General features: G+C 42.8%; 3 protein-coding genes and 1 long non-coding RNA gene across 9 annotated transcripts; 3 read left to right on the top strand and 1 right to left on the bottom strand.

Moving 5' to 3' along the window:
• The first annotated feature begins 764 nt into the window (after positions 1-764).
• lrwd1 (leucine-rich repeats and WD repeat domain containing 1) lies at positions 765-78,234 on the top strand. The gene is made up of 16 exons (XM_069910541.1): positions 765-803; positions 2,524-2,660; positions 3,926-4,160; positions 19,769-19,888; positions 20,891-21,043; positions 32,960-33,052; positions 33,380-33,700; positions 39,187-39,313; positions 56,871-56,980; positions 59,839-60,043; positions 62,604-62,676; positions 63,106-63,246; positions 66,551-66,654; positions 73,547-73,705; positions 75,722-75,831; positions 76,800-78,234. The coding sequence occupies exons 1-16, from the start codon at positions 765-767 to the stop codon at positions 76,938-76,940; spliced, it is 2,268 nt and encodes a 755-aa protein (XP_069766642.1). The 3' UTR covers positions 76,941-78,234.
• Positions 78,235-79,844: 1,610 nt separating this feature from the next.
• bckdk (branched chain ketoacid dehydrogenase kinase) lies at positions 79,845-151,539 on the top strand. Of its 3 annotated transcripts, none has more exons than XM_069911138.1 (11): positions 79,845-79,868; positions 107,745-107,813; positions 110,111-110,221; positions 113,253-113,300; positions 113,427-113,546; positions 113,685-113,783; positions 116,742-116,815; positions 129,017-129,145; positions 133,402-133,491; positions 148,170-148,325; positions 149,492-151,539. In XM_069911138.1, the coding sequence occupies exons 2-11, from the start codon at positions 107,772-107,774 to the stop codon at positions 149,634-149,636; spliced, it is 1,014 nt and encodes a 337-aa protein (XP_069767239.1). In that variant the 5' UTR covers positions 79,845-79,868; positions 107,745-107,771; the 3' UTR covers positions 149,637-151,539. The 3 variants fall into 3 exon arrangements, with proteins under 3 accessions (XP_069767239.1, XP_069767238.1, XP_069767237.1); XM_069911137.1 differs by lacking the exon at positions 79,845-79,868 and adding an exon at positions 89,214-89,410; XM_069911136.1 differs by lacking the exon at positions 79,845-79,868 and adding an exon at positions 89,890-90,339.
• Positions 150,973-853,248, bottom strand: LOC138749573 (lysine-specific demethylase 2B-like). 4 transcript variants are annotated; one of them, XM_069911135.1, is made up of 12 exons: positions 852,798-853,248; positions 299,484-299,614; positions 271,476-271,700; positions 263,449-263,592; positions 261,603-261,689; positions 259,808-260,023; positions 241,139-241,177; positions 234,955-235,694; positions 177,379-177,542; positions 163,273-163,434; positions 162,051-162,263; positions 152,240-160,754 (listed from the first exon to the last, which is right to left on the bottom strand). In XM_069911135.1, the coding sequence occupies exons 3-12, from the start codon at positions 271,536-271,538 to the stop codon at positions 160,558-160,560; spliced, it is 2,025 nt and encodes a 674-aa protein (XP_069767236.1). In that variant the 5' UTR covers positions 271,539-271,700; positions 299,484-299,614; positions 852,798-853,248; the 3' UTR covers positions 152,240-160,557. The 4 variants fall into 4 exon arrangements, with proteins under 4 accessions (XP_069767235.1, XP_069767236.1, XP_069767234.1 ...); XM_069911134.1 differs by lacking the exons at positions 152,240-160,754; positions 299,484-299,614 and adding an exon at positions 150,973-151,938; XM_069911133.1 differs by lacking the exon at positions 299,484-299,614 and having other exon boundaries at positions 259,808-259,969.
• A 119-nt stretch (positions 853,249-853,367) lies between these two features.
• LOC138749575 (uncharacterized) lies at positions 853,368-885,134 on the top strand. Its single transcript, XR_011348756.1, has 6 exons — positions 853,368-853,478; positions 857,819-857,850; positions 864,284-864,447; positions 872,133-872,200; positions 884,608-884,701; positions 884,909-885,134. It is a non-coding gene; the product is annotated as an uncharacterized lncRNA (long non-coding RNA).
• The last annotated feature ends 268,299 nt before the right edge of the window (positions 885,135-1,153,433 follow it).

The following is a 1,153,433-nucleotide window of genomic DNA, read 5'->3' on the forward strand; positions in this document are numbered from 1 at the left end:
TCAATGAGCATCATTGTTCTTTCCACTGCAATAACAGGGATCTCCCAGTTTCACTAACATGTCATCCGTGCCTCATGCACTGCTAAACTAAGGCTACCTGAAAATTGGAGGAACAACACTTTGCATTCCATCTGGGCACTCTTCAACCAGACAGCAATAACATTGACCTCTAATTTCTGTTAAACTTCTCCCCTGAATCTATCTCTCTCCTCTCTCTCTCTCTCTCTCTCTCTCTCTCTCTCTCCCTTCGCTTTGTCTCCTTTCCTCCAGTCCCTCTCCCCTTCCCTTCCCTCTCCATTCAGAGACCTATCATTGCACCTATCATTTCTCAGCTTTTCTTTTGTTCCATCCTCCCACCAAAATCCACCTTCATACCTTGGCAAATGGCTCAGATGCAAAATGTTGGTTCCTATGGACCCTGTTGAGTCTCCAGCACATTTGGGTTTGCAAGTATAGGAACAGGTATTCCTTCTCCTGTGATTGAAAGGAAAATGTGGTTGATGAAATGGAAGAGTGGATGGGTGCTGGCCATTTGGAAAACTGAAAGATGAGAGAGGAAAATTGTCTTGGTGGTGGAATCTCACTGAAGGTGGCTGAAATTATAAAACATGACCCATTGAACACAAGTTAGTGAGGTGAAAGGTGGTGCTTAGTTTATGCTTAGTTTCTCCATTGTAGAGGAGATCACATCATGAGCACTGAATGCAGTAGGTTAGGTTGAAGGAGGCACAGGTTGAATCTCTGCTTCATCTGGAAGTCCCTGAATGGTGGTGAGGGAGGAGATTAAGGAACTGAAATTGCCTGTAGGTTGCAGGGAAATACCAGGGAAAGTGCATGGAAGGGATGTGTGGAATGCATAAATGTAGGCAAGGGGAGGTGCTACTGGTGTTGGGTCACTCTTGGACGTGATGAAAATAGCAAAGGATATTCACGTTAGATATGGAAGGTGTTGGGATAAAAGGTGAAGTCCAAGGGAATTCTATCAATTCTTTCTGGAGAAGAAGGATGATGAAAACATATGTGCAGGAAATAGAGAAAATGTGTGTGAGAGTTCCATTAGCAATGGCAGAGAGAATCCAGTTTTCCAGAAGAAAGTCAGCTTCCTTTGTCTCTTTATGGGATATGTGGAACAATCCTTGCTTCAGAACTTCTAGGGCCTCCAACCTCAACTTCTTTTTCTGCTGCTGGTTCCTGCACTCATATAGAACTTGAACATTTCATTACTTTTATTGTCACCTTGCATTCACTTGTACATGGTCCATCTTTGACTTTTTCCTACTCTACAAAATAAACTTTCCCTACCTCACATCCATAACCCTCTATTTTCTTGCATCTATATGCCTGTCTTAGAGTCTTTTAAATGTCCCTATTATATCACCACCACTATCCCTGGCAATGCATTCAAGGCACCCACCACTCTCTGTGTAAAAACAAACACTTAAGCCTGTCATCTCTCTAACTTTCCTCCCTGTACCTTGTAGGATGTTTTCTGATGTTTGCTACTCTCGCTCTGGGAAAAACGTGCTGAACTTCTACCCTATCTATTCCTCTCATAAACCCCTTTTACAAAGAACTGTAAAGCCGGCTCTTATCTGCCTTCAACCTCTGTAAAAAAAAAAATTGAAGATGGATTGGGTGGTCCAGACTTGCCTGTCTTTGATCCTCCAAGGGGGATACTCACGGCAGTGGAGCGTATCGATGTGAGACCTATCTAAAACGGTCGACTCATGTTGCCAGGTCAGAATGGCAAGACGTCAAAAATTGGGACCAGAAAAGGTTCAGTCAGTAGCGAGTAGAGCAGTAGTGTGCGAATGTCAGCTCCACACCACTTACGTGTGAATCCGATTCAGTGGGTCTGTACAGGAGGGTTTGCAATCACACAAGTTTTTATTAACACACAAAAATTTGGGAAAATGTTAATGGGAATAAAATACACAAGTGCACAATTTAAAAAAGAATGTGGGAAAATGTTAAACAGTACACAATTACTGCTCCTATATCTTATGGTCTTATAAAAGTGTGCTAAAGGGGTGTTGAATACAATTAGCCTAAGTCTGCCCTTGTAATTGAAGTTGGCATGAAAAGCATATCTCGTGAATTAATTCAGATTATAATTTGATTATTATATCAACAATGGAACATTTATGGACACTTAATACGCTGGCATGTATTTGTTGGCAGATAGCTGCAGTTGCTGTAATGCAAAACCATTCTGTAACCTCATTCTCGGCACCCATAACAATTGTATTTTTTAGGTTTGAATGTCTATGAAAATTGCTAAAATCTATAGAAATAGTCAACTATTTATAAACTATGCTCTGGAACACTCCCACTTCAACGTGCTTCTGGCAGCCAGTCATATATTCCGTAACATTTTCCCACATTCCTTGATAAACTGCACATACGTGCTTTATTCCAGTTAACATTTTTCCATGCTCTTCTATAATTGTGTGTTAATAAAAGCTATGTGTGATTGCCAACCCTTGTGTCCAGACCCACCAAATCTGATTCTTTTCTCAACAGAATGTCACACTAGATGCCAACACTGCTGTGATACACGTCCCTCCTCTTTTGCTTCGGGAAGCCAGCTTGCAGTGTGAAAAGACTCATGGAGCTGGCTTTTTTCTGCTCTGTGTGAACACGCAAACCAGCTTCCTAAGGTGGGCCATATCTACAGGAATACTGCGGCTTTGCAGTATAAAAGGGGCTATAATCTTGTAGACCACTATTAAGTCATGTCTCATTCTTCTTCAATCTGAGACTCTTCACACAAATCCTCCTCTCCGCCACATGTTGAGATTTTCCATACAGGCACCCCATTTGCCTAACCGTGAATTTCCCCTGATGCAGTTGACAAGGCACTTAACCATCACTTATCGCTAATATCAACCTTTTTTCTCCCTTATGGTCATCTGTTGCGTTCAACCTGAAATATAACTGTTACTTTTGCCAAAGATGTCACCCTCTGAATTTATTTCCTGTTTTTATTTATGATTTCCACTATTTGATGTTTTTAGATTTTCAGTTCTTTGTTTTAATATTTAACTAACTGACGCATCAAAAGCAGAAGGTTAGCCCCTACAAGCTTGCTGTAGCATGAAATAAGATAGCTGACCTAATGTTGACCTCCAATACCTTTTCACACCTTTATAGTATTTCTCTTTCAATGATTCTGTGTCATTTTTGTTTGTCGATCCTAGTATCACATGCCTGGAATACTCATGTTAGAGGCACAGTGGGGAGGGGTGTGGTGGATGCAGTTAGGATGTCTGTCAATTTTTGTACAGGTCTCCAGTGTAAGCCTTTGCTAGATCAGCTCAGATGACAATTCTTTTGTTTCCCAGTTTCATGTTAGTTTTGTTGTTATCACAGGTTTATTTGGGGTTTTGATAACCCACTTCAGAGGGCAATTAATCAACTGCATTATTGTGGGGCTGCAGTCGTAGATGGACAGTTACTACCATATTCAGATGAACTTTTTAGCAATCTTGTGAATTCATGAATGCCTTTACTAATTTTAGCTTGTTATTTCCATATTTATTTAATTGTATCCAAATTATCAGACTGGTTTAGCATAATATGAACGAACTTCTTTGGATCATTCTTGTAGGTCTCTTGGTTAATTAACCAGTAACATAATCGTTGTTTCACTCTGTTAAAAGCAAGAAAGGAAATTGTGGTACATGTGAATCTAGGTTGACTTTCTTCTTTGAGTTATGTTTGCATGATGTTATAAGTGCATCAACCTGATAACTGCATTGTGAAGAATAAATTGCTTTGTACATTATAATGTAACTCTGGTGTACTGGACCAAATCAATCTGGGAACTGCCTGTCCAATGTAATATTGATATTGCAATAAATGTACAGACTTGCAATTTAAAAAAAAATGTAATCTAATTTCCTTTTTTCCTTTTTTCATTCAGTCTATCTAACTTAAATTTGAAAACGAATGATTTGGATCGAGAACTATTTTCTCAGCTATTGGAGTTGGAAGAACTAAATGTATCTGGAAATCTGTTAACAGAAATTCCAGATAATCTGGGTCTTGCCAGTCTAAAATATCTAAACTGTGCCAATAATGATTTGGAGCAGATTACATCGTTTAGCCAATTCGAGAAACTTGAAGATGTCAATTGTGAAGATAACTTGCAGCTAACGGTAAGTGAATGAAACTACATTATTTAGCAAAAGTAAAAGCTGAAGTCATCAAAGCAGACATTATTGACCTTGTTTAGGTTTACTCAGGGAAGTAGTCTATGTTTAAACCTATGTAACAGCATTGGAAAAATATAAAAGTTCTGTTTATTGTAACATTTACCAGCCTGCTCTTCCCAGGTCATCAAGAGTCAGAAAATAGTAGCATGTGGTTTTTTGCAAGTGAAGGAAAGTAGTTCAGTTTAATTATTTAGAATTAACCCCTGAAGACATGGCCTAGATCAGCCATTCTCAATGGGGGCCACGTGGCCCTCTCTGGATAAAATATGTTTTTTATGTAGTCAGTAGGAGAGAACTAAGAAAGAAATTTGCTAAATGAACACAGGAAACTGAGTAGGATCCGAAGGAGACTGTTTCTTTCATGGTTCCCAGGTCTGCTCTTCTAAATTTTCCAACCATTCCTTTCCTTCTGGCACCTTACAACAGGCGCTGCTATACCTGGTCTTCATTTCTATAATTTCATGACTTCCCTTCCAGCGACTGTAATGGAGGATTTATCGCCAATTGTCCTGGGTAAACTTGTTCTCACTTTGTTCATTTTAGATTGGTCACAGTGTTTGAGCTACTGAAAGAAAATAAGACACACACACACACACACACACACACACACACACACACACACACACACACACACACACACACACACACACACACACACACACACTGAGAGCAGTTCAGTTTATTCAAGTCTTTATTACTAAATCTAAAGCTGAATTCACACTACAATATGCAAGCCCTTCCCAATTATACTTATCATTATTATACTTATCATAGCCTGGACTGGTCCCAACTGCTAAAGCGAGGCAATGACTGCACACTTGTAGTAGGTTGTCATGGCACCAGTAGCAGCTTCTCCACCTCCCTCGACCGGGACATTAGCTTGAAGTTCTTCTTGCTGAGAGATGTTGCCACCTCTTGGAGAGTCTCAAACTTCAGCAGTGGGACCATGGCTTATATTACCCAAAAGTTGTTTATTCAGATCTTATCTCTTTGAACAAATGATTTAATTATCTTCAAGGTCTCCTGACAGTCTGCAACCAACAAAAGTCAACTGCATCTCTGGGCTCGTGGTGGAAATTAGATAATGTCTACTGATTCATATGCATCCTTGGGCCCCATGGAAGAATTTTGATGTGTCTACTAATTCATATGCATCCTGGGCCTCATAGAGTAAATTAGATAATGTCTACTGATTCAACTGCATCCCTGGGCCCCATGGTGGAATTTAGGATTACGTCTTCTGATGCAACTGCATCCCTTCTTGCATAAGCTGGTCTAAATCCTCCATTACATTCCACCCCTTGGTCGCATCCTGTCACTTACGAGACCTAACAAGCATTTGAGTAGAGAAGGAGCGAAAAAGAGAAACTAAAACTATAGTAAACACAAAAATAAGCAATAATGTGAGCAACCAACGGAGAATATTGTGGCCCAATCCCCCAAATGTACCAGCTAACCATGAAAAAGGATTCCAATCAAGACTCAAACTATCCTTGTGGGCCACAATACCCAGACTCTGAAGCTCACGAACAGATTTTGAAACATGTTGAACAATATCAGATACATTAGTGGATACATCGGGCCGTGTCCCCCACGGGCAACTCCCTCGGAATGTCCTCGACATTACAAATCCAATTGCTGGCATCAAAGCAGCGGTTAAGCCACATCAGCAGGAGTGCAAGACGGAAGACCTGGAACAGAGAAGCCTGACATATGTCACTCACGATTCCGTAAACGTTCAGTATTTCAACAAACTAAATCATCCTGTCCCTCAATAGCTACCCACCGAGTGTTATCCTGGGCAGGTGTCACTATTTCCCCTTTTACAGGAGGGCCACTACCTGGTGGTGCCACCCATACCTTTTGTCTGGCATTCTCTAGCTCGGGAATGGGGGCAATGACTGTTTTTCCTCTGGAATAGGCTATAGTTCAGAAGCGTGAAGAAGTCGGTGGAAAGGTGTACCTCCTTTCAAAGGGCGATGATTCAAATTGTCGACTGCATGCTGCAGCACATGGCATCACCCCTTCAGGGTCCCCAGTGGTGTTAACAAACGAATTTGTTCCTTCAGTAAGCCATTCATTCGTTCAACTAACCCGGCAGCCTGCGGGTAATAAGGAATATGGTGAACCCATAAGATACCGTTATCAGTTGCCCAATCACAGATTGCCTTCCCGGAGAAGTGCAAGCCATTATCAGACTGAATCTCCTCTGGAGATTAAATTAAATGGTTTAGACCTTGGATAGTGCTAGCTTGGTCAGCTGTCTTGGTGGGAAAAGCAAAAACCAGGCCCGGAAAGGTGTCAACCATTAATAGGACGTAACGTTTACCCATACAGTTTGGCATGGGTCCTATGTAATCAGTTTGCTAGACCGCAGCTGAGCGAGCACCACATTTTATTTGGGCATGCGGACCAGGTGGAACGGTGCGGGACTTCACAAGCTGACATGCTGGGCATTTACGCACGACCTTGCGGACATCATCCTGATGGATAGGTAAAGCATGTGTACTGGCCCACATAGCTGATCCCTTCTCCCCCAAATGGCCACTCTGTTCATGTGCCCATCGAGCCAGGGGGACGGCATCGGCGCGGCTGATAGAGGCAAGCTGATCTGCAAGCTGATTATGTTGTGCCATGTTAGTTGTCACATTGGTATGGGCATCAACGTGATATATGAAGCATCCCACAACAGCTGCCACAACTGTTTGCCCCATACTGGGCGGTCATGTACCAGCCAGTCATTCTTTTGTCAATCAGGCATCCATACCACTAGTCCATTAGCCACAGCCCAGGAATCAGTAAACAAGCGAAGAGGGTGATCATGGGGGTCTAGTGGTAAAGTGACTGCCTTCAACTAAGCATACTGACTGGAGCCTCCATCCCCCTCCTCCAATAAGTGAGTTCCTGACCTGGGATGGTTAGCCACCACCTTCCACTTCTGCTTTCCTTTCACCCACCGGCTGCTACCATCAGTAAACTCGGCATCCTCTTGTTCTGCTGGAGTGAGCGAATCATATGGTTTACCCCACTGAACTTGTGAAGGGGGTAGGGGAGGGGGCAAGGCGGGTTCAACATCCTCATGACGAGACGGAAGATCAGCCTCCTGTTTGTGTTTGCGGCCCACCCCTTCAGGCCCTCTCGTTGCATGTCTCTGATTATACCACTTCCATTTAACAATAGAAGACTGCTGAGCTCACCCGATCTTTAGATTAGCGTCATTAGCCAGCACCCAGTTCATTATTGGAAGTGCAGGTCGCAATTGAACATCTGCATCACCTGTCATTCTTTCAGTCTCCTGCAGGGCCCAATAACAGAATAACGAGTGGCAGCCTCGGGCATGGTATGTGACCAGAATCCCAGCGGGACTCGGCGGCACTCTTGTTTCTGCCAGAGGCTCCAGGATGCCACATTATCAGTAACGGAGACCTGTAGTTCGTAGGGGGTATCTGGGATGTGGGGAGCAATGGGCAGGGCCTGAAGAATATCCTGCTTGATGGATTGGATGCCCTTTCCTGATCATCACCCCAGACAAAGTCTGTTTTCTTTTGGGTAACTTTATATAGAGGATGAAAAAGCAATGCCAAATGTGGAAAATGGCGTCGCCAGTATCCCAATAACCCCAGGAAACGCTGGGTCTCTTTTTTGTTAGTAGGAGTGGCCAAGACTGCAATCTTATTGCGAACTTTATCGGGAACCACCTGTTCTCCAGCATGCCACTGAATTCCAAGGAAGATAACTGTCTGGAACAGGCCCTGTACCTTGGCGGGGTTAATGGCCCACCCTTTTTGCATCAGGGTATTTTGGACACTCTCCATACCCTCCTGTACCATCTCTTCCGTGGCCCATTGGATCATCATATCATCAATATAATGGTGAATTGAGAGGGAAGGCGATACTGGCACTGTCTCCAAATCACAGGCAATTAGGCTGTGGCAAATAGTGGGAGAGTGTACATAGCCCTGAGGGAGGCGGGTGAAGGTATACTGACGCCCCTTCCAGGTAAAGGCGAACTGATCCTGTGAGACCTCAGCTATAAGAATACTGAAGAAGGTGTTAGCGAGATCAATGACAGCAAACCATGTTCCTGAGTTCCCAGTAGCAATGTTTTCAATAAGGGTAACAATGTCCGGAACTGCCGAAGCAAGTGGTGGGGCATGTTTGTTCAAAAAATGATAGTCAACTGTCATTCTCCGGGAGCCATCCGGCTTCTGGACCGGCCAAACAGGGCTATTAAAGTGCGACGTTGCGGGCCTCACTACCCCTTCTTCTTGCAGAGCATCGATGGTTGCAGTAATCTCTTCCTGCCCCCCAGGGAGGCGATATTGTGGAATGCATACTGGTTTCGGGGGGGGGGGGGGCGGGGGAGGCACCATCACAGGATCCCACTTAGCCTGACCCACCACTAGTCTTTTTGTAATAGTCCGAATTTCAAATGCAAATACCCCTTGGCTAGTATTAAGGGCTGTACCGGCCAACATATTAATACCCAGGATACACTTGTCAGTGGCAGCCACCAGGGCATGTAACTATATAGGGGAAGGGCCATCACCCACCATGGCGCGGACTTTTATTTCCTTCGCCAGGGTGATCGCTCCTCCCATCCCCTCTATTCGGAAGGTCGGTCCAGTCCAGAGGTCAGGGTTACCCGGAATCACCGAGAGCTCTGCACCGGTATTGACCAAAGCCAAATATTGGCGGTCATTACCCCCACCCCAATGGACTGTTAACGGTATGTAGGGCCATGGGTCCCCGTGTATCCTCTGTATCTCAATTAAGTAGACACGGGGGCCCTGCCCACACCCGCATGCTTTAGTAGGGTTTGGGGGCTTCCAGGCCCACATGCCACTATTGTCCATAAGAGCCTTTTTAACCATTTGTTGTATCTCATCACGGATAACTGGAGCAAGAGAAGCCAGCTCGATAGGAGCAGCAGTGGGAGCGGAAGGCACAACTGGGCCTGGAGGACTCAACAGCTGGGGATGATGTTCCCCTGCTTTTCTCTTATAAAGGGCATAAAGGACCGCAGTAGGTTTCCCATCAATATCACTTTTAGGTACGCCTAACTTTAACAAGGTTAGAAAAAGGTCCTTTATTGTCGCTCCGTTATTAGCAGCAGCCCCTCCCTTTTCATCCTGCTTGTCTGATTTAACCTGGGTTGCACATGAGTGGATTTTACTTCCCAACTCTAATTCTCTAAGCCCAAATAAGGCTTGTACCGCCTCAGACACAGGGTGCCCAATTAGCGGACTAGTTACGGACAAAACCAGTCCCCGTACAGTGGGTTGGGCAGAATGAACCAATCGGTATGCATTCCGGCTGTGAATATCTCTTCATCAGGGCTCCCCCCATGTACCCACAGCTTCAAACTCCCTGCATACAAGGGATAGGCCAGGGCCTGCTGACGAATTATTGCTATACCCTCCTCTGGGGTGCCCCAATTGCTCTGCAAATGTAAATTCCAATCTACTGGTGATGGGTATACTCGTAGCAGGGCATCCCCTTGAGTGGCAAGTAAGTAATCCATCTCTCTCCCTCTACACCGCAGCTCAGCAGTGACCCGGATATCAGAAGTCAATGTTCCTAATCTCAACAATTCCTCAGGGGTTAAATATACATTACCCCCTCCTTGCTCCCAAACACGCAGGAACCAGGCTGCCAGAGTTTCTCCTGCCTTTTGCCTAATTTGATCTCCAATGGTAGCCAGCTCTTTTATAGACTGCTCGATCTCTGCTCCCACTTTGGCCTACAGGGTCCTTTGCCCAGTGGATGGGAAGAGGCCTAGGCCATCCCGTAGAGGGGGTAGGCCATAGAGCATAAGCAGGGGATTGGGTATTTTCCCCTGGGTCCGCTTGGGAGATCGGGGTATCTAACCCTTCAATCTCTACCCTTACATCATCCGCCCCCTTCCGTCTGTTTGGGAAGTCTGCTGCTTTATGGGGCGGGCGTGAACAGCAGGTGGAGAGGGCAGTATGTTAGGCACATGCTGAGGAGTATCTGCATTATTACCATGGTCATCATTCCAGATATTCCCGTCCCATTCATCAATTACACCAGGATCGTTGCCATTCCTTATCATGGCACGAATATGATGTGGATCGGGTTCTATTCCATGCCTTTATCTGCACAGAGCTGCTGCCAGAGTTTAATATTACGGCAGATCGTTTGGACATGCTTATCCTCCCATTCTTTGGCTCGGTCCTGACAGGTGCAAACAATCTCACTGATCATGGAACAGGGTGGTCACAGGGCTTCTAGCTCCTCCTCTAGTTGCTCTCTCTTACGCTGAGATTCTACTTCTCGCTGAACTGATTCTCTTTCACGCTGAACGGAGTGGTGTAAGGCTGTGGGCAGCAGCCTAAAATCGTCTGTCAGCGTCCCCTTTTTAACAAGAAATTTACTTTCTCGAAGGAGAGTGGCAACCCGCTCTCCCAGAAGCGCACTTGATGGATCTAACTTCTCATCCCAACTGAGGAGTGGTCCCAATAAAGACAGGGTATTGGCGAACATGCCAAACCCATCGTCTTTGGAAGTCCATCCAGGAATCAAGAACTGCTCAGGGCTCACCTCTTTCTTTCGGCGAAACATTTTGAGACCAACCCTGCTCGGTGCGCCAATTGTCCTGGGTAAACTTGAACCTCTCACTTTGTTTGTTTTAGATTGGTCACAGTATTTGAGCTACCGAAAGAAAATAGACACACACACACCGAGAGCAGTTCAGTTTATACAAGTCTTTATTACTAAATCTAAAGCTGAATTCACACGACAATATGCAAGCCCTTCCCAATTATACTTATCAATGCCTGGACTGGTCCCAACTGCCAAAGCGAGGCAATGACTGCACACTTGTAGTAGGTTGTTGGGGCGACGGTAGCAGCTTCTCCACCTCCCTCGACCGGGACTTTAGCTGGACTCTTGAAGTTCTTCTTCTTGCTGAGAGATGTTGCCTCCTCTTGGAGAGTCTCAAACTTCAGCAGTGGGACCATGGCTTATATTACCCAAAAGTTGTTTACTTCAGATCTTATCTCTTTGAACAAATGATTTAATTATCTTCAAGGTCTCCTGACAGTCTGCGACCAACAAAAGACAACTGCATCTCTGAGCCTCATGGTGGAAATTAGATAATGTCTACTAATTCATATGCATCCTGGGCCTCTAGTGTAAATTAGATTCTTTGGCTTGGCTTCGCGGAGGAAGATTTATGGAGGGGTATGACCACGTCTGCTGCAGGCTCGTTGGTGACTGACAAGTCCGATGCGGGACAGGCAGGCACGGTTGCAGCGGTTGCAGGGGAAAATTGGTTGGTTGGGGTTGGGTGTTGGGTTTTTCCTCCTTTGTCTTTTGTTAGTGAAGTGGGCTCTGCGGTCTTCTTCAAAGGAGGTTGCTGCCCGCCGAACTGAGGCGCCAAGATGCCAAAATTAGATAACGTCTTCCTATTCAACTGCATCCCTGGGCCCCATGGTGGAATTTAGATTATGTCTTCTGATGCAACTGCATCCCTTCTTGCATAAGCGACTTAAGCTGTCCTTTCAGACAAAGCACCTCTTTCAATCTGGTGTACTGCATTCATTGTTTATGTTATGGTCTCTGTACATTGGATCAATTAAAAGGAGTAGTCCGTATATTCAGTCAATAGGGGCAAAGCAGAGCTGCCTTTTACTTGCCATTCTAATTCTCCATCCCACTGACCTATCTGTGGCCTCCTGCACTGCTGTAAAAATGCCAAGTGAAAGCTTAAGAAACGGCATGTGCACATTATAATATTGAATTCTAGTGCTTCAGTTAACTTGCTTTTTCTATATGTGCAGTAACTAGCCATTTTTGCTGTGTCATTCATTATGACATTGGGTGAGTTTTTCTCCATCTAGTAGCATAGCCTGCCTGCTGGGTATATGCCACATCCCTGTGCAGTAAAACCTTGTTAGAACACAGTAGATGGGGTCCAAGATTTCGTACCGTATTACAGCTGAGTCGTGGAACAGATACATATATGTCAGAGTACCCATGGATAATCAAAACCAAATATTACCAGTTTTTGAAGGATCTGCTATCTATAACTAACAATTTCAATGAAAGAAAACAAGCGCATCCATGTTATGGAGATAAGTGAGGCATGTAATAATGATACGGCAGTAGTCATGGGGGACTTTAACTTCCACATAGATTGGGAAAATCAAGTTGGTCGTGGGAGTCTGGAACAGGACTTCATAGAATGCATCTGCGATAGCTTTCTTGAGCAGCATGTTAAGGAACCAACAAGAGAAAATGCTCTCCTGGATCGAGTGTTGTGCAATGAGATAGGTAGAGTAAATGATGTAATAGAGACCATCTGGAAAATAGTGATCAAAGTGTGATTGAATTTCTCATTCAGATGGAAAGGGAAATAGTTAGATCTAAAACTAATATAATGTGCTTAAACAGGGGTGACTACCATAGGATGAGGGAGGAATTGGGCAGAGTGGACTAGGAGCACAGGCTAATTGATGAAACAGTTGAGGAAACAGTGGAAGATTTTCAAAGAAATATTTTGTAATGCTCAACAAAAATATATTCCGATCAGGAAAAAGGGCAGCAAGGGAGGGAAGAATCAACTGTGGTTAACAAAGGAAATAAAGGAGAGTATAAAATTGAAGGCGCAGGTGTACAAAGCTGCAAGGAGCAGCTTGGGATAACTTTAAGAGACAACAAGGGGTTACAAAGCGGGTAATAAGAAATGGGAAAAAGGATTATGAAAGTAAATTGGCACAAAATATAAAAACAGAAAGCAAAAATTTTTATAAATATATAAAACGGAAGAGGGTGGTCAGAGTTAACACAGGACCCTTGGAGGATGGGAAAGAAAAACTGGTAGCAAAAAACGAGGAAATGGCTGAGGCATTGAACAAATATTTTGTGTAAGTCTTCTTTTTTTTTAAAACTTTATTTAAAGATTTTATCACAGGAATAAAAAGAAAAATTACATTTAAAGAAAAAATATAAAATAAAATAATATAATTACAATACAACATTAATAACCTAACTTAATTCAACCTAACCCCTCCCTACATATACAAGAACTAAAAAAAAATCTATATATAAAAAAACCCACCCTTCCCCTCCCCCAAAATAAAGAGTGAAGAATTAGTAAAATTAATAATATTATGTATTTAAAAAAACACACACAAAGAAAAAGAAAAATATGACAAATAAAAATAATTTAAAAAAAGATTTATCAGATCTAAAATATCACATCTAGGAACATACTTAAATCAAACTTAATTGCATATACTTAACAAATGGAGTCCACTTCAACTTTTAAAAGACATCTTATCTTGAATTGAAAAAGATATCCTTTCCATAATTAAACAAGACTTCATCTCTAAATACCACCTATCCAAAGTTAATATATTTCTATCTTTCCAAGTAGACGCTATACATTTCTTGGCCACTGCTAAAGCTAAATAGATAAAAGAAATCTGATAATCATTTAATCCTAAATCAATTAATGATTGCATATTCCCTAAAAAAAATATATCAGGATCTAATACAACATTGTGTAAGTCTTCACAGTGGAAGACATGTCCAGCATGGCCAAGTGTGGAGTTAAGGATGCGAATATTGTGGAGGGCCTTGATAAAATAGTTGTTACAAAGGAAGTAGTGATGGAAAAACTAATGGGACTAAAGCCAGATAAATCACCTGGTCCCGATGATATACATCCAAGGGTTCTGAAGGAAATAGCAGAAGTTATAGTTGATTCATTGGTGGTCATATACCAAAATTCCTTGGATTCTGGGCAGGTCCCGGCAGACTGGAAGACAGCAAATGTCACGCCACTTTTTAAGAAGGGATGTAGGCAGAAGACAGGAAATTATCGGCCAATTAGCTTGACGTCTGTAGTTGGAAAAATGCTTGAAGCCGTCATTAAAGATGAAATAGTGAAACTTTTGGAACGTAAGGGTTCAATCAGGCAGACGCAGCATGGTTTTAGAAAGGGAAGATCTTGTTTGACAAACTTGTTAGGATTCTTTGAGGATATAATGGGTGCAGTGGATAGTGGGGAACAGGTTGATGTATATTTGGATTTCAAGAAAGCGTTTGATAAGGTGCCGCTCAAGAGACTTATCAGTAAGTTCTTTACTATCTTCTTCAGCATGATGCTGAAACAAGCCATGAAAGACCTCAACAATGAAGACGCTGTTTACATCCAGTACCGCACGGATGGCATTCTCTTCAATCTGAGGTGCCTGCAAGCTCACACCAAGACACAAGAGCAACTTGTCCGTGAACTACTCTTTGCAGACGATGCCGCTTTAGTTGCCCATTCAGAGCCAGCTCTCCAGCGCATGACGTCCTGTTTTGCGGAAACTGCCAAAATGTTTGGCCTGGAAGTCAGCCTGAAGAAAACTGAGGTCCTCCATCAGCCAGCTCCCCACCATGACTACCAGCCCCCCCACATTTCCAACGGGCACACAAAACTCAAAACGGTCAACCAGTTTACCTACCTCGACTGCACCATTTCATCTGATGCAAGGATCGACAAAGAGATAGACAACAGACTCGCCAAGGCAAATAGAGCCTTTGGAAGACTACACAAAAGAGTCTGGAAAAACAACCACCTGAAGAAACACACAAAGATCAGCGTGTACAGAGCCGTTGTCATACCCACACTCCTGTTCAGCTCCGAATCATGGGTCCTCTACCGGCATCACCTACGGCTCCTAGAACGCTTCCATCAGCGCTGTCTCCGCTCCATCCTCAACATTCATTGGAATGACTTCATCACCAACATCGAAGTACTCGAGCTGGCAGAGTCCGCAAGCATCGAATCCATGCTGCTGAAGACGCAACTGTGCTGTGTGGGTCATGTCTCCAGAATGGAGGACCATCACCTTCCCAAGATCGTGTTATATGGCGAGCTCTCCACTGGCCACCGAGACAGAGGTGCACCAAAGAAGAGGTACAAGGACTCCTTAAAGAAATCTCTTGGTGCCTGCCACATTGACCACGCCAGTGGACTGATCTCGCCTCCAACCGTGCATCTTGGCGCCTCACAGTTCAGCGGGCAGCAACCTCCTTTGAAGAAGACCGCAGAGCCTACCTCACTGACAAAAGACAAAGGAGGAAAAACCCAACACCCAACCCCAACCATCCAATTTTCCCTTGCAACCGCTGCAACCGTGCCTCCCTGTCCCGCGTCAGACTTGTCAGTCACCAACGAGCCTGCAGCAGACGTGGACATACCCCTCCATAAATCTTCGTCCGCGAAGCCAAGCCAAAGAAAGAAAAAGAACAAGAAAGTGGAGTCTGGGGAAGTATATTGGCATGGATCGAAAATTGGTTGTCTGACAGGAGGCAGAGAGTCGGGATAAGTGGGAATTTTTCAGGTTGGCAGAGAGTGGTAAGTGGGGTGCCACAGGGGTCGGTGCTAGGCCCACAACTGTTCATCATTTACATTGATGTCTTGGAGTAGGGGACAAAATGTGGTGTAGCCAAGTTTGCGGATGACACCAAATTGAGTGGAAGAGCAAATTGTAATGAGGATGTGGAGAGTCTGCAGAGGGATATAGTTAAGCTGGTAGATGGAGTACAATGTTAGTAAGTGTGAGGTTATCCACTTTGGGAAGAAAAATAAAAGAGCTGAATATTATTTAAAGGATGAAAAACTACAGCATGCTGTTGTGCAGAGGGACTTGGGAGTGCTTGTGCATGAATCGCAAAAAGTTGGATTTCAGGTACAGCAGGTTATTAAGAAGGCAAATGGAATGTTGGCCATCGTTAGAGGAATTGAATTCAGGAGTAGGGAGGTAATGTTGCAACTGTATAAGGTACTGGTGAGACCGCACCTGGAGTACTATGTCCAGTTCTGGTCTCCATATTTGAGGAAGGATATACTGGCTTTGGAGACGGTTGAGAAGAGGTTTACTAGGTTGATCCTGAGGATGAAGGGGTTGACTTGTGATGAAAGATTAAATCGTCTAGGATTGTATTCGCTCGAGTTCAGAAGAATGAAAGGAGATCTTATAGAAACATAGAATTATGAAGGGTATGGATAGGATGTAGGAAGGTTTTTTGAGCTGGCTGGGAAAACTAAAATGAGAGGACACAGTCTCAAGATTTGGGGGACTAGATTTAGGAGAGAGGTGAGGAAAAATAGTTTTTCCCAGAGAGTAGTGAATGTTCGGAATTCTCTATCCAGGGAAGTGGTTGAGGCTGCTTCATTAAACATATTTAAAATTCGGTTAGATAAATTTTTACATGATAGAGGAATTAGGGGATATGGGGAGAAGACGGGTAGGCAGAGTTAGGTCATAAATTAGATCAGCCATGATCTTATTGAATGGCGGAGCAGGCTCGATGGGCCATTTTTGGCCTACTCCTGTTCCTACTTCCTATGTTCCACCGGGATCTGATGGTATCCCCGCACGAGGTCCACTTTGGGGAAGACCCATGTGCCGTGGAGGTTGGCGGAGATGTCCTGTATGTGGGGCACCAGGTACCTGTCGGGAGGTTTTGTCGTTCAACCGACAGTAGTCCCCACACAGTCTCCAGCTCCCGGGTGATTTCAGGACCATATGGAGCGGTGATGCCCAGGCGCTGTCCAAGCGCCAGACGATTCCCAGTTCCTGGAGTCTGGAGAACTCCTCCTTTGCCTGCTGGAGCTTCTCGGGGGGCAGCCGTCTGGGTCTAGCGTGCAGCAGGGGTCCCTGTGTGGTGATGTGGTGGAAGACCCCATTCTGGGGCAGGGCAGTGTTGAACCGTGGCTCTAAGGTGGTGGGGAATTCGTGGAGGATCTTGTCAAACTCGTCCCTGGCGGCGGCTACCGTGGCGATTTCGGGCCTGTGGGCTTCTTCTGTGTCCAGTCATGTGGAGTGGAACGTTCGGGCATTGACCAGCCTTTTGCCCTTCATGTCAACCAGTAGGCTGTGATGAACCTCCAGTGGAACTTCTCCTTCCTGATGATGGCTACCCACAGGGTTGGACCTCAAGATCAGGTGCGAGTCTCTAATGCTGTCGGGGCAAGGAAGCAAAGCTCAGCCTCTGTGTCCACCAGGAATCGGCGGCTGGTGGATCTGTCTGTCATGTGAAGGAGGCTGTTTGTGTGGCTAGCCGTCTCAGCCATCAACGGCGGCTGGCCTGGTCATTTTCCTGAAACCCGCAGGGCTGGCGACATTTACGGGATTGCATTCCCTAGCACTGGTGGTAGAAATACCATGTCGACTGGCCCTCCTCTGGCTTGGTCTTGGGAGCGGCCTGCGGTCAGCTGGCTTCTGGTCGGGCCTCCTGGTTGAGGGCTGCCTCGTTCTCCCTCTTCGTGCACCAGAGGGTATTTGCACGGGCTGCTGCTCTCCTCGGGTTCGAGAAGTCATCATCTGTGAGGAGCAGCTGGATGTCCTCTGACATCTATTCCAGGAATATCTGGCGGAAGAGAAAACAAGGCTTTTGGTCTTCCGCCAGGGCCAGCCTTTTGTCCATCAATGCCGATGGACTACGGTCCCCAAGCCCATCTAGGTGAAGGAGCCTGGAAACCCTTTGTTGGGGAGTTAGCCCGAAAGTTCCAAGCAGCAGGCCTTTCAGGGCGATGTACTTGCCCGTAGCCGGGGGGTGGTGGATGATGTCGTCCATCCTCGCTGTCGTATCTTGGTCCAGAGCGCTCACGACATGGTGGAATCTGAGGAAATGTCGTGGAGTTGAAATTGTGCTTCCACCTGCCCAAACCACGTTCTCGGTCGGTGGGTCCAAAAGGGGGGAAGCTTGATGGAGACAGCGTTAACGTCTGCTGAATCCATGGTGTTTTGAGTCCAGAAATATGTCTGGGCTCATCGGGGTCACCACTGTGGCGGTGGGGGCAGTGGGAGAAACACAGCCACCACGTTGAGGGTCGTTAACGACTGTTTTTATTCATATTCAGCGCGCCCCTTTAAGGGCAGCATGAGCTCAGTCACCTGGTGCAATGTGACATCATAATCGCTGCCTCGAAGGGATGCTGGAGTCAGAGAAAAACCTCTGGTGACGCCATTTCTCCATGGCTGCCCCACACATGGGGCATTTTAATCAACTTATTTGCAAAGTTTGGGGTCCACAGACACCTGCGCTATAAGCGATTCTGCGGATTAACAATTCGCATTCTTACGAGGTTTCAGTGTATTTCCATTATCTGTTTTCTCGCTCTCTAACTTTCATTGTCTGATAACTTTGAACCCTTCTCTTTATACTTTCTTTCTAATTGCTGCCATTAAATCCTTGACTGGATGACCTCTGTAACTTATCCCCATGGTAGTCCTGGCCTCACTCTTTCATCCTATTCCAACATCCCTGTAGCTTCTCTGCAATCTAGAACCACCTTATTTCTCATTTTCTTTGTTCTGAGAAAGATTTTTTGCCCTGAAATAAAATAATGCTCTTTCTTTTTTCACAGATGCTTCCTAACCTACTGAGTGTTTCTTTCATTTTATGTTTTATTTAAGATTTCTAGTAGAATCTGTTTTGTTGTTTTTTTTTAATATTTATAAGTCTATGGGCATGAAATAAGGGATAGCTACGATGAAATGTCCAGTGGCAGTGGCAAGCTCATTCCCTTTTGCACATCCTCCTCACACTGTATGCCACTACTAATCTGCCATTTTCTGTTCATATACTCAAGAACTTAAACTTGCCCAATGCTCAACTGATGGGGAAGCAGAATTAAAGAAAAACATCTTATCACCAATCTACCTTTTCCAACACCAGTTCCAGACATTCCATGTGCAGGAGAGATAGAGAAAAGGATGCACATGTGATGAGTCATTCGGCACATATGATCTGTCACTTGGGAAATTGTAGGAGTCAGTGTGTTGAAACTCAACTGGAAAGGTGTGCTGTTCCAGAGCATTTGGTTCATTGTCAAGTCTGAAAGCCTGCAGGAAACAGCTAAGAGCATAGTGCAACCTTGCAGATGGATTTGAATGGAACTTGGAAGTATTGGGGTACATCTTAATACTTCTATTTCCTTTTAGAAACAAATAAATATTATTCATAGTTTTTTTTAAATGCGAGGATTGGCATGAGGAGGTAGGAAAAATAAGTCTTAAGTGGAGACAGAAAATAATGTTTGGGAACACTATCTTTGATGTATTTGTGTGGCTCTCTTTGACAGTATTGGCAACAAATCCATGTTACATTAAGACTGATATCACCAGCTGTACACGCTACCTACTTATAGAGTGCTTGGAACTGCTCAGTTCTGTTTTCATAAATTGTATAAGGGTTTCTACGTTGTTGGGTTGTGACTCCCAGTCAAATTCAAACCAACTTGAAATGCACAGCACAGGAGAGAAACTGCATTACAAATTTCCAGTTTCTTGGCCCACTTAATTAAGGATTTAAGTTTGTTTATATTTTTATTATACATTGTTTGGCAGAATATTTGTATGTGTTTTTATTTAGAACTTGTCGATAATTGATGTGTCCATTTTTTCATTAGACTGGAAGTCTGATTTTGGTAACTGAGTGTCCAAAGATAATGCAGCAAAAAATAAATTATGTCTACACTTTTCAACATAAATCATATTACAATCTGGATCATTTCTTTTCAGATTTGTGACACATACAAGCTAATTTATTTATTGCCTAATCTCCGGCTACTCAATGGCAGTAACATAACATCGAATGCATATCAGCTGAGGTTTGTCAACAGCCGACAGCTAAAGTGTCAAGTGAGTCCAATGTCATGAATTTTGGATTAATTTTAAGTATGAAGATTTTCCTGGCTTTTATCAGCTAATATATAAAAATGGTCATCATAACAAAATATATCACAAGGAAAGAAATATTGGAACAGACTTTCCATCGGTCTGGAAGTGGATGTTCTGGATCATATAATTTTGTGCCCATCTTTAAAAGGGAGACTATTTCCATCTCATTGACGTGCCCAGTGCAGGATAACTTGTCTGCCCACCTGGTTACAGTGACAGAATGAGGCTGATAGCCATTGAGAGACTGCCCCTGGCTCATCACCTATCAAAGCCTTCACTGCTTATTAATGTTTTGACATATAAAAATATTCCTAAACATTCAGCACCTGTAAAAATAATAAAGTTAACAAAATTTGATTTTTAAAAATAGTCAAGTAGACGAAAATACACACAATTAACTAATTAAATCAAATGCATAAGCTTTTTCTGAATAGATAGTTTTTGCCATTCACTTAACTGGACTTCTTGTTCCTGCACCGTTAATCTGAAAACGATTCAGTGGGCAGATATTTTAGCTGGAGTTGGGACACTGCCTTGCTATTGCAGACTCCATTCATGGTGCATAGCCAACACTGTGGTGTTGCAGCTTGCACTTGGGAATAGATTATTTGAGTTCTCATCTGCAATTGGATTTGAGAAAAAGATCAGCCTGAAGTTACGTACATATTAGAAAATAATTTGGTAGATTTAAATTATTTGTGTATGGAATGTATTAAGATCACATTGGACACTTGTAAGTGACACTTTTTTAGTTGGCTTTCTTTTTTAAAATGCTTTTACCATTTCTCATTATTTTTAAAAACTTTCTACAAGTAATAGTTCTGGCTTCTTAAAAGCTCTCATTTCTTATTTCCTGAAATATAATTTCTAGCTTTAGTAATGCCAGAAGAAACGGTGGAGAGGGTTTGAAGGAAATAACTGGCCATTCAAATCTTTACATAATTTTTCTTTTCTTCTTTTGAGGTAAATGCTTATTGGAATAAAAATTACAAAGCTCGGTTCTCAGGGTCACCAACTGCTGATGAGATAAGGAGAGTTGGAAATAATTTTGTGAAATCAGCAGTTGCCAATGTTAAGTTTGGGCCAAATTCTCTGCGTGAATTTACAAAATGGAGGGTAAGTAGTTATTTTTAAAAAATTCTCCTTGAAGTACTTCCCAAACCCAGAGTTTTCCACAGGAGCCATAATCCATTTTAAATTACACACTGTAAACATATAGTTAAAGATGTTTTCTTTCTTTTTTAATCTTTTGTATTAGTTTTTATAAGAAATACAATACAATGAAGAAAAGGGAACAAAACTGAAAATATAATATTGTATCTGTATATTATTAAGATAAAACTTCATACAGTATAAACTTGATTCCCCCTCTACTGCAATGGGTGAAAATTAAAAAAAATCAAAAGTATTATATAAAAATCCTCCTCCTAACCTACTCTAATAAAAAAAAGTAAAACTAACAAAAAACATCGGAGCAGCTTATCCTGAGGGTTACATATATTTTGTAGTTTTTGGTTGCTACCGTAAATAACAATCAAAAGTAAGATGACATCTCATTTGGAAGAGTAAATACATCTAATCACATTAGAAATATTTACATCATATGTAAATAAGACATGAAAGGTCGCTATATATCTTCAAGTTTCACCGTTGAAGCAAATACATATCTAATTTTTTTCTAGGCTTAGACAAGACATAACATGAGGAGGAAACCATTGAAGCACTGTGGGAGGTCCAGAGTCTTTCAATTTGAATAGGATGGCCATCCTATTGAATAGATACAGAAAAACTCTATGTCTGGGTTAACAACCCTGAAAAGAGCAGTTAATGGATTGGGTTGTAGCTCCACCTGGAGTATAGCTGAAAAGATATTAAAAATTACTTTCCAATAGTTCTCTACGGATGAACAAGACCAAAACATATGTGTCAATGAGGCAATTTCAGATTTGCATCTGTCACAAATAGGGTTAATATTAGAAAAATTACTAGCCAATTTATCTTTGGATATGTGAACGTGATGCACCACGTTGATTTGGATTAATGAATGTCTGGCGCATACAGAAGATGTGTTCACCAGTTTAAAAATCTTGTCCCATAGATCTTCAGGTAAGGGTCTTGCAAGTTCCAGTTCCCAAGCCTTTTTAATCTTATTGTAGGCGTAATTTTAATAATCTATTGTGGGTTGTCTCAAGATTATAGCTCAGAAATAAGACACACAGAACAAGGAGTGCAGTTGACACTGGTTTTAATGAGCTGGCTGTTCCCTTTTATATGGACAAGCAGACCCTGGCTGCCTTGTGACCAACGGGCATAACCCATGCCTCTTCAGGCTCTGATTAGTGGGATCAGCCTGTTTTGCTGCAATGTCGCCAACGGGTATGGTTTATGCTGCCCTGGGTGCCGATTGACCCTTTTGTGATCCGTCGCTGGCGATTGGCTGGCAGAGCCTGTTTCGCAGAAGCCTATGGGAATGGGCTGCTGACACCTCGTGCAGCCTGCTCGGTTGCCATGTTCGAACGGCATCTTTTTGTGTCGGCCTGCGACTACAGCTGCAGGCTGCTACACTATCATATATACCGGTAATTCCATTTAATCCTTTCTGAGAAGGATTTAATTGAAAAATATTATCTAAATCTGGTGAATGTACAAATGGAAAATCCAGTAATATGGTATTTAAGAAATTTCTAATTCGTAACCCCAACCCCAACCAATTTTCCCTTGCAACCGCTGCAACCATGCCTGCCTGACCCGCATCGGACTTGTAAGTCACCAACGAGCCTGCAGCAGACATGGACATACCCCTCCATAAATCTTCATCCGCAAAGCCAAGCCAAAGAAAGAAAGAATTTGTAAATATTTTTAAAAATGAGTATTTGGTAAGTCATATTTATTTGCCAGCTGCTCAAAAGGCATTGAACAACCTTCCTTAATTAAATTTGCAAAAAAAAGCAATACCTTTGATTTCCAGAGACAAAGATTGATGGTTGAAAAAAGTAATTATCAGAGATAGCACTAGATAAGAGAAAGTTTTATGAAAATTTTTTAAAATCCTAAATTGGAAACAAATTTGCTATGTATGGGATAGATATATTCTTATTGATCTTGGAAAAGATAAATGGAAGAGAAGCATCAATAAAGAGGCCACTGAATACTGCTGTATAGATTTCAATTCTATGATCCAATTTATCAGAATAAAAAATCCAAAAAGTTAGATTGCAAATTTTAGCAGCCCACTAATAAAATGTAAAATTAGGTAAATTTTTTTTCAATTTTTGTACATGAAATTTAGTAATTCTAGGGTTTTTGTTCTTCCAAATAAAGGAAGAAACTTCAGTCAATATTATTTAAAAAAAGAGATTTCGGGATGGAAACTGGAATCGCTTGAAATAAATATAAAAGGTAATATTTTCATTTTAACTGCATTAATATGACCTATTAAAGATAATGATAAAGGAGAGCGTCTAGAAAAAGACAATTTTACATACTTGAATAGAGGAGAAAAAGTGAGTTTGTATAAATCTTTAAATCATTTTGTAATTTTAACCCCTAAGTATGTGAGATTATCTCTAACAATTTTTAATAGAACGTGAGTGTAGATAGGGACTTGCATATTCAGAAAGAAAATACTCTTATGAAGGTTTAATTTATATCCAGAGAAAGAGTTGAATTAATGAAACACAGATAACATAACTGGGATAGATCTTTCTGGATCTGAAATATAAACTAATAAGTCATCTGCATACAAAGAAATCTTTTGAGTTACTCTCTCTCTTTGATACTCCCTTAAACCTCATGAGAGCCATAAAGGGCTATTGCCCTTAAGCTAGAACAAATATCAAAGGGTTAAAGGGGATATCCCTTTCTAGTTCCCCTAAACAACCTAAATGAGGAGAATTTGTTATTATTAGTAACTACCATAGCTAAGGGAATACAGTAGATCAATTTAATTCATGATTTAAAGCCCATGCCAAAATTAATATCTCCTTAATGCTTCAAATAAATAGTTCCACACCACTCTCAAAAGCCATTTCTGCATCTAGAGAAGCTACACATTCTGGAATTGTGTCCGAAGGGGAATAAGTAATAATCATTAATCTACGAATGTTAAAATGTGAATAGCGACTTTTGATAAATCCAGTCTGATCTTTAGATATAACAGAGGGAAGAATATTTTCCAACCTCCCAGCTAGAATCTTAGCAAAAACCTTAAAATCTATATTCAACAAAGAAATTGACCAAGAGGAAGTACATTCAGTCAGATGTTTACCTTTTATAGGAAGCAATGAAATTGAAGCTTCATAAAAGGTTGCAGTAAGGTCCAGGAGAAAACAGAATTTTCAAATACTTTACATAGTTGAGGAGTAAGTAAATGATTTTTAAAAATCTACTGTAAAGCCATCCGGACCTGTGGCCTTGCCAAATTGAAGAGAAGATACAGCTTGGGAAACTTCTGACTCTGAAATTGGAGCTTCCAACAAGTTTTGATCTTATTTTTGATTTTATTTTAGAAATAATCAACCTTTGCAAAAATTTATCCATTAAAATAAAATTATGAGGAAATTCAGATTTGTATAGATCTGAATAAAATTCGTGAACCATATTCAGCATGATCAAAAGTTTCCATCCTTCTATGTATCTTTGTAATTTGTCTTTTAGCTCCAGCTGCCTCAGCTGAACAGCTAACTGCTTACCTGATTTCTCTCCATGCACATAAAATTGAGATTTAAGTTTAAGTAGTTCATTCACAATGGGGGTAAGTTAATAAGGAGTTTGAAATTCTACTCTTTCCTTATAAAGGTCATAGAATATAATCTGCCAATCCCCTTTATTCTATTAGCAAGTTATGTCAGTTCACTTTGGTACATTTATTAAGTCCAGCAGAATAAGAAATTATTTGTCCTCATAAAATGCTTTAAGTGCATCCCATAATACCAGATTGAACATTCCTTCAGTGGAATTTGTCTGAAAAAACCGCCAGAATTGAACTCTACATGAAATTAGAACAACAAGTGTCCTCATTTTGGGTAACTCCTTCCTCTCTTTCTTTCCTTTTTTTTTAACCTTCCCCTATTGAATTTTCTCTCCAACTCTCCCTCTCAAACTGCATGCCACTGTCTCCCAGCCGCAAGAGGTCGGAAGAATCCCTTGTCTCAGCATCATTAAAGAGAGGGCCGCCTAAGCAGGAGTGGGACTTCAGGCTCATTGATGTTCCCTCTCCTTCCCTCCTTCCTCAGCACACTGGAGCTTCCGACACCGATTATGAACCCTCCCCTCAGCCGACTACCACACATGCACACCAAACTCCCCATCTTGGTCCTCACCAGGCAGCTAGATCTGGGAGGCAATGTCAAGAAGGTGGGTCTGGATCTATGCAATTCCTACTCCCTAAATCCATTCACACACATGCAGTTCCTTTCTGGGGAGTGGTGTATCCTCATATCAAACCCCACAAACTGACTGAATGGAACCAATATCATCCTATGGAATGGATAGCCAGAAGAAGAAGAAGAAGACATCTTCTGCTTGATCTGGAGTCATAAACCATTAAGGGGGACCATTCTTCGGGAAAATCTTTAGACATGCAGGGAAGCAGAGAATGGCGAAGTTGTTTTTTTTTTCATAGAGTTCAGACATCTTTAAATTTAATTTCTCTGCCAAGACTTCAGGCCAGTAATCTTCTGCAACACAAAATTTCAGCATACCTCGTCTATGAGGCTCTCTGATTATAGCTTCCTTTCTTTGAAAATAATGAAGGCAGAGAATAATAGGTCGAGGTTTAACTTCAGGTGGAGGTTTTGACTTCAGAAGCATGATGTGCCCGATCAAAAATTGGAGGTTTACTCAACACTCTTTAGAAAACTCTTTAGTCTGTTTAAAAAAAAATCAAGTCAAAAGCTTCAATATCTTCAGGAAGTCCAAAAATACTTAACTTCTGTTTCCAGTTTCTGCTATCTAGGTTGATAACGTTATGCTTATAATTTTGCAAATCAGCTGCAGTTTCTCAAAATGTTCTTTGAAGGCATCAACTTTTGAGAGGAGACACGAGTCAGGGGAATATCAGCCCTCTCCAGAAAAGAAGAAATAACGTGAAGAAAATATAAAGTTCAAGAAATACAAAACATAACAAATAAAAGATAAAGTTGTAGAGAAAAGAAAGAAAATGGCACCCAAGAAGGAAAAAGTAAAAACAACGGGAAAAAAAGAAGAAAAGACGCCGGAAGAGAAAGGAGAAGGCCTTACCTGCATGAAGAAACAGGGAGCCGTCGTGGAGAAAAGAGCCCATTCTTCGAAGTTGGTGACGACTCCGCAGAGTCCCGACCCTCCTGATCGCTGTCCACAATCTAAGGAGAAGGAAAACGGCGATGGGAGGGGGGCTCAACTGAGGAGCGAGCAAACATAACACAACCAGCTTAGACACCAGGGCTCTCAGCTGGAAGAGGAGGAAAGACAGCTGGAAGACAGGAAAGGGAGTGAAAAGAAAGAAAGAAGAGCAGCAGCAGCAGGAGACAAAACAGATGAGTAGCCCTGAAGAAGAGGACCAACAGCATAAAGCCAAGCAAGAAGAAGCCCACGAAAGTGAGACAAGCAACTCATCAGGAAAGTCAGAAGAGACACAGATACAAGGAAGAGAAGAAGAAGACAAACACAGGTGCAGACACAAAAGAAGAAGACCAAGATTCTGCACAGAAAAATAGAAGTTAAAACAGATGGACAGAACAAATGAGAGCATTAAAAGAATGGTTGACATTAGAATTTAGTGAAATGAAAAGTACAGAAGAAAAAGTGAATAGATTAGAGCTGGTCATGACAGAAATAGGGAAAAGATTAGAAAATGTGAAACGGCTGTAGAAATGGAAATGAATGACTTAAGAAGAAAATTGGAAGAAAGTGATAAAAAGAGTTGTTAGCTCAGAAAATTGATATGTTGGAAAATTATAGTAGGCGAAACAACAAAATAGTGGGCCTAAAGGAAGATGAAAAAGACACAGATATGAAGGAATTTATAAAAGAATGGATCCCAAAAGTTCAAGGGAATGACAGAAATACAGGAAGGAATGGAAATAGAAAGGGCACACAGAACACTAGCTCCAAAACCACAGACACATCAAAAACCAAGATCTGTTTAGTAAAATTTTTGAGATATACAACAAGAGAAAATATACTGGAGTGGGCAAGGAATAAAATTAGAGAAGAGAATAAACCATTGGAATACAAGGGTCAAAAAATATATTTTTACCCAGACATAAGTTTTGAACTCATGAAGGAGTTTAATACAGCAAAATCAATCCTATGGAAAAATGGTTATAAATTCATGTTAAGACATCCAGCTGTGCTTAAAATATTTATCCCTGTGGAGCAAAACAGACTGTTCTTGGATCCGGAGGAAGCTCGAGAATTTGCAGAACGCCTGCAGGACAGAAGGAGAGATGAAGAGATGTAACAAGAATGAAGAACGGCGATAAAAATACATATAAAGATAATAAAGATAAAAATAATGTATATGTAAGAACTAAAGAAGGGAAAGAGAAGGGAAGGAAGGGGGAAAAAAGAGGGTGAGCTTTGTTATATGTGTAAACAAAAAAGTTCGGGGGGGGTTGGGTGGGAGAGAATAACCGTCACTGCAAAATCAATTGACGCTTGCGAGTGGGTTCACAATGCAAATGGAGAGGGGAGTTGTGGTTGCCCGGCAAGGGATAGGGGGAAGCTCAGAGAGGGGGGGGACGACATTTGGGGCTAAGGGAATATTGGATGTGGGAGTTGTTGAAGTATTTTATGTTTTAAATGTGTTATACATTGAGTTTAAAAAGGGAAAACTGAGAGATGAAAATGGGGAAATGGGAGATGGTGGTGGTGAGGAAGCGGAAGGACATGAGATGGCCATGTTTATTTATATGACTATAAATATTAATGGAATACATAACTAAATTAAACGGAAGAGGCTATTAAATTTACTGTGAAAAAAATAGACATAGTATTTGTGCAGGAAACTCACCTAACTGAAGTGGAACATAACAAAGAGAGACTGGGTAGGGCATGTAGTGGCAGCATCATATAATTCAAAAGCTGGAGGTGTAACTATATTAATTAATAAAAATGTACCAATCAAAATAGAGGAGGAAATAATAGATCCAGCAGGAAGGTAGGTAATGATAAAGTGTCAGATATATTCAGAATTTTGGAATTTGCTCAATATATATGTACACCTAATGAAGAGGATCAAAAGTTTATGCAAGATATTTTTTTGAAGATTGTAGATACGCAAGGGAATATATTGATAGGAGGGGATTTTAACCTTAATTTGGATCCAATGTTGGATAAAACTGGACAAAAGACTAGCAAAAAGAATAAAGTGGCCAAATTTCTGGTTAATGAAAATTTATGGAAATGAAACTTATGAATATATGGTGGAGGCTGCACCCAAGGGAGAAAGAATACTCATATTATTCGAGTAGGCATAAAACATACTCAAGGATTGATATGTTTTTGTTGTCGGCCCATATTCAAGGGAGAGTTAGGAAAACTGAATATAAAGCTAGATTGCTATGATCATTCACCCTTGTTATTAGCAATAGAACTGGAGGACATCGCACCAAGAACATATAGATGGAGGTTAAGCTCCATGCTACTTAAAACGCAGGAAATTAGAGAGTTTATTGAACGCCAAATTAAAATGTACTTTGAAATAAATACGAAATCAGTGAAAGACAAATATATATTATGGGATGTAATGAAAGCCTTCATCCTCTGTTATGTAACTAAGTTATGTAACTAAGATGAAAAAGGACTACAATCGGGAAATAGAACAGTTGGAAAGGGAGATAATAAGTACAGAAAAGGAACTAGCAACAAGGGATGATATAACAAAAATAAGAGAAGTGTCAGACAAAAAAATAAAATACGAAACATTACAAACATATAAGGTGGAGAAGAACATAATGAAAATAAAGCAATAGTATTATGAGCTAGGAGAAAAAACACATAAAATATTAGCCTGGCAACTTAAAGTAGAACAAGCTAAATAAAACTGTATTGGCATCAAGGAAAAAGGACAAACAAATTACATATAATCCAATAGAACTTTAAGGAATTTTATGAACAATTATACCAAACTGAGAACGAGGGGAAAGTTGATAAAAGTTTTTAGCTAAAATTGAACTGCCGAAATTGCAAGAAGAGGAACAAAACAAACTGATAAAACCATTTGAAATAGAGGAAGTACAGGATATATTAAAAAAGCTGTCAAAAAATAAAACGCCTGGAGAGGATTCGCAGTAGAATTCTATAAAACATTAAGAGTTATTAATTCCTCCTTTCCTGGAATTAATGAACCAAATCGAAGAAAAACAAAACTTGCCAGATTCATGTAAGACAGCAATAATTACAGTAATACCAAAGACGGGGAAGGATCCACTCACACCAGCATCATATAGACCAATGTCTCTACTTAACACAGATTATAAGACAATAGCAAAATTATTAGCAAACAGATTGGCCGACTGTGTACCAAAAATAGTAAAACTAGATCAAACTGGATTTATTAAGAAAAGACGAACAGCGGATAATGTCTAAATTTATTAATTTAATTTATGGTGTTCAAGGAAATAAGATGTTAACAGTGGCTGTTGCTTTAGATGCAGAAAAAGCCTTTGACGGGTTAGAATGAAATTATTTATTCAAAGTATTACAGAGGTTCAATCTACCAGAAAAATATATTAATTGGATTAAAGCATTATATAATAGACCATTGGCAAAGGTAACAGTAAATGGATATGTATCGAACCAATTTAAATTAAGTAGGCCAACTAGGCAGGGATGTCCATTATCTCCCTCACTGTTCGCTTCAGCAATAGAACCATTGGCAGAACTGATAAGAACAGAAAATAAAATAAAATGGATAAAAATAAAGGAGGAGGAGTATAAAATCAGTTTATTTGCAGATGACATCATAGTATACTTAACAGAACCAGAAATATCAATAAGAAATTGAAGGAATATAGAGAAATATCGGGACAATGCAAATAAAAGTGAAGTGATGCCAATGAGTAATGCAGATTATACAGAATTTAAAAAAGAATCACAATTTAAATGGCAAACACAAGCAATCCGATACCTAGGTATTAGATTAGATAATAATTTAAGACACTGTACAGATTAAATTATCAGACAAGGAAAAAACCAGATTGGACTAAGATAGAACTAGATAAAATAGGGGAGAAGGTACCAGAACATATACTTTATAAGTGGGATGAAAAGCTGGTACGATATAAAAGCTCACCAGTACTGCATCATTTACTCAATATATGAAAGAAGATTCACTTAGAAAGGAAAAAAAACAAATTACCAAATACCAAAATCATTATTGACCCAAAATCAGCTAATCCCTTTTACAATAGATAACCTTTCCTTCAGAGAATGGGAGAGAAAAGGAATTAAAAGAATAGAAAATTGTTTTTTGGGAAATAATTTATTAACATTTGAACAAATGAAGTACAAATATGGAATAACTCATGGTACAATGTTTTCATACCATCAACTGAAAGCCTACTTAAAGGATAAATTGGGAAACAGACTGAGATTACCAGAAGGAAGCAGCTTTGACGACAGAAAAACAATATAACAAGTTTTAAATGGACTATCAAGATCAATCAAAATACATATAAACATTTCCCTCTTAAATATACACAGTGGCATTTTCTCCCTTGTTTTCCCCCCTACCTTCCCTCCCCCTTTCCCACCCCCCTCCAAAACCAATAAACATTCAACATACACAATACAATAAAACCATTAAATAATGTCATCACGCAATGAAAAATAAACAAGAAAAATGTGTCATCAAAACGGTCTTGAAACTTTGTAATTTTCTGATCCAGTGCCTCATAACACAAGTTCAAATTATCAATTTTAGCTTCCAATCTTGTGAGAATTTCTTCAGATTGTGAAGCCTCTGTTTTAGAACCTTTTCTTCCATTTTTCCCTTGTATCAGTTCAAGAACAGTCCTTCCGATTCTTAACTCTGCAATTAAGATGGAATTTTTTTTAAAATTCCCAGAAAGAACAGCTTTTACAGATTAAAATAGCTGTTAGGTAATGGGAAAAAGATTAGATGTTCAAGAGCCACACCAAGAACTTGTTACTCAGCCACCAGCTGGAATCTCTCCCTAAAGATGTTTTCTTGATTCAATATCTTTAATTTTCCTTCAGTCTATTCTTCGACAGATTGGTTGAGATTGAACAGTCTTCTTCTTTCTTTGGCTTGGCTTCGCGGACGAAGATTTATGGAGGGGGTAAAAGTCCACGTCAGCTGCAGGCTCGTTTGTGGCTGACAAGTCCGATGCGGGACAGGCAGACACGGTTGCAGCGGTTGCAGGGGAAAATTGGTTGGTTGGGGTTGGGTGTTGCGTTTTTCCTCCTTTGCCTTTTGTCAGTGAGGTGGGCTCTGCGGTCTTCTTCAAAGGAGGTTGCTGCCCGCCAAACTGTGAGGCGCCAAGATGCACGGTTTGAGGCGATATCAGCCCACTGGTGGTGGTCAATGTGGCAGGCACCAAGAGATTTCTTTAGGCAGTCCTTGTACCTTTTCTTTGGTGCACCTCTGTCACAGTGGCCAGTGGAGAGCTCGCCATATAACACGATCTTGGGAAGGCGATGGTCCTCCATTCTGGAGACGTGACCCACCCAGCGCAGCTGGATCTTCAGCAGCGTGGACTCGATGCTGTCGACCTCTGCCATCTCGAGTACTTCGACGTTCGGGATGAAAGCGCTCCAATGAATGTTGAGGATGGAGCGGAGACAACGCTGGTGGAAGCGTTCTAGGAGCCGTAGGTGATGCCGGTAGAGGACCCATGATTCGGAGCCGAACAGGAGTGTGGGTATGACAACGGCTCTGTATACACTAATCTTTGTGAGGTTTTTCAGTTGGTTGTTTTTCCAGACTCTTTTGTGTAGTCTTCCAAAGGCGCTATTTGCCTTGGCGAGTCTGTTGTCTATCTCATTGTCGATCCTTGCATCTGATGAAATGGTGCAGCCGAGATAGGTAAACTGGTTGACCGTTTTGAGTTTTGTGTGCCCGATGGAGATGTGGGGGGGTGGGGGGCTGGTAGTCATGGTGGGGAGCTGGCTGATGGAGGACCTCAGTTTTCTTCAGGCCAAACATTTTGGCAGTTTCCGCAAAACAGGACGTCAAGCGTTGAACAGTCTATTGAGCAATCAAACAAGCAAGTCTTCAATTGTTCCCATTTTATGTACTTTTCTGACTAGTTGCTCATTTTTTCCCCTGTCTTACAGAAGATGGGTTGACTTGATACTATGATGTCATCTCTATTCCAAAAGTTTACTAATTGCAATTGTTATGACTCTCCATCTTTGAGTGTACTAGTCAGAGTTTATTTTCTGAATCAATGACCCACTTAGGACTAATTACAAATCACATGGAACGATTGGAATTTATTGCATTGATCAATTGTCTTGATCGTAATAAATATATTTAAATTGAACTTCGATGTGGAGACAGTTATTTTAGAACTTGTGAAAGACACTTTAGTCTTATTTCTCTTCAATTTTAAGTTTGAGGCATACATTATATGATCAAACAGAATAATAATTTATAAATTTACCATTGATAAAGTGGATTACTATGCCTAATATAAAAGGCTCAATGTCTGGTTTAAAAGCTGGAGCTTAAATAAACAGTTGATTAACACACTGACCAATGGCTTGAGAAAACATAAAAAGAGTGATTTAGATTCAAGAAATTAAGACACTGATCCTAAATTCCTTTGTCGTGGCATACTCTAACCTAGCATATCATGGTCAGTTGGCTCAAAAGTGTTCCAAAACCAGAATACTCAAAATTTTAGAATCTCAAATTTCTTAATTAAAGTTCATCACTACTTTTGGATTAAACTATAATTTTAGTTTTTTGTGAATTTTAAACATTTGCCCACAAACGTAATTTTAATAGCCCAGAGTGACACTTTTGTGGAGAACATTAGAATCCTTTTAACTGATTACATTTCTATGTTATGTTCCTACTAGGTGAAAATGATAGCTTCAGAGCTTCTGGCTTCTCTGTTACAGCATAAGGAGGGATTCCCTGACTCAGAAAAGGAAGATGACGACGAAAGTGAGGTAAATCATTGTGAAGTAAGAAATGAAAGTGTTTTGATGCGTTGTTTTAAAAGAATATTCCTCGTCTCCAGGTTGTTCAAAAGAATTTCAAACTGGAGTGAGGTCATAATATAATGTCTGTGTATTTTATTAAATTGTATTGTTCTCTGTTCCATGCTGCATTAGCTGAAGTAACGTATCAAACATAACTGTATAATTCACTGGTGAGTACAGACACTGTACTTGTCAGCAATTTTTGACTCGTTGTTATCTGTTTCACTAAGTCATGAAATGCCACATGGATACAGAGTTTTTCTCAATGTCTTACACACTTCTGTTTGTATGCAGATACACAAGATCTCCAGAAGAAATAATGTGATCTCTGGACCCTCTACTGAATTATTTTCAGGTAGAAACACCTGGCTTCAGACTTCACAGGATATTGGCAAAAGTGAAGAAAATGCAAGAGCAAAGGTTCCATGGAATATTGTTGAAGAGATTTCTAAGAATAAATTTCAGGCTGGGAAAGGAAGACAAATTAAACTGGCAACCCCAACCAAAGACAAGATAATTGCAGAGAAAAAGGATGCTGAGACGAAGAGAAAGCGTTCAGCAACTCCGGTTGTAGAGAGTAATGAAAATATTCCAAAGAAGAAATCAAAGTGGAGGGTAAGTTGTTTGAATAGAGGCAGCTGTCAGCTGAAAATAAAATGTTGATTCACAAAAAGTTACATGAAAGAAAATTTTATTCTCTATCTCAGATTTTTAGGTCATGATTTTTGCACGCCTCCTTCAAACAACGAGCCTGGTAGATCACATCGATGGGGTTGGTGGGGGGAAGGAGACTCCATTAATTGGGTGTTTTGATGACTTTGCTTTCACAAAATTACATTAAAAGATCCTGTTACACAAACAAAGGGTAACGTAATCACATGTAAAAAAGAAAGGTGTTTGATGGGAACAAATGGATGTTGCCTGATCTGGATTGGGGTTGGAAATGATGCGCTAAGTATAATGGATCTGTGTTAATATTCATCCTTGGTTTAATGTTAAAACTATATTTTATCTCGATATGGGTTAATAAGTTAGTTTGGGAGGACGGCTCATTTAAATTCTACAGAGACATGGTTTTTTTGCAGCTGTCAGCTGACTTCAGCACAAAGACATTTTAAACACATCTGGTTCTTTGAGATGGAAGACAGAAGCCAGTTTGAGATGAGAATGTCTGCTGATTGAAGTTGGAGTCAGAAGATGAAAGGATTTATGATGGTTTTTGAGATATTGAAAACAATAGGTTGTAGCATGTGTGCTGTAGCGAGTGTGAAAGGAAAACACACACGTGAGGAGTCAAAGTCGAAGACTGATTTATTGCGCTAGCAGTTCTGCTTATATGGGCCCCTGGCACTGACGCCAGGGCCCCACGTCATCGGAGCGTCAGCCTCAGATTGGCCAGCATTCCTGCTGGAGTTCCCCATCTTCCCGCTGTGCAGAGGTCACCTAGGATGACAGCCGGTGTCACTCGCATGTCTACACCGTCGCCGCATTCATTGGCCATTTTTGGGCCGGTCTATGTCTCCATGCATGGGCCGCTACAGGGTGTTATTTCAGAAGCATCTGTAAAAAGGCACGGCCATTTTAGCTCTGTGAAGAGACATGTGGACTTGAAATTATGTCACATACCATGTGACATGAGAGATTTGCAGGAAATATATTATCAAAATGGGAGACAATGAAGTCAGTTTAAGGAAACTAACCATACTGTTCAGATGCAGAACTGACCAGCAATAATTTTTCCTGTAGAAGGGGAAAAGCTACCTATGTGTTACTCCTAACAGAAGGGGGATTTCAAAAGAGACGCCTACTTCTGACTGATTCTTTAAAATAAGGAGGACAGTTTCATCGATTAGAAAGCAGATTCCAAAGTCTCCATTCAAAAGAAGGTTTGATCCTGGGAAGACAGGACTTGTATTATCCTTTCCATAAGAGATGAATATGTGGCCAGAAGATGGTCACTTCTGCTTGAAGAATATCTCTTAAGGACAACTTATCAAAAGAATGAGTTAAAGGAGGCCTGAAGATATGATGTTAAAAAGTGCTTTATAATTTATTTCTGAACTGAAAATTGCAAGGCCAGAGTTGGACTTTAATCACACACACACATATTAGTGCATAGTGGGATTAAATTTAGAGTTAAGTTTAGAGATAAGTAAGAAATGTTATGTTATTGTTTTATAAAAACTTATTTTGAATTTATTGTTATCTGGTGAATTTTCCATTGCTGTTCCTTTGTTAGTGCTAACAAAGTTCCTTTAGTCCAAAACAAAATTAAAAGGGTTGTCAGTTCATAACATGAGTTTGAGGGAAGAACTGTCTAATTTTTTTTTCTGTGAAGATAAAGATTATTTGGACAGCTGGAGTAATCTCCAAACCTAATAAAGGCCAAGTCAGATTATCATTTAAAAAAAATTAAAAACTACTTCGCCAACCACCTGCACTCTGTCTATGGGTCCAGACTAGAATTACCGGTTGATATCCATTTTAATTCCCGTTAACATTCCCATGCAGACATGCTGTCTTTGACCTCATTACTGTCAGGATAACGTTAAACTTGCGTGAGGAACAACACATCAAATTCCTTTTGGACAGCCTTAAACCCAACTGTATGAACATTGATGTTTTCACTATTAGATGACCCTAATAGTTTGGTTCCACTGTTTCCATTTCTTCTCCAGCTACTCCCAACTTTTTTTTCCACCCATTTCCCTTCCCCAGTGGTCTCTCCATCTCTCACATCTTCAGTCTGGTACCCAATCACCTCTTAGCCCTTCATCAGCTTTACCCCTCCCACTTCCCCACCACAATGTACTCACTATCACCCATACCTACTTTTGTCTCAATAGAAAGTCCCAACCTGAAATGTTAACTATTTATATTATGGGTTTGCTGCTTGACTTGCTAAATCCTTGTAGCTTTTCATTTTTTGCTCAAAAAGATTCCAGCATCCGTGGCTTTTTCTCAAGGAAAATGTTGTTTAGTTAGTTGAATGAGTTTATGGGTGGTAAATGCAGTGCACTCAAGAGAGTGTTAAGAAATTTATTTTGAGAACAGAGACCCAAATCATGGAATGGCATTAGATGGTATAGAGAAAGAAGAGCATGAGGTTCAAATAAATGTGCCAGACAAAGTACAGGTAGAGAAAGGTGAATTGATTTTTTTTTTTGCTTTAAAAGGAGAATAAAAGAGTCAATCATGAGGTTAAACAAATTTTTAGTTGAGTCACGTTGTAGAATGAATAGTTCGAGATTGAATATCATGAGAGGATGAGGTAACTATAGTTATGTGGAGACATTTAGGATACAATTTTTAGCACGAGAAATGTCATTTTTTATTATTGTGTAAATTAGCAAAAGCTATTTGTGTTTATTAAATTACTGCAGTTATCCTTTCAAAAGTGTGAAAAGCTACTTGGAGAAATAGTATTGTGGAGACAATGCTTTCATGAGAGATTATTGCATCAGAGACCGTTAATAAGGGAACAGCTGTCATCATGGGAGACTTTAATTTGCATATAGATTGGACTAGCCAAATTAGTAAAAATACTGAGGAGGAGGAATTCCTTGAATGTTTACGGGACGGTTATCTAGACCAATATGTCGAGGAACCAACTCGGGAGCAGGCCATTTTAGATTGGGTATTATGCAATGATAAGGGGCTAATCAACAATCTTGTTGTACGAGGCCCTTTGGGTAGGAGTGATCACAATATGATCGAATTCTCACTCGACATGGAGAGGGATGAAATTAAAACCGAGACTAAGGTCCTGAATTTAAATAAAGGGAATTATGACGGGAGTTGAGTAAGATTGATTGGGTGGTGTTTATGGGGGAGTTGACTGTGGATAGACAATGGAAAGCATTCACAGATCTAATGGAGAAATTGCAAAAATCATTTATACCGGTTTGGCATAAAAATAAACCAAAAAAAGGTGACTCACAGTGGATAACAAGGGAAATTAGAGACAGCATTAGGTCCAAAGAGAGAGCATATCAATTGGCCAAAAAAGTACCACAACCGAAGACTGGGAGCAGTTCAAGATGCACCAAAGGAGGACAAAGGGATTAATCAAGAGAGCAAAAATAAATTACGAAAGTAAGCTTGCAGCAAATATAAAAACCGACTGCAAAAGCTTTTATAAATATGTCAAGAGGAAAAGATTAGTGAAATCCAGAGTAGGTCCCTTGCAGTCGGAATCAGGGGAATATATAATGGGGAATAAGGAAATGGCAGACCAATTAAATTCTTACTTAGTTCTGTTTTTACAAGAGAGGATACAAATAACCTCCCAAGGATGTTGGGAAACATAGAGACTAATGCAAGGGAGGAACTGAAAGAAATCAGTATCTCTAAGGACATGGTCTTGGGGAAATTGATGGGATTGAAGGCAGATAAATCCCAAGGGCCTGATAATCTACATCCTAGGGAACTTAAGGAAGTGGCCATTCAGATAGCAGATGCTTTAAGAATTATTTTCCAGAACTCGATAGACTTAGGATCAGTACCCATGGATTGGAGGGTAGCTAATGTTACCCCACTATTTAAAAAGGGGGGTAGAGAAAAAGCGGGGAATTATAGGCCAGTGAGCCTTACATCAGTAGTGGGCAAAATGATGGAATCCATTATTAAGGATGTAATAGCGGAGCATATGACTAACAGAGAAGGGATCGGACGGAGTCAACATGGATTTACAAAAGGTAAATCGTGCTTGACAAATCTATTGGAATTCTTTGATATGGTGACAGGTAAAATAGATGGGGGAGAGCCAGTGGATGTGGTGTACCTGGACTTCCAAAATGCCCTCGATAAGGTCCTGCATAAACGATTGGCTTCCAAAATCAAGGCTCATGGGATTGGGGGCAAAGTATTGATGTGGATTGAGAACTGGCTGGCAGGTAGAAGACAGAGAGTTGGGATAAATGGCTCGTTTTCTGAGTGGCGGGCGGTGACCAGTGGGGTGCCACAGGGATCTGTACTGGGACCCCAGCTGTTCACAATTTGCATTAATGATCTGGTTGAGGGGATTGGATGTAATATCTCCAAATTTGCAGATGACACTAAGCTAGGAGGCATTGTGTTCACGGAAGAGGGGGTCAGGAAGCTCCAGTGTGATTTGGATAAATTGAGGGACTGGGCAGATACATGGGAAATGCACTACTCTGTGGATAAATGTGAGGTTATCCACTTTGGTAATACAAACCGGAGGGCAGATTACTATTTGAATGGCAATAGATTAAGAGATGAGGAAGTGCAGAGAGACCTAGGGGTACTTGTACACCAGTCTCTGAAGGCGAGCATGCAGGTACAGCAGGCGGTTAAAAAGGCAAATGGTATGTTGGCCTTCATATCAAGAGGGTTTGAGTATAGGAACAAGGATACCTTACTGCAGCTGTACAGGGCCTTGGTGAGACCACACCTGGAGTATTGTGTGCAGTTTTGGTCACCTTATCTAAGGAAGGATGTTCTTGCAATGAAGGGAGTGCAGAGGCGATTCACCAGGCTGATACCTGGAATGGCAGGAATGACTTATGAGGTAAGATTGCGCAAATTGGGATTGTACTCGCTGGAGTTTAGAAGATTGAGAGGGGATCTCATAGAGACATAAAAATTCTGGCAGGACTGGACAGAATGGACGCAGATGGGATGTTTCCAATGATGGGAAAATCCAGAACCCGGGGCCATGGTTTGAGGATAATAGGCAAACCATTTAGGACCGAGATGAGGAGGAATTTCTTTACCCAGAGGGTGGTAAATCTGTGGAATTCATTGCCACAGAGGGCAGTAGAGGCAGGTACATTAAATATATTTAAGAGGGAATTAGATCTATTTCTTCAGTATAAGGGTATTAAAGGTTACGGAGAGAAGGCGGGGACAGGACACTGAACTTTAAGATCAGCCATGATCTCATTGAATGGCGGAGCAGGCTCGAAGGGTCGAATGACCTACTCCTGCTCCTTTCTTCTACGTTTCCATGTTTCTATGTAAAATGCTTTGAGAGGATAAATGGTACAAGCCTCCAGGCAATATTTTGTGTTGCCTTATGTACAATTCTATGTCCTATCAACTCTTATTGTGCAATTTTTAAAACTTTTTTTTACCAGAGCGCTGTTGTCCTGGAACCTCTACATTATCTCCAATGCCACAGTAAGAATAACAACCCAGATGATTTCAGCACTCAGCTCTGGGCTTGTGCTTTTGAGCCAGAAATTGAAAGCTCCCAGATTTCAGGTGAAATAATTTTATTGAAAAAATAAATCCTTTTCTTTCAATTTACGGCCTTAAGGACATATAAAGCAGTGGTTCTCACCTTTTTATTTTCACTTACATACCACTTTAAGTAATCCCAATGCCATCGGTGCTCTGTGACTAGTAAGGAATTGCTTAAGGTGGGTGGAAAAAAATGTTTGAAAACCACTGTTTTAATTGTCCCTAATGTGCACAGTTTCATAACTCCAAAGGGAATGGACCAATGACAATTTTCTCAAGCAAAATATTTTCGTAACAATTGTGTCTAGAGCAATGATTCTCAACTTTCCCTTCCCATTCACATAAGCCTCTCCAAATATTGGAGACTTCTATTGTCATCTCTCATCTTTCTTCACTCCAAAAAGAAATATCCTAGCTCTGTTAACCTTGACTTAGAAGACGCATTCTCCAATCCAGGCCACATCCTAATACATACTGTGTCAGGAATCTTTGGACACACCTGACGAATTCTGTCCCATCTATCCCTCTTGTAGCAAGAATGCACCAGTCAATATTTGTGAATTGAAATCTCCCATTACAACAACCCTATTATTTCTGCACCATTCCACTTCCTGTCTACTTACGTGCACCTCAGTGTCCCAAGGGCTATTATGGGTCCTAGAATCTGCTTCCAATAGAGTAATCGCTCCTTTCCTGTTTCTGACTTCCACCTACACTGATTCAGTAGACAATCCCTCCACAACATGCTCCTTTTCTACAGCTGTAATACTATCCCTGATTAGTAATGCTACCGCTCCACCTTTACCTCCCTTCCTATTCCTTTTAAAACATCTAAAGCCCAGTACCTGTATCAGCCAATCCTGTTCTTGCATCAGCAAGAACGTAGTAATTCCATGAACTGATCCATATTCGTAGTTCATCTCCCATATTCCAAATACTTCTTGCATTGAAATAAACACATTTCAATCCCTCCCACTGACAACCCTATTTTTACCCATATAACAATTTATAGTGGGTGTGGGAAAGTTGAACCAGCAATTTATAGAAAGCGTGGGAAAAGTAATAGCAGCAATGAAAGAACGTGCACAATTTATAGCGAGCGTGGGAACTGGGTACATACAAAAAGGCAAAGTTCAAAATTGTGATTTTGGAAATATCTCTTTGACCTGAGTTCCATGGTATTTCGAGAAACAGGATATTCTGGCTGGGGCACTGCGCCTTATCAGTGTTAATTGCCCAGATCTGTCCCCTGAAGGTGGAGATTAACAAGATAAGGTTTCTTTTAAAGAAAGGCTTTTAAAATCATGATAGAATTAAAATCCTGCTTAACTCTGAAGCTCGTCTTTGTATGTAATTGATTCCTCTCCAAAGTTTGGGTTTTTTTTAAACTTTATTTAAAATTTTATGACATGAATAAAATAATAATTACATTTAAAGAAATAATAAAAAAAAGATAATAAAAATTAGAATACTACATCATTAAACTACACAAATTAACCCCCCCAATAATTATAACACAACATTAATCATCTAATTTAAAATTAATCCAACCTTCCCCCCCAAAATAAAGAGTGAAGAATTAATTAACAATATTGTAAATAAAATAGAAAAAACCCCACTTACAAAAAAAGGATAAAACTTAACAACAAAAAAATTACTAACAACAAAAAAAATATCAATACTAAAATAATACCCTTAAACATATATTTAAATCAAACATAATACATGTATTTAACAAATTAAATCCACTTTAAAACTAAGTTCAAATATTAAAATCATATATGAACCACATATCTGTTATTCAAAAAAATCATAATTAATAATACATAAATACAGAATTTCCATTAATACCAAGTTTCCTTTATTATTCATCGAGAGAACAAAAACATCCCTTAGAAAAACAATCAGATAAACTTTTTATTCCCTTCCCCTCCCCTTATATAAAAAAGAAAAAAAAAGAAAAAAGTTCAAACTCTTATAAAATTCTCCATATTCTTCATTTATAACATCTTCAAAATTCTCTATCGAAATTAACTTAATTTTATTAAACTCTTCTCCCTCAATGTATTTGTACTTAATTTTCTTCTTTTTATTCTTATCACCTTTCCCCTCATCTTTCTCTTCATCTAATTCAACATCCTCAATTTTTGACTTATTATCTTCTGTTACATCATCCTCTTAAAAAAGAAAGAAAAAAGAGAAAACCCCCCCCAAAAAAGATAAAAAAAAAGGAGAGAAAAAAACCTCCTAATTCCCTCTCAATTACAATCAGAAAACAAAAAGAGTTAAAAAAAAATTATTTATTAAAAAAATAATAATAATTAAAAAAACCTTCACTTCTTAAAACCAAAAATTAAAAAGAAAAAAAAAACAGGACGGAGGTCACAACTACCTCCTCCTGTTTAAACCGCCCAAAGCGGTAACTCCCCCAAAATATTGGGTGTGCCCACCCAGTTCCCTCTCCCAACTCCCATTTCATTAAACTATCATCATTATTTAAACTATTTAAACTCTTCCCAAAAAAAAGATAAAAGATTTATTTTTTTAAATCAACGTTACCACTTCGGTCACTATTGCTTCCATTTCTTTTAAAAAACTGGATCCCACCTTACATCTCTACTCTCTTTGGAGACCTTGAAGGACTACATCGTTACTGAAACTGCATGATTGGTAGAGACTGAGCAAAGTCCATAACCTCTTTAGGATTGTCAAAGAACTTTGGCTAATTTCCATTCTAAAAAATCTTCAGTACTGCAGAATACCTGAATGTTCCCTTATGTCTTTTTTTCCACAACCGTTCTTTCACAGAATTAAATTTGCGTCGTTGAAACATAATTTCTTGACTCAAATCTTGATAGAAGAAAACAGGATTATTCTGAACCATCAAAGGAGATCTATTTTGCTGGGCATTTCTAATAGCCGTACGTAAAATTGTCTCTCTGTCACAATAGTTTAAACAACGGATCAAAACAGATCTTGGATTCTGTCCTGAAAAAGATTTTCTTCTTAAAACTCTATAAGCACGTTCCAGTATTAAACCTTCAGGGAATTTATCCTGTCCTAACACTCATGGAATCCATTCAGTAAAAAATTTTCTTGGATCTGGTCCTTCTTTGCCTTCTAGCAAACCAACAATTTTCACGTTGTTCCGTCTAGATTGATTCTCCAAATAATCAACCTTTTTTGCTAAATTTTTATTTTGGATCTGCAATGTTTCAATTATTCTATTTTCATCTTGCAGTTGATCCTGTGCATCGACTAAACCTTGATCACACATTTCAAATCTTTCAATGGTTTCAAGCTTAAAAGCTCCATTAATGACTTCCGCCATCGCATTAATCTTGGAAATTGGTTCACAAAATTAGCTAAGTGACTCGATACAGAATATATCTTATCTTCAAGATCCTTGACAGACATTTCAACAGAAGTAGATTCAGGCATAATGGGGTCTTGCTGTTCCTTAGAGACCACGGGATCTTCTGTCCCTTCCCTTAATTTAGTATCTTTTCTAGCAGTTTAACTTCGTATAAAAATCCCTCTCAAAGTCCCCCCAGCAATGCCAGGAGACTGAAGATCAGGGTTATCTTTTTTAAAATTTTTAAAAATTTTTTATTTTTCACACCATAAATCGCATTAACCATGATACACACTTTTTCCTTTTCACACATATACAGTGCCATTTTCTCCCCCCCCCCCTCCCTCCTCCCATCCCACCCTCCCTACCTCCCCCCTCCCGTCCATTTAAGGTATAAAATCTAGGATACATTAAACCAGTCAGACAATGTTGTCATTCAATAAAAATACACCAGAAATTCCACTGAGTCCATTCTTTTCATTTCCTTTTCCTTCCGTTAACTTAGGTAATGATTGTCCCCGGTAGGTTTTCGCTATTGTGTTCAATGTAAGGCTCCCATATTTGTTCGAATATTTCAATATTATTTCTTAAATTATATGTTATTTTTTCTAATGGAATACATTTATTCATTTCTATATACCATTGTTGTATTTTCAAATTATCTTCCAATTTCCAGGTTGACATAATACATTTTTTTGCTACGGCTAGAGCTATCTTAACAAATCTTTTTGGTGCATCCTCCAAATCAATTCCAAATTCTTTGTTTTTTATGTTACTTAGGAGGAAGATCTCTGGATTCTTTGGTATATTGTTTTCTGTTATTTTATTTAATATCTGATTGAGATCTTCCCAAAATTTTTCTACTTTCTCACATGTCCAGATTGCATGAATTGTTGTCCCCATTTCTTTTTTACATCGAAACATCTATCAGATACTGTTGGGTCCCATTTATTTAACTTTTGAGGTATAATGTATAGCCTGTGTATCCAGTTATATTGTATCATACGTAACCTCGTATTTATTGTATTTCTCATCGTTCCAGAGCATAATTTCTCCCATGTTTCCTTTTTTATCTTTATATTTAAATCTTGTTCCCATTTTTGTTTAGTTTTACCATTTGTTTCCTCATTCTCCTTTTCTTGCAGTTTAATATACATATTTGTTATAAATCTTTTGATTATCATTGTATCTGTAATCACATATTCAAAGTTACTCAAACTGCTTCCTAATTTATCCTTCAAGTAGGATCTCAACTGGTAAGATGCCAGCGCTGTATCTTGAGTTATATTGTATTTATCTTTCATTTGTTCAAAGGATAAGAATCTATTTCCTGAAAAACGATTTTCTATTCTTTTAATCTCTTTTTTCTCCCATTCTCTAAAGGAAAGGTTATCTATTGTAAAAGGGAGTAACTTGTTTTGCGTCAATATTAGTTTTGGCAATTGATAATTTGTTTTATTTCTTTCTATATGAATCTTCTTCCAAATATTAAGTAGATGATGTAATACTGGAGAACTTCTATGTTGTACCAATTTTTCATCCCATTTATATAATATGTGTTCAGGTATCTTTTCCCCTATTTTATCTAATTCTAACCTAGTCCAATCTGGCTTTTCCCTTGTTTGATAAAAATCTGATCGGTATCTTAATTGAGCGGCTCTGTAATAATTTTTAAAGTTTGGCAGTTGTAAGCCTCCTTGTTTATACCATTCTGTTAATTTATGTAGTGCTATCCTCGGTTTCCCCCCTTTCCATAAAAATTTCCTTATTATTTTCTTTAACTCCTTGAAGAATTTCTCTGTCAGTTGTATTGGCAATGCCTGAAATAGGTATAATATCCTTGGAAAAATTTTCATTTTAATACAGTTTATCCTTCCTATTAGTGTTAGTGGTAAATATTTCCAATGCTCTAAATCGTCCTGTAATTTTTTCATTAGTGGATAATAATTGAGTTTATATAGTTGGCCGAGATTTTTGTTTATTTGTACACCTAGGTATCTTATTGCTTGCATTTGCCATCTAAATGGTGATTCCTTCTTAAATTTTGAGAAATCTGCATTATTCATAGGCATTGCTTCACTTTTATTTACGTCGACACTTCTCCATATTCCTTCAATTTCTTATATAATTCTTTTATTGATAGTTCTGGTTCTGTTAAGTATACTATAAAATCATCCGCAAATAAACTGATTTTATATTCCTTGTCTTTTATTTTTATCCCTTTTATATTATTTTCTGTCCTTATCAATTCTGCTAGTGGTTCTATAGCTAACACAAACAATAAAGGTGATAGTGGGCATCCCTGTCGTGTTGACCTGCTTAAGTTAAATTGCTTTGATACATGTCCATTTACTGTCACTTTCGCTATGGTCCCTTATATAATGCTTTAATCCAATTAATATACTTCTCCGGTTAACTGAATTTTTGCAATACTTTGAACAAATAATTCCATTCTACTCTGTCAAAGGCCTTCTCTGCGTCTAAAGCAACTGCTACTGTTGGTGCTTTATTCCCTTCTACTGAATGAATTAAGTTAATAAATTTACAAATATTGTCTGTTGTGCGTCTTTTTTTGATAAATCCAGTTTGGTCTAGATTTACCATTTTCGGTACATACTCTGCTAATCTGTTTGCTAATAGTTTAGCTATTTTATAATCTGTGTTAAGTAAAGATATTGGTCTATATGACGCTGGTGTGAGTGGATCTTTCCCTTGCTTTAGTATTACTGTAATTATTGCTGTTTTACATGAATCTGGTAAGCTTTGTGTTTTATCAATCTGGTTTATTACTTCCAGGAGGGGCGGAATTAATAAGTCTTTAAATGTTTTATAAAATTCTATTGGGAATCCATCCTCTCCTGGTGTCTTATTATTTGGTAATTTTTTTATTATCTCTTGTATTTCTACTATTCCAAATGGCTCTGTTAATTTATTTTGTTCCTCTATTTGTAGTTTTGGTAGTTCAATTTTAGTTAGAAATTCATCTATTTTCCCTTCTTTCCCTTCGTTTTCAGTTCGGTATAATTGTTCATAGAATTCTCTAAAGTTTTCCTTAATTTCTTTTGGATTATATGTAATTTGTTTGTCTTTTTTCCTTGATGCCAATACCATTTTCTTAGCTTGTTCTGTCTTAAGCTGCCATGCTAGGATTTTGTGCTTTTTTTCACCTCGTTCATAATATTTCTGTTTTGTCTTCATTATATTCTTCTCCACCTTATATCTTTGTAGTGTTTCATATTTTATTTTTTTATCCGCCAATTCTCTTCTTTTAGTTGTATCTTCCTTCATTGCTAATTCTTTTTCTATATTTACTATTTCCCTTTCCAACTGCTCTGTTTCCTGATTATAGTCCTTCTTCATCATTGCATCCCATAGTATAAACTTATCTTTCACTAATTTCGTATTTATTTCAAAGTACATTTTAATTTGTCGTTCAATAAATTCTCTAAAATCCTGCCTTTTAAGTAACATGGGGTTTAATCTCCATCTATACATTCTTGGAGGGATGTCCTCTAACTTTACTGTCAATATTAAGGGTGAATGGTCCGATAGTATTCTAGCTTTATATTCTGTTTTTTTTACTCTATCTTGCATACGAGCTGATAACAAAAATAGGTCTATTCTTGAATATGTTTTATGTCTAGCCGAGTAATATGAATACTCCTTTTCCTTTGGGTGTTGTTTCCTCCATATATCCAAAAGTTTCATTTCTTCAATCGATTTAATTATAAATTTGGTTACTTTGTTCTTTCTGTTAATTTTTTTCCCAGTTTTGTCCATATTTGAATCCAAATTCAGGTTGAAATCCCCTCCTATTAATATGTTCCCTTGCGTATCTGCTATCTTCAAAAAGATATCTTGCATAAACTTTTGATATTCTTCGTTAGGTGAATATACATTGAGTAGATTCCAAAACTCCGAATATATCTGACATTTTATCATTACATATCTCCCTGCTGGATCTATTATTTCCACTTCTATTTTAAATGGCACATTTTTACTAATTAATATAGCTACTCCTCTTGCTTTTGAATTATACGATGCTGCTGTTACGTGTCCTACCCAGTCTCTCTTTAATTTCTTGTGCTCCAATTCAGTTAAATGTGTTTCTTGCACAAATGCTATATCAATTTTTTCTTTTTTCAGTAAATTTAGCAGTTTCTTCCTTTTAATTTGGTTATGTATTCCATTAATATTTAAAGTCATATAGTTCAACGTAGCCATTTTATACTTTGTTTATCTTCCCTTTCCGTTTCTCGATCATTACCTTTCCTTCTTATCCATTTCTGTTTTCTTGTTTTGAACCCTTTATAAGACAACATTCCTAAAACATCAAACATTTTCCTTATTCTCCTATTTAAAACTTCTTTAGCCCCAATCCCCCCTTCCCCTCCTGAGTTGTCCTTTATCCCTTGTCGGACAACCACATTTCCCCTCTCCATTTGGATTTGCGAATACACTCGCAAGCGTCAGCTGATTTTGCAGTGACCGCAACTCCTCCCCACCCAGCCCCCCCAGAAAAGATTTCACTTTTCATATGTAACAAAGGTCACTCTTTTAATTCCCTCCTTATTCCCTCTATTCCATTTCCTTCCCTTATTAATTCTTGTCTACACTATCTATATTTTCCTCTAAATTCGGATACATTCATGTATGCACATTATACATATACACACATATACCTCTTTACCCACATACATATAAATCGTGGTCATTTTTACTCTTATTACATGTCTTCATCTCTCTGTTTGTTTTGTAGTTGTTCTGCAAATTTCCTTGCTTCCTCTGGATGCGAGAATAGTTTTTTTCCATAAGATCGTTTTCGATGTATTGAACTCTTCTTTAGGACTTCTTTAGGAGTTCAAAACTTATGTGTCTTTTTAGTTCGCAGTCTTTTGTACTGTCGTTACACGTCTTCATCTCTCAGTCTATTTTGTAATTGTTCTGCAAATTTTCGTGCTTCCTCTGGATCCGAGAATAGTCTGTTTTGCTGTCCTGGAATAAATATTTTCAATACCGCTGGATGCTTTAGTATAAATTTATACCCTTTCTTCCATAAAATCGCCTTTGCTGTATTGAACTCCTTTCTCTTCTTCAGGAGTTCAAAACTTATATCTGGATAAATGAAGATTTTTTGCCCTTTGTACTCCAGTGGCTTGTTGCCCTCTCTTCCTTTTTCCATTGTTTTCTCCAGTACCTTTTCTCTTGAAGTATATCTTAGGAATTTTACTAAAATAGATCTTGGCTTTTGTTGTGGTTGTGGTTTAAAGGCCAATGCTCTATGTGCCCTTTCTATTTCCATTTCTTGCTGTAGTTCTGGACATCCTAGGATCCTAGGTGTCCAATCTTTTATAAACTCTCTCATATTCTTGCCTTCTTCATCTTCCTTAAGGCCCAGTATCTTTATGTTATTTCTTCTGTTATAATTTTCCATTATATCTATTTTCTGAGCTAACAGTTCTTGTGTCTCTTTAACTTTTTTATTAGATTCCTCTAATTTCTTTTTTAAGTCTTCTACCTCCATTTCTACTGCTGCTTCTAGTTCTTCCACCTTGTCCATTTTCTTTCCCATTTCTGTTAAGGTCATATCTATTTTATTCATTTTCTCTTCTGTATTGTTTCTTCTTCTTCTTAAATCATTAAATTCTTGTGCTTGCCATTCTTTAAATGACTCCATGTATTCTTTAATAAGAGAAAGTATATCCTTTGTCTTGCCTTTCTCTTCTTCTTCTATTTCACTGTACTCTTCCTCTTCCTCTTCTTCTTCCTCTGGGTTGGCCATCTGTTGTTTCTTTGTTTTCTTTTTCTTCTCTTCTTTCTTGTTTTCGTTGTCTTCTATGTTCTCCTCTTGCTGCAGGTGTTCTGCAGCTGTCATTGCCGGCTGTGGAGATCGACTCCCCAGCTGGTCACCCCTCCCGTCAGTGTGTTTTTTTGCATGCGCGGTTGCGCACTTTTACTCGACTCAGCGAGCCATTTTTGTAGTCCACTTTGTACCGACCTGAGGGAGCGGGTTTCTCTCTCCACCGCGGGCCTCTTCGAACAGGTAAGTCCTTCTCCTTCTTCTTCCGTTGTCGTCTCTTCCTCTCTTCTTACCGTTGGTTTTGATTTTTCTTTTTTCGTCGCCATCTTCTTTCCACCTTTATACTCGCTTTACTTTAATTTTTATTTTTGTGCCTTTGTGTTTTCCTTTGTTTTTTCGACTTTTCTGGAGAGGGCTGGAGTTCACCGTCTGGCCACTACTCCATCACGTGACTCCTCCATCAGGGTTATCTTTAAGCCAAATCTCTTTAATCATCTTCTCTGAATCGATGTCTGGAAAAACCGTTGTAATTGAAGATGCATTTTGCAGCGCCACCACTATAGCAGTCGAATGACAACTCTTTAACTCTCCAGCTGGTGGCGCCCCAGCTGATTCAACTGTCAAAGCCTCAGCAACCACACCTGCAGTGGCCACCATGCGAAACACTGGCACCCTTCCAGCCCCTTGTTCTGAAAGCTGTTGAGTGCGACCTTCAGAGAGCCTCACTGGCTTAAAACGAAGCTTCAATGCCGAACTCTGCACGTCCTCTTCTGGATCCATTCTACGCTGAGTCCTGGCTTCTTGTAAACAAGTAGGCTCAGACAATTTCGGAAAATGTAGTTTTTTAACAGTCTGTTGATATTTTCTTTTACCTTTTTTTTTGCATATAAACCATTAGGCACTAATCCAACACCTCTTATTATTTATAAACTTTTAAAAGAACTTTAACGGGCACTTAAAGACAAAACAATAAATCAGAGTCAGGAGAGGTCTGGAAGGTCTGTTCCCTACGCCATCTTGCCACGCCCCCTCCCTTGCCAAAGTTTGTTAATGTGTTGCAGGAGGATATTCTATATAATGGGCGAATGAGACCTTTGGGGGGAAGTTGAATGGCAAATCACGGGAGATTAACTGCGGGACTATGTTTTGTCTCATGTCCCAAGTAAATGCAAATTGCTCTTGTGAGTTGGAATGTTGAATACTATACCTGCTTGGAGTATGCAAGTGTGCATTATATGAAAATATTTTTACTCAATTCATGATTTTCTGCACGTTATATGCATGTGCATGTTTTCTGAGTGAAAGTACGTTTATGCTCCCTCCTTTATCCTTCCTCACAATCTCATGACCCATTTCATCAACCTTCATCTGCTTTTTTTCTATGTCCTATCATTCTGTTTCCCATCCCCCTGCCAAACTAGTTTAAACCCTCTAGTGAATCTCTCCATCAGAATATTGGTCCTCTTCCAGTTCAGGTGTCACCTGTCCTCCTTTTTGTACAGATTGTACCTTCCCCAGAAGAGATCCCAGTGATCCAGAAAAATGAAACTCTGTCCACTGCACCATATATACTGCCACACATGTATATGGCATATCATCCTATTCCTGCCCTCACTGACCCATCACACAGGCAGCATTCCTGAGATTGCAACCTTTGAGGTCCTGTCTTTCAGCATCCTACATAGTTTCCTGTATTCTCTTTTCACAGTCTCATCCCTTTTCCAGCTTCTGGGTACTCACCCTCCCTTTTCAGGATGCCATGGACCCAATCCAAGAAGTTCCTGACCTTGGCATCTGGGAAGCCACAGACTACCAGATGTCTCTTATCTGTAGAATCTCCAGTCTGCTTCTCTAACTGTTGAATCCCCTTTTCACCCTCCTTCCCTTCTGAGCCACAAGGCCAAAGGCCAGGTTACTGTGGCTTTCCTTTAGAAAGTCACCCTCCCCAACAGTATTCAAAGGGGTATATTTATTATTCAGGGTAATGGCCACAGGGGTATCCTGCACTTCCTGCCTGCTTGCCTTACCTTTCCCACCCTTGACGGTGACCATGCCTCCTGAAGGTGTAACTACCTCCCTGTAGCTCCTATCTATGAAGTCCTCATTCTCCTATGTCAGTAAGAAGGTTATCGAGTTGCATGTCGAGTTCCAGTAAGGAGCTGAATCTTGATGCACTGTGCAGATGTAGCAATCAGGGAGATGGCAAATCTCCCAGAATTCTCACATCTCACAAGATGAATGCCTCATTAATCCTTTTACCATTCTTATTATTCTATCTTGGCACTAGTACAAGGTCAAAGAATAACTAATGATAAACTTTCAACAGAGTCTTACCTTAGTCTCTGCCTTTTCTCACCGAAGTTTCTGAGCCAAAATCTCCACTCACCATTCATCACAGTGCAAACGTTTCCATAAACCACATTTCAAAATAAATAAAAATGGTGAAAGACAAAGATAAAGTGAAGCAGTGTTTGTGGTTCATGGTTCATTTGGAAATCTGATGGCAGAGGGGAAGGAGCTGTCCTTGTGTTGCTGAGTGCTGAGTGCTCACCTTCAGGCTCCTGTACCTTTTTCCTGATGGTAGCAGAGTGAACAATTTCCATACCTTGATGAAGGGCTCAAGCTCAAAATGTTGGTTATGTATCTTTATCTTAGCTATATAAATTACAGCATCGAGTCCACGCTGCTGAAGATCCAGCTGCGCTGGGTGGGTCACGTCTCCAGAATGGAGGACCATCGCCTTCCCAAGATCGTGTTATATGGCGAGCTCTCCACTGGCCACCGTGACAGAGGTGCACCAAAGAAAAGGTACAAGGACTGCCTAAAGAAATCTCTTGGTGCCTGCCACATTGACCACCGCCAGTGGGCTGATCTCGCCTCAAACCGTGCATCTTGGCGCCTCACAGTTCGGCGGGCAGCAAGCTCCTTTGAAGAAGACCGCAGAGCCCACCTCACTGACAAAAGGCAAAGGAGGAAAAACCCAACACCCAACCCCAACCCCAACCAACCAATTTTCCCCTGCAACCGCTACAACCGTGTCTGCCTGTCCCGCATTGGACTTGTCAGCCACAAACAAGCCTGCAGCTGACGTGGACATTTACCCCCTCCATAAATCTTCGTCCGCGAAGCCAAGCCAAAGAAGAAGAAGAATAAATTACACAGTTAGTCCTGCTGAGTTTCTCCAGCATTATGTTTTTATTTCAACCACAGTGTCTGCAGACTTTTGTGTGTAACTTTGCTCTTGGTGTAGCTCCTGCAGACGGTTGGCATAATAGTGGCCAGTAGCCTTGCCCGCTTCAGTCTTCTGATGAAGTGCAGTCGTCATTGCACCTTCCTGACAAGTGAGGAGATGTTGTGTCCATGGTAGGTCATAGCTCACTTGTCCTCCTGAAGTCTACGATAATTTCCTTGATCTTTTTAACATTGAGACTTGGGTTGGTGCTTTCGCACTATACCAGGAGATTTTCCACCTCTGTTCTGTAGTGTGTTTCGTCATTGTAGTTGATGAGTCCTCCTAATGTTGTGTCATCTGCAAATCTGATGACGCTGTTGGAGCTGAATCTGGTGATGCAGTTGTTGGTCAGTAGCATGAACAGGAGCAGGCTGAGCACACAGTCCTGAGGTGCACCAGTGGTCAGCGTGACAATGCTTAACTTTTAGTATTGACAGACAGACTGTGATCTTTCTTCAGAAGTCAAGATTCTAATTACAGAGAGGGGTGTTTGAGTCCCAGTGAGGACTCCAGGTCCCTGACTTGTGATCCTCAGAAAGCCTGGTTTCTTTATTGTGGCTGTTGAGTTCCTTTTTGTTAGTGTCCAATGGACTGAAAAATACTGCACTCCTGAAGGTGGCAAACCAGCCAAAAAGACAATTTTGTAATTTTTTGTAGTGGCAGCTACTCTGCTCCTGCAATAACACACACAATTAGATGGGTTGAGCTCAGTGAACAGACTCCTTTATTGCAGGCTGCTGGGCTGCACTTATACTCCCAGCCTGGACCTGGCTGAGAACCGCGCTGGAGGGCGCTGATGTCTCCCGGGCATCACATGGTCCCCCAGTGTGGGTTTCTGAGCCCCGTGCTGGAAGGAAAGGAAACCCCTGACGGCGTCATTTTGCCCGGCTACCTTGCCACGTGGCTTACAAGCGGGGCCGGTTCGCCTGCCTCGTGGTGAGCCGCCACACAATCCCCCACCTCCAGAACCGGTGCCAATGTCCTTTTTTGACGGGTGGGCTCGCTTCTTGGGCTGGGCAATGACCATGGGCTTAGTGGGATCGAGGTGCTCTGGCTTCAGCCTGTCCATGGTAAACAGCTCCTGCATGCCGCCAATGTTCAGCATGAATGTCGAGCCGGAATGCGGTACAACCCTGTACGGCCCCTCGTACGGTCGCTGCAGAGGTTCCGCGGTCGGGCCCCGCCAAGCGAATATGTACTCTACGGAAAGCAGTTCGCCGGGCACGTGAGACAGGCGGGTGTCATGCCTGGGCGGCGGTGGGGATTCAAACAAGTCCAAGCGTGCCCTGAGGTGAGGAAGTAGTACGTACGGTAACCGCTGGGGTTTGTGAGGTGCGTTGACAAACTCACCAGGTAGTGCCAGCGGCGTACTGTAGACCAGCTCAGCTGATGATGCTTGAAGATCTTCCTTGGGAGTGGAGCGGATGCCCAGGAGCACCCAAGGCAGTTCGTCCGCCCAGTCGGGACCAGTGAGGCGGGCCATGAGTGGCGACTTAAGGTGGCGGTGCAGACGTTCGACCAGTCCATTGGCCTGCAGGTGGCAGGCCATTGTGCGATGTAGCTGGATCCCCAACCTGTTGGCGAGCTGTGCTCAGATCGCAGATGTGAACTGGTGAGGTCACCTGGGACGCCGAACCGGACGACCCAACCATGCAACAGTGCTTGGGATCTGGAGTCGGTGGAGGTGTCTGGCATCGGGACCGCCTCGGGCCATCGAGTGGTGTGGTCCACCACCGTAAACAGGTAACAGTTGCCCTGGGAAACCGGTAAGGGCCCAACGATGTCCACGTGAATGTGGCTGAACCATTCCCGGACGTGCCAAAACTCCTGTACGGGCGCCCTGGTGTGCCTGTGCACCTTGGATATTTGGCAATGGGTGCATCTTCTGGCCCAGCCCGCGATCTGCTTCCGCTGCCCATGCCATACGAACCATTCTGCCACCATCTGGACCGTGGACCTGATGGATGGATGTGAAAGGTTGTGGATGCGACGGAAGACCTGCCTGCACCACTGCTGGGGAACCACTGGCTGCAGGGTGCCCAAGGAGACATCTCACAGGATGGTGCTTTCGCCGCTCGGAGTCGGGAGGTCTCGGAACCGCAGGCCCGTAATGGCAGTCTTGAAGGCCCTCTTCTTCCTCATCAGACATCTGGACCCAGGCGAGCTAGTCGAAGTCAAGGCTGGGCGTCAGCGCGCAGATGGCTGGTCACAAGAGTGTTTCAGCAACCACATTGTCCTTCCCCGCCTTGTGCCGAATGACGGTGGTAAATTCTGACACGAAGGAGAGGTGATGCTGCTGGCGGGCCGACCAGGGATCCTTTGCCATCACAAGCACCTGGGTGAGGGGTTTGTGGTTGGTGAAGATGGTAAAAGTCCTTCCCTCCAAAAAATAGTGGAAATGCCGCACCGCTAGATACATGCCCAATAACTCGCGGTCGAAGGCACTATACTTGCGTTCTGGCAGGCGGAGCAGGTGGCTGAAGAATGCCAGCAGCTTCCAATCCCCATTCACTTGCTGCTCCAGGATGGCACCAATGACTGTGGCAGAGTGTCATATGCAGGTCCATGTGCGGGTGGGCGAGCATGGTGGCTTTCGCAAGGCCATCCTTGGTGGCCTCAAATGCGGTGCAGGCTTCTGGGTTCCAAGCAAGTGTTTTGTTCTTGGCTGCCATGAGGGCGAACAGCGGCTGCATGATGCACACAGCTCCCGGGATGAAGCGGTTGTAAAAGTTGACCATACCTGTAAATTCCTGCAGCCCCTTGAGGCTGTCCGGGTGTGGGAACTCCCTGATAGCGGTGACCTTCGCAGCGGTGGGCGTGGCCCAGGAACTGCATGGACTCTTTCCCGAACTGGCACTTGGCCGGGTTGATGGTAAGGCCAGTCGGCTAGCCAGGAGAAAAGGGCACGTAGGTGGGCCTTGTGTTGCACCCGGTCCTTGCTGGCGACGAGGATGTCATCCAAATAAATAAAGATGATATCCAAGTCCCTGCCCACAGAGTCCATGAGGCGCTGGAGGGTCTGAGTGGCGTTCACGAGCCTGAACAACATGCGCAGGAATTCGAACAAGCCAAAGGGGGTGATGATGGCTGTCTTGGGTTTGTCCTCAGGGTGCACTGGGATCTGGTGATATCCGCGCACCTTGGAGAAAACCCTTGCACCGTGCAGGTTGGCCGTAAACTCATGGATGTGAGGGATGGGTTAATGGTCAGGAACGGTTGCCTCGTTGAGCTGTCAATAGTCTCGCAGGGACACCAGCTGCCGGAGGTTTTCGGGACCAGGTGGAGTGGTGAGGCCCATGGGCTGTCAGACGACCGAATGATCCCCAGCTCCAACAGGTATGGAAACTCCTGCATCGCTACCTGGAGCTTGTCAGGCGGGAGATGGTGTGCCTTGGCCCTGGGTGGGGATGTGGTGGAACACCCCGTGGCGCGGCGAGGCAGCGAACTGTGGCTTGAGGAGTGTCGGGAACTCGACCAGGATTCGCTGGAACTTGTTTCGGGGCATGCTGATCGTGGCTATCTGCGGTTGCTCTGAGTGGGAGGCATCGAGGCAAAGAGCCTGGAAGGTACAGCCGTTCACCAGGTGCCTACCTTGTATGTCCAGCAAAAGCCCGTGTGCGAGGAGGAAGTCTGCACCCAGGATGGCAGTCAGGAGGGACAAGACGGTGAACCTCCACGTGAAATTTCGTTGGCCGATCTGGAAGCGGACTGTTTTGTCTCCATACGTCCGGATTGCTGTTGCGTTGACCGCACAGAGGGGAGGTCCACGAGGTCGGTTCCTGGACTCAACAGCTGTGGCCAGGATGATGCCGATCTAGGCTCCAATGTCAACGACGAACCGCCGGCTGCTGACTGAGTCCCACAGGTAGAGGAGGCTGTGTTGTTGGCCAGCCGCCGCAGCCATTAACAGTGGGCAGGCTGTTCGTTTCCCTGGAATGAGCAGGGCTGACGACACTTTCGAGACTTGGCTCCCCAGCACTGGTGGTAGAAGCAGAGGCCTGGAGCGGATGCTGTGGATTTGGTTATTCTCTTGGGGGCCCCTGCAGGGGCTGGGTGCTCTACAGCAGCGCTAGGTGCAGGCTTGGCATGGTCGTGCCTGTGCCTTGTGACCTACTGGACCACTGAGCCCTCCGGGAATCGTGCGAGCCATAGCTCTTGGACCTTCTGGGTGACCTTCCTCAGGTCGGTGAAGCTCTCCTGGACTAGCAGCGGCCGCATGTCCCCGGGCATATGATCAAGGAAGATGTGCTCGGAGTGGGCAGTTGGTGTGCTCACCCATGAGCGCGAGCATCTCGTCCATCAGCTCCATTGGGGACCTGTCTCCCAGGGCGTTGAGGTGCAGTACCCAAGTGGCATGCTGGTGTCTGGATAGTTCGAGGGACCCGGTAAGCACTCGTTTGATGGTTTCGTACTTGTCCTCGGAGGGTGGGTGCTGAACAAGGTGCAGCACACATCTGGCGGTGGCCTGGTCCAGGGCAGCGACCACATGGTAGAATTTGGTCATGTCAGACGAAATCTGGTGGAGGTGAAACTGAGCCTCCACGTGGCTGAACCAGGTCTCCGGCTCCTGAACCCAGAATTCAGGCAGTTTTACAGCTATAGCGCTGATCCCAGGCTCACTCATGATGGGTTCAAAGTCGTTTGAACCTGTCAGGGTCACCAATTGTAGGAGCAGCTACTCTGCTCCTGCAATAACACACAACCAGCTGGAAGGAAGGAAAACCCCCTGACGGCGTCATTTTGGCTGGCTGCCCTGCCTGCCTTGTGGTTAGCTGCCACACTTTTATATTTAAAAATAGAGTATTATTGAACAATACAAATCACAACTGCTACAGATTTCTCAGGCAAAGACATTCTAAAGCTTGTTGAGATTACAACTGCATCACTAGACTATTGAGAATATCACTAGATGCAAATGTAATATGAGTGTGCATGTTTGTCCGATGGATGATCTTTACTGGTCTTTGAGATGGTTAAATGAGAAATTTCAGGATTTTCTTCACAAATGCTCTTGCAGGTAATTTAAAATTACCTTTTAACTTTCAAAATGTAAGTTATTGGAGAATATTCATCATTCTTTTCAATATTTATGGGTTATTTTTCAGTCTTAATTTTTAGAATAAAAATTGAGCAGAAGTACTTGGGGGAATAATTTGTTTTGCATAAATCATTTAATTAATGTTTGAATTAGATGTTCAGGTGCAATCATCGCGAAATGTGGCTGTATGTGGAGGAGATTCAGTTTGCATCATTGACTGTGAAACTGGAATTGTTCACCATAAATACAAATCAATTGGAGATGTAAGTATAATTATGTAGGAAATTATTTGTAAATTGGATAATTCCTCCACTCACACACCCACAAAAAAAGGTTGCAGGGATTAAGATGTGTGATCATGTTATGTTTGCTAATAGCGGTGCTGGCCAAATGCCTGATTTAGAAAACCTGATCATTCTAATGAATTCTGCATGTTAACCATGTTATTGATTGCCTGCTGAGCCCCTGAAGACCCTCCAGACATGTATTGAGAATACCTATGAGGCTATTATTGGGAGAAAAGAAGCTTAATGGAGTGCCAAATGCATCCTTTAATTGTCCATTAGCCTCAGTACTTCACCTACCTACAACCTCTAGATCAGTGTGCTTCATATACCATGTTACGCACATGGTATTTCTATGTGCCAAACCTCAAATCATGCTTTCTAAACACTAAATGTATTCACTTTGATCTTATCTAAACCTCCCACTTTTGTTTTTAGAATTCTAGCAGAAACATTTACTCAACATTATTTTACCTATGGACTGTGAATCATAGGGCCATGGAGAATAGTGAGGAGCTAGGTGTACAAGCTTTAACAATCCCTAGAGGTGGCACTATAGGCTGATAAAGTGATAAAGAAGTATATGGACACTTGCCTTCATGAGCTGGGTCATGAGGAGGTTATGCGACAAATTTATAAAGCATTGGATAGGTCACACGGGAGTTCTGTGTACAGTTCTGGATGGTGAAATGCAAGAATGATGAGATGGCACTGTCAAGGTGAAGAGGGACTTTCAGAATGATGTGGCTTTAGCATGCAGAATTTCTGTTATGAGGAGAAATTGGAAAGGCTGAGTGTTTTTGTGTGAGTGGGTGTTGCTAAGAGAGGTACCTGACTGAGGTATCCAGGAATTATGAGGGACATAGATAGGGTGGAAGGAAATGTTTCAATTTAGCAAATGTATCTAAAACCTGAGGGTATACATATACGTTAAGACCATACATATAGGAGCAGAAATAGGCCATTCAGCCCATAGTCTGCTTTGCCATTCCATATGAGGTCATTCATTCTCCCACTTCCCTGCCTTCTCATCATCTTTGATACCCTGATTGTTCAGATACTTGTTAATCTCTGCCTTAATACACCCAATGGCTTGGCCACTACAGCTGCCCGTGGTAGGACATTCCAGAGATTTGCCATTCTCTGGCTAAAGAAATTCCGCTGGGACTATGATTTAAATGGATGTCCTTCAATCCTGAAGTTGTGCTCTCTTGTCTCTCCTACTATGGGAAACAATTTTGCCACATTTACTCTATTCAGGCCTTTTAACATTTGAAATGCTTCTATGGGGTCTCCCTTCATTCTTCTGAACTGCAGGGAGTACAGTCTAAGAGCCGTTAGAGGGGAGCTGAGGAAGGATTTTCTCATCCACAGAGAGTGTATGTTTTCTTACTTACCATTTCCCATTATTCCAGCTCCATATAGACTTTAAATGGCCTATTAAAGGAGCAGATGGAGGTTTATTTTAAAATCCTGCAACCGAGGGGTCTGGACCTAAGATTAGTGGTGCCTATGTTCGGCAGCAGCCAGCCTTGAGGGGTTGCAGACTCCAGGGAAGCTGAGGACTGGCACAAGGTACCAGAAAACAGGGAGAATACCCCCGTTTGAGAAGGAAAAACAGAGGAGACAACCCATGGGTCAGTGACCATTGGCAGCAATCACTCAGGGATTTTGTGGCTGAATAACACACAGGCTGTTACTGACTTGAGGTGAGGAACCCATGAAGGCTGTGGTCAAAGGACTCACACCAGGCTGCAGACTGCTAGAGACTGGCTGAAGGGGGTACCAGGTATCGGAACTGGGATGGGAGAGGGTGCTGAGGGCACTGAAGGCTTCCTGATTATGTCGGAGGTTCAGGTCTAGAGCTTGGGTTACTGATATTTGGACTGGAGTCTGTGTGGCTGGGGGAGCACTGGAGGCGAATCCATGGACATTCATTGACTCTGGGGGTCTCCCTTTTGCTTCACTTTCTGACTGTAAGAGCATCTGGCAATTTCTGCTGATGTTGAATCTTTCTGCCTTATGGCAGACTAAAGTAAATTTGGTGTAATATTACCCCTGCTTTGTTACATGTCAATAAAGGAATCTTGAATCTTATTTAAAAGAAGGTTATTTAAGATTTAACATTGGGAATTGTAATTGAATCACACTTTATTCTTTACACAGTTTCCTTACTGCAGTTATGACATTTTGTTATGGGAAACTCAACACATTTCACTGATGAGGTATCGCCACAGATATCATCCATTTCCATTACCCAATGAAACCAAAGCTGAGGCAGTTTCACAACTTTTAATTCAGAGGAGAATGCAATCTTTACACACCACTGTAGTCAGTCAATAGGTAGCTCCTGTAGTGTCCAGAGATCTTAATGTAACCCTCATAGTCTATTGTAAGACGGACATGTGGCGGGCTGGCTATTGTATACCTTATTTTAGCAAGTTCCTCTATGTTGCTTTGAGAATGTGCTTCTCTGTTTTTCCCTATTTATAATACATAAATACCTTGGACAAATTGGTGCCTCCTAACTGAGTCCAGTGTTTTAATGTTTGATATCAATATTTCTAATACTTAAGACCAACAATTTTATTATTTAAACCATGTGGTCAAAGTTTAAAGTGCAACTGCTTCAGTTCATTTGTTAAGGTAGATGAAATTTACATTTACTGTTTATTAGTGACTAACCCAGTTACAGTGTCATAATGTTTTCCTTAGGATTTCTTTTCTGAATCGATAAAGCATGTTGTACTTTGGCATTTTTGTATTGATGAACACTTAATGTTTTAAGAATGCTATTTTCACCATAAGATTCTAACTGTTTAAATTGTTTTCCTTAGGATCTCTTTTCCCTGGCATGGACCACACTAACGGTGATTGATAAGAATCGGAAAAGAAAATTCAACGTACTAGCTGTGGCTGGCCACATGGGTGTAGTGAAGTTGATTCATGCAAAAGTAAATTACTGCTATGGAAGTATAAAGGCTCACAAGAAACAAATCTCAACACTCTGCTTTTCTCCAAAACGGGAGACTTTTCTCTTCAGTAAGCAGAAACTTCACATTATTTAGGTGGAATAAGAAAGAGCAAGTCTAATGTTTGCTATTAATGGAGAGAGAGAAAAGCATTTTAATAGGTATTACCTAGAATTAAAATGAAGGTAAAAGATCTGCTAAAATAAGGGAGACCTGGATTATATGTTATTTTCAGTCTGGAAAAATGGGCACTTATGAACAAATCCAAGAAATTGGTTTTAAATAATTTCTTAACTCATTGGTAATGGGTCAGAACCAATACCTTGTCAATGCCATTCATCAGAAGAGCTGATATTTAAAAAAAAATCAAGTTATCAAAGATTTTGGCATATTTAAAATCTTCCCTTTGGTTCAATATTCTGCTGGATATTGACCCACTGTTTCAATTCTACTTTTTAACATGCTTTATCTTCTAAATCTGAGCTTTGCAATAGTTCATGGATAATAATTTCCTTTTTGTCAAGGCATCTTGATCATGCATTATTCTAAATATATATACAGCCAATTTATCATTACTTCTTCTCTTGTTAATTTTTAAGATCTGTGAGTTACATAGAAAATTTGATGCCTGTCTTTGACAAATAATTTCTCTAATTCTACTATGCTTTCAGGAATTGTGCATTTGAACCCCTAGGTGTCGCTGTTCAGTCTTATCTTCAGACAGCTTTCCTCTTTTACGATGTTCTTGATTTTATTGATCACACTGATTGTCATCCTAAAAACTGTCATAATCCTACTTGCCATTTGTCAAACCATGTTCCCACTATTGATCAAATTTTGTGCTCTGAAAATTTTGCGTGACCAGTGGGTTAACTTCACTACCCTCATTTTGATTTTTCCAGACCAGCATCCTTGAATTTGACTTTTAAATATCCTTTTTTTATCGCTACATGAAATATAATGATAAAATTAATACTAATTCTTGATTTTATTTCAACGATTTCTGTGGTTCTTAATTTCTCATGAATGTAGTAACAAGTGGTGCTGCTCTCCTTGTTAGATGAGAAAGATCTTCCTTCTCGTTCTTTCACTTAAATCTTTCATTTCCACATGAACAACTTTAGTCATTTTTAGTGTAACTGGTGTAAAATGTGGCAACTAAAATTTAAAACAAATGGGTTGACTCACATGCATCAGTCACAATATTCTTTTCTCAGATGGAGGAGACATGCCACATCTGGTTTAACATTTAATAACATCTGTCACTGGCAACATCTCACAAAGCTTATGATGTAACTCAGGAGTCGACGGGCATGAGGTCAAGGGTCAGATGTAGGTTGATTGGATCAGGTTCTGGAGTATTGGATTGGGCATGAAGGTGGGAGGTAAATGGTTTATTTTATCAGATTTCATTCCCACAGAATTCTAGTGTGTACATCTGCTCGAGTGGCAAACCCATCCTCCTTGCAATTTTTTTCCATAGCATGGGCACAGTTTACTGAAAATGTCTGTAACAGACATTCAGGAATATGCTTAAAAACTGAATGGATTAATATTATTGATGTTCCAAATAATGAAAAGTCTATAGTGTTTAAAAAGGATAAATTGAACCAATTTTGAAATTGGATTTAATGTCTATTAAGAGTATTCTAAAGTGGGTGTGAATTATGATCTCAAAGCAACTATTCAATTCCAGAGGATTTACTTCAATTTGCAGAATCATAGATCCATGAATGAGAAGAAACAGCTGAACCACCCAACCTACCCCTTTGCTATATTTACTCAATTAATATCTTAATAAATACTTTCACAGTGCTGTGCGGCACACATGGAAAATGTTCAAAACTTTTTTATTTTCTTCTGGCCCAAAAGCATTAGATGGGTGGTACAGTTAATGTAGTCGTTGGGCGACACAGTTGGTGTCGAGGTTAGCGCAAAGCCTTTATGGCACCAGCAATCGGGACTGGCGTTCGAATCCCACGCTGTCTGTAGGAGTTTGTACATGGGTTTTTCCTGGGGCCTCCACTTTCCTCCATCTGCTCGAAACGTACCAGAGGTGTAGGTTAATTGGGTGTAATTGGGTGGAACAGACTTGTGGGCTGAAATGGCCTGTTATGTTTAAATTTAAATTTAATTTATGTGACCTGCAGGATTTTCACAAAACTTTGACAAAGTCCCTCAAGTTAGGCAACAGCAAAATAGCAAACCCATGGTATTAAAGAGCAAGGGGGCATGTAGGATCCAAACTTTACTCAATGGGAGAAAGCAAAGGCTTTAATAACATTAAAGTAATCGGAATCCTTTGGAGAGTGGTGGTTGGCCACTTGTCTGTTTTAGTCTTTCAATGGTTTGGGCTTCATTGTGAGAATCATAATTATCTCTTTGAGTTGAAATTCTTTGCAAGATCCATTATTTCTGGCAGGTTCTTTTATTCAGTGAAGACTTTTTTGTTTTGAGTTGGAAAATGTTACCAATATCATAAAAACTCATTATTATAATGGAACAGTTATACTGTGCTAAACAGCAAATAACAAAAAAACAGTAGGTACATAATCTATTGAGAGGTCACCCATGACATTGTCTCATTTTCACAGCATTTCAGGTTATAATCATTTATTTTCTTTCAACAGCTGGATCCTATGATCACACAATCATCTTATGGGACATTGGATTTCCAGATCTTGATTATAGGTTCCAAGCAAGGTATGTATTATGCAATACACACAAGTGCTCGAGACTATGTATTGTGCAAACTTAGTGAATGTAAAGTATTTCACGTATTCTTCGTTCTTTCAGGGGGTTTAATTTTCACTTCTTTTCATTTTTACTCAATAGATGTCAGATCAGATTATTCTCTTGCTTAAATGTGTCCTTTCTTTATGAACATATTTAGACTTCTTGCATATTTTTCTGATGACATAGTTTTGAATTTTGCCTAATTTTCAAAGTATGGGTGACATCTTTAAAAAAAGAAATAAATTGTCAATAAATTGATACTTTCATGAAATAGAGAAACAAACTGAATGTACAAGCTACCAAGCCTAGTAGAAGAAGAGATTTTATTTCCCAGAGTATAGGTTCTTGTAACTAGAATATCCAGATTAAACACATTATATTTTCTTTTTGCAATAGTCGTTTGCTAGTTTTGACTAGCTGTTCAACTCCTTTAAAGATGAGCCTTGTTCCAACTTGTCCTGATCAATATCTTATGGCTGCTTGTGAAGAAGGTTGCTTTGCCTGGGACATCACACCAACAAAGGTCGAGGGAAAAAGGTAAGTGGGAAAAAGGCAAGTAATATATTTTGTGAGTCGGCATTCAATTATATTATTTAATCAAGTTTTTATTCCGCCTGCCTATGGAGTATTACAAGAGTTTTCTTTTGACTCCTACATCTTATTCAAATATCATCATGAATTTTAAATTCTCAGAGAAATTGTGACCCGAATGGAGGCCCTCGTATCTGTGCTGGTCTAGAAAGAACTGTCCAGCAGAAATCCACTTTTTGACACCAAGTCCATTGCCCTGCATTTCACAACTCTTTAAGTACATGTGATATGAAGAGACACTGTGCCTCTACTACCCTTCCTGATACCTGTCACTTGCCACAGGAAAAATACTTTGCTTTCATTCTAATCCTTCTCCCAAACACTTTAAATTTCTGTTTCCTGATTATTTTTGTCTGCTCTACATTGGGCCCTCTTAATTTCAATCGACTTTCCTTGCTGATAGCTCTTTTCCAAGAAAATAATTGTATCTTAGCCAATCTTTCATCACAGCTACAATTTTTCAAACCTTGAAACACCATTGTAAACCATTGCATCCAGTCCACTGCAACCATTCCTTTCTGATTTGGTGAGCGGAAACAACACCCAAGGTGTGGTGTATCTAGTGTTGTGTTCTGTTCCTGAATTACCTCCATGCTGTCACAGTATCATTAGTTATGCAGCTCACCTAATCTATGCCAACCACCATCCTACTTGCCGGCATTAATTTTTATCCCTCATTCAAGTACCTGGGGAAGATGCCTGTTAAATGTTGTTACCTCATCTGCCATCTCATTTCAGACACCAATGATTCTTTCAGTGAAAGTTTTACCCTTTTTAAAAAAAAAAAATTGGTGCAAAAAGATGAGAAAAAGTGAGATGAGGGCAGGTCCCAGGTGGTGAGAGTTCTTAATGATGGAGGTTGCTTTCTTGAGACACCGCCTCTTGAAAATGTCCTCAATGGAGTGATGGAGGTTGCTTTCTTGAGACACCGCCTCTTGAAAATGTCCTCAATGGAGTGAAAAGAACGACACACCAATGCGATAGACATCTCCAAACTTAATGTTATTGGATAGTGCAGGAGTGGTACTGGGGAGGGTAAAATGGAACAAAAACAGAAAATAAATTTACTTACCTCTCTCTACCTTGTCACCTCTCAGCCTTCTTTTGTTTCGGAAAAACAGATTAGTTCAGGTAATATCCTTGTGAATTTTTTCTGCACTCTAGCTTAATCATTTGTATGACAAACAGAGGACAAAGTGCCAATCCTGTGGTACACCGATTTGAAAAGCAATATACCTCCTACCACCAAACCAATTTTGCATCCAAATGACCAGCTCACCATGTGATCTAACCTTCTGGGCCAGCTTAACATGCAGGAGCTTGTCAAAGGCCTTGACAAACTCTACATAGACAATGTCTATGGCTCTGCCCTCATCATTCCTCTTGGCCACCTCTTCAAAAAAACTCAATTAAATTTGTGAGGCATGATTTCCCAAGCTTACTACCCCTAATCAGTCCTTGCCTTTATAAATACAAATCTTGTCCTTCAGAATCCTTTCCTTGCACTTGTCCGAGTTAAACAATGTTGTTTTTTTTTTACCCTACTCCTTCAATAAAAGTAGAAAATTCTGGAAGCACTTAGTTGATTGGGCAAGATCTATGGAAAGAGAAGCAGTTAACATTTTGGGTCGAAGAGTACTCATCAAAATGATGAGCAAGCAGAATGTGACCAGTGACCATCAAGAAGGGAAAACCTGATCACTGAATCAGAAGTGGAGAGAAATTTCTGGGAGTGACTATTTCAGAGGACCTTTCCTGGACTCAACACACTAATCTCACCGTGAAGAAAGCACATCAGCCCCTCTATTTCCTCAGGAGTTTGTGGAGATTTGGTATGATAGCAAAAACATCGGTGAACTTGTACAGATGTGAAGTGGAAAGTGCTAACCAACTGTATTAAGGCCTGGTAGGGGGGCATCAGTACCTCTGAGCAGAAAGGCTTGCAAAAGGTACTGGACACAGTACATCACAGACAAAACACACTCCACCATTGAGAAATCTACCTGCTGCCATCAGAAAACAGGTATAGATGCCACAAGACTTGTACCACCAAGTTCATGAACAGTTGCTACTCCTCCACCATCAGATTCCTCAGCAACGGTCTCTTTTTTCTGAAACAAAGAAGTCTGAGAGGTGGCAAGGTGGTAAACTTATTTTCTGTTTTTGTTCAATCCAGAACCACTCCTTCACTATCCAACAGTCAATCAAAGACTCATTTAAAGACTTTGCACATTATCTAATTCTAATTTTTTTTTATATTGCAGTCAGTTTGGTTACATTTTGTTTACATTTCTCTTTTGCATCATTTTTGAATACAGTGTTTTTGCACTGCCAATAAGTAGAAGTAATGTCTGGCCCGTAAGAAAAAGAAAAGAATCTCAGGGTTGTATGTGATGTAAAGTCATATATGTACTCTGACAAGAAATCTGAACTTTGAACTTATTTTCTGTTTTTGCTCCATCTTGCTCTCCCCACAATGTCCAATAACATTTTTTGTGTCGCAAGAGAATTAGCAGTACTATTGCTTGAAGGACCATTATTTATGGGGATGTTTTAAGCCCATTGTCATGGTTTTTTTTTTTTAAATTTTTTATTTTTCACACCATAAATCACATTAGCCATGATATACACTATTTCTTTTTCACACATATACAGTGTCATGGGTTTTTTAATGTAACTGTTTCTATGGGCAATTCAGGCAAATCTGAAAGTATTGAATACGGAATTAACATCTAAAGATTGTTTTGGAATCTTTACCAAAAATTTTAAGCATTTGACATAAATCCTGAATGAAATACTGAATGAAGTATTTTGTGTAAATTATATTTTTCAATGTTACTGCCATCTTACATGGAGTGATCCATGTTAAACATTTGCCAGTGATCTGGCTTCAACTTTCAGCAAGTCTCATTTGGCTGATCTTAATTGTTTTATCCAAGATTATTCCTCATTACATTTTCTTCTTGGAGTTGTGAAAGTTCCTAAAAGACTACGTAATGGCACAACTGACTTGAAAGTTGCTGTTACTTAGTCCTAAAATTGAATGGCGGGACTTGGGCTTCAGCGATGCAAGTATAAAATCTGCACAAAGGTACTTTTAAAGCACCAATATTTTGCTGCACCATTACTTAGTTTTTTTTCTTTCTTATTTATGAAAAAGTAATGTCAATAATGAACTTGGGAATGAAGCTCATCGTTTGTGTGCTACTGAGTACAACCCTTTACATTTGATTTTCTTTTTGACTACCAGAAACATTGAGATGGAATTTCTGTTCCCAATTTACAATAAAGAGGATGGTGAAAATGATTACCATATTGTTGATACATTGGCTTTCAGTAGTGATGATCTTGTAGGTAAGTCCATTAAAAGTTGATGTAAATAGTAATGTTGATTGATAAGGTCCAGCACAGGATTTACGGTCATTGAGACATACAGCATGGAAACGCCCTTTGACCCAACTTGCCCATGCTGACCAAAATGTCCCCTCACACTTGTCCCACCTGTCTGTATCTGGCCCATATCCCTCAAAGCTCAACCTGTCCAATTTTTTCTTGAACATTGCAATTGTACCTGCTTCAACCCCTCCACCAGCAGCCCAATCCATATACCCACCACCATCTGAGTGTATATAAAAACAAATTATATCAGGTCCCCCCCTCACCTTAAACCTATGTCCTCTGATTACCGATTCCCCTACTGTGGGCAAAAGGCTCCCTGAGTTCACTTGATCTATTCCTCTCATGATTTTTTAAATATATTCCTCTATGAGATTACTCCTCATCCCCACGTGCTCCAAGGAATAGAACCCAACCAACTCAAATTCTCCCTTTTGCTCAGGACCCTGTGCTAGCAACATCCTCATTAATCTTTCCTGCACTCTCTCCAGGGTGATGATATCTTTCTGGTAGCACGATGACCAAAACTGAGCACAATACTCCAAATGGGGCCTCATGAATAACTTCTACAACTGCAACATAACCCTCAATTCTCTGATTGATGAAGGCCAAAGTGCTAGAAGCTTTATTGACCATCCTATCTAACTAACACTACTTTTAAGGTATTAAGTAACTGTACTCCAAGATCCTTCTGCTCCACAATACTCCGTACATCCCTACCATTCATCTTGTAGGTTCTGTCCATGTTAGTTCTCCCAAAATGCAACGCCTTGCATTTCTCTGCCCACTTGCACAGCCGATCGAGAGTCTGCTGCAATGCAGGCAATGCTAAACACTTCAGTGTCATCGGTTAACCTGCTAATTATTTTCATCTAAATCATTGATATAGATGATAAACAACAATGACCAAGCTCTGAACTCTGTGGTACATCACCATTCCCAGGCCTCCAGTCTGAAAAACAAACTTCCACTCTCACCCACTGCTTTCTACCATGAAGCCAATTCTGCTATGTCACCATGGATCGCATGTGATTTAACCTTCCAGAGCAGCTGACCATGTGGAACCTTGTCAAATACCTTGCAAAAACCCACAAACACATTATCTCCACCGATCGTTTTGGTCGTATCTTCGAAAACCTTAATCAGTTTTATGAAACACGACCTCTCCATTACTGGCTATTTCTAATCAGCCATTGTTCATCAAAGTGCGTGTATATTCTTCTCCCTCAGAATGCTCTCTAGTTCTTTTATCATCCGATTGCACAGTACACCCCAATGAAACAGCATCCTCAGTGTAAAACGTGACACACAAGAAATAGCACACATACTGGCAAACAATACAGATGCAAGACAAATATACATTAATAAAAATAAATAAATATTGTTTAATAAATAGTAGGGTCTTGGATGGTGAGCAAGTTAATTTAGTTGTTCAGCATTTTCACTGCCCGTGGGAAGAAGCTATTTCTCAGCCTGGTGGTGCTGGCGCTGATACAGTTTCCAGGCTTTTCACTGGAGATTTTCTTGGATAAAGGTACAGCATTTGTCACCATCTTCTAGCTCAACTTAATGACGACTCATAAATCTCAACTAAGGCACCTACAATTTCCTCTCTTAATTTCCAACACTGTTCTTGGATATATCTGATCAGCCCCGATTTGTCTTTCTTCATATGTATCAGGACCTTCACCACCTCCTCAAATGTAATACTAGCTAATCTCAAGACACATCCATTGTCTGTCCCAAGTTCTCCAGTTCTCATGTCTTTTCACAGTAAAAACAGAAAAGCACAAGTTGAGGACTTTGCCTATTTCCTGTGGATTCACACAGAGTTGACCACATTGATTGCAGAGCGCTCCTAATTTTTTTCTCTGGTTACGTCCATTCCCTTTATGTACATAAAATCTCGGGATAATCCTTAATGTTATCTGCCAGAGGAGCTATCCTGTCCTCTTTTTGCCCTCTTGATTTCCTCTTTTATCTTCCTTATTCTCCAAAGCTCCTCCATTAATACACCTGATCTCAACTGCTTATATCTGCCCCAAGTCGCCTAATTGTTCTTAAAGAAAACCTGAATTTCCATCATCGTCCAAACTTCTCTACTCTTGCTTGGTCAGCAAGATTAAAGTACATGGAATGAGGGTAATGTATATGGATTGGCAATTGGTTATTGGATGAGGAGAAAAGTTCCAAAGGTTCACAGGGTTATGAACCTGAAGGATTCAGGTTCAATAAAAATAGTTATTGATTTTTGAAAGTTATCGCAATACCCCTTGATTATATGTTAATGTTGGAAAGAGCTGAAAGAAGATCTGTCATGATCTGAATGTATAGTGGAGCACCTTCGAAGGGTCAGATAACTCACCTGCATTCATTTAAATTTGTATTTGGTTTGTCAAGTTGATTGAAACCAGAATGCTATGTTTGCAACAAAAGATTATAGTCCAGTCAGATTCTTTAAATTAAAATTTATTTCCTAAATAAAAATAATTTGGATAAAATAAGTTTAGTCCTATTTTGTAAATTTAGGATTTGTGGCATTGCTTCTATCAGTTCTGAAGCTGCCAGTTTGTTTCCTGCTGTTAAACATGATTGAGAAAAACACATTTTAACTGACCTCTACTGACAACAGATCAGTCAAATGTGGTGAAGCAAATGTGATTTTGTTTTCTTTCATGCGAAAGCAGTCAAATTAAGCTGCAAAACCCAAGCTAAAACCATATGTTGAGCGTATAAAATAAACCACTTGCTTAATTACAGGAAATTCTTGCCCATTGGTAATAGTTTACCAAAAATTCATAAATTACTTTTTTTTAAATTTTTTATTTTTCACACTATAAACCATATTGACCAAGATACATACAGAAATTTTTTCTCTTGAATATATACAGTGTAATTTTCTCCCCCTTTTCCCCCCTCCCCTCCCCCACCCCCCCCCCATTCATTTGAAGTTCAATCTACAAGATACATCAAACCCGCCAAACAATGTTGTCACTCAACAAAAACAAACAAAAAATTTTAGTGAGTCAGTTCTTTTCGTTGTCTTCTCCTTCTGTCTTTTTAGGTGGTGGAAGTCCATGGTAGGATTTCTCTATTGTATTTCATGTATGGTTCCCATATTTGTTCGAATATTGTGATATTATTTCTTAAATTATGTTATTTTTTCCAATGGAATACATTTATTCATTTCTATGTACCATTGTTGTATTCTCAAGTTGTCTTCTAATTTCCAGGTTGACATCATACATTTTTTAGATCTTCCCAAAATTTTTTCACTTTCTCTCACGTCCAAATTGCATGAATTGTTGTTCCCGTTTCCTTTTTACAGCGAAAACATCTGTCTGATACTGTTGGGTCCCATTTATTTAACTTTTGAGGAGTGATGTATAGCCTGTGTATCCAGTTCTATTGTATCATGCGTAACCTCGTATTTATTGTATTTCTCATAGTTCCATAGCTTTTCCCATGTTTCATTCTTTATCTTTATGTTTAGATCTTGTTCCCATTTTTGTTTAGGTTGACCGTTTGTTTCCTCGTTCTCCTTTTCTTGCAGTTTGATGTACATGTTTGTTATAAATTTTTTAATTATTGTGTCTGTAATCACATATTCAAAATTGCTTCCTTCTGGTAACCTCAGACTGTTTCCCAATTTGTCCTTCAAGTAGGTTTTCAGTTGGTGGTATGCAAACATTGTATCGTGAGTTATATTATATTTATCCTTCATTTGTTCAAAGGATAATAATTTATTGCCTGAAAAACAATTTTCTATTCTTTTGATCCCTTTTCTCTCCCATTCTCTGAAGGAAAGGTTATCTATTGTGAAAGGGATTAACTGATTTTGCGTCAATATTAGTTTTGGTAGTTGGTAATTTGTTTTATTCCTTTCCACGTGAATCTTCTTCCAAATGTTGAGCAGATGATGGAATACCGGTGAATTCCTACTTTGCACCAATTTTTCATCCCATTTATATAGTATATGTTCAGGTATCTTTTCCTCTATTTTATCTAGTTCTAATCTGGTCCAATCTGGTTTTTCCCTTGTTTGATAAAAATCTGATAGGTATCTTAATTGTGCGGCTCTATAATAATTCTTAAAGTTTGGTAGTTGTAAGCCTCCTTGTTTGTACCATTCTGTTAATTTATCTAGTGCTATCCTCGGTTTCCCCCCTTTCCATAAGAATTTCCTTACTATTTTCTTTTGCTCCTTGAAGAATTTTTCTATTAGGTGAATTGGTAATGACTGAAATAGATATTGTATCCTTGGGAAAATGTTCATTTTAATACAGTTTATCCTTCCTATCAGTGTTAGTGGTAAGTCTTTCCAATGCTCTAAGTCGTCTTGAAATTTTTTCATTAATGGATGATAATTTAGTTTATATAGATGGCCGAGATTTTAATTTAGTTGTATACCTAGGTATCGCGTTGCTTGTGTTTGCCATCTAAATGGTGATTGTTTCTTAAACTTTGTGAAATCCGCATTATTCATTGGCATTGCTTCACTTTTATTTGCATTGATCTTGTACCCCGATACTTCTCCATATTCCTTCAATTTCCTATGTAATTCTTTTATTGATATTTCTGGTTCTGTTAAGTATATTATAATGTCATCTGCAAATAGACTGGTTTTATATTTTATTTTTATCTCTCTTATTTTATTTTCTGTTCTTATCAGTTCTGCTAGTGGTTCTATAGCTAACGTGAACAGTGAGGGAGATAGTGGACATCCCTGCCTTGTTGATCTGCTTAAGTTAAATTGTTTTGATATATATCCATTTACTGTCACTTTCGCCAATGGCCCCTTATAAAATGCTTTAATCCAATTAATATATTTCTCTGGTAGGCTGAATTTTTGTAGTACTTTGAATAAATAATTCCATTCTACTCTGTCAAAGGCCTTAACTGCGTCTAAAGCAACTGCTACTGTTGGAGTTTTATTTCCTTCTACTGCATGAATTAAGTTAATAAATTTACAGATATTGTCCGTTGTTCGTCTTTTTTTAATAAATCCAGTTTGGTCTAGATTTACTATTTTTGGTACATAGTCGGCCAATCTGTTTGCTAATAGCTTAGTTATTATCTTATAATCTGTGTTAAGTAGAGATATTGGTCTATATGACGCTGGTGCTAGTGGATCTTTCCCTGTCTTTGGTATTACTGTAATTATTGCTGTTTTGCATGAATCTGGTATGTTTTGTGTTTTATCAATCTGGTTGATTACTTCCAGGAGGGGAGGAATTAATAAGTCTTTAAATGTTTTATAGAATTCTATTGGGAATCCATCCTCTCCTGGTGTTTTATTATTCGGAATTTTTTTTAATATCTCCTGTAATTCTTCTATTTCAAATGGTTTTATTAATTTATTTTGCTCCTCTGTTTGTAATTTCGGTAGTTCAATTTTAGTTAGAAATTCATCTATTTTGTCTTCTTTCCCTTCGTTTTCAGTTTGATATAGTTGTTCGTAGAATTCCCTGAAGTTTTCATTGATTTCTGTTCGATTATATGTAATTTGTTTGTCCTTTTTCCTTAATGCCAATACCATTCTTTTAGTTTGTTCTGCATTAAGCTGCCACGCTAGAATTTTGTGCGTTTTTTCTCCTAGCTCATAATATTTCTGGTTTGTCTTCATTATGTTCTTCTCCATCTTATATGTTTGTAGTGTTTCATATTTTATTTTTTTGTCTGCCAATTCTCTTCTTTTAGTTGTGTCTTCCTTCATTGCTAATTCTTTTTCTGTATTTATTTCCCTTTCTAAATGTTCTGTTTCCCGATTGTAGTCCTTCTTCATCTTAGTTACATAACTTATTATTTGCCCTCTGATGAACGCTTTCATTGCATCCCATAGTATAAACTTATCTTTCACTGATTCCATATTTATTTCAAAGTACATTTTAATTTGTCGCTCAATTAATTCTCTAAAATCCTGTCTTTTAAGTAGGATGGAGTTTAATCTCCATCTATACATTCTTGGTGGGATGTCCTCTAGCTCTATTGTCAATAAAAGGGGTGAATGATCTGATAATAGTCTAGCTTTATATTCCGTTTTCCTAACTCTCTCTTGAATGTGGGCTGATAACAGGAATAGGTCTATCCTTGAGTATGTTTTGTGTCTACCCGAATAATATGAATATTCCTTTTCCTTTGGGTGTTGTTTCCTCCATATATCCAAAAGTTGCATTTTTTGCATCGATTTAATTATAAATTTGGTTACTTTGTTCTTTCTGTTAGTTTTTTTTTCCAGTTTTATCCATGTTTGAGTCCAAATTAAGGTTAAAATCCCCTCCTATTAGTATGTTCCCTTGCCACAGGAACAGTCCTCGACTCTGGTCACAGTATTATCATGCACTTAATTTTTGTGGCAGAATTTTGCATGAATGGCGTCTGACACACAGTAACTAACTCAAGAGGCTGTGACTGATCTACAGGCTTTTATTCACAGCGGACAGGGACCTCATCCTGCGCCGTGAACTGGGCTTTCTGGGGAAGGGTCAAGTTGTTAGAGGCTTTATACAAGGTCAAAGAGGGAGGAGACTGCAGGTTCAATCACAGAATGGGACAGGACCAGGTAATCAGGAGTTCAGCAGTTCACCACAGGGTCAACAAAGGTTGATGTCACACGAGACATCCAGTGTATGCTGCCAACAACAATTTTATCCCACTTTCTTCTGCATTGGCATGAATATAACTCTTGGGCAAACCTGGATTTGGAACAATCTGGCATCTTATAACGGCAAGAAGCATTACTCTTGTGAAGATATAATTTGACAATAATTTGTAACGTAGGTAATTTCTGCTATTTGAGTGCTTACTGAATCGATTAGACTTAAAAATATTTTATTGTGTGATTGTACAGCTTCCAAAAGTTCTATGCAAGGCTCAATATATTTGTGGAGCTGGAGTAAGACCGTGAAAAAGTGGCATAAGCGAAATAAGAAGGTGCATGCAGAGATACTGAGAGAGTTTGAATGGTCCAACACAGAACAGCTTTATCTTGCACTCGCTGCTTGCCCAGGTTAGTGAACATGATCTCTAGGACACTGGTGTTTACGAGATTCTTCCCCCTCTTCAATAAATATTTGCTTTTGTCTAAAGTCAGGTTAATATTGTCATGTAGTGGAACAGTAAATTGTTTGATAGATTTCGAAGTTTTTTCTCAGTGAAACTATAAAATTATAACATCTCTAAATAACCAATCAAATTAAAACACATTACTCATTATGTTGATTAAGTTCTGAAATTATGTGCATGGATTATTATGGTGATAGACTTGCTGGTATTTCATTTATTTCATAGAGTGGTTTTATTAATTGCATGTCTAGATCATGGTGTTCTTTTTTTTTTTTTTTTTTTTTTGATCATGGTGTTCTTTGTGGGATTTTTTTGTTGTTGATTTCTATCAAATTATGTCCTTGAGTTAATCCCTTTAATGAAATGAAATTACATTTTCCTTGCAGGTTTCTTCAATTCACAACCTGTGAAAGACACAAAGTTTAGAACCTTGCCCACTTTCTCTGGCTCTCGGCCTTCTTTGTGCATGAATGTTTTTACCCTCTTGATTTTAAAATATGCATAATTTTCCTTAATCCTACTTATCAAAAACATGGAACATATTATGGTCCATTTTAGATCTCTTCAGACCCTGTTTAAGTTATTTCATTCTTCCTTTTTATTCCTTGAGGATCCTGTCCAATTTCATTTTCTTAAACCCTACATGCTTCTTTTCTTGGCTAAGTTTGCAACCTCTGTCATCATTCAAAGTTCCTGAACTTTGCCATCCTTATCTATCTTCCTCAGGAACATACTGTATTGGTCCTCAGTTCTGACTAGCTACCATTTAAACTACTCCTATATGCCAAATGGACTTACTCAGGACAGTTGCTCTCAATCGACTCTCCGCACAACTCTTGCAACTACCACTTCCTCGAGATCCATTCTTATTCATAACTAATTCCTGCTCATAAAATACTATCCCAACTGGGATAAATTCCCAGTACAACATCTAGTGTAGCCCCTTCCGTGTTCTTTAATAGTGTTCATGCTATAACGGTGACTATGGCATTCCATTTAATCACTTTAATTATATTCTTTTCATTTCATACTTGCCTCTTTATTTGATAAAGTTTTCAATTAAACACACTAAAACGTTGAAAAGTCTGTAAGGAGTTTGTACATTCTCCCTGTGCCTGCGTGGGTTTTCTCCAGGGGTTCCAGTTTCCCCCCACTGCTCAAAACAAAACGTACCGGGGGAATGTAAGTTAAATGGGGTGTAAAATGGGCAGCATGGACTCGTTGGCTGAAATGGCCTATTCCTGTGTCTAAATTTTTTAGTGTTCATGCTGTGTAATGTGTACACAGTGTGTTATTTATGTGTTTAAAAACTCAACCCTGTGAATGAGTGTACAGTCCAATTCTGATGATCCAAAATGGTAGGGACTCTGCGTCAGATTAACATTTTTTTAAAGAACTGGTCATTTTTTAAAAACAGCCCAGAAGCAACAGCAAATCACTTGTTACAGTGTTTAAATAACAACAAGTAACAAGGGAAGGCTTTTTAAGCCTTAAAATCATGTTTAATTCTCACCAAAAAAAGGCTGGCAGCCACTGATCATTGACCCCACCCCATGAGGCCCTGCTCCTGCCAGGAGCCCGACGTCCCTGCCGCTGCCGGGAGGCCTCTCTTTTTGATGATTCTTCCAACCAGTTGCAGTTGGAGAGATAGCAGCACGCAGTTTGAGAGGGAGAGTTGGAGAGATAAGTCAATAGAGGAAGGTAAAGAAAAAATGGAAAGAGAGATTGGAGGAAGTTACCTGAAATGAGGACAATCGTTGTAATTTCATGTTGAGTACATTTTTTTTCCACCTGTGAGGTCAGTTTGGCTCCAAAAAAATTTCAGATAAATGAGAATTTCTGATTTGTTTCCAATATCATTTATCTGAAATTTAAATTTTTTTGGAGAATCTAATTTTTGGATGATCAGAGTTGACCTGTAATTAAATATTACAATAATTAAGCAGAATTATTTCCACAGCTGAAAACTATATTCTATGTGGAGATGAGAAGGGAGACATTTGGATGTACAAGTTTGATGAGTTCAGCACTGAATATGCGACTTCTGGCAAGATGACCTCACCAACACAGGTATTTCATACTGGTGCAAATTTATATTAATATAAACTTCTTTATGATCAATTGGATAGTTAATAATGTCTTTGAATAGCTTTTCCCGTGGCATTCTTCATGACTGGAATAGAACAATTGTAAAATTTCTTATGATCTTAAAATGAAATATTATTTTGCTATCCACATAATTCTGAAAATTCGTTGTATCTGTGACAGATATTTTTAAAATCAAATCAAAACGTAACATTCTCACTATTCTGATGTGAGGAAAATATTTAGGAATACCATCAAATTTTGACTGAATGATTGACCCTTGAAAAAATGTAACATTTGCTAATGTTCTCCAGAATGTACAGAATTTTAGCCATGTTTCACTTCATTATTTTTAATTAATAATTTTAATAGGTTCTCCAGAATGTGCAGAATTTTTGCCATGTTTCACTTCATTATTTTTAATTAATAATTTTATTTCTGTGCATTATTTTAACTTGGAGAGTGAGGAGCCAACCTGCTTGTCAAGCCAAAAAACCCAACACGGATCCATTTGCCAGTGCTGGGTTGGCCTCAGGACCTCAGTAGGCAACTATCCATCTCCCATGGAGATGAAACAGGCCAATCCTTTTAGAGGTCGAGCTGCCAGGCAATTTCATGGAACTGTATGCCTGTGGAAGGGGAAGAAAGTGCCAGGCAAGTCAGAAGCAAGAATGTAGAGACTCCAATTTAGATGCAAGAGAGTTGCTTAAGACTATCTTAGCACCTGAACAGTGTCCCCACTAATACAGCCAATCCTGCAAATCCATACATTGGTGTAATGGGAAGGGATGAAAGAATTTGTGAGATACTACAACTTCACTGAGCAGCATTGAATGATTATATAACTGTACTGAATAATTACATAGGTGTATTAGTTCTTGGAAGAATATTCTGTGATGGATAGTTGTTACCTTCATTTGCTTATCTGGCTAACATTCTTGGATGTTTTGCAGATTCTAAAGTGGCCAACCATAGAAGCAAAAGGGAAAATAATTGAAGGAACTTTGGTAAATAGTGTAGTTACAGATTCTGAATTTAAATATCTTGTAGCAGCCACAGACATAAACATTGTTGTTATTTGGAAAAGAATATAATTATCAGCAAAACAACTGGATATCTCGCCTTCAAGATTAGAGCCACCTGAACTCTTATCACAGCTGAACGAAGCCACCTGTCATTCTACTAATGATATTCTACATGGTCCCATGGTTTATCACTGAAGCCAGAATCTTCGTATGTGAGAAATATTGACAAGGTACAAAAGTCAATGAACCACCAGGTCACTGGTCATGCTGCTAATGGTAGGTGATTTGGAAGAAATGCAGTTTATAGCACATAAGGTGCAATACATTATTTCACTGATGAAGACTAGTTGTTTTTGCGCGTTTTTTGTTTAAGGCGACATGGTGTAATTTGCTGTTTCTTCCTTCAGTGATTTCTGGTCTAATTATTTTGAAGGAGATGAGAAATCTGACATCATACTCCCTGTCCTTCATCTCACCAGCCTACAAAATGTAAAACTTTTAATTAATTAAATCTATTAACAAGCAGTACAAACTTTTATCTGTACATGAGAAATTATGTACTTATTAGGGTCCATCACCGTTCTAGTTTCATGTATGTGCCATTAGATTTTTGGTTGCACTTCAAAAATAGCAAATCCAGGTGTGAAATAAAATGACTGTTGTTATAGAGACAACAGATCCCTTGCCCCACTGACCAAAATGACCCACCCATGCTAGCCCCACCTGATTTTGAAAAACAAAGGCAAGGTTTTAGCCTTCAACCTAGAGTTGTCACAGATTTAAACAGTTAAACCATGCATCCTTAGAGAATCATCTCCAACTTAACATCAGCAAATCTTGCAGTCATGTTATGATATACAGTAAAACCTTGTTAGAATGCAGTAGTTGGGGTCCAAGATTTCGTACCATGTTAAAACCGAGTCACGGAACAGATACAGGGGTGGCCTCTGCCACCCTGCCCTGACGTCCCGCGGTGGCTGCCCCTGCCCCTAAGTCGTGGCTGCCCCTGCCCCAAAGTCCCGCGCTGGGGGGCAGGGGCAGCGGGGAGAGGGGCTGTCAGGAGTGGGGAGTTGGGTCGCTGGCTGATTGTCATCAGCCCGCCCCTTAGCAGTTTGGGGTCCACAGACACCCACACTATAAGTGATTCCGTGGATTAATGAATTGCGTTCTAACGAGGTTTCACTGTAGTTGCACATTAAACAAGATTATATTTTTATTCACCAGAGTAAAGCAACCATTAAGGCAATCATAATCTGTTATCTAATTTACAATTGAATTTTAATTATGTGTGCCAGGGTAATTTTCTTACTATTTCAGAGCAAAATTAAAATAATCTTTTGTTACAAATTGAATCATATATAATCTGGAATGATTAAAAGTATTGAAAAAAGCCAAATGATTTCTGGTCTGGTTTATTTTAAGTATTTATCTTTTCTTTTTTATTTCTATGAAGCATATTTAATTAAAGCAAAATGGATTGGAACTGCTGGCCTGTCACATCTTAGTTGTTCGATAAATGCTGAAATCCATAATTTGGATGTGGCAACAGGGCACTTGCAAGATCATGATCCCAGAGCCTTGCAGAGTGCTTGTGAATTCCTGTGGCCTGCTTTCCAAATCTGTCTCACAGACTATTATGACGCTGACTATTGTTTTCATTCAAGAGTTTGGTTATGTTCCAAATACCACATCCATAATCCCTGTTCTGCTGGCAGATCGGACCTACCAGAAGCATCAGCATAATGCTATATATGCAGGAGAGGGTGGTTTGGTTATCACCAGACACCGTGAAGTCGCATGGCATCTGGCTGAACATTGGTAAGGAAAACTACTGCTGATATCCCCTCGAACCTCACTAACTCAGGGTAATTCGGAAGGACCAACATTAGGGCTGGGTGCTCACTTATCAGTTGGGACCCACCTTACCAGTTGTGTTCCTGCTCCAAAAAATTGCAGGCTATGGAGAATGAAGATAGCTCACTAGACAATTCAGTATTATAACAGCAACATTCTACCATTGGAAATTTTTTTCTTAAAATCCAAATATAATTGCTCTAAAATAGTTAAAATACCAAATCATACTCTGATGTTAACCAAAGCTTTTATCACAACTGAGTTGCTGAATGATAATTTCACACACAATTTGCGTCCCTTAATCGATCTTGACTTTAACATTAATCACACACAGAACCTGTTTGCATTTGATGTCTGAATTTAAGATATTAATACAGATCAGTAACATTATTCTGAGTCTCTAGTACTCTTCCCACATCCTGATTTAAATGTCTTGAGGTGACTCTTTTATTCTTTCCATCGTGTGCAAAGATGGTGCCTGCGAACCTTTTAGAGTTTTAGCATTATTTAAGAAGGAAAATCATTAATGCTTTTTATTTTGGGACATCTGATACAATTTGGGCAGGGGAGCAAATAGATCCAAGGAACAATCAGACAAAGATGGTGCTGCAGGGTTTTGCAGAAATTGTGGGGGGGGGGAAATAATTTGGTTTCCACCTGAGCCGTTAAGGGCAAAGATGAAAAAGATAGATTGCTGGCAGTGCCCCTCGACCTCGAGTTTGGAGAAGACCTCAGACCACACATGAGAGAAGAACAAAAAGAAGGAAGATCCTGAAATCTTTAGTGAATAGAGAGGGACTCAGTGAATCGGGCAACATCCAGGAAGAAAATGGTTAATCAAGATTTCAAGTCCGAACCCTTTGTTGACAGCGTACTTTGATTTAAGGTTGATGCCAAGAGCATGCAACCGGTGATGGAAAAAGTGGGGTCATGACCAATGTTCAAAAACCTGAAGAGTGTTTGTTCTTGGGGACAGTGCAATATAATGTTTGATTCTCTCCCATCCTTGCAACTCGTTCGTCGAATTTTGAAAAAAGATATAAAGTGGATGTGGAGTTGATGCAGCAAAGAGTATGTGATGAATGCAAGGAAACAACACATGAAGTTCTTTTTAACGCTGAGTGTGACATTTAATGCCTGAAGGTAAGGTGTGATGGACATGGAAACCCCATCACTTTTTCTTCCACAGTATGAGGATGAATGAGTGAAGTAGTGCACAATCCATGGGATTTCATTAGTTATATTCTTTAAGAATTGATATTAGGCTGACACGCAAAGGCTTCAAATTATCGCCATCTACCAAGATTGCAATGACAGCCCATCCTAACTAACACAATTCAATTATACAATCAACAGGGGGAACTAGAAACGGAATGCAGGTGTGTTGCTCTACTCGCCATATTCCCAGCCCTCGCCCTCCCACTCCCCGTCGCTGGCCCTCCCACTCCCCCGGCCCTCGCCCTCCCACTCCCCCGGCCCTCGCCCTCCCACTCTGCCGGCCCTCCCTCTCCCCTATCCCTCCAACCTTTCCCTCCACTTTTCCTTCCCCACTCCACGTGACAGAGAAAAGGCAACAGATCCAACCAACACCTGACACTAGTACTTTTAGTTTCTTCAAAGATCAAGGAAGTTTGGCATGTTCCCTTTGTCCCTCAACAACTTCTGCAGTGGTATGGGAGCTGCTCTGCTCTAGATTGGAAAAAGCTGCAGAGTTTATGAAGGCAGCTCCCATCACCCCTCATCGACTCCATCTACATCAGCTGGTGGGGGCAGAGCCCACAGAATCAGAATATTGTCATGAAATTCATGGTTTTATGGTGCAAGTATTGTTATAAATTACATTTTAAAAATAGTGCAAAATCAGAGAAGTGTCTGTGCTTCATTGTCCGTTCATAAATCTGATGGCAGAGGGGAAAAAGGTGTTTTTGTACCTTTGGGTGTTCATCTTCAGGCTCCTGTACCTCCTTTGTGATGGGAGCAGTGTGAAGAGGGCATGACCTGGGTGGTGGGGGTCCTTGAGGGTAGAGGTGGCTTTCTTAAGATGCCGCCTCTTGTCGATATCCTCAATAAAGACTGATGCCTATGATCTTGCTGGCTGAGTTCACATATCTGTAATATTTTCCTGTCCTGTGCATTGATGCCTCCATACCAGACAGTGATGCAACCAATCAGAATGCTCTCCACAATACACCTGTAGAAATTTGCAAGTGTATTTGGTGATGTACTAAATCTCAGTAATTACAGCTGCTGGTGAGCCTGATTGCATTGAAATGGAGGCCCCAGGATAGCTCTTCAGAGACATTGACACCCAGGAATTTGAAGTTCTTAACTCTCCACTGCTGACCCCTCAATAAATACTGGTTCATGTTCTCCTAATATCCCTCTCCTGAAGTCCACAATCAGTTCCAACATTTTGCTAATGTTGAATGCAAGCTTGTGGTGACACCTCTCAGCTAACGGATTGATCCCCCTCCTGGATGCTTCTCATTGTGCATCACACTGAGCACACTCAGTTCTCCCTCTCCAATTGAGGGGAAGGCTAAGAATGTTAAAGCATCACCAACTGGCTTAAAAACAGTTTCTTCCCTGCAGCCATCAGCCTCTTGAAAGAAACCTGTGCTCAGTAAATTGTGCGTTTTACATGGTTGTATGAAACATTAGAAATAACCACCGAGCTTGTTCGCAGAAGAACGTTTCTCTCTCTATTTTGTGATAAATAAACTTAACACCCTTGCTGCTCAGAACTAACTTTGCCTCTAACTGAACTGTTTCAGTACAGTTGCAACATTGGCAACTATTTGATCATGTGGAGAATTGCCTTGATATGTCCTGTTCAGGAAAAGCAGGATAAATTCAATCTGGATAATTCTGCTCAAGTTGTTCTACTCTCAATCGGCAGCAGGATGATGGACAGTGTATCAAGCAGCACTGGCAAGTTTGGGTTTTGCAAAACCACTTTGTTCAACCCATCCTATGTCCGAAAATGGATCAAACAACTGAATTCCAGATATGATTTAAAAGCGACTGCCCTTGACGTCAAGGAGCCTTAGTAAAAGTTTGGGGATCGGAGGGAAAATATGCCAAGAGATTGGAATCATACTTTCCACCAAAGAACATTTCTTTCTTGAGCTGCTGCAGTGATGAGCTTCCTTCCATAATAAGACCTGAAGTGGGGATGTTCACTAATAATTGTGCAATGTTTAATTCCATTCACAATTTAATGAACCAGTCCTTGTTGACATGCAGCAACACCTGGACAACATTCAGGCATTGACTAAAAAATGGCAAGGGATGTTTGTGCCACAAAACAGTTGGACAATAACTATCTCTGACAACAATCTAACCACCCACCTTCAACATGCTTTGACCGGCTCCTCCATGATCAATCTCCTGAGGGTCACTGCTCACAAAATTCAATTGATTTAGCCACCTATTACTCTTGCTGAAAAGCAGTTAGAGGCTGGGTACTTTGCTGTGAGCTACTTCCTGGTTGACCTTCACCATCTACAAGGCAGAAGTTGTGAGCGTGGTGGAATAGTGTAGATGAGTGGAACTCCATTGCCATAGTGCTTTATGTCTATAAATGCATGGCGGATACATCAAGGCTAAACCAAAAGCTCAACCACCAAGAAAGCCCAGAGCAACAGGTATTTGGGAACACCACCATCTGCAAGGAGGATGCATTGGTTCAAGAAGGCAGCTCACCACCATCCTCTCGAGGACAAGTCGTGATGGGCAATAAGTGGTGGATTTTCAGATCCAAAATAAATAAATTTCAAAAATATATTCTGGAAGCTGTATGTCTGCAGAAAATTGAGGATGAACATAATCCTTATTCAACAATGACTAGAGTTGAACAGAAGAGCTGAGTTTTAAAAAACAATGATAGCCATCTGCAAAGAATGTTGTAACAAGTACAGCTTGTGTTCACAGCTTCTCTAGCAACTCAATCTCTTATAGTGAAAATGTATGCAATCAAGATATTTACCCTAAATTGATGATGAATTCCCTCGTGTTCATATTGATAAAATGAATTTTGAAAGTAAATTAGGTCAAGATGCTGAATAATTCGGTTTTGCTGTTGTATCTTGATCTAGTCCAGACTTCAGAAAGTGAAAGTTCCCAAAGGAACATAACCCTGTTGTGTTTCAAATAATTTGATTCCATTTATAGTTGTTCATGATATGTTTACATTAGCAAGTGACTTGTATTTAATTTACTGGAAACAGAGCAAGCAGGGAACATGCTGTTCATCCATGCAACCTAATAAAATGACTCCAGAGTTTAAGTAAAAATGCAATGCTGGAGAAACCCAGCAGGTCAAACAATGTTAAGATAAAGATACATAACCAACGTTTTTGCCTTGAAACCTTCATCAAGATATGGAAAGATGTCGGCAGGTGTCTGAACAAAATGGTAGGGGGAGGAGCATGGTCCCAAAGGCAGGAGGTAATAGGTGGATAAGGGAAGGAGGGCACAGCAGCAAGTGTGGGGGGTGGGGGGGGATGGCTCGGTGAAGAGAGGGAAGAGATGTGAGGGAAAGAAAACAAGTGGAAAGGGAAGGGGAGGGAGAACAGAGTGGGCTAGCAGAAACCAGAGGAGTCGATGTTAATGCAATCCAGTTGGGGAGTGCTCAGACGGAAAATTAGGGGTTGCTCCTCCAATTTACAGGTGGTCTTGGTTTGACAGTATGTGAGGCCATGGACAGATATGTCAGCATGGGAGTGGGCCGTGCAATTGAAGTGGGTGGCCACAGAGATCCCTGTCACTGATATTGGCAGAGGGAAGGTGTTCAGCGAAGTGATCTCCCAGTCTCTCCGATGTAGAGAAGGCCACAAAGGGAGCACCAGATGCAGTAAATCAATTCTGCGATTACAGAAGTAAAGTGTTGCTTCACTTGAAAGGCCTGTTTGGGGTGCTGAATTGTGGTGAAGGAGGAGGTGTGGGCATCCTGTGGGCAAAATGCCAAAGGGGCAATTGGTGGGGAGGGACAAGTGCATGAGGAAGGCAAAGAGGGGAGGAGAGAGGAAGATGTATCTGTAGGATCCTGCTGTAAGTGCCGGAGATTACAGAGGATGATGTGTTGGATGCAGAGGCTAATGAGGTGGTGGGAAAAGAAAAGGGGAATACTGTGTTTTTTGTTTATAGGGGCAGAGGGGGCTAAGGTCGATGGGCGGGAAATGGAGGAGATGCGGGTGAGGGCTGAGTTGATGGTGGTGGAGGCGAAGCCACGTTTGTAGAAAAAGGCTGACATTTCAGATGGAAGACCTCAATTTGTGAACAGATGCAGCAGAGATGGAGAAATTGCGAGAAGGGTATAGAATCCTTGCAGGGGACTGGGTGTGAGGAAGTGTAGTCTGTGTAGTTATGGGAGTTAGTGGGTTTGTAATATGCTGGTGGAAAGCTTGTCTCCTGAGATCCGCAAAGGAGAGAGAGTTGGTGGAGATGGACCAGGTGAGTTTGAGATCAGGGTGGAAGTTGTCAGCAAAGTGAATGAAGTTGATGAGGTCATCATGGATGCATGTGGCAGCCCTGATGTAGTCAATATAGCAGAGGAAGTGTTGAAGGGCCTTGCATGTGAAGGTTACACAAGTGAAGTGTTTCTTCACTTGAAAGGCTTGTTTTGGGCCCCGAATTGTGGTGAGGCAGCCCTCATCCTCATCTTCTCTATTTCCCATGCATCTGGCCTGGCCTCCTCTGCCCACAGACACAACAAACACAAGATTCCCCTTACCTACCGCCCCACCAGTCTCTGCACATGTAATTTCCAGCACCAACAACATCATATCCCACTACCAGTCACATCTTCCCCTCTCCTTCCTCTCTGCCTTCCCTAGGGACCGCTCCTTCTATGACTTCCTTGTGCACTCATCCCTCCCTACCAAGTGCACCCCCCCCAGCACCTTCCCCTGTGGCCGCAGGAGGTGCAACACTTGCAACCACACCTCCTCCCTCACCAGGGCTCCACATAGGCCTTCCAGGTGAAGCAACCCATTCGACAAGAGATCCAACCAGTCACCCTCCACTACCCACCCCCTGGCAGAACTTGATATCACTTGGCCAACCATTTCAATTCAGTGTCCCAATCCCATACTCATGTCGGTCCGTGGCGTCATGTACCACCCCACCAAGACCACTCGTAAAGTGGAGGAACAACACTTGATTTTCCGTCTGGACACTCTCCAGTCACATGGTATTAACTGACTTCTCTGGTTTCTGCTAATCTACTCTCCATTCTCCCTTTCCCCTTACCTTTTTTCCCTTGGCTTTCCACCCCCTTCCCTCTTGATTCACCATTTCATCTCTCCTCCCCTAGCTTGCTGCTGTGCCCTCCCTCCCTCATCCACCTACTGCCTCCTGCCTTTGGGACTGTGCTCCTTCCCCCACACTCTTGTACCATTTTGTTCGGACACCTGCAACATTTTTTCCATACCTTGATGAAGGGCGTAAGCCCAAAATGTTGGTTATGTATCTTTTTCTTTGTTATATGAAGTACACTGTTTGACCTACCTTGTTTCTCCAGAATTGTGTTTCTACTTCAATCACCGTGTCTGCAGACTTTCATGTATTACTCCAGAATTTATTTATAAGATTGGAGGCAGGGACTTTTTTTAAATCCTTCAACCCACAGAGTGGTTATACCCCAACTTTGAAAATCAAAACATACAGTTTACACCAACTGCTTAGAAATGCAGTATCTAAATCTTTGGAATTATATATTTGATGTTTTAGTATACAGATGCTCCTTTTCTTACGATGGTTCGACTTAACAGTTTGACGAAGTTATGAAGGTATGATAGTGATATGCAACTGGTAGAATTTCGATCTGTTTCCGCACTTGCGATATGCCGTACGATACTCTCTGACAACGCTGGACGATGGAAGCAATGGAAGCCGCAGCATCCACTCCACTATGCTTGCAGTCTGTAGCGATCACGTGAACGAGCATAAACAACTGCGAGTGTAAACAACCAATACTGTGTTGAAAGCCTTTTATTTTGTTTTTGCATCCCATCATGTCTACTAAATGCCCATGTGTGTCTCCTGCTTTGTTTTAGATAAATATGGCCTGCTGTAGGCTATGGTAAGTGGTCTGAGCACTTTTCAACTTTCTTTTTCAACTTACAATTTTTCCACTTATGATGAGTAAGTTGAGGAGCTTCCGTATTTATGAAGAGGTAACAGTCAGCAGAAATTCATTATATTACAAGTTTTAAATTGCATTCAAGTTGCATACAAATGGCCACCTGCACAGTTTGGGCACATACGATATAACATACGATATAACTTGGTCAATGGGCAACATTGATTAACTGTTGACTATCTTGCAGTTTATTCTACAATCTTGAAAGTTCTAAGAACACAACTTACTGAGAAATATACACATCTTCACATTCCTTTTCCACTTCATGAACAAATTCAAATTTACTATCACACACATTCTACCTGGTACAGTGAGAAGGGTTATTCCGCAAGCAGTCCAGCAAGTCAACTTTTGCGAGCATACAGCCATAGAAATCAGGAGGGTAAGAGCAGAGTTACTGAATACCATGAGAGTACTGTTGTGGGTTTCATACAGCAGCCTATCAAATGTAGGGGAATAAACTATGTTTTAGCCTGTGGGTGCGCAATTTAATACGTGAACCTTCTCCCCAAAGCAAGGAGGAAGAAGAGTGTATTGGGGTGCGATAGGTGTTTCAGTATGTTGGCTACCTTCACAAGGCAGCAGCAGATGTAGATGGAGTTCATGGAGGGGAGAAAAGTTAGTGTGATGTTCTGAGTTGTATTTACTATATGCTGCAGCTTCTGATCTTGGGTGGAGTATCTTCTGTGCCAAGGTGTGATACATTCAGCCAGTTGGTTTTCAATGGTGCATTTGTAGAAGTTGTCGAGGGATTTGGGAGATGTGCTGAACTTCCTTCATCTTCTAAGACAGTAGAGGTGTTGATGTGCTTTCTTGATTGTTGCAAAAAATGTTATTAGTCCAGGTCAGGTTACTGGAAATGTTTACTTCCAGGAACTTGAAACTATCTACTGTCTCCACTTCAATGCTGTTGTTAGTCCTTCTACTGAAGTCTAGCTCCTTTGTTTTGCTGACATTGAGGGAGGTTATTATCTTGGCACCCTGCCACTAGATTTTTCAATATCCTTCTTGTTTTTTGTCTCATTATTATTTGATACAACTGTGGTGTCATAGAACTTAGAACCTAAGCACAGTACAGGCCCTTTGGCCCTCAATATTGTGCCAACCCATATATTCCTTCCTTTAAAAAAAAGTACTAAACCCTCCCTACCCCATAACCCTTTATTTTTCATTCATCCATGTGTCTGTCTAAGAGTCTCTTAAATGCTTCAGCCACCACCACCATCCCTGGCATGGTGTCATCAGATTATTTGACGATAGAGTTGTATTGGTATTAGATAGTCAAGGGTGTAGAGGGAGTATAATAAAGGGGTGAGTACATCATGTTGAGGAACACTGGTGTTGAGTCTGATCATAGAGGAGATGTGTCTGCTCATCTTTACTGATTTTAATCTGTTGCGAAGTCAAGGATCATGAATGTTTGCAGTGAAATCTTTACGCCAAAAAAATTCTTAAAGAAGTTGACTAACTTGCTCTGAATTTGCTATGGTTTTTTATTCTCAAATTTCTAGCATTTGCTGTTCATTCTGTGATGTCAACAAGGCAATGTTTCTAATGGACATCGCAATGTTTGCAGCTTGTTCTCGTTAAGCTTGTCTGGGAAGAGGAGGATGTACCACTGGACCTCTGAGATGGTGAAGTTGTAACCAAGAAAAGATGCATCGAAATGTAACTCTTGCCATAGGGAAAGCAATTGAGAGACCTTTCATCCCCCTCCCCAGTGGCTGAAGAGCTACTCCTCATCCAATCTGACTCACCAAGAAGATTACAGAGAGGCATAGCAACTACTTTTATAAGTTAACTCTTATCTGCAGTAAACCCTCATTCCTCCCTCAGAGTCAGTGGAACTTTTCTCTAATATTTAGCTGCAGCACAGAAATTTGCCTCCATTTTGCACATGCTCCATAACAGTGAGAAAGCCATGATGCTACTAACTGAATCTCAGAGAAGACAGACAAGGCTTTGTCATTACCCCAGCATTTAAAAAAATCAATTTTTCTTATCACAACATTGCATCTCAATTCCTGGAGCTAATCATCCGAAGTAATGAAAAACGATTCGTTGAGCTGTAGCATGCGCCCAGTGTTTGAGCTTGTGGCCACCAAAGCATACGACAGACTCTCTGTTAAACTGCCCTTGCTACATCATAATGTGGCCTTATTAATAGTTTGTGGCGAGGCCTTGTGAAGCATGGACCAGTTCTCATTCCTCAGAAGCTATCTCTTGGAGAAGTCGGACATTGATGAATCAGGAGCTTTTTTTCAGCCATTGCTTGATTGAAGGCTTGGGCATTTGAAGGCCTTAGGCCTGGGTCAAAATTCATGGTCTATTAGGCACCAGTGATCTCCTTTTTACATGAGATCTGTAGTACCTATAAGGTCCTAAAAATGGTACAAGGGTTTATTTTTCTTCCACAAAATCCTCCAAATGTACCAAAAGGATGTCATCTCTCAGGGCAACTTCTCAATTGATTATGTCAGGCAGGTCACATTGTTCACACTGCCCAACATAGGAGCTGATACCGGAATTTGGAGTCCTTTTATGGGCAGATGGAGGAGAGTATTCAAGGATAGTCTCAAAGCTCCCTTGAAGAAATGTTAATCCCCACTGACAACTGGTGAGGGCATTTGAGATGACAATGGAACCTGGAGGCCCTGCCCTGCCATGAGAGAACACAGAAGCCCAGGAACAGAAAGTCACAAGCTACCCATGTTGCTTCAGTTCCCATATTGTCTTCATCGGACAATTAGATCCCAGAAATATCATGGAAAAAATGAAACCTCGATCCCAAGGGACTGATAAAGTTGAAAATTTAAGTTTTTTTTAAAAAAGGGTGAGTACTTCAATCCTAAAATTGCAATATCAGCATCACTGGCTGAGTTTACTCAATAGACACTTTTAAGCTGCAGCACCTGGACCAACCTCCTTGGATCCAGGAGCAATTACTGGGGCAATGGTGCTTCCAGCATCTTTTAAACTGCAGGGAGATCGACCCATTAAATTGCCAAACCGGTGATTTAAGGGGGATCCCACCCTCGCAAAGATGCGGTAAGAGACGTGTCACGCACTTGGATAAGTCTCCAGTGGCTGTCAGTCATCCTCGACCCCTCTTCTCCTCACCACCCCCCCCCCCCACCTGCGGCAGCGACCCCTCTCCTCTTCCCCCATGGCAGCGACCCACTCTTCCCCTTTCCCTGCAGCAGTGACCCCTCTCCCTCACCATGGCAGCGACCTCACTCCCTCCCTCCCCCCGGTTGTGGCCCCCTCCCTCTGCCTTGCGGCAGTGACCCCCTGATTGCGGCAGACACTTTCCTGTGACACCAGTGTGCAACCACTGACATCGCAGGAGTAACCGGTCTGGCCACCGGCCGATGCGTCCTGGGTCGGTTGAACTGGGTTCCCTGACTACCTCCAAGGTAGGGCAGGGACCCAGTTGGATTTGTAACACGCTGACCGGGTCGGACCCTTTCAAACTGCTCCTTACGTGGCAAATTGCTCAGTTAACCCCATTTTACAAGACCGCTCGAAAGGGCTTAATGACGTGAGTTTATTTTAAAACAGCAGGAAAGACACGAATTGGCCTCGAACCCCAGTTCCACCCATCAAACCGGGCACTCGGGGAACGGACAATCTGCCAGAGAGAGGATTCGAACTCGAATCTCTCGGTATCAACGTGGTTGGGTTAAATGTGGAAATGCACGACTCATTATTTTTGACACAATGCAATGATGTCATTATCTTTGCCTCTGTTTACAGACTTTGGCGGTGCGGTGACAGGGGGAGGCGGTGGGCGGGAAGTCGCTTGTTTTTTTGTAAATTATCTGGTTAAAAAGACTTGATGTTTGAATGTGTTTTTGGAACATTAATCCTGATTGATTTATCGCGACGGCTGCGGGGAAGGAGCCTCCCAGGCGATTGGTGCCGAGGTTATTAATAATTCAATGCCAGTCCTGAGCCGGCCAATGACTCGGATGGGGCAGTTGTTTGTCCTTGAAAAAAATATGCTGGGTGCGTGCCTGCACCGCGCAGGCAGTTTGCGGGCGGTGGCATGGACCCGGCGGGGCAGGACTGCGGGGAGCCTCGGACAAGACACGGCGCGGACAGCGGGGTCCTCATGTGTTGCTTCACGTCCTAAAGTCTCAGGAGAGGGAGGAGGGGGTGGGGGGGTCACAAAAACAGGACGTCGGCAGCGTGAAGAGCCCAAAACAAAAGTGGGGGAAGCCCCCCCCCCCTTCCTCCCATCCCCACTAAGTGGGAAGGATGGCCAGCGTGTGGAGGAGGGGTGTGTGCGCCTTGTCCGGCGGCGGCGGAGCCGGGCTGGATGCGGCGCCCCGACTGCTCCGAGCCGGTGGCTTGAAGAGGTGGCGATCCACCTCCTCCGTGACAGGCTGCTCGGAAGTGAGCAGGGAAAGAGCGAAAACGGTGACCGCCTTCTACAACCAATCTGCCATAGACGCAGCGGCTGGAAAGGTCAAAGCAACCCCTCTTTTTGTCTTCCCGCAGGGGGGGAGGGAGGGAGGGTCCTGTCCTGAGCTGAGCTGGGCGAGGAGGGGGTCGCGTTCAACTCGCACCTTGGGTTTCGGAAATAACCCGCGTTCTCCCCCCCTCCACCTCGCCCTTTGAAACCAGTCAACATTTCCAATAAGAGTTTTAATGCCCGGTAGTTGCACAATCTGGCTGTTGCGGTTCTAAATCGGTGCCTGACCTCAGTGGGATCCTGACAGTCCGAGAAACACCTCCCCAACCTGGTTTCCACAAGCCGACCCACTTCCATTTCTGCCATTCAGCTCCTTTTTGTGAGTGTTTTTAACCACGGTTCTGACTGCCTGAAACGTCCGGGGGCTCTTGCTGAAGTCTGCAGAATGTTGTTTACTTCGGTACTCGCCCACATGACGAAGGAAACCCAACCCTCCCCCCATATCCCGTAAATACAACCTTGGTTCTTCACAATGGGGTTAAATTGATCTCTCAGTGATGTGTGACCATCAGCCCAAAATATTCCAATTGTCTTCTCTCCCTTCTGGGGTGGGGTGGGGAGGGGGGTGGGGGGGGGGGGGTGGTACACTTTAGACGCTTTCAGGTGGCCAGAATACCTGACTGTAAAGCCGCCTATTCTATCCCAATGTGGCTGTCAGGAGGCACCTGAAAGTGGGAACCCGGCCAGGAGGAGCACTTGCCTAACCCTCCTCCCGCAGGTATAATCTCCGGCTCCGAGCGTCCCCCATTGCACCGGAAAGCAGCAGTGGGACTATGGCCACAGTCCACAGGAGCCGGCGTTCGCTCGGACAGAAAGGAGTCTCCTCCACGGCCACTTGAACGACCCAGCTGCACTCCCCCCAGCCGCGTCTGCCGGCGCATCATCTGAAAGAGGCTTTTCCCTGTTTTGTACCCTGAATCTTCTCTCAGACCTGAATAGAGGTCACTAGGATTATTATCCCCCCTCTCTCCAAAATGCGATAGCATCTTAGCTCAGGGTTTAAAAAAAAGTTCATTAGCTTCACCAACTTCAGTCAGGTTTTGCTGGAATGTTTCTTCATTTTGGAATCATGCCAGCCAGAGGTTTCAATTCTGATTTAATAGGTTTTGTTTTGCTTCAGCTGTGGCCTCAATAATTTTGATAAAGACGCTGACCTAATGACCAAAAGTACAGGAAATATTCAGTGAATCAGGTAGCTTCTGTGGTGAGAAAATGATGGCGAACTGGCGGCGCCTTTGATCAGCTGCAGGCCGCAAGGGGTGGCAGATTCCAGGGAAGCAGAGGGCTGGTGCAGGGCACCGGAAAGCCAGAAGAACACCTCCCATTTGAGAGGGAGCAGCAGGGGAGATGGATTCATGGGCAAGTGGCCACAGCAGTGGACCACTCAAGGGCTCTGGATGAGGAACCCACAAAAGACTGTGGGCTGCTGGAGATGGCAGTCAAAGGTTTCACAACAGGCTAGGGCTTGAGATGGCTGAAGGGGTACCAAATATCGGAACCAGAAAGCGAGAGGGTGATGATGGCGCTGTGTTGTTGGTTCAAATCTACAATTCGGGTCACTGATGGTTTGTGGGAATGCTGGAGGCGAATCCATGGATGCTCGGTGATTTTAGTGAGACCCTCTTTTGCTTCTCTTTCTCTGACTACAAGAAATGTCTGGAAATTGCAAATCTGTCTGCCTTACAATTAAGGTCAGCGCAAGAACAAGTCTTCGTTGGGAGCATTAGGGTAACTGCGGGGGTGGGGTATAATCTGACTGTAGAAACTCACTCAGCTGTGAGGAGGGGGTGGAGTGGTGATGGTGCTGCCCTGCGCTTGCCTGTGAGTTCCCTTCTGGCGTTGGCGTCTAGTCTCGGAGCATCCGCCCTGGTCTCTTTCGGGAGCTGTCGGGTGTCCCGCAGGGTCCGACTGCTGACAGGGTTTCTACGACATGCCCATTAGTGTTGTGTGGTAGATTGTGATTTAAACTGTCCCTGAAGCAAGACTTTTATTGTTTTTCTACACTGGAATTGAAGTTCAGTTCATTATCATCTATCTGTTCATGTTCTTTTTCTTTCTTTGGCTTGGCTTTGCGGAGGAAGATTTATGGAGGGCGTAAATGTCCATGTCTGTTGCAGGCTCGTTTGTGGCTGACAAGTCCGACGCGGGACAGGCAGACACGGTTGCAGCGGTTGCAGGGGAAAATTGGTTGGTTGGGGTTGGGTGTTGGGTTTTTCCTCCTTTGCCTTTTGTCAGTGAGGTGGGCTCTGCGGTCTTCTTCAAAGGAGGTTGCTGCCCGCTGAACTGTGAGGCGCCAAGATGCACGGTTTGAGGCGATATCAGCCCACTGGCGGTGGTCAATGTGGCAGGCACCAAGAGATTTCTTTAAGCAGTCCTTGTACCTCTTCTTTGGTGCTTCTCTGTCTCGGTGGCCAGTGGAGAGCTCGCCGTATAACACAATCTTGGGAAGGCGATGGTTCTGGAGACGTGACCCACCCAGCGCAGTTGGGTCTTCAGCAGCGTGGATTCGATGCTTGCGGACACTGCCAGCTCGAGTACTTCTATGTTGGTGATGAAGTCATTCCAATGAATGTTGAGGATGGAGTGGAGACTGCGCTGATGGAAGCGTTCTAGGAGCCGTAGGTGATGCCGGTTGAAGACCCATGATTCAGAGCCGAACAGGTATGACAACGGCTCTGTACACACTGATCTTTGTGTGTTTCTTCAGTTGGTTGTTTTTCCAGACTCTTTTGTCTAGTCTTCCAAAGACGCTATTTGCCTTGGCGAGTCTGTTGTCTATCAGATGAAATGGTGCAGCGGAGTAGGTAAACTGGTTGACTGTTTTGAGTTCTGTGTGCCCGCTGGAGATATGGGGGGAGAGGGGGCTGGTGGTCATGGTGGGGAGCTGGCTGATGGAGGACCTCCGTTTTCTTCAGTCTGACTTCCAGGCCAAACATTTTGGCAGTTTCCGCAAAACAGGACGTCATGCGCTGGAGAGCTGGCTCTGAATGGGCAACTAAAGCGGCATCGTCTGCAAAGAGTAGTTCACGGACAAGTTGCTCTTGTGTCTTGGTGTGAGCTTGCAGGTGCCTCAGATTGAAGAGACTGCCATCCGTGCAGTACCAGATGTAAACACTGTCTTCATTGTTGAGGTCTTTATTGGCTTGTTTCAGCATCATGCTGAAGAAGATTGAAAAGAGGGTTGGTGCAAGGACGCAGCCTTGCTTCACGCCGTTGTCAATGGAGAAGGGTTCAGAGAGCTCATTGCTGTATCTGACTCGACCTTGTTGGTTTTCGTCAGTTGGATAACCATGTTGAAGAACTTGGGGGGGCATCCGAGGCGCTCTAGTATTTGCCAAAGCCCTTTCCTGCTCACGGTGTCAAAGGCTTTGGTGAGGTCAACAAAGGTGATGTAGAGTCCTTTGTTTTGTTCTCTGCACTTTTCTTGGAGCTGTCTGAGGGCAAAGACCACGTTTGCGTGAAAGCCACACTGTACATGTACAAGTAGACAAACAACATTTCTCCAGATTCCACATGGACCAAGAACCTCCTCCATGTGCCTCCTGACAGGTGGGAAGGCAGTGCAGGGGAACAGCTTCCATCAGCGTGGAGACCAAGGCTGGTTCGACAGGCCCTCAGTCCCACAGGATGGTTGCAATGCCGTGGGTTGCTGCGTGGACCCTTCCCACCCTGCGCTCCGCGACCCCAGGGATTTATCCTGCTTTGTGTTGACAACCTTACCATGATGCATTGCACGTGACAGGCATGTGTGTGTGACCCTGGCGCGTGTCCAGCTGCGTGGGGGATTATAGGTAACGAAGACGGCCATTGATCCCACTGTGATGCCTGACGCTTGTTTTGGGGAGGGGGGCACTGTCTGCGAATGCCCCCCTTGGCACTGACCTTGCTGACAGCAGATCAAAGGCAATGAAGGGACATAGTAATTGTTTTTCTCTCCGACGATGCTGTCTGGCCAATTTCCAGCACTTTTTTATTTAATAAGAATTAAATATTCTATTTTAACCCTAGGTATTAAGTATTTGTAGACAATTTTCTGAACCTAAGTGTTCTAATTCGTCACTCTGAGCATTCTGTCCCCACCAAAAACCGAATCGTTGATACAAATTTTGAACACTCCAACAACACTTCCCAAGCAGTGAAACAGTGAGGGTGAGGGTTTAGGCATTTGGGAATACGGCCACGTGCAGGCTCCCTACTCAAGGCACATATCATAAAGAGTTTAAAGGACTTAGCTGTTCCTCCAATGGTGCTGGCTGCTGGTGCAGACCAGGAAGAGTGGGGAGTGGAGACACAGCACTCCTCTACATGTCCTGCCGCCTGGTGCTAATCCCAATGGATTAGTCTGTAAAAGGAACCAGCAGGTATTTTTTGGAATCCTGCAGCTACTGGGTCTGTGCCCAACATGGCAATGCTTGTGCTGGGCACCATACTGTGAGTGTTGCAGCCTCTAGGGTATCAGGGCACTAGGAGTGGGGAGAACACCCCCCCCCCCCCCTGTTGAGAAGTAGAAGCATGGGGGACTACCATTCAGGACTGACCACAGCAATAGATCCACACAAGCTGTGGACTGTTGGGGATGTGGGCGAAGGACTCACACAGGCTTGAGGGCTGCTGGAGGCTGGTTCTTGGGAACCAGGTATCAGAACCAGGATTCAAGCGGATGCTAAGGGCAAGAAGGGCTCCTGAAGGACTTTGGGCACTGAGGCTTCCTGGTCATGTCAGAGGTTTGCACCTGGAGCTCAGGTTGCCAGTGGTTTGTGCGGTTGTCTCTGGTTTGCTTCTTTCTTCTATTAAAAGGGGTGCTGAGCAATGCCTTATGGCAGACAAAAATTGAACAATATCATGACAATAAAAGGAACCTTTGAAAAACGGTGGGAATACTTTTATTGGAAGGGATTGAGTGATTTGACCAGCTTCTCAAATACTGCTAGAAATGGGCAATCAATCCATGCTGATTAGTGGTGCCTAATCTTGCAAATAGATGCAACTAACAGAAAGCACTTCTCTCCAAGACTCTCATATATACAAAACAATATTTATTTGTATTGATGAAATACTTGTCCTGCCTATGTATTGTTTGTCTGTGTGCTATATGTCTAGTTGGGTGTCTGAATGTTTCACACCGAGGACCGGAGAACGCTGTTTTGTCGGGTTGTACTTGTACAATCGGACAATAAATTTAGCTGTTGCAGTGATCAAAACCTACCATACATTTTCTTGTTTTCCAAGCAGATGGATCCTGGATATAATATAGAAGATCCAGGCTGCAATAACTTGTAATTCAGAATTAGTTTGCTGCATGTTTAGTTATCTACTCTGTATTAATAGGACGGTAAGTGTAATGTGTACATTCTAAATGATGCAACAGTATTTTCTTTGATGTTTTGAAATACTGAATAAAGTCAGAAACTAGTATAGTAGCTCTTGCATGACTCTTGTTTGGGTGCAGTTCCAATGCACTGACGGCTTTGCAGTATATTTCTCTCATGTCAGTGTGAACTTTGGGTTTATCAGATATTTATTCCTATATCATATCTTCATGCAATAATTTATGCTGGTACTTAGATCTTTGCTTATTCAGTGGAGATCAGGAATTAGACCTGATTCTTTTTAACATTTTCTTGCCTGGAGATATGAAAGTACAAATGCCATCAGCCTAACAAAATATCTTGTACACAAACAGAATTTCTTTGAATGGGTCAATGACACAAAGGGTTTGTTGGATTGGATTATTGATTTTGATTCTTAAGTCAAACAGAGGCTGGTAAGTTACCTTTCTGAAAAGGATTGAACTATTTGTGGATTTGTTATGGTTAATCATCAACATTACTGATTTGAGCTTTTTATTCATAATTTTTTAACTGAATTAAATTCCCGTGCTGTAACATGAGATTTTAACTTGACCCTGAATTTTTGGTCATGCAGTTTAGCATGCAACTGTATTCCAGTAGTGAGTGGCATCATTTGGGCATTAAGAAAAAAACATTTTAGCTGTGTTCAGCAGACTTCGTGAATGTGATACACCAATTAATTAATTATGTAGTACTCTTTTGGAGCAGCATACAACATTCAGGGAGTGTGATGCATACTGGAGCAGTCGTTGTGGCTGTCCTTCGTAGTGGAGGATGATGGCCTTCATTCTGTTGATCCACAGAGTGAAGATACCCGTGGGTGTATTTGTTTAACCTATACTCCATGTTGCACTCCAAGAAGCACACGATACTTCACAAATCGACCAACTAGTTCCAATGGCATGGAAACCATGACGATTGGAGCTGATGGATTTGTTGCAGCCTTCACAGCCGTTGAGTTCAGAGTAACTTCGTCCACTTGTTCCACCATTGAGGACTTGGTTGGATTGTTCTTTGTCGGGGACCTCACTCTTGATCTTACCGCTATGGGCGACCCTACCAGGAGCAAAACTTCAGATGGCACCATTCTCGGGATCTCAGGATCACACAAGGTTCTCCATCACGTCAAGGTGACAATCCATGGAGAAGACTGGATCAGTAGAAGTAGTATCGAATCACCTTTTTTAACTGATGGAGTTACAGTATCGATTAACGCAACAAAATTGAGGATTAATACATCAAATTTGGTTCATTATACAGCAAAACACGATCATAGGTGTAATGATAGTGATCATGTTTGCATGGCCACTAGCAAGGCCTTGATTATAGTCTCTGTTTGATTAGACTTGGCTGCCAGCAGGGGACTGACAGAGAGCAGGAGAGACAATATGCAAGATCTGTAATGGAGACTTGCAGCCTCATGGCATGCCTCATGGTGTGTTTACAACAACTTTAAAGTAAAGAACCTTTCCTTTCATCCATGTGTTACCTAAGAACTCACACATATGAATACAAGATGAAATAGTAGTAAAACATTCAGGGAGCATATTTTTCTTTTCTTTGGCTTGGCTTCGCGGACGAAGATTTATGGAGGGGGTAAAAAGCATATAATGTACTGGGAATTATACAACACGCTTAGGAGCATTTGGAATAAGTGTAACACTTCATAGAGTGGTGGAGTTACAGCAAGACATGAAAAATAGTACTATCCATTAAAATATTATGTTCAGATATTCTAATGACTCAAAACAGAAAACACTGAGCAAGTTGGTCACCACCAACAGGAAGGTAAACTTGTTGACAATGATCATTTGGAACATTAAGGGAAAGACTGTGGTGTAAGTCACTGGGTAAGTGAGTGGAGGGAACAGAAGGAATGTTGGTGACAGGGTGTTGTGCAAAGTTGTCAAAGATCACAATACATTAAAAAAATTAATTTGGAGGGAAATATGATGCAGAGTAAAATTAGAGAAAAGATAGAGCCACATCTGTAGAAAAGGAAGTTCCGGAATTCAAGCAACCAGCAAACATTTTTCCATTACCTGAAGGCATGAAGGGCTTAACCCTGAAACATAGGTTATGTATTTTTATCTTTACTATTTGACCAGCTGAGTTTGTTCAGCATCATGTTTTTTACTATTGATAACAACCTCCAGGCTAAATAGATGGAGGAATTATGCCCTCAACACAGAGCTGTTGAGTCCCGATATTCAGTCTTGTGCAGTTAACTTGGGATAAGTATAATGCATTTTAGAAAGTTGAATCTGGTTCCACACTGAGTTTGCTCTATTCTTTGAGAATAGTACAAGTTAGTGTCCGAATATGTTGTACCTCTGATATTTGTTTATCATGTTCAAGCATTAGTCATAGATACTTAGAATCAGTATGTCACCAAGGGAGTATGGGGCTCCCTGTTGAATTAGCATAAAGTATTAATGGAGAGCAAGGAATTCTGGCTCCAGTGCAACACATCAAGGGAGGGTGCAGCACTCTTCAGGATCAGTGTATCACCTTGTGTCATGGCTGCTTAGGTCCATTGGTCAGTTAAACCAAGGCTAGATTTGCACAGTAAGTGGAAGAGCTCTGGAGATTGTGGTGGAATGGAGGGGACTAGGAGTATAGGTGGTGACCTGGGTGGAGAAGAATCCATTTGGCATGTTTGCTTCCACTGAGTTCAAAAGTTGGGACCTCATGATACAGCTTTACAAGTTGATGGTGAAACCACCCAGAGGACTGCACGAAGTTCTGGTCACCCAACTATCGGACATGTCATTTAGGTGGAAAGGGTGCAGAAGAAACTCACTGAGACTAGAGAGATTGAGATGTAAGGAGAGGCTGGATAGACTGCACTTTTAACCCTGGAGCACAGGAGGCTGAGGCATGAGCTTGTAGGGGCACATGAAATCACGAGGGGCATGGATGAAGTCTTTCTGAAGTCTTTTTAACCCAAGCTAGAAGATTGTAGAATCAGAATCGTATATTTAAGAAGAGAGTCTGGTGGCGCACATCTCTGTGAGCAATCCGCACTGGCGGGGCAGCTGCAGATGATGGCGTCATCAGGGCTTAGCAATGCCTAGTGGCTTTGGACACTGCTCGCGCCCGCCACATGATGACATCACTGCTGCGTGGGACAGAACTCCCGTTGGCCTTAAAGCGGCGCACGCGAAATTCAAATAAACAGTTCGACTGGAAACCCCACCGAGTCTAGTGATGTTTTCCGTGTGTAGTAGCCGCTACATTGGTGACCCCGCAGAGCCCAGACGATATCTGGTCTCCAAACATGGACTAATCGGCAATCATGCCATCTCAATGAAGCTCCCTCCCTTCTGGATCCACCGGCCCAGCATATAGTTTTGACTCCAGCAGATCACCTTGGACTCCAACATGATCTTCAACATGGTGAGTGTCCTTTTTTTAAAAAATATTTTTATTTTTCACATTATAAACCATATTGACCAAGATACATACAGACATTTTTCTTCTTAAATATATACAGTGTCGTTTTCTCCCCCTTTTCCCCCTCCCTTCCCTCCCTCCCTCACTCCCTTCCCCATTTATTTAAAGTTCAATCTATAAGATACATTAAACCCATTAAACAATGTTGTCACTTAATAAAAATAAACAAGACATTTTACTGAGTCAGTTCTTTTCGTTATCTTCTCCTTCTGTCATTTTAGGTGGTGGAAGTCCACGGTAGGATTTCTCTATTGTATTTCATGTATGGCTCCCATATTTGTTCGAATATTGTAATGTTATTTATTAAATTATATGTTGTTTTTTCTAATGAAATACATTTATTCATTTCTATATACCATTGTTGTATTCTCAAGTTGTCTTCTAATTTCCAGGTTGACATAATACATTTTTTTGCTACAGCTAGGGCTATCATAACAAATCTTTTTTGTGCTCCATGCAAATCGAGTCCAAATTCTTTGTTTCTTATATTACTTAGGAGGAAGATCTCTGGGTTTTTTGGTATATTGCTTTTTGTGATTTTATTTAATATCTGGTTTAGATCTTCCCAAACTTTTTCCACTTTCTCACATGTCCAAATTGCATGAATTGTTGTTCCCGTTTCCTTTTTACAGCGAAAACATCTGTCTGATACTGTTGGGTCCCATTTATTTAACTTTTGAGGAGTGATGTATAGCCTGTGTATCCAGTTCTATTGTATCATGCGTAACCTCATATTTATTGTATTTCTCATAGTTCCATAGCTTTTCCCATGTTTCATTCTTTATCTTTATGTTTAGATCTTGTTCCCATTTTTGTTTAGGTTGACCGTTTGTTTCCTCGTTCTCCTTTTCTTGCAGTTTGATGTACATGTTTGTTATAAATTTTTTAATTATTGTGTCTGTAATCACATATTCAAAATTGCTTCCTTCTGGTAACCTCAGACTGTTTCCCAATTTGTCCTTCAAGTAGGTTTTCAGTTGGTGGTATGCAAACATTGTATCGTGAGTTATATTATATTTATCCTTCATTTGTTCAAAGGATAATAATTTATTGCCTGAAAAACAATTTTCTATTCTTTTGATCCCTTTTCTCTCCCATTCTCTGAAGGAAAGGTTATCTATTGTGAAAGGGATTAACTGATTTTGCGTCAATATTAGTTTTGGTAGTTGGTAATTTGTTTTATTCCTTTCCACGTGAATCTTCTTCCAAATGTTGAGCAGATGATGGAATACCGGTGAATTCCTACTTTGCACCAATTTTTCATCCCATTTATATAGTATATGTTCAGGTATCTTTTCCTCTATTTTATCTAGTTCTAATCTGGTCCAATCTGGTTTTTCCCTTGTTTGATAAAAATCTGATAGGTATCTTAATTGTGCGGCTCTATAATAATTCTTAAAGTTTGGTAGTTGTAAGCCTCCTTGTTTGTACCATTCTGTTAATTTATCTAGTGCTATCCTCGGTTTCCCCCATTTCCATAAGAATTTCCTTACTATTTTCTTTTGCTCCTTGAAGAATTTCTCTATTAGGTGAATTGGTAATGACTGAAATAGATATTGTATCCTTGGGAAAATGTTCATTTTAATACAGTTTATCCTTCCTATCAGTGTTAGTGGTAAGTCTTTCCAATGCTCTAAGTCGTCTTGTAATTTTTTCATTAATGGATGATAATTTAGTTTATATAGATGGCCGAGATTTTTATTTAGTTGTATACCTAGGTATCGCATTGCTTGTGTTTGCCATCTAAATGGTGATTGTTTCTTAAACTTTGTGAAATCCGCATTATTCATTGGCATTGCTTCACTTTTTTTTGCGTTGATCTTGTACCCCGATACTTCTCCATATTCCTTCAATTTCCTATGTAATTCTTTTATTGATATTTCTGGTTCTGTTAAGTATATTTTAATGTCATCTGCAAATAGACTGGTTTTATATTCCTTCTTTTTTATTTTTATCCCTCTTATTTTATTTTCTGTTCTTATCAGTTCTGTTAGTGGTTCTATAGCTAACGTGAACAGTGAGGGAGATAGTGGACATCCCTGCCTTGTTGATCTGCTTAAGTTAAATTGCTTTGATATATATCCATTTACTGTCACTTTCGCCAATGGCCCCTTATATAATGCTTTAATCCAATTAATATATTTCTCTGGTAGGCTGAATTTTTGTAGTACTTTGAATAAATAATTCCATTCTACTCTGTCAAAGGCCTTCACTGCGTCTAAAGCAACTGCTACTGTTGGAGTTTTATTTCCTTCTACTGCATGAATTAAGTTAATAAATTTACAGATATTGTCCGTTGTTCGTCTTTTTTTAATAAATCCAGTTTGGTCTAGATTTACTATTTTTGGTACATAGTCGGCCAATCTATTTGCTAATAGCTTAGCTATTATCTTATAATCTGTGTTAAGTAGAGATATTGGTCTATATGACGTTGGTGCTAGTGGATCTTTCCCTGTCTTTGGTATTACTGTAATTATTGCTGTTTTTCATGAATCTGGTATGTTTTGTGTTTTATCTATCTGGTTGATTACTTCCAGGAGGGGAGGAATTAATGAGTCTTTAAATCTTTTATAGAATTCTATTGGGAATCCATCCTCTCCTGGTGTTTTATTATTCGGAATTTTTTTTAATATCTCCTGTAATTCTTCTATTTCAAATGGTTTTATTAATTTATTTTGCTCCTCTGTTTGTAATTTCGGTAGTTCAATTTTAGTTAGAAATTCATCTATTTTGTCTTCTTTCCCTTCGTTTTCAGTTTGATATAATTGCTCGTAGAATTCCCTGAAGTTTTCATTGATCTCCGTTGGATTATATGTAATTTTTTTGTCCTTTTTCCTTAATGCCAATACTATTCTTTTAGTTTGTTCTGTCTTAAGCTGCCACGCTCGAATTTGTGCATTTTTTCTCCTAGCTCATAATATTTCTGTTTTGTCTTCATTATGTTCTTCTCCACCTTATATGTTTGTAGTGTTTCATATTTTATTTTTTTAACTGCCAATTCTCTTCTTTTAGTTGTATCTTCCTTTATTGCTAATTCTTTTTCTATTTTGTTATTTCTCTTTCCAACTGTTCTGTTTCCCGATTGTAGTCCTTCTTCATCTTAGTTACATAACTTATTATTTGCCCTCTGATGAACGCTTTCATTGTGACCCATAGTATAAACTTATCTTTCACTGATTCCGTATTTATTTCAAAGTACATTTTAATTTGTCGTTCAATTAATTCTCTAAAATCCTGTCTTTTAAGTAGCATGGAGTTTAATCTCCATCTAAACATTCTTGGTGGGATGTCCTCTAGCTCTATTGTCAATAACAGGGGTGAGTGGTCTGATAATAGTCTAGCTTTATATTCCGTTTTCCTAACTCTCTCTTGAATGTGGGCTGATAACAGGAATAGGTCTATCCTTGAGTATGTTTTATGTCTACCTAAATAGTATGAATATTCCTTTTCCTTTGGGTGTTGTTTCCTCCATATATCCAAAAGTTGCATTTCTTGCATCGATTTAGTTATAAATTTGGTTACTTTGTTCTTTCTGTTAGTTTTTTTTCCAGTTTTATCCATGTTTGAGTCCAAATTAAGGTTAAAATTCCCTCCTATTAGTATGTTCCCTTGATTATCTGCTATCTTCAAAAAGATATCTTGCATAAATTTTTGATATTCTTCATTAGGTGAATATACATTGAGTAAATTCCAAAATTCTGAATATATCTGACATTTTATCATTACATATCTCCCTGCTGGATCTATTATTTCCTCTTCTATTTTGATTGGTACATTTTTATTAATTAATATAGCTACTCCTCTGGCTTTTGAATTATATGATGCTGCTGTTACATGTCGTATCCAATCTCTCTTTAATTTCTTGTATTCCACTTCAGTTAGATGTGTTTCTTGTATGAATGCTATATCAATTTTTTCTTTTTTCAGTAAATTTAACAGTTTCTTCCTTTTGATTTGGTTATGTATTCCATTAATATTTAAAGTCATATAGTTCAACATAGTCATTTCATACTTTGTTTATCTTTCATTTCCGTTTCCTCATCACCACCTTCCCTTCTTATCCATTTCTGCTTTCTTTTTTTGAACACATTATAAGACAACATTTCTAAAACATAAAATATTTCCACTATTCTCATATCTAAAATTCCTTTAACCCCAATAGTCCCTCCCCTATCTGAGTTGCCCTTTGTCCCTTGTCGGGCAACTACATCTCCCCTCTCCATTTGGATTTGCGAATCAGCTCGCAAGCGTCAACTGATTTCACAGTGACTGTTATTCTTCCCCACCCAGCCCCCCCAGAAAAGATTTTAATCTTCATGTATAACAAAGGTCACTCTCTTAATTCCCTCCTTACTTCCTTTCTTCCCTTTCTTTCCCTTCTTAGTTCTTACTTTTACTCTATTTTTTATATATATATAGTTTGTTGTCATTTTTGTTCTTGTTACATCTCTTTATCTCTCTATCTGTTTTGTAGTTGTTCTGCAAATTTTCGTGCTTCTTCTGGATCTGAGAATAGTTTGTTTTGCTGCCCCAGAATAACTATTTTAAGTACCGCTGGGTATTTTAACATAAATTTATAACCTTTTTTCCATAGGGTCGTTTTTGCTGCATTAAACTCCTTCCTCTTCTTCAGGAGTTCAAAACTTATATCTGGATAGAAAAAAATTATTGACCCTTGTATTCCAGTGGTTTTTTGTCTTCTCTTCTTTTTTTTTCATTGCTTTCTCCAATATATTTTCTCTTGTTGTATATCTTAGGAATTTTGCTAGAATGGATCTTGGTTTTTGTTGTGGTTGTGGTTTAGGGGCTAACGTTCTGTGTGCCCTTTCTATTTCCATTTCTTCCTGTCTTCCCAGGACCCTGGGGATCCATTCTTTTATAAATTCTTTCATATTTTTTGCCTTCTTCATCTTCCTTAAGGCCCACTATCTTTATATTGTTTCTTCAATTATAATTTTCCATTATATCTATCTTCTGAGCTAACAGCTCCTGTGACTCTTTAACTTTTTTATCATATTCTTCTAATTTCTTTTTTAAGTCATCTACCTCCATTTCTATGGCTGTTTCTCGTTCTTCCACCTTGTCTACTCTTTTTCCTATATCTGTCATGATCATCTCTAATCTATTCACTTTTTCTTCTGTACTTTTTATTCTTCTTTTTATTTCACTGAATTCTTGTGACTGCCATCCTTTTACTGTTTCCATATATTCTTTAAAAAAATATATATCCATGTACTTGCCCTTCCCTTCATCTTCCATTTCTCTGTGTTCTTCCTCCTCTTCTTCTGAGTCCACTCCAGGATCTGTGTCCTTTACCTCTGTCTCTTCTGGTTTTCTTGTTGGGTTGTTTGTTTTATTTTGTTGGGTATTTTTGGTCTTCTTATTTTTATTAGAAGTGTCTTGGTGTTGGTCGTCTTCCTCTGGGTTGGTCATCTGTTGTTTCTTTGATTTCTTATTTTTATTCTCTTCCTTCTTGTTCTCATTATTTTCTATGTTTTCCTCTTGCTGTTGTGTTGTAGTTGCCTGTTTCAGCTGTGGAGATCTACTCCTCAGCTGGTCCCCCCTCCCGTCAGTGTTATTTTTTTTGTTTGGCTCCGTGAGCCATTTTTGTAGTCCCGAGTTCGGGGCTTCGACTGACCTCAGGGAGCGGGCTTCTCTCTCCACGGCAGGCCTCCTCGTACAGGTAAGGCCTTCACCTTCTTCTTCCGACATCTTTCCTTCTTCTTTTCTTCCCGTTGTTTTTGGTTTTTCTTTCTTCGCTGCCATTTTCTCCACACTTTTACTTTCACTTTGTTATGGTTTTTATGTTTGTGCCTTTGTTTTTTCTCTATCTTTTTTTAACTTTTCTGGAGAGGGCTGGAGTTCCCCTACCAGCCACTACTCCATCACGTGACACCTCCCCACATGGTGAGTCTCCTTGATGAAGAAACAGCAGCCAGAGCGGATGACATGATCCACAGATCCTCTTGAGGAAGGCAAGTACATCACCCTCAAAACCCTCCACCTCAGCACCTACAGTCTCTCCTGTCGGCAGTGCGCAGCCAGGCTGGTGCACCTCAATGGCCTGGGGGACAGAGACCCATCCGCATTGATGGATGAGATGCTCACACTGGCAGAAGGTCATAAACCCTGCCTGATATTTGAGCAAGCCTTCCTCGAACAAATGCCGGAGGGCATCCGCTCCTGCCAGCGGACGAGGACTTCTCAGACCCCAGGAAGGTCGCAGCCCATGCTGAAGTGCAGTGGCGGATGAAGAGAGCAAATGAGGCCACTATGAGCCAGGTCACATGCCCTGCACCCAGCAATCCACAGCCCGGCCCCAGACAGAAGACGGAAGAGCACCAGTCGACCTGGTGCTTCTATCACCAACGCTGGGTAGCACAAGCTCGCAAATGCTGCCAACCCTGGTCATACTAAGGAAACTACGGGGCCAGCCGCTGCTGATGGCTGAACTTCTCTCTCTCTCTCTCTCTCTCTCTCTCTCTCTCTCTCTCTCTCTCTCTCTCTCTCTCTCTCTCTCTCACACTCGCACACACACAGAAATAAGCCTTTATGACTCCTTCTGCTTGCCAAAACCACATGACCCTCTTAGAACAGCGAATTCTCTTCCAGACAGAAGGCAGCTCTGACAAGATCTTTAATCTTTTGCCTCTTTGTAAACAACAATCCATTAGTGAAGTCTCTTGGGCTCTCTCCAAAGCTCTTGCAAAGACTGTTGGCCTCGATATGTCTAGCATGGGGCAGAGCTCCAGTATTTCAAATAAGATCTGTTTTAAAGTGTTTGTATGTGACCTACTCTAACAAACCTTTCCCAATTTATCACCCAAAAACATATCTATATACTCTATCACAGTCCAAAGATATTTTTTGTCAGATTCTTGTGCTATGGGACAAGTTTCTGTGGTCAACTTTTACCCAGAGGCATTTCTAATCATGATTATGTTTGAGGTGTGCTTCAGGGAGATTTATTTGATACAAACTGGATGATATTAATTTACTGTTTGTGCAAGCTTGATCAAAGTGTAATTTTTGATCAAAATGAAACAAAATGGTGGAATTGCACAGCAAGGGTGAACAGGAGGAAATGTTTGCTCAGATTAGCAACTTTTTTTTGCCTTCTGAAGAAGAGACAACAAAGATGTAAAGGCTACCCCAAGAAAGAAGGGGAAAGGTGCTGAGTTCCTCTTTGTACAAGAGAGCTGCAAAATGCCAAGGAGGAAGATTAGGTAAAGTTCTTGAAGATAGTGAGAGAATAACCAGTTCAATCAGTTGCAAATGTCAGCAGTGAAACTTGCTCATCACTTGACAAGGTGAGCACGATGACTTGAGGCATTGGACATTGAAAGTCCCAGTGCACAAAATGTAGTACTGTAATTAGAAAAATTATGAATGTAGGACAGGGCAGTTAGTGCAATAAACAACAGAGCCAGCGAGCCAGGTTGAAATCGGTAAGGAGTTTGTATGTTCTGTCCGTGTTTACAGGTGCCCTGGCTTCCTCCCACTTGCTAAATGTACAGGGGCTGTTGGTTAATTGAGGTATTTGGGCAGCATGGGGCTTGCGGGCTGAAAGGGCTTGTTACCATGCTGTACATATAAATTTTAAAAATGGAGAATGGGAAATAAAAGCTGGAATGGAATTGTCAGATTATGTTGGCTTGTTTCTTTCAAATGGAATCCTTGCCTGTGATCTCCTCACACCCACGCTTAACTGGACTAGGTGCGCAGAGTTATTTTCACACACTGAGGGCAGAGCTTGTCTTACCTCAGGCAGTGCATGGAGGAAACCTATCCCAAAGTCCTTGGTAGGCCATAAAAGCTGGGACTGCATTTTAACAGTTTCGAATACTTCTGCGGTGCGGTGGAAGAGTTTTCATGTCAGAACGTTGGCACGTGCCTCACAGTGCACCAAGTCATTTTGAATTGTGAGAAACATGGTAGGCAAACTGTAAGCTTGTTGAATAGAATGTGCACATCGACATTAATACTTTACCGATGCATGTTGGCCAAGGCACCAAGGAACTGCTCAGCTCTTTCAAATGAATCGCAAAATATTTTGCACCAACATGCTGCAGAAACTCAGCAGGCCATGCAGCATCTACATTTTGGGCCTATGCCTTTCATCAAGTAATGAGCAAAAGCAGGCAGGTGTCCAGAAAGGTGAGTGGGCGGAAGGTGGGGGGGGTGGGGTGGGTGGGGGAGTGGGTGGTGTGGGTTAGGAGTACAGGCTAACCGGTAAAAAGTCATTGCTCTTAACTTGATGATAGGCTCAAGCCCAAAGCATTGTCTACTCTGTACTTCCTGTGGATGCTGCAGATCTTGATTTGTTGGATCTGCTGACAGTGCAGTCCTCACTTGATTTAATAATTTAATATTAAATTATGTTCTCCAACTACTTGCAACAAAATAACACTCTCAGAGCTTTGTAAATGTCATCTATACTTCAGTCCTATCACTGAGCTGCAGATTTTTATTGGATAATTGTATCAACAGGGGAAATTTATCAGACGTGAGACCATGAAGAAGATAAAATCAGAATCTTCAACGTGTTTAGTGACACAGGAATGAATGATATAACTTTTCTATTTTTGTAGGCATCTGTGCGACTGACGCCCACTACCATGTTGTATTCAGGGAAGTCACCAGATGGGAGCCACATCCAGGTAAGTTGTTTGAATTTTGGATTCTGTTATTGAGTGAAGGAAAGGCCAAGGATTTGGTCTTGGAACATCATCAATGAGGTCATCAAGTTTCCTGAAACACTAACAGATGTGTCATTGAAAATTGTTCACTGGTGCCGAGTCATAAATGTACCTGGAAATGCATCGAGCCTGAATATCTGCTGAATTATGAGCATTATTGGGTGCCCTGGGGATTCCCCTGAACTGTGGATCACTGCAACTTGGGTTTGCCATGTTATCGGGAGTTCACAGAATAGATTTCCTAACTTTGAATTGGACCATCAGCTATGTTCTGATGTTTTCCAACATTCAACCAGTTCCTTAATCTATTCCAAGATCTATGTGGCTTTATGAACAGTAGAATAGAAGTATTTCATTCCTGGTCTTTTAAAATAGTAGACGAGGATAATTGTACAGGCTCTTTTCTCAGACAATACTAGAAATTATTTTCCTGAATACTCTCTTTAAAAATCCTGGTTTCACTGATGGAAGTACTGGTGACATGACTTGGGTTCCAAAATCATTACTGTCTTCTGTAACTCATTCTGAAATTTTAATTAACAAACGTAAGGAGACCTATCCAAGCTCAGAAATAACACATTGTGCAGTTCTAGAAAAACTTCAGATTTGAGATATTTAAAATATTAAAAATGTAGACATAAAGCATGGCAACAGGTTGTTTCAGCCCAAAAGTCCATGTCAACTAATTTACACTAAATTAACCTACACCCCCAGTTCATTTAGAATGGTGGGAGGAAACTGGAGCCCCCTGGGAAAAACCACGCAGACACGGGGAAATGTACTGTTATGAGCCCAGAGGGCACATAAACCCAGCAGCAATAGATATTCACCAAGACAAATGGTTATTTAAACAAAAGTTGCTTTTAATTATCTTTAAACATGAAAACAATCTAACTTTAACTTATCTATTATTAACTTAACCCCCTTCTAATTCTTAGTGCACGTGTGTGTAATGTGTGTCTAAGTTCAGAAGAGTTAATTGGTTCACAGTCCAATCTCACCTCATTCTTCCAAGTTCACTGGTTGCAGGCAATTCTTATACTGTGCACAGAATTTAACATTTATAAAGTTCACCAGGCTTTGGTGCTTGAAAGGTAAGTGGTTCTTGTTGGTTTTTAGAGAGAGATATTTTGTTCCAGGACATCCACAACTGATGTATTTCCATCAGTTACCTCAGTGTCTTGCTGACGAAACTTGCCCCGTCAGGGATCTCCAGATGATCTCCAGCCTCTTTCTTTCAGGTCACCACAGAATTCCTTTCTGTTTCCCTTATTCCAAGTGAAAGATTAGGTAGTCCGTCCTCTCCTCTTGCATGTACCACAAGGACTTTGACCAGACTGTCTTCCAAAAGCATGCCAGCTTGTCCTGTTCCAGTCCAGCAATTTCTTGCTGGCTGTAACACTGTGAAGTCCTCTCTGTGTGAGTGTGTCTCTCTCTCACACACACACTGAGACTGAGAGAAAGCCTGTTTGACTCTCTCTGCTTGCAAAACCACATGATCCTCTTACAACAGAAAATTCTCCTTTCAGACAGCTCCAGCCTGCTCTTTCATCTGTTGCCTTTGGTAAACAATAACCCATTAGTGAAGTAACTTGAGCGCTCTTCTAAGCACTTACAAAAAGATGTGAGAAGTCACTATGTCTCCAGTATTTCAAATAAGATCTGTTTTAAAGTGTTTGCACATGACCTACTCTAACAAACCTTTCCCAATTTATCTCACAAAAATATTTCTATATACTCTGTCATACTACAAACTTTACAGACAGCGTAGGATTTGAACCCTGGTCTCTATCGCTGGCGCTGTAACAGTGTTGTGCCAACCACTACGCCAAAAGTGCCACTCCTTAAATTTCATCATATAGCACAGTAACAGGCAATTTTGGCCCACAAGCCTATGCTGTCCAATTTTACACCTAATTAACCTACACCCCTCGTATATTCAGTAACGTGGCAGATGGACCCTTGCAGAGATCTGAGGGTTTTATTGGTCTTCATCTCTTAAATTTTTAAGAACAATTTATTTAAATTTAAATTTAAATTTTAGACATTCAGCCCAGTAGCAGGGCCTTTTGGCCAACGAGGCTATGCTGCTCAATTGCACCCCTTTAACCTACAATCCCAGGAATGTTTTTGAACTTAAATCTTAAATTCTGACTTGTGGTATAAAATTAACTGAGCATGGGGTAGATAAGAAAAACACAGTCATGTGTTTCAGAGTCGATGATCATTTAAGGTTTGCTTTTCTTTTGGTCATCCAGAAAAGTGCCAAGTACCTGTTCAAAGAATTACCTGTGCGTATTGCCCATAGAATTAAGGGATTTCGGAGCCTTCCTTTCATTATTGGTTGCAATCCTACAATTCTGCAGGTGGTAAGTACAATTGACTGAAGGATGCTGTTGCCAAACTCGTTATCAGTCAAGAATTGAGGGAAGTTTTGAAAGAAATTTTTAACCAGTGTGCACTTAAAGAAAATATGGCTGTGCATTTGAAAAGTATGTGGCTAGAATTCAACTCTTCGAATTAGTTCAGCTGAGGTCAAGTTATCATTTTTTGCTTGAATCTGTGATAAGGATAAATACAAAGGATTCAATCTAGTTTATATTAAAAGGATAAATAAAATGAATTAAGAAATTTAATTGGACAAATAGAAAAGAGTAGAACCATTGAAGGAGATATGTGCAGGATAGGAGAGATATGGAAAGATGGGCAGAGAATTTACTGAGTAGAAATGTTCCTGCTGCATACATAGATATACAGTTTGAAGGAAATGGTGACAGAAAGAATGTTGTTATTTCTTCTGGAATGCATCCAACACTAATATCCCTTGAGAAGATGTTAGTTGTAAGTAACCTTCCTAACAAGGAGCACTCCTTTCACCTGTGCTGCCACAGTGCTTCCTTAGCAATAATACATGGGTACAAGAAGGAGCCCACTTATTCATTGGAGAGTTAGAGGCCTACATCTTGGAAACAGGCCTTTTGGCCCATCAAGTCCGCACTGACCATCAACCAACTGTTCACTTGTATCCAATGTTTTTATTCTCCTCGTATTGTCACCAATTCCCCCCGGGTTGTATCTCTCAACAACACACTAGGGGCAATTCACAGCAGCCATTTATCCCATCTATCAATGTATCTTTGGGATGCAGGAGGAGGCCAGAGCACCTGGAGGAAACTGCTGTCACAGGGAGTACATTTGTTACTCCTTGCAGAGAGCACCTGAGGTCAAGATTGAACCTGGGACTCTGGTGCTGTAAGGCAAAGGCTCTAATAGCTATTCCACTGTGGTGTCAATTTAGTCTTTGAATATGATCACTTTAAACATTTTAAAAAGCTGTCAAGGGGGCTTGTTACTTAGAGCTATTTATAACAAGCAATCAGGAAAGCAAAAAGAAGTACAGGTACACTATCCTTTATCTGGACATTTAAAATCCGGAAAGCCCCAAAATCCAGCAAGTGGGGAGAGAGACCGGCAGCACGAGTCGGTCGGGCGAGAGACTGGCAGTGCGAGTCGGGCAGTCGGGGGGGGGAGACCAGCTGCGTGAGTCGGGTGGACGAGGAGGAAGACCAGCAGCGCGAGTCAGGCAGCCGAGAGACTGGCAACGTGAGTTGGGCAGGCGAGGGGGGGTTTGAGGAGATGGCAGGGCAACTGGAAGGGGTTGGGGGTGGATACGGCAGCACAATTCGGGTGGGCTTTCCGAAATCTGGAAAAATCCGAAATTTGGAACACACTGTCCCCCAAGGGTTCCGGATAAAGGATCGTGTACCTGTATTTACTTCATTATGATGATCTCATCGTAACAATAGAAAGTTGGCTAATGAGATTAACTGGATTTTCTTTCCTTGGATTGATTAAAGATAACATTGTGGAGCACAAAATTAAAGGGCACAGTCAATAGTAGGAAGCATTACTCCATAACACAGATGTGCAACGGCAGAGGACATAGATTTAGGGTAAACAGAAAGAGGTGGGGCTGTGGGGAACATCTTATATGGTACTTGCAACACCTCTGCATTTTTTACTTGCCACTTTGTGGAATTAGCTACAATAGCAAGTGTATGCAAAGTGTTAACCTGCTGTGACCACACATTCAGCCACGTTGCTTCTCAGTGGCAGATGATGATGTATTTGAGGTATCTGCTGATTTTTTTTTGTTGTAAAAGAAGATTTGGAGGGATATATAGATCAGGTTTATTAAACTTTAGTTTGGCTGCACTGAGAATACTACGTGAATTTCTAGTCACCCCATTGCAGGAAGGATGTGGAGGCTTTGAAGAGGTTCACCAGGAGGTTGCCTGATTTAGAGGTAATGAGTTATGGGGAGAGATTGAACACATTTTGGAGCATAGGAGGCTGAAGGGAGACCTGATAGAGGTTAATAAAAGCATCCAATGCATTGATAGGCTGGACAGTCAGAATCTTTTCCCTTGGGTAGAAGCGTCACACACTAGATCAGCGGTTCTCTACCTTTTTCTTTCCACTCACATCCCACTTTAAGTAATCCCTATGCCATCGGTGCTCTGTGATGAGTAAGGGATTGTTTAAGGTGTATGTGAGTGGGAAGGGAAGGTTGAGAATCACTGCTCTAGTCCCAATTGTTACTAAAATATTTTGCTTGACCCATTGGCCCATTTCCTTTGAGTTATGAAACTGTGCACATAACGAGTCAATTAGGTACGATTAAAACAGATGTTTTCAAACTTTCTTTTCACCCTCATACTGCCTTAAGCAATCCCTTACTCCTCACAGAGCACTGATGGCATAGGGAATACTTAAAGTGGTATGTGAGTGCAAAGAACAAGGTTGAGAACCACTGCTGTAGAGGATATTAGTTTAAAGCGATGGGGAAGAAGTGTGGTGGGTGCCTGGAATGGGCTGGAATGGCTGCCAGGAGCAGTGGTGGAAGCAGATACATTTAAGAGGCTCCAAGATAGACGCACGAACACAAAGGGATCATGAGTCCAAAAGATATAGGAGCAAAAGTAGGCCATTCGACCGGTCGAGCCTACTCCACCATTCCCTCTCAAGCTGATCCATTCTCCCACTCAGCCCACTTCCCTGCCTTCACACTATAACCTACGATACCCGGACTATTCAGATACCTATCAATCTCCACCTTGAATTCACCTAATGGCCTGGACTCCTCAGTCGCAAGTGGCAGCAAATTCTAGCGTTTACCACTCTCTGGCTAAAGAAATTCTCTGCATCTCTGTTTTTAAAATCCTGAAGTTGTGCCCTCTTGTTTTTGACTTGTCCTTGAAGAGACATCTATTGGGTGCAAGCAGCAGAATCTTATTTAGATGTGGTCATCATGTTTGGCACAGACACATGAGCCAAAGGACCTGTTCCTGTGCTGTTTTATGTTGTAACATTTGTTGATGTGTATCTTTTTTTTTTTAGCATGAATTATACATCAGAGCCTTTCAGATGCTGTCAGATTTCCCACCTGTGAGTATAATTGTCCATTTTAACTCCTGTGTATTACTCCAAGAAGATAGACCTCCTTGCTGTTTAAGACTAACATTGCACATCCAGCAATAAAAAGCTAACTTCCTTCTTCAATTGTTCTATTAGATCACTGATGAAAAAACTGAGACTCAATACAGAAAGATGATTCGGCAGCTTCTGGACGACCACAAGGATGTTGTCACAATGTTGGCTGAAGGTTTCAAAGAATGCCGTAAACATATTCAGGTAGGAAAAGCTCTTATTCTCATTGAAGCACTGAACTGAGCTCTCATAACCTTGAAACGTTCATGCCAAAATTAGTTCTGATCAGTAGTTGAAAGCTGATTGAATGTACCTTTCAAACTACACTGCTTTGTTTTGCAGGATGAGTCATTAATTCGTTCTTTCCTCGATAACACCTTGACCTCTCGATTGGGAATTCGTATGCTGGCAACACATCACCTAACCCTTTATGAGGATAATGTAAGTGCATGCTGAGGTAATAGAAATGGGTAGCATGTTCAAGAAATTGTATGGTGGTGTTTATTTTCATGTGTAAATTGACAGGTGTCTCTCTGAGAGGTGATACAGTAATCAGCTGGTAACCTGCAAATGGTCTCCACTGTAAATCTTGCCACTTCAATGATGCTTTTGCACAAATTTAGTTAGAGAGCTAACATTTGCACAGCTATAATGGCTTCCTTACCTCACTGGTCGACTTTTCAACAAGTTTACACAAAAAGCCATTTATGACAACTGTCACCCCAGCATTGAAAGAAACCAGCTCCAAGTCTAGAGGCAGTATGTGATTGCAATAATATGCTGATAATGTCATACCCTTTGCACTTTGGTCCTGCTTGACTAGCTGATTTTCCAGTGAACCCATCTTAAAGAAAATATGAAATGTACAAAAACCATGAACCCCAACTCTGGCCATGAACCTACCTGTCCCAGTTGTTCCAGAACTCAACCTCCGCTCCAGCTTCACAATTCAGATTCCTATCTCTGGGATCACACTTTGCTTGGACTCTGGACTTCCTCTGGTGTTCTGAACTAATGAGTGAATCAGCTGTTGGACCATTGGATTCAGGATGATTGGAGGTTTACTGTAGTTTTGGAACCAAAGTGCTTAATTGCCCTTCAGTCAGGGAGAATTACTCGGTGGAGAATGGGAGAGAGAATTACTCGATTGTTAGCATAGAAAATGTTTGTGTGGAGAATCTCCCATGGGGTGAATCATGTGCACTCCAATTGTTGCTAAGTCCCATCTTCATTTGCATAACTGTAAACTTGGCATTCATGGTGTAGCAATGAGGTACATGTACTGAGAACATCAAAAATCTTCTCTGGCACCAGGGTGGGAGGTGAGATGTTTATGAGGGGAAAGTTTAATGAAGAACTATTTTAGTATAATCATCGATTGAAGAGGGCAGGTTGGGCAAAGTTAACACTGTATTGAAAGAGAATGGCTTGGAACATGTTTTGATGCTATGCAAGTCTGGCCATTGAACATTGATGGTTTCACCCAAAGCAGGTTGCCAAAGCATTGTGTGAGGTGGAACAGGCTTGCATACTTTGCTTTCATAGAGGTTGGGGAATGGAAGTTAGTGGCAAGAAATGGTTAGAGGTGGCTAGGAGAGTGCTTCAGTTGACAGAATGGATTGGAATGTTGCTGGATGAGCGTGTTGGGAGGGAGGAAGGGATTGCTGAACGAGATTGTGATGATTTGTTGTAGACATAGAAGTTGCAATCTGTCTTGAGTGAAGGGGTAAGCACTCTAATCCATTAGCAGCTAAGAGGACCTAATGCCATTAATATTGAGGAGTCAAGTTTCTTGGCAATGGACCAGGTAACTCTGGCTTCTTTTTTACTCACATGTATCGTGAAAGTGCTTTCATGTGAATGGTCAGCACTGTTCCAAAACCACACACACTGAAACCAATGTGTTATGCAAGGAACTTCCAGGCATATACATTGAACATGACTGGATGCCTCTGAGCATGTCCAAGTGTCTTCAAGTGCCTTCTGTTAAATATGTACCAAAAATGATCATGTGAGAACATTGTGTGAGAATTTCTAGGTCAACACGTCAAACAGCCTGTGTTTTTGTACTGGAGCTCTCATTCAAAAGTGAGGATGCTCTGAGGCTTTCCAATGTCTCAATGTTAAGTTTGCAGGAACTCAGCAAGTCTTGTAGTGTCCATAGAAGGTAAAGTTATATAACTGTGCTTCAGGCTTGAGATGGTCTGAGGGAGTGATCCCTGCGGAAGGTGGAGTGGGGAAGATGTGTCTGGTGGTGGCAGAAGATAATATGCCTAGCGGGGTGGTAGGTGGGGACAAGGGGAATCCTGTCCTTGTTGCATGTAGGAGTGGAGATGGCCAGGGCGGTTGTAAGGGTAATGAGGGTGAGAGCTGAGTTGGTGGTGGTAGAGGGAAAGCCATGTTTTTTTTGAAGGACATCTCAGATGATCTGGGATGGAAGACCTCATCCTGGGAGCAGATGCAGTGGAAGCAGATAAATTGTGAGAAACTAATAGAATCCTTACAGGGAGTGAGAGGTGTAGTCAAGGTCACTGAGGGAGTTGGTGGGTTTGTACAAAATGTCCGTCGAGAGTTTCCCTCCCGAGATGGAATCCGAGAAATTGAGAAAGGGGAGAGTGTTGCAAGACCAAGTGAATTTGAGATCGGGGTGGAAGTTGGCAGCCAAGTGGATAAATTCAACGGGCTCATCATGGGTGCATGAGGCAGCACCAAAGTAGTTCTTGATGTAGCAGAGGAAGAGTTGAGAGGCCTTGCCTGGGTAGGCTTGTGGCATGGATTTCTCCATGTAGCCCACAAAAAGACCAGCATAGCCTTTTGTTCAAAGGTCCAGTTATCACACTCTGTCTGTTAGTCTGCACTTCTCCCCTGCCTTTCTTTCCTTCTCCCCAGCCTTTTAATTCCGATTCCTGTCTGCTTTTTATGAATTAATTGAAGGGCTCAGGCCCAAAATGTAAGCTATGGATACTATGAGACCTGTTGAGTTCCTTCAGCATTTCTTTGTTTTCACGACAATGTGCAGACTTTTATGCTTCACTCAATTATAAGTTTGGTGTTTTTTTTAATATCCAATCCACTTGCAATGAAATGAAAATCTGGGAAGCAAAGATTCAGAATATTAGGGAGCCTCAAATTATAATTGTTAATTCTATTCCTTCTTTTCCCCCCCTAGAGCTCTTTCATATTCATTGTAGTCTGAATAAAAAGTTGCATATAACTGAACCAGAAGTACTACTGCCTATTTAAAAGGATCTCTGGCTAGAGTGAGATGATGATTGGTGGGAGGCTGTACAACTGAAACAGAACGCGTGGCTTAAATGGCCTCTGTGCTGTCGACTCAAGGAATTTATTTTTTTCCCCAAATACTTTCCTAAGGAGTGCTCCTCTATTTCCTTTCTGCAGCCTGACTATGTAGGGATTATCTGCACACGACTCTCTCCAAAGAGGATAATTGAGAAGTGGGTGGACTTTGCACGGTGAGTGTTCCATTGAAAGATGCTGGGAGACATTCGTGGATTGCTGACCCTCTTGTCTGAGAATTTTTTGTTCATTGATGTCAGCTGATAAAAGGTTGGGGGTTGTGCTTTACTACAGTTCTTAGTCATTCCTGTCTACCCATACTTGAAACGACCTTTAGGCCTAGGGCCTAATCCAATGGTTCTCAATCTTCTTTCCACTCACTTACCACTTTAAGTATTCCCTGTGCTGTAGGTGCTCTGTGATTAGTCAGGGATTGCTTAAGGTAGGATGTGGATGGAAATAAAAAGTTTGAAAACCTTTGTTTTAATTGTACCCCATTGACTCGTTATGTGCACAGTTTCATAACCCCAAAGGAAATGGGTCAATGACAATTTTTCTCAAGCAAAATATTTCAGTAACAATTGAGTCTGGTGCAGTGATTCTCAACCTCCCCTTCCCACTTTCATCCCACTTTAAGCAATCCCTTACTAATCACAGAGAACCGATGGCAGAGGGATGATTTAAAGTGAGTGGAAAGAAAAAAGGTTGAGAACCACTGATCTAATCTATCAGCCTTTGTCACACCTTCACCCTATCACAGATGTGTTCATCAGTTTTTATCATCACTGGACCTTGATAGTCTTTTGGCCTCCACCATTGTCTGTTCATGATGAAATGAAACTTGTACATCAATTACCTGTAGGAGATTCACTGACCTTTTTAAATTTTACCTCCTGAGGGGTGGTTTTCCTTAGTGTCTGAAGACTGGACTATCAGTTCAATCTGAGCAGAGAGCATCTGAATGCTAACGACCTGGGATGTGGTTACCTAAAACTGAAGGGGGTGAGCTGCAAGAAATTGGTCAAATATTTTCCCTCTGTAGACAGGCCTCCATCTGAAAGTGCCTCACTAACCAAATATTTCTAAGCGTGTGTTTATTTTTTTAATCTTCATCATCTGCTGTTTGCTGCTTTGTTATTAGGTATTGTATTAGATTTTTGATTTAGACCAATCCCTACACGCTGTAGTCAAACAATTTGCAATTAATTGGATTTTTAGTATACATTAGACTATAAGACAGAGTAGCTGAATTAGGCCATTTGGCCCATCAAGTCTGGTCTGCCATTCAAATCATAGCTGATGTATTTTTCCTTCTGACCTTCTTCTCCTACCTTCTCCCCATAATCTTTGACACCTTTATTAATCAAGAACCCTTGTAAATGACTTGTAAACATTTTTTATCAGTTCTAAAAGTTTCTAGCTGCTACCAAAATTTGTTGACATTCGTTTAAGTGTCTCTACAGTTACAGTCAAGATTAAAAGCTGTATTTACGACCATCTTGGAGAAACAGTAGTTTAGAGTTGAATTAGATTTTCTGTTATTAGAATCAAGAACATGGAGTCAGGACAGACAATTTCTTTGATCGTGTACTTTTGAGTAATTTGATATCTTGTTATCCATTTATTGTTTTAAAGTATGGTTTACTGTTTAGAGTAAAAATAAACAGTGGAAAACTCAATGCTATTGAAATGGACTTATTCATTTACAAGTTAAAACATGTTCTCAAAAGCAATTACAAAGAGAAATGGTTGCAACATCTTGCTTTAAATACACCCATGATCCTCTGCCGACACAGCCCCCAGCCCGCCCTGTTCAAGCACCGTTCAACATCCTGAAGATGCCCACAGTGCTCGTAAGTCAACAAGGTACTTGAGTGATAGAGAAATTGTGGCATTTCATTTGTGATCCATAAACTACAGTGTGTTAAATTTGTGGAATGAGGAACAGAGTTAACATTTCAGGTAAAAACCAAACAAACTGCTGGAGGAACTCAGTGGGCCAGACAGCATCTGGGGAGAAAGAGATGATCGTCTCTTTGCCTCCACAGATGTTGCATAACCACCGAATTTCTCCAGCATTAAGGTAGGATGCTGGTATTTTTGCTCCAGGTTTTAGCGTCTATGATCACTTGTGTTAACATTTCAGGAAAACCACTTTTCATTGATTCTGGTAAAAGATCTGAAATGTCCATTGTCTTTCCACAGGCTCTGTAATGTTAGCATTTCCTGATTTTATTTCAGCTTTCCGTCATCTACAATATTGTTAGACGAAGTTGATGCTCTGTCTTAATTTGGCTGAGGAATTGTTATTAAATTCCAGATGGTTACTTTGCTTCTGTCTGACATGTACCCATTTCCCCCTTTAGGATATCTTAGTGACAATCAAAACATGACTCTTGCTGTTGTGTAGGCAGTGTGTTCGAATAGGCCCTTTGCCTTCTAATTGTAGTTACTAGGAACTTCATAGAATACCTAACTCTTGTTAATATGGGATTACTTCAAGTGCAAGTACATTATATTTTTTGAATATTTTATTTATAATCAACACATGCAAAAATACAATTTTCATATATCAAAATGTTACAAACAATCAATTAGGCTCATGTTAATTATATATAAAAAGAAAGAAGAAAAGAGGAAAAAAGAAAAACAGCCTAACACATCCACCCCCACCCCTTTCCCTCCTCAAAAAAAGTAAACAAACTCCAAAAAAAAAGAAAAAAAAAACTAAATGAAAAGTACTAAAATACTAAAAGAAATACATAATGAATATGTGTTAAGTTGGATTGCGCTAGGAGGCAATCTGAGATCCCACGTAAAAACATTTTCACAAAAAATATAATTTATTGAGGGAAGACCACGGAACCGAAGGAATTATTCATAAATTCAATCCCAGTGTTTGAGCATACGGGCTCCAAATCTGCAAAAAGATAGGATATTTGCCCCTCAAATTATAAGTAATGTTTTCTAATGGAATATAGCTTTGAATTTCTGTTTGCCACCTTCCTATTGTTAAAGACATCTGACTTCCAAGTAATTGCAATACACTTCCTTGCTACCGCCAAAGCTAATTTAACAAATTTCAATTGAGAATCTGATAAAGGTCCAAGTACATTCTCATTATAGATGTTTCACTTGGTTGTAAATTTGCCCTTTAAAACATATAGCAGGTTTAGAGACGACCAATTATGCAGATCAGTTCAGTTCAAGTTTATTGTCACATATATCAAACTACATGAGTGTAAGTCAACCCATACACAAGTACAGCAAATAAGACAGTGTGTAGAGTGATAAAGACCCATCCTCTCTCTCTAACTTAACCTATCTAGTCCCAGCAACATCCTGGTGAATCTCCTCTGCAACCCTTCCAACTTATTGATGCCCTTCATACAGAAGGGCTGACAGAATTGCCCACAGTACTCCAAGTGTGGTCTCACCAATATTTTGTACAGTTGAATCATGAGTCTTGACTTTTGTACTCAATACCCTGTTCAATGACGGCCAGTATGTTGTACGCCTCCTGCACCACCTTGTCCACCTGAAATACATTTTACAGGAACCTGTACTCCTACTTCCCTCTGTTCTACAACACTCTCCAGGACCCTGCCATTTACAAGGTTTATCCTGATTTGACGCCAATATGCAACCCCTCACACTTGACACAGTAAATTCCATTTGCCACTCCTTGACCCATCTTCACACTGATCTAGATCTTGTTGTTCTTTTTCTTTGGCTTGGCTTCGCGGACAAAGATTTATGGAGGGGTATGTCCACGTCTGCTGCAGGCTCGTTGGTGACTGACAAGTCCGATGCGGGACAGGCAGGCACGGTTGCAGTGGTTGCAAGGGAAAATTGGTTGGTTGAGATTGGGTGTTTGGTTTTTCCTCCTTTGTCTTTTGTCAGTGAGGTGGGCTCTGCGGTCTTCTTCAAAGGAGGTTGCTGCCCGCTGAACTGTGAGGTGCCCAGATGCACGGTTGGAGGTGATAACAGCTCACTGGCGGTGGTCAATGTGGCAGGCACCAAGAGATTTCTTTAAGCAGTCCTTGTACCTCTTCTTTGGTGTACCTCTGTCTCAGTGGCCAGTGGAGAGCTCGCCATAGAACACGATCTTGGGAAGGTGATGGTCCTCCATTCTGGAGACGTGACCCACCCAGCGCAGTTGGGTCTTCAGCAGCATGGATTCGATGCTTGCGGACTCTGCCAGCTCGAGTACTTTGATGTTGGTGATGAAGTCATTCCAATGAATGTTGAGGATAGAGCGGAGACAGCGCTGATGGAAGCGTTCTAGGAGCCGTAGGTATTGCCGGTAGAGGACCCATGATTCGGAGCCGAACAGGAGCGTGGGTATGACAACGGCTCTGTACACGCTGATCTCTGTGTGTTTCTTCAGGTGGTTGTTTTTCCAGACTCTTTTGTGTAGTCTTTCAAAGGTGCTATTTGCCTTGGCGAGTCTCTTGTCTATCTCTTTGTCGATATTGCATCAGATGAAATGGTGCAGCCGAGGTAGGTAAATTGGTTGACCATTTTGAGTTCAGTGTGCCTGATGGAGATGTAGGGGGGCTGGTGGTCATGGTGGGGAGCTGGCTGATGGAGGACCTCAGTTTTCTTTAGGCTGACTTCCAGGCCAAACATCTTGTTGTAAACTTGCATTAACTCACTGTCTTTGGTGTTATCTGAAAATTCACTAATCATGTTAACTGAACTGCCATCCTTGACATAGATAACAAGCAACATTGACCCATGTGGCACACCACTGATCATAAACCCAACCAGAAAAAACATCCCTGCACTGCCAGCCTCTGGCTTCTTCCACTGCTAATTTTGAGTCCAATGGCCAGCTTCCCTTGAATCTAAATTTTCAGACTAACGTGCTGTAATGCGCGTCGAAAGAAACAAAGACGTTGATCCAAACCAAGGCTTTTATTAAATAAAGACTGGAGTATATCACAAGTAGGTCGACCAGTCCAGAATGAGCGGAGAGAGCGCTGATGGAAGCATTCTAGGAGCTGTAGGTGATGCCAGTAAAGGACCCATGATTCGGAGCCGAGAGTGTGGGTATGACAACGGCTCTGTATACGCTAATCTTTGTGAGGTTTTTCAGTTGGTTGTTTTCCAGACTCTTGTGTAGTCTTCCAAAGGCGCTATTTGCCTTGGCCAGTCTGTGGTCTATCTCGTTGTCGATCCTTGCAGCCGAGATAGGTACAACACAACAGAAACTGTGATATTTTGGTCTCTGCAAGTACGTAGTTCACTGTAATCTTCTGAAGAGGAGGAGGTTTCTATGTGTTTGTCAATGATCCAGCAGTTTGCTACAGGCCAAGGGCAGCATTAAAGATTGATCATAATCCTGCCATTGCTTTTCACGTGATGTAGAGCATGTTGAAAATAAACCAGGTCTCTACATTCCTAGATAATGTTACTGCTGAAACTTAACTTTCAAACTCCTGCGAACAAGATGACAAAACCTGAATTCACAGGGATTTCTGAAAATTGCTGCTTTGAATTTTCATAGATTGTTTTAGCCTAACAAACAAAATTAATGCAGGAAAGGTGTGTGTTTTTTTTCGTTTGCCTCATTTCATTATCTTGACTGAACCCCCATTTATTTAATGTAAATATATTCAGCTGTCAGGCTGTTGAACCACTCCATACTATCCTAATCCTCAACTACTCCACTACCACACAAAGGACTGTCTGCGCTATTGAAATGCCACTTTTTTTAATGTGAATATTTATTATTGTTATTTGGCTCATTCTTGTACAGAAATTTAATGTATGCTATTGAAGTTGTTCAGACCCGAAACGCCAGTTGGATGTCTTTACCTTCCATGGACACTTGCAAGACCTGCCGAGTTCCTCCAGCGTTTCTGTGATTCTACTACAACTACGGCGTCAAATGACTTTCGTGTTTCACCCCTTATTTTTGCAAAATACCTGCTTGGTTGCAAGAGTAAGAATTTTGGTGCATATGTAATTGTACCTTTGTGTGAAACAAGCAACTTATCACTAATTAATTCTAGAATATTGCCAAGCCACCTGCAATCACCAGAATGAACAGTACCTATCAACCCTGGCAGCCATAGAACAGAACTTGGGGAAGGGTGGAAAGGATCAGACTTTAAATTAGTTATGCTAAACTGTAATGACTTGTGAGTAAATCATTGCTCCTGGTCTTAAAATGGTAATTAACAGTCTGAAAGATGGGAGATTAAAAAGGAAGTTACAAAAGTTATCCCTTGGCCTCAATTAACCCTTCTTCTGAGAGCATTAACTGATGCTAGGTTTGGGTCCGTGAGTATCAACCTTGACCTGGCTTTCATCGCTAGTTGTGTGTGAGCAAGGTTTAGGCTTTGCACATTTATGGAAGTGTTTAGAAGGAGTAAACCTGGCTCCTCTGCCCTTTCACTGTGACAGAAATATAAATTCCATTTCCCAGCCTTAGGATTTGAGCCGACACTTCCCTCTTCCTCAAGTAAACAACCAATTATTTAGAGATACAAGCTGGAAAATATGAGTTCAACTGGTTGGTGAGGTGTGTCATATGGATTTTTTTTAGACATATAGCACGGTAACAGGCTATTGGTCCATGCTGCCCAATATACATCCAATTAATCTATATCTCTGTTACGTTTTGAAGGGTGAAAGGAAGCTAGAACCTCTATAGGAAAACACACGCTGACACGGGGTCAACACACACTCCTTACAGATAGTGTGGGATTCGAACCCCAGTCCCGATTGTTGGTGCTGTAACAACGATGCACTAACTGCTACCCCAACTGTGCAGCCCCTTCGTTATCCTGTAGTGAAACATGAAAGTCTGCAGATGCTGTGATCGTAGTAAAAACATAAATGTTGGAGGAACTCAGCCGATCTTTTCACCATCCAAAAAAGCAAAGTTATATTGCCAACATTTTGAGCCTGAGACCTTCTTCAAGGAATAGGAAGAATGAGCCTGTATTCCAATGGGCAGACAGTGACACGCTCTTCATTACAGTAAAACAAGGCAGAAATTGAAGACTCCTTCCCCCCCCCTCACCACCCAAAGAATCATGGATCTGAATTGAAAGAATATACATAGAAAATTTCCTATTTCAGTGCAACCCAAATTTTGTTAGCTAATGAAGTGCTATTGAAATGAAGCCACTTTTATTCTGTAAGCACTTTGAAAAGCTAAACCTCATAGTGAAATCCTTCACTTTTACTTTTAACTTTTAGGTTTCCCTGCCCGAGGACACCCAAGTTCCTTTGCATATCCAAAGTCTGAATTTTCACCCCATCCAAATAGTATTCTGCCTGTTTATTTCCACTGCCAAAATGTACAACTGTACACCTCTCTATGTTAAATCTCATCTGCCATAATTTTGCCTCGTCTCCCTTTAGTCTGTCTTGTCTAAGCACAGCTGTGATACTTTCCCTGATGAGCAATGCCACTCCTCCCCTTTCATCCCCTCATTCTATTGTGTCTGAAACAATGGAACCCTGGAACATTGAGTCTTGCCCCTCCTGTAACCAAGTTTCACTAATGACCACAGTGACATGATTCCACATGCCAATCTATGCTCTAAACTCGCCTGCCTTTCCTACCATACTCCTTGCATTGAAATAGATGCCCCTGAGAACATTTTGCACAACCCTTTTATTTCTGCCTTAATATGCAGTCTTAACATCATCTTTTTCCTCCTTCACTCCACTATCTGCTCTGGCACACTGATTCTCACCTCCCCACCGGAGAAGCACTAGCAAACCTTCCTGCAAGGATATTAGTCCCCTTCCAGTTCAGGTACAAACTGTCCTGTTGGAATAGTTCCCCACCTTCCCTGGCAGAGAGCCCAATGATCCAGAAACCTGAAGCCCTCCCATCCTGCACCAGCTTTAGCCACGGGGTAAGCTGCCTTATCCTCCTATTTCTAACCTCACCAGCACGTGGCATGAGTAGCAACTCTGAGATCACAACCCTGGAGGTCCTCCCTTAACTCTCTTTACTGGATCTCATCACCCTTCCTACCCACTTCATTGGTCACCACATGGACCATGACATCTAGCTGCTCACAACCTCTTTGAGATATCCTGGTCCCAGGCACCAGAGAGGCAACATTCCATTTGGAATACTCGATCTTTTCCACAGAACCTCTTCTCTGTCCCCTTAACTATGGAATCCCCTATCACTACATCTCACCTCTTCTCTCTCTTCCTTTCTTAGCCAAAGGGTCAGACTCTGCCGGAGACCTGAACACTGTGTCTTGTCCCCACCACCCCCTCAAAGGTATCCAAAATGATATACATGTAATTGAGGGGAATGGCCATAGGAGACCTGCACTGCTGTCTGTTCCATTTCCATCTCCAGCAACATTTCTCCTGCCTCCGAGGTTCTGACGAGAAATGTCTTCTCTTTCAGTGGGTGCTACCTGACTTGTGGAATATTTCCAGCATATCCTGTTTTTGTTTCTGGGTGGGATATTTGTGAAAGTTGAGTGGTAGCTGACCAAATGCCTTTACAGCCAGGAGTCTGTCGCTGCTGTGATACGTACAGTGTACCTAACAAGCTATGGGGATCACACAGTGGTGGGATTACCTACAGTGTAGAAATAAGAGTGGTATTAGCACAGAAATGTGTTTCGTTGGTGGGAGTCTATTTACTGTGAGCTGCGAATCTTTGCCAAGGTTTCTGGGTGGACACTAACCACTGAGTGGGTGAGGGGGAGACATAAGGGAAAAAAAAAATCAGACACTTTAATCATTTGGTCACCAGCTGATTATGGTGTAGGAACAAATTCGTGTTGCCCAATGGGTCCAGTGAGCAGTAAAATGAATTGGGGTTCATGAGAAACCCTGCCATCGTTGTTATTCTCCTCATGGTTTGGATCATGGGTAGTCGACGGTTTTGGGTTCCAGTATAGGTGATACTGGAGAATGCTGTTTGCGGGTAAAGCAAGGAAACTGGCAAATCGGAAGGGAAAGGATCGGAGCTTGAGGAATGGGAGATTTTAATAATAGCAGATGAGAATTTACTGTCATACACACGATTATAATGTTCAGATCATGGTACGTAAGTCACGTCAACTACAATAATGTACATTAACAATAGGGCCCCGAAGAGAAGTTAGGTGAGGAAAAGTTTGCAGGAATAGGAATCAGGGATGTGCATAGTACGAGGCCAGAGAGCCCATGAAGTGTGAGTGGAGAAACATTAAGGGAGCTTGGTGGGTAGGGTAGATGAGAGTATTGGTAGAAGCTTGGATGTTGTATCTGAGGAGACGTTGCTGGGATGTTGATGGAGGCAAATTCAGCTGTACCCTTCAGTGGAAAGTCTGAAAAGAACCTGAAGGGAGAGGATTTGTGGGGAACTAGGAAGTAGAACTAACTGGATTGGACTTCTTTGGCTGGAAGGCCTCCTTGAACATCGTACCCATTATGTGATTCTCTCTCGGTGACTTTCTGTTCTGGCTTGTTGCCAGAAAGCACTTAAAACTTCTGTAGTGGGAAATATCGATAACTAAGTGCACGTTCTGGGGCTCTTCAGTATCGTAGAGGTTAAAAGCAGCACAAAGACGTGTGAATCTGACCCGTTGCTGTGTTGGAGAGACATTAGAAAACAAATAGAACACGTTTCCTGGAAATGCAACCATGAGGCTGATTGTCAATGTGGAATGTGAATTGAAGCCAGACTTTATTTCTGGAGTTCTAACCAAATTCCTGCTCTTAATCTCAAAGAATTAAATACGTACTCTGCAATAGAAAAGACAGTCCAGCCCCAACACACAGAGGACAACATCATTCAATCGTAAAAGGGGCCTGTTGATTTCTCCTGGCCGTTGCTATGAATTTCACAAAGTTTTTTGCAATCAGCACAGTTTTTCATTTTTATTGCATCTCAAGAACTTTACATATGATGACTTTTTTTTAATTGCAGCAGCTGCTGTTGTCAATTACAAAGCAACCCAATGACCACACATAGTGAAGCTCCATTTGCCCAACTTGATGTTACTGGCAATTCTGAGCAAAACACTGTGCAAGACATCAGGAAACTCTCTCCCTCTTTGGATGGTGCTACACAATCTTTAATGATTGGCATTGTCTCTCTGTCCCCTCCTGTGGTTTAAAGGTGCATTTAACAGTGGGTGAGAAGCTATTTGAATTGTTATTGGCTTGGAACCCCTTTTGGACGAGGAGGCCAATGTAGGTGATTTGTGCTATTCTGCCTTGTTCTTGCTGGGAAAGTGATTGTGGAGCCCACGTGCTGATCTCAAAATTCTAGGGTTCAAGTACGTATTCCGACCAGTCCTGTCTCTGGACTGCAGTAGTTGTATGTTTATTTTAAAATGAGAGAGACTATTGCTGATGGCAATATTGGCTTTCATAAAATGTTAAGTCTGAACAAAGTAAGTGAAGATTCAGTGACTTTTTCATTTAAAAAAAACTTTTGAAAATGATGAATTCAATAAGTCCCCAGTACATTAATTAATACAGGTAATTATTTACACCTTTTTCAGTTCTTCGCAAATGAAAGCTAAACATTAATCACTTTTAATAATCTTCTCACATCCCGTCTACGTAAAAATAGCATGCCAATCTAGACATTTGATTTGGCTGCTTTAATATCTTCAGCCTCTCCCTTCTGGTCTGCATGTTCATAGCCTATGTATGACCCTCGCAGACCTGTGCTCTGCAAAAGTTAATGAAATTTAGATTTAACATGAAAGAGTAACCAACTTATTTGCGTCTCTACAAAGGAACAGCTAGAATTTTGAAGGATAATGCTGAAAAACTGGGATTGGAGTTTTCTCTGAAGTACCAACTAATTAAAAAAAACCCAGGAATTTATGCTTGGAAAATTATTTCTAAATTGATCTTAATAATGTGATAAGTCAGGTGAAAATAATACTTCCTCACACCAATCTCTAAGCAGTGTACTTGTACGCTGATTCAGAAACAGGCTGTGGTTTTATTGGAGTGAGACACGAAAGTCTGCAGACGCCGTGATTGAAGTACAAACACAATGCTGGAGAAACTCAGCGTATTATATATACCAATGTTTTGGGCTTGAGTCCTTCATTAAGGTATGAGCAAAATGTAGGCAGGTGAATTAAATAGTGGAGGGGAGGGGCAGGGGGAGGAGCACAGGCTGACAGGCGAGAGGTGGATAAGGGAGGGAGGGCACAAGAGAAAACGGTTGGGGGAGGGTGGATAGCTCTATGAATGGAGAGGGAAGGGGTGGAGGAAAGGAGGTAGAGAGGGAGAACGGCAGACTCTCTACGTCAATGTTAATGCCCTCTGATTGGAGAGTATCCAAACAGAATATATATTGCTCCTCCAATTTACAGTTAGCCTTGGTTTGGCAGTGCAAGAAGTCATGGACAGACATGACAGCGTGGGAATGGGGTGCAGAATCAAAATGGTTAGCCACTGATATGGACAGAGAAAAAGCTGCTCAGCAAAGCACTCTTCCAGTCTGTGCCCAATCTCTCCGATGTAGAGAAGGCCACCACGGGAGCACTGGATGCAGTAGATGACTTGAGCAGATTCACAAGTGAAGTGTTGCTTCACTTAGAAGCATTGTCTGGGGCCCCAAATAGTGGTGAGGGAGGAGGTGTGGCCCTCCCAGTGGTGACAGGGGAAGATGATTAGTGGGAAGGAATGAGGGATTCGTGGAGGGAGCGTTCATGACAGAAGGTGGAGAGGGGGAAGAAGCGTCTGGTGGTTCGATTATGTTGTAGGAAATGAAAATTGTGGAGTATAATATGTTGGATGTGGAGGCTGGTGGGATGGGAGGTGAGGGCAAGGGGAATCCTGTCCTTGTTGCTTGTGGGAGCAGGGGGGGGGCAGATGTGCGGGAAATGGAGGAAATGTGGGTAAGGGCTGAGTTGATGGTGGTGGAGGGGAAGCTATGCTTTTTGAAGGAGGACATCTTTGATTATCTGGAATGGAAAACCTCGTCCTGGGAGCAGATGCTACAGAGACAGAGGAACTGAGAGAAGGGAATAGGATCCTTACAGGGACTGGATGTGAAGAGGTGTGGTTGAACTAGTTGTAGAAGTTTGCTGGTTTGTGGTCAATGTCTGTAGAAAGTTTGTCTCCCGAGATGGAAACAGAGAGATCAGAAAAGGGGGAAGAGTATTGATGGAGATAGACCAAGTCATTTAAGGTCAGGGTGAAAGCAGAAAAGTGAATAAAGTTGATGAGCTCATCGTGGGCGCGTGAGGCAGCCCGATGTAGTTGTTGATGTAATGGAGGAAGAGTTGAGGGATCTTGCCTGTGTAGGCTTGCAGCATGGATTGCTCGACAAAGCCAACAAAAAGGCTGGCATAGCTAGAACACATGAGGGTACCCATGGCTACTCCTATGACGTGTGTTTTTTTTGGGTGTTCCCCTTTTTTCAGGCGACTTTGTGAACACCAATATGGAAATTCTCCTCGGGTGCGGATAAATGGCCACGTGGCGGCGAGGTTTCCTTATATCCCCTTGCCCTTGGACTACATACTGCCTGAATTGCTGAAGAATGCAATGAGGTGAGTTCTGTCCCTCTTCCTGGCAGAAGTGCTTGTGATTTGCAGGTGGTTACCTTGCACATTGGGATTTAATTGTTAATTGTCACAGGTACAGAGATACAGGGAAAAACCTCATTTTGGCTGCAATCCAGGCAAGTCAATCCATGACAGCAGTACGAAAACACAAGTTCTGGGGATAATACTACAATTAAACAAACATGCAGAGTTCAGTGTGATACAAACCAAAGTGAAACCAGGGTAGTTCAGATAAATAATGCAAGGCAACTTTTGGAAGATGGAGGGTCTATTCAAGAGTCTGGAGAAGAACACACACAGGAAAGAAACTCCTTGAATCTTGAGGCGCAGAAAATAAAAATGGGACAAATGGATCTGAAGTTGTCATCAATTTATAACCAATATTAATGACCAGGTGAAGGTAGCCAGATTAGCTGAGAATACCTAGAAGTTGTGGGGAGCACACAAAGAATCAGCTCAGGAAAATAGGTCAAATAAGTGGCCTAAGATGTAGCAGATGTATCTCATCTGCCATATTTTTGCCCAGACCCCTAATCTGCCTATGTCCTTCTGCAACCTTTTCTGTTACTTCAACACTTCCTGCTCTGCCACCTATCTTGGTGTCATCTGCAAATTTGGCCACAAAAACCATTTGGTCCATGATCCCGTGCTGACTCTGAGCTCACCTGCCAGTCTAATTCCTCAATGACTAAATTCTCTCTCACATTACCATCAACCTTCCTGGATTCTCATTCCATCATACTGAGAGCAATTTACATTGGCCAGTTAATGTTCCACTGGGACATTTTTAGGGGGGTGAGAGGTGACTGGAAAACCCATGTGATGATGGGGAGACAGTAGCCGAGCACTGGATTAAATCTGAGACAATTAGAAAGATTAGAAACTGAGAGAGAGAGATGACAGAATTCAGATGGAGATAGGACCCAGGTGTTCTTCATGAAGCACAGATAACTGGTAGAGCAAGTAACTGGGAAAGCAAATAGATTGAGGCACATTTTTGCCAAGTTATGGAATTCAAAAGTAGGGAAGACTCATTACAATTGTGCAGGGCATTGGTAGGAATGCATCTGGCTTTCAATTCCTTTTTTAAGGAGTGATGCTTACACTAGAGGCAGTTAAGAGGAGATTCACATGTTGGGGATAGGCTTTCCTTATAGGTTAGGCAGGAAGGACCTACACTCGTTGAAGTTTAGAAGAATGAGAATGATACTGTTGAAACATGAGTCTGACGTAGCTTAAATTGTAGATACTGAGAAGATGTTTCTCCATGTAAGAGAATCTGCTTTAGATGCGACAATGAAAAATTTCTTCTTGAATTTTTAGAATTCTCTCCCTGTGGAAACTGGTCACCTGAACATCTTCAGAACTGAGATGGACAAAGTTTTGTTTTAAAATTGAACAGAGAGTTATCAAGAACAGATAGAAAAAATTGTGCTGAACTGAGCTCAGATCAGCCCTAATGTTATTGAATGGCAGAACGTGCCTGAACTTCTGTTCCCATCTCTTGCCTGTGTAGAGGAGTGATGAGGATTGAACTGCAGCTCACAAGATCACAAGAGAAAGGAACAGAAGCAGGCCACTCAGCCCATCTGTTCCGTGACTCTAAGCTGAACTATGCTCACATCTAGTTCCAAGTTCCAGCCTTTCCCCATAATCCCTTGATACCCTTATTAATGAGATACTTATCAATTTCCTGTTTAAATTCTCCCAGTGATCTGGCCTCCACCGCTGTATGCGGCAGTGAGTTCCACAGATCCATGACCCCCCTGACTAAAGAAGTTTTCCTCATCTCTGTTTTGAATGGATAACTTCTAATTTTAAGACTGTGACCTCTTGCCCTTGACTCACCCACCAAGGGAAACATCTACATCCACTCTGTCAAAACCTTTCAAAATTCAAAATGTCTCTATGAGATCCCCTCTCATTCTTCTATATTCCAACAAATGCAACCCAAGAGTTGCCAAACGTTCCTCATACATAAGCCCATGCATTCCAGGAATCATCCTAGTAAATCTCCTCTGCACCCTCTTCAACAACATCACATCCTTTCCAAGAAAACTGCACACAGTTCTTACTCCAAATGGGGTCTCACCTCATCAACACCTCTTTACTCTTATACACTATTCCTCCTGAAATGAATGCCAATATAGCATTTGCTTTCTTCCCTACCAATCCCATTTGGTCATTAACCTTTAGGTTTCCTTGCAACGAGGATGCCCAGGTCCCTTTGTATTTCTGAGGTTTGAATTTTCTCCCCATCCAAATAATCCTCTGCTTGTTTATTTCCACTGTCAAAATGTAGAAGCATTCATTTCTCAATGTGGTATCTCATCTGTCATATTTTTGCCCAGACCCCTAATCTGCCTATGTCCTTCTGCAACCTTTTCTGTTACTTCAACACTTCCTGCTCTGCCACCTATCTTGGTGTCATCTGCAAATTTGGCCACAAAAACCATTAATTCCATAATCCAAATCATTAATATAAATTGTAAACAGCAGCGGCCCCCAAGACCGACCCGTGCGGAACACCGCTTGTTACAGGCAGCCATCCTGAACGGGATTCCTTAATGTCAACCCTTTGCTTCCTGACTATCCGCCAATTTTCTATCCAGTCTAATAACGTCCCTGTAATTCCATGGGCCCTCACCTTATTTAGCAGCCTAACATGCAGAACCTTATCGAAAGCATTTTGAATCTCCAAATATACAACATCCACAGCCTCCCCTTTGTCTATCCTACTGGAGATTTCTTCGAAAAACTGTTGGGATATTGTGCAGCCAGAAGGTGATGGGACTGGTGATGATGTTGCTGGAAATAACAAAGGATAAGATTCACCGGGATCTTGCTGGGCCTGGATTGCATTATAGAGAGAGGATGGATCAGCTGGGTCTTAATTTTCTGAGAGTAGGAGGTTGAGGAATAACATTGCAGAGGTTTATAAAATCAAGAGGGCCGTGCACAAAGTGAACACTCAGTCCTTTTTCTCAGGATAGGTGATCCTAGAACAAGGTGAGTCAGGAGAGATTTAGGAAAGAGCTGGGGCAACTTTCTCACTCGCAGGGTGGTCATATCCGAAATGAGCAGCCAGAGGAAGCTATAAAAGCAGTTATTGTTACGGTGTTCATAATGTATTTGGACAGATATGTGGATAGGTATGATTTAGAAATGGGACTAGCCTAGAATGCCAATTTGGTTGGCATGGATGAGTTGGACTAAAAGTCCATGTTAAATGCTCTGACCTCTGTTGACCCTTAGGCTCCAGTTAGGTGGTACCTAAATTATCCGTCTCACATGCTGACAACTCTGTTCTTAACCTCCATATAACTGTTCCAATAAAAATTGATTTACGATCAATGAATAGGACCCCATCTTTCAACAGCTTTCCAGAGTAAACCATTTAAATAATAAGACATTTTTTTCCACCTTATCCCTATTCTGCTATTGAAGATTTCCTTTAGTTCTCCTATCTCTGGACGTACTTTCACTGCCACCACTGTGTGTTGTTCAATCTCTGCCTCATCAAAACTTCCCATCCATTCCTTTATCCCTTCCCTCTTTCTTCGCAACTTAAATCTCTTTTTTTAACCCTTTCACAGATTTGGTGAAAGATCATTGACCTGAATCGTTTACTCGGTTTCTCTCTCTGCCGATGCTGCCTGGTCAATGGAACGTTCCCAGCACTTTTTGTGTTTTTATTCCATCACCTCCAGTGCATTGTTCTTTGACCAGAATTTTGCTCTGAGATGTATTGTGTTCAATAAAATTCCTATCAATACTCTGCGCTGTTAACATGCTATATAAATAAAGTATGTTGTTAAATTCCTTGTAGGATTGATTATTGACTATTTATGGCTTGCAGTTTTGAAGTCTCCTCCAAATTAAAATGCCCTCTCTCATGTCTCCTGCATTGAACCTCTTTGCTACTTAATATAATACCTCAGCCTTTTACTTGACAAGGAGGAGACTTGGCCAATGTCTCCTGGGAGCTGTAATTGCTCAGTTTTATAATCATCCTTGTAAATTGTTCTTTCTTTAGGAGCAAGCCAGTTGACATTTGTTTGTGTTACTGGGGTTTATGATGTTGGAGTTGCTTCTAGTGGCACCAGTTCAATGGATTCCCCGTTATCATTGCTTTTTCATTTTTAAAACTGCCACCCGACAGGGTGGACAAGTGTAGACGTGATGAACCTGTGCACTTTTCTTTTGTCCAATGGGATTGAATTGCCTCTTTCTTCTCGCAGAGCCACAATGGAGAGTCATCTGGAGACTCCATACAACGTCCCTGATGTCGTGGTCACTATTGCCAACAATGATATTGATTTCATTATCAGGTAAATAATAAATCGCATGTAACACAGAGGGACAGGAATTCAATTTGTACCTTTTTTTAGAGCACGGACAACCTTTCCCCTTGCACGTCGATGTTGCAAGTGTGAAGATTATCTTTGTGTCAGTTGTGCTTTTTTTGGCAAGATATTTTCGTCTACGGGAACTATGTTTAGCAAAGAGCAGGGAAACATTGGTCAGAAGGGTTTGCTGCCAATGTTCCTTCTGCTCCTTGTGTGCATTTCGTTTGACAGCCCATTTATTCGTGCCCATGTCTAACAATAACTTTTGAAACTGCTTCATTAGTGATGCGTGGAAATTAAATTAAATTGAGGATGGTCGCGTGTACTGAGATACAGTGAAAAGGCTTTGTTTTGTGTGCTATCCAGGCAAGTCAACCTATACTGAGTACAACAGGTATTGCAAGAATAAAATGAGAGCGCCGGGTTTAGAGGGAGAAAAAGTATAAGGACGTCATGCTTTGCTCATGAGAGGTTCATTCAAGAGTTTGATAACTGCAGGAAATCAACAGTCCTCGAGGGTCTGATAGGAGGAGGAAGAAGTGAGGGTGACTAGGCTGGGACAGGCCTTAATATATTGGCAGCGGGAGGTATAGACGGAGTTGAGGTTGGATTGCGTGATGCCCTGAGCTCTGCTCACCACTCTCTGCAGTTTCCTTTGGTCTTGGTCAGGGCACTTGCTGTGGTACATCCGGAGAGGATGCTTTCTCTGATGGTAGTTCTCCTCACCCGAATGAGCCTGCCTTTGAAATGTAGGAATCCAAGCTCCGTCCTGAAGCCACTGGACAATCTGTGGGATTCTTTGGCATCCGCCGAGGATCACAGTCCTTGGCTTTCATTGGGGAGGAGGCATCATGGTAAGTAAACCAGCAACTGATTGACGTGAATTCCCACACTTTGAATTCAATTTTATTTGTCTCATTATACCTCGTAGAGTAGAAGGGCTCTAACAGGAGAAACAGGTCAATCAGTTACTAGGTTATTTATTCCTAAGAATCAGCGCTAGTGATGTGGCCAGGGGTGTGGCTGCCATTCCCTCTCCTGAAGTAACTAATCATCTCCGTCTTATTTTTTAAAAAAATATTTTATTTAAAATTTTAAAACCACAATACATTCAATCAATAATGAATTTTATATACATAAGACAAGTGGATAGATACTAATCCCCACCCCACCTCCCTCCCAAATACCCATAAGAAGAAAATAGATTATGAATGAATATACAAGTTCAAATCAACCACTGTGAAACCAAGACCCACCACCAGGATGAGCTATTGAAAGCTGAAACTTTCAAACCAACGTGTTGTAAATATGGGCTCCATATTTTCACAAATAAATTATATTTCTCACTATGCTATTTTTTTTCAAGAGGAATACAAGATCTCATTTCAATATGCCTTCTCTGCATCCCCAAATCCATATCAGACTTCCAGGTAATAGATACACATTTCCTTGAAACAGCTAAAGCCAGTCGTAAAAATTCAATTTGATACATTGTTAACCTTAATTTTAAACTAAACATTTTAATATTTCGGAAGTTTAACCTTCAATACTTTCTCAAGCATTTTGTGTCTTCAACCACAGTTTCTACAGAATTTTGTGATTTACCAATCTTTCCATTAGTACATTCCAGGTATTTGCCACTCTCTGGGTAAAATACGTACCTGTTAGACCCACTTTAAGTCTATTGCCCATACCCTAGATCGATACTCTCAAGTGTTATCCACCTCTGATGCGGGGAAATATCCAGTCTCTACTCGTGACTCAAAAGCTCCACCCAGGGCCAACCTCTGGTGAATTTCCTCTGCACCTTCACTGCTGCCACTCCCTTCCAATGGTGTGCAGACAGAACAGTTCTCCAGCTGAAGTCTGAACAATGTTTTGTTAAGTTAGGGCATACCGTCCTGCTTTTGTATTCCATGCCTTGATTAGCCTTTGTAACCACTTCATACTCTTTCAAGGATCTTTGGACGTACATCTATTCCCAAGAACCTTGCCATTTGTAGTACGCGTTGACTTAGTAGTACTCTTAAAATGCACCACTTCACTATTTATTAGGATTAAAATGCATCTGCTATTCCTCAGACCATTTCACCAGTACATTGATAATACCCTGCTGCTTAAGCAAGAGCCGTCAAGAGCTCCACCAATCTTAATGTCATCAGCAAACATGCTGATCATACCTTTTGCACTCACTCCTAATAATTCATCAGTTGCAACCAGTACTTTTGGTTGATTTAAATTAATTTAATTGTTTCCTGGTATATTTGAGTGTTTTAATTTCACCAACTTTTTTCATACAGTTTTAAAAAATGTTATTTGTCACACTGATTATTGGTGCATTCTTTTCACCAGTTACACAGGGGTTTCTTGTTTTCATTACTATCCCAAATGCCCGTGCTCCACTTAGAAACGTTAACATGTGAGAGGCACTCATTAGTTGGCACAGCCCAGATGAAAGTGGACAGTGAATCCTTTGTATTCCAGCCACTGGAGAAAGGTTCTCAGATCCTGAAGGCACGTTGAAGCTGAGGGTTGCGATGTGCTGTTGCCGTGCTGTTGTCAGAGTTTACAATGTGTGCCAAGCACTATGTGGTATGAACAAAGCACTGAAATGCTTCCGTGACGTACAATGGCAGAGGTGGTATTGGTTCCCTCTTGATGTCATGGTCAGTGCTGAAAGCATGTTACCATCCTTTAATTTTAGTTTGTAGTTTTATTTAACGTCCCATAACTGTGGGGTCTGGACCCAAGATGGCAGTGCCTACGATGGGCAGAGGCCAGGAGGGGTTTCAGACTCCAGAGAAGCGGAGTTCACCAGAAAATGGGGAGACCACCCCCATGTGGAGAAGGAGAAACAGAGGAGATGACCCATGGGACGGTGACCAAGGCAATGGTCCAGTGAGGGGTTCTGCAGCTGACGGAACCACACAGGCAGTAGGCTGCTGGGGTCTGGAATCAAGGGACTCACACCAGGCTGCAGACTGGCTTGAGACTGGCTAAAGAGGTACCAGGTATTGGAACTAGGACACGAGAGGGTGCTGGTGGCCAGGGTCAATGCCAGAACGAGTATTAGACTGGGCTTGTTCAGCGGGGGTGGAGGAGGGTGCTAGCTGGGATCTACCTTTTGATGGAAGGGGTTGCTAGCTGGGACCTACCTGTTGATGGGAGGAGGGGGGTGCTAGCTAGGACCTACCTGTCGTTAACATCATCTGCCCCACCAACAGGAGATGAGAGCGAACCTTTCATTGATGCCTGCTCGTGATATGGCTGGGGGTAGGTGGAGAGTCACGAGTGGGTGTCAAGCTAGACGGTAGTGACGTGGGAGGGAGTGGGGATGGATCTGATGGCCAGCGATGGCCACGCCTGTATGGGGGGCACAGCACTTTGTTTTGGAGGACAATGCCTGAGGATGTTCCCTTGGCACTGACCCTGCCGCAACGTCCTCCCTCTCCACGTCCTCCCCCTCCACGTCCTCCCCCTCAAAAGATGCTCACAAACTCAAGCTAGCATGCTGGAACATCAGAACCATGCTAGACAAGACTGACAGCCACTGACCTGAACGTCGGTCTGCCCTCATTGCACATGAACTCCTCAGACTTGACATCGACATAGCCGCTCTCAGTGAAGTCCGCCTGGCAGATGTAGGCAGCCTCCAAGAACGCGGCGCGGGCTACACACTCTACTGGTCTGGCAAGCCTTCGGATGAACGACGCCTATCTGGTGTAGGCTTCATGGTCAAGAGCTTCATTGCCTCCAAACTCGAAAACCTTCCGACAGGCCTCTCGGACCGAATCATGTCCATGCGACTCCCACTTCAAAACAAGCATCACATCACCCTCATCAGTGTCTATGCTCCAACCCTCCAGGCGGAACCAGCAGAAAAGAACAAGTTCTACACCGACCTGCGCAACCTCATCCAACGTACCCCTACAGCCGACAAGGTTGTCATCCTGGGCGACTTCAACGCTCGTGTCGGCAAAGACTCAGAAACCTGGCCAGGAATCCTGGGCAAGCATGGCGTCGGCAAGTGCAACGACAATGGGCGCCTCCTGTTGGAGCTCTGCGCAGAACAGCGGCTTGTCATTACAAACACCCTTTTTCAGCAGAGGGACAGCCTTAAGACCACCTGGATGCATCCCCGATCCAAACACTGGCAACTCCTGGACTACATCCTGGTGCGAGAAAGTGACAAACAAGATGTGCTCCACACCAGGGTCATGCCTAGCGCGGAATGCCACACTGACCACCGGCTGGTTCGCTGCAAGCTCAACCTTCACTTCAAGCCAAAGCCCAGGAACAATAAAGCCCCCAGAAAGAGGTTCAATGTTGGAAAACTGCAGTCAGACGAAGCGAGAGGAAACTTCCAGGCAAACCTCAAAGCAAAGCTCGACGTTGCAACCCGCCTCACGGACCCGTCCCCTGAAACCCTCTGGGATCAGTTGAAGACTACCATACTGCAATCCACTGAAGAGGTACTGGGCTTCTCCTCCAGGAAAAACAAGGACTGGTTTGACGAAAACAGCCAGGAAATCCAGGAGCTGCTGGCAAAGAAGCGAGCTGCCCACCAGGCTCACCTTACAAAGCCGTCCTGTCCAGAGAAGAAACAAGCCTTCCGTCGCGCATGCAGCCATCTTCAGCGCAAACTCCGGGAGATCCAAAATGAGTGGTGGACTAGCCTCGCCAAACGAACACAGCTCAGCGCGGACATTGGCGACTTCAGGGGTTTCTACGAGGCTCTAAAGGCTGTGTACGGCCCCTCACCCCAAGTCCAAAGCCCGCTGCGCAGCTCAGACGGCAAAGTCCTCCTCAGCGACAAGATCTCCATCCTCAACCGATGGTCAGAACACTTCCAATCTCTTTTCAGTACCAACCGCTCAGTCCAAGATTCCGCCCTGCTCCAGCTCCCTCAACAGCCCCTAAGGCTAGAGCTGGATGAGGTTCCCACCCTGGATGAGACATATAAGGCAATCGAACAACTGAAAAGTGGCAAAGCAGCAGGTATGGATGGAATCCCCCCCAGAAGTCTGGAAGGCTGGCGGCAAAACTCTGCATGCCAAACTGCATGAGTTTTTCAAGCTTTGTTGGGACCAAGGTAAACTGCCTCAGGATCTTCGTGATGCCACCATCATCACCCTGTACAAAAACAAAGGCGAGAAATCAGACTGCTCAAACTACAGGGGAATCACGTTGCTCTCCATTGCAGGCAAAATCTTCGCTAGGATTCTACTAAATAGAATAATACCTAGTGTCGCTGAGAATATTCTCCCAGAATCACAGTGCGGCTTTCGCGCAAACAGAGGAACCACTGACATGGTCTTTGCCCTCAGACAGCTCCAAGAAAAGTGCAGAGAACAAAACAAAGGACTCTACATCACCTTTGTTGACCTCACCAAAGCCTTCGACACCGTGAGCAGGAAAGGGCTTTGGCAAATACTAGAGCGCATCGGATGTCCCCCAAAGTTCCTCAACATGATTATCCAACTGCACGAAAACCAACAAGGTCGGGTCAGATACAGCAATGAGCTCTCTGAACCCTTCTCCATTAACAATGGCGTGAAGCAAGGCTGTGTTCTCGCACCAACCCTCTTTTCAATCTTCTTCAGCATGATGCTGAACCAAGCCATGAAAGACCCCAACAATGAAGACGCTGTTTACATCCGGTACCGCACGGATGGCAGTCTCTTCAATCTGAGGCGCCTGCAAGCTCACACCAAGACACAAGAGAAACTTGTCCGTGAACTACTCTTTGCAGATGATGCCGCTTTAGTTGCCCATTCAGAGCCAGCTCTTCAGCGCTTGACGTCCTGCTTTGCGGAAACTGCCAAAATGTTTGGCCTGGAAGTCAGCCTGAAGAAAACTGAGGTCCTCCATCAGCCAGCTCCCCACCATGACTACCAGCCCCCCCACATCTCCATCGGGCACACAAAACTCAAAACGGTCAACCAGTTTACCTATCTCGGCTGCACCATTTCATCAGATGCAAGGATCGACAATGAGATAGACAACAGACTCGCCAAGGCAAATAGCGCCTTTGGAAGACTACACAAAAGAGTCTGGAAAAACAACCAACTGAAAAACCTCACAAAGATAAGCGTATACAGAGCCGTTGTCATACCCACACTCCTGTTCGGCTCCGAATCATGGGTCCTCTACCGGCACCACCTACGGCTCCTAGAACGCTTCCACCAGCGTTGTCTCCGCTCCATCCTCAACATCCATTGGAGCGCTCACACCCCTAACGTCGAGGTACTCGAGATGGCAGAGGTCGACAGCATCGAGTCCACGCTGCTGAAGATCCAGCTGCGCTGGATGGGTCACGTCTCCAGAATGGAGGACCATCGCCTTCCCAAGATCGTATTATATGGCGAGCTCTCCACTGGCCACCGTGACAGAGGTGCACCAAAGAAAAGGTACAAGGACTGCCTAAAGAAATCTCTTGGTGCCTGCCACATTGACCACCGCCAGTGGGCTGATAACGCCTCAAACCGTGCATCTTGGCGCCTCACAGTTTGGCGGGCAGCAGCCTCCTTTGAAGAAGACCGCAGAGCCCACCTCACTGACAAAAGGCAAAGGAGGAAAAACCCAACACCCAACCCCAACCAACCAATTTTCCCTTGCAACCGCTGCAATCGTGTCTGCCTGTCCCGCATCGGACTGGTCAGCCACAAACGAGCCTGCAGCTGACGTGGACTTTTTACCCCCTCCATAAATCTTCGTCCGCGAAGCCAAGCCAAAGAAAGACCCTGCCGCAATTATCAGAGGTTGGGATCTGGAGCTTGGTTGCTGATGGTTTGGACTGGACTTTGGGAGCGCTGGGGCGAACTCATGGCCACTCGGTGACTCTGAGGGGGAACCTTTGTTTACTTCTCTGTTAACCCTATACAATGTTAGGAATGAAGCTAAAAACCAGGGACCTCTAGGGTGTAATCTCTGGGTTGCTGTCTGTGCCACGTGCCAGTGAGGGAACCAATAGGCAGATGAATGTGTGGCTGAAGCATTGATGCAGGAGGCACAGATTCAGGTTTGTGGATTATTGGAATCTACTCTGGGGAATGTATGAGCCGTACAAAAACAACAGTTTGCACCTGAACTGGAGAGCGATCAATAATCAATAATCCTTGCAGGAAGCTGTTGGGGAGGGTGTAAACGTGCTCAGCAGGGGAATGGGAACTAGAGCATTAGATCAGACATTGGAGCAATTGGTGAAAAGGTAGAAGCCCTACGTAGCGAGACTGTGAGGAAGGTCAGGCAGTGGTAAATGTAGTCAGTTAGATGGTTGAAATGTGTGTATTTTAATACAAGGAGCAGTTGGAATCAAGCAGGTGAACTTAGTGCATGGGTCAATACGTGGAACTATAACATTGTAGCCATTAATTACCGAGACTTGGCTTTCTCAGGGGCAGGAATAGCTGCTGAATGTGTCTGGCTTTAGGCATTTCGAAAATGGCAGAGGGAGGTGGGGGAGTGGCATTGCTGATCAGGGATCCTATCACCGCTGCAGAAAAGGGGCTAAGGGAAGGATTGTCTTCTAAGCCTATGTGGGAACAGGAGAGAGGCAAATAACCCTACTGAGTGTATTATAGGACTCCCCCCCCCCCCCCACCAATAGGAACAGAGACACAGATAGAGAGGCAGATTCTAGAAAGGTGCAAAAATAACAAGGTTGTAGTGACGGGTTGTACTAACTTTCCTAGGATTGATTGGCACCAATTTAAAGGGTTGAGATGGATCAGAATTTGTTGGCTGTATTCTGAATGGTTTCCTGACCCAAAGTGTAGACGGCAAACTCAAGGAGAGGCTGGATTTGAGAGACGAAGCAGGTCAGGTGCCAGATCTCGCAGTGGGTGAATATTTCAGAAAAAGTGATCACGACTTTCTCCTTTACCATTATGCTGGAAAAGGAGAGGAATCAACATGTTGGGATGAATTTAATTTGGGTAGGGGAAAATACGATGCCATTAGGCAGGAGCTTGGCAGCATAAACTGAGAGCAGATGCACGTACTCAGGGAAATGTGACAAGTGTTCAGAGAACATTAAGGGCTCAGTTAGCATAACACTGGGCCAGCGATTGGGACCAGGGTTCAAATCCTATGCTGTCTGTAAGCAATTTGTACATTCTCCCTGTGTGTGTTTTCTAGGGGAAATGAGGGGGGAGATTTCTGATGATCTTCACTTTGTCACTGGGGACAGGTGAAGTTCCAGAGGAATGGAGGGATGCAAATGTTTTTCTCTGTTCAAGAAAGGGAGTAAAGGTAATGCAGGGAATTAGAGACCAGCGAGTCTTACCTCAGTGGTGGAGGAGATCCTGAGAAACAGGATTTAGAAGCCTAATCTGATTAGAGGTGGTCAGAATGGCTTCATCAGGGGACAGTCATGTCCCATAAGCCTGACTGAATTCTTTGAGGAAGTATCAAAGAACATTGTTGAAGGTAAAGAGGTGGATGTAGTGTCTGTGAATTTCAGACTCACACTCATACACTCTGTTATGTACATGATGGCAGCGATAAAGTTTAGTTCAGACGGTGTTATAAGATATTTTTAATTATTAATCAACCATTATATAACTAAAAAAAAACCAACACTAATTTAACTAACTTATCTAAACTTAACTAGATTTGTATACAATTATGTAACTTAAATGTTAATCATGTGCAAATATCCTGGTGTGTATAGAATACCCCAAGTCACTCAATACTGGGAAGGCAGTTCCAAGTTCAAAGTTCAGAAATTCTGTGATGACACGTGGGCTTGAGATTGATGGGACACACAGACTTTATATATTTGAGGCCTGTAGGCCTTAGATGAATGGTGAGACAAGCAGGCTTTAAATCATGGAGACACATAGGCCTTAAATGGTGAGACATGCACCTAGATGGAAGGATCAGTTCATGAGGTGGGGGTGGGGGGGGGGGTGGGGGTGTAACGGAATGAATGTTGTTTATTCATGACACCCTGGTTGAGGTGCTTCAGAGAAATGTCCTTTTTAGACAAGTGCCTTCTTCTGCAATTAGAACCCTTTTCATGGGTCAGTAGAGTAGAGTGCAATATTTCTTTAGCAACTTTAAAACCCCTTTTGTGGGTCAGTAGAATAGTCTCTCATTCCTCTATAATCAAAAGGAGGAAATCTGACAATTCTGTCAATAACCACACAATGAGGCCGTGGGTTTCTCAATCCCACAGAGGAGGTTGAAGAGGTCGAAGAGCTGTCGACTCTTGTGCTGTTTCCACAAAATGGGCCCCGAACAAAACTCTGTATTCAGTCTTAATCTGTTGGTCACATGGTCTCTGCCTCTGGGTTTTAGAGACACTGCCTTGCTTCTCTTCAAGTGTATTAGTTTAGAAATGCGATGTCTTCAAAGTGTGCTGCCAATTTCACAGTCACTTCAAATCCTGCAGACAGGTTATAAAATATGTTTTCTTAAAGGGACAGTCCCACTCGAATAAAATGAACTGGAAAATGGGGGGGTGTCGCATACATGCTCACACACGTAGACCCACATACACTCACACACGTACAATCACACATACATACACAAGTACACCCACACATACACACGCACATCCACACATACACACGCCCACATTTACTCACGCACGCCCACACATACTTACGCACGCCCACACATACTCACACACGCATACACAAGTACACCCCCACGTATACCCACATGTACATATACACGTAGGTTGGAGGTGTTGTGGATAGTCTGGAGGGTTTCCAGATGCATGCAGATAAGATGCAGAGTCGAGCTGAGAAGTGGCAGATTGAGTTTAACACAGAAAAGTATTTCGATAGGTCAAATTTGAAAGCAGAATACAACGTTAATGGGAGGATTCTGAGCAGAGTGGATGAACTGAGAGGCCATGAGGTGTGTGTCTATAAGATGCTGCATGGGTTGTTATTGTTATTAAGAAGGTGCAAGCTGCGTGGTGGTCCTTCATTAACTGCGGGAGTTCAGGCTGTGAAGTAATGTTGCAGCTATACAAGATCTTAGATAGACCCCTCTTGGAATATTATGGTCACCTCAGTACAGGAAGGATGTGGGTGCAGAAACAAGGACGTTGCCTGGATTGGAGAATATGCCTTAGGAGGATAGGTTTAGTGAATTTGGTCTTTTGTCTTTGGAGAGAGAAGGTGACCTGATAGAGATGTACAAGATGATGAGAGACGTTGATCACTGGGTGGTCAGAGGCTTTTTTCCCAGGCCTAAAATGGATAACAAGAGGGGGCATAGATTTAAGGTGGTTGGGGTGGGGAGGGGGGATGAAAGAGACCAGTTTTTCCCACAGAGAGTGGTGGGTGCATGGAACGCACTACCAGCAACAGTAGTGAAGGCAGGTGCAATAGAGACTATCAGATAGGTGCAAAGAGCAGAGAAAAAGCAGGTTCGTGCAGTGTAGAAATTCTAGGCAGTTGCTTGAGTAGGTTATTAGGTCGGCACTACACTGTGGGCTGAAGGGCCTGTACTGTGGATTTCTATGTTCTAATGTTAGGGTTGCTGGGGTGCAGGTAAAAGTATAAAAAGATAAGTTAATTTCATGGACTGACTGTGAAGGAGATTATGTGACCAGTCACAACAGAGGAAGACTTTGAATTAGCTCAGTGTTAGCTGGCTTCTTGGATCCTTGTAGCAAGGAGTATGAGTTGGCATGCGTCACGTGTTCATGTAGGGCACTAGTTGTTTATTCAGCTGTAGTGTTGTGAAATAAGAGTGAGATGGTCGTTGGAAATAACAAAAAGAGGGAGCGATCACCTTTCTGTTTTGTCTCACGTTTTACTCATTTTCATTTCTCTTTCTGTTGTGCCTTCATGTTAACCCAATGAATCCACCCAAATAGTTTAGTTCCACCAGTAAAAATAAATTAATATCATTCTGATTTTCTGGCTGTACAGCTGTTGCTTAATGCAAATTCCTGGGAAGCAGATCAAGAAATTGTGCTGGAGGCATCAGCCAATTCCAGCCAACACTTCATGGGATCTTGCTGAACCCTGAGAGCACCCCACAAAGCAAAGTACTCTGTGATTCGAATGCAAACCTGCAGCCATTGTGACTGATCGCACTCTGACTAAATCAAAAGCAGCCCAGCAAATTGCTGTGATGTTGCGAACTGGAACATGGCAAGATCCCACCGACTGCTGCAAGCAGGTGTATCTGTTGATTTAAATAGCAGGGCCTCTCTCAGAGCAGGGTTGTTAGATGTTTATTTCCTTCATTGGAAAGAGGTCAAAGAAGTGATATCAGTGCCAACAATTTACACTGTGTGAGGCCATGCTAGTATGTTCGACTGGATCATCAATCCACAGAAACAAAAAGTATCTTTTCAAAGAAACCAATACAAAGCCCTTGTATGCGGATGAGCAAAATACCATGCAGGGGAATTGGACTTCAGTCTTGAAGCAAGTGTGAATGAAACCTTTCAGGAGGACACGTCTGCAAGTGGGCAGTTTGGCTGTGGTAATAGGTCATGGTTAGTCTAGCAGTTAATGCAGCGTGAGTGACCCCGGTTTGAATCTACTGCTCTCTGTAAAGAGTTTGTACGTTCTTCCGATGAACTGTGGGGGGGGGGGTTTCTCTGGTGCACAGGTTTTCTCCTACCCTCCAAAACGTTTGGGCTTGGTAAATTAATTGGGTGTTAGGGCAACACGGTTTTTCATAACTGGGACAGTTGTGCTGCATCTTTAAAATAAAAAAAATGAATCTAGTCGTTTCCTTGGGTAGTATTAGCCTATTTGGCTGATTAAAGGCTGACTGAGGGGAGTGAAGTGTTGATTCATAGGTCACCCTTTTTATTGCATCCCTTTAGCTGTGGGTGTCATTGGGGAGATTCAGCAACCTTGAACTCTCCCTGTGGATGTACTGGTGGGCTACGTTCTGACAAAGAGGAGCCCTATCAGAACCCAAAAGCAAAAAATAATTGGCAGCTGCAAAGAAGAGTTGTGCTTTGTACACGTTAGAATAAGGCGCTGCCTCGACATTTTGCACCTGGATCCAGCAGCGAGCAACACATACGGACTGGCGCACCTGCCAAGGATGAGGATCGGGTAGCATCCATTGGAGAGAAAAGGAGACTTGAGGGCTGCGGCCCACCAGCTCCTCTGTTTAGGATTCCAGCACTTGCAGTTCTCCTGTTTGTCTCGTGTATTCAGTTGATGGCCTTCAGCCCCATTCTAGTGTAGCCCTGGATCTTCAGCAGGTGGTTGCAGGGACCATAATTAAAACATATCCACATGATTTGTTTTACCTTTGGGATTTCTACTGTCAGTTCATCTAGGGCCATCATCCCTCACAATACAATGACCACCTCCTTGGTGATGGTGCAATCCATGTGGTGCCTTAATTTGGAATCTGGGATTTTTGCAAATTAGAATGCTATTAGAAAATTGCTTATTCTGTAGTGAAAACCAATAGACGGCAAGCTAGGTAAAGTAAGAGCAGAAAAAGCTGGAAAGGTTCAGCCAGTGGAGAGAGAAACCATTCACATTTTGGATCAAAGTTTGGATCCACGTCAAAGACTCTAGGACCATCTCCATGTCTCTGTTTGTCCTGGTTGAGTGTTTCCACATTTTCTGCTTTTATTCCATATTCTATTTCTGTTGAAAGTGTTTTCATTAGGAACCCTCGGGTCTGAGCAAGGTTACTTCTACTGGGTTGTTGATTATCACGGGTGGACTGACTAAGTGGTGTATACAGTATTTTTTTTCCTTGGTTGCACTGCTGACTTGTCATGTTTGCCTCTGCATTTAGGAAACAATAAGGTAGTGGTTAATGAGGTGGACAGGTGACTTCCCAATGCATCAAAGTGCAAGTACATAGCAGGCACCCAGCTGATAAAGGCAAACATCACATGGCCAATGTTCTTTAGCAGAAAAAGTACAAAGTTCAGCTATGGAAAGCTGAAAAGCAAACATTGATTTCTGCCAGGGCTGCACTCATCAATCAGCAAGAGTCAAGTTGACTGCGTTCGTAATCTGTCATCTCCTGCTCGGTTAGAAATGTGCAGGAACTTTCACGACTGCTGCACAACACAAAACATTACCAGTAAAATCACAGCACAATCCAGACATCTACATGGTGCAATCTTTGTGTGCGTGCGCACAGTTGGAAGTAAACAAAAAATGCCCAAAACACGCAGTGACTTTGTAGAAAGAGGAGCAGAAGGAACTTTGCAGAGAAACTCTGTTCCTCTTTCCATACTCTTATCTCTCTCCACAGATGTTTCCAGACCTGCTGAACGTTTCCACATTTCTGATTTTGGATTTCCAGCAGATTTGAATTTGAATGGCTGGTGGTGGGCGGGGGTGGGGGGGGAAATAAATTTGTCTTCAGTCACTGAAATTCAGTGTAGACCAGAGGGCCTGATTGCTCAGTGACTAAATGGGTGAGATGCTTGGCATGAATGGACCTGAATATGTGCAGATGAGGATAACCAAAGTGAATGCTCCGTCTCGCGTGAGTAGACACACTGTGATAACAGGCTGCTGTTGACCAGGTGCCCGCTCCCAGGTTGCCACCGTCTCTCCTATTTACTATTTGTTGGCGATCCGGCCGTGATTGAGGCAGACCATGCAGGAAGGCAATGTCAGTGTGAATATTGCTGGCAGAACCTCATCCCCCCGCAACCCCAAGGTAGGTGTGACCAGACTCTGCAGGTTCAGGGTACATTTGAAAAGTAGAGCATCACCTAATGCAGGCAGAGTATAAATACAGGTAAAGCAGGTGTGAAATCTGACAACTCGAAGGGCTATTTGCACTTTGTACTTTTTCTATTAGTGGATGTTTGGATGTCAGTTTGCAATGAACAATAGTTAGCCCCCCATGTATCTTTAGCCATCCAGATGCAAATTCCTTCCAGAGACCTATCCTGTTTCACTTTTTAAAATGCTTCTTAAAACCATTGACTGAGCAAGTAATTTGTTAACTGCCGTAATTGGCCCAATCTTAATGCGGCCTTTCAAGGACATTGGTAAACATAGGGAGTTTCAAGAGGAGGGGCTCCCGAAAGAAGGGAGGTGTCCTGAGCAGCTTTCAGGGAAACCTGCTGTTAGACTTGTGGGAGAGTGAGGGAGTAGAAGCCTGCTTCAGTCCAAGTCCAGCAGCTTGGGAGTAGCTTCAAACAAGCTAAATTCCAGTTCGAGGTGGATTTAAATGTTTTGTTTGGATGCAAGTGTCATCAGTGGAGATGGGATTGATGTTGAAAATTGGCTTTGAGGTAAAAGATCCCTCTCTGTCATGTGGAAATGGTGGAGCACGTAACAGGATTCTGCTCATTACCCTTAATTCCCAAATTATGTGAATTCTCCTACATTCCACATTTTTCAACAAAAATACCAGGTTTCCATCTAAATTGGTCATATTCAAACCCTTGGTTTCTGCTGGTAATGAACAAAATAACATCTGCCTGAATTACTGAAATTCGAGTACATGTGATTAATGACCGAGCTGTCCATCAGAGCTGTACAGTACCTGGAATTTTATTTTCCCACAACGATGTTAAGTCTTAAAAGGCATTTACAGCTCTACCTGAATCTTCCCTTCCAAGGATAGTTCCCACCTTACAAACATGCATCATGAAAATGTGCACAGGTTGAGTTTGCAGGGTTCTGTTGGGTAGAGAACTTCAGTGATGCTGAGGCCACCCATTAATACTCTTGTTGCAGAATATCAGACCGCGGAGGTGGGATTCCACACCACAACATGGACAGAGTGATGAATTACCACTTCACCACAGCGGAGGAGAGCAGCCAGGATTCCACAGCGAATGCTTTTTATGGGCACATGGTCAACAGTGGCCCACATTCGGGGCCTATGCATGGGTAAGGAGCTGCATGGGAGTGTAATGCTTTCCAATGTGGGAAAAGCGCTTGCTGGCTTAGTGTTGTGTTTGAAGATGTTAAGGCTGACTCCAGGCCACTGTTACAGTGGGACTGTTCTGTTGCTACAGCTTGCTTTGCTTTTTGAGCAAGTCTTGGGTGGTGTGGTTTGGTGCTCCCTGTCCTGTCGGTGAAGCCTAATGCATGTCATCTTCTACCACCCAGTCCAGATCAGACGGCAGTTAGATGGACAGTAATGGTCCTGATGCTGAGTGTATCTGTGCAGTGCTGAGGTAGTGTTGAACCCTTGGAGATGCTTTGCATCAGATGGAATGTGAAACGGAGGTCCAACCAACCTGTGAAGGCTTAAAGTCCCAGCACAGTTTGACCAGCAGCAGGGTTACTCATTTCTACCTGGCCATTATTTTACCTTCCAAGAAATTACCTGTTTATTGGTGTCCCGTGTGACAAGAGAAGAAATTGACTGTGCCATATCAAACACTTTTGGGCCCATCAGGAAAGGCTGTGCTCTCTATGAATAACAAGTGAGGCTAAAAGGGGAGTTCAAGCTTAGGAAGGGTTTATTGATTTGGTGGAGTTGTGTCCAGCGACGGGTAACCATGGTCTGAGATAATTCGAATGAGGAAATGGCGAGCAACGTGAGCACTGCAGACCATGCTGTCAGAATACTTGAGACAAATAGCGTAAAATGTAAAAGAGGTACTCAAAGGAAGAGAAGTGTAGATACACAACAAGCCCTGGTGTACATTAGTAGTGTTGCATGTTATCGGTTCTGGATGTTGGCGAAATCATCATTGTTAGATCCTGACCCAGCTCTGCCTGAATGTTACCATCTTAAAGCATCATGGCAAACAAGATTGACTGACACCATAGGAATAATGGGACATTTCCCAATATTCCTAGTACTGCAGGGTCAATCTTGCACTTACAAGTCTGCAAATAGGAAGACTGGATAATGAGGACTTTGTGTAATTCAGGCCCTGGGTTAAAATGAAGAGTGGTTCCACCATTAGTTTGTATGTGATACACTTGGCGTGAGGTTGTTGAATCAGCATTATACAAATGTAGATCGTGACTTCTCTGCGGGAGCTTGAATGTGATGGATTCTTTGAACAGGCTGCAGTAATAAAGATGCCCTCTTTGTTTAGGTTTGGATTTGGTCTGCCAACCTCCCATGCTTATGCACAGTACCTTGGAGGATCGCTCTCCATTCAGTCCATGCAGGGCATCGGAACAGATGTTTATTTGCGTCTGAAGCACATCGACGGGAGGGAAGAAAGCTTTCGCATTTAAACTTGACAGCTGGCCATCCTAACATGAAGTAGACATTATTAATGAGTGGCTGTACAATAATCCTAGGTTCTAAATGAATCGTGCCTACTGCAATTGGGGTATAAATGGAAGCATTTCTGAATGGGAAAATCATTGAGAACCCCTATAATCCGCATCTCCGAAACAGTGGAGGGAAACGGGTGGTTTTTGATTCAGGAGCAGATTTTAATAATTGGTTGGACAGCAGGTTCCTTCTGCTGTTCCCCGTCCAGAGTTTACTGCAGGGGCGGAGAAAATGGGTAATGGAAGTCTAAAAAGGACATACCTTTACACAAGGTAGAATGTGTTTCACGTAGAGTATTTGGGATTTGAGAAGCATTGTCACAGTACTTTTTGAAGTGACGTTGATATCGTTTCTGAGCTTAACAGTCAGAGCCTACCAGTTTTTTTAAACAAACCCCAGTTTGTGCTACATTCCAGAGACAAAGTTTATACATATCTGGAGTAGATATTGAGAGGAATTACAAATTTCATTCCATTTAATACCAATTAAAACATCATTTACCAATGCAAGTTAGGCAGCATCCATGGAGAGAAGCAGAATTAACATTTCAGATTTTTGACCTTCCATTTTTGTTAGCTTCAAATTAAATTTGTAATATTACACTGCTTATGCATCTACTTAATCTAAAATTACAGCACACATCAATGAGAACGATGGGGTTTGCAACTCTGGAGCAAGAGTTTAATTGCAGCCTCACTGTGACCCTGATGCTATTACAGGCTCACACTGTATATTTACTTGTTATATACTATTTTGCTGCAGTATTTCCCAACAGCTTGCTCAAGCTGGGCTTGATGCTTCGAAAATTTGTTGCTTAATCCTGATCCCTATAACTGCACAGCAGCAAGCTCCCCTTCACAGGGCTTCAGCTGATGTTAGAGCTTGAACTGCAAATCCTTAAACATCTGGGTGTAACCACAAGACCACTGGTGTCTTGTGAATATCTATTTCTTTTTATTAAAGTGGGTGAAGATTGTAAAAGAATAACAATCCTTAGTGTAAAGAGTGCAGATATTTAAAAAATAATTTTTCCTGAAACTAATTTAATTGGGTAAGAATTTATCTTGTGAATATCCCTTTTCCCTTCTATACCCGATTTATGTAAAATATCATAAAATAAAATTTATGTAAAGGAACTTGGTGGGTCGGGCAGCAACCATGAGCAGAAATACTCAACATTTGGGTCTCAATAACGAGTCCCTGATCCAAAATGTCCATTTCTACCCAAGGACGCTACCTGACCTGACGACTGCCTTCAGATGCAGCAGTTTTTGTTTCTCTAGTATTGGAGGATTTTATTTTTATTTTCAAGTTAAAATAGCTAATTCTTAATATTTTTCAAAATGCATTTTAATGCTCAGGAATGGATAAGATTGCAAACCAGACCACTTTACATGAAACAATGCTTTAATTACTTTTGACACAAATCATTACTAGTTTAGCTCAAGAATTTTGATTGCTATTCTTTCAGCAACTTCTCCAGGAACAGTAACTGCCATCGCGTTTGTGGTACTGAATTGGTAAATTGTCACAAACTGCAAACAAGTCTATGGTGCTATAAAACTCTAACATTGTGGCCTTCATCAATGTACCTTTGGGTCAGAAAAAGACAGATCGAATATAACTCGAATGAAAGAAATGAGATGTCCTTTCAAACAATAGAAGTCTAAAGGTAAATAGATTTAAAAAAACTAAATGTTTAAATAAGAGGGTAAGCCGGCACGTTTAGTTTTCTGCCTGCCATTATTTTGTCTTTTTAGATTTATGATATCTATTGGAACTGAATGTCTCTTGAGCAGGGGATTTCTGTGTAATTGTGAATGAAGTGTTGGTTCTAATAAAGTTTAGTTTTTAATCATGCTTCTCTGGCTTTGGCTTTGCGTAGTTAAAGACAGACAAAGAATTTTTGTAGCAAAGATCCTACAGGTCCAGTTCACTAGTGCAGTCTAAGATACACCAGGTGCAAGTATTATTTATTGGTTACACCATTCCAATACAATAAGTGAACTGGGAAATAAATTCTTACAATTTCTGTCTTAATTATTTTTAAAAATCCAAAGCAGTCGGGAAAAAACTGCCCAGCTCTGGGAGAGTGGTGTGTAAAACTGATCCAGTGGCTCCTTGTGCCTCTATGTCGCTGACTCTGTTATATATGGGCATCAGGTCAGCAGCATAGTTATCAGCTGGACGCTGGACTAGCAGAGCGAGTGAGAGAGGAACAATTGCCTGGAGCTGGACCTCACTGCGTTTCTTCCAGTGCTGTGTGATACAAAAATCAGTTTCAGCCATCTCCCATTAATTGTGAAATTGCTTACCTGTGCATTTGATGTCCTCCCAGCATCAGATGTGCAACTGCAGACCACATCAGGGTTAACACATAACACATGTTGTAACACCATAATTCGGAGTGCAGAGCTGTGGACCGCCACCACCATGGTGCACTCTCAGAGGAAATGGTACCGCAAAACTAATCTAGTTAAGTGTTCCGTTCTAAAGGCCAATTTGACAGTGAGACTTCAGCTGTCTGTGTAGTCTCCAAAATTAGAACAGGTGGAAAAACTTTTTAAATTTAAAGTAAAACTTTATTCAAGTATAATTGAGATTTCCGAAGTACAGAATGTTTTGTGCAGCTACAAATTCAAAATAAGAATCAGCTGTACAAGGATTAAGAACCAACCAGCAAAATGTTATTTACAAGTGGTATAATCCTATAAAACATCAACTGAGAAGTTACTCAAATTTTTTACAAAATTCTGCATTTTCTATCAACAAGAACACCGGGGAACAAAAATCATAACCTGAATTATTAGGCATCCCACACAAATGTATGGCCCTTACTAAATATTTTGGTCACTACATGTAGATGACATATATACCCAACAATAAACTCAAATCTTGGGAGGTGGAGTGTCCCTTTAGCAGCCTCTAGTTTTGTTCCCACTTGGATGATTCTGAATGTACTTGGTCAGTATTAATGCTGGACTCTAAAATTGGCCCAACTGACCAATTTGCTGGCCATTAAACCAGTCCAAACAGTGCTGCCAAATCATGGATGAACATAGGTCAAACAGATATGAACAACAAAAATAAACTCAATATTCCCCCCACAACAGTGATATAATATACATGGGTGATCGAGTAGGAATGCTCACTCATGTTCTAGTCTATCATGTTTCATACGAGGATACAAGGCAAGCAGGTTAATAGAGATAAATTAATCATTTAACATAGATGGTGTCAGATTTGTTTCAGGGATATTCACTAAAGTTGGACTATATTTAAACAGAATTGCACCACAACACAGACTAAAACCATAGTTCCCCTTGGGTGTGTCAGCCAGTAATTGAAGTTAGAACCCTTTTAAACAGTCCACAGCTCATTGTGTCAGAAGCAAAAACCAATAAAGAAATTTTGAAAGGATGCAAATTAAAAATCAGAAGGACACCTTGATATGGGCACCTTAAAAAACAGGTACCAATAGTTCATTTAAAAATATAACAACATTAAGAAACCATCCAAAGGAGCACTAGGATTTAGGCCACAAATGTTCAAGTAAGTAACAGAATATAAGTGGTTATTCCGCAAAAACACGTACGTTCTGAATTAATGTTCCTCTCAGTTACAACTGTAGAAATATCCTACACCCGTATAACAGGAGAGTGGCTCAAAACAATGATACCCCTCTTAGTATTATTTTGAAACACTATTTCGTTTTGATTGCTCTTCAGGGAAGTACGTACAGAGAAGTGCAGCCGGGGGAAGGTGCGATGGGAAAGGAATACAAATAGAGTAATAGCATTACTTGTAATGGGTGTAGACCAACCTTCGCTTTGTTTTTATTGAACTTGGCTTACAGGTTCTGTGTGCAACTATGTTACCATATTGAAATCTTCCAAAGCCTCCAAATATTTTGCTTTATAATTAACCCAGCATTTTTAAAACAATTGCAATAACATTTTGTTTAAAACAAAAATTTGACAATGACACCTGTAGGTAGAGAGGTGGCACAACAAAGAGGTTTCAAGCAAATTGTGTGAAAAATGCGATCACCACCAAAGGCTTCCCAATGTCCTAGACCTCCATGGGAGGGGTGGGGGTACATCTGTGACTATCACATGAATGGAAGCACAAATATTTATAAGCAACATGATTTCTGTTTTCAACACAAAGCTTGAACCCTGCAAGTCTGCTGATAATCTCACTGTAGCACCCCCCCCTCCAAATATACCCATGATGTGCACTTATGTAGACCCTATGGATGAGGCAAAATATTGGCCTCGGGTGTAAAGTCAAGCTTTAGAACAGTGCAACCATTTCCAAAACCAGAGCTGTCATCAATGCAGTTTTAAAATATGTCCTGAGAACAGGAATGCTTTTGGATAAACTGCAACTGTTTCACTTGAGGAGTATGGACATTTAAATCACTTGAATAGGCACTAGTTTGGCACGTCCATAAGATTGTGTGTTTTCTGCATTCCTGCAACATTCCTCTGCTTACTTTATGTTTAACACCTGGTGTTAACCTGCTTGTATTAAATGGTTAACATCCCTGTTAAAATAAACAGAGAACATTACAGTGATTTAAAGTATCTGTGCACAAATATAATTGGGTTTACATCTTACTCACAAGATGTAAATTATCATGGGCAATACTTTCAATATTATAAAATGCAAGCAGTACCAGTTCAAATTCAACATGAAACATCCTCCACAAATGGTCGTGTAACATGACCGAATAGTCGTTAGTTTACCAAATATTTAATTCTTTAATGAAACGGCACTGCAGTTTACACAACATCGGAGTGTGTTCTGATGTGAACTATACTTCAAATGATCCCAGTCAAGTTCAGAGGTTACTTGGATTGGTGGGGGAGGGGGGGGGGTGGTGTGAAGTTTCACCAAGTGACATTGACAGCTTCTGTCAAGATTGGTAAGTATTTCCTAGATGATATTGTGGCATTGCTACAGTGTGGAAGAGCAGGCACAAACATTTCAATGCCCAAAAAGTAAACAAATTAAACATGGAAAATTAGAAAGAGGCACAAGAATTTGAAATGATTAGGTGGCCTAGCATCAGGCAAATATAATTCCTCATTAAATGACAAGGAACCTCAAGGGTTATAAAACTGAGAAAAATATAGGGCAGAATATTTTAAGGGTTTGTCTTATGTAGCAAGAAACCCAATACCCCGCATAAAAGTTTTTTCAAATCCTTTGAACGAGTCTCTTCCTATTGACAGTCTGTAATACACAGGTTAATTGGTATTTCTTAAATTTTATTAAGTCTTCTAAATGAGTGGGCGCAGAAGGTTTAATTCTTTGATGTGGAAAACCAGGTGAGCAGGCAAAGCTTTCCATTTGGAAAGGGCTATTCTTGTCCTCCTTGTCCCACTTTGAAGCTACAACACCTTCCAGTGTACAGTAATACACTACAGGCAATGGTGCCATTAATTTAGAAATTCTAAAGGCAGTGAGGATTGTTGGGGAAGGAGAGTGAAAAGGGTCATGTGGAAATTAAATATTGTCCATGCTAGTTTAATTGCAAAAGAATCCCAAGAGAATTGCAGTGAAGCTTTTGGAAAGTTTTTGAATACTGTCATTTTATGCATAAAAAATAATTGTGGAAGTTATAAAACTAAATGGATAGCAAAGGGAATAACCTTGAAAATTAGGCAAGGAGATAAACGCTTGCCTAAACTAACTGCAGAGATGTCATTGACCAAGGTATCATTGAATGCACAGGGGCACTGTGGGGTGGAGGGGAGGAAACATGGACGGGAGATCTTGGATGTCCATGCTTGATTTTTTACCACAGGTAATCCTATCTGCTTTATTCAGTTTTCCTGCTACAAGGAACAAAAATGAATTCTTTTGCTTTCCAGCCTGCAATTAGATACAAAAGTAGGAGTGAGACCTATTGCGCTATTTTGCCATTAAGGTCAATTTTATTTCCTTCCCAATTGCAAGAATGTCCTGCAAATTATGCACCACTTCCCTTTATAATACAGCAGCAAATGAAAAGGTGACGAATTATAGATTTTGTCGAGATGTTGAAAGTACTGAATAAAACAGGTAGAATCAGATTATTTAGAGAGGAGTGCTGGTACAAAATTAGAGAATATAAATGCATGCGAGTCACTGCTTCCACCCTCTTCAGGGAAACATGCAGAAAAGGCATTCTACGAATGCTACATTAATTACAGCAAGATCACGACTTCCATTTAGTCCTTGGTTTTCAAAAGCCAGATGCCAATTCATTTTTGTAACCTTACATTCTAACGTTCAGATGAAAAGTATTCAAACAGTGTTAATGCAGGGCACCGATACCACTACTGAGCAAAAGATCATAAGAAAAGTTATTCTTGAAATGATATTACAAAAGATTGGTGGAACACCAAGGAGTTCATGATCTACTGGCATATTAGAAATGCTCCAAGGATGAAAGCGAGAGGCTAGATTAATTAATATTCAAGTCTATGTTGCTTCACTGGAGGCAGAGACTGGAAGGAAATAAGTGTTGCAGGGCGTGAGAGATGTTTAACACATCACCACCACACATAAATCTAACAGCTAATATCTGATGAGCTTTATGGAAGAAAAATTATATAATCAAGTTCCAGAAGACGGAGTGGCAGAAGAACCAAGGTAAACGACATCCTGTTGCCTGCCATTGTAAAGCTTACACACCAGTGACATCCAGTGGTTGAAGATGACAATGACAATAGATTTTTTTTTAAAAAGTATTTTTTCCACATGGATAGGTGGAAGGTCAAAATGAACAAGAGATTTTAAACCAAGTGTTTAAAAACATCCAGATCCCACTAAATTCCTATAGAATACAAGGCTAACTGTGGAATAATTGCAAACATAAGCCTTTCAGAGCAATTATCTACTCACTCATCCAGTCCAAGGAGATTACAGAAAGTGAAGATGCAGTAGTTTTATACTCTATCAGCTCATTTGAGTTAACCTTCAGTTTTAATAAGACGCCTTTCCCTAACCAAGTCACAGTGGCAAGTGGCACTGTAGAATTTTTAAGGTCTTTAAGGGCAAATCATTAAAAAAAATACAGAATCGCACAATTTAAGATCCCATGGTGCAAATCACAAGAGAACACAAAGTAACACTTGATTCAGTCATGGTCCTATAGTTTACTGGTTAAATGTTGTCATTTTTCTATCATATTTTAAAGAAAGTTATTCACGAAGCAACTGACACATTTAATTGTGAAGAGGTTTAAGAGTAGTCATTTTTTGGGATGCAAACATTTTGGCATGACAATATTCATCCTTGCAACTGTAATTTGTCCTCATTTGAAAGGAGATATATTTGTAAGGGAGCGGGTGATCTTAGCGGACTCATCTGGTAGACATTGGACTGTTGTCAGTTATATTTTTAAAAACTGATAAAAGAATACTAAAATAACATTGTCTTACAAATGAGTTAAATATTGGCAGTAGATTGGGGAATTTCTATATCAAGGTTCGTGTTTTGGATCTCTGCTTTGTGCTGGTAAGCCAGTCCACATTCTTAAGGTCAAATGAATTGTGTGAAGCTCCTGTCTCTACCCATCAATAGACTGAACAGTTTCTCTCCAGAAAAACAGCACTAACCCTTGCCTCAGATGATGCACCCAGCAAAGTTAACTCCTCTCAACACTGATATGAATTCCAGTAGTATCTGTACTCCCCTTATCAAAATAATTTATTAACTGCCAGCAGTTGTGGGGGAATTGTACTGAATTTATTGCAATCGCCTTTCATTTAATCTTTGTGAGAAAGTAAACAGAATTTAAATGCCAAAAACAAAATTGTGAATCTTTCAACAGAAATTCAAGAAATCTAAAATTTCCAATTAAAATATTTGAAATATGTTTTAGGTCTGGATTTAGATTTTATTTTAAAAAAAGGAAATCAACATTTATAACTTTTCAATATAGTACAAAGAGAAAGAACAATTCCTATTAAACTGCATTTTTTTCTGAAGTATTTATTAAAAGTAAAAGGTTTAACTAGTGCATCAATACACTAGGGAAAAAAGTGGAAAATTTAGAATAAATTTTTATGTTGGGCATTAAAGTCACAGTCCACTGAAAATTAGCAGTGTCCTATACAATTCTGTCAAATGTAAAACATTCTATGAAATTTGTGTGAATGTACTGTTTTAATCTAGCATTACTAACTTGCATGTTAAGATACTTGCACTTTTAAAAAAGAACAAAAGTACTAATCCTTATTAAGCAGACAAAATGTTTTTATACACACTTTGATTTCATAGTGCAAGTATGTAAATAGCACAATTCAGTAAGCCGAATTATTGCTATGAACCCTGGTACAGAAGAGTGCCGTCTAAATCAAGAGAGACAGGGGTTGTTCGTTGGATTTGCAAGAATGGCCTATTCCAAAAGAATACGACACCTCCTCTATGAACATTTTAGGGACCGTTTGCATCAGGTGTGGTTACAGCATAAAGAGTTGACTGCTTAGCTGAGATGCTGAAATATTCAAGGATAACTAGTTATGAAGATGATTTGGGGATTACAATTTCTTCAGGAAAATTGCACATTTTTTTCAACATTTTATCCTGTCCATTTTACCTTCAGATAGATGTTTTGCAGTCAGCTAATGCACTTATTACATACCCTTTTTATATTATCCATTTCAAATCCCATCAGAAAGACCCCTCTGTTTTTGCATGAAGCAACAAATGCTTCAGTATAATGCAAATATCTTTATAATTCCTGGAATTGGTCCAAAGTACAAGCAATATCTACAGTCTAAAGGGCAAATACAAAAGCAGTTTAGAGCCGCCTCACATAATAAATCTATTTTCTTTTGCTTAGATGACGTATTCAGATCAGGTGTTATTCATAGGTAGCACGCTGGAAAGGTAGTACATGGAATTGTGCAGTAATACTTCCTGTAGAGAAGCAAGGAAGATAAGCAGCAAGTCTGCATTACTTTTTAAACCTGACATCCAAAACTGAGTCTTTAGTTCTCCATCTTCCCCTTCTAAATGGGAGCAGGTTAATGAATGAAGCTTAAAGGTGGGTGCAATGTCCAGGCGTGATCTTATTTGGAAAATCAAGCCAACAAAATTAGGACCCAATAATCTTTGATCTTGGGAAGGAGACACTTTTAACTTGGTAAAATAAAATGAGGGCAGCACAACTTTGTAGTGGTTTGAACCAAAATACTCTAAACTCTATTAGAGCTACAGAAATTACCATTCAGGACAGGTACAGTCTTCTTATCCTTGGTGAGAACAATCTAATCCACTTATACCTTTAAAAGTATTTTCTTTGTTTTAAGTATGATTTCTCAAGTGTTCTTTCTAATGGTAACACTCTGAAAATACTCAACTTCTCCATTTAGTTATGTGTTTGGTAGCATACTTAAGATAAAACAATTATTTCTGCTATTTACATGATGGATGATATAGATCCAATTTAAAACCAATTGTTAATGAACCAATATGTTTCCTGTACTATGGAACAAACTGCCCACCTTGTTGGCAAGGGGTGTGTTCGGTGGGAATGGTTATTTATAATTAAACTCTATTATAAAATCCAGTGCCATACCCAACACACATTCTTTTTTCAAAAAAAACTTTGCCAGTGCAAAAACGAAAGAAGACAACGAACCTGACTAAATTTCCCAATATTTCTGTTCCTTGGCTTCAACTGTAGTGATGGAATAGAAGCTGGTACAACATCACTCCCCAAAATCTTACATATTTGTTTATCTAATGCTCTAAAACTTGTCATGCTTTTATTTCCTTTATCACATTTAGTGGACAAAACCAAGTTATTTTCTTCAGGGTATTCATATTCAATAAATGTATTCACTGTATATTTCACATTCTCCCTATTAAATGCACTCACTTAGTTAGGTCATTTTGGTTGCCATGAAAACTACAAAATCATGTCATTGTACCTCATTATTAAATACATCGCATAACATAATGTTGTAATAAAGCATTCGAGGGAAACAATATGAACCACGAGGACTTTCATATTGAAAGCACATTCTTTCTCCACAATTCTGAATGTGACTCAAATCCTACCTATGCAACCTAAATAAATGAGCTTGTCTGTTTAGACCAAGGAATAAGAAGCAACCGAGGAATGAATCAAATCTATTCATGGCAGGAATTAATTCACCAATGAGGATTTGCCCACTGACTGACTTCATTTTAATATTAATGTGCTGAACCATGCACCACCTATTCATGAAAATTTTGGAAATGCAATGTGGTAAAACTGACCGTCCACTGAAGAGTGTCCATTCCCATGGAATAAACAAATGCAATTAAAATGTACTGTATTTGAAGTACTGAGTACTATTTTGGACTGCAGTCAAATGCAAACAACCAGAATAGTCTTTACCAAAATTAAATTACAGCCCATCTTTAAGCCCATGTGTTTTTATTTCCTAATGAGCATTATATCCGAAATTTTACGTATGCCTCCAAGTTCTTTTAAATATTTTCTAAATCTACACTGTTTTCTTTTAGGGGCAAGGGAAAGGGAGGAAGGAATCATTACCAGAGTGTAATGCTTAAAACCCTGTATTTGCAATATAAAAACATTTTTGTCCAAAAAAACCATGCTTCTTTTTCGAGGCCAAGATAATTACACCAGTCCTTTTCCTCCAAATATACCAGCTGTCGCTGGTTCACTGGGCATTACCAGCAGTGAAGGACGATTGCCATGATGACTGTCACTGCATGGCCCACACACCCACCCACACCCACCCACCGACAGACAGAAAGCAAACAGATAGAAGAGTGGAAGCAGTTCCTCCACAGATTGCAATTATGCTGTCTCAGTCAGGAATTGGAGGGACAATCTGGCAAGGCTTATTGGCATCCATGAGGCTACTTTGTCAATTGTAAACTGCTTCTCTTTAACAGTTTGTCTTCCACGAGTTCAAAGGGGGTGACACCTGCTAGCCTTTCTGAAAGCTGCTGACAAGCCTGGGGAGAAATCAGTTTGCAATTCCGAAGATCGATTCGATTAAGGTTTGGGCAGTGTTGAAGCAGCAACAGGCACTGGTCTGTTATTCGATGGCACCCTGAAAGGAGCAGGTCAAAGATGAAGCATTAACAACTTGACAAATGCCAATAATATTGCAATTTTGAGCAACTGAGCAATTAAACCTGTGCTTTTTATTGTTTTTGAAAAGCAGTATCCTGTGTTCTCCTCCTTTGATACATTACATGATCTCTTAATAATTACTGGTAGATGATCATCAAAAAGGGATGATCTACAGGCCTGATTTGATCCAATTTATTAATTGGCCTATTTAAATAGATAATTTTTAAATGTAGAGTTAGAGCATGGAAACAGGCCCTTCCAGCCCTTGATCCCTGTGCCTCCCAAATATACCAATTAACCTACAAACCCTGTATATTTTCTGATGGATCTTTTTCAGAAAATAGATCAACTTTACACAATCCCGATCCTGTGATAGTCATTAAACCATCCAGGCATGACTCTAAAAATGTATTTAAAAAACACATTGTAAATACATACCAGAGAAGTGACATCTCATTTTGGCTTTTAGTTAGTAACCCACTTGCATTGTTTATGGCATTGCTATTCAAACCCATTTAGAGATTGACACCTTGTCATCATTGTGGGGTAACTGCCGCTCTGATACTGCTTGAAGTGGGGTACAGGAATTTATAGTGAGGAGCAGGTTGCAAGGTACATTGGCCATGGCGATAAAAAGATGAACTTCTTTAGGTTTACTCCCACTTCCCAATTGTTGATCCATAACGTTGCAGAGGTCATCCCAGGTACTTTTTCCAATATGAGGGTTTCTACCTCCATGTCATTTTTAGGCAACCTGTTCCTTATGCGCTCTTGCCTTCCCCAAACAAATCCATACTGACTATTCCTGATAACTTATTAACATCGACTTTTGCTGTCATTCATAGCTAGTTCCTAAAATTTTAACACTACCTGAAGTTACTTGCTCTCTTTACTTGTTTTGAAACATCAGCTTCAATTTAGCATCTTGAGAGTCCAGCATCACCTATTATTCCCTCACCTGTACTTTTGTAAGAACTTGGCCACAAAGCAATCTTGTGCAAATATAGTTTACTTCATTAATTTGATTACACCGAAGTGCATTTTGCATTCACATCATTAGTACCCTAGGATAATGGGCATCTAGATAGAGGCATATCTGAGATATTAAAAGCAGAATCTTTATTGGAATACACTGTGTGAACTACAGTAACACAGCAATGAGTTACTTGTGTAAAGGTGGCAATGACACCATTGGCCTATCTACAGGATCATATTCCTGCTTTCAGGGACTGGAAGGAAATAAAAGATACTAGAAAAATATCACATCTTTTACCTGAAAGGTTAATTTCAGTCAGTGTTTCCCGCGTGGAGGATCCAGCAGCTGTCAAGAGGGCAATTGATTGATCTGTCACATGGTTACATTGACTCAGGTCCAACTTGCTCAGCATTGGCATGTAGCGTATCATCAGTGCCAACGTGCAGTCAGTGATATCCAACCCCGCTAAATGGAATTCTGTCAGGTTGCACAGTTTGCTCTGATTATGACCTAGGGAAAACAACAAAAAGGGGTGCTTCTTTCAAAGATTAAATTGAAGTTAGAGAGTACAGTATAGCAAACGTACGAGCCCGGAATTTACAAAAATAAACAAGGATTGATGGGAGGTTTGAAGGGGAATGGGAAGGAGTGCATCATTGCCAATGTTTTAATCACTGGCCTTAAAACCAAATTTCTGTGGAACATTTTTATGGGTAATTACTTTGAGGTGTTCTCATCAATTGGCTTTAAATTCTTGACACAAAAACTCAAAACTCTGGACACTCCACTGACTTGGACATGCTCCTAATGCTTACTACCTTGTTCTTTGCTCAAGGACTAAATGAGATTTACTCTAACACAGGCCTGTGAAGGGTTCACAAAAATAAATACAGAAATAGAGTGTTTACTTAAACACATTGAATACCATGCCACAAGTATCTGTGTAAGTCCTCATAGATAACATTCACATTTCTTTCATTGGCTTCTTTATCATTCTGACCATCTCTCAAGTTTGATTGCATTTAAAAAAAAATTAATGTATGCCCCAAATGATAGATCAGTGTAATTCAATGCTTCAATCTTGTACAAATGCAAATTCTTTCAGCTTCTTCAGATGTCAACAGTTAATAGCACCTTAAATACAGATGAGGTCCTAATGCTGAGAATACATTTTCTATTTTGAATGATGCCCATTTTCCTTTTGAATCAAGTTTTTCATTTCACCAACTTTAAGTGAAATAGGCCCAAGTAATTTTCTGGTGGGAAGCATGGAAGATAACAAGTGGATAGTGTTAGAAAAGATTTAGCAATCTATTTAATGTCAAACAAGTTGATGACAAAATACTGAAAAGGTTTGAACATTCAAAATACATAGACAACCTTTCTCCACCATAAACAACCTCAACTATGGTGGTGAAGAAAACCACCATCTTTTTTTGTTGAGGTGTGATGGGTAGACCAGGTACAGAGTTAAATTATTTCCCAGTTGGAACTATGGCAAATAGACTCTTTCACTGACCTACTCTGCAATCTGTAGGCGGTGAAAGCAACTCCCTCATCTGCGAGTCTTTGAGATCTTCTACCCAACGGAGATCGAGCATGCGTAGAAGAGGACAATTTGATGTACAAAGTGCAGAGATTGCACTCCAAATGCATCCCGCTAGTGCCAGAATTTTCAAATCTGTTCCAAAAAAGTTATGTTAATCATTACTTAAAGAAAGTGTAAAACCTGTAAACAAGCCGATCATTAGTTGTTTACCAGTGGCAAATGCTCAGAAATCAGTACATTCTGTGATCATTCCTCAACATGTACAGTACCAGTGACACAATAGGTAGGAATGGCAGCAAGGTGTGTGGGGAGGGGGAGAGAGTGATAAGTGCTATTGACCTGCAATAGAATTCCTTCTCATTCTGCTTCATAGGATTTACCCGAAAGTCATTTTATATCACTTTTAGTTGTGTACGTACTATATGATCACAGTGTTGACAGATAGCTGCTGAAGGTCTTTATAACAAGATACCAAATTGCATCAAAAATATTGTTGAATAGTCTCCATTTCCAAAGAGGTACCTTATAGTACAGCATATTTCAATTTCCAGTCATATCTGACAGTTCTATGATGAAGTTGACTTTTCATTTGACAACACAAAATGAAATATCACTGATAGGCTGCATTATAGTTGTTTGCAATCTACATCCACAATTTGAATGAGGCTATCAAGTTTAATACTGTACATCCAGTTTGTTAATGATATAAAGGGAGATGACAGTGAGATGAGAGAAGGATGCAAAGAGGCTTTTGGGGTGGAGGGGTGGGTTATCAGGAGGGATATAGAATAAGTTAATGGACAAGGAAGTGTCAAATGGAATATAAACATTATCTACTTTAGCAAAAAATATTATGCCTTTATTTAATCCATACAGTGACAGTTTAAAGGATATTTGTAGTTAGAAGGAACTGGGTGTCCTGATCAAAACCTAATCAGCAAGCAATCATAAAGGTAAATCACATTTGGAACATAGCATGCAAATCTAGAGACCCCACCAAAAGGAAGGATATACATACTTGCAATAGAAAGAGTGCAGTGGGTTCAAAAATGGATTTTTGGAATGGAGAGTTTGATAAACAAGGAGTTATTAGGCAGCCCAGGTCTATACCATATAAGAATGAGAGATGATCCCATTGAAATATTCAAAATTCTTAATGAGCTTTACTGTGTAAATGTTGATGGTGTCTTTAAAATAAGCAGTTGACCATTCAGTGAAGAGATGCAGAATTTATTCAGCCAAAGGCTAATTGAAATATGTTACCCATGTGGGCTACAGAAGTTCAAAATTACAGCAATTTTTTTTTTGTTTTTCGGAAAATCAAGTGGTACAAGATTAATATGGAAAAGTGGCACCAGCAATGTGACTGAATGGGAGAATAAGCACAAGGGGTTAAATGCCCACACTAGCTCTTTTTCATTATGTTATTATATTATTAGTGCAAGATGAAATTTTCGTGGCAAAGTAAGGCTGCATTTCAAATCCTCTATTAAAACAAACTGTACTTGATGATCATGGGATAAGTGTAACATCATAGCCTCATCTGTGAGCAACACAAAAGTACCACTGTAATTGAGAATGTTGTGAGCTTTGTTCAGTGCCTCACCAAACAGTTTAAGAACGTGAACAGGATCAGATATAGTTGAGGAGCCAATAGAAAGTTTTGTTGCAATTTGAGGCAAGGCTAATAGAAGAGTATAACAGCATAATATCTTGTGTATACTGGACTGCACAAGTTCTGAACCTGATTCTAACTAGCCTATGAGAAAAGATGAAGTGTTTTCAAGCAACATCATTTAATCAAAGGTGAATTAATCAAAGGACAAATTGCTCCAAAATGTACTTCATTCACACCAACTATGTGGGTCACCACTGTGATCTGGTAGTTGTACAACTAAAAGTATCAAGATTGTTGAAAATTGTGATACCAAGACTACAAAGAAAATATAACACAAGCTGCTAAATAGCAACACATGCATTGGGAAGAATATTAGTTTAATAGAAAATGCCAAATCCAAATTTTGGGATTAAAATTGATCTTGGTCTAAATTACAACTTGATATACGCACGTGCCGTATAATAAATGCCTTCATTTCTGAACGCATCCATCCATAGATGCCGTATCCAGGATTTTTATGTTCCCGAGTCTCAGTTAGATATGCACCAGTACAATTATCTACTTACAAAAAAGTTACATTCAATTGCTGACCCACTGTGTGGATTTACTACAGCAATTTGTGCCACTTCATACTGAACGGTTTTCCCACTAAATCATTCATACTCTGCTCAAGCTTTTCTCAAGGTTGTTGGCAGAAGCAATAACTGACCACTTTTAATAAATATCTTTATATTTCTATCAGAATGCAGTTATCTTTCACAGCAATTTGCCATCTTTCAAAAGGGTAGTCAGTCACTTTATTATCATTAATGAATATATATGTCAACTTCAAAGTTTAAATAGCATTTAATAGAAAACAGTCTTAATATCATCAAAGCTCATATAATCTTGTGAAAGTGCTTCAGTAATACATATATTGCAAGATAAATTGCATAAATCTATTCTTGGCACCAAGACAAGAATGAAAAGCAAAGGGATGAGATGCTCCATCTTGCATTTTTCTGATTAACTGTATTCAAATGCAAGATATATACTGTAGTTAAAATAAGCATATGTAAGATGTGTACTCACGAGTTTATTGGCCAGTGGACATAAGCCAATATTTTGGGTCACATTTGATTTGTTTTGCTGCAACTACATTATTTGGAGCATTGCGATTTGGTGATATTTATAGGTGTTTACTCAAAAAATAACATTTTCTAGGGGTGCAATGCAGCACTTCTATTTTTCACTGTGTTGCAGCTGGTATGTAGCACTATAGAGGTGCATTGCACACAAGTCATCACCTGTGCTTACTAATAACCACCAGGACATAACTTGGCTAGTGATGAGAGGAGCCCTCATGGTCAGATCATTCCTGTATGACAGAAAATGCACAGAGATGACTGCGGTGGAGTGGAGACAAGTTGCCCACCTCTTTGCAGAATTTGCTGAAGTGTGTCGAAAATGATAAAAGGGTCCTTGTTATAGTTCATCCCCAGCAGCAGCGTGACAGAGGACTCTGAATTAGGGCTGTCCTGGGGATGCATGCAAAAGACAGATATCCAGAGCTGCTCGAAGATCATGAACACTGTGAAACACCCTTCCATTTGGTGTTTCAGCACACAGAGATGTTAGTGAGGAAATGCTGCCGACTGGTACAACAGGCTGCAAGAGTACGTGCTAAAGGATGCACTGAGGTTTGGCACAGCCAACAAGAGGGCATTGTGAGGAAGGCTCACAGTCTAGAGTCATTCCGTTACCAGGCCTTGAGGGGCTGAGATTGAGAGGAAGTCACTCAAACAACAGAAGTAACTACAAGGAACCACTTTGGTGGCAATGATACCAAATAGAAAACGAATGTAACATTGTACACTGCAGTTGTGAAAAGACTTTGAACGGTTTTCTTTTTTGAAAATAATTTATTAAGAATAAAGTTTATTTTTGTTAAAAAAAATAAGTAGAATGCAGTCAAAGGCAACTCTCCTTCAGGATGGAGGCACCAATCCATTGCATACAGTAAGGACTCAACTCTAACTGGTTTTTGGCGAGTTTCTAACCTGATTATAAACCTATGCCATAACTCATTTGGAGTACACGACATGTCCTTATTACGTGAAGGCACAACAGCTGAAATTAAAGTGCACCAGATTTAGACAAAAAAAAATATTTTTTTTAAATTTTGCATTATATAAAACAACTCCACAACCCTGATTTGATATGAAGGAACAATTATCAGTTGTTTGGTTAAATCAGATATTTCTCTGTCATCGGTACTTGTCCTTCACTCTACTGCCTATATGATGGCCGCCATGCCTACCTATACTAATCCCACTTGCTTGCATTAATTCCATAAGCCTTTCTCTTTCATGCACCTTAAATGTTGTAACTGTTCTGGCCTCCACCACCTTGTCTGGAAGCTCATTCTAAATATCATCTCTTGGTGTAAAAAATTGATCTCTCAGATCTCCTTTAAACCTCTCCCTTAAACCTTCACCTATAGTTTTAGGCATGTTTGCAATGGGAAACAGATCCTGGTCATTTATACGCTCTCTTTCATAATTTTATAATCCTCTATCATCTCATCTCTTAGGTTCCAGGTTCCTTTGCTCTATCCGAGGAGACACACCCAACCTAACCATTCTTCTCTGATAACTCATGCCCTCCAATCCAGGCAACAGGTTTGAGAATCATTTCCACATTCTCTCGAGCTTAGTTACATTTTTTTCCTGCAGTGGGGTGACTAAACACAACGCACCAAGTGCAGCCTAACCAACATCTTGTAGAACATTAAATAACATCCCAACTCATGTAGAAAGTGCCTCAACTGATGAAGGCAAGCTGGCTGCACGTGCTCATCCCCACCCGGTCTTTTGTCAATTTCCAAGAACTATGCACTTATCCTAAGTTGTCTCTGTTCAATACTCTCTAGGGCCCTGCTATTCACCATTTCCTGGCCTGGTTTAACTTTTTGTAGTGAGATTTAACTCTAGCTTCCATTGCTTTGCCCACTTTCCCAATTGATCGATATCCCTGCTGTAACCTTAAACAACCCTCTCCCATCACTTTTGGTGTCTTCTGCAAAAGATCCTAGTTGAGATTTATTGTGACAATCCAATCAGGAGAAAGAATAGCTACATCAATGACGGCCAACAAGCCAATATCCATGCCCAATGCCAAGTCAGTTATGGGAACAAAAAATGACATTTGGGGTTGGAATGGTTGTAGCTGACTTAGGTTTTAACTTTATACTCAAGTAAACTGCTGAATTCCTACTGATACGCTGTGTGCCAATGCCAAATGTGCACATTAAACTCAGGGTTTCCAAAGAGCAATAATAAAGCTCATTTAGATTTGATCATCAGGCCTAGGCTCTGGATCCAGGCTTCATTAAACCAGTTAAACAAGAAAATGTATAGAGGCTGGGGTCGAGTCCCATAGACAAAAGTGCCAGAGAGTTTCAGCTGGTCACGCAGAGTCCATAGAAAATAAAAGGCAGACGAGGTCTCAGGTCAGAGTCCTTCCTTTGATATGTGGAAAAAAATGATTGCCTGTTATTCCCTCTTGATGTGTGACCTGCTGGGTTTAGATCATAGAAACCTACAGTACAGAACAGGCCCATCAGCTGCCCAGTGTTATGATGACACATTAACTTACTTAAATTACTGCCTAGAATTTCTCTACTGTATTATCTTCCAATTTTCTCTGTTCCAGTGTATCTATCTAATGGTCTCTTAAAATATACTATTGTACCTGCTCATTCCATGCACCCACCCTCTTTCCCCTTACAGCTCCACTGTACTTACTCTCAAGCACCTTAAAATGATGTCCCATGGTGCTAGCCATTACAGCCCTGGGAAAAAGCCTCCGACCAGACACATGATCACTGCCTCTTATTCGCCACGATCAGGCCTACCCTCATCCTCTGTCACTCCAAGGAGAAAAGACCAAATGCACTCAAGCTACTCTCATAAGGCATGCTCTCCAATCCAGGCAACATCTTTGTTCAAGTTTATTTGTACCAGTACAACCTGATGAAACAACATTCCCCAGTCCACGGCGCAGAACAGTTCAAGCTCATATTCAGACAAATGATATACATACAGACTACGTGTATACATATATTAAAATAAATATTATTTTTAAATAGTAGAGTCACAGAGAGTTGTTTTAGCTGTCATTCAGCCATCTTAGTGCCCATGGTAAAAAAGATGTTTTTCAGCTTGGTGGTTCTGGCTCTGATACCGTAACAATTTTCTGATGGGAGTAGCTGGAAGATGCAGGGGTGATAGAGGTCCTTCTGATTTTGCGAGCCCTCTTAAAACAATGATAATGGTAAATCATATTGATGGATTGTGGGGGGTTGAGGGAAACCCCAGCGATCCTCTCTGCTGCTTTTATGGTCCTGTGAATTGCCCTCCAATCTAATGGTCTACAGCAACCATGCCACACTATGATGCATGCAGCCAGGATGCTCTTGATAGAGCTCCTGTAGACAGCGGACAGAATGGCGGCCAGTAGCCTTGCCCACTTCAGCCTTCTAATGAAGTGCAGTTGCTGTTGCACCTTCAGGACTAGTGTTATGTGTCCAAATAGATCACTTCTTAAGTGGACTCCAAGGAACTTGATGCTCTCTTCACTCTCCAATACCAAGTTATTAATGTGTAGGGGAGGATGATTGTTCTTGGTCCTCCTTTGTCTTGCCCACAATGAGATGCAGGTTGTTACTCTGGCACCATTTCAGGAGATTTTCCACCTCTTTTCTGTATTGTGACTCATTGTTGGTGATGAGGCCGACAACAATCTTGTCATCTGCAAACTTGAGGAATCTGTTAGAGCTGGATCTGGCATTGCATTCGTGAACAGGACTGGACCGAGCACACTGCCCTGAGGTGTGCCAGTGTGATGGTGCTCGACGATCTGGGACTGACCTGGACAGACTGTGGTCTTTCCATGAGGAAGACCAAATTCCAGTTAGAGATGGGTGTTGAGACCTAGCAAGAACAGCTTCTCCACCAGTTTCTGGGTATGATTGTATTAAGCTGAAGTCAATGAACAGCCTGGCGTATGAGGCGTCAATCTCCAGTGGGTCAGGATTCAGTGGAGGAACAAGGCTACAGCATCATCATTGGAACGGTTCTATCAGTAGGCGAATTGAAATGGGCCCAGTGTCTCTGGGATGTGCACTTTGATACGTTCCGTCACCAGATGCTCAAAACATTTCATAATGGTGGAAGTCAAGGCTGAAAAGGCTAAAACCTTGTGTTTTTGATTCAAAGTTAATTTTGTGCCTATCCCTTTAAGAAAAAAATATTGTTTGTCGTGTTACCATAGTGACTATGACATCATATGTCATAATATCCGACTGGACCAAGAGCTTGCATCTCATTCTTCAAAGAATTATGAATGGGATGTAAGCTCGAGATACTTTGAATTCGTCTTAATTCATTGTAATTTGTCTTATTTCTTCTTATATTTGTTTAAAGTTGAATATCGATCTATCATTATACAGTAGGCTTTGTTTATTCATTATGAAAATCGTAATGCGAAGTTATGCAAAATGTTTATCTGTTTTATCAATGAATTAAAGCTACTTGAAACTGCAACTATAAAGTTTGGTTTATTGGATTAATAAGATAGAAATTTGGAATATCGTCACTCACGTTTCCTAGAAGATGACATGTCATGTTTTAAAATTGGGAAATACTAGAACTTGGAAAGTGTCGCCTATAATGGCTACTGAGCGATTGTTGTTGAGGCCATTAATTGTTGCCCTCCAGTTCCGAGATGATGGTGGCTGACTTGAAACCCACTGGTGCAATGTCGTGTTGAAGGTATCTGTAAAGACCTGCGTCATTTGGTTTGTGCGGTCCTTCAGTACCCAGCTGGGTATGTTGTTGGTCCCACTGCCTAGTGTGGGTTCACCCTGTTCTTCAGGGGCGGAGACAGAGCTTTCTTTGGTGTCAGCCTGCTATCCTCATTGAAGCACGATAGAAGACATTTAGTCTGTTTATCTGGGAAGGGTCATTGTCTTTGACTCACAAGGTTTGCCTTATGATCTGCTATTGTATTGATAACTTGCCTCATGCTTTACATTGCCATTATTGCACAGTTAATTAAGGATCCTCTCTGCATACCCACACTTTGCCTTCCAGATTGCACAGGAGAATCAGCCCTGGCTGATGGTAGCGACCACTCATCTCCTCCTGAAGGTTGTATCTCAAGCTCTGGGAAGTTCATGGACCTCTGCGTCCAACCATGGTTTCTGGTTAGCTTTGTGCAGGATTTTATCTTTGAGACTTTCTCTATGTAGCCAGTCACTGAGCTTGTGCACTTGTCAATGTTACGTAGCCATTGTAAGTGGCCGCATCCCTGAAACAGCTCCAGTTGATGGTCTCAAAGCAGTCTTGTTGTGCTGCTGGGCCCCCACCCCAGCCATGACCTGATCTCCCTGTGAACTGACTTTGCTCCTTTTGCCAGTGGTCTGAACGTTGGGGTTAACAGGATAGATAATGCAGTTCAAGTACCCAAGGTGGGGGCAAGGTGCAGCCTTGTACACACCAGGGACTTTGGTGTAAGCCTGATTTAGGTGAGACTTCTGGGCTTCACAGCTGGCACTATAAAGATCCTTCATTGCTTCACATTCATTAGCCAAAGACACATAGTAAACGGTGGCAATCAGCATAGCCGTGTATTCCCAGGACAGGTCGAAAGGTCTGCATTTCACCAACTGCTACTCTTTCTCTGCTGAGGAGAAAGACTTTACAACAGAGACATTTGTGCGTTAATTCTCACTGATGTAAATGCACAGATCCCCTCCTTGTGTATCGCCAGAAATAGCAGCATCTCTGTCTGCCCTGAAGGAGATAAAGGCCATCTTGCTGGATTACTGAAACTAAAATGGAGTCCTGGAGATGTGTTTCTGCCATCAGCAGAGCACAGCAGCCCTGCAGTTTCTCTCTGGTTCAGATGGCAGCTTCAGGTCATTCATGTTCTTCTCTGGTAATCTTACATTTGTGAGTAAAATCGTAGGGAGCACGGTCTGAACAGGTTACCTGTAAATCTCTGCATCCCCTCGATAGCATCCACATCTTTCCTGTAATGAGGTCACCAGACTGAACACAGAGGGGTCTAACCAAGGTCTTATAACATTACCTCACAGCTCTTAAACTTGATCACACGGTTATGAAAACCAACACATAATGCAACTTTAAAAAAATATTTTATTTATGATTTTCCAAACTTAAACAGTTATCAACATTATCAGTGTCAATGTGAACAGTATCAGCATTGACTATAATTTACAATTATCCATTTTATACAGTTTTTTGCAGAGTTCAAGCTCATTTCATCTCCCTCCCTCCCAAACCCCCACATTTAACTAACACAACATTCAAGAATATATATCAGGGTTTTCATCATACAACTTCTTCACACTAACAATCCATGCAGCAACTTAGTGTCCTATGGACATGGTCCCAAAGATTACTCAGTTCATTCACACTGCTCAGTCCTATTACTAACACTGCATTCTGCCTTCAAATTTGACCTAATGAAATCAACCAGCTCGCACTTTTCTGGGATAAGATCCATCTGCCACTTCTCAGCCCTCCTCTGCATCCTGTCAATGTCCATTTGTAATCTCTGGCAACCCTCCAGGCTACCCACAAAACTACCCACTTTAATGTCATCCACAAACTTACTAACCCACCCTTCCACTTCCTCGTCCAAGTATGTATATATAAAAACAAAGAGGAGGGGGTCGCAGAACAGATCCCCATAGAACATCACTGGTCACTAACCTTCATGCAGAATGTGAACCATCTATAATCACCCTTTGCCATCTCTGGGCAAACCAATTCTGTATCCACAAAGCAAGGCCTCCTTAGCTTTGATTCTTTTTGAATGAGTCTTGTATGGGAAACCTTATCAAATGTCTTAATGAAATCCATATTCAGGGTAGGCTCCAACTTACGATGGAGTTTGGTTTCCGGACTTACCAAATTATTGTAAGTTGAAACAATACCGCACTCTACCTTTTTCTACTTAAATACTGAAAACTTCATTCAAAAGCTCTTTTCACTGAAAAAAACATTTCTGCAGTGTACACAGCTGAAAGCACACTGGGCTTGAAGAATACTTGAAGCATTGCACTAAGGTTAATTGTTGGATAGTGAGAATGAATCAGATATGTGAGCATCTGGGGAGAGGTCCTGCAGTCAGGAGTACGGATGCGTAGGCAGCCGGAGAGAGACCCGTGGTCGAGAGCTTGGATGCATGGGCAGCAGAGAGAGTATCACTCCATCGTGCATCGCGTGTGAGGAAACATCAGAACTCGAAATCGAAAGTACAGATTTCTGACCATCGTAACTTTGAAATATTGCAAGTTGGAACATCGTAAGACGTGGTCTATCTGTACATACATCCACAGCTCTACCTTTTCAATGTTCTTTGTTACATCCTCAAAGAATTCAATCAGGCTTGTGAGACCCTGCCTTCCCCAGACAAAGCCATGCTGACTGTCCCTAATCAGATTATGCCAGTCTAAATGTGTGCAAATCTTGTCTTTCAGGATCTTCTCCAACAGCTTGCCCACCATTGAGGTAAGACTCACTGGTCTATAATTTCCTGGGTTATCTCTACTCCCTTCCTTGAACAGGGAAATCCCTGTTGCATCCCTCCAATCATCTGGAACTTCTCCTGTCCCCAGTGAAAATGCAGAGATCATTATCAGTGGCTCAGCAATCTCCTCCTTCGCTTCCCACTGTAACCTTGGGTAAATCTCATCTAGTCCTGGTGACTTATCTAACTTCATGCTTTTCAAAAACTCCACCAAATCTTCTTTGTTAATGTGAACATGTTCTAGTGCCTGGAACCACCCCAAGTCATGTGCACATTCGTCAAGGTCCTCTTGTTTGGTGAATACTGAAGCAAGGCTTCATTAAGGACCTCTGCTACCTCTTTCTTCTCCATGCACACATTTCCTCTAACATGCCTGATGGGTACCATCTTCACACAGCTCACTCTCTCGTTCTTCACAAACTTTTGGAATGCCTTGAGGCTTTCCTTAACCTTGTTCGCCAAGGTCTTCTCATGGCCCCTTCTTGTCTCTCAAATCTTTTCTTAAGCTCTTTCCTGGCAATCTTGTAATTGTCTTGACGAGCTCAGTGAAACAAGAAAATCCTCCAGACAATGTGATTGTAGTAAAAACACAAAAATGTTCAAGGAACTCCTATTCTCTTGAACTCTACCAGTTCCTCTCATAAGCATTTTTCCTTCTTAACTAGATCTTCTACATCCATGGTACACCTTACCAACCTTTCCCTGCCTCAATGGAGCATACTTGTGTAAAGGTTCTCTGAACATTTGCCATATTTCTGTCGTACTCCCCCATAGAACCACAACATTACAGCGCAAAAACAGCCCCTTTTGGCCCCTCTAGTCTGTGGTGACCATTTTTCTGCCTCATTTTCCTGCATCAAGTCCATAGTCCTCCATACCTTTGCCATCCATGTACGTCTAAATTCTTCTTAAATGCTAAAACTGAGTCCCACACCACTCAGCCAGCAGCTCATTCTACACTCCCACCACTTTCTGTGTGATGAAGTTCCCCCTATGTTCCTCTGATTTGTATTTCATCTATCCTCAGTAGAAAAAGCTTACCTATATTTATTCTGTCTAACCCCCTCAATTTTAAATACCTCTATCAAATCTCCCCCTTCATTCTTTCATGCTTCAGGGAATAAAGTCTTATCCTGTTTAATCTTCTTCTGTAACTCAGTTCCTGAAGTCCAGGCAACATCCTACTAGATCTTCTCTGCACTCTTTCTATCCTATTGATATCTTTCCTGTAGTTAGGTGACAAAAATTGTATGCAATACTCCAAATGTGGCCTATAACTTTTCCATAACATTGTAACTCAATACTTTGATTTACGAAGGCCAATATGCCAAAAGCTCTCTTTACAACCCTATCCACCTGTGAATTATGTATCTGTGTTCCCAGATCCCTCTGTTATACTGCACTCCCCAGTGTCCTACAATTTACCACTTACTTGGTTTGTCCTTCCAAAATGCAATACCTCACACTTGTCTGCTCCTCTCAACCACCCCCCACCCCACTGCCAGTACATCTGCTCTCAAATGATGCTTCAAAGCTCCTACATAATACAGTTAAAACCCCTTTATAATGCAATCGTTGGGGTCCATAAAATCTCAACACGAAAAAAGCGGGATCACACTAAATGGGGGTTTTCACTGTACTTGCATTTTTTTCCTGACGTCCCTTCTCCTGTCGTGAGCCTGACATCCAAGTCCAAAACATCACGTTATATCCAAATTTGCATAAAATTGGGGTGCATAAAATTGGGGTGCATAAAATTGGGGTGCATAAAATTGGGGTGCATAAAATTGGGGTGCATAAAATTGGGGTGCATAAAATTGGGGTGCATAAAATTGGGGTGCATAAAATTGGGGTGCATAAAATTGGGGTGCATAAAATTGGGGTGCATAAAATTGGGGTGCATAAAATTGGGGTGCATAAAATTGGGGTGCATAAAATTGGGGTGCATAAAATTGGGGTGCATAAAATTGGGGTGCATAAAATTGGGGTGCATAAAATTGGGGTGCATAAAATTGGGGTGCATAAAATTGGGGTATCTCTGGAGCATATTTTCACCTATCACAATTAAATATTTTTCCAAAGAACCCACTGTGAGATCTGACATCTGACCTGGTTCATTTCCCAATACCAGGTCAAGTATAGCCTCAGCTTTTTTCCATGTCCAATTTTCAACTTTTGTCTGTGGTCTTCCCTTCTGCCCAGCCTTTTTATTCAGGTGCCTGCCTGCTTTTGCTCACACCTTGAAAAAGGGTTAATACCCAAAACATCTTTACCTCCTATTGATGCTCTGAGACCTGCTGAGTTTCTCTAGCATTTTTGTGTTTTTACATCACGACATCCTTATTATTTTGCACATTTTAAGAATCTGCCTCCCTATCTGCTCCTCAATGTCTCTACTATTGGGGTTCTATAATATACATTCAGAAGGGTTATTGCCCCATTCTATTCCTAATTTTCACCCACACTGACTCAACAGACAATCCCTCTACTTCCTCCATTTCTGCAGCTGTGATAGAATCCCTAATCAGTAATGTCACCCCTCCACCTCTTTTGTCTCTCTCCCTGTTATTTTTGAAACATCTAAAGCCTGGCATGTTCAGCAGCCATTCTTGCCCAAGACAGCCAAGTCTCTGTAATGGCCACAACATTACAGTCTGAGTTTATCTGCTTTATTTCTAATACTCCCTGCATTAAAGTATGCACAGTTCAACTTATCCAACTTCATGATTCCATCCACTTCCTCACAGTCTCTCAAAACATTGCATCTACCCTTTCACCACTTGCTCTATAATTTAAATTCAATTTAGACATACAGCACAGTAACAGGGCAAGTTTGGCCCACAAATCCGTGCCGCTCAATTTACACCCAATGAATCAACACCTCTAGTTTGTTTTGAATGGTGGGAGGAAACCTAGGGAAAACTCACACAGACACGGGGAGAACATACATACTCCTTACAGACAATGCAGGATTCGAACCGTCCCTAATCTGACCCACACTCTGGTTCTCATCCCGTTTCTGTTCCTCCAGCCCCTTTCTGCATTTCATTAAGCTATAACTGCAGCATCCATGCAAAGTTGCTGCAAATTCACTCTACTTCAAATTTACATAGGATTCAAAACCAAAATGTGTTTTTCAAAGAATAGGCCCAAGTTCACATTTCTGAGCCCAAATAATTATTTCAGAGATGAGGAAGCAACACTCAACTGAATTAGAAACTCATGGCCCTACCAGAGACTAGATAAAGTAATGCAAGCTGGCAATTTTAGGTCGTGGGTTGAACTATCAGAGATACAATCTTTTTCAATGAGGTGTTAAATGTTGGAGATGTCTACTTTTCTCAAACAGGCAGATTCTAAGGCAGAATAAAGCACAAGAGATGGAATCAAGGCTGATCTGGGAATATGCAATGAGAACAAAGACAAAACACCCAGTTATTAACTTTTGTGGTTTGTCACATTTCTCTACCTTACATAATTAGCTTCAGTCGTTGTGAAATATGTGAAATACCAAAATGAGGCTACAACAATAGCAACATGGGCCTGAAAACTACAATGGCTCAAAAAATAACAAGCACATTGCAAAATAACCTGTCTATATGTATGGTACATATCAACGCTTGTTGGAGATAATCTTCATACTCAGTATTTCCATAGAACAATTTTAAATGATGCTCTGGATAAAGAGCATCTTAAAATGCAAACAGAGTTTATGTTAATACCCAGTCAAATTATTCAATAGTGTTTTTTGTAAAATTTGATAGGCTCATTCAACATGGAGATTTATAAAAACACAAGACCTATGCACCTCTTCAAGTTTACAGGGGGAAAAAAAAATCAACCAAATCCATCCTTACTTTGCAACTTGTTTATGAGCCAACTGAGTTGTTTTTTTGATACGTTTGTCCAGCTGAGGTCTAGTATGATGGGCTGTCTTCGGATGATCCCACTCAGCATTGTTGGAGTGATCGATTTACAGCGGCTCAAATTAATGGTGGTCCATAGCCGCTTGTCACAACACCTGCAAATATCAAGAAATGAAACCAGCCAATGAATCCATGCAGTGGAGCTAGTTACCAAGCACAAAATATGTAGTCTTGACAAACAGAAAGTAACACATTCTGTTCTTCAAAGGATGCCAATTCTTATTATAAGCAGACCATCCTTTGTTAAACTGTTCACCAGAGGTCACAATGAAGTGCAAAAGCTAAAGTGTAACACTTGGCAAATGCTCACTTTCTAGGGCCATATTAGAACCATGTGGTTGGCAACACCCATACACTACACTGCAGTTGTTTAATTGCATGAAAGTTCAAAGAAATATGGAACAGCCAACTGAAAAAAATGTATGGGTTTACTAAATATTACAATTATTGTAAAATTTCCAAAATATATAAAATGATAATGCATGATTTTTAGTAAACATTTTTACAATCCACATTTGTATCAAAACTTTAATGATAAGTAAATATGCTGATAATCTCAGACTAAAAAGTTTGAGGTGCACAGTTAACTACAGAAATTCAACATATCTTCCATGCTAATAGCATTAAAAAGATAAGTCAAGACCTTAAAATCCACCTTTTTTTCCTCAATTTAGAACTCTCAATTCTAAGCAAAGATTTGTAAAAGCAGATGATTCAATGTATATTTTCAGATTTAGGTATGTGAATATTGAAAGCAAAAAAAGCTCAGGTCCATTGCACTTTAAAACTGATCAATCTTAAATTATGCTGAGGAATCAACTAACAGTATGGCTGCATCATCAAATTTCTGTTCCACTTCTGCTGTTGTTTTACCTCTGCTGACCAGAGCCATTGAAGCAGCGGATTTTTAGTTCTGAGCAACTAAAAGGGAACTGAAGTTATTTCTGTACATTTTCAGTTCTGTGATTTTGTAATAAATTCACACAAACACAAAATTATCTCCATTTCTAAGCAATAAATACCACACTTAAGCAATATCATATAAATGTGTTTGATATTTATTAAATAATAATTTCTGGTTTCCCCAGCAGGAAATCTGAAATACAATCTGTAGTTTACCAGCAGATGGCAACAATTACCTACCAGCAGTGATTTGTGCAAGGTGCTGTTCATTGAGCTTGATTGGAACAGTGTGAAAGGCGAGGTCACAAAGCAATGCACAAAGAGGTTACCTTATAAGCAGCTGGTAGCTCAACAGCAATTAAATTTACTCTGCAAGAATTTGCGTTTGATGAGATCAGTGTCATAGAACCCTACTGCATGCAAACAGGCCCTTCAGGCCAACTCATCCACGACAAACAAGTTACACACCTAAGCTGGTCCAATTTGTTTGGCCCATATCCATCTGAACCTTCCCCATCTCCTTACCTCCTCAAATGTCTTTTATATTTCATAATTGTACCCTTCTCTGACAGTTCAGCCTGAGTTTGAGTGGAAATTGCTCGTCAGCTCCTCTTAATTCCTATGGACGCAGAGTGACCTGCTGAATTTCATCTGCACTTTTGTGCATTGTTCTGGACCCCAACATTACTGATTTTCTTGCTTAACCTCTTTAAATCTTTCCTCACTCATCTCAAGTCTATACCCTCTAGTTTTAAATTCTCCAACTCTGGAGAATTATCGATCTCCAAATGATTTTGTATACATCTAGAAGGCTCCCCTTGACCTCAAGCATTTCAGAAAGAAAGTCCAGGCTCTCCTTACAGCTCAAAACTCTCCAGTCCTGGTAACATGTTAGTCATTTTTCTTTCTGCACTCTTTCTAGTTTAATTAGATGATCCTATAGCTGGACAACCAGGAGAGCACACAATATTCCAAATTTGGCCTTAACAACTTCCTGCACAGCCCAACTCCTATACTCAATGCTCTAAATGATGAAGGCAAGCATGCTAAACATCTTCATCCGGTTGACCTGCATTGCCTCTTTCAGGAAACTACGCACCTGTATTCCAGGTTTCTCTATTCTACAACATGCCCCAGGGCCCCACTATTTACTGTGCAAGTTTTGGCTTGGTTTTATTTATGAAAATACCCATCACTTATCCAAATTAAACAATTTCCCATTCCTTGGCCCACTGACTCAGTTAATTAAGATCCCATTGTAAACTTATCTAAGTTATTGTCCTCATTGTCCATCATACTGCCCATTTTAGCGTTATCTATACTCATCCAGGTCATTACTACAAATGATGACCGTCAGCAGGCCCAACGCCAATCCCTGGACCACACTACATCACAGGCCTCCAGGCTGAATAATGACCCTCCACCATCACCTCCCACCAAGCCAATTTTATAATCTTTTGCCTAGGTCATCCTGGACTTGCCAGACCAGCCTTCCATGCATTACTTTATCAAAGGCCTTGCTAAAGTCCATATATTCAACTTTATTTTATATTTATTTACATTATATTTGTAATTAGACTTACAGCATGGTAACAGGCCCTCTTGGCCCATGAGCCTGCACCACCCAATTACGCCCAGTCAGCCTGTAACCCACCCCTCCCCCCTCCTGTACTTCTACTGCCCTGTCCTCAATTCTCTTGGTCATCACTTAAAAAAAAACTCAAAGCTCTTGCCTTTTCATATAATGATAGATCCTGTCACAGTACCCTCCTATAACTTACCCATCACTGATGTTAGGCTCACCCAATATGTCATTTCCAGGCTTTCCTTGCAGCCTTTATTAAAACATAGGCATAACTTTAGGCACGCTCCAGTCTTTCAACACCTTCTCCATGCCCAACAATGAAACAAACGTCTCTGCCAGGACTTCTGCAATTTCTTCTCGGGCTTCTCACAATGTCCTTGGATACAACCCGAGAGATTTATCTTTCCATATCCATTTTAAGATATCAGCACATCATCTTCTGTAATGCAAACTCTCTTCAACTTCCACGATTTCCTCCCTTGATTCCATGTCATTCTCCACAGTAAATATAGACAAGAGATACTTGTGTAGAGCCCATCTCTGCACACAGACAATCTGGTTGATCTTTAAGGGGGCACAATTCTCTCTAGTTACTCTTTTGCCCTTGATATACACATACAATCTTTCTAGATTGACCTTTATCTGCCATAGATATCTCATGTCCATCTGATCCCTGTTAAGTGAACTCCTGCATTCCCTTTTCATCAGATTAATTTTATTCTAACGGTTTCTAAATGACATATTCAACCTCCTTTTCCTTGAGTGGAACTTTAACACCTCTGGTCATCCAGAGTTCCCTAATCATGCCATTCTTTCCCTTCACTCTAACAGGTACAATTTCTCAATGTGATCCACATGCAGGCTTTGCATCCAACCCAACAATGGAGTAAGTACAGATGATGATAAACTCAACCTTTTCATCGCTGTTCACCTATTGTGATCTTTGGCACATTTCAAAATTTAATTGCATTATCAGCACCATTTATGCTTCTATTTAATATACTTTCTCTAAAGCATTTCCTTTCACAATATTTCTTAATGCGTTCTTATTGCGGCAGTAAATTGTTAATATTGTTGATAGCAAATTGAGAGCAGTTTTAAATTAGAGTGTTGTTGAAGAATGTTGCACTTTGAGGTTGGGTTATTATTTCATCCAAAATGCACCATTTTGAAGACAGAGTTCTCTTGGTTTCCTGCCTATTTCTGATCTGTCAACCAAAACTCACCAAAATAGATCATCTGTTCATAATTACATTTCTGTCTTTGAAACTTCACCAATTGCAGATTGGTTGTCATATATCACATGTGAAGTACTTTTCTGTTTCAGTGTGCCAAAAAAATCTCCCTCAATTCCAAGAACTCAGGTTTTATACGTACTCTGTCTACCATCAATATAGTTTGCATACTCTCCTTATGACCATGTGGATATTCTCTGGTTACAATGGGGTTTCTTTCACATCGCAAGATTAAATGGCCATTGTAAATTATCCTTTGGTTGGGTGAAGGGGAGTTGAAGGACACATGAAAGAGAACAGGTAATAGCACTGCTTTGCACAGGGAAATAAGGAGGGATCACCAGATTGGCTAAATGGTCTTCTTCAGCGTCACAATATCAAGAACTTTGGAATATCTTGTAGGGATGAAGGGAGCTCCATAAAAATGTACATTTTTTTTGCTCCTTAACTTCCCGACAGAATTTTAAACAAATCACATATTCTTGCGCAAGTTTAACACTTCATTAAATAAGCTCTCTGGCTTTGAAAAGTGACTTAAAAAAACCCACAAAATTGTTTCTGTTTTTAAACTATTGATAAAAATAAAACCTATTTGTTTTGCACTTCTTAAAAATCTAATTTTTTTCTATTCTGATCTTGTGGTGAATTCTTTAACATTTCTTAGCTGAGAATGTATAGCTTTATAACTATTCTGCAGTCTGAGAAGATCCCTTATTGGTTCCTCTGTTCACACAAATCCTTGATGGTTTCTTGAGGGTATGGCACTGTTTGGACAGGTCTCAGAAAGATACTATGCCAAAGCCAATAGAAAAATTCAGGAAAAGTCTAAACCTGTGATTCAGAATAAAATTGGGCTTATGATAACAGAAAAGTATTTTTAACTTTGCAGCCGGTTTGAAAGCTCAAAAATCAGAATTTCATAATCCAAAATGGATAAAACTAGTACTAAATAACCAAGGCAACCGAGAACGAAAATTGAAGAAGCAGCTACTCAGCCAGGAAAATCGAGTGAAAGCCTGATGAGGAGCAGTACAGAAGGGGCCTTGGGGCAGAGATGGAGAGGGTGGGGAGGAGGGGTGGCCCAAGCCATAACCAATATCTTGAACAAGATAGAAACTTTGTGCATTCACTTTACAGGCGTTGAATCAGTGATAAGAGACATATTGGAAATTAAAGAAAGAGTGGAAGAGTTATGGAACTAATAACTCAAATGGAGGTTGAGCTGGACAAAACAAAAGACAGGAGAAAAAACAAGGGATATTGACAGAAAAGGAATGATGGATAAGGTCGATCATATGGAAAATTTCAGCAGACGTAATAACGTAAGAATCGTTGAACTGAGAGAAGGAACCGAGGGGAAAGACCTGGTGAGCTTCTTTGAAACATGGATCCCACAAATGCTGGTCAAAACAAACTAAATGTAAAGCTGCAAATTGAAATGGCTCACCAGACCCTCGGACCTAGAAAAACCGGCGATCAATGACCATGACCAGTCCTGGTAAGACTTTTAAATTACCGGGAGTGGGATGCAATCTTGAGATCAGCATGCAAATATTCAAAAAAATAATAATGGCCCATTAATGGTGGACAATGATAACATATATATATATATATTTATTTTTTTTTATTTTTTTTTTATTTTTTTTTTTTTACGGACTTTAGCCCTGCCTTGGTGAAACAAAGAAAAGAATTACACGAGGTAAATAGTCAACTGCAATCCAAAAAAATTAAAATACTCAATGATTTATCCAGTGATGCTGAGGGTCGATGTCTCAGAAGGCAAACAAAGACTTTTTGAGAATAATGAAGTGAAAGAATTTTTAAGAAAAGCTGTGAAAAGATCAAAGTTACAAGATGAGAAGAATGAAAAGACCATTTTAAAATGGGACTAAATGAAAAATGTATCTTTTATAAATCTTCTAGTACTGACTGTCTTATTTTTACTGCTAAAAGAAAATAAAATCACTGTAATATACATGGAGAGCTCTGGAAAGAAAGAAAAGTGGAAAGTAGCAGGGTGGGGTCTCCAATCTAAGGGGGAAAATGGTGCCGGAAGAGGAGCAGATTTAAAAAATGGCACTAAAGGGAGGGGTTCTTCTTCTTCTTCTTCGGATTACATGGGACTTTTTCGTGGGCTTCCGGGTTTTACTGCTTATGTCACTGTCAGAGTAAGGATGTGTGTGTGTGTGTGTGTGTTTTTTTAATGGGGAAAGGGAAATGTTTCTTAAAAAGGAAATGCTGTAGAATTATTTAAAATGTTGGGAAGATTTTGTTGTTCTACAATATTTGTTTGAAAAATGGTATGTTTATTAGTCTTAATATTAATGGGTTAAATGGGATAGTGAAGAGGAAAATGTTCTTGGCATACTTAAATAAATTAAAAGTAGGCTATCCTTCTACAGGAAACACATCTTACTAAATAGGAATGTGATCAATTGAAAAGGAGATGGGTAGGACAAATAATATCGTCTACTTTTGGTTCAAAGGCAAGAGGAGTAGTGATTCTAATTAATAAAAATAATATACCAGTATTAATAGAAGCACATCGGTTGACTGGGCTGGAGGGTATGTAATGGCACATTGTATAATTTATGGAGAAGCATGGACATTTATGAATATCTATGCCCCAAATTATGACCATGAAGCCTTTATGAAGGACATCTTTTTAAAAACAGCAGAGGGAAGACAAAATATGTTGTTTGGAGGAGATTTTAATTTTTGCTTGGATCTAATATTAGATAAATTGGCAAGAATAGTAAGGAAGGGGAAAGTGGCCAAAACTACAATTTCATATTTGAAGGATCTAAATCTTATCGATGTAATGGAGGCAATTCAATCCCACAGAGAGACTACTCTTTTTACTCAAGGGTACATGATTCATATAGAAGGGCTGATTTATTTTTAATGTCTGCCCAGTTAAAAAGCAGAGTGATAAAAACAGAATATCTAGCAAGGCTCTTATCAGATCACTCACTATTAACATTAACTATTGCAATAATGGAAAAGGAAGGAAATGTATACAGATGGTGTCTAAATACATTACTTAAAAGAACAGACCTGAAAGTTTATTAAGAGACAGATAGAAACATTTGTGAACAAATCAGCCATCTGCTAATAATAGCTTTTTAATATGGGACATGCTCAAAGCATACATGAGGGGATAAATTATATCATATACAAAAAGTCTTGAGAAAATATAAACAGTTTAGAGAAAGATATCATAGAATTAGGGAAAAAGTATCAAAGAACAGGACCACAAAAAGAATACAGATTACATGAAACTAAAAAGCTAAGATACAATACATTATAAACATATAGAATAGAAAAAGCTATACTAAAAATTAAACAAAAATATAATGCTAGGTGAACGGGCACATAGTCTTAACTTGGCAAGTTAAAGCAGAGGAGTCATCAAGATTGATAAATGCTATAAAAACAAACAGATATTCTAACATATAAACAAAAGGAAATTAATGTCATCTTTGGACAATATTACACAAAATTATACAAATCAGAATTGCTAGGAGACGAGAATGAAATGGATGAATTTCTGTTGAATGTTATTACAGTACTATCAAAAACAAATCCATTAAAAACTGTCATATAGACCAATTTTGCTGTTAAATGCTGATTATAAGATACTAGCAAAAGTATTTGCTAATAGATTAGGACAATTATCTACTAAAACTGATAAACAGATCAGGTAGGATTTATTAAAGGAAAACATTCCTCAAATAGTCTAGAAAGATTATTTAATATAATGCGAACCGCCACTGTCAGTGCAGTGACTTACCTAAGTGCTGAGTTGATCAGCTGGGTCCCCTGCTGAAAGGCACGGGACACTAACAATTTTCAATTTAAACCTGCTGGTCCGTGGACCAGCAGCTGTCCCTTAACAAGGTCCCACCTTGTCCCATGGAGCCTAGGACAGGCAGAGAATAAAAGCCGCTTGTAAAGCTTCAATAAACCAGTCTTGAGTTGACTACTCTGGTGTGTGTTTGTATTTCTTTAGTAACTCTACCGTAATAGTTGCTGCAGGATCTAGATATAAATGGCTTCAAACTATTTGCCGATGACGTGCTATTGTACTTATGAGGCCCGGTTAAATTTTTGGAAAAATTACAAGAAACACTTGAAAAATATAGAAGAATATCTGGCGAGAAAATAAATATGGACAGAAGTGAGATAATGACATTGACACATGCGAAAGGTATCAAAAAAGAAGTTCATTTAATGGAAGATAGATGGAATAAAATATCTTGGAATAGTAACTGAGAATAATCTAAAGAATTTGCATCAACTAAATTATGTTTCTCTTTTGGCCAAAATAGAAAAAGACCTGCAGATAGAAATGGAGAGATTTACCAATTACTCTAGTGGGAAAGGTTAATTTCATCAAAATTAATGGTAATGCCAAGACTGCAGTATCTTTTTCGATCACTGCCCATTCCGTTACCTAAAACTTTCTTTAAATTATTAAACAATTATATTAGACAGTTACTATGGAATAACAAGGTACCATGAAATTGCATTGGAAAAACTGACATGGGACTATGGGCTGAGAGGACTCAGACTTGCAGATTAAAAAAAAATACTACTTAGCTGCAAAGGCTAGATTTCTTGCAGCCTTCTTTGTGGAATAAAGCCCCCCCTTCTCTTGGATTCAAATGGGAATGCACTCAACGGCAGAGGGGGAAGCAAAGGATTTTATCTATTAATGGAGTGTCAAATCACTAAAAAGGCAGATAATCCCATAGTAATACATATAATCAGAATGTGGAATGTATAGGAAAAATAAAATAGGGATAGCAATAAAAGCTCCACTGTGTAAAAATGTGTTATTGCCTATGAACATAGGCAATAGAATATTAAATTCATAGTATGATAAAGGAATAAGATATATTAAAGACCGATACATAAAAAGAACTCTTATGCCCCTCAAACAACTTAAACATAAATAAAGTGGGCAGTGGGACCTTTTATTGTTTTCTCCTGCTAAGATCATTCTTAAGAGAAAGATGGGATCCAACGGTGACCCCTCTTGAAATGAGTGAAATGGAATGAATGGTCTGGATGGGGGTACACCCAAATTTATAACAAAAATGTACTATGCTCTCCATAATGAAAGTGCATAATGAGGTTTACAGAGGTCAATGGAAAGATTGGAGTTGGACTTGGGTGTAGTAATTTCAGAAAGAAGCTGGTCAGATTGGTGTAGGGACAGTATGACATCAATTATAAATGCAAGATATGGACTAGTTCAGTATAATTTTCAACACCAATTATATCTTACTCCACAGAAGTTACATAAATCAAATGCAGAAATTTCAGAGATGTGTTTCAGATGTGGGACTAAAACAGGAACTTTTCTACATGCTATGTGCATGAAGGTGAGACCATTTTGGCAAGAAATTGCAGAAAAACTAACCAAGATAACAGGAGTGCCTCTGCGGGCGACCCAGAGCTATAATCTACTGGGTAATTTTATTGAAATAAACAACAAATTTACTAAATATCAAATCTAAATTATTAAAAAGCATTATCGGTAGCAAAAAAACTTATTGCGATCACTCGGAAGTTTGACTCCCCTCTACTTATAGCACGATGGACTGCTGTATACCTATGGGGAAAAAAAAATCACATACAATTTAAAGAATAAGTATGATATTTTTGTAAAGATCTGGCAATCAGACCTGGACCACATAGGGGCCCAAATACAATAACAGCAAGGAATATAAATGCTGACATTGTACATACCCAAAAGTTATTTCCCCAACTATATTCTATATAATTAAGATATGCAGGCTCTGACGGTATGCAGATTTATACGTATAGGGGGGGGGGGGGAGAGAGAGAGAGAGAGAGAGAGAGAGAGAGAGAGAGAGAGAGAGAGAGAGAGAGAGAGGGAATATTTTGTGTTTGTTTGTAAGTTTAATATAGTGTTTTGAAGATTTTTTTATGTAGATTTTTGAAAAAAATCAAAACTATATATAAAAAGAAATTCCATTATGTTGTTAATATAAAATACCAAAAAGAGTTGCCAACATTAGTAGGGGTCTGGGACACCGCATCACCTGAAACAAGGCTTGAATTTTCTTGTCAGGGGTGAATGGAACCATTCAACTTGGATTTGCCCTACTATAGAAGGTTGTAATTGGACATTTTTACAGAGAAACCAGAATTATTCCGAAAAAAAAAATCAACACTCCTACTTCCTGATGTGGTCGTTTGCACAGGTGCACTTTTAGAGCACTTTTTCACAGCCTTCTTGTGTTGGTGAGTTTGTTGGAAGCGAACTTCACATTCATTAGGCCTGTTTCTTACAAAGTGGCTGCGGTCAATTTACACTGCAGCTGCTCCATAAAAATGTGTAGGGATACAAGAGGAAAAATTGCGTGATGGTATTTGCATAAAAAATTATGTCTCAACATTTTTACACTCCCCCAGGAGCAGAAATTTTCCTGATATTTTCTGCTGTTCAGTGGCTGTGTAAAAGTGCCGATTGTTAGCATTCATAGATTTCCAAATTGGTTTAGCAGCAAATCACTCTGAAGAATTCTGACACCCACTAATTTTTAAATAACTTTTTAAACATTTTAGAAAACAAATTAAAGGATTTGTACATACATGAATTTCATTAAAACTGAAATATCAGATTACTGATATAAAAATTAAACACTTTTGGATTTATTATGAAATGAGGATAAAATCTCATGAGATATTCAGGTCCACAAACTATTTTAGCAGTATTTACACTCCGCATTTAAAACAACTTGGCAATTAAAAAAGACAAGGATATTACATAAAAAAAGTAATTGTTCCATCAAAGGGTGATGGAGGGGGAATATTGTGGAGTGAAACCATTGACAGCAAATTCTGGATTTCTGTAATTAAATGCAGATATCAAAAGTTGTGCCTACTTCAAACAAATAACATTGTAAATATCAAAAGTCTGGCATCATTACAACCACTGAATAAAAGTTCCAAAGCCTAGTAGTTCTTTATCAAAACTCTACTTAATGCACGAATGAACATGGAATCCTTTAATGACAACAAGAATGCAACAATGAAGCCCATAGCTCATCCACATCCTTTTGGGCTGGAGAACCAAAATAGGCACATTCTAATAGAGGAAACTCCTCTCTTGGCTCCATCTCCACTTCCACATTTCACAGGAGAACAGGAGAAACATTTCACAGGACCCACCTTACTTGGAACCTTGCATGCTTCGATAAGTTTTTTTTCTCATTCTTCTATATTCGAGTGATTGTTGGTCCACTCGATTCAACTTTCCTTTAGAAGACAAACATTCACCCCAGAATCAATCAAGGGAACCTCTCCAAACCACCTCAAAGGCAAGTATATTTTTCTTTAAATAAACAATTTAAACTTCAATTTATTGTCAGAGTACGTACAACCCTAAGATCACATACAACCCTAAGATTCTTTATTGTGTGGGCAAGGCAGAATTACTACTTATTGGTAGTGCAAAAAAAACTATATTCAAGATATGTTTACATGTAAGTAAAGAAATGTAAACAACAGAGAGAAAGAAAAAAAATCAATGAAGTGCAAAAGCAAGAGTCCTTAAACGAGTCTGTGATTGAGTTTGTTGTTGAGTCTGATGGTGGAGGGGCAGCAGCTGTTCCTGAACCTGGTGGTATGAGTCTTGTGGCACCTATATCCCCTTCCTGATGGTAGCAGCGAGAACAGAGCATGCGATGAGTGGCGTGGATCTAACAGCATCCGCTGTGTCCAACCATTTGCAGCGCTTTCCACTTGAGGGTTTTGGTGTTCTCATACCAGACCATGATGCAGTTGGTCAGCACAGTTTTCACGACACCTTTGCAGAAATTTGCCAGGGTTTCCAATGTCATAACAAACCTCCGCAAACACCTGAGGAAGTAGAGGCGCTGACATACTTTCTTCACGATGCCATTGGTGTGTTGGGTCCAGAAAATATCCTTCGATAGTGACTCCAAAGAAATTAAATTTGCTCATCCTCTCCACCTCTGATCCCCCAGTGATCACTTGATTGTACACCTCTGGTTTTCTCTCCTGAAGTCAATAATCAGCTTCTTGGTTTAGTGACATTGAGTACTATTTTTGGTGCACCATTCAGCCAAATTTTCAACCTCCATCCTGTATGCTGACTCATTGCCCCTTTTTATACAACCCACTATCGTGTTGTTATCGTACTGAGCCACTCAGTCATAGGTGTATAGTGAGTAGAGCAGGGGCTTAAGAACTTGTATACAATACACATACTCTTATTAAAGTACTGCACAGTCTTGATAAAGGCTCCCAACTGAAACTGACCATTTCCCTTATGGGTGCTGCCTGGCCTGTGGAGTCCCTCCAACCTCTCTTTGTTTACTCAAAGTTCCACTCTACAGCAGAACTATAACATCTTAACACCATGTGCTGGATAATTAGAAGTCTGATGTAGTGAACTCCAATTTCAGGTGGTCTATGAGAATAGAAGCATCAATTGACAACGATGCATCTAATCCAGAGTCTAGGCACCAGTTTCCACGAATGACCAGAAAGTAAACAAAATATTTTAAGGGGCATGTTGGACCCCACTTTTACAAAGTGATGGAGAAGCAAATTAATTTTAATATCTCTACGACTTTTCCCTCGCCATTTGGATAAAAGGCCCATCTCACGTATTCCCTCAAATATAATTAATGACATTCACAAAGCAATCCAAAGTAAGACAATTTGCATAGTTAGATCAATTCAATGCTAGAATACTGTATATATCACTTAGAAAGACAAGCAGAAAACACAAAATCATTACAGTACTAACACAACTACAAATCTCTTAAAACAGTTGATTTTTATAAAAATGGAATTGAACTTTGATCTTTCAGAGAAGACCCTAGTTGAGATGATGGATTTAAATCTTTAGAATGTTTAAAGTTTTCACCCAAACGAGTACAAAAGTTGGTTTATCGATTACATGTCAAATTCTATTCATGGATCAGCTTTGAAGACTATTTTTATCTGTTAAAAATTATGCAAATAAATTGACAAAGTTCAAAGTGCATTTCATGATCTCCCATTGACCTTGACCAGGAACATGAGAATTTCGATGTCTGGACTTTTTTAGGTTAATTAAAATGAAAATAATCTTCAATTGAATAAGACTTAGTTTTAAGAATGTTAACATTCTCAAATATTTCTTCAAAAATAACACTGAAATGTAAGCAAGAGTAGAATGATTAGGTTGTAAAAGTGTTATTCGTTCACACTAGATAATAGAATGAAAAAGAATTAAAACATCAGAACTGATTTTGGTTGTTTCAAAATTCCCTTTCCCCTGAATACTCATATCATGAATATTTTAAGTCAGAAGAATGGAAAGATTGGAGTTTTTACATTGAAATTAATAACTATTAAGAACAAATTAGACCTCAAATTCTTGTGCTATGCACCAATCACAATGTACCTCTCTGGTTCAAAGCTGAATTTCTTAACTGTTTCTAAATATAGCAGGACACTGCAGCTAAAAATAACCTTAGAATAATGGTTCAGGGACAGCTACTGAGACATTACAGTTCACTCTGCAGCAGCATATCTGACAGTGAAGCCAGGAATGAGACTCCTTCATATTTTTTTTAACCTTAGTCTTGAATAGCTGATTTTTTTTTGTGATCGCTGGTTCCAAGACACAGCAACTTTGGACTCTGTATCTACTTGGTCTTGCTCCATAAGAATTTCCCTCTCCTAAATTCTTGGAGAATAGTTTCTGTTCTTTTATCTTACTTTTTAGGACAATCTCCCCACCCCAAGAATTGAAGAGGTAAACCTTTAGTGCATTGGGCAGAGATTCAGTCCTGTAAACAAAAATGCATACATCAGACTCAATATAACTGGAGAAAAAAAATTACTTCTTGGATTTAAATCTCCTTGCAAAATAGCAGAATTTGCTTTTTTCAATTGCCTTTTTCAACCAGAGATAACTTTCAGTGATCTCAAAGTGGCAATTTCAACAATTAAAATTTTTTAACTACTAATGCAAATTTTTCTGAAAAAAAAAGCAACACATGAAGAAAGCCTCTACTTCCTCAGGAGTTTGCGGAGGAGCTAGTGGAGTTGTTCAAGTGAACCGGTACGGACTTGAAGGGCCGACATGGCCTGTTTCCGTGCTGTAAACGGATATATGGTTATAAGAAACTGCAGACTAACATGGCATCCAAAAGACACTGAATTGCACCGTCAAAAAATATCAAAATGGAACAAAATGAATAATCCTTGGATATGTGTACAACTAGGGTCGGTGCCAAGGGGGAGGGGCCTTCACGGGCATTGCCACTCAAACAAGGTACTGTAACACCCCCACCACTAGCGTCAATAGCGTGTTAAGCGTCACTAGTGTCTAGCATCACTAGTCTGCCCACAATATAAGCATCGGGATTGTCTGCTATGTATGGAGGAGGTTCATGGTAGGCAGGTAGGCACCATCACCACCCCCTCCATAAAACGAGTTTTCGATCATTAGATTGTGCCTCATGCGGATACCCTAATGCCCCCCGCTAAGACTTGTTCTGGTGCCGGCCTTGTGTATGATGGGAAGATCATACACATTGCAGATGTGCAAGATGCTTTCAATACTTGGGATACAGATTATTAAAGAGCCAATCTACACTTTAGTTTTTGAGCCAACTGCTTATATATGAAACACATATTGTGCACACATGACCATGTTACTAAATTGGATCTTTGCTGATTTTGTGATGCACAAAAAGAGCGTTGTGCACAAATTGGCTTTCCCAAAAGCAAATGAGAAATTGGCTACGATGCAGTGGAAATGGCCTTCAGGCAAGTTACACACAGAAAATATGCTAAAATTGGACTTACATATTCCAGACAGCAGCTAATTTCAAAATCTCCTGACATTTTAATGTGCAGAAATGGCTGAGCACAGCAGATACAACAAAGCCTTTGGGACCAGACATCTTCACTGGAATTCTTATGATCTGTACTCCAGAAATAGACACACCTAGAGTCAAGCTGCTCTTGTAAAGTAACACTGGAATCTATCCAATAACATGCAACATTTTCCAGGTACATCCTATTCAGATGAAAGAAACTCAATCTGGCTGAAAACTCAATTATCCATCAGTTTACCTTCAATCCTCAGCCAAGTGAAGGAAGCTATTATCAACAGAATTATTAAGCTGCATATATTCATCAATAACCTACTCAACCACACCCGTCACAGGATGTCCCAAATCCAGACCTCACCATAGCCTTGGTCCAAAACATAAAAGAGATGAAAGTTTCTGCCATTATCGTTAAATCTACATTTAATCAAATATGGCATGTAAATCACCGGTTAAAACTGAAGTCAATGGGCCTCAAAAGGGAAAGCACTTTAGTGACTGGAGTCATACTTCATAGAAAGGAGGTTTATTGTTGCCAGAGGTCACTCAGAACATCACTGCAAGAGTTCCCTGGGGTAATGTCCCACCCTTAATCTTCTACTACTTCATTAATAACTTTGCTTACATCATCTCAGAAAATGGGATTGCTTACTGATAATTGCTTTAGCAACTCTGAAGCAAGTGGAGCAGTCCTTGCTTGTTGGCAGCAAGGGTTAAGGCATGGGGTGAAGACAAGTGTTCAGGAACATTTGTGCCACAAAAGTGGCAGCAATGACTAGTTCCAATGAGGCGTCTGGACCTTTTGGGGTCACCAATATAGTGCCAGATAAATCGAGTCAGGAAGAACAAGACCAGTTAGTGGGCTAGTTTGCACTCCAGTTGTTTTTTGAAATTTCCCGTGCAGTACCTTATAAGGCTACAGTTAAGTCCCGCCCCCATGCCGGAAACCACATCATGATGTTGCCCCAAGCGCATGCAGACCTGACCCGGTCAGTGGAAAAAAAAGTCCCCAGTGGTGCCATCTTGACACACCTGCTCCACTGCCACAACCGTAACACATGGAGCTGGTTCGCCTGCCATCAGAGATGTGCACCGCCACACAACCCCTTCCACCCAGAACCGTGCTGTGCCCCCGAGTCCAGTGTTGGTTTTGCCTTAGGGGGCCTGCCCTACACTTGGCTGGCTGTAGGGCAACCGGCTGGCTGAGGTAGAGATGTGCGGGCTTCAGGAGATTGGCATTCAACAGTTCCTCCCTGCCCCCAATGTCTAATGTGAACATGTTGCTGCTCCTGCTGTTCATTGTGTAGGGGCCTTCATAGGGTCGCTGGTAGCGAGGGCACACCTTGGCAAACGAACACATCGTTATTGTCTTTAAGAATACGGGCACTGAGGTGAGCTGTGTCCACAAAGCTGAGGTGAACTGTGCTCCCCTGACCAATCTGATATGGCCCGGTGTCCCGAACTGGGATATCCAGTGTGCGTGCACTGCACTGGCACAGGAGTTTGGAGACATGTCTTTGAGGGGGATAGCTTCTGGCTATCTTGTGGCTTAGTCGACCACTGTGAGGAGATACCGGGCTGCTCATGAAACGGGTAGGGGACCGACGATATCGACGTGGATGTGGTCAAATTTTCAGCTGGGTGGTTCGAACTGCTGTATGGGAACTTTGTGAAGGCATAGGTGAGGGTTTGTGGATGGCAAAGACGATAAAATGCCTGACCATGAGGTAGAGGGCTAGGAGTTCCCAGTCAAAAGCATTGTATTTTAACTTGGGGGGGGGTGCAAATGGCATTTGAAAAAGGCCAGTGGCCTCCAATGTCTGTTGACCAGCTGTTCGAGTACGCCCCCCCTATTGCTGTGGCCGATGCATCAACTGTCAAGGAGGTGAGAATGTCCATTCTGGGGGTGGACCAGTGACGTGTCGTGGGCTGGGTTTCTTTGGTCCTTTGGAAAGCTGTGGCTGCCTCCTCATTCCAGGCCAAGTCTTTCCATTTGGAGGTCATCATGGCAAAGAAGGGGGCACACGATTAATGCTGCAGCAGGTATAAAGTAGTTGTAAAAATTGACCATGCCGGCGAATTCCAGAAGGCCCTAGACCGTGGTGGGCCTTGCAAATTGCCGAAAGGCCTCCACCTTCTCTGGCAATTGTGTTGCTCCGACCCTGGCGACCCTGTGGCCAAGGAAATCTATCACCTCCCAGCCGAACTGGCACTTTGTTGGGTTGATCGTGAGGCCAAAGTCTGTCAGGCAGGAGTAGAGTTTGCGTAGGTGAGTAGCATGTTCCTGGTGGTTCCAGCTAGCGATGAGGATGTCGTCCAGGTAGATGAGAACAACGTCCAGATTCCTGCCCACTGCATCCATCAGCGCTGGAAGGTCTGCGCTCCGTTTTTAAGTTCGAAAGGCATGCACAGGAACTCAGAGTCTGAAATGTGTGATGATGGTCGTCTGGGTGGTCGAGGATTTGATGGTAACCTCATACCAAGTCGGTTTTGGAGAAAACGGTCATGCCATGCAGGTTGGGCATGAAATCTTGTATATGGGGGATTTGGTAGTGGTCTGGGGTAAATTGTTGAGGTACTGATAGTCCTCGCAAGGTCGCCATCCCCTTGGGTACCATGTGCAGAGGGGAGGCCCACAGGCTGTCTGACCTGTAGACGATCCCCAGCTCCTCCATATGTTTGAACTCCTCCTTGGTCAGTTGAAAGATTTTCCCACTCTTAACCTGCTCGCTCATTAATTAAATCAACATACTCAAAATTATTCTTTAGCAAAAAGTGTGCCCTGATATTCTCTATGATGCAATTTTGAGCAGATAAACTGTGAATCATGGGAAAGATCTGTGCCACTTGGAAAGATCTTGGTGAGAAAATGTTGAGAATCAACATGATTCTTAAAAATATTTTATTTTTGATCTTCATAGAGTCAAAAATTCAAACAAACAATTCCTTTAAGCACTCGTATAACATAAAGAGTCTGTATTTATTCCACCCCCCCCCCCTCCCACCACAACCCCAATTCAACTGAGAATACGGTCATATAAATTATACAGCCACCAATACTGGTGGGGTTAATGACCCCTACAGAAGCCTAGGGAAAATAACAAACAGGGTGACTAAATAACAAAAGGTAAGGAATAAAAAAATAAAAAACTAAAGACAAAACTAAAAAAGTACATTGTCTGCCTCATGCCCTACTTCCTTAATCCAACTAATTTCCCTGCTGGGAAGGATTGTTACAGTACCCATATTTCCAAGTGGAGGGGGGTGGAGACAAATCTGTGTACCAATGCACTTCAAATAGAGTTATCACAGTGCGTCTGATTTCCTCCTTAGATTGTATGAGATTTTCTCCAGGGGAATGCAACTATACACTATACACTTAGCTACCGACAAGGCGACCTTGTAGAGCTCGTCGAAAGAATCAAAGACTTGTTGATCCAAACCAAGGCTTTTATTAGCAAAAGACAGGAGCTCTTCACAGGTGGCCGACCAGTCTAGAATGATCCGACCTGGCTAGGGACACAACCCTTTAAACCCCAGATAGTAGGCGTGGCTAAGCTCTCAGCCAATTGCTGTAAGCACAGTCATTACATACTCTAGATACTGCAACTATATACATTGGTGATAGGTCTGTACTATCACATTCACCCCTTCTTGGAGAACTGACCCTGGGGTGGAAGGGCTGAAGAGGGAGAGGGACTGTAAGCATAGTCTAGATATTGTAACTATATACATTATATACATTGGTGATAGATCTGTACTATCACATTCACCCCTTCTTGGAGAAAAAACAAAAAAATGAGGGAGAGAATGAAAGGAAGGGGTAGGTTAAGGACTGTAGCGGTCAGGGGGTCTGACCATCCGGCGTGACCGCTGTGGTGCCGGGATTGGGGTCGCTGGAGTGGTGTCGCCAGCGGGCTCGTCGGGTGCGACTGCTCCTTCGCTTAATTCCCCATTTGTGTTGTCGGCAGGGTGGCCCAGGTCGTTGGGGTGCTGTTGGTCCTTCTGTTGCGGCACGGGGCCTGGTTGGCCGTGGTGGGTCCCCAGCCGGTCGTGGTGGCCACACCGGCAGCAGCGTAGGCGGCGGCAGCAGGGGAGTGGGCAGCAGCAGCAGTAGCGTTGGCCACGGCAGGTCCCCAGTCGGTCGTGGTGGCTGCATTGGCGGCGGCATAGGCAGTGACAGATGGGGAGCGGGCAGCAGCAGCGTCGGCCCCGGGGGTGGCTGTGGCGGCGGCAGCAGCAGCGGTTGCCATAGTCGGGACCGTGGCTGGGTCGAGTGTTCCGCACAGTGGCGAGAGGTGGGCCAACGCCATGGTTGCGAGGGTGGGCTGCCCCTTCCGGGTTCGGCATCTCCGTGACGTCAGGCGTTGCCGTGCAGGGGAGCCCTCGCTCTCATTGGATGAGTGCTCTGGGGAAGAAGAGTTTGAATGGGATAGTGGCAATTGGGCTTCACACGAGGCACTGTGTTTGCCGGTGGCCATTTTAGACCTACAGACTGCAGCAAAGTGGCCGTTTTTAAGGCACCTGGCTTTTCTTGCTGGGCACTGGACCTGCTGTACTTGTCCCTCCCGCAGAAATAACATTTTGGGTTCGCAGGTGGCAGTGTAGCAGTAGCCGACAGGCCGTCAGTATCTCGGGGGGTGGTAGGGTAGAAGGGCACTCTACTCACATCAGAACGAGGGGTCCAGTCCCTAGAGAACTCGTTGGACTTTAAGGCTGCATCCTCCACTGTGATTGCAATCCGGGCCACGTCCTCTGGTTTTTCTACTCCTTGCTTGAGCAAGCACAGCCTCACTTCGTTCAATCGGAGCCCGGCCACATAGGCATCCCGGACGAGGTCGCTAGTGATCTCGGCAGCAGTTTTGTCCACACAGTTACAGTCCTTGCCCAACGCCTTTAATACTTGTAAATATGCCCTGCTGGACTCGCCGTGCTGTTGCTTCCTCGATGCAAGCATGAGTTGGGCATGAACTCTGTTCACCGGTTGATCATACAGTTCTTTCAGTACCTTTATGGCTGCGGTGTAAGTGGTCTCATCCTGGATGTTCTCGTAGACTCTCAAGGACACCATAGACAGCAACGCTGGTTATCCTCCTCCACCCGAATGAATCTCAGGAAGTTTTCAAAGTTCAGCAGCCAGAACTTAAAGGCTTTGAAGGCTGTAGCTGACTGTGGGTCGATATCAAGTTTTTCTGGCTGAGTCAAACGCTCCATCCCTTTCAAAAAAAAATCTTTTTTTCTTTTTGCTAATAAAATTGTACAGCTCGTCGAAAGAATCAGACTTGTTGATCCAAACCAAGGCTTTTATTAGCAAAAGACAGGAGCTCTTCACAGGTGGCCGACCAGTCCGGAATGATCCGACCTGGCTAGGGACACAACCTTTTAAGCCCCAGACAGTAGGCGTGGCTAAGCTCTTAGCCAATCGCTGTAAGCACAGTCTAAATACTGTAACTATATACACTATATACATTGGTGATAGATCTGTACTATCAGACCTTCACAAACTGAATTTGATATATGTCCCCAATATCTCCCAAAAGATACAACTCCAGATCCTGTGGAAAATCTATTTTTGTAATTTATTTCAGAATGTCCCCCAGGGAGTCAACATGATCTTAACTTCCATTGAGAAAGTATGACCAAAAGTTTTTCCACAGAATGTTACATAATTTATTTCAGAATGTAATTTTTGTAATTTATTTCAGAATGTCCCCCAGGGAGTCAACATGATCTTAACTTCCATTGAGAAAGTATGACCAAAAGTTTTTCCACAGAATGTTACATACAGTACCTCAATGAAGATATGCCTGCAAATAAGTTGTTCATCAGAATTGGCTGTGAGAATCATCCTGGCCAGCCTAAAAAAAACCTATGTTACATGGGTCCATGATTTGCAATTTATTTAAAAAGTACTTCAAGGTTTATCATTACAAATTGATGATCGAGAATATTTTACACATGCCAAGGAAACTACAAGTATTTAACAATAAAGTTATTGATGAATATTAGACTTTTCAGGATGACCAAGTTGGCAAATCTGAATTCCTGATTGCTCATATATCAGTATAACTATTTCTGAAGGGACAGTTTTATGCAGCATGCAAGTTATGCATTGTATTCAAGTTAAAAACAAATAAAGCATTTTCAACCCACTGAGATGGAATGTTAATATTTTATGAACCTATGTGTTATGTGCAACTTAGATTGATATAAACAATTTAATGAAAACTGCATGTAACCCAGATAGAGTACCTGCCCAAGTATTCAAAATCTGTGCTGACCACTGACCAATGTATTCAAGGATATCTTCAATATCTCACTCCAGCAGGACCTGGTCCCCACCTGTTTCAAACAGGCGCCAAGAAGAGTGCAGTAACCTGCCTTAACAACTATCGACCAGTGATGATGTGTTACGAAAGGCTGGTGATGAAGCAGATCAGCTCCTGTCTGAGCGGCAACGGGGACATGTTCCAATTTGCAAATTGCAGCAACAGGTCTATGGCAGATGCCTTCTCACTGGATCGACACAAACCCCTGGTACACCTGGACAGTAAAGATCCCATCAGGATGCTCTTTATCAACCACAGTTCAGCATTCAACACCATTATCCCCTCAAAACTGATCAACAAACTTAAAGACCTGGGAATTAACACCCACTGTGTAACTGGATCATGCATTTCCTCATACCCAGATCATAATCAGTGAGGATTGGTAAGAACATCTCCTCCACAATCTCCATCACTACCAGAGCACCATAGGGCTGCATTCTTAGCCCATTGCTCTACTCACTTTACACCTACAACTGTGTGGCTTGGTATGACAATAACACTATCTACAAATTTGCCAGTACCAACACAGTAGTGGGTTTTATAAAAAAAGGCGATGAGTTGGCATACAGGAGGGAGATTGAAAACTTGGCTGAATGGTGCACCAACAACACACTTTTACTCCATGTCACCCAAACTAAGGAGCTGATTGTTGACCTCAGGAAGGGAAAACCAGAGGTATATAATCCAGTGATCATTGGGGGATCAGAGGTGGAGAGGGTGAGAAAATTTAAGTTCTTTGGAGACACTATCTTGGAGGATCTTTCCTGGACCCAACACACCAATGGCATCAATAAGAAAGCTCATCAGCATGCATTGAGCCAGTCCCAAAATGGCGGGGGGGGGGGGGATTGGCACCAATAGCTTGGTTATTAATGCCGGGGGGGAGGGAGGGTAAAGAAATTGGAAGGGGGAAAGAGAAGGGGGGAATTTATGGGGTCTTTTTCGTTTGCTATTGAGGTAATTTAATTGACGTTACTTTCAGTTGTACGAGGATGGGGGATGGTGGGGATAAATAGAGACTATGTTATATGAATGTTAAAATAGATAATAATGTTTGTTTGACAAGTCTATGAAAATTAAAATAAAATATTCAAATAAAGAAGGCACGTCAGCGCCTCTATTTCCTTAGAGTTTGAAGAAGTTTGGTAATGACACCAGAAACCCTGGCAAATTTCTACAGATGTGTGCTGACTGGTTCAATCACAATCTGAATACCAATACCCCTGAGCATAAAGCCCTGCAAAAGGTTGTGGACACAGCCCGGGACATCACAGGCAAAACACTCCCCACCATCAAGAACATCTTCAAGGAACACTGCCGTCGGAAAGCAGCAGCAAGCATCAACACCACCCAGTACATGCTCTGTTCTCACTGCTACCATCAGGAAAGAGGTTTTGGTGCCACAAGACTCACACCACTAGGTTCAGGAACAGTGCTACCCCTCCACTATCAGACTCCTCAATGACAAACTCAATCAGGGACCCATTTAAAGACTCATACTTGTGCACTTTATTGATTTTTTTTATTTTCTCCACATTCCCCAGCTTGTTTACATTCATAATCTGTTTACACATATACACTGTGTACAATTTTTGTGCACTACTAATAAGTGGTAAGTTTGCCTCACCCACAGAAAAAGAATCTCAGGGTTGTATGTGATGTTGTGCATGTTCTCTGACAATAAATCTGAAATCAACATTTTTTAAGGCTCTTGAGAGGGAAATGTTTTGCTCATTATAAAACAAGTTAGTGACACCACAATTTTAATATCCATTGATAACGTTTACATTACAGTGATTTAAAATGCAGTACTGTTTAATTGGGCATAAAATTTAGAAAATGATCAAATCAACAATGGGCATTAATCAATGGATCAAGGATGCTTTGAAACTGTTCAAATGAGAGGATGAGTGTTGTTCATTCATCAATACATTTCCAAAGGTGCTTTCTTCTGTCCAGATCCATTGCCAAGAAGGCCCAACAATATCTTTACTTCCTACTGAGATTGAGGAAAGTTCTGCTTCCACCCTCCACCCTCACTTAATTGAGAGCATCCCATGTAACTGTTTCACTGCCTGATTCGAGAACTGTACCATCTCAGAATACAAGTCCCTACAGTAGATAGTAGACTGTTGAGGGGATTATTGGGGTGTCCCTCCCTGGCAGGATGGACATTTATAACAGAAAGCCATAACCATCGTGAAGGATTTCACACACTCCTCCCACAATCTGTTCTCTCTCCTGCCATCCTGCCATTTGAGCCCTCATGACCAGATTATGAGACAGGTTTATCTCCCAAGCCGTGAGGCTTCTGAACACCAGGGACACACAGCTAGATTAGGAAACATGATATTTAATGAGTGATTCGCTATTTAAGATATGTTATTTATAAAAATTGTTTCTGAGGTAATTATCCATGTAAATAACCAGTTCCACAGTTCAGAGAAACATGATCTCATTTTCACTGTACACTGCAAAGTTTATGGTATGAATGATGAATAAACGCAACTTAACTTGACTTCTGTCAAAATGCACTTTCTTTGCCACAACTAAGTAGCCTTTTTAAATCAAATGGAAACCTTTGTGGATGTTTACCAAATAACAGTATAATTGCCAAATAATTACTTTCCGCAATGGCTCTCTCTTTCGTTTGTTACTAAACAAGATTACAAGTCCAAGCTAATTTCCTCAGGCCAGAGGTCGGAGTGACAGCAGGAAATAAAATTGTAAAATTCTATTGTTCCAGCAGTTGCCTTGATTGAGGTCAGTAAACAAAGCAACCCTCAGATACTTGTCAATGTGACTTTAATCTGGTTTTCTTTGGAATTTCTTTACAATATTTTAGAAGGCTTAGAATGTGTTCTGGAAAAAAGTTACCATTGCTTCTATGATCAGTTTATAGAAAGCTAAGTGAAGAAAATTTACCAAAATTGGCCTGTTCAGACTGTGTGACTCGATTCATGCCGAACAAAAGGGCAATATGCTGGCTTTTCCAGCTACATCCCCATTTGGTGAATTTAAAATGGCCTTTAATCTCATTTGGTTAAACTGACCTTTAAATGTATTTTGTTTATTATTTAGGCCACAAAGAATATCAAAACACAATTGGTAAAACAGCGTTAACATTTAGGTTTGCTGATAACTGCAAGCCATTAACTTCCAAAATGTGGGCACTTTTCTGTTGGTTCTTCATACAAATGTGAATCCTTCATACAAATCCAGCCATTAATTAAAAATACTTTTACAATACATTTGACACACACTTGGGAAATAAATCCGTCAAGGTTAATGCAACAAACTAAATTTATAAAACCAAAAAAATAAAACTATGACAATAGCCCTTTTATAGTGTGTAAAATAAAATGCAACTGTAAAGGCGGAGATTCTCCGCTCCGCCCTCACGTCACAGAGTTTACCTTCATAAATGCTCTGTGAATGGCTCTGAGGTGTCAACTCTGATTCCTCTTCAGGCTTGTGGCAGGGGTGGAGCAGAGCACTCCACTTCGCTTCATAGAATGTATAGTTGTTTCAAGCAGTAGGCTTGGGGCCGGCTGATGACATCACGATGACACCATCAGCCCGTGACCCAAGACCTAACAAAGCTGTTTAGTGAATCTGCACTAAACAGTTAATGTCAGGCAGAACCCTGGGTAATTCCTGCAGACATTTGTCTAATGAGCTTCGCCTGAGGTCTTTGCTGCTGCGGCTGCCTGTGCCAGTTCTTCCCCCTCACTGCCACCCCTCCCCCGCAAACCATGTGCGCATGGGGGATTTTAGCTCCTCTCTGGATGCCAGTTTTGGGCCGACTTCATGCCACTGTCCTGGTCTCTAATGAATGATCCCCCTTCCCCTATTCTCTCCTTCCCCTATTCTCTCCCTCCCCCACATCACCCCAAGGGAGAACTCTACAGTCGGGAGTCAGAGGAGGAAATGGAAGGTGGGCTCATGGAGAACCACCCTGTCAGCTTCACACACTTAAGAGGTGGTGCTGAGAGGGTGCAGCGGACACAGGATAGAGCTGGCGCGCATCCCCAGGGATCACAAGCATTCTGCTCTCCTGCTCTGGCTGGATGGTGGTTGAACTATAAGTCTGTTTCCCCTCTCCCTCCAACCAACCTAAATTGTGTGGTCAGGATTAATCACTCTCATCAGGCAACATTTCACCTGTCAGCTGGGGTGCAGTAGAAGGGAGATGAGGTGTATCCTGCATCTCTAATGACCCTCCTCCCCCCCCCCATTCCCTGCCGTAGATTTGGACAGGCAGAAGAATGATCAATGGCCAACTTTGTTTCCCATAATTCCACATGCTGATGGAACTGCTCTGCGTTTCCCAGAATGATTCCAGCTGCGTGGGGGATTATGGGCAACAAAATTGGCCATTGCTTGCTGCATATTTATGCCATCATGTTGATGGGCAGTGCTATGGCATCAGTCACTCCGCCTCCATCAGCTCCAGAGGTCACTACAAGACACCACTCTTCACAAAAGTGGCACAGGAGCAGCCTTTTAGGGCTGATCCATAAAAGGGCAAGTTCAAATTTTTCTCCGCGGTTGGAGCCAGCCTCGAAGCGGAGACCTGGCATAAAAACACCTACAGTCTCAGATGAGCGAAAAGACAAAATGTAGCTGTTCACCCAATGCAACCATTTTCAACACCTTGTCTATATTGCAAACTTTGCCTTGCCAATTCTTTTAGCTGCCTCTTCACTTCAAATGAGTGCTTAACATTTCTCAAGAGAAATTCAGTATATACAGTAATGAATTCTCACATGCAACTTGCTAAACATACTTAAAATTGCCAGTTCACATTTTATTTGTTGAACAATTATTTATCCAATAATTTCTTCAATATTTTCAAATCACACAGAGTGTACCTTAAAACTGAGCTGGAATTTCCATTGAAGATCAAAATGCCAAAATCATACTTTAAACAGGAGACAGATTCTGATCACAGGAGCCTTTCTATCAAATCAGTGGCAGGTAATGGCATGTATGAACTCACACACAAAAGAAAATAGGTTTCGGTAAAATAAACACAAGGTTGCACAGCTGGAATAGGTTACTTCAGGAAGGAGAAAAGGAGGGCAGTGATAGATTAGGATTAGAGAAATGAAGAAGCATAAGCAGTGGACACAAACAAAAAATAAATAAATGATAAATAAAGGGATTGGCGCCAATCAAAATCTGCAAGTATCCATGAAGTAAAATTAATTTATAATTTTCCAAATTGGTTTTGATACAAACCAAACTAACAAATCGAACTTGAAAGATAGTGAAGAATTAATTAAGATTCAAATTGAGACAGCTAGTTCAACACTCATTAATCCTGATTCAACTGGTTTTACAAAATAATAACTATAAAAACAGAGAAATGCTGTAGGAATCAGTCTATCTTTTCAGCATCCAAAAAAGTGAAGAAATATTGCTGACATTTCAGGCCTGAGCCCTTCTTCAAAGAATAAGACGACCCAGGTTGCTAAGTTAGGGTCAGGCCTCAACACTTGTTAAAACAAGCAAGTTCCCTGCCATTTAGGCTATTAGAAGCAAATATCATAAAAACACCATCAATGCTGACAGGAGGATATGATAAAGCAAAGCAGTGCAAACATTTGACAACAGAGTTTCATTTTGAAATAGAGATTGCAAACACATTTTAAAATGGCAGCAATAATTTGATAACCAAAGAGCGCCCACTTGCCCTTGCAAACTGATATTATAAAAGCAGATGGAGATCATGATTAAAACAAAATAAAGGCAAAGTAGTGCATAATTCCAGATTGTTAAGATCATGCTTTTCTTCCTCAAAATTTCTATAATTCTACCCAATCCTGCTGGCACTCACCAACTCTAAGGGTAATTTTACAATAGCCAATCAACCCAGCAGCAATTCCTTTGGATGTGAGAACAGCCAGGAAAAATCTAGGCAATTATAAAGAAAATGGTGCAAACTCTACATGGGTAGCACCCAAGGTCAGGATCAAACCTCGGTGAGTCAGTTTAAGTTAACAAGTATTTCTATGAAGGTAAAAAAAACACAATGCTGGAGAAACTTAGCAGGTCAAACAGTATACTTTATCTTTCTTTGGCTTGGCTTCGCGGACGAAGATTTATGGAGGGGGTAAAAAGTCCACATCAGCTGCAGGCTCGTTTGTGGCTGACAAGTCCGATGCGGGACAGGCATAGCAAAGATAAAGATACAGAACCAATGTTTTGGGCTTGATCCCTTCAGCAAGATACAAACAAAATGTAGGCAGGCACTCAAACAAAATCTATGAAGGAGATCTACTCACAGAGGCAGAGTACACGGCTTAGACACCAAATGAGAACGTTACAGGTCTTCACCCAGAAGTACAATGCTGTTGCAGTCCCATCGACAAGAATAGGCAGTTAAGATGCCAGATGGATTAGAAATTCATCAAGAAGAAGAGACTAGAAAGGCAAAGGTTCTTAAAGTGAAGCTATTGTCCAGATGGGATACACCCCAAATTACTAAGGGAAGCAAGAGAAAAAATTACAGAGACCTGGCAATAAACTTCCAAACTTCTATAAATTTGTTCAAAAAAGAGTGGAGGGATAAACCCAACAAGCAGTTTAAACTCAGTAATGGGGAAAGTTCTAGAAGGCATAAGCATGGACAGAATTACATCCCTTAAACTGGTGTAGGCTGATTTGAGAAAGCCAACATTGATTCATGTCTAACTGAACTGTCAGAGCATTTGGAGGAAGAGTGTGAGCAAGCTGATGAGTGAAATATATTAATGTGGTACATAAAGCACCACAACAACAAGCATCATCAAGTCTGTATGAAAGGTGCTACAGGCTCAACAATAAAAACGCTGGCAGAAAATAAAAGTCTTTAGTGAAGTTGGAATAGATCATATTTACTTTTCAGTGCTTAGGACTGAAATATGATCCACTAATTTACCTACCTTTTATCCTTTGGTTCGCTGAACAGAAATTCTCCACACATCTCCAGCTTTCAGTTGGTTTCTCCTCGACACCCGCCCCCCCACCACCACCCAAAGAACCCAGCCATATCACCAGAGACTTACCAATTTATTTGCTAAATTGTGCAAACTTTTACAGGTCTTATTTCCAACCCAGCACTCATCTGATTTTCCCCCATCACATCTCAACAGATTATTTTTCTCTCCGCCACTCACTTTGACTTCCATTTAAGTCCAAAATTTGCATTGTCAATCAAGGACAACTATCTGAATGCATGTCAATTTCCTTGCATTACATTTGCTTGACGTCCTGCTTTGCGGAAACTGCCAAAATGTTTGGCCTGGAAGTCAGCCTGAAGAAAACTGAGGTCCTCCATCAGCCAGCTCCCCACCATGACTACCAGCCCCGCCACATCTCCATCGGGCACACAAAACTCAAAACGGTCAACCAGTTTACCTATCTCGGCTGCACCATTTCATCAGATGCAAGGATCGACAACGAGATAGACAACAGACTCGCCAAGGCAAATAGCGCCTTTGGAAGACTACACAAAAGAGTCTGGAAAAACAACCAACTGAAAAACCTCACAAAGATAAGCGTATACAGAGCCGTTGTCATACCCACACTCCTGTTCGGCTCCGAATCATGGGTCCTCTACCGGCACCACCTACGGCTCCTAGAACGCTTCCACCAGCGTTGTCTCCGCTCCATCCTCAACATCCACTGGAGCGCTTACACCCCTAACGTCGAAGTACTCGAGATGGCAGAGGTCGACAGCATCGAGTCCACGCTGCTGAAGATCCAGCTGCGCTGGATGGGTCACGTCTCCAGAATGGAGGACCATCGCCTTCCCAAGATTGTATTATATGGCGAGCTCTCCACTGGCCACCGTGACAGAGGTGCACCAAAGAAAAGGTACAAGGACTGCCTAAAGAAATCTCTTGGTGCCTGCCCCATTGACCACCGCCAGTGGGCTGATAACGCCTCAAACCGTGCATCTTGGCGCCTCACAGTTTGGCGGGCAGCAACCTCCTTTGAAGAAGACCGCAGAGCCCACCTCACTGACAAAAGGCAAAGGAGGAAAAACCCAACACCCAACCCCAACCAACCAATTTTCCCCTGCAACCGCTGCAATCGTGTCTGCCTGTCCCGCATCGGACTTGTGAGCCACAAACGAGCCTGCAGCTGACGTGGACTTTTTACCCCCTCCATAAATCTTCGTCCGCGAAGCCAAGCCAAAGAAGACATTTAATTAACAACAGAAAAATAAAATGTTACTGATTGAGATAGCCAGCAATTCTTGTTTTTATATTACACAGACTTTTGTTTATAATGTATATCTATGTGCTAGACACATTGTGGTTTATGTAACAACAGTATTTTCTCTCTCTCTCTCTCATTCTTTGAGAGAGCTATACAACTTAACATGCCTCATTTACATGCAATCTGGATTTCAGACTTTTTGTCTGCCATATTTATAATTTTTACTAGCCCAGCTATTGTTTCAGCAGCTGGAATTAGCAAATCAACTATTTGCCAAATTAAACACAACGTGACACTTTGCCAATTACTTAAAGTGCATTTTGCTCATTAAAATTGAATATATGAAGGAATCTTTTTTGAATGCATAAATTTTAATCCAACTAATTGTTCTCCTGAGATGTTGATTGTGGAGAAAAATGATAATTTTAGCAGCTGTTTATCAAACAGCTTCAGTTTAATTATAGGGTTTATTTCCTTTCCATTTTATTTCCAAGATTTGAAGCAATTTTGATCAGTACCTTTATTTGCCTTTTTATCATTTCCTTTAGTTATATTAGTTTCTACTTTGCACTTAATTTATAACAGATTTTTCTTCAGGTTTGCATGAATTGTTACTTTTACTAAAAATATTTTCACATACAAATTCTAAACACATAATAGATTAAATGTCTGAAAAGTGCAATTTAATTTTTTTCTAAATTTAGACATGCAGCACGGTAACAGGCCATTTCGGCCCACGAGTCTGTGCTGCCCAATTCTACCCAATTGACCTACAGCCCCCTGTATGTTTTTGAACAGTGGGAGGAAACTGGACCACCTGGGGAAAACCCATGCAGAAACAAGGAGAACACAAGCACTCTTTACAGACAGCGCGGGATTCAAACCCCGGTCCAGATCGCTAGCACTGTAAAGGTCTTGTGCTAACTGCTAAGCCAACTGTGCCACCCTAATTTCAGAAGTCTCAGTAGTAAATCAACAAAACATTTTGTCGAAATTGCATAGGAACTTCTTAAAGTATAGTTTAATTAAAATAATTGTCTGCAATTGTTAAAAAAATTTCAACTGCCTTCTTGTTTACTATTGGTCGACCCATTTGGGTGCTCCTTCACCATCTTGTTCAACCATTCCCTTCACTTTAAAAACAAGAATGAATCTTCTTTAAATAGTTTTTCCTTAAAACATTATTTGTTAATGTGAGCGAAGCTCAAATTGGGTTTCCCTCTCTGTTGAGCTACTTAAGTGATGGAAACTTAGAGCAGCTCCATTGCAAAGTCAGATGAAAGATAAAAAAATATAACATAGAACTAAAGGAGTTAGTTTCCTTCAAATTTTCCTTCAATTTTACCATCATAATTAGATAATCTGGGCATCACAAATACAGGTTTCACAATAAAAGGGCAATGAATTGGTGGATTCATAAATTTAAATGCCAATACCAAAAGATTCACTCAATCCACCCCAGTTCAGAGAAAGCCAGTTCAACCATACTGATTAAAAGAATACAATGCAAATAACCTATGAACAAGCAATCACAGGAGAGATTTATCATGACATATTGTTCCCACTAAACAATAAATGTATTGATAGAGGTAATTTATGGATCTATACTTTTAAACTACATAAGAATTCTAAATAAAAAGTATTTATTCTGTATTATTCAGGAATTCATTCATTATGCTCCTTGTACCTTGAAGTACTGTGATTATCCGCATTGCTATCTAGCTATCCACTATTCATACACATAAAATAATCTGCATTCAATCAAGGTATCTCGCAATTTTCTCCCCATTTCTTCCCGCCATTCCCACCCCCCGTCTCCATCACCATATCCACAACTGGCTTACCTAGGGCTCGCCAATGCTCGCACAATTCAGAGTTTAACAGAGCCTTCACTGTTTTCATTTAAAAAATAGCTACATAATATTTCAAAACATTACAAAGGACCTTCATTAAAAATGGTTTAAACAAGCCATTTACATTTAGCTGAGTGGGCAGTTAAATAAAATATATTTAACAATGAATGGAATGAAAAATTTGCTTAACTATGCATTTTACATTCCGATGTAACACCAGCAAAGGGAAAAGTGACAGTTGAAATATGAACTAAAGATTACTTTTTTCATTTCTAAACACAAAAGAGGGTGCATCCTGTAAATAAATCAATACCCTAACTAGAAGATGCAATGTATTTTCATTCAGTTTATCTTGTCTGGAAGACTCATTCAATTGTTCTTATATAGCAAATGTCAAACCACTGCAAATTAAAAGGCAAATCTGGAGCAACGCTTTAATGACCCACAGCTGAATTTGCAGAATGTTGTTTTGATCTAATACTGTGGTTTCTTTCCTTTCATATCGTTTCATATATATCTGACTATTTGACTTTTGCCACAACTATCTGCAGAAAAGCAATACAATCCAAAAAGGGTTGTTGGGAGAATTGCCAAAGACCATATTATTAACAATCATTATTGCTTCATTATGAATTGGCATGTACAATTAAAGTCCAACTAGAGTGCACACAGAAAAATCAAAGGCCTGGAAACGAGGCAGACTATTTTAATTGTTGAAGACTACATTCCAAGCCCATTCTGTATAGAGGATCATTTCCCACCCCACCCCCAAGAACTTTTGCTTAAACACTCGTTTCAATCAGCAGACATGAACTCTCATTTCAACGTGACTAATACCATAGGTAAGGTAATACTGGGAACTATTTTAAATGATGGTAAATTAGTTTCAAGGAAATTTGCAGTATTGGCTATTGAGTTCAACATCCTTTTACAAAATTGGATGCACAATGAAATTTCACATTAAGATTGTCAACATAAAGTGACTGTAAATATGTACAAAAATAACCTACTGATATACAATAAAATGAAATACCAAGAATGTGATATATTTGTCTATTCAGTGAAAGAAATGTAGTGATCAACATGCATTTCTTTGGATAATGACACAATTGCACTAACAGGTGAGCACCTTGGCTGGAGTCTAGATAAGTTTCCTAGAAAAAAACGACAAGGACTGCATATTGCTGGAATCTTGAACTTACAAAGAGAAGCTGGAGCTACCCAGCAAGCTGCCTGACCTGCTGAATCCCTCCAAAGTCTTTTTGTTTGCTTTAAGTTCTTGTGCCTCATTGCTTCCAAGAACATTTAGTTATTTGGGCTTATTATAGTTATTATATTATATTATAGTGAGCCCACCTCACTGACAAAAGGCAAAGGAGGAAAAACCCAACACCCAACCCCAACCAACCAATTTTCCCCTGCAACCGCTGCAATCGTGTCTGCCTGTCCCGCATCGGACTTGTCAGCCACAAACGAGCCTGCAGCTGACGTGGACTTTTTACCCCCTCCATAAATCTTCGTCCGCGAAGCCAAGCCAAAGAAGAAAAGAAGAAGAAGTTATGTCACAAAAATGCTTCCCTGTATAATCACAACTTTATCAAGTCATAAAATAACCAAGCATTATGTAATGAATGCAGAGTTAAAAAATGAAACCATCACTGGTTTCATTAGCTTACCCCCCACTAAATTCATTTTTGCAGACTGTGCTAAATCTGCATGGATAAATTTCATTTTCGAAGTGGATCTTTATCAACTTTGAAACCATCAATCACACCTTGATGAAGGGCTCCAGCCCGAAACGTTGATGATGTATCTTCACCGTTGCTATATAAAGGCACTGGTTTTCGTGAACCAACAGACTCGCCAAGGCAAATAGCGCCTTTGGAAGACTACACAAAAGAGTCTGGAAAAACAACCAACTGAAAAACCTCACAAAGATAAGCGTATACAGAGCCGTTGTCATACCCACACTCCTGTTCGGCTCCGAATCATGGGTCCTCTACCGGCACCACCTACGGCTCCTAGAACGCTTCCACCAGCGTTGTCTCCGCTCCATCCTCAACATCCATTGGAGCGCTCACACCCCTAACGTCGAGGTACTCGAGATGGCAGAGGTCGACAGCATCGAGTCCACGCTGCTGAAGATCCAGCTGCGCTGGATGGGTCACGTCTCCAGAATGGAGGATCATCGCCTTCCCAAGATCGTATTATATGGCGAGCTCTCCACTGGCCACCGTGACAGAGGTGCACCAAAGAAAAGGTACAAGGACTGCCTAAAGAAATCTCTTGGTGCCTGCCACATTGACCACCGCCAGTGGGCTGATAACGCCTCAAACCGTGCATCTTGGCGCCTCACAGTTTGGCGGGCAGCAGCCTCCTTTGAAGAAGACCGCAGGACTTTTTACCCCCTCCATAAATCTTCGTCCGCGAAGCCAAGCCAAAGAAGATAAAGGCACTGTTTGACCTGCTGAGTTTCTCCAGCATTTGCATGTTTTCACTTGAAACCATAGTCAGTCAGATTGGAAAAGAAAGAAAACAATTCATCCAACGGAATTAATTCCTTTCTGTATAAGGAGTATTTCCAGGATAATTTGTCTTCTGCTTTTCTATCCTGCTTCTGAACAACATTCCCATGATTTTGAAATAAATGCAAAATCTCATGAACTCCAAAACTTAGTCAGCATCCACATTCATAATTAGACGTCCCCCTACACTATGGAATATTCTTTCAGCATCTGATAAATGTGAATTGCTTCTTCTTCAGAAATGCTTTTGCAAAAAATCATTACAAAATTATCTTTTCCTTCATCAACCGTGAACTCATCATCACTTGAAGGAACGTAATATTTACTTACACTCATTCCACAAAATTAAATAGCTTGGATCCACTCAAAAAGGTTAATAAGAGCTTGGACTTAGCAGAAAAACAGCACTTGATATTCACAACTTAGAGCTGTGAATTTTTTGGAATTTTTGAGTGGAGACGTCATCTTAGTCATAATGGGCTAGATTACATGGCTCAAATGACAGCCTTTGACAGCTAACAAAGCTGGCAGCTGCTTATGTTGTTCCATAAGCTCCAACTGATTTTTATAGTTCTTAAAATGTTTGAGATGGAGGTATTTAAAATATTAAAATTCAAGTCATAATTTAAAAACTGAAGACAAATAACAAAACAAAATCCAAATAATTAAAAGCAAAAACTGAATTACTCTGCAAAAGGCTGGCAAATCCCAGCAGGTCTGCCACTGAACTTCAAATCTGTCACAAAGTATCAGATTGCACATTTCACAATACATTTGTACAGGTCCAAGACTAATCTCAGTTTAAAATGTTGTAGAGGAAGTCCCCAATTTTTGCAAGGTTTCTGTTCCTGAGATCTACCCATAATCCAATTTTTCATCAAGTCAATATTAGCTTTCTATGATAATCTGCACTGACTCATTCTACATGCACTTGCTACATAATTCTTTCATTTCATTAAATAATCACTCTAACATTACCATAATTAAACTAATGGTATATATATATATTTTCTTCTTTGGCTTGGCTTCGCGGACGAAGATTTATGGAGGGGGTAAAAAGTCCACGTCAGCTGCAGGCTCGTTTGTGGCTGACCAGTCCGATGCGGGACAGGCAGACACGATTGCAGCGGTTGCAAGGGAAAATTGGTTGGTTGGGGTTGGGTGTTGGGTTTTTCCTCCTTTATATATATATATATATATATAGCACTTATACACTGCATTTAGTTATTAATGAATACCATGAATCAATTTATTATAACTGGCTTGAAAACTGCTTCAAAAATCCATGGGAGAAGTTGTTAAAGTCAGATTTTCATTTGTAACCCAGAGCCCTTTTACTCTGGCAGATTCATTCAGATTCCTTGCCAATAGTCAGCACAATACAGCCAAGGGATAATCCAGTCTAGTCCTTATTCACAGTGGATTTATGACATTTGTGAGCTCCAAAGTGACAGCATACCCTTTCAAATGACAAGAATGAAGAATTTTCACTGAGAGCTGCAGACTCTAAAGTCAGAAATCTAAAGTAGTCTTAAAGCACCATACTGAAAATCTAAAATATTTGGAAAGAAAGATGGGATTAAGGGAGGAAGATATGAGAGAATGTAATTTTATTCCTATATTATTAGTAATTTAGCTTTGAAGGAAATAGATTCCACAATTACAATCTTTAATTTTGAGAAAAACAAAAAGTGCTAAATTGATCAGATTAGACAATTTAAAAAAATCAAACCCAATTTAACCAATCCCAATATTTTCTTCTGTTAATTGTTAACTAATGGCAACTAATGATTAACAAATAGATGCCCACTTGCTACCTGAATTTCTTCACAATAGAGTTCTGTTGTTAGTGTCAACAATTATTTTCAATGGTCTATGAAACAATTTCAAAAGTCATATGCATGGTTAATTTTGATTGTGGCAAAGTTCATTGATAATTGAATTGTAAAAATCCAAATGACCCATTTTAGAATTTTTCTCCAAAAATTATTGATTTGAATTAAGATTAGATTTTTTTCCCCTGATATTCAATATTAGACAATTACAAATATCCTCCAAGAACAATGAAATGATTTAAAAATGCTGGAGAAAGATGCAGCACCCATAGGAGGTAACAGATAACTGGGCCCTTTGTCAGATAGAACCAATAAAAAGGTGGTGGCCTGTTTTTGGTTATACCTGGCAATAGGACCAGGCACAAAAGATTACCCTTCATGGTTGCTGCATGACCTGCTGAGTTTCTCCAGAGTCTTTATGCATTACATTCACCCTCAGAATCTGCAGACTTTCTTGTTTAACCGAGATAACTTCAGTTACTATCCTTTCTCTCCCTGGTAAATTATACAAACTGCTCACAACCTCATTTCATTTGTCCTCAAGGTGACCATCAGACCTCACATCCAAATCACAACCAAAGCTACCCATTTCCACTTCCGTGACATTTCAGATTCCTTCTCTAGCAGTCTCTATGTCTTTAACCCCTTTCACACTTGCAATTGGTCCCAGGATTTAATGGCCAATCAGCCTAAAAAAGGATGTAGTGCAAAAGCAAAATCTTCTCAAAGCCTTGTCCCCTAGTACAATCCCCTGCATCTGCAGACGCTGGCATTGCAATCAAACAAGTGTAGAATGGGCAATTGCATTCTGGGATAGAAATGACCCAAGGTTTTGTGTGAGTGCAGGAACGTGAAGGATGAAAAGATTAAAATGAAAGTATAAACTTTGCCATGGGAAAGTCGCAGCGGGGAAGAGAGAGGAAATAAATAGAAATAGTGGACAATTTTTAAATAACATGGGAAAGTTGGCAGTGCTATAGTGAACAATTTATAAAGACCATGGGAAAAAAAACGATGGTGGACACGACTTCCCAGAATGCCATGTGGCAGAGAAACCCCTCCATGCCCTTTCTCTGCCGCATGGAATTCTGGGAGGGAAGGTCCTCCATTTCTTCCCCCCCACTGTATTTCTATATTGTGTACTTTCCCCACAGTCTTTATAAATGACTATAGCAGTACCAACTTTCCCACCCTGTTTAAAAATTATCCTCTATTTATTGCTAGCACTTTCCCATGGCCCCTTATCAAGGTTTATATAGGAAGGCACAACAACAACAGGGACTGAAGGGCTCATAACTGTGCTGTATATAAAGCTTAATGAGGCATCATTAATTTTGTTTGAATACAAGATCATAATACATTGATCAGAGCAGGTCCACCATCTCTTGATGCGTCATAACGTCACCAGTAGAAGGTAGAACAGTCCTAACCAGGTGTGAACGCATGCAGTGTCCCTGTTAGAAGCGTCAAGTGTGAACAGCAAAAACGCCATTCTCATCCTGGGACACTGAACAGCCAATTTAGCGGGGGTGAAAGTGCAACAGGGGCTTTCAATACCTTAGGATTCCTACCAGACTAGTCACCCAAAATTCTGGCATAGTGTTCATTTTACCAATTTATGTTCATCCATCACATCTGATTAACAATGTCAATTTTTAAATTCTCAGCAATTTTAAATCTTGCTATTGCCTTTTCACAATCATCTCTATAATCAGTGCATAACCAACTGATATCTGGGGCCTTTAAATTCTGGAGTCTTCATCATTGCCAGTTTTAATCATTCCATCTTTGCCACTCATTGTTAAATGATTGAAGCCATTAAACTTTGGTACCAAATTTGCTCAGCTCTCCTCCTTTGGTCAGCTCAAATTTTTGGTCATAATTCCCACATCCCCTTTGGTTCAGTTTCAAACTATATCTTGACAATAATCCTGCAAAACACCTTCAGTGTTTTAATATATAGAGCCTTCCATAATGTTTGAGACAAATGCACTTTTTTCTTTTATTTGCCCCTTTGCTCCACAATTTTAAATTTGTAATCAAACAAGTCACGTGATTAAAGTGCATGTTCCAGATTTTATTCAGTTATTTGTACACATTTTCATTTGATCATGTAGTAACTTCAGCACTTTATATTTTAAGTTAAAGTAGTGAACCGGTGCGGACTCGAAAGGCCAACATGGCCTGTTTCCGCTCCGTAAATGGTTATATGGTTAAATTGTGATAAAATCCTTTTAAAAGGTGCAGTATCTCTTGTGCAATTGATGGCATGGAAAATGATTTATTGTGGAACACTGACGATGAAGCTGAAACCACCTCATCAAATAGAGACTGGGACCCAAATTCTTTCTTCTTTGGCTTGGCTTCGCGAACGAAGATTTATGGAGGGGTATGTCCATGTCTGCTGCAGGCTCGTTTGTGAATGACAAGTCCGACGCGGGACAGGCAGGCATGGTTGCAGCAGTTGCAAGGGAAAATTGGTTGGTTGGGGTTGGGTGTTGGGTTTTTCCTCCTTTGTCTTTTGTCAGTGAGGTGGGCTCTGCGGTCTTCTTCAAAGGAGGTTGCTGCCCGCCGAACTGTGAGGCACCATGATGCACGGTTGGAGGCGATATCAGCCCACTGGCGGTGATCAATGTGGCAGGCACCAAGAGATTTCTTTAAGCAGTCCTTGTACCTCTTCTTTGGTGCACCTCTGTCTCAGTGGCCAGTGGAGAGCTCGCCATAGAACACAATCTTGGGAAGGCGATGGTCCTCCATTCTGGAGACGTGACCCACCCAGCGCAGTTGGGTCTTCAGCAGCATGGATTCGATACTTGCGGACTCTGCCATCTCGAGTACTTCGATGTTGGTGATGAAGTCATTCCAATGAATGTTGAGGATGGAGCGGAGAGAGAGGACCCATGATTCGGAGCCGAACAGGAGCGTGGGTATGACAATGGCTCTGTACACACTGATCTTTGTGTGTTTCTTCAGGTGGTTGTTTTTCCAGACTCTTTTGTATAGTGTTCAAAAGGCGCTATTTGCCTTGGCGAGTCTGATGTCTATCTCTTTGTCGATCCTTGCATCTGTTGAAATGGTGCAGGCGAGGTAGGTAAACTGGTTGACCGTTTTGAGTTCTGTGTGCCCGATGGAGATGTGGGGGGGCTGGTAGTCATGGTGGGGAGCTGGCTGATGGAGGACCATCATGATGACTGTTTAAATAGTGAGAGTATGGATGTGCTTGTCTCCATCTTCGTTTCAGACAATGAGAGTGATTTTGAAGGGTTCTAAATGTGTTGTTGTTTTCAGACTATATAGCGACTTAGAAGTGCCTTAATTGTGTTGTTGTTTTCAATTAAAAACTCAATGAAAATCTGGCGCAGTCAGTTTTTTTTTTGTTTTTCAAGGGTTGACTTATACACCCAATTGGTTTTTCATGGGTAAATGTCAGATCAGTGTGCATTGGATTTTGAGCTGAATTTAAGGTCTCAAAAGTATATCCAGTGTACAAGTCGACTCCATTTTCAGGGCACCATAATACTGGGGACATTTGGCATCACAGGTGTTTGTGAGTACTCAGGTATATTTAATTGCTTCATTGGTGCAGGTATAAGAGAACTAGGCTTGCTTCTAAGCTTTTTCAAAATGAGGACCAGAGTTGTGCCAATGAAAGTCAAAGAAGCCATTTTGAGGCTGTGAAACAAGAATAAAACAGTAAGAGGCATTGTCCAAATGTTAGGATTACTAACATCAACCATTTGGCACATCAATAAGAAGAAAGAGCATACTGATGAGCTCAGTAATGGCAAAAAGACCGGGAGGCCAAGGACAACCTCCACTGCTGATGTCAGAGGAATTCTCATCATAATGAAGAAAAATTCCCAAATGCCTGTCCAACAGATCAGAAGCATTCTCAGAAGGCAGGTGTGAATGTGTCAATAACTACTATCCGCAGAAGATTTCATGAACAGAAATACAGAGGCTACATTGCAAGATGAAAACCACTAGTTAGCCTCAGAAAAAGCCAAGAAGTATTTAAAAGATCCTGCAGAATTGTGGAAAATGGCCTTGTGAACCTTTAAGAGCAAAGTGTGGTAGAGTGTAAAGGAACAACCCTAGATCCAAAGCACACCAACTCATCTGTGAAACATGGTGGTGCCTGGCCATGTATGGCTGCCACAGGTACTGGCACACTTATCTTCATTGATTATATAAATGCTGATGGAAGTAGCAAAATAAATTCTGAGGTGTATAGGAACATCTTATCTCCTCCAGCAAGACAATGATCCCAAACATACTGCAAAAGCAACAAAGGAGTTTTTCCAAAGCTAAAAACTGGAAATTTCTTGAACGGCCAAGTTAGTCTTCTGATCTAAATCCAATTGAACACGCCTTCCATATGCTGAAGAAAAAACTGAAGGTGACAAGCTCCCGAAACAAGCAGGAGCTAAAGATGGCTGCAGTCGAGACCTGGCGGAGCATCGCCAGAGAAGATGCTCAGTATCTGGTGATGTCTATGAACCACAGTCATTGCATACAAGGGATATGCAACAAAGTACTAAAGATTAATGTACATACCATTGCTATATTTCAAATATTATGGTGCTCTGAACTGAGAGGACGATGTATAAAAAGTGCAGTCATTTCTATATTGTCAAATAAAAATGTATACAGGTATTCTTTAATAAAATCTAGAATGTGCACTTTAATCACATGTGAATTATTTGATTACAAATTTAAAACTGTGGAGCACAGGAACGAATAAAGGGAAAAAAAAGTGTATTTGTCCCCAAACATTATGGAGGGCACTATATAGTCACAAATACAAGTTATTGATTTTGCCACATTTGGACTGTTAATTCCACAAAAGTGCAAATTCAAAAAGTTGTCATTGGAGGCTCATTTTCTGATCTGCATTGTTTAAAATAAACTTGGAATGCTAACCTGCATTTGCATACAGAGTTTAGGAAAAAGAGAGCAAGTGTGTTGAGAAAACTATTTTCACTTGCCACGCTCAAAAACAACAGTGGAGCTTCGACTTACCACTTAAGCAGGAAAATTGAAAATTATTCCCAGTCTATTAATCATGGAACTATAAGCCTAATTTACAGATATATTTAACTGAGTGGTTCAAAGTATTTAAAACTGATTTATAAAGTGGCGCGAGAGATTTGAGATGTCTCTTCAGATCACAAACCCTTTGATCAAAATAATACAAATGAAATTGTGCGATTGCTGCATTATTAAATTACATCCTATTTTTATTACAAAATCTGTAGATGATGCACAGAACAAACAGATTTGCTCAATTAAATGCAAAACACATCCAAGTTATGGAAGTAAAATGAAGATTTTATACACCTTTTTCTTGAATCTCTAACTTAAGAGTTGGTCAGTCACCTGCACTAGATGGGATAAAGTTAAATCTGAATTCGGGAGAAATCCCTTTTCTTATCTGTTACTATCCATCAACAGCCATAATCATGTTGAGACTTCGGTGACAGAGCAGGCTTTGATATGTGAAATATTGGAGGAAATGCAATCAGATCACATTTCATTTGAACTTAGAATAATTGGACATGGTACACAGCCAGAATGAAAAATGATACTTCAAACAAAATTGTAGCACATCTTGTCCATAATAAATTCCACTACATCATGACCGTATCCATAGAATCTGCCGTCTCAGTTATAACAAAGATTTAAACTCCCAAGGACACCAGTATTATTTTACACTAAGACACAAGACTAAAAAGATTTTATTTCTCCTACTTAATTTTTTTTTCTGCTGGCCCAACTATCTTTGTTCAATATTGTCTACATGCCCAAAATTATCTAAGCTGCAGAATACATTGACATAGAAAGTTCCCACAAACCTAGTAAAATAAAGGCACATGGCATTACTTTCTTAATAAAAAATCTCCACTGTGTCCTGGTGACAAAATCAACTGCTGAGCTTCTCCAGAGTTTCTTTCTCACAGTCAAACATTTAAAAGCATTTTGGGATCATTCTCATAGTAAGACAGGATGTACCCTTTGGATGACCCTGAGAATCCTATCCCAATATGCTAAAAACTGAATGCAATCAAGTCTGGATCCAACATATATTTTATGCTACAGGAAGCCTTCAGTTCATTAAGCACAAAACTCTCGCACAAGTCCCATTCCTTTCATAACCTAGTCTCTCTCGTGACTAGAGGCATTTTTATATTTGCATAAAAATTCTTAGCTTTTTCAGTACTGCAAAAACATTTGAAATTTGAATAAATAAATTAAAGTTGTTCCAATAGAAAAATGTTGTGGTAGTTTGATACTTATGCAAGATGTTGATTCAGACCTACTTGGTCTTCTCTGTTTACAAGTTTATTGATAACTTCAATTGATGCCATCACCTCCACTTTCCCCAGATCAGAAAGTTTCATCATCATGGTCCATCACCAATTTTTCCTTACCCTCTGCATTGTGGAGGGTTGTGCCTGTCACGTGACAGCATTGCCCATTACCTGGTCAGAAGACATACCACCTGCCAATCAAGGTTTGGCCCTGGCCCACCCATCAGTGCGCACCTGACCATTGGCCTCTAAGTGCCCTTGTATTTAGCCTCGGGCCATCGGCCTTTGTAATTGATTAGCCCTTCCTGACACTGAGCTATTATCTCCCTGTAAATTACTGGGGCTGGACCACCCAACCCTCCATTACTATTACTATAAAGGGCACCACATGTGCTTGGCTCTTTCTCTTTGCCATCTTCGAGGGACCATGCTGCTTCGCTCCAGACCATGTACCGTGGAATGGCACTAGAGAAATCTATTCGGTGAGGTGTGCACTGTTAAAGGGTTGGGAGTGTCCTAGTTAGTGTCCCTGGTAGCATTGAGTCATGCCTGCACTGAGTTAAAGGGTGGTGGGTATCATATTGCTTTTTTTTTCCTTGATTGCATGTAACTAGCTCATTTTGTGTGTGCACGTGCTTTATTTTCATCGCAATTTTCCCACGCTTGCCTTTTGTAAAATGTGTGCGTTTGGGCTTTTTCTCTGTTGTGATCTTCCCTCGCATGTCTTCTGTAAATAAAATCATTAACTGCCAGAATGTGTTCAGACTCCTTGCTTTTGAGACCTATCGAATCTGTTCTCTCACTCACAACACCCTCTCTATCCAGCAACGTGGACTCATTCAACAGCCAGTGACTTCCTTACCAATCTCAGATTCCTGAGAGGACCACATTCCATTCCTGTGAAGCTCCCAGCTACTTGTAATTTAAATTCCCCACACCCTTTTATGATTTCTCTATCTTCTCTACTGTTCTTGCTAAGCTCAATCAGCAGCACCTCATCTTCCAACCCAAAAACATTAATTTTCTGGACAAAACTTTGTTCTGTATATGCCTGACCAAGTTCTCCTCTCTGGCTATCCAGTCATCATTTGGCGAGTTAGCAAAGCTAAGCAACTTCAGTTTTGAAGGAACTGAGGTGAATTCGTTTTCATCACTGTGCAGATCCCATCTTGTTGGGGTTCCTAATGGGCAATAACCTCAGCTGGCAAAGTGAACCTTTCCTAGAAGCTCTGGCTTCAGGACGCAGACCAATCAAAACACTAAAGAATGTTTTCAAGTATCCCCCTGGGTGGGGTGGGAGTTTCCACCTGGGGTTCCTAGTTGAACAATTTTCCTGCTGACGTTTCCTCATGGAAAAAAGTGCATTAACTGTGCACAAATCCATTTATGCCCATCTAGGATGGTCTTAACATCAGACTCTCAAACTACTAAGGATGTCATTATTTTAACTGAAAAGATTTAGCTGCCACGGTTAATTTACAATTTTAAACACGACTTGGATAATGACAGAGGTGGGGTTTTTTATAACCAGGATATGTCCATTGACCTTAACAGAGCAATTATAATTTTAGCTTTTTAACTTTTGGAGAGCCAGCCCAAAGATATTTTTAACCTTTTGGATATTTTTAAGTTACATAGAGGATTGGAATACTCTTATTTCTTCAACAACAGTGCCAGTGGTACAGCAGAGAAAGTTAATGCCAGTAATGTTATAGTTGAATATCCCATCATTAGATTGCTTCATGACGATGGTACTACTTATGGCAAAAATTATTCCCATAGCATTAGTAAAAAAGGCATCAGCCCAATGTAGATATTAATGTGAGGTGCAATAGGTTAGATAAGTATCATACAGTTTCAAATGTAGATTTGGCAAGATGGCCCAAAGAGTCATAGAACACTACAGCACAGAAACCTTGTACCATTCTAGCCTGTGCCGAACTATTATTCAGTCTAGTCCCACTGATCTGCACCCAGGCCATATCTCTCCCTCCATGTATCAGTCCAAATTTTCCTTAATTGTGAACACAACTCCCTTAGCTTCTACATAGCTGCGGAAAAAGATAAAAACAGTCAAACTGGGAAAGTGCTTAACCAGGGAAGGGCTAATTATGACAGGATGAGGCAGGAACTAGTGAGAATAAATTGGAAAGATATGTTTAAGGGTGAAAGCAAAGAAGTAATGTGGAGTAAGTTTAGGGACCACTTGTCCTAGGTTCAATAGGTTTGTCCCACTGGGACAAGGAAAAGATAGAAAAGAGAAGAGAACTGTGGCTGAGGAAACAGGTGAGGCTCAAGAGAAAGAAGGAGGCAGACATTAGATATAGGAAGGAGGAAATAGGAAGGGCTCATGAGAAGTATATGGTAGCCAGGAAGGAGCTTAAGAAAGGACAGGAGAGCTCAAAGGGGGCATGAGAAGGTCTTGGCATGTAGAATTAAGGAGTGAATAACAGAGGAATGATGAGAATGAAGGTGAGGCCACTAAAGGATAAAGAAGGTAACATGCCAGGAGACAAAGGAAGTTGAGGAGGTCCTAAATGAATATTTTATGTCAATATTCACAAGAGAAAAGGACCTTGATCAGGGTGAGGTCGAAATTGAACAGGCCTATGTGCTGGCCTGTTTAAGATTAAGATGGAAGTGTTGGATCTTCTTTTTTAAGAAGATGTTTTTACATCAAGATTGATAAGTCCCCTGGGCTGGATGCAATATACCCCAAGTTGTTGTGGGAAGTGAAAGATTATCTTTGATCTTTGAATTCTCTTTAGCCACAGGGGAGGTGCCATAGGATCGGAGAATGGTAAACGTAGTCCCCTTGTTTAAAAAAGGTAATAGGGAAAATCCTGGGAATTATAGACTGGCAAGTCTTACATCAGTGGTGTCCAAACTAATAGAGAAGATTCTTAAGGATAGGATCGATGAGCATTTGGAGAAATACAGTCTATTCAAGGATAGTCAACATGACTTTGTGAAGAGAAGGTTGTGCCTCATGAGTCTGAGTTTTTTTTGAGGAGTTAACAAAAGTAATTGATGAGGTAGGGTGGTAGATGTGGTCTACATGGATTCTAGTAAGGCATTTAACAAGGTACCCAACAAGAGACACATCCAGTAAGTCAGGAGGCTCAGGATCAGTGAAACCTTGGCTGTTTGGATAAAAAATTGGCTTGCAGGAAGAAAGCAGAGTGTCGTAATGGAAGGAAAGTATTCTACCTAGAGGTTGGTGACGAGTGGAGTGCTGCAGGGATCTGTCCTGGGACCCCTGCTCTTTGTGTGATTTTTATAAATCATCTGGATAAAGAGGCGGAAGGATGGATCAGTATGTTTGCAGGTGATACAAGAAGGTTGGAGGAATTGAGGACAGAGCTGAAGGTTGTCAAAGGTTACAAGAGGATATAGACAGGATGCAAAGTTGGATAGAAAAGTGGCAGATGGATTTTAATCCAGATAAGTGTGAGGTGATACACTGTGGACAAACAGAAGGCTGAGTACAAGGTTAATGGTTGGCTACTGAAGAGCATAGATGAACAGAGGGGCCTTGGGGTTCAAATCCATACATCGCTCAATGTCGCTGCACAGGTTGATAGGATAGTTAAGATGGCCTATGGGATGCTGGGCTTCATTATTAGAAGGGTCATGTTGGAACTCTACAAATCTCTGGTAAGACCTCACTTAGAGTTTTCTGTTCAATTCTGGTCACCTCATTATTGGAAGGATGTGGAAGCTCTGGAGAGGGTGCAGGGGAGATTTATCAGGATATTTCCAGATTGGGAAACAAGTTTTATGAGGCAAGGTTAGCAAAGCTGGGACTTTTATTTTTGTAGCATAAAAAGAGACTTGATATAGGTCTACAAGATTATGGATTATGGAAAGCCAGCACTTATTTCCCAGGGCAGGATTAGCAAACGCAAAAGGACATACATATAAAGTTAAGGGAGAGACGTTTGGGGGAGATATCAGGAGTAAGTTTATTTTAAGAACAGAGTGTTGTGGGTGCTGGAATACCTTGCCAGGGATCGTGGTGCAGGCTGAAAATATTGGGGGCATTGAAGAGATTCTTAGACAGACATATGGATGAAAGCAAAATAGAGGGTTATGGGGTAGGGAGGGTTTAGTTCTTTCTTTTTAGGAAGGAATATATGAGTCGACACAACTTCGAGGGCTGAAAGGCCTATACTGTGCTGTAATGTTCTATGTTGTAGCTCTTGTCTATTCAAATACTTGTATACCCAAATATTTAAGAACACCTTCCAATAACTTGCCTACTTCGTCGTCAGGCTCACCAGCTTAAAATTTCCCTTATTATTTTTAGAGCCTTTTTTAAACAATGTAACAACATGAACTATCCTGCAATCCTCCGGCACCTCAGCTGTGGCTAAGGACATGTTAAATACAGCTCAGCTTTCAACACCATCATACCCTCAGGTGATGGTCAACAAGCTCCAAGCCCTGGGCCTCTGCACCGCTCACTGCAACTGGAGCCTTGTCTTCCTCATCAGAAAACCACAGTCAGCACAAATTGGAAATAACATCCTCACTGATGATCAACACAGGCACACCTCAAGGATGTGTGCTTAGCCCACTGCTCTACTCTATCCTCTTCTTCTTCTTGGCTTGGCTTCGCGGACGAAGATTTATGGAGAGGTATGTCCATGTCTGCTGCAGGCTCGTTGGTGACTGACAAGTCCAATGCGGGACAGGCAGGCACGGTTGCAGCGGTTGCAAGGGAAAATTGGTTGGTTGGGGTTGGGTGTTGGGTTTTTCCTTCTTTGTCTTTTGTCAGTGAGGTGGGCTCTGCGGTCTTCTTCAAAGGAGGTTGTTGCCCACTGAACGGTGAGGAGCCAAGATGCATGATTGGAGGCGATATCAGCCCACTGGCGGTGGTCAATGTGGCAGGTACCAAGAGATTTCTTTAAGGAGTCCTTGTACCTCTTCTTTGGTGCACCTCTGTCTCGGTGACCAGTGGAGAGCTCGCCATAGAACACGATCTTGGGAAGGCGATGGTCCTTCATTCTGGAGACGTTACCCAGCCACCGCAGTTGGGTCTTCAGCAGCGTGGATTCGATGCTTGCGGACTCTGCCAGCTCGAGTACTTCGATGTTGATGATGAAGTCACTCCAATGAATGTTGAGGATGGAGCGGAGACAGCGCTGATGGAAGCGTTCTAGGAGTCGTAGGTGATGCCGGTAGAGGACCCATGATTCGGAGCCGAACAGGAGCGTGGGTATGACAACGTCTCTGTACACGCTGATCTTTGTGTGTTTCTTCAGGTGGTTGTTTTTCCAGACTCTTTTGTGTAGTCTTCCAAAGGCGCTATTTGCCTTGGCAAGTCTGTTGTCTATCTCGTTGTCAATGGAGAAGGGTTCGGAGAGCTCATTGCTGTATCTGACCCGACCTTGTAGGTTTTCGTGCAGTTGGATAACCAGATGAAATGGTGAAGCCAAGGTAGGTCAACTGGTTGACCGTTTTGAGTTCTGTGTGCCCGATGGAGATGTGGGGGGGGCTGGTAGTTATGGTGGGGAGCTGGCTGATGGAGGACATCAGTTTTCTTCAGGCTGACTTCTAGGCCAGACATTTTGGCAGTTTCCACAAAACAGGACGTCATGCGCTGGAGAGCTGCCTCTGAATGGGCAACTAAAGCGGCATCGTCTGCAAAGAGTAGTTCACGGACAAGTTGTTCTTGTGTCTTGGTGTGAGCTTTCAGGCACCTCAGATTGAAGAGACTGCCATCCGTGCAGTACCAGATGTAAACAGCGTCTTCGTTGTTGAGGTCTTTCATGGCTTGTTTCAGCATCATGCTGAAGAAGATAGTAAAGAAGGTTGGTGCGAGGACGCAGCCTTGCTTCACGCCGTTGTCAATGGAGAAGGGTTCGGAGAGCTCATTGCTGTATCTGACCCGACCTTGTTGTTTTCCTGCAGTTGGATAACCATATTGAGGAACTTGGGGGGGGGGGGGCATCCGAGGCGCTCTAGTATTTGCAAAAGCCCTTTCCTGCTCACGGTGTCAAAGGCTTTGGTGAGGTCAACAAAGGTGATGTAGAGTCCTTTGTTTTGTTCTCTGCACTTTTCTTGGAGCTGTCTGAGGGCAAAGACCATGTCAGTAGTTCCTCTGTTTGCGCGAAAGCCACACTGTGATTCTGGGAGGACATTTTTGGCGACACACGGTATTAGTCTATTAAGGAGAATCCTCGCGAAGATTTTCCCTGCAATGCAGAGCAGCGTGATTCCCCTGTAGTTTGAGCAGTCTGATTTCTGGCCTTTGTTTTTGTACAGGGTGATGATGATGGCATCACGAAGGTCCTGAGGCAGCTTTCCTTGGTCCCAGCACAGCATGAAACACTCATGCAGTTTGGTATGAAGAGTTTTGCCGCCAGCCTTCCAGACCTCTGGGGGGGGATTCCATCCATACCTGGCTCTACTCTACTCTACCCAACTACTTAATCCCCCTATAATACTATGTGCAGTACTGGCTTACAAAATCAAGGCTCATGGGATTGGGGGCAAAGTATTGATGTGGATTGAGAACTGGCTGGCAGGTTGAAGACAGAGAGATGGGATAAATGGCTCGTTTTCTGTGTGGCAGGCGGTGACCAGTGGGGTGCCACAGGGATCTGTACTGGGACCCCAGCTGTTCACAATTTACATTAATTATCTGGATGAGGGGATTGGATGTAATATCTCCAAATTTGCAGATGACACTAAGCTAGGAGGGGATGTGTGCATGGAAGAGTGGGTCAGGAAGCTCCAGTGTGATTTGGATAAATTGAGGGTCTGGGCAGATACATGGCAAATGCACTACAATGTGGATAAATGTGAGGTTATCCACTTTGGTAATACAAACCAGAGGGCAGATTACTATTTGAATGGCAATAGATTAAGAAATGGGGAAGTGCAGAGAGACGGGGGCGTGGCAAGATGGCGTAGGGAGCGGACGTGCATTCCCGGTCTCCCCCAGGCAGTTATATAAATACCCGTTTTAAGAATATTTCTTTTCTGTTAAAAGTCTTTGTTTTGTTTATCAATTGTTTTTAGTTTAAAATGGCAACAAAGATTAAGGAAAATAGAGTTCAAATACAGAACAAAACTACACTCTCCAACTTTGGAAGAAACTCGGCCTACTTGCCCAGACAGAACCACGGAGTCAAGGCTGGAATTTTCTTAAGAACGGAGCTCATTAATTGGACTGTCGGATAAGCTGGCCTTGGATACCCCTCTGAAAGATGTTTAAAATGGCAACAAAGATTAAGGAAAATAGAGTTCAAATACAGAACAAAACTACACTCTCCGACTTTGGAAGAAACTCGGCCTACTTGCTCAGACAGAACCACGGAGTCAAGGCTGGAATTTTCTTAAGAACGGAGCTCATTAATTGGACTGTCGGATAAGCTGGTCTTGGACACCCCGCTGAAAGATGGTGATGAATATTGATTTGAAATATTTGAAATATTTTCTGAAGATAAACATATATATGGCACTCCTTGACCTGCAATAAGGTTTATCATTGATTTTTTTTTTGGATGGAATATTGGAAGAGTGAATTTATTATCTGTGAGTATGCATACATTGCAAACAGATGTTAATAGTTTTGAAAAGGTTTTTTTTAAACTAAACAACAAGATCAGTTTAATATTGAGAAAATTGGAAAAAACGGAAACTTTATTATTAAATTTGGAAATTCAGTAGAAAGAAACTATGAACAAGATTGATGATTTATAAAATTAAAGTCGAAGGAGCAATGTCCAAGAAGAGTTAAAAATTTTGAATAAGTTTTTTTTGAAAATAAACAATAATTCCAACTTAACATTGAGAAGATTGACAAAGTGGAAAATTTGGTATTAAATTGGGAAACACAGAAGAAAGAACTTATGAATAACATTGATGCTTTAGAAGATCAAGACCGAAGGAATTATGTTCAAGGAAATTTTAAAAGATTTGAAAAAAACTTTTTTTGAAAGTAAGCTACAAATTCAACTTGAGACTGAGAAGAATGGAAGATTCGGTGTTGAACTGGGATGTTCAGAGGTGTTTTAACTCAGTGTTGGGAGGGTGGAAAGGGTGCAAAATTTAATATCAAGTTTGGATTTTCAAAAAAAAGAGTTTATGAATAAGATTGGTTAAATTGATGGACCGGGGTTTTATGGATATAAGAAATGATGATTTTTTGGTTTATACGTGTATTTTGTCTGTCTGGGGGGGGGGGGGGGGAGGGGGTGGTACTTCTGCTCCCGAAAGTCATATGCCACTTGTGGTTTATACCACACCCATTTGGGTTTTTGGGAATTAACCACCATAAGGTGGTTTCCTAAGGGGTTAGGGGAGGTGGGGGGGGGGTGAAAATTTGAAAATTATTTAGTATCTATTATGTAATATTATACTAAGTCAATTTGAAATGAATGTATGGAGATACTATAAATAAATTTCAAAAAAAAAAGAAGTGCAGAGAGACCTAGGGGGTACTTGTACACCAGTCTCTGAAGGCGAGCATGCAGGTACAGCAAGCGGTTAAAAAGGCAAATGGTATGTTGGCCTTCATATCAAGAGGGTTTGAATATAGGAACAAGGATACCTTACTGCAGCTGTAAAGGGCCTTGGTGAGACCACACCTGGAGTATTGTGTGCAGTTTTAGTCACCTTATCTAAGGAAGGATGTTCTTGCAATGGAGGGAGTGCAGAGGCGATTCACCAGGCTGATACCTGGAATGACTTATGAGGAAAGATTGCGCAAATTGGGATTGTACTCGCTGGAGTTTAGAAGATTGAGAGGGGATCTCATAGAGACATATAAAATTCTGGCAGGACTGGACAGAATGGATGCAGATGGGATGTTTCCAATGATGGGAAAATCCAGAACCCGGGGCCATGGTTTGAGGATAATAGGCAAACCATTTAGGACCAAGATGAGGAGGAATTTATTTACCCAGAGGGTGGTGAATCTGTGGAATTCATTGTCACAGAGGGCAGTAGAGGCAGGTTCATTAAATATATTTAAGAGGGAATTAGATATATTTCTTCAGTATAAGGGTATTAAAGGTTATGGAGAGAAGGCGGGGACGGGGTACTGAACTTTAAGATCAGCCATGATCTCGTTGAATGGTGGAGCAGGCTCGAAGGGTCGAATGACCTACTCCTGCTCCTATCTTCTATGTTTCTATGTAATGTATATTTAAGATTAGAAAAGTTATTTGGATCACAGTCCAATCTCACTGGTTGCAGGCAAATCTTTTTACTGTGCACAGAAGTTAACATTAACAAAGTTCACCAGTCTTTGGTGCTTAACAGGCAAATGGTTACCACTCAGGAGGGTTCTTGCTGGTTTTCAGAGAGAGATTCCTTTTCCAGGACATCTGCAACTGATTCCTTCTCAATCAATCTTGCTGAAGAAACTTGCCCCCTTCAGGTTTCTCCAGATGATCTTCTTTCTTTCAGGTCACCTTTCAGATCATCAGTCTTCTCCTTTGACCAGACAGCCTTCCAAAGTTTGCCAGCTTTGTCCTTCTGGAACTGATTTCTGTGACTCCTCTCTCTGTTTCACACTCTCCCTCTCTGAGAGTAAAACAGTTCTCCTCTCTCAGCAAAGATCACATGCTCTCCCAGGCAAGCTGCTGTCGATACTTTGTTGCCTCCTGCAAAAAGCACTCTGCAAAAGTCCTGCAAATATTCTGTATTTTAAAATGTGTGTGCAAGCTACTCTAACAATTCCTCCAAACCACCTCTAAATACTCTGTCACACTAGGCACAACTCAAATGCGGTCTACAAATTTGCCAATGACACCACAGTCATTGTCAGAATCACAGATAGCAATGAGGTAATGTACAGGAGGCAGAAAGAATAGCTAGGTGAGTGGTGCAACAACAACAACTTTGTATTCAATATTATCAAAACCAAGGACCTGATTGTGGACTTCAGGAAGGGAAAAATCAAGAGATCACAAACCAATCCTCAATGAGGGGTCAACAGTGGAAAGGGCTAAGAGCTTCAAGTTCCTGAATGTCAACATCTCTGAGGATCTGACCTGGGCCCTCCATGTCGATGCATCCATGGAAAAGGCTTGCCAGAGGCTGTATTTCATGAGGAGATTTGGTATGTCATGGAAAACTCTTGCAAATTTCTACAGGTGTGCTGTGGAAAACATTCTTACTGGTTGCATCACTGTATGCAGGTGCCAACACACAGGACAAGAAAAGACTACAGTTGTGAACTCGACCAGCACCACCACAGGCATCAGTGTCTACTCCAGTGAGTATATCTTTAAGAAGCTGTGTCTTAAGAAAAGTAGCCTCTATCCTCAAGCAACCTTTGCAGTCAAGGACATGCCCTCTTCACACTGCTATCACGTGGACAAACGTCCAACAGCAGAAGGACACAGCTCCTTCTCTGCCATCAGATTTCTGAATGGACACAAATGAACTTCAGACCCTAGTAAAATACAAAAGTCTACAGACACCGTGGTTGAAGTAAAAACACATTGCTGGATAAACTCAGCAGATCAAACAGTGTATTTTACGTAGCAAAGAGAAAGATACTGTACATAACCAATGTTTCGGGCTTGAGCTCTTCATCAAGGTAAGGAAAAATGTTGGCAGGTGTTTGAACAAGATGGTAGGTGAGGAAGAGTTTGGCATCGTTGCATGGGCAGAACTCATTAAGGAGTGGGTGGAGAGGCCAAAGGTAAAACCTCTACTGAGGACTGTGGTCTGTCTCAGAGAGGGGAAGGTCACAGTGAATGGTAAAGACCAAGCAGGGGTCAGAGTAGGAGTTGGTGTGGTGCAGGGTGATGGGGGAGGAAGGGTTAGGAGATGGAAGATTGGGGAGGTGGGAGGGGGTAGGGGAGGTCAGAGGGGGAGGAGAGGTGTAGGGGAGATCAGAGAAAGAATGGGTGAGATGAGAGGGTCTGAGAGTGGGTGTGGGGGGTTGGGAAGGGGAGCTAAGAGGGGGAGTATAGGGGTAGAGTAAGGAGAGATGTTCAGGATAGGGAAGATTAAGAAGTGGTGGTGGAGGGGGAGGGGGATGATGAATCTGTAGGATCCAGCAGCAAGGTTGGGACTCCGGTGAGTGTCTGCGTTATCGGGAGCCATGTGGTGAGAGATAGTTTTGGAAGCTCTGGCCCCTGGGCAGCCAGGGCCCAGGTGAGAGCTCCAGTAGGTGGGCAGCTTGGGCCTCGGCAGTAGTCAGTGCTGAGACACTGGGAACTCCAGTAGGCAGACAGCCAGGGCCTAGGCATCGGGAGCTCCAATAGGCAGGCGACCGGGGCTGAGGCAGTAGTTAGCGATCGAGTCGTCCGGGGCTCCAGAGGGCAGGAGGCTGAGGCCTGGGTTAGAGTTAGCAGCCAAAGCATCGGGAGCTTGGGTAAGCGGGTGGCCAGGGCCTCAGTATTAGTCAGCAGCTGGGACTTTATCTTTGCTCAACAAAGTACACTCTTTGACTTGCTGAGTTTCTCCAGCATTGCGTTTCTTCTTCAAACACTGTCTGCTGACTCTTGACACTTACTTGACACTACCTCACTTACTCTTACTTTAGCACTTACTTATTTTTAAATGTAATTTCATAGCAATATTTGCATTAATGCTGCCACAAAACACCAAATTTCATGCCTTTCGTGACAATAAATTCCAATTCTGAATATATCTGCCGGAACCCCAGCAATTTCTACACTAGCCTCTCTCAAGGTCTGAGGGAATACTTTGTCAGGCCCTGGGGATTTATTCACCCTTATTTGTCTTAAAACAGCAATCAACTCCTCCTCTTCAATTTGTAAACATTCCGCTTATTTGCCTCACCTTTCTGAGTCAATGCAGATGCAAAATAAATCTCCCCCATCTCTTGGGTGCAGGGTGATGCTAATACAGCAGATATTAGGGTTAGGGTGAGGAGAGGTTTGTGTGCAAATTGTTTTTATGATTTCTACGACTGAGTGTTTTTAGCCAGCATGAGAAGCCCAGGCACCCATTCCTAATGTAGATCAGATACACAGGAAGACAATGCTTCTTTTGAGCTGAAGGATAAGAGTGTCAGTAAAAGGAAAAGGTTTAGGCTGAGGATGAAACTGTTGGAACTGGAGAGGAAGTATTCAGGACTATCAATGAGTTAATAGCTAGTGAAATACCATCCAGGACTGACAAATCGATATCCACCTATTACCACCTGTCTGTAACACTGCGCTCATCCCCTGCCCCTCTCCCATCACCATTTTGCCTCCCCTTTGCTCATCCCTTGATGAAGCCCAAAACATTGGTCATGCATCCTTATCTTTGCAATGGAAAGTCCACTGTTTGACCAGCTCAATTTCTCCAACATTGTGTTTTTACTTCAATGAAGAGAAATGTGGCTACGGTTAATAATTCTACAGATTTGGAATAGAATGATACAGAGGATGAGTTTAGTGTGGACACTGCAGATGATGAGGGCAGCAAACATGCAGTAGGTATTGGAAGTAATGAAATGGGTAATAGAAGCTCAGTTAGGATAGTGATACTTTCCCTTTACAAGTTAAGGAGAAAGGTGTAGGCAGAGGTCTGGTAGTAGATCAATTTGTTGAACACAATTAGTAAACAAGGATGTTTGCGATTCTAAAAATAGAAATTGTAGCTTAAAGCTACTAAATAAAATCTCTGTTGATTGTGCTCAGAACAGGAAGTGAAAAAACTAGCAATAAACAGGAAGATGATTAAAATTTTGGATGGTCCCAATTTAGGCAAGCAAGATTCCCAGGTGCAAAGAGGATTATTTAAGGATACGAAGAAAATAAGAAGGTGCTGGGAAATATTATTTTGAATATTATAATGGAAGATTTATCACTCGTAATATTAAAGGTAGATACTGCAAAATTTAGCCCCCTCTTTGCCTCGCAAAACTTATTGGATATTACAGTAAAATCCCTGTTCAGAATTCAAGTCACTGGCAGCCTCAAGCAACTGGAAAAAAAAACGGAAAATGAACAGATAAAAAAATACCGGTTTAAAACTGGTAATCCTCACTGTCAGTTCACCAATCATGCAACACATGATCTCGAGCCATCGCCAAATACACTTATCCGGCATCTACCAATCGCCACAGGCACCAGAAACCATAGGTGGAAGATAAAGCCATTGGGCTTTTTAGGATTATGGCTATTGGTTCAAAGGACTTTAGATGTCATTTAGTTTGAATGTAATTATTGTTCAGTTGAGAAGACAAACAAGTACAACTATTCAGAAGATACATTACAAAGCGCTGCTTGGCAGAGTTTATTGCCTGTTATGATTTTGCCGTTGGTCCAAGGAGTAAAGAGATGTTACACGAGAATGACTCTTTATTGAACTTCCTCAGGAAACACAAAACTTAAGAAAATTTTCTCTCAAGTTTCATGATTGGTACTTGCTGGGTAAATTGAAATATTCAGGCTTTTTTTAAAAAAAAAATGACACCCAGTTTTATACTTTTAACGAATTCATTTGGCAGTTGTGGTGGGTATTCGAGTGAAGTTTTTTGACTGATGTTTTAAAACTTGCCCTAAAATGTTATTTTTTCTATTTGCATCTTCTCATGACATCCACACATATCAAGAGAACTGACTTGGACAGTCTACCTCTGGTAATTGGCTCTCTGTTTTTTCTGCCCACTTTGTTAATTTATTTTTTAAGATTTCTGTCCTTGGATTAACACCTTGCTGGTGGGTGGTCTAATGTGTAGAAGTCCTACATAAAATGTCAACATATAGCAGTGTGCATGCTATATTGAAAAAGACCACCTGTCCTTTTAACTTTTCCCTTGATCCATTGACCCAAATTCTCCTTAGAGATGAAGCAGGTCTCAATTGTACTTCTAATTTAGTGTATTACATTCAACACTCATAGCATGGCCTCCTCCACAACAGAGAAACAAATGCAGATCAAGTCACCTCTGCACAGAATACCTCTATTTAGTAAGCAAGTGTGACAGAGCTTCCAGCTACTTGCCATTTTAATTTTTCATCCCATTTGTTGACCTCTCACAATTGGATTTATAGAAACAGTGCAAGGTCAAAGGACAGCAACTTGCCTTTCAACTAGGCAGACTGCAGCCCTTTAAACTTAAAAAAAACTCATTTCTAATAACTGAGTTTTCCAGTTTGTATTAGAATTTTTCTGTTCAAATGCAAGATCATGTTAACTCCTTTACTCTTCTTCTACAGATGCTGCCTGACCTGTTTATTTGCAGTATTATTATTTGTTATTTTAAACTCCATTTTAAATGGCAATGTATTAATTTTATCTATGGAATTCAGCATAACAGAATTCAGTTTTGCAGTTGCAGATTTCAGTGAGTGTTCAATATCTGTTGAACTGCTTACCATTAAAAGTTTTAAGGTTGCATTATTTGCATTTATGAACAGTGATCTTGTCGATTAAATAAACCATTCCAAATTATTTTAATTTCTATCAACTTAACCACCATCATGAAAGTTTAAAGCCGACCATAGAGATTCTACTCAAGCATGAATCACAAAGAAAGTAAGCTTTGCATTCTCCATTGATCAGTTCATTATAAGGTATTTGAACTGTGAAAGCACTAATAATAAATGCATTGATGATAGAAGATGTTTGGAGGTGCTGGGGAATATTGGGCTAGCTGAAAAATCTTCAATTATCAGGTACAAGTGCAATTTAAAAGTTATAATCTAATTTCAATCTATTTTCTCCTGTTCTCTCTTCAAACTATTTTCATGTGTCCATCACCCCTTCCTTATTGGGGTTCACTTATCACCTTCCTTTCAAATTAGAGTCAAGCATTTGCAGCTCTCCATGTCCTCACTTCGCGCCTTCTAGTCTCTATTGCTCCCTTCTCCTTTCACCATCACATCGAGCTCCATCTACCCCCTTTCCTTTCTCTTTATCGGTTTCTGTTCCTACCAGTTGCCAGAATTCAAGTTCACCCCACTTCCCTTTCAGATTCAGGTGCTTATCAACCCCTCCTCATTTGGTTCCACCTATTATTTACTGGCTCCTGATTCACTTCCCTCTATAAATTTACACTTCCATTCTTGATTCATTTGCCTCCACTGATGCTGTCTGACTCAGTTTCTCCAACATTTTGCTTTTTATTTGAGATTTGCAATGTCCAACCAATTTCAATCTTCAATTTATCTTAAACAGTACAAACTATATTTATTGCAAGGCACAAATATAGAAAATATTATTGCAAAAAATAATTTTTAAAGTCATTGTAACATAGTAATTTCCATTTTATTAACCAGAATTATGAAGCTGAGTAAAAACACAGCTGCTGATCTTTGGAGAATTTAAATAGCTAAATCTGGATAAATTCTATCTTCTCTTCTTAAACTTTAAGATTCACATTGGCACAATGATAACCCAACATGCTTGGAACTTCCTCACTTAATATAATTGAGAGTCCAATCAAAAACCTTAGTTTCTAAGCAAACATTCTTATGCACTTGTATTTCACCAATTTTTTTTAAAGAATGGGAGATTTCACACCTTCTCAAGACTTCGGAGTCCTTTTGGTTCATTAAGTCTACACAGACTGCATAATCCCATCACCGGGAACCAATTCTCACACACTGGCCCATTAACTTCATATTTTTTTCTAGAAGCAGTTTGCACAAGCTTATTAACTTAACAACCATAATATTTTTTTTACATGGGCTCAAACTGGAGCACCCAGAAGCATGTCACAGAGAGAATATGCAAACATCACAAGAGATCAGAACTGAACCCAGGGAGCTAAAGCTGAGAGCTGGATGTAGTACCTGGATGACTATAGTGCTGTCCACATTAAATGTTTAAATTATTCACAAAGGGGGAAAAAAAAATCACAAACTATAATATACTTCTAACATTACTAACACTTACCATTTATTCCACGTCTTGCACACTCTCATACAGATGCACAGGTCTCTGTGGCTCAGGTAACTGAATATTGCCAACCACATCTCTCTTTGCACTACATGTTCTGATCCACTAGTAAGTGGGAGAGAATCAGGTTCAGGGCTGTCAGGTGGAGGACGAACCACATGCCTCTCCATTTGAAATGGTTTGGGAGGAGACTTGACCGGGAGTTTGCTTAGTATCCGAGGTCGAGATATATTTCCAAGAACCTTGTGACAAAGTTGACTGGATGGTCCATTTTTCTTCTTCAATGAAATCTCCACTGTCCTGATGGAGTTTTTCTGAATATTTTCCCCTCTTAAGGAATAATTGTTATTTTCTCCAACCGTTGAGGCCAAAGAAAGCAAATTGGATTTTGTATTACTTGCATTCTCCTCTTCCTCCTCCTCTTCCTCTTCCTCCTCCTCTTCCTCTTCACTAAAAATGTCATTGGAAAGTCTTCGTAGCTTTGACCTTTGGCTATCTGTCTTTGCAATGGACCTTGGACTGGATTCTCCACTGCTTCCTTCTGATCTCTGTAGGCTGGATTCTGAACCGGAGCTAGAATCAGAATCAGATTCTGAACTAGAACTGGAGCTGGTGGCTTCATTTCTGTTGACACGTTTCATCATTTGTCGTATCCGTTCTATCCTATCTGCATGCTCCGATCTTTCAAGGTGGTTTACTTTATTAGATTCTTCAGAGTCTGGAGTTACTTTCCTTTTCTAGTGAATAAAAAATATTAAACAGTTAAAAGTAAAGCAAAACTTACAAATTCAAAACTACATCATCCTGTAAAAAATTTGAAAAAGTTCTCTGAATAACTAATTAGAAAACATTTCCAATTTTGTCTTTATTGTATTCAAAGTTTGATTCAAGTCTCACTTCTGATTAAATGTTACACATTTTATGCTTGATCCAGAAGTTGCAGTGATTTTTTTTGATGAAATTCCTGCCAAAGTAAATATTGACAAACGACAATCAAAATGGAAGCCAAAGCTATCGCTTCATTCCAGATCTTATTTCTACAATTATAATCTATCTCAAAATTGTTCACTTAGATGCTCTGAAGTACGGTGGCCGTTTTGCAATCAGTAATCCACTATTTTTGTAGTGTACACTGATGGAGCAGTGACCAGGAAGCCATGGTACTGTTAATATTTCAACTGAAAGCCTTTATGACAAACCATTATCATTTATGGAAATGGGTCATTTATTTTGTCATTAATCTTGAATTATAACATTGGTCCTCCTTATAAGGAGCATGAATAAAAAGTGGCTTTTGCATGGTCTCATTTTATTTTTAATGTAAGTTTAGGCATGATAAAAAAAAATAGATTTACTGCTTTCAGTTTAAAACTGTTGCTCCAGACAAAATGCTATAATTTTGCCAATCATACTTAGTGTGATATTAACAAAATGTTTTGAATTCAGGTTTGGAGATCAGATTAAGGCAAAACGGAATGTGGTAGAGAGTGGGGAATATAATTTACAAACCATTTTATCCTTAGTTTATTAGATAATCAAGTAGAACCTACTTAACAATGATATCAACACAAGAGTTGCGCTGAGGTACAAAGTGATTGAAAGTCTATTCAACAATATCAGCCGAAGTTTTGGATACAGAGAAGCATAATGAATATTAAACTCAAAAATAAGAGGGAAAGTATTTTACTTTTAGTTTAACTGATTGTCTGATTGCAGTCATAATTTTTTTTAAAATTGGATTATTATCAGCAGAACAGAGTATAATCAGAATATTTTTACTATTTTGTGAATGGAAGTAAAAGTCTGCAGATAGGAAATCTGAAATAAAGTAAGAAAATGCAAAAACATCTGTGGCTCAGTCATCAGAAAAGGAGCACGGTTGGATTACTGTTTCAAATCAATAAACTTGAGATAATTGTGGCTCAGTTGTGACATGTTTGGCTGTCACTATTGAAGGCAGCAATTTGTATTCAAGAGGCTTCAACAGAAATCTAGGCCAATTCTTGTGAAGCACGAGCAATTCAAGGCCTTGCACTGTGGAATAACCATACTATCAACCTTCCCCACCACCCCCCCACCACCGATTATATTAAATCAAAGCTCCATCTATCCTTTCAAACGATGCATGAAAAATCTTATGGCACCATTTCGAAAGTAAAAGCATTCTCTTTGATGTTTTTGTTAACATTTATCTCTCAAACTCCAATATCAAATAATTCTCCAGCCATTAGTAGATGGATATTTGTGAAGACTCGGTCATGACCAAATTAGCTATGACATTTCTGGTAATGATGACAGCACTTTTGTAGAACCCTATATGGCATATTGGTATACCAGTTCAGGTCTGCTTTTCATGGTAGGATATCAAACTGAAATGTTATCTAAAAGTTTTACATGTCTGTTCATTTTATGACTTTGTGATATACTTACCACTTTCCCAACTATTTTAAATTTAGTCACCATGGGAACAAGAAAAATGTTGCACTGATTGTCTTTTACAAAAGGAAGAGGAACCTGGTTTATAGCATGCAAATAAAATTGAAATAAAATTTTAAAATTACTAATAAAGCATTTGTGGTTCAGTGCAGTTATATTTCTAACTGTATCATTGACTTCACAAGAATATAAAAAGAGATTAATACAGGAGCTATTGATTTTAAGAACATTTAAACACTTTCAGAATGATTAGTCTGACATCAAATGTTCCATACACTATAGAAAATGCACAATATTACAATTAAATTTGAAGCTGATCTTGGATTATGCCAAAGTAAAAGAAATAAAAATGCTTTTTTTAATATTACATGCCATTACATTTTAAAAGGCATCTGTAAAAATAAGCATGGAGAAAAAATGTTCAATAACAATTGTTAATCAGCTAATTAACAGTAGTCCTATTGAAATAAACTAGTCATATAGCAAAAAAAAAGACTCTTTATCCAATCATGTCCATGTGATACATCAAGTATCTATTTATACTCCTTTCATTTATCAGCCATTTGTCCATAGCTATAGCAAATTCAAAGGTTGTACCTTGTGTGAGTTCACCCGCTTGGGGAGTGAATTCCAAATTCCAACCACCCTCCAGTTGAAAAAAAGTTCTAAAACCTTTTAAACCTTCCACTCTTTATGCAAAACCTATGTTTTCAACTTTTGCTCTGGGCAAAAATTTTCTTCTCTTTTACCTTATCTCTGCCCCTCATCATTTTGTCTCCAACTATCCTGAGCAGCCTTCTTTGCTTCAAAGACAACAAACTCAACCTCACCTCAATGGAAAAATCCCATCTGATAAATCTCCTCTGCACCCTTTCCTGAGCCTTTATGTCCTTTCTCTGATGTGGCAATCGGAATTACACACAATATTCCAGCTGCTGGCAAAGTAAAGTTTTAAGATCCTACCATTCATAGACCCCACCCTAAAATACATTACAATTTACTAATGAATCAATGCCAATATGTAGCCCAAGACGACATTCTTACCATCCACATCACCATTTATTTGTGATTTATTTAACAGACATACAAAACGGAATTTTGAACAGATTTCACAACCCATTGTCATAGTAATTTAATGTGAACTAAGATCAGAGAAGTAGGTCATATTAATAAACTTTCTGCCTAATTAAAAGTGCAACGAAACAACAATGTAGCAAAATTAATACTTTAACTGATTACAAATTGTTCTACCCCTGATCCAGCGGAACACCCTTCACAATATTTATTACTATAGATTTTGTACAGTTCAGCTTTACTTAAAAAAAAAAGTGACATTTGGATTTTACAGCCATAAAGATATCATTTTGGATCAAATCAGAAAGGCCTGCTTTCAGCGCGTTATGAACTCTTTTTTAGATTTAGCGATAGTTCTTTATCTAACATTAAAAAAAATTTGGGAACATGACTTTCAACAACTTTTTGCTGAAGATACATGGGAGTCTATTTTGAAAAATGTACATTCATCATCTTTCTGTGCTTGACATTCCTTATTACAATTTAAAGTAATCCATAAGGCCCACTATTACAAAGTACAATGACTAAATTTTACCCCAATATATCCTCTAAATGTGAGAAGTGATCAACTCAGGAAGGTACTTTATATCATGTGTTCTGGCTATGCCCCTCCCTATGTAACTACTGGAAAGAAGTATTTACTGCACTATCCTTAATTCTTGACATAAATCTTACTTTAAGCCTTTTTATTGCTATTTTTAAAGTGAGTGGAGCAATGGACTTAATTTTGACTCAATCTCAATCCCATGTGGCTACTTTTGCTTTCCCGACTGCTATAAGGCTCATTTTGCTGCAGTGGAAAGATGTTGTCCACACTTACACCATGGTTATTGGATTTGATGGCATCCCTCTTTCAAGAGCAAATTAGGTGCTCAACTGCTAAAACAAGTTTAAAAAAAAACCTCGGTGTTTTTTTTCCAATTATTTTGAAAATTTAAAGAACAATTATGTTTGCGTTTTAACAAAAATCATTTCTTTTTTAATTTTTGTTCTTTTTTTGAACTATTAGTATTGAAATGATTAGTAGATTCTTGGCTTTGACTGTAATTACATTAGTTATAATTTTTTTTCCCTTTTTATCAACCTGGATCATATGTATATAGTTTACTATGTAAAATTTTAACATGCTTTTACCTGAACTTCATATCATATGTATCTATGTATCTGATATTATTATCTCCTCAAAAACCTAACAGGCATAAATATCCTCTTCCTTGGTTACTTCTCCAATTTGTGAACATTACAAGATAAACAACAAAATGATCTTAAAAGAACTTGGAGAGATGTGTAGCAGCAATATCCGAGGACACACATTCTCACAATATGCTCCCAAGCTCAACAATAAAGAATCCAACTTTGAACAAATTGGATCAAACCCACTGGTTATTTTAATCAAATAATATTTGTGATTTTCCTTTGAACATTATGACCACTTTTGGAATAGTTAACAACAAATAGTTAAAACAACTATTTCCTGATTTTCTAGAAGGTGACCACTTGACTGTAAATTAAATTTTACTGCATTGCAATGTTGCACAGAAATATGTGAGCAAAATCCCAACAGTTGATATATTGTTAATATATCCCAGCATGGCACTGACCTGAAATGTACATGCAAATGAAGGATTTCCGTAAGAATCTAAAATATTAGCACAATGGAACAGCTTAACCGATCGGCAGTGACCCATCAGCAGCCAGATTTCTATCCAGAGTGATTTTGTTAGTACCCAAAGGAACTCAAATTTTGAGAACCTAAATTCTCTCCAGCAGTTCAGATCAGTGATCCAAAGCAAAAGATATAGCCAGCCTATTATCAGTGAACATATCCTACTTAATTCCATGTAATGGCAGATGGATAGAAACAAGATAGAAAAAGAATATTTTTGACATGTTGGGCACAATTAACCAATAATGTAAAGGCTTATGAATTTTTTTAAATTACCTACTTCTATAAACACCAACAAACAGTACACATTTCTGTGCACCAACATCTGATCAAATGCATGAAAGACAGTTGACTACTTTGTAATCTTTGTAGCTTTTGAATAAAATGTGGCCTAGTTCCAATAATATAGTTGGGGGGTGGGGGGGAGGGGGAAGGTATACAATTAGAGCAAAGATGAGCATAAATAAATGGCACGTTAAAATATTTTCAGTTAATTCTCCCTACCACACGGACGATGATAGTGTAAATTTGCATTTTGTTATCGGTTAAATATGACTTCTGTAAATTCTCATAGTCAATCACTTCATGCAAAGCCTGAAGCACCATGCCTTTTGATTTTTGGAACAGTCTAAATAAAGCATCATGTATTGTATTTGTTAAAATAGATTACTATTTGACAACCTGAATACTTTTGCTGCATTAAAATAGTCATCAATGCACAGAAATCAGAAGACCAACTGGGCACAAAAGATTGTTCAACCTGCAATTACTTCAGTAACTTGCCTCCATAGTTTAAAAAAAATGAAATAGCAATTGAAGGCTCTTTAAAAAACTGAACAAGTTTTCCTAATGTGAATTTTTTTTTAGAAAGATTACCAATCTATTTTAATGCCAGTTCTCCACTGGCATATAAATGTTTTAGAATCACGTTTATTTATCTATTGGAGACAATAAAACCAACAAATAAATGCACATATTATTCTCTTTAAAGGCAACTTTGCCTACCTTCCTCTTTTGAAGTTTGTCATCTTTTCCTCCTCTCAGCTTAAAAAAAAGCACATTCATGAAAATACCAATTAGATTTCTTCATGCAATTTTTCACTTTGCTAAATTATACATGATTGCTTACACAAACAAGTTATACCAAGTTAAGATAGTGGATTTAAAACTCTAACATTATGAATTTTATTTTTGTCACTAAGAAAAGGAATCTGGGAACATCAGAGAAGGCATTTCATCTTTTGAACTTTTTTTTGCCATTCAGCAAGATCATGACCAATCTGTGATTTGACGGCATAACAGTGCCCTTGCTTAAATGAAAGTGCTCATAAAAATCAGACTCAACTGTACAATTAATAACTCAGTATTCATTGATTAGTCTCCTGAAACTCTCTGGGATTAGCTGAAAATGGCCATACTGCAATCCACTGAAGAGTTACTGGGCTTCTCCTCCAGGAAAAACAAGGACTGGTTCGACGAAAACAACCAGGAAATCCAGGAGCTGCTGGCAAAAAAGCGATCAGCCCACCAGGTTCACCTTACAAAGCCGTCCTGGCCAGAGAAAAAAACGAGCCTTCGGTTTCGCATGCAGCCATCTTCAGCGCAAATTCCGGGATATCCAAAATGAGTGGTGGACTCGCCTCGCCAAACAAACCCAGCTTAGCGCTGCCATTGGCGACTTCAGGGTTTTCTATGAGACACTAAAGGCGGTGTACGGCCCCTCACCCCAAGTCCAAAGCCCTCTGCGCAGCTTAGACAGCGAAGTCCTCCTCAACGACAAGATCTCCATCCTCAATCGATGGTCAGAACACTTCCAATCTCTTTTCAGTGCCAACCGCTCAGTCCAAGAATCCACCCTGCTCCAGCTCCCTCAACAGCCCTCGAGTCTAGAGCTGGATGAGGTCCTCACCCGGGAAGAGACATATAAGGCAATTGAACAACTGAAAAGTGGCAAAGCAGCAGGTATGGATGGAATCCCCCCCCAGAGGTCTGGAAGGCTGGCGGCAAAACTCTTCATACCAAACTGCATGAGTTTTTCATGCTCTGCTGGGACCAAGGAAAGCTGCCTCAGGACCTTCGTGATGCCATCATCATCACCCTGTACAAAAACAAAGGCCAGAAATCAGACTGCTCAAACTACAGGGGAATCACGCTGCTCTCCATTGCAGGGAAAATCTTCGCGAGGATTCTCCTTAATAGACTAATACCGTGTGTCGCCAAAAATGTCCTCCCAGAATCACAGTGTGGCTTTCGCGCAAACAGAGGAACTACTGACATGGTCTTTGCCATCAGACAGATCCAAGAAAAGTGCAGAGAACAAAACAAAGGACTCTACATCACCTTTGTTGACCTCACTGAAGCCTTTGACAACGTGAGCAGGAAAGGGCTTTGGCAAATACTAGAGCGTCTCGGATGTCCCCCCAAGTTCCTCAAAATGGTTATCGAACTGCACGAAAACCAACAAGGTCGGGTCAGATACAGCAATGAGCTCTCCGAACCCTTCTCCATTGACAACGGCATGAAGCAAGGCTGTGTCCTCGCACCAACCCTCTTCACTATCTTCTTCAGCATGATGCTGAACCAAGCCATGAAAGACCTCAACAATGAAGACGCTGTTTACATCCGGTACTGCACGGATGGCAGGCTTTTCAATCTGAGGCGCCTGCAAGCTCACACCAAGACGCAAGAGCAACTTGTCCGTGAACTACTCTTTGCAGACGATGCCCCTTTAGTTGCCCATTCAGAGCCAGCTCTTCAGCGCTTGATGTCCTGTTTTGCGGAAACTGCCAAAATGTTTGACCTGGAAGTCAGCCTGAAGAAAACTGAGGTCCTCCATCAGCCAGCTCCCCACCAAGACTACCAGCACCCCCCACATCTCCATCGGGCACACAAAACTCAAAACGGTCAACCAGTTTACCTATCTCGGCTGCACCATTTCATCTGATGCAAGGATCGACAACGAGATAGACAACAGACTCGCCAATGCAAATAGTGCCTTTGGAAGACTACACAAAAGAATCTGGAAAAACAACCAACTGAAAAACCTCACAAAGATCAGCGTATACAGAGCCGTTGTCATACCCACACTCCTGTTCGGATCCGAATCATGGGTCCTCTACCGGCATCGCCTATGCCTCCTAGAACACTTCCACCAGCGTTGTCTCCGCTCCATCCTCAACATTCATTGGAGCGATTTCATCCCTAACATTGAAGTACTCGAGATGGCAGAGGCCAACAGCATCGAATCCACGCTGTTGAAGATCCAACTGCAGTGGGTAGGTCACATCTCCAGAATGGAGGACCATCGCCTTCCCAAGATCGTGTTATATGGCGAGCTCTCCACTGGCCGTCGTGTCAGAGGTGCACCAAAGAAGAGGTACAAGGACTGCCTAAAGAAATCTCTTGGTGCCTGCCACATTGACCACCGCCAGTGGGCTGATATTGCCTCAATCCGTGCATCTTGGCGCCTCACAGTTCGGCGGGCAGCAACCTCCTTTGAAGAAGACCGCAGAGCCCACCTCACTGACAAAAGACAAAGGAGGAAAAACCCAACACCCAACCCCAACCAACCAATTTTCCCCTGCAACCGCTGCAACCGTGTCTGCCTGTCCCGCATTGGACTTGTCAGCCACAAACGAGCCTGTAGCTGACGTGGACATTTACCCCTCCATAAATCTTCGTCCGCGAAGCCAAGCCAAAGATTTATATTTTTAACATGTCCTTACCAAGGCAGTTTAATATTTCTTCTCAAGGTCATTTATTCTAACACTTTATTTTTAAAAAGTATTAATTGATTTGGCACTTCAGACTTGATCTAATAATTAATCACTGGATGCTACATTTACAACATTTTCCTTTTGAATCACCTATTCCAATTTAATTGAGATTTTGTTGTATTCAAAAGAGAATGAAAAAGAAATCAACTGACAAAAAAAAATCCTGTGTGCAGTGAGTCATCCCCTCTGTGGCAGCACTTCCAGTGAATTTTCTAGCAGCAAAGTCCTAAAAAACGTGTCGTGAGCCATAAAGTCCTGCACAATGCATAATTTTCTGGCAGTAAACAATAAGCCATGCCAAAAGAAACATTTAGTAACACTAAGCTTTGTTCTCAGCCACTCACACAAAGGCTACAGGTGCTGGAACCAGAGAAGATGGAAGATGATGATAGAAACTACTTGATAAGGGAAGAGGGTCCAATGAGTGAAATTTGTGGGTAGCAGGAAGATGAAACCAAAAGGGAGGGTATGGGAAAGGGACAAAAAAAATGGACGTTGTGGAGGAGAAGGGGGGTGTTGGGTTGGGGGAGGGGGTGGGGGGGGGCAAGAAACCACAGGAGACAAGGGTTACCTGAAATTAGAAAAGTCAATGTTCAAAAATTTGGGTTGTCCACTTCCCAAGCAGAAGGTGATGTGTTGGCCTTTTAATTTGTTTCTGGCCTCAGGCTGCCAGTGGATGCCAAAAATAGACATGTCAGGTATAAAAAGCTGAAAATGGACAAGGCATTGTAGGAATGTTGAAATAGATGGAACTGAGAGCTCTGGTTTGCCATTATGGACAGAGTGCATAATATCAGCTAATATGGGAAAGGTATGGAGGGCTATGGATTGGGTGCAAGTCAGTGGGACTTGGCCTAAAAAAAATGTAGAGGCCACTTGAAGAATGCAGCAAATGAGGTTGTAGGAGGTGCATGTAAATCTTTGTGTCACTTTGAATGGCTGCTTACATTTCTGGATGATAATGAATATGTTGTCCCTTCTATGGTTGCAGGGAAAAGTGCCAGGGGATCAGGAAGGTGTGGATGTAGAGGGATGAGTAGACCAGTGAGTCACGATATTGGGGAGGTGGGGGTTAGTGGGAAGAGAATGGTGGGTGAAACACGAAAGTCTACAGATGCTGTGATTGTACTAAAACACACCGAAATGCTGGAGGAACTCAGCCGGTCTTTTCAGCATCCATAGGAGACAAAGATATATTGCTGACTTTTCAGGCCTGAGACCTTCTTCAAGGAATAAGCAAGAATTCAAACAATGAGGGGGGAATATAGACCAACAAAAGAAGAATGGTCCCTGTAGAAAGGGAAGGCGAATAGAAGATGGAGTGGGATCTTTTTGCAGCTGACGGAAATTATGACAGCATGATCCAGAGGCTACCAGGATGAAAAGTGAGGACAAGGGTAACTTTGCTTGGGGGGGGGGGGGGGTAGGAAGTGCAAGAACAGAAAGTCTGGGAAATAGATATAATGGGAGAGAAGACTCAACCAACAACAGTTTGGCATTCAACACCACCATTAAACTGATCAGCAAACTCCAAGACCTGGGCCTCAATACCCCAATGTGCAATTAGATTCTATATTTCCTTTCTTCCAGACCCCAGTAAGGGGTCATCTCCTCCACAATCTCCATTGGTACTGGAGCACCACATGGCTGTGTGCTTAGCCCCTTGCTCTAATCACTTAACACGTACGACAGTGTAGCACTAACACCAAAGACAATAACTCCATCTACAAATTTGCTGGCAACAACAAGGTAGAGGGTTGCATAAAAGAGAGTGGTGAGTCAGCATACAGAAGGAAGATTGAAAACTTGGCTGAACAGTGCACTAACAACCTCACACTCAATGCCACCAAAACCAAGGAGCAGTGGACTTCAGGAGTGGAAAACAAGAGGTGTATGATCCAGTGATCATTGGAAGAATCACAGGTGGAGAGGGTGAGCAAATTTAGATACCTAGGAGTTGCTATTTTGGAGGACCTTTCCTGGATCCAATTACCTAACGTTATGGTAAAGAAAGCATGTTAGCGCCTCTTCTTTCTCAGGAGTATTTGGAGATTTGGTATGACATTAAAGACCTTGGCAAGCTTCAACAGATGTGTAGCGCTAAGTGTGCTGACCAGTTGCATCAAGGCCTGGTATGGGCAGAAAGCCCTGCAAAAGGTAGCAGACAAAGACCAGAACATCACAGGCAAAACTCTCCCCACCATCAAGGACATCTACGGGGAACACTGTTGTCATAGAGCAGCAGCAATCATCAAGGATCCATACCATCCACCACGTGCTCTCTTCTCGCTGCTGCCATCAGGAGAGAGGTATAGGTGTCACAAGACACGTACCATCAGGTTCAAGAACAGTTGCTATCTCTTCACCATCAGACTCCAAAACAACAATCTCAGAGATTCATTTAAGGATTCTTACCTGCAGATAATTATTGAATATTTTTTGTGTTGCACTTCTTTCTTTGTTTACATATCACTCTTTTGTCTACTCTTCTTGAGTCCAGTTTTTTTTTTGCAGAACCAGTAAGTGGAAATGCTGCCTGGTGCGCAGGAGAAAGAATCTCAGGGTTGTATGTGATGTCGTATATGTATTCGGCCAATAAACTGAACATTGGCATTGAATCAACTGAAGTAGAAGGGAAATCACATTTCCTGACAGACAACATTCCAGGTGCCTTAGAATGGAATGAGTCATCTTGAGGACAGATATAGCGGACACAATGGCAGAAATGGATGGCTTCCTTACAAGAGACAAGGTGGGAAGATGTGATGTCAATGTACTTGTGGGAGTCAGTGGGTTTCAGGTAGATACCAATGGACAATTGGTCTCTTAAGAAGGAGTGAGAGATCAGAAAATTGTGTAGAGCGCACTGCGTAGAGGGCATAATCAAGAGTCTGACCAGTTGAATTCAATGATTGAGCAAATGTGAGGTTATCTACTTTGGAAAGAGGAATAGTAGATTGGATATTATTTAAATAGTGAAATATTGTAATTTTCTGTTGTGCAAAGAAACCTGGCAGTAGTTCCTCTGTATTAATTGTAGAGTTAGCTTGCAGGTGCAGCAGGTAATCAAGACAGCAAATAGGATGTTGGCTTTCATTGCTAGAGGAACTGAATTTAAGAGCAGGGAGGTTCTGCAGCAACTGTACAGGGTACCAGTGAGGTTGTACCTGGAGTACAAGTTCAAGTTTATTATCATTCATTTGTGCAGTACAACCTGATGAAACAGTATTCTTTGGTTGTCGATGCAAAAATATGCAAACACTCATTCAGACAAACGATACAAATGCAGTAAGTATATATATTATATATATATATATATATATATATATATATATATATCCGTACCGCACGGATGGCAGTCTCTTCAATCTGAAGCGCCTGCAAGCTCACACCAAGACACAAGAGAAACTTGTCCGTGAACTACTCTTTGCAGACGATGCCGCTTTAGTTGCCCATTCAGAGCCAGTTCTTCAGCGCTTGACGTCCTGCTTTGTGGAAACTGCCAAAATGTTTGGCCTGGAAGTCAGCCTGAAGAAAACTGAGGCCCTCCATCAGCCAGCTCCCCACCATGACTACCAGCCCCCCCACATCTCCATCGGGCACACAAAACTCAAAACGGTCAACCAGTTTACCTATCTCGGCTGCACCATTTCATCAGATGCAAGGATCGACAATGAGATAGACAAGAGACTCGCCAAGGCAAATAGCGCCTTTGGAAGACTACACAAAAGAGTCTGGAAAAACAACCAACTGAAAAACCTCACAAAGATAAGCGTATACAGAGCCGTTGTCATACTCACACTCCTGTTCGGCTCCGAATCATGGGTCCTCTACCGGCTCCACCTACGGCTCCTAGAACGCTTCCACCAGCGTTGTCTCCGCTCCATCCTCAACATCCATTGGAGCGCTTACATCCCTAACGTCGAAGTACTCGAGATGGCAGAGGTCGACAGCATCGAGTCCACGCTGCTGAAGATCCAGCTGCGCTGGATGGGTCACGTCTCCAGAATGGAGGACCATCGCCTTCCCAAGATCGTGTTATATGGCGAGCTCTCCACTGGCCACCGTGATAGAGGTGCACCAAAGAAGAGGTACAAGGACTGCCTAAAGAAATCTCTTGGTGCCTGCCACATTGACCACCGCCAGTAGGCTGATAACGCCTCAAACCGTGCATCTTGGCGCCTCACAGTTTGGCGGGCAGCAACCTCCTTTGAAGAAGACCGCAGAGCCCACCTCACTGACAAAAGGCAAAGGAGGAAAAACCCAACACCCAACCCCAACCAATCGTGTCTGCCTGTCCCGCATCGGACTGGTCAGCCACAAACGAGCCTGCAGCTGACGTGGACTTTTTACCCCCTCCATAAATCTTCGTCCGCGAAGCCAAGCCAAAGAATATATATATATATATATATATATACACACTCATTCAGACAAACGATACAAATGCAGTAAGTATATATATATATATATATATCTTTCTTTGGCTTGGCTTCGCGGACGAAGATTTATGGAGGGGGTAAAAAGTCCACGTCAGCTGCAGGCTCGTTTGTGGCTGACCAGTCCGATGCGGGACAGGCAGACACGATTGCAGCGGTTGCAAGGGAAAATTGGTTGGTTGGGGTTGGGTGTTGGGTTTTTCCTCCTTTGCCTTTTGTCAGTGAGGTGGGCTCTGCGGTCTTCTTCAAAGGAGGCTGCTGCCCGCCAAACTGTGAGGCGCCAAGATGCACGGTTTGAGGCGTTATCAGCCCACTGGCGGTGGTCAATGTGGCAGGCACCAAGAGATTTCTTTAGGCAGTCCTTGTACCTTTTCTTTGGTGCACCTCTGTCACGGTGGCCAGTGGAGAGCTCGCCATATAATACGATCTTGGGAAGGCGATGGTCCTCCATTCTGGAGACGTGACCCATCCAGCGCAGCTGGATCTTCAGCAGCGTGGACTCGATGCTGTCGACCTCTGCCATCTCGAGTACCTCGACGTTAGGGGTGTGAGCGCTCCAATGGATGTTGAGGATGGAGCGGAGACAACGCTGGTGGAAGCGTTCTAGGAGCCGTAGGTGGTGCCGGTAGAGGACCCATGATTCGGAGCCGAACAGGAGTGTGGGTATGACAACGGCTCTGTATACGCTTATCTTTGTGAGGTTTTTCAGTTGGTTGTTTTTCCAGACTCTTTTGTGTAGTCTTCCAAAGGCGCTATTTGCCTTGGCGAGTCTGTTGTCTATCTCATTGTCGATCCTTGCATCTGATGAAATGGTGCAGCCGAGATAGGTAAACTGGTTGACCGTTTTGAGTTTTGTGTGCCCGATGGAGATGTGGGGGGGCTGGTAGTCATGGTGGGGAGCTGGCTGATGGAGGACCTCAGTTTTCTTCAGGCTGACTTCCAGGCCAAACATTTTGGCAGTTTCCGCAAAGCAGGACGTCAAGCGCTGAAGAGCTGGCTCTGAATGGGCAACTAAAGCGGCATCATCTGCAAAGAGTAGTTCACGGACAAGTTTCTCTTGTGTCTTGGTGTGAGCTTGCAGGCGCCTCAGATTGAAGAGACTGCCATCCGTGCGGTACCGGATGTAAACAGCGTCTTCATTGTTGGGGTCTTTCATGGCTTGGTTCAGCATCATGCTGAAGAAGATTGAAAAGAGGGTTGGTGCGAGAACACAGCCTTGCTTCACGCCATTGTTAATGGAGAAGGGTTCAGAGAGCTCATTGCTGTATCTGACCCGACCTTGTTGGTTTTCGTGCAGTTGGATAATCATGTTGAGGAACTTTGGGGGACATCCGATGCGCTCTAGTATTTGCCAAAGCCCTTTCCTGCTCACGGTGTCGAAGGCTTTGGTGAGGTCAACAAAGGTGATGTAGAGTCCTTTGTTTTGTTCTCTACACTTTTCTTGGAGCTGTCTGAGGGCAAAGACCATGTCAGTGGTTCCTCTGTTAGCGCGAAAGCCGCACTGTGATTCTGGGAGAATATTCTCAGCGACACTAGGTATTATTCTATTTAGTAGAATCCTAGCGAAGATTTTGCCTGCAATGGAGAGCAACGTGATTCCCCTGTAGTTTGAGCAGTCTGATTTCTCGCCTTTGTTTTTGTACAAGCCTTCCGTCGCGCATGCAGCCATCTTCAGCGCAAACTCCGGGAGATCCAAAATGAGTGGTGGTCTAGCCTCGCCAAACGAACACAGCTCAGCGCGGACATTGGCGACTTCAGGGGTTTCTACGAGGCTCTAAAGGCTGTGTACGGCCCCTCACCCCAAGTCCAAAGCCCGCTGCGCAGCTCAGACGGCAAAGTCCTCCTCAGCGACAAGATCTCCATCCTCAACCGATGGTCAGAACACTTCCAATCTCTTTTCAGTACCAACCGCTCAGTCCAAGATTCCGCCCTGCTCCAGCTCCCTCAACAGCCCCTAAGGCTAGAGCTGGATGAGGTTCCCACCCTGGATGAGACATATAAGGCAATCGAACAACTGAAAAGTGGCAAAGCAGCAGGTATGGATGGAATCCCCCCAGAAGTCTGGAAGGCTGGCGGCAAAACTCTGCATGCCAAACTGCATGAGTTTTTCAAGCTTTGTTGGGACCAAGGTAAACTGCCTCAGGATCTTCGTGATGCCACCATCATATATATATATATATATATATATATATATATATATATGTATATATATATATAAATAAATAGTTAAGCAGTAGGGTTTGTATGAGCAGTTCGTTCAGTCATTCAGCAGTCTCACTGCCCATGGGAAGAAGCTGCTTCTTAGCTTGGTGGTTCTGGCTCTGATACTCCTGTATCTCCTTCTTGATTGGAGTAGCTGAAATATGGCCCTCAATGATTTTGCAAACCCTCTTCAAACAACGATCCCGGTAGATCACGGTAATTAGGGAAGGGGAGGGGATGGGAAAAGGGGAGGGAGACCCCAGTGATTCTCTCTGCCACTCTTATGGTCCTGTGGATCGACCTCTACATTCAACTGTCCCACAGTGAGGTGTAGCCACAGAAAGGTGGCCAGCAGGCTTTCCTGTACTAGTCTTCCAGTCATTTTTGCACCTTCCTGAAAAGTGAGGAGATGCTGTGTGTCCAGGATAGGTTACTTCTTAAGTGGACGACGAGGAACTGCATGCAGCTCTAATTTCCTTACTTGAGAAAGGATTATGTGGGCCTTGGAGGCAGTGCAGAGGAGGTTTTTCAGGTTGATTCTGGAAATAAAGGTGTTATCTTATGAATCGAAATTTTGGAGCCAGAGACCATATCATGGAAAAGAAGCATGAAGGTTTGGGGGATTGCAGGGGGAAATCTTATAGATACATTAAATTCTGAATGGGATAAGAAAAAAGCAGGGGGGCTGTTGTCACCAGCAGGTGATGATAGAATTTGGGGACATGGCCTTAAAATTGAGGAGAGTAGATTTAGGACAATTGCTTCTCCCAGAGAGCAATGAATCGGTAATTTTCTGCCCAAATAAAGCAGAAGTTGTCTTAAAAAATGTATTTATGAGATTGACACATTGATAGATCGATTTTTTTAAGAATAGGAAAAGTATGAGTTATACGAAACAAGTGGGTGAATAGAGCCAAGTGGACAACTAAATCATACGTGATTTGATTAAATGGTGGTACAGAAATAACTGGCTAGGTAACGACTCCCACTCTTATTTTTTATGCTCATATAAAAAGGAAGACAAGGGTTAGAAATAGTCAATTTGAGAGTGGGATGGAAATAAGTAGTGAGAGATAAAATTGACATGTTCCATACATATGCAGGAAGAATCACAAATACAGACATTGATGTAATGGAGAAAGAGTTGGTAATTTTAAATTTTAAATGTAAACATATACCACGATAACAGGCCATTTCAGCCCATGAGTCTGTGTCTCCCAATTTACACTCAATTTACGCCCAGTCTAAGATTTGTAAGAAGGGCTGTTCCCTGGAAGCCAACAAAAAGACAAGAAGAGCTGGAGCTCATAAGAATGCCATGGCTATACCTTTGATTTGCAGGAACCAAGTCAATAGTGAATAGAGAACAACAGTGAAATTGTTCAGGGTAAGAACAAGTTTTGCCAGGAGAATGAGAATGTTGATGGGAGAGGAATTGGTTGGATCTTTGTCGCAGAAAGAAGCGCAGAGTTTTACAACCTTCTTCATGTGGGACGTTGGTGTATAAAAACTGAACATCATTGTGAAGATGAGGTAGTGGGGGCCAGGGAATAAGAAGTTGGCAAAATGATAAGGCATGTGAGGTGTCACAGATGCAGGTGGCAATGGACCAGATAAGGGAAAGAGGCATAACAATGAGGCAGGAGGAGTCTGGGCCTACCAGGTCAATCCTTCTTGTGGATCCTGGGTAAGGATTAAACAGGAAGCACTGAGTATGTACTACCACATTGGAAGCTGTGAACGATGAGATCTGTTACAGTGTGATGCACCAAAAATAACTTCAAGGACTATAAGTTGTAGAGAAACCGATAAGCTTTTATTCACAACAGAATTGAGGAACGTCCATACTGGTCAACTGTCCTGGACTGAGGAGGGGGCTGTGGCACGGTCACCTTTATTCAGGGGTCAGTGGGAAAAGCCACAGACATAGTCAGCAATGGGCATGTCCTAACACATCCAAACATATATACAGTGGTTTGCCACACAGTGCAGGAGATAATGGCCTCATTTTTGTTGGTTGGGCCATGGTCCAGGACTACATGTGGAAGTAATCAAGAGCAGTTGACTGGCTTCTGCAAGGTACAGGTCAGTCCTCGATGTCTGCAACCGTGTCTGGAAATTTGATAGAGTGGTGTGATGTTGTTTTTGGGGTAAAGTTAGAGTGGGTGACAGTCATGTAGAAGTTGAAATGGTTGATGCGGCAATTGCAATTGGAAATGAAAAGGCCTAAAAGGGAGTGCCCAAGAGGATGGGTGGTGGGTGTTGGAAATGCAAGAAGGGGTCATTATTGGGAAGACAATGACTCTTTGCCAAAGAAGTAGGTGCAGAGGTGATAGGAGAAGGGCTTAAAGGTAAAGCCTTTGTGGAGAACTGACTGCTCAGCATCAGAGATGGGGGAAGGTCAGACATGGAAGGCAAAGAGGTGGAGGTGGAGAAGTCCTGAAAAGTTTAATCTTGTGGGGGTGGGGGGAAACACAATATTCTGACCATATTATTCTGACCCTGAATGAATTTGAGGGATTTGAAGTGCTAAAATACAGCTAAGGTATAAATGTTGCACTATAGTTATAAAGAAAAAAGATAAAGGCAATTTCAGGCTATTCAATTCAAAGTCAGTTTAGGGAGCCATTTGTGGAGAAATTAAATGGGACTTTGAAATTTATGGATTAATAAATTTCTTGGAAGCCAGGATGATCTAACTTGAGTGACTGTTTTGATGACGTAATAAAGGGCTCTGAAATTGTACCACAGAGTAAAGCTGGCTATAAAAATAGAATTAAAAATAAAGTGGCATTGTGGATATAAACTGATTGGATAGAAAAGAGAACAGTGGTGAAAATACTGGCAAGTACCTCCATCTGTGCTACTTATTTTTTGGAATTTTGAAAACAGTTCAATAGTTTTTAAAAAAAAACACACACACACCCAATTTGAGCTCTTTTGAAACCCATGCATTCTTGCTACTATTTCATCCTTTAATAGTACTTCAGCATTATTTTCTTAATGTTGGATCACTTTCAAGTTCTATTCCATGTTTAAATTGTTAAATGTTTAATACTGTTTGCTGACACATCAGATTTGATGTGGTTCAAGGTTTAATGAAAAACAGACAGCTCAAAATAGGCTGCAACCACAGCACCTAAAATAAATCCCATTCTGCCTGCATAATACAGAATACTGGATTGAACAGATAGATTAAATGACACACAGGTGCGTAAAAGCACATTTTGGAGACAGACTTTGGTTTAAAAAAAAATCAAGTATGAAGATTAAAATTTACACTAGAGCACAAGGAAAAACACCTGGATATTTTACAAACTTACTAAAGTCACATCATTCTGCTCACTCCTCCTCATCCACATCAAATAACCCACTGGTGTTAAACTACATGTTAATTTTCCCACTGGATTATTTTAACCATAGACCAGCAGAATAGAACAGACATTCACATTCTGCTTCTTAATAATATCTCTTAGAACTTGAGTCTTCATATTAATTCATATAGTATTCTTCTTCTTCTTTGGCTTGTCTTTTGTCAGTGAGGTGGGCTCTGCGGTCTTCTTCAAAGGAGGTTGCTGCCCGCCGAACTGTGAGGCGCCAAGATGCACGGTTTGAGGCGATATCAGCCCACTGGCGGTGGTCAATGTGGCAGGCACCAAGAGATTTCTTTAGGCAGTCCTTGTACCTCTTCTTTGGTGCACCTCTGTCATGGTGGCCAGTGGAGAGCTCGCCGTATAATACGATCTTGGGAAGGCGATGGTCCTCCATTCTGGAGACGTGACCTACCCACCGCAGCTGGATCTTCAGCAGCGTGGACTCGATGCTGTCGGCCTCTGCCATCTCGAGTACTTCGATGTTAGGGATGAAGTCGCTCCAATGAATGTTGAGGATGGAGCAGAGACAACGCTGGTGGAAGCGTTCTAGGAGCCGTAGGTGATGCCGGTAGAGGACCCATGATTCGGAGCCGAACAGGAGTGTGGGTATGACAACGGCTCTGTATACGCTTATCTTTGTGAGGTTTTTCAGTTGGTTGTTTTTCCAGACTCTTTTGTGTAGTCTTCCAAAGGCGCTATTTGCCTTGGCGAGTCTGTTGTCTATCTCGTTGTCGATCCTTGCATCTGATGAAATGGTGCAGCCGAGATAGGTAAACTGGTTGACCGTTTTGAGTTTTGTGTGCCCAATGGAGATGTGGGGGGGCTGATGAAGGACCTCAGTTTTCTTCAGGCTGACTTCTAGGCCAAACATTTTGGCAGTTTCCGCAAAACAGGACGTCAAGCGCTGAAGAGCTGGCTCTGAATGGGCAACTAAAGCGGCATCGTCTGCGAAGAGTAGTTCACGGACAAGTTTCTCTTGTGTCTTGGTGTGTGCTTGCAGGCGCCTCAGATTGAAGAGACTGCCATCCGTGCGGTACCGGATGTAAACAGCGTCTTCATTGTTGAGGTCTTTCATGGCTTGGTTCAGCATCATGCTGAAGAAGATTGAAAAGAGGGTTGGTGTGAGAACACAGCGTTGCTCCACGCCATTGTTAATGGAGAAGGGTTCAGAGAGCTCATTGCTGTATCTGACCCGACCTTGTTGGTTTTCGTGCAGTTGGATAACCATGTTGAGGAACTTTGGGGGGCATCCGATGCACTCTAGTATTTGCCAAAGCCCTTTCCTGCTCACGGTGTCGAAGGCTTTGGTGAGGTCAACAAAGGTGATGTAGAGTCCTTTGTTTTGTTCTCTGCACTTTTCTTGGAGCTGTCTGATGGCAAAGACCATGTCAGTAGTTCCTCTGTCCGGGCAGAGAGTTGGAGGCGGCGGCCCCGGTCCGGGCATATAGTATATATAGCAATAAATGTACCATAAGATGTCGGAGCATAATTAGGCCATTCGGCCCATTGAGTCTGCTCTGCTATTCAAATTGTGGCCAATTTATCTTTTTCTCTTAACCCTATTCTCTTGCTTTGTCCCCATAACCTTCCTCTTCAAGAACCTATAAACCATTTTTTAAAAATTAACCAATGATTTGGCCTCCCCACCATCTGTGGCAATGCTATTACAGTGTCAGTGACCCAGGTTCAAATCCGGTGTTGTCTTTAAGGAGTTTGTATGTTTCTCCTGTGTCTGCGTGGGTTTCCTCCCACCCTTCAAAATGTACAGGGATTGTAGGTTAACTGGGGAATTTGGGTGGCACAGGCTCATGGGACAGAAGAGCTTGTTACCATGCGGTATGTCTAAATAAAAAATTTAAATTTCAAATGTTTGCAACCCTCTGGTTGAAAAAAATTCTCCTCATCTCTGTTTGTAAAAGATGTCCTCTTATTTTGAGGCAGTGCCCTCTGGTCCTCGACTTTCTCACAACTGTAAACATTGCTTCCACATCCACACTATCCAACCCTTTCAATATTTGGTAGGTTTCAATGAGATTTTCCCTCATCCTTCTAAATCCCAGTCAGTCTTAGAGCAACCAAACACTCCTTTAACCCTCTCATCCCTGGGATTATTCTTGTAAACCTCCGCAGGACCCTCTCCAACACCAGCATAATCTTCCCGAGATTTGGGGCCCTAAACTGCTCACAATACTCTGAATGTGGTCAGACCAACTCGTTATATCTTCACTTAGCAGACAAAATGAATAAAAATCCAAAGGGCTTCTACAGATATATTAAGAGCAAGAGACAAAATTGGTCCTTTTAATGATCAGAGTGGTCAGCTAACTATGGAGCCAGAAGAGATCAATGGGATCTTAATTGGCTTTTTGGCATTTGTAACTATTCAACAGACTAACACAGGACCTTCAGTAATGAGGCAAACAAGCAGTGAGGAAACATGATGATTAAAAGGAGGTGCTTGCTATCTTGAGGTACATATCTCCAGGACCTGAAAGGTATTTCTTTTCAGATATTGTAAGGGTCTTGGCAAAGATATTTAAAATGTCTTTGGCTATGGGTGAGGTGCCAGAGGATTGGAGGGTAGCTGATATTGTTCCATTTTTATAAAATGCTCTTAAAAATAATCTGGGAAATTATAGGCCAGTGATCTTCACTCTATTCCCTGGAATGATGAGGGGAGATTTGATAGAAGTATATGGAACAAAATGAGGAGGGGTATATGATTGAGTAAATGCAAGCAGGCTTTAGGTGAGACAAGAACTGAAGGACATGGTTTAAGGTGAAATGATTGAAGGGAACATTAGGGGCAACTTCTACAAAGAGTGGTGAGTGTGGAACGAGCTGCCAGAAGAAAATTTGGATAGATACATAGATGGGAGGGATATGGAGAGCTATGGTTTGGATGCAGGTCACTGGGACAAGGCAAAATAGTAGTCTGCACAGACTAGATAGGCCACAGGCCCTGTTTCTGTGCTGCAGTGTTCTCAGGTTCTCAATTCTTTCCCCATTAATAGTCGACTTCCTTGTTCCTGCTACCAAAGTGCATGACACCAGACACTGCCCTATGCTGCATTCCATCTGCTATTTCTATCCCCATTCTCCTAATCTGTTGAAATCCCTGTGCAGATGGACATTGCTTCCTCAACACTACCTGCCCCTCTATGAATCTTCTACCCAAATTGTATATATATGTGGATCCAACACCAAACCCTGTGGAACACCACTGGTCACTTGCAGCTAGCCAGAAAAGGCCTCCTTTACTTCCACTTGTCTGCCAGTCAACCTATCTTCTAGCCCTGGTGGTACCTCTCCTGTAATTACTATGCTCTCCTATCTTGTTTAGCAGCTCCGTGTGCAACACCTGAAAAATCAAAAGATGCACATCAAGAAAACCAAATGGTCGATTTTCTTGTAGTTTGCAAGCATTTTCTTTTGGAAAGATTGTTCAGCAAATCTTTAGATTTGTCCCTTTGAGATTTATTCCATAAATGGAGAATGCGATAAGGTTTTGTGAGACACAGCAGAAGCAAGAATCAACACTGCATTTTCTTGGAAAAGCAAGTTTGCAAAAAAGAACCTTTGCGAAAAAAGGAATGATAACACCAAAGGACCACTATTATTTCAATAAATCTTTGAAATCAGTGACCAAATTCTGTAAATTATTTAAACTGAAAATTACTGGAGACCTTTAGTTTTCCTAAGGCTTCGTTTCACCAGGTTGAATTCACAAACTCAGTGTCTGAATTTATTTTGGTAGACATGCCCCACCTTTGCACAATATAAAGAACATCCTCATTAAGTAGTAATTAAATTAAAAAAGAGGAGTGTCTAACTTGCTCCATTTATTCTAAAATACTTTCCTTTTTAAGAACATTATTGTGCACAGAGTACACAAATAATGAAAAGATCATCAAATAGGCAGGATATGACCAGCAAAATATCTTTTGAATGAAGTCTACAGAATGCACTGTCCTTTGCAGCCAAAGTGTCCTGATGTATGAAACATAAAAAAAATTAACATACATTAAATTATTGCAGTAAATAATTTAGATGTGAAATGAAATGTTAGATTTCAGATTTATTGTAAGAGTAGATAGTTGACATCACATACAACCAAGATTCTTTTTTCCTGAAGGCATGCAAGAAAAACTGTACACAGCATAAACAAATAAAGAACTGCAAACGTCTGTTTGCAAACAAATTGACTGTGCAACACAGAGAATAAAAAAGAAAATCAATAAAGTGCTTAAGTAAGAGACCTTAAATGATTCTCTGATTGAGTGTGTCATTGAGGAGTCTGATGGTTCAGCTGTTCCTGAACCTGGTGGTGTGAGTCTTGTGTCACATATAACTCCTGATGGTAGCAGCGAGAACAGAGCATGTGCTGGGTGGTGTGGATCTTTGATGATTGCTGCTGCTCTCTGATGGCAGGGCTCCCTGTAGATGTACTCAATAGTAGAGAGGGCCTGTGATGTCCTGGGCTGTGTCCACTACCTTTTGGAGGGCTTTAAGCTCAGGGGTATTGGTGTCCCAATAGCAGACTGTGATGCACACTTTCCACCACACATCTGTGGAAATTTGCCAGGGTTAACCTTTGTTGCAATAGGTGACAAAATATTAACATAGGGTATGTTCAGATGAGGATTAAATGTGACTGCAAACCGCATGCACGAGTGTACAAATCACTATGGAGCCCAGAATACTAGGATTTCTTATTTGAAGCTTGATCTTGCAAAGAAATTGATAAAAACATATGCTAAAGAATACAGTTTCTTGGTGCACACACATAGATAGGATATGCAGATGACAAAGGCAAGTGACAATGTAAGCAGTATAGATGCAGAATTAAATTACAAAAGTGTATAAATAGACAAAATAGAATAACCAAAACATATGCAATGAATAAAAAGGTACATTAAATTTATGAAAAGCTCAAACGATGGAGCTCAAAAGCAAGGAAAAAACAGACTGCTGGGGGAACTCAATGGATCAAGCAGCATCTGTAGAGAAGAGATAGTCAGCTTTGCATCAGGACTAACAGTAAATGAGAGATGGCAGTGTAAAGAAGCGAGGGAATGGTAAGGCTGACAGAGGGCACTGCCTCAAAATAAGAGGACACCTCTGACAGGTAAAAGATAGAAGTAGGTGACCAAAGGAATGTTGGGCAGTTGGAGCAAGGGTGGGGAACAAAATTGGCTGATAGGTCTGTGTTTGGGAGAACTAGAAAGTGAAAGAAATAAGGACAGGAGCATGGGTTAGCTGACCTGTAATTCATTTGTAGGATGGTAAAACTTCTGAAGATAGCAACTACTAGTGTTTAAAAGTCTGGTATTGAAGGGGAAAGGATAAAAAGGCAGGTAAATGATGTTAGGTTATATTTGATTCATGGTCTCTTTAAATGGTAGTGCAAGCTTAAAAAAAAGTCAGTGGCCTCACCCTGTTCTTATGATCCTTCATCAGTACTGGAGCTTGTACTTTATACAGGATGCTGCATATTCTTAAAAACAACAACTCAGCGACTGGGTAACCTGTGGCGAATCACACATCTCCTGCACCAAGAATGTGATGGAATACTCTCTACATTGACTCATTACATTCATCAAATTGGTAGTTATCAATTACAGATCAGAATATTGTTATTTTTTTTAGCCCTTAATGAAGTAAATCAGACAATTCTGCCACTCATTTCCTGTGTCAACATGAATTTCACATATTCAAATAAATCAAAATGATCTGATTCACTACTACTGCTAAAAACGACTCTTCTGAAAAGTAGTCATTGAGAAACATTGCAGATTCTTTGTGTCCAGATAAACTCTTTAAAAGATGCAACAACTATTTTAACCCACAATGCTTTAAACACAAACATCTTAAAGAATGCAATACCTTTTTTCTTGGGCCCAAATCTGCTGGAAGATCTTTGTCTTTTCTTCGTTTGAGTCCCAGACCATCATCAGATTTCCGTCTGTTGGAATGATATTCCTCCATTTTTGGACGTCCAAGATCAAGAGATTTCCTTCTCCCTCCATCTTCACCTTCTTTAAACTCCTTTAAGAGAGACCCAGGAAGATTGGAGGCGAATTTAAACCCAGGGCCTCTCTTCTGCATGAAGATCGGAAATGGGAATAAACGCACATTACCACCCGCTGTTGCAGAGAAGCTTGCGCTGCGCTGCCTGGTGTGGTATGTGGTCTACATGTATTTGACTTTAATCCATTTTGCCAGTGTTTGTTTATCACAAAGCTATTGATGTAGAAATGATATTCTAGAAAAAAAAAGTCCTACTTTGCCGGAATGTATACATCCCCAAACTTAAAAAAAAGTGTACTAAGCAATAATCTCATTTCCCCAAGACTGACATAAAGCAAAGTATTAAAATGGTTCTGTACAGCTTTATATTACGTTTCCACTTCTGAAGTATTTATCTAATCCTCCAGAAGCAGATCTATAAATATTATCATGTCAATAGAGAAACTTAATTATGTTCATGCAACATTAGTGCTGGTGAAATCTAGTTCAAGAACAATCTTATATTCACTGATCATGTACATAACGCTTAATATAGGTCTTGCTTTCTTGTGCTTCAGTATTGGAATTCTTGCTAATTTTAAGTAGCTTAAGTTGGTTAAAATGAAAGTGGGTCGACATGTTTATCATGACATGACGATTAGCACATTCAACCTTTTGAAATACCAACAGGGCTATTTTTTTTGGCCTCATAATGCCTGTGTACCTTCTCATCCTTTTGCCAAGTACATAAATCTTATAAAACAATAAAGACAACTATAGGAAAGCAGTTATGAACTGCTCAAACTCTGTGTTTTCACCAGATTATCCAATTTCAGGTTCCCCATTGGCACTATACCTTTAAGTTCTAACCAGATACACCAATCTAGGTTACAAAATTTTGTAAGCATGGACATTAGCTTGTTATCTGTTAGAAGGTAAACTTGATTACACATATTTTTAATAGAAATTTTTTAAATCATTAGATAGGTCACCAAACCATCAACAAATATTTATTTTGGAACTGGCACTATTAGGCATAAAGATTAAAGATGGAAAAAGAATAGGAGGGCCTCAAGGGCTATGGTTTGGGTGCAGGTCAATGGGACAAGGGACAATAGCTTGGCAAGGACTAAATGAGCCAATGGGCCTGCTCCTGTGCTGTGGTGTTCTATGGTTCTAATACATAGAAAATAAATAAACTCTGAAGCATGATTTCCTCATGTATCCTCCAAACATTTCCTCCCTGAGATAGTTAATTCTCTATTCATGGTTGACATGGATGAATTGGGCCAAAGGGTCTGTTTCCATCCTCTATGACTAAATCTTTTTGATTACGTATTTTATCTCCACATTAATTGCTGGTGATGTGTAAATATATACTGAGTGAAAAATGCCAAATAATATTCTATCTTGTCTTATTTATCAAGAGAAGGGAAAGAAATAAAAAAAGGTGGTAGAAAATGAAAAAGTTTGTTTGAGGGAAATACTGGGAAGTATCCCACAGCTAAATTATAAATTCATCACCATCCGATTATACAAGTAGAATTTATTTTACTTTTAGATTTAGCTTTAAGTCATATCCAATGAAAATAATCTTTAATGTAGCTATGCACATTGAACATTCCTGTTAAATTTCATTTGTAAATAAAAATCACATTTCATCAGTACTTACTTTGCCAGTTTTTCCCTCCTGGTTACACTTTGGACATTCCCAACAATTTGGTAACTCATCATTTATAAGCCCTTCAGACTCTTCCACCTAATGCACAGAAAATGTACACATTTTATCTATACCTCATGTAGATGAAACAGTAGCAAACTAAATGTAAATAAAAAATATCTAGCTTAATTCAAAGCACTAAAAGGTTAATTGGCTATATTAATTATTTTATTAAATGGAAATCTACAAATTGAAGAAATGTGCTGAACAGCAACAATAATCATATCAATTCTATAGTAGAATGTTAAATGTTTTGAATATATTTGCCGCTATAAATGTTGAACTCATCTCCAACTTGTATTTCAATGCATGCTAATAGCCTGGAGATTATTTTTATATATACCTTAAGTGGGAAGGACTGCGTTGTCACATAAAATACTCCAATCTTTCCAGATCGGGCAAGACATTCAAAATTCTAAGCTCTTGGCAACATCTCAAGGTAAGGGTCACGTGGCAGAAGTAAAAAATGGCCAAAGCACAAGTTAGGCTCACATCAATGGATTGCAAAATGTATTTTGTTTGAAAGGAATAGCCACACACATTCAGGGTAGAACATCTTATAACCTGGATGTGAGAGATATCAAAGCTCCAGGATTCCTTTTGCTGAAGGAATATCTCATCAATACACTCTCATTTCTATCCCTAACTCCTCTCGTCTCTCACACCCAATCCCCAATTCCTGTGTCACTTTTGGAATGTCAGTAGATCATCTCCTTGGATAACGGTAATTGATGCATGTCATAGATGTAGATGGCCCCATCATAATGCATTCTGTTGAATTTATCTTCTGGCATTTCAATAGATGTTCAATTCTACAAGCTCAGGGTGTTCAAAGACAGCTTTTAATTTGAGCCAACATTAGGAAATTCAGTTGATTTATAAAAAAATCAAAAGAAGTTAAGATAAATATCAAAAGCAGCAAGTCCTTTTCACAGTGAGTGTGCACTGTACAATTTCATTATTTTTGATGTATTATATTCATATTTCCTAATGACAGAAGGCCAATCAGCCTTCAGAGTCTATACTAGCTCACATAGAAATTGATGGAATTACATTTCCCAGTAGACTATTCTCTCAAACAAGCCCATAGCTCCATCCTGATTCTCCTATGGGGGTGGGGGGGGGGGGGGGTGGTGTAATACACAGGCCTTTAGGAAGGAAACTGGATCCCAAGTAGTCTCAGGGAGAATTCGCAAACTACACACACACAGCACTGGAAGTATGTGATAATTGACCTTCAGTCTTACCACCTCTGCTCTTATAATTTACAATTATATACCATATAAAATGCATAATGTATACTGTTGTGTAAAATGCCAAATGTAACTATATATTACATATTGAAGCCTGCAAATAAACACATCATATTTGAAATGCCCACGTCAGTAACTCTTGCAAATGTGTCAATGCCAGCTTGCAATTTATCCATGTAACTCATTATAATGATTGTAGCAAATAACTAGCATCAACAACTTTATTGTGCACAATTTCAGGAGTCATAATTCCTGGAGTTGCTTGCACCAGTTGATCCATTTGGCATCTAGAAAATATTCTACAGCATAAAGAATCACAGTAAAAGCAGGCAAATGGAGGCTCAAATGTTGTTTTATGGACTAGATGAAAGCTAGTCAATGAGGTCTCATTTTACATCATTAATTTTTTCAAGTTATTAGCCATTGTATCAGCTATACATGTTAATGATTTCACATTTTGTTTATCCTTCATTGTTTATATTAATCCCACCAAATATGAATATTTTTAAAGTTACAATAAATCAGGTCAAATAGGTCAGGCATACCTTTAAACAACCTGGGTGTATTATTTCATTGCAGATGGAGCATTCCATTAAGCTAGCATTAAATTTCTCCGCTTCTTCCACCACATTGTCTTCCTTTCCTGCCTCACCACAGATCTTGCATACTGCAGTATGTGGTAGCACAGGCTGCAAAATAAAGAAACAGAAGTCAATAGATTCTAGTCCAAATTAATAAACTGAGAAGTAGAGTAAAACCCCAGTATCTGGAATTCAAGCATCCTGTAGCCTGAAGCAAGAGGCAACAAAAAAAAATGAAGAAACATTTAAAGTTGTAGAAGTAAATGTTCTCTGAAATAACACAAACATTTGGTGAAGATGGGAGCAAATATTCAGTCAGCTGAGTGCTTTGCTCACAGCAGCGGTTTGAATAAAGTTGTGGATGAAGAGCTGGAATGATGCCACTTGCCATTGGGGGGACTCTTAAAATTTCTCTTTATCCTTGCTTAGTAAGACTCGTCCCAGTAAGAGGCTTTATCTGAAAATTTGGGGGGAGGGGGAAGGTTAATTATCAATAATGTTATTGTTCATCTTTCAGGTGACTTTGTGGGGGAGGAACTTGCTGATGTACCGCTGGTTAAAATGTTTTCAAAGAATGTAACTGAAAATAAAGCAAAATGCTTTAAGGTTTATATATTCATGCAAGTGAAGTTTGTTCAGTGCAAGTACAGTATAGTACTTCTGGCTTTTAAACCTTTTATTATTAATGCAGGTGTATTAGGTATTGTCAGAGCAAGTCTCAAGCAACAGGAAAATACACGTATCTGGCATCTACCAATCCCCACAGGTGCTCGATACCAGCAGCTTTATTGCACTGTACTCTTAAATCACCATTCATAATTCCTGTACATGGATATTTTGGAAACTCTAAATTTGGTGAAGGCAATGCTTGCAGCAATGTATACTCTACTGCAACATCCACTCTTTATTCTCACCAATGATAAATACAAGCTTGGTTATGCAGCATACAGAAGCTTTAGAATTAGAAATCTCCAGAGAGGAAGGAAAATAAGATAGAGTCTCCATGTCCGGAAGCCAGAGACGATAATTTTCTGAAATTTGATTTTAATTCTAGCAATATTTCTGTGGAATTATTAAACCTAGAAAGGAATAAATAACTGCTGAGGAGAGCCCAGAAATAGCTGTCTACAAGGGTACTAGAAGTAGAGATAATCCATGAAATTTGCTAGACACTCAATAGAAAAAAAACTTTCTGGGTTGTTGGTATAGGACAAGCAATGGGAGAATTAGATTAGTCTACAGAGAGTTGGTATGGAATTGATGGATTCAGCACAGTTACAGACCATTCAACCCCAAATACACATGATTAACCTCAAATCTGGTACATCTTTAATGGGTGAGAGTAAGCAGGACCATCTAGAGGAAACCCACGCAGACATGGGGAGAACATACAAACTCCTTACAGAGAGTCCCAGATTTGAATCCAGTTGCTGCCACTATAATATGCTTCTCCTAGTCTGGAATAACCAAGACCAACTCAAGGATCTGCAAAAAGCCCTCTTAAGCACACAAAGTTTTGGTAGAAGTTATTATCAATTTTAAAAGAAGATAAAACTGCACAACTAGCCATTTAGCTATGTTAATATTTAACAATTAATATTTATCCAAAAACAAAACAAAAATACTCACTATTGTTCAGCTAAAGGACAAGGTTTTCATGACAGTAAATTAAAAACTTACACAGTTAATGCTTTTCACATATTAGCAATTCATTAACTGTTAAGTTTTTTAGGATGTTCCTATTGAAATTTGACAATTGTGATTTGGAAATAAAATGAAGTTTGCCTTCAGCAAGGTCCACCAATTCCAAATTTAATGAATGACTAGTAACATGTTTTCAGGCGTCCCATTTGAATAAACCAGGTTGCCCAGAACAGGAAAATAACTACTTTATGTTGACTACCAATGCATTTCTTTGAATTCTCTGACATTCACCAAAATTGGCAGAGTGGATCTTGGTTTAAATATCACACAAGACCAGTTGCAGCAGCGAGTATTTCTCTATACCAGCATACATTATTATACTTGTTGCTGAATTAAAGCAGAGGCTCTGAATTTATCAGTCAAAAACAGGAGACATTATCAATTCCTCTTGTGCCCTTGTGTCAAACAGAATAAATAGCTGAAATTGTCATTCCCAAATTGTGTACTGTGATGGAATATTTGGGAATCTTTTTGGGAGACAAATTGGTAAAATTAGAGTACACACACTTTAAAACAGATCTTATTGGAAATATTGAAGAATTCATATTCAGTGACTTTACATAAACTATGGAGAATTTCACAAGTAGGTGCTAATTGAAATAATATCATGAAATGAATGGACTACTGACTAGGAAGAGCCAGGTTGTCTGTTTTGGACCTTTTTGCAAGGCTTTTGACCTCTCTGCAATGTGCTCACTCAAAGGATTATTGAGAGGTTATTGTTCACCTAAAACGACAGATGGACCAAAAGACTAACTCCTATTGTTTGCTGGAGAAGGAGGGGTTTTGCAAGTGAGAGAGAGAGAGAGAGAGAAGGACATGCTGCTGGTAGTTTTAATCTCAGACAGAGAGATAGAAGGGAGTCTTGGACTGTGTGTGACACAAAAGACTGTAACAAGCCAGGAGAAGCTTGTTGGAACTGAAACAGAAGTTCCAGAGTGGTGGATGGCTGGAAGTGCTATCTGTCTGATGTTTCTCTTGGAATAAGTGGAACAGAAAGGAACTCTGTGCTAGCCTGAAAGAAAGAGGTTATCATTTGGAGAACCCTGATGGTGCAAGTTTCGTCAGCAAGACACTGAAGTGACTAATGGTGGTACCTCAGTTGTGCAAATCCTGGAAAAACAAATCTCTCTGAAAGCCTATAAGAACCTTCCTGAGTGGTAAACATTTACCTTTCAAGCACCAAAGCCTGGTGAACTTTATAAATGTTAAATTCTGTGCACAGTATAAGAATTGCCTGCAACCAGTGAACTTGGAAGAATGAGAAGTGAGATTGAAATGTAAACCAAATAATTTTTCTTAAATTTACACACACATTACATACACGTGTGCTTAAGAGTTAGAAGGGGGTTAAGTTGGGTTAGTTAAGTTAATAGTGATGTTAAAGTTTGATTTTGTTTTCATGTTTAAAGATAATTAAAAACAACTTTTGTTTAAGTAACCATTTGTTGTGGTGAATATCTATTGCTGCTGGGTTTTGGGGTCCTTTGAGTTCGTAACAGTTCAGAATATTTGAGGAGATTAACAGGCAGATTTCATTCTGATGAGTGTATGGATTCAATTTTGCTTAATTATTGTTAGAAAGTGGCAAAGTTTCAAAACTTGGTTATGCAAACACGCTTCCAAATTAAAACAAAATCTATCCACAGAGATCTTATAAAAGTGGTTAAAATAGCTGACCAATCTTCTTTAAAATTATACTGTAGTGGTCCCCTAAAGTGGTAACCACATGGACCTGGGGGTGTCACCGGCCGTCATCAAGGGTGACCTCTGCACGGCGGGAAGACAAGGAACTCTGGTGGGAATGCCGGCCAACCCGAGGTCAGCACTCTGATGACGTGGGCCCCTGACGTCAGTGGCAGGGTCCCATATAAGCAGAGCTGCCAGTGCAATAAAGCAGTCTTTGATTTTGACTCCTTATATGTGTGTCTTCCTTCCACACTCATCATAGCGCATACACTACATTGATGATCCCGATAGGTCCAACCGGCAGTTGGACCTGAAGATGATGGATCAAGTGGAGCCAATGACCATCCACGTGGTCTCCCTCAGGCTCCCAACATTCTGGGTGTCGCAACCGTACGTGTAGTTCAAGTAGGCAGAGGCCCATTGCTGACGACACCCACTACTTCTATGTCATGAGCGCCCTCAATCAGGACACCATAGCAAGGGTTGTAGATTTCCTATGGCAGCCTCTGGAACAAGGCAAATACACGACCCTCAAAGAGTTACTAATCCACACTTTTGGGCTTTTCCAGAGCGAATGCACTGCCTGATTGCTGCATATGGACGGACTGGGAGATAGGGCCCTGTTCGCTCTAATGAGTGAGATGCTCGCCTTAACTGAGGGCTACAAGCCTTGCCTGCTCTTCAAGCAGATCTTCTTGGAGCAGCTGCCTGAGGACTTCAGCGACCCTCGGAGGATCTCTGCCCGGGCATTCATACTCTAGAGAGTGAAGAAGGATGCCAGTGCTGTTGTAGACCATATCAGCAAGCCTCACGAGCAGCCCCCGGCAAGATCAAGGCCAGCGGAGAGGCAAGTGAACACTATGGGACAGCTATGCTACTACAAACAATGAAGGGATGTGGAGGCCCATCTATGCCATCCACCCTGTGGGTTTTTGGGAAATTCACTGGTCAACTGTCATTGATGGCTGCGGAGGTTGGCCCACGTGATAGCCTTTTCTATATATGGGACTCCTTGTTGGGTAGGCAGTTCCTGGTCAACACAGACACCGAGATAAGTGTCCTACTCCCTGCAGGCCTTGACACCTGCTGTGGGCAGCCAACAGCTCCTGCATTCGAACTTTAGAGACCCATACCATCCCCCTTCATTTTGACCATAGCTGCTTTACATGGACCTTTACCCTCGCGGCGTCTTCCTTCAGGCCCACTGCTTGCTGGTCAACTTCAAGGGACTTCGCTTGGTGCACGTCAGAACCTTTCTAACTCTCCATGTGGAGGAAGCCAAGCTACCCCACCTGGACTATAACATTCTTGGACAATGAGTTCACCCATATCCTGGCAGAGTTCTCTTTGAAGTGGTGCCACAGTTTTTCATGTTCAAGCCAAAGCATGGGGTAAGGCACATATACTGACTGAAAGTCCCCCGCTCCACGTCAGGGCACGTCAACTTCCTCCCAAGAAACAGCCTGTCAAAGGAGGAGTTCAAAAAGATGAAGGAGCTTGGGATTGCACAGCACTTTGACAGTCCCTGGGCCTCTCCCCTCCACATGGTGCCCAAATCAACAGGGGGTTGGAGACCCTGCAGGAACTACTGCCACTTCAATGAGGCCACCATGTCTGACAGATAACCCGTGTCCCACATCCAAGACTTTGCCACCAACCTGCACGGGGCATGGGTGTTCTCCAAGGTGGACCTCAATCAGGGGTACCACCAAATATCCCAGTTCACCCCCAGGATGTCTCTAATACTGCAATCATAACCTCCTTTGGTTTATTCGAATTCCTCTGCAGGTTGCAGTCTAAAGAATGCGGCACAAACATGGACATAGTGGGCAGGGACCTCCCATTTCTGTTCATCTATTTGGTCGATATCCTCATCACCAGCCACAGCTGCAAAGACCACTCTGTCCACCCGAGACAACTGTGCACCTGGCTGAGTGTGTTCGGGCTGACCATCAACCCCCCAAGTGCCAGTTCGGTCTGGACACCATCAACTTCCTGGGGCACAGAATTAACAAGCACCAGCCAACACCCCTCCCCCGGGAAGGTTGAGGCAGTCCAGCACTTCACTAAGCAATGCATGGTGAAAGGACTTTAGGAATCCACTGGTATGATCAACTTTTACCACAGGTTTATACCAGCAGCAGCACGCATCATGCGCTGATGACCAGCAAAGTAAAAAACCTTGCTTGGGACGAGGAATCCTCCAGGGTGTTCCAGAATGCCAAAGACACGCTGGCCAACGTCACCTTCTTGGTCCACCCCAGACCGGAGGCACCTACCGCTCTTACTTGCGACGCCTCGAGCACAGTGGTAGGGGGCAGGCTAGAACAACTCATTGAGAACCAGTGGCAACCCCTGGCCTTTTTCAGCAGGCATCTACACCCCCCCAGAACTCAAATACTGTGCTTTTGACCAGGATCTGTTAGTGCTGTACCTGGCAGTAAGACATTTCCATTACTTTTTGGAAGGCCAGCAATTCAGGGTGTTCACTGACCACAAGCCACTGACTTTCCCTTTCATAAAGTCTCAGACCCGTGGTCGGCACGATAACAGAGACACTCCTACGTGTCCGAATTTATCACGGACATCCAACATATCGTGGGGGAAAAACAACGTGGTGCCTGATGCTCTGTCACGTCCTGCGATCGAGTCCCAAGGAGGTCAATTACATGGCCCTTGCCAAAGCACAGCAACAAGACTCTAAGATCCCTGCTTATAGGACAGCCATCTCCGGTCTCAGGGTGGAGGACGTCCAAGGTAACCTGACACTGTGTGTGACATTTCTACCATCAGACTCCAACCCATTGCCTCAGACGCATGGAGATTCCAGGTTTTCAAGGCTATCCACAACCTGGATATCCACAACCCTGCCATCTGTGCCATGGTTAAAAAAAATGGTGGCCAACAGGTTTGTCTGGTATAGCTCCCATAAACAGGTCAGCCAGTGGGCCAAGAGCTGCATGACTGTCAGTCCTCCAAAGTGCAGACTCACACCAGTGCACCCACACAGACTTTTGAGCCAGTGTGGCGTAGATTCAGCCATGTGCACAATGACTTAGTGGGGCCGTTATTGGTTTCCCATGGGGCAGGATACCTCCTGACCATAGTAGACTGTTCCACGAGGTGGCCAGAGGCAGTCCTGCTGGTTGATACTACGACAGAAACTTGCGCCACATGGGTGTCCCAATTTGGGGTCCTGGAGCATCTCACCTCAGACAGGGAGGCACAACTCACCTCCGGACGGTGCTGGCCAACTTTCTGGGAATGGAGCTCCACCATACCATGGTTTATCACCCACAGCCCAACGGGTTGGTGGTGTGCTTCCACAGTCTTGATGGCCTAGCTCAAGGGTCCCAACTGGGTGGATGAACTATCTTGGGTCCTGTTGGGAATCCACACCATGCCAAAGGAGGACTTGAATGCCTCGGTGGTGGAGATGGTCTATAGAGTGCCTCTAATTATCCCCAGGGAATTCCTCACCCCCAATACACACCCAAAAAACCCTGCAGCGACCCTCATGAACCTGCAGCAGAAGCTGGGTTCTTTGGCCGCATGGCAGCCCCCACCACACAGCCAGCCTAAGGATTGCATCCTGAGTGACCTAAGGACTTGCTGGTATGTGTTCATGAGGAAGGGTGCACACAGACCACCATTAGAACTACCATATGAGGGGTCCTACAAGGTCATTAGAGACAATGGTTCTACTTTCAGTAAGGAGGAAACCTTTACAGTTGACCACCTAAAACCAGCATAATTGGGCTGTAATGAGCCAGTCTGCCCTCTGCCCCGACGACGTAGGGGCAGGTCACCTGAGGCGATGGACAATGGCCCAGTCGCCGGTTCTTGAGGGGAGGTCGTGTAGTGGCCCGCGCACGGAGACACGAACAGGCCAGCAAAATAGCTGATGAACGTGGCGACCACGTGGACCTGGGGGTAACACTGACCATCGCCCCAGGTGACCTCCACATGGCGGGAAGATGGGGAATTCTGGTGGGAACACCAACCAACCCGAGTTTGGCACTCCAATTCTTGATTACTGTTTAATTGTACAAACACAAAGTTGTTTCCTTTTGACATTTTTCAATGTTTCCCTCCACCTGTACTTTAATTTTGTAAAAACAGCAACTTGCTCCTTCTCTCTATAAAACTTTTAAAAAAATCCTGTGAAAACAGTTGCCTTCCCAAATATGTCCCTTTGAAAAGTGACTGGCAATCAGATGAAATAGTTAGATTTTAATAATAGATCATTTAAAAAAAAAATGTGCTCACTTTTTTTCTTCACACACCTGGAGTCCAATTCCACATCAGACAATAAAACTCCTTAAATGAGAAGCAGGAAATAAGGGAACGAAAAGGGGAGGGAGAAAGAATAGTGAATTCTCTAAATGTATTTTCAAGGAAATTTGTACATGATTTACTTAATCTTTTTGTTATTGTGCAAAATACTAGGTTTTTATTCCTTAGAATAACCTTGAGAAATTAAATCTGATTGGTCATTACAATCTCAAAATTAAGCACAGAATAACCTCATCACCAGTGAAATGGATTTCCATGCTGATATAAGCCAGAATATCAAACCATTATTCCCTTGTACTTACAGCAATGCATTGCCGCTTGATACAAGACTGCTTCATTCTGCCAGGGCCTCCAAACTTCTTCATGTCTTTGCAGAAGTGACATTCTCCACACTCTGTTCGTAAGCATGCTTCGCATTTGCGACATCGTGTTCTGCGTCTGCGCGCACCACTAGTTGATTTCTGAGGAAGGATTTTGGGTCCTGATGAAGGGGCTGGCCGAGGTTTTAGTCTTGCTGAGGCCCTGGACTATAATAAAGTTATAAAATTTTACAAAAACATCCAACGTTAAAACAAAATACTTCAGACTATATTATACATAATTATCACATTTTTTCATCCATTCACAGCAAACTGGCAGAAAATCTAGTGATTGGTTCATATAAAGTGAGGGTTGTTTTTAAAAAAGTAAATGAGTTGGCCATTCCATCAAGCTTTTGGCCATTCTGTACTTGGTCTTCCTGCATTTTCCCTATGTCCTCCAATTGATCAATGTTATATTTGACATCAATGAGGAACTTGTAAGTAATCTAACCAGAAAAGAGCACATTGTCAGAGCCAAACAGTTTTAAATATTGATATATTTAAATAAAAATCAGGCAGCAGGCAGTTGGATAATTCTCAGGGGAAGCAAAGGGAAGAGGCAGAAGGAGCAGCGTACCCCTATGGCCATTCCCATAAACAATAGGCATACCATTTTGGATATTGTTGGTGGGTACAGCCTACCAGGGTCAAGTTGTAGTGGTCACATTTCTGGCACGAAGAATGGGCCCTTAGCTCAGAAGAAAAGGAAGGAAGAGAGGAGTGCAGTAGAGCTAGCGGATTTGATAGTTAGGGGGCCAGATAGGAGGGTGTATAGGAGAGATCAAGTTCTCCCAATTCTAAGGATAGGGACATGGATAGGGAGGTCCTGCTAGGAGAGTTTAGGGAGTTAGGTGCAAAGTTGCACAGGATCTCCAAGAAGGTGATCTCAGAATTACTACCCGTGCCACGTGCTGGTGAGGCTAGAAACAGGAAGACAATGCAGCTCAACACATGGCTAAACAGATGGTGCAGGAAGGAGGGCTTCATGTTTCTGCAATTAGTGAGATTGGTGGGAGCTTCTGATGTTTCAAACGCGATAGAGGGGAGAGAGATGAAAAGGGGAAAAGTGGCATTGCTAGTCAATGAAAATCTCTCAGCTGTACATAGGGCAGCACTGTGGCCTACAGAGGCCATATGGGTAGAGCTAAGGAATGGGAAAGGTGTGTATTTTTAGACTGTCCAATAGTCTGAGAGACTTGGAGTCCAAATCTGTCAGGAGATAGCAGACCATTGTAAGAAACCAAGTTATGGTATTAGGAGATTTTAAACTTTCCGCATATTGAATGGGACTCCCATCCTGTAAAAGGACAGGATGCCTGGAGTTTGTCAAATGTGCACAAGAAAGTTTTCTAAATCAATATGTAGAGGTACCAACGAGAGAGGATGCAGTACCAGATCTGCTATTAGGTAACTAGGCAGGTCAGGTGGCAGAAGTCTGTGTAGGTGAGCATTTTAGTGTCCATAATATCATTAGTTTCAAGTTACCATAATTGTTGACAAGGATAGGTCTGGTCCTCAAATTGAGGTTCTAAATTGGAGAAAGGCTAATTTTGTGAAAATGAGAAAGAATCTCGTAAGAGTCAATTGGAATAAACTGTTTTCTGGCAAGGATGTGTTCGGCAAGTGGAAGACCTTCAAAGGCAAAATATTGAGGGTGCAGAGTTTGCATGTTCCTACCAAGATTAAAGACAAAATTAATAGGCATAAAAGAACCTTGGTTTTCCAAGGATATTGGTGATATAAGGAGAAGAGAGAGGTGTATAATGAGTATAGGCAACAAGGAGCAAATGAGGTATTTGCATACTATGGAAAATGTAAGAAAATACTAAAGAAGGAAATCAGGAAGGTAAAAAGAAGGCATGAGGGTGCTTTGACAGATAATATGAAGGTGAATCCGAAAGGTTTCTACAAATATATTAAGAGTAAGAGGTTAATAAGGGACAAAATTGGTCCCCTTGAGGATCAGAGTGGTCAACTATGTGTGGAGCCTCATGAAATAGGGGAAATCTTAAAACACTTTTTTTTTGCATCAATGTTTACTCAGGAAACTGGCATAGTGCATACAGATGGAAGGGAAATAAATTGAAGTGCCATGAAACATATGAGATTAAGGAGGAGGAGGTGATTGCTGCTTTACAGTGAATAAAGGCAAATAAATCCCCTGGGCCAGATATGATATTTCCTCAGACTTTGAGTGAGCCAAGTATTAAAATTGCAAGGACCCTGATGGATATATTCAAAATGTCCTTAACCACGGGAGAGGTGTTGGAGAATTGGAGAGTAGCTCATGTGTCCCGCTGTTTAAGAAAGGCTCTAAAAGTAAACCAGCTAACTAAAGGCCAGTGAACCTGACATCAGTAGTAGGTAAATTATTGGAAGGAGTTCTGAGAGATAGGATATATAGATATTTGGACAGCATGGCTTTGTGCGTGGTAGGTTATGTTTAACAAATCTTGTAGAGTTCTTCGAGGAAGTTACCAAGAAGATAGACGAAGGAAAGGCTGTGGATCTGTGTTGGGACCATTGCTATCAATGATCTGGATGATAATTGGATCAGCAAGTTTGCTGATGACACAAAGAAAGGATGCATAGTGGACAGTGAGGAAGATTTTCAAAGCTTGCAGAGGGATCTGGACTAACTGGGAGAATGGGACAGTAAATGGATGATGGAGTTTAATACATACAAGTGTGAGGTATTGCAAAATAAGGAAGGACCCACACTGTACATGGTAAGGCACTGAGAAGTGCAGAGGAGCAAAAAGACCTGGGGATACAGGTACATTGTTTCCTGAAATTGGCATCACAGGTGGACAGAGTTGTAAAGAAAGCTTTTTGACATTTTAGCCTTTATAAATCAAACAATTGAGCATAGGAGTTGGGATGTTATGATGAAGTTGTTTAAGACATTGATGAGGCCAAAATTGGAATATTGTGTGCAGTTCTGGTTGGCTAACTACAGGAAGGTTATCAATAAGATTGAAAGCATGAAGAGAAGATTTACTAGAATGTTGCTGGGTCTTCAGGAGTTGAGTTACAGGGACAGATTAAACAGGTTAGGACTTTATTCCTTGGCATGAAGAAGAATAAGGGGAGATTTGATAGAGGTTAACAAAATTACGAGATGTATAGACAAGAGTAAAAGCGAATAGGCTCTTTACACTTAGATTAGGAGAAATAAATATGAGAGGACATGGCTTTGGGGTGAAAGATTTAGGGAGGAACATTAGGGGGAACCTCTTCACTCAGAGTGGTGGGAGTGTGGAATGAGCTGCCATCTGATGTGGTGGGTGCAACATAATCTTGAGTTTTAAGAATAAATTAGATACATGGATGGGAGAGGTCTGGAGGGTTTTTGGGAGTGGGTTATTGGGGCTAGCTGAACAATGGTTGGCACAGACTAGAAGGGCCAAATGGCCTGTTTTCAGTGCTGTAGCATTTAATGGTTATATAATAAATATTAATATTAAATTAAATTTTAAAAATCTCTAGCATTGAATTTGTACTTCAATCAGTGTATGTAGATTTCAGTGTTTTACTCTACCCTTAAATATGAGTTTTGGTTGATCTATTCAGAACTGATGACTTGATATGCAAACTTCCCGTCAGACTGATTACTCTGCGTAAAACAATGAATGTTGATAGTACTTGACAAATTGAGCAGACCATAAAAATGGATGGGAATCAGCAGTGGATAAATTAAAGTCATTCAATAGATTACTCTGTCAGATGAAACAAATTGGGTGGCACCTTCCAAACACAAAATGATCAACATCTTTCGAAGAAGGACTTAAATTGATTGAGTGATGACCCAAAACAGTGCTTCAATATATTATGAAAGTCAGTTGTGATTTTGTGATGAGCACATGCACATTGAACTTGAAAACTAAACAAAGGAACACAATGATTGAAATCACAAAAAAATCCAGAAATGGAGTGTTAAAATATTATTAATTTAACACTACTGCTGGTTTTAAAAAGTTCCCAGATGATCATAAAACTCCAATAATCTTACATATAATTTTTTGTAAATCTTGATAGTTTGATATCGTGCATATTTTAATTCAAAAACAGTTCAAACGTGCACATGGTGTGATTTAATGCAGTGATGGGACTGAGGTGCAGATTGTGTGCCAGATACGCAGCCAGAACTCAGCTTAACGGTTGGGAACACGGGATGGCTTGAGGCTCAAGACAGGGTTTAGATTCCTCTATGCATTTCTCATTCCATTTAAACTTTATAGGGTTCATTATATTACTGTATCACATGTAAAACAATCCAGAATAAAAGTCAATTTGGCCATTAACAGGAATCTGGAAAATATGCTTGTCCAACACCAAAGAGTTTTCTGTTCCATTTTAAGTCATAATCCACACATAAATGCAAGCTACTTTTTTTTAAAGACAATATTTAACCGATGTACCACAAGGAAACACAAATATTACAATGTGTAAATATTGGTCATGAAATCTACACTTGATTCAGGCAAGTGGTGAGTGTCTCAGGTTCAAGGACCAGACTACTGGTGGAAAGTTATCTTTTGTATTAGTTCACCAAGAGTCTACAGAGAGAATACACATGCAAGGTTGATAAGTGGGCATCGCTGACCCAAAACACCCTGACACCCTGCATCCACACTTTCAAACATGCAAGACAATTGTTATACATATTCATCTTTAAGGACCAATTAACTGATAGGCTTGCACATTACAGACTAAGGTTGCACATTTTGGAAAAATATAACACTATACAGGTCACTCGACCCGACCAAGTTCATCATTCGAGATCTTCCTCCATAGAGCATCGACCTCTATCAAACTCTTTCAAGCTTCTAATGACATTGCACACTTCAGAACATTTCAAGTACAAGATTATTTATCATCTGATTGTATCAGTTCATGGACATTTTAATCTCTCATTTCTGCAGTTGGAGGTTCCCATTTGCTTCAAAAAATCATACCAGTGCCCAAGAGCAGAGTGCCTCAATGACTATTGTCCAGTAGCACTCAAATCCACTGTGATGAAATACTTTGAGGTTGGTCATGGCCAGAATGAACTCACTCAAAAGTAGATCTGAACCCACTGCAATTCGTCTACCGTAATAATCACTCTCCGAAGATGAAATGTCACTGACTCTCCACTCAGCTCTAGATCACTAGGACAACAGCAACACGTACATCAGGCTACTCTTCATTGATACAGCTTAGCTTTCGACACCATCATACCCTCAATGCTGGTCAGCAAGATCCAAAACTTGGCCCTCTGCACCCCACCCTGCAATTGGATTGCTGACTTCCACATTACAAGACAGCAGTCAATACGAATCATAAACAACATTTCCTCCTCAATGACAATCAGTACTGGTGCATGTCAAGGATGCATGCTTAATCCATTCCTCTCCACCCATGTATGTGTGGCTAGGCGCAATTTTAAGTGCTATCTTGGTTGTCGGCAGAATCACAGATAGCAATGAGGAAGCATACTGGAGTGAGATAGATCAGCTAGTTGAGTAGTGTCACAACAACCAATGTTGGAAAAACTAAGGAACTAATTGTGGACTTCCAGAGAGGGAAATCAGGACAACATGAACCAGTCCTCATTGCAGAATCAGTAGTGGAAAGGGTTAACTATTTTGTGACAGAGTATATAGAAATGTTTTGGGGAGATAAATTGGGACCACATACAAAAACTTTAAAATGGATCTTGTATTAAATACTGGAGCTCTGCTAATGCTAGACACAGTGGCTTTTCACAGCTTTTGCAAGAGTGTTCAAGAGACTTCATTAATGGATTGTTGTTTACCAAAGGCAATAGATGAAAGAGAATGCTGGAGCTGCTGCTGTCTGGAAGGAGAGCTTGCAGATGTAAGAGGGTCGTGCGGTTTTGCAAGCAGAGAGAGTCAAACAGGCTTTCTCTCAGAGAGAGAGCGTGAAAAAAAAGAGAGAGAGAGAGAGACACACACACCCAGAAATCATTTGCAAGAGCAGCTGGAACTGGAACAGGACAAGCTGACAAGAAGCCCCATTTTGTAAGATGGCCTGGTCAAAGCCCTTGTGGTTCATACAAGAGGAAAGGACTGGCTATCTAATGTTTCACTTGGAATAAGAGAAACAAAAAGGAACTCTGTGGTGACATGAAAGAAAGAGGTATCATCTGGAGAACCATAATGGAGCAAGTTTCATCACCAAGACACTGAGGTGAATGATGGAAGTTCAACAGTTGTGGATGTCCTGGAACAACAAATCTCTCTCTGAAAGCCTACAAGAACCTTCCTGAGCAATAACCATTTACCTTTCAAGCACCAAAGCCTGGTGAACTTTATAAATGTTAAATTCTGTGCACAGTATAAGAATTGCCTGCAACCAGTGAACTTGGAGGAATGAAAAGTGAGATTGGACTGTGAACCAAAGAACTTTTCTGAACTTACACACAAATTATATACACATGCGCTTAGAATTAGAAGGGGGTTAAGTTAGGTTAAGTAAGTTAGTGATAAATTAAAGTTTGAATCTATTTTCATGTTTAAAGATAATTAAAAGCAACTTTTATTTAAGTAACCATTTGTCTTGGTGAATATCCATTGCTGCTGGGTTTTGGGGTCCTCTGGGCTTATAACAACTTCAAATTTCTGGGTATCAGGATCACACACACACACACACACACTTAGATTTTGACCAAGTACTATATATTATATAGTAATGTTTTAGTTCATCATATATTTTATATTTAGTGGATATAGTCACAGTTGTAGAGGTTAATATAATCAGGTCATAATTTAGTTATAAGGTAATATTCCATAGAAATCTTCTTCATTTCACATTTCTATAGAAATTTCCATATAATTTTATTTAGATCCTTGAAAAACCTTTTCAGAATATCAATGGGAAATGATTGAACTTGTGGAAAAATATTCATTTTAATACAATTTACTCGACCAATTAATGTAATTGGTAAATCCATCCATTTAAAAAAAATCCTCGTAAATTTTCTTAAACAATGGCTCATAATTACGTTTAAAAAGATGTACTAAGTGATTATCAATTTGAATTTCTAAATATTTTATCCCACTGCCTGGCCATTTGAATTTTGTATTTTGTCTACATGGAGTACAATAACCTGAAGTCAAAGACATAATTTCACTTTTGTCCCAATTAACTTTATATTCTGAAACTACCCCATATTATTCTAGTCACATATATAATTTTTAAAATGAATTTACTGGATCTGTCAGTTCTTCTACATTCTAGGCTAAGGAGTACAGATATCACAAGTGTTAAACAGAACTGCTCCTCTCTCCACACTTAACTAGCTGAACATTTTCAGTACTTTGCTTTTATTTCAAATTACCCACCAGTCAACAATCTTGTTTTTGTAATACCTTTAAAATTCCATGATATCTAAGATTCTACATTACTCATAGATTTATCACATTAACTTTGTTTTAAAACTTAATTTAAAATGTTAATCCAGTGCAAATGTTAAACTTCCAGCCTAATTTTTATCCCTTTTGTTCTTTTTCCTAAAATACTTAGCTCATCCAGCCTGATACCACCATTGTCGCTGGACACCAGGAAATAATTGAATGAGAAGCGTCAGAGATTGACAAATACTTGCCAAGAGATAAATAAAATGCTTTCGCTCATTGATTCAGTTGTGACCAGAGAATAAGCAGTAGAAGAATTGCCACACTGTGCTAACTCATTGGATCTATAAAATGAATTCTTGGACTCCTTCTGATTACATTTCGTCCCTTGGCAACATCCATCCAAAAAAATGGTGTCTTACAGACTGATGAAACCCAACTTTATCTCACAAGCACTACCTCTCAGAATCCCTAAACATTCTAATCTGACATCCAGATGTTCATTACTGAAATTTTCTCCAATAGAAAATGATCATCACAAAAAGAGCCAACTTTACTACTCTCCCTGGTAATCTCAACAAAGTTACTCAAAAGATTAGTTAAGTGATAAAAATCAAGATAAATGGGACAGACAGACAGACAGACACACACACACACACACATACACAAAACAACATTTTTTATAATGTATATGCAAGGTGCCATATGTTTTACTGGTTAAAAAAACTTGCAAGATCCAAGAAGGAATGACAAAATGGATCCAAAACAAGTTCAGTGACAGAAATGCAAGAAGAATGCTTAGTAGCTTCAAATTTGAAATAGATTTTAAATGAATACAAAAAGCACAGTAACAGATACTTCCAGCCCACAAGCTTGTGCTATCCAATTATCCCAATTAACCTTCAAGCCCCACATGTTTTTTGAAGGGTAGGAGAAAACTGGAGCATCCGGAGGAAACCCACCCAGACACAGGGAGAATGTACAAACTCCTGTGTTGCACCAACCTCGATGTTAACCGTGCCACCCTTTGTCCATATTGCTTGGAGCAATGCAGACAAAGAAAGGGATCTTCCCAAAGAAATGTTCACAGAACTTTAAAAAGGCATCTGAGGAGGTCAATAAGGCCATTAAAATTGATATTTGGGATGCTTTCCTTCACTAGCTGAGGCACAGAATGGAAAACAGAGGAAGTTAAGCTGGAACTGTAGTCCATGGCTTGAGTGCTGCATGCAGTTACGATCATGTTACTTGAACACAAGAAGTCACCTGTCCACTCAAGTCTCTCTGCTATTCAAAATGTTTATGCCCAATCTCTCCCAAGCCTCAACTTCCAAAGTCCTTAATTTTCTGATTTTTCAAAGACTCATCTACCCCCTCTTTATAAACTCTCCAGTCATCTAACTTCCACAAATGTCTGGGTAGAGAATTCCAGAGATTCTCCAGCCTTTTTAAGAGACATTCAAATGCAACTTGGTTTCAAACAACCACCACTTATTTTGAAAATAAAGTATGTCCCTCAATCTAGACTCTTCCACTAATGGAAACAACTCACTTTCCATCTTGCCACACTTAAAATAGGTTTCAATAGTTCGCTCTTTATTCCTCAGAATGTAGATCTAATTTTTTCAATCACTTGTCATAACCCTTTCGTTCTAGGTTATTAGCCCAATAAATTTCTTCTGAAATGCCTCCAATGCTAATTTATTATTTCCTGAAATGGTGGAAGTCTATTTGAACAGAAGATGTAGAATTTACAAGAATGATGCCAGGACTAGAAATTATTCTCAATTAAATGACCAAATGGCTTCAATAAAATTAAAAAATTCCTCCAGTGGTAGGGTCAAAAATCTAGGGGGTGTCATAGATTTTTAAAAATTGTAGAAGATGAAGGAAATGCATAGCAGGTAAAGGAAATAAGGAACAAATCAGTGGCTGGTGGATAAACTGTCATCGCTGGGACTCAACAGAATTAGAGATGACTCTTTTCATCCAACATACAGTATCTGTGACCTTCTACCATCAGGAAAGAGGTACAGGAGGATCAAAATCAAGATTGCCAGTCTGAAAAATAGCTTCTTCCTGCTGCTTGTGAGGTTGCTGAACAGTATCCTGTAACTGAGTAAATCAGATCAGATACTATTTATTGTCATGTAATAAAATAGAAATGTAATATTACACAAAATTGCCTTATTTGCCGTAAGGCAGACAAAGATTTGGCATAAATATTAGCATTGCCCAGCATCCATTCCTGTTATAAAAAGAGAAACAGAAGAGAGTCCCTTCAGAATTCACCTCAAACACTCCCACAGCCTCTGAAGCTGCACAAACCATTGGCACATCAAGTCCACACCCAAACCTCCGAAATAATGAGGAAGCCTTCAGCACTCAGGGCCCTTGCTGTCAGCATCTTCTCAAATCCCATCCCCGACACCTGGCTCCCATAAGCCAGCTTCCAGCAGCGAGTCTCTCGACCTCAAGGTGCCAACAGCTTGCCACCTGTTGTCCTTCTGCCATTAAGGCTCTTGCTGATGCCCCACTGTGGTCACGACACTTAGGGTCATCTCCTCATTCCAAATCATTCCAAAGTACTTATATATTTATTTTTATAGATACCTTATTATATTATACATGATTGTGCAAATGGATCAGCACATGATCAGCAGGGTAGACTTGATGGGCTGAATGGCCTATTTTGCTTCTATATTTTGTGGTCTGATTATGTGGTGTGCGTGCATGTGCATGGGTGCACAGATAAACATAGTATATGTAGTCACATGACAGCAAGCGAACTTTAAGGTACTTGAGAAACATGAATGAAAAAGCGTTTAAGGAAATCAAGAAGGCTAAAGGACATGAGGTAGCTCTGACAGACAAAGTGAAGGAAAATACCAAGAGCTTCTTTCTATAAGAGCCAAACAATAGCAAGGTCTTGATCAGTGGTCACCTGATACATCCATCCATGGAACCAAAAGAAATGAAGGAGATCTTAAATGGATAATTTTCCACCTGCATTTACTCAGGAGACAGACACGAAATCCATGGAAGTGAGACAAAAGAGAAACAAGATCACGGACCCTATGCAGATTTCAGAGGAGGAGACGCTTGCTATCTTGAGAGGCAAAGATGGATAAATACTCAGGGGCTGATAAGATATTCTCTGGGATCTTGAGGGAGGCTTGTGCAGAAATTGCAGAGGCCCAACCAAAGCTATTTAAAATGTCCTTTGCCATGTGCAGGTGCCAGAGGATTGCAGGAAAGCTCAAGTTGTTCCATTGTTTAAGAAAGGGTCCAAGAATAGACTTCCACAAAATTTGAAGATGGGGGTGTCGTGAACAGCAAGGCTTTCAAAACTTGGAGAATCTGGACGAGTCGGAAAAATGGACTGCAAAATGGCAGACAGAATTGAATGCAGACAAGCATGAGGTTTTGCTCTTTTGGAAGACAGGAGTTTCATAGAAAACAATAGGGCATTGTGGAGTATGGCAGAACACAGGGATTTTGGAATACAGTTACACCATTCCTTGAAAGTGGCAACACAGGTACATATGTCGTAAAGAAGGCATTTGGCATAAATCACAGTATTTAGTATAGGTATTGGCGATATTACATTGATAATTCATCCGTGAGGCAAAATTTAAAAAATTTTAGACATACAGCATGGTTCCAAGCCGATTTGACCCACAAGTCCATGTTGCCCAATTTACAACGCATTAACCTACACCCTCAGTGCATTTTGAACGGTGGGCTGAAACTGGAGCCTCTGGAGAAAATCCATGCCGACACGGGGAAAATGTACAAATTCCTTAAAGACAGCATGGGATTCAAATCCCAGTCCGGTCCTGATTGCTACCGCTGTAAAGGCGTTGCACTAACTGCTATGTCAACCGTGCGGCAAAAACTTGCAAGTAGTTTTGGTCACCTACCTAGAGGAAAGATGTATATAAATTTGAAAGAGTGCAGAACAAAATGGACAGGAATGTTGCCAGAACTTGAGGAGCTGACTTTTAGGGGGAAGGCTGAATAGGTTTGGACACTATTCGGCGGAGAGTTGGAGAATAAGGGAAGATTTGATAGGTATACCAAATTATGAGGAATATAGGTAGAGAAAATGCAAACCATAAGACATGGGAACAGAAATAGGCGATTCAGCCCATTGAGTCTCCTTCACCATTTAATCATGAGCTGATCCATTTTCCCCACTCGGTCCCTTCTCCCCATAACCTTTGATGCTCCGGCTAATCAAGAATCTATCAATCTCTGCCTTAAATATACCAAATGACCTGGCCTCCACAACCCACTGGGGCCACAAATTCCACAGATTTACTACCTTCTGGTTGAAGAAATTCCTACACATTTCTGTTCTAAGTGGACGCCCTTCAAACTTGATGTCCTCTTGTCTGAGACTCTCCTACCATTGAAAACAAAATTTCTACATCTACTTTGCCCATCCCTTTAAACATTTGAAATGTTTCATTAAAATTCTTTGCCCCACCACTCCATTCTCTTCAATTGCAACAAATACAGGACAAGAGCTGTCAAATGCTCCTCAAACGATAACCCTTCCATTCCTGGAGTTATCCTAGTGAACCCTCTCCAAAATCAGCACATCTTTTCTGTAATTTCCAAAAACTGTTCACTGTACTCCACCAGTGCCTTTAAAGACTCAGTATCACATCCCTTCTCTTTTATTCTATGCCCCTTGAAATGAATGTCAGCATTACATTTGCCTTTTTCACCACCAACTCAACATGCAAGTTTACCTTCAGGCTGTCCTGCACGAGGACTCCCAGGTCCATTTGCATCTGGGTATTTTCAATTTTCTCCCTATTTAAAAAATAGGCTGCTATTTTTCTACCCAAGTGAATGACCGAACACTTTCCAATATTATATTTCATTTGCCTCTTCTGTGTCCATTCTCTTAATTTGTCTGCCAATGGTTCTCAACCTTTTTCTTTCCACTCACAGACCACTTTGTCCCTATGCCATCAGTGCTTAAGGTAGTCTGTGAGTGGGAAGGGCAGGTTGAGAATCACTGCTCTAGACCCAATTGCTACTGAAATAGTTTGCTTGAGAAAAATTGTCACTGGCCCATTTCCTTTGGAGTTACGAAACCGTGCACGCGACGAGTCAATGAGGTATGATTAAAAGAGTAGTTTTCAAACTTTTTCTTTCCACCCACAACCACCTTAAATAATCCCTTACTAATCACAGAGCACCTATGGCATAGGGAATACTTAAAGTGGTATGTGAGTGGAAAGAAAAAGGTTGAGAACCACGGGTCTAAGTCCTTCTGCAGCCTCTGTGTTTCCTTTATACTACCTGCTCCTCCACCTACCTTCATATCATCTATAAATTTGGCCACAAAGCCATTCATTCCATAAACCAAATAATTAATATATTGTGGTAGCACGCTGCTGCGATGATCAAGCCTGCGCTCCAGGCGGCGAGCAGAACTCAAGAACAGCAGCCCATGCAGTGGCACTGGCCCCAGCAAGCGAACCGGTGGGCAGACGGCAAGGGGAGCTTAAAGGCCAGCAACCCCAAAATGGCACTGGCCTTGCTGCACAGCTGATAGTCAGGGACAGAGCACAGGGAAGAAGGGATTGTTATGCAAGAAAGCACTCTGCTTTTGTTATGTAGGCAAAAGGGGGGGTAACAGCGGGAATGCAAGGAGTATAAAAGTTGGGCCTGTAAAACAAAGCTTAACCTGGCTACACTAAGTGTGTGTGTCTTCTTCCTGTGAGTGGGGTGCGGCTACAATTGATGACCCTGATGACATCTAAACCCAACAATGAGCGAACCATCTGCAGTCCATGCAGTTGCTCTCAAGCTGCTGACCTACTGGATGAATCAACCATGCATGTGGTTTGACCAGGCTGAGGCACAGTTCCAGATCCAGCAGATCACAGCACTTCAGAGACCCCTGAAAAGTCGCAGCACGTGTGGACATTTTGTGGAAACAGAAAAGAGAGTTCTCGGCGACCGTGCGGCTCGTCGCTAAACCCACCAAGAGAACAGCAGCCCCACAGAGGAGGCAAGTGAGCCCAACGATCAGTGGGGCTTCCTCCACCAGAGATGGGGTTCTGAGGCCACTATGCACGTTCCAGGGAAAAGCCGGGACCAGCGTCACTAATGGCCATGTCAGCTGGCCAACAAGCCAGCCTCCTATATATCTGGGACGGCCAGTCCGGATGATGTTTCCTTGCAGACACAGGAGCAGAGGTCAGCGTCCTGTCCCATTGGGACAGGATACCAAGAACAGAAAGTCGGGTCCCACACTGCCAACATCAGCACAATCAGGACCTATGGAACCCGCAAGGTCCAACTGTAGTTGGAAGGCAGCCTTTTCTCGTAGGTGTTCACGCTGACTGCAGTGGAACAGCCGCTCCTCTGGGCAGACGTCCTGTGCGCCCATAGCCTGTTTGTGGACCTTAAGGGTCAGAGATTGGTCCACACCAAGACTTTCCAAATTCACAGCACTCCACCTGGACTCTGTGCAGCGATCGACCAGTGAATATGCCAAGATGCTGGCGTGTTCCCAGCAGTGCTCTCCCCCCAATTCAATACAGCAATGCTCCAGCATGGAGTACAGCAACACATCTGACCCAAGGCCCGCCGCTCCACGCAAGAGGCCTTCACCAGGAGAAGTTCCAGCTGGCGAAGGAAGAATTCAAGAAACTGGAGGAGCTCCGACAGCCCATGGGCTTCTCCCCTGCTATGGGACCCAAGGCAACTAGGGCCTGAATACCATGCAGTTACTACTGCCAGCTCAATGAGGCCACCACACCAGATTGATACCTATCCTGCACACCCAGGACTTTGTGACTAACCTGCACGGGGCAAAGATCTTTTCCAAAGTGGTCCTTGTGTGGGGATATCATCAGATCTCGGTGCACCCTGATGATATCCCCAAGACCGCCATCATCACCCTGTACGAATTCCTTCGTATGCCATTCGGGCTGAAGAACGCCTCACAGGCCTTCCAGCGGCTAATGGACGCAGTGAGCTGAGACCGAGATGGCACCTTCATATATCTGGATGACATCCTCGTGGACAGCAGGATCCGACAAGAATGCACCTCCACAACCTCTACACCCAACTGAGTGAGTTCGACCCAATATTCAACCCAGTCAAAAGCCAGTTCAGGTTAGAGACCATCAATTTTCTAGGCCACAAGATAACCAGGGAAGGAGCCACATCGCTGCCCAGCAAAGTGGAAGCCATCTGGAAGTTCCCTGGGCCCATCAAACCAAGGGACTACAGGAGTTCATAGGGATGATCAACTTCTACCACAGATTCATCCCCTCAGCTTCCCATATCATGTGGCCCTCGTTCACCCAGATGGCAAGCAAGGCAAAGGATATCACACGGGATGAGGAGTCAGCAGAAGCCTTCATGAAGGCTAAGGAAGTCCTGGCAGGCACTGCTCTTCTAGCACACCCCAGGGCAAACGCTCCAATGGCCCTGACTGCCTCAGGAACAGCGATCAGCAGAGTTCTGGAGCAGCAGATCGAAGGAAGTTGATGGCTGCTGGCTTTCTTCAGCAAACATCTGCGGCACCCGGAACTGAAGTACAGCGCTTTAGACAGAGAGTTACTGGGACTGTACTTAGCCACCCACCACTTCAGGAACTTCCTAAAGGGCAGGTCTTTCATAGCCTTCACAGACCACAAGTTTCGCCTTGGCTAAAATCTTGGATCCCTGGTTGGACCACTAGTAACGACACCTGTCGTTCATCTCAGAGTACACCACAGATGTAAGGCACATCTCTGGCAAGGACATCAAGGTGGCCAACGCACTGTCCAGACAGGGTCTCCACGCGCTATCGAGAGGAGTGGATTTCGTGGTACTGGTGGAGGCGCAGCAGAGTGACAAGGAGATGCCCCTATACAGGACTACCAAAATGAGACTGAAGCTCCAGGATATCCCAGTCGGCACGGGTAATACATCATCCTGGGCAACATTGTCTCCAGTCGGGTCAGACCCTTGGAGATGGCAGGTTTTTGATTCCATCCATGGACTGTCTCATCTGTCTATCAGGACCATGGTCCAGCTGGTGGCCAGTAAATATTTCTGGCATGGATTGCAGAAACAGGTCAACGGGTGGGTGAAGGCATGCACGCAGTCCCAAACAGCCAAGGTACAGCGGCATACCAAGACCCTACCCCAGTGCTTCAAGCCCACGGAGCGAAGGTTCAACCATATCCACGTGGAAATAGTGGTACCCTTGCCAGTATCCCAGCGTTTCCCCTACATGTTCACGATGGTAGACCGATTCACCAGGTGGGCAGAAGCAGTCCCTCTGGCAGACATGCCCACAACCTCGTGCGCCAGAACCCTCATCTCATACTGGGTGGCACAGTTTGGAATATTATCCCACATCGCATCCGAAAGAGGGGTCCCGTTTACCTCCAACCTATGGTCTGACCTCACCAGCCTGTAAGGTGCTCAGCTGCACCAAACAGCCTACCACCTACAGTCAAATGGGTTGGTAGAGCGCTTCCACAGGCACCTCAAGGCTGCTCTCATGTCCAGACTCCAAGGACCTAACTGGGTAGACGAGCTACCATGGGCACTGTTGGAGATCCACACGGCACCCAAGGAAGACCTTAACACCTCTTCAGCCAAACTTGTCTACGGAGCTCCACTGGTGATCCTGGGAGAATTCGTATCATCTCCATGCGAATAGCAAGATGACTCGGCAGAGTTCCTCTGCAGACCTAGGGAAAGAGTCAGCAACCTAGCTCCGACTACACCTTCCAGGCACGGACACGTTAAGATTAGCATATCAAAGACCTACAGTACCGTGAGTATGTTTTCATTTGCAGGGGTCCACATCATCCTCTGTTGCAGAGAACATATAAAGGTCTGTTCTGGATCGTCCATAACAACAGAGCCACATTGGAGCTGAAGGTCAGAGGCGAGATGGAGGTCTTCACCATGGACAGGCTAAAGCTGGCACACCTGGTTCTAGCGCACCCAGTCGAGATGCCAGCACCACACCAGACAGGCAGGCCACCAATGCCAGCAGAGTCTCTTCCCCCGGGCAATACCGCCGATTCTAGGAGGAAGGGTCATGTGATGGCACACCACGGCGGCGATCAAGTCAGTGCTCTGGGCAGTGAACACAACTTAAGGCCAGCAGCCCGTGTAGTGGCACTGGCTTCAGCAAGCGAACTGGCGGGCGGACGGCAAGGGCAGCTTAAAGGTTACCGACCACAAAATGGCATTGGCCTTGCTGCACAGCCAACAGTGCACGGAAGGGATTGTTATGCAAGAAGGTACCCGTGCACAGAAAACCCACTTTTGTTATGAAGATCATGACGTAAGCAAAAGGGGGACAAGCGGGAATGCGAGGAGTATAAAAGTCGGGCCTCTCTTCTTCTTTGGCTTGGCTTCGCGGATGAAGATTTATGGAGGGGTAATGTCCATGTCAGCTGCAGGCTCGTTTGTGGCTGACAAGACCGAAGCGGGATAGGCAGACACGGTTGCAGCGGTTGCAAGCGAAAATTGGTTGGTTGGGGTTGGGTTTTTCCTCCTTTGTCTTTTGTCAGTGAGGTGGGCTCTACGGTCTTCTTCAAAGGAGGTTGCTGCCCGCCGAACTGTGAGGCGCCAAGATGCACGGTTTGAGGCGATATCAGCCCACTGGCGGTGGTCAATGGGGCAGGCACCAAGAGATTTCTTTAGGCAGTCCTTGTACGTCTTCTTTGGTGCACCTCTGTCACGGTAGCCAGTGGAGAGCACGCCATATAACACGATCCTGGGAAGGGACCTACCCAGCGCAGTTGGATCTTCAGCAGCGTGGATTTGATGCTGTCGGCCTCTACCATCTCGAGTACTTCGATGTTAGGGATGAAGTCGCTCCAATGAATGTTGAGGATGGAGCGGAGACAACGCTGGTGGAAGCGTTCTAGGAGCCGTAGGTGATGCCGGTAGAGGACCCATGATTCGGAGCCGAACAGGAGTATGGGTATGACAACGGCTCTGTATACGGTAATCTTTGTGAGATTTTTCAGTTGGTTGTTTTTCCAGACTCCAAGGCGCTATTTGCCTTGGCGAGTCTGTTGTCTATCTCGTTGTCGATCCTTGCATCCGATGAAATGGTGCAGCCGAGATAGGTAAACTGGTTGACCGTTTTGAGTTCTGTGTGCCCGATGGAGATGTGGGGGGGGCTGGTAGTCATGGTGGGGAGCTGGCTGATGGAGGACCTCAGTTTTCTTCAGGCTGACTTCTAGGCCAAACATTTTGGCAGTTTCCGCAAAACAGGACGTCAAGCGCTGAAGAGCTGGCTCTGAATGGGCAACTAAAGCGGCATCGTCTGCGAAGAGTAGTTCACGGACAAGTTGCTCTTGTGTCTTGGTGTGAGCTTGCAGGCGCCTCAGATTGAAGAGACTGCCATCCGTGCGGTACCGGATATAAACAGCGTCTTCATCGTTGAGGTCTTTCATGGCTTGTTTCAGCATCATGCTGAAGAAGATTGAAAAGAGGGTTGGTGCGAGAACGCAGCCTTGCTTCACACCATTGTTAATGGAGAAGCGTTCAGAGAGCTCATTGCTGTATCTGACCCGACCTTGTTGGTTTTCGTGGGGGGCATCCGAGACGCTCCAGTATTTGCCAAAGCCCTTTCCTGCTCACGGTGTCGAAGGCTTTGGTGAGGTCAACAAAGGTGATGTAGAGTTCTTTGTTTTGTTCTCTGCACTTTTCTTGGAGCTGTCTGAGGGCAAATACCATGTCAGTAGTTCCTCTGTTTGCGCGAAAGCCCCACTGTGATTCTGGGAGATCATTCTCGGCGACACTAGGTATTATTCTATTTAGGAGAATCCTAGCGAAGATTTTGCCTGCAATGGAGAGCAGCGTGATTCCCCTGTAGTTTGAGCAGTCTGATTTCTGGCCTTTGTTTTTGTACAGGGTGATGATGATGGCATCACGAAGGTCCTGAGGCAGCTTTCCTTGGTCCCAGCAGAGCTTGAAAAACTCATGCAGTTTGGCATGCAGAGTTTTGCCGCCAGCCTTCCAGACTTCTGGACTAAGCCCCTGATAAAACACAGAGCTTAACCTGACTATACTACGTGTGTGTGTCTTCTTCCAAGTATCAAAGCCGTTCACTCCATAAACCAAATAATTAATATACTGTTGCAGCCCTTTGCAGCTCCCCCACGGGGACTCACAAAATGAAGGACAAACGCGACGATGCAGCAGGCTGCACGAGGCCTGCCGTGCTGCCCTCCAATTGGCTACAACCAAAAGAAATTAACTGGCCAATCAGGGAAAGTGGATCACAAACACTCCAATCAGTGCTGAGAGGGTTTTGACCATGCCCCTCAGCTTGAGAATAAAAGCAGGGCTGCAAGCCCAATAAAGCTCAGTGTTAGCTACATTCAACTGGGGTTGTGTCATTCTTTCTAGGAACAGTGTGTTCTTTCTGAGCTAACTTGCATACAGCTATAACTTTTCCTGTGCTCTAGGCTCGGCAGAGCCATAGCTTGAGACAGCTAGCTATAATACAACATAAAAAGAAGCAGCCTCTACACTGACCTCTGTAGAACACCACTAGAAACTGGAGACCAATCAGAATATGATCCTTGTATTCCAAATCTCTGCTTCCTGCCAGTCAGCAATGGTTTACCCATACTAGTATGTTTCCAGTAATACCATGGGCTCTTATTAAGTAGCCTCACTTGTGGCACCATGCCAAATGTCACCTGACAATCCAAATACACAACATTCACTACATCTCCCTTATTCAACCTGCTTTTCACTTCCTCAAAGAATTCCAAAAAAATTGTCAAGCAAGATTTTCCCTTGGAAGCTACACTGGCTTTGGCTTACCCCGTCACATCCTTCCAAGTACTCTGTAACCTCATCCTTGACAATCAACTTTAGCATTTAACCAGCCTATAATTTCCTTTCTACTGCCTCCCTACCTTCTAGAATAGTGGGGCAACATTTGTGATTTTCCAGTCCACTGGGATCATGCCAGAATTTATCGATTCCTGAAAGATCACTACCAATGCCTCCAAAATATCTACCACCACTTCTTTCAGGACCCGAATATCCAATCCATCTGGTCCGGGAGACATCCGCCTTTAGACCATTCAACATTTTGAGCTCATTTCTCCCTTGAAGTAATAACTGCACTCATTTCCCTTCCTTGATACCCTTTGACATCTGGCATACAGTGAAGACTGATGCACTCAGTGGGGGAGGGGGTCTGGAACTAGCTTCCAACAAAAATGATGGATGGTGGTTTAATACCAACATTTAAAAGATATTTGGATATGTATGTTGATGGGCGGGGTATGTTGGGCTGATGGGACTAGGCAGAAAAATATTTTGGCACAGATTAAATGGGCAAAAGGCCCTGTGCCTGTACTGTAGTGTTCTATAGTTTGCAGGATTTGAAGAGAGAGAAAAAGTAGAAAGAGGTCTGGAATTCTGCATGAAGTGCACCAGAAGCAAAAATCCTCATTTAAACATACCAGACCTGTGGGAAATGAACCTGGTGCTACCTCATTCCAGCACATTAATGTGCCAACATCCTCATTTAATGAATTTGTATTCCAAACAACAACTCTGAAGCACCCTTGTTGAAGACTCTGGAAAATATTGCTCCTTGCAAGAGTAAATAACTTGCCCTCTATTCCAAAACAAATCTATGCCCTGAAATTGCAGGACCGTATCTAATTGCCTCACTGTTGCTTACCATGTGCTAACCAAGAGGAAAAAAAAACTTCAAAGAATTTTTGAGTTTTTCATGCACGTGAGTGGAATAAAAGCTGGGAGTTTTGTCGTCCTGTTATCATTGAAAGTCACGTTTTGTTGTGCAATTAAAAGCTTTTTCCAATAAACTTGAGAACAAAATTGTTCTTTTTTATAGGGTTTCATTAATTCTGTGGATAATGGTTTCTGTGGTAGACCTAAACTAGCAAGGTACTGTATAAACCATATTTTTCCTCTCAGAATTGGTCAAATTGCTCAATTTAAGGGATTCCAGTCCTGAGAATGTGTCACCTAACAGAAATGTTAAGTCTTCAGTATACAACTCAGCAAAAGCCAGCTCCTACAACACAAAATCGAGATATTGCAACTGTCAGAATCAGTTTCGAAGCTAAAACTATTTCCTTGCAGATTGTAAAGGAGGCTTGTTTCAACAACCTTAAATATTTGAAAAAAATGCAATAAATGGCAAAATACACTCAAAAGTAATTTTTATTGAGTCTATGAGGCAGTGGTCGTCCAAAATTAAGGTATGCAAGTTTCATGTTTTAAATAGCTTATAGAAATCAGTGCAAACATAGCCCATGGCTATGAATATCTTGAATATTTTTTCCAAGAAATGTTACAAAAGAAAAGGAAATTAATATTTGCACAAATTCAATCATACCGTTTTCCTTCCGTTTTTGAGCTCATCATCCTTTTACATACTGTATTTGATGGTACATAAGACTCACATTTCCTCCCCCCCCCCAAGTATCCCCCGGATCTCATATGCAAAGTTGAAATTAGGGTGATAATGAGGAGTAATAATTGTCACTGCATCACTACCATCTATCGTTCTGGGCTGGTGGCAGGCTATGGGGGGGGGGGGGGGGGAAGAAAGCAGGGTGGTGGGATCAGTGTGGGAGCTGGTGGCAGGCTGTTGGGGAGAGTGGAGTGGTGGGATCAGTGTGGGGATTGCTGGTGGGCTGTCAGATGTCCTCACACTGATCCCACCACCCCACTCCTCTCCCGACAATCTGCCACCAGTCCCCATACTGATCCCACTTCCTCACTCCTCCCAACAGGCCATCACCAGTCCCCACATTGATCCCACTGTCCCGCTTCCCCCCCCCCCCCCACCCAGGAGAGAGTGAGGCAGTAGGGCCAGTACAGGGACCAAAATCTCACCACCGGGAGAGAGCAGAACAGTGGGACCAGTGCGGGGATTGAAAGCGACAGTTTGATTTTATAAAATATTTTTTGCTATAGCTAAGCAGCTTTTGTTTTCTCTTGTAAATTACAGCAGTAGTATTACTATTAAAAAGATTTTTCCTGTTGTCTAATTTTGTCCAAGTTTTCTTTTTGCTATACTGTAGCTAAATATTTCAATAACATTAAATGCTTACCCATAATTAAACAAAAAAATCTTAACATTCTTAGCTGAAATGGGGGGGGGGGGGGAATCTTAAATGCCATCAAATAAAGTAAATAGCACTTTTACAACTGCATCATTGCCGATCCTGCATCGAGTCACTGCCCATATAAATTCATGAGTGTTCATGTATGCTGCAGCCACTGTTAGCAACATCTCTCACAGAGGTTGAAAATGGATTTGTAAAATTAGGATTTTAGCTTCTAATTTTCAATCAATAAATATATAGATGCCCCAAAAACCAGCAGGTAATATTTTTCAGGAACTATAGAAATGCCAATTGTCAGTAATTACGTGAAAATGTTTTCATACGTCCTTGACAAGATCACTTTTTTTTTCCCCACATAATTTTGCCTACTTTACATTTCTCATCACAATTACACCTTTGTATGTACCATTGTCGCACTTCTGACCAAAACACCCTACAAATAAATGACATTACCCAGTGGTTTTTCTGAACATATGAAGGTTAAGGGAGTTTTGTTACAGCAAAGAATGTGTACAAAAATAAATTCTGCATCATCAAGATGTATTACTAGTGAAAGAGCAGAAAACTTTATTTTTCTAAGCAAGTTTTCAGAAGGCATTTTATGTACTGATTGAAAATGAAATCCCAAATTGTATCCAAAGTCGAGCTTTATAACTTTTCAGATCCCAAGAGAATCTGATAATTATGGGGATCTAATGAAGTTCATTTGAGACACTAATTTTATTGGAACAAGCTTAAGTGCTAGACAATATTTATTTACACATTTAACCAGAGTTCAGTCCATCAAGGACAAATTATTTCCATCTCTCAAATTGCTCAGCTACAGCCTTGGCTTGGTTCATCTGCAGCTGAAAGCTTCACCCATGTGTTTGTAATTCTTCTGACTTGATCATTCCCAAGGACTAGAGACAACAGATGATGGAATCTGGAGCAAAAGAAAAACACAATTTGTTGGAGGAACTCAGCTGATCCAGCAGCATCATTGGGGGAAAAAAGAATATTGACATTTTGGGCTGGCACCCATCAAGACGTGAAGGGTTCTGACCAGATCGTACTTTATCTCCCAATGATGCCACTCAATGCAGTGAGTTCCTCCAGGAAGATATTTTTAATTCTGAGGGACTACAAACCTGATGGTATCCATAACTTTTGCTGCCAGCATCTTTACACCTCATTCACCTATCATCTCAAAATGATTTTCAATCAAGCAACTGCTCATAAAATTCCTTTATTTTAAATACCTATTAGCATATCCTGAATTCCATTCTACAACTATGAGAATTGGTGGATTTTTACACACTTCACACCCCCTGTCCTCTCTCTCAATTCCTCTGCTCAAAGGATGAGGTCTTCCATTCCACAACATCTGAGATGGGTGGAATGGTTAGCACAATGCTTTTTTTTAATCATTAGTGAACCAGGTTCTGTCTAGAAGGAGTTTGTATGTTCTCCCTGTGTCTGCGTGGGTTTCCTCTGGGTGCTCTAGTTTCCTCCCACTTTTCAAAATGTATGGGGGTTGTAGGGCTAATTGGGTATATTTGGATGGCACAGGTTCCGGAGCCGGAAGGACCTGTTATCATGCTATATGCCTATGTTTTAAAAGTTAAAATTTAAATCTTATGCAAGTCTTCCTTCTAAAAAAAATGGCTTACTGCCATCAAATCGCACTTATCTGCATCTGCTCTTTTTTTTAAAAAACATATCTGCCCAGGCCTCCTCTGCCCCAAGGCACAACAAGGACAGGATTTCTTTGTCCTCACCTCCCACCCCACCAGCCGCCATATCCAACACATTATCCTCCACAATTTCCACCACCTATAACATGATCCAACCACGATATACATCTTCTCTCCGCTTTCTGCAGGGAATTCACCCATTCCTTCTAATTGGCCCTTTGATACTGTGACAGAGTATATAGAGTATAGAGATATGTTTTTCAAAGATAAATTGCGAAAGGTTTGTTAGAATAGGTCATGTACAAACACTTCAAAACTGATCTTATTTAAAATACTGGAGGTCTGCCCCATGGTAGACATATCAGCTCCAGAGTTTTTACAAGAGCTTTTGAAGAGTGCTCAAGAGACTTCACTAATGGATTGTTGTTAACAAAAGGCAACAGATGAAAGAGCAAGTCTGAGCCACTATGTCTGGAAGAGAACCTGTTGTTCTGAGGGTCATGTGGTTTTGCAAGCAGAGAGAGTCAAACAGGCTTTGTTAGAGAGAGAGAGAGAGAGAGAGAGGGAGCACAGTCAGAAGTAGTAGCTGGGGACTGGTACAAGACAAGCTGAAAAGCCCTACTTTGAAGACAGCCTGGTCAAAGCCCTTGTGGTTCATGCAAGAGGAGCAGACTGGCTGTCTAATGTTTCACTTGGAATAAGAGAAACTAAAAGGAACTCTGTGGTGATCTGAAAGAAAAAGGTTATCATCTGGAGAACCCTGGAGGGGCAAGTTCCGTCAGCAAGACCCTGTAGTGGCTGATGGAAGTACATCAGCTGTGGATGTCCTGGAACTACAAATCTCTCTCTGAAATCAGACAAGAACCATTTACTTTTCAAGTACCAAAGCCTGGTGAACTTTACAAATGTTAAATTCTGTCCACAGTATAAGAATTGCCTGCAACCAGTGAACTTGGAGGAATGAGAAGTGCGACTGGACAGTGAACCAAAGAACTTTTCTGAACTTACACACACATGCACTTAGAAATAGAAGGGGGTTGTTAGGTTAAGTAAGTTAGTGATAAGTTAAAGTTTGATTCTATTTTGATGTTTAAAGATAATTAAAAGCAACTTTTGTTTAAGTAACCCTATGTCTTGGTGAATATCTATTGCTGGTGGGTTTTGAGGTCCTCTGGGCTCATAACAATACCCATCCCTGTGACTTCAGGAAATGCTACATTTACCATATAACCATACACTTTCTCTCTCACCACCATTCAGAGCCCCAAAAAGTCCTTCCAGGCTATGAGATGGATATACCAATGTAAAATTTAAAAACTCACTAAATCAGAATAGTGAATGAAGAAATGTTTAATTTTGGAAAAAAATAACTACAAGGAACAGTGAATGCTATATATCTGCATAAAAAAAGTGGACAGGCAGGCAAAGATACTTCAATTAATAAGGAAATAAACTGACATGTTGAGTAATGGAATCACTTCCAACTATATCAGCTAATTAGGAGTCAGAAAACCTGAATTTGTACTTGACTAATGACAACACATTCTTAGAAAATCATATTAACTTTTGTGTCTTGTACGTCTGTCACTTAGCAGGGTAAAGGTGAACTCTCATCAATCACAAGGGCAATTCATTCTTTTTTTTTAAAAAATGGAGACAACTGATCTTGGTTAAACAAGAAATCTGCAGATGCTGGAGAACTGGAACAGAACACAAAAGTGCTTGAGGAACTCAGCAAGTCATGGAGCATCCATGAAAGCAAAAGCCAGCCAATTTTGGAGCTGAAACCTTCACCAGGTATCCCTGATGAAGAGTTCAGGCCCAAAGCTCGACTGCCTATACATGCTTTCCATGTTGCATGACCTTGTGAATTCCTCCAACATTTTTGTTATTACGACCATTAATCTTTCCTGTTGATGCCACTTAAAGTGAGAAAAAGGATTTCTTTAATACAGTCGTATCTGTAGACTGGGCAAAATTGGCAAGCAATTTTCTTGAATGGCTACTCAGTGGATATGTTCAAGAGAAAGATATCTGGCATTGCAACAAACATGAAAGATGTTGATTGATGGAAAAAAAGCATCACCTTGCTTTTCAAATTGAGCTCAATTACAATTTTGGTTACCACTTGCCCCTTGTGATGGATTGAAACTTATTCATTCATCATACAAACATTGCATAAAATTATTCTTGAACAAATATTTTCTCCAAAATTCACAGGCAGTTGAAGATGACATTACTTTGCCCATTGGGGATTAATTCTTTCATTGCAATTTTCTATTTGTGATTGACCTTAGATAAAAGTTTGAAAACAGGATCAACATGACAGATTCATAAACTGCTCCATGATTTAGCAAATGACGAACACACCTTTGCATTAAAGGATGAAGCACAAAAAAGATTTATTATGATAGCCTTAGCTGTAGCAAAAAAATGTATAATGTCAACCTGGAAATCAGAAGATAGCCTGAGAATACAGCAATGGTACATAGAAATGAATAAATATATTCCATTGGAAAAAAATAACATATAATTTAAGAAATAACATCACAGTATTTGAACACATTTGGGAACCATACATGGAACACAACAGAGAGGACCTACCGCGGACCTCCACCCCCTAAAATGACAGAATGAGAAGACGACGAAATGAACTGACCCAGTGTGTAAAAGTAGATGACACAATTTTCTTGTTTATTTTCATTGTGTGATGACATTGTTTAATGGGTTTAATGTATTGTATACGTTGAGTAGGTGGGGAGGAGGGTGGGAAGGAGGGAGGGAAGGGAGGGGGGAAAAGGGGAGAAAATGACACTGTGTATATTCAAGAGGGAAATGTTTGTGAGTATTTTGGTCAATATGGTTCATAGTGTGAAAAAAAAAAAAAAATTAAAAAAAAAAAATTCTATTCTTTCAGATCATGTGGTCAACTGTTGTTCCATTGCCTTAGTTATACAACCACTGCCCTAAGCTATTCACAATACCTTGTTAAAGTAAATGACAATAATACTGACTGCATAAAATATGATTCACCATAATCAATTGATTTGGATTTTTTTGTATCACCTAAATACAGAATAAAAAGGTGTCACTTGAAAGTTGACAGTTGAACAAAGATAAAAAAGACTTTGTCAATTCAACATACAGCTGTTAATGAGATTATTTCAATTTATTTATTCCTGAATTGCCAACATCTTAGCTCAAAACTACCAACTTTTTGACAAACCTTCACAATAATTGTTTGGCTGACTACATTACTAATGCATTTTTACCAAAAAGTAACAATGAACAGATTATACAGGATGTTTTTTTTCTTCAGAGAAAAACAGATGCCACAAGGAATTTTAATTCTGCAAATAGAGCACAGATTTCACCTTATGTGTACTCCAGGAATCTCTGGAAAAATACAATACTAAAAGCAGCAATAGCACAGCCAACCCTATACCAAGCATTTGTGAAGAGTACAAGTCCACACTTGTGGGCAGATCAATTTAACAGACTGCATTTGAACAGGAGCTCTAATAGAACTCAAGTTCATGTCCTGCTTAAAGCTACAAAGTAGATTTTAAAAATGTGTATTATCTAGGAGGTAAATGAATCTAACTATGCAATTTAAAAAGATCTGCCAGCTACAATTCTAAAAAATATTTTTGTTCGATAATTTTGCAAAATAGCAGAAATTCTTCCCCAATTTAAATAGCATCCATAGTGCTTCCTTACTTATGATGACACAAGAGGCAATGTCCTCTTTTTCCTCATATTCCCTGTTATCCTACAACACATATCAATTCCCCTTTGACTGGCACAACTTTGTCCTCTAATGGAGAACTTATTGCATTATTTAACCTATCTTTAGGATTTCTACCAGAGCACCTGGTAGAAACCCATGTGGTCATTACAAGAACATACAAACTCCAAACAGTCAGCTCCCAAGGTCAGGACCAATAGATGAGAAATTAGTGCTAATCATTGCTCCATTGTGTCAGTCCACACATGTTGAAGGTTGCCAAGCCTCAAGCTTTATCAGGATCCTGGTAAAATTCCACTTGGTGCCACTGAAAGTTGAGAAATGGTTTCTTAATGCAAGATCAGATCTGCAGATGAAACCCAGGTTAAATGAAATGTTATTTACTATTTACATGTACAAATGTGCATATCATTGACAATGCCATCATTTACTGGGTTTTAAATTCCTGTAAAACTTTTGAACTATTCATACAATGAATAAGATCACTATGGTGGAAGAACTCCCATGCAAGTAGACCTCAAGCCTGTTTGTAAGCCTTTGTTCATAAAATACATATACGAAAAGTGGGAGAAACGAATGCAAATAGTTAGGCAAAATGAATTGTGCCATTACAATCCAGATCTAGGCAACATTCTTAAGCAGAATCTTGCTTAAAGTCCATGTATAATGATGTTTTAGACATTTTGAGCTGCACCACCAGATGACATGGTCATCATTGTCGCAGACTTCTATACATTACAACCAGGCATCCAAGAGTCAGAAGCTTAGAAAGTGGATTGTGCAGCACATTCTTTTCCACCACACTGCCCAATTTCAGCTTCAGTCAGAGTAGGTGATAATTTCCAGGTGAATAAAAATTGGGCCTTATTAAAGGGGCACATGACTGACATTGAGTAACTTGATTCAGATAATTCTCTGCCAACAACTCAAAGTACACTTTTGAAGTACAAGGGCGGCATGCTTAGCAAAGCAGTTAGTGCAACGCTATTACAGTACCAGTGACCCAAGTTGGAATTTGGTGCTATCTATAAAGCTGCTTGTACATTCTCTCCATGTCTGTAAGGTATCTTCCAGATGCTCTGGCTTCTTCAAAAGTTCCAAAGACAAATCAGATCAGTAGGTTAATTGGTCGAACAGCTGTATTTGGAGGTGCGGGCTTGTTAGACTGTTTTATCTAAATAAATAAAAATATATACTTTACTGCATTGGGCAATGGCCAAGCTTGCAAAACTAATGATACAAATGATTAAATAATAAATAATTTTAATTAAACAACATTTTTTAACCATGTAATAGCTCACAGAAATAATGATACAGAATTTTTCCTGTCGCATGCAAGACTGAACTTTGAAACCGATCCAATAGTACAACTCAAAAGAGCCTAGGTAAAAGTCACATATACCTACCTTTATTGTTTTTTTAATCCAAGGCTGCAAATAGAGTCACCAGAGATGGTGAGGGCAAGGTAAATGGTACAGCGTTGAAAGATGAACATTTATAAAATTAAATTCTTGACAAGCTGAATAAGGATTTGGAACTGTCAGTATAGGGTATTACAATTTTCTTTTGTGGAGAAGAATACCATCAGGGAAAAAAAATACAGGAGCCTAAAGTCAAGCACTCAACAGCAAAAAGATTGCTTCTTCCCTGCTGCCACCTGATTCCTGAATGATCAATGAACCTGACTCAGACTTAATTTTCGTGCACTATTATTTTTTTTTATTATTAGTAATGTTGTAAGATGATTATTATATGAACGCTTACACTATGACGCTGCCACAAAACATCGAATTTCATGGCTTGTTCATGACAATAAATTCAGATTCTGAATACCTAAAAAATGGAAGACATTTTAAAGTACTTTGTGGTCTGCTTTCACCAGCAGGGTTTGTCTAATGTGCAACTCATTTTTCAAAAAAGTTTTAGTTTTGTTCTTATCTGCTTCAGAAGGATGTGATAGTTATGATTTTCACAAATAAAGGTCTTAAATATCTGATCAAATTCAGATTCTGAGGCTCCTTGAGAGTTCAGGCAAAAAGGAAAACTATATTAATTATTGTCAAACCGCCAAGTAGAGTCTATCCCCATTCCTATATTGTCAAACCACCAAGTAGAGTCTATCCACTTTCCAATATTGTCAAACCGCCAAGCAGAGTCTCTCTCCTTTCCTATATTGTCAAACCGCCAAGTAGAGTCTATCCCCTTTCCTATATTGTGAAACAGCCAAGCAGAGTCTATCCCCATTCCTATATTATCAAACCGCCAAGCCGAGTCTATCCCCGTTCCTATATTGTGAAACAGCCAAGCAGAGTCTATCCCCATTCCTATATGATCAAACCGCCAAGCAGAGTCTATCCCGTTCCTATATTGTCAAACCGCCAAGCAGAGTCTATCCCCGTTCCTATATTGTGAAACAGCCAAGCAGAGTCTATCCCCATTCCTATATGATCAAACCGCCAAGCAGTGTCTATCCCCTTTCCTATATTGTGAAACAGCCAAGCAGAGTCTATCCCCATATGATCAAACCGCCAAGCAGTGTCTATCCCCTTTCCTATATTGTGATACAGCCAAGCAGAGTCTATTCCCATTCCTATATGATCAAACCGCCAAGCAGAGTCTATCCCCGTTCCTATATTGTCAAACCGCCAAGCAGAGTCTAACCCCTTTCCTATATTGTGAAACAGCCAAGCAGAGTCTATCCCCATTCCTATATGATCAAACTGCCAAGCAGTGTCTATCCCCTTTCCTATATTGTGAAACAACCAAGCAGAGTCTATACCCGTTCCTATATTGTGAAACAGCCAAGCAGAGTCTATCCCCATTCCTATATGAACCTATATTGTGAAACAGCCAAGCAGAGTCTATCCCCATTCCTAAATTATCAAACCGCCAAGCAGAGTCTATCCCCGTTCCTATATTGTCAAACTGCCAAGCAGAGTCTATCCCCGTTCCTATATTGTGAAACAGCCAAGCAGAGTCTATCCCCATTCCTATATGATAAAAACGCCAATAAGAGTCTATCCCCGTTCCAATATTGTGAAACAGCCAAGCAGAGTCTATCCCCATTCCTATATGATCAAACCGCCAAGCAGTGTCTATACCCTTTCCTATATTGTGAAACAGCCAAGCAGTCTATCCCCATTCCTATATGATCAAACCGCCAAGCAGTGTCTATCCCCTTTCCTATATTGTGAAACAGCCAAGCAGATTCTATTCCCATTCCTATATGATCAAACCACCAAGCAGAGTCTATCCCAGTTCCTATATTGTCAAACCACCATGCAGATTCTAACCCCGTTCCTATATTGTGAAACAGCCAAGCAGTCTATCCCCATTCCTATATTGTCAAACCGCCAAGCAGAGTCTATCCTCGTTCCTATATTGTGAAAGAGCCAAGCAGAGTCTATTCACATTCCTATATGATCAAACCGCCAAGCAGAGTCTATCCCCATTCCTATATTGTGAAACAGCCAAGCAGAGTCTATCCCAGTTCCTATATTGTCAAACCACCAAGCAGAGTCTACTCCAGTTCCTATATGATCAAACCGCCAAGCAGAGTCTATCCCCATTCCTATATTGTCAAACCGCCAAGCAGAGTCTAACCCCGTTCCTATATTGTGAAACCGCCAAGCAGAGTCTATCCCCATTCCTATATTGTCAAACCGCCAAGCATTGTCTATCCCCGTTTCTATATTGAGGAACAGCCAAGCAGAGTCTATCCCCATTCCTATATTGTCAAACCGCCAAGCAGTGTCTATCCCCTTAACTATATTGTCAAACCGCCAAGCAGAATCTATCCCCGTTGCTATATTGTGAAACAGCCAAGCAGAGTCTATCCCCATTCCTATATTGTGAAACAGCCAAGCAGAGTCTATCACCGTTCCTATATTGTGAAACAGCCAAGCAGAGTCTATCCCCATTCCTATATGATCAAACCGCCAAGCAGAGTCTATACCAGTTCCTATATTGTCAAACCGCCAAGCAGAGTCTATCCCTGTTCCAATATTGTCAAACCGCCAAGCAGTGTCTATCCCCTTTCCTATATTGTCAAACCGCCAAGCAGTCTATCCCCTTTCCTATATTGTGAAACAGCCAAGCAGAGTCTATCCCCATTCCTATATGATCAAACCGCTAAGCAGAGTCTAACTCCGTTCCTATATTGTCAAACCGCCAAGCAGAGTCTATCCCCATTCCTATATGATCAAACCGCCAAGCAGAGCCTATCCCCGTTCCTATATTGTCAAACCGCCAAGCAGAGTCTATCCCCGTTCCTATATTGTGAAACAGCCAAGCAGAGTCTATCCCCACTCCTATATTATCAAACCGACAAGCAGAGTCTATCCCCGTTCCTATATTGTCAAACAGCCAAGCAGAGTCTAACCCCGTTCCTATATTGTGAAACAGCCAAGCAGAGTCTATCCCCATTCCTATATGATCAAACCGCCAAGCAGTGTCTATCCCCTTTCCCATATTGTGAAACAGCCAAGCAGTCTTTCCCCATTGCTACATGATCAAACCACCAAGCAGAGTCTATCACCATTCCTATATTGTCAAACCGCCAAGCAGAGTCCATCTCCATTCCAATATTGTCAAACCGCCAAGCAGAGTCTATCCCTGTTCCTATATTGTGAAACAGCCAAGCAGAGTCAATCCCCATTGCTATATGATCAAACCGCCAAGCAGAGTCTATCCCCGTTGCTATATTGTGAAACAGCCAAGCAGAGTCTATCCCCATTCCTATATTGTCAAACCGCCAAGCAGAGTCTATCCCCGTTCCTATATTGTGAAACAGCCAAGCAGAGTCTATCCCCATTCCTATATTGTCAAACCGCCAAACAGAGTCTATCCCCGTTCCTATATTGTCAAACCGCAAAGCAGTGTCTATCCCATTTCCTATATTGTCAAACCGCCAAGCAGAGTCTATCCCCGTTCCTATATTGTGAAACAGCCAAGCAGAGTCTATCCCCATTCCAATATGATCAAACCGCCAAGCAGAGTCTATCCCCGTTGCTATATTGTGAAACAGTCAAGCAGAGTCTTTCCCCGTTCCTATATTGTGAAACAGCCAAGCAGAGTCTATCCCCGTTCCTATATTGTCAAACCGCCAAGCAGTGTCTATCCCCGTTTCTATATTGTCAAACCGCCAAGCAGTGTCTTTCCCCGTTCCTATATTGTCAAACCGCCAAGCAGAGTCTATCTCCGTTCCTATATTGTGAAACAGCCAAGCAGATTCTATCCCCGTTCCTATATTGTGAAACAGCCAAGCAGAGTCTATCCCCGTACCTATATTGTGAAACAGCCAAGCAGAGTCTATCCCTGTTCCTATATTGTGAAACAGCCAAGCAGAGTCTATCCCTGTTCCTATATTGTCAAACCGCCAAGCAGAGTCTATCCCCGTTCCTATATTGTGAAACAGCCAAGCAGAGTCTATCCCCGTTCCTATATTGTCAAACCGCCCAAGTAGACTCTATGCCCGTTCCTATATTGTGAAACAGCCAAGCAGAGTCTATCCCAATTCCTATATGATCAAACCGCCAAGCGGAGTCTATCCCTGTTCCTATATTGTCAAACCACCAAGCAGAGTCTATCCCCTTTCCTATATTGTCAAACCGCCAAGCTGAGTCTATCCCCGTTCCTATATTGTCAAACCGCCAAGCGGTGTCTATCCCCTTTCCTATATTGTCAAACCGCCAAGCAGAGTCTATCCCCTTTCCTATATTGTCAAACCGCAGAGTAGAGTCTATCCCCTTTCCTATATCGTCAAACCGACAAGTAGAGTCTATCCCCTTTCCTATATTGTCAAACAGCCAAGCATTGTCTATCCCCTTTCATATATTGTCAAACCGCCAAGCAGTCTATCCCCGTTCGTATATTGTGAAACAGCCAAGCAGAGTCTATCCCCATTCCTATATGATCAAACCGCCAAGCAGAGTCTATCCCCGTTCCTATATTGTCAAACCGCCAAGCAGAGTCTATCCCCGTTCCTATATTGTGAAACAGCCAAGCAGAGTCTATCCCCATTCCTACATTATCAAACCACCAAGCAGAGTCTATCCCCGTTCCTATATTGTGAAACAGCCAAGCAGAGTCTATCCCCATTCCTATATTATCAAACCGCCAGGCAGAGTCTATCCCCTTTCCTATATTGTCAAACCGCCAAGCAGTGTCTATCCCCTTTCCTATATTGTCAAACCGCCAAGCAGAGTCTATCCCCTTTCCTATATTGTGAAACAGCCAAGCAGATGCTATCCCCATTCCTTTATGATCAAACCGCCAAGCAGAGCATATCCCCGTTCCTATATTGTCAAACTGCCAAGCAGAGTCTATCCCCGTTCCTATATTGTGAAACAGCCAAGCAGAGTCTATCCCCACTCCTATATTATCAAACCACCAAGCAGAGTCTATCCCCGTTCCTATATTGTCAAACCGCCAAGCAGAGTCCATCCCCATTCCAATATTGTGAAACAGCCAAGCAGAGTCTATCCCCATTCCTATATGACCAAACCGCCAAGTAGAGTCTATCCCCTTTCCTATATTGTCAAACCGCCAAGGGAGTCTATCCCCTTTCCTATATCGTCAAACCGACAAGTAGAGTCTATCCCCTTTCCTATATTGTCAAACAGCCAAGCATTGTCTATCCCCTTTCATATATTGTCAAACCGCGAAGCAGAGTCTATCCCCGTTCCTATATTGTGAAACAGCCAAGCAGAGTCTATCCCCATTCCTATATGATCAAACCGCCAAGCAGAGTCTATCCCCGTTCCTATATTGTCAAACTGCCAAGCAGAGTCTATCCACGTTCCTATATTGTGAAACAGCCAAGCAGAGTCTATCCCCATTCCTATATTATCAAACCGCCGTGCAGAGTTTATCCCCTTTCCTATATTGACAAACCGCCAAGCAGTGTCTATCTCCTTTCCTATATTGTCAAACCGTCAAGCAGTCTATCCCCTTTCCTATATTGTGAAACAGCCAAGCAGAGTCTATCCCCATTCCTATATGATCAAACCGCTAAGCAGAGTCTAACCCCGTTCCTATATTGTCAAACCACCAAGCAGAGTCTATCCCCATTCCTATATGATCAAACCGCCAAGCAGAGCATATCCCCGTTCCTATATTGTCATACTGCAAAGCAGAGTCTATCCCCGTTCCTATATTGTGAAACAGCCAAGTAGAGTCTATCCCCACTCCTATATTATCAAACCGCCAAGCAGAGTCTATCCCCGTTCCTATATTGTCAAACCGCCAAGCAGAGTCTAACCCCGTTCCTATATTGTGAAACAGCCAAGCAGAGTCTATCCCCATTCCTATATGATCAAACCGCCAAGCAGTGTCTATCCCCTTTCCTATATTATGAAACAGCCAAGCAGTCTATCCCCATTCCTACATGATCAAACCACCAAGCAGAGTCTATCCCAATCCTATATTGTCAAACCGCCAAGCAGAGTCTATCCCCGTTCCTATATTGTGAAACAGCCAAGCAGATTCTATCCCTATTCCTATATGATCAAACCGCAAAGTAGAGTCTATCCCAGTTCCTATATTGTCAAACCGCCAAGCAGAGTCTATCCCCGTTCCAATATTGTGAAACAGCCAAGCAGAGTCTATCCCCATTCCTATATGATCAAACCGCCAAGCAGAGTCTATCCCTGTTCCAATATTGTCAAACCGCCAAGCAGTGTCTATCCCCTTTCCTATATTGTCAAACCGCCAAGCAGAGTCTATCCCCTTTCCTATATTGTGAAACAGCCAAGCAGAGTCTATCCCCATTCCTATATCATCAAACCGCTAAGCAGAGACTAACCCCATTCCTATATTGTCAAACCGCCAAGCAGAGTCTATCCCCATTCCTATATGATCAAACCGCCAAGCAGTGCCTATCCCCGTTCCTATATTGTCAAACCGCCAAGCAGAGTCTATCCCCGTTCCTATATTGTGAAACAGCCAAGCAGAGTCTATCCCCATTCCTATATGATCAAACCGCCAAGCAGTGTCTATCCCCTTTCCTATATTGTGAAACAGCCGAGCAGTCTATCCCCATTGCAACATGATCAAACCGCCAAGCACAGTCTATCCCCATTCCTATATTGTCAAACCGCCAAGCATAGTCCATCCCCATTCCAATATTGTGAAACAGCCAAGCAGAGTCTATCCCCATTCCTATATGACCAAACCGTCAAGTAGAGTCTATCCCAGTTCCTATATTGTCAAACTGCCAAGCACAGTCTATCCCCGTTCCTATATTGTGAAACAGCCAAGCAGAGTCTATCCCCATTCCTATATTGTCAAACCGCCAAACAGAGTCTATCCCCATTCCTATATTGTCAAAACGCCAAGCAGTGTCTATCCCCTTTCCTATATTGTCAAACCGCCAAGCAGAGTCTATCCCCGTTCCTATATTGTGAAACAGCCAAGCAGAGTCTATCCCCATTCCATTATGATCAAACCGCCAAGCAGAGTCTATCCCCCTTGCTATATTGTGAAACAGCCAAGCAGAGTCTTTCACCGTTCCTATTTTCTGAAACAGCCAAGCAGAGTCTATCCCCATTCCTATATGATCAAACCGCCAAGCAGTGTCTATCCTCGTTCCTATATTGTCAAAACGCCAAGCAGAGTCTATCTCCGTTCCTATATTGTGAAACAGCCAAGCAGATTCTATCCATGTTCCTATATTGTGAAACCGCCAAGCAGAGTCTATCCACTTTCCTATATTGTCAAACCGCCAAGCAGAGTCTATCGCCTTTCCTATATTGTGAAACCGCCAAGCAGAGTCTATCCCCATTCCTATATCATCAAACCGCTAAGCAGAGTCTATCCCGTTCCTATATTGTCAAACTGCCAAGCAGAGTCTATCCCTGTCCCTATATTGTGAAACAGCCAAGCAGAGTCTATCCCCACTCCTATATTATCAAACCGCCAAGCAGAGTCTATCCCCGTTCCTATATTGTCAAACCGCCAAGCAGAGTCTAACCCCGTTCCTATATTGTGAAACAGCCAAGCAGAGTCTATCCCCATTCCTACACGATCAAACCGCCAAGCAGTGTCTATCCCCTTTCCTATATTGTGAAAGAGCCAAGCAGTCTATCCCCATTCCTACATGATCAAACCACCAAGCAGAGTCTATCCCCATTCCTATATTGTCAAACCGCCAAGCAGAGTCTATCCCCGTTCCTTTTTTGTGAAACAGCCAAGCAGATTCTATCCCTATTCCTATATGATTAAACCGCCAAGCAGAGTCTATCCCCGTTCCTACATTGTGAAACAGCTAAGCAGAGTCTATCCCAGTTCCTATATTGTCAAACCGCCAAGCAGAGTCTATCCCAGTTCCTATATTGTCAAACAGCCAAGCAGAGTCTATCCCCTTTCCTATATTGTCAAACCGCCAAGCAGAGTCTATCCCCGTTCCTATATTGTCAAACCGCCAAACAGTGTCTATCCCCTTTCCTATATTGTCAAACCGCCAAGCATTGTCTATCCCCTTTCCTATATTGTCAAACCGCCAAGCAGAGTCTATCCCCATTCCTATATAATAAAACGGCTAAGCAGAGTCTAACCCCGTTCCTATATTGTCAAACCGCCAAGCAGAGTCTATCCCCATTCCTATATGATCAAACCGCCAAGCAGAGCATATCCCCGTTCCTATATTGTCAAACCGCCAAGCAGAGTCTATCCCCATTCCTATATTGTAAAACCGCCAAGCAGAGTCTATCCCCATTGCTATATTGTGAAACAGCCAAGCAGAGTCTATCACCATTCCTATATTGTCAAACTGCCATGCAGAGTCTATCCCCGTTCCTATATTGTGAAACAGCAAAGCAGAGTCTATCCCCATTCCTATATGATCAACCGCCAAGCAGAGTCTATCCCCTTTCCTATATTGTCAAACCGCCAAGCATTGTCTATCCCCTTTCCTATATTGTCAAACCGCCAAGCAGAGTCTATCCCCATTCCTATATAATAAAACCGCTAAGCATAGTCTAACCCCGTTCCTATATTGTCAAACCGCCAAGCAGAGTCTATCCACATTCCTATATGATCAAACCGCCAAGCAGAGCATATCCCCGTTCCTATATTGTCAAACCGCCAAGCAGAGTCTATCCCCATTCCTATATTGTAAAACCGCCAAGCAGAGTATATCCCCGTTGCTATATGGTTAAACAGCCAAGCAGAGTCTATCCCCATTCCTATATTGTCAAACCGCCAAACAGAGTCTATCCCCGTTCCTATGTTGTGAAACAGCCAAGCAGAGTCTATCCCCATTCCTATATGATCAAACCGCCAAGCAGAGTCTATATCCGTTCCTATATTGTGAAACAGCCAAGCAGATTCTATCCATGTTCCTATATTGTGAAACAGCCAAGGAGAGTCTATCCCTGTTCCTATATTGTGAAACAGCCAAGCAGAGTCTATCCCTGTTCCTATATTGTCAAACCGCCAAGCAGAGTCTATCCCCGTTCCTATATTGTGAAACAGCCAAGCAGAGTCTATCCCCGGTCCTATATTGTGAAACAGCCAAGCAGAGTCTATCCCCGTTCCTATATTGTCAAACCGCCCAAGTAGAGTCTATCCCCTTTCCTATATTGTCAAACCGCCAAGCAGAGTCTATCCCCGTTAATATATTGTCAAACCGCCAAACAGTGTCTATCCCCTTTACTATATTGTCAAATGGCCAAGCAGAGTCTATCCCCTTTCCTATATTGTCAAACCACCAGGCAGAGACTATCCCCGTTGCTATATTGTGAAACAGCCAAGCAGAGTCTTTCCCCGTTCCTATATTGTGAAACAGCCAAGCAGAGTCTATCCCCATTCCTATATGATCAAACCGCCAAGCAGAGTCTATCCCCATTCCTATATGATCAAACAGCCAAGCAGAGTCTTTCCCCGTTCCTATATTGTGAAACGGCCAAGCAGAGTCTATCCCCTTTCCTATATTGCCAAACCGCCAAGCAGAGTCTATCCCCGTTGCTATATTGTGAAACAGCCAAGCAGAGTCTATCCCAGTTCCTATATTGTGAAACAGCCAAGCAGAGTCTATCCCCGTTCCTATATTGTCAAACCGCCAAGCAGTGTCTATCCCCGTTCCTATATTGTCAAACCGCCAAGCAGTGTCTATCCCCGTTCCTATATTGTCAAACCGCCAAGCAGAGTCTATCTCCGTTGCTATATTGTGAAACAGCCAAGCAGATTCTATCCCCATTCCTATGTTGTCAAACCGCCAAGCAGAGTCTATCCCCGTTCTTATATTGTGAAACAGCCAAGCGAAGTCTATCCCCATTCCTATATGATCAAGCCGCCAAGCAGAGTCTATCCAAGTTCCTATATTGTGAAACAGCCAAGCAGAGTCTATCCCCGTTCCTATATTGTCAAACCGCCAAGCAGTGTCTATCCCCATTCCTATATTGTCAAACCGCCAAGCAGAGTCTATCCCCGTTCCTATATTGTGAAACAGCCAAGCGGAGTCTATTCCCATTCCTATATGATCAAACCGCCAAGCAGAGTCTATCCAAGTTCCTATATTGTGAAACAGCCAAGCAGAGTCTATCCCCGTTCCTATATTGTCAAACCGCCAAGCAGTGTCTATCCCCGTTCCTATATTGTCAAACCGCCAAGCAGTGTCTATCCTCGTTCCTATATTGTCAAACCGCCAAGCAGAGTCTATCTCCGTTCCTATATTGTGAAACAGCCAAGCAGATTCTATCCATGTTCCTATATTGTGAAACAGCCAAGCAGAGTCTATCCCTGTTCCTATATTGTCAAACCGCCAAGCAGAGTCTATACCCGTTCCTATATTGTGAAACAGCCAAGCAGAGTCTATCCCCGTTCCTATATTGTGAAACAGCCAAGCAGAGTCTATCCCCGTTCCTATATTGTCAAACCGCCCAAGTAGAGTCTATCCCCGTTCCTATATTGTGAAACAGCCAAGCAGAGTCAATCCCCATTCCTATATGATCAAACCACCAAGCAGAGTCTATCCCAGTTCCTATATTGTCAAACAGCCAAGCAGAGTCTATCCCCGTTCCTATATTGTCAAACCGCCAAACAGTGTCTATCCCCATTCCTATATTGTCAAACCGCCAAGCAGTCTATCCCCGTTCCTATATTGTGAAACAGCCAAGCAGATTCTATCCCTATTCCTATATGATCAAACCGCCAAGTAGAGTCTATCCCAGTTCCTATATTGTCAAACCGCCAAGCAGAGTCTATCCCCGTTCCAATATTATGAAACAGCCAAGCAGAGTCTATCCCCATTCCTATATGATCAAACCGCCAAGCAGAGTCTATCCCCGTTCCTATATTGTGAAACAGCTAAGCAGAGTCTATCCCAGTTCCTATATTGTCAAACCGCCAAGCAGAGTCTATCCCAGTTCCTATATTGTCAAACTGCCAAGCAGAGTCTATCCCCGTTTCAGTATCGTGAAACAGCCAAGCAGAGTCTATCCCCATTCCTTTATGATCAAACGGCCAAGCAGAGTCTATCCCCATTCCTATATGATCAAACCGCCAAGCAGTGTCTATCCTCGTTCCTATATTGTCAAAACGCCAAGCAGAGTCTATCTCCGTTCCTATATTGTGAAACAGCCAAGCAGATTCTATCCACGTTCCTATATTGTGAAACAGCCAAGCAGAGTCTATCCCCATTCCTATATGATCAAACCGCTAAGCAGAGTCTATCCCCGTTCCTATATTGTCAAACTGCCAAGCAGAGTCTATCCCTGTTCCTATATTGTGAAACAGCCAAGCAGAGTCTATCCCCACTCTTATATTATCAAACCACCAAGCAGAGTCTATCCCCGTTCCTATATTGTCAAACCGCCAAGCAGAGTCTAACCCCGTTCCTATATTGTGAAACAGCCAAGCAGAGTCTATCCCCATTCCTATATGATCAAACCGCCAAGCAGTGTCTATCCGCTTTCCTATATTGTGAAACAGCCAAGCAGTCTATCCCCATTCATACATGATCAAACCACCAAGCAGAGTCTATCCCCGTTCCTATATTGTGAAACAGCCAAGCAGATTCTATCCCTATTCCTATATGATCAAACCGCCAAGCAGAGTCTATCCCCGTTCCTACATTGTGAAACAGCTAAGCAGAGTCTATCCCAGTTCCTATATTGTCAAACCGCCAATCAGAGTCTATCCCAGTTCCTATATTGTCAAAACGCCAATCAGAGTCTATCCCAGTTCCTATATTGTCAAACTGCCAAGCAGAGTCTATCCCCTTTCCTATATTGTCAAACCGCCAAGCTGAGTCTATCCCCGTTCCTATATTGTCAAACCGCCAAACAGTGTCTATCCCCTTTCCTATATTGTCAAACCACCAAGCATTGTCTATCCCCTTTCCTATATTGTCAAACCGCCAAGCAGAGTCTATCCCCATTCCTATATAATAAAACCGCTAAGCAGAGTCTAACCCCGTTCCTATATTGTCAAACCGCCAAGCAGAGTCTATCCCCATTCCTATATGATCAAACCGCCAAGCAGAGCATATCCCCGTTCTTATATTGTCAAACCGCCAAGCAGAGTCTATCCCCATTCCAATATTGTAAAACCGCCAAGCAGAGTCTATCCCCGTTGCTATATTGTGAAACAGCCAAGCAGAGTCTATCCCCATTCCTATATTGTCAAACCGCCAAGCAGAGTCTATCTCCGTTCCTATATTGTGAAACAGCCAAGCAGATTCTATCCACGTTCCTATATTGTGAAACAGCCAAGCAGAGTCTATCCCTGTTCCTATATTGTGAAACAGCCAAGCAGAGTCTATCCCTGTTCCTATATTGTCAAACCGCCAAGCAGAGTCTATCCCCGTTCCTATATTGTGAAACAGCCAAGCAGAGTCTATCGCCGTTCCTATATTGTGAAACATCCAAGCAGAGTCTATCCCCGTTCCTATATTGTCAAACCGCCCAAGTAGAGTCTATCCCCGTTCTTATATTGTAAAAGAGCCAAGCAGAGTCTATCCCCATTCCTATATGATCAAACCGCAAAGCAGAGTCTATCCCTGTTCCTATATTGTCAAACCGCCAAGCAGAGTCTATCCCCTTTCCTATATTGTCAAACCGCCAAGCAGAGTCTATCCAAGTTCCTATATTGTGAAACAGCCAAGCAGAGTCTATCCCCGTTCCTATATTGTCAAACCGCCAAGCAGTGTCTATCCCCGTTCCTATATTGTCAAACCGCCAAGCAGAGTCTATCTCTGTTGCTATATTGTGAAACAGCCAAGCAGAGTCTATCCCCATTCCTATATTGTCAAACCGCCAAGCAGAGTCTATCCCCGTTCCTATATTGTGAAACAGCCAAGCGGAGTCTATCCCCATTCCTATATGATCAAACCGCCAAGCAGAGTCTATCCAAGTTCCTATATTGTGAAACAGCCAAGGAGAGTCTATCCCCATTCCTATATGATCAAACCGCCAAGCAGAGTCTATCCAAGTTCCTATATTGTGAAACAGCCAAGCAGAGTCTATCCCCGTTCCTATATTGTCAAACCGCCAAGCAGTGTCTATCCCCGTTCCTATATTGTCAATCCGCCAAGCAGTGTCTATCCTCGTTCCTATATTGTCAAACCGCCAAGCAGAGTCTATCTCCGTTCCTATATTGTGAAACAGCCAAGCAGATTCTATCCCTGTTCCTATATTGTGAAACAGCCAAGCAGAGTCTATCCCTGTTCCTATATTGTCAAACCGCCAAGCAGAGTCTATCCCCGTTCCTTTATTGTGAAACAGCCAAGCAGAGTCTATCCCCGTTCCTATATTGTGAAACAGCCAAGCAGAGTCTATCCCCGTTCCTATATTGTCAAACCGCCCAAGTAGAGTCTATCCCCGTTCCTATATTGTGAAACAGCCAAGCAGAGTCTATCCCCATTCCTATATGATCAAACCGCCTAGCAGAGTCTATCCCAGTTCCTATATTGTCAAACAGCCAAGCAGAGTCTATCCCCGTTCCTATATTGTCAAACCGCCAAACAGTGTCTATCCCCATTCCTATATTGTCAAACCGCCAAACAGTGTCTATCCCATTTGCTATATTGTCAAATGGCCAAGCAGAGTCTATCCCCTTTCCTATATTGTCAAACCGCCCAGTAGAGTCTATCCCCTTTCCTACATTGTCAAACCGCCAAGCATTGTCTATCTCCTTTCCTATATTGTCAAACCGCCAAGCAGAGTCTATCCCCATTCCTATATGATCAAACCGTTAAGCAGAGTCTAACCCCGTTCCGATATTGTCAAACCGCCAAGCAGAGTCTATCCCCATTCCTATATGATCAAACCGCCGAGCAGAGCATATCCCCGTTCCTATATTGTCAAACAGCCAAGCAGAGTCTATCCCCGTTCCTATATTGTGAAACAGCTAAGCAGAGTCTATCCCAGTTCGTATATTGTCAAACCGCCAAGCAGAGTCTATCCCAGTTCCTATATTGTCAAACCGCCAAGCAGAGTCTATTCCCGTTTCAATATTGTGAAACAGACAAGCAGAGTCTATACCCATTCCTTTATGATCAAACCGCCAAGCAGAGTCTATCCCTATTCCTATATTGTAAAACCGCCAAGCAGAGTCTATCCCCGTTGCTATATTGTGAAACAGCCAAGCAGAGTCTATCCCCATTCCTATATTGTCAAACCGCCAAGCAGAGTCTATCCCCGTTCCTATATTGTGAAACAGCCAAGCAGAGTCTATCCCCATTCCTATATGATCAAACCGCCAAGCAGTGTCTATCCCTGTTCCTATATTGTCAAACCGCCAAGCAGACTCTATCCCCTTTCCTATATTGTCAAACCACCAAGCAGAGTCTATCCCCGTTCCTATATTGTCAAACCGCCAAACAGTGTCTATCCCCTTTCCTATATTGTCAAACGGCCAAGGAGAGTCTATCCCCTTTCCTATATTGTCAAACCGCCAGTCAGAGTCTATCCCCGTTGCTATATTGTTAAACAGCCAAGCAGAGTCTTTCCCCATTCCTATATTGTGAAACAGCCAAGCAGAGTCTATCCCCATTCCTCTATGATCAAACCGCCAAGCAGAGTCTATTCCCATTCCTATATGATCAAACAGCCAAGCAGAGTCTTTCCCCGTTCCTATATTGTGAAACAGCCAAGCAGAGTCTTTCCCCTTTCCTATATTGTCAAACCGCCAAGCAGAGACTATCCCCGTTGCTATATTGTGAAACAGCCAAGCAGAGTCTATCCCAGTTCCTATATTGTGAAACAGCCAAGCAGAGTCTATCCCCGTTCCTATATTGTCAAACCGCCAAGCAGTGTCTATCCCCGTTCCTATATTGTCAAACCGCCAAGCAGTGTCTATCCCCGTTCCTATATTGTCAAACCGCCAAGCAGAGTCTATCTCCGTTGCTATATTGTGAAACAGCCAAGCAGAGTCTATCCCTATTCCTATATTGTGAAACAGCCAAGCGGAGTCTATCCCCATTCCTATATGATCAAACCGCCAAGCAGAGTCTATCCAAGTTCCTATATTGTGAAACAGACAAGGAGAGTCTATCCCCATTCCTATATGATCAAACCGCCAAGCAGAGTCTATCCAAGATCCTATATTGTGAAACAGCCAAGCAGAGTCTATCCCCGTTCCTATATTGTCAAACCGCCAAGCAGTGTCTATCCCCGTTCCTATATTGTCAATCCGCCAAGCAGTGTCTATCCTCGTTCCTATATTGTCAAACCGCCAAGCAGAGTCCATCTCCGTTCCTATATTGAGAAACAGCCAAGCAGATTCTATCCCTGTTCCTATATTGTGAAACAGCCAAGCAGAGTCTATCCCAGTTCCTATATTGTGAAACAGCCAAGCAGAGTCTATCCCCGTTCCTATATTGTCAAACCGCCCAAGTAGAGTCTATCCCCGTTCCTATATTGTGAAACAGCCAAGCAGAGTCTATCCCCATTCCTATATGATCAAACCGCCAAGCAGAGTCTATCCCAGTTCCTATATTGTCAAACAGCCAAGCAGAGTCTATCCCCGTTCCTATATTGTCAAACCGCCAAACAGTGTCTATCCCCATTCCTATATTGTCAAACCGCCAAACAGTGTCTATCCCATTTCCTATATTGTCAAATGGCCAAGCAGAGTCTATCCCCTTTCCTATATTGTCAAACCGCCCAGTAGAGTCTATCCCCTTTCCTATATTGTCAAACCGCCAAGCAGTGTCTATCCCATTTCCTATATTGTCAAACCATCAAACAGAGTCTATCCCCTTTCCTATATTGTCAAACCGCCAAGCAGAGTCTATCCCCTTTCCTATATTGTCAAACCGCCAAGTAGAGTCTATCCCCTTTCCTATATCGTCAAACCGCCAAGTAGAGTCTATCCCCTTTCCTACATTGTCAAACCGCCAAGCATTGTCTATCTCCTTTCCTATATTGTCAAACCGCCAAGCAGAGTCTATCCCCATTCCTATATGATCAAACCGCTAAGCAGAGTCTAACCCCGTTCCGATATTGTCAAACCGCCAAGCAGAGTCTATCCCCATTCCTATATGATCAAACCGCCAAGCAGAGCATATCCCCGTTCCTATATTGTCAAACCGCCAAGCAGAGTCTATCCCCGTTCCTATATTGTGAAACAGCTAAGCAGAGTCTATCCCAGTTCGTATATTGTCAAACCGACAAGCAGAGTCTATCCCAGTTCCTATATTGTCAAACCGCCAAGCAGAGTCTATTCCCGTTTCAATATTGTGAAACAGACAAGCAGAGTCTATACCCATTCCTTTACGATCAAACCGCCAAGCAGAGTCTATCCCCATTCCTATATTGTAAAACCGCCAAGCAGAGTCTATCCCCGTTGCTATATTGTGAAACAGCCAAGCAGAGTCTATCCCCATTCCTATATTGTCAAACCGCCAAGCAGAGTCTATCCCCGTTCCTATATTGTGAAACAGCCAAGCAGAGTCTATCCCCATTCCTATATGATCAAACCGCCAAGCAGAGTCTTTCCCCGTTCCTATATTGTGAAACTGCCAGGAAGAGTCTATCCCCATTCCTATATGATCAAACCGCCAAGCAGAGTCTATCCAAGTTCCTATATGATCAAACTGCCAAGCAGAGACTTTCCCCGTTCCTATATTGTGAAACAGCCAAGCAGAGTCTATCCCCATTCCTATATGATCAAACCGCCAAGCAGTCTTTCCCTGTTCCTATATTGTGAAACAGCCAAGCAGAGTCTATCCCCATTTCTATATGATCAAACCGCCAAGCAGAGTCTATCCCAGTTCCTATATTGTGAAACAGCCAAGCAGAGTCTATCCCCGTTCCTATATTGTCAAACCGCCAAGCAGTGTCTATCCCCGTTCCTATATTGTCAAACCGCCAAGCAGTGTCTATCCTCGTTCCTATATTGTCAAACCGCCAAGCAGAGTCTATCTCCGTTCCTATATAGTGAAACAGCCAAGCAGATTCTATCCCCGTTCCTATATTGTGAAACAGCCAAGCAGAGTCTATCCCTGTTCCTATATTGTCAAACCGCCAAGCAGAGTCTATCCACGTTCCTATATTGTGAAACAGCCAAGCAGAGTCTATCCCCGTTCCTATATTGTGAAACAGCCAAGCAGAGTCTATCCCTGTTCCTATATTGTCAAACCGCCCAAGTAGAGTCTATCACCGTTCCTATATTGTGAAAGAGCCAAGCAGAGTCTATCCCAATTCCTATATGATCAAACCGCCAAGCAGAGTCTATCCCTGTTCCTATATTGTCAAACCGCCAAGCAGAGTCTATCCCCTTTCCTATATAGTCAAACCGCCAAGCAGAATCTCTCCCCGTTCCGATATTGTCAAACCGCCAAACAGTCAATCCCCTATCCTATATTGTCAAACGGCCAAGCAGAGTCTATCCCCTTTCCTATATTGTCAAACCGCCCAGTAGAGTCTATCCCCTTTCCTATATTGTCAAACCGCCAAGCAGTGTCTATCCCATTTTGTATATTGTCAAACCACCAAGCAGAGTCTATCCCCTTTCCTATATTGTCAAACCGCCAAGCAGAGTCTATCCCCTTTCCTATATTGTCAAACCGCCAAGTAGAGTCTATCCCCTTTCCTATATCGTCAAACCACCAAGTAGAGTCTATCCCCTTTCCTATATTGTCAAACCGCCAAGCATTGTCTATCCCCTTTCCTATATTGTCAAACCGCCAAGCAGAGTCTATCCCCATTCCTATATGATCAAACCGCTAAGCAGAGTCTAACCCCGTTCCGATATTGTCAAACCGCCAAGCAGAGTCTATCCCCATTCCTATATGATCTAACTGCCAAGCAGAGCATATCCCCGTTCCTATATTGTCAAACCGCCAAGCAGAGTCTATCCCATTTCCTATATTGTGAAACAGCTAAGCAGAGTCTATCCCAGTTCGTATATTGTCAAACCGCCAAGCAGAGTCTATCCCAGTTCCTATATTGTCAAACCGCCAAGCAGAGTCTATTCCCGTTTCAATATTGTGAAACAGCCAAGCAGAGTCTATCCCCATTCCTTTATGATCAAACCGCCAAGCAGAGTCTATCACCATTCCTATATTGTAAAACCGCCAAGCAGAGTCTATCCCCGTTGCTATATTGTGAAACAGCCAAGCAGAGTCTATCCCCATTCCTATATTGTCAAACCGCCAAGCAGAGTCTATCCCCGTTCCTATATTGTGAAACAGCCAAGCAGAGTCTATCCCCATTCCTATATGATCAAACCGCCAAGCAGAGTCTTTCCCTGTTCCTATATTGTGAAACAGCCAAGCAGAGTCTATCCCCATTCCTATATGATCAAACCGCCAAGCAGAGTCTATCCGTTCCTATATGATCAAACCGCCAAGCAGAGTCTATCCAAGTTCCTATATGATCAAACCACCAAGCAGTGTCTATCCCCGTTCCTATATTGTCAAACCGCCAAGCAGTGTCCATCCTCGTTCCTATATTGTCAAACCGCCAAGCAGAGTCTATCTCCGTTCCTATATTGTGAAACAGAAAAGCAGATTCTATCCACGTTCCTATATTGTGAAACAGCCAAGCAGAGTCTATCCCTGTTCCTATATTGTGAAACAGCCAAGCAGAGTCTATCCCTGTTCCTTTATTGTCAAACCGCCAAGCAGAGTCTATCCCCGTTCCTATATTGTGAAACAGCCAAGCAGATCTATCCACGTTCCTATATTGTGAAACAGCCAAGCAGAGTCTATCCCTATTCCTATATGATCAAACCGCCAAGCAGAGTCTATCCCTGTTCCTATTTTGTCAAACCGCCAAGCAGAGTCTATCCCCTTTCCTATATTGTCAAACCGCCAAGCAGAGTCTATCCCCTTTCCTATATTGTGAAACAGCCAAGCAGAGTCTATCCCCATTCCTATATGATCAAACCGCTAAGCAGAGTCTATCCCCGTTCCTATATTGTCAAACTGCCAAGCAGAGTCTATCCCTGTTCCTATATTGTGAAACAGCCAAGCAGAGTCTATACCCACTCCTATATTATCAAACCGCCAAGCAGAGTCTATCCCCGTTCCTATATTGTCAAACCGCCAAGCAGAATCTAACCCCGTTCCTATATTGTGAAACAGCCAAGCAGAGTCTATCCCCATTCCTACATGATCAACCCACCAAGCAGAGTCTATCCCCATTCCTATATTGTAAAACCGCCAAGGAGAGTCTATCCCCGTTCCTATATTGTGAAACAGCCAAGCAGATTCTATCCCTATTCGTATATGATCAAACCGCCAAGCAGAGTCTATCCCCGTTCCTACGTTGTGAAACAGCTAAGCAGAGTCTATCCCAGTTCCTATATTGTCAAACCGCCAAGCAGAGTCTATCCCAGTTCCTATATTGTCAAACTGCCAAGCAGAGTCTATCCCCTTTCCTATATTGTCAAACCGCCAAGCAGAGTCTATCCCCGTTACTATATTGTCAAACTGCCAAACAGTGTCTATCCCCTTTCCTATATTGTCAAACCGCCAAGCATTGTCTATCCCCTTTCCTATATTGTCAAACCGCCAAGCAGAGTCTATCCCCATTCCTATATAATAAAACCGCTAAGCAGAGTCTAACACCGTTCCTATATTGTCAAACCGCCAAGCAGAGTCTATCCCCATTCCTATATGATCAAACCGCCAAGCAGAGCATATCCCCGTTCCTATATTGTCAAACCGCCAAGCAGAGTCTATCCCCATTCCTATATTGTAAAACCGCCAAGCAGAGTCTTACCCGTTCCTATATTGTGAAACAGCCAAGCAGAGTCTATCCCCGTTCCTATATTGTCAAACCGCCAAACAGTGTCTATCCCCATTCCTATATTGTCAAACCGCCAAACAGTGTCTATCCCCTTTCCTATATTGTCAAATGGCCAAGCAGAGTCTATCCCCTTTCCTATATTGTCAAACAGCCCAGTAGAGTCTATCCCCTTTCCTATATTGTCAAACCGCCAAGCAGTGTCTATCCCATTTCCTATATTGTCAAACCATCAAACAGAGTCTATCCCCTTTCCTATATTGTCAAACCGCCAAGCAGAGTCTATCCCCTTTCCTATATTGTCAAACCGCCAAGTAGAGTCTATCCCCTTTCCTATATCGTCAAACCGCCAAGTAGAGTCTATCCCCTTTCCTACATTGTCAAACCGCCAAGCATTGTCTATCCCCTTTCCTATATTGTGAAACCGCCAAGCAGAGTCTATCCCCATTCCTATATGATCAAACCGCTAAGCAGAATCTAACCCCGTTCCGATATTGTCAAACCGTCAAGCAGAGTCTATCCCCATTCCTATATGATCAAACCGCCAAGCAGAGCATATCCCCGTTCGTATATTGTCAAACCGCCAAGCAGAGTCTATCCCCGTTCCTATATTGTGAAACAGCTAAGCAGAGTCTATCCCAGTTCGTATATTGTCAAACCGCCAAGCAGAGTCTATCCCAGTTCCTATATTGTCAAACCGCCAAGCAGAGTCTATTCCCGTTTCAATATTGTGAAACAGACAAGCAGAGTCTATACCCATTCCTTTATGATCAATCCGCCAAGCAGAGTCTATCCCCATTCCTATATTGTAAAACCGCCAAGCAGAGTCTATCCCCATTCCTATATTGTCAAACCGCCCAAGTAGAGTCTCTCCCCGTTCCTATATTGTGAAAGAGCCAAGCAGAGTCTATCCCAATTCCTATTTGATCAAACCTCCAAGCAGAGTCTATCCCTGATCCTATATTGTCAAACCGCCAAGCAGAGTCTATCCCCTTTCCTATATAGTCAAACCGCCAAGCAGAATCTATCCCCGTTCCTATATTGTCAAACCGCCAAACAGTGTCAATCCCCTATCCTATATTGTCAAACGGCCAAGCAGAGTCTATCCCCTTTCCTATATTGTCAAACCGCCCAGTAGAGTCTATCCCCTTTCCTATATTGTCAAACCGCCAAGCAGTGTCTACCCCATTTCCTACATTGTCAAACCACCAAGCAGAGTCTATCCCCTTTCCTATATTGTCAAACCGCCAAGCAGAGTCTATCCCCTTTCCTATATTGTCAAACCGCCAAGTAGAGTCTATCCCCTTTCCTATATCGTCAAACCGCCAAGCATTGTCTATCCCCTTTCCTATATTGTCAAACCGCCAAGCAGAGTCTATCCCCTTTCCTATATGATCAAACCGCTAAGCAGAGTCTAACCCCCTTCCGATATTGTCAAACCGCCAAGCAGAGACTATCCCCATTCCTATATTGTAAAACCGCCAAGCAGAGTCTATCCCCATTCCTATATGATCAAACCGCCAAGCAGAGCATATCCCCGTTCCTATATTGTCAAACCGCCAAGCAGAGTCTAACCCCATTCCTATATTGTAAAACCGCCAAGCAGAGTCTATCCCCGTTGCTATATTGTTAAACAGCCAAGCAGAGTCTATCCCCATTCCTATATTGTCAAACCGCCAAGCAGAGTCTATCCCCGTTCCTATATTGTGAAACAGCCAAGCAGAGTCTATCCCCATTCCTATATGATCAAACCGCCAAGCAGAGTCTATCTCCGTTCCTATATTGTGAAACAGCCAAGCAGATTCGATCCATGTTCCTATATTGTGAAACAGCCAAGCAGAGTCTATCCCTGTTCCTATATTGTGAAACAGCCAAGCAGAGTCTATCCCTGTTCCTATATTGTGAAACAGCCAAGCAGAGTCTATCCCTGTTCCTATATTGTCAAACCGCCAAGCAGAGTCTATCCCCGTTCCTATATTGTGAAACAGCCAAGCAGAGTCTATCCCCGTTCCTATATTGTGAAACAGCCAAGCAGAGTCTATCCCCGTTCCTATATTATCAAACCGCCCAAGTCGAGTCTATCCCCGTTTCTATATTGTAAAACAGCCAAGTAGAGTCTATCCCCATTCCTATATGATCAAACCGCCAAGCAGTGTCTATCCCTGTTCCTATATTGTCAAACCGCCAAGCAGAGTCTATCCCCTTTCCTATTCTGTCAAACCGCCAAGCAGAGTCTATCCCAGTTCGTATATTGTCAAACCGCCAAGCAGAGTCTATCCCAGTTCCTATATTGTCAAACCGCCAAGCAGAGTCTATTCCCGTTTCAATATTGTGAAACAGCCAAGCAGAGTCTAGCCCCATTCCTTTATGATCAAACCGCCAAGCAGAGTCTATCCCCATTCCTATATTGTAAAACCGCCAAGCAGAGTCTATCCCCGTTGCTATATTGTGAAACAGCCAAGCAGAGTCTATCCCCATTCCTATATTGTCAAACCGCCAAGCAGAGTCTATCCCCGTTCCTATATTGTGAAACAGCCAAGCAGAGTCTATCCCCATTCCTATATGATCAAACCGCCAAGCAGAGTCTTTCCCCGTTCCTATATTGTGAAACATCCAAGCAGAGTCTATCCCCATTCCTATATGATCAAACCGCCAAGCAGTCTATCCAAGTTCCTATATGATCAAACCGCCAAGCAGAGTCTTTCACCGTTCCTATATTGTGAAACAGCCAAGCAGAGTCTATCCCCATTCCTATATGATCAAACCGCCAAGCAGAGTCTATCCAAGTTCCTATATGATCAAACCACCAAGCAGTGTCTATCCCCGTTCCTATATTGTCAAACCGCCAAGCAGTGTCTATCCTCGTTCCTATATTGTCAAACCGCCAAGCAGAGTCTATCTCCGTTCCTATATTGTGAAACAGCCAAGCAGATTCTATCCACGTTCCTATATTGTGAAACAGCCAAGCAGAGTCTATCCCTGTTCCTATATTGTGAAACAGCCAAGCAGAGTCTATCCCTGTTCCTATATTGTCAAACCGCCAAGCAGAGTCTATCCCCGTTCCTATATTGTGAAACAGCCAAGCAGATCTATCCACGTTCCTATATTGTGAAACAGCCAAGCAGAGTCTATCCCTATTCCTATATGATCAAACCGCCAAGCAGAGTCTATCCCTGTTCCTATATTGTCAAACCGCCAAGCAGAGTCTATCCCCTTTCCTATATTGTCAAACCGCCAAGCAGAGTCTATCCCCTTTCCTATATTGTGAAACAGCCAAGCAGAGTCTATCCCCATTCCTATATGATCAAACCGCTAAGTAGAGTCTATCCCCGTTCCTATATTGTCAAACTGCCAAGCAGAGTCTATCCCTGTTCCTATATTGTGAAACAGCCAAGCAGAGTCTATCCCCACTCCTATATTATCAAACCGCCAAGCAGAGTCTATCCCCGTTCCTATATTGTCAAACCGCCAAGCAGAGTCTAACCCCGTTCCTATATTGTGAAACAGCCAAGCAGAGTCTATCCCCATTCCAATATGATCAAACCGCCAAGCAGTGTCTATCCCCTTTCCTATATTGTGAAACAGCCAAGCAGTCTATCCCCATTCCTACATGATCAAACCACCAAGCAGAGTCTATCCCCATTCCTATATTGTCAAACCGCCCAGTAGAGTCTATCCCCTTTCCTATATTGTCAAACCGCCAAGCAGTGTCTATCCCATTTCCTATATTGTCAAACCATCAAACAGAGTCTATCCCCTTTCCTATATTGTCAAACCGCCAAGCAGAGTCTATCCCCTTTCCTATATTGTCAAACCGCCAAGTAGAGTCTATCCCCTTTCCTATATCGTCAAACCGCCAAGTAGAGTCTATCCCCTTTCCTACATTGTCAAACCGCCAAGCATTGTCTATCCCCTTTCCTATATTGTCAAACCGCCAAGCAGAGTCTATCCCCATTCCTATATGATCAAACCGCTAAGCAGAGTCTAACCATGTTCCGATATTGTCAAACCGCCAAGCAGAGTCTATCCACATTCCTATATGATCAAACCGCCAAGCAGAGCATATCCCCGTTCCTATATTGTCAAACCGCCAAGCAGAGTCTATCCCCGTTCCTATATTGTGAAACAGCTAAGCAGAGTCTATCCCAGTTCGTATATTGTCAAACCGCCAAGCAGAGTCTATCCCAGTTCCTATATTGTCAAACCGCCAAGCAGAGTCTATTCCCGATTCAATATTGTGAAATAGACAAGCAGAGTCTATACCCATTCCTTTATGATCAAACCGCCAAGCAGAGTCTATCCCCATTCCTATATTGTAAAACCGCCAAGCAGAGTCTATCCCCGTTGCTATATTGTGAAACAGCCAAGCAGAGTCTATCCCCATTCCTATATTGTCAAACCGCCAAGCAGAGTCTATCCCCGTTCCTATATTGTGAAACAGCCAAGCAGAGTCTATCCCCATTCCTATATGATCAAACCGCCAAGCAGAGTCTTTCACCGTTCCTATATTGTGAAACTGCCAAGAAGAGTCTATCCCCATTCCTATGTGATCAAACCGCCAAGCAGAGTCTATCCAAGTTCCTATATGATCAAACTGCCAAGCAGAGACTTTCCCCGTTCCTATATTGTGAAACAGCCAAGCAGAGTCTATCCCCATTCCTTTATGATCAAACCGCCAAGCAGAGTCTATCCCCATTCCTATATGATCAAACCGCCAAGCAGAGTCTTTCCCTGTTCCTATATTGTGATACAGCCAAGCAGAGTCTATCCCCATTCCTATATGATCAAACAGCCAAGCAGAGTCTATCCCAGTTCCTATATTGTGAAACAGCCAAGCAGAGTCTATCCCCGTTCCTATATTGTCAAACCGCCAAGCAATGTCTATCCCCGTTCCTATATTGTCAAACCGCCAAGCAGTGTCTATCCTCGTTCCTATATTGTCAAACCGCCAAGCAGAGTCTATCTACTTTCCTATATTGTGAAACAGCCAAGCAGATTCTATCCCCGTTCCTATATTGTGAAACAGCCAAGCAGAGTCTATCCCTGTTCCTATATTGTCAAACCGCTAAGCAGAGTCTATCCCCGTTCCTATTTAGAGAAACAGCCAAGCAGAGTCTATCCCCGTTCCTATATTGTGAAACAGCCAAGCAGAGTCTATCCCTGTTCCTATATTGTCAAACCGCCCAAGTAGAGTCTATCCCCGTTCCTATATTGTGAAAGAGCCAAGCAGAGTCTATCCCAATTCCTATATGATCAAACCGCCAAGCAGAGTCTATCCCTGTTCCTATATTGTCAAACCGCCAAGCAGAGTCTATCCCCTTTCCTATATAGTCAAACCGACAAGCAGAATCTATCCCCGTTCCTATATTGTCAAACCGCCAAAGAGTGTCAATTCCCTATCCTATATTGTCAAACGGCCAAGCAGAGTCTATCCCCTTTCCTATATTGTCAAACCGCCCAGTAGAGTCTATCCCCTTTCCTATATTGTCAAACCGCCAAGCAGTGTCTATCCCATTTCCTATATTGTCAAACCACCAAGCAGAGTCTATCCCCTTTCCTATATTGTCAAACCGCCAAGCAGAGTCTATCCCCTTTCCTATATTGTCAAACCGCCAAGTAGAGTCTATCCTCTTTCCTATATAGTCAAACTGCCAAGTAGAGTCTATCCCCTTTCCTATATTGTCAAACCGCCAAGCATTGTCTATCCCCTTTCCTATATTGTCAAACCGCCAAGCAGAGTCTATCCCCATTCCTATATGATCAAACCGCTAAGCAGAGTCTAACGCCATTCCGATATTGTCAAACCGCCAAGCAGAGTCTATCCCCTTTCCTATATAGTCAAACCGCCAAGCAGAATCTATCCCCGTTCCTATATTGTCAAACCGCCAAACAGTGTCAATCCCCTATCCTATATTGTCAAACGGCCAAGCAGAGTCTATCCCCTTTCCTATATTGTCAAACCGCCCAGTAGAGTCTATCCCCTTTCCTATATTGTCAAACCACCAAGCAGAGTCTATCCCCTTTCCTATATTGTCAAACCGCCAAGCAGAGTCTATCCCCTTTCCTATATTGTCAAACCGCCAAGTAGAGTCTATCCCCTTTCCTATATCGTCAAACCGCCAAGTAGAGTCTTTCCCCTTTCCTATATTGTCAAACCGCCAAGCATTGTCTATCCCCTTTCCGATATTGTCAAACCGCCAAGCAGAGTCTATCCCCATTCCTATATGATCAAACCGCTAAGCAGAGTCTAACCCCGTTCCGATATTGTCAAACCGCCAAGCAGAGTCTATCCCCATTCCTATATGATCTAACTGCCAAGCAGAGCATATCCCCGTTCCTATATTGTCAAACCGCCAAGCAGAGTCTATCCCCGTTCCTATATTGTGAAACAGCTAAGCAGAGTCTATCCCAGTTCGTATATTGTCAAACCGCCAAGCAGAGTCTATCCCAGTTCCTATATTGTCAAACCGCCAAGCAGAGTCTATTCCCGTTTCAATATTGTGAAACAGCCAAGCAGAGTCTATCCCCATTCCTTTATGATCAAACCGCCAAGCAGAGTCTATCCCCATTCCTATATTGTAAAACCGCCAAGCAGAGTCTATCCCCGTTGCTATATTGTGAAACAGCCAAGCAGAGTCTATCCCCATTCCTATATTGTCAAACCGCCAAGCAGAGTCTATCCCCGTTCCTATATTGTGAAACAGCCAAGCAGAGTCTATCCCCATTCCTATATGATCAAACCGCCAAGCAGAGTCTTTCCCCGTTCCTATATTGTGAAACAGCCAAGCAGAGTCTATCCCCATTCCTATATGATCAAACCGCCAAGCAGTCTTTCACCGTTCCTATATTGTGAAACAGCCAAGCAGAGTCTATCCCCATTCCTATATGTTCAAACCGCCAAGCAGAGTCTATCCCCTTTCCTATATTGTCAAACCGCCAAGCAGAGTCTATCCCCATTCCTATATAATAAAACCGCTAAGCAGAGTCTAACCCCGTTCCTATATTGTCAAACCGCCAAGCAGAGTCTATCCCCATTCCTATATGATCAAACCGCCAAGCAGAGCGTATCCCCGTTCCTATATTGTCAAACCGCCAAGCAGAGTCTATCCCCATTCCTATATTGTAAAACCGCGAAACAGAGTCTATCCCCGTTGCTATATTGTTAAACAGCCAAGCAGTGTCTATCCCCATTCCTATATTGTCAAACCGCCAAGCAGAGTCTATCCCCGTTCCTATATTGTGAAACAGCCAAGCAGAGTCTATCCCCATTCCTATATGATCAAACCGCCAAGCAGAGTCTATCTCCGTTCCTATATTGTGAAACAGCCAAGCAGATTCTATCCATGTTCCTATATTGTGAAACAGCCAAGCACAGTCTATCCCTGTTCCTATATTGTCAAACCGCCAAGCAGAGTCTATCCCCGTTCCTATATTGTGAAACAGCCAAGCAGAGTCTATCCCCGTTCCTATATTGTGAAACAGCCAAGCAGAGTCTATCCCCGTTCCTATATTGTCAAACCGCCCAAGTAGAGTCTATCCCCGTTCCTATATTGTAAAACAGCCAAGCAGAGTCTATCCCCATTCCCATATGATCAAACCGCCAAGCAGTGTCTATCCCATTTCCTATATTGTCAAACCATCAAACAGAGTCTATCCCCTTTCCTATATTGTCAAACCGCCAAGCAGAGTCTATCCCCTTTCCAATATTGTCAAACCGCCAAGGAGAATCTATCCCCTTTCCTATATCGTCAAACCGCCAAGTAGAGTCTATCCCCTTTCCTACATTGTCAAACCGCCAAGCATTGTCTATCCCCTTTCCTATATTGTCAAACCGCCAAGCAGAGTCTATCCCCATTCCTATATGATGAAACCGCTAAGCAGAGTCTAACCCCGTTCCGATATTGTCAAACCGCCAAGCAGAGTCTATCCCCATTCCTATATGATCAAACCGCCAAGCAGAGCATATCCCCGTTCCTATATTGACAAACCGCCAAGCAGAGTCTATCCCCGTTCCTATATTGTGAAACAGCTAAGCAGAGTCTATCCCAGTTCGTATATTGTTAAACCGCCAAGCAGAGTCTATCCCAGTTCCTATATTGTCAAACCGCCAAGCAGAGTCTATTCCCGTTTCAATATTGTGAAACAGACAAGCAGAGTCTATACCCATTCCTTTATGATCAAACCGCCAAGCAGAGTATATCCCCATTCCTATATTGTGAAACCGCCAAGCAGAGTCTATCCCCGTTGCTATATTGTGAAACAGCCAAGCAGAGTCTATCCCCATTCCTATATTGTCAAACCGCCAAGCAGAGTCTATCCCCGTTCCTATATTGTGAAACAGCCAAGCAGAGTCTATCCCCATTCCTATATGATCAAACCGCCAAGCAGAGTCTTTCCCCGTTCCTATATTGTGAAACTGCCAAGAAGAGTCTATCCCCATTCCTATATGATCAAACCGCCAAGCAGAGTCTATCCAAGTTCCTATATGATCAAACCGCCAAGCAGAGACTTTCCCCGTTCCTATATTGTGAAACAGCCAAGCAGAGTCTATCCCCATTCCTTTATGATCAAACCGCCAAGCAGAGTCTATCCCCATTCCTATATGATCAAACCGCCAAGCAGAGTCTTTCCCTGTTCCTATATTGTGAAACAGCCAAGCAGAGTCTATCCCCATTCCTATATGATCAAACCGCCAAGCAGAGTCTATCCCAGTTCCTATATTGTGAAACAGCCAAGCAGGGTCTATCCCCGTTCCTATATTGGGAAACAGCCAAGCAGAGTCTATCCCTGTTCCTATATTGTCAAACCGCCCAAGTAGAGTCTATCCCCGTTCCTATATTGTGAAAGAGCCAAGCAGAGTCTATCCCAATTCCTATAAGATCAAACCGCCAAGCAGAGTCTATCCCTGTTCCTATATTGTCAAACCGCCAAGCAGTGTCTATCCTCGTTCCTATATTGTCAAACCGCCAAGCAGAGTCTATCTCCGTTCCTATATTGTGAAACAGCAAAGCAGATTCTATCCCCGTTCCTATATTGTGAAACAGCCAAGCAGAGTCTATCCCTGTTCCTATATTGTCAAACCACCAAGCAGAGTCTATCCCCGTTCATATATTGTGAAACAGCAAAGCAGAGTCTATCCCCGTTCCTATCTTGTGAAACAGCCAAGCAGAGTCTATCCCTGTTCCTATATTGTCAAACCGCCCAAGTAGAGTCTATCCCCGTTGCTATATTGTGAAAGAGCCAAGCAGAGTCTATCCCAATTCCTATATGATCAAACCGCCAAGCAGAGTCTATCCCTGTTCCTATATTGTCAAACCGCCAAGCAGAGTCTATCCCCTTTCCTATATAGTCAAACCGCCAAGCAGAATCTATCCCCGTTCCTATATTGTCAAACCGCCAAACAGTGTCAATCCCCTATCCCATATTGTCAAACGGCCAAGCAGAGTCTATCCCCTTTCCTATATTGTCAAACCGCCCAGTAGAGTCTATCCCCTTTCCTATATTGTCAAACCGCCAAGCAGTGTCTATCCCATTTCCTATATTGTCAAACCACCAAGCAGAGTCTATCCCCTTTCCTATATTGTCAAACCGCCAAGCAGAGTCTATCCCCTTTCCTATATTGTCAAACCGCCAAGTAGAGTCTATCCCCTTTCCTATATCGTCAAACCGCTAAGTAGAGTCTATCCCCTTTCCAATATTGTCAAACCGCCAAGGAGAATCTATCCCCTTTCCTATATCGTCAAACCGCCAAGTAGAGTCTATCCCCTTTCCTACATTGTCAAACCGCCAAGCATTGTCTATCCCCTTTCCTATATTGTCAAACCGCCAAGCAGAGTCTATCCCCATTCCTATATGATGAAACCGCTAAGCAGAGTCTAACCCCGTTCCGATATTGTCAAACCGCCAAGCAGAGTCTATCCCCATTCCTATATGATCAAACCGCCAAGCAGAGCATATCCCCGTTCCTATATTGACAAACCGCCAAGCAGAGTCTATCCCCGTTCCTATATTGTGAAACAGCTAAGCAGAGTCTATCCCAGTTCGTATATTGTTAAACCGCCAAGCAGAGTCTATCCCAGTTCCTATATTGTCAAACCGCCAAGCAGAGTCTATTCCCGTTTCAATATTGTGAAACAGACAAGCAGAGTCTATACCCATTCCTTTATGATCAAACCGCCAAGCAGAGTATATCCCCATTCCTATATTGTGAAACCGCCAAGCAGAGTCTATCCCCGTTGCTATATTGTGAAACAGCCAAGCAGAGTCTATCCCCATTCCTATATTGTCAAACCGCCAAGCAGAGTCTATCCCCGTTCCTATATTGTGAAACAGCCAAGCAGAGTCTATCCCCATTCCTATATGATCAAACCGCCAAGCAGAGTCTTTCCCCGTTCCTATATTGTGAAACTGCCAAGAAGAGTCTATCCCCATTCCTATATGATCAAACCGCCAAGCAGAGTCTATCCAAGTTCCTATATGATCAAACCGCCAAGCAGAGACTTTCCCCGTTCCTATATTGTGAAACAGCCAAGCAGAGTCTATCCCCATTCCTTTATGATCAAACCGCCAAGCAGAGTCTATCCCCATTCCTATATGATCAAACCGCCAAGCAGAGTCTTTCCCTGTTCCTATATTGTGAAACAGCCAAGCAGAGTCTATCCCCATTCCTATATGATCAAACCGCCAAGCAGAGTCTATCCCAGTTCCTATATTGTGAAATAGCCAAGCAGGGTCTATCCCCGTTCCTATATTGGGAAACAGCCAAGCAGAGTCTATCCCTGTTCCTATATTGTCAAACCGCCCAAGTAGAGTCTATCCCCGTTCCTATATTGTGAAAGAGCCAAGCAGAGTCTATCCCAATTCCTATAAGATCAAACCGCCAAGCAGAGTCTATCCCTGTTCCTATATTGTCAAACCGCCAAGCAGTGTCTATCCTCGTTCCTATATTGTCAAACCGCCAAGCAGAGTCTATCTCCGTTCCTATATTGTGAAACAGCAAAGCAGATTCTATCCCCGTTCCTATATTGTGAAACAGCCAAGCAGAGTCTATCCCTGTTCCTATATTGTCAAACCACCAAGCAGAGTCTATCCCCGTTCATATATTGTGAAACAGCAAAGCAGAGTCTATCCCCGTTCCTATCTTGTGAAACAGCCAAGCAGAGTCTATCCCTGTTCCTATATTGTCAAACCGCCCAAGTAGAGTCTATCCCCGTTGCTATATTGTGAAAGAGCCAAGCAGAGTCTATCCCAATTCCTATATGATCAAACCGCCAAGCAGAGTCTATCCCTGTTCCTATATTGTCAAACCGCCAAGCAGAGTCTATCCCCTTTCCTATATAGTCAAACCGCCAAGCAGAATCTATCCCCGTTCCTATATTGTCAAACCGCCAAACAGTGTCAATCCCCTATCCCATATTGTCAAACGGCCAAGCAGAGTCTATCCCCTTTCCTATATTGTCAAACCGCCCAGTAGAGTCTATCCCCTTTCCTATATTGTCAAACCGCCAAGCAGTGTCTATCCCATTTCCTATATTGTCAAACCACCAAGCAGAGTCTATCCCCTTTCCTATATTGTCAAACCGCCAAGCAGAGTCTATCCCCTTTCCTATATTGTCAAACCGCCAAGTAGAGTCTATCCCCTTTCCTATATCGTCAAACCGCTAAGTAGAGTCTATCCCCTTTCCGAAATTGTCAAACCGCCAAGCATTGTCTATCCCCTTTCCTATATTGTCAAACCGCCAAGCAGAGTCTATCCCCATTCCTATATGATCAAACCGCTAAGCAGAGTCTAACCCCGTTCCGATATTGTCAAACCGCCAAGCAGAGTCTATCCCCATTCCTATATGATCTAACTGCCAAGCAGAGCATATCCCCGTTCCTATATTGTCAAACCGCCAAGCAGAGTCTATCCCCGTTCGTATATTGTGAAACAGCTAAGCAGAGTCTATCCCAGTTCGTATATTGTCAAACCGCCAAGCAGAGTCTATCCCAGTTCCTATATTGTCAAAACGCCAAGCAGAGTCTATTCCCGTTTCAATATTGTGAAACAGCCAAGCAGAGTCTATCCCCATTCCTATATTGTCAAACAGCCAAGCAGAGTCTATCCCCGTTCCTATATTGTGAAACAGCCAAGCAGAGTCTATCCCCATTCCTATATGATCAAACCGACAAGCAGAGTCTTTTCCCGTTCCTATATTGTGAAACAGCCAAGCAGAGTCTATCCCCATTCCTATATGATCAACCCGCCAAGCAGAGTCTATCCAAGTTCCTATATGATCAATCCGCCAAGCAGAGTCTTTCACCGTTCCTATATTGTGAAACAGCCAAGCAGAGTCTATCCCCATTCTTATATGATCAAACCGCCAAGCAGAGTCTATCCAAGTTCCTATATGATCAAACAACCAAGCAGTGTCTATCCACGTTCCTATATTGTCAAACCGCCAAGCAGTGTCTATCCTCGTTCCTATATTGTCAAACCGCCAAGCAGAGTCTATCTCCGTTCCTATATTGTGAAACAGCCAAGCAGATTCTATCCACGTTCCTATATTGTGAAACAGCCAAGCAGAGTCTATCCCTGTTCCTATATTGTGAAACAGCCAAGCAGAGTCTATCCCTGTTCCTATATTGTCAAACCGCCAAGAAGAGTCTATCCCCGTTCCTATATTGTGAAACAGCCAAGCAGAGTCTATCCACGTTCCTATATTGTGAAACAGCCAAGCAGAGTCTATCCCTGTTCCTATATTGTCAAACCGCCAAGCAGAGTCTATCCCCTTTCCTATATTGTTAAACCGCCAAGCAGAGTCTATCCCCTTTCCTATATTGTGAAACAGCCAAGAGGAGTCTATCCCCATTCCGATATGATCAAACCGCTAAGCAGAGTCTATCCCCGTTCCTATATTGTCAAACTGCCAAGCAGAGTCTATCCCTGTTCCTATATTGTGAAACAGCCAAGCAGAGTCTATCCCCACTCCTATATTATCAAACCGCCAAGCAGAGTCTATCCCCGTTCCTATATTTTCAAACCGCCAAGCAGAGTCTAACCCCGTTCCTATATTGTGAAACAGCCAAGCAGAGTCTATCCCCATTCCTATATGATCAAAGCGCCAAGCAGAGTCTATCCCCTTTCCTATATTGTCAAACTGCCAAACAGTGTCTATCCCCTTTCCTATATTGTCAAACCGCCAAGCATTGTCTATCCCCTTTCCTATATTGTCAAACCGCCAAGCAGAGTCTATCCCCATTCCTATATAATAAAACCGCTAAGCAGAGTCTAACCCCGTTCCTATATTGTCAAACCGCCAAGCAGAGTCTATCCCCATTCCTATATGATCAAACCGCCAAGCAGAGCATATCCCCGTTCCTATATTGTCAAACCGCCAAGCAGAGTCTATCCCCATTCCTATATTATAAAACCGCCAAGCAGAGTCTATCCCCGTTGCTATATTGTTAAACAGCCAAGCAGAGTCTATCCCCATTCCTATATGGTCAAACCGCCAAGCAGAGTCTATCCCCGTTCCTATATTGTGAAACAGCCAATCAGAGTCTATCCCCATTCCTATATGATCAAACCGCCAAGCAGAATCTATCTCCGTTCCTATATTGTGAAACAGCCAAGCAGATTCTATCCATGTTCCTATAATGTGAAACAGCCAAGCAGAGTCTATCCCTGTTCCTATATTGTGAAACAGCCAAGCAGAGTCTATCCCTGTTCCTATATTGTCAAACCGCCAAGCAGCGTCTATCCCCGTTCCTATATTGTGAAACAGCCAAGCAGAGTCTATCCCCGTTCCTATATTGTGAAACAGCCAAGCAGAGTCTATCCCCGTTCCTATATTGTCAAACCGCCCAAGTAGAGTCTATCCCCGTTCCTATATTGTAAAACAGCCAAGTAGAGTCTATCCCCATTCCTATATGATCAAACCGCCAAGCAGTGTCTATCCCTGTTCCTATATTGTCAAACCGCCAAGCAGAGTCTATCCCCTTTCCTATATTGTCAAACCGCCAAGCAGAGTCTATCCCCGTTCCTATATTGTCAAACCGCCAAACAGTGTCTATCCCCTTTCCTATATTGTCAAACGGCCAAGGAGAGTCTATCCCCTTTCCTATATTGTCAAACCGCCAGTCAGAGTCTATCTCCGTTCCTATATTGTGAAACAGCCAAGCAGATTCTATCCCCGTTCCTATATTGTGAAACAGCCAAGCAGAGTCTATCCCTGTTCCTATATTGTCAAACCGCCAAGCAGAGTCTATCCCCGTTCCTATATTGTGAAACAGCAAAGCAGGGTCTATCCCCGTTCCTATATTGGGAAACAGCCAAGCAGAGTCTATCCCTGTTCCTATATTGTCAAACCGCCCAAGTAGAGTCTATCCCCGTTCCTATATTGTGAAAGAGCCAAGCAGAGTCTATCCCAATTCCTATAAGATCAAACCGCCAAGCAGAGTCTATCCCTGTTCCTATATTGTCAAACCGCCAAGCAGAGTCTATCCCCTTTCCTATATAGTCAAACCGCCAAGCAGAATCTATCCCCGTTCCTATATTGTCAAACCGCCAAACAGTGTCAATCCCCATCCTATATTGTCAAACGGCCAAGCAGAGTCTATCCCCTTTCCTATATTGTCAAACCGCCCAGTAGAGTCTATCCCCTTTCCTATATTGTCAAACCGCCAAGCAGTGTCTATCCCATTTCCTATATTGTCAAACCACCAAGCAGAGTCTATCCCCTTTCCTATATTGTCAAACCGCCAAGCAGAGTCTATCCCCTTTCCTATATTGTCAAACCGCCAAGTAGAGTCTATCCCCTTTCCTATATCGTCAAACCGCCAAGTAGAGTCTATCCCCTTTCCTATATTATCAAACCGCCAAGCATTGTCTATCCACTTTCCTATATTGTCAAACCGCCAAGCAGAGTCTATCCCCATTCCTATATGATCAAACCGCTAAGCAGAGTCTAACCCCTTTCCTATATTGTCAAACTGCCAAACAGTGTCTATCCCCTTTCCTATATTGTCAAACCGCCAAGCATTGTCTATCCCCTTTCCTATATTGTCAAACCGCTAAGCAGAGTCTAACCCCGTTCCTATATTGTCAAACCGCCAAGCAGAGTCTATCCCCATTCCTATATGATCAAACCGCCAAGCAGAGCATATCCCCGTTCCTATATTGTCAAACCGCCAAGCAGAGTCTATCCCCATTCCTATATTATAAAACCGCCAAGCAGAGTCTATCCCCGTTGCTATATTGTTAAACAGCCAAGCAGAGTCTATCCCCATTCCTATATGGTCAAACCGCCAAGCAGAGTCTATCCCCGTTCCTATATTGTGAAACAGCCAATCAGAGTCTATCCCCATTCCTATATGATCAAACCGCCAAGCAGAGTCTATCTCCGTTCCTATATTGTGAAACAGCCAAGCAGATTCTATCCATGTTCCTATAATGTGAAACAGCCAAGCAGAGTCTATCCCTGTTCCTATATTGTGAAACAGCCAAGCAGAGTCTATCCCTGTTCCTATATTGTCAAACCGCCAAGCAGCGTCTATCCCCGTTCCTATATTGTGAAACAGCCAAGCAGAGTCTATCCCCGTTCCTATATTGTGAAACAGCCAAGCAGAGTCTATCCCCGTTCCTATATTGTCAAACCGCCCAAGTAGAGTCTATCCCCGTTCCTATATTGTAAAACAGCCAAGTAGAGTCTATCCCCATTCCTATATGATCAAACCGCCAAGCAGTGTCTATCCCTGTTCCTATATTGTCAAACCGCCAAGCAGAGTCTATCCCCTTTCCTATATTGTCAAACCGCCAAGCAGAGTCTATCCCCGTTCCTATATTGTCAAACCGCCAAACAGTGTCTATCCCCTTTCCTATATTGTCAAACGGCCAAGGAGAGTCTATCCCCTTTCCTATATTGTCAAACCGCCAGTCAGAGTCTATCTCCGTTCCTATATTGTGAAACAGCCAAGCAGATTCTATCCCCGTTCCTATATTGTGAAACAGCCAAGCAGAGTCTATCCCTGTTCCTATATTGTCAAACCGCCAAGCAGAGTCTATCCCCGTTCCTATATTGTGAAACAGCAAAGCAGAGTCTATCCCCGTTCCTATATTGTGAAACAGCCAAGCAGAGTCTATCCCTGTTCCTATATTGTCAAACCGCCCAAGTAGAGTCTATCCCCGTTCCTATATTGTGAAAGAGCCAAGCAGAGTCTGTCCCAATTCCTATAAGATCAAACCGCCAAGCAGAGTCTATCCCTGTTCCTATATTGTCAAACCGCCAAGCAGAGTCTATCCCCTTTCCTATATAGTCAAACCGCCAAGCAGAATCTATCCCCGTTCCTATATTGTCAAACCGCCAAACAGTGTCAATCCCCATCCTATATTGTCAAACGGCCAAGCAGAGTCTATCCCCTTTCCTATATTGTCAAACCGCCCAGTAGAGTCTATCCCCTTTCCTATATTGTCAAACCGCCAAGCAGTGTCTATCCCATTTCCTATATTGTCAAACCACCAAGCAGAGTCTATCCCCTTTCCTATATTGTCAAACCGCCAAGCAGAGTCTATCCCCTTTCCTATATTGTCAAACCGCCAAGTAGAGTCTATCCCCTTTCCTATATCGTCAAACCGCCAAGTAGAGTCTATCCCCTTTCCTACATTGTCAAACTGCCAAGCATTGTCTATCTCCTTTCCTATATTGTCAAACCGCCAAGCAGAGTCTATCCCCATTCCTATATGATCAAACCGCTAAGCAGAGTCTAACCCCGTTCCGATATTGTCAAACCGCCAAGCAGAGTCTATCCCCATTCCTATATGATCAAACCGCCAAGCAGAGCATATCCCCGTTCCTATATTGTCAAACCGCCAAGCAGAGTCTATCCCCGTTCCTATATTGTGAAACAGCTAAGCAGAGTCTATCCCAGTTCGTATATTGTCAAACCGACAAGCAGAGTCTATCCCAGTTCCTATATTGTGAAACCGCCAAGCAGAGTCTATTCCCGTTTCAATATTGTGAAACAGACAAGCAGAGTCTATACCCATTCCTTTATGATCAAACCGCCAAGCAGAGTCTATCCCCATTCCTATATTGTAAAACCGCCAAGCAGAGTCTATCCCCGTTGCTATATTGTGAAACAGCCAAGCAGAGTCTATCCCCATTCCTATATTGTCAAACCGCCAAGCAGAGTCTATCCCCGTTCCTATATTGTGAAACAGCCAAGCAGAGTCTATCCCCATTCCTATATGATCAAACCGCCAAGCAGAGTCTTTCCCCGTTCCTATATTGTGAAACTGCCAGGAAGAGTCTATCCCCATTCCTATATGATCAAACCGCCAAGCAGAGTCTATCCAAGTTCCTATATGATCAAACTGCCAAGCAGAGACTTTCCCCGTTCCTATATTGTGAAACAGCCAAGCAGAGTCTATCCCCATTCCTATATGATCAAACCGCCAAGCAGTCTTTCCCTGTTCCTATATTGTGAAACAGCCAAGCAGAGTCTATCCCCATTTCTATATGATCAAACCGCCAAGCAGAGTCTATCCCAGTTCCTATATTGTGAAACAGCCAAGCAGAGTCTATCCCCGTTCCTATATTGTCAAACCGCCAAGCAGTGTCTATCCCCATTCCTATATTGTCAAACCGCCAAGCAGTGTCTATCCTCGTTCCTATATTGTCAAACCGCCAAGCAGAGTCTATCTCCGTTCCTATATTGTGAAACAGCCAAGCAGATTCTATCCCCGTTCCTATATTGTGAAACAGCCAAGCAGAGTCTATCCCTGTTCCTATATTGTCAAACCGCCAAGCAGAGTCTATCCACGTTCCTATATTGTGAAACAGCCAAGCAGAGTCTATCCCCGTTCCTATATTGTGAAACAGCCAAGCAGAGTCTATCCCTGTTCCTATATTGTCAAACCGCCCAAGTAGAGTCTATCACCGTTCCTATATTGTGAAAGAGCCAAGCAGAGTCTATCCCAATTCCTATATGATCAAACCGCCAAGCAGAGTCTATCCCTGTTCCTATATTGTCAAACCGCCAAGCAGAGTCTATCCCCTTTCCTATATAGTCAAACCGCCAAGCAGAATCTCTCCCCGTTCCGATATTGTCAAACCGCCAAACAGTCAATCCCCTATCCTATATTGTCAAACGGCCAAGCAGAGTCTATCCCCTTTACTATATTGTCAAACCGCCCAGTAGAGTCTATCCCCTTTCCTATATTGTCAAACCGCCAAGCAGTGTCTATCCCATTTTGTATATTGTCAAACCACCAAGCAGAGTCTATCCCCTTTCCTATATTGTCAAACCGCCAAGCAGAGTCTATCCCCTTTCCTATATTGTCAAACCGCCAAGTAGAGTCTATCCCCTTTCCTATATCGTCAAACCACCAAGTAGAGTCTATCCCCTTTCCTATATTGTCAAACCGCCAAGCAGAGTCTATCCCCATTCCTATATGATCAAACCGCTAAGCAGAGTCTAACCCCGTTCCGATATTGTCAAACCGCCAAGCAGAGTCTATCCCCATTCCTATATGATCTAACTGCCAAGCAGAGCATATCCCCGTTCCTATATTGTCAAACCGCCAAGCAGAGTCTATCCCCGTTCCTATATTGTGAAACAGCTAAGCAGAGTCTATCCCAGTTCGTATATTGTCAAACCGCCAAGCAGAGTCTATCCCAGTTCCTATATTGTCAAACCGCCAAGCAGAGTCTATTCCCGTTTCAATATTGTGAAACAGCCAAGCAGAGTCTATCCCCATTCCTTTATGATCAAACCGCCAAGCAGAGTCTATCACCATTCCTATATTGTAAAACCGCCAAGCAGAGTCTATCCCCGTTGCTATATTGTGAAACAGCCAAGCAGAGTCTATCCCCATTCCTATATTGTCAAACCGCCAAGCAGAGTCTATCCCCGTTCCTATATTGTGAAACAGCCAAGCAGAGTCTATCCCCATTCCTATATTGTGAAACAGCCAAGCAGAGTCTATCCCCATTCCTATATGATCAAACCGCCAAGCAGTGTCTATCCCCTTTCCGATATTGTGAAACAGCCAAGCAGTCTATCCCCATTCCTACATGATCAAACCACCAAGCAGAGTCTATCCCCATTCCTATATTGTAAAACCGCCAAGGAGAGTCTATCCCCGTTCCTATATTGTGAAACAGCCAAGCAGATTCTATCCCTATTCGTATATGATCAAACCGCCAAGCAGAGTCTATCCCCGTTCCTACGTTGTGAAACAGCTAAGCAGAGTCTATCCCAGTTCCTATATTGTCAAACCGCCAAGCAGAGTCTATCCCAGTTCCTATATTGTCAAACTGCCAAGCAGAGTCTATCCCCTTTCCTATATTGTCAAACCGCCAAGCAGAGTCTATCCCCGTTACTATATTGTCAAACTGCCAAACAGTGTCTATCCCCTTTCCTATATTGTCAAACCGCCAAGCATTGTCTATCCCCTTTCCTATATTGTCAAACCGCCAAGCAGAGTCTATCCCCATTCCTATATAATAAAACCGCTAAGCAGAGTCTAACCCCGTTCCTATATTGTCAAACCGCCAAGCAGAGTCTATCCCCATTCCTATATGATCAAACCGCCAAGCAGAGCATATCCCCGTTCCTATATTGTCAAACCGCCAAACAGTGTCTATCCCCATTCCTATATTGTCAAACCGCCAAACAGTGTCTATCCCCTTTCCTATATTGTCAAATGGCCAAGCAGAGTCTATCCCCTTTCCTATATTGTCAAACAGCCCAGTAGAGTCTATCCCCTTTCCTATATTGTCAAACCGCCAAGCAGTGTCTATCCCATTTCCTATATTGTCAAACCATCAAACAGAGTCTATCCCCTTTCCTATATTGTCAAACCGCCAAGCAGAGTCTATCCCCTTTCCTATATTGTCAAACCGCCAAGTAGAGTCTATCCCCTTTCCTATATCGTCAAACCGCCAAGTAGAGTCTATCCCCTTTCCTACATTGTCAAACCGCCAAGCATTGTCTATCCCCTTTCCTATATTGTGAAACCGCCAAGCAGAGTCTATCCCCATTCCTATATGATCAAACCGCTAAGCAGAATCTAACCCCGTTCCGATATTGTCAAACCGTCAAGCAGAGTCTATCCCCATTCCTATATGATCAAACCGCCAAGCAGAGCATATCCCCGTTCGTATATTGTCAAACCGCCAAGCAGAGTCTATCCCCGTTCCTATATTGTGAAACAGCTAAGCAGAGTCTATCCCAGTTCGTATATTGTCAAACCGCCAAGCAGAGTCTATCCCAGTTCCTATATTGTCAAACCGCCAAGCAGAGTCTATTCCCGTTTCAATATTGTGAAACAGACAAGCAGAGTCTATACCCATTCCTTTATGATCAATCCGCCAAGCAGAGTCTATCCCCATTCCTATATTGTAAAACCGCCAAGCAGAGTCTATCCCCATTCCTATATTGTCAAACCACCAAGCAGAGTCTTTCCCCGTTCCTATATTGTGAAACTGCCAAGAGGAGTCTATCCCCATTCCTATATGATCAAACCGCCAAGCAGAGTCTATCCAAGTTCCTATATGATCAAATTGCCAAGCAGAGACTTTCCCCGTTCCTATATTGTGAAACAGCCAAGCAGAGTCTATCCCCATTCCTTTATGATCAAACCGCCAAGCAGAGTCTATCCCCATTCCTATATGATCAAACCGCCAAGCAGAGTCTTTCCCTGTTCCTATATTGTGAAACAGCCAAGCAGAGTCTATCCCCATTCCTATATGATCAAACCGCCAAGCAGAGTCTATCCCAGTTCCTACATTGTGAAACAGCCAAGCAGAGTCTATCCCCGTTCCTATATTGTCAAACCGCCAAGCAGTGTCTATCCCCGTTCCTATATTGTCAAACCGCCAAGCAGTGTCTATCCTCGTTCCTATATTGTCAAACCGCCAAGCAGAGTCTATCTCCGTTCCTATATTGTGAAACAGCCAAGCAGATTCTATCCCTGTTCCTATATTGTGAAACAGCCAAGCAGAGTCTATCCCTGTTCCTATATTGTCAAACCGCCAAGCAGAGTCTATCCCCGTTCCTATAATGTGAAACAGCCAAGCAGAGTCTATCCCCGTTCCTATATTGTGAAACAGCCAAGCAGAGTCTATCCCTGTTCCTATATTGTCAAACCGCCCAAGTAGAGTCTATGCCCGTTCCTATATTGTGAAAGAGCCAAGCAGAGTCTATCCCAATTCCTATATGATCAAACCGCCAAGCAGAGTCTATCCCTGATCCTATATTGTCAAACCGCCAAGCAGAGTCTATCTCCTTTCCTATATAGTCAAACCGCCAAGCAGAATCTATCCCCGTTCCTATATTGTCAAACCGCCAAACAGTGTCAATCCCCTATCCTATATTGTCAAACGGCCAAGCAGAGTCTATCCCCTTTCCTATATTGTCAAACCGCCCAGTAGAGTCTATCCCCTTTCCTATATTGTCAAACCGCCAAGCAGTGTCTATCCCATTTCCTATATTGTCAAACCACCAAGCAGAGTCTATCCCCTTTCCTATATTGTCAAACCGCCAAGCAGAGTCTATCCCCTTTCCTATATTGTCAAACCGCCAAGTAGAGTCTATCCCCTTTCCTATATCGTCAAACCGCCAAGTAGAGTCGATCCCCTTTTCTATATTGTCAAACCGCCAAGCATTGTCTATCCCCTTTCCTATATTGTCAAACCGCCAAGCAGAGTCTATCCCCATTCCTATATGATCAAACCGCTAAGCAGAGTCTAACCCCCTTCCGATATTGTCAAACCGCCAAGCAGAGACCTTCCCCATTCCTATATTGTAAAACCGCCAAGCAGAGTCTATCCCCATTCCTATATGATCAAACCGCCAAGCAGAGCATATCCCCGTTCCTATATTGTCAAACCGCCAAGCAGAGTCTATCCCCATTCCTATATTGTAAAACCGCCAAGCAGAGTCTATCCCCGTTGCTATATTGTTAAACAGCCAAGCAGAGTCTATCCCCATTCCTATATTGTCAAACCGCCAAGCAGAGTCTATCCCCGTTCCTATATTGTGAAAGAGCCAAGCAGAGTCTATCCCCATTCCTATATGATCAAACCGCCAAGCAGAGTCTATCTCCGTTCCTATATTGTGAAACAGCCAAGCAGATTCTATCCATGTTCCTATATTGTGAAACAGCCAAGCAGAGTCTATCCCTGTTCCTATATTGTGAAACAGCCAAGCAGAGTCTATCCCTGTTCCTATATTGTCAAACCGCCAAGCAGAGTCTATCCCCGTTCCTATATTGTGAAACAGCCAAGCAGAGTCTATCCCCGTTCCTATATTGTGAAACAGCCAAGCAGAGTCTATCCCCGTTCCTATATTGTCAAACCGCCCAAGTAGAGTCTATCCCCGTTTCTATATTGTAAAACAGCCAAGTAGAGTCTATCCCCATTCCTATATGATCAAACCGCCAAGCAGTGTCTATCCCTGTTCCTATATTGTCAAACCGCCAAGCCGAGTCTATCCCCTTTCCTATTTTGTCAAACCGCCAAGCAGAGTCTATCCCAGTTCCTATATTGTCAAACCGCCAAGCAGAGTCTATTCCCGTTTCAATATTGTGAAACAGCCAAGCAGAGTCTAGCCCCATTCCTTTATGATCAAACCGCCAAGCAGAGTCTATCCCCATTCCTATATTGTAAAACCGCCAAGCAGAGTCTATCCCCGTTGCTATATTGTGAAACAGCCAAGCAGAGTCTATCCCCATTGCTATATTGTCAAACCGCCAAGCAGAGTCTATCCCCGTTCCTATATTGTGAAACAGCCAAGCAGAGTCTATCCCCATTCCTATATGATCAAACCGCCAAGCAGAGTCTTTCCCCGTTCCTATATTGTGAAACATCCAAGCAGAGTCTATCCCCATTCCTATATGATCAAACCGCCAAGCAGTCTATCCAAGTTCCTATATGATCAAACCGCCAAGCAGAGTCTTTCACCGTTCCTATATTGTGAAACAGCCAAGCAGAGTCTATCCCCATTCCTATATGATCAAACCGCCAAGCAGAGTCTATCCAAGTTCCTATATGATCAAACCACCAAGCAGTGTCTATCCCCGTTCCTATATTGTCAAACCGCCAAGCAGTGTCTATCCTCGTTCCTATATTGTCAAACCGCCAAGCAGAGTCTATCTCCGTTCCTATATTGTGAAACAGCCAAGCAGATTCTATCCACGTTCCTATATTGTGAAACAGCCAAGCAGAGTCTATCCCTGTTCCTATATTGTGAAACAGCCAAGCAGAGTCTATCCCTGTTCCTATATTGTCAAACCGCCAAGCAGAGTCTATCCCCGTTCCTATATTGTGAAACAGCCAAGCAGATCTATCCACGTTCCTATATTGTGAAACAGCCAAGCAGAGTCTATCCCTATTCCTATATGATCAAACCGCCAAGCAGAATCTATCCCTATTCCTATATTGTCAAACCGCCAAGCAGAGTCTATCCCCTTTCCTATATTGTCAAATCGCCAAGCAGAGTCTATCCCCTTTCCTATATTGTGAAACAGCCAAGCAGAGTCTATCCCCATTCCTATATGATCAAACCGCTAAGCAGAGTCTATCCCCGTTCCTATATTGTCAAACTGCCAAGCAGAGTCTATCCCTGTTCCTATATTGTGAAACAGCCAAGCAGAGTCTATCCCAACTCCTATATTATCAAACCGCCAAGCAGAGTCTATCCCCGTTCCTATATTGTCAAACCACCAAGCAGAGTCTAACCCCGTTCCTATATTGTGAAACAGCCAAGCAGAGTCTATCCCCATTCCTATATGATCAAACCGCCAAGCAGTGTCTATCCCCTTTCCTATATTGTGAAACAGCCAAGCAGTCTATCCCCATTCCTACATGATCAAACCACCAAGCAGAGTCTATCCCCATTCCTATATTGTCAAACCGCCCAGTAGAGTCTATCCCCTTTCCTATATTGTCAAACCGCCAAGCAGTGTCTATCCCATTTCCTATATTGTCAAACCACCAAGCAGAGTCTATCCCCTTTTCTATATTGTCAAACCGCCAAGCATTGTCTATCCCCTTTCCTATATTGTCAAACAGCCAAGCAGAGTCTATCCCTGTTCCTATATTGTCAAACCGCCCAAGTAGAGTCTCTCCCCGTTCCTATATTGTGAAAGAGCCAAGCAGAGTCTATCCCAATTCCTATTTGATCAAACCGCCAAGCAGAGTCTATCCCTGATCCTATATTGTCAAACCGCCAAGCAGAGTCTATCCCCTTTCCTATATAGTCAAACCGCCAAGCAGAATCTATCCCCGTTCCTATATTGTCAAACCGCCAAACAGTGTCAATCCCCTATCCTATATTGTCAAACGGCCAAGCAGAGTCTATCCCCTTTCCTATATTGTCAAACCGCCCAGTAGAGTCTATCCCCTTTCCTATATTGTCAAACCGCCAAGCAGTGTCTACCCCATTTCCTATATTGTCAAACCACCAAGCAGAGTCTATCCCCTTTCCTATATTGTCAAACCGCCAAGCAGAGTCTATCCCCTTTCCTATATTGTCAAACCGCCAAGTAGAGTCTATCCCCTTTCCTATATCGTCAAACCGCCAAGCATTGTCTATCCCCTTTCCTATATTGTCAAACCGCCAAGCAGAGTCTATCCCCATTCCTATATGATCAAACCGCTAAGCAGAGTCTAACCCCCTTCCGATATTGTCAAACCGCCAAGCAGAGACTATCCCCATTCCTATATTGTAAAACCGCCAAGCAGAGTCTATCCCCATTCCTATATGATCAAACCGCCAAGCAGAGCATATCCCCGTTCCTATATTGTCAAACCGCCAAGCAGAGTCTAACCCCATTCCTATATTGTAAAACCGCCAAGCAGAGTCTATCCCCGTTGCTATATTGTTAAACAGCCAAGCAGAGTCTATCCCCATTCCTATATTGTCAAACCGCCAAGCAGAGTCTATCCCCGTTCCTATATTGTGAAACAGCCAAGCAGAGTCTATCCCCATTCCTATATGATCAAACCGCCAAGCAGAGTCTATCTCCATTCCTATATTGTGAAACAGCCAAGCAGATTCGATCCATGTTCCTATATTGTGAAACAGCCAAGCAGAGTCTATCCCTGTTCCTATATTGTGAAACAGCCAAGCAGAGTCTATCCCTGTTCCTATATTGTGAAACAGCCAAGCAGAGTCTATCCCTGTTCCTATATTGTCAAACCGCCAAGCAGAGTCTATCCCCGTTCCTATATTGTGAAACAGCCAAGCAGAGTCTATCCCCGTTCCTATATTGTGAAACAGCCAAGCAGAGTCTATCCCGACTCCTATATTATCAAACCGCCAAGCAGAGTCTATCCCCGTTCCTATATTGTCAAACCGCCAAGCAGAGTCTAACCCCGTTCCTATATTGTGAAACAGCCAAGCAGAGTCTATCCCCATTCCAATATGATCAAACCGCCAAGCAGTGTCTATCCCCTTTCCTATATTGTGAAACAGCCAAGCAGTCTATCCCCATTCCTACATGATCAAACCACCAAGCAGAGTCTATCCCCATTCCTATATTGTCAAACCGCCCAGTAGAGTCTATCCCCTTTCCTATATTGTCAAACCGCCAAGCAGTGTCTATCCCATTTCCTATATTGTCAAACCATCAAACAGAGTCTATCCCCTTTCCTATATTGTCAAACCGCCAAGCAGAGTCTATCCCCTTTCCTATATTGTCAAACCGCCAAGTAGAGTCTATCCCCTTTCCTATATCGTCAAACCGCCAAGTAGAGTCTATCCCCTTTCCTACATTGTCAAACCGCCAAGCATTGTCTATCCCCTTTCCTATATTGTCAAACCGCCAAGCAGAGTCTATCCCCATTCCTATATGATCAAACCGCTAAGCAGAGTCTAACCATGTTCCGATATTGTCAAACCGCCAAGCAGAGTCTATCCACATTCCTATATGATCAAACCGCCAAGCAGAGCATATCCCCGTTCCTATATTGTCAAACCGCCAAGCAGAGTCTATCCCCGTTCCTATATTGTGAAACAGCTAAGCAGAGTCTATCCCAGTTCGTATATTGTCAAACCGCCAAGCAGAGTCTATCCCAGTTCCTATATTGTCAAACCGCCAAGCAGAGTCTATTCCCGATTCAATATTGTGAAATAGACAAGCAGAGTCTATACCCATTCCTTTATGATCAAACCGCCAAGCAGAGTCTATCCCCATTCCTATATTGTAAAACCGCCAAGCAGAGTCTATCCCCGTTGCTATATTGTGAAACAGCCAAGCAGAGTCTATCCCCATTCCTATATTGTCAAACCGCCAAGCAGAGTCTATCCCCGTTCCTATATTGTGAAACAGCCAAGCAGAGTCTATCCCCATTCCTATATGATCAAACCGCCAAGCAGAGTCTTTCCCCGTTCCTATATTGTGAAACTGCCAAGAAGAGTCTATCCCCATTCCTATGTGATCAAACCGCCAAGCAGAGTCTATCCAAGTTCCTATATGATCAAACTGCCAAGCAGAGACTTTCCCCGTTCCTATATTGTGAAACAGCCAAGCAGAGTCTATCCCCATTCCTTTATGATCAAACCGCCAAGCAGAGTCTATCCCCATTCCTATATGATCAAACCGCCAAGCAGAGTCTTTCCCTGTTCCTATATTGTGATACAGCCAAGCAGAGTCTATCCCCATTCCTATATGATCAAACAGCCAAGCAGAGTCTATCCCAGTTCCTATATTGTGAAACAGCCAAGCAGAGTCTATCCCCGTTCCTATATTGTCAAACCGCCAAGCAGTGTCTATCCCCGTTCCTATATTGTCAAACCGCCAAGCAGTGTCTATCCTCGTTCCTATATTGTCAAACCGCCAAGCAGAGTCTATCTCCGTTCCTATATTGTGAAACAGCCAAGCAGATTCTATCCCCGTTCCTATATTGTGAAACAGCCAAGCAGAGTCTATCCCTGTTCCTATATTGTCAAACCGCTAAGCAGAGTCTATCCCCGTTCCTATTTAGAGAAACAGCCAAGCAGAGTCTATCCCCGTTCCTATATTGTGAAACAGCCAAGCAGAGTCTATCCCTGTTCCTATATTGTCAAACCGCCCAAGTAGAGTCTATCCCCGTTCCTATATTGTGAAAGAGCCAAGCAGAGTCTATCCCAATTCCTATATGATCAAACCGCCAAGCAGAGTCTATCCCTGTTCCTATATTGTCAAACCGCCAAGCAGAGTCTATCCCCTTTCCTATATAGTCAAACCGACAAGCAGAATCTATCCCCGTTCCTATATTGTCAAACCGCCAAAGAGTGTCAATTCCCTATCCTATATTGTCAAACGGCCAAGCAGAGTCTATCCCCTTTCCTATATTGTCAAACCGCCCAGTAGAGTCTATCCCCTTTCCTATATTGTCAAACCGCCAAGCAGTGTCTATCCCATTTCCTATATTGTCAAACCACCAAGCAGAGTCTATCCCCTTTCCTATATTGTCAAACCGCCAAGCAGAGTCTATCCCCTTTCCTATATTGTCAAACCGCCAAGTAGAGTCTATCCTCTTTCCTATATAGTCAAACTGCCAAGTAGAGTCTATCCCCTTTCCTATATTGTCAAACCGCCAAGCATTGTCTATCCCCTTTCCTATATTGTCAAACCGCCAAGCAGAGTCTATCCCCATTCCTATATGATCAAACCGCTAAGCAGAGTCTAACGCCGTTCCGATATTGTCAAACCGCCAAGCAGAGTCTATCCCCTTTCCTATATAGTCAAACCGCCAAGCAGAATCTATCCCCGTTCCTATATTGTCAAACCGCCAAACAGTGTCAATCCCCTATCCTATATTGTCAAACGGCCAAGCAGAGTCTATCCCCTTTCCTATATTGTCAAACCGCCCAGTAGAGTCTATCCCCTTTCCTATATTGTCAAACCACCAAGCAGAGTCTATCCCCTTTCCTATATTGTCAAACCGCCAAGCAGAGTCTATCCCCTTTCCTATATTGTCAAACCGCCAAGTAGAGTCTATCCCCTTTCCTATATCGTCAAACCGCCAAGTAGAGTCTTTCCCCTTTCCTATATTGTCAAACCGCCAAGCATTGTCTATCCCCTTTCCGATATTGTCAAACCGCCAAGCAGAGTCTATCCCCATTCCTATATGATCAAACCGCTAAGCAGAGTCTAACCCCGTTCCGATATTGTCAAACCGCCAAGCAGAGTCTATCCCCATTCCTATATGATCTAACTGCCAAGCAGAGCATATCCCCGTTCCTATATTGTCAAACCGCCAAGCAGAGTCTATCCCCGTTCCTATATTGTGAAACAGCTAAGCAGAGTCTATCCCAGTTCGTATATTGTCAAACCGCCAAGCAGAGTCTATCCCAGTTCCTATATTGTCAAACCGCCAAGCAGAGTCTATTCCCGTTTCAATATTGTGAAACAGCCAAGCAGAGTCTATCCCCATTCCTTTATGATCAAACCGCCAAGCAGAGTCTATCCCCATTCCTATATTGTAAAACCGCCAAGCAGAGTCTATCCCCGTTGCTATATTGTGAAACAGCCAAGCAGAGTCTATCCCCATTCCTATATTGTCAAACCGCCAAGCAGAGTCTATCCCCGTTCCTATATTGTGAAACAGCCAAGCAGAGTCTATCCCCATTCCTATATGATCAAACCGCCAAGCAGAGTCTTTCTCCGTTCCTATATTGTGAAACAGCCAAGCAGAGTCTATCCCCATTCCTATATGATCAAACCGCCAAGCAGAGTCTTTCACCGTTCCTATATTGTGAAACAGCCAAGCAGAGTCTATCCCCATTCCTATATGTTCAAACCGCAAAGCAGAGTCTATCCAAGTTCCTATATGATCAAACCACCAAGCAGTGTCTATCCCCGTTCCTATATTGTCAAACAGCCAAGCAGTGTCTATCCTCGTTCCTATATTGTCAAACCGCCAAGCATTGTCTATCCCCTTTCCTATATTGTCAAACCGCCAAGCAGAGTCTATCCCCATTCCTATATAATAAAACCGCTAAGCAGAGTCTAACCCCGTTCCTATATTGTCAAACCGCCAAGCAGAGTCTATCCCCATTCCTATATGATCAAACCGCCAAGCAGAGCGTATCCCCGTTCCTATATTGTCAAACCGCCAAGCAGAGTCTATCCCCATTCCTATATTGTAAAACCGCGAAACAGAGTCTATCCCCGTTGCTATATTGTTAAACAGCCAAGCAGTGTCTATCCCCATTCCTATATTGTCAAACCGCCAAGCAGAGTCTATCCCCGTTCCTATATTGTGAAACAGACAAGCAGAGTCTATCCCCATTCCTATATGATCAAACCGCCAAGCAGAGTCTATCTCCGTTCCTATATTGTGAAACAGCCAAGCAGATTCTATCCATGTTCCTATATTGTGAAACAGCCAAGCACAGTCTATCCCTGTTCCTATATTGTCAAACCGCCAAGCAGAGTCTATCCCCGTTCCTATATTGTGAAACAGCCAAGCAGAGTCTATCCCCGTTCCTATATTGTGAAACAGCCAAGCAGAGTCTATCCCCGTTACTATATTGTCAAACCGCCCAAGTAGAGTCTATCCCCGTTCCTATATTGTAAAACAGCCAAGCAGAGTCTATCCCCATTCCCATATGATCAAACCGCCAAGCAGTGTCTATCCCATTTCCTATATTGTCAAACCATCAAACAGAGTCTATCCCCTTTCCTATATTGTCAAACCGCCAAGCAGAGTCTATCCCCTTTCCAATATTGTCAAACCGCCAAGGAGAATCTATCCCCTTTCCTATATCGTCAAACCGCCAAGTAGAGTCTATCCCCTTTCCTACATTGTCAAACCGCCAAGCATTGTCTATCCCCTTTCCTATATTGTCAAACCGCCAAGCAGAGTCTATCCCCATTCCTATATGATGAAACCGCTAAGCAGAGTCTAACCCCGTTCCGATATTGTCAAACCGCCAAGCAGAGTCTATCCCCATTCCTATATGATCAAACCGCCAAGCAGAGCATATCCCCGTTCCTATATTGACAAACCGCCAAGCAGAGTCTATCCCCGTTCCTATATTGTGAAACAGCTAAGCAGAGTCTATCCCAGTTCGTATATTGTTAAACCGCCAAGCAGAGTCTATCCCAGTTCCTATATTGTCAAACCGCCAAGCAGAGTCTATTCCCGTTTCAATATTGTGAAACAGACAAGCAGAGTCTATACCCATTCCTTTATGATCAAACCGCCAAGCAGAGTATATCCCCATTCCTATATTGTGAAACCGCCAAGCAGAGTCTATCCCCGTTGCTATATTGTGAAACAGCCAAGCAGAGTCTATCCCCATTCCTATATTGTCAAACCGCCAAGCAGAGTCTATCCCCGTTCCTATATTGTGAAACAGCCAAGCAGAGTCTATCCCCATTCCTATATGATCAAACCGCCAAGCAGAGTCTTTCCCCGTTCCTATATTGTGAAACTGCCAAGAAGAGTCTATCCCCATTCCTATATGATCAAACCGCCAAGCAGAGTCTATCCAAGTTCCTATATGATCAAACCGCCAAGCAGAGACTTTCCCCGTTCCTATATTGTGAAACAGCCAAGCAGAGTCTATCCCCATTCCTTTATGATCAAACCGCCAAGCAGAGTCTATCCCCATTCCTATATGATCAAACCGCCAAGCAGAGTCTTTCCCTGTTCCTATATTGTGAAACAGCCAAGCAGAGTCTATCCCCATTCCTATATGATCAAACCGCCAAGCAGAGTCTATCCCAGTTCCTATATTGTGAAACAGCCAAGCAGAGTCTATCCCCGTTCCTATATTGTCAAACCGCCAAGCAGTGTCTATCCCCGTTCCTATATTGTCAAACCGCCAAGCAGTGTCTATCCTCGTTCCTATATTGTCAAACCGCCAAGCAGAGTCTATCTCCGTTCCTATATTGTGAAACAGCAAAGCAGATTCTATCCCCGTTCCTATATTGTGAAACAGCCAAGCAGAGTCTATCCCTGTTCCTATATTGTCAAACCACAAAGCAGAGTCTATCCCCGTTCCTATATTGTGAAACAGCAAAGCAGAGTCTATCCCCGTTCCTATCTTGTGAAACAGCCAAGCAGAGTCTATCCCTGTTCCTATATTGTCAAACCGCCCAAGTAGAGTCTATCCCCGTTGCTATATTGTGAAAGAGCCAAGCAGAGTCTATCCCAATTCCTATATGATCAAACCGCCAAGCAGAGTCTATCCCTGTTCCTATATTGTCAAACCGCCAAGCAGAGTCTATCCCCTTTCCTTTATAGTCAAACCGCCAAGCAGAATCTATCCCCGTTCCTATATTGTCAAACCGCCAAACAGTGTCAATCCCCTATCCCATATTGTCAAACGGCCAAGCAGAGTCTATCCCCTTTCCTATATTGTCAAACCGCCCAGTAGAGTCTATCCCCTTTCCTATATTGTCAAACCGCCAAGCAGTGTCTATCCCATTTCCTATATTGTCAAACCACCAAGCAGAGTCTATCCCCTTTCCTATATTGTCAAACCGCCAAGCAGAGTCTATCCCCTTTCCTATATTGTCAAACCGCCAAGTAGAGTCTATCCCCTTTCCTATATCGTCAAACCGCTAAGTAGAGTCTATCCCCTTTCCGAAATTGTCAAACCGCCAAGCATTGTCTATCCCCTTTCCTATATTGTCAAACCGCCAAGCAGAGTCTATCCCCATTCCTATATGATCAAACCGCTAAGCAGAGTCTAACCCCGTTCCGATATTGTCAAACCGCCAAGCAGAGTCTATCCCCATTCCTATATGATCTAACTGCCAAGCAGAGCATATCCCCGTTCCTATATTGTCAAACCGCCAAGCAGAGTCTATCCCCGTTCGTATATTGTGAAACAGCTAAGCAGAGTCTATCCCAGTTCGTATATTGTCAAACCGCCAAGCAGAGTCTATCCCAGTTCCTATATTGTCAAAACGCCAAGCAGAGTCTATTCCCGTTTCAATATTGTGAAACAGCCAAGCAGAGTCTATCCCCATTCCTATATTGTCAAACAGCCAAGCAGAGTCTATCCCCGTTCCTATATTGTGAAACAGCCAAGCAGAGTCTATCCCCATTCCTATATGATCAAACCGACAAGCAGAGTCTTTTCCCGTTCCTATATTGTGAAACAGCCAAGCAGAGTCTATCCCCATTCCTATATGATCAACCCGCCAAGCAGAGTCTATCCAAGTTCCTATATGATCAATCCGCCAAGCAGAGTCTTTCACCGTTCCTATATTGTGAAACAGCCAAGCAGAGTCTATCCCCATTCTTATATGATCAAACCGCCAAGCAGAGTCTATCCAAGTTCCTATATGATCAAACAACCAAGCAGTGTCTATCCACGTTCCTATATTGTCAAACCGCCAAGCAGTGTCTATCCTCGTTCCTATATTGTCAAACCGCCAAGCAGAGTCTATCTCCGTTCCTATATTGTGAAACAGCCAAGCAGATTCTATCCACGTTCCTATATTGTGAAACAGCCAAGCAGAGTCTATCCCTGTTCCTATATTGTGAAACAGCCAAGCAGAGTCTATCCCTGTTCCTATATTGTCAAACCGCCAAGCAGAGTCTATCCCCGTTCCTATATTGTGAAACAGCCAAGCAGAGTCTATCCACGTTCCTATATTGTGAAACAGCCAAGCAGAGTCTATCCCTGTTCCTATATTGTCAAACCGCCAAGCAGAGTCTATCCCCTTTCCTATATTGTCAAACCGCCAAGCAGAGTCTATCCCCTTTCCTATATTGTGAAACAGCCAAGAGGAGTCTATCCCCATTCCGATATGATCAAACCGCTAAGCAGAGTCTATCCCCGTTCCTATATTGTCAAACTGCCAAGCAGAGTCTATCCCTGTTCCTATATTGTGAAACAGCCAAGCAGAGTCTATCCCCACTCCTATATTATCAAACCGCCAAGCAGAGTCTATCCCCGTTCCTATATTTTCAAACCGCCAAGCAGAGTCTAACCCCGTTCCTATATTGTGAAACAGCCAAGCAGAGTCTATCCCCATTCCTATATGATCAAAGCGCCAAGCAGAGTCTATCCCCTTTCCTATATTGTCAAACTGCCAAACAGTGTCTATCCCCTTTCCTATATTGTCAAACCGCCAAGCATTGTCTATCCCCTTTCCTATATTGTCAAACCGCCAAGCAGAGTCTATCCCCATTCCTATATAATAAAACCGCTAAGCAGAGTCTAACCCCGTTCCTATATTGTCAAACCGCCAAGCAGAGTCTATCCCCATTCCTATATGATCAAACCGCCAAGCAGAGCATATCCCCGTTCCTATATTGTCAAACCGCCAAGCAGAGTCTATCCCCATTCCTATATTATAAAACCGCCAAGCAGAGTCTATCCCCGTTGCTATATTGTTAAACAGCCAAGCAGAGTCTATCCCAATTCCTATATGGTCAAACCGCCAAGCAGAGTCTATCCCCGTTCCTATATTGTGAAACAGCCAATCAGAGTCTATCCCCATTCCTATATGATCAAACCGCCAAGCAGAATCTATCTCCGTTCCTATATTGTGAAACAGCCAAGCAGATTCTATCCATGTTCCTATAATGTGAAACAGCCAAGCAGAGTCTATCCCTGTTCCTATATTGTGAAACAGCCAAGCAGAGTCTATCCCTGTTCCTATATTGTCAAACCGCCAAGCAGCGTCTATCCCCGTTCCTATATTGTGAAACAGCCAAGCAGAGTCTATCCCCGTTCCTATATTGTGAAACAGCCAAGCAGAGTCTATCCCCGTTCCTATATTGTCAAACCGCCCAAGTAGAGTCTATCCCCGTTCCTATATTGTAAAACAGCCAAGTAGAGTCTATCCCCATTCCTATATGATCAAACCGCCAAGCAGTGTCTATCCCTGTTCCTATATTGTCAAACCGCCAAGCAGAGTCTATCCCCTTTCCTATATTGTCAAACCGCCAAGCAGAGTCTATCCCCGTTCCTATATTGTCAAACCGCCAAACAGTGTCTATCCCCTTTCCTATATTGTCAAACGGCCAAGGAGAGTCTATCCCCTTTCCTATATTGTCAAACCGCCAGTCAGAGTCTATCTCCGTTCCTATATTGTGAAACAGCCAAGCAGATTCTATCCCCGTTCCTATATTGTGAAACAGCCAAGCAGAGTCTATCCCTGTTCCTATATTGTCAAACCGCCAAGCAGAGTCTATCCCCGTTCCTATATTGTGAAACAGCAAAGCAGGGTCTATCCCCGTTCCTATATTGGGAAACAGCCAAGCAGAGTCTATCCCTGTTCCTATATTGTCAAACCGCCCAAGTAGAGTCTATCCCCGTTCCTATATTGTGAAAGAGCCAAGCAGAGTCTATCCCAATTCCTATAAGATCAAACCGCCAAGCAGAGTCTATCCCTGTTCCTATATTGTCAAACCGCCAAGCAGAGTCTATCCCCTTTCCTATATAGTCAAACCGCCAAGCAGAATCTATCCCCGTTCCTATATTGTCAAACCGCCAAACAGTGTCAATCCCCATCCTATATTGTCAAACGGCCAAGCAGAGTCTATCCCCTTTCCTATATTGTCAAACCGCCCAGTAGAGTCTATCCCCTTTCCTATATTGTCAAACCGCCAAGCAGTGTCTATCCCATTTCCTATATTGTCAAACCACCAAGCAGAGTCTATCCCCTTTCCTATATTGTCAAACCGCCAAGCAGAGTCTATCCCCTTTCCTATATTGTCAAACCGCCAAGTAGAGTCTATCCCCTTTCCTATATCGTCAAACCGCCAAGTAGAGTCTATCCCCTTTCCTATATTATCAAACCGCCAAGCATTGTCTATCCACTTTCCTATATTGTCAAACCGCCAAGCAGAGTCTATCCCCATTCCTATATGATCAAACCGCTAAGCAGAGTCTAACCCCTTTCCTATATTGTCAAACTGCCAAACAGTGTCTATCCCCTTTCCTATATTGTCAAACCGCCAAGCATTGTCTATCCCCTTTCCTATATTGTCAAACCGCCAAGCAGAGTCTATCCCCATTCCTATATAATAAAACCACTAAGCAGAGTCTAACCCCGTTCCTATATTGTCAAACCGCCAAGCAGAGTCTATCCCCATTCCTATATGATCAAACCGCCAAGCAGAGCATATCCCCGTTCCTATATTGTCAAACCGCCAAGCAGAGTCTATCCCCATTCCTATATTATAAAACCGCCAAGCAGAGTCTATCCCCGTTGCTATATTGTTAAACAGCCAAGCAGAGTCTATCCCCATTCCTATATGGTCAAACCGCCAAGCAGAGTCTATCCCCGTTCCTATATTGTGAAACAGCCAATCAGAGTCTATCCCCATTCCTATATGATCAAACCGCCAAGCAGAGTCTATCTCCGTTCCTATATTGTGAAACAGCCAAGCAGATTCTATCCATGTTCCTATAATGTGAAACAGCCAAGCAGAGTCTATCCCTGTTCCTATATTGTGAAACAGCCAAGCAGAGTCTATCCCTGTTCCTATATTGTCAAACCGCCAAGCAGCGTCTATCCCCGTTCCTATATTGTGAAACAGCCAAGCAGAGTCTATCCCCGTTCCTATATTGTGAAACAGCCAAGCAGAGTCTATCCCCGTTCCTATATTGTCAAACCGCCCAAGTAGAGTCTATCCCCGTTCCTATATTGTAAAACAGCCAAGTAGAGTCTATCCCCATTCCTATATGATCAAACCGCCAAGCAGTGTCTATCCCTGTTCCTATATTGTCAAACCGCCAAGCAGAGTCTATCCCCTTTCCTATATTGTCAAACCGCCAAGCAGAGTCTATCCCCGTTCCTATATTGTCAAACCGCCAAACAGTGTCTATCCCCTTTCCTATATTGTCAAACGGCCAAGGAGAGTCTATCCCCTTTCCTATATTGTCAAACCGCCAGTCAGAGTCTATCTCCGTTCCTATATTGTGAAACAGCCAAGCAGATTCTATCCCCGTTCCTATATTGTGAAACAGCCAAGCAGAGTCTATCCCTGTTCCTATATTGTCAAACCGCCAAGCAGAGTCTATCCCCGTTCCTATATTGTGAAACAGCAAAGCAGAGTCTATCCCCGTTCCTATATTGTGAAACAGCCAAGCAGAGTCTATCCCTGTTCCTATATTGTCAAACCGCCCAAGTAGAGTCTATCCCCGTTCCTATATTGTGAAAGAGCCAAGCAGAGTCTATCCCAATTCCTATAAGATCAAACCGCCAAGCAGAGTCTATCCCTGTTCCTATATTGTCAAACCGCCAAGCAGAGTCTATCCCCTTTCCTATATAGTCAAACCGCCAAGCAGAATCTATCCCCGTTCCTATATTGTCAAACCGCCAAACAGTGTCAATCCCCATCCTATATTGTCAAACGGCCAAGCAGAGTCTATCCCCTTTCCTATATTGTCAAACCGCCCAGTAGAGTCTATCCCCTTTCCTATATTGTCAAACCGCCAAGCAGTGTCTATCCCATTTCCTATATTGTCAAACCGCCAAGCAGAGTCTATCCCCGTTCCTATATTGTGAAACAGCTAAGCAGAGTCTATCCCAGTTCGTATATTGTCAAACCGCCAAGCAGAGTCTATCCCAGTTCCTATATTGTCAAACCGCCAAGCAGAGTCTATTCCCGTTTCAATATTGTGAAACAGCCAAGCAGAGTCTATCCCCATTCCTTTATGATCAAACCGCCAAGCAGAGTCTATCCCCATTCCTATATTGTAAAACCGCCAAGCAGAGTCTATCCCCGTTGCTATATTGTGAAACAGCCAAGCAGAGTCTATCCCCATTCCTATATTGTCAAACCGCCAAGCAGAGTCTATCCCCGTTCCTATATTGTGAAACAGCCAAGCAGAGTCTATCCCCATTCCTATATGATCAAACCGCCAAGCAGAGTCTTTCTCCGTTCCTATATTGTGAAACAGCCAAGCAGAGTCTATCCCCATTCCTATATGATCAAACCGCCAAGCAGAGTCTTTCACCGTTCCTATATTGTGAAACAGCCAAGCAGAGTCTATCCCCATTCCTATATGTTCAAACCGCAAAGCAGAGTCTATCCAAGTTCCTATATGATCAAACCACCAAGCAGTGTCTATCCCCGTTCCTATATTGTCAAACAGCCAAGCAGTGTCTATCCTCGTTCCTATATTGTCAAACCGCCAAGCATTGTCTATCCCCTTTCCTATATTGTCAAACCGCCAAGCAGAGTCTATCCCCATTCCTATATAATAAAACCGCTAAGCAGAGTCTAACCCCGTTCCTATATTGTCAAACCGCCAAGCAGAGTCTATCCCCATTCCTATATGATCAAACCGCCAAGCAGAGCGTATCCCCGTTCCTATATTGTCAAACCGCCAAGCAGAGTCTATCCCCATTCCTATATTGTAAAACCGCGAAACAGAGTCTATCCCCGTTGCTATATTGTTAAACAGCCAAGCAGTGTCTATCCCCATTCCTATATTGTCAAACCGCCAAGCAGAGTCTATCCCCGTTCCTATATTGTGAAACAGCCAAGCAGAGTCTATCCCCATTCCTATATGATCAAACCGCCAAGCAGAGTCTATCTCCGTTCCTATATTGTGAAACAGCCAAGCAGATTCTATCCATGTTCCTATATTGTGAAACAGCCAAGCACAGTCTATCCCTGTTCCTATATTGTCAAACCGCCAAGCAGAGTCTATCCCCGTTCCTATATTGTGAAACAGCCAAGCAGAGTCTATCCCCGTTCCTATATTGTGAAACAGCCAAGCAGAGTCTATCCCCGTTACTATATTGTCAAACCGCCCAAGTAGAGTCTATCCCCGTTCCTATATTGTAAAACAGCCAAGCAGAGTCTATCCCCATTCCCATATGATCAAACCGCCAAGCAGTGTCTATCCCATTTCCTATATTGTCAAACCATCAAACAGAGTCTATCCCCTTTCCTATATTGTCAAACCGCCAAGCAGAGTCTATCCCCTTTCCAATATTGTCAAACCGCCAAGGAGAATCTATCCCCTTTCCTATATCGTCAAACCGCCAAGTAGAGTCTATCCCCTTTCCTACATTGTCAAACCGCCAAGCATTGTCTATCCCCTTTCCTATATTGTCAAACCGCCAAGCAGAGTCTATCCCCATTCCTATATGATGAAACCGCTAAGCAGAGTCTAACCCCGTTCCGATATTGTCAAACCGCCAAGCAGAGTCTATCCCCATTCCTATATGATCAAACCGCCAAGCAGAGCATATCCCCGTTCCTATATTGACAAACCGCCAAGCAGAGTCTATCCCCGTTCCTATATTGTGAAACAGCTAAGCAGAGTCTATCCCAGTTCGTATATTGTTAAACCGCCAAGCAGAGTCTATCCCAGTTCCTATATTGTCAAACCGCCAAGCAGAGTCTATTCCCGTTTCAATATTGTGAAACAGACAAGCAGAGTCTATACCCATTCCTTTATGATCAAACCGCCAAGCAGAGTATATCCCCATTCCTATATTGTGAAACCGCCAAGCAGAGTCTATCCCCGTTGCTATATTGTGAAACAGCCAAGCAGAGTCTATCCCCATTCCTATATTGTCAAACCGCCAAGCAGAGTCTATCCCCGTTCCTATATTGTGAAACAGCCAAGCAGAGTCTATCCCCATTCCTATATGATCAAACCGCCAAGCAGAGTCTTTCCCCGTTCCTATATTGTGAAACTGCCAAGAAGAGTCTATCCCCATTCCTATATGATCAAACCGCCAAGCAGAGTCTATCCAAGTTCCTATATGATCAAACCGCCAAGCAGAGACTTTCCCCGTTCCTATATTGTGAAACAGCCAAGCAGAGTCTATCCCCATTCCTTTATGATCAAACCGCCAAGCAGAGTCTATCCCCATTCCTATATGATCAAACCGCCAAGCAGAGTCTTTCCCTGTTCCTATATTGTGAAACAGCCAAGCAGAGTCTATCCCCATTCCTATATGATCAAACCGCCAAGCAGAGTCTATCCCAGTTCCTATATTGTGAAACAGCCAAGCAGAGTCTATCCCCGTTCCTATATTGTCAAACCGCCAAGCAGTGTCTATCCCCGTTCCTATATTGTCAAACCGCCAAGCAGTGTCTATCCTCGTTCCTATATTGTCAAACCGCCAAGCAGAGTCTATCTCCGTTCCTATATTGTGAAACAGCAAAGCAGATTCTATCCCCGTTCCTATATTGTGAAACAGCCAAGCAGAGTCTATCCCTGTTCCTATATTGTCAAACCACAAAGCAGAGTCTATCCCCGTTCCTATATTGTGAAACAGCAAAGCAGAGTCTATCCCCGTTCCTATCTTGTGAAACAGCCAAGCAGAGTCTATCCCTGTTCCTATATTGTCAAACCGCCCAAGTAGAGTCTATCCCCGTTGCTATATTGTGAAAGAGCCAAGCAGAGTCTATCCCAATTCCTATATGATCAAACCGCCAAGCAGAGTCTATCCCTGTTCCTATATTGTCAAACCGCCAAGCAGAGTCTATCCCCTTTCCTATATAGTCAAACCGCCAAGCAGAATCTATCCCCGTTCCTATATTGTCAAACCGCCAAACAGTGTCAATCCCCTATCCCATATTGTCAAACGGCCAAGCAGAGTCTATCCCCTTTCCTATATTGTCAAACCGCCCAGTAGAGTCTATCCCCTTTCCTATATTGTCAAACCGCCAAGCAGTGTCTATCCCATTTCCTATATTGTCAAACCACCAAGCAGAGTCTATCCCCTTTCCTATATTGTCAAACCGCCAAGCAGAGTCTATCCCCTTTCCTATATTGTCAAACCGCCAAGTAGAGTCTATCCCCTTTCCTATATCGTCAAACCGCTAAGTAGAGTCTATCCCCTTTCCGAAATTGTCAAACCGCCAAGCATTGTCTATCCCCTTTCCTATATTGTCAAACCGCCAAGCAGAGTCTATCCCCATTCCTATATGATCAAACCGCTAAGCAGAGTCTAACCCCGTTCCGATATTGTCAAACCGCCAAGCAGAGTCTATCCCCATTCCTATATGATCTAACTGCCAAGCAGAGCATATCCCCGTTCCTATATTGTCAAACCGCCAAGCAGAGTCTATCCCCGTTCGTATATTGTGAAACAGCTAAGCAGAGTCTATCCCAGTTCGTATATTGTCAAACCGCCAAGCAGAGTCTATCCCAGTTCCTATATTGTCAAAACGCCAAGCAGAGTCTATTCCCGTTTCAATATTGTGAAACAGCCAAGCAGAGTCTATCCCCATTCCTATATTGTCAAACAGCCAAGCAGAGTCTATCCCCGTTCCTATATTGTGAAACAGCCAAGCAGAGTCTATCCCCATTCCTATATGATCAAACCGACAAGCAGAGTCTTTTCCCGTTCCTATATTGTGAAACAGCCAAGCAGAGTCTATCCCCATTCCTATATGATCAACCCGCCAAGCAGAGTCTATCCAAGTTCCTATATGATCAATCCGCCAAGCAGAGTCTTTCACCGTTCCTATATTGTGAAACAGCCAAGCAGAGTCTATCCCCATTCTTATATGATCAAACCGCCAAGCAGAGTCTATCCAAGTTCCTATATGATCAAACAACCAAGCAGTGTCTATCCACGTTCCTATATTGTCAAACCGCCAAGCAGTGTCTATCCTCGTTCCTATATTGTCAAACCGCCAAGCAGAGTCTATCTCCGTTCCTATATTGTGAAACAGCCAAGCAGATTCTATCCACGTTCCTATATTGTGAAACAGCCAAGCAGAGTCTATCCCTGTTCCTATATTGTGAAACAGCCAAGCAGAGTCTATCCCTGTTCCTATATTGTCAAACCGCCAAGCAGAGTCTATCCCCGTTCCTATATTGTGAAACAGCCAAGCAGAGTCTATCCACGTTCCTATATTGTGAAACAGCCAAGCAGAGTCTATCCCTGTTCCTATATTGTCAAACCGCCAAGCAGAGTCTATCCCCTTTCCTATATTGTCAAACCGCCAAGCAGAGTCTATCCCCTTTCCTATATTGTGAAACAGCCAAGAGGAGTCTATCCCCATTCCGATATGATCAAACCGCTAAGCAGAGTCTATCCCCGTTCCTATATTGTCAAACTGCCAAGCAGAGTCTATCCCTGTTCCTATATTGTGAAACAGCCAAGCAGAGTCTATCCCCACTCCTATATTATCAAACCGCCAAGCAGAGTCTATCCCCGTTCCTATATTTTCAAACCGCCAAGCAGAGTCTAACCCCGTTCCTATATTGTGAAACAGCCAAGCAGAGTCTATCCCCATTCCTATATGATCAAAGCGCCAAGCAGAGTCTATCCCCTTTCCTATATTGTCAAACTGCCAAACAGTGTCTATCCCCTTTCCTATATTGTCAAACCGCCAAGCATTGTCTATCCCCTTTCCTATATTGTCAAACCGCCAAGCAGAGTCTATCCCCATTCCTATATAATAAAACCGCTAAGCAGAGTCTAACCCCGTTCCTATATTGTCAAACCGCCAAGCAGAGTCTATCCCCATTCCTATATGATCAAACCGCCAAGCAGAGCATATCCCCGTTCCTATATTGTCAAACCGCCAAGCAGAGTCTATCCCCATTCCTATATTATAAAACCGCCAAGCAGAGTCTATCCCCGTTGCTATATTGTTAAACAGCCAAGCAGAGTCTATCCCAATTCCTATATGGTCAAACCGCCAAGCAGAGTCTATCCCCGTTCCTATATTGTGAAACAGCCAATCAGAGTCTATCCCCATTCCTATATGATCAAACCGCCAAGCAGAATCTATCTCCGTTCCTATATTGTGAAACAGCCAAGCAGATTCTATCCATGTTCCTATAATGTGAAACAGCCAAGCAGAGTCTATCCCTGTTCCTATATTGTGAAACAGCCAAGCAGAGTCTATCCCTGTTCCTATATTGTCAAACCGCCAAGCAGCGTCTATCCCCGTTCCTATATTGTGAAACAGCCAAGCAGAGTCTATCCCCGTTCCTATATTGTGAAACAGCCAAGCAGAGTCTATCCCCGTTCCTATATTGTCAAACCGCCCAAGTAGAGTCTATCCCCGTTCCTATATTGTAAAACAGCCAAGTAGAGTCTATCCCCATTCCTATATGATCAAACCGCCAAGCAGTGTCTATCCCTGTTCCTATATTGTCAAACCGCCAAGCAGAGTCTATCCCCTTTCCTATATTGTCAAACCGCCAAGCAGAGTCTATCCCCGTTCCTATATTGTCAAACCGCCAAACAGTGTCTATCCCCTTTCCTATATTGTCAAACGGCCAAGGAGAGTCTATCCCCTTTCCTATATTGTCAAACCGCCAGTCAGAGTCTATCTCCGTTCCTATATTGTGAAACAGCCAAGCAGATTCTATCCCCGTTCCTATATTGTGAAACAGCCAAGCAGAGTCTATCCCTGTTCCTATATTGTCAAACCGCCAAGCAGAGTCTATCCCCGTTCCTATATTGTGAAACAGCAAAGCAGGGTCTATCCCCGTTCCTATATTGGGAAACAGCCAAGCAGAGTCTATCCCTGTTCCTATATTGTCAAACCGCCCAAGTAGAGTCTATCCCCGTTCCTATATTGTGAAAGAGCCAAGCAGAGTCTATCCCAATTCCTATAAGATCAAACCGCCAAGCAGAGTCTATCCCTGTTCCTATATTGTCAAACCGCCAAGCAGAGTCTATCCCCTTTCCTATATAGTCAAACCGCCAAGCAGAATCTATCCCCGTTCCTATATTGTCAAACCGCCAAACAGTGTCAATCCCCATCCTATATTGTCAAACGGCCAAGCAGAGTCTATCCCCTTTCCTATATTGTCAAACCGCCCAGTAGAGTCTATCCCCTTTCCTATATTGTCAAACCGCCAAGCAGTGTCTATCCCATTTCCTATATTGTCAAACCACCAAGCAGAGTCTATCCCCTTTCCTATATTGTCAAACCGCCAAGCAGAGTCTATCCCCTTTCCTATATTGTCAAACCGCCAAGTAGAGTCTATCCCCTTTCCTATATCGTCAAACCGCCAAGTAGAGTCTATCCCCTTTCCTATATTATCAAACCGCCAAGCATTGTCTATCCACTTTCCTATATTGTCAAACCGCCAAGCAGAGTCTATCCCCATTCCTATATGATCAAACCGCTAAGCAGAGTCTAACCCCTTTCCTATATTGTCAAACTGCCAAACAGTGTCTATCCCCTTTCCTATATTGTCAAACCGCCAAGCATTGTCTATCCCCTTTCCTATATTGTCAAACCGCCAAGCAGAGTCTATCCCCATTCCTATATAATAAAACCACTAAGCAGAGTCTAACCCCGTTCCTATATTGTCAAACCGCCAAGCAGAGTCTATCCCCATTCCTATATGATCAAACCGCCAAGCAGAGCATATCCCCGTTCCTATATTGTCAAACCGCCAAGCAGAGTCTATCCCCATTCCTATATTATAAAACCGCCAAGCAGAGTCTATCCCCGTTGCTATATTGTTAAACAGCCAAGCAGAGTCTATCCCCATTCCTATATGGTCAAACCGCCAAGCAGAGTCTATCCCCGTTCCTATATTGTGAAACAGCCAATCAGAGTCTATCCCCATTCCTATATGATCAAACCGCCAAGCAGAGTCTATCTCCGTTCCTATATTGTGAAACAGCCAAGCAGATTCTATCCATGTTCCTATAATGTGAAACAGCCAAGCAGAGTCTATCCCTGTTCCTATATTGTGAAACAGCCAAGCAGAGTCTATCCCTGTTCCTATATTGTCAAACCGCCAAGCAGCGTCTATCCCCGTTCCTATATTGTGAAACAGCCAAGCAGAGTCTATCCCCGTTCCTATATTGTGAAACAGCCAAGCAGAGTCTATCCCCGTTCCTATATTGTCAAACCGCCCAAGTAGAGTCTATCCCCGTTCCTATATTGTAAAACAGCCAAGTAGAGTCTATCCCCATTCCTATATGATCAAACCGCCAAGCAGTGTCTATCCCTGTTCCTATATTGTCAAACCGCCAAGCAGAGTCTATCCCCTTTCCTATATTGTCAAACCGCCAAGCAGAGTCTATCCCCGTTCCTATATTGTCAAACCGCCAAACAGTGTCTATCCCCTTTCCTATATTGTCAAACGGCCAAGGAGAGTCTATCCCCTTTCCTATATTGTCAAACCGCCAGTCAGAGTCTATCTCCGTTCCTATATTGTGAAACAGCCAAGCAGATTCTATCCCCGTTCCTATATTGTGAAACAGCCAAGCAGAGTCTATCCCTGTTCCTATATTGTCAAACCGCCAAGCAGAGTCTATCCCCGTTCCTATATTGTGAAACAGCAAAGCAGAGTCTATCCCCGTTCCTATATTGTGAAACAGCCAAGCAGAGTCTATCCCTGTTCCTATATTGTCAAACCGCCCAAGTAGAGTCTATCCCCGTTCCTATATTGTGAAAGAGCCAAGCAGAGTCTATCCCAATTCCTATAAGATCAAACCGCCAAGCAGAGTCTATCCCTGTTCCTATATTGTCAAACCGCCAAGCAGAGTCTATCCCCTTTCCTATATAGTCAAACCGCCAAGCAGAATCTATCCCCGTTCCTATATTGTCAAACCGCCAAACAGTGTCAATCCCCATCCTATATTGTCAAACGGCCAAGCAGAGTCTATCCCCTTTCCTATATTGTCAAACCGCCCAGTAGAGTCTATCCCCTTTCCTATATTGTCAAACCGCCAAGCAGTGTCTATCCCATTTCCTATATTGTCAAACCACCAAGCAGAGTCTATCCCCTTTCCTATATTGTCAAACCGCCAAGCAGAGTCTATCCCCTTTCCTATATTGTCAAACCGCCAAGTAGAGTCTATCCCCTTTCCTATATCGTCAAACCGCCAAGTAGAGTCTATCCCCTTTCCTATATTATCAAACCGCCAAGCATTGTCTATCCACTTTCCTATATTGTCAAACCGCCAAGCAGAGTCTATCCCCATTCCTATATGATCAAACCGCTAAGCAGAGTCTAACCCCGTTCCGATATTGTCAAACCGCCAAGCAGAGTCTATCCCCATTCCTATATGATCTAACTGCCAAGCAGAGCATATCCCCGTTCCTATATTGTCAAACCGCCAAGCAGAGTCTATCACCGTTCCTATATTGTGATACAGCTAAGCAGAGTCTATCCCAGTTCGTATATTGTCAAACCGCCAAGCAGAGTCTATCCCAGTTCCTATATTGTCAAACCGCCAAGCAGAGTCTATTCCCGTTTCAATATTGTGAAACAGCCAAGCAGAGTCTATCCCCATTCCTTTATGCTCAAACCGCCAAGCAGAGTCTATCCCCATTCCTATATTGTAAAACCGCCAAGCAGAGTCTATCCCCGTTGCTATATTGTCAAACCGCCCAGTAGAGTCTATCCCATTTCCTATATTGTCAAACCGCCAAGCAGTGTCTATCCCATTTCCTATATTGTCAAACCACCAAGCAGAGTCTATCCCCTTTCCTATATTGTCAAACCGCCAAGCAGAGTCTATCCCCTTTCCTATATTGTCAAACCGCCAAGTAGAGTCTATCCCCTTTCCTATATTGTCAAACCGCCAAGTAGAGACTATCCCCTTTCCTATATTATCAAGCCGCCAAGCATTGTCTATCCCCTTTCCTATATTGTCAAACCGCCAAGCAGAGTCTATACCCATTCCTATATGATCAAACCGCTAAGCAGAGTCTAACCCCGTTCCGATATTGTCAAACCGCCAAGCAGAGTCTATCCCCATTCCTATATGATCTAACTGCCAAGCAGAGCATATCCCCGTTCCTATATTGTCAAACCGCCAAGCAGAGTCTATCCCCGTTCCTATATTGTGAAACAGCCAAGCAGAGTCTATCCCCGTTCCTATATTGTCAAACCGCCAAGCAGTGTCTATCCCCGTTCCTATATTGTCAAACCGCCAAGCAGTGTCTATCCTCGTTCCTATATTGTCAAACCGCCAAGCAGAGTCTATCTCCGTTCCTATATTGTGAAACAGCCAAGCAGATTCTATCCCCGTTCCTATATTGTGAAACAGCCAAGCAGAGTCTATCCCTGTTCCTATATTGTCAAACCGCTAAGCAGAGTCTATCCCCGTTCCTATTTAGAGAAACAGCCAAGCAGAGTCTATCCCCGTTCCTATATTGTGAAACAGCCAAGCAGAGTCTATCCCTGTTCCTATATTGTCAAACCGCCCAAGTAGAGTCTATCCCCGTTCCTATATTGTGAAAGAGCCAAGCAGAGTCTATCCCAATTCCTATATGATCAAACCGCCAAGCAGAGTCTATCCCTGTTCCTATATTGTCAAACCGCCAAGCAGAGTCTATCCCCTTTCCTATATAGTCAAACCGACAAGCAGAATCTATCCCCGTTCCTATATTGTCAAACCGCCAAAGAGTGTCAATTCCCTATCCTATATTGTCAAACGGCCAAGCAGAGTCTATCCCCTTTCCTATATTGTCAAACCGCCCAGTAGAGTCTATCCCCTTTCCTATATTGTCAAACCGCCAAGCAGTGTCTATCCCATTTCCTATATTGTCAAACCACCAAGCAGAGTCTATCCCCTTTCCTATATTGTCAAACCGCCAAGCAGAGTCTATCCCCCTTCCTATATTGTCAAACCGCCAAGTAGAGTCTATCCTCTTTCCTATATAGTCAAACCGCCAAGTAGAGTCTATCCCCTTTCCTATATTGTCAAACCGCCAAGCATTGTCTATCCCCTTTCCTATATTGTCAAACCGCCAAGCAGAGTCTATCCCCATTCCTATATGATCAAACCGCTAAGCAGAGTCTAACGCCGTTCCGATATTGTCAAACCGCCAAGCAGAGTCTATCCCCTTTCCTATATAGTCAAACCGCCAAGCAGAATCTATCCCCGTTCCTATATTGTCAAACTGCCAAACAGTGTCAATCCCCTATCCTATATTGTCAAACGGCCAAGCAGAGTCTATCCCCTTTCCTATATTGTCAAACCGCCCAGTAGAGTCTATCCCCTTTCCTATATTGTCAAACCACCAAGCAGAGTCTATCCCCTTTCCTATATTGTCAAACCGCCAAGCAGAGACTATCCCCTTTCCTATATTGTCAAACCGCCAAGTAGAGTCTATCCCCTTTCCTATATCGTCAAACCGCCAAGTAGAGTCTTTCCCCTTTCCTATATTGTCAAACCGCCAAGCATTGTCTATCCCCTTTCCTATATTGTCAAACCGCCAAGCAGAGTCTATCCCCATTCCTATATGATCAAACCGCTAAGCAGAGTCTAACCCCGTTCCGATATTGTCAAACCGCCAAGCAGAGTCTATCCCCATTCCTATATGATCTAACTGCCAAGCAGAGCATATCCCCGTTCCTATATTGTCAAACCGCCAAGCAGAGTCTATCCCCGTTCCTATATTGTGAAACAGCTAAGCAGAGTCTATCCCAGTTCGTATATTGTCAAACTGCCAAGCAGAGTCTATCCCAGTTCCTATATTGTCAAACCGCCAAGCAGAGTCTATTCCCGTTTCAATATTGTGAAACAGCCAAGCAGAGTCTATCCCCATTCCTTTATGATCAAACCGCCAAGCAGAGTCTATCCCCATTCCTATATTGTAAAACCGCCAAGCAGAGTCTATCCCCGTTGCTATATTGTGAAACAGCCAAGCAGAGTCTATCCCCATTCCTATATTGTCAAACCGCCAAGCAGAGTCTATCCCCGTTCCTATATTGTGAAACAGCCAAGCAGAGTCTATCCCCATTCCTATATGATCAAACCGCCAAGCAGAGTCTTTCCCCGTTCCTATATTGTGAAACAGCCAAGCAGAGTCTATCCCCATTCCTATATGATCAAACCGCCAAGCAGAGTCTTTCACCGTTCATATATTGTGAAACAGCCAAGCAGAGTCTATCCCCATTCCTATATGTTCAAACCGCCAAGCAGAGTCTATCCAAGTTCCTATATGATCAAACCACCAAGCAGTGTCTATCCCCGTTCCTATATTGTCAAACAGCCAAGCAGTGTCTATCCTCGTTCCTATATTGTCAAACCGCCAAGCAGAGTCTATCTCCGTTCCTATATTGTGAAACAGCCTAGCAGATTCTATCCACGTTCCTATATTGTGAAACAGCCAAGCAGAGTCTATCCCTGTTCCTATATTGTGAAACAGCCAAGCAGAGTCTATCCCTGTTCCTATATTGTCAAATCGCCAAGCAGAGTCTATCCCCGTTCCTATATTGTGAAACAGCCAAGCAGATCTATCCACGTTCCTATATTGTGAAACAGCCAAGCAGAGTCTATCCCTATTCCTATATGATCAAACCGCCAAGCAGAGTCTATCCCTGTTCCTATATTGTCAAACCGCCAAGCAGAGTCTATCCCCTTTCCTATATTGTGAAACAGCCAAGCAGAGTCTATCCCCATTCCTATATGATCAAACCGCTAAGCAGAGTCTATCCCCGTTCCTATATTGTCAAACTGCCAAGCAGAGTCTATCCCTGTTCCTATATTGTGAAACAGCCAAGCAGAGTCTATCCCCTTTCCTATATTGTGAAACAGCCAAGCAGAGTCTATCCCCATTCCTATATGATCAAACCGCTAAGCAGAGTCTATCCCCGTTCCTATATTGTCAAACTGCCAAGCAGAGTCTAACCCCGTTTCTATATTGTGAAACAGCCAAGCAGAGTCTATCCCCATTCCTATATGATCAAACCGCCAAGCAGTGTCTATCCCCTTTCCTATATTGTGAAACAGCCAAGCAGTCTATCCCAATTCCTACATGATCAAACCACCAAGCAGAGTCTATCCCCATTCCTATATTGTCAAACCGCCAAGCAGTGTCTATCCCATTTCCTATATAGTCAAACCGCCAAGCAGAGTCTATCCCCTTTCCTATATAGTCAAACCGCCAAGCAGAATCTATCCCCGTTCCTATATTGTCAAACCGCCAAACAGTGTCAATCCACTATCCTATATTGTCAAACGGCCAAGCAGAGTCTATCCCCTTTCCTATATTGTCAAACCGCCCAGTAGAGTCTATCCCCTTTCCTATATTGTTAAACCGCCAAGCAGTGTCTATCCCATTTCCTATATTGTCAAACCACCAAGCAGAGTCTATCCCCTTTCCTATATTGTCAAACCACCAAGCAGAGTCTATCCCCGTTCCTATATTGTGAAACAGCCAAGCAGATTCTATCCCTATTCCTATATGATCAAACCGCCAAGCAGAGTCTATCCCCGTTCCTACATTGTGAAACAGCTAAGCAGAGTCTATCCCTGTTCCTATATTGTCAAACCGCCAAGCAGAGTCTATCCCCGTTACTATATTGTCAAACTGCCAAACAGTGTCTTTCCCCTTTCATATATTGTCAAACCGCCAAGCATTGTCTATCCCCTTTCCTATATTGTCAAACCGCCAAGCAGAGTCTATCCCCATTCCTATATAATAAAACCGCAAAGCAGAGTCTAACCCCGTTCCTATATTGTCAAACCGCCAAGCAGAGTCTATCCCCATTCCTATATGATCAAACCGCCAAGCAGAGCATATCCCCGTTCCTATATTGTCAAACCGCCAAGCAGAGTCTATCCCCATTCCTATATTGTAAAACCGCGAAACAGAGTCTATCCCCGTTGCTATATTGTTAAACAGCCAAGCAGTGTCTATCCCCATTCCTATATTGTCAAACCGCCAAGCAGAGTCTATCCCCGTTCCTATATTGTGAAACAGCCAAGCAGAGTCTATCCCCATTCCTATATGATCAAACCGCCAAGCAGAGTCTATCTCCGTTCCTATATTGTGAAACAGCCAAGCAGATTCTATCCATGTTCCTATATTGTGAAACAGCCAAGCACAGTCTATCCCTGTTCCTATATTGTCAAACCGCCAAGCAGAGTCTATCCCCGTTCCTATATTGTGAAACAGCCAAGCAGAGTCTATCCCCGTTCCTATATTGTGAAACAGCCAAGCAGAGTCTATCCCCGTTCCTATATTATCAAACCGCCCAAGTAGAGTCTATCCCCGTTCCTATATTGTAAAACAGCCAAGCAGAGTCTATCCCCATTCCCATATGATCAAACCGCCAAGCAGTGTCTATCCCATTTCCTATATTGTCAAACCATCAAACAGAGTCTATCCCCTTTCCTATATTGTCAAACCGCCAAGCAGAGTCTATCCCCTTTCCAATATTGTCAAACCGCCAAGGAGAATCTATCCCCTTTCCTATATCGTCAAACCGCCAAGTAGAGTCTATCCCCTTTCCTACATTGTCAAACCGCCAAGCATTGTCTATCCCCTTTCCTATATTGTCAAACCGCCAAGCAGAGTCTATCCCCATTCCTATATGATCAAACCGCTAAGCAGAGTCTAACCCCGTTCCGATATTGTCAAACCGCCAAGCAGAGTCTATCCCCATTCCTATATGATCAAACCGCCAAGCAGAGCATATCCCCGTTCCTATATTGACAAACCGCCAAGCAGAGTCTATCCCCGTTCCTATATTGTGAAACAGCTAAGCAGAGTCTATCCCAGTTCGTATATTGTTAAACCGCCAAGCAGAGTCTATCCCAGTTCCTATATTGTCAAACCGCCAAGCAGAGTCTATTCCCGTTTCAATATTGTGAAACAGACAAGCAGAGTCTATACCCATTCCTTTATGATCAAACCGCCAAGCAGAGTATATCCCCATTCCTATATTGTAAAACCGCCAAGCAGAGTCTATCCCCGTTGCTATATTGTGAAACAGCCAAGCAGAGTCTATCCCCACTCCTATATTGTCAAACCGCCAAGCAGAGTCTATCCCCGTTCCTATATTGTGAAACAGCCAAGCAGAGTCTATCCCCATTCCTATATGATCAAACCGCCAAGCAGAGTCTTTCCCCGTTCCTATATTGTGAAACTGCCAAGAAGAGTCTATCCCCATTCCTATATGATCAAACCGCCAAGCAGAGTCTATCCAAGTTCCTATATGATCAAACCGCCAAGCAGAGACTTTCCCCGTTCCTATATTGTGAAACAGCCAAGCAGAGTCTATCCCCATTCCTTTATGATCAAACCGCCAAGCAGAGTCTATCCCCATTCCTATATGATCAAACCGCCAAGCAGAGTCTTTCCCTGTTCCTATATTGTGAAACAGCCAAGCAGAGTCTATCCCCATTCCTATATGATCAAACCGCCAAGCAGAGTCTATCCCAGTTCGTATATTGTCAAACTGCCAAGCAGAGTCTATCCCAGTTCCTATATTGTCAAACCGCCAAGCAGAGTCTATTCCCGTTTCAATATTGTGAAACAGCCAAGCAGAGTCTATCCCCATTCCTTTATGATCAAACCGCCAAGCAGAGTCTATCCCCATTCCTATATTGTAAAACCGCCAAGCAGAGTCTATCCCCGTTGCTATATTGTGAAACAGCCAAGCAGAGTCTATCCCCATTCCTATATTGTCAAACCGCCAAGCAGAGTCTATCCCCGTTCCTATATTGTGAAACAGCCAAGCAGAGTCTATCCCCATTCCTATATGATCAAACCGCCAAGCAGAGTCTTTCCCCGTTCCTATATTGTGAAACAGCCAAGCAGAGTCTATCCCCATTCCTATATGATCAAACCGCCAAGCAGAGTCTTTCACCGTTCATATATTGTGAAACAGCCAAGCAGAGTCTATCCCCATTCCTATATGTTCAAACCGCCAAGCAGAGTCTATCCAAGTTCCTATATGATCAAACCACCAAGCAGTGTCTATCCCCGTTCCTATATTGTCAAACAGCCAAGCAGTGTCTATCCTCGTTCCTATATTGTCAAACCGCCAAGCAGAGTCTATCTCCGTTCCTATATTGTGAAACAGCCTAGCAGATTCTATCCACGTTCCTATATTGTGAAACAGCCAAGCAGAGTCTATCCCCGTTCCTATATTGTGAAACAGCCAAGCAGATCTATCCACGTTCCTATATTGTGAAACAGCCAAGCAGAGTCTATCCCTATTCCTATATGATCAAACCGCCAAGCAGAGTCTATCCCTGTTCCTATATTGTCAAACCGCCAAGCAGAGTCTATCCCCTTTCCTATATTGTGAAACAGCCAAGCAGAGTCTATCCCCATTCCTATATGATCAAACCGCTAAGCAGAGTCTATCCCCGTTCCTATATTGTCAAACTGCCAAGCAGAGTCTATCCCTGTTCCTATATTGTGAAACAGCCAAGCAGAGTCTATCCCCTTTCCTATATTGTGAAACAGCCAAGCAGAGTCTATCCCCATTCCTATATGATCAAACCGCTAAGCAGAGTCTATCCCCGTTCCTATATTGTCAAACTGCCAAGCAGAGTCTAACCCCGTTTCTATATTGTGAAACAGCCAAGCAGAGTCTATCCCCATTCCTATATGATCAAACCGCCAAGCAGTGTCTATCCCCTTTCCTATATTGTGAAACAGCCAAGCAGTCTATCCCAATTCCTACATGATCAAACCACCAAGCAGAGTCTATCCCCATTCCTATATTGTCAAAGCGCCAAGCAGTGTCTATCCCATTTCCTATATAGTCAAACCGCCAAGCAGAGTCTATCCCCTTTCCTATATAGTCAAACCGCCAAGCAGAATCTATCCCCGTTCCTATATTGTCAAACCGCCAAACAGTGTCAATCCACTATCCTATATTGTCAAACGGCCAAGCAGAGTCTATCCCCTTTCCTATATTGTCAAACCGCCCAGTAGAGTCTATCCCCTTTCCTATATTGTTAAACCGCCAAGCAGTGTCTATCCCATTTCCTATATTGTCAAACCACCAAGCAGAGTCTATCCCCTTTCCTATATTGTCAAACCACCAAGCAGAGTCTATCCCCGTTCCTATATTGTGAAACAGCCAAGCAGATTCTATCCCTATTCCTATATGATCAAACCGCCAAGCAGAGTCTATCCCCGTTCCTACATTGTGAAACAGCTAAGCAGAGTCTATCCCTGTTCCTATATTGTCAAACCGCCAAGCAGAGTCTATCCCCGTTACTATATTGTCAAACTGCCAAACAGTGTCTTTCCCCTTTCATATATTGTCAAACCGCCAAGCATTGTCTATCCCCTTTCCTATATTGTCAAACCGCCAAGCAGAGTCTATCCCCATTCCTATATAATAAAACCGCAAAGCAGAGTCTAACCCCATTCCTATATTGTCAAACCGCCAAGCAGAGTCTATCCCCATTTCTATATGATCAAACCGCCAAGCAGAGCATATCCCCGTTCCTATATTGTCAAACCGCCAAGCAGAGTCTATCCCCATTCCTATATTGTAAAACCGCGAAACAGAGTCTATCCCCGTTGCTATATTGTTAAACAGCCAAGCAGTGTCTATCCCCATTCCTATATTGTCAAACCGCCAAGCAGAGTCTATCCCCGTTCCTATATTGTGAAACAGCCAAGCAGAGTCTATCCCCATTCCTATATGATCAAACCGCCAAGCAGAGTCTATCTCCGTTCCTATATTGTGAAACAGCCAAGCAGATTCTATCCATGTTCCTATATTGTGAAACAGCCAAGCACAGTCTATCCCTGTTCCTATATTGTCAAACCGCCAAGCAGAGTCTATCCCCGTTCCTATATTGTGAAACAGCCAAGCAGAGTCTATCCCCGTTCCTATATTGTGAAACAGCCAAGCAGAGTCTATCCCCGTTCCTATATTATCAAACCGCCCAAGTAGAGTCTATCCCCGTTCCTATATTGTAAAACAGCCAAGCAGAGTCTATCCCCATTCCCATATGATCAAACCGCCAAGCAGTGTCTATCCCATTTCCTATATTGTCAAACCATCAAACAGAGTCTATCCCCTTTCCTATATTGTCAAACCGCCAAGCAGAGTCTATCCCCTTTCCAATATTGTCAAACCGCCAAGGAGAATCTATCCCCTTTCCTATATCGTCAAACCGCCAAGTAGAGTCTATCCCCTTTCCTACATTGTCAAACCGCCAAGCATTGTCTATCCCCTTTCCTATATTGTCAAACCGCCAAGCAGAGTCTATCCCCATTCCTATATGATCAAACCGCTAAGCAGAGTCTAACCCCGTTCCGATATTGTCAAACCGCCAAGCAGAGTCTATCCCCATTCCTATATGATCAAACCGCCAAGCAGAGCATATCCCCGTTCCTATATTGACAAACCGCCAAGCAGAGTCTATCCCCGTTCCTATATTGTGAAACAGCTAAGCAGAGTCTATCCCAGTTCGTATATTGTTAAACCGCCAAGCAGAGTCTATCCCAGTTCCTATATTGTCAAACCGCCAAGCAGAGTCTATTCCCGTTTCAATATTGTGAAACAGACAAGCAGAGTCTATACCCATTCCTTTATGATCAAACCGCCAAGCAGAGTATATCCCCATTCCTATATTGTAAAACCGCCAAGCAGAGTCTATCCCCGTTGCTATATTGTGAAACAGCCAAGCAGAGTCTATCCCCACTCCTATATTGTCAAACCGCCAAGCAGAGTCTATCCCCGTTCCTATATTGTGAAACAGCCAAGCAGAGTCTATCCCCATTCCTATATGATCAAACCGCCAAGCAGAGTCTTTCCCCGTTCCTATATTGTGAAACTGCCAAGAAGAGTCTATCCCCATTCCTATATGATCAAACCGCCAAGCAGAGTCTATCCAAGTTCCTATATGATCAAACCGCCAAGCAGAGACTTTCCCCGTTCCTATATTGTGAAACAGCCAAGCAGAGTCTATCCCCATTCCTTTATGATCAAACCGCCAAGCAGAGTCTATCCCCATTCCTATATGATCAAACCGCCAAGCAGAGTCTTTCCCTGTTCCTATATTGTGAAACAGCCAAGCAGAGTCTATCCCCATTCCTATATGATCAAACCGCCAAGCAGAGTCTATCCCAGTTCGTATATTGTCAAACTGCCAAGCAGAGTCTATCCCAGTTCCTATATTGTCAAACCGCCAAGCAGAGTCTATTCCCGTTTCAATATTGTGAAACAGCCAAGCAGAGTCTATCCCCATTCCTTTATGATCAAACCGCCAAGCAGAGTCTATCCCCATTCCTATATTGTAAAACCGCCAAGCAGAGTCTATCCCCGTTGCTATATTGTGAAACAGCCAAGCAGAGTCTATCCCCATTCCTATATTGTCAAACCGCCAAGCAGAGTCTATCCCCGTTCCTATATTGTGAAACAGCCAAGCAGAGTCTATCCCCATTCCTATATGATCAAACCGCCAAGCAGAGTCTTTCCCCGTTCCTATATTGTGAAACAGCCAAGCAGAGTCTATCCCCATTCCTATATGATCAAACCGCCAAGCAGAGTCTTTCACCGTTCATATATTGTGAAACAGCCAAGCAGAGTCTATCCCCATTCCTATATGTTCAAACCGCCAAGCAGAGTCTATCCAAGTTCCTATATGATCAAACCACCAAGCAGTGTCTATCCCCGTTCCTATATTGTCAAACAGCCAAGCAGTGTCTATCCTCGTTCCTATATTGTCAAACCGCCAAGCAGAGTCTATCTCCGTTCCTATATTGTGAAACAGCCTAGCAGATTCTATCCACGTTCCTATATTGTGAAACAGCCAAGCAGAGTCTATCCCCGTTCCTATATTGTGAAACAGCCAAGCAGATCTATCCACGTTCCTATATTGTGAAACAGCCAAGCAGAGTCTATCCCTATTCCTATATGATCAAACCGCCAAGCAGAGTCTATCCCTGTTCCTATATTGTCAAACCGCCAAGCAGAGTCTATCCCCTTTCCTATATTGTGAAACAGCCAAGCAGAGTCTATCCCCATTCCTATATGATCAAACCGCTAAGCAGAGTCTATCCCCGTTCCTATATTGTCAAACTGCCAAGCAGAGTCTATCCCTGTTCCTATATTGTGAAACAGCCAAGCAGAGTCTATCCCCTTTCCTATATTGTGAAACAGCCAAGCAGAGTCTATCCCCATTCCTATATGATCAAACCGCTAAGCAGAGTCTATCCCCGTTCCTATATTGTCAAACTGCCAAGCAGAGTCTAACCCCGTTTCTATATTGTGAAACAGCCAAGCAGAGTCTATCCCCATTCCTATATGATCAAACCGCCAAGCAGTGTCTATCCCCTTTCCTATATTGTGAAACAGCCAAGCAGTCTATCCCAATTCCTACATGATCAAACCACCAAGCAGAGTCTATCCCCATTCCTATATTGTCAAAGCGCCAAGCAGTGTCTATCCCATTTCCTATATAGTCAAACCGCCAAGCAGAGTCTATCCCCTTTCCTATATAGTCAAACCGCCAAGCAGAATCTATCCCCGTTCCTATATTGTCAAACCGCCAAACAGTGTCAATCCACTATCCTATATTGTCAAACGGCCAAGCAGAGTCTATCCCCTTTCCTATATTGTCAAACCGCCCAGTAGAGTCTATCCCCTTTCCTATATTGTTAAACCGCCAAGCAGTGTCTATCCCATTTCCTATATTGTCAAACCACCAAGCAGAGTCTATCCCCTTTCCTATATTGTCAAACCACCAAGCAGAGTCTATCCCCGTTCCTATATTGTGAAACAGCCAAGCAGATTCTATCCCTATTCCTATATGATCAAACCGCCAAGCAGAGTCTATCCCCGTTCCTACATTGTGAAACAGCTAAGCAGAGTCTATCCCTGTTCCTATATTGTCAAACCGCCAAGCAGAGTCTATCCCCGTTACTATATTGTCAAACTGCCAAACAGTGTCTTTCCCCTTTCATATATTGTCAAACCGCCAAGCATTGTCTATCCCCTTTCCTATATTGTCAAACCGCCAAGCAGAGTCTATCCCCATTCCTATATAATAAAACCGCAAAGCAGAGTCTAACCCCGTTCCTATATTGTCAAACCGCCAAGCAGAGTCTATCCCCATTTCTATATGATCAAACCGCCAAGCAGAGCATATCCCCGTTCCTATATTGTCAAACCGCCAAGCAGAGTCTATCCCCATTCCTATATTGTAAAACCGCGAAACAGAGTCTATCCCCGTTGCTATATTGTTAAACAGCCAAGCAGTGTCTATCCCCATTCCTATATTGTCAAACCGCCAAGCAGAGTCTATCCCCGTTCCTATATTGTGAAACAGCCAAGCAGAGTCTATCCCCATTCCTATATGATCAAACCGCCAAGCAGAGTCTATCTCCGTTCCTATATTGTGAAACAGCCAAGCAGATTCTATCCATGTTCCTATATTGTGAAACAGCCAAGCACAGTCTATCCCTGTTCCTATATTGTCAAACCGCCAAGCAGAGTCTATCCCCGTTCCTATATTGTGAAACAGCCAAGCAGAGTCTATCCCCGTTCCTATATTGTGAAACAGCCAAGCAGAGTCTATCCCCGTTCCTATATTATCAAACCGCCCAAGTAGAGTCTATCCCCGTTCCTATATTGTAAAACAGCCAAGCAGAGTCTATCCCCATTCCCATATGATCAAACCGCCAAGCAGTGTCTATCCCATTTCCTATATTGTCAAACCATCAAACAGAGTCTATCCCCTTTCCTATATTGTCAAACCGCCAAGCAGAGTCTATCCCCTTTCCAATATTGTCAAACCGCCAAGGAGAATCTATCCCCTTTCCTATATCGTCAAACCGCCAAGTAGAGTCTATCCCCTTTCCTACATTGTCAAACCGCCAAGCATTGTCTATCCCCTTTCCTATATTGTCAAACCGCCAAGCAGAGTCTATCCCCATTCCTATATGATCAAACCGCTAAGCAGAGTCTAACCCCGTTCCGATATTGTCAAACCGCCAAGCAGAGTCTATCCCCATTCCTATATGATCAAACCGCCAAGCAGAGCATATCCCCGTTCCTATATTGACAAACCGCCAAGCAGAGTCTATCCCCGTTCCTATATTGTGAAACAGCTAAGCAGAGTCTATCCCAGTTCGTATATTGTTAAACCGCCAAGCAGAGTCTATCCCAGTTCCTATATTGTCAAACCGCCAAGCAGAGTCTATTCCCGTTTCAATATTGTGAAACAGACAAGCAGAGTCTATACCCATTCCTTTATGATCAAACCGCCAAGCAGAGTATATCCCCATTCCTATATTGTAAAACCGCCAAGCAGAGTCTATCCCCGTTGCTATATTGTGAAACAGCCAAGCAGAGTCTATCCCCACTCCTATATTGTCAAACCGCCAAGCAGAGTCTATCCCCGTTCCTATATTGTGAAACAGCCAAGCAGAGTCTATCCCCATTCCTATATGATCAAACCGCCAAGCAGAGTCTTTCCCCGTTCCTATATTGTGAAACTGCCAAGAAGAGTCTATCCCCATTCCTATATGATCAAACCGCCAAGCAGAGTCTATCCAAGTTCCTATATGATCAAACCGCCAAGCAGAGACTTTCCCCGTTCCTATATTGTGAAACAGCCAAGCAGAGTCTATCCCCATTCCTTTATGATCAAACCGCCAAGCAGAGTCTATCCCCATTCCTATATGATCAAACCGCCAAGCAGAGTCTTTCCCTGTTCCTATATTGTGAAACAGCCAAGCAGAGTCTATCCCCATTCCTATATGATCAAACCGCCAAGCAGAGTCTATCCCAGTTCCTATATTGTGAAACAGCCAAGCAGAGTCTATCCCCGTTCCTATATTGTCAAACCGCCAAGCAGTGTCTATCCCCGTTCCTATATTGTCAAACCGCCAAGCAGTGTCTATCCTCGTTCCTATATTGTCAAACCGCCAAGCAGAGTCTATCTCCGTTCCTATATTGTGAAACAGCAAAGCAGATTCTATCCACGTTCCTATATTGTGAAACAGCCAAGCAGTGTCTATCCCTGTTCCTATATTGTCAAACCACCAAGCAGAGTCTATCCCCGTTCCTATATTGTGAAACAGCAAAGCAGAGTCTATCCCCGTTCCTATCTTGTGAAACAGCCAAGCAGAGTCTATCCCTGTTCCTATATTGTCAAACCGCCCAAGTAGAGTCTATCCCCGTTGCTATATTGTGAAAGAGCCAAGCAGAGTCTATCCCAATTCCTATATGATCAAACCGCCAAGCAGAGTCTATCCCTGTTCCTATATTGTCAAACCGCCAAGCAGAGTCTATCCCCTTTCCTATATAGTCAAACCGCCAAGCAGAATCTATCCCCGTTCCTATATTGTCAAACCGCCAAACAGTGTCAATCCCCTATCCCATATTGTCAAACGGCCAAGCAGAGTCTATCCCCTTTCCTATATTGTCAAACCGCCCAGTAGAGTCTATCCCCTTTCCTATATTGTCAAACCGCCAAGCAGTGTCTATCCCATTTCCTATATTGTCAAACCACCAAGCAGAGTCTATCCCCTTTCCTATATTGTCAAACCGCCAAGCAGAGTCTATCCCCTTTCCTATATTGTCAAACCGCCAAGTAGAGTCTATCCCCTTTCCTATATCGTCAAACCGCTAAGTAGAGTCTATCCCCTTTCCGAAATTGTCAAACCGCCAAGCATTGTCTATCCCCTTTCCTATATTGTCAAACCGCCAAGCAGAGTCTATCCCCATTCCTATATAATAAAACCGCTAAGCAGAGTCTAACCCCGTTCCTATATTGTCAAACCGCCAAGCAGAGTCTATCCCCATTCCTATATGATCAAACCGCCAAGCAGAGTCTATCCCCATTCCTATATGATCAAACCGCCAAGCAGAGCATATCCCCGTTCCTATATTGTCAAACCGCCAAGCAGAGTCTATCCCCATTCCTATATTGTAAAACCGCGAAACAGAGTCTATCCCCGTTGCTATATTGTTAAACAGCCAAGCAGTGTCTATCCCCATTCCTATATTGTCAAACCGCCAAGCAGAGTCTATCCGCGTTCCTATATTGTGAAACAGCCAAGCAGAGTCTATCCCCATTCCTATATGATCAAACCGCCAAGCAGAGTCTATCTCCGTTCCTATATTGTGAAACAGCCAAGCAGATTCTATCCATGTTCCTATATTGTGAAACAGCCAAGCACAGTCTATCCCTGTTCCTATATTGTCAAACCGCCAAGCAGAGTCTATCCCCGTTCCTATATTGTGAAACAGCCAAGCAGAGTCTATCCCCGTTCCTATATTGTGAAACAGCCAAGCAGAGTCTATCCCCGTTCCTATATTGTCAAACCGCCCAAGTAGAGTCTATCCCCGTTCCTATATTGTAAAACAGCCAAGCAGAGTCTATACCCATTCCCATATGATCAAACCGCCAAGCAGTGTCTATCCCATTTCCTATATTGTCAAACCATCAAACAGAGTCTATCCCCTTTCCTATATTGTCAAACCGCCAAGCAGAGTCTATCCCCTTTCCAATATTGTCAAACCGCCAAGGAGAATCTATCCCCTTTCCTATATCGTCAAACCGCCAAGTAGAGTCTATCCCCTTTCCTACATTGTCAAACCGCCAAGCATTGTCTATCCCCTTTCCTATATTGTCAAACCGCCAAGCAGAGTCTATCCCCATTCCTATATGATCAAACCGCTAAGCAGAGTCTAACCCCGTTCCGATATTGTCAAACCGCCAAGCAGAGTCTATCCCCATTCCTATATGATCAAACCGCCAAGCAGAGCATATCCCCGTTCCTATATTGACAAACCGCCAAGCAGAGTCTATCCCCGTTCCTATATTGTGAAACAGCTAAGCAGAGTCTATCCCAGTTCGTATATTGTTAAACCGCCAAGCAGAGTCTATCCCAGTTCCTATATTGTCAAACCGCCAAGCAGAGTCTATTCCCGTTTCAATATTGTGAAACAGACAAGCAGAGTCTATACCCATTCCTTTATGATCAAACCGCCAAGCAGAGTATATCCCCATTCCTATATTGTAAAACCGCCAAGCAGAGTCTATCCCCGTTGCTATATTGTGAAACAGCCAAGCAGAGTCTATCCCCATTCCTATATTGTCAAACCGCCAAGCAGAGTCTATCCCCGTTCCTATATTGTGAAACAGCCAAGCAGAGTCTATCCCCATTCCTATATGATCAAACCGCCAAGCAGAGTCTTTCCCCGTTCCTATATTGTGAAACTGCCAAGAAGAGTCTATCCCCATTCCTATATGATCAAACCGCCAAGCAGAGTCTATCCAAGTTCCTATATGATCAAACCGCCAAGCAGAGACTTTCCCCGTTCCTATATTGTGAAACAGCCAAGCAGAGTCTATCCCCATTCCTTTATGATCAAACCGCCAAGCAGAGTCTATCCCCATTCCTATATGATCAAACCGCCAAGCAGAGTCTTTCCCTGTTCCTATATTGTGAAACAGCCAAGCAGAGTCTATCCCCATTCCTATATGATCAAACCGCCAAGCAGAGTCTATCCCAGTTCCTATATTGTGAAACAGCCAAGCAGAGTCTATCCCCGTTCCTATATTGTCAAACCGCCAAGCAGTGTCTATCCCCGTTCCTATATTGTCAAACCGCCAAGCAGTGTCTATCCTCGTTCCTATATTGTCAAACCGCCAAGCAGAGTCTATCTCCGTTCCTATATTGTGAAACAGCAAAGCAGATTCTATCCCCGTTCCTATATTGTGAAACAGCCAAGCAGAGTCTATCCCTGTTCCTATATTGTCAAACCACCAAGCAGAGTCTATCCCCGTTCCTATCTTGTGAAACAGCCAAGCAGAGTCTATCCCTGTTCCTATATTGTCAAACCGCCCAAGTAGAGTCTATCCCCGTTGCTATATTGTGAAAGAGCCAAGCAGAGTCTATCCCAATTCCTATATGATCAAACCGCCAAGCAGAGTCTATCCCTGTTCCTATATTGTCAAACCGCCAAGCAGAGTCTATCCCCTTTCCTATATAGTCAAACCGCCAAGCAGAATCTATCCCCGTTCCTATATTGTCAAACCGCCAAACAGTGTCAATCCCCTATCCCATATTGTCAAACGGCCAAGCAGAGTCTATCCCCTTTCCTATATTGTCAAACCGCCCAGTAGAGTCTATCCCCTTTCCTATATTGTCAAACCGCCAAGCAGTGTCTATCCCATTTCCTATATTGTCAAACCACCAAGCAGAGTCTATCCCCTTTCCTATATTGTCAAACCGCCAAGCAGAGTCTATCCCCTTTCCTATATTGTCAAACCGCCAAGTAGAGTCTATCCCCTTTCCTATATCGTCAAACCGCTAAGTAGAGTCTATCCCCTTTCCGAAATTGTCAAACCGCCAAGCATTGTCTATCCCCTTTCCTATATTGTCAAACCGCCAAGCAGAGTCTATCCCCATTCCTATATGATCAAACCGCTAAGCAGAGTCTAACCCCGTTCCGATATTGTCAAACCGCCAAGCAGAGTCTATCCCCATTCCTATATGATCTAACTGCCAAGCAGAGCATATCCCCGTTCCTATATTGTCAAACCGCCAAGCAGAGTCTATCCCCGTTCGTATATTGTGAAACAGCTAAGCAGAGTCTATCCCAGTTCGTATATTGTCAAACCGCCAAGCAGAGTCTATCCCAGTTCCTATATTGTCAAAACGCCAAGCAGAGTCTATTCCCGTTTCAATATTGTGAAACAGCCAAGCAGAGTCTATCCCCATTCCTATATTGTCAAACAGCCAAGCAGAGTCTATCCCCGTTCCTATATTGTGAAACAGCCAAGCAGAGTCTATCCCCATTCCTATATGATCAAACCGACAAGCAGAGTCTTTTCCCGTTCCTATATTGTGAAACAGCCAAGCAGAGTCTATCCCCATTCCTATATGATCAACCCGCCAAGCAGAGTCTATCCAAGTTCCTATATGATCAATCCGCCAAGCAGAGTCTTTCACCGTTCCTATATTGTGAAACAGCCAAGCAGAGTCTATCCCCATTCTTATATGATCAAACCGCCAAGCAGAGTCTATCCAAGTTCCTATATGATCAAACAACCAAGCAGTGTCTATCCCCGTTCCTATATTGTCAAACCGCCAAGCAGTGTCTATCCTCGTTCCTATATTGTCAAACCGCCAAGCAGAGTCTATCTCCGTTCCTATATTGTGAAACAGCCAAGCAGATTCTATCCACGTTCCTATATTGTGAAACAGCCAAGCAGAGTCTATCCCTGTTCCTATATTGTGAAACAGCCAAGCAGAGTCTATCCCTGTTCCTATATTGTCAAACTGCCAAGCAGAGTCTATCCCCGTTCCTATATTGTGAAACAGCCAAGCAGAGTCTATCCACGTTCCTATATTGTGAAACAGCCAAGCAGAGTCTAACCCTGTTCCTATATTGTCAAACCGCCAAGCAGAGTCTATCCCCTTTCCTATATTGTCAAACCGCCAAGCAGAGTCTATCCCCTTTCCTATATTGTGAAACAGCCAAGCAGAGTCTATCCCCATTCCGATATGATCAAACCGCTAAGCAGAGTCTATCCCCGTTCCTATATTGTCAAACTGCCAAGCAGAGTCTATCCCTGTTCCTATATTGTGAAACAGCCAAGCAGAGTCTATCCCCACTCCTATATTATCAAACCGCCAAGCAGAGTCTATCCCTGTTCCTATATTTTCAAACCGCCAAGCAGAGTCTAACCCCGTTCCTATATTGTGAAACAGCCAAGCAGAGTCTATCCCCATTCCTATATGATCAAAGCGCCAAGCAGAGTCTATCCCCTTTCCTATATTGTCAAAGTGCCAAACAGTGTCTATCCCCTTTCCTATATTGTCAAACCGCCAAGCATTGTCTATCCCCTTTCCTATATTGTCAAACCGCCAAGCAGAGTCTATCCCCATTCCTATATAATAAAACCGCTAAGCAGAGTCTAACCCCGTTCCTATATTGTCAAACCGCCAAGCAGAGTCTATCCCCATTCCTATATGATCAAACCGCCAAGCAGAGCATATCCCCGTTCCTATATTGTCAAACCGCCAAGCAGAGTCTATCCCCATTCCTATATTATAAAACCGCCAAGCAGAGTCTATCCCCGTTGCTATATTGTTAAACAGCCAAGCAGAGTCTATCCCCATTCCTATATGGTCAAACCGCAAAGCAGAGTCTATCCCCGTTCCTATATTGTGAAACAGCCAATCAGAGTCTATCCCCATTCCTATATGATCAAACCGCCAAGCAGAGTCCATCTCCGTTCCTATATTGTGAAACAGCCAAGCAGATTCTATCCATGTTCCTATAATGTGAAACAGCCAAGCAGAGTCTATCCCTGTTCCTATATTGTGAAATAGCCAAGCAGAGTCTATCCCTGTTCCTATATTGTCAAACCGCCAAGCAGCGTCTATCCCCGTTCCTATATTGTGAAACAGCCAAGCAGAGTCTATCCCCGTTCCTATATTGTGAAACAGCCAAGCAGAGTCTATCCCCGTTCCTATATTGTCAAACCGCCCAAGTAGAGTCTATCCCCGTTCCTATATTGTAAAACAGCCAAGTAGAGTCTATCCCCATTCCTATATGATCAAACCGCCAAGCAGTGTCTATCCCTGTTCCTATATTGTCAAACCGCCAAGCAGAGTCTATCCCCTTTCCTATATTGTCAAACCGCCAAGCAGAGTCTATCCCCGTTCCTATATTGTCAAACCGCTAAACAGTGTCTATCCCCTTTCCTATATTGTCAAACGGCCAAGGAGAGTCTATCCCCTTTCCTATATTGTCAAACCGCCAGTCAGAGTCTATCTCCGTTCCTATATTGTGAAACAGCCAAGCAGATTCTATCCCCGTTCCTATATTGTGAAACAGCCAAGCAGAGTCTATCCCTGTTCCTATATTGTCAAACCGCCAAGCAGAGTCTATCCCCGTTCCTATATTGTGAAACAGCAAAGCAAAGTCTATCCCCGTTCCTATATTGTGAAACAGCCAAGCAGAGTCTATCCCTGTTCCTATATTGTCAAACCGCCCAAGTAGAGTCTATCCCCGTTCCTATATTGTGAAAGAGCCAAGCAGAGTCTATCCCAATTCCTATAAGATCAAACCGCCAAGCAGAGTCTATCCCTGTTCCTATATTGTCAAACCGCCAAGCAGAGTCTATCCCCTTTCCTATATAGTCAAACCGCCAAGCAGAATCTATCCCCGTTCCTATATTGTCAAACCGCCAAACAGTGTCAATCCCCATCCTATATTGTCAAACGGCCAAGCAGAGTCTATCCCCTTTCCTATATTGTCAAACCGCCCAGTAGAGTCTATCCCCTTTCCTATATTGTCAAACCGCCAAGCAGTGTCTATCCCATTTCCTATATTGTCAAACCACCAAGCAGAGTCTATCCCCTTTCCTATATTGTCAAACCGCCAAGCAGAGTCTATCCCCTTTCCTATATTGTCAAACCGCCAAGTAGAGTCTATCCCCTTTCCTATATCGTCAAACCGCCAAGTAGAGTCTATCCCCTTTCCTACATTGTCAAACCGCCAAGCATTGTCTATCTCCTTTCCTATATTGTCAAACCGCCAAGCAGAGTCTATCCCCATTCCTATATGATCAAACCGCTAAGCAGAGTCTAACCCCGTTCCGATATTGTCAAACCGCCAAGCAGAGTCTATCCCCATTCCTATATGATCAAACCGCCAAGCAGAGCATATCTCCGTTCCTATATTGTCAAACCGCCAAGCAGAGTCTATCCCCGTTCCTATATTGTGAAACAGCTAAGCAGAGTCTATCCCAGTTCGTATATTGTCAAACCGCCAAGCAGAGTCTATCCCAGTTCCTATATTGTCAAACCGCCAAGCAGAGTCTATTCCCGTTTCAATATTGTGAAACAGCCAAGCAGAGTCTAACCCCATTCCTATATGATCAAACCGCCAAGCAGAGTCTTTCCCCGTTCCTATATTGTGAAACAGCCAAGCAGAGTCTATCCCCATTCCTATATGATCAAACCGCCAAGCAGAGTCTATCCAAGTTCCTATATCATCAAACCGCCAAGCAGAGTCTTTCACCGTTCCTATATTGTGAAACAGCCAAGCAGAGTCTATCCCCATTCCTATATGATCAAACCGCCAAGCAGAGTCTATACAAGTTCCTATATGATCAAACCACCAAGCAGTGTCTATCCCCGTTCCTATATTGTCAAACTGCCAAGCAGTGTCTATCCTCGTTCCTATATTGTCAAACCGCCAAGCAGAGTCTATCTCCGTTCCTATATTGTGAAACAGCCAAGCAGATTCTATCCACGTTCCTATATTGTGAAACAGCCAAGCAGAGTCTATCCCTGTTCCTATATTGTGAAACATCCAAGCAGAGTCTATCCCTGTTCCTATATTGTCAAACCGCCAAGCAGAGTCTATCCCCGTTCCTATACTGTGAAACAGCCAAGCAGAGTCTATCCACGTTCCTATATTGTGAAACAGCCAAGCAGAGTCTTTCCCTATTACTATATGATCAAACCGCCAAGCAGAGTCTATCCCTATTCCTATATTGTCAAACCGCCAAGCAGAGTCTATCCCCTTTCCTATATTGTCAAACCGCCAAGCAGAGTCTATCCCCTTTCCTATATTGTGAAACAGCCAAGCAGAGTCTATCCCCATTCCTATATGATCAAACCGCTAAGCAGAGTCTATCCCCGTTCCTATATTGTCAAACTGCCAAGCAGAGTCTATCCCTGTTCCTATATTGTGAAACAGCCAAGCAGAGTCTATCCCCACTCCTATATTATCAAACCGCCAAGCAGAGTCTATCCCCGTTCCTATATTGTCAAACCGCCAAGCAGAGTCTAACCCCGTTCCTATATTGTGAAATAGCCAAGCAGAGTCTATCCCCATTCCTATATGATCAAACCGCCAAGCAGTGTCTATCCCCTTTCCAATATTGTGAAACAGCCAAGCAGTCTATCCCCATTCCTACATGATCAAACCACCAAGCAGAGTCTATCCCCATTCCTATAGTGTCAAACCGCCAAGCAGAGTCTATCCCCGTTCCTATATTGTGAAACAGCCAAGCAGATTCTATCCCTATTCCTATATGATCAAACCGCCAAGCAGAGTCTATCCCCGTTCCTACATTGTGAAACAGCTAAGCAGAGTCTATCCCAGTTCCTATATTGTCAAACCGCCAAGCAGAGTCTATCCCAGTTCCTATATTGTCAAACTGCCAAGCAGAGTCTATCCCCTTTCCTATATTGTCAAACCGCCAAGCAGTCTATCCCCGTTCCTATATTGTGAAACAGCCAAGCAGAGTCTATCCCCGTTCCTATATTGTCAAACCGCCCAAGTAGAGTCTATCCCCGTTCCTATAGTGTAAAACAGCCAAGTAGAGTCTATCCCCATTCCTATATGATCAAACCGCCAAGCAGTGTCTATCCCTGTTCCAATATTGTCAAACCGCCAAGCAGAGTCTATCCCCATTCCTATATTGTAAAACCGCCAAGCAGAGTCTATCCCCGTTGCTATATTGTGAAACAGCCAAGCAGAGTCTATCCCCATTCCTATATTGTCAAACAGCCAAGCAGAGTCTATCCCCGTTCCTATATTGTGAAACAGCCAAGCAGAGTCTATCCCCATTCCTATATGATCAAACCGCCAAGCAGAATCTTTTCCCGTTCCTATATTGTGAAACAGCCAAGCAGAGTCTATCCCCATTCCTATATGATCGAACCGCCAAGCAGAGTCTATCCAAGTTCCTATATGATCAATCCGCCAAGCAGTCTTTCACCGTTCCTATATTGTGAAACAGCCAAGCAGAGTCTATCCCCATTACTATATGATCAAACCGCCAAGCAGAGTCTATCCAAGTTCCTATATGATCAAACCACCAAGCAGTGTCTATCCCCGTTCCTATATTGTCAAACCTCCAAGCAGTGTCTATCCTCGTTCCTATATTGTCAAACCGCCAAGCAGAGTCTATCTCCGTTCCTATATTGTGAAACAGCCAAGCAGATTCTATCCACGTTCCTATATTGTGAAACAGCCAAGCAGAGTCTATCCCTGTTCCTATATTGTGAAACAGCCAAGCAGAGTCTATCCCTGTTCCTATATTGTCAAACCGCCAAGCAGAGTCTATCCCCGTTCCTATATTGTGAAACAGCCAAGCAGAGTCTATCCACGTTCCTATATTGTGAAACAGCCAAGCAGAGTCTATACCTATTCCTATATGATCAAACCGCCAAGCAGAGTCTATCCCTGTTCCTATATTGTCAAACCGCCAAGCAGAGTCTATCCCCTTTCCTATATTGTCAAACCGCAAAGCAGAGTCTATCCCCTTTCCTATATTGTGAAACAGCCAAGCAGAGTCTATCCCCATTCCTATATGATCAAACCGCTAAGCAGAGTCTATCCCCGTTCCTATATTGTCAAACTGCCAAGCAGAGTCTATCCCTGTTCCTATATTGTGAAACAGCCAAGCAGAGTCTATCCCCACTCCTATATTATCAAACCGCCAAGCAGAGTCTATCCCCGTTCCTATATTGTCAAACCGCCAAGCAGAGTCTAACCCCGTTCCTATATTGTGAAACAGCCAAGCAGAGTCTATCCCCATTCCTATATGATCAAACCGCCAAGCAGTGTTTATCCCCTTTCCTATATTGTGAAACAGCCAAGCAGTCTATCCCCATTCCTACATGATCAAACCACCAAGCAGAGTCTATCCCAATTCCTATATTGTCAAACCGCCAAGCAGAGTCTATCCCCGTTCCTATATTGTGAAACAGCCAAGCAGATTCTATCCCTATTCCTATATGATCAAACCGCCAAGCAGAGTCTATCCCCGTTCCTACATTGTGAAACAGCTAAGCAGAGTCTATCCCAGTTCCTATATTGTCAAACCGCCAAGCAGAATCTATTCCAGTTCCTATATTGTCAAACTGCCAAGCAGAGTCTATCCCCTTTCCTATATTGTCAAACCGCCAAGCAGAGTCTATCCCCGTTACTATATTGTCAAACTGCCAAACAGTGTCTATCCCCTTTCCTATATTGTCAAACCGCCAAGCATTGTCTATCCCCTTTCCTATATTGTCAAACCGGCAAGCAGAGTCTATCCCCATTCCTATATAATAAAACCGCTAAGCAGAGTCTAACCCCGTTCCTATATTGTCAAACCGCCAAGCAGAGTCTATCCCCATTCCTATATGATCAAACCGCCAAGCAGAGCATATCCCCGTTCCTATATTGTCAAACCGCCAAGCAGAGTCTATCCCCATTCCTATATTATAAAACCGCCAAGCAGAGTCTATCCCCGTTGCTATATTGTTAAACAGCCAAGCAGAGTCTATCCCCATTCCTATATGGTCAAACCGCCAAGCAGAGTCTATCCACGTTCCTATATTGTGAAACAGCCAAGCAGAGTCTATCCCCATTCCTATAAGATCAAACCGCCAAGCAGAGTCTATCTCCGTTCCTATATTGTGAAACAGCCAAGCAGATTCTATCCATGTTCCTATAATGTGAAACAGCCAAGCAGAGTCTATCACTGTTCCTATATTGTGAAACAGCCAAGCAGAGTCTATCCCTGTTCCTATATTGTCAAACCGCCAAGCAGAGTCTATCCCCGTTCCTATATTGTGAAATAGCCAAGCAGATTCTATCCCCGTTCCTATATTGTGAAACAGCCAAGCAGAGTCTATCCCCGTTCCTATATTGTCAAACCGCCCAAGTAGAGTCTATCCCCGTTCCTATATTGTAAAACAGCCAAGTAGAGTCTATCCCCGTTCTTATATGATCAAACCACCAAGCAGTGTCTATCCCCGTTCCTATATTGTCAAACCGCCAAGCAGTGTCTATCCTCGTTCCTATATTGTCAAACCGCCAAGCAGAGTCTATCTCCGTTCCTATATTGTGAAACAGCCAAGCAGATTCTATCCACGTTCCTATATTGTGAAAGAGCCAAGCAGAGTCTATCCCTGTTCCTATATTGTGAAACAGCCAAGCAGAGTCTATCCCTGTTCCTATATTGTCAAACCGCCAAGCAGAGTCTATCCCCGTTCCTATATTGTGAAACAGCCAAGCAGAGTCTATCCACGTTCCTATATTGTGAAACAGCCAAGCAGAGTCTATCCCTGTTCCTATATTGTCAAACCGCCAAGCAGAGTCTATCCCCTTTCCTATATTGTCAAACCGCCAAGCAGAGTCTATCCCCTTTCCTATATTGTGAAACAGCCAAGCAGAGTCTATCCCCATTCCTATATGATCAAACCGCTAAGCAGAGTCTATCCCCGTTCCTATATTGTCAAACTGCCAAGCAGAGTCTATCCCTGTTCCTATATTGTGAAACAGCCAAGCAGAGTCTATCCCCACTCCTATATTATCAAACCGCCAAGCAGAGTCTATCCCCGTTCCTATATTGTCAAACCGCCAAGCAGAGTCTAACCCCGTTCCTATATTGTGAAACAGCCAAGCAGAGTCTATCCCCATTCCTATATGATCAAAGCGCCAAGCAGAGTCTATCCCCTTTCCTATATTGTCAAACTGCCAAACAGTGTCTATCCCCTTTCCTATATTGTCAAACCGCCAAGCATTGTCTATCCCCTTTCCTATATTGTAAAACCGCCAAGCAGAGTCTATCCCCATTCCTATATAATAAAACCGCTAAGCAGAGTCTAACCCCGTTCCTATATTGTCAAACCGCCAAGCAGAGTCTATCCCCATTCCTATATGATCAAACCGCCAAGCAGAGCATATCCCCGTTCCTATATTGTCAAACCGCCAAGCAGAGTCTATCCCCATTCCTATATTATAAAACCGCCAAGCAGAGTCTATCCCCGTTGCTATATTGTTAAACAGCCAAGCAGAGTCTATCCCCATTCCTATATGGTCAAACCGCCAAGCAGAGTCTATCCCCGTTCCTATATTGTGAAACAGCCAAGCAGAGTCTATCCCCATTCCTATATGATCAAACCGCCAAGCAGAGTCTATCTCCGTTCCTATATTGTGAAACAGCCAAGCAGATTCTATCCATGTTTCTATAATGTGAAACAGCCAAGCAGAGTCTATCCCTGTTCCTATATTGTGAAACAGCCAAGCAGAGTCTATCCCTGTTCCTATATTGTCAAACCGCCAAGCAGAGTCTATCCCCGTTCCTATATTGTGAAACAGCCAAGCAGAGTCTATCCCCGTTGCTATATTGTGAAACAGCCAAGCAGAGTCTATCCCCGTTCCTATATTGTCAAACCGCCCAAGTAGAGTCTATCCCCGTTCCTATATTGTAAAACAGCCAAGTAGAGTCTATCCCCATTCCTATATGATCAAACCGCCAAGCAGTGTCTATCCCTGTTCCTATATTGTCAAACCGCCAAGCAGAGTCTATCCCCTTTCCTATATTGTCAAACCGCCAAGCAGAGTCTATCCCCGTTCCTATATTGTCAAACCGCCAAACAGTGTCTATCCCCTTTCCTATATTGTGAAACAGCCAAGCAGAGTCTATCCCTGTTCCTATATTGTCAAACCGCCAAGCAGAGTCTATCCCCGTTCCTATATTGTGAAACAGCAAAGCAGAGTCTATCCCCGTTCCTATATTGTGAAACAGCCAAGCAGAGTCTATCCCTGTTCCTATATTGTCAAACCGCCCAAGTAGAGTCTATCCCCGTTCCTATATTGTGAAAGAGCCAAGCAGAGTCTATCCCAATTCCCATAAGATCAAACCGCCAAGCAGAGTCTATCCCTGTTCCTATATTGTCAAACCGCCAAGCAGAGTCTATCCCCTTTCCTATATAGTCAAACCGCCAAGCAGAATCTATCCCCGTTCCTATATTGTCAAACCGCCAAACAGTGTCAATCCCCATCCTATATTGTCAAACGGCCAAGCAGAGTCTATCCCCTTTCCTATATTGTCAAACCGCCCAGTAGAGTCTATCCCCTTTCCTATATTGTCAAACCGCCAAGCAGTGTCTATCCCATTTCCTATATTGTCAAACCACCAAGCAGAGTCTATCCCCTTTCCTATATTGTCAAACCGCCAAGCAGAGTCTATCCCCTTTCCTATATTGTCAAACCGCCAAGTAGAGTCTATCCCCTTTCCTATATCGTCAAACCGCCAAGTAGAGTCTATCCCCTTTCCTATATTATCAAACCGCCAAGCATTGTCAATCCCCTTTCCTATATTGTCAAACCGCCAAGCAGAGTCTATCCCCATCCCTATATGATCAAACCGCTAAGCAGAGTCTAACCCCGTTCCGATATTGTCAAACCGCCAAGCAGAGTCTATCCCCATTCCTATATGATCTAACTGCCAAGCAGAGCATATCCCCGTTCCTATATTGTCAAACCGCCAAGCAGAGTCTATCCCCGTTCCTATATTGTGATACAGCTAAGCAGAGTCTATCCCAGTTCGTATATTGTCAAACCGCCAAGCAGAGTCTATCCCAGTTCCTATATTGTCAAACCGCCAAGCAGAGTCTATTCCCGTTTCAATATTGTGAAACAGCCAAGCAGAGTCTATCCCCATTCCTTTATGCTCAAACCGCCAAGCAGAGTCTATCCCCATTCCTATATTGTAAAACCGCCAAGCAGAGTCTATCCCCGTTGCTATATTGTGAAACAGCCAAGCAGAGTCTATCCCCATTCCTATATTGTCAAACCGCCAAGCAGAGTCTATCCCCGTTCCTATATTGTGAAACAGCCAAGCAGAGTCTATCCCCATTCCTATATGATCAAACCGCCAAGCAGAGTCTTTCCCCGTTCCTATATTGTGAAACAGCCAAGCAGAGTCTATCCCCATTCCTATATGATCAAACCGCCAAGCAGAGTCTATCCAAGTTCCTATATGATCAAACCGCCAAGCAGAGTCTTTCACCGTTCCTATATTGTGAAACAGCCAAGTAGAGTCTATCCCCATTCCTATATGATCAAACCGCCAAGCAGAGTCTATACAAGTTCCTATATAATCAAACCACCAAGCAGTGTCTATCCCCGTTCCTATATTGTCAAACCGCCAAGCAGTGTCTATCCTCGTTCCTATATTGTCAAACCGCCAAGCAGAGTCTATCTCCGTTCCTATATTGTGAAACAGCCAAGCAGATTCTATCCACGTTCCTATATTGTGAAACAGCCAAGCAGAGTCTATCCCTGTTCCTATATTGTGAAACATCCAAGCAGAGTCTATCCCTGTTCCTATATTGTCAAACCGCCAAGCAGAGTCTATCCCCGTTCCTATATTGTGAAACAGCCAAGCAGAGTCTATCCACGTTCCTATATTGTGAAACAGCCAAGTAGAGTCTATCCCTATTACTATATGATCAAACCGCCAAGCAGAGTCTATCCCTGTTCCTATATTGTCAAACCGCCAAGCAGAGTCTATCCCCTTTCCTATATTGTCAAACCGCCAAGCAGAGTCTATCCCCTTTCCTATATTGTGAAACAGCCAAGCAGAGTCTATCCCCATTCCTATATGATCAAACCGCTAAGCAGAGTCTATCCCCGTTCCTATATTGTCAAACTGCCAAGCAGAGTCTATCCCTGTTCCTATATTGTGAAACAGCCAAGCAGAGTCTATCCCCACTCCTATATTATCAAACCGCCAAGCAGAGTCTATCCCCGTTCCTATATTGTCAAACCGCCAAGCAGAGTCTAACCCCGTTCCTATATTGTGAAATAGCCAAGCAGAGTCTATCCCCATTCCTATATGATCAAACCGCCAAGCAGTGTCTATCCCCTTTCCTATATTGTGAAACAGCCAAGCAGTCTATCCCCATTCCTACATGATCAAACCACCAAGCAGAGTCTATCCCCATTCCTATATTGTCAAACCGCCAAGCAGAGTCTATCCCCGTTCCTATATTGTGAAACAGCCAAGCAGAGTCTATCCCTGTTCCTATATTGTGAAACAGCCAAGCAGAGTCTATCCCTGTTCCTATATTGTCAAACCGCCAAGCAGAGTCTATCCCCGTTCCTATATTGTGAAATAGCCAAGCAGAGTCTATCCCCGTTCCTATATTGTGAAACAGCCAAGCAGAGTCTATCCCCGTTCCTATATTGTCAAACCGCCCAAGTAGAGTCTATCCCCGTTCCTATATTGTAAAACAGCCAAGTAGAGTCTATCCCCGTTCTATTATGATCAAACCACCAAGCAGTGTCTATCCCCGTTCCTATATTGTCAAACCGCCAAGCAGTGTCTATCCTCGTTCCTATATTGTCAAACCGCCAAGCAGAGTCTATCTCCGTTCCTATATTGTGAAACAGCCAAGCAGATTCTATCCACGTTCCTATATTGTGAAACAGCCAAGCAGAGTCTATCCCTGTTCCTATATTGTGAAACAGCCAAGCAGAGTCTATCCCTGTTCCTATATTGTCAAACCGCCAAGCAGAGTCTATCCCCGTTCCTATATTGTGAAACAGCCAAGCAGAGTCTATCCACATTCCTATATTGTGAAACAGCCAAGCAGAGTCTATCCCTGTTCCTATATTGTCAAACCGCCAAGCAGAGTCTATCCCCTTTCCTATATTGTCAAACCGCCAAGCAGAGTCTATCCCCTTTCCTATATTGTGAAACAGCCAAGCAGAGTCTATCCCCATTCCTATATGATCAAACCTCTAAGCAGAGTCTATCCCCGTTCCTATATTGTCAAACTGCCAAGCAGAGTCTATCCCTGTTCCTATATTGTGAAACAGCCAAGCAGAGTCTATCCCCACTCCTATATTATCAAACCGCCAAGCAGAGTCTATCCCCGTTCCTATATTGTCAAACCGCCAAGCAGAGTCTAACCCCGTTCCTATATTGTGAAACAGCCAAGCAGAGTCTATCCCCATTCCTATATGATCAAAGCGCCAAGCAGAGTCTATCCCCTTTCCTATATTGTCAAACTGCCAAACAGTGTCTATCCCCTTTCCTATATTGTCAAACCGCCAAGCATTGTCTATCCCCTTTCCTATATTGTCAAACCGCCAAGCAGTCTATCCCCATTCCTATATAATAAAACCGCTAAGCAGAGTCTAACCCCGTTCCTATATTGTCAAACCGCCAAGCAGAGTCTATCCCCATTCCTCTATGATCAAACCGCCAAGCAGAGCATATGCCCGTTCCTATATTGTCAAACCGCCAAGCAGAGTCTATCCCCATTCCTATATTATAAAACCGCCAAGCAGAGTCTATCCCCGTTGCTATATTGTTAAACAGTCAAGCAGAGTCTATCCCCATTCCTATATGGTCAAACCGCCAAGCAGAGTCTATCCCCGTTCCTATATTGTGAAACAGCCAAGCAGAGTCTATCCCCATTCCTATATGATCAAACCGCCAAGCAGAGTCTATCTCCGTTCCTATATTGTGAAACAGCCAAGCAGATTCTATCCATGTTTCTATAATGTGAAACAGCCAAGCAGAGTCTATCCCTGTTCCTATATTGTGAAACAGCCAAGCAGAGTCTATCCCTGTTCCTATATTGTCAAACCGCCAAGCAGAGTCTATCCCCGTTCCTATATTGTGAAACAGCCAAGCAGAGTCTATCCCCGTTCCTATATTGTGAAACAGCCAAGCAGAGTCTATCCCCGTTCCTATATTGTCAAACCGCCCAAGTAGAGTCTATCCCCGTTCCTATATTGTAAAACAGCCAAGTAGAGTCTATCCCCATTCCTATATGATCAAACCGCCAAGCAGTGTCTATCCCTGTTCCTATATTGTCAAACCGCCAAGCAGAGTCTATCCCCTTTCCTATATTGTCAAACCGCCAAGCAGAGTCTATCCCCGTTCCTATATTGTCAAACCGCCAAACAGTGTCTATCCCCTTTCCTATATTGTCAAACGGCCAAGGAGAGTCTATCCCCTTTCCTATATTGTCAAACCGCCAGTCAGAGTCTATCTCAGTTCCTATATTGTGAAACAGCCAAGCAGATTCTATCCCCGTTCCTATATTGTGAAACAGCCAAGCAGAGTCTATCCCTGTTCCTATATTGTCAAACCGCCAAGCAGAGTCTATCCCCGTTCCTATATTGTGAAACAGCAAAGCAGAGTCTATCCCCGTTCCTATATTGTGAAACAGCCAAGCAGAGTCTATCCCTGTTCCTATATTGTCAAACCGCACAAGTAGAGTCTATCCCCGTTCCTATATTGTGAAAGAGCCAAGCAGAGTCTATCCCAATTCCTATAAGATCAAACCGCCAAGCAGAGTCTATCCCTGTTCCTATATTGTAAAACCGCCAAGCAGAGTCTATCCCCTTTCCTATATAGTCAAACCGCCAAGCAGAATCTATCCCCGTTCCTATATTGTCAAACCGCCCAGTAGAGTCTATCCCCTTTCCTATATTGTCAAACCGCCAAGCAGTGTCTATCCCATTTCCTAAATTGTCAAACCACCAAGCAGAGTCTATCCCCTTTCCTATATTGTCAAACCGCCAAGCAGAGTCTATCCCCTTTCCTATATTGTCAAACCGCCAAGTAGAGTCTATCCCCTTTCCTATATCGTCAAACCGCCAAGTAGAGTCTATCCCCTTTCCTATATTATCAAACCGCCAAGCATTGTCTATCCCCTTTCCTATATTGTCAAACCGCCAAGCAGAGTCTATCCCCATTCCTATATGATCAAACCGCTAAGCAGAGTCTAACCCCGTTCCGATATTGTCAAACCGCCAAGCAGAGTCTATCCCCATTCCTATATGATCTAACTGCCAAGCAGAGCATATCCCCGTTCCTATATTGTCAAACCGCCAAGCAGTCTATCCCCGTTCCTATATTGTGATACAGCTAAGCAGAGTCTATCCCAGTTCGTATATTGTCAAACCGCCAAGCAGAGTCTATCCCAGTTCCTATATTGTCAAACCGCCAAGCAGAGTCTATTCCCGTTTCAATATTGTGAAACAGCCAAGCAGAGTCTATCCCCATTCCTTTATGCTCAAACCGCCAAGCAGAGTCTATCCCCATTCCTATATTGTAAAACCGCCAAGCAGAGTCTATACCCGTTGCTATATTGTGAAACAGCCAAGCAGAGTCTATCCCCATTCCTATATTGTCAAACCGCCAAGCAGAGTCTATCCCCGTTCCTATATTGTGAAACAGCCAAGCAGAGTCTATCCCCATTCCTATATGATCAAACCGCCAAGCAGAGTCTTTCCCCGTTCCTATATTGTGAAACAGCCAAGCAGAGTCTATCCCCATTCCTATATGATCAAACCGCCAAGCAGAGTCTATCCAAGTTCCTATATGATCAAACCGCCAAGCAGAGTCTTTCACCGTTCCTATATTGTGAAACAGCCAAGTAGAGTCTATCCCCATTCCTATATGATCAAACCGCCAAGCAGAGTCTATACAAGTTCCTATATGATCAAACCACCAAGCAGTGTCTATCCCCGTTCCTATATTGTCAAACCGCCAAGCAGTGTCTATCCTCGTTCCTATATTGTCAAACCGCCAAGCAGAGTCTATCTCCGTTCCTATATTGTGAAACAGCCAAGCAGATTCTATCCACGTTCCTATATTGTGAAACAGCCAAGCAGAGTCTATCCCTGTTCCTATATTGTGAAACATCCAAGCAGAGTCTATCGCTGTTCCTATATTGTCAAACCGCCAAGCAGAGTCTATCCCCGTTCCTATATTGTGAAACAGCCAAGCAGAGTCTATCCAAGTTCCTATATTGTGAAACAGCCAAGTAGAGTCTATCCCTATTACTATATGATCAAACCGCCAAGCAGAGTCTATCCCTGTTCCTATATTGTCAAACCGCCAAGCAGAGTCTATCCCCTTTCCTATATTGTCAAACAGCCAAGCAGAGTCTATCCCCATTCCTATATGATCAAACCGCTAAGCAGAGTCTATCCCCGTTCCTATATTGTCAAACTGCCAAGCAGAGTCTATCCCCGTTCCTATATTGTGAAACAGCCAAGCAGAGTCTATCCCCACTCCTATATTATCAAACCGCCAAGCAGAGTCTATCCCCGTTCCTATATTGTCAAACCGCCAAGCAGAGTCTAACCCCGTTCCTATATTGTGAAATAGCCAAGCAGAGTCTATCCCCATTCCTATATGATCAAACCGCCAAGCAGTGTCTATCCCCTTTCCTATATTGTGAAACAGCCAAGCAGTCTATCCCCATTCCTACATGATCAAACCACCAAGCAGAGTCTATCCCCATTCCTATATTGTCAAACCGCCAAGCAGAGTCTATCCCCGTTCCTATATTGTGAAACAGCCAAGCAGATTCTATCCCTATTCCTATATGATCAAACCGCCAAGCAGAGTCTATCCCCGTTCCTACATTGTGAAACAGCTAAGCAGAGTCTATCCCAGTTCCTATATTGTCAAACCGCCAAGCAGAGTCTATCCCAGTTCCTATATTGTCAAACTGCCAAGCAGAGTCTATCCCCTTTCCTATATTGTCAAACCGCCAAGCAGAGTCTATCCCCGTTCCCATATTGTGAAACAGCCAAGCAGAGTCTATCCCCGTTCCTATATTGTCAAACCGCCCAAGTAGAGTCTATCCCCGTTCCTATATTGTAAAACCGCCAAGCAGAGTCTATCCCCGTTGCTATATTGTGAAACAGCCAAGCAGAGTCTATCCCCATTCCTATATTGTCAAACAGCCAAGCAGAGTCTATCCCCGTTCCTATATTGTGAAACAGCCAAGCAGAGTCTATCCCCATTCCTATATGATCAAACCGCCAAGCAGAGTCTTTTCCCGTTCCTATATTGTGAAACAGCCAAGCAGAGTCTATCCCCATTCCTATATGATCAAACCGCCAAGCAGAGTCTATCCAAGTTCCTATATGATCAATCCGCCAAGCAGTCTTTCACCGTTCCTATATTGTAAAACAGCCAAGCAGAGTCTATCCCCATTACTATAGATCAAACGGCCAAGCAGAGTCTATCCAAGTTCCTATATGATCAAACCACCAAGTGATGTCTATCCCCGTTCCTATATTGTCAAACCGCCAAGCAGTGTCTATCCTCGTTACTATATTGTCAAACCGCCAAGCAGAGTCTATCTCCGTTCCTATATTGTGAAACAGCCAAGCAGATTCTATCCACGTTCCTATATTGTGAAACAGCCAAGCAGAGTCTATCCCTGTTCCTATATTGTGAAACAGCCAAGCAGAGTCTATCCCTGTTCCTATATTGTCAAACCGCCAAGCAGAGTCTATCCCCGTTCCTATATTGTGAAACAGCCAAGCAGAGTCTATCCACGTTCCTATATTGTGAAACAGCCAAGCAGAGTCTATACCTATTCCTATATGATCAAACCGCCAAGCAGAGTCTATCCCTGTTCCTATATTGTCAAACCGCCAAGCAGAGTATATCCCCTTTCCTATATTTTCAAACCGCCAAGCAGAGTCTATCCCCTTTCCTATATTGTGAAACAGCCAAGCAGAGTCTATCCCCATTCCTATATGATCAAACCGCTAAGCAGAGTCTATCCCCGTTCCTATGTTGTCAAACTGCCAAGCAGAGTCTATCCCTGTTCCTATATTGTGAAACAGCCAAGCAGAGTCTATCCCCACTCCTATATTATCAAACCGCCAAGCAGAGTCTATCCCCGTTCCTATATTGTGAAACAGCCAAGCAGAGTCTATCCCCATTCCTATATGATCAAACCGCTAAGAAGAGTCTATCCCCGTTCCTATATTGTCAAACTGCCAAGCAGAGTCTAACCCCGTTCCTATATTGTGAAACAGCCAAGCAGAGTCTATCCCCATTCCTATATGATCAAACCGCCAAGCAGTGTCTATCCCCTTTCCTATATTGTGAAACAGCCAAGCAGTCTATCCCCATTCCTACATGATCAAACCACCAAGCAGAGTCTATCCCCGTTCCTATATTGTCAAACCGCCAAGCAGAGTCTAACCCCGTTCCTATATTGTGAAATAGCCAAGCAGAGTCTATCCCCATTCCTATATGATCAAACCGCCAAGCAGTGTCTATCCCCTTTCCTATATTGTGAAACAGCCAAGCAGTCTATCCCCATTCCTACATGATCAAACCACCAAGCAGAGTCTATCCCCATTCCTATATTGTCAAACCGCCAAGCAGAGTCTATACCCGTTCCTATATTGTGAAACAGCCAAGCAGATTCTATCCCTATTCCTATATGATCAAACCGCCAAGCAGAGTCTATCCCCGTTCCTACATTGTGAAACAGCTAAGCAGAGTCTATCCCAGTTCCTATCTTGTCAAACCGCCAAGCAGAGTCTATCCCAGTTCCTATATTGTCAAACTGCCAAGCAGAGTCTATCCCCTTTCCTATATTGTCAAACCGCCAAGCAGAGTCTATCCCCGTTCCCATATTGTGAAACAGCCAAGCAGAGTCTATCCCCGTTCCTATATTGTCAAACCGCCCAAGTAGAGTCTATCCCCGTTCCTATATTGTAAAACCGCCAAGCAGAGTCTATCCCCGTTGCTATATTGTGAAACAGCCAAGCAGAGTCTATCCCCATTCCTATATTGTCAAACAGCCAAGCAGAGTCTATCCCCGTTCCTATATTGTGAAACAGCCAAGCAGAGTCTATCCCCATTCCTATATGATCAAACCGCCAAGCAGAGTCTTTTTGCCGTTCCTATATTGTGAAACAGCCAAGCAGAGTCTATCCCCATTCCTATATGATCAAACCGCCAAGCAGAGTCTATCCAAGTTCCTATATGATCAATCCGCCAAGCAGTCTTTCACCGTTCCTATATTGTAAAACAGCCAAGCAGAGTCTATCCCCATTACTATAGATCAAACGGCCAAGCAGAGTCTATCCAAGTTCCTATATGATCAAACCACCAAGTGATGTCTATCCCCGTTCCTATATTGTCAAACCGCCAAGCAGTGTCTATCCTCGTTACTATATTGTCAAACCGCCAAGCAGAGTCTATCTCCGTTCCTATATTGTGAAACAGCCAAGCAGATTCTATCCACGTTCCTATATTGTGAAACAGCCAAGCAGAGTCTATCCCTGTTCCTATATTGTGAAACAGCCAAGCAGAGTCTATCCCTGTTCCTATATTGTCAAACCGCCAAGCAGAGTCTATCCCCGTTCCTATATTGTGAAACAGCCAAGCAGAGTCTATCCACGTTCCTATATTGTGAAACAGCCAAGCAGAGTCTATACCTATTCCTATATGATCAAACCGCCAAGCATAGTCTATCCCTGTTCCTATATTGTCAAACCGCCAAGCAGAGTCTATCCCCTTTCCTATATTTTCAAACCGCCAAGCAGAGTCTATCCCCTTTCCTATATTGTGAAACAGCAAAGCAGAGTCTATCCCCATTCCTATATGATCAAACCGCTAAGCAGAGTCTATCCCCGTTCCTATATTGTCAAACTGCCAAGCAGAGTCTATCCCTGTTCCTATATTGTGAAACAGCCAAGCAGAGTCTATCCCCACTCCTATATTATCAAACCGCCAAGCAGAGTCTATCCCCGTTCCTATATTGTGAAACAGCCAAGCAGAGTCTATCCCCATTCCTATATGATCAAACCGCTAAGCAGAGTCTATCCCCGTTCCTATATTGTCAAACTGCCAAGCAGAGTCTAACCCCGTTCATATATTGTGAAACAGCCAAGCAGAGTCTATCCCCATTCCTATATGATCAAACCGCCAAGCAGTGTCTATCCCCTTTCCTATATTGTGAAACAGCCGAGCAGTCTATCCCCATTCCTACATGATCAAACCACCAAGCAGAGTCTATCCCCATTCCTATATTGTCAAACCGCCAAGCAGAGTCTATCCCCGTTCCTATATTGTGAAACAGCCAAGCAGATTCTATCCCTATTCCTATATGATCAAACCGCCAAGCAGAGTCTATCCCCGTTCCTACATTGTGAAACAGCTAAGCAGAGTCTATCCCAGTTCCTATATTGTCAAACCGCCAAGCAGAATCTATCCCAGTTACTATATTGTCAAACTGCCAAGCAAAGTCTATCCCCTTTCCTATATTGTCAAACCGCCAAGCAGAGTCTATCCCCGTTACTATATTGTCAAACTGCCAAACAGTGTCTATCCCCTTTCCTATATTGTCAAACCGCCAAGCATTGTCTATCCCCTTTCCTATATTGTCAAACCGCCAAGCAGAGTCTATCCCCATTCCTATATAATAAAACCGCTAAGCAGAGTCTAACCCCGTTCCTATATTGTCAAACCGCCAAGCAGAGTCTATCCCCATTCCTATATGATCAAACCGCCAAGCAGAGCATATCCCCGTTCCTATATTGTCAAACCGCCAAGCAGAGTCTATCCCCATTCCTATATTATAAAACCGCCAAGCAGAGTCTATCCCCGTTGCTATATTGTTAAACAGCCAAGCAGAGTCTATCCCCATTCCTATATGGTCAAACCGCCAAGCAGAGTCTATCCCCGTTCCTATATTGTGAAACAGCCAAGCAGAGTCTATCCCCATTCCTATATGATCAAACCGCCAAGCAGAGTCTATCTCCGTTCCTATATTGTGAAACAGCCAAGCAGATTCTATCCATGTCCCTATAATGTGAAACAGCCAAGCAGAGTCTATCCCTGTTCCTATATTGTGAAACAGCCAAGCAGAGTCTATCCCTGTTCCTATATTGTCAAACCGCCAAGCAGAGTCTATCCCCGTTCCTATATTGTGAAATAGCCAAGCAGAGTCTATCCCCGTTCCTATATTGTGAAACAGCCAAGCAGAGTCTATCCCCGTTCCTATATTGTCAAACCGCCCAAGTAGAGTCTATCCCCATTCCTATATGATCAAACCGCCAAGCAGTGTCTATCCCTGTTCCTATATTGTCAAACCGCCAAGCAGAGTCTATCCCCTTTCCTATATTGTCAAACCGCCAAGCAGAGTCTATCCCCGTTCCTATATTGTCAAACCGCCAAACAGTGTCTATCCCCTTTCCTATATTGTCAAACGGCCAAGGAGAGTCTATCCCCTTTCCTATATTGTCAAACCGCCAGTCAGAGTCTATCTCCGTTCCTATATTGTGAAACAGCCAAGCAGATTCTATCCCCGTTCCTATATTGTGAAACAGCCAAGCAGAGTCTATCCCTGTTCCTATATTGTCAAACCGCCAAGCAGAGTCTATCCCCGTTCCTATATTGTGAAACAGCAAAGCAGAGTCTATCCCCGTTCCTATATTGTGAAACAGCCAAGCAGAGTCTATCCCTGTTCCTATATTGTCAAACCGCCCAAGTAGAGTCTATCCCCGTTCCTATATTGTGAAAGAGCCAAGCAGAGTCTATCCCAATTCCTATAAGATCAAACCGCCAAGCAGAGTCTATCCCTGTTCCTATATTGTCAAACCGCCAAGCAGAGTCTATCCCCTTTCCTATATAGTCAAACCGCCAAGCAGAATCTATCCCCGTTCCTATATTGTCAAACCGCCAAACAGTGTCAATCCCTATCCTATATTGTCAAATGGCCAAGCAGAGTCTATCCCCTTTCCTATATTGTCAAACCGCCCAGTAGAGTCTATCCCCTTTCCTATATTGTCAAACCGCCAACCAGTGTCTATTCCATTTCCTATATTGTCAAACCACCAAGCAGAGTCTATCCCCTTTCCTATATTGTCAAACCGCCAAGCAGTGTCTATCCTCGTTCCTATATTGTCAAACCGCCAAGCAGAGTCTATCTCCGTTCCTATATTGTGAAACAGCCAAGCAGATTCTATCCACGTTCCTATATTGTGAAACAGCCAAGCAGAGTCTATCCCTGTTCCTATATTGTGAAACAGCCAAGCAGAGTCTATCCCTGTTCCTAAATTGTCAAACTGCCAAGCAGAGTCTATCCCCGTTCCTATATTGTGAAACAGCCAAGCAGAGTCTATCCACGTTCCTATATTGTGAAACAGCCAAGCAGAGTCTATCCCTGTTCATATATTGTGAAACAGCCAAGCAGAGTCTATCCCCACTCCTATATTATCAAACCGCCAAGCAGAGTCTATCCCCGTTCCTATATTGTCAAACCGCCAAGCAGAGTCTAACCCCGTTCCTATATTGTGAAACAGCCAAGCAGAGTCTATCCCCATTCCTATATGATCAAACCGCCATGCAGTGTCTATCCCCTTTCCTATATTGTGAAACAGCCAAGCAGTCTATCCCCATTCCTACATGATCAAACCACCAAGCAGAGTCTATCCCCATTCCTATATTGTCAAACCGCCAAGCAGAGTCTATCCCCGTTCCTATATTGTGAAACAGCCAAGCAGATTCTATCCCTATTCCTATATGATCAAACCGCCAAGCAGAGTCTATCCCCGTTCCTACATTGTGAAACAGCTAAGCAGAGTCTATCCCAGTTCCTATATTGTCAAACCGCCAAGCAGAATCTATCCCAGTTCCTATATTGTCAAACTGCCAAGCAGAGTCTATCCCCTTTCCTATATTGTCAAACCGCCAAGCAGAGTCTATCCCCGTTACTATATTGTCAAACTGCCAAACAGTGTCTATCCCCTTTCCTATATTGTCAAACCGCCAAGCATTGTCTATCCCCTTTCCTATATTGTCAAATCGCCAAGCAGAGTCTATCCCCATTCCTATATAATAAAACCGCTAAGCAGAGTCTAACCCCGTTCCTATATTGTCAAACCGCCAAGCAGAGTCTATCCCCATTCCTATATGATCAAACCGCCAAGCAGAGCATATCCCCGTTCCTATATTGTCAAACCGCCAAGCAGAGTCTATCCCCATTCCTATATTATAAAACCGCCAAGCAGAGTCTATCCCCGTTGCTATATTGTTAAACAGCCAAGCAGAGTCTATCCCCATTCCTATATGGTCAAACCGCCAAGCAGAGTCTATCCCCGTTCCTATATTGTGAAACAGCCAAGCAGAGTCTATCCCCATTCCTATATGATCAAACCGCCAAGCAGAGTCTATCTCCGTTCCTATATTGTGAAACAGCCAAGCAGATTCTATCCATGTTCCTATAATGTGAAACAGCCAAGCAGAGTCTATCCCTGTTCCTATATTGTGAAACAGCCAAGCAGAGTCTATCCCTGTTCCTATATTGTCAAACCGCCAAGCAGAGTCTATCCCCGTTCCTATATTGTGAAACAGCCAAGCAGAGTCTATCCCCGTTCCTATATTGTGAAACAGCCAAGCAGAGTCTATCCCCGTTCCTATATTGTCAAACCGCCCAAGTAGAGTCTATCCCCGTTCCTATATTGTAAAACAGCCAAGTAGAGTCTATCCCCATTCCTATATGATCAAACCGCCAAGCAGTGTCTATCCCTGTTCCTATATTGTCAAACCGCCAAGCAGAGTCTATCCCCTTTCCTATATTGTCAAACCGCCAAGCAGAGTCTATCCCCGTTCCTATATTGTCAAACCGCCAAACAGTGTCTATCCCCTTTCCTATATTGTCAAACGGCCAAGGAGAGTCTATCCCTGTTCCTATATTGTCAAACCGCCAGTCAGAGTCTATCTCCGTTCCTATATTGTGAAACAGCCAAGCAGATTCTATCCCCGTTCCTATATTGTGAAACAGCCAAGCAGAGTCTATCCCTGTTCCTATATTGTCAAACCGCCAAGCAGAGTCTATCCCCGTTCCTATATTGTGAAACAGCAAAGCAGAGTCTATCCCCGTTCCTATATTGTGAAACAGCCAAGCAGAGTCTATCCCTGTTCCTATATTGTCAAACCGCCCAAGTAGAGTCTATCCCCGTTCCTATATTGTGAAAGAGCCAAGCAGAGTCTATCCCAATTCCTATAAGATCAAACCGCCAAGCAGAGTCTATCCCTGTTCCTATATTGTCAAACCGCCAAGCAGAGTCTATCCCCTTTCCTATATAGTGAAACCGCCAAGCAGAATCTATCCCCGTTCCTATATTGTCAAACCGCCAAACAGTGTCAATCCCCATACTATATTGTCAAACGGCCAAGCAGAGTCTATCCCCTTTCCTATATTGTCAAACCGCCCAGTAGAGTCTATCCCCCTTCCTATATTGTCAAACCGCCAAGCAGTGTCTATCCCATTTCCTATATTGTCAAACCACCAAGCAGAGTCTATCCCCTTTCCTATATTGTCAAACCGCCAAGCAGAGTCTATCCCCTTTCCTATATTGTCAAACCGCCAAGTAGAGTCTATCCCCTTTCCTATATCGTCAAACCGCCAAGTAGAGTCTATCCCCTTTCCTATATTATCAAACCGCCAAGCATTGTCTATCCCCTTTCCTATATTGTCAAACCGCCAAGCAGAGTCTATCCCCATTCCTATATGATCAAACCGCTAAGCAGAGTCTAACCCCGTTCCGATATTGTCAAACCGCCACGCAGAGTCTATCCCCATTCCTATATGATCTAACTGCCAAGCAGAGCATATCCCCGTTCCTATATTGTCAAACCGCCAAGCAGAGTCTATCCCCGTTCCTATATTGTGATACAGCTAAGCAGAGTCTATCCCAGTTCGTCTATTGTCAAACCGCCAAGCAGAGTCTATCCCAGTTCCTATACTGTCAAACCGCCAAGCAGAGTCTATTCCCGTTTCAATATTGTGAAACAGCCAAGCAGAGTCTATCCCCATTCCTTTATGCTCAAAACGCCAAGCAGAGTCTATCCACATTCCTATATTGTAAAACCGCCAAGCAGAGTCTATCCCCGTTGCTATATTGTGAAACAGCCAAGCAGAGTCTATCCCCATTCCTATATTGTCAAACCGCCAAGCAGAGTCTATCCCCGTTCCTATATTGTGAAACAGCCAAGCAGAGTCTATCCCCATTCCTATATGAACAAACCGCCAAGCAGAGTCTTTCCCCGTTCCTATATTGTGAAACAGCCAAGCAGAGTCTATCCCCATTCCTATATGATCAAACCGCCAAGCAGAGTCTATCCAAGTTCCTATATGATCAAACCGCCAAGCAGAGTCTTTCACCGTTCCTATATTGTGAAACAGCCAAGTAGAGTCTATCCCCATTCCTATATGATCAAACCGCCAAGCAGAGTCTATACAAGTTCCTATATGATCAAACCACCAAGCAGTGTCTATCCCCGTTCCTATATTGTCAAACCGCCAAGCAGTGTCTATCCTCGTTCCTATATTGTCAAACCGCCAAGCAGAGTCTATCTCCGTTCCTATATTGTGAAACAGCCAAGCAGATTCTATCCACGTTCCTATATTGTGAAACAGCCAAGCAGAGTCTATCCCTGTTCCTATATTGTGAAACATCCAAGCAGAGTCTATCCCTGTTCCTATATTGTCAAACCGCCAAGCAGAGTCTATCCCCGTTCCTATATTGTGAAACAGTCAAGCAGAGTCTATCCACGTTCCTATATTGTGAAACAGCCAAGTAGAGTCTATCCCTATTACTATATGATCAAACCGCCAAGCAGAGTCTATCCCTGTTCCTATATTGTCAAACCGCCAAGCAGAGTCTATCCCCTTTCCTATATTGTCAAACCGCCAAGCAGAGTCTATCCCCTTTCCTATATTGTGAAACAGCCAAGCAGAGTCTATCCCCATTCCTATATGATCAAACCGCTAAGCAGAGTCTATCCCCGTTCCTATATTGTCAAACTGCCAAGCAGAGTCTATCCCTGTTCCTATATTGTGAAACAGCCAAGCAGAGTCTATCCCCACTCCTATATTATCAAACCGCCAAGCAGAGTCTATCCCCGTTCCTATATTGTCAAACGGCCAAGCAGAGTCTATCCCCGTTCCTATATTGTGAAATAGCCAAGCAGATTCTATCCCTATTCCTATATGATCAAACCGCCAAGCAGAGTCTATCCCCGTTCCGACATTGTGAAACAGCCAAGCAGATTCTATCCACGTTCCTATATTGTGAAACAGCCAAGCTGAGTCTATCCCTGTTCCTATATTGTGAAACATCCAAGCAGAGTCTATCCCTGTTCCTATATTGTCAAACCGCCAAGCAGAGTCTATCCCCGTTCCTATATTGTGAAACAGTCAAGCAGAGTCTATCCACGTTCCTATATTGTGAAACAGCCAAGTAGAGTCTATCCCTATTACTATATGATCAAACCGCCAAGCAGAGTCTATCCCTGTTCCTATATTGTCAAACCGCCAAGCAGAGTCTATCCCCTTTCCTATATTGTCAAACCGCCAAGCAGAGTCTATCCCCTTTCCTATATTGTGAAACAGCCAAGCAGAGTCTATCCCCATTCCTATATGATCAAACCGCTAAGCAGAGTCTATCCCCGTTCCTATATTGTCAAACTGCCAAGCAGAGTCTATCCCTGTTCCTATATTGTGAAACAGCCAAGCAGAGTCTATCCCCACTCCTATATTATCAAACCGCCAAGCAGAGTCTATCCCCGTTCCTATATTGTCAAACGGCCAAGCAGAGTCTATCCCCGTTCCTATATTGTGAAATAGCCAAGCAGATTCTATCCCTATTCCTATATGATCAAACCGCCAAGCAGAGTCTATCCCCGTTCCGACATTGTGAAACAGCTAAGCAGAGTCTATCCCAGTTCCTATATTGTCAAACCGCCAAGCAGAGTCTATCCCAGTTCCTATATTGTCAAACTGCCAAGCAGAGTCTATCCCCTTTCCTATATTGTCAAACCGCCAAGCAGAGTCTATCCCCGTTCCCATATTGTGAAACAGCCAAGCAGAGTCTATCCCCGTTCCTATATTGTCAAACCGCCCAAGTAGAGTCTATCCCCGTTCCTATATTGTAAAACAGCCAAGTAGAGTCTATCCCCATTCCTATATGATCAAACCGCCAAGCAGTGTCTATCCCTGTTCCAATATTGTCAAACCGCCAAGCAGAGTTTATCCCCATTCCTATATTGTAAAACCGCCAAGCAGAGTCTATCCCTGTTGCTATATTGTGAAACAGCCAAGCAGAGTCTATCCCCATTCCTATATTGTCAAACAGCCAAGCAGAGTCTATCCCCGTTCCTATATTGTGAAACAGCCAAGCAGAGTCTATCCCCATTCCTATATGATCAAACCGCCAAGCAGAGACTTTTCCCGTTCCTATATTGTGAAACAGCCAAGCAGAGTCTATCCCCATTCCTATATGATCAAACCGCCAAGCAGAGTCTATCCAAGTTCCTATATGATCAATCAGCCAAGCAGTCTTTCACCGTTCCTATATTGTGAAACAGCCAAGCAGAGTCTATCCCCATTACTATAGATCAAACCGCCAAGCAGAGTCTATCCAAGTTCCTATATGATCAAACCACCAAGCGATGTCTATCCCCGTTCCTATATTGTCAAACCGCCAAGCAGTGTCTATCCTCGTTCCTATATTGTCAAACCGCCAAGCAGAGTCTATCTCCGTTCCTATATTGTGAAACAGCCAAGCAGATTCTATCCACGTTCCTATATTGTGAAACAGCCAAGCAGAGTCTATCCCTGTTCCTATATTGTGAAACAGCCAAGCAGAGTCTATCCCTGTTCCTATATTGTCAAACCGCCAAGCAGAGTCTATCCCCGTTCCTATATTGTGAAACAGCCAAGCAGAGTCTATCCACGTTCCTATATTGTGAAACAGCCAAGCAGAGTCTATACCTATTCCTATATGATCAAACCGCCAAGCAGAGTCTATCCCTGTTCCTATATTGTCAAACCGCCAAGCAGAGTCTATCCCCTTTCCTATATTGTCAAACCGCCAAGCAGAGTCTATCCCCTTTCCTATATTGTGAAACAGCCAAGCAGAGTCTATCCCCATTCCTATATGATCAAACTGCTAAGCAGAGTCTATCCCCGTTCCTATATTGTCAAACTGCCAAGCAGAGTCTATCCCTGTTCCTATATTGTGAAACAGCCAAGCAGAGTCTATCCCCACTCCTATATTATCAAACCGCCAAGCAGAGTCTATCCCCGTTCCTATATTGTCAAACCGCCAAGCAGAGTCTTACCCCGTTCCTATATTGTGAAACAGCCAAGCAGAGTCTATCCCCATTCCTATATGATCAAACCGCCAAGCAGTGTCTATCCCCTTTCCTATATTGTGAAACAGCCAAGCAGTCTATCCCCATTCCTACATGATCAAACCACCAAGCAGAGTCTATCCCCATTCCTATATTGTCAAACCGCCAAGTAGAGTCTATCCCCGTTCCTATATTGTGAAACAGCCAAGCAGATTCTATCCCTATTCCTATATGATCAAACCGCCAAGCAGAGTCTATCCCCGTTCCTACATTGTGAAACAGCTAAGCAGAGTCTATCCCAGTTCCTATATTGTCAAACCGCCAAGCAGAATCTATCCCAGTTCCTATATTGTCAAACTGCCAAGCAGAGTCTATCCCCTTTCCTATATTGTCAAACCGCCAAGCAGAGTCTATCCCCGTTACTATATTGTCAAACTGCCAAACAGTGTCTATCCCCTTTCCTATATTGTCAAACCGCCAAGCATTGTCTATCCCCTTTCCTATATTGTCAAACCGCCAAGCAGAGTCTATCCCCATTCCTATATAATAAAACCGCTAAGCAGAGTCTAACCCCGTTCCTATATTGTCAAACCGCCAAGCAGAGTCTATCCCCATTCCTATATGATCAAACCGCCAAGCAGAGCATATCCCCGTTCCTATATTGTCAAACCGCCAAGCAGAGTCTATCCCCATTCCTATATTATAAAACCGCCAAGCAGAGTCTATCCCCGTTGCTATATTGTTAAACAGCCAAGCAGAGTCTATCCCCATTCCTATATGGTCAAACCGCCAAGCAGAGTCTATCCCCGTTCCTATATTGTGAAACAGCCAAGCAGAGTCTATCCCCATTCCTATATGATCAAACCGCCAAGCAGAGTCTATCTCCGTTCCTATATTGTGAAACAGCCAAGCAGATTCTATCCATGTTCCTATAATGTGAAACAGCCAAGCAGAGTCTATCCCTGTTCCTATATTGTGAAACAGCCAAGCAGAGTCTATCCCTGTTCCTATATTGTCAAACCGCCAAGCAGAGTCTATCCCCGTTCCTATATTGTGAAACAGCCAAGCAGAGTCTATCCCCGTTCCTATATTGTGAAACAGCCAAGCAGAGTCTATCCCCGTTCCTATATTGTCAAACCGTCCAAGTAGAGTCTATCCCCGTTCCTATATTGTAAAACAGCCAAGTAGAGTCTATCCCCATTCCTATATGATCAAACCGCCAAGCAGTGTCTATCCCTGTTCCTATATTGTCAAACCGCCAAGCAGAGTCTATCCCCTTTCCTATATTGTCAAACCGCCAAGCAGAGTCTATCCCCGTTCCTATATTGTCAAACCGCCAAACAGTGTCTATCCCCTTTCCTATATTGTCAAACGGCCAAGGAGAGTCTATCCCCTTTCCTATATTGTCAAACCGCCAGTCAGAGTCTATCTCCGTTCCTATATTGTGAAACAGCCAAGCAGATTCTATCCCCGTTCCTATATTGTGAAACAGCCAAGCAGAGTCTATCCCTGTTCCTATATTGTCAAACCGCCAAGCAGAGTCTATCCCCGTTCCTATATTGTGAAACAGCAAAGCAGAGTCTATCCCCGTTCCTATATTGTGAAACAGCCAAGCAGAGTCTATCCCTGTTCCTATATTGTCAAACCGCCCAAGTAGAGTCTATCCCCGTTCCTATATTGTGAAAGAGCCAAGCAGAGTCTATCCCAATTCCTATAAGATCAAACCGCCAAGCAGAGTCTATCCCTGTTCCTATATTGTCAAACCGCCAAGCAGAGTCTATCCCCTTTCCTATATAGTCAAACCGCCAAGCAGAATCTATCCCCGTTCCTATATTGTCAAACCGCCAAACAGTGTCAATCCCCATCCTATATTGTCAAACGGCCAAGCAGAGTCTATCCCCTTTCCTATATTGTCAAACCGCCCAGTAGAGTCTATCCCCCTTCCTATATTGTCAAACCGCCAAACAGTGTCTATCCCATTTCCTATATTGTTAAACCACCAAGCAGAGTCTATCCCCTTTCCTATATTGTCAAACCGCCAAGCAGAGTCTATCCCCTTTCCTATATTGTCAAACCGCCAAGTAGAGTCTATCCCCTTTCCTATATCGTCAAACCGCCAAGTAGAGTCTATCCCCTTTCCTATATTATCAAACCGCCAAGCATTGTCTATCCCCTTTCCTATATTGTCAAACCGCCAAGCAGAGTCTATCCCCATTCCTATATGATCAAACCGCTAAGCAGAGTCTAACCCCGTTCCGATATTGTCAAACCGCCAAGCAGAGTCTATCCCCATTCCTATATGATCTAACTGCCAAGCAGAGCATATCCCCGTTCCTATATTGTCAAACCGCCAAGCAGAGTCTATCCCCGTTCCTATATTGTGATACAGCTAAGCAGAGTCTATCCCAGTTCGTCTATTGTCAAACCGCCAAGCAGAGTATATCCCAGTTCCTATATTGTCAAACCGCCAAGCAGAGTCTATTCCCGTTTCAATATTGTGAAACAGCCAAGCAGAGTCTATCCCCATTCCTTTATGCTCAAACCGCCAAGCAGAGTCTATCCCCATTCCTATATTGTAAAACCGCCAAGCAGAGTCTATCCCCGTTGCTATATTGTGAAACAGCCAAGCAGAGTCTATCCCCATTCCTATATTGTCAAACCGCCAAGCAGAGTCTATCCCCGTTCCTATATTGTGAAACAGCCAAGCAGAGTCTATCCCCATTCCTATATGATCAAACCGCCAAGCAGAGTCTTTCCCCGTTCCTAAATTGTGAAACAGCCAAGCAGAGTCTATCCCCATTCCTATATGATCAAACCGCCAAGCAGAGTCTATCCAAGTTCCTATATGATCAAACCGCCAAGCAGAGTCTTTCACCGTTCCTATATTGTGAAACAGCCAAGTAGAGTCTATCCCCATTCCTATATGATCAAACCGCCAAGCAGAGTCTATACAAGTTCCTATATGATCAAACCACCAAGCAGTGTCTATCCCCGTTCCTATATTGTCAAACCGCCAAGCAGTGTCTATCCTCGTTCCTATATTGTCAAACCGCCAAGCAGAGTCTATCTCCGTTCCTATATTGTGAAACAGCCAAGCAGATTCTATCCACGTTCCTATATTGTGAAACAGCCAAGCAGAGTCTATCCCTGTTCCTATATTGTGAAACATCCAAGCAGAGTCTATCCCTGTTCCTATATTGTCAAACCGCCAAGCAGAGTCTATCCCCGTTCCTATATTGTGAAACAGTCAAGCAGAGTCTATCCACGTTCCTATATTGTGAAACAGCCAAGTAGAGTCTATCCCTATTACTATATGATCAAACCGCCAAGCAGAGTCTATCCCTGTTCCTATATTGTCAAACCGCCAAGCAGAGTCTATCCCCTTTCCTATATTGTCAAACCGCCAAGCAGAGTCTATCCCCTTTCCTATATTGTGAAACAGCCAAGCAGAGTCTATCCCCATTCCTATATGATCAAACCGCTAAGCAGAGTCTATCCCCGTTCCTATATTGTCAAACTGCCAAGCAGAGTCTATCCCTGTTCCTATATTGTGAAACAGCCAAGCAGAGTCTATCCCCACTCCTATATTATCAAACCGCCAAGCAGAGTCTATCCCCGTTCCTATATTGTCAAACGGCCAAGCAGAGTCTATCCCCGTTCCTATATTGTGAAATAGCCAAGCAGATTCTATCCCTATTCCTATATGATCAAACCGCCAAGCAGAGTCTATCCCCGTTCCGACATTGTGAAACAGCTAAGCAGAGTCTATCCCAGTTCCTATATTGTCAAACCGCCAAGCAGAGTCTATCCCAGTTCCTATATTGTCAAACTGCCAAGCAGAGTCTATCCCCTTTCCTATATTGTCAAACCGCCAAGCAGAGTCTATCCCCGTTCCCATATTGTGAAACAGCCAAGCAGAGTCTATCCCCGTTCCTATATTGTCAAACCGCCCAAGTAGAGTCTATCCCCGTTCCTATATTGTAAAACAGCCAAGTAGAGTCTATCCCCATTCCTATATGATCAAACCGCCAAGCAGTGTCTATCCCTGTTCCAATATTGTCAAACCGCCAAGCAGAGTCTATCCCCATTCCTATATTGTAAAACCGCCAAGCAGAGTCTATCCCCGTTGCTATATTGTGAAACAGCCAAGCAGAGTCTATCCCCATTCCTATATTGTCAAACAGCCAAGCAGAGTCTATCCCCATTCCTATATTGTGAAACAGCCAAGCAGAGTCTATCCCCATTCCTATATGATCAAACCGCCAAGCAGAGTCTTTTCCCGTTCCTATATTGTGAAACAGCCAAGCAGAGTCTATCCCCATTCCTATATGATCAAACCGCCAAGCAGAGTCTATCCAAGTTCCTATATGATCAATCCGCCAAGCAGTCTTTCACCGTTCCTATATTGTGAAACAGCCAAGCAGAGTCTATCCCCATTACTATAGATCAAACCGCCAAGCAGAGTCTATCCAAGTTCCTATATGATCAAACCACCAAGCGATGTCTATCCCCGTTCCTATATTGTCAAACCGCCAAGCAGTGTCTATCCTCGTTCCTATATTGTCAAACCGCCAAGCAGAGTCTATCTCTGTTCCTATATTGTGAAACAGCCAAGCAGATTCTATCCAGGTTCCTATATTGTGAAACAGCCAAGCAGAGTCTATCCCTGTTCCTATATTGTGAAACAGCCAAGCAGAGTCTATCCCTGTTCCTATATTGTCAAACCGCCAAGCAGAGTCTATCCCCGTTCCTACATTGTGAAACAGCCAAGCAGAGTCTATCCACGTTCCTATATTGTGAAACAGCCAAGCAGAGTCTATACCTATTCCTATATGATCAAACCGCCAAGCAGAGTCTATCCCTGTTCCTATATTGTCAAACCGCCAAGCAGAGTCTATCCCCTTTCCTATATTGTCAAACCGCCAAGCAGAGTCTATCCCCTTTCCTATATTGTGAAACAGCCAAGCAGAGTCTATCCCCATTCCTATATGATCAAACTGCTAAGCAGAGTCTATCCCCGTTCCTATATTGTCAAACTGCCAAGCAGAGTCTATCCCTGTTCCTATATTGTGAAACAGCCAAGCAGAGTCTATCCCCACTCCTATATTATCAAACCGCCAAGCAGAGTCTATCCCCGTTCCTATATTGTCAAACCGCCAAGCAGAGTATAACCCCGTTCCTATATTGTGAAACAGCCAAGCAGAGTCTATCCCCATTCCTATATGATCAAACCGCCAAGCAGTGTCTATCCCCTTTCCTATATTGTGAAACAGCCAAGCAGTCTATCCCCATTCCTACATGATCAAACCACCAAGCAGAGTCTATCCCCATTCCTATATTGTCAAACCGCCAAGCAGAGTCTATCCCCGTTCCTATATTGTGAAACAGCCAAGCAGATTCTATCCCTATTCCTATATGATCAAACCGCCAAGCAGAGTCTATCCCCGTTCCTACATTGTGAAACAGCTAAGCAGAGTCTATCCCAGTTCCTATATTGTCAAACCGCCAAGCAGAATCTATCCCAGTTACTATATTGTCAAACTGCCAAGCAGAGTCTATCCCCTTTCCTATATTGTCAAACCGCCAAGCAGAGTCTATCCCCGTTACTATATTGTCAAACTGCCAAACAGTGTCTATCCCCTCTCCTATATTGTCAAACCGCCAAGCATTGTCTATCCCCTTTCCTATATTGTCAAACCGCCAAGCAGAGTCTATCCCCATTCCTATATAATAAAACCGCTAAGCAGAGTCTAACCCCGTTCCTATATTGTCAAACCGCCAAGCAGAGTCTATCCCCATTCCTATATGATCAAACCGCCAAGCAGAGCATATCCCAGTTCCTATATTGTCAAACCGCCAAGCAGAGTCTATCCCCATTCCTATATTATAAAACCGCCAAGCAGAGTCTATCCCCGTTGCTATATTGTTAAACAGCCAAGCAGAGTCTATCCCCATTCCTATATGGTCAAACCGCCAAGCAGAGTCTATCCCCGTTCCTATATTGTGAAACAGCCAAGCAGAGTCTATCCCCATTCCTATATGATCAAACCGCCAAGCAGAGTCTATCTCCGTTCCTATATTGTGAAACAGCCAAGCAGATTCTATCCATGTTCCTATAATGTGAAACAGCCAAGCAGAGTCTATCCCTGTTCCTATATTGTGAAACAGCCAAGCAGAGTCTATCCCTGTTCCTATATTGTCAAACCGCCAAGCAGAGTCTATCCACGTTCCTATATTGTGAAACAGCCAAGCAGAGTCTATCCCCGTTCCTATATTGTGAAACAGCCAAGCAGAGTCTATCCCCGTTCCTATATTGTCAAACCGCCCAAGTAGAGTCTATCCCCGTTCCTATATTGTAAAACAGCCAAGTAGAGTCTATCCCCATTCCTATATGATCAAACCGCCAAGCAGTGTCTATCCCTGTTCCTATATTGTCAAACCGCCAAGCAGAGTCTATCCCCTTTCCTATATTGTCAAACCGCCAAGCAGAGTCTATCCCCATTCCTATATTGTCAAACCGCCAAACAGTGTCTATCCCCTTTCCTATATTGTCAAACGGCCAAGGAGAGTCTATCCCCTTTCCTATATTGTCAAACCGCCAGTCAGAGTCTATCTCCGTTCCTATATTGTGAAACAGCCAAGCAGATTCTATCCCCGTTCCTATATTGTGAAACAGCCAAGCAGAGTCTATCCCTCTTCCTATATTGTCAAACCGCCAAGCAGAGTCTATCCCCGTTCCTATATTGTGAAACAGCAAAGCAGAGTCTATCCCCGTTCCTATATTGTGAAACAGCCAAGCAGAGTCTATCCCTGTTCCTATATTGTCAAACCGCCCAAGTAGAGTCTATCCCCGTTCCTATATTGTGAAAGAGCCAAGCAGAGTCTATCCCAATTCCTATAAGATCAAACCGCCAAGCAGAGTCTATCCCTGTTCCTATATTGTCAAACCGCCAAGCAGAGTCTATCCCCTTTCCTATATAGTCAAACCGCCAAGCAGAATCTATCCCCGTTCCTATATTGTCAAACCGCCAAACAGTGTCAATCCCCATCCTATATTGTCAAACGGCCAAGCAGAGTCTATCCCCTTTCCTATATTGTCAAACCGCCCAGTAGAGTCTATCCCCCTTCCTATATTGTCAAACCGCCAAGCAGTGTCTATCCCATTTCCTATATTGTCAAACCGCCAAGCAGAGTCTATCCCCTTTCCTATATTGTCAAACCGCCAAGCAGAGTCTATCCCCTTTCCTATATTGTCAAACCGCCAAGTAGAGTCTATCCCCTTTCCTATATCGTCAAACCGCCAAGTAGAGTCTATCCCCTTTCCTATATTATCAAACCGCCAAGCATTGTCTATCCCCTTTCCTATATTGTCAAACCGCCAAGCAGAGTCTATTCCCATTCCTATATGATCAAACCGCTAAGCAGAGTCTAACCCCGTTCCGATATTGTCAAACCGCCAAGCAGAGTCTATCCCCATTCCTATATGATCTAAGTGCCAAGCAGAGCATATCCCCGTTCCTATATTGTCAAACCGCCAAGCAGAGTCTATCCCCGTTCCTATATTGTGATACAGCTAAGCAGAGTCTATCCCAGTTCGTCTATTGTCAAACCGCCAAGCAGAGTCTATCCCAGTTCCTATATTGTCAAACCGCCAAGCAGAGTCTATTCCCGTTTCAATATTGTGAAACAGCCAAGCAGAGTCTATCCCTGTTCCTATATTGTCAAACCGCCAAGCAGAGTCTATCCCCGTTCCTATATTGTGAAATAGCCAAGCAGAGTCTATCCCCGTTCCTATATTGTGAAACAGCCAAGCAGAGTCTATCCCCGTTCCTATATTGTCAAACCGCCCAAGTAGAGTCTATCCCCATTCCTATATGATCAAACCGCCAAGCAGTGTCTATCCCTGTTCCTATATTGTCAAACCGCCAAGCAGAGTCTATCCCCTTTCCTATATTGTCAAACCGCCAAGCAGAGTCTATCCCCGTTCCTATATTGTCAAACCGCCAAACAGTGTCTATCCCCTTTCCTATATTGTCAAACGGCCAAGGAGAGTCTATCCCCTTTCCTATATTGTCAAACCGCCAGTCAGAGTCTATCTCCGTTCCTATATTGTGAAACAGCCAAGCAGATTCTATCCCCGTTCCTATATTGTGAAACAGCCAAGCAGAGTCTATCCCTGTTCCTATATTGTCAAACCGCCAAGCAGAGTCTATCCCCGTTCCTATATTGTGAAACAGCAAAGCAGAGTCTATCCCCGTTCCTATATTGTGAAACAGCCAAGCAGAGTCTATCCCTGTTCCTATATTGTCAAACCGCCCAAGTAGAGTCTATCCCCGTTCCTATATTGTGAAAGAGCCAAGCAGAGTCTATCCCAATTCCTATAAGATCAAACCGCCAAGCAGAGTCTATCCCTGTTCCTATATTGTCAAACCGCCAAGCAGAGTCTATCCCCTTTCCTATATAGTCAAACCGCCAAGCAGAATCTATCCCCGTTCCTATATTGTCAAACCGCCAAACAGTGTCAATCCCTATCCTATATTGTCAAATGGCCAAGCAGAGTCTATCCCCTTTCCTATATTGTCAAACCGCCCAGTAGAGTCTATCCCCTTTCCTATATTGTCAAACCGCCAACCAGTGTCTATTCCATTTCCTATATTGTCAAACCACCAAGCAGAGTCTATCCCCTTTCCTATATTGTCAAACCGCCAAGCAGTGTCTATCCTCGTTCCTATATTGTCAAACCGCCAAGCAGAGTCTATCTCCGTTCCTATATTGTGAAACAGCCAAGCAGATTCTATCCACGTTCCTATATTGTGAAACAGCCAAGCAGAGTCTATCCCTGTTCCTATATTGTGAAACAGCCAAGCAGAGTCTATCCCTGTTCCTAAATTGTCAAACTGCCAAGCAGAGTCTATCCCCGTTCCTATATTGTGAAACAGCCAAGCAGAGTCTATCCACGTTCCTATATTGTGAAACAGCCAAGCAGAGTCTATCCCTGTTCATATATTGTGAAACAGCCAAGCAGAGTCTATCCCCACTCCTATATTATCAAACCGCCAAGCAGAGTCTATCCCCGTTCCTATATTGTCAAACCGCCAAGCAGAGTCTAACCCCGTTCCTATATTGTGAAACAGCCAAGCAGAGTCTATCCCCATTCCTATATGATCAAACCGCCATGCAGTGTCTATCCCCTTTCCTATATTGTGAAACAGCCAAGCAGTCTATCCCCATTCCTACATGATCAAACCACCAAGCAGAGTCTATCCCCATTCCTATATTGTCAAACCGCCAAGCAGAGTCTATCCCCGTTCCTATATTGTGAAACAGCCAAGCAGATTCTATCCCTATTCCTATATGATCAAACCGCCAAGCAGAGTCTATCCCCGTTCCTACATTGTGAAACAGCTAAGCAGAGTCTATCCCAGTTCCTATATTGTCAAACCGCCAAGCAGAATCTATCCCAGTTCCTATATTGTCAAACTGCCAAGCAGAGTCTATCCCCTTTCCTATATTGTCAAACCGCCAAGCAGAGTCTATCCCCGTTACTATATTGTCAAACTGCCAAACAGTGTCTATCCCCTTTCCTATATTGTCAAACCGCCAAGCATTGTCTATCCCCTTTCCTATATTGTCAAATCGCCAAGCAGAGTCTATCCCCATTCCTATATAATAAAACCGCTAAGCAGAGTCTAACCCCGTTCCTATATTGTCAAACCGCCAAGCAGAGTCTATCCCCATTCCTATATGATCAAACCGCCAAGCAGAGCATATCCCCGTTCCTATATTGTCAAACCGCCAAGCAGAGTCTATCCCCATTCCTATATTATAAAACCGCCAAGCAGAGTCTATCCCCGTTGCTATATTGTTAAACAGCCAAGCAGAGTCTATCCCCATTCCTATATGGTCAAACCGCCAAGCAGAGTCTATCCCCGTTCCTATATTGTGAAACAGCCAAGCAGAGTCTATCCCCATTCCTATATGATCAAACCGCCAAGCAGAGTCTATCTCCGTTCCTATATTGTGAAACAGCCAAGCAGATTCTATCCATGTTCCTATAATGTGAAACAGCCAAGCAGAGTCTATCCCTGTTCCTATATTGTGAAACAGCCAAGCAGAGTCTATCCCTGTTCCTATATTGTCAAACCGCCAAGCAGAGTCTATCCCCGTTCCTATATTGTGAAACAGCCAAGCAGAGTCTATCCCCGTTCCTATATTGTGAAACAGCCAAGCAGAGTCTATCCCCGTTCCTATATTGTCAAACCGCCCAAGTAGAGTCTATCCCCGTTCCTATATTGTAAAACAGCCAAGTAGAGTCTATCCCCATTCCTATATGATCAAACCGCCAAGCAGTGTCTATCCCTGTTCCTATATTGTCAAACCGCCAAGCAGAGTCTATCCCCTTTCCTATATTGTCAAACCGCCAAGCAGAGTCTATCCCCGTTCCTATATTGTCAAACCGCCAAACAGTGTCTATCCCCTTTCCTATATTGTCAAACGGCCAAGGAGAGTCTATCCCTGTTCCTATATTGTCAAACCGCCAGTCAGAGTCTATCTCCGTTCCTATATTGTGAAACAGCCAAGCAGATTCTATCCCCGTTCCTATATTGTGAAACAGCCAAGCAGAGTCTATCCCTGTTCCTATATTGTCAAACCGCCAAGCAGAGTCTATCCCCGTTCCTATATTGTGAAACAGCAAAGCAGAGTCTATCCCCGTTCCTATATTGTGAAACAGCCAAGCAGAGTCTATCCCTGTTCCTATATTGTCAAACCGCCCAAGTAGAGTCTATCCCCGTTCCTATATTGTGAAAGAGCCAAGCAGAGTCTATCCCAATTCCTATAAGATCAAACCGCCAAGCAGAGTCTATCCCTGTTCCTATATTGTCAAACCGCCAAGCAGAGTCTATCCCCTTTCCTATATAGTGAAACCGCCAAGCAGAATCTATCCCCGTTCCTATATTGTCAAACCGCCAAACAGTGTCAATCCCCATACTATATTGTCAAACGGCCAAGCAGAGTCTATCCCCTTTCCTATATTGTCAAACCGCCCAGTAGAGTCTATCCCCCTTCCTATATTGTCAAACCGCCAAGCAGTGTCTATCCCATTTCCTATATTGTCAAACCACCAAGCAGAGTCTATCCCCTTTCCTATATTGTCAAACCGCCAAGCAGAGTCTATCCCCTTTCCTATATTGTCAAACCGCCAAGTAGAGTCTATCCCCTTTCCTATATCGTCAAACCGCCAAGTAGAGTCTATCCCCTTTCCTATATTATCAAACCGCCAAGCATTGTCTATCCCCTTTCCTATATTGTCAAACCGCCAAGCAGAGTCTATCCCCATTCCTATATGATCAAACCGCTAAGCAGAGTCTAACCCCGTTCCGATATTGTCAAACCGCCAAGCAGAGTCTATCCCCATTCCTATATGATCTAACTGCCAAGCAGAGCATATCCCCGTTCCTATATTGTCAAACCGCCAAGCAGAGTCTATCCCCGTTCCTATATTGTGATACAGCTAAGCAGAGTCTATCCCAGTTCGTCTATTGTCAAACCGCCAAGCAGAGTCTATCCCAGTTCCTATACTGTCAAACCGCCAAGCAGAGTCTATTCCCGTTTCAATATTGTGAAACAGCCAAGCAGAGTCTATCCCCATTCCTTTATGCTCAAAACGCCAAGCAGAGTCTATCCACATTCCTATATTGTAAAACCGCCAAGCAGAGTCTATCCCCGTTGCTATATTGTGAAACAGCCAAGCAGAGTCTATCCCCATTCCTATATTGTCAAACCGCCAAGCAGAGTCTATCCCCGTTCCTATATTGTGAAACAGCCAAGCAGAGTCTATCCCCATTCCTATATGAACAAACCGCCAAGCAGAGTCTTTCCCCGTTCCTATATTGTGAAACAGCCAAGCAGAGTCTATCCCCATTCCTATATGATCAAACCGCCAAGCAGAGTCTATCCAAGTTCCTATATGATCAAACCGCCAAGCAGAGTCTTTCACCGTTCCTATATTGTGAAACAGCCAAGTAGAGTCTATCCCCATTCCTATATGATCAAACCGCCAAGCAGAGTCTATACAAGTTCCTATATGATCAAACCACCAAGCAGTGTCTATCCCCGTTCCTATATTGTCAAACCGCCAAGCAGTGTCTATCCTCGTTCCTATATTGTCAAACCGCCAAGCAGAGTCTATCTCCGTTCCTATATTGTGAAACAGCCAAGCAGATTCTATCCACGTTCCTATATTGTGAAACAGCCAAGCAGAGTCTATCCCTGTTCCTATATTGTGAAACATCCAAGCAGAGTCTATCCCTGTTCCTATATTGTCAAACCGCCAAGCAGAGTCTATCCCCGTTCCTATATTGTGAAACAGTCAAGCAGAGTCTATCCACGTTCCTATATTGTGAAACAGCCAAGTAGAGTCTATCCCTATTACTATATGATCAAACCGCCAAGCAGAGTCTATCCCTGTTCCTATATTGTCAAACCGCCAAGCAGAGTCTATCCCCTTTCCTATATTGTCAAACCGCCAAGCAGAGTCTATCCCCTTTCCTATATTGTGAAACAGCCAAGCAGAGTCTATCCCCATTCCTATATGATCAAACCGCTAAGCAGAGTCTATCCCCGTTCCTATATTGTCAAACTGCCAAGCAGAGTCTATCCCTGTTCCTATATTGTGAAACAGCCAAGCAGAGTCTATCCCCACTCCTATATTATCAAACCGCCAAGCAGAGTCTATCCCCGTTCCTATATTGTCAAACGGCCAAGCAGAGTCTATCCCCGTTCCTATATTGTGAAATAGCCAAGCAGATTCTATCCCTATTCCTATATGATCAAACCGCCAAGCAGAGTCTATCCCCGTTCCGACATTGTGAAACAGCCAAGCAGATTCTATCCACGTTCCTATATTGTGAAACAGCCAAGCTGAGTCTATCCCTGTTCCTATATTGTGAAACATCCAAGCAGAGTCTATCCCTGTTCCTATATTGTCAAACCGCCAAGCAGAGTCTATCCCCGTTCCTATATTGTGAAACAGTCAAGCAGAGTCTATCCACGTTCCTATATTGTGAAACAGCCAAGTAGAGTCTATCCCTATTACTATATGATCAAACCGCCAAGCAGAGTCTATCCCTGTTCCTATATTGTCAAACCGCCAAGCAGAGTCTATCCCCTTTCCTATATTGTCAAACCGCCAAGCAGAGTCTATCCCCTTTCCTATATTGTGAAACAGCCAAGCAGAGTCTATCCCCATTCCTATATGATCAAACCGCTAAGCAGAGTCTATCCCCGTTCCTATATTGTCAAACTGCCAAGCAGAGTCTATCCCTGTTCCTATATTGTGAAACAGCCAAGCAGAGTCTATCCCCACTCCTATATTATCAAACCGCCAAGCAGAGTCTATCCCCGTTCCTATATTGTCAAACGGCCAAGCAGAGTCTATCCCCGTTCCTATATTGTGAAATAGCCAAGCAGATTCTATCCCTATTCCTATATGATCAAACCGCCAAGCAGAGTCTATCCCCGTTCCGACATTGTGAAACAGCTAAGCAGAGTCTATCCCAGTTCCTATATTGTCAAACCGCCAAGCAGAGTCTATCCCAGTTCCTATATTGTCAAACTGCCAAGCAGAGTCTATCCCCTTTCCTATATTGTCAAACCGCCAAGCAGAGTCTATCCCCGTTCCCATATTGTGAAACAGCCAAGCAGAGTCTATCCCCGTTCCTATATTGTCAAACCGCCCAAGTAGAGTCTATCCCCGTTCCTATATTGTAAAACAGCCAAGTAGAGTCTATCCCCATTCCTATATGATCAAACCGCCAAGCAGTGTCTATCCCTGTTCCAATATTGTCAAACCGCCAAGCAGAGTTTATCCCCATTCCTATATTGTAAAACCGCCAAGCAGAGTCTATCCCTGTTGCTATATTGTGAAACAGCCAAGCAGAGTCTATCCCCATTCCTATATTGTCAAACAGCCAAGCAGAGTCTATCCCCGTTCCTATATTGTGAAACAGCCAAGCAGAGTCTATCCCCATTCCTATATGATCAAACCGCCAAGCAGAGACTTTTCCCGTTCCTATATTGTGAAACAGCCAAGCAGAGTCTATCCCCATTCCTATATGATCAAACCGCCAAGCAGAGTCTATCCAAGTTCCTATATGATCAATCAGCCAAGCAGTCTTTCACCGTTCCTATATTGTGAAACAGCCAAGCAGAGTCTATCCCCATTACTATAGATCAAACCGCCAAGCAGAGTCTATCCAAGTTCCTATATGATCAAACCACCAAGCGATGTCTATCCCCGTTCCTATATTGTCAAACCGCCAAGCAGTGTCTATCCTCGTTCCTATATTGTCAAACCGCCAAGCAGAGTCTATCTCCGTTCCTATATTGTGAAACAGCCAAGCAGATTCTATCCACGTTCCTATATTGTGAAACAGCCAAGCAGAGTCTATCCCTGTTCCTATATTGTGAAACAGCCAAGCAGAGTCTATCCCTGTTCCTATATTGTCAAACCGCCAAGCAGAGTCTATCCCCGTTCCTATATTGTGAAACAGCCAAGCAGAGTCTATCCACGTTCCTATATTGTGAAACAGCCAAGCAGAGTCTATACCTATTCCTATATGATCAAACCGCCAAGCAGAGTCTATCCCTGTTCCTATATTGTCAAACCGCCAAGCAGAGTCTATCCCCTTTCCTATATTGTCAAACCGCCAAGCAGAGTCTATCCCCTTTCCTATATTGTGAAACAGCCAAGCAGAGTCTATCCCCATTCCTATATGATCAAACTGCTAAGCAGAGTCTATCCCCGTTCCTATATTGTCAAACTGCCAAGCAGAGTCTATCCCTGTTCCTATATTGTGAAACAGCCAAGCAGAGTCTATCCCCACTCCTATATTATCAAACCGCCAAGCAGAGTCTATCCCCGTTCCTATATTGTCAAACCGCCAAGCAGAGTCTTACCCCGTTCCTATATTGTGAAACAGCCAAGCAGAGTCTATCCCCATTCCTATATGATCAAACCGCCAAGCAGTGTCTATCCCCTTTCCTATATTGTGAAACAGCCAAGCAGTCTATCCCCATTCCTACATGATCAAACCACCAAGCAGAGTCTATCCCCATTCCTATATTGTCAAACCGCCAAGTAGAGTCTATCCCCGTTCCTATATTGTGAAACAGCCAAGCAGATTCTATCCCTATTCCTATATGATCAAACCGCCAAGCAGAGTCTATCCCCGTTCCTACATTGTGAAACAGCTAAGCAGAGTCTATCCCAGTTCCTATATTGTCAAACCGCCAAGCAGAATCTATCCCAGTTCCTATATTGTCAAACTGCCAAGCAGAGTCTATCCCCTTTCCTATATTGTCAAACCGCCAAGCAGAGTCTATCCCCGTTACTATATTGTCAAACTGCCAAACAGTGTCTATCCCCTTTCCTATATTGTCAAACCGCCAAGCATTGTCTATCCCCTTTCCTATATTGTCAAACCGCCAAGCAGAGTCTATCCCCATTCCTATATAATAAAACCGCTAAGCAGAGTCTAACCCCGTTCCTATATTGTCAAACCGCCAAGCAGAGTCTATCCCCATTCCTATATGATCAAACCGCCAAGCAGAGCATATCCCCGTTCCTATATTGTCAAACCGCCAAGCAGAGTCTATCCCCATTCCTATATTATAAAACCGCCAAGCAGAGTCTATCCCCGTTGCTATATTGTTAAACAGCCAAGCAGAGTCTATCCCCATTCCTATATGGTCAAACCGCCAAGCAGAGTCTATCCCCGTTCCTATATTGTGAAACAGCCAAGCAGAGTCTATCCCCATTCCTATATGATCAAACCGCCAAGCAGAGTCTATCTCCGTTCCTATATTGTGAAACAGCCAAGCAGATTCTATCCATGTTCCTATAATGTGAAACAGCCAAGCAGAGTCTATCCCTGTTCCTATATTGTGAAACAGCCAAGCAGAGTCTATCCCTGTTCCTATATTGTCAAACCGCCAAGCAGAGTCTATCCCCGTTCCTATATTGTGAAACAGCCAAGCAGAGTCTATCCCCGTTCCTATATTGTGAAACAGCCAAGCAGAGTCTATCCCCGTTCCTATATTGTCAAACCGTCCAAGTAGAGTCTATCCCCGTTCCTATATTGTAAAACAGCCAAGTAGAGTCTATCCCCATTCCTATATGATCAAACCGCCAAGCAGTGTCTATCCCTGTTCCTATATTGTCAAACCGCCAAGCAGAGTCTATCCCCTTTCCTATATTGTCAAACCGCCAAGCAGAGTCTATCCCCGTTCCTATATTGTCAAACCGCCAAACAGTGTCTATCCCCTTTCCTATATTGTCAAACGGCCAAGGAGAGTCTATCCCCTTTCCTATATTGTCAAACCGCCAGTCAGAGTCTATCTCCGTTCCTATATTGTGAAACAGCCAAGCAGATTCTATCCCCGTTCCTATATTGTGAAACAGCCAAGCAGAGTCTATCCCTGTTCCTATATTGTCAAACCGCCAAGCAGAGTCTATCCCCGTTCCTATATTGTGAAACAGCAAAGCAGAGTCTATCCCCGTTCCTATATTGTGAAACAGCCAAGCAGAGTCTATCCCTGTTCCTATATTGTCAAACCGCCCAAGTAGAGTCTATCCCCGTTCCTATATTGTGAAAGAGCCAAGCAGAGTCTATCCCAATTCCTATAAGATCAAACCGCCAAGCAGAGTCTATCCCTGTTCCTATATTGTCAAACCGCCAAGCAGAGTCTATCCCCTTTCCTATATAGTCAAACCGCCAAGCAGAATCTATCCCCGTTCCTATATTGTCAAACCGCCAAACAGTGTCAATCCCCATCCTATATTGTCAAACGGCCAAGCAGAGTCTATCCCCTTTCCTATATTGTCAAACCGCCCAGTAGAGTCTATCCCCCTTCCTATATTGTCAAACCGCCAAACAGTGTCTATCCCATTTCCTATATTGTTAAACCACCAAGCAGAGTCTATCCCCTTTCCTATATTGTCAAACCGCCAAGCAGAGTCTATCCCCTTTCCTATATTGTCAAACCGCCAAGTAGAGTCTATCCCCTTTCCTATATCGTCAAACCGCCAAGTAGAGTCTATCCCCTTTCCTATATTATCAAACCGCCAAGCATTGTCTATCCCCTTTCCTATATTGTCAAACCGCCAAGCAGAGTCTATCCCCATTCCTATATGATCAAACCGCTAAGCAGAGTCTAACCCCGTTCCGATATTGTCAAACCGCCAAGCAGAGTCTATCCCCATTCCTATATGATCTAACTGCCAAGCAGAGCATATCCCCGTTCCTATATTGTCAAACCGCCAAGCAGAGTCTATCCCCGTTCCTATATTGTGATACAGCTAAGCAGAGTCTATCCCAGTTCGTCTATTGTCAAACCGCCAAGCAGAGTATATCCCAGTTCCTATATTGTCAAACCGCCAAGCAGAGTCTATTCCCGTTTCAATATTGTGAAACAGCCAAGCAGAGTCTATCCCCATTCCTTTATGCTCAAACCGCCAAGCAGAGTCTATCCCCATTCCTATATTGTAAAACCGCCAAGCAGAGTCTATCCCCGTTGCTATATTGTGAAACAGCCAAGCAGAGTCTATCCCCATTCCTATATTGTCAAACCGCCAAGCAGAGTCTATCCCCGTTCCTATATTGTGAAACAGCCAAGCAGAGTCTATCCCCATTCCTATATGATCAAACCGCCAAGCAGAGTCTTTCCCCGTTCCTAAATTGTGAAACAGCCAAGCAGAGTCTATCCCCATTCCTATATGATCAAACCGCCAAGCAGAGTCTATCCAAGTTCCTATATGATCAAACCGCCAAGCAGAGTCTTTCACCGTTCCTATATTGTGAAACAGCCAAGTAGAGTCTATCCCCATTCCTATATGATCAAACCGCCAAGCAGAGTCTATACAAGTTCCTATATGATCAAACCACCAAGCAGTGTCTATCCCCGTTCCTATATTGTCAAACCGCCAAGCAGTGTCTATCCTCGTTCCTATATTGTCAAACCGCCAAGCAGAGTCTATCTCCGTTCCTATATTGTGAAACAGCCAAGCAGATTCTATCCACGTTCCTATATTGTGAAACAGCCAAGCAGAGTCTATCCCTGTTCCTATATTGTGAAACATCCAAGCAGAGTCTATCCCTGTTCCTATATTGTCAAACCGCCAAGCAGAGTCTATCCCCGTTCCTATATTGTGAAACAGTCAAGCAGAGTCTATCCACGTTCCTATATTGTGAAACAGCCAAGTAGAGTCTATCCCTATTACTATATGATCAAACCGCCAAGCAGAGTCTATCCCTGTTCCTATATTGTCAAACCGCCAAGCAGAGTCTATCCCCTTTCCTATATTGTCAAACCGCCAAGCAGAGTCTATCCCCTTTCCTATATTGTGAAACAGCCAAGCAGAGTCTATCCCCATTCCTATATGATCAAACCGCTAAGCAGAGTCTATCCCCGTTCCTATATTGTCAAACTGCCAAGCAGAGTCTATCCCTGTTCCTATATTGTGAAACAGCCAAGCAGAGTCTATCCCCACTCCTATATTATCAAACCGCCAAGCAGAGTCTATCCCCGTTCCTATATTGTCAAACGGCCAAGCAGAGTCTATCCCCGTTCCTATATTGTGAAATAGCCAAGCAGATTCTATCCCTATTCCTATATGATCAAACCGCCAAGCAGAGTCTATCCCCGTTCCGACATTGTGAAACAGCTAAGCAGAGTCTATCCCAGTTCCTATATTGTCAAACCGCCAAGCAGAGTCTATCCCAGTTCCTATATTGTCAAACTGCCAAGCAGAGTCTATCCCCTTTCCTATATTGTCAAACCGCCAAGCAGAGTCTATCCCCGTTCCCATATTGTGAAACAGCCAAGCAGAGTCTATCCCCGTTCCTATATTGTCAAACCGCCCAAGTAGAGTCTATCCCCGTTCCTATATTGTAAAACAGCCAAGTAGAGTCTATCCCCATTCCTATATGATCAAACCGCCAAGCAGTGTCTATCCCTGTTCCAATATTGTCAAACCGCCAAGCAGAGTCTATCCCCATTCCTATATTGTAAAACCGCCAAGCAGAGTCTATCCCCGTTGCTATATTGTGAAACAGCCAAGCAGAGTCTATCCCCATTCCTATATTGTCAAACAGCCAAGCAGAGTCTATCCCCATTCCTATATTGTGAAACAGCCAAGCAGAGTCTATCCCCATTCCTATATGATCAAACCGCCAAGCAGAGTCTTTTCCCGTTCCTATATTGTGAAACAGCCAAGCAGAGTCTATCCCCATTCCTATATGATCAAACCGCCAAGCAGAGTCTATCCAAGTTCCTATATGATCAATCCGCCAAGCAGTCTTTCACCGTTCCTATATTGTGAAACAGCCAAGCAGAGTCTATCCCCATTACTATAGATCAAACCGCCAAGCAGAGTCTATCCAAGTTCCTATATGATCAAACCACCAAGCGATGTCTATCCCCGTTCCTATATTGTCAAACCGCCAAGCAGTGTCTATCCTCGTTCCTATATTGTCAAACCGCCAAGCAGAGTCTATCTCTGTTCCTATATTGTGAAACAGCCAAGCAGATTCTATCCAGGTTCCTATATTGTGAAACAGCCAAGCAGAGTCTATCCCTGTTCCTATATTGTGAAACAGCCAAGCAGAGTCTATCCCTGTTCCTATATTGTCAAACCGCCAAGCAGAGTCTATCCCCGTTCCTACATTGTGAAACAGCCAAGCAGAGTCTATCCACGTTCCTATATTGTGAAACAGCCAAGCAGAGTCTATACCTATTCCTATATGATCAAACCGCCAAGCAGAGTCTATCCCTGTTCCTATATTGTCAAACCGCCAAGCAGAGTCTATCCCCTTTCCTATATTGTCAAACCGCCAAGCAGAGTCTATCCCCTTTCCTATATTGTGAAACAGCCAAGCAGAGTCTATCCCCATTCCTATATGATCAAACTGCTAAGCAGAGTCTATCCCCGTTCCTATATTGTCAAACTGCCAAGCAGAGTCTATCCCTGTTCCTATATTGTGAAACAGCCAAGCAGAGTCTATCCCCACTCCTATATTATCAAACCGCCAAGCAGAGTCTATCCCCGTTCCTATATTGTCAAACCGCCAAGCAGAGTATAACCCCGTTCCTATATTGTGAAACAGCCAAGCAGAGTCTATCCCCATTCCTATATGATCAAACCGCCAAGCAGTGTCTATCCCCTTTCCTATATTGTGAAACAGCCAAGCAGTCTATCCCCATTCCTACATGATCAAACCACCAAGCAGAGTCTATCCCCATTCCTATATTGTCAAACCGCCAAGCAGAGTCTATCCCCGTTCCTATATTGTGAAACAGCCAAGCAGATTCTATCCCTATTCCTATATGATCAAACCGCCAAGCAGAGTCTATCCCCGTTCCTACATTGTGAAACAGCTAAGCAGAGTCTATCCCAGTTCCTATATTGTCAAACCGCCAAGCAGAATCTATCCCAGTTACTATATTGTCAAACTGCCAAGCAGAGTCTATCCCCTTTCCTATATTGTCAAACCGCCAAGCAGAGTCTATCCCCGTTACTATATTGTCAAACTGCCAAACAGTGTCTATCCCCTCTCCTATATTGTCAAACCGCCAAGCATTGTCTATCCCCTTTCCTATATTGTCAAACCGCCAAGCAGAGTCTATCCCCATTCCTATATAATAAAACCGCTAAGCAGAGTCTAACCCCGTTCCTATATTGTCAAACCGCCAAGCAGAGTCTATCCCCATTCCTATATGATCAAACCGCCAAGCAGAGCATATCCCAGTTCCTATATTGTCAAACCGCCAAGCAGAGTCTATCCCCATTCCTATATTATAAAACCGCCAAGCAGAGTCTATCCCCGTTGCTATATTGTTAAACAGCCAAGCAGAGTCTATCCCCATTCCTATATGGTCAAACCGCCAAGCAGAGTCTATCCCCGTTCCTATATTGTGAAACAGCCAAGCAGAGTCTATCCCCATTCCTATATGATCAAACCGCCAAGCAGAGTCTATCTCCGTTCCTATATTGTGAAACAGCCAAGCAGATTCTATCCATGTTCCTATAATGTGAAACAGCCAAGCAGAGTCTATCCCTGTTCCTATATTGTGAAACAGCCAAGCAGAGTCTATCCCTGTTCCTATATTGTCAAACCGCCAAGCAGAGTCTATCCACGTTCCTATATTGTGAAACAGCCAAGCAGAGTCTATCCCCGTTCCTATATTGTGAAACAGCCAAGCAGAGTCTATCCCCGTTCCTATATTGTCAAACCGCCCAAGTAGAGTCTATCCCCGTTCCTATATTGTAAAACAGCCAAGTAGAGTCTATCCCCATTCCTATATGATCAAACCGCCAAGCAGTGTCTATCCCTGTTCCTATATTGTCAAACCGCCAAGCAGAGTCTATCCCCTTTCCTATATTGTCAAACCGCCAAGCAGAGTCTATCCCCATTCCTATATTGTCAAACCGCCAAACAGTGTCTATCCCCTTTCCTATATTGTCAAACGGCCAAGGAGAGTCTATCCCCTTTCCTATATTGTCAAACCGCCAGTCAGAGTCTATCTCCGTTCCTATATTGTGAAACAGCCAAGCAGATTCTATCCCCGTTCCTATATTGTGAAACAGCCAAGCAGAGTCTATCCCTCTTCCTATATTGTCAAACCGCCAAGCAGAGTCTATCCCCGTTCCTATATTGTGAAACAGCAAAGCAGAGTCTATCCCCGTTCCTATATTGTGAAACAGCCAAGCAGAGTCTATCCCTGTTCCTATATTGTCAAACCGCCCAAGTAGAGTCTATCCCCGTTCCTATATTGTGAAAGAGCCAAGCAGAGTCTATCCCAATTCCTATAAGATCAAACCGCCAAGCAGAGTCTATCCCTGTTCCTATATTGTCAAACCGCCAAGCAGAGTCTATCCCCTTTCCTATATAGTCAAACCGCCAAGCAGAATCTATCCCCGTTCCTATATTGTCAAACCGCCAAACAGTGTCAATCCCCATCCTATATTGTCAAACGGCCAAGCAGAGTCTATCCCCTTTCCTATATTGTCAAACCGCCCAGTAGAGTCTATCCCCCTTCCTATATTGTCAAACCGCCAAGCAGTGTCTATCCCATTTCCTATATTGTCAAACCGCCAAGCAGAGTCTATCCCCTTTCCTATATTGTCAAACCGCCAAGCAGAGTCTATCCCCTTTCCTATATTGTCAAACCGCCAAGTAGAGTCTATCCCCTTTCCTATATCGTCAAACCGCCAAGTAGAGTCTATCCCCTTTCCTATATTATCAAACCGCCAAGCATTGTCTATCCCCTTTCCTATATTGTCAAACCGCCAAGCAGAGTCTATTCCCATTCCTATATGATCAAACCGCTAAGCAGAGTCTAACCCCGTTCCGATATTGTCAAACCGCCAAGCAGAGTCTATCCCCATTCCTATATGATCTAAGTGCCAAGCAGAGCATATCCCCGTTCCTATATTGTCAAACCGCCAAGCAGAGTCTATCCCCGTTCCTATATTGTGATACAGCTAAGCAGAGTCTATCCCAGTTCGTCTATTGTCAAACCGCCAAGCAGAGTCTATCCCAGTTCCTATATTGTCAAACCGCCAAGCAGAGTCTATTCCCGTTTCAATATTGTGAAACAGCCAAGCAGAGTCTATCCCCATTCCTTTATGCTCAAACCGCCAAGCAGAGTCTATCCCCATTCCTATATTGTAAAACAGCCAAGCAGAGTCTATCCCCGTTGCTATATTGTGAAACAGCCAAGCAGAGTCTATCCCCATTCCTATATTGTCAAACCGCCAAGCAGAGTCTATCCCCGTTCCTATATTGTGAAACAGCCAAGCAGAGTCTATCCCCATTCCTATATGATCAAACCGCCAAGCAGAGTCTTTCCCCGTTCCTATATTGTGAAACAGCCAAGCAGAGTCTATCCCCATTCCTATATGATCAAACCGCCAAGCAGAGTCTATCCAAGTTCCTATATGATCAAACCGCCAAGCAGAGTCTTTCACCGTTCCTATATTGTGAAACAGCCAAGTAGAGTCTATCCCCATTCCTATATGATCAAACCGCCAAGCAGAGTCTATACAAGTTCCTATATGATCAAACCACCAAGCAGTGTCTATCCCCGTTCCTATATTGTCAAACCGCCAAGCAGTGTCTATCCTCGTTCCTATATTGTCAAACCGCCAAGCAGAGTCTATCTCCGTTCCTATATTGTGAAACAGCCAAGCAGATTCTATCCACGTTCCTATATTGTGAAACAGCCAAGCAGAGTCTATCCCTGTTCCTATATTGTGAAACATCCAAGCAGAGTCTATCCCTGTTCCTATATTGTCAAACCGCCAAGCAGAGTCTACCCCGTTCCTATATTGTGAAACAGTCAAGCAGAGTCTATCCACGTTCCTATATTGTGAAACAGCCAAGTAGAGTCTATCCCTATTACTATATGATCAAACCGCCAAGCAGAGTCTATCCCTGTTCCTATATTGTCAAACCGCCAAGCAGAGTCTATCCCCTTTCCTATATTGTCAAACCGCCAAGCAGAGTCTATCCCCTTTCCTATATTGTGAAACAGCCAAGCAGAGTCTATCCCCATTCCTATATGATCAAACCGCTAAGCAGAGTCTATCCCCGTTCCTATATTGTCAAACTGCCAAGCAGAGTCTATCCCTGTTTCTATATTGTGAAACAGCCAAGCAGAGTCTATCCCCTTTCCTATATTGTCAAACCGCCAAGCAGTGTCTATCCCTGTTCCTATATTGTCAAACCGCCAAGCAGAGTCTATCCCCTTTCCTATATTGTCAAACCGCCAAGCAGAGTCTATCCCCGTTCCTATATTGTCAAACCGCCAAACAGTGTCTATCCCCTTTCCTATATTGTCAAACGGCCAAGGAGAGTCTATCCCCTTTCCTATATTGTCAAACCGCCAGTCAGAGTCTATCTCCGTTCCTATATTGTGAAACAGCCAAGCAGATTCTATCCCCGTTCCTATATTGTGAAACAGCCAAGCAGAGTCTATCCCTGTTCCTATATTGTCAAACCGCCAAGCAGAGTCTATCCCCGTTCCTATATTGTGAAACAGCAAAGCAGAGTCTATCCCCGTTCCTATATTGTGAAACAGCCAAGCAGAGTCTATCCCTGTTCCTATATTGTCAAACCGCCCAAGTAGAGTCTATCCCCGTTCCTATATTGTGAAAGAGCCAAGCAGAGTCTATCCCAATTCCTATAAGATCAAACCGCCAAGCAGAGTCTATCCCTGTTCCTATATTGTCAAACCGCCAAGCAGAGTCTATCCCCTTTCCTATATAGTCAAACCGCCAAGCAGAATCTATCCCCGTTCCTATATTGTCAAACCGCCAAACAGTGTCAATCCCCATCCTATATTGTCAAACGGCCAAGCAGAGTCTATCCCCTTTCCTATATTGTCAAACCGCCCAGTAGAGTCTATCCCCCTTCCTATATTGTCAAACCGCCAAACAGTGTCTATCCCATTTCCTATATTGTTAAACCACCAAGCAGAGTCTATCCCCTTTCCTATATTGTCAAACCGCCAAGCAGAGTCTATCCCCTTTCCTATATTGTCAAACCGCCAAGTAGAGTCTATCCCCTTTCCTATATCGTCAAACCGCCAAGTAGAGTCTATCCCCTTTCCTATATTATCAAACCGCCAAGCATTGTCGATCCCCTTTCCTATATTGTCAAACCGCCAAGCAGAGTCTATCCCCATTCCTATATGATCAAACCGCTAAGCAGAGTCTAACCCCGTTCCGATATTGTCAAACCGCCAAGCAGAGTCTATCCCCATTCCTATATGATCTAACTGCCAAGCAGAGCATATCCCCGTTCCTATATTGTCAAACCGCCAAGCAGAGTCTATCCCCGTTCCTATATTGTGATACAGCTAAGCAGAGTCTATCCCAGTTCGTCTATTGTCAAACCGCCAAGCAGAGTATATCCCAGTTCCTATATTGTCAAACCGCCAAGCAGAGTCTATTCCCGTTTCAATATTGTGAAACAGCCAAGCAGAGTCTATCCCCATTCCTTTATGCTCAAACCGCCAAGCAGAGTCTATCCCCATTCCTATATTGTAAAACCGCCAAGCAGAGTCTATCCCCGTTGCTATATTGTGAAACAGCCAAGCAGAGTCTATCCCCATTCCTATATTGTCAAACCGCCAAGCAGAGTCTATCCCCGTTCCTATATTGTGAAACAGCCAAGCAGAGTCTATCCCCATTCCTATATGATCAAACCGCCAAGCAGAGTCTTTCCCCGTTCCTAAATTGTGAAACAGCCAAGCAGAGTCTATCCCCATTCCTATATGATCAAACCGCCAAGCAGAGTCTATCCAAGTTCCTATATGATCAAACCGCCAAGCAGAGTCTTTCACCGTTCCTATATTGTGAAACAGCCAAGTAGAGTCTATCCCCATTCCTATATGATCAAACCGCCAAGCAGAGTCTATACAAGTTCCTATATGATCAAACCACCAAGCAGTGTCTATCCCCGTTCCTATATTGTCAAACCGCCAAGCAGTGTCTATCCTCGTTCCTATATTGTCAAACCGCCAAGCAGAGTCTATCTCCGTTCCTATATTGTGAAACAGCCAAGCAGATTCTATCCACGTTCCTATATTGTGAAACAGCCAAGCAGAGTCTATCCCTGTTCCTATATTGTGAAACATCCAAGCAGAGTCTATCCCTGTTCCTATATTGTCAAACCGCCAAGCAGAGTCTATCCCCGTTCCTATATTGTGAAACAGTCAAGCAGAGTCTATCCACGTTCCTATATTGTGAAACAGCCAAGTAGAGTCTATCCCTATTACTATATGATCAAACCGCCAAGCAGAGTCTATCCCTGTTCCTATATTGTCAAACCGCCAAGCAGAGTCTATCCCCTTTCCTATATTGTCAAACCGCCAAGCAGAGTCTATCCCCTTTCCTATATTGTGAAACAGCCAAGCAGAGTCTATCCCCATTCCTATATGATCAAACCGCTAAGCAGAGTCTATCCCCGTTCCTATATTGTCAAACTGCCAAGCAGAGTCTATCCCTGTTCCTATATTGTGAAACAGCCAAGCAGAGTCTATCCCCACTCCTATATTATCAAACCGCCAAGCAGAGTCTATCCCCGTTCCTATATTGTCAAACGGCCAAGCAGAGTCTATCCCCGTTCCTATATTGTGAAATAGCCAAGCAGATTCTATCCCTATTCCTATATGATCAAACCGCCAAGCAGAGTCTATCCCCGTTCCGACATTGTGAAACAGCTAAGCAGAGTCTATCCCAGTTCCTATATTGTCAAACCGCCAAGCAGAGTCTATCCCAGTTCCTATATTGTCAAACTGCCAAGCAGAGTCTATCCCCTTTCCTATATTGTCAAACCGCCAAGCAGAGTCTATCCCCGTTCCCATATTGTGAAACAGCCAAGCAGAGTCTATCCCCGTTCCTATATTGTCAAACCGCCCAAGTAGAGTCTATCCCCGTTCCTATATTGTAAAACAGCCAAGTAGAGTCTATCCCCATTCCTATATGATCAAACCGCCAAGCAGTGTCTATCCCTGTTCCAATATTGTCAAACCGCCAAGCAGAGTCTATCCCCATTCCTATATTGTAAAACCGCCAAGCAGAGTCTATCCCCGTTGCTATATTGTGAAACAGCCAAGCAGAGTCTATCCCCATTCCTATATTGTCAAACAGCCAAGCAGAGTCTATCCCCATTCCTATATTGTGAAACAGCCAAGCAGAGTCTATCCCCATTCCTATATGATCAAACCGCCAAGCAGAGTCTTTTCCCGTTCCTATATTGTGAAACAGCCAAGCAGAGTCTATCCCCATTCCTATATGATCAAACCGCCAAGCAGAGTCTATCCAAGTTCCTATATGATCAATCCGCCAAGCAGTCTTTCACCGTTCCTATATTGTGAAACAGCCAAGCAGAGTCTATCCCCATTACTATAGATCAAACCGCCAAGCAGAGTCTATCCAAGTTCCTATATGATCAAACCACCAAGCGATGTCTATCCCCGTTCCTATATTGTCAAACCGCCAAGCAGTGTCTATCCTCGTTCCTATATTGTCAAACCGCCAAGCAGAGTCTATCTCTGTTCCTATATTGTGAAACAGCCAAGCAGATTCTATCCAGGTTCCTATATTGTGAAACAGCCAAGCAGAGTCTATCCCTGTTCCTATATTGTGAAACAGCCAAGCAGAGTCTATCCCTGTTCCTATATTGTCAAACCGCCAAGCAGAGTCTATCCCCGTTCCTACATTGTGAAACAGCCAAGCAGAGTCTATCCACGTTCCTATATTGTGAAACAGCCAAGCAGAGTCTATACCTATTCCTATATGATCAAACCGCCAAGCAGAGTCTATCCCTGTTCCTATATTGTCAAACCGCCAAGCAGAGTCTATCCCCTTTCCTATATTGTCAAACCGCCAAGCAGAGTCTATCCCCTTTCCTATATTGTGAAACAGCCAAGCAGAGTCTATCCCCATTCCTATATGATCAAACTGCTAAGCAGAGTCTATCCCCGTTCCTATATTGTCAAACTGCCAAGCAGAGTCTATCCCTGTTCCTATATTGTGAAACAGCCAAGCAGAGTCTATCCCCACTCCTATATTATCAAACCGCCAAGCAGAGTCTATCCCCGTTCCTATATTGTCAAACCGCCAAGCAGAGTATAACCCCGTTCCTATATTGTGAAACAGCCAAGCAGAGTCTATCCCCATTCCTATATGATCAAACCGCCAAGCAGTGTCTATCCCCTTTCCTATATTGTGAAACAGCCAAGCAGTCTATCCCCATTCCTACATGATCAAACCACCAAGCAGAGTCTATCCCCATTCCTATATTGTCAAACCGCCAAGCAGAGTCTATCCCCGTTCCTATATTGTGAAACAGCCAAGCAGATTCTATCCCTATTCCTATATGATCAAACCGCCAAGCAGAGTCTATCCCCGTTCCTACATTGTGAAACAGCTAAGCAGAGTCTATCCCAGTTCCTATATTGTCAAACCGCCAAGCAGAATCTATCCCAGTTACTATATTGTCAAACTGCCAAGCAGAGTCTATCCCCTTTCCTATATTGTCAAACCGCCAAGCAGAGTCTATCCCCGTTACTATATTGTCAAACTGCCAAACAGTGTCTATCCCCTCTCCTATATTGTCAAACCGCCAAGCATTGTCTATCCCCTTTCCTATATTGTCAAACCGCCAAGCAGAGTCTATCCCCATTCCTATATAATAAAACCGCTAAGCAGAGTCTAACCCCGTTCCTATATTGTCAAACCGCCAAGCAGAGTCTATCCCCATTCCTATATGATCAAACCGCCAAGCAGAGCATATCCCAGTTCCTATATTGTCAAACCGCCAAGCAGAGTCTATCCCCATTCCTATATTATAAAACCGCCAAGCAGAGTCTATCCCCGTTGCTATATTGTTAAACAGCCAAGCAGAGTCTATCCCCATTCCTATATGGTCAAACCGCCAAGCAGAGTCTATCCCCGTTCCTATATTGTGAAACAGCCAAGCAGAGTCTATCCCCATTCCTATATGATCAAACCGCCAAGCAGAGTCTATCTCCGTTCCTATATTGTGAAACAGCCAAGCAGATTCTATCCATGTTCCTATAATGTGAAACAGCCAAGCAGAGTCTATCCCTGTTCCTATATTGTGAAACAGCCAAGCAGAGTCTATCCCTGTTCCTATATTGTCAAACCGCCAAGCAGAGTCTATCCACGTTCCTATATTGTGAAACAGCCAAGCAGAGTCTATCCCCGTTCCTATATTGTGAAACAGCCAAGCAGAGTCTATCCCCGTTCCTATATTGTCAAACCGCCCAAGTAGAGTCTATCCCCGTTCCTATATTGTAAAACAGCCAAGTAGAGTCTATCCCCATTCCTATATGATCAAACCGCCAAGCAGTGTCTATCCCTGTTCCTATATTGTCAAACCGCCAAGCAGAGTCTATCCCCTTTCCTATATTGTCAAACCGCCAAGCAGAGTCTATCCCCATTCCTATATTGTCAAACCGCCAAACAGTGTCTATCCCCTTTCCTATATTGTCAAACGGCCAAGGAGAGTCTATCCCCTTTCCTATATTGTCAAACCGCCAGTCAGAGTCTATCTCCATTCCTATATTGTGAAACAGCCAAGCAGATTCTATCCCCGTTCCTATATTGTGAAACAGCCAAGCAGAGTCTATCCCTCTTCCTATATTGTCAAACCGCCAAGCAGAGTCTATCCCCGTTCCTATATTGTGAAACAGCAAAGCAGAGTCTATCCCCGTTCCTATATTGTGAAACAGCCAAGCAGAGTCTATCCCTGTTCCTATATTGTCAAACCGCCCAAGTAGAGTCTATCCCCGTTCCTATATTGTGAAAGAGCCAAGCAGAGTCTATCCCAATTCCTATAAGATCAAACCGCCAAGCAGAGTCTATCCCTGTTCCTATATTGTCAAACCGCCAAGCAGAGTCTATCCCCTTTCCTATATAGTCAAACCGCCAAGCAGAATCTATCCCCGTTCCTATATTGTCAAACCGCCAAACAGTGTCAATCCCCATCCTATATTGTCAAACGGCCAAGCAGAGTCTATCCCCTTTCCTATATTGTCAAACCGCCCAGTAGAGTCTATCCCCCTTCCTATATTGTCAAACCGCCAAGCAGTGTCTATCCCATTTCCTATATTGTCAAACCGCCAAGCAGAGTCTATCCCCTTTCCTATATTGTCAAACCGCCAAGCAGAGTCTATCCCCTTTCCTATATTGTCAAACCGCCAAGTAGAGTCTATCCCCTTTCCTATATCGTCAAACCGCCAAGTAGAGTCTATCCCCTTTCCTATATTATCAAACCGCCAAGCATTGTCTATCCCCTTTCCTATATTGTCAAACCGCCAAGCAGAGTCTATTCCCATTCCTATATGATCAAACCGCTAAGCAGAGTCTAACCCCGTTCCGATATTGTCAAACCGCCAAGCAGAGTCTATCCCCATTCCTATATGATCTAAGTGCCAAGCAGAGCATATCCCCGTTCCTATATTGTCAAACCGCCAAGCAGAGTCTATCCCCGTTCCTATATTGTGATACAGCTAAGCAGAGTCTATCCCAGTTCGTCTATTGTCAAACCGCCAAGCAGAGTCTATCCCAGTTCCTATATTGTCAAACCGCCAAGCAGAGTCTATTCCCGTTTCAATATTGTGAAACAGCCAAGCAGAGTCTATCCCCATTCCTTTATGCTCAAACCGCCAAGCAGAGTCTATCCCCATTCCTATATTGTAAAACAGCCAAGCAGAGTCTATCCCCGTTGCTATATTGTGAAACAGCCAAGCAGAGTCTATCCCCATTCCTATATTGTCAAACCGCCAAGCAGAGTCTATCCCCGTTCCTATATTGTGAAACAGCCAAGCAGAGTCTATCCCCATTCCTATATGATCAAACCGCCAAGCAGAGTCTTTCCCCGTTCCTATATTGTGAAACAGCCAAGCAGAGTCTATCCCCATTCCTATATGATCAAACCGCCAAGCAGAGTCTATCCAAGTTCCTATATGATCAAACCGCCAAGCAGAGTCTTTCACCGTTCCTATATTGTGAAACAGCCAAGTAGAGTCTATCCCCATTCCTATATGATCAAACCGCCAAGCAGAGTCTATACAAGTTCCTATATGATCAAACCACCAAGCAGTGTCTATCCCCGTTCCTATATTGTCAAACCGCCAAGCAGTGTCTATCCTCGTTCCTATATTGTCAAACCGCCAAGCAGAGTCTATCTCCGTTCCTATATTGTGAAACAGCCAAGCAGATTCTATCCACGTTCCTATATTGTGAAACAGCCAAGCAGAGTCTATCCCTGTTCCTATATTGTGAAACATCCAAGCAGAGTCTATCCCTGTTCCTATATTGTCAAACCGCCAAGCAGAGTCTACCCCGTTCCTATATTGTGAAACAGTCAAGCAGAGTCTATCCACGTTCCTATATTGTGAAACAGCCAAGTAGAGTCTATCCCTATTACTATATGATCAAACCGCCAAGCAGAGTCTATCCCTGTTCCTATATTGTCAAACCGCCAAGCAGAGTCTATCCCCTTTCCTATATTGTCAAACCGCCAAGCAGAGTCTATCCCCTTTCCTATATTGTGAAACAGCCAAGCAGAGTCTATCCCCATTCCTATATGATCAAACCGCTAAGCAGAGTCTATCCCCGTTCCTATATTGTCAAACTGCCAAGCAGAGTCTATCCCTGTTTCTATATTGTGAAACAGCCAAGCAGAGTCTATCCCCACTCCTATATTATCAAACCGCCAAGCAGAGTCTATCCCCGTTCCTATATTGTCAAACGGCCAAGCAGAGTCTATCCCCATTCCTATATTGTGAAATAGCCAAGCAGATTCTATCCCTATTCCTATATGATCAAACCGCCAAGCAGAGTCTATCCCCGTTCCGACATTGTGAAACAGCTAAGCAGAGTCTATCCCAGTTCCTATATTGTCAAACCGCCAAGCAGAGTCTATCCCAGTTCCTATATTGTCAAACTGCCAAGCAGAGTCTATCCCCTTTCCTATATTGTCAAACCGCCAAGCAGAGTCTATCCCCGTTCCCATATTGTGAAACAGCCAAGCAGAGTCTATCCCCGTTCCTATATTGTCAAACCGCCCAAGTAGAGTCTATCCCCGTTCCTATATTGTAAAACAGCCAAGTAGAGTCTATCCCCATTCCTATATGATCAAACCGCCAAGCAGTGTCTATCCCTGTTCCAATATTGTCAAACCGCCAAGCAGAGTCTATCCCCATTCCTATATTGTAAAACCGCCAAACAGAGTCTATCCCCGTTGCTATATTGTGAAACAGCCAAGCAGAGTCTATCCCCATTCCTATATTGTCAAACAGCCAAGCAGAGTCTATCCCCGTTCCTATATTGTGAAACAGCCAAGCAGAGTCTATCCCCATTCCTATATGATCAAACCGCCAAGCAGAGTCTTTTCCCGTTCCTATATTGTGAAACAGCCAAGCAGAGTCTATCCCCATTCCTATATGATCAAACCGCCAAGCAGAGTCTATCCAAGTTCCTATATGATCAATCCGCCAAGCAGTCTTTCACCGTTCCTATATTGTGAAACCGCCAAGCAGAGTCTATCCCCATTCCTATATAATAAAACCGCTAAGCAGAGTCTAACCCCGTTCCTATATTGTCAAACCGCCAAGCAGAGTCTATCCCCATTCCTATATGATCAAACCGCCAAGCAGAGCATATCCCCGTTCCTATATTGTCAAACCGCCAAGCAGAGTCTATCCCCATTCCTATATTATAAAACCGCCAAGCAGAGTCTATCCCCGTTGCTATATTGTTAAACAGCCAAGCAGAGTCTATCCCCATTCCTATATGGTCAAACCGCCAAGCAGAGTCTATCCCCGTTCCTATATTGTGAAACAGCCAAGCAGAGTCTATCCCCATTCCTATATGATCAAACCGCCAAGCAGAGTCTATCTCCGTTCCTATATTGTGAAACAGCCAAGCAGATTCTATCCATGTTCCTATAATGTGAAACAGCCAAGCAGAGTCTATCCCTGTTCCTATATTGTGAAACAGCCAAGCAGAGTCTATCCCTGTTCCTATATTGTCAAACCGCCAAGCAGAGTCTATCCCCGTTCCTATATTGTGAAACAGCCAAGCAGAGTCTATCCCCGTTCCTATATTGTGAAACAGCCAAGCAGAGTCTATCCCCGTTCCTATATTGTCAAACCGCCCAAGTAGAGTCTATCCCCGTTCCTATATTGTAAAACAGCCAAGTAGAGTCTATCCCCATTCCTATATGATCAAACCGCCAAGCAGTGTCTATCCCTGTTCCTATATTGTCAAACCGCCAAGCAGAGTCTATCCCCTTTCCTATATTGTCAAACCGCCAAGCAGAGTCTATCCCCGTTCCTATATTGTCAAACCGCCAAACAGTGTCTATCCCCTTTCCTATATTGTCAAACGGCCAAGGAGAGTCTATCCCCTTTCCTATATTGTCAAACCGCCAGTCAGAGTCTATCTCCGTTCCTATATTGTGAAACAGCCAAGCAGATTCTATCCCCGTTCCTATATTGTGAAACAGCCAAGCAGAGTCTATCCCTGTTCCTATATTGTCAAACCGCCAAGCAGAGTCTATCCCCGTTCCTATATTGTGAAACAGCAAAGCAGAGTCTATCCCCGTTCCTATATTGTGAAACAGCCAAGCAGAGTCTATCCCTGTTCATATATTGTCAAACCGCCCAAGTAGAGTCTATCCCCGTTCCTATATTGTGAAAGAGCCAAGCAGAGTCTATCCCAATTCCTATAAGATCAAACCGCCAAGCAGAGTCTATCCCTGTTCCTATATTGTCAAACCGCCAAGCAGAGTCTATCCCCTTTCCTATATAGTCAAACCGCCAAGCAGAATCTATCCCCGTTCCTATATTGTCAAACCGCCAAACAGTGTCAATCCCCATCCTATATTGTCAAACGGCCAAGCAGAGTCTATCCCCTTTCCTATATTGTCAAACCGCCCAGTAGAGTCTATCCCCCTTCCTATATTGTCAAACCGCCAAGCAGTGTCTATCCCATTTCCTATATTGTCAAACCACCAAGCAGAGTCTATCCCCTTTCCTATATTGTCAAACCGCCAAGCAGAGTCTATCCCCGTTCCTACATTGTGAAACAGCTAAGCAGAGTCTATCCCAGTTCCTATATTGTCAAACCGCCAAGCAGAATCTATCCCCATTCCTATATGATCAAACTGCTAAGCAGAGTCTATCCCCGTTCCTATATTGTCAAACTGCCAAGTAGAGTCTATCCCTGTTCCTATATTGTGAAACAGCCAAGCAGAGTCTATCCCCACTCCTATATTATCAAACCGCCAAGCAGAGTCTATCCCCGTTCCTATATTGTCAAACCGCCAAGCAGAGTCTAACCCCGTTCCTATATTGTGAAACAGCCAAGCAGAGTCTATCCCCATTCCTATATGATCAAACCGCCAAGCAGTGTCTATCCCCTTTCCTATATTGTGAAACAGCCAAGCAGTCTATCCCCATTCCTACATGATCAAACCACCAAGCAGAGTCTATCCCCATTCCTATATTGTCAAACCGCCAAGCAGAGTCTATCCCCGTTCCTATATTGTGAAACAGCCAAGCAGATTCTATCCCTATTCCTATATGATCAAACCGCCAAGCAGAGTCTATCCCCGTTCCTACATTGTGAAACAGCTAAGCAGAGTCTATCCCAGTTCCTATATTGTCAAACCGCCAAGCAGAATCTATCCCAGTTACTATATTGTCAAACTGCCAAGCAGAGTCTATCCCCTTTCCTTTATTGTCAAACCGCCAAGCAGAGTCTATCCCCGTTACTATATTGTCAAACTGCCAAACAGTGTCTATCCCCTTTCCTATATTGTCAAACCGCCAAGCATTGTCTATCCCCTTTCCTATATTGTCAAACCGCCAAGCAGAGTCTATCCCCATTCCTATATAATAAAACCGCTAAGCAGAGTCTAACCCCGTTCCTATATTGTCAAACCGCCAAGCAGAGTCTATCCCCATTCCTATATGATCAAACCGCCAAGCAGAGCATATCCCCGTTCCTATATTGTCAAACCGCCAAGCAGAGTCTATCCCCATTCCTATATTATAAAACCGCCAAGCAGAGTCTATCCCCGTTGCTATATTGTTAAACAGCCAAGCAGAGTCTATCCCCATTCCTATATGGTCAAACCGCCAAGCAGAGTCTATCCCCGTTCCTATATTGTGAAACAGCCAAGCAGAGTCTATCCCCATTCCTATATGATCAAACCGCCAAGCAGAGTCTATCTCCGTTCCTATATTGTGAAACAGCCAAGCAGATTCTATCCATGTTCCTATAATGTGAAACAGCCAAGCAGAGTCTATCCCTGTTCCTATATTGTGAAACAGCCAAGCAGAGTCTATCCCTGTTCCTATATTGTCAAACCGCCAAGCAGAGTCTATCCCCGTTCCTATATTGTGAAATAGCCAAGCAGAGTCTATCCCCGTTCCTATATTGTGAAACAGCCAAGCAGAGTCTATCCCCGTTCCTATATTGTCAAACCGCCCAAGTAGAGTCTATCCCCGTTCCTATATTGTAAAACAGCCAAGTAGAGTCTATCCCCATTCCTATATGATCAAACCGCCAAGCAGTGTCTATCCCTGTTCCTATATTGTCAAACCGCCAAGCAGAGTCTATCCCCTTTCCTATATTGTCAAACCGCCAAGCAGAGTCTATCCCCGTTCCTATATTGTCAAACCGCCAAACAGTGTCTATCCCCTTTCCTATATTGTCAAACGGCCAAGGAGAGTCTATCCCCTTTCCTATATTGTCAAACCGCCAGTCAGAGTCTATCTCCGTTCCTATATTGTGAAACAGTCAAGCAGATTCTATCCCCGTTCCTTTATTGTGAAACAGCCAAGCAGAGTCTATCCCTGTTCCTATATTGTCAAACCGCCAAGCAGAGTCTATCCCCGTTCCTATATTGTGAAACAGCCAAGCAGAGTCTATCCCTGTTCCTATATTGTCAAACAGCCCAAGTAGAGTCTATCCCCGTTCCTATATTGTGAAAGAGCCAAGCAGAGTCTATCCCAATTCCTATAAGATCAAACCGCCAAGCAGAGTCTATCCCTGTTCCTATATTGTCAAACCGCCAAGCAGAGTCTATCCCCTTTCCTATATAGTCAAACCGCCAAGCAGAATCTATCCCCGTTCCTATATTGTCAAACCGCCAAACAGTGTCAATCCCCATCCTATATTGTCAAACGGCCAAGCAGAGTCTATCCCCTTTCCTATATTGTCAAACCGCCCAGTAGAGTCTATCCCCTTTCCTATATTGTCAAACCGCCAACCAGTGTCTATCCCATTTCCTATATTGTCAAACCACCAAGCAGAGTCTATCCCCTTTCCTATATTGTCAAACCGCCAAGCAGTGTCTATCCTCGTTCCTATATTGTCAAACCGCCAAGCAGAGTCTATCTCTGTTCCTATATTGTGAAACAGCCAAGCAGATTCTATCCACATTCCTATATTGTGAAACAGCCAAGCAGAGTCTATCCCTGTTCCTATATTGTGAAACAGCCAAGCAGAGTCTATCCCTGTTCCTAAATTGTCAAACCGCCAAGCAGAGTCTATCCCCGTTCCTATATTGTGAAACAGCCAAGCAGAGTCTATCCACGTTCCTATATTGTGAAACAGCCAAGCAGATTCTATCCATTCCTATATTGTGAAACAGCCAAGCAGAGTCTATCCCCACTCCTATATTATCAAACTGCCAAGCAGAGTCTATCCCCGTTCCTATATTGTCAAACCGCCAAGCAGAGTCTAACCCCGTTCCTATATTGTGAAACAGCCAAGCAGAGTCTATCCCCATTCCTATATGATCAAACCGCCAAGCAGTGTCTATCCCCTTTCCTATATTGTGAAACAGCCAAGCAGTCTATCCCCATTCCTACATGATCAAACCACCAAGCAGAGTCTATCCCCATTCCTATATTGTCAAACCGCCAAGCAGAGTCTATCCCCGTTCCTATATTGTGAAACAGCCAAGCAGATTCTATCCCTATATGATCAAACCGCCAAGCAGAGTCTATCCCCGTTCCTACATTGTGAAACAGCTAAGCAGAGTCTATCCCAGTTCCTATATAGTTAAACCGCCAAGCAGAATCTTTCCCAGTTCCTATATTGTCAAACTGCCAAGCAGAGTCTATCCCCTTTCCTATATTGTCAAACCGCCAAGCAGAGTCTATCTCCGTTCCTATATTGTGAAACAGCCAAGCAGATTCTATCCATGTTCCTATGATGTGAAACAGCCAAGCAGAGTCTATCCCTGTTACTATATTGTGAAACAGCCAAGCAGAGTCTATCCCTGTTCCTATATTGTCAAACCGCCAAGCAGAGTCTATCCCCGTTCCTATATTGTGAAACAGCCAAGCAGAGTCTATCCCCGTTCCTATATTGTGAAACAGCCAAGCAGAGTCTATCCCCGTTCCTATATTGTGAAACAGCCAAGCAGAGTCTATCCCCGTTCCTATATTGTCAAACCGCCCAAGTAGAGTCTATCCCCGTTCCTATATTGTAAAACAGCCAAGTAGAGTCTATCCCCATTCCTATATGATCAAACCGCCAAGCAGTGTCTATCCCTGTTCCTATATTGTCAAACCGCCAAGCAGAGTCTATCCCCTTTCCTATATTGTCAAACCGCCAAGCAGAGTCTATCCCCGTTCCTATATTGTCAAACCGCCAAACAGTGTCTATCCCCTTTCCTATATTGTCAAACGGCCAAGGAGAGTCTATCCCCTTTCCTATATTGTCAAACCGCCAGTCAGAGTCTATCTCCGTTCCTATATTGTGAAACAGCCAAGCAGATTCTATCCCCGTTCCTATATTGTGAAACAGCCAAGCAGAGTCTATCCCTGTTCCTATATTGTCAAACCACCAAGCAGAGTCTATCCCCGTTCCTATATTGTGAAACAGCAAAGCAGAGTCTATCCCCTTTCCTATATTGTGAAACAGCCAAGCAGAGTCTATCCCTGTTCCTATATTGTCAAACCGCCCAAGTAGAGTCTATCCCCGTTCCTATATTGTGAAAGAGCCAAGCAGAGTCTATCCCAATTCCTATAAGATCAAACCGCCAAGCAGAGTCTATCCCTGTTCCTATATTGTCAAACCGCCAAGCAGAGTCTATCCCCTTTCCTATATAGTCAAACCGCCAAGCAGAATCTATCCCCGTTCCTATATTGTCAAACCGCCAAACAGTGTCAATCCCCATCCTATATTGTCAAACGGCCAAGCAGAGTCTATCCCCTTTCCTATATTGTCAAACCGCCCAGTAGAGTCTATCCCCTTTCCTATATTGTCAAACCGCCAAGCAGTGTCTATCCCATTTCCTATATTGTCAAACCACCAAGCAGAGTCTATCCCCTTTCCTATATTGTCACACCGCCAAGCAGAGTCTATCCCCTTTCCTATATTGTCAAACCGCCAAGTAGAGTCTATCCCCTTTCCTATATCGTCAAACCGCCAAGTAGAGTCTTTCCCCTTTCCTATATTATCAAACTGCCAAGCATTGTCTATCCCCTTTCCTATATTGTCAAACCGCAAAGCAGAGTCTATCCCCATTCCTATATGATCAAACCACTAAGCAGAGTCAAACCCCGTTCCGATATTGTCAAACCGCCAAGCAGAGTCTATCCCCGTTCCTATATTGTGATACAGCTAAGCAGAGTCTATCCCAGTTCGTATATTGTCAAACCGCCAAGCAGAGTCTATCCCAGTTCCTATATTGTCAAACCGCCAAGCAGAGTCTATTCCCGTTTCAATATTGTGAAACAGCCAAGCAGAGTCTATCCCCATTCCTTTATGCTCAAACCGCCAAGCAGAGTCTATCCCCATTCCTATATTGTAAAACCGCCAAGCAGAGTCTATCCCCGTTGATATATTGTGAAACAGCCAAGCAGAGTCTATCCCCATTCCTATATTGTCAAACCGCCAAGCAGAGTCTATCCCCGTTCCTATATTGTGAAACAGCCAAGCAGAGTCTATCCCCATTCCTATATGATCAAACCGCCAAGCAGAGTCTATCCAAGTTCCTATATGATCAAACCGCCAAGCAGAGTCTTTCACCGTTCCTATATTGTGAAACAGCCAAGCAGAGTCTATCCCCATTCCTATATGATCAAACCGCCAAGCAGAGTCTGTACAAGTTCCTATATGATCAAACCACCAAGCAGTGTCTATCCCCGTTCCTATATTGTCAAACCGCCAAGCAGTGTCTATCCTCGTTCCTATATTGTCAAACCGCCAAGCAGAGTCTATCTCCGTTCCTATATTGTGAAACAGCCAAGCAGATTCTATCCACGTTCCTATATTGTGAAACAGCCAAGCAGAGTCTATCCCTGTTCCTATATTGTGAAACATCCAAGCAGAGTCTATCCCTGTTCCTATATTGTCAAACCGCCAAGCAGAGTCTATCCCCGTTCCTATATTGTGAAACAGCCAAGCAGAGTCTATCCACGTTCCTATATTGTGAAACAGCCAAGCAGAGTCTATCCCTATTACTATGTGATCAAACCGCCAAGCAGAGTCTATCCCTGTTCCTATATTGTCAAACCGCCAAGCAGAGTTTATCCGCTTTCCTATATTGTCAAACCGCCAAGCAGAGTCTATCCCCTTTCCTATATTGTGAAACAGCCAAGCAGAGTCTATCCCCATTCCTATATGATAAAACCGCTAAGCAGAGTCTATCCCCGTTCCTATATTGTCAAACTGCCAAGCAGAGTCTATCCCTGTTCCTATATTGTGAAACAGCCAAGCAGAGTCTATCCCCACTCCTATATTATCAAACCGCCAAGCAGAGTCTATCCCCGTTCCTATATTGTCAAACCGCCAAGCAGAGTCTAACCCCGTTCCTATATTGAGAAATAGCCAAGCAGAGTCTATCCCCATTCCTATTTGATCGAACCGCCAAGCAGTGTCTATCCCCTTTCCTATATTGTGAAACAGCCAAGCAGTCTATCCCCATTCCTACATGATCAAACCACCAAGCAGAGTCTATCCCCATTCCTATATTGTCAAACCGCCAAGCAGAGTCTATCCCCGTTCCTATATTGTGAAACAGCCAAGCAGATTCTATCCCTATTCCTATATGATCAAACCGCCAAGCAGAGTCTATCCCCGTTCCTACATTGTGAAACAGCTAAGCAGAGTCTATCCCAGTTCCTATATTGTCAAACCGCCAAGCAGAGTCTATCCCAGTTCCTATATTGTCAAACTGCCAAGCAGAGTCTATCCCCTTTCCTATATTGTCAAACCGCCAAGCTGAGTCTATCCCCGTTCCTATATTGTGAAACAGCCAAGCAGAGTCTATCCCGGTTCCTATATTGTCAAACCGCCCAAGTAGAGTCTATCCCCGTTCCTATATTGTAAAACAGCCAAGTAGAGTCTATCACCATTCCTATATGATCAAACCGCCAAGCAGTGTCTATCCCTGTTCCAATATTGTCAAACGGCCAAGCAGAGTCTATCCCCATTCCTATATTGTAAAACCGCCAAGCAGAGTCTATCCCCGTTGCTATATTGTGAAACAGCCAAGCAGAGTCTATCCCCATTCCTATATTGTCAAACAGCCAACAGAGTCTATCCCCGTTCCTATATTGTGAAACGGCCAAGCAGAGTCTATCCCCATTCCTATATGATCAAACCGCCAAGCAGAGTCTTTTCCCGTTCCTATATTGTGAAACAGCCAAGCAGAGTCTATCCCCATTCCTATATGATCAAACCGCCAAGCAGAGTCTATCCAAGTTCCTATATGATCAATCCGCCAAGCAGAGTCTTTCACCGTTCCTATATTGTGAAACAGCCAAGCAGAGTCTATCCCCATTCCTATATGATCAAACCGCCAAGCAGAGTCTATCCAAGTTCCTATATGATCAAACCACCAAGCAGTGTCTATCACCGTTCCTATATTGTCAAACCGCCAAGCAGTGTCTATCCTCGTTCCTATATTGTCAAACCGCCAAGCAGAGTCTATCTCCGTTCCTATATTGTGAAACAGCCAAGCAGATTCTATCCACGTTCCTATATTGTGAAACAGCCAAGCAGAGTCTATCCCTGTTCCTATATTGTGAAACAGCCAAGCAGAGTCTATCCCTGTTCCTATATTGTCAAACCGCCAAGCAGAGTCTATCCCCGTTCCTATATTGTGAAACAGCCAAGCAGAGTCTATCCACGTTCCTATATTGTGAAACAGCCAAGCAGAGTCTATACCTATTCCTATATGATCAAACCGCCAAGCAGAGTCTATCCCTGTTCCTATATTGCCAAACCGCCAAGCAGAGTCTATCCCCTTTCCTATATTGTCAAACCGCCAAGCAGAGTCTATGCCCTTTCCTATATTGTGAAACAGCCAAGCAGAGTCTATCCCCATTCCTATATGATCAAACCGCTAAGCAGAGTCTATCCCCGTTCCTATATTGTCAAACTGCCAAGCAGAGTCTATCCCTGTTCCTATATTGTGAAACAGCCAAGCAGAGTCTATCCCCACTCCTATATTATCAAACCGCCAAGCAGAGTCTATCCCCGTTCCTATATTGTCAAACCGCCAAGCAGAGTCTAACCCCGTTCCTATATTGTGAAACAGCCAAGCAGTCTATCCCCATTCCTATATGATCAAACCGCCAAGCAGTGTCTATCCCCTTTCCTATATTGTGAAACAGCCAAGCAGTCTATCCCCATTCCTACATGATCAAACCACCAAGCAGAGTCTATCCCCATTCCTATATTGTCAAACCGCCAAGCAGAGTCTATCCCCGTTCCTATATTGTGAAACAGCCAAGCAGATTCTATCCCTATTCCTATATGATCAAACCGCCAAGCAGAGTCTATCCCCGTTCCTACATTGTGAAACAGCTAAGCAGAGTCTATCCCAGTTCCTATATTGTCAAACCGCCAAGCAGAATCTATCCCAGTTCCTATATTGTCAAACTGCCAAGCAGAGTCTATCCCCTTTCCTATATTGTCAAACCGCCAAGCAGAGTCTATCCCCGTTACTATATTGTCAAACTGCCAAACAGTGTCTATCCCCTTTCCTATATTGTCAAACCGCCAAGCATTGTCTATCCCCTTTCCTATATTGTCAAACCGCCAAGCAGAGTCTATCCCCATTCCTATATAATAAAACCGCTAAGCAGAGTCTAACCCCGTTCCTATATTGTCAAACCGCCAAGCAGAGTCTATCCCCATTCCTATATGATCAAACCGCCAAGCAGAGCATATCCCCGTTCCTATATTGTCAAACCGCAGAGCAGAGTCTATCCCCATTCCTATATTATAAAACCGCCAAGCAGAGTCTATCCCCGTTGCTATATTGTTAAACAGCCAAGCAGAGTCTATCCCCATTCCTATATGGTCAAACCGCCAAGCAGAGTCTATCACCGTTCCTATATTGTGAAACAGCCAAGCAGAGTCTATCCCCATTCCTATATGATCAAACCGCCAAGCAGAGTCTATCTCCGTTCCTATATTGTGAAACAGCCAAGCAGATTCTATCCATGTTCCTACAATGTGAAACAGCCAAGCAGAGTCTATCCCTGTTCCTATATTGTGAAACAGCCAAGCAGAGTCTATCCCTGTTCCTATATTGTCAAACCGCCAAGCAGAGTCTATCCCCGTTCCTATATTGTGAAACAGCCAAGCAGAGTCTATCCCCGTTCCTCTATTGTGAAACAGCCAAGCAGAGTCTATCCCCGTTCCTATATTGTCAAACGGCCCAAGTAGAGTCTATCCCCGTTCCTATATTGTAAAACAGCCAAGTAGAGTCTATCCCCATTCCTATATGATCAAACCGCCAAGCAGTGTCTATCCCTGTTCCTATATTGTCAAACCGCCAAGCAGAGTCTATCCCCTTTCCTATATTGTCAAACCGCCAAGCAGAGTCTATCCCCGTTCCTATATTGTCAAACCGCCAAACAGTGTCTATCCCCTTTCCTATATTGTCAAACGGCCAAGGAGAGTCTATCCCCTTTCCTATATTGTCAAACCGCCAGTCAGAGTCTATCTCCGTTCCTATATTGTGAAACAGCCAAGCAGATTCAATCCCCGTTCCTATATTGTGAAACAGCCAAGCAGAGTCTATCCCTGTTCCTATATTGTCAAACTGCCAAGCAGAGTCTATCCCCGTTCCTATATTGTGAAACAGCAAAGCAGAGTCTATCCCCGTTCCTATATTGTGAAACAGCCAAGCAGAGTCTATCCCTGTTCCTATATTGTCAAACCGCCCAAGTAGAGTCTATCCCCGTTCCTATATTGTGAAAGAGCCAAGCAGAGTCTATCCCAATTCCTATAAGATCAAACCGCCAAGCAGAGTCTATCCCTGTTCCTATATGGTCAAACCGCCAAGCAGAGTCTATCCCCTTTACTATATAGTCAAACCGCCAAGCAGAATCTATCCCCGTTCCTATATTGTCAAACCGCCAAACAGTGTAAATCCCCATCCTATATTGTCAAACGGCCAAGCAGAGTCTATCCCCTTTCCTATATTGTCAAACCGCCCAGTCGAGTCTATCCCCTTTCCTATATTGTCAAACCGCCAAGCAGTGTCTATCCCATTTCCTATATTGTCAAACCACCAAGCAGAGTCTATCCCCGTTCCTATATTGTCAAACCGCCAAGCAGAGTCTATCCCCGTTGCTATATTGTTAAACAGCCAAGCAGAGTCTATCCCCATTCCTATATGGTCAAACCGCCAAGCAGAGTCTATCACCGTTCCTATATTGTGAAACAGCCAAGCAGAGTCTATCCCCATTCCTATATGATCAAACCGCCAAGCAGAGTCTATCTCCGTTCCTATATTGTGAAACAGCCAAGCAGATTCTATCCATGTTCCTACAATGTGAAACAGCCAAGCAGAGTCTATCCCTGTTCCTATATTGTGAAACAGCCAAGCAGAGTCTATCCCTGTTCCTATATTGTCAAACCGCCAAGCAGAGTCTATCCCCGTTCCTATATTGTGAAACAGCCAAGCAGAGTCTATCCCCGTTCCTCTATTGTGAAACAGCCAAGCAGAGTCTATCCCCGTTCCTATATTGTCAAACCGCCCAAGTAGAGTCTATCCCCGTTCCTATATTGTAAAACAGCCAAGTAGAGTCTATCCCCATTCCTATATGATCAAACCGCCAAGCAGTGTCTATCCCTGTTCCTATATTGTCAAACCGCCAAGCAGAGTCTATCCCCTTTCCTATATTGTCAAACCGCCAAGCAGAGTCTATCCCCGTTCCTATATTGTCAAACCGCCAAACAGTGTCTATCCCCTTTCCTATATTGTCAAACGGCCAAGGAGAGTCTATCCCCTTTCCTATATTGTCAAACCGCCAGTCAGAGTCTATCTCCGTTCCTATATTGTGAAACAGCCAAGCAGATTCTATCCCCGTTCCTATATTGTGAAACAGCCAAGCAGAGTCTATCCCTGTTCCTATATTGTCAAACTGCCAAGCAGAGTCTATCCCCGTTCCTATATTGTGAAACAGCAAAGCAGAGTCTATCCCCGTTCCTATATTGTGAAACAGCCAAGCAGAGTCTATCCCTGTTCCTATATTGTCAAACCGCCCAAGTAGAGTCTATCCCCGTTCCTATATTGTGAAAGAGCCAAGCAGAGTCTATCCCAATTCCTATAAGATCAAACCGCCAAGCAGAGTCTATCCCTGTTCCTATATGGTCAAACCGCCAAGCAGAGTCTATCCCTTTTACTATATAGTCAAACCGCCAAGCAGAATCTATCCCCGTTCCTATATTGTCAAACCGCCAAACAGTGTAAATCCCCATCCTATATTGTCAAACGGCCAAGCAGAGTCTATCCCCTTTCCTATATTGTCAAACCGCCCAGTCGAGTCTATCCCCTTTCCTATATTGTCAAACCGCCAAGCAGTGTCTATCCCATTTCCTATATTGTCAAACCACCAAGCAGAGTCTATCCCCTTTCCTATATTGTCAAACCGCCAAGCAGAGTCTATCCCCTTTCCTATATTGTCAAACCGCCAAGTAGAGTCTATCCCCTTTCCTATATCGTCAAACCGCCAAGTAGAGTCTATCCCCTTTCCTATATTGTCAAACCGCCAAGCATTGTCTATCCCCATTCCTATATGATCTAACTGCCAAGCAGAGCATATCTCAGTTCCTATATTGTCAAACCGCCAAGCAGAGTCTATCCCCGTTCCTATATTGTGATACAGCTAAGCAGAGTCTATCCCAGTTCGTATATTGTCAAACCGCCAAGCAGAGTCTATCCCAGTTCCTATATTGTCAAACCGCCAAGCAGAGTCTATTCCCGTTTCAATATTGTGAAACAGCCAAGCAGAGTCCATCCCCATTCCTTTATGCTCAAACCGCCAAGCAGAGTCTATCCCCATTCCTATATAGTAAAACCGCCAAGCAGAGTCTTTCCCCGTAGCTATATTGTGAAACAGCCAAGCAGAGTCTATCCCCATTCCTATATTGTCAAACCGCCAAGCAGAGTCTATCCCCGTTCCTATATTGTGAAACAGCCAAGCAGAGTCTATCCCCATTCCTATATGATCAAACCGCCAAGCAGAGTCTTTCCCCGTTCCTATATTGTGAAACAGCCAAGCAGAGTCTTTCCCCATTCCTATATGATCAAACCGCCAAGCAGAGTCTATCCAAGTTCCTATATGATCAAACCGCCAAGCAGAGTCTTTCACCGTTCCTATATTGTGAAACAGCCAAGCAGAGTCTATCCCCATTCCTATATGATCAAACCGCCAAGCAGAGTCTATACAAGTTCCTATATGATCAAACCACCAAGCAGTGTCTATCCCCGTTCCTATATTGTCAAACCGCCAAGCAGTGTCTATCCTCGTTCCTATATTGTCAAACCGCCAAGCAGAGTCTATCTCCGTTCCTATATTGTGAAACAGCCAAGCAGATTCTATCCACGTTCCTATATTGTGAAACAGCCAAGCAGAGTCTATCCCTGTTCCTATATTGTGAAACAGCCAAGCAGAGTCTATCCCTGTTCCTATATTGTCAAACCGCCAAGCAGAGTCTATCCCCGTTCCTATATTGTGAAACAGCCAAGCAGAGTCTATCCACGTTCCTATATTGTGAAACAGCCAAGCAGAGTCTATCCCTATTACTATATGATCAAACCGCCAAGCAGAGTCTATCCCTGTTCCTATATTGTCAAACCGCCAAGCAGAGTCTATCCCCTTTCCTATATTGTCAAACCGCCAAGCAGAGTCTATCCCCTTTCCTATATTGTGAAACAGCCAAGCAGAGTCTATCCCCATTCCTATATGATCAAACCGCTAAGCAGAGTCTATCCCCGTTCCTATATTGTCAAACTGCCAAGCAGAGTCTATCCCTGTTCCTATATTGTGAAACAGCCAAGCAGAGTCTATCCCCACTCCTATATTATCAAACCGCCAAGCAGAGTCTATCCCCGTTCCTATATTGTCAAACCGCCAAGCAGAGTCTAACCCCGTTCCTATATTGTGAAATAGCCAAGCAGAGTCTATCCCCATTCCTATATGATCAAACCGCCAAGCAGTGTCTATCCCCTTTCCTATATTGTGAAACAGCCAAGCAGTCTATCCCCATTCCTACATGATCAAACCACCAAGCAGAGTCTATCCCCATTCCTATATTGTCAAACCGCCAAGCAGAGTCTATCCCCGTTCCTATATTGTGAAACAGCCAAGCAGATTCTATCCCTATTCCTATATGATCAAACCGCCAAGCAGAGTCTATCCCAGTTCCTACATTGTGAAACAGCTAAGCAGAGTCTTTCCCAGTTCCTATATTGTCAAACCGCCAAGCAGAGTCTATCCCAGTTCCTATATTGTCAAACTGCCAAGCAGAGTCTATCCCCTTTCCTATATTGTCAAACCGCCAAGCAGAGTCTATCCCCGTTCCTATATTGTGAAACAGCAAAGCAGAGTCTATCCCCGTTCCTATATTGTGAAACAGCCAAGCAGAGTCTATCCCTGTTCCTATATTGTCAAACCGCCCAAGTAGAGTCTATACCCGTTCCTATATTGTGAAAGAGCCAAGCAGAGTCTATCCCAATTCCTATAAGATCAAAGCGCCAAGCAGAGTCTATCCCTGTTCCTATATTGTCAAACCGCCAAGCAGAGTCTATCCCCTTTCCTATATAGTCAAACCGCCAAGCAGAATCTATCCCCGTTCCTATATAGTCAAACCGCCAAACAGTGTCAATCCCCATCCTATATTGTCAAACGGCCAAGCAGAGTCTATCCCCTTTCCTATATTGTCAAACCGCCCAGTAGAGTCTATCCCCTTTCCTATATTGTCAAACCGCCAAGCAGTGTCTATCCCATTTCCTATATTGTCAAACCACCAAGCAGAGTCTATCCCCTTTCCTATATTGTCAAACCGCCAAGCAGAGTCTATCCCCTTTCCTATATTGTCAAACCGCCAAGTAGATTCTATCCCCTTTCATATATCGTCAAACCGCCAAGTAGAGTCTATCCCCTTTCCTATATTATCAAACCGCCAAGCATTGTCTATCCCCTTTCCTATATTGTCAAACCGCCAAGCAGAGTCTATCCCCATTCCTATATGATCAAACCGCTAAGCAGAGTCTAACCCCGTTCCGATATTGTCAAACCGCCAAGCAGAGTCTATCCCCATTCCTATATGATCTAACTGCAAGCAGAGCATATCCCCGTTCCTATATTGTCAAACCGCCAAGCAGAGTCTATCCCCGTTCCTATATTGTGATACAGCTAAGCAGAGTCTATCCCAGTTCGTATATTGTCAAACCGCCAAGCAGAGTCTATCCCAGTTCCTATATTGTCAAACCGCCAAGCAGAGTCTATCCCCGTTTCAATATTGTGAAACAGCCAAGCAGAGTCTATCCCCATTCCTTTATGATCAAACCGCCAAGCAGAGTCTATCCCCATTCCTATATCGTAAAACCGTCAAGCAGAGTCTATCCCCGTTGCTATATTGTGAAACAGCCAAGCAGAGTCTATCCCCATTCCTATATTGTCAAACCGCCAAGCAGAGTCTATCCCCGTTCCTATATTGTGAAACAGCCAAGCAGAGTCTATCCCCATTCCTATATGATCAAACCGCCAAGCAGAGTCTTTCCCCGTTCCTATATTGTGAAACAGCCAAGCAGAGTCTATCCCCATTCCTATATGATCAAACCGTCAAGCAGAGTCTATCCAAGTTCCTATATGATCAAACCGCCAAGCAGAGTCTTTCACCGTTCCTATATTGTGAAACAGCCAAGCAGAGTCTATCCCCATTCCTATATGATCAGACCGCCAAGCAGAGTCTATCCAAGTTCCTATATGATCAAACCACCAAGCAGTGTCTATCCCCGTTCCTATATTGTCAAACCGCCAAGCAGTGTCTATCCTCGTTCCTATATTGTCAAACCGCCAAGCAGAGTCTATCTCCGTTCCTATATTGTGAAACAGCCAAGCAGATTCTATCCATGTTCCTACATTGTGAAACAGCCAAGCAGAGTCTATCCCTGTTCCTATATTGTGAAACAGCCAAGCAGAGTCTATCCCTGTTCCTATATTGTCAAACCGCCAAGCAGAGTCTATCCCCGTTCCTATATTGTGAAACAGCCAAGCAGAGTCTATCCACGTTCCTATATTGTGAAACAGCCAAGCAGAGTCTATCCCTATTCCTATATGATCAAACCGCCAAGCAGAGTCTATCCCTGTTCCTATATTGTCAAACCGCCAAGCAGAGTCTATCCCCTTTCCTATATTGTCAAACCGCCAAGCAGAGTCTATCCCCTTTCCTATATTGTGAAACAGCCAAGCAGAGTCTATCCCCATTCTTATATGATCAAACCGCTAAGCAGAGTCTATCCCCGTTCCTATATTGTCAAACTGCCAAGCAGAGTCTATCCCTGTTCCTATATTGTGAAACAGCCAAGCAGAGTCTATCCCCACTCCTATATTATCAAACCGCCAAGCAGAGTCTAACCCCGTTCCTATATTGTGAAATAGCCAAGCAGAGTCTATCCCCATTCCTATATGATCAAACCGCCAAGCAGTGTCTATCCCATTTCGTATATTGTGAAACAGCCAAGCAGTCTATCCCCATTCCTACATGATCAAACCACCAAGCAGAGTCTATCCACATTCCTATATTGTCAAACCGCCAAGAAGAGTCTATCCCCGTTCCTTTATTGTGAAACAGCCAAGCAGATTCTATCCCTATTCCTATATGATCAAACAGCCAAGCAGAGTCTATCCCCGTTCCTACATTGTGAAACAGCTAAGCAGAGTCTATCCCAGTTCCTATATTGTCAAACCGCCAAGCAGAGTCTATCCCAGTTCCTATATTGTCAAACTGCCAAGCAGAGTCTATCCCCTTTCCTATATTGTCAAACCGCCAAGCAGAGTCTATCCCCGTTACTATATTGTCAAACTGCCAAACAGTGTCTATCCCCTTTCCTATATTGTCAAACCGCCAAGCATTGTCTATCCCCTTTCCTATATTGTCAAACCGCCAAGCAGAGTCTATCCCCATTCCTATATAATAAAACCGCTAAGCAGAGTCTAACCCCGTTCCTATATTGTCAAACCGCCAAGCAGAGTCTATCCCCATTCCTATATGATCAAACCGCCAAGCAGAGCATATCCCCGTTCCTATATTGTCAAAGCGCCAAGCAGAGTCTATCCCCATTCCTATATTGTAAAACCGCCAAGCAGAGTCTATCCCCGTTGCTATATTGTTAAACAGCCAAGCAGAGTCTATCCCCATTCCTATATTGTCAAACCGCCAAGCAGAGTCTATCCCCGTTCCTATATTGTGAAATAGCCAAGCAGAGTCTATCCCCATTCCCATATGATCAAACCGCCAAGCAGAGTCTATCTCCGTTCCTATATTGTGAAACAGCCAAGCAGATTCTATCAATGTTCCTATATTGTGAAACAGCCATGCAGAGTCTATCCCTGTTCCTATATTGTGAAACAGCCAAGCAGAGTCTATCCCTGTTCCTATATTGTCAAACCGCCAAGCAGAGTCTATCCCCGTTCCTATATTGTGAAACAGCCAAGCAGAGTCTATCCCCGTTCCTATATTGTGAAACAGCCAAGCAGAGTCTATCCCCGTTCCTATATTGTCAAACCGCCCAAGTAGAGTCTATCCCCGTTCCTATATTGTAAAACAGCCAAGTAGAGTCTATCCCCATTCCTATATGATCAAACCGCCAAGCAGTGTCTATCCCTGTTCCTATATTGTCAAACCACCAAGCAGAGTCTATCCCCTTTCCTATATTGTCAAACTGCCAAGCAGAGTCTATCCCCGTTCCTATATTGTCAAACCGCCAAACAGTGTCTATCCCCTTTCCTATATTGTCAAACGGCCAAGGAGAGTCTATCCCCTTTCCTATATTGTCAAACCGCCAGTCAGAGTCTATCCCCGTTGCTATATTGTGAAACAGCCAAGCAGAGTCTTTCCCCGTTTCTATATTGTGAAACAGCCAAGCAGAGTCTATCCCCATTCCTATATGATCAAACCGCCAAGCAGAGTCTATTCCCATTCCTATATGATCAAACAGCCAAGCAGAGTCTATCCCCTTTCCTATATTGTTAAACCGCCAAGCAGAGACTATCCCCGTTGCTAGATTGTGAAATAGCCAAGCAGAGTCTATCCCAGTTCCTATATTGTGAAACAGCCAAGCAGAGTCTATCCCCGTTCCTATATTGTCAAACCGCCAAGCAGTGTCTATCCCCATTCCTATATTGTCAAACCGCCAAGCAGTGTCTATCCCCGTTCCTATATTGTCAAACCGCCAAGCAGAGTCTATCTCCGTTGCTATATTGTGAAACAGCCAAGCAGAGTCTATCCCCATTCCTATATTGTCAAACCGCCAAGCAGAGTCTATCCCCGTTCCTATATTGTGAAACAGCCAAGCGGAGTCTATCCCCATTCCTATATGATCAAACCGCCAAGCAGAGTCTATCCAAGTTCCTATATTGTGAAACAGCCAAGGAGAGTCTATCCCCATTCCTATATGATCAAACCGCCAAGCAGAGTCTATCCAAGTTCCTATATTGTGAAACAGCCAAGCAGAGTCTATCCCCGTTCCTATATTGTCAAACCGCCAAGCAGTGTCTATCCCCGTTCCTATATTGTCAAACCGCCAAGCAGTGTCTATCCTCGTTCCTATATTGTCAAACCGCCAAGCAGAGTCTATCTCCGTTCCTATATTGTGAAACAGCCAAGCAGATTCTATCCCTGTTCCCATATGATCAAACCGCCAAGCAGAGTCTATCCCTGTTCCTATATTGTCAAACCGCCAAGCAGAGTCTATCCCCTTTCCTATATTGTCAAACCGCCAAGCAGAGTCTATCCCCTTTCCTATATTGTGAAACAGCCAAGCAGAGTCTATCCCCATTCCTATATGATCAAACCGCCAAGCAGAGTCTAACCCCGTTCCTATATTGTGAAATAGCCAAGCAGAGTCTATCCCCATTCCTATATGATCAAACCGCCAAGCAGTGTCTATCCCATTTCCTATATTGTGAAACAGCCAAGCAGTCTATCCCCATTCCTACATGATCAAACCACCAAGCAGAGTCTATCCCCATTCCTATATTGTCAAACCGCCAAGAAGAGTCTATCCCCGTTCCTTTATTGTGAAACAGCCAAGCAGATTCTATCCCTATTCCTATATGATCAAACAGCCAAGCAGAGTCTATCCCCGTTCCTACATTGTGAAACAGCTAAGCAGAGTCTATCCCAGTTCCTATATTGTCAAACCGCCAAGCAGAGTCTATCCATGTTCCTACATTGTGAAACAGCCAAGCAGAGTCTATCCCTGTTCCTATATTGTGAAACAGCCAAGCAGAGTCTATCCCTGTTCCTATATTGTCAAACCGCCAAGCAGAGTCTATCCCCGTTCCTATATTGTGAAACAGCCAAGCAGAGTCTATCCACGTTCCTATATTGTGAAACAGCCAAGCAGAGTCTATCCCTATTCCTATATGATCAAACCGCCAAGCAGAGTCTATCCCTGTTCCTATATTGTCAAACCGCCAAGCAGAGTCTATCCCCTTTCCTATATTGTCAAACCGCCAAGCAGAGTCTATCCCCTTTCCTATATTGTGAAACAGCCAAGCAGAGTCTATCCCCATTCTTATATGATCAAACCGCTAAGCAGAGTCTATCCCCGTTCCTATATTGTCAAACTGCCAAGCAGAGTCTATCCCTGTTCCTATATTGTGAAACAGCCAAGCAGAGTCTATCCCCACTCCTATATTATCAAACCGCCAAGCAGAGTCTAACCCCGTTCATATATTGTGAAATAGCCAAGCAGAGTCTATCCCCATTCCTATATGATCAAACCGCCAAGCAGTGTCTATCCCATTTCCTATATTGTGAAACAGCCAAGCAGTCTATCCCCATTCCTACATGATCAAACCACCAAGCAGAGTCTATCCACATTCCTATATTGTCAAACCGCCAAGAAGAGTCTATCCCCGTTCCTTTATTGTGAAACAGCCAAGCAGATTCTATCCCTATTCCTATATGATCAAACAGCCAAGCAGAGTCTATCCCCGTTCCTACATTGTGAAACAGATAAGCAGAGTCTATCCCAGTTCCTATATTGTCAAACCGCCAAGCAGAGTCTATCCCAGTTCCTATATTGTCAAACTGCCAAGCAGAGTCTATCCCCTTTCCTATATTGTCAAACCGCCAAGCAGAGTCTATCCCCGTTACTATATTGTCAAACTGCCAAACAGTGTCTATCCCCTATCCTATATTGTCAAACCGCCAAGCATTGTCTATCCCCTTTCCTATTTTGTCAAACCGCCAAGCAGAGTCTATCCCCATTCCTATATAATAAAACCGCTAAGCAGAGTCTAACCCCGTTCCTATATTGTCAAACCGCCAAGCAGAGTCTATCCCCATTCCTATATGATCAAACCGCCAAGCAGAGCATATCCCCGTTCCTATATTGTCAAAGCGCCAAGCAGAGTCTATCCCCATTCCTATATTGTAAAACCGCCAAGCAGAGTCTATCCCCGTTGCTATATTGTTAAACAGCCAAGCAGAGTCTATCCCCATTCCTATATTGTCAAACCGCCAAGCAGAGTCTATCCCCGTTCCTATATTGTGAAATAGCCAAGCAGAGTCTATCCCCATTCCCATATGATCAAACCGCCAAGCAGAGTCTATCTCCGTTCCTATATTGTGAAACAGCCAAGCAGATTCTATCAATGTTCCTATATTGTGAAACAGCCATGCAGAGTCTATCCCTGTTCCTATATTGTGAAACAGCCAAGCAGAGTCTATCCCTGTTCCTATATTGTCAAACCGCCAAGCAGAGTCTATCCCCGTTCCTATATTGTGTAACAGCCAAGCAGAGTCTATCCCCGTTCCTATATTGTGAAACAGCCAAGCAGAGTCTATCCCCGTTCCTATATTGTCAAACCGCCCAAGTAGAGTCTATCCCCGTTCCTATATTGTAAAACAGCCAAGTAGAGTCTATCCCCATTCCTATATGATCAAACCGCCAAGCAGTGTCTATCCCTGTTCCTATATTGTCAAACCACCAAGCAGAGTCTATCCCCTTTCCTATATTGTCAAACCGCCAAGCAGAGTCTATCCCCGTTCCTATATTGTCAAACCGCCAAACAGTGTCTATCCCCTTTCCTATATTGTCAAACGGCCAAGGAGAGTCTATCCCCTTTCCTATATTGTCAAACCGCCAGTCAGAGTCTATCCCCGTTGCTATATTGTGAAACAGCCAAGCAGAGTCTTTCCCCGTTTCTATATTGTGAAACAGCCAAGCAGAGTCTATCCCCATTCCTATATGATCAAACCGCCAAGCAGAGTCTATTCCCATTCCTATATGATCAAACATCCAAGCAGAGTCTTTCCCCGTTCCTATATTGTGAAACAGCCAAGCAGAGTCTATCCCCTTTCCTATATTGTTAAACCGCCAAGCAGAGACTATCCCCGTTGCTAGATTGTGAAACAGCCAAGCAGAGTCTATCCCAGTTCCTATATTGTGAAACAGCCAAGCAGAGTCTATCCCCGTTCCTATATTGTCAAACCGCCAAGCAGTGTCTATCCCCGTTCCTATATTGTCAAACCGCCAAGCAGAGTCTATCTCCGTTGCTATATTGTGAAACAGCCAAGCAGAGTCTATCCCCATTCCTATATTGTCAAACCGCCAAGCAGAGTCTATCCCCGTTCCTATATTGTGAAACAGCCAAGCGGAGTCTATCCCCATTCCTATATGATCAAACCGCCAAGCAGAGTCTATCCAAGTTCCTATATTGTGAAACAGCCAAGGAGAGTCTATCCCCATTCCTATATGATCAAACCGCCAAGCAGAGTCTATCCAAGTTCCTATATTGTGAAACAGCCAAGCAGAGTCTATCCCCGTTCCTATATTGTCAAACCGCCAAGCAGTGTCTATCCCCGTTCCTATATTGTCAAACCGCCAAGCAGTGTCTATCCTCGTTCCTATATTGTCAAACCGCCAAGCAGAGTCTATCTCCGTTCCTATATTGTGAAACAGCCAAGCAGATTCTATCCCTGTTCCCATATGATCAAACCGCCAAGCAGAGTCTATCCCTGTTCCTATATTGTCAAACCGCCAAGCAGAGTCTATCCCCTTTCCTATATTGTCAAACCGCCAAGCAGAGTCTATCCCCTTTCCTATATTGTGAAACAGCCAAGCAGAGTCTATCCCCATTCCTATATGATCAAACCGCTAAGCAGAGTCTATCCCCGTTCCTATATTGTCAAACTGCCAAGCAGAGTCTATCCCTGTTCCTATATTGTGAAACAGCCAAGCAGAGTCTATCCCCACTCCTATATTATCAAACCGCCAAGCAGAGTCTAACCCCGTTCCTATATTGTGAAATAGCCAAGCAGAGTCTATCCCCATTCCTATATGATCAAACCGCCAAGCAGTGTCTATCCCATTTCCTATATTGTGAAACAGCCAAGCAGTCTATCCCCATTCCTACATGATCAAACCACCAAGCAGAGTCTATCCCCATTCCTATATTGTCAAACCGCCAAGCAGAGTCTATCCCCGTTCCTTTATTGTGAAACAGCCAAGCAGATTCTATCCCTATTCCTATATGATCAAACAGCCAAGCAGAGTCTATCCCCGTTCCTACATTGTGAAACAGCTAAGCAGAGTCTATCCCAGTTCCTATATTGTCAAACCGCCAAGCAGAGTCTATCCCAGTTCCTATATTGTCAAACTGCCAAGCAGAGTCTATCCCCTTTCCTATATTGTCAAACCGCCAAGCAGAGTCTATCCCCGTTACTATATTGTCAAACTGCCAAACAGTGTCTATCCCCTTTCCTATATTGTCAAACCGCCAAGCATTGTCTATCCCCTTTCCTATATTGTCAAACCGCCAAGCAGAGTCTATCCCCATTCCTATATAATAAAACCGCTAAGCAGAGTCTAACCCCGTTCCTATATTGTCAAACCGCCAAGCAGAGTCTATCCCCATTCCTATATGATCAAACCGCCAAGCAGAGCATATCCCCGTTCCTATATTGTCAAACCGCCAAGCAGAGTCTATCCCCATTCCTATATTGTAAAACCGCCAAGCAGAGTCTATCCCCGTTGCTATATTGTGAAACAGCCAAGCAGAGTCTTTCCCCATTCCTATATGATCAAACCGCCAAGCAGAGTCTATCCAAGTTCCTATATGATCAAACCGCCAAGCAGAGTCTTTCACCGTTCCTATATTGTGAAACAGCCAAGCAGAGTCTATCCCCATTCCTATATGATCAAACCGCCAAGCAGAGTCTATACAAGTTCCTATATGATCAAACCACCAAGCAGTGTCTATCCCCGTTCCTATATTGTCAAACCGCCAAGCAGTGTCTATCCTCGTTCCTATATTGTCAAACCGCCAAGCAGAGTCTATCTCCGTTCCTATATTGTGAAACAGCCAAGCAGATTCTATCCACGTTCCTATATTGTGAAACAGCCAAGCAGAGTCTATCCCTGTTCCTATATTGTGAAACAGCCAAGCAGAGTCTATCCCTGTTCCTATATTGTCAAACCGCCAAGCAGAGTCTATCCCCGTTCCTATATTGTGAAACAGCCAAGCAGAGTCTATCCACGTTCCTATATTGTGAAACAGCCAAGCAGAGTCTATCCCTATTACTATATGATCAAACCGCCAAGCAGAGTCTATCCCTGTTCCTATATTGTCAAACCGCCAAGCAGAGTCTATCCCCTTTCCTATATTGTCAAACCGCCAAGAAGAGTCTATCCCCTTTCCTATATTGTGAAACAGCCAAGCAGAGTCCATCCCCATTCCTATATGATCAAACCGCTAAGCAGAGTCTATCCTCGTTCCTATATTGTCAAACTGCCAAGCAGAGTCTATCCCTGTTCCTATATTGTGAAACAGCCAAGCAGAGTCTATCCCCACTCCTATATTATCAAACCGCCAAGCAGAGTCTATCCCCGTTCCTATATTGTCAAACCGCCAAGCAGAGTCTAACCCCGTTCCTATATTGTGAAATAGCCAAGCAGAGTCTATCCCCATTCCTATATGATCAAACCGCCAAGCAGTGTCTATCCCCTTTCCTATATTGTGAAACAGCCAAGCAGTCTATCCCCATTCCTACATGATCAAACCACCAAGCAGAGTCTATCCCCATTCCTATATTGTCAAACCGCCAAGCAGAGTCTATCCCCGTTCCTATATTGTGAAACAGCCAAGCAGATTCTATCCCTATTCCTATATGATCAAACCGCCAAGCAGAGTCTATCCCCGTTCCTACATTGTGAAACAGCTAAGCAGAGTCTTTCCCAGTTCCTATATTGTCAAACCGCCAAGCAGAGTCTATCCCAGTTCCTATATTGTCAAACTGCCAAGCAGAGTCTATCCCCTTTCCTATATTGTCAAACCGCCAAGCAGAGTCTATCCCCGTTCCTATATTGTGAAACAGCAAAGCAGAGTCTATCCCCGTTCCTATATTTTGAAACAGCCAAGCAGAGTCTATCCCTGTTCCTATATTGTCAAACCGCCCAAGTAGAGTCTATCCCCGTTCCTATATTGTGAAAGAGCCAAGCAGAGTCTATCCCAATTCCTATAAGATCAAAGCGCCAAGCAGAGTCTATCCCTGTTCCTATATTGTCAAACCGCCAAGCAGAGTCTATCCCCTTTCCTATATAGTCAAACCGCCAAGCAGAATCTATCCCCGTTCCTATATAGTCAAACCGCCAAACAGTGTCAATCCCCATCCTATATTGTCAAACGGCCAAGCAGAGTCTATCCCCTTTCCTATATTGTCAAACCGCCCAGTAGAGTCTATCCCCTTTCCTATATTGTCAAACCGCCAAGCAGTGTCTATCCCATTTCCTATATTGTCAAACCACCAAGCAGAGTCTATCCCCTTTCCTATATTGTCAAACCGCCAAGCAGAGTCTATCCCCTTAACTATATTGTCAAACCGCCAAGTAGAGTCTATCCCCTTTCATATATCGTCAAACCGCCAAGTAGAGTCTATCCCCTTTCCTATATTATCAAACCGCCAAGCATTGTCTATCCCCTTTCCTATATTGTCAAACCGCCAAGCAGAGTCTATCCCCATTCCTATATGATCAAACCGCTAAGCAGAGTCTAACCCCGTTCCGATATTGTCAAACCGCCAAGCAGAGTCTATCCCCATTCCTATATGATCTAACTGCAAGCAGAGCATATCCCCGTTCCTATATTGTCAAACCGCCAAGCAGAGTCTATCCCCGTTCCTATATTGTGATACAGCTAAGCAGAGTCTATCCCAGTTCGTATATTGTCAAACCGCCAAGCAGAGTCTATCCCAGTTCCTATATTGTCAAACCGCCAAGCAGAGTCTATCCCCGTTTCAATATTGTGAAACAGCCAAGCAGAGTCTATCCCCATTCCTTTATGATCAAACCGCCAAGCAGAGTCTATCCCCATTCCTATATCGTAAAACCGTCAAGCAGAGTCTATCCCCGTTGCTATATTGTGAAACAGCCAAGCAGAGTCTATCCCCATTCCTATATTGTCAAACCGCCAAGCAGAGTCTATCCCCGTTCCTATATTGTGAAACAGCCAAGCAGAGTCTATCCCCATTCCTATATGATCAAACCGCCAAGCAGAGTCTTTCCCCGTTCCTATATTGTGAAACAGCCAAGCAGAGTCTATCCCCATTCCTATATGATCAAACCGTCAAGCAGAGTCTATCCAAGTTCCTATATGATCAAACCGCCAAGCAGAGTCTTTCACCGTTCCTATATTGTGAAACAGCCAAGCAGAGTCTATCCCCATTCCTATATGATCAAACCGCCAAGCAGAGTCTATCCAAGTTCCTATATGATCAAACCACCAAGCAGTGTCTATCCCCGTTCCTATATTGTCAAACCGCCAAGCAGTGTCTATCCTCGTTCCTATATTGTCAAACCGCCAAGCAGAGTCTATCTCCGTTCCTATATTGTGAAACAGCCAAGCAGATTCTATCCATGTTCCTACATTGTGAAACAGCCAAGCAGAGTCTATCCCTGTTCCTATATTGTGAAACAGCCAAGCAGAGTCTATCCCCGTTCCTATATTGTCAAACCGCCAAGCAGAGTCTATCCCCGTTCCTATATTGTGAAACAGCCAAGCAGAGTCTATCCACGTTCCTATATTGTGAAACAGCCAAGCAGAGTCTATCCCTATTCCTATATGATCAAACCGCCAAGCAGAGTCTATCCCTGTTCCTATATTGTCAAACCGCCAAGCAGAGTCTATCCCCTTTCCTATATTGTCAAACCGCCAAGCAGAGTCTATCCCCTTTCCTATATTGTGAAACAGCCAAGCAGAGTCTATCCCCATTCCTAAATGATCAAACCGCTAAGCAGAGTCTATCCCCGTTCCTATATTGTCAAACTGCCAAGCAGAGTCTATCCCTGTTCCTATATTGTGAAACAGCCAAGCAGAGTCTATCCCCACTCCTATATTATCAAACCGCCAAGCAGAGTCTAACCCCGTTCCTATATTGTGAAATAGCCAAGCAGAGTCTATCCCCATTCCTATATGATCAAACCGCCAAGCAGTGTCTATCCCATTTCCTATATTGTGAAACAGCCAAGCAGTCTATCCCCATTCCTACATGATCAAACCACCAAGCAGAGTCTATCCCCATTCCTATATTGTCAAACCGCCAAGAAGAGTCTATCCCCGTTCCTTTATTGTGAAACAGCCAAGCAGATTCTATCCCTATTCCTATATGATCAAACAGCCAAGCAGAGTCTATCCCCGTTCCTACATTGTGAAACAGCTAAGCAGAGTCTATCCCAGTTCCTATATTGTCAAACCGCCAAGCAGAGTCTATCCCAGTTCCTATATTGTCAAACTGCCAAGCAGAGTCTATCCCCTTTCCTATATTGTCAAACCGCCAAGCAGAGTCTATCCCCGTTACTATATTGTCAAACTGCCAAACAGTGTCTATCCCCTTTCCTATATTGTCAAACCGCCAAGCATTGTCTATCCCCTTTCCTATATTGTCAAACCGCCAAGCAGAGTCTATCCCCATTCCTATATAATAAAACCGCTAAGCAGAGTCTAACCCCGTTCCTATATTGTCAAACCGCCAAGCAGAGTCTATCCCCATTCCTATATGATCAAACCGCCAAGCAGAGCATATCCCCGTTCCTATATTGTCAAACCGCCAAGCAGAGTCTATCCCCATTCCTATATTGTAAAACCGCCAAGCAGAGTCTATCCCCGTTGCTATATTGTTAAACAGCCAAGCAGAGTCTATCCCCATTCCTATATTGTAAAACCGCCAAGCAGAGTCTATCCCCGTTGCTATATTGTGAAACAGCCAAGCAGAGTCTTTCCCCATTCCTATATGATCAAACCGCCAAGCAGAGTCCATCCAAGTTCCTATATGATCAAACCGCCAAGCAGAGTCTTTCACCGTTCCTATATTGTGAAACAGCCAAGCAGAGTCTATCCCCATTCCTATATGATCAAACCGCCAAGCAGAGTCTATACAAGTTCCTATATGATCAAACCACCAAGCAGTGTCTATCCCCGTTCCTATATTGTCAAACCGCCAAGCAGTGTCTATCCTCGTTCCTATATTGTCAAACCGCCAAGCAGAGTCTATCTCCGTTCCTATATTGTGAAACAGCCAAGCAGATTCTATCCACGTTCCTATATTGTGAAACAGCCAAGCAGAGTCTATCCCTGTTCCTATATTGTGAAACAGCCAAGCAGAGTCTATCCCTGTTCCTATATTGTCAAACCGCCAAGCAGAGTCTATCCCCGTTCCTATATTGTGAAACAGCCAAGCAGAGTCTATCCACGTTCCTATATTGTGAAACAGCCAAGCAGAGTCTATCCCTATTACTATATGATCAAACCGCCAAGCAGAGTCTATCCCTGTTCCTATATTGTCAAACCGCCAAGCAGAGTCTATCCCCTTTCCTATATTGTCAAACCGCCAAGAAGAGTCTATCCCCTTTCCTATATTGTGAAACAGCCAAGCAGAGTCCATCCCCATTCCTATATGATCAAACCGCTAAGCAGAGTCTATCCTCGTTCCTATATTGTCAAACTGCCAAGCAGAGTCTATCCCTGTTCCTATATTGTGAAACAGCCAAGCAGAGTCTATCCCCACTCCTATATTATCAAACCGCCAAGCAGAGTCTATCCCCGTTCCTATATTGTCAAACCGCCAAGCAGAGTCTAACCCCGTTCCTATATTGTGAAATAGCCAAGCAGAGTCTATCCCCATTCCTATATGATCAAACCGCCAAGCAGTGTCTATCCCCTTTCCTATATTGTGAAACAGCCAAGCAGTCTATCCCCATTCCTACATGATCAAACCACCAAGCAGAGTCTATCCCCATTCCTATATTGTCAAACCGCCAAGCAGAGTCTATCCCCGTTCCTATATTGTGAAACAGCCAAGCAGATTCTATCCCTATTCCTATATGATCAAACCGCCAAGCAGAGTCTATCCCCGTTCCTACATTGTGAAACAGCTAAGCAGAGTCTTTCCCAGTTCCTATATTGTCAAACCGCCAAGCAGAGTCTATCCCAGTTCCTATATTGTCAAACTGCCAAGCAGAGTCTATCCCCTTTCCTATATTGTCAAACCGCCAAGCAGAGTCTATCCCCGTTCCTATATTGTGAAACAGCAAAGCAGAGTCTATCCCCGTTCCTATATTGTGAAACAGCCAAGCAGAGTCTATCCCTGTTCCTATATTGTCAAACCGCCCAAGTAGAGTCTATCCCCGTTCCTATATTGTGAAAGAGCCAAGCAGAGTCTATCCCAATTCCTATAAGATCAAAGCGCCAAGCAGAGTCTATCCCTGTTCCTATATTGTCAAACCGCCAAGCAGAGTCTATCCCCTTTCCTATATAGTCAAACCGCCAAGCAGAATCTATCCCCGTTCCTATATAGTCAAACCGCCAAACAGTGTCAATCCCCATCCTATATTGTCAAACGGCCAAGCAGAGTCTATCCCCTTTCCTATATTGTCAAACCGCCCAGTAGAGTCTATCCCCTTTCCTATATTGTCAAACCGCCAAGCAGTGTCTATCCCATTTCCTATATTGTCAAACCACCAAGCAGAGTCTATCCCCTTTCCTATATTGTCAAACCGCCAAGCAGAGTCTATCCCCTTTCCTATATTGTCAAACCGCCAAGTAGAGTCTATCCCCTTTCATATATCGTCAAACCGCCAAGTAGAGTCTATCCCCTTTCCTATATTATCAAACCGCCAAGCATTGTCTATCCCCTTTCCTATATTGTCAAACCGCCAAGCAGAGTCTATCCCCATTCCTATATGATCAAACCGCTAAGCAGAGTCTAACCCCGTTCCGATATTGTCAAACCGCCAAGCAGAGTCTATCCCCATTCCTATATGATCTAACTGCAAGCAGAGCATATCCCCGTTCCTATATTGTCAAACCGCCAAGCAGAGTCTATCCCCGTTCCTATATTGTGATACAGCTAAGCAGAGTCTATCCCAGTTCGTATATTGTCAAACCGCCAAGCAGAGTCTATCCCAGTTCCTATATTGTCAAACCGCCAAGCAGAGTCTATCCCCGTTTCAATATTGTGAAACAGCCAAGCAGAGTCTATCCCCATTCCTTTATGATCAAACCGCCAAGCAGAGTCTATCCCCATTCCTATATCGTAAAACCGTCAAGCAGAGTCTATCCCCGTTGCTATATTGTGAAACAGCCAAGCAGAGTCTATCCCCATTCCTATATTGTCAAACCGCCAAGCAGAGTCTATCCCCGTTCCTATATTGTGAAACAGCCAAGCAGAGTCTATCCCCATTCCTATATGATCAAACCGCCAAGCAGAGTCTTTCCCCGTTCCTATATTGTGAAACAGCCAAGCAGAGTCTATCCCCATTCCTATATGATCAAACCGTCAAGCAGAGTCTATCCAAGTTCCTATATGATCAAACCGCCAAGCAGAGTCTTTCACCGTTCCTATATTGTGAAACAGCCAAGCAGAGTCTATCCCCATTCCTATATGATCAAACCGCCAAGCAGAGTCTATCCAAGTTCCTATATGATCAAACCACCAAGCAGTGTCTATCCCCGTTCCTATATTGTCAAACCGCCAAGCAGTGTCTATCCTCGTTCCTATATTGTCAAACCGCCAAGCAGAGTCTATCTCCGTTCCTATATTGTGAAACAGCCAAGCAGATTCTATCCATGTTCCTACATTGTGAAACAGCCAAGCAGAGTCTATCCCTGTTCCTATATTGTGAAACAGCCAAGCAGAGTCTATCCCCGTTCCTATATTGTCAAACCGCCAAGCAGAGTCTATCCCCGTTCCTATATTGTGAAACAGCCAAGCAGAGTCTATCCACGTTCCTATATTGTGAAACAGCCAAGCAGAGTCTATCCCTATTCCTATATGATCAAACCGCCAAGCAGAGTCTATCCCTGTTCCTATATTGTCAAACCGCCAAGCAGAGTCTATCCCCTTTCCTATATTGTCAAACCGCCAAGCAGAGTCTATCCCCTTTCCTATATTGTGAAACAGCCAAGCAGAGTCTATCCCCATTCCTAAATGATCAAACCGCTAAGCAGAGTCTATCCCCGTTCCTATATTGTCAAACTGCCAAGCAGAGTCTATCCCTGTTCCTATATTGTGAAACAGCCAAGCAGAGTCTATCCCCACTCCTATATTATCAAACCGCCAAGCAGAGTCTAACCCCGTTCCTATATTGTGAAATAGCCAAGCAGAGTCTATCCCCATTCCTATATGATCAAACCGCCAAGCAGTGTCTATCCCATTTCCTATATTGTGAAACAGCCAAGCAGTCTATCCCCATTCCTACATGATCAAACCACCAAGCAGAGTCTATCCCCATTCCTATATTGTCAAACCGCCAAGAAGAGTCTATCCCCGTTCCTTTATTGTGAAACAGCCAAGCAGATTCTATCCCTATTCCTATATGATCAAACAGCCAAGCAGAGTCTATCCCCGTTCCTACATTGTGAAACAGCTAAGCAGAGTCTATCCCAGTTCCTATATTGTCAAACCGCCAAGCAGAGTCTATCCCAGTTCCTATATTGTCAAACTGCCAAGCAGAGTCTATCCCCTTTCCTATATTGTCAAACCGCCAAGCAGAGTCTATCCCCGTTACTATATTGTCAAACTGCCAAACAGTGTCTATCCCCTTTCCTATATTGTCAAACCGCCAAGCATTGTCTATCCCCTTTCCTATATTGTCAAACCGCCAAGCAGAGTCTATCCCCATTCCTATATAATAAAACCGCTAAGCAGAGTCTAACCCCGTTCCTATATTGTCAAACCGCCAAGCAGAGTCTATCCCCATTCCTATATGATCAAACCGCCAAGCAGAGCATATCCCCGTTCCTATATTGTCAAACCGCCAAGCAGAGTCTATCCCCATTCCTATATTGTAAAACCGCCAAGCAGAGTCTATCCCCGTTGCTATATTGTTAAACAGCCAAGCAGAGTCTATCCCCATTCCTATATTGTCAAACCGCCAAGCAGAGTCTATCCCCGTTCCTATATTGTGAAATAGCCAAGCAGAGTCTATCCCCATTCCCATATGATCAAACCGCCAAGCAGAGTCTATCTCCGTTCCTACATTGTGAAACAGCCAAGCAGATTCTATCAATGTTCCTATATTGTGAAACAGCCATGCAGAGTCTATCCCTGTTCCTATATTGTGAAACAGCCAAGCAGAGTCTATCCCTGTTCCTATATTGTCAAACCGCCAAGCAGAGTCTATCCCCGTTCCTATATTGTGAAACAGCCAAGCAGAGTCTATCCCCATTCCTATATTGTGAAACAGCCAAGCAGAGTCTATCCCCGTTCCTATATTGTCAAACCGCCCAAGTAGAGTCTATCCCCGTTCCTATATTGTAAAACAGCCAAGTAGAGTCTATCCCCATTCCTATATGATCAAACCGCTAAGCAGAGTCTATCCCCGTTCCTATATTGTCAAACTGCCAAGCAGAGTCTATCCCTGTTCCTATATTGTGAAACAGCCAAGCAGAGTCTATCCCCACTCCTATATTATCAAACCGCCAAGCAGAGTCTAACCCCGTTCCTATATTGTGAAATAGCCAAGCAGAGTCTATCCCCATTCCTATATGATCAAACCGCCAAGCAGTGTCTATCCCATTTCCTATATTGTGAAACAGCCAAGCAGTCTATCCCCATTCCTACATGATCAAACCACCAAGCAGAGTCTATCCCCATTCCTATATTGTCAAACCGCCAAGCAGAGTCTATCCCCGTTCCTTTATTGTGAAACAGCCAAGCAGATTCTATCCCTATTCCTATATGATCAAACAGCCAAGCAGAGTCTATCCCCGTTCCTACATTGTGAAACAGCTAAGCAGAGTCTATCCCAGTTCCTATATTGTCAAACCGCCAAGCAGAGTCTATCCCAGTTCCTATATTGTCAAACTGCCAAGCAGAGTCTATCCCCTTTCCTATATTGTCAAACCGCCAAGCAGAGTCTATCCCCGTTACTATATTGTCAAACTGCCAAACAGTGTCTATCCCCTTTCCTATATTGTCAAACCGCCAAGCATTGTCTATCCCCTTTCCTATATTGTCAAACCGCCAAGCAGAGTCTATCCCCATTCCTATATAATAAAACCGCTAAGCAGAGTCTAACCCCGTTCCTATATTGTCAAACCGCCAAGCAGAGTCTATCCCCATTCCTATATGATCAAACCGCCAAGCAGAGCATATCCCCGTTCCTATATTGTCAAACCGCCAAGCAGAGTCTATCCCCATTCCTATATTGTAAAACCGCCAAGCAGAGTCTATCCCCGTTGCTATATTGTGAAACAGCCAAGCAGAGTCTTTCCCCATTCCTATATGATCAAACCGCCAAGCAGAGTCTATCCAAGTTCCTATATGATCAAACCGCCAAGCAGAGTCTTTCACCGTTCCTATATTGTGAAACAGCCAAGCAGAGTCTATCCCCATTCCTATATGATCAAACCGCCAAGCAGAGTCTATACAAGTTCCTATATGATCAAACCACCAAGCAGTGTCTATCCCCGTTCCTATATTGTCAAACCGCCAAGCAGTGTCTATCCTCGTTCCTATATTGTCAAACCGCCAAGCAGAGTCTATCTCCGTTCCTATATTGTGAAACAGCCAAGCAGATTCTATCCACGTTCCTATATTGTGAAACAGCCAAGCAGAGTCTATCCCTGTTCCTATATTGTGAAACAGCCAAGCAGAGTCTATCCCTGTTCCTATATTGTCAAACCGCCAAGCAGAGTCTATCCCCGTTCCTATATTGTGAAACAGCCAAGCAGAGTCTATCCACGTTCCTATATTGTGAAACAGCCAAGCAGAGTCTATCCCTATTACTATATGATCAAACCGCCAAGCAGAGTCTATCCCTGTTCCTATATTGTCAAACCGCCAAGCAGAGTCTATCCCCTTTCCTATATTGTCAAACCGCCAAGAAGAGTCTATCCCCTTTCCTATATTGTGAAACAGCCAAGCAGAGTCCATCCCCATTCCTATATGATCAAACCGCTAAGCAGAGTCTATCCTCGTTCCTATATTGTCAAACTGCCAAGCAGAGTCTATCCCTGTTCCTATATTGTGAAACAGCCAAGCAGAGTCTATCCCCACTCCTATATTATCAAACCGCCAAGCAGAGTCTATCCCCGTTCCTATATTGTCAAACCGCCAAGCAGAGTCTAACCCCGTTCCTATATTGTGAAATAGCCAAGCAGAGTCTATCCCCATTCCTATATGATCAAACCGCCAAGCAGTGTCTATCCCCTTTCCTATATTGTGAAACAGCCAAGCAGTCTATCCCCATTCCTACATGATCAAACCACCAAGCAGAGTCTATCCCCATTCCTATATTGTCAAACCGCCAAGCAGAGTCTATCCCCGTTCCTATATTGTGAAACAGCCAAGCAGATTCTATCCCTATTCCTATATGATCAAACCGCCAAGCAGAGTCTATCCCCGTTCCTACATTGTGAAACAGCTAAGCAGAGTCTTTCCCAGTTCCTATATTGTCAAACCGCCAAGCAGAGTCTATCCCAGTTCCTATATTGTCAAACTGCCAAGCAGAGTCTATCCCCTTTCCTATATTGTCAAACCGCCAAGCAGAGTCTATCCCCGTTCCTATATTGTGAAACAGCAAAGCAGAGTCTATCCCCGTTCCTATATTTTGAAACAGCCAAGCAGAGTCTATCCCTGTTCCTATATTGTCAAACCGCCCAAGTAGAGTCTATCCCCGTTCCTATATTGTGAAAGAGCCAAGCAGAGTCTATCCCAATTCCTATAAGATCAAAGCGCCAAGCAGAGTCTATCCCTGTTCCTATATTGTCAAACCGCCAAGCAGAGTCTATCCCCTTTCCTATATAGTCAAACCGCCAAGCAGAATCTATCCCCGTTCCTATATAGTCAAACCGCCAAACAGTGTCAATCCCCATCCTATATTGTCAAACGGCCAAGCAGAGTCTATCCCCTTTCCTATATTGTCAAACCGCCCAGTAGAGTCTATCCCCTTTCCTATATTGTCAAACCGCCAAGCAGTGTCTATCCCATTTCCTATATTGTCAAACCACCAAGCAGAGTCTATCCCCTTTCCTATATTGTCAAACCGCCAAGCAGAGTCTATCCCCTTAACTATATTGTCAAACCGCCAAGTAGAGTCTATCCCCTTTCATATATCGTCAAACCGCCAAGTAGAGTCTATCCCCTTTCCTATATTATCAAACCGCCAAGCATTGTCTATCCCCTTTCCTATATTGTCAAACCGCCAAGCAGAGTCTATCCCCATTCCTATATGATCAAACCGCTAAGCAGAGTCTAACCCCGTTCCGATATTGTCAAACCGCCAAGCAGAGTCTATCCCCATTCCTATATGATCTAACTGCAAGCAGAGCATATCCCCGTTCCTATATTGTCAAACCGCCAAGCAGAGTCTATCCCCGTTCCTATATTGTGATACAGCTAAGCAGAGTCTATCCCAGTTCGTATATTGTCAAACCGCCAAGCAGAGTCTATCCCAGTTCCTATATTGTCAAACCGCCAAGCAGAGTCTATCCCCGTTTCAATATTGTGAAACAGCCAAGCAGAGTCTATCCCCATTCCTTTATGATCAAACCGCCAAGCAGAGTCTATCCCCATTCCTATATCGTAAAACCGTCAAGCAGAGTCTATCCCCGTTGCTATATTGTGAAACAGCCAAGCAGAGTCTATCCCCATTCCTATATTGTCAAACCGCCAAGCAGAGTCTATCCCCGTTCCTATATTGTGAAACAGCCAAGCAGAGTCTATCCCCATTCCTATATGATCAAACCGCCAAGCAGAGTCTTTCCCCGTTCCTATATTGTGAAACAGCCAAGCAGAGTCTATCCCCATTCCTATATGATCAAACCGTCAAGCAGAGTCTATCCAAGTTCCTATATGATCAAACCGCCAAGCAGAGTCTTTCACCGTTCCTATATTGTGAAACAGCCAAGCAGAGTCTATCCCCATTCCTATATGATCAAACCGCCAAGCAGAGTCTATCCAAGTTCCTATATGATCAAACCACCAAGCAGTGTCTATCCCCGTTCCTATATTGTCAAACCGCCAAGCAGTGTCTATCCTCGTTCCTATATTGTCAAACCGCCAAGCAGAGTCTATCTCCGTTCCTATATTGTGAAACAGCCAAGCAGATTCTATCCATGTTCCTACATTGTGAAACAGCCAAGCAGAGTCTATCCCTGTTCCTATATTGTGAAACAGCCAAGCAGAGTCTATCCCCGTTCCTATATTGTCAAACCGCCAAGCAGAGTCTATCCCCGTTCCTATATTGTGAAACAGCCAAGCAGAGTCTATCCACGTTCCTATATTGTGAAACAGCCAAGCAGAGTCTATCCCTATTCCTATATGATCAAACCGCCAAGCAGAGTCTATCCCTGTTCCTATATTGTCAAACCGCCAAGCAGAGTCTATCCCCTTTCCTATATTGTCAAACCGCCAAGCAGAGTCTATCCCCTTTCCTATATTGTGAAACAGCCAAGCAGAGTCTATCCCCATTCCTAAATGATCAAACCGCTAAGCAGAGTCTATCCCCGTTCCTATATTGTCAAACTGCCAAGCAGAGTCTATCCCTGTTCCTATATTGTGAAACAGCCAAGCAGAGTCTATCCCCACTCCTATATTATCAAACCGCCAAGCAGAGTCTAACCCCGTTCCTATATTGTGAAATAGCCAAGCAGAGTCTATCCCCATTCCTATATGATCAAACCGCCAAGCAGTGTCTATCCCATTTCCTATATTGTGAAACAGCCAAGCAGTCTATCCCCATTCCTACATGATCAAACCACCAAGCAGAGTCTATCCCCATTCCTATATTGTCAAACCGCCAAGAAGAGTCTATCCCCGTTCCTTTATTGTGAAACAGCCAAGCAGATTCTATCCCTATTCCTATATGATCAAACAGCCAAGCAGAGTCTATCCCCGTTCCTACATTGTGAAACAGCTAAGCAGAGTCTATCCCAGTTCCTATATTGTCAAACCGCCAAGCAGAGTCTATCCCAGTTCCTATATTGTCAAACTGCCAAGCAGAGTCTATCCCCTTTCCTATATTGTCAAACCGCCAAGCAGAGTCTATCCCCGTTACTATATTGTCAAACTGCCAAACAGTGTCTATCCCCTTTCCTATATTGTCAAACCGCCAAGCATTGTCTATCCCCTTTCCTATATTGTCAAACCGCCAAGCAGAGTCTATCCCCATTCCTATATAATAAAACCGCTAAGCAGAGTCTAACCCCGTTCCTATATTGTCAAACCGCCAAGCAGAGTCTATCCCCATTCCTATATGATCAAACCGCCAAGCAGAGCATATCCCCGTTCCTATATTGTCAAACCGCCAAGCAGAGTCTATCCCCATTCCTATATTGTAAAACCGCCAAGCAGAGTCTATCCCCGTTGCTATATTGTTAAACAGCCAAGCAGAGTCTATCCCCATTCCTATATTGTAAAACCGCCAAGCAGAGTCTATCCCCGTTGCTATATTGTGAAACAGCCAAGCAGAGTCTTTCCCCATTCCTATATGATCAAACCGCCAAGCAGAGTCCATCCAAGTTCCTATATGATCAAACCGCCAAGCAGAGTCTTTCACCGTTCCTATATTGTGAAACAGCCAAGCAGAGTCTATCCCCATTCCTATATGATCAAACCGCCAAGCAGAGTCTATACAAGTTCCTATATGATCAAACCACCAAGCAGTGTCTATCCCCGTTCCTATATTGTCAAACCGCCAAGCAGTGTCTATCCTCGTTCCTATATTGTCAAACCGCCAAGCAGAGTCTATCTCCGTTCCTATATTGTGAAACAGCCAAGCAGATTCTATCCACGTTCCTATATTGTGAAACAGCCAAGCAGAGTCTATCCCTGTTCCTATATTGTGAAACAGCCAAGCAGAGTCTATCCCTGTTCCTATATTGTCAAACCGCCAAGCAGAGTCTATCCCCGTTCCTATATTGTGAAACAGCCAAGCAGAGTCTATCCACGTTCCTATATTGTGAAACAGCCAAGCAGAGTCTATCCCTATTACTATATGATCAAACCGCCAAGCAGAGTCTATCCCTGTTCCTATATTGTCAAACCGCCAAGCAGAGTCTATCCCCTTTCCTATATTGTCAAACCGCCAAGAAGAGTCTATCCCCTTTCCTATATTGTGAAACAGCCAAGCAGAGTCCATCCCCATTCCTATATGATCAAACCGCTAAGCAGAGTCTATCCTCGTTCCTATATTGTCAAACTGCCAAGCAGAGTCTATCCCTGTTCCTATATTGTGAAACAGCCAAGCAGAGTCTATCCCCACTCCTATATTATCAAACCGCCAAGCAGAGTCTATCCCCGTTCCTATATTGTCAAACCGCCAAGCAGAGTCTAACCCCGTTCCTATATTGTGAAATAGCCAAGCAGAGTCTATCCCCATTCCTATATGATCAAACCGCCAAGCAGTGTCTATCCCCTTTCCTATATTGTGAAACAGCCAAGCAGTCTATCCCCATTCCTACATGATCAAACCACCAAGCAGAGTCTATCCCCATTCCTATATTGTCAAACCGCCAAGCAGAGTCTATCCCCGTTCCTATATTGTGAAACAGCCAAGCAGATTCTATCCCTATTCCTATATGATCAAACCGCCAAGCAGAGTCTATCCCCGTTCCTACATTGTGAAACAGCTAAGCAGAGTCTTTCCCAGTTCCTATATTGTCAAACCGCCAAGCAGAGTCTATCCCAGTTCCTATATTGTCAAACTGCCAAGCAGAGTCTATCCCCTTTCCTATATTGTCAAACCGCCAAGCAGAGTCTATCCCCGTTCCTATATTGTGAAACAGCAAAGCAGAGTCTATCCCCGTTCCTATATTGTGAAACAGCCAAGCAGAGTCTATCCCTGTTCCTATATTGTCAAACCGCCCAAGTAGAGTCTATCCCCGTTCCTATATTGTGAAAGAGCCAAGCAGAGTCTATCCCAATTCCTATAAGATCAAAGCGCCAAGCAGAGTCTATCCCTGTTCCTATATTGTCAAACCGCCAAGCAGAGTCTATCCCCTTTCCTATATAGTCAAACCGCCAAGCAGAATCTATCCCCGTTCCTATATAGTCAAACCGCCAAACAGTGTCAATCCCCATCCTATATTGTCAAACGGCCAAGCAGAGTCTATCCCCTTTCCTATATTGTCAAACCGCCCAGTAGAGTCTATCCCCTTTCCTATATTGTCAAACCGCCAAGCAGTGTCTATCCCATTTCCTATATTGTCAAACCACCAAGCAGAGTCTATCCCCTTTCCTATATTGTCAAACCGCCAAGCAGAGTCTATCCCCTTTCCTATATTGTCAAACCGCCAAGTAGAGTCTATCCCCTTTCATATATCGTCAAACCGCCAAGTAGAGTCTATCCCCTTTCCTATATTATCAAACCGCCAAGCATTGTCTATCCCCTTTCCTATATTGTCAAACCGCCAAGCAGAGTCTATCCCCATTCCTATATGATCAAACCGCTAAGCAGAGTCTAACCCCGTTCCGATATTGTCAAACCGCCAAGCAGAGTCTATCCCCATTCCTATATGATCTAACTGCAAGCAGAGCATATCCCCGTTCCTATATTGTCAAACCGCCAAGCAGAGTCTATCCCCGTTCCTATATTGTGATACAGCTAAGCAGAGTCTATCCCAGTTCGTATATTGTCAAACCGCCAAGCAGAGTCTATCCCAGTTCCTATATTGTCAAACCGCCAAGCAGAGTCTATCCCCGTTTCAATATTGTGAAACAGCCAAGCAGAGTCTATCCCCATTCCTTTATGATCAAACCGCCAAGCAGAGTCTATCCCCATTCCTATATCGTAAAACCGTCAAGCAGAGTCTATCCCCGTTGCTATATTGTGAAACAGCCAAGCAGAGTCTATCCCCATTCCTATATTGTCAAACCGCCAAGCAGAGTCTATCCCCGTTCCTATATTGTGAAACAGCCAAGCAGAGTCTATCCCCATTCCTATATGATCAAACCGCCAAGCAGAGTCTTTCCCCGTTCCTATATTGTGAAACAGCCAAGCAGAGTCTATCCCCATTCCTATATGATCAAACCGTCAAGCAGAGTCTATCCAAGTTCCTATATGATCAAACCGCCAAGCAGAGTCTTTCACCGTTCCTATATTGTGAAACAGCCAAGCAGAGTCTATCCCCATTCCTATATGATCAAACCGCCAAGCAGAGTCTATCCAAGTTCCTATATGATCAAACCACCAAGCAGTGTCTATCCCCGTTCCTATATTGTCAAACCGCCAAGCAGTGTCTATCCTCGTTCCTATATTGTCAAACCGCCAAGCAGAGTCTATCTCCGTTCCTATATTGTGAAACAGCCAAGCAGATTCTATCCATGTTCCTACATTGTGAAACAGCCAAGCAGAGTCTATCCCTGTTCCTATATTGTGAAACAGCCAAGCAGAGTCTATCCCCGTTCCTATATTGTCAAACCGCCAAGCAGAGTCTATCCCCGTTCCTATATTGTGAAACAGCCAAGCAGAGTCTATCCACGTTCCTATATTGTGAAACAGCCAAGCAGAGTCTATCCCTATTCCTATATGATCAAACCGCCAAGCAGAGTCTATCCCTGTTCCTATATTGTCAAACCGCCAAGCAGAGTCTATCCCCTTTCCTATATTGTCAAACCGCCAAGCAGAGTCTATCCCCTTTCCTATATTGTGAAACAGCCAAGCAGAGTCTATCCCCATTCCTAAATGATCAAACCGCTAAGCAGAGTCTATCCCCGTTCCTATATTGTCAAACTGCCAAGCAGAGTCTATCCCTGTTCCTATATTGTGAAACAGCCAAGCAGAGTCTATCCCCACTCCTATATTATCAAACCGCCAAGCAGAGTCTAACCCCGTTCCTATATTGTGAAATAGCCAAGCAGAGTCTATCCCCATTCCTATATGATCAAACCGCCAAGCAGTGTCTATCCCATTTCCTATATTGTGAAACAGCCAAGCAGTCTATCCCCATTCCTACATGATCAAACCACCAAGCAGAGTCTATCCCCATTCCTATATTGTCAAACCGCCAAGAAGAGTCTATCCCCGTTCCTTTATTGTGAAACAGCCAAGCAGATTCTATCCCTATTCCTATATGATCAAACAGCCAAGCAGAGTCTATCCCCGTTCCTACATTGTGAAACAGCTAAGCAGAGTCTATCCCAGTTCCTATATTGTCAAACCGCCAAGCAGAGTCTATCCCAGTTCCTATATTGTCAAACTGCCAAGCAGAGTCTATCCCCTTTCCTATATTGTCAAACCGCCAAGCAGAGTCTATCCCCGTTACTATATTGTCAAACTGCCAAACAGTGTCTATCCCCTTTCCTATATTGTCAAACCGCCAAGCATTGTCTATCCCCTTTCCTATATTGTCAAACCGCCAAGCAGAGTCTATCCCCATTCCTATATAATAAAACCGCTAAGCAGAGTCTAACCCCGTTCCTATATTGTCAAACCGCCAAGCAGAGTCTATCCCCATTCCTATATGATCAAACCGCCAAGCAGAGCATATCCCCGTTCCTATATTGTCAAACCGCCAAGCAGAGTCTATCCCCATTCCTATATTGTAAAACCGCCAAGCAGAGTCTATCCCCGTTGCTATATTGTTAAACAGCCAAGCAGAGTCTATCCCCATTCCTATATTGTCAAACCGCCAAGCAGAGTCTATCCCCGTTCCTATATTGTGAAATAGCCAAGCAGAGTCTATCCCCATTCCCATATGATCAAACCGCCAAGCAGAGTCTATCTCCGTTCCTACATTGTGAAACAGCCAAGCAGATTCTATCAATGTTCCTATATTGTGAAACAGCCATGCAGAGTCTATCCCTGTTCCTATATTGTGAAACAGCCAAGCAGAGTCTATCCCTGTTCCTATATTGTCAAACCGCCAAGCAGAGTCTATCCCCGTTCCTATATTGTGAAACAGCCAAGCAGAGTCTATCCCCATTCCTATATTGTGAAACAGCCAAGCAGAGTCTATCCCCGTTCCTATATTGTCAAACCGCCCAAGTAGAGTCTATCCCCGTTCCTATATTGTAAAACAGCCAAGTAGAGTCTATCCCCATTCCTATATGATCAAACCGCCAAGCAGTGTCTATCCCTGTTCCTATATTGTCAAACCACCAAGCAGAGTCTATCCCCTTTCCTATATTGTCAAACCGCCAAGCAGAGTCTATCCCCGTTCCTATATTGTCAAACCGCCAAACAGTGTCTATCCCCTTTCCTATATTGTCAAACGGCCAAGGAGAGTCTATCCCCTTTCCTATATTGTCAAACCGCCAGTCAGAGTCTATCCCCGTTGCTATATTGTGAAACAGCCAAGCAGAGTCTTTCCCCGTTTCTATATTGTGAAACAGCCAAGCAGAGTCTATCCCCATTCCTATATGATCAAACCGCCAAGCAGAGTCTATTCCCATTCCTATATGATCAAACATCCAAGCAGAGTCTTTCCCCGTTCCTATATTGTGAAACAGCCAAGCAGAGTCTATCCCCTTTCCTATATTGTTAAACCGCCAAGCAGAGACTATCCCCGTTGCTAGATTGTGAAACAGCCAAGCAGAGTCTATCCCAGTTCCTATATTGTGAAACAGCCAAGCAGAGTCTATCCCCGTTCCTATATTGTCAAACCGCCAAGCAGTGTCTATCCCAGTTCCTATATTGTCAAACCGCCAAGCAGTGTCTATCCCCGTTCCTATATTGTCAAACCGCCAAGCAGAGTCTATCTCCGTTGCTATATTGTGAAACAGCCAAGCAGAGTCTATCCCCATTCCTATATTGTCAAACCGCCAAGCAGAGTCTATCCCCGTTTCTATATTGTGAAACAGCCAAGCGGAGTCTATCCCCATTCCTATATGATCAAACCGCCAAGCAGAGTCTATCCAAGTTCCTATATTGTGAAACAGCCAAGGAGAGTCTATCCCCATTCCTATATGATCAAACCGCCAAGCAGAGTCTATCCAAGTTCCTATATTGTGAAACAGCCAAGCAGAGTCTATCCCCGTTCCTATATTGTCAAACCGCCAAGAAGAGTCTATCCCCTTTCCTATATTGTGAAACAGCCAAGCAGAGTCCATCCCCATTCCTATATGATCAAACCGCTAAGCAGAGTCTATCCTCGTTCCTATATTGTCAAACTGCCAAGCAGAGTCTATCCCTGTTCCTATATTGTGAAACAGCCAAGCAGAGTCTATCCCCACTCCTATATTATCAAACCGCCAAGCAGAGTCTATCCCCGTTCCTATATTGTCAAACCGCCAAGCAGAGTCTAACCCCGTTCCTATATTGTGAAATAGCCAAGCAGAGTCTATCCCCATTCCTATATGATCAAACCGCCAAGCAGTGTCTATCCCCTTTCCTATATTGTGAAACAGCCAAGCAGTCTATCCCCATTCCTACATGATCAAACCACCAAGCAGAGTCTATCCCCATTCCTATATTGTCAAACCGCCAAGCAGAGTCTATCCCCGTTCCTATATTGTGAAACAGCCAAGCAGATTCTATCCCTATTCCTATATGATCAAACCGCCAAGCAGAGTCTATCCCCGTTCCTACATTGTGAAACAGCTAAGCAGAGTCTTTCCCAGTTCCTATATTGTCAAACCGCCAAGCAGAGTCTATCCCAGTTCCTATATTGTCAAACTGCCAAGCAGAGTCTATCCCCTTTCCTATATTGTCAAACCGCCAAGCAGAGTCTATCCCCGTTCCTATATTGTGAAACAGCAAAGCAGAGTCTATCCCCGTTCCTATATTGTGAAACAGCCAAGCAGAGTCTATCCCTGTTCCTATATTGTCAAACCGCCCAAGTAGAGTCTATCCCCGTTCCTATATTGTGAAAGAGCCAAGCAGAGTCTATCCCAATTCCTATAAGATCAAAGCGCCAAGCAGAGTCTATCCCTGTTCCTATATTGTCAAACCGCCAAGCAGAGTCTATCCCCTTTCCTATATAGTCAAACCGCCAAGCAGAATCTATCCCCGTTCCTATATAGTCAAACCGCCAAACAGTGTCAATCCCCATCCTATATTGTCAAACGGCCAAGCAGAGTCTATCCCCTTTCCTATATTGTCAAACCGCCCAGTAGAGTCTATCCCCTTTCCTATATTGTCAAACCGCCAAGCAGTGTCTATCCCATTTCCTATATTGTCAAACCACCAAGCAGAGTCTATCCCCTTTCCTATATTGTCAAACCGCCAAGCAGAGTCTATCCCCTTTCCTATATTGTCAAACCGCCAAGTAGAGTCTATCCCCTTTCATATATCGTCAAACCGCCAAGTAGAGTCTATCCCCTTTCCTATATTATCAAACCGCCAAGCATTGTCTATCCCCTTTCCTATATTGTCAAACCGCCAAGCAGAGTCTATCCCCATTCCTATATGATCAAACCGCTAAGCAGAGTCTAACCCCGTTCCGATATTTTCAAACCGCCAAGCAGAGTCTATCCCCATTCCTATATGATCTAACTGCAAGCAGAGCATATCCCCGTTCCTATATTGTCAAACCGCCAAGCAGAGTCTATCCCCGTTCCTATATTGTGATACAGCTAAGCAGAGTCTATCCCAGTTCGTATATTGTCAAACCGCCAAGCAGAGTCTATCCCAGTTCCTATATTGTCAAACCGCCAAGCAGAGTCTATCCCCGTTTCAATATTGTGAAACAGCCAAGCAGAGTCTATCCCCATTCCTTTATGATCAAACCGCCAAGCAGAGTCTATCCCCATTCCTATATCGTAAAACCGTCAAGCAGAGTCTATCCCCGTTGCTATATTGTGAAACAGCCAAGCAGAGTCTATCCCCATTCCTATATTGTCAAACCGCCAAGCAGAGTCTATCCCCGTTCCTATATTGTGAAACAGCCAAGCAGAGTCTATCCCCATTCCTATATGATCAAACCGCCAAGCAGAGTCTTTCCCCGTTCCTATATTGTGAAACAGCCAAGCAGAGTCTATCCCCATTCCTATATGATCAAACCGTCAAGCAGAGTCTATCCAAGTTCCTATATGATCAAACCGCCAAGCAGAGTCTTTCACCGTTCCTATATTGTGAAACAGCCAAGCAGAGTCTATCCCCATTCCTATATGATCAAACCGCCAAGCAGAGTCTATCCAAGTTCCTATATGATCAAACCACCAAGCAGTGTCTATCCCCGTTCCTATATTGTCAAACCGCCAAGCAGTGTCTATCCTCGTTCCTATATTGTCAAACCGCCAAGCAGAGTCTATCTCCGTTCCTATATTGTGAAACAGCCAAGCAGATTCTATCCATGTTCCTACATTGTGAAACAGCCAAGCAGAGTCTATCCCTGTTCCTATATTGTGAAACAGCCAAGCAGAGTCTATCCCCGTTCCTATATTGTCAAACCGCCAAGCAGAGTCTATCCCCGTTCCTATATTGTGAAACAGCCAAGCAGAGTCTATCCACGTTCCTATATTGTGAAACAGCCAAGCAGAGTCTATCCCTATTCCTATATGATCAAACCGCCAAGCAGAGTCTATCCCTGTTCCTATATTGTCAAACCGCCAAGCAGAGTCTATCCCCTTTCCTATATTGTCAAACCGCCAAGCAGAGTCTATCCCCTTTCCTATATTGTGAAACAGCCAAGCAGAGTCTATCCCCATTCCTAAATGATCAAACCGCTAAGCAGAGTCTATCCCCGTTCCTATATTGTCAAACTGCCAAGCAGAGTCTATCCCTGTTCCTATATTGTGAAACAGCCAAGCAGAGTCTATCCCCACTCCTATATTATCAAACCGCCAAGCAGAGTCTAACCCCGTTCCTATATTGTGAAATAGCCAAGCAGAGTCTATCCCCATTCCTATATGATCAAACCGCCAAGCAGTGTCTATCCCATTTCCTATATTGTGAAACAGCCAAGCAGTCTATCCCCATTCCTACATGATCAAACCACCAAGCAGAGTCTATCCCCATTCCTATATTGTCAAACCGCCAAGAAGAGTCTATCCCCGTTCCTTTATTGTGAAACAGCCAAGCAGATTCTATCCCTATTCCTATATGATCAAACAGCCAAGCAGAGTCTATCCCCGTTCCTACATTGTGAAACAGCTAAGCAGAGTCTATCCCAGTTCCTATATTGTCAAACCGCCAAGCAGAGTCTATCCCAGTTCCTATATTGTCAAACTGCCAAGCAGAGTCTATCCCCTTTCCTATATTGTCAAACCGCCAAGCAGAGTCTATCCCCGTTACTATATTGTCAAACTGCCAAACAGTGTCTATCCCCTTTCCTATATTGTCAAACCGCCAAGCATTGTCTATCCCCTTTCCTATATTGTCAAACCGCCAAGCAGAGTCTATCCCCATTCCTATATAATAAAACCGCTAAGCAGAGTCTAACCCCGTTCCTATATTGTCAAACCGCCAAGCAGAGTCTATCCCCATTCCTATATGATCAAACCGCCAAGCAGAGCATATCCCCGTTCCTATATTGTCAAACCGCCAAGCAGAGTCTATCCCCATTCCTATATTGTAAAACCGCCAAGCAGAGTCTATCCCCGTTGCTATATTGTTAAACAGCCAAGCAGAGTCTATCCCCATTCCTATATTGTCAAACCGCCAAGCAGAGTCTATCCCCGTTCCTATATTGTGAAATAGCCAAGCAGAGTCTATCCCCATTCCCATATGATCAAACCGCCAAGCAGAGTCTATCTCCGTTCCTATATTGTGAAACAGCCAAGCAGATTCTATCAATGTTCCTATATTGTGAAACAGCCATGCAGAGTCTATCCCTGTTCCTATATTGTGAAACAGCCAAGCAGAGTCTATCCCTGTTCCTATATTGTCAAACCGCCAAGCAGAGTCTATCCCCGTTCCTATATTGTGAAACAGCCAAGCAGAGTCTATCCCCATTCCTATATTGTGAAACAGCCAAGCAGAGTCTATCCCCGTTCCTATATTGTCAAACCGCCCAAGTAGAGTCTATCCCCGTTCCTATATTGTAAAACATCCAAGTAGAGTCTATCCCCATTCCTATATGATCAAACCGCCAAGCAGTGTCTATCCCTGTTCCTATATTGTCAAACCACCAAGCAGAGTCTATCCCCTTTCCTATATTGTCAAACCGCCAAGCAGAGTCTATCCCCGTTCCTATATTGTCAAACCGCCAAACAGTGTCTATCCCCTTTCCTATATTGTCAAACGGCCAAGGAGAGTCTATCCCCTTTCCTATATTGTCAAACCGCCAGTCAGAGTCTATCCCCGTTGCTATATTGTGAAACAGCCAAGCAGAGTCTTTCCCCGTTTCTATATTGTGAAACAGCCAAGCAGAGTCTATCCCCATTCCTATATGATCAAACCGCCAAGCAGAGTCTATTCCCATTCCTATATGATCAAACATCCAAGCAGAGTCTTTCCCCGTTCCTATATTGTGAAACAGCCAAGCAGAGTCTATCCCCTTTCCTATATTGTTAAACCGCCAAGCAGAGACTATCCCCGTTGCTAGATTGTGAAACAGCCAAGCAGAGTCTATCCCAGTTCCTATATTGTGAAACAGCCAAGCAGAGTCTATCCCCGTTCCTATATTGTCAAACCGCCAAGCAGTGTCTATCCCCGTTCCTATATTGTCAAACCGCCAAGCAGTGTCTATCCCCGTTCCTATATTGTCAAACCGCCAAGCAGAGTCTATCTCCGTTGCTATATTGTGAAACAGCCAAGCAGAGTCTATCCCCATTCCTATATTGTCAAACCGCCAAGCAGAGTCTATCCCCGTTTCTATATTGTGAAACAGCCAAGCGGAGTCTATCCCCATTCCTATATGATCAAACCGCCAAGCAGAGTCTATCCAAGTTCCTATATTGTGAAACAGCCAAGGAGAGTCTATCCCCATTCCTATATGATCAAACCGCCAAGCAGAGTCTATCCAAGTTCCTATATTGTGAAACAGCCAAGCAGAGTCTATCCCCGTTCCTATATTGTCAAACCGCCAAGCAGTGTCTATCCCCGTTCCTATATTGTCAAACCGCCAAGCAGTGTCTATCCTCGTTCCTATATTGTCAAACCGCCAAGCAGAGTCTATCTCCGTTCCTATATTGTGAAACAGCCAAGCAGATTCTATCCCTGTTCCCATATGATCAAACCGCCAAGCAGAGTCTATCCCTGTTCCTATATTGTCAAACCGCCAAGCAGAGTCTATCCCCTTTCCTATATTGTCAAACCGCCAAGCAGAGTCTATCCCCTTTCCTATATTGTGAAACAGCCAAGCAGAGTCTATCCCCATTCCTATATGATCAAACCGCTAAGCAGAGTCTATCCCCGTTCCTATATTGTCAAACTGACAAGCAGAGTCTATCCCTGTTCCTATATTGTGAAACAGCCAAGCAGAGTCTATCCCCACTCCTATATTATCAAACCGCCAAGCAGAGTCTAACCCCGTTCCTATATTGTGAAATAGCCAAGCAGAGTCTATCCCCATTCCTATATGATCAAACCGCCAAGCAGTGTCTATCCCATTTCCTATATTGTGAAACAGCCAAGCAGTCTATCCCCATTCCTACATGATCAAACCACCAAGCAGAGTCTATCCCCATTCCTATATTGTCAAACCGCCAAGAAGAGTCTATCCCCGTTCCTTTATTGTGAAACAGCCAAGCAGATTCTATCCCTATTCCTATATGATCAAACAGCCAAGCAGAGTCTATCCCCGTTCCTACATTGTGAAACAGCTAAGCAGAGTCTATCCCAGTTCCTATATTGTCAAACCGCCAAGCAGAGTCTATCCCAGTTCCTATATTGTCAAACTGCCAAGCAGAGTCTATCCCCTTTCCTATATTGTCAAACCGCCAAGCAGAGTCTATCCCCGTTACTATATTGTCAAACTGCCAAACAGTGTCTATCCCCTTTCCTATATTGTCAAACCGCCAAGCATTGTCTATCCCCTTTCCTATATTGTCAAACCGCCAAGCAGAGTCTATCCCCATTCCTATATAATAAAACCGCTAAGCAGAGTCTAACCCCGTTCCTATATTGTCAAACCGCCAAGCAGAGTCTATCCCCATTCCTATATGATCAAACCGCCAAGCAGAGCATATCCCCGTTCCTATATTGTCAAACCGCCAAGCAGAGTCTATCCCCATTCCTATATTGTAAAACCGCCAAGCAGAGTCTATCCCTGTTGCTATATTGTTAAACAGCCAAGCAGAGTCTATCCCCATTCCTATATTGTCAAACCGCCAAGCAGAGTCTATCCCCGTTCCTATATTGTGAAATAGCCAAGCAGAGTCTATCCCCATTCCCATATGATCAAACCGCCAAGCAGAGTCTATCTCCGTTCCTATATTGTGAAACAGCCAAGCAGATCCTATCAATGTTCCTATATTGTGAAACAGCCATGCAGAGTCTATCCCTGTTCCTATATTGTGAAACAGCCAAGCAGAGTCTATCCCTGTTCCTATATTGTCAAACCGCCAAGCAGAGTCTATCCCCGTTCCTATATTGTGAAACGGCCAAGCAGAGTCTATCCCCGTTCCTATATTGTGAAACAGCCAAGCAGAGTCTATCCCCGTTCCTATATTGTCAAACCGCCCAAGTAGAGTCTATCCCCGTTCCTATATTGTAAAACAGCCAAGTAGAGTCTATCCCCATTCCTATATGATCAAACCGCCAAGCAGTGTCTATCCCTGTTCCTATATTGTCAAACCACCAAGCAGAGTCTATCCCCTTTCCTATATTGTCAAACCGCCAAGCAGAGTCTATCCCCGTTCCTATATTGTCAAACCGCCAAACAGTGTCTATCCCCTTTCCTATATTGTCAAACGGCCAAGGAGAGTCTATCCCCTTTCCTATATTGTCAAACCGCCAGTCAGAGTCTATCCCCGTTGCTATATTGTGAAACAGCCAAGCAGAGTCTTTCCCCGTTTCTATATTGTGAAACAGCCAAGCAGAGTCTATCCCCATTCCTATATGATCAAACCGCCAAGCAGAGTCTATTCCCATTCCTATATGATCAAACATCCAAGCAGAGTCTTTCCCCGTTCCTATATTGTGAAACAGCCAAGCAGAGTCTATCCCCTTTCCTATATTGTTAAACCGCCAAGCAGAGACTATCCCCGTTGCTAGATTGTGAAACAGCCAAGCAGAGTCTATCCCAGTTCCTATATTGTGAAACAGCCAAGCAGAGTCTATCCCCGTTCCTATATTGTCAAACCGCCAAGCAGTGTCTATCCCCGTTCCTATATTGTCAAACCGCCAAGCAGTGTCTATCCCCGTTCCTATATTGTCAAACCGCCAAGCAGAGTCTATCTCCGTTGCTATATTGTGAAACAGCCAAGCAGAGTCTATCCCCATTCCTATATTGTCAAACCGCCAAGCAGAGTCTATCCCCGTTCCTATATTGTGAAACAGCCAAGCGGAGTCTATCCCCATTCCTATATGATCAAACCGCCAAGCAGAGTCTATCCAAGTTCCTATATTGTGAAACAGCCAAGGAGAGTCTATCCCCATTCCTATATGATCAAACCGCCAAGCAGAGTCTATCCAAGTTCCTATATTGTGAAACAGCCAAGCAGAGTCTATCCCCGTTCCTATATTGTCAAACCGCCAAGCAGTGTCTATCCCCGTTCCTATATTGTCAAACCGCCAAGCAGTGTCTATCCTCGTTCCTATATTGTCAAACCGCCAAGCAGAGTCTATCTCCGTTCCTATATTGTGAAACAGCCAAGCAGATTCTATCCCTGTTCCTATATTGTGAAACAGCCAAGCAGAGTCTATCCCTGTTCCTATATTGTCAAACCGCCAAGCAGAGTCTATCCCCGTTCCTACATTGTGAAACAGCCAAGCAGAGTCTATCCCCGTTCCTATATTGTGAAACAGCCAAGCAGAGTCTATCCCCGTTCCTATATTGTCAAACCGCCCAAGTAGAGTCTATCCCCGTTCCTATATTGTGAAACAGCCAAGCAGAGTCTATCCCCATTCCCATATGATCAAACCGCCAAGCAGAGTCTATCCCAGTTCCTATATTGTCAAACAGCCAAGCAGAGTCTATCCCCGTTCCTATATTGTCAAACCGCCAAACAGTGTCTATCCCCATTCCTATATTGTCAAACCGCCAAGCAGTCTATCCCCGTTCCTATATTGTGAAACAGCCAAGCAGATTCTATCCCTATTCCTATATGATCAAACCGCCAATTAGAGTCTATCCCTGTTCCTATATTGTGAAACAGCCAAGCAGAGTCTATCCCTGTTCCTATATTGTCAAACCGCCAAGCAGAGTCTATCCCCGTTCCTATATTGTGAAACAGCCAAGCAGAGTCTATCCACGTTCCTATATTGTGAAACAGCCAAGCAGAGTCTATCCCTATTCCTATATGATCAAACCGCCAAGCAGAGTCTATCCCTGTTCCTATATTGTCAAACCGCCAAGCAGAGTCTATCCCCTTTCCTATATTTTCAAACCGCCCAGTAGAGTCTATCCCCTTTCCTATATTGTCAAACCGCCAAGCAGTGTCTATCCCATTTCCTATATTGTCAAACCACCAAGCAGAGTCTATCCCCTTTCCTATATTGTCAAACCGCCAAGCAGAGTCTATCCCCTTTCCTATATTGTCAAACCGCCAAGTAGAGTCTATCCCCTTTCCTATATCGTCAAACGGCCAAGTAGAGTCTATCCCCTTTCCTATATTATCAAACCGCCAAGCATTGTCTATCCCCTTTCCTATATTGTCAAACCGCCAAGCAGAGTTTATCCCCATTCCTATATGATCAAACCGCAAAGCAGAGTCTAACCCCGTTCCGATATTGTCAAACCGCCAAGCAGAGTCTATCCCCATTCCTATATGATCTAACTGCCAAGCAGAGCATATCCCCGTTCCTATATTGTCAAACCGCCAAGCAGAGTCTATCCCCGTTCCTATATTGTGACACATCTAAGCAGAGTCTATCCCAGTTCGTATATTGTCAAACCGCCAAGCAGAGTCTATCCCAGTTCCTATATTGTCAAACTGCCAAGCAGAGTCTATTCCCATTTCAATATTGTGAAACAGCCAAGCAGAGTCTATCCCCATTCCTTTATGATCAAACCGCCAAGCAAAGTCTATCCCCATTCCTATATTGTAAAACCGCCAAGCAGAGTCTATCCCCGTTGCTATATTGTGAAACAGCCAAGCAGAGTCTATCTCCGTTCCTATATTGTGAAACAGCCAAGCAGATTCTATCCACGTTCCTATATTGTGAAACAGCAAAGCAGAGTCTATCCCTGTTCCTATATTGTGAAACAGCCAAGCAGAGTCTATCCCTGTTCCTATATTGTCAAACCGCCAAGCAGAGTCTATCCCCGTTCCTATATTGTGAAACAGCCAAGCAGAGTCTATCCACGTTCCTATATTGTGAAACAGCCAAGCAGAGTCTATCCCTATTCCTATATGATCAAACCGCCAAGCAGAGTCTATCCCTGTTCCTATATTGTCAAACCGCCAAGCAGAGTCTATCCCCTTTCCTATATTGTCAAACCGCCAAGCAGAGTCTATCCCCTTTCCTATATTGTGAAACAGCCAAGCAGAGTCTATCCCCATTCCTATATGATCAAACTGCTAAGCAGAGTCTATCCCCGTTCCTATATTGTCAAACTGCCAAGCAGAGTCTATCCCTGTTCCTATATTGTGAAACAGCCAAGCAGAGTCTATCCCCACTCCTATATTATCAAACCGCCAAGCAGAGTCTATCCCCGTTCCTGTATTGTCAAACCGCCAAGCAGAGTCTAACCCCGTTCCTATATTGTGAAATAGCCAAGCAGAGTCTAACCCCGTTCCTTTTATGTCAAACCGCCAAGCAGTGTCTATCCCCGTTCCTATATTGTCAAACCGCCAAGCAGAGTCTAACCCCGTTCCTATATTGTGAAATAGCCAAGCAGAGTCTATCCCCTTTCCTATATTGTCAAACGGCCAAGGAGAGTCTATCCCCTTTCCTATATTGTCAAACCGCCAGTCAGAGTCTATCTCCGTTCCTATATTGTGAAACAGCCAAGCAGATTCTATCCCCGTTCCTATATTGTGAAACAGCCAAGCAGAGTCTATCCCTGTTCCTATATTGTCAAACCGCCAAGCAGAGTCTATCCCCGTTCCGAAATTGTGAAACAGCAAAGCAGAGTCTATCCCCGTTCCTATATTGTGAAACAGCCAAGCAGAGTCTATCCCTGTTCCTATATTGTCAAACCGCCCAAGTAGAGTCTATCCCCGTTCCTATATTGTGAAAGAGCCAAGCAGAGTCTATCCCAATTCCTATAAGATCAAACCGCCAAGCAGAGTCTATCCCTGTTCCTATATTGTCAAACCGCCAAGCAGAGTCTATCCCCTTTCCTATATAGTCAAACCGCCAAGCAGAATCTATCCCCGTTCCTATATTGTCAAACCGCCAAACAGTGTCAATCCCCATCCTATATTGTCAAACGGCCAAGCAGAGTCTATCCCCTTTCCTAACTTGTCAAACCGCTCAGTAGAGTCTATCCCCTTTCCTATATTGTCAAACCGCCAAGCAGTGTCTATCCCATTTCCTATATTGTCAAACCACCAAGCAGAGTCTATCCCCTTTCCTATATTGTCAAACCGCCAAGCAGAGTCTTTCCCCTTTCCTATATTGTCAAACCGCCAAGTAGAGTCTATCCCCTTTCCTATATCGTCAAACCGCCAAGTAGAGTCTATCCCCTTTCCTATATTATCAAACCGCCAAGCATTGTCTATCCCCTTTCCTATATTGTCAAACCGCCAAGCAGAGTCTATCCTCATTCCTATATGATCAAACCGCTAAGCAGAGTCTAACCCCGTTCTGATATTGTCAAACCGCCAAGCAGAGTCTATCCCCATTCCTATATGATATAACTGCCAAGCAGAGCATATCCCCGTTCCTATATTGTCAAACCGCCAAGCAGAGTCTATCCCCGTTCCTACATTGTGAAACAGCCAAGCAGAGTCTATCCCCGTTCCTATATTGTGAAACAGCCAAGCAGAGTCTATCCCCGTTCCTATATTGTCAAACCGCCCAAGTAGAGTCTATCCCCGTTCCTATATTGTGAAACAGCCAAGCAGAGTCTATCCCCATTCACATATGATCAAACCGCCAAGCAGAGTCTATCCCAGTTCCTATATTGTCAAACAGCCAAGCAGAGTCTATCCCCGTTCCTATATTGTCAAACCGCCAAACAGTGTCTATCCCCATTCCTATATTGTCAAACCGCCAAGCAGTCTATCCCCGTTCCTATATTGTGAAACAGCCAAGCAGATTCTATCCCTATTCCTATATGATCAAACCGCCAATTAGAGTCTATCCCCGTTCCTATATTGTGAAACAGCCAAGCAGAGTCTATCCCTGTTCCTATATTGTCAAACCGCCAAGCAGAGTCTATCCCCGTTCCTATATTGTGAAACAGCCAAGCAGAGTTTATCCACGTTCCTATATTGTGAAACAGCCAAGCAGAGTCTATCCCTATTCCTATATGATCAAACCGTCAAGCAGAGTCTATCCCTGTTCCTATATTGTCAAACCGCCAAGCAGTGTCTATCCTATTTCCTATATTGTCAAACCACCAAGCAGAGTCTATCCCCTTTCCTATATTGTCAAACCGCCAAGCAGAGTCTATCCCCTTTCCTATATTGTCAAACCGCCAAGTAGAGTCTATCCCCTTTCCTATATCGTCAAACCGCCAAGTAGAGTCTATCCCCTTTCCTATATTATCAAACCGCCAAGCATTGTCTATCCCCTTTCCTATATTGTCAAACCGCCAAGCAGAGTTTATCCCCATTCCTATATGATCAAACCGCAAAGCAGAGTCTAACCCCGTTCCGATATTGTCAAACCGCCAAGCAGAGTCTATCCCCATTCCTATATGATCTAACTGCCAAGCAGAGCATATCCCCGTTCCTATATTGTCAAACCGCCAAGCAGAGTCTATCCCCGTTCCTATATTGTGACACATCTAAGCAGAGTCTATCCCAGTTCGTATATTGTCAAACCGCCAAGCAGAGTCTATCCCAGTTCCTATATTGTCAAACTGCCAAGCAGAGTCTATTCCCGTTTCAATATTGTGAAACAGCCAAGCAGAGTCTATCCCCATTCCTTTATGATCAAACCGCCAAGCAGAGTCTATCCCCATTCCTATATTGTAAAACCGCCAAGCAGAGTCTATCCCCGTTGCTATATTGTGAAACAGCCAAGCAGAGTCTATCTCCGTTCCTATATTGTGAAACAGCCAAGCAGATTCTATCCACGTTCCTATATTGTGAAACAGCCAAGCAGAGTCTATCCCTGTTCCTATATTGTGAAACAGCCAAGCAGAGTCTATCCCTGTTCCTATATTGTCAAACCGCCAAGCAGAGTCTATCCCCGTTCCTATATTGTGAAACAGCCAAGCAGAGTCTATCCACGTTCCTATATTGTGAAACAGCCAAGCAGAGTCTATCCCTATTCCTATATGATCAAACCGCCAAGCAGAGTCTATCCCTGTTCCTATATTGTCAAACCGCCAAGCAGAGTCTATCCCCTTTCCTATATTGTCAAACCGCCAAGCAGAGTCTATCCCCTTTCCTATATTGTGAAACAGCCAAGCAGAGTCTATCCCCATTCCTATATGATCAAACCGCCAAGCAGAGTCTATCCCTGTTCCTATATTGTGAAACAGCCAAGCAGAGTCTATCCCCACTCCTATATTATCAAACCGCCAAGCAGAGTCTATCCCCGTTCCTATATTGTCAAACCGCCAAGCAGAGTCTAACCCCGTTCCTATATTGTGAAATAGCCAAGCAGAGTCTAACCCCGTTCCTTTTATGTCAAACCGCCAAGCAGTGTCTATCCCCGTTCCTATATTGTCAAACCGCCAAGCAGAGTCTAACCCCGTTCCTATATTGTGAAATAGCCAAGCAGTCTATCCCCGTTCCTATATTGTCAAACCGCCAAACAGTGTCTATCCCCTTTCCTATATTGTCAAACGGCCAAGGAGAGTCTATCCCCTTTCCTATATTGTCAAACCGCCAGTCAGAGTCTATCTCCGTTCCTATATTGTGAAACAGCCAAGCAGATTCTATCCCCGTTCCTATATTGTGAAACAGCCAAGCAGAGTCTATCCCTGTTCCTATATTGTCAAACCGCCAAGCAGAGTCTATCCCGGTTCCGAAATTGTGAAACAGCAAAGCAGAGTCTATCCCCGTTCCTATATTGTGAAACAGCCAAGCAGAGTCTATCCCTGTTCCTATATTGTCAAACCGCCCAAGTAGAGTCTATCCCCGTTCCTATATTGTGAAAGAGCCAAGCAGAGTCTATCCCAATTCCTATAAGATCAAACCGCCAAGCAGAGTCTATCCCTGTTCCTATATTGTCAAACCGCCAAGCAGAGTCTATCCCCTTTCCTATATAGTCAAACCGCCAAGCAGAATCTATCCCCGTTCCTATATTGTCAAACCGCCAAACAGTGTCAATCCCCATCCTATATTGTCAAACGGCCAAGCAGAGTCTATCCCCTTTCCTAACTTGTCAAACCGCTCAGTAGAGTCTATCCCCTTTCCTATATTGTCAAACCGCCAAGCAGTGTCTATCCCATTTCCTATATTGTCAAACCACCAAGCAGAGTCTATCCCCTTTCCTATATTGTCAAACCGCCAAGCAGAGTCTATCCCCTTTCCTATATTGTCAAACCGCCAAGTAGAGTCTATCCCCTTTCCTATATCGTCAAACCGCCAAGTAGAGTCTATCCCCTTTCCTATATTATCAAACCGCCAAGCATTGTCTATCCCCTTTCCTATATTGTCAAACCGCCAAGCAGAGTCTATCCTCATTCCTATATGATCAAACCGCTAAGCAGAGTCTAACCCCGTTCCGATATTGTCAAACCGCCAAGCAGAGTCTATCCCCATTCCTATATGATATAACTGCCAAGCAGAGCATATCCCTGTTCCTATATTGTCAAACCGCCAAGCAGAGTCTATCCCCGTTGCTATATTGTGAAACAGCCAAGCAGAGTCTATCCCCATTCCTATATTGTCAAACCGCCAAGCAGAGTCTATCCCTGTTCCTATATTGTGAAACAGCCAAGCAGAGTCTATCCCCATTCCTATATGATCAAACCGCCAAGCAGAGTCTTTCCCCGTTCCTATATTGTGAAACAGCCAAGCAGAGTCTATCCCCATTCCTATATGATCAAACCGCCAAGCAGAGTCTATCCAAGTTCCTATATGATTAAACCGCCAAGCAGAGTCTTTCACCGTTCCTATATTGTGAAACAGCCAAGCAGAGTCTATCCCCATTCCTATATGATCAAACCGCCAAGCAGAGTCTATACAAGTTCCTATATGATCAAACCACCAAGCAGTGTCTATCCCCGTTCCTATATTGTCAAACCGCCAAGCAGTGTCTATCCCCTTTCCTATATTGTGAAACAGCAAAGCAGAGTCTATCCCCGTTCCTATATTGTGAAACAGCCAAGCAGAGTCTATCCCTGTTCCTATATTGTCAAACCGTCCAAGTAGAGTCTATCCCCGTTCCTATATTGTGAAAGAGCCAAGCAGAGTCTTTCCCAATTCCTATAAGATCAAACCGCCAAGCAGAGTCTATCCCTGTTCCTATATTGTCAAACCGCCAAGCAGAGTCTATCCCCTTTCCTATATTGTCAAACCGCCAAGCAGAGTCTATCCCCTTTCCTATATTGTGAAACAGCAAAGCAGAGTCTATCCCCGTTCATATATTGTGAAACAGCCAAGCAGAGTCTATCCCTGTTCCTATATTGTCAAACCGCCCAAGTAGAGTCTATCCCCGTTCCTATATTGTGAAAGAGCCAAGCAGAGTCTTTCCCAATTCCTATAAGATCAAACCGCCAAGCAGAGTCTATCCCTGTTCCTATATTGTCAAACCGCCAAGCAGAGTCTATCCCCTTTCCTATATAGTCAAACCGCCAAGCAGAATCTATCCCCGTTCCTATATTGTCATACCGCCAAACAGTGTCAATCCCCATCCTATATTGTCAAACGGCCAAGCAGAGTCTATCCCCTTTCCTATATTGTCAAACCGCCCAGTAGAGTCTATCCCCTTTCCTATATTGTCAAACCGCCAAGCAGTGTCTATCCCATTTCCTATATTGTCAAACCACCAAGCAGAGTCTATCCCCTTTCCTATATTGTCAAACCGCCAAGCAGAGTCTATCCCCTTTCCTATATTGTCAAACCGCCAAGTAGAGTCTATCCCCTTTCCTATATCGTCAAACCGCCAAGTAGAGTCTATCCCCTTTCCTATATTATCAAACCGCCAAGCATTGTCTATCCCCTTTCCTATATTGTCAAACCGCCAAGCAGAGTCTATCCCCATTCCTATATGATCAAACCGCTAAGCAGAGTCTAACCCCGTTCCGATATTGTCAAACCGCCAAGCAGAGTCTATCCCCATTCCTATATGATCTAACTGCCAAGCAGAGCATATCCCCATTCCTCTATTGTCAAACCGCCAAGCAGAGTCTATCCCCGTTCCTATATTGTGATACAGCTAAGCAGAGTCTATCCCAATTCGTATATTGTCAAACCGCCAAGCAGAGTCTATCCAAGTTCCTATATTGTCAAACCGCCAAGCAGAGTCTATTCCCGTTTCAATATTGTGAAACAGCCAAGCAGAGTCTATCCCCATTCCTTTATGCTCAAACCGCCAAGCAGAGTCTATCCCCATTCCTATATTGTAAAACCGCCAAGCAGAGTCTATCCCCGTTCCTATATTGTGAAACAGCCAAGCAGAGTCTATCCCCATTCCTATATGATCAAACCGCCAAGCAGAGTCTTTCCCCGTTCCTATATTGTGAAACAGCCAAGCAGAGTCTATCCCCATTCCTATATGATCAAACCGCCAAGCAGAGTCTATCCAAGTTCCTATATGATCAAACCGCCAAGCAGAGTCTTTCACCGTTCCTATATTGTGAAACAGCCAAGCAGAGTCTATCCCCATTCCTATATGATCAAACCGCCAAGCAGAGTCTATACAAGTTCCTATATGATCAAACCACCAAGCAGTGTCTATCCCCGTTCCTATATTGTCAAACCGCCAAGCAGTGTCTATCCTCGTTCCTATATTGTCAAACCGCCAAGCAGAGTCTATCTCCGTTCCTATATTGTGAAACAGCCAAGCAGATTCTATCCACGTTCCTATATTGTGAAACAGCCAAGCAGAGTCTATACCTGTTCCTATATTGTGAAACAGCCAAGCAGAGTCTATCCCTGTTCCTATATTGTCAAACCGCCAAGCAGAGTCTATCCCCGTTCCTATATTGTGAAACAGCCAAGCAGAGTCTATCCACGTTCCTATATTGTGAAACAGCCAAGCAGAGTCTATCCCTATTACTATATGATCAAACCGCCAAGCAGAGTCTATCCCTGTTCCTATATTGTCAAACCGCCAAGCAGAGTCTATCCCCTTTCCTATATTGTCAAACCGCCAAGCAGAGTCTATCCCCTTTCCTATATTGTGAAACAGCCAAGCAGAGTCTATCCCCATTCCTATATGATAAAACCGCTAAGCAGAGTCTATCCCCGTTCCTATATTGTCAAACTGCCAAGCAGAGTCTATCCCTGTTCCTATATTGTGAAACAGCCAAGCAGAGTCTATCCCCACTCCTATATTATCAAACCGCCAAGCAGAGTCTATCGCCGTTCCTATATTGTCAAACCGCCAAGCAGAGTCTAACCCCGTTCCTATATTGTGAAATAGCCAAGCAGAGTCTATCCCCATTCCTATATGATCAAACCGCCAAGCAGTGTCTATCCCCTTTCCTATATTGTGAAACAGCCAAGCAGTCTATCCCCATTCCTACATGATCAAACCACCAAGCAGAGTCTATCCCCATTCCTATATTGTCATACCGCCAAGCAGAGTCTATCCCCGTTCCTATATTGTGAAACAGCCAAGCAGATTCTATCCCTATTCCTATATGATCAAACCGCCAAGCAGAGTCTATCCCCGTTCCTACATTGTGAAACAGCTAAGCAGAGTCTATCCCAGTTCCTATATTGTCAAACCGCCAAGCAGAGTCTATCCCAGTTCCTATATTGTCAAACTGCCAAGCAGAGTCTATCCCCTTTCCTATATTGTCAAACCGCCAAGCAGAGTCTATCCCCGTTCCTATATTGTGAAACAGCCAAGCAGAGTCTATCCCCGTTCCGAAATTGTCAAACCGCCCAAGTAGAGTCTATCCCCGTTCCTATATTGTAAAAACGCCAAGTAGAGTCTATCCCCATTCCTATATGATCAAACCGCCAAGCAGTGTCTATCCCTGTTCCTACATTGTCAAACCGCCAAGCAGAGTCTATCCCCTTTCCTATATTGTCAAACCGCCAAACAGTGTCTATCCCCTTTCCTATATTGTCAAACCGCCAAGGAGAGTCTATCCCCTTTCCTATATTGTCAAACCGCCAGTCAGAGTCTATCTCCGTTCCTATATTGTGAAACAGCCAAGCAGAGTCTATCCCTGTTCCTATATTGTCAAACCGCCAAGCAGAGTCTATCCCCGTTCCTATATTGTGAAACAGCAAAGCAGAGTCTATCCCCGTTCCTATATTGTGAAACAGCAAAGCAGAGTCTATCCCTGTTCCTATATTGTCAAACCGCCCAAGTAGAGTCTATCCCCGTTCCTATATTGTGAAAGAGCCAAGCAGAGTCTATCCCAATTCCTATAAGATCAAACCGCCAAGCAGAGTCTATCCCTGTTCCTTTATTGTCAAACCGCCAAGCAGAGTCTATCCCCTTTCCTATATAGTCAAACCGCCAAGCAGAATCTATCCCCGTTCCTATATTGTCAAACCGCCAAACAGTGTCAATCCCCATCCTATATTGTCAAACGGCCAAGCAGAGTCTATCCCCTTTCCTATATTGTCAAACCGCCCAGTAGAGTCTATCCCCTTTCCTATATTGTCAAACCGCCAAGCAGTGTCTATCCCATTTCCTATATTGTCAAACCACCAAGCAGAGTCTATCCCCTTTCCTATATTGTCAAACCGCCAAGCAGAGTCTATCCCCTTTCCTATATTGTCAAACCGCCAAGTAGAGTCTATCCCCTTTCCTATATCGTCAAACCGCCAAGTAGAGTCTATCCCCTTTCCTATATTATCAAACCGCCAAGCATTGTCTATCCCCTTTCCTATATTGTCAAACCGCCAAGCAGAGTCTATCCCCATTCCTATATGATCAAACCGCTAAGCAGAGTCTAACCCCGTTCCGATATTGTCAAACCGCCAAGCAGAGTCTATCCCCATTCCTATATGATCTAACTGCCAAGCAGAGCATATCCCCGTTCCTATATTGTCAAACCGCCAAGCAGAGTGTATCCCCGTTCCTATATTGTGATACAGCTAAGCAGAGTCTATCCCAGTTCGTATATTGTCAAACCGCCAAGCAGAGTCTATCCCAGTTCCTATATTGTCAAACCGCCAAGCAGAGTCTATTCCCGTTTCAATATTGTGAAACAGCCAAGCAGAGTCTATCCCCATTCCTTTATGATCAAACCGCCAAGCAGAGTCTATCCCCATTCCTATATTGTAAAACCGCCAAGCAGAGTCTATCCCCGTTGCTATATTGTGAAACAGCCAAGCAGAGTCTATCCCCATTCCTATATTGTCAAACCGCCAAGCAGACTCTATCCCCGTTCCTATATTGTGAAACAGCCAAGCAGAGTCTATCCCCATTCCTATATGATCAAACCGCCAAGCAGAGTCTTTCCCCGTTCCTATATTGTGAAACAGCCAAGCAGAGTCTATCCCCATTCCTATATGATCAAACCGCCAAGCAGAGTCTATCCAAGTTCCTATATGATCAAACCGCCAAGCAGAGTCTTTCACCGTTCCTATATTGTGAAACAGCCAAGCAGAGTCTATCCCCATTCCTATATGATCAAACCGCCAAGCAGAGTCTATACAAGTTCCTATATGATCAAACCACCAAGCAGTGTCTATCCCCGTTCCTATATTGTCAAACCGCCAAGCAGTGTCTATCCTCGTTCCTATATTGTCAAACCGCCAAGCAGAGTCTATCTCCGTTCCTATATTGTGAAACAGCCAAGCAGATTCTATCCACGTTCCTATATTGTGAAACAGCCAAGCAGAGTCTATCCCTGTTCCTATATTGTGAAACAGCCAAGCAGAGTCTATCCCTGTTCCTATATTGTCAAACCGCCAAGCAGAGTCTATCCCCGTTCCTATATTGTGAAACAGCCAAGCAGAGTCTATCCACGTTCCTATATTGTGAAACAGCCAAGCAGAGTCTATCCCTATTCCTATATGATCAAACCGCCAAGCAGAGTCTATCCCTGTTCCTATATTGTCAAACCGCCAAGCAGAGTCTATCCCCTTTCCTATATTGTCAAACCGCCAAGCAGAGTCTATCCCCTTTCCTATATTGTGAAACAGCCAAGCAGAGTCTATGCCCATTCCTATATGATCAAACCGCTAAGCAGAGTCTATCCCCGTTCCTATATTGTCAAACTGCCAAGCAGAGTCTATCCCTGTTCCTATATTGTGAAACAGCCAAGCAGAGTCTATCCCCACTCCTATATTATCAAACGGCCAAGCAGAGTCTATCCCCGTTCCTATATTGTCAAACCGCCAAGCAGAGTCTAACCCCGTTCCTATATTGTGAAATAGCCAAGCAGAGTCTAACCCCGTTCCTTTTATGTCAAACCGCCAAGCAGTGTCTATCCCCGTTCCTATATTGTCAAACCGCCAAGCAGAGTCTAACCCCGTTCCTATATTGTGAAATAGCCAAGCAGAGTCTATCCCCTTTCCTATATTGTCAAACCGCCAAGCAGAGTCTATCCCCGTTCCTATATTGTCAAACCGCCAAACAGTGTCTATCCCCTTTCCTATATTGTCAAACGGCCAAGGAGAGTCTATCCCCTTTCCTATATTGTCAAACCGCCAGTCAGAGTCTATCTCCGTTCCTATATTGTGAAACAGCCAAGCAGATTCTATCCCCGTTCCTATATTGTGAAACAGCCAAGCAGAGTCTATCCCTGTTCCTATATTGTCAAACCGCCAAGCAGAGTCTATCCCCGTTCCTATATTGTGAAAGAGCAAAGCAGAGTCTATCCCCGTTCCTATATTGTGAAACAGCCAAGCAGAGTCTATCCCTGTTCCTATATTGTCAAACCGCCCAAGTAGAGTCTATCCCCGTTCCTATATTGTGAAAGAGCCAAGCAGAGTCTATCCCAATTCCTATAAGATCAAACCGCCAAGCAGAGTCTATCCCTGTTCCTATCTTGTCAAACCGCCAAGCAGAGTCTATCCCCTTTCCTATATAGTCAAACCGCCAAGCAGAATCTATCCCCGTTCCTATATTGTCAAACCGCCAAACAGTGTCAATCCCCATCCTATATTGTCAAACGGCCAAGCAGAGTCTATCCCCTTTCCTATATTGTCAAACCGCCCAGTAGAGTGTATCCCCTTTCCTATATTGTCAATCCGCCAAGCAGTGTCTATCCCATTTCCTATATTGTCAAACCACCAAGCAGAGTCTATCCCCTTCCCTATATTGTCAAACCGCCAAGCAGAGTCTATCCCCTTTCCTATATTGTCAAACCGCCAAGTAGAGTCTATCCCCTTTCATATATCGTCAAACCGCCAAGTAGAGTCTATCCCCTTTCCTATATTATCAAACCGCCAAGCATTGTCTAACCCCTTTCCTATATTGTCAAACCGCCAAGCAGAGTCTATCCCCATTCCTATATGATCAAACCGCTAAGCAGAGTCTAACCCCGTTCCGATATTGTCAAACCGCCAAGCAGAGTCTATCCCCATTCCTATATGATCTAACTGCAAGCAGAGCATATCCCCGTTCCTATATTGTAAAACCGCCAAGCAGAGTCTATCCCCGTTCCTATATTGTGATACAGCTAAGCAGAGTCTATCCCAGTTCGTATATTGTCAAACCGCCAAGCAGAGTCTATCCCAGTTCCGATATTGTCAAACCGCCAAGCAGAGTCTATTCCCGTTTCAATATTGTGAAACAGCCAAGCAGAGTCTATCCCCATTCCTTTATGATCAAACCGCCAAGCAGAGTCTATCCCCATTCCTATATTGTAAAACCGCAAAGCAGAGTCTATCCCGTTGCTATATTGTGAAACAGCCAAGCAGAGTCTATCCCCATTCCTATATTGTCAAACCGCCAAGCAGAGTCTATCCCCGTTCCTATATTGTGAAACAGCCATGCAGAGTCTATCCCCATTCCTATATGATCAAACCGCCAAGCAGAGTCTTTCCCCGTTCCTATATTGTGAAACAGCCAAGCAGAGTCTATCCCCATTCCTATATGATCAAACCGTCAAGCAGAGTCTATCCAAGTTCCTATATGATCAAACCGCCAAGCAGAGTCTTTCACCGTTCCTATATTGTGAAACAGCCAAGCAGAGTCTATCCCCATTGCTATATGATCAAACCGCCAAGCAGAGTCTATCCAAGTTCCTATATGATCAAACCACCAAGCAGTGTCTATCCCCGTTCCTATATTGTCAAACCGCCAAGCAGTGTCTATCCTCGTTCCTATATTGTCAAACCGCCAAGCAGAGTCTATCTCCGTTCCTATATTGTGAAACAGCCAAGCAGATTCTATCCACGTTCCTATATTGTGAAACAGCCAAGCAGAGTCTATCCCTGTTCCTATATTGTGAAACAGCCAAGCAGAGTCTATCCACGTTCCTATATTGTGAAACAGCCAAGCAGAGTCTATCCCTATTACTATATGATCAAACCGCCAAGCAGAGTCTATCCCTGTTCCTATATTGTCAAACCGCCAAGCAGAGTCTATCCCCTTTCCTATATTGTCAAACCGCCAAGCAGAGTCTATCCCCTTTCCTATATTGTGAAACAGCCAAGCAGAGTCTATCCCCATTCCTATATGATAAAACCGCTAAGCAGAGTCTATCCCCGTTCCTATATTGTCAAACTGCCAAGCAGAGTCTATCCCTGTTCCTATATTGTGAAACAGCCAAGCAGAGTCTATCCCCACTCCTATATTATCAAACCGCCAAGCAGAGTCTATCGCCGTTCCTATATTGTCAAACCGCCAAGCAGAGTCTAACCCCGTTCCTATATTGTGAAATAGCCAAGCAGAGTCTATCCCCATTCCTATATGATCAAACCGCCAAGCAGTGTCTATCCCCTTTCCTATATTGTGAAACAGCCAAGCAGTCTATCCCCATTCCTACATGATCAAACCACCAAGCAGAGTCTATCCCCATTCCTATATTGTCATACCGCCAAGCAGAGTCTATCCCCGTTCCTATATTGTGAAACAGCCAAGCAGATTCTATCCCTATTCCTATATGATCAAACCGCCAAGCAGAGTCTATCCCCGTTCCTACATTGTGAAACAGCTAAGCAGAGTCTATCCCAGTTCCTATATTGTCAAACCGCCAAGCAGAGTCTATCCCAGTTCCTATATTGTCAAACTGCCAAGCAGAGTCTATCCCCTTTCCTATATTGTCAAACCGCCAAGCAGAGTCTATCCCCGTTCCTATATTGTGAAACAGCCAAGCAGAGTCTATCCCCGTTCCGAAATTGTCAAACCGCCCAAGTAGAGTCTATCCCCGTTCCTATATTGTAAAAACGCCAAGTAGAGTCTATCCCCATTCCTATATGATCAAACCGCCAAGCAGTGTCTATCCCTGTTCCTACATTGTCAAACCGCCAAGCAGAGTCTATCCCCTTTCCTATATTGTCAAACCGCCAAACAGTGTCTATCCCCTTTCCTATATTGTCAAACCGCCAAGGAGAGTCTATCCCCTTTCCTATATTGTCAAACCGCCAGTCAGAGTCTATCTCCGTTCCTATATTGTGAAACAGCCAAGCAGAGTCTATCCCTGTTCCTATATTGTCAAACCGCCAAGCAGAGTCTATCCCCGTTCCTATATTGTGAAACAGCAAAGCAGAGTCTATCCCCGTTCCTATATTGTGAAACAGCAAAGCAGAGTCTATCCCTGTTCCTATATTGTCAAACCGCCCAAGTAGAGTCTATCCCCGTTCCTATATTGTGAAAGAGCCAAGCAGAGTCTATCCCAATTCCTATAAGATCAAACCGCCAAGCAGAGTCTATCCCTGTTCCTTTATTGTCAAACCGCCAAGCAGAGTCTATCCCCTTTCCTATATAGTCAAACCGCCAAGCAGAATCTATCCCCGTTCCTATATTGTCAAACCGCCAAACAGTGTCAATCCCCATCCTATATTGTCAAACGGCCAAGCAGAGTCTATCCCCTTTCCTATATTGTCAAACCGCCCAGTAGAGTCTATCCCCTTTCCTATATTGTCAAACCGCCAAGCAGTGTCTATCCCATTTCCTATATTGTCAAACCACCAAGCAGAGTCTATCCCCTTTCCTATATTGTCAAACCGCCAAGCAGAGTCTATCCCCTTTCCTATATTGTCAAACCGCCAAGTAGAGTCTATCCCCTTTCCTATATCGTCAAACCGCCAAGTAGAGTCTATCCCCTTTCCTATATTATCAAACCGCCAAGCATTGTCTATCCCCTTTCCTATATTGTCAAACCGCCAAGCAGAGTCTATCCCCATTCCTATATGATCAAACCGCTAAGCAGAGTCTAACCCCGTTCCGATATTGTCAAACCGCCAAGCAGAGTCTATCCCCATTCCTATATGATCTAACTGCCAAGCAGAGCATATCCCCGTTCCTATATTGTCAAACCGCCAAGCAGAGTGTATCCCCGTTCCTATATTGTGATACAGCTAAGCAGAGTCTATCCCAGTTCGTATATTGTCAAACCGCCAAGCAGAGTCTATCCCAGTTCCTATATTGTCAAACCGCCAAGCAGAGTCTATTCCCGTTTCAATATTGTGAAACAGCCAAGCAGAGTCTATCCCCATTCCTTTATGATCAAACCGCCAAGCAGAGTCTATCCCCATTCCTATATTGTAAAACCGCCAAGCAGAGTCTATCCCCGTTGCTATATTGTGAAACAGCCAAGCAGAGTCTATCCCCATTCCTATATTGTCAAACCGCCAAGCAGACTCTATCCCCGTTCCTATATTGTGAAACAGCCAAGCAGAGTCTATCCCCATTCCTATATGATCAAACCGCCAAGCAGAGTCTTTCCCCGTTCCTATATTGTGAAACAGCCAAGCAGAGTCTATCCCCATTCCTATATGATCAAACCGCCAAGCAGAGTCTATCCAAGTTCCTATATGATCAAACCGCCAAGCAGAGTCTTTCACCGTTCCTATATTGTGAAACAGCCAAGCAGAGTCTATCCCCATTCCTATATGATCAAACCGCCAAGCAGAGTCTATACAAGTTCCTATATGATCAAACCACCAAGCAGTGTCTATCCCCGTTCCTATATTGTCAAACCGCCAAGCAGTGTCTATCCTCGTTCCTATATTGTCAAACCGCCAAGCAGAGTCTATCTCCGTTCCTATATTGTGAAACAGCCAAGCAGATTCTATCCACGTTCCTATATTGTGAAACAGCCAAGCAGAGTCTATCCCTGTTCCTATATTGTGAAACAGCCAAGCAGAGTCTATCCCTGTTCCTATATTGTCAAACCGCCAAGCAGAGTCTATCCCCGTTCCTATATTGTGAAACAGCCAAGCAGAGTCTATCCACGTTCCTATATTGTGAAACAGCCAAGCAGAGTCTATCCCTATTCCTATATGATCAAACCGCCAAGCAGAGTCTATCCCTGTTCCTATATTGTCAAACCGCCAAGCAGAGTCTATCCCCTTTCCTATATTGTCAAACCGCCAAGCAGAGTCTATCCCCTTTCCTATATTGTGAAACAGCCAAGCAGAGTCTATGCCCATTCCTATATGATCAAACCGCTAAGCAGAGTCTATCCCCGTTCCTATATTGTCAAACTGCCAAGCAGAGTCTATCCCTGTTCCTATATTGTGAAACAGCCAAGCAGAGTCTATCCCCACTCCTATATTATCAAACGGCCAAGCAGAGTCTATCCCCGTTCCTATATTGTCAAACCGCCAAGCAGAGTCTAACCCCGTTCCTATATTGTGAAATAGCCAAGCAGAGTCTAACCCCGTTCCTTTTATGTCAAACCGCCAAGCAGTGTCTATCCCCGTTCCTATATTGTCAAACCGCCAAGCAGAGTCTAACCCCGTTCCCATATTGTGAAATAGCCAAGCAGAGTCTATCCCCTTTCCTATATTGTCAAACCGCCAAGCAGAGTCTATCCCCGTTCCTATATTGTCAAACCGCCAAACAGTGTCTATCCCCTTTCCTATATTGTCAAACGGCCAAGGAGAGTCTATCCCCTTTCCTATATTGTCAAACCGCCAGTCAGAGTCTATCTCCGTTCCTATATTGTGAAACAGCCAAGCAGATTCTATCCCCGTTCCTATATTGTGAAACAGCCAAGCAGAGTCTATCCCTGTTCCTATATTGTCAAAGCGCCAAGCAGAGTCTATCCCCGTTCCTATATTGTGAAAGAGCAAAGCAGAGTCTATCCCCGTTCCTATATTGTGAAACAGCCAAGCAGAGTCTATCCCTGTTCCTATATTGTCAAACCGCCCAAGTAGAGTCTATCCCCGTTCCTATATTGTGAAAGAGCCAAGCAGAGTCTATCCCAATTCCTATAAGATCAAACCGCCAAGCAGAGTCTATCCCTGTTCCTATCTTGTCAAACCGCCAAGCAGAGTCTATCCCCTTTCCTATATAGTCAAACCGCCAAGCAGAATCTATCCCCGTTCCTATATTGTCAAACCGCCAAACAGTGTCAATCCCCATCCTATATTGTCAAACGGCCAAGCAGAGTCTATCCCCTTTCCTATATTGTCAAACCGCCCAGTAGAGTGTATCCCCTTTCCTATATTGTCAATCCGCCAAGCAGTGTCTATCCCATTTCCTATATTGTCAAACCACCAAGCAGAGTCTATCCCCTTCCCTATATTGTCAAACCGCCAAGCAGAGTCTATCCCCTTTCCTATATTGTCAAACCGCCAAGTAGAGTCTATCCCCTTTCATATATCGTCAAACCGCCAAGTAGAGTCTATCCCCTTTCCTATATTATCAAACCGCCAAGCATTGTCTAACCCCTTTCCTATATTGTCAAACCGCCAAGCAGAGTCTATCCCCATTCCTATATGATCAAACCGCTAAGCAGAGTCTAACCCCGTTCCGATATTGTCAAACCGCCAAGCAGAGTCTATCCCCATTCCTATATGATCTAACTGCAAGCAGAGCATATCCCCGTTCCTATATTGTAAAACCGCCAAGCAGAGTCTATCCCCGTTCCTATATTGTGATACAGCTAAGCAGAGTCTATCCCAGTTCGTATATTGTCAAACCGCCAAGCAGAGTCTATCCCAGTTCCGATATTGTCAAACCGCCAAGCAGAGTCTATTCCCGTTTCAATATTGTGAAACAGCCAAGCAGAGTCTATCCCCATTCCTTTATGATCAAACCGCCAAGCAGAGTCTATCCCCATTCCTATATTGTAAAACCGCAAAGCAGAGTCTATCCCGTTGCTATATTGTGAAACAGCCAAGCAGAGTCTATCCCCATTCCTATATTGTCAAACCGCCAAGCAGAGTCTATCCCCGTTCCTATATTGTGAAACAGCCATGCAGAGTCTATCCCCATTCCTATATGATCAAACCGCCAAGCAGAGTCTTTCCCCGTTCCTATATTGTGAAACAGCCAAGCAGAGTCTATCCCCATTCCTATATGATCAAACCGTCAAGCAGAGTCTATCCAAGTTCCTATACGATCAAACCGCCAAGCAGAGTCTTTCACCGTTCCTATATTGTGAAACAGCCAAGCAGAGTCTATCCCCATTGCTATATGATCAAACCGCCAAGCAGAGTCTATCCAAGTTCCTATATGATCAAACCACCAAGCAGTGTCTATCCCCGTTCCTATATTGTCAAACCGCCAAGCAGTGTCTATCCTCGTTCCTATATTGTCAAACCGCCAAGCAGAGTCTATCTCCGTTCCTATATTGTGAAACAGCCAAGCAGATTCTATCCACGTTCCTATATTGTGAAACAGCCAAGCAGAGTCTATCCCTGTTCCTATATTGTGAAACAGCCAAGCAGAGTCTATCCCTGTTCCTATATTGTCAAACCGCCAAGCAGAGTCTATCCCCGTTCCTATATTGTGAAACAGCCAAGCAGAGTCTATCCACGTTCCTATATTGTGAAACAGCCAAGCAGAGTCTATCCCTATTCCTATATGATCAAACCGCCAAGCAGAGTCTATCCCTGTTCCTATATTGTCAAACCGCCAAGCAGAGTCTATCCCCTTTCCTATATTGTCAAACCGCCAAGCAGAGTCTATCCCCTTTCCTATATTGTGAAACAGCCAAGCAGAGTCTATCCCCATTCCTATATGATCAAACCGCTAAGCAGAGTCTATCCCCGTTCCTATATTGTCAAACTGCCAAGCAGAGTCTATCCCTGTTCCTATATTGTGAAACAGCCAAGCAGAGTCTGTCCCCACTCCTATATTATCAAACCGCCAAGCAGAGTCTATCCCCGTTCCTATATTGTCAAACCGCCAAGCAGAGTCTAACCCCGTTCCTATATTGTGAAATAGCCAAGCAGAGTCTATCCCCATTCCTATATGATCAAACCGCCAAGCAGTGTCTATCCCATTTCCTATATTGTGAAACAGCCAAGCAGTCTATCCCCATTCCTACATGATCAAACCACCAAGCAGAGTCTATCCCCATTCCTATATTGTCAAACCGCCAAGCAGAGTCTATCCCCGTTCCTATATTGTGAAACAGCCAAGCAGATTCTATCCCTATTCCTATATGATCAAACAGCCAAGCAGAGTCTATCCCCGTTACTATATTGTCAAACTGCCAAACAGTGTCTATCCCCTTTCCTATATTGTCAAACCGCCAAGCATTGTCTATCCCCTTTCCTATATTGTCAAACCGCCAAGCAGAGTCTATCCCCATTCCTATATAATAAAACCGCTAAGCAGAGTCTAACCCCGTTCCTATATTGTCAAACCGCCAAGCAGAGTCTATCCCCATTCCTATATGATCAAACCGCCAAGCAGAGCATATCCCCGTTCCTATATTGTCAAACCGCCAAGCAGAGTCTATCCCCATTCCTATATTGTAAAACCGCCAAGCAGAGTCTATCCCCGTTGCTATATTGTTAAACAGCCAAGCAGAGTCTATCCCCATTCCTATATTGTCAAACCGCCAAGCAGAGTCTATCCCCGTTCCTATATTGTGAAACAGCCAAGCAGAGTCTATCCCCATTCCTTTATGATCAAACCGCCAAGCAGAGTCTATCCCCATTCCTATATTGTAAAACCGCCAAGCAGAGTCTATCCCCGTTGCTATATTGTGAAACAGCCAAGCAGAGTCTATCTCCGTTCCTATATTGTGAAACAGCCAAGCAGATTCTATCCACGTTCCTATATTGTGAAACAGCCAAGCAGAGTCTATCCCTGTTCCTATATTGTGAAACAGCCAAGCAGAGTCTATACCTGTTCCTATATTGTCAAACCGCCAAGCAGAGTCTATCCCCGTTCCTATATTGTGAAACAGCCAAGCAGAGTCTATCCACGTTCCTATATTGTGAAACAGCCAAGCAGAGTCTATCCCTATTCCTATATGATCAAACCGCCAAGCAGAGTCTATCCCTGTTCCTATATTGTCAAACCGCCAAGCAGAGTCTATCCCCTTTCCTATATTGTCAAACCGCCAAGCAGAGTCTATCCCCTTTCCTATATTGTGAAACAGCCAAGCAGAGTCTATCCCCATTCCTATATGATCAAACCGCTAAGCAGAGTCTATCCCCGTTCCTATATTGTCAAACTGCCAAGCAGAGTCTATCCCTGTTCCTATATTGTGAAACAGCCAAGCAGAGTCTATCCCCACTCCTATATTATCAAACCGCCAAGCAGAGTCTATCCCCGTTCCTATATTGTCAAACCGCCAAGCAGAGTCTAACCCCGTTCCTATATTGTGAAATAGCCAAGCAGAGTCTAACCCCGTTCCTTTTATGTCAAACCGCCAAGCAGTGTCTATCCCCGTTCCTATATTGTCAAACCGCCAAGCAGAGTCTAACCCCGTTCCTATATTGTGAAATAGCCAAGCAGAGTCTATCCACTTTCCTATATTGTCAAACCGCCAAGCAGAGTCTATCCCCGTTCCTATATTGTCAAACCGCCAAACAGTGTCTATCCCCTTTCCTATATTGTCAAACGGCCAAGGAGAGTCTATCCCCTTTCCTATATTGTAAAACTGCCAGTCAGAGTCTATCTCCGTTCCTATATTGTGAAACAGCCAAGCAGATTCTATCCCCGTTCCTATATTGTGAAACAGCCAAGCAGAGTCTATCCCTGTTCCTATATTGTCAAACCGCCAAGCAGAGTCTATCCCCGTTCCGAAATTGTGAAACAGCAAAGCAGAGTCTATCCCCGTTCCTATATTGTGAAACAGCCAAGCAGAGTCTATCCCTGTTCCTATATTGTCAAACCGCCCAAGTAGAGTCTATCCCCGTTCCTATATTGTGAAAGAGCCAAGCAGAGTCTATCCCAATTCCTATAAGATCAAACCGCCAAGCAGAGTCTATCCCTGTTCCTATATTGTCAAACCGCCAAGCAGAGTCTATCCCCTTTCCTATATAGTCAAACCGCCAAGCAGAATCTATCCCCGTTCCTATATTGTCAAACCGCCAAACAGTGTCAATCCCCATCCTATATTGTCAAACGGCCAAGCAGAGTCTATCCCCTTTCCTAACTTGTCAAACCGCTCAGTAGAGTCTATCCCCTTTCCTATATTGTCAAACCGCCAAGCAGTGTCTATCCCATTTCCTATATTGTCAAACCACCAAGCAGAGTCTATCCCCTTTCCTATATTGTCAAACCGCCAAGCAGAGTCTATCCCCTTTCCTATATTGTCAAACCGCCAAGTAGAGTCTATCCCCTTTCCTATATCGTCAAACCGCCAAGTAGACTCTATCCCCTTTCCTATATTATCAAACCGCCAAGCATTGTCTATCCCCTTTCCTATATTGTCAAACCGCCAAGCAGAGTCTATCCTCATTCCTATATGATCAAACCGCTAAGCAGAGTCTAACCCCGTTCCGATATTGTCAAACCGCCAAGCAGAGTCTATCCCCATTCCTATATGATATAACTGCCAAGCAGAGCATATCCCCGTTCCTATATTGTCAAACCGCCAAGCAGAGTCTATCCCCGTTCCTATATTGTGATACAGCTAAGCAGAGTCTATCCCAGTTCGTATATTGTCAAACCGCCAAGCAGAGTCTATCGAAGTTCCTATATTGTCAAACCGCCAAGCAGAGTCTATTCCCGTTTCAATATTGTGAAACAGCCAAGCAGAGTCTATCCCCATTCCTTTAAGCTCAAACCGCCAAGCAGAGTCTATCCCCATTCCTATATTGTAAAACCGCCAAGCAGAGTCTATCCCCGTTGCTATATTGTGAAACAGCCAAGCAGAGTCTATCCCCATTCCTATATTGTCAAACCGCCAAGCAGAGTCTATCCCTGTTCCTATATTGTGAAACAGCCAAGCAGAGTCTATCCCCATTCCTATATGATCAAACGGCCAAGCAGAGTCTTTCCACGTTCCTATATTGTGAAACAGCCAAGCAGAGTCTATCCCCATTCCTATATGATCAAACCGCCAAGCAGAGTCTATCCAAGTTCCTATATGATCAAACCGCCAAGCAGAGTCTTTCACCGTTCCTATATTGTGAAACAGCCAAGCAGAGTCTATCCCCATTCCTATATGATCAAACCGCCAAGCAGAGTCTATACAAGTTCCTATATGATCAAACCACCAAGCAGTGTCTATCCCCGTTCCTATATTGTCAAACCGCCAAGCAGTGTCTATCCTCGTTCCTATATTGTCAAACCGCCAAGCAGAGTCTATCTCCGTTCCTATATTGTGAAACAGCCAAGCAGATTCTATCCACGTTCCTATATTGTGAAACAGCCAAGCAGAGTCTATCCCTATTAGTATATGATCAAACCGCCAAGCAGAGTCTATCCCTGTTCCTATATTGTCAAACCGCCAAGCAGAGTCTATCCCCTTTCCCATATTGTCAAACCGCCAAGCAGAGTCTATCCCCTTTCCTATATTGTGAAACAGCAAAGCAGAGTCTATCCCCGTTCCTATATTGTGAAACAGCCAAGCAGAGTCTATCCCTGTTCCTATATTGTCAAACCGCCCAAGTAGAGTCTATCCCCGTTCCTATATTGTGAAAGAGCCAAGCAGAGTCTTTCCCAATTCCTATAAGATCAAACCGCCAAGCAGAGTCTATCCCTGTTCCTATATTGTCAAACCGCCAAGCAGAGTCTATCCCCTTTCCTATATAGTCAAACCGCCAAGCAGAATCTATCCCCGTTCCTATATTGTCATACCGCCAAACAGTGTCAATCCCCATCCTATATTGTCAAACGGCCAAGCAGAGTCTATCCCCTTTCCTATATTGTCAAACCGCCCAGTAGAGTCTATCCCCTTTCCTATATTGTCAAACCGCCAAGCAGTGTCTATCCCATTTCCTATATTGTCAAACCACCAAGCAGAGTCTATCCCCTTTCCTATATTGTCAAACCGCCAAGCAGAGTCTATCCCCTTTCCTATATTGTCAAACCGCCAAGTAGAGTCTATCCCCTTTCCTATATCGTCAAACCGCCAAGTAGAGTCTATCCCCTTTCCTATATTATCAAACCGCCAAGCATTGTCTATCCACTTTCCTATATTGTCAAACCGCCAAGCAGAGTCTATCCCCATTCCTATATGATCAAACCGCTAAGCAGAGTTTAACCCCGTTCCGATATTGTCAAACCGCCAAGCAGAGTCTATCCCCATTCCTATATGATCTAACTGCCAAGCAGAGCACATCCCCATTCCTCTATTGTCAAACCGCCAAGCAGAGTCTATCCCCGTTCCTATATTGTGATACAGCTAAGCAGAGTCTATCCCAATTCGTATATTGTCAAACCGCCAAGCAGAGTCTATCCAAGTTCCTATATTGTCAAACCGCCAAGCAGAGTCTATTCCCGTTTCAATATTGTGAAACAGCCAAGCAGAGTCTATCCCCATTCCTTTATGCTCAAACCGCCAAGCAGAGTCTATCCCCATTCCTATATTGTAAAACCGCCAAGCAGAGTCTATCCCCGTTCCTATATTGTGAAACAGCCAAGCAGAGTCTATCCCCATTCCTATATGATCAAACCGCCAAGCAGAGTCTTTCCCCGTTCCTATATTGTGAAACAGCCAAGCAGAGTCTATCCCCATTCCTATATGATCAAACCGCCAAGCAGAGTCTATCCAAGTTCCTATATGATCAAACCGCCAAGCAGAGTCTTTCACCGTTCCTATATTGTGAAACAGCCAAGCAGAGTCTATCCCCATTCCTATATGATCAAACCGCCAAGCAGAGTCTATACAAGTTCCTATATGATCAAACCACCAAGCAGTGTCTATCCCCGTTCCTATATTGTCAAACCGCCAAGCAGTGTCTATCCTCGTTCCTATATTGTCAAACCGCCAAGCAGAGTCTATCTCCGTTCCTATATTGTGAAACAGCCAAGCAGATTCTATCCACGTTCCTATATTGTGAAACAGCCAAGCAGAGTCTATACCTGTTCCTATATTGTGAAACAGCCAAGCAGAGTCTATCCCTGTTCCTATATTGTCAAACCGCCAAGCAGAGTCTATCCCCGTTCCTATATTGTGAAACAGCCAAGCAGAGTCTATCCACGTTCCTATATTGTGAAACAGCCAAGCAGAGTCTATCCCTATTACTATATGATCAAACCGCCAAGCAGAGTCTATCCCTGTTCCTATATTGTCAAACCGCCAAGCAGAGTCTATCCCCTTTCCTATATTGTCAAACCGCCAAGCAGAGTCTATCCCCTTTCCTATATTGTGAAACAGCCAAGCAGAGTCTATCCCCATTCCTATATGATAAAACCGCTAAGCAGAGTCTATCCCCGTTCCTATATTGTCAAACTGCCAAGCAGAGTCTATCCCTGTTCCTATATTGTGAAACAGCCAAGCAGAGTCTATCCCCACTCCTATATTATCAAACCGCCAAGCAGAGTCTATCGCCGTTCCTATATTGTCAAACCGCCAAGCAGAGTCTAACCCCGTTCCTATATTGTGAAATAGCCAAGCAGAGTCTATCCCCATTCCTATATGATCAAACCGCCAAGCAGTGTCTATCCCCTTTCCTATATTGTGAAACAGCCAAGCAGTCTATCCCCATTCCTACATGATCAAACCACCAAGCAGAGTCTATCCCCATTCCTATATTGTCATACCGCCAAGCAGAGTCTATCCCCGTTCCTATATTGTGAAACAGCCAAGCAGATTCTATCCCTATTCCTATATGATCAAACCGCCAAGCAGAGTCTATCCCCGTTCCTACATTGTGAAACAGCTAAGCAGAGTCTATCCCAGTTCCTATATTGTCAAACCGCCAAGCAGAGTCTATCCCAGTTCCTATATTGTCAAACTGCCAAGCAGAGTCTATCCCCTTTCCTATATTGTCAAACCGCCAAGCAGAGTCTATCCCCGTTCCTATATTGTGAAACAGCCAAGCAGAGTCTATCCCCGTTCCGAAATTGTCAAACCGCCCAAGTAGAGTCTATCCCCGTTCCTATATTGTAAAAACGCCAAGTAGAGTCTATCCCCATTCCTATATGATCAAACCGCCAAGCAGTGTCTATCCCTGTTCCTACATTGTCAAACCGCCAAGCAGAGTCTATCCCCTTTCCTATATTGTCAAACCGCCAAACAGTGTCTATCCCCTTTCCTATATTGTCAAACGGCCAAGGAGAGTCTATCCCCTTTCCTATATTGTCAAACCGCCAGTCAGAGTCTATCTCCGTTCCTATATTGTGAAACAGCCAAGCAGATTCTATCCCCGTTCCTATATTGTCAAACGGCCAAGCAGAGTCTATCCCCTTTCCTATATTGTCAAACCGCCCAGTAGAGTCTATCCCCTTTCCTATATTGTCAAACCGCCAAGCAGTGTCTATCCCATTTCCTATATTGTCAAACCACCAAGCAGAGTCTATCCCCTTTCCTATATTGTCAAACCGCCAAGCAGAGTCTATCCCCTTTCCTATATTGTCAAACCGCCAAGTAGAGTCTATCCCCTTTCCTATATCGTCAAACCGCCAAGTAGAGTCTATCCCCTTTCCTATATTATCAAACCGCCAAGCATTGTCTATCCCCTTTCCTATATTGTCAAACTGCCAAGCAGAGTCTATCCCCATTCCTATATGATCAAACCGCTAAGCAGAGTCTAACCCCGTTCCGATATTGTCAAACCGCCAAGCAGAGTCTATCCCCATTCCTATATGATCTAACTGCCAAGCAGAGCATATCCCCATTCCTCTATTGTCAAACCGCCAAGCAGAGTCTATCCCCGTTCCTATATTGTGATACAGCTAAGCAGAGTCTATCCCAATTCGTATATTGTCAAACCGCCAAGCAGAGTCTATCCAAGTTCCTATATTGTCAAACCGCCAAGCAGAGTCTATTCCCGTTTCAATATTGTGAAACAGCCAAGCAGAGTCTATCCCCATTCCTTTATGCTCAAACCGCCAAGCAGAGTCTATCCCCATTCCTATATTGTAAAACCGCCAAGCAGAGTCTATCCCCGTTCCTATATTGTGAAACAGCCAAGCAGAGTCTATCCCCATTCCTATATGATCAAACCGCCAAGCAGAGTCTTTCCCCGTTCCTATATTGTGAAACAGCCAAGCAGAGTCTATCCCCATTCCTATATGATCAAACCGCCAAGCAGAGTCTATCCAAGTTCCTATATGATCAAACCGCCAAGCAGAGTCTTTCACCGTTCCTATATTGTGAAACAGCCAAGCAGAGTCTATCCCCATTCCTATATGATCAAACCGCCAAGCAGAGTCTATACAAGTTCCTATATGATCAAACCACCAAGCAGTGTCTATCCCCGTTCCTATATTGTCAAACCGCCAAGCAGTGTCTATCCTCGTTCCTATATTGTCAAACCGCCAAGCAGAGTCTATCTCCGTTCCTATATTGTGAAACAGCCAAGCAGATTCTATCCACGTTCCTATATTGTGAAACAGCCAAGCAGAGTCTATACCTGTTCCTATATTGTGAAACAGCCAAGCAGAGTCTATCCCTGTTCCTATATTGTCAAACCGCCAAGCAGAGTCTATCCCCGTTCCTATATTGTGAAACAGCCAAGCAGAGTCTATCCACGTTCCTATATTGTGAAACAGCCAAGCAGAGTCTATCCCTATTACTATATGATCAAACCGCCAAGCAGAGTCTATCCCTGTTCCTATATTGTCAAACCGCCAAGCAGAGTCTATCCCCTTTCCTATATTGTCAAACCGCCAAGCAGAGTCTATCCCCTTTCCTATATTGTGAAACAGCCAAGCAGAGTCTATCCCCATTCCTATATGATAAAACCGCTAAGCAGAGTCTATCCCCGTTCCTATATTGTCAAACTGCCAAGCAGAGTCTATCCCTGTTCCTATATTGTGAAACAGCCAAGCAGAGTCTATCCCCACTCCTATATTATCAAACCGCCAAGCAGATTCTATCGCCGTTCCTATATTGTCAAACCGCCAAGCAGTGTCTATCCTCGTTCCTATATTGTCAAACCGCCAAGCAGAGTCTATCTCCGTTCCTATATTGTGAAACAGCCAAGCAGATTCTATCCACGTTCCTATATTGTGAAACAGCCAAGCAGAGTCTATACCTGTTCCTATATTGTGAAACAGCCAAGCAGAGTCTATCCCTGTTCCTATATTGTCAAACCGCCAAGCAGAGTCTATCCCCGTTCCTATATTGTGAAACAGCCAAGCAGAGTCTATCCACGTTCCTATATTGTGAAACAGCCAAGCAGAGTCTATCCCTATTACTATATGATCAAACCGCCAAGCAGAGTCTATCCCTGTTCCTATATTGTCAAACCGCCAAGCAGAGTCTATCCCCTTTCCTATATTGTCAAACCGCCAAGCAGAGTCTATCCCCTTTCCTATATTGTGAAACAGCCAAGCAGAGTCTATCCCCATTCCTATATGATAAAACCGCTAAGCAGAGTCTATCCCCGTTCCTATATTGTCAAACTGCCAAGCAGAGTCTATCCCTGTTCCTATATTGTGAAACAGCCAAGCAGAGTCTATCCCCACTCCTATATTATCAAACCGCCAAGCAGAGTCTATCGCCGTTCCTATATTGTCAAACCGCCAAGCAGAGTCTAACCCCGTTCCTATATTGTGAAATAGCCAAGCAGAGTCTATCCCCATTCCTATATGATCAAACCGCCAAGCAGTGTCTATCCCCTTTCCTATATTGTGAAACAGCCAAGCAGTCTATCCCCATTCCTACATGATCAAACCACCAAGCAGAGTCTATCCCCATTCCTATATTGTCATACCGCCAAGCAGAGTCTATCCCCGTTCCTATATTGTGAAACAGCCAAGCAGATTCTATCCCTATTCCTATATGATCAAACCGCCAAGCAGAGTCTATCCCCGTTCCTACATTGTGAAACAGCTAAGCAGAGTCTATCCCAGTTCCTATATTGTCAAACCGCCAAGCAGAGTCTATCCCAGTTCCTATATTGTCAAACTGCCAAGCAGAGTCTATCCCCTTTCCTATATTGTCAAACCGCCAAGCAGAGTCTATCCCCGTTCCTATATTGTGAAACAGCCAAGCAGAGTCTATCCCCGTTCCGAAATTGTCAAACCGCCCAAGTAGAGTCTATCCCCGTTCCTATATTGTAAAAACGCCAAGTAGAGTCTATCCCCATTCCTATATGATCAAACCGCCAAGCAGTGTCTATCCCTGTTCCTACATTGTCAAACCGCCAAGCAGAGTCTATCCCCTTTCCTATATTGTCAAACCGCCAAACAGTGTCTATCCCCTTTCCTATATTGTCAAACGGCCAAGGAGAGTCTATCCCCTTTCCTATATTGTCAAACCGCCAGTCAGAGTCTATCTCCGTTCCTATATTGTGAAACAGCCAAGCAGATTCTATCCCCGTTCCTATATTGTCAAACGGCCAAGCAGAGTCTATCCCCTTTCCTATATTGTCAAACCGCCCAGTAGAGTCTATCCCCTTTCCTATATTGTCAAACCGCCAAGCAGTGTCTATCCCATTTCCTATATTGTCAAACCACCAAGCAGAGTCTATCCCCTTTCCTATATTGTCAAACCGCCAAGCAGAGTCTATCCCCTTTCCTATATTGTCAAACCGCCAAGTAGAGTCTATCCCCTTTCCTATATCGTCAAACCGCCAAGTAGAGTCTATCCCCTTTCCTATATTATCAAACCGCCAAGCATTGTCTATCCCCTTTCCTATATTGTCAAACTGCCAAGCAGAGTCTATCCCCATTCCTATATGATCAAACCGCTAAGCAGAGTCTAACCCCGTTCCGATATTGTCAAACCGCCAAGCAGAGTCTATCCCCATTCCTATATGATCTAACTGCCAAGCAGAGCATATCCCCATTCCTCTATTGTCAAACCGCCAAGCAGAGTCTATCCCCGTTCCTATATTGTGATACAGCTAAGCAGAGTCTATCCCAATTCGTATATTGTCAAACCGCCAAGCAGAGTCTATCCAAGTTCCTATATTGTCAAACCGCCAAGCAGAGTCTATTCCCGTTTCAATATTGTGAAACAGCCAAGCAGAGTCTATCCCCATTCCTTTATGCTCAAACCGCCAAGCAGAGTCTATCCCCATTCCTATATTGTAAAACCGCCAAGCAGAGTCTATCCCCGTTCCTATATTGTGAAACAGCCAAGCAGAGTCTATCCCCATTCCTATATGATCAAACCGCCAAGCAGAGTCTTTCCCCGTTCCTATATTGTGAAACAGCCAAGCAGAGTCTATCCCCATTCCTATATGATCAAACCGCCAAGCAGAGTCTATCCAAGTTCCTATATGATCAAACCGCCAAGCAGAGTCTTTCACCGTTCCTATATTGTGAAACAGCCAAGCAGAGTCTATCCCCATTCCTATATGATCAAACCGCCAAGCAGAGTCTATACAAGTTCCTATATGATCAAACCACCAAGCAGTGTCTATCCCCGTTCCTATATTGTCAAACCGCCAAGCAGTGTCTATCCTCGTTCCTATATTGTCAAACCGCCAAGCAGAGTCTATCTCCGTTCCTATATTGTGAAACAGCCAAGCAGATTCTATCCACGTTCCTATATTGTGAAACAGCCAAGCAGAGTCTATACCTGTTCCTATATTGTGAAACAGCCAAGCAGAGTCTATCCCTGTTCCTATATTGTCAAACCGCCAAGCAGAGTCTATCCCCGTTCCTATATTGTGAAACAGCCAAGCAGAGTCTATCCACGTTCCTATATTGTGAAACAGCCAAGCAGAGTCTATCCCTATTACTATATGATCAAACCGCCAAGCAGAGTCTATCCCTGTTCCTATATTGTCAAACCGCCAAGCAGAGTCTATCCCCTTTCCTATATTGTCAAACCGCCAAGCAGAGTCTATCCCCTTTCCTATATTGTGAAACAGCCAAGCAGAGTCTATCCCCATTCCTATATGATAAAACCGCTAAGCAGAGTCTATCCCCGTTCCTATATTGTCAAACTGCCAAGCAGAGTCTATCCCTGTTCCTATATTGTGAAACAGCCAAGCAGAGTCTATCCCCACTCCTATATTATCAAACCGCCAAGCAGATTCTATCGCCGTTCCTATATTGTCAAACCGCCAAGCAGAGTCTAACCCCGTTCCTATATTGTGAAATAGCCAAGCAGAGTCTATCCCCATTCCTATATGATCAAACCGCCAAGCAGTGTCTATCCCCTTTCCGATATTGTGAAACAGCCAAGCAGTCTATCCCCATTCCTACATGATCAAACCACCAAGCAGAGTCTATCCCCATTCCTATATTGTCATACCGCCAAGCAGAGTCTATCCCCGTTCCTATATTGTGAAACAGCCAAGCAGATTCTATCCCCTTTCCTATATTGTCAAACCGCCAAGCAGAGTCTATCCCCGTTCCTATATTGTGAAACAGCCAAGCAGAGTCTATCCCCGTTCCGAAATTGTCAAACCGCCCAAGTAGAGTCTATCCCCGTTCCTATATTGTAAAAACGCCAAGTAGAGTCTATCCCCATTCCTATATGATCAAACCGCCAAGCAGTGTCTATCCCAATTCCTATAAGATCAAACCGCCAAGCAGAGTCTATCCCTTTTCCTATATTGTCAAACGGCCAAGGAGAGTCTATCCCCTTTCCTATATTGTCAAACCGCCAAACAGTGTCTATCCCTTTTCCTATATTGTCAAACGGCCAAGGAGAGTCTATCCCCTTTCCTATATTGTCAAACCGCCAGTCAGAGTCTATCTCCGTTCCTATATTGTGAAACAGCCAAGCAGATTCTATCCCCGTTCCTATATTGTGAAACAGCCAAGCAGAGTCTATCCCTGTTCCTATATTGTCAAACCGCCAAGCAGAGTCTATCCCCGTTCCTATATTGCGAAACAGCAAAGCAGAGTCTATCCCCGTTCCTATATTGTGAAACAGCAAAGCAGAGTCTATCCCTGTTCCTATATTGTCAAACCGCCCAAGTAGAGTCTATCCCCGTTCCTATATTGTGAAAGAGCCAAGCAGAGTCTATCCCAATTCCTATAAGATCAAACCGCCAAGCAGAGTCTATCCCTGTTCCTTTATTGTCAAACCGCCAAGCAGAGTCTATCCCCTTTCCTATATAGTCAAACCGCCAAGCAGAATCTATCCCCGTTCCTATATTGTCAAACCGCCAAACAGTGTCAATCCCCATCCTATATTGTCAAACGGCCAAGCAGAGTCTATCCCCTTTCCTATATTGTCAAACCGCCCAGTAGAGTCTATCCCCTTTCCTATATTGTCAAACCGCCAAGCAGTGTCTATCCCATTTCCTATATTGTCAAACCACCAAGCAGAGTCTATCCCCTTTCCTATATTGTCAAACCGCCAAGCAGAGTCTATCCCCTTTCCTATATTGTCAAACCGCCAAGTAGAGTCTATCCCCTTTCCTATATCGTCAAACCGCCAAGTAGAGTCTATCCCCTTTCCTATATTATCAAACCGCCAAGCATTGTCTATCCCCTTTCCTATATTGTCAAACCGCCAAGCAGAGTCTATCCCCATTCCTATATGATCAAACCGCTAAGCAGAGTCTAACCCCGTTCCGATATTGTCAAACCGCCAAGCAGAGTCTATCCCCTTTCCTATATTGTCAAACCGCCCAGTAGAGTCTATCCCCTTTCCTATATTGTCAAACCGCCAAGCAGTGTCTATCCAATTTCCTATATTGTCAAACCACCAAGCAGAGTCTATCCCCTTTCCTATATTGTCAAACCGCCAAGCAGAGTCTATCCCCTTTCCTATATTGTCAAACCGCCAAGTAGAGTCTATCCCCTTTCCTATATCGTCAAACCGCCAAGTAGAGTCTATCCCCTTTCCTATATTATCAAACCGCCAAGCATTGTCTATCCCCTTTCCTATATTGTCAAACCGCCAAGCAGAGTCTATCCCCATTCCTATATGATCAAACCGCTAAGCAGAGTCTATCCCAGTTCGTATATTGTCAAACCGCCAAGCAGAGTCTATCCCAGTTCCTATATTGTCAAACCGCCAAGCAGAGTCTATTCCCGTTTCAATATTGTGAAACAGCCAAGCAGAGTCTATCCCCATTCCTTTATGATCAAACCGCCAAGCAGAGTCTATCCCCATTCCTATATTGTAAAACCGCCAAGCAGAGTCTATCCCCGTTGCTATATTGTGAAACAGCCAAGCAGAGTCTATCCCCATTCCTATATTGTCAAACCGCCAAGCAGACTCTATCCCCGTTCCTATATTGTGAAACAGCCAAGCAGAGTCTATCCCCATTCCTATATGATCAAACCGCCAAGCAGAGTCTTTCCCCGTTCCTATATTGTGAAACAGCCAAGCAGAGTCTATCCCCATTCCTATATGATCAAACCGCCAAGCAGCGTCTATCCAAGTTCCTATATGATCAAACCGCCAAGCAGAGTCTTTCACCGTTCCTATATTGTGAAACAGCCAAGCAGAGTCTATCCCCATTCCTATATGATCAAACCGCCAAGCAGAGTCTATACAAGTTCCTATATGATCAAACCACCAAGCAGTGTCTATCCCCGTTCCTATATTGTCAAACCGCCAAGCAGTGTCTATCCTCGTTCCTATATTGTCAAACCGCCAAGCAGAGTCTATCTCCGTTCCTATATTGTGAAACAGCCAAGCAGATTCTATCCACGTTCCTATATTGTGAAACAGACAAGCAGAGTCTATCCCTGTTCCTATATTGTGAAACAGCCAAGCAGAGTCTATCCCTGTTCCTATATTGTCAAACCGCCAAGCAGAGTCTATCCCCGTTCCTATATTGTGAAACAGCCAAGCAGAGTCTATCCACGTTCCTATATTGTGAAACAGCCAAGCAGAGTCTATCCCTATTCCTATATGATCAAACCGCCAAGCAGAGTCTATCCCTGTTCCTATATTGTCAAACCGCCAAGCAGAGTCTATCCCCTTTCCTATATTGTCAAACCGCCAAGCAGAGTCTATCCCCTTTCCTATATTGTGAAACAGCCAAGCAGAGTCTATCCCCATTCCCATATGATCAAACCGCTAAGCAGAGTCTATCCCCGTTCCTATATTGTCAAACTGCCAAGCAGAGTCTATCCCTGTTCCTATATTGTGAAACAGCCAAGCAGAGTCTATCCCCACTCCTATATTATCAAACGGCCAAGCAGAGTCTATCCCCGTTCCTATATTGTCAAACCGCCAAGCAGAGTCTAACCCCGTTCCTATATTGTGAAATAGCCAAGCAGAGTCTAACCCCGTTCCTTTTATGTCAAACCGCCAAGCAGTGTCTATCCCCGTTCCTATATTGTCAAACCGCCAAGCAGAGTCTAACCCCGTTCCTATATTGTGAAATAGCCAAGCAGAGTCTATCCCCTTTCCTATATTGTCAAACCGCCAAGCAGAGTCTATCCCCGTTCCTATATTGTCAAACCGCCAAACAGTGTCTATCCCCTTTCCTATATTGTCAAACGGCCAAGGAGAGTCTATCCCCTTTCCTATATTGTCAAACCGCCAGTCAGAGTCTATCTCCGTTCCTATATTGTGAAACAGCCAAGCAGATTCTATCCCCGTTCCTATATTGTGAAACAGCCAAGCAGAGTCTATCCCTGTTCCTATATTGTCAAACCGCCAAGCAGAGTCTATCCCCGTTCCTATATTGTGAAAGAGCAAAGCAGAGTCTATCCCCGTTCCTATATTGTGAAACAGCCAAGCAGAGTCTATCCCTGTTCCTATCTTGTCAAACCGCCAAGAAGAGTCTATCCCCTTTCCTATATAGTCAAACCGCCAAGCAGAATCTATCCCCGTTCCTATATTGTCAAACCGCCAAACAGTGTCAATCCCCATCCTATATTGTCAAACGGCCAAGCAGAGCCTATCCCCTTTCCTATATTGTCAAACCGCCCAGTAGAGTCTATCCCCTTTCCTATATTGTCAATCCGCCAAGCAGTGTCTATCCCATTTCCTATATTGTCAAACCACCAAGCAGAGTCTATCCCCTTCCCTATATTGTCAAACCGCCAAGCAGAGTCTATCCCCTTTCCTATATTGTCAAACCGCCAAGTAGAGTCTATCCCCTTTCATATATCATCAAACCGCCAAGTAGAGTCTATCCCCTTTCCTATATTATCAAACCGCCAAGCATTGTCTAACCCCTTTCCTATATTGTCAAACCGCCAAGCAGAGTCTATCCCCATTCCTATATGATCAAACCGCTAAGCAGAGTCTAACCCCGTTCCGATATTGTCAAACCGCCAAGCAGAGTCTATCCCCATTCCTATATGATCTAACTGCAAGCAGAGCATATCCCCGTTCCTATATTGTCAAACCGCCAAGCAGAGTCTATCCCCGTTCCTATATTGTGATACAGCTAAGCAGAGTCTATCCCAGTTCGTATATTGTCAAACCGCCAAGCAGAGTCTATCCCAGTTCCGATATTGTCAAACCGCCAAGCAGAGTCTATTCCCGTTTCAATATTGTGAAACAGCCAAGCAGAGTCTATCCCCATTCCTTTATGATCAAACCGCCAAGCAGAGTCTATCCCCATTCCTATATTGTAAAACCGCAAAGCAGAGTCTATCCCCGTTGCTATATTGTGAAACAGCCAAGCAGAGTCTATCCCCATTCCTATATTGTCAAACCGCCAAGCAGAGTCTATCCCCGTTCCTATATTGTGAAACAGCCATGCAGAGTCTATCCCCATTCCTATATGATCAAACCGCCAAGCAGAGTCTTTCCCCGTTCCTATATTGTGAAACAGCCAAGCAGAGTCTATCCCCATTCCTATATGATCAAACCGTCAAGCAGAGTCTATCCAAGTTCCTATATGATCAAACCGCCAAGCAGAGTCTTTCACCGTTCCTATATTGTGAAACAGCAAAGCAGAGTCTATCCCCATTGCTATATGATCAAACCGCCAAGCAGAGTCTATCCAAGTTCCTATATGATCAAACCACCAAGCAGTGTCTATCCCCGTTCCTATATTGTCAAACCGCCAAGCAGTGTCTATCCTCGTTCCTATATTGTCAAACCGCCAAGCAGAGTCTATCTCCGTTCCTATATTGTGAAACAGCCAAGCAGATTCTATCCACGTTCCTATATTGTGAAACAGCCAAGCAGAGTCTATCCCTGTTCCTATATTGTGAAACAGCCAAGCAGAGTCTATCCCTGTTCCTATATTGTCAAACCGCCAAGCAGAGTCTATCCCCGTTCCTATATTGTGAAACAGCCAAGCAGAGTCTATCCACGTTCCTATATTGTGAAACAGCCAAGCAGAGTCTATCCCTATTCCTATATGATCAAACCGCCAAGCAGAGTCTATCCCTGTTCCTATATTGTCAAACCGCCAAGCAGAGTCTATCCCCTTTCCTATATTGTCAAACCGCCAAGCAGAGTCTATCCCCTTTCCTATATTGTGAAACAGCCAAGCAGAGTCTATCCCCATTCCTATATGATCAAACCGCTAAGCAGAGTCTATCCCCGTTCCTATATTGTCAAACTGCCAAGCAGAGTCTATCCCTGTTCCTATATTGTGAAACAGCCAAGCAGAGTCTGTCCCCACTCCTATATTATCAAACCGCCAAGCAGAGTCTATCCCCGTTCCTATATTGTCAAACCGCCAAGCAGAGTCTAACCCCGTTCCTATATTGTGAAATAGCCAAGCAGAGTCTATCCCCATTCCTATATGATCAAACCGCCAAGCAGTGTCTATCCCATTTCCTATATTGTGAAACAGCCAAGCAGTCTATCCCCATTCCTACATGATCAAACCACCAAGCAGAGTCTATCCCCATTCCTATATTGTCAAACCGCCAAGCAGAGTCTATCCCCGTTCCTATATTGTGAAACAGCCAAGCAGATTCTATCCCTATTCCTATATGATCAAACAGCCAAGCAGAGTCTATCCCCGTTACTATATTGTCAAACTGCCAAACAGTGTCTATCCCCTTTCCTATATTGTCAAACCGCCAAGCATTGTCTATCCCCTTTCCTATATTGTCAAACCGCCAAGCAGAGTCTATCCCCATTCCTATATAATAAAACCGCTAAGCAGAGTCTAACCCCGTTCCTATATTGTCAAACCGCCAAGCAGAGTCTATCCCCATTCCTATATGATCAAACCGCCAAGCAGAGCATATCCCCGTTCCTATATTGTCAAACCGCCAAGCAGAGTCTATCCCCATTCCTATATTGTAAAACCGCCAAGCAGAGTCTATCCCCGTTGCTATATTGTTAAACAGCCAAGCAGAGTCTATCCCCATTCCTATATTGTCAAACCGCCAAGCAGAGTCTATCCCCGTTCCTATATTGTGAAATAGCCAAGCAGAGTCTATCCCCATTCCTATATGATCAAACCGCCAAGCAGAGTCTATCTCCGTTCCTATATTGTGAAACAGCCAAGCAGATTCTATCCATGTTCCTATATTGTGAAACAGCCAAGCAGAGTCTATCCCTGTTCCTATATTGTGAAACAGCCAAGCAGAGTCTATCCCTGTTCCTATATTGTCAAACCGCCAAGCAGAGTCTATCCCCGTTCCTATATTGTGAAACAGCCAAGCAGAGTCTATCCCCGTTCCTATATTGTGAAACAGCCAAGCAGAGTCTATCCCCGTTCCTATATTGTCAAACCGCCCAAGTAGAGTCTATCCCCGTTCCTATATTGTAAAACAGCCAAGTAGAGTCTATCCCCATTCCTATATGATCAAACCGCCAAGCAGTGTCTATCCCTGTTCCTATATTGTCAAACCACCAAGCAGAGTCTATCCCCTTTCCTATATTGTCAAACCGCCAAGCAGAGTCTATCCCCGTTCCTATATTGTCAAACCGCCAAACAGTGTCTATCCCCTTTCCTATATTGTCAAACGGCCAAGGAGAGTCTATCCCCTTTCCTATATTGTCAAACCGCCAGTCAGAGTCTATCCCCGTTGCTATATTGTGAAACAGCCAAGCAGAGTCTTTCCCCGTTCCTATATTGTGAAACAGCCAAGCAGAGTCTATCCCCATTCCTATATGATCAAACCGCCAAGCAGAGTCTATTCCCATTCCTATATGATCAAACATCCAAGCAGAGTCTTTCCCCGTTCCTATATTGTAAAACAGCCAAGCAGAGTCTATCCCCTTTCCTATATTGTCAAACCGCCAAGCAGAGACTATCCCCGTTGCTATATTGTGAAACAGCCAAGCAGAGTCTATCCCAGTTCCTATATTGTGAAACAGCCAAGCAGAGTCTATCCCCGTTCCTATATTGTCAAACCGCCAAGCAGTGTCTATCCCCGTTCCTATATTGTCAAACCGCCAAGCAGTGTCTATCCCCGTTCCTATATTGTCAAACCGCCAAGCAGAGTCTATCTCCATTGCTATATTGTGAAACAGCCAAGCAGAGTCTATCCCCATTCCTATATTGTCAAACCGCCAAGCAGAGTCTATCCCCGTTCCTATATTGTGAAACAGCCAAGCGGAGTCTATCCCCATTCCTATATGATCAAACTGCCAAGCAGAGTCTATCCAAGTTCCTATATTGTGAAACAGCCAAGGAGAGTCTATCCCCATTCCTATATGATCAAACCGCCAAGCAGAGTCTATCCAAGTTCCTCTATTGTGAAACAGCCAAGCAGAGTCTATCCCCGTTCCTATATTGTCAAACCGCCAAGCGGTGTCCATCCCCGTTCCTATATTGTCAAACCGCCAAGCAGTGTCTATCCTCGTTCCTATATTGTCAAACCGCCAAGCAGAGTCTATCTCCGTTCCTATATTGTGAAACAGCCAAGCAGATTCTATCCCTGTTCCTATATTGTGAAACAGCCAAGCAGTCTATCCCTGTTCCTATATTGTCAAACCGCCAAGCAGAGTCTATCCCCGTTCCTATATTGTGAAACAGCCAAGCAGAGTCTATCCCCGTTCCTATATTGTGAAACAGCCAAGCAGAGTCTATCCCCGTTCCTATATTGTCAAACCGCCCAAGTAGAGTCTATCCCCGTTCCTATATTGTGAAAGAGCCAAGCAGAGTCTATCCCCATTCCTATATGATCAAACCGCCAAGCAGAGTCTATCCCAGTTCCTATATTGTCAAACAGCCAAGCAGAGTCTATCCCCGTTCCTATATTGTCAAACCGCCAAACAGTGTCTATCCCCATTCCTATATTGTCAAACCGCCAAGCAGTCTATCCCCGTTCCTATATTGTGAAACAGCCAAGCAGATTCTATCCCTATTCCTATATGATCAAACCGCCAATTAGAGTCTATCCCCGTTCCTATATTGTGAAACAGCCAAGCAGAGTCTATCCCTGTTCCTATATTGTCAAACCGCCAAGCAGAGTCTATCCCCGTTCCTATATTGTGAAACAGCCAAGCAGAGTCTATCCACGTTCCTATATTGTGAAACAGCCAAGCAGAGTCTATCCCTATTCCTATATGATCAAACCGCCAAGCAGAGTCTATCCCTGTTCCTATATTGTCAAACCGCCAAGCAGAGTCTATCCCCTTTACTATATTGTCAAACCGCCCAGTAGAGTCTATCCCCTTTCCTATATTGTCAAACCGCCAAGCAGTGTCTATCCCATTTCCTATATTGTCAAACCACCAAGCAGAGTCTATCCCCTTTCCTATATTGTCAAACCGCCAAGCAGAGTCTATCCCCTTTCCTATATTGTCAAACCGCCAAGTAGAGTCTATCCCCTTTCCTAAATCGTCAAACCGCCAAGTAGAGTCTATCCCCTTTCCTATATTATCAAACCGCCAAGCATTGTCTATCCCCTTTCCTATATTGTCAAACCGCCAAGCAGAGTCTATCCCCATTCCTATATGATCAAACCGCAAAGCAGAGTCTAACCCCGTTCCGATATTGTCAAACCGCCAAGCAGAGTCTATCCCCATTCCTATATGATCAAACCGCCAAGCAGAGTCTTTCCCCGTTCCTATATTGTGAAACAGCCAAGCAGAGTCTATCCCCATTCCTATATGATCAAACCGCCAAGCAGAGTCTATCCAAGTTCCTATATGATCAAAGCGCCAAGCAGAGTCTTTCACCGTTCCTATATTGTGAAACAGACAAGCAGAGTCTATCCCCATTCCTATATGATCAAACCGCCAAGCAGAGTCTATCCAAGTTCCTATATGATCAAACCACCAAGCAGTGTCTATCCCCGTTCCTATATTGTCAAACCGCCAAGCAGTGTCTATCCTCGTTCCTATATTGTCAAACCGCCAAGCAGAGTCTATCTCCGTTCCTATATTGTGAAACAGCCAAGCAGATTCTATCCACGTTCCTATATTGTGAAACAGCCAAGCAGAGTCTATCCCTGTTCCTATATTGTGAAACAGCCAAGCAGAGTCTATCCCTGTTCCTATATTGTCAAACCGCCAAGCAGAGTCTATCCCCTTTCCTATATTGTCAAACCGCCAAGCAGAGTCTATCCCCTTTCCTATATTGTGAAACAGCCAAGCAGAGTCTATCCCCATTCCTATATGATCAAATCGCTAAGCAGAGTCTATCCCCGTTCCTTTATTGTCAAACTGCCAAGCAGAGTCTATCCCTGTTCCTATATTGTGAAACAGCCAAGCAGAGTCTATCCCCACTCCTATATTATCAAACCGCCAAGCAGAGTCTATCCCCGTTCCTATATTGTCAAACCGCCAAGCAGAGTCTAACCCCGTTCCTATATTGTGAAATAGCCAAGCAGAGTCTCACCCCGTTCCTTTTATGTCAAACCGCCAAGCAGTGTCTATCCCCGTTCCTATATTGTCAAACCGCCAAGCAGAGTCTAACCCCGTTCCTATATTGTGAAATAGACAAGCAGAGTCTATCCCCTTTCCTATATTGTCAAACTGCCAAGCAGAGTCTATCCCCGTTCCTATATTGTCAAACCGCCAAACAGTGTCTATCCCCTTTCCTATATTGTCAAACGGCCAAGGAGAGTCTATCCCCTTTCCTATATTGTCAAACCGACAGTCAGAGTCTATCTCCGTTCCTATATTGTGAAACAGCCAAGCAGATTCTATCCCCGTTCCTATATTGTGAAACAGCCAAGCAGAGTCTATCCCTCTTCCTATATTGTCAAACCGCCAAGCAGAGTCTATCCCCGTTCGTATATTGTGAAACAGCCAAGCAGAGTCTATCCCCGTTCCTATATTGTGAAACAGCCAAGCAGAGTCTATCCCCGTTCCTATATTGTCAAACCGCCCAAGTAGAGTCTATCCCCGTTCCTATATTGTGAAACAGCCAAGCATAGTCTATCCCCATTCCTATATGATCAAACCGCAAAGCAGAGTCTATCCCCATTCCTATATGATGAAACAGCCAAGCAGAGTCTATCCCCGTTGCTATATTATGAAACAGACAAGCAGAGTCTTTCCCCGTTCCTATATTGTGAAACAGCCAAGCAGAGTCTATCCCCATTCCTATATGATCAAACCGCCAAGCAGAGTCTATCCCAGTTCCTATATTGTGAAACAGCCAAGCAGAGTCTATCCCCATTCCTATATTGTCAAACCGCCAAGCAGTGTCTATCCCCGTTCCTATATTGTCGAACCGCCAAGCAGTGTCTATCCCCGTTCCTATATTGTGAAACAGCCAAGCAGAGTCTATCCCCGTTCCTATATTGTGAAACAGCCAAGCAGAGTCTATCCCTGTTCCTATATTGTCAAACCGCCAAGCAGAGTCTATCCCCGTTCCTATATTGTGAAACAGCCAAGCAGAGTCTATCCACGTTCCTATATTGTGAAACAGCCAAGCAGAGTCTATCCCTATTCCTATATGATCAAACCGCCAAGCAGAGTCTATCCCTGTTCCTATATTGTCAAACCGCCAAGCAGAGTCTATCCTCTTTACTATATTGTCAAACCGCCCAGTAGAGTCTATCCCCTTTCCTATATTGTCAAACCGCCAAGCAGTGTCTATCCCATTTCCTATATTGTCAAACCACCAAGCAGAGTCTATCCCCTTTCCTATATTGTCAAACCGCCAAGCAGAGTCTATCCCCTTTCCTATATTGTCAAACCGCCAAGTAGAGTCTATCCCCTTTCCTAAATCGTCAAACCGCCAAGTAGAGTCTATCCCCTTTCCTATATTATCAAACCGCCAAGCATTGTCTATCCCCTTTCCTATATTGTCAAACCGCCAAGCAGAGTCTATCCCCATTCCTATATGATCAAACCGCAAAGCAGAGTCTAACCCCGTTCCGATATTGTCAAACCGCCAAGCAGAGTCTATCCCCATTCCTATATGATCAAACCGCCAAGCAGAGTCTTTCCCCGTTCCTATATTGTGAAACAGCCAAGCAGAGTCTATCCCCATTCCTATATGATCAAACCGCCAAGCAGAGTCTATCCAAGTTCCTATATGATCAAAGCGCCAAGCAGAGTCTTTCACCGTTCCTATATTGTGAAACAGACAAGCAGAGTCTATCCCCATTCCTATATGATCAAACCGCCAAGCAGAGTCTATCCAAGTTCCTATATGATCAAACCACCAAGCAGTGTCTATCCCCGTTCCTATATTGTCAAACCGCCAAGCAGTGTCTATCCTCGTTCCTATATTGTCAAACCGCCAAGCAGAGTCTATCTCCGTTCCTATATTGTGAAACAGCCAAGCAGATTCTATCCACGTTCCTATATTGTGAAACAGCCAAGCAGAGTCTATCCCTGTTCCTATATTGTGAAACAGCCAAGCAGAGTCTATCCCTGTTCCTATATTGTCAAACCGCCAAGCAGAGTCTATCCCCTTTCCTATATTGTCAAACCGCCAAGCAGAGTCTATCCCCTTTCCTATATTGTGAAACAGCCAAGCAGAGTCTATCCCCATTCCTATATGATCAAACCGCTAAGCAGAGTCTATCCCCATTCCTTTATTGTCAAACTGCCAAGCAGAGTCTATCCCTGTTCCTATATTGTGAAACAGCCAAGCAGAGTCTATCCCCACTCCTATATTATCAAACCGCCAAGCAGAGTCTATCCCCGTTCCTATATTGTCAAACCGCCAAGCAGAGTCTAACCCCGTTCCTATATTGTGAAATAGCCAAGCAGAGTCTCACCCCGTTCCTTTTATGTCAAACCGCCAAGCAGTGTCTATCCCCGTTCCTATATTGTCAAACCGCCAAGCAGAGTCTAACCCCGTTCCTATATTGTGAAATAGCCAAGCAGAGTCTATCCCCTTTCCTATATTGTCAAACCGCCAAGCAGAGTCTATCCCCGTTCCTATATTGTCAAACCGCCAAACAGTGTCTATCCCCTTTCCTATATTGTCAAACGGCCAAGGAGAGTCTATCCCCTTTCCTATATTGTCAAACCGCCAGTCAGAGTCTATCTCCGTTCCTATATTGTGAAACAGCCAAGCAGATTCTATCCCCGTTCCTATATTGTGAAACAGCCAAGCAGAGTCTATCCCTCTTCCTATATTGTCAAACCGCCAAGCAGAGTCTATCCCCGTTCGTATATTGTGAAACAGCCAAGCAGAGTCTATCCCCGTTCCTATATTGTGAAACAGCCAAGCAGAGTCTATCCCCGTTCCTATATTGTCAAACCGCCCAAGTAGAGTCTATCCCCGTTCCTATATTGTGAAACAGCCAAGCATAGTCTATCCCCATTCCTATATGATCAAACCGCAAAGCAGAGTCTATCCCCATTCCTATATGATGAAACCGCCAAGCAGAGTCTATCCCCGTTGCTATATTATGAAACAGACAAGCAGAGTCTTTCCCCGTTCCTATATTGTGAAACAGCCAAGCAGAGTCTATCCCCATTCCTATATGATCAAACCGCCAAGCAGAGTCTATCCCAGTTCCTATATTGTGAAACAGCCAAGCAGAGTCTATCCCCATTCCTATATTGTCAAACCGCCAAGCAGTGTCTATCCCCGTTCCTATATTGTCGAACCGCCAAGCAGTGTCTATCCCCGTTCCTATATTGTGAAACAGCCAAGCAGAGTCTATCCCCGTTCCTATATTGTGAAACAGCCAAGCAGAGTCTATCCCTGTTCCTATATTGTCAAACCGCCAAGCAGAGTCTATCCCCGTTCGTATATTGTGAAACAGCCAAGCAGAGTCTATCCCCGTTCCTATATTGTGAAACAGCCAAGCAGAGTCTATCCCCGTTCCTATATTGTCAAACAGCCCAAGTAGAGTCTATCCCCGTTCCTATATTGTGAAACAGCCAAGCATAGTCTATCCCCATTCCTATATGATCAAACCGCCAAGCAGAGTCTATCCATGTTCCTATATTGTCAAACCACCAAGCAGAGTCTATCCCCTTTCCTATATTGTCAAACCGCCAAGCAGAGTCTATCCCCGTTCCTATATTGTCAAACCGCCAAGCAGTGTCTATCCCCTTTCCTATATTGTCAAACCGCCAAGCAGAGTCTATCCCCTTTCCTATATTGTCAACCCGCCAAGTAGAGTCTATCCCCTTTCCTATACTGTCAAACCGCCAAGCAGAGTCTATCCCCGTTCCAATATTGTCAAACCGCCAAGCAGAGTCTAACCCCGTTCCTATATTGTGAAACAGCCAGGCAGTCTATCCCCATTCCTACATGATCAAACCACCAAGCAGAGTCTATCCCCTTTCCTATATTGTCAAACCGCCAAGCAGAGTCTATCCCCTTTCCTATATTGTCAAACCGCCAAGTAGAGTCTATCCCCTTTCCTATATCGTCAAACCGCCAAGTAGAGTCTATCCCCTTTCCTATATTATCAAACCGCCAAGCATTGTCTATCCCCTTTCCTATATTGTCAAACCGCCAAGCAGAGTTTATCCCCATTCCTATATGATCAAACCGCAAAGCAGAGTCTAACCCCGTTCCGATATTGTCAAACCGCCAAGCAGAGTCTATCCCCATTCCTATATGATCTAACTGCCAAGCAGAGCATATCCCCGTTCCTATATTGTCAAACCGCCAAGCAGAGTCTATCCCCGTTCCTATATTGTGACACATCTAAGCAGAGTCTATCCCAGTTCGTATATTGTCAAACCGCCAAGCAGAGTCTATCCCAGTTCCTATATTGTCAAACTGCCAAGCAGAGTCTATTCCCGTTTCAATATTGTGAAACAGCCAAGCAGAGTCTATCCCCATTCCTTTATGATCAAACCGCCAAGCAGAGTCTATCCCCATTCCTATATTGTAAAACCGCCAAGCAGAGTCTATCCCCTTTCCTATATTGTCAAACCGCCAAGTAGAGTCTATCCCCTTTCCTAAATCGTCAAACCGCCAAGTAGAGTCTATCCCCTTTCCTATATTATCAAACCGCCAAGCATTGTCTATCCCCTTTCCTATATTGTCAAACCGCCAAGCAGAGTCTATCCCCATTCCTATATGATCAAACCGCAAAGCAGAGTCTAACCCCGTTCCGATATTGTCAAACCGCCAAGCAGAGTCTATCCCCATTCCTATATGATCAAACCGCCAAGCAGAGTCTTTCCCCGTTCCTATATTGTGAAACAGCCAAGCAGAGTCTATCCCCATTCCTATATGATCAAACCGCCAAGCAGAGTCTATCCAAGTTCCTATATGATCAAAGCGCCAAGCAGAGTCTTTCACCGTTCCTATATTGTGAAACAGCCAAGCAGAGTCTATCCCCATTCCTATATGATCAAACCGCCAAGCAGAGTCTATCCAAGTTCCTATATGATCAAACCACCAAGCAGTGTCTATCCCCGTTCCTATATTGTCAAACCGCCAAGCAGTGTCTATCCTCGTTCCTATATTGTCAAACCGCCAAGCAGAGTCTATCTCCGTTCCTATATTGTGAAACAGCCAAGCAGATTCTATCCACGTTCCTATATTGTGAAACAGCCAAGCAGAGTCTATCCCTGTTCCTATATTGTGAAACAGCCAAGCAGAGTCTATCCCTGTTCCTATATTGTCAAACCGCCAAGCAGAGTCTATCCCCTTTCCTATATTGTCAAACCGCCAAGCAGAGTCTATCCCCTTTCCTATATTGTGAAACAGCCAAGCAGAGTCTATCCCCATTCCTATATGATCAAACCGCTAAGCAGAGTCTATCCCCGTTCCTATATTGTCAAACTGCCAAGCAGAGTCTATCCCTGTTCCTATATTGTGAAACAGCCAAGCAGAGTCTATCCCCACTCCTATATTATCAAACCGCCAAGCAGAGTCTATCCCCGTTCCTATATTGTCAAACCGCCAAGCAGAGTCTAACCCCGTTCCTATATTGTGAAATAGCCAAGCAGAGTCTCACCCCGTTCCTTTTATGTCAAACCGCCAAGCAGTGTCTATCCCCGTTCCTATATTGTCAAACCGCCAAGCAGAGTCTAACCCCGTTCCTATATTGTGAAATAGCCAAGCAGAGTCTATCCCCTTTCCTATATTGTCAAACCGCCAAGCAGAGTCTATCCCCGTTCCTATATTGTCAAACCGCCAAACAGTGTCTATCCCCTTTCCTATATTGTCAAACGGCCAAGGAGAGTCTATCCCCTTTCCTATATTGTCAAACCGCCAGTCAGAGTCTATCTCCGTTCCTATATTGTGAAACAGCCAAGCAGAGTCTATCTCCGTTCCTATATTGTGAAACAGCCAAGCAGATTCTATCCACGTTCCTATATTGTGAAACAGCCAAGCAGAGTCTATCCCTGTTCCTATATTGTGAAACAGCCAAGCAGAGTCTATCCCTGTTCCTATATTGTCAAACCGCCAAGCAGAGTCAATCCCCGTTCCTATATTGTGAAACAGCCAAGCAGAGTCTATCCACGTTCCTATATTGTGAAACAGCCAAGCAGAGTCTATCCCTATTCCTATATGATCAAACCGCCAAGCAGAGTCTATCCCTGTTCCTATATTGTCAAACCGCCAAGCAGAGTCTATCCCCTTTCCTATATTGTCAAACCGCCAAGCAGAGTCTATCCCCTTTCCTATATTGTGAAACAGCCAAGCAGAGTCTATCCCCATTCCTATATGATCAAACCGCTAAGCAGAGTCTATCCCCGTTCCTATATTGTCAAACTGCCAAGCAGAGTCTATCCCTGTTCCTATATTGTGAAACAGCCAAGAAGAGTCTATCCCCACTCCTATATTATCAAACCGCCAAGCAGAGTCTATCCCCGTTCCTATATTGTCAAACCGCCAAGCAGAGTCTAACCCCGTTCCTATATTGTGAAATAGCCAAGCAGAGTCTAACCCCGTTCCTTTTATGTCAAACCGCCAAGCAGTGTCTATCCCCATTCCTATATTGTCAAACCGCCAAGCAGAGTCTAACCCCGTTCCTATATTGTGAAATAGCCAAGCAGAGTCTATCCACTTTCCTATATTGTCAAACCGCCAAGCAGAGTCTATCCCCGTTCCTATATTGTCAAACCGCCAAACAGTGTCTATCCCCTTTCCTATATTGTCAAACGGCCAAGGAGAGTCTATCCCCTTTCCTATATTGCCAAACCGCCAGTCAGAGTCTATCTCCGTTCCTATATTGTGAAACAGCCAAGCAGATTCTATCCCCGTTCCTATATTGTGAAACAGCCAAGCAGAGTCTATCCCTGTTCCTATATTGTCAAACCGCCAAGCAGAGTCTATCCCAGTTCCGAAATTGTGAAACAGCAAAGCAGAGTCTATCCCCGTTCCTATATTGTGAAACAGCCAAGCAGAGTCTATCCCTGTTCCTATATTGTAAAACCGCCCAAGTAGAGTCTATCCCCGTTCCTATATTGTGAAAGAGCCAAGCAGAGTCTATCCCAATTCCTATAAGATCAAACCGCCAAGCAGAGTCTATCCCTGTTCCTATATTGTCAAACCGCCAAGCAGAGTCTATCCCCTTTCCTATATAGTCAAACCGCCAAGCAGAATCTATCCCCGTTCCTATATTGTCAAACCGCCAAACAGTGTCAATCCCCATCCTATATTGTCAAACGGCCAAGCAGAGTCTATCCCCTTTCCTATATTGTCAAACCGCCCAGTAGAGTCTATCCCCTTTCCTATATGATCAAACCGCTAAGCAGAGTCTAACCCCGTTCCGATATTGTCAAACCGCCAAGCAGAGTCTATCCCCATTCCTATATGATCTAACTGCCAAGCAGAGCATATCCCCGTTCCTATATTGTCAAACCGCCAAGCAGAGTGTATCCCCGTTCCTATATTGTGATACAGCTAAGCAGAGTCTATCCCAGTTCGTATATTGTCAAACCGCCAAGCAGAGTCTATCCCAGTTCCTATATTGTCAAACCGCCAAGCAGAGTCTATTCCCGTTTCAATATTGTGAAACAGCCAAGCAGAGTCTATCCCCATTCCTTTATGATCAAACCGCCAAGCAGAGTCTATCCCCATTCCTATATTGTAAAAACGCCAAGCAGAGTCTATCCCCGTTGCTATATTGTGAAACAGCCAAGCAGAGTCTATCCCCATTCCTATATTGTCAAACCGCCAAGCAGACTCTATCCCCGTTCCTATATTGTGAAACAGCCAAGCAGAGTCTATCCCCATTCCTATATGATCAAACCGCCAAGCAGAGTCTTTCCCCGTTCCTATATTGTGAAACAGCCAAGCAGAGTCTATCCCCATTCCTATATGATCAAACCGCCAAGCAGAGTCTATCCAAGTTCCTATATGATCAAACCGCCAAGCAGAGTCTTTCACCGTTCCTATATTGTGAAACAGCCAAGCAGAGTCTATCCCCATTCCTATATGATCAAACCACCAAGCAGAGTCTATACAAGTTCCTATATGATCAAACCACCAAGCAGTGTCTATCCCCGTTCCTATATTGTCAAACCGCCAAGCAGTGTCTATCCTCGTTCCTATATTGTCAAACCGCCAAGCAGAGTCTATCTCCGTTCCTATATTGTGAAACAGCCAAGCAGATTCTATCCACGTTCCTATATTGTGAAACAGCCAAGCAGAGTCTATCCCTGTTCCTATATTGTGAAACAGCCAAGCAGAGTCTATCCCTGTTCCTATATTGTCAAACCGCCAAGCAGAGTCTATCCCCGTTCCTATATTGTGAAACAGCCAAGCAGAGTCTATCCACGTTCCTATATTGTGAAACAGCCAAGCAGAGTCTATCCCTATTCCTATATGATCAAACCGCCAAGCAGAGTCTATCCCTGTTCCTATATTGTCAAACCGCCAAGCAGAGTCTATCCCCTTTCCTATATTGTCAAACCGCCAAGCAGAGTCTATCCCCTTTCCTATATTGTGAAACAGCCAAGCAGAGTCTATCCCCATTCCTATATGATCAAACCGCTAAGCAGAGTCTATCCCCGTTCCTATATTGTCAAACTGCCAAGCAGAGTCTATCCCTGTTCCTATATTGTGAAACAGCCAAGCAGAGTCTATCCCCACTCCTATATTATCAAACGGCCAAGCAGAGTCTATCCCCGTTCCTATATTGTCAAACCGCCAAGCAGAGTCTAACCCCGTTCCTATATTGTGAAATAGCCAAGCAGAGTCTAACCCCGTTCCTTTTATGTCAAACCGCCAAGCAGTGTCTATCCCCGTTCCTATATTGTCAAACCGCCAAGCAGAGTCTAACCCCGTTCCTATATTGTGAAATAGCCAAGCAGAGTCTATCCCCTTTCCTATATTGTCAAACCGCCAAGCAGAGTCTATCCCCGTTCCTATATTGTCAAACCGCCAAACAGTGTCTATCCCCTTTCCTATATTGTCAAACGGCCAAGGAGAGTCTATCCCCTTTCCTATATTGTCAAACCGCCAGTCAGAGTCTATCTCCGTTCCTATATTGTGAAACAGCCAAGCAGATTCTATCCCCGTTCCTATATTGTGAAACAGCCAAGCAGAGTCTATCACTGTTCCTATATTGTCAAACCGCCAAGCAGAGTCTATCCCCGTTCCTATATTGTGAAAGAGCAAAGCAGAGTCTATCCCCGTTCCTATATTGTGAAACAGCCAAGCAGAGTCTATCCCTGTTCCTATATTGTCAAACCGCCCAAGTAGAGTCTATCCCCGTTCCTATATTGTGAAAGAGCCAAGCAGAGTCTATCCCAATTCCTATAAGATCAAACCGCCAAGCAGAGTCTATCCCTGTTCCTATCTTGTCAAACCGCCAAGCAGAGTCTATCCCCTTTCCTATATAGTCAAACCGCCAAGCAGAATCTATCCCCGTTCCTATATTGTCAAACCGCCAAACAGTGTCAATCCCCATCCTATATTGTCAAACGGCCAAGCAGAGTCTATCCCCTTTCCTATATTGTCAAACCGCCCAGTAGAGTCTATCCCCTTTCCTATATTGTCAATCCGCCAAGCAGTGTCTATCCCATTTCCTATATTGTCAAACCACCAAGCAGAGTCTATCCCCTTCCCTATATTGTCAAACCGCCAAGCAGAGTCTATCCCCTTTCCTATATTGTCAAACCGCCAAGTAGAGTCTATCCCCTTTCATATATCGTCAAACCGCCAAGTAGAGTCTATCCCCTTTCCTATATTATCAAACCGCCAAGCATTGTCTAACCCCTTTCCTATATTGTCAAACCGCCAAGCAGAGTCTATCCCCATTCCTATATGATCAAACCGCTAAGCAGAGTCTAACCCCGTTCCGATATTGTCAAACCGCCAAGCAGAGTCTATCCCCATTCCTATATGATCTAACTGCAAGCAGAGCATATCCCCGTTCCTATATTGTCAAACCGCCAAGCAGAGTCTATCCCCGTTCCTATATTGTGATACAGCTAAGCAGAGTCTATCCCAGTTCGTATATTGTCAAACCGCCAAGCAGAGTCTATCCCAGTTCCGATATTGTCAAACCGCCAAGCAGAGTCTATTCCCGTTTCAATATTGTGAAACAGTCAAGCAGAGTCTATCCCCATTCCTTTATGATCAAACCGCCAAGCAGAGTCTATCCCCATTCCTATATTGTAAAACCGCAAAGCAGAGTCTATCCCCGTTGCTATATTGTGAAACAGCCAAGCAGAGTCTATCCCCATTCCTATATTGTCAAACCGCCAAGCAGAGTCTATCCCCGTTCCTATATTGTGAAACAGCCATGCAGAGTCTATCCCCATTCCTATATGATCAAACCGCCAAGCAGAGTCTTTCCCCGTTCCTATATTGTGAAACAGCCAAGCAGAGTCTATCCCCATTCCTATATGATCAAACCGTCAAGCAGAGTCTATCCAAGTTCCTATATGATCAAACCGCCAAGCAGAGTCTTTCACCGTTCCTATATTGTGAAACAGCCAAGCAGAGTCTATCCCCATTGCTATATGATCAAACCGCCAAGCAGAGTCTATCCAAGTTCCTATATGATCAAACCACCAAGCAGTGTCTATCCCCGTTCCTATATTGTCAAACCGCCAAGCAGTGTCTATCCTCGTTCCTATATTGTCAAACCGCCAAGCAGAGTCTATCTCCGTTCCTATATTGTGAAACAGCCAAGCAGATTCTATCCACGTTCCTATATTGTGAAACAGCCAAGCAGAGTCTATCCCTGTTCCTATATTGTGAAACAGCCAAGCAGAGTCTATCCCTGTTCCTATATTGTCAAACCGCCAAGCAGAGTCTATCCCCGTTCCTATATTGTGAAACAGCCAAGCAGAGTCTATCCACGTTCCTATATTGTGAAACAGCCAAGCAGAGTCTATCCCTATTCCTATATGATCAAACCGCCAAGCAGAGTCTATCCCTGTTCCTATATTGTCAAACCGCCAAGCAGAGTCTATCCCCTTTCCTATATTGTCAAACCGCCAAGCAGAGTCCATCCCCTTTCCTATATTGTGAAACAGCCAAGCAGAGTCTATCCCCATTCCTATATGATCAAACCGCTAAGCAGAGTCTATCCCCGTTCCTATATTGTCAAACTGCCAAGCAGAGTCTATCCCTGTTCCTATATTGTGAAACAGCCAAGCAGAGTCTGTCCCCACTCCTATATTATCAAACCGCCAAGCAGAGTCTATCCCCGTTCCTATATTGTCAAACCGCCAAGCAGAGTCTAACCCCGTTCCTATATTGTGAAATAGCCAAGCAGAGTCTATCCCCATTCCTATATGATCAAACCGCCAAGCAATGTCTATCCCATTTCCTATATTGTGAAACAGCCAAGCAGTCTATCCCCATTCCTACATGATCAAACCACCAAGCAGAGTCTATCCCCATTCCTATATTGTCAAACCGCCAAGCAGAGTCTATCCCCGTTCCTATATTGTGAAACAGCCAAGCAGATTCTATCCCTATTCCTATATGATCAAACAGCCAAGCCGAGTCTATCCCCGTTACTATATTGTCAAACTGCCAAACAGTGTCTATCCCCTTTCCTATATTGTCAAACCGCCAAGCATTGTCTATCCCCTTTCCTATATTGTCAAACCGCCAAGCAGAGTCTATCCCCATTCCTATATAATAAAACCGCTAAGCAGAGTCTAACCCCGTTCCTATATTGTCAAACCGCCAAGCAGAGTCTATCCCCATTCCTATATGATCAAACCGCCAAGCAGAGCATATCCCCGTTCCTATATTGTCAAACCGCCAAGCAGAGTCTATCCCCATTCCTATATTGTAAAACCGCCAAGCAGAGTCTATCCCCGTTGCTATATTGTTAAACAGCCAAGCAGAGTCTATCCCCATTCCTATATTGTCAAACCGCCAAGCAGAGTCTATCCCCGTTCCTATATTGTGAAATAGCCAAGCAGAGTCTATCCCCATTCCTATATGATCAAACCGCCAAGCAGAGTCTATCTCCGTTCCTATATTGTGAAACAGCCAAGCAGATTCTATCCATGTTCCTATATTGTGAAACAGCCAAGCAGAGTCTATCCCTGTTCCTATATTGTGAAACAGCCAAGCAGAGTCTATCCCTGTTCCTATATTGTCAAACCGCCAAGCAGAGTCTATCCCTGTTCCTATATGATCAAACCGCCAAGCAGTGTCTATCCCTGTTCCTATATTGTCAAACCACCAAGCAGAGTCTATCCCCTTTCCTATATTGTCAAACCGCCAAGCAGAGTCTATCCCCGTTCCTATATTGTCAAACCGCCAAACAGTGTCTATCCCCTTTCCTATATTGTCAAACGGCCAAGGAGAGTCTATCCCCTTTCCTATATTGTCAAACCGCCAGTCAGAGTCTATCCCCGTTGCTATATTGTGAAACAGCCAAGCGGAGTCTTTCCCCGTTCCTATATTGTGAAACAGCCAAGCAGAGTCTATCCCCATTCCTATATGATCAAACCGCCAAGCAGAGTCTATTCCCATTCCTATATGATCAAACATCCAAGCAGAGTCTTTCCCCGTCCCTATATTGTGAAACAGCCAAGCAGAGTCTATCCCCTTTCCTATATTGTCAAACCGCCAAGCAGAGACTATCCCCGTTGCTATATTGTGAAACAGCCAAGCAGAGTCTATCCCAGTTCCTATATTGTGAAACAGCCAAGCAGAGTCTATCCCCGTTCCTATATTGTCAAACCGCCAAGCAGTGTCTATCCCCGTTCCTATATTGTCAAACAGCCAAGCAGTGTCTATCCCCGTTCCTATATTGTCAAACCGCCAAGCAGAGTCTATCTCCATTGCTATATTGTGAAACAGCCAAGCAGGATCTATCCCCATTCCTATATTGTCAAACCGCCAAGCAGAGTCTATCCCCGTTCCTATATTGTGAAACAGCCAAGCGGAGTCTATCCCCATTCCTATATGATCAAACTGCCAAGCAGAGTCTATCCAAGTTCCTATGTTGTGAAACAGCCAAGGAGAGTCTATCCCCATTACTATATGATCAAACCGCCAAGCAGAGTCTATCCAAGTTCCTATATTGTGAAACAGCCAAGCAGAGTCTATCCCCGTTCCTATATTGTCAAACCGCCAAGCGGTGTCTATCCCCGTTCCTATATTGTCAAACCGCCAAGCAGTGTCTATCCTCGTTCCTATATTGTCAAACCGCCAAGCAGAGTCTATCTCCGTTCCTATATTGTGAAACAGCCAAGCAGATTCTATCCCTGTTCCTATATTGTGAAACAGCCAAGCAGTCTATCCCTGTTCCTATATTGTCAAACCGCCAAGCAGAGTCTATCCCCGTTCCTATATTGTGAAACAGCCAAGCAGAGTCTATCCCCGTTCCTATATTGTGAAACAGCCAAGCAGAGTCTATCCCCGTTCCTATATTGTCAAACCGCCCAAGTAGAGTCTATCCCCATTCCTATATTGTGAAAGAGCCAAGCAGAGTCTATCCCCATTCCTATATGATCAAACCGCCAAGCAGAGTCTATCCCAGTTCCTATATTGTCAAACAGCCAAGCAGAGTCTATCCCCGTTCCTATATTGTCAAACCACCAAACAGTGTCTATCCCCATTCCTATATTGTCAAACCGCCAAGCAGTCTATCCCCGTTCCTATATTGTGAAACAGCCAAGCAGATTCTATCCCTATTCCTATATGATCAAACCGCCAATTAGAGTCTATCCCCGTTCCTATATTGTGAAACAGCCAAGCAGAGTCTATCCCTGTTCCTATATTGTCAAACCGCCAAGCAGAGTCTATCCCCGTTCCTATATTGTGAAACAGCCAAGCAGAGTCTATCCACGTTCCTATATTGTGAAACAGCCAAGCAGAGTCTATCCCTATTCCTATATGATCAAACCGCCAAGCAGAGTCTATCCCTGTTCCTATATTGTCAAACCGCCAAGCAGAGTCTATCCCCTTTCCTATATTGTCAAACCGCCCAGTAGAGTCTATCCCCTTTCCTATATTGTCAAACCGCCAAGCAGTGTCTATCCCATTTCCTATATTGTCAAACCACCAAGCAGAGTCTATCCCCTTTCCTAAATTGTCAAACCGCCAAGCAGAGTCTATCCCCTTTCCTATATTGTCAAACCGCCAAGTAGAGTCTATCCCCTTTCCTATATCGTCAAACCGCCAAGTAGAGTCTATCCCCTTTCCTATATTATCAAACCGCCAAGCATTGTCTATCCCCTTTCCTATATTGTCAAACCGCCAAGCAGAGTCTATCCCCATTCCTATATGATCAAACCGCTAAGCAGAGTCTAACCCCGTTCCGATATTGTCAAACCGCCAAGCAGAGTCTATCCCCATTCCTATATGATCAAACCGCCAAGCAGAGTCTTTCCCCGTTCCTATATTGTGAAACAGCCAAGCAGAGTCTATCCCCATTCCTATATGATCAAACCGCCAAGCAGAGTCTATCCAAGTTCCTATATGATCAAAGCGCCAAGCAGAGTCTTTCACCGTTCCTATATTGTGAAACAGCCAAGCAGAGTCTATCCCCATTCCTATATGATCAAACCGCCAAGCAGAGTCTATCCAAGTTCCTATATGATCAAACCACCAAGCAGTGTCTATCCCCGTTCCTATATTGTCAAACCGCCAAGCAGTGTCTATCCTCGTTCCTATATTGTCAAACCGCCAAGCAGAGTCTATCTCCGTTCCTATATTGTGAAACAGCCAAGCAGATTCTATCCACGTTCCTATATTGTGAAACAGCCAAGCAGAGTCTATCCCTGTTCCTATATTGTGAAACAGCCAAGCAGAGTCTATCCCTGTTCCTATATTGTCAAACCGCCAAGCAGAGTCTATCCCCTTTCCTATATTGTCAAACCGCCAAGCAGAGTCTATCCCCTTTCCTATATTGTGAAACAGCCAAGCAGAGTCTATCCCCATTCCTATATGATCAAACCGCTAAGCAGAGTCTATCCCCGTTCCTATATTGTCAAACTGCCAAGCAGAGTCTATCCCTGTTCCTATATTGTGAAACAGCCAAGCAGAGTCTATCCCCACTCCTATATTATCAAACCGCCAAGCAGAGTCTATCCCCGTTCCTATATTGTCAAACCGCCAAGCAGTGTCTATCCCCGTTCCTATATTGTCAAACCGCCAAGCAGAGTCTATCTCCATTGCTATATTGTGAAACAGCCAAGCAGGATCTATCCCCATTCCTATATTGTCAAACCGCCAAGCAGAGTCTATCCCCGTTCCTATATTGTGAAACAGCCAAGCGGAGTCTATCCCCATTCCTATATGATCAAACTGCCAAGCAGAGTCTATCCAAGTTCCTATGTTGTGAAACAGCCAAGGAGAGTCTATCCCCATTACTATATGATCAAACCGCCAAGCAGAGTCTATCCAAGTTCCTATATTGTGAAACAGCCAAGCAGAGTCTATCCCCGTTCCTATATTGTCAAACCGCCAAGCGGTGTCTATCCCCGTTCCTATATTGTCAAACCGCCAAGCAGTGTCTATCCTCGTTCCTATATTGTCAAACCGCCAAGCAGAGTCTATCTCCGTTCCTATATTGTGAAACAGCCAAGCAGATTCTATCCCTGTTCCTATATTGTGAAACAGCCAAGCAGTCTATCCCTGTTCCTATATTGTCAAACCGCCAAGCAGAGTCTATCCCCGTTCCTATATTGTGAAACAGCCAAGCAGAGTCTATCCCCGTTCCTATATTGTGAAACAGCCAAGCAGAGTCTATCCCCGTTCCTATATTGTCAAACCGCCCAAGTAGAGTCTATCCCCATTCCTATATTGTGAAAGAGCCAAGCAGAGTCTATCCCCATTCCTATATGATCAAACCGCCAAGCAGAGTCTATCCCAGTTCCTATATTGTCAAACAGCCAAGCAGAGTCTATCCCCGTTCCTATATTGTCAAACCACCAAACAGTGTCTATCCCCATTCCTATATTGTCAAACCGCCAAGCAGTCTATCCCCGTTCCTATATTGTGAAACAGCCAAGCAGATTCTATCCCTATTCCTATATGATCAAACCGCCAATTAGAGTCTATCCCCGTTCCTATATTGTGAAACAGCCAAGCAGAGTCTATCCCTGTTCCTATATTGTCAAACCGCCAAGCAGAGTCTATCCCCGTTCCTATATTGTGAAACAGCCAAGCAGAGTCTATCCACGTTCCTATATTGTGAAACAGCCAAGCAGAGTCTATCCCTATTCCTATATGATCAAACCGCCAAGCAGAGTCTATCCCTGTTCCTATATTGTCAAACCGCCAAGCAGAGTCTATCCCCTTTCCTATATTGTCAAACCGCCCAGTAGAGTCTATCCCCTTTCCTATATTGTCAAACCGCCAAGCAGTGTCTATCCCATTTCCTATATTGTCAAACCACCAAGCAGAGTCTATCCCCTTTCCTAAATTGTCAAACCGCCAAGCAGAGTCTATCCCCTTTCCTATATTGTCAAACCGCCAAGTAGAGTCTATCCCCTTTCCTATATCGTCAAACCGCCAAGTAGAGTCTATCCCCTTTCCTATATTATCAAACCGCCAAGCATTGTCTATCCCCTTTCCTATATTGTCAAACCGCCAAGCAGAGTCTATCCCCATTCCTATATGATCAAACCGCTAAGCAGAGTCTAACCCCGTTCCGATATTGTCAAACCGCCAAGCAGAGTCTATCCCCATTCCTATATGATCAAACCGCCAAGCAGAGTCTTTCCCCGTTCCTATATTGTGAAACAGCCAAGCAGAGTCTATCCCCATTCCTATATGATCAAACCGCCAAGCAGAGTCTATCCAAGTTCCTATATGATCAAAGCGCCAAGCAGAGTCTTTCACCGTTGCTATATTGTGAAACAGCCAAGCAGAGTCTATCCCCATTCCTATATGATCAAACCGCCAAGCAGAGTCTATCCAAGTTCCTATATGATCAAACCACCAAGCAGTGTCTATCCCCGTTCCTATATTGTCAAACCGCCAAGCAGTGTCTATCCTCGTTCCTATATTGTCAAACCGCCAAGCAGAGTCTATCTCCGTTCCTATATTGTGAAACAGCCAAGCAGATTCTATCCACGTTCCTATATTGTGAAACAGCCAAGCAGAGTCTATCCCTGTTCCTATATTGTGAAACAGCCAAGCAGAGTCTATCCCTGTTCCTATATTGTCAAACCGCCAAGCAGAGTCTATCCCCTTTCCTATATTGTCAAACCGCCAAGCAGAGTCTATCCCCTTTCCTATATTGTGAAACAGCCAAGCAGAGTCTATCCCCATTCCTATATGATCAAACCGCTAAGCAGAGTCTATCCCCGTTCCTATATTGTCAAACTGCCAAGCAGAGTCTATCCCTGTTCCTATATTGTGAAACAGCCAAGCAGAGTCTATCCCCACTCCTATATTATCAAACCGCCAAGCAGAGTCTATCCCCGTTCCTATATTGTCAAACCGCCAAGCAGAGTCTAACCCCGTTCCTATATTGTGAAATAGCCAAGCAGAGTCTCACCCCGTTCCTTTTATGTCAAACCGCCAAGCAGTGTCTATCCCCGTTCCTATATTGTCAAACCGCCAAGCAGAGTCTAACCCCGTTCCTATATTGTGAAATAGCCAAGCAGAGTCTATCCCCTTTCCTATATTGTCAAACCGCCAAGCAGAGTCTATCCCCGTTCCTATATTGTCAAACCGCCAAACAGTGTCTATCCCCTTTCCTATATTGTCAAACGGCCAAGGAGAGTCTATCCCCTATCCTATATTGTCAAACCGCCAGTCAGAGTCTATCTCCGTTCCTATATTGTGAAACAGCCAAGCAGATTCTATCCCCGTTCCTATATTGTGAAACAGCCAAGCAGAGTCTATCCCTCTTCCGATATTGTCAAACCGCCAAGCAGAGTCTATCCCCGTTCGTATATTGTGAAACAGCCAAGCAGAGTCTATCCCCGTTCCTATATTGTGAAACAGCCAAGCAGAGTCTATCCCCGTTCCTATATTGTCAAACCGCCCAAGTAGAGTCTATCCCCGTTCCTATATTGTGAAACAGCCAAGCATAGTCTATCCCCATTCCTATATGATCAAACCGACAAGCAGAGTCTATCCCCATTCCTATATGATGAAACCGCCAAGCAGAGTCTATCCCCGTTGCTATATTATGAAACAGACAAGCAGAGTCTTTCCCCGTTCCTATATTGTGAAACAGCCAAGCAGAGTCTATCCCCATTCCTATATGATCAAACCGCCAAGCAGAGTCTATCCCAGTTCCTATATTGTGAAACAGCCAAGCAGAGTCTATCCCCATTCCTATATTGTCAAACCGCCAAGCAGTTTCTATCCCCGTTCCTATATTGTCGAACCGCCAAGCAGTGTCTATCCCCGTTCCTATATTGTGAAACAGCCAAGCAGAGTCTATCCCCGTTCCTATATTGTGAAACAGCCAAGCAGAGTCTATCCCTGTTCCTATATTGTCAAACCGCCAAGCAGAGTCTATCCCCGTTCGTATATTGTGAAACAGCCAAGCAGAGTCTATCCCCGTTCCTATATTGTGAAACAGCCAAGCAGAGTCTATCCCCGTTCCTATATTGTCAAACAGCCCAAGTAGAGTCTATCCCCGTTCCTATATTGTGAAACAGCCAAGCATAGTCTATCCCCATTCCTATATGATCAAACCGCCAAGCAGAGTCTATCCATGTTCCTATATTGTCAAACCACCAAGCAGAGTCTATCCCCTTTCCTATATTGTCAAACCGCCAAGCAGAGTCTATCCCCGTTCCTATATTGTCAAACCGCCAAGCAGTTTCTATCCCCTTTCCTATATTGTCAAACCGCCAAGCAGAGTCTATCCCCTTTCCTATATTGTCAAACCGCCAAGTAGAGTCTATCCCCTTTCCTATATTGTCAAACCGCCAAGCAGAGTCTATCCCCGTTCCAATATTGTCAAACCGCCAAGCAGAGTCTAACCCCGTTCCTATATTGTGAAACAGCCAGGCAGTCTATCCCCATTCCTACATGATCAAACCACCAAGCAGAGTCTATCCCCTTTCCTATATTGTCAAACCGCCAAGCAGAGTCTATCCCCTTTCCTATATTGTCAAACCGCCAAGTAGAGTCTATCCCCTTTCCTATATCGTCAAACCGCCAAGTAGAGTCTATCCCCTTTCCTATATTATCAAACCGCCAAGCATTGTCTATCCCCTTTCCTATATTGTCAAACCGCCAAGCAGAGTTTATCCCCATTCCTATATGATCAAACCGCAAAGCAGAGTCTAACCCCGTTCCGATATTGTCAAACCGCCAAGCAGAGTCTATCCCCATTCCTATATGATCTAACTGCCAAGCAGAGCATATCCCCGTTCCTATATTGTCAAACCGCCAAGCAGAGTCTATCCCCGTTCCTATATTGTGACACATCTAAGCAGAGTCTATCCCAGTTCGTATATTGTCAAACCGCCAAGCAGAGTCTATCCCAGTTCCTATATTGTCAAACTGCCAAGCAGAGTCTATTCCCGTTTCAATATTGTGAAACAGCCAAGCAGAGTCTATCCCCATTCCTTTATGATCAAACCGCCAAGCAGAGTCTCTCCCCATTCCTATATTGTAAAACCGCCAAGCAGAGTCTATCCCCGTTGCTATATTGTGAAACAGCCAAGCAGAGTCTATCTCCGTTCCTATATTGTGAAACAGCCAAGCAGATTCTATCCACGTTCCTATATTGTGAAACAGCCAAGCAGAGTCTATCCCTGTTCCTATATTGTGAAACAGCCAAGCAGAGTCTATCCCTGTTCCTATATTGTCAAACCGCCAAGCAGAGTCTATCCCCATTCCTACATGATCAAACCACCAAGCAGAGTCTATCCCCATTCCTATATTGTCAAACCGCCAAGCAGAGTCTATCCCCGTTCCTATATTGTGAAACAGCCAAGCAGATTCTATCCCTATTCCTATATGATCAAACAGCCAAGCCGAGTCTATCCCCGTTACTATATTGTCAAACTGCCAAACAGTGTCTATCCCCTTTCCTATATTGTCAAACCGCCAAGCATTGTCTATCCCCTTTCCTATATTGTCAAACCGCCAAGCAGAGTCTATCCCCATTCCTATATAATAAAACCGCTAAGCAGAGTCTAACCCCGTTCCTATATTGTCAAACCGCCAAGCAGAGTCTATCCCCATTCCTATATGATCAAACCGCCAAGCAGAGCATATCCCTGTTCCTATATTGTCAAACCGCCAAGCAGAGTCTATCCCCATTCCTATATTGTAAAACCGCCAAGCAGAGTCTATCCCCGTTGCTATATTGTTAAACAGCCAAGCAGAGTCTATCCCCATTCCTATATTGTCAAACCGCCAAGCAGAGTCTATCCCCGTTCCTATATTGTGAAATAGCCAAGCAGAGTCTATCCCCATTCCTATATGATCAAACCGCCAAGCAGAGTCTATCTCCGTTCCTATATTGTGAAACAGCCAAGCAGATTCTATCCATGTTCCTACATTGTGAAACAGCCAAGCAGAGTCTATCCCTGTTCCTATATTGTGAAACAGCCAAGCAGAGTCTATCCCTGTTCCTATATTGTCAAACCGCCAAGCAGAGTCTATCCCCGTTCCTATATTGTGAAACAGCCAAGCAGAGTCTATCCCCGTTCCTATATTGTGAAACAGCCAAGCAGAGTCTATCCCCGTTCCTATATTGTCAAACCGCCCAAGTAGAGTCTATCCCCGTTCCTATATTGTAAAACAGCCAAGTAGAGTCTATCCCCATTCCTATATGATCAAACCGCCAAGCAGTGTCTATCCCTGTTCCTATATTGTCAAACCACCAAGCAGAGTCTATCCCCTTTCCTATATTGTCAAACCGCCAAGCAGAGTCTATCCCCGTTCCTATATTGTCAAACCGCCAAACAGTGTCTATCCCCTTTCCTATATTGTCAAACGGCCAAGGAGAGTCTATCCCCTTTCCTATATTGTCAAACCGCCAGTCAGAGTCTATCCCCGTTGCTATATTGTGAAACAGCCAAGCGGAGTCTTTCCCCGTTCCTATATTGTGAAACAGCCAAGCAGAGTCTATCCCCATTCCTATATGATCAAACCGCCAAGCAGAGTCTATTCCCATTCCTATATGATCAAACATCCAAGCAGAGTCTTTCCCCGTCCCTATATTGTGAAACAGCCAAGCAGAGTCTATCCCCTTTCCTATATTGTCAAACCGCCAAGCAGAGACTATCCCCGTTGCTATATTGTGAAACAGCCAAGCAGAGTCTATCCCAGTTCCTATATTGTGAAACAGCCAAGCAGAGTCTATCCCCGTTCCTATATTGTCAAACCGCCAAGCAGTGTCTATCCCCGTTCCTATATTGTCAAACCGCCAAGCAGTGTCTATCCCCGTTCCTATATTGTCAAACCGCCAAGCAGAGTCTATCTCCATTGCTATATTGTGAAACAGCCAAGCAGGATCTATCCCCATTCCTATATTGTCAAACCGCCAAGCAGAGTCTATCCCCGTTCCTATATTGTGAAACAGCCAAGCGGAGTCTATCCCCATTCCTATATGATCAAACTGCCAAGCAGAGTCTATCCAAGTTCCTATGTTGTGAAACAGCCAAGGAGAGTCTATCCCCATTACTATATGATCAAACCGCCAAGCAGAGTCTATCCAAGTTCCTATATTGTGAAACAGCCAAGCAGAGTCTATCCCCGTTCCTATATTGTCAAACCGCCAAGCGGTGTCTATCCCCGTTCCTATATTGTCAAACCGCCAAGCAGTGTCTATCCTCGTTCCTATATTGTCAAACCGCCAAGCAGAGTCTATCTCCGTTCCTATATTGTGAAACAGCCAAGCAGATTCTATCCCTGTTCCTATATTGTGAAACAGCCAAGCAGTCTATCCCTGTTCCTATATTGTCAAACCGCCAAGCAGAGTCTATCCCCGTTCCTATATTGTGAAACAGCCAAGCAGAGTCTATCCCCGTTCCTATATTGTGAAACAGCCAAGCAGAGTCTATCCCCGTTCCTATATTGTCAAACCGCCCAAGTAGAGTCTATCCCCATTCCTATATTGTGAAAGAGCCAAGCAGAGTCTATCCCCATTCCTATATGATCAAACCGCCAAGCAGAGTCTATCCCAGTTCCTATATTGTCAAACAGCCAAGCAGAGTCTATCCCCGTTCCTATATTGTCAAACCACCAAACAGTGTCTATCCCCATTCCTATATTGTCAAACCGCCAAGCAGTCTATCCCCGTTCCTATATTGTGAAACAGCCAAGCAGAGTCTATCCCTGTTCCTATATTGTCAAACCGCCAAGCAGAGTCTATCCCCGTTCCTATATTGTGAAACAGCCAAGCAGAGTCTATCCACGTTCCTATATTGTGAAACAGCCAAGCAGAGTCTATCCCTATTCCTATATGATCAAACCGCCAAGCAGAGTCTATCCCTGTTCCTATATTGTCAAACCGCCAAGCAGAGTCTATCCCCTTTCCTATATTGTCAAACCGCCCAGTAGAGTCTATCCCCTTTCCTATATTGTCAAACCGCCAAGCAGTGTCTATCCCATTTCCTATATTGTCAAACCACCAAGCAGAGTCTATCCCCTTTCCTATATTGTCAAACCGCCAAGCAGAGTCTATCCCCTTTCCTATATTGTCAAACCGCCAAGTAGAGTCTATCCCCTTTCCTATATCGTCAAACCGCCAAGTAGAGTCTATCCCCTTTCCTATATTATCAAACCGCCAAGCATTGTCTATCCCCTTTCCTATATTGTCAAACCGCCAAGCAGAGTCTATCCCCATTCCTATATGATCAAACCGCTAAGCAGAGTCTAACCCCGTTCCGATATTGTCAAACCGCCAAGCAGAGTCTATCCCCATTCCTATATGATCAAACCGCCAAGCAGAGTCTTTCCCCGTTCCTATATTGTGAAACAGCCAAGCAGAGTCTATCCCCATTCCTATATGATCAAACCGCCAAGCAGAGTCTATCCAAGTTCCTATATGATCAAAGCGCCAAGCAGAGTCTTTCACCGTTCCTATATTGTGAAACAGCCAAGCAGAGTCTATCCCCATTCCTATATGATAAAACCGCCAAGCAGAGTCTATCCAAGTTCCTATATGATCAAACCACCAAGCAGTGTCTATCCCCGTTCCTATATTGTCAAACCGCCAAGCAGTGTCTATCCTCGTTCCTATATTGTCAAACCGCCAAGCAGAGTCTATCTCCGTTCCTATATTGTGAAACAGCCAAGCAGATTCTATCCACGTTCCTATATTGTGAAACAGCCAAGCAGAGTCTATCCCTGTTCCTATATTGTGAAACAGCCAAGCAGAGTCTATCCCTGTTCCTATATTGTCAAACCGCCAAGCAGAGTCTATCCCCTTTCCTATATTGTCAAACCGCCAAGCAGAGTCTATCCCCTTTCCTATATTGTGAAACAGCCAAGCAGAGTCTATCCCCATTCCTATATGATCAAACCGCTAAGCAGAGTCTATCCCCGTTCCTATATTGTCAAACTGCCAAGCAGAGTCTATCCCTGTTCCTATATTGTGAAACAGCCAAGCAGAGTCTATCCCCACTCCTATATTATCAAACCGCCAAGCAGAGTCTATCCCCGTTCCTATATTGTCAAACCGCCAAGCAGAGTCTAACCCCGTTCCTATATTGTGAAATAGCCAAGCAGAGTCTCACCCCGTTCCTTTTATGTCAAACCGCCAAGCAGTGTCTATCCCCGTTCCTATATTGTCAAACCGCCAAGCAGAGTCTAACCCCGTTCCTATATTGTGAAATAGCCAAGCAGAGTCTATCCCCTTTCCTATATTGTCAAACCGCCAAGCAGAGTCTATCCCCGTTCCTATATTGTCAAACCGCCAAACAGTGTCTATCCCCTTTCCTATATTGTCAAACGGCCAAGGAGAGTCTATCCCCTATCCTATATTGTCAAACCGCCAGTCAGAGTCTATCTCCGTTCCTATATTGTGAAACAGCCAAGCAGATTCTATCCCCGTTCCTATATTGTGAAACAGCCAAGCAGAGTCTATCCCTCTTCCGATATTGTCAAACCGCCAAGCAGAGTCTATCCCCGTTCGTATATTGTGAAACAGCCAAGCAGAGTCTATCCCCGTTCCTATATTGTGAAACAGCCAAGCAGAGTCTATCCCCGTTCCTATATTGTCAAACCGCCCAAGTAGAGTCTATCCCCGTTCCTATATTGTGAAACAGCCAAGCATAGTCTATCCCCATTCCTATATGATCAAACCGACAAGCAGAGTCTATCCCCATTCCTATATGATGAAACCGCCAAGCAGAGTCTATCCCCGTTGCTATATTATGAAACAGACAAGCAGAGTCTTTCCCCGTTCCTATATTGTGAAACAGCCAAGCAGAGTCTATCCCCATTCCTCTATGATCAAACCGCCAAGCAGAGTCTATCCCAGTTCCTATATTGTGAAACAGCCAAGCAGAGTCTATCCCCATTCCTATATTGTCAAACCGCCAAGCAGTTTCTATCCCCGTTCCTATATTGTCGAACCGCCAAGCAGTGTCTATCCCCGTTCCTATATTGTGAAACAGCCAAGCAGAGTCTATCCCCGTTCCTATATTGTGAAACAGCCAAGCAGAGTCTATCCCTGTTCCTATATTGTCAAACCGCCAAGCAGAGTCTATCCCCGTTCGTATATTGTGAAACAGCCAAGCAGAGTCTATCCCCGTTCCTATATTGTGAAACAGCCAAGCAGAGTCTATCCCCGTTCCTATATTGTCAAACAGCCCAAGTAGAGTCTATCCCCGTTCCTATATTGTGAAACAGCCAAGCATAGTCTATCCCCATTCCTATATGATCAAACCGCCAAGCAGAGTCTATCCATGTTCCTATATTGTCAAACCACCAAGCAGAGTCTATCCCCTTTCCTATATTGTCAAACCGCCAAGCAGAGTCTATCCCCGTTCCTATATTGTCAAACCGCCAAGCAGTTTCCATCCCCTTTCCTATATTGTCAAACCGCCAAGCAGAGTCTATCCCCTTTCCTATATTGTCAAACCGCCAAGTAGAGTCTATCCCCTTTCCTATATTGTCAAACCGCCAAGCAGAGTCTATCCCCGTTCCAATATTGTCAAACCGCCAAGCAGAGTCTAACCCCGTTCCTATATTGTGAAACAGCCAGGCAGTCTATCCCCATTCCTACATGATCAAACCACCAAGCAGAGTCTATCCCCTTTCCTATATTGTCAAACCGCCAAGCAGAGTCTATCCCCTTTCCTATATTGTCAAACCGCCAAGTAGAGTCTATCCCCTTTCCTATATCGTCAAACCGCCAAGTAGAGTCTATCCCCTTTCCTATATTATCAAACCGCCAAGCATTGTCTATCCCCTTTCCTATATTGTCAAACCGCCAAGCAGAGTTTATCCCCATTCCTATATGATCAAACCGCAAAGCAGAGTCTAACCCCGTTCCGATATTGTCAAACCGCCAAGCAGAGTCTATCCCCATTCCTATATGATCTAACTGCCAAGCAGAGCATATCCCCGTTCCTATATTGTCAAACCGCCAAGCAGAGTCTATCCCCGTTCCTATATTGTGACACATCTAAGCAGAGTCTATCCCAGTTCGTATATTGTCAAACCGCCAAGCAGAGTCTATCCCAGTTCCTATATTGTCAAACTGCCAAGCAGAGTCTATTCCCGTTTCAATATTGTGAAACAGCCAAGCAGAGTCTATCCCCATTCCTTTATGATCAAACCGCCAAGCAGAGTCTATCCCCATTCCTATATTGTAAAACCGCCAAGCAGAGTCTATCCCCGTTGCTATATTGTGAAACAGCCAAGCAGAGTCTATCTCCGTTCCTATATTGTGAAACAGCCAAGCAGATTCTATCCACGTTCCTATATTGTGAAACAGCCAAGCAGAGTCTATCCCTGTTCCTATATTGTGAAACAGCCAAGCAGAGTCTATCCCTGTTCCTATATTGTCAAACCGCCAAGCAGAGTCTATCCCCGTTCCTATATTGTGAAACAGCCAAGCAGAGTCTATCCACGTTCCTATATTGTGAAACAGCCAAGCAGAGTCTATCCCTATTCCTATATGATCAAACCGCCAAGCAGAGTCTATCCCTGTTCCTATATTGTCAAACCGCCAAGCAGAGTCTATCCCCTTTCCTATATTGTCAAACCGCCAAGCAGAGTCTATCCCCTTTCCTATATTGTGAAACAGCCAAGCAGAGTCTATCCCCATTCCTATGTGATCAAACCGCTAAGCAGAGTCTATCCCCGTTCCTATATTGTCAAACTGCCAAGCAGAGTCTATCCCTGTTCCTATATTGTGAAACAGCCAAGCAGAGTCTATCCCCACTCCTATATTATCAAACCGCCAAGCAGAGTCTATCCCCGTTCCTATATTGTCAAACCGCCAAGCAGAGTCTAACCCCATTCCTTTATTGTGAAATAGCCAAGCAGAGTCTAACCCCGTTCCTATATTGTGAAATAGCCAAGCAGAGTCTATCCACTTTCCTATATTGTCAAACCGCCAAGCAGAGTCTATCCCCGTTCCTATATTGTCAAACCGCCAAACAGTGTCTATCCCCTTTCCTATATTGTCAAACGGCCAAGGAGAGTCTATCCCCTTTCCTATATTGTCAAACCGCCAGTCAGAGTCTATCTCCGTTCCTATATTGTGAAACAGCCAAGCAGATTCTATCCCCGTTCCTATATTGTGAAACAGCCAAGCAGAGTCTAACCCCGTTCCTATATTGTGAAATAGCCAAGCAGAGTCTAACCCCGTTCCTATATTGTGAAATAGCCAAGCAGAGTCTATCCACTTTCCTATATTGTCAAACCGCCAAGCAGAGTCTATCCCCGTTCCTATATTGTCAAACCGCCAAACAGTGTCTATCCCCTTTCCTATATTGTCAAACGGCCAAGGAGAGTCTATCCCCTTTCCTATATTGTCAAACCGCCAGTCAGAGTCTATCTCCGTTCCTATATTGTGAAACAGCCAAGCAGATTCTATCCCCGTTCCTATATTGTGAAACAGCCAAGCAGAGTCTATCCCTGTTCCTATATTGTCAAACCACCAAGCAGAGTCTATCCCCGTTCCGAAATTGTGAAACAGCAAAGCAGAGTCTATCCCCGTTCCTATATTGTGAAACAGCCAAGCAGAGTCTATCCCTGTTCCTATATTGTCAAACCGCCCAAGTAGAGTCTATCCCCGTTCCTATATTGTGAAAGAGCCAAGCAGAGTCTATCCCAATTCCTATAAGATCAAACCGCCAAGCAGAGTCTATCCCTGTTCCTATATTGTCAAACCGCCAAGCAGAGTCTATCCCCTTTCCTCTATAGTCAAACCGCCAAGCAGAATCTATCCCCGTTCCTATATTGTCAAACCGCCAAACAGTGTCAATCCCCATCCTATATTGTCAAACGGCCAAGCAGAGTCTATCCCCTTTCCTATATTGTCAAACCGCCCAGTAGAGTCTATCCCCTTTCCTATATTGTCAAACCGCCAAGCAGTGTCTATCCCATTTCCTATATTGTCAAACCACCAAGCAGAGTCTATCCCCTTTCCTATATTGTCAAACCGCCAAGCAGAGTCTATCCCCTTTCCTATATTGTCAAACCGCCAAGTAGAGTCTATCCCCTTTCCTATATCGTCAAACCGCCAAGTAGAGTCTATCCCCTTTCCTATATTATCAAACCGCCAAGCATTGTCTATCCCCTTTCCTATATTGTCAAACCGCCAAGCAGAGTCTATCCTCATTCCTATATGATCAAACCGCTAAGCAGAGTCTAACCCCGTTCCGATATTGTCAAACCGCCAAGCAGAGTCTATCCCCATTCCTATATGATATAACTGCCAAGCAGAGCATATCCCCGTTTCTATATTGTCAAACCGCAAAGCAGAGTCTATCCCCGTTCCTATATTGTGATACAGCTAAGCAGAGTCTATCCCAGTTCGTATATTGTCAAACCGCCAAGCAGAGTCTAACCCCGTTCCTATATTGTGAAATAGCCAAGCAGAGTCTAACCCCGTTCCTATATTGTGAAATAGCCAAGCAGAGTCTATCCCCACTCCTATATTATCAAACCGCCAAGCAGAGTCTATCCCCGTTCCTATATTGTCAAACCGCCAAGCAGAGTCTAACCCCGTTCCTATATTGTGAAATAGCCAAGCAGAGTCTAACCCCGTTCCTATATTGTGAAATAGCCAAGCAGAGTCTATCCACTTTCCTATATTGTCAAACCGCCAAGCAGAGTCTATCCCCGTTCCTATATTGTCAAACCGCCAAACAGTGTCTATCCCCTTTCCTATATTGTCAAACGGCCAAGGAGAGTCTATCCCCTTTCCTATATTGTCAAACCGCCAGTCAGAGTCTATCTCCGTTCCTATATTGTGAAACAGCCAAGCAGATTCTATCCCCGTTCCTATATTGTGAAACTGCCAAGCAGAGTCTATCCCTGTTCCTATATTGTGAAACAGCCAAGCAGAGTCTATCCCCACTCCTATATTATCAAACCGCCAAGCAGAGTCTATCCCCGTTCCTATATTGTCAAACCGCCAAGCAGAGTCTAACCCCGTTCCTATATTGTGAAATAGCCAAGCAGAGTCTAACCCCGTTCCTATATTGTGAAATAGCCAAGCAGAGTCTATCCACTTTCCTATATTGTCAAACCGCCAAGCAGAGTCTATCCCCGTTCCTATATTGTCAAACCGCCAAACAGTGTCTATCCCCTTTCCTATATTGTCAAACGGCCAAGGAGAGTCTATCCCCTTTCCTATATTGTCAAACCGCCAGTCAGAGTCTATCTCCGTTCCTATATTGTGAAACAGCCAAGCAGATTCTATCCCCGTTCCTATATTGTGAAACAGCCAAGCAGAGTCTAACCCCGTTCCTATATTGTGAAATAGCCAAGCAGAGTCTAACCCCGTTCCTATATTGTGAAATCGCCAAGCAGAGTCTATCCACTTTCCTATATTGTCAAACCGCCAAGCAGAGTCTATCCCCGTTCCTATATTGTCAAACCGCCAAACAGTGTCTATCCCCTTTCCTATATTGTCAAACGGCCAAGGAGAGTCTATCCCCTTTCCTATATTGTCAAACCGCCAGTCAGAGTCTATCTCCGTTCCTATATTGTGAAACAGCCAAGCAGATTCTATCCCCGTTCCTATATTGTGAAACAGCCAAGCAGAGTCTATCCCTGTTCCTATATTGTCAAACCGCCAAGCAGAGTCTATCCCCGTTCCGAAATTGTGAAACAGCAAAGCAGAGTCTATCCCCGTTCCTATATTGTGAAACAGCCAAGCAGAGTCTATCCCTGTTCCTATATTGTCAAACCGCCCAAGTAGAGTCTATCCCCGTTCCTATATTGTGAAAGAGCCAAGCAGAGTCTATCCCAATTCCTATAAGATCAAACCGCCAAGCAGAGTCTATCCCTGTTCCTATATTGTCAAACCGCCAAGCAGAGTCCATCCCCTTTCCTATATAGTCAAACCGCCAAGCAGAATCTATCCCCGTTCCTATATTGTCAAACCGCCAAACAGTGTCAATCCCCATCCTATATTGTCAAACGGCCAAGCAGAGTCTATCCCCTTTCCTATATTGTCAAACCGCCCAGTAGAGTCTATCCCCTTTCCTATATTGTCAAACCGCCAAGCAGTGTCTATCCCATTTCCTATATTGTCAAACCACCAAGCAGAGTCTATCCCCTTTCCTATATTGTCAAACCGCCAAGCAGAGTCTATCCCCTTTCCTATATTGTCAAACCGCCAAGTAGAGTCTATCCCCTTTCCTATATCGTCAAACCGCCAAGTAGAGTCTATCCCCTTTCCTATATTATCAAACCGCCAAGCATTGTCTATCCCCTTTCCTATATTGTCAAACCGCCAAGCAGAGTCTATCCTCATTCCTATATGATCAAACCGCTAAGCAGAGTCTAACCCCGTTCCGATATTGTCAAACCGCCAAGCAGAGTCTATCCCCATTCCTATATGATATAACTGCCAAGCAGAGCATATCCCCGTTTCTATATTGTCAAACCGCCAAGCAGAGTCTATCCCCGTTCCTATATTGTGATACAGCTAAGCAGAGTCTATCCCAGTTCGTATATTGTCAAACCGCCAAGCAGAGTCTATCGAAGTTCCTATATTGTCAAACCGCCAAGCAGAGTCTATTCCCGTTTCAATATTGTGAAACAGCCAAGCAGAGTCTATCCCCATTCCTTTATGCTCAAACCGCCAAGCAGAGTCTATCCCCATTCCTATATTGTAAAACCGCCAAGCAGAGTCTATCCCCGTTGCTATATTGTGAAACAGCCAAGCAGAGTCTATCCCCATTCCTATATTGTCAAACCGCCAAGCAGAGTCTATCCCTGTTCCTATATTGTGAAACAGCCAAGCAGAGTCTATCCCCATTCCTATATGATCAAACCGCCAAGCAGAGTCTTTCCCCGTTCCTATATTGTGAAACAGCCAAGCAGAGTCTATCCCCATTCCTATATGATCAAACCGCCAAGCAGAGTCTATCCAAGTTCCTATATGATCAAACCGCCAAGCAGAGTCTTTCACCGTTCCTATATTGTGAAACAGCCAAGCAGTGTCTATCCCCATTCCTATATGATCAAACCGCCAAGCAGAGTCTATACAAGTACCTATATGATCAAACCACCAAGCAGTGTCTATCCCCGTTCCTATATTGTCAAACCGCCAAGCAGTGTCTATCCTCGTTCCTATATTGTCAAACCGCCAAGCAGAGTCTATCTCCGTTCCTATATTGTGAAAGAGCCAAGCAGATTCTATCCACGTTCCTATATTGTGAAACAGCCAAGCAGAGTCTATCCCTATTAGTATATGATCAAACCGCCAAGCAGAGTCTATCCCTGTTCCTATATTGTCAAACCGCCAAGCAGAGTCTATCCCCTTTCCTATATTGTCAAACCGCCAAGCAGAGTCTATCCCCTTTCCTATATTGTGAAACAGCAAAACAGAGTCTATCCCCGTTCCTATATTGTGAAACAGCCAAGCAGAGTCTATCCCTGTTCCTATATTGTCAAACCGCCCAAGTAGAGTCTATCCCCGTTCCTATATTGTGAAAGAGCCAAGCAGAGTCTTTCCCAATTCCTATAAGATCAAACCGCCAAGCAGAGTCTATCCCTGTTCCTATATTGTCAAACCGCCAAGCAGAGTCTATCCCCTTTCCTATATAGTCAAACCGCCAAGCAGAATCTATCCCCGTTCCTATATTGTCATACCGCCAAACAGTGTCAATCCCCATCCTATATTGTCAAACGGCCAAGCAGATTCTATCCCCTTTCCTATATTGTCAAACCGCCCAGTAGAGTCTATCCCCTTTCCTATATTGTCAAACCGCCAAGCAGTGTCTATCCCATTTCCTATATTGTCAAACCACCAAGCAGAGTCTATCCCCTTTCCTATATTGTCAAACCGCCAAGCAGAGTCTATCCCCTTTCCTATATTGTCAAACCGCCAAGTAGAGTCTATCCCCTTTCCTATATCGTCAAACCGCCAAGTAGAGTCTATCCCCTTTCCTATATTATCAAACCGCCAAGCATTGTCTATCCCCTTTCCTATATTGTCAAACCGCCAAGCAGAGTCTATCCCCATTCCTATATGATCAAACCGCTAAGCAGAGTCTAACCCCGTTCCGATATTGTCAAACCGCCAAGCAGAGTCTATCCCCATTCCTATATGATCTAACTGCCAAGCAGAGCATATCCCCATTCCTCTATTGTCAAACCGCCAAGCAGAGTCTATCCCCGTTCCTATATTGTGATACAGCTAAGCAGAGTCTATCCCAATTCGTATATTGTCAAACCGCCAAGCAGAGTCTATCCAAGTTCCTATATTGTCAAAACGCCAAGCAGAGTCTATTCCCGTTTCAATATTGTGAAACAGCCAAGCAGAGTCTATCCCCATTCCTTTATGCTCAAACCGCCAAGCAGAGTCTATCCCCATTCCTATATTGTAAAACCGCCAAGCAGAGTCTATCCCCGTTGCTTTATTGTGAAACAGCCAAGCAGAGTCTATCCCCATTCCTATATTGTCAAACCGCCAAGCAGAGTCTATCCCCGTTCCTATATTGTGAAACAGCCAAGAAGAGTCTATCCCCATTCCTATATGATCAAACCGCCAAGCAGAGTCTTTCCCCGTTCCTATATTGTGAAACAGCCAAGCAGAGTCTATCCCCATTCCTATATGATCAAACCGCCAAGCAGAGTCTATCCAAGTTCCTATATGATCAAACCGCCAAGCAGAGTCTTTCACCGTTCCTATATTGTGAAACAGCCAAGCAGAGTCTATCCCCATTCCTATATGATCAAACCGCCAAGCAGAGTCTATACAAGTTCCTATATGATCAAACCACCAAGCAGTGTCTATCCCCGTTCCTATATTGTCAAACCGCCAAGCAGTGTCTATCCTCGTTCCTATATTGTCAAACCGCCAAGCAGAGTCTATCTCCGTTCCTATATTGTGAAACAGCCAAGCAGATTCTATCCACGTTCCTATATTGTGAAACAGCCAAGCAGAGTCTATACCTGTTCCTATATTGTGAAACAGCCAAGCAGAGTCTATCCCTGTTCCTATATTGTCAAACCGCCAAGCAGAGTCTATCCCCGTTCCTATATTGTGAAACAGCCAAGCAGAGTCTATCCACGTTCCTATATTGTGAAACAGCCAAGCAGAGTCTATCCCTATTACTATATGATCAAACCGCCAAGCAGAGTCTATCCCTGTTCCTATATTGTCAAACCGCCAAGCAGAGTCTATCCCCTTTCCTATATTGTCAAACCGCCAAGCAGAGTCTATCCCCTTTCCTATATTGTGAAACAGCCAAGCAGAGTCTATCCCCATTCCTATATGATAAAACCGCTAAGCAGAGTCTATCCCCGTTCCTATATTGTCAAACTGCCAAGCAGAGTCTATCCCTGTTCCTATATTGTGAAACAGCCAAGCAGAGTCTATCCCCACTCCTATATTATCAAACCGCCAAGCAGAGTCTATCGCCGTTCCTATATTGTCAAACCGCCAAGCAGAGTCTAACCCCGTTCCTATATTGTGAAATAGCCAAGCAGAGTCTATCCCCATTCCTATATGATCAAACCGCCAAGCAGTGTCTATCCCCTTTCCTATATTGTGAAACAGCCAAGCAGTCTATCCCCATTCCTACATGATCAAACCACCAAGCAGAGTCTATCCCCATTCCTATATTGTCATACCGCCAAGCAGAGTCTATCCCCGTTCCTATATTGTGAAACAGCCAAGCAGATTCTATCCCTATTCCTATATGATCAAACCGCCAAGCAGAGTCTATCCCCGTTCCTACATTGTGAAACAGCTAAGCAGAGTCTATCCCAGTTCCTATATTGTCAAACCGCCAAGCAGAGTCTATCCCAGTTCCTATATTGTCAAACTGCCAAGCAGAGTCTATCCCCTTTCCTATATTGTCAAACCGCCAAGCAGAGTCTATCCCCGTTCCTATATTGTGAAACAGCCAAGCAGAGTCTATCCCCGTTCCGAAATTGTCAAACCGCCCAAGTAGAGTCTATCCCCGTTCCTATATTGTAAAAACGCCAAGTAGAGTCTATCCCCATTCCTATATGATCAAACCGCCAAGCAGTGTCTATCCCTGTTCCTACATTGTCAAACCGCCAAGCAGAGTCTATCCCCTTTCCTATATTGTCAAACCGCCAAACAGTGTCTATCCCCTTTCCTATATTGTCAAACCGCCAAGGAGAGTCTATCCCCTTTCCTATATTGTCAAACCGCCAGTCAGAGTCTATCTCCGTTCCTATATTGTGAAACAGCCAAGCAGATTCTATCCCCGTTCCTATATTGTGAAACAGCCAAGCAGAGTCTATCCCTGTTCCTATATTGTCAAACCGCCAAGCAGAGCCTATCCCCGTTCCTATATTGTGAAACAGCAAAGCAGAGTCTATCCCCGTTCCTATATTGTGAAACAGCAAAGCAGAGTCTATCCCTGTTCCTATATTGTCAAACCGCCCAAGTAGAGTCTATCCCCGTTCCTATATTGTGAAAGAGCCAAGCAGAGTCTATCCCAATTCCTATAAGATCAAACCGCCAAGCAGAGTCTATCCCTGTTCCTTTATTGTCAAACCGCCAAGCAGAGTCTATCCCCTTTCCTATATAGTCAAACCGCCAAGCAGAATCTATCCCCGTTCCTATATTGTCAAACCGCCAAACAGTGTCAATCCCCATCCTATATTGTCAAACGGCCAAGCAGAGTCTATCCCCTTTCCTATATTGTCAAACCGCCCAGTAGAGTCTATCCCCTTTCCTATATTGTCAAACCGCCAAGCAGTGTCTATCCCATTTCCTATATTGTCAAACCACCAAGCAGAGTCTATCCCCTTTCCTATATTGTCAAACCGCCAAGCAGAGTCTATCCCCTTTCCTATATTGTCAAACCGCCAAGTAGAGTCTATCCCCTTTCCTATATCGTCAAACCGCCAAGTAGAGTCTATCCCCTTTCCTATATTATCAAACCGCCAAGCATTGTCTATCCCCTTTCCTATATTGTCAAACCGCCAAGCAGAGTCTATCCCCATTCCTATATGATCAAACCGCTAAGCAGAGTCTAACCCCGTTCCGATATTGTCAAACCGCCAAGCAGAGTCTATCCCCATTCCTATATGATCTAACTGCCAAGCAGAGCATATCCCCGTTCCTATATTGTCAAACCGCCAAGCAGAGTGTATCCCCGTTCCTATATTGTGATACAGCTAAGCAGAGTCTATCCCAGTTCGTATATTGTCAAAACGCCAAGCAGAGTCTATCCCAGTTCCTATATTGTCAAACCGCCAAGCAGAGTCTATTCCCGTTTCAATATTGTGAAACAGCCAAGCAGAGTCTATCCCCATTCCTTTATGATCAAACCGCCAAGCAGAGTCTATCCCCATTCCTATATTGTAAAACCGCCAAGCAGAGTCTATCCCCGTTGCTATATTGTGAAACAGCCAAGCAGAGTCTATCCCCATTCCTATATTGTCAAACCGCCAAGCAGACTCTATCCCCGTTCCTATATTGTGAAACAGCCAAGCAGAGTCTATCCCCATTCCTATATGATCAAACCGCCAAGCAGAGTCTTTCCCCGTTCCTATATTGTGAAACAGCCAAGCAGAGTCTATCCCCATTCCTATATGATCAAACCGCCAAGCAGAGTCTATCCAAGTTCCTATATGATCAAACCGCCAAGCAGAGTCTTTCACCGTTCCTATACTGTGAAACAGCCAAGCAGAGTCTATCCCCATTCCTTTCTGATCAAACCGCCAAGCAGAGTCTATCCAAGTTCCTATATGATCAAACCACCAAGCAGTGTCTATCCCCGTTCCTATATGGTCAAACCGCCAAGCAGTGTCTATCCTCGTTCCTATATTGTCAAACCGCCAAGCAGAGTCTATCTCCGTTCCTATATTGTGAAACAGCCAAGCAGATTCTATCCACGTTCCTATATTGTGAAACAGCCAAGCAGAGTCTATCCCTGTTCCTATATTGTGAAACAGCCAAGCAGACTCTATCCCTGTTCCTATATTGTCAAACCGCCAAGCAGAGTCTATCCCCGTTCCTATATTGTGAAACAGCCAAGCAGAGTCTATCCACGTTCTTATATTGTGAAACAGCCAAGCAGAGTCTATCCCTATTCCTATATGATCAAACCGCCAAGCAGAGTCTATCCCTGTTCCTATATTGTCAAACCGCCAAGCAGAGTCTATCCCCTTTCCTATATTGTCAAACCGCCAAGCAGAGTCTATCCCCTTTCCTATATTGTGAAACAGCCAAGCAGAGTCTATCCCCATTCCTATATGATCAAACCACTAAGCAGAGTCTATCCTCGTTCCTATATTGTCAAACTGCCAAGCAGAGTCTATCCCTGTTCCTATATTGTGAAACAGCCAAGCAGAGTCTATCCCCACTCCTATATTATCAAACGGCCAAGCAGAGTCTATCCCCGTTCCTATATTGTCAAACCGCCAAGCAGAGTCTAACCCCGTTCCTATATTGTGAAATAGCCAAGCAGAGTCTAACCCCGTTCCTTTTATGTCAAACCGCCAAGCAGTGTCTATCCCCGTTCCTATATTGTCAAACCGCCAAGCAGAGTCTAACCCCGTTCCTATATTGTGAAATAGCCAAGCAGAGTCTATCCCCTTTCCTTTATTGTCAAACCGCCAAGCAGAGTCTATCCCCGTTCCTATATTGTCAAACCGCCAAACAGTGTCTATCCCCTTTCCTATATTGTCAAACGGCCAAGGATAGTCTATCCCCTTTCCTATATTGTCAAACCGCCAGTCAGAGTCTATCTCCGTTCCTATATTGTGAAACAGACAAGCAGATTCTATCCCCGTTCCTATATTGTGAAACAGCCAAGCAGAGTCTATCCCTGTTCCTATATTGTCAAACCGCCAAGCAGAGTCTATCACCGTTCCTATATTGTGAAAGAGCAAAGCAGAGTCTATCCCCGTTCCTATATTGTGAAACAGCCAAGCAGAGTCTATCCCTGTTCCTATATTGTCAAACCGCCCAAGTAGAGTCTATCCCCGTTCCTATATTGTGAAAGAGCCAAGCAGAGTCTATCCCAATTCCTATAAGATCAAGCCGCCAAGCAGAGTCTATCCCTGTTCCTATCTTGTCAAACCGCCAAGCAGAGTCTATCCCCTTTCCTATATAGTCAAACCGCCAAGCAGAATCTATCCCCGTTCCTATATTGTCAAACCGCCAAACAGTGTCAATCCCCATCCTATATTGTCAAACGGCCAAGCAGAGTCTATCCCCTTTCCTATATTGTCAAACCACCCAGTAGAGTCTATCCCCTTTCCTATATTGGCAAACCGCCAAGCAGTGTCTATCCCATTTCCTATATTGTCAAACCACCAAGCAGAGTCTATCCCCTTTCCTATATTGTCAAATCGCCAAGCAGTGTCTATCCCCTTTCCTATATTGTCAAACCGCCAAGTAGAGTCTATCCCCTTTCATATATCGTCAAACCGCCAAGTAGAGTCTATCCCCTTTCCTATATTATCAAACCGCCAAGCATTGTCTAACCCCTTTCCTATATTGTCAAACCGCCAAGCAGAGTCTATCCCCATTCCTATATGATCAAACCGCTAAGCAGAGTCTAACCCCGTTCCGATATTGTCAAACCGCCAAGCAGAGTCTATCCCCATTCCTATATGATCTAACTGCAAGCAGAGCATATCCCCGTTCCTATATTGTCAAACCGCCAAGCAGAGTCTATCCCCGTTCCTATATTGTGATACAGCTAAGCAGAGTCTATCCCAGTTCGTATATTGTCAAACCGCCAAGCAGAGTCTATCCCAGTTCCGATATTGTCAAACCGCCAAGCAGAGTCTATTCCCGTTTCAATATTGTGAAACAGCCAAGCAGAGTCTATCCCCCTTCCTCTATGATCAAACCGCCAAGCAGAGTCTATCCCCATTCCTATATTGTAAAACCGCCAAGCAGAGTCTATCCCCGTTGCTATATTGTGAAACAGCCAAGCAGAGTCTATCCCCATTCCTATATTGTCAAACCGCCAGTCAGAGTCTATCTCCGTTCCTATATTGTGAAACAGCCAAGCAGATTCTATCCCCGTTCCTATATTGTGAAACAGCCAAGCAGAGTCTATCCCTGTTCCTATATTGTCAAACCGCCAAGCAGAGTCTATCCCTGTTCCTATATTGTCAAAACGCCCAAGAGAGTCTATCCCCGTTCCTATATTGTGAAAGAGCCAAGCAGAGTCCTTCCCAATTCCTATAAGATCAAACCGCCAAGCAGAGTCTATCCCTGTTCCTATATTGTCAAACCGCCAAGCAGAGACTATCCCATTTCCTATATAGTCAAACCGCCAAGCAGAATCTATCCCCGTTCCTATATTGTCATACCGCCAAACAGTGTCAATCCCCATCCTATATTGTCAAACGGCCAAGCAGAGTCTATCCCCTTTCCTATATTGTCAAACCGCCCAGTAGAGTCTATCCCCTTTCCTATATTGTCAAACCGCCAAGCAGTGTCTATCCCATTTCCTATATTGTCAAACCACCAAGCAGAGTCTATCCCCTTTCCTATATTGTCAAACCGCCAAGCAGAGTCTATCCCCTTTCCTATATTGTCAAACCGCCAAGTAGAGTCTATCCCCTTTCCTATATCGTCAAACCGCCAAGTAGAGTCTATCCCCTTTCCTATATTGTCAAACCGCCAAGCAGAGTCTATCCCCATTCCTATATGATCAAACCGCTAAGCAGAGTCTAACCCCGTTCCGATATTGTCAAACCGCCAAGCAGAGTCTATCCCCATTCCTATATGATCTAACTGCCAAGCAGAGCATATCCCCATTCCTCTATTGTCAAACCGCCAAGCAGAGTCTATCCCCGTTCCTATATTGTGATACAGCTAAGCAGAGTCTATCCCAATTCGTATATTGTCAAACCGCCAAGCAGAGTCTATCCAAGTTCCTATATTGTCAAACCGCCAAGCAGAGTCTATTCCCGTTTCATTATTGTGAAACAGCCAAGCAGAGTCTATCCCCATTCCTTTATGCTCAAACCGCCAAGCAGAGTCTATACCTGTTCCTATATTGTGAAAAAGCCAAGCAGAGTCTATCCCTGTTCCTATATTGTCAAACCGCCAAGCAGAGTCTATCCCCGTTCCTATATTGTGAAACAGCCAAGCAGAGTCTATCCACGTTCCTATATTGTGAAACAGCCAAGCAGAGTCTATCCCTATTCCTATATGATCAAACCGCCAAGCAGAGTCTATCCCTGTTCCTATATTGTCAAACCGCCAAGCAGAGTCTATCCCCTTTCCTATATTGTCAAACCGCCAAGCAGAGTCTATCCCCTTTCCTATATTGTGAAACAGCCAAGCAGAGTCTATCCCCATTCCTATATGATAAAACCGCTAAGCAGAGTCTATCCCCGTTCCTATATTGTCAAACTGCCAAGCAGAGTCTATCCCTGTTCCTATATTGTGAAACAGCCAAGCAGAGACTATCCCCACTCCTATATTATCAAACCGCCAAGCAGAGTCTATCGCCGTTCCTATATTGTCAAACCGCCAAGCAGAGTCTAACCCCGTTCCTATATTGTGAAATAGCCAAGCAGAGTCTATCCCCATTCCTATATGATCAAACCGCCAAGCAGTGTCTATCCCCTTTCCTATATTGTGAAACAGCCAAGCAGTCTATCCCCATTCCAACATGATCAAACCACCAAGCAGAGTCTATCCCCATTCCTATATTGTCATACCGCCAAGCAGAGTCTATCCCCGTTCCTATATTGTGAAACAGCCAAGCAGATTCTATCCCTATTCCTATATGATCAAACCGCCAAGCAGAGTCTATCCCCGTTCCTACATTGTGAAACAGCTAAGCAGAGTCTATCCCAGTTCCTATATTGTCAAACCGCCAAGCAGAGTCTATCCCAGTTCCTATATTGTCAAACTGCCAAGCAGAGTCTATCCCCTTTCCTATATTGTCAAACCGCCAAGCAGAGTCTATCCCCGTTCCTATATTGTGAAACAGCCAAGCAGAGTCTATCCCCGTTCCGAAATTGTCAAACCGCCCAAGTAGAGTCTATCCCCATTCCTATATTGTAAAAACGCCAAGTAGAGTCTATCCCCATTCCTATATGATCAAACCGCCAAGCAGTGTCTATCCCTGTTCCTACATTGTCAAACCGCCAAGCAGAGTCTATCCCCTTTCCTATATTGTCAAACTGCCAAACAGTATCTATCCCCTTTCCTATATTGTCAAACGGCCAAGGAGAGTCTATCCCCTTTCCTATATTGTCAAACCGCCAGTCAGAGTCTATCTCCGTTCCTATATTGTGAAACAGCCAAGCAGATTCTATCCCCGTTCCTATATTGTGAAACAGCCAAGCAGAGTCTATCCCTGTTCGATATTGTCAAACCGCCAAGCAGAGTCTATCCCCGTTCCTATATTGTGAAACAGCAAAGCAGAGTCTATCCCCGTTCCTATATTGTGAAACAGCCAAGCAGAGTCTATCCCTGTTCCTATATTGTCAAACCGCCCAAGTAGAGTCTATCCCCGTTCCTATATTGTGAAAGAGCCAAGCAGAGTCTATCCCAATTCCTATAAGATCAAACCGCCAAGCAGAGTCTATCCCTGTTCCTTTATTGTCAAACCGCCAAGCAGAGTCTATCCCCTTTCCTATATAGTCAAACCGCCAAGCAGAATCTATCCCCGTTCATATATTGTCAAACCGCCAAACAGTGTCAATCCCCATCCTATATTGTCAAACAGCCAAGCAGAGTCTATCCCCTTTCCTATATTGTCAAACCGCCCAGTAGAGTCTATCCCCTTTCCTATATTGTCAAACCGCCAAGCAGTGTCTATCCCATTTCCTATATTGTCAAACCACCAAGCAGAGTCTATCCCCTTTCCTATATTGTCAAACCGCCAAGCAGAGTCTATCCCCTTTCCTATATTGTCAAACCGCCAAGTAGAGTCTATCCCCTTTCCTATATCGTCAAACCGCCAAGTAGAGTCTATCCCCTTTCCTATATTATCAAACCGCCAAGCATTGTCTATCCCCTTTCCTATATTGTCAAACCGCCAAGCAGAGTCTATCCCCATTCCTATATGATCAAACCGCTAAGCAGAGTCTAACCCCGTTCCGATATTGTCAAACCGCCAAGCAGAGTCTATCCCCATTCCTATATGATCTAACTGCCAAGCAGAGCATATCCCCGTTCCTATATTGTCAAACCGCCAAGCAGAGTGTATCCCCGTTCCTATATTGTGATACAGCTAAGCAGAGTCTATCCCAGTTCGTATATTGTCAAACCGCCAAGTAGAGTCTATCCCCTTTCCTATATTGTCAAACCGCCAAGCAGAGTCTATTCCCGTTTCAATATTGTGAAACAGCCAAGCAGAGTCTATCCCCATTCCTTTATGATCAAACCGCCAAGCAGAGTCTATCCCCATTCCTATATTGTAAAACCGCCAAGCAGAGTCTATCCCCGTTGCTATATTGTGAAACAGCCAAGCAGAGTCTATCCCCATTCCTATATTGTCAAACCGCCAAGCAGACTCTATCCCCGTTCCTATATTGTGAAACAGCCAAGCAGAGTCTATCCCCATTCCTATATGATCAAACCGCCAAGCAGAGTCTTTCCCCGTTCCTATATTGTGAAACAGCCAAGCAGAGTCTATCCCCATTCCTATATGATCAAACCGCCAAGCAGAGTCTATCCAAGTTCCTATATGATCAAACCGCCAAGCAGAGTCTTTCACCGTTCCTATACTGTGAAACAGCCAAGCAGAGTCTATCCCCATTCCTTTCTGATCAAACCGCCAAGCAGAGTCTATCCAAGTTCCTATATGATCAAACCACCAAGCAGTGTCTATCCCCGTTCCTATATTGTCAAACCGCCAAGCAGTGTCTATCCTCGTTCCTATATTGTCAAACCGCCAAGCAGAGTCTATCTCCGTTCCTATATTGTGAAACAGCCAAGCAGATTCTATCCACGTTCCTATATTGTGAAACAGCCAAGCAGAGTCTATCCCTGTTCCTATATTGTGAAACAGCCAAGCAGAGTCTATCCCTGTTCCTATATTGTCAAACCGCCAAGCAGAGTCTATCCCCGTTCCTATATTGTGAAACAGCCAAGCAGAGTCTATCCACGTTCCTATATTGTGAAACAGCCAAGCAGAGTCTATCCCTATTCCTATATGATCAAACCGCTAAGCAGAGTCTATCCCTGTTCCTATATTGTCAAACCGCCAAGCAGAGTCTATCCCCTTTCCTATATTGTCAAACCGCCAAGCAGAGTCTATCCCCTTTCCTATATTGTGAAACAGTCAAGCAGAGTCTATCCCCATTCCTATATGATCAAACCACTAAGCAGAGTCTATCCCCGTTCCTATATTGTCAAACTGCCAAGCAGAGTCTATCCCAGTTCCTATATTGTGAAACAGCCAAGCAGAGTCTATCCCCACTCCTATATTATCAAACGGCCAAGCAGAGTCTATCCCCGTTCCTATATTGTCAAACCGCCAAGCAGAGTCTAACCCCGTTCCTATATTGTGAAATAGCCAAGCAGAGTCTAACCCCGTTCCTTTTATGTCAAACCGCCAAGCAGTGTCTATCCCCGTTCCTATATTGTCAAACCGCCAAGCAGAGTCTAACCCCGTTCCTATATTGTGAAATAGCCAAGCAGAGTCTATCCCCTTTCCTTTATTGTCAAACCGCCAAGCAGAGTCTATCCCCGTTCCTATATTGTCAAACCGCCAAACAGTGTCTATCCCCTTTCCTATATTGTCAAACGGCCAAGGAGAGTCTATCCCCTTTCCTATATTGTCAAACCGCCAGTCAGAGTCTATCTCCGTTCCTATATTGTGAAACAGCCAAGCAGATTCTATCCCCGTTCCTATATTGTGAAACAGCCAAGCAGAGTCTATCCCTGTTCCTATATTGTCAAACCGCCAAGCAGAGTCTATCCCCGTTCCTATATTGTGAAAGAGCAAAGCAGAGTCTATCCCCGTTCCTATATTGTGAAACAGCCAAGCAGAGTCTATCCCTGTTCCAATATTGTCAAACCACCCAAGTAGAGTCTATCCCCGTTCCTATATTGTGAAAGAGCCAAGCAGAGTCTATCCCAATTCCTATAAGATCAAACCGCCAAGCAGAGTCTATCCCTGTTCCTATCTTGTCAAACCGCCAAGCAGAGTCTATCCCCTTTCCTATATAGTCAAACCGCCAAGCAGAATCTATCCCCGTTCCTATATTGTCAAACCGCCAAACAGTGTCAATCCCCATCCTATATTGTCAAACGGCCAAGCAGAGTCTATCCCCTTTCCTATATTGTCAAACCGCCCAGTAGAGTCTATCCCCTTTCCTATATTGTCAAACCGCCAAGCAGTGTCTATCCCATTTCCTATATTGTCAAACCACCAAGCAGAGTCTATCCCCTTTCCTATATTGTCAAACCGCCAAGCAGAGTCTATCCCCTTTCCTATATTGTCAAACCGCCAAGTAGAGTCTATACCCTTTCATATATCGTCAAACCGCCAAGTAGAGTCTATCCCCTTTCCTATATTATCAAACCGCCAAGCATTGTCTAACCCCTTTCCTATATTGTCAAACCGCCAAGCAGAGTCTATCCCCATTCCTATATGATCAAACCGCTAAGCAGAGTCTAACCCCGTTCCGATATTGTCAAACCGCCAAGCAGAGTCTATCCCCATTCCTATATGATCTAACTGCAAGCAGAGCATATCCCCGTTCCTATATTGTCAAACCGCCAAGCAGAGTCTATCCCCGTTCCTATATTGTGATACAGCTAAGCAGAGTCTATCCCAGTTCGTATATTGTCAAACCGCCAAGCAGAGTCTATCCCAGTTCCGATATTGTCAAACCGCCAAGCAGAGTCTATTCCCGTTTCAATATTGTGAAACAGCCAAGCAGAGTCTATCCCCATTCCTCTATGATCAAACCGCCAAGCAGAGTCTATCCCCATTCCTATATTGTAAAACCGCCAAGCAGAGTCTATCCCCGTTGCTATATTGTGAAACAGCCAAGCAGAGTCTATCCCCATTCCTATATTGTCAAACCGCCAAGCAGAGTCTATCCCCGTTCCTATATTGTGAAACAGCCAAGCAGAGTCTATCCCCATTCCTATATGATCAAACCGCCAAGCAGAGTCTTTCCCCGTTCCTATATTGTGAAACAGCCAAGCAGAGTCTATCCCCATTCCTATATGATCAAACCGTCAAGCAGAGTCTATCCAAGTTCCTATATGATCAAACCGCCAAGCAGAGTCTTTCACCGTTCCTATATTGTGAAACAGCCAAGCAGAGTCTATCCCCATTGCTATATGATCAAACCGCCAAGCAGAGTCTATACAAGTTCCTATATGATCAAACCACCAAGCAGTGTCTATCCCCGTTCCTATATTGTCAAACCGCCAAGCAGTGTCTATCCTCGTTCCTATATTGTCAAACCGCCAAGCAGAGTCTATCTCCGTTCCTATATTGTGAAACAGCCAAGCAGATTCTATCCACGTTCCTATATTGTGAAACAGCCAAGCAGAGTCTATCCCTGTTCCTATATTGTGAAACAGCCAAGCAGAGTCTATCCCCGTTCCTATATTGTCAAACCGCCAAGCAGAGTCTATCCCCGTTCCTATATTGTGAAACAGCCAAGCAGAGTCTATCCACGTTCCTATATTGTGAAACAGCCAAGCAGAGTCTATCCCTATTCCTATATGATCAAACCGCCAAGCAGAGTCTATCCCTGTTCCTATATTGTCAAACCGCCAAGCAGAGTCTATCCCCTTTGCTATATTGTCAAACCGCCAAGCAGAGTCTATCCCCTTTCCTATATTGTGAAACAGCCAAGCAGAGTCTATCCCCATTCCTATATGATCAAACCGCTAAGCAGAGTCCATCCCCATTCCAATATTGTGAAACAGCCAAGCAGAGTCTATCCCCATTCCTATATGACCAAACCGCCAAGTAGAGTCTATCCCAGTTCCTATATTGTCAAACCGCCAAGCAGAGTCTATCCCTGTTCCTATATTGTGAAACAGCCAAGCAGAGTCTATCCCCATTCGTATATGATCAAACCGCCAAGCAGAGTCTATCCCCGTTCCTATATTGTGAAACAGCCAAGCAGAGTCTATCCCAATTCCTATATTGTCAAACCGCCAAGCAGAGTCTATCCCCGTTCCTATATTGTGAAACAGCCAAGCAGAGTCTATCCCCATTCCTATATTGGCAAACCGACAGTCTATACCCGTTCCTATATTGTCGAACCGCCAAGCAGTGTCTATCCCCTTTCCTATATTGTCAAACCGCCAAGCAGCGTCTATCCCCGTTCCTATATTGTGAAACAGCCAAGCAGAGTCTATCCCCATTCCTATATGATCAAACCGCCAAGCAGAGTCTATCCCCGTTGCTATATTATGAAACAGCCAAGCAGAGTCTTTCCCCGTTCCTATATTGTGAAACAGCCAAGCAGAGTCTATCCCCATTCCTATATGATCAAACCGCCAAGCAGAGTCTATCCCAGTTCCTATATTGTGAAACAGCCAAGCAGAGTCTATCCCCGTTCCTATATTGTCAAACCGCCAAGCAGTGTCTATCCCCGTTCCTATATTGTCTAACCGCCAAGCAGTGTCTATCCCCGTTCCTATATTGTGAAACAGCCAAGCAGAGTCTATCCCCGTTCCTATATTGTGAAACAGCCAAGCAGAGTCTATCCCCGTTCCTATATTGTCAAACCGCCAAGCAGTGTCTATCCCCTTTCCTATATTGTCAAACCGCCAAGCAGTCTATCCCCTTTCCTATATTGTCAAACCGCCAAGTAGAGTCTATCCCCTTTCCTATATTGTCAAACCGCCAAGCAGAGTCTATCCCCGTTCCTATATTGTGAAACAGCCAAGCAGAGTCTATCCCCATTCCTATATGATCAAACCGCCAAGCAGAGTCTATCCCCGTTCCTATATTGTCAAACCGCCAAACAGAGTCTATCCCCGTTCCTATATTGTGAAACAGCCAAGCAGAGTCTATCACCATTCCTATATTATCAAACCGCCAAGCAGAGTCTATCCCCGTTCCTATATTGTGAAACAGACAAGCAGAGTCTATCCCCATTCCTATATTATCAAATCGCCAGGCAAAGTCTATCCCCTTTCCTATATTGTCAAACCGTCAAGCAGTGTCTATCACCTTTCCTATATTGTCAAACCGCCAAGCAGAGTCTATCCCCTTTCCTATATTGTGAAACAGCCAAGCAGAGTCTATCCCCATTCCTATTTGATCAAACCGCTAAGCAGAGTCTAACCCCGTTCCTATATTGTCAAACCGCCAAGCAGAGTCTATCCCCATTCCTATATGAACAAACCGCCAAGCAGAGCATATCCCCGTTCCTGTATTGTCAAACCGCCAAGCAGAGTCTATCCCCGTTCCTATATTGTGAAACAGCCAAGCAGAGTCTATCCCCACTCCTATATTATCAAACCGCCAAGCAGAGTCTATCCCCGTTCCTATATTGTCAAACCGCCAAGCAGAGTCTAACCCCGTTCCTATATTTTGTAACAGCCAAGCAGAGTCTATCCCAATTCCAATATGATCAAACAGCCAAGCAGTGTCTATCCCCTTTCCTATATTGTGAAACAGCCAAGCAGTCTATCCCCATTCCTACATGATCAAACTGCCAAGCAGAGTCTATCCCCATTCCTATATTGTCAAACTGCCAAGCAGATTCTATCCCCGTTCCTATATTGTGAAACAGCCAAGCAGATTCTATCCCTATTCCTATATGATCAAACCGCCAAGTAGAGTCTATTCCAGTTCCTATATTGTCAAACCGCCAAGCAGAGTCTATCCCCGTTCCAACATTGTGAAACAGCCAAGCAGATTCTATCCCCGTTCCTATATTGTGAAACAGCCAAGCAGATTCTATCCACGTTCCTATATTGTGAAACAGCCAAGCAGAGTCTATACCTCTTCCTATATTGTGAAACAGCCAAGCAGAGTCTATCCCTGTTCCTATATTGTCAAACCGCCAAGCAGAGTCTATCCCCGTTCCTATATCGTGAAACAGCCAAGCAGAGTCTATTCCCGTTCCTATATTGTGAAACAGCCAAACAGAGTCTATCCCCGTTCTTATATTGTCAAACCACCCAAGTAGTGTCTATCCCCGTTCCTATATTGTGAAACAGCCAAGCAGAGTCTATCCTCATTCCTATATTGTCAAACCGCCAAGCAGTGTCTATCCCCTTTCCTATATTGTGAAACAGACAAGCAGTCTATCCCCATTGCTACATGATCAAACCGCCAAGCAGAGTCTATCCCCATTCCTATATTGTCAAACCGCCAAGCAGAGTCCATCCCCATCCCAATATTGTGAAACAGCCAAGCAGAGTCTATCCCCATTCCTATATGACCAAACCGCCAAGTAGAGTCTATCCCAGTTCCTATATTGTCAAACCGCCAAGCAGAGTCTATCCCTGTTCCGATATTGTGAAACAGCCAAGCAGAGTCTATCCCCATTCCTATATGATCAAACCGCCAAGCAGAGTCTATCCCCGTTCCTATATTGTGAAACAGCCAAGCAGAGTCTATCCCAATTCCTATATTGTCAAACCGCCAAGCAGTGTCTATCCCCGTTCCTATATTGTGAAACAGCCAAGCAGAGTCTATCCCCATTCCTATATTGGCAAACCGACAAACAGAGTCTATACCCGTTCCTATATTGTCAAACCGCCAAGCAGTGTCTATCCCCTTTCCTATATTGTCAAACCGCCAAGCAGCGTCTATCCCCGTTCCTATATTGTGAAACAGCCAAGCAGAGTCTATCCCCATTCCTATATGATCAAACCGCCAAGCAGAGTCTATCCCCGTTGCTATATTATGAAACAGCCAAGCAGAGTCTTTCCCCGTTCCAAAATTGTGAAACATCCAAGCAGAGTCTATCCCTATTCCTATATGATCAAACCGCCAAGCAGAGTCTATCCCAGTTCCTATATTGTGAAACAGCCAAGCAGAGTCTATCCCCGTTCCTATATTGTCAAACCGCCAAGCAGTGTCTATCCCCGTTCCTATATTGTCTAACCGCCAAGCAGTGTCTATCCCCGTTCCTATATTGTGAAACAGCCAAGCAGAGTCTATCCCCGTTCCTATATTGTGAAACAGCCAAGCAGAGTCTATCCCTGTTCCTATATTGTCAAACCGCCAAGCAGAGTCTATCCCCTTTCGTATATTGTGAAACAGCCAAGCAGAGTCTATCCCCGTTCCTATATTGTGAAACAGCCAAGCAGAGTCTATCCCCGTTCCTATATTGTCAAACCGCCCAAGTAGAGTCTATCCCCGTTCCTATATTGTGAAACAGCCAAGCATAGTCTATCCCCATTCCTATATGATCAAACCGCCAAGCAGAGTCTATCCATGTTCCAATATTGTCAAACCACCAAGCAGAGTCTATCCCCTTTCCTATATTGTCAAACCGCCAAGCAGAGTCTATCCCCGTTCCTATATTGTCAAACCGCCAAGCAGTGTCTATCCCCTTTCCTATATTGTCAAACCGCCAAGCAGAGTCTATCCCCTTTCCTATATTGTCAAACCGCCAAGTAGAGTCTATCCCCTTTCCTATATTGTCAAACCGCCAAGCAGAGTCTATCCCCGTTCCTATATTGTGAAACAGCCAAGCAGAGTCTATCCCCATTCCTATATGATCAAACCGCCAAGCAGAGTCTATCCCTGTTCCTATATTGTCAAACCGCCAAACAGAGTCTATCCCCGTTCCTATATTGTGAAACAGCCAAGCAGAGTCTATCCCCATTCCTATATTATCAAACCGCCAAGCAGAGTCTATCCCCGTTCCTATATTGTGAAACAGACAAGCAGAGTCTATCCCCATTCCTATATTATCAAACAGCCAGGCAAAGTCTATCCCCTTTCCTATATTGTCAAACCGTCAAGCAGTGTCTATCACCTTTCCTATATTGTCAAACCGCCAAGCAGAGTCTATCCCTTTAACTATATTGTGAAACAGCCAAGCAGAGTCTATCCCCATTCCTATTTGATCAAACCACTAAGCAGAGTCTAACCCCGTTCCTATATTGTCAAACCGCCAAGCAGAGTCTATCCCTGTTCCTATATTGTCAAACCGCCAAGCAGTGTCTATCCCCTTTCCTATATTGTCAAACCGCCAAGCAGCGTCTATCCCCGTTCCTATATTGTGATACAGCCAAGCAGAGTCTATCCCCATTCCTATATGATCAAACCGCCAAGCAGAGTCTATCTCCGTTGCTATATTATGAAACAGCCAAGCAGAGTCTTTCCCCGTTCCTATATTGTGAAACATCCAAGCAGAGTCTATCCCCATTCCTATCTTGTCAAACCGCCAAGCAGAGTCTATCCCCGTTCCTATATCGTGAAACAGCCAAGCAGAGTCTATTCCCGTTCCTATATTGTGAAACCGCCAAGCAGAGTCTATCCCTGTTCCTATATTGTCAAACCGCCAAGCAGAGTCTATCCCCTTTCCTATATTGTCAAACCGCCAAGCAGAGTCTATCCCCTTTCCTATATTGTGAAACAGCCAAGCAGAGTCTATCCCCATTCCTATATGATCAAACCACTAAGCAGAGTCTATCCTCGTTCCTATATTGTCAAACTGCCAAGCAGAGTCTATCCCTGTTCCTATATTGTGAAACAGCCAAGCAGAGTCTATCCCCATTCCTATATTATCAAACAGCCAGGCAAAGTCTATCCCCTTTCCTATATTGTCAAACCGTCAAGCAGTGTCTATCACCTTTCCTATATTGTCAAACCGCCAAGCAGAGTCTATCCCTTTAACTATATTGTGAAACAGCCAAGCAGAGTCTATCCCCATTCCTATTTGATCAAACCACTAAGCAGAGTCTAACCCCGTTCCTATATTGTCAAACCGCCAAGCAGAGTCTATCCCTGTTCCTATATTGTCAAACCGCCAAGCAGAATCTATCCCCGTTCCTATATTGTCAAACCGCCAAACAGTGTCAATCCCCATCCTATATTGTCAAACGGCCAAGCAGAGTCTATCCCCTTTCCTATATTGTCAAACCACCCAGTAGAGTCTATCCCCTTTCCTATATTGGCAAACCGCCAAGCAGTGTCTATCCCATTTCCTATATTGTCAAACCACCAAGCAGAGTCTATCCCCTTTCCTATATTGTCAAATCGCCAAGCAGTGTCTATCCCCTTTCCTATATTGTCAAACCGCCAAGTAGAGTCTATCCCCTTTCATATATCGTCAAACCGCCAAGTAGAGTCTATCCCCTTTCCTATATTATCAAACCGCCAAGCATTGTCTAACCCCTTTCCTATATTGTCAAACCGCCAAGCAGAGTCTATCCCCATTCCTATATGATCAAACCGCTAAGCAGAGTCTAACCCCGTTCCGATATTGTCAAACCGCCAAGCAGAGTCTATCCCCATTCCTATATGATCTAACTGCAAGCAGAGCATATCCCCGTTCCTATATTGTCAAACCGCCAAGCAGAGTCTATCCCCGTTCCTATATTGTGATACAGCTAAGCAGAGTCTATCCCAGTTCGTATATTGTCAAACCGCCAAGCAGAGTCTATCCCAGTTCCGATATTGTCAAACCGCCAAGCAGAGTCTATTCCCGTTTCAATATTGTGAAACAGCCAAGCAGAGTCTATCCCCCTTCCTCTATGATCAAACCGCCAAGCAGAGTCTATCCCCATTCCTATATTGTAAAACCGCCAAGCAGAGTCTATCCCCGTTGCTATATTGTGAAACAGCCAAGCAGAGTCTATCCCCATTCCTATATTGTCAAACCGCCAGTCAGAGTCTATCTCCGTTCCTATATTGTGAAACAGCCAAGCAGATTCTATCCCCGTTCCTATATTGTGAAACAGCCAAGCAGAGTCTATCCCTGTTCCTATATTGTCAAACCGCCAAGCAGAGTCTATCCCTGTTCCTATATTGTCAAACCGCCCAAGAGAGTCTATCCCCGTTCCTATATTGTGAAAGAGCCAAGCAGAGTCCTTCCCAATTCCTATAAGATCAAACCGCCAAGCAGAGTCTATCCCTGTTCCTATATTGTCAAACCGCCAAGCAGAGACTATCCCATTTCCTATATAGTCAAACCGCCAAGCAGAATCTATCCCCGTTCCTATATTGTCATACCGCCAAACAGTGTCAATCCCCATCCTATATTGTCAAACGGCCAAGCAGAGTCTATCCCCTTTCCTATATTGTCAAACCGCCCAGTAGAGTCTATCCCCTTTCCTATATTGTCAAACCGCCAAGCAGTGTCTATCCCATTTCCTATATTGTCAAACCACCAAGCAGAGTCTATCCCCTTTCCTATATTGTCAAACCGCCAAGCAGAGTCTATCCCCTTTCCTATATTGTCAAACCGCCAAGTAGAGTCTATCCCCTTTCCTATATCGTCAAACCGCCAAGTAGAGTCTATCCCCTTTCCTATATTGTCAAACCGCCAAGCAGAGTCTATCCCCATTCCTATATGATCAAACCGCTAAGCAGAGTCTAACCCCGTTCCGATATTGTCAAACCGCCAAGCAGAGTCTATCCCCATTCCTATATGATCTAACTGCCAAGCAGAGCATATCCCCATTCCTCTATTGTCAAACCGCCAAGCAGAGTCTATCCCCGTTCCTATATTGTGATACAGCTAAGCAGAGTCTATCCCAATTCGTATATTGTCAAACCGCCAAGCAGAGTCTATCCAAGTTCCTATATTGTCAAACCGCCAAGCAGAGTCTATTCCCGTTTCATTATTGTGAAACAGCCAAGCAGAGTCTATCCCCATTCCTTTATGCTCAAACCGCCAAGCAGAGTCTATACCTGTTCCTATATTGTGAAAAAGCCAAGCAGAGTCTATCCCTGTTCCTATATTGTCAAACCGCCAAGCAGAGTCTATCCCCGTTCCTATATTGTGAAACAGCCAAGCAGAGTCTATCCACGTTCCTATATTGTGAAACAGCCAAGCAGAGTCTATCCCTATTCCTATATGATCAAACCGCCAAGCAGAGTCTATCCCTGTTCCTATATTGTCAAACCGCCAAGCAGAGTCTATCCCCTTTCCTATATTGTCAAACCGCCAAGCAGAGTCTATCCCCTTTCCTATATTGTGAAACAGCCAAGCAGAGTCTATCCCCATTCCTATATGATAAAACCGCTAAGCAGAGTCTATCCCCGTTCCTATATTGTCAAACTGCCAAGCAGAGTCTATCCCTGTTCCTATATTGTGAAACAGCCAAGCAGAGACTATCCCCACTCCTATATTATCAAACCGCCAAGCAGAGTCTATCGCCGTTCCTATATTGTCAAACCGCCAAGCAGAGTCTAACCCCGTTCCTATATTGTGAAATAGCCAAGCAGAGTCTATCCCCATTCCTATATGATCAAACCGCCAAGCAGTGTCTATCCCCTTTCCTATATTGTGAAACAGCCAAGCAGTCTATCCCCATTCCAACATGATCAAACCACCAAGCAGAGTCTATCCCCATTCCTATATTGTCATACCGCCAAGCAGAGTCTATCCCCGTTCCTATATTGTGAAACAGCCAAGCAGATTCTATCCCTATTCCTATATGATCAAACCGCCAAGCAGAGTCTATCCCCGTTCCTACATTGTGAAACAGCTAAGCAGAGTCTATCCCAGTTCCTATATTGTCAAACCGCCAAGCAGAGTCTATCCCAGTTCCTATATTGTCAAACTGCCAAGCAGAGTCTATCCCCTTTCCTATATTGTCAAACCGCCAAGCAGAGTCTATCCCCGTTCCTATATTGTGAAACAGCCAAGCAGAGTCTATCCCCGTTCCGAAATTGTCAAACCGCCCAAGTAGAGTCTATCCCCATTCCTATATTGTAAAAACGCCAAGTAGAGTCTATCCCCATTCCTATATGATCAAACCGCCAAGCAGTGTCTATCCCTGTTCCTACATTGTCAAACCGCCAAGCAGAGTCTATCCCCTTTCCTATATTGTCAAACTGCCAAACAGTATCTATCCCCTTTCCTATATTGTCAAACGGCCAAGGAGAGTCTATCCCCTTTCCTATATTGTCAAACCGCCAGTCAGAGTCTATCTCCGTTCCTATATTGTGAAACAGCCAAGCAGATTCTATCCCCGTTCCTATATTGTGAAACAGCCAAGCAGAGTCTATCCCTGTTCGATATTGTCAAACCGCCAAGCAGAGTCTATCCCCGTTCCTATATTGTGAAACAGCAAAGCAGAGTCTATCCCCGTTCCTATATTGTGAAACAGCCAAGCAGAGTCTATCCCTGTTCCTATATTGTCAAACCGCCCAAGTAGAGTCTATCCCCGTTCCTATATTGTGAAAGAGCCAAGCAGAGTCTATCCCAATTCCTATAAGATCAAACCGCCAAGCAGAGTCTATCCCTGTTCCTTTATTGTCAAACCGCCAAGCAGAGTCTATCCCCTTTCCTATATAGTCAAACCGCCAAGCAGAATCTATCCCCGTTCATATATTGTCAAACCGCCAAACAGTGTCAATCCCCATCCTATATTGTCAAACAGCCAAGCAGAGTCTATCCCCTTTCCTATATTGTCAAACCGCCCAGTAGAGTCTATCCCCTTTCCTATATTGTCAAACCGCCAAGCAGTGTCTATCCCATTTCCTATATTGTCAAACCACCAAGCAGAGTCTATCCCCTTTCCTATATTGTCAAACCGCCAAGCAGAGTCTATCCCCTTTCCTATATTGTCAAACCGCCAAGTAGAGTCTATCCCCTTTCCTATATCGTCAAACCGCCAAGTAGAGTCTATCCCCTTTCCTATATTATCAAACCGCCAAGCATTGTCTATCCCCTTTCCTATATTGTCAAACCGCCAAGCAGAGTCTATCCCCATTCCTATATGATCAAACCGCTAAGCAGAGTCTAACCCCGTTCCGATATTGTCAAACCGCCAAGCAGAGTCTATCCCCATTCCTATATGATCTAACTGCCAAGCAGAGCATATCCCCGTTCCTATATTGTCAAACCGCCAAGCAGAGTGTATCCCCGTTCCTATATTGTGATACAGCTAAGCAGAGTCTATCCCAGTTCGTATATTGTCAAACCGCCAAGTAGAGTCTATCCCCTTTCCTATATTGTCAAACCGCCAAGCAGAGTCTATTCCCGTTTCAATATTGTGAAACAGCCAAGCAGAGTCTATCCCCATTCCTTTATGATCAAACCGCCAAGCAGAGTCTATCCCCATTCCTATATTGTAAAACCGCCAAGCAGAGTCTATCCCCGTTGCTATATTGTGAAACAGCCAAGCAGAGTCTATCCCCATTCCTATATTGTCAAACCGCCAAGCAGACTCTATCCCCGTTCCTATATTGTGAAACAGCCAAGCAGAGTCTATCCCCATTCCTATATGATCAAACCGCCAAGCAGAGTCTTTCCCCGTTCCTATATTGTGAAACAGCCAAGCAGAGTCTATCCCCATTCCTATATGATCAAACCGCCAAGCAGAGTCTATCCAAGTTCCTATATGATCAAACCGCCAAGCAGAGTCTTTCACCGTTCCTATACTGTGAAACAGCCAAGCAGAGTCTATCCCCATTCCTTTCTGATCAAACCGCCAAGCAGAGTCTATCCAAGTTCCTATATGATCAAACCACCAAGCAGTGTCTATCCCCGTTCCTATATTGTCAAACCGCCAAGCAGTGTCTATCCTCGTTCCTATATTGTCAAACCGCCAAGCAGAGTCTATCTCCGTTCCTATATTGTGAAACAGCCAAGCAGATTCTATCCACGTTCCTATATTGTGAAACAGCCAAGCAGAGTCTATCCCTGTTCCTATATTGTGAAACAGCCAAGCAGAGTCTATCCCTGTTCCTATATTGTCAAACCGCCAAGCAGAGTCTATCCCCGTTCCTATATTGTGAAACAGCCAAGCAGAGTCTATCCACGTTCCTATATTGTGAAACAGCCAAGCAGAGTCTATCCCTATTCCTATATGATCAAACCGCTAAGCAGAGTCTATCCCTGTTCCTATATTGTCAAACCGCCAAGCAGAGTCTATCCCCTTTCCTATATTGTCAAACCGCCAAGCAGAGTCTATCCCCTTTCCTATATTGTGAAACAGTCAAGCAGAGTCTATCCCCATTCCTATATGATCAAACCACTAAGCAGAGTCTATCCCCGTTCCTATATTGTCAAACTGCCAAGCAGAGTCTATCCCAGTTCCTATATTGTGAAACAGCCAAGCAGAGTCTATCCCCACTCCTATATTATCAAACGGCCAAGCAGAGTCTATCCCCGTTCCTATATTGTCAAACCGCCAAGCAGAGTCTAACCCCGTTCCTATATTGTGAAATAGCCAAGCAGAGTCTAACCCCGTTCCTTTTATGTCAAACCGCCAAGCAGTGTCTATCCCCGTTCCTATATTGTCAAACCGCCAAGCAGAGTCTAACCCCGTTCCTATATTGTGAAATAGCCAAGCAGAGTCTATCCCCTTTCCTTTATTGTCAAACCGCCAAGCAGAGTCTATCCCCGTTCCTATATTGTCAAACCGCCAAACAGTGTCTATCCCCTTTCCTATATTGTCAAACGGCCAAGGAGAGTCTATCCCCTTTCCTATATTGTCAAACCGCCAGTCAGAGTCTATCTCCGTTCCTATATTGTGAAACAGCCAAGCAGATTCTATCCCCGTTCCTATATTGTGAAACAGCCAAGCAGAGTCTATCCCTGTTCCTATATTGTCAAACCGCCAAGCAGAGTCTATCCCCGTTCCTATATTGTGAAAGAGCAAAGCAGAGTCTATCCCCGTTCCTATATTGTGAAACAGCCAAGCAGAGTCTATCCCTGTTCCAATATTGTCAAACCACCCAAGTAGAGTCTATCCCCGTTCCTATATTGTGAAAGAGCCAAGCAGAGTCTATCCCAATTCCTATAAGATCAAACCGCCAAGCAGAGTCTATCCCTGTTCCTATCTTGTCAAACCGCCAAGCAGAGTCTATCCCCTTTCCTATATAGTCAAACCGCCAAGCAGAATCTATCCCCGTTCCTATATTGTCAAACCGCCAAACAGTGTCAATCCCCATCCTATATTGTCAAACGGCCAAGCAGAGTCTATCCCCTTTCCTATATTGTCAAACCGCCCAGTAGAGTCTATCCCCTTTCCTATATTGTCAAACCGCCAAGCAGTGTCTATCCCATTTCCTATATTGTCAAACCACCAAGCAGAGTCTATCCCCTTTCCTATATTGTCAAACCGCCAAGCAGAGTCTATCCCCTTTCCTATATTGTCAAACCGCCAAGTAGAGTCTATACCCTTTCATATATCGTCAAACCGCCAAGTAGAGTCTATCCCCTTTCCTATATTATCAAACCGCCAAGCATTGTCTAACCCCTTTCCTATATTGTCAAACCGCCAAGCAGAGTCTATCCCCATTCCTATATGATCAAACCGCTAAGCAGAGTCTAACCCCGTTCCGATATTGTCAAACCGCCAAGCAGAGTCTATCCCCATTCCTATATGATCTAACTGCAAGCAGAGCATATCCCCGTTCCTATATTGTCAAACCGCCAAGCAGAGTCTATCCCCGTTCCTATATTGTGATACAGCTAAGCAGAGTCTATCCCAGTTCGTATATTGTCAAACCGCCAAGCAGAGTCTATCCCAGTTCCGATATTGTCAAACCGCCAAGCAGAGTCTATTCCCGTTTCAATATTGTGAAACAGCCAAGCAGAGTCTATCCCCATTCCTCTATGATCAAACCGCCAAGCAGAGTCTATCCCCATTCCTATATTGTAAAACCGCCAAGCAGAGTCTATCCCCGTTGCTATATTGTGAAACAGCCAAGCAGAGTCTATCCCCATTCCTATATTGTCAAACCGCCAAGCAGAGTCTATCCCCGTTCCTATATTGTGAAACAGCCAAGCAGAGTCTATCCCCATTCCTATATGATCAAACCGCCAAGCAGAGTCTTTCCCCGTTCCTATATTGTGAAACAGCCAAGCAGAGTCTATCCCCATTCCTATATGATCAAACCGTCAAGCAGAGTCTATCCAAGTTCCTATATGATCAAACCGCCAAGCAGAGTCTTTCACCGTTCCTATATTGTGAAACAGCCAAGCAGAGTCTATCCCCATTGCTATATGATCAAACCGCCAAGCAGAGTCTATACAAGTTCCTATATGATCAAACCACCAAGCAGTGTCTATCCCCGTTCCTATATTGTCAAACCGCCAAGCAGTGTCTATCCTCGTTCCTATATTGTCAAACCGCCAAGCAGAGTCTATCTCCGTTCCTATATTGTGAAACAGCCAAGCAGATTCTATCCACGTTCCTATATTGTGAAACAGCCAAGCAGAGTCTATCCCTGTTCCTATATTGTGAAACAGCCAAGCAGAGTCTATCCCCGTTCCTATATTGTCAAACCGCCAAGCAGAGTCTATCCCCGTTCCTATATTGTGAAACAGCCAAGCAGAGTCTATCCACGTTCCTATATTGTGAAACAGCCAAGCAGAGTCTATCCCTATTCCTATATGATCAAACCGCCAAGCAGAGTCTATCCCTGTTCCTATATTGTCAAACCGCCAAGCAGAGTCTATCCCCTTTGCTATATTGTCAAACCGCCAAGCAGAGTCTATCCCCTTTCCTATATTGTGAAACAGCCAAGCAGAGTCTATCCCCATTCCTATATGATCAAACCGCTAAGCAGAGTCCATCCCCATTCCAATATTGTGAAACAGCCAAGCAGAGTCTATCCCCATTCCTATATGACCAAACCGCCAAGTAGAGTCTATCCCAGTTCCTATATTGTCAAACCGCCAAGCAGAGTCTATCCCTGTTCCTATATTGTGAAACAGCCAAGCAGAGTCTATCCCCATTCGTATATGATCAAACCGCCAAGCAGAGTCTATCCCCGTTCCTATATTGTGAAACAGCCAAGCAGAGTCTATCCCAATTCCTATATTGTCAAACCGCCAAGCAGAGTCTATCCCCGTTCCTATATTGTGAAACAGCCAAGCAGAGTCTATCCCCATTCCTATATTGGCAAACCGACAGTCTATACCCGTTCCTATATTGTCGAACCGCCAAGCAGTGTCTATCCCCTTTCCTATATTGTCAAACCGCCAAGCAGCGTCTATCCCCGTTCCTATATTGTGAAACAGCCAAGCAGAGTCTATCCCCATTCCTATATGATCAAACCGCCAAGCAGAGTCTATCCCCGTTGCTATATTATGAAACAGCCAAGCAGAGTCTTTCCCCGTTCCTATATTGTGAAACAGCCAAGCAGAGTCTATCCCCATTCCTATATGATCAAACCGCCAAGCAGAGTCTATCCCAGTTCCTATATTGTGAAACAGCCAAGCAGAGTCTATCCCCGTTCCTATATTGTCAAACCGCCAAGCAGTGTCTATCCCCGTTCCTATATTGTCTAACCGCCAAGCAGTGTCTATCCCCGTTCCTATATTGTGAAACAGCCAAGCAGAGTCTATCCCCGTTCCTATATTGTGAAACAGCCAAGCAGAGTCTATCCCCGTTCCTATATTGTCAAACCGCCAAGCAGTGTCTATCCCCTTTCCTATATTGTCAAACCGCCAAGCAGTCTATCCCCTTTCCTATATTGTCAAACCGCCAAGTAGAGTCTATCCCCTTTCCTATATTGTCAAACCGCCAAGCAGAGTCTATCCCCGTTCCTATATTGTGAAACAGCCAAGCAGAGTCTATCCCCATTCCTATATGATCAAACCGCCAAGCAGAGTCTATCCCCGTTCCTATATTGTCAAACCGCCAAACAGAGTCTATCCCCGTTCCTATATTGTGAAACAGCCAAGCAGAGTCTATCACCATTCCTATATTATCAAACCGCCAAGCAGAGTCTATCCCCGTTCCTATATTGTGAAACAGACAAGCAGAGTCTATCCCCATTCCTATATTATCAAATCGCCAGGCAAAGTCTATCCCCTTTCCTATATTGTCAAACCGTCAAGCAGTGTCTATCACCTTTCCTATATTGTCAAACCGCCAAGCAGAGTCTATCCCCTTTCCTATATTGTGAAACAGCCAAGCAGAGTCTATCCCCATTCCTATTTGATCAAACCGCTAAGCAGAGTCTAACCCCGTTCCTATATTGTCAAACCGCCAAGCAGAGTCTATCCCCATTCCTATATGAACAAACCGCCAAGCAGAGCATATCCCCGTTCCTGTATTGTCAAACCGCCAAGCAGAGTCTATCCCCGTTCCTATATTGTGAAACAGCCAAGCAGAGTCTATCCCCACTCCTATATTATCAAACCGCCAAGCAGAGTCTATCCCCGTTCCTATATTGTCAAACCGCCAAGCAGAGTCTAACCCCGTTCCTATATTTTGTAACAGCCAAGCAGAGTCTATCCCAATTCCAATATGATCAAACAGCCAAGCAGTGTCTATCCCCTTTCCTATATTGTGAAACAGCCAAGCAGTCTATCCCCATTCCTACATGATCAAACTGCCAAGCAGAGTCTATCCCCATTCCTATATTGTCAAACTGCCAAGCAGATTCTATCCCCGTTCCTATATTGTGAAACAGCCAAGCAGATTCTATCCCTATTCCTATATGATCAAACCGCCAAGTAGAGTCTATTCCAGTTCCTATATTGTCAAACCGCCAAGCAGAGTCTATCCCCGTTCCAACATTGTGAAACAGCCAAGCAGATTCTATCCCCGTTCCTATATTGTGAAACAGCCAAGCAGATTCTATCCACGTTCCTATATTGTGAAACAGCCAAGCAGAGTCTATACCTCTTCCTATATTGTGAAACAGCCAAGCAGAGTCTATCCCTGTTCCTATATTGTCAAACCGCCAAGCAGAGTCTATCCCCGTTCCTATATCGTGAAACAGCCAAGCAGAGTCTATTCCCGTTCCTATATTGTGAAACAGCCAAACAGAGTCTATCCCCGTTCTTATATTGTCAAACCACCCAAGTAGTGTCTATCCCCGTTCCTATATTGTGAAACAGCCAAGCAGAGTCTATCCTCATTCCTATATTGTCAAACCGCCAAGCAGTGTCTATCCCCTTTCCTATATTGTGAAACAGACAAGCAGTCTATCCCCATTGCTACATGATCAAACCGCCAAGCAGAGTCTATCCCCATTCCTATATTGTCAAACCGCCAAGCAGAGTCCATCCCCATCCCAATATTGTGAAACAGCCAAGCAGAGTCTATCCCCATTCCTATATGACCAAACCGCCAAGTAGAGTCTATCCCAGTTCCTATATTGTCAAACCGCCAAGCAGAGTCTATCCCTGTTCCGATATTGTGAAACAGCCAAGCAGAGTCTATCCCCATTCCTATATGATCAAACCGCCAAGCAGAGTCTATCCCCGTTCCTATATTGTGAAACAGCCAAGCAGAGTCTATCCCAATTCCTATATTGTCAAACCGCCAAGCAGTGTCTATCCCCGTTCCTATATTGTGAAACAGCCAAGCAGAGTCTATCCCCATTCCTATATTGGCAAACCGACAAACAGAGTCTATACCCGTTCCTATATTGTCAAACCGCCAAGCAGTGTCTATCCCCTTTCCTATATTGTCAAACCGCCAAGCAGCGTCTATCCCCGTTCCTATATTGTGAAACAGCCAAGCAGAGTCTATCCCCATTCCTATATGATCAAACCGCCAAGCAGAGTCTATCCCCGTTGCTATATTATGAAACAGCCAAGCAGAGTCTTTCCCCGTTCCAAAATTGTGAAACATCCAAGCAGAGTCTATCCCTATTCCTATATGATCAAACCGCCAAGCAGAGTCTATCCCAGTTCCTATATTGTGAAACAGCCAAGCAGAGTCTATCCCCGTTCCTATATTGTCAAACCGCCAAGCAGTGTCTATCCCCGTTCCTATATTGTCTAACCGCCAAGCAGTGTCTATCCCCGTTCCTATATTGTGAAACAGCCAAGCAGAGTCTATCCCCGTTCCTATATTGTGAAACAGCCAAGCAGAGTCTATCCCTGTTCCTATATTGTCAAACCGCCAAGCAGAGTCTATCCCCTTTCGTATATTGTGAAACAGCCAAGCAGAGTCTATCCCCGTTCCTATATTGTGAAACAGCCAAGCAGAGTCTATCCCCGTTCCTATATTGTCAAACCGCCCAAGTAGAGTCTATCCCCGTTCCTATATTGTGAAACAGCCAAGCATAGTCTATCCCCATTCCTATATGATCAAACCGCCAAGCAGAGTCTATCCATGTTCCAATATTGTCAAACCACCAAGCAGAGTCTATCCCCTTTCCTATATTGTCAAACCGCCAAGCAGAGTCTATCCCCGTTCCTATATTGTCAAACCGCCAAGCAGTGTCTATCCCCTTTCCTATATTGTCAAACCGCCAAGCAGAGTCTATCCCCTTTCCTATATTGTCAAACCGCCAAGTAGAGTCTATCCCCTTTCCTATATTGTCAAACCGCCAAGCAGAGTCTATCCCCGTTCCTATATTGTGAAACAGCCAAGCAGAGTCTATCCCCATTCCTATATGATCAAACCGCCAAGCAGAGTCTATCCCTGTTCCTATATTGTCAAACCGCCAAACAGAGTCTATCCCCGTTCCTATATTGTGAAACAGCCAAGCAGAGTCTATCCCCATTCCTATATTATCAAACCGCCAAGCAGAGTCTATCCCCGTTCCTATATTGTGAAACAGACAAGCAGAGTCTATCCCCATTCCTATATTATCAAACAGCCAGGCAAAGTCTATCCCCTTTCCTATATTGTCAAACCGTCAAGCAGTGTCTATCACCTTTCCTATATTGTCAAACCGCCAAGCAGAGTCTATCCCTTTAACTATATTGTGAAACAGCCAAGCAGAGTCTATCCCCATTCCTATTTGATCAAACCACTAAGCAGAGTCTAACCCCGTTCCTATATTGTCAAACCGCCAAGCAGAGTCTATCCCTGTTCCTATATTGTCAAACCGCCAAGCAGTGTCTATCCCCTTTCCTATATTGTCAAACCGCCAAGCAGCGTCTATCCCCGTTCCTATATTGTGATACAGCCAAGCAGAGTCTATCCCCATTCCTATATGATCAAACCGCCAAGCAGAGTCTATCTCCGTTGCTATATTATGAAACAGCCAAGCAGAGTCTTTCCCCGTTCCTATATTGTGAAACATCCAAGCAGAGTCTATCCCCATTCCTATCTTGTCAAACCGCCAAGCAGAGTCTATCCCCGTTCCTATATCGTGAAACAGCCAAGCAGAGTCTATTCCCGTTCCTATATTGTGAAACCGCCAAGCAGAGTCTATCCCTGTTCCTATATTGTCAAACCGCCAAGCAGAGTCTATCCCCTTTCCTATATTGTCAAACCGCCAAGCAGAGTCTATCCCCTTTCCTATATTGTGAAACAGCCAAGCAGAGTCTATCCCCATTCCTATATGATCAAACCACTAAGCAGAGTCTATCCTCGTTCCTATATTGTCAAACTGCCAAGCAGAGTCTATCCCTGTTCCTATATTGTGAAACAGCCAAGCAGAGTCTATCCCCACTCCTATATTATCAAACGGCCAAGCAGAGTCTATCCCCGTTCCTATATTGTCAAACCGCCAAGCAGAGTCTAACCCCGTTCCTATATTGTGAAATAGCCAAGCAGAGTCTAACCCCGTTCCTTTTATGTCAAACCGCCAAGCAGTGTCTATCCCCGTTCCTATATTGTCAAACCGCCAAGCAGAGTCTAACCCCGTTCCTATATTGTGAAATAGCCAAGCAGAGTCTATCCCCTTTCCTTTATTGTCAAACCGCCAAGCAGAGTCTATCCCCGTTCCTATATTGTCAAACCGCCAAACAGTGTCTATCCCCTTTCCTATATTGTCAAACGGCCAAGGATAGTCTATCCCCTTTCCTATATTGTCAAACCGCCAGTCAGAGTCTATCTCCGTTCCTATATTGTGAAACAGACAAGCAGATTCTATCCCCGTTCCTATATTGTGAAACAGCCAAGCAGAGTCTATCCCTGTTCCTATATTGTCAAACCGCCAAGCAGAGTCTATCCCCGTTCCTATATTGTGAAAGAGCAAAGCAGAGTCTATCCCCGTTCCTATATTGTGAAACAGCCAAGCAGAGTCTATCCCTGTTCCTATATTGTCAAACCGCCCAAGTAGAGTCTATCCCCGTTCCTATATTGTGAAAGAGCCAAGCAGAGTCTATCCCAATTCCTATAAGATCAAACCGCCAAGCAGAGTCTATCCCTGTTCCTATCTTGTCAAACCGCCAAGCAGAGTCTATCCCCTTTCCTATATAGTCAAACCGCCAAGCAGAATCTATCCCCGTTCCTATATTGTCAAACCGCCAAACAGTGTCAATCCCCATCCTATATTGTCAAACGGCCAAGCAGAGTCTATCCCCTTTCCTATATTGTCAAACCGCCCAGTAGAGTCTATCCCCTTTCCTATATTGGCAAACCGCCAAGCAGTGTCTATCCCATTTCCTATATTGTCAAACCACCAAGCAGAGTCTATCCCCTTTCCTATATTGTCAAATCGCCAAGCAGAGTCTATGCCCTTTCCTATATTGTCGAACCGCCAAGTAGAGTCTATCCCCTTTCATATATCGTCAAACCGCCAAGTAGAGTCTATCCCCTTTCCTATATTATCAAACCGCCAAGCATTGTCTAACCCCTTTCCTATATTGTCAAACCGCCAAGCAGAGTCTATCCCCATTCCTATATGATCAAACCGCTAAGCAGAGTCTAACCCCGTTCCGATATTGTCAAACCGCCAAGCAGAGTCTATCCCCATTCCTATATGATCTAACTGCAAGCAGAGCATATCCCCGTTCCTATATTGTCAAACCGCCAAGCAGAGTCTATCCCCGTTCCTATATTGTGATACAGCTAAGCAGAGTCTATCCCAGTTCGTATATTGTCAAACCGCCAAGCAGAGTCTATCCCAGTTCCGATATTGTCAAACCGCCAAGCAGAGTCTATTCCCGTTTCAATATTGTGAAACAGCCAAGCAGAGTCTATCCCCATTCCTCTATGATCAAACCGCCAAGCAGAGTCTATCCCCATTCCTATATTGTAAAACCGCCAAGCAGAGTCTATCCCCGTTGCTATATTGTGAAACAGCCAAGCAGAGTCTATCCCCATTCCTATATTGTCAAACCGCCAGTCAGAGTCTATCTCCGTTCCTATATTGTGAAACAGCCAAGCAGATTCTATCCCCGTTCCTATATTGTGAAACAGCCAAGCAGAGTCTATCCCTGTTCCTATATTGTCAAACCGCCAAGCAGAGTCTATCCCTGTTCCTATATTGTCAAACCGCCCAAGTAGAGTCTATCCCCGTTCCTATATTGTGAAAGAGCCAAGCAGAGTCTTTCCCAATTCCTATAAGATCAAACCGCCAAGCAGAGTCTATCCCTGTTCCTATATTGTCAAACCGCCAAGCAGAGACTATCCCATTTCCTATATAGTCAAACCGCCAAGCAGAATCTATCCCCGTTCCTATATTGTCATACCGCCAAACAGTGTCAATCCCCATCCTATATTGTCAAACGGCCAAGCAGAGTCTATCCCCTTTCCTATATTGTCAAACCGCCCAGTAGAGTCTATCCCCTTTCCTATATTGTCAAACCGCCAAGCAGTGTCTATCCCATTTCCTATATTGTCAAACCACCAAGCAGAGTCTATCCCCTTTCCTATATTGTCAAACCGCCAAGCAGAGTCTATCCCCTTTCCTATATTGTCAAACCGCCAAGTAGAGTCTATCCCCTTTCCTATATCGTCAAACCGCCAAGTAGAGTCTATCCCCTTTCCTATATTGTCAAACCGCCAAGCAGAGTCTATCCCCATTCCTATATGATCAAACCGCTAAGCAGAGTCTAACCCCGTTCCGATATTGTCAAACCGCCAAGCAGAGTCTATCCCCATTCCTATATGATCTAACTGCCAAGCAGAGCATATCCCCATTCCTCTATTGTCAAACCGCCAAGCAGAGTCTATCCCCGTTCCTATATTGTGATACAGCTAAGCAGAGTCTATCCCAATTCGTATATTGTCAAACCGCCAAGCAGAGTCTATCCAAGTTCCTATATTGTCAAACCGCCAAGCAGAGTCTATTCCCGTTTCATTATTGTGAAACAGCCAAGCAGAGTCTATCCCCATTCCTTTATGCTCAAACCGCCAAGCAGAGTCTATCCCCATTCCTATATTGTAAAACCGCCAAGCAGAGTCTATCCCCGTTGCTATATTGTGAAACAGCCAGGCAGAGTCTATCCCCATTCCTATATTGTCAAACCGCCAAGCAGAGTCTATCCCCGTTCCTATATTGTGAAACAGCCAAGAAGAGTCTATCCCCATTCCTATATGATCAAACCGCCAAGCAGAGTCTTTCCCCGTTCCTATATTGTGAAACAGCCAAGCAGAGTCTATCCCCATTCCTATATGATCAAACCGCCAAGCAGAGTCTATCCAAGTTCCTATATGATCAAACCGCCAAGCAGAGTCTTTCACCGTTCCTATATTGTGAAACAGCCAAGCAGAGTCTATCCCCATTCCTATATGATCAAACCGCCAAGCAGAGTCTATACAAGTTCCTATATGATCAAACCACCAAGCAGTGTCTATCCCCGTTCCTATATTGTCAAACCGCCAAGCAGTGTCTATCCTCGTTCCTATATTGTCAAACCGCCAAGCAGAGTCTATCTCCGTTCCTATATTGTGAAACAGCCAAGCAGATTCTATCCACGTTCCTATATTGTGAAACAGCCAAGCAGAGTCTATACCTGTTCCTATATTGTGAAAAAGCCAAGCAGAGTCTATCCCTGTTCCTATATTGTCAAACCGCCAAGCAGAGTCTATCCCCGTTCCTATATTGTGAAACAGCCAAGCAGAGTCTATCCACGTTCCTATATTGTGAAACAGCCAAGCAGAGTCTATCCCTATTCCTATATGATCAAACCGCCAAGCAGAGTCTATCCCTGTTCCTATATTGTCAAACCGCCAAGCAGAGTCTATCCCCTTTCCTATATTGTCAAACCGCCAAGCAGAGTCTATCCCCTTTCCTATATTGTGAAACAGCCAAGCAGAGTCTATCCCCATTCCTATATGATAAAACCGCTAAGCAGAGTCTATCCCCGTTCCTATATTGTCAAACTGCCAAGCAGAGTCTATCCCTGTTCCTATATTGTGAAACAGCCAAGCAGAGACTATCCCCACTCCTATATTATCAAACCGCCAAGCAGAGTCTATCGCCGTTCCTATATTGTCAAACCGCCAAGCAGAGTCTAACCCCGTTCCTATATTGTGAAATAGCCAAGCAGAGTCTATCCCCATTCCTATATGATCAAACCGCCAAGCAGTGTCTATCCCCTTTCCTATATTGTGAAACAGCCAAGCAGTCTATCCCCATTCCTACATGATCAAACCACCAAGCAGAGTCTATCCCCATTCCTATATTGTCATACCGCCAAGCAGAGTCTATCCCCGTTCCTATATTGTGAAACAGCCAAGCAGATTCTATCCCTATTCCTATATGATCAAACCGCCAAGCAGAGTCTATCCCCGTTCCTACATTGTGAAACAGCTAAGCAGAGTCTATCCCAGTTCCTATATTGTCAAACCGCCAAGCAGAGTCTATCCCAGTTCCTATATTGTCAAACTGCCAAGCAGAGTCTATCCCCTTTCCTATATTGTCAAACCGCCAAGCAGAGTCTATCCCCGTTCCTATATTGTGAAACAGCCAAGCAGAGTCTATCCCCGTTCCGAAATTGTCAAACCGCCCAAGTAGAGTCTATCCCCGTTCCTATATTGTAAAAACGCCAAGTAGAGTCTATCCCCATTCCTATATGATCAAACCGCCAAGCAGTGTCTATCCCTGTTCCTACATTGTCAAACCGCCAAGCAGAGTCTATCCCCTTTCCTATATTGTCAAACAGCCAAACAGTATCTATCCCCTTTCCTATATTGTCAAACGGCCAAGGAGAGTCTATCCCCTTTCCTATATTGTCAAACCGCCAGTCAGAGTCTATCTCCGTTCCTATATTGTGAAACAGCCAAGCAGATTCTATCCCCGTTCCTATATTGTGAAACAGCCAAGCAGAGTCTATCCCTGTTCGATATTGTCAAACCGCCAAGCAGAGTCTATCCCCGTTCCTATATTGTGAAACAGCAAAGCAGAGTCTATCCCCGTTCCTATATTGTGAAACAGCCAAGCAGAGTCTATCCCTGTTCCTATATTGTCAAACCGCCCAAGTAGAGTCTATCCCCGTTCCTATATTGTGAAAGAGCCAAGCAGAGTCTATCCCAATTCCTATAAGATCAAACCGCCAAGCAGAGTCTATCCCTGTTCCTTTATTGTCAAACCGCCAAGCAGAGTCTATCCCCTTTCCTATATAGTCAAACCGCCAAGCAGAATCTATCCCCGTTCATATATTGTCAAACCGCCAAACAGTGTCAATCCCCATCCTATATTGTCAAACAGCCAAGCAGAGTCTATCCCCTTTCATATATTGTCAAACCGCCCAGTAGAGTCTATCCCCTTTCCTATATTGTCAAACCGCCAAGCAGTGTCTATCCCATTTCCTATATTGTCAAACCACCAAGCAGAGTCTATCCCCTTTCCTATATTGTCAAACCGCCAAGCAGAGTCTATCCCCTTTCCTATATTGTCAAACCGCCAAGTAGAGTCTATCCCCTTTCCTATATCGTCAAACCGCCAAGTAGAGTCTATCCCCTTTCCTATATTATCAAACCGCCAAGCATTGTCTATCCCCTTTCCTATATTGTCAAACCGCCAAGCAGAGTCTATCCCCATTCCTATATGATCAAACCGCTAAGCAGAGTCTAACCCCGTTCCGATATTGTCAAACCGCCAAGCAGAGTCTATCCCCATTCCTATATGATCTAACTGCCAAGCAGAGCATATCCCCGTTCCTATATTGTCAAACCGCCAAGCAGAGTGTATCCCCGTTCCTATATTGTGATACAGCTAAGCAGAGTCTATCCCAGTTCGTATATTGTCAAACCGCCAAGTAGAGTCTATCCCCTTTCCTATATTGTCAAACCGCCAAGCAGAGTCTATTCCCGTTTCAATATTGTGAAACAGCCAAGCAGAGTCTATCCCCATTCCTTTATGATCAAACCGCCAAGCAGAGTCTATCCCCATTCCTATATTGTAAAACCGCCAAGCAGAGTCTATCCCCGTTGCTATATTGTGAAACAGCCAAGCAGAGTCTATCCCCATTCCTATATTGTCAAACCGCCAAGCAGACTCTATCCCCGTTCCTATATTGTGAAACAGCCAAGCAGAGTCTATCCCCATTCCTATATGATCAAACCGCCAAGCAGAGTCTTTCCCCGTTCCTATATTGTGAAACAGCCAAGCAGAGTCTATCCCCATTCCTATATGATCAAACCGCCAAGCAGAGTCTATCCAAGTTCCTATATGATCAAACCGCCAAGCAGAGTCTTTCACCGTTCCTATACTGTGAAACAGCCAAGCAGAGTCTATCCCCATTCCTTTCTGATCAAACCGCCAAGCAGAGTCTATCCAAGTTCCTATATGATCAAACCACCAAGCAGTGTCTATCCCCGTTCCTATATTGTCAAACCGCCAAGCAGTGTCTATCCTCGTTCCTATATTGTCAAACCGCCAAGCAGAGTCTATCTCCGTTCCTATATTGTGAAACAGCCAAGCAGATTCTATCCACGTTCCTATATTGTGAAACAGCCAAGCAGAGTCTATCCCTGTTCCTATATTGTGAAACAGCCAAGCAGAGTCTATCCCTGTTCCTATATTGTCAAACCGCCAAGCAGAGTCTATCCCCGTTCCTATATTGTGAAACAGCCAAGCAGAGTCTATCCACGTTCCTATATTGTGAAACAGCCAAGCAGAGTCTATCCCTATTCCTATATGATCAAACCGCTAAGCAGAGTCTATCCCTGTTCCTATATTGTCAAACCGCCAAGCAGAGTCTATCCCCTTTCCTATATTGTCAAACCGCCAAGCAGAGTCTATCCCCTTTCCTATATTGTGAAACAGTCAAGCAGAGTCTATCCCCATTCCTATATGATCAAACCACTAAGCAGAGTCTATCCCCGTTCCTATATTGTCAAACTGCCAAGCAGAGTCTATCCCAGTTCCTATATTGTGAAACAGCCAAGCAGAGTCTATCCCCACTCCTATATTATCAAACGGCCAAGCAGAGTCTATCCCCGTTCCTATATTGTCAAACCGCCAAGCAGAGTCTAACCCCGTTCCTATATTGTGAAATAGCCAAGCAGAGTCTAACCCCGTTCCTTTTATGTCAAACCGCCAAGCAGTGTCTATCCCCGTTCCTATATTGTCAAACCGCCAAGCAGAGTCTAACCCCGTTCCTATATTGTGAAATAGCCAAGCAGAGTCTATCCCCTTTCCTTTATTGTCAAACCGCCAAGCAGAGTCTATCCCCGTTCCTATATTGTCAAACCGCCAAACAGTGTCTATCCCCTTTCCTATATTGTCAAACGGCCAAGGAGAGTCTATCCCCTTTCCTATATTGTCAAACCGCCAGTCAGAGTCTATCTCCGTTCCTATATTGTGAAACAGCCAAGCAGATTCTATCCCCGTTCCTATATTGTGAAACAGCCAAGCAGAGTCTATCCCTGTTCCTATATTGTCAAACCGCCAAGCAGAGTCTATCCCCGTTCCTATATTGTGAAAGAGCAAAGCAGAGTCTATCCCCGTTCCTATATTGTGAAACAGCCAAGCAGAGTCTATCCCTGTTCCAATATTGTCAAACCGCCCAAGTAGAGTCTATCCCCGTTCCTATATTGTGAAAGAGCCAAGCAGAGTCTATCCCAATTCCTATAAGATCAAACCGCCAAGCAGAGTCTATCCCTGTTCCTATCTTGTCAAACCGCCAAGCAGAGTCTATCCCCTTTCCTATATAGTCAAACCGCCAAGCAGAATCTATCCCCGTTCCTATATTGTCAAACCGCCAAACAGTGTCAATCCCCATCCTATATTGTCAAACGGCCAAGCAGAGTCTATCCCCTTTCCTATATTGTCAAACCGCCCAGTAGAGTCTATCCCCTTTCCTATATTGTCAAACCGCCAAGCAGTGTCTATCCCATTTCCTATATTGTCAAACCACCAAGCAGAGTCTATCCCCTTTCCTATATTGTCAAACCGCCAAGCAGAGTCTATCCCCTTTCCTATATTGTCAAACCGCCAAGTAGAGTCTATACCCTTTCATATATCGTCAAACCGCCAAGTAGAGTCTATCCCCTTTCCTATATTATCAAACCGCCAAGCATTGTCTAACCCCTTTCCTATATTGTCAAACCGCCAAGCAGAGTCTATCCCCATTCCTATATGATCAAACCGCTAAGCAGAGTCTAACCCCGTTCCGATATTGTCAAACCGCCAAGCAGAGTCTATCCCCATTCCTATATGATCTAACTGCAAGCAGAGCATATCCCCGTTCCTACATTGTCAAACCGCCAAGCAGAGTCTATCCCCGTTCCTATATTGTGATACAGCTAAGCAGAGTCTATCCCAGTTCGTATATTGTCAAACCGCCAAGCAGAGTCTATCCCAGTTCCGATATTGTCAAACCGCCAAGCAGAGTCTATTCCCGTTTCAATATTGTGAAACAGCCAAGCAGAGTCTATCCCCATTCCTCTATGATCAAACCGCCAAGCAGAGTCTATCCCCATTCCTATATTGTAAAACCGCCAAGCAGAGTCTATCCCCGTTGCTATATTGTGAAACAGCCAAGCAGAGTCTATCCCCATTCCTATATTGTCAAACCGCCAAGCAGAGTCTATCCCCGTTCCTATATTGTGAAACAGCCAAGCAGAGTCTATCCCCATTCCTATATGATCAAACCGCCAAGCAGAGTCTTTCCCCGTTCCTATATTGTGAAACAGCCAAGCAGAGTCTATCCCCATTCCTATATGATCAAACCGTCAAGCAGAGTCTATCCAAGTTCCTATATGATCAAACCGCCAAGCAGAGTCTTTCACCGTTCCTATATTGTGAAACAGCCAAGCAGAGTCTATCCCCATTGCTATATGATCAAACCGCCAAGCAGAGTCTATACAAGTTCCTATATGATCAAACCACCAAGCAGTGTCTATCCCCGTTCCTATATTGTCAAACCGCCAAGCAGTGTCTATCCTCGTTCCTATATTGTCAAACCGCCAAGCAGAGTCTATCTCCGTTCCTATATTGTGAAACAGCCAAGCAGATTCTATCCACGTTCCTATATTGTGAAACAGCCAAGCAGAGTCTATCCCTGTTCCTATATTGTGAAACAGCCAAGCAGAGTCTATCCCCGTTCCTATATTGTCAAACCGCCAAGCAGAGTCTATCCCCGTTCCTATATTGTGAAACAGCCAAGCAGAGTCTATCCACGTTCCTATATTGTGAAACAGCCAAGCAGAGTCTATCCCTATTCCTATATGATCAAACCGCCAAGCAGAGTCTATCCCTGTTCCTATATTGTCAAACCGCCAAGCAGAGTCTATCCCCTTTCCTATATAGTCAAACCGCCAAGCAGAATCTATCCCCGTTCCTATATTGTCAAACCGCCAAACAGTGTCAATCCCCATCCTATATTGTCAAACGGCCAAGCAGAGTCTATCCCCTTTCCTATATTGTCAAACCGCCCAGTAGAGTCTATCCCCTTTCCTATATTGTCAAACCGCCAAGCAGTGTCTTTCCCATTTCCTATATTGTCAAACCACCAAGCAGAGTCTATCCCCTTTCCTATATTGTCAAACCGCCAAGCAGAGTCTATCCCCTTTCCTATATTGTCAAACCGCCAAGTAGAGTCTATACCCTTTCATATATCGTCAAACCGCCAAGTAGAGTCTATCCCCTTTCCTATATTATCAAACCGCCAAGCATTGTCTAACCCCTTTCCTATATTGTCAAACCGCCAAGCAGAGTCTATCCCCATTCCTATATGATCAAACCGCTAAGCAGAGTCTAACCCCGTTCCGATATTGTCAAACCGCCAAGCAGAGTCTATCCCCATTCCTATATGATCTAACTGCAAGCAGAGCATATCCCCGTTCCTATATTGTCAAACCGCCAAGCAGAGTCTATCCCCGTTCCTATATTGTGATACAGCTAAGCAGAGTCTATCCCAGTTCGTATATTGTCAAACCGCCAAGCAGAGTCTATCCCAGTTCCGATATTGTCAAACCGCCAAGCAGAGTCTATTCCCGTTTCAATATTGTGAAACAGCCAAGCAGAGTCTATCCCCATTCCTCTATGATCAAACCGCCAAGCAGAGTCTATCCCCATTCCTATATTGTAAAACCGCCAAGCAGAGTCTATCCCCGTTGCTATATTGTGAAACAGCCAAGCAGAGTCTATCCCCATTCCTATATTGTCAAACCGCCAAGCAGAGTCTATCCCCGTTCCTATATTGTGAAACAGCCAAGCAGAGTCTATCCCCATTCCTATATGATCAAACCGCCAAGCAGAGTCTTTCCCCGTTCCTATATTGTGAAACAGCCAAGCAGAGTCTATCCCCATTCCTATATGATCAAACCGTCAAGCAGAGTCTATCCAAGTTCCTATATGATCAAACCGCCAAGCAGAGTCTTTCACCGTTCCTATATTGTGAAACAGCCAAGCAGAGTCTATCCACATTGCTATATGATCAAACCGCCAAGCAGAGTCTATACAAGTTCCTATATGATCAAACCACCAAGCAGTGTCTATCCCCGTTCCTATATTGTCAAACCGCCAAGCAGTGTCTATCCTCGTTCCTATATTGTCAAACCGCCAAGCAGAGTCTATCTCCGTTCCTATATTGTGAAACAGCCAAGCAGATTCTATCCACGTTCCTATATTGTGAAACAGCCAAGCAGAGTCTATCCCTGTTCCTATATTGTGAAACAGCCAAGCAGAGTCTATCCCCGTTCCTATATTGTCAAACCGCCAAGCAGAGTCTATCCCCGTTCCTATATTGTGAAACAGCCAAGCAGAGTCTATCCACGTTCCTATATTGTGAAACAGCCAAGCAGAGTCTATCCCTATTCCTATATGATCAAACCGCCAAGCAGAGTCTATCCCTGTTCCTATATTGTCAAACCGCCAAGCAGAGTCTATCCCCTTTCCTATATTGTCAAACCGCCAAGCAGAGTCTATCCCCTTTCCTATATTGTGAAACAGCCAAGCAGAGTCTATCCCCATTCCTATATGATCAAACCGCTAAGCAGAGTCCATCCCCATTCCAATATTGTGAAACAGCCAAGCAGAGTCTATCCCCATTCCTATATGACCAAACCGCCAAGTAGAGTCTATCCCAGTTCCTATATTGTCAAACCGCCAAGCAGAGTCTATCCCTGTTCCTATATTGTGAAACAGCCAAGCAGAGTCTATCCCCATTCGTATATGATCAAACCGCCAAGCAGAGTCTATCCCCGTTCCTATATTGTGAAACAGCCAAGCAGAGTCTATCCCAATTCCTATATTGTCAAACCGCCAAGCAGAGTCTATCCCCGTTCCTATATTGTGAAACAGCCAAGCAGAGTCTATCCCCATTCCTATATTGGCAAACCGACAGTCTATACCCGTTCCTATATTGTCGAACCGCCAAGCAGTGTCTATCCCCTTTCCTATATTGTCAAACCGCCAAGCAGCGTCTATCCCCGTTCCTATATTGTGAAACAGCCAAGCAGAGTCTATCCCCATTCCTATATGATCAAACCGCCAAGCAGAGTCTATCCCCGTTGCTATATTATGAAACAGCCAAGCAGAGTCTTTCCCCGTTCCTATATTGTGAAACAGCCAAGCAGAGTCTATCCCCATTCCTATATGATCAAACCGCCAAGCAGAGTCTATCCCAGTTCCTATATTGTGAAACAGCCAAGCAGAGTCTATCCCCGTTCCTATATTGTCAAACCGCCAAGCAGTGTCTATCCCCGTTCCTATATTGTCTAACCGCCAAGCAGTGTCTATCCCCGTTCCTATATTGTGAAACAGCCAAGCAGAGTCTATCCCCGTTCCTATATTGTGAAACAGCCAAGCAGAGTCTATCCCTGTTCCTATATTGTCAAACCGCCAAGCAGAGTCAATCCCCGTTCGTATATTGTGAAACAGCCAAGCAGAGTCTATCCCCGTTCCTATATTGTGAAACAGCCAAGCAGAGTCTATCCCCGTTCCTATATTGTCAAACCGCCCAAGTAGAGTCTATCCCCGTTCCTATATTGTGAAACAGCCAAGCATAGTCTATCCCCATTCCTATATGATCAAACCGCCAAGCAGAGTCTATCCATGTTCCTATATTGTCAAACCACCAAGCAGAGTCTATCCCCTTTCCTATATTGTCAAACCGCCAAGCAGAGTCTATCCCCGTTCCTATATTGTCAAACCGCCAAGCAGTGTCTATCCCCTTTCCTATATTGTCAAACCGCCAAGCAGTCTATCCCCTTTCCTATATTGTCAAACCGCCAAGTAGAGTCTATCCCCTTTCCTATATTGTCAAACCGCCAAGCAGAGTCTATCCCCGTTCCTATATTGTGAAACAGCCAAGCAGAGTCTATCCCCATTCCTATATGATCAAACCGCCAAGCAGAGTCTATCCCCGTTCCTATATTGTCAAACCGCCAAACAGAGTCTATCCCCGTTCCTATATTGTGAAACAGCCAAGCAGAGTCTATCACCATTCCTATATTATCAAACCGCCAAGCAGAGTCTATCCCCGTTCCTATATTGTGAAACAGACAAGCAGAGTCTATCCCCATTCCTATATTATCAAATCGCCAGGCAAAGTCTATCCCCTTTCCTATATTGTCAAACCGTCAAGCAGTGTCTATCACCTTTCCTATATTGTCAAACCGCCAAGCAGAGTCTATCCCCTTTCCTATATTGTGAAACAGCCAAGCAGAGTCTATCCCCATTCCTATTTGATCAAACCGCTAAGCAGAGTCTAACCCCGTTCCTATATTGTCAAACCGCCAAGCAGAGTCTATCCCCATTCCTATATGAACAAACCGCCAAGCAGAGCATATCCCCGTTCCTGTATTGTCAAACCGCCAAGCAGAGTCTATCCCCGTTCCTATATTGTGAAACAGCCAAGCAGAGTCTATCCCCACTCCTATATTATCAAACCGCCAAGCAGAGTCTATCCCCGTTCCTATATTGTCAAACCGCCAAGCAGAGTCTAACCCCGTTCCTATATTTTGTAACAGCCAAGCAGAGTCTATCCCAATTCCAATATGATCAAACAGCCAAGCAGTGTCTATCCCCTTTCCTATATTGTGAAACAGCCAAGCAGTCTATCCCCATTCCTACATGATCAAACTGCCAAGCAGAGTCTATCCCCATTCCTATATTGTCAAACTGCCAAGCAGATTCTATCCCCGTTCCTATATTGTGAAACAGCCAAGCAGATTCTATCCCTATTCCTATATGATCAAACCGCCAAGTAGAGTCTATTCCAGTTCCTATATTGTCAAACCGCCAAGCAGAGTCTATCCCCGTTCCAACATTGTGAAACAGCCAAGCAGATTCTATCCCCGTTCCTATATTGTGAAACAGCCAAGCAGATTCTATCCACGTTCCTATATTGTGAAACAGCCAAGCAGAGTCTATACCTCTTCCTATATTGTGAAACAGCCAAGCAGAGTCTATCCCTGTTCCTATATTGTCAAACCGCCAAGCAGAGTCTATCCCCGTTCCTATATCGTGAAACAGCCAAGCAGAGTCTATTCCCGTTCCTATATTGTGAAACAGCCAAACAGAGTCTATCCCCGTTCTTATATTGTCAAACCACCCAAGTAGTGTCTATCCCCGTTCCTATATTGTGAAACAGCCAAGCAGAGTCTATCCTCATTCCTATATTGTCAAACCGCCAAGCAGTGTCTATCCCCTTTCCTATATTGTGAAACAGACAAGCAGTCTATCCCCATTGCTACATGATCAAACCGCCAAGCAGAGTCTATCCCCATTCCTATATTGTCAAACCGCCAAGCAGAGTCCATCCCCATCCCAATATTGTGAAACAGCCAAGCAGAGTCTATCCCCATTCCTATATGACCAAACCGCCAAGTAGAGTCTATCCCAGTTCCTATATTGTCAAACCGCCAAGCAGAGTCTATCCCTGTTCCGATATTGTGAAACAGCCAAGCAGAGTCTATCCCCATTCCTATATGATCAAACCGCCAAGCAGAGTCTATCCCCGTTCCTATATTGTGAAACAGCCAAGCAGAGTCTATCCCAATTCCTATATTGTCAAACCGCCAAGCAGTGTCTATCCCCGTTCCTATATTGTGAAACAGCCAAGCAGAGTCTATCCCCATTCCTATATTGGCAAACCGACAAACAGAGTCTATACCCGTTCCTATATTGTCAAACCGCCAAGCAGTGTCTATCCCCTTTCCTATATTGTCAAACCGCCAAGCAGCGTCTATCCCCGTTCCTATATTGTGAAACAGCCAAGCAGAGTCTATCCCCATTCCTATATGATCAAACCGCCAAGCAGAGTCTATCCCCGTTGCTATATTATGAAACAGCCAAGCAGAGTCTTTCCCCGTTCCAAAATTGTGAAACATCCAAGCAGAGTCTATCCCTATTCCTATATGATCAAACCGCCAAGCAGAGTCTATCCCAGTTCCTATATTGTGAAACAGCCAAGCAGAGTCTATCCCCGTTCCTATATTGTCAAACCGCCAAGCAGTGTCTATCCCCGTTCCTATATTGTCTAACCGCCAAGCAGTGTCTATCCCCGTTCCTATATTGTGAAACAGCCAAGCAGAGTCTATCCCCGTTCCTATATTGTGAAACAGCCAAGCAGAGTCTATCCCTGTTCCTATATTGTCAAACCGCCAAGCAGAGTCTATCCCCTTTCGTATATTGTGAAACAGCCAAGCAGAGTCTATCCCCGTTCCTATATTGTGAAACAGCCAAGCAGAGTCTATCCCCGTTCCTATATTGTCAAACCGCCCAAGTAGAGTCTATCCCCGTTCCTATATTGTGAAACAGCCAAGCATAGTCTATCCCCATTCCTATATGATCAAACCGCCAAGCAGAGTCTATCCATGTTCCAATATTGTCAAACCACCAAGCAGAGTCTATCCCCTTTCCTATATTGTCAAACCGCCAAGCAGAGTCTATCCCCGTTCCTATATTGTCAAACCGCCAAGCAGTGTCTATCCCCTTTCCTATATTGTCAAACCGCCAAGCAGAGTCTATCCCCTTTCCTATATTGTCAAACCGCCAAGTAGAGTCTATCCCCTTTCCTATATTGTCAAACCGCCAAGCAGAGTCTATCCCCGTTCCTATATTGTGAAACAGCCAAGCAGAGTCTATCCCCATTCCTATATGATCAAACCGCCAAGCAGAGTCTATCCCCGTTCCTATATTGTCAAACCGCCAAACAGAGTCTATCCCCGTTCCTATATTGTGAAACAGCCAAGCAGAGTCTATCCCCATTCCTATATTATCAAACCGCCAAGCAGAGTCTATCCCCGTTCCTATATTGTGAAACAGACAAGCAGAGTCTATCCCCATTCCTATATTATCAAACCGCCAGGCAAAGTCTATCCCCTTTCCTATATTGTCAAACCGTCAAGCAGTGTCTATCACCTTTCCTATATTGTCAAACCGCCAAGCAGAGTCTATCCCTTTAACTATATTGTGAAACAGCCAAGCAGAGTCTATCCCCATTCCTATTTGATCAAACCACTAAGCAGAGTCTAACCCCGTTCCTATATTGTCAAACCGCCAAGCAGAGTCTATCCCTGTTCCTATATTGTCAAACCGCCAAGCAGTGTCTATCCCCTTTCCTATATTGTCAAACCGCCAAGCAGCGTCTATCCCCGTTCCTATATTGTGATACAGCCAAGCAGAGTCTATCCCCATTCCTATATGATCAAACCGCCAAGCAGAGTCTATCTCCGTTGCTATATTATGAAACAGCCAAGCAGAGTCTTTCCCCGTTCCTATATTGTGAAACATCCAAGCAGAGTCTATCCCCATTCCTATCTTGTCAAACCGCCAAGCAGAGTCTATCCCCGTTCCTATATCGTGAAACAGCCAAGCAGAGTCTATTCCCGTTCCTATATTGTGAAACAGCCAAGCAGAGTCTATCCCCGTTCTTTATTGTCAAACCACCCAAGTGGAGTCTATCCCCGTTCCTATATTGTGAAACAGCCAAGCAGAGTCTATCCTCATTCCTATATTGTCAAACCGCCAAGCAGTGTCTATCCCCTTTCCTATATTGTGAAACAGACAAGCAGTCTATCCCCATTGCTACATCATCAAACCGCCAAGCAGAGTCTATCCCCATTCCTATATTGTCAAACCGCCAAGCAGAGTCCATCCCCATTCCAATATTGTGAAACAGCCAAGCAGAGTCTATCCCCATTCCTATATGACCAAACCGCCAAGTAGAGTCTATCCCAGTTCCTATATTTTCAAACCGCCAAGCAGAGTCTATCCCTGTTCCTATATTGTGAAACAGCCAAGCAGAGTCTATCCCCATTCGTATATGATCAAACCGCCAAGCAGAGTCTATCCCCGTTCCTATATTGTGAAACAGCCAAGCAGAGTCTATCCCAATTCCTATATTGTCAAACCGCCAAGCAGAGTCTATCCCCGTTCCTATATTGTGAAACAGCCAAGCAGAGTCTATCCCCATTCCTATATTGGCAAACCGACAGTCTATACCCGTTCCTATATTGTCGAACCGCCAAGCAGTGTCTATCCCCTTTCCTATATTGTCAAACCGCCAAGCAGCGTCTATCCCCGTTCCTATATTGTGAAACAGCCAAGCAGAGTCTATCCCCATTCCTATATGATCAAACCGCCAAGCAGAGTCTATCCCCGTTGCTATATTATGAAACAGCCAAGCAGAGTCTTTCCCCGTTCCTATATTGTGAAACAGCCAAGCAGAGTCTATCCCCATTCCTATATGATCAAACCGCCAAGCAGAGTCTATCCCAGTTCCTATATTGTGAAACAGCCAAGCAGAGTCTATCCCCGTTCCTATATTGTCAAACCGCCAAGCAGTGTCTATCCCCGTTCCTATATTGTCTAACCGCCAAGCAGTGTCTATCCCCGTTCCTATATTGTGAAACAGCCAAGCAGAGTCTATCCCCGTTCCTATATTGTGAAACAGCCAAGCAGAGTCTATCCCTGTTCCTATATTGTCAAACCGCCAAGCAGAGTCAATCCCCGTTCGTATATTGTGAAACAGCCAAGCAGAGTCTATCCCTGTTCCTATATTGTGAAACAGCCAAGCAGAGTCTATCCCCGTTCCTATATTGTCAAACCGCCCAAGTAGAGTCTATCCCCGTTCCTATATTGTGAAACAGCCAAGCATAGTCTATCCCCATTCCTATATGATCAAACCGCCAAGCAGAGTCTATCCATGTTCCTATATTGTCAAACCACCAAGCAGAGTCTATCCCCTTTCCTATATTGTCAAACCGCCAAGCAGAGTCTATCCCCGTTCCTATATTGTCAAACCGCCAAGCAGTGTCTATCCCCTTTCCTATATTGTCAAACCGCCAAGCAGTCTATCCCCTTTCCTATATTGTCAAACCGCCAAGTAGAGTCTATCCCCTTTCCTATATTGTCAAACCGCCAAGCAGAGTCTATCCCCGTTCCTATATTGTGAAACAGCCAAGCAGAGTCTATCCCCATTCCTATATGATCAAACCGCCAAGCAGAGTCTATCGCCGTTCCTATATTGTCAAACCGCCAAACAGAGTCTATCCCCGTTCCTATATTGTGAAACAGCCAAGCAGAGTCTATCACCATTCCTATATTATCAAACCGCCAAGCAGAGTCTATCCCCGTTCCTATATTGTGAAACAGACAAGCAGAGTCTATCCCCATTCCTATATTATCAAATCGCCAGGCAAAGTCTATCCCCTTTCCTATATTGTCAAACCGTCAAGCAGTGTCTATCACCTTTCCTATATTGTCAAACCGCCAAGCAGAGTCTATCCCCTTTCCTATATTGTGAAACAGCCAAGCAGAGTCTATCCCCATTCCTATTTGATCAAACCGCTAAGCAGAGTCTAACCCCGTTCCTATATTGTCAAACCGCGAAGCAGAGTCTATCCCCATTCCTATATGAACAAACCGCCAAGCAGAGCATATCCCCGTTCCTGTATTGTCAAACCGCCAAGCAGAGTCTATCCCCGTTCCTATATTGTGAAACAGCCAAGCAGAGTCTATCCCCACTCCTATATTATCAAACCGCCAAGCAGAGTCTATCCCCGTTCCTATATTGTCAAACCGCCAAGCAGAGTCTAACCCCGTTCCTATATTTTGTAACAGCCAAGCAGAGTCTATCCCAATTCCAATATGATCAAACAGCCAAGCAGTGTCTATCCCCTTTCCTATATTGTGAAACAGTCAAGCAGTCTATCCCCATTCCTACATGATCAAACTGCCAAGCAGAGTCTATCCCCATTCCTATATTGTCAAACTGCCAAGCAGATTCTATCCCCGTTCCTATATTGTGAAACAGCCAAGCAGATTCTATCCCTATTCCTATATGATCAAACCGCCAAGTAGAGTCTATTCCAGTTCCTATATTGTCAAACCGCCAAGCAGATTCTATCCACGTTCCTATATTGTGAAACAGCCAAGCAGAGTCTATACCTCTTCCTATATTGTGAAACAGCCAAGCAGAGTCTATCCCTGTTCCTATATTGTCAAACCGCCAAGCAGAGTCTATCCCCGTTCCTATATCGTGAAACAGCCAAGCAGAGTCTATTCCCGTTCCTATATTGTGAAACAGCCAAACAGAGTCTATCCCCGTTCTTATATTGTCAAACCACCCAAGTAGTGTCTATCCCCGTTCCTATATTGTGAAACAGCCAAGCAGAGTCTATCCTCATTCCTATATTGTCAAACCGCCAAGCAGTGTCTATCCCCTTTCCTATATTGTGAAACAGACAAGCAGTCTATCCCCATTGCTACATGATCAAACCGCCAAGCAGAGTCTATCCCCATTCCTATATTGTCAAACCGCCAAGCAGAGTCCATCCCCATCCCAATATTGTGAAACAGCCAAGCAGAGTCTATCCCCATTCCTATATGACCAAACCGCCAAGTAGAGTCTATCCCAGTTCCTATATTGTCAAACCGCCAAGCAGAGTCTATCCCTGTTCCGATATTGTGAAACAGCCAAGCAGAGTCTATCCCCATTCCTATATGATCAAACCGCCAAGCAGAGTCTATCCCCGTTCCTATATTGTGAAACAGCCAAGCAGAGTCTATCCCAATTCCTATATTGTCAAACCGCCAAGCAGTGTCTATCCCCGTTCCTATATTGTGAAACAGCCAAGCAGAGTCTATCCCCATTCCTATATTGGCAAACCGACAAACAGAGTCTATACCCGTTCCTATATTGTCAAACCGCCAAGCAGTGTCTATCCCCTTTCCTATATTGTCAAACCGCCAAGCAGCGTCTATCCCCGTTCCTATATTGTGAAACAGCCAAGCAGAGTCTATCCCCATTCCTATATGATCAAACCGCCAAGCAGAGTCTATCCCCGTTGCTATATTATGAAACAGCCAAGCAGAGTCTTTCCCCGTTCCAAAATTGTGAAACATCCAAGCAGAGTCTATCCCTATTCCTATATGATCAAACCGCCAAGCAGAGTCTATCCCAGTTCCTATATTGTGAAACAGCCAAGCAGAGTCTATCCCCGTTCCTATATTGTCAAACCGCCAAGCAGTGTCTATCCCCGTTCCTATATTGTCTAACCGCCAAGCAGTGTCTATCCCCGTTCCTATATTGTGAAACAGCCAAGCAGAGTCTATCCCCGTTCCTATATTGTGAAACAGCCAAGCAGAGTCTATCCCTGTTCCTATATTGTCAAACCGCCAAGCAGAGTCTATCCCCTTTCGTATATTGTGAAACAGCCAAGCAGAGTCTATCCCCGTTCCTATATTGTGAAACAGCCAAGCAGAGTCTATCCCCGTTCCTATATTGTCAAACCGCCCAAGTAGAGTCTATCCCCGTTCCTATATTGTGAAACAGCCAAGCATAGTCTATCCCCATTCCTATATGATCAAACCGCCAAGCAGAGTCTATCCATGTTCCAATATTGTCAAACCACCAAGCAGAGTCTATCCCCTTTCCTATATTGTCAAACCGCCAAGCAGAGTCTATCCCCGTTCCTATATTGTCAAACCGCCAAGCAGTGTCTATCCCCTTTCCTATATTGTCAAACCGCCAAGCAGAGTCTATCCCCTTTCCTATATTGTCAAACCTGCAAGTAGAGTCTATCCCCTTTCCTATATTGTCAAACCGCCAAGCAGAGTCTATCCCCGTTCCCATATTGTGAAACAGCCAAGCAGAGTCTATCCCCATTCCTATATGATCAAACCGCCAAGCAGAGTCTATCCCCGTTCCTATATTGTCAAACCGCCAAACAGAGTCTATCCCCGTTCCTATATTGTGAAACAGCCAAGCAGAGTCTATCCCCATTCCTATATTATCAAACCGCCAAGCAGAGTCTATCCCCGTTCCTATATTGTGAAACAGACAAGCAGAGTCTATCCCCATTCCTATATTATCAAACCGCCAGGCAAAGTCTATCCCCTTTCCTATATTGTCAAACCGTCAAGCAGTGTCTATCACCTTTCCTATATTGTCAAACCGCCAAGCAGAGTCTATCCCTTTAACTATATTGTGAAACAGCCAAGCAGAGTCTATCCCCATTCCTATTTGATCAAACCACTAAGCAGAGTCTAACCCCGTTCCTATATTGTCAAACCGCCAAGCAGAGTCTATCCCCATTCCTATATGAACAAACCGCCAAGCAGAGCATATCCCCGTTCCTATATTGTCAAACCGCCAAGCAGAGTCTATCCCCGTTCCTATATTGTGAAACAGCCAAGCAGAGTCTATCCCCACTCCTATATTATCAAACCGCCAAGCAGAGTCTATCCCCGTTCCTATATTGTCAAACCGCCAAGCAGAGTCTAACCCCGTTCCTATATTTTGTAACAGCCAAGCAGAGTCTATCCCAATTCCTATATGATCAAACAGCCAAGCAGTGTCTATCCCCTTTCCTATATTGTGAAACAGCCAAGCAGTCTATCCCCATTCCTACATGATCAAACCGCCAAGCAGAGTCTATCCCCATTCCTATATTGTCAAACTGCCAAGCAGAGTCTATCCCCGTTCCTATATTGTGAAACAGCCCAGCAGATTCTATCCCTATTCCTATATGATCAAACCGCCAAATAGAGTCTATCCCAGTTCCTAAATTGTCAAACCGCCAAGCAGAGTCTATCCCCGTTCCAATATTGTGAAACAGCCAAGCAGAGTCTATCCCCATTCCTATATGATCAAACCGCCAAGCAGAGTCTATCCCCATTCCTATATTGTAAAACCGCCAAGCAGAGTCTATCCCCGCTGCTATATTGTGAAACAGCCAAGCAGTCTATACCTATTCCTATATTGTGAAACCGCCAAGCAGAGTCTATCCCCGTTCCTATATTGTGAAACAGCCAAGCAGAGTCTATACCCATTCCTATATGATCAAACCGCCAAGCAGAGTCTTTCCCCGTTCCTATATTGTGAAACAGCCAAGCAGAGTCTATCCCCATTCTTATATGATCAAACCGCCAAGCAGAGTCTATCCCCGTTCCTATATTGTGAAACAGCCAAGCAGAGTCTATCCCCGTTCCTATATTGTCAAACCGCCAAGCAGTGTCTATCCCCGTTCCTATATTGTCAAACCGCCAAGCAGTGTCTATCCTCGTTCCTATATTGTCAAACCGCCAAGCAGTCTATCCCCGTTGCTATATTATGAAACAGCCAAGCAGAGTCTTTCCCCGTTCCTATATTGTGAAACAGCCAAGCAGAGTCTATCCCCATTCCTATATGATCAAACCGCCAAGCAGTCTATCCCTGTTCCTATATTGTGAAACAGCCAAGCAGAGTCTATCCCCGCTCCTATGTTGTCAAACCGCCAAGCAGTGTCTATCCCCGTTCCTATATTGTCTAACCGCCAAGCAGTGTCTATCCCCGTTCCTATATTGTCAAACCGCCAAGCAGAGTCTATCTCCGTTCCTATATTGTGAAACAGCCAAGCAGATTCTATCCCCGTTCCTATATTGTGAAACAGCCAAGCAGATTCTATCCCCGTTCCTATATTGTGAAACAGCCAAGCAGAGTCTATCCCTGTTCCTATATTGTGAAACAGCCAAGCAGAGTCTATCCCTGTTCCTATATTGTCAAACCGCCAAGCAGAGTCTATCCCCGTTCCTATATTGTGAAACAGCCAAGCAGAGTCTATCCCCGTTCCTATATTGTGAAACAGCCAAGCAGAGTCTATCCCCGTTCCTATATTGTCAAACCGCCCAAGTAGAGTCTATCCCCGTTCCTATATTGTGAAACAGCCAAGCAGTGTCTATCACCGTTCCTATATTGTAAAACCGCCAAGCAATGTCTATCCTCGTTCCTATATTGTCAAACCGCCAAGCAGAGTCTATCTCTGTTCCTATATTGTGAAACAGCCAAGCAGATTCTATCCAAGTTCCTATATTGTGAAACAGCCAAGCAGAGTCTATCCCTGTTCCTATATTGTGAAACAGCCAAGCAGAGTCTATCCCTGTTCCTATATTGTCAAACCGCCAAGCAGCGTCTATCCCCGTTCCTATATTGTGAAACAGCCAAGCAGAGTCTATCCCCATTCCTATATGATCAAACCGCCAAGCAGAGTCTATCCCCGTTGCTATATTATGAAACAGCCAAGCAGAGTCTTTCCCCGTTCCTATATTGTGAAACAGCCAAGCAGAGTCTATCCCCATTCCTATATGATCAAACCGCCAAGCAGTCTATCCCAGTTCCTATATTGTGAAACAGCCAAGCAGAGTCTATCCCCGTTCCTATATTGTCAAACCGCCAAGCAGTGTCTATCCCCGTTCCTATATTGTCTAACCGCCAAGCAGTGTCTATCCCCGTTCCTATATTGTCAAACCGCCAAGCAGAGTCTATCTCCGTTCCTATATTGTGAAACAGCCAAGCAGATTCTATCCCCGTTCCTATATTGTGAAACAGCCAAGCAGATTCTATCCCCGTTCCTATATTGTGAAACAGCCAAGCAGAGTCTATCCCTGTTCCTATATTGTGAAACAGCCAAGCAGAGTCTATCCCTGTTCCTATATTGTCAAACCGCCAAGCAGAGTCTATCCCCGTTCCTATATTGTGAAACAGCCAAGCAGAGTCTATCCCCGTTCCTATATTGTGAAACAGCCAAGCAGAGTCTATCCCCGTTCCTATATTGTCAAACCGCCCAAGTAGAGTCTATCCCCGTTCCTATATTGTGAAACAGCCAAGCAGTGTCTATCACCGTTCCTATATTGTCAAACCGCCAAGCAATGTCTATCCTCGTTCCTATATTGTCAAACCGCCAAGCAGGGTCTATCTCTGTTCCTATATTGTGAAACAGCCAAGCAGATTCTATCCAAGTTCCTATATTGTGAAACAGCCAAGCAGAGTCTATCCCAATTCCTATATTGTCAAACCGCCAAGCAGAGTCTATCCCCGTTCCTATATTGTGAAACAGCCAAGCAGAGTCTATCCCCATTCCTATATTGGTAAACCGCCAAACAGAGTCTATACCCGTTCCTATATTGTCAAATCGCCAAGCAGTGTCTATCCCCTTTCCTATATTGTCAAACCGCCAAGCAGCGTCTATCCCCGTTCCTATATTGTGAAACAGCCAAGCAGAGTCTATCCCCATTCCTATATGATCAAACCGCCAAGCAGAGTCTATCCCCGTTCCTATATTATGAAACAGCCAAGCAGAGTCTTTCCCCGTTCCTATATTGTGAAACAGCCAAGCAGAGTCTATCCCCATTCCTATATGATCAAACCGCCAAGCAGAGTCTATCCATGTTCCTATATTGTCAAACCACCAAGCAGAGTCTATCCCCTTTCCTATATTGTCAAACCGCCAAGCAGAGTCTATCCCCGTTCCTATATTGTCAAACCGCCAAGCAGCGTCTATCCCCTTTCCTATATTGTCAAACCGCAAAGCAGAGTCTATCCCCGTTCCTATATTGTCAAACCGCCAAGTAGAGTCTATCCCCGTTCCTATATTGTGAAACAGCCAAGCAGAGTCTATCCCCATTCCCATATTATCAAACCGCCAAGCAGAGTCTATCCCCGTTCCTATATTGTGAAACAGACAAGCAGAGTCTATCCCCATTCCTATATTATAAAACCGCCAGGCAAAGTCTATCCCCTTTCCTATATTGTCAAACCGTCAAGCAGTGTCTATCACCTTTCCTATATTGTCAAACCGCCAAGCAGAGTCTATCCCCTTTCCTATATTGTGAAACAGCCAAGAAGAGTCTGTCCCCATTCCTATTTGATCAAACCGCTAAGCAGAGTCTAACCCCGTTCCTATATTGTCAAACCGCCAAGCAGAGTCTATCCCCATTCCTATATGAACAAACCGCCAAGCAGAGCATATCCCCGTTCCTATATTGTCAAACCGCCAAGCAGAGTCTATCCCCGTTCCTATATTGTGAAACAGCCAAGCAGAGTCTATCCCCACTCCTATATTATCAAACCGCCAAGCAGAGTCTATCCCCGTTCCTATATTGTAAAACCGCCAAGCAGAGTCTAACCCCGTTCCTATATTTTGTAACAGCCAAGCAGAGTCTATCCCAATTCCTATATGATCAAACAGCCAAGCAGTGTCTATCCCCTTTCCTATATTGTGAAACAGCCAAGCAGTCTATCCCCATTCCTACATGATCAAACTGCCAAGCAGAGTCTATCCCCATTCCTATATTGTCAAACTGCCAAGCAGAGTCTATCCCCGTTCCTATATTGTGAAACAGCCAAGCAGATTCTATCCCTATTCCTATATGATCAAACCGCCAAGTAGAGTCTATCCCAGTTCCTATATTGTCAAACCGCCAAGCAGAGTCTATGCCCGTTCCAATATTGTGAAACAGCCAAGCAGAGTCTATCCCCATTCCTATATGATCAAACCACCAAGCAGAGTCTATCCCCATTCCTATATTGTGAAACAGCTAAGCAGAGTCTTTCCCAGTTCCTATATTGTCAAACCGCCAAGCATAGTCTATCCCAGTTCCTATGTTGTCAAACCGCCAAGCAGAGTCTACCCCGTTTCAATATTGTGAAACAGCCAAGCAGAGTCTATCCCCATTCCTTTATGATCAAACCGCCAAGCAGAGTCTATCCCCATTCCTATATTGTAAAACCGCCAAGCAGAGTCTATCCCCGCTGCTATATTGTGAAACAGCCAAGCAGTCTATCCCCATTCCTATATTGTGAAACAGCCAAGCAGAGTCTATCCCCATTCCTATATTGTGAAACAGCCAAGCAGAGTCTATCCCCGTTCCTATATTGTCAAACCGCCCAAGTAGAGTCTATCCCCGTTCCTATATTGTGAAACAGCCAAGCAGTGTCTATCACCGTTCCTATATTGTCAAACCGCCAAGCAATGTCTATCCTCGTTCCTATATTGTCAAACCGCCAAGCAGAGTCTATCTCTGTTCCTATATTGTGAAACAGCCAAGCAGATTCTATCCAAGTTCCTATATTGTGAAACAGCCAAGCAGAGTCTATCCCTGTTCCTTTATTGTGAAACAGCCAAGCAGAGTCTATCCCTGTTCCTATATTGTCAAACCGCCAAGCAGAGTCTATCCCCGTTCCTATATTGTGAAACAGCCAAGCAGAGTCTATCCCCGTTCCTATATTGTGAAACAGCCAAGCAGAGTCTATCCCCATTCCTATATGATCAAACCGCCAAGCAGAGTCTATCCCTGTTCCTATATTGTCAAAGCGCCAAGCAGAGACTATCCCAGTTCCTATATTGTCAAACCGCCAAGCAGAGTCTATCCCCGTTCCTATATTGTCAAACCGCCAAGCAGAGTCTAACCCCGTTCCTATATTGTGAAACAGCCAAGCAGAGTCTATCCCCATTCCTATATGATCAAACAGCCAAGCAGTGTCTATCCCCTTTCCTATATTGTGAAACAGCCAGGCAGTCTATCCCCATTCCTACATGATCAAACCGCCACGCAGAGTCTATCCCCATTCCTATATTGTCAAACCGCAAAGCAGAGTCTATCCCCGTTCCTATATTGTGAAACAGCCAAGCAGATTCTATCACTATTCCTATATGATCAAACCGCCAAGTAGAGTCTATCCCAGTTCCTATATTGTCAAACAGCCAAGCAGAGTCTATCCCCGTTCCTATATTGTGAAACAGCCAAGCAGAGTCTATCCCCATTCCTATATTATCAAACCGCCAAGCAGAGTCTATCCCCGTTCCTATATTGTGAAACAGACAAGCAGAGTCTATCCCCATTCCTATATTATCAAACCGCCAGGCAAAGTCTATCCCCTTTCCTATATTGTCAAACCGTCAAGCAGTGTCTATCACCTTTCCTATATTGTCAAACCGCCAAGCAGAGTCTATCCCTTTTCCTATATTGTGAAACAGCCAAGCAGAGTCTATCCCCATTCTTATTTGATCAAACCGCTAAGCAGAGTCTAACCCCGTTCCTATATTGTCAAACCGCCAAGCAGAGTCTATCCCCATTCCTATATGAACAAACCGCCAAGCAGAGCATATCCCCGTTCCTATATTGTCAAACCGCCAAGCAGAGTCTATCCCCGTTCCTATATTGTAAAACAGCCAAGCAGAGTCTATCCCCACTCCTATATTATCAAACCGCCAAGCAGAGTCTATCCCCGTTCCTATATTGTCAAACCGCCAAGCAGAGTCTAACCCCGTTCCTATATTTTGTGACAGCCAAGCAGAGTCTATCCCAATTCCTATATGATCAAACAGCCAAGCAGTGTCTATCCCCTTTCCTATATTGTGAAACAGCCAAGCAGTCTATCCCCATTCCTACATGATCAAACCGCCAAGCAGAGTCTATCCCCATTCCTATATTGTCAAACTGCCAAGCAGAGTCTATCCCCGTTCCTATATTGTGAAACAGCCCAGCAGATTCTATCCCTATTCCTATATGATCAAACCGCCAAATAGAGTCTATCCCAGTTCCTAAATTGTCAAACCGCCAAGCAGAGTCTATCCCCGTTCCAATATTGTGAAACAGCCAAGCAGAGTCTATCCCCATTCCTATATGATCAAACCGCCAAGCAGAGTCTATCCCCATTCCTATATTGTGAAACAGCTAAGCAGAGTCTTTCCCAGTTCCTATATTGTAAAACCGCCAAGCATAGTCTATCCCTGTTCCTATGTTGTCAAACCGCCAAGCAGAGTCTACCCCGTTTCAATATTGTGAAACAGCCAAGCAGAGTCAATCCCCATTCCTTTATGATCAAACCGCCAAGCAGAGTCTATCCCCATTCCTATATTGTAAAACCGCCAAGCAGAGTCTACCCCGCTGCTATATTGTGAAACAGCCAAGCAGTCTATACCCATTCCTATATTGTGAAACCGCCAAGCAGAGTCTATCCTTGTTCCTATATTGTGAAACAGCCAAGCAGAGTCTATACCCATTCCTATATGATCAAACCGCCAAGCAGAGTCTTTCCCCGTTCCTATATTGTGAAACAGCCAAGCAGAGTCTATCCCCATTCTTATATGATCAAACCGCCAAGCAGAGTCTATCCCCGTTCCTATATTGTGAAACAGCCAAGCAGAGTCTATCCCCGTTCCTATATTGTCAAACCGCCAAGCAGTGTCTATCCCCGTTCCTATATTGTCAAACCGCCAAGCAGTGTCTATCCTCGTTCCTATATTGTCAAACCGCCAAGCAGCGTCTATCCCCGTTCCTATATTGTGAAGCAGCCAAGCAGAGTCTATCCCCATTCCTTTATGATCAAACCGCCAAGCAGAGTCTATCCCCGTTGCTATATTATGAAACAGACAAGCAGAGTCTTTCCCCGTTCCTATATTGTGAAACAGCCAAGCAGAGTCTATCCCCATTCCTATATGATCAAACCGCCAAGCAGTCTATCCCAGTTCCTATATTGTGAAACAGCCAAGCAGAGTCTATCCCCGTTCCTATATTGTCAAACCGCCAAGCAGTGTCTATCCCCGTTCCTATATTGTCTAACCGACAAGCAGTGTCTATCCCCGTTCCTATATTGTCAAACCGCCAAGCAGAGTCTATCTCTGTTCCTATATTGTGAAAAAGCCAAGCAGATTCTATCCCCGTTCCTATATTGTGAAACAGCCAAGCAGATTCTATCCCCGTTCCTATATTGTGAAACGGCCAAGCAGAGTCTATCCCTGTTCCTATATTGTGAAACAGCCAAGCAGAGTCTATCCCTGTTCCTATATTGTCAAACCGCCAAGCAGAGTCTATCCCCGTTCCTATATTGTGAAACAGCCAAGCAGAGTCTATCCCCGTTCCTATATTGTGAAACAGCCAAGCAGAGTCTATCCCCGTTCCTATATTGTCAAACCGCCCAAGTAGAGTCTATCCCCGTTCCTATATTGTGAAACAGCCAAGCAGTGTCTATCACCGTTCCTATATTGTCAAACCGCCAAGCAATGTCTATCCTCGTTCCTATATTGTCAAACCGCCAAGCAGAGTCTATCTCTGTTCCTATATTGTGAAACAGCCAAGCAGATTCTATCCAAGTTCCTATATTGTGAAACAGCCAAGCAGAGTCTATCCCTGTTCCTATATTGTGAAACAGCCAAGCAGAGTCTATCCCTGTTCCTATATTGTCAAACCGCCAAGCAGCGTCTATCCCCGTTCCTATATTGTGAAACAGCCAAGCAGAGTCTATCCCCATTCCTATATGATCAAACCGCCAAGCAGAGTCTATCCCCGTTGCTATATTATGAAACAGCCAAGCAGAGTCTTTCCCCGTTCCTATATTGTGAAACAGCCAAGCAGAGTCTATCCCCATTCCTATATGATCAAACCGCCAAGCAGTCTATCCCAGTTCCTATATTGTGAAACAGCCAAGCAGAGTCTATCCCCGTTCCTATATTGTCAAACCGCCAAGCAGTGTCTATCCCCGTTCCTATATTGTCTAACCGCCAAGCAGTGTCTATCCCCGTTCCTATATTGTCAAACCGCCAAGCAGAGTCTATCTCCGTTCCTATATTGTGAAACAGCCAAGCAGATTCTATCCCCGTTCCTATATTGTGAAACAGCCAAGCAGATTCTATCCCCGTTCCTATATTGTGAAACAGCCAAGCAGAGTCTATCCCTGTTCCTATATTGTGAAACAGCCAAGCAGAGTCTATCCCTGTTCCTATATTGTCAAACCGCCAAGCAGAGTCTATCCCCGTTCCTATATTGTGAAACAGCCAAGCAGAGTCTATCCCCGTTCCTATATTGTGAAACAGCCAAGCAGAGTCTATCCCCGTTCCTATATTGTCAAACCGCCCAAGTAGAGTCTATCCCCGTTCCGATATTGTGAAACAGCCAAGCAGTGTCTATCCCCATTCCTATATTGTCAACCCGCCCAAGCAGAGTCTATCCCCATTCCTATATGATCAAACAGCCAAGCAGTGTCTATCCCCTTTCCTATATTGTGAAACAGCCAGGCAGTCTATCCCCATTCCTACATGATCAAACCGCCACGCAGAGTCTATCCCCATTCCTATATTGTCAAACCGCAAAGCAGAGTCTATCCCCGTTCCTATATTGTGAAACAGCCAAGCAGATTCTATCCCTATTCCAATATGATCAAACCGCCAAGTAGAGTCTATCCCAGTTCCTATATTGTCAAACAGCCAAGCAGAGTCTATCCCCGTTCCTATATTGTGAAACAGCCAAGCAGAGTCTATCCCCATTCCTATATGATCAAAACGCCAAGCAGAGTCTATCCCCATTCCTATATTGTGAAACAGCTAAGCAGAGTATATCCCAGTTCCTATATTGTCAAACCGCCAAGCATAGTCTATCCCAGTTCCTATGTTATCAAACCGCCAAGCAGAGTCTATCCCCGTTTCAATATTGTGAAACAGCCAAGCAGAGTCTATCCCCATTCCTTTATGATCAAACCGCCAAGCAGAGTCGATCCGCATTCCTATATTGTAAAACCGCCAAGCAGTCTATCACCGTTGCTATATTGTGAAACAGCAAAGCAGTCTATCCCCATTCCTATATTGTGAAAACGCCAAGCAGAGTCTATCCCCGTTCCTATATTGTGAAACAGCCAAGCAGAGGCTATCCCAATTCTTATATGATCAAACCGCCAAGCAGATTCTTTCCCCGTTCCTATATTGTGAAACAGTCAAGCAGAGTCTATCCCCATTCATATATGATCAAACCGCCAAGCAGAGTCTATCCCCGTTCCTATATTGTCAAACCGCCCAAGTAGAGTCTATCCCCGTTCCTATATTGTGAAACAGCCAAGCATAGTCTATCCCCATTCCTATATCATCAAACCGCCAAGCAGAGTCTATCCATGTTCCAATATTGTCAAACCACCAAGCAGAGTCTATCCCCTTTCCTATATTGTCAAACCGCCAAGCAGAGTCTATCCCCGTTCCTATATTGTCAAACCGCCAAGCAGTGTCTATCCCCTTTCCTATATTGTCAAACCGCCAAGCAGAGTCTATCCCCTTTCCTATATTGTCAAACCGCCAAGTAGAGTCTATCCCCTTTCCTATATTGTCAAACCGCCAAGCAGAGTCTATCCCCGTTCCTATATTGTGAAACAGCCAAGCAGAGTCTATCCCCATTCCTATATGATCAAACCGCCAAGCAGAGTCTATCCCCGTTCCTATATTGTCAAACCGCCAAACAGAGTCTATCCCCGTTCCTATATTGTGAAACAGCCAAGCAGAGTCTATCCCCATTCCTATATTATCAAACCGCCAAGCAGAGTCTATCCCCGTTCCTATATTGTGAAACAGACAAGCAGAGTCTATCCCCATTCCTATATTATCAAACCGCCAGGCAAAGTCTATCCCCTTTCCTATATTGTCAAACCGTCAAGCAGTGTCTATCACCTTTCCTATATTGTCAAACCGCCAAGCAGAGTCTATCCCTTTAACTATATTGTGAAACAGCCAAGCAGAGTCTATCCCCATTCCTATTTGATCAAACCACTAAGCAGAGTCTAACCCCGTTCCTATATTGTCAAACCGCCAAGCAGAGTCTATCCCCATTCCTATATGAACAAACCGCCAAGCAGAGCATATCCCCGTTCCTATATTGTCAAACCGCCAAGCAGAGTCTATCCCCGTTCCTATATTGTGAAACAGCCAAGCAGAGTCTATCCCCACTCCTATATTATCAAACCGCCAAGCAGAGTCTATCCCCGTTCCTATATTGTCAAACCGCCAAGCAGAGTCTAACCCCGTTCCTATATTTTGTAACAGCCAAGCAGAGTCTATCCCAATTCCTATATGATCAAACAGCCAAGCAGTGTCTATCCCCTTTCCTATATTGTGAAACAGCCAAGCAGTCTATCCCCATTCCTACATGATCAAACCGCCAAGCAGAGTCTATCCCCATTCCTATATTGTCAAACTGCCAAGCAGAGTCTATCCCCGTTCCTATATTGTGAAACAGCCCAGCAGATTCTATCCCTATTCCTATATGATCAAACCGCCAAATAGAGTCTATCCCAGTTCCTAAATTGTCAAACCGCCAAGCAGAGTCTATCCCCGTTCCAATATTGTGAAACAGCCAAGCAGAGTCTATCCCCATTCCTATATGATCAAACCGCCAAGCAGAGTCTATCCCCATTCCTATATTGTAAAACCGCCAAGCAGAGTCTATCCCCGCTGCTATATTGTGAAACAGCCAAGCAGTCTATACCTATTCCTATATTGTGAAACCGCCAAGCAGAGTCTATCCCCGTTCCTATATTGTGAAACAGCCAAGCAGAGTCTATACCCATTCCTATATGATCAAACCGCCAAGCAGAGTCTTTCCCCGTTCCTATATTGTGAAACAGCCAAGCAGAGTCTATCCCCATTCTTATATGATCAAACCGCCAAGCAGAGTCTATCCCCGTTCCTATATTGTGAAACAGCCAAGCAGAGTCTATCCCCGTTCCTATATTGTAAAACCGCCAAGCAGTGTCTATCCCCGTTCCTATATTGTCAAACCGCCAAGCAGTGTCTATCCTCGTTCCTATATTGTCAAACCGCCAAGCAGTCTATCCCCGTTGCTATATTATGAAACAGCCAAGCAGAGTCTTTCCCCGTTCCTATATTGTGAAACAGCCAAGCAGAGTCTATCCCCATTCCTATATGATCAAACCGCCAAGCAGTCTATCCCTGTTCCTATATTGTGAAACAGCCAAGCAGAGTCTATCCCCGCTCCTATATTGTCAAACCGCCAAGCAGTGTCTATCCCCGTTCCTATATTGTCTAACCGCCAAGCAGTGTCTATCCTTGTTCCTATATTGTCAAACCGCCAAGCAGAGTCTATCTCCGTTCCTATATTGTGAAACAGCCAAGCAGATTCTATCCCCGTTCCTATATTGTGAAACAGCCAAGCAGATTCTATCCCCGTTCCTATATTGTGAAACAGCCAAGCAGAGTCTATCCCTGTTCCTATATTGTGAAACAGCCAAGCAGAGTCTATCCCTGTTCCTATATTGTCAAACCGCCAAGCAGAGTCTATCCCCGTTCCTATATTGTGAAACAGCCAAGCAGAGTCTATCCCCGTTCCTATATTGTGAAACAGCCAAGCAGAGTCTATCCCCGTTCCTATATTGTCAAACCGCCCAAGTAGAGTCTATCCCCGTTCCTATATTGTGAAACAGCCAAGCAGTGTCTATCACCGTTCCTATATTGTAAAACCGCCAAGCAATGTCTATCCTCGTTCCTATATTGTCAAACCGCCAAGCAGAGTCTATCTCTGTTCCTATATTGTGAAACAGCCAAGCAGATTCTATCCAAGTTCCTATGTTGTCAAACCGCCAAGCAGAGTCTACCCCGTTTCAATATTGTGAAACAGCCAAGCAGAGTCAATCCCCATTCCTTTATGATCAAACCGCCAAGCAGAGTCTATCCCCATTCCTATATTGTAAAACCGCCAAGCAGAGTCTACCCCGCTGCTATATTGTGAAACAGCCAAGCAGTCTATACCCATTCCTATATTGTGAAACCGCCAAGCAGAGTCTATCCCCGTTCCTATATTGTGAAACAGCCAAGCAGAGTCTATACCCATTCCTATATGATCAAACCGCCAAGCAGAGTCTTTCCCCGTTCCTATATTGTGAAACAGCCAAGCAGAGTCTATCCCCATTCTTATATGATCAAACCGCCAAGCAGAGTCTATCCCCGTTCCTATATTGTGAAACAGCCAAGCAGAGTCTATCCCCGTTCCTATATTGTCAAACCGCCAAGCAGTGTCTATCCCCGTTCCTATATTGTCAAACCGCCAAGCAGTGTCTATCCTCGTTCCTATATTGTCAAACCGCCAAGCAGCGTCTATCCCCGTTCCTATATTGTGAAGCAGCCAAGCAGAGTCTATCCCCATTCCTTTATGATCAAACCGCCAAGCAGAGTCTATCCCCGTTGCTATATTATGAAACAGACAAGCAGAGTCTTTCCCCGTTCCTATATTGTGAAACAGCCAAGCAGAGTCTATCCCCATTCCTATATGATCAAACCGCCAAGCAGTCTATCCCAGTTCCTATATTGTGAAACAGCCAAGCAGAGTCTATCCCCGTTCCTATATTGTCAAACCGCCAAGCAGTGTCTATCCCCGTTCCTATATTGTCTAACCGACAAGCAGTGTCTATCCCCGTTCCTATATTGTCAAACCGCCAAGCAGAGTCTATCTCTGTTCCTATATTGTGAAAAAGCCAAGCAGATTCTATCCCCGTTCCTATATTGTGAAACAGCCAAGCAGATTCTATCCCCGTTCCTATATTGTGAAACGGCCAAGCAGAGTCTATCCCTGTTCCTATATTGTGAAACAGCCAAGCAGAGTCTATCCCTGTTCCTATATTGTCAAACCGCCAAGCAGAGTCTATCCCCGTTCCTATATTGTGAAACAGCCAAGCAGAGTCTATCCCCGTTCCTATATTGTGAAACAGCCAAGCAGAGTCTATCCCCGTTCCTATATTGTCAAACCGCCCAAGTAGAGTCTATCCCCGTTCCTATATTGTGAAACAGCCAAGCAGTGTCTATCACCGTTCCTATATTGTCAAACCGCCAAGCAATGTCTATCCTCGTTCCTATATTGTCAAACCGCCAAGCAGAGTCTATCTCTGTTCCTATATTGTGAAACAGCCAAGCAGATTCTATCCAAGTTCCTATATTGTGAAACAGCCAAGCAGAGTCTATCCCTGTTCCTATATTGTGAAACAGCCAAGCAGAGTCTATCCCTGTTCCTATATTGTCAAACCGCCAAGCAGCGTCTATCCCCGTTCCTATATTGTGAAACAGCCAAGCAGAGTCTATCCCCATTCCTATATGATCAAACCGCCAAGCAGAGTCTATCCCCGTTGCTATATTATGAAACAGCCAAGCAGAGTCTTTCCCCGTTCCTATATTGTGAAACAGCCAAGCAGAGTCTATCCCCATTCCTATATGATCAAACCGCCAAGCAGTCTATCCCAGTTCCTATATTGTGAAACAGCCAAGCAGAGTCTATCCCCGTTCCTATATTGTCAAACCGCCAAGCAGTGTCTATCCCCGTTCCTATATTGTCTAACCGCCAAGCAGTGTCTATCCCCGTTCCTATATTGTCAAACCGCCAAGCAGAGTCTATCTCCGTTCCTATATTGTGAAACAGCCAAGCAGATTCTATCCCCGTTCCTATATTGTGAAACAGCCAAGCAGATTCTATCCCCGTTCCTATATTGTGAAACAGCCAAGCAGAGTCTATCCCTGTTCCTATATTGTGAAACAGCCAAGCAGAGTCTATCCCTGTTCCTATATTGTCAAACCGCCAAGCAGAGTCTATCCCCGTTCCTATATTGTGAAACAGCCAAGCAGAGTCTATCCCCGTTCCTATATTGTGAAACAGCCAAGCAGAGTCTATCCCCGTTCCTATATTGTCAAACCGCCCAAGTAGAGTCTATCCCCGTTCCTATATTGTGAAACAGCCAAGCAGTGTCTATCACCGTTCCTATATTGTCAAACCGCCAAGCAATGTCTATCCTCGTTCCTATATTGTCAAACCGCCAAGCAGAGTCTATCTCTGTTCCTATAATGTGAAACAGCCAAGCAGATTCTATCCAAGTTCCTATATTGTGAAACAGCCAAGCAGAGTCTATACCTGTTCCTATATTGTGAAACAGCCAAGCAGAGTCTATCCCTGTTCCTATATTGTCAAACCGCCAAGCAGAGTCTATCCCCGTACCTATATTGTGAAACAGCCAAGCAGAGTCTATCCCCGTTCCTATATTGTGAAACAGCCAAGCAGAGTCTATCCCCGTTCCTATATTGTCAACCCGCCCAAGTAGAGTCTATCCCCGTTCCGATATTGTGAAACAGCCAAGCAGAGTCTATCCCCATTCCTATATTGTCAACCCGCCCAAGCAGAGTCTATCCCCATTCCTATATGATCAAACAGCCAAGCAGTGTCTATCCCCTTTCCTATATTGTGAAACAGCCAGGCAGTCTATCCCCATTCCTACATGATCAAACCGCCACGCAGAGTCTATCCCCATTCCTATATTGTCAAACCGCAAAGCAGAGTCTATCCCCGTTCCTATATTGTGAAACAGCCAAGCAGATTCTATCCCTATTCCAATATGATCAAACCGCCAAGTAGAGTCTATCCCAGTTCCTATATTGTCAAACAGCCAAGCAGAGTCTATCCCCGTTCCTATATTGTGAAACAGCCAAGCAGAGTCTATCCCCATTCCTATATGATCAAAACGCCAAGCAGAGTCTATCCCCATTCCTATATTGTGAAACAGCTAAGCAGAGTATATCCCAGTTCCTATATTGTCAAACCGCCAAGCATAGTCTATCCCAGTTCCTATGTTATCAAACCGCCAAGCAGAGTCTATCCCCGTTTCAATATTGTGAAACAGCCAAGCAGAGTCTATCCCCATTCCTTTATGATCAAACCGCCAAGCAGAGTCGATCCGCATTCCTATATTGTAAAACCGCCAAGCAGTCTATCACCGTTGCTATATTGTGAAACAGCAAAGCAGTCTATCCCCATTCCTATATTGTGAAAACGCCAAGCAGAGTCTATCCCCGTTCCTATATTGTGAAACAGCCAAGCAGAGGCTATCCCAATTCTTATATGATCAAACCGCCAAGCAGATTCTTTCCCCGTTCCTATATTGTGAAACAGTCAAGCAGAGTCTATCCCCATTCATATATGATCAAACCGCCAAGCAGAGTCTATCCCCGTTCCTATATTGTCAAACCGCCCAAGTAGAGTCTATCCCCGTTCCTATATTGTGAAACAGCCAAGCATAGTCTATCCCCATTCCTATATGATCAAACCGCCAAGCAGAGTCTATCCATGTTCCAATATTGTCAAACCACCAAGCAGAGTCTATCCCCTTTCCTATATTGTCAAACCGCCAAGCAGAGTCTATCCCCGTTCCTATATTGTCAAACCGCCAAGCAGTGTCTATCCCCTTTCCTATATTGTCAAACCGCCAAGCAGAGTCTATCCCCTTTCCTATATTGTCAAACCGCCAAGTAGAGTCTATCCCCTTTCCTATATTGTCAAACCGCCAAGCAGAGTCTATCCCCGTTCCTATATTGTGAAACAGCCAAGCAGAGTCTATCCCCATTCCTATATGATCAAACCGCCAAGCAGAGTCTATCCCCGTTCCTATATTGTCAAACCGCCAAACAGAGTCTATCCCCGTTCCTATATTGTGAAACAGCCAAGCAGAGTCTATCCCCATTCCTATATTATCAAACCGCCAAGCAGAGTCTATCCCCGTTCCTATATTGTGAAACAGACAAGCAGAGTCTATCCCCATTCCTATATTATCAAACCGCCAGGCAAAGTCTATCCCCTTTCCTATATTGTCAAACCGTCAAGCAGTGTCTATCACCTTTCCTATATTGTCAAACCGCCAAGCAGAGTCTATCCCTTTAACTATATTGTGAAACAGCCAAGCAGAGTCTATCCCCATTCCTATTTGATCAAACCACTAAGCAGAGTCTAACCCCGTTCCTATATTGTCAAACCGCCAAGCAGAGTCTATCCCCATTCCTATATGAACAAACCGCCAAGCAGAGCATATCCCCGTTCCTATATTGTCAAACCGCCAAGCAGAGTCTATCCCCGTTCCTATATTGTGAAACAGCCAAGCAGAGTCTATCCCCACTCCTATATTATCAAACCGCCAAGCAGAGTCTATCCCCGTTCCTATATTGTCAAACCGCCAAGCAGAGTCTAACCCCGTTCCTATATTTTGTAACAGCCAAGCAGAGTCTATCCCAATTCCTATATGATCAAACAGCCAAGCAGTGTCTATCCCCTTTCCTATATTGTGAAACAGCCAAGCAGTCTATCCCCATTCCTACATGATCAAACCGCCAAGCAGAGTCTATCCCCATTCCTATATTGTCAAACTGCCAAGCAGAGTCTATCCCCGTTCCTATATTGTGAAACAGCCCAGCAGATTCTATCCCTATTCCTATATGATCAAACCGCCAAATAGAGTCTATCCCAGTTCCTAAATTGTCAAACCGCCAAGCAGAGTCTATCCCCGTTCCAATATTGTGAAACAGCCAAGCAGAGTCTATCCCCATTCCTATATGATCAAACCGCCAAGCAGAGTCTATCCCCATTCCTATATTGTAAAACCGCCAAGCAGAGTCTATCCCCGCTGCTATATTGTGAAACAGCCAAGCAGTCTATACCTATTCCTATATTGTGAAACCGCCAAGCAGAGTCTATCCCCGTTCCTATATTGTGAAACAGCCAAGCAGAGTCTATACCCATTCCTATATGATCAAACCGCCAAGCAGAGTCTTTCCCCGTTCCTATATTGTGAAACAGCCAAGCAGAGTCTATCCCCATTCTTATATGATCAAACCGCCAAGCAGAGTCTATCCCCGTTCCTATATTGTGAAACAGCCAAGCAGAGTCTATCCCCGTTCCTATATTGTCAAACCGCCAAGCAGTGTCTATCCCCGTTCCTATATTGTCAAACCGCCAAGCAGTGTCTATCCTCGTTCCTATATTGTCAAACCGCCAAGCAGTCTATACCCGTTGCTATATTATGAAACAGCCAAGCAGAGTCTTTCCCCGTTCCTATATTGTGAAACAGCCAAGCAGAGTCTATCCCCATTCCTATATGATCAAACCGCCAAGCAGTCTATCCCTGTTCCTATATTGTGAAACAGCCAAGCAGAGTCTATCCCCGCTCCTATATTGTCAAACCGCCAAGCAGTGTCTATCCCCGTTCCTATATTGTCTAACCGCCAAGCAGTGTCTATCCCCGTTCCTATATTGTCAAACCGCCAAGCAGAGTCTATCTCCGTTCCTATATTGTGAAACAGCCAAGCAGATTCTATCCCCATTCCTATATTGTGAAACAGCCAAGCAGATTCTATCCCCGTTCCTATATTGTGAAACAGCCAAGCAGAGTCTATCCCTGTTCCTATATTGTGAAACAGCCAAGCAGAGTCTATCCCTGTTCCTATATTGTCAAACCGCCAAGCAGAGTCTATCCCCGTTCCTATATTGTGAAACAGCCAAGCAGAGTCTATCCCCGTTCCTATATTGTGAAACAGCCAAGCAGAGTCTATCCCCGTTCCTATATTGTCAAACCGCCCAAGTAGAGTCTATCCCCGTTCCTATATTGTGAAACAGCCAAGCAGTGTCTATCACCGTTCCTATATTGTAAAACCGCCAAGCAATGTCTATCCTCGTTCCTATATTGTCAAACCGCCAAGCAGAGTCTATCTCTGTTCCTATATTGTGAAACAGCCAAGCAGATTCTATCCAAGTTCCTATATTGTGAAACAGCCAAGCAGAGTCTATCCCTGTTCCTATATTGTGAAACAGCCAAGCAGAGTCTATCCCTGTTCCTATATTGTCAAACCGCCAAGCAGCGTCTATCCCCGTTCCTATATTGTGAAACAGCCAAGCAGAGTCTATCCCCATTCCTATATGATCAAACCGCCAAGCAGAGTCTATCCCCGTTGCTATATTATGAAACAGCCAAGCAGAGTCTTTCCCCGTTCCTATATTGTGAAACAGCCAAGCAGAGTCTATCCCCATTCCTATATGATCAAACCGCCAAGCAGTCTATCCCAGTTCCTATATTGTGAAACAGCCAAGCAGAGTCTATCCCCGTTCCTATATTGTCAAACCGCCAAGCAGTGTCTATCCCCGTTCCTATATTGTCTAACCGCCAAGCAGTGTCTATCCCCGTTCCTATATTGTCAAACCGCCAAGCAGAGTCTATCTCCGTTCCTATATTGTGAAACAGCCAAGCAGATTCTATCCCCGTTCCTATATTGTGAAACAGCCAAGCAGATTCTATCCCCGTTCCTATATTGTGAAACAGCTAAGCAGAGTATATCCCAGTTCCTATATTGTCAAACCGCCAAGCATAGTCTATCCCAGTTCCTATGTTATCAAACCGCCAAGCAGAGTCTATCCCCGTTTCAATATTGTGAAACAGCCAAGCAGAGTCTATCCCCATTCCTTTATGATCAAACCGCCAAGCAGAGTCGATCCGCATTCCTATATTGTAAAACCGCCAAGCAGTCTATCACCGTTGCTATATTGTGAAACAGCAAAGCAGTCTATCCCCATTCCTATATTGTGAAAACGCCAAGCAGAGTCTATCCCCGTTCCTATATTGTGAAACAGCCAAGCAGAGGCTATCCCAATTCTTATATGATCAAACCGCCAAGCAGATTCTTTCCCCGTTCCTATATTGTGAAACAGTCAAGCAGAGTCTATCCCCATTCATATATGATCAAACCGCCAAGCAGAGTCTATCCCCGTTCCTATATTGTCAAACCGCCCAAGTAGAGTCTATCCCCGTTCCTATATTGTGAAACAGCCAAGCATAGTCTATCCCCATTCCTATATGATCAAACCGCCAAGCAGAGTCTATCCATGTTCCAATATTGTCAAACCACCAAGCAGAGTCTATCCCCTTTCCTATATTGTCAAACCGCCAAGCAGAGTCTATCCCCGTTCCTATATTGTCAAACCGCCAAGCAGTGTCTATCCCCTTTCCTATATTGTCAAACCGCCAAGCAGAGTCTATCCCCTTTCCTATATTGTCAAACCGCCAAGTAGAGTCTATCCCCTTTCCTATATTGTCAAACCGCCAAGCAGAGTCTATCCCCGTTCCTATATTGTGAAACAGCCAAGCAGAGTCTATCCCCATTCCTATATGATCAAACCGCCAAGCAGAGTCTATCCCCGTTCCTATATTGTCAAACCGCCAAACAGAGTCTATCCCCGTTCCTATATTGTGAAACAGCCAAGCAGAGTCTATCCCCATTCCTATATTATCAAACCGCCAAGCAGAGTCTATCCCCGTTCCTATATTGTGAAACAGACAAGCAGAGTCTATCCCCATTCCTATATTATCAAACCGCCAGGCAAAGTCTATCCCCTTTCCTATATTGTCAAACCGTCAAGCAGTGTCTATCACCTTTCCTATATTGTCAAACCGCCAAGCAGAGTCTATCCCTTTAACTATATTGTGAAACAGCCAAGCAGAGTCTATCCCCATTCCTATTTGATCAAACCACTAAGCAGAGTCTAACCCCGTTCCTATATTGTCAAACCGCCAAGCAGAGTCTATCCCCATTCCTATATGAACAAACCGCCAAGCAGAGCATATCCCCGTTCCTATATTGTCAAACCGCCAAGCAGAGTCTATCCCCGTTCCTATATTGTGAAACAGCCAAGCAGAGTCTATCCCCACTCCTATATTATCAAACCGCCAAGCAGAGTCTATCCCCGTTCCTATATTGTCAAACCGCCAAGCAGAGTCTAACCCCGTTCCTATATTTTGTAACAGCCAAGCAGAGTCTATCCCAATTCCTATATGATCAAACAGCCAAGCAGTGTCTATCCCCTTTCCTATATTGTGAAACAGCCAAGCAGTCTATCCCCATTCCTACATGATCAAACCGCCAAGCAGAGTCTATCCCCATTCCTATATTGTCAAACTGCCAAGCAGAGTCTATCCCCGTTCCTATATTGTGAAACAGCCCAGCAGATTCTATCCCTATTCCTATATGATCAAACCGCCAAATAGAGTCTATCCCAGTTCCTAAATTGTCAAACCGCCAAGCAGAGTCTATCCCCGTTCCAATATTGTGAAACAGCCAAGCAGAGTCTATCCCCATTCCTATATGATCAAACCGCCAAGCAGAGTCTATCCCCATTCCTATATTGTAAAACCGCCAAGCAGAGTCTATCCCCGCTGCTATATTGTGAAACAGCCAAGCAGTCTATACCTATTCCTATATTGTGAAACCGCCAAGCAGAGTCTATCCCCGTTCCTATATTGTGAAACAGCCAAGCAGAGTCTATACCCATTCCTATATGATCAAACCGCCAAGCAGAGTCTTTCCCCGTTCCTATATTGTGAAACAGCCAAGCAGAGTCTATCCCCATTCTTATATGATCAAACCGCCAAGCAGAGTCTATCCCCGTTCCTATATTGTGAAACAGCCAAGCAGAGTCTATCCCCGTTCCTATATTGTCAAACCGCCAAGCAGTGTCTATCCCCGTTCCTATATTGTCAAACCGCCAAGCAGTGTCTATCCTCGTTCCTATATTGTCAAACCGCCAAGCAGTCTATCCCCGTTGCTATATTATGAAACAGCCAAGCAGAGTCTTTCCCCGTTCCTATATTGTGAAACAGCCAAGCAGAGTCTATCCCCATTCCTATATGATCAAACCGCCAAGCAGTCTATCCCTGTTCCTATATTGTGAAACAGCCAAGCAGAGTCTATCCCCGCTCCTATATTGTCAAACCGCCAAGCAGTGTCTATCCCCGTTCCTATATTGTCTAACCGCCAAGCAGTGTCTATCCCCGTTCCTATATTGTCAAACCGCCAAGCAGAGTCTATCTCCGTTCCTATATTGTGAAACAGCCAAGCAGATTCTATCCCCGTTCCTATATTGTGAAACAGCCAAGCAGATTCTATCCCCGTTCCTATATTGTGAAACAGCCAAGCAGAGTCTATCCCTGTTCCTATATTGTGAAACAGCCAAGCAGAGTCTATCCCTGTTCCTATATTGTCAAACCGCCAAGCAGAGTCTATCCCCGTTCCTATATTGTGAAACAGCCAAGCAGAGTCTATCCCCGTTCCTATATTGTGAAACAGCCAAGCAGAGTCTATCCCCGTTCCTATATTGTCAAACCGCCCAAGTAGAGTCTATCCCCGTTCCTATATTGTGAAACAGCCAAGCAGTGTCTATCACCGTTCCTATATTGTAAAACCGCCAAGCAATGTCTATCCTCGTTCCTATATTGTCAAACCGCCAAGCAGAGTCTATCTCTGTTCCTATATTGTGAAACAGCCAAGCAGATTCTATCCAAGTTCCTATATTGTGAAACAGCCAAGCAGAGTCTATCCCTGTTCCTATATTGTGAAACAGCCAAGCAGAGTCTATCCCTGTTCCTATATTGTCAAACCGCCAAGCAGCATCTATCCCCGTTCCTATATTGTGAAACAGCCAAGCAGAGTCTATCCCCATTCCTATATGATCAAACCGCCAAGCAGAGTCTATCCCCGTTGCTATATTATGAAACAGCCAAGCAGAGTCTTTCCCCGTTCCTATATTGTGAAACAGCCAAGCAGAGTTTATCCCCATTCCTATATGATCAAACCGCCAAGCAGTCTATCCCAGTTCCTATATTGTGAAACAGCCAAGCAGAGTCTATCCCCGTTCCTATATTGTCAAACCGCCAAGCAGTGTCTATCCCCGTTCCTATATTGTCTAACCGCCAAGCAGTGTCTATCCCCGTTCCTATATTGTCAAACCGCCAAGCAGAGTCTATCTCCGTTCCTATATTGTGAAACAGCCAAGCAGATTCTATCCCCGTTCCTATATTGTGAAACAGCCAAGCAGATTCTATCCCCGTTCCTATATTGTGAAACAGCCAAGCAGAGTCTATCCCTGTTCCTATATTGTGAAACAGCCAAGCAGAGTCTATCCCTGTTCCTATATTGTCAAACCGCCAAGCAGAGTCTATCCCCGTTCCTATATTGTGAAACAGCCAAGCAGAGTCTATCCCCGTTCCTATATTGTGAAACAGCCAAGCAGAGTCTATCCCCGTTCCTATATTGTCAAACCGCCCAAGTAGAGTCTATCCCCGTTCCTATATTGTGAAACAGCCAAGCAGTGTCTATCACCGTTCCTATATTGTCAAACCGCCAAGCAATGTCTATCCTCGTTCCTATATTGTCAAACCGCCAAGCAGGGTCTATCTCTGTTCCTATATTGTGAAACAGCCAAGCAGATTCTATCCAAGTTCCTATATTGTGAAACAGCCAAGCAGAGTCTATCCCAATTCCTATATTGTCAAACCGCCAAGCAGAGTCTATCCCCGTTCCTATATTGTGAAACAGCCAAGCAGAGTCTATCCCCATTCCTATATTGGTAAACCGCCAAACAGAGTCTATACCCGTTCCTATATTGTCAAATCGCCAAGCAGTGTCTATCCCCTTTCCTATATTGTCAAACCGCCAAGCAGCGTCTATCCCCGTTCCTATATTGTGAAACAGCCAAGCAGAGTCTATCCCCATTCCTATATGATCAAACCGCCAAGCAGAGTCTATCCCCGTTCCTATATTATGAAACAGCCAAGCAGAGTCTTTCCCCGTTCCTATATTGTGAAACAGCCAAGCAGAGTCTATCCCCATTCCTATATGATCAAACCGCCAAGCAGAGTCTATCCATGTTCCTATATTGTCAAACCACCAAGCAGAGTCTATCCCCTTTCCTATATTGTCAAACCGCCAAGCAGAGTCTATCCCCGTTCCTATATTGTCAAACCGCCAAGCAGCGTCTATCCCCTTTCCTATATTGTCAAACCGCCAAGCAGAGTCTATCCCCGTTCCTATATTGTCAAACCGCCAAGTAGAGTCTATCCCCGTTCCTATATTGTGAAACAGCCAAGCAGAGTCTATCCCCATTCCCATATTATCAAACCGCCAAGCAGAGTCTATCCCCGTTCCTATATTGTGAAACAGACAAGCAGAGTCTATCCCCATTCCTATATTATAAAACCGCCAGGCAAAGTCTATCCCCTTTCCTATATTGTCAAACCGTCAAGCAGTGTCTATCACCTTTCCTATATTGTCAAACCGCCAAGCAGAGTCTATCCCCTTTCCTATATTGTGAAACAGCCAAGCAGAGTCTGTCCCCATTCCTATTTGATCAAACCGCTAAGCAGAGTCTAACCCCGTTCCTATATTGTCAAACCGCCAAGCAGAGTCTATCCCCATTCCTATATGAACAAACCGCCAAGCAGAGCATATCCCCGTTCCTATATTGTCAAACCGCCAAGCAGAGTCTATCCCCGTTCCTATATTGTGAAACAGCCAAGCAGAGTCTATCCCCACTCCTATATTATCAAACCGCCAAGCAGAGTCTATCCCCGTTCCTATATTGTAAAACCGCCAAGCAGAGTCTAACCCCGTTCCTATATTTTGTAACAGCCAAGCAGAGTCTATCCCAATTCCTATATGATCAAACAGCCAAGCAGTGTCTATCCCCTTTCCTATATTGTTAAACAGCCAAGCAGTCTATCCCCATTCCTACATGATCAAACTGCCAAGCAGAGTCTATCCCCATTCCTATATTGTCAAACTGCCAAGCAGAGTCTATCCCCGTTCCTATATTGTGAAACAGCCAAGCAGATTCTATCCCTATTCCTATATGATCAAACCGCCAAGTAGAGTCTATCCCAGTTCCTATTTTGTCAAACCGCCAAGCAGAGTCTATCCCCGTTCCAATATTGTGAAACAGCCAAGCAGAGTCTATCCCCATTCCTATATGATCAAACCACCAAGCAGAGTCTATCCCCATTCCTATATTGTGAAACAGCTAAGCAGAGTCTTTCCCAGTTCCTATATTGTCAAACCGCCAAGCATAGTCTATCCCAGTTCCTATGTTGTCAAACCGCCAAGCAGAGTCTACCCCGTTTCAATATTGTGAAACAGCCAAGCAGAGTCTATCCCCATTCCTTTATGATCAAACCGCCAAGCAGAGTCTATCCCCATTCCTATATTGTAAAACCGCCAAGCAGAGTCTATCCCCGCTGCTATATTGTGAAACAGCCAAGCAGTCTATCCCCATTCCTATATTGTGAAACAGCCAAGCAGAGTCTATCCCCATTCCAATATTGTGAAACAGCCAAGCAGAGTCTATCCCCGTTCCTATATTGTCAAACCGCCCAAGTAGAGTCTATCCCCGTTCCTATATTGTGAAACAGCCAAGCAGTGTCTATCACCGTTCCTATATTGTCAAACCGCCAAGCAATGTCTATCCTCGTTCCTATATTGTCAAACCGCCAAGCAGAGTCTATCTCTGTTCCTATATTGTGAAACAGCCAAGCAGATTCTATCCAAGTTCCTATATTGTGAAACAGCCAAGCAGAGTCTATCCCTGTTCCTTTATTGTGAAACAGCCAAGCAGAGTCTATCCCTGTTCCTATATTGTCAAACCGCCAAGCAGAGTCTATCCCCGTTCCTATATTGTGAAACAGCCAAGCAGAGTCTATCCCCGTTCCTATATTGTGAAACAGCCAAGCAGAGTCTATCCCCGTTCCTATATTGTTAACCCGCCCAAGTAGAGTCTATCCCAGTTCCTATATTGTGAAACAGCCAAGCAGAGTCTATCCCCATTCCTATATGATCAAACCGCCAAGCAGAGTCTATCCCTGTTCCTATATTGTCAAAGCGCCAAGCAGAGACTATCCCAGTTCCTATATTGTCAAACCGCCAAGCAGAGTCTATCCCCGTTCCTATATTGTCAAACCGCCAAGCAGAGTCTAACCCCGTTCCTATATTGTGAAAAGGCCAAGCAGAGTCTATCCCCATTCCTATATGATCAAACAGCCAAGCAGTGTCTATCCCCTTTCCTATATTGTGAAACAGCCAGGCAGTCTATCCCCATTCCTACATGATCAAACCGCCACGCAGAGTCTATCCCCATTCCTATATTGTCAAACCGCAAAGCAGAGTCTATCCACGTTCCTATATTGTGAAACAGCCAAGCAGATTCTATCACTATTCCTATATGATCAAACCGCCAAGTAGAGTCTATCCCAGTTCCTATATTGTCAAACAGCCAAGCAGAGTCTATCCCCGTTCCTATATTGTGAAACAGCCAAGCAGAGTCTATCCCCATTCCTATATTATCAAACCGCCAAGCAGAGTCTATCCCCGTTCCTATATTGTGAAACAGACAAGCAGAGTCTATCCCCATTCCTATATTATCAAACCGCCAGGCAAAGTCTATCCCCTTTCCTATATTGTCAAACCGTCAAGCAGTGTCTATCACCTTTCCTATATTGTCAAACCGCCAAGCAGAGTCTATCCCTTTTCCTATATTGTGAAACAGCCAAGCAGAGTCTATCCCCATTCTTATTTGATCAAACCGCTAAGCAGAGTCTAACCCCGTTCCTATATTGTCAAACCGCCAAGCAGAGTCTATCCCCATTCCTATATGAACAAACCGCCAAGCAGAGCATATCCCCGTTCCTATATTGTCAAACCGCCAAGCAGAGTCTATCCCCGTTCCTATATTGTTAAACAGCCAAGCAGAGTCTATCCCCACTCCTATATTATCAAACCGCCAAGCAGAGTCTATCCCCGTTCCTATATTGTCAAACCGCCAAGCAGAGTCTAACCCCGTTCCTATATTTTGTAACAGCCAAGCAGAGTCTATCCCAATTCCTATATGATCAAACAGCCAAGCAGTGTCTATCCCCTTTCCTATATTGTGAAACAGCCAAGCAGTCTATCCCCATTCCTACATGATCAAACCGCCAAGCAGAGTCTATCCCCATTCCTATATTGTCAAACTGCCAAGCAGAGTCTATCCCCGTTCCTATATTGTGAAACAGCCCAGCAGATTCTATCCCTATTCCTATATGATCAAACCGCCAAATAGAGTCTATCCCAGTTCCTAAATTGTCAAACCGCCAAGCAGAGTCTATCCCCGTTCCAATATTGTGAAACAGCCAAGCAGAGTCTATCCCCATTCCTATATGATCAAACCGCCAAGCAGAGTCTATCCCCATTCCTATATTGTGAAACAGCTAAGCAGAGTCTTTCCCAGTTCCTATATTGTAAAACCGCCAAGCATAGTCTATCCCTGTTCCTATGTTGTCAAACCGCCAAGCAGAGTCTACCCCGTTTCAATATTGTGAAACAGCCAAGCAGAGTCAATCCCCATTCCTTTATGATCAAACCGCCAAGCAGAGTCTATCCCCATTCCTATATTGTAAAACCGCCAAGCAGAGTCTACCCCGCTGCTATATTGTGAAACAGCCAAGCAGTCTATACCCATTCCTATATTGTGAAACCGCCAAGCAGAGTCTATCCCCGTTCCTATATTGTGAAACAGCCAAGCAGAGTCTATACCCATTCCTATATGATCAAACCGCCAAGCAGAGTCTTTCCCCGTTCCTATATTGTGAAACAGCCAAGCAGAGTCTATCCCCATTCTTATATGATCAAACCGCCAAGCAGAGTCTATCCCCGTTCCTATATTGTGAAACAGCCAAGCAGAGTCTATCCCCGTTCCTATATTGTCAAACCGCCAAGCAGTGTCTATCCCCGTTCCTATATTGTCAAACCGCCAAGCAGTGTCTATCCTCGTTCCTATATTGTCAAACCGCCAAGCAGCGTCTATCCCCGTTCCTATATTGTGAAGCAGCCAAGCAGAGTCTATCCCCATTCCTTTATGATCAAACCGCCAAGCAGAGTCTATCCCCGTTGCTATATTATGAAACAGACAAGCAGAGTCTTTCCCCGTTCCTATATTGTGAAACAGCCAAGCAGAGTCTATCCCCATTCCTATATGATCAAACCGCCAAGCAGTCTATCCCAGTTCCTATATTGTGAAACAGCCAAGCAGAGTCTATCCCCGTTCCTATATTGTCAAACCGCCAAGCAGTGTCTATCCCCGTTCCTATATTGTCTAACCGACAAGCAGTGTCTATCCCCGTTCCTATATTGTCAAACCGCCAAGCAGAGTCTATCTCTGTTCCTATATTGTGAAACAGCCAAGCAGATTCTATCCCCGTTCCTATATTGTGAAACAGCCAAGCAGATTCTATCCCCGTTCCTATATTGTGAAACGGCCAAGCAGAGTCTATCCCTGTTCCTATATTGTGAAACAGCCAAGCAGAGTCTATCCCTGTTCCTATATTGTCAAACCGCCAAGCAGAGTCTATCCCCGTTCCTATATTGTGAAACAGCCAAGCAGAGTCTATCCCCGTTCCTATATTGTGAAACAGCCAAGCAGAGTCTATCCCCGTTCCTATATTGTCAAACCGCCCAAGTAGAGTCTATCCCCGTACCTATATTGTGAAACAGCCAAGCAGTGTCTATCCCCGTTCCTATATTGTAAAACCGCCAAGCAGAGTCTAACCCCGTTCCTATATTTTGTAACAGCCAAGCAGAGTCTATCCCAATTCCTATATGATCAAACAGCCAAGCAGTGTCTATCCCCTTTCCTATATTGTTAAACAGCCAAGCAGTCTATCCCCATTCCTACATGATCAAACTGCCAAGCAGAGTCTATCCCCATTCCTATATTGTCAAACTGCCAAGCAGAGTCTATCCCCGTTCCTATATTGTGAAACAGCCAAGCAGATTCTATCCCTATTCCTATATGATCAAACCGCCAAGTAGAGTCTATCCCAGTTCCTATATTGTCAAACCGCCAAGCAGAGTCTATCCCCGTTCCAATATTGTGAAACAGCCAAGCAGAGTCTATCCCCATTCCTATATGATCAAACCACCAAGCAGAGTCTATCCCCATTCCTATATTGTGAAACAGCTAAGCAGAGTCTTTCCCAGTTCCTATATTGTCAAACCGCCAAGCATAGTCTATCCCAGTTCCTATGTTGTCAAACCGCCAAGCAGAGTCTACCCCGTTTCAATATTGTGAAACAGCCAAGCAGAGTCTATCCCCATTCCTTTATGATCAAACCGCCAAGCAGAGTCTATCCCCATTCCTATATTGTAAAACCGCCAAGCAGAGTCTATCCCCGCTGCTATATTGTGAAACAGCCAAGCAGTCTATCCCCATTCCTATATTGTGAAACAGCCAAGCAGAGTCTATCCCCATTCCTATATTGTGAAACAGCCAAGCAGAGTCTATCCCCGTTCCTATATTGTCAAACCGCCCAAGTAGAGTCTATCCCCGTTCCTATATTGTGAAACAGCCAAGCAGTGTCTATCACCGTTCCTATATTGTCAAACCGCCAAGCAATGTCTATCCTCGTTCCTATATTGTCAAACCGCCAAGCAGAGTCTATCTCTGTTCCTATATTGTGAAACAGCCAAGCAGATTCTATCCAAGTTCCTATATTGTGAAACAGCCAAGCAGAGTCTATCCCTGTTCCTTTATTGTGAAACAGCCAAGCAGAGTCTATCCCTGTTCCTATATTGTCAAACCGCCAAGCAGAGTCTATCCCCGTTCCTATATTGTGAAACAGCCAAGCAGAGTCTATCCCCGTTCCTATATTGTGAAACAGCCAAGCAGAGTCTATCCCCGTTCCTATATTGTTAACCCGCCCAAGTAGAGTCTATCCCCGTTCCTATATTGTGAAACAGCCAAGCAGAGTCTATCCCCATTCCTATATGATCAAACCGCCAAGCAGAGTCTATCCCTGTTCCTATATTGTCAAAGCGCCAAGCAGAGACTATCCCAGTTCCTATATTGTCAAACCGCCAAGCAGAGTCTATCCCCGTTCCTATATTGTCAAACCGCCAAGCAGAGTCTAACCCCGTTCCTATATTGTGAAACAGCCAAGCAGAGTCTATCCCCATTCCTATATGATCAAACAGCCAAGCAGTGTCTATCCCCTTTCCTATATTGTGAAACAGCCAGGCAGTCTATCCCCATTCCTACATGATCAAACCGCCACGCAGAGTCTATCCCCATTCCTATATTGTCAAACCGCAAAGCAGAGTCTATCCACGTTCCTATATTGTGAAACAGCCAAGCAGATTCTATCACTATTCCTATATGATCAAACCGCCAAGTAGAGTCTATCCCAGTTCCTATATTGTCAAACAGCCAAGCAGAGTCTATCCCCGTTCCTATATTGTGAAACAGCCAAGCAGAGTCTATCCCCATTCCTATATTATCAAACCGCCAAGCAGAGTCTATCCCCGTTCCTATATTGTGAAACAGACAAGCAGAGTCTATCCCCATTCCTATATTATCAAACCGCCAGGCAAAGTCTATCCCCTTTCCTATATTGTCAAACCGTCAAGCAGTGTCTATCACCTTTCCTATATTGTCAAACCGCCAAGCAGAGTCTATCCCTTTTCCTATATTGTGAAACAGCCAAGCAGAGTCTATCCCCATTCTTATTTGATCAAACCGCTAAGCAGAGTCTAACCCCGTTCCTATATTGTCAAACCGCCAAGCAGAGTCTATCCCCATTCCTATATGAACAAACCGCCAAGCAGAGCATATCCCCGTTCCTATATTGTCAAACCGCCAAGCAGAGTCTATCCCCGTTCCTATATTGTTAAACAGCCAAGCAGAGTCTATCCCCACTCCTATATTATCAAACCGCCAAGCAGAGTCTATCCCCGTTCCTATATTGTCAAACCGCCAAGCAGAGTCTAACCCCGTTCCTATATTTTGTAACAGCCAAGCAGAGTCTATCCCAATTCCTATATGATCAAACAGCCAAGCAGTGTCTATCCCCTTTCCTATATTGTGAAACAGCCAAGCAGTCTATCCCCATTCCTACATGATCAAACCGCCAAGCAGAGTCTATCCCCATTCCTATATTGTCAAACTGCCAAGCAGAGTCTATCCCCGTTCCTATATTGTGAAACAGCCCAGCAGATTCTATCCCTATTCCTATATGATCAAACCGCCAAATAGAGTCTATCCCAGTTCCTAAATTGTCAAACCGCCAAGCAGAGTCTATCCCCGTTCCAATATTGTGAAACAGCCAAGCAGAGTCTATCCCCATTCCTATATGATCAAACCGCCAAGCAGAGTCTATCCCCATTCCTATATTGTGAAACAGCTAAGCAGAGTCTTTCCCAGTTCCTATATTGTAAAACCGCCAAGCATAGTCTATCCCTGTTCCTATGTTGTCAAACCGCCAAGCAGAGTCTACCCCGTTTCAATATTGTGAAACAGCCAAGCAGAGTCAATCCCCATTCCTTTATGATCAAACCGCCAAGCAGAGTCTATCCCCATTCCTATATTGTAAAACCGCCAAGCAGAGTCTACCCCGCTGCTATATTGTGAAACAGCCAAGCAGTCTATACCCATTCCTATATTGTGAAACCGCCAAGCAGAGTCTATCCCCGTTCCTATATTGTGAAACAGCCAAGCAGAGTCTATACCCATTCCTATATGATCAAACCGCCAAGCAGAGTCTTTCCCCGTTCCTATATTTTGAAACAGCCAAGCAGAGTCTATCCCCATTCTTATATGATCAAACCGCCAAGCAGAGTCTATCCCCGTTCCTATATTGTGAAACAGCCAAGCAGAGTCTATCCCCGTTCCTATATTGTCAAACCGCCAAGCAGTGTCTATCCCCGTTCCTATATTGTCAAACCGCCAAGCAGTGTCTATCCTCGTTCCTATATTGTCAAACCGCCAAGCAGCGTCTATCCCCGTTCCTATATTGTGAAGCAGCCAAGCAGAGTCTATCCCCATTCCTTTATGATCAAACCGCCAAGCAGAGTCTATCCCCGTTGCTATATTATGAAACAGACAAGCAGAGTCTTTCCCCGTTCCTATATTGTGAAACAGCCAAGCAGAGTCTATCCCCATTCCTATATGATCAAACCGCCAAGCAGTCTATCCCAGTTCCTATATTGTGAAACAGCCAAGCAGAGTCTATCCCCGTTCCTATATTGTCAAACCGCCAAGCAGTGTCTATCCCCGTTCCTATATTGTCTAACCGACAAGCAGTGTCTATCCCCGTTCCTATATTGTCAAACCGCCAAGCAGAGTCTATCTCTGTTCCTATATTGTGAAACAGCCAAGCAGATTCTATCCCCGTTCCTATATTGTGAAACAGCCAAGCAGATTCTATCCCCGTTCCTATATTGTGAAACGGCCAAGCAGAGTCTATCCCTGTTCCTATATTGTGAAACAGCCAAGCAGAGTCTATCCCTGTTCCTATATTGTCAAACCGCCAAGCAGAGTCTATCCCCGTTCCTATATTGTGAAACAGCCAAGCAGAGTCTATCCCCGTTCCTATATTGTGAAACAGCCAAGCAGAGTCTATCCCCGTTCCTATATTGTCAAACCGCCCAAGTAGAGTCTATCCCCGTACCTATATTGTGAAACAGCCAAGCAGTGTCTATCACCGTTCCTATATTGTCAAACCGCCAAGCAATGTCTATCCTCGTTCCTATATTGTCAAACCGCCAAGCAGAGTCTATCTCTGTTCCTATATTGTGAAACAGCCAAGCAGATTCTATCCAAGTTCCTATATTGTGAAACAGCCAAGCAGATTCTATCCCCGTTCCTATATTGTGAAACAGCCAAGCAGAGTCTATCCCTGTTCCTATATTGTGAAACAGCCAAGCAGAGTCTATCCCTGTTCCTATATTGTCAAACCGCCAAGCAGAGTCTATCCCCGTTCCTATATTGTGAAACAGCCAAGCAGAGTCTATCCCCGTTCCTATATTGTGAAACAGCCAAGCAGAGTCTATCCCCGTTCCTATATTGTCAAACCGCCCAAGTAGAGTCTATCCCCGTTCCTATATTGTGAAACAGCCAAGCAGTGTCTATCACCGTTCCTATATTGTCAAACCGCCAAGCAATGTCTATCCTCGTTCCTATATTGTCAAACCGCCAAGCAGAGTCTATCTCTGTTCCTATAATGTGAAACAGCCAAGCAGATTCTATCCAAGTTCCTATATTGTGAAACAGCCAAGCAGAGTCTTTCCCCGTTCCTATATTGTGAAACAGCCAAGCAGAGTCTATCCCCATTCTTATATGATCAAACCGCCAAGCAGAGTCTATCTCTGTTCCTATAATGTGAAACAGCCAAGCAGATTCTATCCAAGTTCCTATATTGTGAAACAGCCAAGCAGAGTCTTTCCCCGTTCCTATATTGTGAAACAGCCAAGCAGAGTCTATCCCCATTCTTATATGATCAAACCGCCAAGCAGAGTCTATCCCCGTTCCTATATTGTGAAACAGCCAAGCAGAGTCTATCCCCGTTCCTATATTGTCAAACCGCCAAGCAGTGTCTATCCCCGTTCCTATATTGTCAAACCGCCAAGCAGTGTCTATCCTCGTTCCTATATTGTCAAACCGCCAAGCAGCGTCTATCCCCGTTCCTATATTGTGAAGCAGCCAAGCAGAGTCTATCCCCATTCCTTTATGATCAAACCGCCAAGCAGAGTCTATCCCCGTTGCTATATTATGAAACAGACAAGCAGAGTCTTTCCCCGTTCCTATATTGTGAAACAGCCAAGCAGAGTCTATCCCCATTCCTATATGATCAAACCGCCAAGCAGTCTATCCCAGTTCCTATATTGTGAAACAGCCAAGCAGAGTCTATCCCCGTTCCTATATTGTCAAACCGCCAAGCAGTGTCTATCCCCGTTCCTATATTGTCTAACCGACAAGCAGTGTCTATCCCCGTTCCTATATTGTCAAACCGCCAAGCAGAGTCTATCTCTGTTCCTATATTGTGAAACAGCCAAGCAGATTCTATCCCCGTTCCTATATTGTGAAACAGCCAAGCAGATTCTATCCCCGTTCCTATATTGTGAAACGGCCAAGCAGAGTCTATCCCTGTTCCTATATTGTGAAACAGCCAAGCAGAGTCTATCCCTGTTCCTATATTGTCAAACCGCCAAGCAGAGTCTATCCCCGTTCCTATATTGTGAAACAGCCAAGCAGAGTCTATCCCCGTTCCTATATTGTGAAACAGCCAAGCAGAGTCTATCCCCGTTCCTATATTGTCAAACCGCCCAAGTAGAGTCTATCCCCGTTCCTATATTGTGAAACAGCCAAGCAGTGTCTATCACCGTTCCTATATTGTCAAACCGCCAAGCAATGTCTATCCTCGTTCCTATATTGTCAAACCGCCAAGCAGAGTCTATCTCTGTTCCTATATTGTGAAACAGCCAAGCAGATTCTATCTAAGTTCCTATATTGTGAAACAGCCAAGCAGAGTCTATCCCTGTTCCTATATTGTGAAACAGCCAAGCAGAGTCTATCCCTGTTCCTATATTGTCAAACCGCCAAGCAGCGTCTATCCCCGTTCCTATATTGTGAAACAGCCAAGCAGAGTCTATCCCCATTCCTATATGATCAAACCGCCAAGCAGAGTCTATCCCCGTTGCTATATTATGAAACAGCCAAGCAGAGTCTTTCCCCGTTCCTATATTGTGAAACAGCCAAGCAGAGTCTATCCCCATTCCTATATGATCAAACCGCCAAGCAGTCTATCCCAGTTCCTATATTGTGAAACAGCCAAGCAGAGTCTATCCCCGTTCCTATATTGTCAAACCGCCAAGCAGTGTCTATCCCCGTTCCTATATTGTCTAACCGCCAAGCAGTGTCTATCCCCGTTCCTATATTGTCAAACCGCCAAGCAGAGTCTATCTCCGTTCCTATATTGTGAAACAGCCAAGCAGATTCTATCCCCGTTCCTATATTGTGAAACAGCCAAGCAGATTCTATCCCCGTTCCTATATTGTGAAACAGCCAAGCAGAGTCTATCCCTGTTCCTATATTGTGAAACAGCCAAGCAGAGTCTATCCCTGTTCCTATATTGTCAAACCGCCAAGCAGAGTCTATCCCCGTTCCTATATTGTGAAACAGCCAAGCAGAGTCTATCCCCGTTCCTATATTGTGAAACAGCCAAGCAGAGTCTATCCCCGTTCCTATATTGTCAAACCGCCCAAGTAGAGTCTATCCCCGTTCCTATATTGTGAAACAGCCAAGCAGTGTCTATCACCGTTCCTATATTGTCAAACCGCCAAGCAATGTCTATCCTCGTTCCTATATTGTCAAACCGCCAAGCAGAGTCTATCTCTGTTCCTATAATGTGAAACAGCCAAGCAGATTCTATCCAAGTTCCTATATTGTGAAACAGCCAAGCAGAGTCTATACCTGTTCCTATATTGTGAAACAGCCAAGCAGAGTCTATCCCTGTTCCTATATTGTCAAACCGCCAAGCAGAGTCTATCCCCGTTCCTATATTGTGAAACAGCCAAGCAGAGTCTATCCCCGTTCCTATATTGTGAAACAGCCAAGCAGAGTCTATCCCCGTTCCTATATTGTCAACCCGCCCAAGTAGAGTCTATCCCCGTTCCGATATTGTGAAACAGCCAAGCAGAGTCTATCCCCATTCCTATATTGTCAACCCGCCCAAGCAGAGTCTATCCCCATTCCTATATGATCAAACAGCCAAGCAGTGTCTATCCCCTTTCCTATATTGTGAAACAGCCAGGCAGTCTATCCCCATTCCTACATGATCAAACCGCCACGCAGAATCTATCCCCATTCCTATATTGTCAAACCGCAAAGCAGAGTCTATCCCCGTTCCTATATTGTGAAACAGCCAAGCAGATTCTATCCCTATTCCAATATGATCAAACCGCCAAGTAGAGTCTATCCCAGTTCCTATATTGTCAAACAGCCAAGCAGAGTCTATCCCCGTTCCTATATTGTGAAACAGCCAAGCAGAGTCTATCCCCATTCCTATATGATCAAAACGCCAAGCAGAGTCTATCCCCATTCCTATATTGTGAAACAGCTAAGCAGAGTATATCCCAGTTCCTATATTGTCAAACCGCCAAGCATAGTCTATCCCAGTTCCTATGTTATCAAACCGCCAAGCAGAGTCTATCCCCGTTTCAATATTGTGAAACAGCCAAGCAGAGTCTATCCCCATTCCTTTATGATCAAACCGCCAAGCAGAGTCTATCCGCATTCCTATATTGTAAAACCGCCAAGCAGTCTATCACCGTTGCTATATTGTGAAACAGCAAAGCAGTCTATCCCCATTCCTATATTGTGAAAACGCCAAGCAGAGTCTATCCCCGTTCCTATATTGTGAAACAGCCAAGCAGAGGCTATCCCAATTCTTATATGATCAAACCGCCAAGCAGATTCTTTCCCCGTTCCTATATTGTGAAACAGTCAAGCAGAGTCTATCCCCATTCCTATATGATCAAACCGCCAAGCAGAGTCTATCCCCGTTCCTATATTGCGAAACAGCCAAGCAGATTCTATTCCCTTTCCTATATTGTCAAACCAACAAGCAGTGTCTATCCTCGTTCCTATATTGTCAAACCGCCAAGCAGTGTCTATCCTCGTTCCTATATTGTCAAACCGCCAAGCAGAGTCTATCTCCGTTCCTATATTGTGAAACAGCCAAGCAGAGTCTATCCCCGTTCCTATATTGTGAAACAGCCAAGCAGAGTCTATACCTGTTCCTATATTGTGAAACAGCCAAGCGGAGTCTATCCCTGTTCCTATATTGTCAAACCGCCAAGCAGAGTCTATCCCCGTTCCTATATCGTGAAACAGCCAAGCAGAGTCTATTCCCATTCCTATATTGTGAAACAGCCAAGCAGAGTCTATCCCCGTTCTTATATTGTCAAACCACCCAAGTAGAGTCTATCCCCGTTCCTATATTGTGAAACAGCCAAGCAGAGTCTATCCTCATTCCTATATTGTCAAACCGCCAAGCAGTGTCTATCCCCTTTCCTATATTGTGAAACAGACAAGCAGTCTATCCCCATTGCTACATGATCAAACCGCCAAGCAGAGTCTATCCCCATTCCTATATTGTCAAACCGCCAAGCAGAGTGCATCCCCATTCCAATATTGTGAAACAGCCAAGCAGAGTCTATCCCCATTCCTATATGACCAAACCGCCAAGCAGAGTCTATCCCCGTTCCTATATTGTGAAACAGCCAAGCAGAGTCTATCCCTGTTCCTATATTGTCAAACCGCCAAGCAGAGTCTATCCCCGTTCGTATATTGTGAAACAGCCAAGCAGAGTCTATCCCCGTTCCTATATTGTGAAACAGCCAAGCAGAGTCTATCCCCGTTCCTATATTGTCAAACCGCCCAAGTAGAGTCTATCCCCGTTCCTATATTGTGAAACAGCCAAGCATAGTCTATCCCCATTCCTATATGATCAAACCGCCAAGCAGAGTCTATCCATGTTCCTATATTGTCAAACCACCAAGCAGAGTCTATCCCCTTTCCTATATTGTCAAACCGCCAAGCAGAGTCTATCCCCGTTCCTATATTGTGAAACGGCCAAGCAGAGTCTATCCCTGTTCCTATATTGTGAAACAGCCAAGCAGAGTCTATCCCTGTTCCTATATTGTCAAACCGCCAAGCAGAGTCTATCCCCGTTCCAATATTGTGAAACAGCCAAGCAGAGTCTATCCCCGTTCCTATATTGTGAAACAGCCAAGCAGAGTCTATCCCCGTTACTATATTGTCAAACCGCCCAAGTAGAGTCTATCCCCGTTCCTATATTGTGAAACAGCCAAGCAGTGTCTATCACCGTTCCTATAATGTCAAACCGCCAAGCAATGTCTATCCTCGTTCCTATATTGTCAAACCGCCAAGCAGAGTCTATCTCTGTTCCTATATTGTGAAACAGCCAAGCAGATTCTATCCAAGTTCCTATATTGTGAAACAGCCAAGCAGAGTCTATCCAAGTTCCTATATTGTGAAACAGCCAAGCAGAGTCTATCCCTGTTCCTATATTGTCAAACAGCCAAGCAGAGTCTATCCCCGTTCCTATATTGTGAAACAGCCAAGCAGAGTCTATCCCCGTTCCTATATTGTCAAACCGCCCAAGTAGAGTCTATCCCCGTTCCTATATTGTGAAACAGCCAAGCAGTGTCTATCACCGTTCCTATATTGTAAAACCGCCAAGCAATGTCTATCCTCGTTCCTATATTGTCAAACCGCCAAGCAGAGTCTATCTCTGTTCCTATATTGTGAAACAGCCAAGCAGATTCTATCCAAGTTCCTATATTGTGAAACAGCCAAGCAGAGTCTATCCCTGTTCCTATATTGTGAAACAGCCAAGCAGAGTCTATCCCTGTTCCTATATTGTCAAACCGCCAAGCAGCGTCTATCCCCGTTCCTATATTGTGAAACAGCCAAGCAGAGTCTATCCCCATTCCTATATGATCAAACCGCCAAGCAGAGTCTATCCCCGTTGCTATATTATGAAACAGCCAAGCAGAGTCTTTCCCCGTTCCTATATTGTGAAACAGCCAAGCAGAGTCTATCCCCATTCCTATATGATCAAACCGCCAAGCAGTCTATCCCAGTTCCTATATTGTGAAACAGCCAAGCAGAGTCTATCCCCGTTCCTATATTGTCAAACCGCCAAGCAGTGTCTATCCCCGTTCCTATATTGTCTAACCGCCAAGCAGTGTCTATCCCCGTTCCTATATTGTCAAACCGCCAAGCAGAGTCTATCTCCGTTCCTATATTGTGAAACAGCCAAGCAGATTCTATCCCCGTTCCTATATTGTGAAACAGCCAAGCAGATTCTATCCCCGTTCCTATATTGTGAAACAGCCAAGCAGAGTCTATCCCTGTTCCTATATTGTGAAACAGCCAAGCAGAGTCTATCCCTGTTCCTATATTGTCAAACCGCCAAGCAGAGTCTATCCCCGTTCCTATATTGTGAAACAGCCAAGCAGAGTCTATCCCCGTTCCTATATTGTGAAACAGCCAAGCAGAGTCTATCCCCTTTCCTATATTGTCAAACCGCCCAAGTAGAGTCTATCCCCGTTCCTATATTGTGAAACAGCCAAGCAGTGTCTATCACCGTTCCTATATTGTCAAACCGCCAAGCAATGTCTATCCTCGTTCCTATATTGTCAAACCGCCAAGCAGAGTCTATCTCTGTTCCTATATTGTGAAACAGCCAAGCAGATTCTATCCAAGTTCCTATATTGTGAAACAGCCAAGCAGAGTCTATCCCAATTCCTATATTGTCAAACCGCCAAGCAGAGTCTATCCCCGTTCCTATATTGTGAAACAGCCAAGCAGAGTCTATCCCCATTCCTATATTGGTAAACCGCCAAACAGAGTCTATACCCGTTCCTATATTGTCAAATCGCCAAGCAGTGTCTATCCCCTTTCCTATATTGTCAAACCGCCAAGCAGCGTCTATCCCCGTTCCTATATTGTGAAACAGCCAAGCAGAGTCTATCCCCATTCCTATATGATCAAACCGCCAAGCAGAGTCTATCCCCGTTCCTATATTATGAAACAGCCAAGCAGAGTCTTTCCCCGTTCCTATATTGTGAAACAGCCAAGCAGAGTCTATCCCCATTCCTATATGATCAAACCGCCAAGCAGAGTCTATCCATGTTCCTATATTGTCAAACCACCAAGCAGAGTCTATCCCCTTTCCTATATTGTCAAACCGCCAAGCAGAGTCTATCCCCGTTCCTATATTGTCAAACCGCCAAGCAGCGTCTATCCCCTTTCCTATATTGTCAAACCGCCAAGCAGAGTCTATCCCCGTTCCTATATTGTCAAACCGCCAAGTAGAGTCTATCCCCGTTCCTATATTGTGAAACAGCCAAGCAGAGTCTATCCCCATTCCTATATTATCAAACCGCCAAGCAGAGTCTATCCCCGTTCCTATATTGTGAAACAGACAAGCAGAGTCTATCCCCATTCCTATATTATAAAACCGCCAGGCAAAGTCTATCCCCTTTCCTATATTGTCAAACCGTCAAGCAGTGTCTATCACCTTTCCTATATTGTCAAACCGCCAAGCAGAGTCTATCCCCTTTCCTATATTGTGAAACAGCCAAGCAGAGTCTGTCCCCATTCCTATTTGATCAAACCGCTAAGCAGAGTCTAACCCCGTTCCTATATTGTCAAACCGCCAAGCAGAGTCTATCCCCATTCCTATATGAACAAACCGCCAAGCAGAGCATATCCCCGTTCCTATATTGTCAAACCGCCAAGCAGAGTCTATCCCCGTTCCTATATTGTGAAACAGCCAAGCAGAGTCTATCCCCACTCCTATATTATCAAACCGCCAAGCAGAGTCTATCCCCGTTCCTATATTGTAAAACCGCCAAGCAGAGTCTAACCCCGTTCCTATATTTTGTAACAGCCAAGCAGAGTCTATCCCAATTCCTATATGATCAAACAGCCAAGCAGTGTCTATCCCCTTTCCTATATTGTGAAACAGCCAAGCAGTCTATCCCCATTCCTACATGATCAAACTACCAAGCAGAGTCTATCCCCATTCCTATATTGTCAAACCGCCAAGCAGCGTCTATCCCCATTCCTATATTGTGAAACAGCCAAGCAGAGTCTATCCCCATTCCTATATGATCAAACCGCCAAGCAGAGTCTATCCCCGTTGCTATATTATGAAACAGCCAAGCAGAGTCTTTCCCCGTTCCTATATTGTGAAACAGCCAAGCAGAGTCTATCCCCATTCCTATATGATCAAACCGCCAAGCAGTCTATCCCAGTTCCTATATTGTGAAACAGCCAAGCAGAGTCTATCCCCGTTCCTATATTGTCAAACCGCCAAGCAGTGTCTATCCCCGTTCCTATATTGTCTAACCGCCAAGCAGTGTCTATCCCCGTTCCTATATTGTCAAACCGCCAAGCAGAGTCTATCTCCGTTCCTATATTGTGAAACAGCCAAGCAGATTCTATCCCCGTTCCTATATTGTGAAACAGCCAAGCAGATTCTATCCCCGTTCCTATATTGTGAAACAGCCAAGCAGAGTCTATCCCTGTTCCTATTGTGAAACAGCCAAGCAGAGTCTATCCCTGTTCCTATATTGTCAAACCGCCAAGCAGAGTCTATCCCCGTTCCTATATTGTGAAACAGCCAAGCAGAGTCTATCCCCGTTCCTATATTGTGAAACAGCCAAGCAGAGTCTATCCCCGTTCCTATATTGTCAAACTGCCCAAGTAGAGTCTATCCCCGTTCCTATATTGTGAAACAGCCAAGCAGTGTCTATCACCGTTCCTATATTGTCAAACCGCCTAGCAATGTCTATCCTCGTTCCTATATTGTCAAACCGCCAAGCAGAGTCTATCTCTGTTCCTATATTGTGAAACAGCCAAGCAGATTCTATCCAAGTTCCTATATTGTGAAACAGCCAAGCAGAGTCTATCCCTGTTCCTATATTGTGAAACAGCCAAGCAGAGTCTATCCCTGTTCCTATATTGTCAAACCGCCAAGCAGCGTCTATCCCCGTTCCTATATTGTGAAACAGCCAAGCAGAGTCTATCCCCATTCCTATATGATTAAACCGCCAAGCAGAGTCTATCCCCGTTGCTATATTATGAAACAGCCAAGCAGTCTTTCCCCGTTCCTATATTGTGAAACAGCCAAGCAGAGTCTATCCCCATTCCTATATGATCAAACCGCCAAGCAGTCTATCCCAGTTCCTATATTGTGAAACAGCCAAGCAGAGTCTATCCCCGTTCCTATATTGTCAAACCGCCAAGCAGTGTCTATCCCCGTTCCTATATTGTCAAACCGCCAAACAGAGTCTATCCCCGTTCCTATATTGTGAAACCGTCAAGCAGTGTCTATCACCTTTCCTATATTGTCAAACCGCCAAGCAGAGTCTATCCCCTTTCCAATATTGTGAAACAGCCAAGCAGAGTCTATCCCCATTCCTATTTGATCAAACCGCTAAGCAGAGCATATCCCCGTTCCTATATTGTCAAACCGCCAAGCAGAGTCTATCCCCGTTCCTATATTGTCAAACAGCCAAGCAGAGTCTATCCCCACTCCTATATTATCAAACCGCCAAGCAGAGTCTATCCCCGTTCCTATATTGTCAAACCGCCAAGCAGAGTCTAACCCCGTTCCTATATTTTGTAACAGCCAAGCAGAGTCTATCCCAATTCCTATATGATCAAACAGCCAAGCAGTGTCTATCCCCTTTCCTATATTGTGAAACAGCCAAGCAGTCTATCCCCATTCCTACATGATCAAACCGCCAAGCAGAGTCTATCCCCATTCCTATATTGTCAAACTGCCAAGCAGAGTCTATCCCTGTTCCTATATTGTGAAACAGCCCAGCAGATTCTATCCCTATTCCTATATGATCAAACCGCCAAATAGAGTCTATCCCAGGTCCTAAATTGTCAAACCGCCAAGCAGAGTCTATCCCCGTTCCAATATTGTGAAACAGTCAAGCAGAGTCTATCCCCATTCCTATATGATCAAACCGCCAAGCAGAGTCTATCCCCATTCCTATATTGTGAAACAGCTAAGCAGAGTCTTTCCCAGTTCCTATATTGTCAAACCGCCAAGCATAGTCTATCCCAGTTCCTATGTTGTCAAACCGCCAAGCAGAGTCTACCCCGTTTCAATATTGTGAAACAGCCAAGCAGAGTCTATCCCCATTCCTTTATGATCAAACCGCCAAGCAGAGTCTATCCCCATTCCTATATTGTAAAACCGCAAAGCAGAGTCTATCCCCGCTGCTATATTGTGAAACAGCCAAGCAGTCTATCCCCATTCCTATATTGTGAAACCGCCAAGCAGAGTCTATCCCCGTTCCTATATTGTGAAACAGCCAAGCAGAGTCTATACCCATTCCTATATGATCAAACCGCCAAGCAGAGTCTTTCCCCGTTCCTATATTGTGAAACAGCCAAGCAGAGTCTATCCCCATTCTTATATGATCAAACCGCCAAGCAGAGTCTATCCCCGTTCCTATATTGTGAAACAGCCAAGCAGAGTCTATCCCCGTTCCTATATTGTCAAACCGCCAAGCAGTGTCTATCCCCGTTCCTATATTGTCAAACCGCCAAGCAGTGTCTATCCTCGTTCCTATATTGTCAAACCGCCAAGCAGAGTCTATCTCCGTTCCTATATTGTGAAACAGCCAAGCAGATTCTATCCCCGTTCCTATATTGTGAAACAGCCAAGCAGAGTCTATCCCTGTACCTATATTGTGAAACAGCCAAGCAGAGTCTATCCCTGTTCCTATATTGTCAAACCGCCAAGCAGAGTCTATCCCCGTTCCTATATGGTGAAACAGCCAAGCAGAGTCTATCCCCGTTCCTATATTGTGAAACAGCCAAGCAGAGTCTATCCCCGTTCCTATATTGTCAAACCGCCCAAGTAGAGTCTATCCCCGTTCCTATATTGTGAAACAGCCAAGCAGAGTCTATCCTCATTCCTATATGATCAAACCGCAAAGAAGTGTCTATCCCCTTTCCTATATTGTGAAACAGACAAGCAGTCGATCCACATTGCTACATGATCAAACCGCCAAGCAGAGTCTATAGCCATTCCTATATTGTCAAACCGCCAAGCAGAGTACATCGCCATTCCAATATTGTGAAACAGCCAAGCAGAGTCTATTCCAATTCCTATATGACCAAACCGCCATGTAGAGTCTATCCCAGTTCCTATATTGTCAAACCGCCAAGCAGAGTCTATCCCCGTTCCTATATTGTGAAACAGCCAAGCAGAGTCTATCCCCATTCCTATATGATCAAACCGCCAAGCAGAGTCTATCCCCGTTCCTATATTGTGAAACAGCCAAGCAGAGTCTATCCCCATTCCTATATTGTCAAACCGCCAAGCAGAGTCTATCCCCGTTCCTCTATTGTGAAACAGCCAAGCAGATTCTATCCCCATTCCTATATTGGCAACCCGCCAAACAAAGTCTATCCCCGTTCCTGTATTGTCAAACCGCCAAGCAGTGTCTATCCCCTTTCCTATATTGTCAAACCGCCAAGCAGCGTCTATCCCCGTTCCTATATTTTGAAACAGCCAAGCAGAGTCTATCCCCATTCCTATATGATCAAACCGCCAAGCAGAGTCTATCCCAGTTCCTATATTGTGAAACCGCCAAGCAGAGTCTATCCCCGTTCCTATATTGTGAAACAGACAAGCAGAGTCTATCCCCATTCCTATATTATCAAACCGCCAGGCAGAGTCTATCCCCTTTCCTATATTGTCAAACCGCCAAGCAGTCTCTATCCCCGTTCCTATATTGTGAAACAGCCAAGCAGAGTCTATCCCCGTTCCTATATTGTGAAACAGCCAAGCAGAGTCTATCCCTGTACCTATATTGTGAAACAGCCAAGCAGAGTCTATCCCTGTTCCTATATTGTCAAACCGCCAAGCAGAGTCTATCCCCGTTCCTATATGGTGAAACAGCCAAGCAGAGTCTATCCCCGTTCCTATATTGTGAAACAGCCAAGCAGAGTCTATCCCCGTTCCTATATTGTCAAACCGCCCAAGTAGAGTCTATGCCCGTTCCTATATTGTGAAACAGCCAAGCAGAGTCTATCCTCATTCCTATATGATCAAACCGCAAAGAAGTGTCTATCCCCTTTCCTATATTGTGAAACAGACAAGCAGTCTATCCACATTGCTACATGATCAAACCGCCAAGCAGAGTCTATAGCCATTCCTATATTGTCAAACCGCCAAGCAGAGTCCATCGCCATTCCAATATTGTGAAACAGCCAAGCAGAGTCTATTCCAATTCCTATATGACCTAACCGCCATGTAGAGTCTATCCCAGTTCCTATATTGTCAAACCGCCAAGCAGAGTCTATCCCCGTTCCTATATTGTGAAACAGCCAAGCAGAGTCTATCCCCATTCCTATATGATCAAACCGCCAGGCAGAGTCTATCCCCGTTCCTATATTGTGAAACAGCCAAGCAGAGTCTATCCCCGTTCCTATATTGTCAAACCGCCAAGCAGTGTCTATCCCCGTTCCTATATTGTCAAACCGCCAAGCAGTGTCTATCCTCGTTCCTATATTGTCAAACCGCCAAGCAGCGTCTATCCCCATTCCTATATTGTGAAACAGCCAAGCAGAGTCTATCCCCATTCCTATATGATCAAACCGCCAAGCAGAGTCTATCCCCGTTGCTATATTATGAAACAGCCAAGCAGAGTCTTTCCCCGTTCCTATATTGTGAAACAGCCAAGCAGAGTCTATCCCCATTCCTATATGATCAAACCGCCAAGCAGTCTATCTCAGTTCCTATATTGTGAAACAGCCAAGCAGAGTCTATCCCCGTTCCTATATTGTCAAACCGCCAAGCAGTGTCTATCCCCGTTCCTATATTGTCTAACCGCCAAGCAGTGTCTATCCCCGTTCCTATATTGTCAAACCGCCAAGCAGAGTCTATCTCCGTTCCTATATTGTGAAACAGCCAAGCAGATTCTATCCCCGTTCCTATATTGTGAAACAGCCAAGCAGATTCTATCCCCGTTCCTATATTGTGAAACAGCCAAGCAGAGTCTATCCCTGTTCCTATTGTGAAACAGCCAAGCAGAGTCTATCCCTGTTCCTATATTGTCAAACCGCCAAGCAGAGTCTATCCCCGTTCCTATATTGTGAAACAGCCAAGCAGAGTCTATCCCCGTTCCTATATTGTGAAACAGCCAAGCAGAGTCTATCCCCGTTCCTATATTGTCAAACTGCCCAAGTAGAGTCTATCCCCGTTCCTATATTGTGAAACAGCCAAGCAGTGTCTATCACCGTTCCTATATTGTCAAACCGCCTAGCAATGTCTATCCTCGTTCCTATATTGTCAAACCGCCAAGCAGAGTCTATCTCTGTTCCTATATTGTGAAACAGCCAAGCAGATTCTATCCAAGTTCCTATATTGTGAAACAGCCAAGCAGAGTCTATCCCTGTTCCTATATTGTGAAACAGCCAAGCAGAGTCTATCCCTGTTCCTATATTGTCAAACCGCCAAGCAGCGTCTATCCCCGTTCCTATATTGTGAAACAGCCAAGCAGAGTCTATCCCCATTCCTATATGATTAAACCGCCAAGCAGAGTCTATCCCCGTTGCTATATTATGAAACAGCCAAGCAGTCTTTCCCCGTTCCTATATTGTGAAACAGCCAAGCAGAGTCTATCCCCATTCCTATATGATCAAACCGCCAAGCAGTCTATCCCAGTTCCTATATTGTGAAACAGCCAAGCAGAGTCTATCCCCGTTCCTATATTGTCAAACCGCCAAGCAGTGTCTATCCCCGTTCCTATATTGTCTAACCGCCAAGCAGTGTCTATCCCCGTTCCTATATTGTCAAACCGCCAAGCAGAGTCTATCTCCGTTCCTATATTGTGAAACAGCCAAGCAGATTCTATCCCCGTTCCTATATTGTGAAACAGCCAAGCAGATTCTATCCCCGTTCCTATATTGTGAAACAGCCAAGCAGAGTCTATCCCTGTTCCTATATTGTGAAACAGCCAAGCAGAGTCTATCCCTGTTCCTATATTGTCAAACCGCCAAGCAGAGTCTATCCCCGTTCCTATATTGTGAAACAGCCAAGCAGAGTCTATGCCCGTTCCTATATTGTGAAACAGCCAAGCAGAGTCTATCCCCGTTCCTATATTGTCAAACCGCCCAAGTAGAGTCTATCCCCGTTCCTATATTGTGAAACAGCCAAGCAGTGTCTATCACCGTTCCTATATTGTCAAACCGCCAAGCAATGTCTATCCTCGTTCCTATATTGTCAAACCGCCAAGCAGAGTCTATCTCTGTTCCTATATTGTGAAACAGCCAAGCAGATTCTATCCAAGTTCCTATATTGTGAAACAGCCAAGCAGAGTCTTTCCCTGTTCCTCTATTGTGAAACAGCCAAGCAGAGTCTATCCCTGTTCCTATATTGTCAAACCGCCAAGCAGAGTCTATCCCAGTTCCTATATTGTGAAACAGCCAAGCAGAGTCTATACCCGTTCCTATATTGTGAAACAGCCAAGCAGAGTCTATCCCCGTTCCTATATTGTCAACCCGCCCAAGTAGAGTCTATCCCCGTTCCTATATTGTGAAACAGCCAAGCAGAGTCTATCCCCATTCCTATATTGTCAACCCGCCCAATCAGAGTCTATCCCCATTCCTATATGATCAAACCGCCAAGCAGAGTCTATCCCTGTTCCTATATTGTCAAAGCGCCAAGCAGAGTCTATCCCAGTTCCTATATTGTCAAACCGCCAAGCAGAGTCTATCCACGTTCCTATATTGTCAAACCGCCAAGCAGAGTCTAACCCCGTTCCTATATTGTGAAACAGCCAAGCAGAGTCTATCCCCATTCCTATATGATCAAACAGCCAAGCAGTGTCTATCCCCTTTCCTATATTGTGAAACAGCCAGGCAGTCTATCCCCATTCCTACATGATCAAACCGCCACGCAGAGTCTATCCCCATTCCTATATTGTCAAACCGCAAAGCAGAGTCTATCCCCGTTCCTATATTGTGAAACAGCCAAGCAGATTCTATCCCTATTCCTATATGATCAAACCGCCAAGTAGAGTCTATCCCAGTTCCTATATTGTCAAACAGCCAAGCAGAGTCTATCCCCGTTCCTATATTGTGAAACAGCCAAGCAGAGTCTATCCCCATTCCTATATGATCAAAACACCAAGCAGAGTCTATCCCCATTCCTATATTGTGAAACAGCTAAGCAGAGTATATCCCAGTTCATATATTGTCAAACCGCCAAGCATAGTCTATCCCAGTTCCTATGTTATCAAACCGCCAAGCAGAGTCTATCCCCGTTTCAATATTGTGAAACAGCCAAGCAGAGTCTATCCCCATTCCTTTATGATCAAACCGCCAAGCAGAGTCTATCCGCATTCCTATATTGTAAAACCGCCAAGCAGTCTATCACCGTTGCTATATTGTGAAACAGCAAAGCAGTCTATCCCCATTCCTATATTGTGAAAACGCCAAGCAGAGTCTATCCCCGTTCCTATATTGTGAAACAGCCAAGCAGAGTCTATCCCAATTCCTATATGATCAAACCGCCAAGCAGATTCTTTCCCCGTTCCTATATTGTGAAACAGTCAAGCAGAGTCTATCCCCATTCCTATATGATCAAACCGCCAAGCAGAGTCTATCCCCGTTCCTATATTGCGAAACAGCCAAGCAGATTCTATCCCCGTTCCTATATTGTCAAACCAACAAGCAGTGTCTATCCTCGTTCCTATATTGTCAAACCGCCAAGCAGTGTCTATCCTCGTTCCTATATTGTCAAACCGCCAAGCAGAGTCTATCTCCGTTCCTATATTGTGAAACAGCCAAGCAGAGTCTATCCCCGTTCCTATATTGTGAAACAGCCAAGCAGAGTCTATACCTGTTCCTATATTGTGAAACAGCCAAGCGGAGTCTATCCCTGTTCCTATATTGTCAAACCGCCAAGCAGAGTCTATCCCCGTTCCTATATTGTGAAACAGCCAAGCAGAGTCTATTCCCGTTCCTATATTGTGAAACAGCCAAGCAGAGTCTATCCCCGTTCTTATATTGTCAAACCACCCAAGTAGAGTCTATCCCCGTTCCTATATTGTGAAACAGCCAAGCAGAGTTTATCCTCATTCCTATATTGTCAAACCGCCAAGCAGTGTCTATCCCCTTTCCTATATTGTGAAACAGACAAGCAGTCTATCCCCATTGCTACATGATCAAACCGCCAAGCAGAGTCTATCCCCATTCCTATATTGTCAAACCGCCAAGCATAGTCCATCCCCATTCCAATATTGTGAAACAGCCAAGCAGAGTCTATCCCCATTCCTTTCTGACCAAACCGCCAAGCAGAGTCTATCCCCGTTCCTATATTGTGAAACAGCCAAGCAGAGTCTATCCCTGTTCCTATATTGTCAAACCGCCAAGCAGAGTCTATCCCCGTTCGTATATTGTGAAACAGCCAAGCAGAGTCTATCCCCGTTCCTATATTGTGAAACAGCCAAGCAGAGTCTATCCCCGTTCCTATATTGTCAAACCGCCCAAGTAGAGTCTATCCCCGTTCCTATATTGTGAAACAGCCAAGCATAGTCTATCCCCATTCCTATATGATCAAACCGCCAAGCAGAGTCTATCCATGTTCCTATATTGTCAAACCACCAAGCAGAGTCTATCCCCTTTCCTATATTGTCAAACCGCCAAGCAGAGTCTATCCCCGTTCCTATATTGTCAAACCGCCAAGCAGTGTCTATCCCCTTTCCTATATTGTCAAACCGCCAAGCAGAGTCTATCCCCTTTCCTATATTGTCAAACCGCCAAGTAGAGTCTATCCCCTTTCCTATATTGTCAAACCGCCAAGCAGAGTCTATCCCCGTTCCTATATTGTGAAACAGCCAAGCAGAGTCTATCCCCATTCCTATATGATCAAACCGCCAAGCAGAGTCTATCCCCGTTCCTATATTGTCAAACCGCCAAACAGAGTCTATCCCCGTTCCTATATTGTGAAACAGCCAAGCAGAGTCTATCCCCATTCCTATATTATCAAACCGCCAAGCAGAGTCTATCCCCGTTCCTATATTGTGAAACAGACAAGCAGAGTCTATCCCCATTCCTATATTATCAAACCGCCAGGCAAAGTCTATCCCCTTTCCTATATTGTGAAACCGTCAAGCAGTGTCTATCACCTTTCCTATATTGTCAAACCGCCAAGCAGAGTCTATCCCCTTTCCTATATTGTGAAACAGCCAAGCAGAGTCTATCCCCATTCCTATTTGATCAAACCGCTAAGCAGAGCATATCCCCGTTCCTATATTGTCAAACCGCCAAGCAGAGTCTATCCCCGTTCCTATATTGTCAAACCGCCAAGCAGAGTCTAACCCCGTTCCTATATTTTGTAACAGCCAAGCAGAGTCTATCCCAATTCCTATATGATCAAACAGCCAAGCAGTGTCTATCCCCTTTCCTATATTGTGAAACAGCCAAGCAGTCTATCCCCATTCCTACATGATCAAACCGCCAAGCAGAGTCTATCCCCATTCCTATATTGTCAAACTGCCAAGCAGAGTCTATCCCCGTTCCTATATTGTGAAACAGCCCAGCAGATTCTATCCCTATTCCTATATGATCAAACCGCCAAATAGAGTCTATCCCAGTTCCTAAATTGTCAAACCGCCAAGCAGAGTCTATCCCCGTTCCAATATTGTGAAACAGCCAAGCAGAGTCTATCCCCATTCCTATATGATCAAACCGCCAAGCAGAGTCTATCCCCATTCCTATATTGTGAAACAGCTAAGCAGAGTCTTTCCCAGTTCCTATATTGTCAAACCGCCAAGCATAGTCTATCCCAGTTCCTATGTTGTCAAACCGCCAAGCAGAGTCTACCCCGTTTCAATATTGTGAAACAGCCAAGCAGAGTCTATCCCCATTCCTTTATGTTCAAACCGCCAAGCAGAGTCTATCCCCATTCCTATATTGTAAAACCGCAAAGCAGAGTCTATCCCCGCTGCTATATTGTGAAACAGCCAAGCAGTCTATCCCCATTCCTATATTGTGAAACCGCCAAGCAGAGTCTATCCCCGTTCCTATATTGTGAAACAGCCAAGCAGAGTCTATACCCATTCCTATATGATCAAACCGCCAAGCAGAGTCTTTCCCCGTTCCTATATTGTGAAACAGCCAAGCAGAGTCTATCCCCATTCTTATATGATCAAACCGCCAAGCAGAGTCTATCCCCGTTCCTATATTGTGAAACAGCCAAGCAGAGTCTATCCCCGTTCCTATATTGTCAAACCGCCAAGCAGTGTCTATCCCCGTTCCTATATTGTCAAACCGCCAAGCAGTGTCTATCCTCGTTCCTATATTGTCAAACCGCCAAGCAGAGTCTATCTCCGTTCCTATATTGTGAAACAGCCAAGCAGATTCTATCCCCGTTCCTATATTGTGAAACAGCCAAGCAGAGTCTATCCCTGTACCTATATTGTGAAACAGCCAAGCAGAGTCTATCCCTGTTCCTATATTGTCAAACCGCCAAGCAGAGTCTATCCCCGTTCCTATATGGTGAAACAGCCAAGCAGAGTCTATCCCCGTTCCTATATTGTGAAACAGCCAAGCAGAGTCTATCCCCGTTCCTATATTGTCAAACCGCCCAAGTAGAGTCTATCCCCGTTCCTATATTGTGAAACAGCCAAGCAGAGTCTATCCTCATTCCTATATGATCAACCGCAAAGAAGTGTCTATCCCCTTTCCTATATTGTGAAACAGACAAGCAGTCTATCCACATTGCTACATGATCAAACCGCCAAGCAGAGTCTATAGCCATTCCTATATTGTCAAACCGCCAAGCAGAGCCCATCGCCATTCCAATACTGTGAAACAGCCAAGCAGAGTCTATTCCAATTCCTATATGACCAAACCGCCATGTAGAGTCTATCCCAGTTCCTATATTGTCAAACCGCCGAGCAGAGTCTATCCCCGTTCCTATATTGTGAAACAGCCAAGCAGAGTCTATCCCCATTCCTATATGATCAAACCGCCAAGCAGAGTCTATCCCCGTTCCTATATTGTGAAACAGCCAAGCAGAGTCTATCCCCATTCCTATATTGTCAAACCGCCAAGCAAAGTCTATCCCCGTTCCTCCATTGTGAAACAGCCAAGCAGATTCTATCCCCATTCCTATATTGGCAACCCGCCAAACAAAGTCTATCCCCGTTCCTGTATTGTCAAACCGCCAAGCAGTGTCTATCCCCTTTCCTATATTGTCAAACCGCCAAGCAGCGTCTATCCCCGTTCCTATATTTTGAAACAGCCAAGCAGAGTCTATCCCCATTCCTATATGATCAAACCGCCAAGCAGAGTCTATCCCCGTTCCTATATTGTGAAACAGACAAGCAGAGTCTATCCCCATTCCTATATTATCAAACCGCCAGGCAGAGTCTATCCCTGTACCTATATTGTGAAACAGCCAAGCAGAGTCTATCCCTGTTCCTATATTGTGAAACAGACAAGCAGAGTCTATCCCCATTCCTATATTATCAAACCGCCAGGCAGAGTCTATCCCTGTACCTATATTGTGAAACAGCCAAGCAGAGTCTATCCCCGTTCCTATATTGTGAAACAGACAAGCAGAGTCTATCCCCATTCCTATATTATCAAACCGCCAGGCAGCGTCTATCCCCTTTCCTATATTGTCAAACCGCCAAGCAGTCTCTATCACCTTTCCTATATTGTCAAACCGCCAAGCAGAGTCTATCCCCTTTCCTATATTGTGAAACAGCCAAGCAGAGTCTATCCCCATTCCTATATGATCAAACCGCTAAGCAGAGTCTAACCCCGTTCCTATATTGTTAAACCGCCAAGCAGAGTCTATCCCCATTCCTATATGAACAAACCGCCAAGCAGAGCATATCCCCGTTCCAATATTGTCAAACCGCCAAGCAGAGTCTATCCCCGTTCCTATATTGTGAAACAGCCAAGCAGAGTCTATCCCCACTCCTATATTATCAAACCGCCAAGCAGAGTCTATCCCCGTTCCTATATTGTCAAACCGCCAAGCAGAGTCTAACCCCGTTCCTATATTTTGAAACAGCCAAGCAGTCTATCCCCATTCCTATATGATCAAACAGCAAAGCAGAGTCTATCCCCATTCCTATATGATCAAACCGCCAAGCAGAGTCTATCCCCATTCCTATATTGTGAAACAGCTAAGCAGAGTCTATCCCCATTCCTATATTGTCAAACCGCCAAGCAGAGTCTATCCCCGTTCCTATATTGTGAAACAGCCAAGCAGATTCTATCCCTATTCCTATATGATCAATCCGCCAAGCAGAGTCTATCCACATTCCTATATTGTAAAACCGCCAAGCAGAGTCTATCCCCGTTGCTATATTGTGAAACAGCCAAGCATGCATTCCCCATTCCTATATTGTGAAACCGCCAAGCAGAGTCTAATCCCGTTCCTATATTGTGAAACAGCCAAGCAGAGTCTATACCCATTCCTATATGATCAAACCGCCAAGCAGAGTCTTTCCCCGTTCCTATATTGTGAAACAGCCAAGCAGTATATCCCCATTCCTATATTGTGAAACCGCCAAGCAGAGTCTATCCCCGTTCCTATATTGTGAAACAGCCAAGCAGAGTCTATACCCATTCCTATATGATCAAACCGCCAAGCAGAGTCTTTCCCCGTTCCTATATTGTGAAACAGCCAAGCACTAACTATCCCCGTTCCTATATTGTCAAACCGCAAAGCAGTGTCTATCCACGTTCCTATATTGTCAAACCGCCAAGCAGTGTCTATCCTCGTTCCTATATTGTCAAACCGCCAAGCAGAGTCTATCTCCGTTCCTATATTGTGAAACAGCCAAGCAGATTCTATCCCCGTTCCTATATTGTGAAACAGCCAAGCAGAGTCTATCCCTGTTCCTATTTTGTGAAACAGCCAAGCAGAGTCTATCCCTGTTCCTATATTGTCTAACCGCCAAGCAGAGTCTATCCCCGTTCCTATATTGTGAAACAGACAAGCAGAGTCTATCCCCGTTCCTATATTGTCATACCGCCCAAGTAGAGTCTATCCCCGTTCCTAAATTGTGAAACAGCCAAGCAGAGTCTATCCTCATTCCTATATGATCAAAGCGCCAAGCAGTGTCTATCCCCTTTCCTATATTGTGAAACAGACAAGCAGTCTATCCCCATTGCTACATGATCAAACCGCCAAGCAGAGTCTATCCCCATTCCTATATTGTCAAACCGCCAAGCAGTCCATCGCCATTCCAATATTGTGAAACAGCCAAGCAGAGTCTATTCCCATTCCTATATGACCAAACCGCCATGTAGAGTCTATCCCAGTTCCTATATTGTCAAACCGCCAAGCAGAGTCTATCCCCGTTCCTATATAGTGAAACAGCCAAGCAGAGTCTATCCCCATTCCTATATGATCAAACCGCCAAGCAGAGTCTATCCCCGTTCCTATATTGTGAAACAGCCAAGCAGAGTCTATCCCCATTCCTATATTGTCAAACCGCCAAGCAGAGTCTATCCCCGTTCCTATATTGTGAAACAGCCAAGCAGAGTCTATCCCCATTCCTATATTGGCAAACCGCCAAACAGAGTCTATCCCCGTTCCTATATTGTCAAACCGCCAAGCAGTGTCTATACCCTTTCCTATATTTTCAAACCGCCAAGCAGCGTCTATCCCCGTTCCTATATTGTGAAACAGCCAAGCAGAGTCTATCCCCTTTCCTATATGATCAAACCGCCAAGCAGAGTCTATCCCAGTTCCTATATTGTGAAACAGCCAAGCAGAGTCTATCCCCGTTCCTATATTGTCAAACCGCCAAGCAGTGTCTATCCCCGTTCCTATATTGTCAAACCGCCAAGCAGTGTTTATCCCCGTTCCTATATTGTGAAACAGCCAAGCAGAGTCTATCCCCGTTCCTATATAATGAAACAGCCAAGGAGAGTCTATCCCCGTTCCTATATTGTGAAACAGCCAAGCAGAGTCTATCCCAGTTCCCATATTGTCAAACCGCCAAGCAGAGTCTAACCATGTTCCTATATTTATCAAACCACCAAGCAGAGTCTATCCCCTTTCCTATATTGTCAAACCGCCAAGCAGAGTCTATCCCCGTTCCTATATTGTCAAACCGCCAAGCAGTGTATATCCCCTTTCCTATATTGTCAAACCGCAAAGCAGAGTCTATCCCCATTCCTATATGATCAAACCGCCAAGCAGAGTCTATCCCCGTTCCTATATTGTGAAACAGCCAAGCAGAGTCTATCCCTGTTCCTATTTTGTGAAACAGCCAAGCAGAGTCTATCCCTGTTCCTATATTGTCAAACCGCCAAGCAGAGTCTATCCCCGTTCCTATATTGTGAAACAGCCAAGCAGAGTCTCTCCCCGTTCCTATATTGTGAAACAGCCAAGCAGAGTCTATCCCCGTTCCTATATTGTCATACCGCCCAAGTAGAGTCTATACCCGTTCCTATATTGTGAAACAGCCAAGCAGAGTCTATCCTCATTCCTATATGATCAAACCGACAAGCAGTGTCTCTCCCCTTTCCTATATTGTGAAAATGACAAGCAGTCTATCCCCATTGCTACATGATCAAACCGCCAAGCAGAGTCTATCCCCATTCCTATATTGTCAAACCGCCAAGCAGAGTCTATCCCCGTTCCTATATTGTCAAACCGCCAAGCAGTGTCTATCCCCGTTCCTATATTGTCAAACCGCCAAGCAGTGTTTATCCCCGTTCCTATATCGTGAAACCGCCAAGCAGAGTCTATCCCCGTTCCTATATTGTGAAACAACCAAGCAGAGTCTATCCCCATTCCTATATGATCAAACCGCAAAGTAGAGTCTATCCCAGTTCCTATATTGTGAAACCGCCAAGCAGAGTCTATCCCCGTTCCTATATTGTGAAACAGCCAAGCAGAGTCTATCCCCATTCCTATATGATCAAACCGCCAAGCAGAGTCTATCCCCGTTCCTATATTGTGAAACAGCCAAGCAGAGTCTATCCCTGTTCCTATTTTGTGAAACAGCCAAGCAGAGTCTATCCCCATTCCTATATGATCAAACCGCCAAGCGGACTCTATCCCCGTTCCTATATTGTGAAACAGCCAAGCAGAGTCTATCCCCATTCCTATATTGTCAAACCGCCAAGCAGAGTCTATCCACGTTCCTATATTGTGAAACAGCCAAGCAGAGTCTATCCCCATTCCTATATTGGCAAACCGCCAAACAGAGTCTATCCCTGTTCCTATATTGTCAAACCGCCAAGCAGTGTATATACCCTTTCCTATATTTTCAAACCGCCAAGCAGCGTCTATCCCCGTTCCTATATTGTGAAACAGCCAAGCAGAGTCTATCCCCATTCTTATATGATCAAACCGCCAAGCAGAGTCTATCCCAGTTCCTATATTGTGAAACAGCCAAGCAGAGTCTATCCCCGTTCCTATATTGTCAAACCGCCAAGCAGAGTCTATCCCAGTTCCTATATTGTGAAACAGCCAAGCAGAGTCTCTCCCCGTTCCTATATTGTCAAACCGCCAAGCAGTGTCTATCCCCGTTCCTATATTGTCAAACCGCCAAGCAGTGTATATCCCCATTCCTATATTGTGAAACAGCCAAGCAGAGTCTATCCCCGTTCCTATATTGTGAAACAGCCAAGCAGAGTCTATCCCCGTTCCTATATTGTGAAACAGCCAAGGAGAGTCTATCCCAGTTCCTATATTGTCAAACCGCCAAGCAGAGTCTATCTCCGTTCCTTTCTTGTGAAACAGCCAAGTAGATTCTATTCCCGTTCCAAGATTGTGAAACAGCCAAGCAGATTCTATCCCCGTTCCTAGATTGTGAAACAGCCAAGCAGAGTCTATCCCTGTTCCTATATTGTGAAACAGCCAAGCAGATTCTATCCCCGTTCCTATATTGTGAAACAGCCAAGCAGAGTCTATCCCCATTCCTATATGATCAAACCGCCAAGCAGAGTCTAACCATGTTCCTATATTGTCAAACCACCAAGCAGAGTCTATCCCCTTTCCTATATTGTCAAACCGCCAAGCAGAGTCTATCCCCGTTCCTATATTGTCAAACCGCCAAGCAGTGTCTATCCCCTTTCCTATATTGTCAAACCGCAAAGCAGAGTCTATCCCTTTTCCTATATTGTCAAACCGCCAAGTAGAGTCTATCCCCTTTCCTATATTGTCAAAGCTCCAAGCAGTGTCTATCCCCTTTCCTATATTGTCAAACCACCAAGCAGAGTATATCCCCTTTCCTATATTGTCAAACCGCCAAGTAGAGTCTATCCCCTTTCCTATATCATCAAACCGCCAAGTAGAGTCTATCCCCTTTACAATATTGTCAAACCGCCAAGCATTGTCTATCCCCTTTCCTATATTGTCAAACCACCAAGCAGGGTCTATCCCCGTTCCTATATTGTGAAACCGCCAAGCAGAGTCTATCCCCGTTCCTATATTGTGAAACAACCAAGCAGAGTCTATCCCCATTCCGATATGATCAAACCGCCAAGTAGAGTCTATCCCAGTTCCTATATTGTCAAACCGCCTAGCAGAGTCTATCCCAGTTCCTATATTGTGAAACAGCCAAGCAGAGTCTATCCCCGTTCCTATATTGTCAAACCGCCATGCTGTGTCTATCCCCATTCCTATATGGTCAAACCGCCAAGCAGTGTCTATCCCCTTTCCTATATTGTCAAACCACCAAGCAGAGTCTATCCCCTTTCCTATATTGTCAAAACGCCAAGCAGAGTCTATCCCCTTTCCTATATTGTCAAACCACCAGGGGAATCTATGCCCTTTCCTATATCGTCAAACCGACAAGTAGCGTCTATCCCCTTTCCTATATTGTCAAACAGCCAAGCATTGTCTATCACCTTTCATATATTGTCAAACCGCCAATCAGAGTCTATCCCCGTTCCTATATTGTGAAACAGCCAAGCAGAGTCTATCCCCGTTCCTATATTGCCAAACCGCCAAGCAGAGTCTATCCCCGTTCCTATATTGTGAAACAGACAAGCAGAGTATATCCCCATTCCTATATTATCAAACCGCCAAGCAGAGTCTATCCCCGTTCCTATATTGTGAAACAGCCAAGCAGAGTCTATCCCCATTCCGATATTATCAAACCGCCAGGCAGAGTCTATCCCCTTTCCTATATTGTCAAAACGCCAAGCAGTGTCTATCCCCTTTCCTATATTGTCAAAGCGCCAAACAGAGTCTATCCCCTTTCCTATATTGTGAAACAGCCAAGCAGAGTCTATCCCCGTTCCTATATTGTGAAACAGCCATGCAGAGTCTATCCCCACTCCTATATTATCAAACCGCCAAGCAGAGTCTATCCCCGTTCCTATATTGTTAAACCGTCAAGCAGTCTAACCCCGTTCCTATATTGTGAAACAGCCAAGCAGAGTCTCTCCCCGTTCCTATATTGTCAAACCGCCAAGCAGTGTCTATCCCCGTTCCTATATTGTCAAACCGCCAAGCAGTGTATATCCCCATTCCTATATTGTGAAACAGCCAAGCAGAGTCTATCCCCGTTCCTATATTGTGAAACAGCCAAGCAGAGTCTATCCCCGTTCCTATATTGTGAAACAGCCAAGGAGAGTCTATCCCAGTTCCTATATTGTCAAACCGCCAAGCAGAGTCTATCTCCGTTCCTTTCTTGTGAAACAGCCAAGTAGATTCTATTCCCGTTCCAAGATTGTGAAACAGCCAAGCAGATTCTATCCCCGTTCCTAGATTGTGAAACAGCCAAGCAGAGTCTATCCCTGTTCCTATATTGTGAAACAGCCAAGCAGATTCTATCCCCGTTCCTATATTGTGAAACAGCCAAGCAGAGTCTATCCCCATTCCTATATGATCAAACCGCCAAGCAGAGTCTAACCATGTTCCTATATTGTCAAACCACCAAGCAGAGTCTATCCCCTTTCCTATATTGTCAAACCGCCAAGCAGAGTCTATCCCCGTTCCTATATTGTCAAACCGCCAAGCAGTGTCTATCCCCTTTCCTATATTGTCAAACCGCAAAGCAGAGTCTATCCCTTTTCCTATATTGTCAAACCGCCAAGTAGAGTCTATCCCCTTTCCTATATTGTCAAAGCTCCAAGCAGTGTCTATCCCCTTTCCTATATTGTCAAACCACCAAGCAGAGTATATCCCCTTTCCTATATTGTCAAACCGCCAAGTAGAGTCTATCCCCTTTCCTATATCATCAAACCGCCAAGTAGAGTCTATCCCCTTTACAATATTGTCAAACCGCCAAGCATTGTCTATCCCCTTTCCTATATTGTCAAACCACCAAGCAGGGTCTATCCCCGTTCCTATATTGTGAAACCGCCAAGCAGAGTCTATCCCCGTTCCTATATTGTGAAACAACCAAGCAGAGTCTATCCCCATTCCGATATGATCAAACCGCCAAGTAGAGTCTATCCCAGTTCCTATATTGTCAAACCGCCTAGCAGAGTCTATCCCAGTTCCTATATTGTGAAACAGCCAAGCAGAGTCTATCCCCGTTCCTATATTGTCAAACCGCCATGCTGTGTCTATCCCCATTCCTATATGGTCAAACCGCCAAGCAGTGTCTATCCCCTTTCCTATATTGTCAAACCACCAAGCAGAGTCTATCCCCTTTCCTATATTGTCAAAACGCCAAGCAGAGTCTATCCCCTTTCCTATATTGTCAAACCACCAGGGGAATCTATGCCCTTTCCTATATCGTCAAACCGACAAGTAGCGTCTATCCCCTTTCCTATATTGTCAAACAGCCAAGCATTGTCTATCACCTTTCATATATTGTCAAACCGCCAATCAGAGTCTATCCCCGTTCCTATATTGTGAAACAGCCAAGCAGAGTCTATCCCCGTTCCTATATTGCCAAACCGCCAAGCAGAGTCTATCCCCGTTCCTATATTGTGAAACAGACAAGCAGAGTATATCCCCATTCCTATATTATCAAACCGCCAAGCAGAGTCTATCCCCGTTCCTATATTGTGAAACAGCCAAGCAGAGTCTATCCCCATTCCGATATTATCAAACCGCCAGGCAGAGTCTATCCCCTTTCCTATATTGTCAAAACGCCAAGCAGTGTCTATCCCCTTTCCTATATTGTCAAAGCGCCAAACAGAGTCTATCCCCTTTCCTATATTGTGAAACAGCCAAGCAGAGTCTATCCCCGTTCCTATATTGTGAAACAGCCATGCAGAGTCTATCCCCACTCCTATATTATCAAACCGCCAAGCAGAGTCTATCCCCGTTCCTATATTGTTAAACCGTCAAGCAGTCTAACCCCGTTCCTATATTGTGAAACAGCCAAGCAGAGTCTATCCCCATTCCTATATCAAACCGCCAAGCAGAGTCTATCCCCATTCCTATATTGTCAAACCGCCAAGCAGAGTCTATCCCCGTTCCTATATTGTGAAACAGCCAAGCTGATTCTATCCCTATTCCTATATGATCAAACCGCCAAGTAGAGTCTATCTCCGTTCCTATATTGTGAAATAGCCAAGCAGAGTCTATCCCCGTTCCTATATTGTGAAACAGCCAAGCAGAGTCTATCCCCGTTCCTATATTGTCAAACCGCCAAGCAGAGTCTATCCCCTTTCCTATATTGTCAAACCGCCAATCAGAGTCTATCCCCGTTCCTATATTGTCAAACCGCCAAACAGTGTCTATCCCCTTTCCTATATTGTCAAACGGCCAAGCAGAGTCTATCCCCTTTCCTATATTGTCAAACCGCCAAGTAGAGTCTATCCCCTTTCCTATATTGTCAAACCGCCAAGCAGTGTCTATCACCTTTCCAATATTGTCAAACCACCAAGCAGAGTCTATCCCCTTTCCTATATTGTCAAACCGCCAAGTAGAGTCTATCCCAGTTCCTATATTGTCAAACCGCCAAGCAGAGTCTATCTCCGTTCCTTTCTTGTGAAACAGCCAAGTAGATTCTATTCCCGTTCCAAGATTGTGAAACAGCCAAGCAGATTCTATCCCCGTTCCTAGATTGTGAAACAGCCAAGCAGAGTCTATCCCTGTTCCTATATTGTGAAACAGCCAAGCAGATTCTATCCCCGTTCCTATATTGTGAAACAGCCAAGCAGAGTCTATCCCCATTCCTATATGATCAAACCGCCAAGCAGAGTCTAACCATGTTCCTATATTGTCAAACCACCAAGCAGAGTCTATCCCCTTTCCTATATTGTCAAACCGCCAAGCAGAGTCTATCCCCGTTCCTATATTGTCAAACCGCCAAGCAGTGTCTATCCCCTTTCCTATATTGTCAAACCGCAAAGCAGAGTCTATCCCTTTTCCTATATTGTCAAACCGCCAAGTAGAGTCTATCCCCTTTCCTATATTGTCAAAGCGCCAAGCAGTGTCTAACCCCTTTCCTATATTGTCAAACCACCAAGCAGAGTATATCCCCTTTCCTATATTGTCAAACCGCCAAGTAGAGTCTATCCCCTTTCCTATATCATCAAACCGCCAAGTAGAGTCTATCCCCTTTACAATATTGTCAAACCGCCAAGCATTGTCTATCCCCTTTCCTATATTGTCAAACCACCAAGCAGGGTCTATCCCCGTTCCTATATTGTGAAACCGCCAAGCAGAGTCTATCCCCGTTCCTATATTGTGAAACAACCAAGCAGAGTCTATCCCCATTCCGATATGATCAAACCGCCAAGTAGAGTCTATCCCAGTTCCTATATTGTCAAACCGCCTAGCAGAGTCTATCCCAGTTCCTATATTGTGAAACAGCCAAGCAGAGTCTATCCCCGTTCCTATATTGTCAAACCGCCAAGCTGTGTCTATCCCCATTCCTATATGGTCAAACCGCCAAGCAGTGTCTATCCCCTTTCCTATATTGTCAAACCACCAAGCAGAGTCTATCCCCTTTCCTATATTGTCAAAACGCCAAGCAGAGTCTATCCCCTTTCCTATATTGTCAAACCACCAGGGGAATTTATGCCCTTTCCTATATCGTCAAACCGACAAGTAGCGTCTATCCCCTTTCCTATATTGTCAAACAGCCAAGCATTGTCTATCACCTTTCATATATTGTCAAACCGCCAATCAGAGTCTATCCCCGTTCCTATATTGTGAAACAGCCAAGCAGAGTCTATCCCCGTTCCTATATTGCCAAACCGCCAAGCAGAGTCTATCCCCGTTCCTATATTGTGAAACAGACAAGCAGAGTATATCCCCATTCCTATATTATCAAACCGCCAAGCAGAGTCTATCCCCGTTCCTATATTGTGAAACAGCCAAGCAGAGTCTATCCCCATTCCTATATTATCAAACCGCCAGGCAGAGTCTATCCCCTTTCCTATATTGTCAAAACGCCAAGCAGTGTCTATCCCCTTTCCTATATTGTCAAAGCGCCAAACAGAGTCTATCCCCTTTCCTATATTGTGAAACAGCCAAGCAGAGTCTATCCCCGTTCCTATATTGTGAAACAGCCATGCAGAGTCTATCCCCACTCCTATATTATCAAACCGCCAAGCAGAGTCTATCCCCGTTCCTATATTGTTAAACCGTCAAGCAGTCTAACCCCGTTCCTATATTGTGAAACAGCCAAGCAGAGTCTATCCCCATTCCTATATCAAACCGCCAAGCAGAGTCTATCCCCATTCCTATATTGTCAAACCGCCAAGCAGAGTCTATCCCCGTTCCTATATTGTGAAACAGCCAAGCTGATTCTATCCCTATTCCTATATGATCAAACCGCCAAGTAGAGTCTATCTCCGTTCCTATATTGTGAAATAGCCAAGCAGAGTCTATCCCCGTTCCTATATTGTGAAACAGCCAAGCAGAGTCTATCCCCGTTCCTATATTGTCAAACCGCCAAGCAGAGTCTATCCCCTTTCCTATATTGTCAAACCGCCAATCAGAGTCTATCCCCGTTCCTATATTGTCAAACCGCCAAACAGTGTCTATCCCCTTTCCTATATTGTCAAACGGCCAAGCAGAGTCTATCCCCTTTCCTATATTGTCAAACCGCCAAGTAGAGTCTATCCCCTTTCCTATATTGTCAAACCGCCAAGCAGTGTCTATCACCTTTCCAATATTGTCAAACCACCAAGCAGAGTCTATCCCCTTTCCTATATTGTCAAACCGCCAAGCAGAGTCTATCCCATTTCCTATATTGTCAAACCGCCAAGTAGAGTCTATCCACTTTCCTATATCGTCAAACCGCCAAGCAGAGTCTATCCCCGTTCCTATATTGTGAAACAGCTAAGCAGAGTCTATCCCAGTTCCTATATTGTCAAACCGCCAAGCAGCGTCTATCCTAGTTCCTATATTGTCAAACCGCCAAGCAGAGTCTATCCTCGTTTCAATATTGTGAAACAGCCAAGCAGAGTCTATCCCCATTCCTTTATGATCAAACCGCCAAGCAGAGTTTATCCCCATTCCTATATTGTAAAATCGCCAAGCAGAGTCTATCCCCGTTGCTATATTGTGAAACAGCCAAGCAGAGTCTATCCCCGTTCCTATATTGTGAAACAGCCAAGCAGAGTCTATCCCCATTCCTATATGATCAAACCGCCAAGCAGAGTCGATCCCAGTTCCTATATTGTGAAACAGCCAAGCAGAGTCTATCCCCATTCCTATATTATCAAACTGCCAGGAAGAGTCTATCCCCTTTCCTATATTGTCAAACTCCCAAGCAGTGTCTATCCCCTTTCCTATATTGTCAAACCGCCAAGCAGTATCTATCCCCTTTCCTATATTGAGAAACAGCCAAGCAGTCTATCCCCATTGCTACATGATCAAACCGCCAAGCAGAGTCTATCCCCAGTCCTATATTGTCAAACCGCCAAGCAGAGTCCATCCCCATTCCAATATTGTGAAACAGCCAAGCAGAGTCTATCCCCATTCCTATATGACCAAACCGCCAAGTAGAGTCTATCCCAGTTCCTATATTGTCAAACCACCAAGCAGAGTCTATCCCCGTTCCTATATTGTGAAACAACCAAGCAGAGTCTATCCCCATTCCTATATGATGAAACCGCCAAAAAGAGTCTATCCCCGTTCCTATATTGTGAAACAGCCATGCAGAGTCTATCCCCATTCCTATATTCTCTAACCGCCAAGCAGGTTCTATCCCCGTTCCTATATTGTGAAACAGCCAAGCAGAGTCTATCCCCATTCCTATATTGTCAAACCGCCAAACAGTCTATCCCCGTTCCTATATTGTCAAACCGCCAAGCAGTGTCTATCCCCTTTCCTATATTGTCAAACCGCCAAGCAGAGTCTATCCCCGTTCCTATATTGTGAAACAGCCAAGCAGAGTCTATCCCCATTCCTATATGATCAAACTGCCAAGCAGAGTCTATCCCCGTTGCTATATTGTGAAACAGCCAAGCAGAGTCTATCCCCATTCCTTTATGATCAAACCGCCAAGCAGAGTCTATCCGCATTCCTATATTGTAAAACCGCCAAGCAGTCTATCACCGTTGCTATATTGTGAAACAGCAAAGCAGTCTATCCCCATTCCTATATTGTGAAAACGCCAAGCAGAGTCTATCCCCGTTCCTATATTGTGAAACAGCCAAGCAGAGTCTATCCCAATTCCTATATGATCAAACCGCCAAGCAGATTCTTTCCCCGTTCCTATATTGTGAAACAGTCAAGCAGAGTCTATCCCCATTCCTATATGATCAAACTGCCAAGCAGAGTCTATCCCCGTTCCTATATTGCGAAACAGCCAAGCAGATTCTATCCCCGTTCCTATATTGTCAAACCAACAAGCAGTGTCTATCCTCGTTCCTATATTGTCAAACCGCCAAGCAGTGTCTATCCTCGTTCCTATATTGTCAAACCGCCAAGCAGAGTCTATCTCCGTTCCTATATTGTGAAACAGCCAAGCAGAGTCTATCCCCGTTCCTATATTGTGAAACAGCCAAGCAGAGTCTATACCTGTTCCTATATTGTGAAACAGCCAAGAGAAGTCTATCCCTGTTCCTATATTGTCAAACCGCCAAGCAGAGTCTATCTCCGTTCCTATATTGTGAAACAGCCAAGCAGATTCTATCCCCGTTCCTATATTGTGAAACAGCCAAGCAGAGTCTATCCCTGTTCCTATTTTGTGAAACAGCCAAGCAGAGTCTATCCCTGTTCCTATATTGTCTAACCGCCAAGCAGAGTCTATCCCCGTTCCTATATTGTGAAACAGACAAGCAGAGTCTATCCCCGTTCCTATATTGTCATACCGCCCAAGTAGAGTCTATCCCCGTTCCTAAATTGTGAAACAGCCAAGCAGAGTCTATCCTCATTCCTATATGATCAAAGCGCCAAGCAGTGTCTATCCCCTTTCCTATATTGTGAAACAGACAAGCAGTCTATCCCCATTGCTACATGATCAAACCGCCAAGCAGAGTCTATCCCCATTCCTATATTGTCAAACCGCCAAGCAGTCCATCGCCATTCCAATATTGTGAAACAGCCAAGCAGAGTCTATTCCCATTCCTATATGACCAAACCGCCATGTAGAGTCTATCCCAGTTCCTATATTGTCAAACCGCCAAGCAGAGTCTATCCCCGTTCCTATATAGTGAAACAGCCAAGCAGAGTCTATCCCCATTCCTATATGATCAAACCGCCAAGCAGAGTCTATCCCCGTTCCTATATTGTGAAACAGCCAAGCAGAGTCTATCCCCATTCCTATATTGTCAAACCGCCAAGCAGAGTCTATCCCCATTCCTATATTGTGAAACAGCCAAGCAGAGTCTATCCCCATTCCTATATTGGCAAACCGCCAAACAGAGTCTATCCCCGTTCCTATATTGTCAAACCGCCAAGCAGTGTCTATACCCTTTCCTATATTTTCAAACCGCCAAGCAGCGTCTATCCCCGTTCCTATATTGTGAAACAGCCAAGCAGAGTCTATCCCCTTTCCTATATGATCAAACCGCCAAGCAGAGTCTATCCCAGTTCCTATATTGTGAAACAGCCAAGCAGAGTCTATCCCCGTTCCTATATTGTCAAACCGCCAAGCAGTGTCTATCCCCGTTCCTATATTGTCAAACCGCCAAGCAGTGTTTATCCCCGTTCCTATATTGTGAAACAGCCAAGCAGAGTCTATCCCCGTTCCTATATAATGAAACAGCCAAGGAGAGTCTATCCCCGTTCCTATATTGTGAAACAGCCAAGCAGAGTCTATCCCAGTTCCCATATTGTCAAACCGCCAAGCAGAGTCTAACCATGTTCCTATATTTATCAAACCACCAAGCAGAGTCTATCCCCTTTCCTATATTGTCAAACCGCCAAGCAGAGTCTATCCCCGTTCCTATATTGTCAAACCGCCAAGCAGTGTATATCCCCTTTCCTATATTGTCAAACCGCAAAGCAGAGTCTATCCCCATTCCTATATGATCAAACCGCCAAGCAGAGTCTATCCCCGTTCCTATATTGTGAAACAGCCAAGCAGAGTCTATCCCTGTTCCTATTTTGTGAAACAGCCAAGCAGAGTCTATCCCTGTTCCTATATTGTCAAACCGCCAAGCAGAGTCTATCCCCGTTCCTATATTGTGAAACAGCCAAGCAGAGTCTCTCCCCGTTCCTATATTGTGAAACAGCCAAGCAGAGTCTATCCCCGTTCCTATATTGTCATACCGCCCAAGTAGAGTCTATACCCGTTCCTATATTGTGAAACAGCCAAGCAGAGTCTATCCTCATTCCTATATGATCAAACCGACAAGCAGTGTCTCTCCCCTTTCCTATATTGTGAAAATGACAAGCAGTCTATCCCCATTGCTACATGATCAAACCGCCAAGCAGAGTCTATCCCCATTCCTATATTGTCAAACCGCCAAGCAGAGTCTATCCCCGTTCCTATATTGTCAAACCGCCAAGCAGTGTCTATCCCCGTTCCTATATTGTCAAACCGCCAAGCAGTGTTTATCCCCGTTCCTATATCGTGAAACCGCCAAGCAGAGTCTATCCCCGTTCCTATATTGTGAAACAACCAAGCAGAGTCTATCCCCATTCCTATTTGATCAAACCGCAAAGTAGAGTCTATCCCAGTTCCTATATTGTGAAACCGCCAAGCAGAGTCTATCCCCGTTCCTATATTGTGAAACAGCCAAGCAGAGTCTATCCCCATTCCTATATGATCAAACCGCCAAGCAGAGTCTATCTCCGTTCCTATATTGTGAAACAGCCAAGCAGAGTCTATCCCTGTTCCTATTTTGTGAAACAGCCAAGCAGAGTCTATCCCCATTCCTATATGATCAAACCGCCAAGCGGACTCTATCCCCGTTCCTATATTGTGAAACAGCCAAGCAGAGTCTATCCCCATTCCTATATTGTCAAACCGCCAAGCAGAGTCTATCCCCGTTCCTATATTGTGAAACAGCCAAGCAGAGTCTATCCCCATTCCTATATTGGCAAACCGCCAAACAGAGTCTATCCCTGTTCCTATATTGTCAAACCGCCAAGCAGTGTCTATACCCTTTCCTATATTTTCAAACCGCCAAGCAGCGTCTATCCCCGTTCCTATATTGTGAAACAGCCAAGCAGAGTCTATCCCCATTCTTATATGATCAAACCGCCAAGCAGAGTCTATCCCAGTTCCTATATTGTGAAACAGCCAAGCAGAGTCTATCCCCGTTCCTATATTGTCAAACCGCCAAGCAGAGTCTATCCCAGTTCCTATATTGTGAAACAGCCAAGCAGAGTCTCTCCCCGTTCCTATATTGTCAAACCGCCAAGCAGTGTCTATCCCCGTTCCTATATTGTCAAACCGCCAAGCAGTGTTTATCCCCATTCCTATATTGTGAAACAGCCAAGCAGAGTCTATCCCCGTTCCTATATTGTGAAACAGCCAAGCAGAGTCTATCCCCGTTCCTATATTGTGAAACAGCCAAGCAGAGTCTATCCCAGTTCCTATATTGTCAAACCGCCAAGCAGAGTCTATCTCCGTTCCTTTCTTGTGAAACAGCCAAGTAGATTCTATTCCCGTTCCAAGATTGTGAAACAGCCAAGCAGATTCTATCCCCGTTCCTAGATTGTGAAACAGCCAAGCAGAGTCTATCCCTGTTCCTATATTGTGAAACAGCCAAGCAGATTCTATCCCCGTTCCTATATTGTGAAACAGCCAAGCAGAGTCTATCCCCATTCCTATATGATCAAACCGCCAAGCAGAGTCTAACCATGTTCCTATATTGTCAAACCACCAAGCAGAGTCTATCCCCTTTCCCATATTGTCAAACCGCCAAGCAGAGTCTATCCCCGTTCCTATATTGTCAAACCGCCAAGCAGTGTCTATCCCCTTTCCTATATTGTCAAACCGCAAAGCAGAGTCTATCCCTTTTCCTATATTGTCAAACCGCCAAGTAGAGTCTATCCCCTTTCCTATATTGTCAAAGCGCCAAGCAGTGTCTATCCCCTTTCCTATATTGTCAAACCACCAAGCAGAGTATATCCCCTTTCCTATATTGTCAAACCGCCAAGTAGAGTCTATCCCCTTTCCTATATCATCAAACCGCCAAGTAGAGTCTATCCCCTTTACAATATTGTCAAACCGCCAAGCATTGTCTATCCCCTTTCCTATATTGTCAAACCACCAAGCAGGGTCTATCCCCGTTCCTATATTGTGAAACCGCCAAGCAGAGTCTATCCCCGTTCCTATATTGTGAAACAACCAAGCAGAGTCTATCCCCATTCCGATATGATCAAACCGCCAAGTAGAGTCTATCCCAGTTCCTATATTGTCAAACCGCCTAGCAGAGTCTATCCCAGTTCCTATATTGTGAAACAGCCAAGCAGAGTCTATCCCCGTTCCTATATTGTCAAACCGCCAAGCTGTGTCTATCCCCATTCCTATATGGTCAAACCGCCAAGCAGTGTCTATCCCCTTTCCTATATTGTCAAACCACCAAGCAGAGTCTATCCCCTTTCCTATATTGTCAAAACGCCAAGCAGAGTCTATCCCCTTTCCTATATTGTCAAACCACCAAGGGAATCTATGCCCTTTCCTATATCGTCAAACCGACAAGTAGCGTCTATCCCCTTTCCTATATTGTCAAACAGCCAAGCATTGTCTATCACCTTTCATATATTGTCAAACCGCCAATCAGAGTCTATCCCCGTTCCTATATTGTGAAACAGCCAAGCAGAGTCTATCCCCGTTCCTATATTGCCAAACCGCCAAGCAGAGTCTATCCCCGTTCCTATATTGTGAAACAGACAAGCAGAGTATATCCCCATTCCTATATTATCAAACCGCCAAGCAGAGTCTATCCCCGTTCCTATATTGTGAAACAGCCAAGCAGAGTCTATCCCCATTCCTATATTATCAAACCGCCAGGCAGAGTCTATCCCCTTTCCTATATTGTCAAAACGCCAAGCAGTGTCTATCCCCTTTCCTATATTGTCAAAGCGCCAAACAGAGTCTATCCCCTTTCCTATATTGTGAAACAGCCAAGCAGAGTCTATCCCCGTTCCTATATTGTGAAACAGCCATGCAGAGTCTATCCCCACTCCTATATTATCAAACCGCCAAGCAGAGTCTATCCCCGTTCCTATATTGTTAAACCGTCAAGCAGTCTAACCCCGTTCCTATATTGTGAAACAGCCAAGCAGAGTCTATCCCCATTCCTATATCAAACCGCCAAGCAGAGTCTATCCCCATTCCTATATTGTCAAACCGCCAAGCAGAGTCTATCCCCGTTCCTATATTGTGAAACAGCCAAGCTGATTCTATCCCTATTCCTATATGATCAAACCGCCAAGTAGAGTCTATCTCCGTTCCTATATTGTGAAATAGCCAAGCAGAGTCTATCCCCGTTCCTATATTGTGAAACAGCCAAGCAGAGTCTATCCCCGTTCCTATATTGTCAAACCGCCAAGCAGAGTCTATCCCCTTTCCTATATTGTCAAACCGCCAATCAGAGTCTATCCCCGTTCCTATATTGTCAAACCGCCAAACAGTGTCTATCCCCTTTCCTATATTGTCAAACGGCCAAGCAGAGTCTATCCCCTTTCCTATATTGTCAAACCGCCAAGTAGAGTCTATCCCCTTTCCTATATTGTCAAACCGCCAAGCAGTGTCTATCACCTTTCCAATATTGTCAAACCACCAAGCAGAGTCTATCCCCTTTCCTATATTGTCAAACCGCCAAGCAGAGTCTATCCCATTTCCTATATTGTCAAACCGCCAAGTAGAGTCTATCCACTTTCCTATATCGTCAAACCGCCAAGCAGAGTCTATCCCCGTTCCTATATTGTGAAACAGCTAAGCAGAGTCTATCCCAGTTCCTATATTGTCAAACCGCCAAGCAGCGTCTATCCTAGTTCCTATATTGTCAAACCGCCAAGCAGAGTCTATCCTCGTTTCAATATTGTGAAACAGCCAAGCAGAGTCTATCCCCATTCCTTTATGATCAAACCGCCAAGCAGAGTTTATCCCCATTCCTATATTGTAAAATCGCCAAGCAGAGTCTATCCCCGTTGCTATATTGTGAAACAGCCAAGCAGAGTCTATCCCCGTTCCTATATTGTGAAACAGCCAAGCAGAGTCTATCCCCATTCCTATATGATCAAACCGCCAAGCAGAGTCGATCCCAGTTCCTATATTGTGAAACAGCCAAGCAGAGTCTATCCCCATTCCTATATTATCAAACTGCCAGGAAGAGTCTATCCCCTTTCCTATATTGTCAAACTCCCAAGCAGTGTCTATCCCCTTTCCTATATTGTCAAACCGCCAAGCAGTATCTATCCCCTTTCCTATATTGAGAAACAGCCAAGCAGTCTATCCCCATTGCTACATGATCAAACCGCCAAGCAGAGTCTATCCCCAGTCCTATATTGTCAAACCGCCAAGCAGAGTCCATCCCCATTCCAATATTGTGAAACAGCCAAGCAGAGTCTATCCCCATTCCTATATGACCAAACCGCCAAGTAGAGTCTATCCCAGTTCCTATATTGTCAAACCACCAAGCAGAGTCTATCCCCGTTCCTATATTGTGAAACAACCAAGCAGAGTCTATCCCCATTCCTATATGATGAAACCGCCAAAAAGAGTCTATCCCCGTTCCTATATTGTGAAACAGCCATGCAGAGTCTATCCCCATTCCTATATTCTCTAACCGCCAAGCAGGTTCTATCCCCGTTCCTATATTGTGAAACAGCCAAGCAGAGTCTATCCCCATTCCTATATTGTCAAACCGCCAAACAGTCTATCCCCGTTCCTATATTGTCAAACCGCCAAGCAGTGTCTATCCCCTTTCCTATATGATCAAACGGCCAAGCAGAGTCTATCCCCGTTCCTATATTGTCAAACCGCCAAGCAGAGTCTATCCCCGTTCCTACATTGTGAAACAGCCAAGCAGAGTCTATACCCATCCCTATATGATCAAACCGACAAGCAGAGTCTATACACGTTCCTATATTGTGAAACAGACAAGCAGAGTCTATCCCCATTCCTATATTATCAAACCGCCAAGCAGAGTCTATACCCTTTCCTATATTGTCAAACCGCCAAGCAGTGTCTATCCCCTTTCCTATATTGTCAAAACGCCAAGCAGAGTCTATCCCCTTTCCTATATTGTGAAACAGCCAAGCAGAGTCTATCCCCATTCCTATATGATCAAACCGCTAAGCAGAGTCTAACCCCGTTCCTATATTGTCAAACCGCCAAGCAGAGTCTATACCAGTTCCTATATTGTGAAACAGCCAAGCAGAGTCTATCCCCATTCCTATATTATCAAACTGCCAGGCAGAGTCTATCCCCTTTCCTATATTGTTAAACCGCCAAGCAGTCTATCCCCATTCCTACATGATCAAACCGCCAAGCAGAGTCTATCCCCATTCCTATATTGTCAAACCGCCAAGCAGAGTCAATCCCCGTTCCTATATTGTGAAACAGACATGCAGAGTCTATCCCCACTCCTATATTATCAAACCGCCAAGCAGAGTCTATCCCCGTTCCTATATTGTCAAACCGTCAAACAGTCTAACCCCGATCCTATATTGTCAAACCGCCCAAGTAGAGTCTATCCCCGTTCCTATATTGTGAAACAGCCAAGCAGTGTCTATCACCGTTCCTATATTGTCAAACCGCCAAGCAATGTCTATCCTCGTTCCTATATTGTCAAACCGCCAAGCAGAGTCTATCTCTGTTCCTATATTGTGAAACAGCCAAGCAGATTCTATCCAAGTTCCTATATTGTGAAACAGCCAAGCAGAGTCTTTCCCTGTTCCTATATTGTGAAACAGCCAAGCAGAGTCTATCCCTGTTCCTATATTGTCAAACCGCCAAGCAGAGTCTATCCCCGTTCCTATATTGTGAAACAGCCAAGCAGAGTCTATCCCCGTTCCTATATTGTGAAACAGCCAAGCAGAGTCTATCCCCGTTCCTATATTGTCAACCCGCCCAAGTATAGTCTATCCCCGTTCCTATATTGTGAAACAGCCAAGCAGAGTCTATCCCCATTCCTATATTGTCAACCCGCCCAAGCAGAGTCTATCCCCATTCCTATATGATCAAACCGCCAAGCAGAGTCTATCCCTGTTCCTATATTGTCAAAGCGCCAAGCAGAGTCTATCCCAGTTCCTATATTGTCAAACCGCCAAGCAGAGTCTATCCCCGTTCCTATATTGTCAAACCGCCAAGCAGAGTCTAACCCCGTTCCTATATTGTGAAACAGCCAAGCAGAGTCTATCCCCATTCCTATATGATCAAACAGCCAAGCAGTGTCTATCCCCTTTCCTATATTGTGAAACAGCCAGGCAGTCTATCCCCATTCCTACATGATCAAACCGCCACGCAGAGTCTATCCCCATTCCTATATTGTCAAACCGCAAAGCAGAGTCTATCCCCGTTCCTATATTGTGAAACAGCCAAGCAGATTCTATCCCTATTCCTATATGATCAAACCGCCAAGTAGAGTCTATCCCAGTTCCTATATTGTCAAACAGCCAAGCAGAGTCTATCCCCGTTCCTATATTGTGAAACAGCCAAGCAGAGTCTATCCCAGTTCCTATGTTATCAAACCGCCAAGCAGAGTCTATCCCCGTTTCAATATTGTGAAACAGCCAAGCAGAGTCTATCCCCATTCCTTTATGATCAAACCGCCAAGCAGAGTCTATCCGCATTCCTATATTGTAAAACCGCCAAGCAGTCTATCACCGTTGCTATATTGTGAAACAGCAAAGCAGTCTATCCCCATTCCTATATTGTGAAAACGCCAAGCAGAGTCTATCCCCGTTCCTATATTGTGAAACAGCCAAGCAGAGTCTATCCCAATTCCTATATGATCAAACCGCCAAGCAGATTCTTTCCCCGTTCCTATATTGTGAAACAGTCAAGCAGAGTCTATCCCCATTCCTATATGATCAAACCGCCAAGCAGAGTCTATCCCCGTTCCTATATTGCGAAACAGCCAAGCAGATTCTATCCCCGTTCCTATATTGTCAAACCAACAAGCAGTGTCTATCCTCGTTCCTATATTGTCAAACCGCCAAGCAGTGTCTATCCTCGTTCCTATATTGTCAAACCGCCAAGCAGAGTCTATCTCCGTTCCTATATTGTGAAACAGCCAAGCAGAGTCTATCCCCGTTCCTATATTGTGAAACAGCCAAGCAGAGTCTATACCTGTTCCTATATTGTGAAACAGCCAAGCGGAGTCTATCCCTGTTCCTATATTGTCAAACCGCCAAGCAGAGTCTATCCCCGTTCCAATATTGTGAAACAGCCAAGCAGAGTCTATTCCCGTTCCTATATTGTGAAACAGCCAAGCAGAGTCTATCCCCGTTCTTATATTGTCAAACCACCCAAGTAGAGTCTATCCCCGTTCGTATATTGTGAAACAGCCAAGCAGAGTCTATCCTCATTCCTATATTGTCAAACCTCCAAGCAGTGTCTATCCCCTTTCCTATATTGTGAAACAGACAAGCAGTCTATCCCCATTGCTACATGATCAAACCGCCAAGCAGAGTCTATCCCCATTCCAATATTGTCAAACCGCCAAGCATAGTCCATCCCCATTCCAATATTGTGAAACAGCCAAGCAGAGTCTATCCCCATTCCTTTCTGACCAAACCGCCAAGCAGAGTCTATCCCCGTTCCTATATTGTGAAACAGCCAAGCAGAGTCTATCCCTGTTCCTATATTGTCAAACCGCCAAGCAGAGTGTATCCCCGTTCGTATATTGTGAAACAGCCAAGCAGAGTCTATCCCCGTTCCTATATTGTGAAACAGCCAAGCAGAGTCTATCCCCGTTCCTATATTGTCAAACCGCCCAAGTAGAGTCTATCCCCGTTCCTATATTGTGAAACAGCCAAGCATAGTCTATCCCCATTCCTATATGATCAAACCGCCAAGCAGAGTCTATCCATGTTCCTATATTGTCAAACCACCAAGCAGAGTCTATCCCCTTTCCTATATTGTCAAACCGCCAAGCAGAGTCTATCCCCGTTCCTATATTGTCAAACCGCCAAGCAGTGTCTATCCCCTTTCCTATATTGTCAAACCGCCAAGCAGAGTCTATCCCCGTTCCTATATTGTGAAACAGCCAAGCAGAGTCTATCCCCATTCCTATATGATCAAACTGCCAAGCAGAGTCTATCCCCGTTGCTATATTGTGAAACAGCCAAGCAGAGTCTTTCCCCGTTCCTATATTGTGAAACAGCCAAGCAGTCTATCCCCATTCCTATATGATCAAACGGCCAAGCAGAGTCTATCCCCGTTCCTATATTGTCAAACCGCCAAGCAGAGTCTATCCCCGTTCCTACATTGTGAAACAGCCAAGCAGAGTCTATACCCATCCCTATATGATCAAACCGACAAGCAGAGTCTATACACGTTCCTATATTGTGAAACAGACAAGCAGAGTCTATCCCCATTCCTATATTATCAAACCGCCAAGCAGAGTCTATACCCTTTCCTATATTGTCAAACCGCCAAGCAGTGTCTATCCCCTTTCCTATATTGTCAAAACGCCAAGCAGAGTCTATCCCCTTTCCTATATTGTGAAACAGCCAAGCAGACTCTATCCCCATTCCTATATGATCAAACCGCTAAGCAGAGTCTAACCCCGTTCCTATATTGTCAAACCGCCAAGCAGAGTCTATACCAGTTCCTATATTGTGAAACAGCCAAGCAGAGTCTATCCCCATTCCTATATTATCAAACTGCCAGGCAGAGTCTATCCCCTTTCCTATATTGTTAAACCGCCAAGCAGTCTATCCCCATTCCTACATGATCAAACCGCCAAGCAGAGTCTATCCCCATTCCTATATTGTCAAACCGCCAAGCAGAGTCAATCCCCGTTCCTATATTGTGAAACAGCCATGCAGAGTCTATCCCCACTCCTATATTATCAAACCGCCAAGCAGAGTCTATCCCCGTTCCTATATTGTCAAACCGTCAAACAGTCTAACCCCGTTCCTATATTGTCAAACCGCCCAAGTAGAGTCTATCCCCGTTCCTATATTGTGAAACAGCCAAGCAGTGTCTATCACCGTTCCTATATTGTCAAACCGCCAAGCAATGTCTATCCTCGTTCCTATATTGTCAAACCGCCAAGCACAGTCTATCTCTGTTCCTATATTGTGAAACAGCCAAGCAGATTCTATCCAAGTTCCTATATTGTGAAACAGCCAAGCAGAGTCTTTCCCTGTTCCTCTATTGTGAAACAGCCAAGCAGAGTCTATCCCTGTTCCTATATTGTCAAACCGCCAAGCAGAGTCTATCCCCGTTCCTATATTGTGAAACAGCCAAGCAGAGTCTATCCCCGTTCTTATATTGTGAAACAGCCAAGCAGAGTCTATCCCCGTTCCTATATTGTCAACCCGCCCAAGTAGAGTCTATACCCGTTCCTATATTGTGAAACAGCCAAGCAGAGTCTATCCCCATTCCTATATTGTCAACCCGCCCAAGCAGAGTCTATCCCCATTCCTATATGATCAAACCGCCAAGCAGAGTCTATCCCTGTTCCTATATTGTCAAAGCGCCAAGCAGAGTCTATACCAGTTCCTATATTGTCAAACCGCCAAGCAGAGTCTATCCCCGTTCCTATATTGTCAAACCGCCAAGCAGAGTCTAACCCCGTTCCTATATTGTGAAACAGCCAAGCAGAGTCTATCCCCATTCCTATATGATCAAACAGCCAAGCAGTGTCTATCCCCTTTCCTATATTGTGAAACAGCCAGGCAGTCTATCCCCATTCCTACATGATCAAACCGCCACGCAGAGTCTATCCCCATTCCTATATTGTCAAACCGCAAAGCAGAGTCTATCCCCGTTCCTATATTGTGAAACAGCCAAGCAGATTCTATCCCTATTCCTATATGATCAAACCGCCAAGTAGAGTCTATCCCAGTTCCTATATTGTCAAACAGCCAAGCAGAGTCTATCCCCGTTCCTATATTGTGAAACAGCCAAGCAGAGTCTATCCCAGTTCCTATGTTATCAAACCGCCAAGCAGAGTCTATCCCCGTTTCAATATTGTGAAACAGCCAAGCAGAGTCTATCCCCATTCCTTTATGATCAAACCGCCAAGCAGAGTCTATCCGCATTCCTATATTGTAAAACCGCCAAGCAGTCTATCACCGTTGCTATATTGTGAAACAGCAAAGCAGTCTATCCCCATTCCTATATTGTGAAAACGCCAAGCAGAGTCTATCCCCGTTCCTATATTGTGAAACAGCCAAGCAGAGTCTATCCCAATTCCTATATGATCAAACCGCCAAGCAGATTCTTTCCCCGTTCCTATATTGTGAAACAGTCAAGCAGAGTCTATCCCCATTCCTATATGATCAAACCGCCAAGCAGAGTCTATCCCCGTTCCTATATTGCGAAACAGCCAAGCAGATTCTATCCCCGTTCCTATATTGTCAAACCAACAAGCAGTGTCTATCCTCGTTCCTATATTGTGAAAATGACAAGCAGTCTATCCCCATTGCTACATGATCAAACCGCCAAGCAGAGTCTATCCCCATTCCTATATTGTCAAACCGCCAAGCAGAGTCTATCCCCGTTCCTATATTGTCAAACCGCCAAGCAGTGTCTATCCCCGTTCCTATATTGTCAAACCGCCAAGCAGTGTTTATCCCCGTTCCTATATCGTGAAACCGCCAAGCAGAGTCTATCCCCGTTCCTATATTGTGAAACAACCAAGCAGAGTCTATCCCCATTCCTATTTGATCAAACCGCAAAGTAGAGTCTATCCCAGTTCCTATATTGTGAAACCGCCAAGCAGAGTCTATCCCCGTTCCTATATTGTGAAACAGCCAAGCAGAGTCTATCCCCATTCCTATATGATCAAACCGCCAAGCAGAGTCTATCTCCGTTCCTATATTGTGAAACAGCCAAGCAGAGTCTATCCCTGTTCCTATTTTGTGAAACAGCCAAGCAGAGTCTATCCCCATTCCTATATGATCAAACCGCCAAGCGGACTCTATCCCCGTTCCTATATTGTGAAACAGCCAAGCAGAGTCTATCCCCATTCCTATATTGTCAAACCGCCAAGCAGAGTCTATCCCCGTTCCTATATTGTGAAACAGCCAAGCAGAGTCTATCCCCATTCCTATATTGGCAAACCGCCAAACAGAGTCTATCCCTGTTCCTATATTGTCAAACCGCCAAGCAGTGTCTATACCCTTTCCTATATTTTCAAACCGCCAAGCAGCGTCTATCCCCGTTCCTATATTGTGAAACAGCCAAGCAGAGTCTATCCCCATTCTTATATGATCAAACCGCCAAGCAGAGTCTATCCCAGTTCCTATATTGTGAAACAGCCAAGCAGAGTCTATCCCCGTTCCTATATTGTCAAACCGCCAAGCAGAGTCTATCCCAGTTCCTATATTGTGAAACAGCCAAGCAGAGTCTCTCCCCGTTCCTATATTGTCAAACCGCCAAGCAGTGTCTATCCCCGTTCCTATATTGTCAAACCGCCAAGCAGTGTTTATCCCCATTCCTATATTGTGAAACAGCCAAGCAGAGTCTATCCCCGTTCCTATATTGTGAAACAGCCAAGCAGAGTCTATCCCCGTTCCTATATTGTGAAACAGCCAAGCAGAGTCTATCCCAGTTCCTATATTGTCAAACCGCCAAGCAGAGTCTATCTCCGTTCCTTTCTTGTGAAACAGCCAAGTAGATTCTATTCCCGTTCCAAGATTGTGAAACAGCCAAGCAGATTCTATCCCCGTTCCTAGATTGTGAAACAGCCAAGCAGAGTCTATCCCTGTTCCTATATTGTGAAACAGCCAAGCAGATTCTATCCCCGTTCCTATATTGTGAAACAGCCAAGCAGAGTCTATCCCCATTCCTATATGATCAAACCGCCAAGCAGAGTCTAACCATGTTCCTATATTGTCAAACCACCAAGCAGAGTCTATCCCCTTTCCCATATTGTCAAACCGCCAAGCAGAGTCTATCCCCGTTCCTATATTGTCAAACCGCCAAGCAGTGTCTATCCCCTTTCCTATATTGTCAAACCGCAAAGCAGAGTCTATCCCTTTTCCTATATTGTCAAACCGCCAAGTAGAGTCTATCCCCTTTCCTATATTGTCAAAGCGCCAAGCAGTGTCTATCCCCTTTCCTATATTGTCAAACCACCAAGCAGAGTATATCCCCTTTCCTATATTGTCAAACCGCCAAGTAGAGTCTATCCCCTTTCCTATATCATCAAACCGCCAAGTAGAGTCTATCCCCTTTACAATATTGTCAAACCGCCAAGCATTGTCTATCCCCTTTCCTATATTGTCAAACCACCAAGCAGGGTCTATCCCCGTTCCTATATTGTGAAACCGCCAAGCAGAGTCTATCCCCGTTCCTATATTGTGAAACAACCAAGCAGAGTCTATCCCCATTCCGATATGATCAAACCGCCAAGTAGAGTCTATCCCAGTTCCTATATTGTCAAACCGCCTAGCAGAGTCTATCCCAGTTCCTATATTGTGAAACAGCCAAGCAGAGTCTATCCCCGTTCCTATATTGTCAAACCGCCAAGCTGTGTCTATCCCCATTCCTATATGGTCAAACCGCCAAGCAGTGTCTATCCCCTTTCCTATATTGTCAAACCACCAAGCAGAGTCTATCCCCTTTCCTATATTGTCAAAACGCCAAGCAGAGTCTATCCCCTTTCCTATATTGTCAAACCACCAAGGGAATCTATGCCCTTTCCTATATCGTCAAACCGACAAGTAGCGTCTATCCCCTTTCCTATATTGTCAAACAGCCAAGCATTGTCTATCACCTTTCATATATTGTCAAACCGCCAATCAGAGTCTATCCCCGTTCCTATATTGTGAAACAGCCAAGCAGAGTCTATCCCCGTTCCTATATTGCCAAACCGCCAAGCAGAGTCTATCCCCGTTCCTATATTGTGAAACAGACAAGCAGAGTATATCCCCATTCCTATATTATCAAACCGCCAAGCAGAGTCTATCCCCGTTCCTATATTGTGAAACAGCCAAGCAGAGTCTATCCCCATTCCTATATTATCAAACCGCCAGGCAGAGTCTATCCCCTTTCCTATATTGTCAAAACGCCAAGCAGTGTCTATCCCCTTTCCTATATTGTCAAAGCGCCAAACAGAGTCTATCCCCTTTCCTATATTGTGAAACAGCCAAGCAGAGTCTATCCCCGTTCCTATATTGTGAAACAGCCATGCAGAGTCTATCCCCACTCCTATATTATCAAACCGCCAAGCAGAGTCTATCCCCGTTCCTATATTGTTAAACCGTCAAGCAGTCTAACCCCGTTCCTATATTGTGAAACAGCCAAGCAGAGTCTATCCCCATTCCTATATCAAACCGCCAAGCAGAGTCTATCCCCATTCCTATATTGTCAAACCGCCAAGCAGAGTCTATCCCCGTTCCTATATTGTGAAACAGCCAAGCTGATTCTATCCCTATTCCTATATGATCAAACCGCCAAGTAGAGTCTATCTCCGTTCCTATATTGTGAAATAGCCAAGCAGAGTCTATCCCCGTTCCTATATTGTGAAACAGCCAAGCAGAGTCTATCCCCGTTCCTATATTGTCAAACCGCCAAGCAGAGTCTATCCCCTTTCCTATATTGTCAAACCGCCAATCAGAGTCTATCCCCGTTCCTATATTGTCAAACCGCCAAACAGTGTCTATCCCCTTTCCTATATTGTCAAACGGCCAAGCAGAGTCTATCCCCTTTCCTATATTGTCAAACCGCCAAGTAGAGTCTATCCCCTTTCCTATATTGTCAAACCGCCAAGCAGTGTCTATCACCTTTCCAATATTGTCAAACCACCAAGCAGAGTCTATCCCCTTTCCTATATTGTCAAACCGCCAAGCAGAGTCTATCCCATTTCCTATATTGTCAAACCGCCAAGTAGAGTCTATCCACTTTCCTATATCGTCAAACCGCCAAGCAGAGTCTATCCCCGTTCCTATATTGTGAAACAGCTAAGCAGAGTCTATCCCAGTTCCTATATTGTCAAACCGCCAAGCAGCGTCTATCCTAGTTCCTATATTGTCAAACCGCCAAGCAGAGTCTATCCTCGTTTCAATATTGTGAAACAGCCAAGCAGAGTCTATCCCCATTCCTTTATGATCAAACCGCCAAGCAGAGTTTATCCCCATTCCTATATTGTAAAATCGCCAAGCAGAGTCTATCCCCGTTGCTATATTGTGAAACAGCCAAGCAGAGTCTATCCCCGTTCCTATATTGTGAAACAGCCAAGCAGAGTCTATCCCCATTCCTATATGATCAAACCGCCAAGCAGAGTCGATCCCAGTTCCTATATTGTGAAACAGCCAAGCAGAGTCTATCCCCATTCCTATATTATCAAACTGCCAGGAAGAGTCTATCCCCTTTCCTATATTGTCAAACTCCCAAGCAGTGTCTATCCCCTTTCCTATATTGTCAAACCGCCAAGCAGTATCTATCCCCTTTCCTATATTGAGAAACAGCCAAGCAGTCTATCCCCATTGCTACATGATCAAACCGCCAAGCAGAGTCTATCCCCAGTCCTATATTGTCAAACCGCCAAGCAGAGTCCATCCCCATTCCAATATTGTGAAACAGCCAAGCAGAGTCTATCCCCATTCCTATATGACCAAACCGCCAAGTAGAGTCTATCCCAGTTCCTATATTGTCAAACCACCAAGCAGAGTCTATCCCCGTTCCTATATTGTGAAACAACCAAGCAGAGTCTATCCCCATTCCTATATGATGAAACCGCCAAAAAGAGTCTATCCCCGTTCCTATATTGTGAAACAGCCATGCAGAGTCTATCCCCATTCCTATATTCTCTAACCGCCAAGCAGGTTCTATCCCCGTTCCTATATTGTGAAACAGCCAAGCAGAGTCTATCCCCATTCCTATATTGTCAAACCGCCAAACAGTCTATCCCCGTTCCTATATTGTCAAACCGCCAAGCAGTGTCTATCCCCTTTCCTATATGATCAAACGGCCAAGCAGAGTCTATCCCCGTTCCTATATTGTCAAACCGCCAAGCAGAGTCTATCCCCGTTCCTACATTGTGAAACAGCCAAGCAGAGTCTATACCCATCCCTATATGATCAAACCGACAAGCAGAGTCTATACACGTTCCTATATTGTGAAACAGACAAGCAGAGTCTATCCCCATTCCTATATTATCAAACCGCCAAGCAGAGTCTATACCCTTTCCTATATTGTCAAACCGCCAAGCAGTGTCTATCCCCTTTCCTATATTGTCAAAACGCCAAGCAGAGTCTATCCCCTTTCCTATATTGTGAAACAGCCAAGCAGAGTCTATCCCCATTCCTATATGATCAAACCGCTAAGCAGAGTCTAACCCCGTTCCTATATTGTCAAACCGCCAAGCAGAGTCTATACCAGTTCCTATATTGTGAAACAGCCAAGCAGAGTCTATCCCCATTCCTATATTATCAAACTGCCAGGCAGAGTCTATCCCCTTTCCTATATTGTTAAACCGCCAAGCAGTCTATCCCCATTCCTACATGATCAAACCGCCAAGCAGAGTCTATCCCCATTCCTATATTGTCAAACCGCCAAGCAGAGTCAATCCCCGTTCCTATATTGTGAAACAGACATGCAGAGTCTATCCCCACTCCTATATTATCAAACCGCCAAGCAGAGTCTATCCCCGTTCCTATATTGTCAAACCGTCAAACAGTCTAACCCCGATCCTATATTGTCAAACCGCCCAAGTAGAGTCTATCCCCGTTCCTATATTGTGAAACAGCCAAGCAGTGTCTATCACCGTTCCTATATTGTCAAACCGCCAAGCAATGTCTATCCTCGTTCCTATATTGTCAAACCGCCAAGCAGAGTCTATCTCTGTTCCTATATTGTGAAACAGCCAAGCAGATTCTATCCAAGTTCCTATATTGTGAAACAGCCAAGCAGAGTCTTTCCCTGTTCCTATATTGTGAAACAGCCAAGCAGAGTCTATCCCTGTTCCTATATTGTCAAACCGCCAAGCAGAGTCTATCCCCGTTCCTATATTGTGAAACAGCCAAGCAGAGTCTATCCCCGTTCCTATATTGTGAAACAGCCAAGCAGAGTCTATCCCCGTTCCTATATTGTCAACCCGCCCAAGTATAGTCTATCCCCGTTCCTATATTGTGAAACAGCCAAGCAGAGTCTATCCCCATTCCTATATTGTCAACCCGCCCAAGCAGAGTCTATCCCCATTCCTATATGATCAAACCGCCAAGCAGAGTCTATCCCTGTTCCTATATTGTCAAAGCGCCAAGCAGAGTCTATCCCAGTTCCTATATTGTCAAACCGCCAAGCAGAGTCTATCCCCGTTCCTATATTGTCAAACCGCCAAGCAGAGTCTAACCCCGTTCCTATATTGTGAAACAGCCAAGCAGAGTCTATCCCCATTCCTATATGATCAAACAGCCAAGCAGTGTCTATCCCCTTTCCTATATTGTGAAACAGCCAGGCAGTCTATCCCCATTCCTACATGATCAAACCGCCACGCAGAGTCTATCCCCATTCCTATATTGTCAAACCGCAAAGCAGAGTCTATCCCCGTTCCTATATTGTGAAACAGCCAAGCAGATTCTATCCCTATTCCTATATGATCAAACCGCCAAGTAGAGTCTATCCCAGTTCCTATATTGTCAAACAGCCAAGCAGAGTCTATCCCCGTTCCTATATTGTGAAACAGCCAAGCAGAGTCTATCCCAGTTCCTATGTTATCAAACCGCCAAGCAGAGTCTATCCCCGTTTCAATATTGTGAAACAGCCAAGCAGAGTCTATCCCCATTCCTTTATGATCAAACCGCCAAGCAGAGTCTATCCGCATTCCTATATTGTAAAACCGCCAAGCAGTCTATCACCGTTGCTATATTGTGAAACAGCAAAGCAGTCTATCCCCATTCCTATATTGTGAAAACGCCAAGCAGAGTCTATCCCCGTTCCTATATTGTGAAACAGCCAAGCAGAGTCTATCCCAATTCCTATATGATCAAACCGCCAAGCAGATTCTTTCCCCGTTCCTATATTGTGAAACAGTCAAGCAGAGTCTATCCCCATTCCTATATGATCAAACCGCCAAGCAGAGTCTATCCCCGTTCCTATATTGCGAAACAGCCAAGCAGATTCTATCCCCGTTCCTATATTGTCAAACCAACAAGCAGTGTCTATCCTCGTTCCTATATTGTCAAACCGCCAAGCAGTGTCTATCCTCGTTCCTATATTGTCAAACCGCCAAGCAGAGTCTATCTCCGTTCCTATATTGTGAAACAGCCAAGCAGAGTCTATCCCCGTTCCTATATTGTGAAACAGCCAAGCAGAGTCTATACCTGTTCCTATATTGTGAAACAGCCAAGCGGAGTCTATCCCTGTTCCTATATTGTCAAACCGCCAAGCAGAGTCTATCCCCGTTCCAATATTGTGAAACAGCCAAGCAGAGTCTATTCCCGTTCCTATATTGTGAAACAGCCAAGCAGAGTCTATCCCCGTTCTTATATTGTCAAACCACCCAAGTAGAGTCTATCCCCGTTCGTATATTGTGAAACAGCCAAGCAGAGTCTATCCTCATTCCTATATTGTCAAACCTCCAAGCAGTGTCTATCCCCTTTCCTATATTGTGAAACAGACAAGCAGTCTATCCCCATTGCTACATGATCAAACCGCCAAGCAGAGTCTATCCCCATTCCAATATTGTCAAACCGCCAAGCATAGTCCATCCCCATTCCAATATTGTGAAACAGCCAAGCAGAGTCTATCCCCATTCCTTTCTGACCAAACCGCCAAGCAGAGTCTATCCCCGTTCCTATATTGTGAAACAGCCAAGCAGAGTCTATCCCTGTTCCTATATTGTCAAACCGCCAAGCAGAGTGTATCCCCGTTCGTATATTGTGAAACAGCCAAGCAGAGTCTATCCCCGTTCCTATATTGTGAAACAGCCAAGCAGAGTCTATCCCCGTTCCTATATTGTCAAACCGCCCAAGTAGAGTCTATCCCCGTTCCTATATTGTGAAACAGCCAAGCATAGTCTATCCCCATTCCTATATGATCAAACCGCCAAGCAGAGTCTATCCATGTTCCTATATTGTCAAACCACCAAGCAGAGTCTATCCCCTTTCCTATATTGTCAAACCGCCAAGCAGAGTCTATCCCCGTTCCTATATTGTCAAACCGCCAAGCAGTGTCTATCCCCTTTCCTATATTGTCAAACCGCCAAGCAGAGTCTATCCCCGTTCCTATATTGTGAAACAGCCAAGCAGAGTCTATCCCCATTCCTATATGATCAAACTGCCAAGCAGAGTCTATCCCCGTTGCTATATTGTGAAACAGCCAAGCAGAGTCTTTCCCCGTTCCTATATTGTGAAACAGCCAAGCAGTCTATCCCCATTCCTATATGATCAAACGGCCAAGCAGAGTCTATCCCCGTTCCTATATTGTCAAACCGCCAAGCAGAGTCTATCCCCGTTCCTACATTGTGAAACAGCCAAGCAGAGTCTATACCCATCCCTATATGATCAAACCGACAAGCAGAGTCTATACACGTTCCTATATTGTGAAACAGACAAGCAGAGTCTATCCCCATTCCTATATTATCAAACCGCCAAGCAGAGTCTATACCCTTTCCTATATTGTCAAACCGCCAAGCAGTGTCTATCCCCTTTCCTATATTGTCAAAACGCCAAGCAGAGTCTATCCCCTTTCCTATATTGTGAAACAGCCAAGCAGACTCTATCCCCATTCCTATATGATCAAACCGCTAAGCAGAGTCTAACCCCGTTCCTATATTGTCAAACCGCCAAGCAGAGTCTATACCAGTTCCTATATTGTGAAACAGCCAAGCAGAGTCTATCCCCATTCCTATATTATCAAACTGCCAGGCAGAGTCTATCCCCTTTCCTATATTGTTAAACCGCCAAGCAGTCTATCCCCATTCCTACATGATCAAACCGCCAAGCAGAGTCTATCCCCATTCCTATATTGTCAAACCGCCAAGCAGAGTCAATCCCCGTTCCTATATTGTGAAACAGCCATGCAGAGTCTATCCCCACTCCTATATTATCAAACCGCCAAGCAGAGTCTATCCCCGTTCCTATATTGTCAAACCGTCAAACAGTCTAACCCCGTTCCTATATTGTCAAACCGCCCAAGTAGAGTCTATCCCCGTTCCTATATTGTGAAACAGCCAAGCAGTGTCTATCACCGTTCCTATATTGTCAAACCGCCAAGCAATGTCTATCCTCGTTCCTATATTGTCAAACCGCCAAGCACAGTCTATCTCTGTTCCTATATTGTGAAACAGCCAAGCAGATTCTATCCAAGTTCCTATATTGTGAAACAGCCAAGCAGAGTCTTTCCCTGTTCCTCTATTGTGAAACAGCCAAGCAGAGTCTATCCCTGTTCCTATATTGTCAAACCGCCAAGCAGAGTCTATCCCCGTTCCTATATTGTGAAACAGCCAAGCAGAGTCTATCCCCGTTCTTATATTGTGAAACAGCCAAGCAGAGTCTATCCCCGTTCCTATATTGTCAACCCGCCCAAGTAGAGTCTATACCCGTTCCTATATTGTGAAACAGCCAAGCAGAGTCTATCCCCATTCCTATATTGTCAACCCGCCCAAGCAGAGTCTATCCCCATTCCTATATGATCAAACCGCCAAGCAGAGTCTATCCCTGTTCCTATATTGTCAAAGCGCCAAGCAGAGTCTATACCAGTTCCTATATTGTCAAACCGCCAAGCAGAGTCTATCCCCGTTCCTATATTGTCAAACCGCCAAGCAGAGTCTAACCCCGTTCCTATATTGTGAAACAGCCAAGCAGAGTCTATCCCCATTCCTATATGATCAAACAGCCAAGCAGTGTCTATCCCCTTTCCTATATTGTGAAACAGCCAGGCAGTCTATCCCCATTCCTACATGATCAAACCGCCACGCAGAGTCTATCCCCATTCCTATATTGTCAAACCGCAAAGCAGAGTCTATCCCCGTTCCTATATTGTGAAACAGCCAAGCAGATTCTATCCCTATTCCTATATGATCAAACCGCCAAGTAGAGTCTATCCCAGTTCCTATATTGTCAAACAGCCAAGCAGAGTCTATCCCCGTTCCTATATTGTGAAACAGCCAAGCAGAGTCTATCCCAGTTCCTATGTTATCAAACCGCCAAGCAGAGTCTATCCCCGTTTCAATATTGTGAAACAGCCAAGCAGAGTCTATCCCCATTCCTTTATGATCAAACCGCCAAGCAGAGTCTATCCGCATTCCTATATTGTAAAACCGCCAAGCAGTCTATCACCGTTGCTATATTGTGAAACAGCAAAGCAGTCTATCCCCATTCCTATATTGTGAAAACGCCAAGCAGAGTCTATCCCCGTTCCTATATTGTGAAACAGCCAAGCAGAGTCTATCCCAATTCCTATATGATCAAACCGCCAAGCAGATTCTTTCCCCGTTCCTATATTGTGAAACAGTCAAGCAGAGTCTATCCCCATTCCTATATGATCAAACCGCCAAGCAGAGTCTATCCCCGTTCCTATATTGCGAAACAGCCAAGCAGATTCTATCCCCGTTCCTATATTGTCAAACCAACAAGCAGTGTCTATCCTCGTTCCTATATTGTCAAACCGCCAAGCAGTGTCTATCCTCGTTCCTATATTGTCAAACCGCCAAGCAGAGTCTATCTCCGTTCCTATATTGTGAAACAGCCAAGTAGAGTCTATCCCCGTTCCTATATTGTGAAACAGCCAAGCAGAGTCTATCCTCATTCCTATATTGTCAAACCGCCAAGCAGTGTCTATCCCCTTTCCTATATTGTGAAACAGACAAGCAGTCTATCCCCATTGCTACATGATCAAACCGCCAAGCAGAGTCTATCCCCATTCCAATATTGTCAAACCGCCAAGCATAGTCCATCCCCATTCCAATATTGTGAAACAGCCAAGCAGAGTCTATCCCCATTCCTTTCTGACCAAACCGCCACGCAGAGTCTATCCCCGTTCCTATATTGTGAAACAGCCAAGCAGAGTCTATCCCTGTTCCTATATTGTCAAACCGCCAAGCAGAGTCTATCCCCGTTCGTATATTGTGAAACAGCCAAGCAGAGTCTATCCCCGTTCCTATATTGTGAAACAGCCAGGCAGAGTCTATCCCCGTTCCTATATTGTCAAACCGCCCAAGTAGAGTCTATCCCCGTTCCTATATTGTGAAACAGCCAAGCATAGTCTATCCCCATTCCTATATGATCAAACCGCCAAGCAGAGTCTATCCATGTTCCTATATTGTCAAACCACCAAGCAGAGTCTATCCCCTTTCCTATATTGTCAAACCGCCAAGCAGAGTCTATCCCCGTTCCTATATTGTCAAACCGCCAAGCAGTGTCTATCCCCTTTCCTATATTGTCAAACCGCCAAGCAGAGTCTATCCCCTTTCCTATATTGTCAAACCGCCAAGTAGAGTCTATCCCATTTCCTATATTGTCAAACCGCCAAGCAGAGTCTATCCCCGTTCCTATATTGTGAAACAGCCAAGCAGAGTCTATCCCCATTCCTATATGATCAAACCGCCAAGCAGAGTCTATCCCCGTTCCTATATTGTCAAACCGCCAAACAGAGTCTATCCCCGTTCCTATATTGTGAAACAGCCAAGCAGAGTCTATCCCCATTCCTATATTATCAAACCGCCAAGCAGAGTCTATCCCCGTTCCTATATTGTGAAACAGACAAGCAGAGTCTATCCCCATTCCTATATTATCAAACCGCCAGGCAAAGTCTATCCCCTTTCCTATATTGTGAAACCGTCAAGCAGTGTCTATCACCTTTCCTATATTGTCAAACCGCCAAGCAGAGTCTATCCCCTTTCCTATATTGTGAAACAGCCAAGCAGAGTCTATCCCCATTCCTATTTGATCAAACCGCTAAGCAGAGCATATCCCCGTTCCTATATTGTCAAACCGCCAAGCAGAGTCTATCCCCGTTCCTATATTGTCAAACAGCCAAGCAGAGTCTATCACCACTCCTATATTATCAAACCGCCAAGCAGAGTCTATCCCCGTTCCTATATTGTCAAACCGCCAAGCAGAGTCTAACCCCGTTCCTATATTTTGTAACAGCCAAGCAGAGTCTATCCCAATTCCTATATGATCAAACAGCCAAAGAGTGTCTATCCCCTTTCCTATATTGTGAAACAGCCAAGCAGTCTATCCCCATTCCTACATGATCAAACCGCCAAGCAGAGTCTATCCCCATTCCTATATTGTCAAACTGCCAAGCAGAGTCTATCCCCGTTCCTATATTGTGAAACAGCCCAGCAGATTCTATCCCTATTCCTATATGATCAAACCGCCAAATAGAGTCTATCCCAGTTCCTAAATTGTCAAACCGCCAAGCAGAGTCTATCCCCGTTCCAATATTGTGAAACAGCCAAGCAGAGTCTATCCCCATTCCTATATGATCAAACCGCCAAGCAGAGTCTATCCCCATTCCTATATTGTGAAACAGCTAAGCAGAGTCTTTCCCAGTTCCTATATTGTCAAACCGCCAAGCATAGTCTATCCCAGTTCCTATGTTGTCAAACCGCCAAGCAGAGTCTACCCCGTTTCAATATTGTGAAACAGCCAAGCAGAGTCAATCCCCATTCCTTTATGTTCAAACCGCCAAGCAGAGTCTATCCCCATTCCTATATTGTAAAACCGCAAAGCAGAGTCTATCCCCGCTGCTATATTGTGAAACAGCCAACCAGTCTATCCCCATTCCTATATTGTGAAACCGCCAAGCAGAGTCTATCCCCGTTCCTATATTGTGAAACAGCCAAGCAGAGTCTATACCCATTCCTATATGATCAAACCGCCAAGCAGAGTCTTTCCCCGTTCCTATATTGTGAAACAGCCAAGCAGAGTCTATCCCCATTCTTATATGATCAAACCGCCAAGCAGAGTCTATCCCCGTTCCTATATTGTGAAACAGCCAAGCAGAGTCTATCCCCGTTCCTATATTGTCAAACCGCCAAGCAGTGTCTATCCCCGTTCCTATATTGTCAAACCGCCAAGCAGTGTCTATCCTCGTTCCTATATTGTCAAACCGCCAAGCAGAGTCTATCTCCGTTCCTATATTGTGAAACAGCCAAGCAGATTCTATCCCCGTTCCTATATTGTGAAACAGCCAAGCAGAGTCTATCCCTGTACCTATATTGTGAAACAGCCAAGCAGAGTCTATCCCTGTTCCTATATTGTCAAACCGCCAAGCAGAGTCTATCCCCGTTCCTATATGGTGAAACAGCCAAGCAGAGTCTATCCCCGTTCCTATATTGTGAAACAGCCAAGCAGAGTCTATCCCCGTTCCTATATTGTCAAACCGCCCAAGTAGAGTCTATCCCCGTTCCTATATTGTGAAACAGCCAAGCAGAGTCTATCCTCATTCCTATATGATCAACCGCAAAGAAGTGTCTATCCCCTTTCCTATATTGTGAAACAGACAAGCAGTCTATCCACATTGCTACATGATCAAACCGCCAAGCAGAGTCTATAGCCATTCCTATATTGTCAAACCGCCAAGCAGAGCCCATCGCCATTCCAATATTGTGAAACAGCCAAGCAGAGTCTATTCCAATTCCTATATGACCAAACCGCCATGTAGAGTCTATCCCAGTTCCTATATTGTCAAACCGCCAAGCAGAGTCTATCCCCGTTCCTATATTGTGAAACAGCCAAGCAGAGTCTATCCCCATTCCTATATGATCAAACCGCCAAGCAGAGTCTATCCCCGTTCCTATATTGTGAAACAGCCAAGCAGAGTCTATCCCCATTCCTATATTGTCAAACCGCCAAGCAAAGTCTATCCCCGTTCCTCCATTGTGAAACAGCCAAGCAGATTCTATCCCCATTCCTATATTGGCAACCCGCCAAACAAAGTCTATCCCCGTTCCTGTATTGTCAAACCGCCAAGCAGTGTCTATCCCCTTTCCTATATTGTCAAACCGCCAAGCAGCGTCTATCCCCGTTCCTATATTTTGAAACAGCCAAGCAGAGTCTATCCCCATTCCTATATGATCAAACCGCCAAGCAGAGTCTATCCCAGTTCCTATATTGTGAAACCGCCAAGCAGAGTCTATCCCCGTTCCTATACTGTGAAACAGACAAGCAGAGTCTATCCCCATTCCTATATTATCAAACCGCCAGGCAGAGTCTATCCCTGTACCTATATTGTGAAACAGCCAAGCAGAGTCTATCCCTGTTCCTATATTGTGAAACAGACAAGCAGAGTCTATCCCCATTCCTATATTATCAAACCGCCAGGCAGAGTCTATCCCTGTACCTATATTGTGAAACAGCCAAGCAGAGTCTATCCCCGTTCCTATATTGTGAAACAGACAAGCAGAGTCTATCCCCATTCCTATATTATCAAACCGCCAGGCAGAGTCTATCCCCTTTCCTATATTGTCAAACCGCCAAGCAGTCTCTATCACCTTTCCTATATTGTCAAACCGCCAAGCAGAGTCTATCCCCTTTCCTATATTGTGAAACAGCCAAGCAGAGTCTATCCCCATTCCTATATGATCAAACCGCTAAGCAGAGTCTAACCCCGTTCCTATATTGTTAAACCGCCAAGCAGAGTCTATCCCCATTCCTATATGAACAAACCGCCAAGCAGAGCATATCCCCGTTCCTATATTGTCAAACCGCCAAGCAGAGTCTATCCCCGTTCCTATATTGTGAAACAGCCAAGCAGAGTCTATCCCCACTCCTATATTATCAAACCGCCAAGCAGAGTCTATCCCCGTTCCTATATTGTCAAACCGCCAAGCAGAGTCTAACCCCGTTCCTATATTTTGAAACAGCCAAGCAGTCTATCCCCATTCCTATATGATCAAACAGCCAAGCAGTGTCTATACCCTTTCCTATATTGTAAAACAGCCAAGCAGTCTATCCCCATTCCTACATTATAAAACCGCCAGGCAGAGTCTATCCCCATTCCTATATTGTCAAACCGCCAAGCAGAGTCTATCCCCGTTCCTATATTGTGAAACAGCCTAGCAGATTCTATCCCTATTCCTATATGATCAATCCGCCAAGTAGAGTCTATCCCAGTTCCTATATTGTCAAACCGCCAAGCAGAGTCTATCCCCGTTCCAATATTGTGAAACAGCCAAGCAGAGTCTATCCCCATTCCTATATGATCAAACCGCCAAGCAGAGTCTATCCCCATTCCTATATTGTGAAACAGCTAAGCAGAGTCTTTCCCAGTTCCTATATTGTCAAACCGCCAAGCATAGTCTATCCCAGTTCCTATGTTGTCAAACCGCCAAGCAGAGTCTATCCCCGTTTCAATATTGTGAAACAGCCAAGCAGAGTCTATCCCAATTCCTTTATGATCAAACCGCCAAGCAGAGTCTATCCACATTCCTATATTGTAAAACTGCCAAGCAGAGTCTATACCCGTTGCTATATTGTGAAACAGCCAAGCAGTCTATCCCCATTCCTATATTGTGAAACCGCCAAGCAGAGTCTATCCCCGTTCCTATATTGTGAAACAGCCAAGCAGAGTCTATACCCATTCCTATATGATCAAACCGCCAAGCAGAGTCTTTCCCCGTTCCTATATTGTGAAACAGCCAAGCAGTCTATCCCCATTCCTATATTGTGAAACCGCCAAGCAGAGTCTATCCCCGTTCCTATATTGTGAAACAGCCAAGCAGAGTCTATACCCATTCCTATATGATCAAACCGCCAAGCAGAGTCTTTCCCCGTTCCTATATTGTGAAACAGCCAAGCACTAACTATCCCCGTTCCTATATTGTCAAACCGCAAAGCAGTGTCTATCCACGTTCCTATATTGTCAAACCGCCAAGCAGTGTCTATCCTCGTTCCTATATTGTCAAACCGCCAAGCAGAGTCTATCTCCGTTCCTATATTGTGAAACAGCCAAGCAGATTCTATCCCCGTTCCTATATTGTGAAACAGCCAAGCAGAGTCTATCCCTGTTCCTATTTTGTTAAACAGCCAAGCAGAGTCTATCCCTGTTCCTATATTGTCTAACCGCCAAGCAGAGTCTATCCCCGTTCCTATATTGTGAAGCAGACAAGCAGAGTCTATCCCCGTTCCTATATTGTCAAACCGCCCAAGTAGAGTCTATCCCCGTTCCTAAATTGTGAAACAGCCAAGCAGAGTCTATCCTCATTCCTATATGATCAAAGCGCCAAGCAGTGTCTATCCCCTTTCCTATATTGTGAAACAGACAAGCAGTCTATCCCCATTGCTACATGATCAAACCGCCAAGCAGAGTCTATCCCCATTCCTATATTGTCAAACCGCCAAGCAGTCCATCGCCATTCCAATATTGTGAAACAGCCAAGCAGAGTCTATTCCCATTCCTATATGACCAAACCGCCATGTAGAGTCTATCCCAGTTCCTATATTGTCAAACCGCCAAGCAGAGTCTATCCCCGTTCCTATATAGTGAAACAGCCAAGCAGAGTCTATCCCCATTCCTATATGATCAAACCGCCAAGCAGAGTCTATCCCCGTTCCTATATTGTGAAACAGCCAAGCAGAGTCTATCCCCATTCCTATATTGTCAAACCGCCAAGCAGAGTCTATCCCCGTTCCTATATTGTGAAACAGCCAAGCAGAGTCTATCCCCATTCCTATATTGGCAAACCGCCAAACAGAGTCTATCCCCGTTCCTATATTGTCAAACCGCCAAGCAGTGTCTATACCCTTTCCTATATTTTCAAACCGCCAAGCAGCGTCTATCACCGTTCCTATATTGTGAAACAGCCAAGCAGAGTCTATCCCCATTCCTATATGATCAAACCGCCAAGCAGAGTCTATCCCAGTTCCTATATTGTGAAACAGCCAAGCAGAGTCTATCCCCGTTCCTATATTGTCAAACCGCCAAGCAGTGTCTATCCCCGTTCCTATATTGTCAAACCGCCAAGCAGTGTTTATCCCCGTTCCTATATTGTGAAACAGCCAAGCAGAGTCTATCCCCGTTCCTATATAATGAAACAGCCAAGGAGAGTCTATCCCCGTTCCTATATTGTGAAACAGCCAAGCAGAGTCTATCCCAGTTCCCATATTGTCAAACCGCCAAGCAGAGTCTAACCATGTTCCTATATTTATCAAACCACCAAGCAGAGTCTATCCCCTTTCCTATATTGTCAAACCGCCAAGCAGAGTCTATCCCCGTTCCTATATTGTCAAAGCGCAAAGCAGTGTATATCCACTTTCCTATATTGTCAAACCGCAAAGCAGAGTCTATCCCCATTCCTATATGGTCAAACCGCCAAGCAGAGTCTATCCCCGTTCCTATATTGTGAAACAGCCAAGCAGAGTCTATCCCTGTTCCTATTTTGTGAAACAGCCAAGCAGAGTCTATCCCTGTTCCTATATTGTCAAACCGCCAAGCAGAGTCTATCCCCGTTCCTATATTGTGAAACAGCCAAGCAGAGTCTCTCCCCGTTCCTATATTGTGAAACAGCCAAGCAGAGTCTATCCCCGTTCCTATATTGTCATACCGCCCAAGTAGAGTCTATACCCGTTCCTATATTGTGAAACAGCCAAGCAGAGTCTATCCTCATTCCTATATGATCAAACCGACAAGCAGTGTCTCTCCCCTTTCCTATATTGTGAAAATGATAAGCAGTCTATCCCCATTGCTACATGATCAAACCGCCAAGCAGAGTCTATCCCCATTCCTATATTGTCAAACCGCCAAGCAGAGTCTATCCCCGTTCCTATATTGTCAAACCGCCAAGCAGTGTCTATCCCCGTTCCTATATTGTCAAACCGCCAAGCAGTGTTTATCCCCGTTCCTATATTGTGAAACCGCCAAGCAGAGTCTATCCCCGTTCCTATATTGTGAAACAACCAAGCAGAGTCTATCCCCATTCCTATATGATCAAACCGCAAAGTAGAGTCTATCCCAGTTCCTATATTGTGAAACCGCCAAGCAGAGTCTATCCCCGTTCCTATATTGTGAAACAGCCAAGCAGAGTCTATCCCCATTCCTATATGATCAAACCGCCAAGCAGAGTCTATCCCCGTTCCTATATTGTGAAACAGCCAAGCAGAGTCTATCCCTGTTCCTATTTTGTGAAACAGCCAAGCAGAGTCTATCCCCATTCCTATATGATCAAACCGCCAAGCAGACTCTATCCCCGTTCCTATATTGTGAAACAGCCAAGCAGAGTCTATCCCCATTCCTATATTGTCAAACCGCCAAGCAGAGTCTATCCCCGTTCCTATATTGTGAAACAGCCAAGCAGAGTCTATCCCCATTCCTATATTGGCAAACCGCCAAACAGAGTCTATCCCTGTTCCTATATTGTCAAACCGCCAAGCAGTGTCTATACCCTTTCCTATATTTTCAAACCGCCAAGCAGCGTCTATCCCCGTTCCTATATTGTGAAACAGCCAAGCAGAGTCTATCCCCATTCTTATATGATCAAACCGCCAAGCAGAGTCTATCCCAGTTCCTATATTGTGAAACAGCCAAGCAGAGTCTATCCCCGTTCCTATATTGTCAAACCGCCAAGCAGAGTCTATCCCAGTTCCTATATTGTGAAACAGCCAAGCAGAGTCTCTCCCCGTTCCTATATTGTCAAACCGCCAAGCAGTGTCTATCCCCGTTCCTATATTGTCAAACCGCCAAGCAGTGTTTATCCCCATTCCTATATTGTGAAACAGCCAAGCAGAGTCTATCCCCGTTCCTATATTGTGAAACAGCCAAGCAGAGTCTATCCCCGTTCCTATATTGTGAAACAGCCAAGCAGAGTCTATCCCAGTTCCTATATTGTCAAACCGCCAAGCAGAGTCTATCTCCGTTCCTTTCTTGTGAAACAGCCAAGTAGATTCTATTCCCGTTCCAAGATTGTGAAACAGCCAAGCAGATTCTATCCCCGTTCCTAGATTGTGAAACAGCCAAGCAGAGTCTATCCCTGTTCCTATATTGTGAAACAGCCAAGCAGATTCTATCCCCGTTCCTATATTGTGAAACAGCCAAGCAGAGTCTATCCCCATTCCTATATGATCAAACCGCCAAGCAGAGTCTAACCATGTTCCTATATTGTCAAACCACCAAGCAGAGTCTATCCCCTTTCCTATATTGTCAAACCGCCAAGCAGAGTCTATCCCCGTTCCTATATTGTCAAACCGCCAAGCAGTGTCTATCCCCTTTCCTATATTGTCAAACCGCAAAGCAGAGTCTATCCCTTTTCCTATATTGTCAAACCGCCAAGTAGAGTCTATCCCCTTTCCTATATTGTCAAAGCGCCAAGCAGTGTCTATCCCCTTTCCTATATTGTCAAACCACCAAGCAGAGTATATCCCCTTTCCTATATTGTCAAACCGCCAAGTAGAGTCTATCCCCTTTCCTATATCGTCAAACCGCCAAGTAGAGTCTATCCCCTTTACAATATTGTCAAACCGCCAAGCATTGTCTATCCCCTTTCCTATATTGTCAAACCACCAAGCAGGGTCTATCCCCGTTCCTATATTGTGAAACCGCCAAGCAGAGTCTATCCCCGTTCCTATATTGTGAAACAACCAAGCAGAGTCTATCCCCATTCCGATATGATCAAACCGCCAAGTAGAGTCTATCCCAGTTCCTATATTGTCAAACCGCCTAGCAGAGTCTATCCCAGTTCCTATATTGTGAAACAGCCAAGCAGAGTCTATCCCCGTTCCTATATTGTCAAACCGCCAAGCTGTGTCTATCCCCATTCCTATATGGTCAAACCGCCAAGCAGTGTCTATCCCCTTTCCTATATTGTCAAACCACCAAGCAGAGTCTATCCCCTTTCCTATATTGTCAAAACGCCAAGCAGAGTCTATCCCCTTTCCTATATTGTCAAACCACCAGGGGAATCTATGCCCTTTCCTATATCGTCAAACCGACAAGTAGCGTCTATCCCCTTTCCTATATTGTCAAACAGCCAAGCATTGTCTATCACCTTTCATATATTGTCAAACCGCCAATCAGAGTCTATCCCCGTTCCTATATTGTGAAACAGCCAAGCAGAGTCTATCCCCGTTCCGATATTGCCAAACCGCCAAGCAGAGTCTATCCCCGTTCCTATATTGTGAAACAGACAAGCAGAGTATATCCCCATTCCTATATTATCAAACCGCCAAGCAGAGTCTATCCCCGTTCCTATATTGTGAAACAGCCAAGCAGAGTCTATCCCCATTCCTATATTATCAAACCGCCAGGCAGAGTCTATCCCCTTTCCTATATTGTCAAAACGCCAAGCAGTGTCTATCCCCTTTCCTATATTGTCAAAGCGCCAAACAGAGTCTATCCCCTTTCCTATATTGTGAAACAGCCAAGCAGAGTCTATCCCCGTTCCGATATTGTGAAACAGCCATGCAGAGTCTATCCCCACTCCTATATTATCAAACCGCCAAGCAGAGTCTATCCCCGTTCCTATATTGTCAAACCGTCAAGCAGTCTAACCCCGTTCCTATATTGTGAAACAGCCAAGCAGAGTCTATCCCCATTCCTATATCAAACCGCCAAGCAGAGTCGATCCCCATTCCTATATTGTCAAACCGCCAAGCAGAGTCTATCCCCGTTCCTATATTGTGAAACAGCCAAGCTGATTCTATCCCTATTCCTATATGATCAAACCGCCAAGTAGAGTCTATCTCCGTTCCTATATTGTGAAATAGCCAAGCAGAGTCTATCCCCGTTCCTATATTGTGAAACAGCCAAGCAGAGTCTATCCCCGTTCCTATATTGTCAAACCGCCAAGCAGAGTCTATCCCCTTTCCTATATTGTCAAACCGCCAATCAGAGTCTATCCCCGTTCCTATATTGTCAAACCGCCAAACAGTGTCTATCCCCTTTCCTATATTGTCAAACGGCCAAGCAGAGTCTATCCCCTTTCCTATATTGTCAAACCGCCAAGTAGAGTCAATCCCCTTTCCTATATTGTCAAACCGCCAAGCAGTGTCTATCACCTTTCCAATATTGTCAAACCACCAAGCAGAGCCTATCCCCTTTCCTATATTGTCAAACCGCCAAGCAGAGTCTATCCCATTTCCTATATTGTCAAACCGCCAAGTAGAGTCTATCCCCTTTCCTATATCGTCAAACCGCCAAGCAGAGTCTATCCCCGTTCCTATATTGTGAAACAGCTAAGCAGAGTCTATCCCAGTTCCTATATTGTCAAACCGCCAAGCAGCGTCTATCCTAGTTCCTATATTGTCAAACCGCCAAGCAGAGTCTATCCTCGTTTCAATATTGTGAAACAGCCAAGCAGAGTCTATCCCCATTCCTTTATGATCAAACCGCCAAGCAGAGTTTATCCCCATTCCTATATTGTAAAATCGCCAAGCAGAGTCTATCCCCGTTGCTATATTGTGAAACAGCCAAGCAGAGTCTATCCCCGTTCCTATATTGTGAAACAGCCAAGCAGAGTCTATCCCCATTCCTATATGATCAAACCGCCAAGCAGAGTCGATCCCAGTTCCTATATTGTGAAACAGCCAAGCAGAGTCTATCCCCATTCCTATATTATCAAACTGCCAGGAAGAGTCTATCCCCTTTCCTATATTGTCAAACTCCCAAGCAGTGTCTATCCCCTTTCCTATATTGTCAAACCGCCAAGCAGTATCTATCCCCTTTCCTATATTGAGAAACAGCCAAGAGGTCTATCCCCATTGCTACATGATCAAACCGCCAAGCAGAGTCTATCCCCAGTCCTATATTGTCAAACCGCCAAGCAGAGTCCATCCCCATTCCAATATTGTGAAACAGCCAAGCAGTGTCTATCCCAATTCCTATATGACCAAACCGCCAAGTAGAGTCTATCCCAGTTCCTATATTGTCAAACCACCAAGCAGAGTCTATCCCCGTTCCTATATTGTGAAACAACCAAGCAGAGTCTATCCCCATTCCTATATGATGAAACCGCCAAAAAGAGTCTATCCCCGTTCCTATATTGTGAAACAGCCATGCAGAGTCTATCCCCATTCCTATATTCTCTAACCGCCAAGCAGGTTCTATCCCCGTTCCTATATTGTGAAACAGCCAAGCAGAGTCTATCCCCATTCCTATATTGTCAAACCGCCAAACAGTCTATCCCCGTTCCTATATTGTCAAACCGCCAAGCAGTGTCTATCCCCTTTCCTATATTGTCAAACCGCCAAGCAGAGTCTATCCCCGTTCCTATATTGTGAAACAGCCAAGCAGAGTCTATCCCCATTCCTATATGATCAAACTGCCAAGCAGAGTCTATCCCCGTTGCTATATTGTGAAACAGCCAAGCAGAGTCTTTCCCCGTTCCTATATTGTGAAACAGCCAAGCAGTCTATCCCCATTCCTATATGATCAAACGGCCAAGCAGAGTCTATCCCCGTTCCTATATTGTCAAACCGCCAAGCAGAGTCTATCCCCGTTCCTACATTGTGAAACAGCCAAGCAGAGTCTATACCCATCCCTATATGATCAAATCGACAAGCAGAGTCTATACACGTTCCTATATTGTGAAACAGACAAGCAGAGTCTATCCCCATTCCTATATTATCAAACCGCCAAGCAGAGTCTATACCCTTTCCTATATTGTCAAACCGCCAAGCAGTGTCTATCCCCTTTCCTATATTGTCAAAACGCCAAGCAGAGTCTATCCCCTTTCCTATATTGTGAAACAGCCAAGCAGAGTCTATCCCCATTCCTATATGATCAAACCGCTAAGCAGAGTCTAACCCCGTTCCTATATTGTCAAACCGCCAAGCAGAGTCTATACCAGTTCCTATATTGTGAAACAGCCAAGCAGAGTCTATCCCCATTCGTATATTATCAAACTGCCAGGCAGAGTCTATCCCCTTTCCTATATTGTTAAACCGCCAAGCAGTCTATCCCCATTCCTACATGATCAAACCGCCAAGCAGAGTCTATCCCCATTCCTATATTGTCAAACCGCCAAGCAGAGTCAATCCCCGTTCCTATATTGTGAAACAGCCAAGCTGATTCTATCCCTATTCCTATATGATCAAACCGCCAAGTAGAGTCTATCTTCGTTCCTATATTGTGAAATAGCCAAGCAGAGTCTATCCCCGTTCCTATATTGTGAAACAGCCAAGCAGAGTCTATCCCCGTTCCTATATTGTCAAACCGCCAAGCAGAGTCTATCCCCTTTCCTATATTGTCAAACCGCCAATCAGAGTCTATCCCCGTTCCTATATTGTCAAACAGCCAAACAGTGTCTATCCCCTTTCCTATATTGTCAAACGGCCAAGCAGAGTCTATCCCCTTTCCTATTTTGTCAAACCGCCAAGTAGAGTCTATCCCCTTTCCTATATTGTCAAACCGCCAAGCAGTGTCTATCACCTTTCCAATATTGTGAAACAGCCAAGCAGAGTCTATCCCCATTCCTTTATGATCAAATCGCCAAGCAGAGACTATTCCCATTCCTAAATTGTAAAATCGCCAAGCAGAGTCTATCCCCGTTGATATATTGTGAAACAGCCAAGCAGAGTCTATCCCCGTTGCTATATTGTCAAACCGCCAAGCAGAGTCTATCCCCGTTCCTATATTGTGAAACAGCCAAGCAAAGTCTATCCCCATTCCTATATGATCAAACCGACAAGCAGAGTCTTTTCCCGTTCCTATATTGTGAAACAGCCAAGCAGAGTCTATCCCCATTCCTATATGATCAAACCGCCAAGCAGAGTCTATCCCAGTTCCTATATTGTGAAACAGCCAAGCAGAGTCTATACCCATTCCTATATTATCAAACTGCCAGGCAGAGTCTATCCTCTTTCCTATATTGTCAAACCGCCAAACAGTGTCTATCCCCTTTCCTATATTGTCAAACCGCCAAGCAGAGTCTATCCCCTTTCCTATATTGTGAAACAGCCAAGCAGTCTATCCCCATTGCTACATGATCAAACCGCCAAGCAGAGTCTATCCCCAGTCTTATATTGTCAAACCGCCAAGGAGAGTCCATCCCCATTCCAATATTGTGAAACAGCCAAGCAGAGTCTATCCCCATTCCTATATGATCAAACCGCCAAGCAGAGTCTATCCCCGTTCCTATATTGTGAAACAGCGAAGCAGAGTCTATCCCCATTCCTATATGACCAAACCGCCATGTAGAGTCTATCCCAGTTCCTATATTGTCAAACCGCCAAGCAGAGTCTATCCCCATTCCTATATGATCAAACCGCCAAGTAGAGTCTATCCCAGTTCCTATATTGTCAAACCGCCTAGCAGAGTCTATCCCCGTTCCTATATTGTGAAACAGCCAAGCAGAGTCTATCCCCATTCCTATATGATCAAACCGCCAAGCAGAGTCGATCCCAGTTCCTATATTGTGAAACAGCCAAGCAGAGTCTATCCCCATTCCTATATTATCAAACTGCCAGGAAGAGTCTATCCCCTTTCCTATATTGTCAAACTCCCAAGCAGTGTCTATCCCCTTTCCTATATTGTCAAACCGCCAAGCAGTATCTATCCCCTTTCCTATATTGAGAAACAGCCAAGCAGTCTATCCCCATTGCTACATGATCAAACCGCCAAGCAGAGTCTATCCCCAGTCCTATATTGTCAAACCGCCAAGCAGAGTCCATCCCCATTCCAATATTGTGAAACAGCCAAGCAGAGTCTATCCCCATTCCTATATGACCAAACCGCCAAGTAGAGTCTATCCCAGTTCCTATATTGTCAAACCACCAAGCAGAGTCTATCCCCGTTCCTATATTGTGAAACAACCAAGCAGAGTCTATCCCAATTCCTATATGATGAAACCGCCAAAAAGAGTCTATCCCCGTTCCTATATTGTGAAACAGCCATGCAGAGTCTATCCCCATTCCTATATTCTCTAACCGCCAAGCAGGTTCTATCCCCGTTCCTATATTGTGAAACAGCCAAGCAGAGTCTATCCCCATTCCTATATTGTCAAACCGCCAAACAGTCTATCCCCGTTCCTATATTGTCAAACCGCCAAGCAGTGTCTATCCCCTTTCCTATATTGTCAAACCGCCAAGCAGAGTCTATCCCCGTTCCTATATTGTGAAACAGCCAAGCAGAGTCTATCCCCATTCCTATATGATCAAACTGCCAAGCAGAGTCTATCCCCGTTGCTATATTGTGAAACAGCCAAGCAGAGTCTTTCCCCGTTCCTATATTGTGAAACAGCCAAGCAGTCTATCCCCATTCCTATATGATCAAACGGCCAAGCAGAGTCTATCCCCGTTCCTATATTGTCAAACCGCCAAGCAGAGTCTATCCCCGTTCCTACATTGTGAAACAGCCAAGCAGAGTCTATACCCATCCCTATATGATCAAACCGACAAGCAGAGTCTATACACGTTCCTATATTGTGAAACAGACAAGCAGAGTCTATCCCCATTCCTATATTATCAAACCGCCAAGCAGAGTCTATACCCTTTCCTATATTGTCAAACCGCCAAGCAGTGTCTATCCCCTTTCCTATATTGTCAAAACGCCAAGCAGAGTCTATCCCCTTTCCTATATTGTGAAACAGCCAAGCAGAGTCTATCCCCATTCCTATATGATCAAACCGCTAAGCAGAGTCTAACCCCGTTCCTATATTGTCAAACCGCCAAGCAGAGTCTATACCAGTTCCTATATTGTGAAACAGCCAAGCAGAGTCTATCCCCATTCGTATATTATCAAACTGCCAGGCAGAGTCTATCCCCTTTCCTATATTGTTAAACCGCCAAGCAGTCTATCCCCATTCCTACATGATCAAACCGCCAAGCAGAGTCTATCCCCATTCCTATATTGTCAAACCGCCAAGCAGAGTCAATCCCCGTTCCTATATTGTGAAACAGCCAAGCTGATTCTATCCCTATTCCTATATGATCAAACCGCCAAGTAGAGTCTATCTTCGTTCCTATATTGTGAAATAGCCAAGCAGAGTCTATCCCCGTTCCTATATTGTGAAACAGCCAAGCAGAGTCTATCCCCGTTCCTATATTGTCAAACCGCCAAGCAGAGTCTATCCCCTTTCCTATATTGTCAAACCGCCAGAGTCTATCCCCGTTCCTATATTGTCAAACAGCCAAACAGTGTCTATCCCCTTTCCTATATTGTCAAACGGCCAAGCAGAGTCTATCCCCTTTCCTATTTTGTCAAACCGCCAAGTAGAGTCTATCCCCTTTCCTATATTGTCAAACCGCCAAGCAGTGTCTATCACCTTTCCAATATTGTGAAACAGCCAAGCAGAGTCTATCCCCATTCCTTTATGATCAAATCGCCAAGCAGAGACTATTCCCATTCCTAAATTGTAAAATCGCCAAGCAGAGTCTATCCCCGTTGATATATTGTGAAACAGCCAAGCAGAGTCTATCCCCATTGCTATATTGTCAAACCGCCAAGCAGAGTCTATCCCCGTTCCTATATTGTGAAACAGCCAAGCAGAGTCTATCCCCATTCCTATATGATCAAACCGACAAGCAGAGTCTTTTCCCGTTCCTATATTGTGAAACAGCCAAGCAGAGTCTATCCCCATTCCTATATGATCAAACCGCCAAGCAGAGTCTATCCCAGTTCCTATATTGTGAAACAGCCAAGCAGAGTCTATACCCATTCCTATATTATCAAACTGCCAGGCAGAGTCTATCCTCTTTCCTATATTGTCAAACCGCCAAGCAGTGTCTATCCCCTTTCCTATATTGTCAAACCGCCAAGCAGAGTCTATCCCCTTTCCTATATTGTGAAACAGCCAAGCAGTCTATCCCCATTGCTACATGATCAAACCGCCAAGCAGAGTCTATCCCCAGTCTTATATTGTCAAACCGCCAAGGAGAGTCCATCCCCATTCCAATATTGTGAAACAGCCAAGCAGAGTCTATCCCCATTCATATATGATCAAACCGCCAAGCAGAGTCTATCCCCGTTCCTATATTGTGAAACAGCGAAGCAGAGTCTATCCCCATTCCTATATGACCAAACCGCCATGTAGAGTCTATCCCAGTTCCTATATTGTCAAACCGCCAAGCAGAGTCTATCCCCATTCCTATATGATCAAACCGCCAAGTAGAGTCTATCCCAGTTCCTATATTGTCAAACCGCCTAGCAGAGTCTATCCCCGTTCCTATATTGTGAAACAGCCAAGCAGAGTCTATCCCCATTCCTATATGATCAAACCGCCAAGCAGAGTCTATCCCAGTTCCTTTATTGTGAAACAGCCAAGCAGAGTCTATCCCCGTTCCTATATTGTCAAACCGCCAAGCTGTGTCTATCCCCATTCCTATATGGTCAAACCGCCAAGCAGTGTCTATCCCCTTTCCTATATTGTCAAAGCGCCAAACAGAGTCTATCCCCTTTCCTATATTGTGAAACAGCCAAGCAGACTCTATCCCCGCTCCTATATTGTGAAACAGCCAAGCAGAGTCTATCCCCACTCCTATATTATCAAACCGCCAAGCAGAGTCTATCCCCGTTCCTATATTGTCAAACCGTCAAGCAGTCTAACACCGTTCCTATATTGTGAAACAGCCAAGCAGAGTCTATCCCCATTCCTATATGATCAAACCGCCAAGCAGTGTCTATCCCCTTTCCTATATTGTGAAACAGCCAAGCAGTCTATCCCCATTCCTACATGATCAAACCGCCAAGCAGAGTCTATCGCCGTTCCTATATTGTCAAACCGCCAAGCAGAGTCTATCCCCGTTCCTATATTGTGAAACAGCCAAGCAGAGTCTATCCCCGTTCCTATATTGTCAAACCGCCCAAGTAGAGTCTATCCCCGTTCCTATATTGTGAAACAGCCAAGCAGAGTCTATCCCCATTCCTATATGATCAAACCGCCAAGCAGAGTCTATCCCTGTTTATATATTGTCAAACCGCCAAGCAGAGTCTATCCCCTTTCCTATATTGTCAAACCGCCAATCAGAGTCTATCCCCGTTCCTATATTGTCAAACCGCCAAACAGTGTCTATCCCCTTTCCTATATTGTCAAACGGCCAAGCAGAGTCTATCCCCTTTCCTATATTGTCAAACCGCCAAGTAGAGTCTATCTCCGTTCCTATATTGTGAAATAGCCAAGCAGAGTCTATCCCCGTTCCTATATTGTGAAACAGCCAAGCAGAGTCTATCCCCGTTCCTATATTGTCAAACCGCCCAAGTAGAGTCTATCCCCGTTCCTATATTGTGAAACAGCCAAGCAGAGTCTATCCCCATTCCTATATGATCAAACCGCCAAGCAGATTCTATCCCTGTTTATATATTGTCAAACCGCCAAGCAGAGTCTATCCCCTTTCCTATATTGTCAAACCGCCAATCAGAGTCTATCCCCGTTCCTATATTGTCAAACCGCCAAACAGTGTCTATCCCCTTTCCTATATTGTCAAACGGCCAAGCAGAGTCTATCCCCTTTCCTATATTGTCAAACCGCCAAGTAGAGTCTATCCCCTTTCCTATATTGTCAAACCGCCAAGCAGTGTCTATCACCTTTCCAATATTGTCAAACCACCAAGCAGAGTCTATCCCCTTTACTATATTGTCAAACCGCCAAGCAGAGTCTATCCCATTTCCTATATTGTCAAACCGCCAAGTAGAGTCTATCCCCTTTCCTATATCGTCAAACCGCCAAGTAGAGTCTATCCCCTTTCCTATATTGTCAAACCGCCAAGTAGAGTCTATCCCCGTTCCTATATTGTGAAACAGCCAAGCAGAGTCTATCCCCATTCCGTGAACTACTCTTTGCAGATGATGCCGCTTTAGTTGCCCATTCAGAGCCAGCTCTTCAGCGCTTGACGTCCTGCTTTGCGTAAACTGCCAAAATGTTTGGCCTGGAAGTCAGCCTGAAGAAAACTGAGGTCCTCCATCAGCCAGCTCCCCACCATGACTACCAGCCCCCCCACATCTCCATCGGGCACACAAAACTCAAAACGGTCAACCAGTTTACCTATCTCGGCTGCACCATTTCATCAGATGGAAGGATCGACAATGAGATAGACAACAGACTCGCCAAGGCAAATAGCGCCTTTGGAAGACTACACAAAAGAGTCTGGAAAAACAACCAACTGAAAAACCTCACAAAGATAAGCGTGTACAGAGCCGTTGTCATACCCACACTCCTGTTCGGCTCCGAATCATGGGTCCTCTACCGGCACCACCTACGGCTCCTAGAACGCTTCCACCAGCGTTGTCTCCGCTCCATCCTCAACATCCATTGGAGCGCTCACACCCCTAACGTCGAGGTACTCGAGATGGCAGAGGTCGACAGCATCGAGTCCACGCTGCTGAAGATCCAGCTGCGCTGGATGGGTCACGTCTCCAGAATGGAGGACCATCGCCTTCCCAAGATCGTATTATATGGCGAGCTCTCCACTGGCCACCGTGACAGAGGTGCACCAAAGAAAAGGTACAAGGACTGCCTAAAGAAATCTCTTGGTGCCTGCCACATTGACCACCGCCAGTGGGCTGATAACGCCTCAAACCGTGCATCTTGGCGCCTCACAGTTTGGCGGGCAGCAGCCTCCTTTGAAGAAGACCGCAGAGCCCACCTCACTGACAAAAGGCAAAGGAGGAAAAACCCAACACCCAACCCCAACCAACCAATTTTCCCTTGCAACCGCTGCAATCGTGTCTGCCTGTCCCGCATCGGACTGGTCAGCCACAAACGAGCCTGCAGCTGACGTGGACTTTTTACCCCCTCCATAAATCTTCGTCCGCGAAGCCAAGCCAAAGAGAGAGAGAGAAGATTGTCAAACCGCCAAGCATTGTCTATGCCCTTTCCTATATTGTCAAACCGCCAAGCAGAGTCTATCCCCATTCCTATATGATCAAACCGCTAAGCAGAGTCTAACCCCGTGCCTATATTGTCAAACCGCAAAGCAGAGTCTATCCCCATTCCTATATGATCAAACCGCCAAGCAGAGCATATCCCCGTTCCTATATTGTCAAACCGCCAAGCAGAGTCTATCCCCGTTCCTATATTGTGAAACAGCTAAGCAGAGTCTATCAAAGTTCCTATATTGTCAAACCGCCAAGCAGCGTCTATCCTAGTTCCTATATTGTCAAACCGCCAAGCAGAGTCTATCCTCGTTTCAATATTTTGAAACAGCCAAGCAGAGTCTATCCCCATTCCTTTATGATCAAACCGCCAAGCAGAGTTTATCCCCATTCCTATATTGTAAAATCGCCAAGCAGAGTCTATCCCCGTTGCTATATTGTGAAACAGCCAAGCAGAGTCTATCCCCGTTCCTATATTGTGAAACAGCCAAGCAGAGTCTATCCCCATTCCTATATGATCAAACCGCCATGCAGAGTCTATCCCAGTTCCTATATTGTGAAACAGCCAAGCAGAGTCTATCCCCATTCCTATATTGTCAAACCGCCAAGCAGTGTCTATCCACTTTCCTATATTGTCAAACCGCCAAGCAGTATCTATCCCCTTTCCTATATTGAGAAACAGCCAAGCAGTCGATCCCCATTGCTACATGATCAAACCGCCAAGCAGTCTATCCCCAGTCCTATATTGTCAAACCGCCAAGCAGAGTCCATCCCCATTCCAATATTGTGAAACAGCCAAGCAGAGTCTATCCCCATTCCTATATGACCAAACCGCCAAGTAGAGTCTATCCCAGTTCCTATATTGTCAAACCACCAAGCAGTGTCTATCCCCGTTCCTATATTGTGAAACAGCCAAGCAGAGTCTATCCCCATTCCTATATGATGAAACCGCCAAGCAGAGTCTATCCCCGTTCCTATATTGTGAAACAGCCATGCAGAGTCTATCCCCATTCATTTATTCTCTAACCGCCAAGCAGAGTCTATCCCCGTTCCTATATTGTGAAACAGCCAAGCAGAGTCTATCCCCATTCCTATATTGTCAAACCGCCAAACAGAGTCTATCCCCGTTCCTATATTGTCAAACCGCCAAGCAGTGTCTATCCCCTTTCCTATATTGTCAAACCGCCAAGCAGAGTCTATCCCCGTTCCTATATTGTGAAACAGCCAAGCAGAGTCTATCCCCATTCCTATATGATCAAACTGCCAAGCAGAGTCTATCCCCGTTGCTATATTGTGAAACAGCCAAGCAGAGTCTTTCCCCGTTCCTATATTGTGAAACAGCTAAGCAGTCTATCCCCATTCCTATATGATCAAACGGCCAAGCAGAGTCTATCCCCGTTCCTATATTGTCAAACCGCCAAGCAGAGTCTATCCCCGTTCCTATATTGTGAAACAGCCAAGCAGAGTCTATCCCCGTTCCTATATTGTGAAACAGCCAAGCAGAGTCTATCCCCGTTCCTATATTGTGAAACAGCCAAGCAGAGTCTATCCCAGTTCCTATATTGTCAAACCGCCAAGCAGAGTCTATCTCCGTTCCTTTCTTGTGAAACAGCCAAGTAGATTCTATTCCCGTTCCAAGATTGTGAAACAGCCAAGCAGATTCTATCCCCGTTCCTAGATTGTGAAACAGCCAAGCAGAGTCTATCCCTGTTCCTATATTGTGAAACAGCCAAGCAGATTCTATCCCCGTTCCTATATTGTGAAACAGCCAAGCAGAGTCTATCCCCATTCCTATATGATCAAACCGCCAAGCAGAGTCTAACCATGTTCCTATATTGTCAAACCACCAAGCAGAGTCTATCCCCTTTCCTATATTGTCAAACCGCCAAGCAGAGTCTATCCCCGTTCCTATATTGTCAAACCGCCAAGCAGTGTCTATCCCCTTTCCTATATTGTCAAACCGCAAAGCAGAGTCTATCCCTTTTCCTATATTGTCAAACCGCCAAGTAGAGTCTATCCCCTTTCCTATATTGTCAAAGCGCCAAGCAGTGTCTATCCCCTTTCCTATATTGTCAAACCACCAAGCAGAGTATATCCCCTTTCCTATATTGTCAAACCGCCAAGTAGAGTCTATCCCCTTTCCTATATCGTCAAACCGCCAAGTAGAGTCTATCCCCTTTACAATATTGTCAAACAGCCAAGCATTGTCTATCCCCTTTCCTATATTGTCAAACCACCAAGCAGGGTCTATCCCCGTTCCTATATTGTGAAACCGCCAAGCAGAGTCTATCCCCGTTCCTATATTGTGAAACAACCAAGCAGAGTCTATCCCCATTCCGATATGATCAAACCGCCAAGTAGAGTCTATCCCAGTTCCTATATTGTCAAACCGCCTAGCAGAGTCTATCCCAGTTCCTATATTGTGAAACAGCCAAGCAGAGTCTATCCCCGTTCCTATATTGTCAAACCGCCAAGCTGTGTCTATCCCCATTCCTATATGGTCAAACCGCCAAGCAGTGTCTATCCCCTTTCCTATATTGTCAAACCACCAAGCAGAGTCTATCCCCTTTCCTATATTGTCAAAACGCCAAGCAGAGTCTATCCCCTTTCCTATATTGTCAAACCACCAGGGGAATCTATGCCCTTTCCTATATCGTCAAACCGACAAGTAGCGTCTATCCCCTTTCCTATATTGTCAAACAGCCAAGCATTGTCTATCACCTTTCATATATTGTCAAACCGCCAATCAGAGTCTATCCCCGTTCCTATATTGTGAAACAGCCAAGCAGCGTCTATCCCCGTTCCTATATTGCCAAACCGCCAAGCAGAGTCTATCCCCGTTCCTATATTGTGAAACAGACAAGCAGAGTATATCCCCATTCCTATATTATCAAACCGCCAAGCAGAGTCTATCCCCGTTCCTATATTGTGAAACAGCCAAGCAGAGTCTATCCCCATTCCTATATTATCAAACCGCCAGGCAGAGTCTATCCCCTTTCCTATATTGTCAAAACGCCAAGCAGTGTCTATCCCCTTTCCTATATTGTCAAAGCGCCAAACAGAGTCTATCCCCTTTCCTATATTGTGAAACAGCCAAGCAGAGTCTATCCCCGTTCCGATATTGTGAAACAGCCATGCAGAGTCTATCCCCACTCCTATATTATCAAACCGCCAAGCAGAGTCTATCCCCGTTCCTATATTGTCAAACCGTCAAGCAGTCTAACCCCGTTCCTATATTGTGAAACAGCCAAGCAGAGTCTATCCCCATTCCTATATCAAACCGCCAAGCAGAGTCTATCCCCATTCCTATATTGTCAAACCGCCAAGCAGAGTCTATCCCCGTTCCTATATTGTGAAACAGCCAAGCTGATTCTATCCCTATTCCTATATGATCAAACCGCCAAGTAGAGTCTATCTCCGTTCCTATATTGTGAAATAGCCAAGCAGAGTCTATCCCCGTTCCTATATTGTGAAACAGCCAAGCAGAGTCTATCCCCGTTCCTATATTGTCAAACCGCCAAGCAGAGTCTATCCCCTTTCCTATATTGTCAAACCGCCAATCAGAGTCTATCCCCGTTCCTATATTGTCAAACCGCCAAACAGTGTCTATCCCCTTTCCTATATTGTCAAACGGCCAAGCAGAGTCTATCCCCTTTCCTATATTGTCAAACCGCCAAGTAGAGTCTATCCCCTTTCCTATATTGTCAAACCGCCAAGCAGTGTCTATCACCTTTCCAATATTGTCAAACCACCAAGCAGAGCCTATCCCCTTTCCTATATTGTCAAACCGCCAAGCAGAGTCTATCCCATTTCCTATATTGTCAAACCGCCAAGTAGAGTCTATCCCCTTTCCTATATCGTCAAACCGCCAAGCAGAGTCTATCCCCGTTCCTATATTGTGAAACAGCTAAGCAGAGTCTATCCCAGTTCCTATATTGTCAAACCGCCAAGCAGCGTCTATCCTAGTTCCTATATTGTCAAACCGCCAAGCAGAGTCTATCCTCGTTTCAATATTGTGAAACAGCCAAGCAGAGTCTATCCCCATTCCTTTATGATCAAACCGCCAAGCAGAGTTTATCCCCATTCCTATATTGTAAAATCGCCAAGCAGAGTCTATCCCCGTTGCTATATTGTGAAACAGCCAAGCAGAGTCTATCCCCGTTCCTATATTGTGAAACAGCCAAGCAGAGTCTATCCCCATTCCTATATGATCAAACCGCCAAGCAGAGTCGATCCCAGTTCCTATATTGTGAAACAGCCAAGCAGAGTCTATCCCCATTCCTATATTATCAAACTGCCAGGAAGAGTCTATCCCCTTTCCTATATTGTCAAACTCCCAAGCAGTGTCTATCCCCTTTCCTATATTGTCAAACCGCCAAGCAGTATCTATCCCCTTTCCTATATTGAGAAACAGCCAAGCAGTCTATCCCCATTGCTACATGATCAAACCGCCAAGCAGAGTCTATCCCCAGTCCTATATTGTCAAACCGCCAAGCAGAGTCCATCCCCATTCCAATATTGTGAAACAGCCAAGCAGAGTCTATCCCCATTCCTATATGACCAAACCGCCAAGTAGAGTCTATCCCAGTTCCTATATTGTCAAACCACCAAGCAGAGTCTATCCCCGTTCCTATATTGTGAAACAACCAAGCAGAGTCTATCCCCATTCCTATATGATGAAACCGCCAAAAAGAGTCTATCCCCGTTCCTATATTGTGAAACAGCCATGCAGAGTCTATCCCCATTCCTATATTCTCTAACCGCCAAGCAGGTTCTATCCCCGTTCCTATATTGTGAAACAGCCAAGCAGAGTCTATCCCCATTCCTATATTGTCAAACTGCCAAACAGTCTATCCCCGTTCCTATATTGTCAAACCGCCAAGCAGTGTCTATCCCTTTTCCTATATTGTCAAACCGCCAAGCAGAGTCTATCCCCGTTCCTATATTGTGAAACAGCCAAGCAGAGTCTATCCCCATTCCTATATGATCAAACTGCCAAGCAGAGTCTATCCCCGTTGCTATATTGTGAAACAGCCAAGCAGAGTCTTTCCCCGTTCCTATATTGTGAAACAGCCAAGCAGTCTATCCCCATTCCTATATGATCAAACGGCCAAGCAGAGTCTATCCCCGTTCCTATATTGTCAAACCGCCAAGCAGAGTCTATCCCCGTTCCTACATTGTGAAACAGCCAAGCAGAGTCTATACCCATCCCTATATGATCAAACCGACAAGCAGAGTCTATACACGTTCCTATATTGTGAAACAGACAAGCAGAGTCTATCCCCATTCCTATATTATCAAACCGCCAAGCAGAGTCTATACCCTTTCCTATATTGTCAAACCGCCAAGCAGTGTCTATCCCCTTTCCTATATTGTCAAAACGCCAAGCAGAGTCTATCCCCTTTCCTATATTGTGAAACAGCCAAGCAGAGTCTATCCCCATTCCTATATGATCAAACCGCTAAGCAGAGTCTAACCCCGTTCCTATATTGTCAAACCGCCAAGCAGAGTCTATACCAGTTCCTATATTGTGAAACAGCCAAGCAGAGTCTATCCCCATTCGTATATTATCAAACTGCCAGGCAGAGTCTATCCCCTTTCCCATATTGTTAAACCGCCAAGCAGTCTATCCCCATTCCTACATGATCAAACCGCCAAGCAGAGTCTATCCCCATTCCTATATTGTCAAACCGCCAAGCAGAGTCAATCCCCGTTCCTATATTGTGAAACAGCCAAGCTGATTCTATCCCTATTCCTATATGATCAAACCGCCAAGTAGAGTCTATCTTCGTTCCTATATTGTGAAATAGCCAAGCAGAGTCTATCCCCGTTCCTATATTGTGAAACAGCCAAGCAGAGTCTATCCCCGTTCCTATATTGTCAAACCGCCAAGCAGAGTCTATCCCCTTTCCTATATTGTCAAACCGCCAATCAGAGTCTATCCCCGTTCCTATATTGTCAAACAGCCAAACAGTGTCTATCCCCTTTCCTATATTGTCAAACGGCCAAGCAGAGTCTATCCCCTTTCCTATTTTGTCAAACCGCCAAGTAGTCTATCCCCTTTCCTATATTGTCAAACCGCCAAGCAGTGTCTATCACCTTTCCAATATTGTGAAACAGCCAAGCAGAGTCTATCCCCATTCCTTTATGATCAAATCGCCAAGCAGAGACTATTCCCATTCCTAAATTGTAAAATCGCCAAGCAGAGTCTATCCCCGTTGATATATTGTGAAACAGCCAAGCAGAGTCTATCCCCATTGCTATATTGTCAAACCGCCAAGCAGAGTCTATCCCCGTTCCTATATTGTGAAACAGCCAAGCAGAGTCTATCCCCATTCCTATATGATCAAACCGACAAGCAGAGTCTTTTCCCGTTCCTATATTGTGAAACAGCCAAGCAGAGTCTATCCCCATTCCTATATGATCAAACCGCCAAGCAGAGTCTATCCCAGTTCCTATATTGTGAAACAGCCAAGCAGAGTCTATACCCATTCCTATATTATCAAACTGCCAGGCAGAGTCTATCCTCTTTCCTATATTGTCAAACCGCCAAGCAGTGTCTATCCCCTTTCCTATATTGTCAAACCGCCAAGCAGAGTCTATCCCCTTTCCTATATTGTGAAACAGCCAAGCAGTCTATCCCCATTGCTACATGATCAAACCGCCAAGCAGAGTCTATCCCCAGTCTTATATTGTCAAACCGCCAAGGAGAGTCCATCCCCATTCCAATATTGTGAAACAGCCAAGCAGAGTCTATCCCCATTCCTATATGATCAAACCGCCAAGCAGAGTCTATCCCCGTTCCTATATTGTGAAACAGCGAAGCAGAGTCTATCCCCATTCCTATATGACCAAACCGCCATGTAGAGTCTATCCCAGTTCCTATATTGTCAAACCGCCAAGCAGAGTCTATCCCCATTCCTATATGATCAAACCGCCAAGTAGAGTCTATCCCAGTTCCTATATTGTCAAACCGCCTAGCAGAGTCTATCCCCGTTCCTATATTGTGAAACAGCCAAGCAGAGTCTATCCCCATTCCTATATGATCAAACCGCCAAGCAGAGTCTATCCCAGTTCCTTTATTGTGAAACAGCCAAGCAGAGTCTATCCCCGTTCCTATATTGTCAAACCGCCAAGCTGTGTCTATCCCCATTCCTATATGGTCAAACCGCCAAGCAGTGTCTATCCCCTTTCCTATATTGTCAAACCACCAAGCAGAGTCTATACCCTTTCCTATATGGTCAAAACGCCAAGCAGAGTCTATCCCCTTTCCTATATTGTCAAACCACCAGGGGAGTCTATGCCCTTTCCTATATCGTCAAACCGACAAGTAGCGTCTATCCCCTTTCCTATATTGTCAAACAGCCAAGCATTGTCTATCCCCTTTCATATACTGTCAAACCGCCAATCAGAGTCTATCCCCCTTCCTATATTGTGAAACAGCCAAGCAGAGTCTATCTCCGTTCCTATATTGTCAAACCGCCAAGCAGAGTCTATCCCCGTTCCTATATTGTGAAACAGCCAAGCAGAGTCTATCCCCATTCCTATATTATCAAACCGCCAAGCAGAGTCTATCCCCGTTCCTATATTGTGAAACAGCCAAGCAGAGTCTATCCCCATTCCTATATTATCAAACAGCCAGGCAGAGTCTATCCCCTTTCCTATATTGTCAAAACGCCAAGCAGTGTCTATCCCCTTTCCTATATTGTCAAAGCGCCAAACAGAGTCTATCCCCTTTCCTATATTGTGAAACAGCCAAGCAGAGTCTATCCCCGTTCCTATATTGTGAAACAGCCAAGCAGAGTCTATCCCCACTCCTATATTATCAAACCGCCAAGCAGAGTCTATCCCCGTTCCTATATTGTCAAACCGTCAAGCAGTCTAACACCGTTCCTATATTGTGAAACAGCCAAGCAGAGTCTATCCCCATTCCTATATGATCAAACCGCCAAGCAGTGTCTATCCCCTTTCCTATATTGTGAAACAGCCAAGCAGTCTATCCCCATTCCTACATGATCAAACCGCCAAGCAGAGTCTATCGCCGTTCCTATATTGTCAAACCGCCAAGCAGAGTCTATCCCCGTTCCTATATTGTGAAACAGCCAAGCAGAGTCTATCCCCGTTCCTATATTGTCAAATCGCCCAAGTAGAGTCTATCCCCGTTCCTATATTGTGAAACAGCCAAGCAGAGTCTATCCCCATTCCTATATGATCAAACCGCCAAGCAGAGTCTATCCCTGTTTATATATTGTCAAACCGCCAAGCAGAGTCTATCCCCTTTCCTATATTGTCAAACCGCCAATCAGAGTCTATCCCCGTTCATATATTGTCAAACCGCCAAACAGTGTCTATCCCCTTTCCTATATTGTCAAACGGCCAAGCAGAGTCTATCCCCTTTCCTATATTGTCAAACCGCCAAGTAGAGTCTATCTCCGTTCCTATATTTTGAAATAGCCAAGCAGAGTCTATCCCCGTTCCTATATTGTGAAACAGCCAAGCAGAGTCTATCCCCGTTCCTATATTGTCAAACCGCCCAAGTAGAGTCTATCCCCGTTCCTATATTGTGAAACAGCCAAGCAGAGTCTATCCCCATTCCTATATGATCAAACCGCCAAGCAGATTCTATCCCTGTTTATATATTGTCAAACCGCCAAGCAGAGTCTATCCCCTTTCCTATATTGTGAAACAGCCAAGCAGAGTCTTTCCCCGTTCCTATATTGTGAAACAGCTAAGCAGTCTATCCCCATTCCTATATGATCAAACGGCCAAGCAGAGTCTATCCCCGTTCCTATATTGTCAAACCGCCAAGCAGAGTCTATCCCCGTTCCTATATTGTGAAACAGCCAAGCAGAGTCTATCCCCATTCCTATATTATCAAACCGCCAAGCAGAGTCTATACCCTTTCCTATATTGTCAAACCGCCAAGCAGTGTCTATCCCCTTTCCTATATTGTCAAAACGCCAAGCAGAGTCTATCCCCTTTCCTATATTGTGAAACAGCCAAGCAGAGTCTATCCCCATTCCAATATGATCAAACCGCTAAGCAGAGTCTAACCCCGTTCCTATATTGTCAAACCGCCAAGCAGGGTCTATACCAGTTCCTATATTGTGAAACAGCCAAGCAGAGTCTATCCCCATTCCTATATTATCAAACTGCCAGGCAGAGTCTATCACCTTTCCTATATTGTTAAACCGCCAAGCAGTGTCTATCCCCTTTCCTATATTGTCAAACCGCCAAGCAGTGTCCATCCCCTTTCCTATATTGTGAAACAGCCAAGCAGTCTATCCCCATTTCTACATGATCAAACCGCCAAGCAGAGTCTAAACCCAGTCCTATATTGTCAAACCGCCAAACAAAGTCCATCCCCATTCCAATATTGTGAAACAGCCAAGCAGAGTCTATCCCCATTCCTTTATGATCAAATCGCCAAGCAGAGACTATTCCCATTCCTAAATTGTAAAATCGCCAAGCAGAGTCTATCCCCGTTGATATATTGTGAAACAGCCAAGCAGAGTCTATCCCCATTGCTATATTGTCAAACCGCCAAGCAGAGTCTATCCCCATTCCTATATGATCAAACCGACAAGCAGAGTCTTTTCCCGTTCCTATATTGTGAAACAGCCAAGCAGAGTCTATCCCCATTCCTATATGATCAAACCGCCAAGCAGAGTCTATCCCAGTTCCTATATTGTGAAACAGCCAAGCAGAGTCTATACCCATTCCTATATTATCAAACTGCCAGGCAGAGTCTATCCTCTTTCCTATATTGTCAAACCGCCAAGCAGTGTCTATCCCCTTTCCTATATTGTCAAACCGCCAAGCAGAGTCTATCCCCTTTCCTATATTGTGAAACAGCCAAGCAGTCTATCCCCATTGCTACATGATCAAACCGCCAAGCAGAGTCTATCCCCAGTCTTATATTGTCAAACCGCCAAGGAGAGTCCATCCCCATTCCAATATTGTGAAACAGCCAAGCAGAGTCTATCCCCATTCCTATATGATCAAACCGCCAAGCAGAGTCTATCCCCGTTCCTATATTGTGAAACAGCGAAGCAGAGTCTATCCCCATTCCTATATGACCAAACCGCCATGTAGAGTCTATCCCAGTTCCTATATTGTCAAACCGCCAAGCAGAGTCTATCCCCATTCCTATATGATCAAACCGCCAAGTAGAGTCTATCCCAGTTCCTATATTGTCAAACCGCCTAGCAGAGTCTATCCCCGTTCCTATATTGTGAAACAGCCAGGCAGAGTCTATCCTCTTTCCTATATTGTCAAACCGCCAAGCAGTGTCTATCCCCTTTCCTATATTGTCAAACCGCCAAGCAGTATCTATCCCCTTTCCTATATTGAGAAACAGCCAAGCAGTCGATCCCCATTGCTACATGATCAAACCGCCAAGCAGTCTATCCCCAGTCCTATATTGTCAAACCGCCAAGCAGAGTCCATCCCCATTCCAATATTGTGAAACAGCCAAGCAGAGTCTATCCCCATTCCTATATGACCAAACCGCCAAGTAGAGTCTATCCCAGTTCCTATATTGTCAAACCACCAAGCAGAGTCTATCCCCGTTGCTATATTGTGAAACAGCCAAGCAGAGTCTATCCCCATTCCTATATGATGAAACCGCCAAGCAGAGTCTATCCCCGTTCCTATATTGTGAAACAGCCATGCAGAGTCTATCCCCATTCATTTATTCTCTAACCGCCAAGCAGAGTCTATCCCCGTTCCTATATTGTGAAATAGCCAAGCAGAGTCTATCCCCATTCCTATATTGTCAAACCGCCAAACAGAGTCTATCCCCGTTCCTATATTGTCAAACCGCCAAGCAGTGTCTATCCCCTTTCCTATATTGTCAAACCGCCAAGCAGAGTCTATCCCCGTTCCTATATTGTGAAACAGCCAAGCAGAGTCTATCCCCATTCCTATATGATCAAACTGCCAAGCAGAGTCTATCCCCGTTGCTATATTGTGAAACAGCCAAGCAGAGTCTTTCCCCGTTCCTATATTGTGAAACAGCTAAGCAGTCTATCCCCATTCCTATATGATCAAACGGCCAAGCAGAGTCTATCCCCGTTCCTATATTGTCAAACCGCCAAGCAGAGTCTATCCCCGTTCCTATATTGTGAAACAGCCAAGCAGAGTCTATCCCCATTCCTATATTATCAAACCGCCAAGCAGAGTCTATACCCTTTCCTATATTGTCAAACCGCCAAGCAGTGTCTATCCCCTTTCCTATATTGTCAAAACGCCAAGCAGAGTCTATCCCCTTTCCTATATTGTGAAACAGCCAAGCAGAGTCTATCCCCATTCCTATATGATCAAACCGCTAAGCAGAGTCTAACCCCGTTCCTATATTGTCAAACCGCCAAGCAGGGTCTATACCAGTTCCTATATTGTGAAACAGCCAAGCAGAGTCTATCCCCATTCCTATATTATCAAACTGCCAGGCAGAGTCTATCACCTTTCCTATATTGTTAAACCGCCAAGCAGTGTCTATCCCCTTTCCTATATTGTCAAACCGCCAAGCAGTGTCTATCCCCTTTCCTATATTGTGAAACAGCCAAGCAGTCTATCCCCATTTCTACATGATCAAACCGCCAAGCAGAGTCTAAACCCAGTCCTATATTGTCAAACCGCCAAACAAAGACCATCCCCATTCCAATATTGTGAAACAGCCAAGCAGAGTCTATCCCCATTCCTTTATGATCAAATCGCCAAGCAGAGACTATTCCCATTCCTAAATTGTAAAATCGCCAAGCAGAGTCTATCCCCGTTGATATATTGTGAAACAGCCAAGCAGAGTCTATCCCCATTGCTATATTGTCAAACCGCCAAGCAGAGTCTATCCCCATTCCTATATGATCAAACCGACAAGCAGAGTCTTTAGCCGTTCCTATATTGTGAAACAGCCAAGCAGAGTCTATCCCCATTCCTATATGATCAAACCGCCAAGCAGAGTCTATCCCAGTTCCTATATTGTGAAACAGCCAAGCAGAGTCTATACCCATTCCTATATTATCAAACTGCCAGGCAGAGTCTATCCTCTTTCCTATATTGTCAAACCGCCAAGCAGTGTCTATCCCCTTTCCTATATTGTCAAACCGCCAAGCAGAGTCTATCCCCTTTCCTATATTGTGAAACAGCCAAGCAGTCTATCCCCATTGCTACATGATCAAACCGCCAAGCAGAGTCTATCCCCAGTCTTATATTGTCAAACCGCCAAACAGTGTCTATCCCCTTTCCTATATTGTCAAACGGCCAAGCAGAGTCTATCCCCTTTCCTATATTGTCAAACCGCCAAGTAGAGTATATCCCCTTTCCTATATTGTCAAACCGCCAAGCAGTGTCTATCACCTTTCCAATATTGTCAAACCACCAAGCAGAGTCTATCCCCTTTACTATATTGTCAAACCGCCAAGCAGAGTCTATCCCATTTCCTATATTGTCAAACCGCCAAGTAGAGTCTATCCCCTTTCCTATATCGTCAAACCGCCAAGTAGAGTCTATCCCCTTTCCTATATTGTCAAACCGCCAAGTAGAGTCTATCCCCGTTCCTATTTTGTGAAACAGCCAAGCAGAGTCTATCCCCATTCCGTGAACTACTCTTTGCAGATGATGCCGCTTTAGTTGCCCATTCAGAGCCAGCTCTTCAGCGCTTGACGTCCTGCTTTGCGTAAACTGCCAAAATGTTTGGCCTGGAAGTCAGCCTGAAGAAAACTGAGGTCCTCCATCAGCCAGCTCCCCACCATGACTACCAGCCCCCCCACATCTCCATCGGGCACACAAAACTCAAAACGGTCAACCAGTTTACCTATCTCGGCTGCACCATTTCATCAGATGCAAGGATCGACAATGAGATAGACAACAGACTCACCAAGGCAAATAGCGCCTTTGGAAGACTACACAAAAGAGTCTGGAAAAACAACCAACTGAAAAACCTCACAAAGATAAGCGTATACAGAGCCGTTGTCATACCCACACTCCTGTTCGGCTCCGAATCATGGGTCCTCTACCGGCACCACCTACGGCTCCTAGAACGCTTCCACCAGCGTTGTCTCCGCTCCATCCTCAACATCCATTGGAGCGCTCACACCCCTAACGTCGAGGTACTCGAGATGGCAGAGGTCGACAGCATCGAGTCCACGCTGCTGAAGATCCAGCTGCGCTGGATGGGTCACGTCTCCAGAATGGAGGACCATCGCCTTCCCAAGATCGAATTATATGGCGAGCTCTCCACTGGCCACCGTGACAGAGGTGCACCAAAGAAAAGGTACAAGGACTGCCTAAAGAAATCTCTTGGTGCCTGCCACATTGACCACCGCCAGTGGGCTGATAACGCCTCAAACCGTGCATCTTGGCGCCTCACAGTTTGGCGGGCAGCAGCCTCCTTTGAAGAAGACCGCAGAGCCCACCTCAATGACAAAAGGCAAAGGAGGAAAAACCCAACACCCAACCCCAACCAACCAATTTTCCCTTGCAACCGCTGCAATCGTGTCTGCCTGTCCCGCATCGGACTGGTCAGCCACAAACGAGCCTGCAGCTGACGTGGACTTTTTACCCCCTCCATAAATCTTCGTCCGCGAAGCCAAGCCAAAGAGAGAGAGAGAAGATTGTCAAACCGCCAAGCATTGTCTATGCCCTTTCCTATATTGTCAAACCGCCAAGCAGAGTCTATCCCCATTCCTATATGATCAAACCGCTAAGCAGAGTCTAACCCCGTGCCTATATTGTCAAACCGCTAAGCAGAGTCTATCCCCATTCCTATATGATCAAACCGCCAAGCAGAGCATATCCCCGTTCCTATATTATCAAACCGCCAAGCAGAGTCTATCCCCGTTCCTATATTGTGAAACAGCTAAGCAGAGTCTATCCCAGTTCCTATATTGTCAAACCGCCAAGCAGCGTCTATCCTAGTTCCTATATTGTCAAACCGCCAAGCAGAGTCTATCCTCGTTTCAATATTGTGAAACAGCCAAGCAGAGTCTATCCCCATTCCTTTATGATCAAACCGCCAAGCAGAGTTTATCCCCATTCCTATATTGTAAAATCGCCAAGCAGAGTCTATCCCCGTTGCTATATTGTGAAACAGCCAAGCAGAGTCTATCCCCGTTCCTATATTGTGAAACAGCCAAGCAGAGTCTATCCCCATTCCTATATGATCAAACCGCCATGCAGAGTCTATCCCAGTTCCTATATTGTGAAACAGCCAAGCAGAGTCTATCCCCATTCCTATATTATCAAACTGCCAGGAAGAGTCTATCCCCTTTCCTATATTGTCAAACCGCCAAGCAGTGTCTATCCACTTTCCTATATTGTCAAACCGCCAAGCAGTATCTATCCCCTTTCCTATATTGAGAAACAGCCAAGCAGTCTATCCCCATTGCTACATGATCAAACCGCCAAGCAGTCTATCCCCAGTCCTATATTGTCAAACAGCCAAGCAGAGTCTATCCCCATTCCTATATGACCAAACCGCCAAGTAGAGTCTATCCCAGTTCCTATATTGTCAAACCACCAAGCAGAGTCTATCCCCGTTCCTATATTGTGAAACAGCCAAGCAGAGTCTATCCCCATTCCTATATGATGAAACCGCCAAGCAGAGTCTATCCCCGTTCCTATATTGTGAAACAGCCATGCAGAGTCTATCCCCATTCATTTATTCTCAAACCGCCAAGCAGAGTCTATCCCCGTTCCTATATTGTGAAACAGCCAAGCAGAGTCTATCCCCATTCCTATATTGTCAAACCGCCAGAGTCTATCCCCGTTCCTATATTGTCAAACCACCAAGCAGTGTCTATCCCCTTTCCTATATTGTCAAACCGCCAAGCAGAGTCTATCCCCTTTCCTATATTGTGAAACAGCCAAGCAGAGTCTATCCCCATTCCTATATGATCAAACTGCCAAGCAGAGTCTATCCCCGTTGCTATATTGTGAAACAGCCAAGCAGAGTCTTTCCCCGTTCCTATATTGTGAAACAGCTAAGCAGTCTATCCCCATTCCTATATGATCAAACGGCCAAGCAGAGTCTATCCCCGTTCCTATATTGTCAAACCGCCAAGCAGAGTCTATCCCCGTTCCTATATTGTGAAACAGCCAAGCAGAGTCTATCCCCATTCCTATATTATCAAACCGCCAAGCAGAGTCTATACCCTTTCCTATATTGTCAAACCGCCAAGCAGTGTCTATCCCCTTTCCTATATTGTCAAAACGCCAAGCAGAGTCTATCCCCTTTCCTATATTGTGAAACAGCCAAGCAGAGTCTATCCCCATTCCTATATGATCAAACCGCTAAGCAGAGTCTAACCCCGTTCCTATATTGTCAAACCGCCAAGCAGGGTCTATACCAGTTCCTATATTGTGAAACAGCCAAGCAGAGTCTATCCCCATTCCTATATTATCAAACTGCCAGGCAGAGTCTATCCCCTTTCCTATATTGTTAAACCGCCAAGCAGTGTCTATCCCCTTTCCTATATTGTCAAACCGCCAAGCAGTGTCTATCCCCTTTCCTATATTGTGAAACAGCCAAGCAGTCTATCCCCATTTCTACATGATCAAACCGCCAAGCAGAGTCTAAACCCAGTCCTATATTGTCAAACCGCCAAACAGAGTCCATCCCCATTCCAATATTGTGAAACAGCCAAGCAGAGTCTATCCCCATTCCTATATGACCAAAGTGCCAAGTAGAGTCTATCCCAGTTCCTATATTGTGAAACAGCCAAGCAGAGTCTATCCCCATTCCTATATTGTGAAACAGCCAAGCAGAGTCTATCCCCATTCCTATATAGTGAAACAGCCAAGCAGATTCTATCCCCGTTCCTATATTGTGAAACAGCCAAGCAGAGTCTATCCCCGTTCCTATATCGTGAAACAGCCAAGCAGAGTCTATCCCTGTTCCTATATTGTCAAACCGCCAAGCAGAGTCTATCGCCGTTCCTATATTGTGAAACAGCCAAGCAGAGTCTATCCCCGTTCCTATATTGTGGAACAGCCAAGCAGAGTCTATCCCCGTTCCTATATTGTGAAACAACCAAGCAGAGTCTATCCCCGTTCCTATATTGTGAAACAACCAAGCACAGTCTATCCCCATTCCTATATGATCAAACCGCCAAGCAAAGTCTATCCCAGTTCCTATATTGTGAAACAGCCAAGCAGAGTCTATCCCCGTTCCTATATTGTCAAACCGCCAAGCAGTGTCTATCCCCGTTCCTATATTGTCAAACCGCCAAGCAGTGTCTATCCTCGTTCCCATATTGTCAAACCGCCAAGCAGAGTCTATCCTCGTTCCCATATTGTCAAACCGCCAAGCAGAGTCTATCTCCGTTCCTATATTGTGAAACAGCCAAGCAGATTCTATCCCCGTTCCTATATTGTGAAAGAGCCAAGCAGAGTCTATCCCTGTTCCTATATTGTGAAACAGCCATGCAGAGTCTATCACTGTTCCTATATTGTCAAACCGCCAAGCAGAGTCTATCTCCGTTCCTATATTGTGATACAGCCAAGCAGAGTCTATCCCCGTGCCTATATTGTCAAACCGCCCAAGTAGAGTCTATCCCCGTTCATATATTGTGAAACGGCAAAGCAGAGTCTATCCCCATTCCTATATGATCAAACCGCCAAGCAGAGTCTATCGCTGTTCATATATTGTCAAACCGCCAAGTAGAGTCTATCCCCGTTCCTATATTGTCAAACCGCCAAACAGTGTCTATCCCCTTTCCTATTTTGTCAAACGGCCAAGCAGAGTCTATCCCCTTTCCTATATTGTCAAACTGCCAAGTAGAGTCTATCCCCTTTCCTATATTGTCAAACCGCCAAGCAGCGTCTATCACCTTTCCTATATTGTCAAACCACCAAGCAGAGTCTATCCCCTTTCCTATATTGTCAAACCGCCAAGCAGAGTCTATCCCCTTTCCTATATTGTCAAAACGCCAAGTAGAGTCTATCCCCTTTCCTATATCGTCAAACCGCCAAGTAGAGTCTATCCCCTTTCCTTTATTGTCAAACCGCCAAGCATTGTCTATCCCCTTTCCTATATTGTCAAACCGCCAAGCAGAGTCTATCCCCATTCCTATATGGTCAAACCGCTAAGCCGAGTCTAACCCCGTTCCTATATTGTCAAACCGCCAAGCAGAGTCTATCCCCATTCCTATATGATCAAACCGCCAAGCAGAGCATATCCCCGTTCCTATATTGTCAAACCGCCAAGCAGAGTCTATCCCCGTTCCTATATTGTGAAACAGCGAAGCAGAGTCTATCCCAGTTCCTATATTGTCAAACCGCCAAGCAGCGTCTATCCCAGTTCCTATATTGTCAAACCGCCAAGCAGAGTCTATCCCCGTTTCAATATTGTGAAACAGCCAAGCAGAGTCTATCCCCATTCCTTTATGATCAAACCGCCAAGCAGAGTCTATCCCCATTCCTAAATTGTAAAATCGCCAAGCAGAGTCTATCCCCGTTGATATATTGTGAAACAGCCAAGCAGAGTCTATCCCCATTGCTATATTGTCAAACCGCCAAGCAGAGTCTATCCCGGTTCCTATATTGTGAAACAGCCAAGCAGAGTCTATCCCCATTCCTATATGATCAAACCGCCAAGCAGAGTCTTTCCCCGTTCCTATATTGTGAAACAGCCAAGCAGAGTCTATCCCCATTCCTATATGATCAAACCGCCAAGCAGAGTCTATCCCAGTTCCTATATTGTGAAACAGCCAAGCAGAGACTATCCCCATTCGTATATTATCAAACTGCCAGGCAGAGTCTATCCTCTTTCCTATATTGTCAAACCGCAAAGCAGTGTCTATCCCCTTTCCTATATTGTCAAACCGCCAAGCAGAGTCTATCCCCTTTCCTATATTGTGAAACAGCCAAGCAGTCTATCCCCATTGCTACATGATCAAACCGCCAAGCAGAGTCTATCCCCAGTCTTATATTGTCAAACCGCCAAGGAGAGTCCATCCCCATTCCAATATTGTGAAACAGCCAAGCAGAGTCTATCCCCATTCCTATATGATCAAACCGCCAAGCAGAGTCTATCCCTGTTCCTATATTGTGAAACAGCGAAGCAGAGTCTATCCCCATTCCTATATTGTCAAACCGCCAAACAGAGTCTATCCCCGTTCCTATATTCTCAAACCGCCAAGCAGTGTCTATCCCCTTTCCTATATTGTCAAACTGCCAAGCAGAGTCTATCCCCGTTCCTATATTGTGAAACAGCCAAGCAGTGTCTATCCCCATTCCTATATGATCAAACCGCCAAGCAGAGTCTATCCCCGATGCTATATTATGAAACAGCCAAGCAGAGACTTTCCCCGTTCCTATATTGTGAAACAGCCAAGCAGTCTATCCCCATTCCTATATGATCAAACCGCCAAGCAGAGTCTATCCCAGTTCCTATATTGTGAAACAGCCAAGCAGAGTCTATCCCCGTTCCTATATTGTCAAACCGCCAAGCAGTGTCTATCCCCGTTCCTATATTGTCAAACCGCCAAGCAGAGTCTATCTCCGTTCCTTTATTGTGAAACAGCCAAGCAGATTCTATCCCCGTTCCTATATTGTGAAACAGCCAAGCAGAGTCTATCCCCGTTCCTATATTGTGAAACAGCCAAGCAGAGTCTATCCCTGTTCCTATATTGTCAAACCGCCAAGCAGAGTCTATCGCCGTTCCTATATTGTGAAACAGCCAAGCAGAGACTATCCCCGTTCCTATATTGTGAAACAGCCAAGCAGAGTCTATCCCCGTTCCTATATTGTGAAACAGCCAAGCAGAGTCTATCCCCATTCCTATATGATCAAACCGCCAAGCAGAGTCTATCCCTGTTCCTATATTGTCAAACCACCAAGCAGAGTCTATCCCCTTTCCTATATTGTCAAACCGCCAAGCAGAGTCTATCCCCGTTCCTATATTGTCAAACCGCCAAGCAGTGTCTATCCCCTTTCCTATATTGTCAAACAGCCAAGCAGAATCTATCCCCTTTCCTAAATTGTCAAACCGCCAAGCATAGTCTATCCCCTTACCTATGTTGTCAAACCGCCAAGTAGAGTCTATCCCCTTTCCTATATCGTCAAACCGCCAAGTAGAGTCTATCCCCTTTACTATACTGTCAAACTGCCAAGCAGGGTCTATCCCCGTTCCTATATTGTGAAACAGCCAAGCAGAGTCTATCCCCATTCCTATATGATCAAACCGACAAGCATAGTCTATCCGCGTTCCTATATTGTCAAACCGCCAAGCAGAGTCTATCCCCGTTCCTATATTGTGAAAGAACCAAGCAGAGTCTATCCCCATTCCTATATGATCAAACCGCCAAGTAGAGTCTATCCCAGTTCCTATATTGTCAAACCGCCAAGCAGAGTCTATCCCCGTTGCTATATTGTGAAACAGCCAAGCAGAGTCTATCCCCATTGCTATATTGTCAAACCGCCAAGCAGAGTCTATCCCCGTTGCTATATTGTGAAACAGCCAAGCAGAGTCTATCCCCATTCCTATATGATCAAACCGCCAAGCAGAGTCTTTCCCCGTTCCTATATTGTGAAACAGCCAAGCAGAGTCTATCCCCATTCCTATATGATCAAACCGCCAAGCAGAGTCTATCCCAGTTCCTATATTGTGAAACAGCCAAGCAGAGTCTATCCCCATTCCTATATTATCAAACTGCCAGGCAGAGTCTATCCCCTTTCCTATATTGTCAAACCGCCAAGCAGTGTCTATCCCCTTTCCTATATTGTCAAACCGCCAAGCAGTGTCTATCCCCTTTCCTATATTGAGAAACAGCCAAGCAGTCTATCCCCATTGCTACATGATCAAACCGCCAAGCAGAGTCTATCCGCAGTCCTATATTGTCAAACCGCCAAGCAGAGTCTATCTCCGTTCCTATATTGTGAAACAGCCAAGCAGAGTCTATCTCCGTTCCTACATTGTGATACAGCCAAGCAGAGTCTATCCCCGTGCCTATATTGTCAAACCGCCCAAGTTGAGTCTATGCCCGTTCCTATATTGTGAAACGGCCAAGCAGAGTCTATCCCCATTCCTATATGATCAAACCGCCAAGCAGAGTCTATCCCTGCTCATATAATGTCAAACCGCCAAACAGAGTCTATCCCCTTTCCTATATTGTCAAACCGCCAAACAGTGTCTATCCCCTTTCCTATATTGTCAAACGGCCAAGCAGAGTCTATCCCCTTTCCTATATTGTCAAACTGCAAAGTAGAGTCTATCCCCTTTCCTATATTGTCAAACCGCCAAGCAGCGTCTATCCCCTTTCCTATATTGTCAAACCACCAAGCAGAGTCTATCCCCTTTCCTATATTGTCAAACCGCCAAGCAGAGTCTATGCCCTTTCCTATATTGTCAAACCGCCAAGTAGAGTCTATCCCCTTTCCTATATCGTCAAACCGCCAAGTAGAGTCTACCCCTTTCCTTTATTGTCAAACCGCCAAGCATTGTTATCCCCTTTCCTATATTGTCAAACCGCCAAGCAGAGTCTATCCCTATTCCTATATGATCAAACCGCTAAGCAGAGTCTAACACCGTTCCTATATTGTCAAACCGCCAAGCAGAGTCTATCCCCATTCCTATATGATAAAACCGCCAAGCAGAGCATATCCCCGTTCCTATATTGTCAAACCGCCAAGCAGAGTCTATCCCCGTTCCTATACTGTGAAACAGCTAAGCAGAGTCTATCCCAGTTCCTATATTGTCAAACCGCCAAGCAGCGTCTATCCCAGTTCCTATATTGTCAAACCGCCAAGCAGCGTCTATCCCAGTTCCTATATTGTCAAACCGCCAAGCAGAGTCTATCCCCGTTTCAATATTGTGAAACAGCCAAGCAGAGTCTATCCCCATTCCTTTATGATCAAATCGCCAAGCAGAGTCTATCCCCATTCCTAAATTGTAAAATCGCCAAGCAGAGCCTATCCCCGTTGCTATATTGTGAAACAGCCAAGCAGAGTCTATCCCCATTGCTATATTGTCAAACCGCCAAGCAGAGTCTATCCCCGTTCCTATATTGTGAAACAGCCAAGCAGAGTCTATCCCCATTCCTATATGATCAAACCGCCAAGCAGAGTCTTACCCCGTTCCTATATTGTGAAACAGCCAAGCAGAGTCTATCCCCATTCCTATATGATCAAAGCGCCAAGCAGAGTCTATCCCAGTTCCTATATTGTGAAACAGCCAAGCAGAGTCTATCCCCATTCCTATATTATCAAACTGCCAGGCAGACTCTATTCCCTTTCCTATATTGTCAAACCGCCAAGCAGTGTCTATCCCCTTTCCTGTATTGTCAAACGGCCAAGCAGAGTCTATCCCCTTTCCTATATTGTGAAACAGACAGGCAGTCTATCCCCATTGCTACATGATCAAACCGCCAAGTAGTGTCTATCCCAGTTACTATACTGTCAAACCGCCAAGCAGAGTCTATCCACGTTCCTATATTGTGAAACAGCCAAGCAGAGTCTATCCCCATTTCTATATGATCAAACCGCCAAGCAGAGTCTATCCCCGTTCCTATATTGTGAAACAGCGAAGCAGAGTCTATCCCCATTCCTATATTGTCAAACCGCCAAGCAGAGTCTATCCCCGTTCCTATATTGTGAAACAGCCAAGCAGAGTCTATCCCCATTCCTATATTGTCAAACCGCCAAACAGAGTCTATCCCTGTTCCTATATTGTCAAACCGCCAAGCAGAGTCTATCGCCGTTCCTATATTGTGAAACAGCCAAGCAGAGTCTATCCCCGTTCCTATATTGTGAAACAGCCAAGCAGAGTCTATCCCCGTTCCTATATTGTGAAACAGCCAAGCAGAGTCTATCCCCATTCCTATATGATCAAACCGCCAAGCAGAGTCTATCCCTGTTCCTATATTGTCAAACCACCAAGCAGAGTCTATCCCCTTTCCTATATTGTCAAACCGCCAAGCAGAGTCTATCCCCGTGCCTATATTGTCAAACCGCCCAAGTAGAGTCTATCCCCGTTCCTATATTGCAAAACGGCCAAGCAGAGTCTATCCCCATTCCTATATGATCAAACCGCCAAGCAGAGTCTATCCCTGTTCATATATTGTCAAACCGCCAAGCAGAGTCTATCCCCTTTCCTATATTGTCAAACCGCCAAGCAGAGTCTATCCCCGTTACTATATTGTCAAACCGCCAAACAGTGTCTATCCCCTTTCCTATATTGTCAAATGGCCAAGCAGAGTCTATACCCTTTCCTATAATGTCAACATGCCAAGTAGAGTCTATCCCCTTTCCTATATTGTCAAACCGCCAAGCAGCGTCTATCCCCTTTCCTATATTGTCAAACCACCAAGCAGTCTATCCCCTTTCCTATATTGTCAAACCGCCAAGCAGAGTCTATCCCCTTTCCTATATTGTCAAACCTCCAAGTAGAGTCTATCCCCTTTCCTATATCGTCAAACCGCCAAGTAGACTCTATCCCCTTTCCTATATTGTCAAACCGCCAAGCATTGTCTATCCCCTTTCCTATATTGTCAAACCGCCAAGCAGAGTCTATCCCCTTTCCTATATTGTCAAACCGCCAAGTAGAGTCTATCCCCTTTCCTATATCGTCAAACCGCCAAGTAGACTCTATCCCCTTTCCTATATTGTCAAACCGCCAAGCAGAGTCTATCCCCATTGCTATATTGTCAAACCGCCAAGCAGAGTCTTTCCCCGTTCCTATATTGTGAAACAGCCAAGCAGAGTCTATCCCCATTCCTATATGATCAAACAGCCAAGCAGAGTCTATCCCCATTCCTATATTATCAAACTGCCAGGCAGAGTCTATCCCCTTTCCTATATTGTCAAACCGCCAAGCAGTGTCTATCCCCTTTCCAATATTGTCAAACCGCCAAGCAGAGTCTATCCACTTTCCTATATTGTGAAACAGCCAAGCAGTCTATCCCCATTGCTACATGATCAAACCGCCAAGCAGAGTCTATCCCCAGTCTTATATTGTCAAATCGCCAAGCAGAGTCCATCCCCATTCCAATATTGTGAAACAGCCAAGCAGAGTCTATCCCCATTCCTATATGACCAAACCGCCAAGTAGAGTCTATCCCAGTTCCTATATTGTCAAACCGCCAAGCAGAGTCTATCCACGTTCCTATATTGTGAAACAGCCAAGCAGAGTCTATCCCCATTCCTATATGATCAAACCGCCAAGCAGAGTCTATCCCTGTTCCTATATTGTCAAACCACCAAGCAGAGTCTATCCCCTTTCCTATATTGTCAAACCGCCAAGCAGAGTCTATCCCCGTTCCTATATTGTCAAACCGCCAAGCAGTGTCTATCCCCTTTCCTATATTGTCAAACCGCCAAGCAGAATCTATCCCCTTTCCTAAATTGTCAAACCGCCAAGCATAGTCTATCCCCTTTCCTATATTGTCAAACCGCCAAGTAGAGTCTATCCCCTTTCCTATATCGTCAAACCGCCAAGCAGTGTCTATCCCCGTTCCTATATTGTCAAACTGCCAAGCAGAGTCTATCTCCGTTCCTTTATTGTGAAACAGCCAAGCAGATTCTATCTCCGTTCCTATATTGTGAAACAGCCAAGCAGAGTCTATCCCCATTCCTATATGATCAAACCACCAAGCAGAGTCTATCCCCGTTCCTATATTGTCAAACCGCCAAGCAGTGTCTATCCCCATTCCTATATTGTGAAACAGCCAAGCAGAGTCTATCCCCATTCCTATATTGTCAAACCGCCAAGCTGGGTCTATACCCATTCCTATATTGTCAAACCGCCAAGCAGTGTCTATCCCCTTTCCTATACTGTCAAACCACCAAGCAGAGTCTATCCCCTTTCCTATATTGTCAAAACGCCAAGCAGAGTCTATCCCCTTTCCTATATTGTCAAACCCCCAAGGGAGTCTATCCCCTTTCCTATATTGTCAAACCGCCAAGCAGAGTCTATCCCCGTTCCTATATTGTGAAACAGCCAAGCAGAGTCTATCCCCGTTCCTTTATGATCAAACCGCCAAGCAGAGTCTATCCCCGTTCCTATATTGTCAAACCGCCAAGCAGAGTCTAATCCTGTTCCTATATTGTGAAGCAGCCAAACAGATTCTATCCCTATTCCTATATGATCAAACCGCCAAGTAGTCTATCCCAGTTCTTATATTGTCAAACCGCCAAGCAGAGTCTATCCCCGTTCCAATATTGTGAAACAGCCAAGCAGAGTCTATCCCAATTCCTATATGATCAAACCGCCAAGCAGAGTCTATCCCCATTTCAATATTGTGAAACAGCCAAGCAGAGTCTATCCCCATTCCTTTATGATCAAACCGCCAAGCAGAGTCTATCCCCATTCCTATATTGTAAAACCGCCATGCAGAGTCTATCCCCGTTGCTATATTGTGAAACAGCCAAGCAGTCTATCCCCATTCCTATATTGTGAAACCGCCAAGCAGAGTCTATCCCCGTTCCTATATTGTCAAACCGCCAAGCAGTGTCTATCCCCGTTCCTATATTGTCAAACCGCCAAGCAGTGTCTATCCTCGTTCCTATATTGTCAAACCGCCAAGCAGAGTCTATCCTCGTTCCTATATTGTCAAACCGCCAAGCAGAGTCTATCTCCGTTCCTATATTGTGAAACAGCGAAGCATTGTCTATCCCCTTTCATATATTGTCAAACCGCCAAGCAGACTCTATCCCCGTTCCTATATTGTGAAACAGCCAAGCAGAGTCTATCCCCATTCCTATATGATCAAACTGCCAAGCAGAGTCTATCCCCGTTCCTATATTGTCAAACCGCCAAGCAGAGTCTATCCTCATTCCTATATTGTCAAACCGCCAAGCAGAGTCTATCCCCTTTCCTATAATGTCAAGCCGCCAAGGGAGTCTATCCCCTTTCCCATATGATCAAACCGCCAAGCAGAGTCTATCCCCGTTCCTATAATGTCAAACCGCCAAGCTGTGTCTATACCCATTCCTATATTGTCAAACCGCCAAGCAGTGTCTCTCCCCTTTCTTATATTGTCAAACCACCAAGCAGAGTCTATCCCCTTTCCTATATTGTCAAAACGCCAAGCAGAGTCTATCCCCTTTCCTATATTGTCAAACCGCCAACGGAGTCTATCCCCTTTCCTATATCGTCAAACCGACAAGTAGAGTCTATCCCCTTTCCTATATTGTCAAATAGCCAAGCATTGTCTATCCCCTTTCATATATTGTCAAACCGCCAAGCAGTGTCTATCCCCGTTCCTATATTGTCAAACTGCCAAGCAGAGTCTATCTCCGTTCCTTTATTGTGAAACAGCCAAGCAGATTCTATCCCCGTTCCTATATTGTGAAACAGCCAAGCAGAGTCTATCCCCGTTCCTATATTGTGAAAAAGCCAAGCAGAGTCTATCCCTGTTCCTTTATTGTCAAACCGCCAAGCAGAGTCTATCGCCGTTCCTATATTGTGAAACAGCCAAGCAGAGTCTATCGCCGTTCCTATATTGTGAAACAGCCAAGCAGAGTCTATCCCTGTTCCTATATTGTCAAACCGCCAAGCAGAGTCTATCGCCGTTCCTATATTGTGAAACAGCCAAGCAGAGTCTATCCCCGTTCCTATATTGTGAAACAGCCAAGCAGAGTCTATCCCCGTTCCTATATTGTGAAACAGCCACGCAGAGTCTATCCCCATTCCTATTTGATCAAACCGCCAAGCAGAGTCTATCCCTGTTCCTATATTGTCAAACCACCAAGCAGAGTCTATCCCCTTTCCTATATTGTCAAACCGCCAAGCAGAGTCTATCCCCGTTCCTATATTGTCAAACCGCCAAGCAGAGTCTATCCCCGATGCTATATTGTGAAACAGCCAAGCAGAGTCTTTCCCCGTTCCTATATTGTGAAACAGCCAAGCAGTCTATCCCCATTCCTATATTGTCAAACCGCCAAGCAGAGTCTATCCCCTTTCCTATATTGTCAAACCGCCAAGCAGTGTCTATCCCCTTTCCTATATTGTCAAACCACCAAGCAGAGTCTATCCCCTTTCCTAAATTGTCAAACCGCCAAGCAGAGTCTATCCCCTTTCCTATATTGTCAAACCGCCAAGTAGAGTCTATCCCCATTCCTATATCGTCAAACCGCCAAGTAGAGTCTATCCCCTTTACTATATTGTCAAACTGCCAAGCAGGGTCTATCCCCGTTCCTATATTGTGAAACAGCCAAGCAGAGTCTATCCCCATTCCTATATGATAAAACCGCCAAGCAGAGTCTATCCACGTTCCTATATTGTCAAACCGCCAAGCAGAGTCTATCCTCGTTCCTATATTGTGAAACAACCAAGCAGAGTCTATCCCCATTCCTATATGATCAAACCGCCAAGTAGAGTCTATCCCAGTTCCTATATTGTCAAACCGCCAAGCAGAGTATATCCCCGTTCCTATATTGTGAAACAGCCAAGCAGAGTCTATCCCCATTCCTATATGATCAAACCGCCAAGCAGAGTCTATCCCAATTCCTATATTGTGAAACAGCCAAGCAGAGTCTATCCCCGTTCCTATATTGTCAAACCGCCAAGCTGTGTCTATTCCCATTCCTATATTGTCAAACCGCCAAGCAGTGTCTATCCCCTTTCCTATATTGTCAAACCGACAAGCAGAGTCTATCCCCATTCCTATATTGTCAAAACGCCAAGCAGAGTCTATCCCCATTCCTATATGATCAAACCGCCAAGCAGAGTCTATCCCAGTTCCTATATTGTGAAACAGCCAAGCAGAGTCTATCCCCGTTCCTATATTGTCAAACCGCCAAGCAGTGTTTATCCCCGTTCCTATATTGTCAAACCGCCAAGCAGAGTCTATCTCCGTTCCTTTATTGTGAAACAGCCAAGCAGATTCTATCCCCGTTCCTATATTGTGAAACAGCCAAGCAGAGTCTATCCCCGTTCCTATATTGTGAAACAGCCAAGCAGAGTCTATCCCTGTTCCTATATTGTCAAACCTCCAAGCAGAGTCTATCGCCGTTCCTATATTGTGAAACAGCCAAGCAGAGTCTATCCCCGTTCCTATATTGTGAAACAGCCAAGCAGAGTCTATCCCCGTTCCTATATTGTGAAACAGCCAAGCAGAGTCTATCCCCATTCCTATATGATCAAACCGCCAAGCAGAGTCTATCCCTGTTCCTATATTGTCAAACCACCAAGCAGAGTCTATCCCCTTTCCTATATTGTCAAACCGCCAAGCAGAGTCTATCCCCGTTCCTATATTGTCAAACCGCCAAGCAGTGTCTATCCCCTTTCCTATATTGTCAAACCGCCAAGCAGAATCTATCCCCTTTCCTAAATTGTCAAACCGCCAAGCATAGTCTATCCCCTTTCCTATATTGTCAAACCGCCAAGTAGAGTCTATCCCCTTTCCTATATCGTCAAACCGCCAAGCAGTGTCTATCCCCGTTCCTATATTGTCAAACTGCCAAGCAGAGTCTATCTCCGTTCCATTATTGTGAAACAGCCAAGCAGATTCTATCCCCGTTCCTATATTGTGAAACAGCCAAGCAGAGTCTATCCCCGTTCCTATATTGTGAAACAGCCAAGCAGAGTCTATCCCTGTTCGTATATTGTCAAACCGCCAAGCAGAGTCCATCGCTGTTCCTATATTGTGAAACAGCCAAGCAGAGTCTATCGCCGTTCCTATATTGTGAAACAGCCAAGCAGAGTCTATCCCCTTTCCTATATTGTCAAACCGCCAAGCAGAGTCTATCCCCGTTCCTATATTGTCAAACCGCCAAGCAGAGTCTATCCCCGATGCTATATTGTGAAACAGCCAAGCAGAGTCTTTCCCCGTTCCTATATTGTGAAACAGCCAAGCAGTCTATCCCCATTCCTATATTGTAAAACCGCCAAGCAGAGTCTATCCCCGTTCCTATATTGTCAAACCGCCAAGCAGTGTCTATCCTCGTTCCTATATTGTCAAACCGCCAAGCAGAGTCTATCCTCGTTCCTATATTGTCAAACCGCCAAGCAGAGTCTATCTCCGTTCCTATATTGTGAAACAGCGAAGCATTGTCTATCCCCTTTCATATATTGTCAAACCGCCAAGCAGACTCTATCCCCGTTCCTATATTGTGAAACAGCCAAGCAGAGTCTATCCCCATTCCTATATGATCAAACTGCCAAGCAGAGTCTATCCCCGTTCCTATATTGTCAAACCGCCAAGCAGAGTCTATCCTCATTCCTATATTGTCAAACCGCCAAGCAGAGTCTATCCCCTTTCCTATAATGTCAAGCCGCCAAGGGAGTCTATCCCCTTTCCCATATGATCAAACCGCCAAGCAGAGTCTATCCCCGTTCCTATAATGTCAAACCGCCAAGCTGTGTCTATACCCATTCCTATATTGTCAAACCGCCAAGCAGTGTCTCTCCCCTTTCTTATATTGTCAAACCACCAAGCAGAGTCTATCCCCTTTCCTATATAGTCAAAACGCCAAGCAGAGTCTATCCCCTTTCCTATATTGTCAAACCGCCAACGGAGTCTATCCCCTTTCCTATATCGTCAAACCGACAAGTAGAGTCTATCCCCTTTCCTATATTGTCAAATAGCCAAGCATTGTCTATCCCCTTTCATATATTGTCAAACCGCCAAGCAGTGTCTATCCCCGTTCCTATATTGTCAAACTGCCAAGCAGAGTCTATCTCCGTTCCTTTATTGTGAAACAGCCAAGCAGATTCTATCCCCGTTCCTATATTGTGAAACAGCCAAGCAGAGTCTATCCCCGTTCCTATATTGTGAAAAAGCCAAGCAGAGTCTATCCCTGTTCCTTTATTGTCAAACCGCCAAGCAGAGTCTATCGCCGTTCCTATATTGTGAAACAGCCAAGCAGAGTCTATCGCCGTTCCTATATTGTGAAACAGCCAAGCAGAGTCTATCCCTGTTCCTATATTGTCAAACCGCCAAGCAGAGTCTATCGCCGTTCCTATATTGTGAAACAGCCAAGCAGAGTCTATCCCCGTTCCTATATTGTGAAACAGCCAAGCAGAGTCTATCCCCGTTCCTATATTGTGAAACAGCCGCGCAGAGTCTATCCCCATTCCTATTTGATCAAACCGCCAAGCAGAGTCTATCCCTGTTCCTATATTGTCAAACCACCAAGCAGAGTCTATCCCCTTTCCTATATTGTCAAACCGCCAAGCAGAGTCTATCCCCGTTCCTATATTGTCAAACCGCCAAGCAGAGTCTATCCCCGATGCTATATTGTGAAACAGCCAAGCAGAGTCTTTCCCCGTTCCTATATTGTGAAACAGCCAAGCAGTCTATCCCCATTCCTATATTGTCAAACCGCCAAGCAGAGTCTATCCCCTTTCCTATATTGTCAAACCGCCAAGCAGTGTCTATCCCCTTTCCTATATTGTCAAACCACCAAGCAGAGTCTATCCCCTTTCCTAAATTGTCAAACCGCCAAGCAGAGTCTATCCCCTTTCCTATATTGTCAAACCGCCAAGTAGAGTCTATCCCCATTCCTATATCGTCAAACCGCCAAGTAGAGTCTATCCCCTTTACTATATTGTCAAACTGCCAAGCAGGGTCTATCCCCGTTCCTATATTGTGAAACAGCCAAGCAGAGTCTATCCCCATTCCTATATGATAAAACCGCCAAGCAGAGTCTATCCACGTTCCTATATTGTCAAACCGCCAAGCAGAGTCTATCCTCGTTCCTATATTGTGAAACAACCAAGCAGAGTCTATCCCCATTCCTATATGATCAAACCGCCAAGTAGAGTCTATCCCAGTTCCTATATTGTCAAACCGCCAAGCAGAGTATATCCCCGTTCCTATATTGTGAAACAGCCAAGCAGAGTCTATCCCCATTCCTATATGATCAAACCGCCAAGCAGAGTCTATCCCAATTCCTATATTGTGAAACAGCCAAGCAGAGTCTATCCCCGTTCCTATATTGTCAAACCGCCAAGCTGTGTCTATTCCCATTCCTATATTGTCAAACCGCCAAGCAGTGTCTATCCCCTTTCCTATATTGTCAAACCGACAAGCAGAGTCTATCCCCATTCCTATATTGTCAAAACGCCAAGCAGAGTCTATCCCCATTCCTATATGATCAAACCGCCAAGCAGAGTCTATCCCAGTTCCTATATTGTGAAACAGCCAAGCAGAGTCTATCCCCGTTCCTATATTGTCAAACCGCCAAGCAGTGTTTATCCCCGTTCCTATATTGTCAAACCGCCAAGCAGAGTCTATCTCCGTTCCTTTATTGTGAAACAGCCAAGCAGATTCTATCCCCGTTCCTATATTGTGAAACAGCCAAGCAGAGTCTATCCCCGTTCCTATATTGTGAAACAGCCAAGCAGAGTCTATCCCTGTTCCTATATTGTCAAACCTCCAAGCAGAGTCTATCGCCGTTCCTATATTGTGAAACAGCCAAGCAGAGTCTATCCCCGTTCCTATATTGTGAAACAGCCAAGCAGAGTCTATCCCCGTTCCTATATTGTGAAACAGCCAAGCAGAGTCTATCCCCATTCCTATATGATCAAACCGCCAAGCAGAGTCTATCCCTGTTCCTATATTGTCAAACCACCAAGCAGAGTCTATCCCCTTTCCTATATTGTCAAACCGCCAAGCAGAGTCTATCCCCGTTCCTATATTGTCAAACCGCCAAGCAGTGTCTATCCCCTTTCCTATATTGTCAAACCGCCAAGCAGAATCTATCCCCTTTCCTAAATTGTCAAACCGCCAAGCATAGTCTATCCCCTTTCCTATATTGTCAAACCGCCAAGTAGAGTCTATCCCCTTTCCTATATCGTCAAACCGCCAAGCAGTGTCTATCCCCGTTCCTATATTGTCAAACTGCCAAGCAGAGTCTATCTCCGTTCCATTATTGTGAAACAGCCAAGCAGATTCTATCCCCGTTCCTATATTGTGAAACAGCCAAGCAGAGTCTATCCCCGTTCCTATATTGTGAAACAGCCAAGCAGAGTCTATCCCTGTTCGTATATTGTCAAACCGCCAAGCAGAGTCCATCGCTGTTCCTATATTGTGAAACAGCCAAGCAGAGTCTATCGCCGTTCCTATATTGTGAAACAGCCAAGCAGAGTCTATCCCCTTTCCTATATTGTCAAACCGCCAAGCAGAGTCTATCCCCGTTCCTATATTGTCAAACCGCCAAGCAGAGTCTATCCCCGATGCTATATTGTGAAACAGCCAAGCAGAGTCTTTCCCCGTTCCTATATTGTGAAACAGCCAAGCAGTCTATCCCCATTCCTATATTGTAAAACCGCCAAGCAGAGTCTATCCCCTTTCCTATATTGTCAAACCGCCAAGCAGTGTCTATCCCCTTTCCTATATTGTCAAACCACCAAGCAGAGTCTATCCCCTTTCCTAAATTGTCAAACCGCCAAGCAGAGTCTATCCCCTTTCCTATATTGTCAAACCGCCACGTAGAGTCTATCCCCTTTCCTATATCGTCAAACCGCCAAGTAGAGTCTATCCCCTTTACTATATTGTCAAACTGCCAAGCAGGGTCTATCCCCGTTCCTATATTGTGAAACAGCCAAGCAGAGTCTATCCCCATTCCTATATGATCAAACCACCAAGCAGAGTCTATCCCCGTTCCTATATTGTCAAACCGCCAAGCAGTGTCTATCCCCATTCCTATATTGTGAAACAGCCAAGCAGAGTCTATCCCCATTCCTATATTGTCAAACCGCCAAGCTGTGTCTATACCCATTCCTATATTGTCAAACCGCCAAGCAGTGTCTATCCCCTTTCCTATATTGTCAAACCACCAAGCAGAGTCTATCCCCTTTCCTATATTGTCAAAACGCCAAGCAGAGTCTATCCCCTTTCCTATATTGTCAAACCCCCAAGGGAGTCTATCCCCTTTCCTATATTGTCAAACCGCCAAGCAGAGTCTATCCCCGTTCCTATATTGTGAAACAGCCAAGCAGAGTCTATCCCCGTTCCTTTATGATCAAACCGCCAAGCAGAGTCTATCCCCGTTCCTATATTGTCAAACCGCCAAGCAGAGTCTAATCCTGTTCCTATATTGTGAAGCAGCCAAACAGATTCTATCCCTATTCCTATATGATCAAACCGCCAAGTAGTCTATCCCAGTTCCTATATTGTCAAACCGCCAAGCAGAGTCTATCCCCGTTCCAATATTGTGAAACAGCCAAGCAGAGTCTATCCCAATTCCTATATGATCAAACCGCCAAGCAGAGTCTATCCCCATTTCAATATTGTGAAACAGCCAAGCAGAGTCTATCCCCATTCCTTTATGATCAAACCGCCAAGCAGAGTCTATCCCCATTCCTATATTGTAAAACCGCCAAGCAGAGTCTATCCCCGTTGCTATATTGTGAAACAGCCAAGCAGTCTATCCCCATTCCTATATTGTGAAACCGCCAAGCAGAGTCTATCCCCGTTCCTATATTGTCAAACCGCCAAGCAGTGTCTATCCCCGTTCCTATATTGTCAAACCGCCAAGCAGTGTCTATCCTCGTTCCTATATTGTCAAACCGCCAAGCAGAGTCTATCCTCGTTCCTATATTGTCAAACCGCCAAGCAGAGTCTATCTCCGTTCCTATATTGTGAAACAGCGAAGCATTGTCTATCCCCTTTCATATATTGTCAAACCGCCAAGCAGACTCTATCCCCGTTCCTATATTGTGAAACAGCCAAGCAGAGTCTATCCCCATTCCTATATGATCAAACTGCCAAGCAGAGTCTATCCCCGTTCCTATATTGTCAAACCGCCAAGCAGAGTCTATCCTCATTCCTATATTGTCAAACCGCCAAGCAGAGTCTATCCCCTTTCCTATAATGTCAAGCCGCCAAGGGAGTCTATCCCCTTTCCCATATGATCAAACCGCCAAGCAGAGTCTATCCCCGTTCCTATAATGTCAAACCGCCAAGCTGTGTCTATACCCATTCCTATATTGTCAAACCGCCAAGCAGTGTCTCTCCCCTTTCCTATATTGTCAAACCACCAAGCAGAGTCTATCCCCTTTCCTATATTGTCAAAACGCCAAGCAGAGTCTATCCCCTTTCCTATATTGTCAAACCGCCAACGGAGTCTATCCCCTTTCCTATATCGTCAAACCGACAAGTAGAGTCTATCCCCTTTCCTATATTGTCAAATAGCCAAGCATTGTCTATCCCCTTTCATATATTGTCAAACCGCCAAGCAGAGTCTATCCACGTTCCTATATTGTGAAACAGCCAAGCAGTGTCTATCCCCATTCCTATATGATCAAACCGCCAAGCAGAGTCTATCACCGTTCCTATATTGTCAAACCGCCAAGCAGAGTCTATCCCCATTCCTATATTGTGAAACAGCCAAGCAGAGTCTATCCCCATTCCTATATTATCAAACCGCCAAGCAGTGTCTATCCCCGTTCCTATATTGTGAAACAGCCAAGCAGAGTCTATCCCCATTCCTATATTATCAAACCGCCAGGCAGAGTCTATCCCCTTTCCTATATTGTCAAACCGCCAAGCAGTGTCTTTCCCCTATCCTATATTGTCAAACCGCCAAGCAGAGTCTATCCCCTTTCCTATATTGTGAAACAGCCAAGCAGAGTCTATCCCCATTCCTATATGATCAAACCGCTAAGCAGAGTCTAACCCCGTTCCAATATTGTCAAACCACCAAGCAGAGTCTATCACCATTCCTATATCATCAAACCGCCAAGCAGAGCATATCCCGGTTCCTATATTGTCAAACCGCCAAGCAGAGTCTATCCCCGTTCCTATATTGTGAAACAGCCAAGCAGAGTCTATCCCCACTCCTATATTATCAAACCGCCAAGCAGAGTCTATCCCCGTTCCTATATTGTCAAACCGCCAAGCAGAGTCTAACCCCGTTCCTATATTGTGAAACCGCCAAGCTGTGTCTATCCCCATTCATATATGGTCAAACCGCCAAGCAGTGTCTATCCCCTTTCCTATATTGTCAAACCACCAAGCAGAGTCTATCCCCTTTCCTATATTGTCAAAACGCCAGAGTCTATCCCCTTTCCTATGTTGTCAAACCGCCAAGGGAGTCTATCCCCTTTCCTATATCGTCAAACCGACAAGTAGAGTCTATCCCCTTTCCTATAATGTCAAGCCGCCAAGGGAGTCTATCCCCTTTCCCATATGATCAAACCGCCAAGCAGAGTCTATCCCCTTTCCTATGTTGTCAAAACGCCAAGCAGAGTCTATCCCCTTTCCTATATTGTCAAACCGCCAACGGAGTCTATCCCCTTTCCTATATCGTCAAACCGACAAGTAGAGTCTATCCCCTTTCCTATATTGTCAAATAGCCAAGCATTGTCTATCCCCTTTCATATATTGTCAAACCGCCAAGCAGTGTCTATCCCCGTTCCTATATTGTCAAACTGCCAAGCAGAGTCTATCTCCGTTCCTTTATTGTGAAACAGCCAAGCAGATTCTATCCCCGTTCCTATATTGTGAAACAGCCAAGCAGAGTCTATCCCCGTTCCTATATTGTGAAACAGCCAAGCAGAGTCTATCCCTGTTCCTTTATTGTCAAACCGCCAAGCAGAGTCTATCGCCGTTCCTATATTGTGAAACAGCCAAGCAGAGTCTATCGCCGTTCCTATATTGTGAAACAGCCAAGCAGAGTCTATCCCTGTTCCTATATTGTCAAACCGCCAAGCAGAGTCTATCGCCGTTCCTATATTGTGAAACAGCCAAGCAGAGTCTATCCCCGTTCCTATATTGTGAAACAGCCAAGCAGAGTCTATCCCCGTTCCTATATTGTGAAACAGCCAAGCAGAGTCTATCCCCATTCCTATTTGATCAAACCGCCAAGCAGAGTCTATCCCTGTTCCTATATTGTCAAACCACCAAGCAGAGTCTATCCCCTTTCCTATATTGTCAAACCGCCAAGCAGAGTCTATCCCCGTTCCTATATTGTCAAACCGCCAAGCAGAGTCTATCCCCGATGCTATATTGTGAAACAGCCAAGCAGAGTCTTTCCCCGTTCCTATATTGTGAAACAGCCAAGCAGTCTATCCCCATTCCTATATTGTCAAACCGCCAAGCAGAGTCTATCCCCTTTCCTATATTGTCAAACCGCCAAGCAGTGTCTATCCCCTTTCCTATATTGTCAAACCACCAAGCAGAGTCTATCCCCTTTCCTAAATTGTCAAACCGCCAAGTAGAGTCTATCCCCTTTCCTATATCGTCAAACCGCCAAGTAGAGTCTATCCCCTTTACTATATTGTCAAACTGCCAAGCAGGGTCTATCCCCGTTCCTATATTGTGAAACAGCCAAGCAGAGTCTATCCCCATTCCTATATGATCAAACCGCCAAGCAGAGTCTATCCACGTTCCTATATTGTCAAACCGCCAAGCAGAGTCTATCCTCGTTCCTATATTGTGAAACAACCAAGCAGAGTCTATCCCCATTCCTATATGATCAAACCGCCAAGTAGAGTCTATCCCAGTTCCTATATTGTCAAACCGCCAAGCAGAGTATATCCCCGTTCCTATATTGTGAAACAGCCAAGCAGAGTCTATCCCCATTCCTATATGATCAAACCGCCAAGCAGAGTCTATCCCAATTCCTATATTGTGAAACAGCCAAGCAGAGTCTATCCCCGTTCCTATATTGTCAAACCGCCAAGCTGTGTCTATTCCCATTCCTATATTGTCAAACCGCCAAGCAGTGTCTATCCCCTTTCCTATATTGTCAAACCGACAAGCAGAGTCTATCCCCATTCCTATGTTGTCAAAACGCCAAGCAGAGTCTATCCCCATTCCTATATGATCAAACCGCCAAGCAGAGTCTATCCCAGTTCCTATATTGTGAAACAGCCAAGCAGAGTCTATCCCCGTTCCTATATTGTCAAACCGCCAAGCAGAGTCTATCCCCGTTCCTATATTGTCAAACCGCCAAGCAGAGTCTATCTCCGTTCCTTTATTGTGAAACAGCCAAGCAGATTCTATCCCCGTTCCTATTTTGTGAAACAGCCAAGCAGAGTCTATCCCCGTTCCTATATTGTGAAACAGCCAAGCAGAGTCTATCCCTGTTCCTATATTGTCAAACCTCCAAGCAGAGTCTATCGCCGTTCCTATATTGTGAAACAGCCAAGCAGAGTCTATCCCCGTTCCTATATTGTGAAACAGCCAAGCAGAGTCTATCCCCGTTCCTATATTGTGAAACAGCCAAGCAGAGTCTATCCCCATTCCTATATGATCAAACCGCCAAGCAGAGTCTATCCCTGTTCCTATATTGTCAAACCACCAAGCAGAGTCTATCCCCTTTCCTATATTGTCAAACCGCCAAGCAGAGTCTATCCCCGTTCCTATATTGTCAAACCGCCAAGCAGTGTCTATCCCCTTTCCTATATTGTCAAACCGCCAAGCAGAATCTATCCCCTTTCCTAAATTGACAAACCGCCAAGCATAGTCTATCCCCTTTCCTATATTGTCAAACCGCCAAGTAGAGTCTATCCCCTTTCCTATATCGTCAAACCGCCAAGCAGTGTCTATCCCCGTTCCTATATTGTCAAACTGCCAAGCAGAGTCTATCTCCGTTCCATTATTGTGAAACAGCCAAGCAGATTCTATCCCCGTTCCTATATTGTGAAACAGCCAAGCAGAGTCTATCCCCGTTCCTATATTGTGAAACAGCCAAGCAGAGTCTATCCCTGTTCCTATATTGTCAAACCGCCAAGCAGAGTCCATCGCTGTTCCTATATTGTGAAACAGCCAAGCAGAGTCTATCGCCGTTCCTATATTGTGAAACAGCCAAGCAGAGTCTATCCCCTTTCCTATATTGTCAAACCGCCAAGCAGAGTCTATCCCCGTTCCTATATTGTCAAACCGCCAAGCAGAGTCTATCCCCGATGCTATATTGTGAAACAGCCAAGCAGAGTCTTTCCCCGTTCCTATATTGTGAAACAGCCAAGCAGTCTATCCCCATTCCTATATTATAAAACCGCCAAGCAGAGTCTATCCCCTTTCCTATATTGTCAAACCGCCAAGCAGTGTCTATCCCCTTTCCTATATTGTCAAACCACCAAGCAGAGTCTATCCCCTTTCCTAAATTGTCAAACCGCCAAGCAGAGTCTATCCCCTTTCCTATATTGTCAAACCGCCACGTAGAGTCTATCCCCTTTCCTATATCGTCAAACCGCCAAGTAGAGTCTATCCCCTTTACTATATTGTCAAACTGCCAAGCAGGGTCTATCCCCGTTCCTATATTGTGAAACAGCCAAGCAGAGTCTATCCCCATTCCTATATGATCAAACCACCAAGCAGAGTCTATCCCCGTTCCTATATTGTCAAACCGCCAAGCAGTGTCTATCCCCATTCCTATATTGTGAAACAGCCAAGCAGAGTCTATCCCCATTCCTATATTGTCAAACCGCCAAGCTGTGTCTATACCCATTCCTATATTGTCAAACCGCCAAGCAGTGTCTATCCCCTTTCCTATATTGTCAAACCACCAAGCAGAGTCTATCCCCTTTCCTATATTGTCAAAACGCCAAGCAGAGTCTATCCCCTTTCCTATATTGTCAAACCCCCAAGGGAGTCTATCCCCTTTCCTATATTGTCAAACCGCCAAGCAGAGTCTATCCCCGTTCCTATATTGTGAAACAGCCAAGCAGAGTCTATCCCCGTTCCTTTATGATCAAACCGCCAAGCAGAGTCTATCCCCGTTCCTATATTGTCAAACCGCCAAGCAGAGTCTAATCCTGTTCCTATATTGTGAAGCAACCAAACAGATTCTATCCCTATTCCTATATGATCAAACCGCCAAGTAGTCTATCCCAGTTCCTATATTGTCAAACCGCCAAGCAGAGTCTATCCCCGTTCCAATATTGTGAAACAGCCAAGCAGAGTCTATCCCAATTCCTATATGATCAAACCGCCAAGCAGAGTCTATCCCCATTTCAATATTGTGAAACAGCCAAGCAGAGTCTATCCCCATTCCTTTATGATCAAACCGCCAAGCAGAGTCTATCCCCATTCCTATATTGTAAAACCGCCAAGCAGAGTCTATCCCCGTTGCTATATTGTGAAACAGCCAAGCAGTCTATCCCCATTCCTATATTGTGAAACCGCCAAGCAGAGTCTATCCCCGTTCCTATATTGTCAAACCGCCAAGCAGTGTCTATCCCCGTTCCTATATTGTCAAACCGCCAAGCAGTGTCTATCCTCGTTCCTATATTGTCAAACCGCCAAGCAGAGTCTATCCTCGTTCCTATATTGTCAAACCGCCAAGCAGAGTCTATCTCCGTTCCTATATTGTGAAACAGCGAAGCATTGTCTATCCCCTTTCATACATTGTCAAACCGCCAAGCAGACTCTATCCCCGTTCCTATATTGTGAAACAGCCAAGCAGAGTCTATCCCCATTCCTATATGATCAAACTGCCAAGCAGAGTCTATCCCCGTTCCTATATTGTCAAACCGCCAAGCAGAGTCTATCCTCATTCCTATATTGTCAAACCGCCAAGCAGAGTCTATCCCCTTTCCTATAATGTCAAGCCGCCAAGGGAGTCTATCCCCTTTCCCATATGATCAAACCGCCAAGCAGAGTCTATCCCCGTTCCTATAATGTCAAACCGCCAAGCTGTGTCTATACCCATTCCTATATTGTCAAACCGCCAAGCAGTGTCTCTCCCCTTTCCTATATTGTCAAACCACCAAGCAGAGTCTATCCCCTTTCCTATATTGTCAAAACGCCAAGCAGAGTCTATCCCCTTTCCTATATTGTCAAACCGCCAACGGAGTCTATCCCCTTTCCTATATCGTCAAACCGACAAGTAGAGTCTATCCCCTTTCCTATATTGTCAAATAGCCAAGCATTGTCTATCCCCTTTCATATATTGTCAAACCGCCAAGCAGAGTCTATCCACGTTCCTATATTGTGAAACAGCCAAGCAGTGTCTATCCCCATTCCTATATGATCAAACCGCCAAGCAGAGTCTATCACCGTTCCTATATTGTCAAACCGCCAAGCAGAGTCTATCCCCATTCCTACATTGTGAAACAGCCAAGCAGAGTCTATCCCCATTCCTATATTATCAAACCGCCAAGCAGTGTCTATCCCCGTTCCTATATTGTGAAACAGCCAAGCAGAGTCTATCCCCATTCCTATATTATCAAACCGCCAGGCAGAGTCTATCCCTTTTCCTATATTGTCAAACCGCCAAGCAGTGTCTTTCCCCTATCCTATATTGTCAAACCGCCAAGCAGAGTCTATCCCCTTTCCTATATTGTGAAACAGCCAAACAGAGTCTATCCCCATTCCTATATGATCAAACCGCTAAGCAGAGTCTAACCCCGTTCCAATATTGTCAAACCACCAAGCAGAGTCTATCACCATTCCTATATCATCAAACCGCCAAGCAGAGCATATCCCCGTTCCTATATTGTCAAACCGCCAAGCAGAGTCTATCCCCGTTCCTATATTGTGAAACAGCCAAGCAGAGTCTATCCCCACTCCTATATTATCAAACCGCCAAGCAGAGTCTATCCCCGTTCCTATATTGTCAAACCGCCAAGCAGAGTCTAACCCCGTTCCTATATTGTGAAACCGCCAAGCTGTGTCTATCCCCATTCATATATGGTCAAACCGCCAAGCAGTGTCTATCCCCTTTCCTATATTGTCAAACCACCAAGCAGAGTCTATCCCCTTTCCTATATTGTCAAAACGCCAGAGTCTATCCCCTTTCCTATGTTGTCAAACCGCCAAGGGAGTCTATCCCCTTTCCTATATCGTCAAACCGACAAGTAGAGTCTATCCCCTTTCCTATATTGTCAAACAGCCAAGCATTGTCTATCCCCTTTCATATATTGTCAAACCGCCAAGCAGAGTCTATCCCCGTTCCTATATTGTGAAACAGCCAAGCAGAGTCTATCCCCGTTCCTATATGATCAAACCGCCAAGCAGAGTCTATCCCCGTTCCTATATTGTCAAACCGCCAAGCAGAGTCTAACCCCGTTCCTATATTGTGAAACAGCGAAACAGATTCTATCCCTATTCCTATATGATCAAACCGCCAAGTAGTCTATCCCAGTTCCTATATTGTCAAACCGCCAAGCAGAGTCTATCCCCGTTCCAATATTGTGAAACAGCCAAGCAGAGTCTATCCCCATTCCTATATGATCAAACCGCCAAGCAGAGTCTATCCCCGTTTCAATATTGTGAAACAGCCAAGCAGAGTCTATCCCCATTCCTTTATGATCAAACCGCCAAGCAGAGTCTATCCCCATTCCTATATTGTAAAACCGCCAAGCAGAGTCTATCCCCGTTGCTATATTGTGAAACAGCCAAGCAGTCTATCCCCATTCCTATATTGTGAAACCGCCAAGCAGAGTCTATCCCCGTTCCTATATTGTCAAACCGCCAAGCAGTGTCTATCCCCGTTCCTATATTGTCAAACCGCCAAGCAGTGTCTATCCTCGTTCCTATATTGTCAATCCGCCAAGCAGAGTCTATCTCCGTTCCTATATTGTGAAACAGCGAAGCATTGTCTATCCCCTTTCATATATTGTCAAACCGCCAAGCAGACTCTATCCCCGTTCCTATATTGTGAAACAGCCAAGCAGAATCTATCCCCATTCCTATATGATCGAACTGCCAAGCAGAGTCTATCCCCGTTCCTATATTGTCAAACCGCGAAGCAGAGTCTATCCCCGTTCCTATATTGTCAAACCGCCAAGCAGAGTCTATCCTCATTCCTATATTGTCAAACCACCAAGCAGAGTCTATCCCCTTTCCTATATTGTCAAACCGCCAAGCAGAGTCTATCCCCTTTCCTATATTGTCAAACTACCAAGTAGAGTCTATCCCCTTTCCTATATCGTCAAACCGCCAAGTAGACTCTATCCCCTTTCCTATATTGTCAAACCGCCAAGCATTGTCTATCCCCTTTCCTATATTGTCAAACCGCCAAGCAGAGTCTATCCCCATTCCTATATGATCAAACCGCTAAGCAGAGTCTAACCCCGTTCCTATATTGTCAAACCGCCAAGCAGAGTATATCCCCATTCCTATATGATCAAACCGCCAAGCAGAGCATATCCCCGTTCCTATATTGTCAAACCGACAAGCAGAGTCTATCCCCGTTCCTATATTGTGAAACAGCTAAGCAGAGTCTATCCCAGTTCCTATATTGTAAAACCACCAAGCAGCATCAATCCCAGTTCCTATATTGTCAAACCGCCAAGCAGAGTCTATCCCCGTTTCAATATTGTGAAACAGCCAAGCACAGTCTATCCCCATTCCTTTATGATCAAACCACCAAGCAGAGTCTATCCCCATTCCTATATTGTAAAATCGCCAAGCAGAGTCTATCCCCGTTGCTATATTGTGAAACAGCCAAGCAGAGTCTATCCCCATTGCTATATTGTCAAACCGCCAAGCAGAGTCTATCCCCGTTCCTATATTGTGAAACAGCCAAGCAGAGACTATCCCCATTCCTATATGATCATACCGCCAAGCAGAGTCTTTCCCCGTTCCTATATTGTGAAACAGCCAAGCAGAGTCTATACCCATTCCTATATGATCAAACCGCCAAGCAGAGTCTATCCAAGTTCCTATATTGTGAAACAGCCAAGCAGAGTCTATCCCCATTCCTATATTATCAAACTGCCAGGCAGAGTCTATCCCCTTTCCTATATTGTCAAACCGCCAAGCAGTGTCTATCCCCTTTCCAATATTGTCAAACCGCCAAGCAGAGTCTATCCAGTTTCCTATATTGTGAAACAGCGAAGCAGAGTCTATCCCCATTCCTATATTGTCAAACCGCCAAGCAGAGTCTATCCCCGTTCCTATATTGTGAAACAGCCAAGCAGAGTCTATCCCCATTCCTACATTGTCAAACCGCCAAACAGAGTCTATCCCCGTTCCTATATTGTGAAACAGCCAAGCAGAGACTATCCCCATTCCTATATGATCATACCGCCAAGCAGAGTCTTTCCCCGTTCCTATATTGTGAAACAGCCAAGCAGAGTCTATACCCATTCCTATATGATCAAACCGCCAAGCAGAGTCTATCCCCATTCCTATATGACCAAACCGCCAAGTAGAGTCTATCCCAGTTCCTATATTGTCAAACCGCCAAGCAGAGTCTATCCACGTTCCTATATTGTGAAACAGCCAAGCAGAGTCTATCCCCATTCCTATATGATCAAACCGCCAAGCAGAGTCTATCCCCGTTCCTATATTGTGAAACAGCGAAGCAGAGTCTATCCCCATTCCTATATTGTCAAACCGCCAAGCAGAGTCTATCCCCGTTCCTATATTGTGAAACAGCCAAGCAGAGTCTATCCCCATTCCTACATTGTCAAACCGCCAAACAGAGTCTATCCCCGTTCCTATATTGTCAAACCGCCAAGCAGTGTCTATCCCCTTTCCTATATTGTCAAACTGCCAAGCAGAGTCTATCCCCGTTCCTATATTGTGAAACAGCCAAGCAGAGTCTATCCCCATTCCTATATGATCAAACTGCCAAGCAGAGTCTATCCCAATTCCTATATTGTGAAACAGCCAAGCAGAGTCTATCCCCGTTCCTATATTGTCAAACCGCCAAGCTGTGTCTATTCCCATTCCTATATTGTCAAACCGCCAAGCAGTGTCTATCCCCTTTCCTATATTGTCAAACCGACAAGCAGAGTCTATCCCCATTCCTATATTGTCAAAACGCCAAGCAGAGTCTATCCCCATTCCTATATGATCAAACCGCCAAGCAGAGTCTATCCCAGTTCCTATATTGTGAAACAGCCAAGCAGAGTCTATCCCCGTTCCTATATTGTCAAACCGCCAAGCAGTGTTTATCACCGTTCCTATATTGTCAAACCGCCAAGCAGAGTCTATCTCCGTTCCTTTATTGTGAAACAGCCAAGCAGATTCTATCCCCGTTCCTATATTGTGAAACAGCCAAGCAGAGTCTATCCCCGTTCCTATATTGTGAAACAGCCAAGCAGAGTCTATCCCTGTTCCTATATTGTCAAACCGCCAAGCAGAGTCTATCGCCGTTCCTATATTGTGAAACAGCCAAGCAGAGTCTATCCCCGTTCCTATATTGTGAAACAGCCAAGCAGAGTCTATCCCCGTTCCTATATTGTGAAACAGCCAAGCAGAGTCTATCCCCATTCCTATATGATCAAACCGCCAAGCAGAGTCTATCCCTGTTCCTATATTGTCAAACCACCAAGCAGAGTCTATCCCCTTTCCTATATTGTCAAACCGCCAAGCAGAGTCTATCCCCGTTCCTATATTGTCAAACCGCCAAGCAGTGTCTATCCCCTTTCCTATATTGTCAAACCGCCAAGCAGAATCTATCCCCTTTCCTAAATTGTCAAACCGCCAAGCATAGTCTATCCCCTTTCCTATATTGTCAAACCGCCAAGTAGAGTCTATCCCCTTTCCTATATCGTCAAACCGCCAAGTAGTGTCTATCCCCGTTCCTATATTGTCAAACTGCCAAGCAGAGTCTATCTCCGTTCCTTTATTGTGAAACAGCCAAGCAGATTCTATCCCCGTTCCTATATTGTGAAACAGCCAAGCAGAGTCTATCGCCGTTCCTATATTGTGAAACAGCCAAGCAGAGTCTATCCCCTTTCCTATATTGTCAAACCGCCAAGCAGAGTCTATCCCCGTTCCTATATTGTCAAACCGCCAAGCAGAGTCTATCCCCGATGCTATATTGTGAAACAGCCAAGCAGAGTCTTTCCCCGTTCCTATATTGTGAAACAGCCAAGCAGTCTATCCCCATTCCTATATTGTCAAACCGCCAAGCAGAGTCTATCCCCTTTCCTATATTGTCAAACCGCCAAGCAGTGTCTATCCCCTTTCCTATATTGTCAAACCACCAAGCAGAGTCTATCCCCTTTCCTAAATTGTCAAACCGCCAAGCAGAGTCTATCCCCTTTCCTATATTGTCAAACCACCACGTAGAGTCTATCCCCTTTCCTATATCGTCAAACCGCCAAGTAGAGTCTATCCCCTTTACTATATTGTCAAACTGCCAAGCAGGGTCTATCCCCGTTCCTATATTGTGAAACAGCCAAGCAGAGTCTATCCCCATTCCTATATGATCAAACCACCAAGCAGAGTCTATCCCCGTTCCTATATTGTCAAACCGCCAAGCAGTGTCTATCCCCATTCCTATATTGTGAAACAGCCAAGCAGAGTCTATCCCCATTCCTATATTGTCAAACCGCCAAGCTGTGTCTATACCCATTCCTATATTGTCAAACCGCCAAGCAATGTCTATCCCCTTTCCTATATTGTCAAACCACCAAGCAGAGTCTATCCCCTTTCCTATATTGTCAAAACGCCAAGCAGAGTCTATCCCCTTTCCTATATTGTCAAACCGCCAAGGGAGTCTATCCCCTTTCCTATATTGTCAAACCGCCAAGCAGAGTCTATCCCCGTTCCTATATTGTGAAACAGCCAAGCAGAGTCTATCCCCGTTCCTTTATGATCAAACCGCCAAGCAGAGTCTATCCCCGTTCCTATATTGTCAAACCGCCAAGCAGAGTCTAATCCCGTTCCTATATTGTGAAGCAGCCAAACAGATTCTATCCCTATTCCTATATGATCAAACCGCCAAGTAGTCTATCCCAGTTCCTATATTGTCAAACCGCCAAGCAGAGTCTATCCCCGTTCCAATATTGTGAAACAGCCAAGCAGAGTCTATCCCCATTCCTATATGATCAAACCGCCAAGCAGAGTCTATCCCCATTTCAATATTGTGAAACAGCCAAGCAGAGTCTATCCCCATTCCTTTATGATCAAACCGCCAAGCAGAGTCTATCCCCATTCCTATATTGTAAAACCGCCAAGCAGAGTCTATCCCCGTTGCTATATTGTGAAACAGCCAAGCAGTCTATCCCCATTCCTATATTGTGAAACCGCCAAGCAGAGTCTATCCCCGTTCCTATATTGTCAAACCGCCAAGCAGTGTCTATCCCCGTTCCTATATTGTCAAACCGCCAAGCAGTGTCTATCCTCGTTCCTATATTGTCAAACCGCCAAGCAGAGTCTATCTCCGTTCCTATATTGTGAAACAGCGAAGCATTGTCTATCCCCTTTCATATATTGTCAAACCGCCAAGCAGACTCTATCCCCGTTCCTATATTGTGAAACAGCCAAGCAGAGTCTATCCCCATTCCTATATGATCAAACTGCCAAGCAGAGTCTATCCCCGTTCCTATATTGTGAAACCGCGAAGCAGAGTCTATCCCCGTTCCTATATTGTCAAACCGCCAAGCAGAGTCTATCCTCATTCCTATATTGTCAAACCGCCAAGCAGAGTCTATCCCCTTTCCTATAATGTCAAGCCGCCAAGGGAGTCTATCCCCTTTCCCATATGATCAAACCGCCAAGCAGAGTCTATCCCCGTTCCTATAATGTCAAACCGCCAAGCTGTGTCTATACCCATTCCTATATTGTCAAACCGCCAAGCAGTGTCTATCCCCTTTCCTATATTGTCAAACCACCAAGCAGAGTCTATCCCCTTTCCTATATTGTCAAAACGCCAAGCAGAGTCTATCCCCTTTCCTATATTGTCAAACCGCCAACGGAGTCTATCCCCTTTCCTATATCGTCAAACCGACAAGTAGAGTCTATCCCCTTTCCTATATTGTCAAATAGCCAAGCATTGTCTATCCCCTTTCATATATTGTCAAACCGCCAAGCAGAGTCTATCCACGTTCCTATATTGTGAAACAGCCAAGCAGTGTCTATCCCCATTCCTATATGATCAAACCGCCAAGCAGAGTCTATCCCAGTTCCTATATTGAGAAACAGCCAAGCAGAGTCTATCCCCGTTCCTATATTGTCAAACCGCCAAGCAGTGTTTATCCCCGTTCCTATATTGTCAAACCGCCAAGCAGAGTCTATCTCCGTTCCTTTATTGTGAAACAGCCAAGCAGATTCTATCCCCGTTCCTATATTGTGAAACAGCCAAGCAGAGTCTATCCCCGTTCCTATATTGTGAAACAGCCAAGCAGAGTCTATCCCCATTCCTATATGATCAAACCGCCAAGCAGAGTCTATCCACGTTCCTATATTGTCAAACCGCCAAGCAGAGTCTATCCTCGTTCCTATATTGTGAAACAACCAAGCAGAGTCTATCCCCATTCCTATATGATCAAACCGCCAAGTAGAGTCTATCACAGTTCCTATATTGTCAAACCGCCAAGCAGAGTATAACCCCGTTCCTATATTGTGAAACAACCAAGCAGAGTCTATCCCCATTCCTATATGATCAAACCGCCAAGCAGAGTCTATCCCAATTCCTATATTGTGAAACAGCCAAGCAGAGTCTATCCCCGTTCCTATATTGTCAAACCGCCAAGCTGTGTCTATTCCCATTCCTATATTGTCAAACCGCCAAGCAGTGTCTATCCCCTTTCCTATATTGTCAAACCGACAAGCAGAGTCTATCCCCATTCCTATATTGTCAAAACGCCAAGCAGAGTCTATCCCCATTCCTATATGATCAAACCGCCAAGCAGAGTCTATCCCAGTTCCTATATTGTGAAACAGCCAAGCAGAGTCTATCCCCGTTCCTATATTGTCAAACCGCCAAGCAGTGTTTATCCCCGTTCCTATATTGTCAAACCGCCAAGCAGAGTCTATTTCCGTTCCTTTATTGTGAAACAGCCAAGCAGATTCTATCCCCGTTCCTATATTGTGAAACAGCCAAGCAGAGTCTATCCCCGTTCCTATATTGTGAAACAGCCAAGCAGAGTCTATCCCTGTTCCTATATTGTCAAACCGCCAAGCAGAGTCTATCGCCGTTCCTATATTGTGAAACAGCCAAGCAGAGTCTATCCCCGTTCCTATATTGTGAAACAGCCAAGCAGAGTCTATCCCCGTTCCTATATTGTGAAACAGCCAAGCAGAGTCTATCCCCATTCCTATATGATCAAACCGCCAAGCAGAGTCTATCCCTGTTCCTATATTGTCAAACCACCAAGCAGAGTCTATCCCCTTTCCTATATTGTCAAACCGCCAAGCAGAGTCTATCCCCGTTCCTATATTGTCAAACCGCCAAGCAGTGTCTATCCCCTTTCCTATATTGTCAAACCGCCAAGCAGAATCTATCCCCTTTCCTAAATTGTCAAACCGCCAAGCATAGTCTATCCCCTTTCCTATATTGTCAAACCGCCAAGTAGAGTCTATCCCCTTTCCTATATCGTCAAACCGCCAAGTAGTGTCTATCCCCGTTCCTATATTGTCAAACTGCCAAGCAGAGTCTATCTCCGTTCCTTTATTGTGAAACAGCCAAGCAGATTCTATCCCCGTTCCTATATTGTGAAACAGCCAAGCAGAGTCTATCCCCGTTCCTATATTGTGAAACAGCCAAGCAGAGTCTATCCCTGTTCCTATATTGTCAAACCGCCAAGCAGAGTCCATCGCCGTTCCTATATTGTGAAACAGCCAAGCAGAGTCTATCGCCGTTCCTATATTGTGAAACAGCCAAGCAGAGTCTATCCCCTTTCCTATATTGTCAAACCGCCAAGCAGAGTCTATCCCCGTTCCTATATTGTCAAACCGCCAAGCAGAGTCTATCCCCGATGCTATATTGTGAAACAGCCAAGCAGAGTCTTTCCCCGTTCCTATATTGTGAAACAGCCAAGCAGTCTATCCCCATTCCTATATTGTCAAACCGCCAAGCAGAGTCTATCCCCTTTCCTATATTGTCAAACCGCCAAGCAGTGTCTATCCCCTTTCCTATATTGTCAAACCACCAAGCAGAGTCTATCCCCTTTCCTAAATTGTCAAACCGCCAAGCAGAGTCTATCCCCTTTCCTATATTGTCAAACCGCCACGTAGAGTCTATCCCCTTTCCTATATCGTCAAACCGCCAAGTAGAGTCTATCCCCTTTACTATATTGTCAAACTGCCAAGCAGGGTCTATCCCCGTTCCTATATTGTGAAACAGCCAAGCAGAGTCTATCCCCATTCCTATATGATCAAACCACCAAGCAGAGTCTATCCCCGTTCCTATATTGTCAAACCGCCAAGCAGTGTCTATCCCCATTCCTATATTGTGAAACAGCCAAGCAGAGTCTATCCCCATTCCTATATTGTCAAACCGCCAAGCTGTGTCTATACCCATTCCTATATTGTCAAACCGCCAAGCAATGTCTATCCCCTTTCCTATATTGTCAAACCACCAAGCAGAGTCTATCCCCTTTCCTATATTGTCAAAACGCCAAGCAGAGTCTATCCCCTTTCCTATATTGTCAAACCGCCAAGGGAGTCTATCCCCTTTCCTATATTGTCAAACCGCCAAGCAGAGTCTATCCCCGTTCCTATATTGTGAAACAGCCAAGCAGAGTCTATCCCCGTTCCTTTATGATCAAACCGCCAAGCAGAGTCTATCCCCGTTCCTATATTGTCAAACCGCCAAGCAGAGTCTAATCCCGTTCCTATATTGTGAAGCAGCCAAACAGATTCTATCCCTATTCCTATATGATCAAACCGCCAAGTAGTCTATCCCAGTTCCTATATTGTCAAACCGCCAAGCAGAGTCTATCCCCGTTCCAATATTGTGAAACAGCCAAGCAGAGTCTATCCCCATTCCTATATGATCAAACCGCCAAGCAGAGTCTATCCCCATTTCAATATTGTGAAACAGCCAAGCAGAGTCTATCCCCATTCCTTTATGATCAAACCGCCAAGCAGAGTCTATCCCCATTCCTATATTGTAAAACCGCCAAGCAGAGTCTATCCCCGTTGCTATATTGTGAAACAGCCAAGCAGTCTATCCCCATTCCTATATTGTGAAACCGCCAAGCAGAGTCTATCCCCGTTCCTATATTGTCAAACCGCCAAGCAGTGTCTATCCCCGTTCCTATATTGTCAAACCGCCAAGCAGTGTCTATCCTCGTTCCTATATTGTCAAACCGCCAAGCAGAGTCTATCTCCGTTCCTATATTGTGAAACAGCGAAGCATTGTCTATCCCCTTTCATATATTGTCAAACCGCCAAGCAGACTCTATCCCCGTTCCTATATTGTGAAACAGCCAAGCAGAGTCTATCCCCATTCCTATATGATCAAACTGCCAAGCAGAGTCTATCCCCGTTCCTATATTGTCAAACCGCGAAGCAGAGTCTATCCCCGTTCCTATATTGTCAAACCGCCAAGCAGTGTCTATCCCCATTCCTATATTGTGAAACAGCCAAGCAGAGTCTATCCCCATTCCTATATTGTCAAACCGCCAAGCAGTGTCTATCCCCTTTCCTATATTGTCAAACCGCCAAGCAGAATCTATCCCCTTTCCTAAATTGTCAAACCGCCAAGCATAGTCTATCCCCTTTCCTATATTGTCAAACCGCCAAGTAGAGTCTATCCCCTTTCCTATATCGTCAAACCGCCAAGAAGTGTCTATCCCCGTTCCTATATTGTCAAACTGCCAAGCAGAGTCTATCTCCGTTCCTTTATTGTGAAACAGCCAAGCAGATTCTATCCCCGTTCCTATATTGTGAAACAGCCAAGCAGAGTCTATCCCCGTTCCTATATTGTGAAACAGCCAAGCAGAGTCTATCCCTGTTCCTTTATTGTCAAACCGCCAAGCAGAGTCTATCGCCGTTCCTATATTGTGAAACAGCCAAGCAGAGTCTATCGCCGTTCCTATATTGTGAAACAGCCAAGCAGAGTCTATCCCTGTTCCTATATTGTCAAACCGCCAAGCAGAGTCTATCGCCGTTCCTATATTGTGAAACAGCCAAGCAGAGTCTATCCCCGTTCCTATATTGTGAAACAGCCAAGCAGAGTCTATCCCCGTTCCTATATTGTGAAACAGCCAAGCAGAGTCTATCCCCATTCCTATTTGATCAAACCGCCAAGCAGAGTCTATCCCTGTTCCTATATTGTCAAACCACCAAGCAGAGTCTATCCCCTTTCCTATATTGTCAAACCGCCAAGCAGAGTCTATCCCCGTTCCTATATTGTCAAACCGCCAAGCAGAGTCTATCCCCGATGCTATATTGTGAAACAGCCAAGCAGAGTCTTTCCCCGTTCCTATATTGTGAAACAGCCAAGCAGTCTATCCCCATTCCTATATTGTCAAACCGCCAAGCAGAGTCTATCCCCTTTCCTATATTGTCAAACCGCCAAGCAGTGTCTATCCCCTTTCCTATATTGTCAAACCACCAAGCAGAGTCTATCCCCTTTCCTAAATTGTCAAACCGCCAAGCAGAGTCTATCCCCTTTCCTATATTGTCAAACCGCCAAGTAGAGTCTATCCCCTTTCCTATATCGTCAAACCGCCAAGTAGAGTCTATCCCCTTTACTATATTGTCAAACTGCCAAGCAGGGTCTATCCCCGTTCCTATATTGTGAAACAGCCAAGCAGAGTCTATCCCCATTCCTATATGATCAAACCGCCAAGCAGAGTCTATCCACGTTCCTATATTGTCAAACCGCCAAGCAGAGTCTATCCTCGTTCCTATATTGTGAAACAACCAAGCAGAGTCTATCCCCATCCCTATATGATCAAACCGCCAAGTAGAGTCTATCCCAGTTCCTATATTGTCAAACCGCCAAGCAGAGTATAACCCCGTTCCTATATTGTGAAACAACCAAGCAGAGTCTATCCCCATTCCTATATGATCAAACCGCCAAGCAGAGTCTATCCCAATTCCTATATTGTGAAACAGCCAAGCAGAGTCTATCCCCATTCCTATATTGTCAAACCGCCAAGCTGTGTCTATTCCCATTCCTATATTGTCAAACCGCCAAGCAGTGTCTATGCCCTTTCCTATATTGTCAAACCGACAAGCAGAGTCTATCCCCATTCCTATATTGTCAAAACGCCAAGCAGAGTCTATCCCCATTCCTATATGATCAAACCGCCAAGCAGAGTCTATCCCAGTTCCTATATTGTGAAACAGCCAAGCAGAGTCTATCCCCGTTCCTATATTGTCAAACCGCCAAGCAGTGTTTATCCCCGTTCCTATATTGTCAAACCGCCAAGCAGAGTCTATCTCCGTTCCTTTATTGTGAAACAGCCAAGCAGATTCTATCCCCGTTCCTATATTGTGAAACAGCCAAGCAGAGTCTATCCCCGTTCCTATATTGTGAAACAGCCAAGCAGAGTCTATCCCTGTTCCTATATTGTCAAACCGCCAAGCAGAGTCTATCGCCGTTCCTATATTGTGAAACAGCCAAGCAGAGTCTATCCCCGTTCCTATATTGTGAAACAGCCAAGCAGAGTCTATCCCCGTTCCTATATTGTGAAACAGCCAAGCAGAGTCTATCCCCGTTCCTATATTGTCAAACCGCCAAGCAGTGTCTATCCCCTTTCCTATATTGTCAAACCGCCAAGCAGAATCTATCCCCTTTCCTAAATTGTCAAACCGCCAAGCATAGTCTATCCACTTTCCTATATTGTCAAACCGCCAAGTAGAGTCTATCCCCTTTCCTATATCGTCAAACCGCCAAGCAGTGTCTATCCCCATTCCTATATTGTCAAACTGCCAAGCAGAGTCTATCTCCGTTCCTTTATTGTGAAACAGCCAAGCAGATTCTATCCCCGTTCCTATATTGTGAAACAGCCAAGCAGAGTCTATCCCCGTTCCTATATTGTGAAACAGCCAAGCAGAGTCTATCCCTGTTCCTATATTGTCAAACCGCCAAGCAGAGTCCATCGCCGTTCCTATATTGTGAAACAGCCAAGCAGAGTCTATCGCCGTTCCTATATTGTGAAACAGCCAAGCAGAGTCTATCCCCTTTCCTATATTGTCAAACCGCCAAGCAGAGTCTATCCCCGTTCCTATATTGTCAAACCGCCAAGCAGAGTCTATCCCCGATGCTATATTGTGAAACAGCCAAGCAGAGTCTTTCCCCGTTCCTATATTGTGAAACAGCCAAGCAGTCTATCCCCATTCCTATATTGTCAAACCGCCAAGCAGAGTCTATCCCCTTTCCTATATTGTCAAACCGCCAAGCAGTGTCTATCCCCTTTCCTATATTGTCAAACCACCAAGCAGAGTCTATCCCCTTTCCTAAATTGTCAAACCGCCAAGCAGAGTCTATCCCCTTTCCTATATTGTCAAACCGCCACGTAGAGTCTATCCCCTTTCCTATATCGTCAAACCGCCAAGTAGAGTCTATCCCCTTTACTATATTGTCAAACTGCCAAGCAGGGTCTATCCCCGTTCCTATATTGTGAAACAGCCAAGCAGAGTCTATCCCCATTCCTATATGATCAAACCACCAAGCAGAGTCTATCCCCGTTCCTATATTGTCAAACCGCCAAGCAGTGTCTATCCCCATTCCTATCTTGTGAAACAGCCAAGCAGAGTCTATCCCCATTCCTATATTGTCAAACCGCCAAGCTGTGTCTATACCCATTCCTATATTGTCAAACCGCCAAGCAGTGTCTATCCCCTTTCCTATATTGTCAAACCACCAAGCAGAGTCTATCCCCTTTCCTATATTGTCAAAACGCCAAGCAGAGTCTATCCCCTTTCCTATATTGTCAAACCGCCAAGGGAGTCTATCCCCTTTCCTATATTGTCAAACCGCCAAGCAGAGTCTATCCCCGTTCCTATATTGTGAAACTGCCAAGCAGAGTCTATCCCCGTTCCTTTATGATCAAACCGCCAAGCAGAGTCTATCCCCGTTCCTATATTGTCAAACCGCCAAGCAGAGTCTAATCCCGTTCCTATATTGTGAAGCAGCCAAACAGATTCTATCCCTATTCCTATATGATCAAACCGCCAAGTAGTCTATCCCAGTTCCTATATTGTCAAACCGCCAAGCAGAGTCTATCCCCGTTCCAATATTGTGAAACAGCCAAGCAGAGTCTATCCCCATTCCTATATGATCAAACCGCCAAGCAGAGTCTATCCCCATTTCAATATTGTGAAACAGCCAAGCAGTCTATCCCCATTCCTATATTGTGAAACCGCCAAGCAGAGTCTATCCCCGTTCCTATATTGTCAAACCGCCAAGCAGTGTCTATCCCCGTTCCTATATTGTCAAACCGCCAAGCAGTGTCTATCCTCGTTCCTATATTGTCAAACCGCCAAGCAGAGTCTATCTCCGTTCCTATATTGTAAAACAGCGAAGCATTGTCTATCCCCTTTCATATATTGTCAAACCGCCAAGCAGACTCTATCCCCGTTCCTATATTGTGAAACAGCCAAGCAGAGTCTATCCCCATTCCTATATGATCAAACTGCCAAGCAGAGTCTATCCCCGTTCCTATATTGTCAAACCGCGAAGCAGAGTCTATCCCCGTTCCTATATTGTCAAACCGCCAAGCAGAGTCTATCCTCATTCCTATATTGTCAAACCGCCAAGCAGAGTCTATCCCCATTCCTATAATGTCAAGCCGCCAAGGGAGTCTATCCCCTTTCCCATATGATCAAACCGCCAAGCAGAGTCTATCCCCGTTCCTATAATGTCAAACCGCCAAGCTGTGTCTATACCCATTCCTATATTGTCAAACCGCCAAGCAGTGTCTATCCCCTTTCCTATATTGTCAAACCACCAAGCAGAGTCTATCCCCTTTCCTATATTGTCAAAACGCCAAGCAGAGTCTATCCCCTTTCCTATATTGTCAAACCGCCAACGGAGTCTATCCCCTTTCCTATATCGTCAAACCGACAAGTAGAGTCTATCCCCTTTCCTATATTGTCAAATAGCCAAGCATTGTCTATCCCCTTTCATATATTGTCAAACCGCCAAGCAGAGTCTATCCACGTTCCTATATTGTGAAACAGCCAAGCAGTGTCTATCCCCATTCCTATATGATCAAACCGCCAAGCAGAGTCTATCCACGTTCCTACATTGTGAAACAGCCAAGCAGTGTCTATCCCCATTCCTATATGATCAAACCGCCAAGCAGAGTCTATCCCAGTTCCTATATTGTGAAACAGCCAAGCAGAGTCTATCCCCGTTCCTATATTGTCAAACCGCCAAGCAGTGTTTATCCCCGTTCCTATATTGTCAAACCGCCAAGCAGAGTCTATCTCCGTTCCTTTATTGTGAAACAGCCAAGCAGATTCTATCCCCGTTCCTATATTGTGAAACAGCCAAGCAGAGTCTATCCCCGTTCCTATATTGTGAAACAGCCAAGCAGAGTCTATCCCTGTTCCTATATTGTCAAACCGCCAAGCAGAGTCTATCCCCGTTCCTATATTGTGAAACAGCCAAGCAGAGTCTATCCCCGTTCCTATATTGTGAAACAGCCAAGCAGAGTCTATCCCCATTCCTATATGATCAAACCGCCAAGCAGAGTCTATCCCTGTTCCTATATTGTCAAACCACCAAGCAGAGTCTATCCCCTTTCCTATATTGTCAAACCGCCAAGCAGAGTCTATCCCCGTTCCTATATTGTCAAACCGCCAAGCAGTGTCTATCCCCTTTCCTATATTGTCAAACCGCCAAGCAGAATCTATCCCCTTTCCTAAATTGTCAAACCGCCAAGCATAGTCTATCCCCTTTCCTATATTGTCAAACCGTCAAGTAGAGTCTATCACCTTTCCTATATCGTCAAACCGCCAAGCAGTGTCTATCCCCGTTCCTATATTTTCAAACTGCCAAGCAGAGTCTATCTCCGTTCCTTTATTGTGAAACAGCCAAGCAGATTCTATCCCCGTTCCTATATTGTGAAACAGCCAAGCAGAGTCTATCCCCGTTCCTATATTGTGAAACAGCCAAGCAGAGTCTATCCCTGTTCCTATATTGTCAAACCGCCAAGCAGAGTCCATCGCCGTTCCTATATTGTGAAACAGCCAAGCAGAGTCTATCGCCGTTCCTATATTGTGAAACAGCCAAGCAGAGTCTATCCCCTTTCCTATATTGTCAAACCGCCAAGCAGAGTCTATCCCCGTTCCTATATTGTCAAACCGCCAAGCAGAGTCTATCCCCGATGCTATATTGTGAAACAGCCAAGCAGAGTCTTTCCCCGTTCCTATATTGTGAAACAGCCAAGCAGTCTATCCCCATTCCTATATTGTCAAACCGCCAAGCAGAGTCTATCCCCTTTCCTATATTGTCAAACCGCCAAGCAGTGTCTATCCCCTTTCCTATATTGTCAAACCACCAAGCAGAGTCTATCCCCTTTCCTAAATTGTCAAACCGCCAAGCAGAGTCTATCCCCTTTCCTATATTGTCAAACCGCCACGTAGAGTCTATCCCCTTTCCTATATCGTCAAACCGCCAAGTAGAGTCTATCCCCTTTACTATATTGTCAAACTGCCAAGCAGGGTCTATCCCCGTTCCTATATTGTGAAACAGCCAAGCAGAGTCTATCCCCATTCCTATATGATCAAACCACCAAGCAGAGTCTATCCCCGTTCCTATATTGTCAAACCGCCAAGCAGTGTCTATCCCCATTCCGATATTGTGAAACAGCCAAGCAGAGTCTATCCCCATTCCTATATTGTCAAACCGCTAAGCTGTGTCTATACCCATTCCTATATTGTCAAACCGCCAAGCAGTATCTATACCCTTTCCTATATTGTCAAACCACCAAGCAGAGTCTATCCCCTTTCCTATATTGTCAAAACGCCAAGCAGAGTCTATCCCCTTTCCTCTATTGTCAAACCGCCAAGGGAGTCTATCCCCTTTCCTATATTGTCAAACCGCCAAGCAGAGTCTATCCCCGTTCCTATATTGTGAAACAGCCAAGCAGAGTCTATCCCCGTTCCTTTATGATCAAACCGCCAAGCAGAGTCTATCCCCGTTCCTATATTGTCAAACCGCCAAGCAGAGTCTAATCCCGTTCCTATATTGTGAAGCAGCCAAACAGATTCTATCCCTATTCCTATATGATCAAACCGCCAAGTAGTCTATCCCCGTTCCTATATTGTCAAACCGCCAAGCAGAGTCTATCCCCGTTCCTATATTGTGAAACAGCCAAGCAGAGTCTATCCCCGTTCCTTTATGATCAAACCGCCAAGCAGAGTCTAATCCCGTTCCTATATTGTCAAACCGCCAAGCAGAGTCTAATCCCGTTCCTATATTGTGAAGCAGCCAAACAGATTCTATCCCTATTCCTATATGATCAAACCGCCAAGTAGTCTATCCCCGTTACTATATTGTCAAACCGCCAAGCAGAGTCTATCCCCGTTCCTATATTGTCAAACCGCCAAGCAGTGTCTATCCCCGTTCCTATATTGTCAAACCGCCAAGCAGTGTTTATCCTCGTTCCTATATTGTCAAACCGCCAAGCAGAGTCTATCTCCGTTCCTATATTGTGAAACAGCGAAGCATTGTCTATCCCCATTCATATATTGTCAAACCGCCAAGCAGACTCTATCCCCGTTCCTATATTGTGAAACAGCCAAGCAGAGTCTATCCCCGTTCCTATATTGTCAAACCGCCAAGCAGAGTCTAATCCCGTTCCTATATTGTGAAGCAGCCAAACAGATTCTATCCCTATTCCTATATGATCAAACCGCCAAGTAGTCTATCCCCGTTCCTATATTGTCAAACCGCCAAGCAGAGTCTATCCCCGTTCCTATATTGTCAAACTGCCAAGCAGAGTCTATCCCCGTTCCTATATTGTCAAACCGCGAAGCAGAGTCTATCCCCGTTCCTATATTGTCAAACCGCCAAGCAGAGTCTATCCTCATTCCTATATTGTCAAACCGCCAAGCAGAGTCTATCCCCTTTCCTATAATGTCAAGCCGCCAAGGGAGTCTATCCCCTTTCCCATATGATCAAACCGCCAAGCAGAGTCTATCCCCGTTCCTATAATGTCAAACCGCCAAGCTGTGTCTATACCCATTCCTATATTGTCAAACCGCTAAGCAGTGTCTATCCCCTTTCCTATATTGTCAAACCACCAAGCAGAGTCTATCCCCTTTCCTATATTGTCAAAACGCCAAGCAGAGTCTATCCCCTTTCCTATATTGTCAAACCGCCAACGGAGTCTATCCCCTTTCCTATATCGTCAAACCGACAAGTAGAGTCTATCCCCTTTCCTATATTGTCAAATAGCCAAGCATTATCTATCCCCATTCCTATATGATCAAACCGCCAAGCAGAGTCTATCCCCATTTCAATATTGTGAAACAGCCAAGCAGAGTCTATCCCCATTCCTTTATGATCAAACCGCCAAGCAGAGTCTATCCCCATTCCTATATTGTAAAACCGCCAAGCAGAGTCTATCCCCGTTGCTATATTGTGAAACAGCCAAGCAGTCTATCCCCATTCCTATATTGTGAAACCGCCAAGCAGAGTCTATCCCCGTTCCTATATTGTCAAACCGCCAAGCAGTGTCTATCCCCGTTCCTATATTGTCAAACCGCCAAGCAGTGTCTATCCTCATTCCTATATTGTCAAACCGCCAAGCAGAGTCTATCTCCGTTCCTATATTGTGAAACAGCGAAGCATTGTCTATCCCCTTTCATATATTGTCAAACCGCCAAGCAGACTCTATCCCCGTTCCTATATTGTGAAACAGCCAAGCAGAGTCTATCCCCATTCCTATATGATCAAACTGCCAAGCAGAGTCTATCCCCGTTCCTATATTGTCAAACCGCGAAGCAGAGTCTATCCCCGTTCCTATATTGTCAAACCGCCAAGCAGAGTCTATCCTCATTCCTATATTGTCAAACCGCCAAGCAGAGTCTATCCCCTTTCCTATAATGTCAAGCCGCCAAGGGAGTCTATCCCCTTTCCCATATGATCAAACCGCCAAGCAGAGTCTATCCCCGTTCCTATAATGTCAAACCGCCAAGCTGTGTCTATACCCATTCCTATATTGTCAAACCGCCAAGCAGTGTCTATCCCCTTTCCTATATTGTCAAACCACCAAGCAGAGTCTATCCCCTTTCCTATATTGTCAAAACGCCAAGCAGAGTCTATCCCCTTTCCTATATTGTCAAACCGCCAACGGAGTCTATCCCCTTTCCTATATCGTCAAACCGACAAGTTGAGTCTATCCCCTTTCCTATATTGTCAAATAGCCAAGCATTGTCTATCCCCTTTCATATATTGTCAAACCGCCAAGCAGAGTCTATCCACGTTCCTATATTGTGAAACAGCCAAGCAGTGTCTATCCCCATTCCTATATGATCAAACCGCCAAGCAGAGTCTATCCCAGTTCCTATATTGTGAAACAGCCAAGCAGAGTCTATCCCCGTTCCTATATTGTCAAACCGCCAAGCAGTGTTTATCCCCGTTCCTATATTGTCAAACCGCCAAGCAAAGTCTATCTCCGTTCCTTTATTGTGAAACAGCCAAGCAGATTCTATCCCCGTTCCTATATTGTGAAACAGCCAAGCAGAGTCTATCCCCGTTCCTATATTGTGAAACAGCCAAGCAGAGTCTATCCCTGTTCCTATATTGTCAAACCGCCAAGCAGAGTCTATCGCCGTTCCTATATTGTGAAACAGCCAAGCAGAGTCTATCCCCGTTCCTATATTGTGAAACAGCCAAGCAGAGTCTATCCCCGTTCCTATATTGTGAAACAGCCAAGCAGAGTCTATCCCCATTCCTATATGATCAAACCGCCAAGCAGAGTCTATCCCTGTTCCTATATTGTCAAACCACCAAGCAGAGTCTATCCCCTTTCCTATATTGTCAAACCGCCAAGCAGAGTCTATCCCCGTTCCTATATTGTCAAACCGCCAAGCAGTGTCTATCCCCTTTCCTATATTGTCAAACCGCCAAGCAGAATCTATCCCCTTTCCTAAATTGTCAAACCGCCAAGCATAGTCTATCCCCTTTCCTATATTGTCAAACCGCCAAGTAGAGTCTATCCCCTTTCCTATATCGTCAAACCGCCAAGCAGTGTCTATCCCCGTTCCTATATTGTCAAACTGCCAAGCAGAGTCTATCTCCGTTCCTTTATTGTGAAACAGCCAAGCAGATTCTATCCCCGTTCCTATATTGTGAAACAGCCAAGCAGAGTCTATCCCCGTTCCTATATTGTGAAACAGCCAAGCAGAGTCTATCCCTGTTCCTATATTGTCAAACCGCCAAGCAGAGTCCATCGCCGTTCCTATATTGTGAAACAGCCAAGCAGAGTCTATCGCCGTTCCTATATTGTGAAACAGCCAAGCAGAGTCTATCCCCTTTCCTATATTGTCAAACCGCCAAGCAGAGTCTATCCCCGTTCCTATATTGTCAAACCGCCAAGCAGAGTCTATCCCCGATGCTATATTGTGAAACAGCCAAGCAGAGTCTTTCCCCGTTCCTATATTGTGAAACAGCCAAGCAGTCTATCCCCATTCCTATATTGTCAAACCGCCAAGCAGAGTCTATCCCCTTTCCTATATTGTCAAACCGCCAAGCAGTGTCTATCCCCTTTCCTATATTGTCAAACCACCAAGCAGAGTCTATCCCCTTTCCTAAATTGTCAAACCGCCAAGCAGAGTCTATCCCCTTTCCTATATTGTCAAACCGCCACGTAGAGTCTATCCCCTTTCCTATATCGTCAAATCGCCAAGTAGAGTCTATCCCCTTTACTATATTGTCAAACTGCCAAGCAGGGTCTATCCCCGTTCCTATATTGTGAAACAGCCAAGCAGAGTCTATCCCCATTCCTATATGATCAAACCACCAAGCAGAGTCTATCCCCGTTCCTATATTGTCAAACCGCCAAGCAGTGTCTATCCCCATTCCTATATTGTGAAACAGCCAAGCAGAGTCTATCCCCATTCCTATATTGTCAAACCGCCAAGCTGTGTCTATACCCATTCCTATATTGTCAAACCGCCAAGCAGTATCTATCCCCTTTCCTATATTGTCAAACCACCAAGCAGAGTCTATCCCCTTTCCTATATTGTCAAAACGCCAAGCAGAGTCTATCCCTTTTCCTCTATTGTCAAACCGCCAAGGGAGTCTATCCCCTTTCCTATATTGTCAAACCGCCAAGCAGAGTCTATCCCCGTTCCTATATTGTGAAACAGCCAAGCAGAGTCTATCCCCGTTCCTTTATGATCAAACCGCCAAGCAGAGTCTATCCCCGTTCCTATATTGTCAAACCGCCAAGCAGAGTCTAATCCCGTTCCTATATTGTGAAGCAGCCAAACAGATTCTATCCCTATTCCTATATGATCAAACCGCCAAGTAGTCTATCCCCGTTCCTATATTGTCAAACCGCCAAGCAGAGTCTATCCCCGTTCCTCTATTGTCAAACCGCCAAGCAGTGTCTATCCCCGTTCCTATATTGTCAAACCGCCAAGCAGTGTCTATCCTCGTTCCTATATTGTCAAACCGCCAAGCAGAGTCTATCTCCGTTCCTATATTGTGAAAGAGCGAAGCATTGTCTATCCCCTTTCATATATTGTCAAACCGCCAAGCAGACTCTATCCCCGTTCCTATATTGTGAAACAGCCAAGCAGAGTCTATCCCCATTCCTATATGATCAAACTGCCAAGCAGAGTCTATCCCTGTTCCTATATTGTCAAACCGCGAAGCAGAGTCTATCCCCGTTCCTATATTGTCAAACCGCCAAGCAGAGTCTATCCTCATTCCTATATTGTCAAACCGCCAAGCAGAGTCTATCCCCTTTCCTATAATGTCAAGCCGCCAAGGGAGTCTATCCCCTTTCCCATATGATCAAACCGCCAAGCAGAGTCTATCCCCGTTCCTATAATGTCAAACCGCCAAGCTGTGTCTATACCCATTCCTATATTGTCAAACCGCCAAGCAGTGTCTATCCCCTTTCCTATATTGTCAAACCACCAAGCAGAGTCTATCCCCTTTCCTATATTGTCAAAACGCCAAGCAGAGTCTATCCCCTTTCCTATATTGTCAAACCGCCAACGGAGTCTATCCCCTTTCCTATATCGTCAAACCGACAAGTAGAGTCTATCCCCTTTCCTATATTGTCAAATAGCCAAGCATTGTCTATCCCCTTTCATATATTGTCAAACCGCCAAGCAGAGTCTATCCACGTTCCTATATTGTGAAACAGCCAAGCAGTGTCTATCCCCATTCCTATATGATCAAACCGCCAAGCAGAGTCTATCACCGTTCCTATATTGTCAAACCGCCAAGCAGAGTCTATCCCAATTCCTATATTGTGAAACAGCCAAGCAGAGTCTATCCCCATTCCTATATTATCAAACCGCCAAGCAGTGTCTATCCCCGTTCCTATATTGTGAAACAGCCAAGCAGAGTCTATCCCCATTCCTATATTATCAAACAGCCAGGCAGAGTCTATCCCCTTTCCTATATTGTCAAACCGCCAAGCAGTGTCTTTCCCCTATCCTATATTGTCAAACCGCCAAGCAGAGTCTATCCCCTTTCCTATATTGTGAAACAGCCAAGCAGAGTCTATCCCCATTCCTATATGATCAAACCGCTAAGCAGAGTCTAACCCCGTTCCAATATTGTCAAACCACCAAGCAGAGTCTATCACCATTCCTATATCATCAAACCGCCAAGCAGAGCATATCCCCGTTCCTATATTGTCAAACCGCCAAGCAGAGTCTATCCCCGTTCCTATATTGTGAAACAGCCAAGCAGAGTCTATCCCCACTCCTATATTATCAAACCGCCAAGCAGAGTCTATCCCCGTTCCTATATTGTCAAACCGCCAAGCAGAGTCTAACCCCGTTCCTATATTGTGAAACCGCCAAGCTGTGTCTATCCCCATTCATATATGGTCAAACCGCCAAGCAGTGTCTATCCCCTTTCCTATATTGTCAAACCACCAAGCAGAGTCTATCCCCTTTCCTATATTGTCAAAACGCCAGAGTCTATCCCCTTTCCTATGTTGTCAAACCGCCAAGGGAGTCTATCCCCTTTCCTATATCTTCAAACCGACAAGTAGAGTCTATCCCCTTTCCTATATTGTCAAACAGCCAAGCATTGTCTATCCCCTTTCATATATTGTCAAACCGCCAAGCAGAGTCTATCCCCGTTCCTATATTGTGAAACAGCCAAGCAGAGTCTATCCCCGTTCCTATATGATCAAACCGCCAAGCAGAGTCTATCCCCGTTCCTATATTGTCAAACCGCCAAGCAGAGTCTAACCCCGTTCCTATATTGTGAAACAGCCAAACAGATTCTATCCCTATTCCTATATGATCAAACCGCCAAGTAGTCTATCCCAGTTCCTATATTGTCAAACCGCCAAGCAGAGTCTATTCCCGTTCCAATATTGTGAAACAGCCAAGCAGAGTCTATCCCCGTTCCTATATTGTCAAACCGCCAAGCAGTGTTTATCCCCGTTCCTATATTGTCAAACCGCCAAGCAGAGTCTATTTCCGTTCCTTTATTGTGAAACAGCCAAGCAGATTCTATCCCCGTTCCTATATTGTGAAACAGCCAAGCAGAGTCTATCCCCGTTCCTATATTGTGAAACAGCCAAGCAGAGTCTATCCCTGTTCCTATATTGTCAAACCGCCAAGCAGAGTCTATCGCCGTTCCTATATTGTGAAACAGCCAAGCAGAGTCTATCCCCGTTCCTATATTGTGAAACAGCCAAGCAGAGTCTATCCCCGTTCCTATATTGTGAAACAGCCAAGCAGAGTCTATCCCCATTCCTATATGATCAAACCGCCAAGCAGAGTCTATCCCTGTTCCTATATTGTCAAACCACCAAGCAGAGTCTATCCCCTTTCCTATATTGTCAAACCGCCAAGCAGAGTCTATCCCCGTTCCTATATTGTCAAACCGCCAAGCAGTGTCTATCCCCTTTCCTATATTGTCAAACCGCCAAGCAGAATCTATCCCCTTTCCTAAATTGTCAAACCGCCAAGCATAGTCTATCCCCTTTCCTATATTGTCAAACCGCCAAGTAGAGTCTATCCCCTTTCCTATATCGTCAAACCGCCAAGTAGTGTCTATCCCCGTTCCTATATTGTCAAACTGCCAAGCAGAGTCTATCTCCGTTCCTTTATTGTGAAACAGCCAAGCAGATTCTATCCCCGTTCCTATATTGTGAAACAGCCAAGCAGAGTCTATCCCCGTTCCTATATTGTGAAACAGCCAAGCAGAGTCTATCCCTGTTCCTATATTGTCAAACCGCCAAGCAGAGTCCATCGCCGTTCCTATATTGTGAAACAGCCAAGCAGAGTCTATCGCCGTTCCTATATTGTGAAACAGCCAAGCAGAGTCTATCCCCTTTCCTATATTGTCAAACCGCCAAGCAGAGTCTATCCCCGTTCCTATATTGTCAAACCGCCAAGCAGAGTCTATCCCCGATGCTATATTGTGAAACAGCCAAGCAGAGTCTTTCCCCGTTCCTATATTGTGAAACAGCCAAGCAGTCTATCCCCATTCCTATATTGTCAAACCGCCAAGCAGAGTCTATCCCCTTTCCTATATTGTCAAACCGCCAAGCAGTGTCTATCCCCTTTCCTATATTGTCAAACCACCAAGCAGAGTCTATCCCCTTTCCTAAATTGTCAAACCGCCAAGCAGAGTCTATCCCCTTTCCTATATTGTCAAACCGCTTCGTAGAGTCTATCCCCTTTCCTATATCGTCAAACCGCCAAGTAGAGTCTATCCCCTTTACTATATTGTCAAACTGCCAAGCAGGGTCTATCCCCGTTCCTATATTGTGAAACAGCCAAGCAGAGTCTATCCCCATTCCTATATGATCAAACCACCAAGCAGAGTCTATCCCCGTTCCTATATTGTCAAACCGCCAAGCAGTGTCTATCCCCATTCCTATATTGTGAAACAGCCAAGCAGAGTCTATCCCCATTCCTATATTGTCAAACCGCCAAGCTGTGTCTATACCCATTCCTATATTGTCAAACCGCCAAGCAATGTCTATCCCCTTTCCTATATTGTCAAACCACCAAGCAGAGTCTATCCCCTTTCCTATATTGTCAAAACGCCAAGCAGAGTCTATCCCCTTTCCTATATTGTCAAACCGCCAAGGGAGTCTATCCCCTTTCCTATATTGTCAAACCGCCAAGCAGAGTCTATCCCCGTTCCTATATTGTGAAACAGCCAAGCAGAGTCTATCCCCGTTCCTTTATGATCAAACCGCCAAGCAGAGTCTATCCCCGTTCCTATATTGTCAAACCGCCAAGCAGAGTCTAATCCCGTTCCTATATTGTGAAGCAGCCAAACAGATTCTATCCCTATTCCTATATGATCAAACCGCCAAGTAGTCTATCCCAGTTCCTATATTGTCAAACCGCCAAGCAGAGTCTATCCCCGTTCCAATATTGTGAAACAGCCAAGCAGAGTCTATCCCCATTCCTATATGATCAAACCGCCAAGCAGAGTCTATCCCCATTTCAATATTGTGAAACAGCCAAGCAGAGTCTATCCCCATTCCTTTATGATCAAACCGCCAAGCAGAGTCTATCCCCATTCCTATATTGTAAAACCGCCAAGCAGAGTCTATCCCCGTTGCTATATTGTGAAACAGCCAAGCAGTCTATCCCCATTCCTATATTGTGAAACCGCCAAGCAGAGTCTATCCCCGTTCCTATATTGTCAAACCGCCAAGCAGTGTCTATCCCCGTTCCTATATTGTCAAACCGCCAAGCAGTGTCTATCCTCGTTCCTATATTGTCAAACCGCCAAGCAGAGTCTATCTCCGTTCCTATATTGTGAAACAGCGAAGCATTGTCTATCCCCTTTCATATATTGTCAAACCGCCAAGCAGACTCTATCCCCGTTCCTATATTGTGAAACAGCCAAGCAGAGTCTATCCCCATTCCTATATGATCAAACTGCCAAGCAGAGTCTATCCCCGTTCCTATATTGTCAAACCGCGAAGCAGAGTCTATCCCCGTTCCTATATTGTCAAACCGCCAAGCAGTGTCTATCCCCATTCCTATATTGTGAAACAGCCAAGCAGAGTCTATCCCCATTCCTATATTGTCAAACCGCCAAGCAGTGTCTATCCCCTTTCCTATATTGTCAAACCGCCAAGCAGAATCTATCCCCTTTCCTAAATTGTCAAACCGCCAAGCATAGTCTATCCCCTTTCCTATATTGTCAAACCGCCAAGTAGAGTCTATCCCCTTTCCTATATCGTCAAACCGCCAAGAAGTGTCTATCCCCGTTCCTATATTGTCAAACTGCCAAGCAGAGTCTATCTCCGTTCCTTTATTGTGAAACAGCCAAGCAGATTCTATCCCCGTTCCTATATTGTGAAACAGCCAAGCAGAGTCTATCCCCGTTCCTATATTGTGAAACAGCCAAGCAGAGTCTATCCCTGTTCCTTTATTGTCAAACCGCCAAGCAGAGTCTATCGCCGTTCCTATATTGTGAAACAGCCAAGCAGAGTCTATCGCCGTTCCTATATTGTGAAACAGCCAAGCAGAGTCTATCCCTGTTCCTATATTGTCAAACCGCCAAGCAGAGTCTATCGCCGTTCCTATATTGTGAAACAGCCAAGCAGAGTCTATCCCCGTTCCTATATTGTGAAACAGCCAAGCAGAGTCTATCCCCGTTCCTATATTGTGAAACAGCCAAGCAGAGTCTATCCCCATTCCTATTTGATCAAACCGCCAAGCAGAGTCTATCCCTGTTCCTATATTGTCAAACCACCAAGCAGAGTCTATCCCCTTTCCTATATTGTCAAACCGCCAAGCAGAGTCTATCCCCGTTCCTATATTGTCAAACCGCCAAGCAGAGTCTATCCCCGATGCTATATTGTGAAACAGCCAAGCAGAGTCTTTCCCCGTTCCTATATTGTGAAACAGCCAAGCAGTCTATCCCCATTCCTATATTGTCAAACCGCCAAGCAGAGTCTATCCCCTTTCCTATATTGTCAAACCGCCAAGCAGTGTCTATCCCCTTTCCTATATTGTCAAACCACCAAGCAGAGTCTATCCCCTTTCCTAAATTGTCAAACCGCCAAGCAGAGTCTATCCCCTTTCCTATATTGTCAAACCGCCAAGTAGAGTCTATCCCCTTTCCTATATCGTCAAACCGCCAAGTAGAGTCTATCCCCTTTACTATATTGTCAAACTGCCAAGCAGGGTCTATCCCCGTTCCTATATTGTGAAACAGCCAAGCAGAGTCTATCCCCATTCCTATATGATCAAACCGCCAAGCAGAGTCTATCCACGTTCCTATATTGTCAAACCGCCAAGCAGAGTCTATCCTCGTTCCTATATTGTGAAACAACCAAGCAGAGTCTATCCCCATCCCTATATGATCAAACCGCCAAGTAGAGTCTATCCCAGTTCCTATATTGTCAAACCGCCAAGCAGAGTATAACCCCGTTCCTATATTGTGAAACAACCAAGCAGAGTCTATCCCCATTCCTATATGATCAAACCGCCAAGCAGAGTCTATCCCAATTCCTATATTGTGAAACAGCCAAGCAGAGTCTATCCCCATTCCTATATTGTCAAACCGCCAAGCTGTGTCTATTCCCATTCCTATATTGTCAAACCGCCAAGCAGTGTCTATGCCCTTTCCTATATTGTCAAACCGACAAGCAGAGTCTATCCCCATTCCTATATTGTCAAAACGCCAAGCAGAGTCTATCCCCATTCCTATATGATCAAACCGCCAAGCAGAGTCTATCCCAGTTCCTATATTGTGAAACAGCCAAGCAGAGTCTATCCCCGTTCCTATATTGTCAAACCGCCAAGCAGTGTTTATCCCCGTTCCTATATTGTCAAACCGCCAAGCAGAGTCTATCTCCGTTCCTTTATTGTGAAACAGCCAAGCAGATTCTATCCCCGTTCCTATATTGTGAAACAGCCAAGCAGAGTCTATCCCCGTTCCTATATTGTGAAACAGCCAAGCAGAGTCTATCCCTGTTCCTATATTGTCAAACCGCCAAGCAGAGTCTATCGCCGTTCCTATATTGTGAAACAGCCAAGCAGAGTCTATCCCCGTTCCTATATTGTGAAACAGCCAAGCAGAGTCTATCCCCGTTCCTATATTGTGAAACAGCCAAGCAGAGTCTATCCCCGTTCCTATATTGTCAAACCGCCAAGCAGTGTCTATCCCCTTTCCTATATTGTCAAACCGCCAAGCAGAATCTATCCCCTTTCCTAAATTGTCAAACCGCCAAGCATAGTCTATCCACTTTCCTATATTGTCAAACCGCCAAGTAGAGTCTATCCCCTTTCCTATATCGTCAAACCGCCAAGCAGTGTCTATCCCCATTCCTATATTGTCAAACTGCCAAGCAGAGTCTATCTCCGTTCCTTTATTGTGAAACAGCCAAGCAGATTCTATCCCCGTTCCTATATTGTGAAACAGCCAAGCAGAGTCTATCCCCGTTCCTATATTGTGAAACAGCCAAGCAGAGTCTATCCCTGTTCCTATATTGTCAAACCGCCAAGCAGAGTCCATCGCCGTTCCTATATTGTGAAACAGCCAAGCAGAGTCTATCGCCGTTCCTATATTGTGAAACAGCCAAGCAGAGTCTATCCCCTTTCCTATATTGTCAAACCGCCAAGCAGAGTCTATCCCCGTTCCTATATTGTCAAACCGCCAAGCAGAGTCTATCCCCGATGCTATATTGTGAAACAGCCAAGCAGAGTCTTTCCCCGTTCCTATATTGTGAAACAGCCAAGCAGTCTATCCCCATTCCTATATTGTCAAACCGCCAAGCAGAGTCTATCCCCTTTCCTATATTGTCAAACCGCCAAGCAGTGTCTATCCCCTTTCCTATATTGTCAAACCACCAAGCAGAGTCTATCCCCTTTCCTAAATTGTCAAACCGCCAAGCAGAGTCTATCCCCTTTCCTATATTGTCAAACCGCCACGTAGAGTCTATCCCCTTTCCTATATCGTCAAACCGCCAAGTAGAGTCTATCCCCTTTACTATATTGTCAAACTGCCAAGCAGGGTCTATCCCCGTTCCTATATTGTGAAACAGCCAAGCAGAGTCTATCCCCATTCCTATATGATCAAACCACCAAGCAGAGTCTATCCCCGTTCCTATATTGTCAAACCGCCAAGCAGTGTCTATCCCCATTCCTATCTTGTGAAACAGCCAAGCAGAGTCTATCCCCATTCCTATATTGTCAAACCGCCAAGCTGTGTCTATACCCATTCCTATATTGTCAAACCGCCAAGCAGTGTCTATCCCCTTTCCTATATTGTCAAACCACCAAGCAGAGTCTATCCCCTTTCCTATATTGTCAAAACGCCAAGCAGAGTCTATCCCCTTTCCTATATTGTCAAACCGCCAAGGGAGTCTATCCCCTTTCCTATATTGTCAAACCGCCAAGCAGAGTCTATCCCCGTTCCTATATTGTGAAACTGCCAAGCAGAGTCTATCCCCGTTCCTTTATGATCAAACCGCCAAGCAGAGTCTATCCCCGTTCCTATATTGTCAAACCGCCAAGCAGAGTCTAATCCCGTTCCTATATTGTGAAGCAGCCAAACAGATTCTATCCCTATTCCTATATGATCAAACCGCCAAGTAGTCTATCCCAGTTCCTATATTGTCAAACCGCCAAGCAGAGTCTATCCCCGTTCCAATATTGTGAAACAGCCAAGCAGAGTCTATCCCCATTCCTATATGATCAAACCGCCAAGCAGAGTCTATCCCCATTTCAATATTGTGAAACAGCCAAGCAGTCTATCCCCATTCCTATATTGTGAAACCGCCAAGCAGAGTCTATCCCCGTTCCTATATTGTCAAACCGCCAAGCAGTGTCTATCCCCGTTCCTATATTGTCAAACCGCCAAGCAGTGTCTATCCTCGTTCCTATATTGTCAAACCGCCAAGCAGAGTCTATCTCCGTTCCTATATTGTAAAACAGCGAAGCATTGTCTATCCCCTTTCATATATTGTCAAACCGCCAAGCAGACTCTATCCCCGTTCCTATATTGTGAAACAGCCAAGCAGAGTCTATCCCCATTCCTATATGATCAAACTGCCAAGCAGAGTCTATCCCCGTTCCTATATTGTCAAACCGCGAAGCAGAGTCTATCCCCGTTCCTATATTGTCAAACCGCCAAGCAGAGTCTATCCTCATTCCTATATTGTCAAACCGCCAAGCAGAGTCTATCCCCATTCCTATAATGTCAAGCCGCCAAGGGAGTCTATCCCCTTTCCCATATGATCAAACCGCCAAGCAGAGTCTATCCCCGTTCCTATAATGTCAAACCGCCAAGCTGTGTCTATACCCATTCCTATATTGTCAAACCGCCAAGCAGTGTCTATCCCCTTTCCTATATTGTCAAACCACCAAGCAGAGTCTATCCCCTTTCCTATATTGTCAAAACGCCAAGCAGAGTCTATCCCCTTTCCTATATTGTCAAACCGCCAACGGAGTCTATCCCCTTTCCTATATCGTCAAACCGACAAGTAGAGTCTATCCCCTTTCCTATATTGTCAAATAGCCAAGCATTGTCTATCCCCTTTCATATATTGTCAAACCGCCAAGCAGAGTCTATCCACGTTCCTATATTGTGAAACAGCCAAGCAGTGTCTATCCCCATTCCTATATGATCAAACCGCCAAGCAGAGTCTATCCACGTTCCTACATTGTGAAACAGCCAAGCAGTGTCTATCCCCATTCCTATATGATCAAACCGCCAAGCAGAGTCTATCCCAGTTCCTATATTGTGAAACAGCCAAGCAGAGTCTATCCCCGTTCCTATATTGTCAAACCGCCAAGCAGTGTTTATCCCCGTTCCTATATTGTCAAACCGCCAAGCAGAGTCTATCTCCGTTCCTTTATTGTGAAACAGCCAAGCAGATTCTATCCCCGTTCCTATATTGTGAAACAGCCAAGCAGAGTCTATCCCCGTTCCTATATTGTGAAACAGCCAAGCAGAGTCTATCCCTGTTCCTATATTGTCAAACCGCCAAGCAGAGTCTATCCCCGTTCCTATATTGTGAAACAGCCAAGCAGAGTCTATCCCCGTTCCTATATTGTGAAACAGCCAAGCAGAGTCTATCCCCATTCCTATATGATCAAACCGCCAAGCAGAGTCTATCCCTGTTCCTATATTGTCAAACCACCAAGCAGAGTCTATCCCCTTTCCTATATTGTCAAACCGCCAAGCAGAGTCTATCCCCGTTCCTATATTGTCAAACCGCCAAGCAGTGTCTATCCCCTTTCCTATATTGTCAAACCGCCAAGCAGAATCTATCCCCTTTCCTAAATTGTCAAACCGCCAAGCATAGTCTATCCCCTTTCCTATATTGTCAAACCGTCAAGTAGAGTCTATCACCTTTCCTATATCGTCAAACCGCCAAGCAGTGTCTATCCCCGTTCCTATATTTTCAAACTGCCAAGCAGAGTCTATCTCCGTTCCTTTATTGTGAAACAGCCAAGCAGATTCTATCCCCGTTCCTATATTGTGAAACAGCCAAGCAGAGTCTATCCCCGTTCCTATATTGTGAAACAGCCAAGCAGAGTCTATCCCTGTTCCTATATTGTCAAACCGCCAAGCAGAGTCCATCGCCGTTCCTATATTGTGAAACAGCCAAGCAGAGTCTATCGCCGTTCCTATATTGTGAAACAGCCAAGCAGAGTCTATCCCCTTTCCTATATTGTCAAACCGCCAAGCAGAGTCTATCCCCGTTCCTATATTGTCAAACCGCCAAGCAGAGTCTATCCCCGATGCTATATTGTGAAACAGCCAAGCAGAGTCTTTCCCCGTTCCTATATTGTGAAACAGCCAAGCAGTCTATCCCCATTCCTATATTGTCAAACCGCCAAGCAGAGTCTATCCCCTTTCCTATATTGTCAAACCGCCAAGCAGTGTCTATCCCCTTTCCTATATTGTCAAACCACCAAGCAGAGTCTATCCCCTTTCCTAAATTGTCAAACCGCCAAGCAGAGTCTATCCCCTTTCCTATATTGTCAAACCGCCACGTAGAGTCTATCCCCTTTCCTATATCGTCAAACCGCCAAGTAGAGTCTATCCCCTTTACTATATTGTCAAACTGCCAAGCAGGGTCTATCCCCGTTCCTATATTGTGAAACAGCCAAGCAGAGTCTATCCCCATTCCTATATGATCAAACCACCAAGCAGAGTCTATCCCCGTTCCTATATTGTCAAACCGCCAAGCAGTGTCTATCCCCATTCCGATATTGTGAAACAGCCAAGCAGAGTCTATCCCCATTCCTATATTGTCAAACCGCTAAGCTGTGTCTATACCCATTCCTATATTGTCAAACCGCCAAGCAGTATCTATACCCTTTCCTATATTGTCAAACCACCAAGCAGAGTCTATCCCCTTTCCTATATTGTCAAAACGCCAAGCAGAGTCTATCCCCTTTCCTCTATTGTCAAACCGCCAAGGGAGTCTATCCCCTTTCCTATATTGTCAAACCGCCAAGCAGAGTCTATCCCCGTTCCTATATTGTGAAACAGCCAAGCAGAGTCTATCCCCGTTCCTTTATGATCAAACCGCCAAGCAGAGTCTATCCCCGTTCCTATATTGTCAAACCGCCAAGCAGAGTCTAATCCCGTTCCTATATTGTGAAGCAGCCAAACAGATTCTATCCCTATTCCTATATGATCAAACCGCCAAGTAGTCTATCCCCGTTCCTATATTGTCAAACCGCCAAGCAGAGTCTATCCCCGTTCCTATATTGTGAAACAGCCAAGCAGAGTCTATCCCCGTTCCTTTATGATCAAACCGCCAAGCAGAGTCTAATCCCGTTCCTATATTGTCAAACCGCCAAGCAGAGTCTAATCCCGTTCCTATATTGTGAAGCAGCCAAACAGATTCTATCCCTATTCCTATATGATCAAACCGCCAAGTAGTCTATCCCCGTTACTATATTGTCAAACCGCCAAGCAGAGTCTATCCCCGTTCCTATATTGTCAAACCGCCAAGCAGTGTCTATCCCCGTTCCTATATTGTCAAACCGCCAAGCAGTGTTTATCCTCGTTCCTATATTGTCAAACCGCCAAGCAGAGTCTATCTCCGTTCCTATATTGTGAAACAGCGAAGCATTGTCTATCCCCATTCATATATTGTCAAACCGCCAAGCAGACTCTATCCCCGTTCCTATATTGTGAAACAGCCAAGCAGAGTCTATCCCCGTTCCTATATTGTCAAACCGCCAAGCAGAGTCTAATCCCGTTCCTATATTGTGAAGCAGCCAAACAGATTCTATCCCTATTCCTATATGATCAAACCGCCAAGTAGTCTATCCCCGTTCCTATATTGTCAAACCGCCAAGCAGAGTCTATCCCCGTTCCTATATTGTCAAACTGCCAAGCAGAGTCTATCCCCGTTCCTATATTGTCAAACCGCGAAGCAGAGTCTATCCCCGTTCCTATATTGTCAAACCGCCAAGCAGAGTCTATCCTCATTCCTATATTGTCAAACCGCCAAGCAGAGTCTATCCCCTTTCCTATAATGTCAAGCCGCCAAGGGAGTCTATCCCCTTTCCCATATGATCAAACCGCCAAGCAGAGTCTATCCCCGTTCCTATAATGTCAAACCGCCAAGCTGTGTCTATACCCATTCCTATATTGTCAAACCGCTAAGCAGTGTCTATCCCCTTTCCTATATTGTCAAACCACCAAGCAGAGTCTATCCCCTTTCCTATATTGTCAAAACGCCAAGCAGAGTCTATCCCCTTTCCTATATTGTCAAACCGCCAACGGAGTCTATCCCCTTTCCTATATCGTCAAACCGACAAGTAGAGTCTATCCCCTTTCCTATATTGTCAAATAGCCAAGCATTATCTATCCCCATTCCTATATGATCAAACCGCCAAGCAGAGTCTATCCCCATTTCAATATTGTGAAACAGCCAAGCAGAGTCTATCCCCATTCCTTTATGATCAAACCGCCAAGCAGAGTCTATCCCCATTCCTATATTGTAAAACCGCCAAGCAGAGTCTATCCCCGTTGCTATATTGTGAAACAGCCAAGCAGTCTATCCCCATTCCTATATTGTGAAACCGCCAAGCAGAGTCTATCCCCGTTCCTATATTGTCAAACCGCCAAGCAGTGTCTATCCCCGTTCCTATATTGTCAAACCGCCAAGCAGTGTCTATCCTCATTCCTATATTGTCAAACCGCCAAGCAGAGTCTATCTCCGTTCCTATATTGTGAAACAGCGAAGCATTGTCTATCCCCTTTCATATATTGTCAAACCGCCAAGCAGACTCTATCCCCGTTCCTATATTGTGAAACAGCCAAGCAGAGTCTATCCCCATTCCTATATGATCAAACTGCCAAGCAGAGTCTATCCCCGTTCCTATATTGTCAAACCGCGAAGCAGAGTCTATCCCCGTTCCTATATTGTCAAACCGCCAAGCAGAGTCTATCCTCATTCCTATATTGTCAAACCGCCAAGCAGAGTCTATCCCCTTTCCTATAATGTCAAGCCGCCAAGGGAGTCTATCCCCTTTCCCATATGATCAAACCGCCAAGCAGAGTCTATCCCCGTTCCTATAATGTCAAACCGCCAAGCTGTGTCTATACCCATTCCTATATTGTCAAACCGCCAAGCAGTGTCTATCCCCTTTCCTATATTGTCAAACCACCAAGCAGAGTCTATCCCCTTTCCTATATTGTCAAAACGCCAAGCAGAGTCTATCCCCTTTCCTATATTGTCAAACCGCCAACGGAGTCTATCCCCTTTCCTATATCGTCAAACCGACAAGTTGAGTCTATCCCCTTTCCTATATTGTCAAATAGCCAAGCATTGTCTATCCCCTTTCATATATTGTCAAACCGCCAAGCAGAGTCTATCCACGTTCCTATATTGTGAAACAGCCAAGCAGTGTCTATCCCCATTCCTATATGATCAAACCGCCAAGCAGAGTCTATCCCAGTTCCTATATTGTGAAACAGCCAAGCAGAGTCTATCCCCGTTCCTATATTGTCAAACCGCCAAGCAGTGTTTATCCCCGTTCCTATATTGTCAAACCGCCAAGCAAAGTCTATCTCCGTTCCTTTATTGTGAAACAGCCAAGCAGATTCTATCCCCGTTCCTATATTGTGAAACAGCCAAGCAGAGTCTATCCCCGTTCCTATATTGTGAAACAGCCAAGCAGAGTCTATCCCTGTTCCTATATTGTCAAACCGCCAAGCAGAGTCTATCGCCGTTCCTATATTGTGAAACAGCCAAGCAGAGTCTATCCCCGTTCCTATATTGTGAAACAGCCAAGCAGAGTCTATCCCCGTTCCTATATTGTGAAACAGCCAAGCAGAGTCTATCCCCATTCCTATATGATCAAACCGCCAAGCAGAGTCTATCCCTGTTCCTATATTGTCAAACCACCAAGCAGAGTCTATCCCCTTTCCTATATTGTCAAACCGCCAAGCAGAGTCTATCCCCGTTCCTATATTGTCAAACCGCCAAGCAGTGTCTATCCCCTTTCCTATATTGTCAAACCGCCAAGCAGAATCTATCCCCTTTCCTAAATTGTCAAACCGCCAAGCATAGTCTATCCCCTTTCCTATATTGTCAAACCGCCAAGTAGAGTCTATCCCCTTTCCTATATCGTCAAACCGCCAAGCAGTGTCTATCCCCGTTCCTATATTGTCAAACTGCCAAGCAGAGTCTATCTCCGTTCCTTTATTGTGAAACAGCCAAGCAGATTCTATCCCCGTTCCTATATTGTGAAACAGCCAAGCAGAGTCTATCCCCGTTCCTATATTGTGAAACAGCCAAGCAGAGTCTATCCCTGTTCCTATATTGTCAAACCGCCAAGCAGAGTCCATCGCCGTTCCTATATTGTGAAACAGCCAAGCAGAGTCTATCGCCGTTCCTATATTGTGAAACAGCCAAGCAGAGTCTATCCCCTTTCCTATATTGTCAAACCGCCAAGCAGAGTCTATCCCCGTTCCTATATTGTCAAACCGCCAAGCAGAGTCTATCCCCGATGCTATATTGTGAAACAGCCAAGCAGAGTCTTTCCCCGTTCCTATATTGTGAAACAGCCAAGCAGTCTATCCCCATTCCTATATTGTCAAACCGCCAAGCAGAGTCTATCCCCTTTCCTATATTGTCAAACCGCCAAGCAGTGTCTATCCCCTTTCCTATATTGTCAAACCACCAAGCAGAGTCTATCCCCTTTCCTAAATTGTCAAACCGCCAAGCAGAGTCTATCCCCTTTCCTATATTGTCAAACCGCCACGTAGAGTCTATCCCCTTTCCTATATCGTCAAATCGCCAAGTAGAGTCTATCCCCTTTACTATATTGTCAAACTGCCAAGCAGGGTCTATCCCCGTTCCTATATTGTGAAACAGCCAAGCAGAGTCTATCCCCATTCCTATATGATCAAACCACCAAGCAGAGTCTATCCCCGTTCCTATATTGTCAAACCGCCAAGCAGTGTCTATCCCCATTCCTATATTGTGAAACAGCCAAGCAGAGTCTATCCCCATTCCTATATTGTCAAACCGCCAAGCTGTGTCTATACCCATTCCTATATTGTCAAACCGCCAAGCAGTATCTATCCCCTTTCCTATATTGTCAAACCACCAAGCAGAGTCTATCCCCTTTCCTATATTGTCAAAACGCCAAGCAGAGTCTATCCCTTTTCCTCTATTGTCAAACCGCCAAGGGAGTCTATCCCCTTTCCTATATTGTCAAACCGCCAAGCAGAGTCTATCCCCGTTCCTATATTGTGAAACAGCCAAGCAGAGTCTATCCCCGTTCCTTTATGATCAAACCGCCAAGCAGAGTCTATCCCCGTTCCTATATTGTCAAACCGCCAAGCAGAGTCTAATCCCGTTCCTATATTGTGAAGCAGCCAAACAGATTCTATCCCTATTCCTATATGATCAAACCGCCAAGTAGTCTATCCCCGTTCCTATATTGTCAAACCGCCAAGCAGAGTCTATCCCCGTTCCTCTATTGTCAAACCGCCAAGCAGTGTCTATCCCCGTTCCTATATTGTCAAACCGCCAAGCAGTGTCTATCCTCGTTCCTATATTGTCAAACCGCCAAGCAGAGTCTATCTCCGTTCCTATATTGTGAAAGAGCGAAGCATTGTCTATCCCCTTTCATATATTGTCAAACCGCCAAGCAGACTCTATCCCCGTTCCTATATTGTGAAACAGCCAAGCAGAGTCTATCCCCATTCCTATATGATCAAACTGCCAAGCAGAGTCTATCCCTGTTCCTATATTGTCAAACCGCGAAGCAGAGTCTATCCCCGTTCCTATATTGTCAAACCGCCAAGCAGAGTCTATCCTCATTCCTATATTGTCAAACCGCCAAGCAGAGTCTATCCCCTTTCCTATAATGTCAAGCCGCCAAGGGAGTCTATCCCCTTTCCCATATGATCAAACCGCCAAGCAGAGTCTATCCCCGTTCCTATAATGTCAAACCGCCAAGCTGTGTCTATACCCATTCCTATATTGTCAAACCGCCAAGCAGTGTCTATCCCCTTTCCTATATTGTCAAACCACCAAGCAGAGTCTATCCCCTTTCCTATATTGTCAAAACGCCAAGCAGAGTCTATCCCCTTTCCTATATTGTCAAACCGCCAACGGAGTCTATCCCCTTTCCTATATCGTCAAACCGACAAGTAGAGTCTATCCCCTTTCCTATATTGTCAAATAGCCAAGCATTGTCTATCCCCTTTCATATATTGTCAAACCGCCAAGCAGAGTCTATCCACGTTCCTATATTGTGAAACAGCCAAGCAGTGTCTATCCCCATTCCTATATGATCAAACCGCCAAGCAGAGTCTATCACCGTTCCTATATTGTCAAACCGCCAAGCAGAGTCTATCCCAATTCCTATATTGTGAAACAGCCAAGCAGAGTCTATCCCCATTCCTATATTATCAAACCGCCAAGCAGTGTCTATCCCCGTTCCTATATTGTGAAACAGCCAAGCAGAGTCTATCCCCATTCCTATATTATCAAACAGCCAGGCAGAGTCTATCCCCTTTCCTATATTGTCAAACCGCCAAGCAGTGTCTTTCCCCTATCCTATATTGTCAAACCGCCAAGCAGAGTCTATCCCCTTTCCTATATTGTGAAACAGCCAAGCAGAGTCTATCCCCATTCCTATATGATCAAACCGCTAAGCAGAGTCTAACCCCGTTCCAATATTGTCAAACCACCAAGCAGAGTCTATCACCATTCCTATATCATCAAACCGCCAAGCAGAGCATATCCCCGTTCCTATATTGTCAAACCGCCAAGCAGAGTCTATCCCCGTTCCTATATTGTGAAACAGCCAAGCAGAGTCTATCCCCACTCCTATATTATCAAACCGCCAAGCAGAGTCTATCCCCGTTCCTATATTGTCAAACCGCCAAGCAGAGTCTAACCCCGTTCCTATATTGTGAAACCGCCAAGCTGTGTCTATCCCCATTCATATATGGTCAAACCGCCAAGCAGTGTCTATCCCCTTTCCTATATTGTCAAACCACCAAGCAGAGTCTATCCCCTTTCCTATATTGTCAAAACGCCAGAGTCTATCCCCTTTCCTATGTTGTCAAACCGCCAAGGGAGTCTATCCCCTTTCCTATATCTTCAAACCGACAAGTAGAGTCTATCCCCTTTCCTATATTGTCAAACAGCCAAGCATTGTCTATCCCCTTTCATATATTGTCAAACCGCCAAGCAGAGTCTATCCCCGTTCCTATATTGTGAAACAGCCAAGCAGAGTCTATCCCCGTTCCTATATGATCAAACCGCCAAGCAGAGTCTATCCCCGTTCCTATATTGTCAAACCGCCAAGCAGAGTCTAACCCCGTTCCTATATTGTGAAACAGCCAAACAGATTCTATCCCTATTCCTATATGATCAAACCGCCAAGTAGTCTATCCCAGTTCCTATATTGTCAAACCGCCAAGCAGAGTCTATTCCCGTTCCAATATTGTGAAACAGCCAAGCAGAGTCTATCCCCATTCCAATATGATCAAACCGCCAAGCAGAGTCTATCCCTGTTTCAATATTGTGAAACAGCCAAGCAGAGTCTATCCCCATTCCTTTATGATCAAACCGCCAAGCAGAGTCTATCCCCATTGCTATATTGTGAAACAGCCAAGCAGTCTATCCCCATTCCTATATTGTGAAACAGCCAAGCAGAGTCTATCCCCATTCCTTTATGATCAAACCGCCAAGCAGAGTCTATCCCCATTGCTATATTGTGAAACAGCCAAGCAGTCTATCCCCATTCCTATATTGTAAAACCGCCAAGCAGAGTCTATCCCCGTTGCTATATTGTGAAACAGCCAAGCAGTCTATCCCCATTCCTATATTGTGAAACCGCCAAGCAGAGTCTATCCCCGTTCCTATATTGTCAAACCGCCAAGCAGTGTCTATCCCCGTTCCTATATTGTCAAACCGCCAAGCAGTGTCTATCCTCGTTCCTATATTGTCAAACCGCCAAGCAGAGTCTATCTCCGTTCCTATATTGTGAAACAGCGAAGCATTGTCTATCCCCTTTCATATATTGTCAAACCGCCAAGCAGACTCTATCCCCGTTCCTATATTGTGAAACAGCCAAGCAGAGTCTATCCCCATTCCTATATGATCGAACTGCCAAGCAGAGTCTATCCCCGTTCCTATATTGTCAAACCGCGAAGCAGAGTCTATCCCCTTTCCTATAATGTCAAGCCGCCAAGGGAGTCTATCCCCTTTCCCATATGATCAAACCGCCAAGCAGAGTCTATCCCCGTTCCTATAATGTCAAACCGCCAAGCTGTGTCTATACCCATTCCTATATTGTCAAACCGCTAAGCAGTGTCTATCCCCTTTCCTATATTGTCAAACCACCAAGCAGAGTCTATCCCCTTTCCTATATTGTCAAAACGCCAAGCAGAGTCTATCCCCTTTCCTATATTGTCAAACCGCCAACGGAGTCTATACCCTTTCCTATATCGTCAAACCGACAAGTAGAGTCTATCCCCTTTCCTATATTGTCAAATAGCCAAGCATTATCTATCCCCATTCCTATATGATCAAACCGCCAAGCAGAGTCTATCCCCATTTCAATATTGTGAAACAGCCAAGCAGAGTCTATCCCCATTCCTTTATGATCAAACCGCCAAGCAGAGTCTATCCCCATTCCTATATTGTAAAACCGCCAAGCAGAGTCTATCCCCGTTGCTATATTGTGAAACAGCCAAGCAGTCTATCCCCATTCCTATATTGTGAAACCGCCAAGCAGAGTCTATCCCCGTTCCTATATTGTCAAACCGCCAAGCAGTGTCTATCCCCGTTCCTATATTGTCAAACCGCCAAGCAGTGTCTATCCTCATTCCTATATTGTCAAACCGCCAAGCAGAGTCTATCTCCGTTCCTATATTGTGAAACAGCGAAGCATTGTCTATCCCCTTTCATATATTGTCAAACCGCCAAGCAGACTCTATCCCCGTTCCTATATTGTGAAACAGCCAAGCAGAGTCTATCCCCATTCCTATATGATCAAACTGCCAAGCAGAGTCTATCCCCGTTCCTATATTGTCAAACCGCGAAGCAGAGTCTATCCCCGTTCCTATATTGTCAAACCGCCAAGCAGAGTCTATCCTCATTCCTATATTGTCAAACCGCCAAGCAGAGTCTATCCCCTTTCCTATAATGTCAAGCCGCCAAGGGAGTCTATCCCCTTTCCCATATGATCAAACCGCCAAGCAGAGTCTATCCCCGTTCCTATAATGTCAAACCGCCAAGCTGTGTCTATACCCATTCCTATATTGTCAAACCGCCAAGCAGTGTCTATCCCCTTTCCTATATTGTCAAACCACCAAGCAGAGTCTATCCCCTTTCCTATATTGTCAAAACGCCAAGCAGAGTCTATCCCCTTTCCTATATTGTCAAACCGCCAACGGAGTCTATCCCCTTTCCTATATCGTCAAACCGACAAGTTGAGTCTATCCCCTTTCCTATATTGTCAAATAGCCAAGCATTGTCTATCCCCTTTCATATATTGTCAAACCGCCAAGCAGAGTCTATCCACGTTCCTATATTGTGAAACAGCCAAGCAGTGTCTATCCCCATTCCTATATGATCAAACCGCCAAGCAGAGTCTATCCCAGTTCCTATATTGTGAAACAGCCAAGCAGAGTCTATCCCCGTTCCTATATTGTCAAACCGCCAAGCAGTGTTTATCCCCGTTCCTATATTGTCAAACCGCCAAGCAGAGTCTATCTCCGTTCCTTTATTGTGAAACAGCCAAGCAGATTCTATCCCCGTTCCTATATTGTGAAACAGCCAAGCAGAGTCTATCCCCGTTCCTATATTGTGAAACAGCCAAGCAGAGTCTATCCCTGTTCCTATATTGTCAAACCGCCAAGCAGAGTCTATCGCCGTTCCTATATTGTGAAACAGCCAAGCAGAGTCTATCCCCGTTCCTATATTGTGAAACAGCCAAGCAGAGTCTATCCCCGTTCCTATATTGTGAAACAGCCAAGCAGAGTCTATCCCCATTCCTATATGATCAAACCGCCAAGCAGAGTCTATCCCTGTTCCTATATTGTCAAACCACCAAGCAGAGTCTATCCCCTTTCCTATATTGTCAAACCGCCAAGCAGAGTCTATCCCCGTTCCTATATTGTCAAACCGCCAAGCAGTGTCTATCCCCTTTCCTATATTGTCAAACCGCCAAGCAGAATCTATCCCCTTTCCTAAATTGTCAAACCGCCAAGCATAGTCTATCCCCTTTCCTATATTGTCAAACCGCCAAGTAGAGTCTATCCCCTTTCCTATATCGTCAAACCGCCAAGCAGTGTCTATCCCCGTTCCTATATTGTCAAACTGCCAAGCAGAGTCTATCTCCGTTCCTTTATTGTGAAACAGCCAAGCAGATTCTATCCCCGTTCCTATATTGTGAAACAGCCAAGCAGAGTCTATCCCCGTTCCTATATTGTGAAACAGCCAAGCAGAGTCTATCCCTGTTCCTATATTGTCAAACCGCCAAGCAGAGTCCATCGCCGTTCCTATATTGTGAAACAGCCAAGCAGAGTCTATCGCCGTTCCTATATTGTGAAACAGCCAAGCAGAGTCTATCCCCTTTCCTATATTGTCAAACCGCCAAGCAGAGTCTATCCCCGTTCCTATATTGTCAAACCGCCAAGCAGAGTCTATCCCCGATGCTATATTGTGAAACAGCCAAGCAGAGTCTTTCCCCGTTCCTATATTGTGAAACAGCCAAGCAGTCTATCCCCATTCCTATATTGTCAAACCGCCAAGCAGAGTCTATCCCCTTTCCTATATTGTCAAACCGCAAAGCAGTGTCTATCCCCTTTCCTATATTGTCAAACCACCAAGCAGAGTCTATCCCCTTTCCTAAATTGTCAAACCGCCAAGCAGAGTCTATCCCCTTTCCTATATTGTCAAACCGCCACGTAGAGTCTATCCCCTTTCCTATATCGTCAAATCGCCAAGTAGAGTCTATCCCCTTTACTATATTGTCAAACTGCCAAGCAGGGTCTATCCCCGTTCCTATATTGTGAAACAGCCAAGCAGAGTCTATCCCCATTCCTATATGATCAAACCACCAAGCAGAGTCTATCCCCGTTCCTATATTGTCAAACCGCCAAGCAGTGTCTATCCCCATTCCTATATTGTGAAACAGCCAAGCAGAGTCTATCCCCATTCCTATATTGTCAAACCGCCAAGCTGTGTCTATACCCATTCCTATATTGTCAAACCGCCAAGCAGTATCTATCCCCTTTCCTATATTGTCAAACCACCAAGCAGAGTCTATCCCCTTTCCTATATTGTCAAAACGCCAAGCAGAGTCTATCCCTTTTCCTCTATTGTCAAACCGCCAAGGGAGTCTATCCCCTTTCCTATATTGTCAAACCGCCAAGCAGAGTCTATCCCCGTTCCTATATTGTGAAACAGCCAAGCAGAGTCTATCCCCGTTCCTTTATGATCAAACCGCCAAGCAGAGTCTATCCCCGTTCCTATATTGTCAAACCGCCAAGCAGAGTCTAATCCCGTTCCTATATTGTGAAGCAGCCAAACAGATTCTATCCCTATTCCTATATGATCAAACCGCCAAGTAGTCTATCCCCGTTCCTATATTGTCAAACCGCCAAGCAGAGTCTATCCCCGTTCCTCTATTGTCAAACCGCCAAGCAGTGTCTATCCCCGTTCCTATATTGTCAAACCGCCAAGCAGTGTCTATCCTCGTTCCTATATTGTCAAACCGCCAAGCAGAGTCTATCTCCGTTCCTATATTGTGAAAGAGCGAAGCATTGTCTATCCCCTTTCATATATTGTCAAACCGCCAAGCAGACTCTATCCCCGTTCCTATATTGTGAAACAGCCAAGCAGAGTCTATCCCCATTCCTATATGATCAAACTGCCAAGCAGAGTCTATCCCTGTTCCTATATTGTCAAACCGCGAAGCAGAGTCTATCCCCGTTCCTATATTGTCAAACCGCCAAGCAGAGTCTATCCTCATTCCTATATTGTCAAAACGCCAAGCAGAGTCTATCCCCTTTCCTATATTGTCAAACCGCCAACGGAGTCTATCCCCTTTCCTATATCGTCAAACCGACAAGTAGAGTCTATCCCCTTTCCTATATTGTCAAATAGCCAAGCATTGTCTATCCCCTTTCATATATTGTCAAACCGCCAAGCAGAGTCTATCCACGTTCCCATATTGTGAAACAGCCAAGCAGTGTCTATCCCCATTCCTATATGATCAAACCGCCAAGCAGAGTCTATCACCGTTCCTATATTGTCAAACCGCGAAGCAGAGTCTATCCCCGTTCCTATATTGTCAAACCGCCAAGCAGAGTCTATCCTCATTCCTATATTGTCAAACCGCCAAGCAGAGTCTATCCCCTTTCCTATAATGTCAAGCCGCCAAGGGAGTCTATCCCCTTTCCCATATGATCAAACCGCCAAGCAGAGTCTATCCCCGTTCCTATAATGTCAAACCGCCAAGCTGTGTCTATACCCATTCCTATATTGTCAAACCGCCAAGCAGTGTCTATCCCCTTTCCTATATTGTCAAACCACCAAGCAGAGTCTATCCCCTTTCCTATATTGTCAAAACGCCAAGCAGAGTCTATCCCCTTTCCTATATTGTCAAACCGCCAACGGAGTCTATCCCCTTTCCTATATCGTCAAACCGACAAGTAGAGTCTATCCCCTTTCCTATATTGTCAAATAGCCAAGCATTGTCTATCCCCTTTCATATATTGTCAAACCGCCAAGCAGAGTCTATCCACGTTCCTATATTGTGAAACAGCCAAGCAGTGTCTATCCCCATTCCTATATGATCAAACCGCCAAGCAGAGTCTATCACCGTTCCTATATTGTCAAACCGCCAAGCAGAGTCTATCCCAATTCCTATATTGTGAAACAGCCAAGCAGAGTCTATCCCCATTCCTATATTATCAAACCGCCAAGCAGTGTCTATCCCCGTTCCTATATTGTGAAACAGCCAAGCAGAGTCTATCCCCATTCCTATATTATCAAACAGCCAGGCAGAGTCTATCCCCTTTCCTATATTGTCAAACCGCCAAGCAGTGTCTTTCCCCTATCCTATATTGTCAAACCGCCAAGCAGAGTCTATCCCCTTTCCTATATTGTGAAACAGCCAAGCAGAGTCTATCCCCATTCCTATATGATCAAACCGCTAAGCAGAGTCTAACCCCGTTCCAATATTGTCAAACCACCAAGCAGAGTCTATCACCATTCCTATATCATCAAACCGCCAAGCAGAGCATATCCCCGTTCCTATATTGTCAAACCGCCAAGCAGAGTCTATCCCCGTTCCTATATTGTGAAACAGCCAAGCAGAGTCTATCCCCACTCCTATATTATCAAACCGCCAAGCAGAGTCTATCCCCGTTCCTATATTGTCAAACCGCCAAGCAGAGTCTAACCCCGTTCCTATATTGTGAAACCGCCAAGCTGTGTCTATCCCCATTCATATATGGTCAAACCGCCAAGCAGTGTCTATCCCCTTTCCTATATTGTCAAACCACCAAGCAGAGTCTATCCCCTTTCCTATATTGTCAAAACGCCAGAGTCTATCCCCTTTCCTATGTTGTCAAACCGCCAAGGGAGTCTATCCCCTTTCCTATATCTTCAAACCGACAAGTAGAGTCTATCCCCTTTCCTATATTGTCAAACAGCCAAGCATTGTCTATCCCCTTTCATATATTGTCAAACCGCCAAGCAGAGTCTATCCCCGTTCCTATATTGTGAAACAGCCAAGCAGAGTCTATCCCCGTTCCTATATGATCAAACCGCCAAGCAGAGTCTATCCCCGTTCCTATATTGTCAAACCGCCAAGCAGAGTCTAACCCCGTTCCTATATTGTGAAACAGCCAAACAGATTCTATCCCTATTCCTATATGATCAAACCGCCAAGTAGTCTATCCCAGTTCCTATATTGTCAAACCGCCAAGCAGAGTCTATCCCCGTTCCAATATTGTGAAACAGCCAAGCAGAGTCTATCCCCATTCCAATATGATCAAACCGCCAAGCAGAGTCTATCCCTGTTTCAATATTGTGAAACAGCCAAGCAGAGTCTATCCCCATTCCTTTATGATCAAACCGCCAAGCAGAGTCTATCCCCATTCCTATATTGTAAAACCGCCAAGCAGAGTCTATCCCCGTTGCTATATTGTGAAACAGCCAAGCAGTCTATCCCCATTCCTATATTGTGAAACCGCCAAGCAGAGTCTATCCCCGTTCCTATATTGTCAAACCGCCAAGCAGTGTCTATCCCCGTTCCTATATTGTCAAACCGCCAAGCAGTGTCTATCCTCGTTCCTATATTGTCAAACCGCCAAGCAGAGTCTATCTCCGTTCCTATATTGTGAAACAGCGAAGCATTGTCTATCCCCTTTCATATATTGTCAAACCGCCAAGCAGACTCTATCCCCGTTCCTATATTGTGAAACAGCCAAGCAGAGTCTATCCCCATTCCTATATGATCGAACTGCCAAGCAGAGTCTATCCCCGTTCCTATATTGTCAAACCGCGAAGCAGAGTCTATCCCCGTTCCTATATTGTCAAACCGCCAAGCAGAGTCTATCCTCATTCCTATATTGTCAAACCGCCAAGCAGAGTCTATCCCCTTTCCTATATTGTCAAACCGCCAAGGGAGTCTATCCCCTTTCCCATATGATAAAACCGCCAAGCAGAGTCTATCCCCGTTCCTATAATGTCAAACCGCCAAGCAGAGTCTATCCCCGTTCCTATATTGTGAAACAACCAAGCAGAGTCTATCCCCATTCCTATATGATCAAACCGCCAAGTAGAGTCTATCCCAGTTCCTATATTGTCAAACCGCCAAGCAGAGTCTATCCCCGTTCCTATATTGTGAAACAGCCAAGCAGATTCTATCCCCATTCCTATATGATCAAACCGCCAAGCAGAGTCTATCCCAGTTCCTATATTATGAAACAGCCAAGCAGAGTCTATCCCCATTCCTATATTGTCAAACCGCCAAGCTGTGTCTATACCCATTCCTATATTGTCAAACCGCCAAGCAGTGTCTATCCCCTTTCCTATATTGTCAAACCACCAAGCAGAGTCTATCCCCTTTCCTATATTGTCAAAACGCCAAGCAGAGTCTATCCCCTTTCCTATATTGTCAAACCGCCAACGGAGTCTATCCCCTTTCCTATATCGTCAAACCGACAAGTAGAGTCTATCCCCTTTCCTATATTGTCAAATAGCCAAGCATTGTCTATCCCCTTTCATATATTGTTAAACCGCCAAGCAGAGTCTATCCACGTTCCTATATTGTGAAACAGCCAAGCAGTGTCTATCCCCATTCCTATATGATCAAACCGCCAAGCAGAGTCTATCCCCGTTCCTATATTGTCAAACAGCCAAGCAGAGTCTATCCCCATTCCTATATGATCAAACCGCCAAGCAGAGTCTATATCCGTTCCTATATTGTGAAACCGCGAAGCAGAGTCTATCCCCGTTCCTATATTGTCAAACCGCCAAGCAGAGTCTATCCCCGTTCCTATATTGTGAAACAGCCAAGCAGAGTCTATCCCCGTTCCTATATGATCAAACCGCCAAGCAGAGTCTATCCCCGTTCCTATATTGTCAAACCGCCAAGCAGAGTCTAATCCCGTTCCAATATTGTGAAGCGGCCTAACAGATTCTATCCCTATTCCTATATGATCAAACCGCCAAGTAGTCTATCCCAGTTCCTATATTGTCAAACCACCAAGCAGAGTCTATCCCCGTTCCAATATTGTGAAACAGCCAAGCAGAGTCTATCCCCATTCCTATATTGTAAAACCGCCAAGCAGAGTCTATCCCCGTTGCTATATTGTGAAACAGCCAAGCAGTCTATCCCCATTCCTATATTGTGAAACCGCCAAGCAGAGTCTATCCCGTTCCTATATTGTCAAACCGCCAAGCAGTGTCTACCCCCGTTCCTATATTGTCAAACCGCCAAGCAGTGTCTATCCTCGTTCCTATATTGTCAAACCGCCAAGCAGAGTCTATCTCCGTTCCTATATTGTGAAACAGCGAAGCATTGTCTATCCCCTTTCATATATTGTCAAACCGCCAAGCAGACTCTATCCCCGTTCCTATATTGTGAAACAGCCAAGCAGAGTCTATCCCCATTCCTATATGATCAAACTGCCAAGCAGAGTCTATCCCCGTTCCTATATTGTCAAACCGCGAAGCAGAGTCTATCCCCGTTCCTATATTGTCAAACCGCCAAGCAGAGTCTATCCTCATTCCTATATTGTCAAACCGCCAAGCAGAGTCTATCCCCTTTCCTATAATGTCAAGCCGCCAAGGGAGTCTATCCCCTTTCCCATATGATCAAACCGCCAAGCAGAGTCTATCCCCGTTCCTATAATGTCAAACCGCCAAGCTGTGTCTATACCCATTCCTATATTGTCAAACCGCCAAGCAGTGTCTATCCCCTTTCCTATATTGTCAAACCACCAAGCAGAGTCTATCCCCTTTCCTATATTGTCAAAACGCCAAGCAGAGTCTATCCCCTTTCCTATATTGTCAAACCCCCAACGGAGTCTATCCCCTTTCCTATATCGTCAAACCGACAAGTAGAGTCTATCCCCTTTCCTATATTGTCAAATAGCCAAGCATTGTCTATCCCCTTTCATATATTGTCAAACCGCCAAGCAGAGTCTATCCACGTTCCTATATTGTGAAACAGCCAAGCAGTGTCTATCCCCATTCCTATATGATCAAACCACCAAGCAGAGTCTATCCCCGTTCCTATATTGTCAAACCGCCAAGCAGAGTCTATCCCCATTCCTATATTGTGAAACAGCCAAGCAGAGTCTATCCCCATTCCTATATTATCAAACCGCCAAGCAGTGGCTATCCCCGTTCCTATATTGTGAAACAGCCAAGCAGAGTCTATCCCCATTCCTATATTATCAAACCGCCAGGCAGAGTCTATCCCCTTTCCTATATTGTCAAACCGCTAAGCAGTGTCTTTCCCCTATCCTATATTGTCAAACCGCCAATCAGAGTCTATCCCCTTTCCTATATTGTGAAACAGCCAAGCAGAGTCTATCCCCATTCCTATATGATCAAACCGCTAAGCAGAGTCTAACCCCGTTCCAATATTGTCAAACCACCAAGCAGAGTCTATCACCATTCCTATATCATCAAACCGCCAAGCAGAGCATATCCCCGTTCCTATATTGTCAAACCGCCAAGCAGAGTCTATCCCCGTTCCTATATTGTGAAACAGCCAAGCAGAGTCTATCCCCACTCCTATATTATCAAACCGCCAAGCAGAGTCTATCCCCGTTCCTATATTGTCAAACCGCCAAGCAGAGTCTAACCCCGTTCCTATATTGTGAAACCGCCAAGCTGTGTCTATCCCCATTCATATATGGTCAAATCGCCAAGCAGTGTCTATCCCCTTTCCTATATTGTCAAACCACCAAGCAGAGTCTATCCCCTTTCCTATATTGTCAAAACGCCAGAGTCTATCCCCTTTCCTATGTTGTCAAACCGCCAAGGGAGTCTATCCCCTTTCCTATATCATCAAACCGACAAGTAGAGTCTATCCCCTTTCCTATATTGTCAAACAGCCAAGCATTGTCTATCCCCTTTCATATATTGTCAAACCGCCAAGCAGAGTCTATCCCCGTTCCTATATTGTGAAACAGCCAAGCAGAGTCTATCCCCGTTCCTATATGATCAAACCGCCAAGCAGAGTCTAGCCCCGTTCCTATATTGTCAAACCGCCAAGCAGAGTCTAACCCCGTTCCTATATTGTGAAACAGCCAAACAGATTCTATCCCTATTCCTATATGATCAAACCGCCAAGTAGTCTATCCCAGTTCCTATATTGTCAAACCGCCAAGCAGAGTCTATCCCCGTTCCAATATTGTGAAACAGCCAAGCAGAGTCTATCCCCATTCCTATATGATCAAACCGCCAAGCAGAGTCTATCCCCGTTTCAATATTGTGAAACAGCCAAGCAGAGTCTATCCCCATTCCTTTATGATCAAACCGCCAAGCAGTGTCTATCCCCGTTCCTATATTGTCAAACCGCCAAGCAGTGTCTATCCTCGTTCCTATATTGTCAAACCGCCAAGCAGAGTCTATCTCCGTTCCTATATTGTGAAACAGCGAAGCATTGTCTATCCCCTTTCATATATTGTCAAACCGCCAAGCAGACTCTATCCCCGTTCCTATATTGTGAAACAGCCAAGCAGAGTCTATCCCCATTCCTATATGATCGAACTGCCAAGCAGAGTCTATCCCCGTTCCTATATTGTCAAACCGCGAAGCAGAGTCTATCCCCGTTCCTATATTGTCAAACCGCCAAGCAGAGTCTATCCTCATTCCTATATTGTCAAACCGCCAAGCAGAGTCTATCCCCTTTCCTATATTGTCAAACCGCCAAGGGAGTCTATCCCCTTTCCCATATGATCAAACCGCCAAGCAGTGTCTATCCCCGTTCCTATATTGTCAAACCGCCAAGCAGTGTCTATCCTCGTTCCTATATTGTCAAACCGCCAAGCAGAGTCTATCTCCGTTCCTATATTGTGAAACAGCGAAGCATTGTCTATCCCCTTTCATATATTGTCAAACCGCCAAGCAGAGTCTATCCCCGTTCCTATATTGTGAAACAACCAAGCAGAGTCTATCCCCATTCCTATATGATCAAACCGCCAAGTAGAGTCTATCCCAGTTCCTATATTGTCAAACCGCCAAGCAGAGTCTATTCCCGTTACTATATTGTGAAACAGCCAAGCAGATTCTATCCCCATTCCTATATGATCAAACCGCCAAGCAGAGTCTATCCCAGTTCCTATATTATGAAACAGCCAAGCAGAGTCTATCCCCATTCCTATATTGTCAAACCGCCAAGCTGTGTCTATACCCATTCCTATATTGTCAAACCGCCAAGCAGTGTCTATCCCCTTTCCTATATTGTCAAACCACCAAGCAGAGTCTATCCCCTTTCCTATATTGTCAAAACGCCAAGCAGAGTCTATCCCCTTTCCTATATTGTCAAACCGCCAAGGGAGTCTATCCCCTTTCCTATATCGTCAAACCGACAAGTAGAGTCTATCCCCTTTCCTATATTGTCAAATAGCCAAGCATTGTCTATCCCCTTTCATATATTGTTAAACCGCCAAGCAGAGTCTATCCACGTTCCTATATTGTGAAACAGCCAAGCAGTGTCTATCCCCATTCCTATATGATCAAACCGCCAAGCAGAGTCTATCCCCGTTCCTATATTGTCAAACAGCCAAGCAGAGTTTATCCCCATTCCTATATGATCAAACCGCCAAGCAGAGTCTATCCCCGTTCCTATATTGTCAAACCGCGAAGCAGAGTCTATCCCCGTTCCTATATTGTCAAACCGCCAAGCAGTGTCTATCCTCATTCCTATATTGTCAAATAGCCAAGCATTGTCTATCCCCTTTCATATATTGTCAAACCGCCAAGCAGAGTCTATCCACGTTCCTATATTGTGAAACAGCCAAGCAGTGTCTATCCCCATTCCTATATGATCAAACCGCCAAGCAGAGTCTATCCCCGTTCCTATATTGTCAAACAGCCAAGCAGAGTCTATCCCCATTCCTATATGATCAAACCGCCAAGCAGAGTCTATCCCCGTTCCTATATTGTCAAACCGCGAAGCAGAGTCTATCCCCGTTCCTATATTGTCAAACCGCCAAGCAGAGTCTATCCTCATTCCTATATTGTCAAACCGCCAAGCAGAGTCTATCCCCGTTCGTATATTGTCAAACCGCCAAGCAGTGTCTATCCCCGTTCCTATATTGTCAAACCGCCAAGCAGAGTCTATCCCCGTTCCTATATTGTCAAACTGCCAAGCAGTGTCTATCCCAGTTCCTATACATGATCAAATAGCAATTTAGAATGCATCATTGGGTTGGAAGGTTAGCATGTTGTCTACTATCACAAACTACAGGGTGCAAATATGATAGCTGTTTTCTGCATCATCCCAGGAATTTGAGGGCTTCATAGTTGATGAGGTAATTTACAAGATTTTGATTTATTCCCCGTTGAATAGTAATATCTAGTACATAAATCTGATCAATTATGAATATGAAGTCCCAAAAATAGATTGAAGTTGAAATTGTGACCCATTTAATACTATTTTTTTTCTTTTGGTCAATAAATGAAATATTTCATTTTTCAAATGATAATCTCAATTTTTAAAACACAATTAATATAACCACAATATTATACAGATAAAATAAAGAATGCATTGTATAGAATTGATTTCTAATTATAGCCAAAATAATATTAACATTTCACAACACAGTGATGGTGCTAGATTAGATAGCATTGTGATTAATCCTGATACAAAACTATTAATCAAGACTTTGAGAATACATGCTCAAATATCATGGCACTTTGATAATCTGAAACCTAGATTAAGAGAGCTTGCAATTAAAACTAAAAGCAATCAATTTTCATTAAAAATCCACCCACTACTCTCATTTCACGATTCTTATGGAGTCTCTACACCTGTTCTATTAATATTCCAGTCAAGAGGTCACTCATATGGGGGAATGGGAAAAATGTCAACTTTACCAGGATATATGAGTATTTTCTAGTGGATCTTACCTCGGTGCCTACAAAACATTTCTTCTTTTCCTTTGAAGAAATGGGAAACTAGCAACTCAGGAACCCCTTACATTTGCAGTTAATTAGTTCCTCAATCTCCTGGTCATTCCCATCAAACCTGTCCTGGTTTATGGTCAAAAGAGGCCCTTCACAGATCAACCACCCTTAAAGAACAGTTGGTGGAAGACAAAAATAAAGGAAGTTCAGTAAGTGACTAGCAGCCATTATATCACAGATTTTGCAATCCATCATCCAAGGTTCCATCTGACAGAGCCAAGAACAAGGGTTAATTCATCACTGCTTTAAGAAAATCATTGGAGAAAAAAAACATTTTGGGGGGTCTCAAGAATTGATCGTTTGTGAGAATAATTGATTTAATTCCAGTCAATCCAGTACAGCCGCACACCCAACCCAGATTAAAAAGTTGGAAAGGCCATATTTGACTCAAAGAAACAACATCTCAGGAACAAGTATTCAAGATGAAATGTAGATTTCAGTCACACATCCACAGTGTCATTAATCATGGGAAGATATCCCAGCGGACCTCAAGAGATGTGGCAAAGTTTGTAATAGTCTTCAAGAAAGGAGATGTGGAAATATGGTAATTGTAGAGTGATCTCTTTAATTTTCACCACAGGCAATGACATCACCAGAATGCTCAACTACCTCCTCTCAATTGAGAAAAGAACTGGTCTCAAATTGCGGTGTGGATTCTGTCTCTTCAGCGGCATAGTGGATAACATTGTCACCACATGACAATGTCAAGACTACTGTCAAAAAACACTGCATCATTGCTTCCTTTTCCTTGCTGCAAAGTTTCATCTTACTTTTAATAGAAATTCTTGCAGGATTGGCGCTAACCTTCAGAACTAATGGAAAGCTGTTCAACCCATATCAGCAACATTTTAGGACCAAGTATGCACCGGTAGTTGAAGTACCCACAAGACAAAAGATTCTCTCCTAGCCTTGCCCTGCTGGACCACATCAACACCCCCCACTAACAAAGTTTTAAGCAAAATGTGGACCACTTCCCATATCTCAGGGAAAACCTCTTGATGAAACCACTAATTGATGATCAAATTCATTATTACCTTCAATGTCTTCTTTGGCTTGGCTTCGCGGACGAAGATTTATGGAGGGGGTAAAAAGTCCACGTCAGCTGCAGGCTCGTTTGTGGCTGACCAGTCCGATGCGGGACAGGCAGACACGATTGCAGCGGTTGCAAGGGAAAATTGGTTGGTTGGGGTTGGGTGTTGGGTTTTTCCTCCTTTGCCTTCTGTCAGTGAGGTGGGCTCTGCGGTCTTCTTCAAAGGAGGCTGCTGCCCGCCAAACTGTGAGGCGCCAAGATGCACGGTTTGAGGCGTTATCAGCCCACTGGCGGTGGTCAATGTGGCAGGCACCAAGAGATTTCTTTAGGCAGTCCTTGTACCTTTTCTTTGGTGCACCTCTGTCACGGTGGCCAGTGGAGAGCTCGCCATATAATACGATCTTGGGAAGGCGATGGTCCTCCATTCTGGAGACGTGACCCATCCAGCGCAGCTGGATCTTCAGCAGCGTGGACTCGATACTGGTACCTTCAATGTACCAGTACAATATTTGGTCAATTGAGGAAAAGGTTATTTAGAAAATCAAGATTTCAGACTTGGCACTAAACCTACTACACAAGAGTTCCTATAATGCTTCAGCATAGATATTGTCTCTCCAATTAAGAGATATCGTCAATACAGTTTCAGAAAAATCCTCAAAATTCACTTGAAGCAAATTAACATTGCTCTCTCCCAGTTTACCACCTCCCCTTTGAGACTTAAATTACACTGAGTCAGCCTTAATCAGTTGCATTCTTGATACAATACTCATAAAACAAGCAATCTTTTCCAAATTCTGTCATGGGGTAAAATTTCCTCTTGGATGTGAAAAGCTAAAAGGATGTGTTCAATGCCTCCATGAAGAAGTGCAACATTCCCACAGATTCCAGGAATCTCTGGCCATGGCTGTCAGGAGTAGAGGAGTAGCATTTGGTGTGATAGGGGTTGAGTAAGTCCTTGGAGCAAATAAAAGATTCGTGCAACCATTCTCATGTGGGGGGGGGGGGGGGAGTTTGTGGTAGGTCATACATGCCCCCCTCCCCTGGGGGCCACAGCACATTTAAAGGGAGCCACAAGCTGAAATTATAAAATATTATTTACCGGTATGTTTTTTTTGTGAAGTCGACAGGGCAGAAGTACAGAAAAAAAACATCTAAACTTGAATGCCCATAAACTTTGTGTAGAGTCCTCAGGGGGCCATAGTCAAAAATAAAGATTGAGTGGCTGGTACGGACCAAACGATGGAAGGAGCGCGCCATCTCACAGTCAATCCATCACCCACCACTTCAGGTATCACCTCTCCCTTCTGTAGAAAAGTCTGCAGTTCTCACAATGGCTTCACCAATCATCACAGAACCCACAAAACTAGAGGCAGCAAGAAATCCCACTATTTCTAGGAAATGCAATAGATGATATTAAAATTATCCAACATTTGACAAATGAAACTGTTCCAATTTCTAAGGTAACGTTTCCTGCCATCCCCAACTTCAGCATATTATTCCTACCTACAAAATCTACCACTTAAAAAAGGTGGAGGAATTTTTTAAAATGCTGAAATATTGTCCATCCTGTTTCACTGATTGGCAATCAACAAGGCACAAAATAAAGCGTATCTTTTCATGCAATTTAATCAAAATAGAAGTAATCTTCAAGGGTAAAAGTTAATGGACCAAACTATTTGACAGCATTGTCCCGGGAGGAGGGGCGGGTGAAAAAAAAAATCAAAACCCAAGATGGACCATCTGATATATGATCAACTGTTTTACAAAAGACACAGACTGTTGATGTACTAGCAAACTATCAAAAACTTCTGTGACATTGGAATTGCTCCATTTTTTCTTCCTCTGGAACCAACTAGCTTTCTTGTTTAGTGCAGTTCTTGTCTAATCAGAAATACCTGTTTTAACCATTGAACGCTAGCATGGTTGGCATAGCGGTTAGCACAATGCCTTTACAGCGCCAGCATACAGGACCTGGGTTAGAATCTTGCGCCATTTGTAAGGAGTTTGTACATTCTCCCAGTGTCGGAGTGGGTTTCTCCCCCACCTTTCAAAAAGTACCAGGGGACATCTCTAACCAGGAGATTTTTACTTTTTTTTGAAAATTTTATTTATAAATTTTCAAACAGTTTCCAGTAATCAATCAGAAATTACAGTAATTATATACAAAATTTGTCTTTGAATCTGAGCCAACAAACCACAATTAAGCACAACATTCAAGACACCCACAACAAAGGTAGGGAACACATCAGGGATTTAACATGGCCTGACAGTCGGCACCAAGGCTGTTACATTTTCCCTGATTTGGATGGAATGGACCCCCCACCCCTCCCTCAGTAGGAAAGATGGGGGAGGTAGGGCAGTGAGATAAGCAGATCCACACTATAATTGTGTTCCTATAATATTTTTAGAAAAATGTTATATTTTTTCCTTAAGTTACAGGTAATTTCTTCAGGGGAACACAGCTTTGCATTTCTGTATTCCAGTGAGAGATTTCAACATAACCGTTATGCACTTCCTGGCCACTGCCAATGTGATCATTACAAATTGGATTTGGAATTTGGACAGCTTCACCTTAAGCCTATGTCCATCATATTTCCCAACAGGAACAGTTCTAGGTCCTGTTGGAATTCTTTACCTATGATTTTTTTTCTCTCTAGGACCTGGCCTAGTTCCACCTAGAAGGGTCTCACCTTGGTACATGTCCACATTGCGTGCACAAAGGTAATTGGTCTGAAATTTCTGGTTTAGCCTTGTTCAATTTTTACAGTGTGAAATATAGACAGTGGAGAAAGTTATATCGCACCAACCTATTCCGTGCATTAATAATCGCGATCATGCTGTTCCAACACAGATCTGACCAGCACCGCTCATCAATCATTATTCCTACTTCTGACTCCCACCTTTGCCTTGATTTGTGATGGCTCTGTTTTGGGTCTTCCACGTGGAGTAAGAAATACATCGCCAAAATGAACTTCCGTGTTCCCCTTTCAAATCAGGTCTCTATGTCATTGCACATCAGTAAGGTCAAGGATAGACCTAATTTGTCCCTCAAAAAAATAGAAGACCTTACCTGAAGGAAGGAGAGGAACATCTTATTTGACGTCGTATCTATTTCTGAGTTGTTCAAATGACATTAATTTGCCCCTGCTCATACACCCCTTTGGCACCAGGTGTCCAGGAATGTGGCTAATCTATTCGGAGTTAAGGGTGTTTTTGGGGACAGCTCCACTTTAGAACCTACATATTGATCACTTTTGTTCCATATATATAAAAAAAATGATTTTTACACTTTTCTGATCTTGTAGGCTGCATTTGCCTTTGAACAGCCTTCATCACCTCATCTACCAGGTGGAGAAGAGGAGGAGAGAGGAATATGTATCTGGTGGTGGGATCACATAGTAAGTAGCAGAAATGGTGGAGGAGGACATGTTGGACATGGAGGCTAGTGTTTGTGGTAGGTAACGTCAAGGGGAATGAGAATACTCAACTTGGGTGGATAATTGTATTCTTGAAATGCTAGTAGCTTAATACCCTGAAGGGCCATGTACCCCTTAGGATTGGACTCCCATTCAACTATGCAATTTGCAAATTCTTTTCATAAATTTAGTTATCAATAATGAAACAAATCAAATGAACTGACCAGTAATCCTTCACTAAGTCAATGTACACAGAAACATAGTACCTGTTGCCATCAATGCAAGAAAAAGCATACTGGGTTTAAAAAAACTAATTCTAAAATAATCTATTGTCATATGGTTCATATCAAAGTATCATTTTTGGAATATTTCAGGGAGACATGAATAAAGAAGCAAAAAGATGAAAGAATAGAGTAGGAGGTTTAACAAAAAGTATATACTGATCCAATTCAATTAAGCCAAAAGGGCATTTCCATGTTATAGGTTCACAACAAATAGAAACAAGCAATTCAGAAGACACTAATGTCACCAGATTCCCATTTTCCTTCCAGCTATCTATTATTCACAAGATAGCACACCTTTCCAAGAACAAAAAGATAAGCCAATGAATAATGAAGGTAAAGTACAGAAAGTGCTCTGAGTGCATTTTCTTGAAATATACAATGAGTAGAATTGCATGATTATAATAAATCTTCAGAAATGCTAACTTTTATCATCTGTGAATTTAGTTATCAACAGCAAATTCAGCATTTAATATTTATTCTCATTTACCTTCAAAGTAGAGTGAATGCAAAACACCCTTTAAGCATGGTAATTGAATCATGATGGCACTCACTGCCAAAATGCTGTTTGGTGTGGAGTTCCAAGATTTTGAATCAGCAAAGAAATTTAAATATATTTCCTTGTCACCAAATTATAAAATTTGAAATGAAACTGCAGGTTATTAATCTCAATGCTTGTCCCCTCTGGAGGACTGTTCAAGGTTATTATCACATGGATCAAGATAGTGGTTGTTTTGTGAGCAGACCAGTAGATATCTCAAATAAGACACAGAACAAAATGCAGAGATACAGGGAAAGAGATCAATTAGAAGAAAGCAAAAGCAACAGTTAAATTTTGTACAGCTGCTGGGCTGCATTTTGTAAATTATGAACATGATGACAAAAGAGAGCTCGTGGGAATGTAGATCAAATGGCAAATTAGCAAATTTCTCAACTTGGTATTATCCAGTTCAGGAGAAAATTCTAGCACATTACTGACCTACAATTTGCAGACTGTGAAAAGGTTTTAGGAAATCAAAAGGAGATTCAGTTTTTGACCTACTCTTCCAAGTCTGTGCTCCATGAGCAGTACATTCGGATTTCCAGCCAATGGCAAGCCAACATTTTTTTGTGTTACATTTAGAGATACAACACAGTAACGGGCCCTTCTGGCCCAGGAGCACATTTAGCCTTAATACACCCAACATGACTAATTAACCAACTAACCCCATGTGTTTTTGGAACTAGGGCACCCAAAGAATCCCACTCTCACACGGGGAGAATGTACAAATTTGTCACAGAGACAGATTCAAACCCAGTTTGCCGGCACTACAATAATGTTGTGCTCACCATATTGTCTGCTGTTAACTAATTCTGCAATGGCAATATCAATGAGTATCGGTACAACTCTCTAACAAGAGATGATGATTGTCTGGAACACATGGTTTAATTCTCAATTATTGAACATATGAAAATATGGAAGCCAATATATACACACACAACAAAATCCTTCAAGCAACAATGAAGTCAACGACTATAATCTCAATTCAATGCAGAGGGCACTGAAGGCTTTCTGATCATGTTGGAGGTTTGGGTCTGGAGCTCAGGCTGCCGATGATTTCAACTGAAGTCAATGTGGCTGCAGAAGTGCTCTGGGTCAATCCATAGACACTCAGTAACTCCCAAGGGTTGGGGGAGGGAAAGGAAAAGCTCTTTTGCTTCTCTTTCTCTGTCTGTAAGGGGCACCGGGCGATTTATGCTGATGGAAAATCTTTGATAGCCTTATACAACAGACTAAAGTCAATTTTGTGTAATGTTATATGTTTTACTGCATGACAATAAAGGAATCATGTTAAAGGTTATTGGAATTTTTAGACATACAGCACAGTAACCGGTCCTTTCAGCCCACAAACCCATACTGACCAATTATACCTAATTGATCTACTATCTCAGTATGATTTTAAGCAGTGGGAGGAATCCAGAACCCTGGGGAAAAACCGTCCAAGACACAGTAGCCCCTTTCAAACTTGAGTCCCACTAAATCAGCTGTTCAGTGTTCTGGGATAGGCTTTTCACACTAGACCACTCCTAACTTGGACACTGAACACTTTGACACTTGCAAGGGTCTATCCCCAGTGTTTGGTCTGTTCTACCTTCAATCAGAAGTGTTTGCTTGACACAGCACGCAAAAAACAGAAGTACAATGAGAGACAGATTCACACATCTTCAGGACATCTGGAGCAAACTATCACCAGACAGTAGGGTCTTATCAACAAGTTGGTGCAAAGAGTGACTGGTCCTAAAAGGCAGCAAACTCCTGATCTCAGGTGGCAGAATTTTAATAATATCTTGCGTATAACCTGTGATGTGTTTGAGGAAGAGAGTTTGGCTGAGCTGAGAGTCTGCCGTGGAAAAAAACACTTGGTAATAATGAAGCAACTTGAATGGGTGCCATAGTAGAAGGATGTGGAAGAGGGAGAGGCCTCAGGAACCGTATTCTGGAATCAAGTATTTGAAAAATACAATGATGCCCAGTGGCATGAGAATCTACGAATATATTGTGCCACATTTGACTTCATTGCTGGGATACTGGGGCCACACCTGAGATGCAAGAACATGAAATGCCAATGTCCTCTGGAACTGCAGGTCAGTCTTGCACAAGCATTGTGGTGGTATGCCACTCCTGGAAAGTATCATTCAATCAGTGTGCTTTTTGGTGTTGGTATCTCCACTGTATTCATGGTGGTGAGGCAGTTGACTGCAGCAGTGAAAAAGTACCTCATGCCACATTTCATAGGGCTACTGTCTGGGGAGCGTCTTCTGGAGACAATGGAGGCATTTGAAAGGAGTGTTTATCCAATGTGTGCTGGTGCCAAACATGGCCCACATTGAATAACCACCTCCTCATTCAAATTCTTCCAGTCTCCAGAAGATGCTCCCCAGTCACCATATTCCCATCGTTGCCCTATAGGATGATCCAGCATCCTACTACAATCAGAAAGAATGGCATTCCATCATTCTGCAAGCTGTTGTTGATTACAACTGCTGCTTTGAGCTGTCACCTCTGTGTTTGCAGCTTCACAGATGTGTATGTGGGTTGGCCAGGTCGCACCCATAATGCTCGCGTTCTTCTCAACTCTCCAATTTACACCATTGCTGAAGATGTAGGTGGTCAGCTATTCCCCAGTAACACAAGTGATTTCTGACTAAGTGCATTATGATGCCTTAACATGTGCATGTGATCCCGTGAAGTTTGTGATAAACCCCAGCTTTGAACATGACACTGCCACTGTTCCCTGCTGCTCCTTCTCACCTACACACTCTATTTGATTGTATCGCAGATCTCCAGAAATATGAATGCTGTGGAAATACCTGCACATTTTATCGGGGGCCCCGCCTACCCACTGCAAAAATGGCTGATGAAGGTGTTCAAACATCATGTCATTGATAACTGTAAGAGCACATTCAACTTCAGTCATAGCTCCGCTAGAATGGTTGTGGAGAATGCGCTTGGCCACCTTAAAGGTCGCTGGAGGTGCCTGTCAAAATGAATAGATATTAATACAGCCTTTGTGTCAGATATTGCTGTGGCCTGCTGTGTCCTGCATAATATCTGCGAGCTTAACAAGGAACATTTCCTGGAAGAGTGGAGGGCTTCAGCCCTCGATCTCCCTCCTCCAGAAAGAGTCCCTTACAGAGGTGCCTCTGACCATGGTCCATAGGCCATATGTGAAGCTATTATGGAAGTCCTGTGTGGAAATGAGGGTAATGGCCGAGTCTAATCCTTTACTTTAAAAACTGTATAATAACAATTGGAATTTTGTGTGTAATATTTATTTAAATAGTCAATAAAGGCAGTGCAAAAGCTTTTTTGAATAAAACTTTAACATTTTGAAAACATTTTTGGGAACATTTCCTTCACATTAACCAACATAATACATACAGGATTTGAAACAACTTTGGTGAAAAACAAATTATGTAAACTGATCATTGGAAATTTTCATCCTCATCCTCCAGCAGGTGAATATAGGAGCCAAGATAATGGCTAATAAGAGTTTGATCAGCTGAACCCCCAGCACCCACTGTGATAGTGCGTCCCACCTGAGGAATTGATAACAGTTGACATGTAGGCTGAGTGTACCATTGGAGACAGAAGATGGCTGCAGGAAGGGGAAGGCTGTGTAGGTTTGTAAGAAGGAGGAGAATGGAATGGGAGGCTAACAGGGGTGCACGGCAGGAGTGGTACGCAATGAGCTTGTGGCAATATGGTGGCAGAGGATGGTTGGAATGATGGGGAGGCTGGTGGGAAGGGGGGTTACAGGAGGCCTGCCAAGAGTGGAAGGAGACTGAATGGTGGATGGCCAAGGCTGGACGTGCAATCACTTTAATTGATGAGGCGTCTGGTTATCACTGGCATCTGTGTCTGCATCTTCTGTCGAATCTCTGTTATCATGCATGCAAATCCATTTTCAGCCTGGCACTCCAGTCTGTCGGAGGCATGTTCCTGACTTTCACTCTGTTGAAGTGCCAGCCATTGCTCCTACATTAGTCTCTGCAACATCTCTGTATGCCTCTCCCTTCCATCTCTCTTCCCTGTCCATCTAGTCTATTTTGGAAAAGAGCACAGGCATCTCATTTGCCACCTCCTACCTCTTCATGGGCTGCTTCCTGGATAAATGTGAATTAAATGCCATTCTCTCACATTTAATTCAAACAGGAATTTTCTTTAAATGGATTAATTATGAGTCTTACCAGCTCCCATGACAGCAGGAGGTATGATCACCAGTTGATGACGGGTCAATTACTGTCTGCTGGCCAGCCAAGGTAGTGGCATGGGATGAAACAGTGGGAGGAGTCAAGGTACTGTTGGAGGGAAAGGCACCTGAAGCAAATGAGGAACCGAGGGTGGTTGATGTATCTGTGGGAGACAATGCACAAGGGCGTCCTGTTCCTGAACTCAGCCCTCATCCACGTATCTTCCTTTATTCGCACATCTGCCTTGGTCCCTCTGCCCCACAAGGGCAGAATTCCCTTTTCCTCATCCATCACCCCACCAGCCTTCACACCCAACATATCATCTGGTATGATCAAAAGAAATGGTAACTTACACCCACTCCTCCCTCATCACCTTTCAGGGCCCCAAACAGTTCGTCAAAGTGAAGCAACACTTAACTTGTGAATCTCCAGGGGTCATCCCATCTGGTGCTCTCACTGCAGTCTCCTCTACATTGGAGAGACTAGGGCAGATGTGTGAATAATGGAGGGCTAATGGTAGCCACACTTTTTTTTGAAGTACATCTCTGATGATCTTGCATAAAAGAACTCTGTGACACAGTATATAGAGGTGTTTGGGAGATGAATTGGTAAAGGTTTGTTAGAGCAGGTCACACATAAACACTAAAACACAGAATATTTGCAGGAGCTTTTGCAAGAGTACTCAGACTCTCATGATGGACTGTTATTTGCAAAAGGCAACAAATGTACCAACATGCAATGGCCGCTTTGTCTGGAAAACAGAATTTACTGTCTGAAAGGTCATGTGATCATTGCAGACAGAAAGCAGAAATAAGCTCAGAGAGAGATATATAGAGAGAGAGAGAGAGAGAGAGAGAGAGAGAGAGAGAGAGAGAGAGAGAGAGAGAGAGAGAGAGAGAGATTGGTTCCACAGGGACAAGCTGGGAAGCTTTGACAGCCTGGTCAAAGGAGAGGACTGGCTGTCCAGTGTTTCCCTTGGAATAGGAGAAACAGAAAGGAACTCTGTGGTGACCTGAAAGAAAGAGGTCATCATCTGGAGAACCCTGAAGGGGGCAAGTTTTGTCAGCAAGACACTGGAGTGGCTGATTAAAATGGAATCAGTTGTGGATGTCCTGGAACAAGAAAAACTCTCTCTCTGAAAACCAACAAGAACCCTTCTGAGTGGTAATCATTTACCTGTTAAGCACCAAAGCCTGGTGAACTTTATTAATGTTAACTTCTGTGCACAGTATAAGCATTGCCTGCAACCAGTGAGATTGGAATGTGAACCAAAGAACTTTGCTGAACTTACATACATTACACACACGTGCGCTTAGCATTAGAAGGGTTAAGTGAGCCAGTAGAGATAAAATTTGATTCTATTTTCATGTTCAAAGACAATTAAAAGCAACTTTTGTTTAAGTAACCCTTTGTCATATCTATTGCTGCTGGGTTTTGGGGTCCTCTGGACTCGTAACAGCTCTTCCTGGAAGCAGATGCGATGGAGACAGAGGACTTGCGAGAAAGGAATCCTTGCAGGGGACAGGATGTGAAAAGGCCCAAAATATTGGTTATTTACCTTTACCTCCCATGGATGCTGCGAGACGTGCCGAGTTCCTCCAGCATTTTATGTTTTTACTACAATCACAGCATCTGCAACCTTTTGTGTTTCACTCCTCACTACCAGTCTAGTTTTTAAAAATGCAGTATAGATTTTATTACATATGGATTCCTACTATTATATTTTTTCTCATTCACAAAGGAAAGACGACCTCAAACTCAAGCTATGTTTGTCACATTCTTTTTCAGAAAGTCCCAAAACATATTTTAGCCATTTGTATCTGGCTGGAGCAAGTTTATAAATTAAGTTCATGGTTTATAAAGTACTAAATGATGTTTTTGTACAAGGAGTATCAAAGCTATCACCAGTGAATTACTGTGGAGGCCACGAGTGATGAAACAATTTATTGCTTGGCTCATATTCCTGCATTCACAAGCAAAAGAGATTTTAACTATGCTCAAATGTCCCATTTGGATCCTGTTTACAACCATTCACATTCTTAAACAGCCAGTGAACTTCAGAAATTGGTTAGATCAAGTTCCATTTTTCAAAACACTGATTTTGGTATTGATTTTATTTCAGTCATCGCTGGTGTTGAAATTGAGAGAAGAATGGAAAGTTGGAAGCTCAGAAATGTCTTAATATATCGATGCAGGTCAATGTTTATGCAACCCGTTTGTACATAGAGGCATTTCAACAGATTCAGATCGTTGAAATATTCAGCACCACTGGAATTATATGATGGATCTACATGATTGTATTTGCCTTTAATGCAGGGAGAAGATACTCATTTGGTTTGCCTTACACCAAACACAGACAAAACAAAACAAAAAAAATCAAATGTCGATACAGTACTCCACAAATGAGCAACTGGAATTCAGAGAAATTAATTTCTATTGCAAATCTACCATATCTGGACAATTATTCACATATTATTCTTCCGAATACATCTTATCAGTATACCCTTAAAATACACAAAACCCAATCACGTTTAAAGATTTTTCAATGCGACATTGTCAGCAAAATAATCTTAGATAGGAGAGTTGCCTGTACATAGAATTCTTCAGACTAATTTTATTTTTTTCTGATCTAAATCACTCCACATATAGAACTGTCCAACATTCAACCTGCAGGGTTCAATCATGACCTTTAGTGCTGTTTGTACAAATTCTGCCCATTTTTTCTTTGAACAGGTGCTCCAAATTCCTCCCATCTCCAGACACATGCTGATTGGTCAATTAATTGGCCCCCCGTAAGTTTCCTTTTGTGTGGTGCAGTAGTAGAATCAGGTAGGTTGTTAATACTAATCAGGGAGAATAAGATTGTGTAAATAGATAACTTGGTGATTGGTGCAAACTTGGTACAGGAAAAGAACCAGTGACAAAAATATTTAACAGAGAGGGAGAAAGAAAATGAACAGATCCCATAGAGTTGAGTTAACATTTTCCTTTTCATGGCACAAGCTCACAACTTTCTCTTGTCCCACCTCATTGCCAAAGTTATTTTTGCATTCGAGTGAGGATTTTCAGTTCAGAATAGAAAAATACCAAGATTGCACTTGTAATTATCTTTAAATTGTACTATCTTGTACACAGTTCACCCACATCAACTTTATAAAAGGCAAGTCTTGATATCCAGTGACAAATTAGCAAGAACTTTAATTTCTTGGTGACTTCTCATGTGTATTTAGATCTCAACCATTAAACCAGTTCACCTGCACCGTATTGCCCAACAACAACTTCCTCAAGGGAGCTGGTTTCTACCTGAACAGTAACATATCCCAAAGAAAGACTTTGAGAGCTGAGCCAGCCTAACTACTGGCTGCCATAGATCTCAAAGAACTCAAATATTTATTAATATCTTCTACATTCAAAAATTATTACAACGTAAACAGGAACAATTAAATCAAATTAAAATTAGCACACCAAAAAATAATGTGAAATATCTTAGTTACTCTTACAGCCCCCATTGAGAATAGCTGGTCAAGAGCTATAATGGGAGGGAGAGGGGGGAAACAATTAGTACAAAGCATGAGAGGACTGTTGAGGGATTTGTTAAGAAGCCGAATGTTTGAAGGGAACAGTCTTTAAGCCTGTTTGTGTACAATTTTGCACTCTTAAGCATTCTCCCTGAAGTTCACCCAAGAAGTGATAGGTCCTTTAGGACATTGCTACTTTTTCTCTCTGAGAGAGGAAGATGATCTTAGATAATCTCACAGAAGGGTACAAAATCAAGAGAGGAATCAATCAGATGAATGCAGAATTTTTTGTCCAGAGAAGGGGAATTTATAACCAGAAACATAGGTTTAAGGTGAGGAGTGGGGTAGAACCCGAGGAACCTGAGGGGTGACTTTAAAAAATACAGAGGGTCACCCCTGTGAGTATGTGGAATAGGCTACTGGAGGAAATGGTTGAGGCAGGTACTATTGCAACATTTGTTTTTAAAATTGAGTGGCTACGTGGATAGGTTTAGAGGGATATGGACCAAATGCAGACAGGTGGGACACTTTGGTCAGTGTGGGCTGCAGAGCTGTTTCCACACTGCATGATTATGGATCCCATGGAGGGAGGGGAGGGAAGTTTATGTTATGTTCTGAGGCGTATTCACTACCTTCTGCAGTTTCTTCCATTCTTGAGCAAAGTATCTCCCATACTGTGCTGCAATGCACTCATCAAGTCTGCTTTTGTGGTCGTGGTGTAGAAGTGAAGGGACATGCTAAAATCCTTCATCTTCTAAGTAGAAATTTTGGTGTACTTTATTGACCACCACATCTAAATGGCAAGATCAGGTCATTGTAAATGTTTACTCCAAATAACTTGAAGCTGTCTATTCTTTCCACTTCAGCACTATTGAAGTGATAAAGCATGTGATCACTGTCCCCTTTCCTGAAGTCAATGATAAATTCCATCTTATAGATTGCATATGACAAATTTAAGAGAAACTCTAGGAGCATTATACATGGACCTTACCCCCCCCCCCCCACAATAATATTTAAAAAAATTAAAGTTCCACAAGGAGTGACTGTGGAGCAAACCCTTAAATATGGCTGCCCACAGAAATGTGACTCATTTGCATTTCTGTAGAATTATTAGCATGATTTCCACTGTTAAATACAAGCATTTAAACAAACCAATAGTACAATCCAGAGTGGTCATGGGACAGGAATTCCCAAGAGTCAAAAGAATCAAGGACAAAAATCTAGGATGACAGTCCAGTGCAGTTTTGTGAAAGGGAAGAATCAGAAAAAAAAATTAAACATCTTTTAAATCAATGGCTTTTTAAAAATATATCCTCAAGTACACAAAAAGACATGGGGTTATTCTTAGTACATTATCACATTGTAACATTGAGTTTTAAGGAAAACACCATGAAGGCAAGGGCATTATATACCTTCATCACTCTGTTAATAAGCCTGTTTTAAGCCATCGGGCACACAGAACTCAAAACGGTCAACCAGTTTACCTACCTCGGCTGCACCATTTCATCGGATGCAAGGATCAACAAAGAGATAGACAACAGACTCGCCAAGGCAAATAGCGCCTTTGAATGACTACACAAAAGAGTCTGGAAAAACAACCATCTGAAGAAACACACAAAGATCAGCGTGTACAGAGCTGTTGTCATACCCACACTCCTGTTCGGCTCCGAATCATGGGTCCTCTACCAGCATCACCTATGGCTCCTAGAATGCTTCCATCTGCGCTGTCTCCGCTCCATCAACATTCATTGGAGTGACTTCATCACCAACATCGAAGTACTCGAGCTGGCAGAGTCCGCAAGCATCAAATCCACGCTGCTGAAGACCCAACTGCATTGGGTGGGTCACGTCTCCAGAATGGAGGACCATCGCCTTCCCAAGATTGTGTTATATGGCAAGCTCTCCACTGGCCACCGAGATATTGACCACTGCCAGTGGGCTGATATCGCCTCCAACTGTGCATCTTGGCGCCTCACAGTTCGGCGGGCAGCAACCTCCTTTGAAGAAGACCGTAGAGCCCATCTCACTGACAAAAGACAAAGGAGGAAAAACCCAACACCCAACCCCAACCCACCAATTTTCCCTTGCAACCGCTGCAACCATGCCTGCGTGTCCCGCATTGGACTTGTCAGTCACCAACGAGCCTGCAGCAGACGTGGACATACCTCTCCATAAATCTTCGTCCGCGAAGCCAAGCCAAAGAAAGAAGAATAGGCCTCCAATCTGACAAACAATGCTCCATGACCATTATGATTCCTACAACATTACATTCAATTTACCAGCTCGCCCTGACCCCATGTGATCTCACTCTCCAGCCCAACCTTCCACACACCTTGTCAAAGGCCTTGCTGTAGTCCATGGAGGCAATAGCTATCAACAATTCTCTTGCTCAGCTCTTCAAAAAAAACTCAAATCAAATTCATAACTAAATGGTCATTGATCCCAAAGTGTCTCTCCCCCCCCACCCCCCCCCCCCCAACAGACACTTGTCCCGCTTCATTTCGCAAGTTGAAATCGAGTGTTGCCCTGTCTCTCGTAGGGCTAGTCACATATTACTTCAGACAATGTTCTTGGACACAATTAATTCCACCATGCCATGAGCAACACAGCAGTCCCGTCCATATTAGTGATATTAAATCACCTACTTCAACCCCATTATTTTTATAGTTTTCTGCTATCTCCTGAAACATTTGCTCCTTGTTTCACTGACCATTGAGGGAGCCTGTAGCATATCAAAGTTGCCTCTCTGAGCAGGGGCCCAGAATATCCTCTCTAAGTACTTACTTAGTGTCATGATGCTCTTCCTAATCAAAAATACAACTCCTCCTCCTCTTCTTACCTCCACCTTATTACACTGGTAGAATAATCTGTATTCCAAAATATGGAGCTGCCACTTCAGCCCATTTCCCAGTCACGCTTAGGTCTAAACTCCTGACAGCTAAATGTTGACAAAATATTTTGAAGAGGATATCTACTACCTCTAGTGTCACCATAATGTGATCACCTGTGCTATTATTCTGAAAGAGAATTTCAATTACTAAGCCAATATCCTGGACATTAGCCAGGACAAGATATCACATGCAAAATGTTTTACTTCGAGATGTTAAAACATTTCAGTATACATGACACATTATGTTCTCATGCTAAACTACAATCATTCATCTTTATATATATACTTTATTTTGATATTTTCATACATGTAGTCTATATAGTCCATAACATCATTTTAATACAGATTAATACTAACTACAAAATAAACAAACCCCCTCCCCTTAAAAACTAAAACCATCCTGTAGTGCACGTCAAAAATAAAAGCCTTGGTTTGGATCAACAAGTCTTTGGTTCTTTCGACACGCACTACAATTTTATTAACTAAAAGAATGGAGCATATCACAAGTAGGTCGACCAGCCCAGAATGATCTGGTCTGGCTTGGAGCAATCCTTTAAGACCTGCCAGTCGGTGTGGTTACACTCTCAGCCAATTACAGTCATCCTACACTACCATCTGTACATATAAGCATTGGTGATAGAATCTGTACTATCACACATCCCTAACCCCAAAAAGAAAAATCACATATAGCAACATATTTAAAGAAAAGGAAAGGAGAAAAATAAGACTACTGGATTGTACTAAGGCTGGCCAGGGATCACAGAAGGCTTAACTATCAAATATTATCTGTGCTATCTGGTGAGGTCATACAGAATAGCAATTATAGAAGGATAAAACTAATCCACAATACCTATTTTATGTATACATGGGCTCTGTATTTATATATTTATTTCTCAAATTATATGGACTTTTGTATTTCCACATGCAATCTGTTTATGCCCAAATAAGAGTCCAACTTCCAGATGACGGCAATATGAGCACTTCATCATTCACGTTTTCATAGAAGCGGTGATTTTTAAAAAAAAATAGGATGGAGAAATATCAGATGCATACAGGGTATTAACAGCCTTAAGAATATTCAAATTTAAAAAACAAATTTTAATTTAATGAAATGGCTTTTCATTTACAGTAATATAAAGGGAAGAACCTTATAGAAGAACAATTAAAAATAAAGTAGCATTTTGCTTTCTGGGTTCATTATAACTATCCAGCTACAGGCAAAAGCACAGTGAGCATTGAGATACTTGGCTCAGTGTCAGAAAAGCCACATGTATAAAAAGACTTTAATTTGCAACAGCCAACATTTCATGTAATGAAAATTTTTTTTCAAACATTAAACTTGTTAGATTTTAATGCCTGCCTAAATATTAACTGTTATTACAAACACAAGCCATTTAATTTGTGCATATTTTTTCTTCAAGATTCCACAAAATTGAAATTGCACCCCCCTTCCCCCCCCCCCCCTCTCCCCACCGCCCCTACAGTAATCAGGTTGGCAAAGAGTCAGGAAACGCTGTGTGAGCAAAGACAAAGCTGGGAAGTTCATGCACAAGCAAGCTAAATCAGTATCCTTTCCATCTGGTCGAAACACTTTCCAAAGTTAAATATTTTTCACTTGTAACTAATATTGAATGTATTAAAATAGCTGTGAGTTGTAGTATCTCTGTAAGTTTGCCATACAGCAAAATAAGATATGGTAAAAGAGTGTTTACATTATTGAATTAGAATCCAGAGGCCAAGACTACAGATGCAAGGCACAGTTTGAATCACAATATGGCAACTGGGGAATTTAAATTCAAATAATTAAATAAATCTGGAATTTAAAGTAGGCATTAGAAATGGTCTTGAAACTGCAGATCGTCATGTATCAGACCATCTGGTTCATCAACATTCCTCAGGGAGGCAAAATGTCATCCTTATCCTGTCAAGACTAATGGAAACATCAGCCTTTCATTAGGACTTTTCAGTGCCTCTTCAGTTCAAGAAGGACAATATTTGCTGGTCTTTCCATTGACAACCACATTTACATTTGACATGCAACTTCAAAATAGCTGCCTACAGAACCAGAAGATTTAAAAAAAAATAACTCACCACAAAAGATGTAGTTGGTTTAAACCTTTAACGTCACATATCATAAACATTTCCTGTTTATTCAAATAGGGAGTAATGATTAAACAAATAATCACTCAATAGCCCCAAAATTCCCTGGACCAATTTTAGCTAGGATGAGCCAGGTGATGTTAGGGACAAGAGGGAAACTCCTCACAAAATACCCATCCCAGATTACTGTCAAATCAGAGAAACAAGCTTTAGTTCATCACTGTCTGAAAAGTATTTTCTCTGAAACTAATTTTCTAGTGCTCATCCTTTAACTTTGGGATTATATCATTCCCACGCAACAGTCCTTTGGAGCATTGTACAGACAATGCAGAGAGTCTGCAGAGAGATGTAGGTGGGCAGTAGTCTGGCAGAAGGAGTACAATGTTGGTTAAAAAAAAAGTCATCCAATCTAAATGGTGAAAGCTTGCAGCATGCTGTTGTGTAGAAGGATAGTGAATGAATCACAAAGGTTTGGTTTGCAGATGCATGAGGTCAGCAAAGGCAGCAAGGAGATTCAGAGAATATTCACCAGGCTGATTTCAGAGATGAGGGGGCAATTAGCTTACAAGGAGAGATTGAGTTGCCTAGGACAACACTACAAATTATGAAAGAGATAGACAGAATAAGAAGCAGGAATGTTGTTTCCATGAATAGGTGAGACTAGAACGATGGAACATTGCCACAAGATTCAAGGAAGTACGATAGATTCAGAACATAGATGCAGAGGAAATGCTTTTCCCAGAGAGTAGTGAATCTAAGGAATTCTCTGCCCAAGGAAGCAGTAGAGGTCAACTCATTAAATGTATTTAAGATAGAGCAAGATAGATTTTTGCATAGTAAAGGAATTAAGAGTTATGGAGTAAAGCCAAATAAGTGAAGTTGAGTCCACAGTCAGATCAACCATGCTCTATTGAACAGCAGATAGGGATTGACAGGCCAGATAGCCTACTCCTGCTTTTATCTTGTGCTCTTATGTAGGGTGAACTCATTACATAACATTTCCTCTCAGATTACAAGGACAATTCTGAGCATCCGAATGTCTGTCACTGTAATTTCCATCCTGCTCTGATCTAACAGGGCCCAAAGATAGTTTTGATAAACCCATAAGGTGAATAAGCAGCATCTCTATATATCTGAATTTCTCAGACCACAAGGTTAGGAGCAAAAATGGGCCATTTGGCCCATCTAGTCCACTCTGCCATTCCATCATGAGCTCATCCATTCTCCCACTCAGCCCCACACCCCTGACTTCTCCCCATAACATTTGATATCCTGACTATTTAGATAACTATCAATCTCTGCCTTAAATATACCCAATGCCCTGGCCACCACAGCTACAAATGGCAGCAAATTCTAGAGATTCACCACTCTGGCGACAGAAATTCCTCTACATTTATTTTAAATGGATGCCCTTCAATCCTGCTGTGCCCTCTTACCTGCAACTCCCTTACAATGGGAAACAACTTTGCCATATCTACTTTATCCAGGCCTTTCAACATTTGAAATGTTTCTATGAGGTCCCCTAACATTCTTCTAAATTCCAAGGAATAGTACTATCCAAGAGCAAAACGTTCCTTACAGCTTTTGTCATTCAAAAATAAACAATGTTTTTCTTTCTCCAGAAACGCCACCTGATTTGCTGAGCTTGCAGAAAATCTCTGTCATTTTCTGTTTTCAGCTAGAATTCTGCTCCAAACCATTACATAACCTGATCTATTTATAGTGCTGTGGGAACAGCATTCCATTAGCTTTGATCATTCTCTACAGTACTTGAATCTGATGAGCCAATTTGGGAGTAAAATTTCCTTTTTTTTTAAAGACCAGAATTTTGTACTTTTAATATTCATATTAACATCCCCACCTTTTCTCCAGTTGAAACTGGATTTTCATGATCTTGAAATTTGCTCTTTAATGCAGCATTCTTGTCACACAAACCTGAAGCCTCCTCTATTATCAATAAATTATGAAATCCATTCAGCCCACCATGTCTGTACCACAAAAGAGCTACTTAATCGAATCCCTAACATACAGTAGAATTCCTGGCAGCCAGCACTAACAAGGATTGGTAGATCCACACAAGTGTTTTCCTGTTGCTTGAAACTCACTCTTACAATTCTTAATACACCTGCATTAAAAATAAACAGTTTAAAAGACTAAAATACTAAACTTACACTGAACAAACATCACTTGCATGAATATATGAACCTTAAGTCATTTTAGTTTATTTTCAATCACATTCTTTGAAAACATTTAATCATCACTGCATTTGTAGGTTCCTCCCTCTCCACAAAGCTACCTGAAATACTAATTTCATTGTAATTAGCACCACCCCCCCCTGCCAATTTTACAGATAAAGCCTTGATGATGTACTAATAAAGACTCTAACTAAACAGGGACAAGGAGACATTTTAAGAGTCACCCTAATGGTGAGTGGCCGCCTCTTCATCCTGAGCAACGTCACTTTATTCAAACAGCTCCTGTGAGCAAAGCACGACAAAGTCACTCTGCTGGCTGAACATTTACTCCAGTCTACACCAGGGGTATAGGTGTTACTTTAGAGAACATTTACTCTACAATTTCACTTTAAAAAAAAATGTTTTATTTATTCAATTCTAATTTATTATAATTTTATTTTTTAATTTATTTATTTTCCTCAATTTTTCACCATTTGCATGAAATCCAAATTACAGGGTTTTCACTGTACTTGAATATTTATTGCATGTTATTTTTCCTTTTGAACTTCCAAATGCATAATCTCATACTGCTCTGGAATAAATTTGATTTCCTTCAAACTGACCAGATCTATATTCTTCCAAAGCTGAGGCCTCTCTCTTAACCACATTGGGAATATTTTTCTTTCTTTTTACAGCCCATGTCTATATCATTAAAAATGCAAGAAAAAATGAGGAACAGGTAGATAGTCTGCGAAGCCCAACTACTAACAGGCATTTCAGCCACAATAGACACCCATTAATCACTATGCTCTTGAGCCCATTCGGGATCTTATTTGGCACTCTCCCTGCCATCACATTCACCTTTATTTTTCAGATTAGCCTCCTATGCAGGACCATATCAAAAATCTTGCTGAAATCCATGAATATTACATCATATACAGTACTTTGCTTGAACCACCTTGTTCCCAACTAAACAAAAAAAAATCTATGGTAGTTAAAAATATAACTTTCTCTTAACACATCATGTTAAGATGTTGGACGGAATAATTTATCCACCCCTTAAGAAAACCAAACTGGCCTGTCATTTCTTGGTTCAACTCTTTTGACTTTTAAAAATAATGGTATGCCTTAACTGTCCTCCAATCTTATCACCAGGTATGGCTGAAACTCAAATACAGCAGAAAGCTACAACAGATCCTATAACACTGCTTCTCCGATATTTGGCACAAATATTTTTGGATTCTTCAATTTCATTTCAAGTTTCATACATAATCCCATGCTTCAGATAGCTAATGCTGTTCAACCACATTGAATAAACCATAACTAAATGCAAAGCTTCTTCAATTAAAAGAACACCTTATAATGCAATTTCAAGACTATTGTACAAATTAATATTATTTGCAAAATCCAAATGAGAGGGAAAGCAACTCTAGTATTAACATTAGAGTAAAGTGTGTACTAGATTTATTGAAGGTTATATGTCTAATAAAATATAAAAAGACAGTTGAAGCAAAGAAGATGTAGATGTAGGAAATCAAACATACAAATGGAGAATGCAGTTCAAAGCTTAAAATCATTAGTTTTGGACTTTATTGCTCAATTTGTTGCATTGGCCTAACCATGGTGCAAATTCAGAATTACTCTTGGTTGAAAGTTTTAGAAAAGTGCTAAAAATCTACCAATTCCTCTCCAAGTTTAGTTGGGTTTTGCTGGTAGAGAGAATAAAACAATTTTTGCCACAAAATTATACCTCAACTCCAACATACTGCCCATTGGAATGAAGTTAACAACTGAGAAATTATACAAGACCCATGACTTTCACTTTGGAACCAAGGTCACTAACCAAAGACATTGTGATATACTTCACAAAATTTGCTTGCTTTAGAACACACAGCTCATGGGACCATACCTGACCAGAGGCCACCATTCTCAACCTTTATTTTGGCTTTGGCCCCCTTGAAACTCTGCTCAAAGTTTATGGACTCCCTTCCCAATGAAGCAATCAGAGTTAGTGGGTTTCGTCCATACTTGCCCCTAATGTCTACATAAAAATATTTTATGGTTTCTGTCATGGCCCCACTTAAATGTGCTGTGACCACTCCCCTCCCACCCCCCCAGGTGGGCCCCTGCGAAGCAGCCAAAAACCAATGATGAGACTATAACAAACTTTGAACATTTTTCATGCATGAACGAGTTGTCTCAGCGAAGACAAATCCATCAATGATGAAATTCACTAATATTTCCAGTATACTAGCAGAACTATCAGTGGTGTGAGGAAAAGAATATGAAGATCAAGACTTTAAACCTGGCACTACGTTCATTGATTAGATGACATTAGGCATTAGATATTACATGTTTCCACAAACTTCAGAAGGAACCTTCAGCAAGCACCTCAAAAGATTGGAGCAACACTACCAACATTGTCTCCTCAAAATCTTCCAGGTCATTGGCAGAACAAGCAAAATACCTCCTTTCCCAAACCAATGCTCCACCACTGAGGCTTTAAATAAGTTCAATTTGTGAGCTACATTGTTAAACTTAACACAGGTTCTCTACTCTGTCTTACTTCAGCAATGCTGGGGATAGTGGTTGATGATGGTACAACAGCAACATTTAAAAGACTCTCAGATAGGACATGGATGTAAGAAAATAAGGGATTATGAACCGTGAGAGGAGGGTCAAACTGAACATGGATTAAATTTACATAGGTCCGCACATCATTGTGGGCAAATAATTGTGTACTATATATACTGTTTTAAGAAATATCTGGGAAGACACAAGAACTTGATCTTTTCTTTGGGAACAGTAAAAAAGCACCAGCATAAATGACTTCATGCACCACCTGTGGACCCCATATTGAGCTTCTTAGTTGTGCAGAACAAGTGAAAGCAAGTTTGGCACTCTGTTAGAATAAAGGTAGAGAAGAATCAATCTAGGTTTGAACTGTCAGAGGAAGGGCTTGCTTAACGTCTCCTACCTCAGATGGATCAAAGACTAAATGGATTTTTTTGTTTTTATGAGACAGAATATAGATATGTTTTTGGGAGATAAATTGGGGCAGGGATTTTAGTGTAGGGTCACATACAAACACTTTAAAACAGATCTTATTTAAAATACTGGTGCTAGACATAGCCCCAGAACTTTTGCAAAAGCTTTGCAGAGTGCCCACGAGACTTCACTAATGGATTGTTGTTCACAAAAAGGCAACAGATGAAAGAGCTGGTCAGAGCCACAGATTGTCTGGAGGGGAACTTGCTGTTCTAAGAGAGTCATGTGGCTTTGCAAGCAGAGAGAGAGAGAAAAAAAAACAGGCTTTCTCTCAGAGAGAGGAGAGAGAGAGAGATCAGTTCTACAGTTTTATAGTCAGCAGCAGCAACTGGGACTGGAACAGGACAAGCTGGAAAGCTTGTGGAAAATCCCATTTGGAAGACGGGTTGTGAGTGCTTGGTTCAGCCTGGTCAAAGTCCTAGTGGTTCATGCAAGAGGAGAGGACTTTAAATAAGAGAAATAAAAAAAAGAACTCTATGGTTAACTGAAAGAAAGGTTATCATCTGGAGAACCAAGGGGGCAAGTTTCTTCGGCAAGACACTGAAGTGGCTGGTTAAAAAGAAATCAGTTGTGGGTGTCAGGGTACAATGAATTTCTCTCTGAAAACCGACAAGAACCTTCCTGAGCGGTAACCATTTACCTTTCAAGCACCAAAGCATGATGAACTTTATAAATGTTAAAGTTTGTGCACAGTATAAGAATTGCCTGCATCCAGTGATCTTGGAGGAATGAGAAGTTAGATTGGACTGTGAATCAAAGAACTTTTCTGAACTTACATACATGTGTGCTTAGAATTAGAAGAGGGTTAAGTTAGGCGAGTTAAATCAATAGTGACAAGTTAAAGTGTGATTCTGTTTTCATGTTTAAAGATAATTAAAAGCAACCTTTGTTTAAGTAACCATTTGTCTTGGTGAATATCTATTGCTGCTGGATTTTGGGGTCCTCTGGGCTCATAACAATTAGACACAGCTATCAAAATGCCTAATTTTCTACATGGCGCAGTGCAAATAGAACAAAAAAGTTCCAAATACTTTTCTGCTAGTTTTGTCACATATCCAATCTTAATGATTTTAAAAGTAGAAATGACTCGCACAAAATAAACTATCCTTTTCCCCAAAACAATCTTTTAAAATGTTAAAGATTCTTTATGTTTTAAAACAGTAATAAGGTGAGAAAAATCTTATGATGTCCTTCATTTTATTAGGACATCATTAAGAGGTGGTGTCTCAAGAAAGCAGGCTCTATCATCAAGAACCCTCACCACCCAGACCATGCCCTCTTCTCCCTGCTACCATCAGGAGGGAGGTACAGGAGCCTGAAGATGAACATCACAAAAACAGCATCTTCTTCATTGTCCAGTCAGAAATCTGATGGCAAAGGGGAAGTCACTGTTTTTGTAATGTCTCCTACAAGGAGACTGTTTCTGTAAAATGTAATTTATAGCAATTTTTCCACAAAACAAATTTTGGGAGACGTTCATAATAAACCTGATTCTGAAATCAGCAAGCTCTGTTTTAAAAATCACTACAGTTAATGCTTGGATATGAATCCAGAAACTCCCTTTGGATGAATGCATGCATTAAAACCAACGAGGAGCAGCAAGTTCATCATAATATTGAAAGATGGCAGTACTGTCATGGAGTTTCAGAGATAGTGGATTGGGGAAAGTGTGGTAATTTAAACAATGTCTTGTTTTATGCTGGCAAACTACACAAGGGTCTGACATTTGATAACTGTATAACAGAACACCCATCTTTCTTCTTAAAACAACATACCAAAGCCACCAAACAATTATTTTCTTTCCCCTTATTTTGTTATGCACATTTTCCAAGTGACGCATCTACAGGCCACGGCCAAAGCATTTTCTGAATGTGATAGTGCAGTTAAAAGATAAAATGATGACAACTCAACCAGACAAAGTCTAAAAAAGTGTCAATGATTTAAATTGCAAGGTTTTTTTTATTCTATAATGCTGTAGTCATAAAAATGGTTCATAACTTTGGATCAATTCACAATTTTTTTTTGCCAAGTTACAGGTCTTACATTCCTTGAAATGGAACTCAGATGCAGTTATTACAAACACAGGTATTCTGGACTGAAAAGACATTTGGATTCCAAAACAATTTTAATTCAACATAGCAATTCATCTTCCCTTTGGGACACAAATTATAGCAATTTTATTACTCTGGTTTCTAGCTCAAAAGGACAGCACAGTTTCCTTGCTAATTCTATGACCACACAACTGAGCACTCCAGTGTTTTGCAGGGTGCCAACTACTTAATTGTGTCATAGCAGCGCATCAATAGGAGCATGGATATTCTTTTCAGAGTCACCAGGTCTCCACCCAAGAACAGGATACATAGCAAGTGATGCTCTGTAAATTTCTGTCAGATACAAAAAGCCCTTAATGGAATGGTGATGACCCCAAAAAGGAAAATCTACATTTTCCCAAATGACTGAATAACACAACTATAATCCAGTTATAATTGTGACCTACAGTGTTGTCTTAAAAACATTAATTTCAATTTATTTTTTCATTTTGATGTATTTCAGGATCTTAATCATTTTCATTACTAATATTTAAAAACATTTTCTCTCTGGATGCTCTTCAGCTTTTACTTTTTTGTTTATTTTTAATGCTAGAAATAATTCAATTTAGAAGAATTAGAGCCTTGAATGCAGAGAAAACTGGGATTTAGTTTGATCAACTCTAAAATTGAAGATAACACACATTTCACAGGCACCACTTTGGGAGGTGCTGTACTAAAGTTTTAGTTCCAAAAGGAACTTGGTTCCTACCATAACAAACCTTCAATCACATTAGCAGGAAGATCAGGAAGACAGATTCAATGAATTTTTCTGCTCCAAAATCTTCACTGGTAAAATGCCCCAAGTTTCTTATTGTCCATCTTTAATTGTCCTTGAACAGACAGCTTGATGGGTTAGGCTATTTTTAGATTGAGTTTTTAAAAAAAAATCAAGTTTATTGGTGGATTGGGAACCATATATGGGCCAAAATTGGAAAGCATTGCAGTTTTTCTACCCCAAAGGCTTATAAACTAGTGAAGAAGAGTTGATAGTGGGGAATCTGTAGATGCACTGTATATAGGATTTTGAAAAGGTATCGGATAGCAAGGTTAGCACAACACCTTTACATTCCCAGTGATTGGGACCAAAATTCAAATCCCATGCTAAGGAGTTTGTACGTTCTCCCCACGTCTGTGTGTGTTTTCCCTAGGGTCTCTGTCAAGTTTTCTCCCACTGTTGAAAACGTACCAGGGTTTATAGGTTAATTGGGTGTAAATTGGGCAGCATGGGCTCATGAGTCATTACTTGGCTACATTTCTAAAGTTAAACTTAATTGACAATGTGCCACACAAGAGCAAGTGCATAAACTGGCAGTCACGTAGAAAACAAATGTGTTGGAATATAGTAAATGAGTCCTTATCAGACAAGAGGGATGCAACTGATAGTCCTCCAGGGATTGCTTCAGATGAAATATGAGGTTTCCAAGATCCCTGATGATATGAAAGTAGGTGGAAGGAGATGCTGTGATGAGGATTGTGATCATGCAACAGGATATGGAATAAATGAGCAAAACCTAGGCAAATAATGTGGGGATCCTGCACTTTAAGAGGAATCAAAAGGTGGATTAACAAAATGGAGAGAAACTGCCAATGAGTGAAGTTCAGAAGGAACTAGACACAGAGGAGATTCACCACGATTTTGCTGAGTTATCAGGAGAAGGTAGACAGGCTGGGTTTTTATTTCCCTAGGAGAATTTTATATAATCACTAGCAAGATACCCAGCACTGCCCAGGAAATAAAACATATCTCTGACAAGGAGCCAATTACAACTGCATTAATGGAAGAATACTCAATGTCAACTGAGTAAGTGAATGCAGCATTTTGTAGAGCTGCCCTTCTGCTGGTGGCTTTTGTTCACATTGCTTGGAGTCTTGCTTGTTCTTCCTCAGCAGACTCTTGTTGTCTGCTCATGGAATGCCTGGTGGCATCAGCACTGAGGTGGGCTTGGTATTGTTCCTCAGATTCCTGCTGCCTGCCCCTTGCCTGTCTAGAGGCCTGAGAACTGAGGCGGACATATCACGACTGTTCTATTTCCTGCTGCCTGCTCCTTGCAGTCTGGAAGCATCAACAGTGAGGTGAGACTGATGTTCCTCTGCTGTCTTTTGCTTCCTCCTTTGTCCAGCTTCTGTCAACTGGGTTTGGCCACTTGTTTTTATTCTAAATATACATTGATGCACAATACTGTAACTAATTGAAATGTGGTCATGACATTCAGCATCAAATGTTACCCTTACTGAACCCCTTCTTTGAGTTTTCTAGAATGCTCCATATTGATTTGCATATATCAAATAAGGGGAATAGATAAAGTGAAAACTCACAGTTTACTCCCCCAGGGTAAATGATTCAAGAGCAAGAGGGCATATGTTTAGGTAAGAGGTTGAAGAGGAGCCAGAGGGCAATTTTTTCAATTCACAGGGTGGTCTGTATCTAGAATTTGTCAATGGAAAATGTAGAAGCAGGCACAATTTTGACATTCAAAAGACCTTTGGGCATATTTATGAACAGTAAATATGGAACAAATGCAGGCAATTATGACTAGCCTAAAATGCCAACTTGGTCAGATGGACATCTAGATACACAGCTCTGAAATTCCACATTCAAAACACGTTAGCAGGTAGTTATGAAGAGAAATGGCATTTTGCCTTTTACTGCAAAGTGGGTGAAGTTTAATGAGGCTTTATTACAGTTGTACAAGATGTCAGTGAGATCACATCCAGAATACAGTTGCACAGTTCTGGTCCACTTCTCCAAAATGAAGATGATAGCAAAGGAAGCAGTCCAAGGGAGATTCACCAGGATCATTTCAGGGATGAGAGGGCTCAGCTATCAAGGAAGCTTAAACAATTAGAGTTTGTATTCCTTAGTTTTTGGAAGAATATTCAGTGAACTTATTCAAACATACAAGATCCTGAAGGGTTTTGCAAGCTTGATGCTGAGATATTCTCACTTGGGGAAAGTATTATTCAGGAGGCCAGTTACAAGAATAGGGTTTAAAGAATACTGGGAGGAGTAAGTGAGCAGCCGGATGTCTTGGTACATGTGAGTACCAATGACATAGATAAAATGAGGGAGGAGAATCTGAAGAGGGACTACCGTAAGCTAGGACAGAGGTTAAGAAGCAGGACCTCCAGGGTCATAATCTCGGAGTTGTTACCTGTGCGGTGTGCAGGTAGGGATAAAAGTGAAAAAATCAGGAGGTTAAATGTGTGGCTGAAGGAATGGTGCAGAGTGCAAGGTTTCAGGTTCATCGACCATTGGGATCTCTTCTGAGGGAGACACCTGAATCCAAAGGGGGCCAATATACTGGCAGTAAGGTTTAATAATGCTGTTGGGTATGGTTTAAACTAAATTGGCAGGGGGGTGGGAACCAAATTGATAAGGAAACAGAGAGGAAAGAGAATATAGGGGTGGTTCTGATGGACTGTGAAATCACAAGGGCAGAGGGAACAAAAAGGGATAGGAAAATATGGGCAGGTATGTCAGGTATCAAGGTAAAGAGAGCAAAGAGGAACAGTCTCAAGGTATTGTATATGAATGCACAAAGTATATGGGAGAATATTATGTTATAGGAGTAACGGACACATGGCTGCAGGAGGGACCAGATTGGGAAATTAATGTTCCAGGGTACACGACCTATCGAAAGGACAGAAAGTTAGGAAGAGGAGGTGGGGTGGCTCTGCTGGTGAGGAATGAACTTCAGGCATTGGAAAGGAAAGACATTGAAGCAGGTGAAGTAGAGTCTGTTTGGATAGAGTTGAGAAATTGCAACGGCAAGAGAACCATAATGGGGGGGTCATATACAGGCCTCCAAACAGTAGCTCAGATATAGGAAGCAGTACAAATCAAGAATTGAGAGTGTCATGTCAGAGTGGTAGTGATACAGTAGTTATGGGGGACTTCAACATGCAGGTGGACTGGGAAAATCAAGCAGCTGTGGGAAAGCAAGAGAGTGAGTTTATAGAATGTCTCCGAGATACATTCTTGGAGCAGCTAGTGATGGAACCTACCGGGGGAAGTCAGTTCTGGACTTGGTACTGTGTAATGATGTGGAGTTAATAAGGGACCTTGAAGTAGAGGACCATTAGGTAATAGTGACCCTAGTATGGTTGTGTTTAATCTACAAATGGAAAGGGAGAAGGAAAGGAAGTTGGAAACATCAGTGCTGCAGTTGAATAAAGGGGATTTTACAGCTATGGGGAAGGAGCTGGCCAAAATATAATGGAAAGATACCCTCACTGGGAGGACAACTGGCCAAAAACATTTTAGGCATTTTTCCACAGGATTCAGAACAAATTCATTCCAAAGAGGAGGAAAGGCTCTAAGGGGAGCAAATGGCAGCCGTGGCTGACAAGTGAAATCAAGTCCAAAGGGAGTAAGTATAAGTTAGCAAAGCAGGTTGGAGGATTGGGAAACCTTCAAAAAATAGAGGGAAACTAAGAAAGTCATGGGAGGGGAAAATGAAGTACAAGAGTAAATTGGCAAGTAATATAAAAAGGGATAGGAAATGCTTCTTTATTTATGTAAAGAGGAAGAAATTGGTTAGGACCAAAATTTGGCCCTTAAAAACAGAGAAGGATTAAATTATTACTGGAAGCAAATGTGAGGTTATCCATTTCGGTGGCAGTAATAAGAGAGCAGAGTATTATTTAAATGGAGTCAAGCTAGGGAGTAGGGTAGTGCAAAGGGAACTAGGTGTACTCGTACACCAGTCACTAAAAGCTAGCCTGCAGGTTCAGCAAGCTGTGAAGAGGGCAAATTACATATTGGCTTTCATAAAAAGGGGATTAGAGTAGAGGAGCAGAGATGTCCTCCTGCAGTTGTACAGGGCCCTGGTGAGACCTCACCTGTCCAGTTCTGGTCCCCAAATTGAGGAAGGACATGCTCGCTATGAAGGGAGTGCAGCGCAGATTTACAAGGTTGGTTCCCGGGATGGCAGGATTGACATACACTGAAAGGTTGGAAAGACTGGGCTTATATGCATGATGGATGAGGGGAGACATAATTGAGGTATATAAGCTTACCAAGGGATTGGACAGGGTGAATTCAGATTACATGTTCCCAATGTTGGGAGAGACCAGAACTAGAGGGCATAGTTTAAGAATACAGGGAAGGCCCTTTAGGATGGAGATGAGGAGAAATCTTTTTACCCAGAGAAGTGTGGATCTGTGGAATGCTTTGCTGCAGATTCACTGGATATGTTCAAAATGGAGTTAGATAAGACTCTTGCGGGCAGAGGAGTTAAGAGTTATGGGGATAAGGCAAGGAATGGTTACTGATGGAGAATGATCAGCCATGATCTGAAAAATGGTGGTGCTAGCTCGACGGGCCAATTGGCCTACTTCAGCACCTATTGTCTATGTGGGATTTTACAATTCAATAGCTTTACGGCCATTTAAAAAAAAATCAATTCCTAATTTTGAATTTAAATTCCACAACTATCCTGGCAAGATTTTGTATGCAGGTTTCTGGATTACTAGTTCAGAAATTTAACTGCTGCAACATCAGGTACCTAGATATTGTTTCAATTGATAAAGAATTGGGAGGGGGTGGGGAGGATGTACCCAAAGGAATACAAAACAATCTGCATGAGTCAATATCAGTGAAAAAAAATGCAATGCAACCCTTTCATTGAATGCAATAACCATGATGAAAGGCCATCGACCCAAAAAATGCTACCTCTTTTCTCTCCACAAATGCAACTAATTTTACTATTTTCAGCATTTTGTTTTGGTACTTGGTTCAAAAACACTTCAAGTGCAAAGATCAGTTATTGTCAGAGTACATACATGCTATCACATACAATCCTGAGATCTTTTTCCTGTAGGCCAGCCAGGATGCTACTTATCTATTGTAGTGGAAAAAAACTCGACTCCAGAAAAAAAAACATGTATACAAGAGAGAAATGGAAAACTAAAAAATGTAAACAAACCATCAGCAATGCCAAAAAAAGTGGAGAGAGTTTTGCAATGTGATGGAGTGAGCTGTGTCCATTACCTTTTGCATGGCTTTCCACTCATAGGTATTGGTGAACCGACACCAGGCCACGAAGCATTCGGTCAGCACACTTTCCACTACACATCTGAGAAATTTTCCAAGCTTTCCGAAGTCAAACCAGACTCCACAAAAATCTTAAGAAAGTAGACAAACTTTCTCAGTGATGATTTAGTGTGTTGGGTCCAGGAAAGAGCCTCTGAAATAGTGACTCCCAGGAATTTAAATTTGCTTACCTTCTCCACCTCTAATCCCCTAATGATCCCTAAATCCCCACCTTTGGTTTTCCCTTCCCAAAGCCTACAATCAGCTCCTTGGTTTATGTGACAATCAGTTCAGCTACGTTTTCAATCACTCTTCTATATGCTGACTCATTGCCCCTTTTTATATAACCTATCAAGCCACTCAGTCATAGATTTAAAGCGCATAGATAGAGGATAAGTATGCAACCCTATGGTGCTCCAGTACTGATGGAAATTGTGGAGGATTTGTTCTTATCAATCCTCACTGATTGCAGCCTGGAGGTGAGGAAATCCAGGATCCGATATTGAGGCCCAGGTCTTGGAGTGTGCTGATCAGTTTTAGGTGGAGATAATGTTCAATGCTGATCTGTAGTCAGTGAAGAGCATCCTGATGTTTGCATCTTTGCTGACCAGGTGTTCCGGGGTTTTGTGTAGAGCCGGTGAGATGGCACTTGCCGTAGACTTGTTGCTGCGGTAAGCAAATTGGAAAGGATCCATGTCTTCATTCAGACAGGAGCTGTTATACGTCAACAGTCTCAAAACCTTTAATCTCTGCAGATGTTAGCATCACATTTAGGGACACTCCTCTTGAGCTCTGGTAGGATTGAGACTTGTTTGAAATAGGTGGGGACCATGCCATGCCAGAGTAAGATGTTGAAGATATCCATGAATACATTAGCAAGTTGGTAAGCACAGGCTTTCACGTACTCTGTCTTGATCGGGTGCTTTCCTTGGATTCACTCTCCTGAAGGCAGCTCACACATCATCCTCAGATACTGACAATAGAGGATCATCAGGGGACATGGGGAAGCACCATGGTTCCTCATAGTTCTGGTGGTAACATTGGAATAGAAGGCATCAAGTTCATATGGGTGTGAAGCTTTGCTGTCTCCTATTACACTGGAAATTGGTTTTGAAGCAGGTTATGTCATTTAGGCCTTCCTACTGCAGTCATGCTTCTATTCTCATCTGGAATCACCACTTCACCCAGGGGATGGCTTTTTGTAGACTGCACTTGCTCCTTGCATAGTGTTCTGGATCTCCAGACTTAAATACCTGTGATCTAGCTCTCAGCAAGTTCCGTATTTCATTGTTCTGGTTGGAGAAAAGCCTGAATGATTTGGTGGGGACACATTCATCCACAGCTGTTTTGATAAAAGTCTATGACGGTCCTGGTGTAATTATTCATATCCTCAGCAGAGATCTTGAATACTGTCCAATCCACCAACTCGTGGCAGCCCTGTAACCATTCTTCAGCTTCCCGCTGTCCTTCTGGCTGTTCTGATCTCTGGATTACCATAGCAGAGGTGGTGTAACAACAGGCTGCATTAAATTTTCAATATTCCCCTATAGCCAGTTCCTGGTCAAATTGAATTCCTCTCAATCACCAGCAAAATGATGCACTGTGCAATCAAGCAGTATTTACTCTCCAATACCATTCTCCATTCTCAAAGGTCAGCTATACTAGTCTAGGATTATTTGTCTCCAAACCTTATAGACTTCTTCCAGGTACAGAAAAAGATAGTCAAATTCCAAAGAGATGAAAATGATCAACCTTGATATCAGACTGCATTTGATCAATGGAGGCATCTACGGTTTCAAGGTACAACTAAAGCAAAAATGAACCAGGGGATAAAATTCTTCAATGCCTCCAGCATACTTTACACAAAAGAAGCTGGTTATGGTAATTAGAGGACAGTAATCACAAATTCCAGTTCGTTAGCCCCAACCTTAAGATAAATTCATGTGTTAGCTTTCATGAAGGCAAGGGAGATAATTATTTAAACGATAACTGGAATTTGTTGAATTCCATTTAAAGGAAATGAAGCATGTTTGCATGCCTCGATAGGTAAAAACCATGTTGGTATTGTCAAATAATATTTCACCCACATAAACATGTGACATGAACACCTTTCCTATAACAGCCAAAGCACCAAACAATAATAGTGAGACTATCACCTGGGTCACTCCACCAGAAATTACAAGTCCCATAAATAGCATGTCAAATACCAAGTCCATCAAGAACAGGTCAGATATCCAACAATGTAATTTGCTCTCCAAATCCCAAAAGTTTTTCACCCATCTGAAAGGCACAATCAGGATTATGACTGAATAAATTCTACAAGTGGATGAAAACATTCAAGATAATGATTCCACCCAGAAAAAAGAAGCCCATGAATAACACTGAACATCCATTCTTTGCATCTGTGACTGCAGACTAATTATTTGGAAAGGCTTCTTCAATAATAGAACCACCCAATTATGTTACCCCTTAGAAGGACCAAGTGCGACAGGGGAATGGGAACACCAATTTCTGTCCAGAATACACCACCCTGGCCTGAAAATAGAACATTCTTTCATAGTGCTCAAATCAAGTAATCTCTTTGTCAAATAGCATCATGAGAGTACAAATATCTTCTGAACTATGGCACTTCAAAATGTTGGATCAGCACCATCTTTATCAGGGCAATTAAGGATAGATAATACACCATGCTAGTATTAAGATTTAGATTTCAGATTTATTGTCAGAGTACATACATGACATCACATGCAACGTTGAGATTCCTTTTTCCTGCGGGCACGGCAGAATTGCCACTAATTGAAGGTTTAAAAAAAATGTACACAGCGTAAATATGTAAAAGAATAAACAGAAACAAATGTTAACAAGCTGAATGTGTAACACAGAGAGAATTTTTAAAAAATCAATGAAGTACCACAAGAGTCCCTAAATGAGTTTCTGATTGAGTTTGTTGTTGTGGAGTCTGATGGTGGAGGAGTTCCTGAACCTGGTGGTGTGTCTTATGGCACCTATACCTCTCCTGATGGCAGCAGTGAGAACAGAGCATGTGGGTCTTTGATGATTGCTGCTGCCCTCAACAGCAGTGTTCCCTGTAGATGCACTCAATAGTGGGGAGGGTTTTGCCACTGATGTCCTGGGCTGCATCCACTACCTTTTGGAGGGCTTTATGTTCAGGGGTATTAGTGCTTCCATACCAGACCTTGATGCTCAGTCAACAAACTTTCCACCACACGTCTAGAAATTTGCCAGGGTTTCTGATGTCGTATCAAGCCTCCAGAGACTCCTGAGGAAGTAGGTGTGCCGACATGTTTTCTTCACGATGCCATTGGTGTGTTGGGCCCAGGAAAGATCCTCTGAGATAGTGACTCCCAAGAATTTATTTGCCCACCTCTGATTGCCTAATTATCACTGGATTTATTTGTCACCTCTGGCTTTCTTCCTGAAGTCAACAATCAGCTCCTTAGTTTTGGTGTCATTGAGTCCAAGGTTGCTGTGCACCATTCAGCCAAGTTTTGAATCTCCATCCTCTATACCGACTCATCCTCTTCCTTCGAACAACCCACTACCGTGGGATCATTGGCAAATTTGTAGATGGTGTTATTGTCGTACTGAGCTACACAGTCGTAGGTGTAAAGTAAGTAGAGCCGGGGGCTCAGAACACAGCCCTCTGGTGCTCCATTACTGATGGAGATTGTGGAGAAGTTCTTACCAATCTTCACTGATTGTGGTCTGGAGGTGCGGAAATCCAGGATCCAATTACACAGTGAGGTGTTGAGTCCCAGGTCTTGGAGTTTGCTGATCAGTTTTGAGGGGATGATGGTGTTAAATGCCAAACAGTAGTCTGTTGCATCACTGGCTGATACGGAGGCGTCAACTCTCAGAACAAGAATAAACTCCAGAGGGTTGCCAACTCAGCCTGCGATATCACAGGCACCAGACCACTCCATCAAGGACATCTACACGAGACAGTCTTAAAAAAGCAGCTTCCATCCTCAAAGACCCACATCATCCAAGCCATACTCTCTTCACTCTGCTACCATCAGGATCCTAAAGATGAACACTCAATGGCACAAGGCCATTGCTATTAGATTCCTGAATAATCACTGAACCAAAGACACTGCCTGACTTTCCATGCACTACTTTGTTTTTAAAAAAAATAGTAATGCTGTACTATGATGCTACCACAAAACACAATTTCATAACTTGTTCATGACAATAAATTCTGATAAAGAGCATCCTGATGTGCACATCTTTATTGTCTAGGTGTTCCAGGGCTTTATGCAGAGTCAATAAGATGGCATTCACCGCAGACCTGTTTCTATGATAGGCGAACTGGAATGGATCCATGTCACTGCTCAGACAAGAGCGGACATGTCAAAACACCAGCCTTTCCACGCACCAGCCTTTCCACGCACCAGCCTTTCCACGCACCAGCCTTTCCACGCACCAGCCTTTCCACGCACCAGCCTTTCCACGCACCAGCCTTTCCACGCACCAGCCTTTCCACGCACCAGCCTTTCCACGCACCAGCCTTTCCACGCACCAGCCTTTCCACGCACCAGCCTTTCCACGCACCAGCCTTTCCACGCACCAGCCTTTCCACGCACCAGCCTTTCCACGCACCAGCCTTTCCACGCACCAGCCTTTCCACGCACCAGCCTTTCCACGCACCAGCCTTTCCACGCACCAGCCTTTCCACGCACCAGCCTTTCCACGCACCAGCCTTTCCACGCACCAGCCTTTCCACGCACCAGCCTTTCCACGCACCAGCCTTTCCACGCACCAGCCTTTCCACGCACCAGCCTTTCCACGCACCAGCCTTTCCACGCACCAGCCTTTCCACGCACCAGCCTTTCCACGCACCAGCCTTTCCACGCACCAGCCTTTCCACGCACCAGCCTTTCCACGCACCAGCCTTTCCACGCACCAGCCTTTCCACGCACCAGCCTTTCCACGCACCAGCCTTTCCACGCACCAGCCTTTCCACGCACCAGCCTTTCCACGCACCAGCCTTTCCACGCACCAGCCTTTCCACGCACCAGCCTTTCCACGCACCAGCCTTTCCACGCACCAGCCTTTCCACGCACCAGCCTTTCCACGCACCAGCCTTTCCACGCACCAGCCTTTCCACGCACCAGCCTTTCCACGCACCAGCCTTTCCACGCACCAGCCTTTCCACGCACCAGCCTTTCCACGCACCAGCCTTTCCACGCACCAGCCTTTCCACGCACCAGCCTTTCCACGCACCAGCCTTTCCACGCACCAGCCTTTCCACGCACCAGCCTTTCCACGCACCAGCCTTTCCACGCACCAGCCTTTCCACGCACCAGCCTTTCCACGCACCAGCCTTTCCACGCACCAGCCTTTCCACGCACCAGCCTTTCCACGCACCAGCCTTTCCACGCACCAGCCTTTCCACGCACCAGCCTTTCCACGCACCAGCCTTTCCACGCACCAGCCTTTCCACGCACCAGCCTTTCCACGCACCAGCCTTTCCACGCACCAGCCTTTCCACGCACCAGCCTTTCCACGCACCAGCCTTTCCACGCACCAGCCTTTCCACGCACCAGCCTTTCCACGCACCAGCCTTTCCACGCACCAGCCTTTCCACGCACCAGCCTTTCCACGCACCAGCCTTTCCACGCACCAGCCTTTCCACGCACCAGCCTTTCCACGCACCAGCCTTTCCACGCACCAGCCTTTCCACGCACCAGCCTTTCCACGCACCAGCCTTTCCACGCACCAGCCTTTCCACGCACCAGCCTTTCCACGCACCAGCCTTTCCACGCACCAGCCTTTCCACGCACCAGCCTTTCCACGCACCAGCCTTTCCACGCACCAGCCTTTCCACGCACCAGCCTTTCCAAGCACCAGCCTTTCAAAGCACCAGCCTTTCAAAACACCATCATTATTGATGCAAGTGCTAATGGTCGATAGTCATTTAGGAAAATTACTACACTCTTCTTGGGCACCAGTATGATTGACACAAGTTTGAAACAGGAGGGTACCATATCCTGCTGCAGTGAGATATTGAAATCAGTCGTAGAAGCCTTCGAGTTCCTCTGGGAGAAAGCTTTGCCATCTGCTACTTTACAGGATTTGGATTTGTAACAGGTTATGGTATTTGGGCCCTCCCACAACTATCCCTCATTTCCAATTACATCCTGAATCTCCACTTCGCCCAGGAGATAGCTTTTCACAGGTCATACTTGCTCCTGCTGTACTGATCTGGATCTCCGAACTTAAATGCTTGTGTTCTGACTCTCAGTGGGTTCCGGATTTCCTTGTGCATCCAGAGCCTCTGGTTGGGGATAACCCTGAATGAATTGGTGGGAACACACATGCACAGCTGTTTTTATAGTGACAACCTCAGTGTACTCGTTCAGATTCTCAGCAGAGCCAATGAACACGCCCAATCCTCTGACTCAAGGAAGTCTTCCAACCGATCTTCAGTCTCCTATGACCACCTTCTAGGTGTCCTGACCTCCGGAGTCTTTTTTAGGCTTGGTCTATATTAATACTAATAATCAAAATTGTATCAAAAGGCATTTATTTTTGCAATAACAAAATAACAGAAAATAATTTCTTAGACATTATATTGGAGGAATTTCTCTTAGTCAAACTTACAAACAACTATTATGCAAGATATGAATAACTCTACAACAATGAACACAGGGGCAATTTGATAAAGAATCCTATTTCTTCAGATTTATTGACAGAGTACATGCATTACATCACATACAACCCTGAGATTCTTTTTCCTGTGGGCCAAGCAGAATTGTCATTTATAGAATTATCATGTAATAAATGTACTCAATGTACAAATGTAAACAAACTGACAGTGCAATACAGAGAGAAAAAAAATCAATGAAGTTCAAAATTAATAATCCTTTAATAAGTTCCTGATTGAGTTGGTTGTTGAGGAGTCCGATGGAGGAGGGGTACCAGCTCTTCCTGATCTGGTGGTGTGAGTCTTGTAGCACCTGATGGTAGCAGTGAGAGCAGAGCGTGTGCTGAGTGGTGTGGATCCTTGATGACTGCTGCCACTCCCTGATGGCAGCATTCTCTGTAGATGTTCTTGATGGTGAGGTGTCTGTGATGACCTGGGCTGTGTCCACTACCTTTTGCAGGATTTTACACACAGGGGTATTGGTGACCCCATACCATCCCCTGATGCAACAGGACAGCACACTTTCCACCACACATCTGTAGAAATTTGCCAGGGTTTCCCATGTGATACCAAACCTCTACAAACTCCTGAGGAAGTAGAGGCAGTGACATGCTTTGTCACAGCACCATTTCTGTGTTGTATGATGTGCAATGCAAGGAGCAGAGATAAACATCTCCTTGGGAGGGGCAAGCAATAAGTATACTCAAGGAAGTGTAAGAAAATAGATCATGTTACAAAAACAGAATAAATGTGGTAATGGATGATTAAAAGAAAGAGAATAAAAGGGTTACAGAACCTCAACCTTTGCGAGACAGTTGAAAAAAAAAACACGCAAGATCAAACTGTGACAAAATGCATACAAAATTCCCAGCTTAAAATAGGAGAGATTCAGTCCTGGCAATTAGAGTTAATCACTCCAGCATTTACCAAGAAATTCAAGGATTGGCAAGGTAAATTCTCTGCAAATTACATGATATTTAAAAATGAATCACGTTATTTCCCTACGATGATCATTCATCATTCTTCAATCGCATATCACTATTTCTAATAGTGAATATTTAGACAGAAGGCACTTTGCCACTCATTTAAAATCCATATTTGCATAAAGGTTCTAAAATGAAAAGTCATTCACAAAGTTGATCAAAAAAAAATCAAGTCCTAACTCACAGCTCAGATCATATGGAACAATATACAGTAATTCTTTATCTGCCACGTTTAAAACTTCGATGGTGGTAAATTAGCAGATTCCCTGAATTATACGACAATTCCCCTATTCATGCCCAAACATGCCTTTACTTCACTCATTTATTGAAGAACATGTTATACAGTAGCAGAACCAACTTTTCAGGAATCCAGTGAGCTTAAAGGAGCAGGAAATACACAGTACTCCTGCACAAACCTACCACGTTACTGAAACTTGGTGCTTCGCACCCCAACTTCAGTCAGTTCCACCCTATTCACCTGAATCTGGGTGCACATCCTGCATTCACTCTGGAATCACATGCATGATTATTGGAGTTTTACTATAATTGACAGGAGTTTAAACATTAAAACCCAAACATAATTACTTTCAATATTCTGCACAAACGTCAAGATTTGGGGTCCAAATAAAAAAACTGGAAAGAGATTTGTAAAACAATATAAATGCTAATACAGGTCGAGTATCCCTTATCCCGAAAATCCAAAAGCTGAAAAGATCCAAAAACAGAATTATTTGTTTTAAGCGCTGACATGACGTGACAAGTGGAAAAACCTCAACACCTGATTTGCCCATGTGGGGCTCGGATGCTCTGATGGTGCCAGTTTCATTAAAATAATAGTAAAAAATGAAATATTTGCTTCTGGCCAGGTAAATGGCCAGAGCTGGGTCCAAGTCTTCAGCATCAGATACAGCCGGAGTTGGCGACTCCATTCTCAACATCAGGTGCAGTACCACCTGCACTGAAGAAATCGCCTTGGGCTCCCAGGTAGTGGCAGCGAGGTGGTCAGGGACTGGTCTTTTATAAGCAGTAATTAAGTTTTTTTTCTTGTAATTACTAAACATTATTTCATGTGAATTTTCCACTTGTGGCATCACGTTCGCACTCAAAAAGCCTGCCGTGGTTCGTTGTTGCTGTTTAACCACTGATACAGGTCTTCTGCTGATGCTCCTGTGCTGCTTAGTTCCATTGTTCCAAAGTGTGGAAAAAAACAAAAACAAAAAACATCTGGTACCAAGCATTTCGGATAAGGAGTGCTTGACCTACAGTGAAAACAGTACAGTAGAAGAAATAGCAATGAAGTCCAAAATATAGCAACATTCTCACCAATGTTGGTGTTCCCAAGGCAAGGCTCAACATGTACTCAACGAGGAAGCAACCAAAACTGATATAAAGTTCTAATGAAGAAGGCATTTGCTTTAAAATTAATTGTGCCAAAAAAATAACTGAAATTATTTAGAATTTGTCTGCCACTTCTAAATTTCAACTGTATAGCAATCAAAACATTGCAGTTCTAAAGAAATGCATCTCAGGAAGGCAGAATCTTCACTGCTACAAAAACAGATTTCAAAATTCTAATGCTAAAAACTGTACCACAATCCTCCTCAGCCTCCCCCTGCCAAACAAGATTCTCCTTCCACTGTTGATGTAGCCATTGTTTTTTGAAATATGCTTCAATTTCCAGCTCCCATATCCACTCTCTATCTAACTTCTCATTCAACCACTAAACCTCTCCCTCTTGCTGCCTCCCTGCAATTTTAACTTTGCTCTTCAATAGAGAAAAATAAGTTGTACCTCCTCTGGCATTCAATAAAATAGAGGCTGAATTTTAATTTAAAAAAACCCACAACATATATACCCTTAATCTCCATTTTCCTGCATTGCCCATCACATATTAATTGGTTTGAAACACCTTGTGGTCTGAAAGTAGCTTTACAATACAATTTGTTACTGTAAATGAGAAGTTACAAATATTTTACAAGGAGCTAGAATATCACTATTTCCTGCCGTGGCGAGTTGAAAACACTCCTATAATAAATAGCTCTATTTGGAAAAGAAAACCCAAAAAGAAATAGTTTTGCATCTATAGGTACAAAGCAGAGTCACACAGCCTACAAAATTCTAAGTAGGAATGTCATTAGGGTGACATAGGATGCAGTAATCCATCAATGTTGATATTTGGTATCGAGACAATCCGGTTTACTACATCAAAAGCTAATAAATGACGTTATGCCATTTCAGTTTGGTAGCACAGTGCAATATGATAGTCTTTTTCCTATCTAACTGCATGGAGGAGAGACTGGAGGTAAACTGGTTGAATGTGTCAGCTCTTTCCCATGGTCCCAGAACCTTGAAATGATAATTTTTGTCTATTTCTGAATCTGCTTCCATCTTCATTGCAGGCAGCAAATACAATTTAATAGCTCACTGTATAAAACCATCGCCACATGAAATTTAGAATATTAAAGTGGAGAAATAAGTGACATGCGGAGAAGGTTGGAAATAATTTATCGTGCAACCCTACTTTAAACTGTTTCCTCAGTAAGGTACCAACCAACCCACAAGGAAAATACCAATATAACCACCACAGAAATTCTGGAAGCACTCACAAGACAGCAGTCAAGGTTGGAGTGTCATAGCTACACAACACAGTATGGTAACTTATACAAATAAAATGTGTGAGAGCTACTTCTCAAATCTTTACAAGATAAACCAAATCATACAAAAGCAATCAAAACATTTACTGTTCAAAACACTGCCAGCTGGTCACAAAGAAAATAAATGAGTCATCTTCAATGGCAAAAAGAAGCTTTTACTTAGTGGTTTGTCACACTAAATCAAAGTAAACAAGCACCTCATTAAAAAAGTAAATGAAATGTAACAAAAAAATGACAAAAAATAAAAAAGGTCTGCTTGAAGTCTATACTGTATGCACATCTGATCACAGCTCATTTCACAACATTAAAATGTTCATCAACTTTATTAATGGGCTCTGTTCCAAACAAGATTGTATTAATTGTCAATTTGGTAAGTGATCATATTAGACAGCATTTAGATGCTCCAGGACAAATAACATGTGATTTAACCATCCAATCCCAGTGGCCACAAAACTATAGCTTACAGCATCACAATATTTTTAATTTTTCCTTGCAGAATAGCTGTTCCACATTTCAAAGTAGTTAAATTATTATCCATTTCTGCATTCCTATTTTCATTTAAAAATGACAAGATCGTTTGAGTATGCTTGATATTGAGATCCACATTTCAGCATTTGAAGTGTAAACTAAAAGCATTCAGAACCTGGGACAGGTTACAAAATTTTCTGAGTTTAATGGCTGCCAACCTGAGACAGCAATTTGTCCAAGGGAAAATGCACAACACTGATTTTCAAGAGAAGCTTTTGCCCAGAATGTATAATTCTTGCCTCTGAAATGCACAATCAAGTTGCTTTAGAAATTTAAAAGGAAGTGAGAATACTTAACAATAATGACAAGAAAATGGAACTGATCTTTTATGCAAAAAATACAAGGAACAGACTGTCCTTCACCATCCAACAATATACCAAACAAGTCTATACAACAAAACTTCACAAGAGCCATCTTAACCCTTCAGAGAACCCATGCAAGATAATTATTAGCTTGCAAAAATACAACTCAATGTCCCCTTGATCCTTCAATAAAGTTAGGAACGTACAAAAACCTTGTAACCCTTAGCCTTTAAGCTGTTGCATTGAAGAACAATTGACTTTTGGGAAAACATTAGCTCATTAGATTTAAAGGTTAATTTTGCGTACACAAAGATCGTTTTATTTCCTTTATGTTGTCAGACTCATAATGAAATTCTCTTGCTCATAAAATTACTCCACAAACCAATTCAGAAATCGCAACATTAAAAAAAACCAGCCATTAAAATTTTTGCAATGAGCATGACATATTTGGACAGTGACAGTTTAAAATGTGGTCTAATACAGCTGAGGTGGATATTTAATGTTGATTATAGAGAAAACCATAAAATTAGTGACTAGTTAATTGGTAATGTGAAAAGGTTTCACCAAGATTGGTTTGTACTACACACGTTTATAGGTTGAAATACTATAACGATGCAAAATTATACTAAAGCACATGGGAACCTATCTAGAGTTACAAGTATTTTTTTCAAAGCACCACAAAAGAAAGATCAGTTACACTCATTCTAATGTGCACACCATCTTTATGTACAGATGATGCACAACAAGGCGATATCCTGCTATCTCGTGTAATCTCTGTAAAGATGTATGACTCATTAAAGCAAATTCCTGCACGGCGAGCTTGAATAATCAATTAGGTCACTTTTTCTCTCTCTCTCTCTCTCTCTCCAAACGAGCAGATTGACATCTTGAGCTACAAACTAACCCACTTGCCTGAACCTTTCCCTTATCTACGAAAAGGATACCATTATTTCCCAGTGCTGTGTATTTGGGGAGAGTGGTATGAAAAGGCCTTGCCCAGTGGCAACTGCAGACACTACTAACTGAGACTTTTCTCCTCCTATTACCACACAACACGCAGGCAACATTAAGCCTTTAAGTAAAGTAGCAAAATGATTCTTAAAGGCTGACCTGAGAGGTGTCATAGTCTTCATCATCAGGACTCAGTGCCATGACCTTTCACAATTCATGCTGCCCAGCCAAAGAAATCCAGTCATGGCTCTATTAGCAGACTCCTAACAGAATACACTCAACATTCACTAAGGAGCTTCCTCCATCTACTGCTGCTCAACCTAACTTCACAATGAAAAAAAAGCCACCGGATCTGATTAACTGACATGGCAGTGGTCTAATCGCCAGTCCGATCGCACGGGATTGCCCGCCCTCCGAGCTCACAGTCGCCAATCAGGAGCAGAGGGGGGCGGGATCAGCGTTGCACCATTCGACCGAACTGGTGTTTCCCCTCTGTCAATCATGGCGCGTGGGCGGTGCGTTAATTATTCAAAAGGGAGCACGCGCGGAGGGGTGATTGGTGGGGGGGGCACGCGGGTGACAGACAACATTCTCCATTCACCCGCTCCCTTCCTCGACCAGGCTGCAACTGCTGAAGGTAATGAAACCACGCCTCGCAGCGTGTACGCATGGCGTCAGCTCTACGTCACGTTGGAACTTCTCGACCTTTATTGGTTGACGTAAATATCAATCAAAAGCGTCTCTCGCCTAATTGAATGACGTACGAAGCGCGGTGACGATCACTTTAAAGGTTTATCTGAGTCCTGGGTTGGACAAGAATCCTGGCCTGCAATACGTGAGGTTTAGTTTTCCTTTTGTTTGCTTGGTTATTTGCAGCTATTTTCAAGGCACATTACACGTCATAAATCATAAAAGACTGGGCAATGACATAATCTGCAGTCCCACTGAATTGCCAACTTTTATAACTGAATTGCAGAAATTTCAACATGAGCCCACTTGTTTGACCATCAAAAAAGGTCATGGGACCAAATGTAGGGCTACCTTGTGCACTCTGGGAGATAACGTTCCCCCCCTCCTGGCAAACAGTGTCCTTGATTCATGGGATGTATCCTCAATATCTTCTTTGGCTTGGCTTCGCGGACGAAGATTTATGGAGGGGGTAAAAAGTCCACGTCAGCTGCAGGCTCGTTTGTGGCTGACCAGTCCGATGCGGGACAGGCAGACACGATTGCAGCGGTTGCAGCTGCTGCGCCTATTATTTAGGATCTTTTGTTGACTGTGTGCCTGGATCATATGCTGCCACCTGGTTTCTGTTTGACTGCAGGCCTGACTGGAGCCCTTGGCTTCCATCTTAGGCAGTGTTTTTGCTTAAGAAGGGTTGAAGTGGGGAGAGTACAGGAGGGGGGGTGGGATCTGCAGCCAAGGGACATTAAACAACTAGAAATCTGCAGATGGTGAGTGCAATACAAAAGCCTTCTATTGTACAAGATTGAAATGTGAGGGTGTCATTATCTCTAAAATGATTCACAAGAGCCAACTTCACCCACCTTGGATGTTATCTCATTGTGCCCAGAAAATCTTTCTCTAAGATAAATTAGACATTGTTGAGAACAGAATTAACGCATCATCTCCTGGTTTTAAACTTTTCTGACTAGCTTCTCTGTCATTCCAACCTTCTTGAGCCACTTTTCAATTCTCCTTCGCTGTGTCGCACATTTTTTTTCCCAGCGATATTTAAACTTTGAAACATAATACAACAATTTCATCTGCACATTCTGATCAACCCACTGGTCTTTCAACAACATTAAGGGTCTGAACTTGATGCCCAAACATCAGCTGTAAAGGACTGAACCCTAATGATTCCTGTACAGAGTGTCTTACTGCAAACAGAAGAAAATGGACAACCTCATCCCAATCCTTATTATCACAGCAATAGGCCCTCATCATGCTCTTGAGAGTCGAATGAAATCTCTCCAAGGCTCCTTGAGTTTCAGGATGATATGCAGTTGATGTAATTTGTTTAATTCCCAATTTATAAATAATTTGTTGGAAAAGTCCTGACATAAAATTACTTCCTTGATCGGATTGGATATCCTTAGGCAATCCCAATAATGTAAAGAATTTAACTTAAATTTTGGTTATGGATTTAGTTTTTATGTTTCTAAGTGGAACAACTTTTGAAAACCTGGAAGCTGGACACATAACAGTTAACAAGTACTGATTTTCAGCTTTTGTCTTCGGCAACGGACCGACACAGTCCACAATAACTCTGGACAAACAGGCATAGGTTGTAACAGTGCCTTTGCTAGCCCCTGCTTATGTTTTCCCACAACCTGACAAATGAGACACGTCCTGCAAAAAGTCACAACGAACCTCCTCAAACTAGGCCAATAAAAGTGTTTTCTTATTTTATCTACAGTCTTTACACCACCCAAGGGTGTGCTATGGGCCAAGTTAAAAATTTTATTCCTATATGCTTTAGGAACTCTTTGGCTTGGCTTCGCAGACGAAGATTTATGGAGGGGGTAAAAAGTCCACGTCAGCTGCAGGCTCGTTTGTGGCTGACAAGTCCGATGCGGGACAGGCAGACACGGTTGCAGCGGTTGCAGGGGAAAATTGGTTGGTTGGGGTTGGGTGTTGGGTTTTTCCTCCTTTGCCTTTTGTCAGTGAGGTGGGCTCTGCGGTCTTCTTCAAAGGAGGTTGCTGCCCGCCGAACTGTGAGGCGCCAAGATGCACGGTTTGAGGCGTTATCAGCCCACTGGCGGTGGTCAATGTGGCAGGCACCAAGAGATTTCTTTAGGCAGTCCTTGTACCTTTAGGAACTACCACCCAATGAATAACTGCATTCTTCATTAGCAGGTAATTTTTAGTTCAATTTTTTTCCTTTGTCTTTTTTGGTTTATTTAATATCTGGGGAAGGGGGAAAAACTTTATTTTTATTATATATATATATGTATCTATTATATTGTGTGATTTAAAAATGCCTTGTATTGTTTGTATATAGTTGCTTGAGTCTTTTAAAATAAAATATCAAAAAATTGTGAGGGTCAGAGATTCCACACTTTCTTCCCTCCCTTCTTTTCATCCACTTCCAGTTCCAGATCAGAATTTATTATCATGAACAAATTATTGCAGCAGCAACCCAAAGCAAACATTCAAATAAATGACCTTGCAACAATAAGTGAAAATAGTGCATGAGAAACCAAAGTAAAGCAGCATCTTTGCTTCATTGTTCATTCAGGAATCTGATGGCAGCAGGGAAGAAGGTGTCCTAGTGCCGCTGAGTGCTAATCTTTAGGCTCCGGTATGTTTTTTCCGATGGTAGCAGAGTGAAGAGGGCATGGCCTGGGTGCTGGGGGTCTTTGAGGATAGAGGCTCTTTTTTAAGACACCGCCTTGTGTAGATGTCCTTGATCGAGTAAAGTCTGGTGCCTGTGATGTCACAGGCTGAGTTTTTTCTTGTCCTGAGCATTGTCTGTACCAGGCAATGGTTCAACCATTCAGAATGCTCTTCACGGTACACCTGTAGAAGTTTTCGAGAGTCTTCGGTGACATACCAAATCTCATGCTGGCGAGCCTTCTCCATGTGATTGTATCAACCTGGAGGCTCCAGGACAGATCCTCGGAGATGTTCGTACCCAGGAATTTGAAGTTCACGACCCTCTCCACTACTGAGCCCTTGATGAGATCTGGATCATGTTCTCCTGATTTCCTTCTGAAGTCCACAATCATCTTCTTGGTTTTGCTAACATTGAGAGCAAGGTATTGGTGTGACACCACTCAATAAGCTCATCTCTCTCCCTCTTGTATGCTTCCTCATTGCCATTTGTGATTCTACCAACAACTGTAGTGACAACGGAAAATTTGTTTTAAATTTTGTAGATGAGGATGGGTAATCAATTTGCCCAGTGTTGATGGCTGGACACATTTTACAGCTTCAGGAAATACAGCAATTAAAGTGAGTTGAGGAGATATTGAGTTGATGCTGTTTTTTTCACCAAACAATGAGCTGATGGGTCAGACAGCATCAATTGGCAGAAATCTTGGGTTAGAATGATTTATTGAGACCGCAATGAAAAAGGGAGTAACGTTACACATATGGGGGAGGGGAAGAGCTCGGGATAGGCCAAGGTGATTGGGTAATGGACAGGTGGAGAGACAGGAAGAGCAGGAGATCATGGGGAGGGGTAGAAATCAGACAGAACAGCAGTAGGTAAAGAAGATGTGGAAACAGTGGAATCAGACAGAAGGGTGGGTGGGGTGGGGGGGGGGGGGTAGGGGGCGGGTTACCTAACATTAGAAAAATCAATGTTCATAAACTTTTAAGACAATCAAGGAGAAATATGATGCTCCTCAAGTTTACATTTATTCTCACCCTGACAATAGAAGAGGTTGAGGACAGACTGTGTGGGAATGGTGGGTGAAATGCAAATGGTTGGCTACATGTAGTTCAAGCTTAACCCCCCCCCCCATAAGCAGAGTATTCACTGAAGTGGTCATCCAACCTGCCTTTGATGTCAACAATGTAGAGATAATTTTCAATGGCATTTTTGACCTTGGAGGAGCAAGAATTACTGATCACTCCAGGCTTGATGTCAATTTGTGACTGATTTTCCAACCTTCCTTTGATGCCAACGCCTGCATCTCATTTTTCCCTTTCTGTTTCGCATTTCTCCAGGGAGCATGTGTTTTTATTTGTTCGTTCACTCATGTTGCTGTTACTGGCAAATCTAACATTTATTCCCTTTTTCTAGTCACTCTTGAACTGATCGATTAGCTTTACCATATCAGAGAGCAATTAAAAGTCTGCGTAGCTATATGAATGGAATCAAGCAAAATTTTGACCACATGCACGCTATATACATGAACTGGGAAGTTTTTAAAAACAATTCAATGCCTTTCATCTCCATACCAATACTAACATTGCTGATTTATATAGTCAATTCTTTAACTTTTTGTTTCATAGATATGGGATTTGAACGAGTATCTCTGATCATTGGTCCATTCTCTGGTAATAATAGTATAGAAAATGTGCTGCCACTGTATCACTTTGCCTCCATTCTATCACAGATGTTCCTTTTATTTTATCCACCCCTGTTCTTTCTCAGAAACTTCAAACATTTGATTGCTAACATTTCTTTAATTTGACATGAAACTTTAACTAATTTTGTCTCTCCACAGATACAGAAGGTTACTGTCAACATTTGAGTCAGGTGAGCTTAATTTGAATGATCTGATAATTGAATACTGTTGACATAAAATTTATGATCTACTGGGTTATCTACTTTGCTTGTCAAATTATTGAATTTTTATGTAAAACTGGGTGGTACTGTACAGTGTTATTAAAATGTCTACAATTCTTCTCGTTGTTGATCTGCTTAAAACAAATATTTAAAAATATAACTTTAGACAATTCTTTAAGATAAATGCTTTCCGATCTCGTACCTAACAATTTTAAGGCCAAAAGGACAAGCTATAAAATAAGTCTGCAGGTGCTGAGGATCTAGTGCGGTACACAGAAGTGCTGAAGGAACTCAAGAAGTCATGCAGCATCCATGCAAAGTAGTCGACATTTCAGGCCTGAGCATTTCTTCAGGTATGCCAAAAATCAGGCAACTCCACTTTGAGAAGAAGATGAGTTATTGCAGATACAGAATTGGACCTGTAATAGGCATGAAAAAATTGTTCGGTGCAATGAAGGTACTTTATTTTTTTTTCTCCCTGTACTTTGCAAATCCACCATCTTACCTGTCCCCAGGACCTTTATCTTGGCCATCAGCCTTGCTTCCTATTTAAAATTTTGTAGGATCTTACATTATCCCATTTGCTTAGATGCTTTTCCATTTGCAAATGTTTTGGGTTGAATTTTAATTTCAGCCAGTGTTGGGGATGGAGGCGATCACCTTCAATTAGGGTATACAAAATTATCGATTCAAGCTGCCCAAGTGCAGTAATGACACACAATTCTGTTTCACATCCACAATTAAAAGCTGCATGCAAACATTTTTACTCTTCAAAGAAGAGGAAAAGAATGTAAACATGCCCTAAGAGTAATTGATTCAAGCCATGCTGGGGAACCATCAGAGCTACAGGAAAATATTTTTTACATCTAGTGGTAGATAGAAGATCTTAGATGATACCAAAAAGTTGGCTGCAGAAATAAGGAACAAGAGTGAAACTTTCACATTACTGGTTCCTGTGCTTGGAAGCAACATAATTATCTCTGGGTTAAAAGACATTACCATAATGGCACATTCACTTGCATCCAGTCATCCCTTAACCCTTTATGGCCATTCCTCCATGTCTGCAGTTGTGTAAATGTTCTTTGAAAATTTGCCATATTTCTGTCATACTCTTGCATAGAACCACAACATTACAGCGCAGAAACAGCCCCCTTTGGCCCCTCTAGCCAGTGCTGAACCATTTTTCTGCCCACTGACCTGCATCGTCCAAGGTATTCCGTACCTCTCTCATCCATGTACGTGTCCAAATTCTTCTTAAGTGCTAAAATTGAGCTCGCATTCACCACTGAGCCAGCAGCTCATTCTACTCTCCCACCACTCTCAGTGTGATGAAGTTCCCCCTACGTTCCCATGTCCTCTACCCTCAGCGGAAAAAGCCTTCCAAAGCCTTCCAAATTTACTCTGTCTATCTCCCTCATAATTTTAAATACCTCTATCAAATCTCCCCTCATTCTTCCATGGTCCTTAGATGTTTAATCTTCTATAACTCAGTTCCTGAAATCCAGGCAACATCCTAGTAACTCCTCTCTTTCTATCTTATTGATATCTTTCCTGTAGTTAGGTGACCAAACCTGTACACAATACTCCAGATTTGGCCTCACCAGTGTCTTATACAACTTTATCATAACATCTTAGTTCCTATACTCAATTCTTTGATTTATGAAGGTCATTATGCTAAAAGCTCTCTTTACAACCTGATACACCTGTGACGCTACTTTCAGGGAATTATGTATTTGTATTTTCAGGTTCCTCTGTTCTACTACACTCTTCATTGCTGTACTTTTCACCGTGTACGTCCTTTCTTGGTTTGTCCTTCCAAAATGCACACTTGTCTGCATTAAATTCTATTTGCCATTTTTCAGCTAATTTTCCAGCTGGTCCAGATCCCTCTGCAAGCTTTGAAAACCTTCGCTGACCACAACACCTCCAAACTTAGTGTCATCTGCAAACTTGCTGTTCCAATTTACCACATTATCATTCAGATTGTTGATATAGATGGCAAAAAACAATGGTCCCAGCACCTATTCCTGAGGTACACTACTAATCACAGGGCTCCAATCTGATAAGCAATCATCCACCACTCCAGACTAACCTCAAATGTGGGACGTTGTCAAAGATCTTACTAAAGCCCATGTAGACAATATCCACTGCCTTTCCTTCAACTGTCCTGGTAACCTCCTCAAAAAACTTGAAAATGATTGGTTAAACTTGACCTACCATGTTGACTGTCGCTAATCAGGTTCTGGTTATCTAAATAATTGTATATCTGATCTCTTAGAAAACCTTTCAGTAATTTAACTATGACTGTCGTTAGGCTCCCCAGCCTATAATTTCCAGGGTTACCTTTGGAACAACATGAGCTACCCTCACATAATTGGTTACGATCAAGCTATACTGACTGTCCAATAATCTGCAGTTTGCACTTTGCCAGAAGCACTCTGCCCCAATCTCATTACAGATCTGGTGCAAATGTGGACAAAAGAATTGAATATGAGAGGTAAAGTGAGAGTGATTGTCCTTCACATCAAAATTTGTCCAACTTTCAGGCATACAATAGCTTTAATGGAGAAGTGGAGATTATTTGTCACGTTGGTGGTGAAAGGTTTTGGGACTGAGGAGATGAGTCACTTTCTGCAGGGTCAAGGGCCACTGACTTGCTGTTTGAACTAAATATTCATATAGTTCAGCCTCCTTTCAACTATAATTTTATATTTAGATCCTTAAGACAATTAATTGCTGACTGTTCTTTGTTCTTGATTGTGAATAAGGAAATGAGTCATTTGTCTTTCATAAAGTAAAAGCAGTAAATGCTGGAGATGCTCAGCAGGTTAGGCAGGATCTATGGAAAGAGAACCAGAAATGCTTTGTGTGAAAGACCCTGGCAACATTGGGAAAGGAAGAAAACATGTTGAAAGGCATAGAGAAGATAGGAGAAGCTGTAGATGAAGTTATTTGGTTTTTAGGTTGTTGAAGGCAGTCGGGAGAGACAACATGAGTTAAAAAAGATAGGAATGGGAAATGAGGGCAGTTAAAATGTGATGGAGAGAGGGAGGGAAAGGAAGGGAGGGAAGGAGATCACAAAGAAAGGAATGTAGAAATTCTGAAATGCCTTGGCAGCAGGTGTAAGGTAAAACATCATGAGATGGGAATGTGTAAGGAGTTACCCTGTACAGGGCTGTAACAAGATGTGAATGCATCCTTGTACTTACAAGATAAGAGAGACATTGATGGATTGAGAGGCAGGAAGCTAGCAGGGAAAGGATAGCAACAGTTTTAGTCATTGGACAAGTAATGATATGATGATGTTCTAAGCATGTATCCAAGGGTATAAAAAATCACCATTTTGCTGATAACGGCAGAATGCATTCTCCGACTAACATGGTTAGTTGCAAGTGTTACAATCCGGTAATAAAGAACAAAGAACCCTGATTTCGACTCAGCCTGGTGTTTGTCTCACTCATTCATGAACAAAGCAGACCTAACACAGGTCAGGGAGGTGTTGGAGGAGAGGAAAACTGACCCATCTTACAAATGGGCTTGAGCAGAACTGCTTTGATTTGATAGTGTTGTTTTTCCAGTGTCTAATGGTGGTCACTGATTATGCAGTGGGAAGGTTTTAATTCTCCATATGTGAATCTATCATTGTCCATGCAGATGCAATTCAGAAATGCCTTGACCCTTGTGAAATTTAAAATCAAATAACTTTTGCAATGGATCTTTCAGTTCGTTTGTTCATTTGGCTTTCCAACCTTCATTGAGGGGAAAATTATGATACTAAAGGTCAAGCATATATGTTTGAAAGGGTTATTAGGGAGCATCCTATGACTAATGGAATGGTTCATTTTCTTGATCCACATAATATCATGATGGGGGCCACACTGGTACATGGATGAAGGAACGCAGGCACTGGAGTTGATTGCATTGTTCATTTGGTTATTAGCAATCAAGTGTGACTTGCAAAGTACTCAGCAACTAAATACACAAGGAATGCGTCTGTTGAACATATCACATTCAGATTCTTACCAGCTACTGCTTACTGCCTAGTGCACACATGTCAAACTCAGGCCCGCGGGCCAAATTTGCCCCGTGATATAATTATATTTGGCCCGCAAGATCATATCAAATATGTATTAGAGCTGGCCCACTGGCCGCCGCGCCAGTATAGCGCATGCACAGCTAATACTACAAATCCCAGAATGCTTTGCAAATGCATTGGCGTCAGCCCGCTCATCGCCCCCACCTCCTCTCTTTACTTTCATTAGTATCTGTGACCTGTCGCCTAACTCACATGTAATAAACCCCTTACGAAAAATGGCCAAACGAAAGACAGAAAACAGGACCTTTCAAGACAGGTGGGAGGCAAGCTATATGTTCATCATTTTAAAAGACAAACCTGTTTGTCATTGAAGCAAGTTGTTATTTTTTTTTGACTTGTTGGCTTGTGAAAAAAAAATACATTTAAAAGGAGCTTAAAGGCTATAGAGAAATATTATTTATTGAATATTTTATTTCTCATTTGTTAATGCTTCTTCTGGAAAGAGTTTAACCCAAACTATTATTAAACATTTATTTTAATAAGAAAAAGTTTAACATTACATATGTTGAAAGAAGAGAAAACATGCAGATGTTGTTGAAAATTTTCAATAAATATTTAGTTTGGCCCACGACTTAGTCCAAGTTTTTAATTTTGGCCCTCTGTGAATTTGAGTTTGACACTCCTGGTCGAGTGGATTAGGATTATCCTCATTTTCATTCTGCCAATTGTCTGCTTTAAAATATGCTTGAAAGCAGTATGAAAGTGGCCTATACCAAGTTATTATGGCAAAAGGTCATTTTGGAATGCTTTGCTGCTTCTATTGTCACAGTGACTCAATCTTCTCATCATGATTTAATCTCCACTCCCAAAAATAATCTTTCATGACGTTTAGTCATTGACATTAATAAAGCTGGTTGGTTGTATTAGCAGGCGGGGTCATCTGCATTTCACATTTATGTACAGTATAAAGGGCAATACATATTTCAGGAACTTTGGTGAGGTGTTTGGTTGCTTTGGGGAAGCCTGCTTCTACTTGGTCACCAGAGGCTATGATAGGATCAGTGATAAGGATGAAAGTTACCTGCTGATTGGGATTATACAGGTCTTTCATGGTCATTCAATTAAAAAAAAATTAGACATGCAGTATGGGACAGGCCTTTTGGCCCACAAGCCTATGTCGCTCAATTACATCCAATTGACCTACAATCCCCAGTATATTTTGAAGGATGGGAGGAAACCAGAGCCCCTGGAGAAAACCCACACAGACATGGGGAGAACGTACAAACTCCTTACAGGCAATGCAGGATTTGAACCCCGGTCCCGAATGCTGGCACTGTAACAACATTGCGCTAACAGTGCTGTTCTCAGTTCATGAGTTCTTCACCATTTTCTTCCTTTGTCTTATTTCTCAACATTGTCTCAGTGGGCTGAGACAAAGGGCTTCTGACTGATTACTCCAAGTAAGGAGGTTTGTATTGTTTGTGCTGTTTTTTTCTTAGTTGGATTCGACCATCTACATCAAAATGAGTTCATCCCCTTCCACAATTCAGACTAATCCCACAGACCTTGTCCACTTCTATTGCAAAGGATCAATTTAACGTCTCCCCATTCTGCACAAGTTAAGAAGCCATTTGCCATTTAATGACTATAAATATTTTGGGGAAAAATAATAGCATTAAGAAATCATTTTCATGCAAGTTTGAAGAGTAAAATATTTAGTATTTTGTGACAGCTATTATTCAATGATCCACTCAACACTGCTGCAGATTAACAGGGTGCTAATGAGCCATGGTAATGATAGCCATTGTCCTGTCAAAGTGATGTTCCTATTGTTCAAGGCTGTTTGATACCTGTGAAAATGGCTACTCTTGCCATAAGCAAAGACTTGCAATATTGTGACTCTCTAGCTTGAGATGCACCTTGATCTCTGCAAGTGGACCCAGCACATCTGGGACTCCTGAATCAGATACTTTTCCTTCAGGTTATCTACAGGGGAGTCAGCTTATACAGAACCAATGGAAAGTTATTCATCCTCGTGTGCCTGAAAATCAAGACATTAGGGCATCAGTGAGTTGCTGCTTGTTAATGATATTGTACTAGTATCCCCTGCCAGGTAACACCCTCTGTGTTCTCAGACCTGTAAAATATGTGGTTGCACATCAAGTTGTATCTCTTGAGGGGTTTTCTGGCCAATCCCTGAGTTATTAGCATTACCTATCCCTTTCCACATCATCCATTCCCAAACAGACCACACAGTGGGGTAAAAGTTACTCCCTTTATCTCTCTTTCAATATATTTCTTTATTTGATGTATTTCCTTTGTAAACTTTGACCTTTGTGTAAGAATATATCTTTGAACTTTTGCCAGGACACCACCTCATCCTTTGGATACTTATAACCACTGCCAAGGAAACTAGGACCAGATGTTCAGTATATTGTTACATGGCTGCTTCTTAACATCCAATCACTTACTATCTACATTACTTTTCTACCCTCAGTGGGCCCCAGTATTACTGAAAAGCAACATGTCAGGTATGGAAAACAATTTATGGAGCTTTATGTCCTACATAAATTGTATTTAATTTTTTTTAAAATCTGGCTTTCTGAATGGAAGTGAAAATTCCTTGTCAAAGACCAGGAGGGTTTCATTTATAATACTCTAATTTTGTCTTTGAAATAAATGATAGTTTGAACCTCCAATCCTTTCCATCCTTCACTACTGGCACCTGCCCCAGAGGAAGATGGAAACTTAATCCCTATAGCATGTTAGACAGACACCATGTGCTAGTACATAAATAATATCCAAACGTTCCTTTGAAATCTACTGGAATCACTTTTACTGAAGGTCTATTTTGGCTTTTAAACCTGATTTCTCATGTAGCATGCAGATTGAATATCTTCTTAATAAATAAAATAATTCTATTCATTGTACTATCCAGATGGTAAAGTTTCACTTGAGGATCTCTTGAGTGATTCAAGGCAATCACTATAATTCAGTGTTTTAAGATATTGTTAATTGATCATTCTTTCTCCCAGCCTTGCCGGTTTCTCAAGTCATTATTATTTTTTTTTACATACTCCTATTGTAGGTCAGTGGTTTCAAAGTATTTGCTTAATAAATTTCATAAAAGGTTTTGTGAAAGACAAAAAATTGGTAAACGTTGATAAATTTATGTTGTATTATTTGTAAAGGAGGAACTTGTATATCACTATCCAAAGAATAGCCCACCCCTAAAGTACTTTACAACCAATTAACTGCTTTTAAACAAAATAATAGAAATCCTCAACAGGTCAAGGCAGATCTATGGAAAGAGAAACAGAGTCAAAATTTCAGATCTGACGACGGGTCTCCGACCCGAGGTATTTCCAACATTTTGTAATTGTGTTTTTGATTTCCAGTATCTGCATATTTATTTTTAATTTTAAAAACGTTTAGACCATGGTTGTTTATACAATATAGGGAGTCATAGCAAGGCCAAAAAATGTTCGATGACAAGAAACCATTATTATCTGGAATTGGAAACTGTATAGTTTATCTTTGTCTTCAAGCTAAATAGTGCCTAAGAACCGTTCCACTCTTCTTCAAAATGGGGTCATGGGGTATTTTTTAACCTCTTTGAACAGACAGAATGATACTCAGTTTAATAACTTGCCTAAAAACTCCCTCACTTTTGCACTGCACTGAAATAGCAGCCTGGATTCTATACAGGAGTTTTGAAGCAGTAGCAGAGTATAAAAACCGATAAAATACAAGCATTATGATGGGGTGCAACATGGCACAATACATTTGTAAATCTACTTTGCACTGTTTTCTTTCAATGACAATATTAGACATGAACAAATCAGCATACATATGGTATGCGAAAGCAAAAAAAAGTTAGAGCCTAATCTTTGCAGAGCAACTGGGGATCAACAACTTCCTTCAGTAACTTCATTCTGAACTCACCAACTAAGTATAGCTCACAGAAAAGTTCTTGACCCCAAACAAACTGCTTAACCTCTTTGCTGAACCCAATGTTTATGGAAGGCTTTTAAGCAATACTCAATTAACCTGCACTGACCCACAGTACATTAAAGATGGTCAAGTGAAGGTCACAAAAGTTCATTTTGGAATTAGTATTAAGTACTTGCATACCTTGCTCTTGAACATGTTGGTTTTGTTTCTTTTGATGATATCTTCTAACTTGATAAACTGGCTGACTCCTGTCTTTCGGTTGAAGTTCAGGAGGTGAGTAGTACATCACTTCAGCTTTATGATAACTAATCCTGAGCAGTAACTAGGATTAGAAAGAACATTGACTCTTCCTGTTGACTGAAACCCAGTGTAACAGACAGGAGACCCAAATTTGAGAAAACTCAAAATTAAAAATAAATTCTCATTAATGTAGCTGGATTCTTGCATGTTTTCTTAATAATGTGCATTGAATGGTTTACGTTGTTGATAAAATAAAGACAATATTAAAAATGTGAATATGGATTACTTTGTAAAATTATAATGAAAGGTTATTCTAGTTTACTACATTGGGGAAGACCAGCAAATATCAGTTTGAACAGGGCAGGAATAGGAATGGACAAGGTTGGGCTATTCTGTTCCCATATACTTTTGAGTCTCTAGAATACCTTGCCAATAAGTATAGCAGAGGTTGATTCTTGAAGAAACTCCATATACTGATGGAAAATAGTTCCATGATCTCCTGGACTATTGTAATTCTTGAGTGGAATTTGTTTTATTGGCCCAGTGATTTTTTTCCCCCCTTTGTTTTTCATCTTCCATTGGATTACGTGACTGCATATGAGGATACAATTTGGGTATGTACAAAATGAATATCTTGTCATGAAATTAAGCCATATTAAATATATAGGTACCTGGGATCATGAGCCCCTTGAAGAGTACAAGGTATGTAGGATTATTCTTAAGAAGAAAATTAGGACGGCAAAAAGTGGCTGTCAGGTATCCGTGGCAGATAAAAGAGAATCCTCATATTAAGCGCTTTACTTTTTTACTCTAAGTATAGTTACAGAATCTTTCACAATTCTTGATCAGGGAGCCTTGGGAGTTTGTACTTGTGTACATAGTTCCCAGTAAGTGGCACACAGGTGAATTTGGATAGTGAAAGCAGCATTTGGGATGCTTGCTTTCATCAGCTGATGCATCAAGAGCAAGAATTGAGCATCAGGTTACAGTTGCACAAAACATTAGATTGAGTGTATTTGGAATATTGGGTGCAGTTCTGGTAGCCACACAACAGGAAAGATGTGATTAAGGGTGAGATGGTTCAGAAAAAGATTCATGAGGATGTTGCCTGGAATGGAGGGTTGAGTTATAAGAAGAGAGTGGATAGGCTGGGTTTGGTTTCCCTGGAATGGGTGACATATAGAAGTATGAATATTTATGAGAGGCATAGATGTGGGGTAAATTTTTCACACAAAAGATCGTTGGTATCTGAAATGAGGTGCCACTTTGAGGTGGTGATGTAGGAGCAGTAACCACTTTTAAGAAGCATTTGGACTGGTACTAGGAATTAATGCAGGGATGGTATAGATAGGCATGATGTGGTGGGCCAAGGAGGCTGTTTCTGAGCTATACAACTTTATGACTCAATGATTAATGGAGGAGAATTGGACAAATGGTGTTATTTCCTGATTCTAAATATACTGGAAGTAGCAAACTGTGAAGAATTGATCTGTAGCAATTCATCAATTACCATGTGAATCACAAATTATTTTATCAATATTTGTATATTGCTTTATTGTTGTTCATCAACAAATAACTAATTTAGGTAATTAAATACATGTAGGAAGCAGGATAACAACAACCTCATGGTTAATGGAGCCTAATATCCCAAGGCACTTGATTGGAAGATTATAAAACTAAAATAGATATGTTAAAACAGATATAAAAAAAAGCCAGGTTTCAAATAGTGACTCAAAGAAGTAATAGAGTTAATGTGGAAGGGAGGGAATTCCAGATCTTACACTTTCACCCCATGGTGGAGCGATTTTATTTGGTGATTGAATTATAGGAGTATATTGGAGGTTTAAAACTATGTAAGATGTCGCAGAGGTAGGCATGGAGAGGTTTTGTTGCAAGAGGGACTGAGTATAAAAAGTAAGAAATTCTTACTCTTGCTGTATAGAGCTTTGGTGAATCTAGCTCTGGAGCTCATCAAATAGTTTTTGTCCTTATTTAGAGGGATTGCAAAAAAGATTAAGGAAATTGAATTAAAAACTGAAAACACCTGAAAATGTCAGCAGGTCAGACAGCAGATTTGGAGGGAAAATAATCTTTCAGGTTTAGGAAGAGTTAGAAAGCAAGCATGTATGTATTTCTGACATTCTTTTATTTTTATTTCAGATTTTCAGCATCAGACTTGAGTGTTGGGGTGAAGGAGTTATGAAAAAAAAGAGTAGATCATTGTAATTCTGAATAGCCTTAAGCCCCTTTTCTACTGGCACCATGTCCCAGGAATTAACGGGGAATTAACCGGTTAAAGGTCCAGTGGAAAAGGAAAACAGTCAGCATGCCAGTGTCAAATGAGGATTGATGACCTCTGTCCCTACTGACACTAGCATGCAGATTAAACCAATGGAAAAAGGACAACTTCTATCCATTCCATTCCATTTCAAGGTAGACGCTTCGATCCCGGGATGAGTTGTGTTCAGTGGAAAAGCAGTCAGTGTCCCGGTTAAAGGTGGCCCAGTGGAAATAGCACAAACAGCTTCCTATCCCAGGATCTTCTTTGGCTTGGCTTCGCGGACGAAGATTTATGGAGGGGGTAAAAGTCCACGTCAGCTGCAGGCTCGTTTGTGGCTGACAAGTCCGATGCGGGACAGGCAGACACGGTTGCAGCGGCTGCAGGGGAAAATTGGTTGGTTGGGGTTGGGTGTTGGGTTTTTCCTCCTTTGCCTTTTGTTAGTGAGGTGGGCTCTGCGGTCTTCTTCAAAGGAGGTTGCTGCCTGCCAAACTGTGAGGCGCCAAGATGCACGGTTTGAGGCGATATCAGCCCACTGGCGGTGGTCAATGTGGCAGGCACCAAGAGATTTCTTTAGGCAGTCCTTGTACCTTTTCTTTGGTGCACCTCTGTCACGGTGGCCAGTGGAGAGCTCGCCATATAACACGATCTTGGGAAGGCGATGGTCCTCCATTCTGGAGACGTGACCCATCCAGCGCAGCTGGATCTTCAGCAGCGTGGAGTCGATGCTGTCGACCTCTGCCATCTCGAGTACTTCGACGTTAGGGATGAAAGCGCTCCAATGGGTGTTGAGGATGGAGTGGAGACAACGCTGGTGGAAGCGTTCTAGGAGCCGTAGGTGATGCCGGTAGAGGACCCATGATTCGGAGCCGAACAGGAGTGTGGGTATGACAACGGCTCTGTATACGCTTATCTTTGTGAGGTTTTTCAGTTGGTTGTTTTTCCAGACTCTTTTGTGTAGTCTTCCAAAGGCACTATTTGCCTTGGCGAGTCTGTTGTCTATCTCATTGTCGATCCTTGCATCTGATGAAATGGTGCAGCCGAGATAGGTAAACTGGTTGACCGTTTTGAGTTTTGTGTGCCCGATGGAGATGTGGGGGGGCTGGTAGTCATGGTGGGGAGCTGGCTGATGGAGGACCTCAGTTTTCTTCAGGCTGACTTCCAGGACAAACATTTTGGCAGTTTCCGCAAAGCAGGACGTCAAGCGCTGAAGAGCTGGCTCTGAATGGGCAACTAAAGCGGCATCGTCTGCAAAGAGTAGTTCACGGACAAGTTTCTCTTGTGTCTTGGTGTGAGCTTGCAGGCGCCTCAGATTGAAGAGACTGCCATCCGTGCGGTACCGGATGTAAACAGCGTCTTCATTGTTGGGGTCTTTCATGGCTTGGTTCAGCATCATGCTGAAGAAGATTGAAAAGAGGGTTGGTGCGAGAACACAGCCTTGCTTCACGCCATTGTTAATGGAGAAGGGTTCAGAGAGCTCATTGCTGTATCTGACCCGACCTTGTTGGTTTTCGTGCAGTTGGATAATCATGTTGAGGAACTTTGGGGGACATCCGATGCGCTCTAGTATTTGCCAAAGCCCTTTCCTGCTCACGGTGTCGAAGGCTTTGGTGAGGTCAACAAAGGTGATGTAGAGTCCTTTGTTTTGTTCTCTGCACTTTTCTTGGAGCTGTCTGAGGGCAAAGACCATGTCAGTAGTTCCTCTGTTTGCGCGAAAGCCGCACTGTGATTCTGGGAGAATATTCTCGGCGACACTAGGTATTATTCTATTTAGTAGAAGCCTAGCGAGAAATAACTAGAATGACAGTGGAAAAACTTCAGAGGCCATTATTGTTAGGCTAGGTGCTTACTCTTTGGCAAAGCAGTCACCTATTTAAGATTAAGGATGATTTTTTAAAATTTTTAAAATTTTTTTATTTTTCACACCATAAACCACATTGATCAAGATATTTAAAGTACAGAATCTAAGATACATTAAACCAGTCAAACAATGTTGTCACTCAATAAAAATAAACAAGAAATTCCACTGAGTCAGTTCTTTTCATTCCCTTCTCCTTCTGTCATTTTAGGTGGTAGATGTCCCCGGTAGGTTTTCTCTATTGTGTTTCATGTAAGGCTCCCATATTTGTTCAAATATTTCAATATTATTTCTTAAATTATATGTTATTTTTTCTAATGGAATACATTTATTCATTTTTTAAAAAGATATTTTTATTAAAGCAAAATAGCTATTTTTTTTTATAAACAGATACTGTTACGCCTCACCAGCAGCAATTGAGAGATGCATAAACAGATGGGTTAAGTTTAACTCAAAATTTATTAACAATTGTCAATAATAGAATTAACTCAATAAACTTAACACCTGAACATAAGCCTCACTGACAAAAGGCAAAGGAGGAAAAACCCAACACCCAACCCCAACCAACCAATTTTCCCTTGCAACCGCTGCAATCGTGTCTGCCTGTCCCGCGTCGGACTTGTCAGCTACAAACGAGCCTGCAGCTGACGTGGACATTTACCCCTCCATAAATCTTCGTCCGCGAAGCCAAGCCAAAGAGAAAAGAAAGAGAGATACTAACATCAGATATTTATAACGTATATGTCTAAAATGCCCCAAAAGAAAACTCCCAAAACAAAACCTCAAGACAGTCATGTCAAGTCAGTCATTCAGAAGAAAAGTCCATGGAATCTTGTCTCCAGGCATGGATTTCTTAGTTTAGTTGCGCACAGGTCTTTTCGTTGGACATGGAGAAAGAGGACTGTTAACACTGCAGACTTACGACGTCAGCAGAGGAACATGAGACTTTCCTGAGTTTCTAATGTGGTAATGACCACCTTTAATTTCTTCACAGGGAATTTTCACACAGTGACCTCCTAGTCACTAACACTAGGTCCTCTCCTCTGAAGCCCTTTTTATTAGGGTTGCCAAGTGACCTTCTGTCACATGAGTCTTTTCCTCTGAAGCCCTGTCTTAGGTTGTCCAATGACCTCTGCCACATGAAGTCCTCCTCTCGAAGGGGGACTGCAAAAGCACAGGTCACGCACGCATGCACGCACGCGCGCGCGCACGCACGCGCACACACACACACACACACACACACACACACACACACACACACAGACAGACAGACAGGGAGATGGTGTCACCAACTGGTGTCAGGATGACACTGCTGGCACCCACAGACAAAGCAACTCATAGTTCCTCATGGCAGCGCTGGCACCCATGAATGAAACAACGCAGCCTCCTGACTACTGAAGCTGCTGGGCACCTTTAAACACACCAACTGTCTGACTAGCCACTGTCCAATGAATTGTCGTTTTTCTGACAATTCAAACTCAGTGTGCTGGGTTCTTCAACTGCCCCAGCACGAAGCTTCAGGTCTCCTGATAGGGGTTGACAACAGTGGGTGCGCTCTCCACAACCCCACTGGCTTTAGCATGGGACTCTTGGGCTCCTGACAGCTGTCAATTCTCCCAGCACATATTTAGTTTTGTCCCAGGTCTGAAAATACACCTGTCCAAGGTCCTTAACAATACACATAAGAAAAAAAAACAAACAAGCAAACAAACAAAATCCTCCCTCCCACCCACAACCCTGGTAAGGTTGAAATTTCTCCCATGTTCACAATTGAAAAATAGTAAAAATAAAATTTGATCAAGTAAGATATGAGGTCCTTATGTGTGTGTATATATACTTATATATATATCTTCTTCTTCTTCTTTGGCTTGGCTTCGCGGACGAAGATTTATGGAGGTGTATGTCCACGTCTGCTGCAGGCTCGTTGGTGACTGACAAATCTGATGCAGGACAGGTAGGCACGGTTGCAGCGGTTGCAAGGGAAAATTGGTTGGTTGGGGTTGGGTTTTGGGTTTTTCCTCCTTTGTCTTTTGTCAGTGAGGTGGGCTCTGTGGTCTTCTTCAAAGGAGGTTGCTGCCCGCCGAACTGTGAGGCGCCAAGATGCACGGTTGGAAACGTTATCAGCCCACTGGCGGTGGTCAATGTGGCAGGCACCAAGAGATTTCTTTAGGCAGTCCTTGTACCTCTTTGGTGCACCTCTGTCTCGGTGGCCAGTGGAGAGCTCACCATATAACACGATCTTGGGAAGGCGATGGCCCTCCATTCTGGAGACGTGACCCACCCAGCGCAGTTGGGTCTTCAGCAGCGTGGATTCGATGCTTGTGGACTCTGCCAGCTCGAGTACTTCGATGTTGATGATGAAGTCACTCCAATGAATGTTGAGGATGGAGCGGAAACAGCGCTGATGGAAGTGTTCTAGGAGCCATAGGTGATGCCAGTAGATGACCCCTGATTCGGAGCCGAACAGGAGCGTGGGTATGACAATGGCTCTGTACATGCTGATCTTTGTGTGTTTCTTCAGGTATATATAGATATATATATATCTATATATATATATATCTATATATCTTATATATTACTACATTAAGGAGCTAGTCAGAGCATGGGAGGACAGGTACTTGTACTAATTCAGTAGCTGAGGGGGTGTATTGATAGTTATAAGGCCAAAGAAGAGCTCTGTCTTTTTTCATATGTTGCTGGTTTCCTCACACTATACCGGATCTTTTCAGGTGTACTCATTGGTTAACTCATTTAACCATTGACTCTGTGAAAGAAGAAATTCAGATTTGTAGAATACGCTTTTTCCCAGCTGTGGCCGCAAGCAAGATAAAGTTTTTTTTTATTATTGTAGTTCACATTAACACCTTGTAGATCTCCCAAATTCCAGACCCTAGGGTCAAATGAAATTTTGGTTTTTGTAATATCTGAGGTTATTCTAACAATGTATTTCCAGAAGTCTTCCAGATAAAAGCAATTCAAAAGCATAGGAAGTAAATCTCCGTCACAAGTTTTACATCTCCGATAATTTGGAGAGGGGTTATGGTATATTTTGTGGACTCTATGTGGAGTGTAATAGGTCCAGTTAAAGATATTAAACTATATTTGTTTATGTTAGTGGAGATTAATACAGTTTGAGACATTTGAAGAATATTACACCCATCGGCATCATTGTAATTTCATTCAAGATCAGATTCTCACTTATATTTAATATCACCCTTAGTACAGATTGGGAAACACCTGTTTAAAATAATATAAATAGATGACATCAGACCCTTTGTAGAGTACAGGGTTTCACTAAGCACGAGCTTTTCAAATGGGGATTCTTTTGGAATTTGAGGATAGTCTGTATAACTGTTACGGACCTAGTGTCTAATCTGAAAATATTTGAATAAATTATGATGTGGTCAATTGCATTTACCTGAAAATTGTTGAAAATTGGCAAAGTTATCTTAGCTATCTAAATCTTCAACTGTTTTCATATCTCTATTAATCCAATTTTAAAAAATTCCATCTGCAATCATGTAGTGGATTTTGGGGTTATTCCCAAAGAGGAGTTTTCTGAAATAATGAGGTATTTATACCAATAACTGTGTAAGCTTCTTGCCAAACTGCAAAAGAATTTAGAATTATAAGATTCTAAGTAATATTTAAGAGTGCTTTCTTAGATGTTTTAAAAAAAAGGAAGAATGTTGAAGGGAATATTCTTTAGTTGATGTTGTTGCATAGTAAATCATCTAGCCCCATTGTCCTCAGAGTGCAACCAACACCATAGTGGACAGAATTGAGTTGCAAGGTAGTAACATTTAAAATTGGGAAGATTTAATCCTTCCTTGGTGTAAGGGGCTTGAAAGGTTGAGAGTTTGACTCTATAGACTTTACCTTTCCTTAAGAAGCTGGACATTGATTTGTTTAATTCATTAAATAGAGTTTTGGGAATTTTAATTGGGACACATTGGAATAAATATAGAAATTTGGAGAATATATTCATTTCAATTAAGTTCACTCTTCCAATTAAAGATAATGGCAGTTCCCTCCATTTCTCCAGATCAAATTTAACCTGATTCAGTAATTTGATGTAATTATCTTTAAAGATTTTGTCTGCAGATCTCCTAATGTCCATGCCTAAATATTTAAATCCGTTCGGGCACCATTGCAAGGGTTTGACTAGGTTCTTGATGTTATTATCCTTCATATTAAAAGGGATGACTTCACTTTTTAAAAGGTTTAATTTGTATCTAGAAGCAGTACTGTAATGTTGGAAACATTGTAGAAGGGAGGGTAATGATATTGTTGGATCAGGCAGGAAAACTAAAAGAGCACATCATAATTTATTCAAATATTTTCAGATTAGACACTAGGTCTGTAACAGTTATACAGACTATCCTCAAATTCCAAAAGAATCCCCATTTGAAAAGCTCGTGCTTAGTGAAACCCTGTACTCTACAAAGGGTCTGATGTCATCTATTTATATTATTTTAAACAGGTGTTTGCCAATCTATACTGAGTGATATTAAAAATAAGTGAGAATCTGATGAGCATTAATAACTTTAGGGATAATGTCATCTATTCTTAATGCAATTGATTTTGATAAAATGTTGTAAACTGAATTCAAAAGAATAAGGGGCTGATGAGAAGTACATTTTTGATGGTCCTTCTCAGGTTTTGGCGGTAATGTTAATTCCAGAGAAGTAGTCAGTGTTTTATTAGTCAGTGATTCCTTAAACATATTTGTTAAAAGGGTTAAAAGCTTCTCTGAAAAGGCTTTAAAGTATTCAGTTGGAAAGCCATCTGGCCCCGGAGCATTATTGTTCTGTAGAGACTTCATAGTGCCAAGAGCCTCTTCTTCAGATATATCAGCATCAAGGTGATCTTTGTCCTTTGGATCTAACTTAGGCAGAGTTAATGAATTCAAGAAATAGGTTGCTTTTGTGTTTTCTATATAATGATCTGTCTTATATAGTATTTAATAAAACTTTCCAAATTCTTGATTTATGTCTTATTAATGTCGATTAATGAGGGATCTACCATCATCCGTTACAATAGATTGGATAAATTTATCAGTCTCTTCGTTTTTAATTGCCAGGCCAATAACTTACTAGTTTTGTTTCCAAATTTGTAATAGTGATAATTAGTCCTGGCCACATCTGCCTCAGCTTTACTTGTACATAAATTATTATATTGGATCCATTTTAAAGCCAATGTATAAAGTACTTCTTCACTTTTAGTAAAAGCATGTTCACTTTCAAGATTTCAAACCTCTTCCTCTACAGATACAAGAGTTTTCTTTTTTCTCTCCTTATACATGCTATATGAAAGGACTTAAAGCCTCCCATATGTTAGTGTGGGAAGAAGAATTTGAATTGGTTTCCATAAATAAATAAATGTGGCCATTCATAAATCTGAGAAATTTGGGATCATTAAGCATATGTTTTTAATCACCAAATATAAGATGATGATTGTGTATTATCCATCCTCCAAGTCATCTTTATTGGATTATGATCAGAAAGTTAAGCGGGTAGATAGGAACAGTAACCCTGAATACAATTCTTTGGGACTCTTGGACTCTTGGACATTTGAAAAGAAGGAAAGGTTGGGGTGCTTGGCCAATCAAAGGTCTTAGACAAATGTCCTTTGGTTGAGATCTCCATGAGAAGTACTAAATGGATGGTCAAATCTTGAAAATTTAAGATTTTCTTAAATCAAAAGTGGATAAAACTAGCATAAAGAAGCCAAGGCAGCCGAGAACAAAGATTGAAGAAGCTCTTATTTATCCGGGAACATCGGGGGAAGTCTGAAAGGAAGTGGTGCAAAAATGGCAACAGGACCGGCAGAACCAGGTAAAACAGGGAAGGTGGATCAAGAATTGAGCATCATCCTGGAAAAAATAGAGAATTTGAGGAACCAATTAAGGTATTGAAATAGTGATGAGAGATATGATGGAAAAAATGACTGAAATAAAAGAGATTGTTGAAGACCTGATGGAGAGAATGGGTCGAGCAAAGATTGAAATGACAAAAAGCATGAAAATGAGGCTTTGGGGAAAAAAAAAGCCAAAGAATGGGAGTCGGATAAATAAGGTCTGCATGAAAAAATTGACAATATGGAGAACTTTAGTCGACGGAATAATGTCTGAATTATTGGAAGGAAGGAATCGAGGGAAGAGACCCGTTGAACGTTTTTCAAAAATGGATCCCACAAGTGTCGGGAGAAGACTAGTTTGGAGAAAAACTGCATATCAAGAAAGCACACCGAACACTCGGGCCCAGAAGAGCTGGCAATCATAGACCAAGACCAGTTCTGGTGAGACTTTTAAGCTACTGAGAATGGGAGATAATTCTGGGAGCAGCATATGATTACTCTTAACAGAATAATGGCCTACCTGAGGTAGATCATGAACAGGTACAATTTTTTCAAGACTTTGATTAAACAAAGAAAAGAATTTGAAGATGTCAAAAGAAAATTACATGATAAAAATTTGAAATACTCAATGACATATCCTGTGACTTTCAGGATTGAAGTAGCAGAAGGAAACGGGTGATTTTTCAAGAAGAAAAATGAGGTGGAAGACTTTCTGCAAAGTTTCTAAAAAAAAAAACAAGGTTTCCAAGGAAGAAAATTGTGAAAATATTTAAAATGGAACTAAGTAAAAGTTGTATTTTAAAAATTTTTTAAAAACCGTCTTGTATTTATTGTTTGAAAGTAAAGCTTAGTAATAGAAAAATACTGGGAAAAGTGGTAACAGGGTGGAAACTCCAGTCTAAGAGGGAGAATGACACCTGGAAAGGTTTAGCAAAAAAGATGGTGCCAAAGGGAGGGATTCTTTTTCCTCAAGAGATTCTGTGGGCTCTATTCACAGGCTTTTGGGGCAGGGACATTTTCTGTTTTTCTTAAAGGGGAAGGATCACTTTATTATTTAAAGCGTCAAAGAGATTTTACTGTTAAAAATATTTTTTAAAGAGGAATATGGATAGAACATTAAAATGTATTAGTTTTAATTTTAAAATAATTAACGGATTGGTGGAGAGAAAATAGATCTTGGCATACCTAAAAGAATTAAAGGTAGATATAGTCTATTTACAAGAAACACATCTCACAAATTGGAACATGCAAAATTAAAAAGAGGATGTGTGGGGCAAGTAATATTGTCTTTATTTGGATCAAAATCAAGAGGTGTAGTGATTTTAATTAATAACAATAATAGAAGAGGCTGGAAGATTTGTAATGGCGCACTGTAAAATTTAAGCAGAATCATGGACATTTACGAACATTTATGCCCAGAATTTTTTATTATGATTGTCTTTATGAAGGATATCTTTACAAAAGATGGGATGACAAAATATATTGATTGGAGGAGATTTCAGTTTTTGTTTAGATCCAATATTGGACAAATCAGAGAGAATGATAACAAGAGCGTTAGCTGCAAAAACATTATCATTTATAAAGGATTTAAATTTAATTGATATATGTAGATTGGCTCACCCCTTAGAAAGAGACTGCTCATTCTACTCAAGGGTACATGATTCACATACAAGGATTGATTTATTTTTAATGTTTGCCAGTTACAAAGTTGAGTGGTAAAAACAGAGTATTTGGCAAAACTTTTATCAGACCTCTTGCTGTTAACGTTAACTATTATGATAATGGAAAAACAAGAAAGTATGTAAAGATGGTGCCATAATGCTGCATTATTAAAGAGGAAGGATTTTTGTGAATTTATTAAGAGACAGATAGAAATATTTTTTGAAAACAATCTTCCTTCCACTGAGAACAGTTGTCTAATATGTGATACACTTAGTTAATTTGAGGGGACAAATTATTTCTTGTACTAAAAATCTTGAAAGAATATGCAAGAGACAAAAGGTTTAGAGAAGGATATAACAAAATTTGAAAAGGATATCAGGAGCACAAGAAAAATATAGAATATTAGAGTATAAAAAGTTATAATATAATACACTAGTGTCGGGTGCGCTACACGAAGTGTGGAGTAAGAATGACACACACATAGTCAAGTCGAGGTCGAAGACTGATCTATTGCTCTGCCAGCTCTCTTTATATTTACTCCCTGCCTCTGACGACAGGAATGATGTAATTGCAGCGCCGGCCTCCAACTGGCTGGCATTCTTGCTGTTGCTCGCTGTTTCTTGCCATATGGGAGGTCACACGGGATGACGTCCGTTAGTCCCTGTGGGGCCCTCCCAATCACCACATTCGTCGGCCATTTTGTGGTCATGACTCAGTTTGCAGGATGCTAAATAACACTTCCCCCCCCTTCCTCCCCACCCAGAACCAGCGATTGGAGTGCCCATTGCCACTTTGGGTGGCCTACCTCTGCGTCGCAGAGGCTGAGTCTCAACTGGCTGGCTAATGTCGACGTGAACCAGTTTCAGCGATTGAGGGTGAAGGTTTCCTCTTTTCTGGCAATGTCCAATATAAACGTCGACCCATTATGCCTGACAACTCTGTATGGCCCATCGTATGGCCATTGGACTGGTGCCTGTGTGCTCCCCTTCACACAACCACACATTCGCAGGTGTGCAAGTCTTTGGGGATGAAAGATATGGGCTGGCTGTGTGGTGAGGGCTGTGGTGGGGCTAGGGTACCCAGTTTTTCCCTCAGCTGTTTCATTGCAACCATGGGGGTTTCCGGAGGTATTAAAGATCTCTTTCAGTGCAGTGCATATCTCCAAAAGGACCCAAGGCAGTTGGGCCCCTTGAGCTGGGCCATCTGGGCTTCTTATAAGTGTCTATGGAACTACTCCTTCAAACTGTTGACCTGCGGGTGATCTGTCACTCTATGGTGGAGTTGGGTTCCCAACAATTTAGCTCTCGCCACCCAGAGCCACAAGGTAAACTGTGCTCCCCTCTTGGAGGTGAGATGCTCCAGGACTCTGAAGCTGGACACCCAGGTGTTGATTAGTGCCCTGGAACAGGTTTCTGAGGTTGTGTTCGCCATCGGGACCATCTCTAGCCACTTCGTGGAGCGGTCAACCATAGTGTGGAGGTATTGGCCCCACAATGTGTATGTGGCTGAACCTATGCTGCACTGGCTCTAAAATCTGGGGAGGTTCTTTGGTATGAGTTTGTACCTTGGATGCCTGGCAGAGAGTGCTGATCTTTGCCCACTGATTGTCTTGTTTGTGGTGCCTGTGCCAGATGAACCTGCTAGCCACCATCTTTACCATGGTTCTGATGGCTGGATGAGCCAAGTTGTGCATCACGTCGAAGACCTGCTGGTACAATGGGCAGAGGAACATCTTGTTGCCAGGGGCAAAGACGTCTTCCTCCAGCCGCAGCCTGAAAGCACTGTCCTGTACGCTGGGATCTCAGGGTCATTGTGTTGTGCCCTAGCTGGGGCTGAATAGTCTATGTCCTAGTCTATGTCGATGGTGGGACGGGAGGGTGCATCGGTCACCACGATGCGCTTGCTGGCAATGTGTTGGATGACAATGGTGAATTCGGACACTTAGGAAAGGTGCCTCTGCTGCCTGGCCAACCATGGGTGAGACATTTTGTGGAAGGCGAAAGTCAGTGGTTTGTGGTCAGTGAAGACCTTGAATTGTCAGCCTTCCAGAAAGAATTGGAAGTGCCTGACCGCCAGGCACAGCGCCAATAGCTCCTGGTCAAAGGCGCTGTATTTAAGTTCAGGTAGCCAGAGGTGCCTGCTAAAAAAAGGCCAGGAGCTGTCATTGCCCATTGATCAGCTGTTTGAGGACTCCTGTTCGAGGCATCCACCGTGAGGGCAGTCAGCACCTCCAGCCTGGGGTGAACCAGAAGGGTGGCGTTGGTTAGAGCCTTTTGGAATGCATCCGAGACTCCTCATCCCAGGCAATTTCTTTATTTTTCCCCACCATGAGTGTGAAAAGGGTAAGTATGATCTGAGCTACTGCCAGTATGAATCGATGGTAGAAGTTGATCATACCAGCAAACTCCTGCAGACCCTTCACGGTGCAAGGTTTCATGAACCACTGAACAGCCTCCACCTTCTTGGGCAGTGGTTTTGTCCTGTACCTATCAATCCAATGCCCCAGGAAGTCAAGTGGGTCCTGCTTGACTTGGCGGGGTTGCTGATCTTCCTGAACTCTTGCAGGTGGGTGAATAGTTGTCTTAAGTGGGCTGTGTGCTCTGAATGGTTGCGGCTGACAATAAGGATATCGTCCAGGTAAATGAACGCGAATAGTAGGTCCCAGCCCACTGTATTCTTCAGCTGCTGAAAAGTCTGAGGAGCATTCTTAAGCCCGAAGGGCATTCTCATGATCTCGAACAGACCAAAGGGGGTGATTATGTCAGTTTTGTGTATGTCCTTGGGGTGCACTGGGATTTGATGATAACCCCTGATTAAATCAACCTTTGAAAACACCCATACCCTTGTAAGTTGGCGATTAAAGTCTTGAATATGGGGCACAAGTTATCTGTCTGGTGTGGTGGCCTTGTTGAGGTGTCCATAAGCATCACATGGCCTCCACCCTCCTGCTGCCTTTGGGACCATGCACATGGGGGAGTCTCAGGGTCTGTCAGACCACCACACTATCCCCAACTCCTCCATTTTCTTAAATTCCTATTTGGCTAGGAAAAGTTTTTGGGGGGGTAATGCGATGCACCTTGGTGTGCTGCGGGGGCCCTTGGTGAGAATGTGGTGCCTTACCCCGTGTTTTGGTTCCATGAAGGAGAACTGTGGTATCACAATTGTGGGGAATTCCACCAGGATGTGTGTGTAGGTGTCGTCGGACAGCTTGATGGAGTCAAAGTGGGGGGCCAGTAGTTTGGCTTCCCCCAGGGGCACTGTTTGAAAAGTTCTGGCATGCACCAAACACACCATCTCAAGTCTATCAGCAGACAGTGGATGCGCAGGAAATTGGCTCCCAGGAGCAGTTGCGCCGCTGCTGCGACAGTAAAAGTCCACTTAAATTGGTGGTCAGCAAAACACAGGGAGATGGTGCAGGTACCGTACATTCACATGGAAGGTCCTGTTCGCTATCCTCAATGCCGGGCCCGGCTTTGTGTTCAAGGTGTTGTAGGCTTTGGAGAGAAGGACACTTATGTTGGGATTGGTGTCCACAAGGAACTGCCTTCCGTGCAGAGTGTCCCACACACAGAGGAGGCTGTCACAGCAACCATCTGCTGCAGCCATTAATGACGGTTGGCCATGGAGTTTCCCAGAAACACACAAGTAGGCGGCATCGACAGGCTCCCACACCACATCGTTGATGGTAATAACAATATGACTGAGTAGAAGGGTCCAGTTCCCTCTCCATCTGCTGTGGCTTTGTTGCCAGCTGGGGTTGGGGCTTAGTGATCTGTTCCACGGAGGTGCATTTTCTTACTTCATTCTCCAGAGTGCGTCTGCCCGGGCTATGACTTTCCTCGGGTTCTTGTCAGTGAGCAAGAGTAGGATATCCTCGGGCAGTTGCTCCAGGAAAATCTGCTCAAAGAGCAGGCTAGGCTTTTGCCCCTCAGTGAGTGCAAGCATCTTACTCATGAGGGCAGATGGGGCTCTGTTCCTCAAACCATCCAAGTGCAGCAGGCAGGCGGCGTGCTCATGCTGTGATAGACCAAAAGTGTGGGTTAGTAGCTCTTTTAGGCCACCGTATATGCCTTGCTCCAGAGGCTGCCGAAGGAAATCAACAACCCTCACTGCCATATCCTAGTTGAGCAAGCTCACTATGTAGTAGTAGTGGGTGTTGGCAGCGGCGATCTTTTGAAGGTGGAACTGGATCTTGGCCAGTTCAAACCACCCGTGTGGCTGCGAATTCCAGAACATTGGCAGCTTTAGTGAGACCGCAGGGAGAGCTGCTTGGCTGGTCGTCTTTGGGACCAACTGCCGTTTGGATCTGTTGGGGGTCACCAATGTAGCATACATACTATGTGAAGTGTGGAGTAAGAATGACACACACACACACAGTCGAGCTGAGGTTGAAGACTGATTTATTGCTCTGCCAGCTCTTTTTATATTCACTCCCTGCCTCTGATGACAGGACTGATGTCTTCGCAGTGCTGGCCTCTGACTGGCTGGCGTTCCCGCCATTGCCTGCCATTTCCCGCCATTCGGGAGGTCACACGTGACAGTGACTGTGGGCCTCTATGGAGCCCTGCAATCACTGCATTCACCAGCCATTTGGTGAGCCAGGTCATGAATTTGTTCATGGGCTGCTACACTACAAACATATACAACGGAAAAAAATGATATTAAAAATGAAACAAAAATATTATGAACTAAGAGAATGAGCACACAAAGTGTTATCTTGGCAAGTTAAAGCAGAGGAGCCATCCAAAATGATTCTATAAACAGAAGCTGATTCTATAACATATAATCAAAAAGAAATAAATAATATGTTTAGATAATACTATATGAAACTATATAAATCAGAATTAGTAGAAGGTGAAAATGAGATGGAAGAATTTTGAACAAATGTTGAATTTCCAAAACTAGAAGAGAGAGAGAAAAATATGAAATAGAGAAAGCTCTGGGTACTTTACAAGCTATTAAGTCCACAGAGGAAGATGTGACCTGCTGTTTGCATTCATCTACCTGGATGATGGGTTCCCTCTTGAGTTCCATAGACAATTTAAAGATTTGTTGATGGATGTGTTGGACCAGGCAGTGGAGAGCCAGACCCTCCCGGAAATGCTCTCAACTGCTATAATTACAGTGTTGCCGAAGAAAGGTCGAGAACGCACTAAAAAACATCATCGTACAGACCAATATCATTCCTGAATGCAGATTATAAAATCCTACCAAAGGCACTAGCTAATAGATTGGATGAGTATTTAACAAAATTAATGCATCCAGATCAGGGAGGATTTGTTAAAGGAAGATATTCTTCAAATAGTCTAGGTCGATATTTCAATATACATATGGCAAAATCAAGGTCGAATCCAAACAAACTATTTTGATGTTGACCAACTAGAATGGTCTTTCTTCTATAAAACGTTGGAAAAATTTGGTGTAAGTAGAAAATTCATAAATTGAATAAAAACTTTATCATAAGCCACAAGCTAAATTTATAACTAATATCCAAATATCATCTATTTTTCCCTTGAATAGATCAAGTAGGCAGGGGTGGCCTCTATCTCCAGCATTATTCGTACTAGCCATTGAACCTTTGGTGAAGATTATAAGAGATCCAGATATTAAGGGCTTCAAAGTTGGACATGAAGTACATAAAATTAGTTTATTTGCTGATGATGAGCTATTATATTTGTCTGACCCATGTGAATCACTGATAAGATTACAAACAATATCAGAAAAATATGGAAGAATATCAGGATTTAAAATAAATATGGACAAAAGTGAAATAATGCCATTAAAAATTTTGATAATGAAAGATAACCAAAAAGATAGTAGATTTAAATACAAGAAAGATGGAACTAAATACTTAGGAATAATGACAGATAATAGTTTACAGATTTTATATAAGCTTAATTATATCTCTCTATTAGAAAAAGTAGGAAAAGATTTACAGAAATGAAAGATAGCCGATTACATTAATAGGAAGGGTAAATTGTATAAAAATGAAGGTAATGCCAAGACTACAATATCTCTTTCAATCATTGCCTGTTGTACAAACTAAAAAATGATTTAAATGATTGCATAATTGTATAAGACAATTCCTATGGAATAACAAGTACCAAGAATTGCACTGGAAAAAAATTAACATGGAATTATAAATTGGGAGGACTTCAAGATTTTAAGAAGTTTTATATATCAGCATAAACAAAATTTCTATTAGCTTTCTTTGCAAAAACAGTCCCCCTTTGTGGATTTGAATGGGACTGAATTCAATAAAAGAGACAATGAAGGACTTTATTTATGTGGAATATTAAGTCAACAAAAAAATGGACAATCCTACATGATTACAGATGATTAGAATATGGCAAAAATATAAATGAATGTATCGGGAAAAAAAGCTGGTATAACATCGAGTGCACCTTTATGTAAAAATCTGCTACTGCCTAAGAATCTGTATAACAAAATATTGAATTCATGGTATGTCAAAGGAATAAGATATGTTGATGATTGTTATATGTCTTATGTCTTTTGAACAGTTAAATAAGTATGGAGTAGTTAATGGGACATTCTTTTGCTTTCTCCCTTGATCGTTCTTAAGAGAAAGATGGGGATCAACCTTGGCCCCACCTGAACGATTTGGCTGGGGAACACACCTAAATTTGTATCTAAAATGTACTTTGCTTTCCAAAATGAAAGTGCAAAACCAGGTTTACAGAGATTGAGAGAGAAATGGGAGTTGGAATAATGGAAAGATGCTGGTCTGATTGGTGTTTGGAAAGCATGACGTCAATTATAAATGCAAGATACAGATTAGTACAATATAATTTTCTACACCAATTATATCTCACACCACAGGAATTACGTAAATCAATATCGGAAATTGCAGATGTGTTTTAGGTGTGGAATAGAAATAGGAACGTCTGTACATCCTACGTGGTCGTGTGTGAAGGTGAGACCTTTCTAGCAGGAGATGACTGAAATACTAACAAGGATAACAGGGGTGGCCTTGGCGGACGACCCAAAGCTTTATCTTTTGGGCAATTTTATTGAAATAAGTAATAAACTAACTAAATTCCAAATGTAATTTGTTAAAATAACTTTAGCTGTGGCTAAGAAATGTATTGCAATTACTTGGAAATCTGATTCCCCTCTACAGATAGCACAATGGAAGACGGAGATGAACAGTTGTATACCTATGGAAAAGAAAATCACATATAATCTCAAGACCAAATGTGACATATTTATAAAAGTATGGCAACCATATTTGGATTATGTAGGGGCCTAAATATAAATATAAGTGCTACTATTATAAAAATATATGGCCTCCTCGATAAGACAAAAAAAAAATCCCAATTATAAGCCCTGAGGGTGAATGGATTTATGCTGTGAAGGGGATGGGAGGGAAGGGGCTGTTGTGTTTTGTAAGAGAAGCTTTTGTATGTATATATATCCTGAAAATGGAAATTTTGATATGTATATTTATTAGAAAAAATAAAATATTCAAAAGAAAAGGAAAGGCAAATATCAGATAACCCCAATTCCCTCATATCCTGATCCAGAACCAACGCTGCCCTCGAAGATTAAAAGATCTTGGTGTGGATCAATCCATTGCTGGATCAAGGACTAAATTGAAGTCACCACCAACCAGACATTGGTCTAAAGCTGTAGTAAATTTTAATACTAAGTATTAAAAAAAAGCAGGATCATTGTGTTTGGGGCCAAATACATTAATCAGTGTGACCCTGTTCATATTCAGTTCACAATTAACTAAAAGAAGTCTGCCGTTCTTGTCTTTTTCTGTGGATTTTAGTTTAAACCATGTTTTTATTAACAATATAGCTACTCCCCTTGCTTTTGTGCTAAATGAAGACTAGTAAACATGTCCAACCTTTTTAACTTTATATGTTCTGTGGCAAAGAGATGAGTCTCTTGAATAAATGCTATATCAGTGGAATGTCTCTTTAAATATTTAAGAATTTTTTTCCCTCTTAATTGGAGAATTAATCCCCTTACATTCAAGGAGATTATTTTACGTTGACTAATCATAAAGAAAATTAAAAAAAGAATACCTCAAAGCATAAAGGTAGAACAAGAACTATAAGAATGAGAGTAATTAAAAAAACAGAACCATACCATATCCCCGTATGAGATCCACCTATTAAAGACCCCAAAACTAAACATTACCAGGGGATAGGCTACTCTCAAAATATACATGAGTTCTCAACAGTTACAAAAAGATGTAATGACAATTAAGCCATATTAATTAAGAATTCTGTTACAGCCTCTAAACAAATAGTCAAAGCCTAGGAGCATGTACATAAAATCTGGTTAAACAACATGAATAGATCTTAGATACGCAAACTTTTTAGTAAAAGAAGCATTGTGAATCAAAAATAACAAAGTGTCGAGTCAAAAATTAAGGAGATGAATTTTCCATAATAACCCAGGTGGAAAAGAATCCATGTTATGAAGTTTACTCATGGCCTCATGTCAGGATCACAGCCGTCCATCCAATGATCATTTAAGTAAGTGTCTCCCCACGTGTAGAGTGCATAATCACAATAACCCATCCCATATGCATGGAGCAAGAAGACTGTCAGTCAATATTGTTGATAGATTTCAAAAATTCCACCACTGCAGCAGGAGTAGCAAACCATTTGGAGGCTCTCTTATGCATAACCCAGTTTAGCTGGATAATCCAGAAAATAGTTGATCCCTCTCTCTCGCAGGCTCTTCTTGAGCTTGAAGGTATCCTTAAGGTGTTGCAATCTCAGGCTACAGCCAAGAAATATTTGAATTCTGTTACTTTCATAGTGAATCTCTCTTTTTTGCCTGGTCAGGCGCATAATCTTCTTAAAAATGAGGATCTTCGCAATTATAGGTCTCAGTCTTCGTGAGTTGTCACCTTTGGAGGGGGAGGTGGGGTGGGGGGGGGGGGGTTCCCAAGCGATGGGCTCTTGCAGATGATGGGAGCAGGAAAGTTTTCAATGTCAAATATTTTTGATAGGATTCGTTTGAAAAATCCAGCTGCATCACTACCTTCAGCTTTCTCAGGGAGATTAAATATCCGAATATTGTTTCCTCTGCTTCTGTTTTCCAAGTTGTCAACTTTGTCTTTCAACAACTACACCTCTTTCTCCAATTCCTTGACATGCGAGGTGACTTTATTATGTGTTGCCTTCATTAGCCGGTGCACACCCCTCCATTTCCTCAGCTAGTGTTGATAATGCAGATTCTATATTAATTAACAATTCATGTTGCTACTTCTTCCTTGCTTTCCCGAATATCATGACTGACTCGAGGGAAAGCTTTCCTCCTTTTCCATGTTTGCAAAATACGAGGTCTGGTTGTTTCCAGTTAGCGATAAAATATCTTTCTTGCTTCTAAGATTATACCGGGACATACACTAGTAGCAAATGAGATTTGTTTTGAAAATTTTAGGAATCCAGTTTTAGCAATTACATAGCAAAGTAAAAGCTAATTAATGAGGCACTCTCAGGGAGCTCACATTTACATGTCTCTTCATTGCTGCCTCACGTGACCCCCAACCCCCCCAAGGATGATATTTTCTTTTGCAGGATTCTTTGACCCAGATAACTGGATTCTGGGTTATTACGTCTACTCACTGCTGACTTATGTCAAGAATAATGCAGGAAGCACACCAACATTTTGCTCCATCAACCAAGAGGCATAATGGAGCACTCTCGAGTTTGGCTGCCTGTAAAAACTGATCTCTGTCTTAACTTTGCTTTATGGTTGCATACAAGCTTTGATCCCACTCAGTGTGCTCACAGCAGAGCCAATCTCAGTAAAAGCCAGTATCAAACAAGGCTGTGTTATTTCTCCAAAACTTTATCTATTCCCTCTTGCAGCATTGCTGAACCTCACTTCCAACAAGCTTCCCATTGAAGGAGGCTAACAGACAGGACTTTCAGAGAACTACACCTGTGCTCCTGAACCAAGGTTACCACAATCTCAGCAGTTGAGTTGACAAACTTTTGTAATGTATTCATCAGTACACGTTCAGAGGATCACCTTCAGCTGAACAACATCCTTAACCTCTTCACGAATGGTAACGTTTCAGAAGCACACAGAAGGCAGGTTTCATTGCAACTCAGCACATCACAAGTTTCTGCCCAGGTGTTAGACCTTGGATCTTCAAGTGTTCTTTTCCCCAATATTTCACAGGCTGGTGCACTGAAAATGATGGTGAATTTCATTATTAGAAACTATCACTGAGAGGTGGCTCCTAAAATATGGGAAAGGATCTATATTTTTCAGAAGTATGCTATGAAATTATCATCAGTGGGTGGCATTATTTAGTTGAGGTAATGATGTTTAGTGAGGCCTCACCATTCTGCTTGTTTTGATGAATAAATGGAAGATATGGGTGTAAGTGCATCCCCATAATTCCCATAAAGGCAATGGGATGATATCAATGATGTATCTGCAAAATCCTCCAAATCCACAGGTGGGAGGAATAAGTAGTGGATTGTTGTGAGAATCCCAACTGTTTCACTAACAGAATATATCTACTATCCTACCTGGTCTTAGTTACATTTGTCTCCCGACTCAGTCAATGTGGTTAAGTCTTAAGTGTCCTGTTAAAAGTTAGCAAAAACCACTCAGCTGAATTCAAACTGTTAAATAACAAAACCACAATAGCCACTGACTATTCAACAGGGCATAGTTACACCAAGCACAGTAGACCTTGTAAAGCTTGCTTACAAATATCTTGGAACTGATGCCCAGACTGGATATCACAAACTAGTCAAGCAACAGCATTACAAAAGTGCATTCACAAAATCATAACCTTCAGAAAATGTGCCAGGTTCTTTCATTATAATGTTTGGTTATGTCCTGTCAAACTGTCAGGGCATCAAAGTGGGATACATATGGGATGCAATGCATTGAGAGGTTGGTTATGGCCAGAATTAATTTGTACCTAAGTAAAGACCCACTGCAATTCTACTGGCACCATTGCTCCACAGCAGATGCAATATCATGGCTCTTCACTCAGCCCTGAATCACCTAAGCAACAGCAATATGTACATCAGACTACTTTTCATCAACTTCAGCTCAGCTTTTAACACCATCATACCCTCAGAAATGTTCAGCAAGCTTCAAAATCTGGGTCTCTGCACCTCCTTCTGCAACTGGATCCTTGACTTCCTTATTGGGAGACACAGGCAGTGCATATCAGAAACAACATCTCCTCACTTGACAATCAACACAGGCACACCTCAAGAAAGTGTGCTTAGCCCTCTGCTCTACTCACTCAACACGAATGGCTGTGTGGCTAGGCACAATTTAAACATCATCTACAAATTTGCTGATGGCACCACAGTTGTCAGCATAACTACAGGTGACAATGAAGAAACATGCTGGTTGAGTGGTGTCACTCAACATTAGCAAAACTAAGGAACTGATTGTGGACAGGAAGGGAAAATCAGTCCTCGTTGAGGGGGTCAGCAGTGGAAAGGATTAAGAACTTCAAATTTCTTGGTGTCAAAATCTCTTTACAGACACCATGGGATAAGTTTGGGCCCGATAGCTGGTGCTGTAAAAGCATTGCGCTAACCACTACTCAAACCGTACCGCCCTACAGTTGCAGTTAATACACTGCAATTAATCACTTTGACTACTCTGAAAGCACAAACCAAACCTCACCAAAAATGATGAGGCTTCCCCTTCAAATCATGCTGTGTCATTCTGATGTGGAAATATCTCACTGGACTTTCATCATCACCAGCTCTAAATTTTGAAGTGCTGTGGGAGAAGAAGAACAGAAGATATGCAATGGTTCCTGAAGGTGCTTTAGCACCATCTTCACAAGAAACACTGGTTTTGCAGTAATCCCCATACACCAAAAAAAATGAACAAAAGAAACAAAACTTGTAAACTGATATCAGCATCTTATTGCAGACCAATATGTCAGACATCGGGGTCCTAATTACACCACGTACCTTCATGGGCAAGAAATGTCTTTCACATTCTCAACACCATACTCCTATACCAGACACTTTATTCCAAGCTCCATCATGGGAAGAGATTAGCAAGGGGACAACCATCTTGAAAAGTGGCCAAGTTTCCATTGACTCCTAAGAATCCCCAGCCCATAACTGCTCAAAGTGATGAAGGATTGTTCAGGATGGCACTGAGGACTTCATGTCCAAGCGTTTGAAGCACACAGACATCCAAAGCAAATGGCCGAAGTTTTATGGCTCCTTGCTTTTTCCTACCCTAAACATGGAAGGGTCTACATATCCTGTTTTGGCTTCATTTGTTAATTCCAAACCCACAAAAAGAATGTGAAAGCAAGACATCCTCAATCCTGGTGACTGTCTAGGATGGAAGTGAATTCAAAGCTAATACCATTTTTTTTGGAGAACAGGGGGATGACGGATTATGGGATCAGGAAAGTGAATGGAGCCCAATGATCAGTTAAGTCATGATCTTGAATACTTGAGGGGTTTTCTTATATTCTTATATATAAGCCAGAGTGAGAATTAAAATCAAGGCATTGCTAATGTGGGTCAAAAAGCACAGGGCTGATGGATAAGGGAATTGACTATTAAACTAAGATGTATGCAACCCAAAATCACTTAGATTTAATTTTAGCCTCTGCAGGATTCCAATCTCATTATTACAGGCCTATGATTTGCCATTGTGTATTTTGTAAGAAGAATTTCTAATTTGCTGTTTTCTCTTTGGAAGAATTTTCTCTATTTTGTCCTCAGAGAATCAGGCACGGTTAAAATTTCTCTGTGCTATACCAAAAATATGTGTAATTTTATGGCGTACAATGGACATTGCACCAGAGTTTGCAGTGTATTTTATATGTCTGAAAGCAGTCCCCCAAAACAAACCTGGTATTTATGCTGTTACAGAGCCACATTCAACTAAATTCACTTAAAATGACTTCATTTCATGGATACTTCATGTCATGTGCCTATTTACATTTTGGATTCTAATAATGTCAAAAAACCATTGGGGATCAACACAAAGTGCAAGAGCACGGCCACTGAGCAATTCCAGAGTACACAGCTCCATTAGATTATCAGGAATAAATCACCTTTTGGGGCCCCATATTTGCCAAAGTTATTCCCCATTCATATTTTTGTCATGTCCAGCCTATTCTAGTTCTTCTTGGCCCTTTTGCTTCCATCATAAATTGAGATGCTGCCCATATCCTAAATTGGTCACTATTATACATTAGGTCAGAATCCCTTGAAAACTTTGCACATAAGCCTTGAGAGAATTTTTTTTTACATCCAACACATTAACCCTACACAATAGCAAATGTGTAGAAGGCAAGCAACTAAACTTGATATTCACATGTAGGAGCTTAGGGCCTGTGGGTTCAGTATAATTTCTCATTTTCCCCATCATCTCTATGCTTCACATGATCTTTAAACTTCTAATATCTTTCCATTTATCCATTTCTATCTTCCTTCAGTTTTCCAAAGCTTGTCTTGAAATTTCCTCTTTGAACCCCTGTATCTCAAGCAATCCTTTAAAACTTAGCTCTTTAATCAAAGTTTTTTTTAGAGCCTGGTCTAATAACACTGGACAACAAATTTTTTCAAAAGGTTTGCTTCCTGAAAAAAAATTGGGGATTATGATAGACAATTTCAAGCTGACACAAAGATAATTTCAGATTTGCTGTATCACGTAGGAAGATGGAGAAATATTCCATGAGCTTTTATTGAATTTAGGATGTTTAATCGCATGATGCTGATGCATTGCATTGGTTCAACTGTCCTAAAAATGCTTTGCCGCTGATTTTCATTTGTGCTCGTGCCTCTCGTGTCAGTGTCCAACAATAGTCAGTCAGAATTGATGGATTCCAGTTGCCCTGATACTGTTTTTCCATGGTTGCAGTGTCCTGGTGAAACCCTTCACTTTGTTTGTCACTGACTGCACCAAGATCAGCAGGGAAGAAGTCCAAGTGTGAATGCAGAAAATTAATTTTCAATGACATGTTGCTCTTCATGGTTTTGTATGCTTTAAATAGACTTACAGTATGACAGGAAATCACAAAAATAGATTATATCTAAAAAACAGTTCGTGATAGGATGATTCTAAGGTTATTTTCATTTTCAGTAGCCCAAAAATCCATAAAGTACACCTAAAAGTATTTGGGAGGCAAAATCTTTGTTTTCCAGTCTAGAGACTGTGAAGTAAAATCTTAAAATATCAAAATAAATCAATCACTTATTAGTAAACTTAATCACAAAACTGCTTGGTTCTCCTCTCAACTCAACTTGTTTGGCACTTCCTTTTAAGCAGGAAAAAATATTGCCCTTCCTTGATCTTGGCAAAATGTACTTCTCTGGTCAAATTAATGACGTACCCACCTATCAGTGGATCTAAACTCAGAGCAATCAGCAAAGGGAAATATGCAAACCATTTACATCATGCTGGTATTAGATTTGTGATTTCAACCATCATCCATGCCTCTTGGAACAGGCAATAAAGTCAGTTGTTTCCCAGTTTAATTCCCCTTCCATCTAGACTTGATACAGCAGCCACACCCGAAATTTTGACTGACCATTTCTACCTATGGACGCTACCTGATCTGCTGATTTCCTCTAGAAATTCTATGGGCTCAAGATTCAAGCATCTGCAGCTTTTTTTGTTAAAATATCATCAGTTATGGGTAGGGCATTTCGTTTCTTAAGGTGCATTGCGGACATGAGTTAAAATTTTAATATTTTAATTTATACCTACAGCACAGTAATGGCCTATGAACCTGTGCCCCCTAAATAATCCAATTAACCTCTGTACATTTCTTCAAGGGTGGGAGAAAACAGGAGGAAATCCACGTAGACGTGGAGAGAACGTACAAACAACACAGTATTCAACTAAAATTTAACTGAAGTACATAATTATATTTACATTCTTCATGAATGTGGCAGACCACTTTTTCACTTTTGCATATCTTTCAATAAAGACAGGAATTGTTGTAAGCCACTAGCTCTATTTTTGTAGAAAGTATCATTTCAATAGCAAAATCACCTCAGTGGCAAATTCAGTAGTTATAGCTGCTAATCCTTGTATATTACTTTAAAATCGGTATAACCGACATCAAAGCTCCATGGCACAAGAAATTCTATTGGCTGTCTCAATGCATTTGACCTGTCATTAGGGGGGTAACATTCTACTCAATATGCAATTTTAAGCTGTTTAAATATTTTCATCATCAGTTCAGTTTTACTTTAACTCCTTGGGTGATAAAGCAATCAGTACCTGCAATCATCAATGTTCAGATACGGGCTGATAGGTATCAAATAGCATGACTGCACTTAAGGCAAAGCTTGACGTGTGCCCTATCTTTCCTGATCTTGCAGATTGGGCTGAGTGGCATCCTATTGGCCCCTATCACATGGATTGTAGTTATACAAAATTCCCAGAAAGTAGTAAAACAGATAGAACGGTGAATAAGGCATATCTTCATAGGTTGAGAGAACGAGAAGAGGAGTTGGATAGTCAAGTTACGGTTGTTCAAATTGTTAAGACATGCCTGGAGTATTCTGTGCAGTTCTAGTTGCCATATTGTAGGGAAGAGGTAAATAACTTTGGGAGCCAGCAGAAAAAAAAATCAAAGGACTTTTGCCTGGAATGAAGAATTTATGAATAGAGACTGGAAGGGATGGAATTTAAGAAGAGAGACTGGATTCGCTGGAATTTATGAAGAGAGACTGGATGGAATCAAATTCATGAAGCGAGACAGGATGGGATGGAATTTATGAAGAGTGACTGGAAGGGTTGGCATTTATAAAGAGAGACTGGAAGGGCTGGAAATTATGAAGAGAGACTGGATAGGATTGAATTTATGAAGAGGGACTGGATGGGATGGAATTTATAAAGAGAGACTGGATGGGATGGAATATTTGAAGAGAGGCTGGATGGGATGGAATATTTGAAGAGAGGCTGGATGGGATGGAATATTTGAAGAGAGGCTGGATGGGATGGAATATTTGAAGAGCAACTGGATGGTATAAAATTTATGAAGAGGGACTTGATGGGATGGGATTTATTAAGAGTGACTGGATGGGATGGAATTTATATAGAGAGACTGGATGGGCTGGAATGTATGTAAAGCAACTGGATGGGATGGAATTTATGAAGAGGCACTGGATGGGATGAAATATATGAAGAGAAAGTGGATGGAATCGAATTCATGAAGCGAGACAGGATGGGTTGGAATTTATGAAGAGAGACTGGAAAGGCTGGAAATTATGAAGAGAGGCTGGATGGGATGAATTTATTAAGAGTGACTGGATGGGATTGAATTTATGAAACGGGACTTAATGGGATGGAATTCGTGAAGGGTGACTGGATGGGATGGAATTTATGAAGAGAGACTGGACGTGATGGAATTTTTGAAGAGGGACTGGATTGGATGCAAGATATGAAGAGAGATGGGTTGTCTGGAATTTATTAAGGGGAACTGGATGGGATGGAATTTATGAAGGGAATTTAGATTGGGTGGAATTTATGAAAAGTGACTGGAAGGGCTGGAATTCACGAAGATGGACTGGATGGGATGGAATTTATGAAGATCGACAGGATTGGATGGAATTGATGTAGAGAGACTGTATCAGATGGAATACATGAAGAGTGACTGGATGGAATGGAATTTTTGAAGAGTGACTGGATGGCCAGGAATTTATGAAGAGCGACTGGATGGGATGGAATTGATGTAGAGAGACGGTATCAGATGGAATTTATGAAGAGGGACTCGATGGGACGGAATTTATGTAGAGAGACTGGATGGGATGGAATTCATGAGGAGCGTCTCTTTGGGATGGAAATTATGAAAATAGACTGGATTGGATGGAATTTATGAAGAGAGACTGGATGGGATGGAATACATGAAGAGTGACTGGATGGAATGGAATTTTTGAAGAGTGACTGGATGGCTAGGAATTTATGAAGAGTGACTGGATGGGATGGCATTTAAGAAGAAAGTGTGGATGGGATGGAATTTATTAAGATAGGCTGAATGGAATGGAATTCATGAAGAGTGACTGGATGTGATGCAATTTATGAAAAGTGACTGGGTGGGATGCAATGTATGAAGAGAATCTGGATGGGATGCAATTAATGAAGTGGGATTGGATCGGCTGAAATTTATGTAGAGACACTGGAAGGGATGGAATTTATAAAGAGAGTCTGGATAGGAAGGAATTCATGAAGAGTGGCAGGAAGTTATTGAATTTAAGAAGAGAGGCAGGATGTGATGCGATTGATGAAGAGAGACTGGGCTGGAATTCATGACGGGTGAATGGATGGCATGGAATTCATGAAGTGTGACTGGATTGGATGGAATTAATGAGGCGAAAGCAGATGTGATTGAATTCATGAAGAGCGACTGGATGAAATGGAAGTCATGAAGAGAGAGTAGATGGGATGGCATTTATTAAGAGAGACTGGATTGGACGGAATTTTTGAAGAGCAACTGATTGGTATGGATTTTATGAAGGGGATGATGGGCTGGAATTGATGAAGATAGACTGGATGGGATGGAATTTATGAAGAGAGACTGGATGGGCTGGAATTCACGAAGATGGACTGGATGGGATGGAATTTATTAAGAGCGACAGGATTGGATGGAATTGATGTAGAGAGACTATCGGATGGAATTTATGAAGAGCGACTGGATGGGATGGCATTTAAGAAGAAAGTGTGGATGGGATGGAATTGATGAAGATAGACTGGATGGAATGGAATTCATGAAGAGTGACTGGATGTGATGCAATTTATGAAACGTGACTGGGTGGGATGCAATGTATGAAGAGAATCTGGATGGGATGCAATTAATGAAGTGGGATTGGATCGGCTGAAATTTATGTAGAGACACTGGAAGGGATGGAATTTATGAAGAGAGACTGGATGGGATGGAATTTATGAAGAGCAACTGGATGGGATGCAATTCGTGAAGTGTGACTGGATGGGATGTAATTTATGCAGAGAAAGTGGATGGGATCGAATTCACGAAGAGCGACTGGATGTGCTGGAATTCACGAAGATCAACTGGATGGGATGGAACATATGAAGACAAAGTGGATGAAATCTAATTCATGAAGAGCGACTGGAAGCGATGGAACATATGAAGAGAAAGTGGATGAAATCTAATTCATGAAGAGCGACTGGATGCGATGGAATTTATGTAGAGAGACAGGATGAGATGGAATTTATGAAGAGAGAGTGGATGGGGAAATATATGAAGAGAGACTGGATAAAATGGAATTCATGAAGCAAGACAGAATGGGATGGAATTTATGGAGAGAGACTGGATTTGGTCAAATTTATGAAGAGGGACTGGATGGGAGGGGATTTATTAAGAGTGACTGGAAGGGATGGAATTAATGAAGAGAGACTGTATGGGATGGTATTTATGAAGAGCGACTGGTTGGGATTGAATTTATAAAGAGAGTCTGGATAGGATGGAATTTATGAAGAGTGGCAGGAAGGGATTGAATTTAAGAAGAGAGGCAGGATGTGATACGATTCATGAAGAGAGACTGGGCTGGAATTCATGACGGGTGAATGGATGGCATCGAATTCATGAAGTGTGACTGGATTGGATGGAATTAATGAGGTGAAAGTGGATGTGATTGAATTCATGAAGAGTGACTGCATGAAATGGAATTCATAAAGAGAGAGTGGATGGGATGGCATTTATTAAGAGAAATTGGATTGGATGGAATTTTTGAAGAGCAACTGATTGGTATGGATTTTATGAAGGGGACGATGGGGTGGAATTGATGAAGATAGACTGGATGGGATAGAATTTATGAAGAGAGACTGGATGGGCTGGAATTCACGAAGATGGACTGGATGGGATGGAATTTATGAAGAGCGACAGGATTGGATGGAATTGATGTAGAGAGACTGTATCGGATGAAATACATGAAGAGTGACTGGATGGAATGGAATTTTTGAAGAGTGACTGGATGGCCAGGAATTTATGAAGAGTGACAGGATGGGATGGAATTGATGTAGAGAGACTGTATCAGATGGAATTTATGAAGAGGGACTCGATGGGACGGAATTTATGTAGAGAGACTGGAAGGGATGGAATTCATGAGGAGCGTCTCTTTTGGATGGAAATTATGAAAATAGACTGGATTGGATGGAATTTATGAAGAGAGACTGGATTGGCTGGAATTCATGAAGATGGACTGGATGGGATGGAATTCATGAAGAGTGACAGGATTGGATGAAATTGATGTAGAGAGGCTGTATCAGATGGAATTTATGAAGAGCAACTGGATGGGATGGCATTTAAGAAGAAAGTGTAGATGGGATGGAATTTATTAAGATAGACTGGATGGAATGGAATTCATGAAGAGTGACTGGATGTGATGCAATTTATGAAAAGTGACTTGGTGGGATGCAATGTATGAAGAGAAGCTGGATGGGATGCGATTAATGAAGTGGGATTGGATCGGCCGAAATTTATGTAGAGACACTGGAAGGGATGGAATTTATAAAGAGGGACTGGATGGGATGGAATTTATGAAGAGATACTGGATGGGATGCAATTTATGAGGAGAGTCTAGATAGGAAGGAATTCATGAAGAGTGGCAGGAAGGGATCGAATTTAAGAAGAGTGACTGGATGGGCTGGAATTTATGAAGATGGACTGGATGCGATGGAATTCATGAAGAGCGACTGGACGCGGTGGAATTCATGAAGAGAAAGGGGATGGGATTGAATTAATGAAGAGCAACTGGATGAGATGGAATTTATGAAGAGTGACTGGATGGAATGGGATTCATGAACGGAGACTGGATGGGATGGAATACATGAAGTGCAACTGGATGGGATGGAACTTATATGGAGAGACTGGATGGGCTGGAATTTTTGAAGAGGGACTGGATACGATAGAATAGATGAAGAGAGACTGGATGAGATGGAATTAATGAAGATAGACTGGATGGGATGCAATTCACGGATGGGCTGTTATTTATTAAGAGGCACTGGATGGGATGGAATTCATGAAGAGAGTTGGGATGAAATGGAATTTATGTAGAGAGACTGGATGGGATGGAATTCATGAAGATGGACTGGATGGGATGGAATTTATGAAGAGCGACAGGATTGGATGGAATTGAGGAAGAGGGACTCGATGGAATGGAATTTATGAAGAGAGACTGAAAGGGATGGAATTTCTGGAGAGATTTGATTGAATGGAATTCATGAGGAGAATGTGGAGGGGATAGAATTTTTGAAGAGGGACTGGGATGCGATGGAATTTATGAAGAGAGACTGGATGGTCTGGGAATTATGAAGGGGGATTGGATGGGATGAAATTCATGAAGAGGGATTGGATGCAATGGAATTAATGAAGAGAGACTGGATGGGATGGAATATATGAAGAGAGACTGATTGGGCTGTCATGTATGAAGAGGTACTGGATGGGATGGAATTTATGTAGAGAGACTGGATGGGCTGGAATTTTGTAGTGGAATGGGATGGAATGGAATTTATGAAGAGGGATTCGATGGAATGGAATTTACGTAGAGAGACTTGATGGGATGGAATTCATGAAGAGTGTCTGATTGGGATGGAATTTGTGAAGATAGACTGGAGGGGATGAAATTCATGAAGAGAGTCGGGATGAAATGGAATTTATGAAGAGGGAATGGATGGAATGGAATTCATTAAGAGAGTCTGGACAGGAATGAATTTATGAAGTGTGGCAGGAAGGGACAGAATTTAAGAAGAGAGACTGGTATTGATGGAATTAATGAAGATAGACAGGATGGAAGGCAATTTATGAAGAGAAACTAGATGGGATGGAATTCATGAAGAGCTACTGGTTGTGATGGAATTTATGAAGAGCGACTGCATGGGATCGAATTTATGAAGAGGAACTGGAAGGGATCGAATTCATGATGACATAATGAATGGGATGGAATTCATGAAGAAAGAGTGGATGGGATGGAATTGTTGATGATAGACTGGATGGGATGGAATTCATGAAGAGCAACAGGATGGGATGTAATTTATGAAGAGAGACAGAATGGGATGGAATTACTGAAGAGAGACTGGAGAGGATGGAATTCATGAAGAGAGACTGGATAGAATGAAATTGAGGAAGAGGGACTCGATGGTATGGAATTTATGGAGAGAGACTGGGAGGGATAGAATTTATAAAGATAGACAGGATAGAAAGCAATTTATGAAGAGAAACTAGATGGGATGGAATTCATGAAGAGCTACTGGATGTGATGGAATTTATGAAGAGCGACTGCATGGGAATGGATTTATGAAGAGGAACTGAAAGGGATCGAATTCATGATGAGATACTGGATGGGATGGAATTCATGAAGAAAGAATGGATGGGATGGGATTGATGAAGAAAGACTGGTTGGGCTGGAATTTATGAAGAGTGGCTGGATACGACGGAATTTATGAAGAGCGACTGCATGGGATCGAATTTATGAAGAGGAACTGGAAGGGATCTAATTCATGATGACATACTGGATGGAATGGAATTCATGAAGAAAGAGTGGATAGGATGGAATTAATTAAGATAGACTGGATGGGATAGAATTCATGAAGAGCAACAGGATGGGATGTAATTTATGAAGAGAGACTGGATGCAATGGAATTTTTGAAGAGAGGCTGGATGGGATGGTATTTACGAAGAGATACTGGATGGGATGGAATTTACGAAGAGATATTGGATGGGATGGAATTCATGAAGTAAGAGTGGATGGGATGGATTTTATGAAGAGAGCCTGGATGGGATGGAATTCATGAAGAGAGAATGGATGGCATGGAATTTATGAAGCGAGTCTGAATGGGAATGAATTTATGAAGAGAGTCTGGATTTGACCGAAGTTATGAAGTGAGACTGGATGGGATGGAATTCATGAAGAGGGACTGTATGCGATGGAATTAACGAAGACTGACTGGATGGGATGGATTATATAAAGAGAGACTGATTGGTCTGTAATGTATGAAGACGGACTGGATGGGATGGAATTCATGAAGTGCCTCAGGATGGGATGGAATTTATGTAGAGTGACTGGATGGGCTGGAATTTATGTAGTGGAATTGGATGGGATGGAATTTATGAAGAGAATCTGGATAGGAAGGAATTTATGAAGTGTGGCAGGAAGGGACAGAATTTAAGAAGAGAGACTGGTATTGATGGAATTAATGAAGATAGACAGGATGGAAGGCAATATATGAAGAGAAACTAGATGGGATGGAATTCATGAAAAGCTGCTGGATGTAATGGAATTAAGGAAGAGCGACAGCATGTGATCGAATTTATGAAGAGGAATGGAAGGGATCGAATTCATGAAGACCGACAGGATGGGATGTAATTTATGAAGAGCGATTGGATGCGATGGAATTTGTGAAGAGAGTCTGGATGTGATGGAATTTACGAAGAGATACTGGATGGGATGGAATTCATGAAGAGAGAATGGATGGCATGAAATTAATGAAGAGAGACTGAATGGGAAGGAATTTATGAAGAGAGACTGGATTGGATGGAATTTATGGAGAGTGACTGGATGGGATGGAATTAATGAAGAGGGAATGGATGCGATGGAATAGATGAAGAGAGACTGGATTTGATCGAATTTATAAAGAGAGACTGCATAGGATGGAATTAATGAAGAGAGACTGGATGGGATGTAATTCATGTAGTGGACCTGGATGGAATAGAATTTATGATGAGATCGTGGATGGGATGGAATTTATGAAGAGTGTCTGGATAGGAATGAATTTATGAAGAGTGGCAGGAAGGGACCGAAATTAAGAAGAGAAACTGGTATTGATGGAATTAATTAAGAAATACAGAATGGAATGCAATTTATGAAGAGAAATTAGATGTGATGGAATTCATGAAGAGGTACTGGATGAGATGGAAAGGAATGTGAGAGACTAGACTTGATCGAATTTATGAAGAGAGACTGCATAGGTTGGAATTAATGAAGAGAGACTGGATGGAAGGCAATATATGAAGAGAAACTAGATTGGATGGAATTCATGAAAAGCTGCTGGATGTGATGGAATTAAGGAAGAGCGATGGCATGGGATCGAATTTATGAAGAGGAATGGAAGGGATCGAATTCATGATGAGATACTGGATGGGATGGAATTCATGGATGGGATGGAATTGATGAAGAGAGACTGGATGGGATGGAATTCATGAAGAGCGACAGGATGGGATGTAATTTACGAAGAGATACTGGATGGGATGGAATTCATGAAGAGAGAATGGATGGGATGAAATTAAGGAAGAGAGACTGAATGGGAAGGAATTTATGAAGAGAGACTGGATTGGATGGAATTTATGAAGAGTGACTGGATGGGATGGAATTAATGAAGAGGGAATGGATGCGATGGAATAGATGATGAGAGACTGGATTTGATCAAATTTATGAAGAGTGACTGGATGAGATGGAATTTATGAAGAGCGATTGGATGAGATGGAATTCATGAAGATAGAGTGGATTGGATGGAATTGATGAAGAGAGACTGGATGGGATGGAATTCGAAAAGATTTACTGGATGGAATGGAATTAATGAAGAGAGACTGGATGCGATGGAATTTGTGAAGAGAGGCTGGATGGGATGGCAATTATGAAGAGATAATGGATGGGATGGAATTTATGAAGAGTGACTGGATGGGGTGGACTTAATGAAGAGGGAATGGATGCGATGGAATAGAATGAGAGACTGGATTTGATCGAATTTATGAAGAGAGACTGCATAGGATGGAATTAATGAAGAGAGACTGGATGGGAATTAATTCATGTAGTGGACCTGGATGGAATAGAATTTATGATGAGATCGAGGATGGGATGGAATTTCTGAAGAGTGTCTGGATAGGAATGAATTTATGAAGAGTGGCAGGAAGGGACCGAATTTAAGAAGAGAAACTGGTATTGATGGAATTAATGAAGAAATACAGAATGGAATGCAATTTAGGAAGAGAAACTAGATGTGATAGAATACATGAAGAGGTACTGGATGAGATGGAGTAGAATGTGAGAGACTAGACTTGATCGAATTTATGAAGAGAGACTGCATAGGATGGAATTAATGAAGAGAGACTGGATGGGATGTAATTCATGTAGTGGTCCTGGATGGAATAGAATTTATGATGAGAAAGTGGATGGGATGGAATTTCTGAAGAGAGTCTGGATAGGAATGAATTTATGAAGAGTGGCAGGAAGGGTCCGAATTTAAGAAGAGAGACTGGTATTGATGGAATTAATGAAGAAATACAGGATGTAGGGCAATTTATGAAGAGAAACTAGATGTGATGGAATCATGAAGAGATACTGGATGTGATGGGATTTTTGAAGAGCGACTGGACTGGATGGAATTTATGAAGAGTGACTGGATGGGATGGAATTAATGAAGAGCGACAGAATGGGATGGAATTTCTGAAGAGAGACTGGAGAGGATGGAATTCATGAAGAAAGACTAGATGGAATGGAATTGATGAAGAGGGACTCGATGCTATGGAATTTATGTTGAGAGAGTGGAAATGATGAAATTTATGAAGAGAGATTGGATTGAATGTAATTTATGAGGAGAGTGTCGATGGGTTGGAATTTATGAAGAGGGACTGGATTCGATGGAATTTATGAAGAGGGACTGGATTCGATTGAATTTATGAAGAGAGACTGGATGGGATTCAATTTAGGAAGTGGGACTGGATGTGATTGTATTTATGAAGAGGGACAGGATGAGATAGAATAGATGAGGTGGAGGATTAACACGTGGCTGAAGGGGTGGAGTAAGGGGCAGGGTTTTAAGTTTCTGGATAACTGGGACCTTTTTTGGGGGAGATGTGACCTGTACAGTAAGGACGGGTTACACTTAAATCCCAGGGGGACCAGAATCCTGGCAGAGGTATTTGCTAGGACTACTCAGGATCCTTTCAACTAGAATGGTTGGGGGGAGGGAACAAAATAGTACAGAGCAGTAAGGAGAAGGTTAGAATGCAAACAAAGAAAGTTTGTAGTAAGTCTTTGAATATGGATGGGCAGGTGATAGAGAAGGGAAATGCTCTGGAAGAAGATGAAGGGCAATTGGCAGGAAAAGTAAATAATGTTGTTATTAAAGATGAGGGAAAACAGGGATTAAAAATTGGGAAATCTCTGAAATTCATATATTTTAATGCCAGGAGTACTGTAAAAAAGGTGGATGAGCTGAAGGTGTGGAATGATACTTGGAAGTATGATGTGGTAGCGATTAGTGAGACATGGTTGCAGGAGGGATGTGATTGGCAACTGAATATCCCTGGGTTTCGTTGTTTTAGGTGTGATAGAGTCGGAGGGGCAAGAGGAGGTGGGGTTGCATTGCTTGTCAGGGAAAATATTACAGCGGTGCCTAGGAAGGATAGATTAGAGGGCACATCCACGGAGGCTATTTGGGTGGAACTGAGGAGTAGGAAAGGAGAGGTTACACTTGTAGGGGTGTATTATAGACCGCCCAGAGGGGACCGAGACCTAGAGGAGCAAATCTGTAGGGAGATAGCAGATATTTGTGATAAGCACAGGGTTGTAATTATGGGAGATTTTAATTTTCCACATATAGATTGGGAAACACATTCTGTGAAAGGACTGGATGGGTTAGAGTTGTGAAATGTGTGCAAGATAGTTTTTTATAACAATATGTAGAGGTGCCGACCAGAGAAGGAGCAGTGTTAGATCTACTGTTGGCAAATGGGATGGGTCAAGTGACGGAGGTTAGTGTTGGCGAGCACTTCGGGTCCAGTGATCATAATGCCATCAGCTTCAATGTCATTATGGAAAGAGAGAAATCAGGGCCAAGGATTGAGGTTTTTGATTGGGGAAAAGCTAGATTTGAGGAGATGCGAAAGGACTTGCAGGGTGTGCAATGGGACAATTTGTTTTATGGGCAGGATGTAGTAGAGAGATGGAAGTCTTTTAAAGGTCAGATTTTGAGAGTGCAAAAGCTTTATGTTCCTGTTAGGTTAAAAGGAGGGGCAAAAGGTTTGAGAGAGCCATGGTTTTCAAGGAATATTGGAAACTTGGTTCGAAGAAAAAGGGAGGCGTGCATTAGATATAAGAAGCATGGAGTTAAGGAGATGTTTGAAAGATACATTGAATGTAAGAGGAATCTTAAGAGAGGAATTAGGAAAGCTAAAAGAAGGTACGAGAAAAGTATGGCAAGCAGGGTGAAAACTAATCCAAAAGAGTTCTACAAATATGTTAATGGTAAGAGGAAAGCTAGAGACAAAATTGGTCCCTTAGAAAATCAGAGCGGAAAACTGTGTGTGGAGCCTAGAGAAATGGGGGAGATATTGAACAGTTTCTTTTCTTCGGATATTGAGAGATGTGAGATTAAAAAAAGCAAATTGGGTAAATATGGGGAATATGGAGATTACAAAAGGTGTAGTTTTAAGGCTTTTGAAGAATATAAAGGTGGATAAGTCTCCGGGACCAGACGGGATCTTCCCCAGGACATTGAGAGAAGTGAAGGAGGAAATAGCAGAGGCTCTGGCGGTAATTTTCCAAATGTCATTAGATATGGGGATAGTGCCGGAGGATTGGCGCATTGCGCATGTGGTTCAGTTATTTAAAAAGGGTTCAAGGAGGAAGCCTGGCAACTATCGGCCTGTAAGTTTGATGTCTGTGGTAGGTAAATTAATGGAGAAAATTCTTAGAGATAGTACTTATAAACATCTGGATAGACAGGGTCTGATCAGGAGCACTCAACATGGATTTGTGGGAGGAAGGTCATGTTTGACCAATCTGATTGAATTTTTTGAAGAGGTGACTAGGAATGTGGATGAGGGTAGCGCAGTGGATGTTGTCTATATGGACTTCAGTAAGGCCTTCGATAAGGTACCACATGGAAGGTTAGTTAGGAAGGTGCAGTCTTTAGGTATAAATTTTAAGATAGTCAAATGGATTGAACATTGGCTGAAAGGGAGAGGCCAGAGAGTGGTAGTGGAAGTCTGTCAGGTTGGAGGCCGGTGACCAGTGGTGTGCCTCAAGGATCTGCATTGGGCCCATTGTTGTTCGTTATATACATTAATGATCTAGATAATGGGGTGGTGAATTGGATTAGTAAATATGCAGACGATACTAAGATAGGTGGAATAGTGGATAATGAAGAAGGTTTTCAAGGATTGCGGAGGGATTTGGGCTACTTAGAAAAGTGGGCTGAAAAATGGCAGATGGAATTTAATGCTGATAAGTGTGAGGTGCTTCATTTTGGTAAGAAGAATCAGAATAGGACATACGTGGTAAATGGGAGAGCATTGAGGAATACAGAAGAGCAGAAAGATTTAGGAGTAACGGTACATCGTTCCCTGAAGGTAGAATCTCACGTGAATAGGGTGGTGAAGAAGGCTTTTAGTATGCTGGCCTTTATCAATCATTGCATGGAATATAGGAGTTGGGAGGTGATGTTGAGATTGTATAAGACGTTGGTGCGGCCTAATTTGGAGTTCTGTGTGCAGTTCTGGTCGCCTAATTATAGGAAGGATATAAACAGAGTGGAGAGAGTGCAGAGAAGGTTTACCAGAATGTTACCTGGGTTTAAGCATCTAGAGTATAGGGAGAGATTGGACAGATTAGGTCTTTATTCTTTGGAGCGTAGAAGGTTGAGAGGGGATTTGATAGAAGTATTTAAGATTATGAAAGGGATAGACAGAGTGGATGTGGATAGACTATTTCCGTTAAGAGGAGGAAAGATTAAAACAAGAGGACATGAGTTAAGAATTAAGGGGCAGAGGTTTAGAGGTAACATGAGGGGGAACTTCTTTACTCAGAGAGTGGTAGCCATGTGGAATGATCTTCCGGGAGAAATAGTGGCGGCGGAGTCAATTGTATTATTTAAGAAATGGTTGGACAGGTATATGGATGAGAAGAAGATGGAGGGTTATGGGCATTGTGCAGGGAGGTGGGACTAAAAAGGGGTGTTTGGTTCGGTGCGGACTAGAAGGGCCTAATGGCCTGTTTCCGTGCTGTAATTGTTATGTTATTATGTTATGATGAGAGCCTAGACTTGATCGAATTTATGAAGGGAGTCTGAATAGGATGTAATTAATTAAGAAAGACTGGATGGGATGCAATTCATGTTGTGGACCTGGATGGAATAGAATTTATGATGAGAAAGTGGATATGATGGAATTTATGAAGAGAGTCAAAATAGGAAGGAATGTATGAAGAGTGGCAGGAAGGGACTGAATTTAAGAAGAGAGACTGGTATTGATGGAATTAATGAAGAAATACAGGATGGAAGGCAATTTATGAAGAGAAACTAGATGGGATGGAATTCATGAAGAGCTACTGGTTGTGATGGAATTTATGAAGTGCGACTGCATGGGATCGAATTTATGAAGAGGAACTGGAAGGGATCGAATTCATGATGACATAATGAATGGGATGGAATTCATGAAGAAAGAGTGGATGGGATGGAATTGTTGATGATAGACTGGATGGGATGGAATTCATGAAGAGCAACAGGATGGGAGGTAATTTATGAAGAGAGACAGAATGGGATGGAATTACTGAAGAGAGACTGGAGAGGATGAAATTCATGAAGAGAGACTGGATAGAATGAAATTGAGGAAGAGGGACTCGATGGTATGGAATTTATGGAGAGAGACTGGGAGGGATAGAATTTATGAAGATAGACAGGATGGAAGGCAATTTATGAAGAGAAACTAGATGGGATGGAATTCATGAAGAGCGACTGCATGGGAATGGATTTATGAAGAGGAACTGAAAGGGATCGAATTCATGATGAGATACTGGATGGGATGGAATTCATGAAGAAACAATGGATGGGATGGGATTGATGAAGAAAGACTGGATGGGCTGGAATTTATGAAGAGTGGCTGGATACGATGGAATTTATGAAGAGATTCAGAATATGATGGAATTTATGACGAGCGACTGGATGGGATGGAATTAAAGGGATTTGAAGGGCTGGAATTTATAAAGAGTGAATTGATGGGATGGAATTGAATTTATAATGAGCGACTGTACATGACGGAATTTATGAAGTGAAAGTAGATGGGAACGAATTCATGAAGAGCGACTGGATGAGATGGAATTCAAGGAGAATGAATGGATGGAATTTATGAATGGAAACTGAATGTGATGGAATTAATGAAGAGAGAGTGGATGGAATGGAATTTATTAAGCGAGACACGGTGGGATGGAATTTATAAAAAGAGACTGGAAGGGCTCGAATTTATAGAGAGTGAATAGATGGGATGGAATTTATGAAGAGAGTCTGGATAGGAAGGAATTTATGGAGTGGCAGAAAGGGATCGAATTAAAGAAGACATATGGATCTGATGGAATTCATGAAGCGAGACTGGATGGGATGTAATTCATAAAGAGCGATTGGACAAGATGGAATTTATGAAGAGAAAGTGGATGGGATCGAATTCATGAAGAGCGACTGGATGAGCTGGAAATCATGAACAAAAAGTGGATGGAATGGAAGGGATGAAGAGAGACTGGATGGGATGAAATTCATGAAGAGTGACTGGATGGGATAAAATTTATGAATAGCAACTGGATGGGCTGGAATTTATCAATAGCATGTGGATGGGATGGAATTTATATATAGAGACTGAATGGGCTGGATAACATGAATCGCAACTGGATGGAATGGAATTGATGAAGAGGCACTGGAATGGATGAAATATATGAAGAGAAAGTGTATGGAATCGAATTCATGAAGCGAGACTAGATGGGATGGAATTTATGAAGAATGAATGGATGGGCTGGAATGAATGAAATGTGACTGAACGGGATAGAACATGAAGTAGATGAGAAGTGATGGAATTAATGAAAACAGACTGGATGGGCTGGAATTTATATAGGGAGACTGAATGGGATGGAATTTATGAAGAGAGACTGGATGGGATGGAATTTATGAAGGGAATTTGGATTGGCTGGAATTTATGAAGAGTGGCTGGATGGGATCCAGTTGATGAAAAGAGACAGGAGGGAGTGTAATTTATGAAAAAGCGACTGGATGACATGGAATTCATGAAGAGGGACTGGTTTTGATCGAATTTATGAAGAGAGACTGGATGGTTGGGCATTTATAAAGAGACACTGGTAGGGCTAGAAATGATGATGAGTCTGGATGGGATTGAACTTATGAAGTGATGCTGGATGGGATGGAATTCATGAAGAGCGACTGGACAAGATGCAATTTATGAAGAGAAAGTGGATGGGATCGAATTCATGAAGAGCGACTGGATGAGCTGTAAATCATGAACAAAATGTGGATGGGATGGAAGGGATGAAGAGAGACTGGATGAGATGAAATTCATGAAGAGTGACTGGATGGGATGAAATTTATGAAGAGAGACCGGATGGGATGGAATTTATGAAGAGATGCTGGATGGGATGGAATTTATGAAGAGCGACCTGATGGGATAAAATTTATGAAAAGGGACTGGAGGGGATTCGATTTATTAAAGTGACTGGATGGGATGGAATTTATAAATAGCAACTGGATGGGATGGAATTTATTTAGAGAGACTGGATGGGCTGGAATTTATAAATAGCATGTGGATGGGATGAAATTTATATATAGAGACTGAATGGGCTGGATAACATGAATCGCAACTGGATGGAATGGAATTGATGAAGAGGCACTGGATGGGATGAAATATATGAAGAGAAAATGTATGGAATCGAATTCATGAAGCGATACAGGATGGGATGTAATTCATGAAGCGAGACAGGATGGGATGGAATTTATGAAGAATGAATGGATGGGCTGGAATGAATGAAATGTGACTGAACGGGATGGAACATGAAGTAGATGGGAAGTGATGGAATTTATGAAAACAGACTGAATGGGATGGAATTTATGAAGAGAGAGTGGATGGAATGGAATTTATCAAGCGAGACACGGTGGGATGGAATTTATGAAGAGAGACTGGAAGAGCTGGAATTCGAAAAGATTTACTGGATGGAATGGAATTTATGACGAGATGCTGGATGGGATGGAATTTATGAAGAGCGACTGGATGGGATGGAATTTATGAAGATGGGCTGGATAAGATCAAATTTGTGAAGAAACAATTGAAGGGAAGGAATTTAAGAATAGAGACTGGATTCCATGTATTTTATGAAGAGCGACTGGAGGGGCTAAAATTTATGAAGAGGGACTGGATTGGATGGGATTTATCAAGAGTGACTGGATGGGATGGAATTTATGAATAGCAACTGGATTGGATGGAATTTATATAGAGAGACTGAATGGGCTGGAATTTATAAATAGCATGTGGATGGGATGGAATTTATATGAAGAGACTGGATGGGCTGGATAACGTGAATCGCAACTGGATGGAATGGAATTTATGAAGAGGCACTCAATGGGATGAAATATATGAAGAGAAAGTGTATGGAATCGAATTCATGAAGCGAGACAGGATGGGATGTAATTTATGAAGAGAGACTGGATGGGATGGAATTTATGAAGAATAAATGGATGGGCTGGAATGAATGAAATGTGACTGAACGGGATGGAACATGAAGTAGATGGGAAGTCATGGAATTAATGAAAACAGACTGGATGGGCTGGAATTTATATAGGGAGACTGAATGGGATGGAATTTATGAATTGGGACTGGATGGAATGGAACTTATGAAGGGAATTTGGATTGGCTGGAATTTATGAAGAGTGGCTGGATGGGATCCAGTTGATGAAGAGAGACATGAGGGTGTGTAATTTATGAAGAGGGACTGGAAGGTTGGGCATTTATAAAGAGACACTGGTAGGGCTATAAATTATGATGAATATCTGGATAGGATGCAATTTATTAAGAGAGCGTGGATGGATATTATTTTATGAATAGGTACTGGATGGGTTGGAATTTATGAAGAGCGACTGGATATGATGGAATTCATGAAGAAAAAGTGGATGGGATGGAAGTGATGAAGAGAGACTGGATGGGATGGAATTGATGAAGAGTGACTGGATTGGATAGAATTTATGAGGAGAGACTGGATGTTATGGAATTTATGACGAGATGCTGGATGGGATGGAATTTATGAAGAGCGACTGGACGGGATGGAATTTATGAAGAGGGGCTGGATGGGATTGAATTTGTGAAGAGAAACTGGATGGGATCGAATTCATGAAGAGCGACTGGATGGGATGGAATTTATGAAGAGGGGCTGGATGGGATCGAATTTGTGAAGAGAAACTGGATGGGATGGAATTCATGAAGAGTGGCAGGAAGTGATCGAATTTAAGAAGAGAGACTGCATGTGATGGAATTCATGAAGAGAGACTGGATGGCCTGATCTTTATGAAGAGGAACTGGATGTGTTGGAATTCATGAAGAGCGACTTGATGGGATGGAATTTATTAAGAGAAAGTGGAGGGGATTGATTTCACGAAGACTGACTGAATGAGATTTTAATTCATGAAGACAGAGTGGATAGGATGGAATTCATGAAGGAAGAGTGGGTGGGACGGAATTTTGAAGAGAGACTGTATGAGATGGAATTCATGAAGAGACACTAGATGGCATGCAAGTTATGAACAAAGATTGGATAGGATGGAATTAATGAAGAGCGACTGGCTGTGTTGGAATTCATGAAGCAAGACAGGATAAAATGGAATTTATGAAGAGAGACTGGATGCGATAAAATTTATGAAGTGGGACTCGATGGGATGGGATTTATGAACAACAACTGGGTGGGATAGAATATATGAATAGGCACTGGATGGGATGGAATTTATGAAGAGCGATTGGTAAGGATGGAATTTATGAAGAGGGACTGGATGTGATGCAATTTTTGAAAAGTGACTGGGTGTTATGCAATGTATGATGAGAGTCTGGATGGGATGTGATTAATGAAGAGCGTCTGGATAGGAAGGAATTCATGAAGATTGGCAGGAAGGGATCGAATTTAAGAAGAGAGACTGGATGCGCTGGAATAGATGATGAGAGTCTGGATTGGATTCAATTTATGAAGAGAAAGTGGGTGGAATCGAATTCATGAAGTGAGACAGGATGACAGGATGCGATGGAATTTATGTAGAGTGGCAGGAAGGGACTGAATTTAAGAAGAGAGAATGGTATAGATGTAATTAATGAACAGAGACAGGATGGAAGGCAATTTATGATAAGAAACTAGATGGGATGTAATTCATGTAGAGCTACTGGATGTAATGGAATTTATGCATAGCGACTGGGTGGGATGGAATTCATAAGTGCAACTCGAGGGGATGGAATTAATGAAGAGAAAGTGGATGGAACCGACATCATGAAGAGCAACTGGATGTGATGGAATTATTGAAGAGAGACTGGAATGAATTGAATTCATGAAGCGGGACTGAATGGAATGGAATTTATGAAGGGAGATTGGATGGGATGGAATTTCTGAAGAGATACAGGATCACATGGATTTCGTGACGAGAGACTGGATGGAATGGAATATATGAAGGGGACTCCATGGGATAGAATTTATGTTGAGAGACTGGAGGGTATGGAATTCATGAAGAACGTCTGATTGGGATGGAATTTATGAAGAGAGAGTGGATGGAATGGAATTTATTAAGCGAGACACGGTGGGATGGAATTTATGAAAAGAGACTGGAAGGGCTCGAATTTATAAAGAGTGATTAGATAGGATGGAATTTATGAAGAGAGTCTGGATAGGAAGGAATTTATGGAGTGGCAGAAAGGGATCGAATTAAAGAAGAGATATGGATCTGATGGAATTCATGAAGAGAGACTGGATGGGCTTGGATTTATGAAGCGAGACTGGATGGGACGTAATTCATGAAGAGCGACTGGACAAGATGGAAATTATGAAGAGAAAGTGGATGGGATCGAATTCATGAAGAGCGACTGGATGAGCTGGAAATCATGAAGAAAAAGTGGATGGGATGGAAGGGATGAAGAGAGACTGGATGGGATGAAATTCATGAAGAGTGACTGGATGGGATGGAATTAATGAAGAGAGACAGGATGGGCTGGAATTTATGAAGAGCGACTGGATGGGATGGAATTCATGAAGAGCGATTGGATGAGATGGAATTCATGAAGATAGAGTGGATTGGATGGAATTGATGAAGAGAGACTGGATGGGATGGAATTCAAAAAGAGTTACTGGATGGAATGGAATTTATGAAGAGAGACTGGATGGGATGGAATGAATGAAATTTGACTGAACGGAATGGAACATGAAGTAGATGGAAAGTGATGGAATTAATGAAAACAGACTGGATGGGCTGGAACTTATGAAGGGAATTTGGATTGGCTGGAATTTATGAAGAGTGGCTGGATGGGATCCAGTTGATGAAGAGAGACAGGAGGGTGTGTAATTTATGAAGAGGGACTGGAATGTTGGACATTTATAAAGAGACACTGGTAGGGCTATAAATTATGATGAATATCTGGATAGGATGCAATTTATTAAGAGAGCGTGGATAGGAATTATTTTATGAATAGGTACTGGATGGGTTGGAATTGATGAAGAGTGACTGGATTGGATGGAATTTATGAAGAGAGACTGGATGTTATGGAATTTATGACGAGATGCTGGATGGGATGGAATTTATGAAGAGCGACTGGACGGGATGGAATTTATGAAGAGGGGCTGGATGGGATTGAATTTATGAAGAGAAACTGGATGGGATCGAATTCATGAAGAGCGACTGGATGGGATGGAATTTATGAAGAGGGGCTGGATGGGATCGAATTTGTGAAGAGAAACTGGATGGGATGGAATTCATGAAGAGTGGCAGGAAGTGATCGAATTTAAGAAGAGAGACTGCATGTGATGGAATTCATGAAGAGAGGCTGGATGGCCTGATCTTTATGAAGAGGAACTGGATGGGAAGGAATTCATGAAGAGCGACTTGATGGGATGGAATTTATTAAGAGAAAGTGGAGGGGATTGATTTCACGAAGACTGACTGAATGAGATTTTAATTCATGAAGACAGAGTGGATAGGATGGAATTCATGAAGGAAGAGTGGGTGGGACGGAATTTTGAAGAGAGACTGTATGAGATGGAATTCATGAAGAGACACTAGATGGCATGCAAGTTATGAACAAAGACTGGATAGGATGGAATTAATGAAGAGCGACTGGCTGTGATGGAATTCATGAAGCAAGACAGGATAAAATGGAATTTATGAAGAGAGACTGGATGCGATAAAATTTATGAAGTGGGACTCGATGGGATGGGATTTATGAACAACAACTGGGTGGGATGGAATATATGAATAGGCACTGAATGGGATGGAATTTATGAAGATAGACTGTATGGCTTGGATTACATGTAGAGCAAGTGGATGGGCTGGAATTTATGCAGATTGACTTGAAGGGATGGAATTTATGAAGAGCGACTGGATGTGATGCAATTTTTGAAAAGTGACTGGGTGGTATGCAATGTATGATGAGAGTCTGGATGGGATGTGATTAATGAAGAGCGTCTGGATAGGAAGGAATTCATGAAGAGTGGCAGGAAGGGATCAAATTTAAGAAGAGAGACTGGATGCGCTGGAATTGATGTTGAGAGTCTGGATTGGATTCAATTTATGAAGAGAAAGTGGGTGGAATCGAATTCATGAAGTGAGACAGGATGACAGGATGCGATGGAATATATGAAGAGTGGCAGGAAGGGACTGAATTTAAGAAGAGAGAATGGTATAAATGTAATTAATGAACAGAGACAGGATGGAAGGCAATTTATGACGAGAAACTAGATGGGATGTAATTCATGTAGAGCTACTGGATGTAATGGAACTTATGCATAGCAACTGGGTGGGATGGAATTCATGAAGAGAAAGTGGATGGAACCGACATCATGAAGAGCAACTGGATGTGATGGAATTAATGAAGAGAGACTGGAATGAATTGAATTCATGAAGAGGGACTGAATGGAATGGAATTTATTAATAGAGATTGGATGGGATGGAATTTCAGAACAGATACAGGATCACATGGATTTCATGAAGAGAGACTGGATGGAATGGAATATATGAAGGGGGCTCCATGGGATAGAATTTATGTAGAGAGACTGGAGGGTATGGAATTCATGAAGAACGTCTGATTGGGATGGAATTTATGAAGAGAGAGTGGATGGAATGGAATTTATTAAGCGAGACACGGTGGGATGGAATTTATGAAAAGAGATTGGAAGGGCTCGAATTTATAAAGAGTGAATAGATAGGATGGAATTTATGAAGAGAGTCTGGATAGGAAGGAATTTATGGAGTGGCAGAAAGGGATCGAATTAAAGAAGAGATATGGATCTGATGGAATTCATGAAGAGAGACTGGATGGGCTTGGATTTATGAAGCGAGACTGGATGGGACGTAATTCATGAAGAGCGACTGGACAAGATGGAAATTATGAAGAGAAAGTGGATGGGATCGAATTCATGAAGAGCGACTGGATGAGCTGGAAATCATGAAGAAAAAGTGGATGGGATGGAAGGGCTGAAGAGAGACTGGATGGGATGAAATTCATGAAGAGTGACTGGATGGGATGGAATTTATGAAGAGAGACAGGATGGGCTGGAATTTATGAAGAGCGACTGGATGGGATGGAATTCATGAAGAGCGATTGGATGAGATGGAATTCATGAAGGTAGAGTGGATTGGATGGAATTGATGAAGAGAGACTGGATGGGATGGAATTCAAAAAGAGTTACTGGATGGAATGGAATTTATGAAGAGAGACTGGATGAGATGGAATTTATGAAGAGATGCTGGATGGGATGGAATTTATGAAGAGAGACTGGATGGGATGAAATTTATGAAGAGGGGCTGGATGGGATCGAATTTGTGAAGAGAAACTGGATGGGATGGAATTCATGAAGAGTGGCAGGAAGTGATCGAATTTAAGAAGAGAGACTGCATGTGATGGCATTCATGAAGAGATACTGGATGGCCTGAACTTTATGAAGAGGAACTGGATGGGATGGAATTTATTAAGAGAAAGTGGAGGGGATTGATTTCACGAAGACTGACTGAATGAGATTTTAATTCATGAAGACAGAGTGGATAGGATGGAATTCATGAAGGAAGAGTGGGTGGGACGGAATTTTGAAGAGAGACTGTATGAGATGGAATTCATGAAGAGACACTAGATGGCATGCAAGTTATGAACAAAGACTGGATAGGATGGAATTAATGAAGAGCGACTGGCTGTGATGGAATTCATGAAGCAAGACAGGATAAAATGGAATTTATGAAGAGAGACTGGATGCGATAAAATTTATGAAGTGGGACTCGATGGGATGGGATTTATGAACAACAACTGGGTGGGATGGAATATATGAATAGGCACTGAATGGGATGGAATTTATGAAGATAGACTGTATGGCTTGGATTACATGTAGAGCAACTGGATGGGCTGGAATTTATGCAGATTGACTTGAAGGGATGGAATTTATGAAGAGGGACTGGATGTGATGCAATTTTTGAAAAGTGACTGGGTGGTATGCAATGTATGATGAGAGTCTGGATGGGATGTGATTAATGAAGAGCGTCTGGATAGGAAGGAATTCATGAAGAGTGGCAGGAAGGGATCAAATTTAAGAAGAGAGACTGGATGCGCTGGAATTGATGTTGAGAGTCTGGATTGGATTCAATTTATGAAGAGAAAGTGGGTGGAATCGAATTCATGAAGTGAGACAGGATGACAGGATGCGATGGAATATATGAAGAGTGGCAGGAAGGGACTGAATTTAAGAAGAGAGAATGGTATAGATGTAATTAATGAACAGAGACAGGATGGAAGGCAATTTATGACGAGAAACTAGATGGGATGTAATTCATGTAGAGCTACTGGATGTAATGGAACTTATGCATAGCAACTGGGTGGGATGGAATTCATGAAGTGCAACTCGAGGGGATGGAATTAATGAAGAGAAAGTGGATGGAACCGACATCATGAAGAGCAACTGGATGTGATGGAATTAATGAAGAGAGACTGGAATGAATTGAATTCATGAAGCGGGACTGAATGGAATGGAATTTATTAATAGAGATTGGATGGGATGGAATTTCAGAACAGATACAGGATCACATGGATTTCATGAAGAGAGACTGGATGGAATGGAGTATATGAAGGGGGCTCCATGGGATAGAATTTATGTAGAGAGACTGGAGGGTATGGAATTCATGAAGAACGTCTGATTGGGATGGAATTTATGAAGAGAGAGTGGATGGAATGGAATTTATTAAGCGAGACACGGTGGGATGGAATTTATGAAAAGAGATTGGAAGGGCTCGAATTTATAAAGAGTGAATAGATAGGATGGAATTTATGAAGAGAGTCTGGATAGGAAGGAATTTATGGAGTGGCAGAAAGGGATCGAATTAAAGAAGAGATATGGATCTGACGGAATTCATGAAGAGAGACTGGATGGGCTTGGATTTATGAAGCGAGACTGGATGGGACGTAATTCATGAAGAGCGACTGGACAAGATGGAAATTATGAAGAGAAAGTGGATGGGATCGAATTCATGAAGAGCGACTGGATGAGCTGGAAATCATGAAGAAAAAGTGGATGGGATGGAAGGGCTGAAGAGAGACTGGATGGGATGAAATTCATGAAGAGTGACTGGATGGGATGGAATTTATGAAGAGAGACAGGATGGGCTGGAATTTATGAAGAGCGACTGGATGGGATGGAATTCATGAAGAGCGATTGGATGAGATAGAATTCATGAAGATAGAGTGGATTGGATGGAATTGATGAAGAGAGACTGGATGGGATGGAATTCAAAAAGAGTTACTGGATGGAATGGAATTTATGAAGAGAGACTGGATGAGATGGAATTTATGAAGAGATGCTGGATGGGATGGAATTTATGAAGAGCGACTGGATGGGATGAAATTTATGAAGAGGGGCTGGATGGGATCGAATTTGTGAAGAAACAATTGAAGGGAAGGAATTTAAGAATAGAGACTGGATTCCATGTATTTTATGAAGAGCGACTGGAGGGGATAACATTTATGAAGAGGGACTGGATTGGATGAAATATATGAAGAGAAAGTGGATGGGTTCGAATTCATGAAGAGCGACAGGATGGGATGGAATTTATGAAGAGAGGCTGGATGGGATGAAATATATGAAGAGAAAGTGGATGGGTTCGAATTCATGAAGAGCGACTGGATGAGATGGAATTTATGAAGAGAAGCTGGATGGGATTGAATTTACGAAGAGTGGCAGGAAGTGATAGAATTTAAGAAGAGAGACAGGATGGGATCGAATTTGTGAAGAAACAATTGAAGGGAAGGAATTTATGAATAGAGACTGGATTCCATGTAATTTTCGAAGAGCAACTGGATCGGATGGAATTTATGAAGAGGCACTGGATGGGATGAAATATATGAAGAGAAAGTGGATGGAATCGAATTCATGAAGCGAGACAGGATGGGATGGAATTCATGAAGTGTGACTGGATGGGCTGGAATTTATCAAGAGAGAGGGATGGAATCGAATTCATGAAGTACAGCTGGATGAGGTGGAATTTATGAAGAGAGAGTGGATGGAATGGAATTTATTAAGCAAGGCACGGTGGGATGGAATTTATGAATAGAGACTGGAAGGACTGGAATTTATAAAGAGTGAATAGATGGGATAGAATTTTTGAAGAGAGCCTGGATAGGAAGGAATTTATGGACTGGCAGAAAGGGATTGAATTTAAGAAGAGATATGGATCTGATGGATTTCAAGAAGAGCGACTGGATGGGATGTAATTCATGAAGAGCGACTGGACAAGATGGAATTTATGAAGAGAAAGTGGATGGGTTCGAATTCATGAAGAGTGACTGGATGAGATAGATTTCATGAAGAAAATATGGATGGGATGGAATTGATGAAGAGAGACTGGATGGGATGAAATTCATGAAGAGTGACTGGATGGGATTGAATTTATGAAGAGAGACCAGATGGGATTGAATTTATGAAGAGAGGCTACATGGGATCGAATTTGTGAAGAAACAATTTAAAGGATGGAATTCATAAATAGAGACTGGATTCCATGTAATCTTTGAAGAGCGACTGGATGGGATAAAAGTTATGAAGAAGGACTGGATGTGATGGGATATATTAAGAGTGCCTGGATGGGATGGAATTCATGAATAGCAACTGGATGGGATGGAATTTACATAGAGAGACTGGATGGGCTGTAATTTATGAATAGCGACTCGATGGGATGGAATTTATGAAGAGGCACTGGATGGGATGAAATATATGAAGAGAAAGTGGATGGAATCGAATTCATGAAGCGAGACAGGATGGGATGGAATTCATGAAGTGTGACTGGATGGGTTGGAATTTATCAAGAGAGAGTGGATGGAATCGAATTCATGAAATACGACTGGATGAGGTGGAATTTATGAAGAGGGAGTTGATGGAATGGAATTTATTAAGCGAGGCACGGTGGGATGGAATTTATGAATAGAGACTGGAAGGGGTGGAGATTATAAAGAGTGAATAGATGGGATGGAATTTTTGAAGAGAGCCTGGATAGGAAGGAATTTATGGACTGGCGGAAAGGGATGGAATTTAAGAAGAGATATGGATCTGATGGAATTCAAGAAGAGAGACTGGATGGGCTTGAATTTATGAAGAGCGACTGGACAAGATGGAATTTATGAAGAAAAAGTGGATGGGTTCGAATTCATGAAGAGCGACTGGACGAGATAGATTTCATGAAGAAAAAGTGGATGGGATGGAAGTGATGAAGAGAGACTGGATGGGATTGAATTTATGAAGAGGGACCGGATGGGATGGAATTTATGAAGAGAGACTCGATGGGATGGAATTTATAAAGAGAGGCTACATGGGATCTAATTTATGAAGAGAGACTGGATGGGATGGAATTTATGAAGAGAGGCTGGATGGGATCGAATTTGTGAAGAAACAATTTACTGGAAGGAATTCATGAATAGAGACTGGATTCCATGTAATTTTTGAAGAGTGACTGGATGGGATAAAATTTATAAAGAGGGACTGGATGGGATGGGATTTAGTAAGAGAAAGTGGATGGAATTTAATTCATGAAGAGCAACTGGATGTGATGGAATTAATGCAGAGAGACAGGATGGAAGGCAATATATATAAGAGCGACTTGATGGGATGGAATTTATATTGAGAGACTGGATGAGCTGGAATTTATCAATGGCAACTGGAAGGGATGGAATACATGAAGAGGCACTGGATGGGATGTAATATATGAAGAGAAAGTGGATGGAATCTAATTCATGAAGTGAGACAGGATGGAATGGAATTTATGAAGAGAGAATGGATGGGATCCAACTGATGAAGAGAGACAGGATGGGATGTAATTTATGAAGAGGGACTGTAAGGGTGGGCATTTATAAAGGGACGCTGGAATGGCTGGAAATTATGAAGAATAACTAGATAGGATGGAATTTATTAAGGGAGCCTGGATGGGAATGAATTTATTAATACGGACTTGATGGGTTGTAATTTATGAAGAGCGACTGGATGGGATGGTATTTATGATGGGATGGAATTTATGAAGAGAATTTGCATAGGTAGAAATTTTTGAAGAGTGGCAAGAAGATATCGAATTTAAGGAGAGAGACAGAATCTGATGGAATGCATGAAGTGATACAGAATGGGGTGGAATTTATGACGAGCGACTAAATGGGATCAAATTTACGAAGAGGGATTGGATGGGCTGGAATTTATGAAGAGAGAGTGAATTGGATGGAATTCATGTAGAGAAACTGGTGGATGGAATTTATGAAGAGGGACTTGATGGGCTGGAATATATGAAGAGCGACTGGATGGGATGGAATTGACGAAGAGGGATTGGATGGACTGGAATTCATGAAGAGCAAAGGGATGGTATGGAATTGATGAAGAGAGTTTGGATATGTAGGATTTTATGAAGAGTGGCATGAAGTAATCGAATTGAAGAAGAGAGACAGGATGTGATGGAATTCATGAAGATATACATAATAGGCTGACTTTATGATGAGCGACTGGATGGGATGCAATTAAAGAGACTGAAAGGGCTGGAATTTATAAAGAGTGAATTGACGGGATGGAATGGAATTTATAAAGAGCAACTTGACGTGATGGAATTCATGAAGTGAAAGTAGATGGGAAAGAATTCATGAAGAGCGACTGGATGAGATGGAATTCAAGGAGAAAGAGTGGATGGAATTTATGAAGGGAATCTGAATGTGATGGAATTAATGAATAGTGAATGGATTTGATCGAATTTATGAAGAGTGACTGGATGAGATGGAATTCATGAAGTGTGTCTGGATGGGCTGGAATTTATGAAGAGAGATTGGATCGAAACGAATTCATGAAGAGCGACTTGATGAGATGGAATTTATGAAGAGTGAGTGGATGGAATGGAATTTATTAAGCGAGACATGGTGGGATGGAATTTATGAAAAGAGACTGGAAGGGCTCGAATTTATAAAGAGTGAATAGATTTAATGGAATTTATGAAGAGAGTCTGGATAGGAAGGAATTTATGGAGTGGCAGAAAGGGATCGAATTAAAGAAGAGATATGGATCTGATGGAATTCCTGAAGAGAGACTGGATGGGCTTGAATTTATGAAGCGAGACAGTATAGGACGTAATTCATGAAGAGCGACTGGACAAGATGGAATTTATGAAGAGAAAGTGGACGGGATCGAATTCATGAAGAGCGATTGGATGAGCTGGAAATCATGAAGAAAAAGTGAATGGAATGGAAGGATTGAAGAGAGACTGGATGGGATGAAATTCATGAAGAGGGGCTGGATGGGATCGAATTTGTGAAGAAACAATTGAAGGGAAGGAATTTAAAATAGGGACTGGATTCCATGTATTTTATGAAGAGTGACTGGAGGGGATAAAATTTATGAAGAGGGACTGGATGGGATGGAATTGACGAAGAGGGATTGGCTGGGCTGGAATTTATGAAGAAAGAGTGAATGGGATGGAATTCATGAAGAGCAAATGGATGGGATGGAATTGATGAAGAGAGTTTGGATACATAGGATTTCAAGAAGAGTGGCATGAAGTAATCGAATTGAAGAAAAGAGACAGGATGTGATGCAATTCATGAAGATATACATAATGGGCTGGACTTTATGACGAGCGCCTGGATGGGATGCAATTAAAGAGAATGGAAGGGCTGGAATTTATAAAGAGTGAATTGACGGGATGGAATGGAATTTATAAAGAGCAACTGGACGTGATGGGATTCATGAAGTGAAAGTAGATGGGAACGAATTCATGAAGAGCGACTGGATGATATGGAATTCATGAAGAGCGACTGGATGTAATGGAATTGATGAAGAGAGATTGGATTTGATGGAATTTATGAAGAGTGACTGGATGGGCTGGAATTTATGAAGAGAGATTGGATTCCATGTAATTTTTGAAGAGCGACTGGTTGGGATAACATTTATGAAGAGGATGGGATTTATTAAGAGTGACTGGATGGGATGGAATTTATGAATAGCAACTGGATGGGATGGAATTTATGAAGAGGCATTGGATGGAATGATATATATCAAGAGAAAGTGGATGGAATCGAATTCATGAAGCGAGACAGGATGGGATGGAATTCATGAAGAGAGACTGGATGGGATGGAAATTATGAAGAGAGACTGGAAGGGCTCGAATTTTAAAAGAGTGAATAGATGGGATGGAATTTATGAAGAGATTCTGGATAGGAAGGAATTTATGGAGTGGCAGAAAGGGATCGAATTAAAGAAGAGATATGGATCTGATGGAATTCCTGAAGAGAGACTGGATGAGCTTGAATTTATGGAGCAAGACAGTATGGGATGTAATTCATGAAGAGCGACAGGACAAGATGGAATTTATGAAGAGAAAGTGGACGGGATCGAATTCATGAAGAGCGACTGGATGAGCTGGAAATCATGAAGAAAAATTGGATGGAATGGAAGGATTGATGAGAGACTGGATGGGATGAAATTCATGAAGAGGGGCTGGATGGGATCGAATTTGTGAAGAAACAATTGAAGGGAAGGAATTTAAAATAGGGACTGGATTCCATGTATTTTATGAAGAGCGACTGGAGGGGATAAAATTTATGAGGAGGGACTGGATGGGATGGAATTGACGAAGAGGGATTGGATGGGCTGGAATTTATGAAGAGAGAGTGAATGGGATGGAATTCATGAAGAGCAAATGGATGGGATGGAATTGATGAAGAGAGTTTGGAAACATAGGATTTCAAGAAGAGTGGCATGAAGTAATTGAATTGAAGAAGAGAGACAGGATGTGATGGAATTCATGAAGATATACATAATAGACTGGACTTTATGACGAGCGACTGGATGGGATGCAATTAAAGAGACTAGAACAGATGGAATTTATAAAGAGTGAATTGACGGGATGGAATGGAATTTATAAAGAGCAACTGGACGTGATGGAATTCATGAAGTGAAAGTAGATGGGAACGAATTCATTAAGAGCGACTGGATGAGATTGAATTCATGAAGAGCGACTGGATGTGATGGAATTGATGAAGAGAGGTTGGATTTGATGGAATTTATGAAGAGTGACTGGATGGGCTGGAATTTATGAAGAGAGATTGGATTCCATGTAATTTTTGAAGAGCGACTGGTTGGGATAACATTTATGAAGAGGATGGGATTTATTAAGAGTGACTGGATGGGATGGAATTTATGAATAGCAACTGGATGGGATGGAATTTATGAAGAGGCATTGGATGGAATGATATATTTCAAGAGAAAGTGGATGGAATCGAATTCATGAAGCGAGACAGGATGGGATGGAATTCATGAAGAGAGACTGGATGGGATGGAATTTATGAAGAGAGGCTGGATGCGATCGAATTTGTGAAGTAACAATTGAAGGGAAGGAATTTATGAATAGAGACTGGATTCCATGTAATATTTGAAGAGCGACTAGATGGGGTAAGATTTATGAAGAGGGACTGGATGGGCTGGAATGAATGAAAAGTGAATTAGTGTGATGGAACATGAAACAGATGGGAGAGGATGGAATAAAAGAAGAGAGATAGGATGTGATGGAATTCATGAAGATATACAGAATGGGCTGGAATTTATTACGAGCGACTGGATGGGATGTAATTCATAAAGAGCGACTGGACGGTATTGAATATATGAAGGGAAAGTAGATGGGAACGAATTCATGAAGAGCAACTGGATGAGATGGAATTCATGAAGAAAAAGTGGATGGGATGGAATTCATGAAAAGCGATTGGATGAAATAGAATTCATGAAGATAGTGTGGATTGGATGGAATTGATGAAGAGAGACTGGATGGGCTGGAATTTACGAAGAGCGACTGGATGGAATGGAATTCATGAAGAACGACTGGATGGGATGGAATTTATGGAGAGAGGCTGGATGGGAAGGAATTTATGATGAGATGCTGGATGGGATGTAATTTAAGAAGAGCGACTGCATGGGATGGAATTTATGAAGAGAGACTGGATTCCATGCAATATTTGAAGAGCGACTGGATGGGATAAACATTATGAAGAGGGACTGGATGGGATGGGATTTATGAAGAGAAAGTGGATGGAATCTATTTCATGAAGGGCCACTGGATATGATGGAATTAATGTGGAGAGACAGGACGGGATGAAATTTATGATGACAGACTGGATGGGATGGAATTCATGAAGTGAAAGTATATGGGAACGAGTTCTTGAAGAGCGACTGGATGGGCTGGAATTAATGAAGAGGGGCTGGATGGGATCCAGTTGATGAAGAGACACAGGCTGTGATGTAATTTATGAAGAGGGACTGTAAGGGTGGGCATTTATAAACAGACACTGGAAGGGCTGGAAATTATGAAGAATAACTGGATAGAATGGAATTTATTAAGAGAGCCTGGATGGGAATGAATCTATGAATAGGGACTGGATGCGTTGGGATTTATGAAGAGCTACTGGATGGGATGGTATTTATCATGGGATGGAATGTATGAAGAGAATTTGGATAGGTAGGAATTTATGAAGAGTGGCAAGAAGATATCGAATTTAAGAAGAGAGACAGAATGTGATAGAATGCATGAAGTGATACAGAATGGGCTGGAATTTATGACAAGCGACTGGATGGGATCGAATTGACGAAGAGGGATTGGATGGGCTGGAATTTCTGAAGAGAGAGTGAATGGAATGAAATTCATGAAGAGAAACTGGTGGGATGGAATATATGAAGAGGGACTGGATGCGAAGGAATTGATGAAGAGAGACAGGATGGGATGGAATTTATGAAGAGTAGCAGGAAGTGATAGAATTTAAGAAGAGAGACAGGATGGGATCGAATTTGTGAAGAAACAATTGAAGGGAAGGAATTTATGAATAGAGACTGGATTCCATGTAATTTTCGAAGAGCGACTGGATCAGATGGGATTTACATAGAGAGACTGGATGGGCTGTAATTTATGAATAGCGACTCGATGGGATGGAATTTATGAAGAGGCACTGGATGGGATGAAATATATGAAGAGAAAGTGGATGGAATCGAATTCATGAAGCGAGACAGGATGGGATGGAATTCATGAAGTGTGACTGGATGGGCTGGAATTTATGAAGAGAGAGGGGATGGGATGGAATTTATGAAGAGAGGCTGGATGGGATGGAATTTATGAAGAGAGGCTGGATGGGATCGAATTTGTGAAGAGAGGCTGGATGGGATCGAATTTGTGAAGAAACAATTTACTGGAAGGAATTCATGAATAGAAACTGGATTCCATGTAATTTTTGAAGAGCGACTGGATGGGATAAAATTTATGAAGAGGGACTGGATGTGATGGGATTTATTAAGAGTGACGGGTTGGGATGGAATTTATGAACAGCAACTGGATGGGATGGAATTTACATAGAGAGACTGGATGGGCTGTAATTTATGAATAGCGACTTGATGGGATTGAATTTATGAAGAGGCACTGGATGGGATGAAATATATGAAGAGAAAGTGGATGGAATCGAATTCATGAAGCGAGACAGGATGGGATGGAATTCATGAAGTGTGACTGGATGGGTGGGAATTTATCAAGAGAGAGTGGATGGAATCGAATTCATGAAATACAACTGGATGAGGTGGAATTTATGAAGAGAGAGTTGATGGAATGGAATTTATTAAGCGAGGCACGGTGGGATGGAATTTATGAATAGAGATTGGAAGGGCTGGAATTTATGAAGAGCCACTGGACAAGATGGAATTTATGAAGAGAAAGTGGATGGGTTCAAATTCATGAAGAGCGACTGGACGAGATAGATTTCATGAAGAAAAAGTGGATGTGATGGAAGTGATGAAGAGAGACTGGATGGGATGAAATTCATGAAGAGTGACTGGATGGGATGGAATTCATGAAGAGAGACCAGATGGGATGGAATTTATGAAGAGAGACTCGATGGGATGGAATTTATGAAGAGAGGCTGGATGGGAGCGAATTTGTGAAGAAACAATTTACTGGAAGGAATTCATGAATAGAGACTGGATTCCATGTAATTTTTGAAGAGTGATTGGATGGGATAAAATTTATAAAGAGGGACTGGATGCTATGGGATTTATTAAGAGAAAGTGGATGGAATGTAATTCATGAAGAGCAACTGGATGTGATGGAATTAATGCAGAGAGACAGGATGGAAGGCAATATATAAAAAGCGACTTGATGGGATAGAATTCATGACGAACGACTGGACAAGATATAATTTATGAAGCGTGAATCGATGGGATGGAATTTATGAAGAGGGACTGGATGGGATGGAATTTATGAAGAGAGGCTGGATGGGATCGAATTTGTGAAGAAACTATTTTAGGGAAGGAATTCATGAATAGAGACTGGATTCCATCTAATTTTTGAAGAGTGACTGGATGGGATAAAATTTATAAAGAGGGACTGGATGCGATGGGATTTAGTCAGAGAAAGTGGATGGAAATTAATTCATGAAGAGCAACTGGATGTGATGGAATTAATGCAGAGAGACAGGATGGAAGGCAATATGTAAACAGCGACTTGATGGGATGGAATTCATGACGAGTGACTGGACAAGATATAATTTATGAAGCGCGAATCGATGGGATTGAATTTATGAAGAGGGACTGGATGGGATGGAATTTCTGAAGAGAGAATGGATGGGATGTAATTTATGAAGAGAGACTGGATGGCACGGAATTTATGAAGAGAGGCTGGATGGGATCGAATTTGTGAAGAAACAATTTAAGGGAAGGAATTCATAAATAGAGACTGGACTCCATGTAATCTCTGAAGAGCGACTGGATGGGATAAAAGTTATGAAGAAGGACTGGATGTGATGGGATTTATTAAGAGTGACCTGATGGGATGGAATTTATGAGGAGAGGCTGGATGGGATCGAATTTGTGAAGAAACAATTTAAGGGATGGAATTCATAAATAGAGACTGGATGGGATAAAAGTTATGAAGAAGGACTAGATGTGATGGGATTTATTAAGAGTGACTGGATGGGATGGAATTCATGAATAGCAAATGGATGGGATGGAATTTACATAGAGAGACTGGATGGGCTGTAATTTATGAATAGCGACTCGATGGGATTGAATTTATGAAGAGGCACTGGATGGGATGAAATATATGAAGAGAAAGTGGATGGAATCGAATTCATGAAGCGAGACAGGATTGGATGGAATTCATGAAGTGTGACTGGATGGGTGGGAATTTATCAAGAGAGAGTGGATGGAATCGAATTCATGAAATACGACTGGATGAGGTGGAATTTATGAAGAGAGAGTTGATGGAATGGAATTTATTAAGCGAGGCACGGTGGGATGGAATTTATGAATAGAGACTGGAAGGGCTGGAATTTATGAAGAGCCACTGGACAAGATGGAATTTATGAAGAGAAAGTGGATGGGTTCAAATTCATGAAGAGCGACTGGACGAGATAGATTTCATGAAGAAAAAGTGGATGGGATGGAAGTGATGAAGAGAGACTGGATGGGATGAAATTCATGAAGAGTGACTGGATGGGATGGAATTCATGAAGAGAGACCAGATGGGATGGAATTTATGAAGAGAGACTCGATGGGATGGAATTTATGAAGAGAGGCTGGATGGGAGCGAATTTGTGAAGAAACAATTTACTGGAAGGAATTCATGAATAGAGACTGGATTCCATGTAATTTTTGAAGAGTGACTGGATGGGATAAAATTTATAAAGAGGGACTGGATGCTATGGGATTTATTAAGAGAAAGTGGATGGAATGTAATTCATGAAGAGCAACTGGATGTGATGGAATTAATGCAGAGAGACAGGATGGAAGGCAATATATAAAAAGCGACTTGATGGGATGGAATTCATGACGAACGACTGGACAAGATATAATTTATGAAGCGTGAATCGATGGGATGTAATTTATGAAGAGAGACTGGATGGCACGGAATTTATGAAGAGAGGCTGGATGGGATCGAATTTGTGAAGAAACTATTTTAGGGAAGGAATTCATGAATAGAGACTGGATTCCATCTAATTTTTACATTCCATCCTTTCCCATCTGTTTCATGTTCCATCACATTAAGTCACTTTTCATTCATTCCAGCCCATTCATTCACTCATCATAAATTCCATCCCATCCAGTCTCTCTTCATGAAATCCATCCCATCCTGACTCGTTCATGAATTCGATTCCATCCACTTTCTCTTCATATATTTCATCCCATCCAGTTGATATTCACAATTTTCAGCCCATCCAGTCGCTCCATATAAATTCCATCCCATCCAGTTGCTATTCATTAATTCAATCCCATCCAGTCACTCTTAATAAATCCCATCCCATCCAGTCCCTCTTCATAAATGTTATCCCAACCAGTCGCTCTTCAAAAATTACATGGAATCCATTCTCTATTCATAAATTCCTTCCCTTCAATTGTTTCTTCACAAATTCGATCCCATCCAGCCTCTCTTCATAAATTTCATCCCATCCAGTCTCTCTTCATAAATTCCATCGTGACTGGATGGGATAAAATTTATAAAGAGGGACTGGATGCGATGGGATTTAGTCAGAGAAAGTGGATGGAAATTAATTCATGAAGAGCAACTGGATGTGATGGAATTAATGCAGAGAGACAGGATGGAAGGCAATATGTAAAAAGCGACTTGATGGGATGGAATTCATGACGAGTGACTGGACAAGATATAATTTATGAAGCACGAATCGATGGGATTGAATTTATGAAGAGGGACTGGATGGGATGGAATTTCTGAAGAGAGACCGGATGGGATGTAATTTATGAAGAGAGACTGGATGGCACGGAATTTATGAAGAGAGGCTGGATGGGATCTAATTTGTGAAGAAACAATTTAAGGGAAGGAATTCATAAATAGAGACTGGACTCCATGTAATCTCTGAAGAGCGACTGAATGGGATAAAAGTTATGAAGAAGGACTGGATGTGATGGGATTTATTAAGAGTGACTGGATGGGATGGAATTTATGAAGAGAGGCTGGATGGGATCGAATTTGTGAAGAAACAATTTAAGGGATGGAATTCATAAATAGAGATGGAATTCATGAAGAGATACTGAATTGGCTGGAATATATTACGAGGGACTGGATGGGATGTAATTCATAAAGAGCGACTGGACGGTATTGAATTTATGAAGGGAAAGTAGATGGGAACTAATTCATGAAGAGCGATTGGATGAGAGGGAATTCATGAAGATAGAAATGGATGGAATTGATGAAGAGAGATTGGCTGCGATGGAATTTAAGAAGAGTGACTGGATGGGATGGTATTTATGAAGAGAGACTGGATGGGATGGAATTTATGAAGTGATGCTGAATGGGATGGAATTCATGAAGAGCGACTGGATGGGATGGCATTTATGAAGAGGGACTGGATGGGATGGGATTTGTTAATAGTGAATGGATGGGATGGAATTCATGAATAGCAACTGGATTGGGATAGAATTTATGAAGAGGCACTGAATGGGATGAAATATTTGAAGAGAAAGTGGATGGAATTGAGTTCATGAAGTTAGACAGGATTGAATGGAATTTATGAAGAGAGACTGGATGGGATGGAATATATGAAGAGTGGCAGGAAGTGATAGAATTTAAGAAGAGAGGCAGGATGTGATGGAATTCATGAAGAGATACAGAATGGGCTGGAATATATTACGAGCGACTGGATGGGATGTAATTCATAAAGAGCGACTGGATAGTATTGAATTTATGAAGGGAAAGTAGATGGGAACTAATTCATGAAGAGCGATTGGATGAGTGGGAATTCATGAAGATAGAGTGGATTGGATGGAATTGATGAAGAGAGACTGGCTGCGATGGAATTTAAGAACAGTGACTGGATGGGATGGAATTTATGAAGAGAGACTGGATGGGATGGAATTTATGAAGAGGCACTGGATGGGATGAAATATATGAAGAGAAAGTGGATCGAATCGAGTTCATGAAGTTAGACAGGATTGAATGGAATTTATGAAGAGAGACTGAATGGGATGAAATATATATGAAGAGCGGCAGGAAGTGATAGAATTTAAGAAGAGATACTGGATGGGATGTAATTCATAAAGAGCGACTGCACAGAATTGAATTTATGAAGAGAAAGTAGATGGGAATGAATTAATGAAGAGCGACTTGATGAGATGGAATTCATGAAGAGGGACTGGATTTGATCGAATTTATGAAGAGTGTCTGGATGAGATGGCATTCATGAAGTGTGGCTGGATGGTCAGGAATTTATGGAGAGAGAGTGGATCGAATCAAATTCTTGAAGAGAGATTGGATGAGATGGAATTTATGAAGAGAGAGTGGATGGAATGGAATTTATCAAGCGAGACACAGTGGGATGGAATTTATGTATAGAGACTGGAAGGGCTGGAATTTATAAAGAGTGTATAGATGGTATGGAATTTATGAAGATAATCTGGATAGGAAGGAATTCATGGAGTGGCAGAAATGGATGGAATTTAAGAAGAGTTATGGATCTGATGGAATTCATGAAGAGAGACTGGATGGGCTGGAATTTATGAAGAGCGACTGGATTTGCTGGAATGTATGAATAGCAACTGGATGGGATGGAATTTATGAAGAGGCACTTGATGGGATGAAATATATGAAGAACAAATGGATGTAATTGAATTTTTGAAGCGAGACACGATGGGATGGAATTCATGAAGAGAGACTGGATAGGAAGGAATTCATGAAGAGTGGCAGGAAGGGACTGAATTTAAAAAGGGAGACTGGTATTCATGGAATTATTGAAGAGAGACAGGATGGAAGGCAATATATCAAGAGCGACTTGATGGGATGGAATTCATGAAGAGCGACGGACAAGATATAATTTATGAAGCGCGACTCGATGGTATGGAATTTATGAAGAGGGACTGGATGGGATGGAATTCATGAAGAGAAAGAAGATGGGAACTAATTCATGAAGAGCGACTGGATGTGATGAAGAGAGATTGGATTTGATGGAATTTATGAAGAGTGACTGGATGGGCTGGAATTTATGAAGAGAGATTGGATTCCATGTAATTTTTAAAGAGCGACTGGTTGGGATAACATTTATGAAGAGGATGGGATTTATTAAGAGTGACTGGATGGGATGGAATTTATGAAGAGGCATTGGATGGAATGATATATATCAAGAGAAAGTGGATGGAATCGAATACATGAAGTGAAACAGTATGGGATGGAATTCATGAAGAGAGACTGGATGGGATGGAATTTACGAAGAGAGGCTGGATGGGATGGAATTTATGAAGAGAGGCTGGATGGGATGGAATTTATGAAGAGAGACTGGATGGGATGGAATTTATGAAGAGAGGCTGGATGGGATCGAATTTGTGAAGAAACAATTGAAGGGAAGGAATTTATGAATAGAGAATGGATTCCATGTAATTTTTGTTGAGCGACTGGTTGGGATAACATTTATGAAGAGGGACTGGATGGGATGGGATTTATTAAGAATGACTGGATGGGATGGAATTTATGAATAGCAACTGGATGGGATGGAATTTATATGGAGTGACTGGATGGGCCGAAAATTGTGAATATCAACTGGATGGGATGAAATATATGAAGAGAAAGTGGATGGAATCGAATTCATGAAGCGAGTCAGGATGGGATCGAATTCATGAAGAGAGACTGATGGGATGGCATTTATGATGAGTGAATGAATGGGCTGGAATGAATGAAAAGTGACTTAATGTGATGGAACATTAAACAGATGGGAAAGGATGGAATATAAGAAGAGAGACAGGATGAGATGGAATTCATGAAGAAATACAGAATTGGCTGGAATATATTACGAGGGACTGGATGGGATGTAATTCATAAAGAGCGACTGGACGGTATTGAATTTATGAAGGGAAAGTAGATGGGTACTAATTCATGAAGGGCGATTGGATGAGAGGGAATTCATGAAGATAGAGTGTATTGGATGGAATTGATGAAGAGAGTTTGGCTGCGATGGAATTTAAGAAGAGTGACTGGATGGGATGGAATTTATGAAGAGAGACTGGATGGGATGGAATTTATGAAGAGCGACTGGATCCAATGGAATTTATGAACAGAGACTGGATGGGATGGAATTTATGACGAAGTGCTGGATGGGATGGAATTTATGAAGAGAGGCTGGATGGGATGGAATTTATGAAGAGAGACTGGATGGGATGAAATTTATAAAGGGAGGCTGGATGGGATCGAATTTGTGAAGAAACAATTGAAGGGAAGGAATTTATGAATAGAGAATGGATTCCATGTAATTTTTGAAGATCGACTGGTTGGGATAACATTTATGAAGAGGGACTGGATGGGAAGGGATTTATTAAGAGTGACTGGATGGGATGGAATTTATGAATAGCAACTGGATGGGATGGAATTTATATGGAGCGACTGGATGGGCTGAAAATTGTGAATATCAACTGGATGGGATGAAATATATGAAGAGAAAGTGGATGGAATCGAATTCATGAAGCGAGTCAGGATGGGATGGATTTCATGAAGAGAGACTGGATGGGATGGAATTTATGATGAGTGAATGAATGGGCTAGAATGAATGAAAAGTGACTTAATGTGATGGAACATGAAACAGATGGGAAAGGATGGAATATAAAAAGAAAGACAGGATGAGATGGAATTCATGAAGAGATACAGAATTGGCTGGAATATATTACGAGGGACTGGATGGGATGTAATTCATAAAGTGCGACTGGACGGTATTGAATTTATGAAGGGAAAGTAGATGGGAACTAATTCATGAAGAGCGATTGGATGAGAGGGAATTCATGAAGATAGAGTGGATTGGATGGAATTGATGAAGAGAGACTGGCTGCGATGGAATTTAAGAAGAGTGACTGGATGGGATGGAATTTACATAGAGAGACTGGATGGGCTGTAATTTATGAATAGCGACTCGATGGGATTGAATTTATGAAGAGGCACTGGATGGGATGAAATATATGAAGAGAAAGTGGATGGAATTGAATTCATGAAGCGAGACAGGATTGGATGGAATTCATGAAGTGTGACTGGATGGGTGGGAATTTATCAAGAGAGAGTGGATGGAATCGAATTCATGAAATACGACTGGATGAGGTGGAATTTATGAAGAGAGAGTTGATGGAATGGAATTTATTAAGCGAGGCACGATGGGATGGAATTTATGAATAGAGACTGGAAGGGCTGGAATTTATGAAGAGCCACTGGACAAGATGGAATTTATGAAGAGAAAGTGGATGGGTTCAAATTCATGAAGAGCGACTGGACGAGATAGATTTCATGAAGAAAAAGTGGATGGGATGGAAGTGATGAAGAGAGACTGGATGGGATGAAATTCATGAAGAGTGACTGGATGGGATGGAATTCATGAAGAGAGACCAGATGGGATGGAATTTATGAAGAGAGACTCGATGGGATGGAATTTATGAAGAGAGGCTGGATGGGAGCGAATTTGTGAAGAAACAATTTACTGGAAGGAATTCATGAATAGAGACTGGATTCCATGTAATTTTTGAAGAGTGACTGGATGGGATAAAATTTATAAAGAGGGACTGGATGCTATGGGATTTATTAAGAGAAAGTGGATGGAATGTAATTCATGAAGAGCAACTGGATGAGATGGAATTCATGAAGAGGGACTGGATTTGATCGAATTTATGAAGAGTGTCTGGATGAGATGGCATTCATGAAGTGTGGCTGGATGGTCAGGAATTTATTGAGAGAGAGTGGATCCAATCAAATTCTTGAAGAGAGATTGGATGAGATGGAATTTATGAAGAGAGAGTGGATGGAATGGAATTTATCAAGCGAGACACGGTGGGATGGAATTTATGTATAGAGACAGGAAGGGCTGGAATTTATAAAGAGTGAATAGATGGTACGCAATTTATGAAGATAATCTGGATAGGAAGGAATTTATGGAATGGCAGAAATGGATGGAATTTAAGAAGAGATATGGATCTGATGGAATTTATGAAGAGCGACTGGATTTGCTGGAATTTATGAATAGCAACTGGATGGGATGGAATTTATGAAGAGGCACTTGATGGGATGAAATATATGAAGAACAAATGGATGTAATCGAATTTTTGAAACGAGACACGATGGGGTGGAATTCATGAAGAGAGACTGGATAGGAAGGAATTCATGAAGAGTGGCAGGAAGGGACTGAATTTAAAAAGAGAGACTGGTATTCATGGAATTATTGAAGAGAGACAGGATAGAAGGCAATATATCAAGAGTGACTTGATGGGATGGAATTCATGAAGAGCGACGGACAAGATATTATTTATGAAGCGCGACTCGATGGTATGGAAATTATGAAGAGAGACTGGATGGGATGGAATTCATGAAGAGAAATAAGATGGGAACTAATTCATGAAGAGCGATTGGATGAGAGGGCATTCATGAAGTTAGAGTGGATTGGATGGAATTGATGAAGAGAGACTGGCTGCGATGGAATTTAAGAAGAATGACTGGATGGGATGAAATATATGAAGAGAAAGTGGATGGAATCGAGTTCATGAAGTTAGACAGGATTGAATGGAATTTATGAAGAGAGACTGGATGGGCTGGAATATATGAAGAGCGGCAGGAAGTGATAGAATTTAAGAAGAGAGACAGGATGTGATAGAATTCATGAAGAGATACAGAATGTGCTGGAATTTAACACGAGTGACTGGAGGGATGTAATTCAGAAAGAGCGACTGGACGGAATTGAATTTATGAAGAGAAAGTAGATGGGAACGAATTATTGAAGAGCGACTGGATGAGATGGATTTCATGAAGAGGGACTGGATTTGATCGAATTTATGAAGAGTGTCTGGATGAGATGGCATTCATGAAGTGTGGCTGGATGGTCAGGAATTTATGGAGAGAGAGTGGATCGAATCAAATTCTTGAAGAGAGATTGGATGAGATGGAATTTATGAAGAGAGAGTGGATGGAATGGAATTTATCAAGCGAGCCACGGTGGGATGGAATTTATGTATAGAGACTGGAAGGGCTGGAATTTATAAAGAGTGAATAGATGGTACGGAATTTATGAAGATAATCTGGATAGGAAGGAATTTATGGAATGGCAGAAATGGATGGAATTTAAGAAGGGATATGGATCTGATGGAATTTATGAAGAGAGACTGGATGGAATGGAATTCAGGAAGAGCGACTGGACAATATGGAAGTTATGAAGAGAAAGTGGATGGGATGGAATTCATGAAGATCGATTGGATGAGAGGGAATTCATGAAGATAGAGTGGATTGGATGGAATTGATGAAGAGAGACTGGCTGCGATGGAATTAAGAAGAGTGACTGGATGGGATGGAATTTATGAAGAGAGACTGGATGGGATGGGATTTATGAAGAGAAAGTGGATGGAATCTATTTCATGAAGGGCCACTGGATGTGATGGAATTAATGTGGAGAGACAGGACGGGATGAAATTTATGACGACAGACTGGATGGGATGGAATTCATGAAGTGAAAGTATATGGGAACGAGTTCTTGAAGAGCGACTGGATGGGCTGGAATTAATGAAGAGGGGCTGGATGGGATCCAGTTGATGAAGAGACACAGGCTGTGATGTAATTTATGAAGAGGGACTGTAAGGGTGGGCATTTATAAACAGACACTGGAAGGGCTGGAAATTATGAAGAATAACTGGATAGAATGGAATTTATTAAGAGAGCCTGGATGGGAATGAATCTATGAATAGGGACTGGATGCGTTGGGATTTATGAAGAGCTACTGGATGGAATGGTATTTATCATGGGATGGAATGTATGAAGAGAATTTGGATAGGTAGGAATTTATGAAGAGTGGCAAGAAGATATCGAATTTAAGAAGAGAGACAGAATGTGATAGAATGCATGAAGTGATACAGAATGGGCTGGAATTTATGACAAGCGACTGGATGGGATCGAATTGACGAAGAGGGACTGGATGGGCTGGAATTTATGAAGAGGACTGGATGCGAAGGAATTGATGAAGAGAGACAGGATGGGATGGAATTTATGAAGAGTAGCAGGAAGTGATAGAATTTAAGAAGAGAGACAGGATGGGATCGAATTTGTGAAGAAACAATTGAAGGGAAGGAATTTATGAATAGAGACTGGATTCCATGTAATTTTCGAAGAGCGACTGGATCGGATGGAATTTATGAAGAGGCACTGGATGGGATGAAATATATGAAGAGAAAGTGGATGGAATCGAATTCATGAAGCGAGACAGGATGGGATGGAATTCATGAAGTGTGACTGGATGGGCTGGAATTTATGAAGAGAGAGTGGATGGAATCGAATTCATGAAATACAACTGGATGTGATGGAATTAATGCGGAGAGACAGGATGGGATGAAATTTATGAAGAGAGACTGGATGGGATGGAATTTATGAAGAGGGGCTGGATGGGATCGAATTTGTGAAGAAACAATTTACTGGAAGGAATTCATGAATAGAAACTGGATTCCATGTAATTTTTGAAGAGCGACTGGATGGGATAAAATTTATGAAGAGGGACTGGATGTGATGGGATTAATGCAGAGAGACAGGATGGAAGGCAATATGTAAAAAGCGACTTGATGGGATGGAATTCATGACGAGTGACTGGACAAGATATAATTTATGAAGCGCGAATCGATGGGATTGAATTTATGAAGAGGGACTGGATGGGATGGAATTTCTGAAGAGAGACCGGATGGGATGTAATTTATGATGAGAGACTGGATGGCACGGAATTTATGAAGAGAGGCTGGATGGGATCTAATTTGTGAAGAAACAATTTAAGGGATGGAATTCATAAATAGAGACAGGATGGGATAAAAGTTATGAAGAAGGACTGGATGTGATGGGATTTATTAAGAGTGACTGGATGGGATGGAATTTATGAACAGCAACTGGATGGGATGGAATTTACATAGAGAGACTGGATGGGCTGTAATTTATGAATAGCGACTCGATGGGATTGAATTCATGAAGATCAACTGGATGTGATGGAATTAATGCAGAGAGACAGGATGGAAGGCAATATGCAAAAAGCGACTTGATGGGATGGAATTCATGACGAGTGACTGGACAAGATATAATTTATGAAGCGCGAATCGATGGGATTGAATTTATGAAGAGGGACTGGATGGGATGGAATTTCTGAAGAGAGACCGGATGGGATGTAATTTATGAAGAGAGACTGGATGGCACGGAATTTATGAAGAGAGGCTGGATGGGATCGAATTTGTGAAGAAACAATTTAAGGGAAGGAATTCATAAATAGAGACTGGACTCCATGTAATCTCTGAAGAGCGACTGGATGGGATTAAGTTATGAAGAAGGACTGGATGTGATGGGATTTATTAAGAGTGACTGGATGGGATGGAATTTATGAACAGCAAATGGATGGGATGGAATTTACATAGAAAGACTGGATGGGCTGTAATTTATGAATAGCGACTTGATGGGATTGAATTTATGAAGAGGCACTGGATGGGATGAAATATATGAAGAGAAAGTGGATGGAATCGAATTCATGAAGCGAGACAGGATGGGATGGAATTCATGAAGTGTGACTGGATGGGTGGGAATTTATCAAGAGAGAGTGGATGGAATCGAATTCATGAAATACAACTGGATGAGGTGGAATTTATGAAGAGAGAGTTGATGGAATGGAATTTATTAAGCGAGGCACGGTGGGATGGAATTTATGAATAGAGATTGGAAGGGCTGGAATTTATGAAGAGCCACTGGACAAGATGGAATTTATGAAGAGAATGTGGATGGGTTCAAATTCATGAAGAGCGACTGGACGAGATAGATTTCATGAAGAAAAAGTGGATGTGATGGAAGTGATGAAGAGAGACTGGATGGGATGAAATTCATGAAGAGTGACTGGATGGGATGGAATTCATGAAGAGAGACCAGATGGGATGGAATTTATGAAGAGAGACTCGATGGGATGGAATTTATGAAGAGAGGCTGGATGGGAGCGAATTTGTGAAGAAACAATTTACTGGAAGGAATTCATGAATAGAGACTGGATTCCATGTAATTTTTGAAGAGTGATTGGATGGGATAAAATTTATAAAGAGGGACTGGATGCTATGGGATTTATTAAGAGAAAGTGGATGGAATGTAATTCATGAAGAGCAACTGGATGTGATGGAATTAATGCAGAGAGACAGGATGGAAGGCAATATATAAAAAGCGACTTGATGGGATAGAATTCATGACGAACGACTGGACAAGATATAATTTATGAAGCGTGAATCGATGGGATGGAATTTATGAAGAGGGACTGGATGGGATGGAATTTATGAAGAGGGACTGGATGGGATGGAATTTATGAAGAGAGGCTGGATGGGATCGAATTTGTGAAGAAACTATTTTAGGGAAGGAATTCATGAATAGAGACTGGATTCCATCTAATTTTTGAAGAGTGACTGGATGGGATAAAATTTATAAAGAGGGACTGGATGCGATGGGATTTAGTCAGAGAAAGTGGATGGAAATTAATTCATGAAGAGCAACTGGATGTGATGGAATTAATGCAGAGAGACAGGATGGAAGGCAATATGTAAACAGCGACTTGATGGGATGGAATTCATGACGAGTGACTGGACAAGATATAATTTATGAAGCGCGAATCGATGGGATTGAATTTATGAAGAGGGACTGGATGGGATGGAATTTCTGAAGAGAGAATGGATGGGATGTAATTTATGAAGAGAGACTGGATGGCACGGAATTTATGAAGAGAGGCTGGATGGGATCGAATTTGTGAAGAAACAATTTAAGGGAAGGAATTCATAAATAGAGACTGGACTCCATGTAATCTCTGAAGAGCGACTGGATGGGATAAAAGTTATGAAGAAGGACTGGATGTGATGGGATTTATTAAGAGTGACCTGATGGGATGGAATTTATGAGGAGAGGCTGGATGGGATCGAATTTGTGAAGAAACAATTTAAGGGATGGAATTCATAAATAGAGACTGGATGGGATAAAAGTTATGAAGAAGGACTAGATGTGATGGGATTTATTAAGAGTGACTGGATGGGATGGAATTCATGAATAGCAAATGGATGGGATGGAATTTACATAGAGAGACTGGATGGGCTGTAATTTATGAATAGCGACTCGATGGGATTGAATTTATGAAGAGGCACTGGATGGGATGAAATATATGAAGAGAAAGTGGATGGAATCGAATTCATGAAGCGAGACAGGATTGGATGGAATTCATGAAGTGTGACTGGATGGGTGGGAATTTATCAAGAGAGAGTGGATGGAATCGAATTCATGAAATACGACTGGATGAGGTGGAATTTATGAAGAGAGAGTTGATGGAATGGAATTTATTAAGCGAGGCACGGTGGGATGGAATTTATGAATAGAGACTGGAAGGGCTGGAATTTATGAAGAGCCACTGGACAAGATGGAATTTATGAAGAGAAAGTGGATGGGTTCAAATTCATGAAGAGCGACTGGACGAGATAGATTTCATGAAGAAAAAGTGGATGGGATGGAAGTGATGAAGAGAGACTGGATGGGATGAAATTCATGAAGAGTGACTGGATGGGATGGAATTCATGAAGAGAGACCAGATGGGATGGAATTTATGAAGAGAGACTCGATGGGATGGAATTTATGAAGAGAGGCTGGATGGGAGCGAATTTGTGAAGAAACAATTTACTGGAAGGAATTCATGAATAGAGACTGGATTCCATGTAATTTTTGAAGAGTGACTGGATGGGATAAAATTTATAAAGAGGGACTGGATGCTATGGGATTTATTAAGAGAAAGTGGATGGAATGTAATTCATGAAGAGCAACTGGATGTGATGGAATTAATGCAGAGAGACAGGATGGAAGGCAATATATAAAAAGCGACTTGATGGGATAGAATTCATGACGAACGACTGGACAAGATATAATTTATGAAGCGTGAATCGATGGGATGTAATTTATGAAGAGAGACTGGATGGCACGGAATTTATGAAGAGAGGCTGGATGGGATCGAATTTGTGAAGAAACTATTTTAGGGAAGGAATTCATGAATAGAGACTGGATTCCATCTAATTTTTACATTCCATCCTTTCCCATCTGTTTCATGTTCCATCACATTAAGTCACTTTTCATTCATTCCAGCCCATTCATTCACTCATCATAAATTCCATCCCATCCAGTCTCTCTTCATGAAATCCATCCCATCCTGACTCGTTCATGAATTCGATTCCATCCACTTTCTCTTCATATATTTCATCCCATCCAGTTGATATTCACAATTTTCAGCCCATCCAGTCGCTCCATATAAATTCCATCCCATCCAGTTGCTATTCATTAATTCAATCCCATCCAGTCACTCTTAATAAATCCCATCCCATCCAGTCCCTCTTCATAAATGTTATCCCAACCAGTCGATCTTCAAAAATTACATGGAATCCATTCTCTATTCATAAATTCCTTCCCTTCAATTGTTTCTTCACAAATTCGATCCCATCCAGCCTCTCTTCATAAATTTCATCCCATCCAGTCTCTCTTCATAAATTCCATCGTGACTGGATGGGATAAAATTTATAAAGAGGGACTGGATGCGATGGGATTTAGTCAGAGAAAGTGGATGGAAATTAATTCATGAAGAGCAACTGGATGTGATGGAATTAATGCAGAGAGACAGGATGGAAGGCAATATGTAAAAAGCGACTTGATGGGATGGAATTCATGACGAGTGACTGGACAAGATATAATTTATGAAGCACGAATCGATGGGATTGAATTTATGAAGAGGGACTGGATGGGATGGAATTTCTGAAGAGAGACCGGATGGGATGTAATTTATGAAGAGAGACTGGATGGCACGGAATTTATGAAGAGAGGCTGGATGGGATCTAATTTGTGAAGAAACAATTTAAGGGAAGGAATTCATAAATAGAGACTGGACTCCATGTAATCTCTGAAGAGCGACTGAATGGGATAAAAGTTATGAAGAAGGACTGGATGTGATGGGATTTATTAAGAGTGACTGGATGGGATGGAATTTATGAAGAGAGGCTGGATGGGATCGAATTTGTGAAGAAACAATTTAAGGGATGGAATTCATAAATAGAGATGGAATTCATGAAGAGATACTGAATTGGCTGGAATATATTACGAGGGACTGGATGGGATGTAATTCATAAAGAGCGACTGGACGGTATTGAATTTATGAAGGGAAAGTAGATGGGAACTAATTCATGAAGAGCGATTGGATGAGAGGGAATTCATGAAGATAGAAATGGATGGAATTGATGAAGAGAGATTGGCTGCGATGGAATTTAAGAAGAGTGACTGGATGGGATGGTATTTATGAAGAGAGACTGGATGGGATGGAATTTATGAAGTGATGCTGAATGGGATGGAATTCATGAAGAGCGACTGGATGGGATGGCATTTATGAAGAGGGACTGGATGGGATGGGATTTGTTAATAGTGAATGGATGGGATGGAATTCATGAATAGCAACTGGATTGGGATAGAATTTATGAAGAGGCACTGAATGGGATGAAATATTTGAAGAGAAAGTGGATGGAATTGAGTTCATGAAGTTAGACAGGATTGAATGGAATTTATGAAGAGAGACTGGATGGGATGGAATATATGAAGAGTGGCAGGAAGTGATAGAATTTAAGAAGAGAGGCAGGATGTGATGGAATTCATGAAGAGATACAGAATGGGCTGGAATATATTACGAGCGACTGGATGGGATGTAATTCATAAAGAGCGACTGGATAGTATTGAATTTATGAAGGGAAAGTAGATGGGAACTAATTCATGAAGAGCGATTGGATGAGTGGGAATTCATGAAGATAGAGTGGATTGGATGGAATTGATGAAGAGAGACTGGCTGCGATGGAATTTAAGAACAGTGACTGGATGGGATGGAATTTATGAAGAGAGACTGGATGGGATGGAATTTATGAAGAGGCACTGGATGGGATGAAATATATGAAGAGAAAGTGGATCGAATCGAGTTCATGAAGTTAGACAGGATTGAATGGAATTTATGAAGAGAGACTGAATGGGATGAAATATATATGAAGAGCGGCAGGAAGTGATAGAATTTAAGAAGAGATACTGGATGGGATGTAATTCATAAAGAGCGACTGCACAGAATTGAATTTATGAAGAGAAAGTAGATGGGAATGAATTAATGAAGAGCGACTTGATGAGATGGAATTCATGAAGAGGGACTGGATTTGATCGAATTTATGAAGAGTGTCTGGATGAGATGGCATTCATGAAGTGTGGCTGGATGGTCAGGAATTTATGGAGAGAGAGTGGATCGAATCAAATTCTTGAAGAGAGATTGGATGAGATGGAATTTATGAAGAGAGAGTGGATGGAATGGAATTTATCAAGCGAGACACAGTGGGATGGAATTTATGTATAGAGACTGGAAGGGCTGGAATTTATAAAGAGTGTATAGATGGTATGGAATTTATGAAGATAATCTGGATAGGAAGGAATTCATGGAGTGGCAGAAATGGATGGAATTTAAGAAGAGTTATGGATCTGATGGAATTCATGAAGAGAGACTGGATGGGCTGGAATTTATGAAGAGCGACTGGATTTGCTGGAATGTATGAATAGCAACTGGATGGGATGGAATTTATGAAGAGGCACTTGATGGGATGAAATATATGAAGAACAAATGGATGTAATTGAATTTTTGAAGCGAGACACGATGGGATGGAATTCATGAAGAGAGACTGGATAGGAAGGAATTCATGAAGAGTGGCAGGAAGGGACTGAATTTAAAAAGGGAGACTGGTATTCATGGAATTATTGAAGAGAGACAGGATGGAAGGCAATATATCAAGAGCGACTTGATGGGATGGAATTCATGAAGAGCGACGGACAAGATATAATTTATGAAGCGCGACTCGATGGTATGGAATTTATGAAGAGGGACTGGATGGGATGGAATTCATGAAGAGAAAGAAGATGGGAACTAATTCATGAAGAGCGACTGGATGTGATGAAGAGAGATTGGATTTGATGGAATTTATGAAGAGTGACTGGATGGGCTGGAATTTATGAAGAGAGATTGGATTCCATGTAATTTTTAAAGAGCGACTGGTTGGGATAACATTTATGAAGAGGATGGGATTTATTAAGAGTGACTGGATGGGATGGAATTTATGAAGAGGCATTGGATGGAATGATATATATCAAGAGAAAGTGGATGGAATCGAATACATGAAGTGAAACAGTATGGGATGGAATTCATGAAGAGAGACTGGATGGGATGGAATTTACGAAGAGAGGCTGGATGGGATGGAATTTATGAAGAGAGGCTGGATGGGATGGAATTTATGAAGAGAGACTGGATGGGATGGAATTTATGAAGAGAGGCTGGATGGGATCGAATTTGTGAAGAAACAATTGAAGGGAAGGAATTTATGAATAGAGAAGGGATTCCATGTAATTTTTGTTGAGCGACTGGTTGGGATAACATTTATGAAGAGGGACTGGATGGGATGGGATTTATTAAGAATGACTGGATGGGATGGAATTTATGAATAGCAACTGGATGGGATGGAATTTATATGGAGTGACTGGATGGGCCGAAAATTGTGAATATCAACTGGATGGGATGAAATATATGAAGAGAAAGTGGATGGAATCGAATTCATGAAGCGAGTCAGGATGGGATCGAATTCATGAAGAGAGACTGATGGGATGGCATTTATGATGAGTGAATGAATGGGCTGGAATGAATGAAAAGTGACTTAATGTGATGGAACATTAAACAGATGGGAAAGGATGGAATATAAGAAGAGAGACAGGATGAGATGGAATTCATGAAGAAATACAGAATTGGCTGGAATATATTACGAGGGACTGGATGGGATGTAATTCATAAAGAGCGACTGGACGGTATTGAATTTATGAAGGGAAAGTAGATGGGTACTAATTCATGAAGGGCGATTGGATGAGAGGGAATTCATGAAGATAGAGTGTATTGGATGGAATTGATGAAGAGAGTTTGGCTGCGATGGAATTTAAGAAGAGTGACTGGATGGGATGGAATTTATGAAGAGAGACTGGATGGGATGGAATTTATGAAGAGCGACTGGATCCAATGGAATTTATGAACAGAGACTGGATGGGATGGAATTTATGACGAAGTGCTGGATGGGATGGAATTTATGAAGAGAGGCTGGATGGGATGGAATTTATGAAGAGAGACTGGATGGGATGAAATTTATAAAGGGAGGCTGGATGGGATCGAATTTGTGAAGAAACAATTGAAGGGAAGGAATTTATGAATAGAGAATGGATTCCATGTAATTTTTGAAGATCGACTGGTTGGGATAACATTTATGAAGAGGGACTGGATGGGAAGGGATTTATTAAGAGTGACTGGATGGGATGGAATTTATGAATAGCAACTGGATGGGATGGAATTTATATGGAGCGACTGGATGGGCTGAAAATTGTGAATATCAACTGGATGGGATGAAATATATGAAGAGAAAGTGGATGGAATCGAATTCATGAAGCGAGTCAGGATGGGATGGATTTCATGAAGAGAGACTGGATGGGATGGAATTTATGATGAGTGAATGAATGGGCTGGAATGAATGAAAAGTGACTTAATGTGATGGAACATGAAACAGATGGGAAAGGATGGAATATAAAAAGAAAGACAGGATGAGATGGAATTCATGAAGAGATACAGAATTGGCTGGAATATATTACGAGGGACTGGATGGGATGTAATTCATAAAGTGCGACTGGACGGTATTGAATTTATGAAGGGAAAGTAGATGGGAACTAATTCATGAAGAGCGATTGGATGAGAGGGAATTCATGAAGATAGAGTGGATTGGATGGAATTGATGAAGAGAGACTGGCTGCGATGGAATTTAAGAAGAGTGACTGGATGGGATGGAATTTACATAGAGAGACTGGATGGGCTGTAATTTATGAATAGCGACTCGATGGGATTGAATTTATGAAGAGGCACTGGATGGGATGAAATATATGAAGAGAAAGTGGATGGAATTGAATTCATGAAGCGAGACAGGATTGGATGGAATTCATGAAGTGTGACTGGATGGGTGGGAATTTATCAAGAGAGAGTGGATGGAATCGAATTCATGAAATACGACTGGATGAGGTGGAATTTATGAAGAGAGAGTTGATGGAATGGAATTTATTAAGCGAGGCACGATGGGATGGAATTTATGAATAGAGACTGGAAGGGCTGGAATTTATGAAGAGCCACTGGACAAGATGGAATTTATGAAGAGAAAGTGGATGGGTTCAAATTCATGAAGAGCGACTGGACGAGATAGATTTCATGAAGAAAAAGTGGATGGGATGGAAGTGATGAAGAGAGACTGGATGGGATGAAATTCATGAAGAGTGACTGGATGGGATGGAATTCATGAAGAGAGACCAGATGGGATGGAATTTATGAAGAGAGACTCGATGGGATGGAATTTATGAAGAGAGGCTGGATGGGAGCGAATTTGTGAAGAAACAATTTACTGGAAGGAATTCATGAATAGAGACTGGATTCCATGTAATTTTTGAAGAGTGACTGGATGGGATAAAATTTATAAAGAGGGACTGGATGCTATGGGATTTATTAAGAGAAAGTGGATGGAATGTAATTCATGAAGAGCAACTGGATGAGATGGAATTCATGAAGAGGGACTGGATTTGATCGAATTTATGAAGAGTGTCTGGATGAGATGGCATTCATGAAGTGTGGCTGGATGGTCAGGAATTTATTGAGAGAGAGTGGATCCAATCAAATTCTTGAAGAGAGATTGGATGAGATGGAATTTATGAAGAGAGAGTGGATGGAATGGAATTTATCAAGCGAGACACGGTGGGATGGAATTTATGTATAGAGACAGGAAGGGCTGGAATTTATAAAGAGTGAATAGATGGTACGCAATTTATGAAGATAATCTGGATAGGAAGGAATTTATGGAATGGCAGAAATGGATGGAATTTAAGAAGAGATATGGATCTGATGGAATTTATGAAGAGCGACTGGATTTGCTGGAATTTATGAATAGCAACTGGATGGGATGGAATTTATGAAGAGGCACTTGATGGGATGAAATATATGAAGAACAAATGGATGTAATCGAATTTTTGAAACGAGACACGATGGGGTGGAATTCATGAAGAGAGACTGGATAGGAAGGAATTCATGAAGAGTGGCAGGAAGGGACTGAATTTAAAAAGAGAGACTGGTATTCATGGAATTATTGAAGAGAGACAGGATAGAAGGCAATATATCAAGAGTGACTTGATGGGATGGAATTCATGAAGAGCGACGGACAAGATATTATTTATGAAGCGCGACTCGATGGTATGGAAATTATGAAGAGAGACTGGATGGGATGGAATTCATGAAGAGAAATAAGATGGGAACTAATTCATGAAGAGCGATTGGATGAGAGGGCATTCATGAAGTTAGAGTGGATTGGATGGAATTGATGAAGAGAGACTGGCTGCGATGGAATTTAAGAAGAATGACTGGATGGGATGAAATATATGAAGAGAAAGTGGATGGAATCGAGTTCATGAAGTTAGACAGGATTGAATGGAATTTATGAAGAGAGACTGGATGGGCTGGAATATATGAAGAGCGGCAGGAAGTGATAGAATTTAAGAAGAGAGACAGGATGTGATAGAATTCATGAAGAGATACAGAATGTGCTGGAATTTAACACGAGTGACTGGAGGGATGTAATTCAGAAAGAGCGACTGGACGGAATTGAATTTATGAAGAGAAAGTAGATGGGAACGAATTATTGAAGAGCGACTGGATGAGATGGATTTCATGAAGAGGGACTGGATTTGATCGAATTTATGAAGAGTGTCTGGATGAGATGGCATTCATGAAGTGTGGCTGGATGGTCAGGAATTTATGGAGAGAGAGTGGATCGAATCAAATTCTTGAAGAGAGATTGGATGAGATGGAATTTATGAAGAGAGAGTGGATGGAATGGAATTTATCAAGCGAGCCACGGTGGGATGGAATTTATGTATAGAGACTGGAAGGGCTGGAATTTATAAAGAGTGAATAGATGGTACGGAATTTATGAAGATAATCTGGATAGGAAGGAATTTATGGAATGGCAGAAATGGATGGAATTTAAGAAGGGATATGGATCTGATGGAATTTATGAAGAGAGACTGGATGGAATGGAATTCAGGAAGAGCGACTGGACAATATGGAAGTTATGAAGAGAAAGTGGATGGGATGGAATTCATGAAGATCGATTGGATGAGAGGGAATTCATGAAGATAGAGTGGATTGGATGGAATTGATGAAGAGAGACTGGCTGCGATGGAATTAAGAAGAGTGACTGGATGGGATGGAATTTATGAAGAGAGACTGGATGGGATGGGATTTATGAAGAGAAAGTGGATGGAATCTATTTCATGAAGGGCCACTGGATGTGATGGAATTAATGTGGAGAGACAGGACGGGATGAAATTTATGACGACAGACTGGATGGGATGGAATTCATGAAGTGAAAGTATATGGGAACGAGTTCTTGAAGAGCGACTGGATGGGCTGGAATTAATGAAGAGGGGCTGGATGGGATCCAGTTGATGAAGAGACACAGGCTGTGATGTAATTTATGAAGAGGGACTGTAAGGGTGGGCATTTATAAACAGACACTGGAAGGGCTGGAAATTATGAAGAATAACTGGATAGAATGGAATTTATTAAGAGAGCCTGGATGGGAATGAATCTATGAATAGGGACTGGATGCGTTGGGATTTATGAAGAGCTACTGGATGGAATGGTATTTATCATGGGATGGAATGTATGAAGAGAATTTGGATAGGTAGGAATTTATGAAGAGTGGCAAGAAGATATCGAATTTAAGAAGAGAGACAGAATGTGATAGAATGCATGAAGTGATACAGAATGGGCTGGAATTTATGACAAGCGACTGGATGGGATCGAATTGACGAAGAGGGACTGGATGGGCTGGAATTTATGAAGAGGACTGGATGCGAAGGAATTGATGAAGAGAGACAGGATGGGATGGAATTTATGAAGAGTAGCAGGAAGTGATAGAATTTAAGAAGAGAGACAGGATGGGATCGAATTTGTGAAGAAACAATTGAAGGGAAGGAATTTATGAATAGAGACTGGATTCCATGTAATTTTCGAAGAGCGACTGGATCGGATGGAATTTATGAAGAGGCACTGGATGGGATGAAATATATGAAGAGAAAGTGGATGGAATCGAATTCATGAAGCGAGACAGGATGGGATGGAATTCATGAAGTGTGACTGGATGGGCTGGAATTTATGAAGAGAGAGTGGATGGAATCGAATTCATGAAATACAACTGGATGTGATGGAATTAATGCGGAGAGACAGGATGGGATGAAATTTATGAAGAGAGACTGGATGGGATGGAATTTATGAAGAGGGGCTGGATGGGATCGAATTTGTGAAGAAACAATTTACTGGAAGGAATTCATGAATAGAAACTGGATTCCATGTAATTTTTGAAGAGCGACTGGATGGGATAAAATTTATGAAGAGGGACTGGATGTGATGGGATTAATGCAGAGAGACAGGATGGAAGGCAATATGTAAAAAGCGACTTGATGGGATGGAATTCATGACGAGTGACTGGACAAGATATAATTTATGAAGCGCGAATCGATGGGATTGAATTTATGAAGAGGGACTGGATGGGATGGAATTTCTGAAGAGAGACCGGATGGGATGTAATTTATGATGAGAGACTGGATGGCACGGAATTTATGAAGAGAGGCTGGATGGGATCTAATTTGTGAAGAAACAATTTAAGGGATGGAATTCATAAATAGAGACAGGATGGGATAAAAGTTATGAAGAAGGACTGGATGTGATGGGATTTATTAAGAGTGACTGGATGGAATGGAATTTATGAACAGCAACTGGATGGGATGGAATTTACATAGAGAGACTGGATGGGCTGTAATTTATGAATAGCGACTCGATGGGATTGAATTCATGAAGATCAACTGGATGTGATGGAATTAATGCAGAGAGACAGGATGGAAGGCAATATGCAAAAAGCGACTTGATGGGATGGAATTCATGACGAGTGACTGGACAAGATATAATTTATGAAGCGCGAATCGATGGGATTGAATTTATGAAGAGGGACTGGATGGGATGGAATTTCTGAAGAGAGACCGGATGGGATGTAATTTATGAAGAGAGACTGGATGGCACGGAATTTATGAAGAGAGGCTGGATGGGATCGAATTTGTGAAGAAACAATTTAAGGGAAGGAATTCATAAATAGAGACTGGACTCCATGTAATCTCTGAAGAGCGACTGGATGGGATTAAGTTATGAAGAAGGACTGGATGTGATGGGATTTATTAAGAGTGACTGGATGGGATGGAATTTATGAACAGCAAATGGATGGGATGGAATTTACATAGAGAGACTGGATGGGCTGTAATTTATGAATAGCGACTTGATGGGATTGAATTTATGAAGAGGCACTGGATGGGATGAAATATATGAAGAGAAAGTGGATGGAATCGAATTCATGAAGCGAGACAGGATGGGATGGAATTCATGAAGTGTGACTGGATGGGTGGGAATTTATCAAGAGAGAGTGGATGGAATCGAATTCATGAAATACAACTGGATGAGGTGGAATTTATGAAGAGAGAGTTGATGGAATGGAATTTATTAAGCGAGGCACGGTGGGATGGAATTTATGAATAGAGATTGGAAGGGCTGGAATTTATGAAGAGCCACTGGACAAGATGGAATTTATGAAGAGAATGTGGATGGGTTCAAATTCATGAAGAGCGACTGGACGAGATAGATTTCATGAAGAAAAAGTGGATGTGATGGAAGTGATGAAGAGAGACTGGATGGGATGAAATTCATGAAGAGTGACTGGATGGGATGGAATTCATGAAGAGAGACCAGATGGGATGGAATTTATGAAGAGAGACTCGATGGGATGGAATTTATGAAGAGAGGCTGGATGGGAGCGAATTTGTGAAGAAACAATTTACTGGAAGGAATTCATGAATAGAGACTGGATTCCATGTAATTTTTGAAGAGTGATTGGATGGGATAAAATTTATAAAGAGGGACTGGATGCTATGGGATTTATTAAGAGAAAGTGGATGGAATGTAATTCATGAAGAGCAACTGGATGTGATGGAATTAATGCAGAGAGACAGGATGGAAGGCAATATATAAAAAGCGACTTGATGGGATAGAATTCATGACGAACGACTGGACAAGATATAATTTATGAAGCGTGAATCGATGGGATGGAATTTATGAAGAGGGACTGGATGGGATGGAATTTATGAAGAGGGACTGGATGGGATGGAATTTATGAAGAGAGGCTGGATGGGATCGAATTTGTGAAGAAACTATTTTAGGGAAGGAATTCATGAATAGAGACTGGATTCCATCTAATTTTTGAAGAGTGACTGGATGGGATAAAATTTATAAAGAGGGACTGGATGCGATGGGATTTAGTCAGAGAAAGTGGATGGAAATTAATTCATGAAGAGCAACTGGATGTGATGGAATTAATGCAGAGAGACAGGATGGAAGGCAATATGTAAACAGCGACTTGATGGGATGGAATTCATGACGAGTGACTGGACAAGATATAATTTATGAAGCGCGAATCGATGGGATTGAATTTATGAAGAGGGACTGGATGGGATGGAATTTCTGAAGAGAGAATGGATGGGATGTAATTTATGAAGAGAGACTGGATGGCACGGAATTTATGAAGAGAGGCTGGATGGGATCGAATTTGTGAAGAAACAATTTAAGGGAAGGAATTCATAAATAGAGACTGGACTCCATGTAATCTCTGAAGAGCGACTGGATGGGATAAAAGTTATGAAGAAGGACTGGATGTGATGGGATTTATTAAGAGTGACCTGATGGGATGGAATTTATGAGGAGAGGCTGGATGGGATCGAATTTGTGAAGAAACAATTTAAGGGATGGAATTCATAAATAGAGACTGGATGGGATAAAAGTTATGAAGAAGGACTAGATGTGATGGGATTTATTAAGAGTGACTGGATGGGATGGAATTCATGAATAGCAAATGGATGGGATGGAATTTACATAGAGAGACTGGATGGGCTGTAATTTATGAATAGCGACTCGATGGGATTGAATTTATGAAGAGGCACTGGATGGGATGAAATATATGAAGAGAAAGTGGATGGAATCGAATTCATGAAGCGAGACAGGATTGGATGGAATTCATGAAGTGTGACTGGATGGGTGGGAATTTATCAAGAGAGAGTGGATGGAATCGAATTCATGAAATACGACTGGATGAGGTGGAATTTATGAAGAGAGAGTTGATGGAATGGAATTTATTAAGCGAGGCACGGTGGGATGGAATTTATGAATAGAGACTGGAAGGGCTGGAATTTATGAAGAGCCACTGGACAAGATGGAATTTATGAAGAGAAAGTGGATGGGTTCAAATTCATGAAGAGCGACTGGACGAGATAGATTTCATGAAGAAAAAGTGGATGGGATGGAAGTGATGAAGAGAGACTGGATGGGATGAAATTCATGAAGAGTGACTGGATGGGATGGAATTCATGAAGAGAGACCAGATGGGATGGAATTTATGAAGAGAGACTCGATGGGATGGAATTTATGAAGAGAGGCTGGATGGGAGCGAATTTGTGAAGAAACAATTTACTGGAAGGAATTCATGAATAGAGACTGGATTCCATGTAATTTTTGAAGAGTGACTGGATGGGATAAAATTTATAAAGACTGGATGCTATGGGATTTATTAAGAGAAAGTGGATGGAATGTAATTCATGAAGAGCAACTGGATGTGATGGAATTAATGCAGAGAGACAGGATGGAAGGCAATATATAAAAAGCGACTTGATGGGATGGAATTCATGACGAACGACTGGACAAGATATAATTTATGAAGCGTGAATCGATGGGATGTAATTTATGAAGAGAGACTGGATGGCACGGAATTTATGAAGAGAGGCTGGATGGGATCGAATTTGTGAAGAAACTATTTTAGGGAAGGAATTCATGAATAGAGACTGGATTCCATCTAATTTTTACATTCCATCCTTTCCCATCTGTTTCATGTTCCATCACATTAAGTCACTTTTCATTCATTCCAGCCCATTCATTCACTCATCATAAATTCCATCCCATCCAGTCTCTCTTCATGAAATCCATCCCATCCTGACTCGTTCATGAATTCGATTCCATCCACTTTCTCTTCATATATTTCATCCCATCCAGTTGATATTCACAATTTTCAGCCCATCCAGTCGCTCCATATAAATTCCATCCCATCCAGTTGCTATTCATTAATTCAATCCCATCCAGTCACTCTTAATAAATCCCATCCCATCCAGTCCCTCTTCATAAATGTTATCCCAACCAGTCGATCTTCAAAAATTACATGGAATCCATTCTCTATTCATAAATTCCTTCCCTTCAATTGTTTCTTCACAAATTCGATCCCATCCAGCCTCTCTTCATAAATTTCATCCCATCCAGTCTCTCTTCATAAATTCCATCGTGACTGGATGGGATAAAATTTATAAAGAGGGACTGGATGCGATGGGATTTAGTCAGAGAAAGTGGATGGAAATTAATTCATGAAGAGCAACTGGATGTGATGGAATTAATGCAGAGAGACAGGATGGAAGGCAATATGTAAAAAGCGACTTGATGGGATGGAATTCATGACGAGTGACTGGACAAGATATAATTTATGAAGCACGAATCGATGGGATTGAATTTATGAAGAGGGACTGGATGGGATGGAATTTCTGAAGAGAGACCGGATGGGATGTAATTTATGAAGAGAGACTGGATGGCACGGAATTTATGAAGAGAGGCTGGATGGGATCTAATTTGTGAAGAAACAATTTAAGGGAAGGAATTCATAAATAGAGACTGGACTCCATGTAATCTCTGAAGAGCGACTGAATGGGATAAAAGTTATGAAGAAGGACTGGATGTGATGGGATTTATTAAGAGTGACTGGATGGGATGGAATTTATGAAGAGAGGCTGGATGGGATCGAATTTGTGAAGAAACAATTTAAGGGATGGAATTCATAAATAGAGATGGAATTCATGAAGAGATACTGAATTGGCTGGAATATATTACGAGGGACTGGATGGGATGTAATTCATAAAGAGCGACTGGACGGTATTGAATTTATGAAGGGAAAGTAGATGGGAACTAATTCATGAAGAGCGATTGGATGAGAGGGAATTCATGAAGATAGAAATGGATGGAATTGATGAAGAGAGATTGGCTGCGATGGAATTTAAGAAGAGTGACTGGATGGGATGGTATTTATGAAGAGAGACTGGATGGGATGGAATTTATGAAGTGATGCTGAATGGGATGGAATTCATGAAGAGCGACTGGATGGGATGGCATTTATGAAGAGGGACTGGATGGGATGGGATTTGTTAATAGTGAATGGATGGGATGGAATTCATGAATAGCAACTGGATTGGGATAGAATTTATGAAGAGGCACTGAATGGGATGAAATATTTGAAGAGAAAGTGGATGGAATTGAGTTCATGAAGTTAGACAGGATTGAATGGAATTTATGAAGAGAGACTGGATGGGATGGAATATATGAAGAGTGGCAGGAAGTGATAGAATTTAAGAAGAGAGGCAGGATGTGATGGAATTCATGAAGAGATACAGAATGGGCTGGAATATATTACGAGCGACTGGATGGGATGTAATTCATAAAGAGCGACTGGATAGTATTGAATTTATGAAGGGAAAGTAGATGGGAACTAATTCATGAAGAGCGATTGGATGAGTGGGAATTCATGAAGATAGAGTGGATTGGATGGAATTGATGAAGAGAGACTGGCTGCGATGGAATTTAAGAACAGTGACTGGATGGGATGGAATTTATGAAGAGAGACTGGATGGGATGGAATTTATGAAGAGGCACTGGATGGGATGAAATATATGAAGAGAAAGTGGATCGAATCGAGTTCATGAAGTTAGACAGGATTGAATGGAATTTATGAAGAGAGACTGAATGGGATGAAATATATATGAAGAGCGGCAGGAAGTGATAGAATTTAAGAAGAGATACTGGATGGGATGTAATTCATAAAGAGCGACTGCACAGAATTGAATTTATGAAGAGAAAGTAGATGGGAATGAATTAATGAAGAGCGACTTGATGAGATGGAATTCATGAAGAGGGACTGGATTTGATCGAATTTATGAAGAGTGTCTGGATGAGATGGCATTCATGAAGTGTGGCTGGATGGTCAGGAATTTATGGAGAGAGAGTGGATCGAATCAAATTCTTGAAGAGAGATTGGATGAGATGGAATTTATGAAGAGAGAGTGGATGGAATGGAATTTATCAAGCGAGACACAGTGGGATGGAATTTATGTATAGAGACTGGAAGGGCTGGAATTTATAAAGAGTGTATAGATGGTATGGAATTTATGAAGATAATCTGGATAGGAAGGAATTCATGGAGTGGCAGAAATGGATGGAATTTAAGAAGAGTTATGGATCTGATGGAATTCATGAAGAGAGACTGGATGGGCTGGAATTTATGAAGAGCGACTGGATTTGCTGGAATGTATGAATAGCAACTGGATGGGATGGAATTTATGAAGAGGCACTTGATGGGATGAAATATATGAAGAACAAATGGATGTAATTGAATTTTTGAAGCGAGACACGATGGGATGGAATTCATGAAGAGAGACTGGATAGGAAGGAATTCATGAAGAGTGGCAGGAAGGGACTGAATTTAAAAAGGGAGACTGGTATTCATGGAATTATTGAAGAGAGACAGGATGGAAGGCAATATATCAAGAGCGACTTGATGGGATGGAATTCATGAAGAGCGACGGACAAGATATAATTTATGAAGCGCGACTCGATGGTATGGAATTTATGAAGAGGGACTGGATGGGATGGAATTCATGAAGAGAAAGAAGATGGGAACTAATTCATGAAGAGCGACTGGATGTGATGAAGAGAGATTGGATTTGATGGAATTTATGAAGAGTGACTGGATGGGCTGGAATTTATGAAGAGAGATTGGATTCCATGTAATTTTTAAAGAGCGACTGGTTGGGATAACATTTATGAAGAGGATGGGATTTATTAAGAGTGACTGGATGGGATGGAATTTATGAAGAGGCATTGGATGGAATGATATATATCAAGAGAAAGTGGATGGAATCGAATACATGAAGTGAAACAGTATGGGATGGAATTCATGAAGAGAGACTGGATGGGATGGAATTTACGAAGAGAGGCTGGATGGGATGGAATTTATGAAGAGAGGCTGGATGGGATGGAATTTATGAAGAGAGACTGGATGGGATGGAATTTATGAAGAGAGGCTGGATGGGATCGAATTTGTGAAGAAACAATTGAAGGGAAGGAATTTATGAATAGAGAATGGATTCCATGTAATTTTTGTTGAGCGACTGGTTGGGATAACATTTATGAAGAGGGACTGGATGGGATGGGATTTATTAAGAATGACTGGATGGGATGGAATTTATGAATAGCAACTGGATGGGATGGAATTTATATGGAGTGACTGGATGGGCCGAAAATTGTGAATATCAACTGGATGGGATGAAATATATGAAGAGAAAGTGGATGGAATCGAATTCATGAAGCGAGTCAGGATGGGATCGAATTCATGAAGAGAGACTGATGGGATGGCATTTATGATGAGTGAATGAATGGGCTGGAATGAATGAAAAGTGACTTAATGTGATGGAACATTAAACAGATGGGAAAGGATGGAATATAAGAAGAGAGACAGGATGAGATGGAATTCATGAAGAAATACAGAATTGGCTGGAATATATTACGAGGGACTGGATGGGATGTAATTCATAAAGAGCGACTGGACGGTATTGAATTTATGAAGGGAAAGTAGATGGGTACTAATTCATGAAGGGCGATTGGATGAGAGGGAATTCATGAAGATAGAGTGTATTGGATGGAATTGATGAAGAGAGTTTGGCTGCGATGGAATTTAAGAAGAGTGACTGGATGGGATGGAATTTATGAAGAGAGACTGGATGGGATGGAATTTATGAAGAGCGACTGGATCCAATGGAATTTATGAACAGAGACTGGATGGGATGGAATTTATGACGAAGTGCTGGATGGGATGGAATTTATGAAGAGAGGCTGGATGGGATGGAATTTATGAAGAGAGACTGGATGGGATGAAATTTAAAAAGGGAGGCTGGATGGGATCGAATTTGTGAAGAAACAATTGAAGGGAAGGAATTTATGAATAGAGAATGGATTCCATGTAATTTTTGAAGATCGACTGGTTGGGATAACATTTATGAAGAGGGACTGGATGGGAAGGGATTTATTAAGAGTGACTGGATGGGATGGAATTTATGAATAGCAACTGGATGGGATGGAATTTATATGGAGCGACTGGATGGGCTGAAAATTGTGAATATCAACTGGATGGGATGAAATATATGAAGAGAAAGTGGATGGAATCGAATTCATGAAGCGAGTCAGGATGGGATGGATTTCATGAAGAGAGACTGGATGGGATGGAATTTATGATGAGTGAATGAATGGGCTGGAATGAATGAAAAGTGACTTAATGTGATGGAACATGAAACAGATGGGAAAGGATGGAATATAAAAAGAAAGACAGGATGAGATGGAATTCATGAAGAGATACAGAATTGGCTGGAATATATTACGAGGGACTGGATGGGATGTAATTCATAAAGTGCGACTGGACGGTATTGAATTTATGAAGGGAAAGTAGATGGGAACTAATTCATGAAGAGCGATTGGATGAGAGGGAATTCATGAAGATAGAGTGGATTGGATGGAATTGATGAAGAGAGACTGGCTGCGATGGAATTTAAGAAGAGTGACTGGATGGGATGGAATTTACATAGAGAGACTGGATGGGCTGTAATTTATGAATAGCGACTCGATGGGATTGAATTTATGAAGAGGCACTGGATGGGATGAAATATATGAAGAGAAAGTGGATGGAATTGAATTCATGAAGCGAGACAGGATTGGATGGAATTCATGAAGTGTGACTGGATGGGTGGGAATTTATCAAGAGAGAGTGGATGGAATCGAATTCATGAAATACGACTGGATGAGGTGGAATTTATGAAGAGAGAGTTGATGGAATGGAATTTATTAAGCGAGGCACGGTGGGATGGAATTTATGAATAGAGACTGGAAGGGCTGGAATTTATGAAGAGCCACTGGACAAGATGGAATTTATGAAGAGAAAGTGGATGGGTTCAAATTCATGAAGAGCGACTGGACGAGATAGATTTCATGAAGAAAAAGTGGATGGGATGGAAGTGATGAAGAGAGACTGGATGGGATGAAATTCATGAAGAGTGACTGGATGGGATGGAATTCATGAAGAGAGACCAGATGGGATGGAATTTATGAAGAGAGACTCGATGGGATGGAATTTATGAAGAGAGGCTGGATGGGAGCGAATTTGTGAAGAAACAATTTACTGGAAGGAATTCATGAATAGAGACTGGATTCCATGTAATTTTTGAAGAGTGACTGGATGGGATAAAATTTATAAAGAGGGACTGGATGCTATGGGATTTATTAAGAGAAAGTGGATGGAATGTAATTCATGAAGAGCAACTGGATGAGATGGAATTCATGAAGAGGGACTGGATTTGATCGAATTTATGAAGAGTGTCTGGATGAGATGGCATTCATGAAGTGTGGCTGGATGGTCAGGAATTTATTGAGAGAGAGTGGATCCAATCAAATTCTTGAAGAGAGATTGGATGAGATGGAATTTATGAAGAGAGAGTGGATGGAATGGAATTTATCAAGCGAGACACGGTGGGATGGAATTTATGTATAGAGACAGGAAGGGCTGGAATTTATAAAGAGTGAATAGATGGTACGCAATTTATGAAGATAATCTGGATAGGAAGGAATTTATGGAATGGCAGAAATGGATGGAATTTAAGAAGAGATATGGATCTGATGGAATTTATGAAGAGCGACTGGATTTGCTGGAATTTATGAATAGCAACTGGATGGGATGGAATTTATGAAGAGGCACTTGATGGGATGAAATATATGAAGAACAAATGGATGTAATCGAATTTTTGAAACGAGACACGATGGGGTGGAATTCATGAAGAGAGACTGGATAGGAAGGAATTCATGAAGAGTGGCAGGAAGGGACTGAATTTAAAAAGAGAGACTGGTATTCATGGAATTATTGAAGAGAGACAGGATAGAAGGCAATATATCAAGAGTGACTTGATGGGATGGAATTCATGAAGAGCGACGGACAAGATATTATTTATGAAGCGCGACTCGATGGTATGGAAATTATGAAGAGAGACTGGATGGGATGGAATTCATGAAGAGAAATAAGATGGGAACTAATTCATGAAGAGCGATTGGATGAGAGGGCATTCATGAAGTTAGAGTGGATTGGATGGAATTGATGAAGAGAGACTGGCTGCGATGGAATTTAAGAAGAATGACTGGATGGGATGAAATATATGAAGAGAAAGTGGATGGAATCGAGTTCATGAAGTTAGACAGGATTGAATGGAATTTATGAAGAGAGACTGGATGGGCTGGAATATATGAAGAGCGGCAGGAAGTGATAGAATTTAAGAAGAGAGACAGGATGTGATAGAATTCATGAAGAGATACAGAATGTGCTGGAATTTAACACGAGTGACTGGAGGGATGTAATTCAGAAAGAGCGACTGGACGGAATTGAATTTATGAAGAGAAAGTAGATGGGAACGAATTATTGAAGAGCGACTGGATGAGATGGATTTCATGAAGAGGGACTGGATTTGATCGAATTTATGAAGAGTGTCTGGATGAGATGGCATTCATGAAGTGTGGCTGGATGGTCAGGAATTTATGGAGAGAGAGTGGATCGAATCAAATTCTTGAAGAGAGATTGGATGAGATGGAATTTATGAAGAGAGAGTGGATGGAATGGAATTTATCAAGCGAGCCACGGTGGGATGGAATTTATGTATAGAGACTGGAAGGGCTGGAATTTATAAAGAGTGAATAGATGGTACGGAATTTATGAAGATAATCTGGATAGGAAGGAATTTATGGAATGGCAGAAATGGATGGAATTTAAGAAGGGATATGGATCTGATGGAATTTATGAAGAGAGACTGGATGGAATGGAATTCAGGAAGAGCGACTGGACAATATGGAAGTTATGAAGAGAAAGTGGATGGGATGGAATTCATGAAGATCGATTGGATGAGAGGGAATTCATGAAGATAGAGTGGATTGGATGGAATTGATGAAGAGAGACTGGCTGCGATGGAATTAAGAAGAGTGACTGGATGGGATGGAATTTATGAAGAGAGACTGGATGGGATGGGATTTATGAAGAGAAAGTGGATGGAATCTATTTCATGAAGGGCCACTGGATGTGATGGAATTAATGTGGAGAGACAGGACGGGATGAAATTTATGACGACAGACTGGATGGGATGGAATTCATGAAGTGAAAGTATATGGGAACGAGTTCTTGAAGAGCGACTGGATGGGCTGGAATTAATGAAGAGGGGCTGGATGGGATCCAGTTGATGAAGAGACACAGGCTGTGATGTAATTTATGAAGAGGGACTGTAAGGGTGGGCATTTATAAACAGACACTGGAAGGGCTGGAAATTATGAAGAATAACTGGATAGAATGGAATTTATTAAGAGAGCCTGGATGGGAATGAATCTATGAATAGGGACTGGATGCGTTGGGATTTATGAAGAGCTACTGGATGGAATGGTATTTATCATGGGATGGAATGTATGAAGAGAATTTGGATAGGTAGGAATTTATGAAGAGTGGCAAGAAGATATCGAATTTAAGAAGAGAGACAGAATGTGATAGAATGCATGAAGTGATACAGAATGGGCTGGAATTTATGACAAGCGACTGGATGGGATCGAATTGACGAAGAGGGACTGGATGGGCTGGAATTTATGAAGAGGACTGGATGCGAAGGAATTGATGAAGAGAGACAGGATGGGATGGAATTTATGAAGAGTAGCAGGAAGTGATAGAATTTAAGAAGAGAGACAGGATGGGATCGAATTTGTGAAGAAACAATTGAAGGGAAGGAATTTATGAATAGAGACTGGATTCCATGTAATTTTCGAAGAGCGACTGGATCGGATGGAATTTATGAAGAGGCACTGGATGGGATGAAATATATGAAGAGAAAGTGGATGGAATCGAATTCATGAAGCGAGACAGGATGGGATGGAATTCATGAAGTGTGACTGGATGGGCTGGAATTTATGAAGAGAGAGTGGATGGAATCGAATTCATGAAATACAACTGGATGTGATGGAATTAATGCGGAGAGACAGGATGGGATGAAATTTATGAAGAGAGACTGGATGGGATGGAATTTATGAAGAGGGGCTGGATGGGATCGAATTTGTGAAGAAACAATTTACTGGAAGGAATTCATGAATAGAAACTGGATTCCATGTAATTTTTGAAGAGCGACTGGATGGGATAAAATTTATGAAGAGGGACTGGATGTGATGGGATTAATGCAGAGAGACAGGATGGAAGGCAATATGTAAAAAGCGACTTGATGGGATGGAATTCATGACGAGTGACTGGACAAGATATAATTTATGAAGCGCGAATCGATGGGATTGAATTTATGAAGAGGGACTGGATGGGATGGAATTTCTGAAGAGAGACCGGATGGGATGTAATTTATGATGAGAGACTGGATGGCACGGAATTTATGAAGAGAGGCTGGATGGGATCTAATTTGTGAAGAAACAATTTAAGGGATGGAATTCATAAATAGAGACAGGATGGGATAAAAGTTATGAAGAAGGACTGGATGTGATGGGATTTATTAAGAGTGACTGGATGGGATGGAATTTATGAACAGCAACTGGATGGGATGGAATTTACATAGAGAGACTGGATGGGCTGTAATTTATGAATAGCGACTCGATGGGATTGAATTCATGAAGATCAACTGGATGTGATGGAATTAATGCAGAGAGACAGGATGGAAGGCAATATGCAAAAAGCGACTTGATGGGATGGAATTCATGACGAGTGACTGGACAAGATATAATTTATGAAGCGCGAATCGATGGGATTGAATTTATGAAGAGGGACTGGATGGGATGGAATTTCTGAAGAGAGACCGGATGGGATGTAATTTATGAAGAGAGACTGGATGGCACGGAATTTATGAAGAGAGGCTGGATGGGATCGAATTTGTGAAGAAACAATTTAAGGGAAGGAATTCATAAATAGAGACTGGACTCCATGTAATCTCTGAAGAGCGACTGGATGGGATTAAGTTATGAAGAAGGACTGGATGTGATGGGATTTATTAAGAGTGACTGGATGGGATGGAATTTATGAACAGCAAATGGATGGGATGGAATTTACATAGAGAGACTGGATGGGCTGTAATTTATGAATAGCGACTTGATGGGATTGAATTTATGAAGAGGCACTGGATGGGATGAAATATATGAAGAGAAAGTGGATGGAATCGAATTCATGAAGCGAGACAGGATGGGATGGAATTCATGAAGTGTGACTGGATGGGTGGGAATTTATCAAGAGAGAGTGGATGGAATCGAATTCATGAAATACAACTGGATGAGGTGGAATTTATGAAGAGAGAGTTGATGGAATGGAATTTATTAAGCGAGGCACGGTGGGATGGAATTTATGAATAGAGATTGGAAGGGCTGGAATTTATGAAGAGCCACTGGACAAGATGGAATTTATGAAGAGAATGTGGATGGGTTCAAATTCATGAAGAGCGACTGGACGAGATAGATTTCATGAAGAAAAAGTGGATGTGATGGAAGTGATGAAGAGAGACTGGATGGGATGAAATTCATGAAGAGTGACTGGATGGGATGGAATTCATGAAGAGAGACCAGATGGGATGGAATTTATGAAGAGAGACTCGATGGGATGGAATTTATGAAGAGAGGCTGGATGGGAGCGAATTTGTGAAGAAACAATTTACTGGAAGGAATTCATGAATAGAGACTGGATTCCATGTAATTTTTGAAGAGTGATTGGATGGGATAAAATTTATAAAGAGGGACTGGATGCTATGGGATTTATTAAGAGAAAGTGGATGGAATGTAATTCATGAAGAGCAACTGGATGTGATGGAATTAATGCAGAGAGACAGGATGGAAGGCAATATATAAAAAGCGACTTGATGGGATAGAATTCATGACGAACGACTGGACAAGATATAATTTATGAAGCGTGAATCGATGGGATGGAATTTATGAAGAGGGACTGGATGGGATGGAATTTATGAAGAGGGACTGGATGGGATGGAATTTATGAAGAGAGGCTGGATGGGATCGAATTTGTGAAGAAACTATTTTAGGGAAGGAATTCATGAATAGAGACTGGATTCCATCTAATTTTTGAAGAGTGACTGGATGGGATAAAATTTATAAAGAGGGACTGGATGCGATGGGATTTAGTCAGAGAAAGTGGATGGAAATTAATTCATGAAGAGCAACTGGATGTGATGGAATTAATGCAGAGAGACAGGATGGAAGGCAATATGTAAACAGCGACTTGATGGGATGGAATTCATGACGAGTGACTGGACAAGATATAATTTATGAAGCGCGAATCGATGGGATTGAATTTATGAAGAGGGACTGGATGGGATGGAATTTCTGAAGAGAGAATGGATGGGATGTAATTTATGAAGAGAGACTGGATGGCACGGAATTTATGAAGAGAGGCTGGATGGGATCGAATTTGTGAAGAAACAATTTAAGGGAAGGAATTCATAAATAGAGACTGGACTCCATGTAATCTCTGAAGAGCGACTGGATGGGATAAAAGTTATGAAGAAGGACTGGATGTGATGGGATTTATTAAGAGTGACCTGATGGGATGGAATTTATGAGGAGAGGCTGGATGGGATCGAATTTGTGAAGAAACAATTTAAGGGATGGAATTCATAAATAGAGACTGGATGGGATAAAAGTTATGAAGAAGGACTAGATGTGATGGGATTTATTAAGAGTGACTGGATGGGATGGAATTCATGAATAGCAAATGGATGGGATGGAATTTACATAGAGAGACTGGATGGGCTGTAATTTATGAATAGCGACTCGATGGGATTGAATTTATGAAGAGGCACTGGATGGGATGAAATATATGAAGAGAAAGTGGATGGAATCGAATTCATGAAGCGAGACAGGATTGGATGGAATTCATGAAGTGTGACTGGATGGGTGGGAATTTATCAAGAGAGAGTGGATGGAATCGAATTCATGAAATACGACTGGATGAGGTGGAATTTATGAAGAGAGAGTTGATGGAATGGAATTTATTAAGCGAGGCACGGTGGGATGGAATTTATGAATAGAGACTGGAAGGGCTGGAATTTATGAAGAGCCACTGGACAAGATGGAATTTATGAAGAGAAAGTGGATGGGTTCAAATTCATGAAGAGCGACTGGACGAGATAGATTTCATGAAGAAAAAGTGGATGGGATGGAAGTGATGAAGAGAGACTGGATGGGATGAAATTCATGAAGAGTGACTGGATGGGATGGAATTCATGAAGAGAGACCAGATGGGATGGAATTTATGAAGAGAGACTCGATGGGATGGAATTTATGAAGAGAGGCTGGATGGGAGCGAATTTGTGAAGAAACAATTTACTGGAAGGAATTCATGAATAGAGACTGGATTCCATGTAATTTTTGAAGAGTGACTGGATGGGATAAAATTTATAAAGAGGGACTGGATGCTATGGGATTTATTAAGAGAAAGTGGATGGAATGTAATTCATGAAGAGCAACTGGATGTGATGGAATTAATGCAGAGAGACAGGATGGAAGGCAATATATAAAAAGCGACTTGATGGGATGGAATTCATGACGAACGACTGGACAAGATATAATTTATGAAGCGTGAATCGATGGGATGTAATTTATGAAGAGAGACTGGATGGCACGGAATTTATGAAGAGAGGCTGGATGGGATCGAATTTGTGAAGAAACTATTTTAGGGAAGGAATTCATGAATAGAGACTGGATTCCATCTAATTTTTACATTCCATCCTTTCCCATCTGTTTCATGTTCCATCACATTAAGTCACTTTTCATTCATTCCAGCCCATTCATTCACTCATCATAAATTCCATCCCATCCAGTCTCTCTTCATGAAATCCATCCCATCCTGACTCGTTCATGAATTCGATTCCATCCACTTTCTCTTCATATATTTCATCCCATCCAGTTGATATTCACAATTTTCAGCCCATCCAGTCGCTCCATATAAATTCCATCCCATCCAGTTGCTATTCATTAATTCAATCCCATCCAGTCACTCTTAATAAATCCCATCCCATCCAGTCCCTCTTCATAAATGTTATCCCAACCAGTCGCTCTTCAAAAATTACATGGAATCCATTCTCTATTCATAAATTCCTTCCCTTCAATTGTTTCTTCACAAATTCGATCCCATCCAGCCTCTCTTCATAAATTTCATCCCATCCAGTCTCTCTTCATAAATTCCATCGTGACTGGATGGGATAAAATTTATAAAGAGGGACTGGATGCGATGGGATTTAGTCAGAGAAAGTGGATGGAAATTAATTCATGAAGAGCAACTGGATGTGATGGAATTAATGCAGAGAGACAGGATGGAAGGCAATATGTAAAAAGCGACTTGATGGGATGGAATTCATGACGAGTGACTGGACAAGATATAATTTATGAAGCACGAATCGATGGGATTGAATTTATGAAGAGGGACTGGATGGGATGGAATTTCTGAAGAGAGACCGGATGGGATGTAATTTATGAAGAGAGACTGGATGGCACGGAATTTATGAAGAGAGGCTGGATGGGATCTAATTTGTGAAGAAACAATTTAAGGGAAGGAATTCATAAATAGAGACTGGACTCCATGTAATCTCTGAAGAGCGACTGAATGGGATAAAAGTTATGAAGAAGGACTGGATGTGATGGGATTTATTAAGAGTGACTGGATGGGATGGAATTTATGAAGAGAGGCTGGATGGGATCGAATTTGTGAAGAAACAATTTAAGGGATGGAATTCATAAATAGAGATGGAATTCATGAAGAGATACTGAATTGGCTGGAATATATTACGAGGGACTGGATGGGATGTAATTCATAAAGAGCGACTGGACGGTATTGAATTTATGAAGGGAAAGTAGATGGGAACTAATTCATGAAGAGCGATTGGATGAGAGGGAATTCATGAAGATAGAAATGGATGGAATTGATGAAGAGAGATTGGCTGCGATGGAATTTAAGAAGAGTGACTGGATGGGATGGTATTTATGAAGAGAGACTGGATGGGATGGAATTTATGAAGTGATGCTGAATGGGATGGAATTCATGAAGAGCGACTGGATGGGATGGCATTTATGAAGAGGGACTGGATGGGATGGGATTTGTTAATAGTGAATGGATGGGATGGAATTCATGAATAGCAACTGGATTGGGATAGAATTTATGAAGAGGCACTGAATGGGATGAAATATTTGAAGAGAAAGTGGATGGAATTGAGTTCATGAAGTTAGACAGGATTGAATGGAATTTATGAAGAGAGACTGGATGGGATGGAATATATGAAGAGTGGCAGGAAGTGATAGAATTTAAGAAGAGAGGCAGGATGTGATGGAATTCATGAAGAGATACAGAATGGGCTGGAATATATTACGAGCGACTGGATGGGATGTAATTCATAAAGAGCGACTGGATAGTATTGAATTTATGAAGGGAAAGTAGATGGGAACTAATTCATGAAGAGCGATTGGATGAGTGGGAATTCATGAAGATAGAGTGGATTGGATGGAATTGATGAAGAGAGACTGGCTGCGATGGAATTTAAGAACAGTGACTGGATGGGATGGAATTTATGAAGAGAGACTGGATGGGATGGAATTTATGAAGAGGCACTGGATGGGATGAAATATATGAAGAGAAAGTGGATCGAATCGAGTTCATGAAGTTAGACAGGATTGAATGGAATTTATGAAGAGAGACTGAATGGGATGAAATATATATGAAGAGCGGCAGGAAGTGATAGAATTTAAGAAGAGATACTGGATGGGATGTAATTCATAAAGAGCGACTGCACAGAATTGAATTTATGAAGAGAAAGTAGATGGGAATGAATTAATGAAGAGCGACTTGATGAGATGGAATTCATGAAGAGGGACTGGATTTGATCGAATTTATGAAGAGTGTCTGGATGAGATGGCATTCATGAAGTGTGGCTGGATGGTCAGGAATTTATGGAGAGAGAGTGGATCGAATCAAATTCTTGAAGAGAGATTGGATGAGATGGAATTTATGAAGAGAGAGTGGATGGAATGGAATTTATCAAGCGAGACACAGTGGGATGGAATTTATGTATAGAGACTGGAAGGGCTGGAATTTATAAAGAGTGTATAGATGGTATGGAATTTATGAAGATAATCTGGATAGGAAGGAATTCATGGAGTGGCAGAAATGGATGGAATTTAAGAAGAGTTATGGATCTGATGGAATTCATGAAGAGAGACTGGATGGGCTGGAATTTATGAAGAGCGACTGGATTTGCTGGAATGTATGAATAGCAACTGGATGGGATGGAATTTATGAAGAGGCACTTGATGGGATGAAATATATGAAGAACAAATGGATGTAATTGAATTTTTGAAGCGAGACACGATGGGATGGAATTCATGAAGAGAGACTGGATAGGAAGGAATTCATGAAGAGTGGCAGGAAGGGACTGAATTTAAAAAGGGAGACTGGTATTCATGGAATTATTGAAGAGAGACAGGATGGAAGGCAATATATCAAGAGCGACTTGATGGGATGGAATTCATGAAGAGCGACGGACAAGATATAATTTATGAAGCGCGACTCGATGGTATGGAATTTATGAAGAGGGACTGGATGGGATGGAATTCAGGAAGAGAAAGAAGATGGGAACTAATTCATGAAGAGCGACTGGATGTGATGAAGAGAGATTGGATTTGATGGAATTTATGAAGAGTGACTGGATGGGCTGGAATTTATGAAGAGAGATTGGATTCCATGTAATTTTTAAAGAGCGACTGGTTGGGATAACATTTATGAAGAGGATGGGATTTATTAAGAGTGACTGGATGGGATGGAATTTATGAAGAGGCATTGGATGGAATGATATATATCAAGAGAAAGTGGATGGAATCGAATACATGAAGTGAAACAGTATGGGATGGAATTCATGAAGAGAGACTGGATGGGATGGAATTTACGAAGAGAGGCTGGATGGGATGGAATTTATGAAGAGAGGCTGGATGGGATGGAATTTATGAAGAGAGACTGGATGGGATGGAATTTATGAAGAGAGGCTGGATGGGATCGAATTTGTGAAGAAACAATTGAAGGGAAGGAATTTATGAATAGAGAATGGATTCCATGTAATTTTTGTTGAGCGACTGGTTGGGATAACATTTATGAAGAGGGACTGGATGGGATGGGATTTATTAAGAATGACTGGATGGGATGGAATTTATGAATAGCAACTGGATGGGATGGAATTTATATGGAGTGACTGGATGGGCCGAAAATTGTGAATATCAACTGGATGGGATGAAATATATGAAGAGAAAGTGGATGGAATCGAATTCATGAAGCGAGTCAGGATGGGATCGAATTCATGAAGAGAGACTGATGGGATGGCATTTATGATGAGTGAATGAATGGGCTGGAATGAATGAAAAGTGACTTAATGTGATGGAACATTAAACAGATGGGAAAGGATGGAATATAAGAAGAGAGACAGGATGAGATGGAATTCATGAAGAAATACAGAATTGGCTGGAATATATTACGAGGGACTGGATGGGATGTAATTCATAAAGAGCGACTGGACGGTATTGAATTTATGAAGGGAAAGTAGATGGGTACTAATTCATGAAGGGCGATTGGATGAGAGGGAATTCATGAAGATAGAGTGTATTGGATGGAATTGATGAAGAGAGTTTGGCTGCGATGGAATTTAAGAAGAGTGACTGGATGGAATGGAATTTATGAAGAGAGACTGGATGGGATGGAATTTATGAAGAGCGACTGGATCCAATGGAATTTATGAACAGAGACTGGATGGGATGGAATTTATGACGAAGTGCTGGATGGGATGGAATTTATGAAGAGAGGCTGGATGGGATGGAATTTATGAAGAGAGACTGGATGGGATGAAATTTATAAAGGGAGGCTGGATGGGATCGAATTTGTGAAGAAACAATTGAAGGGAAGGAATTTATGAATAGAGAATGGATTCCATGTAATTTTTGAAGATCGACTGGTTGGGATAACATTTATGAAGAGGGACTGGATGGGAAGGGATTTATTAAGAGTGACTGGATGGGATGGAATTTATGAATAGCAACTGGATGGGATGGAATTTATATGGAGCGACTGGATGGGCTGAAAATTGTGAATATCAACTGGATGGGATGAAATATATGAAGAGAAAGTGGATGGAATCGAATTCATGAAGCGAGTCAGGATGGGATGGATTTCATGAAGAGAGACTGGATGGGATGGAATTTATGATGAGTGAATGAATGGGCTGGAATGAATGAAAAGTGACTTAATGTGATGGAACATGAAACAGATGGGAAAGGATGGAATATAAAAGAAAGACAGGATGAGATGGAATTCATGAAGAGATACAGAATTGGCTGGAATATATTACGAGGGACTGGATGGGATGTAATTCATAAAGTGCGACTGGACGGTATTGAATTTATGAAGGGAAAGTAGATGGGAACTAATTCATGAAGAGCGATTGGATGAGAGGGAATTCATGAAGATAGAGTGGATTGGATGGAATTGATGAAGAGAGACTGGCTGCGATGGAATTTAAGAAGAGTGACTGGATGGGATGGAATTTACATAGAGAGACTGGATGGGCTGTAATTTATGAATAGCGACTCGATGGGATTGAATTTATGAAGAGGCACTGGATGGGATGAAATATATGAAGAGAAAGTGGATGGAATTGAATTCATGAAGCGAGACAGGATTGGATGGAATTCATGAAGTGTGACTGGATGGGTGGGAATTTATCAAGAGAGAGTGGATGGAATCGAATTCATGAAATATGACTGGATGAGGTGGAATTTATGAAGAGAGAGTTGATGGAATGGAATTTATTAAGCGAGGCACGATGGGATGGAATTTATGAATAGAGACTGGAAGGGCTGGAATTTATGAAGAGCCACTGGACAAGATGGAATTTATGAAGAGAAAGTGGATGGGTTCAAATTCATGAAGAGCGACTGGACGAGATAGATTTCATGAAGAAAAAGTGGATGGGATGGAAGTGATGAAGAGAGACTGGATGGGATGAAATTCATGAAGAGTGACTGGATGGGATGGAATTCATGAAGAGAGACCAGATGGGATGGAATTTATGAAGAGAGACTCGATGGGATGGAATTTATGAAGAGAGGCTGGATGGGAGCAAATTTGTGAAGAAACAATTTACTGGAAGGAATTCATGAATAGAGACTGGATTCCATGTAATTTTTGAAGAGTGACTGGATGGGATAAAATTTATAAAGAGGGACTGGATGCTATGGGATTTATTAAGAGAAAGTGGATGGAATGTAATTCATGAAGAGCAACTGGATGAGATGGAATTCATGAAGAGGGACTGGATTTGATCGAATTTATGAAGAGTGTCTGGATGAGATGGCATTCATGAAGTGTGGCTGGATGGTCAGGAATTTATGGAGAGAGAGTGGATCCAATCAAATTCTTGAAGAGAGATTGGATGAGATGGAATTTATGAAGAGAGAGTGGATGGAATGGAATTTATCAAGCGAGACACGGTGGGATGGAATTTATGTATAGAGACAGGAAGGGCTGGAATTTATAAAGAGTGAATAGATGGTACGCAATTTATGAAGATAATCTGGATAGGAAGGAATTTATGGAATGGCAGAAATGGATGGAATTTAAGAAGAGATATGGATCTGATGGAATTTATGAAGAGCGACTGGATTTGCTGGAATTTATGAATAGCAACTGGATGGGATGGAATTTATGAAGAGGCACTTGATGGGATGAAATATATGAAGAACAAATGGATGTAATCGAATTTTTGAAACGAGACACGATGGGGTGGAATTCATGAAGAGAGACTGGATAGGAAGGAATTCATGAAGAGTGGCAGGAAGGGACTGAATTTAAAAAGAGAGACTGGTATTCATGGAATTATTGAAGAGAGACAGGATAGAAGGCAATATATCAAGAGTGACTTGATGGGATGGAATTCATGAAGAGCGACGGACAAGATATTATTTATGAAGCGCGACTCGATGGTATGGAAATTATGAAGAGAGACTGGATGGGATGGAATTCATGAAGAGAAATAAGATGGGAACTAATTCATGAAGAGCGATTGGATGAGAGGGCATTCATGAAGTTAGAGTGGATTGGATGGAATTGATGAAGAGAGACTGGCTGCGATGGAATTTAAGAAGAATGACTGGATGGGATGAAATATATGAAGAGAAAGTGGATGGAATCGAGTTCATGAAGTTAGACAGGATTGAATGGAATTTATGAAGAGAGACTGGATGGGCTGGAATATATGAAGAGCGGCAGGAAGTGATAGAATTTAAGAAGAGAGACAGGATGTGATAGAATTCATGAAGAGATACAGAATGTGCTGGAATTTAACACGAGTGACTGGAGGGATGTAATTCAGAAAGAGCGACTGGACGGAATTGAATTTATGAAGAGAAAGTAGATGGGAACGAATTATTGAAGAGCGACTGGATGAGATGGATTTCATGAAGAGGGACTGGATTTGATCGAATTTATGAAGAGTGTCTGGATGAGATGGCATTCATGAAGTGTGGCTGGATGGTCAGGAATTTATGGAGAGAGAGTGGATCGAATCAAATTCTTGAAGAGAGATGGATGAGATGGAATTTATGAAGAGAGAGTGGATGGAATGGAATTTATCAAGCGAGCCACGGTGGGATGGAATTTATGTATAGAGACTGGAAGGGCTGGAATTTATAAAGAGTGAATAGATGGTACGGAATTTATGAAGATAATCTGGATAGGAAGGAATTTATGGAATGGCAGAAATGGATGGAATTTAAGAAGGGATATGGATCTGATGGAATTTATGAAGAGAGACTGGATGGAATGGAATCAGGAAGAGCGACTGGACAATATGGAAGTTATGAAGAGAAAGTGGATGGGATGGAATTCATGAAGATCGATTGGATGAGAGGGAATTCATGAAGATAGAGTGGATTGGATGGAATTGATGAAGAGAGACTGGCTGCGATGGAATTAAGAAGAGTGACTGGATGGGATGGAATTTATGAAGAGAGACTGGATGGGATGGGATTTATGAAGAGAAAGTGGATGGAATCTATTTCATGAAGGGCCACTGGATGTGATGGAATTAATGTGGAGAGACAGGACGGGATGAAATTTATGACGACAGACTGGATGGGATGCGAATTCATGAAGTGAAAGTATATGGGAACGAGTTCTTGAAGAGCGACTGGATGGGCTGGAATTAATGAAGAGGGGCTGGATGGGATCCAGTTGATGAAGAGACACAGGCTGTGATGTAATTTATGAAGAGGGGACTGTAAGGGTGGGCATTTATAAACAGACACTGGAAGGGCTGGAAATTATGAAGAATAACTGGATAGAATGGAATTTATTAAGAGAGCCTGGATGGAATGAATCTATGAATAGGGACTGGATGCGTTGGGATTTATGAAGAGCTACTGGATGGAATGGTATTTATCATGGGATGGAATGTATGAAGAGAATTTGGATAGGTAGGAATTTATGAAGAGTGGCAAGAAGATATCGAATTTAAGAAGAGAGACAGAATGTGATAGAATGCATGAAGTGATACAGAATGGGCTGGAATTTATGACAAGCGACTGGATGGGATCGAATTGACGAAGAGGGACTGGATGAGCTGGAATTTATGAAGAGGACTGGATGCGAAGGAATTGATGAAGAGAGACAGGATGGGATGGAATTTATGAAGAGTAGCAGGAAGTGATAGAATTTAAGAAGAGAGACAGGATGGGATCGAATTTGTGAAGAAACAATTGAAGGGAAGGAATTTATGAATAGAGACTGGATTCCATGTAATTTTCGAAGAGCGACTGGATCGGATGGAATTTATGAAGAGGCACTGGATGGGATGAAATATATGAAGAGAAAGTGGATGGAATCGAATTCATGAAGCGAGACAGGATGGATGGAATTCATGAAGTGTGACTGGATGGGCTGGAATTTATGAAGAGAGAGTGGATGGAATCGAATTCATGAAATACAACTGGATGTGATGGAATTAATGCGGAGAGACAGGATGGGATGAAATTTATGAAGAGAGACTGGATGGGATGGAATTTATGAAGAGGGGCTGGATGGGATCGAATTTGTGAAGAAACAATTTACTGGAAGGAATTCATGAATAGAAACTGGATTCCATGTAATTTTTGAAGAGCGACTGGATGGGATAAAATTTATGAAGAGGGACTGGATGTGATGGGATTAATGCAGAGAGACAGGATGGAAGGCAATATGTAAAAAGCGACTTGATGGGATGGAATTCATGACGAGTGACTGGACAAGATATAATTTATGAAGCGCGAATCGATGGATTGAATTTATGAAGAGGGACTGGATGGGATGGAATTCTGAAGAGAGACCGGATGGATGTAATTTATGATGAGAGACTGGATGGCACGGAATTTATGAAGAGAGGCTGGATGGATCTAATTTGTGAAGAAACAATTTAAGGGATGGAATTCATAAATAGAGACAGGATGGGATAAAAGTTATGAAGAAGGACTGGATGTGATGGGATTTATTAAGAGTGACTGGATGGGATGGAATTTATGAACAGCAACTGGATGGGATGGAATTTACATAGAGAGACTGGATGGGCTGTAATTTATGAATAGCGACTCGATGGGATTGAATTCATGAAGATCAACTGGATGTGATGGAATTAATGCAGAGAGACAGGATGGAAGGCAATATGCAAAAAGCGACTTGATGGGATGGAATTCATGACGAGTGACTGGACAAGATATAATTTATGAAGCGCGAATCGATGGGATTGAATTTATGAAGAGGGACTGGATGGGATGGAATTTCTGAAGAGAGACCGGATGGATGTAATTTATGAAGAGAGACTGGATGGCACGGAATTTATGAAGAGAGGCTGGATGGGATCGAATTTGTGAAGAAACAATTTAAGGGGAAGGAATTCATAAATAGAGACTGGACTCCATGTAATCTCTGAAGAGCGACTGGATGGGATTAAGTTATGAAGAAGGACTGGATGTGATGGGATTTATTAAGAGTGACTGGATGGGATGGAATTTATGAACAGCAAATGGATGGGATGGAATTTACATAGAGAGACTGGATGGGCTGTAATTTATGAATAGCGACTTGATGGGATTGAATTTATGAAGAGGCACTGGATGGGATGAAATATATGAAGAGAAAGTGGATGGAATCGAATTCATGAAGCGAGACAGGATGGATGGAATTCATGAAGTGTGACTGGATGGGTGGGAATTTATCAAGAGAGAGTGGATGGAATCGAATTCATGAAATACAACTGGATGAGGTGGAATTTATGAAGAGAGAGTTGATGGAATGGAATTTATTAAGCGAGGCACGGTGGGATGGAATTTATGAATAGAGATTGGAAGGGCTGGAATTTATGAAGAGCCACTGGACAAGATGGAATTTATGAAGAGAATGTGGATGGGTTCAAATTCATGAAGAGCGACTGGACGAGATAGATTTCATGAAGAAAAAGTGGATGTGATGGAAGTGATGAAGAGAGACTGGATGGGATGAAATTCATGAAGAGTGACTGGATGGGATGGAATTCATGAAGAGAGACCAGATGGGATGGAATTTATGAAGAGAGACTCGATGGGATGGAATTTATGAAGAGAGGCTGGATGGGAGCAAATTTGTGAAGAAACAATTTACTGGAAGGAATTCATGAATAGAGACTGGATTCCAAGTAATTTTGAAGAGTGATTGGATGGGATAAAATTTATAAAGAGGGGACTGGATGCTATGGGATTTATTAAGAGAAAGTGGATGGAATGTAATTCATGAAGAGCAACTGGATGTGATGGAATTAATGCAGAGAGACAGGATGGAAGGCAATATATAAAAAGCGACTTGATGGGATAGAATTCATGACGAACGACTGGACAAGATATAATTTATGAAGCGTGAATCGATGGGATGGAATTTATGAAGAGGGACTGGATGGGATGGAATTTATGAAGAGGGACTGGATGGGATGGAATTTATGAAGAGAGGCTGGATGGGATCGAATTTGTGAAGAAACTATTTTAGGGAAGGAATTCATGAATAGAGACTGGATTCCATCTAATTTTTGAAGAGTGACTGGATGGGATAAAATTTATAAGAGGGACTGGATGCGATGGGATTTAGTCAGAGAAAGTGGATGGAAATTAATTCATGAAGAGCAACTGGATGTGATGGAATTAATGCAGAGAGACAGGATGGAAGGCAATATGTAAACAGCGACTTGATGGGATGGAATTCATGACGAGTGACTGGACAAGATAATTTATGAAGCGCGAATCGATGGGATTGAATTTATGAAGAGGGACTGGATGGGATGGAATTTCTGAAGAGAAAGAATGGATGGGATGTAATTTATGAAGAGAGACTGGATGGCACGGAATTTATGAAGAGAGGCTGGATGGGATCGAATTTGTGAAGAAACAATTTAAGGGAAGGAATTCATAAATAGAGACTGGACTCCATGTAATCTCTGAAGAGAGACTGGATGGGATAAAAGTTATGAAGAAGGACTGGATGTGATGGGATTTATTAAGAGTGACCTGATGGGATGGAATTTATGAGGAGAGGCTGGATGGGATCGAATTTGTGAAGAAACAATTTAAGGGATGGAATTCATAAATAGAGACTGGATGGGATAAAAGTTATGAAGAAGGACTAGATGTGATGGGATTTATTAAGAGTGACTGGATGGGATGGAATTCATGAATAGCAAATGGATGGGATGGAATTTACATAGAGAGACTGGATGGGCTGTAATTTATGAATAGCGACTCGATGGGATTGAATTTATGAAGAGGCACTGGATGGGATGAAATATATGAAGAGAAAGTGGATGGAATCGAATTCATGAAGCGAGACAGGATTGGATGGAATTCATGAAGTGTGACTGGATGGGTGGGAATTTATCAAGAGAGAGTGGATGGAATCGAATTCATGAAATACGACTGGATGAGGTGGAATTTATGAAGAGAGAGTTGATGGAATGGAATTTATTAAGCGAGGCACGGTGGGATGGAATTTATGAATAGAGACTGGAAGGGCTGGAATTTATGAAGAGCCACTGGACAAGATGGAATTTATGAAGAGAAAGTGGATGGGTTCAAATTCATGAAGAGCGACTGGACGAGATAGATTTCATGAAGAAAAAGTGGATGGGATGGAAGTGATGAAGAGAGACTGGATGGGATGAAATTCATGAAGAGTGACTGGATGGGATGGAATTCATGAAGAGAGACCAGATGGGATGGAATTTATGAAGAGAGACTCGATGGGATGGAATTTATGAAGAGAGGCTGGATGGGAGCGAATTTGTGAAGAAACAATTTACTGGAAGGAATTCATGAATAGAGACTGGATTCCATGTAATTTTTGAAGAGTGACTGGATGGGATAAAATTTATAAAGAGGGACTGGATGCTATGGGATTTATTAAGAGAAAGTGGATGGAATGTAATTCATGAAGAGCAACTGGATGTGATGGAATTAATGCAGAGAGACAGGATGGAAGGCAATATATAAAAAGCGACTTGATGGGATGGAATTCATGACGAACGACTGGACAAGATATAATTTATGAAGCGTGAATCGATGGGATGTAATTTATGAAGAGAGACTGGATGGCACGGAATTTATGAAGAGAGGCTGGATGGGATCGAATTTGTGAAGAAACTATTTTAGGGAAGGAATTCATGAATAGAGACTGGATTCCATCTAATTTTTACATTCCATCCTTTCCCATCTGTTTCATGTTCCATCACATTAAGTCACTTTTCATTCATTCCAGCCCATTCATTCACTCATCATAAATTCCATCCCATCCAGTCTCTCTTCATGAAATCCATCCCATCCTGACTCGTTCATGAATTCGATTCCATCCACTTTCTCTTCATATATTTCATCCCATCCAGTTGATATTCACAATTTTCAGCCCATCCAGTCGCTCCATATAAATTCCATCCCATCCAGTTGCTATTCATTAATTCAATCCCATCCAGTCACTCTTAATAAATCCCATCCCATCCAGTCCCTCTTCATAAATGTTATCCCAACCAGTCGCTCTTCAAAAATTACATGGAATCCATTCTCTATTCATAAATTCCTTCCCTTCAATTGTTTCTTCACAAATTCGATCCCATCCAGCCTCTCTTCATAAATTTCATCCCATCCAGTCTCTCTTCATAAATTCCATCGTGACTGGATGGGATAAAATTTATAAAGAGGGACTGGATGCGATGGGATTTAGTCAGAGAAAGTGGATGGAAATTAATTCATGAAGAGCAACTGGATGTGATGGAATTAATGCAGAGAGACAGGATGGAAGGCAATATGTAAAAAGCGACTTGATGGGATGGAATTCATGACGAGTGACTGGACAAGATATAATTTATGAAGCACGAATCGATGGGATTGAATTTATGAAGAGGGACTGGATGGGATGGAATTTCTGAAGAGAGACCGGATGGGATGTAATTTATGAAGAGAGACTGGATGGCACGGAATTTATGAAGAGAGGCTGGATGGGATCTAATTTGTGAAGAAACAATTTAAGGGAAGGAATTCATAAATAGAGACTGGACTCCATGTAATCTCTGAAGAGCGACTGAATGGGATAAAAGTTATGAAGAAGGACTGGATGTGATGGGATTTATTAAGAGTGACTGGATGGGATGGAATTTATGAAGAGAGGCTGGATGGGATCGAATTTGTGAAGAAACAATTTAAGGGATGGAATTCATAAATAGAGATGGAATTCATGAAGAGATACTGAATTGGCTGGAATATATTACGAGGGACTGGATGGGATGTAATTCATAAAGAGCGACTGGACGGTATTGAATTTATGAAGGGAAAGTAGATGGGAACTAATTCATGAAGAGCGATTGGATGAGAGGGAATTCATGAAGATAGAAATGGATGGAATTGATGAAGAGAGATTGGCTGCGATGGAATTTAAGAAGAGTGACTGGATGGGATGGTATTTATGAAGAGAGACTGGATGGGATGGAATTTATGAAGTGATGCTGAATGGGATGGAATTCATGAAGAGCGACTGGATGGGATGGCATTTATGAAGAGGGACTGGATGGGATGGGATTTGTTAATAGTGAATGGATGGGATGGAATTCATGAATAGCAACTGGATTGGGATAGAATTTATGAAGAGGCACTGAATGGGATGAAATATTTGAAGAGAAAGTGGATGGAATTGAGTTCATGAAGTTAGACAGGATTGAATGGAATTTATGAAGAGAGACTGGATGGGATGGAATATATGAAGAGTGGCAGGAAGTGATAGAATTTAAGAAGAGAGGCAGGATGTGATGGAATTCATGAAGAGATACAGAATGGGCTGGAATATATTACGAGCGACTGGATGGGATGTAATTCATAAAGAGCGACTGGATAGTATTGAATTTATGAAGGGAAAGTAGATGGGAACTAATTCATGAAGAGCGATTGGATGAGTGGGAATTCATGAAGATAGAGTGGATTGGATGGAATTGATGAAGAGAGACTGGCTGCGATGGAATTTAAGAACAGTGACTGGATGGGATGGAATTTATGAAGAGAGACTGGATGGGATGGAATTTATGAAGAGGCACTGGATGGGATGAAATATATGAAGAGAAAGTGGATCGAATCGAGTTCATGAAGTTAGACAGGATTGAATGGAATTTATGAAGAGAGACTGAATGGGATGAAATATATATGAAGAGCGGCAGGAAGTGATAGAATTTAAGAAGAGATACTGGATGGGATGTAATTCATAAAGAGCGACTGCACAGAATTGAATTTATGAAGAGAAAGTAGATGGGAATGAATTAATGAAGAGCGACTTGATGAGATGGAATTCATGAAGAGGGACTGGATTTGATCGAATTTATGAAGAGTGTCTGGATGAGATGGCATTCATGAAGTGTGGCTGGATGGTCAGGAATTTATGGAGAGAGAGTGGATCGAATCAAATTCTTGAAGAGAGATTGGATGAGATGGAATTTATGAAGAGAGAGTGGATGGAATGGAATTTATCAAGCGAGACACAGTGGGATGGAATTTATGTATAGAGACTGGAAGGGCTGGAATTTATAAAGAGTGTATAGATGGTATGGAATTTATGAAGATAATCTGGATAGGAAGGAATTCATGGAGTGGCAGAAATGGATGGAATTTAAGAAGAGTTATGGATCTGATGGAATTCATGAAGAGAGACTGGATGGGCTGGAATTTATGAAGAGCGACTGGATTTGCTGGAATGTATGAATAGCAACTGGATGGGATGGAATTTATGAAGAGGCACTTGATGGGATGAAATATATGAAGAACAAATGGATGTAATTGAATTTTTGAAGCGAGACACGATGGGATGGAATTCATGAAGAGAGACTGGATAGGAAGGAATTCATGAAGAGTGGCAGGAAGGGACTGAATTTAAAAAGGGAGACTGGTATTCATGGAATTATTGAAGAGAGACAGGATGGAAGGCAATATATCAAGAGCGACTTGATGGGATGGAATTCATGAAGAGCGACGGACAAGATATAATTTATGAAGCGCGACTCGATGGTATGGAATTTATGAAGAGGGACTGGATGGGATGGAATTCATGAAGAGAAAGAAGATGGGAACTAATTCATGAAGAGCGACTGGATGTGATGAAGAGAGATTGGATTTGATGGAATTTATGAAGAGTGACTGGATGGGCTGGAATTTATGAAGAGAGATTGGATTCCATGTAATTTTTAAAGAGCGACTGGTTGGGATAACATTTATGAAGAGGATGGGATTTATTAAGAGTGACTGGATGGGATGGAATTTATGAAGAGGCATTGGATGGAATGATATATATCAAGAGAAAGTGGATGGAATCGAATACATGAAGTGAAACAGTATGGGATGGAATTCATGAAGAGAGACTGGATGGGATGGAATTTACGAAGAGAGGCTGGATGGGATGGAATTTATGAAGAGAGGCTGGATGGGATGGAATTTATGAAGAGAGACTGGATGGGATGGAATTTATGAAGAGAGGCTGGATGGGATCGAATTTGTGAAGAAACAATTGAAGGGAAGGAATTTATGAATAGAGAATGGATTCCATGTAATTTTTGTTGAGCGACTGGTTGGGATAACATTTATGAAGAGGGACTGGATGGGATGGGATTTATTAAGAATGACTGGATGGGATGGAATTTATGAATAGCAACTGGATGGGATGGAATTTATATGGAGTGACTGGATGGGCCGAAAATTGTGAATATCAACTGGATGGGATGAAATATATGAAGAGAAAGTGGATGGAATCGAATTCATGAAGCGAGTCAGGATGGGATCGAATTCATGAAGAGAGACTGATGGGATGGCATTTATGATGAGTGAATGAATGGGCTGGAATGAATGAAAAGTGACTTAATGTGATGGAACATTAAACAGATGGGAAAGGATGGAATATAAGAAGAGAGACAGGATGAGATGGAATTCATGAAGAAATACAGAATTGGCTGGAATATATTACGAGGGACTGGATGGGATGTAATTCATAAAGAGCGACTGGACGGTATTGAATTTATGAAGGGAAAGTAGATGGGTACTAATTCATGAAGGGCGATTGGATGAGAGGGAATTCATGAAGATAGAGTGTATTGGATGGAATTGATGAAGAGAGTTTGGCTGCGATGGAATTTAAGAAGAGTGACTGGATGGGATGGAATTTATGAAGAGAGACTGGATGGGATGGAATTTATGAAGAGCGACTGGATCCAATGGAATTTATGAACAGAGACTGGATGGGATGGAATTTATGACGAAGTGCTGGATGGGATGGAATTTATGAAGAGAGGCTGGATGGGATGGAATTTATGAAGAGAGACTGGATGGGATGAAATTTATAAAGGGAGGCTGGATGGGATCGAATTTGTGAAGAAACAATTGAAGGGAAGGAATTTATGAATAGAGAATGGATTCCATGTAATTTTTGAAGATCGACTGGTTGGGATAACATTTATGAAGAGGGACTGGATGGGAAGGGATTTATTAAGAGTGACTGGATGGGATGGAATTTATGAATAGCAACTGGATGGGATGGAATTTATATGGAGCGACTGGATGGGCTGAAAATTGTGAATATCAACTGGATGGGATGAAATATATGAAGAGAAAGTGGATGGAATCGAATTCATGAAGCGAGTCAGGATGGGATGGATTTCATGAAGAGAGACTGGATGGGATGGAATTTATGATGAGTGAATGAATGGGCTGGAATGAATGAAAAGTGACTTAATGTGATGGAACATGAAACAGATGGGAAAGGATGGAATATAAAAAGAAAGACAGGATGAGATGGAATTCATGAAGAGATACAGAATTGGCTGGAATATATTACGAGGGACTGGATGGGATGTAATTCATAAAGTGCGACTGGACGGTATTGAATTTATGAAGGGAAAGTAGATGGGAACTAATTCATGAAGAGCGATTGGATGAGAGGGAATTCATGAAGATAGAGTGGATTGGATGGAATTGATGAAGAGAGACTGGCTGCGATGGAATTTAAGAAGAGTGACTGGATGGGATGGAATTTACATAGAGAGACTGGATGGGCTGTAATTTATGAATAGCGACTCGATGGGATTGAATTTATGAAGAGGCACTGGATGGGATGAAATATATGAAGAGAAAGTGGATGGAATTGAATTCATGAAGCGAGACAGGATTGGATGGAATTCATGAAGTGTGACTGGATGGGTGGGAATTTATCAAGAGAGAGTGGATGGAATCGAATTCATGAAATACGACTGGATGAGGTGGAATTTATGAAGAGAGAGTTGATGGAATGGAATTTATTAAGCGAGGCACGATGGGATGGAATTTATGAATAGAGACTGGAAGGGCTGGAATTTATGAAGAGCCACTGGACAAGATGGAATTTATGAAGAGAAAGTGGATGGGTTCAAATTCATGAAGAGCGACTGGACGAGATAGATTTCATGAAGAAAAAGTGGATGGGATGGAAGTGATGAAGAGAGACTGGATGGGATGAAATTCATGAAGAGTGACTGGATGGGATGGAATTCATGAAGAGAGACCAGATGGGATGGAATTTATGAAGAGAGACTCGATGGGATGGAATTTATGAAGAGAGGCTGGATGGGAGCGAATTTGTGAAGAAACAATTTACTGGAAGGAATTCATGAATAGAGACTGGATTCCATGTAATTTTTGAAGAGTGACTGGATGGGATAAAATTTATAAAGAGGGACTGGATGCTATGGGATTTATTAAGAGAAAGTGGATGGAATGTAATTCATGAAGAGCAACTGGATGAGATGGAATTCATGAAGAGGGACTGGATTTGATCGAATTTATGAAGAGTGTCTGGATGAGATGGCATTCATGAAGTGTGGCTGGATGGTCAGGAATTTATTGAGAGAGAGTGGATCCAATCAAATTCTTGAAGAGAGATTGGATGAGATGGAATTTATGAAGAGAGAGTGGATGGAATGGAATTTATCAAGCGAGACACGGTGGGATGGAATTTATGTATAGAGACAGGAAGGGCTGGAATTTATAAAGAGTGAATAGATGGTACGCAATTTATGAAGATAATCTGGATAGGAAGGAATTTATGGAATGGCAGAAATGGATGGAATTTAAGAAGAGATATGGATCTGATGGAATTTATGAAGAGCGACTGGATTTGCTGGAATTTATGAATAGCAACTGGATGGGATGGAATTTATGAAGAGGCACTTGATGGGATGAAATATATGAAGAACAAATGGATGTAATCGAATTTTTGAAACGAGACACGATGGGGTGGAATTCATGAAGAGAGACTGGATAGGAAGGAATTCATGAAGAGTGGCAGGAAGGGACTGAATTTAAAAAGAGAGACTGGTATTCATGGAATTATTGAAGAGAGACAGGATAGAAGGCAATATATCAAGAGTGACTTGATGGGATGGAATTCATGAAGAGCGACGGACAAGATATTATTTATGAAGCGCGACTCGATGGTATGGAAATTATGAAGAGAGACTGGATGGGATGGAATTCATGAAGAGAAATAAGATGGGAACTAATTCATGAAGAGCGATTGGATGAGAGGGCATTCATGAAGTTAGAGTGGATTGGATGGAATTGATGAAGAGAGACTGGCTGCGATGGAATTTAAGAAGAATGACTGGATGGGATGAAATATATGAAGAGAAAGTGGATGGAATCGAGTTCATGAAGTTAGACAGGATTGAATGGAATTTATGAAGAGAGACTGGATGGGCTGGAATATATGAAGAGCGGCAGGAAGTGATAGAATTTAAGAAGAGAGACAGGATGTGATAGAATTCATGAAGAGATACAGAATGTGCTGGAATTTAACACGAGTGACTGGAGGGATGTAATTCAGAAAGAGCGACTGGACGGAATTGAATTTATGAAGAGAAAGTAGATGGGAACGAATTATTGAAGAGCGACTGGATGAGATGGATTTCATGAAGAGGGACTGGATTTGATCGAATTTATGAAGAGTGTCTGGATGAGATGGCATTCATGAAGTGTGGCTGGATGGTCAGGAATTTATGGAGAGAGAGTGGATCGAATCAAATTCTTGAAGAGAGATTGGATGAGATGGAATTTATGAAGAGAGAGTGGATGGAATGGAATTTATCAAGCGAGCCACGGTGGGATGGAATTTATGTATAGAGACTGGAAGGGCTGGAATTTATAAAGAGTGAATAGATGGTACGGAATTTATGAAGATAATCTGGATAGGAAGGAATTTATGGAATGGCAGAAATGGATGGAATTTAAGAAGGGATATGGATCTGATGGAATTTATGAAGAGAGACTGGATGGAATGGAATTCAGGAAGAGCGACTGGACAATATGGAAGTTATGAAGAGAAAGTGGATGGGATGGAATTCATGAAGATCGATTGGATGAGAGGGAATTCATGAAGATAGAGTGGATTGGATGGAATTGATGAAGAGAGACTGGCTGCGATGGAATTAAGAAGAGTGACTGGATGGGATGGAATTTATGAAGAGAGACTGGATGGGATGGGATTTATGAAGAGAAAGTGGATGGAATCTATTTCATGAAGGGCCACTGGATGTGATGGAATTAATGTGGAGAGACAGGACGGGATGAAATTTATGACGACAGACTGGATGGGATGGAATTCATGAAGTGAAAGTATATGGGAACGAGTTCTTGAAGAGCGACTGGATGGGCTGGAATTAATGAAGAGGGGCTGGATGGGATCCAGTTGATGAAGAGACACAGGCTGTGATGTAATTTATGAAGAGGGACTGTAAGGGTGGGCATTTATAAACAGACACTGGAAGGGCTGGAAATTATGAAGAATAACTGGATAGAATGGAATTTATTAAGAGAGCCTGGATGGGAATGAATCTATGAATAGGGACTGGATGCGTTGGGATTTATGGAGAGCTACTGGATGGAATGGTATTTATCATGGGATGGAATGTATGAAGAGAATTTGGATAGGTAGGAATTTATGAAGAGTGGCAAGAAGATATCGAATTTAAGAAGAGAGACAGAATGTGATAGAATGCATGAAGTGATACAGAATGGGCTGGAATTTATGACAAGCGACTGGATGGGATCGAATTGACGAAGAGGGACTGGATGGGCTGGAATTTATGAAGAGGACTGGATGCGAAGGAATTGATGAAGAGAGACAGGATGGGATGGAATTTATGAAGAGTAGCAGGAAGTGATAGAATTTAAGAAGAGAGACAGGATGGGATCGAATTTGTGAAGAAACAATTGAAGGGAAGGAATTTATGAATAGAGACTGGATTCCATGTAATTTTCGAAGAGCGACTGGATCGGATGGAATTTATGAAGAGGCACTGGATGGGATGAAATATATGAAGAGAAAGTGGATGGAATCGAATTCATGAAGCGAGACAGGATGGGATGGAATTCATGAAGTGTGACTGGATGGGCTGGAATTTATGAAGAGAGAGTGGATGGAATCGAATTCATGAAATACAACTGGATGTGATGGAATTAATGCGGAGAGACAGGATGGGATGAAATTTATGAAGAGAGACTGGATGGGATGGAATTTATGAAGAGGGGCTGGATGGGATCGAATTTGTGAAGAAACAATTTACTGGAAGGAATTCATGAATAGAAACTGGATTCCATGTAATTTTTGAAGAGCGACTGGATGGGATAAAATTTATGAAGAGGGACTGGATGTGATGGGATTAATGCAGAGAGACAGGATGGAAGGCAATATGTAAAAAGCGACTTGATGGGATGGAATTCATGACGAGTGACTGGACAAGATATAATTTATGAAGCGCGAATCGATGGGATTGAATTTATGAAGAGGGACTGGATGGGATGGAATTTCTGAAGAGAGACCGGATGGGATGTAATTTATGATGAGAGACTGGATGGCACGGAATTTATGAAGAGAGGCTGGATGGGATCTAATTTGTGAAGAAACAATTTAAGGGATGGAATTCATAAATAGAGACAGGATGGGATAAAAGTTATGAAGAAGGACTGGATGTGATGGGATTTATTAAGAGTGACTGGATGGGATGGAATTTATGAACAGCAACTGGATGGGATGGAATTTACATAGAGAGACTGGATGGGCTGTAATTTATGAATAGCGACTCGATGGGATTGAATTCATGAAGATCAACTGGATGTGATGGAATTAATGCAGAGAGACAGGATGGAAGGCAATATGCAAAAAGCGACTTGATGGGATGGAATTCATGACGAGTGACTGGACAAGATATAATTTATGAAGCGCGAATCGATGGGATTGAATTTATGAAGAGGGACTGGATGGGATGGAATTTCTGAAGAGAGACCGGATGGGATGTAATTTATGAAGAGAGACTGGATGGCACGGAATTTATGAAGAGAGGCTGGATGGGATCGAATTTGTGAAGAAACAATTTAAGGGAAGGAATTCATAAATAGAGACTGGACTCCATGTAATCTCTGAAGAGCGACTGGATGGGATTAAGTTATGAAGAAGGACTGGATGTGATGGGATTTATTAAGAGTGACTGGATGGGATGGAATTTATGAACAGCAAATGGATGGGATGGAATTTACATAGAGAGACTGGATGGGCTGTAATTTATGAATAGCGACTTGATGGGATTGAATTTATGAAGAGGCACTGGATGGGATGAAATATATGAAGAGAAAGTGGATGGAATCGAATTCATGAAGCGAGACAGGATGGGATGGAATTCATGAAGTGTGACTGGATGGGTGGGAATTTATCAAGAGAGAGTGGATGGAATCGAATTCATGAAATACAACTGGATGAGGTGGAATTTATGAAGAGAGAGTTGATGGAATGGAATTTATTAAGCGAGGCACGGTGGGATGGAATTTATGAATAGAGATTGGAAGGGCTGGAATTTATGAAGAGCCACTGGACAAGATGGAATTTATGAAGAGAATGTGGATGGGTTCAAATTCATGAAGAGCGACTGGACGAGATAGATTTCATGAAGAAAAAGTGGATGTGATGGAAGTGATGAAGAGAGACTGGATGGGATGAAATTCATGAAGAGTGACTGGATGGGATGGAATTCATGAAGAGAGACCAGATGGGATGGAATTTATGAAGAGAGACTCGATGGGATGGAATTTATGAAGAGAGGCTGGATGGGAGCGAATTTGTGAAGAAACAATTTACTGGAAGGAATTCATGAATAGAGACTGGATTCCATGTAATTTTTGAAGAGTGATTGGATGGGATAAAATTTATAAAGAGGGACTGGATGCTATGGGATTTATTAAGAGAAAGTGGATGGAATGTAATTCATGAAGAGCAACTGGATGTGATGGAATTAATGCAGAGAGACAGGATGGAAGGCAATATATAAAAAGCGACTTGATGGGATAGAATTCATGACGAACGACTGGACAAGATATAATTTATGAAGCGTGAATCGATGGGATGGAATTTATGAAGAGGGACTGGATGGGATGGAATTTATGAAGAGGGACTGGATGGGATGGAATTTATGAAGAGAGGCTGGATGGGATCGAATTTGTGAAGAAACTATTTTAGGGAAGGAATTCATGAATAGAGACTGGATTCCATCTAATTTTTGAAGAGTGACTGGATGGGATAAAATTTATAAAGAGGGACTGGATGCGATGGGATTTAGTCAGAGAAAGTGGATGGAAATTAATTCATGAAGAGCAACTGGATGTGATGGAATTAATGCAGAGAGACAGGATGGAAGGCAATATGTAAACAGCGACTTGATGGGATGGAATTCATGACGAGTGACTGGACAAGATATAATTTATGAAGCGCGAATCGATGGGATTGAATTTATGAAGAGGGACTGGATGGGATGGAATTTCTGAAGAGAGAATGGATGGGATGTAATTTATGAAGAGAGACTGGATGGCACGGAATTTATGAAGAGAGGCTGGATGGGATCGAATTTGTGAAGAAACAATTTAAGGGAAGGAATTCATAAATAGAGACTGGACTCCATGTAATCTCTGAAGAGCGACTGGATGGGATAAAAGTTATGAAGAAGGACTGGATGTGATGGGATTTATTAAGAGTGACCTGATGGGATGGAATTTATGAGGAGAGGCTGGATGGGATCGAATTTGTGAAGAAACAATTTAAGGGATGGAATTCATAAATAGAGACTGGATGGGATAAAAGTTATGAAGAAGGACTAGATGTGATGGGATTTATTAAGAGTGACTGGATGGGATGGAATTCATGAATAGCAAATGGATGGGATGGAATTTACATAGAGAGACTGGATGGGCTGTAATTTATGAATAGCGACTCGATGGGATTGAATTTATGAAGAGGCACTGGATGGGATGAAATATATGAAGAGAAAGTGGATGGAATCGAATTCATGAAGCGAGACAGGATTGGATGGAATTCATGAAGTGTGACTGGATGGGTGGGAATTTATCAAGAGAGAGTGGATGGAATCGAATTCATGAAATACGACTGGATGAGGTGGAATTTATGAAGAGAGAGTTGATGGAATGGAATTTATTAAGCGAGGCACGGTGGGATGGAATTTATGAATAGAGACTGGAAGGGCTGGAATTTATGAAGAGCCACTGGACAAGATGGAATTTATGAAGAGAAAGTGGATGGGTTCAAATTCATGAAGAGCGACTGGACGAGATAGATTTCATGAAGAAAAAGTGGATGGGATGGAAGTGATGAAGAGAGACTGGATGGGATGAAATTCATGAAGAGTGACTGGATGGGATGGAATTCATGAAGAGAGACCAGATGGGATGGAATTTATGAAGAGAGACTCGATGGGATGGAATTTATGAAGAGAGGCTGGATGGGAGCGAATTTGTGAAGAAACAATTTACTGGAAGGAATTCATGAATAGAGACTGGATTCCATGTAATTTTTGAAGAGTGACTGGATGGGATAAAATTTATAAAGAGGGACTGGATGCTATGGGATTTATTAAGAGAAAGTGGATGGAATGTAATTCATGAAGAGCAACTGGATGTGATGGAATTAATGCAGAGAGACAGGATGGAAGGCAATATATAAAAAGCGACTTGATGGGATGGAATTCATGACGAACGACTGGACAAGATATAATTTATGAAGCGTGAATCGATGGGATGTAATTTATGAAGAGAGACTGGATGGCACGGAATTTATGAAGAGAGGCTGGATGGGATCGAATTTGTGAAGAAACTATTTTAGGGAAGGAATTCATGAATAGAGACTGGATTCCATCTAATTTTTACATTCCATCCTTTCCCATCTGTTTCATGTTCCATCACATTAAGTCACTTTTCATTCATTCCAGCCCATTCATTCACTCATCATAAATTCCATCCCATCCAGTCTCTCTTCATGAAATCCATCCCATCCTGACTCGTTCATGAATTCGATTCCATCCACTTTCTCTTCATATATTTCATCCCATCCAGTTGATATTCACAATTTTCAGCCCATCCAGTCGCTCCATATAAATTCCATCCCATCCAGTTGCTATTCATTAATTCAATCCCATCCAGTCACTCTTAATAAATCCCATCCCATCCAGTCCCTCTTCATAAATGTTATCCCAACCAGTCGCTCTTCAAAAATTACATGGAATCCATTCTCTATTCATAAATTCCTTCCCTTCAATTGTTTCTTCACAAATTCGATCCCATCCAGCCTCTCTTCATAAATTTCATCCCATCCAGTCTCTCTTCATAAATTCCATCGTGACTGGATGGGATAAAATTTATAAAGAGGGACTGGATGCGATGGGATTTAGTCAGAGAAAGTGGATGGAAATTAATTCATGAAGAGCAACTGGATGTGATGGAATTAATGCAGAGAGACAGGATGGAAGGCAATATGTAAAAAGCGACTTGATGGGATGGAATTCATGACGAGTGACTGGACAAGATATAATTTATGAAGCACGAATCGATGGGATTGAATTTATGAAGAGGGACTGGATGGGATGGAATTTCTGAAGAGAGACCGGATGGGATGTAATTTATGAAGAGAGACTGGATGGCACGGAATTTATGAAGAGAGGCTGGATGGGATCTAATTTGTGAAGAAACAATTTAAGGGAAGGAATTCATAAATAGAGACTGGACTCCATGTAATCTCTGAAGAGCGACTGAATGGGATAAAAGTTATGAAGAAGGACTGGATGTGATGGGATTTATTAAGAGTGACTGGATGGGATGGAATTTATGAAGAGAGGCTGGATGGGATCGAATTTGTGAAGAAACAATTTAAGGGATGGAATTCATAAATAGAGATGGAATTCATGAAGAGATACTGAATTGGCTGGAATATATTACGAGGGACTGGATGGGATGTAATTCATAAAGAGCGACTGGACGGTATTGAATTTATGAAGGGAAAGTAGATGGGAACTAATTCATGAAGAGCGATTGGATGAGAGGGAATTCATGAAGATAGAAATGGATGGAATTGATGAAGAGAGATTGGCTGCGATGGAATTTAAGAAGAGTGACTGGATGGGATGGTATTTATGAAGAGAGACTGGATGGGATGGAATTTATGAAGTGATGCTGAATGGGATGGAATTCATGAAGAGCGACTGGATGGGATGGCATTTATGAAGAGGGACTGGATGGGATGGGATTTGTTAATAGTGAATGGATGGGATGGAATTCATGAATAGCAACTGGATTGGGATAGAATTTATGAAGAGGCACTGAATGGGATGAAATATTTGAAGAGAAAGTGGATGGAATTGAGTTCATGAAGTTAGACAGGATTGAATGGAATTTATGAAGAGAGACTGGATGGGATGGAATATATGAAGAGTGGCAGGAAGTGATAGAATTTAAGAAGAGAGGCAGGATGTGATGGAATTCATGAAGAGATACAGAATGGGCTGGAATATATTACGAGCGACTGGATGGGATGTAATTCATAAAGAGCGACTGGATAGTATTGAATTTATGAAGGGAAAGTAGATGGGAACTAATTCATGAAGAGCGATTGGATGAGTGGGAATTCATGAAGATAGAGTGGATTGGATGGAATTGATGAAGAGAGACTGGCTGCGATGGAATTTAAGAACAGTGACTGGATGGGATGGAATTTATGAAGAGAGACTGGATGGGATGGAATTTATGAAGAGGCACTGGATGGGATGAAATATATGAAGAGAAAGTGGATCGAATCGAGTTCATGAAGTTAGACAGGATTGAATGGAATTTATGAAGAGAGACTGAATGGGATGAAATATATATGAAGAGCGGCAGGAAGTGATAGAATTTAAGAAGAGATACTGGATGGGATGTAATTCATAAAGAGCGACTGCACAGAATTGAATTTATGAAGAGAAAGTAGATGGGAATGAATTAATGAAGAGCGACTTGATGAGATGGAATTCATGAAGAGGGACTGGATTTGATCGAATTTATGAAGAGTGTCTGGATGAGATGGCATTCATGAAGTGTGGCTGGATGGTCAGGAATTTATGGAGAGAGAGTGGATCGAATCAAATTCTTGAAGAGAGATTGGATGAGATGGAATTTATGAAGAGAGAGTGGATGGAATGGAATTTATCAAGCGAGACACAGTGGGATGGAATTTATGTATAGAGACTGGAAGGGCTGGAATTTATAAAGAGTGTATAGATGGTATGGAATTTATGAAGATAATCTGGATAGGAAGGAATTCATGGAGTGGCAGAAATGGATGGAATTTAAGAAGAGTTATGGATCTGATGGAATTCATGAAGAGAGACTGGATGGGCTGGAATTTATGAAGAGCGACTGGATTTGCTGGAATGTATGAATAGCAACTGGATGGGATGGAATTTATGAAGAGGCACTTGATGGGATGAAATATATGAAGAACAAATGGATGTAATTGAATTTTTGAAGCGAGACACGATGGGATGGAATTCATGAAGAGAGACTGGATAGGAAGGAATTCATGAAGAGTGGCAGGAAGGGACTGAATTTAAAAAGGGAGACTGGTATTCATGGAATTATTGAAGAGAGACAGGATGGAAGGCAATATATCAAGAGCGACTTGATGGGATGGAATTCATGAAGAGCGACGGACAAGATATAATTTATGAAGCGCGACTCGATGGTATGGAATTTATGAAGAGGGACTGGATGGGATGGAATTCATGAAGAGAAAGAAGATGGGAACTAATTCATGAAGAGCGACTGGATGTGATGAAGAGAGATTGGATTTGATGGAATTTATGAAGAGTGACTGGATGGGCTGGAATTTATGAAGAGAGATTGGATTCCATGTAATTTTTAAAGAGCGACTGGTTGGGATAACATTTATGAAGAGGATGGGATTTATTAAGAGTGACTGGATGGGATGGAATTTATGAAGAGGCATTGGATGGAATGATATATATCAAGAGAAAGTGGATGGAATCGAATACATGAAGTGAAACAGTATGGGATGGAATTCATGAAGAGAGACTGGATGGGATGGAATTTACGAAGAGAGGCTGGATGGGATGGAATTTATGAAGAGAGGCTGGATGGGATGGAATTTATGAAGAGAGACTGGATGGGATGGAATTTATGAAGAGAGGCTGGATGGGATCGAATTTGTGAAGAAACAATTGAAGGGAAGGAATTTATGAATAGAGAATGGATTCCATGTAATTTTTGTTGAGCGACTGGTTGGGATAACATTTATGAAGAGGGACTGGATGGGATGGGATTTATTAAGAATGACTGGATGGGATGGAATTTATGAATAGCAACTGGATGGGATGGAATTTATATGGAGTGACTGGATGGGCCGAAAATTGTGAATATCAACTGGATGGGATGAAATATATGAAGAGAAAGTGGATGGAATCGAATTCATGAAGCGAGTCAGGATGGGATCGAATTCATGAAGAGAGACTGATGGGATGGCATTTATGATGAGTGAATGAATGGGCTGGAATGAATGAAAAGTGACTTAATGTGATGGAACATTAAACAGATGGGAAAGGATGGAATATAAGAAGAGAGACAGGATGAGATGGAATTCATGAAGAAATACAGAATTGGCTGGAATATATTACGAGGGACTGGATGGGATGTAATTCATAAAGAGCGACTGGACGGTATTGAATTTATGAAGGGAAAGTAGATGGGTACTAATTCATGAAGGGCGATTGGATGAGAGGGAATTCATGAAGATAGAGTGTATTGGATGGAATTGATGAAGAGAGTTTGGCTGCGATGGAATTTAAGAAGAGTGACTGGATGGGATGGAATTTATGAAGAGAGACTGGATGGGATGGAATTTATGAAGAGCGACTGGATCCAATGGAATTTATGAACAGAGACTGGATGGGATGGAATTTATGACGAAGTGCTGGATGGGATGGAATTTATGAAGAGAGGCTGGATGGGATGGAATTTATGAAGAGAGACTGGATGGGATGAAATTTATAAAGGGAGGCTGGATGGGATCGAATTTGTGAAGAAACAATTGAAGGGAAGGAATTTATGAATAGAGAATGGATTCCATGTAATTTTTGAAGATCGACTGGTTGGGATAACATTTATGAAGAGGGACTGGATGGGAAGGGATTTATTAAGAGTGACTGGATGGGATGGAATTTATGAATAGCAACTGGATGGGATGGAATTTATATGGAGCGACTGGATGGGCTGAAAATTGTGAATATCAACTGGATGGGATGAAATATATGAAGAGAAAGTGGATGGAATCGAATTCATGAAGCGAGTCAGGATGGGATGGATTTCATGAAGAGAGACTGGATGGGATGGAATTTATGATGAGTGAATGAATGGGCTGGAATGAATGAAAAGTGACTTAATGTGATGGAACATGAAACAGATGGGAAAGGATGGAATATAAAAAGAAAGACAGGATGAGATGGAATTCATGAAGAGATACAGAATTGGCTGGAATATATTACGAGGGACTGGATGGGATGTAATTCATAAAGTGCGACTGGACGGTATTGAATTTATGAAGGGAAAGTAGATGGGAACTAATTCATGAAGAGCGATTGGATGAGAGGGAATTCATGAAGATAGAGTGGATTGGATGGAATTGATGAAGAGAGACTGGCTGCGATGGAATTTAAGAAGAGTGACTGGATGGGATGGAATTTACATAGAGAGACTGGATGGGCTGTAATTTATGAATAGCGACTCGATGGGATTGAATTTATGAAGAGGCACTGGATGGGATGAAATATATGAAGAGAAAGTGGATGGAATTGAATTCATGAAGCGAGACAGGATTGGATGGAATTCATGAAGTGTGACTGGATGGGTGGGAATTTATCAAGAGAGAGTGGATGGAATCGAATTCATGAAATACGACTGGATGAGGTGGAATTTCTGAAGAGAGAGTTGATGGAATGGAATTTATTAAGCGAGGCACGATGGGATGGAATTTATGAATAGAGACTGGAAGGGCTGGAATTTATGAAGAGCCACTGGACAAGATGGAATTTATGAAGAGAAAGTGGATGGGTTCAAATTCATGAAGAGCGACTGGACGAGATAGATTTCATGAAGAAAAAGTGGATGGGATGGAAGTGATGAAGAGAGACTGGATGGGATGAAATTCATGAAGAGTGACTGGATGGGATGGAATTCATGAAGAGAGACCAGATGGGATGGAATTTATGAAGAGAGACTCGATGGGATGGAATTTATGAAGAGAGGCTGGATGGGAGCGAATTTGTGAAGAAACAATTTACTGGAAGGAATTCATGAATAGAGACTGGATTCCATGTAATTTTTGAAGAGTGACTGGATGGGATAAAATTTATAAAGAGGGACTGGATGCTATGGGATTTATTAAGAGAAAGTGGATGGAATGTAATTCATGAAGAGCAACTGGATGAGATGGAATTCATGAAGAGGGACTGGATTTGATCGAATTTATGAAGAGTGTCTGGATGAGATGGCATTCATGAAGTGTGGCTGGATGGTCAGGAATTTATTGAGAGAGAGTGGATCCAATCAAATTCTTGAAGAGAGATTGGATGAGATGGAATTTATGAAGAGAGAGTGGATGGAATGGAATTTATCAAGCGAGACACGGTGGGATGGAATTTATGTATAGAGACAGGAAGGGCTGGAATTTATAAAGAGTGAATAGATGGTACGCAATTTATGAAGATAATCTGGATAGGAAGGAATTTATGGAATGGCAGAAATGGATGGAATTTAAGAAGAGATATGGATCTGATGGAATTTATGAAGAGCGACTGGATTTGCTGGAATTTATGAATAGCAACTGGATGGGATGGAATTTATGAAGAGGCACTTGATGGGATGAAATATATGAAGAACAAATGGATGTAATCGAATTTTTGAAACGAGACACGATGGGGTGGAATTCATGAAGAGAGACTGGATAGGAAGGAATTCATGAAGAGTGGCAGGAAGGGACTGAATTTAAAAAGAGAGACTGGTATTCATGGAATTATTGAAGAGAGACAGGATAGAAGGCAATATATCAAGAGTGACTTGATGGGATGGAATTCATGAAGAGCGACGGACAAGATATTATTTATGAAGCGCGACTCGATGGTATGGAAATTATGAAGAGAGACTGGATGGGATGGAATTCATGAAGAGAAATAAGATGGGAACTAATTCATGAAGAGCGATTGGATGAGAGGGCATTCATGAAGTTAGAGTGGCTTGGATGGAATTGATGAAGAGAGACTGGCTGCGATGGAATTTAAGAAGAATGACTGGATGGGATGAAATATATGAAGAGAAAGTGGATGGAATCGAGTTCATGAAGTTAGACAGGATTGAATGGAATTTATGAAGAGAGACTGGATGGGCTGGAATATATGAAGAGCGGCAGGAAGTGATAGAATTTAAGAAGAGAGACAGGATGTGATAGAATTCATGAAGAGATACAGAATGTGCTGGAATTTAACACGAGTGACTGGAGGGATGTAATTCAGAAAGAGCGACTGGACGGAATTGAATTTATGAAGAGAAAGTAGATGGGAACGAATTATTGAAGAGCGACTGGATGAGATGGATTTCATGAAGAGGGACTGGATTTGATCGAATTTATGAAGAGTGTCTGGATGAGATGGCATTCATGAAGTGTGGCTGGATGGTCAGGAATTTATGGAGAGAGAGTGGATCGAATCAAATTCTTGAAGAGAGATTGGATGAGATGGAATTTATGAAGAGAGAGTGGATGGAATGGAATTTATCAAGCGAGCCACGGTGGGATGGAATTTATGTATAGAGACTGGAAGGGCTGGAATTTATAAAGAGTGAATAGATGGTACGGAATTTATGAAGATAATCTGGATAGGAAGGAATTTATGGAATGGCAGAAATGGATGGAATTTAAGAAGGGATATGGATCTGATGGAATTTATGAAGAGAGACTGGATGGAATGGAATTCAGGAAGAGCGACTGGACAATATGGAAGTTATGAAGAGAAAGTGGATGGGATGGAATTCATGAAGATCGATTGGATGAGAGGGAATTCATGAAGATAGAGTGGATTGGATGGAATTGATGAAGAGAGACTGGCTGCGATGGAATTAAGAAGAGTGACTGGATGGGATGGAATTTATGAAGAGAGACTGGATGGGATGGAATTTATTAAGTGATGCTGAATGGGATGGAATTCATGAAGAGCGACTGGATGGGATGCAATTTATGAAGAGGCACTGGATGGGATGAAATATATGAAGAGAACGTGGATGGAATTGAATTCATGAAGCGAGACAGGATGGGATGCAATTAATGAAGAGAGACTGGATTAGATGAAATCTTCTTTGGCTTGGCTTCGTGGACGAAGATTTATGGAGCGGTTAAAAAGTCCACGTCAGCTGCAGACTCGTTTGTGGCTGACAAGTCCGATGCGGGACAGGCAGACACGATTGCAGTGGTTGCAGGGGAAAATTGGTTGGTTGGGGATGGGTGTTGGGTTTTTCCTCCTTTGCCTTTTGTCAGTGAGGTAGGCTCTGCGGTCTTCTTCAAAGGAGGTTGCTGCCCGCCAAACTGTGAGGCGCCAAGATGCACGGTTTGAGGCGATATCAGCCCACTGGCGGTGGTCAATGTGGCAGGCACCAAGAGATTTATTTAGGCAGTCCTTGTACCTTTTCTTTGGTGCACCTCTGTCACGGTGGCCAGTGGAGAGCTCGCCATATAACACGATCTTGGGAAGGCGATGGTCCTCCATTCTGGAGACGTGACCCATCCAGCGCAGCTGGATCTTCAGCAGCGTGGACTCGATGCTGTCGACCTCTGCCATCTCGAGTACTTCGACGTTAGGGATGTAAGCGCTCCAATGGATGTTGAGGATGGAGCGGAGACAACGCTGGTGGAAGCGTTCTAGGAGCCGTAGGTGGTGCCAGTAGAGGACCCATGATTCGGAGCCGAACAGGAGTGTGGGTATGACAACGGCTCTGTATACGCTTATCTTTGTGAGGTTTTTCAGTTGGTTGTTTTTCCAGACTCTTTTGTGTAGTCTTCCAAAGGCGCTATTTGCCTTGGCGAGTCTGTTGTCTATCTCATTGTCGATCCTTGCATCTGATGAAATGGTGCAGCCGAGATAGGTAAACTGGTTGACCGTTTTGAGTTTTGTGTGCCCGATGGAGATGTGGGGGGGCTGGTAATCATGGTGGGGAGCTGGCTGATGGAGGACCTCAGTTTTCTTCAGGCTGACTTCCAGGCCAAACATTTTGGCAGTTTCCGCAAAGCAGGACGTCAAGCGCTGAAGAGCTGGCTCTGAATGGCAACTAAAGCGGCATCGTCTGCAAAGAGTAGTTCACGGACAAGTTTCTCTTGTGTCTTGGTGTGAGCTTGCAGGCGCCTCAGATTGAAGAGACTGCCATCCGTGCGGTACCGGATGTAAACAGCGTCTTCATTGTTGATGAAATATATGAAGAGAAAATGGATGGAATCGAGTTCATGAAGTTAGACAGGTTGGAATGGAATTTATGAAGGGAGACTGGATGGGATGGAGTTTATGATGTGTGGCAGAAAGTGATAGAATTTAAGAAGAGAGACAGGATGTGATGGAATTCATGAAGAAATACAGAATGGGCAGGAATTTAATACGAGTGACTGGAGGGATGTAATTCATAAAGAGCGAATGGACGGGATAGAATTTATGAAGAGAATGTAGATGGGAACGAATTCATGAAGAGCAACTGGATGAGATGGAATTCATGAAGAGGGACTGGATTTGATCGAATTTATGAAGAGTGTCTGGATGAGATGGCATTCATGAAGTGTGGCTGGATGGTCAGGAATTTATGGAGAGAGAGTGGATCGAATCAAATTCTTGAAGAGAGATTGGATGAGATGGAATTTATGAAGAGAGATGATGGAATGGAATTTATCAAGCGAGTCACGGTGGGATGGAATTTATGAATAGAGACTGGAAGAGCTGGAATTTATAAAGAGTGAATAAATAGGATGGAATTTATGAAGAGAGTCTGGATAGGAAGGAATTTATGGAGTGGCAGAAAGGGATGGAATTTAAGAAGAGATATGTATCTGATGGAATTCTTGAAGAGAGACTGGATGGGTTGGAATTTATGAAGAGCGACTGGATGGGATGGAATTTATGAAGAGCGATTGGATGAGAGGGAATTCATGAAGATAGAGTGGATTGGATGGAATTGATGAAGAGAGACTGGATGGGATGGAATTTATGAAGTGATGCTGAATGGGATGGAATTCATGAAGAGTGACTGGATGGGATCGCATTTATGAAGATGGACTGGATGGGATGGGATTTATGATGAGCATCAGGATAGGATGGAATTGATGTAGAGAAACTGTATCAGATGGAATTTATGAGGAGCGACTGGATGGGATGGAATTTAAGAAGAAAAAGTGGATGGGATGTAATTAATTAAGAATGACTGGATGGGATGGAATTTATGAAGAGAGACTGGATGGGATGTGATTAATGAAGAGTGATTGGATCGGTTGAAATATATGTAGAGACAGTGGAATGGATTAAATTTATGAAGAATGACTGGATGGGATGGAATTCATGAGGAGCAACTGGATGGGATGGAATTCATGAGGAGCAGCTGGATGGGATGGAATTCATGAAGAGTGGCAGGTAGGGATCGAATTTAAGATGAGAGACTGGATGTGATGGAATTCATTGATAGAGACTGGATGGGCTGAACTTTATGAAGCGGGACTGGATGGGATGGATTACATGAAGAGAGACTGGATGGGCTGGAATTTAAGAAGAGGGACTGGATGCGAAGGAATTGATGAAAGAGACTGGATTTGATCGTATATATGAAGAGAGTCTGGATGGGATGGAATTTAGGAAGAGAGACTAGATGTGATGGAATTTATGAAGCGAGACTGGATAAGATGAAATTTATGAATTGAGACTGAATGCAATAAAATTTATGAAAAAGGACTGGATGGGATGGGATTTATTAAGTGCGACTGGATGGGATGGAATTTATGAAGAGGATCTGGATGGGATGGAATTTATGAAGAGGTACTGGATGGGATGGAATTTTTGAAGAGAAGGTGGGTGGAATCGAATTCGTGAAATGTGACAGGATGGGATGGAAATTATGAAGAGAGACTGGATAGGATGGAATTAATGAAGCGAGTGGATGGGATGAAATTTATGAAGAGAGACTGGATAGGAAGCAATTCATGAAGAGTGGCAGGAAGGGAATCGAATTTAAGAAGAGAGACTGGATGGGCTGGAATTTATGAAGAGGGACTGGATGCGAAGGAATTGATGAAGAGAGACTGGATTTGATCGAATTTATGAAGAGAGACTGGATGGGATGGAATTTAAGAAGAGCATCAGGATGGCATGGAATATATGTAGAGTGACTTTATCGAATGGAATTCATGAATAGTAACTGTATGGAATGCAATTTATAAACAGAGTCTGGATGATATATGATTAATGAAGAGGGATTGGATCAGTTGAAATTTATGTAGAGACACTGGAATGGATTAAATATATGAAGAATGACTGGATGAAATGGAATTTATGAAGAGCGACTGGATGGGCTGAATATTATGAAGAGGAACTGGATGGGCTGAATATTATGAAGAGGAACTGGATCGGATAGAATTCATGAAGAACGACTGGATGGGATGAAATTTATGAAGAGAGAGTGGACGGGATTGATTTCATGAAGACTGACTGAATGAGATGGAATTCATGAAGAAAGAGTGGATGGGATGGAATTCATGAAGAAAGAGTATATGGGATGGAATTTATGAAGAGAGACTGGATGGGATGGAATTCATGAAGAGAGACAGGATAAGATGGAATTTATGAAGGGTGACTGAATCCGACAAAATTTATGAAGTGGGACTCGATGGGATGGGATTTATTAAGTGTGACTGGATGGGATGGAATTTATGTAGAGCGACTGGATGGGATGGAATTCATGAAGAGAGACTGGATAGGCTGGACTTTATGAAGAGGGACAAGATGGGATGAAATTCATGAAGAGTGAATGGATGGGATAAAATTTATGAAGAGATAGTGGATGGGATTGATTTCATGAAGACTGACTGGATGAGATGGAATTCAAGAAGAAAGAGTGGATGGGATGAAATTCATGATGAAAGAGTGGATGGGATGCAATTTATGAAGACCAACTGGATGGGATGGAATTTATGAAGAGAGAGTGGATGAGATAGAATTCATGAAGAGACACTGGATGGGATGCAAGTTATGAACAAAGACTGGATAGGATGGAATTAATGAAGAGCGACTGGGTGTGATGGAATTTATGAAGCAAGACATGATAAGATGGAATTTATAAAGAGAGACTGAATGCCATAAAATTTATGAAGACTGACTGGATGGGATGGGATTTATTAAGTATGACTGGATGGGATGGAATTTAAGAAGAGCAACTGGATAAGATGGAATTTATGAAGAGCCACTTGATGGGATGGAATTTATGAAGAGAGACTGGATGGGATTGAATTCATGAAGAGAGACTCGATGGGCTGGAATTTATGAAGAGAGTCTGCATGGGATGGAACTTATGAAGAGAGATTGGATTGAATGGAATTTATGAAGAGCATCTGGATTGGATAGAATTCATGAAGATTGACGAGATGGCATGGAATTTATGAAGAGAATCCAAATGGGATGGAATTTTTGAAGGGAGACTGAATGGGGTGGAATGGTGAAGAGAGACTGGATGGGATGAAATTTATGAAGATACTCTGGATAGGAAGGAATTCATGAAGATTGGCAGGAAGGGATTGAATTTAAGAAGAGAGACTGGATGGGCTGGAATTTATGAAGTGGGACTGTATGTGATGGAATTGATGAAAGAGACTGGATTTGATCGTATTTAAGAAGAGAGTATGGATGGGATGGAATTTACGAAGAGAGACTGGATTGGATGGAATATAAGAAGAGCATCTGGGTGGGATGGAATATATGTCGAGTGACTGTATCGGAAGCAATTCATGAAGAGTGACTGGATGGAATGCAATTTATGAAGAGAAACTGGATGGGATCGAATTTATGAAGCGAGACAGGATAAGATGGAATTTAAGCATAGAGACTGAATGCGATAAAATTTATGAAAAGGGACTGGATATGATGGGATTCCATTCCATGGGATGGAATTTATGAAGAGGAACTGGATGGGATGAAATACAGGAAGAGTGACTGGATGAGCTGGAAATTATTAAGAGAGACTGGATAGGATGGAATTAACAAAGAGAGATTTGATTGAATGCAATTCATGAGGAGCGAGTGGATGGGAAGGAATTTATGAAGACTGACTGGATGGGATGGAATTTATGAACAGAGATTGGATGGGCTGGAATTCATGAACAGAGGCTGGAAGAGATGGAATTTATGAAGAGAGATTGGATTGAATGGAATTTATGAAGAGCAACTGTATTGGATCAAATTCATGAAGATCGACTGATGGGATGTAATTTATGTAGAGAAACTGAATTGGATGGAATTTGTGAAGAGTGATTGGATGGGATGGAATTGATGAAAAGAGACTGGATGGCAGGAAATTTATGAAGAGAGACTGGATGGGATGGAATTCAAGAAGAGAGGATGGATGGGATGGAATTTATGAAGAGGAACTGGATGGGATGGAATTCGTGGTGCAACTCGATGTGATGGAATTAACAAAGAGAGTCTGGAGAGGATGAAATATATGAAGAGAGACTGAATGGAATGGAATTCATGAAGAGTGAGTATATGGGATGGAATCTATGAAGAGCGATAAGATGGGATGGAATTCATGAAGTGAGACTGGATGCGATGGAATTTCTGAAGAGACTAGATCACATGGAATTTATGAAGAGAGACTGCATGGAATGGAATTCATGAAGATGGAGTGGATGGGATGGAATATATGAAGAGGTACAGGATGGGATGGAATTGATGTAGAGAGACCGTATCGGAAGCAATTCATGAACAATTACTGGATGGAATGGAATTTTTGAAGAGAGATTGGATGGCCTGGAATTTATGATGAGCGACAGGATAGGATGGAATTGATGTAGAGAAACTGTATCAGATGGAATTTATGAGGAGCGACTGGATGGGATGGAATTTAAGAAGAAAAAGTGGATGGGATGTAATTTATTAAGATTGACTGGATGGGATGGTATTTATGAAGAGAGACTGGATGGGATGGAATTAATGAAGAGCGACTGGGTGTGATGGAATTTATGAAGCAAGACATGATAAGATGGAATTTATAAAGAGAGACTGAATGCCATAAAATTTATGAAGACTGACTGGATGGGATGGAATTTAAGAAGAGCAACTGGATAAGATGGAATTTATGAAGAGCCACTTGATGGGATGGAATTTATGAAGAGAGACTGGATGGGATGGTATTTATGAAGAGAGACTGGATGGGATGTGATTAATGAAGAGTGATTGGATCGGTTGAAATATATGTAGAGACAGTGGAATGGATTAAATTTATGAAGAATGACTGGATGGGATGGAATTCATGAAGAGCAACCGGATGGGATGGAATTCATGAAGAGTGGCAGGTAGGGATCGAATTTAAAAGAGAGACTGGATGTGATGGAATTGATGAAAGAAACTGGATTTGATCGTATATATGAAGAGAGTCTGGATGGGATGGAATTTAGGAAGAGAGACTGGATTGGATGGTATTTAAGAAGAGCATGAGGATGGGATGGAATATATGTCGACTGTGTATCGGATGGAATTCATGAAGAGTGACTGGATGGAATGTAATTTATGAAGTTAGACTGGATGGCATGCAATTTATGAAGAGATACTGGATGGGATGGAATTTATGAAGCAAGACTGGATAAGATGGAATTTATGAATAGAGACTGAATGCGATAAAATTTATGAAAAGGGACTGGATAGGATGTGATTTATTAAGTGTGACTGGATGGGATGGAATTTATGAAAAGGAACTGGATGGGATGGAATTTATGAAGAGGCACTGGATGGGATGTAATTTATGAAGAGCGACTGGATAGGATGAAATTTATGAAGAGGGACTGGATTGCTGGGATTTCATGAAGAGCAACTGGATGGGATGGAATTTATGAAGAGAAGGTGGGTGGAATCGAATCAATGAAATGAGACAGGATGGGATGGAATTTATGAAGAGAGACTGGATGGGATGAAATTTAGGAAGAATGACTGGATAGGATGGAATTAATGAAGAGAGATTTGATTGAATGGAATTTATGAGGAGCGAGTGGATGGGAAGGAATTTATGAAGATTTACTGGATGGGATAGAATTTATGAACAGAGACTGGATGGGCTGTAATTCATGAAGAGAGACTGGATGTAATGGAATTCATGAAGAGAGATTGGATTGAATGGAATTTATGAAGAGCAACTGTATTGGATCATATTCATGAAGATCGACTGGATGGGATGTAATTTATGAAGAGAAAAAGGATGGGATGTAATTCATTTAGTAGAATTGGATGGAATGGAATTTATGAAGAGAGGCTGGATGGGAAGGAATTTATAAAGAGAGATTGGATTGAATGGAATTTATGAAGAGAAACTGGATTGGATCGAATTCATGAAGATCGACGGGATGGGACGGAATTTATGAAGAGAAACTGGATGGGATGTAATTCATGAAGAGTTGCAAGAAGGGATCGAATTTAAGAAGAGAGACTGGATGGGATGAAATTTATGAAGTGAAAGTGGAGGGGATTGATTTCATGAAGACTGACTGAATGAGATGGAATTCATGAAGAAAGAGTGGATAGGATGGAATTCATGATGAAAGAGTGGGTGGGATGGAATTTATGAAGAGAGACTGGATGTGATGGAATTCATGAAGAGAGACTGGATGAGATGGAATTTATGAAGGGTGACTGGATCCGACAAAATTTATGAAGTGGGACTCGATGGGATGGGATTTATTAAGTGTGACTGGATGGGATGGAATTTATGAAGAGGGACTGGATGGATTGGATTCCATGAAGAGCAACTAGATAGGATGGAATTTATGCAGATTCACTTGAAAGGATGGAATTTAAGAAGAGTGACTGGATGGGCTGGAATTCATGAAGAGAGGCTGGATGGGCTGGAATTTATGAAGAGGGAGTGGATGGGATGGAATTCATGAAGAGCGACAGGATGGGATGGAATTGATGTAGAGAAACTGTATCAGATGGAATTTATGAAGAGCGACTGGATGGGATTGAATTTAAGAAGAATGAGTGGATGGGATGTAATTTATTATGATTGACTGGATGGGATGGAATTTATGAAGAGGGACTGGATGGATTGGATTCCATGAAGAGCAACTGGATAGGATGGAATTTATGCAGATTCACTTGAAGGGATGGAATTTAAGAAGAGTGACTGGATGGGCTGGAATTCATGAAGAGAGGCTGGATGGGTCTGGAATTTATGAAGAGGGAGTGGATGGGATGGAATTCATGAAGAGTGACAGGATGGGATGGAATTGATGTAGAGAAACTGTATTAGATGGAATTTATGAAGAGCGACTGGATGGGATTGAATTTAAGAAGAATGAGTGGATGGGATGTAATTTATTATGATTGACTGGATGGGATGGAATTTATGAAGAGTGACTGAATATGATGCAATTTATGAAAAGTGACTGCGTGGTATGCAATGTATGAAGAGAGTCTGGATGGAATGTGATTAATTAAGAGGTATTGGATCGGTTGAAATTTATGTAGAGACACTGGAATGGATTAAATTTATGAAGAATGACTGGATGGAATGGAATTTATGAAGAGTGACTGGATGGGATGGAATTCATGAAAAGAGACTGGATGGGCTGAACTTTATGAAGAGGAACTGGATGGGATGGAATTCATGAAGAGCGATTGGATGGGATGAAATTCATGAAAAGAAAGTGGAGGGGATTGATTTCATGAAGACTGACTGGATGAGATGGAATTCATGAAAAAGAGTGGATAGGATGGAATTCATGAAGAAAGAGTATATGGGATGGAATTTATGAAGAGAGACTGGATGGGATGGAATTCTTGAAGACGACTGGATGGGATGCAATTTATGAAGAGACACTGGATGGGATGCAAGTTATAAAGAAAGACTGGATAGGATGGATTTAATGAAGAGCCAATGGATGTGATGGAATTCATGAAGAGCGACTGGATGGGATGGAATTGATGAAGTGCAACTCGATGGGATGGAATTAATGAAGAGAAAGGGGATGGAATCGAATTCATGTTGAGCAACTGGATGACATGGAATTAATGAAGAGAGACTGGAATGGATGGAATTCATGAAGCAAGACTGAATGGAATGGAATTTATGAATAGCGATTGGATGTGATGGAATTTGTGAAGAGAGATTGGATTGAATGGAATTTAGGAAGAGCAACTGGATTGGATCGAATTCATGAAGATCGACAGGATGGGATGGAATTTATCAAGAGAAACTGGATGGGATGTAAATCATGTATTGGAACTGGATGTAATGGAATTTATGAAGAGAAAGTGGATGGGATGGAATTTTTGAAGTGAGACTGAATGGGATGGAATTTATGAAGAGAGACTGGATGGGATGGAATTGATGAAGAGAGACTGGATGGGCTGGAATTTATGACGAGAGACTGGATGGGATTTAATTTATAAAAGGGAATATATGGGCTGTAATTTATGAAGAGAGACCGCATGGGCTGGAATTTATGACAAGAGACTGGTTGGTCTGGGTCTTTTCTCCTCCAGCATAGGTAACTTAAAATGTTTTATATAATTATGACGGGCACTGTTAAAGTAGATAGTTAAAAGTATTTGGGGAGTTTCAAACTAGAGGGCATAGATATAGTGTGAGAGTGGAAGGATTATTGGTGTGGTCAAGGCCACACTATTAGAGTGCCAGTGATGTGGGTTTGAATCCAGCACTGTCTGGAGGGAGATTCTGGCCACCTGGGTAATCCACTTCCCTCCCATGTTCCAACGACCTGCAGAATTAGTAAGTTAATTGGTCACATGTGTGTAATTGGGCGATGAAGAGTTGTGAGCCAGAAGGCCATTAATGTGCTAAACTAAAAATTAAATTCACTATTTATCAGAGTGGAATCTGAGGGGAAAATTCTTTCCACATGGGGTCGTAGATATATGCAATGACCTGCCAGAAGAAATGGTAGAGGCATGTATAATTACAACTTTCAAAGTATATTTGAACTTTTACATGGATAGGAAAAGTTTATAGGGATATGAGGCAATGGTATTAGCATATATAATCATATAGGTTTGTGGGAACAAGTAGGGTGAAAGTTCTGTTTCCTTGGTTATATCTATTAAAATAACATGTCAGATAACTGGCTAGCATTGATTGCCTCTAACCACCACCACACTGCGCCCTGCAATGTAACATTCAATAACAGCTTTCACCAGGTATTCCATCATTAGATTAACTGGAATAACCATCTGTGGTGTCAAGGGCAAACCTGAGTCTGGGTATCCTTCAAATGCGTAACATTTTTTTTCCATTCTGCAAGGCAAAGTCAGAGTTGTGATGGGATGCTCTGCAGTTGCCTAGATACCAACACTTAAGAGATAATGCCATCTAGAAAAAAAGAAGTCATCTTAAAAGAAACCCCAAGGACACTCTCAAATACTGGTGTACTCTGGAAGTGGTATCAACTATCTCTAAAATGCACTTCAGGAATTTCCCAAGGCTTCTTTGACAAAAAATTTCAAAGCTTGGCATTGAATTGAATTGTTTATTGCCAGGTACAGTGAAGAGCTTTGTCTTGTGTGCCATCCAAGCAAGTCATCTTAGACTGAATTTCATTAATTAGTGTAATAATAAAACAAAAGTGCAGGGTATCATATAAAAGTAAGTCAAAGTGTACATGATATACTGTTAGTAGGAGAACATGCATAACATTTAGAAAAGTATAGTTAAACGGTGTAGGGACATCATCACCAATAGGAGGTATATTGAAGGGTTTGATGATAGCAGGAAAGAAATTGTTTTCGAATCTTGAAGTTTATGCTTTCAATTTCATGTATTTTCTGCCCAACAGAAGGGGGAAAACCTCCTGAAGCTGCAGGAAGTTTAATTTGTGTGATGGCCTGAGTTACGTTTGCAGCCCTTTTCATGAGGCCTTGAGCTGAACAGTTCATGTACCTGGACGTGATGCATCTGGACAAGATATTTTTTATGGTGCATTGATAAACAAAGATAGCATTGAAGACATGCTGAATTTCCTTTGGCTTCTGAGGAAGTAGTGAAATCCATGTGATTTCTTAGCCATAACATTAACATGATTAGACCAGAATAGGTTGTTGGTAATATTCACTCTTGTGTCTTGAAGCTGTCCACTGTCTCCACTTCAGTTCTGTTAATACAGAGAGGACCATATCTCATCTTCACACCAAACACCCCCCACCCCAACTCATTTTTCCTGAAGTCAATCAGAAAAGCTCCTTCATTTTGCTGGCATTGAGGAAGAGATTGTTGTCCTGGCACCATAATACCTCAGCTTTCTATCTCCTTCCAATACCCTATCTTGTCTTTGATGGAGATCAAATCTGCAATGGCGGTGTCATCTGTAAACTTGTAAATCAATTTGCCATGGTATTTTGTCACGGTCATAAACATATAGGGAGTATAGTTTAGGGGCCTGAGTACACGATCTTGTGGATACGAGTGTTGAGAATTAGAATGGACAAGGTGTTGGACCCTGACCACTAGAAAAAGTTGGGTAGGTTCATGAACAATCCAATGGGAGGAGAGTGTTATATTTTAATTTAGGTTCTGAAGTTTGAAGAGATATGGGAATAAAGCACCATCTTGTCAACTTTTTTGTCATTTTACGCCAATTTCCTTTAGTATACGCCCGCATTTCCAGCATCATGACAGGACAGGAGATGTAACTTTTAAGATTTCTGCTAATTCATGTGCTATCCTAAGTTGTAAATATATCATTCTTTCATTATAATTGATATGTCTAAATCTTGGACCTCGCAATCCAACAATATTGTAGGAATATCATTTTCAAAAAGACTTTGAAAAGTACCTTTCTATCATCTATTCAATTGGACTAATTGGTGGCATAACTAGTGAAGCTCTCCTTCCAGACTTGAGATGGAATAAGATGTTTTCATTGATTTGTTCTTGCATTAGATTAACTACAGGGATGTCAACCATGTTTGTAACTCATGTCCAGCACTTTCATCTTACTTTGATATGCAAATATCACTGCAGTGGGATATTTGGATTTAGCTTCACAACTAACTTTTCAGTTTTCGTTGACCCAACCCATCATCTAAGAATTTTATTCAGTGTCAAATCAGATGCCGGGGGGACAACTGATTCTTGTCCTCCGTCCTCCTTTCTTTGGATGCAGAGAAAAATAATTAAACTCTACAACAGAAAAGAGAATATTTGCTGATGATCCACAAGGTTCAATTCCATTCACAATTTCTCAGAAAATAAAACACTCCAGATCCACAAGCAGTGATACCTAGACCACATCTAGGCAAATAAAATTTCATAACTATCCCCACAGGAATGAGTCTCAGCCACACTTGATATTCAATGGCATTGACATCACTAAGTTCCACAGCATCCTGAAAGTTATAAATAACCAGAATCTCAATTATATCAGCCACATAACTAATGTGGCTCAAAGAACATTTGGAGGCTAGGCATTTTGTAGCAAATGTCTTTCTCACCTCTTGTCACCACAGAACTTTACTACTACAAATCAGACCAGGAGTGTTGAATGAGTGCACCTCCAACAATATCCCAGCGACACAATACTATCCAAGACAAAGCGGTCCACTGCATTGGCACCTAATTCACCACCCTGATAATCGTTGGTACATTATGACTATAATGTGTTTAAAGTCATTACTGCTACTTGCCAGGAGTACTTGAACAGTAAGTCCTAACCTGTGAAGATCAAGAGCTTCAAAAGCATGGGAATGCCACCAAATGCAGATTTCCCTCTATTGCGTACAACATCCTGGTCATCATTCCCTGATCGAAATGCTGAAATTTCCTAACACTTTGGGAATATCTTCACTGGAAAGACTCTAATAATTCAAGACAGTTCAGTGCTAGCTATTCAAGGGGAATTTGGGATTGGCAATGACTGTAGCCTTTGACAGTGATGCCAAGGTGCTGAAAAATAAAGGGTTGATAAGCTCACAGAGAAGCTCTTATCCTTTCTGATACTCTGACAATTTTTTTCCATTATAAACAAATGAAACAAAAAGAAAGGATGAGTGGGAAGGCAAATACAACACATAAAGAGAGTGGGAGATAGACAGACAATGGTACATTTAGAATCCCCAACTAATACCATGAGGGATCAACCAGTTTTATTTTAATTGTTGTAGATACTGAAGGTTGTGAAGGTATGTGGGAGTAATGTATCAGTTCCACACATTTTTAGCTACTGTGAGTCAGCTTATAACTATTACTTTGAATTACCCCCATAGTTTGAGCATCACAGCAAGAACATGACAGGTGACAGGAACTAGCAGGACAAATTCAAGAATTTTTGAACAAACAATAATACAACTCCCTTCCTATTTCCTTCATTCTGGGAGTAATAAGCTCCAAGCAAATCAACAAATGAACAAATTTGTCTTAACTGTTTAAAAAAAATGTTTTCATGACTTGTGAAGTTTTTTTAGGTTCTTGAAACAAATCATAAATAAGGATGAACTCTACTCTGATGCTATCATTTGTGGCTACGTTTAAACAATGGATGCTTCAGCTACTAATTGAGTTCTTGGTGATTTCCTAGAGGTTGTGAGTACAAGTCTCATTCCAGAGAATTAAGGAAATACTTAGGCTTATATTTCAGTGCAATAGAGAGGGAGTAGTTCCTAGAGAATAACTCTGATGACATTCAAAACTCATTGACTGTGAATTCCTTTGGAGTAACTGAAGTAGGAAAGGTGTTACATTCCTGCAGGATTCTTTTCTTTAAATTCTAACACATAGAAACATAGAAGATAGGAGCAGGAGTAGGTCATTCGACCCTTCGAGCCTGCTCCGCCATTCAACGAGATCATGGCTGATCTTTAAGTTCAGTACCCCGTCCCCGCCTTCTCTCCGTAACCTTTAATACCCTTATACTGAAGAAATATATCTAATTCCCTCTTAAATATATTTAATGTACCTGCCTCTACTGCCCTCTGTGGCAATGAATTCCACAGATTTACCACCCTCTAGGTAAAGAAATTCCTCCTCATCTCGGTCCTAAATGGTTTGCCTATTATCCTCAAACCATGGCCCCGGGTTCTGGATTTTCCCATCATTGGAAACATCCCATCTGCATCCATTCTGTCCAGTGCTGCCAGAATTTTATATGTCTCTATGAGATCCCCTCTCAATCTTCTAAACTCCAGCGAGTACAATCCCAAATTGCACAATCTTTCCTCATAAGTTATTCCTGCCATTCCAGGTATCAGCCTGGTGAATCGCCTTTGCACTCCCTCCATTGCAAGAACATCCTTCCTTAGATAAGGTGATCAAAACTGCACACAATACTCCAGGTGTGGTCTCACCAAGGCCCTGTACAGCTGCAGTAAGGTATCCTTGTTCCTATACTCAAACCCTCTTGATATGAAGGCCAACATACCATTTGCCTTTTTAACCGCTTGCTGTACCTGCATGCTCGCCGTCAGAGACTGGTATACAAGTACCCCTAGGTCTCTCTGCACTTTTCCATCTCTTAATCTGCCCTCCGGTTTGTATTACCAAAGTGGATAACCTCCACATTGTAGTGCATTTGCCATGTATCTGCCCAGTCCCTCAATTTATCCAAATCACACTGGAGCTTCCTGACCCCTTCTTCCATGCACAAAACCCCTCCTAGCTAAGTGTCATCTGCAAATTTGGAGATATTACATCCAATCCCCTCATCCAGATCATTAATGTAAATTGTGAACAGCTGGGGTCCCAGTACAGATCCCTGTGGCACCCCACTGGTCACCGCCTGCCACTCAGAAAACGAGCCATTTATCCCAACTCTCTGTCTTCTACCTGCCAGCCAGTTCTCAATCCACATCAATACTTTGCCCCCAATCCCATGAGCCTTGATTTTGGAAGCCAGTAGTTTATGCGGGACCTTATCGAAGGCCTTTTGGAAGTCCAGGTACACCACATCCACTGGCTCTCCCCCATCTATTTTACCTGTCACCATCTCAAAGAATTCCAATAGATTAGTCAAGCACGATTTACCTTTTGTAAATCCATGTTGACTCCATCCGATTCCTTCTCTGCTAGTCATATGCTCCGCTATTACATCCTTAATAATGGATTCCATCATTTTGCCCACTACTGATGTAAGGTTCACCCGCTTTTTCTCTACCCCCCTTTTTAAATAGTGGGATAACATTAGCTACCCTCCAATCCATGGGTACTGATCCTGAGTCTATCGAGTTCTGGAAAATAATTCTTAAAGCATCTGCTATCTGAATGGCCACTTCCTTGAGTACCCTAGGATGTAGATTATCAGGCCCTTGGGATTTATCTGCCTTCAATCCCATCAATTTCCCCAAGACCATGTCCTTAGAGATACTGATTTCTTTCAGTTCCTCCCTTGCATTAGTCTCATTGGTGGTAGCTCCTCTATTTTCCCAGAAGCTTTTGTACTCATCCAATTCATGTAACTCCCGGGGAAGAAGGAGAGACTAACTCCTATTCTCTGCTTAAAAAATAATATTGTTCCTTCTTGGATATCTAGAACATGAATTTTCCCTTTAGTCTTGGTCAAGCGTTAAGTGAATAGTTAGACAATTGAGAGTCAGTTAACCCAATGTCTATAGTCAGGAACTGTTTCGAGGAAAGAGTAACTTCTTCTTTGGCTTGGCTTCGCGGACGAAGATTTATGGAGGGGGTAAAAAGTCCACGTCAGCTGCAGGCTCGTTTGTGGCTGACAAGTCCGATGCGGGAAAGGGCTGGGGGGAATTTAAAAAAAGACTCGAGATATAATGCTGCATTGTATGTTTGAATTTACATGAGTCTGTGAAAGTCAAAAATAAAATATTCAAAAAAAAAGGGAAGAGTGACTGAGTGGTCTGAACCATTTCACCTGGTTAGAGAAATTCAGCATGGTTTTGCAAAGAATAGATCATATCTCACAGAGCTGGCTGAATGTTTTCAAGAAAATATGTAAACTCTCACAGAAGGCTTAAAGTTGAAACTGATGAGATTAAATCATAGGGCTTGGCCAGGAAATACACCTAATGGCAGAAGGCAAAATAGCTATTCAAATTGGCAGGATGTGATGTGTAATGTCATGCAAAGATCTGTCTTGGGATCCCAACTATTTACTGAGTTTGTCAACAATTTAGACAAGGAATATAAATGCATATTTATGCTTTTGCTAAATGACTGACAGATCAATGTCATGATATATAAATGGAAGCATTAAATTAGAGTGGGTTAAAAGGCAATTTCTAGCAAATGAAGTTGAAATGCAGTAAATAGGAAAATGGAGAAAAGCAAGAAATAGTTAATCCAAAGAAACATGGGAATCCATATACACAGATTGTTTAAGTGTTAAGGACAGAAATAAAATATAATCAATAGATGCTGGCCTTTCAGGATAAATAGAATTTTTCTTTCTGTATTGGAACTCGGGAATAAGTTGGATATGATTAACCTGCACTTATTTGACCAGTTCAAATGAGACCTGTACTCACAACCTCTAGGTGCACACCAAGAACTCCCACCGTATTATCATGACTGGAGCATGCAACACACATTAACAACTTACTGTATGTGGCTTTTATGCATATGCAAGTGGTTTAATTGTGTAGTCAGCTGAAACAAACTATTGATAACTGAACCAAGCCTGTACCTCTGAGAGAGGGCACGCTCTTTGTATCTAAATGCTGCAGAAATCATGTCACAAGTTTGGGAAGTCAAAATGGAGCACAGGTGATTTTGATTTCCACTTTGATCGTGAATGTCTTGATGGACAGGCTGGGAGAAAGGAAATAGAAAGCTTTATGAGTCTGGTCTGAAGTGGCAATGAGAGAAGTCGTTCTTACGGTGAATGCTAAGAGTGCTACCAAAAGGAACAAAATACAGTTCTGTAAATATTTTTATGATCTCACTTACATGATCACGCTCACTAAAGACAACTCCAACTGACAACACTGACAGCCTTTCACACTACTGTATGTAATGCAACCTATCACTAACCTAATGATAATCTGCATCAATCATACGAGTGACACAAGTTCGTCCAAATTCTTTCCATTATCAACTAGACATAAATCATGACGGAGTTCTCTTTACTTGCTTGGATGAGTACAATGTCAACAATGCCAAAACGTTTGATACCTTTTGGTACAAAACAGTTGGCTTGATTAATTTCCTCAACCGTATAGGACTGGCAAAAAGGTGCAGAAGGCAGGAACCAAGGATATGATGAGTCAACAAGGATTTTTGAGAATGAAACCAACCATTTAATATAGAGCTTCACCTCCATGTGACCTCCTGTAAATTCCATATGGCTTCATCAATGTAAACCACAGCCTCTAACTGAACTGGACAGCCTGAAATTAGGAGATTGCCTTTAGTCTTTCATCAGACTATTTTGCCATGATGGCTGACTGTAGCAATATAAAATAAATAGGACGGCACATGCCCTATTGCTTCTATGTCACATCTTCAGGTACTTGGGTTCCATCCTAACCAATGCTGTTTGTGTGAATTTTTCATGTTCTGTGAATTGTGGGTTTCCAAGAGATGCTCCATTTTGCAAAAGAATCTCAAAATTGTGCAAGTTGTTAAGTTATTTGGCCTCTGTATTTTGCATCTTTTTCATGAGTTGAAGAGGTATATAGTATTTGGATGGGGGAAAGGGTTGATGGGAATGTGGGGAAAATAAAATGAGGTCAGTCTAAATAGATCTTGATGATCAGGATGGACTCTGTGGGTTGAGGGACTGGTTTCTATATTGTATGAGATTTCTGGTTGTTATCAATGTTTCAGGTTCTGGACGTGCAGGATTAATTACCCATCCCAACTGCTCTTTTGATGAGGATCTGCTTTCCTGAAATTCTGCAGTCATTCTGGCAGGGAGTTTTAGGATTTAGACTCAGCAACAACAGTGCCGAAGTTGGGAAACTTGCTTTCCCTTTCTCTCCATTCCTCTATTTATTGTAGTATTGGGAAGAGCATCTTGGTTTCTTGTAATATTTTAAAATCACTTTGTTTACCTCACAGCCTCTAAGAAAGGTTTATAGGTTCCAGCTGAATGAATTGTTACTTGACTGATGCATTCATTAATCTAGTCCATTCCAAAAGAGAAAGAAATGGTTGGCAGGAAACTATAAGCCAATTATCTTAACAACTGTCATAGGGAAAAGTTGAAAGTTATTATTAAAGACGTTGTCAGAGAGAAATTGAAAAATTAAGCAAAATGCTCATGATTTTGTTGAAGGGAAATCATGTTTAACCAATTTATTGATGTTCTTTGATGAAATAACATGAGCTGTAGATAAACTGGAACTAGTGGATGTACTTAGATTTCCAGAAGGCATTTGATAAGGTGCCAGATGTAAGGTTATGAATCTGGGAAGTAACATATTGTCATGGACGAAATGTTGGTTGGCATGACTGAGTCTTTTTCTGGACACAAGGTATAATGAATGATGAACTGCGATTTGGAAATAAAGTAATGGCTATGAAATTTGCTGATCTCGTGACAATAAGTATGAAAGTAAGCCATGAAAATGAATTAAATAAACTACAAAGTTAAAAACAACTGTCTAAATAAGTAGGAAAATAACTTTCAAATGGAGTATAGTGTGGGGAAATGGGATATTGTCAGTTCTCATGGGGAAAAATGTAAAAAAAAAGAGAGGTTGCAGATCTCTGAGATGCAGAGGGACCTAGGATTGCTTGTGCATTAAACATGTACTGCAAGCAATTAGGAAAGCTAACAATGTTACTGTTCATTACTTGGCAAATTAAAGACAAAAAAAGAGCTACTGCTTCAGTTACAAAAGGCATTAACAAGAGAACATGTGGAACACAGTGCCCAATACTGTTCTTATGAAAAGAGGAACAAAGATATATTTTGAAAATATATTAGTCTAATACCTGGAACTGGCAGGTAATCTTATGAAGATAGATTCCCCAGGCTAGCCGTAGGCCTGCTGGAGTTTTGTACAGTGAAACATAATAGATCCTGACTAATTATGAAATGTTAGATGGAGCGACGATCTTTCTCCTGATGGAAGAATCTGGAACTGTTTAAGGGGTTGGACCTTTAAGGCAGAGATGAGGCTTTTTGGTTACTCTCAGGCTTTCTTTGGAACTCTTCCTCAGCAGGTAATGGAAGGAAAATTGTTGAATGTTTTTAAGGCAGAGATAGGTAAATAACTGAGCAGCTAAAAAGATCATCCTGGATTGAGTAGATGTGGTGTTAAATTTCTAGCCAGGTCAGCCATGCTTGACGGGCCCCGTGAGTGACCCCTGCTCCAAACTCGTGTACGCATCAATTCTTTCACTTCCTTAGCTTCTTATTAAATATTCATGGGACAGTCATAAAACATCATAAAAACTATCACAGAGTGACATCTGCTACATTTCTTCAGTATATTATTTCTGCTAGAACAGAATTTCATTTGTTTTGTTGGTCAGCCATTGGCAATGGCTACTCTGGTCTTGATTTCCTTTTCAGATGTTAAATCTGTTTTGGTGGCTCCAAGATATTTTTTAAATTGTTGCCACTTTGTCATTGCTGATATCCCTATCGTCAGTTCTGTTGGTGATCTCAGGGGTTGAAAATCACTTTGGTTTTCTCAGCACTAATTCATTCCCATTCTGTGCTTTTTTGCGGTCTTGTTCACCATTTCTAATCCAGCTTTTCTTGCTGTCACTTTGATTTCATCCACAAAGCACAGTGGTTGATCTCTAATTGTTCTGTCATTTAAAATTCTCTAAGGTATGAGGTGAACAATGTTTGATGAAGTGGGTAAATCAGTACATACCTCCTGAAGTAAGAATTCAGTAGATTCAGCATCATTAACAAATCAAATATTGGATTGGATCGATGTCAAAACTCTCCAAAGAGAAACAAAACAAAACTTTTCAGAAGGTAAACTGAATAAATATCTTTTTCAAACAATAAATTTTTACTTCTACTGCAGAAGACCAATCTAATTATTCACACTGATGAATATTTCAACAAACAGCTTTTTTGCTTTCTCAAGACTGTGATTGCCAGTAAAAAGAACATTCATTACAAAGACATTGCCCAATTCTTAAAAAAACTTCTAGCATCTATATACAAACTGAATGATCGGTAGCTCATCTTCCACTATTCACAAGAACAAGATTCTATCACTAGGCATACCTTTCCCTAGCATCCACTTTCACCATTCCACAGGGACTGTTCTTCTCCCAAAGCCTGCTCTGATCTTTGATCTTCACCAATGCTTTGTTTCTTTCAATGGAACTTTTCCATGGGACTACAGAAGATGCCACAACTATACTTAACTTGTCACTCTCCCCGTTATCCAGGGACCCAAACACCAGGTGAAGCAATTATTTGCCTACACTTCTTCCAATTTACAGTGGTCTTGACGTGGTCTTCTCTACTTAGGAATATTTTGCAGACTACTTCTTTTCAATCCACATGGATGAGCTTCCAGTTGAATATCCCTTTATCCTCCACCCAATTCCCACTCTAACATTACATTAAATCATAGACTTTTGCTCATCGCATTTAATTGCTGGAATTTAGAAGAATGAGAGGTGCTCTTATAGCAGTGGTTCCCAACCTTTTTCTTTCCACCCACATACCACCTTAAGCAATCCCTTACTAATCACTGAACACTTATAGCATGGGGAATACTTAAAGTGGTATGCGAGTGGAAAGTAAAAGGTTGGGATCCACTGTCTTATGGGAATACATTAAATTATAAAAGACATAGATTAGATAGAGGTAGATAAGTTGTTCTTATTGGTGGGAGAGACTAGAACTAGGGGCATAGCCTCAAGATGCAGGGTAGTAATTTAGGAGAAATTGCTTTTCCCAGAGAATGGTGAATCTATGGAATTCACTGCCCATTGAAGCAGTGGAGGCTACCTCAGTAAATAAAGTGTGGCCGTTGAGGTCCATAAAATGTCATCGCAAAAAAAAGCCGGTCACACTAAATCAACGTTCAAGAACATTCAAGAATATTAGAAATCATCATTTACATTTTTTTCTTTAAAGAAATGATTGAGTGTTCCTTGCTTGAACATAACATGTCACTGGCTGCAAGCACAATCTAGAATTCTTCTGAGTTGAAGGACTTTTATATGGTCTACCTCCTGGATCACCAGCCAATGGAGGCTAGCCTTGAGGTGTTCCATGGTTTCAGACATTTTTGGGGGTGGGGTGGACGCTCTTCATTATCATCCTCTTGTGGTTCGAGAACCAGAACACCTACCTCCGCCGGTGCTGTAGTTACGTTACAGATAATCTCGGCTTCCGTCAGGTGCTCACATGTTGGGCAGAGTACCACTGGTGTAACTCTTCTTTGCTCTGTTCAGATAGCTTTTCTGCCTCACACATATCTTTCTCTGTGAAGCTGTAGAAATCTGACTCGTCATCATCATCTTCCGTGGGAGATTAGTGCAATGAAAAGGCTAGCCCCTGACCCTTCTCCCAGCATTTCTCTACACATGACGAGCTGACAGCTACCCAAACCTTCCCACCTAAGTGGCAAACTTTCTTCACATTCAGGCTTTTCAGATTGGCTTCAAGCTTTGTTGAGTTGTCTACAATTTTATAAATGAATTCCCGTCTGTAATTCTGCTTGAACACAGAGATGATCCCCTGATCTAGGGGTTAGATCTTGGATATAGTGTTCATGGCAGGTAGGAAACTTGGATATTTCTGTCATGGCTTACTAGGTTGGTAGCTGGTGGATGAGAAGAAGAGCTTTGGGTTCTAGCTTTTGTTTACAGAAATCAGTACATACAGTAAGGACAACAGTTTTGTGAAACCAATCCTCAAAGATGACACTTGTCATCCAAGCATTGCTGCTGTGCCATATATTCATACGGTAACAACTTCATGTTGATCAAAATAAAGCACAAAATTAACTCACCAAAAAATTTTTCATGTTATATCTGAATTTGCATTAGATTTGCGTGAATATTTAAGACAAGATTGGATATATTTTTGCAAAGTAGGGGAATTAAGAGATATGGGGAAAAGGCAGATAGGTGGAGATGAGCCTATCTTCAGTTCAGCTGTGATCTCATTGAATGGAAAAGCAGGCTTGACAGGCCTGAAGGCCGACTCCTGCTCCTATTTCTTATGTTCTTTCCAATATCTCATATTAAGTCAAGTCACCTTTATTTATCATTCACACCATGCTCGTACGGTAAAGACGAGATCCAGGACCACAGAGCATATTTACGTAAATACAGGTTAAAAGTTGTGTTTTCACCAGATATCCTTTTTTCAGCTGGTGTCATCACTTATTCTTCAATCTCTTTCAACCTATCACTGACCTTTTCTTTTGTTCACACCTCCATAATTTCCTTGCAACATAAACTATTCCCAGTTCTGGAAAAGATTCTAGACCTGCAATATATCTCTATTTATCTATCTCCACAGATGCATCTTCTATTTTATTTTCAGTAGCATTTTCCAATTTTTGGCTTGTCATTCGGTTTCATGCCTCAGGACTGAATTAAATTTAAATTAGATATACATCACTGTTACAGGACAATTCGAGTCCATGCCACCCAAATTACACCCCTTTAACCTTCACCCTTGGACGGTTTTTGAAGGATGAGAAGAAACCGAACCCCCTGGAGAAAACCCACGCAGACATAGGGAAACCGTACAAACTTCATACAGACAGCACAGGATTCGAACCCAAGTCCAGTTCCGATCGCCGGCACTGTAAAGGCATTGCGTCAATTGCTATGCTGACCGTGCATTTCTTTAAAATTAAGTACTCTTCACTTTTAGGAAGTGTGTAAGGTAGGGAGAGAGGAGGGTGAGGGCAATAATTGTGATTCATGTGACCTCACAGCTTTTTTCAGGACCAAATCTAGAGCAATATACTAATTTAAGAAAAAAATCTGTTTCTTTTCCCCTGTTGTTCTGTGGTAATGTGGCCTGCTGGGCAGCCCAGTGAACTTTGTCTGTTCCTTTCTCACTTCCTTCATCTGAGTTACTGATGAATTATCATGTAAAGCCAAGGCACCAAAGATAGTCTTTACAGTTTCTGCAAATCATATCCATCAATTAGAGGACATACCTTCCAATTATCTCCAAACTGTCTCATGATTAAACTGATTAAATATCATATTGTAGATTCCCTCTCATACATAATGCTTTTATTTTTCAGAATCGTATTTGGAACATCCAGAAGCATATTTAAATATCATCCATACACACCATAAATGAATTTTTAAAAATGCAGATTCTGAAAATCTAAGATTAAAACCAAGAAATTAAAGATCCTTTTCATGCTATTCCTTTTTTATTTTCCTTTTTTTTGTATGGTCTGTTTTACAGTGACAATATAAGTTAGCAGCATATTACCCAGTCAAAAAGGTTTAATCAGATATAATAGGCCCTATTATTTCACTCTGTCAGGAAAAGATCCTTCTGTTTCATCTGTCACCCTCCATCTTCTATGCTACTTTCACTAAATTGTTTCTCTCTTTCTTGCTTCTGATAAAAGATCACAACTATGAAACACGAGTTGATTGTTTTCACATAATGCTGCCTAACCTGCCAAATATTTCCAGCATTTTCTCTTTTAATCCATACACTTGTACTAGCCTCTCATTAAATTAAGATAGGTTAGTTAGGCATGACCTACTTACCTTTTACAAATCCCTGCTACATCTGGTTGGTTTATATTTGCCCAAGTGCTCAGTTGTCAATTCCACTTTCCCACTGCAGATGCTATTCCAATAGGTCAATAAGTTCTCACTCCCAAGCTTGTAAACTAATGGAATTACATTGGATACTTTCCAACCACAGACAATTTAAGAGAAGTCTGGAAAATCATGACTAAAACTCATTATCAAAATTAAATTTTGAAATATTTTCACAATGGTTTTGAATGACACTTCCTGATCTCTAGATCATGTGAAATGTCACTTTAATACATATTTTTAATATACAAATAATACTTTGTAGCAACCTTAAAAAGTACAATAATAATTATTTCTTTTGTTACAGCTCCTCAATCAAACCACAGTGTAAGATGCTTGTAGCAGAATTGTAACTATTTGTAATTCATAAGTTCTCAACAGCACTTACTAATGAGAATCAAAACTAGTCATGAAATTCGGTGTTTTGCGGCAGTATTCATATTATAACCATCTTACAGCATTACTATAAAAAATAATAATGCATGAAAACTCAGGCAGTGTCTTTGGTTCATTGATTATTCAGGAATCTGATGGCAGTGGGGAAGAAGCTGTCCTTGAGCCACTGAGTGCTCATCTTTAGGCACCTGTACCTTTATGCCCAATGGTAGCAGAGTGAAGAGGGCATGGCCTGGGTGGTGGGGGGTCTTTGAGGATAGAGGCTGCTTTTTTAAGACACCACCTTATGTAGATGTCCTCAATGGAGTGAAGCCTGGTGCCTGTGATGTCTCAGGCTGAGTTAACAACCCTCTGGAGTTTATTCTTGACCTGAGAGTTGGCGCCTCCATACCAGGCAGAGATGCAACCCATCAGAATGCTCTCCATGCCACACCTGTAGAAGTTTACGAGAGTTTTTGGTGACATACCGAATCTCCTCAGACACCTCGCAAAGCATAGCTGCTGGTGAGACTTCTTTGTGATTGTATCAACGTAGAGGCTCCAGGACAGATCCTTGGAGATGTTGACATCCATAAAGTTCTTGACCCTCTTCACTACTGAGCCCTCAATGAAGTCGGGTATATCTAATACACGATGAGATATACAGTGCTGTATATCTAATTTTAATTCATGCCCGAGGCTTGAAACAGAAGGAAGTCGTGTTCCCCTGACTTTCTCCTGAAGTTCACAATCATCTCCATGATTTTGCTGACATTGAGCGCAAGGTTGTCGTTACACCATTCATTCAATAAGCTGATCTATCTTCGTCCTGTACGCTTCTTCATTGCTGTTTGTGATTCTGCTGACAGATTAAGGAACAAAGTGTTTGGATTAAAATTAGAGTAGGAAAACCTAATGCTATTGTAAACTATCATGCATGATTTATTTGAGAAAATGAATTCAGGATAAAATTTTATAGAATTCACTACAAATGAATCTTTTGATAAGATTTGAGCATTTAAGCATTTCACATGGCCATATGTAAAAGGACATTTCTTGATAAAAAAAATTGGGTACAATGGGCAGTGCCACTGTGCACAGCTCATGGATAAGCCCTTCTCCATAGTAGTGCATTCCCTATCACCCGGCATTTTCCTACCACTATCATTGCAAGCTTGAAAAGTCAATTTTTCTATGTGCACTCCCGAGAATGATATAAAGGTACTGATGATAGATAACTGTTTATTTTATCATCCTATCACTGGTTTCATTCACAAATGCCTTTCCTCAAAACCAAAGAGTAATAACCCTGTCAAAAATGGCTGACAGCAACTCTTTTCTGTGAATGTGAACGCTACCAAATATTGATAGCAGAACATGTAAAAAGTGGCACAGACACTAATTGAATGTCAGGTTTCTGATGACATTGAAAATAGTCTCAAGATTCAAAAGGCAATTTCAATTCAATCACTTCTGTATCTATTTATTACTATTTATCATTTATGATCCAAGAATCTGTATCAGATAACAGCATCATAACCTATTATATTGGTATATACCATATTTCTTTGCCAGAGGCTATTCCAAAGAGTAGAAAATCATGCAATATAATGCCTGCACTAGCACAATGAAAAGATTAATTCAATTAATAGTAGAATTAGACCCACTGCAATTGTTTTTTTGTTCCCATTTAATAATGTTAATTGTTCACAAGACAATTGTCTGAACTATGGTTGGTTTTGAAAACCAGTACATTGAACGTTTAATTTTAGAATTTTGTTAAATGTAAGGGTTATCATCGACAGGGGCAATAAGGGGCAGACCCTGTAGCGGGTCTGAAGTTTTCCTCAATTATTATAAGTAATGGGTCAGAGCTTCTTTGATTGGTAGAACAGATGAGAGAATGGCCATGTACCAATATGTCCAATTCACGGTGTAAAGTTTTACCAGGTGATTAACTCTGCGCATGTTGTCCAAACAGGGCATGGCAGCTAGTTGGAAAGCACCATGGACCTGTTATCAAGCCTAAATATGTCCTCTGGCTCTAAGTAACAGATACTGTCATAGAAAAAGAGTTCCAAATCATTATTTGTTTCATTTTTGGATGGAGGATCTGTCTAATACAATGTCAACAATTAGTGTGGTTATGGCATACATTCCTAACACTTGTCGACCAATTAGCTTAAATGGATCCAAATATTTCAATACTGAGCCTGAATCTGGGTCTCTGATGTGTTGAGTTCATGGGATTCCAGCACTCCTGGAATAAGAAGTGGAATATTACCAATCAGGGTTGGTGTTCCTGTGCACTAATCAATGACTCCTGCTGGGACCACATGCAAGCTTCAGCTGAGGCAGGAGTGGACTCAAATGTCATGTACTCTATAGCCTTTGAAGTCTAAATAAGATCATGGCTGATTCAGTCTTGGTCTCAACACCACACGCCTGCCCCCTCTGCATTGACTTCCTTGTAGTTCAAATCGTTGTTAATCTCCACCTGCTATTTATTCAATGACTGGGCCTCCACAGTTCTCTGCCTGGAGAATTCCAAAGACTCACAACCTTTTGAGAGAAGAAATTTTATTTCTCCTCAGATTGCCAATCTGAAAATGGCCATTTATCCCGACTCTGTATTTTAGTCACTAAGAAGCTTGAAATGATGAAATAACTATTTGTTAAGTAACATTGGAGAGTCATCTCTGATTGGTTTGGCTTTCTCTCTGCAATATTGTGAATAAATTACAATATCTTCCATAAGCTGATTGAATCTTCTAACATCTGCCTCATCTGCCTAAAGAAGTTAATGTGTACAGATTTAACAATAAATTTGTAACAGCTGAAAAAAATCTGTACCAAGCAACTAGCTGGAGTGTTTATGGACATTTTCAATCTCTCACTGCTGCAGTCGGAAGTTCCCATCTGCTTTAAAAGGGCAACAATCATGCCCAAGATGTGTAGAGTGAGCTGCCTCAATGACTATTGCCCAATACTATTCATATCTACTGTAATGAAATGCTTAGAGAGGTTGGCCATGGCCAGAATTAACTCATACCCAAGAATAGACCTAGACCCACTGCAATTAGTCTACCACCACAATCGTTCCACAGCAGATACAATCTCACTGGCTCTCCACTCAGCCTTGGATCACCTGAATAACAGCAATGTGTACATCAGGCTGCTTTTCATCGATTACAGCTCAGCTTTCAACACCATCATTCCCTCAGTGCAGGTCAGCAAGCTTCAAACCTTGGGCCTTTGCACCTCCCTCTGCAACTGGTTCCTTGACTTCCTCAACTGAAGACCACAGCCAGTGAAGATCAGTAACAACATTTCTGCACTGACAATCAATACAGGTGCACCCCAAGATGTGTGCTTAGCCCACAACTCTACACTCATCTACAAATTTCTGCTCAGCAGAGATAGAGTATCTAATGGTGAAAAGCAGACCCTTCTACCCATCCCCCTTCCTCCCATGGCCATGCTGATTACAGCAGTTTATGTTCCACCTTCGGCTAATGAGGATGAAACATTGAAGGAGCTTTATGATGGCCAGCTGCAAAGGCCAGATGACTCACTCTGACAGTGCTATGATTGTTGCTGGTGACTTCAACCATGCCAATCTAAAATCAGTTCTACCAAGGTTTCAACAGCATGTCAACTTCACCACAAAAGGAGAGAACACTCTGAACTGGTTGTACACCAACATCCCTAGGGCATACAAGGTAGCCCTTTCCCCCACCTTGGAGACTCAGATCATATATCAGTCCTGATAACTCTGACATACAGACCACTAGCAAAACAAACAAAGCCAGTTCGCAGGGAGAAGAGAGAACAGGACATGGCCAGGGCAATGGGCGGGAGGGAGTGGTGGTGGTAAAGGATTATTGGACTGCTTTGAGACACCACGAAGTGGAGCTGTTTCAGAGACGTGGCCACCTACAATGGTCATGTAAAGATCAAAGAGTACACGAGCTTAGTGACTGGCTACATCAGAAAGTACATTCAGAATATCACTGAGATCCAATATTTCACAACTAGGGCTAAGCAAAATCCATGGATGGCTGCAGAGGTCCGGGCACTTTTCAGAGCCCAGGACAGGAGACAAGATGACACTAAGATCAGCCAGGGCAGAACTCTCCTGTGCAATCCAGAAGGCAAAGTATGGGTACACACAGAAAATCCATAGACAGCTATGTGACACCGACCACAAGACAACCTTTCAAGTCAAAGATAATTACTTTCCCTTTGGGAAAAATTGAACATCTTTCATGCACAGTTTGAGAAAACAGGCTGATGATGAAAAAGGTTCCATGTCCGCCCTAGTGAACAGACCCACTGTATAGTTGCAGCCAAGGTGAGGAGAACCCTATCCAAGGTAGTAGGGCCAGACAATGCACCTGGTCGGGTACTGAAGGACTGCGTAGACCAACTGACAGAAGTCCTTACAGACATCTTCATTATGTTACTGTAGCAGTCCATTGTCCCTTTGGGTTTCTAGACAACCACTATCATCCTGGTATCGAAGAGGTCAACAGTAACAGGCTTTAATGACAATCACACAGTGGCACTGACCTCCACCATTATTAAATGTCTTGAGTGTCTGGTGATGGAACACATCCTTACAGATGGAACTGTTCCATTGATGCTTTGTCCCTCTATTCCATCCTGATCCATCTCATAAACCAGGCTTCATTGACTTCAGCTCGTCATTTAATATGTTCATTCCTCAGAGGCTAGCGGAGAATATGTGCTCCCTGGAACTCAACATTCCTTTCTGTAACTGGATTCTGGACTTCCTAACAAAAGGCCATAGTCTATCCAGGTTGGCAGCAGAGCATTGAGCACCATCACACTGAGCATTGGTGCATCTCAGGGCTCATCCCACACCTGTTCATGCTACTGACTCCTAACTGCAACACCTGATCCAGCTCCAACAATCATCAGGTTTGCAGATGACATTGACAGTAATCAGCAACAACAATGAGTCGCACAACAGAGAAGAGGTGGAAAATCTCGTTTAATGGTAGGAGAATAACAACCTGATCTCAATGTGGACAAGACATTAATAGATCAGTAGTGGAGAGAGTATAGAACAGCAAGTTCCTTGGAGTCCACTAAAGTAGTGACCTATCCTGGACATAGATCTCCTCACTTGTCAGGAAGGCACAACACTTACTGAGAAAACTGAGACAGGCAAGGCTACTGGCCAGCATCCTGTCAACTTTCTACCAAAGCCCTATTGAGAATGTCCTGGTCGGCTGCATCACAGTATGACACAGTTGCTGTAGAGCATTGGATTGCAGGTCAATCCACAGAATTATAACAGCAGAAAAGAGGATCACTGGGGTCTCCCTCCCTCCCCATCAACATGATCTGGCTTGCAAAATCAATAAAGACCCTACTACTCTGCAAAGAATATCTTCGTGCTACTCCAAATAGGAAAGAGATACAGAAGTATCAGAGCCAAAATCATCACACTGAGAAACAATTCCTTCCCACGGGCGGCTGAACAACTGATGAACTGCTCATACAAACCTGCGGAGACTCTACAATTTTTAAAAATGTTATCAATATCCCATCTGATAGCATTTATTGTCCTGGAAACCTGCTCAGTCTTCAATTGCCACGCCAACACTTTATAGGCACGTTCACCTAACTCATAATAATGTTGTTTAGTTCGCTGTAATAACTTTTCAAAATTATAGATTTGTAAAGTGTTATATCGTAACTTCAACTTTGTTAAATGAGCTTTGTTCACTGTACTTCTTTCTCCAAACTCTCTATCTCTTTCACCTCAGCCAAAGGTTTTTTTTAATTATATCTGTATAACTAATAATTTGTTCCCTCAAATAAGCTTTCAAATCATCACATAAAACAAACTTACTATTAACTGAACCCCCTATTTTCAAAAAAGACTATATGCTCCCACAAAAACTTAATAAACTCAGGGTTTTTCAACAATATATTAAATCTCCATCAATACACATCCTCCACCCTCTCAGAACCAGTATAGATAATTAATAATAAAAAATGATCAGAAAAATTCTACTTTTATATTCATCCTGAACAAATCTTCCTTGCAATTGCGCTTATACTAAAAATAAATCTATTCTAGAATAAGAGTTATGTCTAGCTGAATAAAAAGAAAAATCTTTCTCCAAATTCTCTACCAAATTCAAATCCTTCATTACCGTCATTAACTGCTTAGCCATCTTCATTTTAACTAACGATTTTGGAGATTTATCTAACAAAGGATCCAAACAACAATTAAAGTCACCACCAACCAATACTTTATCATAAGCTTGATTTAAATTCAAAAAGGCCCCCACCATAAAACAGTCATCATCTATATTAGGAGTGTAAATGTTCATTAAAGATCAAGCCTCTGAGAAAATTCTACTTAATCACCAACCGACCAACAGCTTCAAAAACTGAATCCAATGTAAAAGATAACTTTTTATGAATTAACAGAGCAACGCCCCTTGCTTTGGAATTAAAAGAATTTAACGGCTCATAACAAACAAAGAGCTCCTCAGAAAAAGAAAGAACAGAAAAGCCCCCATAGAGAGAAAAAACCCCAAAAATAAAAACTACAACAATATGTGTAATACCCCCCTCAATTACCCAGGAATGACCAATACCACAAAGTGGCCGATGACTTCGGAAGAATTGGCAGTTGAACCACCTCCCCCCCGAACAGAACAAACAGCAAAATATAATACAGTCAAATCGAGTATGATCAGCCACTTCTAATTCACGGTTAACTTGATTATCATCACTGCCAATGTTGATCAACTGTTGCGTCTCCATCTCTCGTTTCCCATTCTTTCCTCTCGAAACCACCACAGGTTGTTGAGGAAACTGATATTGACCCTGCTTATTAACAGGTAAAGAATTAGCAAAGGTAAGAGCATCATTATCATTATCAAAAAGCTGAGCCTGATAATCCCCATAAAAAACCTTTAACACAGCAGGATAACGGAAAGCAAACTTATAACCTTTCTTCAACAAAACAGCTTTAGCTGAATTAAATTCTTTACGACACTTGATAACAGCTTGGCTTAGGTCAGCATAAAAAATACTATTATACTTAACAATCAAAGGGCCCCGATTACATCTAAGATTCTGTACTGCAAGTCTCAAAATTGTCTCTCGATCCTGATAACGCAGGCACCAAATCAGGATGGATCGTGGCGCTTTGTCTGGAAGTGATTTCCTTCTAATTGCCCGATGAGTCCTGTCCAATTCCAAGCCATCTGGAAAAGAGCTTGCTCCCAAAACCTCGGGAATCCATTTTCAAAAAAATTGAACTGGATTTGAACCTTCAAAATCTTCTGGAAGACCCACAATCTTAATATTATTTCTTCGACTCTGATTCAACAAAACAGCAATCTTCTTCAACAAATCAGTCCTCTGAATCTCCCAACCTGTAAAAAATGGATCCATCTGATCCATTTTTTCTTTACATTGCTTCACATCATCTTTACAATCAAGAAATGCCTCTTCAATATTTTTAAAATAATCTTGGACCTTATTCTCAGCTCTCAAACACTTATTAACATCCTTTTTAATAGTAGATATTTCACCCCTCATATCTGACATTGCACCCTTCATCTCATTAAATTGCTCCTTGGCCACTGCAAATCCCTGGCTCATTTGCACAGCCAGATTCTCCATTTGTTTGGATATATCAGATAAAGCAAGGTTAGTATATACTAGATCTGAATTAAACTTAGAAGGTTTTCTCAGTTCAGGCCTACCCTCAGCCAAACTTTCTGTTTCTTCCTCTTCTGCTAGTCCAGCGATTTCTTCTTCTTCCTCCTCCTCATTACCACGGAAGTTGGGCCGTCCGACTGCATGTGCAAACTCCTCCCCCAGCCCAGAGTCGCTAGGCTGGGGGAGGTCAGGTCCCCCCGCAGATTGGGCCAGTTCAAATGTTGCGCGCATACACAAAGTTTTGTGCATGCGCAATAAGTCTTCTTGTTCTGGGGAGAATCGCTGTTGGTCGCCGCCGGCTGTTGGTGCCGGCATTGTATGAACTCTACCCACAGATGATCGCTGTGGCCAGGGTGGAGCCGAAATCGACGCTGGAGGCTCCATTTGTCCGGTAGGCTAAATTTCTTCCACAGTTCTAGGCTGTTTAATTGCCTTTTTTTTAACCGTTTGAGCTTTAATCTTCCTTATAGATGCAAACTATAAGGAAGTATTTCACCAGTATTTTAAGTTTCAAAATTTTTTAATAAAGTTATAAAACAGATTTTGAATAGTTCTGCCAGGAGGAGGAGGTCTGTATGTGTGTTCACATGTTTTTGAACTGAAGACTGAAGAACACTGTCTCGTTCAGTTGTAATTGGACAATCAGCTGAAAATAAACTTGAACTTGATATTTGTTGATGACTCATGGTTGTCGGCAGAATCACAGATGGCAATAAGGAAGCGGACAGGAGTGAGACAAATCAATTGGTTGAGTGGTGTCATAATAACAACCTTGCACTCGACTTTAGCAAAATTAAGGAGAACATAAACTTGTCCTCATCGAGGGGTCAGCAGCGGAGAGGATAAAGAACTTCAAATTCCTGGGCGTCAACATCACTGAAGATCTATCTTGGAGTTATCAGGTCGATGCAATCATGAAGAAGGCACCCCAGCAGGTATATTTTGTTAGGAATTTAAGGCAATTTATTATGTCACCACAAAGCTCTTGCATTCTGACTGGTTCAGAGATGCCAATGGACAGAACAGGAAAAGGCTACACAGGGTTATTAACTTGACTAGTGCCATCATGGGCATGAGCCTTCACTCCATTAAGGACATCTTTAAGAGACGGTGCCCAAGAAAGCAGCCTCTTTCAAGGACCCTCATCACCCAGGCCTTGCCCTTTTCTCACTGCTACCATCAGGAACTTGGTGCACCTGAAGACACACACCCAATCTTCTTTCCATCATTTATTGATTCACTACCTCACTTTTTTGTCTTTTTTTTGCACTTATTTATTTCTTAAATTTTGTCTTTTCAGAACTGTAATTTATTAAAATTTTGCACGTTTAATGCACAATATTAGTGCCACCAATTTCATGACACATGCTCTGATAATAATGGGAGGACCTGTGAGATCTCTGCTCTTTTTTTTGTAGATAATAGTACACTATTACATCTCTGTTTGCAGGCTCAAACTCATTTATTTCTTGGATTGCAGACAGAATCAATATGACACTGATTGCTCCCACAACTTGTTTCATGTTTGGAAAGGGTAAACCCAAGCTTTCAGTTGTCTGATGTTCTTATTCTCTGTGCCCACTCTAACCTCTCTGTATTTGTATTCCAACACTATACCAGGGAAAGCCATCTCTCCATTGTACCAACTCACTTTTAACCTCTCCATGCTGCCTGGTATGATGGGTATTTCCAATATTCCCTTTTGTTTAGCATTTCCTACAATTGATGTATCTCCAATTCAAACATATTGTATTGGTTTCTTTCTCTAGCTTCTCTCATTCATGCATTTGATTAGATAACACCAGAACACCACCTGGTGACTATGGTCTACATCACTGGCTGGTACAGAGATACCAATGCACAGGACAAGAAAAGGCTACACAGAGTTATTAACTTGACTAGTGCCATCACCCTACCATGAACATCCTCTCAGCATCTTTGTTTCTCCACAACTCAAAGTGTAATTGTTTTCTCTCTTATCCAGTTCCAATGAAGGATCATGAACCTCTCCATAGATGCTCTCTGAATTGCCAAGTATTTCTAGCATTGTATGTTATGTCAGATTGCCACCATCTGTAGCTTTCTTTGCTTTTAACATTTGCTCTTATTATCACTGATCACACAAACTTTTGAAAGAAACAAAAATAACCCCACAGAATAGATATGTTTTTTTCATCCTTTGGAATTTTGTGACTTTAGGAAAATGTATTAATATTGCAGTTCTTGGACAGTTTGAGTAATCTGTGAGACAGTGCTGTGGGAGGAGGTGATTGCTGGGGTGACCCCGAGCTTTCAGTTGTTTGTTGCTTTAACTTTCTATCCTGCCTTCTTTGCATTTGGTCTCCAGTAACCCATTGAAACCCATCACACTTTTCCCTTTCCATGCTGTCTGATCTGCTGGGTATTTCCAATATTCCCAGTATGACAGAAGCTGTTTGGAGGAAGGGTTAGACCTAGAGCATTGGTGTTGCAAGAGATGCTGTGTTGATGGGATGTCATTATTGACATTTTCATAGTTGTTGGAGGAGGTGTTGCACTTACTGTTTGAGGTGCACTTATTGCACCTTTCTTTGTAGTATGCCCTTTCTCACAAATTACTTTGTTCAAACTCAGAATTTGGCCATGTCTTAAAAACTTCATTTTTGGGAAATGCAGCAATATAAACCCAGAGCTCAAATCAGCCTTGTCTCATTATAAAAAAAGAGAGCAATTATCTGGAGGACACCCAGCATCCACTTTTATACCATTTCTTCATGAGGAAGGTATCGAATCATTGAACTGAATGGTCTAATTATGAATTACATCTTCTATCTCCATGTCTCTTCAAGCGAGGAGCAGTGACAGCAACTGGAGCAAATACCCAACAATGAAATCATAATAAAGTAGATACTCCTCAACCTTGTGCCACCCACAAGTACCAGGGCATGGTGATGGTGTTACTGGAGTGCAATCCAGAGGACAATGCTAAGAAGGTTCCTTTCTCACGCTGGCTGCAGTGAATGTTGCCAACACATAGTGACTTGGGTCCAGCACCTCCAGTACTGTTGATGTGGAGTTCTCCCTGACTTTGCACATGTTTGCTCTTGTTTCCTCCCACATCCGAAAGAGATATTTGGGTAGTTGATAACATACAAGGGAGACTAAATTACAGGGAAATGATGGATTAGAATTGATGGGATTAATCCGGGAGCTGAGATTTGACATGATCCACCAAATACCTCATTTAAATCCAGCTAATGGACTAGAATTAAAAGCAAAACTAGGGAAGGGTCACGTGATGCATAAAAAGGAGTAGGAGGGAAAAACTGGAGCTCCTGGAAAAACAGAGTGAATTGAGGTAAAACAGCCAAAAAAGACCAGAACTTAAAAAAAGGGAATATTGAAAGAAGCAGAGGAATGGGAAAGAAAGACAAAAAGATCGCTTTAAAAGAAACCTCAGCGTTAGTACCCTGCGAGGATCAAGAATGGTGTTTTCGTGGCGGAGCCCAACCAACATATCCAGAAGCAGGGGAAGAGAAGTTGGGATCGTGACCCACTCAGCAGGTGAATGGATCTCCTGGATCGGCTGCCCAAGACCCCCAAAATCAGCGGACCACACAAACTATCAGGCTCAGAAAAAAATAACGTGGACACCGCTGGAGTGGAGGTGATGCTGGTGCTATAGGGTGAGCCCCGCGTGCGGAGGGAGTGGGGCAAGGTCGGCATTGGGAGCAGCAGTGGGCTGAAGAGAAGCACAGGAGAAAACAAGCTCATGTCAAAAGATCAGAAGGCACAGAGAGAAGGTGCAGGCAGCATCACCAAAGCAACTCTGCCCGCGGAGTGGGATAAACCTTGCAGACAGCAACTGGGACACTGCAGTGATCCGGGTGGCTTTAAGTCAGTGGCGTGGGCATCGGGGAGCAGCAGCACTGGGAGTAATGCGGAGGAGGAGGACAATCTGTCATCATTGACAGAGAATGACTAAGAGAAAAAGAAGGACTAGAACCCTTTATGAGGGATATTAAAGCCATGATGGAAGATGTTGTAGAGGCATCTGAAAATAGAATAAAGAAAGTTTTAAAAGATATCAAAGGAAATGGGAGAAATTAAGAGAGCTGTGGGAGAATTGTCAGGCCATAGTAGAAGAAAGGGTGGAAAGGGTTGAAGATAACATGGAAAGAGACAGAGATGCCTGGGAAATAGAGAAAGGAAAAATAAGGGAAATATTAGATGTATTAGAAAATTTAAGCAAAATAAATAACATAAAAATAGTAGGGGTAAAAGAACTGGATCCTGGAAATATTGGGGAAAGAGCGAATGGGAGGATTTGCAGATTGATCCCCTCTCCCGAAATCAGGACAGAGACCTCCACTGCCAACAAATTTCTGTTATGGGATACATTAAAAGCTGATCTGAGTGGACAAATAATTGAATGAGGGATTGCTTAAGGTGGTATGTGGGTGGAAAGAAAAAGTTTGAAAACCACTGTTTTAATCGCTCCTAATTGACTCGTTATGTGCACAGTTTCATAACTCCAAAGGAAATGGGCCAATGACAATTTTTCTCAAGCAAAATATTTCAGTAACAATTGGGTCTAGAGCAGTGGTTCTCAACCTTCCCTTCCCATTCACATACCATCTTAAATAATCCATTACTAATCACAGAACACTTACGGCATAGGGAATACTTAAAGTGGTATATGAGTGGAAAGTAAAAGGTTGGGAACCACTGCACGAAAGGCTTTAAAAAAAATACATGAGGGAGGTCAATGAATTGGAACAGAAAAGCACTCAATTGGAAAAGGATTATTAAAATTCAGACTCCGAGGAAGAATACAAAACACTAATAAAGAGAAAGCTCAAGTACAACACCAGACAAACATATAAAATGAAAAAGCGATATTGAGATCAAAACAAAGGTACTACGAACTAGGAGAAAGAACCCATAAGGTATTATCTTAGCAAATGAGGGCATAGGAAACCACAAGAACAATTAACGCAATCCAAAAAGAGGCAGACTGAATCTCCTGTAAACCAAAATAAATGAAGCATTTAGATAGTACTGTATGCAATTATATAAATCTGAATCAATGGGTGATTTTGATAAAATGGAGGAATTCCTGTCTAATTTGGAACTGTTAAACTTAGAGCCCGAGGAGCAGGAAAGATTAGACACTCCCTTCTCCGAGGAAGAAATTGTAAAACCACTGAGCTCGCTACAAACCAATAAGTCTCCGGGAAAGGACAGTTTTCCTCCAGAATTCTACACAGAATTTAAGGACCTGTTCATGGACATGGTGGAACAAGTGGCTGAGACCCATACTCTTCCAGAAACTTTTTCAATAATATGGAATTCTTAAAAAGGATAGGGACCCACTAAAGCTGTCCTTCTGTAGGCCAGTCACACTTCTAAACACAGATTATAAAATGATAGCCAAAGCTCTGGAAAATGGATTGGCTCAGTATCTGCCAAAGATAATAAATCCAGATCAGGTGGGGTTTGTGCATGAAAAGCAATCAGCAGGCATATAAGGAGGTTACTGAGTATCATATATCTGGCACAGACAAGGGCGACCCAAGTATAGCTGTGGCACTGGATGCAGAGAAAGCTTTTGATAGACTAGAGTGGGACTTCTTGATTAAAGTGCTGGAAAAATTTGGGTTGGAACAATCATTCATAAATTGTGTCAAAACATGATATCATAAACATAAGGCCAAGGTTATTACCAATGGGCAAATATCTTCAGCTTTTCCACTGACCAGATCTTGCAGGCAGGCCTGTCCACTATCCCCAGTTCTATTCATATTTGCCATTGAACCATTAGCAGAAGCCATTCACCAGGATGCAGGCATTAAGGGATTTAGAGTGAGCCAGAAAGAACTCAAAATCAAATTATTTGCAGATGATGTGTTAATATATTTGATAGAGCCAGTAGGGTCATTACTGTTAGGTCTGCTTTGTTCGAGAATGAGTGAGTCAGACACCAGACTGAGTCGAAATCAAGGTTCTTTATTACCGGATTGTAACACTTGCAACTAACAGTGTTAGTTGGAGAAGGCGCATTCTCCTAATATCAGCAAGTGGTGTTTTTTTTATACCTCAGGACACGCACTTAGTAAATTATCATACCATTACATTGTCCAATGAATAAGCTGTTGCTACCCTTCTCTGTTAGTCTGCTGCACATCATCTTGTTATTGCCACACTTATCTTGAGCGTACAAGGTCACACCTGCATCCTGTTACTCCTTAGTACTGGGTGACTCCTTCTCCGGTCCCAACTCATGATGTTTTTACCTTGCAATCCCTCCTTTGTCCTCTTTAGAGGACAATCTTGCCCTGACTATGCTACCACCGCGTTACATTAGTTCGCCTATTATTGCCAAGCTCTATACGGGTTCTGTTCACGGGGTTTTTCGGCTGGTGGGCAAGGGCTCCCCCCAACCCTCTTTAGCGTATACCCCCCATCCGTTTTCCCAATCCCATTGCCCGTTTACAAGTTTACTCCCCGTTTTCCCCCAAGCAAATAACCGGCTATCCCTTCTAAGCATTTGTAATTAGTTAAGATAAAAGTTAACATTTGTGCTACAATCTATTTTATAATATTTGTTCTACAATCTATTTTATAATCCCTCCTCCTCGTCGCATTCTCCATCAGACTCCGGATCGATCTCAGCATTTTTTGACGCCTCCTGTGACGTGAGATAGTCCCGCTCCGTAGCTTGTAGAGCTTGATATTTTGGAGGCAGCTCATCACGGTTGGCAAAGGCTCTCTCAATGGTCCTCGTGACCAGCGTTCGAATGCATGGAATACAACAACAGCCACAAGTGATAAAAATGGATACAGAAATGAACAATCCTAGGGAAAGTTGTCCCAACATTGTGCCCCATTTCCCAAACACTCCATGTAACCAGGACAAAACAGGGTTAGAGACTCCAGATTGGGCTTTTAATTCCTTCGCCAATGCCTTAAGTTTTGTCAGCCTCTTCGTGAGTGACCCATCTGGCCCTGTGTTATTAGAGATAGAAGTGCAGCATAGATCTCCAAACATGGCACACACTCCGCCTTTTTCCGCCAGGACCATATCAATCGCTATCCTATTCTGAAACGTCATAAGGGAAGTTTCTGACAGTTTTTGGTGTACTGCCTCAATAACGTCCCTGGTCAAATTTGTAAGGCGTTGGACATTATAGTGAATTCTTTTTTTCTTTGGCTTGGCTTCGCGGACGAAGATTTATGGAGGGGGGGTAAAAGTCCACGTCAGCTGCAGGCTCGATTGTGGCTGACAAGTCCGACGCAGGACAGGCAGGCACGGTTGCAGCAGTTGCAGGGGAAAATTGGTTCGTTGGGGTTGGGTGTTGGGTTTTTCCTCCTTTGTCTTTTGTCAGTGAGGTGGGCTCTGCGGTCTCCTTCAAAGGAGGTTGCTGCCCGCCGAACTGTGAGGCGCCAAGATGCACGGTTAGAGGCAATATCAGCCCACTGGCAGTGGTCAATGTGGCAGGCACCAAGAGATTTCTTTAAGCAGTCCTTGTACCTCTTCTTTGGTGCACTTCTGTCACGGTGGTCAGTGGAGAGCTCGCCATATAACACGATCTTGGGAAGGTGATGGTCCTCCATTCTGGAGACGTGACCCACCCAGCGCAGCTGGATCTTCAGCAGCGTGGACTCAATGCTGTCGGCCTCTGCCATCTCGAGTACTTCGATGTTAGGGATGAAGTCGCTCCAATGAATGTTGAGGATGGAGTGGAGACAACGCTGGTGGAAGCGTTCTAGGAGCCGTAGAGGACCCATGATTCGGAGCCGTAGAGGACCCATGATTCGGAGCCGAACAGGAGTGTGGGTATGACAACGGCTCTGTATACGCTTATCTTTGTGAGGTTTTTCAGTTGGTTGTTTTTCCAGACTCTTTTGTGTAGTCTTCCAAAGGCGCTATTTGCCTTGGCGAGTCTGTTGTCTATCTCGTTGTCGATCCTTGCATCTGATGAAATGGTGCAGCCGAGATAGGTAAACTGGTTGACCGTTTTGAGTTTTGTGTGCCCGATGGAGATGTGGGGGGGGCTGTAGTCATGGTGGGGAGCTGGCTGATGGAGGACCTCCGTTTTGTTCAGGCTGACTTCCAGGCCAAACATTTTGGCAGTTTCCGCAAAACAGGACGTGAATTAGGTTGATCCTATTTACGTTTTTATTTGCTGTGATGGGAAAGATTGCACTAAATATAGGAAAGTTTTCAAACCCAGCTTCAATCTCATCAGCTTGTTTAAATTCGTCCGGTATATTCCGGGCTTGGCCAATTGCATCAATCCACACCCCGTCAGGGTTCCTTCCTTCTGGCCCCAGGAGTCCAACACTCCTTCTTCTTCTCCACATCCAACCCCCTGTGTGGTGTAGATCTAGGGTATCTTCATCCCTCAAATTTTCGGTGGCTCCCAGGGAGGCGTGATTTTTGATTCTCCAGGGCCCCGTCAATAATCTAATTCAGCACCTTCCCAACTATCGTCGTCATACTGGGGTGCCTGTACTTGTTGATCACTCTGCCATCCCCCAATTTTCTGGGGCCGATCGATGTGTCCACCCCTACTTCTTGCTTGTCCTCTTAAATTTCCTCCCTCTATTACCTCTAATAAAGGGTAATCCTATGCCCCTTCCTCTCCCAGCCTCTGGACAGTCCCGCTGGTAGTGTCCAGGATTGTGGCAGTGCCAGCATAGGGTATGTTATCCTCTATACATGGTACTTAGTGGTCTTTCCCAACCATTCCTTTCTTGGGGTCCCGGATTTATCACTGGTCCCATGGCCTGTGGGACTATCTGTTGGGCCGCTAGTTTTATCCCTATTTGTTTTATGACTTTCATCAATTAGGCCGTTGGTGCGGCCTAATTTGGAGTTCTGTGTGCAGTTCTGGTCACCTAATTATAGGAAGGATATAAACAGAGTGGAGAGAGTGCAGAGAAGGTTTACCAGAATGTTACCTGGGTTTAAGCATCTAGAGTATAGGGAGAGATTGGACAGATTAGGTCTTTATTCTTTGGAGCGTAGAAGGTTGAGAGGGGATTTGATAGAAGTATTTAAGATTATGAAAGGGATAGACAGAGTGGATGTGGATAGACTATATCCGTTAAGAGGAGGAAAGATTAAAACAAGAGGACATGAGTTAAGAATTAAGGGGCAGAGGTTTAGAGGTAACATGAGGGGGAACTTCTTTACTCAGAGAGTGGTAGCCGTGTGGAATGATCTTCCGGGAGAAATGGTGGAGGCGGAGTCAATTGTATTATTTAAGAAAAGGTTGGACAGGTATATGGATGAGAAGAAGATGGAGGGTTATGGGCATTGTGTAGGGAAGTGGGACTAGAAAGTGGTGTTTGGTTCGGTGCGGACTGGAAGGGTCTAATGGCCTGTTTCCGTGCTGTAATTGTTATGTTATCAGTTGTCTTGTCCACTCCACTTTCTGACTTAGCCTGTTCTAATTGACGATGTCGTTTGAGTGCATGTGTCAGGTGTCTTTTCCACAAGTTCTCTGGCATCGTCTCTAACCCCACAATGTCCCTTAATTTTGCTTGAACTGGACCAGGTAGTCCATTTATTGTCCCATTTCGAAAATGAGCATTTCCTAGGGGGCTATGGTCCGGTCTTTCTCCAGTCCCAGTTTCCCATAAGTCCCACGCTCGAGAGAGGTACTCATGCGCACCTTCCCCTTCTTTTAGTTGGAGGGTTACCAAGGCGTCCAGACTATAGGGTGTAGGGAATGCTTCTCTAAGTGCTTCCCAAAATCTATTTCGAAGTGGGTCAAATTCTATTTCATCCCCCAATTTTCCGCTTTTGAGTGTTCTCTCTATTTGCTTCAGGGCTCCTTCTGCCTTCATTTTTATCATGATAGTTCTGACATCTGCAAGTGCTAATTGTTTCTGACAGGTTTCTCGCTCGAAACAAGAAATCCATGGACCAGCCCCATTACTTAATGGAGGAAGTCTTTTCATTAGACTCTCTAAGTCCATTTGTGACCAGGGTACATACTTTTGATTTCCCCGCCCCGTGATCAGCAATGGGCATTCTGTTCCACCTTTACTCTTGGAATACATCTATTTTGTCCTCCCTGTTCAGACACCTCTTCGTCACTACTGTCACTGTCCCCGTCAGGTCCTGATGTCTTAGAGTCGGAGGTATATCGTTCACGCTTGTCTCTAAGATAATTTCTTCAGTCATTGTCTAGTGGTTTCACGTCTTTCTCTTTCATCCTAACTATGTCCAGGCGGGCATGTCTACTCTTCTCCTTCCCGATTTCTCTTGTGCTACTTCCCTCCCATGGTGGGCCGTATCTCGTTTCCTCATCTGTACTACACTTTTCGTCCTTTGCTCCTATTACTGTTCCTCCAGCTTGGAGTCCTGCTGACAGTGTTGGAGTTATCTTTTCCATTTCTCTCAATACATCTACCATTAATTATTTTTGTTCCTTACTTATCTGCCCTTAGCACAATCACATCTTTGTTTAAGTTTTCAACGTTATCCTGAACCTTTTTCATGTTCCTTTTCTGTGTCTCTAAGTCTTCTTCTATTTTCTTGGATCCTGTGGGGGTCTCGATGTCTATTAATCCCCCTTTTATCTTGACTGACGTGTCCCCATTCCCGATGTTCCCGTCATGTCCCAGTGTTTCAATATCTGGATATAAGGGACGTGACTCCTGGGTCCCATCTGGGGTGTCAGGGGTACCTTGTGACTCAACGTATGCATAGGGTGGGGGTCTACAAGCTATTTCTACAGGGGCCATAATAGGTGGGTTATCAGGGAGACTAAATTCCTCGAATAGAGCTAGGACATCGCGGTAACGCATCTCCTTGTCTCTCATCTTTTTTTGTGCAGGCTCTCGATTAAAGATTTTCCTTTCTATGTCTCGTTTTGTTTCTTCCAGCTTATCTAAGTCCCTACGCTTTAGAATTTTGTTTCCCTCACCTGTCAGGAACATCTCGGCGCTCCCGGGTAACCACCCCATCTTCCTCCAGCAACCTACACATTTTCGAAGAATTCGTTGTTTCTCCAATGCCTCTTTACTGGTATTTCGCTTCTCTAATTCCAGATTAATTTCCCTAATAACTTGGTCAAAATAACTTAGCAGGCAACTGTGCAGCCATTGCTGCGGGGTCGCTTCCTAATGCCTCTCTTAATTTAGGTTTTTGTCCGTTTAGAGGATCTATGTTAACAAAAATCGCCTTTAAAAATGTCTCCTTGCAGGCCGGATGACAAAAGTTTTTTAGTGAAACACTCTCCAAGTCTGGTCCTCCGGTGGACCTCAGACTGTCCTGTATACTCTGATTGCTCGTCTTCCACTCTCTGTTTTCCCAAAGAGGTCTGAAAGTTAGGTGACAACTAGGAAACCAAGTTTTTGGGCTATATTTTTGTCCAGTTTCCCTGTACCAATCTATGAATTTACGTAACTTTATCTCCTTGGTGATGCTGGGAATACCTTCATTTAACTTGTCAAAAATATTTCGAATAAACCGTGTGTCTCTTAAGATTCTGTCAACTTTTTCATTGATATCTCCTACCTGATCCGGACACAGCTTTTGCAGTCTTTGGTCGTCGCCCTTGTTCACCAGGCAGGCATCTCTGAGTACTCTTTTTGTCATCTCAAGGTCTCTAATGTCCGCTGTGGTATTCCAGCACGGCGAATTTGGGAAATAAATTCTTAAGTTTTCAAGTGTACAGACATTATCATACCTATATCATATTTATAAGCGAGTCTTATACAATGGAGACCAATAAGCCTGAACCTTCATTTTCTTTCAAAGCCCAACCTTCACGTGGGAGATTTCTCCTCTTAATAACTGGTTTAGGGCAGAAAACTCAGGTCCCCAATTGTTCTTAGACCACCTTCTCACTCTTTTGGACTTTGCAACGTCACAATAATGACCTTTTAAACTCTAGTAGTTTGTCGGCGAAGCACTTATCAAATGTCACTAAAACACCTTAAGGACTTTTATAGTTTTGTCTGTAAACACTTACGTGTTACAATCCTGGCAGGTGACGACCTTCAATTATGATCGTCTAATTTGTCCGATCTCCAGTTCTTACTGACAATCATAAAGATTTTAAGAGAGAGAGAATTTTGTTAAAACAGTCTTCTCTGGACCTTTTTGTCAGCCGGCTGAGATGATTGTCAAGAAAAACAGAAACCGTTGTCTAGTGTCCACTCACCCATCACGTCGGGGTCACCAAATTGTTAGGTCTGCTTTGTTTGAGAATGAGTGAGTCAGACACCAGACTGAGTCGAAATCAAGGTTCTTTATTACCGGATTGTAACACTTGCAACTAACAGTGTTAGTTGGAGAAGGCGCATTCTCCCGATATCAGCAAGTGGTGTTTTTTTTATACCTCAGGACACGCACTTAGTAAATTATCTTACCATTACATTGTCCAATGAATAAGCTGTTGCTACCCTTCTCTGTTAGTCTGCTGCACATCATCTTGTTATTGCCACACTTATCTTGAGCGTACAAGGTCACACCTGCATCCTGTTACTCCTTCTCCAGTCCCAACTCATGATGTTTTTACCTTACATTACCCAGGTTACCGATCATACTGGAAGATCATGGTAAAATCTCAAAATACAAAATCATTTATGATAAGAGTGAAATAATGTCACTAACAAAAGGGAATTATGAGGAATACCAACAAGAGAGTAAGTTCAAGTTGCCACAAAAGAAGATTAATTATCTAGGGATAAGGGTGGACAAACATCTACAACAGTTATATAAACTGAATTGCCTCCCCCTGCCTAGGAAGATTGAGGAGGACCTACACAGATGGACAAACCTGCCCATAATGTTCATGGGCAGAGTCAACTGCATTAAAATGAACATGATGCCAGGGCTACAATATCTTTTTCAATCTTTGCCCATGCTATTGTCCCAAAGTTTCTTTAAGACCCTTAACGGACGAGTCAGACAATTTCTTTGGATGAATAAAGTAGCCAGAGTCTCCGTAGAGAAACTGACTTGGGATTACAGTCTGCGAGGAATGAGGATCCCAGATTTTTAAAAAAAATTATTGGGCAGCCCATTTGAGGAAGGAAAGCGGTATACCTTCCTGGGCACAAATTGCCCTGCACATAGTAGGGGAGAAGATAGCAGGAGAAATTATGTATAAATGGGATATCAAATTAATAACCCAAAAACAGACAGCCCTATATTAAAGCACATAATTCAAACATGGCAAAATATAAACCACATTATCAGGTTAAAAGTAGGGCTGTCCTCCAAAATGCCCCTAACCCAGAATAAATTTATCCCTATGTCCATGAGTAATAGATCCTGGACACCTGGTGCCAGAAGGGGATCAGGTGTATCAAGGACTGTTATGGGAAGGGGAAGCTCATGCCATTTGAGCAGTTAAAAATTAAATTTGACCTATCAAATAAGACCTTCTTCTACTATCTTCAGTTAAGATCTTTTTTGAGGAACAAGTTAGGCCCAATAATGGCCCTGCCATTGTGTAGTGATGTGGAGGATCTAATTCAAAAGAGGATTACACATAAATTCATCTCTGTTATGTATCTTCTGTTCCAAAGCGAGAGCCCGAAACCGGGTCTCCATAGATCAAGGCAAAGATGGGAATCAGATTTAGGAATAATTCCTGAACGATGCTGGTCCGACTTCTGTTGGGACAGTATGACAGCAGTTATTAAAACCAGATATAGGCTGGTGCAATACAATTTCTTGCACCAGCTATACATTACACTGCAAAAATACAAAAGGTTAAGCCAAAAATCCCAGAATTGTGTTTTAGATGCAGTGTAGAGACAAGAACCTTTGTGCATTAAACCTGGATATGCACCAAGATAAGACCCTTTTGGATAGAATTGGGGGATATTTTGGAAAAGAAATGACAGGGGTGGAGTATCCACAAGATCCAGCATTGTTCCTGTAGGGGGATATTATGGTCATGAGTCCAAGGTTGTCCAAACACTAACTTCAATTTGTGAAAGTTGCCTTGACGATGGCCAGGAAATGCATAACGGTCACTTGGAAACCTGACTCTCAGCTAAGCACAACGTGATGGAACACGGAGATGCAGAGCTGTATTCCCCTGGAGAAAATTACCTATAATCTGAGAGGGAGCCACATCACATTCGTTAAGTTGTGGCAGCCATACTTATGATGCATTCAGGCAAAAGTGTGATTAACCCTCCCTATATCTCTCTCATAAGGAAATAGTGAACAATAAATCCACACAATAGGCTCATTCAAGCCCAGGAACGTCAAGAAAGAGGAAATAAATCAGAGGCGTGGCCAGCACCCTTCCCCCCCTCCCCCCCCCCCCAGTTTTTTTAGTGTATTTACATCATCATCTTTAGTAATTGATATTTGTCTTCCTTTGTTAAGGATGGGGTGGGAGGGGGATGGGATGTGGGGGAGGGGAGGAAAGGAAGGGGGTGATTAAGAGCTTGATATAAACTGATCTACAAAAGGGGTGTGTAAAATTTGAGTACATAAAATTACAAATAGTTTTTTTTAAAGTTGGCTTTGATAATATTTGGCTTGGCTTCGCAGACGAAGATTTATGGAGGGGTAAATGTCCACGTCAGCCGCAGAACACTAAATTGCTGAATTGTTGCAAAAAGCCATTTGATTCCTTTAGGAGGAAATCTCCAATCCTTACTGATATTGTTACATGTGATTTCAAACTGCCAATGTGATTCTCTCTTAAATGTCTCCTTGAGCTATTTGGCAAGTCGTTCAGTTCAAGGTGTTTTAGGGAAAAGGCAATAAAATGCTGCTTTTGTCAGTAACTTCCCAGATCCTTAACCTGAATCCAAAGCAGAGATCTCCGGACTGCTCCACTGTATTCGTCTTCCATCAAATGCCATTATCCCCACCTTTGGGTGACCCAATATCTCAATATACTCAGGGTCAACTATGTAGGTTTGATATTACAGTCAAGTATTGTCCAGAAAGGGACAGTCTTCACGGTGGAAGACACGTCCAGCATGCCCAAGTGCGGAGTTAAGGATGCGAATGTTGGGGAGGGCCTTGATAAAATAGTTGTTACAAAGGAAGTAGTGATGGAGAAACTAATGGGACTAAAGCCAGACAAATCACCTGGTCCCGATGATATGCATCCAAGGGTTCTGAAGGAAATGGCAGAAGTTATAGTTGATGCATTGGTGGTCATATACCAAAATTCCTTGGATTCTGGGCAGGTCCCAGCAGAATGGAAGACAGCAAATGTCGCGCCACTTTTTAAGAAGGGATGTAGGCAGAAGACTGGAAATTATCGGCCAATTAGCTTGACGTCTGTAGTTGGAAAAATGCTTGAAGCTGTCATTAAAGATGAAATAGTGAAACTTTTCAATCAGGCAGACACAGAATGGTTTTCGAAAGGGAAGATATTGTTTGAAAAACTTGTTAGGATTCTTTGAGGATATAATGGGTGTGGTGGATAGAGGGGAACAGGCTGATGTTGTATATTTGGATTTCCAGAAAGCGTTTGATCAGGTGCCGCACAAGAGACTTATCAGTAAGTTACAGGAAAGTGGAGTCCGGGGAAGTATATTGGCCTGGATTGAAAATTGGTTGTCTGACAGGAGGCAGAGAGTCGGGATAAGTGGGAGTTTTTCAGATTGGCAGAGAGTAGTAAGTGGGGTGCCACAGGGGTCAGTGTTCATCATTTACATTGATGACTTGGAGGAGGGGACAAAATGTGGTGTAGCCAAGTTTGCGGATGACACCAAATTGAGTGGAAGAGTAAATTGTAATGAGGATGTGGAGAGTCTGCAGAGGGATATAGTTAACCTGGATGAGTTAGCAAAGGTCTGGCAGATGGAGTACAATGTTAGTAAGTGTGAGGTTATCCACTTTGGCAAGAAAAATAAAAGAGCTGAATATTATTTAAAGGGTGAAAAACTACAGCATGCTGTTGTGCAGAGGGACTTGGGAGTGCTTGTGCATGAATCGCAAAAAGTTAGGTTGCAGGTGCAGCAGGTTATTAAGAAGGCAAATGGAATGTTGGCCTTCATCGCTAGAGGAATTGAATTCAGGAGTAGGGAGGTAATGTGGCAACTGTATAAGGTACTGGTGAGACCGCACCTGGAGTACTGTGTCCAGTTCTGGTCTCCATATTTGAGGAAGGATATAATGGCTTTGGAGACGGTCCAGAGGAGGTTTATTAGGTTGATCCCTGGGATGAAGGGGTTGACTTATGATGAAAGATTAAATCGTCTTAGATTGTATTCGCTCGAGTTCAGAAGAATGAGAGGAGATCTTATACAAACATATAGGATTATGAAGGATATGGATAGGATAGATGTAGGAAGGTTTTTTGAGCTGGCCAGGGAAACTAAAATGAGAGGACACCGTCTCAAGATTCGGGGGAGTAGATTTAGGACAGAGATGAGGAAAAATAGTTTTTCCCAGAGAGTAATGAATGTTTGGAATTCTCTAACCAGGGAAGTGGTTGAGGCTGCTTCATTAAACATATTTAAAATTCAATTAGATAAATTTTGACATGATCGAGGACTTAGGGGATATGGGGAGAAGGCAGGTAAGTGGAGTTATGTCATAAATTAGATCAGCCATGATCGTATTGAATGGCGGAGCAGGCTTGATGGGCCATTTTTGGCCTACTCCTGTTCCTACTTCCTCTGTTCCTATGATTCCAGGTTCTATTTCCAATGTCATCAGTTATTATGGGAGTTTCTTTCTTTTTAAAATATTTTTTATTGAGTTTAATAGATAAACCCTATGTACATGGTCTTCTAGTTAATAACATAAAACAGGTCATATCAAATATATATTATACATAGATTGTAAATCAGAAGGATACCCATAGTTGTTTACTTATCTCCTTCAAAACATCGAATTCCACAATTATATTGAATTAGCAGTTCATGCATTCTTCATAATATATACAAAATTAAAATTGAATAGAAAATAGATAAGATACAATTAAAATTCCCTTAAATAAAAAAAGGTATTTTTGTAGTGGCTCACTGGAGGCTTAATCGAACTGGTTCAGGAGATTCTGAGTGATGTCACTACTTCACAATGCCATGATGTTGTTTGGAACACGCGGGGCTTTAAAAAACTGCAATGGACTGTTTAAAAAGAACGACTTTTACTGAACTCGACTACATCTGATCCTTTTCTCATACTTCGTTTTCCACTGCAACAAGGTTGCAGTGATCCCGACAGGCCCAAATGGATTTTGGCCCCAACGTGGGCAACGCAGTGGTTTCACTCGAACTGCCTATCTTTTGGATCACTCAACCTGAAGTTGGTTTCAGGCAGGCTGAGGCTCAGTTCCACATTCGCAAGATAGAAATGGACACCACTAAGTACTATCATGTGGTAAGCGCCCTTGACCAGGACTCAGCCGATCGAGTAGTGGATTTTCTTCTGAATCCACCAGCTCTCGGCAAGTATGAAGCCCTAAAAGCCCTCCTTCTCTGGATTTATGGTCTCTCATGAGTGAGCTGCACGGCTATCGATCGTCTGGCAGACCATGCCCATTCAGAGTTAATGAATAACATGTTGGCACTGGCAGATGGCCATAGGCCTTACATGCTCTTTGAGCAATTGTTTTTTAGAGTATATGCCAGAAGATATCAGCTTCATGTTGGCTGACAAGGACTTTGATAACCCTTGAACAGTGGCCAGCCGTGCAGACATTCTGTGGAGCACAAAACAGAAAGGCGCAAGGCCCACAGAAATTAGTGCTGTGTCACACCCAACCGCTCAGGCTCCATGAGTATTGGCGGACCTTCCCCCAGACAAGCTTGACTCCATGACAACCACCTGGTGTTTTTAACCATCAACAATGGGGTTCTGGAATTCGCCCCTTGCACTTTCCCAGGGAAACGCCATGGCCAGTCGTTGCAAATGGCTATGGCAGCTGGCCACCTTAACAGCCTACTCTATGTCTGGAATGAACTCTCCCAGCACAAATTTCTATTCAACACAAGTGTGGAAGTTAGTATCCTTCCTCCTTTGGGCTTTGACACCCGTACTAGGATCGTGGGTCTGGTACTCACTGCGGTGAATAACAGTTTGATTTGTACATATGGCACACAGACTAACCACTGAAATTTGGTGACAATAAGTTCACATGGAAGTTCATTCTTGCTGTTGTGTTCCAGTCATTGCTGGGTACCTACTTCTTCAGAACCCACTCACTGATAGTGGACTTAAAAGGCCACGAGTTGGTGAACACTACAACATACTTTCTGCCTTGGAAAAGCCAAACTACCCGCCCCGCACCTAGACCCTGTGGAGTACTTGAACAACTAATTTGTCAAACTTCTTGTTGCGTTTCTGGATATTGTCACTCCCCAGTTCTCCACTGCCACTCGCAAACAAGGTGTCACACATCACATCCTCATCCAAGGACCTTCCCTGCACACCTGAGCCTGATGCCTACCACCCAAAGTTGTGGCTTGCAAAACAAGAGTTCCACAAAATGGAGGAACTTGGAATCATATGCAGTTCTGTTAGCCCATGGACTTCCCTGCTACATATAGTGCCCAAAGCCACGTGAGATTGGAGACCTTGCGGGGATTACAGGTGTCTCAACGATGCTACCACTTTAGATCGCTACCCTTTTCCTCATATACAGGATTTTAAAGGTAATCTTCATGGGGCTAGGATATTTTCTAAAATTGACAATGCTTATAAACCCAGAGGATGTGCCCAAGACTGTTATCATAAAACCATTTGACCTCTTTGAATTTTTGAGAAGGCCTTTTGGACTCAGAAATTCTGCACAAATATTCCAGCAACTGATGGCACATTGGGGCGTGGCATGGACTCAAAAAGCAGGTCACATTCTGGGCAAAGATGTGCACGAACTGCCAATCTCCAAACTGCAAAGGTACGTGAAGGCATCACTTTAGCCTTTCCAGCCACCACAGTGCAGATTCAACCATGTGCATTGTTAATATTGTCAGCCCACTTCCGGTGTCATGAGGGTCTAAGCACTTGTTAATGGTCATCAACAGATTCACTAAGTGGCCAAAGGCATTTCCTATGATGCACTCATCGACAGATTCATGTGCCATAGCTTTATTTTTGCCTGGGTATCTCGGTTCAGCTTACCCACACATATCACCTCTGACAGAGGCCCACAACTTACCTCCACACTCTGGGACGTCTTGTCGCGACTGTTGGGAATGCAGCTCCACCACACGACAGCCTACCACCCACAGTCAAATGGCCTGGTGGAACGGTTCCATAGGCACATGAAGGCTGCACTGATGGCCCGCCTCCAGGAACCTGATTGGGCATACGAGCTGCCCTGGATCCTCCTGGGAATAAGAACGGCACCTAAGGAGGATCTCAACTCCTCAATTGGCAGAGTTGGTTAATGGAGCTCCGCTCATTGTACCTAGGGAGTTCTTACCCACAGCATGCGAACAGGAGGTGCCACAGACTGAAATCTTAGGCAGGCGTTTGGAAAATTTGCCCCAGTTCCCACTTCAAGGCATGGAACAATGACACCCTTCATCCCAAAGGAACTCTGGGACTGTCAGTTTGTATTTGTGCTTAGAGGTGCATATGGGCCACCCTTACAGAGGCCATATGAAGGCCCCTTCAGAGAGCTACGAAACAATCATACAGCTTGTGTACTGGACTATGGGGGGCATCCAGAGACATTTCCAATTGACTGACTAAAGCCCCCTCATCTCAACCTTGATCAACCCTTGCCCCGACCCCCAATGCAAAAGCACTCAAGAGCAGTGGACAGTAATGGCACCAGAGGTTTAGCCTCCTATCGCCGGTTCTGGAGGGTGCGGGCATGTAGTGGCTCACCAGAGACTTAATCAAACTGGCTCGGGAGGTTGCGACTGACGTCATTGGGAACACGTGGGGTTTTTAAAAGCTGCGTGTGACTGTTTGAGTAAATGACTTTTATTGAACTGATCATTTTCTCGTTCTTCATTTCTCACTGTGACAGCTACTACTGTTTCATCATATTCTGTGATATTATCTATAATAATCCACACAAACCCATCTTTATCTAATTATATCTGCTAAAAAATATTTAAAAACCCTAATAATCTAACCCCTCCCTCTAAACAAGTTTAATGTATAAATTATAAAGATATGGATCAAATATATGACTTTCAGTTACCAGACAGGGAATCTCCAGAGCATCCGTACCTCTTAAATCTTCAAGTTGTGATAATAATCCATGAATGAGCCCCACATTCTATCAGATTCAGGCTTTGCATCTATAATAGTTTATCTATTTTTTTCAAACTTGAATAAGACATAATATCATGTAACCATTGGATATGAGTAGGTGAAGAGTTATCTTTCCATTTCATTAGAATTGCTCGTTTAGTTATCAATGAGGTAAAAGCTAAGATTCTCTTTTGGGTTGAAGTCAAGGATATTTCTTCTTGAGAAAAAACCAAATAAAGGAATTAAAGGGCAGGGGTCTAATTTGATCTTAGGAATCACTGATAAAATTTGGAAAATATTTTTCCAATTTTTTTTCTAAATTAGAGCAGTCCCAGAACATATGAATCAATGAAGCTTCGAAGATTTTACACTCATCACATAGTGGATCAACAACAGAATAAAAATGAGATCATTTGACTTTGGACAAGTGCATTCTATGCACCACCTTAAATTGTAACAATGTCATGCACAAAATTAAGATTCATCAATCTAATTAAGAGTGATGTCCCATTCTTCATGGCTGTTCTTAAATCCATTGTTATTGTAAATAATTGATATTAGTCCACCATGGGAAAACTGCAGATCAATAAGTAAATCAAGAATATGTGAGTTTCTATCATTATAATTGGTGGTGATTATTATTCCAACACTTAACTGATAAATTGGTTCATCCTACAATAATAATAGTTATGTTTTTCAACTATTAGGGGATATGTCAGGGGTAAGTTTTTTTAACAGAGTAGTGAATGCTTGGAATACATTGTCAGGGGTGGTAGTAAAGACTCTTAGACAGATGCATGGTTGCAAGAAAAATAGAGGGTTATGGGTATGGGCTAGGGAAGGTTTAGATCCTGGAGTAGGTTTATATCGGTCAGCACAACATTGTGGGTTGAAGAGCCTGTATTGCGCTGTAATGTTCTATGGGATATGTGCTGAGTAGGAATGTGGTTAAAGTTATTTGTAATGTAAGATCCTTACCATAGCATAGATATAAAGAATTTGAACTTTACAGCCAAGGTTAAATTTGAAAAGAAAGGCCAGAGTTTAATGTAACCCATTCCCCATCCCCACTACCTTAATTTCTCCAGAACTCTTACCCCATCCTTTCCTCCAACCTCCTCCATCTCAAGCCAACTATACAGTCTAGATTTACATCTATATTAGACTGAGATTATTTCCTTTTAATTATATTTCTCAATTCCCACAATGAACTATTAGTTAGACCTTTATTTTTTTCATGTCAGAAGGAATGATACCACTTACAAAGTTAATTATCACAATTAAAAAAACACATTATTAATATTTTTCTTTCAATTATCAGAATCTAGTAGAATACATTTTACTCAGATTTCCTTCATTATCATACTTCCATTTGAAATTCTGGTCATGTAGATTTCCTAAAAATGAATTTTTAGTCAGAAAATTTTCATTTCTTTAAGCTATTTATATCATCTCCTTAACCTGGAATAGTGAGATGGTTTGGCCATCTGGTCAACAGCTGTCTCCCCAACCATCATGGTTTCTGCCAGAATGGATTAAGTAAAGGTATTATCCTGTGGTCCCCTCTGTTTTCCCTTCTGATTAAGAAATGTTCTGCTGAATTTAAACAATATCATCCAATGACTGAGCTGATTGCATTAGTAAACTGAACATTGAAGAATTCATTTGAAAGATCAACTGAGTTTGGTTTACAAACGTGTCCCACAATAGGAGGTTTTTTTAAAACTCATTAAATTCGCTACATATTTTCATTTGCTAAAACAAGAGAGCATCTGATATTTTCTCTTCCATGTGTTTGCTTTTGAAGGCACCCATGATAGTAAATGGGCAAAGGAATTTCACTTGAATTCCCTATTAGATTATTTAATAACTTTTTAAATATTCTCCTCCTCTACCTTTCCCAAATACCTTCTATATGTACCTCTATCAGCAGATCATCTGAGAAACATTCCAAATTTTCTCACAATCTCTCTGACTTTCCAGAAGTTTAGGAAACGTTAAAATCTTCAAATAATTTTAGCTTCCAGTACTATCATGAATGACCATGTTTTATTGTTTTCTTTGGAACATGGCAGAAAAGCAGGACACTCAAATGCTTGAGCTGGAAAGTTATCTCCTCTTTCATGCCGTTTCTCTTAAAGGGCTATATCCTGATAATTCAAAGGCTTGCAACTCTCCCTAAGGGAACACTAGTTTGAAGCTGGGGAAAGCAGGCTCTGTTGTTTTGCCAGCCTTGCAATTCAAATTCTCACTGGAGAATTCCCAAACAGTCAGAGAGACATGGCCAGGCTGAAGAAGAGCAATATTTACAAGCTGTAATCAGCTAAGTTATTGGGTGATGTTGTGTAAACAAAGCAGATTATTTCTTTTCTAAAGCGGAAGTGCTGAGGGTTCCACTTGAGTGCCCATGGAGACTGTTCAGGCAATATGAATGGCAATATCTCTATAGAAAAAATAAACTAGTAGTTGTGAATTTCCTACTCACTGCTGCATGTACAGTGTGGAATTCCAGTTTTAGTTCCATCTCCAGACTTTAAGCTGAAGTAAATTAATACCACCCTGTATCACAAGTCCTCTGGATCATTTGATTTCTATTGCCCCTATCAGCTTCCTGCTGATCTGAGCTTTTCAAATCCAACTGCCTGAGTCACCTGATTCCAATTGGTAGGTGCAATCTTCAGATAAAATCCCTGCTGAAGTCTGCCATGTCTCCCAATACATTTGTTCTCACTGGACATTGTCTCTTAGCCCAGTAATGGATGAGTTTTACTGCTCACCTTTGCTTCCAAACTCTCTGTATTTTCCAATAACTGCTTCTCCCCACTTCCTGCCTCATGCCACGTCCCCTACTTTGTTTAAGCCACTGACAGCTATGGCTTTAGCAAATTAGGCACTGAAAAAAACTTGCATTTATATGCTTTACACAATCTCCTGAAGAGTCTTACAGTCATTTTGATGTACAGTCACTGTTATAATATAGGAAATGCAGCAGTCAATTTACACAAAACCGATCTCATAAATAGCAAATTTTTCTAGATGTTGGTTGAAGGATATACCTTGATAAATACACCTGGGATTACAAGTAAAAACTCAAAATGCTGGAGAAACAGCTGGTCAAACAGTTTCCTTTATGTAGAAAAGGTGAAAATACATAACCTCTAGATAAATATACTCTATGGATCACTTTAAATTGGAAAAAAAACCACATTATGCACAAAGGGAATTATAAATGGAATCACAAACTTCATCAGAAAATGCAAGATTCAAATCCTGTTCCCAGTCACTCTTGATCCCAACTAAAGCAACTGTTCTTAAATCAAGCAAATTGTTATAAATAAGATTAAACCTTTGTGAGAAAGTTGAAATTCCAAAAAATAAATCAAGAATATTCGCCTCTGGAATTTGTGGAAAATTTGCTCATTTTTATTCTGATATAAATCCACCATCTGACAAATGTAAAATTGCGGATGGTTCACATGTTTTGGTTTTGCCCTAGACTAGAAAAAAGTTGGAAAGATTCTCAAGGTTAAATTGGAACCTTGCCCTTTAAATGCTCTGTTTGGATTATCTGATGATATGATGATGTTTTATTGACTTCATCTCAAAAACAGGATTTAATCTTTTACTTCATTGATAGCCAGTCGTGCAATATTGATCAAATGGACACATACACAATGGTTAAATGATATTATGTCCCGTTTAAGTTTTTTTAAAATTAGATATGTCATTAAGGATTCAAATACTAATTTCTTAAAGATATGGGGTCCTTTTATGGACTATTACCACAGTCTAATGTTTTAAGACTGATCTAAACGTCAATGCTGTGTGTTCGGATTCCAAGTTCTCATCACTTGATATCCATTTGTTAGGTTTTTTTTCAAATCTTGCTGAATGGAAGTGGTATTGACAAAACGTTTATTTTTCCTACTTTTTTTCTTCTGCAATTATATCTTAAAATATAACTGTACAGTTTGCAGTCTCTTTACATTGCACTGAAACACTGGTTTAGATATGTGCTAGTCAGATTTGAATCAAGACTCAAAGGTTGTCAAGTGAGATGAAGGTGATACCTCACAAATCATCTTTTACCTACTTTCAATAGGCCTTTTTATGGGGAAACACCACATAGACAGCTCACGTTAAAAAAATTTTTACCTTTTATGGTGACATCCTATAATGAGGATCCCGCAGTGCCTTTATGCAGAGCTGAGACAGGAGCTGGCTTCAAGGCGGGACAAGTGGTACAGTCGCGCCACCTGCCACCATGACGTCAAATTTGCGCGCCAAGAAGGGAAAGCAGCCAATACTTGAAAACAGTGACCAAAGAGCAGGTGAGAGCGCTAGTGAAGATCTGTGCAAACAGTCTTAGGACCCAGGCAGATCTCCTGCTCAGCATAATAGCCTCTATTAACCATATGGGCTTTTTAAAATTTGCATGCCTGGGTCGCGGGCTGATACTGCCATCATGATGTCATCAGCCCTCCACTTTTTAGCCGCTTTCAACGGCATTCCTTTTATGGGAGAAGTGGAGCGATTTCATCCCCCACCCCTCCCCCAGGCGGATGGAAGCTGGAGTGAGTTCGGCAGTGCATCCGCCTTCAGAACTTTTATTAAGCGGAGCGATGTAAAAACAGAGAATCTCTGTCTTTACATTCCCTTTTTTTCTCTATAAAAGGGCGTAATGACATGAATTCTTTCTCACCTTTTCTCATTTACTTATGTGACTCAGTGATAAATTTTGTTTGACATTTTACTATTTGTGAACATATATGTTATTATTGTTAAGATTGATATTATCTTCAAGGGTGTGTTGCTTTTCATGAACTTATATTGTCATCATCCTGTACCAGCCAAGGGATTAGATTCCATTGCGTACTGCTGAACAGGCCTTTCACCTGTCAAATCATCTCATGAAGAACCTGGTCTGAACTGAGTACCAACTGAGTAGTCTGCAAGTGAATTATGAGGGAAATACTTAGTGACATTGATGAAGCTCTTACAAACCATCCTGTAATCCTTTACTCGGTGTTTAAAAGAGCGTATCATCTGACAGACATCTTCATCTTAAACTAGTGGTCAAATAGGAAAATATCAATGCAAACTGCTGCCTTTTGTTGTCATAATTATGTATGATATCTGGTAACAGAAAGCCCGTAGAAATGTAATGTTAAAAAACACTCAACTACATCAGAGAACACTCTTATGTTGACATTCAAATTGTATTACAGTTTAACAACCTGCAATTCAAAGGAATACTGAGCCCCATCAAGGCTATCAAAGAATCCCCATTTTAAACAAGGCAACCAATCCTGAAGTAAACATTTGCAGAACCAATTATCCCTCAACCCATGAATTGCACTAATTAACTGTGCTCTTTTCATAACCTTTGTTCAGTTTCCTCACTGAACGAGACAGAGCATCACAATTGTCACATTCCTCTTCCCTTTATGATCCCCTATTAAGGATTTTATTTGGTTTATTTCTAGGTGACCTTTTCAGCCAAGGTGTTCGATAATAAATTTCTATCTTTTTTTAATTTGTGAAGCCAGGAATGACTCATTATCCCAATGGCTTTGCCCATCTGTCTCGATATCATTTTATCCGAGTGATAACAGCTGTCACACCACATCCAAAAATTGAACATTTGGCCAACTATCAGATTACAGTAGCAGAGACAGAGCCATGCAATTAAATTTTAGAGAGCTCATGGGTGTTCAATAGGCTTTGGCAACCCTGGGCTGGAGAGGGTAAACAATATATCTGTGATACGGCTCCAGTTTTCTATACAGTTAATCCCTGCAGAATCATAGAATTGTTACAGTGTAGAAAAATCCATTTGGCCCATGAAATTTATACTAACTATTTGAAGAAAAAATTGGTCAGTCCATAGCTCTCCAGAACCCATCCAATTTGTCTTTTGAAAACTTCTTGATTGCTTCTACCATCCTTACAGTGAGTTCCAAATCTTAATTAATCGATGTAGAATGTTTGAATCTATATCATCTGATACCTGCTCTGGTCATCAACGGGAATGATTTCTCACCAAGCCTGTTCTGATATTTTACATTTCTAGCAAATCTCCTATCAACCTTCTGTGCTCTAAAGTGAGCAGACACATCTTATTGCACTGTAATTCATCCTCACTGGGAACATTCCAATGAACCTTCCACAACCTCACAAGAACCTTTGCGTCCTTCCTAAAGTGAAATGAACAAAATTCAGATCAGATCAGATATGATCATGTATTAAAACAGAAATTTCATATTTCATGTAATTGTCTTTAGTCTGCCATAAGACAGACAAAGATTCCCCAATAGCATTGCCTAGCACCCCTTGCAGTCAGAGAAAGAGAAGCAAAAGAGAGCCCCCAAGTGTCCGTGTCTTCGCCTCCAGCAATCCTACAGCTTCTGCCTCCTTTGATTCAAGTCATCAGTAGCTCACAGCCTGTGTGGGTGCCTCACCTGCAAGTCACCCTCAGCTCACAGCCTGTGTGGGTGCCTCACCTGCAAGTTGCCCTCAGCTCACAGCCTGTATGGGTGCCTCACCTGCAAGTTGCCCTCAGCTCACAGCCTGTGTGGGTGCCTCAGCTGCAAGTCGCCCTCAGCTCACAGCCTGTGTGGGTGCCTCACCTGCAAGTCGCCCTCAGCTCACAGCCTGTGTGGGTGCCTCACCTGCAAGTCGCCCTCAGCTCACAGCCTGTGTGGGTGCCTCACCTGCAAGTCACCCTCAGCTCATAGCCTGTGTGTGTCCTGCAGCTGCAGAGCCCCTTGCTGGTCCACCATCATGGTCAGCGTTCTTGGGGTTGTCTCCTCTGTTTCTCCTTCTCGGGGGGATGTTCTGCCCATTACAGCTGCCCTGTACCAATCCGCTGCTCCCCCAGAGAATGCAACTCCTCATGACTGGTGCCAACACAAGCACCATCATTTTGGGCCCAAACCCTACTTTCGCAGGATTTTGAAATAAGACACCATCAACTCCTTTAACAGACCATTTAAAGCTGTCGATAATTGGATTGGGTGGTAGGACCCTTCAGGGGAGCACTGTGGCTTTGCTCTTGGGTCCACACAATTGAAACACATGATATCGTCATTTTTTTAACCTTTTTTTTCTTCTCCAAGCCATTATTTAGGAAACCATTAATCTTGTGTGGTTTAACTAATACCTCCTGATAATTCCAAATATTTATGCACGTTCACCTTTTCTTCACTACATTTTATCTGCTGTTTGTCTGCCCCTATCTGACAGTCATTTACTCCATTCCTCTTGCAACTTCAAGTATTGTGTCATTGGCATATTTGGACATTTTATCCAACACATCCAAAAATATTCAAGCATTGTTCATTCAAATATGGTTCAGCAATCTGGAGAGGGTTAAAAAAAATCTAACAAATATTCAAGTAACTCCTCTAAAACCATGAAATTATTTAATGATAGAGGGAGATGATTTGGCCTATTGCATCTATGACAACCTTCTACAGAAAAGACTGGTCATTTCCTGTAGGGGTTAAAATGTATTTCATACTCACGAGCAGTCTGATTCTGGCTGTTACTTTATATATTTTTATGCTGTCTCTGAGCAGCATCTTTGAGCTAGTTTCTCGGCATGTTAGGAAGATAACTCGTTTTAGTTTAGTTCTTTTGTTCCATGAAATGGAAGGATCGGAAAAGTTCTGGTAATCTCTATTGACCATCTAACAATGTTTTAACGGTTTGTAACAAAGTATAGCAAGTGATAATAACATTAACAATGTTTAATTTCATTTAATAAACTTTGGAAAACTCAACTTAACTTTAGTACAAATGTGTTTGAATGAGTTATAGACAACAACAACATTCTGATATCCTCTAAGCAACTTTAAAGGCAAGTAGTCACTACAATTAAGTCAATAGAAAGTTGGAAGTTGAATTTGGAATTTAGACTGGATCGAGTGGGCTCTGTTTAGAGCATTTCGAACTCAAGGAGACATGATTGTCAACAACAGCATCAAGGCCATTGGAAGCGGTAAGCCTTACTTAAGGATTCCTTCAGTGTGTTTATTGCAAGTTTGAATACATGTTGGAGAAACTGCTGCTTGTCCTTTGAGGACTGTTTGGGTTTTGGAGTTATTGTTGTGCAAGTTTGATGCTTGAGTATGATGGCAGGCTGGATGGATAAGGATAATATGGCAGCTGGTGCTGAAGCTGAGGAATGAAGTATCGAGGAGATGAAGGTCAAGGAACTTAAAGAAGAATTACAACAATGGAGATTAGATTCAAATGGAGCCAAAACTTCTCTTCAAGCAAAGCTGAAAGAGGCAATAGAAAGTAAGGAGATTACAGTATCTGGGAATACTAATCTCAAAGAGATACTGAATAAACCATCAATAGAATCTAAGAGCAGCCACTTAGAATCATTTGAAGGTGGTGGTGTGGAGGATGGGCAATTCAAAATGGAGACAAAGTCAGATATTAAGATGACATTTGGAATAGAGGATGATATACGACCAAGTGATAGTGGAGTTTTAGAAAAGGCTCCCGAGTTTCAAGTACTGCATCTACACATTTAAAGTTCAGGCTGATATGACAGCTCTTGAAATGGAAAAAAAAAACTTCAAAATAAATTGGCCTTGGAAGAAGGAGTGGATAAGAAGAAGACAGTATCAGCTACAGATGGATAAGGAGCTACAGGAGGTGCAGCTAAAAAGGCAAAAGGACCAACTGCAACTGGATACAAGCATTGTAGATAATCAGGCCAGGGCAAGGGTACTGGAAAGCTGAAAGGTGTTCAAAGTAAATTATCTAAAGCGTCCGATATTTTGGAGTCACATTTTGAGGTGGGGCCACAGAAAAAGAAAATATTTTTTACCAAAGTAGAGCCAATGCCATGGTTATGAGATGTGTATGAACCTGAACAAATGTGGTGGTGCCATACCTTAAACCTCAATAATGACCCCAGTGGACAGAGATATGAATCAAATACCATCTTATGATGCAGAATACTTGCCGCTCTCGTCAGGTAACAGAAATCTGGATGGACAAAGCATCTGGGCAATATATTGTCAATCATGGGAAAACAAAACAAAATTCAGCAACAAGGTCTCTATTCCCTTCCCAAGAGGGAGATTCAATTTTTTGATGGATACCCACTTCAGTGTCAAGTGTTCATTAAATATTGAAAGCAAGAATAAAAATCCCAGAGATCATCTTTATTATCTGGAACAGTATACTGAGGGAGAGCCAAAGGAACTTGTAAGGAGTTCCCTACATCAGGATCCAGAAAAGGGATTGGTGAAGGCAAAGGCTTTACTACAAGAGCATTTTGGCATTGAGCATAGAATTGTGATGGCTTATTTGGAGAAGGCTCTTTCATGGTCATCAGTAAAACCAGATGACACAAAGGCTCTACACACTCTCATTTTAAGAGGATGTTGTAATTCCATGAACGGTATTAATAGCATATGTGAGCTTAACAAGTTTTCTAATATGTTAATCATCACAAAGAAGTTGCTTTACCAGCTGAAAGATTTGTGGAGTGTAAGGGTTTGCAAACTTCAGATAAAGTATAAACAAAATGCTACCTTTGAGGAGATTGTGAATTTCCTTGAATGGCATGGCAGATTGCCACTGTACCAGGATTTGGAGATATCAAGGATACTCCAAAGGTGAGCAATGAGCTGAAAGGGATCAAGATGCTTCCTTAACTAAAATTGAAAAAAAGTACATGTACCATCTCCCTAGAAGTTGCAGATAAGGAAAATAAGGAAAAGTAAGGTTTGCTGGCTGTGAAGAAATGTTTATTCTGTAGCAATAAACATGCTTTGGAAAAGTGTGCACAGCTGGAAAAGAAGACGCATAGTGAGAAAATTGCTTTTCTGACGAAAATGGAGTGTATTTTGGATGTTTGTGGAAAGGAAACGTCAACAAAAACTGCAGAAAGCGACTCCACTGCGATATATGCAGTCAAAAGCTTCCCAAAATGTTACATATCTTCCAGGAAAAGAAGAATATGGAAAAGGAACAAATGAAGCAGTTGAAAACAGTGCTGAAGCCTTGGTACAGACAAATGATCTTACTGCGGCCAGTGAGAACAACTGCAAACTTTTAATAGTACCTGTGTAAGTGAAGGCCAAGAAATGGGAGGGCATTAGTATATACTTATGCATTTGTAGACCCAGGTAGTACTATGTCATTTTGCACTGTGGGGCTAATGAATAAGCTTAATCTTCAAGGAAGAAGGTCAAAAATTCTATTGAGAACTATAGGTCAAGTTAAGCACTGAAAACAACGTTGTTTTGGGTCTCGAGATTGCTGGACTGGATAGCACAATTTTTGTGAACTCCCAGGCATATACACTCAGAAAACTATGCCTGCGTATAAAGGAAACACCCCACATCAAAACGACATTGAACAACAGATGCATTTTAAAAATGTTTGTTTACATGAAATCAACTCTGAGATTGAGTTGCTTTCTAAGTTCTAAGTTCAGAGTTGCTTTCTAAATTCTAAGTTCAGATGTACCAAAAGCTCTGGAACCACTAGACATGATAACGAATGTGGGAGATGAACCTTATGCTGTCAAAACAATGCTTGTTTGGATGATTAATGAACCATTAGGAGGAAGAAAGACCAGTCAGCTATAAGTGTCAACAAGATGTCGATTGTTAAACTTGATAAGCTCTGGAAGCCACAGTTCAAGAATGACTTTCCTAAGTGCCTTAGGGACGATCAAGAACCTTCAAAGGAAGGCTAGCAGTTCTTGGAATCGGTGTCAAAAACTACCAAGCTGGTTAATGATCATTAATACATTGGATTACCTTTAAAGAAAAGGAAAATACGCATGCCCATGCCTGATAACCGAAGTGTTTGTAGAGAGCGTCGAAAGAAACAAAGACTTGTTGATCCAAACCAAGGCTTTTATTAACTAAAAGACTGGAGCATATCACATGTAGGTTGACCAGTCCAGAATGACCTGGTCTGGCTAGGAGCAATCCTTTAAGACCTGCCAGTAGGCGTGGCTACACTCTCAGCCAATCACAGTCATCCTACACTACAATTTGTACATATACACATAGCTGATAGAATCTGTACTAACAAAGTGTTGTCAAACAATGGACATTGAATTTAAAGAAAAGATTCCTCCTTCCAGTCAGACTACACCAACTGAGTGTCTGACGTGATATTTAAAGGTTATGCAGAGAAAGTACCAGATGATATCTTGGAATGTAGTAATGGCAAAAAATGGTACTTACCACACCATGGGGTTTTGAATTCCCAGAAGGAAAATCTTTGAGTGGTGCTTGATTGTGGAGCAACATGTTCCACTCATCTCTTACAGGGTCCAGACTTGAACAGTATGTTGATTGGAGTCTTAACTAGATTCTGTGATGAACTTGTTGTCATCATTGCAGACATTGAAAAGTGTGACTTGCTACAATTCCTTTGGTGGCCTGATGGAGACTACAGTCAGAACATAGTGGAATACAGAATGACTGGACATCTATATGGAGCGACTTCATCACCAAGTTGTGTGAATTTTGCCTTTAAAATGTGTGCTGAGGATAAAATGGAACAATTTAGCTCTCAAGCTATAAGCACCATCAGGAATAACTTTTATCTGCATGACTGTCTCAGTTCTTTGGTGTTACAAATTGATCTGCCGGTCAGTGCCCTCTTGCAATGATTAAAAGGCTTCCTTTCATTTGAGCTTTCTGCCTACTCTTCTGATCTATTTGGTATAATTGGATTTAAGATGGTATAGCTGACCTGAAATGTTTGGTTCTTATTGACTTGTACCTTTGTGCAATTGCTACAGAAGTAGAAACAATAATTCTTTATCATGAGTTGAGAGCGATCTGTTTCAAAGGATATTACCAAATGGATAAGTAACAGTCGTCATGTATTGGCTGCCATATCTGAAAGAGATAGGGCAAGGGGAATGAAGGATGTGCCCTTAGACCATGATGACCTTCCTGAAGAGAGGATGTTAAGTGTGTTCAGTGTGATGCTTTTAAGTTCAAAATCATTTTGAAAGACCAACCTCTCACAAGAAGGGGGTTCTATCAGCAGTCAGTTTGATATATGATCTTCTAGGAATATTGGCACCAGTCATTCTGACTAGCAAGAAGATCCTGCAAGATTTGTGTAGGAAAAGGATTGGTTGGGATGATGAGATACTAGAATCCATTGTACGAGGATGGAGGTGTTGGATTAAGGATCTTCGTGCGCTGGAAGACTTCAAGATTGACAGATGCTTCAAACCCTCAAATTTGGAACTGTGACATCTGCTCAATTGCATCATTTTGCTGATACATGTGAAGATGGTTATGGAACTGTTAGCTACATATTACTGCATGATAACCAGGATCAGGTACATTGTGAATTTGTAATGGGAAAGGTAAAGGTAAAAATTATTGTCATGTGCTACATTTAGAATATAACACACATGAAATTCTTTAACTTTGTCTACCATAAGGAAGACAGAGAGTCGCCACTTTGTCCAGCGCCCCACATAGAAATGAAGCCTTAGCAAGGAACAAACTCGCAGCCCCTGGTTTACAAGACCAGTGCTTGGTTAAAACCAATCACTATCCCACAAATGGAGTTGACAGCCACTAAGATGGCAAGAAAAATCGACACAATGTTTAATAAAGAGTTGCAGATGGTAAAACAGGCACCATATTTTGGACTGCTAGCATCTCTGTGCTCAAATACATCAACAATAAAATCACAAGGTTTCGAATTTTCATGGCTAACAGAATCATATAAATTGATAAAGTTTCTTGTCCAATACAGTGAAGATATGTTAATGCAATTAACAATCCTGTCAATCTGGCTTCCCTTGAAGAAAGTTAAGTTTTTTTCTGAAGAAAGAAATATGAGTGTCTGGGCATCAATTTCTTCTACAGCCTCAAAAGGAGTGGCCTCAAGATAATGATAAATTAAAAGAAATTTTACCAGAAAACACTGGTTGCAGGAGTGACAGAAATGGTCTAAGATCAGGTGCAGTTTTTCATGGCTGAGGATGTCCTGATCAGCACCTCGAAATTCCTAGTTGATGGAGAAGATTGTTGAAACCATCCAGGACAAAGGAGGACTTGTACGCCAAGTTCGGATCAAGACTAAAACAGGCTTTCTGAACAGACCAATTACCAAAATATGTCTTTTACAAGAAGCAAAAAGCTTTGATAATTTATTTTCTTTGGAAATTTAACTGATATTTGCCACCATGTTTGATTTTTTTTCTTTGTGATGATAATTATTATTTAGTACACATAATTCATGTGCACAAGCAATTTGATTCTGCCTGTTGTTTAACATTTTTATGTTGTCTCCGAGCAACATCTTTGAGCCAAAGTTATAGCTGGTTTCTCGACATGTTAGGGAGATAATGTGTTTTAGTCTAGTTCTTTTGTTCTGCAAAATGGAAGGATCAAAAAAGTTTCAGCAATTTCTATTGACTGTCCAACAACATTTTAATGGCTGTTAACAATGTATAACAACTAATGATAACATCAACAATGTTTAATAAACTTTGGAAAACTCAACTTTACTTTAGTACAAATTTGTTTGAACGAGTCATAAATGACAACAACATTCTGATATCCTCAAAGTGACTTTAAAGGAAAGTAGTCAGTACAGTTCCATTCAATAGCTCTTACACTATAGTAAATTACTGCCTATCCAATTTGTTTTTGAAATCTTTCCATAACTGTCTTACTCTAATACTGTTTCGAGGGGAGTTCCATGATTTAGATGTAGAGCAGATGAGAAATGGAGATATATTTCCAAGGCAGGACAGTATGCCATTTGCATCCAAGATGGTGGTGTTCTCATGCTCCTCTTGACCTATTTTGTTGGTGGAGGTTGTGAGTTCAAGAACTCTGGTTGGAACAGTCTGGAGTATACTGTAGTGTAGATGGCACACACTCCATCCATTGTGAGCTGGTGATGGAGAGAATGTTTCATGTTTCAAATTTAAATAAATTTAGAGATACAGCACAGTAACAGGGCCTTCAGTCCATGAGCTAGCGCCACTCAAATACACCCATGAGTCAAATGAGCCTACAACACCATATATCTTTTGAACATGGCAAGAAACTGAAGGAGCTGGTAGAAACCCACGTGGACACATGAAGAATGTACAAACTCCTAACAGACAGTGGTGACTTTGAACCCAGGTCACTGGCACTGTAATAGCATTGTGCTATCGACTACCCTAACTCTCCTGCCCATGAATGAACATTTAGGATGGTGAAATTTGCTTTGTCCAGGATGACACCTTGAGTCTGTTGGTGTTGCAGTTATTCAGGCAAATGGAGAATATTTTGTCATAGTCCTTTGTAGTTGATGAAATACAGTTTTGGGGCTCTAGAACTGCCATTCTCTGACCTGCTCAATGCCATAGTATTTATGTGGTTGATAACTGAATTCTGCTCGGTGATGAATCCTAAGATAATGATGCAGGGAAACTTGGTAATGATAATACCATTTAAAGTTAAGGAAAGATAGCAAGATCTTGCCCTGTTAAAGATGGCCATTGCCTGGGATTTCTGACATGATTATTATTATCCACATATCAGTCCATGCCTCAATGTTATCTAGGTCTTGCTGCTGGAAAGCTTGGGTGGCCTTTTTGCTGAGGAAATGCCAAATGGAATGAGAATTTTTGCAATCAATGAGCATCCCCATTTCTGGTCTTAAGCAGGAAATTAAGTGATGATGAAGTGGTTGAAAATAATTGTACTCATGACTCTGACCTAATCACTTTCATTTTATTAATGGTTGAGATTAGACAAATTGGTCCTATTAATTGACTATCTACCTGATCTAAAAAATACCCAGTTCAGAGAGAAGGGTTTTTCTGAGAACAGGTGATCAGGTTATCTGTAACATTCATGCAGCTGTGCAAAGAGCACAGTTCACAGAGGATAGAGTATATAATGAAGAAAGATCAATTGCCTCCAAGAACAGCATGAGAAGACTGTTATGGCGTTCATTCAGGAGCTTGATGGTTGCAGGGAAGAAACTGTCTTCAAGCCTGTTGGAGTATGCATTCATACTCTTATGCCTTCTCCCCTATGAGAGAAGCGAGCTTGTCCATGGTGTGATGGGTCTTTCAGTATGTTGACTGCCTTTCCTAGGCAGTGAGAGATGTAGATGGAGTCCATGGATGGGAGGGGTTTGTCTTGTGTTCAATGCTGCATTCTTTACCTTCTCTAGAATCTTCTGATCTTGAGCTAAGCAGTCCCCATATCAGCTTTGATGCATCCTGCAAATATGCTTTTGATGGTGCACCTGTGGAAGCTGTTGAGAGACAAGGGGACAAGCCAAACATCCTTAATCTAAGAAAGGAGAGGGATTGGTGGACTTCCTTGACTGTTGCTTCAACAGGCTTGTCAGATTTCAGATTTATTGTCAGAGACAATACATGGCATCATATACAACCCTGAGATTCTTTTTCCTGGGCGTGGCAGAATTACCACTTATTGGTAGTGCAAAAAACACTGTACACATTGTATAAAATGTAAACAAATAAAGAACTGTGAACAGGTAATGAATGTAAACAGGCTGACCGTGCAATAGAGGGGGAATAAAAAAAGTCAATAAAGTCCTTAAATGAGTCCCTGATTGAGTTTGTTGTTGAGGAGTCTGATGGTGGAGGGGGAGCAGCTGTTCCTGAACCTGGTGGGATGAGTCTTGTGGCACCTCTACCTCTTTCCTGATGGCAACAGTGAGAACAGAGTGTGTGCTGGGTGGTGTGGATCCTTGATGATTGCTGGTGTTCTCCAACAGCAGCGTAACCCTGTGTTTGGGGAAGGTTTTGCCTGTAATGTCCTGGGCTGTGTCCACTATCTTTTGGAGTGCTTTACGCTCAGGGATATTGATATCCTCATATCAGATTGTGATGCAGCTGGTCAGCACATTTTCCACCACACATCTGCAGAAATTTGCCAGGGTTTCTGGTGACATAACAAACCTCTTCAAATTCCCAAGGAAGTAGACAAACTGATGTGCTTTCTTCACAGTGCTATTATTGTGTTGGCTTCAGAAAAGATCCTCCAAAATAGTAAGGGGTTTACAAACTGGGGCTGCTCAGGGCCCTTGTTTCTTACCCGTGTAGCGGTCCCCTGCAGCCCCTTATACACTGGTCTCTGAATGGGCTGGCCGAACAGCCACAGGCCAATTTAAGGGTGATCCTGTCCCTTTGGTGAGACAGGTCCATGGCGCATCACACACCCGCCGGAACTCAGCTCATATCGTTATAATGGAGGACAGGAGCAGTGTGAGGAACCTGGCTCTGCAGCTATACAGTTATATTACGTGGCTATAGGGTGTTTCATGGGGGTAATGGAGAAAATGCAGCAGGTAAATACAGAGTTAGTGAGGAGATGAATGGAGGAGGAGGGGGAGGATAGGCTGGCTGAGTTGGTCAGTAGGAGCTGTAGGTGGATGGCTTACCTGTGGTGCCATCACCGCATATTGAAACACAGAGTGAGGAGGAAGATAATTAGAACACAGGAGCCAGTACTTGGTAAATATCAAGCCTAAATTTGATGATGTGGAGTGGGAGACGCATTTTAGAATGTCTAAGAGCACATTCACCTTCATATGCAACCTCCTCGAGCCAAATTTGCAGTGTCAGGTGACAAACTGTAGATTGCCTTTGGAACTTTGTGTCGGATTTGCCATTGCCCTCTGGTGGTATGCCACACCATGTGAATATCGCTCCATCAGTGTTCTGTTTGGTGTGGATGTATCCATGGTTGCCCTGATAGTTAAGTAGGTGAGTCGGGCCTGGAGTTGACTGCCTTGAGACGTTTCACACAGGAGACTATCAACGCCTTTGCAGACAAAGGATACCCGATATGTGTGGGGGCTATCGAAAGCATGCATATTCTCATAATTGCCCCGCAGCAGGAAGAATCAGCATACTACAACCGTAAGGGGTGGCACTCTGTTGTTCTTCAAGGTGTTGTGGACCACAAATGTTGGTAAGATAATCCTTCAATCTATTTATTTGTCAGTCTGCATCATTGAGTGTGCACTGTATGCCAATAACTCCATTGTGCTGTTTGCTTTAAGCTTCACAGATGTGGAGTGGCCGTGCCATACTCACGTTGTGAGGATCTTAACCAACCCGCCCCCCTCACAAGAAGGCTGAGGATGCAGGTAACTGTCTGTTCCCACCCGAAGTAAGAAACTGAACTGTACTAGCCAATATGTGCATGTGGTTTCAATATATGTCCAGTGCCACCTGTGACATTCTCTCGACCTGGTATCAGTTGTGTGCATGCAGTAACCCACGGCCGAGCTATATGAAATACTCACATCTCTGCCTTGGACAGGTTACAGGTGTGCATGAGTGTGGGAGATGTGGAAATCCCAGCTCCTCTGATTGGGGACTCTGTCTACCCCTTCAGGAATTGGCTTAAAGGGGTAGACTCTCAATCATCAATGACAGAACGACAACTACCGTTTGAACTTGGCACGGATTGTGGTGGAGAATGCCTTTGGATGGCTAAAAGGGTGCTGGAAGCATTTGAGCAAGCGAATGGACATTAAAACTGCATTAATTTCTGATACTGTTACTGCTTACTGTATCCTGCATAGCATATGTGAGATTAATAAGGATCACTATAAAAAGGAGTTGAACCACACTGCTGAACCAGAGAGAAATCCTCTGCAGGGTTCAATGAGGCATTCTGCCCATGCTATCCGTGAAGCTATTGTATGCACTATGTAAGAATCTGGCCGGCTATGCACCACAGAGTCAAAAATTAGTTTAAATTGAAACTTTATTAAAAAACATGACAGACCATGTAGTGCAATGGCAAATGCTGTCGAGGTAGAAAACTGGACATTAAAAAGTTGTGCAAACCCATTGTGGCAGATACAATGTAAAATATGCAAAAGCTAAATAACACGTTTAAAATTGAAAATTTAAAGTGGACTGGCAGTTTTCATTTCACAAAGGTTACATAGTGCAGGTTTCAGAAGAAGGTCCTATAAACATATGCAGATCCCTGCTACACATTTGTAGGGAAAGACTGAGTAATGAGGAAATGCAAAAGCAGGCGTATACCTCTTATAATAAACATTCAAATATATAAAATGTGCAAACATTATCCTTGTACTCAAACTGATGTCTATACATTTTATGGACACGTGCTGATTATCACAGCGACCTAACCTTAGCTGCTCAAACTTCACACTGTGTCACTGATGACGTGCACACGCAAGCACATATGCAAGCACTGATGCCCTTCCACCCGGGCAGCCATCTATCGATTACAAATTGAGCAGCAGTAGTTACACGGTATGTCTACACGAGTCGGCGATCCATCTCCGAGGTGGTTTGCCAACCCATGCAATTTTTTAAAATTCTACCCAGCAATTGGCCTGTACACGGGTAGATAACCTTCCAAATTGGCAGGTTGAACTCATGTTACAATCCAATTTGTAAACCCTAAGTGACTCTTGAAAAGTTAAATTTGCTCACCCTCTCCACCTCTGATCCCTGGATTGTATACCTCTGGCTGTCCTTTCCTGAAATCAACAATCAGCTCATTCAGTGACATTGAGTGTGAGGCTGTTACTGGTGCACTATTCAGCCAAGTTTTCAATCTCCCTCCTGTGTGCTGACCCTCCACCTGGACTGGAATTCTTCTGTCATCGGCGGTGGCAGTCTTCCTTGGAATTCCAGACCTTTTGCAATTACTGAGTCAACCAGACCACTCTTTCTTCTTAATAATGTTTCAAATGGTTTATTTTGGTATTCATAAGGTTTGGGAAATGTCTCTTACTGTTTTCTTCTTGTTTTTCAGTCTCGTAATGGCTCCTTTGACTTTCATTGGCACAACTCTGGCCTTCATGTTGAAAATGGCAACAACAAACTCCAAAGCTAATCAAAAGCTTAGAATCAAGACGAGCTCTCTTCTACCTACATCAATGGAGTAATTAAACATACCTGAGTACTCACAAACACCTATGAAGCCAAATATCTCAAACATTATGGTGCCCTGAAATGAGGGGACTATGTCTAAAAAGTGCTGTAATTTCTAAGTGGTAAAACCAAAATGTATACAAATAATCTTGAATAAAATTTGGAATGTGCACTTTAATCACATGTGAATTTTTGGATGACAAATGTAAAACTGTGGAGGACTGGGACAAATAAAGGAAAAAACTCTTTGTCCAGGGGAGAGCTAGGGAGATGGCACCCGCTGTTGATCTGTTTGGCCAGCAGTTAAATAAGTGGGTCAATTGGCTGGAAGTCTAATCTGAGCATTTTATGGTGGTGAATGTCATAGCCACTGGCCAGTAATCATTGAGGCTTATTATTATGCTTATCTTTGATACTGGTATTCTGGAGGCCTTGGGACTTTGGCCTGTTGTAGGGAAAGAGTAATGATGTCTGTGAATATGTCTGCCAGTTGATCTGCACAGTCTCTTTCCTTGTTCTAACAGGTCACCCATCAGCAACAAGCCCAACCTACTCAATCACTCTCCATAAGTAGCAACATCCTAGTGAGTGTCCTCTACACTTTCCTGTCCTGAGCACAATCACATCCTTAGAAAACTTAGGTTTCTAACTAACTTACCATTCAACACCCAAATAGGCATCTAATTGAAGTCATGTCACAGCATAAAAGAGAAAGAAATTCAAGGTAGGACCATTGCCACTGGACTGAAATGAAAATGTGTAAGTTTAATCTCTCATGTTCCAAGACACAATGTAAATATTTGTTTTGTGAGAAACCCACCCAGTGAACCCAAATTTCAAAAGTAGCCATTGAGCCAATTGCAGGTGGTCTAGGAGAAGTTGTTTGAGATGTTTATTCCTAGGAACTTAAAGCTGTGGAAATATTTGAGTTTCCTGTTGTTAACATCATCCCAAATTAGATTTGCAAGGAAGCTTTAGTTGGCTTCAGTGGCTTGGAGATCAATAGGAAATATTAATCCAGTTCTCACTGATTATTATTTCGCATTTCTTTGTCTGCAAGTGTGCAAATATTAGCAGAATATGGGATAGATTCAAACATTGATGGAATAGACTGTCAGTTTTCTACATTGAGAAATATTGAAGGACAGCCAATGTCCATGGAATTGTTATCGATCCCGGCATAAGGATTATATTGGGGCATCTTGCAGGTTACAGCCCACATTGAATTCGAAGTTCGTCACAGAGTCAGAGAGTTAATACAACACACACCAAAAAAAAGACCCTGCATCCCACCATCCTTTTTGGACTAATCCCATTTGTCTGCATTAAGTCCATATCCTGCTACCCATTGCCTATTTAAGTGTATTTTACTTCTGAAATGAAGTCGCTGGATCTGATTCTATCACTTTCTCTGGCAGCACCCTCCAAATATCAACCCTTGGTGTAAAAAAAACTGCCCCATAAATCCCTTTTAAACTCTTTCCTCTTACCTTTGCCCTCTTGTTTTTGCTACCCTTACAATGAGAAAAAGATTTGACTCTCTACTCTGTGCCTCTCATAATGTTAAATACTTCTGTCAGGTGATTCTTCTGCCTCTTTTGCTCTGGGGAAAACAAACCCTGCCTATGCAGTTCTTTCCCCTTAACTAAAGTCCTCCATTCCAGGCAACATGCTGGTCAATCTCTGCACTCACACCAGCACAATCACGTGCTTCTAAGTGTGTCCAAATACTCCAAATATCCTGATGATTATGTGGAAATTGACAAGGGATGAAAAATCTGGCTGAAATTGTGTGCGAGTGAGTAAAATGTGAACGTTTCAGGATATGTTTGGATCAATTACAAAGCACAATGATTTGAAGGTTTGGACCTGGATAACCACTGAATTATGAGCCACCCATAACATTTTAACAATATTCATTTAAGGAAAAAGCTAAGCTCAACTGAAGTTGTATTGAGGAACTATATATAGTTTGGATGTGGGAAAATAATTTCTGGTCACTTACTTAACATGAATGGATTTAATGGCTACTGTGATGGAAATAAATGATGCAAACATCCAGATTAAATCAGGTGTGAAGTCTGCCTGTTAGAAGCCGTGGCCAATCCTTGCACACAGAAGACTCAAGTTGGACAGAAATTGAACTGCAGGAGCAGGCTTCATAATAAACACAAGTGAATAGTGATTGGTTCATGCTGATTGTTGTGGTTCCAAAAGAAGATAAAAGGTCTGTGGTGACAGGAAAATCACACCCAACTAACCAAATGGTTAACCATATACTCTGTCCATGGCCTACACCTTAATGTTGAGCTGGCTGAAGCAATGTATTTACAAAAATAGATCTGTTGGTGGCAAACTAACTGTGAGTCACGACATCCAACAATATTGACAGAACCTGAATCATCATTAACTATGGACAACATTTTCCAAGAAATACATCACTATTTGTGTAATCAAGATATTTTGATCACAGTACACTGAAGAAGAACCTATTCAAAGAGAAAGAGGCATAATGTGAAATTAGCATAATGTGAAATTAGAGGAACAAGTGTACTTTTATGCAATGTCAAATGGTTCATCTTGCTTATGAGTGGACAAACGTAATTTGCAGTCTATAAAGAGAAACATATAAACCATTATAAATACTCTGAAATCTGCTATTGTTCCGAAACTGAGGTTGTTCTTGTGAATGGTGCAACGTTACCCATGGCTTTCGAAAGAACTTGGCACACTTTCCCTGTCAATTTGTGAAGAATATCTTGTGAACCCAGGGCAAAAAAGCAGCAGCATATTTACAATATGTGTCAGGAATAAGTAAAACCTGTCCATTATAATGTGTTTGTGAAGTAATCTGTTCTGTAATGGACCATGGCCAAGAAAAGAATGATTGCTTTGGCCTCATGCACATTGACAAAAAGCAAATAAACTGCCCAGGTGTCTAAAATTAGATGGTTTAAAAGGGACATAGTTTCTCTCTTTTCCAGTTCTGATGAAGGAGTCTTCAACTTGAAATGTTAACTCTGTTTCGCCTTTTCCAAACCATTACTCTTAATTTTGGTCCCAGAATTGATTACACCAGCAATGTCAGCATGACAAGGGCAACAGTGGCAATTCTCTTATGTCAATATGACTACAAAAGATAATGGAGAAAAGCAAAGATGGATGCATTCTCAAAAGATCTTGAAAATAACGTGAAATTACCATTTATATCCCAATTCAAGTGATGATTTTCTGGTGACAGCTTGAGAAATTGAAAACAAACACAGAAAATTGAGTTGGGAGTCATGCTTATGAACATGCACTCGGGCTGTAGCTGAGTTGAAGTTAATCATTATGAAGTCAAGGATGTTTTAAAATGGCTTGCCTGTGGTCATTTGTACCAGTTCTTTTGGTCGACGTATATGAAGCAATGACGAGGATTACTGGCAATTTAATATTGGATTGAGATCAAGGGGAACTGACAATTCAATTCAATTCAATTCAATGTAATATCTATCCAGGAAACAATCATGGTCAAAGAAATCCATTGTGAGTGTACATTTGTTTTTGTGAGAAGCTGTTCTAAATGGTTGGAACATTCCTTAAATGAACTAAGAAGAAACTTTTTGTGTCACAAAAATTCAAAATATGAAATAGTCTCTGGCAAACACTTCAGTTTGTTTGTGGCAGTTGAAAGATTTTGTGAAAAAGAATTATATGAAACTTAATCTAAGTATCTGTCTGTCATCTAGTATCTAATAGAACAGCAGAACAATCTGTCAGAATTGGCGAAGGTGTTACAGGATTTTCTTCTTCAGTATGAAGAAATTTCCTGTTCAAACAATGAAGAACAACTCATGGAAAAGCAGAGTAAAGGCCATCAAAACTATTCACAAAAATATAACTGCAAATGAAGTTGGTTTTATTACAATTGAGTCTTCCCAACAGGATAAGACAAAAATCAAGAAAGAAAATATCAGAAACACTCAACATACTGTATCTTAATAGAGGTTAATAGAGTTCATGATTCAGATCTGTGTTTTTCTCTCCACAAATGCTGACTGAGCAACTGAGTATTGCCACAAATTTCTGTTTTTTCATTCAGATTTACGGCAGCTGCAGGGTTTTAGTTTTTGACCAGCGCAGAGCACCAATGCTGTTTTGAGCTAGCCTCAAAACCAAAGATTGCAGGCCTATGGTTAATACACAAAAGTGTTGGAGAAACTCAGCAGGTCACACAGCTTTCTCTATGGCAAAGTTACATAACCCATGTTTTGGGCCTGAGCCCTGTCGTGACCAATGGGAAGGAGTGCAGAAGACAAAAAAAAGCTGGAAAGTAATGGGGATGGGATAGCTTATTTGAATGGAGAGGGAAGGGGCTGGGGAACTGGCGTAAAGGAGACAGAGGGACTGGGAAAGAGACAGAAACGGGAGAGGCCTAATGGAAACAGCAGAAGTCAATGGTTGAAGAGTGCCCGGATGGAATATTAGGCATTGTTCCTCCAATTTATGGACAGTTTGACAGTATATGAGACCATGGACTGACATGTCGGTGTAGGAGTGGGGCACAGAATTGAAAAGGTTAGCCACCGGGATGTCCCCGCTATTGCAGCGAACAGAGAGAAACTGCTCAACTATCTCCCAGTCTGTGTCCAGTATTTGTAAAGTGGAGGAGGGCACAATGGGAGCACCAGATGCAGTAGATGACCCCTGCAGTGTTGCTTCACTTAGAAGGATTGTTTGAGGCCCAAATGGTAGTGAGGAAGGAGGTGTGGACGCATTTCCTGCGGCCTCCAAGGTACCAAGGGGGCGATTAGTGGGATGGTATGAGTGGGCGAGGGAGTCATGGAGGGGGAAGCCCCTGCAGATGCATAAGGGTTGCTCCATCTCTGACATCAGCATTTTTGGTATACCTACTTTGCTTACAACAGAATCAGTAGTTGGCAAAGGCTTGCTGGTACAATGGATTGTAGGGGTCTTCTTCCATTGTGGGCTCTCCCAAGAAGCACATTAAAAATAGAATCAGGAATATGCCAGGTGGCTGGGTCATGCCTGTCCTGCTATTTAAAGAGAACATTGCTGATTAACATGATTATACCACACTAATTTATAGGATTGAGGACAGCCATTTAAAAATGAGGAGAGGAGAAAATTCTCACACCCCTTGATGAATCTTTAGCCGCTTTCAGGTGGAATAGCTGGGAGAATGTGGCTCCAGAGCCGGCTGTGGGTTTGCATGAAGTGACATTCAGGTGGCAGTGCTCAAGACGCTGTTCTGGCACCTGAAAGGTCCGCAGCGGGGAGAGGCGCTGTGGAGCATACGCCAGCTCCTGTCGACTGTGGCTGTAGTCTCGCCCGATACACCTACCAGAGGAGGGTTGGGTAAGTACTCCTCGGGTCAGGGTTCCCCACTTTCAGGTGGCCTCTCAACAGCCGCATTGTGGTATTTTAGGCGGCTTTACGTTGGGGTATTCTGGCCACCTGAAAGTGGCTTTTGGCATTCTCTACCATTGATGGTTGTGAATGTGAGATCATTGGGGGTAATTAGTGAAGACTAAAATGCCTGAACACCATGAGGAACTAATGTAGAAGAGGCCTGGGGCAGACTAGTCATATTGAATATCTCAAGAAAGTAAGTGGCCTTATCCTGCAAATATTTCTTGTATTTTAACTCCACATTTCTTATCTGTTTAATACCCAGAATCAGAATTCATTGTCATGAACAAATCATGAAATTCGTTGTATTGCAGCAGCATCACGGGGTAAACATTCATATTATCTTTGGCTTGGCTTCGCGGACGAAGATTTATGGAGGGGGTAAAAAGTCCACGTCAGCTGCAGGCTCGTTTGTGGCTGACAAGTCCGATGCGGGACAGGCAGACACGATTGCAGCGGTTGCAGGGGAAAATTGGTTGGTTGGGGTTGGGTGTTGGGTTTTTCCTCCTTTGTCGTTTGTCAGTGAGGTGGGCTCTGCGGTCATATTATAACCATCTTACAACATTCATATTATAACCATCTTACAACATTACTATAAATAAAATGGGAGGCTACTGAGATGTGCAGAGCAACAAAGGGATTTAGGAGTGATGGTAAATAGTACCCTCAAGGCTGATACTCAGGTAGATGGTGTGGTGAAGAAGGTATTTGGAATGTTGGCCTTCATAAATCGGAGTATTGAATTCAAGAGTAGGGTGGTTATGATGAAATTGTACAAGGCATTGGTGAGGCCAAATTTGGAGTACTGTGTACAGTTTTGGTAACCAAATTATAGGAAAGATATAAACAAAATAGAGAGAGTGCAGAGAAGGTTCACGAGAATGTTGACAGGATTTCAAGGTTTGAGTTACAGGGAAAGGTTGTGCAGACTGGGGCTTTTTTCTCTGGAGCGTAGAAGATTGAGGGGGGACTTGATAGAGGTGTTTAAGATTTTATAAGGGACAGACAGAGTAAACGTGGATAGGTTTTTTCAATTAAGAGTGGGGGAGATTCAAACTAGAGGTCATGGTTTAAGATTGAAGGGGGAAAATTATAAGGGGAACATGAGGGGAAAATTCTTTACGCAAAGGGTGGTAGGAATGTGGAATGAGCTTCCGACAGACGTGGTCGAGGCGGGATCATTGGTTTCATTTAAGGAAAGACTGGATCGTTACATGGATAGGAGGGGACTAGAGGGGTATGGACCGGGTGCTGGTCACTGGGACTAGGAGGGTGGGGATTTGTTACGGCATGGACTAGTAGGGCCGAACTGGCCTGTTCTGTGCTGTAAGTGGTTATATGGTTATATGGTTATATAAAACAAAATAGTGCACGGAAAATAAGGCACTGTCTTTGGTTTATTGATCATTCAGGAATCTGATGGCAGTGGGGAAGAGGCTGTCCTTGTGCTGCTGAGTGCTCGTCTTTAGGCTCCTGTACCTTTTTCTTGATAGTAACAAAGTGAAGAGGGCATGGCCTGGGTGGTTGGAGTCTTTGACGACTGAAGCTGCTTTTTTAAGACACCACCTCATGTATATGTCCTTGATGGAGTGAAGTCTGGTGGCTGTGATGTCACAGAAGGGAGGATTGATTCCCTTCAGTACACTCCCTGGAGGGCTGTGGTGATTCCGTCATTGAATTCATTTAAATCAAGATCAATGCAGTAATAAAACATGAAAATCTGCAGACACCGTGGTTCTGTATCTTTATCTTCGCTATTTAAAGTACACTGTTCGTCCAACTGTGTTTCTACAGCTTTGTGATTTTATTCTTAGATCAATACAGTTCAAAACCAAAGAGATGATTGTTGGCTTCAGAAGGAAGTCAGGGGAACACGATCCTCTGGAGTTTATTCTTGTCCTGAGAGTTGGTGCCTCCATTAGCAGGCAGTGATACAACCAACCAGATGATACACCTGTAGAAGTGTTCAAGAGTTTTTGATGACATAACAAATCTTCTCAGACACCTCACAAAGTATAGACGCTGGCGAGCCTTCTTAGTGAGCCTTCAGAGATGTTGACGTTTTTGACCCTCTTCACTACTGAACCCTCAATGAGGACTGGGTCGTGTTCCCCTGACTTCCTTCTGAAGTCCACAATCATCACCTTAGTTTTGAACTGTATTGATCTAAAAATAAAATCACAAAGCTGGAGAAACTCAGATGGACGAACAGTGCACTTTATATGGCGAAGATAAAGATACAGAACCACGGTGTCTGCAGACTTTCTTGTTTTATTACTGCATTGATCTTGATTTAAATTCAATGATTGACTCACCACAGCTCTCCAGGGAGTGTACTGAAAGGAAACATCCTCCCTCCTTCCAATCATCAAACCCTGTAAGAATTTTGTAAGTTTCAATGAAAACATCTCACATTCATCTAGGCTGAGTGTACTCTTTCAGCAAATCTGCCTTCCTGGAACCAGGCTACTGAATTTTCACTGCACTTCCTTATGGCAAATTCATCCCTTTTTTCAGTGAGGACCAGGATTGTGGTCAGTACTCCATATGTGGTCTCAGTCTAGCCTTAGGGAATTGTAGACAGACTTCCTTACTCCTGTAATCAAGCCCTCTTATAATAAAGGTTAATAAACAACACTTTTTAAATTGTTTGAGATCCACCTGCACGTTAGCTTTTGATGACTTGAGTACTCCCCTCTTCCGTTTGTGCACCAACATGGAAACCTTCACATTTTCCAAATTATATTTCATCTTCCATATTCTTTTCCACTCCTCCTCCTTATTCAGAAAGAACTCACTTTGCTTTATATTGTCAGCCAGCTTGGAAATAGGGCATTCATTTCCAACAGCTGAAACGTTGGCAGAGATTGTAATTAACTGGGACCCCAGCATCAATCCCTCTGGCACCCCTCTGAAAGATTCTATTTATTCCCATTCTTTTTGTGAGATAACTAATTCTCATCTACATCATACTGCTTCCTACTCCATATGCTCTCTTCTTCTTGTGTGGGGTCTTATCGACAGTTAAATGCACCACATCCACTTTTCTGTTTGATTAATCTCAAATAATTGTGGCAGATTAGTCAAACATGACTTTTTTAAAATCTTTGTTGACTTTATCCTATCCTTTTTTGAGGCTGACAGTTGTTGCATGGAAGAAGTATTGATTGATGGATACTTGGAGGGAAAGAACTGAAAGGGTAACTGTTGCATCTTTTGCAGTTGTTTGAGAAGTGTGAGTGGCCATTGATGGATTCAAATGAATGTAGCCGGGCGTCACAGTGAGAATGAACACTGAAGAGGAAGGGCAGGGAATGAAAGGTATCTGGTGATGTGACAGGAAGCTGGTGGGCTTGAAAATGAGGAGAAGGGGAATACTATCCCTCCTTTGGGATGAAGGATAGGAGTTTGACAGCAGAAGTGCATGGAGGGAATGGAGCAGAGACTGCATTGTACTCACGCAGTTTTATCTATTTTGCTTTGTCAGTAGTAATTTATCACCGTGCTCTCTCAACCACATCTTCAGCACAAAGGCTAATTTAGCCTGCTATTAATCTTCCAGCAGACTGTAGTCCCCCTGCCAAGTCAATTTAAAAATATATATTCAGCTATGGGGAGGCACAGTTAGCAGTTAACAGTTAGCACGATGCTGTTACAGCGCCAGTGACTGGGGTTTGAATCCCGCACTGTCTGTAAGGAGTGTGTACATTCTCCCTATGCCTGAGTGGATTTCCTCTGGATATTCTGGTTTCCGCCCACTGTTCAAAACATGGTGCAGGTCAATTGAGGGGCATGGGCTCGTGGGCTGAAAGGGCCTGCTACCGTGCTGTTTGTCTAAATTTAAAACAAAAATTAATTACAGTTTTAAGTATGGAGTATCGGAGGTGACTTTAAAATACCATGATGGTTTCATGAGTTTGTAAAGATATGGCACACATGTGACTTGTTATTACATGAATGGTTTCACATTAATATAAGATGAATCATTCAAGTGGTGAGAGAAACATATTGCTCAAATGTATCCTGACTGGTTTTGCCACATAGAATTAAGTAGAAATGAATTGATATTCTTGCATTCCTATGTCATTCAGTTGTATTTAATCTTAGACTTGTGGTTGTTCTTTCTGTTGGCTGGCAACCAACAATTATCCCTGCCTTAATGAATCATAACTGACAGCATGTGGGGCCAATTTTGTGCTGTGGTTACATATATAGGTGGAGATATACAGAAGTTTAATTCCTTCAGCAACTAGCTTGTCATTTCTTGCAATACAAGACAGGCAGAGTCACGTTTTCCAACCAACTAATAAGCTGGAGTTGATAGGCTCATCATGACTGCAGCTATCAGATACATCCACCCTGCCAGTTGCATCAATGGCGATGGATGATTAAAGAGCGAAACCCAACAAAATAACTAATTTTCATGAAAGAAAAAGTCTGAGTGTACATACCTGAAGCCAAATCTGAGAGAGTCCCTTAGCTTGATTTCACAGAACATACGAAATAGATCAACACTCTTTTTTGATGTTTCTTTTACACAGGAATTTGCCCAATGTTGATTTTGAACAGTGCCCTAGATTTTTAACCAAGTAAACATGCTGCACTGTTCTCCTTGTCAATTTTGCTCATTTAGCTACGGTCACGTGGGACACAAAGTTCTTCACTAACACTAATATACTTCGGTAGGCCATGTGGGGAAAATGCCACCCACTTTGCAAACAACAAGATCCCACTGACTGCAATAATCTGTTCCAGGTGCAGAATGCAAAAGTGCTAGAGAGACTCAATGGGGCACACAGCATTCATAGAAAGAAAAATGAAGGCCTGAGCTTTCTTCAGGAAAGAAAGCCTGAGCCCGAAATGTTGACAGTCGTTAAGGATGCTGCGAAACTTGCTGAGTTTCTCCAGCACCTTTGTATCCTGTTCTAGATCTTGGCTCTGCACATTTTCTTATTTAATTTGTTCTAAGTAATGGATGAGTGATGGCTAATGACCAGAACACTGGGACAATTTGTGTTATTCGCCCCATAAAAGTGCAACCTGCCCTCGGTTCACTAAAATCTTTTGAAATCTTGATTGTCTGGAGTGTGAATCAGGGATCCATAGTGCAACAGAGCTCGGTATACCAGGTGTCAGGAACATGGGAAGGATTGCAGCCAGAACTAAATTCAACATGTTTGTTCACGTTCCACTCCTTTGAAACTCACCAAATTCACTGGAACATTTATTATTCTACTATGTTATTGGAAAACAGTAAAAATAAAAAAGTACTTTTAGCCTTAATCGGAGTAACATCCAAAATTTTAGAAAAATGTGTTAGTTTGGATCCACCAAAGTTGTTGGATTATTGGAGTTTTACATTAAAATACAGTGAGATTATGCAATCATGTCTGAACCTACATCCACCTGAAGCAAAGGTTGCCATCATGTCCAAACCACTGTTTACTCCTTTGACGGCTGTGGGCTCAAATCCTGCCCATGCCTTGGCCAGTTAATCTAGACATATACAGTGCTCTCCATAATGTTTGGCATAAATATTACACCTCTACATTTTTCTCTTGCCATCACTCTGATATAGGTTAATTGACAAGACATTTTTCCAGAATTCTGCAGGATCTTCTTGGCAAACTGTAGTCTGGCCATCCTGTTTCTGTGGTTGACTAGTTGTTTGCATCTTGCCTCTGTATTTATGTTCATCAACTCTTCTCCAGACAGTATTCATTGAGACTTCCACACCCGCCTCTTGAAGAGTGTTTCTAATCTGCCAGACAGGTGTTCGGGGATTTTTCTACATTATGATCAGAATTCTTCTGTCATCAGTAGTGAAAGTTTACCCTGGAACACCAGTCCTTTTGTGACTACTGAGCTCACCAGTTCGCTCTTTCTTCTCAATAATGTTCCAAACTGTTGATTTCGGTAATCCTAAGGTTTGGGAAATGTCTCTTACTGTTTTATTCTTGTTTTTCAGCCTCATAATGGCTTCTTTGACTTTCATTGGCACAACTGGTCCTCATTGAAAACTGATATCGATAGACCCCAAAGGTGATCAAAAGCTTAGAGGCAACCCCAACTCTCTTATTCCTGCACCAATAAAGCAATGAAACATACCCAAGTACTCACAAACACGTGTGAAGCCAAATTTCTAAAGCATTATGGTGCCCTGAAATGGGGGGACTATGTACAAAAAGTGCTGTAATTTCTACATGTATAATGTATACAAATAACCTTGAATACAATCTGGAATGTGCACTTTAACCACATGTGAATTTGTTTGATTACAGATTTCAAACTGTGGAGCACAGACGCAAATAAAAGTGTCTTTGTTCCAAGTATTATGGAGGGCACTGTATTTCATTGAAGAAGCAATATAAGAGGAATCATCACTCAGACACACTGCCATTCTGGTGTGTGAGAGATCCTTTGGTACCAATCTAAAGCAACCTCCACTGTACTGTCAATCTTCTCACATCATCTTATCAATGGTCTTATTGTTTGTGGGACTTAATCTGTTTATCCCTGTTTACACGGTGGAGATGCTAAAATAGTATAGTTCTTTCTTCTTTGGCTTGACTTCGCGGACAAAGATTTATGGAGGGGTAATGTCCACGTCAGCTGCAGGCTCGTTTGTAGCTGACAAGTCCGATGCGGGACAGGCAGACACGGTTGCAGCGGTTGCAAGGGAAAATTGGTTGGTTGGGGTTGGGTGTTGGGTTTTTCCTCCTTTGTCTTTTGTCAGTGAGGTGGGCTCTGCGGTCTTCTTCAAAGGAGGTTGCTGCCTGCCGAACTGTGAGGCACCAAGATGCACGGTTTGAGGCGATATCAGCCCACTGGCAGTGGTCAATGTGGGAGGAACCAAGAGATTTCTTTAGGCAGTCCTTGTATCTCTTCTTTGGTGCACCTCTGTCACGGTGGCCAGTGGAGAGCTCGCCGTATAACACGATCTTGGGAAGGCAATGGACCTCCATTCTGGAGACGTGAAGAGTTGGATCTTCAGCAGGGTGGATTCGATGCTGTCGGCCTCTGCCATCTCGAGTACTTCGACGTTAGGGATGAAGTCGCTCCAATGAATGTTGAGGATGGAGCGGAGACAACGCTGATGGAAGCGTTCTAGGAGCCTTAGGTGATGCCGGTAGAGGACCCATGATTCGGAGCCGAACAGGAGTGTGGGTATGACAACAGCTCTGTATACGCTAATCTTTGTGAGGTTTTTCAGTTGGTTGTTCTTCCAGACTCTTTTGTGTAGTCTTACAAAGGCGCTATTTACCTTGGCGAATCTGTTGTCTATCTCGTTGTCGATCCTTGCATCTGATGAAATGGTGCAGCCGAGATAGGTAAACTGGTTGACCGTTTTGAGTTTTGTGTGCCCGATGGAGATGTGGGGGGGATGGTAGTCATGGTGGGGAGCTGGCTGATGGAGGACCTCAGTTTTCTTCAGGCTGACTTCCAGGCCAAACATTTTGGCAGTTTCCACAAAACAGGGCGTCAAGCGCTGAAGAGCTGGCTCTGAATGGGCAACTAAAGCAGCATCGTCTGCAAAGAGTAGTTCACGGACAAGTTGCTCTTGTGTCTTGGTGTGAGCTTGCAGGCGCCTCAGATTGAAGAGACTGCCATCCGTGCGGTACCAGATGTAAACAGCGTCTTCATTGTTGAGGTCTTTCATGGCTTGTTTCAGCATCATGCTGAAGAAGATTGAAAAGAGGGTTGGTGCGAGAACGCAGCCTTGCTTCACGCCATTGTTAATGGAGAAGCGTTCAGAGAGCTCATTGCTGTATCTGACCCGACTTTGTCGGTTTTCGTGCAGTTGGATAACCATGTTGAGGAACTTAGGGGGGCATCCGAGGCGCTCTAGTATTTGCCAAAGCCCTTTCCTGCTCACGGTGTCGAAGGCTTTGGTGAGGTCAACAAAGGTGATGTAGAGTCCTTTGTTTTGTTTTCTGCACTTTTCTTGGAGCTGTCTGAGGGCAAAGACCATGTCAGTAGTTCCTCTGTTTGCACGAAAGCCGCACTGTGATTCTGGGAGAATGTTCTTGGCGACACTAAGTATTATTCTATTTAGGAGAATCCTAGCAAAGATTTTGCCTGCAATGGAGAGCAGCGTGATTCTGCTGTAGTTTGAGCAGTCTGATTTCTCGCCTTTGTTTTTGTACAGGGAGATGATGATGGCATCACGAAGGTCCTGAGGCAGCTTTCCTTGGTCCCAGCAGAGCTTGAAAAACTCATACAGTTTGGCATGCAGAGTTTTGCCGCCAGCCTTCCAGACCTCTGGGGGGATTCCATCCATACCTGCTGCTTTGCCACTTTTCAGTTGTTCAATTGCCTTATATGTCTCTTCCCGGGTAAAGACCTCATCCAGCTCTAGCCTTAGGGGCTGTTGAGGGAGCTGGAGCAGGGCGGATTCTTGGACTGAGCGGTTGGCACTGAAAAGAGATTGGAAGTGTTCTGACCATCGGTTGAGGATGGAGATCTTCGCTGAGGAGGACTTTGCCGTCTGAGCTGCGCAGCGGGCTTTGGACGGGGTGAGGGGCCATACACAGACTTTAGAGCCTCATAAAAACCGCTGAAGTCGCCAATGTCCCCGCTGAGCTGGGTTCGTTTGGTGAGGCTAGTCCACCACTCATTTTGGATCTCCCGGAGTTTGTGCTGAATATAGCTGCATGCGCGAAGGAAGGCTTGTTTCTTCTCTGGCCAGGATGGCTTTGCAAGGTGAGCCTGGTGGGCAGCTCGCTTCTTTGTCAGCAGCTCCTGGATTTCCTGGTTGTTTTCGTCGAACCAGTCCTTGTTTTTCCTGGAGGAGAAGCCCAGTACCTCTTCAGTGGATTGCAGTATAGTAGTCTTCAGCTGATCCCAGAGGGTTTCAGGGGACGAGTCCGTGAGGCGGATTGCATCCTTGAGCTTTGCTTTGAGGTTTGCTTGGAAGTTTCCTCTCACTTCGTCTGTTACTGTTACTGTATTAGTATATTTACAGTTTAGAATTTTTACCAATTCTGTGAAGGTCATAGAGTGTCTGGGTTTTCGAGAATGTCAGTTGGTTTCTCACTCTGAATCAAGAAGTCTTGTTTGATGGTAAGAAAATTTTGATAATGTTTGATGACCTCAGCCTCAAGCTACAGTATTTCAAATATCTCAATCCATCTTAATTATTTCAAGTTATCAAGTAATTTCAAAGAATTGTAATAATTAACAATGTTTCTGCAACTGAAGAAATCATATTCTATCAAAGATGAAATGCAACACAGTTCCAAATTGTATTTAATCAATAAACAACATCATTCCAACAACTTATTGTTGGATTTCGTTATGGAACAGAGAACGAGATGAGTGTCAATAATCTAAGTGAAGCATATTGACATTCAGAAGAGAATTTCACCCACAGAGAAATACAAATCAAATGCTCAGAATTATAGACAATGCAATTTTTTACTCTCCCTCAGTAACCTGCAATAGAAAATTAAGTAAACCGATTTGAATGTGGGGGCCCATGACTGAATATTAATTTTTCACAAGTGCATTTCCACCACCTGCTCTATGATGACTGGTTTAGACTAATAAAAGAATTCCAGCTCCATTTTTACTGCTTAAAATATTATATCCCTAGGGGTTTTCAGAAGCCACCAACTGTTTCAGTGTATTGATTTTATGGAATAATCACATGTTGTAATGGAGATCACTTTCACATATATTAAAACAAAGAATTTGCAATATCCATAATCTCAGGATATTCTAGATCTTTTTCAGTCCGTGTTAAACTCTAAAAGTACGGTTGCTTTGTAACATAAAACAATTAAGCAAAATTTAAGCAGAACAAATTTGTACAAACAACAATGTGATGAAGGACATGAGCTGAGAGTTAGGGGACAATGGTTTAGGTGTAACACAAGAGGAAGTTTCTTTACTCAGAGAGCGGGATCTGTGTGGAACGAGCTTCCAGTGGAAGTAGTGGAGGCAGGTACAATATTAAGATTGGATAGCTTTATGGATGGAAAGGGTATGAAGGGCTATGGGTAAAGTGCAGGTCAGTGGGACTAGGAGAGTGTAAGAGTTTTGGCATGGACAAAGGAGGAAAAACCCAACACCCAACCCCAACCAACTAATTTTCCCTTGCAACCGCTGCAACCGTGTCTGCCTGTCCCGCATCGGACTTGTCAGCCACAAACGAGCCTCCAGCTGACGTGGACATTACCCCTCCATTAATCTTCGTCCGCGAAGGCAAGCCAAAGAAGAATATATAAAGATTAGGTCATTTGTTTTTCATTATCATGGTGGTGCATTTGAAATAGGGGTAGGTCACAAAGCTGAGTTAGGACATTCTGCTATTCAATAAGATCATGGCTGAATCAATTGTAACCTTGGTCCCTAACTTTGATGACCTTTCACCAACTGCTTAAGTAGCTTTAGTAGAATCTATCCAGTTCTTTCTTGAAAATATTCAAAGACTCTACATCCTCTGACCTTACAACAGGAAAGTCTAAAGACTCACAACCCCTGAGAGACAAAATAAAAGAGAAGACACAGTGGTATAGTGGTTAGTGCAATGCCTTGACAGCACCTGTGATTGGGACCTGGGTTCAAATCCCGCGCTCTCTGTAAGGGGTTTCTATGTTATTCTCGCATCTGCATGGGTTTTCCCCAGGGGATATAGTTTCCTCCCACCATTTGAAACACAGCAGGGCGTAGGCTAATTGGGTGTAAGTTGGGCGGCATGGACTCATGGGCCGAAATGGCCTGTTACCACTCTGTACGTCTAAATATTTTTTTTTAATTAAAAAAGGAACCACTGCCACTCCAATACCATTGGAATGCCAGCCTAAAGTTACTACCCACTTTCCTGGAGCAAGGTTTACAGTTTATGGTTGAATGATGGAGCCAATTCTCATGGGAAAATCTTGCATATGTTGCAGATGTTGTTTGACATCAAACATATTATAAAATTCTGTTTAATTATTTAATGACATTCTCAAGTGTTAATTGTCCAAAATCCATTTACTGTATTGTGAAATAACATAATGTGTTGAGGGAGAGAACCAGTATGTGGCCCATGACGAGCTACTGGTGGTTGGAACTCAGTTGGGAGTAGATCTTGGTTATATGGTTAATAACTCAAAATGACCAGAATTGAGTTAGGAGATTGTTCCTCTCTTCTGCTGGGAGGCCAATACTTGTCTGTAAGTGGGACTCCGACTGTAATATTCCAAAATGTGGTAAAGAAGCCCAAGGTGAGATGGACATAAGATAGGCTTTGCACAACTGAACAAAGGCTTTTCTTAGCTCATCCTATTTCTGCCATCATGAATGGATTAGGATCACAAATCGCAGTAGGTGCGATTGGGAGACAAGCTGGGATGAGGAGAGGGAATTGGTTTTGAGAGGTTAGGAGGGAGGAATGAGTTTGACCTTGTTGGTGGAGGCTTCGGATTTGGAGGGTTGAGCAAGGCTGTTGAGGGACCATTGCAATTGTTTGGGGCACATCGGGATTGTGATCTCTGGGAGAGTTAAGAGGACATTGGGAGAGTAATTAGAACTTGGATTCAGTGATGGTAGTACTGAGGGAAACTTCATCAAGTGAGGGTAGGGATATGTAGAAAACCTTAAGGGGACCTATCTACATGAAGAAGTGTGCACCAGATTCAACAGTGACGGAGCAGGTCAGACTCTCAATTGATCTCATGAAGGCCTGCTTTTGCATGGATGTCCGCTGTCAATCATACAACATGCATTTCTGTTTGTCACATCATAATGCATGTTGAATGCCATTTGACACCGCCATACAAGTCTTTGCAACTGCGAGCCTAAGTACATCACATCCAGTTGCTTGCCTTTCAGAAACTTCCACTATGCACCCACTTGCTGAATCCAAACAGGACAGAAAACTTGCAAAGGAATGTCCAAACTCTACATCATGTTCAGCACAATTGTATCTCCAAGGAAACTTTCACATAAGTGTAATCAGGCAATCACTGATGAGACACAAGGGATGTATGACCAAACCTTATGATTAAAGTGTATGCTGTAAGTATTAACTTAACCGAAGGGAAAAGTGGAAAGGTTTAAAGGCATAATTCCACAGAATGGTGTCATAACTTGTGGCATAGCAGCCGCTAGTGGAATGAAAGAAATGGCAGGGCCAGAGGCTCGAGCGGGAGGAATGCAATGGTGTTTACTGAAATGAGGAGGAATATGATCATGAGACTTTTGAATTTGATATGATGCATGCAAAGTTAACCTTGGATAGTTGAAGCAAAAACTTGATTAAATTCAGGTTTGAAAGGTTGTGTCTGGAATTAAGAAAGGACAAGTCCGAATAATGGAAAGTGAGCCAGCAACAATAGCAGAATCTGTCCCCGAAAGATCAATGGCTTCATAATTACTTTTACTTTCTTTGTTCATTTCACACAGGAAGAAATAAAGCAAATGATTTTACATCTCAGGAACTGGACCAAATATCTGAAGAGGTTGGTGTCTATTATTGTCTTCAAAGAATCTTATTGTTATCATTAATGACCTAACAGAAGGGGACTGCAGGAGTGGGGATGGACCATGGCGGGAGATTATATCTTTACTTGTTGAGTAGTACTGCTCAGTATTGTGTATGCCAGCAGGTATAGGAAGTGAGTTCCACACTCTATTGTTGCAGGGGCTGTAGGGGGAAGGGGCTCTGTCTATTCCCATGCTTAATTACACTGCTGTTTACTATGGGAATGTCAGCAGATAATCAGGTCATTGCTTTGGGGCTATTCTGGGAATGAACTCCATCCAGCAATGCCAGCCTTATGGATTCTTGTGAGCTTCTGAGCAAAGGAGAGAGCCAGTTCATTGCTATTTTGTGCATTCATGGCTTTCATCTTTTCAAACCAGTCGCACATCATGTATTTATAACCCGACCTTTTCCCTTTCCAGATGCTAAATGTTGTTTATTTTCAGAAATATTTGTCATTTTTTCTCCTGCCTCGGTGCTGAAACCCCACTAATTTACCATAGTAGAGATGTTAAACTGATGCTTTTGATGCCAAATTGCTCGGAAAAGTCGTCGAATCAAATATAAAGCATATCATACCTGCAAACTTTGGATTTTCTCATTTAAAAGAAAGTGGATTTAAGGACTCCTACAACGTGTGAGGATTGGCTACAGCAGATTGCTTGTTATGTTGGGAGACAAAGCCATGAATCCACTTATAGTCTTGCCAGCTCTGAGTGAATGTATCTCTGGAGGTTTCATTGTAAAGTCTCTTGGCTTTAATTGTTCTGTGCTCTATCTCCCCGCCACCCACCCCCCCCCCCACCCCCAACACACCCTCATTATTGGTCACTGAACTTCACAAACATTATAGCAGACCAATCAGAAAATAATCAGAAGAGATTGTTCCTTTACTGCCAAATCAAACTGGTAGATTAACCTTTAAATCTTGGACATTATTGTCAACTCAGCCCACTTTTGATTAACATCCTACTCACTGTTCTGTTGCAAGAATTTTCAGAAGCTTTAATAATATTTTGCAACTTGCCTTCAGGTTTTACAGCTTTCAATGCTAAAGTAATTCAATCTCACATAAAGGCAAGAGGCCCACAAATGTGAGAAAATGTCTTAAAATATTGTGCATCTCTGTAGTTAGTTCATAGTTGGGTGTGGAATTGTTGAAAGTGTGTGGTGGTACACCACCGGCCTACTGCAGGGGGCCACCTCTGTACCTGCAAGAGTATAAGGGGACAGGACAACACCTGGCCGGCTGTCAATCAGTCGGCCTGAATGGATCAAGCCCCACCCGGTCGGATGTCAATCACCCTCCGGGATATAAGCCTGCGCCAGCCTCCCGAAGTCTCACTCAAAGTTACTGTAGCTACAGCCAGCCTTGTTCTGTGAAAGTCTTTATGGATTAAAGCCTGTAGTACAGTCTTTACCTTGTGTGTGTCTGATTCTGGCTAACAGCACACCACATGTTGCGTTCAGGTTGGGGTGCACATCCCACTAGATGTTGCTGATTCCTTCCGTCTGTGCTCTCTGACTGAACCTGTGTAGTAGATTACAGAAAACAGAAGTTCTGAATTAGTAAAAGGCATTTTAAAATCTAAACTTCCAGTAAATCATTTTATAAATGACTCACCACACAAAGTGAAGCTGTGCTGAGTGGCCCTCCTCTTAGTTTCAGAGAAACATGGAGTAAAGGAGTGTTGATCCATGCAGGAGAGGAGGCATACTTTGGATGGATGAAGATAGTTTATCAAAATCACATCTCCAAAAGGGATGGGAATGTTCAACCTGTATATATGATGCAACTAAAGGGGCAAAGAAGATTTAAAAACAGAGGAAATCCGACATCTTCTTCAACCATAGAGAATGATGTGCTTTCTACAGTTGTAACCAGGGGAATTACTGTTTTGTGCAAAGCGAGCAGCGAATTAATAAGATGAAAATGTGATTCAGTAGGATTAATTAAAAGATAGACATTAATCAAGACACTGGATATAATTCTTCTGGTCTTCCACAGAATTTTTCATCGGGATCTTTTACTTCTACCTTATAGGGCAGGGATGGCCAAACTTGCTTAACATAAGAGCCACACACAATAAACTATGGAAGTTTGAGAGCCGCAATCATGTGATCGCAACCATGCTGACTAAACCTACCATTGTGAGCAGCAGCTGGTACGACTCCTGTCTCAGCCACCTTATTGTATAGGACAACGATGTACAGGATGACCCTGGAATTTCCATCTAAAATGTTGGTTATGAAACCATCCCCCACCTCCCAAAAAAATCTGGCAATATTTTAATAAAAATTATTATTTAAAGGCTTTAATTTTATTTGAATATTGTAAAATAAACCATTGTCAGATCCAGTGACAGGCTATTTAAACCCAGTACAGAGCCAACAGCACTGAGATGGGGTGAATGGATCCCGCGGAGGAGCGCTGAGACTTCGCAAATAACTAACGGGGCACGCGCAAGATTCCACAGGAGCCGACAAGAAGATTCAGCAGAGTTGCAACTTCATGTCAAGGAGAGAACTTTAGACTCTTTGTATAGGACGACCCAAAATTTAAGGTGAAAAATTGGAAGTTTAGCTGATCGTCCGATACAACAACATATATGCTACTGTTGTGAGCCGCACATTATATGTCAGAGAGCCGCATGTGGCTTGCGAGCCACTGTTATAGGGTTTAGTGTAGATGGCATTGATTTTGCTTCTCATTGAAACAGTGGTTGTTTCAAGAAATTAGCCAGAGTTCTCTGTGTAATATCTTAGGATCAGAAAATCATGCATTCAAGTTCCACTCTGGAGCACAAGAGTGAGGCTGGCTCTTCAAATATTAGCAGTTTAACTGGTCATTTCCAAGAGAAAACTAATTCCTTTGGTTAGGGTCCAGAGGGATTGAGTTCAGGAGTAGAGAGGTCATGTTGCAGCTCTACAAATCTCTGGTGAGATCACATTTAGAATATTGTGTTCAGTTCTGGTCACTTCATTCGAGAAAGGATATGGAGAGGGTCCAGAGAAGATTTGCCAGGATTTTGCCTGCACTGGAATATAGGTCTTATGAGGCAAGGTTAGCAGAGCTGAGGCTTTTCCCTTTGGAACATAGAAGAATGAAAGGTGACTTAATAGAGATCTACAAGATTCTGTGAGGTATAGATAAGGTAACAGCCAACAGGGCAGGATTTCCCAGGGCAGGATTAGCAAACACCAAAGGACATGTGTACAAAGCGAAGGGAGGGAAGCTTAGGGGAGACATCAGGGGTGGTATTTTACACAGATGGTGCAGAGGGTACACAGAGGGTGCCTGGAATGTCTTGCCAGGGGGATGGTAGTGGAGACTGAAACATTTGAGGCATTTAAGTGATTCCTTGACAGGACATGGTGGAAATCAAAATAGAGGGTTGAGGTAGGGTTTTTTTTGGTAGAAATATATAGGTCGGCATAACATCAAGGGCCGAAGGGCCTGTACTATGCTGTAATGTTTTATGTTTTGTGATCAAGAGCATATTAAAAAATACAGCTGGGCCTTTTAGGATTGAAGTTAGGAAATGTTTCTTAATGCAAAGAGTGGGAGAAATTTGGAAGTCTTGGAAGTTTTTTGTTACACCTGAGTCTTATAGTTCTGTCAGTGAAAGGAACTGAGTCAGACAAGACAATAGTAAGTCTGGATTAGCCACATAACTGGGTAAACTTAAAGGACCATCTTGGCTCCTGTGGAGACAAGAGCATGAATTTAAATTTGATAGGTTTTGAAGGGAAATGTGAGCGTGTCCTTGATACTATGATGCAAATGAGTGATCATAAAGATGACAGTCATATTTTAAATGCTCCTCCCCCCACTCCACCCACTTCACCACCACTTCCACTCATGCGCCTCTCTATTCCATCAGTGCTGCTTGAGTTACATGTGCTACTAAAATGTACAGTGAACACCCATACTCTTAGAGGCACGACGTGGATCTTCCTTTACCCTTCCATTACACTTTTATCGCATAAGGTTTCAAAGAAAGAAAAATATGCAACCATAGCTTGCATTTTGTGGTATTGGAACTAAGGTTTTTTCCCCGGATTTCTTTGCACATATTGTGCCTTGACAACACAAGTACAAAATTTTCTTTCTTGCCTTGTCAGAACATAATGTGGATTGTGTCACTTTTATGTCACATCATGCTTTCTACCTAAATCTTCAAGTGCATGTGTTCTTCTGAGTTACCTCAATTAGATCTGTGCTGTTTTTATTATCAAAGATCTACTCCCATGCAAAAGATCGGATTATATGAAACTTGCACATTTACACTCTCTCAATGGGTGTGATTGTACAGCCGAGAACTTGGTTCTGCAGCATCTGCCTCTTTTTCATCAAGGGGTTTCAGTCTTGTAGCAGGCCTCAAGCTTGCTGGATTTTAATTGCCAATTGCTTGGTGGTTTTTAATTGTATTTTTCATTATTAACTTTTGGTCCTATGTGTAATGAAATAAAATCAAAGGGTGTTTTTCAAGTTTGAGTGAGCTGAGGAGAGATTTGATTGAAGGAGTTTATTTTTCCATGAATTTACAACTAAACCCTGTTTGACACCATCATTCCCAAAGGTTATCCAAAATTGTTGCACTTGTCCTACCTCACAATAGCTGAGTTGATTCGTCAACGCTGCACTTCCTGACTTACACCAACTCTTATCAAATAATATCTTGGTTCTAAAATTCCCACCCTTGTTTTCACTTCTATCCACAGGCTTTTCTCTCATATTTCTGACATTTCATTTGTATTCTCATGGTTCTGGCTTCTTGATTGACTCCAGATTTAATTGTTCCAACACTGATGGCTTTGTTTAACTTGCCAAGCCTCTAATCTCTCATACTCCTCTTTCTTCTCCAGATATTCCTTAAAATCTACATCAGGTTTTTGGTCTTCTGCTTTAATTAAGCTTGTTGTAAAATTTTATTACTTAATCTTGCTGTGAAGGTGTCATGTAAATACAAATTGTTGTGGTTTAAAATTGTATCCAGGAATGCCCCTCTTAGCGGGGGTGTGGTCATGCAAAGGGATTACACCAGTGGTTTTCAACCTTTTCCTTTCCACTCATTGTGATTAGTAAGGGATTGCTTAAGGCGGTATGTGGGTGGAAACAAAAAGGTTGAAAACCACTGTTTTAATCGTACCTAATTGGCTCGTTATATGCAGTTTTGTAACTCCAAAGGAAATGGGCCAATGGCAATTTTTCTCAAGCCAAATATTTCAGTAACAATTGGGTCTACAGCAGTGATTCTCAGCCTTCCCTTCCCACTCACATACCACCTTAACCAATCTCTTACCAATCACAGAGCACTGATGGCATAGAGATTACTTAAAATGGGACTTGAGTGGAAAGAAAAAGGCTGAGAACCACTGACTTAGACAGACATGTTTTGGTTAAGCTCTCCATGTATGGTCAAAACGTGAAAAGCCAAGGTAGCCAAGAACAAAGAAACAGGGAACATTGGATGAAAGTTCAAAAGTGAGCCATGCAAAATGGCGATGGGACAGGCAGAATCAGGCAAAACTGGGGAGTCGGATCAAGAATTGAGTGTCATCCTGGAAAAGGTAGAGAACTTGAGTAACCAATTCATAAGTGTTGAAATTATGATGGAAAAAAAATGACAGAAATAAAAGAGATGATTGAAAATCTGATGGAGACAATGGGTCGAGCAGAGATTGAACCAATGAAAACAGATGAAAAACAAGGCTTTGGAAAAAAAAAGCCAAAGAATGGGAGTTGAATAAACAAGGAATGCTGGACAAAGAAAAGAATTTGAAGATATGAAAAGACAACCATGTGCTAAAAACTTGAACTACTCAGTGACATATCCCATAACTTTGAGGGTTGAAGGAGCGGAAGGAAACAGGTGATTTTGCAAGAACAAGAACGAGGTGGAAGACTTTCTGCAAAATTTATTTTAAAAATCAACGTTGCTGAGGAAGAAGATTGTGAAAATATTTAAAATAGAACTAAGTAAAAGTAGTAAAAGTTTTTTTTTTAATTTTCACAAAACCGTTTTGTATTTATTGATTAAAAGTAGTATATAGAAATCCTCACAGAGAGCTCAGTAAAAGGAAAAAATCTGGGAAAAGTGGTACAAGGGTGGAAACTCCAGTCTAAGGGGGAGAATGGCACCTGGAAAGGAGTAGCAAAAATAGATGGCGCCAAAGGGAGGAGATCTTCTTCCTCAAGAGATTCCGCGGGCTTTTGGGGCTCTACACATTTATCACTGTTGGGGCAGGGACTTTGTGTGTTTTTCTTAAAGGGGAAGAATCACTTTATTACTTAAAGAGTCAAAGAGATTTTACTGTTAAAAATATTGTTTTAAATAAGAATATAAATAGAACATTAAAAATATAATATTAGTGTTAATGGAATTAATGGAGCGGTGAAGAGAAAGCATGTCTTGGCATACCTAAAAAGAATAAAGCCACATATAGTCTTTTTACAAGAAACTCATCTCACCAAATTGGAATATGCAAAACTAAAAAGAGGATTGGTGGGTCTTTATAAAGGGTATCTTTATAAAAACTGCAGGGGAATTGCAAAGTATATTGATCGGAGGAGATTTCAATTTTTGTTTAGATCCAATATTGGACAAATCAGAGAGAATGATAACAAGGCCAATAGCTGAAAAAATGACATCATTTATGAAGGATTTAAATTTTATCGATATGGAGGTTGGCTGAACTCCTGAGAAAGAGACTGCTCATTCTACTCAAGGGTACATGATTTAGACAGAAGGATTGACCTTTTTAATGTCTGCCCAGTTACAAAGAAGAGTGGTAAAAATGAAGTATTTGGCAAAACTTCTATCAGACTTCTTGCTGTTAACGTTAACTATTACGATAATGGAAAAGCAAGAAAGTATGTAAAGATGGCATCTTAATGCTACATTATTAAAGAGGAAGGATTTTTGTGAATTTATTAAGAAACAGATAGAAATATTTTGTGAAATCAATCTTCCTTCCACTGACAATAATTTTCTAATATAGGATATGCTTAAAGCTTATATTTCTTAAACTAAAAATCTTAAGAGAGAATATACAAGTGACAGACATCTTTGAGAAAGATATCACAAAACTGGAAAAAGAATATCAGATATCAGGAAAAAAGAAAAATACAGAATATTGGAGAACAAAAAGTTGCAATATAATACACTACAGAGATATAGAATGGAAAAAATGAAAACTAAATAAAAATATTATGAAGTAGAAGAAAGGACACATAAAGTGTTATCTTGGCAGGTTAAAGTAGAGGAGTCATCCAGATGATAATTGCAACAGAAACATAAATGGATGTCCCATACCTCCAGCATTATTCAGACTAGCTTTTGAACCTCTGGTAGAGATTATAAGGAGAAATCCAGATATTAAGGGTTTCAAAGGTGAACAGGAAGAACATAAAAATAGTTTATTTGCTGATGATGTGCTATTATATATGTCTGACCTACATGAGTCACTGATAAGATTACAAACAATATTAGAAAAATATAGAAGAATATTGTGATCTAAAATAAATATGGATAAAAGTGAAATAATATCATTAAAATGTTTGATTATGAAAGATACCAAAAAGGTAGTAGATTTAAATGGAAGAAAGATGGAATTAAATATTTAGGAATAATGCCAGATAATAGTTTACAGAATTTAATTATATCCCTCTATTAGAAAAAGATTTACAGAAATGGAAAGATCTGCTGATTACTTTAATAGGAAGGGTAAATTGTATAAAAATGAAGGTAATGCCAAGACTACAGTATCTCTTTCAATCAGCCCCCATTCATGGATTTGAATGGGACTGAATTCAATAAAAGAGGAGACAACGAAGAACTTTATTCATAAGTGGAATGTTAAATCAATAACAAAAGAACCCAGACAATCCTATATTAATACACATGATTAGAATATGGCAAGAAATAAATGAATGTATTGGGGGGGAAAGCAGGTGTATCACTGAGGACACCATTATGTAAAAATGTACGACTGCCGATGAATCTGGGTAACAAAATATTGAATTCATGGTATGTCAAAGGAATAAGATATGTTGACAGTTGTTATATGGAAGGATCTCTTATGTCTTTACAACAACTAAGAAATAAGTATGGAGTAGCTAATGGGACATTCTTTTGCTTTCTCTATTTTGAAGAGAAAGATAGCTACCAAACTTGCCCCACCTGAAATTAGTGAGACGGAAAGAACAATTTGGCTGGGGAACACACCTAAATGTATTTCTAAAATGTACTTTTCTCTCCAAAATGAAAGTGCAAAACCAGGTTTACAGTAATTGAGAGAGAGATGGGAGTTGCAATAATGGAAATATCCTGGTCTGATTGAGTTTGGATAGCATGACATCAATTATAAATGCAAGATACGGATTAGTACAATATGATTTTCTACCCCAATTATACCTCACATCACAGAAATTATGTAAATCAATATCGGAAATATTGGAGATGTGTTAGATGTGGAATAGAAATAGGAATCTCTGTACATCCTACGTGGTCATGTGTGATGGTGAGACCTTTCTGGCAGGAGATGACTGAAATACTAACAAGGATAACAGGGGTGGCCTTGGCAGACCTGGAGCTTTAACTTTTGGTCGTTTTTATTGAAATAAGTTATAAACGAACTAAATTCCAAATTTCATTTGTTAAAATAGCTTTAGCTGTGGCTAAGAAATGTATTGCGATTACTTGGAAATCTGATTCCCCTCTACAGATAGCACGATGGAAGATAGAGATGAACAGTTGTATACCTATGGAAAAAAAATCACATATAATCTTAAGAACAAATATGAAATTGTTGGGAGGTTGCTACAGCTACAGCTGGGTTATAGCTCTTGGTTCTAGCCCTAAGGGTGTAGCTCAAATGTGCAGGAGAAGAAAGACACGCACACCAGTAGAGTGTATTCGACACTGAGTTTATTCTGTGGCAGCTCTGCTTTTTATAGTTAGCTTGGCTGTGTCACCATAAGGACATGGCTTGAGCAGGCTGGCTGCCGATTGGGCTCCCTGCAATCCATCGGCGGTAATTGGCTAGTCTCGCCACTCTGTCAGCAGCCTATAGAAAAGGACGTTTCAGCCTGCACTATGTTTTGCCAGTTGTCGTGTTCAACGGCCATTTCCTGTTTCAGACCAAGACCCGAAGCATGAGCCGCGGGCTGAACCCCCTCCCCTGAACCAGCGGTCAAGATGCTGTTTTTAGGAGGCTGACTCCTGTGCCTTAGGATTGGGTGAGTGACGCGCTAGTCAATCTTCAACTGGTCGAGTATGAAAGATTCTTCCCTGCCGTCAATATCCAAAACACAGGTGGAGTAATTGTATCTGAGGACACAGTATGGCACCTCATAAAGCTGCTGTAGAGGTGGCCAATGAGCCCCGCGCTGAACAAACATAAATTTACAGTCAGTAAAGTTCTTTGGGATGTAAGTGAAGGGTTGACCGTCACGTCTAGGATTAGCGGGGGCCAGGGTGCCTAGGTGCTCATTTAGTCAGGACACTGTGATCACTGAGGGCTCCCCCAAGTCCTCAAGAGCTGCCACAAATTCGACCGGTATAACTAGGAGTGTGCCGTAGACCAACTTGGCAGAGGATGCCTTGGATATGATGTGGTATGCCTAACAGGACCCAAGGGAGATCATCGGCCCAGTTGGGTCTGGTAAGCCGTGTCATTAAGGCTGCCTTAAGGTGTCTGTAAAACTTCTCCACCAACCTGTTGGCCTGTGGGTGATATGCTGTGGTGTGGTGGAGTTGGGTCTCAAGGGCATGGGCTAAGGCGGTCCACAGACTGGAAGTGAATTGGGTTCCCTGTCCGATGTAAGGTGTTCATGGACCCCAAAATGTGCTACCCAAGTGTTGAGTAAAGCCCATGCACATGCTCCTGTGGAAACCTCTGATAGTGGCACCACCTCTGGTCATCCGGTCGACCATTGTGAGAAGGTAACGCATGCCTCTGGATGTGGGTAGGGGCCCCACAATTTCAAGGTGCACAAGGCTGATGCAGCGATGTGCTGGCTCAAATGTCTGTGGTGGAGCTTTGATATGAGTCTGGATTTTGGATGACTGGCACTGAGTACAAGTCCTGGCCCACAGGGCGACCTATTTGTGGAGGCTGTCCCAGACATACCTGTTTGCTACTATTTTGACTGTAGCCCTGATAGCGGGGTGAGCCAAGTTGTGGGCTGAGTCAAAACCTTCCTCTTCTATGCAGCCGAATGATAGGGCAAGGTTGTTGCCCACCTCTATGTGGTGTCGCAGAGCAGCATGCGATTGCCAGGGACGATCTGGACGTCCTCCAGGTGTAAGCCGGTGAGCACTGTCCGGTACACTGGAATGTCAGGGTCTGCTTGCTGCACATTAGCCAGGGCTGTGTAGTCGATGCCAGGGATAAGGTTGTGCACTGCTAACATAGCTGGATGGGATAGGGCATTGGCCACCACATTGGATTTGCCAGCTAGGTGTTCAATGTCTGTTATAAATGTAGGACAGGTGCTGCTGTTGCCTGGCTGACCACCGATCTGACACCTTACTGAAGGCAAGGGTAAGGGGTTTGTGGTCCGTGTAAATTTTGAACTTCCTGCCCTCCAGGAAGTAACGAAAGTGCCGAATTGGCAGTTCTCTATCAAAAGCACTGTACTTGAGCTCTTTGGCCTGAGGTGTTTACTGAAAAAGGCTAGCAGTTGCAATGTCCACCAGCCAGTTGCTCAAGTACACCCTCGACCGCTGTGCTGGAGGTGGCAGTCGTGAGGTCGGTCAGGGTGGGGTGCACGAGGAGGACGGCATTGGCTAGGGCATTTTTGGTGGCCTGGAAGGCTTCGATTGCCTCCTGGGTCCTGTTTTTACTGGGTCCTGCCATGAGGGGAAAGTGAGGCCTCATGATGCGGGGCCGCTGCAGGGATGAAGCGACAATAAAAGTTGACCGTACCTGCAAACTCCTGTAGTCCCTTCACCGTCGATGGCATGGGGAAAGAGTGAATATCATCCACCTTACTGGCTAATGGTCTGGCTCCGTGTTGGTCGATACAATGGCCCAGGAAGTCAATAGTCTCTTGACCAAACAGGCACTTGGGCAGGTTGATGTTTAGGCTGAAATCACTCAGCCGGGAGAATAACTGTTTTAAGTGGGCGTCATGCTTAATGCATGTGTGACTGGCGATTAAAATGTCGTCAAGGTAAACGAAGGCAAAATGCAGATCCCGGCCCACTGCATCCATTGGCCTCTGGAAAGTCTGAGCTGCGTTTTTTAACCTGAAGGGCATGCGGAGAAATTCAAATAATCCAAAGGTGGTTATGATGATAGTTTTTGGGACATCTTCGGAGTGAACCAGGATCTAGTGAGAGCCCCTGATGAGGTCCACTTTTGAGAATATTTGTGCCCCTTGCAGGTTAACGGTGAAGTCTTGGACATGGGGCATGAAATATCTGTCCAGTATGGTGGTCTCATTGAGGCAGCGATAGTCTCTGCACGCTCTCCAATGACCCGCTGCTTTGGGGACCATGTGGAGAGGGGAGGCTCAAAGACTATCAGAGCGCCGCACAATGCCGAGCTCCTCCATCTTTTTGAACTCGTCCCTGGCGAGGTTAAGTTTCTCATGGTGAAATGCTGTGCCCTGGCGTGGAGGGAAAGGCCCTCTGTACCGATTTGGTGCCTCAACCCATGTTTGGGTTCTGGTGAATGGAACTGATGGAGGGGAATTCTGCTAGGACCCAAGTCAATTCGTTGTTGGCAGTACTCACTGAGTACAGGTGGGGGCTGGTGAGTTCAGTGCCCTTGAGCTAGAGTGACTGGAATGTCTGGGTGTGCACAAGCCGGCTCCCTTGATATTCACCAGGAGTGAGTTGGCCTGCAGGAAATCTGCACCCAGTAATGGTTGTAGCATGGCCGCCACTGTAAACTTCCAAGTGAATTGTCTGTCCCCGAAGCGTAGGGCAATGGTGTGGATGTTTGGATGTTGGAGATTTTTGCTGCTTGGAGCTCCTGGCCCACTTTGCCACAGCGGGCTTCCAGGCTGGTTGGGAGAATGACACTGTATTGTGCCCCAGTGTCCACCAAGAAACGTCGGCCTGTCAGGGAGTCTTGAATGTGTAGCATGCTATGCAGTTGGCCGGTCGTTGCATGCATAAACAACGGCTGGCCTGGGTATTTCCCTGGAAAGACGTTGAGTTTTTATTGGAATACATTAGCCATGTCACTTTTTAACCACATGCCTGAGGAGATTGTTTCACAGGTTGAAAATATGCAATGAAATTTTAATTCTATGATTTATTGGCTATGAAGCATCCTTTGACAGTTAAGGAGTGAAAGGTAACACGAAGGTCGGGCAGCACGCTCACGTTTTGAGAGCCCGAAGGTGCTGGTTAACAGCTCTTAGATGGCCACATACCTTCCTTGTTTCAGGGGCTGCTGGCGGAAGTCAATGATGCAGACTGCAGTGTCCTGATCGAGGGTGCTGACCACATAGTAGTAGCACATGTCATCGGCGGAGATCCGTCGAATGGTGAACTGCACCATGGCCTGCTGGAACCACACCCGTGGTAGCAAGATTGCTACTTGCATGGCCTGCCAGTCGGAGTAGGGATATTAGGATAGTCAGAATGAATATGTGGCTTGAACAGTTGTGCAGAAGGGAGGATTTCAAATTCCTGGAGCATTGGAACCGATTCTAGGGTAGGTGGGACGAGTACACGCGTAACAGTGTACACCTGCCCAGGATGAGGAACAATGACTGGGGGAATGTTTGCTCATGCTGTTGGAGAGGGTTTAACTTAATATGGCACAGTGATGTGAATCCAGGCAGTAATGGGAAGCACTGCAGAGTTCAAAGCTAAAAGAGAAGATTAAGAGTGGAAAACAGAAAAGTTAAATGCAAAAGACACAAAGATGAGTGTGATGGCACTTTGTCTAACTGGTTCTAGTATACAAAACGAGGTCAATGAACAAGTGGCACACATCAATACAAAGGGGGATAATTTAGTGGCCATTACAGAAATGTGGTTGTAGGGTGGAGATGATTGGGAATTAAATATCTGAGGGTATTGGGTAATATTGAAGGAGAGCCAGGAAGTGGGCTAGTGCACTTGATAGTGGATAAGATAGGGCAATAATGCAAGATATAAGAAGCAGAATGTTGAATCATTCTGGGTAGTGATTAGGAACAGTAAAGAGAAAAATTTCACTGCTTGGAGTTGTCTAAAAGCTAACAAATAATAACATTACAGTGGCACAGGCAATATCTGATGCATGGATTAGACGTTGCCATGGGAAATCTTAACATGCACATAGATTGGGCAAGAAATAAGGAAGGTTCGGGACAGGTATGTTGCCAAAAACATCTTTGAATAAAAAAATGACACAACTGCAAGAGGAGTCAAAATCAAAGCAAAAGCAAAAGAGAGGGCAGACTAGGAACCAAAAAAATAATGGGAAAATAGAGGTCTGGGAAGGCAACTAAGAAGCACATTAGGAAGGAAAAGATGAACTTTAAAAAGAAGCGAGCAAATAATATAAAAAAGGAGACTAAAAGCATTTTAAGTAAATTATAACTTAGAAAAAATGACACTGGGAAGATAGGGAGGCAAGGAGATGACAGACAAACTGAATGAGGACTTTACGTGTCTTCACTGTAGAAGCCATTAGCAGTGTACCTCACTTGCATGGGTATCAGGGAAGAGTGCAGTCACGATCACCAGAGAGAAGTTCCTTGGGATGCTGAATCAATCTCCTGGATGCACCCTCAGGATCTAAAGGAAGTAGCTATAGAGATGGTTCAAAGTACAAATTGATTGTTAGATGACATACATGACATCACATACAACCTTGAGATTCTCTTTCATGTGGGCAAGACAGAATTTCTACATATCGGTAAATGTAAACTGTACTCAAGATGTGTATACAAGAGAGAAATGTAAACAAATCAATAATTTTAAACAAATGGTCAGCAAATACAGAAAAAATAAACATTAAGTTAAATAATGTGCAAAGTAAAAGTCCTTGACTGAGTCCCTGAATGAGTTTGTCATTGAGGAGTCTGATGGTGAAGGGGTAGCAGCTCCTGAACCTAGTCTTGTGGCATCTGTACCTCTTTCCTGATTGGGAACAGCGAATGTGTACTGGATCCTTGATGATTGCTGCTGGTCTCCGACCTGTAGATGTAGATGTTCTTGATGGTGGGGAGGGTTTTGCCTGTGGTGTCCTGGGCTGCGTCCACTACATTTTGTAGGGATTTCCGCTCAGGGATATTGGTGCCTCCATACCTGGCCATGATGCAGCCGGTCAACAGACTTTCCACCACACATCTGTTGAAGTTTGGCAAATCGTCCGAAGACATATCAAATCTCTGCAAACTCCTGATGAAGTTTCTTCACAATGACATTCGTATGATGGGTTCAGGAAAGGTCCTCCAAGATAAGGACTCCAATGTGCCCAAATGGGACTCCAATGTGCCCAAATTTCCACATCTCCAGCGATCTGCTCCACAGTTTGCTGCAGTCTGGCTCCCTTTGTTCAGTATGTTGAAAGTGCTCAGTATCTTACCAATCCGTTCCTGCCGTTTGTAAGCCCGATTCATAGTTTCTCTAGGGTGACATGATCATATGTTGGGGGATGACAAGTGTGAGCTCTTGGCAGTTTTTGAATACTTTTCCTCAGGGCTTGACCTGGAGTTGACTGCCTTGGCTGGGCAACCTGTTAGCAGTACGTGCATCATGAGAGGTTACTGCCCACCTGCTGGTTGGAGAAGTCTCTCTCCTCTGTCTGTTTGACCAACACCTCCTGTGCAACTTTATTCCTTCCCATGGCAATGGAAGCCATGAACATCTTCCACCTCCCAGTACCCACCACAGGCACAATTCAGGCCCCTTTTACATTCAGACTGGCTCTGTTGATGTATTTGCCCACCTGTTCAATTGAGAAATGAAAATGAACAGCCGGTTTCATACAGGTTGAGCTCAACCATGCTATGAATGTTCAGGGTGTGGTTCTCATCAGGACCAATGAGTGCAGGCTCATCCCAATCCTCTCTCCTGCTTTTGGAGGTGGCAGGGAGTACTGAATGTACCTCTAAAGGTTGCTGAAGCTTTCCACTTCTCAGATTTTATCCCAGGTGTTTTGTCACCTGATGAATTGCTGGAGATTGATCACATTGATTGGTCTTTTTCCCTTTGACATGAAATTCATGAAGCTAGGATGAAAATGATGGCCTCCTGAGGAGCGGAGAAAGGAAGGCCTTTGGCAGCAGACTCTAATGGATGAGATGTCATCCAATCACACGATGGGTCATCCAGTGGCCCCCATCTGAGGGAGACATGGCCCACACAGGTTTTATTAGGTCAGGGCTCTCTGCTGTGGGGTCACTTGACTGCTTAGGTCAACATTACTGATATTTCAGCAGTTTAAGCTAGTCAAAGGTGAATCTAATCTCTACCTGTACAGCCCTTGGCAGCAGGGAAACTTGTGCTTTAATTTTATAGCACAATCTTCAAAAGTGCTGGAGTAGATCATGCAGAATCCAGAGGGTCACGACTATTTCAAGCCTGGGCCATTCGTCAAGGCACAAGCAAAAAGCTAGCAGGTGCTTGAGTAAAAAGGTGGGGGGGGAGGAGGTAGGAGAGACCGACAGGCAGACATCATGGGTGGTTATTGGTGAGCGGGCATGAGAACAAAAGCTGGGAAGTGATAGGGGTAAAGGGTAGCTCTGAATGGAGAGGGAAGGGGGTGGTGGCTGGAGAAAAGGAGACCGGGGAAACAAGAAAGAGAGAAAGATGAGGGAGGAGCTGAATGGAATCCGGAGGCCGACGTCAATGCCATCTGTTGAATAGTGCCCTGATAGAATATGAGGTGTTGTTCCTCCGATTTGCGGTTAGCCTCAATTTGGCAGTGCTCGGGGACATGGATGAGCATGTTCGTGTGGGAATGGGGTGTGGATCAGTATTGATTCTATGCACTGTCTAGGTGCAGAATGCAGAAACTACACCATTGATCAGGATACACTTTTTTACTTTAGGAATACGGTCGTGTCCAATGGGGCTCACGTTTCTGAGAGCAACTGGAATGTGCAGCCATGAGGCTAATTGGAGATATCCAGGAGCTGTTGCCTTAGACTGTGTGGTACAGTCTCTCAGAGAGAGGCATGCCTTCGAGATCAACACAAAAAGTCAGATTTAACACTCAGCACGGCCCAAATAATTGGGCTGCCGCATTTGCAATCCTCCCTGTCAGATCTTGCCTGAGGAGTCAGAGTCTCACCACTCACCCTCGATGCCCTTGGGATGGCTGTGATGAAGAGGAGATGGTGGCCCACGTTCTTGGTGGACTGGATGGCAGGCCACACGACTGGAGAGGTTGCAAGGCACAGGAGATGGCAGTGTCTCTAAAGGGACTCTTTTGCTCTTCTTCCTTGCCTTGCTGGTGGTGCTGCATTAATATCATCTCTGTGTGTCTTTGCAGGGCTCGCAAAGGGAGAGATTTTGGTGTATTTTGTGTCAGTTCAATCTTGAATTTTCCCTCACAAAGACTCACAAAATTGACTTTGGCCGGATCTTAGCAGTTCTTGTCATTTTCTGAAACTGTACCAAATCTAACTGAGGGATAAAGGTGTAGAGTTTCAAGTACTTTATTACATGGGTGTATTAATGCAGACTGGAAGGGGCTGTTATCTTGCTGTACCTCTAAATAAAAATTATATGAAAAAAATTAAAATTAAGTTAAAAAATTAAATTAAAATACTAACATAGCATATACTTACGTATACTTACATAGTATCTCAAAGAACAAAAGAAATAGGAACAGGAGGAAGCCGTTCAATAAGATCATGGTTGACCCAACTCCACCTACCCGCCCTATCCCCATAGACCTTATTCCTCTGCTATGCAAAAATCCATCTACGCACATTTTAAATATATTCAGTGAGGTGGCCCCCAGTGTTTCCCTGGGTAAAGAATTCCACAGATTCGCCGCTGGGAAAAGCAGTTTCTCCTAAATCTACTCCCCTGAATCTTGAAGTGATGTCCCCTATTTCTAGCTACACCGGCCAGAGGAAAGAAACAACTTTGCAGTCGTTAGCTTATCTGTCCCTTTCGAAATTTTATATGCTTCTATAGGATTCCTCTCACTCTCCTGACTTCCAGCGACTATATTGCGGGGATACTATGAAGATAGGCTCCAGCATCAACCTGGTGAAAACTCTGCTGAAATGAAGGCCAACATTCCATTTGTTTTCTTGACCACCTGCTGCATTTGCAAACGAACCTTGAGTGATTCATGCACATGCACCTCCCAAGTCGCTTTGTACTTCTGCAATCCTTCACCATTTCTTCTTTCTTTTCTTTGGCTTGGCTTCGCGGACGAAGATTTATGGAGGGGGTTAATGTCCACGTCAGCTGCAGGCTCGTTTGTGGCTGACAAGTCCGATGCGGGACAGGCAGACATGGTTGCAGCGGTTGCAAGGGAAAATTGGTTGGTTGGGGTTGGGTGTTGGGTTTTTCCTCCTTTGTCTTTTGTCAGTGAGGTGGGCTCTGCGGTCTTCTTCAAAGGAGGTTGCTGCCCGCCAAACTGTGAGGCGCCAAGATGCACAGTTTGAGGCGAGATCAGCCCACTGGCGGTGGTCAATGGGGCAGGCACCAAGAGATTTCTTTAGGCAGTCCTTGTACCTTTTCTTTGGTGCACCTCTGTCACGGTGGCCAGTGGAGAGGTCGCCATATAACACGATCTTGAGAAGGCGATGGTCCTCCATTCTGGAGACGTGACCCACCCAGCGCAGCTGGATCTTCAGCAGCGTGGACTCGATGCCGTCGACCTCTGCCATCTCGAGTACTTCGACATTAGGAATGAAAACGCTCCAATGAATGTTGAGGATGGAGCGGAGACAACGCTGGTGGAAGCGTTCTAGGAGCCGTAGGTGATGCCGGTAGAGGACCCATGATTCGGAGCCGAACAGGAGTGTGGGTATGACAACGGCTCTGTATACGCTTATCTTTGTGAGGTTTTTCAGTTGGTTGTTTTTCCAGACTCTTTTGTGTAGTCTTCCAAAGGCGCTATTTGCCTTGGCGAGTCTGTTGTCTATCTCGTTGTCGATCCTTGCATCTGATGAAATGGTGCAGCCAAGATAGGTAAACTGGTTGACCGTTTTGAGTTTTGTGTGCCCGATGGAGATGTGGGGGGGCTGGTAGTCTTGGTGGGGAGCTGGCTGAAATGCTTGAACTGTGTACCTTCCCCTTATATCCCCTTACATTTGACCTAGCTGAGTACAGCAGCTTGCACTTGTCCATATTGAACTCTCCCCATGTCTGTAACTGGTCTATATTTTTAATAGATAGCAGACTACTCCACGAATCTTACTTACCCACCCACCACTTTTCTTCACCCAAACAGACTGCCCAGGGGGAATATAAGGTGTTCTCCCTCTTGATGTGGGCCTACCCTCACAGTGGAGATTGGTGTGGGAATGAGAAGCGTTGAAATGGCATATGACCGGGTACTTGGGATGTCTATTGTGGGCAGATTGTAATCTGCACTTTGCCTCAACCATGTAGAAGGGGCCACATTGAGAGGACTAAATGATGTTGATGAGATTGGAGAAGGTGCATGTGAAAGGTTGTTTAGGTCCCTGAATGCTGGTGAGGGAGGTGGGGAAAGAGCAAGTGTTGCTCCCCCTACAGTTGAAGGGGAAATTCCCAAGGGTGGCAGAGAGGTGGGTAGGGCAGGATATTAGTGGAGAAGGGAGTCACAAAAGGAGGGAAGACGTGGGAAGGGTAGATGCAGCTGGTGATGGTGTCCATTTGCGGCCTCTGGAAATGCTGAAGTGAGGATCAGGAGAAGCCTGTTCTATTTTAGAGGGAAGGTGGTGTTAGGTCTGCTTTGTTCATGAATGAGTGAGACAAACACCAGACTGAGTCGAAATCAGGGTTCTTTGTTCTTTATTACCGGATTGTAACACTTGCGACTAACAAAGTTAGTCGGAGAATGCATTCTGCCGTTATCAGCAAAATGGTGATTTTTTATACCCTTGGATACATGCTTAGAACATCATCATATCATTACTTGTCCAATGACTAAAACTGTTGCTATCCTTTCCCTGCTAGCTTCCTGCCTCTCAATCCATCAATGTCTCTCTTATCTTGTAAGTACAAGGATGCATTCTGTTACTCCTTAGTACTGGGTGACTCCTTCTCCGGTCCCATCTCATGATGTTTTACCTAACAGGAGTACAAGGACACCTCCCCTTCTTGTTACTGCCCTGTACAGGGTAACTCCCTACACATTCCCATCTCATGATGTTTTACCTTACAGTGGTGAGAGTGAAATACCGATAAGCAGAGGAAATGTGCGAGATGCCTCCATTGGCCATAGAAGTGGGAAAGCCACATTCCCTGAAAATAGGAGGACATTTTAAATGTCTTGGACTGAAAAGTCTCATCTTGAGCTCAGATGTGGCAGAGGTGGAGAAACTGGGAGAAAGGGAGGGCATCTTTCCAGGAGACAGGATGGGAAGAGGTATTGTCTGAGCAGCTGAAAGAGTCGGTGTACGTGTAATGTATGTCAGTAAAGAACTTTTGTCCTGAGATGGAGACAAAGATATCTTGATCAGGGAGAGAAGTGCCTGAAATTGTCCAAGTAAATTTGAGTGTGGGGTGGAGGTTTTTCATTTTTTTTTAAAATTCAGACGCTGCGGACGCAGCAAGGAGAACCGGATGGTGGTTTGCCTCCCTGGTGCCAGGGTCCGGGATGTTGCTGCTCGTGTCCCAGATATCCTAAAGTGGGAGGGACAGGAGCCAGAGGTCGTGGTACATGTAGGTACCAATGACATAGGGAGAATTAGAGAAGAGGTCCTAAAAAGTGAGTACAGGCAGTTAGGTAGGGAGTTAAAAAGAAGGACCGCAAAGGGGGTAATCTCTGGATTACTCCCTGTGCCACGTGACAGTGTGAATAGAAATAGAATGAGGTGGAGGATTAACACGTGGCTGAAGGGGTGGAGTAAGGGGCAGGGTTTTAAGTTTCTGGATAACTGGGACATTTTTTGGGGGAGATGTGACCTGTACAGTAAGGACGGGTTACACTTAAATCCCAGGGGGACCAGAATCCTGGCAGAGGTATTTGCTAGGGCTACTCAGGATCCTTTAAACTAGAATGGTTGGGGGGAGGGAACAAAATAGTACAGAGCAGTAAGGAGAAGGTTAGAATGCAAACAAAGAAAGTTTGTAGTAAGTATTTGAAAATGGATGGGCAGGGAAATGGCATTATGATCACTGGACCCAAAGTGCTCGCCAACACTAACCTCCATCACTTGACCCATCCCATTTGGATGAGAAGGGAAATGCTCTGGAAGAAGATGAAGGGCAATTGGCAGGAAAAGTAAATAATGTTGTTATTAAAGATGAGGGAAAACAGGGATTAAAAATTGGAAAATCACTGAAATTCATATATTTTAATGCCAGGAGTATTGTAAAAAAGGTGAATGAGCTGAAGGTGTGGATTGATACTTGGAAGTATGATGTGGTAGCGATTAGTGAGACATGGTTGCAGGAGGGATGTGATTGGCAACTGAATATCCCTGGGTTTCGTTGTTTTAGGTGTGATAGAGTCGGAGGGGCAAGAGGAGGTGGGGTTGCATTGCTTGTCAGGGAAAATATTACAGCGGTGCCTAGGAAGGATAGATTAGAGGGCACATCCACGGAGGCTATTTGGGTGGAACTGAGGAGTAGGAAAGGAGAGGTTACACTTGTAGGGGTGTATTATAGACCACCCGGAGGGGACTGAGACCTAGAGGAGCAAATCTGTAGGGAGATAGTAGATATTTGTGATTAGCACAGGGTTGTAATTATGGGAGATTTTAATTTTCCACATATAGATTGGGAAACACATTCTGTGAAAGGATTGGATGGGTTAGAGTTTGTGAAATGTGTGCAAGATAGTTTTTTACAACAATATGTAGAGGTGCCGACCAGAGAAGGAGCAGTGTTAGATCTACTGTTGGCAAATGGGATGGGTCAAGTGATGGAGGTTATTGTTGGCGAGCACTTTGGGTCCAGTGATCATAATGCCATCAGCTTCAATGTCATTATGGAAAGAGAGAAATCAGGGCCAAGGATTGAGGTTTTTGATTGGGGAAAAGCTAGATTTGAGGAGATGCGAAAGGACTTGCAGGGTGTGCATTGGGACAATTTGTTTTATGGGCAGGATGTAGTAGAGAGATGGAAGTCTTTTAAAGATCAGATTTTGAGAGTGCAAAAGCTTTATGTTCCTGTTAGGTTAAAAGGAGGGGCAAAAGGTTTGAGAGAGCCGTGGTTTTCAAGGAATATTGGAAACTTGGTTCGAAGAAAAAGGGAGGCGTACATTAGATATAAGAAGCATGGAGTTAAGGAGATGTTTGAAAGATACATTGAATGTAAGAGGAATCTTAAGAGAGGAATTAGGAAAGCTAAAAGAAGGTACGAGGAAACTATGGCAAGCAGGGTGAAAACTAATCCAAAAGAGTTCTACAAATATGTTAATGGTAAGAGGAAAGCTAGAGACAAAATTGGTCCCTTAGAAAATCAGAGCGGAAAACTGTGTGTGGAGCCTAGAGAAATGGAGGAGATATTGAACAGTTTCTTTTCTTCGGTATTCACTAAGGAGAAGGATATTGGGAGATGTGAGATAAAAAAAAAAGCAAATTGGGTAAATATGGGGAATATGAAGATTACAAAAGGTGTAGTTTTAAGGCTTTTGAAGAATATAAAGGTGGATAAGTCTCCGGGACCAGACGGGATCTTCCCCAGGACATTGAGAGAAGTGAAGGAGGAAATAGCAGAGGCTCTGGTGGTAATTTTCCAAATGTCATTAGATATGGGGATAGTGCCGGAGGATTGGCGCATTGCGCATGTGGTTCCATTATTTTAAAAGGGTTCAAGGAGGAAGCCTGGCAACTATCGGCCTGTAAGTTTGACGTCTGTGGTAGGTAAATTAATGGAGAAAATTCTTAGAGATAGTACTTATAAACATCTGGATAGACAGGGTCTGATCAGGAGCACTCAACATGGATTTGTGGGAGGAAGGTCATGTTTGACCAATCTGATTGAATTTTTTGAAGAGGTGACTAGGAATGTGGATGAGGGTAGCGCAGTGGATGTTGTCTATATGGACTTCAGTAAGGCCTTCAATTAGGTACCACATGGAAGGTTAGTTAGGAAGGTGCAGTCTTTAGGTATAAATTTTGAGATAGTCAAATGGATTGAACATTGGCTGAAAGAGAGTGGTAGTGGATAATTGTCTGTCAGATTGGAGGCCGGTGACCAGTGGTGTGCCTCAAAGATCTGTATTGGGCCCATTGTTGTTCGTTATATACATTAATGATCTAGATGATGGGGTGGTGAATTGGATTAGTAAATATGCAGACGATACTAAGATAGGTGGAATAGTGGATAATGAAGAAGGTTTTCAAGGATTGCAGAGGGATTTGGGCTGCTTAGAAAAGTGGGCTGAAAAATGGCAGATGGAACTTAATGCTGATAAGTGTGAGGTGCTTCATTTTGGTAAGAAGAATCAGAATAGGACATACGTGGTAAATGGGAGAGCATTGATGAATACAGAAGATCAGAAAGATTTAGGAGTAACGGTACATCGTTCCCTGAAGGTAGAAACTCACATGAATAGGGTGGTGAAGAAGGCTTTTAGTATGCTGGCCTTTATCAATCATTGCATGGAATATAGGAGTTGGGAGGTGATGTTGAGACTGTATAAGACGTTGGTGCGGCCTAATTTGGAGTTCTGTGTGCAGTTCTGGTCGCCTAATTATAGGAAGGATATAAACAGAGTGGAGAGAGTGCAGAGAAGGTTTACCAGAATGTTACCTGGGTTTAAGCATCTAGAGTATAGGGAGAGATTGGACAGATTAGGTCTTTATTCTTTGGAGCATAGAAGGTTGAGAGGGGTTTTGATAGAAGTATTTAAGATTATGAAAGGGATAGACAGAGTGGATGTGGATAGACTATTTCCGTTAAGAGGAGGAAAGATTAAAACAAGAGGACATGAGTTTTCTTAAGGGGCAGAGGTTTAGAGGTAACATGAGGGGGAACTTCTTTACTCAGAGAGTGGTAGCCATGTGGAATGAGCTTCTGGGAGAAATAGTGGTGGCGGAGTCAATTGTATTATTTAAGAAAAGGTTGGACAGGTATATGGATGAGAAGAAGATGGAGGGTTATGGGCATTGTGCAGGGAGGTGGGACTAGAAAGGGGTGTTTGGTTCGGTGCGGACCAGAAGGGCCTAATGGCCTGTTTCCGTGCTGTAATTCTTATGTTATGTTACATACAGCATGGTGACAGGCCCTTCCGGCCCACAAGCCCAATCACTCCCAATTGGCCTATACCCCAGGTACATTTTTGAACATTTGGAGTAAACTGGGCCCCCTGGGATAAACCTACACAGACACGGGAAGAATGTACAAACTCCTTATAGACAGCACGGGATTTGAACCCCAGAACCCAGTTGCTGACACTGTAACAGCGTAGCACTGACCGCTACACTGACCGTGCCACCCAGGTTAGTAGCAAATGGATGCTCACTAATCAGCACAGACTCAATGAGCTGAAGGGCCTTTTCACACACTGTGGGACCTTATGACTCTAACAAACGTGCAAACCTCAGGGGTTCTCGCCAAGTAGAATCAGGTGGACTGTTACATCCAGCTGCTAAACGCAAATTCTCCAAGGCATGTTAGCTACCCCATTGCAGTCCAGTTTGGCAAGTCTGAGGTTAATTTAATCCCCCATAACAATTTACTCCACCAGTTGCCTGCCCTGCAGTCAGTCATGGACATGCTGTTACGCTGTCCAATTTTCTGGCCCGCATGAAATAATCTAAAAATATGCACTTAAAATTTGCAGGCAAAATTGAAAACAAATCAGCACCCTTGATTAAATTTTGGAGTCCGGGCAATTTCAAACGACGATAATCAGTAATTAGAACCCTCGGGACAGCACGCTTGGCGTAGCGGTTAGTACAGCGCCTTTACAGTTCCAGCGATCTGGACCGAAATTCAAGTCTCTCTGTCTGTAAGGAGTTTGTACCATTTGAAAACACACCAGGTTAATTGGGTGTAAGTTGGGCGGCACGGACTCGTGGGCTGAAATGGCCCGTTACCCTGCTGTATGTCTAAATTTAGAAATTTAAACTAAGTACCAGATTTAACATGGACATCTCTGCGCCTTTGATACTCCAGTTTTCAAATTTTCACTGGATGATCCCCAATCTACTTCCACTGACCTTGCAAGTCTCTTCCATTGATTAGCCCCTAATTTTTTTTTCCACTGTGCTTTCAAACATGTCCATTTGCTCTAGTTCGACTAGAGACTAGTTCTAGTTCTAGCATGCAAACAGATAATTTGTCATTGTCTACTTCACTGAGTGCATAAACAATTCAAGATGCAATGGTTGAGAATCAGTTTGTAAATGTAATATCCAAAATTCTTTGGTCAGAGAAGTCATGAGATGCATTGCTTTTTTGACTTTGTGATGTTAATTGACCTAGACAACATACAGGAAATATGCCTTTGGGAATTACCAACCAGAGGGGAATGAAACTGCATATGATCTGAGATTCGGAAACATTTCAATATGCAGAGCCAGGCGTATCAGAATTCACTTGATTGCAGAAACTATGTTGAACTGATGCTGGATGGGGGAAGAACAATGCACTGTCATGGCATTGCAAGTGTTGATTTTGCTGAGAGGACTGGCTTTTAAGAGGGGCCCATTGCAATTCCTTCCCTGTCAATGTAGTTAACTGCAAGAATTCAGGAGGGCCACCTCCCAAAGGATCCAAGAAACTAAGAGCAGGAATCAATCTTTTGTCCATTACCCTGATCTTTTATTCAATAAAACCATGGCTGGCCTGGCCATTGCTTCAGCTCCACTCTTTTACCCAATCCTCATAAGTATTGACTTTCCTGCAGGCAAAAACCTGCTGGCCTTGGTAATGAATATATTTGGATTTGCAACTTCCACAGCTCTCTAAGAAAAAAAATTCCAGAGATTCACAAGCCCATCTCCTATCCCTCCTCCAACGAGAAAATCATTTCCGTCTTAACTTTACCTTATTCTGAAACAATATCCTGTTCGAGATTGCCTGCACATTATTAAACACCCTCTGATTTTTATGCTTAAATGTGGTCACCTGTTGCTATCATCACAAATGAGTATAGCTCAAATTGCTCAACCTTTTTCCCAAGTCAGTCCCTTCACTACAAGAGTCAACCTTATTAAACCTTCCTTGCAATACATCCAATGAAACTATTTTTCTCTCAATAAGGCCAAAAGTCTATGAAGTGCATTATCACTCTTGGTGCAGATGTAATAAAACTTCCCCAGGACAGCACAGTTAGCGAGGTGGTTAATGTAATGCCGTTACAGCCCCGGCGATCGGAACCAAGGTTCGAGTCCTGCGCTATCTATAAGAAGTTTGGACGTTCTCCCTTGTCTGCGTCGGTTTCCCCAGGGGCTCCAGTTTCCTCTTATCATTCAAAACATACCAGGGTTAATTTGATGTAATTGGGCGGCACTGATTTGTGCCACTAGCCTGTTTAGCGTGCTGTATATCTAAATTTATACGCCATTCACTCACCAACATTCCAATCATCAAACACATGGAATTATCCAGCACAGAAATAAACCTTTCAGCCCACCTTGCCCATGCTGCCCACCTAGCACTAATCTTATTCACCAACCCTCGGTTAATATGTGGCAGTTCAAGAGTTTGGATAGATACTTTTTAAAGGCTTTGACATTATCTGCCTCCAGCATTCAGACCATTCAGGCAGTCTGTTCCAAATTTCAGCAACTTCTGGATGAAAAAAAAATCCCTGTCCACTTTTTATACCTTATCCTAAATCATTGCCATTTTACTTAAGATACCATGCCCAGACATTCCTAAATACTTCCTGTATCTGTATGTTAATTTTGTATCTTTCCTGTACAATGACACCAAAACACCAGCAGGATTTCCACTCTTCTTCTTTGTAAATCATTTTCTGTTTTTCCATTCTTCTTAGCAAAGTGGATAATTGCACATTTTCTCAGATTATATTTTATCTGTTAATTCCTTTTCACTCCACCCATGTCTGTTCTTTTACCAACCTCTTGCATCTCCCTTGCAGCTTGCTTCCTCACCTACCTTTCATTGCTTTTAGATTTGGTATGACAGTCCCCGTGCTGAGTCATGGATTGTAGGCATTTGACATCTTGTGGCAGCCACTGTCTAAAACTAACCAGGGTCAGTATCCTGTCTGCTCCTCTTAAAGGAAACATCGCTGAATCAAACTATTCTTGTATGTCATTGGCAAAACAAACATGATAAGACATGCCATTATTCTGGTGCCAACTTTGAGATCCTATTGTAAATGGGGATTCCAAGGGAACAGTACATTTGGGGACCTGAAACTCACCAGGTTCTGGATTAATTTGGCAGCCAGCCAGCTGAACAGATACAGTAATGACCTGATCATTGCGAGGGTCATGGATATCTCTGATCGAGAACAGCCAGAAGTCATGGTCCATGTGGGGACCAATGACTGAGTTAGAAGTGGGGATGAGGTCCTGAAACAGGATTATGTGGAATCAGGTAGGAAGTTAAAAAAAAGGACCTCCAAGGTAGTAATTTCTGGATTGTTGTCGGTGCCATGCGCTAGTGAGGGTAGAAATAGGAGGATGTGGAGGATGAATGCGTGGCTAAAGAGATGATGCAGGGGGCAAGGGATAAGATTTCTGGATCATTGGGATCTCTTCTGGGAAAGGTTGGACCTGTACAAAGGGACGGACTCCACTTGAACTGGAGGGGGACCAATGAGCTGGCAAGCAGATTTGCTAGAGCTGTGGGGGAAGGTTTAAGCTAGTTTGGCAGGGGGGTGGGGAACAGAGTGTGAGTGCAGTGTCAAGGGAGCATGGCCACCTAGATAGGAATAATAACGATAACAAAGGTAGGATGAAGATTAGGGTAAAAGGTAGAAAAGAGAATATAGGTGAGGGTCATTCTCTGAAATGCATATATTTTAATGCAAGAAGCAGAGTGAACAAGGAAGATGAGCTTAGAGCATGGACAGATACTTAGGGTCATGATATTGTGGCAATTAGTGAGACCTGGCTACAGGAGGGGCAGGACTGGCAACTTAATATTCCAGGATACATTTGTTTTAGATGTGATAGATCAGGGGGTAAAAAAAGGGGGAGGAGTTGCTCTGCTTGTTAAGGAGGACATTACTGCCGTGAGGTGGCAAGATGGTCTGGAGGGATCGTCCAGTGAGGCTGTTTGGGTGGAATTGAGGGGTGAAGGAGACATGAGGGTGCTAATGGAGGTGTATTACAGACCACCAAATGGGTCAAGAAAACTAGAGGAACAAATGTGTAGAGAGATAATGTATATGTGTGAGAATCATAAGGTAGTGATCATGGGAGATCTTAACTTCCCTCACATTGATTGGGATACCCATACAGTTAGAGGGCTGAGTTCGTTAAATGTGTTCAAGATTGTTTTCTAAATCAATTAGTAGAAGAACCGACTCGGGACAGTGTAATACTGGATCCCCTGTTAGGGAACGAGCTAGGTCAGGTATCGGACATTATTGTTGGAGAACAAATTGGGTCTAGTGATCATAACTCTGTTAGTTTTAGGGTAGATTTAGGGAAGAGCAAGGAGGGGCCTAAAGTTGAGGTTCTGGATTGGAGAAGAGCAAATTTCAAAGGAATAAGATGGGATTTGGGGAGTATTGAGTGGGACAGGATATTTTCAGGTCAGGATGTAAATGAAAAATGGAGGATATTCAAAAAAGAAATTTTGAGGTCACAGAGTATATATGTCCCAGTGAGGATCAAAGGACAGGCTGGAAGTCATAGGGAGGCTTGGTTTTCGACGAATATTGGAAATTTGGTTAGGAGAAAAAGGGAGGTGTACAAGAGGTATAAAGAACTGAGAGCTGACAATTTGAAGGAGGACTACAAGGAATGTAGAAGGAATCTTAAGAAAGAAATTAGAAAGGCCAAAAAAAGGCATGAAGAGGCTTTGGCAGACAGAGTAAAAATAAATCCAAAGGGTTTCTATAGGTACATTAAAAGTAAAAGATTAGTGAGGGATAAAATTGGAGTACTTGAAGATAGCGAGAGTAGGCTGAGTGAGAAGTCAGAGGAAATGGGGGAAATTTTGAATGATTTCTTTGCCTCGGTATTCACCGGGGAAAAAAATATTGAACCAGTTGAGGTAAAGAAAATAGTGGGGAGGTCATGAAGCATATAAAGATAACCGAGGAGGTACTGATGGCTGTGTTGAAAAAGATAAAGCTGGATAAATCTCCGGGACCGGACAAAATATTCCCAACGACGCTCAGGGAGGCTAGTGGACAGATAGTGGGGCCATTAACAGAGATCTTTAGGATGTCACTGACCACAGGGGTAGTGCCTAAGGATTGGAGGGTTGCGCATGTGGTTCCGCTGTTTAAGAAAGGGTCCAAATGTAAACCTGGGAATTATAGGCCCGTGAGTCTGAAGTCTGTGGTGGGCAAGTTGATGGAAACTGTTCTGAGGGATTGTATTTACAAATATTTGGAGGTACAGGGATTGCTAGGGAGTAATCAGCATGGTTTTGTTAGGGGTAGATCATGCTTGACAAACCTGATTGAGTTTTTCGAGGGGGTTACGAAAAAGGTTGATGAAGGGAAAGCTGTGGATGTTGTCTATTTAGACTTTAGTAAAACTTTTGACAAAGTTCCCCACAGGAGGTTAGGAAAAAAGGTGGAGACATTAGATATAAATAAGGAGGTAGGGAAATGGATTCAGCAATAGTTGGATGGGAGGTGTCAGAGAGTAGTGGTAGAAAATTGTTTGTCCAATTGGAGGGCGGTGACTAGTGGAGTTCCTCAGGGATCGGTCCTGGGTCCACTATTGTTTGTTATATATATTAACGATCTGGAAGTAGGGGTGGAGAATTGGATAAGCAAGTTTGCGGATGATACAAAGATTGGTGGTGTTGTGGACAGTGAGGAAGATTACCGTAGATTAAAAGGTGATTTAGGAAGGCTGGAGGTGTGGGCTGAGAAATGGCTGATGGAATTTAATACAGATAAGTGTGAGGTGTTACATTTTGGAAAGGCAAATCTAAATAGGTCATATGCATTAAATGGGAGCCTATTGAGATGTGCAGAGCAACAAAGGGATTTAAGAGTTGTGGTAAATAGTACCCTCAAGGCTGATACTCATGTAGGTGGTGTGGTGAAGAAGGCATTTGGAATGTTGGACTTCATAAATCAGAGTATTGAATTCAAGAGTAGGGAGGTTATGATGAAATTGTACAAGGCATTGGTGAGGCCAAATTTGGAATACTGTGTACAGTTTTGGTCACCAAATTATAGGAAAGATATAAACAAAATAGAGAGAGTGCAGAGAAGGTTCACGAGAATGTTGACAGGATTTCAAGGTTTGAGTTACAGGGAAAGGTTGTGCAGACTGGGATTTTTTTCTCTGGAGCGTAGAAGATTGAGAGGGGACTTGATAGAGGTGTTTAAGATTTTAAAAGGGACAGACAGAGTAAATGTGGATAGGATTTTTCAAACTAGAGGGCATGGTTTAAGATTGAAGGGGGAAAATTATAAGGGGAACATGAGGGGAAATTTCTTTACGCAAAGGGTGGTGGGGATGTGGACTGAGCTTCCGACAGATGTGGTCGAGGCGGGATCATTGGTTACATTTAAGGAAAGACTAGATAGTTACATGGACAGGAGAGGACTGGAGGGGTATGGACCGGGTGGTGGTCAGTGGGACTAGGAGGGTGGGGATTTGTTACGGCATGGACTAGTAGGGCCGAACTGGCCTGTTCTGTGCTGTAAGTGGTTATATGTTTATATGGTTATCTCGAGAGCCAGCATACTCTCCTCTCCATTCTCCAATCATTTTAGTTTCACCACTAAGGGAGGCTGTTCATTGCAAAGTTCCAATCCAATGAATCACTGGGGAGTTGGAGACTCTGGACATGATTCTCACAAGAGCAGGTGTGGGCTTTCTGGGTGCAAATATCCACAGATGCCACTCTTATGAATTACTGACTAAGGCAATATCATAATACCATCCCTAGAACATGGAAATGTTAATGTGGAAGCTTTTAAGGTTGGGTTTGACATGAGTTGAACCCATTTCGGTGAGGAAATCAGATAGGACTCATGCACCCGCTTGAACTCTTTTAAAATCTAACTAAAAACCATGAATAAAATATGTTAAATACAAACAGTATAATGTGAAATGAGTCCTAAATTACTGGTATGATGTAAAATTCCATAACTTTCATGTACCAACATAATTTTAACTATAACTCCTGGCATTACTCTCTCTTTCTCTCAGCTCCCTCTTGCCTGTTTGTAGTCCCTGTCAGCTGCCTGTTAACTCTAATTTATGTAACTCCAGGTGGAGTGCAGTGTGCGCAGTACTGGCCCCACCCTTTACACCCATGGTTCATGTGCCATGGCCAAGCAAGCTGTGATGGCTTACTATCTTCTTCAGCACGATGCTGAAACAAGCCACGAAAGACCTCAACAATGAAGACGCTGTTTACATCCGGTACCGCACGGATGGCAGACTCTTCAATCTGAGGCGTCTACAAGCTCACACCAAGACACAAGAGCAACTTATCCATGAACTACTCTTTGAAGATGATGCCGCTTTAGTTGCCCATTCAGAGCCAGCTCTCCAGTGCATGATGTCCTGTTTTGCGGAAACTGCCAAAATGTTTGGCCTGGAAGTCAGCCTGAAGAAAACTGAGGTGCTCCATCAGCCAGCTCCCTACCATGACTACCAGCCCCCCCACATCTCCATCGGGTACACAGAACTCAAAATGGTCAACCAGTTTACTTACTTCGGCTGCACCATTTCATCTGATGCAAGGATCGACAACGAGATAGACAACAGACTTGCCAAGGCAAATAGCGTCTTTGGAAGACTACACAAAAGATCTGGAAAAGCAACCACCTGAAGAAACACACAAAGATCAGCGTGTACAGAGCCGTTGTCATACTCATGCTACTGTTCGGCTCCGAATCATGGGTCCTCTACTGGCATCACCTACGGCTCCTAGAACGCTTCCATCAGCGCTGTCTCCGCTCCATCCTCAACATTCATTGGAGTGACTTCATCACCAACATTGAAGTACTTGAGCTGGCAGAGTCTGCAAGCATCGAATCCACGCTGCTGAAGACCCAACTGCGCTGGGTGGGTCACGTCTCCAGAATAGAGGACCATCGCCTTCTCAAGATCGTGTTATATGGACACCCAATATTTTGGGGGAGTTACCGCTTTGGGCGGTTTAAAAAAATAAATCTTTTATCTTTTTTTTGAGAAGAGTTTAAATAGTTTAAATAATGATGATAGTTTAACGAAATGGGAGTTGGGAGAGGGAACTGGGTGGGCACTAGTTTCCAGAAGTCATCAGCTACCTGTGAGTTATCTCACACCCAATATTTTGGGGGAGTTACCGCTTTGGGCGGTTTAAACAGGAGGAGGTAGTCGTGACCTCCGACCTGTTTTTTTTTTCTTTTTAATTTTTGGGTTAAGAAGTGAAGCTTTTTTTAAATTATTTTTTTAAATAAATATATTTTTTTAACTCTTTGTTTTCTGATTGTAATTGAGAGGGAATTAGGAGGTTTTTTTTCTCTCATTTGTTTTTCTTTTTTTGGGGGTTTTTTTTCTCTTTTTTCTCTCTTTTTTAAGAGGATGATGTCACAGAAGATAATAAGTCAAAAATTGAGGATGTTGAATTAGATGAAGAGGAAGATGAGGGGAAAGGTGATAAGAAGAAAGGGAAGAAAATCAAGTACAAATACATTGAGGGAGAAGAGTTTAATAAAATTAAGTTAATTTCGATAGAGAATTTTGAAGATGATATAAATGAAGAATATGGAGAATTTTATAAGAGTTTGAACTTTTTTCTTTTTTTTTCTTTTTTATATAAGGGGAGGGGAAGGGAATAAAAAGTTTATCTGATTGTTTTTCTAAGGGATGTTTTTGTTCTCTCGATGAATTATAAAGGAAACTTGGTATTAATGGAAATTCTGTATTTATGTATTATTAATTATGATTTTTTGTATAACAGATATGTGGTTGATATATTATTTTAATATTTGAACTTAGTTTTAAAGTGGATTTCATTTATTAAATGCATGTATTATGTTTGATTTAAATATATGTTTAAGGGTATTATTTTAGTATTGATATTTTTTTTGTTGTTAGTAATTTTTTTTGTTGTTAAGTTTTATCCTTTTTTTGTAAGTGGGGTTTTTTCTAAATGTAATTTTTATGTTATTCATGTCATAAAATTTTAAATAAAGTTTAAAAAAAAAGATCGTGTTATATGGCGAGCTCGCCACTGGCCACCGAGACAGAGGTTCACCAAAGAAGAGGTACAAGGACTGCTTAAAGAAATCTCTTGGTGCCTGCCACATTGACCATCGCCAGTGGGCTGATATCACCTCCAACCATGCATCTTGGTGCCTCACAGTTCGGCGGGCAGCAACCTCCTTTGAAGAAGACTGCAGAGCCCACCTCACTGACAAAAGACAAAGGAGGAAAAACCCAACACCCAATCCCAACCAACCAATTTTCCCTTGTAACCGCTGCAACCGTGTCTGCCTGTCCTGCATCGGACTTGTCAGTCACCAACGAGCCTGCAGCAGACGTGGACATACCCCTCCATAAATTTTTGTCCGTGAAGCCAAGCCAAAGATGAAAGAAGAAGAATGTAACTCCAAATACAGTTAAACTGACCTCTTCACAGTGACCATTCAGGATGTACAAGTTTGTAAATTCCCCCTTTCTCTCTATGAGCCCTCTTTACTTATCATCCAAAAGTCACACCAATGTGAATTCAACATTCCCTTTGATTGTTCCATTGCCATTCATCTGGGCCATTGTTGGATTGCTTGATGACCATGTATTGGTGGAATAAAGATACTTTGTGGAGGGTAGGCCCCACTCCATTGGAGCTGAGCCTGGATCTCGCTGCCTCTCTGATGACTTGTCATTTTGGCACACTGTAGGAATCTAGAAGAAGTGCGTGTGTATGAAAAAAAAAACAATTTCTCTTTCTTTTAGGAAAGAAATTCTATTTCCTTCCGATCTTATGACTTCTCTAAAAAGTTCAGGACTGACATTGGGTTTGCATTGCATCTTAAGAACAGAGATGCAGTCCAGTTTCAATCAATCTTAATTATACGCTAAAGGTGTGAATAGAAGCCAAAGGAACCTTTAGGTATCGTTGAAGGGGCGTCCTTTTCCATACTAACATCCCATTGTGATAAACACAAATCCTCGTTGGTGAGTAACACAAGCAAAACAAAGTCTGCAAAAAGGTAGTAGACGCAGGCAAAACCCTCCCCATCATCAAGAACATCTCCAGGGAACACTGCCATCAGAGAGCAGCAGCAATCAAAGATCCACACCACCCAGCACACGCTCTGTTCCCGCTGTTGCCAATTAGGAAAGAGGTCTCGGTGCCACAAGACTCGCACCACCAGGTTCACGATCAGCTGTTCCCCCTCCACCATCAGACTCCTCAACGACAAACTCAATCAGGGACTCATTTAGGGACCCTAACTTTGCACATTATTTATTACTGAATATGTTTTCTGTATTGTGCAGTCAGCTTGTTTACATTTCTCATTTTTTTCCATGTGTCTCTTCTTGAGTACAGAGTCTTGCATGAGCGATAAGTAGAAATTCTGCCTGGCCGCCAGGAAAAAGGATCTCAGCATTGTATGTGATGTCATGTACATACTCTGATAATAAACCGGAATGTTGAACTTTGAGCCGCATTCTCCAGCTGGAAGCAGGAGTGAACTGTACCGATTCTACACAAGGAGTTTCAAACTGCAAATAACAATGAAGAGAGTTTTAAATTTGAGATAAAAATGGCATCAAATGTTGCAGTGGCTAAGTATCTCATTTATGTATAACAAATCCCAATCATAAATTCTTGTCGTCCTCCATTCGACGAGCTATCACTGCATATCTCAACTGCAGTAAAAGTCTAAATCCCCTGCGTGGTTTGTCACTGGCTGATTAAGTGGGTCTTCTTTGAAAGTTTAATGCAAGGCCTGGTGCAAACACACTCATCTCCCCTTCCAAAAATAAATCTTCCCCTGATTAAACAATAAGATAAATCAAATTTCCTTGCATGCTCAGTATCTTGCGTAGCTCGTGCCATTTATTTAGGCAGGAAGATATTGTGCTAAAACACCGTGGAGTCCCACAACTTTTGATTTCTCCATACGTTTTCTCTCTTGTTCTTCTGCAGCTGCTTCCTCCATTCGTTTCATCAGCACCTTCTAACGACTCCAATCACCTCCGGCTAATCTTGCCCAGGTGTCATGATCAAACCCCTCAGCTCGATTCCTGTCTCCAATCATTCTCAATTATCTAACTATTTATATATAAACCATTAGTTAGATTCAAGCCAGCAACCTATCCTAGATGTCTGCTATTCCATATATTAACCAACCTCCTGATTTCCTTCCAATCTGTAAGCCATTTCCATACATGCATTGGCATCCCTTAAATACAAGATTCCCATCCTTGTTTTTAAATTCCCCCCGCCCCCTCAGGTCTCTTTGCCTCTCACTTTCTGCAATCTTAAGCAGCCTGACAATCCTCTAGGACCTCTGTCATAAATGTAGTCACTCCCTCCACCAGTTCCAACGATACTAGAAGCCTACGCATATTCCAATTCCCCAAGCTAACCCATCCCCTCCTGAATATCTTTCTCTTTGGCCAAATACCTTTCAGTGCCAAGTTTTGACTTTAATATTTCTATTAAGTACCTGGAAGATTTTATAACATTCAAAGCTCGATATGAAAATGAGTTCTTGTGTAATCCTGCCAGTGCTCTGGATTACATCACAGCCTTGAATTGATTCTGGCTGGAATAGTGCATGAAGAGTGAATGGAAATTTCCTATCGTTCGATGATCTACATCACACGAGTAAGATCAAGAAACGTCTGTCCTGGGACCAGATAACCATATAACCATATAACCACTTACAGCACAGAACAGGCCAGTTCGGCCCTACTAGTCCATGCCATAACAAATCCCCACCCTCCTAGTCCCACTGACCAGCACCCGGTCCATACCCCTCCAGTCCTCTCCTCTCCATGTAACTATCCAGTCTTTCCTTAAATGTAACCAATGATCCCGCCTCGACCACGTCTTCCGGAAGCTCATTCCACATCCCTACCGCCCTTTGCGTAAAGAAATTTCCCCTCATGTTCCCCTTATAATTTTCCCCCTTCAATATTAAACCATGACCTCTAGTTTGAATCTCCCCCACTCTTAATTGAAAAAGCCTATCCACATTTACTCTGTCTGTCCCTTTTAAAATCTTAAACACCTCTATCAAGTCCCCCCTCAATCTTCTACGCTCCAGAGAAAAAAGCCCTAGTCTGCACAACCTTTCCCTGTAACTCAAACCTTGAAATCCTGTCAACATTCTTGTGAACCTTCTTTGCACTCTCTCTATTTTGTTTATATCTTTCCTATAATTTGGTGAACAAAACTGTACACAGTACTCCAAATTTGGCCTCACCAATGCCTTGTACAATTTCATCATAACCTCCCTACTCTTGAATTCAATACTCTGATTTATGAAGTCCAACATTCTAAATGCCTTCTTCACCACACCATCTACCTGAGTATCAGCCTTGAGGGTACTATTTACCACAACTCCTAAATCCCTTTGTTGCTCTGCACATCTCAATAGCCTACCATTTCATGCATATGACCTATTTAGATTTGCCTTTCCAAAATGTAACACCTCACACTTATCTGTATTAAATTCCATCAGCCATTTCTCAGCCCACACCTCCAGCCTTCCTAAATCACCTTTTAATCTACGGTAATCTTCCTCACTGTCCACAACACCACCAATCTTTGTATCATCCGCAAACTTGCTTATCCAATTCTCCACCCCTACTTCCAGATCGTTAATATATATAACAAACAATAGTGGACCCAGGACCAATCCCTGAGGAACTCCACTAGTCAACACCCTCCAATTGGACAATCAATTTTCTACCACTACTCTCTGACACCTCCCATCCAACTATTGCTGAATCCATTTCACTACCTCCTTATTTATATCTAATGTCTCCACCTTTTTTCCTAACCTCCTGTGGGGAACTTTGTCAAAAGTTTTACTAAAGTCTAAATAGACAACATCCACAGCTTTCCCTTCATCAACCCTTTTCGTAACCCCCTCGAAAAACTCAATCAGGTTTGTCAAGCATGATCTACCCCTGACAAAACCATGCTGATTACTCCCTAGCAATCCCTGTACCTCCAAATATTTGTAAATACAATCCCTCAGAACAGTTTCCATCAACTTGCCCACCACAGACTTCAGACTCACGGGCCTATAATTCCCAGGTTTACATTTGGACCCTTTCTTAAACAGCGGAACCACATGCGCAACCCTCCAATCCTTAGGCACTACCCCTGTGGCCAGTGACATCCTAAAGATCTCTGTTAATGGCCCCACTATCTGTCCACTAGCCTCCCTGAGTGTCGTTGGGAATATTTTGTCCGGTCCCGGAGATTTATCCAGCTTTATCTTTTTCAACACAGCCATCAGTACCTCCTCGGTTATCCTTATATGCTTCATGACCTCCCCACTATTTTTCTTTACCTCAACTGGTTCAATATTTTTTTCCCCGGTGAATACCGAGGCAAAGAAATCATTCAAAATTTCCCCCATTTCCTCTGACTTCTCACTCAGCCTACTCTCGCTATCTTCAAGTACTCCAATTTTATCCCTCACTAATCTTTTACTTTTAATGTACCTATAGAAACCCTTTGGATTTATTTTTACTCTGTCTGCCAAAGCCTCTTCATGCCTTTTTTTGGCCTTTCTAATTTCTTTCTTAAGATTCCTTCTACATTCCTTGTAGTCCTCCTTCAAATTGTCAGCTCTCAGTTCTTTATACCTCTTGTACACCTCCCTTTTTCTCCTAACCAAATTTCCAATATTCGTCGAAAACCAAGCCTCCCTATGACTTCCAGCCTGTCCTTTGATCCTCACTGGGACATATATACTCTGTAACCTCAAAATTTCTTTTTTGAATATCCTCCATTTTTCATTTACATCCTGACCTGAAAATATCCTGTCCCACTCAATACTCCCCAAATCCCATCTTATTCCTTTGAAATTTGCTCTTCTCCAATCCAGAACCTCAACTTTAGGCCCCTCCTTGCTATTCCCTAAATCTACCCTAAAACTAACAGAGTTATGATCACTAGACCCAATTTGTTCTCCAACAATAATGTCCGATACCTGACCTAGCTCGTTCCCTAACAGGGGATCCAGTATTACACTGTCCCGAGTCGGTTCTTCTACTAATTGATTTAGAAAACAATCTTGAACACATTTAACGAACTCAGCCCTCTAACTGTATGGGTATCCCAATCAATGTGAGGGAAGTTAAGATCTCCCATGATCACTACCTTATGATTCTCACACATATACGTTATCTCTCTACACATTTATTCCTCTAGTTTTCTTGACCCATTTGGTGGTCTGTAATACACCTCCATTAGCACCCTCATGTCTCCTTCACCCCTCAATTCCACCCAAACAGCCTCACTGGACGATCCCTCCAGACCATCTTGCCACCTCACGGCAGTAATGTCCTCCTTAACAAGCAGAGCAACTCCTCCCCCTTTTTTTTACCCCCTGATCTATCACATCTAAAACAAATGTATCCTGGAACGTTAAGTTGCCAGTCCTGCCCCTCTTTTAGCCAGGTCTCACTAATTGCCACAATATCGTGACCCCAAGTATCTGTCCATGCTCTAAGCTCGTCTACCTTGTTCACTATGCTTCTTGCATTAAAATATATGCAATTCAGAGAATGACCCTCACATACATTCTCTTTTCTATCTTCTACCCTAATCTCCATCCTACCTTTGTTATCATTTTTATTCTTATCTAGGTAGCCATGCTCCCTTGACTCTGCTCTCGCACTCTGTTCCCCACCCCCCTGCCAAACTAGTTTAAACCTTCCCCCACAGCTTTAATTACACATGTCCCAAAATCCCTTGAAAGGAATGAAATCCTTGTAACGTGTGGGAGTAGACCATTGATAGTTTCAGTAACAGTTGGGTCTCGTGGTAACTTTTCTTGAACATCATAGAAGTCCTGTCCGAGACTTTACAAACTGGATTTGAAACTGTACTTGTTCTTATTAATTACTGATCCCATTTCTAAAGTTCACCCAATCAGCTTGCACATATCAGGCATGAAAGTTATTGCAATTAAAATCATTCTCTATTCATTTTCCGTTTCAAAGTCCCACAATTTTGGATGTTACATGGAGCCTTTCACAATCTTCAGGGCATCCTGCAGTGTTTTACAATACAGATATACTGAATATACTTAGAATAGCAATCAGTAACATAATAAAGCCCACTGTCGGGCCTCAATCATTGAGCCAAACTTAGTTAATGTGACCATAATTTCAAGGTTGTATTAAACTCAGAATTGTAGAAAACAGCAGAAAAGCAATTGATTACAAGAGGGCATATGGAAGTGAGATGAGCCAGCACATACAAGGCAGGTATAATTTACCTGTGGAGTTCATACTTCATTTTGGAAAGAGATCAGGTAAGTTGCCTGAAGAATATTAAGGAGGCTTTGTCAGCAGATAGATTCCAAAGTTCACATAATCTAAATAGACTGGCATGTTGGAAGAGATTTGGATGGAGTAATGACTGAAATCATGTTTCCACTAGACTGAAGTAGACCACAGACTACTGTTATTGTGGGATGTTAGACCATAGAACCACAGAACCATAGAACATTACAGAACAGAAACAGGCCCCTTTGGCCCTTCTAGTCTGTGCAGAACCATTTTTCTTTTGCCTAGTCCCACTGACCTGCACCCAGCCCATAGCCCACTATACCCCTCCCATTCACGTGCCTGCCCAAAATCCTCTTAAATGTTAAAATAGAGCCCACATTTACCACTTCAGTTGGCAGCTCTTTCCACATTCCCACCATTCTCTGTGTGGAACCTTCCCCCCCCCCCCCCCCCCAAATTATCCCTCTAAACTTTTCGCCTTTCACCCTTCACCCTTCACGAACTGTATCATGCCAGTGGAAAAAAGCCTATCTACATTTACTCTGTCTATCCCCCTCATAATTTTAGATACCTCTATCAAATCTCCCCTTATTCTTAGACCACAAGTTAGAACAGAAGATTTTTAGTTTAATCATCATTCTTAAGAAATACATAGAAGGCTGATGGGGAGAGATTCAATAATAAATGTTAAAGGGCAAAAGCAAAATATTGAAACTCAAAAAAAAATGTATGTCTGTGGTGCAAGGCTAGGGAATGGGTAAGTGTAATGGATCTTTAGGGAACCAGAATAGGCTCTATGCTATACGATTCTACAGTGCTTATCTATTCACTTCATAGACACTGCACAACCAGAGGCAACCCAAACAGACACGGTCCTGACCCTCAAAGATAATCCAATAAATCACCAGGATATTAATCTGGTTTTACAACTAACACAATTCAACTCTAGCCAGTCAAATCCCCAAGAGTCGTTCATCACTTCAGCTACACAGGGAATATTGTGCTTTGGTAGGGAACTGATCTATGCTTTTTCTTATCAATTCCGATCTAATCCTTATTCAGTCACCCTGCTCTTTTATGAAGAAGTTTGACACAACAGTAATTGCTTCTTCAGGTAGTCAGTTCCGCACTTTTTATCCTGTGAGAAAAGTACAGGCACAATTTGTCAGGAAGCTTCAATAAAATAGCCTAGAAGAATGTGGTACCGATAAATTTGTTGTGCAGGCACAAAACCATGTGTAGTTGCACCATCAAAATCTCTTGTTTGTACTACTTGACCCTATGAAAATAACAGACTGGAAAATTGACTGAAAATGCAGATATAAGGGAACCAGTTCAAAGCTAATGACTATTTTCTGGACTAAGGCTTCTTGTGGCAATACTTTCTCAGCTGGAACATTCTAAATTATGAGTTTCCACATTAATGTTTCATAATTAAAATTTCTATGTTTTGCTTTATGATTTTCCTAAACCCAAGTAAATAAACTGCAGGTTTTAGAAATCTGAAATAAAAACAAAAATTGCTGAAAATACTCATCTCAGCTGGCAACATTTGTACAGGGAGAAACTGAGTTAATGTTTCACAGCAAGTCAAAGGGTCCTCAACCTGAAAAGTTTCTTCAATAATTTTTTTTTCCAAATAGATTTCTGCAATAAAACTTTGAATCTAAAACTTACTGTGTTCCTAAACTAATGGATAATATTACTTTTCAAATCATCTTTCCATGCTAAAGGTGTTTGCACTAAACCTATAATTAATTAGTTCATGCAGGAGATCTTCACAAATGCTTTCTATGCTTATGCTTTCCATGGTGATCCTTTTGTATTTATTCATATGCCATTTGAAATGCAATGACAAAATGTTTTGCAACAAGTTGTGACCAGCTGTGGAGTTCAAAGGGGTTGCTTGATGCATAGCTCTGTACACCATACAGATATGTGACAAGCAGGTTGCATCTGTCCCACTGAGTTCCTCCAGGAGCTCATTGGTAGTAAGGTGATCCTTTCATTTTCCATTTCTAAAAAAGAAGGCTTCACCTTGCTCACATGCTATAGGGTGCATATCATAGGCTTTGGTGCAGGTTGAAGCCATCTAATCCTTGAGTGGAAAATAGAAAATAGGTGCAGGAGTAGGCCATTTGGCCCTTCAAGCCTACACTGCCATTCAATATGATCATGGCTGATCAGTACCCGGTTCCTGCCTTCTCCCCATACCGCCTGATCCCCTTAGCCACAAGGGCCAAATCTAACCTACTCTTAAATATTGACAAGGAACCAGCCTCAATGACTTCCTGTGGCAAAGAATTCCACAGATCCACCACTCTCTGAGTGAAGAAATATTTCCTCATCTCAGTCCTAAAAAACTTCCCCTTATCCTTAAACTGGTTCTGGTTTTTCCCAGCATTGGAAACAACCTACTTGTGTCTAGTCTGTCTAAACCCTTAAAAATTTTATACGTTTCTATAAGATCCCCCCCTCAATTTTCCAAATTCCAGAGAATACAAGCCTAGTCTATCCATCCTTTCTTCATATGTGAGTCCCTCCATCCCTGCTATCAGTCTAGTGAATCTTCTCCACATCCCCTCCATGGCGAGGATGTCCTTCCTCAGATAAGGAGACCAAAACTACATGCAGTACTCCAGGTGTGGTCTCATCAAGGCCCTGTACAGCTGTAGCAGGATCTCCCTACTCCTGGACTCAAATCTTCTCGCTATGAACACCAACATAGCATTCGCCTTCCTCACCGCTTGCTACACCTGCATGCTCAGTTTCAACGACTGATGCACAGTCTCTCTTCATCTCTCCTTTTCCTAAACAGATAGCATTTAGTGCAGCTTTTACACATCTTGTGGCCAGTGGAAATGTTACTGCCTAATTCTAACCATAAGCTGGCTCAGGGGATACATTTCAGACCCTAGTATATTAATCGTAGCAGGTTACCCATGATGAGCAGAAGGGTTGAAGGGCCTGTTTCTTTGCTAGATGACTAGGATCTATTGGTGCTCCAGGAGTGCAGTAATATTTCACCTGACACTGATAGAAGATGGTGCAGAGACCTGAAAGACTGGAGTTAATCTTATTAATATCATCATAGTGACCTGGATGAGAACTGCTATGTCAGGCCAGTAGACAGTGTTCTGCTGTGGTTAGGACCCATGCTGGAGTTGACATCTAGACTGTTTGAGCATCACTTTTCCATGTTGTGTGCTTGCTCAGAACATTACTACCTCATGAGGCCTCCACAGATCTGCTGGTATCCCAACAGACACGATCTCCCACCTGCAATGCATACCACGCACTAGGACATCGGCATCTCTTCTGAAGAATCATGCAATTCCCCCCATCCCCTCCCCATCTCCTCCTTGGCAGCCATTGCTTGTGTTGCTGCTCCTTGGCTGGTGTAGTTTGAATGTGAATAACATCCAGGCATGGGTTAGCACCGGCTGAGCGGAAGGCTCCAGGCACTCTGCATGCGCACCGTCCTTGGAATCCACGAGATCCATCTGCCCATTTGGCTGGGTGCTACACTTGTCCCACCTGTAGCATTGCAAACAGTTGTCCCACCTGTAGCATTGCAAACAGTTCCCTGAAATCCCATCAAGCCACACCCTTGCAAGAAGTTACCCACAGTGTCATTTGGCAGAAGCTAAAAGAGACTAGGAGGAGAACAGTAGGGAGTGAAGGCAATTCTTCCTCCCATCTGCTTGACTGCCTGATTTCCCAAGGCTCAAGCTAGGTCCAGGGGCCAAGGAACAGACATCCAGGGATGGGGTCCAGACTGGTCAGGACCCAAATTTGTCTAGGGGAGCAGGGTCCAAGATCCAAGGTTGTCTGGTGATCATGGTCCAGATTCGAGTCCAGACTAATCATGTGTGTATATCCATGTACTCATTTTTTTTAACCAGTATTTAATTGCCCAGACTTAATTGTCATTGAGAAGATGCCTTCTTGAACCTCTGCAGCCCTTGAGGTGTGACTATACACACATAACTGTTAGGGAGAGAGTTCAAGGATCTTGACCTAGAGATGGTGAAGGAACACAGGCACACACACACACACACACACACACACACACACACACACACACACACACACACACACACACAGAGACACACACAGACACACACAGCCACACACACACAGGCACACACACACACACACACACACACACACACACACAGCCACACATACACAGAGACACACAGAGACACACACAGCCACACACACACACAGGCACACACACACACACACACACACACACACACACACACACACACATAGGCACACACACACACACACACACACACACACACACGTAGACACACACACACACACACACACACACACACACACACACACACACACACACACACACACATGACATAGTGGATGTAACTGGATAATTACTTTCCTTCCATTAAATCATGAACACATACTGATTTCAATTTGCAACATAAAAACATGCACACCATAAATACAGAAATAGGCAATAGATAATCTGTTATATCCTATTGTACCACGGGCTTTTATGCAGACGGTCATTGCCCGAACAGACATTACGCAGCACAACTGTATATACTCACAGAGCCAAATCCCCCTCCCCCAATCATTTCTCACCATTCCTCTCTCTTGTCTTCCTATCCATATCTGATTAACACCTATTCTCCTCCCCCTGCCCTTTCTTTTAATTCAAACACCTTTCTGCTTTTTACTCACACGTTGAAGAAGGGCTCTGTCCTGAAATGTCAATTCTATATCTGTACCTCCTGAGACCTGTTGAGTTCCTCCAGCATTTCTGTGTTTTTTACTTTAATCACATTCACGAATCGGACAGACCAGGAGAGTTCAGATGATTTCCTTCTCTGGAGGAGTTTGCTGAGTCAGACATTTTTGTTTGTGACTATCCAGTAATTTCACAGTAGCCATAACTCAGACTTGCTTTCAATCCAAATTTATAACTTGAACTTCCCATCTGTTGGGATGGGATTCAGGCTCATGGCCCTGGCTCAATGATCTGGCATCTGGGTGTTATTCCAAACTACTATTTCACTGTACCCAGGGTAATCTTCAGTTCACTGCTAAAGGCAGAGCTGAAATAAATGCTATCCACACCACATGAGTAAACCAGTATCTGCCGTTTATTCAAACTGTTGGAATATAGGGGTTAATTAATCATAGAAAATATGTAGAATATATGCTTATGTACTATTCATTGCGCTGGGTAGGTCACGTCTCCAGAATGGAGGACCATCGCCTTCCCAAGATCGTGTTACATGGCGAGCTCTCCACTGGCCACCAAGACAGAGGTGCACCAAAGAAGAGCTACAAGGACTGCCTAAAGAAAGCTCTTGGTGCCTGCCACATTGACCATCGCCAGTGGACTGATATCGCCTCAAACCGTGCATCTTAGCGCCTCACAGTTCGGCGGGCAGCAACCTCCTTTGAAGAAGACCGCAGAGCCCACCTCACTGACAAAAGACAAAGGAGGAAAAACCCAACACCCAACCCCAACCAACCAATTATCCCTTGCAACCGCTGCAACCGTGTCTACCTGTCCCGTATCGAACTTGTCAGCCACAAAGGAGCCTGCAGCTGACGTGGACATTACCCCTCCATAAATCTTCGTCCGCGAAGCCAAGCCAAAGAAAGAAGACTATTCATGAATCCAGTACTATGTAACAATCTAATATTTACCTCATGGTGAAGGGAAAGAGTAATGTAAGTAAGGGGCAGCCACAGTATGTAGCAAAATTGGCTGATTACAGTGGGTTTAGAATTGCCTGCTCCCAAAATACAAAAGAGAGGATATGTATGAAACAATTTAGTAGGAATGTTAAGGCAAAAGGAGGTGTTCATTAGCACAGGAGACGATGGCCAGACAAGAACAAAGAGACTGTCAGAAACAAAGAGAATGGAAACTAACTCAGTAAGAAGGCTAAGTCAGAAGGAGGTGTTGAGTAGAACAGAAGAATATGGCCAGATGAGAACAAAGAAATAATTAGAAATATCTGGGGTATGAATTGATTTCTGATCAAAACAACAGGATATTCTGGCCTTGAGAATTAAGATGGGAGCTCTACACCCCAGATATCTGCAGAGCAGGAAATTACTTGTGATAAATCTTATGCAAGAAATCTAGCAAAGAAAGCCAACTTTTGTTCTGTATGATAATGAAATCTAGCAAAGGAAGCCAACTTTTGTTCTGTTTGATAAGGTTGAGCTATATAAACTGTAGAGACTGGACAGTAGAGGTCAATCTTGGGGAATAGCTCACTGAGCAGGTGACCTATGAACTAACGAGTGAACCTGAGCTCTGTTAAGCTTTATTCTTGTGCTGTGTAATAAACTGATTGTTGAACCGAATACCTTCTCCTATCACTTCATTCAACGAACACGCTGGACTCAGATGACACATAGACTAAATTGAGGGTAGGATAAAGCCAGAGTCCGACAAAACCACCCTCGTTCCTTTTGAGGGGAGGCAACAAGCTTGCGAGAGTCATGTCATAATGCCTGGCCGTTCCCCTGGCAATGCGCTCCTGCAGCCTGGAACTTCTGCGCAGCGGGGAGAAAGTACCTGTGCCCCGCCGCGCTGGCTGTTCGCTATGGTGATTTGGCCCATCGTGCGCAGGGTTGACCCTGCCTGCTACACCACCAACAAAAGAATGTAAATGTAATAAACCAGCTGAACAATTAACACAGCAGGCTGGCTTAGGGAACAAAAATCATTGGTTGTCTCCTGGCTTCCCTTGCACTACACAACTGTGCTGGAGAAATTCAGTAGGTCATGCAGCCTCCATCAGAAGTAACAAGTAATCAAGGGTTGAAACATCAGAACCAGAATTTATTGTCATGAACGAGTCATGAAATTCGATATTTTGCGGCAGCGTCATAGTGTAAACGTTCATATTATAACCATCTTACGATATTACTATAAAAAAATAGAAGCTGTCCTTGTGCTGCTGAGTGCCCATCTTTAGGCTCCTGTACCCTTTTCCTGATGGTAGCAGAGTGAAGAGGGCATGGCCTGGGTGGTGAGGATAGAGGCTGCTTTTTTAAGACACCACCTTATGTAGATGTTCTCGATGAAGTGAAGTCTGGTGCCTGTGATGTCGCAGGCCAAGTTAACAACTCTCTGGAGTTTATTCTTGTCCTGAGAGTTGGCAGTGATGCAACCAGCCAGAATGCTCTCCACGGTACATCTATAGAAGTTTATAAGAGACTTCAGTGACATTGGTTACCTTTGACTTCCTATTGATGCTGCATGACCTGCTGAGTTCTTCCAGCAAATTTTTGTATTGCACTCAGCCCCAGCATCAGAAGACTTTCTTGTTTAACTCCTGGTGTCCCTCTGTGCTTCCGAGATAACTCTGGAGCCCTTACTCCAGCAGCATAGAAAGAACAGTGATCCTGATCCTGTGAGTTTGCACATTCCCTGCTTGGTGCAGGTCAGCAACCAAAACAATCAAAGCAGAGACGACGGATGAGCGTGAGAAACAAGAAGTTTCAGGGTACAGCAAATAAGAAAAGACAGCAGGATTAATGGGATCGTTCCTCAGGGAGTTGACACGGACTGTGCGGGCTGAATCTCCACCTTATGAGTGTTGATGGACATCGCAATGAAATGCTATCCAAGCTTGAGCATCCTCTGTCTGTATATTATAGGAGATGTCAGTGCATTGAATGAATTCACTCAATCCATCCGAGAGGCATAACAAATCACCACCCTACCAAGACACATATTTCATAAACATATTACAAGACCTGGGCAGCAAAGCCTTCAGGTTCAACATAGTAACATAATTATTACAGGTCACCTTTGTAAACTGTGCAATTGGATTGACATTCCCTTACCGATATCAGCATGGTCATCTAATTGCAACAATAATTGATGGGCTTGTTGGCTAAATTATTTATGCAGGATTTAATTATTTTCTTCTTATTGGCTACCTACCTCTCTCTTAAGATGAGGGTGCTTTCTCCAGGTTCCTTTGATCCTTGGTGATTCATGGTGTCCTCTCACAGCTGCCTTTGTTCGTGGTCTGACAACATTAACGTTGCTGTTGCCACGCTATTCTCTTGAATTTATAGCTATGACTAACCACACAATGGGAAACCCCAGCTATAACCTCACTAAATACTCTTATACAGCTCTTGCTATTGAGTTAAGTGACCTCAGCAAGACAGAAAAATAAAGGGCCCCCATGTGACAAGGAATAGTTAACGAAATGCAGGCAATCTTGAGGAAAGACAGATATAATTAACCTGTATCCACTGCAAGCCTTCAGAAATTAGTAAAGGCCCATTTAGTTGTTTTGAGCATTTGATATCCATTTCAGAAGTTGCTGCTGAGTTAAGATCAGACTCCAGGGCTTGTTAGGCATGGTTGGGACTGTTTATCAGAAGCCCAGCTATCCTGTATTGGAGGAGAGGAGATCTTAGGGCTGTGGTATCGAATGGTATTGGGTTTCATTGATTTACATAGCAATGAACTTGGCTTTCCTCTGAATAAACTCCAGCTTTTACAACACATTTCCTTATCGAAAACACAGTACAATCGGGAGAAGATTCGATTGCGTAAATTGTGGAACTTTGCTTTTAAATTCCAGATCAGCCTAATGGGTCTCATATACCCTCCTGAGAACTCCAGCTATGCCAAATGTCAAGTTTGGGAGGGGGGTTGTGGGGGTAAATCTGAAGATTGCCAACAGTTATATCTAATGTTGGCTCTGAAAAGTGCCAAGTGTTTGAAGATGTGGGTTCAGGATGGCTGGTGGCCTCAGGCTTAATTCGGCCTGTGCTGTGGTAAAGGTTAAGGGCAGGGAATGAATAGATGGTGGGAAGGAAGGAAATCACATTGGAGGTTGAAGATCAATCATTGACTTAACTGGCGGTCTGGATCCAGGTTACGCTGGGACTGCCCAACAAGGGTCACCACACGTCCATGAGCAATAGACCATGGAATAGCCTCCGTTTCTTTCCCCTTGTGCGGAAATCATGTGACTTGTACCCAATCGAATTTCCAGAGTGACAGTAAACAATCTGGAAAAGTTTGGTATTATATTTCACTTCTGTAAAAGTGACAATGACTGAGCTGGTAGAATGCAGAAGTTAGAGACATGCAGTAAATGCTGCAGGAACTCAGCCAGTCTTGCAGCGTCCATAGGAGGTAAAGATATACTACCGACGTTTCCATCCAAAGCCCTTCTTCAAGGTATAAGCAAAAAGCAGGCAGGTGTTTCAATAAAGACTGAGAGAGAGAGAGAGAGAGAGAGAGAGAGAGAGAGAGAGAGAGAGAGAGAGAGAGAGAGAGAGAGAGAGATGATGGAAAAATGGAAGGGGGAAGAGTCCAGTCCAACAGACAAAAGGTTGCTAATTAGATATTATAAGAGGAAAGGTGAGAATTGATTTTGGCTCTGTGAACAGAGACAGAAAGAAAAGGGAAGAAGAAGGGAGACAGAGATGGAGGAAAGGAGGTAAGGGGGACATCCTGACCAACAGACAAAGGTTGTTTATTGGATATCCAGACTGTGTGAAGTTGCATGTTCTCCAAGTTTGCTTACGGTGCTCTAGTTTCCCTCTCATCCCAACGATGTGTGTTTTGTTTAAATGCCATTGTAAATTGTTTCTAGTGTGCAGAATTTGGGAGGAGATTATGAGAATATGTGATTCATGTAGGATTAGTATAAATATGTGATTACTGATCAATGGCAACTCGAGCCAATGGGTCTGTTTCCATGCTGTATTCCTCTCTCTGACTCAATAAAGAAAAATAACTGTATTGTGTAGGAAATTGTTTCACTGACCGGAGAGTCAATTATTAGGGGAGGCAGATTTATGAAGGTTCTATTAAATTTACAGCTAGTTCTGGGCCCTGTACTTAAAAAGGGCATCATTGGTTGGAGTGGAGAAGATTGACTCCAGCAATGAAGGCGTGGATGAAGGCTTTAGAGCAGGGAAGGTCGACAGGACATGGAATAGATGTATGAGATTATGATGGGATATGATGGAGCAACTCAGGGAAACAATTTTAATACATGGAAGAATCGAATCCAGAGGGAACATGTTTATGAAAATAGGCAACAATCTAGAATGTGGCACTTGAAAATATGATGAGAAGTAGGTTCCATAGGAGCCAGTGGCCTGACATACGTGTCGTAGGCACCTTAACAAGATATGAGGGCACAACTAAATCTTCTATTTGGTGGTCTCAGCCTATTTGCATTTTGTCTCTATTTGACCTGTGGCCCCCTCTCTAATTGATATGCACGTGGACACAATTCTTAGTTTGTACTCAAACTACGCAGAGAACACAGGGAAACACAAAGATTCACAGAGAGGTGTGAGAACGTGGTTTATTTAGCTCCCTAACCATACTGCGTATGTGTGTATAGGAATGTTGATGAGGGAAGCCCATTCTGCCTCAGAACTTAAAATTGGTGGAAGAGAATGAGATTGAATTGAGCTGGATATAGTCTGTGTATTGTTCAAGGATTTGTATTCCTGACGTCATTTATTTACAGATCCATTTCAGGCTGCATTTTCAATATCTGGGCATTGGTGGCAAGGCCAACATTTATTGCCCTTTCCTAACTGCCCTTGAGAAGATAAGGGTGAACTACTTTATTGAAGCACACCTGTTCTTCTGGTGAAAGTGCTCCCACTGCTTCTGGGAAGGCAGTTTCATGATTTTGACCCAATAATGATGAAGGACCACTGATGAAGGCTGAAAGGTTACTTGGAGGAGAATATGAAGGTCGTGGTATTTGCATGAATATGCTGTACTTGACCTTCTCGGTATTGCAGGTCAGGAATTTGGGAACACCTGTCAGTGTTTTCTCTCTCTCTCTCTCTCTCTCTCTCTCTCTCTCTCTCTCTCTCTCTCTCTCTCTCTCTCTCTTTCTTCTCTCTCACTTGTGAAATGTGCATAGCTTTCTCCATTGTTTCTGTAAAGTTCACTGAATATGAATTCTTCAGTCTTTCAAATAAGATCTGTTTTAAAATGTGTGTATGTACGTAACCTACTCTAATCTTACTAAATTCTCCCAATATTTATCCACTACAGTACCTGGCAGGGTATTGAAATTCCATGCCAACCAACTAGCTGGAATGGTCATGGACATTTTCAACTTCTCATTGCTGCAGTCAAAGATACCCCCCACTTCAAAAGGGCTTCAACCATACCAATGCCCAGAAGAGCAGTGAGCTGCCCCAATGACGATCACCCAATAGCACTCACATCCACTATAATGAAATGCTTTGTGAGGTTGGTCATAGCCAGAATGAGCTCATACCCATATAAAGACCTGGACCACTGCGGTTCACCTACCGCCATAATCTCTCCACAGCAGATGCAATCTCACTGACTCTCCACTCAGCCCTGGATCACCTAGCAACAGAAACGCATACATCAGGCTGCTTTTCATCCCCTCAGTGATGGTCATCAAGCTTCAAAACTTGAGTCTGTGCACCTCCCTCTGCAGCTGACCTGTTCATCGGAAGACGACAATCAGTGTGGATCCATAACAATGGCTTCTCCTCACCGACAATCAACAATGGCGCACCTCAGTGCTTACCTCTCTACGCTCATGACTGTTTAGCTGGGCACAGTTCAAATGCCATCTACTAATTTTCCAACCACTGTTTTTGGCAGAATCACAAGGCAAATTTCTGCTCCATTGGCAGTGTAAAAATACCCTGATGGAATTTATGCGCTAAATTTCAAGCCATAATTTTTCATCCAAGACCCCTGCACATTTTTATGGAGTGGCTGCAGTGTAAATTGACCACAACCACACCATAAGAAACTGGGCTAATGAATATGATGTTCACCTTCTGACAAACTCCGCAACACAGGAAGGCAGTGTAACAGTGCTAGGGTAAAAGTGCTGTGTAAACAACCACTCCTGAGGTAAGTATGCAGATTTTTTACAGAATTTTTCCTTTATTTCTGTGTAAAAACCATAACAGACAGCAATGAAGAAGCGTACAGGAGGGAAATGGATCAGCTCATTGAGTGGTGTCACGACAACAAATTAACAAATTTGCACTCAACATTAGTAAAACAAAGGAACTGATTGTGGACTTCAGAAAGGGGAAACCAGTGTTCTCATCGAGGGGGTCAGCAGTGGAGAGGGTAAAGATCTTCAAATTCCTGGGTGTCAACATCTCCAAAGATCTTTCCTGGGGTCTTCATGTTGATGGCATCATGAAGAAGGCTTGCCAGTGGCTATACTCATGAGGAGTTTGAAGGGATTTGATACGTCACCAAAGATCTTTCTTTCTTTTTCAATATTTTTATTGAAATTGAAATTGAAGTTCCACATCGAAAAATACAGAGAACATAAGAAGACATAATAAAAGTCAAAACATAGTACATTACACTTAGATCATACCAAGTCATCCAAGGTACCCTGCATTCTCAATTAAACAAATTATATTGCAGTAATATTTTATTGTAAAAATACGATCTAAACTTACTACCAAAAATGAAGCTGTTTGGCAAGGAGAGGAAAAAAGAATTCCTTATCAAAGTGATACATTATTTTAATTAGTCAACACTTCAACATTCATATCAAATCAGAGATTCTGAAAATAATTCATAAAAGATCCCCACAGTGTTTGAAAATTTAAATTCAAATTGGAAAATGAGCATTTAATCTTCTCAATTTTAAGCATGACATGACGTCACGTAGCCATTGAGCATCAGCAGGTGGGTTAATGCCCATCCATCTGAGCAACACCGCCTGCCCAAGCCATAAGGGAAGTATAAGCTAATACATGCAAATCAGGTGCCATTAGAGTTAAGCCACTCTCTCCAGCAATACCAAATAAGGCAGTTAAAGGATTAATCAAAATTAAATTTTAAAAAGTACAGAAAAAGTTTGAAATACTTCATTCCAGTATTTCTCAAGGCTCTGGCATGTCCAAAACATATGAATTAATGAAGCATCTCAATAGTCGCATCTGTCACAACAAGGAGATACATCTGCATAAATGCAATGTAGTTTGACTTTGGACATGTGGGACTTATGGACTACTTTAAATTGTAGGAGAGAGTGGCGGGAGCATAAAGTCAAGGCATTAACCAATCTGAAAATTAAATTCCATGTTTCTTCAGGAATTAAAAACTGTAGGTCCTGTTCCCAGGCATTTTAAATTTTATCTGAGGGAGCTTCTCTTATTCCCAACAACATATCATAAACATTAAAGAAACCAGTAAAGAAAGGTTATAAATTAAAAATTACATCTATTAAATTCTTATTAGATTCTTATTAGTCGATTTATGAAATGTATGCAATTGGGATTGCATAAAATCTTGAATCTGTAAAAACAGACTCGCCAAGGCAAATAGCGCCTTTGGAAGACTACACAAAAGAGTCTGGAAAAACAACCAACTGAAAAACCTCACAAAGATAAGCGTATACAGAGCCGTTGTCATACCCACACTCCTGTTCGGCTCCGAATCATGGGTCCTCTACCGGCATCACCTATGGCTCGTAGAACGCTTCCACCAGCGTTGTCTCCGCTCCATCCTCAACATTCATTGGAGCGTTTTCATCCCTAACGTCGAAGTACTCGAGATGGCAGAGGTCGACAGCATCGAGTCCACGCTGCTGAAGATCCAGCTGCGCTGGGTGGGTCACATCTCCAGAATGGAGGACCATCGCCTTCGCAAGATCGTGTTATATGGCGAGCTCTCCACTGGCCACTGTGAAAGAGGTGCACCAAAGAAAAGGTACAAGGACTGCCTAAAGAAATCTGCCACATTGACCACCGCCAGTGGGCTGATATCGCCTCAAACCGTGCATCTTGGCGCCTCACAGTTTGGCAGGCAGCAACCTCCTTTGAAGAAGACCGCAGAGCCCACCTCACTGACAAAAGGCAAAGGAGGAAAACCCAACACCCAACCCCAACCAACCAATTTTCCCCTGCAGCCGCTGCAACCATGTCTGCCTGTCTCGCATCGGACTTGTCAGCCACAAACGAGCCTGCAGCTGACGTGGACTTTTACCCCCTCCATAAATCTTCGTCCGCGAAGCCAAGCCAAAGAAAGAAAATTTAACATTGTTGTTCAAAAGAAGTAAGACATCCTTCAATAAATAAATAAATCTTTAAAACATTTAATGCCTGATCTATACCATTATTTAAAAGCTACGTCAATCATAGAAGGTTTAAAGAAATAATTGGCATCACGAAGATCCTGAGGCAGGTTTCCTTGGTCCCAGCAGAGCTTGAAAAACTCATGCAGTTTGGCATGCAGAGTTTTGCCGCCAGCCTTCCAGACCTCTGGGGGGATTCCATCCATACCTGCTGCTTTGCCACTTTTCAGTTGTTCAATTGCCTTATATGTCTCTTCCCGGGTGAGGACCTCATCCAGCTCTAGCCTTAAGGGCTGTTGAGGGAGCTGGAGCAGGGCAGATTCTTGGACTGCGCAGTTGGCACTGAAAGGAGATTGGAAGTGTTCTGACCATCGGTTGAGGATGGAGATCTTGTCGCTGAGGAGGACTTTGCCATCTGAGCTGCGCAGCGGGCTTTGGACTTGGGGTGAGGGGCCGTACACAGCCTTTAGAGCCTCATAAAAACCCCTGAAGTTGCCAATGTCGGCACTGAGCTGGGTTCGTTTGGCGAGTCCACCACTCATTTTGGATCTCCTGGAGTTTGCACTGAAGATGGCTGCATGCACGATGGAAGGCTCGTTTCTTCTCTGGCCAGGACGGCTTTGCAAGGTGAGCCTGGTGGGCAGCTCACTTCTTTGCCAGCAGCTCCTGGATTTCCTGGTTGTTTTCGTCGAATCAGTCCTTGTTTTTCCTGGATTGCAGTATGGCAGTCTTCAGCTGATCCCAGAGGGTTTCAGGGGACGAGTCCGTGAGGCGGATTGCATCCTCGAGCTTTGCTTTGAGGTTTGCCTGGAAGTTTCCTCTCACTTCGTCTGACTGCAAGTTTCCAACATTGAACCTCTTTCTGGGGTCCTTTACCGGCATCACCTACGGCTCCTAGAACACTTCCACCAGCGTTGTCTCCGCTCCATCCTCAACATTCATTGGAGCGACTTCATCCCTAACATCGAAGTACTCGAGATGGCAGAGGCCGACAGCATCGAATCTACGCTGCTGAAGATCAAACTGCTCTGGGTAGGTCACGTCTCCAGAATGGAGGACCATCGCCTTCCCAAGATCATGTTATATGGTGAGCTCTCCACTGGCCACCGAGACAGAGGTGCACCAAAGAAGAGCTACAAGGACTGCCTAAAGAAAGCTCTTGGTGCCTGCCACATTGACCATCGCCAGTGGGCTGATATCGCCTCAAACCGTGCATCTTGGCACCTCACAGTTCGGCGGGCAGCAACCTCCTTTGAAGAAGACTGCAGAGCCCACCTCACTGTCAAAAGGCAAAGGAGGAAAAACCCAACACCCAACCCCAACCAACCAATTTTTCCTTGCAACCGCTGCAACCGTGTCTGCCTGTCCCGCATCGGACTTGTCAGCCACAAACGAGCCTGCAGCTGACGTGGACATTACCCCTCCATAAATCTTCGTCCGCGAAGCCAAGCCAAAAAAAAGAAAGAAAGAATTAGAAAAAATAGGATTAGAAAGAGAAAATCTCAGTAAACTAAAATGTTTTCTAAATTGTATCCAGATCCTCAACATCTTGTTAACCACAGAGTTTTCAGTTAATTTATTTAAAGATAAGGGAAGTGCAGATCAGAGAAGGCAAAAATAGAAAAGTTGGTATCAGAGTTAGATTCTAAAGAGACCCATGTTGGACAGTCTTCACAGTTATTATAATATAACCAAAATTCAAGATTTCGTATGTTGACTGTCCGAAATTTTGGAAGGATATATCTCCATTCTTTTTAAGATTTTCTAAATGGACTTTGTTTAGGCACCAAAGACTCTTGCAGATTTCTACAGGTGAACCGTGGAGAGTATTCTGACTGGTGCATCACTATGTGGGATGGAGGTGCCAATACATAGGACAGGAAAAAACTACAGAGCCATCATAGGTATCAGTCTTCACTCCATAAGAGCATCTACAAGAGGCGGCATCTCAAAAAAGCAGCCTCTATAATCAAGGACCCTCACCAGCCAGGCTACGCTCCCTTCTCACTGCTACCATCAGGAAGGAGGGCCAGGAGTCTGAAGACGAACACCCAATGGTACAGAACAGCTTCAGATGTCTGAATGGAGAATGAACCACAGACATTACTTCACTTTTCTTTTCTTTTAAATGTAAATTTAAAATGTGAAATTTAAAAAAAATTTAGACATGCAGATCTTTTCAGCCCATGAGCTGCACCCAATTAGCCTCAGTACATTCGAACGGTGGGAGGAAACCGGAAGCCCGGGGGAAAACCCATGCAGACCGTACAGACAGCATGGGATTTGAACCCCAGTCCTGATCGCAGGTGCTGCGACAGTGCTGCGTTAACCACTATTACCAACCGTGATACCCCCATTTATTTATTTTTTAAAAGGTGTGTAATAGCAATTTTTGCACCTGTTAATTATGCTGCCTCAAAGCAAAGAATTTCATGACACATGTTCATGACATTAAATTCTGCTTCTGAAACCAACAAGCTCATTCTGATTCCCACCTACTGTATGGTGGCACAAAGGTCACCAAGTCTACAAAGCTAACATTATTCCTCTCTAACTGGAGCAAACCTACGCAGTCACAGGGAGGACTTGTGAACTCCACACAGAGTGCACCCCGGATTGGGGTTGAATTGGGTTGTTGGAGCCATGAAATAGCAGCACTACTTGCAACGTTAACTCTGTTTCTCTCCTCGTAGACGCTGCTTGTTGTGTGAGGTGCTTCCAGCATTGCCTGTCAGTTTATTTTTTAAATTCTTTTGCCATGATCACAGAAAAGAATGGCTTGTGGGTTAATAATGGTCAGACTTGCATTTGTGGACACAAACAAAATAGAGAGAGTGCAGAGAAGGTTCACGAGAATGTTGACAGGATTTCAAGGTTTGAGTTATAGGGAAAGGTTGTGCAGACTGGGGCTTTTTTCTATGGAGCGTAGAAGATTGAGAGGGGACTTGATAGAGGTGTTTAAGATTTTAAAAGGGACAAAGAGAGTAAACGTGGATAGGCTTTTTCAATTAAGAGTGGGGGAGATTCAAACTAGAGGGCATGGTTTAAGATTGAAGGGGGAAAATTATAAGGGGAACATGAGGGGAAATTTCTTTACGCAAAGGGTGGTGGGGATGTGGAATGAGCTTCCGACAGACGTGGTCGAGGCGGGATCATTGGTTACATTTAAGGAAAGACTGGATAGTTGCATGGATAGGAGAGGACTGGAGGGGTATGGACCGGGTGCTGGTCAGTGGGACTAGGAGGGTGGGGATTTGTTACGGCATGGACTAGTAGGGCCGAACTGGCCTGTTCTGTGCTGTAAGTGGTTATATGGTTATATGGTTAAGTCTGGATTTCACACCTTCAGGTTTGTTCAAGTGCATGTGAGAAGGTTTTGAGGTGGAGGTGGAGGGACTTTGAGAGAGCATTAACTGACCCTGGTGTCTCAAACATTTGTTTGCAGCTCATTCCTCCTGGATGTGGGTGAAGAGATGGCAGTGTGTGGAGAGAAAGAGATGACTGGGCTGCCTCTTCTTCACCACTGAGGGTGGGGGGGAATGATTTACACCTGTCCAAGGTACTGTCCAACCTATCTCTCAATTAGACAGGAACACAAATATCTGCAGACACTATGATTGTAGTAAATGCTGGAGAAATTCGGCAGGTCTTGCAACATCCTTTGAAGGGAAAGATATATAATATGTAGGGTGGCCCAGTTAGCATAGCCTTTACAGCACTAGCAAGTGGGACCGGGGTTCAAATCCCATGCTGTCTGTAAGGAGTTTGTGCATTCTCCCCGTGTCTGTGTGGGTTTTGTCCAGGACCTCCGGTTTCCTCCCACCGTTCGTAATGCATGGGGATGTAGGTTTATTGGGTGTAAATTTGGCAGTACGGACTCTTAGGCCGAATATTTACATTTAAAATAACCGATGTTTCAGGCCTGAAGAAGGCCTGTTTGAAGAAGGCTTCAAGATATGAGTAAAAAGCAGGAAGGCACCTGAATTTAAACACTGGGGAGAAGGAATGAAAGGAGCAAAGACCAACAGATAGAAGGTTGGTTATGGATAGGAGGAGAGGAAAGATGAGAATTGACCGGGGAAGGGATGGCTCTGTGAATGGAGAACTGATAGGAAAGGAGACAGAGGGAAATGGGAAGAGAGAGTCAGAGCTTGGGTGGGGTTGGCGGCTTATGGAAACTGGAGAAGTTGATGTAATGCCAACCGGCAAATTGGAGGAACTTCTCAATTAGCATTTCTTACTATTCTGTACTCAGATTGGACAATAAGAACCATCAACTTGCTTTGTTCGAAGAAAGCCCCGCAATGTTTAATGAACTGGATGAAATGGTACAAACTAACATTGATTCTAGGACAGTTCCCATAGATTGGAATGAGAAATCACAGAATTAACAGTTAGGCTGACATCAGTCATGAGAAAACTGCAGCAATCTGTCATGAACAAAGTGCTAACAGAATACTTGGAAAATAACAATAGGACTGGGCACGGTCAATGTGAGATTTTCAAAGGGAAATGAGGTTTGACAAATCAAGTAATATATGTAGAGGTTGTAACTACGCCGAGAATACGAAGAAGAAGAAGAAGATGAAGTATGTTAAAATATCAAAGGTGCCTCAAAAGAGGTTATTAAATAAAATTGAGCACAGGGAATTTGGGAAATGTACTCTAAGGGAATGAGGATTAATGGACAACAAAGAAATGCATCAATTTTCAACTTGGGAGATGAATGGGATTCCACGGAGATAGTTGCTGGGGCCCCAGCTGTTCACAATCCACATCACTGATTTGGAGTCAAGTGTAAGTGTGGAGAAAGCAGAGAGGCTTCAGGTGGGCATAATCATTTTGGAAGGATGGCAGAATGAGAAATGCTGTTATGTGAAGTATCTAAGGCCCTTTTTATAGTGGAAAAAAAAGCGATTATAATGGTTGTCTGTAAATCACTTCACTTACCTCCATAAAAGGTCTGAAGGAGGATTGACTGGTCGAACTTGCTCCCATCCGCCTAGCGGGGAAGACTCAGAGGTGGAGTGAAGATGCTCCACCTCCTCCATAAAACGATTACTGCTGAATGCGGCTCCAAAGGGGACAGCTGATGATGTCGCGATGACGCCGTCAGCCTGTGACCCAAGAGTGCGAATTTTAAAGAACCCCTATGACCAAACAAAGGTGTTTACATTCTGCAGAAGATCTGCCCAAGTCCTAAAACTGCTGGCACAGATCTCCACGAGTGTTCGGACCCAATCCTCAGTCGCTATTTTCAGTATCGGCTGCTTTCCCTTCCTGGTGCATATGTTTGAGCTCACAGTGGTGGGTGGTGCTACTGCATCACTTGCCCGCTTCCTTAAGCTTCGCAAGCCGATTCGCGATTCACCCTGCATAAAAGCACCATGTGATCCGCATTTTTGGTCGTCAGTATAAAAGGTAAATTCACCCATTTTTTAAAAAACTTGAGCAGGTGATTACATGCCTTTTGTGTGTAAAAACCCCTAGAGCTTGTGGAAATGCTGTGGTTGTTTTCGATGATTTGGAGAACCTTGCCATACCTGATGAAAAGACTGTTGTATGCTGTGTAACCTTGCCATCATGAGAGCATGAATTTGTCACCAGATGTAGAAAGCAGAGTATATGGAAGAGGCAGAGGGGAGGTGAAATAGACAGTGACATTAGGCCTTTTCTCATTGGCTAACAGGTAAATTGGCAGTTCAACAAACTGGTTCAAAATAGCGTTTTTGGTGTTCATACTGGACCAATGTTAACCGGTTCTCTGCGCCCTTTCACCCTCACTACCCGAGACCAAAGGGGCGCCTATCCTCCAGCAGTGACATCCTGCATGCCCACTGTCCCGATCTCACTGGACTATTCGATTCGAAACTAATCGGCGATGATACACCCTCCCTAGATGCTTCTTCCCCGGGGCAATCTGACGCCTGCGTGCCGGTTTGTGAGTATTCACACTGGCACGTTAATCGGTAGATTGGCAGCTAATTACTGGGTTAAAGTACGAATGTGAATGGGGTTAGTGAAGGATTTAACCCTGCACTGCTTCTGCAAGCATGCATCAACCCCTCGTTTGCCAACAAACCTTCATTAACCTCAGAGGGTCCACAATGCAACAAGAATCAAGATCAAGATTCATTTAATATCATGTAATAATACAGAAAATCTAATATTACACAAAATTTACGGCTGCTTATCGTAAACAGTCAAAGATTGTCATTAGTCTGTTCTGAGCCCAGAGGCCCCCAAAACCCAGCAGCAAGAGATATCCACCAAGACAAATGGTTACTTCAACAAACGTTACTTTTAATTATCTTTCAACATGAAAACAGAATCACACTTTAACTTATCACTCCTGACTTAACTCACCTAACTTAACCCCCTTCAGGTGTATGTAATGTGTGTGTAAGTTCAAAAAAGTTCTTTGATTCACAGTCCAATCTCACTTCTCATTCCTCCAAGTTCACTGGTTGCAGGCAATTCTTATACTGTGCACAGAATTTAACATTTATGAAGTTCACCAGGCTTTGGTGTTTGAAAGGTTAAAGGTTACCGCTCAGGAAGGTTCTTGTCGGTTTTCAGAGAGAGATTTGTTGTACACTGGACACTCATAACTGATTCATTTTTAATCAGCCACTTCTTGCCGAAGAAACCTGTCCGCTCAGGGTTGTCCAGATGATAACCTCTTTCGTTCAGGTCACCACAAAGTTCTTTTTTGTTTCCCTTATTTCAAGTGAAACATTAGGCAGCCAGTCCTCTCCTCTTGCATGAAGCACAAGGGCTTTGACCAGGCTGAACTAAGCACTCACAACCTGTCTTCCAAATGGGGTTTACCTCAAGCTTGCCAACTTGACCTGTTCCAGTCCCAGCTGCTGCTGACTGTAAAACTGCAGAACTGATCTCTCTCTCTCAGAGAAAAATCCTGTTTCACTCTCTCTGCTTGTAAAAACCACATGACCCTCTTAGATCAGCAAGTTCCACTCCATACAGTGTGCGGCTCCAACAAGTTCTTTCATCTGTGAAGTCTCTTGGGCACTCTCCAAAGCTTTTGCAAAGGCTCTGGCTCCGACATGTCTAGCATGAGCAGAGCTCCAGTATTTTAAATAAGATCTGTTTTAAAGTGTTTGTATGTGACCTGCACTAGAAAACGTGCCACAATTTATCTCCCCAAAACATATCTATATACAACATAATCTGTCACAGTGTCACCTGGTGCCTCTTACAGTACGATGCTGAAGAGAGTCCCTTCAGAAACACAAAGTGCCTGTGGATTCACCTCCAGCACTCCTGCAGCCTCTGCAACTGCACAGACCCTTGCTTGATTCATTGGCAATCCGAGCTCCCGCTCCAAAGCTCCAACATGAACAGGAAGTCTTCAGTGCCTGAGGCCCTTACGGGGCCCTTCTTGTCCTCAGTATCAACATGAGTCCCTCGACTGCAAGTTGCTGACCACCTGCAGCTGTTTGGGTCCTTTAGCCGTTGAACCCCTCCCTGTAGGTGGGTCTCCTCAGCTTCTCCTTCTCAACACGGTGTGTTCTCCCCGTTTCTGGTCCCAGCAGAAAATAGACACCCCCAACTAAATCAACAATTTCCAGGCAAACTCAGTTAATCAGCCTTGCTCACTTCGTTAATATGGGCACCTCTGTGTGGTCTAAAGTGGCTTTGTGGGGTAGGTAATGGCAGGCTGCTGTCTTTCACTGGGAGAGGTTGCAGTCGAGCTAGCAGAGTGCCCTTGACCAGTATGGTGCCCTAAGTATCCCCCAGAGGGTGACGGCAGTCTGGGAGGGGCTACCGATTGGCAATTCTGAGCGAGTGGTCACCTGCTACAGCTACAGAGTGGGACAGCATGCCCTTGCTCCACAAGGACACTAGGGTAGTACGTCCACAAAGCCTGAGTGTGGTGGATTTATGGAATGTGGTGCAAAGACTCAAGATAGGCACAGGGATGTAAGAAAAATTGAGGGTTATTGGCTGTTGCTGGAGGGAATGGATAGTTCAATGTGCAGAAGATTTACATAAGTCAGAACAACATAGTAGGCTAAAGGGTCTGTACTGTGCTGTAATGTTCTATGTTAAATGTACCAGAGGTTTATCATACACATCCACCAGAGAAGAGAATTTCCTCTGCGACTTCTTGTGGGTTTCCATGCAGGAGCCTTCCTGGCTTTCTCGTGGTATTCCTCACTTGTGGGAACTCGGCCATTCAGTCAGGCCAAATTCCAGGCAGAAATCTTATCACATAAAAAACTCCACCTGCTGCAGAATTAAAATTCCAGAACAACTCCCTCCTCTCTGTGACACAACAAAGTCGCTCCCAATGAGGCCCCTTGGGTCATTGTGGGCCTTAAGTGACCTTTGGAAGAGCTATCCATTGAGTATTGTAGCCCTTCAAATACAGCAGGAACAGATGTAGCTTGAGGTGCCACACTGGTGTTGCTGCCTCACCAGCTCCAGTGATCTGGGTTCATGCTTGAACTTGGGAGCTGCATGTGTGGAGTTTGCACCGCCTCCCTGTAACTGTGCATTATCTCCTGGGTGCTCCAGTTTCCGTCCACATCCCAAAGATGCATGAGCCAGGTAGGGTCTTACCCCTGACTCCAGTGCCGGGCATTTGAACGAGAGTGGGCTGCAGGGTGATGTGGTGGTACGGGCCACCTCTGAAATCTGGCATTGATTTGATGGGCCAAAAGTCATGAGGAAAAAGTGGGAGTAGATTTGGTATTTCCAGCATTTCCTGTTCTTAATTTTAGATCTGCAGCATTTGTGATGTTTTCAAAATGTTTCCCTTTACTAAGTTCTGCACTCGGACTCCCCACTGAAATCTGACGATCTCCATTTTGAAAATGTCTGTTGACACCAGTGGCTTTCTTGAGAAGAGAGTTCCACATTTCCATTATTCCCTGTGTGATCAACTGTTTCCAAACATCAATCGCAAGTAGCTGAGCTCTAATGGTATGGCATATAATCTTTTATAATTCTTTCAGATCCTGCGCGTTTTGTAGAATTACCTCTTATTAAATCACTTTCAGTTTATCCTCTACCACTCTTTCAAATCAGTCAACTCCACATGGCTGCAAATCTCTCACCCAAGAACTTCTGTCAGTTACCCAACTCCTTACCAACTCTCCTACCTGGGCAAACTTTAAAGGTTTCCCTTTTAACCCTTCCATTGTTTTCAATGTTTCTACAGACTCTTTCCCCTGCACTCAGGGGAAACTTCTCCAGGTAACCCTGCTGGTTGTGTCTGTAGTGATCGCTTCATTTAATTTAATGCAGGAGAAACAATACGTTTGTGTGGCAATTTCAAGATGGTCGTCAGCGTGCCGTACAAGGGGAAATAAATAGGTGATGTTACATTTTATCAGCAAGCAAAAATAATTTCAGCCTACTGGGAGATTTAGAGCTCCTTTATTTGGCTGCTCTTTCAAACAATTAATATCTTTATCCAATAATTGGATACGCAGTACGTGGACAATATCAACATAGTTCTGAAGTATTCCTCCGAGGAATTTTCTTAAGTGTGCTCTGAGCTATAGAACAGTGAATGTAGATTTAATAGCAACCCCTGCAGTTCCTGCCTCCGGGGGCCGCAACATTTCACACAGTAATGGTTGGGCAGTAATTCTCTTGCTTAACAGTGATTTCATTCCTCATCCACTTTCAGATAACATGGATGAGTTACTGCTGAAGACATCGCGAGTGGATTGCTGGGGCTATTCATTTCACCAAATTGCCTGTATTTTTACACATTTCCTGCTCCAAGTTCCCCTCCATTCTTTTTTCACATCACCTCAGAGTTCGACAAAAATATCTTTAAAAATGCCAAATAGGTTTTGTTGAGGTCCTTGACTTTCAAAAACATGATAAAAAAAAAGGATAAGCCATATTGAGCGCAATGTGGCTTTTAAAAGGGAATGGCCTCAGAGGAGTAATATAACATCAAAAGGTCCTTGACCTGAAATGTTTTGTTTCTTTAACCGCAGCTGCAGTCTGACCCTGCTGAGTGTTGCCAGCATTTTTTGCAATAGCTGGTTAACCCCCTACCTCTGTACTTGCCTGCCCCACCCCTTTCAGTTGGTGAAAAGCAGACGCTAGTGCAATTAAAATGCCAGCATCTTACCTCTTTTACCACTCTCTTTCAAGCTGGTGAGCAAGTCATCTGCTAAAACTGCTAGGGTCATCTTCCCTGTCTGCATGGGCCCAGCAGCAATTTTTAACATGTTCTCTATTGATGTGCCTGCAGTTTAGGAGTAGGAGAGCACCTTCAAGCCCCACAATGGAGACCCGTGCTTCCTTTGCTATCGATCTACAACACCCGTTGGAAAATGAAGGAGCATCATCTTCTAGAAAATCAAGGGCCCGTCGCAAGTATGCAAATCAGGGACCAATCACATGTCTGAAAATTAAAGGCTTATCCTTTTTTTTTATCATGTTTTTGAAAGTCAAGGACCAATCATGATCATCTCTGGTGGCAAATGATTTACCCACTCCTGACAGTCATCAGGAAGTGGACTAGGTACAGACAGGCCTTGGATATATTTTTGTAAATGATTGCTCATGGACACTGCGATTTGGACTCTTATACACCACATCTGTTTCTCTCTCTCTCTTGCACACCGATAAAACCCAGCGTTAATCCCAGTGCAGCAGCTTCATCGGCATCATTCAGCTAGGTTCTTATTCCTGATTATCAGCTAATGGTTACACTGGAGGTGTCCATTTGTCAGATGAGAATAATGAAGAAGGTTCATTGCAAAAAGCTGCAAGTGCTTGAGATCTGAAGTAAAAGCTGAAAATGCAGAAGGCATCTGCGGAGGACAATTTTGAGAGATTCCCAACTACATAATGTCATAGAGGGTGATGCCCAAACACCAGCTCCATCCAAAGGCCCGAGAGGGTCATGAAAAAGAGGAGCAATGTTTGGAGAAGAAACATTTCTGTGAAATTCTCAGATGGACTAAGCTTGAAAATGAACGGAAATTTTGCTTTCAACAGCAACATCTCCATAACTGGCTAATGTGGTTAGATCATTAATGTCGGTAGTTACTTCAAAACCAAATTAGGATGTTAATCATTCCTTTAAGTGGCAAGAAAATCCTATCAACTGAATTGCTGAGCTGATTAAATAAACTGGTGTGAGTAAATTTATCTCAGTGTAATCACCAAATCAGTGATGGACTGTTTATTCTCAGTTTCCCATTTGTCTTCTGCAGTTTTCACCAATGGACCTAATCACAGGCATATTTTTGTTATTTATTCATTTCTCAGGGTCTGGGTATTACAGACACGTTTAATCGCATGGGTGGTGGAAAGCTTCCAACCTGAATGAGAGAGAGTTTGAGACAGAGGAAGAGACATGCTGGTGGCTGAAGCCCTTGAATGTAGTGGCAGGTTCAGAATTGGGAAATGCTCTTGGATGAACCTCGGCCAATAACAAGAGAGCTTGAACTCCAGTCATTGTACACTGGTGGTGAAGGGAATGGATGATTCGGATGGTGGATGGGCCAGCAATTAAGTGAGCTTCCTTGTCCTGAATAGTTTAGACATTCCTAAGGGATGTTGGATCCGCACTCTTTCAGGCAAGTGGAAAGTATTCCATGCCCCACCCCCCCCCCCCCCCCACCCCGAAGGTTCTTATAAATAGTCAAAACACCTTGTCATCAGAAGGCGAGTCCTCACTCGCGGACACCCAGCCCCTGTGGTAGCCACAGTGTTTATGAGGGTGGGTCAACTGAGATTTTAGTCACTGGTGACTACCGGAATGTGATTGCGGAAGTCTTAGTAATGGCAAAGTGCTGCTGGTGTAGATCTGGGAGAGTGGAGAGTGAACCCACAGTGCTGTTCACAATGTTCAAAGCCTGGTGGCTTTAAACAGCCCTATCAAAGGTGTTTGTAAGTAAAACCCTGCGACTGTGGGGTCTGTGCCCAAGATGGCGGCACCCGTGCTAGGCCACGAGGGGTCGCAGACTCCAGGAAGCAGCAGACCAGTGCAGGGCACCAGAAACGAGGGAAAACATCTCCCGTTGAGAATGGATGACCTTGCAGGTCGGTGACCACAGCAGTGGATCAGCGGGGAGCTCAGTGGCTGAGGGACCTTCACAGACTGCAGGGAACCTGTGATCGAGGGACCCACGTGGGCTGCTAGAGACTGGCTCATGGGAGCTCGGATTCGAGAGGGTGCTAATGGCATGAAGGGCTCCCAAAGGGCCTCGTGCTTTGGAGGCTTCCTGATTGTGCCAGAGTTTTGACTCGAACAGGAGTCTGTGCGGCTGCAGAAGCTGAGGGGGGTGGGGGGGCTGGATGCAAATCCACCAACACTCGGTGACTCTGAAGCAACCCTCTTTTGCTTCTCTTTCTCTCTTTCTATAAGGGGCACCAGGTGACACTAATGGCAACTCTTTGTCTGCCTTATGGCAGGTAGAAGGCATTTTCATGTAATATTACATGTTCTGTACTATTACAAGTGTTCTGAGCCCAAAGGACCCCATAACCCAGCAGCAATAGATATTCATCACGACAAATGGTTAGTTAAACAAAAGTTGTTTTTAATTATGAAAATGGAATCAAACTTTAACTTATCTCTATTAACTTAACTAACCCAACAATCCCCTTCTAATTCTAAGCGCACATGTATGTAATGAGTGTATAAATTTAAGAAAAGTTCTTTGGTTCATAGTTCAATCTCACTTCTCATTCTTCCAAGTTCTCTGGTTGCAGGAAACTCTTATACTGTGCACAGAATTGAACATGTATAAAGTTCACTAGGCTTTGGTGCTCAAAATGTAAATATTTACCGCTCAGGAAGGTTCTTGAAGAGTTTGCAGAGAGAGATGTGCTGTTCCAGGATTTCCACAATTGAGGTACCACCATTAGTCACCTCAATATCTTGCTGATGAAACTTGCCCCATCAAGGTTTTCCCAGATGATAACCTCTTTCTTTCAGGCTATCACAGAGTTCCTTTCTGTTCCCGCTTATACCAAGAGAAACATCAGACAGATAGCACTTCCAGCCATCCGCCACTCTGGAGCTTCTGTTTCAGATCCAACAAGCTTCTCCTGTTTGTTTCATCTGTGACTGTTCAGTCTCTCTCTCTATCTCAGATTCCAACTGCCAGCCACATGTCCTTCTCTCTCTCTCACTTGCCAACAGCCCCCCACCTTCTCCTGCAAACAATAGGAGTTAGTCTTCTGCTCCCATCTGTTGTTTTTATGTAAACAAGAACCCAGGAGTGACCTTTGAGTGAGCACTTTGCAGAAAGTCTTGTAAAAATGTTCAACACAGATGACCTGCCTCCAGTCCATTCATTTCATGACATCATTTCAATTAGCACATACTTGTGAAATGTGCATAGCATTCTCAATAGTTTCTGAAAAGTCACTGAATATGAATTCTTCAGTATTTCAAATAAGATCTGTTTTAAAATTTGTGTATGTATGTAACCTAATCTCATTTTACCAATTTATCTCCCAAATACATCTACAAATATTACATCACACAAGACAATAAATGAATATTTACTAATTAGAAGCACTGTGTGCAGTTCTCGTGGCCCCATTAGAGGAAGGATTTTTTAAGATTATAATTTAGACATACAGCACAGTAACAGGCTATTTCAGCCCATGACTCCATGCCACCCAATTACACCCAATTGACCTACAGCCCCGAAAACCTTTTTTCAAATGGTGGGAGGAAGGTGGAAGATCTGGAGGAAACCCATGCAGACATGGGGAAGATGTACAAACTCCTCACAGACAGTACGCTATCAAACCCCAGTCCCAATCTCTGGCGCTGTAAAGTCATTGTGCTAACCACTACGTCCACCAAGATATTGCCTGGATTGGAGGAGCTTATTTATGGAACAAGACTGGATTGATTGCAGTTGTTTTCCCTGGAGCAAAGGAGGGTGAGAGTGATCTGACAGAGGAATGTTAAGAGGCCACTGAGCAGGCATACTTTACAGTTGTGAACAATTAAATAATCACCTTGAGAAAGAATCTCCAAGAATATATGCACCATCGATGCTGGTGGAACTCAGCACTTTCGGAGTTTCAGGCAGTAGTAGGTTCCCCAATGGAGAGTAGGGTTTCAGGCTGCATCCTGGATATTCGAGCATTACCTTGGTAGGAGAAGTATGGCAGTGTGAGCACTGAGTCCTGACCTGTCATGGCCATTCAGGCAGCAGGCTTGTTAAAAATGGAACATCAATCCATTGGCAAACATCTTCAGAACATACTTTGTATAATGACATTAAAAAAACTCACACTGAGTTCAAACAAAACAGGAAATACATAATGTGCCCTAAATTCTTGAAGATTAAAGAGGGTTTAAGGCACTTTATTACTGCCTCCTCAGTCATTATCCATATTCCATAATTGCTTAATATCCACAATGGATCCATTTGGCTTATCAAGACGAGATAGACTCATTCTCCCACTGATTTACCCCATCACCTATCCTCCTCGTACACTTCTTGATTCCAAAACCCAGTTTACCGGGGGTGATTTTTGTTCCACAACGGCCAATTAACCAATCACGCGGCATGTCTTTAGCATGTGGGGGGAAACCAGAGCCCTGGAGGGAAGCCTACGCACTCAGAGAGAGAAAACGTCACGAGTAGCACCCTAAGGTCGGGGTGGCTGCAGCTGTGAGACCATGGCCGGACCGGTTGCCCTACTGCGTCATTCAGCCTGCTTGGATCATGTGAGAGAAGAAGAGATGATGCTGATCATACCAGAGCTTCTAATTGTGAGCTCTAATGATAGTTAACATTTGTTCGCGGCTAGCCCTGCCAATTCGGTTTGGTTTTTATTGCTGATTATGCTGTCAGCACTTAGATTTGATCAAAAACACTTGTCACAGAACAAAAGGAGATTTTTCTTTATTTCTGTAGGCTGCTATGATAAATTCTCCTTTACATCTGGCCTGCATGCCATTTGTCTGCTTTCAAGCTGTCACCCACCTGTGCTGCAAATGAGCGCACTCTTCCCAAGGTGTCATAGAGCGTTGCTCTGAGCAAGCCCATTGGATCGAGAAATCTCAGCTCACATCAAAAGGTTACTGCGGCCAGCTCGAAGCATGCACTGAATCCTGAACTCACACAAAAAAAAATCAGCTCCACTCACCTGTTGTCCTTATACTCCAGACTCCATTCATTCTTGGTATCCACGTAACATTTTCATTGCATTTCCCCCATCCTCCTTCAGGCTTCCAACATCACTGAAAACCACACTGGACCACTTCCTCTCTCTCTCATCCTCTCACATTCCTTCGCTCCATCACTGTGCGCCTTGGGGATATTCAAGATTAATTAATTGTCATGTAACAATACAGAAAATGTAATATTACACAAAATTTTATTTTGCCTCCCATAAGGCAAATATTCACAATTAGTATTGTTCAGTAAAAGAAAGAGAAGCAAACGAGAGTCCCCTCAGAGACACAGGGTGTCCATGGATTCGCCTTCCGTGCTCTCACAGCCTCTGCAGCCACACAGGCCCTGGTTCAAGCCATCGGTAACCTGAACTCCAGATCCAAACCTTCAGCACCCCAGTCCCTTTGGGATCCATTCTTGTCCTCAGCACCCTCTCAAATCCTAGTTGCGATACCTGTTCCCGTGAGCCGGTCTCCAGCAGCCTGCAGCCTGTGGGGGTCCTTTAGCCGCTGATCCCCTCGCTGGTCCAATGCTGTGGCCACCATCTTGTATGGTTGTCTCCCATCCTTCTCCTTGTTAATGGGTTGGGGGAGCGATCTCCCCGTCTCTGGTGCCCTGGGCCGATCTGCTGTTCCCATGGAGTCCACAAACCTCGGTAGCCACTACCCAGCACTGACGCTGCAGAAGCAGGATTTTAAATTAATTTAATTTAAAACTGTTTAAAGACTGTTAAGAGCCATTGTCATTAGGACCGTGCAATTGGACCCTGCGGAGCAGCACTATGTCTCCGCTCACTGGTCTCTAGACCCGCACCTACAACCGCCATTTAATTTTAAAATTTCGTTTTACTTTATATTTTACTTCATTGAAGGTTCTGTCTAAAGGATAATCACTGCAACTGCAACTTTTTACGCATTTGTCAGAACTGCCAAGGGTGTCACTCGGCCCCATTGTTCTTTAATTTTAAAAAGATTTAGCGGGGTACATCAAAGTATTGTTTGTTCAGTTCATTTACAAGACAAAACATCCAGAAGACAACCATTGGAGAATTTGAATTCCCTTAAGAAACATCCAGAAAAAGATTTGAAAAAGTCACCACGAAGATACCAAATTGTCCAGAAATCCAGGTGGGGAAGGAAATTCTGCTCCTTCTATGACTCCAGCCCATCTGCCGCGAGCCAGTTATGGCGGGAGGTGAATTGGAGTGGGTCAAGGGTGGCTAGCCTGCGGGCCCTGAACAGTCTCTCAGAGCACGCCATCATGGTGGATGTCACAGGACAGTAGTCCTTTAGACTTGTCGCACCATCCTTCTCAAAGCCGAGCTTTGATCTCATCCATTGGCACCCTGCTTCATCTGCATCGAACCCATAGGCTGCGGAATGATAGTTCTATGCGTACCCTTTGTAAAAGAGGGTTAAATTAAAGTAATTCCATTTAAGGTCAGAAGCATTCCTAACTTTAAAAATGCCTTCCAAAACCACAATAATTTGCAATATCAGCCAAAGAATTTTTTTGCTGGCAATGTGGATTTGACAATAAAATTCCATTTCTTCAGCTCCTTCTACTGGCAGTGCCCATCTTTACACATCAGGAGTTGCCTGGCCCTTAGATGTAATCTCCATTTAAAGTCATCCCCCAACAATCTCAGGGTTAAATGTGATGTCATGCATGTACTCTAACAATAAATCTGAAATCTGATCTTTAGTTCTGCCCAGATTTTACCAAATCTAAAGAAAGCCTTTACCTAAAAACACATGCAATGGAGTGAAAGGGCCCATTCAGGACTCCTCACTGACAGAGTGGTAAGAAATATGTTCTGGCTTCCAATCCAAACCAACATTAACTCTGTCTTGCTCCAAATTGTGGGT

Source organism: Narcine bancroftii, chromosome 14 (genome assembly GCF_036971445.1).
Source record: "Narcine bancroftii isolate sNarBan1 chromosome 14, sNarBan1.hap1, whole genome shotgun sequence".
NCBI classification, from domain to species: Eukaryota; Metazoa; Chordata; class Chondrichthyes; order Torpediniformes; family Narcinidae; genus Narcine; species Narcine bancroftii.

Coding starts and splice junctions, on each gene's coding strand:
- LOC138749573 (XM_069911132.1), bottom strand. CDS start 852,839: ATGGCACTGAGTCCTGATGATGAAGACTATGACACCTCTCAG. Junction 235,695..241,138: donor ACAAACTTCAAAAGAGGAAG/GTAGGCAAAGTT, acceptor TTTATTCACTAG/AAAAGGAAAGTAACTCCAGA. Junction 177,543..234,954: donor TGCAAGACGTGGAATAAATG/GTAAGTGTTAGT, acceptor TGATATTTGCAG/GTGTTGTGACAAGCGGCTAT.
- lrwd1 (XM_069910541.1), top strand. CDS start 765: ATGGTGGTGAGGGAGGAGATTAAGGAACTGAAATTGCCT. Junction 60,044..62,603: donor ACGGGAGACTTTTCTCTTCA/GTAAGCAGAAAC, acceptor TTCTTTCAACAG/CTGGATCCTATGATCACACA. Junction 66,655..73,546: donor CAGTAGTGATGATCTTGTAG/GTAAGTCCATTA, acceptor GTGATTGTACAG/CTTCCAAAAGTTCTATGCAA.
- bckdk (XM_069911136.1), top strand. CDS start 90,130: ATGGCCAGCGTGTGGAGGAGGGGTGTGTGCGCCTTGTCCGGCGGCGGC. Junction 129,146..133,401: donor TTGCTGAAGAATGCAATGAG/GTGAGTTCTGTC, acceptor TTCTTCTCGCAG/AGCCACAATGGAGAGTCATC. Junction 133,492..148,169: donor GATATTGATTTCATTATCAG/GTAAATAATAAA, acceptor CTCTTGTTGCAG/AATATCAGACCGCGGAGGTG.